The sequence below is a fragment of the Pezoporus occidentalis genome, unplaced genomic scaffold (assembly GCF_034315485.1).
Source record: "Pezoporus occidentalis ecotype Australia unplaced genomic scaffold, CSIRO_AGI_Poc_V1 ctg145, whole genome shotgun sequence".
Lineage (NCBI taxonomy): Eukaryota > Metazoa > Chordata > Aves > Psittaciformes > Psittacidae > Pezoporus > Pezoporus occidentalis.
This window is the reverse complement of record NW_026913263.1, coordinates 850102-2001720: the sequence shown is the minus strand read 5'-3', so window position 1 is coordinate 2001720 and position 1151619 is coordinate 850102. Positions and strand designations below refer to the sequence as shown.

Here is a 1151619-nt window from a genome sequence, read left to right as displayed (position 1 = left end):
TCTTGAACTTTTCACCTTTCAGTCTTCACGTATGGCTTATGGGTTTGGTCGGTGTCCCAGCCATAAACCATCTGCTTCTCCCCCTTCAGGGGCCTGCTTTTCCTTATCAATATCTGCTTATCAGTAGAATCAGTCTGCTTTTCCTTGTCAATCGAACCAGGTGTCTGCTTTTCCTTATCAGTGGTTAGTGCCTTTGTTCTGCTTAGTAGGCGTGATAGGTACAGGCAATACTTTTGTTTAAGCAAGTGAATTCCTCTAACCCCCTTGTACAACCCGCCTGTACATTGGTTAACCCTGTACCAGTATCGTAACGCCAGCCGGGAGCAGCAGCAGGGTGAACGGGCATTGACGGTGCAATTGAGCCTGGGTTTTTCAGCCATGAAGATGAATGGGAAGCCACGTGGAAAGGTTCTGGACTAGCCCGAACACGTGTCAAATACTGCTAGCTAATCATATCACCTGAGTGGTACGCAGGGTTGCAGGAGGTAGATTTGAAGAGGAGCATAAATGGGTTTAAGAGGCTGCAAGCTCTGTTCATGGTTACAATAAATTTGAGCCAGGGACAGCCTGGGACAGAAAAAATGATGGTTTTCATTGAGAAAAGAAGGGAGTCTGGAGCAGAGATCAATCTCAGGTGCCCGTACAGAAATGGCCACTGAATTTCTGTTTGGAGATATTACATAGAAGAGATGTTGCTGAAATACTGTGTAAATCCTGTTACAGCAAATTCAAAGTTCGGTATTTGATCTTCCCCGGATGCCTAATGTTTAATCCCACTTTTCACACCAGGTTATTTATTAACACTCAATAAACAAAGCATTATATATTTATACACATCGTTCAAATTAGAACCTTACTTGTCTTCCAAAATGGAAAACCATCTATTGCTTTATATTTTATTACTGATTCCCGCTTTTGCATCATCAGATTTTTTCATAACACGTGGCAGAAACATCAAGGTAAGTGATCAACCAGGTATGGGGCTCCTGCTCTTCGTGAGTTAACTTCCTGCCCTTCAGCTGCATTTCTCAGAGCATACAGTGCTGCCACCAGGAGGTTTGTGTTCTCTGTTACCAGCGAGCACATCAGACTTGGGACTCAGGACTCGTTTACCTCTAATCAGCTTCAATTTTCAATCAGCTCTGAAGCTCCCCTGTATCTCTTTTTAAGAACATGGCTTTCCTCTATTTTTCCCTGCCATCACCACATCGTGGTAGAATGTTGTAGTGGTCTTATTTTTAAATGCGTCCAAGGAGCTGACTTTAGCACCTGTGAAGCAATGTAAAATACCAGTGAAAAGATGCCTCCAAGAAGCAGAAAGCAGAGATGTAATATCCAGATAAATACGTCCACTATTTTTCCTATGTAGTACTGAGGAATATGCACAAATACCTAATTTAGTCTTGTGAATTCCCAGAGGTCACTTCAAGTTAACTGTAGGGTATCTGCTGAGTCTTTTAGTCATGCTGTGTTTTCGTTTCCCAAGCTGTAAAATCAGAGCTTCTTTCAGCAAGTACTGTTTTAGGAGCCCTCGTTTGCCTCCCTGTTTTCTTGGGGGTTCAAATTTCTCTTTTCCTTTGCTCTTCCTCTCTAATTTCTATGGACTTTTTGCACCTATATTCTTTGCTGTTTTGCTGACAGCAAAAGAGTCTTAAACAAACCCAGATTTTGTTACTGTTGTGCAGCTTAAAAAAAAAAAAAATCAGTGCAACTGGCAAATATGTGAAAATACCATAGAAACATTTTATCGAGTAACTATAATTACACAAAACAGAGCACATGAAAATCTTGGTTTGGTCTAGAATTGCGTAACATTTTTGAATGGGACACTATAACTTTCTGTCAACATGGCTTAAAATGACCATGATGTTAGTGAGGTCTCTAGCTACATCCAAGTGAATCATTAAGAATGAAAAAAATCACCTAATCCACTCCTCTGTGCAGATCAGCGTCAACTAGAGCAATGAGAATGGCAGAGTACCCCCCAAAATGTCAGAACAGAACTCTTTCAAAACCACTATAGAACCCAGAATTCTGATAAAGAAAATGCACAACAATGATTCTGTAAAATTAATTAAATGCAGGTAAAATGTCTTTTGATTGAGGAGGTAGTATTCAGAATTGCATTATTTGTAACTAAATAACACATTTTTGTAGGTTTTTGTATTCTTAAACTGCTTGGTAATTCCACTTGAATGAAAAGTTTGTACAAAACAGATCAACATCTCAGTTGTTTCCAGCTTTTCATTTCCCAGGGTCCATACCTCAGTTCATGTTTTGTAAGGGGAAATGATTAGCCACAATTACAGTATACATACAGAAAAGACGATACGATTTTTCAAAGGATGGATTTGAAGTGATGCAAACTCTACAGAGACCGTAAGAAAGCCCACATAGGTTTGTGAAACATGAGGGGTGTACACACAGAAATCACCTGCATGGCAGTAGCAGTTTGAAAGATGAACCTAGAGAAATGTACACATGTTCTGGCCAGTCTTACAGAAGTTAAGAAGCCTCTTCCCCAAAACCTTGTGCTACAGTAGATTGAAAAACTCCAGAATCAACAGAAAATCGCCCTCTGTGCTTCAGCTTCCAACCTGTAAAATTCCTAACTGTGAAAGATACCAAAAGCTTTTAATGTACCCAATTGTGTGTACCTGACTTGATACCATGCTGTGTCTTTACCCCCTTGTTTAGTGGAGCAAGTAAACATGCTTGCACAAAATGTCACCCATGAGGTGCTCAGAGCCAAAAAAGATAAGGTTTGTGCAACTGAGCTTATGGGAATTGAGTTACACAAGGCATTACTGTAACGTGATGCAGTGCGTTTGAAGCCTGTTTGCTCTTTCAGAAGAGTACTGTATTTCTGATATTTACACCTACTCTGGGGGCAAATATGCCGAAAAAAATGTTCTAGCAGCTTTTTATTTTAGCTCCATGCAACCTTTCACAGTGACTGCCTCTCCTCTCTCTAAGCCTGCTGTATTACCATCTTACCTGCTCACATTAGAATGACAGGTTGGTTTTATTTGATGTCTCCCCACAGACAACCTATACTTATGGAGGCCGTATTGAGCAGATACCAGTGTGATCTTTAGTCTCAATGACATTTAAACGTGGCACTGAGCACTCAAGCCTTTTCTTCTCACTCTCCCCTCATCTCTCAGGCTGTCCATTACTGGTTTTTAGCTGAAAGAAAACAACTTCTTGTGTCACTTGAGCAAAATACAGAATCAGCAACGTTTAAGCTTTCTCTTTCAGACCCACAGTATTTAAGGTGTACTGACATCAAATTAAAACTAAAAGAGTCACCAGAACTAGGAATGTTATAAGCAAAATATTTATACCTGCCTCAGCTGCCTTCCTCTTCCCTCAAATTTACTTCAGTTTACTAATGAGGACCTTTCTCAAGACTTCCTTCTCCTGGACAACTCTTTGAGTTGGAAGCAGAAGACAACTACATAGGTGCTAAGTGATTTATTTCTAAATGTAGCTTTCCTACCTTAGTAATGATATTTCCTGTTTTTCTCTTTACAGAAGCGAAATGCTGATAATGACTTGGTGAGTAAAGTACGGTTTTGTCCAGGCTACTGAGAAAGATTTATAGTGAGAAAAATATTTCTACTGTATTCACAACGTTTCTGTGTGCCCAGTCTGAGCAAATGGGTGTTTCTGAGAGGGTGTGATGAGCCCGGAGTTGCTTGGTTTAGGCAGTAGGACTGACTAGAAGGATCCTTTCCAAGCTCAGATGGAAACTCCTGGACAATGAATGAAAGAGAATGAACAAAACATTTTTAACCTTACTGTACTTGAATAAATAGCAAAGTTGTTTGAAGTCACCTCTCTCTATGTAACAGACATCCATTCTACATTGGGTGTATTTTTACTTCTATGTTGTACTTATTTCTAAGGAAGGCAAGACACCTCATCTCTGAGGCTGATTCCACTTGGCACCCGGACTCCCATTCAATGCTTAAATGCTTTGATGGCGCGGCGACCTTCTTAACCAGTCAGTCTGAGATCAGGACCACCATAAAAACTGTGTGGTTCTTGCCAATGCTGGTTTTGATGCAGGAATCAGACCTTGCTGTTGTGGACCTGCCTAACGAGCCACATCTGTTGTTACCTATGCTCTCACATAGTCTCCAGCAATCATATTCCTGTGCATTCAAAGAAAATAAGTATTGCCCTACCTGTTTGCTTGTTTAAAGAAGAATGAGCCTCAGTTGTGAGGAAGTTGAGAATAACATTAAATGGAATTTGGAGCCATCTGGAATAATTTAGATCTATTTTTAAACACGATGACTACTTATATCCCTGCTTAACAAGTCATCCACTGAGCTGAGAATTAGATACTAAGAGAGTGAGGCAGCAGTAAGATGTTTTGCTCTTTGAATAACCATAACCAAAAGTGATAGTCTCAGTGGACAAAAACCCCACAGTTCTTCTGATGGCAGAATGTTTGCTGTGGTGGTAGCATTTTGTTATAGAGCCTGTAGCTGTAACTTGTGGAATAGCACCATGACAGCAATGTGATAGATAGCCAAGAAAAAAAAATCACAGCTATGCTCCGGTTCTTATGATTAGGTCTTTCCTGTTTTGCTTTGGAGTGACAGAATGTCCTGCCATGATTTCTTTTTACTAATGTGTTTATGGCTGATTAACAGAGCCTTCAGCGTAACAGCTTTTCTTTGTTTTTGCCATTTTTCAATGTCCAGGTTGTTGATGGGATAGAAATCTCTAGCATGAAAATTGATAGTAAAATAACCTCCCGATTTGCTCACAATGTCATCACCAGTCAAGCTGTCAATCGTGGAAATGTGCACAAAGAAGTCTTCTTTGATGTTGACCTCCCTAAGACAGCCTTCATTACCAACTTCAGCATGTGTGTAATCTTTACAGTATTGTTATCTGTGCAAATGCAACTGGGAGAAACTGAATCCAAATGTTCATTTTCACATTGTCATTTGATAGATTTCTGAATGCCTCTTGGGTAGTTTTCTGGTACTATTAACTTAGCTTGCAAGACACTTAGAGAAAGGCAAACATTGGTACCTCTGTAGAAAAGATGACTAATTTTCAATTATTTCAATTCATCATCATGGACCTTAGGGAATGGGGGGGGGGGCTCTTCTCTGGAGATCCGTTCACCTTTTCAGAAATACCACTTACAGTGGCATTATCAAATCAGAAAAGTTCCATTACTTCATTTCCCTGATGGTATTAAAGCTTAATTTATCTCTTAATTTAAAAATCATACCCGAATGAAATGCAGGAAATAGAATTATTCTTTTACATTAGTACCTTTAGTACAAATATGCAATTCTCACACCATTATGAGTTTTAATTCAGTTTAAACACGTCCATCTGTGCTAATCACACTCTGCCCGTGTTATTTGCAGTGAAAAGAAACAGTAGTTATTAAGGCACAACTACTCTTAATGCACACTGGAACTTGCATTATAGGATGAGATTAATCCCTTATGAAAAATGCCTGTTTAATGCTGTAAGAAGTCTAAGGATGAAGTGTTCAGCTGTAGACAGCTCCATTTGGACAGATGAGTCTCATCCAAGAGTTGGCTTGCCATGAGATGAAACGAGATGGTCAAGCTGCTGAAGCTTAGGAATATGGCAGGTGTAAGTAGTGTTACTATCAGCCCTGTTTTGATCTAATTAGTTTTCAGAGTAAAAATTGGTTTAGATTCTCTTAAGATACTGAGCTCGGAGCTCTTCATTCCATCTAAATCCACTAAGACTAGCTTCAGTGTAAGTGCTCAGATCTTGGCAATGTGAGATTCCTGCAAGTGCTTTCTAGCAAACCAATCAATAAACAGAGAATTGCCTGTAGTAACTTTTTGTGCATTGGTGCAAACCATTCAGCTAAACTAGGACTTTTTCATCTGCAGGACAATTGATGGTGTCACTTACCCTGGAACTATAAAGGAAAAGGAAGCTGCAAAAAAGCAATATGAGAAGGCTGTTTCAAGGGGAGAGACTGCTGGTCTTGTCAAGTAAGAACGATGTCTTGTGTGGCTTCCACACCACCATCCCCTAGCAAATTGTGAGGTTGGAAATACTTTGTTTTGGCGTATTTCTGAAGTTCATTTTTTATGTGAATGAAGAACAATCATTAAGTTAGAGTTACTGTAGTGTAAAATATAAAAAGGAAACACAACTTCTGGCTACACAGGCAGTATCTGCAATTATGAAAGACTTTCTGCAGCTGTCACTGACTTGTGTGACCCATTCCTGGGATTAAGCTCACTGGGAAACTTAAATAGATTCTACAGTTTAAGTATGATCTTAGCAGTAGATCAAGATTCCCATCTTTGTTTTACCCCTTTTTGAAAATCATACTCCACCAACCCAAACAATAAATACTGTGAAAGATGATATAGTATTTTTCTTACCCGCTTAAATACAGAGCTTCAGGAAGAAAAACAGAAAAGTTCACTGTCTCAGTCAACATTGAAGCAGCCAGTAAAGTCACTTTTGAGCTCACATATGAGGAACTCCTGAAACGACAGTTTGGAAGATATGAGATGTTCATCAAAGTAAAACCAAAACAGCTTGTCAAAGATTTTGAGGTAAATGGCGAGGTGTATCAATTTGGCCTGTAACTTAAGAGATGATGAAATTCTGTACATCTGTTGAAAGTGGAGTACCATGGTCATTCCCATTGGTTCACAGGTGAGCTAAAGGCCCATACTTTATTCATATTTCTAATGAATCACATGGGAAGTCCACACCAGTACGCGTTAGTGCAGGTTTTCATTTGTAAGCCTGACAAATTACTCAGCTACTAAGCCTCCAAAAGAAATAATGTACAGAAACCTGGAAAAGCCATTGTGATGCCTTGAGGTAAAAATAAAACCAGCAGCTTTTATAAATGCTTTTACAACATAAACTACACCTTTCACACATCACCATGAAACAACATAATCTTAAATTACAGTGATACAGGTATCGCATTCTAGAATACCGTGACTTTTGTGGGCCAAAACTTGCCTTTGATCATTCCTATTGCCTTGCTAAAACCTAGCTCTAAGGCAAAGCTTTTCTGGTTTATATGCCCAGAAAATTCTGTGTAAAAATCATTACGAGACTCAGCATCTAGAAGAGCCAGTGCAGCAGCATTTAAACACACTATGACAGAAGGCATACTGAAATATATTGGGCACAACTCACACCTAATGGCTGGGTTATATTTTTGAAGGACTTGAGTATTTATTGAATTTTTACAAAATTCCAGTATCAAATTATATTTCTATTAAAGTGTATTTGTTTCTAGCTTTGATTTTAACTTCTCTATATAAAAGGGCCTGTTTGGCAGATGGTGTGTCCACACAAGTGTGGTTTTGCACTGCCATTCTAAATTGTAAGAGTAAATTTCTTTTGATCTTATGAAAATCCCTCTTTCACATGTGTAGTTGCCTGCTGATCCTCCTGGAAATGGCTGTATTGATATGTTGTGAGGTAATCAATGACAATGAATTTTCAATTAATATTTCAGATTGAAGTAAGTATCTTTGAGCCCCAGGGTATCACTGAGCTGGAAGCAGAAGGGACATTCATCACCAATGAGCTGCAAAATACCATTAAAAAAACTCTTTCAGAGAAAAAGGTAAATGGCTACTGCATTCCATAATGTATTATGGTTACAATTCTGAAATAAGAATGCCAGTGCTACCAATGGAAGTGAGAGGAATAAAAATAGGTGAAATGCAGTAAAGGCTTGTCTGTGCAAATGAGCTTACACTTCCAAGCTACCAAGTTGAAGGCCATCCCCATGCAGTTCAGAAGCCACATAGCTGTTAAGCATGGTACTGTACCTAAACCAGTAGGCCCTGTCTCACACCAGTAATTGAAAACCTGAATACTGATGGGGAAGTAAACACATGAAGAAAGCTCTAGAGAGCAGCCTTCACATATCAGTTACTCATCAATAAATATATAAATACATACAGATACAAACTAATACCTAACCTGATAAACAAGGTTAGTCTCATATCTGTGAATATAAATATAGCAGCTCTACAAAAATGCAAATGTCTTTGTGTTCTGCAAGTACCTTTCAGCTGTTGAGGTTCAGATCTAATGAAGGCATTTCTTTTCAGGGGCATATCTCCTTCAAGCCGACTCTTGATCAGCAGCGAACCTGTGCAAATTGCTCACAGTCTGCCTTGGATGGGGATTTTACTGTAAGATACGATGTGAAGAGAACAACTCCAGATAATTTGCAGGTAAATCTGACAGCTGGAAATTTTGAGCTGTTGAACAGCCTAGCCTGTGTAGTAAAGCTCAGGGAGCAGCAAGGGCCAGGAGTTCCCTAAAGGACAGGTTGCTGAATGTGTCAAGACAGCTGACAAGCGCAAGGGATTCACCAGCCATGATGAGCCCACTCCCCACAGTACCTAAGCAAGGTAGACCCAGAAACATTAGTCAAATTAAACTGAGAATCCAGGTCACCACACAAGTTTGTGATGATGAGGCAGCCCAGTGTCAAGGTGAGAAGTCAGTCTGCAGGGTGGGATTCAAATCAGTGGAGTCCATGGACAGATATGGCTGTGACACAGCTGGAGACAGGCATTCTTACAGTGTAGCTCAAGCAGGGACCAAAGGCCTAAGCTTGTGCTTAAATGAAGCCCCTGGCCCTGTGAACTGAGATAGAACTGGTCAAGGGGTGACTTTAAAACCTTTTTAGTCCTCTTAGGGGCCAGACGCCAAATGAAAGTAATTTATTCTTTATCTGGTTTATGATATAGAAAAGTGGTTTTGTTTTGGCTTTTTTTTTTTTTCAGATTGTCAATGGCTACTTCGTGCACTTCTTTGCACCAACAAATCTTCCAAAGTTGAGCAAGAATGTTATTTTTGTAATAGATATTAGTGGTTCAATGTCTGGAAGAGAAATAGAACAGGTAAGTTATTACGTTACTATGGAGTCCCAGTGAAAGAGCCTCTGTTGTGATGGAAGGGACAGGGAGGCTGATAGTGCATGAGCACTGCTTCAACTGCACCAGGTGGTTTTATGCTGTAACCTCTCTAATACGCAGAACCATAAGTACTGTTGTGAAGCATTACTGTAGAACAAAATTCTATATATTTAGGCTGTATTTACTTGTATTATGTGCATTATCTATGTTGTTCATTCTGTTTCCTCTAGGAAGCGGCAGCTCTTTTCATAGGACTCCTCATTCCAAGATAATGCTCAGAGTTTTCAGGTTTCTGTGCATCAAAATATCCATGCTTGCTTGCATGGGAGCTTCTCCACGACCATTTCCCATCGCTTTCTATTTGCTGTGCCAGCTTACCTCAGTGTAAGCAACAGTCCATGGGCTGAAACTTGATTTTCCTCTCGGCTGCAAAGATTTAGCAGATGTAATTGCAACTGGCTGACTTCATTAGAGTGATTGTGAAATAGACACAGGGACTGGCAAGGGCAGAACAAGCTCAGAATATTTGCACCACTGTGTAAAAGTTAAAAATACCAAGTGCTGAGACATTAATCATGTAAAATCTGTAATCACCTCTTTCATTAAATGTTAAGCCATACATTTAAATCTCTTTGTCTTACAGACAAGAGAAGCACTTCTAAAAATCTTAGATGACATGAAAGAAGATGACTTCTTCAATTTCATACTGTTTGGCAGTGAAGTACACACCTGGAAAGAAACGTTAATCAAAGCCACTCAAGAGAATTTAGATGAAGCAAGGAAGTTTGTTCGGGGCATTGACACTGCAGGCAGTAAGCACTTTACTGAAATTGCCTATAGGTCTTTGTGTAAATTAATTTATCAGGTCAGTCTGTGAACATGATGCTAAAAATCTTCATATTTTTAATCCTGATGAGATGCTCCTAAAGGTGAAATTTACTCTGTAACATCTATTTGTCCTTATATTTCCAAAATCCAGGTATTTTTCTATCTAAACATCTCCCTGCTTGCAAACCCAAATCTTTAATTTTCATACTGCAATGAGACCTCATAAGATTCCAGTGAAAAGGGGGCCTTTATTTTGACTGTTTATGCTGAAACCAAATTTCTATGTCTGCCTTGCAGTGACAAATTTACATGGTGGCATAATGAGGGGAATTGATATGCTGAATGCTGCTCATGAAGGAAACCTAGTGCCCAAGAGAAGTGCTTCCATAGTTATCATGTTAACAGATGGCCAACCAAACGTAGGTAAGTTTGTGTTGGATGGAATAATAAAGAGTGTGAATTAGCTAACAAAAAAACCCAACAAAAAAACAACAAAAAAAAGCCAACAAAAAACCCAATGACAAAAAACCCCAACCAACAACTAAGTTAAAATTTGCCTCCACCTTTGACTTATGGATGTTTTAATGATTTAAATGCTGCTGTACCAGCAGCATACTACTAAAGCAAGTTTTTGATAATGGCTGCTAGGGAACCCGAACATGACTATTCACATTTCATTTTGTGATCGTTTTATCTATTTAAGAAGAAAACTGAAACATTTTCTGGTTTGATGCAGGCATATCAAATACTCAGGAAATCCAGGCACATGTGAAAAAAGCCATTGAAGGAAAATATCCCTTATACAATCTTGGGTTTGGCTATGGCGTTGACTACAACTTCTTGGAGAAGATGGCACTGGAGAATAAAGGACTGGCCCGTCGCATTTATCCTGACTCTGATGCAGCTTTACAGCTTCAGGTACAGTAATCACTGCTTACATTAGATGAGAGATACATTAATTCAGGCAACTATACAGACATTCTTATTTTGAAGTAATCCAAATCCCAAAGTGTAATCTCCTACTGAGATACTCGAGTCTGCTGTAATCAGAATATTAGTTACATTTAATGTTCCCCTTCCCTTATATAAGCAGACAGTGGAAGGGAGATACCCTGGGCTATGGAAGAGGGTTTAAAACTTGGTATAGGGTGACACAAGTCATGGTTCTGAAGGACACTTTGGTATGCAACAAGATTGCTGCAGTCATTTTCTCTCCTGCATCTCATAGATCATGTAGTTAATGTCATGTCAAGGGAAGAGAAGGATGACAAAGCATAAGGACTCTAGATACTCTAAGAACTTTCTGCATATCTTACCGTACCTTTGAAGCATTTTAGTCATACAAGGCATAAGAACAGGTATAGGCAGTACAGAACTGACCTCTTTTATTTCTCACATTCCAATGGCAGCCATTTGAAAATGTCACCAAATAATTTAGATGCTGGATTTCATTGCAAGCTCTGCCAAAATAAAATACCTAGTCTCCTTTGGCTTATGTCATCATTTGAGACTCTGCAGAGAATAGATCTAGAAACTGATTTCTATCAAACAGGGGGAAGCCTGGGATCCCTCTTGATTAACACTGGTGGACCTTGTCATCCACAGCACATTGTTCTCAGATTTTTTTCCTCACTCTTAATGACACTGCAGAGCTGGTATGACCTTTCTCATCTCCACTTTTTGTAGATTTTTAGGCCTTGTACTCTGAGATTTAACTGAACATTTAAATATTTTTTTCTAAAATACTCTTTCAGCTTTCATTGCTGGGTAGCAGGGTGTTTCTGGGCACAGATTTACCTATGAGTTACAGAAACAATGATAGGTAAATGGTTTTCTTTTTCTTTTTTGTCTTTTCATCCTGTAGGGGTTTTATGATGAGGTGTCAAATCCCATGCTCACTGATGTGGAGTTAAACTACCCAGAAAATGAAATATCAGACCTAACTAGAAACAGTTTTAAGCATTTCTATGATGGATCTGAGATTGTGGTGGCTGGACGCTTAATAGACAACAACCAAAACCATTTGACTGCAGATGTGAGAGGTGAAGGTGTAAGTGTGGATTTCTTTGACTTACATAAGGTTCACAAAATGTTTGCAAGCCCAAAGCTGGCAATACTAAAAATATTTACTGGTATTTCTTTACCTCAGTGACACGTTGTGTTACTGCATGTGTGAGAAACTAAATGCACCAAAGTAATTACTTTTAACACTGAAAATTACTTGCCTAACTCAGTCTGGTATGAGAGGGTCAGTCTTAAACAACTTTGTGCAGTGATTGAATTATATTTGCTAATAGATTTAACTATCTCTTTTTAGTTTAGTCTCTAAATACCCTACCTTGTTCTTTCAGGAGCCAAATGTTCAGTGTGACAGACATTAGTCTTCACTGGGAAAAGAAAACTGATAGATAAGACAGCTGAATATTTGAAATCGTTTCCTCTTAAAATAGGCAAAATCTACTTCTAATACAAATGAAGTGATCTAAATACCTCTCCAGATCTGAATTCTGTAAAAAAATTTTCCCCTGATATTCAAGAAACACAACACAAACATATTATAGATCATGTTATCTTAAATATTGTGAACTGCACATATGCCGTGTGCACTGTGATGTAGTACATATATTATATGAAATTAGGTATATTTCAAATGTAAATAATGTATTATTAGAAAGTTAGCCAGCACATCTGCTTTAACTGGTTCCTGTGTGAAATCAGGACCATAATCAAAGTTCTTTAAATCCTGAGTAGCCAAATTCTAGTGAACACAACTGCCATGTGAATTTGGAAACAGCATTATGGCCTACAGTGTACACTACTAACCTTCACAGAAGCAATGGAACAAAGATCCTGATACAACACTAACAATTTCCTGGGCAAGTGTCAGTGTGGGACCAGTCTGGTTTTCAATTTAATAACATTTTCAGATGTGAAAGTCTTGATCTGGGCACGTTCTGGAAGTTTCTGGCTATTTAGGATACAGGGAAGTTTCCTTACTCCTAACAGGCTAATGATGCCCTGTCATATACTACACAACAAGATGCTGAGGAAACAGCTAAAGCTTTCCAAGAACAAGAATACATATTTGGAGAGTACATTGAAAGGCTCTGGGCTTATCTCACCATTGAACAACTCCTAGAAAAACGGTAATTATATCTAAGATAACAGCTATGAACCCTTTTAAGCTATCTGACTGGTGCAGCTTCTGGGATGGGAAGCTGAAATTCACTTCAAACTGAGGTGCCAATGAGAAACCACAAAAACTGGTAAGAAAAATATCCCAATCTGTTCTCCTCCCCAGCCTCAGTATTCCTGTTTCAGGTTGCAAATTACACAGTTTAAAATTACTGCAAATATAAAGCACAGTTTTGCCTTTTTCTTGGATACCCAGTGGAATCAGAAGTGCTCTTAAGACTGTAACAAATATTCCTTATTGATAAGTTACCTGCAGAGAAACAACTTCAGTTTAAAGAAAAATATTTAATCCAGAGTTCAGTGAGTAATGTAGCCATCACTCATGCCAAGAGTCTCTCCCTGTATTCAGTATTGCAGCTACAGGAGAAGAAAAGGAGAATCTTACAGCCGAAGCCTTGGATCTCTCACTAAAATACAAGTTTGTAACACCACTGACATCCATGGTGGTAACAAAGCCAGAAGACTATGACAATAAAGATGGGATTGCTGATAAACCCATTGAAGGTATAGGCATTTTCACAATTGTACTTTATTTGAGCATCCAAGTTCCTTTGATGTTCCCCTACAGAAAGGCTTTTGTATGGACACAGTTTTAAACATGTATCTGAAAAATCTATTTTCTAAGCCTTGCACTTGTGAGGTTTACGTAAAATAACTTACCATTGTAAAGCTCATTTCCATCAAGCCATCCTTCATTACTGAACTGCACAGGCAAAATACTAGAAATTCAAAATAAGTGTAACTTTAAGCTAAATATATAAAGTATTTTAGATCAAAAAAAACAAAAAGCAAGAAGCAGTTCTAATGATCAGATATATTCGGTGTAGTTCATATCACTTTCTCCTTTATTTTTCTACATATTTCAGTTTAGGGGTGTATGTAGTAACATCTTTCTACATAAAATGGGAAAATCTGCATGGGATCTTCCTTGTACGGGATATATCAGGTTGTAAAAAGGAGATCATACCTGTAAAACACAGTATTCATATATATTGCAGAAAGAGAAGCAATGATACTGAAAACGCACTTGTTCTTAGTTCCTCTGATCTTTTATTTCATTATGAACTCCTTGCTCGGTAACACTGTGCTTTCATCCAGTTCAGCTGCTTTGTTTAGCCTCTGTGAAATGAAGCAACTGTTCCTCTTTAGCAAAGTAAGGCCAAATGCTACCTGGTCGATGCACCCTGAAGTCACCTCACCCTCATCTGTATGTGTTGCTCAGGCCATCCTCTTCTCTCCCTCACTCAACAGGTCTGACAAACTGCTTGTGAGGCTTTTCAATCTGTTCTACTAACAGCCATTAATTTTTCCACAAACTTTTGCTTAGCACCCCTAAGTTTAAATTTACAGCTGGATTCCATAAAATGGAAAACATACCCAAACGTTTGACAGAATTGGCATCTGCTCAGAGCCATCTTCAGCTCTTTGCTTCCCCTTCCCAGGTGTTTGTAGTACAAAGGCCTCTTTCCAAGTAAATCCCCTTTGTGTATAGAAAATGTAGAGCAGTAATAGGAGAAAATGCTTAAAACACTGCTGCTGTATAAGAAAAGAAAATAAGTTTTGCACACCCTAGAGTCTAGATTCACAAAAAAAGACTATTGAATCATCCAGTCAGTACTAATAAATGATGCAAATGTCTTGAAAACCACAAAAGAGTAAACCCAATAGATACATTTTGCAATGTGGAAATGGCATAACAATAAACCAATTACTAATTGTGCTCATTGTATGCATAATCACATTTCTGCTGCCTCACATAACAGCTTTTTACTTTCAGTGTGTTTTTGTTTGACCTGCACATATTGAGTTGTATCATTGGGAAGATTGCAATTGTAAAATACTAAAGATATCCAGTTGAATTGTCCATCAGCTGGTTTGTTTGGTTTTTTTTTTGTTTATTTGGGGTTGTTTTTCTTAGCATATGTTTTAACAGGGTCAGAATCCTTCCTGTTTAATTACACAACTGAAATAAAATTCCTGTTTTTCTTCCTTTTACTTCTCCCTTGCCCATGGGAACAGCTGAAGGTATGTACGTTTCTTATTAAATTTACTTAATATTTTTAACTGTTAGAGATGGATTTCCTGCATCACTCACCTTATCTAGGACACAGTATTTTAATACAATTCTTGGCGAATAAATCAGGAGTGTGTTATAAGTAGATTAAAAGCTTTTCAGCTGGAAAAATCTGTAAATACAATTTTCAGCATTGTTCCTCCTATCTCAGATCATTTCACCATCCTACCACCACAAAATTCAGGTCCAGTACAAAGAAGTTTTCCAGGGCTAGCACTGTCAACTCCCAGATCCCTGAGTGTTGCAGTCTCTCATACAGAGATGTCTTCATTGATACTGTGATTGCTGCTACTTCAGCACAAAGCCCTTGTCTTCAAACACACCCCATAGCTTCAGCTGTAAAAAGAGTAGAAGACTAGAAAAATGTGGAAGCAGGTGGGAAATCATACTGATTTCCCAGTCGTGCACCTTAGAACAAGAGGGCACAGAGGTATTGGAGAAGAGCAGGTTGTCCCAGCAAATTCCAGGCCTTTGGAGAAGTAACATTTTTGCTGAGGATCAGTGTGCTTCCTGCCTGTTTATGGCATGGGTATGCAGTACTATGCTGACTGGTTTGACTGACTTTTTCTTTTTTTAAATATTTAGAATTTTATCCATAAATACAAGGTTTTGGAGTTGGTTTCGGTGGAAGGAAGGAAGGAAGTGGGAGATTGTTTTTGATTCCTTCTAGCCTCTAAAATAACATTTTGTTTCATTCACAGCACAGGCTGCCACAGCTGCTAGGCTGGGTAAGTCGTTAGTTTTAAGTTTCTGATGAAGCAGCATCTGTCATAGGAAATTGATTCAATCAACTGAAATTAGTGGAGAGACAGAAACTGCCTTTTTTTGTGTTTTGACAAAAGCTAATAAGTTCTGCTCCTGCTACAATGTTGCTCACTGCTAAAACCACTTACAGGTTGAAAAATACCAGATTTAACAGTTTCAACTAAATAGCTTTTAAGGAGTAAATGGCAGTTCACCAAACCACCTTTTTTTCCTGAAAGCTGTTTTCCCAAGAGCAGATGGTGGACTTGAACTTGCATCTCCTCTGGAATTACATAAAGCAAGGGACTATGATATCAGCATCTCTGACTAAATTAGTATGTTCAGTTACTTATACAGAAAGAATTTATATGAGAGAGAGAGAGCATGCAACAGGCCCTTCAGATTGCTGGCTGGGCAATGAGAGAAATGAGAGAATTATGAAGTTTTTGCTCTGGCAGTTAGATTCCATCTCTCTTAATCTCTCTTTTTACTTGTTTTTCCTCAAGTCTTCATTGAAAAGACTTAAATTTATTCTGGAAAAAAAATAATGTCAAAACCTCATACGTATTCAGTGGGTGATGTCACCTTTCCTTGCTGATACACAGCTTAATCCTGAAGTCTAAGACGTTTGTGTCCTACAGCTACATTACTTGGGTCTTGTGGAAACACTGTAAGCAATTTAGACTACAACTGAAATCTATCTCTGAAGCTTTTCTTGATTCAAAAAGGACACAAACTGTCATTCCATGTATTATATGCTCTAAAAACTAGGATGGAATTAGCAATTTGCCTAGCACATTAACTTCCTGACATCTTAGAGGTACTGTGCAGATAGTGTGTAAAAATTCATTTTGATGTGAGCTTTTTAACTTTTTTTTTTTCTCTTCACTCTCTCTGCAGTTCCACAGGTATCTTACCTGTACAGGTCACAGCCCACATGGCATACTAGTGGTGAGTAATGTCTGCATAGAAGGAGAACAGAGAGCGTATTTAATTGTACAAGTCTTATGAGTCTTTCAGATAATTCCCTTCCACATAAGCAGACATTTTTTATTTCGAAGGGGCTGGTATTTTAATTTGCTTTAAACATCTCTAAATGTGTTCTAAAGATCAAGTCACTGAGATTATACATGAGCATCTTCTTAGTCCTCCCCATTGCTAGACTTAGTGTTGGGAACTGCCTGTTCTCCATATGAGCTTCCAGCCCTCAGTAGTACTTTCATGGCTCTCAGAGATCAGCACTTCGAGGTGGCCATCCTGAACCTACAATCCATGTGCCAAATTTCCCAGTGGTTGAGAGACACGGGATATATGTCATTTACCTGGGAAAGATGAGGGGAAAAAGGATGTAGTTCCTTTGGGGGAGATGGTAGCAGCTTCCTTGGGACCCCACCATTCCTTTGGAGGATGGACTGGACTGAGCTGGCCATCCAGCTTGTACAGGGACTAGTCCTCAGCAGTTCCAGCATCACAACATTAAATGTTCATGTGGAACTTTAAACCTGTGTATCACTGTACAAATACCAGTGATTTGCCTCTGCAGTTGATGGAGATCCACACTTCATTATATCGGTGCCAGAAAAAGAAGATGCCATTTGTTTCAATATCAATGAAAACCCAGGAGCTGTGTTAAATTTAATAACTGACCCAGTTACAGGTGAGTTTTATTTTAAATTCTTTGTGCTTTATGAAATATTAAACTTTTGTCAAGAAAATCTTGTTGTCTGTGGAAAGCCACAGAGCAGTCCCCAGAGCTTTATTCTACTTTGGCACAAATATGGCCGAGGGGTTCTGATCTGGTTTTCACCTCGTGTTTGTTTCCTCGAGTTGTTAAAATTTCCATGACATTCCTTGACATCAGTTGATCAGGCCCTATTTACATAGAACATTGATGTTTCCTTTTTATACTAGGCATCACAGTCAATGGAGAACTCATTGGTGATAAGAGAGCAAACAGTGATGCAAAGATCCAAAACACATATTTTGGAAAACTTGGCATTGCAAATAAGTACCTGGATTTAAAGCTGACAGTAACTCCTGAGAAGATCACAGTTCAGAATGGCAATGAAAAAACAGGTTTCTCCTGGCTTGACTCAGTCACCTTGCAACAAGAAGGGTAAGGCTTGCAGAAACAGTATCAGGCTTCTCTATTACTGTGTACAGGGTTTTTAGCATTGATCAATAACAGACTTTTAAGATTTGTTGTCTGAATATACAAAAGAAACTGAATTGAGTCCTGCTGTGTCCTGCTTTCCACTTTGTTGTGTAACTGCTGAATCAGTTTCTCTGCTTGGAATAAGTAAAGAGTTCTCCCTGATTGTCTACTCCTACAACTAAGGTAAAACTAGATTTGGTACTGTGCTTAATGCAACAGTGTCTTACAAACACTTACAGAGTAATTTCAGACAGTGTGTGTAGTCTTTTAAGCAAAACCAGAATAATGTGCTGTAAACAATCTCCATTTTAAGAAACAGAAAATGTGGTAATCATAGAATAAGTACATTTTTCCCTGTCAGCAGATACATTATTCATGAGATTTATCTATTATTTGTACCTGGGCCAAACAAAGTTTAGAAAAGGAATAGCCAGCATCAACTCCTCCTCCTCCTTTACATTTTCATTGTGTACCTGGAACGAAACTACCATCTTCTCAAAGCATGGCACTGCAGCAGAAGGAGCACTGGAGCAGAAATGCTATTCATACAGCAGGCTCATTTTTTATTGAAATAGCGACTTGAATGCTATCACTTACACAATCAGAAGCAAATCTTCGGTGTCCCAGCACTTGCCTAGACAGTTCAGCCATTGCCTTTTCTGAAAACCAAAAGGAAAAGGTGTCAGCATCCAGGCAAGGAAATGATGGTTTTATCACATTGCAGGGGGGTTGGACTAGATGACCTCTGAAGGTCCCTCCCAGCAACAACTTCTATGATTCTATCAATAACATTTTGATTTACAGCATGAGGTGACATTTCTATATATCACAAACCTATCTGTGATTAATTGTGCTGGTATAAGACAAGTTTTGGTAGAAACATCTTGTTGAAAAGTTTAAAGCTAGCCTGCTCTTACAGTGTACTTCAGTAGGAGTCTTTGGCTGTCTGTGAGCGCACACCGATTCACATGGACCAAAATAGGCAGCAAAACCTCTCTTTTAATAAACACCGAGGAACTGATAAAGTCGTGTTTTTTTGTAGGACCTGTTTCTTCTCATTGCTGTTAACTCAGGGAAGCACAATGCCCTAAGTCAAGTTTCTCTTTGTTCCTCAGTTTAACTTTGGTAATTAACAGAAAAAGAAATGTGGTGCTCACAATGGGCAGCGGTGCCTCCTTTGTTATTGTTTTGCACCAAGTGTGGAAGAAACATCCTCTGCACCAAGATTTCCTGGGACTGTATACATTGGAAAGTGACAAACTGTCTGAACAGACCCATGGACTATTAGGTATGGCTTCATTTAGTGTTTTCATGCTTGTTTTTCCTTACGAGGCTATATGATTTGTAGGCACAGTCTTGTAGTTAGGCTTTCTGAATTGAGATAGCATTGGAAAAGTGACATTGATTGGCTGTATTAAGATTTCTGGCAAAACATTCTGAGCTCAGACTTTATGCATTATCTTTTCATAAACTCTGCTACTGCTGCTGAAATAATAAGCATCCACTGTCCTCACTGGTATCTTTGAACCTCTTTAAACTATCTACGGATTATTTTCTTTCTTACTACACTATTCTCCCTGTTTCTTGGGTGGTTTGAGCTCTCCTTTCTCCTAAGCACAAACACTCTGAGAAAAATGCTCGCTGGAATTTGCTAAACCTCAGTTAGTGCATCCTTGTAAGGAACAAAGTTGTTAAGGTATATCTTGATTTATTAGTATATATCAATGTCACAGAATGTCTTGCATTGGCTAAGGTTTTCCTCATGTCAGCTAACATTCTTTATTCTAGTAGAAGGCAAAGTTGCTAATTCAGGGATCAAAATTTTGACCCCATTGAATGCTGCTTTGTCAGTGTAGTGAGTTTGGTGATGTGCATTCTCTGTTGGAAAATACACAGGTAGCAGCCATTTTCCCTTGCCTCCCAGTTTTCACTTACAAAATGAGGCAAGGGCTGCAAACATTCACTTTGGGTCAATAAGTTTACTCATTGTGGAAAATAATGAACTGCTACTCTTCTCAGTCTCGATATGCACTTGGAGGCCCAAGGAGAGTGAGCAAAGGTGTATCACTGGTGGTACCTTCGACATGCTGGAACGAAACAGAAAAGGAGCAGAATAAGGATGGAATGTTATTTATGCCTTCCTGCTCCATGGTCCTCATACATGATCTCTCCACACAGAAATTACTCTGCTGTTATGTGAATTGCAAGTAGGAAAAAAATTGTGCAGGGCCCACATGATGTGAGTACACCAGGTTATATACAGTTCAGTCACTTAAACCCCTTATCTCTATTTTCATCATCTTTGACTTTGCCCCTGTACTATACTAAGCAATCTAAAATCTCTGCACATTGTAGCACTCAAAGCACCAACAGCATCCTGCATCAGCCCAGACAGGGGAAAAGTGTGTGAAAGCTCACCCTGGAAGGAGTGTGAAAATTCTTTAGGTGTCAGCCTTATTCCAAGCATAATCACATTCAAGAGTTTCAGAGCTCAACACATGTACTGTTTGATACAAAAAAAGCTAATGACTTTGAGAGTATGTAATAAATACAACTGAATAGACAAGACACAAAATGAGGAAGTCATAAAGGATATCTAGAAAAGGCTAATTTTACTGTGCACTCAGAAGTTGGAATTTACATCCAGATACACAGAGAATTCTTGCATGTGTTCAGCCTTACTCAAAACCTGGTGTTTGCTTATCAATTCAAAACTCTGCAGGGGCATGGAAAGCAGCACAGGAATGCAGAACTGTTTTAGTGTGTGCAACATGCCTGAAATGGTAATTTTGACTTCTATTTTTAGGACAGTTTTTCCACCCCATTGACTTCACCATACTTGAAATTCATCCCGGGTCTGATCCTAAGAAACCAGATGCCACTATGATTGTTAAAAACAATGAACTGACAGTTACAAGGTAAACAATAATTAAGTCCTTAGCAAAGACTTAGGAAAGGTTACTTTGTCAAAGTGTTTCTGCTTCCATACTCACATCACGGTGTTTCTCCTTTCAGGGGCTGGCAGAGGGATTACAGAATCGATCCGAAGCGCGGTGTCGATATCCCTTGCTGGTTTGTTCATAACAACGGAGCTGGGCTGATAGATGGTGTTCATACGGACTATATTGTTTCCAGCCTGTTTTAAACAGCTACAACTTCCTCCAAATTCATGGGTATAAGGAGTATTTGTCTGAAAGAATAGTTTTTTCAATGTTTAAGATCTGCTAAACATACACAAGCTTTACTGTGTTTGGCAGTGCCAGTGTATGGTGGATTCTCACAGAGAGTTTTAGTGCATATTTGATCCAACCCGAGGTGCTGTATAGCTATTCTGCCTGTGTGCACAGATATCACTCATCCTCTGAAGCATCTTACTGAATTCATTTACTAGTTTTAACGTCCTGACTTGAGATTTGACTTTGTAAAACATAACAGAAACATTCTACCCAAGTTTAAATCAGTAACTGAGTGTCAGGAGTGATTTTAATAAAAGCATCGGTACTTAATGCCTTGTCCTATTATTCCAACAGCTGTCAGTGTTTCCCAAAGTCCAGGATACCAGATGCATTTAGAAGTTCAGCAGAAGACAGCTGACAGTCCAGCATCTATTTCAGGATATTTCTATAGTAATTCAAACCAACTGACACTTGACTGCATAGTGCTAGAGGGCTGGTGCAGGGCCATCGCTCTAGACGACTGTTAGCATCCAGAATGCCTGTATTTTAGTGTTTTAATTTGAATCTAACTTGTGAATGGCCAAATCTTTATAAAATAATGAAATGCCACAGTTCCAAACAGCACTAAGATTTAAGGAATAGAACCTGGCTTTTGGACAGTATCTTTTTTGTTTGTGAAATTTTACTGAAAGGTCATTACAATCTTCCAGTAAAATTCCTCCCTCCATTGCCGTAACTGAATTTATGCACATATTTTAGGACTAAAAGTGTCCCATTTGTTTATATATTCACGTTGTACTGGAAGAAATTGTAAGCTATTAGTTCTAAAGCAAAAACATAAGTGTATTTCTTACTTGAGATTTCTTTAATCAGCTGTAGCAACGTAACTGTGGTCTCAAATGGCAAACTACAAATTTCCCAATTATACAACAAGGAGAGAAAGGCTGCATGTGGGAAATGAGAATGCAGACACACATGAGGAAAGAGGAATCTAGTGTGAAAAACAGAGAAGACATAAGATGTGGTGAGTTAAATTGAAAGAACAGACGTAGATGTGAACAATGCAAATCAAAGAGGAATAAAATAGAAGAAAAATACACTCACTGTTAAATTTCTGGGAGAGGCAGGCCTTCTCCAAGGACAAAATCGTTCTCCAGAAGAAGAAATTTTGCAGAAGAAGAAAAAAAAAAAATCAATTCTTGAAGGGAGGGGGGAGTCCCACAGTGGGTAGATGTCTCTGCCTGCTAAATTCAGGCAAAAGTGATGAAGGAAAACAGTAGTTTCTACAGAAGGTTTAAAGTTACTGAAAAATGAGCAAAGTTCATGCACACGGCAACACCGGGCACAGGCTCAGCTACAGCTTTCCTCTCTTACTTCATGAGGATGAGGCAAATCTCCAGAGGTGGCTGGAGCCTTGTTGGCCATGACTGAATTGTCAGCCAGAGGCTGACCTCAGGGGCTGGAGTCTGCTCTGCATTGCTTCTGCACAGGCTGAGGCACTCCTGCTTACACCAGAGACAGAAAAATCCCCTTTTAATATGTAGTTCTTCCAAGATTCTGGCAAGGTAGGAGATAACCACAAATGTAACTACAGGTAACAATAAGGGGAGAGAGTAGCAGACAGATGGCTTAGTTAGATAGTTAGACAAAACTTTTACTCCTACCGCTGACATGGAGACACCCTATAACTAGAAGCAGGGAGCTTCTAATTTGCAGTAAGTCCGCTGATAAAACCCAGCATCATCAGAATGTAATCCAAACATCAAGTTCATTTATAACAGAAATAATCTCTCGCCTTTCAAACTGGTCAACCTTTTCATGATCGTAGAATCATAGAATATTTAGAGTTGGAAAGGACCTTAAGATCATCCAGTTCCAACCCCCCTGCCATGGGCAGGGACACCTCACACTAAACCATCTCACCCAAGGCTCTGTCCAATCTGGCCTTGAACACTGCCAGGGATGGAGCATTCACAACCTCCCTGGGCAACCCATTCCAGTGCCTCACCACCCTCACAGGAAAGAATTTCCTCCTTATATCCAACCTAAACTTCCCCTGTTTCAGTTTTAACCCGTTACCCCTTGTCCTATCACTACAGTCCCTAATGAAGAGTCCCTCCCCAGCATCCCTATAGGCCCCCTTCAGATACTGGAAGGCTGCTCTGAGGTCTCCATGCAGCCTTCTCTTCTCCAGGCTGAACAGCCCCAACTTCCTCAGCCTGTCTTCATACAGGAGGTGCTCCAGCCCCTGAGCATGCTCGTGGCCTCCTCTGGACTTGTTCGAACAGTTCCATGTCCTTTTTATGTTGAGGACATCAGAACTGACAGCAAGTCAGGGGCTGCTCTGCAGCAATTCTCTGTCTGCTCTGCAGGTGTTTGTAAAACAGCCTCCAGAGCTCTGCTATGACAAGTGGGACCGCAGCCAGTGCGGGTCACATTCCCCCCTATGTGCCTACTGCTAATTTCATCGTCTTTCAACGTTGTTACAAACCCATCTCTAGAAGACCCTTAACACAGCAAGACTGAGGTTTCCCCCGTTCCCCCATAAAATAAAGAGATAAACGGTAAACTAATCCTGCTCTAAACTTTCCAAAACACACAGTTCAAGAGCGTTATCAGTTGTAACTGCCTCAAGAGTGCACATTTTAGAAATCTATTACTGTCTGCGTGACACATTTGTGGATTTATTTGACAAATTGTTGGGCTGGGTGATGCCACTACTTGTTTTTAGTTGGAAACCTAAGTCCATGTGTTCATATCAGACTGGGAGCTGATAATGTTAATTTTATTCAGTCCATTCACATAAATCTTCAGCAACACAATCCCATTGAGTATTACGAACCAGTTTAAAATAACAAGCAAGCACATTCTCATCTTGAAAGTGTAATTATTTCAAGGTAAAAGCTTTGTTTTGTATACAGTAACAGGTATGGCTTTAACTGTGTGGTTTTCTTGATGAGAAAAAGTATTTGGAAGAGCATCATTTGCATAGTTTTCTTTCCCAGAATACTCTTTTCTAGGGAGTTTGATCTATTGACCAGCAGGAAACAGGTTCACTGGCTGACTCAAGGCTCTAATCGTTCTTGTACTGCCTGAAAAAGAATCAAAGCAAGAAAAATTTGGGATAAAATGATCAGAGAGCAGGCCCAGAACTGACCTTATGCTTGCAGATGGTACCAGAACCCCACGTGGCCCAGCGAGGACCTCTCCACTCCCAGCTCTGGAGGTGGTGGTGATGGGGGCACAGGGACAGAAGCTGCACACTCACAGCATTTCTTCCACACCGCTGAAACTTGCTAAAAGCAGCTGAGGTGTAAACATTTTTTCTCATGGTAAACGCAGCTGAGGAAACACCTTCCCCTGTCCTTATGAAGGAGGCAGCAGAACCTTACTTTATTTGGCATTTCTTATGAAAACTAGAGCCCCAGGTTATGATCGCATCTTTCCAGGCTGTCTAGATCCTTCTGAAGGACAGCACAGCACCCTAGGGTATCAGCCACTCCTCCCAGTGTATCGTCAGCAAACTTGCTGAGGAGGTACTCTATCCCTTCATCCAAGTCACTGATGAATAACTTAAACAAGACTGGACCCAGTATTGACCCCAAGGACCACCACTAGTTACACGTCTCCAACTAGACTGTGCCCCCGACCACAACCCTCCGAGACCCAGCATTCAGGCAGTTCTCAATCCACCTCATCATCTGCTTGTCCAGCCAGTGCTTCTGGAGCTTGCCCAGGGGGATGCCAAGGGAGACAGTGTCTAAAGCCTTGCTGAAGTCCACGGAGGAGTCTTTCATCAGCTCTCTGATTCATGTTGGAATTGTTCTCAAATCCTGCTTTTGAATAAAATTGACCTAAGGAACAGACACAAATTATTTTAAAATAGGAAAAACTCTGAAAATTGCTGTTCATTTAACCCAAATGACAGCTGTAGCACCGAGAAAGCAGCTTGCTGCCCCAGGAAACAAACCAACAAAACATTTCTAACACTTGGAAGCTCCCTCAGCAAGCTAAGAACATTCCTGTGTTTCAGCTGTGATCTGTTATCCCTAACACTCCACAGAGAGATGCAGCCTCACTCTGATGGGTTTTCACAGGGTTTTGGGGGTTTAGAATATGCAGCCTCTGTGTCTGTGAAGTTTTTGAAACAACTTCAGCTTCAGTGCCACCAGGATTTTTGAAGCTGGGATGCTCAGCACCAGCTGGCTTTCATTTTCTAACCCTGACTGCTTACGATTTAACGTCCATTATTTATAGTCCACTATTTGACATCAAGTGAATGTGCTGCATAAATTATGTCATTCCACAGCACTGTTGAGGTTAAGCCCAACTGTATTTTAGTCTTATTGTAACATATTCTAAACCAATCATAGTCAGTAGAAAAGTACTACGTTATGTTTCCAGCGTAAAACCTCCCCTCTTGCAGAGCAGGGCCCACTGTGCAGTGAGAGGTGATGTTAGACACCTGAAAAGAGCAAATTAAATATAAAGCCTCTCTGGAACCTCTGGAATTACAGCATTCCCTCTGTCTTGCCTGCCCCCTGCTTTTCATAAGAGCTGGTCAGGACGCAGGGAAGTAAAGTCTGAATAAGGGCTTATGATGTGGCTGAACCCCCCCATACGCACCCAGTATTTTCATTTCAGGAGCTTAGTTACAAGACCACTCTGTGTACACACATCTGTAATGATACATACCTAGAGCTCCACTGACTTTCTCAGAGAAACGGTCAGTGTTCAGGAAATGCAGCCCAAGGAAATCCTCTGGGAACTTTATGAGGGAAATTTTCACCGTGACTGTATCAGACAATGATGCTGTAACGCTCCTTTCCTTTTCAACTGAGATGCTCAGCCTGGGAAGTAAATAATGACATTATTTCCAAGAAGAAAGTGAAGAACAATCTGCATTTGTTGTCTATAGATAGACATTCATTAATTAAAATAATTTACGTACTATGTCTCCTTGCAACTGCATTTTTCATGATCAGTTGGTGATTATTTTTAAGCTGGAAAATATTAAGTGGCATGATCTTTTCTCTCTACGCTGCACAACAGATGTTTTCCATATCAGGTTACATACAAGTATACCAGAGAAAAACTTGGTGCTGATGAAAACACCTTATTATCCATAATGACAAGAAATACTTGGATGGAAAAAACCAAAATATTTTTCATCATTTTAATGAGACCAGATAAAATAATTCTATCTATTTTATCAACAAGTCCAATACTTTTCTCTTGGCTATTTCACAGGTTTTTTCAGACCTTGCCTTCCTTCTAAGCCATTCATTTTTTTTTGACCCAGGTGGGCTTGCAGAACACGCACATTCACTGCAGTTTTCTCCCCTGCAGACCAGGTTAGGTACAAACACTCCTGCACATGCTGGTGTACAAAGCGCTCCAACTGCAAAGGTGCTGGTTTGAAGCAGGAGGATCATTCTGCTTGGCAGACAGCAAACTAGAGAGGGGCAGAAGCCCAACATGTCCCTGGCTCCATTTGGATTGCAAAAATAATCGAAAGTAGCTGGTTTAGGACTTCTGTTATTGCCTAGAATGGGTTGTAAGGGAAGGAGTGCGGTGTGTCCTGTGCCCCACACTAAGAGCAGATCCCCCCCGGGTTTATTCCAGCAATGCAAAAAGCTGGTGGAACTGGTTACATTCTGCTCTTTCCTGTGGCAGTGAAGATCCTGCTCTAATTAGTTTGACAATAAATTCTGCATTTAAAGTACTCTCTCCAGCAGCGGGCATTTAGTTACAGACAGCTATTCAAACACATTCTGCCTGTCCACAAACACGGTCAGCTGGCCAGATGTGAGCTGTTGCTAAAACAGAGGAGAAAAACCCCCTTCAGCCTGTGTGGAGCCAGCTGATACATAAAAAGAGACAGTGAATGTCAAAGCCATCACTTCGCAGCGCTCACTCTGCAGCGGGAGGAACACAAAGGGTCTGGTGGCAGCTGGCACGGCAGTGGCACGGGGGCTGCGATGTGCCCCAGCGGGTCCTGTCCTTTGGAAGATGAATGTTCTGCCTGTGACGTCAAAGCAGAAAGGCAGGCTGAAAGTGCAGTGTCTGATTCTATTACACAGGCCTGGAGAATTCAAATCAAACCTTTTGTGTTCTCTGTATCTGAAGTGGAGGATCGTGAAGGTGCCCTGCTTCCACTCCTGATGAGTTACTCGTGGGACAGGACATTTGGAAGCACTTACTTGAAGCAAACATGAAGCAGAGGCCTGGATGAAGAAAGATCTGTCAAGTCTGGGAAAGGACAGGGTGATGCTCCTTACCCCTGCACGGTGGCGGTGGCCGACTCTGTCCATGGCAGCCGAGTGCTCTCGTTGTTGCGGCGCAGGACGATTGCATCTGTAGAGGCATGGATTTGGGCGGGGGGATTCACATAGTTGATTTCAAAGTGCACGAAGTGATTTGTTCTGTCTCCAAGTTTCCCCGTCACAGTGAGTCCTTTAATGACATTAACAAAAAACTGTCAAGTGACTGTGCTTTAAGGTGTGGGTGATCTCAATAAAGCGGCTTCAGCTTTGCTGCTGAAACACATCCAGGGTCTCAAACCTAGTTCTGGGAGGCACAGTACTGCAGGCTTCAGCTCCATGTGCCCCAAGACTGCCGTGGGGTCACTGGAGTCTGAGCACAGGACCACAGCAAACTGCAGTCTGTAAAGAGCATGCATCTTTCCATTAGCTGGTAGGATACATCCTAGGAAGCCCCAAAGGCTGGGCAGCAGAAAACCCTAAAGACCACGGCTGTGACACCAGCAGAAGGAGGTGACCATCAACTGGACCTGTGAGAAGTGCCCTCAGCTGTTGCACAGTGGAAGTTGATATTGCCTAATAGAAAGGAAAAATGAACCACAGCCTCTTGGATGGCTGCAAGGCAGCAGGTGTGATATCATCCTTCACAAAAGGGGGTGATCCCCAAAACACCAACTACTGTCATAGACCAAAGTGATTCTCCTTGTCCTTGATATCAAGGGAATGGGGCTCACTCACCTTGCTCCGGATCTGACAGCAGGTGGACGGAGGGCTGGGCTTTTCCATCCGTATTTAAACAGACTATTTCATTTTGTTTGGGTGATTGGAGGAGAAGCTGTGAATGAACGTTGACTGAAAAGCCAGAAGAACAATGTTAGAATGCAAAGAAAACTCTAACCTGTGCCCTTTGGATGGGCACAGCAAAATTACATAGTCAATTCATACCTAAACCACTAGTTTTAACCTCTATAGAATAGAATGATTAAAATCAACATAGCAATGATTATTGAAGAGCACACCCAGGCACAGCACCTTGATATGAATGAAAAGAACAGATTTTTAAACTTAGGGTTTAGTAAAGTCAATGAGCTCTTAAAAAAGCCAAGGTTGAAGATAACCAATGCAATATAATGTATGTCCTTGTGCCAGAGAGGCTTTCTCATGGGATATTTTTCACTTATGTGGAAAGAACTAGCCGAGGTTTGCATGAAGGTAAAAGGGTTTTTCATAGAGTTGATGCAGTCAGAAAAAAAATAGACGAAAACCTGTACATTACAGTCACATTAATTATTACAAAGGAACCAGTATACCCAGTACTCACCAACAGGTTGTGCTCTCATTCTTTTTCTTTGCCTGCCAACTGAAATACTTAAAATTATTCTGTTATGAATGATAATTTCTCCTTATTATGATGTTTATTAATTCTTCTTAATAAGAAGAGTTTGATGAAACATTTTCCTTTAAGTTGGCTAATTCACCAGGAAGAACACTGTGACAGAAGCCTTTACAGCAGAGCTCTTCACCGACTTCTATGGAGAGCTTTGCTTCAAACAGGATGTACCAATGGGGAAAAAAAGCACAACGTCCAATGCCTGCTTCTCGTAGGATCAACACTGGGACATGCCCAGCCTGAGCTGCAGGAGGGTTTAGAGCTGTGTTTTTAACAGCTACCACATTGAACCCAGCGCACCCACCCCAGCTCCTCTTGGCACACAACTGTGAATAACTACCTACTGACAACAGCTTCTTGTTGCTGCCAGACTGGGGCTCAGAGCGCCATCGACCTGAAATAAAAGGTTTTTCCAATGTTTGGTTGGTCTGGGGCCATGCCTTGCATCTCCCTCCCCACCCTTTAACACAGGGAATCTCCCATTAGGTGCCCACTGGCTTTTTTGGATACAGCCACATGTGCGAACGTGAGGATCCTATGCAGGAGAGCAGACAGCGCAAGCTCTGCACTATGGGAGCTTATGGAGATTCTGAGCTCTGCCTGCAGCACGCTGGGACTTCCCCCTTGCAGGACAGGCATTGCCATTGTGCCCCACACTGGCTTCACATCCCGAACCCCGGGATGGTAAATAGTACTTTTTTTTTGATGTCCATTTCCTTCATAGATCACAGAATGGTTTGGGTTGGAAAGGACCTTAAGATCATCTAGTTCCAGCCCCTCTGCCATGGGCAGGGATGCCTTCACCCTAGACCATGTTGCCCAAGGCTCTATCCAGCTTACTAGCATATGCTTTTCCGGATCTTTTACATTTATTTTCAGGAGTGAGTCATACTGATTGTTTTATTTCTGAAAAAGGACCAGATTGTTTCCCTGAAAAGGGACCAAGATTGTTTTCAAAAGCTTGCAGTTAATTATAAAATATCTGCAGACCGAAATACATATAATAAAACCTCAACTGTGTATCAAGTGGGCATCCACTATCAAAGGGTATTTATTAAAGGAATGTTGCTATCAACCTACATACCAAATGAACTTTATAACATTACTCTGAATATAAACAAATGAGAAGCACTTACCAGGAAGTGATGCACTCCTCAGTTTGTAAGCATCTGGAGAAAGAAAAGAGTACCTGTATTTTATCCACGATCATATTACATACCCTATGGGACTGTTTCAAACAGCAAATCTGTAATTCTCCAGCTGCCTTCCTTTCCCACCTATAAAAGCATTGCCATTATGATATATTATCATAGCTGAGATTATCAGATTAATTATGCTGGAAGTCATTTATAGTCAAACAGATCTATTATTTCCAGAAAGAGAGAAAAACATGAACCTAAATCACCCTCAGAACTCATTCCAAAATATCTTGAGCTTAATTTTCTGATAGATGCTTGGCACACAGCAGGAAGAAGCAGGAGCATCATCAGCACCATTCACTTGAAGAACTACTTATCCTCATAAGTAAAGACAATTTTGACCTTACAGACTTTCTGAATGGAAGATTTTCTCCCTTTGACCATGTTATCCACCCAAACCCCACACAGACCGTGGCAGTCATTGCTTACGTTTTGCTTCATATATTATTTTAAATCTCAGCTAATCCCCCCTATAAACAAACACAAGCTTCTTTTTTTTAATTTCATTAGAGACTATTATGGAAATATGCTACTGGAAAAAGAAAACATTTACCTCCTACTGGAACACTGTTGTGCTTCTCATTATCTAACACAAAGAAAAGGAACAGGTTAGTGTCAAACAGTCAACAGCGAATTACTTTACCAATGTGCGAACCAGAAAACTGGGACAAGCAGGTGTTGGGCTTCAGGAGATGAGATTTTTGTGTGTTAAAGGCAGACGGAGCACTTGCAAGTGGTGACATGCTTTCCTCCCCTGCATTCGCTTTTCTACTTTAATGCTACAGTGGCAGTGGCAGGAATGCTGAGTACCAGCTGTTCAATGACTTTTAATTAATATTTAAACAAACTATTTTCCATTTCAACCAGAGTGCCCATTTCACCACTTCACCTTTTAAAACAACTCCTGTATGTTTTATCTGGAAGGATGCTAGTCCCTGAAATCCTGCCTCCAATGGGGCTTATTACTGTGTCCTATCACTAGAAAATGAACCTATACTGGAGGTCAACAACAAATCCTCAATAACAGCAGCATATTTCAAGGGGACTGTTTTATGCCTCATTTACCAGCTTCAGTGGGTTTGTTCGCCAGGCCTGTCTGCTCTTGATCAGCTGGTTTGGTGACCACCATGGAAGTGAGGGGTGTAACAAAGCTGTACCGCAGAGACAGCTCCAACGCTTGAGCCTCCAGGGTTTTCTGGTCCTCTTCTTGTGCTGAAATACTAAAGTCTGTGTTAATAATGAAGAAATAACATATAGAGACTATGAGCAGCTCATCTTCAGATTCTTTTTCATATTCATATCATGTATTTCAGAGTAATGTCAAGAAGAATATTTTCTATTACATTTTCGTGGGTGTATATACATCTATATACACACATTTAATGATACAGGGCTGTCATAAACTGAAAGGCACCTCATGTCCCTCATACAGGCATGTAGTGTTCTTCCAGTATACTGCGTTTTTACTACTATCTACAGAAATATTTTGTTGTGGTTCTTTCATTTGTATTTTGAGTTAGAAATTCGTAATAGGAAGCATGAAGACACTCACGATTTTTCCAGCAGCTGCTGAATGGTTAAGTAAGCCCACAGTCTCTCTATGAAATTTCCAAAGATGTAACTTTGATTTTGAAATACTTGCTCCTTCTCTTTGACATTTGTTTCTTCTTTAAGAGTCAAGTCACTAGAATGCTAAAGTGGGAGAAAACTGACTGTCAAAAGAAGAGTTGCAGATTTCTGTTAAAATCACATCATTAGACTTCAAATAGCATCTTCCAGTACCAAAGTGCCCTTTTCGTCCTTCAATTTTGTCCTTTCCCATTGAAAAATGCAACTCCAAACTACCAAAGCAGCATGTATTTTGGATCTCTGTTTATGAACTTGAAACAGTGTTGAAAAAAAGAAGGTAATGAAATTGTTCTATTTCATTATTTTTGAGATGAATAATTCATATTTCCTTCTTTATTCTAGGAATACAAACCAGTTCCTAAAAACGCTTGAAAGGCCAAAATAGTATAGTTTTGAAAGGATTAAAATTACCGTTTGCTTATTTGTGGATCTACTGCAAGGTTTTTATTTCGCAGTAAATTCAGGAGAAGAAAATTGCTGGAATTCTCAAGCATTTTCCCCAAATGGGAAAGCAGCACAGTGCCCAAATGCAGAGAACACGTACTGCACACAGAAGACTTCCTGAAGTCTTCTAGTGAACTGTAAAAGACAGAAGGGTTATACATTTTTCACAGTTAGTAAACCAAGCACTTACTGACTGAGCTTTGATTTCTACTGGCAAAAGATCAAGCTCATTGCTAATTTTCCCAGATACAACAATTTCAGATCCTTCAAAAAACAGCTTGAAATCGTTCTTTGTTAATCCCTCGATGGCATTTTCTGGATACTGCATTTCAATTTTCTTTAGTATTGGGGTAGCCACTTCTTGATAAAACCCCTAAAGAGAAGCAGAGAGAGCACACACATGACTGCAAAATTATGCAAAACAATATACTGAACGTCTAAAACCCCTTTAAAAAGAAGGGAACAAAGCTTTTCCTTCAGCAGTGTAGGACTGCTGCTAGGAAAAACCCCATACGTATTTCTTCAGCACACCTTCTCTAACCAGGCTTGAGATGCCATATGAACACTTTACATAGGAATTCAAATATCCAACCAGGATGCCCATCCCGTTCAGTCAGGTGTTTTGCTTTAGCCCCTTTGAAATCTGATTTCCTTTAAACTTGACTAATCCTGAGGATGAATCTTTCTCCTTCTGGACTGGGGCTGGCATGAAGCAAATCCAGGCAAAAGAGGTAGAACTGGCTTCCCACAAAAGAGAACATCTCTGAAGTTATAACAGCTCTCCAAATGGACAGGAAAGATCCAGGCTGGTGGTATTGCAGAGCCAGCTTGCCTGTACGTGCCTCAGACTACCTGCTGAGTTTTAGGGAAACCATAGGAAACAGCTTCCAACGGTGGAGCTTCAAGGGGTTTAGAATAGGATCCAAGACCAGATGTTTTCTCAGCATCACGTCCCCTGGACAATCGTTTTTTTTTGCAGAGGTACAGAAATGTGTGAGCTCCCAGGTTTGTCCAAACACATTTGAGGATGACCTGAATCGTGGTTAGGGTACAAACCCTCAGACGCTCCCGGACTGCTTCCCTCCCTCCCCAAAATCACCAGATAAACTGAACTCCAGCTCTCTATCTCAGAAAATATTCGCAGACACAAGCCATAGCTGATAAATGTTTTCTTTGCCATATTGCTTAGTCCTGACCTGGAGCTGCAAGGCTGCATCAGCATTTTCATATATACGACGTGCTATTCCCCCATTGCTTAGGGCCATTTTCTCCAGGAACTTATAACTGACATCAAACCCAAAGCCAAGGCAGAAGAGAGCATATTTCCCATTGACTGCTTTCTGGATGTTTTCTTGAATAACTTCCACATTACTCTCACCTGGAATTGAAACAAAAAAATACACTTGTTTGGTTGGGGTTTTAAAAAGTAGAAGAAGACAGCAGCAGGTTTAATGGAAAACTCTTCCTAAAGCCTTTTAGAAATTATTCAGAATAAAGTCTTGAAAATATATGGGCTAGAATTCCAGTAATTGAGTTGAAGATGAAAGCATCACTCTGCATACGGAGTGCCAGAACCTCATTCTCCCCCCTTAATGACTTTTACTAGCTCCTACTTACGTTGTCATGAGTAAGTGCAAAATATTTTACAAGATTCTGGGGGCCAGAGGAGGTTTTTAGGACAAAAGGGACACACTCTGCAAACCAACAGAGCAAGGGATGGAAACACTCGATCAAGCATTGGGAAGACAAGCACCATCCATGAGAACTCTGCACATCAATTCAGAGAAGAATGGCGTGGTTAATGCTGTAATTCACACAAGTAACTCAGCCATGCTCCTCTCCCAGCCCTTTTGCTGACAAAGGGAAAAGATTTCCATGCCATCATCTCATCCCATTTGAAGAGCCACCGAGGGCCCTGTATGGAGAGCTTCTCTGCCAGCACTTCCAGGCAGGAGCTGCCTGCAGCAGTATTATGGGAGCAGCTCAGACTTTTTCCCTTTCAGCCCGCCTTACCAAGGAAGGCAATGCACGCAATAACACTGCGTGCGTTCACCTGGCACTCCACACTGGCCTGATTTCCAGCCAGCCTGTGGATGTGTGATGTGCCTGGGGATACCTGAGACTCACGGTGGCTCTGCTGAGTAGGCAGCACCATGAGATGAATTATATCTAACAAGAAAACCCGAAACAAACACACTGACCCCAAGCCAGTAAGGATCACATGATGTGAAAGGCAGAATGATCTTCTTAGAAGGCTTACAACCGAATTGGTATGACTGGACTAGAAGAGATACTGGTTGCCACACAGAACTTAGACCAGCTTCTGTTCAGAACAAGCGATGTTTGTGCCATTGCATTGGGAGTTACTGTTTATTTAATGCAACGTTTTTAATCTCAACCCTCTGGTTTGTGCTATCGCAGCTAATTACTAGTTAAGAGCTAGACGTGGAAAAGAATATAAGACAAGAGACCCTTTAAAATATCTCAAGTTTGGGTCAAGGGGGGTGGAAAAGCATAAGCAATACCTCTCAAACAGGACCAGACATAATATATGCAAAATGTCCATGTGTTTGCTCTGGCTGTATTTTCCTTTCACGTTTCAGCTTTGCCTGGAGTATTTCCAACAATTCCTTCAAGTTTATAAACTGGGAAGCCAATGGTATTTACCAAAACTGTTCCCAGCTAAATGACATGTAGTCATGGGTGGGCACTTCTTACAGCCCTTGCCATAGCCCGGTCACAATCATCCTCTCTGGAACACAGATCCAGAAACGACCCAGCCTGCTTATAACAAAGCTCTTTTGAAGCATAGGCTGCATCTACCACGCTGGGATGCAAGTGTAAAAGATGTAACGAATCCAGGAGAGAAAGGGCTGAGCTAGTGTTTACTCACCAGAAGTGGGCTGGCCATCCGTCAGCAAAATTATCATGGAGACACTCCGTTCCGGCAGCCCCTCAGCTTTCTCCAGCCCGCTCACAGCAGTCAGCAGGGCATGATTGATATCTGTGCCTATAATGAGAAAGCAAGCATGGCTCACCTGCAAAGATCATCACCTGAAGAAATCAGTGCATTTCATCCACAGAGTTATCTGAAGTTTTCTGCAGGAAGCAATCCTTCAGAGAGATGAGGATTCGGGGCTTCAGCCTACTTGGCTTAATTATGGTGTATTATATTGCAGTGACAATGGTTGAGTATTCTTTTGGGATCGTTTTCCACACATATGTCATGGGAAATACAAACATGTCTAGAGCCATTAGAAAGTGCTTAAATAAATACACTGTCATCTGTCAAGCCACGTTTCAGAACCGCCTCTTAGTCTTATTTGAGAAGTCAAAGGAAAGAGCTGTGCGCAGATGGCTTTGGTGCTGGTCACACCTGGGATAAAAAACCCCTACGTAAATACCAATAGCATAACATTAACAGGAGATGGAGCCTTTAGATGTGCTTAAAACTAAATAAAACAGAGCGCACCGAGTTGTGCAGCACTTGAAATGCTTCATGCCTATTGTGACTGGTTTGTTTCTGTAGTGCGGCTTACACAGGTGTATGACTTTGGATGCATTTTATTTTGCAAGGGGACCCTTGATATTTTAAAAAAAATTAAAATAAAATAAATAGCAAATCATTGTCAAATATTGACTGAATTGCCGTTTTCCTGTAGGAAAAAAATGTACTATTGGGAAATCTTCCAGCCACCGCTGTTCTAAAAATCTGAAACAAAACTTTGTGGCTTGTATGGCTCATAGAACTGATGCAACTGTCTCTCTTTATCCTTATCACAATGTAGTCACCAATCTGTCCACTCCCATGTCCAGCCTTTCTCTCCCACTCTTAAGCATTAAAATACTCACTTGCTTTGTGAACCCCGATGGCAGCTCTGTGCCAGTATACAATTCATAAGAGCACTTGTTTTCTAAGCAATACGTTACGTTGGGTGACAGGCTGTGGTTACAAGCATCTAGGTGGTGCCTTGTACCTCCACTAGCAGACAGAGTTTGCACAAATCCTGCAGCACTCGCCACGTTCTCTGCAGTGGCTGGCAGCAAAGAGCTCTTCCACTCCACCACTTTGCTGTTAAAGGTGACAAAGCTGAAATGATCTTCTGGGCGGAGGTCCTGTAAGATCTTCAGCAGGGCATCCCTAGTCTGTTCCAAGGAGAAAACAGTCACTTTGAACATTACTACTTGTCTGTCAGAACCAGGACTGGAATTGCTGTGTCAGAAGGGGGTTTCTCAGCAGTACTATTTGAGATGCAGCCCAATGCTCTTACGTAGTCGCAATGGCATTTTCCAGGTTGAGACCATCAGAAGTGTCTGATTCACTTAACTTGCAGACACAGAGACACCCATGAGGGCTGTAGTGGACTTGTCTGCTCCCTAGCAAAGCTACATGCACAGTCATCAAGAAAGGGAAACCAGACAACTGGATTCTTTAAAATTCATTTTAAAAAATCAGAAATTATTCTGCAAAGAAACAGGAAAATTGCTCTCTGCCTTGATGTCTGATACTTGTGAGAGCAGCCGTATCAGAAGAGTGTTGCTCTTTAACAGCCCAAATCTGTGCACGCATATTTTCAAGTGTTTCTCTCTGTCTGAGCATGTTGCTGTCTACAAAACCAGTGTGTATTTCTAAAGTGAGATTCACAGCCACTTCCTCCAAAGGCTGCTCTGTGTGACCGGCACAAGCAGAGATCGGTACTTTGAGGTACATTACCTGTTCAATTTTTCTGCCTGCCATGGAGCCACTTCGATCTATAACAAAGATGACATTTTTGGGAAACACTGGCATTTCTTGGGGTGCAAAGTAATGCACAAAATACCCATTGACAATCTGAAATACAGAATGGGAAATCATGAATGAAATTCCATCTAACTAACTAAATATTGCATCTTCAGATTCTGGCACAGCCAGAAAGGGGATGCATGCTCAGCATTCTGTTCTTCTAGATAAGCTCAAATCAAAGAAATATTAAAATATATTTCCTAGCTGGAAGCAAGACTATCTGTAGAAAGCAGACTACAAGAGAACAGTGCATGTATGTATTATACACATCTGCCATATGTGTATCTGCATTATCACTGTATGTTACTTCTTGATTATCACCTATGAGCACATCTCTGCTCACTGACTGACTGCACATCCATGCATGCTTCATTAGTGAAATGGTATGTAAAAGAGTGCACTTTATTCCCCAGGATGTGCATTGGTCCATAAATATTTTTAAGTTCCTGGCCTCTTTAGCTGTGCCTCAGTTGTCACAAAAAATAAATCAAGCAGTCATTTCAATAGTTACATAAAGCACATCCCTCTAAACTTCATTTACAAGAAGCTACAAATACACCTTAGATCAGCCAAAATAATAAAAATAGAATGTAGAGGGACATCTATAAGGAGCAGATTTGGTATGGAATCAAAATTTGAAAGCCTAATTCTTTCTTTTTTCATGGATGACCCATTCCTGCATTGTGCCTGGTGTCGTTGGGGATTTACTGACTATGGCTATCAGTTCCTGCAGACCCTGGATTAACGGAAAGAGCTTTTCCTGTCACTCCTGGTGTTTCAAAGTAACTGTTGCTGGTTTTCTGATTGCACTTCGCATTCAGACATATCTGTGATCTGAAAACGTTTGTATTTCTATTGCTTTTTCACCTGTATATCACCTGCAGTGGCATCCCTCTTAACATCGTAACGCACAACAAAATCACCATTGAGGAGGGTTTCATCAAATTCAGGGTTCATCTTCTGTTGATCCACAGTTGGCTTAAATAAAACATGAGCCTGCGAGCAATCAGGAAAAAAAAACAAAGATTTAAAGCAACGCATCTTAAAGCCGCCCCCGGCAGCAGCCTCTGGCAGTGGCTGCTTTACCTTGGTTTCGTTCTGCACTGTGGTGAGCGCCTTCGTTAACTCGTTTGTCATGAACGTGCTGTCTGCCTCCAAGAAGCGTATGCCCTGCGGCTCGAAGACGCGCACATCAATCTGCCGGGGGAGAAGCCGGCATCAGCGCCGGGGGGACCGCGGCTGCGCCCGGAGCCACGGCCGTGCCGCCTGCCCGGCCCTCGCGGGGGGACAGCTCACCTGGAAGTGCTTCACGAGCTGCTTGGGTCGGACCTTGATGAGCAGCTCGAACTTCCCCAGCTGCCGCCTCAACAGCTCCTCGTATGTGAGCTCAAAAGTGACTTTGCTGGCAGCTGCGATGCCGACAGACACGTGGAACTGCTCCAGCTTTCTGCCTGTGATTCTGCAGGGGGCAAGCAGAGCTTTACCTGCTGAAGGGAAGGGTTGCTTGTGGTGGCCGGAGTTTGTGACCTGTGCTACGTAATGGCCAAGGGGCCGCATGGAATAATAGAAAAGTGGCAGTAAATCCTGTTCATCACATAAAGACTTTTCGCATTGCCTGCAGCGCTGTATACATCACATACATCACAACAGCACGCCACGGCTGCTGCATATGCAAGCTGAGAAGTGAAGCGGAAATAAAGCAGACTGGGATCAAGGAGAACTGGGAATGAATACATGGGGAAGCACAGATTAAATGTGTCCCAAAAGCCTGACGTCTGCTCAAGTACCATGGTGCCCGGGGCTTGCAGGGAAGCAGGCTCAATGACTGAGCATCATCCCAGACCAGCAAGGTGCTCCTGCATGATGGCAAGTCCCAGAGGAACACTAAATACTGACACCTCCCACTGAAGCCCATTGCAGTATCAGACATAAATCATATACATGTGTGAACATAAATATATATACACACACACAGAGTCCCTCCCAACAAGAACCCAAGGCTGCTTTTCACATTTATCTCTATCACATTAAATCCTGGCTCCCCAGCTGAAGGAGAAGCCAAGCAAGGGCATTGGAGCAGGATTACTCAGGGCAGCAACATACCTGACAAGGCCGGCGCTCTGCCCGTGTGAGACTGCGCTGTCATACTCCTTTTGAGCAGAAGCTTTTTCCTTTATTATTCCTGGGTATACTTTACCATCGATGGACCTGTTTGGTTGCCATAAAAAACAATTAATATTAGGAAAGCAACGAGAGGAGTGCTGCATTTCATAGCCCTCGGGGCATGAGCAAGGGGTACTGTTTGGCTCCCACATCCCACCCCATCCAGAAGGATGTCAGTAGCCATGACCACAACACAGCCCTCCTCCTTGCAGGGTCTCGGGGAGGCTGGAGCAGGAGGAACACCACCACTGAGCATGTTTGTCACCCACCCTGTGGCAGCAGCAGCCTTGCCCTCTCTACCTTATAGAATCATAGAACAGATAGGGCTGGAAAGGACTTCTGCTGCCTGCTGCTTTGCCGCACAGAGCGTTTTGTGCGGGATGCTCCAGAGCTCAGCTCATTGCGCTCTTTTCTCAGCACCCCCTGAGAAAAAAGGGTAAAAGCACCCCCAGTCCCCAGAGCTGCCTCCTTCACACCGCCGGTAAGGACTGGGCCTACATGGAGAAGTTGGTGATGAAGGCTGTCTTGGGTAACTCCACTTCGAAGGTGGCCTCTCTGGACTCATTGGCTCGGTTGACAATTTTGCTGGTGATGAGGGTGCGAGCGAATCGTGATGTGACCTTGCAGTCCACGTGGAGGCTGTAGATTTCAATAGCATGCTGGGAAAAAAGGAAACCAGGCTGAAACAGGACCAAAGGGTTTGCTCCGAAGCAGCCCTTACCCGGGTGATGTTACTGGAAAAGTCTGATGAAAGAATGAACCGCTACAAGGTCCAGCTGGAACTGGGGAGGGTGAATTGTTCGTGTCCAGGCCGGCCATCTGCTCATTCACATCTCTGCAGCTGCAGCCATGGGAAATCTGCAGCTATGCCTGCCTGTTGTTCCACAGAAGGCTTCTGTCGAGCCCTTTTCTGTGGTCTTCTCTCCTTGGGCTACTCTGCAGTAGGTGCTGTGTCACCACGATACACTAACCCTAACCCTAACCCTAAACCTCAGACAAATGAGATGCCTCTAAGCATTCGATCCACGGGAAGAGACCTGATGGCATTTTATGCAACTGATTATTTGCTCTCCCAGCTGTTGACTTTGCTGCATGTTTTTCAGCTTGGTGCCTTGTGTCACACACGATGTGAGGAGGTTGAAACCCCGTGTGGGCCTCCAACCTCCCGCTGGTTGCACAAGCAGGGATGCCCTTTGAGCGCTTGTGTTTCTCCTGGTCTGGTGCTTCGTGACGCTCCGAGAAGGGGACTGTCCTGGAGCTGCCTGGAAACACTCCACAGGGAGGCTGGAGTGGGAACTGCCCCTGTAAACACCCTCCTTTTGCCTTTAGGATGTCTGCTTTAAAAGCCCTACCTGTGTTTCAGCAGTGACACTAAGAAGGGTTGATCTGGACATCACCAGCCTCATAATAGCCCAATAGTAAAATAAAAAGGCTCAGCATCAGAACAGTTCACACTTCTGTTTTTACTTTTCTAGATTCACACATCTTTTGGATGACCAGCTGAGCTTTGGTTGTTTTGATAATGCACCTCCTGTGCTTGCTTGCTAACTAATAGCATCCACAAGCACCTTCTTAAAGCTGAAACTCAGAAGCTTGATCAGGCTAAACACGGTCAGTCAGTACCTGGGCACCAAGGCAGGAGGTGGCATAGCCGACGCCATGTGAATAATGGATGGCTGTTTCTCTTTTCATTGTATGCTGCCAGAGTACACTCCACCTCCTGCTGCCTACCGGCAACCCAGGACAACGGAATTAGCCCCCAGAATATTCACCGAGAGAACAGTTTCTGATCCTGGCAGTACGGGGGCCTCCCCCTGCCCACCCCCAGCTGGAACCCTCCCTGCCTGGGCTGGGGCTGTCTCTCCCAGGAGCATCCCTTCCCGAAGGCTTTCTGGGCACCTCTGCTCGTGTTTGCTGCCCCGCCATGCGCAAGCCTGGCACCCCCGCAGCAGCCCCACGACCTGCCCCTGCCTCACAGAAACCTGCCTGCATTTACACCCTCCTGAACAGGCGCTTCCTCTGCTTCTCTAACAATCCAAAGGGCCTTAAGAGGACCCAGAGCTCTAAAATCACACCACCGTAAACCTCACGCTCCACAGGTGCAGCCACCAGAGGAGATACCTGCATTACCTGGCCAGCTACCACAAAACGATGGATCACCACATGAGCAAACTAGATATTGTCAAAAAGAAATAAAATACAGCAAATACCTTTTGAGCAATAGTTTCTGCTAATACTACGAGTGAGGAAAAGACCATCAATGCGAGCAATGTCCTCTCCTCCATTTTGGAAAGACCAGATTTTCAAATGAAAACTCGGTTGGGCTTAATCAGTTAATGAGTAACTTGTGCTTGGGGATAAGATGTAGGCTCTGAAGAGACCCAGAAACTTAATATTTACATGTTAAACATAGGTAAAACTTGGACTAGGTTAACGTTTATTTGTCCAGCAGACTTTGCCGTTAAACAATAGAATTTGAATGTTTCATAAAGCATAAGGTTAAGAAAACCTTACGTTTTCTTTCTAAACTTCAGTCTCAGTGCGGGATGTGAGACCCAAGGCAGATGAACCGGTCTGTGCAACCACGAGCAGTTTTGCACGCATGAACCTCTACCGTATCCAGGAGTACCAGTTTGAGAGGGCACATCCTTTGTGTTACCTCAAACACCCCGGGGCTTTGGAGACTGCTAATACGTGCAACGTTTATGTGAGGTTTTACAGCTGGCGACGTCCACGAGCCTCATGTCTCACTGCCCAACCGGGAGTACAGAGCAGCCCTCTTCAAACACCCCTTTTTGCCTCCTCTGGCAAGCCATGATCCTTGTTTGTCAAATAGCAAAGCCAGCTGTGCTTTGTCTTCAGCTAAGCAGTAAAAAGAAAGTAATCAACCCTGGGCTCCCCGAGTCACTGCCTGTACATGCCTGTGGGTAAGGGTACAAAAGACACAAAGCACCCAAAACCAAGCGCAACGACAGCCATGCGCAGCAGCACAGCTGGCCTTGTCCAGCCCTAACACAGCTTCAGCGTGTCCAAGCAGGGATTCTGCAATGCTGCCCTTAACCCATGCGCTCAGTGGGGCTGTTTGCATGGAAGATTAGTGCTGAGAGACCTCTGCACCTGAATGTACATGGAAACTGAGTGGGATTACTCTTTTCATCCCCTATTTTATAATGAAATCTCCATCCAGCAGGGACCTGAAGTGGGGCTTGGCTTGCAGCCCTACAAAAAGGAGTTGTCTTCCAAGTCCAACTTTGTACACAAGTAATTATGGGCTCTGTTATATTAACAATTCCTAAAATACATGCTCACTCATGTGGTGGTTAGGTAGTCTGCTACACAGGATAGCTCATGTAACTACTAAGAAGACACTTCATCTGAATAGCTGTAATTCCTACCTATTCTACAAAGCATTCGAAACACGTTGTGGGGACATGAGGCAGTGGGAAAAACCGAGCCTAGGCAGAAGCCACTTCAGAAGTTCCTCTGAGCTCTACAACTGGGGAAATCAAGCTGAGAAATGGGGGCCAGGGAGAAAATTGTCACAAGCCGTTCCTGCACCACATGCCTGGAACTTGCTTGTGTCATCGGGAAGCTTTCAGCAGCCTTCAGTTGTTCGTTCAGTCCCAATGCAAGAAAACAATGTTTGAAATACTGCAAATATCAACAGGGCAGGAAAAGAACGTCCCCTAGGGCTGCGGGCTCAGAGGATCCTGTATGCATTTACACGAACACACGTATACGGGTACCTTAACGTGCAACCAGCTGGTGCTGTGGAGAGATGCAGTCTGGAAAGGCCCGTTCTTCCCTCAGTCCTGAGCAGATGAAGGCTGAGTCCTGCCCTCCCTCCACGATTTCCCTCCCTGTCTGCCATGTGCTGGCAGCTCCAGGCTAGCAGACAGCCCCTTCTCAACTACACCTGCTCTTTGTCCACGCAAAACCACTTTTCCATATTGCTTCTTTGACCTTATTCCCCCTCGCCCTTATAACTCCATGGTGGATGATGCCATTAATTGTGCTAAACACAAAGGTCCTGTGGAAATACATGCATCTGTGTTCGGTTCATTGCCATTTTACAGACAAAGTGCCCAGGTGGAGAGCATGCTTCTAGTGGCCTCGGATTTGCAAGGAGATGCTAGTGCAGGGCTCAGCCATTTATTTCTTTGACAGTCATTTACAAGTTCACCATAAAGAGTCTGTTGAACACAGCCTGGTCTTACAACACTTGTGCTTTAAGTAAGTCTTTAACAAATAAACCACCCTTCTTTCAGACAGACTGTTGGTATGCAGATGCCGTACTGCTTATAGCAGGGCGTGTAAATAGGTATATCTGAACAGAGACAAAACTGCTCTGCATTTGATTCATTTCTACAACTTTGAGTCTTTAATCCCTTAAAGCACACTGGATTACACGCTTAGTGGCCTAAGATCCCCAAGAGCCAAAGCCTTAGCTTTAATTAAGTGGATCTGTCATCAGTTCTCTAATACCCACATGTAAAACCACACGGCCCTTAAAGAGCTGCTTTAACTGCGCAGCTTTAGGCTGCGTGGTCAGCCCTGCCCTGCTCGTGGGTTCATGTGCCTGTGCAAACCACCACTAGCGGCTGTCCCCGCTGCTGTGCAGTGCCCACTGCTGCTGGCACACGGGGCACCAGCCCCATGGCACACGGCGCTTCTTACTGAAGAGAATGAACACGCTCTAAAGTGACTTCAGATCACCCTGGAGGAAGGATCTAAACCCACTGTGGGAACAAGAGAGTCTTTTGACTGCAAAATCACTTAAAAACTCAAACCCGGGGGCTTTGTTCAGATACTTCTCTGTCACTGATTCTTGTTAAGAAAATGAGGGGGAAAATGAAGAAAACACATTTTCCATGTTTGGACTTACTGGATTTGCAAGGCTGAAGAAAAAGATAACAGGCAGCTTCGTGTATTTGTTCCTCTCACCTACAACCATCTCCTGTCCTCCCAAAGCAGCCAGTAACCTCCAGTGCAGCAGCCAGTAACCTCCAGTGCAGCAGCCAGTAACCTCCAGTGCAGCAGCCAGTAACCTCCAGTGCAGCAGCCAGTAACCTCCAGTGCAGCAGCCAGTAACCTCCAGTGCAGCAGCCAGTAACCTCCAGTGCAGCAGCCAGTAACCTCCAGTGCAGCAGCCAGTAACCTCCAGCGCAGCAGCCAGGCTGGGGACAGAGGGGATTCCTGCAGTTCATGCAGGAGAGCATGGACTTGTCTGTCACAAATTGGGATCAGCTGTCTCAGGGATACGCTTTAACCTCCAACGCATATTTTTCAGAGGAGGCCCCTATTAAAGGACAAAACCCAAAATGAAATGCCTCGTCCTGAGCACTCACTGTCACACTGGGAAGCATCACCCGCTATTGAACCTGAGGACATCCTGGAAATAAAGCTGTCTGCCAAATCCCTGTTCCTGGCAGCTGATAACTTCCTTTGCTTCCCTGCTGTGTCTGTGGGACACAGGTTTCTGTGCAGCACCAGCATACCCTAAAGCCAGCTCTGAATCACAGCACGCCCCTCTCGGGCCACCCAAATTCGCAATACCAAGTCACTTGTCTCCTGCAGAAGAAAGCAACAACATTTTGTCCCCCTCTTCCCTCTCCATAATTTTCCCAATTATTAAACAACCTCCTGCCAACCTCTCATCACAGATTAATTAAGGAGTCTTTGTTAAACCTGAAGCAGGGGTAGATTTAGTGCTCCGAGGGTGGGAACTATCTTCAAAGCTCTAGGAGAGTCTTTGCCGAAGGAAAACCCTGCGCTGAGGTACCTGTGAAATGCCCAGAGCCCACAGAGAAATAGCATCCGGCAAAGAGAGGAGGCAGGGTCTTGGGAGATGCTGCAAATAATTATCTTTGAAATGGACAAAATGGGGCAGGGCAATGCACCAGCAATATCTTCATATTTTTGAGGAAACTTCCCCCTTAAACCCAGATGATTTACTGCTTCCTTAGAATCATAGAATAGGGCTGGAAAAGACCTTAAGATCATCCAGTTCCAACCCCCCTGCCATGGGCAGGGACACCTCACACTAAACCATCTCACCCAAGGCCTCGTCCAACCTGGCCTTGAACACTGCCAGGGATGGAGCATTCACAACCTCCCTGGGCAACCCATTCCAGTGCCTCACCACCCTCACAGGAAAGAATTTCCTCCTTAGATCCAATCTAAACTTCCCCTGTTTAAGTTTGAACCCGTTACCCCTTGTCCTGTCACTACAGTCCCTAATGAAGAGTCCCTCCCCAGCATCCCTATAGGCCCCCTTCAGATACTGGAAGGCTGCTATGAGGTCTCCACACAGCTTCTCTTCTCCAGGCTGAACAGCCCCAACTTCCTCAGCCTGTCTTCATACAGGAGGTGCTCCAGTCCCTGATCATCCTCGTGGCCTCCTCTGGACTTGTTCCAACAGTTCCATGTCCTTTTTATGTTGAGGACACCAGAACTGCACACAATGCTCCAGGTGAGGTCTCACAAGAGAGAGCAGAGGGGCAGGATCATGTGAGGCCCATTTCCCAGTCTCTCTGGGAGCTTCGTGGACATTGGCGTGTTTCATCCATCAGGTGTTCGGGACACAAAAGCCAAACACAAAATACTTCACAGTGCACAGAGCCTTTCGATATCACTTTTACCTCTTAACCAGGTGTAGCCTGTACAAACTCACAGTAAGCCCTAAAGTAAAGCATCACTTACCCTGCCAGGGACTCGGGCTGTGTGAAAAGCACGCCAGGTGCCGAGAAAGCAGAAGATCATCCGTGTCTGAGCGAAGATCCAGCCGAGGGAAGTCACTCCATTTTGTGACCTCAGAGGCAAGCAGGTTTGATGTTTAACGCAGCAAACCCAGATGTGGGGTTAAGGCTGCGGTCTGTGTGATGCCCTTTAACCGGCTCCTCCTCAGCCCCTCCTTGGTGTGAAGCTCTTGCTCTGCCGCCGTGCACCCGGGTGGTTGTTTCTGTGTTTGACAGGCCAGATCAGAGCTTGCAATGCCAAAGCAGCCACACCATCAATGTAAGCCTAAACGTGAGGGTGAAAGGCAGGGACCCAGAGGTGGAGTGCAAGCTGGATCATTTATTGCAATGGTTACACAGTATTTATATGCTTCCAAGCACTTAGCCAAGCACATCTGGGTTTGCCTTGTGGTTACATCAGGTGAAAGGTCTAGAAACCCTCTTTCCAGTTCCAACACCTTCCAAGCACCAGTCAGGGATGGGTCACTCCTAATTGCCTGCTGTAGCTCCTCCTTCGCATGGTCTCTGACAGTTTTGATGCGTTCCAAGCCCCACACCTAAAGTGAGACCAGTCACCACACCGTGCCACGTTGTGTCCAACATCTTTTTATTAAACCATTATGGCAAACACCACTTAATACATAGAAAGCATGTAACAAAAATGGATATGGAAGTTATAGCCTTTGGCACGTGCCTATTCCCTACTTAATGACTTACAGTAGGAATTAGCTACTTCGGTCTGCAGTGACTTTAGTGTAAGGGGCAGAAATGTGGGGAAAGGTCACAACAACAACAACATCCAGCTCCACCATCAGCCAAAGACGCTCTTGGCCGGCGCTTCTTTCGGTTTCTCAAAGACTGTTTCACCCCCTGTCCGATCCCGGCTGAATATGGAAGGTGCTGCAGAGCCCATTTGTTCTTGGAAAAGAAAACCGGGAGAGCAGTCAGTGAAGTAAAGTAGCTCACCGAACTCAGAGTGAAACTAGCGCTGCTGAAAGCCATACATACACGTGATAGAATACTTAAATCAACTTCCCAGACCTTCAAGGACAGTGCTCCCATCCCAAGCACACAGCAGCTGACAGCATCTGCAGGTGGTCACTGCCATAGACTGGCCCCAAATCCCTACAGGTGCTTTAGAAACCTGGAAACTACTGAGGTCCAGGCTCTTACACTGAAAAGAGGTTAAGATCGGTAATTTTTCCTTATGCTGTCCCACTGGAAGTGCAGAGGCAACGCAAGTCCAGAGCACCAGGAGTGCTCAGGGCAAGCAGCCGTTCTCTTCTCTCTCAATTTCTGCCTTTTATCCCCCCCAGTTTCTGCTTCATCTCAAACACGAAGTCCTGCAATTGTGAGGCCAGAAATCCCCAAATCTATGGCCACACTCCCAATGTTCCACTCGGGCAGTCACTGACATCGACTACGGTCCCAGGGCTTGGTTGGAACCCTCATTCAGAAAGCAGTCAGGGATTTCCCTCTGCTTTGTCCACATCAGAGCCCTCTTGGCTCCTCCTGGTGCCATCAGGGTGCTGGATGCAAAGCCCTGTGCAGCCAGGCCAGGCCAGGCCAGGCAGCGCACTGCTGGCTGCTCTTCCAGAGGCACACTCTTTCTCTTGAAAAGAGCAATTATGACATTTTGTTATGGAAGACTGCTTGCTCATTTCCATCCAGGAGACTTACCACACTGCTTCATCACTTGGTAGGTTTTGGATTTGATTTCCTGGTTTTTGGAAAGGTTTCCTCTGGCTCCTTTGAGGTCTTCTTCCTTCATGGGAGGACGCTTCTTTTTCACGGGGGCTGGCTAAGAAACAGACATATTGCCCACGCATCAGTATTTTGTGTTTAGAAGCACAGGGAACAAAGCTGCCTCAACCCAAAGGCTACAGCATGCAGAGTTGCTAACACAATATTCCACCTATTTGAACTCGGACTGTACACTGGGCTACTCCAAATGTTTGCACCACCGTGATTTCACTGCCCTCGCCGAAATCGGTTGCCTCTATTACGGTGCTGAAATTGCTTTCTGATTGTTCAGCCTTTGAAAGGGTTGTTGAATTTTTACTTTTATTTTTGTTTTGTTTTAAAGTTCTCTCTGCCCAGCCCAGCCTGGTCGTTCTGCAGGTACGGACTGGGAATTCAGGAATTTGTCCAGCATTTGGGAAGGAAAACGTCATTACCAAGCCGTGCTTGTGCCTCAGTCTACTCTGTACCTCTTTGGAAAATCAGAGATTCTGAAGTCTGGCTTGATTTAGCTGGAATAAACTGAACACTTGACCTGTTGCTACTGATCTTAAGTTTAGGTAACAAAAGTATCTGAGCACTCACCACGCTGTCTACAAGCATGTACTGAACATGTCTGAAACGGTGGACCCAGAGCACGGCGAAGGAAAGCCGATGCAGGAACAGATGTATCATCAAGAGGTGCACTGCAATGTCCAAGTACTGATCTGTTTACAGCCTACCCTACCCCTGCCTCTACATTAGGACTTCCAAGCCAGACACAATGCCAGTCACCAATTGGGAACAGCCAGCACAGTTAACATTCCCTCTTCAGTTGACTCTCAAAGACAGATGGACAAGGTCCCACCAGGCAGACCTTGCAGCAGGGTGCAGGGGCACAGGAGATATGATTAAAAGCAAGAGACACCCCCTCCCTGCCACTCCAACACTAACGGGTTTGCAGGCTGAACCATCAATGAGAAACTACTCTATCGATCGCTACACATGGAGAGCTTCCGACATTGGGTTCTGGCAGCGGTGGAGCCCATTACACATTTCTAGGCGCCATCCATAAAGCTAAAAACAGTTATGGAGGGAAAGAAGCCCCTCAAGAGCCACAGGTGGCAGGAGCAGCAAGTCCCAGGGAGCTTTCAGAGACAGCACATGCACGCCTGGCTCTTGGAAGGGTGGGCTGGCTGCACTGGAGCCTGCCGCATGTTTCCTGCTGGCTGTGAATTCCCAGGAACGCTCGGAATAGCTCGCTGTCAATCCCATTTGAGCGTGTTGTGGGAAACAAAACATTAACAAGACCTCTGGGGAGAACACTTTACGAGTAGCCAAAGCAAGCAATGGGAAAGGGTGGTAGCAAGTCCTTCAAAATTCCCAACAGCTTTTGGCCTGCTAGCTGTTTAACCAAACATCCCTGCAGCCATGGTTTCATTTGTCCATCGGGGATGAAAATCAGGATGCGATGGGAACAGTCCCCCATGCCCATGGCACGGTCCACAGCCAGCCAATACAGACCTGTGCTGACTCCCAGACAGAAAGGGGAACCCCCATATGCTTTGTTGACGGGAATACAAAACCTGCTAAGGTCCTTCATGCATGACTGGCAAGGGACTTCTTTCCCCCGGGATGAGGGCCTTCTTGGGGACAGGGAAAGGAAAGGAGGCTCTTGAGATGCACTGAGCCGCAGCCAGGCTGAGCAGAACTGTTGAGTTTCCCCTTGGCATTTTAAAACAAACCCTTTCGAGCTTTTCCAGCACTGACTTGCTGCGGACTAGTCAGTGCCCAGCTGAAAAGCACCAATGCTGCACCGAAAGGTTACTGTGAGCCACAGAGGTGAGCCCTGGACCTGTCAGTGTCCTGGTCACAGGACTGCTAACTGCTCCCAAGGCAAGTGTGTTTGTAAGCAGGGTTTGCCAGGAGCGATTCCCAGCTGGCACAGCAGTGCAGCCCACGCTTTATCTCCTCCTGTCAACAAGTCAGAACGCGTTGGGTCACAAGATTTATGGCTGGTTTTTAAAGTCTCTTTGGAGTCAAGAAAATCAGCCGAACTGAGCTACTCTGTGTGGCTGAAGGATTGTGCTCTTCTACCATTCCCACGTTCTTACCCCTCCATCACATCCCACCCACCCATCATGTAAAATTCTCACTCTGCCAGGCACACGTCGTGTTGAAAACCTAAAGCTTAAGTGAAAACCTCAGTATTTCTGAGGTAATTTTGAGAGCACTTTGAAACACTGATTATTGGGGAACACAGTAAAGACAAACCATTAGTTACAAACTTAACAAAACGTCAGTCTCAAATACCATATCTGAACAGTTACAACTGCCAGTATGCTCCCTCCTTTCCTGCACCTGAAGTTTCACACATGTAAGCTTTACAGAGCAGCACACTCCAGTGCAGCCACATCCTTTCAAAACTACTGCCGAAATTTCCAATCACTGTCTGAGGAAGCATGCTGGAAAAGTGGAAACCATTCCTTCTGTGAACCATCCCAAACCAGAGCAGTGGAAATGGCTTTTCCCTTCCTGCAGAAATATTTATGGCAAAGCAGGCCATTTTTAAACCAGAACATTTTAAATTAACCATGCAGAGGGCAGCTGCTTTTCTTCATCACATAATCCCTCCTAGCAACTTACTTGTTAAAATACATAAGCAGAGTGTTTAAATACTTCAACACAAACAAGTCACACGAGCAGAAACACAGAATTCATGGGTTAACTCGCCAACAAACTACAGAGCATCCAAAGCAGCAGCATGTTTGCCAGGCACCCTGCTCTAAGGAGGACCACATCTCCCAGTACCTGTGACATAACTGCGGTGCTCAGTCCACCGGAATCCCTTCCGAGGTTGTTTCCCTTTGATTAAATCCAGCCTGTGAGCTCTGCAAATGCCTGTTTTCTTCCTTGACTTATATAGAGCATCTCACATGAAGTCATTAGATGGGTCATTTTCCCAAACCAGAAGCCCGGATGATTCAGGTTGACTGAGGCTGTTGTTGTTGGAAGCGTTATTCTTAGCCATGACGAGGGTTTGCGGTATTTACTGTGCCCCGTGCCTGGGGAGGGATGGAGCTGGGACTGACGGGAGCAGACAGCTGAGGCACCGGCACCGCAGGGAAGCCCCAGCCACTACAAAAACGAATTCCTGAGACTCTGCTGGGGCTCTATTTATAACTTTAAAAGGCAAAACTTTGTTATGGCCACAAAATTGGGCTCTGAATCCTCTTGATGGGGGGGGGGGGGAAGTGTTTGCATTCCTTTTGTAGTATAACAAAAGATGCATTTTCTAAAGATTATATGAACCTTCTATCAAAAGCATAGCATTGTGCCCTAAACCACTTTTGCACAGGGATCTTTAACAGAAGAGTATTTTGTGCTTTTAGGAGAGCTGATACATTAGGGCATGGTTTTACTTCTACAGTTCTGCTAGGCTTGCTCTGATGTCAGCTCTTACACAACAGAGAGTAAAATCACTTTCTACTTACAGCACTATTTAAGTTTGATTATCTCACCTGTCATCTGTATAGGAATAGCTTACTCAGACACGGCTACCATGTTCCCTACTACATATGCTGACAGTAGAAAAACCTTTTCCAGGGTTTTTAATGTTTAACCCATGGCTTAGTAAACAAGGGGAAATGTTTCCTCAGAACAACAGCACCTTTTAGTGAGCTAACAAAGCACAGGAATAATGTATCAACTTCAGGAAAAACAGCAGATTTTTTTCTACTATACAAATTACTCAGATGCTTCTATACAGCTCCAGACGCATCACTGTTCTGATGCTGTTTATTACAACAGGAAAATAACATTCTGCATGGTTAAACCAAATATTTAGAATTCAAGGCACTGAGCTGCTTTTTCCCTTCAGCTTTCAGGATTGCTTCATTTAATGGGTACTAAATACTCCTCACTCACACAGAGCTTACAGATGATTTGACTTCTCCTCCAAGAAACCGCCAACATCCCTCAGTGCACGGACAGACTTGATAAGTTGAAGATTATTCTCTGAATTCCATTTAAGGTGGTGGCGGGTATGGGGCTGCCTGAAGGTAGTAGGTGGAAACCCTAACCCTAATGGGTAAACAGAGGAGCTACAGAGGTAGTAGTGGATCAAATCTGTGCAGGTCCAGCCCAGCGGAACACACTAAATTTCTTCCATCAAAACAGGCAGGGGTGACAGCAACAGCAGCTCACTGAGAACAGGATTTCTGCTCTACTCTTGCATAAAGGTATCAACCTCTACTTGCACCCTAAAACTTTAACATAATAACAAAAAATTGTTCACCTGCACGTGGTCGCGTTACAGCTTCACAGTGAGCCAGCTCCCATCCTACACAGTCATCCTCATTCCTCCAGCATTCTGGAATGCCATACCTCCATGGGAAGCTGGAAAGTTAAGATGGCATCTTTCTGCCCAACAAAACAGGAAAACAAACAAGCGAGGCTACATTCATTTTGCTGGGTATAACAAAGGAAGTCCAGGGGCTTGCTGCAGACACTGACAATCAAAGAAGCTGTTTCCCAGGAACTTAAGAGACAATCTTAGCACTGACAGCACTGCTGCCCTCTTTTCTTTTTGCATGGTTCTGGGAAGTAAAGTGAGCAAAGAAGGTATTGGTCACCTCCAGCATGTTGGCTATTGGCTCTGGAACTAGACATTCCCACGTGGCCCTTTTCTGTCCTCAAGGAGGTACTACACGAGTTCTGTGATACACAGCACTGCACAAGCAAACTTCTCAACGGGATGCTCAGACGTCGTCCCTCTGCTTGAATTTCTGCTATTTGCTGCAAACAAATCAGGAGGGCAATGAGAAAAAACAGGTTAACAAGTTACTGAATTAGGCCACGCCTCTACCAAAGGGCAGGCAAATTTAGATATTTCTGAGCTTACACATTTGTTGTTGGCAGCAACCAGAAGGTCTGGCTTTGCCTGAGCCGAAAGCAGGCTGTGACCATCAGCTGTGCGGTTAAAGCATTTTCACAGCATCCTGCACTCCCAGAAGGCCCGAGGTCAATGTGCTGCAATCCCAGGAGTTCTCAGGCTGCCCATCAAAGGTTTTATTTTCAGCATGAAAACGTATACGGTGATTCTCCCTTTGTGCACACGCGGAGGGCAAAAACCCTCCAGAGGGAGCAGATCCCAGAGGAGCCTGCAAGAATTCTTAGTCATAAACAAAACGTGCTACTTAAGAACAGCAGTCCCTCCAAGTGAAATGGAACTTGCTGTTAAGGTAAGGTAACTGAAATTAATACCAACATGAGAGTGCCAAAAATTAGATCTGCAGCTCAAAACCAGTAGCCAAACCCACTCCCCACAGCAGCACTTTATGAACATTGAAACACACTTTTAAACAGAACAAGCATAAAACAAGTGTACAAATCTGTAATAAGTCAAACTTTATTGTAAACCATTATACAATGTAATTACATCAGATACCCTTAAAAGTTTAAGGTAACACCACTGATTTAACAATATGGTCCAAACAGAGGGCAGCAGAATACAGCTGTTGGTTTTGCTCACATAGGCTATACTCTGAATTTACTTACAAACAAACCCAACATTCAGTTTGAGACGGATACCCACGCAAGACAAACACACCTACAAAAGAGTCCCTTTTTTAAAGATACTGCAGTTTTACTTTGTAAAACCATAGTAGTAATTTTCAGTAATTGAACTGGAAACTTTACCTAAAAAAAGTCTGCACGCCTATGCTGTGGCTCTACTCTGACTCGATGTGCCTGAACATACTCACTTTCATTACTGCTTTCTCCTGTAAAAAGCACAGCAAAGTTGCAAACGTGGGTTAGTCAAGCACAGTGGCAGAAATTCCTTGTGATGCTGAGCTCTAGGCAGAGCCCATGCCTCCCTCCCCAGGCACAGCTGGAATGAGAGCAGACACCTGCGGAGGGGATTGCTTTGCATTGCTCTAATTTGCAACTCAGTTTCTGAGTTTTCCCTGAAGAAAAGCTATAGTACATTTTAGTTAGCAACATTAACAAACAGCATTTACCTACTTAAAGAAAGACAAGGGGACTTGAACATATTAAAGCCAGAACTTGAAAACCACATCTTAGACAGCACTAGTGTTTTAAGTTTATGCAGATGTGTCACAGATTCTAGAAACAGTTAATACATTTGGGTTGACCATTAGTGGTAAATTCAATCTCCGCTAACACTTCTGTGTCTCTTCTTTAAGTTACAATCCCTTTCTCTTACTTCAGCATATCCTACATAGCTTATTTTCATTAAACAGAATCCCATTTCTTAAGCACAGCCTGAATTAAACCTTTCCTATGAGCTGTCATGAAGTACGTTTACCAGGCACAAATTTAGAGCAATAATTCGAGGATACTGCAAAGTCATCATGTTCTAGTACTACTACTGGGCCAACTCTTTATGAAAAGTTTATTTCAGACTGTACAGCCAACACATTTCAATGAACAGTAAAACATAGTGAAGCACGAGGCACATACTTCCTTCTCCCACATACAAGCTCTGCACACAGAGCACTTGTGCTGCTTGCACCTACTACATGAATTCCAATTTTTATCTTATAAAGAGAGAAACTGCCAATTTTACATTTCCATCTCTTTAACATAATAAAAAGGAATGAATAGGAAAAAAAAACCCACCAACAAAACAAACAATTCCTACCCAGTTTTTGTTACTTGGCTAAGATTGTAAATAAATTTACCTTAGTAGAGAAGGGTAGAGCTGTTTTCCCCCCTCCTGTTACTACTGTGGTATTCAAAATACTTCTGTCTCTTTGGCTCACAGTGCTTTACTACATCATCTTGCTAGGCATATCAAAATCTCAAACCAAGTGACATTAAAGCACTTAAGACATGAACAATTAGGCATTCATATAACTTTGCTACAAACATCTTCAAGAAACTGCTCCATAGTGCTTTACACTGTTTTGTAGTTGGTCAGTAAGTTTGAGGTCTGCTCAAAACAAACATTTTTACATGATTAAGGCCATAATTTTATACTAACAGTTCACAGACTAAACATGAGACTAGAAACAGAAATAATTCGATAATTTAGGTAACTGGAGAAAAAGAGGGTAAAAGAAGATAAAATGAAAACTCATACAGTTAAATTTGTGTGTGCTGCTCAGTTACCTCTGATGGCTGACGAGGACAGCAAGGGCTGGGCAGTGTTGAACAGCTTTATTTCACTACCTGAAATAGAACAAATCCTACGCTAAAACATTAAAATGCTGACATCTGCAACAAGAGCCAGTCCTAGCTGTTAAGCCCCTTCCAAAAAGTGAGCTGTATGAGACTATTCTGTGCATGAAAATGAATTCTTTGAAGTACTGTGCTTTTGGAGATATGCGCCCGCCCAGTGGTACATAGTCAGTGAAGATGCAAGTCACAATCAATGAGAAAAAAACACCAACAACCAACCCCTAAAACAGAGGCAACACTGATTAGGGACATATTCTAAAGGGGGGGGGGGAATAACTCAATTAAGCTTCCATTGTCCTTAGTTTCTAGATTTAGTCTAAAAGAAACACTAAAACTTATTGCAGTTATTACATGTCAGTGCACAGTAACAAAGGTCAGTAGCTCAACTAAACGAGCAAATATTAGGGTTGGTAAAATGCCCCGTCTAGCTGGCCGGGCACCTGAAGTCTCAGAGCACTCTGGTCACCTCAGCAGCCAAGCAATGAAAAGCAATGCTGGAATAGTGAAAATAGGTACGGGAGCGCACAGTTCAGTATTTACTAAGGCCCATTTAAGTGGTCTGGATAATAAATCACATTAAGACCTAGTAAATCTATAAAAAAATGTAAAAAAATCTTAAAAAGTTCTGAGCAGTTTTCCAATGAAACTGTTTGGTTTAAGGCTTGGATCATTTCTGATGTCCAGATACTACAACAGATTTGCAGTTAAGGTCTGTTGTCACCTCTTTGACACATCGCCTTGTCCTGCACAAGGTTTGACTGAGCAAGGAAAGCTGTCAGAAACAATCATTGAGAAAACATGCAAAGCTAAAGGATGTCACTGAAAACATGCTTGCCAGGTTTCAGATCAGCACGTGTTGTCAGTTATGAGAAGACAGACACTGAAAATCACAGGAATTCTGGAGTAGCAATTGTGTTATACCTCTTGGGATTTTTCTTAAGGACTAAAGGATAATCAGACTTTATGGAAATTAAACAGGAGAAATCTTTTTTCAGGATATTAAAAAGAAGACTGCTTTTCCAACAAAAACCAAGGAACAGAATTAGTTGCGCTATTACAGCACAACTGCTTCAGTCAGGTCACCGTCTTGTACCATGGGCCCTATATAACAAAAAGCATAAGGAACATTCCATCTCTTCTGGGTCATTTGAGAGGTATGCACAAGAGACTTGCAGAAACAAATAATTACAGTCATCCATAGACACTAGTTTCACAAATAACCTATCACAACAGATTTTTGTTATACACTAAAGTGCACGTTTGTCAAATATGCAAACACCACCTCCTATTAAAAAAGGTATTGTCAAATTATGTGGTCAGAAGCACACTTAGAACTGCATTTTTTTGTGGTATTTGGTGACTTCAGCACTGACAGAGCTCTTCTCTCTGCAATCCCTTTGTCTTAAACCAGGACACAAGGATAAATAAGATTTTTACTACAAATCTTTTGACCTGCTCTGCACAAAAAAAGGGAACTGCACCCTTTTTTCTGACAAAGAGAATCTTTAAATACAACTGTATGAAAATATAACTTAAATATAAAATAGTCAAATAGATTTGAGGAGACTTGGAAAAAAATCTTTGTTCCACCTATTAGTTCCATAGGTACCCGGTAGCAAGTAAACATTTGTACTTAAAAAAATAACGTTAAGTTACAGCTTGTAACCATAAACTATTCTGCTCTAGGAATTATGCTGCAAAAGCCAGTTTTAGTAATAAAACACACTCCTTTAACTTAGTTGATTCTGATGCCTTTTCGAGAACATCTTAAACTGCACCATCGGTAACCACAAGTGAAAGATTGCTGCATCTGCTTCCTGGGATCTTCTCTGACGTGTCAGATACAAATCCCCTTAGCGACTAGTCCTTAACAACGCTGTATTTTTCACACATGATGGAAACACATTCTTGCATATTGGTCAGTGTGTCTGTAGTGCAACTGAACTGGAAGCCTTCCAACCATCTGCGTTCTGTTGGTAGACCTTGCTTTTAAGTCACTTTGTATGAAAAGGGAGACGCAATTGCAACATTAAACGCCACCGACTGAAGTTTTTGCCATGAAACCTGCAAATACACAGGTCAGGGAATTTGTCATACAGGCAGACCAAAGCGATGCTTCTTCTTTTTAATGGGTTTTAAGTTGGTCAGTCTACGCAAGTCCTCTTCAGCATCTGATTCCTCCATCTCATCGTCTGCTGAAATAAGGATCTAAAAACAAATTACAGTTTCTGAGTAACATGGATCAAAGTCACACTCTTTCTTCGTTCTACTTTTAACCTTTTTTCATGCTTGCAAAGTACCTTATTGTTTACTCAAGAGCAAGCTTACAGAACACAGTTTGGTTTTACTGCCAGTACCATCAAACAACATCAGACATCCCCTCTGGAACCTCTAGTATATTTCAAAGAAAGATGCATATGTATTAATGTCTACTACAGTCACTGACTCTAAACCCAAAGAACTGATAAAGAAAACCCCATATAAATAGTACTGTCTGTAACACAGAAAAGTTATGTTAACCACCTAAAGCTAACTTACCTTCTAAGATACCACACATCATTCATCTGAACTGAAAACTGCCCACTTAATATAATTTAGAACAAAATTATGCTAAAGCAAGGATATAAATACTTCTCCAAAGTCAGGACAGTTGCCTCCACCAGCTTCCTCTCTTTAAGCTTTAAACTCTCTAAGCTAGAATTGTCTATTAGTTTTGTATTCTGTGTGGGCTTTCTCAGAAGCATCTGTAACACAGTTCACCTCTGATATTCACACATATTATGATGTCTTCCTGCTGGTCTGGAGAGAAGATAACTACCATTAGTGGTGCAACAATGCCATTCTGCTGAACTGGATTTCAACTGCAAATGCTAGGAACTACCATTAGAAGTACATGAGGGATGAACTGGATTGATACTGTATTAATTGCAATAATTAACTGTACGTACTTCTGACTCTGACTCTTCATGTGATGCTGCTCTCCTGTATCGGACTTTACTTCCATTTCTTGAATCTTGTCCTGCTTCCTTTTCTTCAAGTTTAGCTTTTGTCTTCCCTTTCTTCATAAGAAAATTATCTACTACCCAGAACATTAATGCCTGTTAAGGACAAGGGGGAAGCGACAGTTCAGTGTTCCTCAGAGTAGTACATGTTCATTTAGTCAGTATTTGGATAGAATTAGGAAAACTTGGCAAAAATTGTGAACTGGCCAAACAGGTACAATCTTTTACAGGCATAGCTGATTACACACTGCATGAATGCTCTAGAAAACAGCTACTTTATTCCTTTATAGGACAGAAGAAAATAAGAAAAGTAGCTGTTATTCAGAGTGATCATATATTAACTTTTCACGTAGAAATGTGACCGGTTTAGACAGACGTCTTAGTACAACAGACTTTAGGTTCTCAAAGGATAAAATCAATGCTTGAACAAACTGATGAAAGAAAAGAAAACACACCGGCAGTTATTAAATACAAGGACACCCACCACCTCTGGTTCTAGGCCCTAAATCCCAGATTGCTAGGAGAGTTTACTTTGGGAAGGATGACTGCTCACTTGCCCTTTTCTTCTGCTCTGTCATAGGCCAGCCACTATTTGCTATGGTCAGACACAGGATACTTCACAGAACAGCTATCCTTAGACCAACTGTTTCCCAAAGCAAATTTCATTGTAATTTTATAACCTCTATGGCAGTATTTCAGTATTACATTCAATCTACTGAAGTCATCATGCCAAAGAAGCATTTCTGCACCTCTCCTGAGCCTGGTTACTTGGCTTAATACGGATTTCAGCTTTGTAAAATCTACGTAGCCAGACATCTTATTCATTCTTTAACACCCTTCCTCTTGAGAACTTAAGCACCAAGGTACACTGTGCTTTAAGGACTAATGTTAACTAACAAACACACGGCTGAAAGATATCCAAGTAAACATCTCACAGAAGCATGAAAGTTGTACTAACATTAACAAAGAAGGGAACTATCAGCATGACGATAGCCAGCTCCAGCTGGGGGTTCTCTATAGGGTTCAATAAAGCTACCTGTGAAAAGAAAAGGATTAAGTTCAAATCATAGCAGCATGTGCACATAACTGGATTAGTAAGTGCAATTGTTCATGTACCAGCTATTGCTACAGAAACAATTCATATGAACCAAAAAAGGACAGCTTTGCAGAAAAGGAAAGTACTTAGGACAGCTTGTAAATCACCACAGATACTAAGCGGGGCTGGCAAGAAACTTCTCTCTGTCACGTTTGTTTACAGAAGTCTGAAAAGCTGTGTTGGAATCATCCCGAACATTTCAGAGCTGCACGTTCCCCAGGAACGGAATTCATAAACAGAACAGAGATTTACAAAACACACAAGATGGGTCCCAAAGTAGTCCAGAACGCACAATAGGACTGACTGGTTTTAATGGGCTATAACACTAGGCACTATTACTTTGAGTAATACATTGCCCACGTTCTGTCAAAATTGTTATCAGCAATGGCTTCACTAATCCATTGCAAGTTTCTAAAATTTCATAGTCTACATCTATTAAAAAGGTCAAGCAAGGAAAATCCGTTAAAATACTGCAAATCCAAAATAGCTGTAAGTAAGGGTTAAAGAATTAAGAAAAAGAAGAATGACTTTGGGGCTTCAAGAGCACTCAGACAAGGAGACAGAATAAAATTTTAGATACTGCAGTATATAAAACCCCCTCCAAAATATGGTGGGATGCTCCTGGCAATGGATGCCAGAAAGCCTAAGTAGTAGCCTTAACTAGTGTCCTAATCCAACAAAACCAACATACCAGTACCAGAGTTACATGGCATTGACTGTAGATAGTTACGATGCTTGAGCCAAACCAATAAACACTATTAGAAGTCTATTGCTTTACAGCTTCCACCTGAAATTCATGTCTGTAAAATGCTGTAAAAATACAAACCTCTTTCCACTGAGGTATAAGCAGCACTATAATGATGATGGTTTTCTCAAATGTCATAATCAATATGTACAGAGCACATTGGCCCACCCAAGCAGTGCACTGCAGTGGGTCACCTGCAGGAAAGAAGAAAGGTTCTATATATGCACAGGGTTGATTTGACTTCACAGTAAACATTTTAGATAAGCAGTATAAGAAGAGGCAGGGCAGCTATGTCCTCTTAAAGTGCCTTCTCCAGTCTCCTTGGTGCTGCTCCTTCCCCTCCCTCAGCCTCACAACTTGCAGAAACTATCAGTTAGAACCTGAATGTAACAGGACTTCATCCAGTTCAGCAGTACCTGGTTATACGCTCATTGTTTTACATAATGCTGATGGAAGCAAGACAGACATGGCTGTGTTACTTTTGTTTCTCATCAAATTGTTATTCTTGACCCTCTACCATGAAGCATTAAGTTTCTTAATAGGGAAACATAGCTGAAGAAAAACATATATCCCTTTAGTCTAAGCAGAAAGGTGAAGATTTCTGCTGCTCTCCCAGTGCTACCTTAAACGTATTTTTTTCTCTCTACAAAGTTGGTTACCATAACTAACCAATCATAACTGAAGCAACAGATGCAAGAGATGCTATGAAGAATTTAACTGAACAAAAAAATTAAGATGATCACATTTTAGTTTCAATCTGAAAGGGTCTGAAACTCTACAGCACTCATTGTGGCAGAGTGAAAACCTGAGTCTATTAAGTTATCTGTCAGGACAGAACAACAAATATTTGAACATGAAAACTTATGTAGACTACTATGAAAGCAATGAGAGAGGAAAGGACAAAAAAATAAAGGGATAAAAGAGGACTGATAAGCCCAGCAAGCTTCACAGGTGAGGTTAAAGCAGCACTTCACTGGAAACCAAAAGGAAGCTTTGGAGGGAGGTGTTAGCTCTTTGTTCTTCACAATAGCTTCCACATCTTCAAAGCCAGCTTAAAACTCATGGTCTGGGGATGAACAATTAAATAAAATTCAGATGCTTTTATGTATTTGTAATGCAGAGTGGAGAGTTGCTACTTCCTTTTCTGAAATATTTCTGAAAGGCTTTCAGTATTAATACCTGGTAATAGTCTTGAGACTTACTGTTTGCTGCTTAAATGCTATGAAGAAAAACATGAATCAGACTGGGGTCCAAACCAAAGAGAACTTTCTAAACAAGTTTTACAGTAAGAGCCAGCGATCAACACTCAACGGCCCAAGAGGGAAATGGTTTAAATGCTCAAGTTTTGCTGTTATACACCAGAGTTTATAGCTTCTGTTTAAAAAAAAAGTTAGAAAATTGAAGAAGGGAACCATCAGTATCTAAGTTGAGCAACTGTGATTCTGCTGAAGACACAAGGCCTGAATCAGATTTGAGAATTACAGCTTAGCAATTAATTTCCATACTCCACATTTTTATTAGCATTCTCTAGCTTTATTAACTACCTTTAGCTACAGATCTACCACTGAAACTTTACCGGTTTATTCTAAGCTCTTTTCCAACCTGTATTTCATTTATAAAAGCACAGACAGCTATAGCAATTTGCACCTATTCCAACTCTGTCACATGAGATTTCTGAACGTCCAGGAATTGTGAAACTCTGTATTAAGAGTGTTGTGCGCTATCGCCAGTGAACGTTTTGTTCAGTGGTGGTTTTGTGGGGAGGGTTGTCTGTTTTCCTTGGTGTACGACTGAAATTAGACATTGCATATGTTACATTCTACCTAAGGGTTTTGTGTGCCCTACTGCTTCTACAAAATGATCTCTCAGCTCTAACTACAAGCAGGGACACAGGGGTGTTCTTTACTTTGAATTTACCAAATCTTTTGACAACGTCCCGAAAGCACCCCGTAGGTAAGTTGAGGAGATATGGATTGGATGGGTGCATGTACAACGCTGACAGAAAGCAAAAAACCTTTCACAGTGGCAATGGTTAAGCACTGGAGTAGGTTACTCAAAAGGGTTCTTAAATATTAAACCATGGATAAATTAAAAGCTGGACTGGAGCCACCCTGAACAACCTGCTGCAGCTTTGAAGTTAACCCTGCTTCAAGCAGGAGGCTGGATCAGATGATCTCTGGAGAAAATTTCCAACCAAGCTTTTTTTTTTACCATTTTATAAACTATGCAATTCAAGGGGAAAAGTGGAAGTTAATAACATCACCAAGGAGGTGCTCCCAAGAATATCTGCGACATTTGTACATTCAAAGATTCAAATGACAATGCTCCTGTTGAAACCATAAAGCTCCACTTTCTAAAGTCTGACAGTCTCTCAAATTCTGATTTTATACCAGTCACGTATGAACTACATGTCTAGAATAAAACAGCAAGTCAGAAGAAATCTTACTGCAAGAAAAAGTGCATAAAGACTGAAACCAAAAAACGCTGAATCTTCAGTGGCAACTGCTGGGCAGAGAAAAACTAGTCTGTAGTAGCATAAGCTACCTGCATCAGCCACTTTGCAAGTTCATGTTTACAGACAGCTCTTGAACAAAATACCTGTGATTCTTCTGTCCTGGAACTTCTCTCTGTTGCTCAAATCCCGAGAAGTTTTCTCAAGAAAATGCCAAATCACAGAACTACTCCAAAATAAATTACAGAAGTTTTAAAGTAAGTCCCATCTACCCCATACAGCTCTGCAAGTCACAAAGAGCTAGGAGGGAAGAGATGCATCAAAGGCAATTTCTAAGCTTTGCCATCTGAGAAGCAAGGACAAGGAAAGAGACCACAGCACGATTTCGCTGCCAATAGAGCTCGTTGTCCCCAAGAGGGATTTGGTCACCTGTTTTCTACTCACAGCAGCTAAAGCAGCCTAAGACAAGAAGGGAAGGAGAACGCAGGGAACATTCTTCTTGCTACAGATCATAACTGTTCTTTACATACTCAAACATATTAACTGATTTTGCACTTCTATTAAAAATCCAGCTGCTGATGTAAGGAATCTGAAATCACAAAACTGGAAATATGAAGACAACTCTAATACTTTAAAACGCTGACATAAAAAAGCCCTGGAGGGAGTGCCATGCTACTTTGTTCAGAAATGAGCATGCAGCGCTGTTTTGCTGTACAAACAGCAGCCATTTATGAATGCTGGTATCTGGTATCTATTCTTTCCTTGAGGCATTTATGTTGAAAAACTGTCCTCCATATAAAGAAGAGGCTTTTAAAGCCAGCAGGACACTGCTATTTTTGTGACAGCTTCAAGTAGTGAATCACCAGGGATCAAGTAATAGAGCTAAGAAGGGAAATGAGCTCACAGTGAGAATTAACTTGAGACAAATGATTATTTAGGCTCTAGAAACATAAACATGGCCCAATCACAAGAAGAAACTTGTTAGGGGTGTGGGGGACACATGGGACTGCTGTTTGCCCCTGCTTGCAAACAAACTGAACTCACTCTGATCTCCAAGCTGAGGACTTGACTTTACCACTTCAGACAAACCACCACAACTTCCCGATACCTCTCAACAAGCAGAGCCTTCACCACCCATGCATGCTAAACATCCGTATTTCATTTCAAAATACTAAGTCTAAATACACTTGTGACCCCACAGGACTAAACTTTAGCTCCCTCTTCTACCCTACTTCATTATTTTAAATAATCTTATGAAAAATAAGTTTTCTTGGGGCCAAAGGGAAAAATTTTAAATAAACTGGTGACATGAAGGTTGTTACATCAGAAGCAACAGCAGTATTTAACAGGGCAGCAAACAATCCAATGCAACTTGTCCTTTCAGGCAGATTTCTAACACAGTCTAACCCTACTAACCTCACAGCCATTTCCAATAACTTTCCATCTGCTATTTGTCTTTATACCAGAAGGCTCTCCCACATGATTAACAGAAATCAGATTTACAATATGGTTTTTAATAGTCTTTATGATGGCTTGACTAAAACACCAACACGCTAAGGCTGGGACAGCACATTAATGAAGATACAGAAAAGAGTCACTAATAAAATGATCTGATATTGGAAAGAACAACTAAGTAAAGAGGACTCAGACAGTTTCATACATAGCTTACACACACACACACACAGAAATACTTCGAATCACAGAATAGTTAGGGTTGGAAAGGACCTTAAGATCATCCAGTTCCAACCCCCTGCCATGGGCAGGGACACCTCACACTAAACCATCTCACCCAAGGCTCTGTCCAACCTGGCCTTGAACACTGCCAGGGATGGAGCATTCACAACCTCCCTGGGCAACCCATTCCAGTGCCTCACCACCCAACAGGAAAGAATTTCCTCCTTAGATCCAATCTAAACTTCCCCTGTTTCAGTTTGAACCCGTTACCCCTTGTCCTACCACTACAGTCCCTAAGAATAGTCTTGAAGGCTGCTCTGAGGTCTCCACGCAGCCTTCTCTTCTCCAGGCTGAACAGCCCCAACTTTCTCACCCTGTCTCCATACAGGAGGTGCTCCAGCCCCTGATCATCCTCGTGGCCCTTCTCTGGACTTGTTCCAACAGTTCCATGTCCTTTTTATGTTGAGGACACCAGAACTGCACACAATGCTCCAGGTGAGGTCTCACAAGAGCAGAGGGGCAGGATCACCTCCTTCGCCCTGCTGGTCACGCTCCTTTTGATGCAGCCCAGGATACGGTTGTTTTCTGGGCTGCGAGCGCACACTGAAGCCGGCTCATGTTCATTTTCTCATCAACCAACACCCCCAAGTCCTTCTCTGCAGAGCTGCTCTGAATCTCTTCTCTGCCCAACCTGTAGCTGTGCCTGGCTTGATAAACAAGATCTTCTGATTCAGAATGATAATAACAGAGCAGTTGCAGCCCACCTCCACCACAGAACACAAGTAACAAGGTCCCCTTGTTGATTTTAAGGGCTGAGTTGCTCCATTCACAGATGCCTCACAGCTAATTAAAATAAAATCAGGTTCATTTTTGAAGTCAGAGACAGAATGAATACACTCCCCACATCTTCCCATCCACACAGACTTCTTCTTGTTAGAAGGACATGGAAATGAGAACAGACTACAGAAAAAAAAAAACAGAATGCTATTTCTTAGGAAGAAATAAAATCTGGTATTTGATGTGATTACAAACACCTATGTATAATTTTAATAGATACACCAAGTTTCTTTACTCTGAGTGGAAAGCCAGTTTTATATGGGCTATAATCTGTCTTTAAATGGCTTCAATCCAACCAGCTATCAGAAAATAGGACTTTGGGCAACAGTCTCAAAGCTCTGTCAGAAGGGATATCACAACAGTGTCTCAGCCCTCTCCTTGCCCTTTTCCCTTCCCTGGGCATTGCTGCTTATTTAAACCCTTAGAGACCCAAGTCTGGAGACTGATCTGGGGGAACTATTTACTCTTCTACATATGGTGAAGTTTCTGATGGTTCTGCTCTCTGAATCAGTTCCATGAAGAGTCAGATGTTCACCAGGCCAAAGAAAAGAGTGTATATACTGGACTGTGGCATGTGGCAATAAAAAGCAGATAAACAGAGTTGTGACACTGCTGATTTAAACAGCTTGAATGGCCACAAATGTTACCCTAAAAGATACACATTAAATCTACATAAATCTAAGAAAAAAGAAGAAAAAAAGCCCTAATGGTGTAAACAGTTATTTCTCCTAAGATAGATGCTTGTCATCACCACTATTTTAAACCTCTGGCATTAAAGCAAATAGCAGTTAATGCTATTCAGTTGTAAACTTCCCAAGCTCTTGAAATAGTTCATCTTGGCAAGGCCTTTACTTACTTGTTCTTAATTCTGTCAGCCACTTAGGATCATTAAAACTGAAGAAACCTACAGATCCTGAAAGCCTACCAACGATAACTATTGAATTGCTATGAAAGCTTTTACTTATCTTTTTTTTCCCCCCAAACCATAGGGAATTTTTATTTGCTTCTCTCTGATGAAGAGCCATAACTGCTGTCTTATGAGGCAATCTCTCCACCCATTCCTATCTCAAGGAGCTTCAAATGTAATTTTTAGCATCTATACAGAACTTCCATTCCCCACCAGCCAGACTAAGCAATCTGAAAATACCAGGTTGAACAGAATTAAATGTTGATGTGTATGATACTCATTTGCACCAGCAAATCCACAACCTGTGCACATCAGTGGACTTCCATGGCTAACATAATGGAAGATAAACCCCACAGCTTCATGTGAAAGTGATTTCACTAGCCTATTCCCTAGCCTGCTGGAAAGACATGCATTTTTCATCAATGATACAAACCCTGCATGCAGGAGCTTGAGTGATCACTACTTTAAGACAAGCACAGGTCATCTTGCCATTCTCTTCACTGAAGGTACGTGGCTGTTCATTTTAAAGAGGGCTGGCAGAGCTCTTAGCCCATATCATCAGACAATGGCATGCGGTTCAGTGAAGGCTTTAATAGGAAATGACCTTCCACCTATCATTTATTTAAAAGTGCTTCAGAGTAAATGTATCAGGCTGTTATTTTTTCCACGACATCAGCCGCTATCGCAATTTGTTCACCACTCCCAGAAAATAAAAAGGATGTTCAAGCAGTTGGTGTGAACTTGCTAAATGCTTAGAGAGTTGCTGAGCTTTCTAACGCAGAAGATGCATGCCGAGATATAGAATTTAAAAGAACCCTTATGAGAAGTCAAATGTTAAGGTGACCATTATAATCACTGTTTAACGATTTTAAGATGAGTTAACCATTAGCTGAAATATTCTGAGATTCCATCCTGAAAGTCATTTCAGTGCAAGAACAGAAACATTTACCATATTCACCAAAGCGAAGGGACTCCCACTGCTGCCACTCCACAATGCTGCTGACTGCACGTATACCAATGTAGATTAACAGCATCCCTAATGTGGCATCTAACAAGAAGTTGATAAGGTACCTGAAAGGAAAAATGCAAAAGAAAACAAGGAGCAGGGTCCATTTTATTCAAGGTTTAGGGTATTTTAACACCGTGATGGCTAGAAGATCTGTACATATGTTGAGAAGCCAGAATATCGAAAGTAATAATTTTCCAGCGTCCATAGTGACATTATTAGCCTAAAATTTAAACAGGCTTAGAAGAGTCTCAATATTTTGTTCCTGTCAATGTTAAGCTCCAGCCTCTATTTTCATGCGTGCACCTACGTACTCTATATAAATGCCAATATTAATTTTACTCCTTTAAATTAAATCCAGATTTCCATTTCACTGTTGCTCAGGTCACTCTGCATGGAAAGCCTGCCTCTGAGCAAAATTAAAGGAAGAAGAGGAAAAGGAATCTTACTTCTGCTTCAAGCAACTGGAGATCACTACGAGTTTCAAATTAATTCTTAAGTTCATTAAATGGTTCACCTGAAATTCAGAGCATTTTGTAAGTGAATCTGGTTTTTATTTGCTATCACCAAATGTACTGAATGAAACAGCAGGGGAGAAAGAGCCAACCATAAGACACACAGTAAATCCCTGCTACTGAGATTCTTGTTTGGTAATTCCAAATAGTTAAGGTAAACTCTAGAGCTATAGGAACTTATCTGCACAGATAAAAATAGCAAATCAGAGAACTGTGGGCTTTTGCTAGCTGTGGAGCAAATCCCTGCGGACAAAACTAGGAGAAAATGGAAAGCAAAGAAAGAGTATGTGCGTTCAGATCAGTAAAGGAGCAGTTGCTCTGACCCCCAAAATCCCATTCAAGAGCAGCTCAAGAATACAAATGAAGCGCTCATGCCCTTATTCGGCCAAGACTTACCCATAAACTTTCAAAAAATAAAATAAAATAAAAATAGTTATTTTCTAATAGCTGTGTGTCTAATTGGAGTTGTAATGAACTTCGTATTGGACAAACATTAAACCCAAAGTTTAGGGTCTGGCAGAGGAACGGCAGCATTCACAAGAACACAAGTCATTCTAAGGCCACAAGGGGCTGCTCTAAGTCTACAGCAGTAAGGCAGCCATGAGGAGCAGGGAGAAGAGATGTGCCAGTGCCAGCACCTATTTCACATCAAATTACAGAGCAGGCCAAGTACGCCCGATATTCCCAAGCACATCAGGCTCGGGACACGTAGGTAACATGCTCATTCTGTCATGCACCGCATTAACCCTGCTCAGGTGTCACCGGGGCACTGGCACTGATAACAAAAGCTGCTGCCACTATCAGATAAATGCATTTGGCTGAGTTCAGTGAGTAAAAGGCTGGGTTCATACAACCTTCCCCGTGTGCCGTGCACAACCAGCCCACTGCCCTGCACTACACAAGGAGGGTGCCGTTTGCTTGCTCTGCTTAAAATCCTTCAACCAACCACCCAGGTGTTTCAACAGATGTTTTATCAGCTTTGCTATTATCCCACACCTGCCTGAACTACAGCACTGCATTTCCAAACACAAATGGCAACTTTCAATTGTAGGTGCTTTCCAAGCTTTGAACCATGATGCTTTCCAAATGTACATTTTCTGGGTTTGCTCTGAAAACAGCCCACAAACTACAAACCAGGAAAGAACATAAAACTACCCATGTTTGAATTTCCTCAGCAACATTATTACTATTTAAAGTCACAGACAGAAACATGGCTTTTACTCACTAATTTTGACCCACTTGGCACTTAGAATATAATTTTCCCAAGTGGCTTTGGTTAATACTACATCCTATTTTTTCTGCTAACAAGGAGGACCTTGGACCCTTGTCCAAGAAATTATATTGTTACCCTGAGAACAGTGAAGAACAGCTCTCTGCCTCATCCTCTTGGTCTGTATCATGTTACACTTACAAGAAGTGGCATCTGAAAATAAAGCTATGTAGAGCGCACTAAAACGTGTAGAATGGAACACGTTAGGAAGCCTTTCATTTTGAAAACTCAGCACACAGCACAGCTATTGTCAATTTTAAAATACTTGAGCTCTACCTTTAAACGCTGACACTTTTAGGCGAGCTGGGGTAAGCTTCCTCAAATATATATTTCAATATATAAAACCAGAATGAAAGCAACTTGCACCTGCCAGTTTTTAAACCTATCAGGGTAAGCAAGGGAAAATCCTACAATGATGCCTGATATTACTGTAACTCTCAATTATAATTTAAGCTTTACCATTATTGTGTTAAAATAAAGGCATTTTCCCCACCACAATGGTTTATGGAGGGAAGAGAAAAGCAGTGTTTTACTTGGTGATTTATAGCGTATAAGAACGCAGAAGAAACTGAGGAAGAATAAGAGAAATAAAACAGGCTTGTGAAGCAACACAAGCATTTCCTTGGGCTGTGTAGCTTCTTTGTTTAGGAAAGGACAACAGTGAGCAGATGCCATTGAAGGATCTGGATTGCTTTTAAAGGGCACATTATCAGGCTTTTTAAAGTAATTTCACAGCTTCTATTACCAGGAACGTGTAAGCTTCTTTCAGCATAAGCCCTACAAAGAACAAACCCAAACAATTACCATTTGCTTCAGGAGCTCCTGTAAAGAGCCTGGCAGGGTCCTAGTCATAAAATCTTCAGGTTTAATATACTACAGTGAAATGCTTATCTACTTAGTCACACTGCTCCAAGCGTGACATTGCAAGATTAATTTGTGCACTAACTGCCTGGGTGCAGAGCAATATTTCCTGTTTTAACCTAATGAAATAATACTGCAGTAGCTACTGTAGGGTTTAGAAGAAAATACAAGCATGAATGATTTTTGCTAAGGATCCCTGAAAGCAACCTGACTTTCTATTAAAGTCTTGCTGCATTGAACAGCTGGAGGTCAGCGGACACAACTTCATATTCATTTCCTTTGGTCCCTAGCACCTCCTCCAGCAGACTCATGTTACAGCCTGCATCCTAAATTCTCATTCATTAACTGGAGGGGGGGAAGCAGTAAGAGTTTACTCTTGGTCTAAAATATCTATAGACAGCCCCCCCCAAAAAAAACCTCTCTCAGGTCCTGCCAGCTGTGAACTAAAAAGAGCAGAACTCTGATCCTTGATTAACTCAGGTTAAGGTACAGGTTTTTGAAAGTGATTTCTACCATGAAAATAGGTTGCTCAGCCCTGTCTTGCATTATGGCCCAGGTACACCACCAAACACAACTGCAGAGCTTCCATAAAGACCAATATTCCGAATTTAAACACTTACAGTGAACAGGGGTCTTCTTCTGTAAGGTCTGATAAATAGACATTTGCGAAGTGGATGAATAACATCCCTATGGCTTGCTTGGAAGTATCTAAAAACCTGTACAGAGTCAAAACAGTTTTTAAGACAGACAAAAACGTTTACATGACAGCCAGACACTGCAAATTTATGTTAATTAAAATTCCATCTCAATTATTCATTTGTTTTCCTCAAATGAGACCACCAGAATGATGAAGTGCCCCGGAATTTAGCTTGTTTAACAATGTTCCACTTTAAATTCTGCCCCCTTTTTTTCCTTGAACATTGCAAACAATAAACCAAATCATAAACTTGAAACCTTACCATTGTAAATTTCAAGTCCAGAGATATCCTCTTGGTATCATATGTATTATTCAAGAGCTAATCCTCACTAAACCTAGCTAAGTCTTTAATAACCTTGTGTAAACAATGAGGATCCCAGTCTCATGAGATACTTCAGTCCCTTTATGCATTTTTAGCAAGTTTATGGCAGGGACAAAACCAACATCCTCATCATGTGCTTGCTGGTGAGCAGTTTAATAGCTGACTAATAATGGGTCGTTTAACTAGAGTACCTTGCTAAAAAGCTAACATCTTTCAGCCAACAGCATGAAGTGGTCTCACCGATTTTTATCTGTAGTACAACAGCTTAGACCACACTACAAAAGAATTACAACCTTGAAAATAGTTTGCTATTTACAGGGAAAAACAGAAAAAAGCACTTAAGCACTGATTCAGTATTGACTCCAACCCTTTATCATCACCCTTTGCACAAAACCAAAACTCCCAGTGGATGTTTCATTGGATGTCTCATTAGATGTTAAATAAAGGGATTGTGTAAAAAGTATTCTGTAGGCACAAGTGTGTTCTTTATAACAGACCAACACCCCTTCTGTCTGTTGTTTCCTGGTCTAAACAAAGATCCAAACGCCCCAACAGATACAAACATTTTATGCCTGAATTCATCTCCCCTCCTTAACTTAAACTTCATTCTCTTACATTCATTGCATGACACAGAAAGCAGAGTGTTGATAAGGCAGGAAGCCAGTGAGTTCCTTATCTAATCAGTATACCACACTATAAATAACAATAAGCAAGTCCCACAAGAAGACTTATTGCTTAAAAATTAAGGGTTATCACCCCACTTATCAGAATTTCAGGCTGACAGTACACAAAACTTTGTATTTATTTTTTCAATAAAATAAAGGTCAGGGTTAGTTTTGAAAAAAACAGCATTGTACGAGATGAATTTAAACCACTGAACTCTTCAACAACTGGAATGACTGCTTAACATTCACCCCAGTCTCAAAATTAGTACAGGCTGTGTTGGCATTGCTACAATCCAACAACCTTTAAGAAGTAATAAAAACAAATCTACTTTTTAGACCTTGCTTCTCTCATAGCTTATATATTTATATCTTTCATTGCACTGTTTTCTATATTATGTATAGCAGGATAGCTACAGAACATGGAATTTTGTTTAAGCCCAGCTGAGAGCTTCTTGTAAGCTTATGGAAGTTTGTACATGTTCAGATGCATCTCCGGGCAACTCCAAGTTTCCACCTTCAGAAGAAGCACAACTTGAAGGTTTATGCCTAAATGCACATCTCTGTAGAGATTCCTGGAAGTGCTTAGTAAGAAAGAACTAGCAGAGAAACACGCAGAAGAGACTCATGCATTTTGTTTTTGTTCCTCACGGTTAGTCCCCGATTTCTTGTCATCGCTTTTCTCTTCTTCAATCATCATACGCAAAAAAAAACCATTTCCTTCAATTTCTAACACATGCAAGAAACAACAAAAGTAAGAATAAAGCACGCACAAACATACCATATCCTCCAGGGACGTCGTTCATGCTTTGGTTCTCGGAAGCGTTTTACTAAGAAGAAAAAAAGAAAGCAAATAATTGAAGACAATCGGGAGCTCCCAAAACCAAAAAGTGAAAGCAAATCAGTTTGCTGAAATTGTACATTCTTCAATAAACGAGATCTTACGCAACAGCATTTCACTTTCTCAGCTCCAAGGAGAACTTTCAAAGAAACTGGCTCCCTTCTGTCACCTTCAAGTTCCTAGAGATCCATCATCTGACTGCCAATATAGCTCACTTGAAAACATCTATTACCGACACCGTTTCACTGGCCTTAGCTTTTATGACTGCCCATCCAGAAAACCTAATTTCCAATAGGAAAGCAGGTATTAGAAAAACCCATTTCTTTTGCTCACTACAGTCCAAAAGTCAAATTGGAAAGTATTCTTGCAATACAGGGGCAATCTGTAATATCACTAATAAATCAAGTGAATTAGTAACAGGACAAATGTATTCTCTGACAAAGCATATTTATTTTACGGATGACAAATAAGACTTCTGTGGGCAAAGTGAATTGCAAAAGGAAAGCAGGGCAGACGTTTTAGTCAGATAATCCCTTCACAAAAAGGTTGGTACTATTAACCCCCCCCCCCAAATCCAGTATTAAAATCAGTGCCAACTATACAAAGCCAAAGAAATAGATGAATTTGACTATTTCAATCTTGATACAGTTTACAACACAAACTGTTTGGGTATCGGACTGAAAGCTCCTCATACCCCCTGCCCTGCTACTCCCAGGTACTATCCTAGGAAATTCCATTCTTAACTCTTTCTGAGCAAGAAAACCCTTTTTCCCTACTGGGGACTCATGCTGAGCTCTGGTCAGACCTGGAGCAGGGGGCTGGGGCAGCCTCACCTCTGCCTGATCTGGCCTAACGCAGATTTGTTTTCTCTTACAGCTGCAAGATAACCAATTCCTTATAGATCATAAAGACAGACCAAAGACAATGGAGTATAGCAAACCCTTTCACTAAGGATGGGGTTTATGCATGGGTTTAACATATGGGTTTTCTTCTGCCAAAGGTTGTGTCACCCACCAGCTCCTTCCACAGACATCTTGAAAAATAATTCTTTAGGCTCTTATTTCAGTCCTCCAAAAGGTCAATAGGATTCTAACCTGGGAGCAGCAAGGAATGCAAGTTTCAAAGAGGATGCTGCATATAATGTATGCATATATTTCAGTGTGAGGTGTCCCTGCCCATGGCTGGGGGGTTGGAACTGGATCATCTTAAGGTCCTTTCCAACCCTGACTACTCTATGATTCTATGATAAATTATGCTCACCTAGCTTACAAGCCTTTAAAACACATGCTGGGTTATGAACCAATCAACTATTTCAAAACATAAGGCAATATTCCCCAAAGCCAACCTCATAGACATAATACAGCATTAATATTATTACCCAAAGGCCTTAAAATGGACAAAGAAAAATTCACCTCCAAGGTGGAGGGGCAGTGTTTGCAGGGAGCACCACGCTAACAACTGTCTGCCACCGCCTCTGACAGCAGAGAAAGAAACCAGGTTTCACCCCCCGATAACGCAACTGTTGGAAACCAAGAAGTGACAAGGAGGAACGCCTGAACACTTACACCAAAGATGAAGCTGTAGTATCAACATTTGCCAGCAGTTTAATCTGTGAATCACACGCTGTAAATACAAAACTGCTGTTGCAAACGAGCAGCAGCCAGCTAAGTTAACCACTTTGTTGTTCATGACAAGGCCTCCCCAGTCACACTATGGATCACCTTCATCAGTGACCCTTCTACACAACAAGAAGCCACAAAGCATCACAAAATAAATGCAAGAAGCAGAAGTTTCAACTTCCTGGGATTTGTGCAAGATGCAGGCAAAATGGAGATTAAACTGGTAAGATCTGAATACTTCTGGAGGAGAGGGGGGAGTTCTATGAAGAAGTTGTATAAACCTTTGAATTATTTCTTTCTCTGAAGTATTCACCAAAAAAAAAAAATCATTTTGGAAGAGAATATTCCAAACCAATTCAACTAACACCATTTCCGGGCTTATCCAGACTGAGAAAAGACTTCAGGAAGTCCATGTTTCTCCAGCCAGCTCTTGAAAACATCACAATTCATTTGAGTTATCATTAAACAGGAAAGTTAACTTTGAAAGCCTCTACAGATGTCTTCTGGGAATGTATTAAATGGCTGATCACACCAGGAACTTTATCTACCCCTCAAGTTAAATGAGACGATACGTTCAAATGCCTTAGGAGCTGCTACCTGATGAATATGTACCTGTACACTTGAAGGCCTGCTGGATCCACATGAAACAGGGTTGCTTGCTCAGCCTAGTTTCATGCAGCTGTGTCTGCAAGCATCAGGTACCTCTGACATACCCAGGTATTGCCAGGAATTGCCCTACATCCCCCGATGCAGTACGCAGGTTACGTTGCCTATGCAGCACAACACAGTATCACTTCAGGGTGGTTCAAGTTGAGAGCAATTTCACTTCTTCCTCAGCAAGGGAGCATGTTTTCTGTAGGGCTAGAGACGCTGAGGCCTTCCCACTAAGTAAATTGAGCAAAACCCCCTCAGACTGTAAATAACCACACTGGTAAGCTCAGGATTAATAGCATGTTTGCTATTAATACACTAATTTTGCAACTAAAACCCAGCAATCCCCGCCCAAGATTCTGCAAATGTTTTAGGGATCTCTCAAACTGGGGAGGGGAAAGCAATTCTTCCCCCTGCCCACCTCCAATAGATGCCATGACTGTAGCCACACTCAGCTCTCAGTTTCCCCTGGCAGCCTGCATTGCCTCACTGTAAACTCGGAGATGTGCACTGGTGTGTGTGGCAGCTGACAGATGGATCTCAATCTGGCAGCTTCTCACTGAGGAGGTGGGACCACGCCATATGCTTCAGTTCGGAGCGTTACACTCGCACTAGCAAGGATTCACCATATTTAATATTAATTAACTAATAATATTCAGAATTCCATGCTGAATTATAAATGAAGGAAGCAGCACTGCTTGTTTATACATTCAATGCCAGAATTTGTCAGGAAAGGAAATAAAAGCACTTCTGCCAACAGGCATGTGAGCTGCCAGATGGACCCATAATAGATAAGCATAGAAGGCAGAGTATTGTTAATGCAAAATCCAAGTTCATTAAATTGTCTTCCCATTTCATTGAAAGTCTAGGAATAATTAATGACAGAGTACTGTGGAAGGCTTTCTAACAGTTAGAAACAGGAGTTCTGCAATCAGTATTCCAGAAAACTGAAGATGCACAGGGTCATATAGAAGAACAGAAACAAGAAATAAAAGTAAATCTCTCCAAAATGTCAATACAAAAAGCAATGCTTGAACCTGGTACTTGGAATTCTCTTGCTCCTTCAGCTCCTCAAAACGTACCACGGGGAATATTTTGCTGATGTGAACTAACTTCAGTATGGATTCAAGAACTCCCATCAAGTTTCCGGATGGCTGCTCTTGTAGCAGCACACAACTGGCCTGCCTCAGATGTCTGAAATGCTTCTACGTATCATGTATTGCATTTCTTAGACTATTCAAACTGTTTGATGTCCTCTGCAGCTGTACAATAACACTGCTCTTCTAAGGAGAGAACTGGGGAGAATTCCACCTGTATTTCCAGTGCTTCTCAAAACGTTCAAAAAACAGGTCAAAGACAAAGCATGTGAAAACTGGTTTGTTTCACAAACCTCCGATACATCTCTGTCATCAGACCTCAGCAAAGTGACAGCTGAGGCAGCCAAACGGGAGAAGAAAACCAAAAGGAGGAAAGGTTAGTAAGGGTAAGGTGACATCTGCACGTCACACATGCAAACCTGCTCATGAGCGTGGGCAGGTTCAGCCAGGATGGAATCGGAGCCTTCTCATGGGTGCTCAGGCAACTGGCACGAGGAAACAGCCAAAGTTACAGCCAGGGAATCTCCAGCATGACAGAAGTAAAAGCCTTCCAGTGACAGCTGTAAACTGCAACAAGCTGCCCAGAGAGCGTGCAGTGCTTTCAGTCTCATAGACCTTGAAAATTCACTTGGGCTGTGCTCTGAGCACAGGTGGGAGCAGGTGACATTTAGGCTCTCTTCCAACAAAACCTGGCCTGTAAGTCTAAAAGTCATCTGTCTGTGATATGACATTTAAAATCTCCAAGATTTGACCAACTACCAAAGGATCAAAGTATGCCTAACTATAAACCGTACACACACGTATCTATGTATGCACAGAATTTAACAGCAAGAACAGTCTGCTGCACTTTGAGCTTCCATGCAGTGTTGTATCATGAGACTGGTAAATCTCCTCCAGCAGGATGGCTTTGCTGGGCGCCCTGAACAACATGCTGCAACCAGACAGATCCTCCAGCAGAGCCCTCATAGTGCAAGACGGTTGTGATGGGCAGGGCTACTTTGATATTAATTCACATAATCTCCAACATTCCAGCATTAAAGTTTCCAGTAGAACACTTTTTGCTAACTATGTACTGAGGAACAGCCAAAGAGCTAAACTGAACATTAGCATCCAAACTCGGAATGGGATGCAGAATTTCATATGGCTACTCTCAGAGAACTGAACTATTTTGAGCCCATTTGGTTATCAGAACATATGCATCCCAAATCTGATCCTGCAATTTCTAACCCTGTAAAAAACTTGTAAAATCAACTACATATGCAGAGCAGATTTCAGGTTTTAAAAATTCTGTTTAGGAAGACTGTCAAAAACACTGTTCTGCTTGTTAGCATCGACACTTTGCCTACAACAGTGGGAAACATGCCTGCAATTCATGAGCACATGCACAACAGTCATTCCTGAAAATTCACACCACCATGGAATGACAATGATCAGTGAACGTTATGTTACCTGTGATCTTTGTCCTGTATTTGAACTTACCTCGCTTTCCCACTAAAGCAAAGCTTTTAAGAGGCTTGTCTTGCAGTTTCACTGCGCCCCATCCCTTATTTTCTTAGCAGCAAAGAGAGAATAAGAAGTTACATACTTCTCCAAAACGGAATTTTTCCATTTTAACTCTGAAGACACAACTTGCCTGATGACAGCAAGCTAAAATCATGCCTTACAACCATGTATCACTTGATTGTCAAAAGTTTCGGTGATAGTTATGAGCTCAGCATCTTCCTATACTCATAGCTTAAAGAAAAACCCAGGGACACAGCAGCTGTGTGTATTTAAAGACAGGTAATAAATGTGATTGCACTAAGGACAAAAACCCCAGTGTTTCTGGCTTGCTGCTCATTTCTCCAGAGAGAATTTTATGCCATTACTGTCTTGGCAATTCAATTTTTGCCCTACTGCAATTCTTCCTTCTTTTCCTATAGCCCATTAGCTACCACTGAGATGCTCAAATACAGGACACCCCGAAAGCCCACCTGCTTACTTCCCCACATAAGAACCCCTGAATTCTTCATTATATTGTTACTTAATGACCTAGACTTGTCAACACTCTTGGACACCAACTCTACTAAAGTAGAAATGATACTGGACTAGAGCAGCTGGTTTCTAGCCACATCCAGTGACACGTGTGGAAAAAAGGTATCAGGAACCACGGTTTGTTTCTTCACGGTGAAGAAAGCTATGGAATAACTCACTCAAAGGAAAACTGTTCTAGTCAGTGTTAAAGCCTGGCATACACGAAGTGCACGAGCTCACCAGCTTCGCTCCCCTGCAAAACGGAGCTCTAAAACTTCTGTAAGACAGAAAACAGTACTGGCCATGCAAGTACCCAACCTGTTTTCTTAATTCCACCTCACCCTTGGCCTCAACGCTTCTGTAGATGTGTGTAATTAAGAGACTGTCCATTAGAGATGGTTACCCAGGGAGAACCTTTATAGAAACGCTGGACACAATAAGGTTTAATGACCCAGCGAGTTAGTTATTCAGGGACATCATCACACTAATGATTCAGTGCCTGGACACCCGTGCAGTACCTGCAAAGCTGCAGGTCTTCTGCCAGTCTCTTTGTTCCAATGGCAACAGTTAGAAGGATAATGTGGCTACAGCTCTTGGGCAGCAAAACCTTGGCAACAGCTAAGTGGATCTGACTGGCACGCTTGTTAAAGCGGAGAACAAGGACTTTGTTTTACTGCAGTTAGATAAGCCAGTGGCGAGCATCCACCAAGCCAGGCTATCTCATGAGCAGGGCTCTTTTGTCTCAACACAGATGACGGAAAATGGTGTGCCAACACTGGATTTCACCTAATCTATCGCATAGGCAGCAGTGCTTGCTGGATAAACACTGGAGAATTGCAGTTACTGGAAACTGCCTCAGTAAAAACGTTTACTTCCTACCTGCTTCCACACCTAGCTCAAAGCCTACACAGAAATTCTGTCCCTGCAAAGGCTTTATGACAGCGAAGGGAGTGCCTATTGTAAAAAGCAGCTCGCCTTCACAGTGCAGGGGAGGAGAGGACAAATCATTACTAGGAAAAACTAAAACCACTGTAACCTGAGCTTTGGCATAAAGCAGACAATATTGTTTCTCCAGGAAGAGCGGCCAAGCGCATTACATGACATTGGTGAGCTTTTTATTCCTAACACGTACATAATTTAATCTCAAAAACCGTATTTGCCAAATGCTTTAGCTTGTAAAGACTGGCTGCAGGAGACACAGCTATTACGTGCCACAGACAGCCCAGCCTGAGCCAATTTCACCAAGGCTGATCTCACGCATCCTGGCAGCACATGATAGTGCGGCTCTGACAGAGGCAGTAATTGGCTGTCAATGAAGAAAACAAACGTGTCTTAGTAGAGCATGCAGCCCAGACATACCCCATCAACCGAGCTCCTTTTTTTAAAGGTAAAGCTTACTTTTAATACAGCTAGTATTTAATACAGCTAGGCACAAGTTCTCACTCTCAACTGCTAACTTATTTCCTATCTCCCCGCAGAAAGCAGTACTTTTAGAAGTCAGAAAATCCATGTGGTGCACACTATATGAACAAAAGTATTCAGCCCTTTACTCCCTGAAAGGCACAGAGGCACTACAGCAACACTAAAGGGTTGCAAGTAACTGCTTTAAGAACTCCAAGGTAAACCAAACAACTAGCTTAGGAACTTTTTATCCATGTATTAAAGTTATAAGACAAGATCTGATCTTGGAGACAGACATTTGCTATCTCTGCATTTAGCACATGCAGCACTGTTCAGCCAAAGCATGCTCCATTTGAAAGGTCACAATAAATACAATTTCCCAGCACTTTCAGTAACAGAAGCATATGCTGGTCTGCGTCTTCAGCAGGTATGAGATACTTAAAGCAAAAGAAATCTAAGCGTCCAGTACTGAAAGTACCTGCACAATCGGTTTGAGAAGTTTCATATCCAGCCCTCCTGCAAGCACTCGGAAGCAGCTGTTATTAAACAACTACCCCCACAAAGAGCAGGTAGGCTGCTGGAGAAGGTCCTACCACTCCTACCGTGCGACACACGCACCTAGTGAGAGCTGGAAAATGCAGTCTGCTGTGTTCAAGTGGGTTTCCTCCCCCCTCTCCCCCCTGCATTAAAAATAAGAACCATTTGGGAAACATGCATTATTGAGTACAAAACAAACAGAATCAATCTGTATTAATGTGCACTAAGCAGCAACTTATGATTCACAACACCATTTTCATGTACAGCATTCACAAGATCACTCAATAATACATGAAGCTTCCCTAACGTTATTAGCATGACAACAGATATCAATGAACTTTAAGTCATTCAAGCCAGTTGTTTTAAACCAGCTCTTGGGAACCGAGAGAACTGCCAAAGCACAGAGAGAAACTCACTCATCATTCATTAAAATATTAATTAAGCCAGTGACTGTAGCAGTTTTAAAAGCAGAAAGCAAAGCCAAAATGTAAGTTCAGATACAGGCAGAAAGACTGTACAAGGAAAACTGTGTTTCCATTTGTAGAAAATGATAAACAGAAAACATATTAAATCAAGAAGGCCAAAGGTAGATGTACACTGTATGTTTAGAGTCCATTAAACTCCAAGTAGCTTTGCTTACCAGATTCATTCTTCCAAGGCTGCTGAAACTATTGAAGCACTGAATTGTAAGCAAGACACATTTCACATAGCACCAGCTTGTTTTACAAGGAACAAAAGATAGAGAACCTATGGCCAATTATGCAGATTTCTTTGATATAATATACCAACAACTAGGTGTTCCCAGTATAAATTAGACTTCTGAAATCAAGACGAAAATATGTAACAATTTCATGTGCATAAGCATTCTTTTTAATGGTAAAGCTTCATACTTCTTACCATTTGTGTAAGTTTCATTAAAGCTTCACAACACCAAAACCTAATGCCAGCACTAAACAGTTCTGCCATAAGAAACCTCAAGGTTTTCAGATCATACGGACGAGGATTTTTTTTCCTTTTCCCCAGTTTAATTTTAAAGCACCTTGGACCATTTTATCTTCTAACATTACAATTACCTTCCAAAGAAAGCATTAAACCCCTATGCATATAAAATAACATACACTGCTAGTCACATCATCCGCGCCGAAAGAGAAAGCTATGCTGGAATATGCTGCATAGTAGCTGCTTTTCCAGCACAAGGGAAGAAGAGCAGTTATTCTAAAAAGGAATTAAAATTGTAGAGCATATCCTCAAAAATTAGAGACAAAGGATGTATGTTGTTAATTGCGAACAGTTGTTTGTCATTCCTGTTCCATGGGGAAAAATAAAACCTGTAGTTTTGGTAAATGGAAAAAAAATTAACTAGAGTGGAACAACAAAAACCAGGCAAAGGTTGTTTCTGTGAGTACTCATTCAAGGTGACTGGTTAGCATGTCCAAAATAGGTAAGACGTACTCTAGAAAATAGTATTTGGCCAAGTTCTAAGCACTGAAATCCAGGACGATGATTCTGTAAGTTTTACCAGTTACCAAAACGACATCAGCCCTATAAAATCTGCTGTTACATTTGAAACCCTCACAAATCCAGGAACTCCTCTCTCTAGTTTACCTCTCACCAAAGACTTCTAGTTACTTCCATTGGCTCATCTCCTTCAACAGCATCAGTGAAACACAGCAAGGGAGAGACCTCTCCAAGAGTAAGTAGGCAAATAAACTTCTTGTCGCAAATCTTTCTGTCTTGAGCAGCTCACAGGCAGCTGCTCCCCAAATCCTCCAAGCTCTATTTAATGCTCTGTGACCAGACGAAACAAGGGAACAGTACTACGCTCCTCTTCTCCCAGAGGAGCCAACACATTAATCACGGCAAGATGAGGAATGGTTTGCCTTAGAATCTGAGGTAGCCAAAAAAGTGACAAAAGTTAAAATGACCTAAGTTAAAACTACAAAAACATTTGATTATTAAAAAAATTGAAATTTCTAGGTAAACCAAACCCCAAACCAAACCAAACATCATGAACAACAGAAAAACCAAGTTTAGTACCTTCCTTGAGATGACTTTTCCCTCCTGTAGCTCAGCATGCCTCTGAACTAACTTGTATGTGAAACTATGGATCCAAACCATGAATGCAAGCTGTGAGAGGTTTGAACTCTGAATCCATTTTAGTCCGTTTTTACCCCCAACATTCATTCCATATAACGTATGTACTAGGTTCTAACTGCAAATTTAAATAACGTGTGATTTAGGATCAGTGCTAGAAAAACAGCTCTTCAGTATTTCGAGCAACAGTGCAAACAAGTTTAATTATTCCTGATTAAACCCTAAACCCTCATCCCTATACAACACCACTTGCAAAGGCAGCCTCATGCAAGCTCTAACCTCATATTCAGTGTGCCAGTGAGATCTAACATATTAAGTTTTGTAGGGAATATATCGTGCTGTGACCAAGAAATCTTTTATAACGTGAAGAATTTCCTCCCAGCAGGCATGAGGAGGCAGACCTGATTTTTCATTTCATCAACACAACCCACCCAGATAAGACTTTGTTAAATACCAGTTTAAGAATGCAAACTTCATTAACCATGAAATTAATACCACTGCAGAACACAAAAATGCACAGTGTGTGTTTGTACAATCAGCTCCTTACAAATTTAATTATAAAACACTAGTCAAGAACACATTCATTATGCAGTGCACAGTTAAACAACAGGCTAGCTAACAGTCCACAAGTTAGTTCTAATTAAACACAGCTTCAGAGTTTCTGGTTAATTTATCATTTTAATAGTTTACAAATGTCAACATAACTTATCCTTTTTCCTAAACATTTCATAATGTGAATGACATGCCAAATTATACTTAGAGCAATCTTATTATCTGGAGTACAATTATATCCAGCAAGCAGCTGAGTAATATGAAAACTTCGTACATTCTGAGCCAACAAGACAAAGAAGGGCATCAGACAACTGCTAATGAAATGTGCAGATTGGTTATCTAGATTTGTATTTTTTTTTCCCCTTAACTTTTCCTTGCATGGCATTTATGGCAATAGTTGCTGCATTTACTGACACATACTAATGACCTGACACCATTGGGATGTTAAGCCACCCAATAAAATGCTATTACAATCTATAGCCAACAAATAATCAGGCATCCTGTAGGCAGTTTTAATCAAAACCCCCAAGAAAATGTAGTTTAAGCAAGAATAAACGTTACGAAAACATGTTTCTCTTACTGGCAATAAATGCAAAGCCATGTACATAACTATGCTACAAAATAAGACTGGTTTTCTGTTTTCAAAATAGAAAACAATTCCAAAATTGTTATTCCTAACTTCCTTTCAGATTATTTTCTTCACTTGAAAAAGGCTCAGCTGAGTATTTCCTGACGCTATTATTACTTGGTTTTGTACAACATGAAATTTGTTAGAAAGGTTTGTCTTTTCCTGGAGAGCTTGGAAGGGACAGAATTTACATTACTAGGTATTTCATACATTAAAAAGCACTATGATATTACCATGGTAAAAGAAAGCCATTTACTTAGCTAATGTACTCACATGGTTGCTCCCCCTCTCCTCCCCCTGCTACAGCTTGTAGTGCATCTCTCGTTTTTGTCTCAAGCACAGATAAGAATGTCACAGAGACACTGAAAGGCCTGATGATTTATTTAAAACAAACAAGAAGCAGTCACATTACACGGCTGCCAGCAATACTTCACCATCCCAGAATAAACAAAGCACTTGATCACTGTAAAGCATAATTCACTTGGCTGTGACCAAAGTGACCTCAAAGGGCTTTTCCAAGTCCTGCAGCCACATGCAGCCACTTAACCCGCAGGCTAATAGCTACTACAGCCCACTGAGACATTGATCATTGCTAATTACCATGGATCGGGCCTGAAGGAGCAAGGGGTAAATACACCTTCTTTCCACTGCCAACCTGCCCTCCTGCTTCCTCCTTGGCTGCCGACCGGGTGGGAGGGGATCGCATCATCCCTTCATACCGGGTAGTCAGCCAGCCAGCCCCGCAGACCGACTGCCCTGGGAGACAAAGACTCGCTGTGCACAGGGAGTCCTTACGGGAAACCCAACACGGACTCCAATGGAAGCTCTCGGGGCCCGGGCTGGGGCCGGGCCCTGCCCCGCGCCCGCGGTGGAGCTGTCCATGGTCTTGCCCGGCCACGCACCTGCTCTGGTGACAAGCGGCTGTGTGGGGCTCAGCTGCCGGCTGGGCTTAAACCACGACATTGTGATGATACCTGAAAGCGGCCCTTAAAGTCGCTTCAGGCCACCTAACGCTAGGTCCAAGTGGACACTGGAACACACATTCTACATGCACCTGGCAATTCACCAGGTACCCGCACTCACAAGATGCTCTGGGAAAGAACACACAGAGCATTCTGCAAGGTGTGCTGCAGCGTGCAAGTACAATACTCTTCCTATTTTCAGCAACAGGAAAGGTCCTATTTGTGATCTGAAATTCTGTATGAGACAAGTTTTAACATGGGTCACACAAAGAAGATGAGGCAGTCCCCAGCAGTCCATGTGAACATGTACCACGTCACTCAGAGCGAATACAATGATGGGATGTTAACCAGTCAGGTAATATCAAGTCTTTTAAAACAATGTCTTTGTTAACAGAACACCACCCTGCTAACAGGCTTCTCCCTACATCTGAGGAAATGGCCAGGTAGAATAAACTTGATACTGCTACTCAAAAGCCTCTATTCCACTGCTGATTTTATGGGATATCAAAGTCAACTCCCTGCCATTTTCATGTTCCTTAAATCTGCTCAAGCAGAAAGAAAATTACTACAGAACACAACTAAAATAATATGCTTTGGTTCTTTTTCATCTCATAGTTCTCTTTAAGATCCTTTTTTTGAAAGGCCACGGGAATTACTTTAAATTCCTTTTCAAGTCCCAGCTCCCCAGAACATTATCTCCTGCACTAATACTCCCTTCCCTTCACACAAATATGAAATCATACCTCTGAAAAGCATATTTTTACTAAAGCATTTCAAATTCCACTGAACTATTTACCAAGACAGCTTATTAGGTGAAGAAGCATTCACTTTCCTTGAATGGCTTATCAGGAGGGAAAACCTTGCTGTGAAGTAAACTGATCCTAGGGATGTAGTTTTTAAGGTATTTCCTTTAAGGCACTATAAGCAAAAAAGACCTCAAATATATATATATATATATATATATATATATATACACACAGAGTATCTTTTATAAGAACTGTTTGGGTTTTTTTCCCCAGCTGTGACCCTCAACAGCAAACCCATCTACTCACTTATTCACTGCACCTCTCCCCTGCCATTTAACTTCTCAGTGCAAGTAGAAACAAACTATAATAAAGCCATAAAATGGCAACAGACCCACACACCCTGCTCTCCTTCACAGCAATTCTGTATTTTCCCCCCACAGACACAACCCTTTTACCTGCAGAGGACCAAGGAATATTTCTATTTCACTAATTCAACAGCAGGACTCGCATGTAATTCCTCAGCTGTTCCTAAGTACCCCAAACCAAACATAACCACACTGATAAGGTATCAATCTACTGATAAAGAAGCTTAGTAAATAAACAACATATTCAAGATAAGTACATGAAGCAGGTTGTGTTAGATAGGGTAAAGGGACAGGCAATGGTTTTTATTCCCCACACCTTTCTGCCAGTTTGGCTAATAAAAATTACATTACTTACAACTATGCCTACATCCCTGCATCACACCCGTGTGTGAGTACTGTGCTAAGCCCACTCTAATCACTCGTTACTGATAAAAGCCTAACCAAAAAATGCTCAGAAGGTGCTCAGAATTACTGACAACACAGATCCTATTATACTAACCAACTCTGTGGCATCAGTAAATAAAAAACTACTACACCAAAAAAATATCCCACTTAAGAACAAAGCCGTTTATTTTACAATCAAGTTCCTCATGAAATAAGATACAAGCTTTACAATGGCAAACTTTGAAAAAATATTATGTCTGGCTTAGTGACCTGAAGCATAAATATCCATCTCTTCCACCAAGGGAAACCCATTAAAACTTCCTGTTATGAAGTGGCTTGGCTTAAACAACCAAGGGTGGAAAATAACACACACTTAGGTAGGAGGGACAAGAGTAAAATTAAACAGCAGACTTCAAAAAAGCAGGCTAACAGACTTGAGAATGAGTGGCCAGATCCAAAAGGGCTGCCAGGCCAAGCAGATTTGCCACAAAGAGGTAGTTTTTAATCAGTTAGTTCCCTCTGGCACGGAGTTACAGTGAATGGTTAGGAAGGAAGCAACAGAAGTTGTCTCACCCAACTTCAGCACAGCTACTGATGTACTGGAATATCTGCAGTGTGTGGGTGAAAGTGTTTCAACACATCTTTAGCTTCACAGCAGAGAGTCAAACTCTGAGCAGGAAAGATTAATCCACAGTGATTAAAGGCAACACACTGATGGGCTCCAATAATATTAAGTATATTCACTGCTTACTCAGACATCAGGAAAGTACCTCACTTCTCTAGCACACAGTGCTTTACACTAAGACCAGGAGGGCAAGATCTGAAATCAGAGCGACTAAGTAGTAGATCTGGGAGGCCTTACACTTAGAGCAATAAAGACAAATGCAAACGTCTGTTCTTTGGTTAAGGCGCTAGGAAGGCTCCTGCATAAGGTCAGGGTAGATGATAACTAACGCATCTCCTACAAGAAGAAGATTTAGGGGGTTACGACGGGTTGTATATTTGAATCTGAAAATAGCAGAAGAGTCACTCATTGAAAAGGCTACTGTGAGGTAAGAGAGTAAGTTAAACTGCTCTTCGTTCCCTGTGTGACAGAACTGGGAGGCAAGAGCTATGAAGAAAAAGAAACTTCAGATTTCATTTCAAATGGTCACTTCATCAGCTCAAAGCGAGAAAGTCTCTGCTCCTGTCACTTCCTGGTTGCGCCAATTCAGTAGTGAGGGCACGCACAAGGCAGCTGATAACATGACTGATCCTTTGAAGCATTAGAAGTCTCAGCAAGGCAGTTTCCACACTCCTTCCGTCAGAGTCACATCTTCAGCAAATTAAAAACCTGACACTTGACCACATTTTAGCCCTTAAAATACAAAGTTTGGCTGATGTCAACGGCGGGCCAGCTGATAGCACAACTTTACAGCAATTGAGTAGGTTCACAAACAAGAGGTGGCAAACTGGCATGTCAGACCTTAAACAATTTAGCTCTAAGAATAACCCTTCAGTCATTTGTAGATGAACATTCACCAACAAGGCAAAGGAAAGGTCCTCCTCTTACAGCCAGCTACTATAATCAGAACAAACCAGTACAAAGTTGCCTTCATTCCACTGAAGGCAAGCATGGCAAGAGTTATCTAGAAAAGGGCAAGTCTGGGTCAGCCTTTGATTTAGGCACTTACAAAAAACATTCTATTCTTTACATGTCAGATCAAGTATTTTTCAAAGGAAAACAGCCTCTGTGCATATAGAGCAATTCCACAATGTATTTCTGTTGTCATTACTTTCATTTCTGTTTCTACATAGCATTCTGCACCATTTATACCCAAGTATTTTAGTATCTCCTTCTAGGATTCCCTTCCAAATGGAAGACAAAAAAGGACCACCACACAAAAAGACAAGTGATTTTCCCTTTATAAGTCAAATTTAATTATTAAATTTAAATACCAGCCAGTCGTTTGTCTTCAGCTCTCTGACTTTTTACAAAGAGCTGGAGAAGTGATACAGCCACACACAAACAATTCATGCCATTCAAACGGGAGGCCCACCTCTGCCCTGTTAGCAGTGCCACTTCTCCAGCAGTCCACACGTACAGCCACTTGTTTCTCCCTCAGCACGACCAGCTCAGTTGTGCTGGACAGCTGGAGGACCAGAGCACAGAAATCCTCCGGCTTACAAGTAACCACATTTCACAGAATCACAGAATAGTTAGGGTTGGAAAGGACCTTAAGGTCACCCAGTTCCAACCCCCCTGCCATGGGCAGGGACACCTCACACTAAACCATCTCACCCAAGGTTTCATCCAACCTGGCCTTGAACACCGCCAGGGATGGAGCATTCACAACGTCCCTGGGCAACCCATTCCAGTGCCTCACCACCCAAACAGGAAAGAATTTCCTCCTTATATCCAATCTAAACTTCCCCTGTTTCAGTTTGAACCCGTTACCCCTTGTCCTGTCACTACACTTCCCTGTTTATTTTTCTTGCTGTATCAGTTGTGATCCAGCTCCAGAAGCTGTGTCATCCCTTCTGCCACAGCAGCTCAGGGACAGGAACAACTGTGACTGCTGAGGAGAGGTCACACGCTCCCTCCTGTTCCCAGCCACAAGTTCCCACTTCTCTGTCACATGAGATCACAAAAAGCCCTATGTGTAGAGGCAATTTTGAAGGGTTTTGGAACAACATTCCAGGTGCTTTGTGTATGATACAAAAAGGACAGTAACATTTGGACAGATAAAACCATCGCTCCAGCACAGCACTTAACTGAGGGGGAACTGCCAGTTTGCCAGTATAACTGGCCCACTGAGGCCAGCTTCTCCTCCTGCTAGGAGACAGGCCCAAAACTAAGTGGAAAAGAACATGGCTGTCAAACCTGAATCAAACATACCCATCCTTCAGTTGCTTCAGCACTTGTAAGCGCAACAAGTTGCTGCCCTTTTTACTCTAAACTCGTTTGGAAACCGACTCCTTTCCTCACCAGTACCATTGCAAGGACCAGCCCCCTTGCTTTCACCTCCTTCTTCCACAACTACAAGCCCTTTATTGACAGTCTGCTTCTAAAAGTTCATGGTTTAAAAATATCTAGCCAAAGTCAGGAAGTGCAGCTTACAACCAGGCTTTTGTTTTCCTATTAAAAACTTCTTGTGTTCACTTTTTCTTGTCTTCATCGAGTATTCCAGTGTCACTCTAAAATACATGAAGATAAGCAATACCATTCCCAGGAAAAAAATCCTATCCCAGCAAAGAACATCTGCAGTTCTTCATCTTTTGACATACAACCCATATGAATTATGTGGTTGTATCTCTTCATTCTAAAGCCAACGCTTACACATCATCATCTTAACGCTTACATATCCCAATGCTTACACGTCATCATCTTAAAGCAGTACTTTTGTTTGCAAACTTTTAAAACTTTTAGTTATGAGGATGCTGACTAAGCAAGTGTTACACCAGTGACTACTGCTGTCATTCAGAAAACTATGCTACATGCATACATAGTTTTCATAAGAGCAATGCAATTGTTTGCTGTGACGGAAACACCAAAGTATGCAAACAAGAGTTTGTTAGCAAACTTGACTTAACCACAGCAGTATGACACTAGCATGAAGTGGTATCAGTGCCATTCTAACACAAACGGGATCTTGGCCTTTGGCTCAAATTGTAAAACACATGCAGCTGATGCTCCCTTTTCCCTCCCCCACATTTTGTTAAAAGCGACTTCATGGTGAGCTGAGTAATAGCTCTGGGCTTCCTTTTCACTCCACAACTGAAGGGACACTAACTACAGGATGGGACAGAGAGAAAAATCTACCAGAACTGCTCCACGTTGTTGCGATTCCCTCAGAGCAGGCAGGGCTGGAATCATTCGAGTCCTTGCCTTTCCACCAAACTCAAACGAGCAGGTATCAAGTTCCTGCTCAGGAGCTGAGCTGCTGCAAGCAGCCACACGAGCTCACCAGCTGCTTCAGCTCCAAGGTACGGAGCAAGCGCGGCACAGTGCGCTGCGATTTAAACAAGCCGTGTCTGACTGCGCCGTTGACAATGTGACAAGGTGCACTTGCAGTGAAACTGACACAGCCAAACCCTTGCCTTTTGTATATTTTAAACCCGAGTAATCCTGCACACCCCGCTACATCCTGCTGTTGCGTTCAAAGCGAATACGTGCCCGCACCAACAGCGATAAATTGCACTGACATTGGTGCAAACATTAGGAAAGCAAGTTTCAGAAAGTCGTGTGCTTTTAGCACTTGACACCCAGGCTCTGGGAAACAACGCTGTTCATCCTTAGCGCCTGCCTTCAGAGCGCACCGACCGCTCCCCCCAGCCCTGCAGCCGCACAGTCCTGGTCAGGGGAGCACGGGGAGCACCAAGAGGCCTCCGGAGCTGCCGAGCCGTGTCCCGCGGCCTCACCTCACGGCCCCGCTCCAGCTCACCTGACACCAGCAAAGCCCCGGCCGCGGCTGCACCTTCTCAGGCCGCCGCCCGGCCGGGAGCCCGGTATAGCCCTGGACGGCCTCAGGGCCCTGCAGCGAGGCGGTGGCACCGTTAACCCAGCCCGAGCCCCCGGACGCGGAAGGACCCGTGCGGCCGCGGCCCGGCAGCTGCCGCCAGGCCGCTCGGAGCCGCCGAGGCCCGGAGGCCGCGGCCCGCCCCCGCCGAACTCACGCATGAGGGTGCTGAAGGCCACGACGCCCAAGAGCCCCTGCAGGAAGATGCCGAAGCTGTCCATGAGGGCCCCGTTCTCGCAGCCGCGGTCTCCCGGCCCCACCGCCGCACCCCCGCCCGGCTGCGGGGGGCCGCCGGTGAAGCCGAGGCTGCCGTTGGGCGGCGGGAGCCCCATGGCGAGACCCGGCCAGCGCCCGCCTCAGCGACGCATGGCCACGGCGACGGCGCAACCGGCGGCAGAGCCCCCGCCCCACGCCCCGCTACGTCACCGGCGGCGCCGCGATCCCATTGGCAGAGCCCCGCCCCTGCGGCCCTCGCGGGTCAGCCCCGCAGCTCGGCGTGAGGAGGCGGGGAGAGGCGGGTCCGCTCGGCGGGCGCCGTGAGCCCTGCGCGCCTTGGCCCCGGTGCTCCGAGCTGCAGCAAAGCAAGAGCTCAGGAACGCAAGCGGTTACCTGAACAGAGCAGCGACCAAAGCAGCTGCCTGCTCCCCGCCTTGCACACGCTGATCGCATGCCTCAAGCGCTGCCCTTCAAACAGGGACCTGACCCGCTTCCACAGCTGCTGTCCAACATCGGACGTCCCCCCCCACACCCGACCTGGACACTGACACTGGCTGAGGATTTACCCAGTGCTTCGTTTAAACACGAGATCTACGTTTGAGCCAGGGATCCGGAAACGCAACTTGAAGCGCTTGCGCCTCGTTACTCCGTAGTCCACGCTTCAAAACAGAGCGGTCTCCCCAAACACCTCGAGTTTTCAGCTCCTCACACCTCCTCTGAGCCCTTCTGAACCCCGTGGCAGACAAGCCGCTGCCTCTAGTCACACGTCTCTCGGGCAGACGCCACTCCGTGAAGGTATCGAAGATTTACCTTAAACCCTACACGCTTCCGTGCTTCAGGGCAGCGTTAAGCAAATTTTCATCTCACTGCTACGTATTTTCTGCACCCAGTGTAAAATCAGTTCAAGCCGACTGAAGCGCAGGCAGGAAACAAGTGCTGAGGAGCATATGGGTACAATCTGCTGAAACCCCAAGTAAGGAAACAAAACCTTTGCAAGGCTGACTTGCCTGAAACATCCTGTGGAGCCTCAGGTTGTTTAGGGAAAGCAAAGTCAGCTCTTTTCCTTTTTAAGACTCCAACGTGCTGGGTAGGGTAAAACCTTTACAAACCCATTCCGAAGGAGCAGCAGAATCTGCAAGGTTCACTTGGGATCTTCTCAAGCATCTTCTTATGTTCAAAGCAACCCATGAAAGAAACTAACCTCGATTCATAGGTTCTTCCTCAGCTCCTGTATATTCATTTCAGCATCCCATGAAACAAAACCTGTTACCTTTGAAGAAGGCTTTGATAAACAGGACTCCTGCATTTGAGGGAGCTGTATACACCCCAGCCAAGCTCTTACCATGATGCCCATGCAATTGGTATTTATGTGGGTGATATGGTTTAGTGTGAGGTGCCCCTGCCCGTGGCAGGGGGGTTGGCACTAGATGATCTTAAGGTCCTTTCCAACCCTAACTATTCTATGATTCTACGATTCTATGTGCATTTACCTTTCATGCAAGTAACAGAACATGCTTTACAGTTTTCAACCCCCACTTTGTGCAAGATAGGAAACTACTTATGGTAAACAGCACGCACACATTAACACCAGAACCTCCACGAACAGTTTAAGCCTCTTTTTTAATTTTCTTACAACCACTTAAAACTGTCATATACCACAAATTTATGTACACTATTTACAGACAAAACAAGCAAAATACCCATCCAAAATAGTTTTTAAAAAATCCTCTTATTAAATTGTTACACCTGCTCAAACAATGGTGGGACTTCATAGGCATATTTTCTTGTGCATGTTTCTCTTCCATGTAGTACTTCAGTCTCACTGCATATATATATATATTTAAAAGTTAAAAGAAAGATAAAACAACAAGCAGAAGGGACACAACACAATATGCATTTAAATCTTTGTTTAAGAACAAGCAGCTAATTAAAAAAGGCAAAATACAGGAAAAGTGCATCAGTTCCAATGAGTTAGTATAAGAAAAGAGGCCCACAGGTGGAGCGCAGGTACCCTTCAGGGCAGAGCCTCCTAAAAGACCTCTGATTGTCTATAAAGATTATTTAAAATTTATTTAAAACAAACTGGGGGGGAAAAAAGCAATGAAATGAGAGGAGAAACACGACACCTCCAGACTGATTTTGTTCTCCATGAGGTTTCTTGGAAACTGGTGCTCAACAGCTTTCAGAGTGGGCAGGAACTCGTCGGTGTCCGGACCTCATTGTTCATCCATGTCACTGGAGTGAGCCGGCCCCAGATCCCAAGCAGAAGGCCTACTCCTCTTGTACTGTGCAAGGCTAGGGGGCTTCCACAGCCTCTGCGCCACGGCTGTGCTACGTCACTTAGACCTACTGCCTCTGAATTCTGCCAGTGCAAGACCTGCTCACTTCCAGGGTTTAAAGCTGGGCTTTACACCTAACAGTAACTTTGTCTTCTCATCTAAAAGTCCATTTGTAAGTCTGGTGCATTTCAGAACAGATGTGATCTTGAGGAAGCTAGAAATGACCGCGGAGACAAAGCGTCACTAACCTTAACTCATTTTTGCCATATTTCATACACATTATTAATTACTTTTTTTTTTTTTAGAAAAAACACTTCACAATAAAAGGCTTGTTATATCTGGTGCTCCCAAGTCCCATTCTAATCCTTCACCCAAAAGGCTGCCTTTGAAAACAAGGCTACATGCATGTTTGGGGAAGGTCGGCAGCACTCTGAAACGGGTTCAGCACACAATCCCTTTAAAATGGAGCCTTCAGCCACCGTTTGAAGTCTCCTGACAGAGCCTATGTCTTTGTGCTTAGTTACTTTTAGGTAATTTGAGCTCACAGTAGGCAGTAACCAGCCTGCCACCATGTGACAAGACTGGTTAAGGAGTAGCTTTGTACAGGATCATTGTATTTTTGGCTTTCTGGTAAGGCTACTTCATCTAGTAACTTCTCTAACAACAGATTTGGTCCAAAGGTATGCAGTTTCCAGTATGAGCTTGACAGTTTTGAAGCCTATTCCATTACATTCAAAAATCTCACAAGCCACTTTGCTTTTTGCCAACAACTTACCAAGTCTTTGTATACAGAGGAATGGAGTGCTCAGTCAAATCAACTGTAAATATATTTACACTTCTGCAGACCTAGCAGCCAGATACTCCTTCCCTCCTTTAAAGCATCACTGGAATCAAGAATAAACACTAGCAAATCCTAAAGAAACAATAAAATACTGCTGAAAGCTTTGACAAGGAAAAGTAATTTTAACAACCATTCCCAAGCTCTGTATGTACTGTTTCCATTTCCCAGGAGAGACTACAAGCACTCCGGGAGTTCTACACAACACACAAATGATCTGCCTTTTACTTCATTCCTCAAAGAGCAACTCACAGAAATGTCTAGCATTAGAAAAAAGTAGTCTTTGTTCACCAAGATCAGTGCTGTAACCCTCTGCGTTCAGTTTAGGATGGACTGAAGCTGCTCAGGCTTTGGGGGACAATTCTACCACATTAACCTTCTATGACATGTATGGAGGTCAAATACTTCTGTTACGGAATTGTTGGGGTGGTACAGACAGCTATAGTAGCTCAAGAAAACACTTCTGCCTAACAAGGTTTAGCTTAGCACAGTACAAGTGCCATGTGGAGGCACCACCAGGTTTCCAAAGCTATGATGTGCAAAACCAAGACTGTACCTATGAAAATACACAAGAATACAAACCCTCAGTGGGTCAGCCAAAGGTAGTCTCTTTTTACCATCCACATCAACAAGGCCCAGTGGAGGGCACATTTTCTTGTACTGAAGACATTAGCAAGCCATCAATGTACTCCACTTTTGTTGTATTTTATGATGAATGATGTGGTAGAGGACAGCACAAATCCCTGAAGCCTAAATTACTGCAGCCCCAGCAATTCCTGCTGGTGAAACATCGACAAGACTCAGCCAAAATCCAGTTTTGAAGAAAGAGAGCAACTAAAGCAGCATGTGAGCTGATTTCAAGTCATGTTGGAGTAAAATGAACAAACACAAGTGCAGTTGTGTCATCTGCCACACACAGAGAAAGAGGAACTTGAAACAGTCAAGTAGAAACACCATTCATCAAGATAAAGCCCCAATTATCCCTTTTAAATCCAGCAATAAAACAGAGTGCATTTTTTCCAGGAAACAGAGTGTACAGTACCCGTGTGCATAAAAACATTTCACAAATAATGAAAACATCCCTTTTGAAAACCTCAACAAAAATAGATCCCATTGGGACCAGACTGTCAGTGCCTCCCAAAACAAGGCAGAAAAATCCAGCCTATAAAACATGCCAAAGGTGACCAGGAAGTATCCCACTAAGCTCTGAAACTGCTGACTGCTTTATTTACTGCATGGAAAAAAAGTATGACATTTGTATTTAAAACCCTAGGTGCCACATTAACAGGTTCACTAAATCATCCTTTAAGCTCTGTTCTCTCCTGCCAATTACTTAAAAAGACATCTATCTGCCCACGGGGAAAGGTGGAAGCAACATCTCTTGGCTATGCAGGTCAGTTCTGCTGGGTATCAGTGCAATGGTGTTCTGGAAACCCTGAAGAATGACAAATCTGATCCAAAAGCATCATCTTCTACCCCAGAAGTTCTCTGCTGGTCACATTTCTGAAGACAAGATGCTGACAGCAAAGCAGCAGTGTTTCTTTCAAAACCTTTTTCAAGCCTAATGGCTTACCACTGAGCTTGCCCTAAGAGAGGGGAGTACAGGTGCATGACCTAAGCAGAATATGAAAGCCGTTTACTGCCCACATACACAGTGTGAGGAAGAAGGAGGCACGCTTTGATTTCAGTTTAATTGTGTTTTCAGACTCTGCTTACAACTTGGGAGAAAAAAACTCATCCTAGCTACATACTGCCCTCCCTCTCTCAGGAACACCCGGCTATTAAACAGCAGTAAATGTCTGACATTTACTTACTGGTTCTGGAATGGGGAAAAAAGTCTCATTTAGTACTTCTGTAAATAGTGCTGCCTTTAGTAGGCAGTTTTTCTAAGGGGCAAAAGAAATAAACCCCAGTTATTTTGCTGCTTACTCTGAACAGTTTTCATTGAAGGTAGCTCCCCCTCAACACCTATGTGGCAGATGCAGACACACTGTGCAAACTCCACTTAGTTTACAATCTACCTCCTTGCTGAATCCCACAGCTCACAGCATCAGAGTAACTGATCGCATTAGGCCTAAGAGATGCTTGAATGAATCCATTTGACCAGAGGAACCAGTGTTTATCAGAAACCAGCATATGTGTCTTTCCTAAAGAGGTACCTGCAGTGAGCACCTTCCTACTTCAAACACCTCAGCATGCCAGGGGCTTTCTGCAAAAATGTATTTGAACAGGAGATAAAGGACCAGGGCTGCACACAAAGCTCCTGCCTATGCTGCCCCAAATACTCTGAGAATAGGCAGTCAATGCATGCAGGCCAGCTGAAACCTGATGCTTATCTGATGCAGATCTTGAGCCTGATGTAAGGTTCCCCACATCCTTAATGGAAAGTAATGTAAACCCTGTTACTTGAAGTGTAAAGCACAGGTCTACAGCAAGTGGCTGATAGGGTTTTATTATCCTGGAAAATTAAAATCAGCAGTTCATCCCACTGTGGGTCTACTGATGTAATTAGATGTCCCTTCTAGTCCTTGTCCTTTTCTCTGAAACAAGCATACAACCCTCTTCTCAGCCCCTCACATTTTCACCAAGTCTGATCCTGAGCAGCTGTAAATAGTTAAAAATACAAAGTCATGCTCATAAGACAGCTTCCAGTATGCAAACACTGGCACAGCGAAGTTGCAGTCCTCTATAGGCAGTTTCCTTAGTGTATTCTCTAAAAAGATGTTCAGGTAGCAAAGCAAAAGTCTGCTGACAGGCTCTGTGTACATGGCCCAATTGTTTGCTATAAAAAAAAAGGAAATAACTTCACACAGTTCAAAAAAAGAACAAAAATCTGACAACCAAAATACAGAAAATGCAGAAGCACTTTCTCTTTCCTTCCTTTTTTCCTACAGTCCACCTGTAAGAGAAGTGCAAAATAAGTAAGTTTTCTGATATATGAGAGAAAGGAAACATCCAGGTTAAGCCTTACACAGGTTTCAGCTAAAGCTTTGGAACAGAAACTCTGTATGCTTGTATCAGGTATGTACTCCTGACATGCCTACAGAAGAGAGACTTGTGCAGCTACAGATGATTTGTCCAGACCAAGCAGTTCCCTCCTTTTTTAGTTCATCACTTCTACTGTTCAGGCTACAGAGGTAGTAAAAACAAAACAGAACAAAACCCCAACAGCAATGAAACAAAAACCAACCAACCAAACGAAAACCCCGAAGGAACCACACTCTTGCTATACTGTACATTCAGAACCCTGTGGCCATGTTGTTGTCCTTACAATGAACAAATTCATTAAAAACTCAACATTAACACACGAATGTGCAAAGAGCACATTCCAAAGTCAGTGCTGTCGTAAAGCAAGTTTTCTTCCACTGGGAGGAAAGGGAATTCTGTGAATCATCAGGAACAGAGAAAGGTTACTTCTGGCAGCCTACATGCTAACGTAAACAGGATCCGGTTCTTCTTTTAAAGTTCCGTGCCAACAGAACTATTGAAATGTCATTTCCCACCAGAGGAGACTTCTGTAATCAGTAAAAAATACATTAAAAAAAGGGAACCATAGAGCAAGAGACTACTGTGTTCCCGAGCTGGCAGCTGGTGGAGTAGCCCGTGTTTGCACTGGCATTTTGCTCCAGATGTTGTCTTCCTTTCGTCAAAGTGAAAACCTGAGGCTGACAAGATGCTCTTAGGTCACCAGGGCCTCAGTTTAATTTCATTTGGCTTTCCTTGCTAAAAAGAAAGTAGAATGTTTTTGTAGTTGTGCTTCAAAAGTCCATTTCAACTTGGCTGCTCCTCAGTTAGCAAACTGCTGGTAAAAGGCAAGCTTCACCCTCTCAATGTGATGGCAAAGTTTAATAGCTGGCCCGAGCTTCAAGTCCATACACTCCTGAACGGTGGGCAGGGTCAGCAGCAGCAGAGCCTGGCCATCAATTTCCTGTCAGAAGACAAAAACTCCATAGTGACTTTGTGTTTTTATACTCTCTGCTCCTTCAGCTTTGACTTGCTGCAGTTTCAGATTTGTGACCCTTTGTGAATTATAGATTTCTTTCATGCATCCCATGAAGCTTAAAAATCTTTCTTACTCACAACAACTTCACTTCCTTCTTAAACTGACAGCTCAGATTCACTGCCTAAGGGACAGAATCTCTTGAGATGCTATTATAAAAGAAAATACATGATCAGTCTAGCAATGGAAACCAAGGAAATTTCATGCAGAAAGTCAGTGTACCTCACCTCTGCATCTGTCTATAGAAACAGAAGTTCCACAAGGAATATCTTCTGCAACATCTACCACAAACCATACTCATCCTTAGTTCTAGTAATACAGTTTTGATAGGCAATTTTATGTTGAATATTAACCAAGATGCAGATACGATGTTAACTCATGTATGTACTCTAGCTGTCCTAGTTAAAGACAAAAATGTTCACTTGTGCAGCTGTAGAACACTATGACACCTGCAGTTAGTCTGCAAAATAGGAAATATTTATCATTTGGAAAGGTCAACACAAGCAGCAAAACTCTGTCTCCTAGAAAACAGGCTCCTGCCTTCATGGTGCTTTGTTGTAGGCATTCTCTACAATGCAGACTTGGGATTTGGGCGACCCACAGACCAAATGCTCTCTATTGGGTACTAAGAAACCTGAAAAATTTTGATTGTTCCCTTAACTCTTCTCTCCCCAAATGCAGAAGGTTGCACACATTTGTTTCCTCAAAAGACCATTAGAATTTAAAGTAGCTTCTTTTGCTGATTCGTTAGAAGATAAGCAGCAAAGTGACAGATTCAACATTCTAACAGACAGAAAATAATACCTGATCAAGGAAGATTCTTGCCAGTGGTGCACAGTCAGTGGATTTGAGGAATCGTACAACGTCAGCCACGCTCCACTCCAGAGGGTTACTGTCCAGCTGCAGCTTTTCAGCAACTTCCACCTTTATGTCCTAGACAAGCCACCCAGCATAAAAACGATTCCAAAAATATTACCTATGGAATGGACCAACACTCTCCTCTACTCCACCACACTCAAACATTCAGCTGCCAAGTAAAGGTCTAATGAGAGCACAAATTGCAGAGGTTTCTTGGTTAGCAGAGATGTGCAGAACAGCACTGTGCTGAGAGTGTAGGCTAAAACATCATTAGAGCCATTAAGCAGGGATCTAAAACCAGGATTTGGTCAATACCACATCACTGCTCCGGTTGAACCAAGAAGACTGCTAGCAGCTGGGAAATGGAAAGCTCACCATTCTGTCTACAGCTTGCTGTTTAGTCTTCTATTACAGTGCTGTAATAAGACCATAGTAAAAATTGTGTATTTATTCTGTAGTGTCTTCACAATGCCTTTTATGGGGTAGCAGAGTATTTTTTACATGTATGATGATGATGGTAAATACTCCCATGATATTCATTCTTGCCCAACAGTGAGCAAGCTAGAATAGAAATCTACATTCAATGTTACCTTTGGCGAAGGAGGTTTATTTTCATCATCAGAAAAGGAAAAGGTCCTGAGCTTCCTCTTCCGCTTGTCTCTGTCCTGAGGCAGGGAATGAGACAGTTCACTCTGTGTAGGAGAGGATGACAGTGATTTTTTCTCTGATACCTCTGATTCCTCAAGCAATTCATCTTGGTGCTCTGATGTACTATCCTCAGTCAGAGACTCTTCATCTACCTCATCCTGGTCATCCTCTTCTTCTCCCCCACTGCCCTGAAGAAGCAGAGAAAAAAAAAAAGTGATGAAACAAAAAAAAAATAAATACAAAAATGGGAAGTTTAGGACAAAAGCTATAACTGCCACCCATTTGTCAGCTGTAAGCTGAGCTTACAAGCAACTAAGTGTTGTTTCAAATGGAGCTGGTCAAAGATCACATAGTGTATCGATCAAAGCTGTTGGCAGTCCATACCTGGGGAGATCCCGCTGGAGTGTTATCCACTGACGCAGAAGAACGTTTTTTCTTATGAACAAAAAAATGTTTTCGTCTCTTCCGTCTTTTATTTGGTTTCTTCATGGCTACTTCCAGGTTACTGTGGCCACCCGGAGGCCTACCTATCCGCTTGTTTTTCCGCTTTCCGTAATAGTGTGCTACCAGGACAGAAGAAAGGAGCACCGTGTTGAAACGTACCTTCAATGTCGCTAGTTATGTTTGTCCATCATCAGGACTGGGAAATCAGCAGAAGGACATTTTCCTATAGAAATCCCAATGTCTGTATTCTCCTCTTCAATTTGGGTTAAGGAAGAATTGTTAACAATCAGTTTTATCTGCCCTATAAAGATTTACTTCCTCTACCTCTGAGAAGCCCCAAATGATCAGATTTTATATAAAAATCATCAACCACAGACTTGGTCTAATCTAATGGTGCTTTTGGTGATGTTTTATAGTTTTTAAACACAACTTCAATGGACTGTTTGTTCTCACAGTGTCAAATGGTTAAAGTTTGCTTTAAAAAACCCCTAAAACTCCTAAAAGCTAAGAAAAGAGCTTGATGGTGTTTTATTTTGTTGCACATCAAGTTGGTAAAGGAATCACAATGCTGCCTTAATTACAATATCAGAGGCAGTTCTTGTTCCAGAAGTTGTCTTCAGCAGATAAAGCTTTAAGCACACAACAAAAAAATAAAGCCACGGTTCTACCACTTAATATAGAGTTCTTTTTTTCTCCCTTACACACTGGCACATGGACATTTTGTGGTGCTCAAGCTCTCTGTGTAAGCAAAGCAATGTATTTTGGATTCCTTCTGACGCCAAAGACAAAAGAAACAAGAACATAACACCCAAAGCTTCACCTTTGTTTGAGATCAGCAACCTACTCACTGTATTTAGTCTTTGTCAGGACAGAGCAGTTCTCTGAACACTTGTCCAGCACCATCTGAGGGCCAAAGAGGTTTGGACAACATTCCAGCTTGATGCATGTTTTCCTACAGAAATCTGCCACCCGATCTGCTGTCCTCACAACTTCCACAGTTGCACGGTAGCTCTTTCCTTTGTACCTAGCATTGAAAATATGGTCGTGATTCAGGAATCCTCTAATTATCAGGAAAATCTAATCTGTAGCATGCAAACACAGTGACTTAATGACAAGACCTTCACTAGACTATAAAGGAATATCTGGATTTATCAAATACATGCAAATATGATCACTACTTTTTTCTTAGACACAGAATAATCTTGCCAATAAGCTCCAACCCAAAAAGCTCACCAGGAGAATCAGGGAGTGCTTTAGGTTAACTATAAAACACTGCCATGCCAGACTATTTCAGAGTATTGCTATAACGTACTTTCAGAGAAATCTTCTTCCACAGAGAAATTTGTATGTAAATGCCATGGAAGTCTGAGAAGCTTCCTAAGCATATGTGTCTCTGCTCTAAAATACTGACAATTATCTTTATCTTGAACCTCACCTGCAGGTCTGCCAGCATATATGCAACGTTGTGCTATTATCACACCATTCCTACTTAATCACTAGCTGCTTCCTTACCAGTAGCAGAGCACACCTGACATACTGAGGAGCATTAAGAAGGGATGTACTGCACCAGATATTCATAAAGAAATGTATAAAGATTTGGAAGTTTCATGGCTGTCAGCATCTTGATACACAATCAGCAATTTTTCCTTTTCTGAAACATGAGATGTTGAAGCACAGACTGCAGGTAACAGTGTTACTGGGATCAGCTAAACAGGGAACAGGACAAAATATTTACTTGGCTTTTAGGGTCTCTCCATGCCCATGCCATGCAGCTTCTTCATCCAGCTGCAGTTCTCGCAGGACACGGCTCGGTTTGTAAGCTGCATTGATCAGTAAAGTGAGAACCTGAAAGTGAGGGAGGGAAAAGGAGAAACTACACTTAAGTTATTTGTACATAAATCCATTTTAAAGTGCCAGGATAAAATAGGAAATTACTTCTATTCATCCAAATTATCCAGCATCAAAGCACTCATTCACAGCAGGATTTCAGATATCTCCTGATACTGCCAAAATGAAAACAAGAGAGCAGTTGACACTCTGGGCCTTGCCAAACCTTCAGAATATGTCTGCAGAGTCACAAGTGTATCCAGCGATTTCCAAGTCATTGCCCCTGAATTACACATCACTAAATTAAACCCTGGGGCTGAATACTACAAAACTTGCATAACCTTAGGTAGATCTAAGTGATTATCTTAAGAGATTGTTTGACATGTGAAAATGTGCCAAAAAACGCTGCAGGATTTTGCTGCCTGCCAACCTGCTACTTGCTACCAAATCCCACTGCAGAATCTTAAGCTCTCCTCTGTTTTGCTTTTATGAACCATGATAAGGCCTGTATTACAATAAAATGAGAGTTTTTCTGGTGCTGTAAAGTAACTCAAAGTTGTGAATAACCTGAAGTTAGTGGGGGATAGTAAAAAATGTGCATTCAAACTGAATTTCTTACTTTCAATATGTGCTTATTTCAAATCACTCCCAAATCAGGTGCATCAGAACCTTGGCATAATCAATTTGCAGCTGCATTCCCACTAATGCAGCAGTCCAGAAGTCTACAGTTCAAAAGAAGAGTATTAAATACAATGCAAGTACCCAGCTCACTGTAGGATTCATATATTAAGCAAGAGCCATAATTGAAATGAATACAACTAAGAATATCGGTTGAACTTCTAGCAACACTCCGCAGGATTTGTGCATTTTTCTTCCCCTCCCTCAGTTACATGAGGAAGTTTTTAAAACCACTATTTCATCTGACCTTTGCAAATCACATCCAACTTACAAAACACTGAGAATTCTTTAATTTTCTAATTATTGAAAACAGTTTGCCATTTCTATGAAGAAAATCTGCATTTTCTCTGTTTTAACATCAACAGTTCGAACTGTAAAGGAATTCTGGGATTATCTGAAGCTAAATTCTGTTCATTAAAATTGAAGCATTTATTACAGCTATAAAAAGATACTAACTCCTTTGACTGTGGTAATTACAGGTTACTCCACATTAACCTAACATAAAGTTTAGCAGTAGCAGGATGGCTGTAACTCAGATAAATGAGAGGCTTTTACTCTTTCCAGCCACTCAGAAAATGGACCATGATTTATACTTGACTTTATGCAAAACACTCTCTTTACTTATTATAAGCTTAAATTTATTAATTACCCATCTATAATTAGAGAGAGACTCCAGCATTTATGATACACTGTTACATGCAGGTCCACTATGTACAACCACCTCACCTCTTTCAGAACAAGGACACAGTTCCCAGGTCCCACAGACTGTGGAAGCTCTGCAATCCTGCCTTTGTTAAGGTAAGGCCCTGAGAAGCACCGGTGGTTGAAGTAGATCTTTGGGCAGCAGTACTTTCCGTTAATTACCACTGAGAAATGAGAAAGCAAAGATTAAAATCACACACTACAACCTCCCCAGGAAAGAATTACTTCTTTCAGTAAGTAGTATTTTGCCTGCTGCAAAAAAGGAGGGGAAAAAGTCTTGACTGACATGAATTTGGGGTAGTTTCAGTGTCACATTTGCAGTGATGGCCTTAGTTATTTGATGTTGCCAAACTATTTTTCAGACTTCATACACATGCTTGCAAACTGTCAAACTACAAGAAATAAATCTGGTCATTTATCAGAAAAGCAACAAATCTTCCTGGCTAGTCTGATGCTTCATGGTATTATACCAGTGGGAACAGGCAAGAAAACGACAATCCCAACTGTTTGGTAGCAGAAGCACTTCCTACATAGCAATTATGGACAAATTTTCCAGTCAAGTAATTATCTCTCCCCCAAATTTCTGCCCCCAAGAGAACCCGGCAAGCTTGTTCTCCACTGTTAACCCTGAAGTGCAATATCCCATTGCTTTGCATTTTTCCACTCTTTTCCCTCAATCAGCAAACAAGAGATGCAGCAACTGATGACATGACCGTCGATGAAGTGACATCAAGCTGTCTGCACCTACTGAATGTTTCAGCCCTGCTCAAAATTAAAATTAGGTATATTATGTATTGCAAGATATTCATGTATAAATACAAAACTGTTTTCCCCTAGCAGTGCTGTAGTTTTTCTTGATTGAACAACGCTATCACATAAAGATCTTAAATTCAGTAGCTGGTAACTGCAGATAAACAAATGAAGTCAAATTTACATTACGACTCTATTAGAAGCCAATTAAGATGCTAACCAAGCACGAACCATTTCTGTAAAGCTTACATTTGGTGCAGCTTCAGATGTGCATTTCACTGTACAGAAAATAGCAGAGGAGGTATTTTGCTGCCAGATAGATCTGTGTGACTGTTTCACCAGCAGATGTATTTATTCATCATATTCATTCTCGCAACAGTTTAGAAAATTACTAGATTTCGCCATCTGGCACACAAAGCAGTTTACTGTTTGAATTGCTTTTGTTTATCATGATGATGAAGTTACCATAAAAAACAGACAAACCTGCTTCCCAAAGCTAGACTCTATCAACTCAAGAGCACAGATGCAGCATGCCTGTTACACTTCTCCCAACATTATTAAACATAACGGGTGACAATAAAAAGAATCACCTGCATAGGTCACAGTACACATTTGGCTCCACGTATTCTCTGCTGCAAGGGCGGATGTTCTAGTGTAAAAAGCTAATCTCCAGGTTTAATGCACACATCAATTGCAGGACACCTGTAATTCTGGTTCTGTTTGTTTCATTCTTTTTGGAAGTACAACGAATCATCAAGGGATGAAAATGTTCAAACCATTTCCTGCTCTCTCCTAACAGAAGAGCATTGAACAGCTAAACAATGAGGCAGCTGAAGTGTTCCAGGATTTTGTCTTTGTTAGCCTGCCCTCCCTGATCAATACCTGAATCAGAAGAGTTCATTTCCTGGTTCTTGAGTCCATCATGAACTGTCCTTGAAGACAAAATTCTGAAATGACAAAAGGATTGGGCACGAGGACAGATGTGAGGAAAGTCACCTCTCTGTTATTAACACATCCCATACCATTCTTTTTTTCCCTCCAGGTCCAGCCTTATTAATCTGCTTTTTACACCTCGCCTGTTTCACAACAACAACATGTGAAAACCATCAAATTCAATTTGGAAAGAACTACTGTACTGCTACAGCTAGCAGCAATCCTTCCTTGCTTGAAGTAGATAGGCGTCAAGCTGGTAAGCACAAAGCTACTGACAGCAGTTTCTATTTTTTGCCTCCTTTTACATTCATTTCCCATTTCCTGGCACAAGGCAGTGTACAGTCGTACCTATTTTACACAAAATACAACTGGAATGACTCAAGTACTCTGGTAAGAATCCCAGTTACAAAATATGGACGAACAGTCTGCTCAGTATTTTTAGGAGCAACAAAAACATTGGCAGGACTACTGACAGATCTGGTGTTTGTCAAGCTGTAAGAGTCAATAAAACCAACTGTCAGGCATTCTGAGTATTTTTGAGTAGCCTCACATGAAGGCGTTTCATATCCATGACACAGAGTTCATAGACGAATCGTAGATCTCAGTAGAACTCTCATTTTTGGTTAGTCAGGACCAAATTTAGTTTGGGAAGGAACTATTAGAAGTATTACAGTTCATTAGGGACTGTAGTGATAGGATAAGGGGTAACGAGTTAAAGCTTAAACAGGGGAAGTTTAGACTGGATATAAGGAGGAAATTCTTTCCTGCGAGGGTGGTGAGGCACTGGAATGGGTTGCCCAGGGAGGTTGTGAATGCTCCATCCCTGGCAGTGTTCAAGACCCAGGCCTTGGGTGAGATGGTTTAGTGTGAGGTGTCCCTGCCCATGGCAGGGGGGTTGGAACTGGATGATCTTAAGGTCCTTTCCAACCCTGACTATTCTGTGATTCTATGATACTAAATCTACTCAGACTAAAGCCAAATCTTCTGCTCAGCTTTGCAAAATCACAGCTGCATGTTAAAACAGCCAAATTTCCTGTGTGCTTACATTACAGAAACTGTTATTTGAGAAAGGAATACAACTGAAAAGTAATCCAGTAATTTTCCCTATTTATCACTATTGAAAAAAAGGCTCAAGCACAAACTTATTAACAGTCTTAAGGTCAGGCTAGTTTTTCTTAAATGCACTCCAACACTTACAGATAACACAATCTTTTAAAAATGAACAACCAACAACTTCAACCCCAGAACTTCAATGACTTGACCTATTCAATAATTCACCTGAGTTGCACAAGCATTGTTAAAAGACAATTTCCATCCTTTCTATTTCCTAATACAGCAGTGCAAGAGGTCTTTTTCAAAATGAACAGAAACTACTAGCATTAAGATAAATGGATTGTGGAATTGCTTAACCCTCAGTATAGCACTTCTGTAAAGCAAAATCTCCCCCAGGATAACATGATTTCCAATTAGAGAATGAAAAGAAAGAAAACCAAAATACTAAACGAAACTGCAACAAAAAATAAGAGCAAAAAAACCCCCATTACTTACTGTTTCTCTGGTTGAACTACTGCAATTTTTTTCTGCTTGTTTACTGAAAGGAAGAAGAAGAAATAAACAGCAAGGTGTGAGAGGCAAACAAATGAAACATCTGGTACAATATATATATATATTTTCACTAAGTTATATGCACAAAAGAATCCATTTTCAAAGTCACCACAATGTTAGATAGCTGACCTATTTGCACTGGAGGCCTGCTGGCCCATGTAATGTGAAGTAACCCACCAGGGTTACTTTAAGTTTCAGTAAAAAGTCATTAAACCAGGCATGCATCCCCCCAGTCTTCTAGGGAATCTCACCTATTGTGCATCTTTCTTTGTACCACAGCTCCTAAACTACCGGTAATACCAGCCAAAAAGGAATGATGTGCTTTCCTTTTCAGCAACTTTGAGTACTGAAACTTAACCAAAGGTTAGGTTCCTAGGCCTAACTTGCCACTTTACTGGCATAACTTCAACACTGCTTAACTTCAAAATGGAATGAAATTTGATGGTTAAAAACATCTACCACTTAAGGCAATTGCTATGGAGGAAACCGGTGTTGTAACTGAGAAAGTCAACTGAATGATGGGTCCACTTGCTAACTCTGGCTTTCACAAGCAGGTAATAATGTCAAACAAGGTAATGCAACATGTGCCTCTTCACCAATTTCAGGCTTTGGCCCTACAAACTTCTGCCTTTTTTTAATCAGCTTTTCTCTAATTAGGTTCCCACTGCTTCCTCCTGTGTCCTTGGCAGGGCAGACACGTCCCAGATTACTCTCTCCTGCTTTGAGCTGCAGTAAATGACAGCCCATCCCCATCTTACAATTTCTGTATCTTACTTAGAAAACACTGAGGAAGTTCTTCAGTTTCTCCAGCTCCCATTAAACTTCAATAAACAGAGCTTCAATAACCAGTTAAGACAAGACGCCATCTCATGCTACTTACTAGTGTAAAGAGGTAGAATTTACTGTTCAACATTTTGTCATTAAGGGATCATTACCACCTGGCCCATTTAGAAACTATCCCCTTTATTTCTATTTCGTACAGCATGCAAGGGTCTCAAGCCAACACTGCCCGTTTTGGAGTTGTATGGATTCCAACTTGACCTAACAGCCAGGGCAACAGTTGCACAAGACATAGATTCTCTGTATACGGTGAATGTTCCCAAATCCAGCGATGCCAGCAATAACTCTGCAGTTGCCTGCTCTAGAAGATCTTGCCATCTTTATCGACCCAACTAACCACCACAAAGAGAACAGAACTGATACCTATTGCTTTGCGAGGAGGTCTGAGCTGATATCCATTCGTCTCACACCAACCCACTGGAAATATATTCATTGATTCCACGCTCACTATACAGTCAGGGACGGGCTTCTTGGAGCCTGTTCAATTTAGAGAAGCAAAAATTGAAACAACTCATAAAAATAAACCCCCTAATTTGATTAACGCTTGCTATATGTTTGCCAGTGAAGCCGCTTTTGCTTATATTGTATTTGGAACACAATACCATTATTTATTCATCCCTTTTTATTGACCAGATTCTTTCCTGACCTCATTTGCTTCCTCCTAAAGGCTGGGGATGGGAATTTGCCATCCGCAGTTTAGAGGAGATGCACAGTGCATAGTAAGTGTATGCTGATGTACTTCCAATCAAGAAACAGGATTATAAAGGAGAACAGCTGACATAGGCCTATTCTATCTTAATGAAGAACCTCTCCAGAAGTTTTCTTCCTAGGTCTAGTCAAAGCTTGCTCAGAAAGCAGGTCACTCATTTGTAAAAACATTACAGGGCCCTTGCTCTCTAAAAGACACCGATCAGCCCTTTGCACAGTGCACAAGCCTAGCACTGACACAAATGCCATTTTGCCTGGCTCAAACTGGCACTGCCATCCAGGGCTAAGTGGGAAACAGACACTGCAAATGGATTATTGCTGCGTTTTCACTGAGGAAACGGTGACCTGCTGCTCATACTCTGCATGCAGCGAGTTTGCTCCATACACTCCTCAGGTTTGATGATGGTACTACAGAAGACTCAATCCAAGTGCTACTCTTCTCTCCCACATCAGGCTTACCCTCCAGCTGAAGCCAGAGATAGGAATCTTTCAACTTGGTGACTGTAGCAATGCAAACTTCTTCAGGATCAACAGGGTTCACAGCCTCAAGCTTCATATTCTCTTTAAATCCATGGTCAGAAGTTAACTAGGAGAAAGACAGAACACTTCAGTAAAATACCATCTGTATATCTACTATATGATATGAACTGCCATGAACAGAAGCAACACAAAAAGCCTCAGTGTCTGAGTAACACAGAAAGATATGCAGTCAGAGGAGATTTTAGATAATTAGCACATTAAATATACATAAGATGTATTACAAACTACAAAGAATTTAAGTTTTAAAAGGTTCTATAGGCAAACCTAGAAAAGAACATGTTTGTACTCAAAGATTCTGAGACTCACTGAAAGGACTCAGTGTATTCTAAGCAACCAGGAATTCTCTGCTGCTTGCTACCTAAGTGATAAGTCTGACAACTAGTCTGACCCAGCTCTCCATTCTATTAGCTTTGAAATCCACGTTCATATGCAAATAACATTCCCATTCTGACAGAGAACATGGGATTTTTTTTTCCATTTTACTTTTTGGGGCTAAGTAGGATTTTACTTTATTCACCAATTTAGTCCACATTTACACAAAACATTCCTAAAATGTAACAATCGATATTTATCCAGCTCTGAAGCTCCTGAATTAAAGGTAAGACATAAGTGCCAGACAGGACTCCACCTCCCAGAGCCACTCTGCAGCATGATTACAGATCAATACATTATGAATTCTGGAACTAGCCTACAGGGAGCAACTTTTCTCAGAAATGGGATAATAAATTCAGGGACTTGTTCTCAGATGTCAATTATTAAACTGAATGTAAAAAGTTGTGGATGGGGCTTTGGGTTCGGGGGTGGGGTCTGGGGCTTTAAAGACAGGACCAGGGCAACAAGAATTCGCAGCCAGCCTCATCCTCTTTACAAACTGGTAATTATCATTTTAATTTCTCTCCCTAAGCACCACAATAGACAAGTATTGTAAATGGAACTGGAAGGCAGGTTTTAATAGCACCCGTTTCTGCTTGACAAGGTATTGTGCTTTGGGAGACAGCAATACTGCCACTGAACCAACAAAAGCCCCAAATCCACCAAGTACTTAAGGCACTGATTAATGTAAGATTATTATTTGGTATTAATTTAAGATGACTTGGTATTGATTAATACAATGGAATTAATTTTTCAACCTGAAAGGAAGGAAGATTGAAAGAGCACATCAAGTAAATGAAAGTAAGGTCTATTAAAAGGCCATGTTTCCACAATTACAGGACTGCCAAGCATTGATGCTGTTTTATGACTATTCCACAGACTCTTACATATCTCAGTTTCACAATCAATCATTTATCTTTGATCTATTTTATCAAAACTGAAGTATTTGGTCCACCACCTCCTCATCTAGGAAACTGGCATAAACCTACTTCAGTTTGCATATATTTGAACTCTCTTAACCCTTTCTTTTCCTCAGTTATTACATATAAGATGTTAGAAGCTCCCAAAAGCATCCAGAGGAGGGCAACAATGCTGGTGAAAGGGCTGGGAGGCATGTCCTCTATGGAGCAGCTGAAGGCTTTGGGTTTGTCTAGTTTGGAGAAAGGGAAGCAGCTTCCTGAGGAGGGGAAGTGGAGTGGAATCTCTTCTCCTTGGTATTCAGTGATAGGACACATGGGAATGGTTCAAAGCTGTGCCAAAGGAGTTTAGACTGGGCATTAGGAAACATTTCTTTACTAAGAGGGTGGTCAAACACTGGAACAGGCTTCCCAGAGAGGTGGTCAGTGCCCCATCCCAGTCAGTGTTTTAAGAGGCATTTGGACAATGCACTTAACAACATACTTTAACTTTCTGAACAGGTCAGGCAGTTGGACTAGATGATCATTGTAGGCACCTTCCAAATTAACTATTCTATTCTGGTCTACTTGGAAAGGCAATTTAAGCCAAAGACATGTAAAAGGTTCTTCTCCCAGGAGTCCAGAGTGTCATTCACACAAGAGAAGAAAGGTGTTTCTGCAAGAGAACTTTACCGAAGGGAAGCAGCTCTGGGGAGCTGCCTCAGCACCACACTGTTTGAGGTAGTCTGCCCAATCGAAGTCCTGCCCAGGATAACCTAGGTGAAGAAAAGGCAAAGGCATTAGTCTAGCAGCATGAGACTCATCGCAAACTGGCTCAAGGTACAGGTCACTGAAATCTGGTGGGGTCACTCGACCTGGTGAGCTGACTAAGGCTTCACTGAGCCACTTGAGGTCAGTCCCATGAGGGTTCTCATGTATTTGAGACATACTCTTTATTTTCATTGCAGAGGGGATTGGGGGCACTGCCCCACCTTGACTCCCATTTTCGACTTGAAATAATACCAAACTAAAAGTGGCTTCACAGAGAGCAACCAGTGGTGTGAACAGAGTACATCTGCTAAGCAGACACGGGTAGGAAGTGAAACAAGAGGAAGCGTTCACACTGTTTTCACAGGACACAGATGACGTTGAGGAAAGGTTTCTGCAAGATTCCTTCATTGATGTTGTGTCAGCTCTGAAACTTCGTATTTTTTTAAAGAATAGAGCACTCAAAATGTGCACAGTACCAACATTCTACTCTCTCAAAACCATGTTAAATACTAAGTCATTAAAGAGAGCAGTCAGACATCCTAAGAGGCTCATTAAGTTTCCTAGCAGCTGTAAATCTGCATACAGGTTTGAAGGGAAGAGTGAACATGGAGTCCATCAGGTTACAGAGCCTCTTTCCAAGAAAAAGACAAATTAAATTCTTCTTGGAGGAAATACTTCGCTTCCCTGTGAGCTAATAAAAAGCAAACAGCTGAATGGAACTGGGTGCAGAAGTGTGCTGCCATCAGAGTCTGAGGCAGGCAGTATATGAGCAAGGAGACAAGTGGAGCAGTTATTTCAGTAGAACTTGGAAGCACTCCCCTACAAGGAATGCCTGGGACAAGGGTTTAAGAGATCAAGCAAAAATTTAAACCTAGTCTGAGAATACAGTATTAATATGACAGTATAAACCCATGAATTTCAAGTACCCCTTAGGGAGGGGTTAAGCACAGAAGGACCCATTTGTTCTTCTCAGTTCTGTCAGTGCCAGTAGAGCTCTTGAGACCTCATACAATTCAGAATGCCCACCATTTCCAGGGGGGCTACGAAACAAGAAGCTTAAAAATCTTTGTCAGCCCCAGTCACATGCCTAGAAAGTGAGGTTTCATCTTTCACATGCAAAATTCCAGGTAGTGCTGAGTCAAGCAAAGCCACAGTTTGTACCTCACCCAAGGAAAGGCAAGAGACAAACATCCTACTATGGTCTTTGCTCCTCTAATGTCACGAGTGGCTAAACCAAAACATTCTGAACTCTGTGGTGGTAAGAGGACTGAGTCCCTGTTTTACAATAGCACTGACATTTCCATGTTGAGAAAATGAATAAATATTTCAGTAGCTGAAGATCACTCCCCTATTCCCTTATGTCCTGAAGCAAGGTTTCAGCAATATGCTACAGTGCCTGATAGGTCCTTGGGGGAAAAAAAAAAACAAACCTTAAGTGATGAGATACTCTAAAAATGTTACAAAATGTTGGATAACAATGTTCCATTTTGACCAAAAGCAAAAATCCAATGCAAAGACTATAGGCTTCTGGTACGATGTTAATTAATGCTGAAATCAACAGTGCCTTCAGCCCTGGCACACGAACTCGATTCAAGGTTCAGGTTCAGGTTTTTATGCACAACCAGCATCACCAGCCACTGTCATCTTCTCAAATACAGGCATGTAACCAGGAAGCTTCAGTTTCACTAACTGAAAGCTCTGGTTTCTCATGACTTGATCTTCCTTATCCTTTCGTGTTTAATTCTTTTGCAAATGCATTGTCCTAAACGCATAGCTCTGGGGATTTGCAATCTGCTTCCTTCAAAGAGGAGGGAGCGTGCCAAGCTTGCACAAACATACCTGGTGGTGGAGTGAGATGCAAACCATTCTTCAGGCTCCACTGCACAGGGAAAATACCAGCACTGTTGACATGACAAATGTAAGTCTGGCTGGTTGTGCGGTCTGGTCTCAAGTCATCAATTTCTATCAGGAAGTATTTTTCATTGTATACCTGCAGTTAGCCAAAAGAGAATCATGTGGTCTCATAAGCAGCAGCTTCTGATCAATGGCTCCCTCTCCCCCTTTTTGATAACTTTATTAAACAGCAACACCAAGTGATGGAAACCCTTTACCTTGAATAATGTGAGGGTTTATACAAAATAATTAGAACAGAATCTATGGGACTCATAAACCAGCAGACTCCTCTGCATTACCTGGAAACTTAACAAAAATAAATAGTAAGAGGTAATGTATTAGCATGTCAAAAATAAGGTGATCAAGTGCTATATGAAATTTTCTCATGAAAAACTGCAGTGAAATTAGAGTTTGTGGTCTTACCACCGTTCTGTAATATCAAACGAAAAACTGCTTATTTCAGCAAGGCTGAACTATGTCCCAGGATGCACTGTCACAAGTAAAGCACCATGCTCCTGAAGCACCCAGGAGCAGGACAGGAAAATATCAAGACAGGTGAATAATCTTGCTCATCTTGGAACTGGCTGTGCCTTTTAGTAATAAACAACCAACTTACTGGAACAAACTCTGTGTTAGAGTTTAAAAGACAGAGACCACAGAAATGTAAGGTATTACATTGAGAGCTTATCTGTCCTAAAGAAAAAGAAACAGTGCCTGGAAAATGAAAGATTTTAAAATATGTCCTGGTTTTATGTTGTACAGCAAGATTTTAGTTTACTGCATCAAAGCAGGACTCTTTAGAACCTTCCACCTGCTTACTCACACAAGAAGACAGGTTGCTCAAAACCTGATTATGCTGGGGAGCTTTAATTTCAACTTTCAAACTCATGTGTGGGCCACCTACATGTCAGAACGTGCACATGGTAATGATATGTAATGATAACTTTGGCAAAAACAAAACCCCCAAACCTATCTTCAACTGGATAGGTTGAAGATTATGAGAGAATATATTGGATTTTTAAAATCTGGTTTTGACAATTTAAGCCATTTGATCTTTTGAGATTGTATCCTTATGGAACTTTCCCCTCCATTCAAATCCAATGCCTTCACCATCAGCAGTTAAGATTCTTTTTCACAACAACCTGTCCCCTAAGTGAGACCTACAAAATACTGTGTTTGAAAACTGGCTCAGGACTTTAACGTAATCAGTTAGTGAGAATTTCCTGAGCATTGAAAGCCAGAAAGGTTTGATTTGTGCTCCTCTAACTGCTAAATTCATCTGTTCAGAATTGAATCTCAGCAGGACAAATTAAAGAATCCTGGTACCTTGAGAACTGTAGCAGGAGAGATTACAAAAGGAGCCATTGGATCCACAGCTTCTAACTTCATGCCTTCAGAGAATGAATGCACTCCAATCACAGGTTTATCCTGAAAGATGACGTATCAGTGCGATTACCTGCCTTTCTCCATTAAAAAGGACATATGTTTTGTAATTTAATTGAAGAGGGCAACTTGAGTTTTTATTCGTTCACTCTAAGGAATCAACATCTCAGGGAATTAGCAGCCCCTCTATAACAAAGAGGCCAACTACACCCCCTGAGACTAAGAGAGTTCTGTAAGTTAAAGGAAATTGAGTCCCCAAGATTTCCTCCTCTGCCACTCTCCACTCACAAGCAAGGTTTCACAATACAGGGCGGTTTGGTAAGTCAGTGATTTTTTTTCCACCCCTGACCTCTAGCACTCATCATGAGCTAAAGGAGAACTAGAAAAGTCTTCATTTTCAGCCTAACAAAACCTGCAAAATAACTCCTGCTCCACAATTATGCATATCCTGTTCATATATAGAGCAACACATTCAACCCAACACATTCAAGAGCAACAGCAGCTCCTCTTCTATTCTGCTTAAGGGTCCAAACAAAGCTGAGAAAAATTAAATAAGAACTTGAAGGACTAAATTTACATTCCTACTTCTCAAAACATGTCAGTACTTGTATATATATATTTTTAATCCATGTATGTTTAAATTCAGACTCAGTAGCAGTTGCTAACATTCAGGATGTAACAGGACTCTTAAACACCACGTGTTAAGATGCTACACGTTACACTTTTAAATGTACTCACACATTTAGAGAGACTGCAGTAACCCTGCCCTCCTCTAGGACACTAATCTGCAAGACCAGCTGGTGAACAACCAGAGGTGCCATTCTAAAGGATCAGAGCCAGGGATTTTGCCCAGCCCACGACTAATGGTTCACATACTTGTGAGGGGTGCATTGTCTAACTTAACAAGAATTGTATAATAATTGCATATTTTTTTTATTATTCTTATTTTTTTAAGCTAGAGGAGAAAAAAAATTAAAAACCCCAAAGCCAACAAACCAAAACAGTGAAAGAACTCTGAGTAACAGGGACTGACTTCCCCAAATCATTTATTTGACATACAGCATTCATAGCATCCACAACATGAAACTACATATACTGTGCCTCTACCTTAAAGAGATCTGTAGGAACTGATGACTCCTCTTCCTCCTCTTTCACCTTCTTCAGGATCTCTTGCCAATCTGCTTCACTCTTCAAAGACTTAATGGCTTGAGTAAAAAGAAAGGAAAACAATGAATGAAATCATCTTTCCTCTTTCCCTTTAAAACACATAGCGATAAAGCTAATGGTTTGATTTGTGCTCCTCCAACTGCTATACTCATCTTTTCAGAATCTGTGCAAATACCTTCCTTCTTGAAAACGTAAGTGTTCTTTGCCATTTGGATGTGTTACAAAAGGGACTGAAGTCAAGCAACACTGTATCACCCGTATGCTGCCTGGTTTAGCTCTTCTGAGAAGAATGAGATCACATCAACACCGAGAAAAACTTCTGGAGAAACGGATGACCAGCAAACAAATCCCACCTGGACAACGCTAACTTGCTTTATGCTTAAACAAGCAGAGTGCAAGACATGCTCCCCGAGTCTGTCCCAGCTGCATAAGATACGTTTCTAACATCTGCAGTTGCAGACCATACACCACTCTGATACAAGAGGAACTACATGGACCAGTGCCTTCATGCACAAAGGATCCCTGTGAGTGTATCAAAGCTTTTACACAGACATAAAAACTAAACAAGTCCAGTAGCTAACCAGCATTTTTAAAAGACATCATTCACTTAAGTAGTGCTGTGGAATCAGTATTCTCTGGCCTCCAATCTCCAGACAAAAGATATATGTTTTGAAGTACCTAAAGGTGGCTGCAGGCTATATCCATGTTGAGCTGCCCACCCCACTTGATGAAGGAAAGGGTCCAAGTAGAACAGCCACTGGTCAAATTTGTCAGACTCCTCCAGCCCTTCATATCGCAATTTAAGTCTCCCACCAACATTTTCTACCACGTTGACTATCCAGGCTTCCAGGGAATCCCGGACATTTTGCAGTTCTAGTCGGGAGCCTGGTGCAATGAGATCCAGTGGGTTTTTCCCTCTGTGAAGCTACAGAAAGAACACGTTATTACGTACCACAGAACAAAATAAATCCCGTACTTCCACTTCTTTATACACGTTCTTTTTGCATAAATAAATGATGAATACAGAAGTGAAGAAATCCAGGTCCCTTATTAACACAAGCCTACAGAAATGACAATGTTTAGAGTCACTGGTGCTTGCATCAGAGCTTCTGCACTACCTGTAGATACAGCCACACATTTCACTTAAGTCTTCCTCATCATTTCCAGAAGCGTTATTATTTATATATTCAAGGTTTGAAGGAAACATGAATAATCTCTAAAACCGAGTCATCGGGCATACAAAGATGACTAGACAGAAAACATACAAAGATAAAATCAGTTGTAAAGAACACATGAAAGATCTGTACTTTACGAACAGACACTGATATGAGGTGCAAGTATTGTTTTAAATGCAGAGGAGGGGATAAAAAGTTGGTTCTTTACTAACAAAGATGCACGATTAAAGTGAAACAAAAACCTGCCATTAGTTTAAAAAAAAAAGAGAAACTGAAAGGAAACAACTGAAAACAGGGACAACATGAAAGCTGGATAAATAAAGGATTATTTCCTTAAAGCTGTATGAAGGAGGAACAGAACAGGAGGAGAACAGAAGCCTAAGAGAGTTTGAAAAAGCTCCTTCTTTTGATAGGATTAATGTACAGCCCAAACCTGCACCGACAGATATGTTCCAGGACACACCATCAAGATTAAATAGTATGAAGAAGAAACACTAGAGTGGACCTTTAAGGTCAGCAGCATACTATAACGCTCCCTAAACTTGAATTGAACTGACAATCTGAATAGGGGTTCCCTTAATTACAAAGGGGAAAAATCAAGACAAAACCCATGATGCAGCACATTGCATCACTTACCCCCTCCAGCAGGTTAGCAGGAGCACTGCATGCTCCTCTCAGCACCCGCTGAAGGAATTCGTCCTGGTCAGGTATCTTATCCTTGATACCTAAGTGAAAAGCGAGGAAAAAAAGACAGTGATTCCTCCTGCCACTTAAAGATTATGCAGACAAGGCTTCACCATACTCTTGAACTGCCTCATTCACAAGAATCTGCAATGTGCTTACTAGTAACACGTTAAAAGAAGAAACAAAACAACAACAAAATCTTCATAGGAAATGACAAAGCAGTAGAATTTGGTGGGCGATGATTAAGACAACCACAAGCCTCTGTAAAAGTTAAGTCCAGTTCTGAAATTAAGCCAACTCCTCTCTCGAGAAAGAGCAATCTCCTAATGTAAAGTCATGAGATTTCAGAAAGACAAGCTCAACCTGTCCCCACAGCAACTCCACCTGTGCAGAACAGTGATTATGAACACAAACGGATGCTTTTGTGTGTACTCCCCACTTCTGCACCCAGCGACAATACCTTCAGGCACTTTGAGAACCTTCTTGTTCTGCTCACACCAGCCGATGGGGTGTAAATCAGCTGTCATGATATCACACCAGAAGTCAGCCTTGCGGTCTTCCCCGTAACCATCGTAGCGCAACAGGAGCAGCTGCCCGCACGTAGTAATGATGGTGGCTACCCAGTAGGTGTTTTGGTCAGACTTGACAGCAACTTCTAGCTTCATACCAGGGGCGAAACCATTCTGCAAACTTGTATCCACCTGAAGAGGAAGAACATGATCACATTTAAGCACCTCCCAGAAAGTTTGTAGAACAACAGGAGGAACAACTTGGATGGGTTTATTAGCAAAAAACCTCAAGCCAAATGCCACAGAATCACAGAATAGTTAGGGTTGGAAAGGACCTTAAGATCATCCAGTTCCAACCCCCTTGCCATGGGCAGGGACACCTCACACTAAACCATGCCACCCAAGGTTCTGTCCAACCTGGCCTTGAACATCACCAGGGATGGAGCATTCCCAGCTTCCCTGGGCAACCCACTCCAGTGCCTCATCACACCTACAGTAAAGAACTTCCTCCCTATATCCAGTCTAAACCTCCCCTGTTTAAGTTTTAACCCATTACCTCTTGTCCTATCACTACTATCACTAGTCGATCCCCAGCATCCCTATAGCCCCCCTTCAGATACTGGAAGGCTATTAAGAGGTCTCCATGTATCCAGTCTCTTCAGAGAAACAACTTCATCACTTTACGGGACTCGCATTGGAATGCAAACAGAATTATCATTAATGAAATCTCCTTTGCATTTCAGAGTATCTTTTCAACCTTCAGTCAATACCTTGCAATTCATCTCCCTGCCCTGGACAATACCTCACCCACCACTGAAAGGCTCCTCAACTCACAGCTGGGCAAACCTAAAGGTCAAACTCCGCAGCACAACTTTGACTTTTTGTGTTAAACTACATCTGTCACTTTGAACAATGAGCCTGTTTAATGTACATTCGTGAGCTTTAGATAATGGTATCACTGTCTTCTGCCATGCTCATTTAAGAAGCCACAAAGATGCACAAATTGCAGAATAAAGATATTTAATGGCTCTATCCAAGAACCTAAATGATTCTTTATGTAGCATTGGTACATTAACTGCATGGAACATAAACAGTATGTGTTCTTCAGTGAACTTCATGCTTTGACAACAACAAAGCACCAAACACTCCATGTGCTCTGTGTGTATGTACGTCTGTGTTGTGTGCAGGTGAGGAAACTGACTGCATAGTACTCAGACTCTGAAATACAAACTTCAAAGGAGAAGGCAAAACATTAAGTTCCTCATATCCATAACTTCTCCTAGTTCAAGTACTCCTGAAAGCAGAAGGACCCTGTTCTGCTCTCACCATAGTATGTTTCTTATCTACGCTTAATTCTATGGCCTCAGTCTTAATTAAAAATCTAACGTGTCAATCCCCTGTTCTCAGCTGAATGTAACTGGTGCTTTTCTTTCTTAAGTGGTCCCACGTTAAATTTCCTCTTTGAATCAACTGCAAGAAAGTCTTTCAGCACCATGCAGATGCAGGAGATATTTTCTGGGTTATTTATTACCAGTTCTGCACTGACAGTTCAGTAACTGCCATGGCTATTATAGTCTCATCAGCCAGCACATACTGGTTTGCTAAAAATAAAACTAGAACCACATCAGAAAGAAAAGCATAAGCATCTGTTAACTGTTCACATCCTTTAGGGTAACACTCTTCGCTTCGTAAAACCGCTTCTTAAAAACAAAATCAGAGGATCCAGTACCTGCAGGTGTTTTGAAGTGGCATTACAGAGATCATCTCTTCAGAAAGGTAAGCTGTCTTGCTGAGGAGATATTCCTAAAGACTTCTGATTCCTGAGAGAAAAGCCATGAGCTTGGCACAAAGCCCGTGGAACTGGGCAATCTGTGCAGCTCTATACCTGAACTGTCAGCACAGCCTCCTGACTGAGAGAGCTTGCATTCAGCCAAATCAACAGCCACAAACAGAGCTTTCCCCGAAGTCAGGTGCATTTTCCTAACGCTGTCATTTGTGTTCCTCGGTGGGTAAAGCAGAGACCAAGAAGGTAGCACCCTCTTCTGGCAGCTGGGCAAGACGACACCACTGCGCGGCTTAAAGCACAAAACCTTGTTTCTTGAGGCTGGCTCAGGCAGCAGACTGGCTGGCAGGGGATGCTGAGTATTTTCTTCGGAGCAGTGTGTCAGAGAGCAGCAGGTTCCTGCTGCACACAGGGCAAACTGAGATGGAGCAGTCAGGGACCACCCTACCCAGGCAGCTCCAAGCCCAGCACCTTCTTCCCATCGAGTAAGAGCCCCCCACTGACCACGTACAGGTCAGACCTGGCATCTGACCCAGCTCAGGAGGGGAGAATGAGAAAGAATGGGCAAGAAGTGTTAAAAGCATGCAAGTCACAGCAAATACGTGTGTTCAGATGATGCTGAACACTAACTTATTTTTAATACATGTTTACACACATATATAAGCAGGAGAAAGGAACTAAAAATGAGCATCCAGTGTATTTAGACTTGGGGGAGGGGATGAGAATGCTGGCTCCAGCACAGCTCCAGGGTTTTGGTAAGCTCTCTTTTCTGCTCAGCTGTAAGCAAACCACTCATTTTGATCTAAATGTGGCTTAACCTTTAAAATGCAGACAAACTGAACACTAAGACATGCTTAATTTGAGCAAGGATCTTACATTTTCCAATGCCTCTTGCTTATACTAAGCGCAAACCTGTCAGAATGAATATAAGCACACAAATATGAAAGTCCTCTCCCCCAGCAGCAAGTCTGATTCTTTGCTAACAAAGGCTGTGTAATCACAGATTGCATTTTTTTTTTAACCTGATTTTGTCCTCTCCTACAGTGTGGCTCAGTTATTTCTCACCCACCACTCCTAAGGGGAGGCTGGTCACAGTCTCGCTCCTCCAGTATTAAGAAACTCAAACAAAAGCCTTAAGCTTCTGTCTAAAATTTATTTACACATGTTCATTTATTCTTGTGCCAGTATTATTCTCCAGCTTAGTTTTTACACTCTTTTTCTGAGAGTGCAAAAGTAGTTCCCTCATAGCTCTTCTGACGGTAGCCAGAACAACACCGATTCCAGCTGGAGGGACCAGAAGTCACTAGCAACATCAGCATCTGTATGCTCTTCACTGAAAATCCCTCACCTGGTGTATCCTGGAACCACACATTCTTTCAGGGCTTTGTCACATAGTCAGACTGTCGCTATCCACTGGGAGGCAGTGAGGTTTCTCCTTCTCTACCTTTTCCAACCCATTACCTTGTAACAGACAGCAGAAATCCCGAGCATGAGAACTTGCACTGCTGCATGTCTATTCACAGCAAGATTCAGGTGATGTGAGGCTGCTCTAAATATGCTCCTCTCTCTGCTTGTCAATTCAGTGTCAGCATTAACTTCCCAAAATTTTATGCCAAGCTCATTACAAAGGACATGAAAATTGGCTTCCAGACAACTTCTAAGTGAAATCTGCTAGCAAATGCCTGACTGTTCCCCTTCTGAACATGCAGGCATCTATCTTTCTGCTCATCCCTGAAGCCCTGGGTGGTGTTCCTGGCACCCCGACTGCCTAGGCCAGCTCCCCATGGCCAGCCAAGCTCCCGAAAGTACAGTTCCCCCAGCACACTGCCCATGAGAGGACATCCAACACACCCCTAAAGGACCGGGCAACACGGGTAGGCTTTGCCCACACCCGCTCACGGAAGCCTTTTCCACTTGCACCAGCACAACTGCACTGTGCTCTGCATATGTAGGGAATAACAACATAAAAAACACGGATTTGTTTTTAACTAACTGTATTTTTACTGACCATGGCCATAGCAATCAGACCTCTTGTCTGACACAGTTGAGATGGCAAAGAATGCAGGCCAGGGGGGACAAAATTCAAGTGTGTCTCCTGCTGATGAGAACATACAGCTGGCAATGTAAATTCAGTTGGCCAACACTGTAAAGCTGGCATTACAATTTGCTTGTATAATGTCTGAGCTATGCTATTTTCTTTTAACAGAGATCAAGTAAGGTAAACCACAGCAGAAGAACAGACAGGCTACTCCCTGCACTACTGCAAAATGCCATTGTTCTGATTCCATACTGCTTCCTCCATGTGGGCTGCATGGACACAACCACCTGAGTAAGCTTGCTCTCGCTGGAGACTCAGTACACTAAGGAAAAGCAAAGCAAGAACAGGTCTCTCCCTTTCAGAAATGAGATACCTCAATGTCTGTTTTGAAGAAAAAGTTTACAATTACATCCCGGTGTGTGGAAGAGCCTCTGCAAAGCTACATTTACTGTGCAACTTCACTAGTAACACAACTGCCATAGTTTGACAGATTTTGTGATGTGTTACGCTTCTGCATCATGATCCTCCATGAACAGACATCAAGTATTTTTCCTTCTGATTTAAGTCTCCTGTACTGTAAGTGGTGATAATGGACCCAAAAGCCTGGAGTGCTTTCCAAGCAATGGGCGACACACCAGTCACTACCTTCACTGCCATAGTAAAAGACCCACAGCCAGTTGAAAGACTATTAAACAATAACTGTAATGAAGAGTTGAATAAGCATACAGGCTGGCAGTCTGAAAGGTGTTTCAGTTGTTGGAAGAGATCCAAGAGGTTTGGAAAGCAGCTCTCTACAGTTCACCTTCACTGATGACCCAGTACAAGAAGGCAGACTGCACATTCTGATCTCACCCCATGGGACAGTGCACTCCAGGATTTTACCAACAAACATCTGATTAAAGATATCCAAGGGTAAAGACAAGGGCTGATCATGAATTCATCCCATCCATTAAGCCTGTGATTGACAATTATCCTAATCAGCTTTCCAACTACTACAGTCAAGTGTTTGGCAGAGCTATTATTTTCTCCTTGGCCTCCTTATGAGCCACCACTAAAACCTTCTTCGAGAGCACATGTGAATTCTGCTGCTCAAAAGCTATGCCACCAGCTTTCTAAAGCTAGCTCCTCCATCGCAGTCGTCCAGCAGCAATCACCAAAAGAAGGCAGAGACTGGCCAGTTTACGCCTCACGACAAAAATCAAGCTTATCTTCTGGCGCAGAAAAGACCAGGAGCCCCTTAACTTTCAGCACTTGTGGATGGGATTACCCTGTGCTACATACAGAGAAAAAAATGAGAAACAACAGTAAAAGGTGAAATTCCTCATTTCTCTTTATTCTATTGGAACGCATTCAAAGAAACCCTAAACATGCAGTGTACCAAAAACCCCACCGACACAAGAGATGGTTAAGTAAACAAATACTCCCTTTACTTACATGTTTAAAAGATCCATGGGGGGCTGCAATTGCTCCTGTGTCTTCTAGATACTCATCCCAATTGAATTCCATTTCTTCCACACTGGAACCAGCATCTGGAAGAGAAGCCACAGCCCTCCTTATTTAGCAACCTGCTGGCTTAAGTTTTAGGCTACTAGGAGCTACCGCAAAATCTCCTTCACTTCCAAATGACTGAGCACACAAGTGTGCAGTGAACTTCAGTTACACATTCCAACATACAGACAACTCTTCAGCCTTTCTTTGCACGCGAAGGGCACTTTAAGTTGGACCTGATTCGAAAAATAGTGAGTGCCTGAGGATTTTTGGCTAAGCACAGATCCCTTTAAATGTGTGAGAGGAGAACACAGAGAGCAGAGCTCTGTGTATGAACAATACAGGACACTCAAAACTCCAGGGCACACTGGACTGTCAGTGTATTAAATTAGAAACCACTCAGGAAACAGCAATACCAGTAATAAGAAGATTGAACAAAAAAAGACTAAAAATAAATTTGAAATATGACCCTCCTTTTTTAAGTTAGGTAGTATTTATTTAGACGTTATAAAACACCAAAAGCATCGAGAATGATTCAGGATAGTTCTGAAGAAAACAGCTCAAGACACAACTGAAGCCAAGAACACTTAAGCAACTCACAAGGTGTAACAGCTTCTTTAGACCAAGGGAAATCTCATTTCTGGATGCATTTAAAGCAAAAATGTGCTAAAACCACTCAAGTCACAGTTCAAACCCCACTCAGGCTGTTAGGGAAGCAAGCAGCTGTAGTGAGCCGCACTACAAATTACTCACTTTTCCTATTATTATTACTATCAAGCCAGTCCCCCAGCATACTGTTCTTGGCTCACTTCCCTGCTCCCTTCCCACTCCTGTTTATCCTGACCTGTAATCCACTCTGCTGAAAGGACACCCCAACCAGCACAGCTGGATTTCAGGTCCCCTATTTAGTTCAGCACACAGCACACTGTATTCTTCCTGCAGGCACAGTGTGGGTTCCAACTCATGTGAGTGGCATTTTTAACCTCAACACACAGGTCCAGGTTCAGCAGCAAAATGAGATGGCAGTGACATGACACTTTTCTTTAAGTAAACCTTCTCTTTGACTGTTTTAGACCAATTCTACCATCTGCACGATAGCTGTCTTCATGGAAGCACACGAGAGATTTCCATCTCTCAGTAACAGGAAACTTGATACCTTGTTTATATCTGAAAACAGAAATCTCTGTGTATCACAAGCATGGGGAGAGCTCAGCAAAGGTTAAAGGATACCAACACTTCCAACACACTCAGCCTTTCTTAGGACAGGTTGTAACTGTTCTTTCAAGGAGTTGTAGTTTGAACAGGAAACATCGTATGTCCAAAGAAAGAGAATGAAGTACTATTACGTGCCCTTATCAAACCCATGGACATGCTGACAACCTGCTAAGTATGCTCCACACAGCCCCTACTCCTCGAATAGAGAGGGGCAAATATTTGCCCAAAAGTCTGAGCTACATTACATCATCTGAAAAACCTACAAGTCTTGAGTGTAAAGTAGGTTCTTTTTATCTCCAAGCTGATCGTTAAGCTCATCTCCGACTTTCCATGCTAATGCAATGAATTATCATTTCCCCAAAATTTAGAAAAGTATGTTCAGTTAGCTTTTGTTTGCTGATGACAGTATCTGTTTTAAAGGAAGCTCTTATCTCTCCCAAACCCAATCTCATTTTGCTGTTTTTAACAACCACAGTTGGTTAGACTGGCCTTTCATCAGGCTCAGAGCTCACAAAATTCAGAGCTCGAATAACACCATCACTTTTAGGGGATAATTTTTACCTTACTGAAGGAATAACCTGGAAAAGGACAGAAATACGTAATTTAAAAAACCCTAAAAACCTGTGAGAGAGTAGAGCTGTTAAAGCACAGACCATAGCTGTCTGCAAATCAGGGTGGAGCTCATCAAAGCTTTGGCTGCAAGTCATTCTACGAAAAATAACATTGCAAATGTTGTTAGAACAGATTAAGTTTTCTTAACTCATTAAACCCGCATTTTACTTTAATATCACCACAAAATGCTTAAGTTTACTGCTCCAGAACCAAAGTGGGATGAAGCATCAGCTGGAACACATCATCTGTGGTCAGTCAAAACCAAGAGTGACCTTTGTCTGGCTTTTCTCCCACCTAGAGAAAGGCAGCTCACTCTGTCCCACCAAACAGCACCCAGCTGCTCAACAGCAGCAACAACCCCACTTCTGTCCAACTCCAGAAAGCACTTTGTATGTGAAAAACACTGCTTGCAATGTCCAATGCGCTCCTGCTTGAAAAGAAACACAGAGCAACGGGACTGCTCTGGGCTTTTTAACAGGTTTGGAAGCCAAGTGGTGCACACAGGGAATACAACAAGGACCTTGAGACTTTCCAGAGGTGCTCTTTACCAAGCCGCAGGCAGCACCAAGTCTTCAATAAGGTGTTACCATCCCATAACTGTAAAGGGCAGTTAAGCTCCTTAAATGAAGGCACAGGTCACTTAACACACTGAAAGGGTCAATTAGTAACTTACGCTGCCACTTAATTGCCACAAGGAACTCCAGAGAAAGCCAGTTTGCATGCCGCTCTAGCTGCCCTTCGCTTCTATGTTTAAAACCAGTTCCCATCTGGAACAGAGCTACCAAAGGTCCTTTGTCACTCCACTCATCCATGGTCTCTGCTGCTTCCTTCCAGGTCTGCACTGCAGTGAGAAGGGCTCAGATTGCTTTGTGCTGTACAGTGCCCAAATCTCACCAGTACACCCAGAGCTCCCTTGTGACTCATTTTGCTTAGGCAAAAATACTACTATTATTATTTTTAATCTTCCTGCTTTATTTTAGGGATTTTCATTGAGTCAGAGGGGTTTTATCAAAAACTTTCGTAAAGAGCACCCAGACCTTCTGCTGTTGCCTTCATCTGTAAGAGCTCATCCCAGCTCACGCTTACACTTTACTAAGGTTTTACAATCAAACCAGACCCAGGTGATAATCCTCGCAGTTCCACCACTGAGCACGCTGAGCTGGGGAGTTCAGGTGGATTCCGCCCTTTAGGAGGCCGACACAACTGAGGGCTGTGCTTCACTGTATCACACAACAAATCTGTGCTGCGCCTCTTACACAGCCCTGCCACAGCAGCACTGGTTTAGTGCACTTACCAAATCACTGTGGAACACGAAAAGCCTACTGAATAAAGCTTCAAGCAAAAATGCTGTATGAGGCTTCAGGATGAGCGCAGTAAATCAGTGTTTTAACTGTGGCATGCAGTAGGACTGCATAACCCATGAGAAGACTCAGAAATCAAGAGTCTGCTTTTTGACATCTGAATGCAAAACACCCCCAGATTGTAGTGAAGGAGGTGCACGTTAGCTAGAAATCTTTGGGAGTCAGAATGCAGTTGCTCTTCTGGTTTTATTGGCAGGACAGTTGCACCAGGGCAGGCCCTGTTTAAACCAAGCCTTTGCTGTAGTCTGTTGGTATTTTTCTCCAAGCTCCCATTGCACAGCCCCATCCTTGCAGGTTAGCGGATCCAGGATATGCAGAGGACTGGTTTTAATGAAGCTGCATTCCTGAGGGGCCATATGTCTGTACTGAATGTCCTGATCAGTCTCACTTCAAACTACTCAATAAAACCTCAGATATTTACACGAGATTCTCATTACTGTGAGAAAACTTGCAAATTAATATCACAGATGACAACAAGCAAAACCATATTTAATTCATTTAATCCTAAACCACAAGTCATTAATCTAATGCTGCACAGGTGTACCTATATGTATGTACTCTCTTGCTCCCCATATACTTAATTGCTACAAGTCCTAAGTGAATCCAGCTTTCTACTAGAGAGAGAGACATATTTTTCCATATTAGACAGGGTGACTGAGCCCCACATTAGCTCAGTCATCACACATTAGCCAAAGCACAACTTTGGCAAAGGTGGGCAAAGAAACCAGATGCAATTCCCATGTCTGTGGCCTCTCCATACAATTAGTTTTTCTCAGTAAAACTTTCAAATCAAGCTAACATGCTAACATCCACTGTGGAGGAGAGAAAATTGCCTGTAAGAATATTAGAAGTTTCCCAAGTAGGTAAATTGTCTCCCGTTTATCACTATTTCTACTAGCATTATTGTGAACACTAACTCTTCCTTTCTGAATTTTACCATTAATTATGTCCTGTTGTTCTCTGATACATACAGGAAGAGAAAGAATACTGAACTGTACCGTTTGACATGAGAAGGCAGTGAAGTATTAAGTACATCAGCCCTTAAAAATACCTGCAATGGAAGCAGTCTGTTCTGATCTTTGGATTCAAGTTAAATCCTCACTGCAAATAATTTTCATGCATCTTTAATGTGATTTAGTTGAACTGTCATATTGGACATTTAAGTACATCATATTGAAGTCTGCAAGGTCTTCAATTAAGGCTAACCCAAAGGTTTCTCACCCTGAAACTTAAGATATATTTCAATCTGATTTTAATAATAGTTAATCTTTTCCATCTATACCAGCTGCAAGGCCATGAATAAATAAAGACAGGTTGGAATTTCAGCAGCTGAGAAAGACTGTGACAAGAATGAAAGTTGTCTTTTTCTCTTGTAGTGCTAGAGAGCATCGCAAGAACAACCCACAGCACTGTCTGGGGTCTTGTTGGCTGAGAGCCTGTACGTAAAAACCAGAAAGGCAGAGGGGAATCTCCAAAAACTGCTAAAAACCATCAAGTGGAAAAATTACACCAGTCAAAGAATATGAAGGGAATGTTCCAGTAGTGGCTAGGACTGGTCTAACAGAAAGCACTTCAGGAAACAATATTAAGAAGGCACAATACAAAACCGGTGTGCTTGTGGGTAGCATTTGCTTTGAACTCAGTAAGTAAAGTTCTTTTCAATTACTGTTCGCCTTTCAGAGCCACCTGTACTCAAACCAGGCACAAAAAGGATGCTCAGGAAAACAACTGTTGAGTAATTTTGAGATAGTATCAAACCCTGCCTAGCTGTTCCAAGAGCACAGAGAGGACTCTGTGGCCTCTCATACTTTTTGAGGAAGATGGAAAAATGCCAATAAAGGTTTCAGTACAGAGGGATGTGCTATCAGCCTGTGAACAGACCATTGCTAACCACATATACACCTCCCAGCTATTCTTCTCAGCTGCTCAAAACTTTTTCTTACAGTACATGACAGAAGTTAGCAGTTTCCACTAGCAGAGGAAACAGTATCTGCATGTGCTTGGAGGCATTCTGCATACCTATGCATGCTGCTTTTTTCTTGCTTATTTGAGAATATAATGTTGATAACAACTTCAGTGGTTAATAATCAAAATGCATATTTCAGCATCATAAAGCAGATAACAGCATTCTGCTAAAAGCACTATAGATTAAAATCACATTTAATATTTCTTCAGTAACACTGATAGCAATGAGACTTCCATAAAGTAAAGGTACAAAACCTACCAACAGCGAATTGTCCTATGAGAAGAGCTGCTTGTTGGACAGGTACCAAAGGAAAGTAATACTCAGATGAAATCTAATCCAACTGTGTACATTGGTCAAATTAAAATTTACTTTATATTTACTGTACTGACACCATTAGTAGAGAGCTCCTCAAGGAAAAGGCACAAACCATGGCAGGCAAGTCAGAATAATGGATGGTCCCTACCCCCGTAAGAGTGTACAATCCCAGAACTTCTTCCCAGAGAGCTGTTTGCATCCCCAGCTATCCTGTACCAATGCTTTTCCTGGCCTGATGTTTCAAGGTGAACTAAAGCCTGAGCTAATTTATCATAATATACCCCTCTGCAGCAGGTTAGGAGTTGATATCCCAAGCCTATCAAAGTAGGTACACCAAGACACAGGAGCTAACAAGGTAAACAACTTCAGTTACCTGACTTTTTAAATCAGCAGCACAACTATGTCAAAATATTAAGAACAAGATGAACACAAGGACAGAACAAGATAATATTAAACGTTTTTACAGATAAATGCCTTAAAATAATAGTGGTAAAGCCACTGAGCTTTTCATAAACCCATCTCATAGAGGTACCACGAAGACAAAACTCCTTAAAAACACAATTACTAAGGTGGCTCAGATTTTGTTGTGCTTTAAGTCAATGATATACCCTGCTTTTGAAACAGAGCAATAACAAACATAAGCCCTGTAACCAGAATCTAACCCACAGTCTTTGAAATGCGAGTTTCTCTCTGTATCTAGTACACAGCATCACACACATCCAACTATGAAACATGCACTGTGCTCATCTTTGCTTCATCTTGCCTGCCAAGCTTTTTGAGACGCATTAGTCTGGGAGCTGAGCCAGACCAATACCTGCATCATGCTGCTGTTCTCCATTCATCTCCACAGCAGCCCAGTAGTTATTTCAAGCAGCCAGAAGCAGGGGAATCCAAGGCTGTCACGGTTTGGTGGTCATGAGTTGCCTCCTGCCTTCAATTCTACTGGCAGCCAGGACATTCAAGAAGGGATCCTGAAAAAGACCAGAAAGAAATAACTGATGAGAAAATGTTTATCAGGTTTTAAGTACTTTTAAGATACACTGAAAACATTACTCCAGCAGTAAGACAAAAAAAAACTTAAAGCAAACAAGGGCCTCTCACTGTGTTAATGTGTGTTTAGTTATTCCACACCCCTCAACTGCAATTTCCTAAATCAGTCAATTATAAAGCTGACCTTCAACATCTCTTCAGCCCCCCACAAATCCATCCCTCTCAAAAGCTCCTTCAACCCTTCACAACGCTAAAGAAGCAGAGAACTAACCAAGTCATGGCTTAGGAACAAGCCAAAAAAGAATTCAGCTCCTTTGTCACCTGGACCAATGAAAACAGCTAAAGTCAAGAAAGACAAACTGATACTGGTAAAGAGTGAGCACAATGAAGGTTACAAAAAGCCTGCTCAGGCTTTAGCCATTTACTTTCCACAAGCCTTCAGGCAATTTGCAGCTCTGGTCTTGACCAGGTACAAGACAAGTTTACATATACATATACATTTTAAACTTACTAGATTCTTAACAGTTCAACCAAGGAGCCAGTGTGTCATCACTTTAATAGGACTTGAACACACCAGTGTCTGCTGTGACACAGTAGCTCATTTAGTATCAAAACATTGCCTATGTCAGTGGAAAAACCAATTAATACCCTGTATACCAAGACACACTCAAGGTATGTACTTTATTTAATTTCATATTTTACCAGTCTTAAAATTTTCTTTGGCTTTTATGGCAGTTCATTTTGCTGCGTATCAGCTGGTAAAACATACTCTAAAATAATCAATACAGGTATATAGTCACCTGTCACTCTGTATACTTACAAGATGTCTGTACTGACTTCACCCATGCCAATGGGTCCTGTACAACAGCAAAAGACTGCTCCTAAGTACATTACATTAAAATGATGATCCTTGTTAGAAACAAGCAAGTGATAGAACAATGGCCTACCCATAACACACAGTTCTTCCACTCCCCAAATTTCTTAAGCATCCCCTTCACTGCCAAGGACACAGCCCTTCTCTACTCTCCTAATACTCATCTCTGCCAATAGAGCCTTGAACTGCTCTGGAGACAGCGCAAGGAAATTCTGCACTCTGTTTTGGCAAACCCACCCTACAAATACAGAGGTTGTACAAATGGAGGTGGCTGAACCATTCAAAATCTTACTCTGCTACCCCCAACCAGAACCTTTTGCCATGCAGAACAGCTGAGAGTTCAGTGTAAAAAACATACCCTGAAAGTGGCTCTCACACCTTTTACTGCACACGCGCATGTGCACACACAGTGCTCTACAGCTGTGCAAGCTGACAGTATTCCTGCCCCCATGTGTATTAGGGGAAAATCACCTGTGGTTTTTTAACCTACCAGGTTAAAAATCAGGTTTTAAAACACACAGGCTGCACTTCTCACCTAAACACACTTTGAATCACTATGGCTTAAAAAAGGGAAGCCCTACACATTTGAAAAGTTTTAAGGGTTTTTTGAGTTTCATATACCTCTAATGTCTTATCTCCATAATCTATGGAGACTGCCCCATAAGCCTTAGAGAGGTTTTGTTTAATTTTTAAGGTTAAAGATTCCAACCTATTTTAAGTGTTTTTTTTTTTCTCTAATGCAGCATGGACATAACTAAAAAATGCAAATTGCCTACCAGATGGCAACACAAAGATCTTAGTTCAAAATGAGTATCACAAATGAGAGATCTTCCAGTACAGTACTGCTTCTGAAGGTGCAACCATGATTTATTTCACTTCTGAAGGTATAACTGAACTGGACACACAGTAACCACAAATGACCAAGACCCTGTCCAGCCCTTCTCTGAAAGAGCATCTTCCACCCCATCACAACTGCAAGCAGACCATAAGCAGCTTTATGCAGGCTGCAGTTACATCTGTATTGTCATTCAAATAAGCAGTTTGTGAACTCCAGCTGGTCTGAAAAATTCTAACGTTATTTTCCTTTGAAATCTATTTGTTAAAAATTGAAGTATTTTGTAGAAGTTCTATCACAGGGATGCAGAAGCTTAGGTGGGAGAACAACTGCTTCTGCCAGCTTGCCTGCCCAGCTCCTCAGCAGTCCCTCAGAGCAGGCAGCTCCTGTGATCCCAGGCACCAGGACTGGGTGGTTGCCCGTGGCTGGGACTGCAAAGGGCAGCATCACTGTCCCAGCTGATAGCAGCATCTCTAGGCTCCCATGGTCCCCATGCAAAGCAAGTTAATCAAGACATGCCTCCACCATTTAGACACAGAGAACTTGGAAAAAAAATCCCCAACCTATCCCAAAGTTCCATAATTCAATTCTGTGGAGGATTTCCACGGCTTAATTGTAAAATGCTGTGTAGCAGGCTGCAAATGTCCTGAGCACGTCTGTGGAACATCCAGGCTTGCTGGCTGGCAACATCACGCAAGTCAAACCAAACTCTGAGTTACACTTCAACTGAAAGTGAAGAGCCAGAGCTGTGCTGTAGACTGGTACAGTCCTTGGCATGAATTTTAAGGGAACTGCAGTGCAAAGCACTGAAAAGGCTGGCTGAAGCCTCTGTACACAACACCAATAGCTTCATTCACACACAAATAAAACAACAAACTTGAGTAGAATTAAAGAAATACCCACCAGCTGTGCTCAGTGGTGTGGGAAGTTCTCAAGTACAATCAAAACCACAGCCAACTTCAAAAGCTTTTATTACATGGGAGAATAACAATTTTTAAGAGTAAGAAGAGGTACCATTAAGAGCTCCTATTGAATGGTAGCTTAATGCTGTAAGAATCTACTGTGTAGAAGACACTAGTGTGCTTTTATCATTATAGCTCCGGGAACACAGGAGGAGTTCTGAGGAAACTCAGCTCTCAGCTTCTGCTATACTGCTTCTAACCTGCTCCTCTCCAGCTCAGAAAGGCCTTGCTTGGCATATACCTACAGGGTGACAAGTTAACTCCCAACTCAGCTCTGGCTCTGTGAGAAAGTCACTGAGAAATTAAGTCCAGGTACCAATCTCCAGCAACCTTCAGTGGTTCCTTAGGTGTTTCTCCTGCACGACGGACAAAGCAATGCAGGATTCCTTCTGGAAACTCCTGAAGTCTTTCCTCCTGTAGAGAGACTGACTGCTTGAGCTTTCATTTATTCTACCCTTGATGAAGTCGTGATGCATGATGATATCAACAGCAATCAATTAACCAGCAAAACACTTTTTAATCATTAATCAAAATATTTCTTGGTTTTGGCCTATCGTAAGTCTATCAGCTGTCACACTACTAAACCAACACAAAGGCAATGCTGTGCAAACGCCGAGCAAAGCATGTAGTCCAACAAATCTGGGGCTATGCCACCGGTTTCCACCAGTGTAGCCCTGGCAGAGTATCCTCAGAATTTAATTGCAATTAAGGTATTTTCAGTTTACGGGACCCAGCTCTTAATTAACTTTTACAACTAAACGAGGTGATGTAAAACTGACTTCAAGGGTTTGGGTTTTTTTCCAACATGGAAATAGTTAAGAGCAATCCCTCCCCCACCCCCCAAGAAAACCCAACCCCCAAACCCCCAAATCAACACAAACCCCACCCAAACCCAAACCCCGAGGAGGCTGTTTGCTTAACAGATGCCAAATACTGGCAGCTCCTGTTGAAGTTGATTGATATTCTGCCCAAGTCAAGTTGGGCTCCATAAGCAGCTCTGGTGGTTTACGTACACAAAATTGAGAGCACTTGTAATTAGCACCCACCATGGCTGATGCTTACAGTCTGGCACCCCAAAGATTATCTTCTGATAAATCTCGAGAGGAGGGGAGCACAAGTGCTGCTGGAACAGAGCTGATTTGGAAATACTTTGGACTCTTCAGTCTCACTTCTGCATTTCAAACCTCCTTTCAGCACATGAAATATTCAGATGTTAGCAACTGGAAGCAGTATTAAAAACAGTTACAGTTCATTAAAGCCAGATGGCTCACTTGAATATGAAAAGAAATCAAACATAAATTGGATGTTGAATTAAAGTAAATCAGCTGGTGTCTGTGGCTTAATATTATTTTACAACAAAGGCACATGAGACAGTGGGGACAGGAGACACCCCTGCGGACTGGGGAAGAAGCTACAGAAAGGATTAGGTTTCTGTGAACTCTTTGATGCAAACGCATCCAGTAAAATGTATTTCAAAACCCTGCGTCTACCATATAGAGCTTTCCCTGCACTGGCAGGCAGAGAGCCTATTGCAGAGGTCTGTCAGAGCAGGGAAAGGGTTTTTTGGCACCTGAAACCTACAACTCTGCTACTGAATACCGAGATAACAAGGGAAGATAAAGGTCCTTTCTGTTATTGTTGGACCATACCCTGAAGGTGGGAAGAGTGGGGGTATATGTCCTCTTGGTCCCTATGCCCATTCATATATGCTTGTTACTTCAAGGAAATACTAATTACGTGATCCCTATGAGGGGAGATGGCACATGGACTTCACCTAAAGACTTCACAGCTCCAGCTTATGCGATCATAAACAATGTACTGCTCAGCACATCTTCTAATTAGGTGCAGTGTTAACAGCAGGGGTTCTTGGTGGTGTTTCAGAAAGAGAAGCTATGCAGGACAAAAACACCTCCCTGCCACAAACCTGAGTCTGAAAAACACTCACAAAGAACAGCGTAAAGTACAAACCAGGTACAGCTGAGCACCCAGCGGCAACCCTTCCCCGGTGTCCATATAAACAGGAAACAACCAGTTGTTCTTGTGCTTTCTCGTCCACTTTAACTCCGTGGCCCTTGCAGTGAATACTCCCAATTCATCTTGCACCTCTGGAACACAGGGCACAGGCCCTCCCGAGCCTTATTCCTGACACTGCTGCGCTATTTTCGCTGTTACAACCTGCAGCCAGTCCCAGATGCTCACTTGCCCTCTGCTTTCATGATTACTGAAAGAAATATGCAACTCCCACAGTCTGCAAAAGACAACTTCAAGGTTTTTTCTAATCTTTCTCCTAATCTAATGCCACTAGTGTCACTTATGAATATAGCACCAGCTACCCCTTTTGATACCAGAACACAAGAGTGGAGAAGGGGGGGATGTTTGAATCAAGATCTGTATGAGACCTGCAGGCCACACACCTTATCAGCGTATAAACAGATCTAAACCAATTGGGCGAGGTCCTTCACCCTAGGAGATAAACCAGAAAACACCAGGACTCTGGAAAACACATTTGCACCCTCTCCAAGGACCAAGAGTTTCCACCCGGCCTGACTGAGCCTTTGCCAACCCATCACTGATAGAAGAAAGTAAAGAACTGGACAGGACCAGCAAGGATAACAACTTAAGTAGAAGTATTTTAAATTCCAGTATAATTCAATAAAAACAAAAGAAACAAAATCTATTCTTTTTTTTTGTGAGAAAAGCACAAAGAGGACACCACATAATAAACTACTGAGGTAGGAACCAACCAATTTAGGTCCGCTTACAATGTGTAGTACTTGATTCCTCATAAACATCTTTATGACATCCATTACTGGTATGTATAGTGGTGAGTTTTGTGACAGAGTAGTCTGGAGTACCTTTATTTAATATTTTCAGCACAAAAAAAGTAAAGATACCTAGAGTAAGCAAATTTCTCCGTCAGAACCAAAATCAACAGTACTGGAGGAAATTAACTTTCAAACTATTCAGTGCAAGTTTCATTCACTCTTTGGTAGCAATGCACTGGCAGCACAGCAACACCCAAACCTGCCACCCCCGTGTTAGGGTCAGTCACTTCCTTAAAACAGCTATATCCTTTTGGGGGAAAATGTCTGAGACTGGCTAGGCACGGCTGCCGGCTCAGTGGAAGGATACAGCTGATTACCTGCCACAGCAAATCAGCAAGCATCTCCATCAGAGCCTGATGGCAGATATTTGCCTCCTTTGAAAAACCCCTCACTCTTGAAATCAGGGCTGAGAGAGACAAAAGCAAACAAATATTCAGAAGCGCATTCAGTGTAAGAAATCTTTACTATCTGGGATGGGAAGGAACTGTTTAAAATTCACAGATCAGCAAATGTCTGCATGAGCACTTCTGCTTCACTTGGATAAGCAACTCACCGAAGCCCCACAAAGCCGCAGGAGCACGCAGGCTGCAGTCTGCAAGCTTCCCTCCCCTGCTCGAGGATTTTTAACTCCATTCACACCGCATGAGCTCAAGGCAGGCACAAAACCAGCCTCTGCCTAACCTGCCAACCTCTCACTTCTCGTACACTGTGATTCAACAACCACACCAGCACTTCTCTGAGGGTCCATTAACCGTTCCTCCCTACCCACAGTACCAGGAGGACAGTACACAGCTGTCAGACAGGATATTCACGTTCTTTTCTTGGGAAGCAAAGTATCACAGTACCTCATTCAATGCCCTTCCCTCTCGCCCCATCTCCCTGTCATTCCCCTTGCTGGAGCCCTCACAGAAATCCTACTTCTCCAAGGGTCTCCAGAGTCCCATACTTTATGCAAGCTCATAGTTCTCTAAGCCTTTTAGAGACAAAATAGAGTTTAAGACTTTCTGTGCGATTTTTAGTCACTAACACTTTGAAGCCTGGATAATACTTAAGATACTTTCTAACTTTCAGTTGTATAAATACAATAGGTATTTCACAAACATGTGCCTTCCAAGAACCTGAGCCTCCACAAACAAAACACAAAGTGGAAGACTTCTCACAATCCCCAATTTATGCTGGAATTCCGATTTTCCAAACCATTTTAATTGCTGTTCTGTGATGAGCAAATATCAGTTTCAGTGGCTTCTGCAGGGAAACCCAGAGGCCGTGGCTCAGCACTGTGAGCGCACTCCAAATCCTTCCAAGACAGCCCTGAACGGCCCAGAAAGCAGACTACAGAGAGGCAAAATAAAGTCTGATGCTTCTATAACGAAGTAATAAAGATACTCCTGCTTTCATTAAGGTCACTGCTGCCACGGGAATTATCCCATTCAATATGGACAACAGAAACCTCTGCCTGACCTGCAGCTCTTGAAAGCATTTTTACACCCGTGTATGGAACAGTGGGTCTGTAAACAGGAGCTTATTTGTTTGCTTCTGTAAGGATTTATCCGAGATCACTGGATTGCCATTTACTGTAGGTGTGATCACCACCATTTTCTTTAGGCCTTCTTGGTAGCCAAGTTGTTTGTTCCAAAACAAAGCAGAACCTTCCTATATTAGTCCTATATCCCAAAAAAATTAAGAACAGGGACAGCTACGTTTCTGTACTTTTGCACTTGCTGCGCCAACTGTAACCAAACCTGGTCTGAGTTTCCCACCTTCCAGTCACCCCTCTCACCCGTCTCTGACACTCAAGTTGTACAACAGTGTTCCTCTAACAGGCCACAGGCACCCTCCTGGTGACCAGCCCCTCCTCAGCAGCTCGGGCTGCAGACTTTGCTTCGCATGGTTTTGCTCTGTCCAGCGACCGCAGCAGTAACCAAGAAGCAATGATACCCTTCATGAGAAATCGTTCCTTCATCCAAAGCAGTCAACATTTCTGATGTTTCAGCCCCTCGAGTCTCTCTCCCCCACGTCTCCACTCTTGTCAACTTATTTGGGCTTTGTCCTTGCAAGGAAAAAGCTGTGTTCATCTTAACACTCAACTCGGCTCCTTGCGAAGGAAGTTCTTCTGGAGACACAGCACAGAATTCCTGCCATCCCTTTCATCTTTTTGCCTGCCAAGAGCACGCCTGAGTGCTCTTATCAGAACAGCTTCTGTATGGCCTCTGAGAAGAAACCGCACAGAACACGGAGATTATGTATGTGTATAAATGCAAACAGGAACTACTATCACCAGATTTAGATTATTTATTAAAACTTATTACATTTCTCTATCACACCTGCACTGCAATCTCTGCTTACAGACCGGCACTCAGAGCAGCTCCACCCTTCCAAAGAATCACATTACCAACCAGGTTGGAAAAGCCCTTTAAAACCATCAAGTCCAACCTTTACCCCAGCATTGCCAAGGCCATCACTAACCCAGTCTCACTGAGGGCCTCAGCTACACGGTTTCTGAACACTTGCAGGGACAGTGACTCCACCGCTGCTCTGGGCAGCCTGTTCCAATGTCTGAGCACCCTCTTGGTGAAGAAATGTTTCCTAATATCCAGTCTAAATCTCCCCTGGAACAGCCTGAAACCATTACCTCTTGTCCTATCCCTTGTTCCTTGGGAGCAGAGCCCAGCCCCTCCTGGCTCCATCCTCCTGTCAGGCAGTTGTAGGGAGCGATAAAGTCCCCTCTGAGCCTTCTCTTCTCCAGACTAAACCCCTGCAGGTCCTTCAGCCATTCCCCATCACACTTGTGCTCCAGACCCTTCACCAGCACCACTGCCCTTCTCTGGACCCGCTTCAGTACTTCAGTGACTCTCTTGTAGTGAGATGCCCAAAACTGAACACAGGATTTGAGGTGCAGCCTCACCAGTGCCCAGCACAGGGGGCCAATCACTGCCCTACTCCTGCTGGCTACGCTATTGCTGATACATCCTGGAAGGCCAGGATGCTGTTGGCCTTCGTGGCTACCTGGGCACAAATTTGCTCATGTTCAGTGGCCGTCAATCAGCCCCCCCAGGGCCTTTTCCATTTCCCTGCTACTTCTATTAAATCTCCTCTAGCAAAGACAGCTACAAGTTGTTCATCCCTCCCACTGCAACAGCAACATTAAGATTCCTCTAGAGAGCGGCACTTAAAGAACACACCTTATATTCTTACATTTCCAAAGAAATTCTCAGAAAACATAAAAGGGGCAAAGGATCTGCTGTGGAGAATCCAGGATGTAACCATCAATAGCAACCCAGACTTACAGTAAGCAGCACGCCTTCCAAACAGCAGCAACTACAGGCACCTCTGCAGGAGGTTAGCCAGCCCACACTACTGCAGACCACTGCAAGAACAAACACATTTTAATTTATTCCAAGGGTTTATGAAAAAAATAAAGCCTCTGTGTACAACAGCTTCCTGGGGTTTACCCACCACCCACAAAGAAAGCTGGAAGAACACCAACACACACTGCTCTGCTCACACTGAACCGGCAAACCCCCAGGTTACTTGCAGGATCCCATCATCTCCTGCCCAGCACGCAGCCGTGCCGACATAGCTCACTTCACTATCAAGCTTATGGCAGAGCCTTCATGTCAGGTTAAATTGAGCAACGTGCTGGCATTGCACAGACAAAACCTCGCAGCAGACTGGAAGGTTACAGCCTGGCAAGCCTTCCTGCCTTGGAAACGTGGAAATGTTCTCTGTGAATGCGCATTTTTATTGGCATTAAGGTATCTACCAGAGAAAAGAAGAAACCGCTTTGCCACAAAATGGGACCAATGCTTGTACCTTTACCTCAGCCTTTTACTAGAGCTACTTGTACATCATAGAAAACCCAACAAGCAGTAATCTGTTTAACCAAATTTTGCTGATACAATATGTGGCACTTACCTTTTTCATTTAGATTATGCCAATTTATGCCTGTTTTCCTAGCCAAACCCCTGCCTGAAATCCAGCCACTTCCAGGATTTGACTTACCATCTGGATATGCCTGACTATGCATGTAACACACCAGAACTGGGAAGCCTGGTTAATAAATGTTGAAAACACTGAGGTCTAGCTCAACAAATGATGAGATCTGCCTTTACAACCTGTGCTGAGCTATGCAGCTGGTAAAGCAATTTCCATGGGACTATGCGCTAAGTCCAGGTGAGAATGCAAAAGTCTCAGCTCTGTTCCCAGCTAATTCAGATGCCACCAGACAGCCAGAGAATTCACTTGACAGGGGAAATAACACACAACAGGATGTCCCAAGAAGTTCCTTTGTACTTATAACTGGTTGCAAATAGAAGCTATTAAGAACTTCTTAGCTTCAGTCTTCAACATTGAAGATAGTGAGTCTTTTGGTCATTTGGGTTTGGTTTTGTTTTTTTAAATGCAAATTTTCCAGCATTTTTCTGCTTTCTTCATCTACTTTTTACACATAGAGACTACAAGATTACTGAGGGTTGAACAGGATACTCTGCTTTCATTGCTGATTTTTTTATTATGTGTCCTGTAGCACAAATACAACCGCCAGTTAAAAGCTGGGTACGAAGATGAAGGAAGAAAGTGAAGTTCCTGCTGTTCTCAAGTCCCAGACAACAGCTTGGCAACTTCTTATCTTCTTATCCTCTGTGTGAAGACAGGCAACGCGGCCAAGTAAACATTCTGCCAATAACATGTAGTGTAATTCATGGTGAGATAATAATAGAGCACTCAAATGGAAAGAGACTCCTACCTCTACTCCTGAACCCAACATGACATGATGATGGCTGCCCAACAGAAAGTGGTACACAAGAGTTAAACTACCAGCAGCAGTAAAAGCCACCTGATTAAGAGAGCCTCTAAAGTTAGAGCAGCTTTAAGTGAAACACATACCACCTCAAACAGCACTACAAAATACCTGGTTTCTGAGCTCTCCCACAGTCATGGGAACAGTATCCTGGTTTAGACTTTTGAAGTGAAATGACTAAACTTTTTGTCAGAGTCTTCACCAGTCTCATTCTTCTGGCTTGAAATAAAAATGCACAGAACTCGCTCGGATGCTGCTCAGGAGACAACTGAGCCAATGCCAAGAGGTGTGATCTGCAGCAGAGAGCCCTAGAGAGCAACCTGTGGAGAGCTAGAGGTGGCCAAGTGGACCACACAAGCACTTAACAACTATCAGCTCCAAAAGAAAGAATATCATGCCCTTTCCATGGTCTCAAGGAAGACCACTTCCATTGCTAAGTGGTACAAGACGAAGCACCAATGGATGAACATAATTAAGGATACACTACTCGGCTATCCACTGTGTGAGAGAAAAGCATTTTAAGCCAAAAAGTACATTCATTGCACAAATATTTTAGGCAATTATCAAAGATACAAATTCACCTGTAAGTGCCCGGAATCCTGGAGAATCTGCAAAAATTCAACTGCTAAAACACTAGACGTGGAAACACCTTTCCATGCATGAAGGCTGTCAGTTCCACAATACTGCTATGAGGCTCCATTTATTCGAACACGTCCTCCTTGCCGACTCATATTCTGTGCATACATTACAGGAAATGTCTCTGAATACAGCCTGAGCAGGACACTAGATTTGGCTCAGCACTCGAGTCATGTAAAGGGAAAAAACCTGCACTCTCTTCAAACCCGCTTTTGAAATTGCACTCCTATTCCAGAGAGCCTCCTAATGGATGCCACTACTGCAGACAATACAGCAACCGAAGGAGAAGTCATGGAGGGGGAAGGAAGGCACTTTGCAAATACGACATTTAAAAAATGTCGGCCATATAAAATGCTTTTAATATGTAAAAGCCTACTCCTACTTGCTTCCTTCCTTTGTCATGTCATTGGAATAGTGCATGATACAGAAAAGGTAAGTAAGCTATTACACCCATTTCACAGAGGAGCTCCTAAGCCACAAGGTACACACAAGAAAGGGAAACTCTCCCCCAAATGCCAACACAGCCACAGGACAAACTAGACCCCATCAGGCAGAGAGCTGACACCACCTCCAGGCATTTGAGATCCACAGAAAGCCCAGCCTAACACTGAGGACATAATATTCCCAACAAGGTCACTCTCCATCCCGCCAATACAGGAGTTTAAAGGTTAGGAGCTAAACCTAGTTGTCCACACGCTGGCATCTAGCTATAGATCCCATTTTCCTAGAGCAAGCAGGAACTCCAACGCATCTCCAACTCAGCTGGTGTCTTCAGTGCACATCACTTGCAGTATTATAGCCAATCTCCTAGATTTGGGTTTAAAAATAGACTTGCTGGTCTAACCTTAGGTTCCTACTTTTAAAATACGGGCAGTGATATTAGGGGACAACAAAGGCAGTGGCATCTCAGTCGTACTTCTTTCCAGGCATGGAGTGTCAGGCTTTCTTCCCTGAGCAAACAACCAATCCCTGTTAGTCAGACTCAGTGGCAGGCTAGAGTGAAAATTAGAGATGAAAAATACCCGGTTTCAAAGTTTATAGTTTTGGTACCATATAATTTCAATTTAAATAATTCAAGTTAAAATAACTTCTATTAAAAAAAAAGCCCGTAACACAAGACCAGTATTTCTTGTTATGCACATGAATGATACCTGAACATACAGCCTACACGGACAGATGCAACCACGGATCTAACTGCTGTCCAAGACATGGAAAACCTCCTTTAACCAGGAGCAGCACTGAAAAAAACGTGACTGCAAATAAAAGCTGCAGAAGCAAATAGTTGTATCAAAAGCACTCATTGCAACACATTGAGCTGGAACAAAACAGACTCGGAACTCATAATCTGTCTTACGAAGAAATTAACTTACTCCTGGGTAGCCAGCATGGGTCACAGAACAGGGAAATGGAATGGGGAAAGCCTGTGGCTGCAGAAGATGTCTTTGGCAAGTGACCGACTATTATTTTTCCTAGCAAGGACTCTGTGCTACCTACTATCAAGAAGCAAGCCTCAACGTACCACGTGAATTCAAGTGCTGGAGCTCGTAATGTTGGGAAGTGATAAATGGAAAGAGGATTTTAGAAAGTGACAACCACACCCAGCATTCATTTAACAAACTCTGCATAGCCATCATGAGGACCACCGGTGTTGAGGCCTCGCTTTCAGAAATGAGTTTTTCATTTCAGATGAAACAGAATAAATGAAGCTACAAACTCTAAAGAGTCAGGACTCCGGCCCTGTTGCATCATTTTCCTCACAAAACCACGTTTCAAGAGCACAGCATTGCTTCAGGACTTCTATGCCTCAGGTTTTTATTTTCATAGCTTAATCTCACCGCCTCATTACTGTGAAAGGCGATGTCTCATTACCACAGAAGTATTGGAACGCTACCAAATAGCACTGCAGACAGCAGGTGCCGGCACTACCACAGCATCTGCAACAGCCCCGCTCTGTGCTCCCCTCTCCCCACTGGCTCCTGGGAGCCAGCAGTGCAGGACAGGCTCCGGGCCAGGGCTGAACCTCTCCTCCTCCTTCCAGCCACTGCTGCTCCTCCCTGGGGCCCAGCAAAGCACACGTGTCCTCATGTGCAGCATCACTGATTTCAGACGGTACTACACAAAGAGAAGGAGGCTCACCATCCCAGGATGAGCAGTTGAACATGAAGGTATCATCTCCTGCTAACAGTTCACTGCAGGAGAGCTCTCAGTGCTCTGCACCACACCGGCTTGGGGCCAAGGAGCAGTGAAGTGAGGACACCCTCTCCTCCTCCCTGCAGCTCCTGCAGCCTGTGGCTGACCCACTCTTCACAAAGCCCACTACTTCACAAAGCACAGTACAGTACAGAAACACCAGGAGTACAGAAAACTAAACAGTAACGGGTTTCACTTCTGTAAGGACAGGGTCTGCTCTTCATCCCCATGCAGACCAGCTCCAGCACCAACCCAAAGCATGCTACACCATCCAAATGTGAGACCTTGACAGAACTACAGTGATTCCCTACTCACAGGCATTCCCTAATTTAAAAGCAAAAACATGACTGTGAATGACCATCTTAAAACAGAGGGGAAGACAAAAACAAAATCACAATTCTACCATGCATGGAAACCAATGGGGAATGAACCTTAAAGGTTATCCCCCTTTGCTCCAGCCTCCAAATGTAAATGTAAGAGCTTCTAACTCCATTTTTATTAAATATACTTTTTCTATCTCAACTATTTGAGTAAAAACTTGACACCTCAAGTCAGAAATCCTAGACAAGGCAAAATTCAACTTCTTACACTGCATATTTAAAGATCCCCTAAGAGAAAGGGCGTTGAGGGCAGGTGACCCTACATCCTAACTTCCACCAACTGCTCACGAAAAGCCCTCTGCATTTTGAGTTTGGCGATCAGACCTTTACTTTGATCCCCAACCTCTTTCATAGATTTCCCGTGCATTCTTAAACAGCTACAGTACTGCTACTGCGAGACTTGCTCTGACCTGAGCTGCTCTGTATCTTCCAGAGATAGTCACCGATGAAATGTCATGGTCCCTGTAGAAGTAGGAAGTCTTGAGTATAATCATCTCAAACTAATCTAATCTAAGTTCCTTTAACACTGATTCAACAAGATTCACCAGCTCAGTGCAGGATCTATCACTCCCGCATGAGAAATGATAAAGCTGCAGATGATGTTACATGATTTCCCCGCAGGTGCAGGAAAGCCCATGGTGGAACCAGGATCAGAAGCAGCTCAGCAGTCACACGTGTGGCTGTATGAGCTGTTGAAGTGGTGTATCTGTCAGCTACTACTGGGAATTCAGATTGTAACAGCAAAAATCAGTGTATTTTCCCCAAGAGTGGCAAATCTGAGTTTACTGACACAGTTCAAATGCTTACAGCAAAGCCAGTGACACTGAGGAACTAGACAGAAATATCTGAATTATTTAGTAGACAGCACAGAAGCACCAAACAAGCCAAAGCATGATCTCACCAAGAACAAGGGTCAAAAAAATCTCAACAGCTATTAGTGTTTCACTGAAGAGAAGAACTAGCTGACTTCACAGACAGCAGCCATGGCAGAGGAGGGCACGACTGCACGGCCAAGGACAGGGTCCAGCAGCACTGCTGCCTTCCAAGACCCACCATTCCATTGAGTGGGCTGCAACAGGAAACAACATCCAAGGACCTCTTTTGTGTTTCATTTGGACAATCTTTCTGACAGACTACCCAAAACCCCCAGAGTACTCTTTGGCCAGTATCAGGGGAAAGGGGACACGGGAAGTGCACATTTCAACCATTCCTTTCAATAACCCTGTATAGAAAATCCTGACCAACTGATCATGGCTAACGTTTCTTCAAAGGGAACATTTCTTCCTCATTTAACTTACAAAACTCTGTCTCCTGCAAATGACAATTTATTTATAGCAGTGGTATTTGCTGTATAACTGATTGGGGAAGGCTGTAAATGAGCATCATTGCATATATATGGAAAACAATGATAAAGCAGTCATCAAAAAGCTACAGAAGATTTAAATATTCAAATAAGGCAATCTGCATAACCCCCACCTGAATTTTAATTTTGCAGAACTTACTTCACAGCTTTGTGCTGTGAATGATCCACGCAAGCTATTCCTTTTCCATGGAAAAATGGCATTTTGCAAGTGTCCACCAATTCCCAGAGTCACATTAATTTTAATTCCTGGAGAGAAGGTAAAGGAGGTTTTGCCATAGGAGGACAGGCTCTTTTTTCAAAGTCTAAGTGCTCAAGGCAAGAAACCAAAGGTGAAGACACTGACGAGCCACAAGAAGGTTACGGTGGCAGTGAATTGCATCGAGGCTCCCCACCTGCCAAGCAAAACAAGATTATGACTTGTAGCTCTCTAAAATGCAAGCTATGAAAACAGGGAGGAGAGGAAAACAGTGCTGTGGAGGTAAGGGAGATGAGACCTCACAGCAAGCCAGCCTGCATACTTGAGCAAGTATCTCCAAAGGAGAAAAGGGACAGACTTGCTGAGAAGCCCCACGAAGAACAGGCTTCTACCAGGTGAAAAAGACTTGCAGAGAAGCCCCATTAAGAACAGGCTTCTACCAGGCAGGTGAAAAAGACATAATCAGAAACTGGAAAGCTAAATGGACACCTGTGAGCCTAAATACTAATTAACAATAATAATAATAATACCACCACCACAAAGCAATAACAACAACAATAAAACACCACGTTAACCATACAGGTCTCATTCTGTCAAAGTCTTTGCAAAAACAAAGGGCAAACTCCACCCCACATCCACAAACCCACTTTCTTTCAGCACACTAGAAGACTCTCTATGTGTCAGCCAAACAAATCCATGGCACCATACTGCTGTGATGTGAGAAAGGGCTCCAAGACCAGTGTCCCAGAGAGCATATACGTTCCCTGCATCCATGAACTCTGCAGCATTCATAACTTCAATAAACGCTGTAAATATTTCTCATAGCCTCTTAAATTGTCACCTTCTAGGGATTTTCACTGGTTCAACTTTCTACTCTGCCTTCACTACATGATGGTACAAAACCCTACGTGTGATGCTACCAAGATTGTTGCATTATTTAAATAACATCTGAGTTAATCTTCACTGATGTTAATTACAAGCCGGTTCATTAGTATGTCAGTTACTGTGATAAAATTCAGTTACGGAGAAGAGAAGAAAAAGCTACTGGCAGTTTCTGGCCCAAACTGGTTGTATGCATCACGGCTTTAGGCTGGTTTAGGGCAACCCATGAGGCTGGGGATATGCTCAGTGCAATTCATGCTTCCAGCTCTGGAGCACCAGCACTCGAAAAGGACAGCTTCTGAAGGGAAGAAAAGGGGAAAAGAGCAGGAGCGGGAATTTGCCTCTTCGAAATCAGCATAAGGGAGAAAACTGGAATAAATGTAATCCTTCTTCAGAGCTGTCCTGTACCCCTCCTAAATTTTGTTTCAGTCTCGCACTCGCTTTCAGATGAAGATGAAACAGAGTTTAGATTTTCAGTGCGTGAAGGGAAGCAGAAAGGCAGAGCTGTGTCATGCTTCCAATTCAGACTAACCCCACACAAACAGGGAGACTCATGTAACTGCTTTGTTCACTTCTATACCTGGATTCAGTGAGGAACCAGTGGACATTGTGCTGACCCCGGGTCTGCACCACGAAAGATCTTCCACTGCACCATGGCTCCACAAAACAGTGAGTAATGACAAAGAGAGTGAAAATCGAACTGCCAACAGTTAATGTCCAAATAAGTTCTTGCCTCAACGTGTGCTACAAGAACCTCTGATGTTGCAAAAAGAGGAGGCACCTGGAAGAAAAGGTCAGGCTTTCCTAAGGAATGACAGCTCCTCAGGGCTCAGCCTCGACATGGAACAAGGAAATGCATCTCAAAAAGATGTTTGCTTTTCAACTATACTCCTTACTTTGAAAGACTCATAAGGATTCTTTACAACTTGGCTATAGTTCCACGCATAAATAAACAGAACAGGGGTGCACTACTCCCAGAAAGGCAGCTCCACACCCACTCGCTCATCCCTATTCCACAGTAAATCTTCCACTGGAGCAAATTCATGCAGTAAAAGCAAACAGGAGACTGTGTCCAGGCTAAAACTCACCCTTATTTTTAAGATTTATAAGAAACTATTATCCCCTTCATCTTCCTGGTCAGGTACAGCCCTCAATCCTAGCAGCAAAGATGAATGAGGCTTCGTAACTTCCATGATTTATAAACCTGTTAGTGTCACATCATCCTGGCTATCACACAGTCTGCACTGATTCTGCAATCCTTTGGGACAGTAACACCCATTCTGCATGGTACAGAAGGATGGAGCAAAGGCCCCATTCTGATGGAGCCATCAGAAGTATTTAAGCACAGACCAGGAACTAGGGAGCTTGGAGTAACAAAATTTACTTTCTTCATTTGCATTAACCTGCAGAACTCAAGCAGGAATTAACTTGCAACAGCAGCACCCGAAGCAGCACAGCACGCAGCTCAGTGACCCTGGTTTTTGCTGAGGAGGGATGTACAGCAGAGGCTTAAACCCGGGCTTGGTCCACAGGTGCTGCGCAGTTCCAGGAGCTTGCACTGAGCAGCACAGTAGGCTGCAGTGGTCTGTAGCACCCATGTTCTGTAAACCTCCCCCAGCATCACAGCAAGAGGACAGCACACGCTTTGTCAGACTACAACTTTGCCCATCGATGCAATCTGACTTGTGAGCTACACAGCTGCTTTTAGTAAGTTTTAAGTAGCTTGAATCATACTTTCAGATTAACTGCCCCTTCAGCAATATCCCTTCCCTTCAAGCACCAATTCCAAATAACAATCGGGAAGCCCTGAAACCTTGTTTTGCCCTTCCCACTGTTTGCTCTCAGTGGCAATCCTTTGCTTTCCACCCGCCAAAGCAGGAGCTGAGCAACTTCTCACTGACACCTAGCAGCTGCCTTTGCCCTCTTCCTTCCACCCACTAGCTCTATACATGCATGATGTGTGCTGCGGACTGAAGAGAACACCAGTGCTGTTACAGACAGCTTTACACACCTCAGCCTCCAAAAATCCCCAACAATTCACACCCAGAGCAAGGGAAGCCACTCTTTCACAGTATTTATTATTTCATGTAATACTGACAGTTAACAAGCTCTACATAATCAATCATTGTAGTCACACACACAAAGTTGGTCTGTTTTAGCCAAATTATATATAAGGATAAAATTCCATTGTGCACTTTTGGAACTGAGAGCCATCCATTTATGGAAAGAGCCTCCTAAACCTGGTTCTGATGCAAGAACCATGACACCCAGGTTATGTGAAACAAGCACAGCCGCTCAGGGGTTTGCATTCATCAGCTAAACTGCATCATTCTGCTGCTTAACTTATGTATTTGGTAAGTTGTTCTTGATAAGATAAAAAAAAACAACAACCCAACAACAAACTTCTATTAGGAAAAGATCCATGGGGAACACAAGCATTCATACAGCAACAAAACCCTCCAAATTAAGTTCTATATAGATGATGGTTATCTCTGCTTCCCAAAGACAGTAGTACTTACAAGCACTTGGAGAGGTTATGTCTATCAGCATTCACTAGTACTGGATCAATTGCTCCTGACCAGTTTCCCATTCAGGGTTGAACACAAAATGACCTTACCCATGTTGGTATTTAAAGTACCAGAAACTGTACCCAGCATTCAGCCATGTTATATATATATAACTTAACCAGCATAAGCAACGTGGCTTTGTTCCTACTATAGTCTGAGGAAGGAACCCCTCTATTCATTCTTTTGGGCGACCAGATGTAGGTTTTCTCAAGTAAGCTACAGCAGTACTCTCCATGTGCATCCTGTATCAGTTAACGGAAGGCCAGCATATGTTGTACTTCATTGTTCTAGTTTGCTGAGAAAGCCGACAGGCAGACTAACAGTTAATAAAATAAGAATCTATTATTGCACTAACACTGAACTTGTATACTTTAGAGAAGACTGAAGCTATTTTACTTGATAGCAGCTGTGTTTACACTATAGCACAGTCTGGTACCTCTGAAACTCAAGTGAACTTACATCCGACTGGTTCCAAGGGAGAAAAAGCTGTTAAGAGGAGAAACATACTTCAGCTTCGTGTGTTAAATGAGAATCTTTACTTCAGCAGCTTTTAAAGGTACCACGACTTAATTCACCATGGACCAGGAGTACAAACTGAAACCAAAATACACTGAAAACAGTTGTTTCATTCAAACAGTAGGGTCATATGAAAATTCATCGGTGCTCACCACATGACACTTTCCCCTTCTCCCCAGCAAGGTACACAAATATATTTTAATCAGCATGAGAGCTGGTTTACAGTTTAGACTCTGAGCCACATCCATCAGTCACTGTCAAGGACAGAGCGCCTGTCCTCTAAAGCTTTCTTCAGATGAAAAAAAAATGTCCACTGTCAAGATAATTCAGTATTACTTTTTATTGATTCAGGCTTACTAGATATCTTCCTTTCTCCTTTTAACACTTGCTGAACAGAATGGGAAATAACACTTTATCTAGAACTAACAAAAGCTTTGGACATCTATTCTGCATGATGCAGTCAGCTGGACCAGATCTCTGAAGCCGATTACTCGGGAAAGGAAAAATTTACTTGCTTTTTACCTGAAAACAACAGTATACATTATGTTGAAGATGCCAGATCCATCACAAAAGGACCACCACAGCAGTAACTCCCAGCTGGGGAGTGCCACCAGCCTTCAAGCATCATCTGTGAGGCTCTTGCACTGGCTAAGCAGAAAACCCATTCAGCAAAGCCAGGCACTAACAGGGACACTGCGACCGGTGCTCTGCATCCATGAAGCCACAGTCAGGCTGCCCCAGCTCCTGCCACGTACAGCACCAGCTGTGCAACCTGAGAAAGTCAACTGCTCTACAGCCTGGCCATTTTGTTCACTGCTCAGCATACAAGATAAAAGTTGTTTTGTGGGTTTTACTTAACATCTTTTCTTGGGCAACCGCTCTTTTATTTTAATTGAGGCTTATTCTCTTTCCTTTTGCTTTACAGTGCTACATCTGGGTGGGCTGGCTAATACAAACTTTCTCCTGAGTTTAGAGGAACATAGGTAGAACAGATCCAAAGAGCAGCAAATCATAAATTCAAAGGTCTCCTATTGCCCAGCATACTAAAACAGACTACTGCCTCTAGAGAGGAGCAAGACAACAATTGCCTGCCAGCTGCAGGGGGCTCTGGAGATAGGAGTCCATCTTTCCCACAGTGTGCTGCTTTCCTAGCACTATTCTCCTGTAAAAGCAAGGCAATGAAACTGCACTGAATCAGCCAGTTTGTCTACTTTGTCTTGGCTTCCTTTTTACACAGGAGAAAATACAAAAATAATACAAATTAGAAAGGGCTGAGAGAAAATACTGCATCTACAGAGAGAGGGATGCAATCCTCCTCCCAGGTGGGGGACAACGTGGGGAGGAAATGAGGAAATTTGGAATTTACTGCTGGCTTTTTTCTCAGGCTGGCTGTTTCCAGGCAGCTCCACTGCCGGCAGACATGTAGGTGAGGTTGATCAGGAAAGCTTTCCTTCCAAGGAGGCAGCTGGAGATTAAAGACTTAAGAGCCAAATGCTGCTCAGGACTTGAGTTAAAATTCAGAGATGCCCTTAAGTTGCCTGAGCTCCCCCCTCCAGTCACGCTCATTAACACAAACTGAGCGAGCGGAGGCAATGCCACGTCTATTGCCATTAATGCCTGAGCAGTGTGCATATGCCCAGCTTCCATGTAAGTGGTCCACAAGGCAGAGTGTGATGAAGAGCAGTGAGGTGGTTACATCCAGCACTGCCACAGAACTGCTCAGCAGACATACAATCTTCTACATCTTTTAATCCAAATCACTACAAGTGCAATGAGGTCTGGATTGAGTTGTCACTGAACACAGACAACCTAGATTAATTTAACAATGCTGCACAATACTGGGCATGCCCTTCATTTGCTTAAACCACACACTAGCTGACTGCCTCTGCTCCCAGTACATTTCCTTATAATGCAAAACCCCAAGTTAATTTCTTCATAGCTGCTGCATTTGCAGTCAGTTAAGACAGATCACATCATAAACATCTATTATCAAGAATTCATAACTACCCAAAAGGCACATAAATGGCAGTGTCTTTTAGAAGCATCCTCTGGATCTTAAACAGATGCCTGCAGAAACCAAGAAATAAATCCCGACATCACTATAGCACAGCCTGTAGTATCTCATTATCAATAGATTGTGGGCAGAGGACACATAAAATTACTTTCCACAATTTATAGCATCACTGACGTTAAAGACAATAAATGCAATAGGAATAAATAAATTAGGAGTTAAGTTAAATGCCATGAGGGCTTATTAATTTGTAATATAACTAAATTAATCCACTATCAGTATCTAAAGAACTACTGAAATCAAACGTTCTTGGGGAGTTGTTAACAGGAAATGAGAAATTTGGTTTACTCTTCACTGCCACTTGGCTGTTTCAGCAATATGGGATTCCAGGCTCCCACTCCAGATCTTCTGTTTTAAACAGTAAAGCTGAAAATAACCTCCTCCTTTAACAACATGTACTTTTTCTTCTCTGATGCACCAAGCTGAAGACTTAATATGGGAGTGTTGTCTGCAGACAGCAAAACAACATCTGGCAGCTTTCCGAGCATCCCATCTGAAGTAACTCTTTGCACTTTGTACAGGCAAACTGCATCTGGTGGCAGAGCTGGGTAATGCCCCAGGTACAACCAGAATCTGCACATCACATTTCTACTTACTAGAGACTCAGACTATTACTGTAAATTGCTGAACAGCTGTATCAGATGTCCCAAGAGAGGAGAGGTGCCAACCGCTGGTTTGTGTTGTACTTGTACTTCACAACAGCCCTCTCCTCTGAACACAAATAGGAAATGGAGAATTCAGCTCAGGTGTGCGAGGTCACCTGGGACTTCTGTGGTAACACCTGAAGTGATGCTGCTGTAGAACACCACTGTAATTTGCAGTGCTAACCTTTTACTAAAAAAGGGTATTCTTGCAAAGAGACAATCATAAAGGGCATTTTTAAAAAGGGAAAGCTAAAAGAGATTAAAACCATTTAAAAAGCATCTCCATCCAGTGCAGACTCTCATGACCAAGGCTAATTCACACAGGCCACTTCTGCCACAGGCTGAATAAGACCTTACAAGAGAAGCCCAACAGCATGACATCATCGTGATGTAATATCACACAGGAAATTAGGATTTAATAAAAATGGGAGGCACTGCAGAGCTCGGGTTGGTCAAAACAATCAGATTTCCACGCAGCTTAAAGCATGTGGAACATGTCAGCACTTCCCAGATGTCCCACTGTAACATTCATATCACACCTTCCTTATTCAAAATTTCTACCCAATTTTCCTACATGACCTCCAGGGAACACTTACTTCAACAGCAAGCTCTGACTGCCATCTCAGTTATTCAAATGCATTAAGTAATAAACCTTAAAACATTTTATCAAATTATTAAAACCTGCTTATCAGCAGCTTTGCCTTAGTTATCAGGTTAAACAAGATCTAATATCTAGCTTTTCACCTGCTCAGTGAAATATCTCTCAGCTTTTTGTATCTATATAATGACATCAGAGGAATAAATTATATAAGTTTAGGAGGAGAACGAGACACCATCACAAGAACAGGAAACCTCATGGTTAGGGAGAATCTGTAACCAAGTAAAAGGAAGACAGAAATTTTGCACAGCATACAAGTTTCTGCACAGTAATAATTAGTCATGGTCAAGTAGCCAAAAAGGCCATCTGAGACATTCATGTTGGGAAAGCTGGATGGCTCAAGGGATTTGCAAGACACTCAAGCTCACCTAGGAACCGTTCCACAGTGTGATCAGCGCGTCTTGCATGTACACTTGATGCAGGTTAACAATACCCCCGCTGTTGTAGCGGAACCGCACTGTAAGCAGGGGTGAGATAAGGTGTAAGAGGAAACCTGTTACTAAACGAGTTTTGATAGAGAAATCATTGCATGTGAAGAAGCTCCAGGCTGCCACCGTGACAGCGGCTCCAGCTGAAGGCTGAAACCCGCTGATGTAACGTCTGTAGAATGGCTTAATATGAAGTTACACAGGTACCACGAGGCAGGAACAACAGCCCGTGTGTGCTCCTTCCATTCTGCATATTGGTCAGAAACCAGGCTTAACAGGCATGAATAAAAACTACATGCTGCTTTCTGCTTTAACTACAAGAAGCAAGTATGTTCACTGTAATTACATACACGCACCAAGGACTGAAAAGCTGCAACAGCCAGCAACAAGAATTTTCTTTTGTGATTTTCTTTTTTTTTGTCCTCTCAAGGAAAATACTGTTACGGAAAGTCTTCAAGCAACAAAGAGCTGGCAGCTAATGAAAATGAATCATTAAGATTTCGTGCATTATGTGCACATTAAACCACAGCGGCTCCACTCCAGGTCTTCTCGCTCTGGCATACCCTGGTTATTTCGGGAACACAAGACTCCTCAGCACAACCCTGACAAGCAGAGATACGGCCGGGGTCCTTCATGCTCTTCCTTCCTCCTCCTCTGACCAAGATACAAAATCTTCCACCAGTCACTATATTCACTGTAACACTCACCTTTTGCCCAAAAGCATCCTGACAGCATGAACAAGCAAACATTAACTAGTTTTCCTCGTGTCACTCCATCCAATTTTTAAGGAGTTTTTGTATTTGGATAGGTATGATATTGTTTCTGCTCTAACACAATATTCCATTTCAGCTTTTAAAACCTGACAGGCAACCCACAAAACCCCAGAAGGCCCATTACAGCTCTGCTCTAATTCTGAACTAATGCTACTGCAAACTTTGTGTTATTTTCGTAACAGGACAAATGCTTTCAGATTTTTATTTCTATAAAGTCTGCACAGGCTCTGTCATTTTGCAAGGGATAGGGGATAAAGAGGTAAACCAGCAAAGGCTTGGTCTTCCAATGTTAAATTTTATCTATCGAGTAAGATTATAGTGCTTGCTTGTAGTGTAACTTCACATTAGTAGTGTATGAAATAATTCAGCCTGTTGGCAGAGATATTTATGACCAAGTCAATTAAGGGAACCATCTCAAACGTACACTTGCAGCCTGCGAACACATTCATGCACTAATGATTAACAAAACAAAACAACTGCTGAAAGCAAGTGTTGGCAGAAGTGTATCCCCAGAATCGTAGTGGCAACAACAATTAGGCTTCAGAGCTAACAACCCGCTGTCAGAAGTGGGAAGACAGAAACATGCACGGAAGGTAAGATGGACTGTTGGTGCCTTAGGGCTTTTTATAAAAATACCGAACTCTTATAAAAAGTGGCAATGGTAAAAAATGGCAAATTTCTTCCGTGGGATTAACCGGTTCTGTAGGTCATTCTCAACACTTCTTCAGCACCCACAGCATTTCAAAACTGTTGAGCCTTGCACTGTTTTGTATGAGGAAATGTCAGAAACATCTAGAATTTGTTTGTACAACTTGGTAGTACACTACAGCAACATCCCGAGCTACTATAATGATCCAGAAACATTTCTGCCATTCAGCATTACACAAGACCTGCTAGAAAATCAAGGAAAGCTTCTTCTATGTTTTATTTTTAGAAGTCTCTACCTTCCCCTTGCTGTGGTTCTCTGCTAATACTCAAACTGCTCCCTAAGATACTTCACAAAATGCATGGAAGTCACTCTTAAAGCCTTCAAGACCCAAATATTTGTACTGCAGTTCCACCATTAGTCAGTCCCTCCCAAAAGTTGGTTTAGCCACCGCAAAGACCTTCCCCAGACTCCAACCCCGTTCCCCAGGAACACCATCACACTGCCAACAGGTATTTAACTAACCCATCGCAGATGAAGTTTCCCAAAGGACCACAGTCACTTAAAGTCAGCTAAAAGCTACTGTGAAACTTCCAACACAAGAGACACGTTTGGGAAATGCCCGTTTTAAACTGAAGCCTGGGACTTTGACGTGAGCTGCGTCGAAACATGTCCTGAGGGAAGGATCTGAGTCACACACGAGTATTGCAATACAAGAAAGATACTATTAATGTGTTTAGGTGCCTCCACTTGTATTTCCTACGAGACCAGGAGAAACCAAGCGCGCTCATCTCCTGCAGAAACAGGCTTTTCAGTTACCTTTTCAGAAATGACTGTGCCTTTTTTATAGATGCAAAATGCAAATGCGCTGGCTGCAATTCAGTTCCAGGAGCAGGTTCATGTGAGCTGTGTGATTACAGACCTGCTTTCTCCAGCTGAAAAGCAGAGCTGCTTTTAGTTTCTAATTGCATATTTTTTAATTATTAGTTTTATCAAAGGAACTAAACTGACAGCACAAGCTATTTTTACAAAAGCAGACAAACAGAGAATCAGGTATACTCGGGAAAAGATTAAACAAGGGAAGAATGGGTTTTGACTAAAAAAAACACTACAAAACTTGCATTGCCTTTGGGTTGTTTTTTTTTTAACACTCAGTTCACCCAATATAAGCAGCAATTCTTCTATAAACTTGCACACAGTATCTGAGCAGAGAATGAGATATGCACATCAGCTACTACCAGACACTGGTGCTCCCAATCTCTTTCTTTACAATAATTCAGAGTATTTCCTTCACAGAATGTTCTTTTTTTTTCCACAAAATTAACTCATAAAACAATGGTTTTAAAAATAGTATTTTATCAAGCTACCAGCCTAAAGTATTAAATAACCCAAGGAAATTGTAATTCTTAACTCCAGACTACCAGGAATGAGATGGGGTTTTCAATGATATTAAGAACATAACAGAAGAGCATTCAAAAGACATTCTGATGCCTCCTGAGTGTGAAGTTCACTTTCAATCCTGATCTCTACAGCCACCTTCATTTTTCTTTTGCCAGCTCTCCCACCTTTCCTTCCCCCCCACCAAACCAGACATCACCCATGTTTGTGAAATCAAAGCAGCCGCAGTTCCTGAAGGAGCAAGGTCTGAAGGAGGGACAGCTTGTCAACTTCAATTATTCACGTACACCTACAGGCGCTCATTTCTGACACAGATCTACGGGGAGCAGGTCAGTCTGTGTACATGCAACTTCACCCCAATAGCTGGAATCAGGGTACTTTTATCATAAAAGCCAGTCTTGATAGTGAACTGCTGCTAGCTCCAGCCAGGGAGTGCTGCACTGCCAAGGAGATGGGTGCTCCAACCCAAGTCCTGCCGTTCGCATAAGACTAAGCAGCTAATTAGCAGAGAAGCAGTGACAAAGAGCAGACGTGGATTTACTACAACACAGCATTAGCATTTATCCATAAACTCTTCAGAGATTTTTCAAGTTCCCAGATGTGGACCTCAGGCCATATATCCTATCAATGTTTTAGGTAGCAACACTGGTCACTTCAATGGCATCTGACTCCAAGCACTTTGAGAACCAGGGTCCAAGCTACGAAATGCTGGGAAGCAACCCTTGGTGTAGAAGTAACAGGAGAGAACAAGCCATCCCCGTGCTGCCACTGGTTGCTCCTGCTGTCTGAAGCACTCCCTCTCTGACAGGACAGCTGCCGCCAGCGTGAGGAATAAAAACAGAAGCAGCACTTTATCTTCTGCCTTTGTTTTGGTTTTCTTTTTTTAAAGGCAGCTGAGCAAGCTGTAAAGGAAAACTCTCCACCAAGCTGCCCACATGTACAAGGCTCGCGTGAAATCACGCTGCCACTTACACCAACAGACGTCGTCCTTCTCGCATCCTCTCAAACAGTGTTTCCCCTAGGAAACCAAATCAATAATCTTAAGCAACAACAACCACACACACAAAGCAGGCTGCTATGAGTGTAACATGAAAAAGCACTGTTCATGTTGGTTTAGGATTATGTGTTTTAATTACACCCCTTCACCCTCCTTCTTGCTTTGTAATTGAATTTTCTTTTATCTTCAGAAGGCTAACTTTATTCATAAGAGGCTGTGGATGGCAGAGTTCAGTCCTTTCACTGCAGAGTCCTGAGGTCTCCCACTGCTTTCCAAGACTTCATCTGCATTTTGTTTTAAAAGGCTTCCAGCTTAGATGAGCAAATATGTTTTTAATGGAAATAAATGCATATCTAAAGGAGGGACATTACAATGATAACAAAAAAATTGTTTCCCTTTGTACCTGAAATGATCCCAGAAATCCATCACAAGGGCTTAGAAAAATCTTATTCAGCCAGCAGATATTTACAGGACACACTTATTTACAGTCTATTTGAAATTACAGATTTGGGTATCATAACATGCTCTTCATTCTACCTGTGGGATCCAGCATATCTCACAAAGACAAGCTGGTTTCAGTATGCTGCCATTGTGCCACTAATACACTCTCCTGAGTGTCTGATGCCCTGACTCTTAACTTCTCTTATGTGAAAAGAAAATCCTTTTCCTACTATCATTACTTACAGTGCAGAACTTGGCCGCTATTTCAGTTCTACTGCCAGCGCATCTCTTAACATTATGTCCAAGCAACAATAATAAGAGGCTAAAAGCACAGAAATACAGTCACTTCTCACCTTACAGACTGCATTACTTAATATACTGCAGGTGTTAAAGTGGCACTGGAGCCTTTCCTGTGAAGCACGTAAGTTTTGTAAGAGGCTGAGAAAACATTTCAGAGAAACAAGGCTTTAAATGGGCCATTTTAAAGCCCTGAAAACTGAGAAAAACATACACACTGGGCTGGGTATAAAGCCAGTACTGGTCTTGCTGAATTGATTAATTCTGTGAGACTTCAGGCATCAACATAAATAATCTTCAAAAGTCCACACATTTGATCCTGGAGTCTCTTCAACCAACCATGACCTTCAAACCTTCTGACAGGGAGCCAAACAGCCCCTATTTTCACTCTAGATCGTGAACCGTTCCTGTATTACCCAGGGAAACGCTGTCTGACTTTGCTAAAGCTCCATCTGAGTCATTACTAAGACTCTACCACTCTTTGCATGTACAAACAGCGATGACAAAACACAGAGAGAGCCCCGTATCTTTTCCTTCTAAACGGAAATACAGTATTATGAGTTGTGCTAAATCATGGGACTCTCTCTCCAGGCAACACCACAAAAATATGGCCTTGCCTTTGCTACCACTCATTAACTGACATGCTTCCTTCCCAGTCCCCCCCCTAAAAAGTACTGAAAGCTTAAAAAAGAAGAATAAAGAAAAGAAGACAACAGCGTTTAACGACACAAATCTCAAATCACAAGAACATTAACAGGCCTAAAGGCCTAAGAAGAGTGACAGCAAAGGGTTTTAGTGAAGAGCTCACAGTAAGCGATGATGTTCTTATTACCCCGGCATCAGGAGTGGTAAAATTACAGGAAAATCTGTTCTCATTTTGAGATATCTTTTTTTGCACTTCTGTTCATACAAAGGGAAAATCAAGACTTGAGCCTAAGGGCTCAAAGACAGAGTGCAACTGGAAAAGATTCTGCTATTTTTAGGAATGCTATTTCCAAGCTTGATCCTGACAACACTGGGATATTTACACTGTCACAAAATGTATTTTTCAATTCATATTTCTTTCTTATTGAATTATTTTTGCAGCCCTATCCCTGCAAAGTTCAGTGTGTGTTTTTTCAGGCATCGGCACATGCAACCTTATTTCTGTTCCTAATATATAAATAGGAAAGAGAGCTAATACTCTTCTATTTAAGTTCCACCTCAACTTTTTGAATCAATAGTTGAGATCAGGAATTCTTAACCAGAAATTTTAAAATCAGAATTTTAACTTTACAGCAGAATGCAATAAAAACAGTGCTTCAAAAAAATCAAAGGATACCCTTGTCCTGAAAACACTGCCTTAAAAAGTTTTTCTATGAAGTCTCCTGGATTTTCTTCCCCTGGTCAGTACTTTGCATCTAACTGTAGGCCCACAGAAGTTCTTAACAGCTAAACCCACTAGAAATACCTGTATGTATTATAATCATGTGCTTCCGCCGTGAGGTTCAATTTGAAACATACTCTTGATTAAATGGAAAAGAAAACCATTTGCCTGGTTGTGTTTAAGAGACGCCTCTGCTGACAGCCCAGGTCTGTTTTGATTTGCTCCCTACAGATAGAGAGTTGCTAGCAAAACATTGGCCGGGAAGTGCAGCATCGGATGTAATTTATACTAGCTCACACTTAAGTGCTGCCCTCAGCTGCAACCAGAAACTGCACAGACAAGCATTGCCATGATCACTTCTAGGAGTAACAAGAATGTAAAAAATGGATCCCTATGCAAAACAAGTGCGTGAATTGAGTGAAGAACTGGCCCAGAAAAAAATGCTCCCTAAAAGCTTTCCAAAGCTGAGGTCAACACCTCTGCAGCATCTTGTAAGGTACTTTGTCAGCCCTTATGGTTACAGAAATGGTCTTCTAAACACACAAGATTAAAAGCTTGTTCTTCTATACCAGGGTTAGGCACACCCAGAAGTAAATAGCCACAAAATGAACAAAAGCTGCTGAGGTACAGAGAAATAATGAATGGATTTTCCAAAAGGGCTGACAGAAAAACACTCATTAGCAGCAAAAGGAAATCACTTCTCTGGCTTCTCGATGCAACAATCTCCATCATATTTACTGCCTTATACAGGAGTAATTCACACAGAATACAAATCCACCCTGGATTGTGGTATATTCCCACATAATACAGATTAAATGCAATATCCACGTTCTCCTGCGCACATCACACAGGTGTCAGATACAGGGAACTCTACAAAGCACTGCACAGGGAGACTCATCTGCTCTCTTCTACCTACACTAGGGATGTTCCATTTGTCGTTTACCAAACTGGAGTAATGCGTGATCTATTCCCACCACAGCATGCAGGCTTGGTGGCTGTGTGGAAGCCAGCAATGCATAGCTGAATTAACAGCATTTTACAAACCTCACCACCTGGCAAGTTCACAATAAGGTTATTTATATGTTGAAAATGCTAAGTTCCATACCATGTGCTGCACTCAAAGGTAACTTCACCTAACGAAGCTTCATCATTTAATGAAATTAAGTCATCAAATAACACAAATTAAGAGTTTTACTGAGGAGATGATAAAACCTGGGCATTAACGGCAAAACCAAGTTTAACAGTCACCTCAGCCAGAAGGGTGCCCAAAAACTAACAAGAACACATAAGAAGTGGTATCAGCATTTCTGGTTTATACATCCTCTACCATCGCAATGAAAACTTTCTTAAATTAAACAGGAATTGTGTATTGCAGTGCTAAGAAGTGCCAGTTTGAGCGTCTTCTGTATATGGAAATACTTTTTCATTATTACTGTTGCTGTAAGGATGCAAGTTAGTTTTATCTAATTTAATTCCTTCTACCTCTGCCCTGCAAAATACCTGCATGAATGTCCAAAGCCAACAGTAACAGCAGCTGTGGCCACACAAACCCCGAGGCCAGCCCCTCATGCACATCTCCTCAGAGGTCCCAGCACTCTGGCTCCCCTGCCCTCTGCCTGGGAGCTCAGCACAGAAATGCCTGCTTGAAACAGGAAGATGAAAATCCATTAGGTTTCAACTGTGGGAAACTCTGACCACCATTAAATCCCCATCAGTGTCTTCAACACAAGCTAAGGAAAGCAAACATCTTGCAAGCCTCATGTTGACAGACAGGGTACCAGTCTCCAGGATCTAGTATTGTCCAGAGAGACTCGATTCATTTTGGAGCATTTTCTAGAAGATCATCTTGTATTTTAGAAGCTGAATCTGAAGACAAGAAATAATCACTGAAATAAAAAGTAACTTTTTACACTACAAGGAGGACTACTGAGTCTGCACTGAGTCCTGCCTTTCAAGAGAAGCACGCAAACACAGAATAAGTGTGAAGTTTTGAGAGATGAAAAATAAATGATGTTTGCCAAGAACTGCAGAACGATAACAGAAGATGAAATTAAAGGGAGTACAATAAGACACAGAGAAAGAAACAACCTCACCTATACAATGAGGTCTAAATCAGCTACTGCAACTCAGGATTTTGAAACTGTTATGTTTAACTCTCTTGGAGCATCAATCCCTACTCGTTAAGAGCCCCAAGGAATGGAGAAAAGAAGAGAAAACACTGCTACACTTCTAGAAACCCAGAGCACCCTGAGACACCATGTACTGCCAGCGTCAAACAGCCATGGCCAGACTAGAACCTGCACAAAAAAGGTATCAAAGATCAGAGGCCTGAAACACTTCGATTCAAGAGGCAGATGTGTAATTCAGTTTTCCAGGGAACTTAAGAAATACCCACGGCCAGAAAGAGCAGTCCTGCCCAGCCCAGCACTATGCACACACACAAGCTGTGGACAGGCTTCAGCATCTTCTGTACAATAAAACTGGTTCTTTCTTTGAGCTGAACTGTGCAACTATGGAATAGTGCAACAGGAATACGGAAAATCAGAACTGCCATGAAAAAGAGGAGTAAGGAAAGGTTATTCACTATTTCTCCCAGCATGAGAACCAGAAAACACAAACAGAAGACTTTTCATGTTGCACATAATTAAGCTGCAGACTCATAAGCACAGGAAGTTGTGGATTCAGAAAGGATTAGACAAACTGACAGAGACCAGGTCAGATCACCAGTTCCTGTGCAGCCCGCGCAGCTGTGTCACTGACTGCGAGAAGGACCACACTCTGCTTCACTGTTTCTTATCCTCATTCCAACTGCGGTGAGACCCAGGACCAGGTGTCCTCCTGATCTGACACATGGCAACGTTTATGCTCATCACAGCATAAGCTAGACTTGCAACTGCTCTTCCCCAGCAATGCAGAGAAGAAACTTCGCAGCCACTTCCAGTGACTATCACACTGGTAATTTTCTTCCAAATTCCACTGCTAAGGCAGAACCTGAGAAGGGTTCATTTTATACCCTGAAGTACATTTTGCCACGCTGTTTGTCACAAATCAGGTTTTCGCATTGTGGTAAGACAGATTTCTCCCTTTTGGGCACATAATAAAGAAATCATACACTGTTAGTCCCTGAAATCCAAAACACACTGCTTGCTTCAGAGACTCTCCCAGCCTGACCACTGTAACCATGTAACCCAGCTTTGTGAAAAGATAGCTCTTTAGAAACATCAATGCTGCTATGTTTCTGTAAAGGTGCCTCAGCTAGCTGATAGGCAGTTGTAATACCGCTTTATCGTATTATCCATCAATCACAGTTGCATGTAAGCATGATCCAGACTGACAAAGCATATTCTGATGTCATTATCTACGTAACAGCATAATCAAAAAACGTTTATATCAATTGCCTTAAATGAAAGAGTATTAAACCATGTAATTCTGCAATTTCTCAATAGCCTTAAAATAGTTCCCAGTCAGATTCAACTACTGCTTGCAGACAACGTATTAATGTATAAATGCAGAAGATTGAACCTGATTATTTAAATAAAAACCTCAGTTTTACTACAAAAATTTCTGTATTTCTTACTGGATAATCATTAGAATTATAATTTATGTCAAGCTGCTTTTAGATGGAAATTGGACTCCAATTAGAAACAAAACCTACACTTGCATTTTACTTACCTAAGTAGTATTCTTACTTTAAAAGCACAGAGAAAGGAGATATAAAGAAAACAATATTTTGGTTTTCAATTTAATGAGCACATAAAGTTAAACCAACAAACATTAACTACAATTAAGAATGGAGGGTTTTTCTCTTGTCACCTGGTCCTTCCAGCTGCTATGTTCTTATCTTATTTTTGTACCAAGGCAATCTTCTCTGAGCTTTCAGTTTCCAGACATTATCCCTTTCTTACATAAGATGAACTGGCTGAAAAATCAAACCTAAACAAACCAGCTGTTGAACACACTCCCTCTACACTTGCAGCCAGGCTAGAATTACCTACAACTGGCTTATAATCACAGTGAGCTCTGTATGCACGTACTTAGCCAAGCCACATCCTGAAATACACTAGTTTTCATTAAGAGGAGTGACAAAATAAATGCTTACATTTGCTAGAGAGTGAGTTCAAAAGAAAGACTGGGCCACAACAGCAATGGGAATTCAAAATACACTTCCCCCCCTCTCCCCCAAATCTATTTTTAAAGTCTAGCAAATAACTTAAAACATAATAACCTTAAAAAGCAGACTTTTGTTCTTGGCCAATGTACTAAAAAGCCTCGCTGCTGACTTGATGAAGTCTTGTTTTGCACATAAATGAGAAAAAACTTCCCTGAAAAAGGGGAAGATTTTCCTATGCCCGTGCCCATGGTCACATTCATTTAAAAGGAGTTGATTAGCTTGGTTCAATTGGCCAATTAGTGCTATAGATGTAACACTTCTGACTGAACCTGCGCTTTCATTATTTCTTAGGGCCATTAGTTTAACCCTCATGGTAACACTTTAAAGAGCAATAGGCAGAGTTAATCCTGAAAGGAACCACTGCCACCTTCAATAATTTCTCTTTTAGGATGTGCATTATGTGAGTTCTGCTGGCCCAATGGCAGGGATGCATCCCGAGGCTTCACCCTGCCTGCCTGACAGGCATTTCCTACCCAGGTATTTCTTGAAGGATTTCATTGTCCAGATCTTGTCATTTATATTAAAACACCACTCAAACAATTCAGTCCTTAACACATGAATGGGGGCATATTTGGAACCTGACATAAGAAAAAATTAATACTAATATATGAAAGAGAAAGCCTGAGTATGCAATACATACACCTATAAGGCTTCAACAGCATTTCTCGGTACTGCTTAGAAATACCACAGCTTTTCCAGCACCACATCCACATTCCTGGAGCAAAGTGCATGGGCACTGAGGCCAACTTTCAAGAGAAGGGCTTTGACAAGAGGTGAGCTCCTATCAAGAGAAGATGCTTTGACAAGAGAGAAAGATCCTTACAGAACTCTCCCCCTAGCTTCAGACAAGGCTTTACAGTATAAAGGAGTTCCACAGTCCTAGATTTAAAACACTTTTTATGTTTTATGATTTCAAGACAAATAGCTTTCTTTTCTTAAACCAGAGGCCATCGCTCCCCATGCACAGAGCAAAGAGCATGCTAAAGCTGCAAACATTCACATTACTACAAGTCCTGCGTAGCCAGGTATTCCTACTGCTGTCAAGCTACAGAAAGAAAACACAAATATACACATAAAAAAGAAAATCTTGCATTTATTTATCTTTTTACAGGTCAACAGACTAACAAAGAGGTAAGAAACGCCAAGGCATTGCTTATTCCAGCAAGGAAAGGCAAGACACCCACAGAACTTACAAAAAGCCATGAGCAATAAATGTGCACCCAGCTTCACAGGGGAAGTGCCCTCACTTCCTGACTCCACTGGTTTCTTCTGGAAACAATGACAAATCTGAAGGTCCTATTTATGGCTTTCTCACATCCCCAGAAGAAATAGAGACTATAGCCTCTAAATACATCAAGATGGAGCTCATCTTCTCCTATCCACTTGATACCTACTTCAGTACCTCTATTCCAGTCCCTTACATCCTTACAAACAACAAAACCTTGCAGGGTTCCTCTCCACTACCATTACTTTCAACCAATGACCCAATTCTGCAAGACAGAGCACCTCTTGATACACGCTGAGAGCCCTCGACTTCAATCAGCTAAAATGGGAGAGGAGGTCACTCACTACGTAGTTTACTCTTAGAGAGAGAAAAAAACTCCAAGATGCATCTCTTCTCTCTCTCATCAGTACTCTCAGAACCTCAAAGCTGGTTTAATAGCCACATCATTTTTAGATAACATCAAGTTCCACTAATCTCTTTCCCAACTCATCTCTTGGAAAAAAAGAGATAATTTCTGTAGTGAACAAGAGTGTCCTCAAGTGTAACAGCAAATAAACCAGTGTAAATGAAGTGCCACAGCAATATAACAATGACCTTGAAAACCAAGGTACAATTGAAAACTCTAGGTACAATAATCACAATTTACATGTCCACATAACCTGAACAAATGGGTAAGACTGCCCCTGTAACTAGCAACTCACCTGAACTGTACGCAAGCATCTGCCATAAGCCCACCTGCCAAATCCAAACGGGGGAAAAAAGCCAACACAAACCATGCATGGCTCCCACCTACCTGAAGTGAAGGAAAAACTCCTATATGAGCATTGCGTGCAGGAAGTAACATGTGCAACAAAAAGCTAGTGTCATTTAAAACTGCTCTGTCTTATTAAAAAAAGATAGCTTGAAAGAGCAGAAATCCTAGGATTAGAGTCAGCTATCTACAGAAGAGACGGTTATTCCACTACAAACCCTCAAGAAGTCCTCTTGTTTTGTTATTGTTTATCTGGTTTCCTTAGGAAACAAGGCTCATCTGATTCATTTGAAATGTCCACATGTACACTTCTCTGCCTCTCCTCTCATGCTTTTTCCTCAAACCCAGCCAACAAAACGTGAGAGGGGCAGAGGGCTCAATGATATTATGATCCTACAAGCATTGTACCAGGACACTTCTTTTCACAAGGAAAAGAAATGTAAAACATCACTGTCTCTACCGAAAATAGAACTGATGCAGGCATCACAGAGAATCCAGAAGACATAAGAAAGGAAAAAGAGGAGGTGGAGACAGAGGGAAAAAGAGACCTCGGAAGCAGTCCTGTGGCTCCCAAGCCTTGTTTGTCTGCAAAGTTCCCAGCAAAACGCTCCTCCATGGTGTTTGAGGGTGATAATCCAACACCACTAAAGCAAAGCAGAAAGCTACTCCTAAGACGTACTGCTTTCCGCCTTCAAAGCATTTTTAAGGCATTCATTTAGGACTCTGTAACTACTCTGCAGCTTTGCATTAACACACTGATTTCCCAGAGACATGGAGAGTTACCTGGAGAGTCCCAACTAATATGCAGAATATCTTCTTCCAGCCAAAGCTCACAGCCTCCTTCCTCATAGGGGAACACTTAAGATACTCAAACAAGTGATTCCCCTAAGAAATGCCCTATTAAGAATGCAGAGTGGAATTCACCCTGTAATGCTTCAGTTCTACAGCCTAGCTTTTGCTAAGAACACTAAAAAAATAGTCTCACTCATATGACAGGAGCATAAGAAATAATAATAATAATAATAATCTGTACCCTTAGAGCCAAACCATTTTAAAATCAAATGAGCAATAAGCAACACCTTGATGCTTCTTTCATAGGCTTTATCAATATAAAAAAAACTGAGCAGTGGAAAGAATTGCCGATTAAAGTTAGAAAAAAAAAACATAATTACATAAAAATACCACTACACTGATGACATTATTTTAAAATAATAAGATATTAATGTATAATTAACATTAACTCTCATTTTCACCTTTTGCTGAACTTGGACCATGCAATCTGCTAAATCTCCCTTTCAGGATCTTGCATGCTAACACAACACGTGCCTTCAGGACAATTTCAGCAAGCATCTGAATCAAAACAAAACAAAACATCAACTCCCACCCCCTTTTAAGTAAGAAAGTAATCTTGAGAGAAGGCAAAATAAAAACCAACCAAAAGCTTTAAGCAACACCCACTCAGGTTTAAATCTATGACCTAAAAACTGATCGCCATTTCCCAAGAGCAGGAGGAAACGGGCACAAAGTCAAGTCCACTGCCAGCAGCAGCACTGATGCTCAAAGCTACCAACACAAAGACGACGCATACAATCTGCTCATCATCAAGCACGATGAGTCAGATGGACAGCAGAAAAGAAAGACCTTATGGTTCCAGGAAACATTTCTAACTTCCACAGCCTACACAACCTACAAGATACAGAAATGCACATTTAAAAGGTCAAGAAACCAAATATGACTGTTCTATAACACTGCAACCATGTTAATATAGGAACAATGGCTGGTTTTAGGTATCCAAAGCTCTCTCCCCAAAATGCCCCTTCCTAAACACCTCCTAGGTTTCTATTTCTCCTGCACATAAAGGCCACTTTAGTGAATTTAACCTGAGTCACTGTCAACGTGCTCACGTAATTAAGTTGCTGTGTGTCTAAAGTGCATCACTTGTAGGACAATTACTTAAGTCAAGCCAAAGCAAACTGACTGTATTGATCACAGAAGCATCATGCCAGGGCCAAACTTCACAACTGGAAGCACAATAATTATGTTAGAGTGATTTCTGACAACAAATGGAGTGGATTCAAAAAGTGAGCATGACAAGACAGGGCAGGGTCTAGAGCTGTCACTGCTCTGCCATGAAACAACAAAACCACCCTGTAACATGTGACCACAACCTACTACCACAAACATACTTTTGCAATACTCTTTAACATCTTTAACATACAGTGAAAGAATATAAAGATTACACCACACAAACTCCGTCAGTCATTTACACGTCACTGTACACTCAACCCGCCTTTCTTTTCCACACAGCAACTGCTTAGGGGATTTGCCAAGTTTAAGAATCAGATAAGAGAATTCAATACCAGCAAATTAATACAGAGGGGGGAACTAACTGCAAAGGAAAACCCATACAGATCAATAATGGCTACAATGGGTCACAGTTTCTCAGCTCTCTATCTTGCAGTGCTGTCCCTTGTGGAGAAGGCACACTCCAGCTTTCCCATGACAGGATGCTTCAGTCTCCCAGTGTAACTGCCCAGAAGAGAAATCCACCAGAAGGGAGCAAAGTCATTCTCCACACACCTCCACACCAAGTCTAGAGTCTTAAACAAAGGTGGGGTGAGATCTATCAGTTTTACTTTGTTGTCTGTCTTGTCCAGAAGCATCTTCCTGCTTTTCTACTAACAGAGGTTCTGGGAAGAACTGTTTCATTCTCATCCTTCAATCACAGCAACAATTCACAAATCAAAAGTAAAAGAGGAAATGGCTGAACTGAAGGCAGGAAGCCCACTAAGTCTTCTCCCTAGAGATGATCTTTTAGATACATAGATGCCTTTTTACTCTTTTCTCAACTGTAAATTCCATGTCAGTAGTACCTACCACAGAGGAAATCTCTGCTTTCAGTTAACTGATGTATTTTCATCTTGACACTGAGGTACTCTGCCCCAAAAGCTGGCTATTTTGAAACAGCAACCAGACCTTAGATGAGGAATCCATCCTGCCAGGTGCTGTAGATGCTACAAGTTATAGCCCCCACTCCAGTAAGAACATGACCATTTCCCACTAACAACTTCATCTCTTACATCATGTTTTTCTCTTACAAATCATGTTTCTGACCCATTTACATCATAAGCCTTCAGTTAGTTGCAAAACAATGGTATTTCTAAAGTCACAAGACAGGTCACTTCTTCTCCAGCATTACTTTTGCAAGGTACACCTTACACTCTGCCTTATGGAAGTATTTGCTATGGTAACCTCTTGGGCTACTGACAGCAGCCAGCTCCTGTGAAGGAAGGGACAGCAGAGAAACAGCAAGGTAGGCCTTTTCTTTTGCTATAAAACCTCTCCCATTGGAATTTGGCTGTCGGAGCAGGTAAAACTGTCAGACATAAAGGTTACCTTGTAAAATCATCTGATAATGGCAACAAGTTTCTCTGAAGTAGATATAATTGTTCTGCTAAAGCACACATGTGACTGCAAAACAGGCATCACCAGCCTGTTTCTGAAGAAACAAGGGCCTTGTGGAACTGCAACAGTGAAGGGAGTTAAAAATGCACAATTAACTGCCCGCGCTGTTTTCCCTCTCCTTTCATTATTTCCACTGGGTGGGGGGGGGGGGGAGCCCTGGTAACAAGTTTGCAGAAGCCACAGACGGAAAACTTGCACAGTCCTTCCCATGCGGGCATTCCGCCCCCCCCGTTTCCAGCCGGCGCTGTACAGGCAGGAGCCCTCCCGCTGCCGCTGCCCCGGCGCCGATTCCTCTCCAGCCAGAAGTTGGCGTCCCGGGGCATCCCCGGCACCTCGGCGGCCGCCCCGGCCGTGGCACCAGCAGCGGATTTACGACTTCAGGTGCAGAAACGGCGGGCAGCGCAGACCGACTCCCCGAGAGACAAAGGCTTTCGTTCTCCGGAGCGGCGGAGGGCGCGGAGCCGCCCGGGGTGCGGAGCGGCGGCGGACGCGGCGCGCACACAATGCCCGGCCCCGCGGCAGCGCAGGCCCCGCAGCGCGGGCGGCGTCGCTGCGGGAGAACCGGCGGCGCGGCCGCGGAGGCGGATCCCGCCCCTCTCCCCCCTCTCTCCGACACCCACCCACCCAGAACGGGAGGCGAAGAGCCGCCCGCTGACGGGCCACTTGACGGGGAGCGACGCCAGCCGCTGCCCCGGGCGGGACGCGCGGCGCGCCAAGCGGAGCAGAGCACGGCCGCGCCCGACGGGGGTGCGGAGCGGAGCGGGGTTTAAAGGTCCCCTTCCACCGCCATTTTGAGGGGGAGGGGGGCGAACGAGCGGCGCTCGGTGGGCTCCCCCCCCACCTCCCTCCCCCGTGGCCGTGGCCAAAGACCGGCCGCGCCGGGGCGGGGGCGCGGCGCGCACAAAGTTCCCGCGGGGGCCGGGCGCGTGCCCCGCCGGGCGCACCCCCCCCCCCCCCGACCCCCCCGCGGGCGCGTACCCGACCGGGAGGGCAACTTCGGCCCGAGCGCGCCGCGGGACGCCGAGGGCCGAGGCACCGCGGGCCCCTAGCGGGCGCGCGCCGAGTTGCGCGCGGGCAGTTGCGCGGCGGCGGCCGGCCAGCCCCGCGCATCACTCCGCCGCGCGGGAGATCGCGCGCTCCCCCCGCGCGGCCGCCGCCTCCCCGCCGCGCTCCGCCTGCCTCTTCCCCCCTCCTCCTCCTCCTCCTCCTCCTCCTCCTCTTCCCTCGCCGCCTTTTTTTCCCCGCATCCAAACTTCGGGAGCCCGGAAAAACCCTCCGGGCCCCGCGCCCCGCCGACAAAACGCGCCCAACAGCTGCGCCCGGGGCCGCTCCGGCCGCGCACAGCCGGCACCGCCGCCCGCCTCACCTGCGGGGAGTTTTTCCAGCCCTGCGCCGCTGCCGGGGCTCGGGCTCCCCGGCGCTCCGCTCACTGCCTCATTCCAATATGGCACGGCCCGCCAGAGCGCATGCGCCCGCCGCCCGCCTGCCTCCCCCCCCTCCCGCCCCTCCGCCCTCCCCTCCCCTCACGGCTTTTCGGGCGCTCCGGCTCCCTCCTGGCGCGGGCGCGACGAGTCCGCGGCCGCCCGCCCGGCCCGCCCGCCCGGCCCCGCAGGGCCCGCCGCCGGCCCCGCCCCGCCGCGCTGCCCCGGGCTCCTGCCCCCAGACACCTGCTCCCGCCGCGCCTGGGGCAGCCGTAGCCTCGGTCGCCGGTAACGGGACGCGCCGCCGCCGCGACTCTGCCGGGGCTGGCCGAGGCGGGGCGGGGCGGGCGTCCCCGCCCTGCCCGGGCGCCTTCGCTCCGTCGCCGCGGGCCGGGGCACAGCCCGGCAGGCGGCCGGTGCTTCCTGCGGGGACCGCGGTCCCGTCCCCGTCCCCCCGAGAGAAGTCATCCTCTTTTCCCCCCCCCGCGATATCCGCGGTCGGGGCGCGGGGCTCGGTGGTGCCCCTTGTGCGCAACCACTGCCCTCCCCACGGGGCCGCGCAGGCAGTCGGGCCGCGCCGGCGCCGCAGTTTGCAGGGCTCAGGCGGGCGGCACCGGTCCCGTGTCCCGTTTTCCCCCGCCCAGGGTGGGGACCGGCGCCCCGCACACTCGCCGAGGCTGCCCGCGGCGTAGCGAAGCGAAAGAAAAAGGAAGCGGGTTGTGCAACACCGCGCTCCTCCTGCCCGAACTACGGCGGCGAAGGAGTGGGAAGGCGGCGGCCCGCGGCCCGCGCAGGCGGTGCGCACCGAGGCGGTGGCGAACGGCGGCGCGGGACGGCGGGACCTGAGCGCGGAAAGCCCTTGCGCTTCCCGGGAGCGCATCCCCCCGCCGTGGCGGCGGAGGGCCGAGACGGCGGGGGGAGCGCTGCGGCCGGTCTCCGCCGGGAAGGACGCGTGCCAGGCAGCTCGCAGTGGGGCAGGCTCACGGCAGTCTTGAACATCCGCGGCAGGGTTACCGCTGCCTACGTGCCCCAGCGTTGCGGCGGACACTAGTTGCTTGTAACTGGAAATAAGTGTTCGGTGGGGAAGAGCGGATCGGAGAGAGCCGAAACCATTGTCTCCGAAGTAGCGAAGTACCAAGAAATGGACAGAGCTCTCGGTGCCGGAACAGCGGCGGGAAGAAACGATGTAACCGGGAACTTGCTAATTACGCGTCCGGCGGCAAATGACACACGTTGCGCTCTCCGTGCGTGGTGGCACCGAGAGATACACGGGGACCGGATGACTCCCGAGCGATACAGCGCGAAACCACGCGGGATGTGCACACCGCGCACCCTCACAGCGGGGTTTTTGCTCTGCGAGCAGACGAGAAACCTCCGTTTCCCGCTGGCCTGAAGTTAAAAAGCAGAGTCGTTTCCCCCTGCGCTCGGGCGGGAGCGCAGCACGCCCGGCTGCCCCGGGGCAGCGGCGCCGCGCCCGGGCTCCGACCCGCCCTGCAGCTCGGCACTCGCCGCGGCACTGTCCGAGGACGGTCCCGCCGGCGCCGGAGGGCTTCTCGCCGCGGTTCCGCTTCCCGGCCCGCCCGCTGCCCTCCCGCCGGGGCGCGGCGAGGCCCGGGCCATCCGCTAGAGGGGGGTCTCGCCACGGCGATGCGGGTGCAAGCGACTCTTGAGCCAACCGGCCCTGCAGCCGCCACCGAACCCCGGCAGGCATCGGCCGGGTCGCCCAGGGCCACCCCCTGCCGCCCCGGCCACGCGTCTCCCCGCCGTGGGTCCCCAGGAACGTCCCCGCACTCCCCGTGAGTGACGGCAACCGCCCCTTCCCGCAGCACGAGCTGCTAAAACTGGGTTCCCGTCCTGCAAAACCCCAAACCCGTGTGCGACAGGAGGAAACACCAAAACTCGGGTATGGCAGAGCCCTCACACCGGCAAAAGCAAGAAACCAGCTCTTCCATAAACTTTCGGGTGAGCCTGGAAATTAGCTTTTAGTACCTACAACGTGGGAAGACAGTGTAGAAAACCAAACACGATCTGTACTGCAACACCTGAAAGGTCCCGTTTGCCACTGCACGCTCACTTCTGTGTCATAGTAGTTGTCAGTCACAGCAGGGTAGCTATTTACAAGACGCTCAACTGGCCAGCCTCATGATACATTAGCTTTGTGGCACTCGTGATGTTTTAGAGGAGGTTGAATCTTCCTTTCTGGACATTCCTCTGTGTCAGTGAATGTCTCTAGACACTGGGCTCACACACCACGCACACACACATCATCCCACGGGGATTACATCTCTTTATATCCCCTCTGCAAGAATGGCAATTCATGAGATGCTTAACACCAGTTGAAGACTGGAAGACAATCTGGATAACTTCACTGTGCCCTCAGTGCCTTGCTTCTGTCCTCAAGGCTCCCCAAGCATCCCCTCTTGTGAAACCAGGAAATTTCTAACTTCCAGTCTAATTTATAGCCATTTGTTCCTTATCATTACTATCCTTCAAACTAATTTTACCTCACTGATATTTACCTAAAATGTCCCTATGAATAGCACTTAGATCATCTCTCAGTCTTTCTGCTGTGTTTTTAATCTTCTCTTTAAATATGTTTCCCAGTCTTCCAATGTCCTCTAAACTTTCTACCCCACAAGCGCTGTTCTAAACAAGGTCTGAACAATTATATTAATACCTCACTGTCTACTGAAAATACCTCACTCGATGCATTCCAGAATACATTAGCATTTTTAAGACCACATTACAGAGGCATCATAGTTACCCTACAACCAATAATGGATTCCTCTCCTCATAATCTCACATTTGATGAACCCCTGAGCTTACTTGCAGTTATTCTAATTAATCTTTAAGTGCATGACTTCTTGCTATTACATTCCATCCCATTTCTGGTACACCAGGCAATAGATCATCCTCAGCCATTCTGCTAGTGCACTTTAAGAAGGTACTATGCCTTAAAAAATGTGTCTTGTCCTATTTTTAAGATGATTTACCATCCAGCCTGCTCCGAGGTTTCCCCTCATCCATGGCAGCAACCCATCCACACCTTTGCCCATGTCAGAAGGGTGGCAAACACACTGTTCCTGGAAAGCAGCCTGCTCCTGAGCCTTTCTCTGGGAAACTTCCCACCACAAATTTCTGAGTACACTCCACTTCCTCAGGCAAAGGTACCGTTGGCAACACACTGAACCACAGCAGTTCACCTCCTTCCTACAAGCTTGTGCTTCACGCAAAACAATCCACGTTTCTTAACATCATCAGTCTCCTAATCATTAAAACTTTTTTTCTTGTTTACATCAAGCGATTAAAAAGGACTTCTAAAGTTTCTCTAACCCCCTTGGTACTCAAATCATTAAGCTGTGTATTGTTAGCATCACACCATCTTTTCCTTCTGTCCTTCCCTCATTTTAAGTAAAGCTTGTTTTGAAGCTACGTTTTCCTGTGCTTATTCTTAAATGTAACTCATGGAGCAGAGCATTCCCATTCAGTGAAGCGGGCATAATTCAGTTACAGGAACATTGCAACTGCCAGTGGAAGCAAAACACAGAGGCAATTGCTCTAAGATTTTAACATATGTTAATCTGAATTAGATACAAGTTGGTTAAAAGTTTTGTCCCTACTTCCAGAGTAGATTTGCTTGAGTAAAGATTGTGAGATTTGACCTAACACGGACATACAAGTACTAAAGTGTTCTTACTGGAATTACTGTTTGTATCTTATGTGGGGAAAGATAGTGAGATTGGACCTAATACAGACATATGAGTACCATATACTGGTCTTACTGGAATTACTATTTGGATCTTATATGGGGAATCGAAGAATGCTTCTGAAATCCTGTGAGCCTTCATCACCCTCATCTGCAACCCAGCCCCTTAATGGGGCAAAGGTAGGTGTTTGTGAGGGAAACAGGGGCACTACCAGAGCAGCAGGGCAAACCCACATGGCCCAGGATGCTCAAGAGGCAGCTGAGACCAAGCCAAGTCCATCCAATTCTCTACTTCATAGGGAGTTCAACACAGTGGTTTGAACTCATTAAGTTTTCCCTGACTATAGGGACTTTCTCAGCAAATGTTGATGATGTTTAGCTGCTAGCTTAGAACTGCATGTCTTACTCCAAAATATATAGCGTTTTATTACACTAAAGAACAAAAACTGCTGAAGACTTTCTAGCATTCAGTGCTCTCCACTGTTCCCATGGGCATCAATGTACAGCTCGTACTTTTGTGATAATAACCAGAGACATATGTTGATGTATTTGCAGTTGCCATCTCTGTGGTCAGTGAATCAGACTAACTCTAACCCAGAAGAAAACCTCCTGTAGGTGACTCAGTGACATCCCTGGACTTCTGTTTTGCTCTTCCTGTTTTCAGACTTTATTTTGTCTGAAAATTATGTTGGTTTTAAAGTTGATGAAAGGCTCAGCTGACAGCCCCATGAAAGACAATCCCCAAAGGAGCTATAATACAGACATGAGGGAAGAGCCCCCTTGGATTCCTCCCTTTGCTGTTGCAGAAGCATGCCAATAGCACACAAGGTAAATGCAATCCAGACCATCTGCCTCCTTCAGGCACCTTGTTAAAGATGCTCCTGCTGGTAGCAGCCTGTGCTAGATGTGCTGGTAGCTTAAGGTGTGGACATTGGGGATATTAATAGTTATTGAGGCAATGCTTCCTTTTGTTTCAAATATTCAAGACAGCTCTCTTTAAAAGGCATTTTGTTGGCATGCAGATATGCTTGATTAGGTTCAGCAGTAGGACAGGAGGAAGAAATTGAGATCCAAGTGGCTTCCTCCATACCTTCTCTTCCCCACCTGCCTGTTTCTGGTTCGAGACTCCAGACTTGGCACAAGAAGGCTTCAGGGCCCATGTAGCTCCATTATCAGTCATTTAAATAAGTGCCAAAAATGGCTACAGGGCCTTTAGTTAGATGGTTGGCTGGCAGCAGCAGAAGAAAGCATTTGTAAACTGGTCCCCACAGCATGGGACACTCACCTTCCACCTTCCCTCCAGTTCAGATTTCAGTGAGTAATGTTCACTTTGCACTTCTGCAGGGTTTAGAATTTCTCCAGTTTCTGTGAGATGTTCAGTCAACAAGTGATGGTAGCACAACAGGCAAAAGAAGGGGATTGTATTCTAATGCATGTGTCAGCGTCTACATTATTTTTCCATGACATCAAGAGGATGCAAACATTCCAGAAGACAAGGAGGAGGTTTCTTAATTATCACCTTCTCCCGGTACAATTTTTGTAGCAGTCACCTGATGAATAACATAGATGACTAAAATATTACTTGTACTTGTGGCAGGCAGCATATATGAACATTCAGACACCACTTGCTTCTTCATGTCCCTCGTGGCTCTCACATTTCTGCAGTGTGGGCCATCTCTGTATGCAAACTACTGTAACTGAACCGATATTGGCTTCAAAACAATAAGCTCCAGGCCCAATAAACTGAGAAATAAAAAAATTAAATAGAGGGGGAGCAAGTATGGTCACAAAACAGTGAAATGTTGAGTATGTCAATGCTCTATATACGTCTATCTAGAAGATACTGCAAGAAGAATATTTATAGAAAAGCAAAGCTCCTCTATCTATTTGATATTAACTTTGCTCTTTTATGGTTCTCCTTTTTAACATTTCTATCCACTTTCCAGCTTCTCACACAATTTAACTTGACATCTGTACAAGACAGTTACCATCCACACCCAGTACTGGAGTACCCTCGACTTCAGTATGGACAGAGCCTTGCTAAGATTCGCTTGCAAACACTGCCCATATTGTATTTTTCTGTATTGGACTATGATCTTGCCAATACTGATTAGCAGCTATTGGCAGGAAGAGATATAGAGAATGTTTGGGTTTTTTTTTAAAGAGATACAGATGGAAAAGAGAGGCAGAGAACATGCTTTTTACGATAAAGTTTAGATACCACAATGCAATTGTGCAAACCCAATATTGTAATTTACCTAAGAACAAATACCCAATTTATTTGCTTCAGTTTCTGGGCAAAGTGTTTTTTCTCCCCAGATTAGAAATGTTTATGTAGGTTTAGCAAATCCTGATCAGCCCAAGCCCCAAACCCAGGAAACCAGATTAAGATTATGAAGAGCAGTAAAGCAGCCTGCCTCATTTCATTATGCAAAGCGAATGAAACACAGAAATTAAACCAAGAGCAGGAAAACAACTAATACTTAAAACTGCATTGGGAATACTCCAAAGACTCATTAACAGATGAAAAAGTATGATTATCTTGTTAGGAGTACTACCACCCATATAGAAACTCTGATCAAAACAATAATTAAACCTCCAATAACAATCTCCCTGCATCATTAAATACTTTTGTACAAATAAATTAACTCTGCCAGCCAGAAACATCCAATACAGACAATTTACATCAACCAATACGTCCGAATACTCAGAAAGCCTCTCACATTCTTACCTGGGCACATGCTATCATCCTTCAAAAAAAAAAAAGCTTTTAAATAGATGATCTTGACAGCATCCCTATAAATTTCTGTATTTACACCACCACTGATAAATCAGTGAGCCATGTGGCTTGAGATAACAACCTGTCCCTTTGCCAGTGGTGAAAACTGATTCTCTTCCAACTAACACATGCAGCTGGGCAGGAATATTTATTTCTGAGCAAAGTAAATGGATGCTCAAGTGCGATTGTCGATATGCAGAATCTGGCAACAAATCAATACTGACTTTAAATAACCAATTTATGCCATTATTTTTTAATACCTATGAATCTTGTTAAATCCCGTAGCATGCCGTCCTGAAGCAGCAATGCCTTCCTAATTTCTTTTGGTTTGTGGGTTTATCGAATTTGAGGCTTTAAGAATCCTGTTATTGGTGAGTGTCAGTTCCTAGCTTTTCTCTTTTATTGGCTTCCTTGGAAATATCTCCTGAGCTCTTATATCTTCACTTCAATTTGTTTTTTTTTCCTGTGTCTGAGAAGGGTGCAGGCCTGAACTTGGCATGTGTGTATTACTGCCTTTACTCTACTACAGAGGCAACCAGAACCAATATGATTTGTGGTTTCAGGGACATAGATGAAAGCAGATATACTGAGTCTTTATTTATGTTCCCTTAAAAAATCTGAAGAAGTGTAAGTATATTAGACAATTTGCAAATTGTCTGCAAGAAACTGCATTCTTGAGCCACATAAATAGCACTGCTCATGTATATATCATCTTGTAGCCTAATTTTGAAAACCTCTAAGATCAAGATTAAAAAAATTGCCTGGATTCCTGAGGTTTGAATCCAAAGTTAGAAACAGAAATATGATGCAGAAACCAGGAGCTGAAATTCCTATAAAGCCAAAACTAACCTTTCCAGATGCACCTCCAAGAATGGACCAGGGCTGAGATACATTAGCAGGGCTTGCAGGGAACTTCAGCCAAGCTGTACCTGTTCAGGGGAAAGCAGAGTAATACAGTCTCAGAGGTGTGTTACACTGAAAGCTTTTAATAGCAGAAAGCTCAGAAGAGTGTAAAATTACTGGTTTGAAGTAGATTAGCACTGAGGAGCCTTATGTTAACATGACAGCTTAATATGCATTTTTAGGAACACCTCACAAGACAAGTTCAGCCTGTTCATGGAAGTGAGGAGACAGGAAAACCCATTGGAAGAACTGGAGAGGAAGATAACTTTGTTCTCTTATGTGCTAGACTCTACACCTTCTTTGACTAGCTATGGGTTTAGCCTTTACTTGTGAATATATTAAGCAGTTGATCAGATTTACATGTTTATTCATTTTCTCCCTTAATTTAATAGGAAGTTGTACAACAAATATAACTGAACTGCTGCAGGGAAAAATACAGGCTGCATCCCGTGATAGACACAGTGATAAGCATCTGGGTTCTTTAAGAAATGCCACCTGATTTTTGAAGCACTTGCAATATGCATAATACAGTGAGACTCAGCCCCCATGCTTACTGGTGTAACAGTTATTGCTGCACTGTCAGAAAGCAGGTCAGTCCTTTGAAGTGTCACCGAACAGTTAACTGCTTTGGGGCTTATTTTGTCTTCTTGTGTGTCATCCATTAGGAACTATCCCTGGAGAGAGGGTAGAAAACCAGGAGGACCAGCCTGATCCATTCTAACAAACCCAATATTCCTAAATCATGCTCTTTAGTTTCCCAGATTAACTTACCTCATGGATTCCCCTTTGTGCCTGGAAAGATTTATTGTTTTTATTCAACCTGAAAATCTGCTAGCATTAGAAATATTAGGATACCCACAGGTGGTTCTTTTGTCATCCTATCACTGCAGTGGGTAGATAGCAAAATAAATCAATAAAAACAATGTCTTGGTTGATGCTTGGGGAAACCAATCTGTGGTTGAATATACAGCTCAGCAACAGACTGCCCTGTGTGCAGCCAGCACTAGGCACCACAGCATCCACTCACTGGAGATCTCAAATAAGGGTTCTGGAGTTTATTTAGCTTTTCCCCACCACTCAGGCTTTTATCTAATTCTGTGGCCTTTCTAATAGCATGGTTTCTTTCTCCCCTGCCCAGATATATGCTACAGTGGTTTTTTTTTCTTTCCTACAAGGTCATGTTTTCTTGCTTTGGCTTGAGCATATTTGCAGTAAGAGCCTAATCTGAAGCTGGTTTTCAGTTGCCACTCTCTGATGCTTGTTTTCAAAGACTATATGCAAATCATGCCAGTGCTGCCTTCTGCACTTCCTCCATTTTTTTTCCTATTGAGACTGATGTGAAGAGCTGCAGTCTATTTAGAAGATTATGGTTGTTGCAGCGGAAAACCAAAGCTATTTCCAAAAGTGAAATTTCTTAGAATCAGTGTATTTTCTTCTGCTTATAATAGAAATGAGTATGAGCATTTGGAGTCTTTAGATATCCTCCCAGATATGAGAAGATGTGGGAAGAAGCAGAGTGGGTATGGAAAAAAAAAAGCAGTTGATTAGTAAGTTCGTTTACTTATGCTCTGTTAATGAAGCAAAGTGAAGACTGCTGGAGTGAAGTGAAACATAAGAGAAACAAATGGCTGTTTAGCCTATAGCTGCATTCTCTAAATTATTTCTCCCTAGGAACACAGTGGACATGAGTGGGCATAGGCAGCCAGCTCTGGCAAAGGACAACCTTTAGCTGAACTTGGTACCATGAGAACCACACAGCTCTAGGGCACTCGGGGCAAATTGTTGCTACCCCCTTGCTTGTATGGCGGGAGGCATTCCCCACCATGTATGAAAACCATGCAACATAGGCAATATATACGTATGTATCTTCTGGACTTCAGACAAACTGCCAGAGGAACATGACTCAGAACATGAGCTAACCTGAGAAGGAATGAAGCAGCGTTTCTCAAGATGTAACTGTCTCTGTGCCCTCAGAAGAAGGGTGCTTTGACCTATGCTTGTCAAGCCAACACTGATTTCATACTTGAAGCCACTGATAAAACCGGTAAAGCCATAACTGAAACAATTTAATAATTGAAGCCACTGCAGGACCTCTATTGGAAAGCGCAGCCTTGGTTTCCTGGTATTCTATTAAGGGAGGACTGCCACTGTGTGTGTTGCAGATCTGGTTGATAAATTTCTGGTTTTATCTTGAATACAGTGTGCAACTGCATATCCAAACAGAAAAATGCATAAGGAACAAACAAAGGCTGTTTCCTACAGGCTGCTATGCCTATTCTAGGAATATTTTTCAACTTGTCTATCAAATATAGGAGGTACTCAAAGGAGGTAGTCACACAATAGAAAAGGGCATCCTGTTTTCTGGAGCTGTCAGGTTTAAATTCCCCTTACTGCAGAGCCAGGTGCCCCTTTGTGTTCCTGTTGCAGCAGTGAAGCTCTGCGTCTCACTGTCAAGGAAAGCATTTCTTAATTGTTTCAAAATAACCTAGAGTGAATAAACATTTAGTTAAATAGCTAAAACATGCATACAGTGCCCTACACAATTTTCCGTGCCATCATCTGCAGCACAAGATGCTCATGTAGTGAGAACAGTCATGCCAGATATTAGGTATGAACCTGCTTGTTTACACTGCATTTCCACAGTGGTAGGGTTGTTTCAACTCCATGACAATTGTGCAGAGACAGGGCTGAGGCAGTAGAAGCCTCTCGATGTCTCAGCATACTCGAGACCCCTCTAGGAGCACAGCCTTTTTGCTTTGTTTGCACTCAACATGGATGCTCAAGGAAGCCTTACGGAGGGGCTAGGAGCCAAGAATTGGTCATCTTATTTATGAGAAACAGAATCAATGCAATTATGGAATTACTATTATGAAGAAAAAAAAAACAAAACACACTACCAAAAAAAACCACAAACAAACAAAAAAACCCAAACAAAAAACCCAAAACAACTAAACCACAAAACCAAAAACATTTGCAGTTGGCTGCAGCAAGAAAGAGTGTGGGGATTTGATTTCCAAAATTGATGATTTCAGAGTTTCCTTCGCTTTTATGACCCCTGGATAGCCCGATTTCTGGGTTTTTTGGTTCAAAAACTGGACAGCAGAGGGTGCCAAACCCCCAAGAGGGAGAGCACCCAGGCCCACTGAGCTCTCATGCATCACCTTAATTCCCCCGCGTTGATAGCTCTACTCCAGCACGAGTGGTCAGGCCACATCGAGCCACTTCAGAGCCGCATGTTCCATCTGTGCTGATAGCTGTACTGGAGTGTATTATCTCATTTGGTTGTGTCAGCACTTCCATTACAGTTTATAACCTCTTACTTTGTGGATCAATCTAGGCTATTGCCAGCCAAGTTATTTTCTCTCTGATGTGCAATTGGCACTCAATGTTATCTCAGGAATCTGAAGCCATGTTTTGTTATCAGGATGTTGCAGAGAGGACTTGCTAAATTAAAAGCAAGCACTTGATCATGCAGAGCTGAGCATAAACCCTCCCCCTCCTTGCACATGTGGCACAAATATGACACAGCCATTGATGAACTAAATCTGTTTAGCTTAACATTGTTTGTACACAGCTTTTTACTTTGGCCAAGGAAACATGAGATCAAAACATGAACAGCTCTGAAATCCCATTCTCATCCTACAATGAATTATGAAATGCAGGACTATTATATTAGCAGGCATTTCTTCCTGTCCTAATAAAAAGATACACATTCTACATTTTCTGCAAACACTACTCATGGGACCAAGATGGAAATTGGTCCTTGAGTAGTAACTAGTTACAATAGCTTCTAAGAGAGCCTACAAATTATTCTGATTGTACTTAGGAGCCAAATCCTGAAGCCTCTATTGTATTCAGATTCTTGTTCTTTGCTGGAGTCAAAAATTGCTGCTCTTGGTCCAAAGAGCATTTGTTTCTCTTTTATTTCCTGCCAGTTCCTATCCTGAGGATGAGCACTGTCAGATGGCCAACTTTACTGCTCACATACCTGATACACATAATCACCGGCCCGTTATTTCTACACTGGAGTGGGATCCATCATTCCTAACTGAAAATTTTGCAGATAACAATAATTTGTAAACAGTTATTCACTTTGAATGAGTTATGTAGGCTCCGTTTACTTAATCTAGCTATTTGTCAGCTTTATCAGTCACTTATCAACAGAAGCAGAAAGCAGGCCACATATTACCCATTCATCATCCCTCCCTGTCTCTGGAACACACGCAGTATATACTGCATGTGCCATAGCACTGGTGAAGTAGCTCATAATATAACATCACCAGCAGAACCAAGTGTAACGGTTGCTTTCTCAGTGCCAAAACCTGGTAGGGTGCTTCGCAGCAGTGATAACGTTTATATTCAATCCCAACATTTTGGCCTAACAAATTAGGTTCTTGCCAACCCGTGCCTGTTGCTGGCACTCCGGGCAGGAGGTGGTGCAATGGATTTCATGCTGGACACAGAGCACCAGACACCCCTGTGCTGTAACACAGGGAAAAGACACAGCTAGAGAGGCCCTGTGGTCCCTCAGGGTACAGGGAGGCACAGTTTTTAGTATCTTTGTGTAGCAGCACATGGTACTGAACTCATTTTGTGTGGAAAACGATCATTCTGAAGGCATGTTTTCACAAAAACATGTATTTTGGTGAAAATACATATTTTCACAAAATTACAAAGACCTGCATTTGCCTGCTGAGGCAGTACGCTGCCCTCAGCCCGTAGCCAGCAGCACTCAGGGCTGTACCCCCCCCAGGGGAGCACAACACGGTAACTTTTACACCTCAGTTAAATCAAGGAACCTGAAACACCAGCACCACCTCACCAGGCCTCCCTGACCCTCTCGGTGCCCCGGGCTGAAGCGCTGTGCTTTGACCCAAACGTGAAGCTCACCCAAACGTGTGTCCTCAGCAGTGTCCTCTCCCTGCAGACGTCTCCCCTGGCCGCCCGGCAGCCTCCCACAGGACTCTGTTACCCTGCGATGAGGGGAAGGGTCTGGGATGGGACAGGCTCCCCTCAGGCCTCCACACCCAAGATGGCCACTTCCTGTCTCCTCACCCATTCACTGTCCCTATCCCCAGCTCATCAAACTCATTTCCGAGCTTTTCCTCAGGCTGCTTTTACTGTGCGGACAGGCATCCCTCGCTGCCTCTTCTCTACCTCATATTTAACCCTGTGCAGTCCTTTTTACCTCTCAAACGTCACCCCTTGCCCTCCCCTTATTCCCACTGCTGGCAGGGCCTGGCCAGGGCTTTGTCCATCCCAGGAGTTCAGCCCAGTTGCCTCTGTTGTGGTTTCAATCAGAATTATTTTACACATCAACAACAACAACAACAAAAAAAACCACTGCAAAAATCAAGGTTAGAAGATGTCCACCTCTGCCCTTACCCAGCAGTAACGAGTTCGCTGCTGAAACAGCCACGCGCTGCCGGCCTGACGCAGAGCCGGGGCATGGAGCTCAGGACACAAACCTGAGCAGAGCAGCAGGCAGAGAAGTGGTGTTACTGTGGAACCTTTTCAGTAAAGTCTGTCAGGAAAGCGAAGACTTAAAAGCGATTTACAATTATATGCCCTCTCTACCAGCTCTTTAGCAGGGAGGTGGAAAGCTGCTGTAAGGATTTCTGGGGTACTATGGCATGAAAACGGTTTTGCTTGGAAAACAGCCCTGTGGAAACACATTTTTTTCTGTTTATTATTTTGCAGTTCCCACGAATTTGCCATTACCTATCAATTAAACATTTGCTGCTGTTTGTTTTGCCTGAGGATGTTCCTTTGTTTCTTCCTGTGACCTGGGGAGGATAGTTGTGTGGATTACTGCTGGGATTAAGCCATCCAGAGGGACCTCGACACGCTTGTGAGGTGGGCTGATGCCAACCTCATGAAGTTTAACCATGCCAAGTGCAAGGTCCTACACCTGGGTGGGAGCAATCCCAGGCACAGCTCCAGGTTGGGCAGAGAAGAGATTCAGAGCAGCCCTGAGGAGAAGGACTTGGGGGTGTTGGTTGATGAGAAAATGAACATGAGCCGGCTTCAGTGTGCGCTTGCAGCCCAGAAACCAACCCTATCCTGGGCTGCATCAAAAGGAGCGTGACCAGCAGGTCGAAGGAGGTGATCCTGCCCCTCTGCTCTGCTCTTGTGAGACCTCACCTGGAGCATTGTGTGCAGTTCTGGTGTCCTCAACATAAAAAGGACATGGAACTGTTGGAACAAGTCCAGAGGAGGCCACGAGGATGATCAGGGACTGGAGCACCTCCTGTATGGAGACAGGGTGAGGAAGTTGGGGCTGTTCAGCCTGGAGAAGAGAAGCTGCGTGGAGACCTCATAGCAGCTTCCAGTGTCTGAAGGGGGCCTACAGGGATGCTGGGGAGGGACTCTTCATTAGGGACTGCAGTGACAGGACAAGGGGTAACGGGTTCAAACTTAAACAGGGGAAGTTTAGATTGGATCTAAGAAGGAAATTCTTTCCTGTGAGGGTGGTGAGGCACTGGAATGGGTTGCCCAGGGAGGTTGTGAATGCTCCATCCCTGGCAGTGTTCAAGGCCGGGATGGACAGAGCCTTGGGTGAGATGGTTTAGTGTGAGGTGTCCCTGCCCATGGCAGGGGGGTTGGAACTGGATGATCTTAAGGTCCTTTCCAACCCTAACTATTCTATGATTCTATGATTAGCAAATTTCTTTCCAATGTTCCCTTGTGCTATTTAAGACTTCACATGCCCCTTGTGAGCTGGGAAAATAAAAGCTTCCGAGTAATTCAGGAGTGTTGTCAAATTTAGGTAAGTCACTCAAAAACGAGCTAGAGATAGTGCAGAAGCTGACAAGCTGAATTAGCTCTGCTGGCCTTACACCAGGAGCTCCTTAGCGAATTAGGAAAGGCAGAGGTCTTGCAAATCTCGCTTGGCTACACAGCTCCCAGTAACCCTACTTTGGATAGCCGGAACTTCCTAAAACCGATGAGCTTCAGGACACCACGGAAAGGGATATGGAACAACGTAAAAAATCACAGTGAATGTAGCCCTGCAGACACCAATCCTCAGCTCAGTTCAGACACTAGTAAATTCTGCAGTGTAGATGAGCCCTTTGGAGAGCTTAATTTGTTAAGAGAACCCATTACTTTCTGCTGATTTATTTTATAATGGCTCATTTACATGCACTAAGAAATGATTTTTTTATACTAGCAGAAAGGCACAGATTGCCTCTTCGCAGTCATACAGGTTTTCAATTTTAGACAAGATCTTTAAAAAAATTGACAGTATTATGAAGTTCCAAGAAGCTCTTCAAAGTCACTTAGGTTTCTAAAAATCTATTACGGTTATTTTTTCCTTCGTATTCCAGAGGTTCTATTGTTGGACTCACGGTACTAATGAATGCTGTTGTATATGTTGAGCAATATGAAAAATAGGGCACTAATGTTTTAAAGTCTCTAAAACATTTCTCAAATTGACTGTAAAATGTGGCATTTCTACAATACACGATTGTTTGGCAGGATATAAAAGCTTACTGGTTCTCATTTGGGTGATTTGCATAACTTGTTCATGGCATCGTTTATAAATATTATGCCCATCCCAAGCTGCCGTTGATAAAAGAGTAAGACTGCTATTGCCAAAGCACATTGTAGTATAGAGGAGGAAAAAAACCCTTCCTGTCTAAAAGGAAGAAGGCTATACAAAGCCAGTTAAAATTTTATACCGCACTAATCTCAGGAAATCCCTTTTGATGTCTGCTAGAGAACATAAATGTGAAAATACAAATTATTTCCTTTCACTGTGCCAAGTGGCTCTACAAGGATTGGACAAGCCAAGGAGCAGTGGCTGTTCCTGAGGAGCCCTTTGCCATGAGCATGCTTCATGCCAGCACCCAGAAAGTCCCTTAGCCCATGCAGCAGAAAAGATGGGCTGAGAAGGGTTTTTCTGATTCCCCAGGCTCTCTGCTGATGAACATATAGCCATCAATTCTGTTTCAGGCAGACAGATGACAATTCAGTTTGCTCACTGACCTGCGTTGACTTTTCTTGAGTTGATTTCTTCTGTGTTGTTTGGTACTAACAAAACCAGAACACTCTCACAAATCTATTTCACCCAAAGAGACTGAACACAGAGGAAAAGCTCATTCACTTGGTAAGGTGGGGCAACTTTCATATAATCATTTTAGAGTGTGATTTAATATTCATGACTACCCTAGAAGGTGGCAATTTGGATTCCTGCTAGAGTTCACTGGTCCGTGCTTGCATAGGAAAGGTCCTTCTGGGATGCTGTATTTCCCATGAAAAAACACTGTGGTGAGCATCAGCCTGTCCATCTTTGGAGGCTTTGCCACAGTCACCAAATAGATGGACATCTGGAAAGCACAAGTGTTTGTTCCCCTTCACAGTCAAGATTACATCATTGTGGCTAATTTCATGGCCTACCTGATTAAAAAGCTCAGATAAAGATTTTTGTCTCTGTAGTTGCTTAGTTGGAAGGAAGAAGAGCAACTAGGACGCAGAGTGTAACTACATTTGAGTGTTTCTTAGGTTCAAACTCAATATATTAGCAGCTGCACCAACACCTTTGTGCTAAGTTTTATGCAAGTAATTGAACTGGCTGTTGTAAACTTCAAGGCACTGAGAGATTCTAATATCTCTAGATGTGAAGGTAACACTTTAACAAGGTACCATTTACACATGATCTGTGGCAGAGCTCTGAAGTTACTAGAATGCCACTGGGCAGGGAGGGTAATATACTCCTCAGCTTCACTGAACCTGACAGCTGGCTTGACTAAAGCGGTTGTCGCCTCCATAAGAACTATACGAGTGCAGATATCTCAAAGAGATGCTGCAATTTCTTAAATCAGTGAAATGCAACAGCTTGATTTGGATAGTGCTTCCCCCCCCCACTCCCGCTTCGCATTTTTTCTACTTATATTTAGCAAACTACAAATGAATGGCTTCTTTCAATCAGACCTTAAAGTAGGGATAAAAAAAAGCCAATTGCAAGTCAGCAGCCAAGGCAAAGGAATCCCCAGAGGAAACCCTTGGCATTGTTTTGTGTGGTGAATCTCTGCCTGCCAGGTTGAATTTGGGAAAAGAGGCAGAAAAGAAAATTAGAATTTACTTTCATCATGAAAGATCAGGGTGGTGGGGGGAGAAAGGGTAGATACCTAATTACATCTGTAAGGTATATATATTCGATTCCTTTAGCGTATACATGCCAGTAATAACATCAGGTATAGATACACGTTTAAAGTAGTGTTTGCATGTTAGTAGATATAGCAAAAGTATTATGTAATCTGTTCTTCCCATCTCAATTGCAAGAAGATTAAAACACGATTTGATGCCACCAAAAACACTGTTTTGCCAAAGTAAGATTGGAAATACTTCTAGGAACATAATACTGGATATACCTGTCTTATTTGCTAAGACCCAGATTAATTCAGGTAATGAATTTATACTGATAAGTGCTGTTCAAAGCCACTGATTTTTGAAAGTAGATCTGACTGGGCAATAAACTATGGCAGTATGGAAAAAATCTTTTAAAAGTGTTCTTAATCAGTAATGCTACATTTGAGCATAGAAGATGCAATGAACTTTTCAAGCTGGTTCTTGGAGCTTTGTATGGATGCTTTTTAGGTCGTATTACAAGATTTAGCTGCTGCTATTGCAGTAACAAGCAAAGGTTTTCTTTAAAAGCTGAGGTTTGGGTTGTGAAGGTATGAAATAAGAAAGATAAGGATTTGTATTTTAGAGTTTGCAAACCCATTGCAATATCTTTACATTTATCCACTGTAAAGTCTACACTACACCAGGACAGGAAAATGCTTCTCTCTGCACAAATGTTTGAGACTTGAGAACATCTTTGTCTCAATCTGTGTTAGGAACAGCACAAGTTCTTCCAAACCAGTTTATGCAAAATGAGATCATAAAAGGCTGGTGTCTTCCCAGCAATCCCAATAGGATTAGAATACTTTTTGTAGACCAGGGCCTGGTCTGCTGATCTTGAAGAGGAAATTGAACCCAAGACTTTTACCTGAAATACCAGCAGCCCTTTTCTCAGGGGGTTGATCCACTTCTCCAGGTTTAATCAGAATGGCATCCAAGAAATTATTCTTAAAAGATCAGTATGCTCCCACAGACACTTTGCTTCAGTAAGTCCATGTTCTTAATGCAGGGTATAAAAATGCTTCTTAATAACTTTCCTCTGGATTATACAAATAAATTTACCTCATGATCCCCACTTAATTACAGCTATATATGCGTAGCAGCACTGGGGCCAGAAACCTCACCAAAGAGAATTGAAAAACCTAAAGTGAATACTTAGCATCGGGCATGTCCAGATTCTAAACTAGCTGAGGGAGTAAGCCAGCCAAAGAATCACTCCTGTTAAGCGATCTGGAGTGAAAACAAGCAACAGAAAAGCATGAAACCAACAGTGCTACAGCATTGTCTGTTCTGTACATTTCTGAACTGTGGAATAGCTCAGCGAGACACAAATGTTACTGCTTGTGCACAGCACCAGCCATACGGAACAGCAGTGATCCCAAGCATGATTGTTTTCCAAAGGACATTTTCTATGTGCTGGAGCTAGCCCACAGGAAGGAATACGAACCTGAGCATTCTCCAGCTTGGATGGCTGCAGCTTTCAGGGGAGCACTGAAACTTGTTTAGAGCCTCTGCAAAGAAAATCCTAAAACAGTCACTGACAGCAGAGCCCCTGCATATAGCAGTACAAAGCCTGAGCTCGCTGTGCTTTGACCACCACAAAATGCCATGATTAGTCACAGGGGTTGGCTAGAAACATGGCAAGATAAAAGAGTCAATAAACCCAACTGAAGCCACTGGTGACCTGGACTGGCTGACGACACACAGCAACTACCCAGTAAACAACTTGATGCAACAAAAATGAAGGGTCATTAAATTCAAATTCAAAAAACACAATAAAAATCTGGAGCTCACAGTGCTTAGCAGGTATTGCAGTAGCATATGGGAATGTCCTGGAAAACAAAATTCATTACTGTCCCCCCAACTCCTTCCCAGCAAAGTTTAGTCTAAACAGGCAGCTCAGAACAGATCCATCCCTAGAGATGAAGTGCCCAGTTTGCTTAGGGCTGCCATCTTCATAAAGTGACCATAACATGAACAACAAGGCTGACCAGGTGGAATGAACGGTGAGATGATCCTGGCTCCAGCACAGAGCTGCACTCCTGTTTCTGAAAGAGATTTAAAGAAGCTTGAGCCATTCCTAAGGAACAGGTGTGGACCTTGTATTTGACTAAATCTCCCTCTGCAGCAAGGCTGAGGTAAAAAGGCAGCAGCTGGAAATCAATAGATGGGACTAGCAGCAGGAGGAAGATAAACATAAATTGCACCTTCTGAAGGATAGTGTTGTGTGTGTGTTAATCCTCTTCCTGTGTATAAATCCAGGAGCTGTTGCGATTATCACGCTGAGCAAGGAAAACCAGAAACTGTGATAGCAGAAGAGGCCCAAGAATCTGCTAAGAGCTCTGATGACATTTATTTGAGTCCCTCGCTTTAATCTCATTCCTTCTGAACACAGGATGGGATCTGGATATTTAAACACCACCGGCCCAAATGGAGCCCTAAATTAAGGGAAGAGAAGGACACCCAACATCACAGCTCTCCCACCTTAAATCAGCTGCAAACACTGCATTTCTGTAGTGCTCATCGGTGCTCACTACCCTTCAGGCTGACTGAAGGACCAAATAAATTGGTGAGCTGTGCTGCGGATGAGAGGAGAGGGATTAATCCTTTGAGCATGCCTGGAATCCCCTGCAGGTCTGTGTGACAGAGCAGCAGAAAGCCCTGGGCATAGCACTGTGGAAGAACAATACAACCTGAATTTCATTTTTTCTTCTTAAATTTCCTTCTTATTCTCACAATAGTTTGAAACAACAAAAGAAAACTACAGCATGTGAAACCCGGGCTGGGAGGTCTGATTTCAGCAGAGCAATATTTGCTGCCCTGACAGTTATAACACTGCGGGTTATATTTTTATTATATTTGATTGCTTCTGTTTTTAAAGGACTGACCACAAAATAAACCTTGACATAGCCAAAATTGGATGGTACTAATGAAGCACCCAAGAGGACAACACACTGTTCCTCTGTGTGAGCAGCAAAGGGCTGGTAATTAAATAGCTGTCAGTGGGGGGTGCCTGATGTACTTTTATTAACTTTTTCTGTATATTGCATACATGTTCCAGAGTGACCAGTTAGGGCAGGTTACGTGGTATTTGAAGCTGAATTTCCTGAGGTGAAAACCTAATAACCTGACAGAGCACAACATTATGAGGGCTCCAACCTGCTCACTTTCTCATGGTGGGTGCACAATTAATTTTTGATCTGGAGAGGGCTGACTGACATTTACAAGCATTGCAGGCACCTTCTGATTTCCTTCTGTTCCTATACAGTACAATACACAATACAGCTAATATCAGATAAATAAGGTGTACAGAAAAGGTTGCAGTTGCTTACTGGTCTGAAGCTATGGGTTTTTTCCTCCTTTGATAGCAGAAAATAAATGAACCTAGTATGAAAAGTTTCTGGTTTGGGGATTTTCTCAAGTGAGAGTGTTGTGTAGGACAAATTAGTTTTACAGATGAATGCCATAATATTTGATGCTGGAATCCAGAGATTAGCTGAGCCCAACCAGAAGGATGCACAGTTAAGGAGTGAACATAAAAAGCCCCAAATCTTGTATTTTAGTTTTGTTCCATTACTGCTTAGTAGAAAAAAAAAATAAATGGTCCAAGAGCACAACACAGGCACATGCTGTTTTAAAGACTAAGCTGTTAAACAACCTGATTTCATGGGAAGATTGCAGCAGACAGACTACCTTTTAAAGGAAAATAGCAAATATTAACACAATAGCAACTAAGCAGAGATTTTGTTGATTTGCCAAATACCCTCAACATGAAACAGCAAATTATGTTGCATTTAAAATATCATTTGATGAGTAAGAACTTGTAATCCCTGTGAGAACATGACCAGATATAGAGATATGGGTAAGGAATCCCTTGAACACTGTGGCAAGGCCCCTGGGCTCTATTAGAAACACCAAAGGGAATATTCAGCACATAGTCCTTGAGAGAAATGCTTTACTGATATCCTGCTCCTTCAACAGAAAGAAAAACCACAGAGCATATGAAATTCAGGTGCTGTCAGTACTTCTCAGGCCTGCCAAACTCGGTTTGTCATTTATCCTGCACTAGGGCACAGCTCCCATTAGCAGGATTGTTCCAATGGATTGAAAGGGTGGCTTTCTTCAGGTCCTTCTGCTGCTGTGGCCCCATAGCAGGGTGGCTTCTGCCTGCTGCCATGTCAGAATTGCTCTTAAGGAGTGCAAGGGAGTGGACAGCTTTTTAGGAAGTCCTTTGTATGTTGTAGACAATACATCTTTCCTGCACTGAGCAATCTAGTAATCTAATATTCAACTACCAAGCTGCTGCGTTCCCAACAAATCCTTGGAGAAATGTAGGAATCCCATCAAAACTGAGGTCTTATCACTCCTTGGGAATTTTCAAATGTGCAGCAGAACAGAGGGCATGTCTTCTATGCAGAATAAGACCAGACATTTCCTTTGTCTGACAGCCAACTGGCTAATGGGATTCTAATTTAATCAGAGTACAGAATGGGGCAGGTGTAACATTGACAAATTATAACAGAGATCAACATGCAAGAGCAGAGCAGGTAGGAGTTGCTGTGAAGAGTGACAGCTGCTGGGGAAACTACGGATGTCCAGGCAGGATTTTGCATACAGCAGTAAGGCAGTCCCACGGTACAACAAATGGAAGCACACCTGGACTTTAAAACAGCTCTGAATTTTCTTGTGTATTAAACTCTGTAAAGCTCTACCTGAACATTCACATCAGTATTCAAAGGAGGCTGAGTTGTTTCAAACAGTAACACAGTGCAGGTATTGTTAGAGTAAGCTGCAAACACATGGAAGAGAGACATTATAGTGAGGAGACCAGAGCTCATCCAGACCCTTGGGATTTGCTTCCCAGCCACAGTTTGCCCACTGAACATGAGTTACTCCTGCTTTCAAGTCTTGCTGCCTGGATACCTCCTTTACATGCCTCTGAAAACAGCTCAGTAAGAGTTGCCCTACACTGCCTACCATGTAATCCACTTCCTAGAACTAACACTTCAGGCAGACAGCCAGGATGGACTGGAAGATCCTTGCCGCATCATGAGACCTCCTTGCCACAGGAGGTTGTACATGCAAGTGTTTATAGGGATTCAAAACTTACTGGACAGAAAATGGAAGAAAACTCAGCCAAGGCTCTTCAAAATAGGCACAATCACTGCTTTAGAAAATATTTATGCTTCACATGACGGAAGACTGGGAGAGTATTTGAAGCAGTATCACTGTAAGCTTGCTCTGTCTCCATGTTATTCACCTGACTTTTGCTACAGGCCAGAGACAGATCATTACAGTAGATGGGTCTTTCGCATGCTTTGATGCTTGATTATTTTCTGCAGTGATGGCAAATGTCCCTGTCCAAGGAACTCAGTGCTTCACAGTAAACATCTGGATCTGTTTTCTTCATGGTGATTATTAGCTGACTCAGCTGCATAAATTAACCTAGCCAAAAGCAAAGGCATGCTGAGTGCTGTGCTGATACCTGAGAGGTTCAGTGCTGCCAGGATGTTCAGGGATATCTAGTGCTCGACTTAAGCAAGGCATAGTTAATATATGTAAATAGGCTTTTTACAATGAGTAATGTTGCCAGATTTTCCAGATTGCCAGCACTGTCCTCCATTAAACTTGGAGGGCAAATTCGCAGAATGCATTATTAAGGGAGGGAGCAGTGATGCCTAGTGAGTAAATCTGGTGATGCTCTTAAGCTCGGGAAACAGAGAACAGACATCCTTGCTTCTCAGCAAGGTTGATGTTATATATTGTCAAACTGCCAGAAATAGTCCATGGTATTGTTCTGCTTTAACAGATCTAGCCAGAATATACAAAATTAAGAACGCAAATAACAATATCGTAAGGGCCAAAAGAAAATATTCTAGACAACTAAAACTGAAATTATATTGCTTACAGGATAATCCAAATGATCCAAGTCAGAATTAAAATTTCTCTTAAAAGAAATGTTTAAGGATTAAATAGTGCAAAGACACACTTAGATCTACCATAGAAAGAAGAAAACATTGCAATTCCTGCCTCCCTAATGTAACTTATTCTAATCTGGCAACAAAATCTTCAGCCATCTTAAACACATGCTGTGTTTACAGGGCAGAGTTAAATTTCTTTAGATGCTAGACTTATGCCTCTGAGAAGCCATCCTACACAGTTGCTCCCCTTCAAGTTGGTAAAAGATGAAAGCATAGAGGAAACTTTTCCCCAGCAGTGTAGGTATTTGAAAGGATGAAGCAGTTTCAGTTAGCAGCAGGTGAAGAAGGTGGTTCTAGAGAATCAATGCTATAAGCATTAGCCAAAACACATTTTGGATCTTCTCTCAACACTCCATTCATCTTGCTTAATCTACGTCATGTTTTATTCATGAGTTTTTGAGTTCAATTACAATGCTTAACTAAATTGGTATGTTGCTAACAGACCTTTAAAAATCCTCACGAAAACTCTTTCATGGTGGTATGATGCAAACTGTTACTGAAAAAGGGCTATTTTATAAACCTTGGGAAAGCTATTTAATAACTGCAGTAACACACTCAAGTGTAACAACACACTCTATTGACTTGATTATCACCAGATAAACACACTTCTTGGGTGGCTGAATGTGCCAGGCATAATGCACGCACTGCGAGGAACTTGGTGAGTTCAGGGTATGCTGTCTGAGTGTGCTTTGTGACTACGTTACCTCAGAAGCTGTAACAGAACAAGTAAATTTCTGTAATTACCACTTTTTAATGGTTAGCTACAGCAGGACAATTCTGTCAGAGCACCAGAACTGCCTCCTTCAGTATGTCTTTCACTTCAAATAAATGATGGTCAATAACTACCTAAAATTCAAACTGGGCTAAATTGGGGTAGAGGGTGGCATTTCTGGTTTGAGGATCTCCCATGCTCACTTTTGGATTAGGATTCTGTGCAGAAGACATGCAATAGTCAAGAAGGCAAAGTATTGTGGGATGGCAGAGCTGGAGGACCACCAAAGTAGCCATAGTGCAGAAGTGCCCACTTGAAACATACCTTGACAGGCAGTTAACTCGTTCCTGCTATAGAAGAGGAGCCCAGAGGCCTGCCCTTTCCCCAGAGAGATGCTGAAAGACAAGGCCTTCAAGGAAGATCATAATGGTACAAGTCACCTCATGGAAAGGAACCTCAAAATGAGTGTGAATCACAACTTCTGCATCAACAGTCCAAAGGCAGGTGTGGTCTCCAAAAGCAGCCGTAGTCTCAATCCCACTGAACAAGGCATGCCAGGGGATAGGTTGGTCCTAAGGAAGGAGTTTGGCAGAGTCCTCAAAACAGAGAGCTGTGTCAGCACACACAGAGATGCGTTTTGCCTTTGTAACTAGCAGTGAAGAAAGAAACCTTGGTATTGTGACAGATAGTGCCAGCTCTATGCTGAGAAACAATCCAGATACTGGTATTTACTAGGGAAGGAACAGGAAAATCCACAATGTATCTGCATCTTGACAACCATGAGCTGTTCTGGTCCCTATCCATCTCAAAAAGGATTTATTAGAAGTAGGAAGAACAAGAAGATGGGCAATAATCACAGTTACGGAATGGCTAAATGAACTAGGACTGCTAATGCATAGAAAGATACAGCTGAAGGGGATTTATTCATGCAGTGCATAGTTAAGCTGTGCACTGGGCTGTTGCAGAGGACAACTAGGCAAATGAATAGAAAAAACTGCTAAGCAAATAAACATACAGATACCATCTTTCACTCAGGAAAGCAGGACTGCAGCTACTTGGACACAGGGAGACTATTTCTGATGCTTCTGCATTCCTGTAATCCTCCCTATGGACAATGCTGTCAGCCTCCAGTCACAACAGATACTGGCCTGGATGGGCTTCTCTTTACTTATTCTGGCTGGGTTTATGTTCCACCAGCAGCCTTTCTGCAGAAAGCTCCAAGATCACATGCTAAAATAAACCTTGACTCAGTAGCTTTATACTCAGGAGTGGCAGAATAACCAAGCACTAGGGAGGAAACATCCCCCCAGGCACTTCTGACTGTACATCAAAATACAGATCATCTTCCCTGATTAAAAACTTGACAGCCAAGAGCACCTCAAGGGGACAATGTGGTGTGTGCTCCGAGCCTGACCAGAAGCAGCCTGGCAGCGGCTGTACCCAATGGAAGCCAACATCCCTGAAAGAGAGAAGCACGTCTGAGCCCAGGGGAGGAGAATGAGGTTCAGGAGGCTGTAGCATATGGGCTGGTGTTCTAAATCTCTCTTACCAATCTGTAGAGCAAACCTGTAATTTCTGTGGTAGCCATGGAAACTAAGGTACTGGAGTACAATGAAACACATGTTTGAATGTTGTTGCCACCACTGAGCGTCATCATCATTCATCATTTCTCCACAACAAGGGCAAAAAGGATATCTGTGTAGTGACAGTTTGGTTGTGGCCACTGAACTCTAGAGCAGACTGAAGAGATACCAGACCACAGCTGCTCTTCCACTCTGACCAGAGAGTAGGATGGTTCCTGGGATGCCAAGCCAGTGTCAAGGAAGACAACATCTTCCACTCCAGAAGAAAAAGGAATGGATGGGAAAAAGTGTTCCCTGGCAAGCTGTACAAAAGGATTTGATGCAGGCCTGGAATGGAGATGGTGGCTTCTCAGGGCGGTCTATACCAAGGAACTTAAGCTGTAAAATCTGCATCAGAATTTCAACAGGGAACAAACTCTGCTGACCTTTCAAACAAGTTGGGTTAAAGCAAAGAAAGCCATCAAACCGTATTGCTTAAATACTGGAAGGGAGCATGTACAGTTAAGTTACAAAGGGGCTTTAAAACAGGGCAAAGCACAGAAGATTCCTTATATTTTTGCAGCAGTCACTTGGCTTGCACCTCTAGAAAAGCTGACATGAAAAGGTGCCTAATGGAGAGATGATGCAGACTAAAGTGCCAAGAGGGGACTGTTTGAGAAGGGTGGTGAGCAGCATCAGCAGTGAGCCAGCTTGAGGGTCAGGCTGGCTGTCAAGAGCAGGCAGCTGTGCCCAGTGCTCCCAGCCCACACTCCACAGCCCTCTGACACCACCTCTGAAATGGAACAATTAAGATTTCTAATAGTAAGAGATTATTAACACTCATCAGATTCAAGTATGAGCTGGGCACTGCGGCAGGGATTCCAGGTCCTTGCCAGGGGAACCCATGCATCGTAACTGTCTCCTAATTAGACTCCCGAGTTCACAGTTTTGATGGGTTGTTACCTACTTGAATCCTAAAGATCTAGATTTAGCACCAAGGAAGGTCTGCGGAAAGAAACTGCTATGTGCTCCCTTTTAGTTTCATCTTCTAAAAGGAAAGATCTCTGCCACTGATGCCTCCTGGACAATCTGAATCTTGGAGTCAGGATATGACATTTCTTCAAACAGTGTCTCATTGCACTCCATATCTGTTCTCTGCATATAAATACAGTATGTATTTATATATTAACTGTACCTACACCTGAACATGAGGTGAAGACCTGTCAGAATTGGTTCCATTTCTTGCTTTGGGCTTACCAGCTAATTTACAGATGCCTACAGATACTGATATCCATCTCACCACTTTCCTGATATTTGTAGCTTAAGAGTGAAGACATTGTCTAATTTAGGATGCCAACCTTGCAAATATGACAGCTCTGTGACTATACGGCCTCTCCAACCCAGCTGCCTTAGCAAACCTAGCCAGAGGTAACCTGATCTGCTGGCTAGTGAAGGGACCCTGACTGGAGATTAATTTAACAGGCTTAAGGAAGTGGTAAATCCAGATACCAAGAGAGAAGGATAGATTCCATTTCTAACACCAAAAGTATTTCATATGGGATCTCTGTGTCATGACAGTCTCCTCCAAATGACTTTATTTCAACCAGCAATAATAGCCATAAATGATATGCAATTTTAGATTAAAGCCAAGGTTTAGGTTTATAACCAGAACTGAAATGCCACTTATTTTCTAACTTCTGTTCACTTCAATTTTGCCTTACTCTCTCTCAACACTCATTAGCTGACCTTTTATATTCTTGAGTGAAATCCTCACAGTATTTGGGGGGGTTGAAGACTGTCCCATTTCCCTAGAAGCACATTCCCAGCAGGTCCAGATTCCTGCCTGGCAATTCCAGAGACACATAATATTAAACAAGCACACAGAGGAGCAAGGCTTTGCCACGGGTTACAAGAAAAGGACACTGAAACTGGGTAAGCCAAACTCTCAGCACTGCCAAAGGCTCTACAGGAAAAAACTACAGTAAATATTCACTGGCAGTTGAGGAAGAAAAATGGGCATTTTGTCCCCTGGTCTGAGCAGAGGAGCAGAGGCAAGAATCACAGGTTAATTCTGCTCTGAACTTGGAAGTCACAGAAGCAAAAGGGACCATGGATCCCTTGTTAATCTTCCCCTTTACAGCTAAACCTCTGCGTGGCTGTAGCACAAGGTATGTGCTTATTGACATCCAGGTCAGACATTTTAAGAGCTACTTGGAGGAGCAATGGTGGGAGGGAATTACATGAAAACAAGTTCCTAATTGCTGTTCTGTTTCTGGTTGAGGATCACACAGTGCTCCTAAGCTAATTAAAGATTTTAGCAAATGCACAGCCCTGTTGCAAGTGTCCCATAATTTCTAAAGCGGAATAAGTAATTTCCAGTGAATAACTCAGTTGCATTCTGCCTATGAAGCACATACAGATCCCTGTGTCCTCAAATTACTCCTGGTCAATTAAACTTCACGAGTTCGACTTTACAAGCTGCAAATATCTGAAATCTGAGCTGCTGCTCAGGGGTGATATTGATTCTCTCTCGCCCTGGTTGAGTGCACACGCTTGTCTGTGAACACGTATTTAACAACTGAAAATCCATCTTCTACAAATATACGAGTGTAACTGAAATTTGTTTCCTTCATAAATTTTGGCTACTCAAATTCAATTACTGAAGTTAGGCCTTAATTTGATTTTATTTTTGTATTACACAAGCACCTAGAACCAAGTCCAGCCAAGCTAAGGTACTCTAGGTACTACTGAAGCAGTCTGGATCTTGCAAATAAATGTGCTAGAGCTGCATAAACATTTCAGAAATGGAAATACGTTTATACCCAAAAGAAGTTGCAGATTTTTAGTTGCATTTCTTCACATATTTTTATGGCTACTGAATAGTCACAGAAAGATTCTGCGTACCCCAGGAGACTAATATAAATTACAAGGCGACACAAACTCTTTCCACAAAAAGCATGTAACAGTGTTCAACAGTAATTCAAGCCTCTGCTGAAGCTGTTTCAGCCCTCAGAAATGAGAAAATTCTTCATTACTTCAGGCAACCAATTAGGCATTTTAAATAGAAAACATGGGCTCAAACCCAAAGTGCAGCTGACCCAGCTGGGGGTTTGTGATATTTGGTGAGTACTTTGGTAGTGAAGCTACAGAAGTGAAAAGCAGGTTAACTAAGGAAAATAGGAAAACAGCACACGTGGTGTCAGTGGTACCTGCCTGCACCAGGAGGAGATCTCATGAGCTTGTGGACAGCGGGTCGGACGTACAGCATCTCGGGAAAGCACAGAGCTGGTACAAGTTCAGGTGAGCAGCTCGGCAGTGATTTATTGCCTGCAGAAACTAAGACACAGCTCTTGTCACATCTCTTGAACACACTACCTCATCTGAAGACAGCAGGCTTGCAGTGTCCCTCCTGGACCTTCCGGAAGGAGGGTCCCCCTCTGTGGACCACCACACTATTTCAGAGCACGGATGCAGCTGCAGCCAGGAGCCACGAGCACCACAGAGTGCCAGGCTGTCACTCCTGTTTTACGAGGACTGTGGTGCTTTTCAGGCTGGAAATCTCTGCATTTGGAGCTAAATTCTGCAAATAGTGTTAGGTACAATGGGAATGTAAGGTCTACACCCGATTTTCTTTGTTATACCCTATACTTCCACTGCTCAGAGAGAAACCGTATTTAGATTTTTTCCATTCCCCATGCCACCAGACCCCAATTCTAAACCAATCCACTCCAGCTGGCCAACATGGTAAAAATTGCTTAATTTCAGCTTTAGTGAGTTTTGGCTAACCTTTCCTTCAACCTAAGCCTCCTAATTTTGAAACCTTTTCTCTAAACAAAAAACTTCAGTCTTTCTAAACCCCACCTCATTTATTCAGAATTAAGAGGGTTTGAGTTACTGAATGCAGCTGTTTCTGTCCTTCTTGGCTTTCTAGTGGCCTCAGAAATTTGCCACATGGAAAGGCTACTTAATGCAGACTGTTTATAAGCTCAAAAATAGGATCTTGAGACAGAAAGACATTGAGCTTTGGACAAATAAATTGAGTTGGGAGTGTGCAAATTGCTTATATTGTAATTGTTTATCTAGATTCCTTCACTAAATGGTCAACGGAAGATGCAAACAGGTCTGGAGGTACCTTAGTTAAAAAGAGATCTCTTGAAGCAATAGGGTTTTTTGCTTGTCCAAGTGGCAGTTCGGTCATCATCCACTTGGTTTTGAGAACAGTGAAATTTAAGAGCAGTAAGACACAACCACCAGGAAGACAAAGCAAGAAGGAATCCTGGTGATGCACACAAGGTACATGATATGGCTGTGCTAACCAAACTTAACCAGGCTTAAGCTATGGTTATCAAAACAGCTGACAAACTAGTAAACTCTTCTATCCCACAGTCTGAAACACAGAGGCCAGTGTAAAAAGCTGTGAAAGAGAGAAACAAACAGAAACCAAGTAAACCCCCTGCACTATTTCTCTAATCCACCTGAGCTGGGAATAACCAGGGTCTGGCATCTGACACAACCAAGGTGCAGACACTGTGTGAGGTACAAACATCCCAGCAATTTTAGTTACCCTGCTCTGAGACCACACGAATCCCAGGCACAAAAGTTCTTTCTGCTTTGTGCAGATATGCATTTAGTTTGGCTTTCCTTCCCTTCTCCAGAGCTTTCTTCTACAAGTTAAGGCTTGAAAGTAAAATTAAAAGATACAGTCGCTTGTTCCACATGTCGTGCAGGAGCTAACCCAGACGTGCTGCCTCCCACAATGTTTCCTTCCGCAATCCCTGACTTTAAGATTGTCACACAAGCAGCATTCAGCATCTGCCCCCACTGATGTCACCAGACTTTTAAAGCACTGCCACGAGCAGACTTGTTGGCTTTCCCTTTGTATTTCGAGTTATAAACAGGATCAGGCAGGACTTTTAGGCAGGATGGTCTCAGTAATCTCAGTAATAGAAGAGAATATAGAAAAACAGCTGGAAAGCACTTCCTGGGAGCAAACCTGGAGCCCTTCTGCTTCCCATTGGACCCTTGCTGCTCTTACTAAATTCAGGAGAATCTCAGGCTCTGGCATACTCTGAGCTCTTCCTTTACACTTCCAAGGAGGTAACAGAGCATAAGTGTTACAGCCTTCTTGCGTTCTTTCAGAAGAAGACTTATACTTTATTTCTTATTTTCAACTTACACCTTATTTCTTCCCAATGCCCATGTTCTTCAGCCTGCCAAAACACCTCTTGGCAGCATCTTTCAGTCAGATGTATATCACAGCTTCCCTGCCATGGCGTTTTGGCCTCATTTAGTGTCTAAGCCCCACAGAGCCCCTGCAGAAGGGGAATCCTGGTTCAGTTCTGATGTGCTGCTCTCCTGCTTCCCAACATGCAGCTGCTGTCGGCTTGTCCTCATAAGAGCCCTGCAATTTCAGTTGCATCTGTTCTGATTAAATTCACCAGATAGGCAAAGCTCTTCTGCCCTTTGAAAGTTATTGCCTTCCAATAACCTAATAAAAGAACCATCTGGAAACCTTTAGAAGTTTAGATACGTCCTATTTGATTTTCTGTATGAAGGGATGAGGAACAGGACTGCAACAGTATGGGAGCTGGAAGCAAAAATGTTGTTCAAACTCAGGAGCTGCAGATCCCTGCTATTAACGCCGTGTCTGAGCAGCGCCCTGCTACCTCTGTGATGAATGAGATTACTAGAAATTCTGTGACCATTAGGACCTCTTACCTCTTTTTCTGCAAATTCCATGGGACATCACTGCTCACCACACCCTCGTCTACACACAGAACTAAGCAGCTTCCTTACCATACAAAATCATCCACGTGTTTAATGCTACATCCAAACCTCTGAACATGGCCTCTGTGGTGATTAAGCAAAAGTTTATGGGACTGGCTGCTCCATTCTGAATGAGACACCAGCTCAGAAGTGCTCACTACGCTTGGTCTGGAAGACGGGGGGCTCCTGACAGCAAGCAGAGCTGCAAAGGAGAGTTCTGCAGGAAAACATTCTGGCACTGATTAAGAGCTACATTAGGAAGCACTAGACTGAACAACTCAATGTGTGTGCACACACGTCTGTGCTGCAAGTCCAGGTTGAGGTTCACATAAAAGGTTTCACAGTTACTGGAAACCTCTGTCCTCACCTCTGCCCTTAGCTCCTGATATATAATTATTTGTTAATAGCTCTCAGGGAGGGGAGCTTTAGCAACAATTTGGGCCTTTTGTTTTTTAGCAGTTTCCCTAAATCCACTTGCTTTTCAGATTCACTTAGCCTTGCTGTGTGCTCTGAAAGACCAGAAAATCTTGCACAGGCTCCCCCAGATGTGGTCTTTGTGATGTTTTTCTCTGCTCTATCCTGATATTACAGATGCACAACTTCTAAATATTTCCACTGTTTGGTGTGGGAATTGTGAGATCAACCTCCCGACTACTTCGTTCTTACTCATTTATCTTTCAGTTTCCCACTTGAATGAGAAGCTTTTGCACATGCCAATGAAAAGAACCAAGACAGGAAAAGTAGTTCATCTTGAATTTAAAACAAATACTATAGTACATTGTTTGCACTGGCCCTACTGTTCAAACACTGCCAGGTTTGCAAAGCTGTGCAGCAAGATGCTGTCCAGCTTCGCAAGCGAGTAGGAAAATGCTTTACTCAGAGATTCCCAGTTAACTTCACAGCTTGAAGGACTCTTTCCTCTTTAAGTACACCTGCAACCTTCTAATCTGCTCTGTAGCAGGCTGTGGTATTTGCAGTCATCACGAATAAAGTATTTCTGAGCTTTTTGCCTAATTCTTAAGCAGTTTTTTTTTGCTATGTGAGCAACAAATAAGCAGATAATATATATTCTCTGCACATCACCAATAGAGCTTTGGAGAAAACCTGTGCATCAATAAGGCTGACAAGAACAGTGGTGTTGCTGTATTAATAGCTGAACTGTTCTAAAAGTGTAATAGAAATCCAGTTAAAACAAAGCATGATGTGGTATGCGCTAAGTAAAACTAATATGTGCCAGAGATTGAAACCACATCATATTTTAATATAAAAAGTTATTAACTTCTGGCACCTTCATTTTTAAATCCTGAGTTTGAAACCCCAATGGGATCAATTTTGAGGTGCAGAGCAACTGCCCATAGCGAAATCACTTTAATGTGTCATAGGCTGGGAACTTAAGTCAACAGATATTTTGGAGAAGCTAATCAATAAAGCTATAGCAACCTTTAGACCAAGAAGAAATTATTTTAGCTGAGAGATCAACTTGTATCTCTCTTCCCATGAGGAGTCAGCAATTTCGTCTAAATGCAACATGAAGAGATACATTCCCTGCAACTGAGGGAAAGCGCGTTGGGTTTTGTTACACTGGGCTAAGTCTAAGAGGCACTACTATCAAATTCACCAAATAAACTTTAGGCAGGGATTAATAAGGAAAGAGGAGATGTGGCAGATGGTGGTACTCATGAAGTAACGTGGTCCTGTTCACATTTTCTCCCACTGAAAGGAAGCATTCAACGATATAAAAAACCAAAAAGGCTCCTGGCAATGGATTTGGAAACTTCTTAGAATAATCTATTTTATACAAGAGAGATGGAAGAATTATTTCCAAACTGGGATTTGACATTTACACTACCAAGAATATGTCTCTAGGAATACCAGGAGTTTGAAGAGACAAGAGCTGTTAATATTTCCACTTCAGTACACAGACTTGTCAACTGGGGGTAAAGAAATCTGTTCCTCCATGGCATGGCATCACACTCAATTAAACAAATTAGGGGAAGGATACAAGGGGAAAGAGAAAGGGGGAGGAGACAGAGAATGAATTACTCTTCTTTTTTTCCCTGAGTCCATCCGTCACTGGTTACAGTTAGCAACAGAAAATCAAACGAGTTGCACCAGTGGTCTGTTCAAACCTGACATCTCTGTATTTCTAGTTTAAATTAGAGTAGAATCAATGGAAGTTTTACAAAGACAAGTTGAAGGCAAAGCTTACAAGGCACAGTGTTCAATCTGCCTGCCAAGGTAAGGTTTAGCCTTACAGGAGTCATTAAGGTTAATGCAATCCATAGTGATGTGACAGTAAGATGCTCTATTTTCATTACACCAGAAAGAAGCCCTGATTCACTGTGGTTAGGGCTAATTGGCAGTTTCTAAATCACATGGTAGTAATTGTTTACAGTTGTAGAAAAGGAGTATATTGTTTTCACTGCTGGTTTATACATTTATCCAGTTAATCACTCACTTAATTCTCTTTGATAGGTGGAAATAAGAAATAATTGAATTCTAGTTATCTTTTGACATTTACTTTTCAGCTAAGAAACTGGTTTGCTGTTTGACCAGGAATTCAGGTCAGGGGAAGAGCTTGAACATGACTCCCCCTTCCTTCTGAGAGCAACCACCTAGACCTGCTCACCCAGGCCCTTGATTTAGTTCAGACAAATCAAAAACATGTTCATGGGTTCAGGAAGTTAGGAGATGCATTCAGAGTGCCACAAGTTTTCCTCCTAACCAAAGAAAAGTGCATACCCAGCCTGCTGCACATCTGACTCACATCTTCTACCTCCTCATCCTGGTCAGATTCTTGCATGTAGCAGCCTCTTGTTTTGTGTGCTCTCACCATCCTTTGCTCTCCTTGGAAGAAGCCTGGTACTCCATTGCCATTGCTGAGCTCTAGAAGGCCCTGTACATACAGAAGAGTTACCTCATGGCAGCTCTGGGTGAGGACAGGGTGATGTAGGTCTTGGAGCAGGTAAGGGGTGAGTTGGGGAAATCACCACAGCAGAGGCAGCACCAAGATCCTGCATGGCTGAGTTACGGCATGAGAAGCCCCTGTGAGGAAGCCCAGTTCCCACACAGGGTATGGATCTGGGGTGATCAGCAACCTCAGGGGCTTCATCCAGTCATTCCTTGCCTTTGCAGCTCCAGGAGCATACCAAGGTAATGCAGCTCAAGTAGGTCTCTAAGCAAACTTCAAACCCCAGCAGTTTAGAAACCATTCTCCTCAAACCGCCCTTCTGCCAAGCTCACACAGGAGGTTTTGTGACATAGTTAGAGCAGCTTTCCGTGCAGAGCAGAGAAATGCTTCCAAAATACTGTGACATTCGGAAACTCTTCCCAGGCAGGCACATCCTAAGGTATTTAATAACCAACAGAGCTGGCTGTTTAAATGCCCTGCTCCATCGAGGTTTTCTAACCTGATCTGGAGATCCTTCTGACAGCACTTTCTTGATGAGAGATTGCCTCCTAAGGATGGTGTATTCCATGGGCTTCAACAGGTATACACAGCGCAGGCTTAACAAAGTTCATTTTCCACAGGGGAAGCGCAGGGGCATGCCTTTGCCTCCAGGACAAACGATGAGATGATTACAAAAATAAAAGAGAGAAAGCAAGTATCCATTTATATATTAACAGCCAACAGCACCTAGGTGACAGGGAAATAAAACTGTGATAGTTTGGCAAGGCTGTGGTAGAGATGTGAACATCGCTAATACAGAAAGGAACCTTAAAATATTTATAGGAGTTATCTGCAGAGTCAAACATTTATTTAACTAGTATAAAATCAAATTCTCACATGAAATATAATAAATTCTGCATGAACGGAATGAAAAGCTAACATGTTATAAACTCCCTGAGTGAACCTGAATGCTTCCTGGTTTATAAAACTGACCACACTGATATCTGATGTGAGGACAAGCAAAAAGGGACAAGGACAAAAGGAGGCGATCCTGGCCCCCTACTCTGCTCTTGTGAGACCTCACCTGGAGCATTGTGTGCAGTTCTGGTGTCCTCAACATAAAAAGGACATGGAACTGTTGGAACAAGTCCAGAGGAGGCCACGAGGATGATCAGGGGCTGGAGCACCTCCTGTATGAAGACAGGCTGAGAAAGTTGGGGCTGTTCAGCCTGGAGAAGAGAAGGCTGCGTGGAGACCTCAGAGCAGCCTTCCAGTATCTGAAGGGGGCCTATAGGGATGCTGGGGAGGGACTCTTCATTAGGGACTGCAGTGATAGGACAAGGGGTAACGGGTTCAAACTTAAACAGGGGAAGTTTAGATTGGATCTAAGGAGGAAATTCTTTCCTGTGAGGGTGGTGAGGCACTGGAATGGGTTGCCCAGGGAGGTTGTGAATGCTCCATCCCTGGCAGTGTTCAAGGCCAGGTTGGACAGAGCCTTGGGTGAGATGGTTTAGTGTGAGGTGTCCCTGCCCATGGCAGGGGGGTTGGAACTGGATGATCTTAAGGTCCTTTCCAACCCTAACTGTTCTGTGATTCTATGATTCTAAATTCTGACTCACCTTTTGGTAGCGAGCAGTGCTGTGATGCTTTAGGATGGATAAGCCAGTGGTTGATCACGTCTCCTAATTCGCTTAACCCCTTTTGTAACCTTCAAAATGAGTTCAGGAAGAAGCATCAGCCATTGAGGAAGGCACCATGTGATGCTACACCTGCTGAATCAGGTATTTCACCCTATAATAAATCCCATCTAGAGTCAGCTGTTTCTAAATTGAAAAACAAAGGAGTAAAATCAAGTGTGTACAGTCAGGTGTGTTAGGTACCACCTTATATGTCTAGGGTGCTATCTTAAGAAAGCAATAAGCTGTCAACTACTGGAAGTTAAGAGATGAACTTGGTCACAGGGCCCAGGCACTAAATGAGAGAGGCTGACAGGGATGATTAGGTGGGGGGAAGGTACCAGTATCACAGGCTCAATTCTATAAAAATATGCCGTCCCAGAGGGCTTTTCTGTAGCATTCCTGATAGCAGTGAAGCAGTTAAGTGAAGCAGTGCTGAAGGACAAAGTGAATTCTGCTCCTAAATCTATGAGTTGCGGTGTTGTTTGTTTGCACAGGAGGTTTCTGAAGCTACTGCTTTATGACTCCTGCAGTGCTTTTCTCCATTTGAGCCTGCGAAACCCTGTAATTCACTGTCTTTCCCTGTTCAGCAACTTCTCCTTGCTTAGAGCCAGTAATGGGGTTTGCCAGGAAAATTCAACAGCGTTAAGGGACAGAATTTCTTCTTCCAAACACAGGCCTTTTCAGAGAATCTGTTTTAAAGCAGTAATGGAGATGGCATTTCAGGACCCCCCAAAATCAACATTTTGTGGCCACATTCCCACAGCTGCAGGGTGTCACACTGTACCTGTCCCTTACCAAGGCTGTCCTTTAACACTGGGCTATTTGTCTGTTGGTTTAGGACTCCCGAATCAATCTCTCAGAAGGCTGTGACATATGAAACCTTAAAAAACAAAAAAAACAAAACCCCACTCAGTTTCAGCACCTAGAGCTGACAAGAACTTTCTTCTGACTATGGTTCATATGCAAGTCTCTTACTTGATTCGCTCAGCAAAGAACACGGTGACAAATGAGTCTTCCACCACATCACGTCTCCCAGCCTAATCATTCAGGACTCCCAAAAGCTTAAGGCATCTGCCACTGAAAGATACAAGAAAACCAGTTCTTTAGCAGCCAAGAGGCCCAGCAGATCTCCCACCCTTCACTGCCTGAACTTGCAGAACTTGTTCTGGTCTAACATGAAGATTTTTCCATGGACAAGCTGTCAGCTCCCTTCTCACACATGTTGGGCTTCAGCTGAGGGCACTGCTGGTGCCTTTATCCAACAGTGTTTAACTTTAAGTACCAATCTGGTTACAGCCTACAAAACCATGAGAGAACGGACTGTTCCCTGGAAGTGCTACCCCAGACACACATTTGCTGGATTGATTCTGCTGTTAGCACATTGAAAGAAGTGGGAAAACTCCTTCCCTTAGCATCTCCCCTTCACTTGCCTGAAGGAAAAGAGGGATTCCCATGGTGTCATACATAATTCAGGCTATGCAAGAGTGGACATCGAAGCAGACAGGGTGCAGTAGTTGATCTGTACATCCTCTCTTGGCCGTACAGCACCTTCCACCATTCTTTCTTTTGACATCTTCAGCCTGTGAGTGTCTTGAGTGTGTGCAGTTACTTACTAAGATGCCAGAGCCATTACGTTAGTACTACAGAAAACAAAATAATTCACACAATGGTTCATGAAAAAGGCACTGAACAGATATTTCAGACCCCATGACATAGCCTGCACTGAAAATTATGTCAGACTCTTGGTTTAACTTTCAAGTTTAACCTCTCTAGGAGGCTTGCCTGCTTGTGCAATAGCATTCTCCTGAGATTACTAAGTCTTGTGCTATTATGCTGTCCTGAGTAGACAATATTGAAAGACATCTGATACTGTCAGGTTGGTTATTTTCTATAAAGTTTTATTGTTATGTAAAGGAAGCATTTGTTTTCCTTCCCTAAGACTTTTCCCTTCCTGCTCCAGTTTGGTTAATTGAATGTTACCAATTTCATTGGTATCTGGCTTTAGAATGCCAACAAAATATCTGACATTGTCAGCAAAACTCTGACTGTTCTCACAAAGCACTGTTTCTGTGAGATATTGTCAGCGACACATCCCCTGCCTTGCTGAGCTTCCAGGTAAAACCTACATATTTACAGAAGCTTTTGGGGTCTTTGGTATTGTAGGATGCTAAAATACAGCCATCTGGCAGTAATTAGACCTGTCAATAATTACTGGGAGCTGAATGAACTGGGAAGATGTAAACAGAGGCTTGTAAATGCCTCCTCTATTTGTCACAGCAAAGTAACATGTAGGTCTATTGGCTGAGACCAGCAGTGCTCCCCTGTCAAGAATGAGCCGGTTAACTCGGCTGGATGCTGAGCTGGCACACAGGGGCTGCTCCCAGGGCTGCCTCTGCAGTGCCCAGGACCTTCAGCCTTCCAACCGGAATCACGGTGATACTATAACCATCAAAAATAGAAGGGCACACAGGGGCTGCTCCCAGGGCTGCCTCTGCAGTGCCCAGGACTTTCAGCCTTCCAACCGGAATCACGGCGATACTATAACCATCAAAAATAGAAGGCTGGTAAGGATGCTCTGCCACACTGAGGAGTCGCTGCTATAGCTTCACAGGAGGACTCCCCAGCACGATGGATCCTCAAGGGAGCGGTTACATGAGCTGTAACACAGCTGTTTGTAGATACCAGAGCTATATAACTGCCTGCACATGGGTGGGAATCAGGGCATGGGAGTCTCTGTACAGCTGCGAGGAGCCTCCTCCTGGGAGGCTGGAGGAGGTGATGATGGGTAGAGAGGCTGTGTATGGATGCACTGCTTCCAGAGGCTGAGGTGCTCTGCTGTTCATCTAAAGCTTAGATGGACAAAGCCTGACAGCTCTGGATATTGAGGGTATGTCTTGAGTCAGAGCCAGACAATGGAAAATAGAAAACCAGAATTCAGACTCTCTTCATGTGTCCTCCCACCATGGAGAGGGAAGTCCCCAGCAGGGACAACTTGAATGTCCAAATTTCGGGCGAAGGAGTAAAAACAAGGGTGCGAATTGTGATTTATTGAAGTCTGAAACACAGCTTTGAGCTGCACTCAAAGCTTAAGTTTGAAAACTGAAGCCCTCTGCACCTTTAGGGGGGTGATTCTGATAGTGGTTAAACAAACCTGCTGGCAAAGCAAATAGCTGCAGATTTTCATATCATTTTGCCAGCTACCCGGTGGTTTATTGGAGCAATCCAGTCCTCACATACAAACAAGTGAGAAGCAGTTCAGGCTTTGCACAGTTCATCATATTCTCTCCCCACGACTTTTATCTCTCAGGCCTGAGATTTGTTAACCTCGTGTTGCTCAACACACACATGAAACCTGCAGTTGCTGCTCTAGCTAAGCTGAGCATTTCAGCAGCTCATCCTCCTCCCAAACCGTGTGAGACTTCCCAAGCCTGAGCAATTTTCAAAGCTCATCTTGGGTGCAGCTAAACACAATGTGTCACATTTTCATTCTGACACCCCCCGATGCCTGGCCCTGATACACTGCCAGATGAAATGGCTTTTCTGAGTCAAGTTTCACCCCGAGTTTTTGCAGGTGGAGACCCAAGTGTATTTTTACACATTGGAAACTAAATAAGTAACAGTCTTAAGGGTGAGTCTGTGGGGTTTTACACAGCGCCACCGTGCCTTGATGTTTAAGGCTTTCACTGTCATTATTCAAAGAAACTTGGGCTGCAAATTCCAGTTAATCCAATACAAATGTAGAGTATATTCATGGACCATCACTCACCCTTATAAGCAAAATACAGGGTGCAGGGACTCCTATAACCTTGGATAAAAAATTGTGTACAAAATGCTGCAGCAAAGAGCATCTGCCAGTGAAGAGGCCTCACTAGCAACATCCATGATCTGATCTGTCTCTTCTACACACCAGCAATCTGAGCTGGGCAACGCAAGCACTGTCTACTTATGAGAAAGAGCAAAGCTCCTTCTGGTGTGTGAGCCCCTTTGATAAAACCTTTTTAATTCAGCCCCCTAGGAAGCGAGTACCTCCAAGACTATTCGCTTATACGGCTTTGTCAGCAACACTCTCAGCGTGGTCATGGGAATTTCAGCAATCGATCAATAAGATAGGAGTTGGACTTGCTTATCTTTGAAAAAGAAGGAACTCAAAACCAAATCATGCTGTATTCAACTAAATAGAGGTATTTGTGTGAGGTCTCATGTAATACCACGAGCAACAACAAATGGGCAGAGAAATACAAGAGGTAAGAATTTTTACAGTTTCTTAGGTAGTTCTAATGTACTGATGCTTTTGTTTGCAAGTTCTTCAACAGGCTGAGGAAAAAAGGAATAAACCATTGACAGCTCAGACATCAGTGTTAGTACTGTTTGGCTGATGGAGTTTGCAAGGATGTATCACGCATGGTCTATACACCTCTGTGTCCATGTGAGGAAAGGCTTTCAGGCTTTCTCAAAGCACAGCCACAAAACAGAGTAAACAATGACCCAACCACTTTTAAAGAGAAAGATGCATACACTGATAATAATCAGATAATACGTGTGATGATGACTCCTATTAGACTTCAAATCAAAGATAATTCCTTTTATCCTTGTGTCATGTTGGCCTTTCTTTAACACCCTTTCTCCCCAGAACACACGGTGTCCATATAAGCTAAATACTTCCCTGCCCCTGTGTCACTTTCCCCTTTCAAAATGCAGCACACTGATCAATAATGGGCCATCCAGCCCTCTATCCACAAAAAGAGCTTTACAGTAACTTTAAAGCTAAAATACAAGTTTGGGAAAAACCTAGAGTGCTCACAAAATTCTGTGAAAAATACTTCCATCTATTTACTGCCACCTCCTGAAGAGATCAGCCAAACCTGAAGATGCGCATTACTGGAGATCCCTCTCAGCCTGGACAGCAGCAACCACGCACCTGGAAAGCTCATCTTCCTGAATGGGAAGTCTCATGTCAAGTTTTGCTTGGCTTCACTGATGAGCTCCATCCCCAGCACTTCATGCAGGTCGCACTACTGATGCTTCTTGTTTTGCTCCCGTTTCAAAGTTCACTGGGATTATTAAACCAAGGAAATAATGAAGAGAAAGTATATGCGAATACTTGCATTCATATATACATTTATATGTTTGTACAAGAGGAGTTTCCTGCCTGAATTGAAAACCTCCTTGTAAACAGACACTGAATATTATAATGGAGAAATGCTTCAAAGGAAGGCTTACAGGGATGGGCTCAGTAGAAATTTATATTCAGTACCTAAAAGATGTTATTTTTCAGGAGGTGATGAAAAACAAATGCAAAATCCTTCAAATAAAACATTTAAACCACTCCTCATTGGAAAACTTCACTAATACCATTGAGCCTAATTATTGTTAAATCCTAGCACTTTAATTTTGATCCTTCCTATCTAACTGATAAGTACAGCCTGCAGATTAATACCCACCACAGATACAAGAGCACCACGTTGGTCTGCAGGTAGCTAACACTCCATATGTGCTTTTTTCTCTCCTTTGCAGCCCTACCTGCTTTGAAAGTGGTTTTTGTTACTGCTCTGTTTTGCAGCAAAGCATTGGCGTACACTTGCTCTCCGAGCACGGCGTGGCCTCGCTGATTATATTAAACCCCTTACAAAGTGTTTGGTTCATTTGGTCTCTCCATTTTTGCTGCCCAACAAAAGAGCCAAAATGAATGAATCAATTTTTAAAACAAATAGGACTCGACAGCAGGGACACAGATTTGTGTGAATGGCAAAAGGTGCCTAATTAAGAGCTCTAGAGATGACAAGGCTTTCATTTCTCTAATGAAAGGAGCTTTGTGAGCTTCCAAGTGGTACCCGGCTCCAGCAGAATGGATCTCTTCTCCAGGGAGAAAAAGACAATTTTTCATGCTTCCACTTAGTTACTGTTACCTATTTCACCTTCTGTGTGAAACTTGGGTTAAAGCTTGAAGGTGGCCATCGGTTTCCAAGCGGAGCAGATACCCAGAAGGGATGTTTTCCATTTCCAGGCAGCACAAAGTGACCATTTCTAAAACCAGACCTGCTCACCATGTTCCCTAACAGCCTGCCTGAACCACCTGGCATTTGCTCTCTACTTAGAGCCCAGTCCTTTCCTGTGTGTTCCAGTCATGATGGCAACACCATGGGTGGATGCAAACCTGATTAGCTAAGCACAGTGATCTCGCAATAGTCTTCCTTAATAAAAATATACAGAACAGAAAAGGTTAATAAGTAGGATTGCATCAACTATTGCACTGCTATTAGGAAACCAGCTAGGAGGTGGCTCTAACCAACAAGCAACAAAGCTCGCTCTGAACACTGCTGCTCATTTGAAGTTCCCCAAGGGGAAAAGGCAGGGTGTTTCCACATTTGATCACTCCTTGTACAATGAATCTGGGCTTGTTTAATCCTTACCCACAGTGCACTACACGCATCTGCTTTAGAAGTCCACTTGAGTATTTTAGGGGGTGCTAAAACAGAAGAAAGAGCCCTTAAAGCAGCACATTTATTTGGGTTTCTTTTGGGTTGGGTTTTTTTGTTTAAATGTAGAAACAGACCTGCATGTAAACTGGTTTGGCCTCCAGCTGCAGTGCTGTGCAGCAGCAGCCACTGTGTTTGTGTGGGGCTTAGGGGCAGGCACCAGGAAGAAGCCAAGCTGCTGAGTTTCCATCACCTTTGCAGTACTTATAAATGCTTTTTGGAAATTCTAATAATACCAGCATCCAAACTGAGCCCGTGGGTTGCAGACAGAATTTAGCTGTACTGTTCCATGAGCAGCATAACCCTGGGGGCAATCTTATTTACAGCCCCTGGATGAGGCTGGAGCGCTTCTTAGCCCAAAAGAGCACTTTGAAGTGCCTTCCTCAAGTTACTCATAGTCTTCTGACTGAGGCTGTTATTTAAGCCTCCCTCACTCCTGATGATACTCTGTCTTCTCAATTCTTTTGCTTTAAAATGATGTTATTCCAAAATAGCAAGGCCCCTTTATGTCCTGTATGCTCCTTGGCATGCACCAGTGCAGTGCATCTGGCATTGTTTTCTCCAGGAACAGCGATGCATGGACCCACAGCAAAACCCTCAGAGTGGCTGCAGCCATGCTAGATCAGATGTGGCTGAGGAAACGAGGAACAGAGTTAAAAATACTTTTATTCCTCCGAAGGGCCATGATTTAATGATAATCTGGGACAGGTTACAGCTATTTAGCACCATCTGCGTGGAATAAATCCTTGTGAAAGGGCATCCCAAAGTGCCTGTTTTCCACCACAGCACCGAGCAGCTGGCCAGCCTCAGGCAGAAGATAAATGGGACAGAGCCCGATGCAGAATATTTACATGGTGTGGACATATTTGTGTGGACACATTAGTCCATGCAGGTTAGCAGCAATGGGCGTTTTGTCCATTGTAGCCAACAGGAAAGGCGGCTCACACCTGACACCACCTCCTACATCTCTATAGGAACTGGGGAATCTGGACTGGTAGGCACAGACATCATTTTTGTACTTTAAGTCTGCCCTTATTCATGACGTAAGAGAAGTATCTCAGTTGTGCCTAACCTTGAGAAGCAAAGAATGCAAGCAAGTGGGAGAAAAAAATCATGTCTCCCATATGTAGTCAGCAGATCTGCTGAGGCTGCAGAACCCAGCACAGAGCTTAATGAGAGGGTACAAATGAAATCTCCATGAGAGTCTGTGCACAAGGGTGGATGCTCTACATGTAAATAGGAGCAAAATGGCAACTTCTCAGACAAAGATGCTTTCATCTCAGAGTTCAGGACATAGAAACCAGAGCATCGCTTGGCACTCACTTACTTATAAAATATTAGAGTAATGAAGTTAAGCAAAGCATCTTGGTTTTCCTGCCAAACCAAAGGGAAAGTCATTTTAACTAAGCTGGCTTAAATGAAACATGAGGAGCTGCTGCCAGCAATCTAATTCAGGACTCTGCATTTTCTTTTAGTTCATAACCTTTTGAGGGCACCCATTCACTCAGGCTAACTTTCCGGTGAGTGGGACTGCTAATTTCACTAGCAGTCTTTAAAGCTCAGTTGGCAAAGTTTATATTTCATCCCATTTTCACCAAGATAAAACCCTCCAGATGGGTGGAAATCTCATAAAATGGAAGAGGACAGGCAGATTTGCTTTCTCAACTATATGTATACACACACCCCCCTCACTGGTAGCAAAAAATAAAGGCCTATGATTCCATTCTGCATATGTAAGTTTGACCTTATAATGACAAATCAACTAGATATTCTCCCCATAATTCATAAGGACTGACATTTGCTGTTTTGAGAGCTCAAATAAGAGCATCCATTTTGCCTGAGGATAAATGTAGCACAGAACTGAATTTGTAAAATAGGGCCTGACAACCGATGTTCAAAACCATCCAAAAAATAGATGGTTTTGAAGTTCTCAGTAAATATGTACACAGAAATTTCTTAGGGAGAAATACACCAACCTGACTCTGCAGTCCGGGAATACGTCTCTTATAGGTATTACCATCGAGTCTTGGTTCTGAAATGAAGTCTGCAAAACAAAAACTATAGCCAGATCATAGAATCACAGAATAGTTAGGGTTGGAAAGGACCTTAAGATCATCCATCTGCCATCTGCCATGGGCAGGGACACCTCACACTAAACCATCTCACCCTAGGCCTCGTCCAACCTGGCCTTGGACACTGCCAGGGATGGAGCATTCACAACCTCCCTGGGCAACCCATTCCAGTGCCTCACCACCCTCACAGGAAAGAATTTCCTCCTTAGATCCAATCTAAAACATTTTCATCTCTGCATGTAAATACTCATACTTGAGTGATTTGGAAATTTCTAAAAGCCTCCGAAGTTAAAAAGTTGGCAATCACATCAAATAATATTGCATGAACTCTTCATGCTGTGCTCAGAGCACCAAAAACTGATTGAATTTTAAATACATCTTGAAACATTTCAAAGAAGATTGGGCGTTCAAAATGACAACTTCAACCAGTTTGATTATACTGGAAAGTATTCCACTTGAGAGCAAGTGAAGCAACGGTCGGTTGGGAAGAATGGAGAGCAGCCTCAACTTGCTCCTCTCAGGTTTCGTTACAGCTGTGAATCTCCACTGGTGCTCTCTGGGCGGCTTGATGAGACCTGCCAGCTTTTCAAAGGTAACGTTGGTTACTGTGGGGTTTCACACAGAACAGACATTTTTGCATGCTTTGCCAAAGAAGCGAGGCACATTTCCCTCCTGATGACTGAACTCACCATTTCTCAGGCTGATTTAAAATGAAATCCCCACGTTCTGTTTTGATTTTTTCAGGAGCATGTCCAAAGGTTGCAAACCAACACCAGGTTTTAAACTACACACATCAGTTGGACCTTTTCTCCTATAATTCTTGTATATCCTACCATCACAGCGACCTCCTCTGAGGAAGTTTATGGAACATCCCATTCTGATTTTGCTGAAGTTACACATACATGAAACCAATGGCATCTAAGGGAGGAAGGAAAGTGGGCTGAATTGGAGTAGGACAGCTAATATGACATATGCAAGTGCCATGTGGAAGCTGGCACCAAAATAATTTGAATCCATTTGGCTATTTTCATATGTGTTTGTGTGGGCTGTTTCACGAGGGAGGGATGGTGCAAGCAGACGTGGCTCAGCTGAATTATAATCCTTGGGAACAAGCAAGTACTTTGCACACAGGTTCACCAAACCAACTGACATAACTCATTCATTCCGATCTACAGGGCTAGAATGGCTCAGCACGCCCAAGTGAGGCTGGGGACCATAAGCCAGGTCTGACCAAGAGTCCAACCCATCAGGAACCGTGGTGACAAAGAAAGGTCCAAAGCGAAGCCAAGAAGTCAAAGTACAGCTTGGAGTGATTGTGAGCAGAGCTGGACACAGCCCAGTGATCCCTGGGGACCAGGCATGTCTGAGGTAGAGCTGGGTCACCAGTCAGGGTCAATCAGCAGGGATCTGTGACTGGGCAGGGCCACAGCTGAGATGGGCTGGGACCAGTCTTCCTATGATGTAGCTCAGGGGTACTGATGCTGATAACATCCTTAATGCCTATCAGAGCCCTCTACTCCTGACAGGGGACTGCCTCGGCTGCAGAGAGCATTGCAACACACAGGCACCTTGTGAGCAAGTCTCCTCCATTGGGTAGCCTCAAAGAAAGCCCATCTTGTCCTCTATCAAGTCAACTGCTCTTCACAGTTATTCAAAAGGCTCAGAAACTTTTAAATCTGGAAAGAAGGAGCTTTAAACAAAGGCAGAGAAATCCGCTAGCTCACAGGTCATATAGGCAGGGACCAGGTGGTGCTCCCCAGGAAATCCAGAAGGGCCAAAAGGAAAAAGAAAAATGAGTGTAAAAAGAAACTATTTGGCTTCTTTAAATACCACCGGGTGCTCAGAAATCATGTAGATGAGGCCCTTAGTGACATGGTTTAGTGGTGGACTTGGCAGTGCTGGGAACAGTTGGACTTGATCTTAAAGGTCTTTTCCAACTGAGCTGATTCTGTGGTTCAGGCTCAGCAGGAGTCTTGCACCAACATTAGCAGAGGAAAGGCATAGAACTTACCTTTATCTTAAGCAGGTTGCTTCTTCCTTGCGTCTTCCCCTATACAAGCATTCAGTGATTTAAGAGCACAAAAAGCGCTCAAAAGGAAGAGTTACTGTTATCCACTCCTGCCTGAAATTGAAGACTATGGCCTTGTCTCCAAGGGCGGTATTTTCTTTGGTTTTCTATCCACACCCATTCAAACAATCAGCTTCCCAAACAGTATTTCACAGAGTCGCAGCCCCGAGTAACGCTGCAATAAAAGGAATGACTTTCAGAGGTTTGGCGGAGTTGCGTTTTCTTCCTGGATGGCTCGCGGAGCAAGAGCGGACGGTGCTCACACATCCACAGGAGCCACTTCCTCAGGGATGTTCCAGCTCTCTGGCTCCTGCAGCTGCCAGCGCCGGCTGAGCCTGCCCGTCTGCTCTTATTCCTGATGGACAACGCTCCCTCTTTGTTTCTTTTCAGAGTGAAAAAAAAGGTGTCAAATCCTAAGTTTGGGAATAGATAGTTTCACAAATTATTCAGGAGCTGTGCATTATGCATAGGGCGCTGTAAGGGTAAAAAAAAGGGTAGCTTATACTAGCCCATTTACCTTGCACATGCATTTAATCCATACACAGCCTTCTATATGGGCCATTGGGAGTCTAGGTTCTTGTGCAAGGCTTTCTGCAGGCTGCAGCAGGGGGATGTGCTGTAACACTCACAGGTTGCTGTAAGTGCAACCTGGTTTGGGTTCTTTCCTTCCCAGGGCTGAGCCAGCGACGTTCTTGACAGCACCACCCCACTGCACCACTTCAGGCCTTTCAGTTTGGCTCCAAGCCCCGAATGCGGCTGCATCCCTGCGTAGCAAACACCTTCCACATAGCTTGCATCAATCAGAGGGAAGCAGCAGAGCTTCCTGCAGCTATTTCTGAGCAATTACTCATCTTTCCAGACCTTCCTTTAGGCTAGGTGCGGACTGTGGCAGTTGGAGCACATTACACAGCCTTGCATGCAGATGTAGCAATTAGGCATCCACAGGGCCTGAGCGTCAAGAGCCACCAGCCACACGGCTCAGGAGGGCTGCAACATGAAATTGTTTTCCATCTGTACGTTATGCTGAGCCTTATTTCAGCATTCAGATGGAGAAACTTTTCTTAAAATGGACCATAAAAATGGTTTTTCTTTTGCTGGTCCTTTCCAAGTGTCCTTTACCAGGCACAGGCACACACACAGAGCGTTGCAGGTCACCAAGAGCAGCAGTTGGAATTTCCCCTTGAATCATAGAATCACAGAATAGTCAGGGTTGGAAAGGACCTTAAGATCATCCAGTTCCAACCCCCCTGCCATGGGCAGGGACACCTCACACTAAACCATCTCACCCAAGGCCTCTTCCAACCTGGTCTTGAACACTGCCAGGGATGGAGCATTCACAACCTCCCTGGGCAACCCATTCCAGTGCCTCACCACCCTCACAGGAAAGAATTTCCTCCTTATATCCAATCTAAACTTCCCCTGTTTCAGTTTGAACCCGTTACCCCTTGTCCTGTCACTACAGTCCCTAATGAAGAGTCCCTCCCCAGCATCCCTATTGAAAGCACAAAAGCAGTGACTGAGGAAGTAGCTAATCACGACAGCAAACAGAACACAGTTAGGTGAAACAAGTCTCTAAAGCAGTATTTCATGGAGCATAGTGCCCATTTACTCCCTGCACTTCTGCCCTGCTGGGTCAGGACATAAACCTTCCTTCAGCTCTCCCTAAAACATGGAAACTTTCTTGAAACCCAAAGCCCCAAGTCAAAGGCTTTTTCCTTTTCCCAGGAACTGTAATTTCTTGTGAAAAGCAGAAAGCTCCCACTAAAGTTTGGATTTCCATAAGAACTCCCTTTCTCAGTGGGAAGAGCAGGTTCAAGCTGAATTTAAGCCACACTTTTCCCTTGGCAGTGATTTGATATGCTATAAACCCACATTACTCGGGCTATTTTTCTGTCAACAGGAAAGATGAAAAAATGTTCTTCCTGGACATAGCCATCTATTTCTGGGTAGAATTACCACTAGCACAGACCCTTCTGGAGTGCTCATCTGTTTAAAGGATGTGCAGGGCTGCCCAATACTAACACACCCTAATCTGTTCAGCACAGTCCAATTTCTGAAATCTGAGAAAGCAATCAATTTTATGGTAAAATATAGGAGTGTAAAAATCTGAGATTATGACATTTCATGCCTGCTCACGCTCCATTACTGGGAGACTGGAACAGGGAAAGCAAAAATCTTTCTTTGCTGATCACCAGTCCTACAATAAGGTGCGACATCTACCTACACAAATCCAGCAGCGCCAGTTTCCAAATGCACCCTAAGAACAAAGTAAATAATGTATTTTTCTGTTTTCCGTGCTAACTTTGCCTTCCAGGAACATGCAAAAGAATAAAGTGAGCAGAAAGCACCCAAATGTAAAACCCTGGTTACACAGGCTTGGCAGTCCAAAGAGGATCTAAAGGAATAATTTAATGTGCTGATCTAGTTATGAACCTTTGAACGCTGACAATGACTAGCAAACCTCATTGAAAACTGGTTGTTCTTTGAGAATAAAACCAACCCAAGGCACAGGGCAATCTAGTAACTGCGAGCTCTGGAACTCCTTCCTCTGCCAGTGTGAATGCCAGCAGCTTTATTCAGCTCTGGGAATGGCTTCAGGAAACAGGCACATGGCTCCACTTTGTCTCTACAGCAGCATCTATAAGCACTAGAAGTGTTTTGTTTGTAGGGTGGGAGCACATTTCTGTATCAATAAAGCAATCCTCAGCTACAAAGTTGGTGACTTGAAACTGCAAAGGGTGGGGAGAAAGGAAGGGGAGGGTTGTCCCACGGAGCAGCACTGTGTGAGGCTCAAAGAGCCAGGGGCTACCTGAGGATAAACACATTCACTGATTAGAATTCACAGTCCTTAGTAGCAAGAGGTAGTAAAAATTATTCACCCCCTATTAACAGTGTATTTATACGTACACATACACACACACCTCTTAAACCCATTGCTTTTGGCTTCACAACACAAACACACATGCTGGTAATTTAATGAAGCATCAGTCTCAGGAGACTGTTGGGCTGTTAGTGCCCAGGACCAGCAGAGCTGCCACCCAGTACTGGGTGGTGTCATCCCATTGTTCCTCTCACGCATTATACAGACAGGAAACCCTCTGGAAAACTGCCTTTCATTCAGCTTTACGTTTGCTCAGCTCCTTCTGCAGCAGGATATTGCCCCCAGCCCAACCTCCTGCATGGGCTGGGCACACAAATACGAGCTAGCACAGAGCTGTTAGCAGTGCTCACCAGAATCCCTGTTTCTATTGTGGGAAGAATTACGGACTACCTTTTGTACAGCAGTTAATCTTAGCATGCAATTCTGAATAACCTGATTTTTTTATTTAATAAACTAGCATTCCTCCTGCCACTGATTCCCTCATCTCCAATATAATGTAAATAACACTTTATACATTTCATTTTTATGGTCTCTCTGACTGTATCTTACACTTTTCCTTCAACAACAAAAATCGCTCATAAATAACAATACGTTTTCCCAGTAAAAGGAGGACATTTAGATTCTTTTTTCCTCCACCTTTTCAAATACCTTTACATTGCCTAGCAATTACCCGTTCAACTGGACTCCTGCTGGAACAGTGTTATTATTTTATTTCCTTGCACCTCTAAGGCTTGGAGGGAAAGAAACCCAGTGCAATGTATGGAACACCTGTGAAACCAGTTCTGCCAGTAAGGACGAGAGACCTGTGCACAGAAATCACACCAACACAGCCTTATTGCCAGGCAATGCTGCATGCACAGAGCAGCACAACTTTCAGAAATGAGTTTCCTGGCACTTCCCATAGAGAAACTATCTCCTGTCCATGGGCCATTGTTGCGAACAGTTATGGATTTCAGGCCATTCCGAGCAGATCAGGCCTGGAATAACTCTCTATCCCCAGTGTTCATGCACGCCATTTATCAGTACAGTGACTGAAAGCGTTCCCAGACACAGATGTCACACAGAGGAAACCCCAAGGAAATGTAGGGTGTCAGCTTCAGCTCATTGACTTCTAGGTTAGAAAGCATAAAATTAACACAAAACTAAAAAGCACTGTGCTGTTTGTCCCCACCCCAGTGATCTTCTTTAAAATACCCGAACAGGCATTCTTCAGTTTTAAGTAATCACAGATTTTCCTGCTGATGTACATAATGTTTTAAGGAAGTCTTGTATCAGAGCATGATAATAAATAAATTGTGCTGAAAGTTCCTCTGATCACTGCATGGAAACACTTGCATGGACAAAAAGACAGACTTAAAGCCAAAGCTTCACTGCTGTAGGCAGGACTGAACAAGACTGTAAGGGCACACAGCTAACACGTACCAAAATTACACGGAAGACACCATGATGCCCAGCCTCCCAGGCAAGGCGGATGAGTGGCATTGACCTGGCAGTGGGACACTTAGTGACCTTAAAAAGCACTGCTGAGTCCTCGTGAGCCTCAAGGGGAGCCGGGTCCTATCCAACAGCTGGAGCCTCAACAGCATGTGCCAAAGCCTCAATAATAAAGAGTTTTCTTCCATCTCTTGCTGCAGCACCTCTCCGGCATAACAGAGCTGGGGGGGGGGGGGGGAAGAATAAAAAGAGAAAGAAAAACAATGCTATTAATGTAGCTATAGAGACATTTATAAACCCAGCACGGGAACGGAAGCTTCTTTTGAAGCCTCCTGCAGTACTGCCAAGAGGGGGGAATCGGAAAGGCCTGATCCTATTTGCTCTTCCACAGAGCAGCCCCTTTCTCCCGCGGGCTGAGTGTCTTCCAAGGAAACCAAACATTTCCCCCCAGCAGTAACGAAGCTGCTGCCTAATGGGAAGGGAGCCAGAGGAAACGGCTTTTCAAGCACGCGATGGGCAGCCTGCGCTCCCGCACGGAGCCCGCAGCCCGCGCTCTTTGTAGCGCAGGAGCGGAGCCCGGGGTGCCGCCGAGCCGTGGAGAGCGCTGCGGCTTGGGGTGCAGCCGAGGCAGGAGGCTGAGCTCGGAGCCGGGGGAGCGTGTGCGGGCTCAGCGGGGAGCCTCCGCCCCAGCCCCGGCCTTTATTCGCTGCCCTGGAGAATTTTCTGCCTAATTAACAGAGTGGGTGGGGGGTTCCTTTGTCTTCCAGACCACCGGGTCGCAGACCAAAAGAGCTTCGTTTGCTTCTCCCCCTGACTTGATTCTGCGATCACTGCAACCGTCAGGAAAGCACTGGGCACGTTCTAGTCACCTCCAAGCTTTATTTATTCACCTGCAATTCCAGATTATGCATGTAAAGAAACCCACACCGGCTCTTAATGCCCTGCAACCTGCTACGGAGGGCTCTGCAGTTTGCGCCGCAGGAGGGATTCAGCCCTGTGTCACCAAACAGGCACCCGCGCAGCAGGTCTGCAAGCCAGCAGTGGTGTGGGGAGTGCTGCGTGCTGGCATTTCCTCCTGGGGAAAGGCACAGTTAGGAGGAGGAGGAAGAAAAGCAGTGTGGGGCACTGACACAGGTCAGAGGAAAGACACACCGAGGGCAGCAGCTTCTTGTAAAAGGGGCTGCAGCTGCTTTTATCTGATGGACCAAAGGGAAGACACAATGGAAGGTCACTATGGAAAGACAAGATGGAAGGTCACCACTTGGCTGGGAAAACCGGGCGATGCTTTAGGTGCAGGAAGCTGCCATGTGCAGGAGGACGGCTCAATCTCCGCAGCTCTTTCAGGAGCGTCTCTGCGCAGAGAAGCACAACCAGCTGTCCGCCCATCCTGCTTCTAGCTGTGTTTGTGTTACTGCTGCTCCTTCACGGACCACACGCACCCGTAAATATTGAACAAGGCAAAAGGACCGAGGGGTTTAAACTGCTCCAACAGCAGCTGTGCTGGATAAAAAGGCATGGAAGATGTTCTCACTCAGATCAGCGTAAATCAGAAGTACCCCCACCGACAAAGCGGCAGCGAAGTCTGCCTGGGTGAAGAAGGCTGGAATGGAGCTGACAACAATTAGGACTCTTTTACTGTCTTTCTCCTCCACTCCAGTTGTTTACCTCTGCCTCCCCCTGCTTGCTCGCTGCTTTTGACATGTCAACTAGAATGTACATGCTCACAGTCTCATGAATCCTTTCTTCCAGAGCCTTCTTGAAATGTTCAGATTTCAGACAGTCATGGGGTTTTGCCTTTAGATTTCAAGCTCCTCAGGGCAGAGACAATGTCAAATCAGCATGAAGCATTGTGCATACTAATGAGGCTATACAAACAGTAACTGTACATATAGTTAACACAACTTTCCCAATGCACATCCTTTAAGCATTTTGTAACCCCAAACCGCCAAGAATCAAGGGCAGAAAGAGCAGGGATATCCTGCTACTTCCGTTAGATTTTACAGCTAACAAAGTAATTCTTCTGGTGTGCCAAAGCATATTCAACTCAAGCAGGGCCATACACTGTGCTCTGTAATCAAGAGATCTTTCTTCCCTTCTGCCATGCTTCTTAAATCACTGCCTTCAGTCACTCACAATGTGCCGTGCCCTGGAAAGAATTAATAAGACTCCATAAGAAGGCTGTATTATTACAGCTCCTGGCAGTGGCCCTCCTATACCAATCAGCTCAGTACAGGATTTTTGGCAGGTATTTATGCTTAATTTTATATATACATGGCTATTTTATTGAGAACCCACATATAGTTGCTTGATATTTCCCTTAAGCATGAAGAACTTTGAACAGACACCTCCTCTCGTAGTGGGTGCTGTGCTTCTGGACTCAGCGCAGACACAGGGGACTGCAGCAGCCAGCACCCAGAGAATACAGCCTCCTGTTCCACAGGATGGAGAGAAGGAGGTCATCAGTGGGGCTGCACGAAGTACATCCCAAAATGACATCATGACTTTACATAGACATTTATGAGGACTACTTCATTGAAGACTTCAGAATGGACAGCTAAGGGCCACGTTGTTCACACACCTTCCTGCCTCCCAGATGGCAGACACTGAGCAAGATCTTGTGCTGCTGAGGTGGCCTTTTCTGCTCCCCCGAGTTCATCCTCCCAATTTCAAATGTTAGTGCTTTAATGTCAGAATCCAACACAAGTCAGCAGTTCAAAGGTGAAAAGCATTTTACAATAGCATGAAAATCATAACAGTGTTCAGGAGGCTCAAAATGACTCATTTCCCAAGGGGAAATTACTGGTACTCTCTCTCCAGCAGCTCTGCTGGTGTCAGTGTCATTAAAAAGAGGGAGTGGGAAGACAGATAAACAAAGTCTTTAAAAGCAAATATGTTCTAACTAGTGGTTATCACTGCACTTAATAATTAGGGTACTAATTAAGAGGGTAGGTAACACACTAGCTATTAGCTGCTAGTAATTAGTGTTTTTTTCTCTAGAGAATAACAAGCTAAAAAGAAAATATAAAGACCTGAATCCATTTTGCCATTCACCCTGGTCACATCATGAAAACCTATTACACAAATTAATATTTATCATTAGCACCACAAAGCCATACTTTCATATTTTGCAGCATCGTGTCGCTCAGCATTTCAACGTGTGGATTTTTTACATGCACAGACTAGACCTTGATGATGTCTAATGGGATTACTGCACAAATCAACTCCTTAATCCAGCCAGCCTTAACACTGGCACAACAAGGTAGCTAAGAGATGCATTCGCACACAGATGATCCAGAGCAGGCAGGATAATGCTGCCTTAGCAGGGAGAAAGCACAGAGAAAGGCTTTCTGAGAGCAGGGTAAACATTTCTCAGAGCAGTGTTCTCGTAGGTGGGAGACCTGGATTTAAATGCCTGCAGCTAAATCAGACAGGGAGTGAGGCTGGATTGTCTTGTATAGTTGCCAGGTTGTGCTTGAGGATAATTTACCCCATGATTTACAGTCATTTTCTCTGTGACACAGGGTTTCCCCTTAAACCATGGCCCTGCAAATGTTGTAAGGGGAGAGCAATGCCCAGGTCCAGCTGTGTGACAAAGGAGGGGGGTGATTTCCTTATAGGACCCAGCACAGGCTGACCTGCCCCTGCCTTGTGGTCTTCTGTGCAGTTATAGCCTCAGTGGTGATCAGACAGCAAAAACTGATCAAAAGTGATGCTCCATGGATATCCTTTCAAGCTGCCACAGGCGGGCCCATAAGCAGGGGGCATCCAGTGGGGGTAGCTATGCAGCCTTTTGGTTGTTAGCAGGAAGGAGCAAACCTCCCCATCACCCTCCACTTACTGTGCCTCTGCTCACTTTGCAGAGCAGTGCTGGAGTGCAAGAGCTGTGCCCCTCGGTGTTAAGCTAAACCTGAAAAAGCATGTGAGTTGTGCACTTCAGATGCTGGCCACTGGGACCATACCAGAGCTTGTGGGAAGCTGCCCCATAGCAACATGAATGGTGTGGATGTGGGTTCCCAGCATCTGAGGTCTTACCTCCACATCCATGGCACCACAGCGCTTACTGATGGAGATACAGCCAGGGATATAACTGCTCAAAAAGAACCACAACTCGGGAAAGCAATTAGCCATATGGTTGCTTTTGACTACTTATGCAGAATAGAAGATGCCTGAATTATGTGAATTGGGTTAAAAGTAACTAAACAATAAAGAATTTGAAAATCCATGCATTTCTGATTTTATGGAGAAAAACGATCAGATGACTATTTGCTTGTACATGTTGCTTTCTTTTGCTGATTTCAGAGGGTTTATTAAGATGATAAAAATACTTAATGCTGAGCTACATTCTGTGTGCTCACTTTGAAAATAAATCTTTGTGTGGGTGTAATTTAGGCTGTGGGTAGACTAATACTCTGGGATTTGCCCATGGATAAGAATATCCATGCAGCTATATTAGTTACAACAAATCAATAATTTCAATGTAATAGCTTGCTAAAGCACCTCTTTTTTTTTTACTAAAAGATATGTCAAGTTGCTATGTCACTGGACACAACGTGGAGGTGTTAGGACTGAAACAGAGTCTTGTCTGGGGGGGGGGGTAGAAGACAACAGCCACTCTAGCTACCTAGGTCACAGAAATGTGATGCAAGACAACGAAGAAAAGTTACATCTTACATTGCTTTTAGACCTACCTCCTACATGCACCTTCTCACACACTGGTAGAAGGCATAGGAACGGTTCTTTCCTTGACTTCTCAAAGAAAGAACCCCAAACCCGAGCCCTGAAACAATGAAATCAAGAGTTATTATCTGCTAACATTGCATCCCTATGCTCTCATACGTTGCCGTACTGTTTTACGAGCAGACACGCATACGTGCACACACACTGGGAGAACAGGGTTAGTTAACAACCCCACAGAACTAAGAGCAAACATGAGCTTCTTAGGTTATTTTTTTTTATATATAATTTGTATTACTTAAAATGCATCAGTTGCTAAATTTGGAATTGTTGGTGAGTAAACAGTAGGTAGCGTTATAGAGAGCCACTCTTCATAAAATCCTAATTATCCCTTTCCTATTTGTTGTGACATGCCCTCGCACTCATTATGGGCTTGGACGGATGCCCGGCCTTCGAAAATGCAAAGTAAGCACAAGAGGTTTGTGTAAGCTCCAGCTGGTTTCTGTGCATGGCTGGGACATTTTGTGAAGCTGCTGCAAGTGGAGGCAGCCCAGACTGTCTCACCTGCTTCTTCTCATGCCTTGCTCACCCCAGAGCAATCAGCATCGCTCACCAGTGGGTTTGGAAGCATCCAAGTCACGATGTTTCTTTCAAATCAGCAAGGGTTTTTTGTGTTCCAATTTCTTTGTGTCTGAGTGTGCAGGGTAAAAGACCTCCAACTGTTGTACAGACAGCCACTCCTCAACCCTGAGAGCTGAGGAAGCCCAACTCACAGCACATGGTGGGTGCAACTCCCTGACCGTCCATCCCCACAGCTCAGTGAGCAGTGTGAGCAGCAGTAAGGCTCTATGGGGCCTTATTAACCACTAGAGCAGCTCTAACATACTGTATTGTGTATTTAACCTCAAGGCTATTACCATTATCCAGCTAAGCCAAATGAATGTAGTAGAAAAACATTTACAGTTGCTGGAGGATTAATGTTCTGAATGATGCATGGATTTTAGAGAAAATGCCTTTGATTTATATCATTCTATACTAGGAAATATAATTTCAATTAGTAATTGCTAATTTTGATTTAGTACATTGCATTCTGGATATAGCGGGATTGTCATGATTATATCACCTAACTTATTATGATATATATTTACTGTAATGGGAATATATATTAATCAATAGATAGACTGATTAACTATGGGCTATTAACTACACTGCAACACTGGCATAACACAATCAAGCCAGCAACAGACACAGAGTATTGTCGGATGTTGTGAATGATGTATCTAATTCTAATTTTACCCTGGAATAAATACAAAAACTAAGCAATGATTATCAGGTCCAGAAATGAATATGTCTAACAGGCAGCACGTCAGATGTCGTAGCTAAGCTAGTTGCCCAGGGAGTCCAATTCTTCTCCAAGTGGATGATTTATATATTTTAATATGAAACGTATCACTCTCCAAACAGTCTCTTTCAGAATGTGATATATACATTCTACCTGCCAAGGACCCAGGGAGGTTGTGAATGCTCCATCCCTGGCAGTGTTCAAGACCAGGTTGGACGAGGCCTTGGGTGAGACGGTTTAGTGTGAGGTGTCCCTGCCCATGGCAGGGGGCTTGGAACTGAATGATCTTAAGGTCCTTTCCAACCCTAACTGTTCTATGATTCTATGACATTTTGATACTGTAATACATTGTCTTATTTCTTTCAGAAGAATCCATTTCTAATTCTTTACGTGCTTCTGGTGTCAGAACGATACCAGTAGTACTTTTCGTGTGATGGCTACACCAAACCTTTGCTTATAAGCAGCTGAGGTGCCCTGGAGAAATTAGGACCTGGTAATACTTCCTTTCCTGCTCTGCTCTTAGGCATGCCCCATGCTGCTGCCTGGTGATACAGGGAGCTGCTAAAGAAATAGAGAGCTTTACCCAGAAAGACATTCTTTCCCCCCAGTCTTCAAAGAAAGGTGTGCAAGCCCTAAGACTGAAGCCAGAGGGACAGGACCTCTAATCCCTCACAAGCCCTCGGGAAGGCTGCTTGTGAGGTTGTTCCACTGTTATGCTTACAAAAACATGCATGGAGCTAATGCAGTAATAAAGCCTCTGTTTGGCTCTTGGGTTTGAGAGAATACCTGCAAAGCTTCCTGCAGGGCTCTGGCTGCCTTTCCAAAGTTCAGCTTCAGTGGCACTCTACTGCCTTGATGCACGGTGCTCCTACGCTGAGTAAATGAAAACAGAGCACTGGGACAGGCCTCACAGATCAGCTAAGAAGCCCCTAAGGTGCGCAGGCAAGACAAGCACCTCTGGATGCTCCCTCCTTCCAGCCTGTGAACTGTTTTACACATCTAAGTCAAAAGATCAGGACATTCCCATCTGTCACATGGACAGAAACCAGTGCCTGGCTGTAATAGGCATAAGAAAAGGGATGCCACTCCAAGCTATGGCCCGGATCAATGACGCTATATCTTATTAACATCCCATCAGCATCCCCAGAGCAGCAGACCAGCAGCCCCCATGCTCTTTTCCATGGTGGGTACTGTGGCCTGGGATGGGAGGGGAGAGCAGACATTTGGCTGATTGTTGGATGACAGGCAACATGCCGAGCGCCTACTGAACCAAAAGGAGAAAGGGAATTGTCACCTGTAGGCATCAGTGATTACAAATCATGCCAATGGCAGAAGGACTCTTTCAGCTGGGACCAAAAAAAGTACTTCCAGCTCAGCAAAAGTAACTGGAAACTGGATAAAATGTGGAAGAGGGCAAACGACTTTTTGATTACCAAAAGCAAACTCCTCAACTCTTCTTTCCCAAAAGCAGATCTAGAGAACACAAATTCATCTACAGGATTTCCAGGGCCGAGTGCACCTGAAAGGCCACTTCTTGCAGTGTAAGCAACAGTCCTACTTAGCATATGAAGATCATATGCAGCAGAGGAAAATATAGGCTAGTTCCAACAACAAAAAAAAAACAACCAAAACCAGCTCCGGAGTGTATATGCAGGTTTCTAAGTAACCAGACCAATTTTTCTGATGCGTTGAGGGCTGACTAGTTCCCACAGAAATCAATAGGAGATGCTGATTGCTTGGTACTTCTGAAAATCAGGCCAACTCTTCAGGAGCATAAGTAGGGGCCTGAAATGCCTGATTATGGCCCATTTGAAGTCTGAGCCTCGGTACACAGCGATGCGCCTGCTGTTCAGAAACATGCCTCACAACATGCACATCCTCTGCGAGGGTGAAAGAACAGCCCTCCCTGCGACAACCAGGCTGGGGACAGAAAGCTCTATTTCCACCATCACCACACACTCCACCCCCCCCTTTTATAAGACTGAATACACCAGCTTCAGTTCTGAAAGAGGAAAAATCTTTTTATAGATGCTGCAGTACATAATCAAACACTCCATGTGATATAATGCAGAGATAAAGTAATGCAGTACATAATCAAACGCTCTATGTGACACAATGCAGAGATAAAGTCATGGAAAGTTAAACTTGCAGGAAAATAAAAGCCGTGATGTGCACGTAACTGTGACCTGTCCTAACGTACTCATAGGCAGAAAGTAAAGCCATGAGGTAAGGAAAGGGTGAGGCAAAGAAAGTTACGTGCAAGCCTTTCAGAATACATTTCCTAATCGAAAAACCCTCCAAGTATTCGCTGTGAAGCTTTATCTTCCTAGTGCTGGCTACTGGCATGCTTCTCTGAGCACCATGGCTGGGTTGGGGCAGGTCATGTACTCAGCCCTTGTTTCCTTTATTGCCATTCGGTACCTAACGGTTGAGTTGGAAAACGCATCGCGTCCTTCCATGAGCACCGTGCCACCTGATGCATGCTCTGGCATCTGTAAGTAGTGATTTACTGCTGAATCACACGACAAAACTGACTATAGCCTTTATAAATTCATAAATCCTGAGTAGGACAGCTTTCCTATTATGGCTGCAGTATTGTTTCAGTGTGTTGCTGAAGGAGAGACAATAAATCGTGAGGCTTGGAAATCCTTTGTATTTATATACGAGGCTTTTGGTCTCCATTTCCTAGTCACAAATAAACTGGGATCTTTTGAGTTCGCCACAGGGATATTTATAGATTGCAAATGGTGACACATTAAATCAATTGGCCTCTGTATTTTCTCTGGGATCTTTTATTGTTTCCTGCAAGTCAATGTGAACATTTTCCCCATCTTACAGATTCTTCTCCATGTGGAGGGAGTCTGGATGAGCTTAGGCTTTCTTCACACTCTTCCTTTATACTTATGAGGCTGTGATTTATTCATGTGTTATCAGCCATGCCCTTCTTGCAGCAGACAGAAGCAGCATGAGCAACTTTTTATTATATGGCTTTTATGTTTGTCACTTTTCTCTCTTCTACCTACGAATGCTCCCCCTTGAAGTTATTTATATAACCATCCCAGAAATCCCTATTATAGCACAGTAATGATTAGTCAAAGAAGTTTTGGAGAAGTTTTGGCAGTGCCATTGTATCCAGGATGTGGTCTTGGCCCAGGCCCAAAGGTGTTAGACACAGTCTCATCACAAAATGGGGCTGTTCCCAAGTCCAGTTGCCATGCAATATAAACCATTACACAGGGACTGAGAGTATATCACCACCTGGAGATTGCCAGATGGTGATATACTCTCCTCTGGTCGCCCAAAATTCAGCACCGATAGTTTTGGATGAACACCCTAGGGAACATCTCCCACTGTAAAATCACTCAAAAAGTTAAGAATAAAAGTAAGGCCATGAAACTTACCTGAGCTGTGTGCCAGCTGAGTGAAGGATACTCCTTTCTTTCTGAAACGGATCAACAGCAGTGCTGGTGAAAGGAGTCGCCCTGTATTTAAAATCAAAGAAGACAAAAGCCAACAGAGAGTGCATCGTAGCTAACCTGATGGAAACAACAGCAAAATAAATTAATATCTTTTGTCATCTAATGCCGATTGTGTCTTTAAGTAGTGGACATTCAAAAGACAGGATCTGTCTGTACATTGTGTATACTTTGGGATACTGCTGCTTTTGATTCACATGCTCAAAATGGCAATGAGGACCCAGGATTTGTATTTTGTTCCGTTAAAGCGAATGCATTTATGCTAAAAGCCTCAAAACAAATTCTGCTTACCTCTGAAACAGCGCAATGTTTATATTACTAAGAGAAGTGGGCTGCTGAGTAGTGCAGCTCATCCTTCTGCTTTATTAACTACTCCTCTGAAGGACTCAGTGAACCTTTACCAACAGTTCCATAACTCTCTGCAGTCGTATTTCTGCATGAGAATTTTGGTGTCCAGATCTTGCCCTTTCTGCACGTAGGCTGGAGCAGGATGTCCAACGCACATCCAGAGCCCCAACACAGACACATCTGTTAAAAAGGAAGGCAAGAACTGTTAACATTTCCTCTGCATCTGTCCAAACCAGAGCTTCAAAAAGGTGGTTGCAGCAAACAGAGGACGGGAGGCAGGCCTGGGAGCCAGAACACATGGAGGAGGAAGGACGGAGCCTCATACCAGGCACACATGCCTCCAAACCCAGCAGGCGGGTACTGAATTTGTTCTTGCAGCAGCCTGGACGCATTTTAATTTGCCCTGGTTTGCTTCTTGGTTTCTTTGTGTAAAACGCACCAGCTGAAGTGAAATCTTCCCATGTAAAGGTCTATGCCCTGCGTTCAGCTGGGATAGTGAATTTTTTTCCCCAGCAGCTGGCTCAGTGCTGTTTTGGCTTCAGTCTGAGAACAATGCTGATAACACACTGATGTTTTAGTTGTTGCTAAGTAGCACTTGCCCTGAGCAAGGACTTCTCAGTCCCTCATGCTCTGCCAGTGAGGAGGGGCACAAGAAGCCGGGGGGAGCAGAGACACGACACTAAACTAGTCGAAGGGGTGCTCCGTACCACAGCACATCATGGCCAGTATAGAAACTGGGGGGAGCTGGCTGGGAGGGGCCAATCACTGCTTGGGGACAAGCTGGGGATCAGTCAGCGGGTGCTGTGCAGGAGGCAAGGGTCTCAGCACCTCTGCTTCCCCTTTATGCTTCACCTCTCTATCTGCCAGGGGATGTCCAGCTGCAGCAGAGCCACGCAGTAAATGCTAGGCCCAAGAGGGGCAGGAGAAGTGCGTGCAGTCTCAATTTTGGACTGCCTTTTTAGCCATGTCCTTTCTAGAGACAATGCAGGCACCTTCAGGTCATCTTCCAATTGCAGACCTGAAAACCTGGACCTTCACAGTCAAGTGCAATTAGCTACTCTGTAAAGCTCCAAAACGCAGCAATTAGACTGAACTCGCTTTTAAAGTCCCTGCTAGCAACTGATCTCTGCAGGAAAACCATTTCACTCTAATTTTCAGTTATCTGCGGAGTACAGCAATAGGAGGTGAAAGGCACAGGTACCCTGTACCAAAAGTACATTGCACATGCGCCGCTGTGTTCAGCTCACGCAGCAAGCCCATGTTTAGATGAGGATGTTTTGATAAAAGGGCAAAATGAGCTGCTGTAGGTAGAGAAACAAAGTGCTGAAAAGCCAGGGAGATGATGAGAGCAGGCTCTGCCGCGCTGTAGTGCTGAGCTGGAAGTACGATGGCTTTGCTCACCAGACCAAGGGGAAGGGAGCTTTCCTACACTGCCTCGAAGCAGTGATCTGAGCACTTTTCATAGAGACAAGAAATTAGGTCAAAACTTTCTAGGAAATTTCTGAGGCCTGTTTCAGAACACAGTTCAAAAGATCAAAGGAGAGAAATTCTATAGGACCCTGTACGCAATCTCATGTGGAAATGAAACGCTAAGAGGGAGGAATCCTGCGACTGAATACTGCTGAGCTGACAGCCAGGGGCTCACCTTTCTAGAAACCTCCGTGCAGCTCTGCAGCAGCACAATGTAAGGCAAAGAAAGGGAGTGAACTTAAAACAACCCTTCCATCAGCGCCCACCCCAAGGACAGAAACACCATTCGTTTCGTTAACACTGTGGCATCCTTTCTCCCTGCTCCCATCTCCAGCAAGAACCTGGCTGCAAAGAGCCACTTGAGCCCTTACCAACAGTAACAAACCTCACCCAAGCAGTAGTCTTTATCAGTAGTTAGAGCTCCTTGCTTATGTTGGGTATTAAATTGTTCTTTCTTTCAAAGCACTATTTTCATCAGATGGTCTCTTCTCTGAAAAAATAACCCAAACCAAAGCATAACACTTAGGGCCAGGTTTGTAAAAGCTATTAGGCTTCTGCTTAATTTAAATGCATAACAGCAGGCAGCTCAGGCTAATTCTCTACTTGAGCACACAGGCTCTTGATTTACACATACAAGTGGAACAGCTTTTGCAGATGCATGTCTTGCCTCTTGTTCTAGCCTCCTCGTGTTTTAATAACTTACTTTTACTTATGACTTTCTTAATTCAGAATTAAATTACACAATCATTTAGCACACAGACTGCACTGACCGATTTCCTCCAGATGCACTGAAGAGTTCATTGGACTCCTTCTATCCAGGTCATCATCAGGGGGCCTATAGGGATGCTGGGGAGGGACTCTTCATTAGGGACTGTAGTGACAGGACAAGGGGTATATGGGGTCAAACTGAGACAGGGGAAGTTCAGATTGGATCTAAGGAGGAAATTCTTTCCTGTGAGGGTGGTGAGGCACTGGAATGGGTTGCCCAGGGAGGTTGTGAATGCTCTGCCCTGGCAGTGTTCAAGACCAGTTTGGACGAGGCCTTGGGTGAGACGGTTTAGTGTGAGGTGTCCCTGGTTTATTTTTGCTATAGAACCAGTTTTTTGCAATATCTTCTTTTTTTCTGGCATTGATTCCATGATTTCAGCTCGCTCTCAAAGCCCAAACTCCACAGGCAGGTTGCTGTCAGCTTTAGGTGGAGTTCTCACCTGATCAGAAGCTGGAGGAGGAAGTTTTATGGTCATACCCAGAGTGTGAGGCTTCAGGTTCTCCTGACACATCACTATTTCCAGATCGATTTCAGTCCAACGTGTACATTGCAAGTTGGAATTAGAAAACAGTTGATTTTCAAAAGCCCCTGTAAAGGAGAAAACATTGAAATAAAAATGGTAAAAAATTCTTCCCCAAGGATTAATACTGAAGCAACTGTTTTTTATTTAGTTATGTTTCTTATTTGACCTGACTGTATGTCAGAGCAGTAACTGCTACTTTCTAATCACAGCATCTAATCACAGAATAAAAGTCCTTATTGGTAGTGCATCATAGTTTTTCTGAGCTGAACAGAAAATACAATGTTCATCTGCCTACAATATTGAAAGTAAATAAAAATGAAATACACTGTGAGGATTACACCATATGGAATGTTTGGGAATGCTGGTGTGATTTGAAATGTAACAGCCCACTTTGCTGGTATTAGCAGGCCACGAAATCATATAAAAAGTAAAATAAAACCAAACAAAACCACCAAAAAAACCCAACAGAAGAAAAAATACTGAGTTACAGAAGAAAAATGTGCTTTTGGACCTTTTCTCACACAGAAAATTTCTGTTCTGCATTTAGTCCCAGCCCACTTTTGGGATTATTAAGGAGAAGCCTTTTCACGAACTGTACTAGTTAGTGGTGTGGTGTAACCTGGGATGCAGCTTAACACCACACAGACCTTTGCTCTCTTCCCCCAGATGGAAAAAAAGGTAAAGGAGCTTTATAGATTAATAGGGCAGAAAAGACAGCGAAAATAATACCGATAAAAGAATATATAAAACAAGCAACACCCAAGACAGCTGCTCTCCTCATGCTGACTGATGCCTATTGTAGGCACTGCTCAGCAACAACAAAAACATGTTTTCATTGTTGATATCAACACTATTCTTATCCTAACTCCAAAACGCAGCACTGGGGCAGCTACTAGGAAGAAAACAAACTTTATCCCAGCTGAAACCAGGGCATCAGTCAGTAGTGAAACCCTTCGCAGACCAAGCCTGACCAAACCAACATCTGGCAGTTTGCTCATCCCAAACTCAGTTGGCTTCTTCAGCTTCCACCTGTGTGAGCTGCTGTTCAGGCTCTGTCAGACAGTTCAATGGGTGAAGCTTTGCAGCAACTTCAACCACAGCTTAGCTCCATCACATGCCCTTGGAGTAACCAAACTGGTGACCTTGTCCTACAACCCCACTGGTGGTCAGAAATGGCCCTGGGGCAGCTGAGATGCCGAGGGTAAGGAAACCAAGGCCACTGGTGGATGTGATGTGCTGGAGATGAGGACAGGCCCAGACTTGTGCAGTGCATGCTGCAGTCTGGGTGGGTTCAGCTCTTGGACAGAACAGGGAATTTCTGTCTCTCCAAACAGCCTACAGCGCCTGGTGCACAGCAGAAGAGGTCTTGGGGTTGCCTCACTTTTGCCTGTTCTCTACCCAGGTATTTGGCAGGTGAGGATGGACAGTTGCCGGTCTTTGACTCCCTTTGCAGTCTGTGCTTTTCAAGAATTAAATCATTTCACTGTTTCAGCCTTCACTTGCAGATGAGTGCACATTGGATTCAAGGAACAAGGAAGAGAAATAATGATGGAAACAGCCCCAAATGAAAGCAATGCGGTTAATGATCAATAATACACTGCCATCACCACAGCTTAAAATGTTTTCCTTCCACTGAATGCTCTGTTCATTAGAAGGAACTTAAATTTCACTGGCTGTCAGGTACTTTCTCCCAGCTGAAACTTTCAGACAAGATCTGTGTTACGACATCACCATAGAAGTCATATGGAGTTATGGTCCTACTCCCTAATGCCGGCTGTAGGGATGGATATAATGTATCCTAAAATGAGCTTTGTTTGAGGTATTTCACTGTCATATCAAAAGAATATCCCATCCTGCAAAGAACACACCCATAGGATTTTTGCTTCATAGACTCTTGAAGTGTTTTCTGTAGAAACGATTCAACATTCCTAAACACGACATGAAAGTCTTTTGCTTCATGGGTCTGGGTATAAAACATACCAGGGGCTACAGATACCTGCTACCTGAAATCAGAGAAAGCAATTGGATTTCATGAGCTAAACTGAGCTGGTCAAGTTTGTCAGCCGAGGGCACGTCCAGAAGGACACCGAGTTGCTGGAGGAGCTGATGTGGACGGACAATCATTTCCCACCTGCATTGACCAAAGGCTCCAGCACCACGGGAATAAATGTTCTCTCAGCCTGAGCTGCCACTTCACACGTAGCCAGCGGCACAGAAAGCCAATCCAGAATATTTCTGTAGGATAAAATGGAAACAGCCTTTTCTTAAAAAACACTGCATTCTCTCTCACGTCAGAGACATTCCATCAGTGTTTTGTAAAAGCACACAAAGTCATTTGGTTTGAAAAGCAGCACATTAGTACATTCTGGCTTTCAAACACGTTTCCCCCAAATGTTTCTTTTTATGCATGCAGATACTTCAGAGGGAAAGATTAGAAGGAGCAACACTACTTATTGCTCCCCTTTTTTATCTCTCATCAGGATGGCAATCTTCAATACCAAATGCAACTTCCACTTCAGTCAGCACTGAAGTAAATCACAGAATCACAGAATAGTTAGGGTTGGAAAGGACCTTAAGATCATCCAGTTCCAACCCCCCTGCCATGGGCAGGGACACCTCACACTAAACCATCTCACCCATGGCTCTGTCCAACCTGGCCCTGAACACTGCCAGGGATGGAGCATTCACTAAATGAATGCTTAGCAAACTAAACAGGCAAAAACCTCTAAAGTTCAGGTTTTGTTTTAAGACACTCACTTTCTTCCGGTTTTATAGAAGAGCAGTAACCGAGCACAGACACAACTGTGGTTGTCCTGTCAAGCTGCCACCCGGATTTCCTGAGTCTTATTCCTCTCCAGTGGGTATTGTCTCCCAGAGATCACGGTGGCAGAGCGCTAGCACTTTTTACTGTAATCTCTTTTTCTTTTTCCACCTCTTCTTTTTCTGCACCCACTGAAATCTGAAAACACCTAAAAATATGTATGACTTGGCAGAGGTATGCTGGGGCTCCTCACACATCAGCAGTCTGCCTAAGGCGTTGTGTCCAAAAGCTGAACATCATTATAAGTTATCCAACCAGCTGATAAAATGTTACTTCATTTTTGTTTCCATAGATTGATTTCCCTCTTGATGTGACAGCCCCATCTCCCACCCGCTGTCAGCCGCTGTTTTCCATTTGATGCTGACATTCAGTCACTCGGTCTTTTCAGTACACACCTTCCTTAGCATTCTAACTTCCTTCAGTTTAAAAGTAATCTGCAGCACTTCTTCATTGTTTAAGGTAATCATGTCTTCTTGGAGAATGACACCCTGCTGCCTTTTACATACTATATATTGCAATATATGCAATTGTTAGGGTTGCATATACAATATACTGCATATGCAATATATTGCATATACATTACAATACACATTACAATATACATTACAATATATTGCATATACAGTATATTGCATATACAATATATTGCATATACTTATATGTACATTTAATGCATATATATATATATATAAAGCCAAAACCTTCAGTGACCATATACAGTCAGTGTGGATCCCTGACCACCCATTAGAAGTCTGCACTCAATTGCTTGCCAAAATCCCAGTAAGGTAAGTGCCCACCTTCACCCTTGATGTCTCTGAAATTCACTATCAGACCTAGCTGGAAGGAGATGATTTCCTTCCTCAGCCAAACACCCCATCAAACCTAAGGTGTATATTTTTTGCAGGGATTCAAGCTGGCAACGAGGAGGCACTGCAAGTCACCTGCAGGTAAAAGGCACCTTAAAAGAAAATCAGCATTCAGAGACTGAACGCAGTGTGTTTGTTTGATTTGATGTTTCAATTCTTTGCAGAAAACTGGTAATGCATATAGCACTGACATTTTGATTAGCAAGGCTGACTGTTCTCTGCACTGTAAAGTTGGTCTCATGTGTTAAAGCATTACCTCCAGACTTTCAGATGATGGGTTTTCTGTAAGTGACTAATGTTTCTTCCTTGAGCTTTGTATCTAAGTAAAGCTTCTGAGATGGTCTGTCTTTCTACACTCCAGTTATCCCAGCCCAATCATTCTCCGAATGGTTAAAGCTATCCCAACTCTTTATACAAGATAAAGGGTATGCACATCTGAAGACCAGACTCAGGCTGGCTGCTGAGTTCAATCATCCACCACTGCGAAAGCACCAATATCACAGGCTGCCTTTAAAAAAAACCAGTGAAAAATGAAAGAAGGAGCAGGCGCTTCCTCTGCGGGTGCCCCTCCTGCCACCCCTTAAAAAGCCCCATTTTCTGGGAACAAACATTGAGTCAGTTAAGATGATTCATTTCTTTACGTTCCATTTTCTAACCTTTCCGAAATCTTTCTCAAGGCCAGTTGAACTTTTCCTCCTAATACATGCTCTAGATAAGTTAGGTGTGCTCCTTAAGGGGCTCTGCAAGGGGCACATATCCCAGTGATAACTCCTACACATCCTCTTCAACATTGTGCAATATAAACCAGGGCAGTTACGCTGGGTGAACGGAGAGTATGATTAGAAACAATGGTTAAGGTAAGTGTTAGAGCTGGAGAGCACCTTAGTGACAGTTGCCTTATAGAACATACCTTCACTAAACAAAGACTTGTCCCCACAGCAGCACTTTTCAACGTTACTGTCACAGTTTTCGGCTGCTTCTTGGAAAATACAGATGAATGTCCAAGACGTTCTCTTACTGGTTTTCAGGATTTGGGTTTGTTTCTTTCTAAGGCTCAAAAAAAAGAGGCCAATTTCCCTGGTATGAATTTGTTTGAATTTTTAAGAAATAGAGCAGCATACAGGACAGTTTGAATCGTGCCTTGGTGTGTGGGCATGGCACAGCCCCTCACTTTCAGGTTCCAAATGATGTGATATGCTCCGTATTAATGCCTGCAGCTATAGGTTGACAAGAGAGAGGAAAAGGCAACAGTCAGGCAAAAGCAAAGAGGTAAAATGCACTAGCAGTAACTCATTGTTACTGTCTTTCACTTAAACAAACAAAAGCAGAGATGAGCACTGGGGTCAGACTACCAGGAGATACACTTCCTTACAGGCAGTGGGCAAGAGAAGCAGAGAGCCCTCTGAGAGCTCTTGCAGTCTGGACCTGACTTTTATTTAATCCAAAGTAGCCTGAACCATGTGGCATTTGGCATGCTAGAAAGTCCCCAGGTTTTACGGGCCTTTTCACGGGGATATGCTTCCTGTACAGAGCCACGGGGTGAGCAAGGGCTCCTGTCACTGCTGCTGGCAACCGAGTCCCGCAAAGATGGGCTTGACAGCAAGGGATATCTACCACGGCCCGCTCAGCCAAAGGAAAAACTGCATTTTAAGTCTAAAACAAAGGACTGAAGGTCGGATTGCAAAAGAGCTGGTATTCGTAATGGTGAACGGATTTCAAAAGGGCTCCATGCACACAGGCTGAGAGTTTCTGACCACAGAACCAAGCATTAAACTTTTTTAAAGGCTCTGATGCCCCAAGCCATGCTCCAGCCTATATTAAAAGCTCTTTTTAATATTTCAAGGTTTTCTCAGTGCCAAGCTATTAAAAGTGTAGACTGATTTCCTCAGAGCAATATCCCTCCCCAAAACCCAGACAGAACGTCAGTCAAAATAGTTAATTACTAACCAAAAAACCCGGTAACTCACAGCCTGGATTTTAATTTTATGAGATAACATTATCCTGATGAGAGCTCTCCGAGCTGAGGTTGGAGAACAATGGCTCCCTGAACACAAAAGCAGTTTCTAAATCGCAGCAGAGATGGTAAGGTTGAATCTGACCTCACTTGCTCTAATAAAAATTCAGGTTATGTCTATAAAATTGAGTGAGAAATAGGCAACAAAAGGGGTGACACGCGAAGAGGAGGAAGGCCTTTTTGAGGGGAAATCGCAAAAAGCTACAGCTAAAACTGCCTTGGGCTTCTCATTAGAACTGGTCTCTAGGAGGTAAACAGTTTAGCAGACCGCTGGCTACAAAAAAATCCCTACAAAAGCATCTTAAAAGTGGTTATTACGCAAAATTCTTGCATATTCTTTCTTCCCTGCCCAGCAATAATTGGTCTCAAACAGGGAACAGTGACAATGCAAGACCCCACACCGGCTGATAGGTGTTCTCAGAAAGAGCAGTAGTGCCCATTGTCAACACTTTATGTCAAGTTTCACACCTGGATCTTTTTCTAGATGCCATGCACTTATGTGAGAATCCCCAGGAGGGGGTTTTAAAACTATTATTAAGGCTCAGAGTTGTGGTGGAAAGCTCTAAAGTGTAACACAGAATAAAAACTCCATTACCAAGGCTACTTAAAAGGCCCCATCAGCTTCTTGATGCAGAGGGACTCTGATTTCACCTCCTCCATGTGCAGGGTCCCCACATCCTGCTCTGAGCTTTGGCATTCAGCCAGATGTTAGCACTGAAAGGAGACAGGAGAGGGAAGAGCATTGCTGAGATTCGTGTGCTGTATCCATCACCTCCAGCCTCAGCATTATCTATCCATGCTGCTATTGCGAGAGCCAGGCTGCAAAGCATTTTGTATGGCATACACTGAAGCTAAATGAAGTCTGTTCTTTGAAAACTCAAAACTGGGACAGAAAAAGCAAGGCACTGCCTTACCAAATGGAGCAGTGCGGGTATCACAGCAGTTACTGCAGGATACGGAGTCATGTTAGACAGCCTCAGCTTCAGCTTGTGGGCACTGGCAGGTGGATTTTCTCCTAGCACAGAACTCACTCTCAGATATACGTGTACATCTCATTCAGTGTCACTTTCCTTTCTCCACAGGTACTGTTTTAGAAGTGTTTAAAGATGAGTATTTTTGCCTGAGACTTTGTCCATAAAGCAAGCTAAGGAGATTTCTAATAACTCCCCACCCCATGCCCAAAGGTCCCTGTAATTTACCTCGAGGCTGGATAAGCTGAAGCAGCTCTTACTAGAAGCAGCCTGGTATCTTTAGGCTTTCTGCTAGTCACAGCATCAGTTAATTTCAAAAGTCAGAAGTTGTTTATTCCCTCCTGGTTATGCCGTTTGGTTCAGCACGGGGTTTTTACTGTTTCCTTAATCATTTGACATACATCCATGAGGTAAAAATAGCAAACTCATAATGCATCCATCAGCAGTCTTCCCTGCAGAAGCCTGCACATTCTGAACATGTCAATCCTATACAGTGTTATGACAACCCTACACCCTGTCCTCTGCTGCAGTATCACTAATTTCATCTCCTTTAATTTTTTTTTCTCTTTTATTGCCAACAAACTACTAAAGTACGCCCATGTTTTACTACACAGCTAGCCTTTCTCTGCATTTAGTACAGCACAACGCAAAACCATGGATAAAAGGCTCAACAGATACTTACAGTGTTGCCTGCACTGAGTGGGAAGCTTTGAGGTGTTGTAAAGTGTATTTTAGGTTTGGAAGTTTGACACTTTACTGAAGGTTTTACGTATAAGAAATAAGCAATGCCCAGTGCTGATGTGATTGACAGGTAGAAATATGCTCTAAGCTGGACGGTTTCTCCAGCTGGAAGCTCACAGTAGTAACAGTTATACCTCTGATTCATGTAAGCAGGAACTGAAATGATACGGGGCTAATAAGTGGCAGCTTTAATTACAGCTCGGTTACTTCATTAAAACCGCTGTTAATTTAAACTGGAAGAAGACTCAGTTCTTTTGGCTGCCCATCAGAAGTGCTCCTCACGTAAGGGGAGAAGTAGCAGTCATGCTCATTAGCTCGGAAGAGCATTTGAATGATGCACAGGAGAAAATTAACAAAGGAAATGAAAAGGAGCTCCTGTTTATGGCTGGTACCACAACTGGATTCCATTAGGAACAGGCTGACAAGAATATTTTAAACTCCGGAGAAAATTTTAAGCAAGAACAGAACATTTTGGTCAAATCACTTGAAACTTTGTTCTCAACTCCTCTAACTTTGCCATCCTAGTGGCTTTACAGGTGATAGAATTCTGTACTTCACGTCACTCTTCTCCTTTATGACCAAGCTCTACATTTTGGGTAATAAAGCAGGTAACAGCTCCCCTCTGTTGGCCACTACAGAGTATTTAGAGAGCTCCACATAACAGTTTACTGCAGGACGTACAATTCAGGCATGGACATTTGCTCAGAGAGGAGACTGAAAGCCGAGACACCCCGCTGATGCCTCAGAGATGCTCTGGCAGCATACCCACATAGAAAGCTTTCAAGTTTTTGATGAAAACAACCTACTTAGAAAAAGGACTGGGAAAAACATCCTAATGAAATCCCACTGAAGCCAGTTAGGACCACCGAAAACATGCAGCAAAGGACATTTTTTGACCAGGTTTCAAAACAGTGGTATCTACATAATTAATATGTTGTAGCAAACCACTGGTTTAAGGATCTGCTATTTCCTCTCTTTTCTGGACTGGCAAAAGAGAGGCAGGACTGCAACCTCTTTTCCCCCTGTAATGCCAAATTTTATTCTAACAAACAAGAATGCTGCTAATACAGTGCTTTTGTTCTAAACGTGGTGCTCCAGCTCCCTCCATGTAACCTGAAATGTTACTGTGTGCTCTGCTCTAAATTAGAACATAGAAAAAAAATCCTTCTCATTTGTCTTCCCAACTGCATAGATTTGATGGTGACAGGCAGTGCCTAAGGACACATTTTTGTGTGGCCAGGGCTCTGTCAGATGGGGGTGATCACTATCCATGAACCCAGGATCTTTTCCTACATGTTTGCTGTTTGCTGCAGAAGCCCCAGGCTCTCAAAGTGGAGGCAGAAATCTCACACATAAAAGCTCCCCTTACTACCCAACCAAGTGCCAGCTTAGTGAGGAACGTGCAATTTAGAAGACAAAGTGACAGTTATTCATATATCTGTTCATACACACAACTACATTCAGCTAAACCTAAGCACACATGAACAACAGTTGAGTCTTCCAACCTTTCTCAAATAGGACAGAGGATGCAGGAAAGAGTGACTCAATTAGCCAAAGGCAGTACTTGGCAGGGTTAAGCCTTCCATCAGAGGGATTAGACAGTAAGGAGAAAAGTGGCATAGCAAAGCAAAACAAAATGAAAGGAGGTGGAGATGAAGTAAGATTCTCTTATTGACTTGTGCTGAAGATGAATTACTCAGTTATCACTGCACTTGTAAATGAAAGCCACGCCAAAGGGGTGTAACTTCTAAAGGAAAACAAATTAAATATGTTTTCTTCTTTGCTTTGTGCAGAGGATGTGCCTGACTTCAGAAGTCACTGCAGCAAAAGCCGAAAACCAAACAAAACGGAATCAATCTGTCCTGCACACGGAAAACCAAGTTGTGCAGTTATCAGTGAGTTCGCAGCAGACCTACGGATAGAATCAAACACTTCTACACTTCGGGGTGTAACAAAATTTCCACAAAGGAGGAGGCTTTCCAGCAGAAACCAGAAAACTCGGCACCTCAAAGTCCAGATTGTCACAAAGCGCTGCACCTCCTCCTTGCACCCAAGGAGCTGAAAGTCTGACACCCCAAGGTGAGCCATGTGCGTAAGATCCCAACCCCAGCCTCTGAGATCACAGACAGGGGCTCTGTGTTAGAAGATGAGAGACCAGAAGAGGAACAACTTCCAGGGTTCTGCAGTGTCTACTGGGAGGAAAGATCCCCACGTCTCATGTCCTCACCCTGTTCCTCACCCTCCGCACCGCAGTGCTGCTCTGTGTCGTCATTGCTACTTCAGAATTTGGCATAAAATAAGCCAGATACTTTAGCGATCCCGAGTCCAACTTACAAAACACATCGTGCGCTCACAAAGGATCTGAAAACTATGTTGCTTGTGGTGCTGATTGTATTTCCTATGGCAGAGTGAAAGCTGAGTTGATGTGCTGTGCAGGGAGCCCTCTCTCCAATAGAAGAGAAGTTTCTAACCCAGAACTACAAGATAATAGACTTCAAAGCCATGGGGTTATGCATGGAAAACCTGTCAGTGGTGCAGGACTGAAATCTGCTTATCTTGGCCTTTCACATGGTGTAATTTGACAGGGCCCACAGACGTCTAAAGGGAAGGAGATGGAAATGCATCTAACTGTATTGAATTTATTTACTTATTTATTCTTAAACAGTGGCAGAAGTTACCCTATTCAGCTCGTGAGAAGTCCCTGCAGAAGTGGATTAGTATATGAGGCACAGCAGGTGGTAGAAAGTAAAATCCTCCATAAGGTTTGCCCATGCTGGTCGGAGGTATATTTGTAAGTTGAAGACATCATTATACTCTTGAGAGTCCCTGGGTAAGAAATGAGTTTATCATTTGCTAGCAAATGATTTTGACCTTTCTAGCAAAGGTTAGAGAACAAAGATATATTAACTGGAGTAATTTAAGTCAAGGGTAAAGTAACAAAGAGTTACGTGGCCTTGGGGAAGAGTCTGAGGTCTTAGCTGCTGAAGAAGTTTCAGCATTCAATGGAGTTTATAATTTTAAGAACAAAATTATTATCATAAATTTCTGGTGTTTTACCTGGATGGGACTGGAATGATTAAATCTCTCAATAAAGTTTATTGCCCACTTCATCTGTCACTTCCTACCTGTATCACAACACTGCACTAGGCTGTCAGGGTTATAGCGTCAGCTCTAACGCAGAGCATCTTTGCCATCACAGAGACAGCACTTTCACTCCACTACAATCTCCACGGGCAGAACTGTACTTGAGCTGATGTTGAGGTTGCAAAGACTCGTGAAGAGCTCGTGTTCTCAGATGGCCGGGTGAAGCACGTCAGATAGAAACATTTTAATAGATTTCTCCCTTTCCCTCCTAATCTGAGGCTCGTTGCAGCAAGCAGCAGCTCCTCCTCCTGCCTCCTGCCTGTCCCGCTTGCACGTGCTGCCTATCAGCAACAGCACAAGCAAGTTTCAAAACCGACTTGTGCGTCCAGATCAGGATAAGGTAGCCCAAGCTGGACTGGGAGCCTGGTCCAAACCTGCGCCCTGCCCTGTGCACCACTAAGGAGCCTGCCCCAAAAGCTGGTATTCCTAGAACTGGGATGGATGCTTCTGAATGCTATGTTTACCTCCTCATCCATGAAAATCAGCCATATGAAGGCAGTGTCATGCCACAAAAAGCTGAATAACTCACAGGAGTGCTACTCTGATACCAACTCACATAAGCAAGAGGTACCTTTGATTCACTAACATATTCCCCTGAGTGATCCCTCCTCAGCAGCTCCCTGTGCCAATATCTCACAATTTCACACCTTCCCAAGGAGCTCCCTGTGCACAGCAGCACCTGAACTTGGGCTCCTGAAAGTGCTGCCAGTCCCCAGCACAAGCATTAGCCTTGTGGAGGTCTCCTACCTGCTCCTGGGATCCTTTTTCATTCCCTGGAGGTGATGCGCAGCACAGATGGTGAATTACCCAGATTATAGTGGACCAGAACAGTAGAATCTACAACCTGTAGACTGAAATAAAAGCTTTTGTAATCTCTGATTGTTAACAAATCAAAGACAGACATTCATTCCCTCCCTGATACACAACAGGGATTTCAACCAAGTCTTCCCTTTTCCAGAAAGTACTTTTGCTATGGAACAAGAGTGAGTCCCGAGGCTGTGGCTCGGTGCAGCCACACTGAGTGCATCCTCCTGGTCAGCAGGAAATGTCTTTAGAGAAGCCCCAGGGAGTGAATCCTTTTGGGCTACCACTCCACAGGGCAGGGAAGCAGCAAACCAAAGCTTCATGGCCTCAATGCCAAGCTGGCAAAACAAGTGTCAGCCTCTCTGCCTGGAGCTCTTCCAGTGTGTAACAGGGACCCACAGCTGCTGAGCTGGCAATGAGAAGAAAGTCTCCCTGTCCGATTAGAGCATCGACTCACCAGGGGGTACACTGCGGTGTCAGCTCTGCTCTCAGGAGCACTTCAGCTCTTTAAATTTAGACAAACTGGGAGAGTGTTAATAAAAAACTGAGAACAACCCTTCAGCCTCTACCATGGTGGCTTGAACACTGGCTGCTGAGGTCTTTCTAGGTAGGGACTTGTCTTGTCTTCAGCAAAGGCCATCACCCCAAAGTATGATGTCTGAGGAAGAGGAGGGTCTGCGCCACTTCCCTCACACCCTTGTACAAATCCAGCTCCTCGTTTCCTTTGCTCCTCTGATGTTAAAGATATGCTTAAAAATGGGAATTACTTTTTTTTTCCAGGCTAAATCAAAGATTTAATCCAAATTAATTTCTGATTTTTTAGCTTAATGAAAAGAAATAGTTGTTAAAATTCAGACAAAACTGATATTTTCTTCCCAGCAATTAAAAGGATTCACACAGCAATGAGCCACACTTCCTGACACCATGGAAAACAAGGAAAAGAAGAAAAATGCTCTAATAATAGTAACAATAGTTACAGTTTAAAGCAACTTTCCCATCTCTGTGTTATTCATGTTTTGTCTCAGAGAGTGGAACTGATGCACCATTCTCTAACCAAAACTGAAGTCCACAGCAGAAGATAACCGTGACCCAAACACTGGATCACGCTGCCCTTACCATAATTTGTCAGTGCTCAAAGAGCTTTTTGTAATCAAATACGCGCACAATCTACATCTCATAAGATGCTAGCATCACCTTCTGACACTTCATAAAGTGAAAATCATCGCTTTTTTCTATGACCAAGCAACTTTTCCTCAGAACTGCGTGTTAAATCGCAGCTTTAGTCTAAAGACAACCCCATCTTGCATTCCATGAAATACCAAGCAGGAAATGAAGAGCTTTTAAGAAGTGCAGCAAGATGTTGCCAGGTTTCTCTGTTCAGGGCTATTTTGGCATTCAGCATTTTCTAATAGCACTTGCTGTTCCTCCAGTCAGATGATCTACGGAAAGATTGAGCCCTGATGTTACCAAGGCCCAATTTTCACCTTTTAAAAAGTATTCTGACCGAGGAAAAATTATACATAAAAATCACAGGTAGCATTTTGTCCCTGCGTTCTCCTCGGCAGTTACAATAACCATATCCACCTCAACAGCTGCCTCCAACAACAGCCTTCATCTCCCAGACACCATGAGCCCATTACTCATCCAGATGGTCCTCCTGGAGAAACTGCCTAAGTGCGATGAGCAGCTTCCTTGGTCAGGACACATCACACAGAGCTATGACAGGCAGGGCCTGAGAGCACTTCTGTAAAGACAAAGACTGAAGTCATGCAGCTTAGCTACAGCAAAATCTGCCAGCAGTCATGAGTGCTGTGGGCAAGTTGGGAACAGACCTTCCTGCCCTCCACATAGCAGCCCCTTTCTGTCTGCCCCTTGCTTCTGAGCAGCGATCTGGATGCAAACCGTGTGTCGCTACTGGCTTAGTCACAATTACCTGAAATTACCCTGGGCTGCACCCAAAGGAGCGTGACCAGCAGGGCGAAGGAGGTGATCCTGCCCCTCTGCTCTGCTCTTGTGAGACCTCACCTGGAGCATTGTGTGCAGTTCTGGTGTCCTCAACATAAAAAGGACATGGAACTGTTGGAACAAGTCCAGAGGAGGCCACGAGGATGATCAGGGGCTGGAGCACCTCCTGTATGGAGACAGGCTGAGAAAGTTGGGGCTGTTCAGCCTGGAGAAGAGAAGCTGCGTGGAGACCTCATAGCAGCCTTCCAGTATGTGAAGGGGGCCTATAGGGATGCTGGGGAGGGACTCTTCATTAGGGACTGTAGTGACAGGACAAGGGAAACGGGTTCAAACTTAAACAGGGGAAGTTTAGATTGGATATAAGAAAGAAATTCTTTCCTGTGAGGGTGGTGAGGCACTGGAATGGGTTGCCCAGGGAGGTTGTGAATGCTCCATCCCTGGCAGTGTTCAAGGCCGGGTTGGACAGAGCCTTGGGTGACATGGTTTAGTGTGAGGTGTCCCTGCCCATGGCAGGGGGGTTGGAACTGGGTGATCTTAAGGTCCTTTCCAACCCTAACTATTCTATGATTCTATGAAACTTGCTGACGGTCGCTGCTCCGGCAGCTCCATGCAGCTCACAATCAAAAAGAGCTGAGCTGCCCTCTCCTGGGAGCAGCGCAATCAGCAGGGCAGCCTCTAACAGTCAAATGGATCCCTAGCAGGTGGAGAAAGCCGTTGGAAGGGGAAATGAATGCATGAGGCAGCCTCCTCCAGAGGCACTGCCGGGCTTTTCTATTTACAGCTTCGCTAAAATTGGGCTTCGTGATTTGGATTCGACTTAAACGGCAATTCTTCTGCAGTCCGCAGAAACAGGTCTTCTTACATCAGTTTCTCCTCAGATCCACACAGACAGGAACCTATGCGTATTTTGAGGTTAAATCAATAAGGCAAAGATGAAGTGAATGCTGTGTCAGAGCAAGAGCTTACAGAAGAGTTTAATAAGGCTGGCATAACACAGCCTGAACAGGTAACTGGTACAGTACACAGCGGAAGCCTGTTTGCACATAGGATTTTCCCAAATCTCTTGTTAATTTACTAGAAAGAAAAAGGCTCCCAGGTCTGCAGTGCTGCGGGGAAGCAGACCAGCCTGCAGCTGAAACCCAAAACACAGTGAGAACTGGAGCTCATTGCAAACAAAAAAGCTTTCATTGTTGCAACATTTCAGGATACCAGACTTGAAGCAAAGGACCTGTAGCTGGGGGATGGATTAGTGACAGTATCATAGAACTTCAGACACCATAAGCCTGCCCTCTCAGGTCCCTGCTCTCCATTTGAGAGACACTAGCATAAAGGAGAGTGAGGAGTTAGCTTTCAAAGGCTGCAGGAGATAGATCTAGATATATATGGTAGGGGGTTTAATATACATATATAATGTTTTTAAAGTAGTTCTAGTGACAGGAAGCTGGAATTGCAGGAAGGTCTCTTTATGAACAGAAATCACAAGGTGGGTGATTTCTGCAATTTAAAGAATGGGAAACAGCAGTCTGCTAATTAGGAAAAGGTCCAGGGAAAACATCTAAAGCAAAGCCTACCATGAATAAGGTGGGTATATGCTTTTAAGATTAAAAACGTTATCTATTAAATTACCTAAAAGAGCCTCAGATGGTTCTGTTTCTTTGGGGGATTTTTTGGTTTATTTTAAGAACAAAGTTACCTTTCTCCAGTAATATGTTCTTCTGCAGGCACCTGGGATAAGGATGATCAGGTGGTCACTTCAATGAATATTCCTGCACCCATATGGCATGCACAGGAAATCCATTAGGATTCATATATTGGTTATTTCTTTGAGCCCTCCCTTCAAAGTGCTGCTGCTGTTCTCTTAACATAGTAATTCTGATAAATTACTCTTTTCTTCAATGCTTTATAAGCAAGGAATGTAAAGACTCAGCGCTGCTACATTAAGACCCATTACTCTGGCTCATTGCAAAGAAAACACCATATTTGTAAACACATTTCCCCCAACAACAGATGCCTCTCTACATGTTAGAAGCCTCGGATGCCATTTTTAAGTAAGATTAAAAAACCCAACCAATTCAGCCACCACTTGTAATTATTAAGAATTCATTTCTTTCTGACTGCTTATTGCTCCCCTGTGGATTTGGGACCTAACTCCATTCACTTCCTGTCCCACCATAGCTGCCTCTGGACTTTCAGCCTGCCTGGGGTCTTTGGCAGGGCTCTTGATGCGGCACGCACACAACTGGTTGAGCATTTTGCGTGTCACGGGATACAACAGATGGATCCCCACTTACTTTTAAGCCAGAGTCACTTTGCTGAGTACAACTCAGCAAACTGCCACCTGCTGAGGATCTCCTGAGCTTCCCACATAGGACTTTCTCATTTTCATCTGATTCCATTTGAATTAATTTACCTGAAGAGGAAATGGTTTTTTTTTACTGCTGTTTGGTGAAAATCAGGCTCACTAAGACTGGGCTGGTTCGGAAACATTTTCGTATGTTCTACTCTTCATATTTCATTTGTGGGTATAGTTTTTGTTCAGGAATAACTGGAAGTCTTGGGAGGGTCACATTGAAAGCCTGACCTCCTTTCCAGGACCAGCAGCTCTGTCACACTCACAGGACCAAGAGGCCACAGAGAAAAATAAAGGGATTCACTTCTGAATGATAAGGAAGAAATGACAGAAAGTATTTGGCACAGCTCAAATTTATTTTATTTTGAAGCCATTCAGAATTTAGACTTTGGATGAATTCCTTACTGAGACAAACAAAGAATTTGCTGGCACAATGAGCAATAATCTTCTACCCCAACAAATGAAACAGAGTTTAATTTGATTTAATTTCCCCAATGGTGCAATGAATAATATTTTATCTGGATCTGTGTTTCCACTGACAGTGATTATGCTGTGCTTGACAAGCTCATGTTGCAGACACTTTGCATAGGATGCTATAGGAGAATAGAGGAATCAAACATGTCACCATGCTGCTATTGTACTTCCCAGACTTGCTCTTCCCAGCACTGAACTGTGAGGAGTATCATTTAATATAGGGTATGTCTCAAAAAGAAAAGATGAGAGAGGAAGCATGGTTTAGGGGTTGGAGGAGAAAGGAAAGAGAAGGTAATCCCTTTAATGTGCCGTATACTTCTTAAAGTGACGCACACTGAAAAGTAATTGTGGGCATATGCTCCTTTGCAAATGGCAGTAATAAAAGAAGGACTAAACCAGCAGTTCCTATCCAGTGAGGAAGGAAAGGAGCACTAGACCCACATCCAAAGGAATTAAAGACGCAGGGCCAGAGCACTTCCTGGAACAACTCCACAACAGGAATTTATTCCAGAGATTCACTCAGTTCCTGAATTTAATTTTCACACAGCACCACAAACACCCCTTTTGCACCTCCTGGGTACCCTCTCTCCAGAGACAAACAACATTTAGCAAACGCTACTGATGCGTTCGCTGCTGCTTCACTTGGTTTCGCTTTGGTTTTTAAACACTGACTTTCTACATCACAAGCCTACCTTATAATTTCAGGTCTGTGGGGTCTCAAATTTAGTTTTGCATTTATGAATTCAAGTTTGCTCCCAGTGTGCTTTGTTTAAATCCACCTCCCAGACATGAATTTAGGCTGGAAGAGCTGTTTCCGTGGACTCTTGTTCTGAGTAGGACCGGAGGTCACTGCGCTAGAGCACAGAATGAGCCTTGCTCCCCTTCCAACACCATTTCACCAGCTCACATCTATCTTTTGGACTTGCCTGGGCACTGACTATTTTGCTAAAGAATGGAAACAAATCTTCCAGAGCTTTACCCTTCGCACTCAGTACGAGATCTACTTTTAAACGGACATCAAACATATAGACCAATAAGTTTTGTGAGGCGCAGACTTCACATGCAGTTTATACGGTGTGACAGTGAAATGAAAAGTCATTGAATACTACAGAAGCACAATTGTCCTGAGATTACTCATGTGCTATTATAATAGGACTGAAGCAACAGGAGATGTTGCACAGATTTATTTCAACTCTCTGTCAGCCACACGATAAAACTCCTGAGGCCCCTGGCCGGGGTGAGACAGCGACGGGTCTCAGGACTTCACATTTGCTATTCCACACTCTGCCCTTCAGGCACCCATGGCAATTCTCAGTCAAAAGCAGCTCTGACTCTTTCCAATCACACATAACTTCCAGTGCAGCAGGAATATAATGCAGACCCTCCTCTCATCACAAGTTTGGCATAATCCAGCAGCTTGTCATACCCAGCAGCTTTCATTCACATAGAGACGCACTGTGCTTCACACCATGCCCAGGGATGCAGCACTTGGTGTTTTCACTAATACAACACAGAGATGGGGGCTGTGTGTTCCCTTTTGGGAAGCCTTGAGCACAGACACTTCTTGTTCTTCCTCTTCCCCTTACGAGCTCAGTTATTCACAGTTCAACAGCAAAGGCAGGGGAAAAGAAGGCTAGTGTAGGGCTCATGATACAGTAAGTACAAGTCACAAGTGACCAAACTCGTCTTTCTTCCAACCACTAAAAGACATGAATAATAAGCATAAAGACATTCCCTGTTCCATCTGTATCGCAAGCACTGGAATACGAAAGCTTCAGACCTCCCTTGAAAAAGTCCTCTGTCAAAGAGTAGTGACCCAGAATAAGACTGCCCTATTCAACAGTGATGAAGCAATGAAAAGACAACATTTTCCTTTCTGCTGTCATTTTGCAGTCTGGTTACGTGCAACCTTAAAAGGAAGTGAATTACCTCAAGAAAACCCAAAAGAAGAATGACTGCCTGGTCTCCATAGACCACCTCAACACCAGACAAATGTTCCTCTTACAGAAATGAATATTAGCACCCTCGGATGGCATCTTTCATTCTATGAATTGCCCAATTACTTCAGAAAGATGTAGTGGTATTGTTGAATGCGGATATAAACTCATTGATCTGGTCCCAGACTTACCAGTACACAAAGGATGGGGAAAACTCCTGGCTCTGAGTTTCTATAATGTGCCTTATTGATCCTCTAAATGCCAGGCTCTGCACTTGTTTACTCACTGCAAAGCCCCCATTCATAGAAAATGCCCTCCCCAGTTTTTCCTTTTTCTACTGAAACATTTTGTATGAAAAATTAAATCAGCTCTCAGTAACACACACGGGGTTTTGCTCACGTTTACAGCGCAGTTTTATTCAGGGAGAACTAAATGCAGTGATTTTTCAGCTCAGACTAGCACAGGTTTTATCAACTTGTTCAGACCGGTCTTAAGAACATTGGACTCTATGTGTTTATCGATGGGTTTGTGCATCCAGGGCTCCAGAGTTCTCCCTTCACCTGCAGTTTGTCCATGCAGGAAGAAGTGAGTCCGGTGTTCCAGGACCTGCAGTGTACAGTCACTGCACTCACATATGTACACACACAGAGCTCATTTGTACTTACATAGAATCATAGAATAGTTAGCGTTAGAAAGGACCTTAAGATCATCAAGTTCCAACCCCACTGCAAGAGCCCAGGGTAACAGGAGTCAGGAAAACACTCAGTACCCACAAAAACCTTACCACTCACTTTGAGGGTGCTTTCAAGCTACTTCAACACCACCCAAAGCTTGTTGTACCTAATGCTACAGTACGATTTCTAGGTCTCGTTTCGGTCTTTACACTGAAGCAATCGCTAGTCATCAGGGTTTTGTTCTCTGGCATACACCTGCTCTCTTCACACTTAAAGCCTCTCCCCAGGGGTGTGCTTCAGCCCTGGAGTTCAGTTAAATTCTCCTCCTTAAGTAAACAGTATATTCTTTAGAGATTCTGTGGACAATTTATTCTTCTTGGTTCATTTTCTTCCATTATTGCATATAGTTATTCTTATTTATATCCCACCCTTTGTGTATTCATGCAGCAAACCTAAGTACCACACAGTTAGTATGCTGTAGCTGCACGGTCCAGGATAATGCCTGCTAAGTACAGAAAGTAAAGATCCATTTTGCTGCACCTGGACTAGACTGGATTTAATTTTATCCAACACATTCAAATGACAGGTTGGAAAACACAAGATTCTATAAGGTCCTGAGTTAAATTACAACCAGTATTAAGGCGGCGGACTGGAGATGTCACTTGTGGAATATCCTCCTAATGTTTATTAACTTAGCAATTAATTAGTGGAAATCACTGCTCCAACTGGCTCATGAAAAATCATCATCCCTCTGCTCCCAGCTCACGTTCGAGGGTGAAGGACTTGCTTTCACTGCTGAAGTGAAAAAAAGGCATTTGAGTTTAAAAAGCACTAGAAATGCCAGTGCTATCACACGCAGCCCATCACACCGGAGCCGCTTGAGCTCAGGCTCCTTTACAGGGGCACTGACACAGCCTGACAGGAAAAATGACTGAAGCCTTTTAAAGGACTTCAAAATCTCCCACGCCAGAGGCTGCTGCATGCACAGCTGGAGCTGAACGGAGGTCAGCTTCTTGAAGGCTCATGTCACTGCGCCAGGCTCTGCCATGGCCACTCTGAAGTATTCACCATCTCCCAAACTGCCTTCCAAAACCTGGCTCAGACAGCACCACACACTTCTCTTGCCATTAGCTTAAGTTAAAAAACTGCTGTTTCAGCATCCCCACAGCGCTCTTTAAACCACACAGTGGCTGGGAGTCATAGAATCACAGAATAGTTAGGGTTGGAAAGGACCTTAAGATCATCCAGTTCCAACCCCCTGCCATGGGCAGGGACACCTCACACTAAACCATCTCACACAAGGCTCTGTCCAGCCTGGCCTTGAACATGGCCAGGACCTGGCCTTGAACACCACCAGGGTTCATTAAATGGGTCATTAAGGACTCTAATTTCTGATGTCTGTATTACCGTGTACAAATGAGTTAACCAACATCCTCTTGACAAAAATCACTACTGAGGAACCCGGTACAAGTCTAAACAATTGATTGGGTTCAGAGCTAAGAAAGTTAATAATTTTATCATTATTAACTGGATGCTGCACTACCTACCTCCAGTCCCCAGAATTAGACAGGTTGCATCAGGCACACTGACATGATAATACGAATTGGATAATAAAACTACAGTGTAAAACAAATGAAGTCTAAATAACAAATACATATAGTGGGTGTTGGAGGTTTTCTCTGGGGGGAGAACACAGGCACATGCATCATTCTGGAGAGAAGTAAAGAATGACTTACCTAATTGAAACTATGGGGGTGCGGAGGGAAGGGGGCAAGAAAGACAGACGGTAATTATATGAGCTGGAAAGCAGCCAGGACACTGGGGTTAGCAGCTACAGACTTTCAGGCACTGTTGTGAGATCTTATATGATTACAAACCATCAAGAACCTACTTCTAATTCCTGTCCAAGTTACATTTGGCAGCAGGGGAAAACAGTTCAAGGCACCGCTTTCATTTGGGCTGAAGGACAGAAGTCAAACGTATCCTTGCATTCCTATCCTTTACTGCCAACTTCTTTTGGTGGTTTGTCACCCAAACACTAGCAACACCTTGGAGAGTGAGTCCCTGGTGAGATGGCACCACCCTGGAGCTGCACATCCGCTCAAGCAGGACTGCCTGCAAGCAACTGCAGGAGGGTTCACGGGCACTGCCTGAGCAGTAAAAGCTCTGCGCTGGAGAGGGTGCAGGGCAGGCACCTCTGCCACCTGGATGCCAACAAAGCCCCATGTCTGCAGATGCCCTTGCACGGCCTTGAGTGATGCACACCCATTGCTTCTTTTGAGGACTAACAACGGCACCACAACAGCAAGCAACAAGCAAAAGGTCTCTCCCTCAAACCTTAGAAAGCAAAATTCTATTTTGTCAGATCTGTGACAGCTGTAGGGATCCTTTCAACCACCCAGAGTGTAGACTGTGTTGCTCCCAAGAAGTGGTACCTGTTTCTGCTTATCATGCCCTCTTTACACGTTATCCCCCCCAGTTTTATTTGGAAATAATGCAGCTCTCAGTTACACTTATAGCAGTTTACTGCAAGCAGCCGGGATACCATGGAGCCATTCGTTACTGTTAGAATTGCAAGAGACTGCCACAAGAGTTAAAATGAAATGCCAATACCACGACTTGCTGTTTACAATAGAGCGCATGTTATTTCTGGACACGATATAGAAGTGGTATAACAGTGTATTAAATGCACCACAAACATCTAAACTGCTGTTGGTATTTTTGTAAAGGATCAAAGAGACTTCAGCCCTCTTCATTGGGAGCAATCGCAGAACGCTTGTCAGAACCCCCAGAGACCATCTACATCCACAGCCCCAGCATACGAGATGAAGCACAAAAGAAGAGCCTCCCCATTAAATCTCAGCTCCATGGGATATGCATTTGTTCGTAACCAAGACAGTCAGAGGCCTAGATTTCAAAAGATGGCAACTATTTGAAGCCCCTGTCTCACAGCACTTCAGGTGAATTATATTTTCCCCCAGAATAAACCACTGGTTTTAACAGTGTTTAACATCAGGTTCTTGTGAACATATTGCTGTAGTTGTAGGGGGGTTTAAGTGTGGGGGTTTAAAGTGTTTGCTTCCTTCATTCTTCAGTTATTTGCACATTTGTTTCCCTTTCTGCTTCAAAACTAGCTCTCCCTTATCTCGTAAGATCAGATCCACATTAGTACAACTAAGATTTTTAAAAAATCACGTTTTTTTCAATCTAAAAGAACACTATTCTAAACTTGAAACTTCATAGCAGCTACTCCTAATATTTCTTTCCAAATTTCGCTTCATGCATCACCCAGAGAAATCATTCTGTAAGATGCAGCATTACAGAAACACCAAAGTTACTATGCAAGAGGCTCTTTGGGCACCCCCAGTGCCCAGTGGTTTGAAGTATTAACAGCACGGTTTCACACAGGCTTGCCCAGGTGGGTGGTTTTGCCTCTCTCAGTACCTAAGGTAGGAACAAGCAATAAGGTACACAGGGGCCAGCCATACACCCCTCTGAAAGGTCCACTAAAGAAAAGGGTCCAAACCCCACCACGAGATGCACATTTTGTACTTGTTTGTGCTCTGAGTGCACACTCCATGATACTTCATTTGCAAAGTTATATTCCAGGTTACTGCACGGAACAAGAGAGCATTTAATGGCCCTGCACGAGGTTTCCTCTGAAGGAAGGGTGTAAGATCTGTTATTCAGCACTTCAGAAGATATTTGCCCTTAAAAGTACTGCTGAGAGAATGCCAATATTCAGGATAATCCAAATACTGTGACATTTTTGGCCCCAGATAACATTAAGGAAAAAAAAAAAAACAACAAATTGAAAGGTAAACTCATTCTCTTCTTATTAAAAATTTTCTTATCTCTTCTGTATAAATTCTTGCTCTCAGGGTTTTATGTCATGGTCATTTTCAAAATCACATCAGGCATAACCTGGTACACAAGTAACAAACCTCCAGGCAGTTATTATTCGACAATGGACTTAAAATTAATGTAGCAATTTTGAGTTACCTCCAAGCAAAACAAAACCACATCTCCTGACGTTTCCAACTTGAAAAAAGGCAAAAAAAGCAACTCTCTTCTCCAGGAAAAAGCAGAAAGGAAGTGCAGAGGCCACAAGAAATCGGCATCCAGGAGGTGATACCTTGTAATGCGTCTCACTGGCTGCAGCCTGTTTTCCCTTGGCTGAGCCTCACCTTTCACAGGCTCAGACACAACGAGAACTCCAAGCGCGGCTGCCAGAGAGGACAGGATTGCTCATGGCCATCTGAAAATAGCAAAAGCCCCAGTCTGAACTAAGAGATACTGCTAAGGGGCAACTTCCCAACGAGCATTCCATAGAGGCTGTTTCGTTTTTGGTTTGCTCCCCGAAGGTGGAGAAAGAAACAAAGGCTTACCAGCATACACCTAACTGTCAAGGATAAAAAGAGAATGAGAGGAGTAACTCAGCCCTTCTCAAGCACTCACTGTCAAGGTGCTCTTGACATTCTTTTGTCCAGAAAACAGAGGCAGTTTTAATTCCTTCCCCCAGCAATTTTACACTGCACTTTTGGGTTTCTGTCCAGGATCCAATCCAGACCTGGGGCACACACAGACACTGATGAGCACAGACCTCCATCCTGGAGCTCTGGAGATGGCCAGGGAAGCGAAGGGTAGCTGCTCTGAGAGGCACTGGCACTACACTAGCAGCTAGAAAGAGACCAGACCTGACTCCCGTGTGCATTGCTGCTGCCATGCTGCCCTGCAGACAGCTGATCTCCAGGGATCTCCAGGTGTGCAATGCAGAAACATTTCCACTCTGCAAAAATGCCAGATTTTTCTTTTTTTTTTTTTCCTTTTTAAATCTATCATACCCAGGGTTGCTCTGAGAACTAAACAGCACTTGGTAGGAAAAACCTTTACTGCAAGAGAGAGTTGACTGATGGAAGAGACACCCGTGGCGTGCTCTGCATTTCACCCAAGGAGCAATTCCTCTACAGACCAGTGCACTCCCGACAGGGATGCTCTGGGAAACAGAGCCTCTTACTTAGCAAGGGGGGACAAACCTCCTCAGATGAAAGAATTTATGTCCTTTCTGTCATGTCAAATATGGAGAAACACTGGAAAGGAAGCAGTGGCAGCTCAGGCTCCGCAGGTGTTAGTTCGTAGGATCAGTGGAAGACAGCCTGGTGGAAAAAGCCCTCTGTGGGCTGTCCATTTAAGTTGCTGCTTGGCTCCGAATCTGTCTGAGATTCAGCTCTGCCAGACCAACAGATTGGCTTGAGAGGAAGCAGACAAGTGACCCAGGTACCATGAACAGAAAACATAGGCTTGCTTTTGAATCACACAGTCCCCAGCCAGAAATCCTGTCCTTGCTGGCTGGCCTACAAGGTACAACATGCCTTTAGCTGTGCCAGAACACAGTGACATTTTCTTCAGCAGAACGACATCTGCTGCTATAATGGCCAAGTTTCTGCCTCAGCAAAACTTGGACTGGATTCTAGCTGAGTGCCAGACAGGTGATAACACGGTGAAGTCTCCATCCTCCTTTCAGTGAACCTCTTCACAGGGATGCAAAGGGGCTAACACCTAATTTTGTAGGTGTAGGAAAAGCTGCGCACTTCAGATTTCTGTATGTACCGTGGGCACCAGAGACGGTGTCTTGCTTCACTTCAGGGAATAACCAAGTGTGTGTGAGGAGTGCTGAAGTCAGCAGAAAGGGGAAAGAAGGAATGTCAGAAACAAGCCTTGAAAAAGAGACCCATAAAAAGTGGGAAAGCTCAAAAGTGGGAAAGGTGGGGGGATGTACCACCCCGTCTCCACAGCGGGCTCTCACATTCACTCTCAGGATGCAGGAAAATCCAAATACAACAACTCTTCTCCACCAAGCTTTAGGGGGGAAAAGGGTGAGAAAATAGGACACCCAGGAGCACTGCCAGGCACAGGGGTACAAACAGTAGCAACCTAGTCCCTACATTCCCACAGAGAAGCACAAGTCACTGGGCTGGAGAGACACACAAAAGCTTTCCTGGAAAAGGCTTTATCCAACTACAGGATTTTGCTGTGCTTTGAAATTTGGATCATCTTAAAATCAAGCAGAGGCTGCTGAGAGAAAAAGGCCTGCAGGCTCCAAACTATTTAGCTTTCTTTGATGCTTTAGCTTAGAAAAGTTAGCAGCCAGGCTGAGAATAGCAGAGACTCTACAGTCATAGAAACAAGGCAAAGTGGAGGCATCAAAGCCTGCTTTCCAGTCAGTAGAAGGCTTCAAAATGTTAGTGCCAAAAATACAACAGTTTTCTAGGTAATCCTTCAATCACTTTGTACTAACAGTGCCTTTATAAACAGTGAAAACGTTCACTGGAATGGGAAGGGCATGACACAGGGGAGGAAGAATGAGGGCCTGTGAAACCCCATGTTTCATCCTTGGGTTCTGCAAGAGATTTAGACACGCGTCACCCCAAACCGCACAGAAGCAGGAAGTGCTTTGCAGCAAACAAGCACTCTGAGGTGGATGTCATCACTCAGATCACAGCCAAGTACTTGCAGACTAATACCTGAAACCCTGGCGAGAGTAGCCGATGCTCATGCTGTGCGGCATATATCCTGATTTACTCCTGCAGGAGACCAGGGAAGCCATGGCTGCCTCACTACTGCTGTCATAACGTCTCTTATTTGAAGGCAAATTTAAGGAATGGGTGTTCGAGAAGACTTCACAAACAGCTGATCCTGCAGGACACAAAGCAGGCAGACTGCAGAAAGGGTCTTCAGGGTTACTGCGTGCACAGATCCTGAGCTGGTAACACACCGGACTGAGGGAGCTCCTTTTCCCTTCACAGCAACTCAGAACTTGTCCCCTCCAGACAGCTCCTTCTTGCACCTCTGCAAAGCAGGGAGCCTGGACCCTAAACCAAGCTCAGAATAACAGTTTTCTCCATCCACAGCCCCAGGAATGAAAGGCAGAACCGAAACTGCCTTACCGTTTTCATGAGCAGGCTGTAAGACTGCATCCCTCCCTTACACAGAGATCACTCCTCGGCTTCTCACGTTATGGCTCATGGCCACAGCTCTGCCAGCAGCACACTCACAGCACTTGTTTCTAGTTACTCCCTTTTAATCTCTCTGGCTTTACATTACAGAAAACCAATATCTAGGAATCCAAGTTCACTGTAGGTGAATGGGAGCAGGAGAACTTGATCCAAAAGGAGCACAATTCTGCATCTGTCATTGAGGTAAAGCCTTAACTTTAAGCCCTAAATCACAGTGACCGGCAGGGGCCGAATTGCACATGTGTGTGGGATTAAGGCACAGCTAACTCCAGGCTTCCCATGTACGAACATTTAACAGCTACCTCTGTACATGCAGATTAAAAACATAAGCAAAGAAATGCAAAAACCAGAAGTGCATCCTCAGCGTGCGCAGCTGGGGCCAACTGGCACAGGGCTGCCACGAAGCACTGCGCCGCTCCAGCAGAGCCTCAACCAAAACTCCATCTCCCCTCTCCTTGAAAGGCTCCCGAAACAAAACCTCGCGGCTCAGACCTGCCAAGTCTCCTCTATTTGGACTGAAACTCACTCATACTTGGCAGCAGTTCGGTGCAATCTGAAGCTGGCTCAGACCGAAAGTGAAAAGATTAATGGGGTATTTGAAACCTCACTCCCATTTTTCCTCAGATCTCACTTATGTAAAAGCTCTGATGTTGGTTGCTGAGCTCCTTAAAACATAATCTCCACAATGTGCCACAGTAAATAAACAGATTTAAGCAGCAAGTCTGTTTAAAAGGAGTTTATTTAGAAAGCACACGCATCACTAAAGAGAGCTTATTTCTTATCTGACTCCAAGCACTTCGAAGGCAATCCTTCAGGGGTGTGCTGCAGGCAGTGCGAGATTAATTTTGTTTGCAGCAATTATTTTCAGGATGTTCTCCACTCCTATTAAGAGGCTGAAAGTTCAGTTAGTTTCTTGGCTTGGGGATTAGAGAGAAGCTGGAGACATTAAAAACAACTTTGGGCCAAATTTACCCCGAAAAGTGGCCTTCCCTGCTTGGGCAGGCTGGCGTGCAGCAGAGGAAGCAACAAGCTTAACACGCTCAGACCTGCAATTGGAGGATCTGCTGGACCACAGTTTAGCCCTACTTTTAGTGTGAGGTGGCCCGGAACTGGATGATCTTAAGGTCCTTTCCAACCCTAACTATTCTAGGATTCTAGGATTCTACTTCTCAGAAGCGGCCTCATCCAAATGAGGTACAGCCACCAAACAATGCCTGATTAACTGAACTCCCGCATGTACATTTACTAGACAGACAGGACTGGAGTTGCTCTCCCTGCAGAGAGGTTCGAGAGGACCCTCAGCCACCACCAGCAGACATGTGCTAAACACTGACCACCTTGGGGTCAACCACACCATCCGTGAAGGCCAGACTGCCTCCCAGGGTCAAGTCGTACCATAAAAATCACAAGTCTCAAGTGACAAACACCCATGTTCAGCAGCCTCAGCAACCCTTCAAGCCAGCAAAGACTCTGGAAATCAGGCAAAGTTTGTTAGTCTGCCTTTATGTGGAAGCCCCTGAAGGGATCCACTGAAGTGTGCTTATTTTCACCAAGGACTCAAAGCTCACGAGGAGGGCAGGGGCTTTGATTTAAAAGGTTGCGGGAGAGATGACAACTTCAACCCACGGATTAACTTCTCACCACACTGATGAGCTGGTTTACTGCTGAGTCACAACAGCAAGCAGTTATTGAACCAATAGACACATCATCTTTGCTGCTCATTCATCTGCACTTCAGGATTTAAATGTGGGAGAGACCCGCAGTTTCTGCAACTCACCTCAGGAACAGAGAAGCCTCATGAATGCTTTTTAATCTCAAAATATTATATTGTGATTGAAGTTACAGAACGATTTGCACATTGCCACTCCAATCTGGAGTGATTTAGTCTTTTCTAGTAGCAAAGAACCTCATTTTGTTGTGTGGACTCATACTTCGGCATTCTCACAAAGCATTCCCAGCATCCTAAACCCCATCATGCCATTTCCTTCCACCCTTCTTTGCTCCCACTCCCATGAACATGCCCAAATCACTAACTTTGATGCAAACAAGACTGTAGGCTCCTTCTGCTTTTTAATTCTGCTTTCCTGTGCCCTGTAAAACACATCAGGCAGCACAGTCTGATCTAGGCAGCTCCTCAGTGTTTCCTTATCTTTTTTGATGCCAAAGCCTGTGGCTGCAGATCTGAGCACACCCGCTTGGTATCAGGCCCATGCCGACTGCATGCCTGTTGAGTAGTGCATTACCAGCTACACAAATGACAACTGTTGGACAAAGTGGTTTAACTTCACATTGCGACAGAAGTAAAAATACTCTGGAGAAAGTAGGTGTTTCCATTGTTTGCAGAAATTAATTTCACTGGCTGTCTCTTACCAAACACAGTTTTGTGCATGCGTATTGCAAACATCAGTGCTCCGCCGTGAGCATCAGGAAAAGCACACGGTATTTCACGTATAACCCTTCACCCATGAAACTGATGGCTGATGGCTGACTGGTGTGAAGAAATGACAACCACAGGCTACTGAGGAATACAAGTAAATAGTTATGTATAAACTATATACCCTTGTGTCAGGTAACTGGAGAGCTGAGCATCGTGACACCCCTCCCTCACTGAAGAGGAAAACACGTGGCCAAGGATGCAGGCCAGCTTGGTTCATTCAGGGTGTGAGTGCACTGAATACTGATTGTCAGGTACCGTGCAAATAAAAACATGCTTTATTTGGTGTGGTTGCAGAGTCATTTGGAAAAGTCTCAGTGCCTTGGAATGCCTTGTACAGCCTGGTTTTATACTGTAGGAGAAAATCTTCCACTGCAGCATTCCAATGAGCATTTCTTACCAATACAACAATGAAAAGTTGGGTTAAATATTGAATAGGATTTTCATACACAGCAAGCTCGACTGCTGAGCACAGACCATGTTTCTTACATTATTCTACCAGTAACTTTCTTGGAAGCTCCTTTGACTTTCAGATTTAAGGCATGCAGCACTGTTGTTCCTGCCTGCAGCCAAAAAAGGCTGAGCCTTGCCTGCAGCCTAGAAGGCTGAGCTGAAGTCTGTCTGCCTCTAATTTGATTTTAGCATCTTTACACATTTGATTATTTACTGTAATCACGGAAAGACGCTCAGACAGACCCATTTTTCAAACAAATCAAGTCAAATATCTTAAAGACGTCTCTAGCTACCTGGAATAATTGAATTAAAACTCCTTGTAAAAGCAGGGGTAATGATACCAAGAACACCATTATGGCATTTCATAGACAACTTGGCTGAATCCAGAAATGTCCTGTTTTTTCTGTTGCAGCACTCTTTCACTCTGTCTCTGAGTGATGCTTTCTATGAAATTTTAGTGCCATGAGCCTTTCCACTCTCTTTCAAGGTCACAGCATTATGTGCTCTGATGCCTTGCACAGTTACTCTACATTTTTTGGTTTCTGCTCATTACTGCAAGCTGGCAAACAAGAGTTTATACTTTGGATTTAATGCTTTAAGTCCAAATCACTCAGTTCTAGAGACAGAAAAGTCTCCAAACCTACTACTGCTGCTAATATAGCCAAACACCACTTGCGGAAGGAGCTGACAGCAAAAATGCAGGATTTCCAGCCTTTAGCCTCTCATTTTAACCAACTCAGTTTCCTAAAGAAACATGGGACAAATAACTACCAACATTTTGCAGGGAGCACACAGGAGTTATCCTGAGCCAGTGTAGCACACTGAAACGTAAGAACTGCACACAAATCTCAGGGCAATTGAAAGCCATTTACAGGATGAAGATCCTGCAGGGTGCTGGTGTTCAGTACTCAGTCCCATCACTGTGAAGGTAACTGAACGTGTTCAGTGATAGGAACATCAGACTGGAAATCAAACACCCAGGGAAAGCTCGGTTCAGACTGACACACACAGAGCACTTATTGGTGAGCTGCATCTCATACATCTCCTAGCTTCTTTCACATGAACCCTTTGAGTAGTAGGTTTTGGACCCTGGGCTCCCTGTGCTTTAGCTGGTGATACTTTGGATAAACTCAAGTGTTGGAATTCAGCTCCCTGCTTATCATTCCCATCCTTCCCAGCACCTCCAGCATCACGCAGCAGCTGCAGCTGCTTTCAATCGCTCCAATAGAGGGTCTTTGCAGACCACTCTCCACAAGACCAAGCAGCTTTCTGAGGACCAGGTTTTTAGTTATAGTAAAGAGTAAAACTTCCAAACAAACTAACAAAAGTTGTATTTACTGTAACTCAGCCCCGTTTTATTTCCTTGCCTGTCACATTTCAGCTACTGAAAGCCTCTCTTGTTTCTCAGTCTTTTTCCAGTGATACCTCCAAACACTGCTGCCTGTTTCTGCACTCATTACCTGCATTTTTAGGTAGGATCTTTCTCATAACCCTGACACTTTTGAGCCCATTTCCTTAATTCTGCCAGAATGGCAATTATGTCCATTCATCTACTGACTACTCTCACAGTCCCTGAAGTATTTTCTCCAGGGTTGTCACCCCTTGTTACTTCTCAGGTATAACAGGCTGTTCAGAAATAGTCCAGTCACCCAACATAGCAATGTTCTTTATCTAAAAGTAACAGATTATACCCAAATTCTTCGTAACACAGAAGCTTTCTTTGGCAAAGACAAACAACAATGTGACACAGGCCTCCTGCTGGCATCATCCAACCCAGAACTTCCTTTGCATTGTGAAGTTGCCAGCAGGCAAAACTCTTCCACAGAGCAAAACATGAGTAGGAAGAACCTCCAATAGAAGCAGAAGACTTGAGCTGACAATGAGTAATTTCCCCTTCGGGGAGCATGGGGCTATAACCATCCAATAAGTACAGTAAGCTCATGGTTTGTACTAGTAATGCAGCAAGATGTCAAAACTTAGGCGATATATCTTTAGGGACACAAATAAGAGCTCTCTGTAAACTACATTTCTAAAACTACCCTCAAGTTTCATTATGTGACTGTGCTGGAATTTGGTACGGAGATACCCTCTTGCTATGTAGTAGCATTTATACCTGCAGCGATTCAAACAGTACTGATATATATCTGCTTCTTTCTAACAGTTCAGAGTCCTTGTCATGACAGGTATTACACCAAATCTTAACAGATACACGCCTTCCAGGCTAAACCTGAAGTCTTCAAGCATCATGCCACAAGGCTGGTACCAAACGTGCACAGTGGGGCTCTTCACAGAACTTTAAGCAGGTAACAGGCGTGAATAACTTTCTGGACGAGGTAAAACATGCAAACATGTGGCAGTTTACAAGCATGTTCAAAGCAAGCCTTTTACAGTTTTTAAAGTGTACTCACCCTATATGAAAAATCCCTCACTGGATTCTTCAAACACAAGTGACACTTGGCAGAGGTGACACATTTGTCTAGATCCTGCCTTAAAGGACCCACTGGAATTTACCAGTTCTGGTCCCTGGGTCGTTACCACCACAAAACCATCTAAGAAGCCAAATGCGTGTTGCAGCAACCAGCAGCGACCCTCCTCCCAGGCACTCTAGGATGCATAACCTGTGTTTGGCTTATAAAGCTTTGGAGAAGAGCTGGATCTTTCCCTTTTAGCTTTCACAGAGCACTTAGTATAATGAGATCCAGGAATGCTGATTCTACTGACTGACATAAAGCAATTAAAATCCTGCCATGACTTTCTTCAGCCTTTTTCCTACAACCATCTCCAAAGTCTTCATGAGCCTGCCTGTGCCCGTTAATAAACCTCAGGAACAGTAAAACAAATCCTAGCAAAGGCACCCATCTTCTGATGTTTTGAATGTCAGGCACATACCTCTCCACACAGCACGAATATACTGAGTTGAACAAAAAGCACTGCAGTGTGAGCCCCATGTAATAATACAGTGCTTCAAAGCAGACACTTCTCCTTCTCAAGGCTTCAGCATTTTTTTGAATGCTCTTCTCTCCAGTCAAAGCTGACACCAAGTGTTGGGAACCCCTCCAGAGATGGACAGTCCCATTACTGTCTGTCCCCATTTCAATGCCACACTCACAGGCATCATGGTTTAAGCTGGAAGGACATGGCTGTATTATCAATGGTTAATTAGATTAAATAATTAAGACAACCTCTTCACATCAGATGCAGAACAGTGGTTCCTAACTCTGAACAGGGAATAAGCAGAGTCCGCACAGCAGGAGCATCAAGAGCTGCTCAAGAGCAGCTAGGTCACCAGTCACCATGCACAGCACCATGAACCAGGCACCCAGAGCACCCACTCCAGGAGCAAGACAGACAGCATGAGCTCTGCCCTAGGCAAGTTTTCACTCGCCCACTAATGTCTGCACAGGTTTTTTGTGACTTTTAACTTAGGAATACAATAGAAGTAGTTACCATAGCAATTTCCACATCACTTGATACTTTTGCTACCTCTAAGAGTCAGAGCACCTTTTTATAGAATTTCTTACCAATTCTCACCATGTGAAGTTTCTGATTTTTAGATGGTTTTGGAGGAAAAGGGACATCTAAAATTTCCTGCCATTTCAGTATCCTGTTGAAAAGTGGTGCCTTTGTTTCAAGGGGGAACACTGTATATTGCCCTGCAGAAACTTAATGCATTTCAGAGGAGATAGAAGAAAGCGGCTTATTCCAGAAGTATCCATCATCTACAAAGATGATGGAAAAATGTCTGCCAAAAAGAAGCCTCTTGCTCTGTCAAAGATACAGCATGCTTAAAGAGAAGTTTTGTTTCCATGGTGACTGAATTTGGAGTAAGAACATCCCCTGCATCAGACGCTGCTAAATCAAAAACCCAGTTGCTTTTGTTCACGCAGCAAGCTGGGTTTTAACCCTGCCTCATCCAAACAAACATTTAATTAGTATTTTGCTTTCCTATTTTGCTGTGTACAGCTTCCCTTTGTAAATGAAGCAAGAAAAAGCAAGAAGGTACAACAAACCAAGAGAAACCTGATCATGCAATCTTAATAATTAGAAATAGCTTTGGTTTTCAATAGCATATCAGCATTTTTAAAAAGCACTTTTTAAAAGTATCACCAACAAGCTGCCTGCTAAAGACCATTATGCATAAGCCAATGATGTAGAAGTTCTTCTTTACTTTCCTCACCTCTCAGATATAAAAGATAACCCTTCCTTCATACTATCAATCTCACACTTCTGTAAAGAATAGGATAAAAAGGATTCTCAGCAGCCAGCTTTGAAGGGACGGTACCTGGAGCACAATCAAATGTAGGGAAAAGGGATTCAGAGCTGAAGGTCCTCAACAGCCACATTTTGATCAGTTGTCTGCCTGTTTAAAATTCTGATCTCACCCATGGCACAAAACCTGGCACCAGCTCTACTTCAATCACGCAGATTACTGCCGGTCAGACTAGCACCCGGCTCTGGACCTGACACAAAGCCTGTTAGACTGAGCATCTCGCCGTGTGCGTTGCCAAAGCACCACACGATGTAGAAGATGGTGTGAAACGGGAACCACAGCTTTGTGTCAGTGCAGTACCTGGTTTTCCAGCACTGCGGGGCTAGAGGACAATGGGGAAAACGGCTGAATCGTTTGCTGCCCTGGGGACGTACCTCTGGTGGTCTCACTTGTAGTGTAAAATGTTTGCCACTGAAGAGCCAGCTTTAGCTCTTGGGCTTTGGCTACAGTCACTGGAAGCAAACTCTCACACAACCACCAAAGCTACCAACACCTTGTGCTAGCTGCAATGATCTATTGTCACGTGCCAGTTATGTGAGCTGTACAGAAAGGGAAAAAAAGTCCGTGATGGCTCACAATAAAGCAAACCAAACCAATTGTGTTTGAGACACAGAAACCAGAGTTAACTTAAAAGGGTACTTGAGAGAGTCACTCTAGCGTTTCTGGCCAACTTTTGCCAAATTACACAATTCTCAGCATAGAGGCATTTATTTTTTCCAGTACACAAAACGCTTCGGTACATCCTTCTATATAAAGAAACAATGCCAGCTGCAAGCGAGAGACCCAGTAAAACAATGGGCACTGGATGGTCCCATTTAAATGTATCGGAAGGATCATAATTGTCATTATCCAAGCTGCCCGACACTTTCCAGTATAAGGCCCTATTGTCAGTTATTTATGCCATTGCCAGACTTTAGGCTGAAGGTTTACATGCTGGGCTTATGCCTCAAGCAATTCCTTTTATCTTTCTTTTTTATTTAATTCCAGCTAAAGCAATACAGCTGTTCCTGAATTAAATTGAAGCAACATTACACTGCTTTGCCCACAGTAAAAAGCTTTCAACCTTTGCCTTGTTTGGCCCTACCCACCCTGCAATTGAGAACACAACTCAAAGCTTTGGCAACTAGTGGAAATAGAGCAAGAATGTTTTCTGCTATCTCCAGGAAAATCCACTCAAATTCAGCCACTTCATCAGCTTTGGAAAACAAAGCCTCAAGTGGTTTATGTCTATGAAAATTCAAGATCCTTTTTGTGAAACAAGGAAACACTCTTTAAGGCCAAAGTGCTATGTTTTGTTGGCCACTGTCAACAGGACCGCTCGGAGTCGCACGTTACAGGCAACCAAGCAGACAAACCCCTGGCACTGTGTAAGCTGCCTCTCTTTCAGGTGCCTCACCTCCAGCTACTTTTTCCAGCACCATACTGCCTCATCAGTAATTCTGTAGAAACAAACAAAAAGGCACAAAACCAATCAAGCCAAATTAATTTTTAAATCCAAAAGATTCTTCATCAGCTTCTGAAGATGGGGATTTTTCACATCCAGTCCCAGCAGAACCTGCCACACAAGAAACAATTGAGACCTTATTCTCATTTGGGGCAGAGCAAAACAAGTCTTTCAATTCGGTTTTTGTACAAAAGCTGAGGTTTTAACTCCTCCCCAAAAATAATTTGCTTCTACTTTTATCAAGTTAAATGAAATGTTTTTACTACATCTATGAACAAGCCTGTTGAGAAAGTCAAATCTTGTGATATCAACAGTTTTATTCTTTGGAAAACACAATGATCAATGGGACTCCTCTCAGCTCACTTAATGGCGGGTATCTAACAAGGTGGAACAAAGTGGTCTCTAGAGATTCCCATCTCTCTCAGGTGGCTACTGAATCTAGTTAAGACCTGACACTTAATTTCTAAGGAGAGAAAGATGGATGAAATGAGTCATATCCAAAGACTCATTTTATTAAAACCACTGGATATCAGCTACTTCTGCTCCTAAAAGAAGGAACTGTGGGACGAAGCTTGTTTCTCCTCACTTCTGCCTGTGCTCACAGCCTTGTGTCAGGGATTCCAGCTCCAAGCATCAGCTTGACTTGCATTGCTTTCATTGTACTTGAAAGAGTTTTCTTTAGAACTGCAGCATGAAATAGTTAGAAATCCAGTAACAGTTTATTAGCACCGAGAAGCATTTCTGGATCCTGCAGTCAGGTCCAGGGAGGAAAAATTCTCACCACATAACAAAATGCAGAAGGGATCGGGGTGGGGAGATGGCCCTTTTACAAGTCACAGCCACAACTGTCATCTTTAATACCATAAAAGAAAGGAAGCAAATAAGACCTTTCTTTAGGCAGGCCACTGGTGTGTAAGCATGTGCCACAGCCCTGCTACAAGGGAGGAAAACCAATCCATCCCCTTGTCTTCTGGTGGCACACAGTGCTTTTTACCTCTAATTCCCACCACGGCAGTTCAAGTTCTTCTGTCTCATAGCTTCTATGTGGTACATGATCTCCTTATGGCTGCCCACTTTAAAATGACAGCTCAACCTTCTGCTTTATATTCCAAGTCAAATAGACCCATACAAGCATAAATACAGCACCGATATGCTGATAGATTTTGAGGTAGACATTATAGCCAAAGCTGCTGCTTAAATGCTTTTTACCATTATCTACTACCCCCAGCCAGACCGGAAGCTCAGGGTTCTCCATTTCCTCCACACTTTAAGTTTAATCTCATTAACAAGTAGGTGCCAAAACAAATCTATCTATTCAGCACAAAATGGGCAGCATCCTTTTGAGCTTTCCTTCCAATATTTTCTAAGTTACATGCATCTGAACAAAGAAATGAAGACATCAAGCACTAGAGCTTAATAAAGGTTTCCAATTACTACATTTTCCTTTTCAATCTTATAACTGAAATTTATGATATTAAGAAAAAAAAGAAAAAGGAAAAAAGACATAACAAAAAGGTCCAAGAAAGGTTCAAATAAAGAAGAAAATAGTTCAGATCTATTGTGCATAGGCCAAGAATTTCACAAACGAGCCTGGGAGGAGAAGCTTGTATTTTCAACTCAACTAAACCCAGCGGTCAATAGGTTGTTAAATAAGATGCCTGTTCATACAAGCTCTCTCATTAGCACTTACAAAACAGTAAGAGTCTACCAATACGCTCACCAGAGTCTGTTATTTAAAGCACCCTTTACAACCCCCTGACAACTGGCCTTCCTGAAGGATGAGTAAAGGATTGCAGTGAGCAATTTGGAACCAGCGCATCATGCCACTCAGCCCTATCAACCCCACAGGCTGCAAGACATCAGACGGCTTAGTGCAGTGCCACATCTCCAGAAGCCTGTCAGCATCTTGACGCAGGGAGCCAGCCATTACTTGTCCTGCGGATCCAAGAGTGTTTCCAGGCTCACTGGACTCTATTTCCTGTTACTATGATCCCCAGAGTGCTGTGATTTTCTGCCAGGTTTGCACGCACTGCTGTTTCCAGAAATTCCAGTTCAGTGTTTACATGTGTTTGACAATGATCCCGCCTAATAACCACTGAGACAGGCAATATTATCATGCTTTGATTTCCTATGAACTGCTGGCTAATACTACGTAGAAAGTTGTGAGCGCCAGATGGTCCAGTTTATTTTATTTATTCTTTAAGCATCTTTAAAGAGCCATAGGCACTTTACACACTTTGCCATCACCCCTAAAATTCTGCCAACTGCCTTGGCTATTATCTTTGCTATAGCATCAGTTACCAGTCAGCATCACAGGCCTGCCAGCACCATGGCTAAAGTACAGTTAAGAGAAATACAAACCCCAAACTGAAACACCTCTTAGACAAAGAGACTGTCAAAGGAAGCCTCACTGGTGGAAAACCATAGTTTTTACTGGGAAAGCCTCTCCTTAGCCTTGGACAGTGAAACTCAAATATGCAGAGTGTAACACAGCCAGCAGTGTTTACTTTGTCATGGCTCAAATAAAGACTTCAAACACTTGGTAGAGACAAACAGAACGTCTGAGTGCTACTATTTTTATTTCTCCTGTAGGGTCTAATTTGGCTAACTCAAGGCAATGGGTTACTTCAATCATTGATTAATATTGGAAGGACCATCAGCTGCAAGTGGCTGTCTTGATAACAGACAGGGAATCTTGATTTGAAGTATGTCTGTGAAGGCTCTTTATCAACAGCCAAATAAAAAAAGAAAACTGGGTAGTAATGAAACAAAACCAAGTCAATTTACGGCTCCAAATCAGTAATTGTGAAAGTAGATACCTGACTCTTTTTCTGAGCAGAGCTGGGCTTGAAGCACTCTGCTGAGGCAGGACCCACCTCCCAGTCCGGGAATAATGGAAATTGTTCCCTTGTCTTTAAATTTCAGTACCTTTTTTTTTTTCCCTGAGAATTCCCACAACAGATCCTACAATACAAAAGAAAAGCTGCTTCCCAGCCAGTCATAGATCCAGCCAACAAGAAAGTGAGATCCTTACCATCTGCTGCCTGGAAGCAGTTCAACATGCCTCATTTCTACAAGAAAAACGATGAAGGCAACTATGGTGTTACTCAGTTATATTTAACAACAAAACCCTTAAGCTCTCACTTTCTTCCCAGTCCCAGGCTTCCTGAAGCCCATTGTCAGAGCAGCCTCTCTTCCTAAGCACAACCTGCCCTCGAACTGTCCCCACCCACTTGGTGTCGGGACCATCTGCATCCAACCAGCTTCAATCCCAAACAATTCATCTACATGCTAATTTGAGGGCAACCAGCACTGAGTCCTAATCAGAGGAGTGTGACAAGCATTCTAGTATTACTATAAATTTCCAGCTATTTTACTGGGGATTTTAATCCGACTTTTTCTTCTTTCCTTTGTTTTGGCACTTACTGAGCTATTAGATTAAAACCCAAAAAAATCTAATGTAATGGAAAAAGCTGGGGGCTACTTCACTGAGACTAGCAGCCACGGACAGAGTCTGGGTTTATTATTCATCATGTCATTTAGGGTCTCCTTTGTCATCTGTGCTGCTCAAGTCACTTTACTGTACTGTGTGCTGACCGAATAGCCAACCGACAGAATTACTTCCCTGCCACATAAGACAAAGCAATGTCATAACACAGGCCAGTCACTAAGGTGAAGGAGCAGCTTCCATTTTGTTTATATGGAAAAGGGTAATTTGAAACAGCCTGAACTTGTGAAATATTCTGCCTCGAATAACATAATCATCAGCCTGTGCTCCTTAGAGGCCAGGAACTCTTGTCCAGCATCCTGCCTGCTTGGCTATCTGAAAACAGTGCTAATGAACAAAACTCCATCCTTAAAACTCAGTATCAGCACAGGAGAGTTTGGCAAATGCTTCTTTCCCGAAGCATTTAATTTATCCAAACAAAACACTTCATTTTATAGCTTTAATTACAGCTTGACCAGCTATACCACTGCTTCCCAGGGAACCACAAATCTGCAGCACAGCAGCAGCCACACCGGCTGAACTTTCTCTTCCTTCCCCCTTACCCACTTTTTTTCCTTTGGAAGCACTGAAAGTTAGCTGTTTGACCAGGCTTTTCTCTGGTTGAGGCCATACTGGATATAGCTTCACAGTCCAATTGCAAAACCACTGCCTAGGCAAGCTGCTAATCGAGAGCCCTGCAGCTGTGTCATAATCTGAATTGATGTTTCTGGAACTGCTGAAGATGTAGAATTACTATTCATGTGATGGATGATTGGAGTTTTCCAGGCAGGTAAATTCAAAGCACCAGATAGATGTTATTTCTTAGACTTTCTACGTAAACACCACTGGGAAGAGGAGGAGTACAGAGAACAGAAGCTTCCCAGATAAAACTATACCCTCACAGCTGGGTACCTGTGTTGCAGAGGGGGAAGAATGTTTTTGATGTAAAGACAGTACCTGAGAGACTCTCCCTATAAGCACTGAGGGGTTTTTTAGGGGGTAGCATGGTTAAACAGTCATGGAGAACAGAATAAGGAAAACAGTGCTGAGAATCTGCCTTTATGAAGGCCTTTCTACTGTTGCTGGGCTCAAACATAGCCTTTTGGGAAGGGAATCTAGAGGTACTGTTACATGGCTGGTAAAGCAGAAGGCTTGGTAACATCCCCACCACCTCTCTTTTATTGATGATTTATGGGACGAAGCCTTGGGTGAGATGGTTTAGTGTGAGGTGTCCCTGCCCATGGCAGGGGGGTTGGAACTGGATGATCTTAAGTTCCTTTCCAACCCTAACTATTCTGTGATTCTACCCAGGAGGGATGTTTGGGGGGAGTTTCCAGACAAGCTGCAACTGAGCCTGGGTGGCTCTTACTCAGGCACCCTGAAAACATCTGCCAGTTGCTGTGTTGGGGGTGGCAGAGGAGTGGAATCAGCATCCCCTGCTTTGGAGCCATTAGGGTGATGCTGAGGCTTCTTTCCCAGAGGGTCTCACAGACACAGGCAAAGTGCTCCTTGCTTCACGAGACAGCAGCCAGCACTGCAGGGTCTCAGCACTATCCACACTCATCTGCTGGAGGATACCCAGCACAGCCTTCTTGGGAATCTCTTAACTCAGCTCCTGGATCATACTGCCATTACAATGGAAAATTAATTAAGGCAATACTCAAAACTGCAGGACAGTAAAATATTATTCACATTACTAATATTACAGTGGACTTGGGTTTTCCTTTCAAAAATCCCCAGCTACTCCATAGGCATCAAGTTCATGATTGTAAGTACAGCCTGAGTAACACAGTTTTGCACATGGGGCATTTCCCATGATTCAAGGAGTTGAAGTCATCGTTACCTCCTGGCATAGCCCAACACAAAATCCACAGCTACCAGAGTTTTCGGATGCTTGCAGTTCTTGCGAGTGTGCTATTTTGCCTTGGGGAGGGAGACGACATACCACACAGTTGTATATTTGCCAGCCACATCTTCCCTGGTGCGGATATAAAACCGTGGGCCAGGCAGACAGACCTTGGTTCTGTTCTGTCTCTCTCCAAGGATAACGGGAAAGCATCATCTCCCCAGAAACGCCTTGTCTTCAGTTTTGGGTATCTGTTATGTGTACATCAAGTCTGAACAAGTCTGTTCATGTCTGTCAGCACACACACTGCACGGGCAGCCCGTGTGTGCCACCACCGCGCTGCACAGCATCACTGTGCGGCATCCCTGTGCAGCATCACTGCGCAGCACCACTGCTGCACAGTGCCGGGTGCCCTCTAGTGACTCGCTTGCTGGATAATCAATCCTCTTCCAGGGTTACGTTGGCCGCTGACTGATCTCCTTGCAGAGCTGCAGCTCTGCTGATCCAGCTAGCTAGTTGAAGTCTGTAAACTCAGACACGGCTTTGATGGGGTTTATTAACTACACATTAGCATCTGCTCTCTGTTTTCAGAGACAGGAAACCTACAGATCTACAGAAACGGGCATTTCCAGATGCCCATTCCTACAGGTCACAGAAATGGGCAGAACTAATAGATAAAGAAACACTCTGCCTGCTTACATGTATGTTGAAACCATTAGTGCTCCTCTTTCTAGCAAACATTTCTCAGCAGTGAATTGAAATGTTTTCAGTCAGATCCTGGACTATTGTTACATGCAGGAACTATTGCTCACCTGCCATGTTTTGTCCCAGTTTACCAGTTCTGACAGATCATCTTAGGAAAGGCACTTCTGTAGCATAGCAGAGTTTCTGCTCAGAGCCTCCACCTTGGAACACTCAGCCAGGCCATTAATCCAAATCCCCTCTACACAGCCAAGGGCCTCTGGCTTATTCCAGCTAAACCACTGTGCTGGTTTTTGTTGGGGGTTTTTTAATTTGAGTCCCTGAACATTCACAGGACAAAGAGACAGTTTGGGATCTGCCTCTGACTCTCCCTAGACCTTCATTGTGCCACAGCTGTACCAGATGGTCTTGCAAGCCTGTTTAAGCATCTACACAGAAACCTCATAGTATTAAACAGCTGCACAAACACCTCGTGGGGATGTTTCAAAACCAGCCTTATATGTAGAATTTTAGCCACAGAATGAGCTCAGTTTTCACTATGTCAAACCTCATTATATTCTGCTCTCGCAAATGGTGGACTAATTTATCTTGTCACAGTCTGATGAGACTCCGGTGCCAGCATTCCCCTGACCCACATACTGCCTTCTGAGCCCTTTGAGGGAAGGATCTAAAGACCCATATTTTTTAATTACTTTATAGCATGTGATTAAGATAACTCGGAATAAACTCAAGGGAAAATTAGGTCAGAAAAATTAACTCTTCAGAAAACCACAAGTTGCTAACATAAAGGGTACTCATCTCTTAAACTGAAAGAACATCGAATCCTGTGCTGACTCTCCACCAGGAGCTGCCTCCCGGTCTGAAAGCCAGGCTGCACCATTTCATCTTCGGACATCCTAGAGATTCACGTTTGAGTTTGAGTTCTGTGAGCAAGTTTTAGCTCCCAGTCATATTAAATCACAGAAGCCAATGCCTCTCATCCAAACTTCAGCAATTTAAGGCTCTTACACAGGATGTGCTCAGTCTGAGCTGGGCCTAGTGCTTCCAGTGGACACAAGGACCACTTTAAGTGAGCCACCTTTGCAACACGTTCTCCAAAAGTCTCATTATCCCTTTCCTGCCCTGTTTAGCTGTTTTGTCCTTCACAGGCTACATGACCTCCGGCTTCCCTACTGTAGGCATACAGTGTCCACCTCTGCCTCCTGACCCAAGCTCACAGCCCACCTGTCTTGCTTTTGGTGAAGTATCATGGAAACAGCATTATCTTACTAATCATCCCTGTGTCATTTGCACTATTTGTTGCCTTTTTAAAAGTAAGAGGGAGTTGCAGCGATCACTACATCAGCACTGAGATGTCTGAACTCTGATGCTGTGGCAGGAAGACTCCAGCCAGAAGTGCTGGGCTGCAAAGACTTGAATGATGAGTATTTTTAGAGCCCAGAGAAGTTATTATTGACAAACAAAGTCCACAGGTGTTTTTTTCATAGACATGACAGATATTTTATCATGTGTGAACTCTGCCAGTGATAGAGTAATTGATTTATCTCAGGGTAAAATGTGTTGCTGGCCTTAAAAGCAAATGACAAAAGTTAATGATACATCTGATGGTACCAAGCTATTTTCATTTTCTTTTTTAATCAGTAAAAACACTTCCTCAGAATTAGTTTTATTTATAGCTGTTCTAACCAAACCAGACAGGAATTCAAATCACGGAGTTTCAGATCTTTGTAGAAACCTCTAATTCACTGTTCTATTATGAACGAGGTTATCTCCACTTCAGAGTTCCCCCCTGTTATATAGCACCTGCCATAAACTGCAAAATCACCCAGCTCCCAAGACAGGCATACCTGAATACATACCTTCCTTGCTCTGGTTATGGAGGATGTAGCTGTGGTCAGTTTGACCACCAAAGCAAGGCAGAAAACCTTCACCCATTACAGGAATACTGCCAACATCTCATTTCAGACATACAGATGTTTTCTGAAGACACTCTCGAATCCCAACATGGTTTGTGTTGCTAAGCCTTGTGGGAGCAGTCATTGCAAGCAGCTTGTCATGGTTCGGGAAGGGTGGTTTTCATTTTCCAGCTACATAGCCTGATGTACTCATAACGTGTTTACAGCAAAATCCCAAAGATAGTAGCATAGCATAGTCTACTGACCCAGTAGCCAAAAGTCCCATCATGAGACAGTTGCCTCTGAATGACAACCCCGGTTTCTTGTGGCTGGCTCATTGCCTAAAAAGAAGTGAATGAGAGCCCAAAGTAGAAACATTTCCACAACCACAGAAAATATTAGACACCTGAGCTTCTCCTTCACAGAGGTTTGGCTTTTCTAACAGTCAAAACACAATACAGTAAGTGAGAAGTAGCTCTGTCCCCATCCCCAGACTCGCCTGCTCCCTGTTGTCCTTCCACATGCCCACTCAGGCAGCATCCTTGATCCCTTCCATGGTGCCTGGCCCCTATCTCATGGGGGAAATATGCTGGCATCTTTGTGCCTATCACCTGCTAGCCATCAGCAGAGCTGGCCAAGTCCTCCCCTACTCCTCACCGGGAGGTGTACAAGTGTCACAGAACTACAACTACAAATTTTGCCTCTGATCAGTTACAGATAAGGGGAGAAAATACAAACTATTTAATATCAGATTCCCTCTTTCTCTCAGCATTTCAATGGCCATGCTAACTTTCTGGTTTGTAGAGCTGTCATTTCATTTTTGGGGTGAATGAATCCCACCAACCTGACAGCAGCTAACACTAAATGAAAGGAGTACAAACACCTTCACTTCAAGCACCGTGTGTTGTTAGGCTTTAGCAGGACTGGGTCTTGTACTTTTTGTAATATTTGAAGTCTGGGTTTGAAGAAGACATAAATCTCCAGTTTAAGAACTAGTTCTGTAATTCTCCCTCATTTTATCCCTTGTTAAAAACAAAGTCAGATTTAACTGGTCTATTTTTATTTTCTTTGTGACATGGAAAAGTGCCCAAGCAGTTTTAATGTAGAGATTTCCAGGAACAGCAGCATGACATGAAAGCAAGTGCTCACCATTTAATTTTTACTGACACTAATAATACATAAAGCAGCACACTGGCCTTGACACACAACTTTGTCTTGCCAGGCTATAGGAGAAGGTAATGTGAGGGAGCACAAAAGAGTAAGGGTTGCTCTCAATTAATATCTGTAAGAAACTTCAGGGACTATGAAGGTAGTAGAACAATTGACTTTATATACTGCCTGGCAGAAGGATATGTACCACTGTCATGAAAGGACAGGGAAAGATGCTGCAGCAGTAGAAGTATGCAAAGTTAACCCAAGGGAAGCTGGAGAGAAAGCTTGCTACCTGATCCAAAAGGTCGTTATTTCCAAAGATCAGGATTTTGCAACAGACAGTAACTATACCAAAGGAATTGTATATGTATTACAGCTGCCATACCTGCTTCCTTTTTATCCATCAGGAAAAAAAATGCCAACTCAAAGGCTCTATCAAACTTGTCAAAACAAAAGAATGCTCCTGCATGTCAGCCTCATCAATCAACTGCTGCTACTGCAGGAAATGCAGTATTAGATTTCATATGGATAATAAACAGTTTTTATATTTGACATTGATTCCTACCTTGTCATTTTTTATTAATACCTCAGACCAAAAGGGAAGAAAGAATGTCAAGCAAGGTAGAGAGATGAGATGCTTAGTGGACACATCTTGCTGCTAATTTGCATTAGCCCTACCCAACGAAGAAGGCAAACTGCACAGTCCAGGACAACTGGTCTTTAGTGTTGTAAGGCTTTTATAAGGCCATCTATTTTAACCTTGTTTTCACAGTTAGAAAAGGACATGAAAGATAATATTACTGGTGGAGAAACACCTTGTTTCCGTGCTAGTTATACATTTGTCCAATACTGAAAAGGTGAGGTAAACCCCCATGTGTTTTCAGATTCATAATGCTTTATCAATGCTTACTGTGAATGAGAAACATAGCTGTAGGCTTCATTCCTGGGATCAGGAGACCGCATTCACAGAAAGGGCAGCTCTGCAGACACCTCATTCTAATCTGGCCTCTGTGCTCCAGAAAGACAGGATGAAATCAAAACTCCCAGGCCCACCAAGACACAGGGCTCCTCACAGCATCCACGTGCCAAGATGCAGCAGTAGCTCAATTCCACTTTCAGCAAGACCCTTCACCTGAGGCATGTAAGTCTTCCTTGGCTGATGGGTTTTTTCTGTGTGTATAGGAAGAAAATTACTCCCTGACAGCAAGAAGGCAAACGATGAGTTAATGTTTGTGATGTGCTAAGAACTGTTATGACAGACCTTGGTCTTGGAAAATCAATTAATCCATCTCAGCGCCAATCCACCCCAGTTCCAATCGATCAGCTGTCCAAGCACTATCTTCTATCAATCGCACACATGCTTTCCGCTTTGGTTTAATACAAGCATAGCTTATTTGGGAGGCGGTAAGCCCCACATAAGAGTGAAATTAATTTTCACACCGGTTTTCCTTTCTCACAAAGTGCTTACTCATCTCTAATGTCTGTTCTAGCATCAAGCCAGGCACCGGGGAAATACATATTCCGGTTAACATCTACAATCAGTACCTCCAGCCATCCTGAATTAAAAAACTGACCAAATTATTAAGATGCAAAACCGTGGCTTTTTAGTGAAGCAAACAGTTGGAAGTTGATCTCAAGCTACACAAAAGTGTTTGTGCTGTAGCTGCTGTTTACTTGTAGTAACCATCATTGCTACCTCCGCCACCCTCACCTATTTGGTACAGTCATCTTTGGTTTCTCACAACTAAAGTACAGTGCTTTTTCACAGCAATGTGCTTTTGTTCTGCGTCCTGTCTTGCATAATGGGGCCTTAATATGAGCTTCTACATGCTAAATATTAATGTTTAGCATTTTCATGTCTTCCATTGTGGCCATTCTGTGCTGGCTTGTGCTGCTGTAAAAGAAACATGATGAGCTGCATGCCTCCAGGGTAATCCTGGTCCTAGCTGAAGTAAGAAACTGAACTTTAAATTCAATGCCTCGTAGGCCAGGCAATTTCTGCTGATTCAGGTGTGTGTAACGAGCAGCCACCCTGGGGAATCCAATGCTGATCTCAACCCACACGCTCCATGGAGACAGAGGGAAACCCTTCTGCTTGTATCACACCACAGCTGAGTCCTGGGACAGCAGTGCCAGAGCAGGAGGGTTTTAAAGGGTCACTGAAGACAGGTCCCACAGGCAGGGACACAGCTGAAGTGGAATTGCTCTCAAAGCTGGACTGAAAAGTCTTCAGACACCTTGTTTAAGCTCTGCAGCCCCTGGCTCCCCAACTGTCAGTCTTAGAACCCATTTCTCCTACAGACTTCCAGCACGCTGAACAGTGGCGTACAACAACGTCAAGGTAATCTGGAGAGTCTCAGGATGAAGTGACAGCACACAAAGCTAACTCACCTATGTCAATAGTGCCCCAGGAAACACAATACCTGTTCTTTAAGTGTGTAGTAGTAAGCTCCATTAAAGGTTTGAAGTAATTTTTCTGCTCTTTGTTCTCTCTCAATTCCTTTATAGTTGTGTTGTTTGGGTTTGGTTTGGTTTTTTTTCCCTTGAAAACAAATCATAGTTAGAACAAAGAGACTGCTGACCTACATTCTCACAGCTATATTATACTTAATTGTGAGGTATGTCAAATGAAATAAATTCAGGAGTGATCAGCACTGAAACAGGCTGCCAAAACACCTACCTCTCAAACTCTTAAGCCTCTCATCTGAAACCATAAGAATAATCTCTTTGAAAGATCCAAGCAGGATTTCCAATGACTGAATTTGTCTTCTCAGAGACACTGGAGCAAGACTTTTCACATCAGAGAACAGCCATTTAACTCAGGTTGGCAGAGACCAACCTGAGCCAAACACTGGCACATTAAAATCAGTGTATGTGTTGCCTAAAAACACCTCCATAGCCAGGGATGTTATGACCATATTGCTGTGGTATATCAAAGTAAGAGCAAGCAGCATATACCAAAGGAGGAGACGCCCACACCTGCATATTCTAAGCTAAATACAGTTAGGGAACAAATGAAATAATACTGTATTAAAGACAGTAGTGGTTATGTTGGTTTATGCACATATGAAAGGAAGGTCTCTATCCCTCACAGAAGATGGGTAACAGCACTTAGAAAATGCTCTTAGAGTAAGGAGCCAGATTCTGCTTTACTTCGCTTCATTGTCCAGGCACTGATCCTTGCATCCTCCCCAGCACAGGCTGTGGTGTGCTGCACCTCATGGGGCTGCTGGCCACAGCCATGTGGTAACAGGCCCATGAAAAGCTCCCCCTGACTGCGGACAGCATTTGTATTTACTGGCTAACAGGTAAATATCAGTTCCTTCCTGATTCAGGACACTGTTACTAAAGAGATGCTGTGGAATGCTGGGAGATATTACAAATTACCTTGGGCTATCAGGCCTGAAGTCACATTGCTTTTGGGGAACAGTTTAAGGCTGTTTAAGCTCAAGCTCGGTGATGGGTTTGCACTGGCCCATGACCTCGTCAGGCATGACGTGACCCAGTGCCCAGCACCCTTGCACAGCCCCTCAGCTATTTGGTTTGGTGCACAGACAGCAAAAGTGTGTTTTACTGCAAATCACATTTGAACACAACAAAGTGCCATAAATCAAGGTGAATTTGAACCCTTTGAGTAAAAAACTCCACAAATCACGAATTTACCAGGTAACAAATGTCCCAGGAAGTAAATCTCAGACACACATGAACAAAATATATTTACGTGCATGTATGTGCAGACACGTCTCAAGCTGTTGCTTGTGCAGTCATTATTCTGATTTAGTTTTCCAAGTCAGCTATGGCTATGGATTTTAAATGTTTCCTTGGCTGTGCACAGCTTATATTTGGTGTTTTCTTGACTACTTGCAGAACAAATGCATATAAATGCAAAAAAAAAAAGCAGGAACAAAGCCTACCGAAAGGTGCTATTAAATATAATTCTAAACCAAATCAGCTAAAACCATATTGCAAATGCGTCTACTCCTACACACCATTTTTCAAAAAACACAGCTCATGTGAGAAAATGAAACTTAGCGAAGATCGAGGAGATGCATCCAGTCTCATACCAGCTCAAAAGAGGAAGAAACTATGGACAATGAAGAGCTGGAAGTCTTGATTCCATTTGCTTATTCAGGGAGCACTGAATAAAAACTCTCTGATCTCTTGCTATTACACAAAAGCATTCAGAATGTGCTATAGATTCCATGTTTCTGGCAGCATAGCATTTCCTAAGACTATCTATATATGTTTTTTTCTTTGTGCAGCATCAGAAACTCCAGAAGTGAACAACAGCCAGTAGTAAATTTCCAAGCTCATTTTAAGAAGCTTTTGCTTACCTGGCTCGATTCTGTTCTTTGTTGTCACACTCCATATCCTCCTGAATGAAACACCTAACACTTACAAGGGTGACAAACCTTCTAGCAAGCAAGCAAGCAGCATTTGAAGGGTAATACCAAACACAGATTTGTCGACTTTGTGCAAATATTAACCCTGATCTCTGGGAGGGTGAAAAAAAAAGGGTCTGTGTGAGGATGCAGAGCCCTATTTTGTAAGCACTGGTCATGAAGAAAGTTTGCTGGTGCACAAGGAAGCTATGAAATACAGGATGATTTAAAAAAGAAACCCCCTTGGGTTGAGCAGTAGTCAGAGACGCTCAGTGGATGAGCTGTGTTTGGCATCTGCAGAAATCCAACAGGCAGACCTTAGTGGACTGGCTCATTGGAAAGCAGACTGGCACTAAGAGTGCTCCAAGAACTGAAGGCTGAACGAACATGCCTGGCCTCAGCCTAGGAGGCCAGAAGTACAAAACAAACCAAGCTTTCCCCTTCACAGCAGGTATGGAGGTGCTCCAGGTGAGCATTTTGGTGCCAAGAAGGAAATCCTTCCACTAATCTGACCACCAGGAGCTGTGACTCTCAGCCTAGAGCAAAATGCTACTGCCTTCGCCCTGCTACGTCTCCCTCACTCAGTCAGCTCATGAAATATCCCATGGATGTTTCACGGGATGGTTCATTCACCATTGTCACTCGGAAAAGGCTGACCGCCAAGACATGGCTCTTAATGAGTCCTACGGTATTCACAGAGACACTGTTCATTTGGAGTGCAGCTCCACTGCAGTTTTCCAGCGTGAGTACTGAAGCACACAAAGGCACACATGACAATTCATCATTTCTGACACCCAGTGCAGTTGTACAATGACTACCCCGAAGAGTCAGGTCAAAAATATCATTCCTGTTCACAAAAGAAAACACAGCTCTGCCACAGCTGTACCAAGTAACAGCGCCTTAGATTACTTTAAAGTGAGATTCGTCCAACCTTTCCTGCATTTTCACCGTATCAAAATTGACACACTCCAACAAAAGAAACTCATCTCTCGTATTATTTTCTGAGAAGACATGGTATATTTCTGCTGCTGTCCAGGTGCACAGCCTCTCTAGCTGAAATCATTTTTTCAGCATTTGTGAATAATAGTTTTAAACAGATTTCTTGTGAGGTATGTCACAGTCTTTACAAACAAAAGGTCATTATCTTTTAAATACTATTCTTCACCCAATCTATTTCATGTTTGTCAATATTAAGAGTCCTCAGAAGACCACAACAAAAAAAAAGTTCTTGTCAAAAAGCTAATCCTATCAATAAATTTCTCCATTCAGGGCAAGACATGACATAATACCTACTGGCTTGTTGATGAATTCAGTTTCAGAGCATCCCATCCTGTACCCACATCCAGAGGAGCAACAGTGCCCGTGTGAGCCATAGGTATGTGTTACTGTCCTTGCTCCCGTTTCTGCCCAAGTAAAGACAAAGGCATTGCCTTGTGTGCACATAAAATGAAGAGTAAATCCTGCAGTCTATGACAGTCTGAACCATCTCAGATAAAAATACTGAACCCAGAGCTCTGCGCAGGTCTTGCTCCTCCAGATTTCCTGTTCAGTTTTGTTAACACAGGAGGTGCAACTCAAATAAACCACCAAATATTGATATTTATGCCAATGGAGCAATTTGTGATGTAAACTTTTGAAGTTTGCTTTTGTTTGCTTCAAAATCAATAAGCAGTGCTTTTACTTTGAACCTTCTCTCTCAAACACGACAAAAAAGATGCCTTTCAAGTAAAGAAATATTACCCAAGACAGCACATGCCAAGTGAAATCTTCCACCACGCTGTACGGCAGCAAAGTACAGTATCCCAACTAAACTGTACACCACTAAGACCAAGATTTTGTAGTAAAAACATTGACAGACCCTTAAGTATTACAGTGCCTCCAGGCAGTGCTATAATTAGAGTGCACATAACTATTAGTCATCTTAATTAGTATACACATTCCTCATTTAGAACAATAAAAATTACAAAGCAAGGATGCCACTTAATTAGGTGACTTGGGAATTGGTGCCTACCTATATTTCACTTTTAGTTTAAGTGTCCTTACCAAGATTAAATCTAATATTTATAACCAAGTGTGGGTATCTATATGGCTCTCCACCTGTTCATAAAATCACCTGTTAAATTAATATATATGAAATACCTCAAGGACATTTCTGAAGTTATGCTAGGAGTTCATTTAGAACTGTATCCCAAGGAAAGAAATAAATCACAATTTTAGAAACTCAAGGTTAATTGCATATTCTAATAAGTGTCTTACACACCATAAATTTAAAAGAAAAGAAAGTGCATTCAGTTAAATCCCCATCATCCTTCCACTTCTCCTGATAATGCCTCATTGTTGCCCTAGTGAAGTGCTTGGGCCTCTTTAAAACTTCTGCCAGTGGGAACGTCTAATGGCTCCACTGTTGCAGAGAGAAAGGAAGGTAACATCAGATCTGAAGTCTTACTGAGCTTCACCTGATACCAGCACACAATATTTATCCACATTTATTAAGGCAAATACTAAAGACTATCTTAAACATGGCTGAAAACACCCAGCTGTGAGCCTGCAGCTCAGGACCTGTCTGTGGATCCATCTGTCAGTGCTCTCACATCGTTATTCTGTTTTAGGCACAGGCATGCACGCAAAGAGGGCACATTTGCTCTAAGACCAGTAGTAAGGAGGAGGAGTTGATGTTTTAGAAGAAAGTACATCACTTCTTCAGTACGATGAGGTAAGACCCTGATTAAAAGCAAGTTCCTACCTGCTCAGAACTGGCGCTGTATTTTCTGCTGTTTTGACTTGGAATTCGCCTGCTCTTTCCTCTTTTTGGTTCCTTGCCATCTCCATAATTGTTGGAGGAGATTCACTTAGGAAATAGGAAATGCTCAGCGGTACTGTACTAGTGCAAAAACACTCACCAGTGTGTGTCAGGATGCATCAGCCCTTAATAACCTTTGATTGGCAAAGGTAGCTTCAGTTTAGAAGGTCTAACAGACCTTACAAAAATGCTGGCAAGTTAAATCATAGGAACACACAATGGAAATCAGCACTTCAAATGCCAGTTTTTGGTGATATAGTACATGACATTCACCATGTTTTGCACCACATCTTCAAACACACCTTCCAGCTGCCATTTCTGGAGATTCACTTTCTTAAGAACTAAGTAACCACATGCATTTATTAGAGAGGTGTTTTTAAGTATGAATCTCATCTAGCACATATTTTAAATCACTGGCAATTTGGCATAAGTAATACCTGCTATGAAACCCTCCTGCACTTCGCAAGTACCCTAATTTCTGCAGTGCTTACAAGCGACTGAGAAGTTTTGTAGCATCAGACAAAGATGCCACAGAATTATTAATTATGTTTAACAATTTCTATTGTGCTAGATTCAGACACAGATTTCTGGAGAATAAGACGGACCCATTTTGCTGTACACAGCCACACCATACACAGTAGGAGACACAGAATAAAGCAAGTTGAGAACCGCTAGTGAACGTCTTCCGCTGTGTGAACTCAGTAACACCTCCTTGTGTTTAAGCCCTGAGTGGGCAGAGAGACTTTCAGCTTACCCAGAGTGCAATATGGCATACAAGAGACAGCTTCATTGTGATACAACGGCATTTTGCAATAAAACTGCTGCTCAGAACAAGAGCTCACAAGAAAAATGAAGACAAAACAAAAATGTCATGACATTTGGTATAGAAACCAAACGCGCTTTCTTGCCAGGTACCTGCTGACATTGCCAGACTTTAACCTCCTCCCTCCAGCCCAGAAAACCCACCCCAGCAGTTAGCAATCTGTTCAGACCATCATTAAACCAATTATCCCTTAGTGATGGAAAAGTCTCTACAAATGCCACAGTGCCCGTGCTCTGTGACAAATCCCATTCCTCCTAAACAGTGAACATTCAATATTTACCATCCCCAGGCTAATTGGATGGGTTTTAAAAAAAAAAGAAAGAAAAAAAGAAAAGAAAATTACTTCTGTAGGCAGATTATGGTAAATATCAATATGCTTCATCAGAGCTCCTCTTTCATTAGTTCTAGACCAATTACAGCAACTATTTCTTCTCTGGGATAACTCTTCAAGCTATTAAAAAGCATGTGGAAAAAAAAACAAAATCTCTCTCACTTCCTCATTGCAAAGGACTTTCAAATGATAATTGTTAAAGATACAGAGAAGAATGGGAGGGCTATTTGCCACAGATTCAGAGACTTGCCAAAGAGCACATAAGAGCTGGTATTCAATGCACCCAGCAATAGAAAACAGAAGAGTGTGATTAATGTTAAAAATTTAAGGCAACAACAATAGAGGTGCAGGAAGTAATTTTTCTTACCGTGGCCAATTTTCCTATTTCTTTCACTTCACCAGATTGGAATTGTGCAGACAGCGGGCTCCCCAGTAAATCCTTTTGGATACATCAGGAAGATCTTTCAGTGTTGCGTCTCTAAGTCGCTGATCAGGCTGCCAGGGTCCATATCCTTCTGAAAAGATGCGGTGAGCCGCTGGATTTCTTGTGCACCCATGAACAGTCAATTACCGTAAATGTTTTATTCATCATCCCCGAAAAGCAAGGCACTTCTGCTGAAAAAGTCTGGGAATGCAGATGTTCAATGCTGACAGGCAAAACCATGTTGCAGGGCTCCAGCACATAGGAATATGGGAAATGGGCATCACCTACCCAACCTGATGAAACAGCACAAGTCAGCCCACACGGAATCACTTTATATTTACCAGGTTTCTTTCATAAACTGTGGTCTGCTAAAACAAAATTAAACGAAAAAAGAACAAGGCCAAGCTCATGAGAAAATAAAGATGCTGCGGGGAAGGGACCCTGGAGTTGACTGTGAAGACAGGGCAGATGAACACAAAACTCAGCAGGCATTTACCTCATGTTTTGTCTAGGTGAACATCATTGTTGTTACTTCCAAACACAGCCTATGACTGCACCTCCTGCTCCTCATCCTCAGCCTGCCTGAAGGAGTCCAGGGCCTGTGGGTCTTTCTGAGGGCCGGACGCAGCCGGTTCTGCCCGGTTCCACAGCAGCCCCACTGATACTGGGAAATAAAGGGTTAACATTGTGCCCGCTTGCTCAAGCAGTTGCTGTGCTTGGTGAAGCAGAACCGTAGGAGTCAAAGTTGCTAGAATGGTGAAGCAGAATTGTAGGAGTTACAGCTGCGAGGCAGAATCGTAGTAGATAAGATTCATAACTGAACATTGAAGACATTCTTGTTTAAACAGGATCCATAGAAAGAAAAGGAACAAAAGATAGCCAGAGTAACAACATTTGCAAACTTGACAAGTTCCTGCTTTAAGATACATAAAACCGGCTTGTACCGAACCTGAGGTTTGGAGAGGAGCCGAAACCCCATTGAGTCTGCCTGAAAGCAAGAGGGTACTCATGGTGATGAAGAGGAACTACAGGCCTTCATCCTCAGGACCCCCTAACGACCACCACCAGGAGGCACTGCGCAGGCGCAGCAATGGGATGGATGCCAGAAAACTAATTATAGTACTAGATGGGAATAGGTTTTGCATATGTATTAGGTGTGAAGCAGTCTCATGTTTAGGTGATCATTATAGGCAATGTAAACGAGCTGAGTGACAAAGGAGGGTGCGCATGCTTTTGGAGGAATAACTCCATGCGCCTCAGTGCTGAATAAAGCATACCTACTTTACAGCGAGTTGTGGAGTCAATCCACGCATCACCACCACAGGGCATGGCTGAGCCTCCAGGGGAATGGCTGTGAGGAAGGGAAAATGGTGCTCGGCAGCGAGGGTGAGGAGAAGAGAGCCCGGTGAGAGAAGGAGGGGTGCTGATCATCACCTCCACTCGGCTTTGTAGCCTATTTCTGCAGTCAAGGTTCAGCACGACCCAAGGCTTGACGAATTCTGGGAGGTGAAATCAAGAAGGCGCAGGTGATTTGTTATGTCAGGAGACATTCCGCTCTGAAATGGAACTTGTCTCGCAAGTACAGAAATAGTTGGCTTTCCTCTCCACCAAAACCAGTGGTTTGGGACTGGGGAGAACTGAATAAGCAATGCCGATTCTGGTCTTCCCCCTGAAATACATGCACTTATTTTTCAAAACTTAGGGCTGAAGGACTTTTCTCTAGGAAAAGTTTATTTGTAATAAATAAAAGAAGAACAGTTGCTGAACTGCCATCAAAATTAGAGCTTGACTTCAGCTTTTTCCATGTTATGAGTCAAGCCTTTTGCTTATTATTAAAGGCAGTTGACATTTCCATTTACTCATGGATGGATATAGTTCAACCCACAAAAAAACCACCAGTTTATTGAAATGTTTCAGTTTCAGATCATTCCACACTAATACTTGCTCAGCTCAGCTACACTGAAAACCTAAAGCATGTCTGTATTTAAGTACAGTAGAATAATTCCTTGCAACCCTGTATCTGTGTTAGCCTAATCAGGTCACCGGTGGGAACTGTTGACTGGTAGAAACACAGTGCTTTCTCTTTATGAAAAATGACTGACCTTGCTTTAAAGCAATTTACTTTGTGTCAACATTGCCTTTCTCATTAAATAATAGGCTCTAAGTGGCATATCCATTCTTCTTCAGAGCAGACAAGCACTCTCCAGACAAGTCCTGGGCTGCTATTTTTAGGCATCTCATAGTAATAACGTGCTCAATGCACTGTTTGGAGTATGTCTACAATAATTATTCCTTGTCTGCTCTGTTGTACTGGTCAGCTCCAGAGAGAGCTCATAAAAATGTTAGATGGGCACTCTTACATGGATGCAGAAAGGATGTCAAATGAATGTAAATATTTGGTAGCGCTTGGCTAGCTGTAAGTAATACAGCTGCCACAGGTTCATTAAATACACACACACCTACTGAAGATGCTACACAGCTTCAGCATAATTCTTCCTCATTTAGCTTCTGAAGATGACTCCTCCTGCAACCACTTGTCACTAATTCTCCTGCTTTTGGTATTTCCCCTACGTATTACCTGGCCAGCCTTGCAAATATTGGAGATGATAACACAGGTGATTTCAGCTCTCAAAACTGAACCAGCAGTGAGCAAGAAATAGTTTGTTCACTTGCCTTTTCTCCACTTTTTAAAATATTTCTTATTTTTCCTTTTTTTTTACCTTTTATTATTATGGCCGTTTCAAATCCAAATCATTTCATGCTGCATTGTAGGAAGGCTCACACCCCAGATCTCAAGGTGACTGGTATTACGTTAAGCCTGTCAGTATTCCCAATAATTCCTTAGAATTTGCTGTTATGATTATGCAGTTCTCAGGAAACATGCTCCCCTGGAATTAAACATTTGAAAGATGCAAAATCAGCCTAAGCTAATCCAATGAACATACTCAAATACCTATTTATACCATGTATGTTATTAGACCAGGTCTTTAAATACCCTTGCTCTGTGTAGTGGCTGCTAAGGGTATATAAGCAACGTGGTGTACTCAAAACTATTTTTCCGTGACAAGTCACCTCTACTGGGAAATCATTTGAGATCTCAGTCATGTTGTAGCATACATGCAGCTCATCAGAGCTTTTTAATGATTTATTAATGTACTCAATCTCGTAGTGTTTTACCAAGGTATCAGAGTGCTGTAGTTAATGGTTTTGATTGTAAAGTCTAATACCCTAATGTGTCCTTTGCTACGTACCACAGGCTAGACCGGCACTGCTCTGACTAGACCCAAGTCATATTTTAACAAGGGGATGTCTCCCTGTGCCAAAAGGAGATTTGTCTTCAGCCCTATACAGATCCTCTTTATAGGTTCCCTGAAGGTTCTTGATCAGAACTAGTGCAATGTCACGTCACTAGCCTTCCTCCAGGTAATGCTGTTAAATCAGCATGATGTGACTTGTCATTTCTGGGTTGATGACATCCAGCTCTGTGACTTTTCAAAGCTTGGCATTGCATATGCTGTCACACCATTTCAAACATACTGAATTGAAGCAAAACTGATTTAGTTGAAGTCAGATAAAAGAGAAGGTCTGTTAATGGGCCTAGGAACTTCTGAACAAACTTCCGTCTCCCAGCCTAAACTCTGTAAGTAGAAAAGTAACTTAAATTCTCTCTGTTAGGAGTCAGAGTTTTAAATTTGCTTCAGTTTGTTTACAAAAAAATCTCAAAGCAACACGATACTTTGAGACTAGGTAGATTGTTATTCCCACTCCAGCAGGTCAGAATGATCCCCACGAGAAACAGAGAGGGAACAATTCTGCTACCTGCCTTAGCCAGACTGCAGCCAGAGATGGAAACAACACCATTTTGGCGATCCAATTAGTATTATACAAGGCTCCCCAGAGAAACTTACAGAGAACTTCTGCTCCTCAGAAATCAAACTGGACTGAAACCTGGCTGCGCCGTAGCAGACGGCACCTTCAGCACCAGGCAGCATTCAGGGAGGGCTCATGGACTTTATCACAACACTGTGTTATGATAACATAAACTTAAGAACTTGATCTGAAGTAGGAAACAGTGACAGACAATGCCAATGCTAATACATTCTTTAGTCCTAGTCCTAATAAAAATACCACTGCTACAATAAACCTGCTGGCTTGTGACTTCAACAGCACCATGGCTAAAACAGACACAGCAAGAAGACCATTCCCTAGCCATACAAAGGGAAAGAGTTTGACTCTTCACTGAAATGAAGTAAATCTGACACAAAAGCAACAACAGGATGAAAGAAAACCAGGTTTGAACTAACAAGGCTGAAGCAGTAAGTTAGTAAAGTGATGTGATTTCCTGATTTCTCCAGTGTCAACAAGAATTAATCCTTTTTGTTGTTTGGGTATTTTTGCTTGGTTGGTTGGGTTTGGTTTTTGGTTTTTCTAGTTCTTCTAAGAAAAACAGTATTTTTTACCCCTCAAATAAGGCTCCAGTCCTTTCAGGCAGGTCAGAGTTTAACACAGGGAGGGATACCAAAGCCATAAATGATTTAAAAGGCTGCTTCTGAGATTGTCAGTACTGATTATACACCAAAGTAATCTCCGGATCAGCACGAGTGAAAAGGGAGGCCAGAATGTTTGGCAAGGTGAAACAAAGTTCTGATGCATTAAAGACTGACAACAAATCTGTTGTGTGATGCGCACGTATTTATCACATTAACACTAAGTGGAATGGAGAAGTTTCCAGAGACCCAATGATGAAAATCTAGTCCACCTGTTTTTAAAGTAGTTTGTTTCAGCAGAGACTTAGGAAATGGTTCAAGCGATTACTGCCGCTTGGATTCATCTCCTTGGCTGTGTAAAGCAAACTTTGAAAAGTGTTTAAAAGGTTGCAAAATCCTCGTTAATTGGAAAAGTTGGGGTTTGTCCAAATCCCCAGGAACCGTGCCTAGTTAAACACCTGTTTAATCAAATCATACAGATCACCAGAAAATTAAAACTGTAGGGTACAGATGACTTCTAATCCTGGAGATGTTAAAAGTCAGCATGACAGTGAAGTTTCCAGAGCTGAAATCTGAACTAAGGACAAAAAAGTAATCATATAAGAAAAAAAAGAGAGAAATCTTAATTAAGATACAGGGAAGGACCACAGCAGCTCTGGATTTTAAAGATGAAACAGCATTTTTTTATCTCTAGCTGAAACACTTTAGCGCCTTGTACTTACTTGCCTGAATAGAAAAAGACAGCCAAGAAAAGATACAACAATGCTCACTGATGCGTTGGATCTCCCAGAGATGTTATTCATTATTTGTGGAACTCTGAAATGCCTGTTCACAAAGGTATCAGGATGTACTGGGAAAGAGGGGGCTAATTCTGCATCCCTGTTTGTCTAAGCAGCAAAGCAGAGACATGCTGCAAGGCTCCCTGAGTTGGTTGCTGCACTGCACTGCTATGGGAGGAGTGGGGAGAAGGAAAAGGAAGGGGAGAAAAAAAACAGTAGGTTCTGGGTTTTGCAAGGAGAAGTGTGAGGTTTGGAAGGCCTTGGTGTGAGTGTCAAATAAGCTCAGACTCAAAGAGGATATGTGTGTGCCTGTTCTTTAACACAGCAGAAACCACAAGATGCACTGCATGACCAAAATTCTGCATATGCTATTCCTGAACCTCAATTACCTCCAACAGTGTGAAATTATCCCTCATGAAAAGACAGTGAGTACATGCTTCTGTGCAACAATATAAACTGCTTGCCAATAATACTAGAAATTGAAGACTTAGCCACCAAATAGCTTTAAAGCCCATGAATTTCTATAATTAACAGATTATGCTCTACAAATAATGGGAGTAATCTACATTCCCAATATTGATATAAACTTGTTTCAAGAGTATTAAGGTCGGTTTACTTTAAAAGTAAATTTTATTTAGTTATGTTTTGCAAAATCCAGCTATCTTTAATGTATTAAAACACCAAGTAACTATTCCCCCCTGCCATGCTGTTCCAGCAGCCCAGAAATTCACAGTAATTCTGGTGAGAAAAGGAGAGACAAGAGAACTAAGTCGCAAGGTTTGGGTCTAAGGAATGAACTGAACAGGTGAAAAGATACAGAGGTATTTTAACTGATGCTTAAACACTCATATTAGAAACAAGCTCTGAAAAGAAACTGAGATATGGTTGTGTGTAATCTCTGCAGAATGTTTCTGCCAGTTTTCTCTTCCTTGTAGGCAGTGAATAAAGCCAGAAATGCCTGTAGAAAGAAGAAAATAGAAAATAAGGTAACCTGCTGTGATTTGTTTCTGTTATGGGAATCGTCTGTAATCTACAACACATGGAAGCAAGCAACCAGCTGGAGCAGCTCTTTTAGAAATCCTTTGGAGAACAGAAACAAAACCAGGGCAGGTAATTAAGCTCTGCTCCTTTTGGACTAGGAGCAGAAAAAGTCAGGCTTATTCTGAGACCTATCCACAGATCAATTTAGAACGTTGCATTTTTAGGACTGGAGGCACTGCCATCCTTTAACCATAACAGCAATCACTTATTCAAGTTGAAAAGATAAAATCTTTTCACAGTACCATAACATTAGTCATTTCTAATTGAATTTAATTGTTCTTTTGTTGCCACCTTTTTGGTTGTTCCTTTGTTTGCATTTTTGAGTATTAAGAAAGACAATTTGCAAATCTGAAGTTCCGGGATGATGTTCAAAGTTGGATAAACAGCTCAATTCTTCTATGTATTTTGAGCTTGATACTGAAAGCCCACAAAAGGATCATGGGATGCTACATTCAGGCTTGTGGTTCAGGCTCTGGGACCCATTTGTATTCTATCAAAGGGGTATGTGAGCCAGACAACACTTTGATGCAGACATTTTTCCATTCAAACCCAGTGGGCTTTGTCCTGTCCTGGAAACACTGGAAGTATGATAGTGCATAAGGTGGATAGGGTTTGCAGGATTTACAGGGTTTGAGCAACCTAATCTAACACTGAATTTAGTCCTGCTTTGTGCATAGAGGGTGAGCACGTATTGGCATCATCTGAGGTCCTTTCCAACCTGAACCAGTCTTTGAGCCTGTGATTTTGCTGTGTATTAATGGCTCAGAACTGCAGTTCATATTGGTGTGAGATTGTTATGCCATACACTCGGGGTAAAGTCTTCAAGGCTTTTGTTCTAGATCACTACTTGATCTCCAGCACAGAGGAGACTGTGGGTTATGTTATGCAGATTTTGATCTCTTTTGTGGAGCAGATGTCTTCTGGACAGTAGTGCACTTGGTCCTTAAAATACCTTAGAGCCTTCCTCAGCTGTTCACTCCGTGTGGCTTTGGGAGGGTCACAAACTCTGTTTCTCAGCTGACCAGCTTGCACAACAGGCCACAAGGATCACTGCTCAGAGCGCTTAGGGGGTTCAGCTGAGCTGAGCACAGAACTGTGCACATCCCATTTACCCGAATGCCCCTGAAGCAATAGCAAATCCTCCTGAATTCTATTTGCTTCAAAAGATGAATTATCTGCACAGTGATTTCATATTCCCCAGTTTCTGGTACTGGTGGAACTCAATACTTCTTGCTTTATGAATAGGGTTTTGCAGATCTGAATCCAAAACTAGCTGCAAGTCATGCTTGAAGCTGGATGGCAGAAGTAGGGGAATGGGAAAGGTCAGATTATCCCAGTAATATTGGTAATATCCCACATCTACAAAAAAGAAAGCTTCTGTAATGATAATATGTTATCCAAAACCACTGCTGAAATTCAGTGTGATTGAGCAAGAGTAACTCAGGTCAGAGTTTAAGATTTCCACGTATTTAGTTTACATTTAATCAGACTGCTATAACAGGTAAACAGAATTACCATGCTCAGACTTTGAACTGGAATTGCCTCTGGCAACTTCTGCAGATCTGCTGAAATGGATTTCCTGCTCATGGAGGCTGGGTGGGCAAGACCGTTTGCTTGAAGACCCTGCCATGTACACAGCTAACCCGTACTGGGCAAGACTTTTCCCAGTCACACTGGTGAAAACAGACAAAACCCCATATTTCACTCCTAATCACACATGTAATAACTCAAGTTCAGTTGGTGTTAATCAGGCCAGATACATTTAAGCTAGTGCATTACCACCGAACTCATGTACAATAGGTTCTACTTGTGCCAGTAAAGCTTGTCTCTAATGGGATAGATAAAAAACTACACTCCATGTACAAAAGTATCAAAGATTATTTGTGACCTTTGACAGGGTTTTTCCTTCTTGAAAGAGCTTACCTGGTCAGAAGATAAAATATCTTAACTAAAATAGGTTCACAGTGTTCCTTGAAGTTATGACTACACCTAAGTATTAGAAAATATCAGGCCAAGTATTTAGAAATAATGTTAAGAAACAATTTCTTCCTCTTATATGTCCATTAACTTCGCATACAATAAAAAGAGCAAGGTAGGAGCAGCCTTGTACATGCATAATTCCCACAGGTGTGCTCTTAAACCAAGACAGCTGCAGGTCTTCTCGGCTCCATCACCATTATCTCTTTCATTCTGAATCACTCTCAATGAGGGCTACTGAGTATTCCTACGTATTTTTAAGAGCTAGGCTTACCTTTATTTTTTTAAATGGTCTAATTCATATTTTAGTTTTGCTAAACACCAAGAGTTGCAGCACCAGAAAACTCCTAACCTGGAACAGAACTTTCACCATCCTTGGGGCCTTCTCAGCAGCGTGGATGAGGGATGAGACAATTGCAAAGCAAAGTGACAGTTTGTTCATTAATCACAGCTCAGGATGAACATGTTGGCAATGGCCCTTTTCTAATTATTATTATTATTATTATTATTATTATTTTGTTTGTTTGAGTTTTATTCTTTAACTCCTCTGGTTTGCTTGGCCTGCCTGGTTATCCCAGACTTGATTATCTTTTATAGAGACATGGAGTGAATGCAATTACATTAACAGCTGCTCAGTATTTGATGAGCAGCAGCCAAAGTCAGCTGGAAGGGTCAAGACAGTGTGAAGCTGGGGGGAGATAATGTGCACTCGCAAATTTTACTTACGTTCTCCACAAGTTTAAATTACTTTTAATGAAACATTAACTGAAGATTTGACAAATGCCCCCCTGAGACTTAAAGTTGCACAGCGAACTCGCAGCGAAATTTAATTAATAGGCAAATTTTCAGCATGCAGTTTTTGCTGTTAAACCAGTCTCTTTACCACTTAATTTCTCCATATTATTATATTAAGCTCAAATAGTTTTTACCTGTGCAAATAATACCTATTAGTTACTCCCTCTTACGTACTAATGTCAGAGAGTCTCTGCCCCAATTCCTTTCAGAAAACTGAACATCCCTGGAAAGGAATCTCCAAGATCTTGCCTAGAACACATAGAACTAAGATTTTTCACACACATTTAACACATGCAAAATATTTCCTCTGTGCTGCACACTGGTTTAACTTCTAGTACCTGAAATTTCCTCCTCAAATAACAAGTCTAAATGAAGAAGGCATGGCTTCGTTGCTGTTTCTGGGGCTGAAAAATGGCAAAATACACCTCACTGTTGAACTGACCTTGCCACAAGCAGTTATGGGAACAGTTATAACCTTATCCAGAAATTACAGGCGCTTAAAAACAATACTTTGTAAAATGATGCTCCAGCTGTGCAGCACAACTAGTTTTCAGTACTGTCTTAATACCATTGCTTCTGGAAACAATGGTATAAAAAGGAAAACAAAAAGTAGCCATTCAGCAGAATTTACAGTCTAAAAATGCCCAACTTAGGTGAGCAACTCAACAAACAAAAAGCCAGGTCTCATATTAAGTGACTAGATCATCTGTATCCTTAAAAGTTTTCCAAGGATTAGAAAGTACTAAAAGCCACCTGCATGCAGCAGGTAAGATCTCGCATCACTAATACCCGGTTCCAGTCTGGTTCAAGACCGCAACAACTACGAACCTGTGACTATTTCTTATAACACAGTGACATAGTTAAGGAGCATCAAGTACATTGACAGTGCCAAGACAGACCACCTTTGCACGGGCTTCCCAGGGGCCCCATGGGTGTCAGTGAGAACATTATGGAAAGATTTGCCACAGTTAAGATTAAGCTTTTTACTAACACAGTGCCATTAGGAACAACCTGTTGGTTGTCCCATATTTCTATGGCCCATGACATGGTAAATACGAATTACATATTTGGCTTCTTTAGGTGGCATTCGAAGAGTGATTTGTAGATGGTAACAGAACACATCCCAGACACTTGTAAAGCATCTGTCATACCACACAGTAACTGGTTGATTCCCTTCTAATTCCTCTAAATCCACATATATTCAATGGAATTGTCGTTATTCCATGCTCACACATCCCCACTAGTATTAGGGACACCAATTAAACTATACAGGTCACATAGACCTGTTTAAATGGCATCATAAAACCATTAGGTTGGAAAAGAACCTTAAGATCACTGAGTCCAACTGTTAACCTGTCACTACCAAGTCCATATAGAATAGAAACATTGAGAAAAACCCAAACAAAAAAACCTGCAAAAATTCTCTAAATAGAATAGAAACATTAAAAAAAAATCCAAATGATGATAGAGAAATAATCCTATAAAACAACACAGAAAATAAATACTGCCTTTGTTCGAAGCCTTTGAACTTAAACACTTCAAAAGGGTATTCAGGTCTGCAGGATGAAGAGCTCGCAGTGCTCGCCATGACAAAATGAGTGCTGAGGGTAGCAAGGGAAAAAAAGAACCTCCACTCTGAAATCCCATGCAAGAAGGGGCACAGTATGGGTACCTGTGATTCCTGTCATGGAGGTACAGATCACACAAACCCTGTAAAGTGTCTGTATTCTTTCCCCCTCAGGTATATTTGTAAGAACAGCTTTGAGGCACACAGGGCTAAGGACACAATGCATATTCCCTTACGCAGGTATCTTAAATCCCAGCTTTTACCCAGAATCTTTTTGTTAACTCTTAGTCAACCTGGATTGCTGAAATCTAACTTCAGGGATTTTTGCCTGCAAAATTAAAGTCACAAAGCATTTTTTACTGGAAAAATAACAGATTACATCTGTTCCCTTAGTGCAACTTTGCTTGAGGTCTGATAAACTAATTCAACTACACTAAATATGTCCTAGTCTGTAACCATGATCTCATTTATAAATAAAACACTGATAAAATTTCCTAGCTTGAGAACTGATAAATTCTAAGCAAAATACATATTTATAGCCATGTGCCATAACCTTACAGCATGGCTCATGATCATCTTTGTATAGTTTAATTTCTTCTCTGAACACAGGAAGCAAATGGGATTCTTGGACTTGATAGAGCCTCTTATGTTTAAGGAGTTGGTGTAAAAGCTGATGTATAAAATATCTTAGAACATTTCCCATATTTCATTTTTAGAGCTAGACCATAATAAGTTGCAGAGAGGTGATATTTTGTGGGATCTGCAGACTTGCCTTGCAGACACAAATAGGGAAGAAATGCAGTCCTGTTAACCGATCCAAACACCTGTGCTCATGCACTGCTCATCCTAAACTAACTTTGATTTTCCATGTAACACGGAGAGCTCTTTTTCCATGGCTGGCTCATTCTGGCCAGGCGGGTCAGATAGTTCAAGCCCATTGTTCAGAAGAACAAACCCAGTTTATGAACAATAAATCTGGCACCGTCAGGAGAGCACGTTTTTCTTCTGTAAGGAACTTGCCTTCCGTAAGGAAGTTCAGTCTGTCACCCTTGTTCGTGAAGTTCTAACACACACAGGAGACAACACGTAAGAACACAAAACACAATGCAGAGCTGCGAGCTGGCTTCTGCAGCACGTCTTACAGCTGAAAGAAGGCAGGCTGTTGTAGATAATGTAGAGAGGAATGTCTATCAGGCTACTAAATGAATGAAACTCTTTTCACTGGTCCTCCAACCTGGAAACTCACCCAGAAGTTTTGCTGACCAACGAAACCACAGTTTTCCCCATGATGTGGCCTGGACTTCACTGGGACGAGGCCTATGCTAACTTGTACAGGGTTAGCATGAAGTACGGAACGTTAATCGCTCAAGAATTACACGTGCAGTTGTCATAATCTTCCTCTTTCGTGGCAGATCAGTGACCTGTTGCTCCAATGAAGTACCTAAAGGGTCAATCCCCCTGATCAGCATTTGGCAGTGTTCTAAAGAACACTGAAGGCTAGAGAATGTGTTCCTGCACAATTCACTTAATCATCCGTTCCTGTTCCAACAAACCTTTGTGCTTTGGCTGACCCAAAATATTAATTAAATAGTTCTTCCTTTTAAAGGACTAATTCTGTATTCTGCACTTGGGCTCTTCCTTTAGCAATAACACAACAAACATCCCATAATTATTAAACTAAGCATTGTAGCTCCTTATGCTAGCAATAAATCATCCTTGAACACTGACTTCCTTATAGAACAGGTTCTGTCACTACTGTAAACTCATTGTCTGGGTAAATTCTGACAACAAAATGAACCAAGTTCTAGGTTATTCCAAGATGAAAGGGAACGTAATGTCATTGCATGTGCTGAGAGCCAGGAGGAAATTGCAGGTCTCACTTGAGCGTTTTGTCGTTAAAACATTAATAATAATGCCCAAAACTTCCACCACAGCGGCTAAAAGGGGGTTCTGGCGTTAGCTCAGCATCAAAAACCATCCTGAGGTCAGGACGGAGAGCTGCTACAGAAGGCTACCGCAAACGTGCTTCACCAAGGTTCTTGGAGCACGCTGCTCTTCTCTAATCCAACAAGAACTGTGATTCTTCTGCAGCCACTGATGTGTGTTCAAAGGAAGCCACAGTTGCAGGAATGCCGCACTTGACATTAGAACATGTGATAATTAGGTTTTCGGCCCTAATCACTGAGAAGGATAAAAAACTTCCCGTGTAACTTCTAAGTGCCGCTACCAACAAACAACATTTGATTGCATAAGCAATTCACATGATTGACAACTGTTTTCTGTGGAGGAGATTCATATATATGTTCACCTAAGGCTGTCAATGAGTTTAGTGAGTTTCTTTTGTCCTGGAGAGCACTGCATAAACCTTCGCTTTTCCAGCAAGCAGCACAATGTGGCTGATGGTGGCTCACCAACAGATATCTTATCCCACCGAGGACAGAATAAAATTCCTGTTTGAGATTAGCCCAATAATCCCTCAATTTGCTTTATACCTACCTCCATCCTGGAAAGGGGAGCCAGGAGGTCAAAGAAATAAACCAAAATCTGTATTGTAATCGTGTGAAAAAAGCAAACATCTTTGTAAAATCCATCCCTGTTACTGGTAAGCACTGTCACAAACCCCTGCAACTCTACAGGATAGTCTGCAATTTTTACATGTTGCAGATTTGTTACAATTCAAAGGAATCAAACCATTTCCTATGATATTAAAGCACTCTTCAGAGGAATTCATTTTGATTTCCACTCTCTTTGACCATGCAACAATATAAACGTAGGCAATAAATTTGCCTTGGAATAAATCCTCCAATCTCCAAGTTCTGAAAATGCAGAAACAAAATGTTTCAGCTTCATCATCAGATTCTTTCAGTTGACAATCTACTACAGAAAGGGAAGAAAAGTTATGCCTCAACAATGGTGGTTTTTCCAAATGGAAAAATCACAGAAAAATTATCTCTCTCTAGAGGCAAGATGGGATGCACGAAACCAGTCAGGAAGTAAAGCTGCCAGCTGTTTTGGTGGGTTTTATTTTACTTCTTTCTTTCTGTCTCCTAAAACAAATCCAGCCATAAATCTGTGCCAGATTACTGTCCTGCTGGAGAGTAAGTCTTTCAGGGCAGAGCACGCAGCAGCAGGCGCAGCCCCACCAGCACTCCCCAAGAGCAGCCAAAACAGCACCAATTAGCAGCAGTTGTGGAAATTGAGAGGGACATCTCTGAGGAACAGGGCTGATGTAAAGGGCAGCTTCAGAGCAACATTTGTACATCAGTCACAGCCAGTAACGCAGCAAGAAGACTCAGTGGCAGAGCCTGTGAGCCCATTCACAGCTTTCCTATACACTCAAGCTGTCCTGGAGAGCTGACTCAATGTTGTCACCTTTGATCCTCACTGTTCCCTGGAGAGCAAACCACCCCTGTGTGTCTCCCAGCTGACAACACACGGACTCACACAGACGTTTCTCCATCCTCTTCCATCAGAGCAGCACGGGCAATGGCTGGCCTACAGCCACAGAGCGGCCGTCACTGCAGACTCTGCAGCAGTGCTGAACCTGGCAGCCAGGGCCCATGCAATAGCTAAGATTTAAATAGAACACTGCAGAAGTGAAATAACTGCAGGTGCTAAGACTTCCTCCCCCATGCACTCACCCTTTCTCTCTGTCAAACCCTGATTTGGCTACTCTACACCAATGATGTGTTTCGCTCATCCAGCAGAATTACAAAGATGCTTGATACGAAAGGTCAGAGCATGGTGGGAGTTTTTCTTTAAACAGAGCATTTCCCCATGCACACAGGTGGGAGAAGCTGCAGCTTTCAGTACACCATAGCTGGGAGACACTACAGCCTTAAAAGCATCCCTAGAGCAGCAGTCAGACACTGGCATTATCACAGGAATAAGGAAGCAAATGGTCAAATAATTGCATCTTTGTCAGTGCCATTTTACTCCTTGCAGGAGTGTTGTAGGTGATAATTGACACTGTCATGATGTAAACTGCAATTGCCTCTAGGCACTAATGTGGAACATGTGCTGTTTTGAGTCATCCCAACCTCTGTAAATGAGCTGAACAGTCTTGGCAGCAGCCGTGTCATGTATTAGTCAGCAGCTTCAGCAGCACAGCTACCGTGGTTCAGCTACGGCTGCAGGACCTGCTTCCCCTACGAATGCAGGAGACGTTTTTGTGTAGACACTACTGGCTTCCAAGTCACTGACCTTACCCCACTGCAGTCGAGTTGGATGCTAGAGGAAGGTTCAAACACACTCATCAGGTATCTCCACACCACGCGAGATGTCTGCAGAAGTACATGACCTCAGAGAGGGACACACAGCATGCACATCCCAGCTCCTGAGCACCCGAAACTCCTGCACGTCCACAGGGAAGAGTACATGTGTACACCCACAAAACATGCCCAGGGCAGGATTAGGAACATGGATATAAAATCCTTTCCACTAATATTGATGTGCCTAATGAATTAATTAACATATCAAAGGGCAACACCTCAAAACGTTGATCCTGATTCTCAAAAAATCTGTGTGTGCTTGAATTCACACAACCAGAAAAGTTCCATTAATATAAATGGAAGCTCCGCACAGCAGTGTACCCACAGAATAATTTTACAGGATCAGGGCCTTAGTTAATTACAGTAACTCCTCAACCTGCCGTTTTCCAGCAGTCATTTATAAAACTTTTGGCTGCAATCTGTTCAAATTAGGGGTTTTATTTTCCCCTCTCCCTGCACCAAGAAAAAGTGATGACTGGGGCAAAAATGATCAGTGCTCTTCCACAGACACACAGAAATACTGCTACCAAAAAGTGAAATCCAAGTGTGGAGAAAATAAAGAGCTATAATAAATGTAGCTACTGCAGGAACCAAAGTAAAATAGCTTTTACTGCTGTGTATTTAGGGCAAAGCCCAAAAGCTGTCATTTACATTAGACTACTTTATACGTTTAAAGGGCAAGAATAAACAGAGAAAAAGGTCCCTATGGAAGAGACTCGTGCTGTTTAAAAAGTCATTCTTAAAGCACAGGTACAAAATAGGAGATTGCTGCCAGTTATAAATAACGGTAAGTGAAAAGGAAGAAATCTTAATGACACAAATTACCAACCTACTCTGACTAAAGCCCGGTATTCACTTTTCATTTCAGCATTCAAGTGCCTGTCAGGATACTTCTAAAAAGCAAATATTACCCCTGCATGTCCAAGTATTTGTGAATTTATTAAGTGCCTGCTCAGGAATTACGCTTGTGCCAAAGTGCAGATTAACCCAGGTGTCTGCTTGAGGTTCTCTGGCAGAGAAATCTTTTTTATTGCTCTCTCTTTATTGCACATCAGTGACTGGTGAAGACAATTAATATATATGATAAAGGATTCCCTACAGTACTTAGAAATAAAAAGGGTCACAGTCTGACTCGTGGGTGAATGACTCGGGCTCCGTGCTCCTTTCATGGCCACAGAGTGAGGGTCCAGTCCCCACAGCAGAGCTCTCCTGCAGACCAAGTACACCAGCCACATCAGCGCCCTTCCTTCCACACAGTATGCCAGCCAGCCTTCATGGTGCTCTGAAATGGCTGTTGCCTCGAAGGAACGCTTACTTCCAGAGTCAGTTACCTTCATTTATTAATTCCATTCTCTTCTGAGGCTTCCTGTAATTTCTAGCTGCTAGGGTTGCTTTTGTGATGAAAAAAGTCCAAGGGTGAAATGTAACACAGATAAGTGCTATTACACAAGTTCTGCATTGAACTGTCAGACGCTTTCTTAGTATTGCCAAGATGTTTAAGGTGCAAAGAAATGACCCTGAGTGGAAAGGATCATTAGATTACTAACATATGATGCTACCTATTTGCTTTCCAAAACTGTGCTGATAGACCTTGTGGGAGGTACTCTAAAACAACCAAATGCCTCTGTCCAGCAGGGAAAGGTCCATCTGAAAGGTTTAAACAGAGTTGAAGAACTATTCCCATGGTCATTTCTATATCCTGCAGTCTAATAAAAACAATTAGGAATTTCAGACGAGGATAAGAGAGTCTGCAAGGGATGACAAGGAAAGCTTCAACTCCCAACTCACTTGCCACCGAGACACTCGACTGGGGTCTGTCTACGTCTATGTATTAGCAGGTGAGAGCCACCAAGAAGCCTGTACAGCAAACTACTGTTGGGAAACACTAGAAAAGAACATTTCTAGTGGGAACTCTCAGGTAACCTCAACAGGTGACATCACCTACCCTGAGTTGTCTGAAAGTCTCAACAGCAAAGATCACCGCTGCAAGCACAGAGAAAACAGTAACCTAACCGCAGACCTGCACTGTGACTCCATACCTTTGTTACAGAATAGGCTAAGAAAGCCACTAAAAGAACTAATGAATATAAATAACCAGTAAATAACGGCAGCTTTTTGAAACTAAAAGATCTTATGGTAGCTGTTTCATTACTTACAAAGCAAGTTAGTCTAAAACCAGCTGTTTTGTCATCTAATGCAAAGACAAAAATCATTGTTCTGAGAACAGCCAGTTTTACTGAGCTACATTTCTGCAACCGTTTTGCTTCAATCGTCCTCCATTTGAATATCAGATGATCTAACAAACTCAATTTCACTTGCCAGATTTCTGTTTGTGTGTAAAAAGTAAAACAGCCAGGCATTACAGCATCAACAGCGTATGTGGCTGTTGGAAAACTTCCTTTAGTGGAAGTTTATCACACATACTGATTTTAATGCAGAAAAACAGCACGTACAGGAGAGGACAACATGGTTAAGAAACTTGCTCAGCCTCCCATCATTGGTAACAATCTCAGATCATTAAACGACCTAAGTTAAGATGGCTTAACTTCATTTAGCCTTGCAGAGAAAACCAGACTCCATCACATAGAATCACAGAACAGTCAGGGTTGGAAAGGACCTTAAGATCATCCAGTTCCAACACCCCTGCCATGGGCAGGGACACCTCACACTAAACCATCTCACCCAAGGCCTCGTCCAACCTGGCCTTGAACACTGCCAGGGATGGAGCATTCACAACCTCCCTGGGCAACCCATTCCAGTGCCTCACCACCCTCACAGGAAAGAATTTCCTCCTTAGATCCAATCTAAACTTCCCCTGTTTCAGTTTGAACCCGTTACCCCTTGTCCTGTCACTACAGTCCCTAATGAAGAGTCCCTCCCCAGCATCCCTATAGGCCCCTTCAGATACTGGAAGGCTGCTATGAGGTTTTTACACTGTCCATGTGAAAGCCATGTGAGTCATTTTCAGTTTTAAGTACTGCAGCAGGGAAAATGAGGTTACACACAGTCATTAAACAAAAGTTTGTGTCTAGATAGTCGGGGTGACACTCATTTGTAGAGCTAAGTCTGACTGTCGGCTTTCAAACACTGCTTAAATATGACCTATTTGTTAAGGATCGCAGAAGCATATATAACATACAAATTTCAACTGAAAAACCTGGACAATGCAATAACAGATTCCAGGCAAGTATTTCTGATTTTATACATTTTTCACAAGCTGATTGTGAAAAACGGTTGGTGGCATTTCAACAGTAAGATGTCAGATAAGACAAAAGAATCACAATGCCATTCCTCCTCGCGAAGAGTCCCCGTCTTCTCCTCAACACCATCCTAGCATTTCTATCCTGTTTCATTGTGCAGCAAATTCATCAGGAGGGGTAGAGCATGGGTAAGATACAAGCAAAGTCTTAGAGGAAGGTTTAGCGTGACAAAAGCATGACAAGCTGAAGAACATGATTCAAGAATGGCACTGAAATAAAACCTAGTAACATAGCAGCAAGCGTTTGTTTGTCATTGGTCTTCAGTGCACTGGAATAAAATCCCACTTTACTGAGCAAATGCTTTGTGTAATTTTCTCAGTATATTTCTTCTGGTTGTCAGTTCTGTTGTTCTCTTTGTAGGAATTCCAAAAGATGCTCTGTATAATTGAGTGTATGTTATCCCCCACAATGCATTCACAGCATTTTCACAGCAAAGGATATTACTCTCTCAGTATGCCAGCGCAAACACAGATTCAAATGACTGTGTACAACATGATGTACAGCCTGGTATTTTAGGAATTAGAGTTTTCAGGAGAAGGATAATAGCTAATAAAGCTGATGAAGCTGGGGAAAAAAAATGGGGCTCAAAGGTTCTTCTGCAGACACCTGGAAAACTGAATGAGGTTTCTGGGATGCATTCCCTATTTTACTGGGAATAAAAAGTATTAGGTTTTAAGAAGGTAAAATGTATTTCATTTGAGCTTGTTCATGCTAGCAACTTCATACTGTTGTTTACAGAGCTGGGCAAAACAGAATAGCTTAGCGACAACTCCTAACGATCTGGTGTTAGAAGATGGGAAAACGTGGTTGTTTCCTTCCCCAAGAATTGTTGTGTGGTGTGAAGCTGGCCAGTCCCACAAACTCCACAGAACTTACACGTAGGCATAGGAAACAACAGGATTGCTTACCCACGGACTGAGCTGAACCTGTGAAAACTCTTACAGTGCCTAAACCCCAGAACTGCAGGTGTCCTAAGCTTTGGGAGAGCAGTGATGTACGTGTTGAGTGTCAGCTCTGGGGTGGATCCAACCAACCGAGTAGCTGCAGAGGCAGGAAGCTGAACACTAGGCTTCAGCTGCAATGCCTTTGCCTGTATTTAAAGCCCATGCTGGGGCCATGGCTGAGTTGTACCTGACAGCAGAGTATCACACAGGCATCACGACTCCTTCCTCGGAGCACTGGGAGTTATAATCCCATCAAACTAAACTCACTTCACTTTGAATTTGATTTTGCTTCTGCTTTCATCCTCCTAAACCAAATGGGAACGGCAGCCTGACAGGCCTTGTGAACACACACAGCAAGCCGCAGCTACAAATCTCCTTTTGAAGTTTTCAGTCTGCACACTACAGCAGGAAGCAACGCTCCTGATCTTGTGCCTCATCCTTTGAGCAGCCCCATCCACATCCATAGGTGCTCTGAAAAGCACGCTGACACGAGGTTTTCGGTAAGAGGGCCTTGCTATGCTGAACTCTGTGGCCATAGAGAATGAGAGGCAGTGGTAAGGAGCAAGCGGAGGGCTTGCAGAGCAGATCAGGTCTGGACAACTGTGGTTTTGCTATCTGTCAGCACTTACCAACTCCTTCCTTAAAACACCGTCCATGCTGCTGAGAGTTACAGCTGGCCCAGACCCAGGAGGAGGAGGAGGAGCAAAAGCAAAGTGCTAGGTAGTACTGCACGCTCCATTTTAGGGTGTTTTGAAAACTCACACAATGCACGCACACTCTTCTGTTTGTGTGAGGTCTTAAAAACAGTCAGCAGCTTGAGCTAATCCAACTCCCACCATCCAAGGTTTGAGGAAACTATACAGTCATGTTATTCTACTAATAAAGTTTAATAAGGCATCTAAAGATTAAGGATGCGAGGGGGGTAAAGCAAGAGGGGTTTATGTACATTCACTCCCCTTTAACTCCTCCAGCAAAAGTGCTGATTATGTCTAATACTGTACAGCCCTCTGCTTTAGGTGACACACTAATGAACTTAAAATCCAAGTATAGCACTGCTATTGCAATGAACTCATCCCATTACATTGCAAATAGCGTAACTGCTCGTGCAATTACATGCTTGTCATCTAAGGAAATGCATCGAGTATTATGTACCACATGTCGGATTGGGTTACCCTGCTAGTTACTAGCAATGAAAATCTCATGCAATACGATAGTTGCCAAGGTAACTACTCTTCCAGGGGCAAGATGAACTCCGACAATGGTTTGTGTGCACTCTCATCTAACAGAACAGCTGCCCTAGGTAGTTCAGGCACCCCATAAGACTGAGTGGATCTCAGTGCTTTTGTATCCTCAGCTAAAGCACACCTGTCTGCGAGCTGCTCAGGGAAAGGGCAGCTCCTACAGATCTGGGAATTCTGGAGTATCAGCGCTGTGTCAGCTCGGCTCTAACACAGCTCCCTCTGCCCACGTGAACACCCGGTTCCAGCCTACAGAGTGGAAGCAAGGATTACCTTGGAGGTGCCAATATTATTGTCTCTGACAGTGAGCAGTTGCAGGGCAATGTAAGCTCTTGACAGGCTAATTTTTGAGTAACAATGCACCTGGAACTGCTAAAATCACACAAATTTATGTTACCCACTGTATTTTCTGAAAGCAATACAGAAGATAGTCAAACATTATCTAGGAATCTGAGGAGCAGAGCCCTTCATGCACTGACAGTAACAGTCTTCCACAGGCAATAGGCAAAAGCAGTTGTTACAAGGGATCTAACACAGTTTGACAACCTCAGAGAATCATACAGGACTTCTATCCTGGACTTGCTTCTGTGAACAGTCCTGCATGCTCAGTGCCTCAGTTCTTCTGATGGAAACAGAGGCATTAAATTGGAAACAAAACCATTAACTTATGTCAAAAGGCATCTCAGCCACACAAAGGGATTGAGCAGGAGTTTGTTGGTGCAGATGTTATCTTCGAAACAGGAGCATGAGGAAAGGCTGCCAAAGTGCATAATCCATAAACTATATTCAAATCAAAATCTTCAAATTGTTATTTGTCCATAGGTGCCAAGAAATCAAATACAGACCTTGAGCACGTAAATGCTTCCACAACAGCCACAAGGGTTTATCCAGTGAAATTAAGCCTTACTGAGGCTCTAAATTGCATAACATAACCTGCTTGCAAGGGAGAGGATGTGCCTGCTGGCATAAAAATTCTGGTTTTGCAAATTATTATACCACCTTCACAGAATCTGCTTGGAAAAAAACTGGCTTTGATCAATTGGTTTCTTTCTGTGAACCAGTAACAATTTGGGTTAAGAGAGATTAAAGATGAAACTAACACAGGAGAGAGAGACCGATACATGACGTACAGAGCCAGAAGGAAAATCTACCCAAGGACTGAGAATTCATACAGAGCATAAGTGTCCTCGATTGTTTCCACAACGACCACACTGTTGGGTGATTCTTATCTACTCTCCTTCCCACACAGGAATCAACCAGCCAGCACAAGTTTTCCACCAAAACGATCTTTAATGCATAAATCACCTTTCAGTCTAAGGCCATTATCACAATGCCTCTTGTGGACTAGAACGACTGCATCCTCATAGAGCAAGTGGAATAGAAGGATCAGTCCAAAAGGCAAAATTCAAAGCAATCAAATGATGTCAAGGAAAAAATTAAACACAAGTCCTAGTGTCGCAGCAGGAAGTTGGAAGAAGCTTAAATCCAGTATACACAATACACCTCTAAAGAATCAGAAGTCATCGTGGAGGTTACTAAATGCTTCCTTGACATCTGTTAAGTTAATAAATGGTTTTAGCTAAGCAATCTACTCCATGGTTTTAGAAGTGAAAATGTGGGTTGAAACGGCTTCACCACAACCTTCTTCACACTGGGGAAGAGGGAGAAGAGACCCCATGACTGAAAATCTCTTGCTGTTAATCTTCAGCACTGGCAATAGCTTTACCAAGGAGTAACATCAAGTCTGTCATTCGTGCTTTGCACAGACTGGCTAACTTGCCACCCGTTTTCCTCATCTTCCCCTTCTCCACCTTTGCAAGGAAACATATCCACTAATCCAGCCTCCATCTAATGCCCTTGTGGCACAATAAACCTAAGAAATTGCTACATCTAATAAAAGCCCTAAAGCTGAATTAATAGCAGGAGCCAGACCTTCATTCTTTATGGCAGGAGGAGTCACACAACTGTAATCCTGAGGAAAATCATATTGTTTAAAACGTATCGATTATTAAACCATTCAAGAATAAAAAGCAATCTCAGCTGACAAGGTAATGCCAACTCCAGTGGCAGCCTTGAATAGCAAAAATGCTTCTAGAGTTTTGTTCAGAGAATAACCCCGCCTGCCTACGAAGAGCAAGTTAACGCCACAGGATGATAATTTATCCAAACTAAAAGTGCCTGTGTATAATGAACATTAAAAGGGTATGCATTGATCCATATATTAAACAAATAACAATAGACCAATTTCTCTCTCCCTGGGGTGCAAAGAACACGGTTATGAATCATACCGCGAACACTTGAAGATCACACTTGAATAACCTAATTGTGTACAACAATAATAGGATGAAAAGAAACTTAATCAAACTCTGAACTGTCGTTAGGTTTCATCCTCTTAAATACAGCTCTGTGACATGACTCTAATAAACTATTTGGATGGGAAAAACTGATGGTTTACCTTATTAATATTCTGAACGTCCTCAGCCTGTTTTCTTCATGCTTCATCTCTTCATTTGAATAGAAATAAATACAATTACAGAGAAAATCATATAAGTTGAGTGCAAGTTTCGATTCTTTTTTTTGTTACAAACCACATAAACATATATTTTTTATAAATCCACTGCCTCATAGAGGGGCTGGAGTTTTGCTACATGCAAAACCTGTCAGCCGATCTTTAAATATTTATCTTTGAATCCCCAGGTTGCTTGTACTGGGGAATGTTTTCATAAATACATCAATAACTGTCTTGTACAGCTCATTAAGGAAGCTTTTTATCCTTTAGTGTAATAGTTCAGTTTACAGTTGCATGTGAATCATTTTTATGGACCTCCATTAAGCATGCCCTTCAAGCTGCGATTATTTGTCAAATTCGGTATATACAGAAGCAATCACTGGAGAAACCATGAAAGCTGAGAGGATGCATAAACATTTAGAACCAGATCTTGGCCCATCTCCAGCAGCGTATTGTCTCCTCTAACCCTGACTCCACAGCATCTGAGATATTCGACCTACACAAGACTGGCAGATTGTGCAATGGGCAGGGTGGGCACACATTAATTACATTAACCAAAACCAGACACCTTGAATCTCCTCCTCAAACCTCTCATCAGTCTTTCTCTGAGGTCCCAGGACATCAGTCCCTCACCTATAGCTTTACCACTTCCCTTAGACCTTATATGTGGAAGGGAGGACCTCTGCCACAGTGGGGAGATGCAGCCACTTGTTTCCTTGCCCAGCCCAAAGCAACAAACACCAGCAAGCTTCTGCTATAGAGAAAAATTACTTGTAGGAAAGTTGCCCTTCAACCTAATATGCCAAAGTTATTTTTTACTTCCTAGAACTTAGCAAGATATAGACTTACCTAAGTTTATAGATATCAGGTTTGGGAGAGTTGTTTTGATTTGATTTGGTTTTAATGCCAAAAGTATGCATATGTGCTGAGAACAATGGAGTGCTTCCTTCAGGAATTAGCTTCCTGAAAACCTTCACTAGCATCCTATTGTTTTGCCCCCTATCTAGTTCTGCAATTGAGTTTCTGACAGATATTTTCACCTGCCAGGTCAATGTGAATTTGGTCACACAGGTTCTTATGCTGAGCTGACACGGATGTGGAACAGGTTTAAAACTCCAACCCACTGTATTAACAGCTGTGATTGTCTAAACAAGCACTCTATAAGGGAAACATAAACCAAACAGTATCTCCCCCAAGACTACGTCTGATTGATCCTTCTAGTCAAGAAAGATGGCAGTAATGTCTAGGACAAGGTAAGGAGAGGAAAACGAAGAAAGGATTGCAGTAGACTTCCTTCCAAGTGAATGGTGCTCTTGCTGCCAAGGACTGGCAACAAGAAGTGGCTTACTGACATCCACAGAGAGCTAAGCTATAAGAACAGATTAGATTAACATGAATAATTGCTGATTTGTGTATTCTAACCCACTGCTGTTGAAATCTATTAAATATTTCACTGCCAAATCTCACCTTCTGCAAGGGCTGTGGGTCACACAAAGTCATCATATGTTATCTACTGCTGTTCAACTATATGCATTCCTGAATGGCAGCCTCATGAAACAAAATGCTTCTGTAACAACGCAGAACACATTTTAACATGTACAGATGTGGCTGCAGTAGCTTCTGCCACTATTAAGCATCACATACTGCATTCCTTCTAGTATCAAATCAACTTGTGACTAACGTTATAAATACCAATAAATATTCATAATGATTTTCTACATACTGCAAAATACCACTGCAGTTGGATTGCACAGCATGCTTACGTTATTAAGCTAGATACAGGACACTGATCAGTTAGATACAAGGTAAAATACTACTGACATTTTTGGCAGTACTGGGGAGTGACAGGAGGACCTTTGTTCAGGTATCAGGCTGAAGAGAAGGGGTGACGGATGCAGTGGCTGGTGACAGCTGCACCGTGCGCACACCGCTGTGTACTTCCTTCGTTCTGATGTTACTGATGCATTAGTAAAACTGGAGAACAAAGGAAAAAGCTCATTGAAAAGTGAAAGAAAACTGCACCTTCTCATCCACCAAGGAGGTTTTCTTGCTTGATCCAGTCACTTTATGCAATGTCTAAGAATAGTTAACTCCAATTTTTTATTATTATTCTCTAAGTAGGTCGTGTCTGAAAGACTACTAACATGTTTTTAAACACTCTGACATCCAATACTGCCATATGTTGTATTATTCAATATAAATTTGCCGTCACACTTAGCAGGTGGAGAAAGGGACTTCATATTGTAACACATCTCCAACTCACCCTATCTATACCAGTAGCAGGTTTTTTCTTGAATACTGTAGCGATTTGTCTAATTACCATGTGCTTTTAGGTACCACAGAGAAGCGATGCCCACTACTAACAGCTGCTGTCAATTAAAGACTATTCCATAGCATGAACAGGAGCTTTTAATCCCAGGAGACATTAAAAGCTCTTACCTGGGTTCCAAAATCCGAGGAGCATTGCAATGTGACTTTTATGGACACAATCCAGCACCCTTAACTCCGCAGCCTTGTACCATGGGAGACAGGGATCTCTCTTTAATTCAGAGCAACGACCCAGCGTAGCAATATGCGTATCCAGAGATCCTGATGAAAGCAGCAAGCAGTCTGGTGATCATGTTGATTCTGAAGCAGCTGCTAACAGCACATTGGCAAAATCCACAGAGCCACTCAGCAGGGCTGGAAAAAACAGTCAAACTCAGTACCCCTGGAACGCATTAGGACCGAGACCTAGGAGCAATGTTTAACAAAGTTAAAAACTTAGCAAAGCTAGAAATACAGGCACGTGCACTTGTCTAAGGAAATGGTTTATGCCTCTTGCTCAAATGCTTCTGAAGGATCTTGGAGAATGGCAGCCGCAGCCCCAAGGCTGGGAATGTCTTCAGTGTTTCCAGAGAGACAAGCGTGTTTGTTCTGTATGTTCACATACTGCACAGAAGCCCAATGACCTATACGTATTACCTAAAGTTCATTTAACCCAGCAGTTATTGCATGTCAGCCAAATGGATATGAATTCTTCTAGAACAGTTAAAAGGAGAAAACCCAGCATCTTTGGTTTGCGTACTATGCAGGATGTGTTCCAGAGACTTTATATACCAGCGTTGCTATGAAATAAGTTGCTTGCACAGGCAAGCAAGCAGAATCGATGCACTTGTATACAGCCCCTATGTTATTTTCTACAGCTATCAAAAATGAAATGTCATATACAGAGTCTTGTTCCCTATCCCTTAATTCATCACTTCCATGGACACAATTCCTGGTGTAGTGTGGGACACTATGTAGGCTATCACACACTCCCTTAAAATCAGCAGAGGGTGGTTCTGTTTTCTTTCACTAAAATTATGAATGTTAAATGATCCTTTTTATATCTTTCTCTTCAGCAGCTGCACTGCATCTGAGACACCTTTTATTCCTCACACTGTGTGAAATGATTAAAGCACTTGCTATGCTATAAAGAATCGCAGTGAAAACTACAGTGGTACAAACACTCACTAGCTCCTTGCAGCAGTGAAACTGAAACATACAGTTCCACTGCACAGAAACCACTTGACTAATATGATCCAGCTGGCATTACGGGTCACACCAGTGAAGATTATTTATCATTAGGATCTGCAAGTTCAACGTGAAACCATTATCACAAGTTTTCATCTTTCTCTGAAGACTGAAGAACTGGCAAAAGGCCACAAACACTGAAAGTTAAACTGATGCTTTAAAGCAGGGCTATACAGTACAACATGGGAACAAATTCAACGCCATAGATATAATCAGACAAACAGCTCTGGTTTATGTTAATTTGGACAGAAATCAAATAAAAGAAAATAAACCAGCTATTAGATACAGCTTCATATTTCTCCAAGATTAACTAGATTTTGGGTTCTTTTGAGAAGGTATTCTGCTGCAAACTCCAGTCTTCTTTTCTTTTGCCTGGAAAGCCTACGGCATCACCTTATGTCTGTGATTCAATCCACTTTGCAATTTCAGCAATGAATTAGTGCTCACTTGAAATGAGACTTTTTTAAACAGCCAAGTATCACCTGTTCTCCGGAAGCAAAGCAGCATGGTTTCAATTCAGTGCAGATTTGGCTTCTTGACAAAACCAAGTTTGTTGTTTTGAATAAACAGACAAATAAATTAGTCATGTGCAGTGCTTTGGGCATAGAATCATAGAAGGGTTTGGGTTGAAGGGACCTTAAAGCTCATCCAGTTCCAACCCCCCCACGGGCAGGGACACCTTCCATTAGGCCAGGATGCTCCAAGCCCCTGTGTCCAACCTGGCCTTGAACACTGCCAGGGATGGGGCAGCCACAGCTTCTCTGGGCACCCTGTGCCAGCGCCTCAGCACCCTCACAGGGAAGAAATTCTTCCTAATAGCTAACGTAAATCTCCCTCTGTCAGTTTCAAGCCATTCCCCGGTCTCTATCCCCACATGGGTTTATAAAAAGCCCCTCTCCAAATTTCCTGTTAACCCCTTCAGGCACTGGGAGCTGCTCTAAGGTCTCCCCGGAGCTTTCTCTTCTCCAGGCTGAACAAGCCCAGCTCTCTAAGCCTGAAATGCTCACTCTAAAGCTGACAGCCATTACCAAGCCTTCACAGCCTTACAAATCAATAACTGTAGGGAACCCAAACGCTGTCCTGAATTTACAGTATAAATTTAAACGCATAGTTTACTCAAGAAATCTATTATAGTGTAGGACACAACAAATTGAAACAAAAGTAGATATAAGAAGACATATTTTGACTTGGTGTCAAACTTCTCATCTAGCTTTCCCCGTAACGTGGATCAAATTAATGCTGTGTTTCTCTGAAAGCCAAGCTCACTTGAGGTATTTCAGGTTTACAGTGTTGTTGTTTACAGACAAAATTCTCTGCTTGCTTTATGGACTTGAACACAGTTACCCTAGGAATGAACTTGCAATGTTGCAGTTTAGCATGTGACATACACCTGGTCTAGAAAACAAGCATTAATAATGACATTGAATATCAGTATTCAAATCCAGAATGGTTTTTTATGGAATATGAATTCCTCCTGCCTAACCACTCTGTTCTGTTTCAGCTGAATTTGCTGTTCTTCATTTACAAAATCCAGATGATCCAAAAGCAGGTGAAGTAATCCAGACATTCACCTACTTCATAATGCTGTTAGACATAACCTAATTAAGTGCTGTGTAAATATCTTATCAATCCTCCTGCCAATACAACATCGCTCTTAGAAAACTATTTGCTACTGCTTTCTCCCATCAGTTTTTCATGTGCCAAACCATGGGTCTTTTGGGACCAGCTTCTTATCTAAATAATCACGTTGTTAAAGTTTTTCCCCCATTATTGGCTTAATCTTTCCTTTCCTTCCAAATTATCCGTTTCTTCTCAGTGTGCTTCTTTATGTCTTCCTAACTGCAGGAGAGGATGACAGAAGGCTGTTCGGAGCTGGGCTATCCCTACCCATGTTGTGCCTGTTAGCAACTTCACATGTTTCCCAGTAGCCTGAAACAGTTCTGATGGGCCCTGGTTTGCTCACCTCATTCATAAAGCATTTCAAACCCTGCTATAGGAGGGTTTATTTCCTTTTGAAGGCAGCACTATCTCATGCCAGCAGTAAAATCTGACTACTAGTGTCTGAATCTGAAATGAGTAAGGTAGCAAGTACCGTGTTGTAACACCCTCCTGCCCATTTTGACAAGGACTTGCATTTTAGTTTGTGTTAACAGAGCAGTGTGCATATAAATGTATTAAAGCAAAATGAAACCTTGGTAATGAAACTTCACTTCCTATTCTGTCATTTAAATATTGCTTGCAGAGGTATGAAGAGAAATGTACCAGGTTCTGTGAAAAATACTGATAACAAGGGTCTATTGCATTGACCAGCCTTCATAGCATGGAAGATTGGAGAAAAGATGGTCTGTGTTCCCACCTCACTCCACTTCTGCTTTACTTAGAGATTCCCTTTGGAAAGGACTTTCCTTTTCCCAGTTGGTAGCTCACAAAACACAGGCTCCTCTATTTGCTCTGGGTGTAAGATTCATTAAGGCAGACGGTGTGTTATTAACTGCATAGTACGAAGTGTGGAGCTCTTGCAGGGATGCTGCAGGATCTAGTAAGGAAGGTAAAGTGCTCCAGAGAACCACCCTGGTCAGCAGCAGCCACTACTCCCAACAGCAGCAAAGGCGGTGCCATACTGTATTCTGTGTAACCTCATTATTTTGGGGTTGTAGTGGTCGGGAAGGAGACCACTAACCAAACCTACCATTTACTATTCATACTGTGGTAAACCAAAGCCTAAATATAGCAGTCACCATTAAACAGCTTGACACTGACTGTCTTAGTGACTTCAGTTACCATGGCATCTCTTCACATAACACTATTCTATTAGACCCACTGTGTAATGGTGAATACTGGGGGTTTTAAGCTTTTTACATGCATATTTTTAGAAGGAATAAGGAAAAAAGTAAAAAGCCTCAGAAAATGCATTGTTTAACAAAACACATTTCCTCGATTTTCCTAGAATAAGCTTCTGAAATGTCTGCTTAAGAGTTAATCCTTTTAAATTTAAATCAGGAAAGGCAAATATCACCTTGAGACATTCCAGCCTAAATTTACCAAGTTACTGGGGGGTCTTTGGCTGTCCAGGTGAAGACACTGAAAGCGAAACTCGCCTTCAAACTGCTGAGCACACACCATCTTCAGACCACTCAAACTGCGGAGCTGCAAAGTCAAACCCACCAAACCTGCAGAGCTGCCAGTCACCTGAACTGACTGACAGCTAAAGAGGAAACAAGGATGAAATCAATTCAAACGCTCTAATACCTAAAATATGCTAATCCCTAACATAATGATTAATGAATAATGAAAGCTGAGGAAAAATACATCAAAACAGAGAGCATTTAAAAGATGACTAAAGAACAAAAAGGTGTGCTGCGAGTATTTAACCGTTCTCTAAATGGGAGATGTGCAAATCCAACCAAAAAGAGTGTGACTAATTCTAATTTCAGACATTCATATTTTCCATCATTTTAAAAGCTCATTTTCACTCCCACATACAGATCTGTTACATGCTTAATAATCCTTATACTTTTACTAATTCATAGCAACAATCTTACGGGGTTACAACTGGACCAGGAATTTCAAATCACATCCATGCAATAGGAAAACACCATAGAGCAAATTATCTCAGCCTGTGCCTGACACAGATCGTCTGACATTAGGATTCCATGAATTACAGCTTTAATTCAATTAACGTAGTCCTGAACCTCACCTTCAATGTCTCAGCTTTCATTTCAAAAAGTTTCAATGCTGTTTCCTGAAAAAGAACTGAAATCTCCATGAGGTACCTGGGTCTGGCTAGAAAATGAATAGCATTCAGGGGTTGCTAAGTGTACCACAGGCAGTGTCCTTTGCACCCCCACAATTTAGTGGGGATGTACTTAGGCCCATCAACTTGTCTCCAAAGAACCAACCTGAAGCCACAAAGCAAAGCAGAGGCACGAAGAACCTCATGGCACTCACTCAACCTCTACTGCAATCCCCAGAGCACCCTGGGCTGCGGCACTGCTCAGTGGGGATGTCTCAGGCAGGGGTATGTACATGCAGACATACGCACACCAGCTTAAACGTGCATCCTGGGCTACACCTAAACCAATTGTTCAAACAGAAACTTCAGGTTGTTGGGGTTTCTTACGCCTTCCAGGTGCCCACTCACGAAAGCCCAGACATGCCTTTTCAGACTTGAAACACCCATGGATTTTAGGAAGTCTGCCTGCACTAAAAACCTTTCCTGCTTTTCCCGCAGTGCAGGAGTTGTGTGTGAACAACTGCTGAATGGTGGCTTAGCTGAAAACCCCAACAGGCAGAGCTCTTTCCAGTCCCTTTTTAAAGGTTTTTTAACAGCAGCAAAATAATATTGATACTTTTAAGCCAAGAAGAACGGAGACTTGGTAGGTATTTTACTGTGGGATCAAACATTAACCAGACATAATCCTCTGGCTTCAGAACATCAACCTCTTTGTGTGAACCATCTGAGCAGCAAACACATGTAGCTGTAATCCATGCCTTACACCTCAAACCTAAACTGCCAAGTTAATCTGTCCTCAGCCTCTCACACTGGACATGTGCTGGCTGAAAGACATCCTGAATGCATAAGGAACGTTCTGCAGATATCTGAGCTGCATATATTGTGGGATCTAATTTTGTAGTCGTGTCTTTGAATTCATTGAATTCAAATGACAAACACCATGAAAACGACTTGGCAATGCTGCAGTGTAGTGAGCAATGCTAACCAAAGGAGGGAACCTAGAGTCACCCGCCTCATTCTACTGAGTTATTTAGCAATTTTTGTCAAAAAACATAGTTGAACCTCTACAAAAGAGAATAAAATTTCAAAAAATATAACCAGGCAAATACAAGTAGAACAGAGGAAATACACCTTTGGATATGAAAAACCCCTCAACATCCTGAAATTCATCAATGGATAAACACTGGGAAAAAAACTGTACATCTCCTGTCCAAAACACACTGGGAAACACTTCCTAAGTGTTAAAAGTGAATACTTGACATCAAAGCAAATACACGAAATTCTCCCTTTAGGTTATGCTGCAGAACACAGGAATATGGTCAGAATGTTTTAATAGTCAAATAAAATAAAAAAGCCCAGATTCCTCCCTCCAAATTCCATCCTGCATTTCCATCCCACCCGCAGCCAGCACTCCCCTCATGTCACATATTATTAAATTATGATGCCAGCTATTCACCATGCCAGAAAAGCCGTAGGATTTATATGGCCTCAAACACTCAAAAAGACATTATTAATGATTGGCTGTTGATTGCTGTTGGATGCCTAAAAAGTTAACTCTCACAGGCATCAGTCTCTGAACTCATTTCAGTACCTACTGTGAGAATTTCTCTGACTTAATTCTCCTGGTGATATGGGAACACTTGACATCTGATCCTGAACTGACTGAAGACTGGGAGCTCTCATTAAACTCAGTTACCATATAGGTATTTAGTCCCTTGGTCAATCACAGAGCTACAGTGGCAGAGATGCTTAGAAACAGGAAGGCAAGAGCTCAGCAAATACTTAACAAACACCCCTTAAATGAATAAATGTAAATTGTGCTCAGCAGTGATTTTGCCAGTAGGGCTGTTAACAGAAATAGTGACATTTAAGAATTAGGATGATCTCAGACATCTCTACAAGTATAGGAGTATCCACAACAGAAACTCTAACAATTCCTCATCTAGCCTGAGCTACAGAACACTGATGAAGTCCACATAAACTGAATACAGCTCACGTCAAGGACTGACAGCTGCTCATGAAGGACTGCAAGAAATCCATGCTTTTATTGCAATGAATTTGGCTAGTGGTGGAAGCTCTCAGTCAGTTCACAAACAGAGCAGGAAGAAACAAAGAAAAGAGAAATTAGGTTACTGTCATGGTTTAAGCTCAGCCAGTAACTCAGAACCATGTAGCTGCTCGCTCATTGACACCCCCCCCCCCTTCATCCCCCCACTCCCAGAGGGATGGGGAGGAGAACTGAAAGAATGTAAACCCCACGGGTTGAGATAAGAACAGCACAGAAACTAAGGTATAACACAAACCACTGTTGCTGCCACCAATAATAATAATGAGAAGGGAAACAAGGAAAGAGAACACAACCGCTCACCACCCACCGACCGATACCCAGCCTGACCCGAGCAGTGATCTAGCCCTTCTGGGTAACTGCCCCCAGTTTATATAGTGGGTATGACATGCCGTGGTGTGGAATAGCTCTTTGGTCAGTTTGGGTCAGGTGTCCTGTCTCTGCTTCCTCTTGGCTTCCCCTCCTCCCTGGCAGAGCATGAGGCTCACAACGTCCTTGGTCAGAGTAAACATGACTGAGCAACAACTAAAAGCATCGGTGTTATCAGCGCTGCTCCCAGGCCGAAAGTCAAAACCGCAGCACTGCACCAGCTACTAAGAAGGACAAAAATGACTGCTACTGCTGAACCCAGGACAGTTACCTGCATTATTTGTCCATGAAGTGTGCTGATAGTCTTGGGGGCACCCATCAGTGTGATCAGTCTTTCAGCTGTTCTTTTAAACTCTGTCCTCTCCCTCCGAACCTGCAGTAAAACTTGCAGTAACTCAGAAGATCATTTTTTTTCCCCCCAAATCAAGTCTCCCACACAAATGCTTTATCTGAATGGACAGCAACTCCTATCTCTTCAGAAACACTTTGCTAGTCCAGAGAAAAGTCTGTCCCAAGGGAGGAGGGATCTATCATTCTTGCTTATTAAAGCACTGAAAAGCTCCAAACTGCCACCAAAATAGCAAAACAAAAGCTTGTGAGGGCTACAGGCAGCCCTAAAGAAATCCAATTACCTCGAGTTGTGTCTTGTGCCCACGAAGGTCTCATGAGAACTGACAGCTGCTTTCCCTGACAAAACATGTTTTAGACAGGTAGAGAAAGAGTACATCAGAGCTGTGTATTTCCACCTGTGCTGTCTCACCCTTTCTCAGTGGCCTTCTACAGGCAGCAAACAACAGGGACAGGGACTTGGGCAGAAATAACAGTTTTAGATTTGGGAAAAAAGTTGCTGGCCAACATTTTGGTTTAGGTGGGGAGAAAAGCTTTGGGTGTCAGGGCATGTTCAGATCATCACACAGGGTCATCAGACCCAACAGAAATCAGGACTGCACATGTCCCTTTGTGTGTGCTTGGCCTGATAAAGGTCAGCTACAAGAGGAATTAATAGCCTCTTGAAATCGTACCCTTGCCTGATAGACAATCAAGTTGCTGGGAGCTAACAGCTGTCACCAAAAGGCTTCGTTACAAGTCCTTAGTTGATTGTAAAAATGCCCACAAAGAGCAGGCAAGTGTTTGAAGCAGAGACATTCAAAATTTCCATCAAAGTTAGACATGCTTGCAGTATACTGCAACCATTAAAATGACGAGTTTTTGCTAGCAGTAATTACCGAGACGTCAAAAATCAAGTGATGAATTAGTTCAATAGAAAGTCCAACACAGAGAAGTGAAGGGCAGATTCATCTTACACAGCACACAGGCTTATCCTGGACACAGTGCGTTTGCACAGCCTCAGCATATCTCCCCCCCCATGCTAGGTTTGGTACTGTACCTGCAAGAGGTCAAGGGCACTTCTCTGCACAGAAGGGGCCAGTTCACACCTTTCACAATGGTGATCAAAATGTATTCACCAAATGAAACAGAAATAAAAGCATCATCTCAATACTTCAATACCTCATTTAGCGATTCAGTGAACCAGAAGTCAGGTCGCGTGCTTGGTGACTGCTGAATCAATTAGCCCATTAGGAGGAATTAAGTGTGGCCAGCTCTGCATTTACTGTAGGAAAGGAAAAAATGGAGTTTGAAAAAAAAGAAAACCAGCTATGCTTACTCATTCCTCATGACTGAATATCTTCTAAGTTAATGTAGCAATACACAGAACATTTAAACACAGGGACAAACAGATTATCCATTTACTTAAGGTTCAGTAAGTTAGACCTCACTGCATCTTGCTACTGAGCCTCCCAATAGAAGTTGTTCCTGACTTTAAATTTTATATCAGATTTATTCCTTAAAGTGGAAGAAAATTCTTAGTGCCTTTTACCAGTAAAACCAGTTTTGATCTTCTTCAAACTGCAACTGCTCAGTTTACAAACCGGAGGTGACCAACTTGTTCTCTCTGGCCATGCAGTATCTGTTTGCAGGCTTGAGTCGCAGGTGGGCCTTGGTGAAATCTGTCTGGGTGAGGAGGACCAAGAAGCATTTAACCAAGCAGATGCAGGTGTCCTTCTTTCTCCCAGCCAGCAGGAGCTCTGCCACCCTCCTGCTCTCAACTGCACACTCTGGCCAACAGCTACCACACTCTGAGCTGTGAATTATCACTGGTAAGAGCAGAGCTCAGCTACACCTCTGGCAGTTCATTCTCCCAGCATCTTTCGTACTTCGGAGAACATTATCTGCCATATTGTAATCATAATGCTTACATAGCACTTCTCATTTGTAGATCTCAACACTTCACAAGAAGCAGCAAATATATTATCCTATTTTCAAGATATGGAAAAGAAGTGACTCATGGAGAATCAGGAAAAGAATCCAGATCTACTGAGTTGTAATCAAGATATGTTTACTGTCATAATATTTGTTAAAGCATTTCAGACAATTATATCTGGATTTGAGCAAAGAAACTTCTTTAATACGTGGACACATACCTGTATTTTGCACCTTAAAAGAAAATGTGGTGAATTTTTTATGTGCTCATTAACAATACGTTGGTTTAAAATGCAACAGGACACAAGTACGAACTGTACAGACATGCTTCCACCTCTCAAAAACTCAGCCTCTTTGAAAGCGTGCCCTACTCTTGCACTGGTATTCCATCAGAAAGGGTCAAGAAGGAGTCACCTTAAGACACGAAAACGTTTTCAAACACCTTTATAAAGTCAAAAGTGAAAACACAGCTCCAACGGCACATCTCCAAGGAGCAGCTTGGGATTTTTCACTCAATACATACTTGTCCTGAAGATAAAATATTTGCTTTTAGAACATCTTTGATTAAAAAAAAATGTGTACATATTTGAGGAAAAACAGGTTTGTGTCTTATTAATAATCAAATGTTAGACACTGGAATGAGAGGCTCAAGAATGCTAAACATGCCAAAGGAATAAAAATGTGGTTTATAATATTATACAAATACTGAGATGGGCAATTTCTGGGTGGTTTTGTAAACTTTTAATAAAACAATTTAACAAGCTGCCAGTACAAAAGCTGAGTATTCCTTTGACAGGACAGGTCTAACTGCACAAAACCACGTTTTTGACATAACAAATCTGAATGAGTGTTCTTTGATATCTGTAAAAACTAACTTTTAAAGCAACTAATAAATGTCCTACGAATTGTGGGGCAAGGTTGTAAGTTTGGTCTGCAAATATTTAGAGGCCAGGATTATAGCTGACCATCACATTGCATCTGCTTTCCATGGTGGCAGCAAAACCTCAGCCACTGCTTCTGTGGACTTATGTATGCCTATGTACAAGATGTAAAAACCCCAAACCCACCCCAACACTACAGCGCAACAAACCTCATTGATTTCCCGAGATGTCACTGCCCCAAAAGAATGGCTTTCATCACACTTCATAATAAATTTATCCAAAAAGTCATTTGTTTCAAGGGTTGCCTCAGAAAGCTCCCCCGAGACGTGCCATTTTGATGGCACTCTTTTCATTATTCAAATATAATGAAGTGATTCTGCATGGTTATGCTGGACTATAAATCACTGCTGTAAAAAAAGGCATGTTAACAGACCAAAGATCAGGTTTTGAAGAGTGCTTTCTTATTGCATGCGCACTTTATCTCTTGCACATACATACCAGGTAGCAGCTTCTACAACTTTTCCAAATTCCATCATTATTAAATTTGGGAGCTGACAGGGAAAAGACACTTAAAACAGGGGCTCACAGTTTGCAGATCACATCCAGCACTATTGCAAACATGCTGCTTAAAACCTCCTTGCAGTCTCCCACATCCACACCAAAATAGTGGAGAAGGTCAGCAAAAGTAGAATACTAGCAATGGAATTTATTGCATCTAACTTGTGATCAACAAAGAACCAAAAGCAGATTAAAAGCTACATCCAATTGGCACCTTGAGAAGAAAATGGGGGAAAATCAGCTCATATGAAAACTCCCTTTCAGAAAACAGCAAAAGGGGTCTAAAAGGCCTTGTCTTCTTTCCAAAGCTGCTGGGAATTTATGCTTTTCAATTAATTTATACCCGATCTTACAACTGAGTAAATGTCAAATACTTCTCTAAGGTCGCAGACTAAACCCCAATGGCAATCTGTTTCACACAGTGGATTACCCAGAGTGAAAATCATCCTAGATTTATAGGAGAATTTTGTTTTTTTTTCTCGTTTGGTTCTGGTCATGCTCCACAGAAGTTTGGAGCTTTCAGTGTTTCAGAAAGACTTCACTGTAAACAAGCAGGATCCTCTTTGTCAGTGCCACGTAGACCATAAGGACACTGAATTACTTCAAACATGAGAAGCCAATTAAAATTGTAACCTCCTTGTGTACATTAAGCTAGCAGTGATTTAACTTCTAGGCATAGAGGGAACAACTCCTCGTGTCTGAATACATCCCCTTGCAGTTCGCTTGCTTTTTCCTCTGCCTATGTTCCTGAAAAAGTGGGGATTATGGAGCAGCCTAGCCAAGCCCCCTGCCAACGACAAGTAAGTTCAACACTAGAGTTTTACCTTGAAGCCTCATGTGAATCACAGCAATTTTAGGGAAATCACAGTGAGATTTAAAGTTGCATAAACAGACAGTATCTGCAGAGTGCAACCAACTTGTAGTAAATAGAATAACCTGAGTTATCACGTTTACTATAAATCAGTAATACTGATGACATGTAATGCACTTTTGCATGAAAAAGTCAAGATCAGTAAGAGCAGATAACAAGAACGTTTCCAAGTCTGTATTCTAGTTAATAATAGCTTTCTTCTATCAATTACACAGTTTTGCCTTGTGTTTTTCTTGTCTTTCGTCACTGTATCATCTATTCATTCAGATCTTTAAAAACTGAGACAGAAGACACAAAAAGCATTACCACCACAGAAAGAGACCCAAGCTACAATTAATATAATGTAATATAAAGTATTTCAAGGCTCCATAAATCATTTCAACATTAAGGAGACAAATCGGGAACGTGCACCAAGTGTGTAATCACGGTGGAATGGCATTTATTCCAGCTGACAGGAAAACCTCAAAGATGAGTGGTATTTATAGCGGAAACCACAAAAGGTTAGAACACTTAAATTCTACCAGACTTCCTAAAAATGAGAGACCTGAAGGGTTACAAACAGAAGATCTCAAGACCAGGAGATCTGGTTAAATCTTAACAGCAGTCGCAGCACTGTGTGTAGTTTAAGTTCTAATTACAGCAGGCTGAGAAGGTAAATCAAGCAGGACACATGAAAGCAGAGTCGTGACCCAATTCAGTGCTCCCTATTGTATGAGAAACTGCCAAAATCAATACATTTTGTAAAACTCATCAGAATATGTGTCTCATCTAATACCATTGGCTTCAACAGAGCAATAAATGCTTGACTTGACCAAATTCAGTTAGCAATATGGAAGCAGCTAATTTCTGCTTACTGCTTTCATAGAATCATAGAATAGTTAGGGTTGGAAAGGACCTTAAGATCATCCAGTTCCAAACCCCCTGCCATGGGCAGGGACACCTCACACTAAACCATCTCACCCAAGGCCTCGTCCAACCTGGCCTTGAACACTGCCAGGGATGGAGCATTCACAACCTCCCTGGGCAACCCATTCCAGTGCCTCACCACCCTCACAGTAAAGAATTTCCTCCTTAGATCCAATCTAAACTTCCCCTGTTTAAGTTTTAACCCATTACCCCTTGTCCTGTCACTACAGTCCCTAATGAAGAGTCACTCCCCAGCATCCCTATAGGCCCCTTCAGATACTGGAAGGCTGCTATGAGGTCTCCACGCTGAATTACAAAGCATTCCAGGCCCCAGTTCACTGTTAAATTGAAGATGGAAGAAAAAAATAAATTATATTAGGCTCCATGTTTCCAGGCATCGATTTTCAACAGAAAAACCACACATTTGACACTGCAGACAGCACAAGACAAAATCATGAGGCAGAGGATATGAGGTCGAAGACATTGCTACGTGTCAGGCTCTTCGACATGGAAACTGTTGGTCATTTCAACTTGGTTTTTGCTTTAGAAAGGTTTTCATAAAATCTATGGAAATAGCCCAGGCAACACAGAAGACAAGTCAAGGTTTCTGCTTCCAGGTACAGATCAGCCTATTTTATGGGTAACTTCTGCTAAGGAGAAGATTTAAAGAGCACCATAAAGAGCCAAACTTGTAAAATAAAACCTGTGGATCCTGAGTTCTTTGCTAGTTCATTTCCTTGACTTTTTCCTTTCTTCTTCATTCTCCTTCAAAAGAAAACTGCAGTTACAATCTGTTTCAGGCAGAACAGGCAGAGGTGAAAAAAAAGCAGATCTGGATCCTGATTCAACTTTTGATTCAAACGTTTGTTTGAAGACTACTTCAAACTTGCAGCAATCTACCACATTAACAGACCAAGCTTTTCCTGAAGCCTTTCATTCAAATCCAGTGGCATTTACTGTGCTCACATTCCCAGAAGAGATTTTACCGATGGATCAGAGTTGTATTGCACCCGGAATAATGTTTGTACGTGGTCAACGCATCCCTATTAAAAGAAAAAGTATACACCATATGGGTCAGAGACTGGTGTTGACTTCAGCATATTGAGCTAAAAAAGAAAGGAAAAGAAAAAGTCTCATCCTCAGGCATTTTCACTACCACTAAATTTCACCAAACACTAGCAATTTCCATTCTCACAGCCTTTCTGTCGGGTGGAAATTGCTACCACAACCAAGCAGTTTCATCCTGCTCTATCGCTGTAGCATGACAATTACTGAATTGGGATTTATCCCCAGTTTCCAGTAGGATTGCAGGTACAACTCCGGTGGTGTACACATGCATCGGTTAATTTGGAACAGCATGACAAAAATACACACTGAAATGATGGTAATCAACCCGCTATCAGGCTTTTCAGGTTAGAAAAGCTGGTAGAAATTACTTGTGCAAGGTGCTTCAAGCAAGCTGCAAACGGGCATTGAGAGAATGAACCCCGGGGGAGGAGAGGAAAGCAAAGCACTTGTAAGAGCTCCCAGAATACTTCCCCAGTATCCTATTTTACCACTGCTTTTAATCGTTCTACCCTTTAGCTTCTGCATGCCGGAAGACGCTCACCAACCCAAAAGCTGCCTCTCGGGTTTGGATACTTTTCCTGTTTGTAAGTTTGGGGGTGTCTGTATGTTTGGGCAGGATCCTTTTCAGAGGTTAGAAATATAAAACAGAGTCTTTGAGGAAGGTGAAGGTTTTAACTGCCAGAAAGAATTCTGACTGTTTTTTTGTATTAATAAGAAGGGTAATGATTCAGTTTAAACATCACAGCTTTCTGCAGATCTCTGAACTGTGGCTTTCCATATACTCCTTCATACAAAGCTTTAAACCCTTCATATTCCCCTTTTCCTGCTGAAGTTCTTTGGTATCAGTGGAATGAATAGAGTACAGAAAGTAGCCAAAGTACTGAATGGCATCTTAATACTTATGGAAAGTGATGCACATACTAATGCGTAAAACAGACCTCACCTTTCACCTTTAAATCCTTTAGCTGACGTGCTCTGAAAGGCAGTCACCTTTAAACCCATATATAATTTAATACATAGTCTGGGTTAAAAGGATGAGGAAAATTGCACATGTTTAGCACACATAATGTTGAATCTGAGACAACACCGGTCTTCTCTGTAACTTCTTTCTTGTTCTTGTAATACTCAACGGCAGCACTGGCATACAAGAGAATGCTTTCAACTCCAAGAAAGAAATCAATGAACAAATAGAGGCATACTAAGGGGACAGGAAAGATTCAGGCTGGGGCCTAGATAGGGGGATGGTAATTTTTGACATGATGATTTTTATGCAAGGAAATAATTTACACAATGTTTTTAATTGATCAAAGAGGCAAAAAAAAATCTTTTCTTCTACCACGGGTTCATTGTGTCCCGTCTGCAGTAAGGGACCTGTAGGACGGTGAGCACAGAAGTGACCTACAGTTCCCAACTCTCCAGCTATAACAGTACTTGGGTATGAAAAGTCCATTACTGAAATGCCCAGGACAAGCAGACTGAGACAATGCAAACTGATGTCTCATTGTGCCCTCGCTGGTCACTGCAGAAAGCATTTTTTCAGACAAAACACCAGATTAACCACATACTGCTCATTCCTGCTAAGAGCATTTTGTTTCTAAAGCATTAAACGAGACAGTTCGTTTCCTGGCTACACTCCAGGTTAAGTATTTGTATTTCACCTCCATAAGTTTCACCCAATAGCTTTGAACCATTCTGGCACTCTTTCTTTGGCTAGCCTCACTTTCTCCCTTGTGCTCTCCTGCACATCAGGCTGCATTTCACTGCAGGAGTAGTTACTTTTCAGTGCCAGGTGACTCAAGACCTAAGGCATTCCCCCAAGTTTGTAAAGCATTTAATTGTCCTGACAAAAGAGGTTAAAGACACTGAAAAAAGAGCATTCTGTGGTCTTCACATTCATCAGAATGTCCTTAAAATACCGAAAGGGTATTACAAAGGTAGGAACATACCCGGCTTGTTTAAGAGTTACGCTCACGAACAGTCCTAGGTGTTATTGCTGGGTTTATTGCAGCCTTCCCTTAGTCATTGTGTACTTCTTTTTCCAAAATCTAGAGACTCTGTAGCTTTACTGCTTGCTCTTTACAACCAGGAAAACATGGAACGTGATTCGCAGTTCGCAGCTGAAAGATCAAAAACCAAAAATGACCTCTTGCATATTTTATGAGTCATTCGCACACAGGGGATGAGCAGTTAAACACTGAAAAAGTGTAAAACTATTGCAAAACAAATAGCTCTTGCAAGATATTTTGAGGGGTTTGTGTGTAAATGTAACAAATATGAAACACAAATGGCTACAGACCCACGTACACAGGTAAGTTTTACTAAGAGATGTGGTACATTTAAGCAACAAAGCTCTGCCATCATCACTCTCCATCTTTGCCTTCTTACTCAAGTATGTTTCCTTTAGCCACGATGTACACCATGAAAAAAGGATCCTGTTCCTATTACACCAGAAGCAGCATCACGTAGGTTTTATGCTGCCATCACATAACGTTTTACTCTGCCATAGATCACATTAAGTGGTGTTTCAACCAGAAGTCGTACCTGCACTGAGAGCATGTGCATTAAGATATTAACATATGTTTATGTATCTTTTCATATGTTTATCTGTAAATATACCTTAAGCAGGGATTGGACAACTTGCAGGTTACAGATCGACTAGCAGTGCTTGGGGGGGATGAACTCCCCATAGCTGGGGCACGCAGCATTTCTGGTGGTTGGAGTTCAGCAAGATGTTGCAGGATCTGCAAGTTACAATATTAGAACAGAAAAACTAGAATGAGGGGCAAGAAAGAACTTGCTCCTCACCAGCTGCACTTAGACTGTAACAATGAAGCCGACCCAAATTAAGGCAGCGAGAGTCTCAGAGAACTTCTTCAGTCATCTGCCTACTTGTTCCTCCTCTTCCGTGACATCTTCTGTGCTTTAAAAGAGATCTACAGCTTTACATGGTAAGAACATCAGCATTTAATTGTTGTATTGATTTTTATGAAACATGAAATATGAAGAGCATACAGCAATTTAAGCATTTAATTGACTAGAGGTGAAGAGAGAACGTCTACTGAATATTTCTTCATCATCTCAGGACAACAAACGACCTCCACATCCTGCCTTTTGGGAGAAGAACAGGAGATTTTAGCATGCCTTTCACTTAGTTTTCAATATACCTGTCTAATATATCAAACATTACTGTAAGGAATACACAAACTTTTACCCTTAGGTATTGAATAAGGGCTAGACAGGAAACTTTCTCGACCACATTTTAAACAATAAAGTACTCCATTACTTCCTTTTGGAGACTTAGCAAACATTTACTAAAAGTTTCCTATTTTCCTGGTAAGTTACCATTATTTTTCTTCTTTTTTTTTAACAGAAAGCCACTTTCACCTAGCCAGCATAGCTTAGTTTATGATGCCTTAAGTCAAAAGTATTTCCCTCCCATCCCTCTATATTAGGGCTTATATGAAAACACACACAACAAGAAAGCAGTATCTTGCTCCCTATTGCAGTGTCTCACCAGCTGCAACTGGAAAAAAACATCAGTAACAATTTCTAAGCAACTCCAAGTAGTTCCTTTTTACCTAAACTAATAAAAGAGCTGCTGCAAATAATTGAGAACTTAAAGAAACAACAGCAGTGTCAGCCCATGCAGCTCAACGGAAGGGCCTTTATTGCAAATACTTATCCATATTTCTGCTGTTTCTCAGATGAAAAAATATAGCAAAGTATTCTTACATATGCTTACAGAGAAAACTCAAGTGAAGAAGTTAATTCCTCCTTCTTATCAGACAGAAGGTAACACAGCTGCCAACCCCAGAATGCAAAGCCAAACCAGTTGCAACCCCTGCAGGTAGTGAAATACTTCCCATGTGACAAATAATTGATTTTGAAGCAAAGATACACACAAGTCATACACATTAAAAATGAAAAAGCCATTTCTTATCTGTATAAAATATCCCTTAGTTCCATGGCAGCTGGAATGCAACTAAGTTTATTAACAAAGAAATAGCCCCTTGAGGCATGGACTTGCTGAATTGATTGCCGAGCACTGTCAAAAATATTATGAGATACAATCCAGACACTAAATCTCCCACGTTAAGAGATCTTATTTAATTATTTTCTTGAATGGGGCATTTCTTGACACAGTAGGCAAGGGAATTCATTGCTGTCAAGAAGGCAACATAATTAATCGTGCGGCAAGGAACTTGGCCTTTCCATTATATGATCATCATTGTGCACTTGAGATGCTATATTAAAGCCTACTTGGATTTCTCTTTCGGTTTCTCAGCTGTTGTTCAGGTTTCTCTTCCTCTTTCCTTTGGAAGGCAAAAGCTGCAGAGGTGATCATGTAAACCTGCTTTTACACTAGCTTTAGCTGATCAAAAAAACCCTAGAGCCTTTTAAGCCAGAGAGGTTATTTGTTATACCAATTTTCCAGAGAATTTCACTCTGGTCTGTGGCATTAGCACAAGCAGGTTGGTCTGCAGTGAAGATCAGAAAGAGCCACACAAAGTTGCACAAACCTGATAACTGTAGCTAAGGCACGAACCTCACATCACGACATCTTTGGTCTTGGGGCACTTACTCCAAGGTCAGCCTTCACCCTCAGCAGTTCCATCCATCAAAACTAACAGTTTGCAGATTGAATCGACTGATAAGATGCCAGAGTGCAAGATGCAGAGTAATAGCTCTCCCACATCAAGGTTATAGCTTTTGACTTTCCCTGCACAGCAGCCCAGACCTAATATTCACATGTGAGCTCTCGGAATCATTCAGCAGACTTCATCATAAGAAACGTAAAAGAGCACACTGAATAACTAAGAGCTCCTCTGATTTCCTGAGGTACCGTTACTGTGGTAGCAGATACTTTTCTCAGTAAATTTGTATCATCCATAAATTACTCTGATCACAGAAAAGCGTCCGTGAAAAAAAGCTTTTTAACCAAATTTGGAGTCTTCACGACTTGCAGGGATTTTTAGGAAAGGGAAATTAAAAGTGGGCTTTCATATTGTCTTTAACTGTATTTTTATGATGGGTAGATAAGAATCACAGAATAAATCTGTGCATTACAGCAATCAGAATGATGCAAGCGAAGAAACCGCCCTTCCTTCAGAGGCAAGAGTACCTGTAGCTATCACACAGTCAGAAGGCAGCCCCAAACTCTGCACAGACTTTGAAAACAGCAGCAGACTGCTGACACCAGAAGACAACACACTTCCAATCCAATTCTGACGCCTGGCTACTATCTGTGACAAAAAGAAGCCTTAGCCAAATTCATCCCTGCCCTAACTCATCTGAGCACAATGCACGGGAACAAATTTGACACCTGATTTTCAGTGTTTTCCTAATTTGTGCTTTGTACCAGCAGTGGAAAGTACATACAAAGACATAAGAACAAATGATATACGCTCAGCTTCTCTCCTGAATACAGCCTGTAGTGTTTGTGATCTGTACACCACAGCAGTGTTAGTTAAGCTGTTTCACCAAACACTTGAAATCAGTGTCAGAGTTAAACATGACCAGCAAGCAGTTCTCACTGTTTTGCTAATGCAGTATGTTTGGTGCCTAAGCACAAATCCACGAACTAGAAAGCCAACGCAAAGCATCCCTTAGAAGACAGATGTAATGTTAAAGGCATGCACGTAGCTTATTGAGCAGCAGTTTGCACAGTCACAAGTTAGTTTGGTTTCCACTGACAACACTTGAGGAAAGCAGTAAAGCCTCTCCAAGCCAGGTCTTCAGTTCTTCAGTCAGCTCTGCCCATGGCAGCAGCCTGTGACTGCCACCACAGAGCTGTCACTAACACCAGGCTAACACACAGCCTCACCACAAAGCCACTAACACACAGCCTCACCACAAAGGCTGTGCCAAATACAGAGTTAGTGAGTACCATGAACAAAAAGCAGTCTGAGGAGGCTGAAAGCAGGAGGAAAATAAACTCACTTATCTTGCAAACTCCTATGCTTGCCATTAGTGGTGGTATTTATGATGTGATACAGGGATTTTCTTCCATCCAATGCGCTAGGCTCTATTTGATGAGCAAAGTGCCTGAATTCTCATTTGTCACACTGCCTTCAAGTAGAGAAGTTATGATAAGGCACAAATTAAAAGCGATGATTCACTGCACGAGCAAACAGCATAGCAGCAGATTCTGTCTGCAAACCTTCTCAGAACCTTGATTTTAATCAGTAGTCAGGGAAACTAAGAAAAAAATAAAAGTACAAACTCATGATAAAGAGACTTGTGTTTAAGCACGAGACGTTTACGATTTTCCCGAGAGAGGAAATGCAATCTGAAAGCCTTCTGAACAGGGCAGGCATGAATTCATCACCTGCTGGCTGCCTTATTGTGTCACAGCGTTTTCTGACTTCCTTCTCTGCATCAGCTCGAATGAACAGCTATTATCGTAAGCAAAGTCACGTTTGTGAAGCCTTAGCCTTGCAGATAATCAGTGTCCAAGACAAAAGAGGTCTTTCTGTGAGAGGAGCAGCCCTGCTTGGTGAGCTGCACAATGGGCTGAGAAGATGGTTTGTTACGGCTCCACGCAGTTTAAAGCTTGGTGTTACACCCAGTGAAATGCTCTAAGTGGGAATCCCTGCGGAAGATTTGCCTGAGCAAATCCACCGCTCTGCTGACAAACTTTTGTTCTGACTCCGTTGCCCTGAGAAGAATCACAGCTTTCACAGCTCTCTTTTCTGTAGCCTTTTTCCTGTCCCTCGATGGAGTCCCTCGGCAACTCCCTGCAGTACATCAATGCCCTGACATTTTGTGCCTGAGACAGACAAGCATAACTCACCAGTGGGACGGAACAGCCAGCTAGAAGTGAACCCAGGCAAGGGACAAAGGTGTTCCTGAGAACTTTCCTTCATATTGGTTGGACGAGGCCTTGGGTGAGATGGGTTAGTGTGAGGGGTCCCTGCCCATGGCAGGGGGGTTGGAACATGATGATCTTAAGGTCCTTTCCAACCCTAACTGTTCTATGATTCTATGATTCTATTCTATATCTCGTCCACATTGACCTTACAGCCTTGCACTGCTTTTGGAACAGAGGTTTGAAAACACTGGGCAAAGAGAAAAAGCAGGAGGCTATCTTGAGACGCAGGCTGTAATTACACTGAATGCCCACTTTAAGAGCATGTAGCAGCAATAATCTCTGGCTTTACCAGGGACCACATAAAATTGGAAACTCTATGCAAAGTTTAACTCTGCATGAACAGTTCTAGTGCTTGAAGGAAGGTTTAGGGTGCTGCCTCATCTCTGATGCGCTGCAAGGAGGTTGGTTCTTCCCCCTCACTGCCTATTACCCACCTCTCCAACTCCGCTGACTGAATCAGGTCGTCAATTTATAAATGCCCCTTCACCTTTACAATTAATAAAGTTGATAAGTCTACTTAAACACTCCTTAAGTCCTTGTAAATGCCTCCTCTTGGTGCCTATCCATCCTTTAAAACCGCCTGATAGAGCCAAACTGGAAAGCCTTGTGTTTCTTTTACTTTACACGCTTCAAAGAACAGTGGAGCTGTTTCTAGACATCGAGGCTGAACATCAATAAGTAATCAGCAAACACCTTAGGAACTGCAGCTGTTTCACGGTTAAGCGTTCTTTACCTGAAATTAATGATGGCCCCTTCAGGCACATTTTAGGTGAGAGCTTGCTAATACAACTTCTGCATGAGTTGCCCACAGGAGTCTCTCCAGCTCGAGGTGCAGCTGTAGCCTCTCCTGCCCCAGGCTGCCATCTCAAACACATTCTGGCAAACATCTGGAGAGATGCACCGTGATACGAAACTTCTACTTAACCACAAGTATTAATTTCAAGTAGGTCACGTCCAAATGAGCTGAGCTGCTGCCGCCAATGTGAGCGCAGCATTTTTAAGGATGAGATGTAGACTGTCAGTAAAAAGATGCTTGTTTTCAAAGGAAGACAAATAATTAGCAGCGCACTAAAAACCACTTCCAAAACTTGCAATAAACACTTGAAATTTTTTGGCTCAAAGTCAGGAATAATTTCAATAAAGGTTGCTTGCATCTTTTCACAGCTACCTTACAGCCCGTTCCAACCCACTTCTCCTGGACCAACAGGACAAAATTGAGTCCCAAGATACCAGCATTATTCCTCAAGCTAAATAGTGGGGACTGCGGGAAATACACAGAAAATCAGCATTTCTGCTTCCTTTTGAGACCTATATTTATTCATTAATCAAAAATATCTGTGACTTGGAAGTGGGTGGCATAATGACATGGGTAGCCAAGAAAGTGGGTCAGTACTACAGATACAAAGCGCCACACATCACAGCTAAGCCTCCATTTGCTTTGTAATTCAAGCAGTCTGAGCTACAAACAAACAAGTCTAGTTTTAAAAGGAGAAAACTATCCATGGAAAAAGTCACCCTGGAGTGTTCAGAGAAGACTGATACATCATGCAGACCGTATTTAACTGGTGAGTCCTTCATATTGCAGGAAACCTTTCCTTGCTGGCTGTTTCATGGCAATAGTCTTTTCTCCCTTTACAATGTAAATAACACTGGAAGAGTCACTTGAACTGACTGAGATCTTGCTGCTTATTTCAGGGGTAATTCAAGACACTTGATGCAACACTCTTAGTCTTGCCATACATGCTGCCCTACTTCCGAATGGCAGCAGGAACTGAGCTGAGCATACTGTAGGAATCACAGAATCACAAGACAGTTTGGGTTGGAAGAGACCCTAAAGCTCATCCAGTTCCAATTGCCCCGCCATGGGCAGGGACACCTTCCACTAGGGCAGGTTGCTCCAAGCCCCATCCAACCTGGCCTTGGGCACTGCCAGGCTGAACACAGCTTCTCTGGGCACCCTGTGCCAGTGCCTCAGCATCCTCACAGGGAAGAGCTTCTGCCTAATGTCAAATCTAAATCTCTCCTCTGTCAGTTTAAAGCCATTCCCCATTGCCCTATCCCTACATGCGCTTGTGTAAAGCTCAAGATTTCTTATAGCCCCCCTTTAGGCACTGGGGGCTGCTCTAAGGTCTCCCCAGAGCTTTCTCTTTTCCAGGCTGAACAGCACTACCTCTCTCAGCCTATTTGTCTGGTGAGAGCAACAAGTGCAGCACCACGTCCTGAACAAGCACCCCCATCACAAGCTGAAAGTAAACCTAGAGACACCAAAGTCTTGGGCGACCACGAAAGCCTCACACTATGAACAAAGCAACTGAACAAAGAATTTGCACACAGTTCACCTGTTTGGGGAAGGCATCACTGTGGGTTTGGAGGTTTGTCCATTTGTTGCAGCTGGGCTTTACATGGTGAACTGTGAAGATCAGCCGTGGCATGTCCCATACAACAGTCTTATTGAGACATGAGGAGTCTCACACTGGGTGCCTTAACATGTTTACCGAGTTCATTATTTCCTGAATTTTGTTATTTGAACCATCCCTTATTAGCTGCAAAAAGCATATGGGACCCTGCTATAATGAAGCTATTCAATATTTTTAGCTGTTTAATTTTGGATCAGCATATCATCTGGAGCAATCACCCCTCACATTTCACTTTAATTGGGCTATCTGGAACAGAAGGGTTGAGAAAGCCACACATGTTCCATTTCCAAGCAGTATGTTCAACTGGCTTACGAAAGGTTAAAATCAGGAATAAGAAAATAGCTTTATTCCCCCAGGAGTAATGTCACTTGATCAGCTTAAACACAGATGTTTTAAACTCCACATCTAATAAAGAGTATACCGAGGCTCTAGAGATCTGCACAAACAGGGAAATTCCCTTCAAAGTAGAGTCTCATTATGCCTTCTACTATGCAAATATCTGACAAAGAAACTGTAAAAGCCAAAGCAGTGGGTGGTCTGCTTGGACACCACCACCAATGCATCTCTAGTTGATGATAATATGTGATTTGTTACTGATAAAGAGCACTCCATATTCTCAACATGCAAATGTTTACATAGGCAGACAATCAACTGATCAGCCCCATACAGACTGAAAGATTAATGGCTGCGTGTTCGTAACCAGGCTTCTGAATGCCTCGGGGGAAATAAAGACTCATTGCAATGCCCAGCTCTCAAGCATCACTCAAAATAAGCAGGCCAAATGCCTTTTTTTTCAAATCACAAAACTTGAAAGCTGTCTTTTCCCTTGAAGAGATGATTGCAATAGTCCCAATCGCTGTAGAACATTGAGCAAATATGTGCACATGAATAAATCACGCTCATAAAGAATTTATGAGCTGAATTTCCTTAAACTAGTCCTTGGTTTAAGTGTGAGCAGTGCTGCAGGGCTCTGTGTTAACAATCTGAGCTACCACAGTAACACAGTGCTTAAAGAACGCTTCCGAGTAATTATAGTGCACTGGCAGTTTGTGATACATCCCACTTCCTGACTACCTACTTTCTCCTTTCTGTTCATCCTTCCTACTTCATTTTCAGATGATTGCCTTTATTAGCAAGGAAGGAAATGTCTGGATGTGAAATGTCCTAGGGATTCATCTGGGAAACCACTAAACCTTGCATTCATCCTCAAGAGAACTGGTAATTGTAACTCAGGTACTTCCCCACATGTTACCAAAGAATTCTTAAATAGGGCTGATATTTGATGACATTTTATAGTAACATCCTCAGAGAATTTGACAGGCTGCCTAACAAGGCCCCACAAAAAGTCCCCTATCCTCTTGTGCTGTGGGATTGTGTGTCTACAAGTAAGGAATATTATTTAATGGAGAGAGAGAGGAGAAAAGGAAAAGTTAATTGAAATTAGATGTTACGCCCTGACTTACCACAGCTAAAGATGGAAACAGACACATTAGTCTTCAAACAGCATCCCTGGTAAATAGCTAAAGCTGATACTGAGCAGCTAATATCCTTAAGTTATCTCTGCACTCTGTTTTTGTATCTTACCCACATTCCTCAAAGGCTTCATGGTAGGAGGGCTTAAAAGAGTAAATACAATCAGTGAGCCATATCAGGTTCCAAACACACGATCATGCAGTTCAACCGAGCACTCGGAGCAAGTGCAGCAGCTCGGAAGAGGCACAGCTGTAATTTTGAATAACAGTGTACCCAGCACTTTCTAATCTTGCCCTGATCACTCCTGGCTGCTGAATCTTTGACATAGTTACAAACTATATTGTCCAAGATGAGCAGAGCTGTATTGACAGTCCTGAGCGCTTCAAAACCATGACTACTTGCATCACAACACAATGATGACCTTTGTTTCCCTTGAGACTTGAGTGTGGCAGGGTTAATGGTTCATCTGTCACTTAACCATGGGTTATGTTCCCCTAAGACTGATAGAAGCTCACAATACCCTGGGAAGCTAGAGGATGTACTACCACCAGGAGCACAGGTCTGCTGGAGAGACCCTGAGAGCATCGAGGAATGCACTTTGAGCACAGGGCTGACAATCTCCATTTCCTTTGTAAGAAATACTGGCAACTCAGCCAAGGCTCATGGGTGGCAAGAAGTTTTATGGGGATGGAGAGGACTGATCCAAGTCTCTTCCAACTACAAAGGTCATGAGATGAAGGACCAAGGCAGGTGGGTTCAGCCGAGGCAGCGGTTCACACAACTACAGCTTACACTGCACCCCATACTGATTTGCAATAAACTGCCCATGATCCCATCACCTTCTCGCTATTAATCTGAGGGTTTGAGAACTCCCAAGGTGGGAAGCAGCACTGGCTCCCTCCACTTGCTCATGAGGCATCCACCAAGCTGCCTCAGCTCTCAGCAGAGAGGACAGGAACACCTGGACAGTGTCCTGTCCACACACTGCAGCAGTGAAATCCAGAAACAGCAGCTCCCCAAGGCATTGCTGGTCATCAGAGCTACTGAGCCTGCAACATCCAGAGCTAACCAGGCCAAAACACCAGATTGAATGTACCAGACAGGTTGGAAACAGGGGGTTCGGTTTTGCTGAACTGGATTTAACACTACATTCCAAGAAAAAAAATGTTTAATTTATGGGCTTTGTACGCTCAGCATCATCGCTCACCCCACAAATACTGTCTCAGCTATATTAATGGGTATCTCTAAGGCACTATGGCGAACAGAAGGCTTTTTGAAAACTGGCACTAAACTAAGAACAAAACACTAAGAACAAAACATGGTTTGACAGGGTCAGAAGAGAATGCCAAGTACAGCAGTTTGCAAGAGAAACTTCCACATGGCTACATCACTACATTGATGTACCAGCAAAGACATCCCTCCAAGAACCCTCTGATACCCTACTTAGTATTCAATAAAACCTATTAGTACAATCACTTTGACTTCTAATATGCTTTGTCTTGCACATCACCCAGTCATTATTCTTTGTGAACGTGTTGTCAGTATTTAATTCAACTAAGTTTGTATCCATGGCAATGGCTAGGAGTAGACTAACGGAAAAGGAATGTAGTCATAGGCCAGAAGCTCAGTAACAAAAAAATACATCAGCTCATTAATGAAGTGAGAGGAGGTGAGCAGGGGCTAGGAGAATGCCAACAAAAGAGTGGGGAGTTGTAATTACTGTTGTGAGGGAGAGCAGAGAAGTGTGGGAAGCTGCCAAGCTCTGACTGGACTGTAATCCGGCAAATCTCTTATTTAGCATTACGAATGTTTGGTGGTCACTTCCAGCATTCCAGGAAACACAAACTTGGAGGGAGATACTGACTAACTCCTCACCACGTTAGATCTGTCAGAACGAAGTGCTGGTATACAAAAGTGTCCTGCGTTGCTTTATCTTCCACGGGACAGCAAAGCAACATGACCTTCACCTCTCAAGCAAATTCATAGAATCACAGAATAGTCAGGGTTGGAAAGGACCTTAAGATCATCCAGTTCCAACCCCCCTGCCATGGGCAGGGACACCTCACACTAAACCATCTCACTCACGGCTCTGTCCAACCTGGCCTTGAACACTGCCAGGGATGGAGCATTCACAACCTCCCTGGGCAACCCATTCCAGTGCCTCACCACCCTCACAGGAAAGAATTTCCTCCTTATATCCAATCTAAACTTCCCCTGTTTCAGTTTGAACCCATTACCCCTTGTCCTATCACTACAGTCCCTAATGAAGAGTCCCTCCCCAGCATCCCTATAGGCCCCCTTCACATACTGGAAGGCTGCTATGAGGTCTCCACGCAGCCTTCTCTTCTCCAGGCTGAACAGCCCCAACTTCCTCACCCTGTCTCCATACAGGAGGTGCTCCAGTCCCTGATCATCCTCGTGGCCTCCTCTGGACTTGCTCCAACAGTTCCATGTCCTTTTTATGTAGAGGACACCAGAACTGCACACAATGCTCCAGGTGAGGTCTCACGAGAGCAGAGCAGAGGGGCAGGATCACCTCCTTCGCCCTGCTGGTCACGCTCCTTTTGATGCAGCCCAGGACACGGTTGGTTTCTGGGCTGCGAGCGCACACTGAAGCCGGCTCATGTTCATTTTCTCATCAACCAACACCCCCAAGTCCTTCTCCTCAGGGCTGCTCTGAATCTCTTCTCTGCCCAACCTGGAGCTGTGCCTGGGATTCACTTGCATGGATTTAAAAAGTTCCAGACCTCCCTTAAAAATACAGCTGTCAAGAAGGTAAAAGAGCTCTCACTAAAAACTGTGCTGCTTTCTGTAAACAAGTATCAGCACAATAAAGCTGTGACCATCCTTGCTATGTAAGTGACTTACCATTAGCAGCTCCAGACAAAATCCCAGGTTGGGAATCTACACAATCCTGCTGTGGATCTTTATTGAAAGCTACGTATCCTCAGTAACAAACCACCAGGAAAAGGCTTGAATGAAATTCACCCATACTGGAAAAGGATTTGAGAGATTTATCCAAAATGAACACAGGTTGTAGTGGTCAATGAAACACAAATCATACACAAAACACACATGGAACATAAAAGCATCTTCTGCTTTCAGGTTTCATCACTAAAAATACTCTCATCCAGGTTTTAAGATAGAAAGAGTACCTCAAGCTATTCGTAGATCACTCAGCTCAAAATTGGGGTCTATAATCACATCTCTTTCTAACAGTACCTGCTGCCTTCCAGGTTTCCATTCTGGGAGACTGAATTAAAAGAGATTAATACCACCACAAGATGTACTGCCATAATCTCACGCTGCAGTTTTTAACATATAAATTGTCAGCCACGTATCTGCATTTCCAGCTAGAACGGGTTAACTGTTGGGGTTTTTCCACAAAGAAATAAAAGCTGTCTAGCAACAAAGAGTGTCAAATCTGCTCTGCGCATGAAAACAACTGAATTCAGTCTGTTTAGAAACCTGTAGCATTTACACTCCTTCTGCATGAACTGCTCTTTAAGTTTCTCTTCAAGAAACCAGCTAAGCAGCAATGCAGACCTTGTAAACTGAAGCATCTTCGTCTACAGTGAGATGCTGCATTAACTGAACTAAAACACTTGTGAAATCACTTCAGCTACCCACTTCACACAACTCTCTCAAGACTGCATGCATCAGCTTGCATCTTCTCTAAAGAAAGCAGCCAAAGCCCTTACTTATAGCAAATAATCAGAACAGGAAACCTCTGCTGCCTCAAATATTTGGTGGACTGGAGAATTGGGAAACACTTATTTGCCATGGCAGCTGAACATATGTGGGTTACCATTATACACATCATAAGGTTAGCTCCGTATTTTAGCCCTTTTGCCACAACACACAAACTTAGGCTTGGTATGTAAACAGAAGGGCTCTTCCAGAACTGCAGGAACAATCTTATGAGAAGCTGAAAACCATCAGTTTGGACAAGCTATTTCTTCTTGTGGTGCATGGCAGTGTAAGAAAAAAGATATAGGCTAAAAGAGAGACTAAAGCTTTTTCAGTTTGGGAATGCATCCAATACCACATTCCTCCTCCTTATTTCCACAGTGTACTTTAAACCATTAAATATGGTCCTGTGGCCTCTGAAGCATGTAATTGCTAAGATAAAATATGAAAACCTCTACTTGTCTTTCTGTGTTGGCAGCTCTACCGGCTGCCACGAGCGTGCACTGTGCTATGTTCTCTTGGGCTTTGTCAGAAAGGTTTTAATTGATACACCGACATATGCAGTGACACCACTACAGGTAAGACTTTTAAAGTCACAACAAGAGCACCCAAAGAAGAGGGGTAAAGTCACCCTTTACCCCAAGGACAGTAAGTAGGCACGCTGCAGCTGTCTGAAATCCCTCTGACGTGAGGTCACAAATGAAACTAAATGCCCACAGTGGCTCCAGCACCCACACACAGCAACCACAGGGCAGCTTCCTAAAGGAGAATTCAGAATACCAGCTACCAGTGGTCTCCTCTGCAACTTTACCTGGATGTGCGGCTGGCTCACAGTTGGCTGGACCTTCAAATGAAGAGCAGTGCAACACCAGATTCAATTAAAAACATATTTCTTGCCACTTGCTAGTCATCCCAAAGTAAATATAAGCAGAAGGCTGGAGAGAGCCTCGAGACAAAATGTTATGATTGAACTAGTAAATCCATCCTTTCCATAAATAAATAACATTTAGAGAAGGAAAATAACATCACAACAGCTCCCTGTTGCGTTCCCAGCCCCCCTGGAACACAACAGATGACTATTACAGCTATCACAGCCAGCAAGATTACAGAACCACAAATGATCCTTCAATAGAGCTGCTCGGAAAATAATGGTTTATGCTCACAGCTTACAATCCATTCATGTTTTGTAACACTGCCTAGAGCTAAAGACCTCGATGAACTGCTCCTGCTGGGCTTTCCTTGAAGAGTAGCTGTGATATAAGCCTGGAAGAGGAGAAATTAACAGCAGAAAGCATCTCCCAAAGAAGTGCTATTTAGTGTGTTTATTTTCACCTCTTTTTCTCTTTGACTGATGTGCTGAGCTGACACTGGCTGGACACCATGGAGCCTCAAAGCCACTCCATCAATATCTCCTCAACTAGACAGGGGGAGAAAATATAACGAGGTGACCATGGGTAGAGATAAGGCCATAGGGAGAGATCACTCATCAGTTGCAGGCAATCAGTAGGGCTGTGGTCCAATGGCTAATTTTTTATACAGGTACAATTTTACCCTTTTTTTCCCCATATATATAAAAAAGAATTTGTGTTCTTATGTATATAATTTTATATATATATATCTTACAAAACATACATATATCAAGCATTTGGGTTAGTTTTTTTCCTAGCTGAACCGCACTTTGAGCATTTCCACCTTACTGAAAGGAGGCAATTTTAAACACAACAGCCAGCATCTTTCACAGTTATCTTAAACTTGAGTGTATTTCCCTTGGGTTTTGTTAAGCATTTGATGTAAGTCACTCCTCTGTCCCATGACAGAAGAGAAGCAAGTGTCCAGAAGTGCATGGCTTGCTGTGGAATGGCTTATGCCATAGACCTCCAGATCTTCCTCTCTGGGACGAGGGCCATGTTCAAAGCCCCACCGAGCGCTGAAGTCACCCTTCATCCAGGCAGGCAGGTTAGGTAGCTTCCAAGACGAAAGGTTTAACTGAACTCAGAGTCATTCATCAGCATGCCAAGTGCTGTGCAGACCATTCACATGAAGGGAGAAGGATGGCCCGAGAAGCAAAGTTAAATCATCACACTCCAACACATGTCACAGCCCTCGGTCTACTTATGGAGGCATAGGTGATAAATTAATAAATTTAGATTACAAAAGCACTTTCCAAATATAGATGGAGATCAAGGTCTTTAACTAGAAGAATACAGAGTGTGGCTTGGAATGGTATATATGCATGATCTTAAGACTAGCACACATAGTTATACAGAGCACTGACTTCTACAGCTACTTAAAGTACACTTACTTTAAAGTCACTGGCTGCCCCGTCTCTTTCAACACTAAACAGCATCTGTAATACATAACCGTATGAATCTGAATGGTTCGTTTTAAAGAGCAAATAAGGAAAAGAATATAATTACTTGCATAAACGACCAGTATTTATAGTGGAGCTGCAATAACTCCCTGCTATTTACTGGTGTATTTATATACGTATGTATACACCTAACTCATGTGAAAGCTTTCCATTCACAATTAGGTATTGCAGATGAACAGTGTAGCCTCTTTGGGATACTGAGAAATACACTGCAGATGGAAGCGTATTCCTAGATGGCAGCGGGAATATTGCCAAAGTTGAAATAAATAGAAGTTGTGCTCCCCCATTCTTCCTTCCAGCAGCTGTGCCAACCCACAGGAAAAAGAAACAACCGAAACAAAACCAAAGCTGATTTATCACCAGAAACCTCAAGTACGCTCCACCTGGGATGCTTCCATAGCCATACTGCAACATTAGCATAGCTCACAAACTGCCTGCTTTCCTAAGGTGTCATTTCAGAGGCACTTGCAGCTGGTACTTCCACGGAGTTCTCTGCATGCAGCTCCATTAGAAAGGCAGTAACAGTCTACAGATGTTTATCAAACGCACTGCAACAAGGAAGGTTCAGATTAACCACTGACTGCTTGTCTCCCCCCCCCCTTTAAAAAGTCTTTTCATGTAGGCTTTTCAAACAGCAATTCAACCGAACAGAAATAATGCAATCCCTCAAAATAATTAACTAGCAAAAGGACGTTGCACTAACAGGAGACACAACCCCAGGTCCCACCCTGTGCCCGGAGCCTGCACTAGTAATTCTTCTCCTCTAACTATGGACAGTGGGAAATCTGTGTTTTGACTTCTTTTGAAGACCCAAGAAACCAGTTTGGTTTTGCTGCTCCTGCTCCTCCATCACATCACAGTGGCACACTTTTCACTACAGTAAAATTAGCTGTAAAGACCCAGGGAAAGCAAGCCTACTCGCAATGAAACACAGTAAGGTACACAGGTGCACACAAAACATTGTGCTAAACCTTTATTAATCACAGAACACCATGGGTTCTGAAGTATTTTTTACCTGGTCAGAGATGGGGAAAGTCTGTAGATTCATGAAAGTGCACTCCTCAAGATTATCAGCCCAACTTCACGTATGACAGCAGCTCAGATGCACAATACAGTGCTGACAATGTATCTCGAAGTTTGGTAACCCTGAGCTAAAGCACAGTATTGCCAATTCCGTGAGCTGTCTGCAGCTGTGTAATAAATACCTATAAAATAAACAAGGCAAGAAGATTAGATGAAGATCACAGGATATTTATGCTAGCTGGCAATAATGGAAATGGTTTAGGCCAACTGCTGTACTTTGTTATTCAGATTTTCAGGCAAGTATTATCCATCATGCACTGAAGCGAGTCAACAGCTGATGTTTAAACACATTTAATAAAGGAAATTCTATGATTCCTTAAAAAAAAAACAAGAAAACAACAGCACCCAAGCTGTTATTTCTTTCAAAACATGTTGGCTTTGAACTGCGCTGCATCACAGATTTACTTACAAGCTCAACCGGTATTGGAAAATGCAGCAAGCTAAATATGCAAACTGTCATCGGAATAAAAGCCGCTTCTGTTCTGTTAGACTTTGTGTGAAAAACAGCTCAGTGTCACTGCAGTACTGCACATAGAGTTCGAAGAGATGTTTTCCATCGGGTTTTCCATGTATTAAAACAATCAAGTAGTACTTCACAACATCCCCTTTGGACCCACAGAATTGTAAAGGATCTGTATCTTAAAAACCCAAAATATTATCCATTTTAAAAAGAAGTCTTAATTTTTCATCTATTTCCATTTACTTGGCAATAAGCACTCGGTTATAACCCTATATCTACAGAAGGAAAATAAATCCTGAAATCAACCTTTCACCTGAACAAGCTGCAAGCAATCTCAGCACTGAGAAGGGCAGTTAATGCCTGCACTGCTGGCTCTGGATCTTTGTTTTCTCCTTTCTCTTTTCTGCTCAGCACCCAGCACCTATATATATATATATATATATATATATATATATGTGTATATATATATGTATATATATATATATACACATATATACACACACACACATATATATATATAACATACTTATAAACCCCACAAGCCACTCCTGCAGTTACAGTGTTTTCAAACATGCTTTCAACATTGTCCTTTGTGGTGCTTTGCTCTTCACCACCTGCTCAGGGGCTGATATGGCTTCATATACAGCCAGTATGCAGGTCACACACCGAACGTGCCAGGCAAGCCTGGGTCAGAGCAGCAGACAGAAAAACCTGCTGCCAAAGATAAGCCCAAAGAAAGCATTTCCTCTTCCCTGTAGCTCAGTTTGTGCCCTGACAAAAGCGCATCAAAATGATTTTCTAAATTCCAGTAGCTTTGAGAAGTCTCTTACGAGGATCCAGCTCCCCCCCACTGCTCCACACACACATGCAATCAGTGTGTCTTAAGGACCCACATTTAACAAAGCATGCCTGTGTTTTTCTTAAAGGCAGGATCTTAGCTGAGCTCATTCCAGGGATCAGAGGATGCTATCTGAAGTTCATCATACTTCAGTTATGCTTCCCAACTGACACCGTCACCTACTTAACACAAAGACCTGCTTTGCTGCAGTTCAGATCTCTCAGCAGCATATGCTTCCCAACTGATTCTTTTGGCTCTGAATGAAGGAAGTTGTGCGTCCAGGTCTCTGCAGGGGAAAAAGGTGGTCTTTTCTTAGAAAAACCAAAAGCAAGATCAGGGATGGGGCAAGACTACTGAAAAAAATGAAAGACTTTTAAATAGCCATGGGTCATGTGGCAAAAACTAAGTTTTTTCCTGAAGAATTTTGCTCCAGAAACACCAAGATACTGTGTCACAGTTTAACCTTCCTTGGCTGGACAAAGACACAACTAAAAACTACAAACTGCTCAAAAAGCCCAAGCTGTTACTTGCCAATAATCTCCACTTACAGAAATACATGTCAAAGGTTCTTACAAGCAGAACCTGTGCAGGACACTGCTAAAATATATCAACATTAAACCCATTTCAGAGCTGTGGACACAAAGATAAAGGCGATGTGAGTTATGCACTGGAGCTGGACAGAGGCTGCAGGCAGAACCCAGGCACCGGGATGCTCACTGCAGCGGGAGCACCACTGGGTCCAGCACAACCACCCTAACAGCCCGCGGAGAAGCTACAACGCTCCCACTGCTTCAGAGGGGTGTCTGATACACTATGGATGAGCCTGCCATGTGAAGGTGCACAAACCTGAAAACATGATTTATGCTGTGGTTTTGATGGCACAATGAAGCTAATTAAAAGCTGACCATTAACAATCTTTGCAAGTGCACGAAACAGCTATTTCAGCAGAGGCAGTAACCTTTACTAAGGTCTACACAATCTACCACCCAGGATTTCACACTTGCTTTTGTCAAGTGGCTCTTTCTGCAGTTAGTGCTGTCAGAAGACAAAGATGTCAATGCTGCTTCACAAGCAAGAGGCTCAGTATAAAAAAAATAATCTACCTAATAGATTTGTGCTTGAAAGGGAGAAACATGGAGAATGAAAGGTAAGAAAACGTGCCTCAAAATAAAACCTCATTTGTAAGCCACATTAGTTACTGGATGCTTACTCAAAGCTCTTCCTGTACCAGTGTCCCCACAGAGCTAAGATGTGGGGAGGGAGGGAGTTCAAGTTCCCACCTTTTTAATTTGCCTGAGCAGAGCTGAATGTCCCATTTTTAAAAGAATAAAGGAGAAAGGCAGCATTGCCACGTCTACGTCCCAAAATCTATTCTTTCTCAAATATCTTTGGCTATTAGGAAGCAAATATAGCTACTGATCTAATTTGTTTCAACTTATAAGTACTAATACCCAAGCAAACATATGTTGAACAGGCTGGTTAAGAATATTTAATGAGAGTTTAGTTACTGATTTGTAAATGGAAAGTGCAAATGTGGCAGTTGCCATAGATCCTTGTAGTTCCTTGCTGGCACTAAGCCCAGCTAGGCTTAAAAATATGCAACATATTGATGGGAGAAAGGGAGAAAAAAAATTAATATTATGTGTAAAACTTGCTGTGAAAATACAATTCTGCATATGGATCTTAATGTAAATTGTATGAGCAAGACAAAATAATTCTGAATGCATTTATGTGTGCTTTGTGCTGATGGGATTAATGCAAATATTATAGTCACACCATAAATTCACAATGAAGTGAATGCCTAGAGGCGATTCAGTTTCCTGTCCTTGGTAGCTGCGAACAGAACCCTGTTCTGTTCTACATTTGCCAGCAAATTAAATGGTGAGGAATAATGTCTTCATTTGCACCTAGCTCTTTGTGACATTTCTGCCTTGGAAACAGGAATACCCTTTATTGAAGAAACAGCCCCAGAAAGGATGCATCATGTTCCTGGAAAACAGAAGGAATGCAAAAGAGAGCTAAGAGGCCGCTATTAAACCCTAATGCTAACAGAAGTTTAGCCTATTGCATTAATAAATTATGATAAACTCTAGTACTCCCCTCCTCCCCCAATTATCATATCCATTTCTGTGCACTCTTGCCTCGTTTTCCTTCTTAGTCCTTATCTAGGAAGTAAAAGAAGCCCTGAGAACTGGGCAGCTGAAAAGCTGCTACTGAAAGAGATTACTTGTCAGTACAGCCCCGGTTCCCATCAGCAGGCAGGAAAGAACAGCCCTTATAAAAGACATTTATTTGGGTTTTAAGAGTCTTTTCTGCATCACCTGCCCAGTGTGGCACTGTTCCAGTGAAGATTTTTTTCCCTGTGCACAACCTGAACCTCCCAAGACTTCATCTGTGGCTGCTGATCCCTGTATTGCTACTGAGAAGAGAACGCAACCTCCAGTTGTTACCTTGAAGGCAGTTACAAAGCTGCCCCTAGGTCATGCTTTAACCTCCTCTTTACCAATAGGCAACCCAATATGAGCTTCTCCTCATGGAGCAAGCACAGCTGCCCCAGGGCCTGATATCAGCTCCTACCCTGTTCCCCAGACAGGCAGAGCTTGTCTTTGCCATGCATTTACAAGTAATCAAAAAACATAACAGGTATCAGAAAATGAAACACTTAAACAAGCAAGTGCTTCGAAATGTTGCACAGACAACTTCAGTATTTTCTAATAGCATCATCACACAGTGTGTGCTTCCCATCTTATAATGGATAGAGAAGTCACAGCTTCCACACAAGCTTCCATCACGTTAGACTGTCACTTCTATAACACTGGTAGCAAGGAGAAGGATGCTATTTCACACTCGCATGAAAACCAAAACAGACATAACTGACCCCTGTTTCGGCAACCCAGTGTTATAATATATATATATTAATGTGGCAGTGTTCTTGGGATTCCAGCTCATGGTCTGGATTTTCACTGACCTCAGTAAAGCACAGCCAGCACTCAGCCTTTCCGCACGGCACAGCCAGGTGCTGAACCGTAGCCACCTGTGCAGCATTTGGGTTGCACCCTGTCCTGTACTACTCAGGAGTTCTATGGAATCAGAAAGGCTAAAATCCAGCCCTCCAGAGCAGCCTTTAATGGCCTTAATTACCTGGTTAGTTTGGAAGAGCCGCCGTCAGTCACCACATGCACCCCCGTGCACCGAATGCAGCACTGGCTGGTGGAAAAGTCCATCAGCACAGCCTGACAGTGCATGTCAGACAGGAACTGCAAGTGGAAGGGGTCACTTCAGAGCGGTTATCATCACATCCTAGTGACTGTTGGTGAAACTGAGGTTCCAGAGCCTTACGTTTTGGTCCCATTTGGTTGGATTTTCACAATTACACAAAACACACAACTGCCGTTAGTGGAGTTCCTCTTTTATAGATCTCATACCCTCGCTTTAGAATAGAAATGGACTTTAGCACCTCAAAACCCCAGGAAGGCTCTTTAAAGAAGGGAGAAAACAACATATTCTTACTTCTTATCAATCCCAGAAACCCCAACTATTTTAGAGGAAATTTTTGCTGCTTTCCCACTCTCAAATTCTAATGAAACCAATGAAAATCACCACAGCACACACAGAATATCAGCATTTGCCTCAACCCTGAGCTGCTTAAATTTGAGAAAGCCATGAACATTGGAAGATTTCTTCATTTTTTAAAGAACCATTTCCAAAACCTCATGAGGATGCTCTGCTGTTTGCACCATGCACGTCCTTAAAGGCATAACCTGAAGGACCTAATAAAATACCCTGCAGTAGATTAAAAATCCTCCCTGAAATACCAAAACATCGAAAAGCGAAAAGATAAAAACCTGTATTTTCAAACCCAAATTTTAACGTAAGTGTATTATTTCAAGCCCATTTTCCACGCGGGACCTGAGACAGGTTCCTGTTCAAATCGCATTATGCAGAGCCATGTCCCATGAGGGCCACATGGAGAGCACAGCTGCCCCAAGGCTGTCTCTGCGGTCGCATCATCCCTGCACCCCATGCCCTGCAAAGACACAGAGCATGTCCTGGGCCAGAGGCTCAAATCCTCAGCTCCACGTGGTGCAGCAGCTCAGTGGCAGCAAGTACCACAGGGTCTCCTATGGGAAAAGCCTTCAGGTTAAATAATGACTCCTCCACCTTCTCAGCTAGGACTGGGAAGAGCTATAAAGCAATTCAGGTTTTGATGTGTTTATGGGATTTTAGACAAATGTTTCTATATCCTAATTAAGTTTCTACAGTCCCTTCCATTGGATTTCTTCTCATTCATGAACAGCTACATACCCATTATTGAAGCTGATTACGCACCAAACAAAGCATCCGAGTGTAGTTATAAAGCCTCTACAAGAAGCCATGATCTAATACAGGATCTGCGTGGCTCATTAAGAATCTGAGGAATTACCCTGAAGACATGTGACTGGTTTATAGAAAATTACTTGTGTAAAAAGCATTTTTATTGAGTTTTAAATCACACTGGTGTATAAACTGCCACTCAAAACTGCCTGTCAAGAACGCGTGAATGAAATGCTGGTGGGCAGGCACAAATGACAAAGACAAGGGCTGAGAGATCAAATGAGTTACAACTGCACAACAGCATCTGAGGCAAAAAAAAGATACTTTTTCTGCAGGCAATAACATCTATCACAACTAGAAAACTGGGCTACCTCAAAACCCAGCCAGCCAAGTACTGCGGTCACACATGGTACCTTAGGCACGCTCAACTTCACGCTGTGAGGTCCTTCCTAACACAAGCTAAGTCATTCCACTACATCAGATCTCATTCTACCAACCCGCATGTTTGCTGATGGAGCTCATTTCCCTGGCAGCAGTGACCCTTGTCACGCAGGACACTTCGTGTCTCCTCCCCTTCCTTTCAGTGCCACCTCTGACGCCGAGACTCCTCCAGCTGACCTATTCCTGGTGATGTCTGAAGCAGCAAAAGTACCTAAAACTTTCATCAGAGCAGTGTGAAGGCAAGACAGTCAGGAGACACAAAACTTCAGCTGCTGCAGCAGTAGCTATCAGTTGTTGTTATAAGTAGATGTTCTGATAAGCAGATAAGCAAGTACATTGCTTCAGGGACTGTGGACACTGAAGGTTTTCTATATGCTGCAAAGCTGCTCTTGTGATTTCAGGTACCAAAGACAACTCTCCCCAAGGCTGGGGCTTCCAGAGGCAGGTTCAGCTGAGGGCTGTCACTTCCCACAGAAGCAGCTCTGCCGTGTCACAGTGACTTGCACCCTGTAGCTAGCTTGGTCACCACAGCTGTTACAGAACTACCCCACCTTCAGAAGCAGATGCTGCAATGAGCTTGGCCAACAGTTTCACTTCACTTCTGTATTAAGAAGGAAAAATCCCACAAGTGATGGGCCATCATATCTGGAGAAACAGGAGATACAGGGAGAGAACACAGGAACTGCCAAGTCTTTTAGTTCTGCGCTGTAACGTGTTACCCACCCTGCACAGGAGAGAGTAGAACCTGTCCAGTAATGGGAGCAGGAAGATTTATGCAGATCACTGACAACTATTTAGCAAGATAAACATCACGGATTTAGTTTCTGTCTGCAGCTGTCAGCTTTCTTCATTTCCTTTTCCAACTAGAATGGCCTCTGCCTCGCCATAACACACACAGTCCTTTCAATAGCAACCAATACCGACATACCACATTTACCATTTCTACCGCTGATTTAAAAAATTATATATGAAGTTTAACCAAGCCTAGGGCTAGGTCCTTCACCTGGGTCAGGGCAATCCCAGGCATGATGGAAAACTTAACATGAGCCGGCTTCAGTGTGCATTCACAGCGCAGAAACCAACCATATCCTGGGCTGCATCAAAAGGAGCGTGACCAGCAGGGTGAAGGAGGTGATCCTGCCCCTCTGCTCTGCTCTTGTGAGACCTCACCTGGAGCATTGTGTGCAGTTCTGGTGTCCTCAACATAAAAAGGACATGGAACTGTTGGAACAAGTCCAGAGGAGGCCACGAGGATGATCAGGGACTGGAGCACCTCCTGTATGAAGGCAGGCTGAGAAAGTTGGGGCTGTTCAGCCTGGAGAAGAGAGACCTCAGAGCAGCCTTCCAGTATCTGAAGGGGGCCTACAGGGATGCTGGGGAGGGACTCTTCATTAGGGACTGTAGTGACAGGACAAGGGGTAACAGGTTCAAACTTAAACAGGGGAAGTTTAGATTCTATATAGGGAGGAAATTCTTTCCTGTGAGGGTGGTGAGGCACTGGAATGGGTTGCCCAGGGAGGTTGTGAATGCTCCATCCCTGGCAGTGTTCAAGGCCAGGTTGGACGAGGCCTTGGGTGAGATGGTTTAGTGTGAGGTGTCCCTGCCCATGGCAGGGGGTTTGGAACTGGATGATCTTAAGGTCCTTTCTAACCCTAACTATTCTGTGATTCTAGGATTCTAACTATGCATGATGGGGCAGTGGTTTCCCAATACTTTACAGAAAAGAACATTAGATTAACACCAAAATCAAGCTTTCAACTTAAGGAACATCAAGCTGGAACCCACCTGAGTAGGTGCAGTTCTGCCCCTTTATATGCTCCCAAGCTTTATAGCCTTCACTTGCACAACTGCACACTTATTTTCTACAGGGCCCCCTCTTCATGCTGTACATGACAAGCACCACATCTGTAAACCTGCTGTTTCCCAACATTTAAATGCTCCATTTTGAAACCTTTATTTTTATCAGTAATATAATTAGCACACCACAGTGAGGTGCCCCAAAATAACATAGATGGAAACCTGTTATATGGTTTTTGCTGATAGATCCTTTTTCTCAGTCTAAGAATGCAAGTATTTGTAAGACTGGCAAGAACATTACCATATCTCCAGTGTAGAGAGACGAGATTGATGCTGTGTTGTCAGGCAACCAATTGCAAACTAAATATAATGCTTCTCAACACATGTATGTTTTAAATTCGTTAAATACAGAAACTAGATAAAAGGGGTTATGTAACAGAAAACAGGAGCACCAGCTTTTTAAAACATCAATGCACAATTAAACTGGATGATCTTTAAGGTCCCCTCCAACCCAAAACATTTTATGACTTTATAATGCAATTAACTAAGTATATTGACTTGTATATTGACAATGTATATTCTCCTACAAAGTATGTAATCCCTGAGAAGCATAAATGTCTCGCTGCATACACTCTCATGTGATACCCAGTTTAAGCATGTGCAATAGGTGAAAAGGTCTGTGCTCAAAAGAAATTCTCAAGTATATATATTTAGATTGCTTAGTATGTATATTTAGATTGCTTTTTCCTACTAGGCTGATGGTAAAAATTAAAGCTTTTTAGGCACTAAACATGTTGCATGAAATTCACTTAGACTGGAACATAAACATCCCTGTATTACTGAGTAGCCAAGATGTTACAATGAATTGTATGCAAAGAGTCAATTATGGTATTAGGCAAACAAAAGACATTGCCGGGGGCTACAGTAACAGCATCATATAGTAACTGACATCCACCAATATGATCCCATTTCTAGAAAACAAATATAATTTAAAGGTATTGTAGATAGCGGGGATACTGACATACTAAAATATATTCAATTCAAAGCAGATGCACCTCAATTAGAAGAGCGATCTGGCCTTTTCTTTAACTCAAAAGGAGTTTTAAATGGGGTCAGTAGCCTACAAAGATGTTAACCTCATATTTCAGCAGCTGGTTGAAGAAAGTCCTGATAAGAGCAAACAGGGCAAAAGGAAACAGGCTTAAAAAGAATTCAGAACTTGAGAAACTTAAAAAAAAAACAAAATAAAACAAAACCCAAACCAAACAATTCAACTGTATTCAAAAATATCCAACTCCTTTTAGAATGAATACAGGTCTTTTTGCTCTCTAGTGTATAATATAGACAAAATACCTGAAGAGTTTGTCTCTATAAAGTGCATATATACTAAATGCATTTTGAGAAACAGCTCAAATAGAGATGTACACAATCTGTCTCTAAAAGGGCCAGTCGTACACCAAACAGTATGAACCAATTTCCTGCACCCCGTGTCCCACAGAACACTCTCTTTACATCTTTGCGACTTTAATCTAAACCTCTGATCGCCTACTGCAAGTTTAACCACAGCACAAACAGAGCAAACAAAGCCAGTAATGGATGCAGTTGGTTTATGAAAACGGATGCACAGGAAGGTCTGCTTTTTCTTCATTGCCACAGTTCTGAATTGAAGAAAAACTACAGCAGTTACCAATGTAAAGGAAAATGAGACCAAACTTGCTCTGAAGTGCCTCTGGAAGGAGCATTATCTTTCATCAAACGCAGTTCTCTACCGGCACAGGCAGCTGCAGAGAATGCGAACAATTAACTCTCCTCTGGAAAACTGCTAGCTGTGAAAAAACATTGCTCTCATGGCAGGATTGACACAGACAGCTAAGAAATCTCATCAGGAAAAACTGCTGCAGACATAAAAGTGGCACTGGAGAAGTCAACATAGTCCCAGACTATTCCACACACCTAATGCACCTATGTGCTGCCAAGCACCTTAATAACACATGTGAAGCAGAAGTGCGAAGTCATGTACTAACCAACTGGATCATAGAATCACAGAATAGTTAGGGTTGGAAAGGACCTTAAGATCATCCAGTTCCAATCCCCCTGCCATGGGCAGGGACACCTCACACTAAACCATGGCACCCAAGGCTTCGTCCAACCTGGCCTTGAACACTGCCAGGGATGGAGCATTCACAACCTCCCTGGGCAACCCATTCCAGTGCCTCACCACCCTCACAGGAAAGAATTTCCTCCTTATATCCAATCTAAACTTCCCCTGTTTCAGTTTGAACCCATTACCCCTTGTCCTATGAAGATCTCTGCAACTATACATCACCTATCAATGTCACAGAAACAGCTGAGAAGGGAGCCTCTCTCTCCCTCCATTTGATCCTGCACAAGTAGTCCTTCAAAACAACACATTGTTTCTCCCTCTTAACTGCCTTAAATATTATCACACAATAGAGCTTGTACCTACCCAGTAACAGGCAGGAGGCCCACCGCCTGTGGCAAGACACTGAATTCACTCAGCCCATTAAAGCTCTTGTTGAACCATGGAGACAATACAAGTTAGGCAATTTTAAGATGTCCTCTGCACGAACGAGGAGTTTGCCAGTAACAACAAGGGGCTTCTCTCTTTTCCTCCCAACCAACAGCGCCCATGACTTATTTCTTGTGGTGCTTTACTGGTCAGAAAATCATCCCAGTGCTCCCACAACTGCCCAGGACCATTGGTTTTGTGATCTCAATCCAAGCCACATTAAAGAAATATAAATCCTGAGTGAGATTTTCTTCTTTCTGTAGTTGCAGAAGCAGGCAGAACAAAACAAAGTGTCAGAAATTAAACACCTGAGTACTACAGGTACTTTGGACCGGTATTATTTAATATATTCATCAATATATTCAATATTATTTAATATATTCATCAATGATTTAGATGAGGGAATTGAGTGTACTATCAGCAAGTTTGCTGATGACACTAAGCTGGGAGGAGTGGCTGACACGCCAGAAGGCTGTGCTGCCATCCAGCAAGACCTGGACAGGCTGGAGAGTTGGGCAGGGAATAACGGGATGAAATATAACAAGGGTAAGTGTAGAGTCCTGCATCTGGGCAGGAACAACCCCAGGTTCCAGTATAGGTTGGGGAACGACCTGCTAGAGAGCAGTGTAGGGGAGAGGGACCTGGGGGTCCTAGTGGACGACAGGATGACCATGAGCCAACACTGTGCCTGTGGCTAAGAAGGCCAATGGCATCCTGGGGTGTATTAGAAGGGGGGTGGTTAGTAGGTCGAGAGAGGTCCTCCTTCCCCTCTACTCTGCCCTGGTGAGACCCCATCTGGAATATTGTGTCCAGTTCTGGGCCCCTCAGTTCAAGAAGGACAGGGAGCTGCTGGAGAGAGTCCAGCGCAGGGCAGCCAAGATGATTAAGGGAGTGGAGCATCTCCCTTATGAGGAAAGACAGGGAGCTGGGTCTCTATAGTTTGGAGAAGAGGAGACTGAGGGGTGACCTTATAAGTGTCTATAAATATATAAAGGGGGAATGTCACGAGGATGGAGCCAGGCTCTACTCAGTGGCAAACAATGATAGGACAAGGGGTAATGGGTGCAAACTGGAACACAAGAGGTTCCACTTAAACTTGAGAAGGAACTTCTTCTCAGTGAGGGTGACGGAACACTGGAACAGGCTGCCCAGGGAGGTTGTGGAGTCTCCTTCCCTGGAGACATTCAAAGCCCGCCTGGACACATTCCTGTGTAACGTTATCTAGGTGTTCCTGCTCTGGCAGGGGGATTGGACTAGATGATCTTTCGAGGTCCCTTCCAATCTCCAGCATACTGTGATACTGTGATACAGGAAATGAATTAAACAGCTTGGATGTAACCTCCTCTTGGTGCCAGAGTGAAGGTAGCAAACAGCAGCATCAATTATTAAAAACACTTGGGGGATAATTTAAAGAAATACAGACCAGAACCTCATGCTTCTACTGCAGAACTGCCAGAAACAATAAGGAAAATTTAAGAGCACACGCACATACAGAACATATGGAGCAAAAAGTTAACACCAGCAAATCACGACTCAGAAGCTACTAGAGTTCTTGGAAAGAGTCACAGAACATATGGACAAGAAATGCATGCCTGATATAGTCTTGTTGGATTTCCATCAGGCTTCTGATCACGTGTATCAGTGCAAGTTCTTACACAAGTAATCTGCCAGGGGACAGGAATATACAAGTAGAACTGGTTAAATGTTCAGAAATGAATGACACAAAAATAAACCTGTCATCAAATCCAGGAAGCCTCTAGTGTGGTCCCACTGCTCAAGCAGCAATCATCTAGAGATCATAGATAGCACAGGCTTCTGCTAATGGCTAAATTCGTCCACATATTCATGAATCTTCTGCAAAACGGGTGAGTACCAAGATGGCAAATTCTGCTTATGTTAATAAAGCATCTATAATAACAAAACCAGAACTTGACTGCTAGAGGGTTCTTACAGTGCTGAGTGACTTTGATAGAAAAGCAGATAAAACTTTGCCTGAGAAATACAAAGTAATGTATAAAGTAATAAAAGAAATAATAATAAAATAATAATTAATAAAATAATAAAGTAATCACAAAAATGATCCTATCCTTTTACACATCGCACTTCACTTTGAAGCTGCTATTACTACTCAGGAATGAGATTGGGAAGTTAGGATCGACAGCACTGTAAACACATCAACTCCGTCTTCATTAGCAGTATAAGAAAAGCCAAAACAAATGCTAGGAGTTAGGAACAAAGGAGCAGTGTGCTGCATTTTTCTCTCCATCCCAACATAGCTGTCGTGTACTAGAAAAAGTACCGAAGGCAGCAAAGACAATCAAAGCAATTAAATGGCTTCCATTCAGATGAACAACTAAGCAGATCAGCACTAGGTCTGCAGAGGCAGCTAAGAGTAGGATGACCTTTAACATACTAGAGCCATGGAAAAGTTAGATAGGGAACATGAGTTCAACAGCACTTGCTATACTGTGGGATGTTAAATGAAACTGCAACATGCAATTACACTGTAGAACTAAGTGACTTAGACTATAAAAGTTTGCAAAGATTCAGAAATTAAGCGGATTATTGGAATTGTGAGGGAAGTGTTATTATGGACATAGCCTGTTCTGAAGTATTTTCCTAGTATTTTCTGATTGTGCACTGCTACAAACAGGATCTACATTTTGAAAGCAGTAGGAATTGGGCTTTACTGGGCCAAACAAGTATACTACAGCCCACGTCACAGCACATGGGAACTGCATTCTGTATGGGATTTAACTGAGATGGAGCATTATGGCATATTCTGAGCTGTTGACAAACAATAAAAACCAAGCTTAGATGACACCAATTTCAACATGATGGTGGAAACATTCTCATCCTTCATAACCAAAAGTTGTTTTCATCCTTTGCACCGCAAGGACAGCAAGAAGGAAACTATAGAACGGCCCCTGCCCAACTACAAATTACAGAGCCACAAACTGCCAGAAAGGCCACTAAGGAAAGACTCCAATGGTTTTCTCTAACAGCTGTAGGAAAGCAGGTTAAAAAAATTAACTGTGATGAAACACAATTAAAGTATGACCAAACAATAATGTTCCAGTCTGGAAACATCAGACACATAAACCAGGAGCCAATACAACACCAGCTCCGGGTTTTATAATCTTCCATACCAGGTTTTTCCTCTAAGAACTTGGTTTATTGCTATTTATTGCTTTAAAATTAAAAAAGAAGAAAAAACAAATTATAGAAAAATGCCACTGTTGAATTCTTAGATTACTACTTTGTTTCCAAGATTAACACTGAAGCAACAAACATGTTCTCAGTGTTACTCTAATTCTGGAGCCAGAGAGAGTACCATCTGCTTTGACAGCACAGCTATATATAAGAGATACAGTTAAAAACTCATAACAGCTTGTGCATATTATTTATATTTTGCTGAAATCAAATCAATTCAAGGTAACAATTTGCCTGCAAAAGCGAAGTCTCCAGAGCCAGGCAGTCCTAGTGTGACTGCTGGATAGCTAGGGAAACAGGCAATGAACAAATACTTGTTTGCTGACTCAAAACAAGAGTGGCAGAATGGGTAATATAACTTCATTTCTGCATTTAATAGTGAACCTTATGCTTTGCACAGCAGCCACGTATCTCCCCAGCCAAGGGAAAAGTCCCCATAACTGTATTCTACAGCAGTATACATCATAGGCTTCTTTCTTCTGGACTTGATCCTTTAAGTTGGGCAAGTTCTGATTACCTATGCAGAATATAAGAGCACAGAGCAACAACACAACCTGCAATTCAGACAACTTGTGATTTACATCTAGTTCCACCACTGCCCTGCTGCATTGCCTTGAGCATTTACTCCACCTCCCCTAGCTGAGCATGGCTTCATATCCCATTCTCTGCCTCTAAATAGAGCCCTAAGTAGGCTGTAAGCTCTTCTGGGTCAAGGAATGTGGTTTTACACTCTGCAGCACCACTGCTTAGCGCAGCTGGGTCTCTGTTATGGTGAAAGCCCTTTGGACCATGTCCAACACAAACAGGACATCACGAGGATCCCTTCATGCATGCAACGGGAGGAAAATAAGGTAAAGGGCTAGGGATTCAAGGTAAACAAAATTCACTTCAGTTACACATGTGGAATGTTCCTGACACAGAAAAAGTATTACACTTGCAAAAGAAAAACTGTTCCAAAAACATCACCTAAGGGAACCTGGCTGGTTGTGCAACCCCTGTAGTGTTAACCAGGCAGGTCCCGCTGGAAGCACAGGCTGTTCTGCCAACATTAAACCACAGGGTAAGGGTGAGTGTGAGGGTCACTGAGCCCTCCTTGCATGCTCTCTCCCTCCTGAAACACCTGGGCTAAATAACACTGCGTCTGAAAGAAAAACAGTTCCTCAAGCAGCCACTCGACTGCCCTTCTCTGTAGGGGAATACATGATGCTCTCAAGGCAGACGGGGCAGAATAACACAAGACAAGCAAGCACACCTCTTCCCCAAGCTCAGGGCATTTGCAGGACAGGCAGGAAGAAGGCGGAGCAGAGCTGAAATACTCATGGATTAGCGTTTTATTTTACTGTAAAGAATGCAATGGAGAGCTTGAAGTATTTAGGGAAGGTCAATACCCAGCCCTATCGTCACAAAACTAAGCAGAAATCAACACAAGACACCGTCAAGAACTACTCCCTGTGACTGTGCAATAAGGGGCACACCTTTCAGTGGGTTTGAAGAGGTATGAAGCAGGAGCTGTTGCTGTTGGGTGTGTTGGCTTTTTTTCCTGTCTTTAAAAAGCAATTGCTGCAATTAACTTGAGCAACAAACTCTAAAATGGCTTTCAGCTGGAAAGAGCTTCTCAAGCCCATGTCACAACTAAGCAAATAAAGGGCTATTTACAAACAGTTAGGATGTATTCACAGGCACTTATGCAAATGCAGTGCTCCCCCTAAAAATCTGGGCAGAAACTGAAAGCAGTGGGTCAGCTTTCTGCGATGAACATGATGCTTTGGAGGTTAGAATGAATTCCAGGCTAGAATACAAGTAACAACACAAAGGGTCACGGAAGAAATGCTGCATCAAGGCCTTCTGCCACTAGTCCCACTGGTAAGCACACACTGTAGCTATGAAACACGGTAATATGTATTTTTTAAAATTTCAAATTGCTCTTTTTGAGGTTTTTTTTTTTCACAAAATAGAACCACAAAATGGGTTGGAAGTGACCTTAATGATCGTCTAGTTCCACCCCTCTCCCCTCCCCATGGAAATATATACATTTGCCAAGTCAGTTCATTAGGGGAGGTGGACCTTTACATTAGGGACACTAAAGATTTCAATACAAGAGGCTGGGGTAGCAAGAGCCATTGTGGATCATTTTGAACACTAACACAGCAAGAGAAGAGAGAAGTTTATTAACAGCTCTAGTGTCCCCCAGGACATTGCCTTGTATAAACACTGGAAAATAAAACACATGGGAAGAAACAAGAAAAAGCTCCCACAGCCTGTGCTAGTTTCATGTCACCGATGAGAGTCAGTGGAGACTGACATTTCCCTGTGTCCTTTAAGTCAGCCCCACAAGGCTACCTTTTCGTTTCTGTTCCAGGTTTTAACAGGTTTCTGAAGCACAGCCTCAGGAAACTTCCTGTGAGAAGTAAGGACTTTGATTACATTACTGTCAATGTCTTAGGTTTAGAAGACACACACAGGAGCTCATCCAACCTTGAATACCACAATTTAAACTGTGCTGTCAATAGTGCAATGCCCCTTTTTTAAAAAGCCAAAACACCCACAGGGTAACTTTTTGATCTCGAAGATACATCTATACATACACACAATGTTTAGGAGAAAACCTCGTTTAAATTCAAATCCACTTTAATTCAAAGGCAGCTTTGGGACTTCAATAGGAAGATCAGATTATAAAAGTAGCAACAAATCAAATAGTGTGTGATTACACCACTCAGTGCTCCTTTACAGCTGTAGCTTTATGTTTCAGTCACAGGTGAAACAACCCCCATTAACGTGCTCTAGGACCAAGGCTGCAGCATGACCCTGCCTCTGCTCGGCAGCTCTAAGAAAAGGACGGCCAGAAATCAAACTGAACCCAAGAGCTTAAGCTTTCCGTTTGCAATTCCCTCTGCAAAGAGATCAGGCAGGCAGGATGCCTTTGGTTTGAGCATCCGCTACCTTTTGGGCACTCGGACTGCAGGCTCATCCTGTGTCTCAAGCCAATTTACTTAAGGGCATTAAAGGCTTCAGAAGAAAGGTGTTTGTAACAACACACAAGAGCTCCCACAGTCCTATCACTGCACAGCACCTTGCGTCAGCACATGTGAAGGAATGCAGGTTACACGAGTGCAGTGTTAAGAACTAGCAACGTAAGACCACTCCTATTTTTGTCTCCATCAGCAACCCAGCCACAGCTAGCTTTAAAGTCAATTTTCATGCCCACACCAGCAGCCACCACAGGCTACTTGCTTCTAATGCAGCGCACATTTCCCCACCAAGTATTACAGCAGCATGCCTGCACCTTACCATAGATCAAATAATGCACAGAGCTCCTGGCACAGCTGAAACAAGCACAGAGCAGAAATAAAACAATGGGATTTTACAGAGTGTTGCTCATACTCTGCTCTACTCAGCATATTAAATCTCCTTCTTATGGTATAAATAGACAGCAACGTGCCATCCTCCATGGCCCACAGGAACCAAAGGTCATTTGGTATCACAGGGAAGAGGCACATCCTCAACATTTACAGTAATGGGACCTTTTAGCTGCAAGTACTGTCACCTCCATACTGCAAGACCATGCAGCACATCATCCAAAATACATAAGGAAATTACAGCTGGAGCTATCGCTAGGCCAAGATCACAGCATCACAAGATCTTCAACCACTCTTTACAGCACGCTCCAGTTCAGGCATGCTTGGCTTTGCTTCCTTTACGTTTAAACACACTTCACCTTTCCATCTCAGCTGTACCAGGTTTTAGGTTATTTTCAAAATACCTGCCGTCTTTCTTAAGCAATGGAGAAGTGAGTAAACCTGTGAGTTATGTTCTGACTGCCTCTGAAATAGAAGACCTGAAGATAAAGATCTACTTCTAGAAGCAACTGAGTTTTCCACAAAGCATCCTTTTTCCTCCTTTACCTCCCTTTCATCCCTTTTCCTCCACCTCACAACTCTTAATTCTCCTAAAAAGAATACACATAGATAATGCAGTTGAATTCATTAACATTTAAGTTTGTTCTTCCAGAAACTTATGCCTTATATAGAATAAGCAATGAAGTGAGAGTGTTTCAAATACAAACTGTTGCAAGCCTGAAAGTCCTTTTTTATTTTCAGAGCAGTGAAATATGCAAATACAGCACTGCAAAGGACTTGATTTAAGTAAAAACCCATCACCTTGTGTCAATTCAAAGCTTTTTTCCTCCTCATCCTCTCAGTATGAGCATTCTTCATGTGAACTTGCGATCTGCCTAGAAGCTTTTTTACATTTCTTTTTACAATAGTGGGTAAAAAAATAATATAAATGTACTTGAAGTCTTGTCACACACAATTAGAGCTCTCAGTGTTCATAGCCCCCAAAACGTACAACATTTATTGAGCCATCAAAACAAGCTTCCAATTTGCTATTGCTCTTCCTTCACCATCCCACACTGCATTTCACATTACCATCTTTTAAGTACTTACATTGCTTTGTGGTTTTTTGTAGGGCATAAAGGAATCAAGGGGTTGTGTTTGAAATTTAATGCATGGAGATTGATACTAGAAGCATCTCTAGCCTGAAAAAGGTACCAAAATACAAACTCCACTCAGCCCTGGACTGCAGCCTGACCCAGGCTTCCTAAGCTCATCTGGGGAAGTCATTTAACCTCTCTGCCCGATTTATGTCACCTACCAGACATTTTACTTCTCTTCTAATGATGCAAGTTACTGACATTTAAAGGGGGAAATCTGCATTACTGGAAATGTTAAAAGGACTCCTACATCTTTCAATTCTCTGAAGAGCTATGAAGTCTGGACTGGAAAAGGGATATTCTGGAAGCAGTCAAATTGGGCTGCCTGTACAGGTGACATTTCTACAGACAAATGGGAACGCTGTGTGTGCATGTAAATCTAGGCAATAGAAAACCCCAGAAAACCCCAGGCATTAGATGCAATACATCTCCTAAAGAGTGCTGAAAAAAAACAGCAGCTTACCATGTCCTTCCTCTGGAAAGTCACCGCAGTGTTGCCCAGCCAAAAGGCTGTCTGAGGCCAGTTTTACCCATGACACACATCTGTAGCTCATTTACCTGACGAATCTAAATTACACAGCCTCCCCCCTGTGGTTTCAGCTCCTTCAACTAATCCTGGTGAGCCTTCCCAGCACTTTTTATTTAGCAGTTCAGACTGGCAGCACCTGACTCAAGGGGTTAGGAACGGTGTTGAGCCACCTAGTGCATACCGGAGAGAAATAATTAGTCAGGGTCCCTTGGCCCAAAGGCAGACACCAAGTGAAGCAAACACAGCGACCAAGATAGAGGGGGAAAAAAACAAAGCCTCCTGCTTTCGTGCTAGTGTAACTGATGGAGAAGCTCACTCACGGGAATCTAACAGGTAATTCTAGCAGGGATGATGAAAATGCACAACTGCACAAACCAGACAATACATACTCAGCTACACTTAGAGCACGTGGGGTTATCTGCCAAAGAAATTTAGTTTTCCATAGCAACTGTCTAAAAGAACTTCCTTTGCTCTCCTGAAAATGTTAGCTTTGTCATTTGTAATTAATGGCGTGCCAATACTATTTTTACTCTGATTTGATGAGGATCCCCGTATTGGTAGAAGGGATGCTTTGACTGATAACACAGACACTTCTTTTTTCTGCGAGAGGTGAAAGGATTGTTTTAAAATGACCCCTTCACACATAAGTAGACAAAATAATTGAAATAAAACCTGATTATGTAAGACTACTAATGAACTCATTTGCCACCAACCCATCTGGTCCCAAACAATTTGGTCAATTCATTAAAATGAATTGCCTTATTACATTTAGCACAAATTATGACAAGTATGAAGCTTTAACGCTGTGAAGCATCAGCAAACCTCCCTTCCTTGTGGAAAAGTTCCTGGTTGCCAAGAAAATCAATTGGCAGCGCTGGCTGTTCAGTAGATCATTTACTCCATCTTTTGGCAGAAGAAAAGACTGCAGTGTTATTGGGTTCCCTCTTCCCCCACCCCACTCCACTAACTGTTGGAAACCCGGCCTGCTATAGATACAACAGCCTTATGGCACTGCTTGTCCCACAATGTCTAAGAGTGATGCCTTGCATAAAATGATGCTGCTCAAGAGCACCAAGTCTCAGCTAAGAACTGCAAGTTTCCAGGCTACAAGCCTAGAGGTCTCCAGAGGTCTCTGTTTTCAGTGAAGCTGCCAAAAGTTACTGCCCACTTCATTCATTTCAATAGCAAGATCTGCACCAAAAATGTCAGAACATCTTTAAAGGCACCTTGGAAAGAAATGTAAATTAAGTAACCCTTTGACAAACATCAAAACATTATTACAGATGAAGGAAGCAGCCTCATTCATTGTTCACTGAGGACAAGGGGGGAAACGTGTCTTTTGTACCACGTCCTTCAGTAGAGCCATGCAAAATCAATGCAATACAAAAAAAAAAAAAAGAAGAATTATTTCAAATAAGCATGTAATGGGGCTTTTAAAGCTGTAGAAAAATAACTAGAAGGCTGACAGAACAAATAAACAGTTAACACAGCATTTTCAGCACACGAAACTTATGAACAGCTTTAAATAACCAAGACAACTCCCAGCTCTGTAAATACCTGAAAAGCTACGCCATGGACCACCAGGGAAGAAAATAAAATCATTCAAAGTAAGGATCACTTCTTCTCATAGGAGATACTTCTATACATCAGAACATGGCTATTATTATGTAATGCTTTAGGCTGTACCAGCATTATGCGCAGTGATATAACCCATGATTACAGAAAGCAGATAAATGGGCTAACTTGGAGCTGTTTCCTGGTATTCTTCATTTGAATAACACCTGGTTTTTCACTTACTGCGAGACAAAAGCGTTAAATCTTATTCACAAATCCACTTAAGGAGAAATAAAACTGACTGCTCTAGTAAGAAGCTAAACTTTTGTTGAAATGGGTTCCCAGAACTCCTCATTCTCTCAATTAAAGCAGCCCTAATTCTGCAACACACAAACCTAGGACAGAAATACCCAAGACTGGAGCAGAAGCCACACAACTCAACTGAATTCCAGTGCCAACTCAATCCTTGACTGGCATCACACTCCTGACAGGGAAAGAATAATTGGGGGAGCCCAAAATTTCACTAGGATTTATCTGTAATTTTAGAAACAAGAAGTCCATAGAGAAATTCCTAATTGAAAATCATTTGCACAAGGACAGCTTGGGGGAGAAGTACTTCACACTGCACAGCTATAGACCAGATCACATAAATGGAAAATAACTGCACAGCCTCACAGGTATTGCCGGTAAGCAGCAAAGCACACACTCGTTAATGGAGGTCCCAAATAATAGCTTAGTTAAATCATTCAACTATGATTAACATCTGAGTCAAATGACACACTGTAGCTTCATACTGAAAAGTAAATGAGATAACTATAAGCAAGTTAATAAACTTTTCATTGCTGCAGGAAATAATTAATAAGACATTAATTAACAAAAAGAAATTCACATTTTGTTGGTGGAGGATACAACCAGTAAAATCTTGTGCAACAGAAGTAAAAGAGAACCCAGACCTGGGAGAGAAACATCCAGAGAACAAGGGAATCTAATAGCTGGCAACCAGGTTCAGTGCTAAGCAAATACAAGTACTGAAAGGGCAGCAAATACAGGCAGAGAGGAGGGGAATGGTACCGAAGAGATGGGGAAGAAAGGGAAGATGGGGAAAATTAACAAAAAACAATACACTGTGTGGAGAGGAACAGAGTGGAACAGGTTAAAGCCACTAAAACCCCACAGCTGTGCTGAAACACACCAGTTGTGATAAATGGCACAGAGATGTCACAGGATTACAAACAGGCAAGGAGGTATTCTCAAACTCCAGATTCACAAAGTGAAATGCCTTCCATTAGGGGAAGAGCATCACCATTTCAAAACATGCAGATGCCTAAGGGAAAGCCAGGCACACACACACACACACCTCCAAGTGTTGTAAGGTTTTACTATTAGGAATAGCCTGGAGAAGAGAAGGCTGCATGGAGACCTCAGAGCAGCCTTCCAGTATCTGAAGGGGCCTATAGGGATGCTGGGGAGGGACTCTTCATTAGGGACTGTAGTGATAGGACAAGGGGTAACAGGTTAAAACTTAAACAGGGGAAGTTTAGATTGGATATAAGGAGGAAATTCTTTCCTGTGAGGGTGGTGAGGCACTGGAATGGGTTGCCCAAGGATGTTGTGACTGCTCCATCCCTGACAGTGTTCAAGACCAGGTTGGACAGAGCCTTGGGCGATACGGTTTAGTGTGAGGTGTCCCTGCCCATGGCAGGGGGGTTGGAACTGGATGATCTTAAGGTCCTTTCCAACCCTAACTATTCTGTGATTCTATGATTCTAATTATCGATCTTTACTACAAAGGCTGAGCTAGCTCTTCAGTACCTGGTACCACTTGTTGATGCCATGTGCTTCACAAAACCTTTCTGCAGGTCTCTTAGGTTAACAGGAAACTGTGAATGCTTCCCCATTCCCCTGTGCCTAGAATCAGAAAGTTCACCTGTTGACTGTGAGAAATATTTCTGTCACGCCTCAGCTTTGCATTTCATTTCCAATTAGGAGCTCCAAATGGCAGGTTTAATCAAAAAGCCTGACTGGCAGCATCTGCCATAGCAATGCATCCTTATGGAGCCAGTGAATTATCCCTGTCCCTAGTAATTTAAGTATGAGAAGAATTTTGGGTAATACCTACAGCATGTTAAAATCCTTACTCAGGAACTGGGAAGAGGAGCAGATTTTTCCATCATCGAGTTCCAACTACATAGTCAACAGTGTGTTCTGGATCTTTATGTAGGCTAATTTTACCACCTCTCAAACATGAAGGCTTTGCTGTCACTTCCATAGAGACATATATTCCAGATAAATTTCAATGAGGAACACATTAGAAAGTTGTAATTCAGGAAAAACTCCTGCCAACCGTCGCACTGTCACCATATGCCAAACGTACGCTGCTCACCCACATTACTTCCACCTCCTTTGTCCACCTTTCTGATTCTTGTAAACTGCCACAACCCCTTCCCATTCTTGTGGGTACTTAGCAAAGGTCTGTACAATCACCTCTCACTGTGTCACTGCCTGCAGGACAGGTCTAAGCACAGTGCAGTCTAACACATACAACACAGATAGCTATTCCAGAGCCAGCATGCAAAAATAAGTTAAGCAGCAAGACAGTTGCAGCTGCACAGGTCTCAGCCCAGCCCAACCAGGTCAGGGACTTGCAAACTCGAATGAACCCAGCACACCAGCAGCTGAGCTGATCCCAGTACTGGGCTGTAACCGCGCAGGATGGGCTGGGCTCTATTGTCAGAAACCAAACTCAGGTCTTGCTGTTTAGATGCAGACTGGAAAATTCCAGCCCTGAAAAGGGTGCAGTTGTTAAACTTTCACAGCTTTACCTACTTATCTGATAGCTGTAACTTTGTCAGCTCGGTAGCGACGAGATGCCCGCATCAGCTGTCAAGTTCTAGTAGCACCCATATGCTGCAATAGGAGACCGTTCTTCTACCTAAATCACCCTTCCACTTACTGCCTTGGTTTTGTCCTCCAAGAATGCTGACATCTTTCAGAGTTGGTAACAGCTGCGCTGCTAAAATTCAGGTGCTTTGGGTTTTAAATATAACTATCAGGATCTGAGCAGTTCTTGTGTAGAGACTCCAAAAGCTTTCCCATTTGTCTTCAGACTTTCACTGTTAAGAAGCTGAATTTGAGGCTCACTCGGAGTGAAAATTCACTTTTCATGCCTATCCTCAAGCACGACAGCTTTGCAGATTGGAGTCTGCTCCTGCTTTTAAGCATTCAGCTGTAAGATGAAGCAATGAAAAGACTGGACAGATGAAGCAAAAAAGGGAGCGAGATAAAACAGCATTTTGCAACACAGACAAACTCAAGGGGAAAAAGTCACATTGAGTGGACTTAACAGACTTCCTCTAGTCTTACAGTAATCCCCAGTACTCCATTTGCAAGCTCTCAGGCACCAACACGTCTTCTATCTTCTTATATCGCTTTCTTCCATTACTCATGAACCTTGACAGTTCCAAAACTGTTTTACTAAATCTGGATTTCCATCTTGTATTTCAACATTTTCCCCCTCTGAATACCTAGCTACGGCTTTGCAAGTTCAGTGGGTTTAACTGTTTTCAACATCTGTTTTCAGATCCCTCTGCTATAAAATAAGACAAAACAAGTGCTTCCACCCACCTCCCCCTCACCCAAGGAAACAGCATGGGTTTATTGTTCATTCTTGCAGCCTATCATCCCTGCTTGCCTTCGCATTCCCCTTCAGAAGATGGCTGCATTTCTGAATTTCAGAAGGAACAGGACGTGTATTTTCTATGCAGTGCAGGACCCACTCAGACAAGCACACACAACTCTCCCAGCTGCAGCACATACAGGCAGCAGCAAGGTTTCGAACACAAGCGGAACTGTGTGTGTGTATATATATATATATATACACACATATAAAAGGTGACAAAGAGCACACAGCCCTGGAAGGAGCAAAGGGAAATCAAGAACACAAAACCTACTGAGCAAATGCTGGCTGATAAAACATTTCTTTGACAGCTTCCTAACTGCTCTTTCCCTGTCTGAGTCCCCTCTTGTCCATTTTGGGGAAAGAAGACTTGCTTTTCAACCACTAGCAATACAGCACAACATCATGACAGCCTCCTGCTGAAGCACCTCCTCCATCCTTCATTTTGAGAAAGCACTGATTGCCATTAGGGATCCTGGATGTGGTCTAGGATAGCAGAAACACATCCCTTAACCTACTCACCAAATCATTTGATGAGTAGGTTAAGAATGTATTAGCTACCTAACAGGTAGGAGGGAGAAAAACACTTCTAAGGAAAGCCAGCATGCACTGCATGCAAAGTGCAAAACTAGGACTTTAAGAAGCCAAACCTGCACTTGTGGAGGCAACACCAAAGGGTAGATGTGTAGCCAAGCAAGGCAGTAAAAACCACAGACTTTTAGAAGAAACAAGCAGGAAATGAAGCCAACACCCTCAAGACAGAAGCAGTGATATGTTAAAAAAGGTCTCAAATGCATGAAAACAAAATTTCACCTAAGATCAAAATCCTTCTTTTATAACTGAGTCTTTTTATACCTGATGACCATCAGTTTGGCTCTTCAACAGGGAAAACAGAAATGATTGCATGTTTTAGTATCCACACCCTACTTCTGTGACATAAATCACCCAAGAGTCAACCTGCAGAAAGGAAAAAAGCCTTCGAGAAACCAAATACTTATTAGAGAAGCTTTCCATGTTGATTCCCAAGCCATCACCCCAAAGTTCAGGAGGAATGTTTCAGGTTGACAACTTGCATTGAATATTAAGCCACATGTTCCTTCCCTCTCCACACATATAAATACAAAGTAGAGTGAAAGCGCAACTGTGCAAAACAAGGACAAGCTATTCTAAGCATACAGAAAGTGTCAGGATGATAAAACACATAAGCACAGAATTAAATCAAAGTTAATGGCTACTAGCTGGTATTTAACTTCCTTTCATTTCTCTTTTCTTTCCTTTTTTCCACCCAGCCTGCTCGGCTAATAAAATTGCCATTATAAGTGACAAGCAAAGGCACGATTCAATGCTACATCAATTATTATGACTTTATTGTGACATACTGGCATTCAGCTGATCCCAAAAGGCTATACTGATGCCTTGGATGCAATTAATTTTTGATTGCTCTAAGTCACTCCAGTACTGCACGTAAAATGTTCATAGACATTCGAATAATTCTATTTTATGGAGGGAGATTACTGCACAGAGATCATTTGAAATTAATTGCCAAGTTATTTCAGTAAATGTAATACACCGTTCCAGTCCTATTGTGGTAACAGTTATGTAATTGCTTTACAAAGTAAACTAATGAAGTAAATGAACTCTGACTAATAGATGACATAACAGGGCTGAAAAAGTGAAATCACGCTGCAGATTTCTTACCTACCTCTACAGGGTTGGGGTTGGTGAGTTAACTTTACTGGTGCAGAACTGAATGTAAGACAGACCTCATAATAAGGATTTTTTCACTGGCTGCAGGTGACCTTATGGGGTGGGGAAGATGATTTCTTTTGGACAAATGGATAGAAGATGCCTACTCAACACCTCAAGTATTTGTAAAACCTGAGCACAAAGAAACCTTCATTATCACCAAGATTTGCCAGAGTTTGCTTTGCAAGGGATGAGTTTTTCTTGGGGCTAAGTATCATTTCACACTATCTGCTACACACAGAAGGTGAATTTAACCTTCTGAGCGGCTGGCTATTGCCCAGTTAAACTACAGGACACATGCAGTTTATGGGACAGCTTTGACATTAACAGCTGAGACGTGCAAGCGAACCAGCTAATGGAAAGATTGATGAGTTGGACTGCAGCAAGAATGGTAAGAGTTTGAAGCTCTGCAAGTCAGGACCGGGGGAAAGCAACTGCAAAGTTAAAGCAAACCAGGAACAAGAAGGGCTTTTTTAGCACATTTCTAGAGGCTGACTGCAACTGCAGCCTCCGGCTCTCCCCTAGGAGCACTGCATCCGTGTTTCAAATCATTACTCCAAAGTACAGAAGCACGATAAGAGTGATGCTTTCAGAAGGGTCAGTAGCCCAGAGAGCCACAGGAGTCAATACAGTCATTGGGGAACATTTAATTTCAGGGTTAAGGGATGTCGGAACACTTCCTGCCCTCCAAGGATGTCAGAACACTTCCTGCCCTCAGCAAATGTGCCCTAAAAAGTACAATATAAAATTGTTATTAAAAATATAGAAAACAACATCCTGAAATGAAAAAGAAATAATTACAATTCATGTATCTTACACTTTTAATTATAGAGAATTTCTTCTTATAAAGTTCCCTGATAATGATCTTGTAATTTAATATCAAATTCTTTATCAATGTTTAGAGGGACTGGATCTGCTGAAGTCCCATGATTTACACTCACCCACATCAAGAACAACAGAAAAAACAGCCTCTACAAAATGCTGACCTCTACTCCTTACCAAGGAACAGACAGGTACAGGAAACTGTCTTAGCAACTGCTCCAAGACCTGACAACTTACACCAGAATTGGACTGCTTAGGGAATTTATTTCAGCTACTCTTTGAGTCACAAGCTCCCAGCTATACTACAGGAGGATGTGTTTTGGCAAGCATCACTTAGACTTCTATTAAGCAAAGCAGGAAGAAAAGAGGGAATAAGAGAAGAAGCATGCTGCAGGAGGGAAAGGGACAAATGGCTGAGCAATGAAAGGAAAACTAGTCTCACTTCTGATTGTTTTATCAAAAAAATGACGAGCATCATTTGGATTCTCTCACCAGGCAGAGATAACATCTCTGTTAAAATCAAACACAGCAGCATCACTGTGAATGCCAGCAGACATTAGTAGGCATAAAAAATGAATAGCTTGTTCCCCATCAGCTCCTCCGTTCGCAGGACCAGAACTTCTTTATTTGCTGTATCATGCCGAGATGTTTAAAAGGAAGGTGTTCCTCACATGTTTCTTCTCAAAAACATTTTTAATGTGGATTGATTTGGGGTAGAGAGTCTGAGGATTTTAAGCACAATCCAGACCATGTAATCCACAGGGAACCACCGCTCCTGCAGACTGTCAGCAGCTGTTGGTAGTGCCTAGAGCTGATTAACCAGCTTGTGACACTCCATGTGTGACTTCTTAGCATTTATAGTTCTAAATGAAATAAACAGCAGCAAACTATCCGCAGGAAAACAGCCTTAATATCTTCCACAAGTCCTCTAATGTACCAGGGCTACAGAGAAGTATCTTTGTTTCTTACAAACGTGAGTTACTAGCCATATCAAGAAGTGAATGTCTCCAACCCTGCAGCAGGCATGACAGCCTCCAAATCCCAGTGGGTGGCAAAAGAACTTTTTCCCTGTTTACAAACAAAAAATCATTGCTTCAAAGAAGCCAGAGTAAAAATGAGAATGGACATGGCAGGCTCCTTCAGGGAGTCTGGATTACCTGGCAGTGACACTGGAGACCAGGACAGGCAGAGAATCGTTGTCATTCCAGGAGAAACACCTGTTCAGTTGTTTTGTTGGAGCACTGACTTTAACATTTTTGCTAGAAAACCTTAGGAAGTGGTGGCATTTTGAGTAGCTGGCATAGCTAAAAAAGTAGTATCATTGGGAAGAATGGAAGAACTGTATCAGCTGGCTGGATACGCACGCTGGCCTGTCAGCGATCTGATCTACCAGGGGAAGCTCCTATTTTTCTGGCCAAATTTATTCCTATAAAATATGGGCCACTCAGAGGCAACAGTGCAGGAAGAATTCCCCATGCTGTCATTGCAGCACAGTTCAGAGAATCAGAGAGTACCTCAAGTTGGAAGGGACCCATACGGATCAAAGCCCAACTCCTTGCTCCTCAAGTACTACCCGAGACTAAATCATGCGACTTAGAACGTCATCCAGACACTCCTTGAACTCTGACAGGCATATCAAGATTAACAGAAATAGGAAAGGCCCTGGCAGCATCAAGTAGTCACTAGCACATCTTGTTTCGCAGGATCACAGCTTTGAGGCTGGAATGATCTTTGTCTGGCTTTAGAAGAAGATACGAAAAAGGATCCAAACAGGTAAAGCATGTGTCAGCGCTTTAACCATACAAGTTAATACAAGCTTTTCCTAATTCTTTGAATGATTTGCCTGTAAAAATCAACAGTGCACAGCAACAAATCCATATTGTGATACCGTCCAAAGAAATGAACACCCCAAAAGAACTCCCTCATCTCTGACAGACAAAGGCTTATCACCCCGAGGAAGAGGTTAAGAAGTTATCACAGTTACAACCAGCCCAAGGAAGCAGGTACAGGAATCAAAGCCAGTTCAGATTAGCAGCAGGGTGAGGGGGATTATCCAAAGCTAAGCACAGGGTGAAATCCCTCATACGGACTCTATTAACTAAAAATGAAATCTAAGAGCAAAGGTAAATCATTACAGGCATTTCAGAAGCCTTAGTCACATGCCTCCAGAATACTGCCTGTAAAACCACTGGCAACACTGAAAACATGGTAAGGGGGAAAAAAGGCTTGCGAAGAACATGAGGTGGAAATTCTATCACAAAGAAACAGCTCCACCCTATGTTTGAGCAGCGGAGGTATTTGTTCAAACTTACCTCCCAAACGTACATCTAGGGGACATCCAGCTACCACAATCCATAGAACAATGGTCAAAAAGGCATCTCTGCTCTGGAGTTATTTTTTCCACTCCAGTGTTTGCAGTATTACTGGCGGTAATAACTATGCTCTCCACAAAACAGATGTTGTGTCATGACCTCTTTACTCTTCCAGGCTGAATTCAACGCCAGCAGTGAATTTTCTAGTGACAAAACAATGTTATGTTCAGCTGCAGTATTTTTCCACCTAATTCACAGCTGCAGGGGAAAAAAAATTTCCAACCAACCAGTCAGAACCCTTCATAAATTGCTCAGAGTTACGAGGGAACTAGTTTTACATAGCATATTTCAATTCGGGTGACAGAATCCATTTTTTATTGGAAAAATATATTTGCTTAACACCTCCTGGCTTTGATCCTTCCTTTTCCAGACTTGACTTCAGCACCAGATGATTTGTGCAACTTAGGAACTTAAATTCGTGCCCAAGGTATTTTTAAAATGATTAGTGTTTTCTTTTTCTTTGCTGTGACCGCATGAACACCTTTCCACCTTGAACACTAACTTTTAAGTCCAGAATTAGGTAGTAAAGTGGAACTGATGGTGTCTAAACCTTGTTCTGAATTGCCATACATGGGCTTTGCTCAAATAATACTCCACTCAGTGCAAGGGTAAGCTGGAATGCTATAGGACAGCATCAGGGCACTCTTCACACTCCTTCCTTTCCCAGGAAGGAGCCATGAAGGAAGCGAGAGTCTGAAATATTCCTGCCTTCAATAAAGTTACAGGCAAAACTCTGCATTCCTCTCCCTAGCTCTGTTCTTCCCTTTTTGAAGATATCTCACCAAAGCGTGGTATGAAAACCAGAACATGATTTTTATTTACTGGCCAATTGGAACTACTCATACATCTTCACTGTGCTTAAGGACTGCTCTTAATTTTTTCTTCTTTTTGACACAGCTTTAATTATTTCAGTCTTCTGAAACGGGTCACATATATAACACATCTGTCCTCTTGGTTATATTCCTTTCCATTTCCTCAGTTCAAGGTGGCATACAAATTTGGAAGTAAGTCATGCTGAACACAGACCCATCTGTGAACCACAAAACCTACCTAGCAAATCAACACCATCAAATGCTCGCTTCCCACAGTCAAAGCAGAAGTCTGACAAAACCAAACAGAAAACCAGTGTTGTTTTACCTTGCCCCACAATTACAGCAGGAAAAGCAACCACCCCACTCCAGCTGCATGAGAAAGTGCAGACTCATCAGATTCTGTGAACACTTACTACAGCAGCATGTGGTTACAGACATCCCACTGAACTGGGTGGGTTCCTCCTCCTAGACCACAGCAAGGTAGTGTATGAACTACAGTTCAGATCCATTAACTGAAGAGAACAACCATCTTTCTGTGGAGGTAATCCAAAATGCAACAGAGATAAGCACTTCCTATCACTGATTTGTTCAGATCCCCCAGCTGGTAGCACTTTTGAGCATGCTGTGTGCTTAGCTTCCATGGCCCAGCTGTACCTCAGATGTGGAGGGCCTCAAACTTCATTTTAAGCTTACAATGAAAAAGAACTACGTTTACATAGCAGCATCAGAATGCAAATGAGTTATGTATTTTGTGCTGAACAAAATCATTGCATCTCAGCAGATCTATTGATGGACTGATATGGTTCATGAAGACTCCAGTCCTCTCTCATCCATATTAAAATAAGGGTAATTAAACCACAAAAAAACTGTGATGTTCAAACAGCAAGACATACAACATCTGCAAAAAGAATTTTAAAGTTTAGATCCAAGCACTCTCCAGAATCCAGCTGAGTTCAAGGTACTCACACTCAGGACATCCTCCATCTGAACTCCACCAACACCTCTTATGGATGCCAGGCTGGACGAGGCCTTGGGTGAGATGGTTTAGTGTGAGGTGTCCCTGCCCCTGGCAGGGGAGATGGAACTGGATGATCTTAATGTCCTTTTCAACCCTGACTATTCTATGATTCTATGATGCTAGACTATGGTCAACATTCAAGCTTACATCTATTGCCTTTCACACCTATGAGAGCAGATGAACCATTAAGGTAAAGCTTTTAACTCCCAATTTCTTCTCCTTAAAAAACCCTAAAGAGATATGCACATGCTTCCCCCGCCCTTATTTTTTACAAATAAAATATTTACAACACTAGAAAACACCAGTAAGTGAATGGCTCCTTGGTACCTAACACTAGCACAACCAGTTGAAGCGTAGTTACATTAAACTTAATTAACTATCAGGCTTACTCCTAGCATAAAACAGGTTTTATCAACAAGGCATTGCTTAAAAGCAAGCTAACAAACTTGGCCATCCCAATCCATACAAACATATATTTTGACAAGAACACAGGGGAAAAAAGTGACCAAAATATGTATCTATTAGGAAATGGTGTGTAAGTTTCTAGATAGAAAATGAATTTATACATAAATGATCCTAGAAAATGCAATCAAATTTAAGCATCGACTGTACCAAAGATACAAGTAACACTCTACAAGTGGAAGACAAAAACAGAATGCAAGGGAAATAAATTTTATTTGTTGTTACCCTAACATATAACCAGCTTACAGTTATTTGAATGTCACTCATCCAGCTATTAGAAAAACCACACCACTATGTATGAAATAATAACTTTTTCTCCAAAGAAAGCACTTTAATTCTCTTTTGGTTTGAAGTAAAGGATTTCAGAACATTGCAAAACAGCTTCATGAAATATACAGACAAGCATCCCATTGTGCCTTTGACAGCACACCTGACAGAATTGTAATCAAAAGGGAAATTTGGTCAAGCTCAATCTCAACTTTGTCCCTGCGTTTGACAGTTTGCTGCTTTAGAAATAAAGCAATTAACAGCTTTCACGTTACGGATCACACAGATAAATATGAAACCAGGCGACATCTTCATAGGTCTGTACTTCCTGCCTCATAAAACTTATTAAAATCAAATAAAGTCCAACACAAAACCCAGCCAACCACCACTGAACTGCTTACAGATGAAGTTTAAAAGAGGAATGTATCCTTAATCTGCAAATACACAAAAATAAGCCACCTTAAATGTCTTCCTGATTCATATGAAATTCCATTAACTTGTTGAGATGCAAGAGATATTTATAAGCCTTTCCCATGTGAAATAAATTGAATTAAAAATGTAACTTCTCTTTAAATGCATACAAAGCATTTAAGAAAGATTTATGAGACTAAACAGCTCACTATTGGAACAGTGAGATCTCACATCATCATACTTGTGGTAACACTAGCAAAAATAATACCACTGCACAGCTGGGATCCTAACACTAGACAAGGCAGCATTACTCAAGCTCATTTTATATGACAGGTTCTTCAATCTCCAAAGCACTTGAAGTGAGGACCACATAAAACTTCTCACTCCGAGTAATTATTAAAATGCATTGTACAGATCGAGATATTCCCAAGGTAAAGCCCCAAAGTCATGTAGAAAAAGACAGACCTAAAAAGAGTTCAGAAGTTCAACTACCTTGGGTTTTTTTTTTTATGGAATTGTAAACAAGTCAATAAAGGAAATAAACTGTATGCAATGATAATTTATGATACAGAAGTTTCAACCCCCTGCAATCTATGGAGCTGTACTCCATAGCTGATACAAATGCAAGACAACTCAGGATTTAAAAATTTAAAAGGCAAAGAACTACCAAATTCATTTCATGAGACAGAATAAGACAGAGTTTGTTTGGGTTTAACAGATTTCATAACAACTTCTGAAGAATCAGCAAGTCTCTATCTGGTACCTTTCAGGCAAGCAATGGAGACACCAGCATTAGCTGAGGAAGCTCACCTTTCCTTCCACTGATGCACTTGGGCTTCTCTGAGGTAATTTGGTAAAACACCAAATCATATAAAGTACCTCTGGTGATTTCCACGTGGAAATGATCAGAGTTTAGGAAATCTTTCTAACAGTACCAGACCAAAGACACTGATACCAGGAAGCATTTCACACTGGGAACTACTGTTACCAGGATGAACTCCACAATGCTATTACAGTGAAGTGGGTTTTTAAGAGGCCTGAGCATCTGCAGAGTTGTTACAGAACTAAACTAAAAGCTTTCAACTGTACATGTCTGAGCACACACTTTTTCATAGCTTGACATTCTTTGGTCCATCCAAACACTGCAAAGGGAATGCTGATCATTATAAACATGCCACCTCTACAGGCTGAAACTGCCAAATTCAGATTTTAGACCAGCAAGAAAATACACCAGGAGTAAATCAAACTCAGCATCCTAACATCTGATTTTGCAACTTCAGAATGTCCAGATTTTCAACAATTAAGAAAAACAAAAATCAATACAAAGGTTAAGTTTGAACAAAGGAACAAGAGGTGAGGAAAACTGGCTGCAACAAAAAGAGCATTTTTGTATCCAACAACAGAAGTTTCAATATGCATAAATCCTTGAAATAAATTGCTATTAAATATATTTAACATCCAATTCCACAGACAAGACAAAATTTTTATTGAGGCAAATTGTGCTGGCATCTCAAATCTCAGACAAACCAAAAAAACAATGGGGTGAAAGTAAGATTTAAGTACAGTCACACGCTACTTAACACCTTCTGTCAAACATGGCTCAAAATCCCTTTTCTCTTTCAGCTATTTTTGACAAGTCAATTAACACCCTCATAAATAAATCTGCTCAATGAACTGATCTTCCACAGCTAGCATGGACACATGCTGGGTATCCCACTCATTTAGTTGTACACATCAGAACTTCCTGCACACTGCTCTACACTTCAGAACACCAACAACTCAATCTCTCTGCAGAACCCAGGACACATACTGATCTTATGGAAAAAATACAGCCTTTTACTGCAAGCACATACAAGAACTGTTCTGCACATGAGCATTTCATGTTCCTTTCTTCATATACTGGGAGAGGAACTGGCTTCTGACAAAGTGGATCAGCTTGGTCTCTGTGCAGAACATAGTAACGATGGTTGCGGCAAAGCACAGAGCGCCCATGCCGATGTGAATCAGCCTTGCCATCCAACCCTTATCGCAGCAGAAGAACACCTACAACAGAGGAAAGAAGCAATTGCAGGAAAAGCTAGTCAGCACAAGGTAGACTTACTGTATCAATAAAAAAAAAATCAGATCCAACACTTCTCTTGACTGTGCTAACATCAACCTTGAAGCTGAGCACGGTTTTGCCACATGCACTGATCCTCCAATAAATCACCTTTAGCAGACACAATATTTGCTTTCTTAAGAACTTCCTGTCAGCAAAAAATGAGCATTCAGTAGCTACCTGGTAAATGTGGACATTAGCTATTACCTGGCCTGCAGAAATATGTTAATTTAGGTATTAGGAAAACTCTGCTAGTGCTGTCACAAAAGTCTGTCACTTTGCAGCAACGCATTGGGCTATTTTCTAGGAAAACTGGAAATCTCCCATTCCAAAATACAAAGCTCTCCTTTCTAAGGCAGAATGGTCACATTTTTTGTACACTGCAATGCTACCATCTCCCTAATAATTAGTCTGTGCAATTACCATCTCTGACTGAATGTGATAAATGTGCTCTTTGCAATTACTGTTTCTGTTCTTGTTTCGGTTGCTTTTCCTCTACCGCTTTGTTATTACAGAATGTTTAATAACAGTTTGTGCTACTGCAAAACTTCAGTTATTAAGAACTATGCACATGGATTTATCTACAGACAGCAGAAGCGTGTTACATTTTATTGTACTTGTCAGATACACCTTCTACAGGTGGCAGAGAGAACTTTGTATCAAAGGTAAAATGTCTTTATATTGTATCTTGCCTTGCCTGTAACGAAATCTTCCAGTCTATCCTCATAAGCATGAGGTATTTCTTTGCTAATGGTATTTCTCTGCCTGGGGTCACAAAGGTCATTCAACATTCATTTTCACAGTGAAAGCAAAATTCAAGAAAGATGCTTACCTCTGAGACACCAGTGATCACTCCACTTATGATATAAACGAGCACCAAAAATGGGGAGGGAAGCAAGCCCATCAGAGGTCTGTAAGTGCTTTCTTTGAAGTAATCATAGATATAGTGGATGCTGTGAGCTATTCGGATACCCATGTTAAAGCAGTTGGCAAGAATAAAGCCCACACTGCCATGCCAGTGAGTCAAGAAGTAAGAGATGCACAGAAATGTGAAAGACAAGGCCAGCATAACAAAATTGTACCTGGGAAGAGGGGGGAAAGAACCAGTTTATCAATGTGTACAGTTACAATACTGATTTATGAACTTTATCTTTGAAGAAATACCACAACTTATTTTCTGAAACAAGGAACTGAAATTCTCTTCCCATTTTCTAATGCAAAAAGATAAATTTGAGAACCAAGCTGTTAATTAAAAAAATTCACTGAAAGAATGGAAAATACATCAAACACATTAAATAAAGAAGTGAATTATGTGAAGGAAATTCTGGTTTACTAATCAGCTGTGTACTCATTTCATAAAGTCAAATTTAGTAACAGTGATTAGTCACATAAAAACTTGTGCACTTTTGCTATTTTATTTCAGGTATGCATTGAAGAAAATTCGTGTTCAACAAGATGACACTTTATGTAGTTTCTGCTCCAAACAGTGGCTCTGGAACAAATTCACACCTCAAAAAGGCCATGAAAGCAGCACTGCTAAGTCTAAAAAGATACTACTTAGACTGTGGAAAGCAGACCTCACTGAAAGTAATTTGAAAAGCCTTGTTAAGGGACAGGCACTCCATAAGCAATAAAAGCTTTATGGAAAGCTCTGAGAAGGCCACCAGGCTCCAAAGTCAGTAACCAGGAGGAAGAGAATAAGGAAATAATCTGGGCTTGAAGGGTTCTAAGGAGATTGTCTAGTTCAACCTCCTACTGAAAGCAGATAAACCACTGAATTCAGACCCTCAACTGAGAGAATTCAGAAGACTACCTGATACACAGGACCTGTATATGAGAACTTCTAACAGCTGCAAAATTTTGCTGAGTTTTAACGGATGGCCTGTCTTAAAAACTGTAACTTCAAGCCTGTATCTACAGAAAACAAGACTTTTAAATTGCTTTCCCAGTTAGTGATGTACCAAAAGCTAATCTCAAAATCTGCTCCTTAATTTCTGACCTTTTTACCCAAGCATTTACACTGTTGCTAAAGCTTCTACATCTAAGTCTAAGCAGATAGCTAAATGGTTTTCAGTGGAGCAAAGTATTTTTATGCTGGTTTCAAAGGCACCAATCTCTCTGTAAATTCAGTACAAATGAATTTTTAAGATTGATGTTTATCAACAAATACAAGCATGTAAAAACCTCAAGTAGGGCATGTTCGGTTGCCTATCTATTGCACCTGGCTCTGGAGACAAGGAACAGAGCTTGAAGCTTAAACACAGTCACTTCTTAAAGTGACTGCAGAAAGAAATTTGCTCTTTGGAAACAAAGCACTTCCAAGCACATCACCCCCCAGAACTGCTGTTTACACACTGAACTCCAAGCAGATTAATTACAAGAACATTCTGGGGACACTCCTACCTGTCCACCTCTTCTTTACACATCAAAGCAAACGTAAAACATTCCGTTACTCCATTGACAGCAAGAAATAGGACATATAATGAGTAACATCGGAGGAGATTTGGACCTAAGAAACACATTAGAATAATAAGTAAATACTACTTCTTTTATAAAACCACATTGTTTTTACACTCATCGATACTAAGAGATAAAAGCTGCAATGTTATCACTGAAAATGGAAATGTGAATGCATTTCAACAAGTTTCCTGTCTGGGTATTTTGACAAGAAGACAAAAAAACAAATAAGACAGCAAACACACAAGAATAGCAGTTATGACAGTAACAGAAAAGATATCCATCCAAAAAAGGATTTTATTAAGAGGGATTTCCAAATTAAAAAATATTTATCATAACCCAAATCCTGCATTGTACAGAAATTGGTGGAAATTCATCCCAGTCATTCTGAGCTAATAAAAGCAATACAAAGTGTGCTTTGAACATAACAGTATGAAAAACAGCAAAGCTGTTCAATACATTCAAAATTGTGTTAGATGGAGAAAGTTTTTCATATTTTTATGGGTCAAAAATAATTTATGCATGATTTAAAAATCACCCATTCAGACCTTCAACTTTTTCTTGTACTAACACTGGGGAAAAAAATCCTATGCTTTTTAACAGGTTAGCATGCATCCATGAATACTCCCTTCTTCATGGCAGCAATGTAGTTCGTATTACTAAGACTCCTCCTGTTTCAAAGAACAACTGCCCAAACTGTGAATACTCTGGTTCCAATTTGCTGTATGGGTTTCTGGGGGGTCCGTCATTGTTGGTTTAAACAGCTGGGAGTTAGCAATTTTACATCATGGAGCAGTCAAATAATCCTTTGAAATGTTCTTTTATAACAGTATGAAACTGCAGGAAGGTAGAGCCCCAAACCTGATCCTACTTATTTGGAGCTCCTCAGTATATTTTAGTTTAATGTGACTACATATTAAAGGGACTGCTACAAAGGCATGAGTTCTGGATTCAGACAAGCCAAGTCACCGATTTCAACAGGAGTTTTACAGACAAAAAACTCTTATTGACTCAAGAAATCATAATAGCAGCAGTTTTTAAAAGTGCAGGGCTCTTCTGCCAGCTCTATAAATCCTTACCGGTTCCAGAACTGAGCATTGAACCTCCATAAATATCCAGAGCCAGCTGAGAATAGGCATAGCCAAAAACCGTGATGGTAAGGCCAGTCAGAAGCACAAGTTTTAACAGTGATTCTAATACATTTGCAGCCATAGCAACATCGTCCTGAAAAAAATTGTGGATCAGAATGAACATCATCAGTTACTTTCACACAGAAGATCTACTTCACAGGAAAAATTAAAACCAAACCAAACCTGAATAGTCTGCATTGTATATAAAGGTGTGAAACTTACCCTTTGTTACTGAATTACCCATACATGTAGCCTTAACCGTATTTATTATTCTATTCTAGGTTTTACAGGTTACATATTTACACAAGTATTAGCCTTTAACATGCATGCTCAAGGAAACAGAACTTGCAGATGCTTAACAGTTAGTAAATGGCAAAGAGCAGCACAGCACCTGCCCAAGGTCTGAGCCAGCAGAGGGTCAGATTTTCATTGCCACACGAGACTACAGGATTCGCCACACCAGAACAAGTAACTTGTCAGTTCTACTACATCATTACAAGAAGCATCCTTGTAGTCCTTGTAATTTCACTACATAGAAGAAAAACTCATCATAATTTTGCCAGTTACACATACCTGGTGCACTATGTATAAAAAATACGTATGTGTACACTTCTCTTAGCCCACCAATGCCCTGTAGCATGGAATTTGTTTTAGCTGCATGCTGATGTGCAAGAAACAAGATTCCTGCAAAAACTTGTCATAGCATCAGACAAAAGCCCAGGCTGACCTTTACAACTGATGAAGAATTTCACACCTAAAGCATACACAAAAAATATTCTGTGGAACAAAGCTCTTGTTCATTTAACCATTGATATCCCACATACAATTCAAAAGCTCAAGAAAAAGACAATTATTTTCTTTCCAAAACTGCACCCTCTGGAAGCATTACTGTTTAATACTGAACAGCTACTTATGTTTTCAAGTAAATATTTTCAGACAGCATTTATTTAATAGAAATAGGCAATTATTTTAAACCATGAAAGCAGGCTAAGTATATCTAGAAATGCAGGGTACAATAGGGTTTATATCACACCCTTTGGAGCAGCTGATGTTAACATCATTGATAGTACAAGGCAGTACTATGCCACTGCATACCTTAATTTCCATTTCATTACCATTTTACCTATTTTCTTGGGTTTTTGGTCCAGCCTCACTCAACAGTTTTCAATTTTAACAGCCTTTATACCCAAATTTAAACATAGTTCTGTCAGTCACATTTCTGTGATGTAACTTACCAGTAACAAAAATCAAGCACTTAACACGTAGCTAATCCGAAATTAAACATACCTTCTTCTGATCCTTTACATTCTTCCCTCTTTCTAGCACTTTGGCAAAAAAGACATAAAAACTCTCCTCAATAGGCAAAAAGATAAACCTGGCCACCAGTGAACCAAGATTATTCACAATATCATAGACACCTTTGAAAAAACAAACAAAAAAACCAATATAGCAGCAACCTGTGATATTTTCAGACACATTTTAATTCCAAGTCTTTAACAGCAACATGAATTCTAATTTACCATTTCCACAGAACAAAGAGAAAATGAGTGGAATTTTGCACAGCAGTAAAGCAGTGTTCCCTAAAAATTCTGTCACAGCAACCACAGCTCAAAATGACAAGGTTTGCTCAGAGATGGTGAAGCTGGGACAAAAGCATCAGCCACAGAAATGTGAATCTACTAACAGCATCAAGCCACATTTCAAATTCTTACTCTAGAGGAAGTTAAGAGAACTTGATGAATTTCACTGAATGAGAACAGAAACGCAAGGATTTACTGATACAGGAGAAGAGAAAGGTATCTAGTTTTAGGGTGAGGTTCCTTCGGTTTACTTTCACTCCAGTGGAAGAGCAAGCCTGCATGACATTTTCCCAGCACTTCCATCCTCAGCAAAACATCACTACAAACCTGCTAAGACATCTACGTGTGTGCATATACACACACAGTCCAGAGCATATAAAGTCAGGCATACGGGTAAGTGCTTCACATATTCACAGCAAAATAATAGAGTATGGTTCTGCCTGATTTCTGACAGGACTTGGACCAATGCTCCTCAACATTCTGAGAGCACAGGCACTTTGTACGCATTGCTCTTTTAAAACTCCTTCAAGTTAAGAGGCAGCTCAATTGCTCTGCAGGTGAGGAGAATCAGAAGCAGCTACAGTTACTGGTGGCAAGCACATCTACTCAGTATTTACAAGGGAACATACTACTGCCAGCAACTGAAAGTAATCTGAACTAGCCAAGCAACTTCTAACTGTGGGCCAGCAACTACAGCCTATTTTTCTTCCCTGAGCTGCAAAGACTTGAGCTGCTGCCAAATCAGTCATTTGAATGGCTACTGCCATACATTACTCTGTAGCCACACTAATTTCCTTTACAGAACATAATTCAATTTTGAGAGGTGATGCATTCTTGCTGTAACAGCTAACACAGATTCAAGCGGAAGACAGAAAACAGGAAAATAGATTTACAAAAACCAAAGACAGACAACTATAACACAATCAGATACTAATGAAGTTGGGGGGGGGATTATTTGTTTTTGGTGGTGGTGTTTCCAGGGAGTTTTGAGGTTGGTTTTTCTTTTGGGGTTTGTTGGTTTTCTTTTGGGTTCTTTTTTTTTTAAAAACAAGGTACACGGTGTCACACATCCAATTGGAAAGTTCTGTTCCAAAATGAAAATACAGTTTAAATCCAGGATCTTAAATTCTTTTCTATGCCTGTATCAATCATTCTCTGACATGGATCTCAGCATCACAAAGGCTTTGAAATTGTCCCAGATTTTCAAGTTATCTTCAAATACTTTCAGTCATTTTCAGAACCACCTGAAGAGCAGGGACTAAGAAAGCTATGTCACTATTCCACAATGCCATCACACTTACCCTGATCTCCAAAATTTAACACATTCAAAAAAGTCATCACATACCGTTCACCTGCAAGTTCAAAACAAAGAACTTAAGTATTGGGAAACATTTAGGGACTTGTTCTTGTTCTGGCACTTCCAATAGTAAGTATTCAAGAGACAAAGTCTAACAGGACAGCACCTAGTTCAGAAAATCCTCAAAAACGTCATTCAGGTTGGTAACATCGGGCAACGACCTCTGAAAGTTACATGCCCACTCCCACTGCTCCCCCCCCAGCTTTCTCAAGCTTTATATCACTTTGATACTGTTCACTAGCCCTTCTCCACCGCAACTATAGATCAAGCCTCACCCTCTGTCAAAATCTGTTTCAAGAAGGACTGTTTGAAGAAACTCCAAGTCAACCGTGCTTCCTTCCAGTTAACAAAGGTCTGCAAAAAAAGTACTGAAATCAAACAGGCACTGAAATGAAAAAGTACCGAAACATGATTGAAACTAGAGTGAAACAGAAAACAGAAAGCCAGTACAACACTGGAGGCTAACTCTGACTGTACTGAGGGGCAAAAATCCACAATGTCAGTTGCTAACAACTGATCTAAGATATTGCTAAATTCAAGCACCAACATCACTCTGATTCACAAACACTTTGTCCCTTGCTGGAACTCACTGCTCTGCAGATAAACTACCCAAACATGTTTTCTAAAGAAAATACCAATCAAAGTTGAGAGACAGGAAAAAAAACCAAACCCACATGCATGCCAATACAACTTTCACCTTCATCATAGATATCATTTATTGCTCTTCAAACTGTCCCTACAAGTCCTGCAATCAAGAAGCCCCTTTCTCTTTCCAATCTGTAAATCTTTTTCAAACGTCATCTTCCATTCCTTTGTATCGTTTTCTTTTCAGAGATATCTGAGTATCTGTAGGATGCTGTGTAACACCATGGGTTTTTTGTGGAAAAGTCAATGTACCAAACCCCATGGTAAACTGATTCTGGTTTCCACCCTGCCTCTGATCCAGTGTGATACCTGGTCATTCTCCCACACGCTGATCAGTTTTTATCTCCACTTAATGGTTCATGCAAAGCTACTAAAAGAGAAGTCAGCCACAAGCCCATAAGCACAAAGAGGTGAAGTTTTCTAACTTTTTCTGACAAGAATTTTACGAATACAAACTATAAACAGAATTATGTTTTGGTTTGTTTTTTTTTCTTTCTTTATCAGTCTTATCTTCTACAGTGCAGGGATATCCCTCAAATCACTCAACTCCACCATCTCCAACTAATTTTCAAAGCTCTCTCAAGACAGACCTCAAACTGTGCAACCTACCTCATCTTCCACCATATTGGGCAATAAAGCTTTCATTCTAGCAACTGGAAATGACTTCTTTGTTGCTTCAGGAGATCCCAAAAACATCACAAAATAAATAACGTAGCACAGTACCAGCACACTGGTATATAAAAGCTGGAAAGACGGGGGGGAAAGAAGAAAGATTAATATAAAATTAACTTACAAATGTAGAATTACAGGCTAGAATTACATATTAAGAGTTCTGAATTCAGTGAGAAAAAAAAATGTATTAAGTAGTCCTTATTCCTGTCAACATCAAATTACATATAGACTTAAATTTAACTCTTCTCAAGAATGTTGTTGATCTTTGTTTCTTTTTTTTTCTTAATTTATAGGTTACTGTAGTCCTTTAATAACTTCCATGTTCTATTCAGCATTTTTAGAATGATTATTTAAAGTCCAATTCAAAGCAATTATTAATCAAAAAATCAAGTTGATAGAGTAGCTACTGTCTACATCTCTTACTTCAGAGAATCACAGCATCTTTTAGGTTAGAAAGGACCTTGAAGATTATTGAGTCCAACCATTAACCCAACACTGAAAAACAAAACACAGGAAACTTACCTGAGCCAAGGAAAAAATGTAGAGGCCCCATTGAGGATAAAGGACTACTAAAATAACCGTCAAAATGCATTTTGACACTACTGAAAGGCTTTCAGCAATTACCTTTAAGAAAGAAAAGAGAGAAGGGTTATTTTCTGCCAAGTTAACCACACACACAAACTTAAATTACATTAGTTTCACACACAGGAATTATGCAGGAATACGTAGGAAGACTTTCAAAGTCAGCATCACTTTGTCACAGTTTCTGCTGAGTCGACCATCTGAGATTGCAATTCTGTGTAAATTTTCTGTTCTTGCATTTCACAATTCCTCCATTGCAGTTTCCCAGTCCTTTGTATGGGACATAGGGCAGAAAATTTTGCTTGAGACAAACATGTTCTCAATTGCTGTATTTCACAATTTCATATCAACAATCAATTGAAATGTGAAATCATGGAAGATGCATGCCTCTCCCTCGGATTAAAACTCATAATTAAGTATTTGATGATCACTAAGGTGATAGTTTCTAAATAAATCAACTTCCTTGCTTTAACATCTACAAATTTATACCTGTTACAACTGTTACACAGTACTAAACAGTATGCACAGGATTTTTTTTTCATATGCTTGAATACATGAAGATCTAGCTCAGCAATCCCTTCTTTTCAATAGAGAAAGATAATTACAAACACACACGTATACCCCACGTACTTTACTAACCTTAAGTCTCACAAACAAATGAGCTTGTGCTAAAACCCAGAATGGCTCTCCCAGAAGTTCAATAATTGCAGAAAGACCAAATGCTACTACACCAGCCTGATAATGAGGAACCACAGAAGGATCAGGTACTTCGAGCAAGTGTAGCCAGACTAAGCCCAAGCAAACCGACCAAAAAACACCAAGAGGGACTCTAAAAAGTTAACATAAAAACAAATCAATAGAAATGTTACTTTAGCAGGAAAAATAAAGAAAAAAGAAAATTAGATTACACTGTCACATATGGCCATCATTTTTTTAAAAGGCCCAGAGGAATAAATTTCCATTGTTACTATACCAAGAACACCTTTTTTTCCTGTGTGTTACAAACATCTTTAAGGCACTGTTTGCAAGACACAGAAAATACTTTTCTGACTTGTCTCTTTTCTACTCAAGAGCCTAACATAAGGTCACCTATCTGCATTTCTCATTCCCTAGGACCAAACAATTCTGATCCCTTATCAGCCTGCAAAACCCTGCATTTTTGTGGTCTCTGGTTACCAGGGGTTTGGCAGACAAGCTTTCTTGGATCTTGCTGTAACAGATAAAGGTGCCACCATTCCAACTGCTTGCAACACTCTTCCAGAAATCACTGGTTCTCCAGAAAGTGACAGCAGCATGATAAGAAAATGCACACCTGCACCTCAGGAATGCAAGTCCACCATGATCGACTGTAGCTCAGATCCACTTCCACTAGTGAGTGTAGCTGAAAAGCCAAGCTAGGCACAGGAGTGCATGCATGTATCAGCTTCCGCTGACACTGCTTCAGGAAGCTTTGTTGACAAAGCTTCTGGCAGAGTGCAGGATGTTTGACATCACTGAGGCAGGATCTATTTGACCTTCCCATTATCAGATCCCTGAAGTATTTGACATCAAGCTCCTAAGAGGTATTTCAGATCCTTCAAGAAAGTTAAATCTCCATTTTAAGTTATGCTTCTCTACAAGGAAAAGTTTAAAAAGGTGCACACAGGCATTAACTCCACTATGTAATACCCACCTGAAAGGCTGTCAAACGTCAAGAAACTGATTATAATGCAACTGAGAGAACAGATCCAACACACTGAAAACATCAGTATTAAACCATCCCTGAAAGCGACACTGATGTTGCCCTGCCATTAAACTGTACCAGTGCTCAACAGTATCTCCAGGGTAAGTGACAGAACAGCTCCTGGTAACAGCTTGGGTGATGCACCTTCCCATGTGCTCCAAAAGAGATTAAGTACATAAATGCTAAATCTACAGACTTTACCAGCTTCCTGCATCAGTCCTGAAACATGACTGAGGCTGCTAGACACTCAGTGCTGAAGTAATCACCTCAGTAAAGAAATACTTGCTCTCGATTTTGTGAGCTTTCAGACAAGAACTAAATTCCAAAGTAGCAAATTTTTAAAGGTATCTTACGTCAGCCACAACAGGTTAATTGTTTTGGTCCAGTTTCTCTTTGTACTTGCACTCAGACAAGCTCTGCGAAACGCCTCCCTTGCCAGGAAGACAACCGTTGAATACAGCAAAGTGAGCCTAATGTAGGGGAGAGAGAAAAACAAGGAGAGAAAACGATTTCTTTACATACTGCTTCTGACATCCTCCATGCAGCAACATCACTGTTTGCACAGGCCTGCCTAACAAACAAATGGGTGTGCAAGAGAACATGGTGACATAAATTATCACCATACCATAAAAAAATAAGGAGGGGAAGTAGTTACACCGCTTTTCCTCATCAAGTTAATGATTTAACATGGAAAACAGGCAGCAGTGCCTGTGTTTGAGGTGAAAAAAGAAGTCGAGAGGCAGTCAACGATCTAACAGCGCAAAACACCCAACGGTAAATTAAACAGCGCTGTGCAAATCATTGTAAGCCACCCTGCCCAGGCGGCCCTGCACGAACGCTGTCCGAGGCCCCCCCTCGCTGCCTGCGAAGCCGCCCGGTGCGGTGGGCATGGGGGGGACACAGGCCCCCCGCTCACCTCACGTTGACAACACCGATCAGCTCCCTGGAGAGGTAGCGCAGAGTGAAGGCGTTGAGCGCGAACGTGACCGCCCGGAACAGCACCTGTGCAGAAAACCACACGGGAAACACCTGAGGGCAGAGCGGGACCGAGGCGGCCGCTGCCTCGCACCCACCAGGAGGAGGAGGAAGAGGAAGGTGCCCCCGGTCCCTCGCGCACCTGCAGCAGCGCGCTGGAGGATGCCAGCCGCGTGGTCTGCCCGAGCACCTCCTGCGAGCCCATCGGTCCCGCCCGCATCAAACGGCGACGCCGTCGCTCCGCGAACGCGTCAGGGCGGCCGGGACCGCCCCAAGTCCGGGCGGAAAACGGGCACCGGGCGGGGAATGCGTCCTCAACCCGGCTGCTGCCGGGGTAACCGCGGGAGCGCGCCCGCTGCAGTAACGCTTCCGGCAAGAACGGGGCGCTTCCAGAGAACCGGCCGCGCCGCGCTGCTCAGGTGCTGCTCCGGGTTGCTCAGGTGCTGCTCCGGGCTGCTCAGGTCCTGCTCCGCACGGGGTTACTCCGCTGAAAGCAGCCGAAATCTGCACAGCGGCTCATGAGAAGGGACACCGCATTCATGGCACTGCCTGACAAACGCTGTTTTCCGGAGGTTCTGAAAAAGGAATGTCCATGCGAGTTCCACTAATTCCTTCCTCAACTGAGGACAAGCCCACCAGTCTTAGAATCATAGAATAGTTAGGGTTGGAACGGACCTTAACATCATCTAGCTCCAACCCCCCTGCCATGGGCAGGGACACAAGTTTTACGGGTCGGCTCGGCAAGGCACGGGATAAAACAAGGAACCGGGGCACCGAGGAGCTGCAATACAGGGATGCAGCAGGGACCGTGCCCCCTTCCCATCCCTCCCGCCGGAGGCACTCGTGCTCCCCGCTGCCGCTCAGTGTCCCGGTCTCCAAGGGCAAGAGGAGCCCATGCCCTGGCTGCTGGGTACCAGCACCCAGCAGAGCCCGGCGCTCCTCTGAGCAACTCCCGGAACCATCGCAGCAGCATTCCTGGGAAAGGATTTTGTATTTAGGCTTAGCCGTCTTGAGCCCACTTTAGCACAGCCCAGCCTCCTTTAGCCCAGTTCACATCTGTCCAGACCACTTTAGCACAGTTAAGCCCAATTTAGCCCACTCTAGGTTAGCCCAACGCAGCCCAGCCCAGTACACTTCATCCCAGTTTAGCCCTTCCCGGCCCAACGTAGCACACTTTAGACCACCTCAGTCCAGCCTATCCCAGCCAAATTCAGCCCAATCCAGCCCAGCCCAGCCCAGAGAAGTTTAGCCCAATTAGGCCCAGTTTAGCACAGTGCAGCTGGGTTTAGCTCAGCGCAGCTCAGCCAGGCTCTGTTTAGCCAATTCAAGCCCAGTTCAGCCCAGCCCAACAAAATTTAGTCCAATTTAGCCCAGTCCATGCCCATTTAGACAAGTTCAGATCTGTTCAGCCCACTTTAGGCAACTTTAGCCCAGTTTGGCCCAGATAAGACCAGTTCAGCCCACTCCAGGCAAGTTGAGCCCAGTTTAGCTCAGTTCGGCCCAGTTCAGCCCACTTTGGCCCAATTCAGCCAAGTGGGCTAAACTGGGCTAAACAGTGCTGAACTGGGCTGGAGAGGGACGAACTGGTCTCATCTAGGCTAAACTGGGCTGTAGGGGCTGTAGTGGGCTGAACTGGGCCAAACTGGGCTGGACAGATCTGAACTTGTCTAAATGAGCTGGACTGGGCAGAACTGGGTTAAAGTGAGCTGGGTGTTGCTTGGGTGGGCTCAAGTGGGCTGGACTGGGCTGAAGTGGGGTAAAGTGATCTAAACGGGGCTGAATTAGGCTAAACTGGTCTGAACTGGGCTAAACTTTGCTGAATGGGCTACACTTGTCTGGGCTAAAATGGGCTAAAATGAGCTGGGTAGGTCTGGGAAGTTCTAAACTTGGCTGTGCTGAGATGGACTGGCCTGGGCTGGGCTAAAATGAGATGGATTGGTCTGGGAAGTTCTAAACTGGGCTGAAGTTGCCAAACTGGGCAGAACTGGCCTGGAGTTGGCTGAACTGGGCTGGAGAGGGCCAGGCTGGGCTGAAGTGGGCTAAACTGGGCCAAACTGGGCTATAGTGGGCTGAACTGGGCTGGACAGATCTGAACTTGTCTAAATGGGCCTGGACTGGGCTGGATAGGATTAAAGTTTGCTTGGCTGGGCTTCACTGGGCTGAACTGGACCAAACTGGGCTGAACTGGGTGGAGTGGGCTGAACTGGGACAAACTTGGCTGGACTGGTCTGAATTGGGCCAAACTAGGTTTAACTGGGCTAAAGGAGGCTGGGCTGGGCTATATTGGGCTGGAAAAAGCTAAACTGTGCTGAATTGGCTAAATTTGTCTGGGCTAAGATGGACTTGGCTGGGATGGGCTAAAATGAGCTATGTTGGTCAAGGAAGGGCTAAACTGGGCTGGAGTTGGCTGAACTGGGCCAAACTAGTCTGAATTGGGCTAAACTGGGCTAAAGGAGGCTGGGCTGTGCTATACTGGGCTGGACAAGGGTAAACTGTGCTGAACTGGGCTAGATGGAACTGGGATGGGCTGAACTTGGCTAAACCAGGCTAAACAGGGTGGAAAGGCTCTGAAGAGGGCTAAAGTGGTCTGAACTGGGTTAAACTGAGCTGGGCTTTGCTTGAGTGAGCTAAAGTGGGCTGCACTGGTCTGAACTGGGATAAACTGTGTTAAAGTGGCCGAAATGGGGCTGAGGTAGGCTAAAGTGGTCTGAACTGGGCTAAACAGTGCTGAATTGTCTAAACTTATCTGGGCTAAGATGGACTGGGCTGGGCTGGGGTAAAATGAGCTGGGTTGGTCTGGGAAATGCTAAACCGGGCTGAAGTGGGCCAAACCGGGTTAAACTGGTCCAAACTGGGCTGAACCGGGCCAAACTGGGCTGGAGTGGGCCAATCTGGGCTGGAGTGGGCTAAAGTGGGCTGAACAGGGCTGGACAGATCTGAACTTGTCTAAATGGGCCCAGACCAGGCTGAATAGGACAAAAGTTTGCTGGGCTGGGCTGAAGTGAGCTGAACTATACCACACTGGGCTGGACTGTTCTGAATTGGGTCAAACTGGGCTTAACTGGGCTAAAGGAGGCTGGGCTGTACTATACTGGGCTGGACAAGGCTAAACTGTGCTGAACCAGGGTAGATCGAGCTGGGCTGGACTGAACTTGTCTAAACTAGGCTAAACAGGGTTGAAATGCTCTGAAGAGGGCTAAAGTGGTCTGAACTGCATTGAACTGAGCTGGGCTTTGCTTGGGTGGACTAAAGTGGGCTGGACTGGTCTGAAGTGGGGTAAACTGGGTTAAAGTGGCCTAAACGTGGCTGAACTATGCTAAACTGGTCTGAATGGGGCTAAACTGTGCTGAATTGGCTAAACTTGGCTGAGCTAAAATGAGCTGGGTTGTCCTGGGAAGGGCTAAACTGAGCTGGAGGGGGCTGAATCCCACTAAACTGGGCTGAAGTGGTCTAAACTGGGTTCAACAGGACTAAGCTGTGCTGGAGTGGTCTGAATTGGGCTAAACGCTGCTGAACTGTGCTAAATTGGTCTGGAGAGGTCTGAATTGGGCTAAAGTGGGCTGGGCTGTTCTTGGCTGGGCTTAGTTGAGCTGGACTGGGGTAAAGTGGGCTGGACAGGTCTGAACTGGGCTAAAATGCAATGGATTGAGCTAAACCGTTTTTAGCTGGGCTTAATTGCACTGGAGTGGTTTAAACTGGTCTGAACTGGTCTGAATTGGGCCAATCTAGGCTTCACGGAGCTAAAGGAGGCTGGGCTGGGCTAAACTGGGCTGGAGAAGGCTAAACTGTGCTGAAGTGGGCTAAATCGGGCTGGGCTGGGTTGGGCTTGGCTGAACATGGCTAAACTGGGTTGGAGTGGTCTGAAGAGGGCTAAAGTGGTCGAACTGGGTTAAACTACATGTAATGCTACAGTTGAACTAAAACATCACATCTAACAGCTCTTCACAAGACCAGGCAGAGAGTATCTGAGCCCTACTTGATTAGGATCTTAAGAGAAGCTGGGTAACCAACCAAAATTCTTCAAGCCCATGCAGAGAACCCATCCCAACATCAATTTTGTTCTCTACATGAACCCCCCCTCCTCCTTTGAGGCATCACTTACTTGTTTCTGTGTTCAAAGTGTTTCAGATTTCTTCCTCTGGTCATTTTTTCTGATAACACTATTTAAGGAATCTGGAAGTGGTGTATAGATGTGGTTTATATGGCAGAGGACTATATCTGTAAAAACCTAACAAAAAGAGATTATTATCCCATTGTTAATATGGGGAGATGGGGACAGAAAGAAAAAAAAGACTCATCTGTGTCTGGCAACAGCAGAGACAAGAAAAGATCACAGATGTGGGGCTGCAGAAAGCTATTCTAGCTAGAGAGGATGCAACATTGTCACTTCCCCTTTCTTACAGGCAGTTTTCCAGTTCTCAATTGGAAAAGGCAATTAAAAATGTCCTAACTCAGACTTTGGGCTTTTCTTAGTGGCAGTACTGGTGACAGCAGCCATCAAAAAGCTTTTAGTATGTTATAGCTTGTGCTGATGTCAATAGGTGCACTTGAACTCTGGGGATTAAAACACATCACCTATTACCAGATAAGATGAATAGGAAAACAAAAATGCAGGAGCATAAAGCATACAGCATCTACCAACACTCCAGTGAGGATTCATATTATTCACTCTACACACATACAAATATTTTCATTACAAAAGAAGGGAACTTCAATGAATGAAACAGGGAAAAACAGTGTGCTAACTGACCTTTCCAAGCATCTGCCATGGCCAATAGTAAATGATAGCTAGTGATGTTTTGTTAGACACTTTGGCTTGTCACCTCGTAAAGCTGAAACAGAAACAGCTGCAAAGCATGGGGAGGTGGAAAAAGTAGAGAAAAAACTGTAACTTCAACTGGTTTTAATAGGAACCAGCTTCGCCACTTCCACCCTTCTGGTATTAACGCCTCTAAGCCACTAGATGGCAAACCTCCCGTACGCAGACGGGCTAAAAACGTTGCGGCTGCTCAGCCCGGAGAAGAGAAACTGCGTGGAGACCTTACAGCAGCCTCCCAGTATCTGAAGGGGGGGCCTACAATGATGTTGGAGAAGGACTCTTCATCAGGGACTGTAGCGGTAGGACAAGGAGGAACGGGTTTAAGCTTAAATAAGGGAAGTTCAGGTTAGATACAAGGAAGCAACTCTTTACTGTGAGGGTGCTGAGGCACTGGAACAGGCTGTCCAAAGAAGTGGGGAATGCTCCATCCCTGGCAGCGTTCCTGCCCATGGCAGGGAGGTTGGAACTAGATGGTCTTAAGATCCTTTCCAACCCAAACTATTCTATGATAATCCTAAATAAGAAGTTATCTTGTGTGTTGCTTCTTTACTTTCTAAAATATTAAATGCCTTCCTTTATTGTTCATGTCAGATATATGCAACTTGAACTATCATGACAAGTACTGTTTATGGGGGGTAGCACATCTCAAATTCTAACCTATAAACCTGAATTACAAACATGTTAATGAGAAGGTACTAAGGCAAAACATGTACATATTTTCTCCTTCCTATGCATTCTGTAAAATACTTCACAGTTTGTATTTGCTGCTGCAGGTCTGGTCTCAACTAATGCATTACTTGTGAAAATACAGAAGGGTTTTGGTTTGGGAGCATAATAGCCATAAAAAAGATACAGAAACAGATTTTGCAGCCATGAGCACTCACACTTGAAAAATCTCTACTAGCTAGTTTTTGGTATCTCTGCACTACAAAATCATGCCATGAGCTCCAGCCTACTTCCCCTGAGGGAAAACGTATTCAAAAGATACGGAGTTGCAGAAAGCCCACAAAAGAGACTTGTACTTGCTATGCAAACACATATGTTCACAAACACTATTTGTTTTAATAGACAGAAATAAGGCTCTGTTCATTAAAACAGTTTAGAGCTGCTGAATACTCATGAGAAATGATCCTCTTGCGTTTTAAAATTCAATAAGAAGCGTTATTAAACTTGCTTTGACCTCAGCATGACACATTTCTGCATGAAATTGCCTTAAGACTTTTAAAATCAACAGTGACAATAACTCAGTGAAGATGGTAAAACACACACAGTGGAAGGACTCAGCTGGCAAGAGCTGGATTCTGGGAAGCACTGAATACAAGACATTCCTGTAAAATATTCCAGTTTCCTTTTCTTGAGTCACTTGGAGACTTACTTTTGAAGTAGATGGAGACATGCAAGAGTTATACTTAACAACCAAGAGGATCTCTGACACAAAATGGAGTGGTTTTGCTACTTTAAGTAATTCAGCACCTGTAAGGAAAAGAATCATCTAATGGAATGCTTTAAAATGGTGGGAATATAGAATTTGTGAGTCACCATATAGTGCTTTCAAATTACATTTGTGCAACATTATATAATATTGTGCATGATCATGTCTTGAACAGAATTAATTATGAATCAGTATCTCTTCATGTCATTCATTTCCATCTCCCCTGAGAGCTGACTTCCATTCTTCATTGAAATAATCCCTCTGAGCAAGACAGTCATTAGTCTGCCAAATTGATAGAATAAAATATTCCCCCCTTTATGGGACCTCCTTTAGCACTCATGACAGTTACAGCTAAGTGAAATACATCTTTTGGATTCCTCTTATTCCTTAGGGCCAAGCAAGGAATCTCTCTAATAAAAGAGTCCCAGCATATGTTTACCCATTCAGTTTCAGAATCTCCCCCACTATCCTTCAACAGCTGAACTTCACTTTCAGTACAAAGCCCTGAAATCCAATTAGAAAAAAACTCACTAGCAATACAGGAATACCACTGTCCAGCAGACTTCTCTCAACTACAGATAAGGCAAAAGGAGAGCTCCAAAAAGGCCTATTTATCTTTCAGTGGGAGGTCACCTAAGAGCAACTTTTCAATATAGGGGGATAATATTGAGAGTCAAAATGATCTCTGCCTCTAATCCAGATGTCCATACAGTCAAGCTACTGAGCCTCCATTTGAACTAAAAACATGACTTGACCGCAAGTCCTTCTGTTCAGACCAAAGTACAATTATCATCTCCTCAAAGAGGTCCAAGGTTATCAGACAACTCACCTTGACAAGTCCTACTGTTCTCAGCTCAGTAGGAACAAGACTCTACTCTCCAGGTTTAGCTCCACTGCCATCCTAGCTGGATGGAACAAACAAACATAGGATGGCTTAGGCCTAAGGACACCAGCTGTCCCCAGACACCACAGTTCTGGTGATGGACAAATAGATAAGTGAGATTAGTCATCACATGAGATACCTTTCTGCAAGTCTTCAAACACAAGATATTGTGCCATGCTAACAACATTAGGGGATTGCCTCAACCTTGTCCCTTAAGACTGTAAAGTAAAACTCACCTCTTGCTTCTCTGCTAAATAAGCTGTTGTTTTATTTCTTCTTAAAGACAAACCTTTTTCCAGCTTTGCCAATCAGTCTGTGCTTGTGTGCTGAGCAGCCAAGTAGAAAAAAATACTTCCCTTTGTTCAGCCAAGTTGCAACTGTATCACAGTTGAACCATGATGGGTCAACACATACCTGTAACTTGAAAATAAAGAGAAATTAACATCCACTCTCACTATGATTTGTTTGAGCAGGTCACTGCTTGGTTTTGGGTTTCTTTTAAGCAACAGGTATATTGAGCTAAATTCACAATTGGAATAAGCTACCTAAATATACCAGCAGCAACCAGCTATTGCCTCAAGCATTCTTGCTTCTTGCCTCCCTGTGCAGATGCATGCTTTAGCTGCAGAGGGTAAGAATTTGCCTACTACAACAGAAGATGCTGTCATCCATTACTGCATTCCTGACCACATCTCCATCCTGGTGAAAAGAATGGTTGCAGTACTGCCAAGACACTTGGGGATAAATTATTAGGCAGCTTCCTCAAATATGGGAGGTATGGCTTTAACTCTGTGAGGGAGAAAGGTGCTCTACACACATTCAGTGGGCTCTGCTTCCTCCGAGGACCACATGAGCAGCTTGACGCTGGTATCTTTATATTTGCTATACTTCCTATGTTCCTAAGAATTTATGTTATGAAAAGAGCTGTCTATCCTACTAGATATTCCATTTTACCAAAAAGTCAGCATCTCTACCACGAGTCATGGTTTGGCTTCTTGCCCAGTTGAAAGATGTTGAAAACAGTCAACTCTATAGCCCATAAAAGAGCAAACATAACCCAATAAAAAACCAAAAGTAAGCCTTCCCAGGTTTATATAAGATGAAAATTCTTGAGAAAATCTTTTGCCCTTACCATTACTATTACCTTTATTTGCTGTTCTGCCCCTTACAGGTCATGGCTCACAGCACAGTTCTTCCATCAGCAGATTTCAAAAGCACTGTGCACTCCACTATGCATTTTTTACATCTCCAATCCCCACGTCCATCCTGCCTAAACTTAAATTGAAAATTCTTTTCTTAGAAACCAATAATATCAGAGGCTCATTGAAAGAGATGTCACAGGAGTCATTTAAGGTTTTCATGTATGGCAGAATACTCCCACTCACATCCTGAAGAATGTGGGGAGGTTCAAACAAAAGGATCTAACCACATGTCAGACTAAACCAGCAATGCATATCATCTCCTACCCACACCATGCTTCTAAAGCTTCATGTCTGTTATGAAAGAAGTCTCTTTCCATCTGCACGCAACACTCACTATTTCATGTTACCGGTCTTGCTGAGAGTTCAGTAGAAAAAGCAAGAAATTGTTAGTGGCAAAGCATTAGTGGCAAACTAACTCTTGAAATCCTTTTCTTCACAGACACAGAGAGCACCTTGCAGTGTTCCTATAGAAACATTCAGGAATACGTGTTCCTCTTGACTATTCCATTGACACTGTATCCTCAGACTCTGACTTCAATCAATTCATCCTCTCTCAGATAGTAAATTGTACTGGGTTTCGTTCTGCGGTATTGTTGACAATGTTTTCGAGGCTTACTGCAGCCTGGGAAAGTGTTAGGCAGGAAACTATGTATGAAGTTAGCCATATTTTGTTACTGTCATTCCGGCAGTTTTCCAGATCTTTATGTCACTAATTGCATGTGATTACTGACAAAAAGAAGAGAGCTCTTCTAACCATGATACTAAACAATGCCATTAATTCCATTCTACACATACAGAATACATAATTTGCAACAAATCCGGCCCAAACTCTGAGGTGCCTTGGTAATCCATAATGACAGAAAGTGAACAATCCTTTTTCATTATGTACTCACATATTTTTCATCATCTATTGGAATTAGCTCTTGTCCTTGCATATTCATTTTTCCAACATCCTTTTAAGTTATTCAAAAGAACATTTACATTAGCAGGATGAAACCTGTGGAATCTGATTTAAAGAAATGGGCAGTTTTAAAAGAACTTTATATTTTTATATCCCCCTGCCCAGCAAGGACTCTCTGCTTTTTAGAGACCATCATCAGTTGGACTCCCCGTTGCAAGCTTCTATAATTGCTTCTCTGTCCGAATAAAACTTTGCTTTAAAGTGCCATTTACTGGTTTTCTTCCTTAATATGACATAACACTTTCTTTCCTGTACCAAAAGAAGTGGAGCAGTTTGGGGGTGTTACAGGCCACTAAAACTGAAATCTGCACTGGTGGAATTCCTTCTGAATAGTTATAAGTGAATTTGGCAGTGGCAAACTGCCGAAGTGGTGAACACTCTTCAAAACCTCTGATTTTGTTCTAAGCATATTACTAAAATCACAGGTTGTTTCCTGCTTTTTGTGTAGATAACAAATACATGAAGGTTCATGGCAGGGAGGAATCAGAATCACATCTCTTGCTTTTTCACAATCCAGACTTACCTTCAGTCACTTTTCATTTTTGAGACACAATCTTGCATCATCAAAATCTTGCTCCATCATTAATTTAAAGGCAATTCCTTTTGATCACCTTAATAAAGTAGAAGCATATAAGGAGGTTGCAGCTGGGTAATGCACTGGAAGACACAAAAGCTCAAAATTCAGCTAAGGAAACAGCAAGCTCGCTCTTTGCTAATACCATCATCTCTGCTTTTGTCCTACAAATGCTAACATGGTAAGAACCACAGCTGTGCAAAAACCAAGCTCTCTGTTAACAGTGGGACACAGGCTGCTTGGGCATGGCTGCTCTTCCGCTGGTAAAGTGCTCTTTGCTATATGCTTCTTGTTTCAAAACTGAAAAGGAGATACTTCCCAACATACAGTAAAACAAAAGGAGAATAAAGTAACTTCAAAAGTGACTGTGGAAGGGACAACAGAAGAATGCTCAATACTTCAAGACCTTTCTTTCTCCTTTTGCAATACAATGAAAACAAATGAGACTTACAGCATCACTCATTTTTAAGACTGATGATTCTATATTTAGAAAAGAAGTCAGACACTGGATTTCACAACCATATGTGGAAAACATTAAAGGGAAAACTGGATGGGATTGCCAAGGCACTATGGGGCCAAGAATTGCTATTTTTTTAAACCCACCCTGAAACACCAGTGTAAGGTGGGAATGTTTCACACAGCTCTCCTCTGTAACTGTCACTAACAATATGCAAAACCTGGCAGCACTGTGCTGCTCCAGAGGCTGAATTATGCTGGCAGCACCAGAACTAGATGGACAATTTTGGGACAGTTTCCAGTGTAACTGCCCAATCTCTGCCGGTTTGTGATGAAATAGGAAGTTTCAGTAAAAATTCCAGTGTAATTTTTGAGATGAATAGACAGTAGGTGGAAGAGCAAGGCTTCCCAGCCTTCCCTTGGAAGTGCATGAGAGGATTTTTACCATCAATAAGCAGTGCATGTCAGCCAGAATACTGCTGTAAACAGTAGAAAATTTGTGACTATATTGTTAACGTAGATAAAAATGAATGGCCTGAACATGCATTGTTACCACTTTCTTCTGAATATGTGCAGCAAGAATAGCAAAAAAAGTCTTGCTAAGAGCCCTCAAAATATTACTTATTAGTTCCTTCCTTTTTGAGGGAAGATTACACCCAGTAAAAATTTGTCCAACTTAAAAAGCCAAACATTCTTTTTTTGAGCCCATCCAGTTCTGCCAAAAGGCATATGGTCATGTTGGCACTTACTCTGTGCAATCCTTTGCACATTCAGAGGATCACATCAACATTGATTAATTGTCAGAATGCTCATATGAGACAAGCAAATAGAAATCTGACAGCCAGATGCCACAAACAGCACTGTATTCAATCAGATCATTTTATTGCCATTGCTTTTCCCCCATATTTTCAGCCTCTATAGCACAACCTCAGTTGCATATTCTCAAGAGGCACACAATACAGTACACATCTACATCACTAATACAAGTTGCAAAGTAAATGAATTGTGGGAGGTGGGGGGAATGGAGCTGACCATTCCGCTGTAAGATTAAAAAACATTTTGGGATTTTTATTAGAAAACTAGGCCATACAATTCTTAAACTTCCTTTTCATGACAGAGTTTCTCAGGTACTTTGTCCTTCACAAGACAATATCTGCCTTCAGGGAAAACAGTATGTCCACTGTTCAAGCATTACAACTTGGAAGGGCAGAGGAGCAAATACAGCACACTTAACTAAGTGAAACTACAAACTGCATTTAGACTGAAATAATGCAAAGAGCCTAAGAGTGAACATCCTCCTCCTCTTAAAAAAAAAATGGCATAGAGACTTTAAGAGCCACAGCTTGTCAGCATCTTCCTTTTCGTCATTGGAAGAGCATGCTGGCTCCTTAAAAGGATGTCTACATGATGCTTCCATTCTCTAAGGCAAAATATGAAAGGGGTCAAATGACTCATTATGGATCAAGACCTCACAGGACCCACTAATGCTGCATCCCCAGGCAGAGCGAGCACATGTAGAACTTACAATACTCCCATGGGAAGATACATACTGAAGGAACCAAGGGGAAATTGGGAAACAGACTGAAACCTGCCATGCTGGGAAACAGACTGAACAAGCTTACACTCTGAAAGGATGCAATATATGGCTTGAGTTTACAGTTTTGCCCTTGCAATCATAAGTTGTCCAGAACTGAAAGCAGTTCTGGTAGTAAGTCATACTCCCACTACCTGGAATGAAGGTGGTTGTTTCTTCAAACACCTTTGAAGAAATGTGGAACAAATCTGCACATGGCAGGACACCAACAGAGATTTCACAACTAATACCTTTATATTCTTCTCAAAATTAGCCAGGACAGCCATGTTTCAAAGATGACAGCTGTCTTGGCTGACTTTTAGACAAGCTACCCATGCAGTGACTCTTTAACTCTTTTCTGTCACATTATACAACTGCAAGCATTTACTTAAGACACATCAGTACAGGATGTACTCCAAATTAGTCCCTACATCACATGTTAATGACTTCTGAAGGCACTGGCTTTAAGAGATTACATAGTGTGCTCCTACACCTACATAAATGTGGCATTTATCTGGGTACTGGCTATTGTTCTAGACTGTGCTGGTTGCCAGCTGTTGTTCTGGGAGTCAGATAATGTAAATAATTAGCAGGCAGCACATTCTTCCAGCTGCCAATGCTGTAACAATTTCTCAGATGTTATCCCAGAATTAGGTTTAGTACTGATTATTAAGCACTTGATAATAATGTGTGGTAAAAGACAACTGTAACAGAATGAACAGTGTACAGGAAGAGCTCATTTTTTATCTCACTGGCTTTCTGCCTCCCTTTTCATCAAATTCTTCAGGAGTGGTAACAGTAGATTCAAAAGCAAATTTTTTGCATGCAGACAGTACTTTCTTAGCCCTCCTTCCTGCATTTCCATCACATCTCTGTTAATAGTGGTATGTTTTCATTAGTGATGGGGCATCGGCAGCTACTGCCACAAGCTGAGTCACATTCAGGTGTGCACTGCTATTCAGAAACAGATGTTTCCCTCTTACAGCTAACCACATGGGTTAGCAGTTCTACACAAAACCTGTCCACATCCGGCTGGGCAAACCACAGAGAGTCATCAGTACACTCACATCCACTCCCTCCCTGTACACAGGGCATTTTAGGAGCCACCATGTATTTTAGAGGTGCAATCCACTGCGGTTTGATTTTTATGCTTCATTCTCAGAACCAGTGGACCCCTCCCTGAGGTTCTGTGAGCCCTGAGAGCTGCAGAAAGGTCTGCTGTCACTGCTCAGGATGGAATACAAGTTATTTTAGCCCTTGCAAGAGCCAATGACTTCATGTAAGCTTCTGAGTAGAGACAGATACCAGCAAAGCTGCTGGTACTGACATGAACTTACCTTTGTCTGGAAAAACAAGCCTTCTGCAAATGTTTGATGAACCATCAGACACTTTGCGAGGATCTGCACCTCATCATCACTTGTAGAGTGCCCAAGATCTGGCATTAGTGTATCTATGTTAATGAAGACTCAGTGTTTAAGAAAAAGATCAGCTCACAATTAAAGCTATACTTCCAAAATGGGAGTTTAAAATTAGCATGTCTATAGGGTTTTTAAACTGGAGTATAAGTTGTAGTATATATGGACTGGAGAACATCCAATTAATAAAGATACAAAGTTCTTTAAGAAGTTAAAACTGCAGCCTCATATACTGTCTTAAACTTTCTCCAGTCACCCAAGCAATCACATTCACCCTAGTATAGTTGTGGACTTCAACTCGGAAAGCATTAAACGGATTCTAATCCAGTGACATACTATGTTGACTTTGTTGAGAGCATAATTAAGCCCCTGCTACTTGAAGTCTTCACCAAAAACTCTCCAAGTTTCTTTTAGTGTCACTACTGACACACTGACAAAGCCAAAAATATTCATTACTGTGTAGGAGTTAAGTGTTGTGGATATAGCAGATCTTAAGGGCTGAAGGCACTCAGTATTTGGATGCAATTCCTGGAAAAGCGTCAGGAAGCTTATTCATTAACAGTGTTAAATCAGCAAGCACCATAACTTTCCAGTTACACAGTTCTTAAGCTGATTTTTCAGTACCTGCAGAGGCTTCAAATGTCTGGAAAATATATTTTGTAAAACTGAACTACCAACTCTGACTATTAGAAGTTTACCAGATTATGTTCTGCTTGTACAGGAACACTTGCATTGTGTCCTGAGTATCAGTACTATTCCTGCAAAACCGATGTGGACACTGCACTGACCTCTACTCAAGTTCAGCTCTGCAGGGTAATATATAAAAGTACTGTTCTAGGGCAATAGCTTAAAGATGAGGTAACTCATGTCTGAGCTTGACATATTTGATGGTAGCCAAGTCAACAGCCTAAAAACGTTAGCAAGGTACCAGAGCTAAACCCACTTTCCTCTTGGATGACCTCTCATTCCTTGCTGGAACAAACCAGGATGAAAGTGTAGATCTGAGGTCTGAAAGATAGTTCTTTTCTTCAAAAACTCCATTTTTATTCTAATGCCACTACTACGAGGCTGCTGAAGATTATAAAATGTGTAATTACTCCAAAAGAGAAGCTGGGGGATGGCAACAGAATCCTTCAGCATGACTGACATTCTACTGAGGGGTAAAAAAAATAATCCATGTGAAAGAGCTTGTTAGAATATGAGAGCCTATGAACTTGGGAGGTTTATCCAGGCTACAGACTATGCAGCAGCACCTTGCCTTTGTTGCGTTTCCCTGCATAACCCTACAATGTAAAAGTGGCCTTGTAACATGGTTCATTTTAAACTGTGACTGATTAGAAACTTGACTGTGCTGATAATCCAGTTATGTTTGGGGAATTACTGTGTACTGGTTGATTAAATTAAGAGCTGAAGACAGAATTAGGTACCACTTGCCACAGATATATACCCCTGTAGGCTTGTGTACATGTCTCATGGTTTGCTGTAACAGGCTATGCAGCAAAATTCTGAAGAGACAGATGATACAGGCAAGAGCTGTTCAGGTTAATCTGTGAATAGGCACGGCAGGAATGTAAGGGTGAGGTATAATACTCTCTTTGATTACAAAGAGAAACAAACTGGCCTAATAAAAACACATACAAGTCCCATTTTCAAAACACTGTCCCACTTCTGTCACCACTGGAAGAACCAAACCAAGCTGCAACATCAGGACTATTTCTTTTTCTACTGTAACTACACCAAATAAGCTGTGCTTGTTTGTTTGTGTGTGGTATACTTCACCGGCCATAGCTACACTGTCATTGTTTAAGATTACACCAAAACAAAAGCAGTAAAAGGATGTCATTTTGTATGGGACAACCCTTGCACACCATTGGATGTTGCAGTTTTTACAATTAAATAAACGATAGGAACATGCTAGATGGCTTCTCTTAACCCGACTTTCTATCTCACAACAGACGTTGTGACTGCTATGTAAAATTTATAGTGGGAAAATTATATGCATTAATTATTGTCTTTCTTAAAGAAATACGTGTTGGTAGCAGGACAGATATTTGCAGCCAATTTGCTTCACATCACTGTGTATTTTTCAGAGATCTCTCCCAAGTATTTTAAGAGTGATTCAGCAGTAATTCCAAAACAATTCTCATAAATTCTTTACCATGTTTGGACATAGAAACTTCTCCCCCCACCCCCTTTTTTTATTTTGGAGCATGCACTGCAACTTACCAAATGCAAGATTTCTGGTGCAACTTGAAAGCAAACTGTATTCTAGGCTTGCAAATGATCGGTGATTTCAGTTTGGGTTTAGCAGCTCACCAGTCAAGAAGAACTATTACTGGTAGAGAGAAGGCTGCGAGTCAAAACACAAGGCTGGATTCCCAGTAGCATTCAAGACCTGTGAATTCAAGCACTCAGCTACATTTAAGCATTTTATTTTCCATTACATACAAATACTTCACAAGGATAATATAGCAGAGGACAAAATGTACTGCGTGCATATGCAAAGAATAAACTAGTTAATAGTGAAAACTTTTGAGATTTGCTGTGAAATCCTAAGAACCGAGTTATGCTTCTATTCTATTAAACATTCATAAATATGCATGGGGTTGTGTTTTGGGCAAGAATTGTTGCTGAAATGAAAGCTCAGGGCACACAGCTCTTAAATCTTCACTGACGGATGAAGATAAGATACAATTTCTTCTTAGGCAAATTATAAAATGCCTGATTATTAAATTATGAATTAGTGAAATTCTCACATATTTCATCCATTGCTGTTAAGTAGTTTAAGATGACAAAGGTTCTATTTGTAACCAACTTCCAGTCCTGATATTTCTACAAGGTATACAGAAATTGAATAAAGTTAGTTGTATGAAAACTGCATTTTAACAAAGAGTGCATTAGAATTAACAAGGAATAATAATAATAATAATAATAATAATAGAACCCCAACAACTTGTGTTAATAAGTGTCCTGAGAGTAACAAAAAAGTAGACTGTGCATTACTCTGCTTGGTTTTCTGAAAGGAACGCTCCTGCCTATCCACTACTTGGGCAGTGGTATTTTGTCTCGAGATGTATATGGGTTAAATGCCTCGAGCAACATTCTCAAAGGCAAGTTAGTTGCTGTAACCCACACACAATACAGAACAAGCAGAAAATAATACATTTCTTTAAGTTACTGACCTCCAGATCCAGACGGACGCAGTAAATTAACAGATGGCCTAAGGGACCGTAAAAACCAATGAAAGACATAAACCATGTATACTATATTAAATGCCAGACTTCAGGACCAGGCATTGATTTTTATTGTTAAACTGCATTACTACTGCTGCAGCACAAGATTCACTAGAGACTTCTGTATTGATTTTGTCGAACAGCAATCAAGAGTTCAGTTTTTAATGGCATGTAGCTCAAACTGAAGTTCCCACTTACTGCACAAAGGTTTTAATCAATTAAGTCTTCCCATTACATACTCTCATTCACCCTGTATAACTGTCCTGCATAAAAACATAAAAGAATGACAATGTCATTTTGTTATCATTAATACTCCATGAAATTCCCTTTACTCATTAATTTAGTAACATTATAGATCCTCAGTGTGCAAGGCTTCAGAAGCAGTCTAAAAATCCTGTCACAGATTTTCTGCATGACTGCTCATCTTTGCAACTTGGAATTACACAACTGTAATGAAAGACAAATCAAGTATTGGAGAAAATTAATTCCTTCAGTTACACAGCACTCTGACAGTCGACTTGACCTTATTTCATGGGGTCCAATTAAGATTCCTCTGCCATCTGAAGTTTAAATGCCCACTATTGATCACAGCTCCAGCATTGAAGACAATAAACCCTTTCTCCATTACTCCAAATGAAACATCCTTTATCTTTGGCAAACATGATGAAATCACCAAAATAAATCCACCATAAAGCTGAAAAATTACTACCAATTGCAGACTTTGCGGTACATAAACTGTTCAAATTGTGCACGACTACTCCACACGTGGAATTACATGTACAGAAATTCATTCTGGTTTTACATTTGCAATCTCTGCGTGATAACTTTTGATGGAGACAATTTGTTGCGACCATAGAGCAAAGCAATGAAAACCTGAAGCAGTACTCATACACTTGCTGAGTCCACTGCAAAAGCAGGGACAGATATAAAGTATAATTATGTGGAGGGTTAGATTTTGAGGAGACAAATAATTAAGAATTCCAGCTGATAATATGAAACAGAGGGAACTAATAAAATCCATTGGTGTGAAAAACAAGATACAGAGTGGTTGAAATATAAACAAGATATGAGCTTATTCCTCACAAATGAAGCAAAATAGAATAAATCATGACATATTTGAAATGTTAAAATGAAGGAAAAAAAAAACAACTAATTAAGACTTGCAGGCAATAAATGACCATTGTAAGCTTATGAATTGACAGCACAGTCTGAAAGGATTCAGATACATAACTAAATGACAGGCAGTGCTGCAACAGGAAAGTAGCTCCCTTGATACAAAGCACAAAGTATGAAAATTAGCCAGCTGGGTTAGGTGTAAATAGCTTTTCACACCTTCCTAGTAAAAGGGCAATTGGGATCACTTCATAAAAATAGCTGCTGATAGAAACCAGCTAGTGGACTCTCTGGTTAGTGCTCAGATTAGCTCCTCTGAATGTTAACATATAGATGTGACTTTGATTGTGAAAAATGCAAAAATTACTGCTGGGTAAACCAAAAAAAAAATGAAATATGACAAGAAAAGAAGAAAATTGGAACAAATAACCACCAAAGAAAAAAAAAAAGGGGTCTTGACCCTTAAGTCTGCAACCTCTGAAGAACTAGAAATGTGAACAACAAAGAGCAAGGAGCTTCCTGAAAAACTAAGTGATAAACCATTTCTGATGCTGAGCAACCTAGGAAAAGAACTAAAGCAGATGTAATACATTCGCTGTTTAAAAATTCAACCTGTTTTCCAACACTGTTGAAACTGTTCAACTCTTCCACTGAGAAGAATGCTCTGTGCAATGTATGTCATGAAGCACTCTACGAAGTGATGAAGTTTCTGATAAGAAGTGATAATTGGCCACAGTACCAAGGCAAACTCTGATGTTGTGTGTTAACTCCCAGAACTGATCACTTCCCTGAGTTTGAAGTTTTAACAGAAGACACATTCAGCTGTGTTACTGTGCTGAAATTACTGTCCATGGAGTCCAAGTTAAGCAGGAAGATTACCAGAAAGTGACGATAGTTAAACTGACACAAAGATGAAAATAATCATTCTGCTCACACCTCAAGAGGACTGAGTGGCAACTACATGCTTCATTTACAGTGTGGCAGTATCTTCTGGAGGCAAACTGAGCTGCCTACCAGTGAAGGGCTACAGAGACTACACATTCCAATGTTTCAGTGAGAGGAGCTTTTCCATGCAAGCCATCAAGACAGGCACCAGAACTGGTCAGGTGCAGCAGTCCAGAATTCAGCAGAGGCCAACAGGTTTTAAAGGGTAAGAAGCATTACTAACATGAGCAGACATTGTTGCCACACATCAATGTTCATTAGAAATGTACTTAGGAAGTGCAACGCTTTCAGTTTTGTAATCCCCATCAGCATGAGCTGGATTTCTGTGATGTCTTGCAAACTGAGCTGCGCGTGGTCCTGCCCGTGTTTCCTATTTTAAATCACTCAAACAAACATGAGACCCTATGCACCTCAAGCACAGGGAGCCAAGTGACTATTTTAAGGAGAAAACCAACACCATAGGTCCATCAGGTTATTCAACAGCAATAAATGTTTCTCTACGTAATGAAACATGAACATTATACTAGCCACACAAGACTGCCATACCCATTTTGTGCCACTAAGCAACACATAAAGGAAATGCAACCCAATATATGAAGGCAATGATCAAAACTAACCTGAAAGTACCAGGGGAAAACCAAGCTGCACATAATCCTTCAAACTTCATAGAAGAGTGGTATGCTCTTAAAAGAATTTAATTAAACAAACAGGTTTTGGCAAACAATGAAGTATGATACGTTCACAAAACATGGGTAAGAGCTGTACAACCAATAGGACTAAAAGGAAAGCAACACTGCCTTTTAAAAGATTTAACTGCTCATACCATCAGCAAGAAAAAGCCATCAAAATTTGGCTGCTCTTCCAGATGCATTCCACTTCCTTTCATCTTGAATGAGTTCTCCTCAGGCTCCCATGAAAAAGCAGCTTTTTATTGGACAGGAATAAAACAAATAAACTGTGAAGCTAATATAACATGCAGCTCCTTTTAAAATCTCAAAATAAGACCTATTCCTTTCCTCCACCCACCAAACCTTGCCAGACAAGAGCTACGTAATACTGGGTAGTAGCAAGGCAGGAGAATGAGCTTTTGTGGGAAGAACAAGATTGCTCTTACTTTCAGAACCGTATTTCAGGCTGCCTTTACAAAAACGAGGGGATGATAAAAAAAAAACAGTCAGCTTCTTGAAGCCAGATTAATGGACACTGAAAGGTCAGTCTGGAGACTCTGTGCCTGAGTCATAAGCAAACCAAGACTCCACTATCCTTTATGTTCTGTATCACAGCAAGGAAATTATCCGTGCTGTATATGGAAAATCAGTCGCTCTGTTATTGTATACAACTGTGGCTTATAAATGAAAAATTAGATGCAGGATGCACAAGATCTGTGTGATTCTACTACAAACAGTACTTTATATTAAAACAAACTTCATAAAACAGCATTCATAATCTCCATAAAACAGACCCAAAATCCTAATCTATGTGATCCCCCCAAACCTCACATCTTTTCTGGAGTTGCTCCTGTTCCTTTCTTTGTTCTTATTAAGATTATTCCCTATTGTACTGGAATTCATTTACAGTTCTAAATAGTGTTTCTTCCTGTATTCTTTTCTGTGAACGAAGGCCACATACTCAGCATTATTTGCTACTTTCCTCTACTCTCTGCAGAGACTTCAGGCATTCACTTCCACAAAAGGACAAGATGTTATTCTTGATGCCTTTGTTTCTCCAAAACAGCAGCAACAACAAACACACTATCCACATCACCAGAGATGTGGCAGGCACCTCTGAGAAAAAAAAAAACCAAAAAACTAACAAAAAGCAAGGATTAGATATTCTTTACCTTTGGGCTAGGAAAAGAAGTGCCAAAAGCATCCCTGACACAATAAGCTACAGTTTCAGATGTTGCTATGCCTCCATTTGATTACAGAACGTAGAAGAGAGCGCTTCATCACCACTGATATTTATTTCCAATCGTGGGAGTGAAATGACAACTGACACCCAGTGGGAAATGAAGCACAAAGACTTTAATTGCCCACCTGTGCTCATACCTAGATCATGCTAAAAATGCTGAAGGACATGTCAGCCTTGTCTGCATTCCAGTTGTAATCCCAAAATCCTGCAGACAGCAAGGACAAGCTTGCTGAGAAATGAATTTAGCCAAGTCAAATGTCTTTCCAAGCATGAATCGAGCCATATGGTTTTCCACGTAACACATCTATAGCTAAATTTTCACCTGACATACTTAAGACTCAAAGGAATAAATACATGCATTTTCTCACTGAAGTGCCTGAGGATTCTATCATTATTAGTAATATTATTGTTCGGAACAAAAAACCGTTACCTTCTTATATACACCTCTGTGAACTAATTTCTAAACTAAGAAAGAAAAACCTGATTCAGAGCTCAGGCTCCCCATGAAGTATTGCCTGTAAAGGACCATCACTAGACTGCCTGATCTGTGTATGGCACAGCAAGATTCTGGACTTCGTCACTTGCTGTTGAGGATCTTTTTCCATCAGGCACCTTAAGGCTCTGCAATCTGTGCAGAGCACTAACAAATCACAATGCTCCTTGTTTAAATCAGAGTGTTATCTTAGACCTATTTTGCCCTTGCTTTACATACATGTAAGTGACAATAAAGTGTGTATCACCTGAAAATAAGATCCTTAAGTCAGTTGTGGAAATAGAGTTAGGAAGGAAGAACTGCTGTAAAACATTAGGAAGGAATGATACTAGGGGCCTTTTTTGCTTTCAAGAAGTAAGAAAGATATTGGGAAGGAAAGAAAACAAGAGTCAGGTAGAAAAGCAATGCTGAGAGCACTCAACAATAAGGAGCAGGTATTGGATACACACTGTATTTCATACCAAAGGAGTACGTAAAGCTACATTTGCTCTATAAAGAGCATAAAACCAAATAAGAGATGTGGATCTATCTAAACAGACATCATTAAGACAGATGCTGGAAAAAAAATCAAAATATGTAAAGTCAGTATTAATGTATAACACACATTCAATCTCACCTATCTCATTACCAAGATTTGTAGCAGGTGATTTGGTGAAGACTGAAGCAAGAGTACTTCACATTTACTAATCTCAGTTGCAGACCTCAAGCATTCTTCTCCCATAATCATGTTTGCTGTGGGAGGATGTGGGGGCTGTAATTGTCCCACTGAGGGCTTCTGACAGATGATCATATTTCAGATAGCTGAGCCTGTGAGTCTGTAAAATTTACTTTGACTTACTACATTAAAAGTAAAACAAAGCACTCGGAACACTGGCAAAAAATATGAAAATGTCTGCTCCTAAAAAGATGCTCTACAAAATGGGTTTTTTTTACCTTATTCATGTAATTTTAAAGATTCCAAATAAATACAGCGAATCTTACAAAAGTCTGGGATGCAGGGAGTCAGCTGCTATGAAAATGAAGCTGAAAAGTTTCAAACGCTCATACTATACACCATACATAAAAGTGAGGCATACATTCACAGAATCTAGGCCTCCATTTTAAAGGCTGTTTTCTCTTAACAGAGACTACTGTTACAGTATTGAAACCAAGCAGCTCTGGATGCAAATTCATACCAGTCTGTACAGTTACCCATACACACTTTGAAGTTATTGCTTTGTTCACACTGTTTGGAAGAGCATCAGGTAACTGTTTGATGATGTTACATATGTTGGACATATGTGCTCCAAATTAAATCCGTACAAAAAGAGCAAACAACTTTTTTAGATTAAACTTCGAAAGAGGAAATGAAGCTGCATTCTTGGCCTTCTGCAATATAAGACTTGTCCTTTTGGAAGGAAAACTTGTCCTTTTTGAGCAGTCAGTTAGCTCAAGATAATGCCATATGTTCAAAGTCAAAAAACACTTTTTCCCCAAAGGGGCAAGTTAGGACTACTGGTGCTGGAGAAGGAAGAAATACTTGATTCACTGCCAGTGTCTGAACTCTCAGAACATTGCTGATCGCAGCTCTGAGAATCAAGCTCAACACCAGAGCAGCTATTTATTTTTGTTAACTTGTTCATAGTTTTCCAACTTTTCAACTCACATCACCATTAGGAAATTTTAGCCTTCCCATCCTTCACAGTCTGGCTACACCTTTTTCCCCACCAGAAGTGGTATATGAGGGATATTTGTAGCTCTGCCACACATTTGTAACACTCCTTTTGTAGCATTAGCTTGAGTATCTGTATCCACGATTGAGCATACACTTACAACTAATGAATGAGGTTTCTTATTTATAATTCATTAACTCTTTAAAACATTTCAGTCCATAGTTTTCATGGAGTTAGGAATCCCAGATGGAAACCTTTAAACATCTCTAATCTTTCAACCCAATATTGCGAACCATCAAGCTCTTTTTTCATGCAAAACTTCTAGGACCTTCAAATGGCATCATGACATGCTGGTTCTAACCACTGCAAATACTTGAGGGGCATCGAATTGACTGCTGTGCCCAGGTAAGGTGGGAAGAGTTTAGACCACAGCAGTTCAGTAGAATGAATGGTTTTCTAATAATCACACAGCGACAATTCCCTTATCTTTTCCCAGTTGCAATCCTACCCACACAAACACACACACACACACACACACACACACACACTTCTGCTGCTGGCTGCTGAAAGACTGCAAATTTTCATCTGCTGTTCTTTGTGGTACCTTAAAACTCTGAAGACTGGTCTACTTTTAAGAACTGTATAGCTCTAAGTCAGTTAAGAAAGTGACGTCTTTCATCCTATATAAAATATAAATCACCCAGACACTCTAATATTGTAAACAGCACCTAAAACTGGTGGCTGATTTGGATTTGCCATGATTTGCCAACACAGCCTATCAATCTAGCATTTGAGAGCTTACTCCTTGATCAATAAACTCTAGGCATACAGCAGGCAACGCTGGCAAATAGCAGACTGAAATTGCTCCATTCGGGGAGCATATGGTTGGAATTAGCAGCTAATAGTTTCATGTAGAATATAGCACACTTTCATAACCAAAGTAACACACACTCATTTGGAGGAGTGCAGGTACCATTTGTGGAGCACTCAATATTGAAGTTTTTCCTAGTATCATACATAGAACCATCCAGCCTGTATGTTTAACATTAATCCTGCCTATGAACAAACACATATCATGTATTTTCAGTCCTGACTGGCAGCTATACACAAGGCACTGAACTAAAAGCCTAAGACTCTGTCTGACCCACATGGAGGAAACTCTAAATGCTCAGAACAGCTGATTACATTGCACTGTTCTAGAGTTACTCATCCCACCCCATACAGCTTCTGCTTCCAGCTAAAAGCACATTTGTTATTAATTTTTCCAAGACAGCTCCTGGGAGAAAACAAGCCTTTCTTTCTGTTCAGATTTTTAAATAAAACACAACCAAGTAACAGAACCAAGACACACATTTGACAGTGTTTAGATATGACTGAAATTTACGCTTCCTAATTCAGGGCAGGCTAGAAAATCCCTTAAGTGCTATGAAAGAGGTTGCCTGAGCACTATGTACTTTCAAAAGTGCCATCCCTTATTCAATGACACACCATCAAAAATGATGGTGCATTAAATTAGCATATCAGAAAGAAAAAGATGGCAAGAACTGTGGATTAGAATCTATTCTCAATAAAATTCTCAGGGTTTAAATACTCTTGGCAGTGTCACCAGCATTAAAACCCCTTTTATATATCCATAAATGATCATGAGCTTTGAAAGTAAGGAAACAGTACACAGAACTACATTATCTGCTTGCCTGGGCACAAGGATGCTGTTGGCATCTGGGTTTGACCTGAGGTTTGAACAGTGAGAAATCCCTTCAGAATCTCATCTACTTGCTCCTCCACAGCTCCTTTTATAGTTGTTTTAGTGTCCACAAAAACTTACCAGAATCTTAGATTTACTGGTTAAGGAAGTTCTTGAGGACTCTGAAAACAGCCTTCCGTTTCTCCCCCTTTACTGTTTTATAATCTGTACAGATACAGCCACATTCTAGATGTGGCAAAAAGTACTCTTTGAGGCTTAGCAGGCCCCTCACCTGCATCACTGCTTTAAGATGCTGCTTAGAGTTCTGCCTCAGCCCCACAGAAATCCTCCCGCTCCCTTATTATGGGGAGAATGTTAAAGGGGTTTATGATAAACAAGTGTGGGTGGGAGCCTGGGGCTCTCTTTGCTCCCAAGATACAATACAAATACGTAGCCAGCCTCCATGCAAAATTAAAAACATTATTAAAATATTTTTGCAGGCTGCATCTGTTTTCAACACCCACAGCCTTGCTCCTGCCTTGGTACTACTGCCTACCGATGTGAGCCTGTCAGCTTTAGATAGAAACCATTTTAGAGAGGAGGGGCAGTAAGGTTAATGACAGCTAACTTTTATTGTTCAGGTTGCATATGGCCAAAGTTAAGGACTTCTTTTTTGCATAATGGCAAGATCTCTGCATGTACACTCATACACAGTTTTAATAAACGAATAAACTCAGCCTGTGGTAGCAGACAAGTTCATTACTGCAGAACTGCCATGAAAGTGACTCTTCAAAGACCATGCGGCACCTTCAGCAAAAACTACTTGGTTTGCTATTTCTTCCTGATGCTCTTTGACATCTCCAGGAGGGCTGGATGCTTTCTGTGCTAGGGTAACTTTGACATTAAACAGGTCTGAACTTTTAGGTCTGTCCCTGATCCAACTAAAACTTTGAACTGACAAATTTCTGTTGCTCTGCTTCTTAGACATATTCCACTGTTAGTCTAAACATACCAGTCACATTTTCCAGTTGCCCAGGCAGCTGTACAATTATTAGAAAGTTGATTCCAGAACCACTGCACTGAAATTGGTTTTAAGAACTATTAACCTATGTAAATGTACATTGTCAGCTTGGATTCCTCACAGCTGTTGAATATGCTGTATATCTTTTCTAAGCCGTATCGACTGTGTGTGAATAGTCAATCGCTGTGAATTGGGAAAATGCCAAGGGTGCTGTGAAAGCATACAGGACATCAGTGTCATTCTTAAAGTTTTCTACAACTTCTGCTATTTACATAATGAAATTTGAACTTTTTTTCCCCACTGTTAGTATTTACCTAATAATTAAAACTCGTGCTTTCTTAAATGCACTGGCTTGAGAACATGGGAAATAAAAAAAAACATGCAAGTCTTTAGTCCAATAGTCCCTCTCACTAAGAGTTTCTATTAGTGTAGAAACGAAAAAGTTTCAGCAATCTAGACAGTTGCAATTGAACATTGCCTTTGATGTTGTCAGGAACAGTAACACACTTTGAACGTGGGATGAAATGCAAGAGGGGAAAACAGCAAAAGTAGATGCCATCGCTCTAATAAACCATCCAAGTTTACGTCTGCTTCTAGCCACCCTCAATTAAGGAATGGAAAAAACAGTGGATTTCCCCCCACACCATAGATACTTGAGGTTGGCCCTGCTTCACATGGGAGATCAGACTTGATCTCTCTACCAACCTCATCATTCCAGTTCTAATTCTAATCCCCTTAAGCAATGCACTTGAAAATGGCTAGAAACTGCAGGGTAAGAAAGGATTCATATGATTACAGTAAGTTTCTGACAGTAAGAAGTTTATTTGCTTCATGACTTTTCAATTTAATTTTGTTCATTCAGATTCTACTCTAGAAATGGGGTAACAGCAGAAGCCACATTGTGGCATAGCAACTACAGTGCACAGCCAAGTGGGACTGTGCCTCAAGGGGTCATGATGAAATAGAGAACACTAACCTACAAACTAGTCACAAGCTGGAAATACTTGCACCATGAGATGAACCACTGCTTCAAATCCTAGACAAAGTGCCAGAACAAAGACACACTTGCTGAGAAATAGCCTCCTCTGTTCAGGATCACACTGTCAAAGAAAACGGATGTGAGCAAACAGCAAACAAGCGATTGTCAAAGATTATGTGTTCATTTGGGATGTTTTCCCACAATGCTGAAAAACCTAGCTGTGCCAGTGCCCTTTTCTAGAGCCTTTCCTTAAACTCCGAGGTCTTGTCATTCACAAGAAACACCAACACAAATTCAGAAGGACAACTACAGTTAAAAATAGAACAAAACCAGCAGGTAAGAGCAGGTTCATTGTTGCCTGCCTTAACAAAGGAAAACTCACCTGACAGAAATACATTTCTTATTTTCCCGTCCTCCTTACAGCAAGACAAGAAAGCTCATTTTATTCTATTACTCTGGATTTGCACAAGGATAACTAACTCCAGTAACATCACTTCAGTTATTCTGGCATGAACCCAGTATAAGCAAAAGCAAAATTTAGTCTCTTGTTTGTTCTTCAGAAGGCTCCTGACCCTTAAAGCATCAGACTGTTTGGAAACAATCCCACAGCCTTCAAGTTAGGAAAGCAAAAAGAAATATCTGACTTATATAAAAAATACAAGTAAGCCAAGTAAATTTAGTATTGCTTTATATTCTACTGACTTAAAAAAAGATGTTGGTGGGTGTATTCTACTACTGAACCTGCTGCTTCTCTCCATTACTTTTGGGCAAAATGCCTTCTTCCCCCCCCCCCCTTAAATGGAAACCACAGTTCTTGGCTAACTGCTTCATGGAAGAATTAAGAGTTTGATAGCTATTATGAAGGGTTGGATTTTACGATAGATAAGAAAACATTTATTTCTGAGGTTTTTTTAAAGCATGGCTGTTACGAGAATAACAATAAAAAGTCATCCTGTGTGTCACAATAAGCCTGGCACAGGATACAGTACATATTTTGCAGTCTAGAAGTAGTATAAAGACTTTTGGTCTTGAAGTACAGATTTGGAAAGAAGGACAAGTGAGCCTCCTCTGGTAAAGGTTTCACCCCATGCTGCCAATCATTGCCTTAAATTCCTTTTCCAGCTTTTACTCTTGAGGAGGTGCCTTCAGGAAACAAATAGGAAGTGGAGCAATGGCATCAGTGATGGATGGAGTATAAATGAACCACAAGACCTTCCTTTCTCTCTCCAGGGATTGGGCTGATTGACGAAGTTTAAATTTGCATTACAGTCATATTCCATTTGTGGAGCTTGAAAACATCAGAGATCAGTCAAGAAATATAACACCATCTTTTTTCTTCCTCTTTTTTTCAAAGGAAGCAGGGCTAATTTGGTAACTACCAAGGTTCTGACAGCAATCACTCATCTAACTGCTTACTTAATCATTTGGACCTGAACTTCCCAAGTCTGACAGCGTCTAGAAACTCTTTATGGAATACAGACATCTTCTCAGATGATGCACTGGATTTGTGCAAGTCATTTGTCACTGTCCCACATAACATCCTCTTCTTAAAACTGGAGAGACTGGAACAGGTTGCTCAGAGAAGTTGTGGATGGCCCATTGAAGGGTTCAACGCCAGACTGGATAGGGCTTTGAGCCCCAGTCCTGCAATAGCTGCAAACATCCAAAGAACTTGGACTGAAGTGATCAAACACAGGACACGTGCAGAGGCCACACCTCACCCAGATTAGCATGGGCCAGCTCAACTCTCACACAGCAGCCAAAGAGCTGATTTTAAGGAAAGATGTGCACTTGCTCCTAAAAAAGGCTAGTCTTGCCACAAATCTTTAGTTCAGAATAAGTAGAGAAGTTACTTAGAGTTTGAACTAGCATTTGTATAGCCCCAAAAAGATGTCTATGAAAACCAGTATCTAGGAATGGTAACAAGGCGTAAAACCTGTGTTTTAAAGAAGGATGATTGTTCTCAGAAATAACTCAGCTGAGAACTAAAATGGACCATTTCCCGTGGTAGTGCCTGCCGAAATCTTGCTACAGTGTTCCAGTGTAACCAGAACAGACTAAGAAATGCTGACAATACACCCATATATTTTAGAGAAGTTAGGGACCAAGAGATCTAAAACAATCATGTCACAGTTGAAGCAATATATCTGATATTATTAAGGGCCATGCAGCCTCACATAATTTTGTTCTAGTAAGGCTGTAAATCACTGCAGCTTTCAGCCTTCTCTGCTTGGCTACATTTCTGTAGGGAATTTTTGTTCCCTATCCCCCCAAGCTAAACAAATGAAACATTTACTCTTGCAGTCATCAGAATTATAAATTCATATCTCTGTGTAATTTCAAGAAACTGGAACACTCCCAAAGTACCACAGCAAAAACCAGCTCAGAATTAGGTGCGACTGTAACCAAGTTGGAGGTTCAAAGTAGAATGCCAATCCACTCTCAAGTCTGGAGAAACTGATTCTGACTCCTTACAAAAAGGATAAGTAACATTAAGTTCTTTTAAGTATTCATACATAAGCAGGAAAGAACAGCATAGAGCACATCAGAATTAAGCAAGCTCCTGAGTAACACCAACAGCTTTCTCAACACACACAATTCCCCACACCCCTTCCAGACGCTCCACATAGGCAGACAACATAAGCTACAGGAAAGCTTCTGATCTAGATGATTTTTGCACAGCTTTGAAAATCAATAGATCTATTTTTATACCTTTGAGAAGAGGAACATTTTTACAAAATCCTAGCAGTAAATGGCTTTATTTTTCTCAATTCTTTTTAAGTTACCTATCATTCTCACTCCCTCCCCAATTCTTAGAGATTTTAAATATAGGGTTGAGTTAGTAGCTTTTAACTGCAAATTCCAGTTAAACCCAATTCCTTTATGAATTGCTTTGTATAATGTTACATCCACTGATACTTTACAGAATAAGAGCTATTCTTTCCGACTTCCAAGGTTTCAGGTTACTCAAGAAATGGGCAAAATTCCATTGTTCTGTGTGTGCAAGTCCATTAGAGTGCAGGAAGATCAAATATGCAAGTGAAAAGATAATGGTCATCTCCATCATATAGCTAAACAAAAGCAGAAGTAACTCCACACTCCTGTCCATATACTGTTATTTGCTTGTCTGTTCTCAAAACCAAAGTTTCATTCACAAACTGGAGGGGACAATATTTTTCCCCACAGAATTTAAACCCATGCATGAAAGCTTTAATGGTTTAAACCTTCGTGCTGTATTAATCCTAGAAATAAATAGCACATATTTTAACAGCTTGCAGTCTTATGACAGGAGATGGAACTCACCAGGAGACTCAGTGCAGAATCATTTGAAATGGATGGCCACACACAAAGAGTTATGGTCAACGGCTCAGTGTCCAGCTGGAGACCAGTAACAAGTGGTGTCCCTCAGGGATCGGTGTTGGGACCGGTCTTGTTCAACATCTTTGTCGCTGACATGGACAGTGGGATTGAGTGCACCCTCAGCAAGTTTGCCGATGACACCAAGCTGTGTGGTTCGGTTGATAGCTGGAGGGAAGGAATGCCATCCAGAGGGACCTCGACACGCTTGTGAGGTGGGCTGATGCCAACCTCATGAAGTTTAACCATGCCAAGTGCAAGGTTCTGCACCTGGATGGGAGCAATCCCAGGCACAGCTACAGGTTGGGCAGAGAAGAGATTCAGAGCAGCCCTGTGGAGGAGGACTTGGGGGTGCTGCTCAATGAGAAAATAAGCATGGGCCGGCTTCAGTGTGCACCTGCAGCCCAGAAACCAACCATATCCTGGGCTGCATCAAGAGGAGCATGACCAGCAGGGCAAAGGAGGTGATCCTGCCCCTCTACTCTGCTCTTCTGAGACCTCACCTGGAGCACTGTGTGCAGTTCTGGTGTCCTCAACATAAAAAGGACATGAAACTGTTGGAACAAGTCCAGAGGAGGCCACGAGGATGATCAGGGACTGGAGCACCTCCTGTATGGAGACAGGGTGAGGAAGTTGGGGCTGTTCAGCCTGGAGAAGAGAAGGCTGCGTGGAGACCTCATAGCAGCCTTCCAGTATGTGAAGGGGGCCTATAGGGATGCTGGGGAGGGACTCTTCATTAGGGACTGTAGTGACAGGACAAGGGGTAACGGGTTCAAACATAAACAGGGGAAGCTTACATTGGATATAAGTAAGAAGTTCTTTACTGTGAGGGTGGTGAGGCACTGGAATGGGCTGCTCAGGGAAGCTGTGAATGCTCCATTCCTGGCAGTGTTCAAGGCCGGGTTGGATCAAGCCTTAGGTGACATGGTTTAGTGTGAGGTGTCCCTGCCCAAGGCAGGGGGGTTGGAACTGGATGATCTTAAGGTCCTTTCCAACCCTAACTATTCTATGATTCTATTCTAAATACTTCTATCATTTCAAACTGACACCTTTCTTTAAGTCCTTGTTTGGGTTGTGATGCTTCAGATTTCAAAATTATTGTCATCCCTCCCAGTGTCCCAGTAAATATCTTTGAGTTGGAGCCTTCCACCATTCACAGGGGGAATCACATTGGTGCTAGCTATTCTACCTGACCTTCATGTGCAGGCTTCTGATCTTCAAAGCGCTTGAAGAAAAATCAGGCCTTCTGTTTCTACCTTGGGGGATAGAAAAGAGCACCTTCTTATTCCACTAACGTTAAGACAAGAGAATTAAATTCAACCTTCCTATAAAATGTATGCTAGAAATGATTATATAGATACATACAATTGTTATTACACCAAATATCAGAAGACCAAGACTACTAATACCATCTTAGAAAGCAGTTTCCTTTAAGATTGGTACTGTATGTAGTGTTTTGTGACAGACTATTTTTTTGTTTAATCTCTTACCCTTACCAAGCAGACCTCAATGCTTACATGAGCTTTCACCTATGGATCTGCATTCCTCTCCTTCCCACCTCTGTAATAACTACTTAAGGACCTAATGCAAGTGATACTTCTGCACTGTACCAGAAAGAAGAGACACAGCTTTGCTGGCATTTTCTGGATATGGATGACTCTTCTCACTAAATTTCACTTTCATTAATTACTGTCTGCTTCCCCATACTCACCTGCAGTTCAAATTGGAGAAAGAGTTTTCTACTGCCTTTCAACTGCGGCACACCAATAGTTTATTCTCAGGTAGCTTATTTCACTAGAAACTTCAGTAATACCTACTGAATGCACCTTATACCTACTCAAGACCTCCTTGACCCTTCAGCATTCCCTTTACGTCCATACACTTTTTGTGGAACAACCAGCAGGGTGAAGCTGACATAAACAGGCACTTGCACTGAGACACCAACAGACTGGGTTAGTCTGTAATTTGTATTCCTGCACTGTTCCTCCAGGATGATTGCATAGCTATTTGCAATGCCATAAAAAGGTACAAGAGACCAAGCCCTGCCCTTCTTGGTCAGTCATAACCCTGTAATTTGTGGTAGAAACAATCCTGGTATAGTAGAAGGGGTGTGATGGCACCATGCTTAGGTGTTTTATGCGTGCCAACAAAGTGGAGCGAATAAAAACGTTAACGTACAGAGCTCAGCTCTGGCAAATCTTCCACCTCATTAATCATGTGCTCTCAACTCTGCAGTAAAGACATGTTTGCTCCTCAGTTATTCTTCATTTAAATATGGCCTTGTCCATGTCCTGCTATGTAACATACTACCTGGGACTGTTCTATACGACAGGGGCTTCGCTACTCTAAGGGAAGTGTAGTTCTAAAACATTTAAGACATTTTATTCTGCAAAACCATTAGCATGATTGCTAGAAATACTTAGAGAGCCGAAAGCTAAACACAGACTCTTCTTAAAGAACAGGTTTCATAACTAATTCAAGATGCTTTTTAAAGTAATAGGAAAAAGTAATGAAGTAAATAAGACAAGTAATTAAGCAATAGAAATAAGTAATGAAGAGCAATTTAAACGTACCTAGGGATGCTTCCTGTTTCAAAAAAAACAATTAATGACCTTCTGATCACACATCCTTTTATTCAGCCATGATTACAACTGTCTATTTTCCTCTTTCTTTGCTATCATGTTTTTTCAGACTTTGGAAAATTGGTTGAAGATGTTGGCAGTTAAAAGTAAGCACAGACTGCATAAAAGTTCCACCCCAGGCCATCAAATATATAGGACAAATAAAGGTAAGATAATACTGTTAAACCAAAGCTAAAATCTTCCAAAATTCTTTCATTTTCAGCATTTTTCATCTTTCCCTACTGTATGACTGCCCTAAGCAAATAAAAATGGTGTAGTTAAGTGACTCTACAAGGAAACTACAATAGTGTTCACAAAATACATGGCTATCTGAACTGAGGAAACTGATCAGGCAGAAAGGCAGAATTTATGAAGGAAAGTTGAGACATTAAAAAAAAAAAGTCTGCTGGAACAAGCAGTTTTTGAAAAGGTAGAAAAAAAATTTCATAAATTTCACTCTGTGCTTGAACCAACATCATTAAAGTAGACTTTAGTCAGAAAATTGTTACAAGCTTTGTCCCAGCTTGTTAAAAACACCTATAACATGACCAAAAGAGTTCAAAGCTGGATAAAGTATTTAGTTTCTAATAAATTCAGTACCTCAGATCTGCTTCCTATCATGTTACAATCAAGATCACTGAACTACAAGGCAATCTTCCATCCAAAACATGTAAAATGTTTGTGATATATTAATGGTTTAGCAGTAATACCTTTTTTCTCCTCTAAGCATTTAATTAAACCCTTGCAACAACTGCTCAAGTATTTCCAGGAGTCTTTCGTGCCTGCTATCGCCATCTCTCAAAGAAAGCTATCTTTTTTATAAGAAACAAAAATATGAACAGTAGAATTATCAGCCTTTAACACAGGGCAAACCAGATTTGGATTTTCTATTCCTCTAACCTTCATGGAAAATGGCTGACAGTCCCAGAGTTACAAGCCCAGTAGTTTTGCTACATTTCCTATGATCATAAATAAGTATATGAAGTCTGTTAAGGGAAAAAAACAACAATAATTTCTTGCAGAAGGAAGAGGATGTCAACACCATAAAATACACACAAGAAACTTTTTTCAGGGCAGGGAGGGAAACAAAGAAAATGAGAATGGCAAAGCTTATTCCAGTGGAAATGTAAGCATACCACAAAATGAAGGGTGAGTAATTCTGGTCAATTTAGCAGACAACAGTGCACCTTTAAAGTTACACTGTCCTTTGTAAAGTACCAGCATCAATTTGTATATGTTTATGGCCCTAAATCAGATTCTAAACACTACTTAAGCCCTGGATATCTACCATACCCCAACAGCGGCTGATAACATTCGAAAAGAGTGAGAACAGTTCTTTTGATATGCAGGTGTTCAACAGTACTAGAAGTTTACTTATTTCTTAAAGAAAAAAAAACAACAAAGAAATCCTCACTTTGAACACACCACTCACAATGTTCTCTCTTCACTTCTTAACAAAGTAAACTTTGTTTCCCCAGGCAGTTGATCCATTCAGGCTTTACAGACGTTAATTGGGTTTTAAGCAGACAGAGACTCTCTGATGCACTCTGCGTGGTGAAACAGGATACACATCGTGAAATGTTCTCACTGTATATAAAAAATACTGTGCTAATGTAACCTACCGATTAGGACCTCTGCAAACAGCAGGAAGCTGTTCTCTAATGCCAAGGGAAAAGATAGGAAGGGAAGAACTATATGGCCATACAACAGAGAAGCAGCAGAAAGCCATTAAGACTCTCCATAGTGCTCCTGAAATAGAACGCTCACTCAAAAAAGAAGAGATGCCAAGGCTTTGCAAACAAAAAGTATTTTGCTTGTGCACCTCAGGCTATTTTGTATTCTACCTACCTACCTTCTACTTAGGGAAGACTGCCTACACAAACGGTGAGAAAAGAACAAAAGGATCATAGTAGAGATAAAAGTATTCATCATTCAGGCTCAACAGGAAACAAAAGTACATTACTAAGCAGAAACTGTAGCCCAAGTTCTGCACTCAGTGTTTGGCTCAATGCTGCAACATTAACAGCTTCAGCCCACATACTTCAAATTCATACCTTTGGAAGAGCACAACTTAATCTACATTTTCAGATTAGAACTTCTACTAATATGATTTGTGCTTTATGGCTCTCCACTCTGTCGGGCCACCAGGAACAGATTAACAGAAGCAGAACACCAGGATGAAATACATTCTGGCATACAGAAATAGCTGAAATCCCCAAAGAACTTCCTTTCCTACAAAACAATCTTAAAAAGATTAGTCTGTAAAGAATGAGGAGTTAAGCCTTCCTTAGCATTTCCAAGGTGGCCTTCTAGAGGGTGATTCAGAACAAGGATTAATCTAGCCTCTGCTCTCACTCTGTTATAATAAAACACTTCTAATCCCCAACAGGAACTGTCCCTCCCTGATAATACAATACAGCTGCAACACATCAAATGATACAAGAAACAGAACAGCATTCACTACAAACAGTTAATCTCTTCCTAAAATTCACTCTGATGCGCAACTTAGTTCCCAACTTTTAAGGAGCAACCATTTGAAAACCAACAACAAAAAAGACCCCAAACACTCGAAGACTACAGTTGGTCATGAGCACACCTTGTACACTAATGTATCAGTTTAGCTAATACACTGACCCCACTTATCTCAATATGAAAAACGTTAATATAGTTTAATGTTTTCTGTAGCGTCAGATTCCAAATAGCTGTATTACTTTTTAATTTACACTTTGTCTAAGGTGTCACAACTTTTCCTTCTAGGGTATTTGAACCTCTATTATTCTGACAGACACAATATCCCTCTTCAAAAGTAGAGCTCAAAGCTCTACTTTCTAAATACAGAAAGGACGCTTCAAATTCAGTCCAGTACAGAAGGATGTTGTGATGGACCTAATTACCATGATTTCCAGATGGTTTTTAGCATTTATGGAGATAGTTTTCCAGTGACTGAAGGAAGATACAGAAAGAATCTGTGAAAAATGGAAACTGAAACAATACCATCAACCCTCAGTAAGACTACACACAGTTTCATGATATATTAGCAGCAAAGTCAATTTAAGTAGCTAGAAATGGGTTATCTCTTGTGCCCATGTGTGGCAAGAGAGAACTTGTCACTTAAATCAGAAAAGTATTCAGAGAGCTGTGCTGTAAAGGGGATCAGAGAAAAAAAAAAATAACACCACCACAAGAACAAAACACCCACACAAACCCAAACAAAAAATATCAAGCCACCACAAAACAAAACACTCAAAGAAAACCATACACATATACCTCACACAGGTACTTTTTGTGGTCGTTTCACAGTCCAGTATGGAGGAATGCTACACAATGCAGCAATAGCCACTGAACTGAAAACAAGAAAGCTAACTGTTAGGGCAGGTCTGCCAACCAAGTCAGAAGCTCACAAAGTAACAGCTCTACCCATCTTAGCAAAAGTTGATCTTCTGATCATAGCTGCACATGATTTGCCATACTGAACAGCAGAAACCTGATTTAAGGGCGTAAGTACAGGCACAGCAAAGTACCTCATTTTGTAACAAACCTTGTGATCTCTACTGCCCGAGCCCACAGCCTCACCTGATCAGAAGGTACTAAACTTGCTAGATCATGTGTTTGGTTTTATGAGAAACAATATTCTCAGCAGAGAATGAGATGAAAAACACCGCCTCATCCCTACATTTTGAGTAGATCTCTGTAAATGACAGGCTCCATCTCACCCACTGACAAACCAGCCCCTGTGACTTTGGTATTATGGAAAGCTACCAACACTCCAATCATTTCTTAATTCCTAGCTTTAAAATGTCCCAAACGAACCATTTCAATAATTGTGTGGTTTGAGGGGCAAAAAGCATAATGCTTCCCTTTTATTTTGCTTTTACCTCTGCTGCCCTAGCTAATAATGTTATTGAATGTGATTAGCAACACTGGCACTTCACCTCAGAGAACTGTAATTTAAAAACACACTTGTGTTTTTCATTTTTTTTTTTCCTCCTCTAGAAATGGATTCTGTAGAGAGCAGAACTAAAAACTGCTGTCATTTTGTTAGACAGGTTTAGGGCCAAAAAGACAAAAAAGTGAAGAAAAAAAAGAAGAGAGCTTATGGCACTCAAGTAAAGCCCATCACTAATCTGAAAGTTTAGGGTTGGTCCTGCCCTCCTCCCCCCTTCAGCCAGGGCTAATTTCTTCCCCTTCTTTATGGTACTTACCTGTTACAGTACTTTGCTACCAAAATATAAAGAGGCAAAGACCAAAAGCAGTTGCATTATCACAAAAGGTATCCTGACAAAGAGAAGAGGGTACCATGAATCTTAAAGATAATGATAGCACAGAAATAACTCTTCTTAGAATCCTGAAGTACAGGCCTTCAGCAGAAATGACAGGGAAGTCTTGCTTTCACGTATTAAGATCATTAAGAGTTTCAACCGTTTTGTTTCAGCTGCTGCAGAACACGAGAAAGGTGGGAGCCAGAGAGAAATTCTCCCACCCGGACTTAAGCTGTCAGAATTGAAATGAAGAGAAGAAATCAAAGAAAAAAGAATCCGTGCTAACATCATATGACTCACAAGCTTTAACAAACTGCCTTCAGAAATACTGTTGGGCAGTAAAGGCTCCCTTGTCTTTCTCTTTTCCATTTACACATCCCAAGATTTGCTGTGAAAGGAAACACCGATATTTTCCTCTAAATCTTTAGGGAGAAACAGCTTCATGTTTTTGCAGCTGCACTTGCCAGAACACTATTCCCACCAGTCCCTTGGCTCTTTGCTCAAACATCCCATAGTTCAGATTCCTTTAAGGATAACTGTAGAATCCTCATATTAGTCCCCCAAACAGAGACATAACCCCCTACCTTAAGGACTTCAAATGATTCTCCCATCTTGCAGTTGCTATAGCTCCTGCTAAGCAACATCCCCAAAGAGAACCCGACACAGCACAGGGATCAAGTCGAAAACGTGAACTTTTCTCTGCTTCTTTTTCTATTTCAGGATCCAGAAGCTGTCAAAGGTATACACGATCTGTTCAAAGCAGCAGATGGGTACATGTGCCTTGAACTTTGAAGCTGCTCCCCCCCCGAATCTATGTTGGGAGCTTTTAGAAGTTCCTTCACAAAGCTGAGAGCAAGGCTCAACACCTACAAAGAGAACATTTTTCTTTGCTCTCCTTGGCAACATTCAGCATGTTTATCCTTTCAATCCTCACAGCTTTGCAGTATCCACCCCATAATAAAACTGTACCTCATTAAAGGGAGCTGTAAGACAAAACAGCCCTGTAGGCCAGTTATCTTGACTGCGCCTTTTGCTTGACTCTGCCCACATAAGCAGTCAGTCTAGTAAAAGGTTAAGAACATGAATATAGATGGGCTAAATTTAAAGGGGGGGAGAAGGGGAGTGCAGGGGGGGGAGGGAGCAGGAGGGTGTAGGAATATTACCAGGTAAGAGCATGGATCATAAAATCACAAATACCCTCAACAGCTCCGCAGTGCTTCTCCTGCAAATGAAGTTAACTAGGTTTACTCACCTATAATGCTCACTTAACACTTTTGTATCTGCAGGGACTATCCTCATCCTGAAAAGGATTTGCTTACTGTGCTACCCTACACTTTACAAGCTTGTAAAAAAGAATTGGTATTCTGCAGCAATTAAGACCATACACACTATACCAGAGCAGAGAACAGTGACGTTCTTTGTTGTAGGGCTGTTCTATTTGAAATAAAGAATGGTTAGGAGCACTCTGCCTCCAGATTGTGCCCAAGTCCTTGAGAAACTCTCACTGGCAGACATTTGCCTTAGAAGTAACAACTTAAAAATCAAAGCAGCCTTGGTTGCCTCTGCAGTATTGAACTGCACGTAATTGCAGCTCAGTAGCAGAGCACACGAGACATGCTGCCAACCTCCAAGCAGGTGGCAGGCAGGAATACTGCTCTTAACGGCAGAGAACTGCTCCCTCACCCTCTCTCAGATCGGTTTCACAGGTACTGCAACCAAAATAGCGCACTCAGTATTTATAGCCCCACAAAGCATTCCAAAAGGTTTAGTTATCAGTGTGTGAGGATGGACACACCCCTCCGTCAAGGGCTGAAAACGGAAGGCTGTTAAGGACTCCTGATCCAGGTTTGGTGAGTGAGGTAGTACTGCTCCCCACAGCAGAGACCTTCTGTGAGCTCAGGGTTTCCCCGAGGTTTTTTACCCGGTGATATCCCAGAACTCCTTAACTGCTCACCCTGAGCACAGCTAATGATTACATGATTAATCTCTATAACCCTTGACTCTAAACAACTTGTCAGCTCCTGTTGACAAGAGCAGTTGACAAAGCTGCTTCCCCAGCCCTTCCAACACACAGCAAGTCATGCAAAACAGATTCTTAGAAGGCAGTGGCAAATTGGAACCCTCTGTTATCAGTTAACTCTAAGTATATGTATTCATCCAGCCAGAACTGCAGAAAATGTCTTTGCTTTCTTCAAAAAGAAAGTGAAACTTGACCCTTGCTTCAAACAAGTGGCAGCAGGTTACACACCTGCTAAAATGTTCCAAAAATTAAACTTCAAATGATAATGCCTGCTGAGTTTTACATGGAATCACTTACCAAGCCAGGGTTCAGCAGAATGATGGGGCTTAAGGAGAAGGAGGGGTAAGAGGGGAGAATTGATCGAATCACCACAAAAAAAATCAAAAAGCCCATCTAATGAAACCCTTAACCCCCATTTTTAAGCTTTTTTTATAAAACTCATGTGGAACTTCCCAGCTTGTTGACAGCACAGACTGCATTAATCTGGGCTTTCCACTGTTCTTTGAAAGGGTACATCACAATATTTCCAATAAATCACAGCTGGGGCATTCACAAATGAACAGCCAAAACACATACGAAGAGAATTATGCCATTTAATCCCCTGCCTAATATCTATTTCTTTCCTTGTCAGTGGAAAATGCTGAACACAGATCTCGGCTTTTGTAAAGATTTATGCACCATGCCTAAAACCCCTGGTGGTATTGAAAGTTCCACTGCTCAGCTGCAATTTACTGCGATTTCAACTGCCCAGAATCATCTTGAGAATAAACTCTCAATAAAATCCTGTTATGATTGACTCTCCTTCTTCTGTTTCTGTGCCAACGGATAAAGAACATCCAAGAGCATCATGGGGAGAAGGAAGAAAGAAAAACCCCAAACTACATAAAGGAAAATGCAGACAGACTCTTCACCTATTTATCTTACTTATATTTTTCTTTCGCTTGCCATGCTCTAGAAAAATATGAAAATAGAACCAAAGCAGCGTTTAATTTGCAGCAGTAGTATTAGAGAAAAATTACTTCTTTCTAAGCATCTCTAGTTATGGAACCACTACTTCCACACAGTGGTACTGTAGAACAGCTTTAAACCAGGACAATGGAGTGAAAAAATAGTTTAACTAAAGATTGTGCCAAAGCATCTCAATCATTTTCCTAGGTACTGTTTTCTGTAAAGAGTATCACTGCAGAAATTCCCAAGATAGAGTTCTGTGCTTAACTTCTGCTGTACATAAAGAAAGCAGGATAGGGTGACAGAACACTAGAAAAGTACATAATTAGTACAAAACAAATTTCCTCACGCATCACCTCAAATGGAAGGAGAAACAGAATAAGAATATAAATAGGCAAAGCCTCTGCCATTCTGGGCATTAGTTCTGATTTTGTTCCTTAATGGCCAAACTGCTGACAGATGAAGTTGACATCATCATCATTTATAAGGAAGGTTTGAGGATCCACTTTTAGGCATTTCTTTTCATCAACAATCAAGCTGGAAGGTTGTTGCACTGAATTTGCAACTGTGCACAAGGTCCAGACAACATAAATACAATTTTGAATCCTTGCATGCACATACCTAAACGCATTTTATATTCATTTTTAAACCAAATCCCTTTTGCCACTTATTTTGATCTGCACGTTTAATTTTAGAAACTGTCTGATAAAAAAATATTTTTTATTCAGCAAAGAACTCTCTCAGAAAGTTTTTTGGGACATTGCTCCACTCAGAACAGTGTCAAAAGGGCACAGACTTAAAGAAACTTTTCCCACAAGGTGTGTCCCTTCCCCGGCTGTCATCTGACAGACACATGAGAAACACCCACTGACCACAGAAGAGAATAGCTTAAGGGACAAAGGTGACAGCTGTACAAACATATTTTCAATGCCAGGTTTAGGCAGGACACTGAAATGCCTGGGTCCTAATCTTCTGAAGCCATCGTATATAAAGTCTCCCTCTCTGCTTCCAAGAAAAATCAAAGGCAGAGAGCTCCAGTATCTGACTTCACAGGAAAGCCAAACATCTTGTAAAATGAAGAAGTCAGATTTTGCCTGTGGCAAATTTTACAAAACCTCTTGACACTGCTTAAAAGGCTGGGTTTGGTTTGTTTTCTGATTTTCTACCTCTTGGCTCTTGCTTACAATACTTGGGCAGATCACAGTTTTAGCATTCAAATTACAAAGTATCCATGGCGTGTTTGACACAGCTCCAGGACAGCAATGTCATGCAGCTCCGCTGTGCTGCAGAATGGCACAGCTACCACCATCTGCCAGGACACACTCTGCAACTTCTCTCCAACGGTGATTCAGAGCAGAAAAAAGACACAGAAAGATGCAACCTAGAGGGGTGAAGCTTTGTCTCTATTTGGTGTACAAGGGAAAACAACTCATTAAATAAATGGAAACATAATTAATTTAGTGCAAAAACCATAGAATGGTTAAGGTTAGACAGGACCTTAAGATGACCTCCTTCCAATCCCCCTGCCATGGGCAGGAACACCTCACACTAGCCCATGTTGCCCACGACGCTTTCCAACCTGGCCTTGAACACTGCCAGGGATGGAGCATTTACCATTTCTTTGGGCAACCCATTCCAGTGCCTTACCACCCTCACAATAAAGAACTTCTTCCTTATATGACTCCCTTCAGTGCCTGGTTCATCGGTAATAAAGGAACAGCTGATGAGTTCAAAATAGGCAAGGCCAGAAGGGACCCCAGCTTGCTTGGGTCAGGATCATTCATCAGTGATGTGTGTTAACATTTGGCCTACATCACAATTAATTTGGAAACCAATTGCTTACAGGGGTCTGCAATTAATGGAAGGGATTTTTCAGCCATCTGAATACAAGCCAACCTTGTCCTTCTTATTTTACTTTAAAGACCTGATGGTCTGTAAACTAGACTACAGAAATCAACAGAACTGGAGCAAAAATATTTTGTTGCCTTCCATTAAAATAAGTGCAGGATAATTCATGAGAATGCAGTCAGTCTTACAAAGTGAGGTTGATGCAAAAGACAAGAACATATTTACAGCACAAGACCATGACTCCAGGGTTCTGCTCCAGAGTTTTGCTGACACTGTTTTAAGCAGTGCAATTCGTTTCATACAAGACTTTAAGAAAACCAAGTAGATTTTAACAAAAAGCAAGGCACACAGCAGAGCTGGTCAGCAATTTTTTGATGAAATACTAAAAAAGATTTCTAACCAGAGGTGGGAAAAACCTCTTCTATCTGGATGATGGGAATGGCGCCAGTTTGTTAGCCACTAGCAAGAGTCACGGCAGCACACGGTGAGGTACCAACAACAGCCTGAATCAGCCAGCAGTACTGACAGGCTATGGCAGCTTTCTTTAGTTCCAAGGACATGTCCACAGTCTCCACAGCAGGACCATTCTAGACAAAGCAAGCAGCTGAGCAGATAGCAGGAAGAGAGAAACACTGCAGGGTTAAAACTGCTTCTGGGTGCAGCAGCAACTGCTGCCCAGATATGGTCTCTGAATACTCCTCATTCAAGTATATGCTCCATACTTGAGGTGACAGAAAAGCCTGAAGACTCAAAGACTCACAAGGCTTAACATTTGGTAAATCTTACTTATTTCTCAGCTGAAGGTATAAACAAATTGTAAATACCAACCAACCTGATACCAACAGGTATTTTCCTGTAACTGTCACATTGTTTGCAGTGCACCTGAGTCACACAAAACTGGGAAGACACAAGTTAAAAAAAAAGAAAAGCAGGAGTTACACCTGAGTCAGCATCAACAACTGATCAGCCTGAATCACTGTCAGACAAACAAGGAAGTTGGGAAACTCTGTATCACAGGTATTTCGATTGGGAGTTTCCTCTTTAATATAACTTGAGATACTTTAAATCCACTTTTATTGCAGAAACTGATTCACGGAAGACTGATGGAAAATTAAATATTCTTCAAAGTTAGGTATAATATTGACAGTAGTAAATGACAATGCCCTCTAAATCCAGTCTCTTAACTGTTGACATAGACAGCAATAGAAACACTTTCATACTTGTTTGATACATGACAATGCATTTATGAACACAGATAGCTAGGTCAGTTTGCCCAGTATCCATGGTATCACATTATTTTCTTGTTCACAGTAAGCAATCTCTAGTTTTTACAAAGTCCGAAAATCTTTCTTACCTCATAAAGAAAAACTTATATGCAGATAATACAGACTCAACTGCTCAAGGTATAATGATTTGCAACTTCAAAGGTGTCCTATGCACACTAAGAGGAGGGTGTCTATTTCACTACTGGTGTGGAGGACAGCACATACCCGTGTAGCAGGCAAAACAGTACTGCACAGGTACTGAAGCTGGAGACAGAATGATCCAGCCTGGTGAAACCGCAAAAAAGAGAAATCAGGACAGCAAACCTGCAGTTATCTGCTATATTCTTTGGCCATACAACTTGCATTATAGTTTACACTACTCTTTACTATGAAAGCAGAATGATTCTAATCCCAATTGCCGTAATTATAGCTGAATTTATCAGTCTTTGCTTATCCTTTCAGACCAGCTAAAACACACTCTCAGCTCGGGGATTTTCTCTACTCTTCAACTCAGCAGTCACCCTCTTGGCTCAGCACTCAACTTTCCTACAGGCATAGTGATTTTTAAAGGAAGTCACTCTGCATCATTGGAATCAAAGGATGGAACTGTCACTAACAGCACTGAAACTCATCTGTTGTCTTCAGCTCCTTAAATCTACAGCTTGGTCTCTGGTAACCTACTGCACAGTACTGTGTAGGGCTTTAGTTCTACAGATTAGGAAATCTCCATTTGGTCATAACACTTGGCTACTAAGTTTTAATAGCAATAACTAAAAGTAATTTTCAATGCTACTGAGTTAGTTTCATTAAAATTAAGTATTCTTAATCAAACACGTTAATCCCTTTTGGAAAAGTATGTCCATTCACAGGAATGGAAGACAATATAAAACTTTTATGGCAATTTGGACAGAGAGGGTAGAGAAAATATGGTTATTCATTTTAATTTGACTGAAGCTCATAAAGCATTCCTGCCAACCCTAAGCACTCAAGGAAAAGAATAACCAATTTCCCTACTGACTTCTGCTTCAATAGGATATAGAAACCAGATGAAAACGCTGGGTTTTATAATCACAGCTCTAGTCAAACATTTCTGGCAGACTCTATAGCAAGTGAAGGACTATAAAAATAATAATTTAGCATTCTTTGAAAAGTGTATGAGCGAGAAGAAATGAGATTTTCAGTGACTCAGTCCAGATATTTGTGCAACGTGAAATAAATTTTGCCTAGGCAATACTTTCGAGAAAGAAGGTTTTGCTATTTCAAATCTTTGCCCTTGAAATGGAAGTATGAGAAATAACCATCACTCCCACTCAATTTATTCTTGAAGAATCTTAGAGCTGGCATTTTCAGTACTAAGGAGCCTAAAGTACGCAAATGGACAGATCACAGGTAATGTAAAGAAATAAGGGAGTGCCCAGCTCCTTTTAAAAGCCTTCCCATGGAAGAGGCCCAATGACCTGCGTCAGTAGTGTCCTGACCAGTGATGTTACTGCAAGATACTTCGGGCTTTATATTTTTTTCCCCTGAAAGAAACTTCTTGCTTCCCTAGATGAAAACATTTCACATCTCCAGCCAGCAAAATTCATTGAAGAGACATAAAGACAGTCTCTGACTGCTCCAGTTTCAGCTGTATTTTTCTCTGGCCTAGTCTACAGATTTATCCCAAATCTCTCCCCATATCCATCACCCATTATGATTGCTCAGCAGTTCCCATACCAAAGGGCTTCCCTCCCTTTCAATGCGATCTCTCCTAGATAAATCTATATCTCAAACTGAAGCAGCTATACTGGTATTCCATGCCATTTGTTACCTGGGTCACTCAGCCATATATTCTACTCTTTTTTTCCCCCCACTTATAATTGTTGTGACTTTTCAAATAATGAATATCATAAATTTAAAAAGGGTTGGGTTTAAAGGACTCCTTCAGGCACAACTACAGAAACTAATGTTAATAATCGAAACATTTTCCTCCTGAAAACTTAGGTGTCAAATTTGAATGATCACATGAGAGTGTCATTGAGAAGAAGTTTCTAGCTACCACATCCACAGGATAAAAACTTAAAGCTGACCCAAACACACTCCAAAAGGTCAGAAAAATAAAGAAATCTCTGCTTTTCATATTTGCTACGTATCTTTTTTTTTTGTCTTGGTTTCTAATATTTAAATGGTGAAATTATCAGCTGTCATGCTGTGCCTGTTTCAAGCTGAAATTTAGCAGTCACTTGGCAATAACTGTGATAGCAAATGCCATAGGGAAGAATCACATAATAAAAATGTTCTACCATATGTCTGAGTGGTTTGAGTGTAATGTGTAATGTCCAGACTCTTTTTTTCCTTTGCCATTTCAAATGCACTTCTTCTGCTTACGGTAAAGTACAAACAGAAAATAAAAGGGTCCATATGAATGGTTAGGAAACCAAATGTGCTTTGCAAAGAACATAATAGGATTAGGAAAACAGTAGCACTTCTTGTTAAACAGTTACCTTGCTCCCTATTTACAAGGTTTTGCTTTACTGGAACTATTCAGGAAAGCGTCTTACAGAACAGCATCTGATCACAAGTGGAAGCTGTGGAACACAAGGACACATAAAATATGCCCTAACTGCAGGAAGGACCGGTGAACTCCCTTGATCTCTTCTGTATACTATCAAAAGAAGAGAGCAATGCTTTAACTGTTATTGCAGACTCACGAAAGGAAAAGAATCCATCCCATTTTCCAAAATCTTATTCAACAACCAAAGAAAAAAAACAAGCAAACAACCCAAACACAACACAGTAGCAGACAGAATCGCAGAAAGGTTAGAAAGACCATAGGACAAGGAAAGGAAGTGCAGCAACATAGACAAAATAATTTTCACATGTAAATGAGATTCAACCTCCTGATACATCAAGATATCCATGTCACAAGGATAACTTATCTCACAATGTCTAATAACTCTGATGTCCAGTAAGTGGGAGATAAACACAAGTCCTTCTATTACACTGTTGCTGTCAAAGACAAATTTGATGTTTCCCCCCCTACAGCTACTTTTGCTACACAAGACAGCTTTTCCTTCAGGGAAAACAGCAGAATTGTAAGCCTAAGTCATTCTGTGAGGCAAAGATAAGCAGCTTCTGCTTCATGATGGAAATCATTCCGATTTTCCAACTGATGATTTGTAAAGAGTCACAAGCCAAGTGATGAAACTTGACACCCTGGATAACCAGATCTGACACAGAAAACAAGTTTCAACACTATAGAAGAGAACTCTGCACTGTATTTCCATTCAGCTTAAAACTTCCTTGTGGATAAAAGTACCAAATGCATTTTAATATGTGCCTGAGCACCACTGTCTCATTTTAGATGCTTCATTTACAATGCAAATAAGCAACAAGAAAAGGTCACCAACATACAACCTTTTGTCTAGAGATGTTGTTTGCCTTCCCCAAGAACTGCATTCCTTTATATCCCTTCGGAAATTATTTATCCCTTGGGATATTATCATATGGATGATTTTGCATTTGAAGTTCCTTACCGACACTTCACGGACATCTAAGCTAGCAAAACACCACAGCTCAGTTAGTTACTCTAGATTTCGATGCTTTGAAGTTTTAATCAGAACTGGGCATTGATACATCTCACTGCTCTCAATTCTAATTGCTCTTTATCACAATTTTCCTCAGCAAAGAACACTTTTGTTCCTCACTGAGGAACAATGACCCTGAAAGCTAAGCCTGATCACACACCCTGTTTCACGCGAGTGCCCTACAGTGTTGTCCAAAATGGGATTTAGATACCACCATAACAGCAAGTTCCCTTTCTTAAAGGTGTGCTTTAGAGACCCTCTCCATCTTGCAACTCCTAGGTCCCAAGCCTGGAAACCCAGGTATTTCAGGACCTCACTTAACACTGGATGAATTTCATCAGAACTTGTTCTGAGACAGTAAGTGATCCTGAACAGAGTCTGAAATGACCAAGGTTATAAGTGACAGGTATCTACCAGTAACAAGCAGAGCACAAAACCGTGAGAGTGCAGAGACCTGAGTACCCACTCCATTCTTACCCTCTGCACCATACATAACAGTTTTAACTAATATAACCATAACACAATCCTTATAAATAAATATACATAATCCTTTTAATGAATTGGAAAACAACAAATTACTTTATGCTATATATGTAAAGATTCTCTGTATGTGGCAAGCTATTCTGAAATGCAAGTTTACCAGCAGCTTGTCTAGCACATTCAGCAAGCATGGGCTCTAGGGAGGAACACTTCAGAACAGCAGCACCTCAAACCTGAAGCAATTTCAGCCATTGCAGACCCGGGTGTGGTTTCTTTATCTTCAGAGGTCATTCTATTTGCCCTGCAGCTGAACTTAAATCTATTAATATGTAACAAGGAAAGATTTCCTCCAGAGACAGCAATGCACTTAAAACAAATGGTGACTGGTATTATTTTAAACTTACAGAGAAAGCAAGTGATCACATAACAGCTCTCCTGGTTTCCAGATACCTTATCCTCTAAAACACACTCCCATTTTATTGGGCTCACAGAAGACAACTTCTCCCAAATCAGGCACAATATTGGTACAACAAGCTTTTCCTCATCTGCTGTTAAAACAAGAATTAGGACCTCAAATAACTGCATGTTTCTCTTAAGTAGAAGTACCTGAAGTACTGTATCTGAAGTACCAGAATTTTCTCCAAAACAGGGTAGAAATATGATATGAAGACACAGGAAACCAGCACAAGAACAGCAATTAAACTGCTACTTTGGACAACTTAATTAAGAGTGTTAATCCTAGCAAAGTCAGATCCTTCAACTTCTCTAATGCTTCAAGTCAGAATGGTTAGAAATATGCAAAACTACATCTATTGGTTTTACACTCTGAAGAAAATACTCTGTGAAATAATCTGTTAAAAATACTCTTTTCGTGTTTGGGGCTTGATGTGGGTGTATTAGTTGGCCACAACCAGTCCCAGTGGATAGCAGTACAAGCCATTCCTCTCAAACAGTTTAGCTGCACCGTTATTCTTACACTGATGTTATATTTTCACCCCTGAAATCCTACCCTCAATATGTATATGTACACTAATACGTGCTTTGATAAAAACACCTGCCAGTCACCTTTACCCAGCAGGACCACTTGCCCATTATCTACTTGGAGAGTTAAAAGATGAGCCCAACCTTTTCAATCTATTCTATGTGACAACTAGGGAACTTCCTTCTACCAGCTTATGCCAGAAATATGACAATTCAATTACCTACTACACCAGCTACACACATTAAGCAGTACGGTAAAGCAGAATAAAATGGTGCTCAATTCAGAGGTGCCCTGAACCTCAGGAAGAAAGCTGATGTGCTTCTCTGGATCACAGTGAAGCTTTCAACAGCTTGCAGAGTAAAACTGGAAACTGGAGAAATGATGTACAGTTTTAAGTACACAACTCTGAAAAGTAATAACCATCATTAGTACACATTCACACATCTGGAAATAAGACAGATTTTCAATAGAAATCTTTATAATAAGATTGGGATAACTCTGGTCTGTGGTATAATAAATTCTTAAAAATATCAATTAGAAGCCTCTCTACAAAGTATATTTATCAGTCTACATTAGTTGCCCCTCACAATAATACTCTATTGTGGCTGTCAATACACTTCTAATTACATGTATTAACATCTGCATCACGTATTTCAGTATCACTGATTTATCAAGCTTCTCAGAAAAACATACCTGCTACTGCAACCTGAGCCAAGACCTGCAGCCCATGTAATATTCCCAGGATCTCAACACCAGCTTTGTACTCAGGTCAAAACAAGAAAAGCAAAATGACCTGGAATGACTCTGTCAATCACAGCGCAATCTAAGATGTAAAGTTGCAATTGCACACTGTCAAGTGGAAAGTGTTTTAGCCAAGTGTTTCTTTAGGGGGCTTTGCTGTTTTTGTTTGATTTAATATTTTTATGTTCCTAAAATATCTTCAATAAAATATTTTCGTATCTTTTACTTGATGAAGCTATAAGCAAGCAGAGTACATTTCCTGGCAACAGATCACTACCTGGGTAAGGCTCTATTTACTGTGGCATTTTCAATTGCTGTAACAAAAACACACATGGTGCATTTTGCCAAAACCAGAATGTTACCAGTCTTAAAAGGGGATTAAGTTAAAATGACAATTATTCCTAATGCCCAAAGAAGCGTCCCTCAATCTGCAGAGACAGTGAATAGCTGAGAAAGCAATCAGTCAGGTTGTCCTGAATGGCACAACATTCCAATTGACTTTCCTGTAACCTTCACTGGTTTGCTTGAAGCAGATTTGTCCGCCCTCCCCAATATTACTAAAAATGCATTTCTTGGACAGGTTTATGAGCTCCTTTAGAACTCCTTAAGCAAGTCTTGCATATAGAAAATATTAAAGATTTGTCAGAAAAACTTAAGCTGTGAATAAGTTCTCTATACACTTTTAAACAATTTTGGGGGTTTTATATGTAATGAAGTGAATTGGATCATGCTGCCAGATACGTTTCAATGTTATTGCTTAGCATGACAAACCAAAGAGAATTCTTCTATGCCACCTTCTTATATCATTGCAGATAATGCATTACTAACTCCCTAAGAAGAAATCCTTTGTATGTTTTTCAAAAACATCTATTTCAGGATGCACCAACTTATTTCTGTTATTTCAACAAACTATTTGTTGAAATACCAAGTTCATTGCTAACAACAAATTGTGTCACACTGACTAGACAAATGCTATCACCTAAAACTGTTTCAGATAGTTAGATAGAATATCCTGGAGAGATAAGAAATAAGCCCCTCCAAACCAACAGACATTATTACTTTAGAAACCTAAATCACATTTTACATGTTTTTTCCACTATGTAGCTCACTTCAGGTAAACATAGGTAAAAAGTTGACCAAACACTCTCAACGTGCACACTGAATGCTGTACTAAAAATCCAGTAATAACAGGAAGTTTGTTCAAAGCAGCCCAAACCCAACCACTCCTCTCTCCCTGACCCTCCAACCTCCCAATCACTTGGAACATTTCCACAATTTCTGCCTATATTTAATTTTAAAATAGAGAAAAAAAGAAAAAAAAAAGGGGAGGGGGGGGGGAACAAACCCAAACCCCACAGTCATTTTGAAAATACCACTCAAACACATAAGCACAGTCAGTTACCAGGTACAATAAATGTGACTCCATCTCAAAAACCTTACGTAGCAATTCCTGTTACAGGCAGCCTGTATGCTTTAAATTAAAATATACACAGGCTCAGTATTCTCGACAATTAAAAATGTTTAAATGAACAGCTATTAGACAAGAGGTGAACCACAGAAGTTCAATATATATATAGACCACAATGCACACCTGAAGTACTAAGAGCTACTTAACAAACAGCGGCTTAGTCATACACTGAGTTCCATGCCTTACAATAACCTGTCAAATTTTTTCATGTCTTAACATTTGCTGCATACTGTTAATCTTTTTAATTATTGTGCATTCAAGTAGGTGGAATACATAGTTCAGGGGAATTCCATTATAAATTATCATAAATGAATCCTACCTCCTACTATACCATGAAGTTCCTGTTGCGCCTACAGTTTAGTTCATGCCAAGTATTTAACATGTTCCTTCTAAACCATCAGAACTCTGAAATCTTACATCTTCTAAAGCTTGATAAGCACCTACACGGAATTCACTTCAGAAGAATCAGTCATATTGTTGCATTTTTAGTTTGTGATGACTGCACTTACATGTTTCTGTTTTTATTAGGATATTTTGTCAGTTACCAAGTATTTGTATGCCTTCCCTGATTAAATAACAGATAATTAAAATCACAACTTTATGAAAAATATTATGATTTAAGCATCATGGCACTAAAACAGTTGAAGAATTACTTGCATAAACAATGAGTTCACATTCAAATAACATGCCCCAGAGCACACACAATTTCTTCTCTGAATATCTTGACATTTCGTCTTCATTTTTTGGTATGGAGGCAAAAAAACCCCAATCACAAACCAATGATCATATTCCTGAGTTCACTGTGTCTAGCAGTAATTCAAGAGTTAAATATTTTGACTCTGATGGGAACAGCTGTTTGAGCCATCTTGCAAATTTCTGTCTTATGACCATTTGTCCACCAGAAACTGGACTAAAGCTAATGACATACTGTATATGAAGAAATAACTGTAAAAGAAGGAGCAAAGAGGAACACAGGAAAAGACAAAGAAGAAAGAACAACACAGAAGCATACAAACAATAACACCATAAGAAGTATCCAACAGAAGGATATTCCCAAGAGGGCAAAACTATCAGGGAAAGTCTCAGAAGAAAATGAGGTAAGGAACAGGCAAATCCAAACTGGAACACTTGGACCCATATGTAAATGAAGGTAGCTGAAAGCACATGGCTCTGCCTCAGAGGAGACCTTTGATTATTATTGCCTGGAAACAAAATAAGTTTGAATTCAGACTAGGATGACATTAAAGCTTTCTGCTATGTTATTATATTTCCATAACTTGCTGCAGCATTACACACCTATCAAACAAGTCCTCAGTTTCAAAAGGTGAATTCTTGGTACACCTGACACATGAATTCAGATTCAGGACCGAAATCTTCAGGGAGAGACACAACATGGCCGTGACCATTTCCTAAAGCACTATTTTTAAATTCAAGATTTAAACGTTTCTGAATGGGAACAGCACTTTGAAATCCTTTCTTCTTTTTATCTCCACATATCTGGAGTCAGAACTCAATTCATGAGAAAAGCAAGCTGGATCCTGAAAACATTTACTATTTAGAGTAAGTTTTGTATTTACAGCTGGATGGATGAAATGCAGCAGTCAGCCCTCTGATCAGCTTGAAGAGCCAGTCCTAGAAACACACAGATGTGCTTAACTTCAAAGAAGCAATTGCAGTGTGTGTGACTACATGCATGGCTTTCTACTTTAGTATATACTTGCATACATCATACTTAAAATTCATGCTTATTTACATGTGTCCAAAAAGTCATGGACCAAATGCAATTTAACCACTTGAACTTCATATGTGACTGAAATCCAATTTAATGAAATCACTGTAGGTTGGATTCTTTCATAAATGCCAGAATCATCATAACAGCTCCAGCTGCCAAAAAGGAGACATTCTGCTGCCTTCCTCCTATTGTGCTCTCCACTGAGCCCACATCTCCCTCACAGATGCACAGAAAACCTTCATTGAGCCTATGTTATTCCATCAAGAGGCAGAAAACTGACTGCATTTGTTTGTGGGTTTTAAGGGTTTTTTGCTGAGACAGACTGATGACATTTTAATGAGTTAAATCAAAGCATGGAGTATTCCAGCAAGCATCAAAGCTGGCATGAGGTACTTAGTGACAACAAGTAGGCAGGAAGACAAAACCAAGTAGTTGGGGGATTATATGACTCCCCCAGCACTGAGCAATTAAGTCTGCTCACTTCTGTTGGGAACCACAGAATCATAAATAGTTAGGGTTAGAAAGGACCTTAAGATCATCTAGTTCCTGCCATGGGCAGGGACACCTCACACTAAACCGTGTTGCCCAAGGCTCTGTCCAACCTGGCCTTGAACACTGCCAGGAATGGAGCATTTACCACTTCTTTCGGCAACCTGTTCCAATGCCTCACCACCCTCACAGTAAAGAGCTTCTTTATAAGCAGGGTTAGTTCAGATAGTAGGCACACAGTAGCCACACAGATGGGCAGATATTGAGCAGTTTTTCTTTAACTCAACTAAAGCACTCCACCAGCTAAGTCACGCTCAAGAAGCTTAAGTAGCCACAACAGAAAATAGCACCTACACAAGAGTCACCTCACATTCACCCTTATCAATTCTGTGTACAAACAAGTATACGTGTACACAGAAATATCTCTGCTCAGACTATTCTGAAAGAGTTGGATGTAACTGATTTTAGATATATACTTGTTATTAAATGATTCAAGTCAATATTGTACTCAGAGAAAGAAATAGAGATTTTTTTTCAGGGGAGACTTAAGGAGGCATTCTGACCATTTGTTTTAATGAAGCAACATACTTCCCCTCTATCTAATGCAAAGAAACACTGTCCTCCATAGGGCAACTCAGAACAGGGGTCTGAGTCAGGTACTCTGAAGTGCTGGCAGAGGAACCCAGGCACAGCACTAATTTAATCTGCTCTTTTTCACAAATAGTGATACTTACACTTCTTTCACAAATTGTGGCACTTATTGCTTCTTCTGTAGAGTACATTCATCTACATTTAAACAAAGACTATAAGGCCTTCGGTCAAACTGTATTCACCCTACTGCTTTAACATATCCACTGCTAAGGAGGAAGATATAAAATCATTAGCAGAGAACAAACAACGGTTCTGAAGTCCTTAAATTGCTACAGAGTTGTTCTGAACCTATATTTTTTCCTACAAGCATGAGCAGGAAAAAACACATATTTAACTAGACCAGAAATTACTTCCTCTCTTCTACTCTCGGCCTATCTGAAAACAGAAAGTTTGGGTAAACATAAGGGAACTATTACCTCCTCTCTCACCTCTTCCTCCTCCAAATGATTTATATCACTGGCATCCTCTTTATAATAAAAGCTTCCTACAGTTCTAAATCTGCACGTAGAATATATCCTTTCCTACAGCGGAAAGTAAAGAAACGTCAGGAAAACAACTGCCTCCAAACGCCTTCCTACAACTTTTGCAGAGTAAAAATAGTTGAAAATACAGCAAACCTGTCTCTAAAGTTTGCAAGCAAAGTAAAACCACTGGGGTACTGTGACCAATAAAGAAAAATAGCATCTATTTGTCCTTAGCAATAGAGTTCACTGTATTGACAGCATGAGACACAGCCGGTTAATATAGAGATATCTGAATCATTCTTCCATTTACCTTTCTGTAAAGAAAAAAACACAGGCACCTTTTTAATCATGAGAATGAACAGGTAGCGATTCATATTTAATACTAAACTGGACAAAAAGTACCTATGGGGGTCTAGGACACGAAGCCTACTAGAACACCCTATGCATTCAGGCATGTCATAGGTCATGCAGGTAGGATCGATCTTGCGCATTCAGGTACCAACACAAACCATTCTGTGAATTCTGTACGGTGTCAAAGAATGTAAACACTAAAATACTGAATCATACATTATGCAAATAATTATGCATAAAATAATTATTTTACAAAAATAAAAGGGATCACAGGCCAACTGACTTGAAATTGCTTATACTTAAAAACATTTCCAAGTGGCATTACCTTCAAACACATACAGGGTCAAATCAATGCTAATCAGAAACATGGGTGTGACTCCATAAACACTTCCAAAGTGCAGAAGAGGAAGGCTACACATCAGGATTCAACAAACATAAGATGCCATACTTGCATCAAAAAGCAGCAAATCTACAGTCTCCTCTGAGTAACACCCCCAAAATTAACATTTTGACAAGAGATTTAACAGACCGCTCAGTTACACCAATGCCCCAGATGCAAAGAGGTCAGACATGCAGCAAAACGTATTCAGGAAGTATGTCTGGAATACTGGCTCTAGTACCTCTAACAATATAACCTATCTTCAGAAACATGTTTGCAAAGTAGCTCTGCTGCAGATGGGCTTTTCCTCTTTAATTCTGCTGCCAGCAGCCTCAATTTATTTTTATAACAGTTAAGTTCCTAGGGAGAGAATGGATTTTTACTGTTACTAAAAACTAAATATTCTCAGTGGCTTTATTATTTTACCGTATTTTAAACAGCCATGTCAAATCCTGACCTTCACCCTGCTACCAACAGCAGTAACCAAGCACATGTAATAGGAGTCTGGCGAGCCGAAAGCAGAAGAACTATCTCCACTAAACACTCTCTCTAGCCACTATGCAACATGGGGAAGAGAAGCATGTTGACATCTCGGGTTGCATGACTCAACATCTATGCCATGACTCCAGACATTAACTACACCAAATTCTCCCTGTGTGGGTCAACAAAACTGTGACATGCCTGGGGCGGGTGACATCAATCTTCCACCCTCCTCCTGTGCAAATACACACAGTCTGTAGTTTCATTATTGACGTTTGCTTTCATTTTAAAGCTTTACTGGGATTTATTTTGCATATTAACTTCTTTCACTGATACTGTGCTCAGCTTTTGACAACAGCATATGCTGTACCAATAAAAATAGATCCTACTAAATGACTATCATAACACAAAAATGGTCTAACTAATAAATGCCTAAGTACAGCCAAGTAGATTGATTAAGATGGACAGGCTGGAAGACAAAACCCCAAAATTATCAATCATAATTTTAACAAGGAAAAATACCCAAACATACAGCCTAAGTAAAAAAGAATTAATACTTGAGAACTAAATGTTAGTTAGTAGCACTAGCTGCCAAAAGCTGTTCATTTGCCATAGTCAAACCATGCTTTAAAACTGCGCAGCTGACCAATGAAATCAGGATTCAGGATCCCATATCCTCACACCAGGTCACAATAGGACATATTTTCCTTTCTGCAAAGAAAGCCTTGTTCCAGTCACAGCATGGGACTGATCCATGTTATTGTTTGCACAGTCTGATAGTATAACTCAAGCATGTTAAGCAGACAAACCCCTGCCACACACACACTAATGCCACTGCAGTTTGCATTTCTGGATAACAATTTACACTGATAAAAGAAAAAAAAAACAAACAACAAACCCCAAAACTTTCATTAATAACTTCTGACAATAATCTGAAAAATAACACTAGCCCTTTGTCCCAGGGGCAGGGGGGGCAGGTTCTACAGCTCTCATTACGGTGCCTTGCAAGCCCCACTCACTCACTGCAGAGCATAGGACAGAGCAGTCCTTCCTCTCCCAGCTGCCCACTGTCAACAGCAGAGTACGTGGGCTAAAGCACAAGAGCAGAGCCACACTCACATGTTCTCACCCAAGAGCCATATCTTGCTGCCACTGTGAGTGACAGAGAAGCAGGCCTTAACAGCCTGCTCTAATGCTCCAGGATTCACAGTGAACACAGCACAAGTGTTGTCCTTGGAAACATCCATAAATCAGACAGGGTTAAAATCAAAACAAAACCTATGTGCATTAACCTAACGTCTCACAATTTCATCAAATACTATCATTTGGTAATTTCCTGAATGTTGGAGCTCTTAATACCTGACCCCTTGAAACTTCACCTTTAAAGCAAAAGCCATCTTCAGCAGATTTGCATGCCTCAGGTGATTGTATGGTAGTTGCTGCGATTCTTCATTCCTCTCAGCTGAGCAGCAAAAGCGTAAGGTACTGCCAGCTCAAATCATGTGATGGCCTAAATTCGTTGACTTGATGGTCTCCACCATGTTCTTACTGACTGATGAGACAACTTCAGCTGCAAATCAAAATATTTCAGAAAAAAAAACCCTAACCATCACTCCCCCTTGTCCAAGCCAGGGCACAGAACTGTGAACTGTCTCCCTCTCTGTTGCCTCTATTCTGTGCAGAAACAGAATCTCAATCTCCTGCATCTTACATGAACACCAAACATCAAATGGAATTGTTTCAAAAGAGAGCCCAAAAACAAACCAAGAAATCAGAAATTTACATTCTTTCACAGCAGTTTTCTCCAATACTAACGGGGATGTAAAACCAACTATGACTAGAACTGGGCTGAGCAAGAAAATTGCATCAATTGCACTTCCTCATTCTACCACCGTATCAACCTTGCAAAGTAAAGCTATCATAAGGGGAAGTAGAACACTTACATTGCTCACAATCAACATTGGCAGCTAGCGTGCTGAAACCCAATGTACGCGTGTGTGTGCAGTAAACACCATAAAGTATGGGACCTTGCACTTGGCCTTGTTGAACTTCATGAGGTTTGCACAGGCCCACCTCTCAAGTCTTCAAGGTTCCTCTGGATGGCATCCCTTTCCTCTGGCATATTGACTGCACCATGCAAATCTCATGAAATTCAACAAGACCAAGTGCAAGGTCCTGCACCTGCATCTGGGCAATCCCAAGCACAAATACAGGCTGGGCAGAGAATGGATTGAGAAAAGCCCTGAGCAGAAGGACTTAGGGGGCTGTTAGCTGAGGAGAACCTCAGCATGACTTGGCAATATGAGCTTGCAGCCCAGAAACCCAACCTTATGCTGGGTAGATTTAGATTAGATATTAGGCAGAAGCTCTTCCCTGTGAGGGCAGTGAGGCACTGGCACAGGTTGTCCAGAGAAGCTGTGACTGCCCCATCCCTGGCAGTGTCCAAGGCCAGGTTTGGTGGGGCTTGGAGCAACCCAATCTAGCGGAAGGCATCCCTCCCTGTGGCAGTGGGTTGGAACTGGATGAACTTTAAGGTCCTTTCCATCCTAACCCAGTCCATGAGTCTACGATTTCTCTTTTTTTTTAAATTCTTCTGGAAAACATGGATGAAACTAAGACTACTACAATCTCAAATGTTCAAAATGCAGAAAACTGTCTCCCAGCCTCAACAAAGGAAGGCAGCAAGGGACTATTTTTAAGACCTGGGGAGATTTTGGGGTTCTTTTTATACATAGCCCAGATTTTCAATCTTTTAGGAACTCCAAGATTACATTTGCAAATCTTCCATACAAACATGCAAAATATATTTCATTTAAGAAAGAGGGAAAAGTGTCCAAGATACTAATGTAATTACTTTGTCAAGGAAGTAAGGCTTTAAAAGCATCAAACATCAGAAGAATTTGCAATGTTCGATAGGCGGGTGTGTCAGCAAAACTGTCAGGAAACTATTTTCTTACCTGGTTTATAAGTGAATCATATATAAAAGTTTCTTCAGATGAGTAAAACTGCAGAATGGTTGGGACACAAAGCGTATCTCAGTTTTAATCTCAAATTCTTAAAGCTTACATCTGATAACAAAAACCACTCTGCAGTAAGCTGCTTACACAAATATGGAGAAATTCAAATGCTCACATCTGACATCAGAATCCTCCCCAGAATTGTTGACTAACTTCTACACCTCATCCATCAGGAAAAACAAAATAAATCCATCATTTTTACTTAAACTCTATTAAGCACTGAACATTATGCAACTGCAAGTTCTAAAACACAACACATTTAAAGAGATATGATAGCTCCTCCTAGATGTAATGCCTAACCACAGTGTCTCACCTGCAGATAGTCTTCCTGACCCAGTTACAGCTCTATGCAGGCACAGCAGCTTGCTCACTTGCAACATGCACGTAAGCAAATCCTGAAAAGGAAGAAAGACCAACTCAACTGTAAGTCACAATAAATAGCCTGGTGACTAATACAAAAACAAACCCTTAGTCAATAAAAAAGACTGCAAAGATAAGCAGCAGAAATTCATTTATATCATTATCAAAATAATCTCTAAAGTTGCAAGACTTCAGAAAAGAAAGGCTAATTTCTCTTTCACTTAGACATCAGTCCAAATGTATATGACAGCTGGACCTTCTTGTGACCAAATTCAGTATTTATGTCATTGCTAATCCATAAGGAGCTCATGTCAGTCAAGGAGAAAAGTATGAAAAATTGGAGGAGAAAAGCTTTATAGAGAATACAAGCCTTTTAACACAACTTTAAGAAAAAGCTGAATAAAGACCAACACACAATGCTCCTAACACTTCAGAAGGTGAATCTACACAGTATACCACAGACTCTTCACACCCCAACTACGCTCAGAAAAGAGGAAATGAGAACAAGCATTTGGTTGTTAGGCTTGGGAAAGAGACCAATGAAGTCCTGTTATAGAGCAAGGCTGTGAAAAAGAACTTGGCCATAACCGCCACAATTGTTTTCGGTTCTGAAATGACACTTCTGCATAAGTAATCATCCTGGTATAAATCAAGTATCTGCCATCAGAATGAAAACCAGGGTTGCCTGCTCGAGGTAGCAGGTACTGTAGTTATAGTGGTTCAGCTCACAAAAGGTGATTACCCACTTTTGGAAACATGTTTTGTATCATCTAGCTCTGAAGTCTTCAGGGAACAAGTTCTTAACTTCCACTACAAATCTTTCACTTAGACTTGCTGCAGAAAGTTTTCTCTCTTTTTTTTTTTTTCCCTATACACATGAAAGGGGTCAAAGTCACATCAGCCCCTACCATCATCATGTCATATGGCAAAAATAAAGTGTCCCCAGGCAAAGGAGGTTTTTCTGCATGCAAAAGTCCAAGAGAAAAATCCAGCTGCAGAAGGCCCTAGTAGTTTATCTCCATCTTATCTCATACAGCTTTCCTGTACCAAAGCTGTGCTTTACCATTGGTTTGGGAGGTAACGGACTATCTGTCCAGCTACCCAAGGGATGAAATCTGAAAAGAAAACAGTCTCAAACTGTTTAAAACAAAATATGTAAAGGCACATTTCAGAAATATGGATCACAGACAGTAATGCCCATATCTCTGTGGCCCTATGCCTTTCCCCATCCCTGTTTTTGTGACTAACCTTTTATTTTCCAGTAGTTACGTTGTAATCTCAATGAAATCCAGCATGCTTTACCACTTACCTAGAAGCTGACATAGACCACTGCTAAAAGCTGTTCAGTAAGAACTCATTTTCCTCCCATTTGCAACTCCACTGCCTGTAAAATGTGTTAATAAAGCTCTGAGCTGCATTAGAATCTACTCTGAGGAAAGACAATCTCCAACTGTAAGCGCATTACCACGCACTTTGTACTGCTGAGTTTTAAAAGCAAAATTAGAGGATAATCAGTTAGCAAGAAAGTCTCAGTACCAGGAAACACCTCAAATCTCTAAAGCCACATTTCTCTATTAGTTGAGAAGATTCTCCATTTTGTGGATCAAATTTTTACATCTTTACTCAGTCCTAATTCAACTCAAACCCATCAGCTGATTAAACAAAGACATAAAATGCAAATCTCCTTAGACCTTGCAAAATTTTCCACAGTTCAAACAAGAAAAGACTATTTGTTTCAAAAAGACTTGCACTAAAGTGATTCCCTAAATAACTGAAATGCAGCGGTAGTTAACAAATGGCTTGCTGCAACATTATATGGTAAAGTCACAAACCAAAATGGACTCTTTCTGACCACTTACATTAAATACCCAAAGAACATGAAACTAAATAAAACATTTTAAAGCACTTTCTGTTTTGCCAGACTTCATTGGAAGAACTGAAATAAGGAAAACTGCTTGGCCACAGTTTTTCCCCTCTCACTCGAACTACCTTTAGTTTTGCTTTTATAACACAATGTTCATGAATTGCTCATGCATGTAACGTTCCTCAGATTTCAGTGTAACAGCAATCTGATTTCAAATGAGCCTCCTCATGCAATTTATTATAGTATTACAGTCAATGAGATGATATGCTGATCCAAAGGAAAAAAATATTTTATTTTCCTTTTTTTTATTACACTTAAAAATGCATAAGGACACGCATCTGTACACAATACTAGTTTAATTTGCAGCAGAACTAAAACCAAAATGACCCAAGACGACTCTGCTCCACTGCTTTCACCCAAACCGTGATGATCACTTGGGTAATTTTGCATTAAAATAAGTTTCTTCAAATTAAACTCCTTACATTAAAAAAAAAAAAAAGCTATTAACAGGAATGATTTTGTGTGCATTACAGCCTTTCAGTTTCGATGTCAGGCACAAAAACTGAGACACTTCCACATTAACCTCACAGATATCAAGTGAAATACTCTGGAAAGAAACTGACCACCTAACAGGTGGAATTTGCCTCTTTGGAGGTGGCTCTGCAGCCGTGCAGCAGCTGGGCCATAGCTGCTGGCAATGCACTGGCACCCTCAGCTGCACCTCATGATCTGGCACCTGCCTGGAGAAACACCCGCAGTCACCACAGGGTCATGAAAAAACACCGGGAGTTTCCCCACAGGTTGCAGAATGAGATCATTTAAGCTGAAAGCAGGAGAGTAATTACACCTGGCCTGGATGAGTTAAGAATGATGACAAAGGTCTGCTTTGGATTCCTACAGGAACACGATGGTGTTTTCTCTGCTTCTTACACTTCACACATTCCTGTGCTACCACCCATCCCTGAAACACCTTATTTAACACTGGTGATGGCAGCACCAAAGGCTTGAAGGAAAGTCTCGTTAGCTGGAGATGGGAACAGGCTGCGGAAAAGCCCTGGCCGGGACGTGAAAGCCCTTTGGCGGGCTCTGGCTCCGGGCGCACCAGCACAGGCCGCTCCTGAGGTAAATCACTGAGGTAACGCCTGTGCTCACACGGCTACAGCCTACCCAGCTTTGCCCCGTTATTAAAACTACATCCATGGCTTTTAAACCAGCAAATAACACTCCAAATAATAACCTGGAAGAGAGAGGCATGGCAAAAGAGGGAGGCAACCTCGGTGCCGCTCCCCACCAGGCGGGAGCACACACCGACGCTCACCGGACGAGTTCCGGCTCCTCAAACCAGTGCTCCTCGAGTCTCGGCGACCAAACAAAAACCTAAAACCCACAACACTAAAAAACCAAAACTCATTTCCTCGTCTCAAACGCGGCACTCACACCACTCCGGCCGCAGCCTCCCCAGCTCAACCGCGCCGGGGAGCGGCAGGGCCCTTCGGCAGAACCAAGGTACGCGGCGTGGGCGCCCGGCCAGCCCGGGGCCCTCCGCGGGGCCGTGGAGGCAACATCTGAGGCGCTCCCAAGAGCGAGCGTCTCCAACGAGAGAGGGAGCGAGAGGAAGAGAAATGTAAGGGGCGACCCTCAGCGCCTCCGGGGCGGGGCACGGCGGTGCGGCGGCGGCAGCAGGTGAGCGCCGCCCGCAGCTGCGCCCCGTGGGCGGAGCGGGAGTACGGGGCGGGGAGCGCCGGGCCGGGCCGTGGCGGAGGGAGCCCGCGGGCTCTCTCCCGCCCTCGTTCAGTCACTCTTTTTCCTGGGACGGAGCTCGAAACTCGGCGTGGCAGCGGCCCCCGACGTCTCGCTGGACGTGGGTGAGTGCTGGTACCTGACCCTCGTGTGGGACTCTCTGCTCGGCAGTTCCTGCCCCGCCTGGCGCGGGGTGAATGAGGAAGCGACACGGACTCCTGCTCCCTTCGGCCCAGCCGCCTTCCGTGGGGCTCTTGGTGGAGAGAGGAGTGGCGGCCGAGCTCAGCCCAGCGCTCCGGTGTGTGTCCTGGTGAGGCGGCCGTGAGGGGCGGGCGGGGGGCAGCGGCTCCCTCGGGGCTGCGGGGCGGGAGGCGGTGGGGCTGCTCCGGCGGCGGGGCGCCGTCTGCTGCGGGGCTTCCTCCTCAGGCTCGCCTCCATGTTGATCTCCGCTCCCCGGGGCGGGGGGCTGCGGTGGGAGCCCCGCGGGGCCGGCCCGGACGCGGACTTTGTCCACCGAAACCTCCCCGCCGCCGAGTTCGGGGACGGGGCTGGCTCATTCGCTCCGCGGGGAAGCGCGACCTTGAGCCGAGAAAGTCTGTCAGCCCCCGGGCGAGGAACGGGCGGGCACGGCGGGAGGCTCGGCGGGAGGGAGCTGGTTGTGCCCCGTGCGAGGAGGCAGCGAGGTCCCTGCGGTGCTTCACAGAAACACGGAGTTTTCTTATCGCAGAAACGCCAAGTCTGATTGCACCAGCTTCTTTGGGTTTGGTTCTTTCCGCCCAGCGGCGTTGGTGCTCTTGCAGTCCCCTGCACGGCAGTGGCTTTGGATCAGGTCTTTTTAAAGTGGTCACATTTCCAGCTGAATGGCGACAGACAATACGCAATGAAGGGGCAGGAGTGCCTGTTGCTTTTGTGTACATACCAGGCGTGCATCTCTTAAAAAAAAGCACCCCACAGTTTTCAGTTCACCGCTAGAGAATTCCGCGTTTGCATTAGGGTATGAAATATTAAAATAATTGAATTATGGCGTTCTGTGGTTACATCTGACATCCGTTTACTTGTGTGTTCTGACTGTTGCACCGCTTCGCTTCTGGTTTGGTCAAGCAGTACAGACCAGTGTGTCAGTCTGGACCTTGGAGCTCTTGCAGGAGATTTATGTACAAGGGTGATACTTCCCTGTATCCCGTCTCTTGGCAGTTGGATGCTTGCAAGGACCGAACTGAATCTGCAGTGAAGACAGGTGTGGTTATAATCAGTTCTCATGCTAGATCATTTTCTAGTTTTAGAGACTTGTTTAAAGCCTGGATTACAACATTTAACATTTCTACGTATGGTTGGTGTCAAAATTCTAGATGGACTTGTGTGTAATTTCTTTTAAATCTTACTTGGGCCTAGGTCTAGTACAGTCATTAGTCCATGAACAATGTAATAAGCCAGCAGATAACCTCTTGGCTTTCCATCTGTCAAATAATGCCGTGCACCATTGTACTGATCAAATAGGAAGCTATAACCAACTCTAACCAATACAGCTTTCTGAACAAGATACTATGAAATGCTTATTAAGTGGTTAAGCAATAATTCATAAGCATGTTTTTCAATACGTGTATGTGCAGCTTTTCCTATTTAGTTTAGTTACTGAAAATGACTGTATTAAAAAATCAGATATTCCTCTTTGGACTGATAGATTTCAGTCATCCCATGGTTGAGCCTTCAGATACTAAGGAAAGAAACAAAAAAGGCTGCAAAACATAGATTTAGACTTTTTTTTTGTATGATTATCAGAATAAGCTACATAACTTTTGAAACTTTGGCAGTCTAAAAATTGAAACACGTAACGAGGTATTTCACTAGGAATTATTTATATGGTTGTATGGGATGCTAAGCATAAAAAAAATTTAGAGGTAGCGTAAAAGAACTAAGAGTTAGCAATACTTTGAAACTTTCATCCTATGTCTCATAACTCAGATTTAGGTATGAAGGAATTGCTGCCACTCAGTGGCTGGTACAAACCTATAGAAAACTATGTTCTGTTACACAGCTGTGACGTACATGTGGTTAATGAGTATGCCGTGAGGCAATTCTGGTTGAATGTGCATGAGATAATTGATCAGGAAGATGCTTGTATTCTCACCAGACAAAAGCTCATTCTCAAGCTTTTTTCCATTTTGTATGTCGTGAATTATAATCCACCTTTGCATTAGGCATAATTATACAGTAGGGTCATAATTTTCTTATTGAATGGAACAGTGAAATACTATCGTAATTTTGACTTTTTAATCAAATCGGATCAAGTAATCTGTAACACACAGATACACACATCAGATTTCCATTCTCTGTATCGGTGTTAAATATAGTTGAAAAGATACTTTGTGAAGAAGGACTTTTTGTTTAACTAGGAACTGTTTTTAAACTAGAACACTTAAATTTTGTAGTTACTTTTGTTAAAGAGAAATCTTTAAAATAATCTCCCAAAGACAACTTGGCTATTTGATGCTATGTAGATCAAGGAAATAGCAATAAAACCTGGAAAGATGACATCTTTTATGCAAATAACTGGGAAATGCATAGAAGCTTTCAGGCCTGAGAGTGTGTTTTGATGTCTAAAAGCCACGGTCATTTCAGTTACAGTTCATCTCAAATTGAGTACTTCAGGGCCTAATAGTAACCATCAGTCCTTGTTTCCATCTGAAGGACTTCCCTGTCACCCTGTCTCTGTGCAGAGGCACAGACCTTCTGCACTGTGGATGCATTGCCCTTCTGTGGCTGGAGCACAGCTCTGGTTGCTGCTCCCAAAAAGAGGAGCCCCTTCATCACCTCTCACTCTGCAGCTGCGCTGTTCCTGGAGGTGGGACTGTAGCACCTTGTGATGTATCCAAGTTCAGTCCAGCTAATCAACAGGGAAGCCACAGTGGCACAAGCCTCGGTGTGGACTGTAATGTAAGTACTTTACAGGTGTTAGCCAGTGCTGAGGTATGTGCCTGTATTGTGTTCATTGACGCTGGTATTTAAGTTCCCCAAAGCTAACTCAGGTGTGTCTCTTCATGATGCAGTTCAAATATGTTATGTATCTATAGTCCACCATCGACTTCATTGCATTTATGAAGTATGTACTTAACCTACTGTAAAAAGAATGGCGTTAAAAGGCAATAGGCCAGGGACTGAAATGTTTGTTGCAGATGAGTCAGAGCTGAATGCGAAAGATGACAAGAAGGGATATACCAGAGGAGTCTGGGGGCTGGCTGACTTCATTAGGAGCAGAATTCCTCTATTAATCATCCACTGATGAGAAAGGTTATGCGATTTTTACTCTGAAATTATCCTTGCATTAAATGCAGCCTCTTCATCATGGTTATCAGGCTCTGTCCAAAAGCTGCCAAAAAGCACCAAACCAGCTTGTGTTCCAGTAGTTTTTGAAACTGTTTTCCTTGCTCGTGACAAACCTTGTCATCTTTCTTTGAATCTTCCTTTACCTGCATCATCTGAGTGGAGAGTTTGGTTCTTTAGAGCTGTATGTGAAGTCAAAGAACAGCAAGGAGGAACAGGGAAAGGGGGAAAGCTACCTGTGCCCATTCAGAGCTATTTGAGTAGCACTTAGAAGTAATCATTCTGCATCTGCTTGGCTGTGCTTTGCAAAGATGCAATTAACAGAGATGAGCCTGGGAGAGCTCTTTACAGCCTTGGTAAAATAATGCTAAAATGGCTTGTAGTATGTTCTCCTTTAAAAGCAGCTGTTTCTACCTGCAAGAGTTTTTACACTACCCTGTTATCATTTTATGGTGTTGAAATAATTCTGCAAAAGTCTACTGTGTAGGAAGTAATGTACTGACTCCCTAGCTCTGTAGGACCACCTAGATTAAAGGTAGTGCCTTTATGGGTGGAAGCTGCACCAGTATGCTGCTTCTGTTACCAGAGACACCAGGAAAGGCAGAGAAATGAGAGATCTGGCACAGGAGTGCTGGGGACCTCATAAACCTGTCCTTGGCAAGAGATCCATTTCTGGTCTGATCTAGACTAAACTCTGTTATTACAAGAAATACTGATACTGAGAATGGGAATCTGGTGCATGTTCTTTGTGTTTCAGATTATTTCATGTTGGCTTTTCTTAAAGTGTATGCAAGTGAAACATAATGTCTGTCTTTCAGTGGCAGAAAAGTGTCCTGACATCCATGATGGTATATTTTGAAGCTATTAAATTGACTACTGCTCCTTTCTGGTTGACAATAGATTTGGCAATTTCTAACTAAAAGATGTAAGTGATGCAGCACAGATGTATATCAAATAGCTGCAAATCAAAGAAGTGGGCCATAAAATCAGTTCTTTAAAAGTATTTCTCAAACTAAGAAAGTGCATAAAACCACAGAAATCTTTCCTCTTACTGAAATTAATGGGCTCCCTGGTAGTTTCCTTTGCCGTCGAGTGTAATGCGCTATCTGGAAAACTATTGAAGGACATTTAAGCGTAGTTGGTATTCATATGATAATAATCATGATCCATAAAGTCTGAGAGTAACCATCACAGAGAACTTCATGAAACTGATGCACATTAAGCTTTTAAGCCTTGTATGATACTTGTGTGGCTGCTAAGGGAGGAGGGTGTCTGTGCTTCCCATCTCCTCCCATTTGATCAGCCAATCATCAAACTTGTTAAAAAAACGCCAACAAAACAGCACCTCTCTCTATGCCCCTGAACCAAGATTATTTTTAATTCCAAAGTGCTACTTTTGGAAACAAAACAAATATGCAATCTGTATTCCTATCCTGCTATTCCTAATACTTTTCCTTAGAGCTGTGAGTAAACTATGGTCTCTTGTTTGGTTGAAATGTACCCAGGTGGTTTTGATTTTAGCCATTTGGAGTGAGAGTGGCATTGGGATAGCTCCTAGAAGACTGCTTAATAGGTCAGGGTGTCATTGCAGTAGGTATTTTATGTGTCTGTGCCAAAGAGACCCTACTAAAACATGCTCTTCCCAAACAGCTTGGTAAGGGTGCCCCTCTGTTTTCTGAAGAGGTGCATGTGGGCTGAAGTCCCTTCTGCCTCACTGGGCTCAGAGCAGTTGCCTGAATCAGTGTCTTGTTTTTCATCTCCTGGGTGACTAAAAACCTCTAAAATGGGATGTATGTTTGTACATGAGTGGTTTTGGTTTGTGTTATGTTTAGTCTTTTGCAGTCTCATAAATGATTTAAGTATTTATAGACTTGGTTTAATCCTGGCTATCTGCTATAAATACAGTGTATCTTGAAACATAAGCAGTAAATCTAAACTTCAGCCTCAGCTTTTTTTCCCACCCGTGTGCTATGAAGTCGTGCATGCTACTGATTTGGAGCTGAAAGCCTAGACCTAGTTGTTTGTTGTGTGACAAATGATGAGACGGTAAAGAAAGAAAACTGAATTTTTTTTAGTACTCTGGTTACTTTGTGTGTTTATTTTTTTTAATCCTCATATCAACACATTTTTATTCTTTTAATATGTATTTATGTACTATTACTATTTCTTTGTATAATTGATCTTTATCATATCCTCTGGTTTCTTGAGGAAGTGAAGTTTAAGCTTTGCCATGTTTTTTCTGCTTAAGGAACTAAAAAAATCGAAGTGTTTGTCAGTACCACTTTGCTTCTCATCATACCAGTAATGCCTAAGTTACTTCAGTGCATCAAATACATCAATATTCAATATGAGGAACAGCTGAAGGGAAGGAGGTTTTTTGGTTGTGATAACCAGATTTTTCTTTCTGATGTTAAAGATTTTTTTTTTCCTTTAACTTACAGCCAGCTTTCTCAAGATTTAGATACTTGAACATGTAGACAAATACTGGAAAAGATGATCAGAAATGCCTAGCAGCCAAACTCGAGGTTAAGCTTGGCTTCTGCAGTCTGCCTTTTTCTGGGAAATTCCCCAGTGAATACAAAGGCAGTGTAGCTAAGCTATGGCTGAGCTATGCTTTTCTAGGAGGAGATTGTGTTTGATACTTGTTTGAACAAAAGAGGAATCTTCTATTTCTTTCTTAAAAGAAACAGTCCCTCCTTTTCAAAATGCACTCTCTGTGAAAATTTGGTAGGAAGATACAGTCCAGCCAGTAGTAACTAGGGCCTGTTATATGCTCTTAACTTGTATTCTCAAGGGAAATTAAGATAAATATACATAGAGCAATAACTTTGAAAGACTGTCATGTTTGAAACATGACACTGACTGTCCTGCATGTTATCTTGAGATTTTTGTGATAGGTTTTGTAGTGCTTTTGGGTGGCTGCATTTTGCTGGCATGGCTGTAACACAAATGAGTATTTTGTACCTTTCTGATTTTGTTAATGCCTGTTGAACTGAAGAAAATACCTAACTTGCTAAAAAACACACTTGTGTGTCAGCATATTTTACTCAAAAAGTAAGATTTATTCTTGCTTATTTTAAAAAATGTATTTAATATGTATCTCTGTGAGAGAGAGAACAGATGGCTGTCTTGAATCAAGTAGGTGCTGCCAGGATCTTTCATCTTGATAACAAACTCTGTTCCTTTTATAGATCAACTAAAACCTGTATCTGAACCCTTCAGTCATACAAGTACCTCTGCATGTGAAGGAGTAGATTTGGTTATAGACACTTTCAGTATTGGTAGATAACTGGTTTGGGTTTTTTAAAGAAACTTTTTTTTTCAATAGTCTGGTTCTTGCACTCACTGAACAATGATGATTGCATTTCTTCATATCCAGTGTGCTGGTCTGTTGACGCTGTGTTCGTGCTGAGCTGTGAATTGCTCAACAAGAGTTTGGCTGTTTCCTGATGTGTCTGCTGGCCGATGACTGGCCTTCACTGAACTAATATATTCTTTACTAATGACTTGGGGATGCTGATTGCAAAATAGAGCAGATTTGTCTGTCAGGAAATCGTACGAGCTCTCACGTGCTACATTTGCTTGTGTTCCTTGATAACTGACAGAAGCTGACAGGATATCTGTTTGACAGGTTTATCTAAGAAGCAGTATCCCAGGGGCAAGAGCTTCTTAATACGGGCCTAAATTCTTCCACGTAATTTAAGAGCTAAAATGCATCCAGTTTTTGTTTGATCTGAATGCAGTGAGCCATTGGCACTAGAACATGTCTTCTGCCATTCTCTCGGGGGAAAAAGGAGACACCAGCACCCCCAGTTACCTAGTTCCTTCAGCCCTAGCACAAAGGTTAGGGAAGCACAGGTAAAACCAGAGGTCAATAGGCAGTACTTCTGCCTGGAAAAAAATCGTGTTGGGGAACTAGAGAGCAGGAAGATACAGCTTGAAGCAGTATTACAGCTTTGGCAGGTATCTTGGCCCTGACCCACTGCCCTGTGAAAGAAGTATCTCTTGTGCAAGTCCGGGGAAGTTGTTCTGCTGTGAGACTCCCCACCTGTACAATAGCAGGAGAAAAATTTCATGACTGAGATTTGCCAGATATTTTTTCCTGGTATAACTTGTTTTTTTTCTATAGGCCTTTTTGAAGAAACATGATTTGGACCAAAAGATTTATAGGTCTGTGTGTTAATCCCCACAGGGCTTGTGTTAGGTTCTTAGCTTTTTTTCCTTTCCTCCAGTTTCCTTAGACCCTTAAAGTGAGGAAATCTGCAATCAATTCATACCTCTCAGTTCATCGAAATTTGCAGAGTAGCTATTCTGTTGGCAAAACTTGCTTTATTGCATATATGCTTGCGAACATCTTAAATATGGAAGGATCCCTGGAATCTTAATTCTCCCCATATTTTGGGTCTCATTTTAATAGAGGTTGGGTTTCCTCTCCAGGAAGCCAGGATGTGTCTGTACCATTCAGGTTTGCTCACCCAATGGTCCCAGCTGTGATGCTGACTTCCCTGGCTGAGCCATCACAGCCTAAGTGCAGGTTCACCACAATTGCACATCTGCAAGCTAGTCTGCTCCAGTTGAGGGTGAGGTTTGTTGCATTTGTGCAACATGCTGTTATACTGTTGTCACTGCATGATGTGCATGCTTTTGCATGCAAATACTTCATATTGCTATCATAGGTAAGCACTTTTGGTGTAAGTATGTTTATTTTATCTAAAATTAGCACATATCTGAAGTTGATGGTAATGCTCCGTTTCAGCCTGTACTGTTTTTTCATCAAGCCTTTCCACATTGCTCTATTACTTAAAGTTATTGGATCTGCACAGCAAATTCCTGCACCACAGACACTCCATGTGCCCATTAAAGGGAATATGGGGGTTGCCAGTGAGGGAAAGCTGGAATGCCAAAGCTGCCATTTAGGCAAGAAAATTGGTGAATTACTGGTTTAAGGCAAGAGCAGGTGGGAGAGAGAGCAGCAGTACAAGCACCGATAGAGACCTGGAGTGTAGCAGGAGCAGCATAGTGTAGCATGATGCGTACTGCCAGGCTGTGCAATGCGGCTTGTCCTTGTTGCACCACCTTTGTCAGCACCATCATTCTCACTTCATCCTCCCATACTCCAGCTCCTCTCTAAAACTTCTGCAATACCACCCAAATTCCCACTGGCAGGGGCTGGGACAGGGAAGGGAAGGGGAGCTGTGGTTTGTTGCTGTATTCTGTTTTTCAGTTTAATTTGCGAGCTTGCTTATTTCTAGCAGTGCCATTAAGATTTTCAAGCATCCAAGATCTTTAATGCAATCTGTACTAGTATCTGTCAGGTTGGTTTTCTGACCTGTTTAGGGTATTGCAATTCAGAATTAATGTTGCTTTCATTTTCCAGTGGGTGGCAGTTGAGGCAAAGAGAAATGTTTATTTGCTTGGAAGTTTATATAGATATGTATTTAAGGAATGGGAAGAGAAGCCAAAACAGGACAGCTCTTTATTGTCTCTCCTTATGTTGAATTGTTTTCTTTGTTGCATCTCCTAGCTAGAGAAAAGGACAAATCAAAGGACCTCTTGTGTCCAAAATCCGCTCTTAGTTTCAATCTCCTCAACTTTTTGTGTGTTGTTCTGTTGCTTGTTTCCTCATTCTCCTACGAGTTAACAACTGTGAGGCCATTCTTTCCATCTGTAGAGCTTTGCATTGTGTAAGCCTAATTTCAAAACTTTGAAGCCGGGAGCTACCAACTTCTTGCAGCAATGTGTTCAAGTGCACATTAGTGCATTTAGTGACTATAGAAATAAAACATAAATTATGTGTATATTTATGGGATATATACAGATATATTTTTTAAGTATAAGTTATATAAATTGCATTTCTAACCGCAGTAGAGATTAGGTTAAATCTATTCTTAAAAAATTATAAGAAACCAAAAGACAGATTGAAAATTGTTCTTGGATCATGGAGCATAATTTGATGTACTTTAAAAAGAATGAAATTTAAATTTTTTTAATTTTTCTTTTCTTTCCAAGCTGTTAAAACAGTGATAGGGCTTTTCCCAACACTTTCCAGTGCTTTATATCTTGTGGATAAATACTTAATCCTGTATAAAAAGTGGAAGAAGTCTTTCATTTTAATTATTTTCTTAGGGATGAGGAAGCAGTTTATCTTCTGTAATATGTGATTATAGCTAACTTCCCACATAATCCCCATTTTTCTCTCAGAAGAAAATGAGGACTTGTATATTTATTTAATGTAGCTAGGCCAAAGTATATTTGGTTAAAATGAATAACATTGTTATAGCTGCATTTTAGCAGCTTGCAGTGTCCAAATCGACTCAGCTTCTCATAGCTGACCCTTGTCTAAGCATACGTGGCATTCCACTTTGTCTGTTCTTTGATTGATGCAGTTAAATACAAAAGCTTAAGTAAACATAATCATTCTAAATGCTTATAAACTGATTTGCACTTGGGTGGATACAAGTTCTGCTGCTGCGGTTAGAGCCAAGTTGAACTTGATTGATAGATGAAACTCGTAAAATTATTCAGAACTCTAGATGGAAAAATGTCCAGGAGGAAGCCTTTCTACCCTGTCTGTCCACATGAAATAAATGATGAGAAATTAATTGCCAGAGCAGCAAGGAGCTGAACTTCATCTGTTTGATAACAAAACTGATTTTGCTTATCAGCAGTACTCCGACTCTAATGACCTAAAATGGAAATCTTTTATTAAGCTAAAAATACTCCGAAAGCCATGACATAGCATGTATTCAGTTTTGTCAAACGGACACAGTCAAACAGAAAATGACTTCCCCCCCCCCCCCCCTTTTTTTTTTTTTACTAGACTTTGTAATAACATCTGTGATGTAAGTCAGGAAAAATAATCATTTACTTTCAGTTCCTTAAATTTAACTGACAACTGTTTTGTCATTTGCTGGAAAAATTGCTGTACACTTCAACAGACAGTGAGGCTCTAAATTCACTTAGAGTGTTTTGATACACACACGCTGATGTGATGGTGTTCTGGAGGGTTTTTTACTCTCTAGAACACTTCATCCCATTGACAAACAAATCTTATTTTGGGGGCTGTGGAAGGATTTTGGCATCATCTCTAGTTTAGATTTTTAAAACTACCTATTTTTATTATATGTATTATTTGGTCTTTGTTGTTTTGGTGGTTGATTGGTTTTGTGTTTTGTTTTTTTTTTAATAAATCGGACTTTTTTTACTACTACTTCATGCTGCTTTCCAGTGGGTAAGCTGATCCTAATACTAAAAACATTTTTGAGTGGGTCTTAACAGAGGGAAGTTTTCTTTGTTTGCTTTAAACAAACCATGAGAGTTCCAGGGCTCTGTTTTGAATTAACAGCTCTCCAAGCTAGGCTGCACACTTAACACTTCTCAGACACTATGGTGAGGCAGAGGAACGAGCATTCAAATACTTCAAAGAAAGCTGTATCTAGTGTTTTATTTTCTTAAAAGCGCAAAAAAGGATGCCAGACACATGTAATTGAAAACATTTGCTATCAGCAAGGTGTCCCAGGCACACCAAGATGGAAAAATGTATCCTTGTTCAGCTACATTTAGTTTTACTTTAGTTATTAAGAACACCCTGCTGCCTAATAAGAGTTAAAGGCAACTTAAAAACATGCCTGTTTGTGTCTGCGTGCTTTTGGTATTATTCCTCTGGTCCTTTAGCTCCTATTTGGAGTTCTAGCGGAAGGAGTTGCAGCAAGTAAATGAAGAAAAGCATACTTGTCATCTTCTGATCAGGGTCTTATTTTCCAAACTCTGCTTAACACCCCTACTAAATTGCTTAACTATTAAATCTCCCAGAGTAATTTGTTAGGCAATTTGCAAAGCTGCAAAGAAGTTATATGTTGCAATATATCAGTTTCTGTACTTTGGAAGTCTTTTAAAGCCTGTGTATAAATACCATAGTGTGGCTTTCTACCATCTGTGCTCAATGCATGAAGCAATAGAGGGAAGTAGGGCAGGGGAAATGACTGGAGCTCGATGTAGGACTCTGAAGAGATATGACAGCAAGAGTTCTTTTGTACTGGACAGCAAAAATTGTTCTGCTTCGGCTTGATCCCTCACGTAGTTTGGGTAAATTGCTTGCCCAGGATGTGGGAAATGGAACATGTTTTAGAATCATAGAATCGTTAGGGTTGGAAAGGACCTTTAGATCATCTAGTTCCAGCCTCCCTGCCATGGGCAGGGACACCTCACACTAAACCATCTCACCCAAGGCTTGATCCAGTCCGGCCTTGAACACTGCCAGGGATGGAGCATTCACAGCTTCCCTGAGCAGCCCATTCCAGTGCCTCACCACCCTCACAGTAAAGAACTTCTTACTTATATCCAATGTAAGCTTCCCCTGTTTATGTTTGAACCCGTTACCCCTTGTCCTATCACTACAGTCCCTAATGAAGAGTCCCTCCCCAGCATCCCTGTAGGCCCCCTTCAGACACTGGAAGGCTGCTATGAGGTCTCCACACAGCCTTCTCTTCTCCAGGCTGAACAGCCCCAACTTTCTCAGCCTATCTTCATACAGGAGGTGCTCCAGTCCCTGATCATCCTTGTGGCCTCCTCTGGACTTGTTCCAACTGTTCCATGTCCTTTTTATGTTGAGGACACCAGAACTGCACACAATGCTCCAGGTGAGGTCTCACAAGAGCAGAGGGGCAGGATCACCTCCTTTGCCCTGCTGGTCACGCTCCTTTTGATGCAGCCCAGGATACGGTTGGTTTCTGGGCTGCAAGCGCACACTGAAGCCGGCTCATGTTCATTTTCTCATTGACCAGCACCCCCAGGTCCTTCTCCACAGGGCTGCTCTGAATCGCTTCTCTGCCCAACCTGTAGCTGTGCCTGGGATTGCTCCAATCCAGGTGAAGGACCTTGCATTTCTCATGGTTAAACTTCATTTCTTCAGTTGTTTGCTTGTTCTTTGTATTGCAATAGCCTGAGTGAAGTGCCTGGTTGGAGGATCCCACTGTGGGTTGTCATCTTGCACAGTCTGCTGCCAGCCGCATTACACACAGGGCAAGTGCTGAGCTGTCTGCCTGGGCTGGTTGCCTTTGATCTCATCCAGCATCGTAAGACTGGCCATGCTGAGCTTAGCCATGTGTGCTACTCAGCCTGAGCAATTCTTGGTTGGAAACTGGAAAAACTTCCATGTAAGTGACAGGTTACAGTATTGCATCAAGGCTGGAACAAAGCTGAGGTAAATGTCTCTGCCAGCATCTCAGGGGAAGGCAGATAGTCTTGAGACTATGTGAGTTTTCTTGTGTGTTCTTTTGGACTTTATGATGTACTGTATATTTTCTGAGAAATTCCTTTTCCTTGAAGTTATGTTTTATGTGAAGAATTCATATCTTGTGTGCCCATGCAGGTGTGTTAATATGATGGGGAGAAAATGGGTGGACTAATGGAGAGGGGTTTGTTGTCTCGGAAAAGAAGCTGGAAAAGCTTTTTTGGTTCATTTCATCTTTCCATAGATTCCAGTTAGACTCTTGCTCAGTATGTCTTGGAACCATGTTCTGCTTCTCCCTGGAAGCAATTGTGGAAAACCAGAACAGCAGCACCATATCATCCTTCTGTTTACCTGAGGTTGTGATTGGCTGAGCTTGCAAATCTTCACACTTAACCAGGTTTCTCTTTTCAAATCTACTGCATGCTGATTGATAAACTTCAACAAAGGCATATTCTGGTTATCAGTGAGCAGAACCCTTTCCTGTCGGAGAAGGAACCTGGTAACAGGGAAGGCGGAGGCTATGGAGAGCCGCTGTTGCCTGTTTGGTGCAGTTGCCACTTGAAGTCACAAGTTGTAGATCAAAGAATGGGAGATGCAAGCCTGCCCTCTCAGCCTCAGAGTATTTATATGCACTGCAATGACTTCAGCTGCCGCAGCAGTTTTTCTCACACTTTTCTCAACATTCCCATCTTGTATAGAATTAGCACACTTGTAATTTGTGTTCAGCTGGAGTTGGATAGCTGGAGGGGTTGCCTAAAGAGACTTTGCACCTTGTGTCTGTTACTTTTATCTCCCTGCAGAGTCAAACAGTACAACTACTTCTTTTCTCTGCAAAGGTGTAGTGCCATATGACATCAGGTACCTATGAGATTCATAAATAACCTGTGGTGAAAATGTTTGTTCGTGCAGCTGAGTGATAACAACTAAAGTCAGTGATAATTTCCCTAGCAAGAAACATGTTGAGAGGGAGTAGGCTGGTTGCCTCTGTTCCTTTAATGTGGATCCTGGTATCCAGAGGCTGGTAGTCTCTGACTATGCATTTGATAAATGTACTTCTAAGCTGGTTCTCACATGATATATGCGTTGAAGTTCTGCTTCTCAGAGCACAACACTAGCACTCTGGGCAGGCTCTGAATTTTCAGGTGTTGCTAAATACTAAAAAACCAATAATGTAAGCTTTGACTTTGAAACAGTTTTTAAGATGTTTGATTGCATGTTCCAACTGCGCAGATGAAAACATTGCATTCTTTATAGGTCAGTAGAAAGGGCTGAATTGGTAGCAGTGATGTGGCCAAGGATCTCACAGCAGCATAAGGTGCTGATGAGAGATGTAAAGGGGCCCAAGATGGGATCATAGATGAACTTTATCCTGTTGGTTACATCCAGTGCTAACAGTGCTAGAAATAACCCAGCAGGGAAAGTTTATTTCATAGCCCAACCAAAAGGCAGAAAAATCTGTACTTCGCTTTGCCTAGAGCCTTTTCCTATTGCAAAGACAACCAAATTTATCTGTTTCTGTTAGACTTTGGTTTGCCTGCACATACTCAAATACCGTACAGCCCATCATATCAGGAAGGAATTAGATAGTGACTTGAGTTACTTGGGCTCTCCAGACTTCAAACAATATTTTCTTGAGACAGATTGAAAGCAGTTAAACCAGTTTTTCTGTTGCTGTAGATCAGGAACAGAAGAGTTTGCTCACAAAGATCTCAGTATGCTTGTAATTTGTCTGGCACAGTAGCAACATCATCAACATAGGCGTAAGTAAACTCTCGCATTTGTGCTGCAATCTTGTGTTTCAAGAAGGAAATTTCCCTGACTTTATCCAGACAGCCCATTTGATTTAAATATTAATGAAGGCAATATTTTTTTCCCTTTTGCTACGATTGTTTTAACCATTGTAGCTGTTAAGGGCTGTGTCCCCTTGTCCCACTTACCCCCCAAAAAAAGAAACCCCTCAAAAAAAACCCTGTTGCCCCCCTTTTGTTGAAGTCTGAAAATAGCAAGACCTAATTTTGACATCACTTTAACCAAGAGAGAAATTAATTTGAGACCTCAAATTCTACACTTTAAAACACATTTTCATATAACATTTTCTGGTGACATCAGTCTTGATGGAGCGTGTTTGTCAGGACTGTTTCAAAACTCGTCTTTCGCTTTTTCATTTTGTATTCCTGTGCTTTGTTTTCTTATTCTGTACCTTTTCTTTGAGTGTTTTGCAGAAAAGCCAGCTGTAGTTCAGTACTTTCATCTTTGAAAGACATTTTGTACAAAGAAGGTCTGCAGTGAAACCTTTTAAATCACAAAATAGCAAAGAGCTTTGTTTTCTGTTGCTCAGCTGGCTCATTCCATGACCTTTGGTTTCTGTGATACACGGGCTACATAAGTAACAAACAGAAGCTGATTTTTAAGAAACTTTGCTGGGTTACTTTGATTCTCTCTCTTACTTTATTCCTCCAGGAGACTGGTGGTAATTTGCTCCAGCTCCTAGGAAACATAGCACTTCCACAGGGAGTCCATTGTTAAAACAAGTGACCAATGGTAATATTAGCAGGAAGCAATATACTGCAGTATAATGAATTTTGAGTTCAGTCATTTTTCTGTATCCTTAATTTATTGTTTTTGCAACCTGACTGGTTTTACAGGTGTCCCAGCTTTGGAGCAAAAATCAAGTATGGCCTTTGAAAAGGTGTACAACATTAGTGTTTATTTAGAAATGGGTGGCAAAAGTTCAGAGGGGAAAAAAAAGTGATATAGTAAAATATATTTTGACCAAAATTAAGTCTCTCGGTCACCCTCAAGGAATGGAAGTGTTTGGTTTTTTCCCCCATTGTTTTATTTCTTCTGAACAAAATCCATCATGCTATTGTCAAGTCCTCTGCAGTTTGCAATCAGATGTTTCCAGGATCTGTCACAATAATTAGTTTGCTTGTCTGAATCTCTTCAAAAGAGCAACTTAAAAGGTTTTCCCTTTAATGACTGAAGTTTGATATTAACATTCCCCGTGAGTGTTTATAGCTGCAGTACAGGAGGTAGTACAGTGAGTTGACATTCAAAAGTTGCTTGTAGCTGGAGGCTTTTCCCTTTCAAAATGCTTTGTGAAGTCAATAGAACTGTGGATACTTGGAATAAAACTCAGAACAGCTGTACTGTGATCAAGCAATTCTACAAGTCTGTACAGTTCTTTGAGTCTGACACAGGTTGCATTTGTTTTATTTAGCAAAATACTTTAGAAGAGCTGATATGGCATTACTGTGAAGTGTAAGGGTATACAAATAAAGTCATGTTTTGCTATAAAATCCCACATCTGGAAATGTATTAGGTTATAGAAGTTTTGGGTCTTTCACAGTAGCTGATTTGTCTTTCTTTCTTAGTTAGATTTCCCCATGTTTGAAAGGGTCTTTGTTACACTGACTCTTCTTGCCATTGAGACACAGGGCTGAGGTTTTCCTGGTCAGGGCAAAATTGGCTTGACTCCCCATGCTTTTTCTGATAAAGCTCATATAGCAGCCTGTTCTCTTGGAAATTGTAACAGACTGGGTTTTATTCAGCTGGTATATTTTGGACCTTTACCATGTTCTCATTTATCTCTCACTCACCGAAACACTCTAAAATGGCAGCCATTTAATCTTTTTTAGATTATAAAGCCTTTGTTATGGCTCCAGAGTTTGATGGCTGATGCTTTACTTTATGCTTTGATCTACATTTCTGTTGGTTTGGTTTAGGTTTTTTTTCCACAGTGCCTGTTGAAACATTCAAAGCCCTGGTTATTTTCAGTTTTTGTGGGATGAAATTAAAAAAGGTCTCTATTATATTAGTGTAAACATATACATGCTTTACTTCATTCTGCAAAGTTGTATTTATTGCTAAACCTGAACCCCTCTCTATGAAGGTACAAGCTTTAATGGTTTGGTTTTGTGCCTCCAAGCTGGCTCTTTGTGAACAAGTAAAAGGTTCCTCATGATGCTTCATGTGAAACATAAGGGTTCCTCTGTTGTCTGCCCTCTGACTTATTTTCTGTTGTTCATATTCTAGTTAGTGTCCAAGTTCAGAATATTTAGGTGCGTTAAGGTTAGAGCAGTTGCAAGCTTGTGCCTCCTTGTAAAGAGACACGTGTACTATTTCAAATAATTGTTCTTGACTTCAGTGTGAGTGCTCAAGAGAATGAGGGTCATGCAGTTCAGTTTGATTTCTGCTCCATTTGCAACGTGGAAAGCTTGCCTCCTGCACCTCTGCCCAGTTCATCTGGAAAAGCAGAAGAAGCTTTCAAGCTATGAGGCTGATTTAGATGGATTCTTCTTAGTTTTGCTTGGTTGTCAGCTTTTATTTCCTGGCAGGGGCAAGTGCTGCATCTATTCCCTGAAGGACTCTGTCACTGTGACTTAGATATGCCATACCCTGCATCTTAAAAGTTGTAGGCTATCTAAAGGAAAATTTGTATGTCTGGGTAGATACTACCAATAAAAAAAAATCAGAATAGGAGGTAAATAGTGAGTCTGCAAAATATTTATTATTTATTATTTGAGTTAAATGAAGTTAATAGAGTTTAACTGAATAGAATTGAATTTTCATTGTTAGGCTGTGCTAGGAACAGGTAGGAAGCATAGACTGTTGCACTGGGCTTCCTGAGAAAGACAAACCTGGTGACTGTTGGATTAGCACATTACTCATCTACTACCTTGTGTATTCAAGGAGAAATCCCAGATACTGTACTGACGATGTGACTGTTTCTGTCTGGCCTAAGTGTAGTTGGATGTGGCCCATATCCAAGAGTTTTAGAAGACACAATGAAATTCTTGCCAAGTATGAAAGGCAGGTATGACAGGTGAGTACTTTTGGCAGACAATTTCATTTATTATGCAGTCACTTGAAGCAACACGCTTCCAGTTTCCCACTTACAAAGAAAGCCTAACAAGGCTACTGGGAGCAAGGAATGCAGTGGGATAGAAATGAGTCCTTCTGTCCTTTGGCAGAACAGGTCCTTTTGTTTCATGGAAGAACCCACTGGGCTGAAATCATGCCAGTTCCAGACACTGTGTATATATCATGTCCCTAGTTGCCTGCCAGAAAATTGAGGTTTTGAAATGTTGGAAAATGCAAAGATTAATAATCAAAGTACAACTAGGCCAGTCTGTAGTTATGTGGTAGCTTCCTCAAGTGTGTAAAGGCTACAGGAAGGTGGTGGTGGTGGGTGGTTGTTTTTGTTGTTCTTGTCCTTTAATTCTCTGGGAATCATCTCTTGGTTTTGTTGTTGTTTGTTTAAACTACTCTGAAAACAGTTTCAGTAATTTTCTTGTCCTTTGTATTGTGTTTGTGATTAGAATTGCTCAGGTTTTTTTCAGAGAATTTTCACAATGGCACTGAGGGATGGAATTACCTTAATTTCAAAGAAGAGAAATTGTGAAAGGAAAAGTTTCACGTCTGTTTAAGATGCTAATCTCATATTTTGCTTTTAACTATACCTGTGTCTCTGAAGTACATTCCAGGGGATTTCTAGCCATGTCCTAATAAAAAACTGATTATCTTTTTTTTTTTTTTAATGAAACTTAAAAACTCCTATATCCATTTGAGGCAGAAAACCTGCAAAGTCTGTGGAACTTGAGTTGGGTGGTTAAAACTAGTTAATTCAGTGAGTAACTGAAAACATGTCTTCTAATCAGGGATGTTAAGCAACTCCGGTGGAGTTTGCTAGCAGTTATGCCTGCAGTGCATGTCAGAGGCTATTGTTGCTATTTTGAATGAATCATTTGGGTAACAGAGGTCATAACTTAATTTGTAATTGTATACAGAAGTATACAGAACACGGGAACCACCTACTAACTACTTCTGCATTGTAATATCTTTACTGTCTCATCATTCAAAAATGTATTTTCAAAGGAAGAGGAGCAATTTGAAGGAACTAGATGATCTTAAGGTCCTTTCCAACCCTAACTGTTCTATGATTCTATGAAGATAGGTTAAAATGCATATATTCAGATGGTTCTTCATCTTTTTTAATACCACACTGAAATATTTATATAATACTCAGATAATGCATGTGGAATAGACACAATGAAGTGTGTGTAAACTTCCAGAAAAGTTGCTCAGTGTTTTCTCAGAAGGCACCATCCTTCAGCTTCCTGGCAAAAGAGGAACTGCTGTTTGGAAATGAGCCAGTGATCCATCTGATGAAATTCTGTGGCTCAAACAATGATCAGCACCCAGTGCGAGATTAGAAAATGCTGCCAATGTCTGGTTTGCTGCTTTTAGGTTTTGTTCCTTCTGAAACAAACAAAAAACAACCGACCCAGCTGCCCTCACAAAGAGATGAAGAAGGGGAAAAGGAAGGAAAGAAAAAAAAGGCCTTGACTAAGGTCTTGAAATGGAGCATTTATGGAAGAAAAAGATCAGCTGAAAGACACGCTGTGCTGAAGTTATCTTGCCCATGCAGAAACCTTGCATTAGCAACAGACTACAAATGTAGCAGAATGACTGTAGCTCTGTGCATATTCCTGACATCCTCCACAAAAGCCTCAGTATTACTGAGTTTTATTCTAACCGTTTTAGCCAGAAATGTGTTTTAATTGGCATTAAAAAAAAAATCCAAACTTGCCCTTGCCTCAGCAAATAAAAAAAACCCTCCTTCATTGGGAACCTTTGAATTTAAGCTTTTCTTTTACAAGTGTAGTCCTGTGAGTTGCATGTAAAACATGTTCAGCATAAAGACAGCGTCAGCTTAGTTACTTAAATGAGCTTCAAGCTCCAGAAGTGTTAAGTCTTTCTAGAAGTCTTTGGGCCACAGCAAGAGTAATCTGCTGGTTTGATTTTTCTTTTTTTTATTTTCTTTTATTATTTCCAGTCATCTTTTTTAAAAAATCTTAGTTTATTTTTCCTTACTTAGAAATGCTTCTAGATGCCACAAGTTTGAGTTTTAGAGATTGGGAAAGAACCTAGACAGCAAGGCTGGGCAGAGAAGAGTCTCATGAGTATGTGTTGAAAGGTAAAAGAGAAACTTTTCCACTAATTTCTTTGAAAAAAAATGAAGAAGAAAACAAAAAGAAAGCACCTCTATTTCTGCAGCTGTTGGGATTGGGATTGATGTAGGCTCGAAAGCTGAAAGGGTCCTTGGTGAAGCTGGTAGCAGCCTGGAGCAGCAGACTGCTGGGGTACTAATACAGGCACAGTTTGGTGCCTGCTGTGCACGTATAAAGTTAGCCTGACCGGTACCAGGAAGGTCTTACTTCCTGGTTTGGGTCTGGGGAGTATTGGGTGCATAACAGCCCAATTCTCAGAAGCTGTCCCTGTCTCTGTGGACCCGGACCAATCCTTCCCTTCATCTCCCTTAGTACAACAGGAACGGGCCATCACACCAGTCCCTAAGCTTAGGGGTGATACAGCTTGGTTTTGCTGAACCTGCTGAGGAGCTGGAATTCTAGTCAGAGCTGTCGTATCCATCATACCTGTTCCTGGGATGTGTTTTGGCATATGCCATCTCCTAAGAAGACAAACTTATTTAGGAGCTCAACTGAAGCAGCTAGTTGTGGTCCCTGGAATGCATTGTGACAGGGATTCAGCCACCTCAAAGGAGGAAATGAAGTTGGTGTTATCTTCCAAACACACATGAGCTCTTTATTCCCTTAAATCGTAGAGTGCTTGTTTCCCCAGTTTTAGGAAAACTATTAATTATTTCCCAGACTATTTAATTCCTAGGTCTTGAAACTAGGAATTATCAGGTAGAAGTTTTCAGTATCGTATCAGTCCACTCATGGTCTTGTTGCTCCTCTTAATAAACTGTGTGTTCCCATGTACTCCCATAGCTTGCTGTAGCAGGGGTATTTATGTCTCTAAGCTATGCCAAAAGCAGTGGCTAAACCACTCCAGAAGTGATAGGAGCTGAGGTACGATGAGGGAAAATAATTCTTGGAAATATAATTAGGGCTTGTCACTTGAACAAGGTAAGCAGACTAAAATCTCTGGTATATTATCTCTGATAATCCACGACTCTGTATCTGCTAGTTTGCTGGAGATGGGGAAGTCTTGCGTGTCCTGTCTGTATCCCAAAATCCAGGCCATCAAAGTCTGTCCCGTGGATGATTAAGACATAGGTGAAAGCCAGCAACAGAAGTAGTAATTTTAAAGTTCCTCTCCATCTTTCTCTCCTACCTGCTGCCTTTTTTGTTTTCCACCCTTGCTAGATACAGTTGTCATGCAGTTTTCTAAGCTGTCTTAAAGCTTTTGGCTTTCAAACATGTTTGAGTCATTTTTTATGCATCTACATCTTTCCTCTTTGTGGGTTGGCTGTTACTGACTTCTCTCTGCACACCGTGTGGTCTGAAACATTTATTTCACCTACTAGATACCAAAAAGGAAACAGTCTTGATTTGTTAAGGAGCTCTGGTTATCTCTATTAGATGATCTTAAGTCATATTTTGTATTCCATGTACCATTGCCCCTCAATGTAACAGTTGAGCATTTCTCTCCTGTTAGATGTTTAAACATGACTTATCGAGTGTTTGTAAACTTGGAGGCAAGTGTCTGGGAATGTTTGGTGTGTTCCCATAGAGCTGAGCTGTATTTTGACAGCTGGTTAATGCCACAAAGCCTCCAGTGCTGACTGCTCTCTCATTGCGATTGCTGCACCAGCTAGGGGACATGCGATAGTTGTTCTGGAGACGTGGCTCTGATTGACAATCTAGATTTTAAAATACAGGCTCTTTCATGTAACTGTTGTCTGTGGGATTGATTAAGCCCAAGTAATTTTGCTATCATCTCTAAATGGAAACCATAAATTCAGCTCTTGCTTCCAAATTAAGCTGAGAGTTGGTGTTAAATTCTATTTTGTGACACTTTGTGTCACCAGTCTTCATAATGAATACACTTTGGCAAGTACGTGTATCTTGTTTTATTAGAGCAAACTAAAGAACAGGGAAGTTAAAGGGTTTCTCAAGGTCATGATGCATACAAGGACAAAATTGAAAGAAAACAGTACAATGCAGCTTGGGACCTTTTCTGCTTTTATGGGTACTAACCCCTCCTGTAGATGCAGAAGTCACTGCTGCTATGTAATCTAATCTCTCTCCATTCCTGTTTATTCTTGGACTTGAAAATGAGGTTTCAGTTGTTTGTAGTGAGTCCAACAAATGTTGAACACTGAAAAAATGCTACTTTGATTTCCTATTTGAGAGGTGCTTGCTGAAACTAAGGCGAGCCAAGCATTTGTACCAGGATGTAACACAAGAACCTTAGCTGTGGTGTTCCTCAAGGGAAAAGGTTTAGATAAGGGGTTGTGAAACTTGCATCAAAATAATTCTTCTCATGTGTGTAATGAATAAAAGAATGAGCATGTTTTAAGTTTTACCTTTTTTCCATTCTGAATTACGACTGTCTCTGGACAGCTTCTATCTGAAGCTGAGTCAGCATCTACTCAACTCAGGTAGTTGAGTAGGTAACATTGGAGACTTTTGCTAAAATATAGTTTGCTCATGCTGGTTAATACATGGGGAAAATAATATCATAAAATAGATTTATCTTTATATTTTAAGTTCTTTTTCCTCTTCTGGGCATTCCCATACTGTTTAGCTGGATACATTTAGTAGTATTTATGGTGAAGGTACTGGTAGGAGAAACCTGGGGTTTTGCAGGGTAGCAGTTTTGTAGGATAAATAGGTTTTACTTAACACTGTGTAAGATATAAACTAAGAACTTGCCAGTTAAGGTGATATTCGTAACTACATCAAGCCTGGCCGGAAGTCTTCACATTCAAACCTGACATGCAGTTTGTTCATGTGCCCTTCAGCTCTTCAACAGATAGTTCTTTTAGTTGGTTCCAATATCCAGCTACCTGCCAAGTCCATTGCCATTGCTCTAGGCTTCACAGGACATTGATCATTATCTTTCTTGGGAAACATTTGGAGCCACATTAGTTCCCAACAATATTATTACAAAGTGCTTTTCCTGCACTTGCATTTAAAATCTATTAGAAAAATTGAAGCAGAACCTACAGCTCTTGACTTGGTAGGAAGATTTATTTTTTTTACTTTTGCAATAATCATTAAATCACTTTTATAATTTCTTCATTCTTTTTTTGTTCATTTAGAGCTAATCTGTTGCAGGACCCTTAAAAGGAAGAGCTTTTGAAAAAAGTATGTATTATCCTTGGTTATAATTTTATAAATGCATACCTCAAAGTTGAGTAGACAGTCTGCAAACAGCTTGAGATGCCCCCTGGAAAATCAAGTTTGATGATTTTGTTTCAGATCTAAAAAGGGGCTTTGGAAGAGGAATCAAACTTACAAAAGCAAGTTACAAAATTACAAAAGCAAGTACTTGTAATGATGGATTACCTGCCCCTGCAATTTTGAACTGTCCAGTTACTCAGCACTCTTAGTCCTTGGTTTATGAGTAAGTGAGGAAGCTGGGAGTTTCCGCAGAATGACTCATATCAAAGAGGGATCATAATACTCTTCTCCCCTGTCTGATCATGGAAGCAAATTAACTAACCTGTGTGTGTAATGCATCTTCCCAAAATTACAGGAAGACTGTGGATTCCCTGTGCTGTAGGAGACGGAATGAAAAATTCTGACTCTAATTGCAGTAATGCATTGCCTCTGAAAGCAGACAGAATTCCTGTTAGGTGACTGTATCTGACCAACCTGACACCTTGCTTCAAGTATAGTACTGACTCTTCCTATTGATTGTTTTGGAAAGAAATAGTAAGACTCTGACTTAAAAGTATAATCCTTAGATATGATGACATCTTTATACTACTAGACAAGCCTTTCTATATCCATTCGGTCAGCTTCATTTTCTAGTAGGTAGATGGTGATAGTAAACAGGACTGGAGGCATAGAGGTCAGCAGTAGATCAGAAGCATAAACTTTGTTCTTTTGCCACTCTCATGCCAAGATCATAAATGTAATCCTGTGTTGCACTGTGCTCTGAGTCTGCACAAGCATCTGGAGTAATCATTTCTTTGTATGGATGTTGTAACTTCACTAGGTGATGCTGGAAGAACTTTAACTGCATCTTTTAAACTTGGTACTGCAAATTGCTCAGAAAATGTCACCATTTTCTGTTTGGAGGACAGAAGTTAATGTTTCCATTGCATAGTATACTGAAGGTTTATTTTGAATTAAGCAAGAGACCGAAAATATTTACTGACAAGTAAAACCAATCTGAACAGTGTTTTGTTTTCTGTAGGCAAAGTTTATTGTACTTGCCTGTCCTAAATTTCAACATGGTGTTGGGAGTTCTAAACAGTGACTGTGGAAACAGCTCTTCCCCAGTACTGGTCGAGTTTCTTAAGCTGCTTTTATATTCAGCAGCAGTAGAGATGAATGCTTAAAATGCTTCTACTTTCATTTTTTGTTCAAAGACTCAAAGTAAAACTCTAGAACTGCTCAGATCTACGTTCAAGGTGGGTGAAGAATCTATTTCTTGTAGATTCTTCTCAATACCTATACTATGCATCATTGCGCCAGAACAGTACTAAGTACTTGGGATATTTGTTACTTGTTGTATTGGAGCCTTTCAGAGGTAACAACCTTGGGAAATCAACCAAGTCTGGACTAACTAGGGATTTAAACTCTTGTAACTTCTAATGCTCTGATTTATGTAGTATAATAATGTTTATCTATACTGCGCTGAGCCTTTTAGTTAGTGTTAAACACTTTGAGAAAGGTCAGTATGCAAATCCAGTTTGCTGTGTAATTAATATAGTGCATTAATGTTGGTTGATAAGAACATAAAGGAACTATTTACAATTTCTCTTAATTTGCTTATGCTAGTTGGGTGTCTGTATCTGTCTTCCACTGTAAATGAATGCTATTGGTATTCTAAGTACCCTTTTGTCCTATAAAGAGTGGTAAGGCAGATGCACACTTTCTTGTTCTAGAGCTGTCTGCTTAGATTTTGTGGGTAATGTTTGAAGTCAGCAACACAGGGTTTATTCTCCATTTTCCTTTTTCACTATTCCTCTAGAAAATGAAATGAAAGCAGCTTGAGCAGTCTTATCATTTGCTTCAGATTTGTAAATTGTTACCACATGCAATTTTTTTATACTATAATCCATAATCCAAACAAAACAAGGGATATATCTCTAGAAAGCCACTGAGCAAATTCTGCATGACAATATTTCCATCAGTAATGTTGGAAACATGTTCCTCCCTTTCACTTAAACAAGTAGATATGAAGTTCAAGTTTGCCTTTTGTCAGGCAGGGAGCTGTTACGGGTATTTGTATATGTTTGGTACTCAAGCTTATGTAATTCTTTTAATATATTCAGTAAATATGTGTTGAATATAATGACTACTTTATGCAAATACCTTTCTCATAACTTTTTAAACCAGAAAAAAAGTAGATCTTCAGTAGAACTAAATGTTAGTGTGGGGAGATAATTATGAAAATTAGTTTTCTTCCTCAGGATATCTTATCTTTGAGCACATTATATATATATTTACATATCTTACCACTAACTAGTGCTTCTCAGTACACATCTCAGATGAGCAGAGGGCACTGACAGCTGCATGGGACGTTCTTTTCTCCCTTCACATTTCTTCAGATGAATTTTAAGTGCTGGGTTTTTTATAACTCTTGACATTTTCTGTCAGAAATAGATTTTGTAGCTTTATTTTTAGAGATGGATTTAGTTTTAGAACAGTTAAGAAAACCCCAGTGCTCTAATTGGAAAACTGCATCTTGGACAAGGAGATACATTATGGGAGCGTAAGAATTATATTTATGAAACTTTTTAATTAAGGCTTTTCACAGTACAAGCAAATACATTTTTCAGTATAGCTGTGTTTCAGGTCTGAGTAAGTTTGGGGTTTTTTGGGGGGGTTTAGGTTTTTGGTTTTTGTTTTTTTTCTTTTTAATAGTCCCACAGAGGCAGAACGGGGTTGACTGTTACAGGCTGGAAATGTAGCTGTCTACAGCTCTTTCCCACAGAGCTGAAATTCATTGGGCCGAAGTTGTTTTAACTTCTGTTTACTCAGTACAGGGGACTCTCAAATTATCCTTGATGTGGACTAACTTTGCATAAGAAGTGGGTTACAGGCATCTACTTACCCCTTTTTAGTTGTGTGAATTGCCTCTCAGTCCTGGTCACATAACATGTCTGTGGGTTCGGCAGTAATTGCTAACATGGAAAAAGTAGTATTAGAACAGGATTTATGTACTTTAAGCGCTGTACTGGAAGCAAATATCCAGACCTGTGGGGGAATGCCAGCATCCTGTGGCCTGCGGAGTGCTGAGTGCTGTAAACCATAAGGCAGAAGGGAGTCTTTTGGGCTAACTCGTGCTGAGGAGATAGCTTGTTGTAAGTAACAGGAGAACTCCTTGCCAGCACCCACTACTCACTCGAGCCATGTTGAGTGCGAGACAGAGGATATGGCTATTGCTGCATGGAAGTGAAGGGTATTTTAGAGATACAAAGCACTAGGGTGATTAAGTGAGCTGTGATTAGGCAAGCTGCATAGTAAACAGTATGAAAGAGCTGCTTGGCATTCAAGAGAGGAAAGAACCAAGGGAGTGTGGATAGAGCTAATAAACAGAGGAAAGATTTGGAGGCAAGACTGGGCAGACCACTAAGGGTAGATACACTCCAACAAATTACTCCATGTGGAAACAGAATTTCCCACTTGGGGACATGCAATCTTTCCATGCTGAGAGTTAAGGAAGGCGTCTTCTCTAATTGAAAGTGGGAACATTTCAATTTGGAACTACTAGGAGCATTTTGTTTCCTGTGTGCTTCACTCTCATGTTTGCCATCCATTAGCTGCCTGTCCCTTTTAAAAGTATGATTGCATTGTAAAGATTGGGAAGAGCATTGTACACACAGTGTATGCTACTGCCTTGTGAGCATTGTGGTTTACAGCTGTTGGGTTTTCCTCTTGAGTTTTTCTGTGCCAGTAGCAGCCCTACACCATCCTTTTTAACTTAATGATCTGACAGAAATGACATGTCCTAATGGTCTGCTTCCCAACCGTGACACGATAGAGGACGCACTATTCAGTGATAGCAGTTTGTGATCTGCTATCAGAAGATTGCTATAAAAACTAATAAAAAAGCAAGCACTTTTATGGCAAAAGAAACGTGTACAGCGAAACATCAGAAATAAGTGGAAGGTGCAGGGAAAGTAACCAAGACTCTAACTCATCCATTTAGTGATGGAGGAAATGATAGTCCATAATGAGCCAGGAAAGCTTGTCTGTAGGAAAACCATTGAATTGCTTCTGTAGGCTAACTGGGACATGAGAATACAACTGTAATCGGAGTTTGTGTTCAGTTATTTTTCAGGTAATCTGTAGGTTTTGTGGCAAGTCAGTTGCATATGTCTTCTCTTCCTGAAAGCATTTTTAAACAAGGAATGAAATTTGTGTCTTATTTATCAGTATGATCATTAGTGACCCAATAAAGTAACAAAACAGATGCTTGTAACAGAGTCTTGCAGCGGTGTTAGGTAAAGTTCTTGGGTATACAGTTTATATTTCTGTGTGTATTGTTTCACCTCTGCAACCCAAATATCTCATTTTAAAATGATTCTCCAGTTTTGAGCAAGATGAGCACTGGCATGGGAGCTGGGAACATCCATGACAGACAACACACACCTAATAATTTGATCTGCATTCATCCTCCAGAAGTTGGAGTCTTTCAAATAGTAGGAATAGCATTTTGGGAAGGTGGCCAGAGGGTGTTCTTGACAGCAGCGAGACCATAGTACTTCTTACTCTTTCAAAACCCAGATTAGTTGAGTGTGTCCTTCCACAGTTACCTCTACAAATAAGATCCCGGCTCATCTAGAGCTCCAGGGATTTTTGTTTAGGTTTTTCTTTCTTGTTTGCTGTATTGTGTCCCAGACATGTCAATGCTTAAAGGCTTTTCTTCCCCAGTAAGTCTTCTACAATGTTACGGTTTTATTCTTTTAGTGGAGAATGATTTAATATGGCTATTAGCAGACACGTATGATAGTGTTTAGATAAAGATGGTGTCTGTGTCATCAGAGAGTGCAGAGTTTATATGTTTAAACCACAAAATTCTGGAAGAGGTAAAAAAAATAAAGGTTTGCTGTTAACTTCTGGAGGATTAAAAAGGAAGGAATTAAAAATGGCATTAAATAGTACATCTCACCCCAAATTTACATTAGAAATTGGACTATAAACTCTGTGCTACCCCTAAATAACCCAAATCTCTTTTAAGATCTCTTTGTGCTTTAATATACCTAATAAAAGCTTGATTTTTATTGTGGCGGTTTCTTCTGTATTTTGGGGATTGCCAGATCTACTGTAGAGCTTTAAATGTTCATTTCCTCTAGAAAGTGGTTCAGAGGAGAGGAGACAGTTAAAAATCATTTGTGATTCCATTTGCCTATCTGGTTTTGGACATCTGTGCCTGCACTTTGAAATTGCAATAGCAGCAAATGTTTTTAATTACAAATAAATTTCAGTTATGTTTGCTTCTTTCCAGTTTCTCCTTGCTGATCCCTGTGACCATCCATTATTTAGCATCATCCTATACGTCCCTCATTGTAACTCAGTTGCGCTTACTTGATCACTTCTTTGCAAAAGTGAGATGCTTTTGCAGGTAGTGATGTATATATGGCTTCACTCTATTTTCAGTTATTAACCCATAGAAAAAAATCTCGATTAACCTGACTTTTACTGATTATTTGCATTTGTTTTGTGGGGTTTGGCCTTTACATTCTATGTCATTAAGAAAAAAAGGTGGGGAGGGCAGGGTAAAAGGATGGTTCCACCTACCCTGAGCAGCCTTTGAGTACCAGGAAATAGCAAGGAGGAGGGCAGATTCAGCCCATCTTGCTGCCTAGTGTCTGATTGAAGTGACTAAGTATGTTTGTGGCCCTCAGGGAAAAATGGCTTCTCAAAAACCCAATCAATACAACTTCAGTAATGCCAGATGCAGTGGGGCCAGGACTGGAACTGTTCCTGCAGCTCAGTGCACAGTTAATGAGCAAAATGTTTGGTTCATGACTCTTGTGTTCTTTTAACTTAAAAGCCTTGATCAGAATCATGCATTCATGGGTTGAATTGTATTTCCTCTGATGAGGTTATCTGAGCAGCAGATTTTCAGTGTGTATGAATGATGATACAGTTCTCTCAGCTAATGAATATTCGAGCTTTCCAGATACTTGGAGGGTTAGGTCATAGTGCTGGCAGTAGTAAAAGTTTCTTGGAGGCTTGTACTTTGTGAGAGGCACTTAGACTGCATAATCTGCTGATGTTTTCAAAAGTGCAAAGTAAAATCATTCTCTGATTGGAATGGTGTAGGAGGTATTTTTTGTATTTGTTGGATGCTCAGTTTCTCTACTTGCTATTTCTGTTCCTTCATTCTTCACATAGGGACATTAACCCAGTACATTTGAAATAAGAGACATTCCCTATTTCGTGTTTTTTCTTAAACTGTAAGTGACATACTTCTTTATGGTATTTGGCTATTTCAGTGTTAAGGGGAAAGAGCTTTTCTTCTTCAGTGGGAAGTAAAGCAAAACAAAGAAATCCAACCCAAACCAACAAAACCCCCTCCAGTGTTTTGAAGAGAAAGGTGACGGATACTGGGTTGTAAAAGTCTAGCTGAAATGTTGTCACGTTGTTTTCTGTTCTTTTGAAAATACGTTGTTGGCATTTTATGTTATTCTCTCTGGGAAATATATCTCAATTTCCAAGAAACATAATAGCACAGAAAACAAGAAGCTTTGTGTGTGTAATTATATGTCTTGACTGCTATACTGAATCCCTAGATAAAAATACCCAGCAAGAGCGAGGTTTGGTGTGCAACTCAGCAAGAGATGGGCTTGGAGTGTAACTTGTCTATTAAAGGATGCTAATGGAATGTGCCTGAACATGGATCCGTGCCCACCGTGATTTATGGTGGTACCTAAACAGATAGTGTAAGAAATACTGGCTTTTCTCTGGCTATTTTCCTTTGGTTTGATACATCTGAAAGCTGTATGAGTAGCTCAGCTCTCCTAGTATACCGGTTGTTATGAGAATGTCTGTAGAATGTCATGCTTTGGAGAACTCATGTTCACATGATAGACTAGATGTCCAGTTTTGCAATTTAGCTGTGCTGACTAAATACTGGACAAATTTCTTGAACATCGTTGAGGAAGTGGGAGCTGGGAACTAGTCAGGGGCTCAGGCTTGCAGAAGGCAATCAGTGCTCTGTTCAGTGACGTAGAACCAGAACTGTTACACAGCTTGGCTCCAGAGTGTATTATTCTTGTAGGAAACAAGGGGGGTAGCTTCATCCCTTTCACCTGATAGGTTTTTTTTCCTCTCACACAGAGGGGATTGTGTTATTTAATTGCAGGAAAAAACAAAAAACAACCTCTACTTACTCCTTGTGTCAAAAAGAAAATTAAAAATTAAGCTTCCTAATTAGTCTTAAATCATGCATGCATGATTTAGCCAATATTTTGGACATGTTCCCATTTCGTAATGTGATTTGATATTGATGAATTGTTCTCTCAGAGAGCATCATAAGGATCTGGCTAGCCAGCCCCGTTGGATTAATCCTTCCATATTGCTGCAGTTGCTACTTATCAAGTTATATCAGCTTGTGCTATCAAAATAATGAACAAAGTCTTTGGGCTTCAGGCAGTGTTTCTTCTCTTGGATTTTTTTAATGTCTGGTGTTTGGTTTGGAGTTAATGAAGAGGATTCATTTGCACTTTTGTTTCCAGCTTGATTTTAGTAGTAGTGAAAGCCAGTGTGCTTACAGCGCTTTCACTTACTGGTTAGTCCTGTGACTTCAAGGAGGAAGCACAACTTGGGAGTTAAAAAAAACCCAGAAACCTATTTAAATGGTTATTTCTGATGCGCTTCTAAAGAAAAAGCAGCTGACAGTACTTCTCCCCTCTCCCCATCAGGTAGTAGTTGTGGAATATTGAAAAAGCCAACTTTGTTGCTCCAAATGTTCTTTCTCCCTTTCCAAAAAAGGACATTCAGTAAAAGATGCTTTTTTTATCTTGCAGCATATGCTGCGTAACAGCCTGTCCTGCTATTTGAGTCCAAAATTTCCTCAACTACTGATCTTTTGGTGTAAACCCCAATTTTGTCTTCCTCAGCACACTTGAAACTACTTTAAGAACAGTCAGCTGTTGTTACTGAGCTAATCATGTTACCATATGCTCAAATAAATTGGGCTGCACGTCTTCCACAAAACTCACAAAATCAGATCTGCTCTGGCTCTTGCTTGCCTGCTATCTGCATTCCCTTCAAGCTTCTCTGAGCTTTCACTGCCGAGACTGAAAGAGTTGGCCTCTTCAGAAAAAGGTTTCTGATGCTCATATTTTGAAAAGATTCTCATCATAATGATAGGGAAAACATCAGGCCTTTTTTTTGGCCTTGAGAGTGTTGGGAAAATATCAACAATTTATACTGCAGCCATAAATTCAGGCAGTTTGGGAGCTGCTAAGCATGCAGAGAAGGTGTGGAAACTTGGAAATACCCATGCTTCTGCCTGAGTGGGATGAAAACAAGGCACATCTCTTGCTGCATGGCTTATCTATATGGGTTTTCTCCAAACTCTTGCAACACAAACAGTGACAGGTTTTATTATGTCATTGTTTCTGTTTCTAGCCTTGTCCTAGCCCAACAAAAGCAGAAGTATCTGAAAGAAAATACCGGGGAGGAAGAAGAAAATGGTAACTGTTTTTTCCATGCTAGATTTGTAGGACTCCTAGAACCACTCTACATATATTACTTAAAAAAAGACAAAGTAAACTCCAAAACTTGCATCTTTCACACTAGAATTTAGTGACTATGACTGGCGTTCTGAAATTATGGACCAGAAAAAAATTGCATTTGACAGTAAATTTAACAGCAAGTAAACCGAATTGTGGTGTTAAAGTTCTTGTCATCTTTTCTCAATTTCATAGTCCTGTTGTATAATTATTTCAAAACCATTTATGAAGATACACAGTTTTAGAAATGTTACTGCAGAAATTGTAGGTAATTGAGCTGTTGGGCTGTTTTAAAGATGCTCTTTTCATGTTTGACTTTGTGAAGATAACTGCACTTTCTCAGATATTACCTAATGGATATATTTTGCTTTCATAAGTGCATAGTGCCACAGTTCTAATTTTAAATTTTATTTTGTTTGTAAAATCTTCTCCATAGGAAAGTTATCAAAATAGTTGCTGAGAAGTTTCGTGTTTCTAATTACAATTTTTTGATTCCATAAAGAGACAAAACAAATAAAGAACTGAAATAATTTAAACCATTCATAGGAGATGGTGTTGTGGTGTAGACCCAGCTGTAACTCGGCACCACACCACTGCTCACCCCCCTCCTTGTCCTCCCAGGGGAAGAATGGGGAGGAGAATCAAAAGAATGTAAGGCCCCCTGGCTGAGATAAGAACAGTGTAAAGTACAGTATAATACTACTATTACTAATAATAATGATAAGGGAAATAACAAGGGGGAAAGGAAAAACAACAATAAACACAAGTAATGCACAGTACGATTGCTCACCACCGCTCACTGACTAATACCCAACCCGACCTGAGCAGCAATTGGTCCCCCCCAGGTAAATCCCCGTAGTTTCTGTACTGGGCATGACGTGCTGTGGTATGGAATACCCCTTTGGCTAATTTGAGTCAGGTGTCCTGTCTCTGCTCCCTTCAGGCTTGTTGTGCCTCTCCACACTGACAGAGAGCATGAGACTGGAAAATCCTTGATCAGAGTAAGCATTACTTAACACACCAATATTTTAGTTGTTGGTATCAGCAGTGTTCTCAGACTCAAGCAGAAACACAGCACTGCACCAGCTACTGGGAAGGAAAAAAAATAACAGCTGAAACCAGGACAGATGGTTACACCTTAATGGCTAAACCTAAATAAAACCAAGAGCAATGCTGATGCAAAGGCATCAGAATTACCTTCTTCCTGCAGGGACCTACATGCAAAGTGTAGGCTTAACCCTGTATTTTGGAGCACACATTTCAAACCCTCCATGGATTTTAAGCTTTCAATGCAGCACCTACAGATTATGTTTTTTGCCATCTCTGGCAGCTATGAGCATTCATCATCATGATGTATAGTAATTTGGTGTTGGTTATAAGTATGTTTTTCAGGCTTTAGTTCGGTAACAGTTGTGCAATAGTTGATAGTGCCTAGGGAGGAGGGCCAGTTGATAAAGAATGCTGCAGTGCATCTTCTTGCCAAGGTTGATAACAGCAAATATAATAAGCTTCTTTTAAACTGACTTCATTTTTAGACTGTTGTCTTCTTGCAGAGCATCAAATAGAGGGAAGCTTGCAACAGAACCTGCTAAAATTCTCTGTGGACTAATCATTACTTTGGTTCAGTGAATTGTCCTACAACATAGCTATTGTTTCTTCTCTCTTGCATAGTTTCTTCTCTCTCTTGATCATAAGCTGAACAAATAGCTATGAAGGGAGTTCTTCAAGCACCACAGTGAACCTGTCTGCTTTGTGTGAGTTTCTTCTGTAATGGAAGCATAAAGCAGCATGCATAGGAACAATAAAAACACAATGCACACATTTTAATGGTGTGCACAGGTGAAGGATGCTAATCACACCCCTAGCATCTCTACTTGCAGGCTTTCTTGTATGTCGCCATGAAAGTAGCACCATCACCTTTGTAGGCCATACACAAAGAAGGAGATCATTATTCATGCTTTTGAAATGCCATGGGGGCAGTAAGTTGGGCAATAGTTTGTTGCTGTCTTTCTTGAACATCTTGTCCACTGCCAGAATGGAGGCCGGGAAACTGTAAAAAAGGGTACCTGCAAGTTGGAAATAATCTGTATTTTTGCAACTTAAAGAAAAAAGTTACTGCTGTATCTTTTCAGGGAAGCACAACAACTGACCAACAGTGTGTGATTCTGGCTACCACTGTTGGTGTTCCTCAAAGCATCTGTGTGGCCCTGGAAGCAGCTCAGCAAGGAGCTAAGCAGAAAGTGGTCATCTCATGCCATCCAGAGCATTTCTGTGAGGCAGCATGGAAAAGCCATGACCTGTGTGTGCAGCTTTATGTTCATTTGCAAGATGTTTTACAGACTGCTATGAGGAAATCGGAGGCTCCAATCAGCAGGCAGGGGTTTCTCATTTGTATTTCTCTTGGGGATATAGTCCCATATGAGTGATGGAACAGTCTGTGCTGTGTTTGGGTCCATTAATTTTTAAGTCTTTTCAGTGCTCTGTTGTTGGCCAGTGTCAGCGTTTCCTCCAGATGGTCCATTGCTTTGGTGTTATTTCTCTGCTTCATGTAAAAGTCACAACAATGTCTTTGTTTCTGGGTTGTGTTAGAGGTGGCTTGTCCTCACTGTTTATGACAAGACAGAATTGCAGCAACAAAAGAGCCCTGAGAAGTAGTGCCTCCAGTTGCAACATGAGTCCCTGATGGCTGCTGTGCACTGTTGGAAGCAGAGAAATTACAGATTTATCCCTTGTCCTTTCTATCTGTGTGGAGAAGATTTTTAATCTAATATGAATTTTGTGCTAGCAAATCTTCATAAAATAGTCCTTGAAATATTTAAGATTTTTATTTATTTTGAAGATTTTAAACCTGCATGTTACAAACACATCCATGTGAAAACTGAATATTTGTTCTACCAGCAGATGATGAGATTGACGTTGTGAAGTTGTTTCAATTCCTCCCCCCACCCACCTTCTGTGCACACTATAGTTGGTAGTAACACAGTTGATTTTCTTTCCGTATCAAACAGTCAAAAGGTCTCAATCTTAAAGCTTCATAGAAGTTACTGTGGATTTTGCAGAATCTACCCTGGATAACATGGAGCATGGTTTTAGCTTGCAACAGGGCAGATCAGGGATCCTTGGCTAAACAAAAGCGCTGGACAGCATCTGATGGTGGGTTCTGAATCAGCATGGCCATCACCATGGACTTCATACAGAATAGTGTTACTAGAGGTTTTTTTACCCTTGCACATGACTTTGAAACTGTTTGAGATATTGAACGTGTCATTTAGACTTGCAGTATTTTGGGAGTTCACATCTCAGTTTTTCCACCATTTGGTTTGGATAAAATCATACCCTTAGGGAAAACAGTTTGGCTTTAATACTTCATAGCAGCAGTACAGATTGTGCGAGTAGATTGTAAAATCTCCCTCAATTCATAGCTGGTGTTTTATAGCACTTTCAGTTCTTGACAGATAGAACTTTTAAAACAAGAATCGGTGCTTGTTCTATCACTTCTGAAACAGAGTAAAGAGGAGTTCTTGTCTAAAATGCAGCAAGCAAAGTATATGTATTGCTTTCAGTGGTTTTGCTTTTCAAATGAGACAACTTTGGACAAGTGCATTCAGCAGGGATTTTGAGAAACTTTTTTGAATTAAAATTAATATATTTCATCAGTTTCATTGGCAAAAACAGTTTCAGTGGGGTATGTTTTTATTTATAGTTCAGCCGATACTTGTCAGCTATCTCACTGTGTATCTTAGCATAGACAAGGACTGGAAAATGTGTCTGAGAGGTAAATCCAAACCCTCTTTTCTCAATTAACCTCCCTGCATCACAGTATAGCATGTAGTATATACTGAGATTTTGCATGAAGTAATTTAAAACCTCTACTTCTGTGAAAAAAACATAATGTATATGGGTAGAGAAAGTTGGCAAGAACAGGCAGTTTGTTATGTGAAAGTAAGCTGTTGAGTTTGTTGCGGGTTTTTTAAGCTATTGTTAAATAGAAAAGCAATAAGTTGCCTTCAGTTTTTCACAATGACTTTGGACTAAATGCATTTGAACATCATCAGAAATTCTGGGATATTGGTGTTTTCTCCTGACTGCTAAACTGCTTGTGTGTAGCATTTCTGAGTATTTGAGATGACACTGGAGCCAAGTACTATGAAACTAAAATAACCAGATCCAGAACAAAGAAGCAGAGCTGAAATTGTGGTTTTTGCATGTATTTGGCCATTAGAAATCAGGAATATTGTGGGATTATTTAGAATGCATATGCACTGTACCTGTTTCTATGGTATCTGTTAATCTGGGGTTAAAGAGGTAAATGTCAAAGCCTTCTATTCTGTTTCAGGACTAACGCTGGCTTGAGTCATATGGTCTGAGTGACATCAGTGCAATTGTTAGTTGAGTTTTGTCTGTACTTTCCAATTTTTCATTAGTGTAGTCCCAGACTTTACTGGAAATTGTGACTTTTAGCTGGGCTGTCCCTTCCAGCCAGAATTATCCTGCAGTCCTGTGATTCTGTCAAACAAACTTTCCATGCTGACCTACACAGCTTGTTTCTACCTATGGCCTAATTGGGTCTTAAAGCTGTTTCCCCAGAGGTGCAAGATGAACATCCATACTGAGTAGTAACCGTATGTGATCTGGTGTTGGCAAGTCATGTGGCTGGTCACTTGAGGGTAGTTCCAGACATACTGAGCACAAAGTCTCTTGAGCAGCAAAAATATGTTCCTCATTGAAACTCTTGATGAGCACTGTGTTTACATTGCATTTGTGAAAGTGAGGTATCAGATGGTATGTGTTAATCTTTGCAAAAGCTGTCTGTTTTTCCTTCTTTGTGAGGTCATCTCAGTCTCCATTCTCATCAAATGGTGCTCCAAGCTGCAATAACCGCTGGATTAGTGTGGGAGGATTGTTAACTTTATTGTGAGTCTGGACGACCATCTGCATGAATGTGAAGTATAGTCGTGGCTTTTAGTGGGATAAGCAGCGGTGCCAAGTAATCCTAAACCTGCTTTCTAACTCTACAGAAGAGAAGGTAGAGAAACAGTTAATAAAAACGAGCTCAATAAATGTTGGAGTCACAAATTTCTTCCATTTATTGAGAATGGTCTCCGCATAGGGAGATCATGTGATGCAAAATGATGGTGTCGGATGCTGTATGCTGTCTTGCTGCAAAGACTCTGATTTCGCAGTCTTTTATCTAAATGACTGCTCTGGGCCTCAGGAGATACAAGAGGAATGTTAATTGCTTCTCAGGTCAATGTCTTTACACTAAAAAATGCAAGCATATGCAGGATTACTTGAGATGTTCTTCCTAGTGCTGCTTGACCGAGCTGGCTAACACTCTACAGTCAAAAGGCCAGCTCAGCCCAGTTTCAGTTTATGGTTGTTTTCTCTCATAATCTCTTCCTGTTACCATGTTAACTCTTTCCTTCTAGTCCCTACTTCTCTATATCCCTCATTTCCTTACTGCAGTAGCATTCCCTTGCTATCAAATGTCTGTTTTGTCTTACCTTTTGAATAAGTATTTTGAATTCACAAAGCAATGCTGACATTCAAGCTTCAGGGCTAACTCCATGGAGGAAGGTGCTGGGAACTGTAAACTGAAATCTGCTCTATGTTCAAGAGCAGTTAAGAATGAGGGAAGACTGTAGTGAAAGACCAGTTTGTTGACTTAGAAATTATAGGTGGTTTGGATTCTTGCAATTCCTGACCGTTTAAACCAGGTGACACAGTAGTGCTGGAGGTTTTTTCTTCTTCTCCCTCTTCCCTTTGCCTGTATTTGCAGGTGTGGAGGCTTACAGTTTGAGTCACTAGCTCTGTGATGCTTCCTAGGAGTAGTACATTGCACCTGAAAGCAATGCTTGAATAGAAGTATTATTGATGTTACAAACATTGATAAACTCATATAAATTGCAATTACTTGATCATGCTTAAGGATACGTTACCCTTGCTGCACATCTGGTAGTGGTTCTTTGCTGCAGTGTCCAGAAACTGTATGGAGGTTCAGTAGTTTCTCAGATAATCTTTACGAATAAAATTAATTTAAGGGGTTCTTTTTATCATTTGATTGTCCACTGAGGTGCCTAGAAGTCTGGGAATTTTTGAGGCTCTGTAGGAATTAAGAAAGGAAATGATGTGTACCTAAAGAGCAACAAAATAATGTGAGTTTTAGATGGTTAATTTTGCTTTTAGTTCTCCTTGCATTGTGAGAAATGCTGAGAAAGGAGTATCTGAAACAGCCAACACTCTTCTCCCTCTTTTCTCCCCAGCTCACCCTTCATTCCAGGTGTAAGGAAAAAAAATGTTATTAAAAACTATTCTTATTTTATAAGAATGCTTAATATTTGTGTGTTAATGAAAATGGTCTCTGTGTTTGAAAATTGAGCAAAGGCTATGTCAAAGACATAACCGTTACTTACTTTTAACAGGATATGGTTAAAAGGGTGTCTTAAACTCAGTTTTTGGCTGTACATGTTACGGTTTTTGTTTCAGTACATGCCAGTTTTACTTCAGACTCATGGTCTCAAAGCCACATTCAAGATTTGCAGGCTTTAGAGTATTGATTCTATCAGTTATGATGGCTGCAGAGAAATGTGCCTCACTTTCTTACAAGTCTCAGAGCAGGTCTTTCATGCTATGTTTTTTTATTTACTTCTTTCCACTTAGGTTGTGTATCACTGTGAGCAATGGCCCCCTTCTTACGGATATCTTTCAACTCATTTGAGCTGGGACCTATGCAGAGTTATGGGGAACAACTCCAGCCTTTCTGTGCTATCAAGATGAAGGAAGCATTGACTACAGGTGAGGTTACAAACGGTGATGCTTTTCTGAATGTAAGTTTTTGAGAAATACTGTAGTCCTCCTTAGTCTGTGAATGCTAGTGCATCCTCTTGTTCCAGACTGCGCTTGCAAAACGTTTTCAGGGTAGAGAGTGGTGTAGATGGATACTGTAGAGAGGGATCTGAACTGCAGCAGGTGTGAGAGAACCATCCTCAAGCACAGGGTAGTAAATGATCTTTCTTGACTTGGAGGATAGCTAATAATGAGAAGTATAGTTTGGTTTTGTAGTGACTGAGACAGTTTGGCAGAATGATTTGCTTGGAATGACTTGCACCCAAGGTCTTGTTAGCACCTCCATCACCAGCAGGCCCTCAGTCTTCAAAGACCGCTTCTTTACAGGAACTGGTCCAAAGGTTTCTAATATTTTGTGACATTTAGCTAGAATGCAGCTCTGTAGCCAAACAGGATGAGAGAGAGTTGCTGTACTGGGTTAGACTGCAGCCATCTAATCCTTCATTGTGGCTCTAGGGCTTCAGAAAACATCAAAGAATGCAGAAAAGGGTGAATTTTCTTCTTCCTCGCAACACAGTTGGGCTTTCCCCTTATTGCTGAGGTAAAAGCTGCATTTAGACTTTAAACACAAGGTATGGTGCCCCTTCCAGAAAACGTCATCAAGCACATGTGTTAAGCTCCGAAGAAGCAGTTTCCTGGTCTGTGGGGAGAACCTCTGAAGTAGTGGTGTTGAAAGTGTTGGAGCTGCCAGAATGTGTGAAGAGGTGGAAGTAGTCTAAATAAATCCACTTCCCTCCATCGCCCCCCCCAGCTGTCTGCTTTTGAAAAGTAGAATTGTCCCAACGTTTCTCCTCTCTGCTCTCATGTAGTGACAGGACAAGGGGTAACAGGTTCAAACTTAAACAGGGGAAGTTTAGATTGGATATAAGGAGGAAATTCTTTCCTGTGAGGGTGGTGAGGCACTGGAATGGGTTGCCCAGGGAGGTTGTGAATGCTCCATCCCTGGCAGTGTTCAAGGCCAGGTTGGATCAAGCCTTGGGTGAGATGGCTTAGTGTGAGGTGTCCCTGCCCATGGCAGGGGGGTTGGAACTGGATGATCTTAAGGTCCTTTCCAACCCTAACTATTCTAGGATTCTATGTGTCTTTGAAATACTTAAAAATAGAGGAGGATAGTGCAGCGAACCTTGGAGCAGTGACTGCTGTGGGTAATCAGGAAAAGAAACCGATGCTCCCGTTATTCCAGATCTTACCAAACTGATAACTTTCTTGGATTTGCATGCTAAAACATGATAAGGAAGAGCTTACTCTATAGGAAGAAGAAAATAATTTGCCTAATGATTAGGCATTAAGCCAATTTGAAAATACGTAACATGTTTGGAAGCCTTTAGTGTTAGCAGAAAAAGAAAGGAGGGGTAAGAACAGTGTTCTTAAAGGCTGTTCTTTGCTGGCACTTTGCAGGCAGGCACTATGATCCACGACAATCTTGATTTTAATGATTTGTAATTGTAATTATTGATCTTAATTACAAAAGCAGCATGGTCAGTCTCGAAGTCATTGCCAGCAATTCAGATGACTAAGTTTTATGTGGGGTAAAAATGTATATAGTAACTGATCAAAGCATTTATTAATTGGGACATGGGAATAGGGAGAGTCCTGTGAAATAGTTCTTTTCCCCTGTAAGAATCCTGCAAAGAGTATTACTAACTTCTATAAGCTGCTGCTGTTTCTGCAAACATTGAATTATTATCAGAGGTTCTGCAGCTCAGAATGCAATTTCTCATATTCCCAAGGATGCCTTCTGAAGTGTGGCTTTCTGATGAAAAAGACTTTTTGGCTTTAGCAAGGCAAAAAATAGGCTAATGTAAAAGCTTTTTTGCACAGATAGTCTCCTTTTAATCCCCCCTCACCTTTGTTGTCCATCCTAATAATCTCTAAATCCCCTTTTCTTTGAGCTTTACTTATCTATTTTCACTATAAAATTTCCGCATTTTGCTGTAGTTAAATACACCACATACAGGACTCTGGCAGTAGGCTTGCACTGCTAAGAATTTGAGTTTTTCTGTCTGCAGAGTTCCCCAAATTCAAGATAAAAGCTTTTGACTGAGGAGGAAAGCTCAAGTTTGCTTTGAAATGGAGGAGGTCCTCAGGTGGCTCTTTGTGGGCATTTCTGAGCATTTCAGCATGCCCTTTGGCAGCAGGCTTAGGTCTGCTTGTCAAAGAAGTAATTCGTAATGCTGTTGTTGGCAGGCATTCCCTAATAAAGAAGTACAAGAGCGCTATTTGTTGCTCTTGTTTGGATAGATCAGCACAACTGAGTGTATCGAGCAAGTCATTAATGAATGAACACAAACTTTGCCTTGAGTTTCCAGAAAGATTTTAAAATAATTAGTGTTTAATTCTTCCTTTGTTGAAGTGAATGTAAATCCTATTGCTAATTTTAGGAGACAGACCACACTGCAGCTTCTTGGGGAAGGGTCCAACTACTTAATTTACTTTGCTATCATAAGAACAAATCACACACTTAGGGGAAAAGTGGATCCTTCAGAGCTGGAGAGGCACTTAGAAAGCACTTTTATTGCAGCAAACGATCATGATAAATAGCAGAAATTGTGAGGAATGTAGAAAATTATATTCGGTTACCTGAGGACAAACGGGGAAAAAATGGCTCAGCAGCAAATAGCAGAGGAAAAGTGGGGAAGTGGCATCGCGTGCCAGAGTTCCAGTGAAGAGCTGGATGTGGGTGCTTAGGAGGCAGTATCATTTTGGATGTGTTGATGGAATTACTAAGAGAGCCAGATCTAGAAATATGCTAAAACTTGTTCTCACAGTTGTTTTTTGTGCCTGAGGTAAGGACGGGAAGAAATCACCTTAACTGGTAGCAAGAGAGACTGAAGCTGTGTATTAGAATTCTAAAACACCAGATTGGAAGGGATCTAAAGGATCCAATCTTTTGGCAAAAAGTTAAAAAATCCACCTAATAAGAATAGTGAAACACTGTAAAACTCTGAAGGAAAGAGTCTGCTTTTATGGAAGGCTGGGTAAATGTTAAAAAAAAAGGAAAAAAAAAAAGAGGGGAAAAAAAGTTTATTTGAGGTCCTTTTAGCTTTTTCCTTATTTAACTAGACAAGGTCTGCAGTTGCAAAAGAGGATAGACAAGGCATCATAATGTCCTTTAAAAAGGATATTAAGTAGTCGTGGCAGAGAAAGAGTACAGTGCTAAGGGAAGTGACTTACGAATAGAAGTGAAATGCTGGGATAACTTGGAAGTAGACTAATGAAATGTGGACCCTTTAATCTCTCAGTCACTGGTTTCAATTTAGACTGGATCAGTGGAAGCCATATCTTAATGTATCTTGTAGTAGTAGCTATCCACTATGATCAGAGAACACGTCATGGAGACCGATACCAGAAAGGAGCTATGCAAATATGCCCTGTCAAGTTGTGACTGACTAAAGCAGCTTCTGAATCCAGAATGCGATTTGTTGTCCCTTTTGGTCTCTCTGGCTGCGTGTTAACACCTTCACTGCCTCTGTGTGTCTTGTTCATCAGGGTGAGCTTTGCTTTCCATGAACTTAGAAGTTTAACTTTGATCCAGCCACAGTACAAGATGTGTAATAAGCCTGCTTTGGGTTACAGTACAAGCATTCTCTCTTTTACTTTATCCTATTACATACTAAGCCTACATTATTTGATTTTACAGTTTCTGTCCTTTTTGTGGCTTTCAGAGAGAGGAAAAACTCTAGTTCAGAAGAAACCTACCATGTATCCAGAATGGAAATCAACTTTTGACGCCCACATATACGAAGGACGGGTGATTCAGATTGTTCTCATGAAAGCAGCAGAAGAGCCATTATCTGAAGTGACTGTAGGTGTGTCAGTCCTGGCAGAGCGGTGCAAGAAAGGCAACGGCAAAGCAGAATTCTGGGTAAGGAAGATTAATTCCTTAAACCCTCTGACCTGGTTATGTTGCTTTCAAGCTGAACGGATGCCTTATGCCTTTGAAACTTTGAGTGTTCAATCCCTTTAGCATGCGTGGCAGGGCTTGTAAGACAATTATTTTAGCAGCATTTCTAAAGCAGATAATGTACAGTCAAGCTTCAAGAAATTGACAATAAAATCCATGGCATTAGTAGCTGAAAAAATGGCACATATCGCGTTGAGTGCCTGTTTTATGAAGCTTAGTAGTTTTTTATAGCAAATAGCAGATATTTAAATTGGATCTGATCATTGTAATTCATCTAGAGAACAAGGTGAAGCTTATTCTAAGACATTTCCCCTTATTATTTCTTTTTTTTTTCCCCAATAAATTTTAGTTGGCTTGATGGTGCTGTAATGGGGGTCCTTTAATCCCCATTTTTGTTTGGTATCTTTTCTTGCTCCTGTGTGTTGGGCTTGGGTTGGCGGGGATTTTTTTGATTCCCAAGTTGTATTTACTGTACACTCAGGGGTACTTTGCTCTGTGCTGAAGTAAAGACTGAATCAGGCTCTTCCATGCTTAATAGCTTCTTACCCTTTATGAAGGCAGTGCAAATTGAGCTTATTAATAGTAAAAGCAGAAGCCAACAAACTTCTTTGCAGAAATGTGAAAGGACACGCAAAAACAATGTGAACTTCAGCTGCGCTGAACTTTTGGGTAGACATCAAAGCAATGCAGCTCACTAGTAAAAGCAATAGAATAAAAGCCCGATTCAGCTGCAGCAGTGAGATATGGAAGAGGGTTGTATAATAGTTATTAAATATTTGATTCCCTGGAAAGAACTGATTAAATTCTTGAGAGTTTCAACCCCTTACTTCACTTTGGTATCTTTCTTCCCATAGCTTGACCTGCAACCTCAGGGGAAGGTGCTGATGGCCGTGCAGTATTTTTTGGAAGATACAGGTAATGCCAACTGTTTATTTCCTGTCAGTTACATAAAAATAAAACTTTCTTTTTCACATTCCTTTTGTAGAACACAGGATGGAGCTCACAAAAATCACCTCTTGTACTCAGTAGAATTTTTTAATTTTATTAATTTACTTTGTAGGTTTTCTTTGTTATGTGGCTTCATGGCTGCACTGGTTGATTTATAAATGCCTTTGTGCTTTGTGTTGCTGTTGCATTTAGCTGCTTTTATGTCCTTAATATGTCTGTCCTCACATTTTGATGTGATAGAAAAAGTGTCCGTTCCTTTTTAGGTGCAGAGGAGTCAAATTTCTTGTTCTAGCGTGTGTGGGAAGCTTTTTTTTTGTTTTCATTTGTGGATTGGAGAAGCGAGTCTGGGTTTTCTGGGACTCAGATGTCACTCACTAATCATGGAAACTGATTGTAGCAATGAATGAATGGTTAAGTGTTAAAATGCAAATCTAGCCAATGTTCTGCCGTATCAGTTTAAATGTGAACAACCTCTGTATGTCAGAGATCTACTGACTATTTGAAAAACATATTAGGAGGTAAGAGAAGATGGTTGATTATGAGAGGAGAAGCTTTAAGTACAATAAAACCAAGTATTTTGGCAGGGATTTGTGTATCCGTGGAATCCTTTCCTAAGGGAAATGATGTAAACCTCACAACTTGCTTATTTAGTGGCTAAAAGTTTCCCATACCAGAAGTCATGAAACCGTTATTACTTGACAATTGAACTGGTCTGCTGTATTAGCCTATTGGTCTTACGTGGTTTAACACCACTATGTGTTTGTAAGTAATGAGTGGAAAGAGTAAGTAGTAAGTTTTAACGTGTTGATGGTGTGGGTTTCTTTTTCCCACAGAAGTATACAGGGAACATAGTTCTGCACTCATAGAACAAGATAATTGTGAAGTTACCATACGTTCTTGTACCTATGTGCAGTCTGTGTAGCCGTTACTAGAAAAGCTTCTAAAGATGGGATGTGACATGCAGTAGGTGATATCTCAGAGTTGACATTTTATATTTGTAATGGCAAAAAAAAGCCATGTATACACTCGTTATTTTGCTCTCCTTTATGAAAACTTAACTCTTTTCAACCAAAATTTCAAAACCTTGTGTGAGTGAAGAGCCTGTAAGAACATTTCTCTGAAGGTCAGCAGCTCTCTGTTTATCCTGGTTTGCATTCCAGGTGTTGTGAGCCACCTTATTAGAAAATCTTCACCTTGGTCTTTGTCACGGTTTTCCTGTGCAGGGCAGTTTCATGGGGCAGTGGTTTTATAGGAATCTGATTTATTTAATAAGACATACAGAAATCCATTTGTCTAGGCAATATAAAAGCTTCTCAACCAAAACTGTACAAAACCAGCTTCAGTATTCTCAGTTGCTTATTTGATGAGGCTGGAGCGTATTTCCTTCCCTCCACACACACGTGAGGAATGGTAGAGATGACTTAAGTGAAAACCTGCAATGATTTGCTATTAGTAGGAGGATAATACACATGTCCCGTAAGTACTAAAATCATTGTACTTACTTATTAATTGATATACTTTAAAAACAGATATAATGTTCTTGCAGTTCTTTTCATTGCCTTTATTAGGGATTGCAGATTATTATTTAGGCAGCGGACGAAGCCTAAATACCAAACAGATCATTAAATCATGCAATCATACTTTAATTGGCAAGTTAAGTATCAAGTGTTATGCATTTGTTAGACCTTCTATTTTGCAACAGCTTCCTATTTACCTTCTTCTTTATAGAAAATGAGTCACTGATACCTTTTTGGTAACTGAACCACAGAGTCAGTGGAAACTCCTTTTCAAGACATCTATACATGTACATTTTGTGAAGGAAAGTCACACAATCTGGTATTTGCAGAGGTTGCATCAAATGCCAATACATTTTAACACACTAATCCTCCTCAAAGTCATAGACCTCCATCACATCACTGTCTGTATACTGCTGAACAGGCAAACATTGAATGATTTTTGACTTGTTGCACTGTTGTGTTTTCTCTAGTGAAATTAGCAGTTACTAGTGTTAAAGCAGAGAAGCTAGTGCATTACAGGGATGTTTGTATTATTAACTTCCATTCTTCACATTGCTAAATAGTTGAAAGCTCCAGGATAGTTCATGTTCCTTCCTATGCACATACCATTTTGTTTTCTCTGTGTACCTCTCCATACAGAACTGTATGGTAGCTGTGTTTCTAAAATACTAAAAAAGGCTTGTTCTGAAGCTGGTATTTCAGTTGTTCTCTGGTTTATTTGAAGGTATTGCTACCATTAGTATCCTTGAGTTATAGGTGCTACCTTTTGTTTGAAAGTCTCCAAGCACTTTGCAAAAGTGGCTGATTCTTTCTTCAGCTTCTTTTGCAAACTAACGCTGTTGTTTTTGAAATCTTCCTTCTAAGTAGCAAACATTGTGCATCTTAAGAGAAAATGACTTTCCTCTACTTCAGTGGTAGGCAGCAGCATTGAGAAGTAAGTGTGCTATTGCTCCATTATCAGATTTATTATTAGAGGAAAATACTCACTGAATAAATTGCTATTAAAATCTGCTTTGTGGTAGGCTACACTGAGGCTTTTCATTTGTACATTCATTTTGCAGACTGGGGCCTGGGCAGTTAATTGAGGGCTATATATGAAGTCTTCCCAGTCTTAGAGGGTTTTTTCTTTCTAGACCCCATTAAACAGGGACTGCAGAGCCCTGACATGGAGCTGTCTGAGAACTTTCTTGTCTTCTGTCCTGTGATCTGAAAAGAAGTTAGTGCTGGAAATTTAAGTTTTTCTTGTGATGTGCAAGACATGAGAAAAGAGTGTCGACCTCCATTTTCATGTCAGAATGCTGTTTTCTCTCTGCCCCTCCTTCTCTCGTTGTAGTATTGAATCTAGGTTATAATTCTGTACAGCAGCTTTAGTTTTAATAGGTGGGAGTTGCAGTAGGTTTAGTGCTTTGCCTGGTCTTTGTTTATTCAAATGTAGTTAATGACCTTATCGAGAAAGAAAACCCAGGATCACGGAGGTGGCTCGCTGTACTGCTGAGAGTCTTGTGCAGTGTTAGCAGCTTTGGAAGTATGTGTGTGTGTGTCTTGGGTTTGAACTCTGAATTGCTGTTCTGCTGGCTTCAGCTTCCTGGAGAAAGGGTTAGTGAACTCGTCCCTTAAAATGCTATTACATGTATCAGAAGGTGAATAATTTGCATGTGGACTTTTGATATCTCAAGTATCTGGCTTTTGGGAGAGGAATGTGAACAAGAGAGCTGCATTATGTTTTGAATGTGTGTTGCTTTGTGTGTTGAGTGTTGGGGAAGCATGAGACTTCTGAATTTTCCTGAGGCAGCTGTGAAGAATATCAGGGTGAATAACAGATTTGCTGTCACAGTCTGCATATTGTAAGATGTAAGATTTGAAGAAAGTTTCTCTACGGGTGAGGTATGTTGGGGAAGGATTGTCATATTATTAGTAAATAATAATGATAAGGGCTGAAAAGGCAGAACTGGGCCTTATAATTGTAAAAGTTGGTATGATTTAATCATTTAACTGAGAAAATACTATTTCTAGAAATGTGGTACATGTGATAGTTATTCAATGCACTGTGAATCTGCTTTAATCTGCATCTAGAAGTGTGATTGTTTGATATAATTTCTTTAAGAAAATCAAACATTTGCAGATGTAGTAATTTCGTAAACAGCAGTGTATTTGGTTGGTAAGGTAACCAACATATTGTGTAGAGCAGAGAAAAATCTGTATAGCTTGTATGTTCACAAGGAATTTGACTTAGATGTCAGACTTTTAAAGGCTGGTTTTACTGTGCCTGTGTAATTTAAAAATGGAAAAAGATAAACCCCATTTTCTAGTTTATTCCCTGTTTACCACAAGGAATGAGATACCTGCTATCAGTGCAGAAGTGTTAACCCAAACACTCATTGAAATTTAAAATAGAAAGTACTCTGTGGGGCGGAGCACAGACTGTGTTAGTACAGTGTCTGTGCAGATGCTGTGAGCACCACAAAGACCATAGTGTGGGCATGGGATTTTTTTCTCCTGAATTGAAAGGCAAGGCTTGTTAAAACTCTGGTGTTTTGTTTTAGCACTTCTGTAAAAGACCATTGATTTTATTAATGCCTATGAAAGGCTAGTTCAGTAGAGACATGCTAAAAGCAGCTGCAGAGCAGTCCACCTCAGTGCTCTGCTGAACGCTAGTCAAACCAGTAGTAGGTGCTGGCTTGGTAGCCAAGGCAGGACTTAATTCATTTCTTTAGAGAAGCAGGCAAGAAGTCCACATCCTGTGGGTGTCCAGTCTCTGTGCAGAACTAAGAGTAACATAGAATCATAGAATAGGGTTGGAAAGGACCTTAAGGTCATCCAGTTCCAACCCCCCTGCCATGGGCAGGGACACCTCACACTAAACCATCTCACCCAAGGCTCTGCCCAACCCGGCCTTGAACACTGCCAGGGATGGAGCATTCACAACCTCCCTGGGCAACCCATTCCAGTGCCTCACCACCCTTACAGTAAAGAACTTCCTCCTTAGATCCAATCTAAACTTCCCCTGTTTAAGTTTGAACCCGTTACCCCTTGTCCTATCACTACAGTCCCTAATGCAGAGTCCCTCCCCAGCATCCCTATAGGCCCCCTTCAGATACTGGAAGGCTGCTATGAGGTCTCCACGCAGCCTTCTCTTCTCCAGGCTGAACAGCCCCAACTTTCTCAGCCTGTCTTCATACAGGAGGTGCTCCAGCCCCCTGATCATACTTGTAGTCTAATGGTAGAAACATGTATGCTATCACATGTAGTATAGTAACCTTTCATAAAGGTTGTACTAAGAGTTTGTAACACCATTTTTGACCATTTGTGCTGACTTCTTGGGGTCGAGATGGATGATTTATTGTGTGCCAGCTTTGAGAGCAAATAGTATTGGCTTCTACAATAGCAAACTATTAGTATTGCTAGTTATTGTCAGCAGTGTAAAATCCGCAAGTACTGGGAATGGAGGAGATACTTTTTGAGTCAGAAATATGTAGCAATATTAATATTCTGCCTGTAAATGAAATGTTGTGATGATCACAAAACTCAAAATGATTTAAGATAGCAAGTTCATGTCACAGAAACATAGCCTTTTGGGAAAGTTGTATTTCTGTAAATGGATTGTTGGGTTTTGGGGTGGCTTTGTACAGCGGATCTGTAAAGCAGTCCTCTCCAGGGTGAGGTTAAAGAGCAGAGATAGCTCATACCAGGACAGTCTCCTTTGTCAGGGATGAGCTTTCCTTTTTAATGATTGCTCTGTGAGATTAATATTTTTCTTGACCTGGAGGTGCACTTAACTTGCAAACAGCTCCAAGTGCAAGGCCGGAGAACAGCACAAGGGAACACTGAGCAGACATGTAAGTGGGGTTTGTAATTTATACAGTTTCAGGCAAATCTCAGCTTTGAGTAGCCAGTTAGCTCAGAAAACGTTTTGCCTGATTCTGAAGTCCCATTTCTCAGTTTCCGACAGTGGCAGTGTTATCTTTTCTCTGTTCACAAACAGAACCGTGAAGGGAACAAGTTAACGTGGAAAATGAACTCTGAGCAGAGCAAATACTTTTTCTGTTCTTTCTTTTAGAAAAATCTAGTAGGGTTATTCTGGAGGTTGTTTGCTTTTGTCCTTGAGCTTTCGAGGTTCAACTGGGACAATTTGACATCTCACCTTGAAGTTTATTACTGTTCAGCAGAGCCCTAGCAATATTGTTTTAGCAAATGTTTTCCAGACAATGGGCTGCGTGTTACGTTAGTGGCTGTGAAGGCTGTGAAATACACAGGAGGATGGTGCTGCAGTTACGTGGTGTATATGGTGGTGTGTTGCAGCACTTCTGGAGAGCTGCACTGTCGCTTCACAGGCACGCTTTATGGTTTCTTAACGAATATACAGCACAGAGGAGTTCTGGGTGCTTTTGTCAGATCCCCTGCATGTTTTGACAGGGGACCTCGAAATACGTGAGCAATGTGTCAGCGATAAATATTAACCACAGCTCTCAACAGAGGAAATAGATTATGTTTAATGGTGTGTGCTGGGTCCAAAAAGATTAATTTCAGGGCCAGGCTGCAGAGGTCACTTGGATTCTAGTTGCTGATTCAGCTGCTTTGTACATGACTGTTTCCGTGTGCCAGCCCTAACAAGCTTTTCATCTGTGGAAATACTCGTTGCTTGGAGGGGGAAGCAAAGACTTTTTCCTTTGAGTTTCTTCCTACATCGCCCTCCCCCCCATCTCTCCCCTGAACTTAAAAAATAACTTCTCTAGAGTGATACACATTAAAGGTACTTTACACGTTAATGATAACTTGTTAACATGCCCATAGTAAATTGAAATGAACTGCGTTATCATTTCAGAGCCATCTCAGCTCAGGTGCGCTTGACTTGCAGCTGCTGTCCAAACCTCTCAGCTTCTGAAACACACAATGTTTTCAGCTATACTTGGATACATTGGTTGGGTTTGGCAAAGGTATTTCATAAGGCGGCTGGTTGGGAAGGCTGCGTGTTCTCGCGTGCAGATACTGAAGGTTTGCTGTGCTCAAAGATTCTTCACCATTAAAGGATATGTAAGGAAAGTGGGGGTTTCCTCCTTTATTTTTCTTTTTCCTTTCTTCCTACAAACTGATTAGTTTCTTAATGACTCTCTCAAAAACAGATGCCAGTCTTGCATATTTCTGTTAAGTTTGATATCAGTGTTCCAGATGGAGGAAACACCAGGGTTTAACATATCATGATCAAGTTTTGTCAAAGGCTTTTGCATGCAGTATCAGCAATACTAAATTGCTACCGGTGTTTCAGCATAGGGAGAAGCTGGGTCCTGTTCACCTGGTGAACCCTGTTAGTTCCTCACTGAACACTTGATTACAGACTTCAGGGAGCCTTTTGTCTCTTAATCTGCTCCATCACAGGTTATCTCTCAGAATATATGCTATGAAGCAATACCCCTTTCTCTGCTTTGTTGCTGTTACTGATTAAGCCACCCTTAGGAAGACATCACTTCATGCAGCAAACAGTATGAAGACTTAGCAACTTGTTTCCTTTGTGCACACATTTCAGTGTGGTTTCCTTGAAGCATTTGAGAAACAGTGGGTGAGGTCTGTGTATTTGCTCAGCAGGATTGAACAAAGAGATAGTACTATTTGCAGACTTGGATGAGCTGAAGTGCAGCAGCTGATGGAAGTTTTTGTTGGGTGAACTCAGCAGCTTGTTTGAACAACAGAAATGAATCCTGTTCCTGGAGGGGAAGAGGTAACTCAGTGTTGTATGTGGTGCCAGGGTGTTGTAGCACATGTTGTGAGCTCTCTTTAGGGGGAGGCAAGATGGGTTTTTCTCTGAACCAGATGGCCAGTTTCTCAGAAAAGTGCATTAATACCTAGTAGCAAAACCCAGGGACCTTTTCTGAGCTTTCTTTTCATTAATAACCTTAATCTTTCCTTAATCTCGGAGCTGACGTCCTTCCTTTTGTAAGACCATACATGCTGCTGCAGGCTGGCTGCTGTTGCATGTGCCTGTTAAATAAGTTCAGGACACTCAAAATGGTATCAAATGAGAGATTGTATTCCAGGTTCAGTGGTCTGTTGGAACAGAAGCGGTGGCAGGCAGCTAATGACAAAACCCAAGTGCAGCTAGCAGCAAGAAAAGCAGAGATCCTGGGTAACTTTGGAGTAAGTTCAGGCACTGCAGTTAGTGTGACTTGGCAAAGGAATCAGATCTCTTTCTATCGATATAAAATAGCAAAGCTCTTGCTGATACTGATAAAAGGCAGCAATGCAATGGAGCAAATAAAACCCAATTGTATTGGCAATGGGAAAAATGCTCTTCTGGCTTTCTTTTTACTCTGTTGTTGTGGAAACTCCCACCCTGCAGGCAGCAATTTCCTGTTAGCCTAAACTTTGCTGCACTTACCCTGAACTTTGCAGCACTTCAAATCTATGAACCGTGTCTGTGTTTCTTCCATATGGGGACCCACAGGCTGCTGGCCAGAGCTGATGCAGTCAGCAGTTGATCAGCTCCTCATTGCAGATTCAAGCTTTTAGCTTTTCCTGCTGGATGGGATTGTCCCTCAACAGCTCCTCTCTGTTGACAATAAGCAATGTCCTGGGGTTAAATTACCAGTTATCCAGTCTCCCTTAATACACCTTCATGGGGTTACCTTTGTTACAAATGCCTATTATTTTCAAAATGTAAAAGTAAGACTGCATAGTCTTAGTTGCAGCTGAAAGATTGAGACTCAAAATACTCATTTTTGTAAGAGAAACTCAGAAATGAGGGGAAATAACTATATTTGTAATGAAGAACCTATATGAGCCAATGAGGTTTATTTTTCATTGACGTTCTATTTCTTGGCTAATACTATATATTTTTTCTGTGTTATACAGTGTTAGATGCTATGGAATGTATGGTAGCATGTACTCTTGTTACTATAGATTATATAGTGCTATATACTGTAATCCCATGAGGGCTAGGAGGGGAAAGGAGTGAGCCTGAGACATGTTGACAGACATAGCATCAGCATTTTGAGGTAGCATAATGCAAAGGTCTAATTGAAAATCTCCTTTGTCCTCACTCCTTAATGATCATGGAGGCTTCTGCTGAAGGAGAAGTCCCTTCTGCTTCCAATGAAACATTCACTTCTCTTGCACATAAATCACCTAACATATAGGAGCGTATATTTTTTGCAAGAAACAACTGTGGTTGTCATTTCTCTAGCAAGACTGAGCTCCATTCCTGCTTCTACCTCTTGACTTGCTTAAGGCTTCTTCTGAATGTGGAAGTGCTTGCAAACAAGGCACAGAGACCCCTTAGGAAGCAGTGTGTGCAGACTGAAAGTCTGAAGAATACAGGTGTAAAATAAAAACACAAGTCTGAAACAGAAAAACAGACTAAACTATTAGAGAAGCAAATATTAATCTTTGTAATGCTTGAAAGTATTAAACATGTCTTCTTGTCTCCCCCGTAGACTGCAAACAATCAATGAGGGAAGAGGAAGGCACAGTAACTATGAACAGGAGAGGAGCTATCAAGCAAGCCAAAATCCACTACATCAAAAATCATGAATTTATTGCTACCTTCTTTGGACAACCTACGTTTTGTTCTGTCTGCAAAGACTTTGTATGGTAAGAAGGAAACACTAAACTTCCCCTACCCCCATTAGGTTTGCATCCTAATTTGCTGGCCTCTCAAAACACACTGTCTTATCTTCTAAATCTTGCTTTCTAAAGACAGAGGATTCTGAATAGCAAAATTCAGACCAGTTTATTAATTGGACCAAGTATTTCCATAGCCAAAGGCTTGATTGGTTGACATGACCTTTTATTCCAGCAAACATATGGGGTTTTTATTTGCTTCTTTATCATTTGTTTTTCAGGGGACTCAACAAGCAGGGGTACAAATGTAGGCGTAAGTTGACTTTTTACCTTTTTCTTGTACTACTCTCCAGCTGAATCTGTAGATCTAGTAGTTACTGTTGAAAATTTCTGTTAATATGCATGGCACAATGCATTATCCACAGAGGTAGCAGTAGATGTTGAACATCAGTTTTGCATAATAACCTAAGGCTGTCTAATTATGATTTCCAGTTGAGATTCTTAGTATCAAGCTTTAGATTTGGCTGTTCTTCTCATAAGTGTGTAATTTTGTTGAAAAGTTGCACTCAGTTCTGACAGAAGTTTTCGTGAAGCCTGTGCTAAAATTAATTACAACTACTGAGGGGTTTTATAGCTTATTTGAAAAGCATTTTTGACTTAGCATAGATCTCTGCGTTGTCCAAACAGTAGGGGAGATATCAAATGGCAAAACTCATGAGCATGATATTATCTTTCTGTTATCAAATGCTGGTGGCATTGCCTAATGGGAGTAGATTTAGTTTAGCAACTGAGTTTATGCTAAAAGAAAATGGGGTGAATCAGCTTTAAAGAATCATCATCTTTATAGAAAGGAAAGGGTTCGTTCTAGGTACTATGATGGAAAGGAGTATGGTTTTCACATTACCCTATGAAATGCAAACATCTGTTCCCATGTATTTATTACCTGAAGGAATCTTTCTTTTTTCTTGTGCATGTCTTGAAGAATGCAATGCTGCTATTCATAAGAAATGTATTGATAAGATCATTGGGAGGTGTACTGGTACGGCGGCCAACAGCAGGGACACAATGGTAAGAGCTGGATCAATGTATTTAGAATATAATTAAAAACACAAGTAACAAAACCTTGTCCAGAAACAGCCAAGTCCATTTGGGAGGTGCTTGGCTGTACAACCTAAGGTGCTGTCTTCCCCTGAAGGTTGTATATAATGTGTAGAGGATGAAACTCTAAAGCAAGAAAAGAAGTTAAAAGCCCTGCAAGAAGGGGTTGGGTAGTAGTTGCTGGGCAGGTTCTGTTCCTGCTTGATGAAGGATGTTGAGGCCAGGGTATTCAAGATAAAGTTGTTGCAGCTTTGTAACATCCAAGCAGTTTTTTTGTGAGAAGCTGGTCCTGTTGTGGGGTAGGGTGCCTCACCCCTCTCCTTGTCCTCAGTTTCAAAAGGAACGTTTCAACATTGACATGCCTCATCGCTTCAGAGTTTACAACTACATGAGCCCTACCTTCTGCGACCACTGCGGCAGCCTGCTCTGGGGGCTGGTCAAACAAGGACTCAAATGTGAAGGTACAGAGAAGGAGGGAGGGTAGCTGGGACCTCTCCACGCTTTTCCAGTGTTCCACCCGCACTAGAGATGAGCTATTGCTACACACTCTGTGTTTCTGTTTGTGTTACATATAATGGGTTTTGTCTCATCCGTGTGTGGTGAAAAATGCTTTTATAGTAGAGAGGGACAAATTGGCACTTGGCTCATGTGACAGCTCAGCCAAGGTGAGCTGCTAATGGAGTCAAAACGTGCTGCGGAGGTGTAATTGTGTGTATAATCAAAATTACTACTTTGGGAATAGCTGAAATTTGGTGAGTCTGACTCAAGGTAGCACTTAAAAGCGTATTCAAAGTGTTGACTGTAAATAACACTTTTATAATTCTCCCACAAAAAGGCAAGGTGATCTTCATTGTAACAGATTTTGAGAACAAAGTAATGAAGGTTTTTTTCCTTTTGAACGATTTCTGTAGCCTTCAGTGATTTAAAGATTAAAATAACAATGATAGATCCCTGTCCAGTCTGGTCTTAAAACAAGGTTTCTGAACTACACAGAAAAGCTGCCCCTTTTGATATAACATCAGACAGTAGTTTCCCAATGCTTGTATAACTGACCTTACATTTCTTTTAGAATGTGGGATGAATGTGCACCATAAATGCCAGAAGAAGGTGGCAAACTTATGTGGAATAAACCAGAAGTTGCTAGCTGAAGCTTTAAATCAAGTTAGCCAGGTATGCTTTATTTCCATTCCTCAGGTAATTAATTGCTTTCAGAGCATTTGGGGGTCTTTATATCATCTTTTCCATACCACTGTTATGGGAAACAGAGTTTGGAAGGGAGGAAATGCAAACAGGGTTCTCTAATTTGACCCTTAAAGAGACTAACAGAGATCAGTAGCCTAAAGTTAAAACCGCAATGGGTATGAGTTCCTGAAATCCAACTCTGTTGTTTTGTGGTTTCAAAGGTTATTCTCCCACTTTCTGTTTAATGGTGTAAACAGTGGAATTATAACATTGAAGTCTGTTCTTCTGTGCTTCAACTTTAGAATTTCACTTGAATGCTAAGATTAAATGAGGAGAAATATACCATATATTCTCAATTTTTATTAATCTGGTGTATAGACACAGAAAACTGGAATTAACACTGGCCCCATAGTTTACATTGTTCATCTCCTGCTGCAGCACGACTGTCTCTTGTGGTCAGCTTCTGACTTGCAAATAAAGATCCGAAAGCTCTGAAATAAAACAGGAAAAGAAATATATCGCAAAATCCAACAGCATTTCCTCTGAGCTGAGTGTTCTGAAGCTTTCACAGCATATTGACTTTGAAAGCAGTGAGAGCTCTTCCACCAGCTCTTTTATGGCGCAGAAGGGTTTGATCTTTTAATTACTAAATTTTGATCTCTGGGATCTTCCATACATAAAATTTGCTTCTGTGTGCTAAGACAGATGTCACACGCAGCTATGACTTAAGCAGGTCCAGTATGAGAGCAATTCCCATCTCCTCTTCAACATGAACTTAATGTCAAGGGGACATTTTCCCACAGTTTAAATTCTCCCCCCCCGTGGATTCAGACCATTATATCTCTAATGATTTTGCAAAGAACAGTACAACACAGACTCTTCAGGATTTCAGTGACTTACTTTCTTGCAGGGAAGTAAAGCAAGTGGCTGATCTGAAGCTGTAAAGAATGTGGCTAAATAGTTTATGAACCAGATTTCTTGAGAAACTTATGTCCTAGGAATTAATAATTAAAACTAAAAGTTTATAGTGCCATCATGTTACATTTAATGGCAGTTGCTATAAGTGTTTCTGAAGTAATAGTGCAAATGTAATTTCAAGTGTTTGCCTTCTCCTCAGAAATACACACGAAGGTCTGATTCTGGATCTGTAGAAAGTGTTGGTATTTATCAAGATTTTGATAAGAAATCCAGAGCACCAGGAGGAGATGCAACAGGTGAGAAAAACTGCACTGTTTTAATTTAGCAGTTAAACTACCAGACTGCACAAGCTAACAATTTAAGTTGTTATTCATCCTTGCATTGCAATAGACAATTATTTTTTTTAATAAGCACTGTTGAAAAATATTAAATCATATATTTACTTTCTCATAGCCACACAAAATGCTTACTTAACTATTGATAAATACCTGTAGTTTTTGGTCCATGAGCATACTCACCTTTATCCAACATGCTTGCTTCATTTGTGGCAATGCAGTTCCCCATGATGGAACTGGAGGATGCTTCCCTCCCTCTGGGCCTGAAATGTCATGCATGTTGTTAATTGTATTGGTTTGTTCATAAACCATTAGAAACCAACCACAAGTGCTGTCTGTTTCAGGATTTTAGTCAAAATACTGCTTGGAGTAGTTTAAGTAGTGCCTGGGATCCTGTCTCTGCAGGTTCAGAGTAAGGTGTGGGGGTTTTGGGTTGTTTTCAGATTTTTTTACTATCACCAAAGAGTTCTAGCATTGTATAAGCCTTATTTTCATAACTGCTAACCTAACATAATTTATGCAAATATAAATGTAACAGTCAAAGTAACTTTTTACCAGATGGAAATCACCAGGCTCAGTAAGAGATAACGGGTGCTTTTGTAGTGGTACAGGATTTCATCCATTTATTGCACCAGTTCTGTTCAAATGCCCAGTAAGAAATTTATTTTGATATTACTTCTTCCAGTTTGCCAGAACAGAGGAAAAAAAAAACCACAACCAACCTCTTGCCAAGGTGTTTTGGTTTAGTACTAAGTCAGGGTGCAGCCACTGTTATTCCTCCCTGGGTTATCGCAGATGCTGGGCAGCTTATGGGGTGTACATGGTATCACCTCATGATTATCATCAGGGTCATCTTAGTGACCCAGCAGATCAATGCAGTGGAGGTCAAAATAAAATACAGTTATTAGTTTTAGGATATAATCAGGATTAACCTGTATGATCATGCTGCTTAGCCAGCACTGGGCAGAAATCAGATCTTTTCATGGCCAATCTGCTTAGACAGACAAATATCCCATTCTGCTAACAGAATATAAATAATTTGCTTACAAGAAGTTCTTGTAAAGTATCTTTTTCTCCAAAGTATGCTGTGTCTTAGTCATAGTGCCTTTGGTTTTTATAATGCTGAAATACTGCTTAAAGCAAGCCTGAGGAACAGTCACAGAGTCAGTTCAAATCCAAGTATCAAGTGTGCTCAAATGATTTAAACTTTGTGACAAACAACAGGAGCTGACCCTTCTGTTCAGATTCACCAGTATTCCAGCACCAGATGCACTGAAATACATGTCAATACTTAGTTCTTACCAGGGGATCTGAGTCACACAGTATTGCTGCATATATTGAACTTTAAACTCCCTGTTTCAACCGGCAGATAGCGAGTACGATAAACTCTGGGAGGGAAGCACAGCCAAGACAGCATCACGAATTGCAAGAAGGAGAAAATTCAACATAGACAGCTTTGTCTTCCATAAAGTACTAGGGAAAGGAAGTTTTGGAAAGGTATGTGACAAACTTACAGCCCTTACGGCGAGAACCTTGCTTGGTTTCTGCAATATGGCAGGCTCTTTCCATTAACCAGACAGGTCTTAGAGCTGCTTGTGTAGATGATCTTTAAACAGAACTGAATGTCTTTTGTCAAAGACACAAGAAATTCCTTACCCGAGTGTTGTCTAAACCCAAAAGTGATTCATAATGCACAATAGTTTTTCAGTTGTTTAGTATTAAGGTAGAGGAATTGCCCTTTGTGCACCACAGTGCAAAAAATTATTTTATATTCATACACACTGTGTAGAAACAGCCTTGTGATGCTCGGGTGCAGTGGCAGGGGGAGGTGGGAGAGAGCAGCGTGACCTCCCCAGAGTCCATCTACTGTTGTCTATGAAACTGCAGCTCTAATGAAGGAACAGGCTTTACATGTTTTCTGTTTATACATTCACTAAGACACCAACAGAAAAAGTGCCCTGGAAGCTGCTGTGCTAGTGCTACACAGCCCTTGAACTCCACCTCCTCATCTCTATACCCAGCATCTCACTCATTTTTCCCATTTAAATGTTTTTTTAATTGTTACTTCACCTGCTACAAACACCTTTGACTTTCCCTTATTGATATCATCAGCAACAGCGTTTCCTGCGTGTGCTGTAATCTCATCTTGGGTTTTTCTGTTGTAGGTTCTGCTCGCTGAGCTGAAAGGGAAGAATGAATTTTTTGCTATCAAAGCTCTGAAAAAAGATGTGGTGCTAATTGATGATGATGTGGAATGTACCATGGTGGAAAAGCGGGTCCTGGCACTTGCATGGGAAAATCCATTTCTCACCCATCTCTACTGCACTTTTCAGACAAAGGTAAGGAAAAACCCAGTGGTGACAGCAACACAACAGATTTAGCCTTGTAATGGATGCTGTCACCAGCAGTCAAGCGAGAGTGACTTAGTGATGTGAGAATTAAATTTCCTTTTCTTGTGCTCTGTACAGTAGTTCAGAAACCTTGTGGAAATATGAGCATGACCCCCACATGCATTGATGAGAACAGAGTAAGATCAGAAAAACATCTGTGCAATTTAGAATAAGAGGCAATTTAACTTAAATCCTTCATCTGAGCTTTTCCCTCGGTGAGGGGAAGAAAAGATGCCTGTCACATGTAGAAGTCAGTAAGTCTATTTAAGTGTCTGTTAAATCTAGAACTGCACAGAATACAGGATCAGCTGTCTAGTTTTACAAGACAAGACCAGGCTACTCAACTCTATAGGAGACTCTTGCTCTCTATAGGGTGCATGAAATAAATACCTCTGGAGGGGAGCAAAGTGGCAGCTTGGTCCCCAGAACACACATCTCTACTTCATACATGACTGCAATACAACCAGTAATTTTTCCATTCTCTGGTTATTTGCAAACAGGATCATCTGTTCTTTGTTATGGAGTTCCTGAATGGGGGAGACCTGATGTTCCACATACAAGACAAGGGGCGTTTTGATCTCTACAGAGCAACGTAAGACCATAACCTTTAATTCCCTAGCTCCTTGAATGATGTTAGTCTCTGTTTTTACTGCTTCTAGTTCTGCACCACCTACCTGCCCTGAAGTTTCAGTGGCTGATCATTGAAAAGGTATTTCTAAGCACTTGTTTAATACAGTGAAGAAACTCACTTGATGACATGTAGAGTTTCTTAGTTTACATGCAGTGTGATATTTTACTTTATGGGATGTTTGTTCCTAGAGATGCTAACTAAACTGCAACATGAGCCAGCAACAAAAAACAAAAGGGACAGTTTCAGCATCCTTTAGGAAAGAAAAAGGCTAGAAAAAGCACAGGAGAAAGACAAACATCACGTTTATATTACTTAGTAGTATTGCTAACTTGATGTGACAGTACAGAGGGGTAACCTGTACGTCCCACAGGATACTAGTAACATGGGTAGGCACTTTTTCAGCAAGTGCAGTTGTGTCAGCTACCTATGGCTTCAAGTTCACTGGAGCTGAAGATTCAAAAGATGCAAAACCACTGTACTGTTGTTACTTTTTCTATGACTTTTTTTTGTTTAGGTCAGTTTCTAGCGCTCTCATCCGAAAGCATGAGGGTTTTAATTGTATCACTGAATGGGTGCATGCAAGACCTTAAAAGTAACAGTGCAGGGTACCAGTACCCACCAGTGCTGTCGTATAGGCAGACTGAAAATAACTTCTGTTAGTGTGCCCTCTGCTAAGGAACACTGACAAGATGGGATCAGATCGGGCATCTGGCATAAACAGTGGCTGGGTAGCAGCCAGCTTTACAGGTCAGGGCAAGCTCCCTTCCCACCCTCCCCGGGTGGGATATCTGATAAAGCCCTGCAGTTTACCTGCATTCCAGCAATCATCTGTGCATCTGGCAGCCTCTGCAGCTGTTCCTGAAGTTTGGGGTCAGCATTCATTCTGCTGTACAGAAATAGAAATAGTTTTGTATTTGTTCAATTAAGAAAAACCCCAAACTTCTAATTCATTCTGGGGGAAGCATGCTTTTAGCATTTTCCTTCATATCCTCTGGATTATCACCTCATTTTCTGAGGAGAATGCCTCTGAAGCAATCCTATTTTCAGTCTGTCTGCTGCAAGGGGGCAGAGGGAGATGACTGAGGTCTGTTTCCACCCTAGCCATTAGTGCCCAGTCCTTCCTAAAGCAATCCTCAGTACTGAGCTCCCAGTAGCTGTCTTTCAAAAGGCATGTGCATATCACTAAAAAAACATACAAAGACTATTAAAGAGTAGAACAGGGAGAGTGTTCCCTAATGGAAGTGGAAGGAAGCATTAAGGCAAGTTGCTCTCGTGTCCCCCTCTACTGTTTGGTATCAGATACTACAGATCTGTGCTGAGGGGATTAACTTGCAGATAGCAGCATCCAGCTATCCAAGTACAGGTATACAGTATTTAAAAGCATACAGTAGTTCTCACTCCATGAAGAGCTACTTACAGCAGCTCTTCTGGCAGCTGCATTGACTGTGTTTAATTGAGCAAGACAGATTAAAAGATGTTTTGGTCTTTTCAGGTTTTACGGATCCGAAATTTTATGTGGGCTACAGTTTCTTCACAGCAAAGGCATTATTTACAGGTGAGTACTGACTGTGAATTGTCTTAGGACTTCATGCATCTTTGAATTACTGATTGATGTAACAAGTGAAAGCTGCCTGTCAGATATCTGATGCAATTCCAAGGGCATTAACATGCCTGAGACAAATCTGTATCTCTGTGTCTTTTCCTTGGCAACTAGAATGATGGCCTGTTATTTATGTTACACAAAAGCCCTTTTGTTTCAGTTATTTTTAAACACTGCTTTCAAATCATGAGTCTATTTAGTTTGGAGGCAAGGGAGAGGGTCCTTGAGGCTATCCATTCCTGCTGCCTTGTGAAAACCTTGTGGTTGTCTGGAACCACAATATTAATGTTTCTGCCTCACCAGGTTGAAACATCAGGAGCCAGATCCTGATCAACTGCTTCTTGCTGTAAATACCTGCACTACAAAAGATCAGAAGTTTATTTTCATGTAGTTTTTCTCTCAGTTTCCTTTCTCTCAGCCTTTTCACCCCACCCCAGCTTCAGAGCACCATTTAGTGACTATTTCCTCAGGTAGCTCTTACCTCTGTTACAAACAGGTTCAAAGAACTGGCTGCGTGCTTCTCAGCATGTTACACAAGGCCTGAGGTAAAGGTGCCCCAGAACCTCTGGTATTGTCCATAGAAACAGGAAACATCTGTTGGAGCATCATCCTTTAAAGCAATTTTCTGAAGTTAGAGACTACTAAAAAAGGTTTTTTTTGTAAGGAGGATGAACATTACAGGAATCCTCCTTGGTGAGGAAAGACTGTTCTTACAAGCCTGTCTGCCCATCAGAGAAGGCAGCTGTAACCCAGGGAGGTGCTTCATGTACCCAGCTGTATTCCCACTGCCTCCTGCAGGTTCTTTTACAGGAAAGGATCGAACTCCAGGATATGTTGTCAGCAGCACAAAACCCTTCCATCCCAGCTTTTCTAGAGCATTTTTAGGCTTGTGGTTAAATTTCCTATATTAAAATTAGAATGTTCCTGGGGGAAATTTTGTAGCATGAAATATTTTCAGAGAAAATACTGTTTTCCTCACGACACCAGCAAAACCAAAGGTACTTGTACTCTTTTTCCCCTCTGTCTCAGGCAGGATGTTTGGCAGTATAATCACAGAACCTGACTTGGAGCAGTTTTAGGCAGGTGTTGCATGTAAGTGCACATTCATGCAGGTCATTTTAGAACTGTAGCTAGGGAAGTGCACTGCCCTAAGTTACCATGAGTCTTCCCCATCTCAAATATATTCAATTTACTCAGGTGAACAGCAGCTGATGTCCAAACATGGAAGGAGTTATGGTGCGTTGCATTAGATCAGGGACTGTTGGTTCGAGCTCCAGCTCACCGTCTGAGCAGTGTAAGTAGCCAATACTGGGAACTTCAGTGAGCAAGGAGAAAAGACAGCCCTGTTCTCATGTAAAATGATCTGCTCTATTCAAGTCTTTCTTGGTAAGCAGAAGGGCTGTTCAGTTTCTCTTCAGCCTGCCCTCCTTGGTATGTGCTTTTGTAGCCAGATGGACAAAAAACTGTATCAGAGTCAAAGGGAGGGAATGTAGCTTTTGGAAACTGCTGTGAAAAGCTCTTTCTTGATTGAACAGTGTTATTCTGTAAAGAGACATGAATAGGACATTTCACACACCACGGCCACAACACATGAAGCCCCTTGTGCTGCAAGGAGGAACAAGTCACAGGTAGCATTAACAGCTGAGCAACCTTCAAACAGTCACACTCCTGCCAAAGGCCCTAAAAATCCAACAATCCTTGTTTTGAGCTGTGGAGCTGGTGCAGCGCTGCCCTCTCAACTGGTGGGGCATTAACTCACCTACTTCCAGAGGCAACAGGAGCACATGGTGTGCTTCTGAATCTGAAAGCAAATACTGAGGATTGTAAGGTTACCTGCTATACGTACACCTCTTATTTATCCTGACAAGAGATTCTTCCCTTCTCCCTACCACCTTCAAAGTACAAAAGTACTGGTTTGTACATGTTGTGTTCATGGATGCTCATTTTCTTGAAAAGCTTCTTTGTATGATGGATGGGAGGTGTTTATCAGTTAAGAAACTGCATGCATCAGAATACAAAAATTGCTCACTTGTTCTTAAAACCCTTTTTGCAGAGACCTAAAACTGGACAATGTGATGCTTGATAAAGAAGGCCACATCAAAATAGCCGATTTTGGGATGTGCAAAGAAAATGTTGTTGGTGATCATAAGGCCAGTACTTTCTGTGGGACCCCAGACTACATTGCTCCAGAGGTCAGTATATCACTGCCAGAATGGAATAATGCACTGATGGGATTCTCTCTTTGTAGACCAATAGTTCATAAATGTAAAAGTCTAATTAGCACACAGAAAGAAAAAAAAAAAAACATTAAATCTGGGTTCTCTGTAGAAGGTACCAAAGGTTTGTAAATATTCTGTAACTGCAAGTTTAAAGAAAGATAGGTTTGGAATGTTAAAATGTTCAGGTTTTAAGTAGCTGGTTTTCCCTTATGCCTTTATAGCTATCGTATGCACAAGGGCTCCCCCAAAATGAATCTACCTGCACTACAGATGGTGAACAGACTTGTGCCTATGCACACAACCAAACTCCAATATTAAACCAGCTTCTAAGGGGAATATCACCAAGTTAATTTCTCCATGTTAGTTATAGCTGGGGGTTTTGATCTAATTTGCAAAGTAGTCCCAATACGGTAGTTAGCTTTTAACGCTATAAATTATGTCAAAGTCTGTTTGGTAACAACCTACTTTTCATTACTACTTGCTTCTCCATTAATCTTGTAAAGAAACTAGAGATGTTTTCCAAGTATGCAGTTATTTAATGGAGAAAATTTCTGCATGAGAGCAGACCTGTCCCCTGAGCTGTCCACATCTGCACAAACAGCAGCCAAGGATAATACTACAGATGTGCATCAGTGTCAACAATTTGTCTAATTGCTGGGTTTCCCCCTCCCCCTGAAATACCCCAGTTTCTAAAGACTCTCTTAAAAGCCCCTTTCTGGCTATTTTTTATATATATCACTGCCTTTTACTAATTACTTGTGTTTCTTCCTCTGTGGAACAAGATCCTGCAGGGTTTGAGGTACACATTCTCCGTGGACTGGTGGTCATTTGGGGTCCTGCTGTATGAGATGCTTATTGGGCAATCCCCTTTCCATGGGGATGATGAAGATGAACTGTTTGAGTCCATCCGAGTGGACACCCCTCATTACCCACGCTGGATTACCAAGGAATCAAAAGATCTATTAGAAAAGGTAGGACTGATTATCAGCGAGTGGTAACAGTGCTGTGTGTGTCCAGGAAGGGACAAATGCAGGCTTTTAAAAGGAGCTGTTTATCAGCAAGCAAATTACTTTTACAAAGGGAAGATCAATTGCTAGTGCTCTGTTTACTGTGAGCAGCTTTTGCTCTTTTAGCAGTACAACTATTATTCTTCCATTGCCACCTACCTCTTGAGCAGGAACACGAGGCTTCACCTGGTATCTTCTCTTGCAGCTGTTTGAAAGGGATCCAACGAGACGACTTGGGGTCACTGGGAACATCAGAGACCATCCTTTCTTCAAAACAATCAACTGGGCAGCGCTAGAGAAGAGGGAGGTGGACCCACCTTTCAGGCCAAAAGTGGTACGTGGTGGGGTTCTTTGTTCCGCAGCAGTATCCCAAATGCCATGCATGGGTTAAGGGATGATTTCTCTAACTTGCTTAACCTATCCTATTGCAGTTTTCGCCTCACATTTTATCAGAGGTGGTTAAGTATCTCAAACCACACTGGTTTTGGATGGTTGGGTTACAAAACGGTGCACTCTATTTCTCTGTTTGCCCTGAAATCTTCCTACTAAGACTGTCTTCCCTCAAGGAGCGTCTTTACTGATATAATTTCTTCAGGAAAATCAGCTAATAGCTCCAATATCCATTCTCCTCAGTGTTAGAAGTGTAGGTAGTTTTTGCATTTTTCTCTGCTGTGATGCCACACAGAAGGACCAGTAACATGAGGTGGTAACTGCCTGCAGCTATTCTGTACAAGTATTAATTCTGTGCTGTTTCTAACTCATCCAAGAGTCTCCAAATGGGCAAAACACATTCTTTGTGCTGAACCTGGAAGTGCTTGTAATTTACACGACTAATGAATGTTACCTGAGAACACATTTTGAGAGCAGACTGTGTGTTACTCGTAGTCTGCATCACCACAGGATGCTGCTGCTTCGTCTTACCTGGCTAAAAATCCTAACCAGTTTCCCTCCAACCTGTTACTGGTACAGGTAGAATGTTACACAGTGTCTTTAAAACGTACTTACACACAGTGGAGGATTGCTGTCCCATAGGGCTTCATGTGGCATATTCCCATAGGAACTCTGGAAACATATGGATACCACAACCAGTAACCCCTGGAGGGAGGTTCAGAGTGTAAAATATGGTCTTTAGCAACATGAACTGTAATAAAACATGCACAGATGTTTTTATCTGGACACAGGCAGCTGCCGTGGGGCATCACTTCTGTTCTCTGAACAAGTGCAGAGGAAATGCATTGGGAAATTTAAGAATGGGGTTAGTGGCGAGGAACATTGGGCTTGCATTTAACTGCTGCATTGCTTTTGTCAATAAAGAAAGAATCTTCAGGTTATTATCACAAATCCAGGTGGTTCTTCCCCAAACTGACCTGCTGCCATTTATTTATTTCCAACTCATAATCACCAATGGCCCAGCTGCAGCCTTACAGTGGTGTTATAACAGGCAAAAAGGAGACTTTTTTTTTCCATTAAGGCAGGGAGGAAAGAGGGGGGAACTCAAGAAATAACTTCCAGCCCTTTCTTTTTTAAGCAGTTTGTTCTGGGAGGAGATTCAAAGTTTGTCTCAAACTTACCTGTCTTCCCTCTGTTTAACAGAAGTCAGCGAGCGACTACACCAACTTTGACAGAGAATTTCTGAGTGAGAAGCCAAAACTGTCTTACAGTGACAAAAGCCTGATCGAGTCCATGGATCAGTCTGCATTTGATGGATTCTCTTTTATTAACCCTAAATTTGAACAGATCTTGGACAAATAAGTCTCTGAACAGTCGGACTCTAAACCAGATTTGAAGGTTATAAACCGAAGACTCCCAAGTGCTCGGTGTTGTGCACTCCAACAATGTTGTCCATACTTCAGAATAATACACAGCTGTGTGATTAACTATGTCCAGCTCCTGATTTATTGGCAGTGTTCCTTTATGCATGGTTGGGTTTAAGGTATGTGAATCATGTGCATTATTTTCTCCATTTGGGGAAAATGTAAATTGTGTTTGGTACTTGAATGTAGTTATGTTATATATAATATATATGCTGTATATTTTGCTCGAGAGAAGACACTGGGGAACAGAAGATGTCTTTTTAAAAAGTGTTTTGAGCCCTCAGTTCTTTTATTTGTCTTCAATTAAAAGAAAGTTACATCAAACTTTCATTCAAACATGGTTTTATGGTATTTGTTTCTTTCTAGAAATACAGAATTAAACTCCAGTTGTCTTTAAATTACAGTAAAAAGTAGTAATTTGCAAGCCCTGATCACATATAAAAGTAACACAGACACTGAAAATGGCGTGGGAACAGCTCGGTGCCACCCCTCCCGTTTGTAAAGCCTGTCTCACTGAGAGCAGTCAGTGCGTGGAGTCAGGATTCACTGATCATGCAACACCTTTAAGGCAGCATAAGCTTGAGTATCCCACAGCAGGCAGAGCACGCTGCCTGTGAACATGTTGAATGTTCCTCCTGTTAACAGGAACATGCCCTGTGATCACAGCATCTTACCAGGAGAAGACTGTCAGGTGATGACCTTGTGCTGCCACTTCCCAAGTCTGACAGAGAGAACTGCTGAACTGCCAAGCACAGAATCTTCGTTCCAGCCCTGTTTGCCTCTTTCTAGCACAGCAGCTGTGGCTCCCTCCACTAGCTGTAAAAAAGGCACAGAACTACATCCTGCTTCATCACAGTATCTACGTGTGAATTTTGATTTTTAATCATTAATAAGAAAGAAAAACTAATGAATTACTGCAGAACGCATCTTGCAGTCAGCTCCTAAAATCGAGGATGGAGCAAGGTCCCTTGCTTCTCAACACCGTTCTCAACTTACTCCTCAATTACTAAATCTGTTACTTAAATTATTTGTCAGAGTAAAGCAAGCAATGGGATAAGTGAACTTCATTCTTACTGCTTATGTGTAAGCTCTCTTAACCAGGCTCCAGTTCCTTCCTCCACAGCTGTGGAAAGCTGCTGACCTGCAGGAACACTCACCTGGCACTTCAGCTGCCACAAAGGAACATGGAAAGAAACCCACATCAGCACTTGTCACAGCATTTGATCTTTATTACTTGGATCAAAGGTCAAATGATTACATTTGTCTGAAAGGTTACGACGAAGGCCAACAACTTAAGAAAAGACAGTTCAGTCCTGTTTGAAAGGACTGCATCTGAGCTAGCAAGGGCATTAACAGTCAGAAGGCAGTAAAATAAACACGGGTACAAATACACAAAGTCAGGACAAGGGGTTTCTCCTCCTCTGTCAGGAGGGGGATGTACTCTGCTTTGAGACAGTGACAGTAGTCTCCAGTTCCTACCAGTGCCTCTCCAAAAAGGTGGTTATGGCCCAGGGAGATCCACCATTCACTTCCAACCTACATTCATTGTCTACACTTGCTCCTGCCAGCTAGAAAGGGTCAGATGCAGCCAGGGCTTTAACACCTTCCTAATGTACAACAGACAACGTCATTAATCTTTTTTTCCTCTTCAAGTATCAGCACAACAGTTTATTTACACTTGTACACAATTCTTTTTTACTGAACACCCAGTTTAGTAAAACATTCATCACAGTATATTCAAAAGCAGGCTATGAAAATACCTACCATACATAAAACATTTAGCCTCAAGGAATTTTACAGCACCTCGGAGTTGAGAGAAGTAAAAACAAAGACAGGGAAAGGGGAGACACCTCAAGCCGTGCTTGCCAGTGAGAAGAAGCGGGCCATGGCCTCAGCTCTCATTAGGGGAAACCTTTTCCTCCCACTGCATCTCTTCAACCAGGTCCCAGCTCAAGGAAGTGGCCCCCCAGGCTGCAGGTAAAACCCACATTGCCGAGACAGCTCCTGGGCTCTGCCCTCTGTAACTACAGATAAACTCTGACTTTCTCAATTCAACAACTGTTTAACAGCTCCTGGCCACGGCTGGACAGTGAAGGTCTGGGGGAGTGCAAGGGCTGTGTGGAGCACAGCAGAACGCACCTCAAATCAGGAAGGGGAATGCTATACTTCTGCCTCATTAACTACACATCAATAAATTAACTTCTCCAAGCATCACTGTGGTCTCTCTCCTCACTCAATAACAGACACAGCTGAACTAATGATGATCTGCAAAGGGATCGCACACTCAAAGCTTTAGACGGCAGCGCTCGAAGCAAGGGCTCCTGGTTGTTCTGTACCCTACACCTTCCTCTTCTGCAACAGAGCCCAGCGATGCAGCATGGCTTACTTCCAGAGCTGAATACATTGCTGAATTGAGCTTATTAAAGTAAAATCACAACAGCAGCACGTTACTTTATAAACCCTGCACAAACAAAAGACCCCTTAGCCCTTGCCTGCAACACTACATTACCAGGGCCCGCTGTTTCACACAGAATCAAGCAAAAGAAACAGCCAAACCCCAACAAGATTCATGGCGAAAGCTCAGGTAATTGAAGAGAAGTCCTCACTAAAAACACAGTCCAACTACCAAAGAACAAATCTCGATTCAGAACTAAGAGCCAGCAGTGGTGCTGGCAGCTCCCTTGTCTGTAACACGCGTACAAAATACACCTTGACAGACACAGGAAATCCCATTTTTAGCACTGGAGCTTCACAGGGTATAAAAGAGCAGCAGAGAACTGGGATGACAGAAGCAGCCTAAAAGCAACATTTAAAAGCCCAAGGGAGGTGTGCCACGTTAAAAGTACTGTCAGGATTTACCTGGTGCTTTTCTTGCATGAGCTGTTAGAATGGTTAAACTCCACCTAACTTTTTGTACTGTTTCCTGCCGTACATAATAAACGTGGCTATAAAAGAGAAACACAGACTTTTATGTTGAATTTGATTCCAAAAATGGCCTAAAATAACGTAAAAAATCACAGCACTGATACAGGCAGCAGCTTCTCCAGCCCCTGACAGCCTGAATCCTCTTCCCACCTCGGAAAAGCTGCTCATCCCCTCCTGTAACTGCAGCAGAAAGGATGCTGCTCTCTCCATCCACTGCCCAGGCTGCCAGCTGGTCTCACACTCACGTCCCTCCCTTACCACTGTCTTCCACTGCCCTCCAGAACACATCTGGTCCCTGGAGAACGTTCACTTTTCGCTAAACCAGAACCTTCCAGGCTGCAAATCCGGCTTTAATGCTTCTATTTCCCAAAGGGAAAGCCTCCCATTTCAGAAAACTTAAGCTGTGGTTGGCAAACTGAACACACAAAGCTACCAGGGCTGCCCATTTCAAGCAGTTGTGCAACACGAAGCCTCCAATGCTCAAAATGTACAGTTTCACCTACGGTAAATACGCCAGCCAACATCCCTGTGTAATTCCAGGCAATCATTCACAGTACAAATAAGAGGAACTCTTAGAAAAACACTTAAAAAAAAGAAAGTAGCATCTAATTAAAATCTGACAGCAAAACTGCCACGGGCACCAACCAGCGCGTAGTGTCCACGATGAGCAATAAAACCCCACACTGAAACGGCACAAATCTACATACAAAAAAGTCTAAACCCAACTCTGCTTCCCATCACTCTTTTCACTGATACCTTTGGGCACTGGGAGTTATCCACAACTACAGGTTTGCTCCAAAGAAGCCGAATCACATCCCAAAAGTCTTCAAGTGAAGGGGAGGCGCGTTGGTTCCAGCCCACTCAGCAAAACCTTCCCCATCCTCCTGGACCTGAGCTGCTATTCCCACTCTTTCACTGGAGGAAGGGTGGCCCCCCTGGGAACTGGAGCTATAGGTGGTTGGGCACTGTCCTCAAAGCTTCTTCTCTTGACCGATCCACACCAACATTCTGCAAATGAAAGACAAAAAGGCTTTAAAGCAAGGCCCACGTGGTCGGCTGTAGTTTCACTTTAACACAGCTATGGCACAAGGCAAAAGGGGAGCGAGTTTTAATGCTGATTTCCTCAAAATGTGGGCTAAACCACAAGGAAAGGTCCCAGGCCGTGAGCACAAGTCAGAAGCCAGGAGCAGGTCTTGTACCACCACAGTCCAGGTCCCTCTGATGCCTGAAGGCAGCTGCTTTGCTGCCAGTGACAAAGCAGCTCCGAGACACGCATCCCGGGAGCAGCCTGGTGGGACAATCGGGCTCTGTGCACCATACACAGCTCACAGGGCTATGGGGGTTTAAGACTTTGTTTCTTTAACCCCTGTTTTGAACCACTCTTCCAGCCTTTATGCATTCAGCGTAAGAAAAACCAGAACCACGCCGCAGAAGCCACAAAGCACACAAGAACTGATAAAATGAGGAGGGAGGGAAGCCCATCCCTCCTTGTTTCAAGCACACGCCAGGAAATTCCTCCTGAACACCACCAGCTATAAAGCTGATTCTCATCCTGTCTGTATGCAGCTATGGCACTGGAATGACTCTGAGTAACTCCCTAAAGAGCTGGTAACATGAAGTTGAACTGCGTTTCAGGGTACCCAGGCACGTGGGCAGCTCTCACACTGACATCAGATTGTGTTTCTGTGGTTTAGAACCACATTTATTAGAGTTTGCTTTGAAAACAATTCTCTTCAGTGCGACCGGTGGAGGAGAGCCCCACTAGCACACGGGGGGGGGTCTCAGCATACACACTCGGGAGCATACACACAGCTCCATCAGCTCAAAAACCAAGTCATTCCCCTCCCCAAGCCCACCTCCTACGACAGGAGGCAAACAAGCAGCACCAGATCTGACGCGGAGGCTGAAGCGTGCCAGCATCCCTTCTGCCGGTAGCAATTCTCCTTCATTACTGCCAGCCCTTTCTTTTCTCATCAGCCTCCAGGCCCTTGGGTAAACCACGCTGGTTTCCAGCACCAACACACACACAAGGCTTCTGAGAACATGCACAGTGTCAGCCAAGTCCAGGAAATCTCTGCACCCACCAGCACACTGCCCGACCCCCTCCGACTTCCCTCTTGGAAGGAAGGAAAAGCAATGGTACAGGCAGCATCTCCTCTGCAGCAAAGGACACACACAAAGTGGCACCATTTAGGAACATGAGGAGTCGGCGAAACAAGGCACGTCCTGCAGGAATACAAAGGAAAACCCAACAAAACGTGGTGGCATTTGTTGCTTCTTTCTGTATTTTTCTTAGCAACTGATGCAAGGTGCCCAGAAATTCCTTGGGACTGTGGAGGTGTCTCGGCTGCACTCTTAAGGTGAGCACCTGATGCTGATTCAAAGAAAATCAAATGGAGCATCGATATGCAGGAATCCAGGGGTGCTGGAAACCTGTCCACGAGCAGCGAGAACTAGACAGCTGTTAACATGAAGCTAAAGCAAACAAGGTGGTCAAGACAAGGCAGAAGATACAGCTTATTTAAGTTAATGAGATGTATCAGATGAAAGCAGCATCTTGGCAAACAGCACAGAACCAAGAGGGGATATCAGCAGGCAGTCAAGAAAGCTGAAAGCAAGAAAGTGCTTCAATTTGAGTAGATGCGAAGGAGAAGAGGCTGGAGAAGCAAAGCACATTGGAATGGCACACTGAAGAAAGGAAACTCTGGGATAAACCCTAATAAAGACACCCATGGGCTTCTTACACAAAGAGAACACCTCACTGCAAGACCAGATGGGCTGAGGCTCAGAAAGGGACCAAAATCCTCCTTAGTGGTAAACGGATTTCTTCTCATGGGAATCACATTAAATGAGATGCTGGCAGCCGGGATTGTTCCTGCTTCCAGAACAGCTGTGGGCACAGAGAGGGAAAAGCTGTGCCAGGAGAACAGTGCTGCTGCTGAGAAAGGTGACCGAGGTTTCAGCCTTACTGTGGGGACCAAAAGGTGCCCCTGCAGGTGCTCGGCACCATCCCACCAAGCACAGCAGGGCAAAACCACCCCCTGGGAATGCCACTGCCACACATCAGCAACACCATGTGGAGAGCCCGGGCAAGACAGGAGTGGGAATAAAGCAAACACACACCTTGGTCCAACACTGCTTCTACCAAGGCACATGGGATGGGAGCGGGCAGGGGCTCGCTGCTTCCAGTGCTCCCCAGGGCAGGAGCGCTCCCACCCTGCCTTGCACACGGGTCCAGCTCACCCAGTCCTCCCTGGAAAGACTCCAACCACGCAGATTAACTCAAATGCACTCTTGTGCCAGCCCTCCTCACTGTCCCCCTCCCTGCTTTGTACGTTTTCATCCCACAGGACCGAGACACAAGGCACCGTGGGACTCCCAACAGGACAGAGCCTGCCGTTTCAGTGTTGGTCTGAGTAGCTACGTGCAATCCACAGCCCAACAGGGAGATGTTGCAGGAAGGCTCCTCTGGGGAGAAGGAGGAGGCTCTAGGGACAAGAACTAAGGCAGGCACAGAAACAAACAGCACATTACCAACAACCCAGCGCTCAGCCAGCTTTCTCCCAGCAAGCCGTGCCACGAACTGCCACAGCCGCTTCCGACCCGGCATCAAGCCCTTCTTTTACTATGGAAACAAGCCAGAGAGCACTATTAAGCAATCCTGCTGTACTCGGAGACCCCTTGGGGCACAAAACTGCCTTCAATACCCACTTCACTGTGCTGCATACACCAGCACAACGAGCAGTATGCCCAGCAAAGAGAACACCCAGCCGCTGCCCAGCAAACTTGGAAGGATGGAGGCTCCTGGGCACTTCAGCTGCTTCCCCTCTTTCCACAACCTCTGCTGGCCACACAGCAGGTCCAGCCAAGTTCCTGCCCCTTCCACCTTCCCCCTCCTTTTCCTGCAGCAACCCAAGCCATCCTTTCACAAGCAGTAAAACCTTTTTTCCACAGCAGATGCCTGCCCACATTTTGGCTCCATCAATAACGCAGTTACGTTTAGTCCACATGTGCACGGTATTCCCTTAGTTGTGGCCAACAGAGGTAGCAGCCCCCTGAGCTGGATGGCACAGGTTCTTAGTACCTGGCTGTGCCAGTATCCCTGTGACCTTTCTGGCACATCACCTCAATCACATCCGGTAAAGGCAGACTCGGCAGTTACCATGTGCAAGTGGGTACGGCAGGCACAGAGCTCCTCCTCTCTGGCACTTTTCATGGCAAAGCAAAGCATGTGCCAAGAGGCTGGGACAATTAAACATGGAAAAGTGCCACCACACTCCTGTGTCACGGTCAGAGATGATAGAGAAAGGAAAACAACCTGGGCTCCCCCCAGTCCCAACCCATCCTGGGGCACTGGTTTGACTCAATACCAAGCAGGAAGTTCTCTGGCCAGGAGGTTATTTGGTTCTATCGGGCATTCCCAACTGCTACAACCCTCCAAACCCTTCAGTGTCAGGTCTGTGACACTTCTTTTTCCCCCAAAATCCCCGGTTTGGAAGAAGATACCACCTGAGAAACCCAGCAGCTAAGAGCATTCCACAGCACAGCACAGCACTGCACTCCTGCTTACTGCCAACACTAAAAGACCCCCTCAGAAAACAGTTCCAGGGCTGGTGATTGCCTGCCCTTCCCAGAAAGGGAATGGCTTTCAATGGCACAGATGCCTCCCGACACCCCATGTCATCCACTGCAGCATCACAGGGAAAGGAGCCAAGGCACAGCACCACACCTCAGACAGGCTGCAGCCTCCTCCAGCCTGTTTTGCTGTAAGGCAGTTAAGGCTGCAAACCCTGATGGTCTGAGATCCCGTGCCCACTGCAGTCACAACCCAGCTACCAAACCACCAGGTTAACTCCGCTTCCATGCTCTGGAACGCTCAACACTGCAGACCGCAGCCTAGGTAAGATCTGGTTACAAAGCACATGGAGCAGAGCTGTAAAAACTTGTCCATGACCCACATCCACGCAAGAAGCAGGAAAAAAGGAACTTCAGAAGCAGGTTTGCCAGCAGGCAAACCCTAAGGCCCAGTTAATGCAGAGCAGCTGTTGAGAAAAGTCATGTATTAAAAGCATTTATATGCATTCCTGTATCATGAGTAATTGTTCTGGAGCTAAGTGAAAACTTGCTACCCTCTTCAAACAACACATCATTGATTAGCAAATCTAGAGCACTAGCACTATAGATCAGCAGGATTAAGGGTTTAGAGTTACTATGGATTGTTATGTTATGCTAGATAGCAGCCCAATCACTCCCAATGACACTGAAATAGGGAACAGGGGATGCCTGGAAAGCAAACTTCAACTTTTTCTTATCTCACACAGGATGTTGTGTTTCGTGGCTTTCATAAATGAGCCCACTGCAACCAACATTAAATGACTGCTGGCTGCTACAACAGAACTTCATGCTGCGGGATCTTTAAATCACAGCAATTTACAAGAACAGCCGATCAGCCTTTGAGAACTCACCCACAATAAATTAACCAGTGCAATGAATTTATTGGGATTTGGTCATTTTCTTCAAGCCATGCACTATGCAAAGGTCTGGTTTGGGGTCTGAGTTGCCGGCTTTGGGGAGGGCTTTTTATTTCAAAGTGATTGGAATGATTGGGTTTTCATTGTATTTTGAAGTAGCAGGATGGAAACAGCACCCCAAGTTCGACAGTTGGTCAGCACACGGGATTCACTGATGAGCAGGGACTGTTACAAGAGCGTCCTCGGGAGGTCTGGATATTTCTACATTCTGTGTAATAATAAAAACACAGAAGAGAACATTTATCATGCAGCAGAAAGAGAACAAAACCCACTCAGATTTCTCCACAAGCACACGGCTGCATTCATGTAAAACAGAGACTGTTTTCGAGCCCCCGCACCCCAAGAATGCAGCAGAGCAGCAGCTGGTCCGTGTCCCAGAACCAGACAGCAGGAAGGCTTATTTGCAGTACTCATGGATCCCATGCTGCTAACATTATCAAAAGCTCAAGTAATTCCCACTTAGGGGGAAGCCTTGGACAGGCCAAAGCAGGAATCCACTCAAGCACACGCTGCAGCACATACGTGTCTGTCCATTAAGCATCTCTCAGCCCTTAGCTGAACTATGCCATGGACTTCTTTCCCAGGAGAAGGCTTCCACATTTGTCTGGGTTACAGTCAACGCAGCACCCCTGACAACGCAGAAAATCCTCCTCCCAGACACCTGAACCAGTCAGGACTGACCACACCGACCGGACCTCACCTCATTGCACAAGGCTGGGGGAACAAATGACATGGAATGCAGCAGATTATTCAAACCCAAGCCAACCCAAAGCACCAGCCCAGCCAAACCCTCGCGCTGCAAAGGAGCAGGCGTGCGGGACCAGGCTCAGGAATCACGCCTGCCATGTACCACCTCGGGCAAGTCCCAGGGCCCGTGCACTCAGCACTCCCCCTGTACCAACAACACAGACTACGGGAAAGTGTTCTGGAGTTCTTTACAAGATCTGGAGCTAAGATTTGGCCAAGTTTAGGCCAAATCACTGCCAATTCTTCAAACTTTAGAATCATAGAATAGTTAGGGTTGGAAAGGACCTTAAGATCATCCAGTTCCAACCCCCCTGCCATGGGCAGGGACACCTCACACTAAACCATCTCACCCAAGGCTCTGTCCAACCTGGCCTTGAACACTGCCAGCGATGGAGCATTCACAACCTCCCTGGGCAACCCATTCCAGTGCCTCACCACCCTTACAGGAAAGAATTTCCTCCTTATATCCAATCTAAACTTCCCCTGTTTCAGTTTGAACCCATTACCCCTTGTCCTATCACTACAGTCTCTAATGAAGAGTCCCTCCCCAGCATCCCTATAGGCCCCCTTCAGATACTGGAAGGCTGCTATGAGGTCTCCACGCAGCCTTCTCTTCTCCAGGCTGAACAGCCCCAACTTCCTCAGCCTGTCTTCATACAGGAGGTGCTCCAGTCCCTGATCATCCTCGTGGCCCTTCTCTGGACTTGTTCCAACAGTTCCATGTCCTTTTTATGTTGAGGACACCAGAACTGCACACAATGCTCCAGGTGAGGTCTCACAAGAAAGCCGATGGGCTCTGTGACTCTTACTTACCTCACACTGTGGAAGCAAACTCACCTTTCACTAGCATCTTCCTCTCCCCTTCTCCCCCACATAATCAAAAAGGAGATCTCAGCTTCTACTACAAGCAACCTCCTCTCCATCTCCCCACCCTGTCACTGACTGAGGTGCAAAGTAGACATTTCATCCAGTGCTTGCTTTCCCCCCAAAGGACTGAAGCAATAGCTGAAGTAATTGCCCTCAATTATTACAGACTACAGACTCCTTCATTTGGAAAGGTCAGGAGCTTGAGCCACTACAACGCTGACAGACACAAGGCTTCAAACCACTTCAGACAAATCCTCTTCAAACAATGAACTTTACACATGCTATAAACAAATACTCCAGGGCTTCTCTGCATTGCATTTCTGCAATGTGAAAACAGATGCTTTCAGCTGAAGCCAAAAAGGAGTGTGCTGCTCCGAAACACAGACTGCAAATCACTTGTGGGGGCACAGAACAGCACACTGGGCAATTCTGGTTCAAATAGTTCCACTGTTCAATGGTGGTGTTATCTGTGGCGCTGGATTCCATTAAACGCTTTGGGTTCAATAGACTGTTTGAAAGCTTAATTTTACAGAAGCAATTGATGGTTTTGTAGGTGATGTTAATGAAAGCTCTTGAAATCTTCCTCATGCTCCAAGCAGCATTTAAACGCAGACAGGATCAACTTAGTCCTTCATTCTGCCCCACGGAATACACGTACTTCACTGCTCTGCATTTCTTCTGGGGCAGAGGGAGAAGAGTGTGTGAAGGTTTGGGGGTTTTTACATCAAAAATGCTTCTGCTCCTTTCTTTGTAAAAACTCATTAACTCAGGTTATTTCTCTTCAAATGAAACAGTTCTGTCTTTACATCCACTGCAATGCAACTATCTGCACAATCCTCTACACGCACCTCAATCGCAGCCACTCAACGGCTACGTCAGTATGGCCCTGCCACTTGCTAGACGTTTAAGAGCACTTGGTGATTCAGGCACGCCTTTCCCCGTCGAAATAAGCATCTTCAGTTATACAAGTGGTATTTCCAACAGCAATTCCCAGAATGCTTTAGCAAGGTCCAAACTCAGCACCCATGTTTTATCAGCCAAACTGAAGCCGCACAACTGATCTGCATTAACACTTGCTCCAAGACACCCTCGTTATTTTCACCGTGCTTCTCCAACAGCTTTCAGGCAGTGTGGAAACAGAATGGATTGCCTGTACCTAACAAACCAAACTCATACAGAAGTGGTAAAGCAGAATGACAAAGGTGAAAGGGGACGAGACTGGAAATACACGCTATGACTACCTAATAGAAAATGGCTTGGCTACGAACCACCAAAAGTCAGCATCTTCAGAACTCAAAACCCAAGTCACTAAAACAAACCTTCTCTGCAGAGCATGAATTCCTCACCTAAGACATAAGGTGCCTTACTGAATACACACAACACACTGATCACTATATTCCTTTTCACCATAAACCATTGTTCTGAAAACCACCACAAATAGCCCTTTTTAATCAAGCTGATGTAATTCACCTGCAGGCACAGCTTGTAGCCTCAGCAGGGAAACAGTGCCATACCCAGCAGCATTAGCATGAGCATCTACAAGGGAACCAGACATTCTTAATCATGACAATTCACATAACTTCCGTAACACAGCGCTGGAAGAGCTTTGTGCCAGCAACAGAATGAACTTAAGCTCATGTCAAAGCTTAGGAGTACACAGAACCTAGGCCTGACACAGGGAAAGGACGAAGCTGCCACGGTATGATATCTTATCTCCACTTCTATTTTACAAATGCATTCAATTTCCTTTTCCCCAGTTTTCTGCTGTATCCCAAGATCTAGTCTTCCCCTCCAGATGGTACCATCAATTCCTCTTTCTTCATACATCAACGACCACAGTGATGAAAAAGCTAATTTCATTATTTACTCTCTCCAATAGAAGCATCACATTCATAACAGTGACTTTCTGACTACACCCTCCTGCTGCTGAATGACAAAAGCCAGGAAGAACTTTACACAGCTTTTAGACTGACACCGTATCTTCAACCTCTCATTCATTTTTGAAGATAAACTACTCCCGCTAGAGCTCGTATGCAAGATAAATGTGCTCAATAAAAAGGATTCTTTTCCTCTTCAACAGCAAACCAGTAGTGAAGAGTAATACATAAAACCAAATATGCTCAGCTGAGTTATCACATCATTTCCCAGCACAAGGACAACGGGAATGAGCTCAGGCAGTACATCACATCAAGGCCTCCGATTCTGAAATAGTCTTACCTCGGGTTTATCTCTGTGCGTGTTTACAGCTTCAACATTCAGAAATATAGATTCTACTTTACATCCTGTTGGTAGAAAAGACAGGTTTAGAGTTGCTCAGCTTTAAAAATGAAATTACAGTAAGACACAATCTAGTTTTGAGTTGGGGAAGGTTAATCACTTCCCACTGCTGACTGACAGCACAATTCCCAAATGCCAAAGAGCTAAAGCTATTGAAAACTAATCTGTTCCACCAGGATGAACATCTCTGCAATCTGATAATCCCCCTCCTACTCTCACCTTAGCTTTATCAGTGTTTTCTCTGAAACAGGTTCTCTTTTATAAACGCATCTGAACAACAGCAGTCAGAAAGTTACTTTTAACTTCGGTTTTAAACATCCCAGGCTTCTTAGAATTTCACTGTAACACATGAGATAACTGCAGCTCTCAGTGTTTAAAACATGAAACCTGATGACGAGGATTACTGCCTATTGTTAGCTACCCCCATTCCTCTATGCAGGCAAAACAGTTTTAAGCTCCAAAGAAATGGACCTTGAAAGCTGACCTCTGAAAAGGAACTTCTCCTTTCCACCCAAAAATGGAAATCTCCAAAGAAGCAGGAGAAATTAATCCCTCAGAAGAGACAACTGCTACTCAGGTGGTATAAACTGACTCACATAGGGAATTAGTTACTCAATACACCATTTTAAACAGCACCTAATTGCCAAACACTGTCTTACCTGGCACAAATGTGACTTTTATAAGCTAGCAGTACCCTACATACTAATAGTCGAATTCCTCTGGCATCTTCTATCACAAATAGGTTTTCAGAGGTTTCTGTTATTTCCTAAAGGCAGTCACACACTTCACAGAATTACTACGTGACAAAATAGGGTGATTTTACCCTTTTCTTAGAAAGCCACTGCACTCAAAACCAAAATAATATCCATTAGCAAAGCAAACACTTGCCTTCCCTTAGGGAAGCCTATTCTGAAAAACCCCATTAGTCAGGAACACTGTGAGCAAACTCTGCAGGAAGGCCAGGACTCAGAGAAATAAGCAACCACAAAACAGGTTTTCAGGAGGAAAAGTGCACATCTCCCACTGGAAGAGTCCTCCACTCATCCTGCTGCTCACAGATCACTGCAACCCTTGAGAGCAAGGAAAACCTAGCTGATGCTGGCCATTGCTGAGGACTGGCTGGTTACACACCAGACACACCTCCATAGAGGCCACTCAGTCCTTACCACTAGCTGAGTGCACAACCTGAAAAAGTATTGTATGGAAAGCTTTAGATACAAACTGAAGGGACCCAAGTCACTGCACAGTAACTACAATGTGCATATTCCCAGCTCTTTTGGAATTACCCATGTACAAGCTCATGCCTACAGCAAGACAGAGTTTCCCTTTCCTGTGTGCTCCCACACAGACCACCGCTATACTGGGTTGCTGGATAAAAGTCTACTTTATCCTAATCCAACTGTCAGGCTGTAACAGATGTTCCTTTACTAAAGATCAGACACCAGGAAGAGCAAACCCCTAAGGGAAGGGAGTGTTACCCCAGAACAGGATTAGCTGGAAGGTAACTAAACACACCACGTTTGATCCTGCATCCTGCCTCACTGGAGCCAAGTCACACATCAACATGAAATAACGTTCTAGATTATTAATGTATAAATGGTTTCCACAGCCATTGCCTTTTCAGATGGTCAAATCCCAAGAAGTGGGTGGTCTGAAATGTGCTAATCCAGACGTACGTATGAACACTTTAAAAATGAACAGCTTCTTCCACTGAGGGCAGAAGGACATGGGCAGTATTCCATACCACTTCTCCCCCCCATTCAGTGTGTGTGTAAACTGCAAACATCCAGGATCTCTTCACACAGCCCAAGACGAGCGAGTCAAGAAGATCCCCTTTCCAAAACCAAAACAGTCAGCTGCTCTGAATCCTCCTTTCAGACCTTCAGCTTGTCATGCAAGGCTGGAAACACCAGATGTCACCAGAGCACAGCAGGACAACACAACAGTTAAATCACAACCATCTCTTCAGCTAGATTTCCCAGTGGTAAGGGCTCCTTTCTTTACCTCAACTGTATTTGAACCTTAAAGAAGTACAGCTCTAGACTGCTTTCAAAGGAGATAATCAAAGACAGCTTTGCATCTCCGACCAACACCTCGATTAGCATCTTTGGTAACCCATTCCCTGCGCAGATTTGCCTATAAATAATCTTCTGAAGCGTGATGAGGTATCAGAAGATGTAATTAAACCCAACACTTCAAGACATTAACAGCAGGCACATGTCAAGCTGAGGCTGAAAACACAAAAGGCAATTAGCAATCAGCCTAAAACCCAAGTAGCACAGGGTTTTGTAACCCCCCAGGCTGGCAGCAAACCTCAGTTAAAGCCCCTGAGCTATGCACTGATAAACAGGGACTGAGGAATGCCAACCACAGCACTAAGTTCACGTGGTAGTGTGAAGGTCCACCAAAAACACACTTGAAAAGAGAACAAAAGTCGTTTAAGGGTAAGGGGAACACCTTTGTGAGGTGATAACCATACATAAATGTAAATCTGCCTGCTCTAAAAAGCAACACCCTCAAACACATCAACACAAACTGAGACCTTCCTGGACCTGACTGCGTAAATAGCAGGAGTTTGCCAGAAGAATTAATGAAATAACACAAAGCGAATGTAAACCCAAGGATTCACTGATTCTAACAAAGCTGTACAGGCATAAATGCAGTATCAAACTTAACTGTTCAATTCTACATTAAAGCAGAATAAATATAAAAGCTCTTCATTTAAATGCCTCACAAACTTTAGAGAATAAAGTTAGATTTAAGATATACTTAATGCTACTCACCATAAGCCACCGGGGTTAGCTTTAAGACAGTATGCAGTGGGCACTTCAGGTAAGGCAGTTGTTCTGGGAAAACAAGGAACAAATTACATATGAAACAGAGATTACAAGAACAGTAACTTTCCTATTATGGTGCAGATCAACCACTTGAATGCCTTCTTATCTGTCAGTAACCTGCTTTCTTCCCTAGCATGCAACAGAAAGCTATTCAAATGGAGCAAAAACTGAACACCACAGTGCTGTTGCAGGTGAGAAGCTCAATAAAGATCAACTAGCCAAGTTTTCCATGGGGGTCAGATAGAAAAAGTGACAGTTGCACACTTGCCTAGCACAAACGCCCTCTGATGAGAAAGAACATCGTTAGAATTTACTGTCTGGAGCCTTCATCAGTACCATTTTTTCAAAGAACAGACCATTTGTCATGTATTAAAGATTTACCTGCAGGCTTGTCAAGAAAATATGCAAGCAAACAGCGCATGACAGCTTGGTGACATATGACAAGCACATTTTCCTGCCTTTCAAGTTCCATAATTACTGGCTCCAGTCTCTGAACAAGATCTTCATAGGACTGGGTGGGGAAGAGAAACACACAGCCCATTACAAAGGGAAAACTCTTTGAACAGGGTATGTATATACAGCGGATCTTACTTTCACATTAGTAATCTTCTGTTCTATTAGCGCACAGACAAATATTGTTGTAATAGTTTTCCTTACATTAAGGACACAGTCCAGGTTTTCCAGACTATCAAAGAGCAAGCACACAACAAAATAAATCTCTCTCACGGAAAAGCTTTATTAAATCAGTCACCATGATTAAGAAATTCCACAAAACTCCTAGGATTCAACTCACAGCACCTGCACGTGTACAGGTTACGTCTTGCACGTTATTTTCCACACCTCACCTTCAAAAGCATCATCTCTCTAAGTAAAAAGCTGGGAACCCAGCCTACGGTCAGCATACAGGAAATCTACAAAGCTTGACTTCTTCGGGCTGCCCTTTGGAAACAAGCTATGGGCCTGGTGACCTAGCCTGGGGGTGGCAGCCACCCTCCCACCCAGAGCCAAAGGGCTCCTCTTGCTCACACACAGTAAATCTGCTGCTGCAGATCAACAGCATGTTCCTGCCCAAGGTAACGTTCACATGCCTGTAAAGACAACACTGCCCAAATGTGTGGTGCATGGAACACATGGGGAGCACAGCACATCTCCCAGCAGGACAGGGAACGACCACATCGCCCTGGTCCTAGGGCAGGCGTGGGGCTGCCCAGCTGGGAAGCGGCACTGCTGAGCCAGACCTTGGCAAGAGAAACCCAGCACTCTGCTCCAGCCAGGCTGTGTAAGCCCTGCCATGGGTACTGGTGACAGAGGGACCGCCTTAGCCAAACGGCTGACATGAACCAACCACCCCAAGGCGATGAGGGAGCTCCACATGTTTGTCACCATCCTAGAGGATGGCATCAGTCTGAAAAACAAACACTCCCTCTTCAAATGGATGAGGAGAACTTTGCAGCTTAATGACGGCCTCATTAGTGAGAGCAGGGTCACAGCCCCAGACACACCACCCTTATCACAAGATGCTCTTAGCACAGTGATTACTCTTGACCACTGAGGAAAGACCACGGAGCTCCGATTCCTCAGGACACAACAGCGGAGCAGTTGGTCCAATTACTCCTCTGCCCTGAACCCTAAACTTCAGCTGCCACCGAAAGGCGTGTGGCCATCTGGTAACTGCTGCAGGTAACGCGTTCATTGCTTTAGAAATGCTGTCAGCAGTTGTTTTCCCAGAGGCAAGGAGTTTCTTAAAGTGAAAGACCACCGTGGCTGCAGATTTCCCTGCACTTCAGCCAGCGCTGCAGGCAAACCAGCCATTACCCACAGGAGGATGAATAGGAAAAGGTGATCTTGGCGGTACATTTACATATGCAGTGGTCTGAAGGCTTGCAATCATTCCTCCTGCTTTATCGCTGCGGGACTAGCATAGAAACAATGCCCACAAGATCAAAGCTCTCCATTGTTTTATCTAAATCTATTGTTTCATTTGGCAATCCTGAACCAAATTAAACGGTCTGGGCTCAATTCTTGCAATCTCCTACGTGCTTTCCCCTGGAGAGAGGAACAACCTGGTCATTCATTTAAAGATGTATTTTTCCTTTCTAAAGCCAGCATGCATATATTGAGGAAGACAAAGGAAGCCCTTCACCTTAAGAGAGAAAAGGGAGCATACCTCTCCTTTGGGGTATCTGTATCTGTATTTGTCTTGGTCTCTCAGTGCAAATTCAAGCGGATAATTTTCCTGTATTTCTTCATAAGTCATTTCTTCACACACTCCCTATACGTAATAAAAATCATTTAAGACCATGTATTTCCAGCAGTGCAAAAAGCAGATCTCACTCTTCAATAAAACCATATATAAATAACCATTACCAATTGTATTTTGTTACTCTGACATTTAAAGGCAAAATCATCACACATGATGAACAGGACTGGACTCACACGTGGATAAAAGGAATCATTAAGTCCGTATATAAATTGAAGTCACATACATGGGCAAGTGAATCACTGAGCAAGGTCACGTTTTATCTATTGCACCTACTTATGTATCTTACAGGTGCAGCTGGAAAGTGCAAACTAGCAAGCTCCTCCTTACAAACCCCCAACTACCCAAACCGCTGCCTTCTACATGGGAATGTTTCACTGGGGAACATAAACCACTTGGTTTATGGCTGAAATAATTATGGCAAAATTTAATAGGATGCTCAGCCTTACTAACAGGAAGTAACAACGATTTTTCCAACCTCTAGAAACAGCTTAAATGACTTCCAGTCCCATGAAAGCCCTATCATTGCAAAACTCAGTAGCTCCTTCATCTTTAGGAAACCAAGCAACTTACGACATGCTTCGAAAGCCAGAACTTACTGCATCTATCTCATTCAACACCTTCCACTGCTCATAAGGCACTCCCAAGGCTTCAGCAGTCTGAATTGTCCTTTTCATCTGGCTGGTCCAAACTTTCAAATCTTTGATATTTTGCTCATTAATAAATTGTGCCAAACTTTTGGCAAACTGAAAGAAAAAACATGAGGCAGGGGGTGAGGCTCGGAGCCAAGACACTCTGTTCAGTTTGGAACACACAGGCTCCGGGCTCTGTAAACTCATTATAACCCTTCCAGAAGGCTAAGAAATGCAACACATTCTGTTACGACAAGAGGTACAGGAGAGGGAAGGAAAAGAGAACAAGGGAGATACAAGTTTTCTGCAGTTCCTATCTTTACCATCAGGGATTTTCCTTTCAGCTTTAACTTGTGAACCTTCCCAATTATCCAACATTTACAAGAATGCAGTTAAAAAAATAAAGCCTTGACAACTGCTTTGGGCTGTAGGATAAAAACCAATTCCAACCAACAGAATGACAGATAAAAGAGCACGTACCAAATCACAACCCCCAAAGTGTTTCCATTCATTTTCTACTACTCACAAATGCAACTAAAACCCTTCTTAAGCATGTTAAGAGGAAAGGGCTGTAGAGGAAGAAAGCTGTAATTACACAGCACAAACTGCACACACAAAAACCCAGTCACACTTGTGCAGGTACATACCTCTTTTCCCCTAACAGACAGTCCAGGATCTCCTCCTATTCTCCCTTTCAGATTGAGTTCACTTTCTCCGTGTCGACAGAGGTAGATTGACCGAGGAGTCACATGGATATTCATGAGGTAGTAGACAATCCGGCTCTGAATGTGATCCATTACTCGGTTCACAAGGTAACTCCTTCCAACATCCATAATTTTAATGTAAGAAAGATCCCTTGGAGGAGCAAACAAAAAGAAATATGTAAGATTCCAGTTTCCATCAGCATGCACCACAATCTCTGCCATTATAAAACAAAGAGGCAACAAGCCAAAGCAATAAACAAGCCCTCAATTACCTATGGAATATGCATTAGTCCTAACAAACAACGCAGTACCCCAGAGGTACAGGATGAATTCTGTTCCTTTCACAGGCGAGCTGCTCACATCGCTTTCTTTTCTGCTCCCTTTACTTGTGTGTTGTCTCTCAAATCTAGGTTCTGCTCTTGTTAAAATACAGCCCTCCCACTGAAGGAAGGATTCAGTGGAGTTATTCAACTGTGGTAGCTTCAATGAGATCCAGGTATTTCATGATACCAGCTATTTTTCTCCAGGTTACAAACACTTCCCCCACAGCAAGTATTTGACGGCATCCGGGAGCCAAAAGGCATGGTCATCACTTACCCACCTCTGTTAATCCTTCTAGAAAAACTACAGCATCAGAAGGAGCTGGGACCAGCCTGATACAAGACATTTTCTCAAACACTTTATCAACATCTATTTATTAACAGCACTGTAGTGTACCCCACCGCTACCTCCTCTCAGCACGAGACAGGTTATAACTGCAATTTTCACTGCTCATCTGAGCTGTACATTTCAGAGCAGTATCTAGTTTAAAGGAGGAAAATGGTCTAATGAGCTGAAAATAACCATTATGGGTTTCTAGTGAAGCATTTGAGACATAGACCATAATAAACCAAGGAAACTTATAATAAAACCAAATGGAGGTGATGAGAAGCAAGCATCATCACCTATCTCCAGTAGTGCTCTTTGAGGTTAATCATTACTATTTCACCCAGGCACAACCATTAGGCCCATCACAGAAATTACATGCATGAACTGATCCGATTGAACCAGCTTCACACTGCTTACGCTCAATTACATTAAAATGCAGCTCAGCCTTCTCTACAGCACTGGTCCTGAAACAGAGCAGGAGCACTTGGTATGAATGCAGCTCAACATCCCACACCGAAATCCTGGACCCCAGCAAGAGAAACAGGGCTCCTCCTCATGTGGTTCATCCCTACCTTACTTTCAAGCATTGAAAGCGAATGAAAAACAGATGAATGCTTTGGCACAAAGGCAAATAATCCAAGCTAAGAAACTTTCTCACAGCCCTACATCTGCAGGATATTTTACAAGCACAAATAAATAAATTTAGGCATCCCATTTGTAAGATAGATGTGTTCAAAATTCATCTTAGCCATGCCAACAAACGAAGTTATGCTTACAAATCACTCAGGTCTCCCCTACAAACTAAACAACCAAGTAAGGATCCGATCTAAAAGAAGCCTGGGGTAATTTCTAAATGCTGGTTCTGTTCCAGAAGGATCATATCATTCTCCAAGTGGGAAATCAAAAAGAATATTGTCCCAGAGTAGATGTGTTAGCCGATTTTCCTCACGCAAGCAAGTTCCAGGCTACATCCCCAGAGTAAACTCTCCCCAGTTTGCCAATGGAAAGAGAGCTTAAGCCATTAATTACTATAAAGCCCTAATCCCCAATACAGGATGCTCCATCCCCTAAGGAAACATCTTAAGATGACCCAGTTGTGATCACAGCATTATTTCATCACTTACTTGTCAAGAGTTTCATCTAACGTCTCATAGGAGTTCTTGTAGCACTCTATTCTCTTCATGAAGTCTTCTGTTGCTTCATCGTTACTACAATCAACATAGTCAGGACTACCCAGCTTCACTTGCTGTTTGAAATAAAACCAGGAGGGTAGCACATTTCTTTCCCTTTTTAATGCAATGTTTAAATAAATAGGAAAGGGGAGAACACAGCACAAAAACCTTGTATCCTGGAAGATAATTAAAATACATGCATAGCAAAAAGAGCTGTTCTTCATAAACTTGAGTTATTATACACAAGAACAGGAAAATAAATGTGAATTGTTCCATTAATGGGAGCTAACTGGGTTTTTGCTATTGGAAGTTCCCTTAATGTACTTCTGAACACACAGAACTACCTTTAACCTCCTAACTTAGAGCAGTTAAAGCAACTTTCCTACTTACCACAATGTTTGCAGCGATGACCTCTGGATCCACACATACTGACTCAACAAAAAAAGTCTTCAGTCCAAAGGGGAAGTCACGTGTAGAGAGGAAGGAACAAGGAAGATGCATTAGAATGCCTCTGGAGACTAACACACACGAGCAGCACGTTACTCACTTCCATGCTAACCCCTTTTTAGCAGAACCATGTGTTAAACTTCCCTTCATTTACTCTGAAGGTTTCTGCAGACACTCATCAGAAATTGCTGGTTTAGCATTGCCTGAAGCATCATGTTCTGTATTATTCCCCCCCCCTCCACAATGCTTGTAAGTGGAAAAATTTTGCAGTGAGAAACATTTAGGATGGAAGAGAAGAAAATAAATGCAGAGGATACAAGCTCAGTCATATAAAGAGTAACTGATGTTTCTGCAATAAGATTTTGGAAGCCTGTCAACTAATGGAGTAACGCAACTTAAAAAGACTTCTGTGGTTTGCTGTCTCAAAGGTTTATGGAGATACAGGTTTAGAGGAAGTGAAGGATTACTGGGGAAGAGCTAAATACAAAACAACCCTGGACAGAAGGCACTAAACCACGGGAAGTTTTTTGTTTGCACAGAACTAACACAGAATTCCTTATGTTTTCTGTAGCAAAACCATGGACCGCACTAAGAATCATATTTTAAATAGCTCTTGCTGACAGTACATTCAGAGCTACAGGTCCAGGATGAAAGAATTGAAGCCACAGCATGTAAGAGCTTAGTTACTAACAGGACAAACATTAAAGACAAGAAAAATGAGGACTGGGTGAGTTTTAATCACAAACAATGCTTGAGAACACAAAATGTACCACTGACTATACACCTAGGAAGGACATGGCTTATGCTAATGCACTTCTTAACCCGGAGTACTTGGGGATAAGGGCAAAACTACCCCTGTTACTTGTCCAGGTGTTAGCTCGTTGCTCCTTGGGTTTCAACTCACCTTATAGCCGTTTTCTTCACCAAATTTGTAAATAGTTTCTCTGCGTTCTCGGGTGGTGTTTGTGGCATCAAAGACCTGGAAATAATTACAGGGAGAGCGAGAAAGAAGAATTAAAGGAATAGCCTAGCCTGTGAAAAGCACTGTGCTAGTAACAACAAAACCAAGGGTTCAAAGTCCCTCAATGCGAAGAGAAGCCCCAAAACACTTCCCCTTTCCCCTCTCTCAACATGCTCAAGAGGCAAAGAGATGACACTCCTACTTTCCACACTCGATTCTCTAAACACTAAAAAGCAGGAATATTTTGAAAGCACTACCAGCTGAAGACTGTATTTGGAAGAAGCAACCACAATTTAAGCCTAACCCACAAGAGGACAAAAGCTCCCTCCTGACCCATACCTGCATTAAATACTAATCCCTGGGTTTTTAGCAAACTTACACTACAGAGGCAAAGCTGCTGCAATCAACATGCTATTCAAACTGCAAGTGTAAAGCTTTTAAGTGGCAAAAGATGACATGGTTTAGTGTGAGGTGTCCCTGCCCATGGCATGGGGGTTGGAACTGGATGATCTTAAGGTCCTTTCCAACCCTAACTGATCTATGATTCTAAGATCTGCAAGACTTGTAAAGCCTGCCCATGGACTATAAGATAAATGCAGCCAATTTTCCAGGAACTAATGTCTGGCCGTGAACACACCAGTGTTTTAGCAAACCATGAGGTTTGCCGAAGCACAGTTTACCTCATGTCCCCAGCACAACTTATAATTGTTACTTCATGGTTTTCCCTGATCAGCTAATGAAAACACCAGAGCTGTACCAGCAGTCTCAAGGAAAAGAGTGTTATGCAAATTAATGGGAATACGCCATATCAATAATTGAACAGCTGCTGGTTTGCATCCCAATATTAAATACAGATATGCAGCAATTTGAGTTTCTCCTGCTCTCCTCAGAGATTTCTCATGTGGGGAACAAAACTGCCAAGCAATACCCAGGATGCTTTTTGTTCAGTAAGTACCTTTCACTTGAAAAGCTAGACTTCCAAATAGAAACAGAAGTGCAACTAAAACAAGAGATATGTTTAACAGCACGTAAAATCATAGAATAGTTAAGAGCTGGAAAGGACCTTAAGATCAACCAGTTCCAAACCCCCTGCCATGGGCAGGGACACCTCACACTAAACCATCTCACCCAAGGCTCTGTCCAACCTGGCCTTGAACACCGTCAGGGATGGAGCATTCACAACCTCCCTGGGCAACCCATTCCAGTGCCTCAGCACCCTAACAGGAAAGAATTTCCTCCTTATATCCAACCTAAACTTCCCCTGTTTAAGTTTGAACCTGTTACCCTTGTCCTGTCACTACAGTCCCTAATGAAGAGTCCCTCTCCAGCATCCCTATAGGCCCCCTTCACATACTGGAAGGCTGCTCTGAGGTCTCCACGCAGCCTTCTCTTCTTCAGGCTGAACAGCCCCAACTTCCTCACCCTGTCTTCATACAGGAGGTGCTCCAGCCCCTGATCATCCTCGTGGCCTCCTCTGGACTTGTTCCAACAGTTCCATGTCCTTTTTATGTTGAGGACACCAGAACTGTCCACAATGCTCCAGGTGAGGTCTCACAAGAGCAGAGTAGAGGGGCAGGATCACTTCCTTTGACCTGCTGCTCACACTCCTTTTCAGCATGATACAATGTGCAGAGAAGGAGGACATTTTCCTGTGTGTTACCCTCTCCTCATTGAGCCCCTCAAATCACAAAGGTTGTTACTCAGTACAGCATCACCTCCCTGAACTTCAGTGCTCCTCTGTCTGCAGCAACAAGGCAGATATAACATCCAACTCCCACAGGAAAAAAATCAAACCATATACTGAAGATACTGAAATGGCTCAGGCTGTGCATTATCCAGCAGACACACTGTTTTGTAGGGAAGCAGCTGAAGAACGCAACTCCAACAAGAAACTTACAGCCACGTGCCCGTTTTCTTCACTGAGGTACTGCCGGACGTCATTCAGCGCTGCTAAGGCACACTGTCTGAAAAATGAAAGAGCAAAACTCAAATGCTTGTACAGTTATTTTATTCATGCACTTGTGCATTGTGATCAGAGTGCCCTGCAACTGTTAGGATAATCTCTCCCAAAAATAAATGTTTTTGTCATCAGGTACCCCCAAAACAGGGGAAAAAAAACAATGGAGGGCAACCAAGCTATACTAAGGAAACATGGTCAAGGCCATCTGCCAGAAAGAAGAGTCCAGTGCTCCTCAGAGCAACTGATGCAACTACACATCATCACAGAATACCTATCAACTTTGCTGACCAGAATAAGCTTTCACTCATCTAACATAACACCAGTGAATCATCCCTGGAACTGTATTTTTTCCCCAATTACCTACTCATAGATACTTGCTTCTTAATGTGATTCTCAAAGAGGGAAGAAATAAATCCACTTAAGGTTTTTATCTTGTAGCCCCAAGGTAGAGTGGATAGACAACTGTTTTTCAGTAATACACTGCCTCTCTGTTCACCTACAGTGTAAAAATTGCTTATGGAAAAAAAAACCTCTCTTTAACCAATAAAACAAAGTTAATGACCAGTATTAGGGACAGAGGTGAAAATAAAATCCCTTTGTAGTCACCAACCCAATGTAATTAGAACTGGAGACCACTGGGGCCACAAACACCCCAAACCCTCCTCTCCCTACATCCTTTACAGTTGGGTTAAATTTGGACAAGAACAAATTAATTTGCAACTCTCCTATTTCCTCAGGCCTAGCATTATCTTCAAAGCCCATTATGATTTCTAGCACATAAATAATACTGGAGGGCAACATTAATGTTGTACAGGATTTACTCATTAGAAGAACAAAGCTCCATTTAGTTCCATGAAGTACAATCTTTCTGCAATACCAACATAAAAACCTGTCCCTTTCAACAGCCTTTCTCTGCATTACTGCTCTATTTTGACTTCCCAGACTGAAACATCTAATTCTTCTCTTACATTTAGTGTTATCTTGCATGCACAGCTTTCTCTTGAAAGAAAAATTAAAGCTTTCCAATCCTGACAGTATTTCCACATTAGCAGGGTTAACGGTTGTCAGGAACTGAGATTCATCAGTGAAGTCTTCACTAAATAAATATAAACCCTCTTTACCCACTGCTAAGTAGGCAGTTTAGCTCTCACAGCCCATTTCATGTTCTATTCCCCACCATTTAGTTTAATAGGCGACGCAGAGGCACATTAAAAGGTTTGGCTCTACCTCTAAGCAAAAGGTAAGGGCTTGCAAGGCTAATGCACCTCATATCTACTTTCTGGTCCCAAAGGATCAGTTGGTTCTTATGCAAGTTCCCTCTCACATCAGCAATGCTCAACTGCTGCAGAAGAGGAAAGGGAAGAGAGAGAGAACAAGCAGAGGAACAGCCACAAAAGGAAGTCCAGACATCAGGAAAAGTCCAGACATTTTTAATGCTTGAGCTGAAGCAACTAAGAACGAAATACTCCACATTTTAAGTAGCCTAAACAAACTGCATGTCCATTCCTCTAGTATTTCTGCTACTCCTCACTTTATACTGCACATTCTCCTATGTTTTCCTGAACAATAAATGGCAAAGAAAATCAAAAGACCTTCCCATTCTGTGAGGAAAATGTAGCTCCCTCTTGCTCTGACCTTCTCTTCATCTACCCTTTCTCTTACATTAAAGCAGAGCCTTTTTCCAAGCAAGAAAGGAGTCTCAAGTGCTTCATCTGTGCACAGACATCACACTGATGCTCCCCTTGCTTTGAACAGCACTAGGAAAACAGTTTTCAAGGCAGTGCACCAACTGAATGCATCAAGCACCTGCACGGTGGGCAACGACAATTTCAGGGAGGGAATAATATTGTTTCATTCTGGCTTATTTGAATGGATAATGACAAATACATTCAAAGTACTCCAGGTGAAAAATTCCAGTATGCAAACCAAAAAGAAAGAAAAGCTGGAATATCTGCAGGAATAGCAGCAAACACAACCTCCTGAAAGGTGAAAAAGAATCCAGGATCTACCTTCTGTGCATTTTTGATGCTTTAGATGAAGCAATTAAGAGAAAAACAGCCCAACTTTTAAGCAGCCTAAACAAATCTCTTGCCTGCTTGCTCTAGAACTTCTTTTCCTTGTCATTTCATACTGCAGTCTCTTAAGCATCTTCTTGAGCATACAAAAACACAACTTAAAGCAGTCTCTATGAGCAAATTATACAGGGTAGCTTTCAGCATTGTGTAGCAAACACAGTCCAAACTTACCTCCTGATTTTCAAGCCTTCTTCATTGTCAGGCAGGAAGAATTCAAAAGATTTATACTTTTTCACCAAGTCTCGGCGATACTGACCAACATTAAATTCTGCCAACGAGAAACCGGGATTTAGTGGGAACTAATGATACTCATGGCAAAAGGACAAAAGTTCTGACAGCTCGGAAACCAAACTCCCTGCAAGGATAAAATAATTTAGCATGTACAAAGCCAACTTCTTGCATTTTGGGTGGCTTTGGTTGTTTTCAAATACAACAAAAACCCATGGGAATGGCAAAAGAACATTTGGGCAGTAGTTTCAAGAGTTATTTGGTCGTATTGCTACGCTGCTATCTGCCGGTTTGCTTGAACATCACCAAAAAAAACCCTTTTCCTCCTTCGCAGGGGTGGTTGGCAGTCTATTTCGATAGCCTACAAAGAATCTAGCTGCTGCTTCTGTGCATATGTGCAGGGAGACAGCACTCTGATGGCACCTCTCAAAACGTCCAGCTCCTGTTTAACCAAGGGAGAGTACTAAATAGAACTAACCAATTTTGGTTTTGATAAACAAACCTTAAAATTCAAGTTGTGGAACCATTTTGTCAGAACCCTGCTCAAATATTTCTATTCCTCAAGGATCAGCACATACTATTGCACAACCCCCGTTCCAGTTATTTTATATGCTTAAGTTGTAAAAATCTCAACAAACCATTCAGCAGTATTACTGAACATAATCATACTGTGATCTCTTGTGGCCAAGAAGACTACTCTTTACCTGGGCAAAAGTCCATAATGTCAATGGCCATACACGTGTCACAATACCGGATATGGGATTAGGGCAAGGCAGTTGTTTTGCCATAGAGGAGACAATGACACTGTATCCTAATGAACTTCATCCAACAACTCTGAAAGTAGGTCTCTGAAGTGCAATTGATGCTTTAAGTTGTTTCTGACCTGGAGGTTTTCTCTGCTGAACTGAAAAGCATTTTTTTAACATCAGCTCAAACTTAAGTGCTCTGTTTGAGAAGCTGCCAAGGTGTAACTACTTGAGAGACTTCATTTCTAGAAAGAAGAAATGGAGTAATACACACAATTGCCAAATTGCATTTAAGAAAGAAAACACATAGAATAGAGTTCAACCACCAGCTGCTGTCTGTAGACTGCTCTCGGGACTGGAAGCAGAGGAAGTATTGCTTAATCCCCCAAAAAGTCAGGTTTTGCTCGAGTTCACCAATGCTGATGTCATTTTTTTGTGGTCAGATGTGTGACATGGATTACAGTACAATCCAAGTTATTCTGTCACAGGATGAATGAGCACTGGTCATACCAGCGGCGTGGAAAGATGGCTCCTTGTCAGAAAAACAGAAGATGAAGGAGCTCAGAAGGCCAGTGTTGCAGGCAGTAGCCCTTTAAAAATCAAAACCAATGAATTTCTCAAGAAGAAATAGTTACTGCAAGAGGGTCATGCAGAGACATGGAAAAAGTGCTATCTAGTGGGACAATCTTCAGCCCTTACTGTTAGCATCCACCCTTGCGGAAGAGTTTCACAAAGCTAACTGGAATCACAATTACCACACAGCCAGAACTGTTCCAGAAAAGCTTCCCTAAGTTTAGTATCTAAAAAACACATTGCAACACAATTCTATTCAGGCATCTAATTGACCTCATTTCCTCCAAAAAGCTCAGACAAAAGTCCTTTGTATTTTTTTACCATTTCACATTCTAAACAGGAGAGGATTTTGGAAGAGAGAAAAGAAAACGCAGGACTGATTGCTGAAACGGTTCAACTAACATCAACCCTGGGCTATTTGCCTCCACCTTATGCTCTTGAACTCTTCAGCTTGCTTAATATATGTCACATGAAAAGACAGCATTTATCTTTCCTCGGGTTTACACAACCTTGTAATTTTAACCATCTCTCTTGGAGACTAAGAACACTCTCGGTATGAAGTGCAGGCTAATATTAAGAGCTAAAGGTAACTGATGTTAGGGCTATTCACCACGTATACATCGGAAGAAGTTCTTTCCTGTGAGGGTGGTGAGGCACTGGAATGGGTTGCCCAAGGAAGCTGTGAATGCTCCATCCCTGGCAGTGTTCAAGGCCAGGCTGGACGAAGCCTTGGGTGAGATGGTTTAGTGTGAGGTGTCCCTGCCCATGGCAGGGGGGTTGGAACTGGATGATCTTAAGGTCCTTTCCAACCCTAACTATTCTGTGATTCTATATCTTTGTAAAATGAGGTAGCAACACCCTAATTATTTTTTATTAAGCACAACTGCATGTACTTTCTGATGTGCTGCTCCCAGTAGCCAAGGAACTCTTCCTGTAACTGAAGCAGACTACCCCTACCTATTTTAGTGTACCTGGGATACACTCAACCAAGCATGAGCTAGATGTGGACAATATCTTGTTTGTTGCCCAATACTGGATTTTTGCTTTGTCACACAATAAAATGTTCAACACAATGACATACATACATCTTTACAGACATGTATGTTATACCTAACATACAAGTATAGTTATATCACATACACTTTATCAGCTTGGATATAGGCTAACCTAGTTAGACTGTTACTCCATTTCAGCCTAATGGATAAGAGCAACAAATATCTTGACACTGCTCGTTAGAAGGGTTATACCGAGTGAAAACAGTCAAGTGACAATTTAAATCCTGTAAACTCTCATACTCAAGCAATATAACATATCCTCTGTAACATCTTATCTAAATAAGGCAACAAGCTTCCAAGAGGTTAAGAAAACACCAACTCAAAAAAGCTACACCCTCAAATCAAACAGCTGTTTAAATACAGGCCAGAACTCTTTACCTTGACTTCTTAGAGCTACTAGGAAATACATGTATGATCTAGGATGTTTTATGTTATTTAAATGATTAACTAGTCATAACTATAAAGCTATCATTACTGCACCAGACACAGACTCACAGAACACTAGAGCTATCTTTTTCTTCTACAGAGATGGAGGAGAAGGCAGGGGAGAAGGCATCTCAGAACCTCCAAACTGACTTAGGTTTTATTTACTTGTCTATCTAGGCCCACAGAGTACCACAGGAGCTCAGGAATGAGGCAGGACAGCCAGGTCCTTGGCACGGCAAAGCTGAGCTGTCGTTTCCCACTCACAACACACATATAAAATCCTTAAGAGAGTCATAACAAGCGCTGCTCCAGTTCCTATGGCTCTTAATATTGAAAGGGCTGTTAACTCATTCCACAAATGCAGTTATACAGGAGTTACACAAGGAATTAGACATTGCACAAAGGTCACAGAGAACAGAAGACTGAGAAGTCACAAGCGCCAACTGCTCATCCACCTGCAAACAAGATTCCCTTTCACCCACATAAACCAAGGGAAGAAATCTAAATAAATAAATAAGGACAACTGAAGTGTTAAGGGGCAAGGGCAGAACACCTGGCAGAAGGTGGCAAAACAACAGCTACCAGGATACATTTAATTAACACCTAAATGGAACTGAGAGCCTTGTGTACGCTATTGCTTAAGACCAAGTTTACAACACAGAAGGATTTTAAGCGGTCAAACTTTGCAATGTAATTAATGGGAACTAAACTAAACACCTAACATCTGCCCCGTCCTTCTGATGTAAACAGAAGTAAACGCATCACCTTTTGTAGGCACTCCAATCCAATTCAAATAGCGTGTCAGCTTCTTGGAGATGTAGGTTTTTCCTCTTGCTGGGAGACCCACCATGACAATCAGAGTAGGGCAATTGGTCATACATACTGAAACAGAAAAAAACAGAAAACTAGGATTTACCATGAATGCTCCCCACGAGGCGAAGGCTTACACTGTGGTGGAGAACTACAACCCATGTGCTGTCTGGAAGTGACCATTCGGGCAGCTCATGCATCGTGTCTCACTGTTTCAGGGGGTTTCTCCAGGGGTTCCGTGGACCCAGCCAGGGGTTTTATGCTGTGTTGAGTTTTGGAAGAGCGAGTCAGTGGCAGTGCAACGCTGGACGCGTGAGTTGTGTGCAGGCAGAACACAAGAAGCCTGTGTACTTACATACGTGTTTTAAGACATACAAAAACAATACCAAAAGGACACTGACATCTTAGTATCATAGAAGGGTTTGGGTTGGAAGGGATCTCAAAGATCATCTAGCTCCAACCCCCGTGCCATGCGCAGGGACACCTTCCCCTGGACCAGGCTGCTCAAACCACTGAGTTCAGTGCTTGCATTGAAAGGAAACAGCAAGGTGTACACGATTTAAAGACAATTTTTAAATCTTTAAAACAAGTCCTCAACATTATTCTTGGGTTTTGAGCAAAACTAGCGTGACAAATGCAGCTTAATACATCATAGCACAACATGGTACTCGTTATTTCTTATTTCTCCTTTCAAGAGAGGTTTTTGTGTTAGTAAGATTTAAAACCAGAACTAACTTTGACTGTTCTTCAATGATTACTAGGAATAAAGTACAGGTATTCTAAGCAATCATGTACAATAATCTGATAAACAGATATATGTACAGAAGTACTTTATCAAAAGCAGTGTTTAGTCAGTAAAACACAATACTGTAGTCATTTAAAGGAGTTACATGGATCAACTGAAAACCTTGAGGCCTTTCCTTTCAAATGACAAGTTTTTGAGCAGTTTAATGGCATAAAACCATGAATACCTTGCATGAATCTATCACAGCTACAAGGAACTGCCTAAAAAGAAAGAAGACATTAAAGTGGTGCAAAGATACCACTGGCTCCCCCCATCCCCTACTTCAAAGGGCATTAATTACTGTATAATCAACACGTGCATCAGTTTCCTCAGTGTCTTGAGAGAGGAGTCAATTTGCTTCCAAAGACTAAATCGCAGTGTTACGCTGTAGGACGTAACTAAACTGTTGCACAAACCACTGTGAGTGCTTAAGGTTTCTGGAGGTTGGACTGACAAAGTCCCATCCCACAAAGTCACTGGCACAGCTACTCTGCAGAGCAAACCCACGGATTAGCAAAGCCAGATGCACTGCCTTAAAACACACACTGAAAACAAAACCAACCCCAAAGCCATGAAAAACACACCATTTTTCATGAGAGAGGGGATGCAAAACCATACCCAACCTCACACCCATGAGACAGTCTACTACTCCATGTAATGGAAGTTGCAGGGAACTGACTGCAAACCGAAACTGATCCATTCAAACCCATCCATGTCTCTAGAAGGCCACTTATAAAAGCCCTTGGAGCAAGCTCCTCTGTGCAGAAGCTGATAAACAAGAAAGATAACGTTTTCTTGTCCCTTCGCCTCTTTGTCCGAAGTTCAGGCCTGTGAACCCTGTCTCCAAGAGAAGGCAGGTAGACTCGGGGGAAACAAAGTCTACCAAGTGCAAAGAGTACACTGCTTACTAAACAGCTTTGCTTCTAGATTTAAGGGCAATAAAACAAAATACTGAGATAACTGAAATCCTTGAGCCCCTTAAAAACTTTAAGGGAAGACACTGTTCATCAAAGGCTCTTCACCCGAAACATCTAGCTCAAGTTTTAAACAATTTTCTAGCATAAGCAGTGAAACAAGAGTGGCAAAAGAGAAACTAGGATCTGTATATGGAAAGGCTCTGTACACAGTGCTCTGCAAGGAACTGTGCTAATGAAACGGGCTTCTTGACCCGTTCTTTACCAGAATTTACCAACTAATGCTATACCAGTATCACCTCTCTTTTTCTCCTTCTCCTGGGCTGAGCCATACAAAGGCAGCCCTCTCACACAGTAACTGCCTTCTGGTAACGTAGCAATAAACATATATTAGAGTAAAATTAAGGGCTAGGAAAATGCCATGAAGAAACCTGCAATCTACTTGAACAGTTGCTTCACATATTACACCAACAGCTGCTCTCTAAGCCAAGTCCTGCTGCCTAATCTGTTCCTGATCACTCAGTGCACCACTCTTTATGTGACAATGCACTAGAAATCAAGGGAATTATCTGTTCATCCCTATCAAGTAAATTGCAATCCTCCTCTGATTAGCTACCAGGCTGACCCAGAGAGCTTTTCCTCTTTAAAGGCAGGTACCAGCAAGACAGATTCCCTGCACACCAAAAGGAGGAATACCACTCATTCCAATGATGCTGAATACTCCGCTTTTACATACCTCCATAGCCCTGTAAACATCACTACACAGTACATGCTGCTACAGCACATACCACCCCTTAGCGTTTGTCTTCAACAAGGAGGATGCCAGTTCACAATCCAGGATTTGGCTGTTTTAACAACACACACAAGACTCAGCACAGCAGAGGGTTCTGTCTGCTTCCTTACAAGGCTTGGTTTTGCCCATTAGCTCAGTGAGAAAGTCAAAGACCAGAACAAAACACCAAGTTCTGAGGATGCAGCAAATATTCAAACATTCAACAGAATTTTATCACCTTTATCTGACTAAGCCACAGCTTTCTTCACAAAATGTTACCCACTGCCAGTGAGAAGCACTCATTCCAACCACAGGATTCAAAGGATCTGTGTGTCAAAACTTCCACCTTCCCTTGAAGAAATGCACGCAATTCTGACATGAGGAAATAGAAAAAAAAAAAACCCAAACAAACCACAAGTTACACAAATCTAACTCCTGGAATGAAAAAAGCCTCTCTACTTTAATCTTTTCCCAACAGCACACTGCTCAGTTCCCCCTTTCACAGCACCTCATCATTCACTTTGTATGAAAAGCTACCTGCAGCACAGAAATAGTTATATAGGAGCAGGTTGCTGAGCCAAGGCAGACTCCTAAGTGCAGATTTCTCTCAATTCCTTACCATTGGATTGCCTGGTTTACCTCCAGAAATGTCTCTACACAACTAGTCTCGAGAAAACTCACTTTTTAATGCTGCTTCACATATGTAAGTCCTATGGATGTGCTATCAACACTGATTTTGCTAGGGGAACATGCACATTCAGAACAGTAAACCAAAACTTACAGGGTTGTACGCCATCAGTCGCTAAAGATGCCCTATGACTTTACACATTCTTCTTCTCTAAAATGTATCTGTACTATATGCATGTGAGACTGCATGTTTATAAACAGCAGCATCAACAGGAACTGTTTGTTGTATCCCCTCACTCAGAGGGAACACACAAAAAACGTGCTCAAAATACCAATCAGTGAAGGAAAATGGCCAAGTGACGAAGTGCATTAAAATCAAGTACTGCAGTTTAAGCAAAGTCATTATCACAGCTAAGTGCTCCTTCTATGCTACTGAACAACACAGCATGTTGCAGCTCAAGAGTGCAGTTATGACTGCCTACCCTTCTGAAGTTAAGAACAGCCAAGGAAAGAAGAAACAACATGCTCATTTCTTGCCTCTTAAGTCTCCATTGTGAAATAATGCAAGATCCAGACGGTTGAGAAACAAACTGGGACACTGAACAACCTCTATCAGCTGTGCAGCATTTCACCAGCCCACGAAACTCTTGTGAAATCAGAGACAAGAGGTGGTATTTTTCAAGTCCTCCTCACAAGTTATTGGCTGTCCCTTCCACCCAAAAGGAGATTTTGTCTTCTCCTTCTCTGCATTAAATGTTGAAGTCAATTTTTAGGGTCAGATGCTTTTTGTGTCCAACTGCCACAGTTTGCCGTCCGAAGTTTACAAAGGATTCTTGATGTTTCTGTGGCCTTCGACCCAAGGCCTGTTCTCCAAAAGCACTGCACTATTTAGAGGCTTATACACAAACATCTTAAACCAACACAACCACCCTTCCAAATAAGGCTAGCACTACATGTTTTCCCCTGCCATCCAACTTGACTATTGTTAATCCGTTTGTTTCCTGTTGATCAGTAATGACAATCAGTCACCCTTCTTGGCATCCCCCAGCGAGGAATTCCCCATCCTGCTGCTCTTCCTGAAGAGCACCCTGCTCCTGTACCTGAAGTCCATTATCTTCCAATTCGCCTCTCCTCTTTTTGTCCAAATCCCCAGTTTCTAACATCACCTTGGTACAAGGGATTCAGAATTCGTACTTGTTCTCTATCCAGCCTCCTGCCACCAGCTGCTCTCTGCAGCTCTGCTATCCACGTGCTCCAAGTCACTATTTGCTTCCTACAGCTTTGATGCTAACAGCGATGCCCCATCACACATCCTGATCCTCAGGCTACAGCTGGGTGCTGTCCTCACCTCATTCACTTTCTCCATCTCCAGCTCCTAGGGTTGTGAGCACAAACACACATAAGCAGCGGGAGCTCAAAGGGTAGAGTTCTTTAGGGCAAAGATAACCATTTGATTTCTTTTGAACCTGATGTACATTCATACTGCTGTACAAGCATCAAACAAGAACTGTCAGAATGACAAAATTCCAGCAGCTTTAGGGAAGCAAAGCTGTTAACAGCAGCATGGGGGGAAGTGTTTAACCACAGGAAGTTCACTGTTTATCTCTCTATAAACATCCTCTGCTAGGCTCCCAAAACAACTTTCACTGTACCATACTTTATTACTTATTTTTTATGTCCATATTTGTAGCTCACTGCTTGATTCATAAAGCTTGAAGCCAGACGGCATCCAATGCCAAGAGCAGCTTTAGTGCAGCCTATTTACAGACAAAACCTTTCACACAAAGCCACACCAGGTAAGTGGCAGTTACTAACAAAAACACACACTTCTACTGCCTGCAAGTCTTACTTTAGAGGGTCATTTAAAAGTTGTCTTACTGGTCTCACCAGCTGTAAAAGCTCAGTCAGCCACACATGGCCAGAACTTCTCCTTGAAGACCTCGTAAAGCACAGACTGAAAGAACCAGCTCTTCAAAGCCCTCTGACAGCTAAACCCTGGCACAGGTACCCAGGTTTCTTCTTCCCCAGGTAATGAGTTGCTACAGCTTTCAGGAAATCAGACTAAAACCAGCTAACACAGGTAAGTCCCATTGGAGATGGATCTGCTGAGTCCTCAACTAGAAGCATGTATGATTCTGCTCACCCATCTTCTAAAAAGGTAAAATAAGACTAAAAGTAGTGCACGTCTGCACACAGGACATCAGCATGAATAAGGAAATAAACCAAACCAAAGGAGACTGAAAGAGTTCATCTTCCTTAGCCTAGGAATTCAGAAGACATCAGAGCAACTACCTTCACTGCTTCCACTGGAAAGCTGCTCTTGAGGACAAGAAATCCACTTCCAACTTGAGCTTATGTTAAATACTATTGTTCAAAACACAGAGTTACTTGCAGCAGCAGAGATGTGGAATGGGTCAACCCAACACTGCCCCACATAACCTAGCCTGGGCAGTCCATCCTGTGCTGTCTCGGCACGGCTACAGGACCCATGGGTCACACTGGTACATCAGAACACGGGATGACACACGATACATGGAAATCTGAGGAGAAAGGGCTTCACAGTACGCTTGCTCAGGAAAAACTAAGAGTGTTCCATTTGCTGAAACAAGATGCATGCTTTTATCAAGGAAGAGTAAGTCCTGCTCCTCTCTAGGCTGTTTGTAATTACTATGGATCACAAATGACTGTAGACATATTATAGGTAGAGCTGCAAGAGCAAACACGTGCAAAAGGATTGATTAAAACTGTCTTTTCAAATCTGTTTTCTAGGAGAAAGGTTTTTCAATTGTAAGGGGTCCTGGGCACCAAAAATAGAGAATCTAAAAGGAATCTTAAAAAAAAAATAAAATTGGTATACATGGGTTTAGTTATAGCTAAATAATTCTGCCAAGACGACTCTGTCACCAGTTTACATATGACCAATATACAATTTTGTTCCTATGGGGATTTTTTCGGTGTATCTGTGCCACATAAAGGCTAAAGCAAAGCACTCTCCTTAGCGGGTTCACAAAAGCCATTAAACACACCTTCTGACACTCTTCCAGCATTCAGCTCCTCTCAACACCTGCTGGTTTTCAGGTGCTGGAGGGGTTCAGTTCACACAGAAACTACGTCTGCTTCCCTAGCTCAAACCAAGGCAGCTCGGGCTTTGTGTTTAGCAAGTGCTGCTGGACCAAAGCAGGGCCAGAGCCGAGAGGCAGCAGCGCAGGGCCGCCTGCCATACAGCAGAGCCCTCCGCTCGCTGTCAGCGCAGCCTCTTTGCATGACAAATAAGAACAATTCCACCCCACAAAGCCCCTTTTGTCTGCAGCACCGCAGTGTACCGAACCTCTCTTCTGTAAGGAAGGCAGCAAAGAGGAAATAACCACGTGAGGCGAAGTTTGGTAATAAACTATGGTTTACACACGCCACAGCCTTAAGTCTGTAGGGACTGATGACTTGGTTGGCTGCACCTCAAAATAAAGCAAGCCATTAACTCGTACAACAGATGGCCCGCTACAGCGCTGGCCTTAAAAGAAAGGAATGCAAGATACAGTGACATTTTTAGGGCTCCCTTCAGGAAGAACACGCTGACTACAAACGCTGCTTGGAACCAGAGCCTCGTACAGACCAGAAGCCACTGGAGCAGACCCTGTTTCCAGCGCAGTTCTGTCCCCTTCCGCCCGGGCGCAGCTCCAGCAGCTCCGCCGTTTTCTGCCTTCCCGTAGCGGGCGATCCCCCGCGGCCGCCCCACCTCCGTTCACCGTCCCCGCACATCACCCGGCCCCAGGGGACCATTAAACGAGTCCTTCACACCGGGCGCGGGTTCAAGCCCCAACGGTAACGGTGGCGGGGCCCTCCCGCCTCTGCCCGCTCCCCTCGCACCCCGACCCCGCTGAACGCGCATCGCCCCCGGGAGGGGCTCCGCGGGCCCCGGTTCGCCCGCTGCGGCCCAACCGACCGTGGGGATGAGGAGGAGGAGGAGGAGCGGCCGCCCGGGGGTCCCGCTGACAGCTGCCGCCCGCGGGGCTCCGGCAGCGCGGCCCGGGCAGACCCCCCCCCCCCTCCACCGGCCCCGCTCACCGCCGCGCTGGGCGCTGTGCCCCGCCGGCAGCCCGTTGTCGTAGGGCTCCCATGTCTTCTGCAGCGGGTTCTGCGTGAGCTCCCGGGCCGGCGCCGCCGCCGCCATCCTCGGCCGCCTCCCGGCTCCCACTGCAGTGGCGGCGGGCGGAGCCCAACAGCCCTCAGCGCGGCGGGGGCGCGGCCGGGCCCGGGCAACCCCGGCCCCGCGGCTGCCCTGGGGGAGCCGGCGGCTCCGCCCCAGGAGCCCCGGGGCAGCGCTGGGCCCTGCTCCTTCATGGAGGCTCCCCCGGCCCCGGGAACACCGGGTCTGCCGCTGCCTCGGAACGGCCCCTTCTTAAAGCCCCGAAAATACACGTCCAGGGAGCACAGTGCCTGTTAGGAGCACTGTAACACCGAACGAGTTATTCCTCCAGTTCACTGTTTTATGGCCTGAAGGCTAAATTAATATCGACGCAGAAAGCCATAAATAAACAATGGCTTTCTAACGCCTCGTTTAGTTTAATAATTCACGACTGACACTGGAAGATCCTGCTCTGCAGTACGAGCAGCGGCACGGCCCAACACAACACCCGCTGCCGCGTCTCCACTATCGGCTTTAGAGCCGAGGGAAACCCGGTTCCTCACCGGGCTGAGCCAAGTCGCAGAGAGCTCCGTATTCCGCTGTTACACACAGCCCTGTGTGCTTTACAGACGTCCAGTGAAGCACACGGAAAATACGGCAGCGGTGCAATACACCTTCTCATTATTATTCACTCTATTAATACTGGTCTAAATACAGCAGAAGGTCAGTACATACCTACATCTTTTTATACCAGACTCTGAGCATCTGAAGGTCACTTTTAGCTCTTCCATTACAAGAGAAAATCAGTGCCAAGATATCTGGGGAGACCGCCCTGGGGCGAGTTAACACTGTTTTTCCAAACCCTGTTTGCTTGACCTGCCCTTCCCTCCTTTCAAAGCCCATTTCCTTCTCTTCAGGGCTGATTACAGCCCTCAGCTGCAGGCGCCTGCACTCTGTTTTTCCCTAGCATCTTCGGCTTGATTTTGGGTTGGTACCAAAGCAGGGAGGGGCAGATCGGTGGTAGGAGTTACAGTATAAGGGTCAGAAAACTAGGAGCAGAGAGATGGAGTTTTTGATCACTTAAAAAGCTCCTTCATTTGTTTTATTTGATACATGTGCTTCCAACAGTTGCCAAAAGAGCTGCACGCAGGAACAGTTTAATCTGCGTTCCAGGTTAACCCCAGAAGCCTCCCGGCCTGTGCATAGAACATCACACAAGCAGATGGCTGACTTGAGGGTACAACCCAGAGCCAGGATGTACGCACCGTGGCATCCCAATGCCAGCGAGGTATGTGCCACCAGGGTCCAACCTTCTTACTAGTGCCTTCAGTAGAGCCAGGCAAGCCCACAACACGTGTAATAGTAACAGAAATATGACATTAACAGGAGTGCCAACTCACAAACCACACTTCTTGGGCTTGTTTTACATAAGTTTAGTAGAAAACGCATGAAACCCTATCTGTAGAAACAAAGTTTGTACCTCTTTCTGCACAGGAACTGAGGCACCACTCACACACCTGCCTTGTGGCTGAGAACCATGACCTGATGTTCTTCATACTAAAGCAGAGGTCTGCAAGGGGAATTACCACATTCCTAAGTCCCCCAAGCACAAGGCACGCCAGTGAACTCTTGTTCTCAGGCAGACTTAAACCAGTGGCACCTGAACGGAACTTCAGTAGGGGCTTGTCCAGGTGTCTGGAATGATATTAGAGGTGTGCACAGACACCTGCGAGCCTTCAGTTTTGTGAGGTGAAGAGTTCAGCTTGCTCCATGACAAAACTTCTGTTACTGTGTTCCTGATCAGACTTACTCCTATGGAGACAGGCTGAGAGCTGGGTTTGTTCAGCCTGGAGAAGAGAAGGCTCCTTAAGGGGAGACCTTAGAGCAGCTCCAGTGCCTAAAAGGGCTGCAGGAAACCTCGAGAGGGGCTTTGGACAAGGGCGTGTAGGGACAGGCCAAGGGGAATGGCTTTAATCTGCCAGAGGGGAGATTCATGTTAGATATTAGGCAGAAGCTCTTCCCTGTGAGGGTGCTGAGGCGCTGGCACAGGGTGCCCAGAGAAGCTGCAGCTGCCCCATCCCTGGCAGTGTTCAAGGCCAGGTTGGACAGGGCTTAGGGCAACCTGATCTGCTGGAAGGGGGCTGGAACTGGATGAGCTTTAAGGTCCCTTCCAACCCAAACCACTCCATGATTCTGTTATTTATGGTTAGTTGGGTTTTTTTAACTACCTTGGTGGCATACTGGGCTGTCTGACTGAGGACAGTGAAAGCAAACGCTGCAATCCTGTACCACTCACGAGGTCTCATTTCAAAACATGGTTTTCAAGAGCAGTACACTGAATTCCCAGAAGAAGACAGAATACACTCTGCTCCTTGGATTCCTAACAAGTGACAGAGATCACCTTCTGCACAACCACGTTGTCATCAGCCACTCTCCTCCTGCAGAGGGCTGATTCCTGCAGGCAAAGTGCAGGAGACTCTGCTTGCTACAGGGAAACCAGGAACAAGCCTTTACTCCTTGGAAGGCTTTTACTCAGAGCTTGCCCTCTCACGGCCAAGATGGGCTGGAAACTTCCCTGAAAAGGCGCCTCTCTGCAGAGGCAAAACATGGAGGGGAAAGGCAGCTTTGGGAAATGAACTGCTGCATAGGAACAGAGCGTGCTGAGCCAAGTGACAGTTCGATACTTACTCTTCTTAAGCTTCTGACTGACAAGTCAGGAGACTCCCCGGGTTCAATGCATAAAGCAAGTGGTAATTATTTCTGAGACAAGGAGAAATAGATACTGAATAGAGGTTTCTGCTTGATTATACACAAACCCTGCTTTGTATCAGTAAATACATAACTATATAATAGAAACTCCACAATAGATGCAAGTCACTTTCATATACAATTTCCCTAGTAAAGATACCACTTTGCAGTCTGACAGCCCATTAACCACCCAACTTCTCTGCCTCCTGTCTTTCCACTGTCGCTCCAGCAACACCAGCTCGCTTATTCTTGGGATAAGGATGATTTCCCAGTCCTCCAGCTGCCTGTGCCCACAGCACGCTGAGCACAGCGGCTACAGCTCACCAACACCCAGTTCGCGGGCCCTTCTGCAGCCAGAAGATGCAGGAGACGCCCGCACAACGACCGAAGGGCACATTCACAGCCCCAGCTCACTGCGAGGTTTAACCGCAGCCGCCAGCAAGTGCCCCCACAGACCGCAGGCTCCCACCGCACTCAGCAGCGCCGCGGCGGCTGCGCCCTCCCCGGCGAGCGGGCGGAGCCTCCCGCGCCCGCCAGGCGGCGCCCTGGCACCGCCCGCGGCCACTCCGCGGGCGCGCAGGCCGCCGGCTCCCCCCGCGGTCCCAGCTCCGCGTTAGGAGCGCAACTGACGGCGCTGCGAGCACCGCGCCAGGAGGTGCCAGAGCGCAGCAGAGCTGGGGTCGTAACGCACCAGCCCCTGGCTTCTAAACGCACAGGAGCGAGAGGCTACAGAAAGCTCCTTTCCAACCCGAACCACTCCGAGAGGCTAAAAACAAAGCATCGGGGCTAAATATCCCCATCCCTCTATAGGTATTAACACCAACAAACTGTATTTCACCATTAACCCGATCTCCCATTTCTCTCAAGCAATTCTCTTTCTCCTATGCCACGAGGTAATTTTTTTAACCCTGCATTATCAGCTACTTAACTCCCCATTGTGAGAAAACCAGTAGTATCTGATCTCTACACACACGACTGGCAATAAATAGCTGGCAAAAAAAAAAAAAACAACCCTAAATCCAGATGTGCCCTATTGCAACAGGTAGGTTACTGTTCTAGCTAGAAGTAGCAAACAGGAATTACTTTAAAATATGCCATCTTAAAATAGGCATCTACATTTCCTACATATCACAACGTAGAGAGGAGGAGAGATAAGAGTTGGGGTCCTCACTCCCCTTTAAGGTAGCATAGAGAGAGCTCTACCCTAACCCCCCAGCTTCCCACTACTCCAGAAGACTTCAGCCACACAGGACAACACAAGCTCAGTTTCAGTACAATTTAAGGAGGCACAGAAGAACACAGGACATGCAAAGATCTGTATGTTATTTGAGGAACAGACACACATCTTACATACCCAGCTTTAACATCCAGCCAGTACTCCCTAACATGGACTAGATGGCTCAGACCAGCTAACATTACAGTTACGTGATGCTATGTGTACACAGTTATGTATACACATATACGTTTGTATAGAGCATACAGGACAATCATAGAATCCTAGAACAGTTTGGGCTGGAAAGGACCTTAAGATCATCCAGTTCCAACCCCCTTGCCATGGGCAGGGACACCTCCCACTAAACCATGCCACCCAAAATCCCTATTGAACTTAGAACTGATATTCTATTTTAATGAAGAAAAAGATGTCAAGTCTACCTTCAGCAGGCTCGTGGCAGTCCTTCATTGACCAACAGCTATGCAGCTGGAAGCATCACCCGAGGACAGCCACCGACAGCTAGCTAATATACATGGCAGTTACGACACTGCAAGCCAATTAGAAGAGACTGTGACCAAACACACAACTATGCTTCACCTTTCTGTTCACAGGTAACAACATTCCAACATTTCAAAACTGGAAACGTGGTGGAATGGGAGAGATTTCTCCCACACACCTTCCGGGCTGCAGTGCTGATGGTTTTGTTTTGACCAGGCATTTGTTACCATGCTCTTACATGGTGAAAAGCTGCAGCTTTGGGTAATGACAGCATCCAAACCTGCAGCTGCACTGTTTCCACTCTCATGACCAAAACTGCTGTAGAGCAGATGGGACACTTGGCCTTTTCAATCAGAACCCTTACTACACTAGCACCTCAGCAGGGGCCACACTGCTCCCTCCCCCAGGTAATTCCCATATTCCTGAAGCATACAGATCAGGCCCGGCAGGTTTTTTCCTCAGTGTGGAAGAGGAGCCCTTAGCAACCTGCCGAAAACACAACACCCCTGTACTAGGCATGTTGTCACCTTTGTAAGGCAAGTACTAGCTCAACTTTGCTCAGCTGCTAAGAAGCCTAAAGGAAGCTGCACTAGCAGCCAAAAAGGTGGCTCTTCCTCCCTGTCTGTTGTGCAGCTCCTGGATAATGACAAAGACTGTATTTTGGGAACAGTCATTCTGAAGAAGAGATCCCTCGCAAGTTAAAAACTTCTCAGACAGCTTCCCACAGAGAACAGATCAAGTTCCTTCCCGCAAAGAGCTGTGCAAGCACAATGAGCAATCAAGGAAGAGAGATGCAATACTATATTAGAATGACATACATTGATTCATACCTTCTCAGTGCAGTTTCCCAGGACTTTTTGTTACATCAGCTTCTTAAACGAAGACTTCCTGTCTCCTCAAGAGGCCTATGGTTTCTCCTCAACCAGAAGTACCATCCTTTCTGTTTTCCCACAGTCCAATATCCCAGGAGTCAATGCACCAAAAATGACAAATAGCCCACTAAGTCCCCAAAAATTCCAAGCATCCCATGTGGCAAGTTCAGCAGGTTCCCCATACCATCTCTACAGGTCCTTGACTCCAAACCAGCTGAAATCAGGAGGTCCACGACTTGCAATATATGGCCCTAGCACCTACTCCATTTCTTCTCAGCAGCAAATACACTTATTACTGGCACCATCTACTCCATATCCTATTTCCTATCACTGCCTAAGGGAAGAAGTTCCAGTTGCCTTGAAGTCGTCTGCTACTTCAAAGATGCAAAGCCATTCAGAATTCAGAACTAAAAGAGAATCTGCCATCAGCAATACACCTTCAGCCTTTAGAAGCTGTAAGAGTTCATTTTACTATTAGATTTCCTGGCTACAGATCAATCTACCAAGGAGATGGAGGAAAAAACCCAACATACATAATGGTGCTTTATATGAGAATAAGCTACTACCAAGAGCAAGAAATCTCTTCAGTACTAATTGGGGGACAGATTTAAACAACATCCGAGATCGACACAGCACAGATACTAGAGACACTCCTTAAGATTAAGCTAAATATTCCTTAGCATAGATAAGGAAAATAATTCATTCAAATGGAAAATGTTGGTGTAAAGTAAGGAAAAAAAACAAGTTCCCATCTATTCTAACAACCATCAACACACCTGATACAAGAGAAGATCTGACAGGGTTTAGGCACTCAGGAGCCTCACACCACACTTCTTTGGCTGGAGACAGGGCTAATGCCCACACTCATTTGTATTCATTATATTTTCCTCATCGTCTACTGTGACAGCTATTCATCATGCATGCAAAACCGTGATGCAGCCCTCACAGCAGTGTTTATGTGCAGCTTGATTCCTGCACAGTTATGTTTTCAAAACCATGACGACCTAGCAATCAGGAAACAAGTACTGGCTATAAGGTTTTTATTGTAAGAATTGTACCAATAAAGTCTTGGAGAGCTTTGTACACATCCCACGTGCTGTATTATATGCATATAAAACCTATCACTCTAAGGTTATTTGGGAAGATACATGCATTACACATACACAGTAGGGTCAACTAAATAAAACATACACCTTGCTACACTGTCTCTCTGCTCTTTCATTATCTTTATGTGAACCATTTCTGAAAGCGTGGCCATTCAAAGCACTTTTATTATTTCTTCTGTTACATAAACACGTTAGTCAAGTGTTTATTACATTTCAGAGGAAATAATTGCTCATTCTAAACGTAGGAGAAACCTAACGTCTGGAGATAAACCCTATCAATGAGGTGCCATTGTTCTCATGGAAGGAAGTTTCCTGCTTAAGTCTAACATGAGGCACAGATTTAAGGCTGGTCTGCAGCAACTGTGTTCTTTAAATCTGAAGGGGAAATCAGTAATTCTCTACACCTCCAGTCCATGCAATCACTTCCCACCTTTACCTCTGAAGGAACACTGAAATTATTTGCTTGAAAAATAGGCCAGATCCCCAAGTGGTGCTTCCAGGTGTTGCTTAAATCTATTCCCATCATCACAAATTCAGCAGCATTTTAAATCTTCCTGTTATGATGCAACAGAAAGGAAAGATGACATCCATTATTCATGTTTTCTGAGCGCAACCCAGCGTTAAAGAACCCTTTGTAGCTTACTGTATACCAGGAACTTCAAACTACTTAACGTGAAGGGGCATGTGCTCCTGAGAAGTGCAGAAAGAGGACATTCATTTTAACTGCTTTTGCACACATTGTCCATTTACATTCACAGCTCTAGAGGGTAACTGAAAATACTGTTTCCAAGATGGAAGTCTGCTAAGGACAGACGTTCCTACACATTGTTCTGGTAGTGTGTGACGTTGTTACTACAGCAACAGCACGTACAGCCCTGCACAGCCTCTCCATGGCTGCTGTGTGTATCTCCTGATACACTCTCCCCTTTCTTGGAAGGGTGATACAAGCAGCAAGTCCAGTTCTGCACCACTGCACCAGTTACTTGGAACCGGTGACACAACCCAGGAACACCATGGCTTGATAAATCTGTAATAGTCTAAAGAGAAGCAAAAGCAAAAACATACCTGCATCCATTAGGATGTTTGTGCCTCCTGACACTGCATAAAAGCAGTCTCTACAAAGCAGTTTGAAAGTGCCTTTATCACCTTAAAACTCTGTTCCTTTCTGTTCACATAAGCATATCAGAAAAACCTTTCCAATTCAAAGGTTGGGCTTGCTGTTACAAGAGAATAATTAAAAGGAGCATAAGGAAAGGATGAGCAACTTTAAATAGAAGAGAGGACCCTTCTCCAGGCTGAAAGGCTTATGAATTATGCTCACTTACTGCTAGTTTTACATTAGATACGTTAACATTTATGATGCACACATATCCTCCATTCTGCTAGGATGCTGTGAATATCACTTGTTTATAACAGCTACATCTAGGCTGCTAAACATAAACAGCAAAACAAGGGCAGCTGCCTTCTCAGAGGGGGACGAAAATACTTCATGCCATCTTAAAACCAAACACTATCAACTGACTTCAGAAGCAGAATTCCTCAGGACAGCCACTTCAAAGGAAAACATGTGTAAAAAATTACTATGTGCATTAGGGCAGCTGTCTGATGATGCTGAAAAGGAGACATATATTGACAACAAAGACTATGCAGAATTTGCATGTGATCCAAATGCATGAAGTAAACCAAATGAATTATTAAAACAACCACAAAGGCTTTGGGATGAAGCTACCTACCAGGTGGCAGCATTTTGAATGATGAGATAAAGAGAACTTAGGATAAAGAAACTTTGGAAGCACCACCCAGGGCTTGGGGCTTGAAATACTGAATGACGACTAATGGAGAAATTAAAGAGAAAAAGGCAAGGAAGAAGACAGCCACTGGACCGGGTGACAAACCACATCGGGGTGTACAGTGCATCCGTGAGTCACCAGCACATAATAGAAGCTGAAGCCACGTGAATGCCTGAAATAGGGCATGGAGAGACAAGAGCAAGTCAAGGTCAAACTGCGGGTGGAGGAGGAAAGACCAGACAGGGAGGGGGAGAAAAGTATGGTGAAGGAACAAACACCAGTGACTGTGCAGAGAGGTCACTGAGAACATGAACAGAAGAAGGGTCTTCAAACATTCCAGTGATGCAAACAACATGCAGAGAGACAGAAGCACCCAAAGGGGACTCAGTACAGGAGAGGCTGAGGCAGAGGTTGTACAACCTCGCCTTGTAAGAGGGCCTAGATTTGGCTGAGAGCTACCAGTTAAAGGCCTGACACAGTATGGTATTTCCAGCATCTATTACCATATGGGTAAGCAGATCATTAAGGACAGAGCCCATGGCCACGGAAGCAAAAGCAAACGAGTTAACGGGGCAGGGACCTGGCCAGAAGTCCTCTACATGCACCTACAGTTATACCTGGTTTCATGCATGTCCCATCGGCAATGGAGGCAGGAAAGGAGGTTTTGTGAAAGTAAAGAATAAATCCCTCCGGAAAGCCAGCATGGAAAACTGACACTGCCACACTCAGGAAAATAACCTTGCAGTGTACGTGACACCAGCTGCCTCTGGAAATGTTCTTAGGCTTTATGATGGCAGAGCATATCCCTCCAAATAAAAACACAAGCAAACCAGAACAAAGCTTCTTGGCAGATACTGACGACAGGATTTATAATAAAAGCAAAATCCATCTAAATTTGGCAAACTGCAGTGCTGTCGTGTAGTCTAAAACCTAGCACTGAGGCGGGGGGAGAAATACAGGCAAAGACATACAGAGATCCAAGTCGCCGGTGAACCTCAGTCTTCGTAGCCTCCGGGGCACAGTTCTCATTCGCTGCCTATTTTGCAAGTACAACTAGATGGCTTATCAGCTTCCCGAGACTAACAGGATCAATATGGAGATAAGAAAGCTTAATAAGGATGATAAAATTAGGACAGCCAAAATAATCTAATTTATGGAGTGCACACAGGCTAAACACCACCAATGCTACAAATGAAACTCTTGCAAGGGGAGCCATCTGCCAAGCGAGAGCACAGTATTAGCAAAGAAACCTTTATTTTTCTTTAAAGAAAACCTCTGAATTCTGTTTATATTCAAAAAAATAACTTGTCAGCACAAGTCTCTCTAGAGAACTGTAAAAAAGAATGATTCAGGGGTGCAGAAGACCATACTGCACATACAGCATACATCGAGAGCCTTTGGCACCAGATTGTGTAAATACACATGCAAAAGTTTAAATATAAATTGAAAGCAAAACATATATGAAGATGGAAAACACCACAAAAGAAGACTCAAAGGGACATAACCACCCCAGCCTCCTGTGAGACACGTTGCTGGCTCCAGCCACCACACAGTGGGTTGGCCTCCCCTTGCCACCAAGGCCACCTGAAGTCATTGACTGATTTGAGCCTTATTTGACACAGGACAGAGGTCTCAAACCCATGAGTTTCCTACATTTTAGTGCAGACTGGCTACCAAGAAAGCTGCCCTGCCAATGCTCTTGCTTTAGCCTGTCCCATCAGACTGACACCAGATGAGTTGGAACTGACCCAACCTGGGGAAGAAAAAGTAATTGCAGCCCCATGACATAAATCCATGGGAGACCTCTCTTACAGAGCTGCTTGAACTTTAAGATCCCACATTCTAATCCCCAAATAAACCATTTCTAAGGAAAAAAGACTAGCAGCCAGATCCATCTCCTACCACAAATGAGCAGTGATTTCAGCTGTAACAGCAGCATTCTTTTCCTCTATGGCAAGGGCTGCCTTGTTGCTTCTTCCCCCTTCCTCCTTCGCCCCATCAGTCTGCCTCTCACAAGCCATCTGAAATCTTTTAATTGCAAAGGGTCACAAACCCCTGAAACCTCCCCATTGTTTTGGGGAAAACAGTTTCACATTGGTAGTAATAAAACTACAAAGCTCTTATTTTTTTCTCCTTCCTTAATGCAGAGGGTGAATGTTGCAGAGCTCCATGCTCAAGAACATCCGTGGGGTTGCCATGAACAACAAATGTTGCTTGTTATTAACAGACAGCATCAATTAGATTTTCAGGGATGTATGACTGTAAAATAAAACTATGAAGGAAGCAAAAGCCAGCCTTATATCCAAATATTGCTGTGGAGGTGCAAATTGGTCAGAAGCAGTTTCAGATCCATTAGGACAACTCACGGGTTATGTGCTCCTTGATTACTTTACACCTAAAGGGGTGGTGTAGTCATATGGAAGCTTTTAACTATAAATCACCACAAACATTTTGCCCCTGGCATCCTTGGATTTAAACTGCCCGCTCACAAACTGTATATAATCCAGCCATGAGGATTTCTTGCTGCTTAAAGAAGCCTTCCCAGTAATGCACCTAAACCACACACACAATCAAACCAAGGCTCTGCAGTTTCAGTGCAGACTCACCCAGCTAACGAAGAATGCTGCTGTCTGCAGATGGAGAAGTCGCTCCTGTGTGGATTCATTTCAAACAACACAGCAACACAAGTGGCTTTCCCGAGCGAAGCAGAAATAGCATCTCTAAGTCACTTCTAGGTATCACTTTAGTGACATGTACCGACCCCACAGCGTGGTCTTGGCTGGCTGGGGCATGTTGAAACTCTAGTTGAGAGGAGAGCAGCTGCCAGGGAGCCTGGATCACCCAGCTCTGCCAGCAGCCCCGTGATTCCCAGCGCCAAGGCACAGCATGCATGAAGCCATCTCCTAAACCACAACACAAACACTTGACACTGTGCAGAAACAGAAGGAAATTCATTCAGGAACAGGTCAGGTTGTCAATTTCAGAGTGAAAAAGGGAGATAGGAACTTAAATCCCATTCTGATTTACCATTTCCTACCTTCCTGCCTGTAAACAAGATAGCAACATACTGAATCATCTATGGAAACTAATGCCACGCAGTCGTTTCAGATATCCAAGTAACTAGCTATACTGAAACTATACCAACACATACAAATTGAAAGCCGTAACAGGCACATGATTTCCACAAGGGCACTTATGCCAAATCCATCCTGTTTTATTAACAGAACATTGCAAAACATCCCTTTTATCCATCATGTGGATAAGTCAGTTACAACTCATCACTTGCATTCAGGACCTACCATGGCAGCTACACACTTAAAGGCTTCGGGATCCTTAAATGCTGCGGGCACCAACCTCCAGCAGAGCTCCCCGTCCACCAGCTTCTCAAATGAGAGAGGAGTTTGACACAACCAAACCACAACCATAAAGGCATGGGTAAGCTCACACATTCTGAGCAACAAAAGACAAGGATTTCCTCTCTTTGCATGGACACAAACTCACCGGCCCACCCCGCTGCAGGGATTTTACCTCAAACAGACATGTTGCACACAGCTCCAAGGTCAGTGCTTCGGCGGGTAATGCGTTAAATACATCTGGAGATTAGCATTCGGAATTAGCACGCGATTATGAATATTTAGGGAGAGGTTTTGGCAGGCACCCCAGAACAAGCCTGGTTAGTGCCAGCCTGGCCCTGCGTGGTATCCTGTCAGTCAGACAAGCCAGCGCTCTCCCTCGAAGCGCCCCTCTGCACAACCACATCGTACCCAAAATAAACCCACACCTTACTGCAGCCTTTCGGTACTTAAAAGGGGCCTATAAGAAAGATGGAGAGAGACTAGCAGGGCCTGTTGTGACAGGACAAGGGGCGATGGGTTTAAAATGAAAGAGGAGAGATTCAGGCTGAACACGGGGAAGAAATTCTTTACAGTGAGGGTGGTGAAACACTGGTCCAGAGAGGTGCTGGATGCCCCATGCCTGGAGACATTCAAGGCCAGGCTGGATGTGGTTCTGGGCAACCTGGTCTAGCTGAAGATGTCCCAGGAGGGTTGGACTAGATGAGCTTTGAAGGGCCCTTCCAACCCAAACCATTCTGTGATGCTATCACAACCTGCGCAAAGCAGCTTGGGACTCTTTCCCATATCCTGCCTTCTAGCACCTGCTAAAGATTGAGTAAAACCAGGAATCAGCTTAAATTACTTAATTTTAGCCACTGGACAGCCCAACTAGACAGACCAGTGAGCTTGGAGTTCATTATTCTCTTTTACTCCCTTATACAATGCAATTACTTAACCTCTTACACTCTCGAGACCACAAGTCAAATGCTCTGTCTGTGACTAAAGTTTAACAGATTTGACTTAAAGCAGCAAAAAAAAAGGCTTCTGGGGAAAACCAGCGCAGACCCAAGGAACCCGGCACTGCTCAGCCCCATGGCTGCTGCTCCCTCACTTATAGTTTGAGAGTTTCCATCATTTCTGCTACATCAGCCTTGTGATTCCTTCCCAAGGACCGGCCCCAGCCAGCGTGTGGGCACACAAAGCTTGCACTGCAGTCAGTACATTAAAACAAGCAAACAAAAAACCCCAAACCACACACACACAGGGAAAAGAAACAAACCCAAACATCGCGAGAAGGGGAGAGCATGGCACTGGGTCATTTCCTTCACAAAAAAAAGCTGAAACCTTCCCCCAGCGTATGATGTGAGGTGATGGTTTAGTGTGAGGTGTCCCTGCCCACAGCAGGGGGGCTGGAACTGGATGATCTTAAGGTCCTTTCCAACCATAATTATTCTATGATTCTATTCTGGTTTTACTCATCTCAAAGAAAAATCCGTGGACATTACATGCCCCAAGTTAAGCCTCGAGGAACCCATGCAACTGCAGTGAGCAATCTAGAACACATCTGTGGTGCTTCATCAGCAATTAGATATTATCCACAAGTCGGATTTACCAAATCTCTTACTCACAGGAGCAGAAGGAACACTGACGCAATCAAACCGAGAAAAATAGTGGTGTAACCAGGCTGATTTTTTTTCAAATGAGATGGATTATACATTAATAAAGTGCTAAAAGCACCGAATTCAACAGCATCCTACCACTGGTAAGGGTTGTACTTGGAACTTAGGACAGTTTGTTATGAAAAAGGATCATTTCAAAGCAGACCCTTCCCTCCAATGACCTCAAAAAGGTCCCAAAATGCCCTCAGTGTTGGGCCCTCATCCTGCATAGCTATCCCCACACCAATGCGCTCATTAGATGATGCGATGGTTTAAAAGGACCAGCATCTTATGTAAATGGAGGCTATTGCCTTTAATTGCAGCCATAATTATGGGAGTGCCCCACAACTGAGTAAGGTCGCATTAAGCAAACTTACTGGAAACTTTGCAAACAGCTCCGCAACATATTGGACCAGCACCAGGAGTCCCACTGCTGGGATTTATTCACTCCCACTACAGAAATCAAATGCCCGTATATGGGACTGCGCCGAGCTGTACTTACTTTGGTATGGTTTTGCCTCACATTAACTAGTTTCTCTTTGACATTTAGGAATAGAGAGTGTTTAATTCAGGATTAATGCTTTTAAAGATTCAAAAATCTTAACCAGTCTTGAAGTTTCTTCAGGTTTTTTTTCCCTCCCCACTCTCCAAAAAGCCACATGAGCACAACAGGACCTGCTGCAGAGTCAACACTGAGCCAGGCTCCAAGGTACTGAGAACGAGGGGCGAGAGCAGTATCCACTTCAGCACAGCCAACAAACCACCACCCATTGAAGACACCAGCACAAGCATCACGAGTGACCCAAGGAACAACGAGGGGTTTCAGTTCAGCCACGGGTGAGCTGTGGCCCATCGCTGCGTTTCAACAGCTGAATCAGGGTTCCCCCTTCGTCTGGATGGGCTGGAAACCACCGACCTTACTGAAATCCATTTCCATGCCCTGGGTTGGAGTCAGGCATGGACAAAGCAGTCAGCTGCCTACCGGAACGCCGGCAGAAGCAAAGCAATGGCTGCAAACAAGAGCAATCCTCTGAGCCACTGGGCAGGAGCTACAGACACTCCACACACACCCAGGGACACCCGATTTCCTGCAGCACCAGGCAGCTCAGGGTGCCAGGCCAAGGCTCCCCATCCCGTTAACAGGCCTGCATACACCATCACACTGCTTCTGCCTGCATCCCTGCTTCCCCATCCTGTCCCACAGCTACAGGACAGCCCAGGAAAGCACCAGGTTTATCTGCCGGCTTATGCAACACGATTTACATGTAAAGGGCGGAAAACCACCCAAACATAACCCAGACCGAACCGACATTCAAAAGGTTTAGTGCACTTGTGTCACAGCTGTCACCCTGCGTTACACAAAGCGCCTCATGAACACACCAGGCCCCTCAAATCCTCAGGGACACCCAGCCCTTCCCAAGGAAGGCTCCAGCAGCCGAATCTCACCGGGCCAGATAAAAAAGCCGCAGGTCACTTGGTTTTGGTGTTACCATGAGGAAGAGAGGAAGCAGAACTAACCGGTTGGACCAGCATTTGCCAAAACATGGATCTTACCCCGTTCCTGGGCCAATGGAAAGCAGCAGCCCTTGGAGCAGCGCGATGTAAACGCACCTCCCCACAGACAGCCAAAGGGAAATAATCCCTCACAGCCAAGCAGCTTCCAAAAATAACTCGGAGAGCAACAAACAGGCACCGGGACCCTGCGAGTCCCCCCCTGCCACACACGGCTCCCAAACCTGCCCCTGCCTCGGGCTGCTCCTAGCACAAGCCGCGATTCCCACGTTCCACCTCCCGAGCCTTCGAGGTACCGGTCACCCTCACCCCTTGGTGGAGCTGGAAGGAAAACCCACACCCGGGGAGGGGGGGCAGAAACCCCCACAGCGCCCCCCAGCCCTGCCCCGGTGTGGGGGTGCAGGGGGGCAGCGCCCCAGCCGAGCGGGGAGGCCGCGGGAGGCCCCGGCCGCCGGGGCTCCTACCTCGGCGGCGCCGGCCCTGCGTGCGGCGGCGGCCCCACATCTGCGGCTCCGGCGGAGAGCGGCCCGGCCCGGCGCTGCGGGGAGCCCGCCGGCAGCCGCTCGGAGCGGCGGAGGCGGGTCCTGGCCGCGGAGCCCCGCGGAGCTGCCCGCGGGTGTGCGCGGGGCGGAGCGGAGGGGACCGGCCCCGGGCAGCCCCCGCCCCACCGGGCAGCGCCGCTCTCGCCCCCCCGCCTCGCCCCCGGCCCCCCGGGCAGGACCCGGAGGAACAGAAAAGGCTCACCTCGGCCCGGCCGAACGCGCTGATGAGCGCCGGGGGCTCCGGCCCTTCGCTCGCTGCCCCGTCCCGGTGTCGCATCTCCTCTGAACGACCCCGGTTCGCCAAACACACCTCGAACAAGCAGGGGAGGTGGAGCCGCCGGGGCCATTTTGCAGACCCGGGTGCCAAGGCAGCCGGCCCGGTAAGAGAACACAGGGTTCCCCCAGCACCACGCACTGGGGCAAGCTCGGGAGCCCCGCGCAGCTCCTGCAGCCACAGGTGACCAAGCACAGAGCCGGGAGCCAGAGCAGCATCACCGCACCTGTGCCCCCAGGCCAGGTAAAGAACCAAGTCAGGGCTGGGAGCCGCGGGGCCCAGGTGAACGGAATCTGGGCAATTACAGCCCATCAATGCACTCAGGGCACAGCCACCTGCTTGCTTTATGCTGGAGCTTTGCCCTGCCCTTCAAGCAGGCAACCCAAATACAAAGAGACTGTCAGGAGAAGCCACCTCAATTTAGGGAACTGGCAGGAAGAAGATCTGGTGTTCGAGGCAGTGCTGCTCCGAGGGAGCACAGTTGACAGGCTGAGCTGGGGGTTGGGTACCGGAGGCTTACATTCAGGCTTCTGGAGATAATTTCTCTAGGGGTTGGTATTTCACATTGGAAATGGTAATCACAGGTTTAAGAACAGTTTAATTATGATTAAAGTATAACATAATACTAAATCAGAATAGAAATAACATGAGATACATAAACCTACACATACAAAGCAACCTGAGCTCTTGGACAGTGATCAGCACTTGGGTGCCACAAACCTCCACTGCATTGTAAAGGGAATAAAAGACATTTAGAAGACCCACATGCCATCTGTTTCATTTCAAGCCATGCAGTTACTGCTGACGTGCTTTGGGGAAGGATTTATTTCTTCCAAGAGAGCTTTGTACTCACTCGTCAGATCCAAAGGCTCAGCACCGAGGTGCACGGGCTGCAGGAGGAGCGGTCTGGAAGAACCTGCTTTCCATCCTCCTGGTTTTAGTTTTATGACATCTGTCTAAAGCTTTGGATGAAGTGAAATGAAACAGCAAATGATAACTCGTGGGGTTCTGAAACAACTCCCAAGGGCTCAAACTATGGTTGCTTTCTAAGTTGTGTGACCACAGGCAGGGGTTGTTAATGCAAAGCCAAAACTGAACACAGTGTCCCAGTGTGTGACTGCACCGACTTTTGGCAATGTGGGAAATTTCCATCTTTACTGACTTCTGAAATTTTCAGTTGGGAAAAAAGGCAGATGAGAACTCTTCTCATTGGCTAATTAACAGGCCTCTAATTTCAAACTTTTCAACAGCTGAAAAGCCTGTGGGTCAGTTGGGAGGGCTTTCTTCCATCTGTTTTGTGTAAGGCTTAACCTACACCTTGCTCTTCAGCTAACCTACTTTACGTCCTAGTCATACCAAAGCATTTAAAGCCTTCTTGCTATTAGCGTCTTCATTCTAGACTCTAAAATAGTCTTTCTCATTTCAGAGCAATCGGCAGTTTGGTTTCCTCTGTTTGGGATAGTTAACCATAGTGGGTCCTTATAAATTGGGTTTGGAGATAACGTGGCTTAAGCTGACTAGGCAAAGATACACTCAGTCGTGGAAACAAAACACTGGGCAATGTAAGGGCAGCTGTGACAGACTGCCCTTATTTCTCGGGGCAGCGTATGGAAAAAGTCTAGGACTCAAGTTTGTGTGCGCCCTGAGCGCAGCAGAGGAGCGCGCTCCGAGCACAGCGCCCTTCTCCGTCACCCTGAGCACAGAGGAGAGGAGCTGCTGTGACAGCACCAGAAGCACGCTCCACCCAAGAGACGTGGAACACCCAGGAATGTAAAGCACACGAGGGCCTGGGGCTGCTGCCAGGCTGCCGCTGGCACCTCTTGCTTTGGCTGGTGTCCAGCGCGCTGCCGCCGAGCGCGGGCTCGCTCCTGTGCTGCACGTGGATTTGCAGAGCACTGCACATCTACAAGGCACAGCGTGGTTTTCAGACCTGCAAACACCACCCAGCAGATGGTCGTTGCTCCCAAGCTGTCTGCTGGCACCATGTGCAGGGTGCTCCTAGTCTCTGTTCCTCGGAGTCTGGAGTTAGCCAAAGTAGATTACATGAAACCCAGCATCTTGGGCATCTTCAGGCATACTGTAAGAGGCAAGGGGCTGAGGAACAGCTACAATAAGTAGGATGAATAAAACAAATCCTCTCACATACTTAAAATTATTTGATGGTGACAAACTCTGTTCATGCCCAAGCTTGCATTACATCGACAGCACGAAAAGGAGCTGGTTCAGGTTTCAGCCTCACTTTTCTTTGAGCCAGCACCTAGAGGCAGGGTTTCTTGCACTGCTTAGGCAACTGCTCACCGTGTTAGACCCTTCTGCAGTTCCAGAGGAAGCGCCTCTTTCCTGATGCCTATTTCAATGCTTAGTTCAGTTAATGGCTTGAGAGAACAGAAATTTCTATGGCCAGCAGAACCCCAAAGCAGCCCCTACCTGTGCACCAGATATTCAGAAGCTGAGCACTTCAAGCATATTAGATTACTAAAAACTCCAAGCAGAAAGCTTGTAACACCTTCCGGACAAAAAGACTGATGTTCGTAGCCATTTTCTCTGTACAAATAGCAAGGTGAACTTTGCTTGGGAGGAGTGTACTGGAACTGTTAACTTAAATCACATTCCACATATGCAAAATACTAAGATAGAATTGTTTCCAACATTCACCAAGCTATCTCTACACCAGTCAATGCTGGACCAAAAGACAATTCATGCCGAAGTTTTTCAGAGGCCACCAGCTTGGCAAAGAGCGGGGCAATAACCCAGTACGTGTTTCTTCAGTCCATTGGTACCTTCTCAGGTCCTTACTCAATGCCACCAAAACAAATGAACAAGGCAGCTGTAGGAACCCTGCAAATTCTGGTTATTGCTGGAGTCTGCACCAGTGCTGGAGGTCCCGTGCCCAGGTTATATTCCAGCCAGAGCATTTGTTCTGTGAAAGATATCTGTGCCTTGCAGGGGTGGCTTTAACAGCTGGGACGCTGTTTCCCTGCAGCCAACACCCAGCGACAAGAAAACCAAAGACCAGCGGGGCGGTTCTGCACGTGCCAGAGGTGATGTTCCAGTGTTTGAGGATGCCAAGTGAGCAAAAATGAGAGACAAATAGAGCACTCTCAACTAGTTTATTACTATAGCACAATATAGGGAATCTAACAGGTACAGTACAGGATGTTTCGGAACAGTATACGTCTTGCCAACCCCAAGGACCCTGTGAAGACCATCAGGAAACCAGCTCTGAGAAACAGCATCGCAGTGCCACATGCAGGCTCAACCTTAGCAGGCATCCCGCACAGGCAACATTGACCTGGGTGGGATGAGGTTCTGCCTCCCAGCGTCGCATGAGGCTCGGGCTTTTATACTGACTAAAACAGACACTCACTCCCAAGCAGGGGCCAGCCTACGTGGGAAGAAGTGGCAGCAATATCCAGAGAGGACTCCAAGGCTTGAGGCTTTTCTGGGGAGTTCTAGAGCGGAACTTTCTGCATAGGAACCAAAGCTGGACTCTCCAGGGAGCAGCCAAAGCACACAAACAGTACTCTTCCATCTCTGTGTGTTTCACCACAGACCATTATCTGTTGTCCCTGACACAGGTGCCCAGCTGGAAAGCTTCCCAAATGGGCACCGCGATGCCCCACGCTGCAGCCGTCCCCGCTCCTCCCTGCAGACCCACTGCTGGCTGCAAGCAGACACAGCACGGTCCCCTCCCTGCCTACAGCCCTTCAACAGAGCTTCATGGACTGCTGGGCTCTGGAGTCCCACCAGCGGTGGCTCTGCAGGGAAAAGCAGCAAGGGCTCTTCAGCCATGTCTCCCCTTGCCGCTCCCTTCTGCCAGGCCCCCGGCATCATCGTCTTTGTGACATCACCGCGGTGCACCCAAGGGATACGGGAGAGCACCCGCTGGTACCCACAGTCAGTCAGCGCCAGCAGCCTCTCCTGGCTGACTGCTGGGACTGGGCCTGGTTCTCCAGGGCAGTGGCTGCCGAGCGAACCGTGGGTCCAGGGCCGACAGCAGAAATGGAATGGGAGCCGGCTCCCGCACCAGCGCCATCCCTTTGTGCTCCGCATGAGCTGGGGCAGTCGGCAGACACGGCTGCTGCCGGCCCTTCAGGACAGGGGCAAACAGCGCCCTGTGACACAGCCGCAGCAGCCACACAGGAGGAGCGGGATGTGCAACCCGGCAGCGAGGGACACGACACCGTCCGAATCCCTCCTCTTTCCAACGGGAGCAGGCGCCCAGCCAGAGAATTCTCAGGCCTCGGCTTTCCACAGAGGCTGTGGAAGATCCTGGAAAGCAGCGAGTTTCGGTCCATCTGGTGGGGTATGGGAGGAAAATGTGTGGCCATCAATGAAGAACTCTTCCAACAGGAGGTGCTGGGCCGGGTTTTCTCCACACAGAAGATGAACTCTTTCCTCCGGCAACTGTACAACTACGGCTTCACCAGAGTGCACCCAGACTCCCAGAGATCTGCCTCCCTGCCTGAATTCCTTGCTGAGGAAGCAGCAGCCTCTTCTCACAGCAAGGTACAGAACTTGCCCCGCACATCAACCAACGCAACCGGGCTTGAGGCTTTCCAGTCCTGGCATGCTGACAGCTAACCCTTCTCCTTTGCTCGCTGCAGGTGCTCTACTACCACAGCCCCAGCTTCAGCAGAGAGCGTCCCCAGCTGCTGGAGCAGCACAAGAGGAAAGCTGCCATCAAGCGGAAGGCCCCGGGGGCAGCACAGGAGGAGGAAGAACATCCCTCCAGAAGCGCCGATGCGCAGCCTGCAGTGCCCACGCGGGCATCTCCACCCGCCAAGCGACGGAATGGAGCACTTCCTGGCCCCAGCACTGCCCGTCCATCCCCAAGGGCAGCTGCTCCCACAAGCCCAGAGCCTGCCAGAGCAGCAGGCAGAGAGAGCTTCATCCCTCCCAACCTCTTCTTCCCACCACCATGGTAGAGAGACCTTAAGAATATTCATAGATACCGAGTCCCTCAATAGAGCTTAGGAGAGTAGGTTAGATAGAGCCTGGTAGAATTAGGAATAAACTTAAACAATAAACCTTCCTCAGTTGTCCTGTCCTGTTTGTACAGCACAACCCCAGCAGGAGTTCCTATCTCACCACCCAAACCCCAAGCAGAAGCAGCTGATCTGCCACCAGCTGAACCATTGCTGAGAAGAGCCCAGCCTGCTTTCTGAGTTCTCGAGAGTAAAAGCCAGGCTGAGGCACACACGGTCCTTGCTACTTTCTTTGGAGAGACGTTCTCCAAGGCCATGCCAGGAGACCAGGAGCTCACAAGTCCTGGCACTCTTCAGCTGACACGGCTGAGCCGGAGAACCCTGGCTCAGGTTTTAGCACGAGGACACAGCCCGTTACCCAGTGGCGGAGTGAGGAACCTCTGAGAAGAGCATTGAGCGAGACCCAGTTGAGTCAAGAGCCTTTAACTGAAGCATCTGAACTCGATGCTGCTTCCTGCAGCCCCTCCTATCCACTGAGCAGGGGTTCATCTCTGGGTGGCACCTGGTTTGTCTCACATGCTGCATGCTCGGGGACAGTCAGCGCTTTGCAGTGGTTTATGTTAACCGGCATAAGAAATAAGGGGTCCAGCCTGTACTTCCCCAGTGGACACTGAGTGCTACACAGCGCAGTCCCATCATGGAGAGATCGCCCACAGATAAGATCAGAGAACTGAGTGTGTGACTCCCCCTGCCCCAAGCTGAACATCCCGATGCTGACAGCTTCACCTCAGCAGCACCCTCCCACCCCAAACCGACGAGCAGCAGAATACAAGGATAAGCTGGACTCTCCAGGGAGCAGCCAAAGCACACAAACAGTACTCTTCCATCTCTGTGTGTTTCACCACAGACCATTATCTGTTGTCCCTCACACAGGTGCCCAGCTGGAAAGCTTCCCAAATGGGCACCGCGATGCCCCACGCTGCAGCCGTCCCCGCTCCTCCCTGCAGACCCACTGCTGGCTGCAAGCAGACACAGCACGGTCCCCTCCCTGCCTACAGCCCTTCAATAGAGCTTCATGGACTGCTGGGCTCTGGAGTCCCACCAGCGGTGGCTCTGCAGGGAAAAGCAGCAAGGGCTCTTCAGCCATGTCTCCCCTTGCCGCTCCCTTCTGCCAGGCCCCCGGCATCATCGTCTTTGTGACATCACCGCGTGCACCCAAGGGATACGGGAGAGCACCCGCTGGTACCCACAGTCAGTCAGCGCCAGCAGCCTCTCCTGGCTGACTGCTGGGACTGGGCCTGGTTCTCCAGGGCAGTGGCTGCCGAGCGAACCGTGGGTCCAGGGCCGACAGCAGAAATGGAATGGGAGCCGGCTCCCGCACCAGCGCCATCCCTTTGTGCTCCGCATGAGCTGGGGCAGTCGGCAGACACGGCTGCTGCCGGCCCTTCAGGACAGGGGCAAACAGCGCCCTGTGACACAGCCGCAGCAGCCACACAGGAGGAGCGGGATGTGCAACCCGGCAGCGAGGGACACGACACCGTCCGAATCCCTCCTCTTTCCAACGGGAGCAGGCACCCAGCCAGAGAATTCTCAGGCCTCGGCTTTCCACAGAGGCTGTGGAAGATCCTGGAAAGCAGCGAGTTTCGGTCCATCTGGTGGGGTATGGGAGGAAAATGTGTGGCCATCAATGAAGAACTCTTCCAACAGGAGGTGCTGGGCCGGGTTTTCTCCACACAGAAGATGAACTCTTTCCTCCGGCAACTGTACAACTACGGCTTCACCAGAGTGCACCCAGACTCCCAGAGATCTGCCTCCCTGCCTGAATTCCTTGCTGAGGAAGCAGCAGCCTCTTCTCACAGCAAGGTACAGAACTTGCCCCGCACATCAACCAAACTAACCGGGCTTGAGGCTTTCCAGTCCTGGCATGCTGACAGCTAACCCTTCTCCTTTGCTTCTTGCAGCTGCTCTACTACTACAACCCCAGCTTCAGCAGAGAGCGTCCCCAGCTGCTGGAGCAGCACAAGAGGAAAGCTGCCATCAAGCGGAAGGCCCCGGGGGCAGCACAGGAGGAGGAAGAACATCCCTCCAGAAGCGCCGATGCGCAGCCTGCAGTGCCCACGCGGGCATCTCCACCCGCCAAGCGACGGAATGGAGCACTTCCTGGCCCCAGCACTGCCCGTCCAGCCCCAAGGGCAGCTGCTCCCACAAGCCCAGAGCCTGACAGAGCAGCAGGCAGAGAGAGCTTCATCCCTCCCAACCTCCGCTTCCCACCACCATGATAGACCTTAAGAGTATTCATAGATACCGAGTCCCTCAATAGAGCTTAGGAGAGTAGGTTAGATAGAGCCTGGTAGAATTAGGAATAAACTATTAAACAATAAACCTTCCTCAGTTGTCCTGTCCTGTTTGTACAGCAAAACCCCAGCAGGAGTTCCTATCTCACCACCCAAACCCCAAGCAGAAGCAGCTGATCTGCCACCAGCTGAACCATTGCTGAGAAGAGCCCAGCCTGCTTTCTGAGCTCTGCATGCTGCATGCTCGGGGACAGTCCGTGCTTTGCAGTGGTTTATGTTAACCGGCATAAGAAATAAGGGGTCCAGCCTGCACGTCCCCAGTAGACACTGAGTGCTACACAGTGCAGTCCCATCATGGAGAGCTCGCCCACAGATAAGATCAGAGAACCTAGTGTGTGACTCCCCCTGCCCCAAGCTGAACATCCAGATGCTGACAGCTTCACCTCAGCAGCACCCTCCCACCCCAAACCGAGCCGCGGCAGAAGACAAGGATATGCTTGCGAGTGCCTACTGGTTTTATTAGCGGTGCCACAGGGGGTCCCACCCCCATGGTGAGGGTTCTGGGGCGTGAGGCAGTGTCACCCTGCCTGCCCCGCTATCCCTGTGCACATTACCTAGTGGTGTCCTGAGTGTCGCAGCGGGGCCCCTGCCACTTGTCATAGCACTGGCACCTGAACTGCTCAGCCAGCCTCGGGGTGTCATCAGTGGACTCCAGGCTCTGGGTCACCAGCCAGGGCTTGCCAGCTTGCAGGTTGATGGCAAAGCGGAAGGGGTCGAGGTGGAGGAAGCCCTGCTTGTCCTCCTTGCGCACGCATCGGCCCTGGCCGGAGCACAAGCTCTGGCTGCAGAGATCAGTGCTGGCCGTCACATTGACGATGTAGTGGCCTAGTGGCCCTTCCACATAGTCCTTCAGCCTCAGGCACATCTCCTGCAATGGCATATGATGTTACAGTCCTGCTGGTCAGGGAATGGGGGTTCTGTGAAGGCAGTGGCATGGTGCCAACCCCAAAACTCACCTTGGAGTTGCTGTAGTTGAGGCTGCCCCAGAGGATTATGCCAGCAGCACCCTGAGCTGCACTCTCCCCGATGGTGTTCATCAGGTCCTCCTGCACCCCACAGAGAGGAAAAGTCAACGCTGCCCAAAGAGCTAAAGATTCCCAGCAGCAACCCATCAGCCTGAGCGGTACCCGCTATCCGCACACCCCCATCACCTGGGAAAGGAAGTTGACTGTGCAGTCAAAGGCAATCTGGGAGTAGGGCAGAACAGGGATGCCACCATCAAGGACACCACGCTGCATGGCAAAAGCCTCAGCCACACGGTGCCGGACGTAGGCAAGCGCCTTGTTGGTGCCGTTGAGGGAGGAGGGCAGGTAGATGCTGGGGTAGAGCGCCCGGCTGCTCTCCCAGAGCCACCACAGCTCCTTGTTCCTCTGCTGCTCCACCACTGGGCACATCCCGGTGTAGGGCAGGCTGTCGAAGTCATTGTTGTAGCAGTCAGGGAAGCCATAGAACCCCCAGTAGCTGTCGGAACGGAGGGTCTCACCCAGCCGCAGGGTCTGCTCCATGAAGTTGCGGGCGCTCTGCTCAAACTGCTGCTTGGCCGCCTCCTTCACCAGCTCGGGGGGCCACTGCGGGTGCTGCTGCCGCACCAGCTCCTCCGACTGCTGCTGGTAGATGTCCATGGAGGCCCAGTTGCGGACCCACAGCGGGCGCCACTTCTCCCAGTCGATGACGGCCAGTCCTCTGTAGGCAGGGCTGGGCAGGGTGAACTTGATGTCCCAGGTGGCCTGCTGGAGGTGGGCCTGCAGGCTGGCATTTTGGGGGAGGCCCCCGTTCACTGGCATCCCCTCAGATGTGTAGTAGGGGAGGAGCCCCAGCTCCTTGCTGTAGAACAGGGTGATGTCCTGCCCGGTGAAGGACTGCTGGTCGTTGGCCAACACATCAAAGACCTCCAGGTTGAGGGTGACGTTGTACTTCTCGGCGCAGCGCTCCGTGGGGATGTTCCAGATGGTGACAAAGGGGCGGTTGACAAGGACAGGGCCCGGCCCCCTGGCGCAGGCCAGGGAAGGCAGGAGCAGCAGGAAGACCCAGCAGGACCACCCCAATGCCATGGTGCTGGTGGGAGCAGGATGTGTCCTGAAGCAGTCTGGGGAGAGCCAAGACAAAGGGAGGCCTGGGCAGACCCCGATAAAGCCAGACCTTTATCCCCAGGCCAAGCTGCCGCTGGCATTAACCCACACCCCTGTTCTCGAGCAGTGCCAGGGACCCGCGGGCGCTTCTCCCACCTCCTCACAGCAAATCCCCAACGTTAGCCCCGGGCTAACGACCGTCAGCAGCGGGCGCGGCCGGGGAGGAATGCGCAGAGTCAACACCCGGTGATGGCCGGCGATGAGCTGGGCTGGAAAGACAAACAGGCACGGGAAGGGGGCGGAGGGCAAGGTCACGGTGACGGACGTGGGCAGTGCGGAGCATCGGCCATGAGCTGGCAGGAGGAGGGCACGACAGGGGGGAAGCGCGCAGCTCCGGGCAGGACCCGGCGAGACACAGCTTGGGACCGGCGGTGGCACCGGACGGCACCGTGTGGGGACAGCACGGCAGCACGGAGGGCCCGGTTTGGGGGCACTCGCAGCACAGAACGGCACCGTGCGGGGACGGGCAGCGCCCGGCAGCCGAGGGGAGACGGCGGGGACAGGGCCCCTCCCGGGGGCAGCCCTCCCAGGGCTGTACCCACCGCGGCCGTATCGCGCCGGTCGCTGTCGCGATATCGCGGGCACCCCGCGCGCACGGGGAACGCGGGGCGGGGCCAGACCCTCTGGGGGCGGGGCTTGCGGGAACGGGCGGGGAGAAGCGGAGCGCGGGGCGGCCCCCGCCGCTGCCTCCACGTGTGTGGCCCGGCCGTGGCGGAGCCCGCCCGGGAGCGGGGCGAGCTGTGCCCCCCCGAAACAGCCCACACCCCGCTGACGCGCACCCAGCTTTATTCGAGGTAAAGCACTTCGGTGTGGGGCAGCGCACAGGGGCTTAGCACCACACAGCACCCGCTCCATGCCCCCATGCACCCCCCCCCCGCCCCCATCTCTCCTTACAACAGGAGAGGCCCCCCCGCCCTCCATCCCAATGGTGGGCACCCGCCCCACAGGAGGGAGGGCAGAGGTAGGGCAACCGCACTGTTCTAGCCCTGGTAAGGGGCAGCCCCCCCCGCATAACAAGCTGCGTCCCAGGCAGGGTTATCTTAAATAGGTCCCCTACACCACCGCAGAAAGGGGGTGCCACAAGGGGCAGCTCAGTCCAAGAGGAGGTAGCACCAGCTTGCAAGCAGCAACAGCACCCCAAGTCTCAGTGGTGCCAAGAAGTCAGGGGCATCACCGCGGGGGCCAGCAGGCACCTGGCAGCTGCTGCCCTGCCAGCCCTGGTAGCAGTGGCAGCGGAAGTGGGTCCGTAGGAAGAAGGTGTCAGCAGGGGACAGTTGGCCCTCGGCCCAGAAGAGGGGGCGCTGGGGGTTGTCCCCATCCCGGCGCTGCAGCTGGAAGCTGGTGGAGTTGAGGTGGAGGAAGACATCAGCGTTGCTGTCCTGGCGCAGGCAGCGGCCCCGGCCCTGGCACAGCGCCGTGCTGCAGAGCTGCGCCGCCGTCGTGACGTTTACGATGTAGCGTCCCAGGTCACTCTCCAGGTAGTTCTTGATGATCTGGCACGAGTCCTGGGGGAAGGGGGATATCAGGGGTAATGCGGAGGTGCCCCAGGCAGAGAAGCATCCCAGATGGAGAAGGCAACCCAGCCTCGAGCCACTCTGGGGGCAGGTGTCCTCCCCCTTCCTCATCATCTGCCTCCCCAGGGGCACACTGACCCAAACCTACCCGGTTTTTGGTGTAGTCTGCATCACCCCAGAAAATGGCTCCGGCTGCACCCAGTGCCGCGCTCTCTCCAATGGTAGAGATCAGGTCCAGCTGTGGAGACAGAGCCCAGTTAAGTCCCTGCAGGCCCCAACACAGCACCTGCACCCCCAGCACGATGCCTGCTGCAGGGTCAGGGGGGCAAGACCCATCCCTGCACCAGGCCACAGGGAGAGGGGACTGTTCCAGCTCCTTGGGCACAAAGCTTCCCAACACTACCTTTCTCCTGTGGGGCTAAACCAACACAACACAGGAGCTGTGGGTTCATGTACCCCAGGGTCCTGCCTGCTGGGACCCCGGAGACCTGTAGCACCTTCCATACACTTCTTTGGTGATGGCAACTATTTGTGCCAGTCCTGTGCCAGCTCCTAGCAGGGCTGTGCTGTGGGTCCCCACGCTGTGACCCCCCCTTGGAGGGAAGGCAGCAGGACTGAGCACCGTTCCTGCTCCCCAGGTCTAGTCCCATGCCAAAGGGCACTGCTCCCCAGCCCACATGGACACAGGCAAACCAGTGTGCCAGTAGGACCATGAGGGCAGACACCAGACTTCAAAGCCACCCCACTCCAGAGGAGTGGATGGCACACAGGCAGAGGCACCACCTCAGCTGACCCCAGAGCCCAGGCACACAGGTTTTGGGACGGCGACATCCCGGTGGCAGAGCCCTACCTGGCTGAGCATATCCAGCTTGCGGATGTAGGTGGGCCGGGTGTAGACAAAGACAGGCAGGGAGTAGCCATCGTGGTGCTGCTGTGAGATCCGCATGGCCTCCATCACCCGCGCCCGCACGAACTTGCGGCTGTTGGGAGTGGAGGCCAGGAGCACGTCGAGGTAGATGGAGGGGTAGAGGGCCATGCTCTCCCGCCAGAGCCACGCCAGCTGGTCATTGCGAGTCTTCTCCACGTCCGGGCACTGCCCGGTGTAGCTCTCCTTGTTCTTGCTGTAGTCATGGTTGTAGCAGTCAGGGAAGAGGTAGAACCCCCAGAGCTGCTTGGGTCGGAAGCTCTTGGCCACACGCAGGGTGCTCACCATGAACTGCCTGGCGGCTGACTCGAACTCAAACACGGCCTGCTTGTTGGCCTCCTCATGGGACCAGTTGAGCTGTCGCTGGTACACCAGCTGCTTGGACACCTCCCGGTAGATGTCCTTGGGCTTCCAGTTGCGAGCCCAGATGGGCCGCCACTCCTCCCAGTCGATGACAGCCAGTCCCTCCTTGGCCGGCGAGCGGATGTACTTGCTGATGCCCTCCTGGAGGCGTGCGAGGTGCTCGGACAAGCTGCTGTTTTGGGGGACCCCACCGTTGACAGCCACACGCTGGCTGTTGTAGTAGGGGTAGAGCCCCAGGCGCTCCTTGTAGAAGATGGTGAGGTTCTGCCCCACGAAGCCCTCATTGGGGGAGGCCTGCAGGTCGAAGAGGCTGAAGTCGAGGGACACCTGGAAGCGGGGCTTGCAGTCCTGGGTGGGCACGTTCCAGGCCACCAGGAAGGGCCGGCGGGTGAGCAGGGGGGCGGCCGCTGGCTTCTCGGGGGGCTGCTGGGCCAGTGCCAGCAGAGCCAGCCAAGGCACGGCCAGCGCCGCCGCGCAGACCCCGCGCATCCTGCCCGAGGGGCGCCGGGGCAGCGGCGAGCCGGGGGTCAGGCGGGGCGGGCGGCTCTGCCCGCACCCCCCAAAGCAGACCCTGCCCCGAGCCCCCCGCCCGGGGCAGAAAGGCACCGGGGGAGCGCGGGCAGAGCCCCCGGGGGTTCGGCTCCCCGGGATCCCGGTCCCACGCGGCTCCGCCCGCTCCCGGTGCCGCGGGTGCCGGCGCGGCGCTCCCTTTGTCCGCGGCCGGGACACAAAGCGCGGGGCGCGGCCCCGCTCGCCGCCCGCTCCGCTCCGCGCCCGCTGCCCCCGGCTCACGCCATCCCCAGCCACGGGCTCCACCGGCGTCGCCGCCCCCCGCCGCCGCTTTTAAACCTCCCCGGCGCGCACCACCCGCGGGGGCGCCGCCTCCCGCCACGAACGGCCCCGCCCCGGGCGCGCAGCGAGACGGGCTGGCGGCGCGGGGTGCCGCGGGGTGCCGCGGGTGCGGGCCGGCCGCGGACCCACACCCGCACGCGCCCACCCCCGTGGGGCCGAGGCTCCGGGCCAGGCGCCGCCGCCCCCCTGTCCCGCCGCGGTTGGTACGGCCCGGGAGGCCCCGCCCCCCACGCGGCGAACGGGAGCGGTGTGGGTTGGGGGTCAGCCCGGCAGGGGGCGCCGCGGGGCGGCGGGGGGGGAGGCGGCGCAACGGGCTGCGGGACTCGACGGCTTGGGGGGGGGGGGTCAGAACGGTGGAGACCCCAGGGCGGGGGCACCCCGATAATGGGGGGGGGGGAGCAGGAGGGCGGATGGGGGCCCAGGGTGCTGGGCACCCCAGGATCATGGTCACTCCAAAACGGCGGGGACACCGGGCTGGTGTCCCCGGGTCGGTGGTGAGCCTGGAAACACAGTGACCCCGGCACAGTGGTGGCCCTAGGCTGCTGTCCCCAGCTCATGTCACCAGAGCAGCAGTGACCCCAGAGCAGTGGCAACCCCAGGGCAGCAGTGTCCCCACCACGGTGGTGTCCCCAGGATGGTGGTGTCCCCACCACGGTGGTGTCCCCAGGGTGGTGGTGTCCCCAGGGTGGTGGTGTCCCCACCACGGTGGTGTCCCCAGGGTGATGGTGTCCCCACCACGGTGGTGTCCCCAGGGTGGTGGTGTCCCCAGGGTGGTGGTGTCCCCACCACAGTGGTGTCCCCAGGGTGATGGTGTCCTGGAGCAGCGGTGTCCCTGGGCAGTGCTGCGCTGGGCAGGATGTCCTGTGCGGGGCCAGGGCAGCCGGTACTGACTCAGCAGCAGCCCCGCAGGTTTCCTGCCCAGGGGGACAAGGGGCAGCAGGGTTGGTGGGGGGGGGAGGGTTTCCTTCCCGGGGCACCGCTGAGGCTCCGGCGGGGCCCCCCGGGTGGGCAGCAGGACAGGCAGTGCTGAGGGCCCAGCCATGTGGCAGTGCCCATGTCCTGCCCATCCCCTGCTGCTCTGGCCGTGCCGTGCCAGGGGCCATCGGGGTGCCCCCACGGAGGAAGCGCTGGGGCTGGAGCCGAGGGTGTGCCGGGACCGGCGGGGGAAGGAAGCGGGGCTGAATCTGCGGAAGCGCTCCCCAGCCACCCGCCTGCTCCCCAGGGAGCGGGTGGGAGCGCTGAGCCCGGCATTGTTCGGTGCTGGCCACCGGTGCCGCTGGTGCCGAGCCCAGGGCTGCGGGCACCCACAGATGGCTCCTGTTAGTGGGACCCGCATGGGTGTCAGCTTTGACTGCAAAGCTCCCACTGAGAGGGTGATGGTACCGCCAGGGTCGTGCACAGCATCCAGACCGAACCCAGGCTGCACCCAACAGCTTGGCCCAGCCTGCAGGCAATGCCAGGCACTGGGTGGGAGAGGGGCAGGGAAGGTCGTCCATGGGCCAGGCGTTCGTTGCCAAAACCATGGGGAGAGATTGTGGGCAGCCAAGAAATCCCAGCGCCTGCGGGCACTGCCCTTCCCCTGCGGGCAGTAAACAGGCTCCCAGAAATGCCTAAAATTTTCCATCCTCCGAGGCCTCGTGCGCTGAAGGTAAAGCCCCGCCAGCAGCAGGGTGGCTGCAGGGGTCACAGCTTTCCACTGCTGCGAGGGCTGCAAGTCCTCAACGCAACGCAGCTCCTCACTGCTGGGCTCCTTGGGAGGACTGGTTGCTACCTGCCCTGGTTTCCCTCCTGCCTTCCCTGCGGGAAGCCCTTGGATTTTGGGAGGGAGCAACTGGACAGATGCAGCCTCCCCTTTCCCATCTCACCCCAGTAAATGTGAGATGATTTGAAGCTGTTCCCAGCTGGGCAGAAGAGAAGAAAGGGATGCAGGGCAGCATCTGGGGCGAGGCAGCAGAGTGGTTGAGAATCCCCCACCGGTGCCAGTACCGTGCTGTGAGTCACATCCGCTCGTGCCAACAGGTCCGGGCAAGGCGTGAGGAGTTCAGCTTGAGGACAGAGCATCTGCAGAGGCAGGGAGTGAGGCTGGCACCTGGATGTGCCCCGGGCTGGGGGCTGCCCTGCAGGCAGCAGGATGGGGATCCACTGGATACGGAGCTGCTCATGGGGTCAGGGAGCCACAGCCACCGCCTGGATTAACCTCACCGATCCGTAACGCCCCGCGCAGCCACCCAGTCCTCCTCGAGGTCACCACGATGTGTCCCTCCTGGGGCTGGGGCCTCTATGGATCAATGGGCAAAGGTCCCAGGGCCTCGTCCCCCGCACGCTGAAGCGCTGGCAGGACACGCCGCACCGCTCACTCATTACAGCTTTCGTCAGCGGCTCGTTTCCGAGCCGGCTTGTGCGGAGGAAATGATGAGAGGTGCCGGTGGCCGCAGGAAAACATATGCAGGGCTGGTGGGGACAGGACGTGGGGCACAGTGAGATCAGGCTCACCCACGGACAGCCGGCAATGGTCGGGAACGGGCGGCAGCCCGGCGCTGGGTCACGCCGGGTTGAGAAAGTCGTCAGGCTCCAGTGATTAATGAGGCAGGGATTTGGCAGGAAAAGTGAGGAAGAAGCGGACGGGCGGATCCTGCCCCCCCACCGGGCTCACGCAAAGGGATGGGGAGAGGCCGGCTTGAGGTTGGGCTGCCCGGGTCTCCCCTGCTGCCCCCAACCCCAGGTCCCTCCAAGACCTCCTTCCCCACATGGGAAGGCAGAGGGACCCAAACAGGAACATTACATATTTATATAATCACATTTTCGTTGTGTATTTAAAGCAGCTACAAGCAGAGCCACAGCCTGACAAAGCCACCAACTCCTGCAAGCACCATGTGCCAAAGAGGATCCCCTTCATCACCCGTTCAGCCACACAAGCACAAACCCCCCTAGCCTGGAAAACGAGCAGGCTGGACGTGCCAGCAGCACAGAGCAAAGCCCAGCTCCCCTCAGCTCTCCAGCATCCCCATCCTCTGCCCCGCTCCCCAGTGAGACAGCTCTTGGACTTGTGGGCTCTACAAATAATTTTATTGAAATTTAACAAAAGTGGACAGATGCACTGGGAGGAAGGACCATAAATAGTGTACGTTCCCCAACCCCTCGGGTCCTACCCACGCGCTAGAGGAGCGAAGAGCCTAGTGTCAGTGAGTACAGTTCAGATACACATCCACACAGGACAGCACAACGTCGCACGGAAATCGTAAAAAAACAGAAGAAAACCAAAAGGAAAACTTTCCTTTGTTTTTTTTGTTTCGTTTTTTGCTTGCTCCAACACCACAGTGGACACAGATACTATTTACAGCGACCTTCACATTTTTAAGACCCCTCCATGTGCTCCCAAGGCCCTGCTGCTGCAGGAGGGGAGGCCTGGGGGCTGACTGCTCAGGGACCAGCCTGGGAAGAAATGGGGCAGGACGCAGCTTGTTGGCAGCCTGTGGAGATTCGCTGCTGATCAGCAACATGGGACGGTGGGAGAAGATGTGTGTTTTAGGGGAAGCATGTCTGATGCCCTGGGGGAAGGGTGGACAGCCTGTCAGTGAGGACAAAAGCATGCCTGCTAAGCTGGTCTCAGTCTCTTCTCCCCCCCGGGGTTCAGGCCCTGCCTTGCCAACAGATTTTTGGGTGGTAGCCAAGCAAGGGGCTCCCCGCTGGGGCAGGCAAATGGCACCAGCCCCCTCTCCATTCCTCCTCTGCCTTTCCCCGTACCCGAGGAGGGTTTGGTGCAGCTTCCCATGCCCTTCGGCCAGCAGCAGGGCAGCCTGGCCATGGCTTTCTCTCCTCTCCTCTTCCTGGTGACAGCAGCTCCTGCTCTCCTGTGGAGCCGGAGGCACAGCTTTCCCAAGGAGATCCGGCCCAGGAGAAACTCGAGAGCAGGTGGTACGAGTAAGAAACACTTCAGTGGGGACTGTTTTAAGACAAGACTCTTTCAAGAAAGCAGTAGAACAAAAGATGTCGGAAGAAGCGCCCAGCATCACAGTGTAGACAAACTCCCTGCCGGAGCCCTGCCCTCCTGCTTCCCTGATGGGTGGCAGCCAGCACATCCACTTCACCCTCCGTGCTCGCTCCCGTCGATGGGAACAGTGGGTGGGGGACGTGGAGGGAAGAGGTGGTGACAGGAAGACGGCAACAGCCACACCACTGTTATCTCTCCGAAGCTTGGAATGTGGCCCCGCGCCCGGGCAGCTCTGGGTGGGCGCGGGGTTGGATACATCCAACGCAGACGCTGACAGGGCTGGCAGCCAAGTGCCAGCAGCTTAAATTAAAAATCGAGGTAGCAAACATCTGAAGTGCTTAGAAAGTAAATAAGTTCTGGAACGAAAGGAGGAAAGCCGAGCTAGCTGCTCTGGGGAGCAGGCTCTACCCCTGCTTACAGCTGTGCCCACCACCAGTCCTCCTCCACCCGCCTGGTCCGGGGTTGCAGAGCAGGTAGGCAGTGGCTGCTAGCATTGCTGAGGACTGGCCAGGCCTTCCTCAGGGCTCGCACGTAGGGATGAGAGGTCCTTTCAGTGCTGCCAAGACAACCTCAACCTTCTCAAGCATGAGGAAAGAGGAGAAAAGAGCAGTACCTTCCGAGACAGAGCAGAAAGCCTCCCTGTAAAGTGCATCGTGTTTCTCCTCCTACCACGAGCTGGGATGCGGGAGAAACCATAGTTCACATTGCCAGGGAGATTTCCAAGCCAGGACCGGCACACCGATGGATTGTTCTCAGGGATTAGGGAAGGAAGAGAGGATTTCCTTCCTGCTTGGCCATGTCAAGGCCCACCCCACCAGGAGGATTGTCCAAAACAGTAGCGGGGAGTGAGGATGTTATAAGGAGATGCCTTGCCCAGCAGCCCGGCCCTGAAGCAGGTGAGGGATGGTGCTCAGTGGGAGCTGGTTTGCTAACAGGAGAGGCAAATCCACTGCGGAGCTGGGGACCCTGCTGCCGCCAGCAGCAGCCACGGACCACAGAGATCTCCTGCAGGCAGAGTGACTGCAGGCAGCAGCAAAGCCAGCTTTCCTGGAGCAGGCATAAGCAGGGAAACACAGAGGGGGAAGAGACCGAGGTCCAATGTAGTGGCATCTGATCCCCGTTCCCTTCCCAAGAGCAGCGCAGCAGCCAGCCAGATGTGCTTCAAGACCAGTCCCTCCTTGGCCTGCCCCATTTATCCTTCATCAATGGATCCATCCAGAAGAGCATCACATACCACCTATGTCAAGCGACAAGTGGCAACACTGGCCATCCATCCAACAGGCCCGAGGGAGCTTGGGGGCCCAGGCAGCACGTTCCTTTGCCCTGGCTCTCCCTGGGCCACATACCTGAGAAGCAGGGGATTTTCTCTGGTGAGAAGTGCAGGCTCGCTCTCCCTTTAACAGCTCAAACACAGCAGCTCGTTTGCAGTTCCAGTTACCCATCAAACGTCGGCTAGAGGCTACAAAAGGTATTTTCTGACTCAAGCAAGGATGTTTTTAAGCGGTCGTTGCACAAGGTCACCCATCTCCTGTGAGGAACGGATCGCCAGCCAAGCCAGCCCAGCCTGCTCCATCCTGCCTCACCTCCAGGTGAGGGGAGAGCAACGGTCCCTGCCGCACGCCCAGAGTCCTCCTCGGGTGGGAACACAAGGCAGCCTCGCCTGGTGAGGCTGGGGGCAGTGGGGCAGCAACGTCTGGCAATTCACACCTCGCAGATGATCACCGGGAAATCCACGTGAATGCGAGGGTGCTCTAGCTTCACTATGCCCTGAAAGAAGAGTCAGAGTGGTGAGCACAAGAGAACACTGGAACAACAGCCCTGAGCCCTGCCCTGCAAGTCAACCTGTGCGAGAGAGGGCACTGCGCCCTCGAGGAACGGCAGTTCACAAAGCACCGTGACACCAGGTACGCCTCAGCAGCGGCATGCAAAGCCAAAGCACTTTGCCCTTCGAAGTCGTCCCTGGAGAGGCGAGGGCGGCAGGGCTGGCGGCCACACATGGCGGGTCCAGAGCTCAGCAGGGCGAGAAAGGAGGGAGCTGCTCTGCCAGGCACTGCCCGTGCAGCAGCTGGTGCGTGACTGGCAGATATTGCCCGTCTGGGCTTTTCATCCGGCACCTTTCATTCACGGGATTTAAATGAATGAAAAGAGCTCTCTGAGAGAAAGCAGCCAGGGCAGCTGGCACACAAGAAAAGCAGCTTTCTATCCAAAGGGGAGGCTGCTGAATGCACGCTCCCTCCATGCCAGCTACAGGCGCCTTTCCCATGCTCCGTCCAAGCCTTCTCCTGTTACTGCACCGGGAGGACCCGCTGGCAGGTGGGAGGCTCGGGGTGGAGGGGGGAGCAGGGCTCACGGCTGGGCCTGCATCCACAGGGCCAGAGAAAAGCCTGGGCTAGCAGAGGGCTGTTAGTGAGTGCTGGTCCCTGCTCTTTCCTGCTCAGCCGAGCTTTCCAACAGTGAGTTGCAACCCACACTGAGGAGGAGTCAGTCCCACAGCCCAGGCCTGTCCCTGCGAGAGCAGCAGCTCGGGAGCCTCCTACCCCCCATAACTGCCTGTGCAGTGCTTAGAGGGGTCCCATCCCACTGTGAGGCTATCCACCCCTCAGAGCACACCAACGGCTTGCCCAGGCACTCACTAGAGCTGTACCTTTCTGCTTGCTTAGGAAAGATTCCTGCAAGGACTCTCTCCACTTATGCCCCCAGAAGCTTCCCTACCTGCAGGCTATCCTTCTCCTGCACTGAGACCTTCAATTTGTGCTCCAGAACCTGTCCAGCTTCATCCCAGTTGTGTGCTTTAAGAGGAGACTTTTGCACTGAGGTGCAGAACACACAGCTGTCAACATCTCACCCATGACCAAGCAGCCAGAGGAAAGCGCACACTCATGTCAGCAGGTGATGGGCTTCGACTGATGCTCCCGAAGCCAGGGCCTGGCCCTCCACAGAGACCTGACACTTGGCTGAGCAAGCACAGCTCCCCACACCTCAAGGAAGGTGGTAGGCAATTGGATGTCACAGCCATGCAGGGCTGCCTGGCACTCGGCACCCCACAACACGCACCCAGCTGAGCTGCCTTCCCCAGCCAGGCAGCTATAAAGGCCTGAGGCTCCGCTTCTCTCTGGATAGTGGGGCTGGAGGGAATCACCAGCTCTCCCTCTCCTGCTACAGTCTCACTAAGTGGCACAAGTGTGAGCCAGGACACACAGGAGTCAGGGCTCTGCGGGAGAAGCTGGGTGGAGCTGACAGCCTTTGCCTTCCCCAGCAAGAAGATGCCCCGAGGGAGAAGGCCGGCATGCAGAGGCCCCTGCAAAGCTGGAACTTCAGCTGTTGCGGTGGTGCTTCAGCACGTCCTTTCCCGGCACGCTACCTGAGGTATCAGGTTCTTGTGGATCCTCTTCAGCTTGGCGCGCTTCCTCCCGTTCTTGGTAACGATTGTCTCCTCGTAGAACTCGTGAGCCAGATCCCCATCCTCATCGTAGTACATGGAGCTGCCGAGAGGAGATGGGAAGCGGGCAGGTAAGAAAGAGCCTGCACGGGAGGCGGCTCCCGGCCTCCCGTGCCCGGGGCTGGGCCGGGCTGGCACCACCAACCCCGCGAGGGCCGCGGGCTGCCCTCCCGCTGCCCCGCCGTGCAGTGCTCGTGTAGGCCCCATAGCGGAGCCCCCCCCCCCCCGCTGCCATGGCAACCGCCGCCCCGGCCTCTCACCCGCGGCGTGTGAAGACGAACGGGGTGGCGGCGCGCGCGGCCCGCGCCCGGGCCAGGGCCTGCTGCCCGCCGGCACCCTCAGCGCCGCCGCCGCCCGCCGCCGGGGAGGCGAAGGGCCACAGCCCCCGCGACTTGGAGCCGCTGTTGCCCATGGCGGCGGCGGGGGCGGCGGGAGCGGCCCGGTGACACCGACCGAGCACCGCCCTGCGTGCGCCGCTGCGACACTTCCGGCGCCCGCGACACCACCCCCCCACGTGACCCGGGAGGGGCGGAGCTGACCGCGTCACGTGAGAACGGCAAGGGGCGTGCCCACCTCCCCGCTTGGCGCCGGCGGGAACTTCGGAGGCGCGGGTTCGAGCCCCGACGCGGACCAACACCACGTGCGCGCACTCACAGCCCGGTGGCATCGGGGGGGTCCTCGTGTCCCTTCCCCGTACCGATACCCCCCCCCATCCCCAAGATAAGCCACAGGCCAGGCCTCGTCACCAAGATGCTTTTATTGGTGCTCGACGCCCTGCTTCCCCCCAGGGACACCCATTTCATCCTGGGGACACCTACTCCCCTGGGGACACCCACTCCCTGGGCCAGCCCCATGGCGGCTGTGACGGTGGGTCACGGGGTGCCCCACTCCACCCCCCCTCCCAGTGCCCCCACCCGCCGGCGGGCAAGGGTCCCAGTGTGCTGCCTGACCACCAGCGCAGATGGCACGGTCACCCCGGTGTGTACGCAGCCAGAGCCTCCTGCATCTTCTGTCGGCAGCGGGCGTAGCGGTGCCGCAGCTGGCGCACGTGCTCCTCCTCCTCCCGCTGCAGGATGCGCAGGAAGTTGTGCAGCTCTGGCAGCGTGAAGGCGTCCCACTGCGGGCACACGGGCTGCTGCCGCAACGGGGACGTGGTGTGTCCCCCCCATGGCTGTGTCCCCCCCAAGGCCACGTCCCCCGGTCCCCTCATGGCCACATACAACCAGTCCCTTCCCTCATCCCCACACTCACGTTCACCTCCCCGGTCTCATTCTCCTTCAGGACGAAGCTCAGCACCTTCTCGCTGGGGCCAGCCAGCAGCCGCAGCCGCAAGGGCTGCTCCTCATCAGCCAGCTTCCGTAGGTACACTGCAATGGCAGCCATGTGTCACGGGGGGGGACACTGCCACAGGGACATCACCACCATGGGACACTGCCACTATAGGGACACCACTGCCACTCTCAGGACGCTGCCACTATAAGGATGCTGCTACCAGTGAAGATGCTGCCACTCCGCAGACATCAGCACCATGGGGGGGGACACATTGCTGCCATGAGGGACATGGGCATAACAGGGACATTGCTGCCAAAGGGGGATACCACTGCTACAGGGACGCTGCTGCCATGCAGACATCGCCATGGGGACATAAACTGCCACAGGGGATAGTGCTGCCATGAGGGGACACCCCTACAGCCACTTAGGACTGCCAAGGGGGATACCATCATAACAGGGACACCGCCACCATGGAGGACACTGCCACCATGGGGTACGCCACCACCTGGGGACATCACCACCATGAGGCTACCACCACTGAGGGGAAAACTGCCACCGTGGGGCCTCAGCTATGGGGACTGGGCCACCCCTGGTACCTTGCTCATCCTTCTCGGACCTCTCGAAGAGGGCGAACTTGCGAGGGTTGTCGATGACGGTGAACTTGCGGAGGAGAGCATCGATGACCTCGCTGGCACGCGTGTGTGAGAGGATGTGCAGGTGCTTCACGGTGCCCTTGGGCAGGTAGAAGGATGTGCGGCGCTTCACCCCCTGCGTGTGCGGCCCCGACCGCCCTGTCTGCAGCGCGGGGACCCGCTTGGTGGCCGGCACCGAGACGGGGCGCACCAGCTTCAGCTGCACCTTGATGAAGCCGGTGTAGGAGCCATCCTTGTTCTGGGAGACACCGGTGGGGGGGTGAGCAGGGCCAAGGCAGGACACTGGGATTCCTCCGCAGCCCCATGCCAGCCCCGTACCAGGCTCATGAAGAGGTTGCTGTTGATCTGGCTGTTGTACTCCTTGATCCGCTGCTCCACCTGCGCCTGGTCCAACTCTGCCTTCTCCCACTCGCTGGGCTCATCCTACACGACAGCAGCTGGGCTGAGCGGGACCCCTCCGCCGGTCCCGGCATCCCGCGGCCCCCAGCCCGCCCCGAACACTGGCTCACACAGGCACACACACACACACAGAGGCGGTTGCGCGGGGTTGCATCAGCCCGGCTGATGAGCTCACCGTGCCTCCAGACCGGCACCAGTTCCGCCCAGGCCCTCGTCCCTGGGCTGCAGGGATGGGTGAACCCGCTGCGAGGACACCCCTGCCGGCACCCCAGATCACAGAGGCGTCCCCAGGGCAGAGCACTGGCAGCCGCCAGCCCGGCACCAGGGCAGGAACCCCGGGATTCGCCCATGCTGCCGGCACCCCACTTCAAAGCGCTGGCCCCACACAGGGGAATCCAGGCTCAGCGTCCCACCGCCGGCACCCACTAATGAGTATTTACATGGGGCCGAGTAGCACCCAAGACTCCTGGCCCCAACGGCCACCCTAGGGCATGCGGGTACTGCCGGACCCGGCTGTGGTCCCCACGAGGGGCTAATGCTGGCACCCCCAACCACTGTTCTTCACTCCCTCCGGGAGAATCCAGCCCCGGGGACCATGGGGCCGCCGTGCCAGACAGCACAGCCCCACTCACCCCACTGTGCCTCGCTCGCCCCACAGCGTTGCATCTACCCCCCACAGGTAGCCCCACAGCAGGGCAATGCTCAGCCCCCAGGACAGAACTGCCTGCACCCCATATCTCCCTCACGGCCGGGCAACAACTGCCCCCCCTCGCCTGCCCCTCAAGCACCCACCCCCGGGGGGGGGTTGCCCCCCCCGCCTGACGTCACCGCATCCCCCCGTTACGTCACGCCGGTGGACCGGGACCGACCTGGCGGCGGCGCGGGCGGCGGCCGAGGGAGGTGCGGGCGGTGTAGAAGAGCTCGGGCTCGGAGTCGGAGTCCTCCTGGCTGCAGTAGCCGCTGCTGGCGGTGCTGCCCCCCGTGCCCCCCGCGCCGCCCCGCCGCAGCGCCAGCCCCGCCACCGCCCCGCAGCTGCTCCCGGACCCGCCGCCCCGCGACCCCGATCCGGCCACGGGCACGGCGGCGGCCACGGCCCGGGCCGGCCGCCCCACGGCCCCACCGAGCCCGCGGGCACACGGGCACACCCGGCCCCGCGCCAGCCCGGCCGGTCCCCGGGCTGGGGCCCGGCTCTGTCCGCTCCCGGCTCGGCTCAGCCCGGCCCCGGTTCCTATCCCGGCTCGGCTCTGCCTGCTCCCGGTCCCTGCCCGGGCTCGGCTCAGCTCGCTCCCGGTCCCTATTCTGGCTCGGCTCAGTCTGCTCCCGGCTTGGCTCAGCCCAGTCCTTGTCCCAGCACGGCTCAGCCCGGCCCCGGTCTCTAACCCGGTTCGGCTCAGCTCGGTGCCGGTTCTTGTCCCGGCTCGACTCAGCCCGGCCCCGGCCCCGGCCCCGGTCCCTATCCCGGTTCGGCTCAGCTCGGTGCCGGTTCTTGGCTCGGCTCGACTCAGCTCGGTCCCGGTCCCTATCTCGGCTCGGCTCTGCCTGGTCTCTATCGCGGTGCCTGTCCCCGTCCCGGCTCGGTTCAGCCCGATCCCGGCTCGGTTCAGCGCGGTCCCGGTCCTTGTCCCGGCTCGCCTCCGCCCGGTCGCTGTCGCGGTCCTGTCCCGCTCCCGGCTCAGCGCGGCCCCGGCCCCGCCCCGCCCGGGCCGTGGGGGTGACGCGGGCCGGGGGCGGCGCGGCGGGGCCCCGCTTCCGGCGGTGATTTCACCCGCTCCCGGAGCCGCCGCTCCAGGCCGAGCCGTGCCGGGGCACCGGGGGGCACGGAGCGGGACAGCGGAGCCTGGGCTCGGCACGGCGGGGTCCGGCACGGCTCGGCACAGCCTGGACTGGCACAGCACGGCACGGCTGACACCGTCCGGCATGGCATCGCCTGGCATGGCACGGCACAGCACGGCACTGCCCAGCCAGCATGGCCCAGCGCAGCCTCACACGGCACAGCCCAGCATGGCACATCAAAGCCCCGCATAGCCCGGCACAGCCCAACACAGCGTAGCCTGGCACACCATGGGTACAGCGTGGCACAGCACTGCCGGCATGAGATGCCATGGCCTCACCCCCAGCCCGGGCAGTCCCCAGGGTTGGCCACTTCCCACCCTCCCTCACAGACCCAGGCCGGGTCCTACCACGTTGGTGTCCTTCTCCAATGCCTGCTCGTTGCCATCGTCCTCATCGCCAGCACCCGGGGGGCCGCTGCAGTCCAGCCGCACCAGGGCCCGGCACCGGTAGTGGCAGGTGAAGCTGCAGTCTAGGGACAGGGATGGGACCAGTGTCACCACCATGGCCCTGGGTGTCAGGGTCACCAGCTGTGCCTGGGAGGGTACTGGTGCCTGGTGGGACAAGGGCTGGTGTCTGTGTCAGTACTGGTGCTCAGTGCCAGCTGCCTGCCCGTGCAGTGTGGTGCCAGAAGCCCAGGGAACAGCACCCACATGGGACATGGTGCTGGGCAGGCACTAGAGTGCCTGTGCTCCCTGCTTGGGCCTCTGTTGTGGGTGCCTGATGGCTGGGATGCTCAGTGCCCAGTATTGGAATACCCAGTGCCTGGTACCAGGCTGCCTGGTGCCCGGTGTGGGTGCCCAGTACTGGGATGTGTGGTTTCTGGTGGGGATATTTGGTTTGGGGCTGCCCACTGCCTGGTGCATGTGCCCAGTACTGGGATGTCCAGTGCCTGGTGGAGGTACCTGGTGCCCAGAGGCCCAGTGCCTCTGTACGGCGCCTCCCAGCACAGGGATGCCCAGTACTCAGTGGGGGTGCCAGTAGCAGGATGCCTAGGGCCTACGGGACGTAATCAGTACCAAGACAGCCAGTGCTGGGGTGCTCAGTGCCTGCCTGGGGCAGGTGCCCAGTCCTGAGACGCGTGGTACCTAGAGGGGGTGCCCAGTTCCAGGATGCTCAGTGCCTGTTGTGGGTGCCTGGTGCCAGGATACCCATGCCCAGTGGGCGCTCCCCACCAGGACTGCCGGCGGTGGGGCTGCCCGGTGGGGGATGCCCTGTGCCCGCCGGAGGTGCCCGGTGGCGGGATGCCGGTGCCCGATGGGGGTGCGGGAGGCCCGGGGCGCAGCGCGGTACTCACGGCGGCACTGGAGGCTCTTCCTGCCGCCGCCCCAGACGAAGTCCCCGCAGAGGTCGCACCAGGTGTGGAGCCCGCGGCGCCGCGGCTCGAAGCGGTGCCCGGCGCCCGGTGCCGCCGTCAGCCGCGGGTCGGGGTGCGCGCCGGGGCCGGGCCGCCGGGCCGGGCTGATGCGCAACGCGTTGGTCCGCTCCAGGCGGCCCCGGCCCGGGCGCGGCTCCGGCTGCAGCTCCCGCAGCTCGATGAGCTCCATGGCCCGGCGGCCGCGGGCGCTGCGCGGCGGCGGGGCGGGGGCCGGCACCGGGGAAGGGGCCGGGGCGGGGACCGGAGGGGCCGCCCCGTTCGGGCACCGCGGGGGAAACTGAGGCAGGAGCGGGAAGCGATGGGGGAGCCGCGCAGCGCCCCGGGGTCCCGACGGGCGCCCCCGGCCCCGGCGCGCCCGGCAGGGAGGGCTGGAGGCGGGGATGACGCTCTCGCAGCCGTTGCCGGGGAAGGGGGGGCCCAGCTCCGGCAGTCCCGCTCTCCCCGGCGGGATCGGGGCAAGCCTCGCTCCGGGACGCGGCTTCCCAGCGGGGCAGGCGTTTGGGACCCTCTGGCGGCTGGGGAGAAGCAGCCAAAGCACCCCCGGAGAGCCCCTGTGCTCCGCCTGGCCACAGCCGCAGCCGAGCAGCCCGAATCCAGGCTGCGTGGCCGGACAGGGATGGTTTCCTGCCTGCTGTCGTGGCTCCTGCAGCAGCAGCAGTGCTATGCAAAGCCTGTGTCAGGGTGTGTGAGTGCATGGGCTCAGACACCCCAACCAAAAAGGGGCTCGGCCCTGGCAACCTTTCTCAGCTGCACGCAGACCAAGGCTCCAGCCCTTTGGCAGCGGCTGCTGGCTGGGGAGAGGGGGTCATGCACCCCGAGGCAGCGCAGGCCAGCAGTAAACCCTGCAGAGATGCTGGTGAGCAGGGGGGCAAGCTCTCAGTGCTAAGTCACATCTACTGATGATCATCCCTGCATGATGGCATATCATGAACACCTGAGGAACTCATGTGCTTTCTCAGCGAGGTGCTCATGCTAACCACATCCTTTGCTCACCCCGCCACTCCAACACAAAGATAAGAGACAAAAGATAAGAGGCGACATGCAGGCCTTCTCACCCACTTCCCTTCCCAGCACAGCCACAGAGGGCTTGGCCAAAACTTACTGACTCCCTTTTTGGGTTCTCTGGGAACTCTGTTGTTACAAAGGGGGCAAACAGGCACACTCCCCCTCTCCCTAAGTGCAAGGGAGGGGAGGAAGCAGTTTAGCATCTCCAGCTAGGAGACCAAGCAGGAGCCAAGCGGCAGCGTGGTGCACAAGCAGGTTTATTGGAGAAGGCTGCAGGAGGGGTGGCAGGAGGGGCTGAGCCGGGGCAGTGCTGCCCGGGCTGGGAGCAGGCAGGAGGGGCCTCTACGGCTTCTCTGCTCTGGTCACCGGACTGCACACAGAGGGGAAACCCCTGCCTGGGCGAGCTGCAGGCCACATGCCAGTCACTTCTTCTCTTACAGGTCATTCACGCTTGTTGACGCCCCAGCCATCAGGTTGCAGGCAATCTTGTGCTTCTGCCAGTGCTGGACCTGGCATGCTCTGTGGAAGAGAAGTCACTGCTCAGGGGCTCTGCTGTGAAGTGTGGTGCCCAAAGCTTGAGCAGGGACACAGCAGGGCCACGTCCAACCCCAGGAGTGAAGCAGTGACAAGGACAAACCCCAGCCCCATGCTCCTGCGGGCACCGGGGGCGGAGCTGGCGGGGCTAAGCATTAGCCCAACAGGGAGGTGGATGCAGCCCTCAGTTGCGGGGCTAAGACGGTTTAACACCAACCCTTGGCAGATGGTTCAGGACCAGAGATCTAATTTACTGCCACCACCCCAGCTGCCACATCTCAGGCTGTCACCTGCACCCACAGAGCCATGGGTGCTTTCCTCCCCACTCATGCCACATCAGGGTGCAGGGGAGGGAAGTGCAGCCCATCGCTGCTGTCAGTGTGGGGCAGAGGCAGCTCAGCACCTCGCTGTGGCAACACAACCCTCCACCAGTGTCCTGGCACATCAGCCTTGCCATAAGATGTGGAGAGGTACATGGCAAGTGGACTGATAGCACTGCGGAACAGGGAGCACTGGGGGCTGCAGGGGACACGGGGACTGCAGGGCTCCCTTACCGTGAGCAGTACCACTCGTTCCGGCAGCGAGAGCACCGCTTGGCCGCCTCCGTGCCACACACCCTGCAGCGGGGCTTGTCGGGGGCCAGAGCCTCCATCATGTCCAGGCTGTAGGTCTCTGCCCACCTGCAGCAGGCAGAGAAGGGGTGAGGCTGCTCACAGGGAGCTGCCCACAAGCAGCGAGCTGTCCCCGCTGCACCCTGTCACACAGCAACATCCCCAGCAGCGCCACAGACCCCTCCACCCTCCCACTGTGAGCTCCATGCTGCTAATGGGGATACCGGTTCCACGGGGCACCCTGTGTGCATGTAGCAGGGCCCTACCTGCGAGCCTGGAGCTTCAGCTCCTCCTCGGTGGGGCTGAAGACGCGCTTCACCTGGTGCTTGGCAATGGCCTCCCACTTGCCTGCATTTTTCTTGAGGATGTGGTCCCAGATGACAGGAACCTGTGGGGAGAGGCAGAGCAGGAGGAAGGGGTGCTCGTAGCTGTGGTGTGGGGGCCTTCAAGGGGACAGCCAGCCCCAGGCATGAGAAGCATGTGCAGAGAGGGAGCAGGGAGCAAGGGTGTGCTTTTGGGTACCCGGAGGGAATGGTTCTGCTCGACAATGAGCGTTCAGGTGAAACAAGGCAAAACCTTTGGGGTCTGGTTGGAAGCGAGAGTGAAGCCCCTGACTAGGAAGGCCTGGGCTCAGCCCCTGCGTGCCATCACCAGTGTGAACCCCATGCTCCGGAGCCATTTGCCTGAGCACAGTTTTCCACTCGTTACTTCCCTGAAGGCGAGCACCCGGGGCAGGGCTGACCAATGCGAGAGGGAAAGCACCAGCCAAGAGCAAGCATGGGGAGTTCAGGCTCTGGAGATGCTGCTTCAAACGGCGCTGCCTCCTCCAGCACAGCAAAAATAGCCAGGCCTGGAAGGGGAGGAGGCTGCTCTGGGAGCAACCGAATGGAAAAAGGCCTTTCCTCAGCTTGGCTTGGAGACAAGGAGTGAGTTCACCGCTTTCTGGGCAGAGCAGGGAGCCCCTGCGTGTGCTTCCAGCTGGCTCCCCCTGCCTGCCCCCCGGCTCAGCCCCAGCCCTTGGCAGAAGCAGGAACGGCACCGGCACAAAAGCAGAGCTATGGAGAAGGGCAGCAGCCTGGGCAAGGGCTGGACGAGGTCCCCGGGCAGCAGCTGCCTGTCCCTGTGCCACTGACACGCTGGCAGTTGAGGCCCGTGGAGCTAATCCATAACCACCTCATCCTGCTGCCATCCCAGCCCCAACCACTGGCCTTCTTCAGCCCCAGCTCCTGGCGTTTGCCGTGGCTCAGCTTTGCATAGGGCACATCACCCCTCTCCTGGGCCTTGCACCCAGCTCTGCTGGGGACAGCATGTCTGCTCTCCTCGCTGCCCAGCCTACCCATCTGCTCCAGTTAGCGGTGTAGGAGCCTCCGGCAGTGGGGAAGAGCCTCTGCTTTTCCCAGCTGCCTGTTTGCAGATCTACAGTTTCTCCCCTCAGCTCACACAAAGACACACTTTGAAGGAACACTTTACTCCAGAGATTACCACTGCGTGGATTTAAACCCCCAAGAACCTCACACTGTTTGAAGATCCTCAGGGATCAAGCTTCATACATCAGCCGGGAGCAGGCTCTATCCCCAGCCCTTGGCATCCCTCTGGACACAGTGTGCCAAGCAGCCCATGACCAGGGGGAGTCCAGAATTCAGCAGGAGAGCACTGATAAATGTTAAATGAAGAGTTAATTGTTAAAGCAAACTAGGGGTGTCTCTGCCCCATGCAGTCCAATGCCACCCAGAGAGCTGTTTATGACCCAGCATTTACACCTTTAGATGTGACTGCATGGCTACTGCACTGGCAGGACAAGACTCCCACGTTGCATACAGGCACCTCTGCTAGCAATAAAGGTGTAATTGTGAAACGGGTGTTTGGCTGCTTCACCCTGGGCACCACCTCACCAGAGCTGAGCTTAGGGGGAGGAAAAGGGTGTAGGGGGTTACCAGGCTTAAAGCAGAGAGGTGAGGGAAGAGCAATGGGATACCTGCTCCAGGACAAGATCCTTTTTGGGGGGAGCTGGCTCTGTCACTGCAAGGTGGCTCAGAAATCTCTGCATCTCCACCAGGTTGGGAAGCTGGTCAACAAGGACATCTGTCAGGAACACACGGAGCTGTGGCCACAGAAGGGAAGAGAAGTGAATGGAGGGAGGTCAAGACAAGGGGGCCAGAGCTGGGGAAGCAGCATGGCAAGAGCAGGGATCTGTGGGGCACTGGCAGAGTGACCCATAGGGGTCCCATAAGGTGCACTTGCAAACACAAGCTTTGCCGCTTCTGGCACGGTGACAGTCCCCACTGCTCTCCCACCACTGGCTTCTAGGAGCCCACAGAGAGGACAAGGAGAGATGCATGGAGGTGCCTAGTGCTGGCAAGGTCCTACCCTGTGCTGCGGGGCTCACAGCCTTTTTGGTGTAGGGTCCTACCTTAAGGAGCTGGCTCCTGTTGAAGCCATCAAAGTGGTATTTGCGCTGGCACTCGGGGCTGAGCAGGAGGTTGAGGAGGGCAATCCACACCTGCCCATCCAGCTTGGTCATCTTCACCTGGTCTTGAGGGGGCACCTCGTGCCACGTGCCATTCTCAAACTTCTTGAGCTTGCCTGAGGGACAGGAGAACACAAGGCTCCAGGGAGAGACTGCTGCAGGCAGTGGGGGTGCCAGCCTGCACTCACTGCCTCACTGCAGTGCACGCAAGCCCCTATGCTTCTGCCTGCTTCAGTTTCCCCACCTTTTTTGCTCAGCATAGCAGCCTGCTTGGTACTGAGACAATATATTAGAGTATGAAAAGCATAAAGAACATGTATTAAAACAAAAGGGTTGTGGCAGGAACTGGAAGATCCCTGAGGTATCTCCCTCTCTACTTGGCCAGGAGTGTAGAGCACTGGTAGATGGTGGGGGAACCCACAGTGCAACAACAGAGTGGCTCGAGAGCCCTGTTTTGGGCTGGCCAACAAGCCAGCATGGCCAACATCCGCTTCTCTGGTTTCTTCTGCCTGTGAAAGCCACAAGTAGCATAAATACAACCAAAGTGACACAACAAGCTCCAGGAGCTACTGTGCTGCTCTGGGGGGTGGAGGAGGATGTAACCCTGCATCTGCATAGCCTGGAAGTGCCTTTGTGCTCTTGTTTCTTTCTAGGCCCTCCCTCAGGGCCTCAGATCAAAGCTCCCTCTTGACACAGGCAGAGGGAAGGGATGCCTTTTGTGGCTGGAGGAAGGAGGAAAGCTCCCACAACCAGCTGGGCCCCTCAGCAGGCACAGAGCCACGTGCTTCCCAGCATCTCTTCCTCCCCTGCCTGTGCTGTGACCCCCTAGGTACAGGGCTGGGAAGGGGTGTGGGTTCCTGCAGCCCAGGCTGTGCCCACCCCTGCTCAGAGGCAGGCAGTGGGGGAGCTGGGGGGTGGCAGGGGGGCAGGAGGCAGGGCTGATGGTGATGGGCACAACCTGATCAGAGGCCTTTGGCAAGAGCGAAGCTAAATGATCAGCAGCCTCAGGGCCAGTGGTTTGCTGCCTGGGAGAGCCCATGGCTGCCTTGGATTCTTAGTGCTGGTCCTATAAAGGTGCAGAAAGGCTGAGACAGGCACTCTGGTCTTTCTGTGCCCAGGACAAGACTCCCCAGAGGAGCAAGTGAGGCTGCCAGACCTGCTACACTCCTGTCCTGGCCGTGATCAGCTCAGAGGAGACTTATCCCTGTGTGAGGATCAGCATGGGAAGCTCTGCAGGGGTCCCCAGCCCAGCTGTGCTGCAGCTGCTTTCGGCAGGAGCAAGGGGAGGAGGCTGGAGGGGAGGCTAGAGGGGGAGCAGCTTTCTGCAAGGGCTCCTACAGCCTGTCATTGGCGGATGCAGGTCCCAGCATGTCATCACGGTGCCCTGGGTACCACAGGGCACCATCAGTACCTGCTTCCCGGCAGCTCCAGGGGCAATGCTCCACCAGCTCAACAAGGAGGCAGGGCAGGTTGTGGGTGCTCAGCATCCGTGTCAGCGCGCTCAGGGGCAGGCTGCAAACACGGCAGAAAGGGTGAATGGGGCTGGCAGACAAATGCAGAACAGATACAAACTGCCTCCCTGAGGCAAATGGGGGAGGCAGGAAAAACACAACGGTCTGGGTTCCTGGGATCACCATGGAGCAGGGTGGGTGCTGCTGCCTTTGCCCTCTGCGGCACTGCCAACATGGAATAGAGGCAGCTGCTGAGAGGGATCCCAGGCACCCGCTGTAATCCCATGGAATCTACATTGGAGAGCTGGGCACATGTGCTCTGCTGGTCCTGGGCGCTCACCTCTCCACCTGGTCAGTGATGAACCGCAGCACGGAGAGAGCTTTCAGGGCAATCTCAAACTCCATCGCCTCCGCCTGCTTCTGCAGCTCCTGCGGGGGGACAAGCACAGCCTCAGGATTGCAGGCCCCATTTCCCAGGAGCTACAGGGAGGAAGGCTGCGGGCTGCATCGGTAACCACAGACTGGGGAGGAAACCAGAGCCCTGCAAAACAAACCCTGCTTCTCCTCTTGACTGTGCCTGCGCTGCCTGTTTGACAGGGCAGCTGCAGAAGTGCTCACAGCCCATTGCTGCTCATTCCTCATCCCCCTACTCCTAATGGGTCATGGGAGGCCACCAGCAGCAGTGCCCCAGCACAGGGACACCTCCTGGAAGAGGCCAGTCCCAGACTGCTCCTCTCTCCCATTCTGGGATCATCCTGCAGCCCGTGGCCCTGCAGAGACCTGTGAGGTTCAGGCAGGGGGAAAGCTGCATGATCAGCAGAGGAACTAGAGGAGGAGGAGGGACAAACTTGGCCCTGGCACAGCTGCAGTCCTACACCCACCCCTCCTGGATCTGCCTCTGCTCTACAGCTTGCGTCCAGCCAGCTGGAGTATCTGCCTGTGGTTATCCCAGTCCACAGCTATGCCATGCTCTCCAGCCTCCGGGCCTCCTTCCCTCCCCAGGCAGCACGGACACCCCATCTGATCCCCACGTGCTCAGGATAACAGCCTGACCACCCTCTGCCTCAGCCTCGTTCGGGACCACTGGCACAGCCGATCTGAGCAGCGGTGCCAAGTCCCTCTCCTTGGCCCAGGCACAGCTTCTCCTCCCCGGTCCCAGATGCTCAGCAGCTCACATTTCTGTGTGCAGAGCACTGAGCTCAGCACCTCGTGTTCCTCTGAAGTGCCACCGCAACTGTTCCCTTACAAATTCCTGTGGTAAGAAGCTCTGTGCTTCCCGTGCCAGTGCCCCACACGCTACTAAGAACACCCTATGGGCTCTTATCCCCCTCCCTCTCCAAACTCCTGCAGTGAGGCCCTTTCGTACAGCTCCTCCTGATATTCAGACCTCATCTCTGCTACCTTCAGGCAAGGATTATGTTTTGCCTGTGCTTCTGGGGGACAGCAGAACAAGTCCTGCTCCAGGGGTTATCGCCACGCAGAGTCACAAAGGACAACAGGCTCCACAACACAGGAGAAGGCAGGAACAGCTTTTTCATAGGGGGTTGTTGTACGTGGAGTCAGGAGGGGCTGGAATGAATCAGAGGAAACCAGGCTCCTTGGGAGACGAGTGCTTTTTAGAATGCTATTGGCTGAAAAGATTGTTTTATTTTAAACTTGAGCCATGTCAAAGCACTAACAGAGACACCCCCTCCCCTCCCCTCCCCAGCTGGGAAAACATTTCCTGGAAAACATCCCTATTGTGCTCCGGAGCCCTCCACTTCCTTCCCTTTTCTGGGAGAGGAGCACGTGCTCAGGCAACAAGCCAAAGGATGGAGGCAGTGCGGGGAGGTCCAGCCAAGCTTGCAGTCACTTTAACCCTGCTGCTCCAGACACTCCTCGTGGTGCGTGCAGTTTGAAGGAGAGAACTCGAGGCGCTGAGAAGCAAAGAGAGCTCCCACAGCAGCCTGGGAACACCTCGGTAGGAACAGCTCTGGACTCGGGGCTGGCCCGGACCAGCACAGAGAGGAGGTGTTTCTCAGAGAGCCAAGCAAATTGGAGGGAACCATGTTAGGATGATTCCTCGTCATCTTATACGTTGATTTAGGGAAGGATCCCTCTCATGGTTAACCCTGGCTGGCTCTTAGCAGCAGCCAGCTGCTAAGGTGGCTTCACAAGCTGCAGGGAGACATAGCCACACAGCTTTCAAGAGCAGTGGCAAAAGGCCAAAAAGGCAATGAATATTTTGCCTTACTGTCAGCTCTCCAGCATCCCCCCTCAGAGCTCAGACCGTGCCCTGCAGGAAGCCTCAAGCTGGAAGCCGTGGCTGTCTCCATGGGAAGACCCCCTCTGTGCCTCTTCAGGCTGCCCACATCCTCCATCATATGTGTCCCCAGTGAGCTACAGGACTCTCTCCTCACCTGCATGGATGAGGGGCTGGCCACATCCTCAGGACAAAGCTGTGCCAGGGTCACTGTCTGTCCCTTGGCGCTCCGAGCTGCGAGCAGTGTCAGTTTTCGGTGGCAGTAATCAATCAAATCCAGAATGCTGTCCTCTGCTGACTCGCAGACCTCCTTCACAGCAACAGCAGTTTCAGAGGGTCAGCCCCACGGCTGTGGATTTCCATCCTCAGCTGAGGAAAGCTGAACCTGCCTCTTACCTTGTAAAAAAACACTGTCTCCAAGAGGTTAATGATGGAGGCTTCATGATGCAGCTGCGGGAGGGAAATGACAGGAGTTAGATCACAGTGGAGCAGCCACTAGCACAGAGGGCACAGGCAATGGGATCAAGAAAAGAGCTCTTCTAAGAAGCTGCTTATGTAGTTGTGGCCAGACACAAGTCCAGGAGCCAAATGCAAGTGATGTAATCTTTAAAACAACTCCAGGTCATGCAGTTCACATTAATGTTTATGTTAACATGCCTATAACGCCGTAACATGCTGATAGAGAACCATGCTTCCCAGCAGGCAGGGCTCTCCGGGGCCCTGGCTTTGTGCTACCGTGGCAGTACCACTGTAGCCCTCAGGCAAGCTGAAGCCCCTGGCACCAGCACGGAGCCACTGCCTGAGATGGAACAGTGCCCTTCCTGCTTGTCAGTGCTGCTCTCAGCCCCCTGGGAACGGGCAGACAGCCTTGTCCGGAGACCGGGAACCGTGAGATAGCTGACTGGAGAAAATGCTGCCTCAACACAAATGGCTGCCCAGGGAAGACACCACCTTGCCCCAGGAAGTTACCTTGGGGTTACCCTGGACTGCAAATGAGCTAAAACTTTCAAGCCTTGGACAGATTTCCTTTAGGGCAAGGGCTGCATCCCTCTGCAGGGAAGCCCAGCTCCTGACATCATTCCATTGCCAAGTGTGGCCCAAGGGACTGCTGCTCCTGGGAGCTCAGTAAGAAAAAACATTTTCCTTAACCTCAGAAGCATGTAACCTCTGAGAGGCCTCTGGTTAGAGGTGCCAGAGAAAAACAGTGCTCAGAGGGGGGGGAACTCCCCAAGGGAGGCTGTTGCCTGGGAGCGAGGGTAGCACCAGGTCTCTGAGAGCCGCAAGCCAGGAGCACAGCCACCACCAGGAGCAGCTTTTGCTGCATCCAGCAGCTCCCACAAGCTCCTGATTGGAATTAGGCAGGGGTGAGGCCTCCACAGAGCTGAGCTATCCTTGTCCATCCTGAGGGCAAGGACATGGGCTTGTCACCACTCATGGCTTTGGGAGCCAGCTGCTTCCCAGCGTCACACTGCTCAGCACCGCCTCTCAGCCTGGCGAGATGTAAAGCCCCAGCTCCAAGATCTTTAGGGTGAGATGTTTGTTTAAGCACAGCGGTGCTCACCTTGTACCCAGGGTCATCCCCACTGCCCCCTCTACTCACCACTATGTAGATGGGGAAGGTGCTTCTCGGCTTGAAGTCCTCCAGCCGGCACAGCACAGGGAAGACCTTGTGCTTCCAGATCTCCACAGAGATCAGCTCGCCAATGAGAACAGGAATCTAGCGAGGGAAGGGATGGGGAAAGCAAAGCCTTTCAGACCAGTGCTGCGGGGTGGGGAGGGGGGAGCAGTTTTACTGCTAATGCTCAGCCACAAAGACTTTGGAGTCACCCCATGGAGGAGGGCAGCCCTGAGGCACGCTGCTGCCTTTACATTCACCCAGCTCAGCAATCAACAGCTTTCCACCAACAGACCAGTGGGCAGAGAGCTCCTGAGGCTGCAAAGGGGGAAGGTGGCCAGGGCCAGCAGCACCCATCCCTGTGCAGCCCTGCACATTCGGGGCTGGGACACCCCAGGTAAAGCGCTGAGATCCACAAGCAGAGGGGGCTGGTCCGCAGAAGAGACCAGAACAAGCTCCAAGAAACGAAGCAGAGACCAACAAGTAGAAACACCGCAGCTTGACCTTTAATTAAGAACCACCCCAAACCCAACCGCGCAGAGATACAACCGCTTCATCCCCAAATTGCACGCTGTCCACCAGACCCCCCCAGCTCCAGCTGAGGGCCTGGCACGGGGGGGGTCACCACCACACGCAAGGAGCTCACCTTGGCGTAGGTGACCAACAGCTCGGTGAGGAGCTGCTCCTGGCCCGCGGAGGCGCTCAGGATCGCGTCCATGTTGAGCTTCTCCACAGACTCCTGCTGCCGGAGCCATCTGCAGGGCAGGCAGCAGGACATCAGCGCCGCGGGCTGCTGGCCGTGCAGGGAAACCTGCTCCCGGCACCCCCGAGCCCCGCAGCGTCCCCTGAGCCTCGTGTGCTCCCTGCAGCAGCACCCCCGGCCCTGCCCTCCTGCCTGACCCCGAACCTGGGGTCCTCCTCTCCCCCTACAGCCCCAAAAGGGACACCCCAAATTGAGAGCCCCCCCTCCCAGAGCCGCGGTCCCCCCGCACCGCTGCCCGCCGATGTCCCGCAGCTCGGTGCCCTGCAGCGCCCGCACCAGCGCCTCGGCCTCGGCGGGCAGCAGCAGCGCCGGCCCCGGCACGGCCATGGCGGCGGCGGCGGCGTCGCTATGGCAACGGGCAAGCGCTGGCGGAGCCTTTACCGCCCCCTGCCGCCTCGGAGGACGGCGCAGTGGCGGCGCGGAGGGGGGGCTCTGCCGCCCCCTAGCGGCGCGGGGGAGACACGGCGGCCGGCGGGGGGGTCACCGGGCTCTGGGACACAGACGGGGGGGACATCCCCGCCGTCACTTCCAGCACACGATGATGTTGGGGTCGTTCTCCAGGCGCTCATCCAGCTCCTTGTAACTCATGCCTGCGGGGGGAGGCAGCGGAGTGTCAGCGGGGGGCCCAGGAGTGGTGCTGGTTGGGGTCCCCAAACCCCTCCCATTGCAGCAGGGCACAGAACCCACCCCAACCCCATCTCCCGCAGTCGGCACAAAGGGGCGAGGGAGATTCCTGACGGCAGTGCCCAGCCCGGGGGGCTCTGCCTCCCGCCGGCCCCGAGGAGCCCGGCTCCTCACCGGTCTTGCAGCAGATCTCATCGTAGCTGTGGCAGCCCGTGTAGAGCCGCGCCGGGTGGCTCCGCTCGTCCCGGGCCACCTTCACGGGGTATTTCTGGAGCCGTCGGATGAGGCCCTTCATCAAACCAAACTGGATGAGCCTCCTGCGCGTGAGAACAGGCTGGGACCCGCGTGCTGAGGTGTCCAACACCCCCTTCCCTTCTGGTTCCACCATGCCCCACCGTTCCCCACCTACAGACATAGGGATTGGGCACTCCCTCCTCACTCCGCCACCCCTGCTGTCACCACCACCCTATGGGATCAAGCAGGAGGGCGCTGGGACCAACCTCTCGTCCACCCTCTGGAGCTGCAGGGTATAGCGGGAGATGAGGTCTCGCACCGTCGTGCCAGGGCTCAGCCCGCAGTACAGCTGGAACACATCCCTGAGGCTGGCGCGCTTGTGCCCTGCAGGGACAAGTCACCAGTCAGCTGCCCTCTCCTCCTGCCTCTGCCAGCAGCCTAGCGCGGGGACGCTGTACCTTGCTTGGTGACATAGGACAGACACTCCTCCTGCAGACACTTGTCATCCACTAAATCCTGGACCTTTGGTGTGGTGCAGTAGACATTGGAGTACTGGAAGGTGAGGGAAGCAGCTCTGCTTAGCCATGGCTCCAACAGAGACAGACCCGCCCCACTCCCAATCCCGCTGTCCCCCTGTGTGGCCACCCTGATGGGGCAGCCGCTGCCTGAATCGCACTCATGGCCCCACACTCCGTGGCCCGACCCACCTGGAGGATGGAGACGAGTGTGACAACCCCGTAATACCTGCAGACAGACAGGGAAGCGTGAGACCCCCTCTGCCAGCACCCACCACCTCCCTCCTGCCCGCTGGCCAGGCCCTTCCATGCACTCACAGCAGGTTTTGCACTGCGATGCGCACCAAGTTCAGCTCCACGTCAGCTTCTGCAGAAATCTTCTGGACGTGCCGAAAGCCATCGATGTAGGGCAGGATCTAGGAGGGGAGGAAGCAAGAGCTAAGAGGAGAGAGAGCAGAGGCCCAAGGCATCACATTGAAGCCCAAGACACTCCCCTGTGTGCACTTGGACAGGTCAGTTCCATCCCCAGCAGCATTTTATCCTTGTTGGGGAAACTGCTTGCTCAAAGCACCGGGACAAGGGGAGCACCAAACCATGCTTATTAATGTGGTGATCTGCAGGACAGCCCGACACCCCTCTGCCCTGGGCAGGCTGGAAACAGATCCTGTTCAAAGCATGCTGCCCCTGGTCAAGCACACAGACCTGCTGCGTGGTGAGATCCCACTGGGAGTTGAAGAAGTCGTCCTTGTCTTGGGTGAAGACGGGGACATCGTACTCCTGCACAATGGGGGGGTCCGGGCGCTGCTCGATCACCTTCAGGTGGATGGTGTTGGACTCATCTGGTTGGGGAAAGGGGAGTGCTCAGTCCCCACAGAAACCTCTGCTCCCTTGGGAGCTCACAACTGTCAGCCCCAGGCACCACCCGGCTGCTCAGAAGTGTCTGCAGCCATCACCCCATCCCTCCCACCCCTTTGAGCCAGCCAGGGCAAGGCTGGATCCAAGCACAGGAAGAGCGGATCCAGGCAGGGAAAGGCCCAGCTGCCTCCCTGCCCCACTCATGCCCGGGCTGGGAGGGCTTCCATACCTATGGGCAGGGTGCACTTTCCTTTGGCATTCAGCTCCTCCAGCAGGATGGTCATGATGGGAACCAGCTTCTGCTTACTCTCCTCATTGGAGATGAAACCACTTTCCAGCTATAAAGATAGCAGAAAATCAAGTCAGCTCCGCCCCACAGGACAGGAACCAAGATGTGGGGTTCCGCACATATTGGTTCCTGTCCTCCCTTCAACTTCAAGTGATGTGTGGGTAAAACCAGCGTGATCCACCTGGCCCAGTGACACCCAACATGCACCAGGCCACTGGTGGCTCTGTGGGTCACATTGTGAGGCAGCCAGCCTCTGCTCACACTGGCTCAGGACTCACCTCCAGGGTGGTCAGGTAGCCAGCCAGCTTCTTCACTATGGGCTCCAGCGCACAGGCCTTGGCTCTGGCATCGCACACGAAGCCCAGGTTGAAGAGCAGAGCGTTTCGGCTGTACTTCTTGTGCTCAATACACACGGGGCAACCGATCAGCTTCTTCTCCATGGCTGTCCTGCAGGATGACAAGTATAACCTCCACCTATGCCCTCCGAGCAGCCTGAGCACCACACAAGGATAGTTCTGGAAGCGGGGGCTTCTCTGCTCTACATTTAAAACGATGTCTAATCCTCAGATGGCCAGAATGCAGAACACACGCAATGAAGAAGGGGTTAAGAGAGTCCAGCACCAGGGAATAAAGTCTCCATTTAACACCAGCACTGCCCTCAAGACTCGTTCGCCCTTCTTGGAGTTGGCGCTGACAGAACCGTGCGCAGCCCCGGGTACCCCAAACCTCCCGCACGGGTTATCCCGGGCACCAAATGAACGCGGGGACCCCATGGACAGAGCCGGAGCTGGCGCTGCGCATCCCGCGGCACTCACACGGTGATCAGCTTGTTCTGCAGCTCGGGCTTCGTGATGACGTACACCTGGATGGTGTCGAACAGCTCCCGAGAGATGAAGTCCTCCGGTACCTGCAGCGGCACAGGCGGATCAACCTCAGCCCCGCTCCCGGTCTCATCCCCGGCCCGCGGTGCAACGCTGCCGGGCGCCGGCCGCCCATGGCCGGGGTGCCCTCACCTGGTAGGTGATCTTGGGTCCCAGCGTGGGGTGGAACTCGCTGAAGAACACGCACTCGATCCTGCCGCCCATGGCGCACCGACGGCGGGACGGGACGGGACGGGAAGGGCCGCCCCGCTGCGGCACGGACGGCGGAGCGCGCACCGGCCCCCGCCGGCCACCGTAGCGTGTATGCCGGGTGCCGCGCCGTCACACGGCCGCGCCGGTGTGGGCGGGCTCTCCCCTGAGTGACAGCACCTACCACCAATCAGCGCCGCCCGCCAGCAGACGGACAGCTCCCCTCACCCAATCGCGGCGTGAGGCGCTGCGCACCCTGCCCGGCGGCGGCGGCAGTTCCCCCCCCCCGGCCGCCATGGCCCTGACGGCCGAGACCGAGTCCCGGCTGTACCGGTCCCTGCGCGCCGCCGCCGGCGCCGCCGCTCACCTCGTGGCGCTGGGCTTCCCCACCGGCGTGGCCGTGCTGGCGCGGCCCGGATCCAGTGAGTGCGGGGCGGGCGCGGGGCCGGGCGGGGCTGGCGGGCCGCGCCTCTCCTCAGCTCATCAGCCCTTCCCTTGCAGGCCTCTTCTCCTGGCACCCGCTGCTCATGGCCCTCGCGGTAAGTCCCGCCGCACGGTTACCGGCCCCGCCGCTCCCCGGCCACGGGCACAGCGCCCGGCCCGGAGGACGAGCCCGTGTCTGCCTTCGCGGGTGGTGGGAGGCGGAGCCCCGGCAGACGCCAACCCCTTGCCCTCTGTCTCCCAGTTCTCGTTCCTGATGACCGAAGCGTTGCTGATGTTCTCCCCGGAGACCTCGGTGCTCCGCTCCTTCTCCCGCAAAGTCAAAGTGCGGGCGCACTGGGCCCTGCAGCTGCTCGCCCTCGTCTGTGCGCTCCTGGGGCTGGGCATCATCACCTACAACAAGCACCTGAACGGCAAGGCGCACTTCGTGACCTGGCACGGGCTGACGGGGCTGCTGACCGTGCTGTACGCTGGCGGGCAGTGCGCTGGGGGCGTGCTCCTGCTCTACCCCAAGCTCATGAAGAACTGGACGCTGGCCAAGCTCAAGCTCTACCATGCGACCTCGGGGCTGGTGGGCTACCTGCTGGGCTGTGCCAGCCTCATGCTGGGCATGTGCTCCCTGTGGTTCACCACCTCGGTGACCAGCGTCTCCTGGTACCTTGCCATGCTGTGTCCCCTTCTCACCAGCCTGGTTATCATGAACCAGGTGAGCAACGCTTACCTGTACCGCAAGCGGAGCCAGCACTGAGGGCCTGACACAGAGCTGAACTTCCCCTGCGTGAGCCAGCAAGGTGAGGGCTCCCCCTCGCACCCCCCACGGGGGTCCCCTGCTCTCATAGGGTCTCCTCAGAACTCGATTTCTGCCTACTCGTCTCTTGTCCTGGATCGCCCGTAGTGTCTTGTCCCCAGGGAGCAGCTACAACGTGCGTGACGCCGAGCAGGCAGAAGCTGCCCTCCTCATGTCTGCCTTGGTGGGGATGTTTCCCAACACAAATGAAGCTGCTGGTCCCCATGGCAGCTTGGTGCTCACTGCTGGGAACTGTAGGGTTCACTCAGGATTCGTGCTCCTTTTCACTTCCCACCCAGGGCTGCTTTGGAGCAGGCAGGACACGAGCCATTGTGTCCTGGTGAGGAGGGCAGGGAGTCCCTGCTCATGCAGGTGGCTGCGATGGTACCACACTGCCTCCTGCCATGGAGGCAGCTTGGCTAGTAAAAGCACAGGTACAGTTGTGGCTTCAGCCACAGGAGGGCTGAAGCAGAGTGGCAGCACCCATGCCAGCTGCGATGGACAGCAGCATGTCCAACCCCACAGCACAGCCCCATGCAGGAACCTGGGAGCTCCCCAGGACTGGTGCAGTAAGCCCAGCCTGGCAACCACAGATCCACGCACAAATCCTTCCTGCAGGCTGGGAAAGCAAAGCTTCAGCGTCAGGAAGGGGATCATTTTATAAAGCAAATTCCCAGGCCGGGCTGCAAAGCAGCAGGATGCAAAGGAGCAGGTTTGTCCCTCTGAGGGGCACAGGGAGCAGTGGGAGCATGGGGGAGCAGGGCTCAGCACAGACCTGGGGACAAGCCCTGGAGCCAGCCTACAAAACAGCCCCCAGGAAGGCAGAAACGAACATCCTCCCCTTGCCAGCACAGCAGCCTGCCTTCAGCCCACCCGACATTGGGGATCCTTCTGCTCCTCAGCACGTACCCTGCTCCTAGCAGGGCTGGAGAGCTGGGAGCAGCGCCCAGGCTGGAACATTCCTCTGTATCCAGAGCTTTTATTCAATAAAGATTTCAGGCAGCTACAGTGCAATAAGCCCTCTTTACTGCTGGGGGGGAGGGCGTGTGTGTGTAATTCTGGGTGCAGGCAGACATCCCCCCCCCCCCCCACCTCTCACCTCCTGCTTGCAAAGGGTCTTTCCCAACCTGCTGGGAGCCTCTGGGAAGAAACCCCCTCCTGAGGCTCCTGCAGGGAGCCCGCAGGGGCTGCTTTGTGTCTGCCCCGTGCCCTGCCCGCGCTCTGCTGCAGGAGCCGGCTCTTTGAAAGAACTCTTTATTGAAACCAAAACGTCTGTGGTTTTCCCGGTTGACAAAACCTCGTGTGGTCCTTTAAAAAAATAATCACACGCTGTCAACCCGTGCCCCAGGCTGGGGAGCGCCCGGGGCTGCAGGAGCTGTGAGGAGGCTGTCCTAGGGAAAGATCCTCTCCAGCCAGAGAAAAGAACAAAAAAAGCCCATCAACACAGAGGAAGGGAAAGAGAAGGGGGAGCCCATATTCTACCTGCAGGACAGAAAACCTGCTGCTGAGGAAGCAGCAAGAGCCCCACTGTAAAAATTAAGCCCAGTTTCTAGTGTAATCTGACAAACGGATTAACCAGAGAGCAGCCGAGGGCACCGGCTCCTCGCGGGGCTTTGCGGGTGACAGAAGGAGGAAGAGAGAACCCCACCGTGAGGGGCTGGGTGTCTCCTCCTGCCCCGTAGCCTGTCCCCCGCCTGGCAAACCACTGACCTCCTGCCAGGGCCGGAGGAGGCTCCCCACAGGAAAGGGATTGAGAAGAGGAACCCACCAGCCTTCCCGTTCCCTCGGGTGGGACAAAACTACCTTCGCAACGGAGGAAGTAAGTGTGGAGCGCTCTGGCCAACCCCGGGCGCGGAGGAGAAGCAAGGAATCACTGCCGACTTTGCTCCTGCATGGGTAAGCAGTGGCCTGGGGCAGGGATCAGCACCATGTCCCCTCCCAGAGCAGCCCCCGCTGCCGGTGCTGATGTCCACGGGCTGCCCTGCGCCGAGGAGAGCGGCGCGAGGATCCCGTCCTTGTGGTGGCGGCAGCGTCGTCGTCCTGCGTGCCCGGTGCTGGCCGCGAGCAGCAGCGAAGCATTGGAATGAGGTAGCCCCCTGCCTCTGCCGCGGGAGGAGTCCCCGCGCCCACCGAGCATCCCGGCGGTGGCGGGCGTGACGGGGGTCAGCAGCTCTCCAACAGAGACCGGCCGGGAAGGGGGCAGCGTGTCAGCCGGTCACAGCTGTGACGGGGCATCCTGGAAGGTGATGAGGTTGGACTCCTGGCTGGAGGCCTTCCCGGCTGCGCTGGGGTCGGGCAGCAGTGGGCTCTCAGCCTTGACTGTCACTTCCTCCTCGTCATCCTCCATGCTAGGCCAGGCTGACTGGTCCTCCACACGCTTCAGCCGCTCGTTCAGGGCCTTCAGGGCCAGCTGCCTGCGGGGCAAGGGCAGACAGGTAGGTTATCTTGGGTCAGGCGGGCACGGCAGGGTTAACAGCTTTGCTTCTGGCCTTGGCTCCTTCCCAGCAGGGGAGCAGGGGATTCAGCAGCACTGGAGGTGACCCAGTGCACCTGGGACTGCCCCACAGAAACGCTCTCAGACTACACATGCAGGGTTTTCATGCCACGTGGAGCGCTCGGAAGCTGTCTGATGGCACACAGCCGCTCGGGAACAGGGGAATAACAGAGCTGGGGACAGCCGAGTGCCAATGCTTGGTCTAAACCTTCCTGCTGGGAGCCGGGAGGCCAGTGCTGGATGTGTGGGAGGGCCGGGGCATGGGACTGACTCACACCTCTTCCTGTACCAGGATGAACGGCTGCAGGGCTGCCACAAGCAGGGGGCCATCACCTCCCATCCCTTTTCCTCCTGCAGGGACCCCAAACCCCACCTGCCCCTTTACCACGATCTCCCTGCCCCTCTCCTGCACTTCCACCACCGCTCCAGTTGTGGAAGAGCAGGACAATGTCCCACCACACCCTGAAAGGCTCCCCACCGCCTCCATAGCACGGAGGGCGGTCCTCCTGGAGAAGGTCCCCCTTAGCACCCCGCACCCAAACCTTCCCACTCCTCCTCATTTAGACCTTAAACCTGACCCTCCCTGCCCATAAACACGATCCCCAGGGAAGCAGGGCAAGTGATACCTTCTCCTCTCGGCGTCCTGGGGGTCTGTCCCTGGCAGGCTGATGGTGATGGACGACGGGGCACCCACATCGTAGCGTTTGACTGTCTTGCGGCAGACCTTCACCTTCACCAGGATGCTGTGAACCAGGTTGGCCACCAGACCCACCACGGGCTGCACGATCTCGGGGAAGAAAGTGGCGAAGGCGAAGTGGTCGGACATGTCCCCGCGGCCTCTACTGTGCCGCTGGTAGAAGCGGAGATAGACCCAGCTGGAGAGGAGCCCGAAGCCGTACGAGGCCAGTACATTGCTCTCGACGAGCGCAGCGAGCCGCAGCAGAGCCAGGAGAAGGAGCAGGAGCATGGGGACAGCCTTCATCCTGACCTGGGGCACCTTCAGCACGGTGCTGTCCCCCATCGTCTGCTTGAGGGCCACCAAGACTCCCCCCAGGAAGCCCAGCCCGCCGTGGATGCGGACGGCGAACAGGTAGGCGAGGTGGAAGGAGGCCACGTAGGTGAGGAAGTAGGCGAGCGCCGCCAGGAGCCCCACCGACACGTTCACCACCGCGAAGAAGACGAGCAGCTCCAGGGCGCCCCAGAGGGGCTCCAGCAGGCGCCCGGCCGCCCCCAGCGTGGCCAGGCTGGCCGCCAGGCCCCAGGCGCGCTGCTCCACCAGCCCGTGCGTCAGCAGCGTCCACACCCAGAAGTTGGGGGGCAGGAGGTAGCCGGGGGTCACCCCCAGCCCGTAGGCCGTGTCCACGCCGAAGGACAGCAGGTACAGCAGGAGCGCGGCGCCGCTCAGCGACTTCACCACCACGCTGGTGCCGGCCAGAGCCGCCAGGAAGTGCTGCCGGGCCACCGGCAGGTACCGCCGCATCTTCGGGCCCCAGCGGCGGAGCGGAGCGGAGCGGGGCTGGGCTGGGCTGCCCCGCGGGGGCTGCAGCGCCCGGCCTCCCCCCCGCCGGGCCCCGCTCAGCCCCGGGCCGGGCCCTGCCGCCGCCGCCGCCGCCTCAGGCCGCGCCGGAGCCCGCTGCTGGGCTAGGCCGGGCGCGGGCAAACAGCGGCGCTGCGCATGCGCGGGGTGGGGAAGGGGAAGCGCTGCGGAAGAGGAAGGGCCGGGGAGGTCGCGGGGCATGATGGGACATGTAGTGCGGGACCGTGGCGGGGAGACGGGCACGGGGGGGACACAGGGATACGGGGGGGATACAGGGACATGGAGGGGACACAGGGACACGGGGGGCACACGGACACGGGGGGGACACACGGGCACGGGGGCCACACGGACACGGGGGGGACACACGGGCATGGGGCCACACGGGCACGGGGGGCACACGGACACGGGGGGGACACACGGGCATGGGGACACACGGGCACGGGGGGCACACGGACATGGGGGGGACACACGGGCATGGGGACACACGGACATGGGACACAGGGACACGGGGGGGACACAGGGACATGGGGGGGACACAGGGACACGGGGAGGACACACGGACATGGGGACACACGGACACGGGGGGCACACAGGGCAGACACGGGCATGGAGTACAGGGACTCAAAGCGGGCACAGACGAAGCAGAAGGATGGGGGCACACAGTGATGGGGTTGTGGACATGGGGTCACAAACCTAGGGTAGCGGTGGACACTGACATGGGTGGGCTGCGAACGGCGGGGGGGGGGGGGGGAGCACTTGGGGACACTGACACAGGATGGATGTGGGGGCACAGGGATGCGGGGAAGGAACCACACAGCGCTGAGGGAGCCGGGGGTGCTGCACCCTGGGCAGTGTGTGAGCCCGCAGCCCTGCCTGCACCCTGCCCGTGTCCTGGCCTCGAGGTGCAGGCAGGCTTGAGGCATCAGCACCCCCATGTCCTGCCTGTCCCGTCCCCCCCCGCCCCGTGCCCGTGTACCCGGGCAATGACGCAGCCACCGCCTGTGAAGTGAAAATATGAACATTATTTAATAACGGAGTCTCTGTAATAAACCATTTGAAAATATTTTACAAGGAGTCACACGCACGATATTTTACAAATCGTCTTTTTTTTTTTTTTTTGTTGGGTTTTTGAAGTTTTCCAACTCTTCTGTACAAAAAAAAAAAAAAAAACCAAACAAAAAAAAAAAACAAACAACCCCAAAAACCCCCAAAGAAATTAAAAATAAATGAAAGAAAATCAATTAAAAGCCCAATGCTTTTGAATGAGCAGAGAGAAGCTTCCAGGTGGGGAACGGGGCAGGATGCGACCCTGGGGGGACCGGGGCCACGCTGCCCCTTTGTCTCATTGGTTTTTAACTTAAAATAGACTATATATGTATATATTTATAGGTATGTATAGTGGTGGTTTCTGGCAGAGCACCTAACTAGACTACAGAAGTACACACACTCCCGGTAACACAGAGCCATCTGTTCAAACACGGTTCCCAGAGACAGTAACCAAACACACACTGAAAAAGCTACAAGCAGAATGACCATTAATTAACCCCAGCACTAATTAGCGCCTGGCACCCTCCCCAGCCCCCCCTGGGGTGGCCGCGCCGAGGGGGCTCCCCTGGCCTGGTTGATGGGTTGGCTCTGAGCAGGTGCCCCGGGGGGTGAGGGGCCCCGGGGCTGCTTGCAGGGGCCCCTGGCACTGCTGGGAGCAGCAGGGGGCAATGGGTGGTGGGTACGGGCCCCCATGCGCTGCAGCACCCAAGGGTGTCACGGCTGGGCACCCTGCACCGGCCCCACAGTACCTCTCCTGTCTGGGGTGCCATAAGATGCTATGGGTGCCGTGGGGTGCCATGGCTGAGCAGCTGCTCCATCTGCCTCTTTGGCACCCAGCATTTTGGCTGGGGCACAACACCCTCACCCGAGTGCCCCGCTGTGAGCCCCAGCACCCCGGGACACCCCCAATGCTGGGTGCCCCCAGCCAGGACCGTAGCAGCACCCAGGGAGCTGTCCCGCTCTGGTGCCCCAAGGGATGGGTAGGGGGGGCCTGGCATGTCCCTTCTGGGGACATGTGGCACCTCCTGCTCCACTTCTCACCATGGGGCACATGGTGCAACCTGCTTGGGGACACATGGCACGTCCCCCTCGGGCACAAGTGCCACGCTCCCCTGGGCACTGTGGTTTCTTTGGCAGGGGGGCTGCGCAGGGCTGGGCGGGCAGGGTTTCACAGTGATCTGCAGAACGGAAAAGAAACAAAATACACTTCTTTTTCCTCTCCTTTTCACCCCAAAAGCTGTGCCCAAGAACACACGAGCGCAGCTGAGCCCGGGGCAGGCTGCCCTGGCACAGGAGATGCCCGCTGCCCGCCCATTCCATCCCTGCCCGCATCCGGCCCGAGCCCGCAGGGATGCTGGAGCCCCCAGCTGCCCTGTGCGCCCTGGGGGGCTGGTACCCGCTGGAACAAATAATACTGACCCGCACAGTCAAGTCCTTTTCTCTTTTTTTTTTTTGTTTTCTTTTTTTTTTTTTTTTTTTTTCTTCCCTTTTTTCCTCTTTTTTTCTTGTGTTTTCCCACGTGTCCTCACTGCTGACAGCAAACACCGCCGGTCTCCAGGCGAAAAAAATGTCGGAAACTCGATGTAGAAAGATCTGCTTTAAAATCTTCAGGCTAAAAAAATAGGCGAGGTGGATGGGGGGCGTGGGCACCGCCGCCGCGTTCCGAGTCCGAGCGGCCGGGAGGGCAGGGCGCCGAGGCACCGACTCCGTCCCCGCTCTGCCGGGGGGCCCCTGCCCGCACCCCGGCTCTTCTTTGGCTGCGGCCGGCGGGGAGCGCCGGGGCGGCACCGCGAGGTACCCGAGGCGGTGGAGGGGACGTTGCTCCCGCTCCGCCGGGCCGGGAAAGGGGATGGAGATGGAGCTTGAAACGAAAGAGAGCTGGCGGAGATGGGGGGCCGGGGGGCTAAAGGCAGGCGGCCGGGGGCAGCGGATGCCGGCTGGCGCTGGAGTAGAGGAGCAGCAGCTGCAGGGAGAGCAGGACCCCTAGGGAGGGGGCGAAGGAAGCCCCTCGGCCGCAGTCTGAGGTATCTTCCTGGATGGGGGGGCAAAGGGAGAGGGGCCGTGGGGCATCCCCAGCGGTGCCTCGGCACCCCAGGGCACCCTCTGCATCCCTGCTGTACCTCCTGCCGCAGGACCCCGCGGCACTGCCCCCCCCCCCGGGAACACCCCATGGTGCTGCTCTCCCCTGGTACTCCCATGGCTCTGTTCCCCCCAGGAGGGTACCCCATGGCATTGCTCTGCTAGGGACCTCCCATAGCTCTCATCTCCCCAGGGGGCAACCCAAAGCTCCTGACCCTTCCTCCCATCCCCCCCCCCCCCCAGGATCTGAACCCCCATTAGGGGGTCCCTCCACAGCACCACATCCCTGGGATCCCCCCATGGCTCTGTTCCTCCCCACCCCAGGGGGCACCCACTGCCCCCATCCCTCCCAAGCCCCCCCCAGCTCTGCGCCCCCCTGCACCCCACGTACTGTTGCATTGTAGTCGAAGCAGATGTGGGGGCCTTTCCGGTAGCGGGGCCTGTCCACCAGCTCACACTGGTTTGGGTCCCTCGGGGGCGCTTTGCAGGTCAAGGAAACCACCAGCGACAGGGCAGTGGGAGCCCGTGGGGCGCCCCATGGCCATCCCCTTACCCTATGGCCACAGGCTGGCTCCTTCCACCCCTGCCAGACCTCACAGCTCCTGGCCTCCCTGCCCTGCCCCACAGACCCTGCCTGTCCCCCCACTGCTCTGCCACCATGTCCCGGTGGAACACAGCTGGGACAACAAAGGATACCTCTTACCTCCGCCTGCAGCAGCTTGATGGACTCACACTGGCTGCAGAGGGGCTTGTCGGCCACCACGAAGAGCAGGTTGGTGTTGGCCAGCCTCTGCGCGTGGAAGAGCCTGGGGGTGCGACAGCAGCAGGGACCCCACTGACCCTGTGCCCTGATCCCCCCCAGCCCACGGTGCCAGCTCTGCTGGCGAGTGGCTCTAGGGAGGGTGTCCCCATCCCCAGTCTAAGCCCCATCCTCATCCCCATTCCCAACCTCACCTCCATTCCCAACCCTAACCTCATCCCCATCCCCAATGTCATCCCAACCTCCAGCCTCATCTCCAATCTCACCCCTGTCCTCATCCCCATCCCCAACCTTATCACCATTCCCAACCTCATCCCTGTCCTCATCCCTAGCCCCATTCTCCACTCTCTCCCAGTCCCCATGCCAAGGGGCTGCCCAGAAAACCAGCACAGATGGGTTTTCAGAGCTCAGTCCTGCTTGGAGGGGCCTTAGGGATGTCATCATCATCCCACAGCCCATGGGGACACTACCATTGCTCTCTGTCCTCCCTGTTTGGATACCACAGCACCCCCCCCCAGCCCCCCCAGTTGCTACACAGCATCTCCCATTGTCCCCATGCAGGTGGCTGCCCAGGGGTCCTGGCAAAGGCAGCCTGGGGATGTCCCTAACCCTTCTCAGGTGATGGGACAATGGTGACGGACCCACCTGGAGCAGTTGCCGCAGTCAATGATGGCGTTGTAGGTGGCATTGACGGTGCTGAAGTAGTACTGGGTCTGCTTCATGATGCAGCTTGTCTCCCTGGCCTCCATGCTGTCTCCCGCCACCTCCTCTGCGCCAGCACAGCGCCGTGGGCCACGGGCCACGGAACCCCCACCACAGACCCCAACCACATCCCCTGCCCACCCGAGCCCACGGCTCCCCAGGGACTCACCCGTCTGGAACCAGCTGCTGTAGGTGAGGCCGTACAGGAACTGCTGGAACAGGGACCTGCGGAAGGACAGCGCAGCCGCATCAGCTGGCCCGGCCCCAGGATGCGCCGGTGCCACCCCACAGTGGAGGGGACGCAGCAGGACTCACCAGGCTGCAGCCGAGGTCCACCAGGCGAGGCTCAGGAGATCAGCCACGGTGGGCTGCGGGCAGAACCATGCAATCAGCCAGGTTGGAAAAGACCTTTAAGCTCATCCAGTCCAACCCCTTACCCCACCACTAACCCATGGCACTGAGGGCCTCGTCTCCACAGTGTAGGGACCGTGGCTGCAGCCCTGCCCTGGGCAGCCTCTTCCAATGCCTGAGCACCCTTTCAGTAAAGAAATTATCCCTAATATCCAATTTAAACCTCCCTGGCGCAGCTTGGGGCCGTTCCCTGTTGTCCTATCTCACTACATGCGGGCAGAGCCCAGCACCCTCCTGGCTCCATCCTCCTGTCAGGCAGTTGTAGGGAGTGGTAAGGTCTTCTCTTCTCCAGACTGAACAGTTCCTCATCAGGCTTGTTTGAGAGGGGGGCAGTGAGCCAGCCAGTGATCCCACATGGGGTGATGGGAAAACACTCATGGGTCCCCAGGCTCTTGGACCACCGGGAAGCCACCATCCCCATGGGTGCTCACCACAAAGACGCCCCGGGGCGCAGCGCCCGTGTTGCTCTGGGCCTCTGGAGCACAGACGGACTGGAAGTCATAGGACTCTTTGCGGGCGTAGAAGGAGTTGTTATAGAGAGCAGACATCAGGTTGGCATCCACCTCGCTGAAGAACTTGCCCACCTGGGATGAGGACACTGAGTTTGCACCCAAACCACGGGCGCACCTCGCCATGGGTCTCCCCTGGTGGGCACTCAAGTGGGGCTTTGTCATAGCACCCGTGATGTTAGCTGAAAGGTATCAGCTCCCCGCTGCCATCCCATGCCCAGGAGAGCTGCTCTGTGGGCACTGCTCACCTGGTACCAGTGGTCCTCCTGGTTGGAGAGCACCAGGAAGCCCCCATCGTCGATGAGGACACAGATGAGGTCCTGGGGAAGGAGGGCAGCGTCACCCAAACCTGGCCATGCCCAGGGCAAAGCAGGACAGGCAGGGCAGGGGGTGACGGGCAGGCAGGCAGGAGGGCAGTGCTGTGTCCCCAAGCCTGGGGGCTGCTCAGGAGCATCTTGGTACCAGGAGCACCCACACTGGGTGCAGGGAGCGGGTATCATCACCCAAGCGGGCAGGTTCAACATCCACCTTGACAGGGCTCCATGGTCCAGGGTGGATGCACTGCCCCAGACAGCACAGGCAGGGTGGGCAGGGGACAGGGAGCCCTCCCAGCCACCCTCTGCTCCCTGCCTGCTGTCCCCCACTGCCACCACCCTGCCCACCACCCACCTTGTTGTTGGCCTCACAGTCCATCTCGCAGCTGGTCAAGGGGTCGCACTGTCAAGCACAAACAGGGCAGGGGGACAGGTTAGCAGGACTGTCCTGACCCCAGGAGGGGACACATGGGGTGGTGTCCCCAGGGCAGGGTAAAGGTGCCCCCATCAAGTTTAACAGGCAGGGCTGTGCAGGACACACAAGCCCAGCAGTACCACAGGAACCAGCAGTGCTCCCCAGCAAGCACAGCTCCCTCCCTGTCCCTGTCCCTGTCCGTGTCCCCATCCCCACACAGTGCCCCAGGGGACACGTACCCTGCGGGCGCCCAGCTGGTCACGGTCTGTCCGGTTGCTCGCCAGCACTTTGAACTTCTCAGCCCAGGCCTCCAGGTCCAGCTTCACCCCCACCACTGGGGCAGCATGGAGATGGGGTAAGCATGGGGGGGACACACTGATGGGGACCCCCAGCCTGGTGTCGGGGCACCCAGCTCCCTGCCTACCTGCTGGTTTCAGTGTCTTGCCCCCGATGCTGAGCTCCACGGCGGTGCTCACCAGGATCCCGATGGTGTTGTTCTCCAGGTCCAGCTCCCGGTAGCCGGCTGTAGAGGGCAGGGGTGGCTTCAGGGGACATGTGGGGCCAGTAGCAGCCAGTGCCACCCCCTGCTGCCCTGAGCTGGCACCCACCATCCCTGTAGGGCGGCTTGAAGATGTAACCCTTGTTGTCCAGGCTCCTCCGGTAGAAACTGGCATTGAAGGGCTCTGGTTCCTCTTCCCAGTCATCCGCAGCCCTGGGGGAAAGCAGTCACAGCCATGATTGCCCCCCTGCCTCTGGTCCCACCAGAGACGGCCCCACAGCAGCAGACATGTCACAGTTTGGGGATGACCATGCACTCAACCCCCACACACTCACTTGTTAGGGAAGACGCGGGTGATGCCCCCGTCGGTGGCTGCGAAGACAGCCAAGAGGCTGTACCTGTAAGAAGGGCCGGGCACACCAAGCATCAGTGGGGGTTTGCTCTGTCCCACTCCCCATCCCCATATCCCATCCCAATCCCGCTCTGTCCCCAGCCAGTGCTGCCTGAACCGGGCCACCTCGCCTCCACATACGTGTTGAGGTCCTGGTCCTTCCAGACCCGATCCACCAACTGCTGCGTGATGCCCGTGTCCAGGATCAGGTTGTGCAGGAGGAAGTTGTCACCTTGGGATGAAGACAGAGAGGAGGAGGCAGTGAGGGTTGGCCCCATGGAGGCCACCTGCACCCCCCTGCCTTGCCCCAGCACTCACTCTGCAGCTCCTGAGACCCCAACCCCAGAATGGTTCACCCCTGCCCCATCTCCCTCTTCACCCCAGTCCCTCCCAGTTCCCCCAGCCAGCCCCCCACCAGCCATCCCTGGCTACTCACACTGCTTGGAGTCTGGGGTCACCTTTTCCATGAGGGCAATAAAGTTTTCCAGGAACTCGGTGTTGTTATCCGACAAGTCGAGGTCTTTGCAATACTCTCTGGGGTTTGGGGGACAAGGTTTGTTGTTTGCGAGGATGGAAAAGGCAAGGTCAGTTCTCCCCCAGGACAGCGGGGAGGGCGCTGGTCGTGCTGCCAGCACCCAGGCTTGCTGGGGGACATGACGGTGGTGACGTGCCACCACTCCTGTGCGTGTCACCCTGCCAGGCAGGTGGCTGTGGGCATCTCTGCAGCCAGCCTCTGCTGCCTGCAGCGCCAGCGGCTCAGCCACCATGGCAGCCATCGTGTCCATCACTGCCATGGGCACCGAGGTGCCGTCACCTCTGCCAGGGCCAGGCTTGATGGATCCCAGTTAGCACGGAGTAGTACAACCCTGAACCCGGCTCTCCCCATACTGGTGGGGCTACTGGTGGGCCTGGGTGACTTTGCCACCGTACTTACCTGTGGGACCCTGGGGAGCGGGGACTCCGCTGTGGGTGCCAGCGGGGCTTTGCCTGGGGAACACCCATGGCTGTGCTGGTGGCACCAAGCAGGCACTCGGCAGCCATACCTGCACCCTTTGTGTAGGTGCTGGGTGAGTCCCACCAGAGGAGGTGGGTGCTCGCCTGTGGGCATCAGTGGCCCTGAGCCCCTCCTGGGACAGGCACCATGAGTGGTGCCACATCCGCGCCCCAGCCCTGCTGAGGTGGGGATGGCTCTAACCCTGCTGTCACTGTAAGGCTCTAATGGGATGGCACAGGTCAGTGTGAGCCTCTCAGCCCCAGTGGCTGCAGGCAGTGCCGGGGGTCAGGGCTCCCCCTGCTCACATCACCTCCACCAAGCTCCTGACTCTGCCCAAAACCTCATTAAGAAGACAAATGCCAGAGCAGGGGGTGGCAGGAGCCTGCCCATGGGGCAGCTGGAAGAGCTGGGACACCCTGGTCAGCCCGTGGGGAGCAGCCACCTAAAGCTCTACCCGACACGCACAGATACAGGTACTCACACACCCATGGGGGACATATGGTTTCTGAAAACGTCCATGGCCCATGGCATGGCAGATCATACAGTCGCCCTGGGTGCCACCCCACCACGCGGGACCTCCCTGCTGCAGGAAGGTGCTCACAGCAGAGTCTGAAGGGCTCATCCTGATTTGCAAAGTCTGCTTTTCCCTCTGGCTGCCCCAGGCTGGACACTGACCCCATCATTGTAACCTCAGTGGGGCGGTCAGGGGGCAGACCCACTCCTTGAGCCTTGCACATCACCTCTAGCTATTTTCTTAGCACATTTCTGGGCCAATCTTTTACTAACGGGGTTTTCTGTTTCTCCTTAATACTCTGCTTTGGCTCCCATGTTTTCTGGATCTCACCCCTGCTACTCCATGCATCACCCAGGGACCAGGACTCTCCAGAAAGCCAGGGCTGCACAATAACTACAGTTTGGGCTGGCTCACCCCAAACTGGTGTCAGTGAGTGATCCTGCTGTAGGCAGCTGGCACAGCCTTGATCTGCTGCAGTCCCTAAGAACTGCAAGGATAAAACACCTCCTAATGGGGCATTTAGCTGTTACAATGACATATAAATACACCGGTGATTAGCTGGTAATGTTAATTAGGGCTGGTCAGAGGTTGCACTGCAGTGGCAGGAAGCCCAGGGTGCCAGCAGAACAATGGGGCTGCCTGCTCCCAGCTGAGCAATGGTCCTTTGTCCCCGGACAGGTGGCTTCTGGAGCACAAGTGTGATGGGGAATGGCTGAGGGAGCTGGGGGGTTCAGTCTGGAAAGAGAAGGCTCAGGGGAGACCTGATGGCTCCCTCCAAGTGCCTGACAGGAGGATGGAGCCAGGAGGGGCTGGGCTCTGCTCCCAAGGAACAAGGGATGGGACAAGAGGAAACGGCCTCAAGCTGCCCCAGGGCAGGTTTAGATGGAGCTGAGGAAAAATTCCTGCCCCAGAGGGTGCTCAGGCATTGGAACAGGCTGCCCAGGGCAGGGCTGCAGTCACCATCCCTGCAAGTGCTCACACCCCGTGGAGACGAGGCCTCAGTGCCATGGGGCAGTGGTGGCCTTGGCAGCGCTGGGGTAAGGGTTGGACTGGATGAGCTTAAAGGGCTTTTCCAACCTGGTTGATTCTGTGATCCTAGGACTGGGCTGTGGCACAGCCTGGGGCGGGGGGGACGTGTCTGTCCCTGCTCACAGCCTGCAGCCTCCCCAAAGCCCTGGGCACCCCAAATTTGACCCCAAACCTACCTTCCTCCTGCCTCCCCCCGCAGCCAGCACGACTGTATGATGGCACCGCCGGCCCCTCGCCCGGCGGGGGACTTTCAGAAACTATACCTATATATGCACGCGCAAGGGCCGGGCCCTACCGGGTGCATATATACGGTGCTGGATGCAACCGGGTGGCGGAGCGGGGCCGGGGTCCCGGCGGCAGCCCCCCTCGGCCGAGCGGGCACACGACACACAGAGCGACAGGGGACGGGCAGGGGGGACAAGGCACGATGAGGTGAGGATGGGGAGGGGGGGGCGATGGCGGGGAGGGGGCAGCAGCGGGGCCGGGGCGGATGCACACCTCGGCAAGCGCACACGCAAAGCTACCTGGGAGCAATGAACACATGTCCCTCCGACTCAAAGCTGTTGGGCAGCAGGTATTCAAAATCTGCAACAGAAAGGGAAGGTTATCCTGCGGGGACCGGGGAGCACGACAGCGGGGCCAGGAGGGAGAGAGACGGACAGAGAGAGAGGGGAGGGAATAACAACAGAAAATAAAAGGCATTTGCTGCTCTTGGTAACAAGAGAGGAAGGAAAAGGCCGTTCTGCTGTTGCTGGCACCGCACGGGAAGGAAGGTTATAGCCAAATCGGGAGAGGTTTGCCCATCTCGGCTCGAATTTGCTCGGTCGCGGGCTGGAGGTGCGCGGATGCGTACGCGCGGCCGGTGGCGTGTACGCAGGGACACACAGAGACACACACACATATATATATGTGCGCACACGTAGAGATATATATATATATATATATGCATGTTTGGGAGGGTGTGAGGCGTCTCTCTCTCGGGGGACGGGGTGGTTGAGGACAGGGAACCGCATGCTGCGCTCCTGGCCGCAGGAGGATCACCAGAACACTCGGTTGTCGGGAGAAAGAAAAAGGAGTTTTCAGGCATCGACATGGCCAAACGGGGCTCCTTGCTGAGGACAGTCCAACCAGAGGCTCCCTGCCCAGCACCGGGCAACGCGCTGCCGGGCTCTGCCGCGGCACCGTCCCTCCCCGGGGTGGTGGGACCCCAATGGGGACCGGGTCCATGCTCGCACACCAGCCCGGCACCTCGCTCTGCTTTAAGGGGGGGTGGCAGTGCAGCAGGGCTTGGGGTGCCTCTTGGGACCCCCCCCCGACATCGGGGTGGCAGATGCAGGGTTCAGCTCATGGGTTAGGGGGTGGGTGTGGGGGTGCTATGGGACAACCCAGGGCATCAGCCCCCCCATGGGCACCGCCACCCCCAGCCCTCCCACCGGCCCCCGGTGCATGGCACGGCACAGCCAGAGGTTGGACTGTTGCTCTCCGAGGGCTGTAGGCAGGGGCTGGGTACAAGCCAATGAGAGGAAGAGGAAGAGGAGGAGGAGGAGGGTACAAAACACTCGTACTTGGTCCATCAGCATTGCCATCACAGGGTCACCGGGAGGAGGCAACTCAAAGCTGATGGAACAGGGCTGAGGGTGACACGTGGGACAAATCCGGCCCTGGGTCGCATGGCTGAGCTCCTGCTCCACTGCAGGGGGGTTATCAGCCCTGGCCTCAGTGGGACCTTGGCATAGAACTTAGCTGCTCCTGCGGGCACGGATGGTGCTGGGATGCTGCGGCTGCCAGGGGCTTCATGCCATGCTGGGCCAGCAAGGACAGCCACTGAGCAGTGTGAGACCCTGCCCCAGGCTCACCTTCCCCTGTGCAGCGGGTGGCATCACCCCAGGGCGCTCCCATCCCCACCTCTGCCAAGAGGTTGTGCTTGGGGGGCTTCCCCCAAAACACTTGTCCCAGAGGGTGACGATGGCAGAGGACTGGGTCCCCACCTTCCCTCCATCCCTGCCACCTTTGGGTGCCCACCTACAGCCCCCCACTCCCTGCACAGCCCTATCCCTTCAGGTTGAGTTGTCTTGGGGAGGAAGAAGCAGAGGAGCTGGGACAGAGGAGAAGGAGCCAGAGGAGGCGAGCGGGGTGGGGGAGAGGAGCAAGAAGGGCCAGGGTAGGGGAGAGGAAGAGCAAGGGCATCAAACTAGCTACGAAAAACCTCGTGGATCGAAAACAGCAGTTTCATACAAGATCAGCTCTTGAACAATACCAAACCGGGTTTGGGAGCAATGCGCGGGGAGGGAGTGGGGGATCGTCGTGACAAAGCTCTCATGGACAGAACAAGACATGTTGCTTTCAAATAAAGGGGGAACTGGAGGAGAGGAGGAGGAGGAGGAGGGAGGAAGGGCGAGTCGGTGGCGGTTTGCAGGTTCGGCGTGGCAAACGGGCAGGGAGATGGGCAAGCAGGGGGCTGGGAGGGACTGGACACGGGGCAGGGGACGGGGTGGTGAAGGTGAGTGGTCTGAGACTGAAAATACTTGCCCTTCATTTTGATGTTTGGTACTGTGTGAATCCACCATAGAGAGAAAGCAAGAAAAACAACAAACAAAAAAACAACAAACAAAAAAAAAGGGGGTTGGGTGGAAAGGGGGAAGGGGGGGCACAAACAATATTTTATTCAATCGCCGTTTGAATAAAAATATTGTGTATCATAATCATACCAAAAGGAAACCTCTTGCAAAAAACGACATGAAGAAAAGGAAAAGAGAAACCCAGTAACAGAAGGAAAAGCAAAGCCACGGTGAAATAAGAATCAACAAAAAATAAGTATGCAAAGATATAACTAGAGAAATATATATAAATATATTCAATACTCCAACGGAAAATGAAAGTCAGTAGCAAACAGTTGCAACAGTCTTGGTATCAAGATGTCCTCACTGAGTCAGGGGGCATGCACGGCGGGGGGGAGGACGGGGGGATCCCCCTCCCGGGGACAGGGACAGCCTGGCCTCGTCCCTGCAGGGACACGGGGCTCCTGCCAACGGATGGAGGGGCAGGGGCCGGGGCTGCAGTGGGGCTGGGGTCAAGCCGCCATCGAGGGCAAGAAACGGGTGGAACCGGAGAGGAGAGGGGAAGGGTCCGGTTCTGCCACAGGGGAGAGGGTCCCTGGGAGCAGCGTGGACCTGTGGTGGGAAAAAGGCTTGGGGGTCAGGGGAGAGAGAAAGAGAGAGAAAGGGGGGGGCCAGGCTAACACACACGTACACAGACTAATTCCAAACGAAAATCGAAACCAACCGAAACCGAACTCATAAAAAGAAGAAGAAATGGCTTAAACCGAAACCAAAGAATCGTAAGAAACCAAAGGAAACTCGAGAGATCCATGCAAACTTTCCCAGGCTCGCAAATTAAGTGGCTGCTACAGCGTCATCCCTTGTCCCCGGGAGGCGAAGTGGCAGCGGTGCAGCCCCTGCCTGCGCCGGGCAGCGCCTGCCTGCATCCTGGGGCTCCGGTTTTGGGGAGCAAAGCATCAAGCCCAAACCCTGGCGCGCCCCAGGCAGGCAGCTCGCTCCCCCTCCGTGCATCCACCTCTACTCACGCCTGACTTTTCCTGGTTTGCCTCTCTCAGTGATCCCTATCTCCTTTTGCTTTGTGTTTCACCCCCCCACCCTCCCACCCCCCACAGCCGTGGGCTGGTGTCGGGGTGAGCAGGAGTGCGAGAGGGCAGTGGGGAGAGCCAGGGGCTACTTACACTTCACTTGCAGGATCTGGTCGCTGAGGTTGGCCTGGATGTAGTAGGTGCTGTAGGGAGGCAGAACCAGCCCCAGGCTGCGGAGGGGGAGAGCAGACAGGCGGTGTAAGGCTTTACACCCACCCAGAGCCCTTGGCCAGCCCCTGCCTGGCACCCCTTGGTTGGTGGCAGGCAGCAGCCCCACTGGCCCCCTGCACAGTTCACTGTGCCCAGCGCTGTCCTGGGGTGCCCAGGGTTGTCTTTAGGATCATCCTGGGGCATCCATGGTCAACCCCAGAGCATCCATGGTTATCTTGGTGGCACCCAGACTTGTCCTCAAAGCACCCAGGCTATCCACAGAGCACCTAGGGTAATCCTGGGGCACCCAGGGCCACCCTTGGAGCATGCAGGGCCATTCTGGTAGCACCCAGGGTCATCCCTAGCACACCTACTGCCATCCTGTGGTATCCAGGTTTGTCTCCAGAGCACCCAGTCACCCAGGGTTGTCCCCAGGGCACTCAGGGCCATCCCCACAGCACCTAGGGCCATCCTGGGGGCACCCAGGGCTATCCCGGGGCACAGGAGGTGACAAGCCTGTCCAGGCAGGGCTTAGATGGACAGGAGGCACCCGCCTGAGAACCAAGTGCGATGCACATGGAAGAGGGACACAACATCCCTGTAGTGGAGGAAGGTGTGGAGAGACCCAGCCCTTGAAAGAAAGAACGAAACCTTCCCAGAGAGGAGAGACCAAAGACAACGATTACACAGGCCCTGGCTACAGGCAAGCCATGAAGGAGAGGGATCCACCAGCCAGGAGTCTGAACCCATGGGACACTGCTGGAGGGAGCTGGGCTCCTGGGTGCCCGCTGCAGTGGCCAGTGGTCTCGACAGTGCTGCTTGGTTCCATAGCGGGGCCACTGTGGGGGACAGGACTGGGGCTGTGCCATGGACATCTGACAGTGCTGGGAGGTGGCTGTGACCCTTGCCAGCCCCTCCTGAGCTGGGTGGCAGGAGGAGGAGGGTACCCCGGGTGGTAGGGGGACCACATGGCTCCTCACAGGATGAAGGCAACGTGAGTTGGACAGCATGGACATGATGCCGAGGTCTTTTTTACACATCTGCTGGTGCAATCTGGGTGATAAATGCAGGGGGCAGCTTTGCTGCCTGTGCTGCAGGGTGGGTGCATCTCACTGCACAGGACCGCAGAGCAGGCAAAGACCTGCACAAGCCCAGCCCCTGTCCTGTGCACAAGTCCAGGCTGCACAGGACCGCAGCGCTGGGCTGGTGTGGGTCTGGCTGATGCCAGGTGAGGACGGTTGTGCCACCAGTGCCACTCACCTGTAGTTGGTGCTTTTTATGGGGGCCCATGTGTAGGTCCTGAACACCTCGTCGATGTATTGCTGTGGGTCAGAGGGAGCCAGTCAGGCCTCTGTGGTGCTAGGACACTGCTGGTGCAGTGACAGGGAACCCCGGCTGCTGGGGTGGTGCTCAGCACAGTGGTAGCTTTTACCATGACCCCCTTCCCTGCAGCATTACCTCATCCAGAGACTTGATGAGGGTCTTGATGAACCTCTGCCCATCATTCCCATCAATCATGCTTCTCCGGATCTGGGGGACAACAGAGGGAGGAGGCAACTGAGGGTCACAGAGCCCTGCCATGTGCCTGCAGGCACCCACCCCCCAGTGGGTTTGCACCAGGGGTGCAGATGTGAGGGTGAGTAGCCTGGGGTCAGGGGATCATCATGCTCACACCCAGGGGACAGTGACCCAGCTCCCATCCCTGCTGTGATCCCACGGGATATGTGCCGGGGCCCTTAGCGTGAGGTGCTCCCCGGGGCAGGCTGGAGGGGCTGAGTGCCCTTTGCAACTGCAGATGGGGGCAGCATGTACCCCAAAAGCTGCCCCTGGGTCTGCCCACCTCCTCCTTGTTCTCGTCCTCCAGCTCAGCATCCAGGAAGTCCAGCGTCACCGGCTCACGGAAATTGATGATCTGCAGGCAGAGAGAGAGAGCCAGGGAAGGGCTCAGGGCTCCCGCATCCGCTGCTGAGTCCAGGCAAACTCATCACAATTCCCACAATTAGCTCCCAACGACCCCGGGAAGCTGCCTTATCCCACAAGACCCGGATAACCCTGCTGCTGCCACCCCAACGGGCCCCTCCTCACCTGGGGCTGCAGGTTGGGGTGCAGCAGGACGTAGCCGTTCAGGTCGATGGCGAAGACGTAACCGTTTGCCCCCAGCTGCGAGAGGACAGGAGGAGGGATGAGGCTGGCCAGGCGGCTCTGAACCACGCCATGCTGTGCCGGTGTGATCGCCCTCACCTCTGCAGGCAGAGCTCACCCCATGCCACCCCTGGGGCTCAGCCTTTTCTATCCATCTATTTCTACTCTCAGCCAACAGCATCTCTCATCCTGGCTCTGGATTTTGCCTGCTGCCCCTTTCCCCAGGCTGGCAAGGTTTATTGCCTGCTCACCCTGCAAGGGTTTGGGCTCTGCTCTGATTCCCAGAGCATCATTCAGCTATGATCCCTGTCTGCCTGCCCTAGTCCTGCCTGCAGTCATGGCCTCAGCACCCTGTTACCACCAGCACTGCTGGAAGTGCAATGGGGTGCTGTGGGTTGCAGCTCGGGGCTCCCTGCAGCGGGTTCCCACTCCAAGCTTGGGCAGTGCAGGGCAGGGATGGAGGGGAAGGGACCGCACGCACGTTGTATCGTGGAGTCAGCCTCTTGATGTCGTTGAGAGCCACATCGATCCCCATCACGCCCAGGATGAGCTGGTTCTGGAAGGAAGCGCAGGGAGGGGGACAGGTAGGACCAGGGCTGTCACCTGCCACCACCAGTACAGGGATGGGAAAACAGGGACCTCTTCTCCCTCTGAGGATGTGTGTCGAGATCCAGACACTGCAGGGGCCCAGGGTGGGATGTGCCAGCCCCCCCAGATCCTTCCGTGGGACACTGCATCCCCCAGGGACTTGCAGCTGCCAGCTGGCCCCACTGAATGGGAGAGCTAGCGGGATGGCAGTCACCCTGGTACCACCCCAGGGAGGGGGTGCAGGCCAGGCAGCACCCCGGGGTGCCAGTGCCCCCCAGCCATGCAGCCGGCATCAGGGCACTCTCCCCGCAACCCTACAATGGGGGTCCCAGTGCAGGCAAGTTGGTGCAGCCACAGTCTCCTACCTTCCTGTCACTGCTGTCCTCCGTCAGGTTGAACACTGGCAGCGTGCCAGTCACCACCAGGCCCAGCCCCTGCACAAGCACAGAAGGGTGTCCTATGGGGCTGGGAGACTGGGGGTCCCCACCTGCACCCCGAGGATGGGGGATCCTTACCAGGGCATCCTGATAGACATTGGTCCACTGAACCTGCTTGGCTCGGTTCCCTGCCAGGACCATGGGTCTGCCCAGCACATCCAAGTACTCCTGCAAGAACACAGAATGGAGAAAGCACCATGTGGAAACCGATGCCTCCTTGCTCCAAGCTGGTGACAGCCCTGTCCCCGTGCACACCCTGGGATTATTAACAGAGTGCTTGGTGCTAGCCCTGGCTGCAGGCTGAGTTAGGGGAAGGAGCTTGGCATCCAAGGGTGATGCTCCAGCTGAAACCAAACGGCCTGTAGAGATGCAAACAAGATGCTGCTCACTATTGTCAGGGCACGGCAGGGCAGGGGCTCCCCAGGAAGCCATCAGCCAGACCTCTCCCAGCTCCCACCCATCCTGGCCTTTTGGGATCTTCTCCTGAGGCAGGTTTCCCTTATCCTGGCTCTCCTTGCCAAGGCAGACCTCTGGGCAGGGGACAGCCCCTGTGCCATGATGCCAACCCTGCCCCGAGGGGCTGCCCTGCTCAGGTACCCTCACCACCTGCCTACCATGTGCATCCAATATGGAAAAGGGGCAGGAGAGGGGCAGTGGGATGGGACGCGGTGTGAGGCACACACGCTTGGCTCTGCTGAATGGGCTGCTGCTGGGGTGGCCCTGCCTGCTCCTGCTCCCGCCTGCTCTGCTCTGCTGTGTGCTCATTAAAGCCTCATGTCTCATAATTAGTCACTCAAAAGGCAGCAGGTCCGTGGGGAGCTGCAGAAGATGAATTACTTATTTCAATAGCGCACGGCCTGGCTGAGGGCTCGGCTCCCCAGCTCGCTGCCGTGCTCACTGCCAGCCTTAGGCTCACTGCCAGGGCTGCGGCTGCCTGAGCACAGCCCAAGGCAGGGCACCCCATCCCCAGAGGGCAGTGCTGCCTGCCTGCACCCTGACGTACCTGCGTGTTGATGCGGATGGCACCGATGGAGGGGATTTCAAAGTAGTAACCTTGGGAAAGAGAGACAAAGGCAGCTGGGGGGGTTCTCCGTCTGCCTGTCCAGCAGCCTGGCTGTCCTGCTGCCCTCCAGGCTTGCAGCAAGCGCCTTGCTGACAGCGGCACACACCGGAGCACCGGTGCCAGCCCCCATTGGAGGCGTGAGCCAAGCCCCTGCAGCCTCCCGTGCCCGCTGGGTGCTGGCCCCGCTCACCTTTGTTGGCGCAGGCCATCCACTGCAGCGGGGTCACGTCGTAGTTGTGCTGCCCAACTGAGAAGGTGAAGACCCGCACCTGCGGCAGAGCACACGGTGAGGGATGGCCGGTGGGCACCCAGGGCCTCCACACCGGCTGATGGCACCCTCCCCGGGGACAGCGTGGCACTGCCTGCCATGGCCCACAGACTGAGATGCCCCCAGCCAAGTGCAGGCAGGCAGGAGGCGCGGATGCTTGGCTGTGCTGGCAGCAGGGCAGCCCCTCTCCTCACCCAGCCATGGCCACTCCTATGCTGCAGCACCACTGTGATGGCCAAAGCCCCCCGCCCCAGGGGTCTTTGTGCTGGAGCATCGCTGCACCCAGAAGGGTCTGTGCTCCCTGAGGGTATTGCATGGATCACATCTCCCCACCTCACAGGTCTTCAGGTCTTGGTGGAGACCCTCCTGCAGGTTTGTCTGCTCCCAGCTGGGGTGTGCTTTCCCCAGGGATGGCATTTATGAAGCCCACCAGCCCCATCCCCTCCCCAGCAGCCTGCGGCATGCCTCGTCCCATTGCCTCCCTCACGCCAATGTGGGAACCAGCTATAAACAGCACTGACGTGCCAGCTGTCCCATTACCAGGGCAGCAGCAGAAGCAGGCTGTCAGGGAGAGAGGATGGGGATGAGTCAAACAAGGTGGAAGCTGGCAATGGAGCTGGAGCAGCCCCCTCTCTCCCTAGTGAGCAGCCTCAGCCTGGCACATGACCCCACAGCCCCTCACCGTCTTATTGGGCCAGTTGTACTTCTCAAAGACGTCCTGCACTCGGTCCTCACCGCCGTCTGTGAACATCATGATCATCTTGTTGCAGTTGGCACGTGTGATGTTGGACTGTGGGGCAGAGAAATGGCGCCTGAGGCTGGACCTGAGCGAGCTCTGCCGGGCTGGATGCGGCCAGGAGGGCTGGCCACGACCCATCTCTTTTCCCAGCCTGTTTCAGTGGGGTGAGGGTGGTCAGGGTGAATGGGCAGGAGGAGGGACACTGTCTGCTTGGAAATGATGTTGTGATTATTGCTGCTCAGCACCTAATAGCACCATTCATCTTTATTTTGTCTCTGGCACGGTGTCTGGCTCCATCTCCCTCCACCCAGCTCTCATGGCTTTTAATAACACAGAGGGGCTGCGGCTCCAGCAAAACCTCAGCTACAGCACACCAGGAAGTGGGATGTACCCCCCAGCATTGCAAAGGAGGACAAGGAGCCCTCTGGATGCTGAAGCCCCAGGTACAGGGCAGCAGCCAGGTACTCAGAGCTCTCCCACGGCCCCCACCACCCATGGGTACACTCTGCTCACCCTACCCCACATTCTGGCCCCCAGCTCACGTTCTGCAGCTGGTCGAAGGCGTACTCAAAGCCAGCCTTGTAGTCGGTTGTGCCCTTGGCCACCATCCCCTGCACGTCCTCCTTGAAGACCTTCTTGTTCCGGATGTTGGCCTGCACCAGGTGCTTGAAGCATGACACCGGTTTCGCCTTCTCATTGAACTGGGAGGCAAAACGGGAGGAAGCTGCAGACGGGGACAGGGGCAGCCCCAGCAGGCACAAACCACCTGCCACACAGCTCCCATGGATGGGAGGTGGCCTGAGCATCCTATATCCCATGTCCCAGGGATGGCTGATGCTGATGCTGAGACCAAGGCTTAGCTTGGGCCAAAGCACCACTGAGCCACCCGGCACGGGTGCTGGCAGTGGGCTCACCTGCACCCCCGGTTCTGCAGGGTGCCCCCCCGCCTCGTGCAAGCAGCCGTGCCACGCCGTGCCGGCAGTGGGAGCAGGTGCTGTCTCCCGCTTATGGCTTCATTTGCTGGCAATAGGGCCCATTCATTAGGGGAGCAGCGATCCAGCTGAGGGAGCCAGGCCAGACACGTTAATTAGCGCCGGCGTGCTTGTGGCCAGACAGGGGAGGGCCGGCACGGGCTGGGTGCCCAGCGAGGCACAGACGCGGTGGCACGGCCACTGTGCTGCCCGAGGTCACGGGCTGGTGGCATCGCCACCGGGGGAATGATGGCAGTGGCTGCTTGGGATCACCCTGGGAGCGTTTCTGCCAAACGCCCTGCGATGGGAGCAGCTCTGGTTTGCCACCACGGAGAGCCAAGCCTGCAGCAGCCACGTCCTTGCTTATGTGCAGGTGGGTGGTTAAATAGGAAAGAGATGGCATTTCTCTCTCTGCAGAGCTCGCTGCCAGGTGGGGCTGGGGGCAAAGGACTCTCACAGTGGGGAGCTGGGAGCTGGCTGCGGGGCACAGCTCTGCTGCCCACCCTGCAGCACTCACCGAGGCCACGTTGACATAATCGTCATCTGAGAGGGTGTCCAGCATCTCATAGACAGAGGTCTTCATCAGCTTGAGGGTGAGGCCGCTTACGCTACCGCTCCTGGCAGGAGAGAGGGGAGCTGGGGCTCAGCAGTGAGGGGGGACGGGGCTCCCCACCAGTGCTGTCCCACACAGGGCCACCAGTGGGACAGTGGCAGCCCGGTGAGCTGTGCCACCATCCTGGCCTGGCTCAGCCCCCACCCGTGTACTCACACATCCACAATGATGACCATGTCCTTTGGGGACGAGGCTCCTTGGATGTACCTGTGGGGTGCAGAGGGGGTTCAGTAGGCTTGACCCCGACCCTGCTGGGAGCATCCCCAGAGCAAAGCTGTGCCAGGCACAGCCTTGCTGAGTACCCGTGCACCAGGGCTGTGGTGACCCACGGTGAGGAGCAGGGACGAGGTGCCAGCGGGTGAGCAGAGGTGAGGATGCAGCACAGCGCAGCCCAGCACGGCAGAACGCCAGCGCCCGCCGCTTGGTACCATATCAGCCTAATGAGCTCTAAATGCTAAACTCTTCCATCATCGCAGGCCCTTTTCTGCGTGCTGATTATGCTGACACACACATCCATATTAAGATGCTATTTACCCCCCTGGTAGCTTCAAAGGCCAGGCTGATTAGGTTATTTTTAGCTGCGAGGAGGAAAAATAATACTACTACGTAAATCCTCCCCCCGAAAATGATTAGGGAAGCCTCCCTCACCCCTCCAAGCACCTGGTCCTGCTCCCAGCCCTGCTGTGCCATCCTGCGTGGTGCTCAGCACCCATCCCAGCCATGGCCAGGCAGAGCCCAGCCTCCCCATCCCATTGAGGGGGCCTGATCCTACCAAGTCCAAGGGAGCCTCATTATTAGCTTGATCAGGATCAGGCCTGCCACAAATTAATTAGTGTATTATTAGTATCAATTACTCACCATTACTGGGGAGGACTGGGGAAGGGGCTGGCTCTGATTGCTAATCCCAGGTCCTGATGTTCCCTAATTACAAGTGATTATCCAGGCGGGATGCTGGATGCTGGCACATGGGTCCCTCCCAGTGTGGGTTCTGCATCCCCTCAAAGCTCCCCCACGCTGGGATGCAGGATGGGCAGGCAGCTGCCCACAGGCCCCACACTGATGGTGGGGCTGGGGGGCTCGGGGCAGGGCTGCTGGCACAGCACAGAGCCCAACTAAGATGCTGCCCATAATGGGCTGTGGCAGCACATCCATCTCCAGTGCCCTGTGCAGATGAATACCCTGGGCTCCGCGGGAGAAGGCTGTGGTTAATAGTGCCATTCATCAAGGGAGGGGAAGGCAGGCGAGCGGTGCTGGTGGCCCTGCCGAGGCTGCAGGCAGGACCACGGTCCCTGCTGGGCCTGGCAGCAGAGAGCAGAGCAGTAGTGGCCATGTGCTGCATTGGACCCCGGCATGGGGGCAGGAGAGGACCCTAAAAGAGTGTCCCCAGGGTGTGCTGCCCCCCCACCCCCCCCAGCATGAAGGGTGCTGCTGCTCCTCCATGGCTGGGTGGGCAAGAGGGTGGTGGCCAGCCCGGCTAGTGGGCAGGGAGCCAGGCTCAGTAGCCCACACATACATCACCAGCCCCCCCCCACAGCCTTCCAGTCCCCCCTCTGCCAGTAACCCACACAGAGGGCCCAGCAGAGAACAGTTAATAATTAATGTGGAGCAATCAAAGACAATTAACCATAGGAGCAGGGCCATTCATTTTTCTGACAAGGAGACAGGCAGCTCCCGGTGCAGGCAGGGGGCCGGGCAGCGGGTGATCCACTGGGATATGGGGCACCCTGGGCAGGTGCTGGAGACCTGTGCCGGCTTTTCCCTCCATGCCTGCACTTTTAGGCAGCCACCGCAGGCAGGATGAGGCCACAGCTTCCCCAGCCCCACAGGCAGCACGGTAACTACTGCTGCCAAGCCAGCGCCTCTATCTGAGCTAAAGGGATTCAATCCTGCCTCACTCAGTGTGCAGCTAAATGGCTGCTTGCAGCTATCACTTCACCACAGTCCGTTGCTCTCTCCATCCGCCTGGCTTGTGGTTGTTTTCCCCTCTGGATGGGAATGCTGGCCAGGACTGAGCACCGGCAGCAGTGGCTGTGGAATAGGGGACAGGGTGAGGGGTAACTCTCAACACTTCATCTGCATCCAAGGCTTTATCTCTCCAACCTGCTCTGCCTTCCTGGGAAGAGGGGAGGGAAGTGGGAGCCAAGAGCTGCAGCTCAGATGCCCCTGCCTGTGTTAGGGTGTCCATTTGCCAATGGCAGCCATGTGTGAAATGAAAAGGGGAGGGAGCTGGCTGCTCCTGACAGGGAAGGGCCAGTGAACGGACCCCCCTCCCCACCTGCACCCCCTTACCAGGGCCTCCTGCGCACGTCGTACAGGTCGATCTTATTGGGGGCTCTCCATGGGGTGGCTGTGGGGGGAAGGCAGGTGGTGAGCAAGGCAGTGGGGACAGAGGGATGCCCAGGGCTGAGGAAGCAGCAGGCTCCGGCAGGGAGCTCACACCAATGCGCTTTGACACAGGAGGGTTACATGTGCCGGGTGGTCCCAGAGCCAGCACTGGAGGATGCTCACCTGCATCCCACAGTGAGAAGGGCCCGGGCTGCCCTTGGCCAGAGCCCCCATCGGCACTCACCGGGGTAGTAGCGGGTGACGCCGGTGGCGCTGCCAAACACCTGCCAGAGCAGGGAGGGATCCTCCTTTCTGTTCTCGATGAACACGTCCTCCAGCGCCTGCGTCCAGTTCAGCTCATTGAGGATGACGGTGGCTGCGGGAGACAGCCAGGGCAGGTGGATGAGTGCGGGGAGCAGCTGAGCTGGGGGCGATGTGGACCGTGGTGTCCCCATGGTGAGGGCAGGGAGGGAGAGGTAGTGTGTTCCCTCTGCCCTTGGAGGAGCCCTCAGGGGCTTTACAGCTGCTCCCGCACCCTCCTTTCCCATGGAGCTCCACCATCACCCTGCTGTGGTGACCCCAGATACCGGAGCCACCCTACAGGTGCTCCCCTGTGCGCTCACCATCCCCATCCCCTGGCTCGGGGGCAGGGACAGCTGCTGTTGGAGACAGCCAGTTTGCCATCTCACCCCCTTCCCAGCGGGCTCCTACCCCCACCGTGCCAGCCCCATTCCCTAGGGACAGTCACCAGCTGGGCAACCAAAGGGTTGTGTCCCTGCGGGGCTGTGTGGAGCCTCCCGGCCCCACTCTGCATTCCTGCTGCCTCCTGCACCTGACGCAGAAGCAATTAAGATGCCGGCAAACAGCGGTTTTAAATTATTCAGCTATTAAAGCAGAAGATAAGCTGCTGGCAGCCCCAGCCTGTGATTAATCAAGGGAGGCTGATGGAGTGTGGGGGGGCTGGTGTGGCACGGCAGGTACAGGGCCAGTGGGAAGGCTGCCTTGGGACCCCAAACGCTGTGGGTACTCTGAGCCCTGGGCAGGTGGGGGGACCCCTATGGTGTCCATCAGCAGCCCGTGCTGGGCTGCCTTGGGGCTGTGGTGTGGAGGAGCCAACGGTGGCTGTGTGCTGCAGGCAGGAGAAGGCAGCCACCAGCACCCTGAGGGGACCCTCAATGCAGTTTTGGGGTGCAAGAGATCCCAGGAGCAGCCTTGCTCCTTGGCACTGGGCAGAGCTGCAGGGGAGCACACAAAGCTCTCTTCAGGCTTCCTCCTGTACTTGTCCCTCCTCAAAACACCTGCTCAAGCCTTCACCATGGTCCTGGGGTGCTGGTGAGACATTGGGCAGGTTTCATGCACGGTGAATCCTGGATCCCTCCATCTCAGCACCACTGCTGAAGAAGACTTCCCTTGGGCAGCTTTGCCTTCAAACCACGATTTACTCTGTCTGTATCTCCCAGCCCTTTCCCAGCACCATGCCCACCCTGATACCTGGCACTTAGCACGGTTTCTTGCTTGGCTCAGTCACGGGATGTGGTTGTTCCCAAGAGAAGGGTCTGTGAGCAGGCTACCAGGCTCCTGCTGCCTGGAGCAGCCCTGGGCACTGCTGCCAGCCTCAGCTGGGCACCACACTGGGCATTGACGCATCCCCAACAGCCCCAGCCCCTTGAGGACCACGAACCACACCAGCCTTGTGCCAAATGCAGATCCTAAATCTAAACCTTCCCTGTCCATGAACACATCTCCAAGCACAAACACAGCCCCTGTATCATCCCTGAGCCAGAATGCAGTCCCTGTACCTTCCCTGAGCATAAATGTGGCCCCATATCATCCCTATGAACAAATATAGCCCCTATGCCACCCCTGCAAACAAATGCATCTCCTATACCACCCCTACATGTGAACACAGCACCCATAACCATCCCTGCTCATCCATGCAGCCCCTATACCATCCTTGCACGTGAACACAGCCCCTCCACCACCCATGTGCACAACTGCAGCCCCTATAGTGTCCCTCACACAAACACAGCCCCTACGTTCTGCCCACATGCAGAATGATGAGCTATTGCCCATCGGACAGGAGGCTGTGTCCATGGATGGCTCCTGTCCCCCTTGGTCCAGGCTGGAGCTGACAGCAACCCCTTCCCCCCCAGCGACATCCCCATCCCTGTCCCCATCTCGTCCCTGTCCCCATGAGGGTGAGCTCAGCCCCGCCCCGCCCGCGAGCGATTGCACATTTAATTAAAAGGGGCACAGTAAATAAAGCACACATAGGATGTAATTTGTGTGTGTAGTGAGGGGTGACGGCGGAGGGCGGCTCCGCACGCCTTTAATTAGCGTGCCAGGCAGCGATAGCGGCTCTCCGCCGGCACCCACGGCTGCTGCGCTCCTCGCATGCAGCTCTGCAGGGCCCGGTCACCCTTGCTGGTGTTCCCAGCAGGAGAGGGCACATGGGTGGCCCTGTGCCTGTACCCCAAACCCACTGTTCGGGCTGCAGCAGCTGAGCTGAGCACCCTGCCCTGCACCGTGGCTTTTTGGAGCATCCTGGTGTGGTTGAACATGGGTCCGATCCCTCAGCTGACCCCGCACTGCCCTGTCCCCTCTCCAGCACCCCTGTCTGAGCAGTTGTGAGTCCCTGGAGCACGTTCATCTCCAGTTTGCTCTCATCCCACGGCCGTGCGCGGTGATGTACGTGGCCGTGGCAGGGCATCAGCTGCGGTGTTGGCTGGCAAGCAGGGGTGAGGAGTAATGAACATCTCACCCCGCCAGCCCACCCCGCTCGCAGGATGTGCTTCATTAACTGCCTGGCCTGCACTGGCTGCGTAATAAAACTAATTGCAAATTTCTAATCCACTGCTGCCACCGCGGTGGAATCATTGCGCCAGCGCGGCTGTGCCGGCGATGAGCCCGTGCACCAGGAAAGGGCTGCTCAGGCAGGATGGAAGCGCAGCTCCAGTCACCACTGTGACCACTCGGGAGCCCTCAGCAAAAGCCACTAAGACAGGGGGGTGTTGGGATGGGGGTGCCCTCGGCTGTGCAGAGGACAAAGGGTGCCCCCAGCAGCAGGGTCTGGGACTGGTTTCAGGATGCAGCCCACGGGTGCTGGAGGATGCTGTGCGGCTGGGAACGGTCCCCAGCTCAATGCAGAGCAGCCACTAGAGGGAAATGGAGACCGACTGTCACCGTGTGCCACGGCAGCAGGGAGAGGGAGGAGAGTGCTCTGGAAGCTCAGGGACTGTGTCACCTCGCAGCGGGGACTTAAAGCTGTCCATATGTCCATGCATCCCTCCCTGCCTGCTCCTGTCCCCGTCCCCCTTTCTGGAGCAGCCTCCAATAGCCACAGGGGCATGGCCTTGGGGCTGAGAGCCCCTGCATGCTCCTGGGAGGAAGGAGCTTCCCTGGGGTGCCATGGCACTGTCCTGCTATCACCCTCAGCTGGCTTCCTGCACGATTTCAGCTGCTTCTTCCCTCTTTTCCTGACATCAGCCCCAAGCAGCCCAAAGCCAGTGGGGAAGCATCCCTGCTTCACCCTCTCCCACTGCCCATCCTGTCTCACTCCCTTCTATGAGCAGGGAGTTGCTGCCTCTGTAATTGTTCCTGCACAGAGCTGCTCCATCCTTCTGATTGTCCATCCTGATTGTCCCCAGCGCCTCCTCTGAACCTCCTTGAGCTTTGATGAACTCTTCTACAGGGAAGATCACAGCCATGTGCATGCAGCCAAGCCTTACCCTGTGCCGTAATTACCATTTCTCCTTTGCTCTCCATCCCTTCCTAATAGCCCCTAACCCCAATTTGCCTCTTTGGCCTGTGCCAAGCTCATGAGGGTCCCTGGGGAAGGACATGGCACCTCTGTCCTGACACAGTGACTCTGCCTCTTCTCAGTGCCTGTGTGCCCTGGCACCGAGAGCCAGCCAGGGCTCCCCAGGGACCACCACCCTGGGGTGCAGGAGAGGTGGAGGCTGAGCCTGGCCAGGCAGTGCAAAGAGGAGCAGGATGGGTGAGGAAGGGCACTCACAGCCTTTGTAGATGTCCGTGGGGATCTGCACGGCAGCATAGGAATAGTTAACCTTGGTCTTGAAATTGGCATCATCGGTGAACTCCAGCTTCAAGGAGTTGGACTTCTCCCTCTCGATCTCTTCTCCATCAGGATCATCCTAGGGAAGGAACAGAGCACATGGAGTCACCTGTAAGTACCAGCCCTGGATGCACACTGGGAGTGCTGCCACCCAAAGCTCATCCCCATTGCAGAGACCAGCAGTGCTGGCTCTCCTGCTGGATTTGTCCTGCACAGGGATCCGGAGGGCACGGCGTTCCTCTTGCCTCTCCAGCTTTGGTAGGCTGGCAGGTATTAAATCAAACACAAAAAAAACCAAACAAAAAAAAAGCCTTGAAAATCAATTAGCAGCAAAAGCAACTATCAAAGAACAAATTAAACCCGAGTGCAGCTTACTGCTCTGTCAATAAGCAATGCAAACAATATTTAATTATGGTGGGGAGATGGTGAATTCCCCGCTGCCGGCACTGGAACGCGCTCCCTCACCTTCCCAGCCCTCCTCTCCCTTCCTGGGGCCCTGCTATCAACGTGGCACCGATGGTAAAACCCCTCTGGAACCAGCCTGAGCTGGTGCAGGCAGAGGCTGTGTGGTTGCAGGCAGGGGATAGGGATGGAGCCGAGGCATAGGGCCACATGGGGAACGGGAGAAAGGGGGTGGCCTCACCACAGAGCTGAGGAAACAGCCTCCACCATCCTGCTGGGAGCAAAGAAACCTGGGAGAAGGTGCTGAGTCCAAGTGGCTGCATCCCTGCACAAGCCCAGTGCCTGGGGAGCGCTGTTTGCAGGGGGCTGTGAGATGCTCAGGGTAGGGAGCAGGGGGATACTGCCACATCTGCCCTTTGTGCCCCGCTGCTACATCCCACTGGAGAGAGACAGAGCTACCTGCCCCATCTGTGGGCAGGGACAGGCAGCAGAGGGGCAGACAGGCCGAGCCCAAGCTGGGACACAGGGTGGCTCTGGCCCTGGCTGTGGGAGCAAATGGGACAGGGCTGGATGGGGCTGAGCAGGAGATCTGGCTGCTGAGCTGCCTGGCATGGGAGCGAATTCACCCCAAGAAGCAGCTCAGTGCCTCTCTCTTCTTGCCTCCCCCTGACTGAGATGCCCATCCCGAAGCCTGTGTGAGGCATCTGATTGTGAGAGCAGGGATCAGCCCACAGGAACAGCAAGGGATGTGACTGGAAGTGCAAGCAGCTCCAGGCAGGGCTCACGTGGGGCCATGCCAGGGACAGCACCCTGGCACCAGTGGGGACACGGTCCCATCCTGCTGTCCTCCATGGCCCAGTGTGAGCAGTTCTCCCACTGGCCAGGCTCCTCCTGACAAAACCTTGGGGACAAAACATCGGAATTTCTCCTGGGAAAGCCATATATGGGAAGGAAAACGACGTGCTTGGAAATAAACTCTGAAGCTCGCTTAACACCCATCCTGGCCTCCTTCCCACTGCCCCTTTGCAGATGATGCAGAGATGCCACCTCTCCTGCACCAGCTCCAGCCGGCCACCCAGGCAGTGACATTCCCCTGACATTGTGAGGGGTGGCCAAACCATTCGCCACAGCTCAGGAGAGTAACAGGATTGATATGCAAGGTTTGGGCTTTAATTCCAGACGATGGATTGTGAGTGTAAACACGCTGCCGAGCTGATCCCGGCGCGGGGGCTCCCCCTGCTCAGAAAGATGCTGAACTCAATTACAGCCGCAGTAGCCAAGCGGGAGGCAGGCAGGGACCGTCCCCACCTCCCCTGAGCCATGCCTTCAAGATAAAAAGCCAGATTACTCTCTCAATTTCAAGTAAATCCAGAGAAAAGGCACAAACCCTGTTGCTGGATCCCTCTGCCCAGCTGTGGGCCATCGGCTATGGAGAGAGCAGATCTGGCCCCAAACCTGCTGTCAATGTGGGGCTCGGGTCTCAGGGGGAAAGTGGTTGCACACACACAACAGTTTGCCCCTGCCAACCTCTTCGAGCACCAGACAGTGATTTAGAGGTGCCTGCTGAAAACAGGCTTTAGAAGGATACAGCTGTGGCCCCGAGGGCACCTGCAGCACCAAGAGCTCTGCTTTGACACTAAACCCTTTTCTTTACTGAGTCCAGCAAAGTCCTGGTGACGTGTCCCGGTCCCTCTCCATCCCAAATCAGCAGGGCACCCTGCCTGGGTCCAGCGCACCCACTGCCCTCCTGCCATTGCTGGCAGCTGGCAAAATCCAATCCTCCCTATTTCCTCCAGGCTGGCATGGTTATTCCCACTTCAGGAGAGCTGGAATCACTGTGTATAATTACTGCTCCTCTGTTTATCATTATCCCGTTATATCACCCACTTCTGAGGGGCTAATTTGTATTCTGCCAGGTCTGGCGCTGTCTGGATGCTCTCATTCATGTAGCTGTAAAGAGGCATATGTATAGATCTTGGAGAGAAATGTACAGCTATCTATACGTAGGACACTTCATGCATCACTGACACCTATATGGCAAACAGACCCGAGGAAAGAGCTGATCTTATCCAAGCTACGCTTATCCTTTATCCATAAATTTCCCAACCTCAACTGAGTTACTCCTGTTTAAGCCAGGCTGAATTTAGCCCCTGAAATGGGGTCATTTCCACCCGGATGAAGGCAGCAGAGCTGTCACCAGCCAGGGCAGGGATGGAGCGTCTCTGTGCTATGCTGGAGCTACAAGGAGCTGCCTTGGGAGGGCTGGAGGAAGAAATTCTGCATTAAATTTTGATTAGAGGAAAGGAGAAGATGATTCAGGTTCTCCTGGATTTACACTGGTTTAACTGCGAGCATCTCAGGAGGCCACTAGCCCCATTCAGCAGCATTTCTCATCATTACATTTCCAAAGAACTTGGAAACATCTATTTATCTGTTACGGTATGCACAACGTAACACAAATAGATGCTACAGATTGAATATATTATGTGCTACACACCATTAGAAATGGACTCGATGGCAATCTATCAATATTATATGTATTTATTGCTTCAGTAAGAAGTCATCCTGTGCAGAGAGCTTTTGCCACCTTCAGTGCTTTAGCAGCTGCGTTGACAGCCACATTTGCTCTTTAGTCTCCCAAAATGATGGACAGGGGGCAAAACCCAGAGGTGCCTCAACACCCAGTGAGCAGCAGTGGCACCACACAACAGCCTTACTGGAGGCTGCCGTGCTCCAGGCAAGTAGCTGCCCTCCCTCACATCCAGGCTGGGGCTGGCTGAGGAGCGCCAGCCTGCCCCAGGCACACGGACTATTGGGGGTCCCCAGGAGTGCTGGCGTTTGGAGCTGCGGATCTAGCCAGGGATGTGACCTGGTGCAGCAGCGATGCCTCGGCAGGATGCAGACACCCCCGTTCGTTGCTCATCTCCATGGGAACGAGCCATCACAGCTAATGATGACTGCTTAAATGGCAGCACCGCTGACAAACACAGGGCTGATGTGGCCAGCGGGGCAGGAGGATGCTCTGGGATGCTGGCTGGGGTGTCACGGCTCCAGATGAGCTGGGCAGCTGCAGCCCTCCCTTGCAGTGCTCCTCCTTGTACCCCTGGTACTATCATGGTGAGCCACAGCACCCCGACAGCATCCCTGCATCCCATATCCTGTCCCCCCACCTGATCTCGAATGTATCTCACCCAGAGATATGCACATCCTTTTGCATTTCCCAGGGGCACCCATCCATGCTAAGTCTGGAAAAGCCAGTGAAACATTCATATCAACACGCTGTGATAACTACTAATAATGCATACAAATGCCAGCCCTCAGCACACGGCTGAGGAAGTCCAGGCACATGCAAAAGGACCTTTCTCCTTCTTAAACACCTCAGCTTTTCCCGAAAGGCAGTGCTGTAAAGCCAGGGAGGGAGACGGTGCGTTCTCCAGCCACATTCCTGCTTTCATAGCAGCCCAGGTTATAAATAACAACCAGCCTCCTCCCCTGCCCCTCTGCTTTTTTTAATCTTTGCCAAAGGTACTGTTTAGAGATCTTTCTAGACCATTTATTTTTAAATTACCAGCCAGAGGAGAGAAGGGGGGGGAGAGAGAAGAAAAAGGCAAAAGAAACTTGTGGGGCTGATAGCTTATCGGGAGGAAATCCAAATGTCACATCAGTTGAGAAAGTTAGAAGATTACATTTTCCAGCACCCTTCATCTGCTGCTGACATTTAGGGGCTTTTTTGTCTCCTCCTCCCTCTCCTTGCTGCGTGGACCATGTGGGGTGAGCAGCGAGAGGGCAGCCCCTGCCTGCAACCACAGCCCCTCCTGCAGCCCCTGCCCCTGCCTGCAGCCCCTGCCAATGCCTGCAGCCGGGATCGGTGTGGGCTCTTCCCTGCCTCCCCTGCACCAGAGGGTGCAGGTGCTGGCACAGAGCCTCCCTCCACCAGCCCCTCGCTCTCAACCCTCCCTGGGACCTGGAGCAGTTGGGTGGGTGTGCAGGGCTGACCTTGGGGCAAGGATACCTTCATGGAGCTGTGCTGCCTTCCACCAGGAAACAGTACATCCCAAGGGAGTTTGGCCTCAGCTGTGCCTTAAGCACCATCATCTGCCATGAACACAGTGCTTAAGATGGAAAATCACTTTACTTGTGCGTTGTTCTGCCTGTGACACCCATCCAAGGGTGTTCTAATCTGTTGATTAGAACGCTCCTCCCTGGATAAACCCCACGGCCCTTGCTAGTGGGGAAAGGTGAAAACTCCACTTCTGCCAACATTTTGAGAGCCATGAGGACACCCAGGAAAATTTCCTGATATTCCCATTTGTTAAAAGCCACTTGGAAATCCAAAATCTGTTTAGTAAGATAGCTGAGCTGAGGTGCAAGCAAAATGAATAGGAAGCTCATTTCTTTCTCACTGTAGTTAAAGCCAGCGTAAGGGTTGTGAATAAGCCCTGGTTATGTTGAATAGGCATTGTCCATCAGAACTAACTCCGCTTTAGCTAGATCCTGCTCAATTTAAATATCAAAATTGAAGCTACATAAAGAAAAGATGGAAAGAGCACTATTTAGTTCCATTCAGACCTTCTGGTATCATCTCCCTCCTTTTTTTATTTGAGCATCACCTTCTTTTCTTTCCATTATTTTTGCTGGGATTAAATTTGCTAGGATTTCACTGGCAAGCAGCAACAGCAATAGGGAAGCACCCTCCCTACCAAACCCACAAGCCTTGGCAATAGGACACCCCAAATTTTGCTGGATATTTCCCCATGGGAGGACTGGTGTGGTTGATGATGGGTGTGCAGGGCTGCTCCTCCCCAGTGACATGCCACCTCTCTTGGCGAAGGACCGGTGCGCAGGGAGCTGTGCTTTGTGGTCCCCAGGGACACGGTGCCACACTGCAGTGCAGGGTTTCTCCCTGGTGCCCCATGGCTCACAGCTCTGAGGTTGAGATGCCTCCTATTTCCTAATCCTGCCTAATGTGACCAGGGTGCTCTCTTTATCTGCAGAAATGGCTAATCCCAAAGCTAGCAGCCAGGAGCTGCCAGCTCAGATGGCTGCTGCTGACACTGGCTGGGAGTGGGCAGGCAGGACGGGTCAAAGCAGGCAACACCAGGCATGGGGACCTCCAATTCCCCTGTGCCCAGCAGCCCATGGCAGTGATGGCAAAAGTACTGCCCAGCATGATGGAACATCAGTCCTGCTCCTTGCCCCCCTGGACAGGGAGCTGCCCTGCTCCCTGGGCTGCCTTCTGCCTTGACTACCAAACAGCTTTTCCTCCACTTCTGCCCAGAATCTGCTCTAATGCATTTTAAGCCCATAAACTGTCCTCTCTGGAGCAGCCATGGACAGCAGCATCCTTTCCTCCCTCTGGCAGCTTCTTCCAGGCTGGGGAGGGACAGGAGACATCCCCTGCTCCGAATGAGTGGGACCATGAGCAGGGAGACCTGCTCAGGAGAGTAAGTTCCCCCCCTTCAGTCACAGCATTGACCTCTCCATCCCACCTCCCAGACTCTCCATGGCTGGCTTCCCCTGCCAAGGAGCCGCCTGGGGACAATGCCACTGGCACCTTGTCAGTAACTCTGCTTTGAAGGCACCCATGCTGCTGTGGCTTCGCTTTGGGGCATCACCTCCAAGGTGGAGTGAGAGGAGAGCTAGAGCTCGGCAGGCACAGGGTGCATCACTTGGACTAGTGGGACCTCAGCAAGCCTAGGTCCTCCCCTCCCTTCTGCACAGGGTCTTCTGAAGCCTTGTGGGGTCACCCAAGTGTTATTTTCGGATGAGGCCATGTTGCTGCCAATGCCACGTGCTGCTGCTCCTCCCCTCCTGCTGCAGTACAGAATCCTGATGGCACATCTGCTGCTGGCTCTGCCTCGGGGCAAGGACCAGTCCTGGGTCACCAGTGCTGGCTGGGGCTGCTCCCAAGCTCCCCCCCCGCTCTGCCCAGGGCTTCCATCCAGCTCTGAGTACACAGTCATGCACCCAATCCCCTGTGGCCCTGCGCTAAGAGCATCATTAAGCCAGTGAGCCCCTGTTGTGGAAGGATCCCACAGCATGGCACAACACAGGAGCTGGGTGACACATCACCTGCCAGCAAAGCAGGGCCATGGGGCAGCAGCCACTGCTGACAAGAGCACCGTGTGCCCACAGCGTGGCACCTGAGTGCCGTCACTGTCACCATTACCGTGTGGAGGAGCCGGCAAATGCCAGCCCCCTTGGGAGTGCTGGGAGAGCTGGAGCTGTTGGGTCTGTATTTAAAGCACTGATTGCCAGAAATCACAGGACGGCTGTGCTGGGAGGGGGGCAGAGAATTAGATTCAGGCTCTAATTAAAGGTTTGCTCTTCATTTGAATTTCAGATGCCAGCTTTAATTTTAGTAACTTTTGCAGGCAGTGGAGCAACCTGCCCACCTGGTGCTGCGGGCCCAGATGCCACCACAGCAAAGGGGGGACATTGGGCACACTGCACATCACAGAGTCGTTACACTGGCTGTAAGGAATGCTGTGCTGTGCTCCCTGGCACGGTGCTGGGACAGCCCCGGCAAGGTGCTCAGCACTGTGATGGGGTGGTCACTGTGCCCGCAGTGCAGTGAGGGACAGCACTCACGTATTCAGTGTCGGCTTTGGAGTCGTAATACTCGATGTCTTCCTCCTGCAGAGAAAAGGGAGAGCTGAGTTAGTGATGGACAGGGACAAGGATGGCAAAGGGGTCCCACCCCTTACCCATCCCCTCAGTCATGCTGGTGGCAGCCACCACATAGCTGGGGATCAAATCCTGCCCTTTGGGTATGGTTGGGATCCCACATCCCTCTCGTCTGCCCTCCAAGGACTGGCCATCACCTGCTGCCTTCCCTCTGCTCATGGCTGCTGCTGAGCTGCAGCAGTGCAGGGCCAGGCACAGCCTCTGCCATGGATAAACAGCCCTGTGACGGTGCCACTGGTGTGACCACGGCCTCTGTGCTGCCACTGAATGTGAGGCTTGAACCCAGGATGCTTTGGTCCTGTTGCAAGCAACAGGAGCCACAGGAGAGCTGGGCATGGGCAGTGTGGCAGGCAGCGGTCCTGCTGCTGGCAGAGCCCCCCCTTCCCGCACGGCAGAAACCGGGAGCAGAGTCTTTGCTTCCGCAGAGAAATGCACATCATTCATTTGGGGTATTTAGAGCCTATCTGGCAGAAAGGTCTGCTCAGATTCCTCTTCCCCACGTGTCAGGATGCGAGGCGATTCGTTAAGAGTCACTTCAGGGAGCAGCAGTGCTGTCACAACAGCGTTCCCTGTGCCATCAGGAAGGGTAATTAAAGGGCACTCGGAGACTCTTCTCCGTGCGCCGGGATGCGAGCGCGATGCCGCGCACCGCTGCGGTGCTAACGTGCCTGCCACTCACTCAGCCGCCAGCAGCGCCATGCACGCAGCCTCCTTCCTCCCCGTGCGCTCGGCAGCGCTCTGGGATGAGTGCTCCTGCTGCTGTTTAACACGGAAAGCGATGTGGGCCCACCTCCCACTGCATGGGGATGGCACAGGGCAGTTTCAGCATGGGGTGGAAGGGCTGGTCCCTCCCGTGGGCTCTGTGACTCTAATCACGGTGATAAGACTGCACCAAGAGGGGAACATGCTAAGCAAAATCGATGCAGCATCCTCCAATTTCTGCTATTAAAAAGCCTAGTCATTAAGGGAAAGTACTTATTAATTACCTGTGATTTGTTGCAAGATGCTGAGAGGTTTACAACAACAAGAATAGGGGAACACCCTGCATTCCTCTTTGGCTGCCCTCCCTGTGCCACTCCCGGCCCAATGCGTGCCCCTGCCCCTCACTGGCATTGTGTCTCCCTGGGTCCATGGCCATCTGCACTTCCTAATTAAAGGAACCCCCGGGAGACCCGTAACACAAACGAGCTAATTTCATGTCTAATGATCTTTAATCAGAAGTGAGTGTGACTCAAACAGCCATCCAGAAGGTGCTTTGTTATTCATTTTATCCTCCATTGGCCCCTCTGAAAAGCTCAAATCCCCTCCACAGTGACTGAGAGGGCACAAAGTGATGCTCAGGGAGGAGATTCTGGTCCTGCTTTCACCTGCTGCAGTGCTGCTATGGCATGGCACAGCACATCCAGTCACGGGGAGCAGACCTCCTGGAAGGATGTCTCTCCCCCTGGTTTCCCTAGGGATCACAGAGCCCTTGCCATGCCCTTTTTCAAGCCTTGATGACCCCAGCAGCCGCTCGGTGAGATCCCAGCCCTGTCCCTCTCTGCAACTGAGGCTGCATGTGAGATGGCCCATGTGGGAAGCCAGCATCAGCGTGGCCCTGGCCCTGTGACATGCCCCGACCCCAGGCTCCGCTCCCCTTGCCACAACCTTGCTGATGCTGGGTGCAGTTCGTGGGGGCCGAGGGAGCCTGCAGGAGCTGGCAGCTCCACGTCCTTAGCACCATTTATTCCAGGGAAGAGGGACAGAGCCCTTGGAGACAGTGCAGGGAGATGCTGGAATTCTCCTGAGAGACAACACAGGGTCTTACATTCTCCTCTCCCTAATATTTGTTTTTCAGACCACACTTGCCTTCTTCATGTAATCCTCTCTTCCTCCAGCTTGGGTCCACATTAAACCCAACACCGGTCTGTGTAAATAGCATTGATATTTCTAGAGCCTCTCAGAATAAATACCAATAAAGAAAACAAGGGGGTGAGGATGTTGAAGGATTTAGGTCAAAACATTGCCCCTACTCTTGCAAACAAGCTGCAGAAAGCACTCTGGGTTGCGTTGGAGGGGAGGCTGATGCTGGGCCGCTGCTCTGCAATGAGGTGTTAACCACTGTCCATGCTCTTGCACTGTCATTGCCAGACAACGCCTGCAATGGCACTGCCGGCACTGTGCCGCTAGTGGGTAAGCACAGGGTGATTTCAGCCTCTTGAATCCTCACTGCAAGTTAGGGGTAAACGACTTTGGGGGGTCAAGTGCAGCCACAGAGCAATCTGCCAGCACTGCTGGAGCCATTGCCCAGGCTCCTCCGGCAAAGCCACCCAGCAACCACTGTGCCTGCACCAAACCCTTGTGGTTCTGTGTCACTGCACCACCTCAGCTAGGGCTTGACCCAAACAGGCCCTCCTGGATGGGGCTCCAGGGGTGCTGTGTGCCACAGTCTCCATGGGGACCCCGGCTCCTCCTTGTCCCCACCCAGAGCCCTTCCCGACAGCCTCATGCTCCGCTCCTTGACGACTTTACACCAAACTGCGCAGCAAAAAGCTAACTGACGACAGCAGGCTGTGAGGTTCTGGGTCGCTGCAAGCTGGAGCCTTGCCAGCAGCTCAAGGGAGGACCCTGCTTGGTTGGGCATGGGTGCTCCCTGGCCATGCTCCAGCACACCAGGTTTGAGTCACAGCCCACGCCACAGGGAGTCTTGGGTGGGCAGTGAGGGCCAATGCTCCCTGACACCCCTCCCGCAGCCCTCTCCAAGAGCACTCAAACGGCTCTTTTTTCACCTAAAACAATTACAGCAACTAAAAATAACACCAGAAAGGTCAGTGCTCTGCGATCTCGCTGCAGCCTGGAGACGTCAGGATGGAGCGGTGCTGGCCCAAACCCCCAAGCCAGCGGTCTGATGAGGTGCAATCAAACCATGTCACACACAGCTGCCACCACCCCAAAAAAGCCTCAGAAGCAGTTGTTGGTGGCACATCAGCTCCTTGCTCCAGCCCATCCAGCTGGATCACACAGCAGCAGGGACACAGAGGGGCCACAGCTCACTGTCCCCCTATACAGCTTCTCTGTAACATCACCCAAGCTGCCTAATCCTCATCCTGTGGGTCTGTTGCCCTCTGCAGGACTGCTCACCATCACCTTGTAAGGGTCGCCCCACTGATCGCATGCCCTGGGGATGCTGCAGCTTCTCAGGGTGTTTTTGCAGGTCGCTCCCACTGCACCGCATTGATTTGGGCCCATCTCAGCTCCCCGGCTGCAAGTTTCACTTCTCCGAGCAGCACAGGTGACCCCTGTGGCCAGGAAATCTCTTTCAAGATTTAATTGGCTCTGGAAGAGCCAAATCCTGCAGCAGGTTGCCCTCCAGGTGGCTAGGAGGAACTCGGGATGGTGGGGAAGACAAGCTGGATCCCAAGCCAGAACCTGCACATTTCCCAGCTGCTGGATGGGGCTGGTGGCAGGGCCAGCATCCCAGCCCGTGGCATGCCGATGCTGGGACAACCCAAGTGACAGGTTCTGTGCCTGCTCAGACCCAGTGGGTGGGAAGAGCAAATGAGAGCCAGCATGCTCTCACAGCACCAAAAGCACTGCTCATGAACCCATCTTTCCTCTGCCATCAGCACTTATAATGGTCAGTGAATATTTAGGGAGTTATTCATGCCCCTGAACCATTAAGAACACAGAAATAGCAACAGATCTTGCTTATAGTTGCACCTTTTGTATGGAAGAGAGCCTGCAGCGTGTCACACAGCTCATGCAGCTCCTACTGCACCTGCAGCACCCACAGCCCTGTGCCTGCATTAAGGCTGGGTGGCAGCAGGGGATGAGCATGGGGACAGGCCCAGCGTGATCCCACTGCAACATCACCCCTACCAAGCCTGCCTGTGTCAGGAGGAGTGGGATGGGACTGGCCATTGGCCCTGCCTGGGGACGGGTCCATACTGGCCAGTTTGCCCTCCAGCTGGAGCTGGAGGTCTGTGAGTGCTCACCCTGAGGTCTCCTGGCCCTGATATAACTGTGGGCACTTCCTGGCTGTGTAAAAAGGCAAAGAAAGTGCTTCTGCCACCGAGCAGTGTGAGGGCCAGAGCCAGGAACAGGCTGCCACAGGGACCAAATGAATTCCTGGGAAAAATTCCTACCTGCAATCACAAACACCAGCAGCCACTGGCTGAGCCTTTTTGTCCCCCTGGGATAGAGCTATCCTTGTCCACGCACAGCATGATGAACTCTTCCCCAGTCCCCAGGAAGAGGAAAATACTCCTGGTTAGTGCCAGCCACCATAGGATGGAGCCAGGACCAGCCTGGTGGGGACCATGCCTCTCCTGCAGCCTTCGCCATGCATCCTATCCTCCGCATCCTATTGGGTGGCAGGGACCATACGCGTTACCCAGGACAGGTGGAAACAGCCATCATAATCTGCCTTGGCATCTTCTTTTTTTTTTTAAAAAGCAATTTCCTCCCTCTGCCTCTCTGACAGAGCTGGGGAAACATTTAAGTGACCTGTCAACAGTTTCTTCATCTCCCTGAGAAGATGCTTTATCTGATCACGCCTCGCCAGCTATTCTTTACATGGCCTCTCCCATCCCCTCCCGCTCCTTCGAGACCGCCTCAAACGAGATGTGGATGCCTCTGCCTCTGCTGCACCTGGGTACCACAGGGATGCCAGCACATGTGAGAGCCAGTGGGTGCCCTGCCCTGCCAGCCATGGGGTGCGGTGGGATGGGATGGCACAGCAGCACTGGGAGGAAAGCCAGCTGCCCCCACACCAAACCACTGCACCCATGGGACTGCCACAAGTGGCCTGGCCATCCTGCAGAACAGGGGGCATGGGGAGCAGCCCCCCCCCCTGAAACCCGGTCCTTGGCTTTTAAGAGGGAACAGCACCAAAACCGGGTTTTTGTGAATGACTTTCTTGTTCTGCTTTTTGGCCAGAAGGGCTCTACAGCAAGGTTGATGCTTTAGCACAGTAATTCTCCGAGCGTAATGAAAGCTGACATTATATCAAACACAATAAAGACTCTCAGTTGATGGAGATCATTCCTGAACACACAAACCCATTAAACTGAAGAAAAAAAAATATCAATTCTACACACTCGCCAGCCAAAAGAAAATGTGATTCGTTATCTAAAAGGGGGTTATAAACACAGCTTCAATGCACTTTCTGTGCTGTAATGAAAACTGGGTTTGAAATGGCAAAGATGACTGCAAATTGGAGTATTTGATTTTATTTGCTAACTTTTTAGGTAAACCTTCTTTCTACAAGGGCAAGTGCAAGGTTACAGCGACGATCTTTCTGTTCCTGGCCGATAAGTAGGATCGGTAATTAAAGGAGGAGGAAAATGAAAAGGAGGATAAGGAGCTTGCGTTCGCCCTTCTAACGCTGCTTTGAACACAAAGCCCTGCGTGGCGGTGGCAATCCCACCGGCACTACCACTGGTGCCCATGCGCTGCACAGCACAGCTGCTGCTGCTCCCACCACAGGCCCACGTCGGGCACACCATGGTGATGGAGCAGCTGGTTGGCAGGGCCCTGTGCCTGCAGGAATGCTGCATCCAGGGTTGTATGGCCACGGAGGGGCACCCAGCCGTGCTGCCATGTCCCCCATTTATCCCTCACCTTTCTTGGGTGGCCGGGAGTGCAATCTCTGTTATTCCTCCTGTCCTTTCCCATTTGGCAAACAGCAATCCCGTTTTCCCTGGAGTTTCGTTTCTAATGGAGCTTGAAATTATCTGGGCTTTGTTATTTGCTCGCATACTTGCAGTGGGGGTTATGGATGGAGGCAGCGGCATGGGGCTGCCCAGCATCCGTGCTCCCAGCCACCGCACCCCAAAACCACCCATGCTGAGGGGTCTGTACACCCACAGCTCAATGTGCAGCTACTTCTCTGTTCCAAGGAGAAAGGGTCTGCTGGGCTTTGACCCTTCAAACACCCCTTCTAGTGTCCAAAAGGTGGGGAGAGTGGGATGCAGGCGGGCAGCAGGCGGAGGAAGAGGGGAGCTTCCCAGCATAGTGCTAGAAAATGCAGCGAGGAACAAAAACTGGGAGAAAAACAACAGTAATAAACGTTTTATGAAGCAGAAAATGGCTTATAAAGAAGTCAACTTTTAAAGGCAATTTATATAATCCTGCCAAGCTCATATAAATGCAGGGATGGAGCTCTGCAGCATTGGAGTGTCCCTTAAAGGGACAAATGGCTCTGGCAGCTCCTGCAGACTGACATGCAGCGATGACAACGCCCTGGGATGCATTTAACGGCTGATGGTGCAGACCTGCACCTTTGACAGCAGCCCCTGGGTCAGCACGGTGCTGGGATGAGGATGGAGGTCTGGAAAAGAACCTAAGGCACTGGCAAACCCTGGAGGAAAGCGGAGCACACAGGTGGAGAGGAGCTGAGAGAACAGCATGGCAGCTTGTCAGCGAGGATGCATACAAAGCATGGCAGGAAAAAACTCAATATGACCTTCCAGTGTTTTTATAGGTACATTTTGCAGGTCTCTTGCCTGAGCAGGGTGGCAAACAGAGGATGGAAACCTGGTAACCAGCATCACGGTGTGGGCTGCAGCCCTGGCACCTCCATCTGCTGCTGCGGATGGTCAGCATGGGGGGCTCAGCAGCACTGCCATGGCTGGGGAACAGGGCTGGGGACATCCAGAGCAGGGGGACAGCACTGATGCGCCTTGAGGGACAGACCCCAGTGGCTCTGCACAGAGTGGAGCCAGCTGTCCCAGCAGACCCCCCAATGGCCCCACACCTCAGCCTACCCCACTGCCCCCTGCCCCCCACTGCCCTGGGGTGAAACGAGCTGGAGGGGCAACATGATGGGTGCGCTGGGTGCCACTGCATGGGTGACCTTGCGCCCAAGACTGCACTCGGCTGAGGACAGTGCTCTGGTGTCCAGGGGAGCTGGGTTGCCATGGCCAGGGGACATGAGGATGGATGAGGCCAGGGGCCTGAGGGTGGGTGAGGACAAGGAGCAGTGATGAGGCAGGACAGTGTGGGGCAAGGAAGACTGCTTTGGGAACAGGGAGGCACTCTGCAAAGCCCCTGAGGTGGGAGGCTGAACTCAACCCTGCAGGAAGGCCAGCGTGGCCCCTGTGTGGCTGGGAACACACGAAAAAGCACAAGAAAACAGAAACTTTCCCCACGGAGATGCATTATGAGTGATTGCTGGCAGCAGCCTCCCAGCCGCTCGGGCTCCTGCTCCTGGTTCATTTTCCCCCGGACTTCCATAGCAACCCATCTGCAGTGAGGTTTAATGGGGCTGCCATTAGCACTAATGCAGCGCAAACACCCAGCATCTGCCGGCGCGACTTCGGCTGGCAACACAAAAATAACCGCGCTCGCCGCAATCTGTCATGGACCACGGCGCGGGGGAAGGACGTGACGCTGCGAGAGCCGGGGAGAGCGGCAAGCAGCGGGAGCGCTGCTCGGTGCGAAGGGCCGAGAGGAGGAGCTGCAGGTGCTGCGCTGCTGCCTGCCCTGCCCGCTGCCTCTGCTGCGCCCGCAGGAAGCCTGGGGCAGCAGCAGAGCCAGTGCCACCGGTGGCAGATGCAGGTCTGACCGTGCCCTGCCCCTGACGGCTGAAGGACGGCAAAAGGAGGTTCAAACCCTGCAGCGAGAGATGTTTATGCAGCCCCTCCATCCCCCTGCCCTGCCTGGGAAGCAGGGCTGGTGCAGGCAGGGCTGCCTGCTTGGGGGGGGACCAGATCCCCAACTCCCCGGGAGCTGTGCGCAGAGCTGGGCCAGTCCATCAAGCATCCCAGGCGGGTCTGGGCTGTCCTGATAAAGCTGTGGTGAGCTCTGTGGTGACGCATCGCTGCACATTGTTTCTGGGTGACTCGCTCCTAATTACCTTGATTAAGTGGTTGCAAACAGTGCTATTAAAAATGGTTGTTTTTTTTTTTCGCGAAAGTGGATTTCTGAAAGGTTTGTGCCGTGACTGGCAAAACGAGCCAAGAGCTCCCCAGGGCTGCAGCCTTCCCCGGCACCCTTAGCATCCCGACTGTAATCCCTCTCACAGCGGAAGGCAGTCAGGCCTGGATGGAGGGGGAATGCTCGGTGGCTGCAGAGGGGCCCTGCAGCATGGCAGCTGCCTGTCCCTGTGTCCCTAGGGATGAGCAGAAGCAATGAGGACTGCTGCAAAATGCTCCAGTCTTTTGGAGGCCACCCTGCCCATGGCCATAAGGCATTCACCGCTGGGTGCCAGCCCAGTGCAGGGTACATGGGGTCACCACAGTGCCCTTGGGGTGCCCACAGCCAAAATTTGGGTGCTTCCTCGGGATGAGCTCCTGAGCCCAGAGGACACACAAGGTTGGGCCAGCACTAGGAGATGAAAGCGCATGGGAGATGCCTGCAGCACCCCCAGCGCTGGTCTCAGGCTCCCCCAGGAGCCCTGGGCCCACAGCTGAGGTGCTTGTGAGGCACCAGCACTGGCATAAGCCAATGAACTCCAAAACTCCTGATCTCCCCTCCACCAGCCTTCCAGAAAGATGTGACAGTAACTGAGCAATGCTCCCGGGGTGTCGGTGACCACTGGTGTCAATAACAACTGTGTGCTGGAGGAGAGGGCCGGGGGGACCCTGCGCCTCTCCTTAGCGAGGCTGCTTCTGCTAATGATAAGCTCAGCCCCCCCTGAGCACCTACAGAACACGGCTCCTGTGGGGACAAGAGCTGCCCACGAGCATCCACCCCACACTGGCCACAAGGTGAGCAAAATCCAAGCAGGTCAACACCTTGACTTCTCTTCTGCTGCTATGCCAGGAAGGTCTACATGAGGGAGATGCGGCTCCAGATCCTTATCTCCTCACCTCCCTTAGTGGATCACGGTTGAAGAGAAATAACCCCCCAAACACACCAGCAAGGCCCAGCAGTGGGGCTGTCCCTGGGTTACCCCCTCGGTGACTGCAGGGGTTTCCCTGGGGCTGGGCAGGATCTGGCCCAACCCAGAGGAAGGGGCCGGGTGGCTCAGCAGTATTTTTTATTGTAGACTCCGTTTGCACGGGAAGAAAAACAATCTTTCCTCCCTTTTATATTATTGTTATAATTTGAGAGCATTTCCAGACAGAACCCTTCAGGTTCCTGCTGAGCGCTATCACCGCCAGAATTACAAAGTCAAATGCAATCATTAAACCCACATCTTCCCTCTCCCAGCCCAGATTGCTCCTTCCCCCAGAATCAGCTCCCACCGCATCTGCTGGCTGGTGCCATAGATGAGCCACTGCTGCTGTCACCACGTGTGGGACCTCGGCACAAGCCCACTGCTGGAGATGGTGGTGGTGGTGGGGGGGGGGTTAGAGCCTCCCCAGCCCCCAAACCCTCAGCGCTGAGCCGCCAGCTCGACCTTCACCTCCTGCCTCCTCCTTCCAGCCTGCGCAGGCAGCGGCGAGGCTGGAAATGAGCTCAAAATCGCTTCATTTGCTCTCGTTAGCGCTGGCAGGCGGTGGTGCCGGGGCCACCTGCATGTTGAACAGCACGGCACGGCCAGCGGCAACGCGGGAGGGAGCTGGGAGGGTGGGCAAGGAAGGAAGGAAGAGCCGAGGGCTGGGAGCAGGGATGGGATGGGGAGCTGATTCAGGAGCCATCCCTGAGGCTGGTGCCTCCACTGAACTCCGTGTCCAGGAGGGAAGGGGATGGGAGCAGATGGGGCACGCACGGAGCCTTACCCGGATGTTGTCCTGCCAGTGGTGAGCCTTCTGGAACTTCTCCGCTGCGTTGGCAAGTCTCTGCAAAGCAAGTGGGAGAGGAAAAGTGAGCCTGGGGAAAGCAAGAGGAGCCAGGCATTGGCCACCCCAACCTGGGACCGTGGGTGCCACCCCAGCACCCAGCATCCCCCAGTTTGGGGGACCCACAGGACCCTACCATGCAGGCAGGGGGGCAGGAAGAGGGACTGCGGGCAGCAGTGCTTGGAGAAGGGTGTCCTGGACATGGGGAGCTGGTGTTCCCCTGCTTGCTCCCACCTTTCCCAGAGCAAGCCAGTGTCTCCAGAGGAATTGCTGCCACGTGAACTCAACCAGGGCCAAGCCACCGAAGCTTGGCAGCTGTTGGCACTACTGCCAGAGCCAGGCAGGCACTTATTTGTGGTACACAGCAAGGGCTGAACACAGGTCCCTGTAATGACAGCCCCCAGCTCTCTGCAGGGCTTCAACAATGCTTTAAAAACCCCCTTAAATGCTCCTATGCTGCCTCAGCCCTTCTAAGAGATGCTCTGGGAGAAGGAAGCCCTGAGGTGTGATGGTGACTTCTTCATGTGCCCCTGCTGCCTGCAGAGAGTGGCAGCATCAAGCCCCACAGCACCCAGCCCTGGCAGCATGGTGGGAGCAGGGCCATGACAGTGGGTGATATATTACCAGGAGCATAGCAAAGCATAGGTACTTGAAAGTAAGGTGATGAGCAGTGAAAGTCATCATTGATCTGGCCCTCCCCAGCCAGGGAACACAGCTTGTTCTTATCAGATGCAGGGAAACGCGTATCCATCACGGCATAATCTCAGCACACACTGGTTGAAACTTTCCTGTTTAATCTTCCCTTGTTTTTTAATCTTGCTTTCCAAATCAAAGTGCTTGCTTTCAATGGCCAGCATCCAAAGGGAAAGATCAGCTTTCAGCTGAGCATTGAAGCAAAAGACCCATGGCTCTGGTGGCAGAGAGAAGAGATAGGGAGACAAGGCAGGGCTGGAGAGACAGGCTGCGTAATGTTAATGCTCAGGGCAGATGTGTGTGGTGTCACCTGCGCAGCCTCCTCAGAGACACCTCGAAAAGCTGTGGCCCAATTCTGCACCTCACCCCCCCCAAGCTTTTGTGCTCTGTTTGCATATTGAGATGGCTGATTAAAGACAAGCATTTATTCCGAGTCGCGTTTCAGGCAGCAGTGATGAAATGTGCCTTTTCCTGTACTCGATAAGAGCGTATTTGTTTATGATGGGCCAGGGTAAGATTTATGGACATCTTTAACTATTCATCGCCTTGGGTGAAGTGCCTGCAGGGCTGCAAATGGTGCAGTAAGGGACAGCTACACCCAGGAACCACACTTGGACATGAGATATTTTTCCTCTGGAAAATTTCAATTTGTCAAATTCTGTCCAGACACAACTTTGCTTTTTTTTTTTGCCCCTTTCAAATACATCCAGATGTTCTTGTTTGATAAATAGCACATTACAGGGACGGGGGAGCCCGTGGCAGGATGGCACAGCTAGAGCCCCAGCCAGCTCTGGCCCAGAGACAGGCTGCTGGCATCAATGGTGATCATGGGATTTGGGACCCTCCAAAAGCATGGCAACAAGGACGGGGCCCCTGAGGGGGCTATTTGGGACAGCTTTGCTCATAAACAGCTGTGTGTTAGGACCAGGAGGATGCTGCTGCTCCAGCAACCCCCCTGGCCATGTCTCCCTGTGGAAGGTGATGAGGCTGCCTGGAGCCACACAGTGCTGCAGGACATCCTCATTAATGCCATCATGAATAACGTTATCGCGATCGATACAGCTCAAGGATTATTTCTAATCCCTAACCATGATTAAACCATGATTTTGCACGTATTACAGATCAATCAGTCCACCTCAAGGTGCGCTCTGTGCAGGCACTGCGGGATGCCACGGAGGCAGGCAATGCACTGGGATGCTGGACAGGGGTACATGGCTGCCACCAAAACCTCCCGGGAGCTTCAGACCCAGGGTTGTCAATTGTGTGGTTCCAGCAGAGAGAAAAATGAGAGGAATCACCAAAACTAAAGCGTGGGGGTGAAACACCTGCAGGTTTCCAGCAGGCTCCGGTGCAGACAGAGCCCTGGCCGTGGCTCTTTAAGGAGCACGCTTCTTTGCTCAGAGCTAAGGGCAGGAGATTGAGAGGCTGAAAACACTGAATTGAAATGACTCTGCAGGTCACCAAAGGGCAGCAGATTTGCAAGGATTGGTGTCCGGAGATCCCCACGGCAGAGTCTGAGGGGGAAGGTGCTGCACTGGCTTTATCGTGCCCTGGCCTCTTTCGTATTCTGCACGGCGCTCCTCCCTGCCTCGCTGCTCACCCGGGCAGATCCATCACGAGCTCCCTGCTCAGTGCACAGAGGATTAAGGAGCCTCAGGGGCAGCACGGACTCAGGTCGGGCACGTGCCCTCCATCCCGAAAGCCACGCAGGAAAGGAGAGGGGGATGAGGTGAGAGACCTCCCGCCTGCCTAGAGGAGGGCACCTCCAAACACACGGCTGCTGGTTTTCCCCTGCTTTGCTCCAGGACCTTGCTTCTCAGCCCTGATCACCCACGAGCTCACCCACCCCACATCCCTTGTGTCACCCCTTCTCCCCCATCGCACCCGGGGCTCTCCTACATCATTCCAGTATTTCTGCACAGCAGCTTTCCATTACAAACTGGTCCAGCACGTTGCTAATCCCTCTTCCCAGCCCCTACATGGCAATAAGTATGCCCTGGTTGTTCCTGCCTCGGTCAGATCAGTGGGTTTAACTTGGGAGGCAGCGGAGCAGAGACCAGAGCAGCACAGGGAGGCCAAAGGCCAAGGTTGGATTTATAAAACAGGATTATGGCAAACATCCTGCAAGAGCAGCCTGAGCAGCCCTGCGTAACGGCACCAGCGCTGCTGTGACCTAAGCCTCTCCATAGAAATAAAGCACCTCATGCCTGTGCTGATGCTGGGGGACGCTCCTTGGGAAGCATGGGATTTGTCCCCAGTTCCTCCCTGCAGCTGGTAAGGAAGGGCCCAGGGATGTTTGCTCCGAGGGAGAGCCACTCCTGCTAAGCCTTCATTTAACTTAGAATAGTTAGGGTTGGAAAGGACCTTGAGATCATCAAGTTCCAACCCCCTGCCATAGGCAGGGACACCTCACACTAAACCATGTCACCCAAGGCTCTGTCCAACCTGGCTTTGAATACCGCCAGGGATGGAGCATTCACAGTTTCCCTGGGCAACCCATTCCAGTGCCTCACCACCCTCACAGTAAAGAACTTCTTCCTTATTCCTTCCCTCCCCATGGCCATTATCACCCTCATCTCAGCACCTTTCCCAACCTATGAGGTGTATTAACCTCCTGCACCGGGCACACAGCTGAAAGCAGAGATCCTTGCTGGAGATAAAACCAGCGCTACCAGGCCAGAAAGGTCCACACAGCATCTTATCACCCCAGCCCTCCTCCCAGAGCAAGAAAACGCCAGTGAAAGGTGAAGACAAGGAGGTGAAATGCAAACACACCCAACAAAGCCAAGTAACCCACACCCCAGGCAGGAACACCCCTGGGAGCTACTTTTGCAGCCCTTCCTCCTCCATGATGAAGGAACAAGGATGGCGCAAGCCTTCTCCTTTGACACCAATCCTCCCCCCGTGAACAGGGCACTCCAAACCCACATCTGTCACTGCAGAGCATCTGGAGAGACGAAAGCCTATTCCGCATGCTTCACACGCCCCCATCCAGGTCAGCCTGTGGGCATCAGAGCAGTGGGCACCTTCTCACAGTCCCACCTCCTGCCACCAGCTCCGGGGTGTCCCCATCCCGCTCTCCCTCATCCCCAGCCTATCCTGTGCCATTCACTGACCTGCCCGCACGCACACCCCGAAGCAAACCCGAAAGGCACAGTGTGCACGCCGCCACCAAAACCTGATCAACCAGCCACGACAGGCGACAACCCCCTTATATACACATAGGGAATATAAATCTTGAGTAAACACTGTAAAGCAGCGAAGCATCTCATCCCATAATAATCTCCGAGACAGCTGATCCCAGGGCTCTTATTACGCCCGCAGCCGTCATCTGAAATCCAGTCGGCAGTGGGCTCAGCCACGGCTCAGTATTGATCAAGGAGGCAGCTTCACACATGCTGCAGCGTTTCTCTTTCCAAGCACTAACTTGTTTGTCAATAATTCCCCATGCTGCGTGGAGGGAAAGGGGTGGTCGGAGCCTGTCTCATCTCCCAAAGCCAGACCCATCCTGTGCCTGAGGGAGGATGGAGCTGGAGCTGGCACTGGGAGGGCAAACAGAGACCCAGTGAATGGTGAGGAGCGGGTGGTAAACCCTCCAAGGGCTTCTGGACCCTGGTGTTGTAGCCCTGCTGGCAGCTACAAGCACAAACAGGGAGCAAAAGCAGAGCCAGACCGCGTGTGGGGCAGTGGCATGGCCAGCACCCAGCCCTGGGAGCCTGGGATGAGCCCCACAGCCACATCATTTTACTGCCCATCGCAGTGACTCAGCCAACAGCACGTGGCTCTTGCTCCCCTGCCAGCAACAACTCCTGCTCCTTCTACAGAGCCACAGTTTTTACTGGTAAGAAACACTATCGCCAGTCCTAACAACCCTGGGGAGGAGAGGAGTGGAACAGCCCTAGCAAAGGTACCCCTCTGTTTGGAGAGAGGTGGGAGCAAAGGGAGAGCATTACTGCCCAGCGTGCTTCTCCTATCCCAAAGTATCGCTCGGGCCTCTGGAAAAGCTTAACTTCTCGCACACAGAAAATCACCAACAGCAAGAGAACAGTGCAGCCAACGAGGGTATGAGGCATGAGCCTTCCCTGGTGTTCCCTTCAGCTCCTGGAGAAAGGCCCCTCTCTGTTACCCTTCTCCTGGTGTTTCTGCCCTCCACGAGGGTTCACATTTGCTTTCCAAACACACAAGCAGAGAGCAGCTCTGCCCCTGCTCCCTGTTGCCCTGACTGCTCCCCAGAAGGGGAGGAGGACCTGGGGAGCAGCAACAGCAAAAGCTCAGCTCAGCTGCTCGGACCCTCCTCAGCTCCAGCTTTCACTGATGTGATGCCAAATAACCCATGTCCTACCCCTCCTGGGGAAGGAAGGGCAAACACCAGGGTGCAGGAGCTGACCCCAGCTCCACCAGCATGAGACAGAGATGTGGGTCAGCTGTGGGTGGGACAGACGTGTCCCAGCAGTGTCAGACCTGCCCATCCCAGTCTGAGTCCCTCACTGCCACCAAGAGGGCTTCGCAGGCTGGAGGGACATGGTCCCATGAAGGGTTTCAGGAGGTGGTGCCCTATAGCACAAGGTCCCAGTGCAGCCTCAGCTTCTGCAGTGGTGGGAGGGTCAGCAAACGTATTAGTTGGCATCTCAGCCCCCTGCTCCAGCCGCAGATGAACCCAAATCATTCAATCCAATGGCGCTCCCTAAACCACACTCAAATAACCTGTGGAGCTCTGGTCACCATCATCAAGCAGAACTTGTCACAGTTCAAAATCCATTACAATAACCACAAGGCGTTTCAGTGGCAATTATAAGAGATAGTTTCACTTAAAAATCAATTTTACTTAGAGCTTGGGGGGTACAGATTCTGAAAGAATAAAGAAAAAAAAGGCAGTGATACACTTGCCACTTGGGGAGGGGCAGGAGGCATTCACCTGGCCAGGCCTTAGCTGCCAGCATCGCCAAAGGAAAACAATCCTTTCTTGTCCTTCCTTATTTTGGAGAAATAATGGCCAGGTTGGATGGGGCTTGGAGCAGCCTGGTCTAATGGAAGGCATCCCTGCCCATGGCAGGGGGAGTGGAACCAGATGATCTTTAAGGTCCCTTCGAACTCAAACCATTCTGTGATTCTGTGAAATAAGTCCCACGTTAAGATGCCAAGGAATGGCCTTCCCTCCCCTGCAGGTGCTCCGCTCCGCATGGTACCAACAACCGTGAGATGCACGAGGGTACCCCTGAGACCCCAAGCCCTATCCTGGTGGCCTCCTGTCTCCCCGCTCCGTGAGGATGAGGCCTTTTGTGCCTTTGAAATCCTCCCCTTTAGCTCTTCGCCTTTCAGTCAAGCGGAGCCTGTTAGAAAGTTTGCACTGGGAACCGCTTCCAATCGATTTATTTTAAGGCATCACCTCTTGCTGCACGGTGATGTGCGAGCTTTAAAAAGCATCTCGTTTATTATCTGCTGCCGCGTGGGGATTTCCATCCGGCACATCGCGGCGCAGCAAGAGCTCCTCAAGCTCCTATGGAAAGGCAGATTATCAGCACACAGAAATTCCCCCAGCATACACCAAAACATCACCACCTTGCCCCCAAAACGAGCCCCCAAACTTCCTGGCTTGAAGCATGGCATCTCCCTCATATCCCCCAGTGCCACCAGCAGCCCTCCTGCAGCCTGAGGGGTCGGGCACTCAGGCGCCCACTACCACCGCACGTTTAGACCAGAGCAGTTTAAAGTGACAGTTCAAAACACCAAAGAAAAGCAACTGCAATGCAAATAATCCTCTAAAGGACTCGTTAGTGGTGGTTTGCACCTAAAAAAAGCAGAATAATTGGAATTGGTTTTGCTCAAACTTGAAAGATGGCAAACCAAGAAAGGTGACAGCCAAGCCCCAGCAGCTCCAGGGGCCAGGTGGATGTTTCAGGGAGGTGGAAGTCACCAAATGGCTCTTCCCAAACAGCTCACAGCAATCCCAGCACTCATCCATCTACCCCTGGCATTTCTTCAGGTCAAGAGGTAGTCTCCCAGGTGCTAGGACCCGTTTCCATCCCTTTGGGACATCCACCTCCACCCTGTCTGCATCCTTGCTGTGCTCTCCTGCCATGGGGACAACACTGACATCACCCAGGTGGAGCACCTAGCAGGGTCCAGCACTTTGACAGTGCTAGTAGCCAGCACTGGCAGCAGGAGGGGCTGTGCCACAGCAGAGCAGGGAATGGCAAACAGGGAGGAGATGAGATTGAGCAAAGACAATGTACCGAGGGGCGAATGGTGCCCTTGAGAGGATGCTACAATGAGCTGAGCCTCCCGAGGAGGACCCATGGCTCTGGGTGTTGCAGACAGGCACGGATGGAGCAGGAGGATGGCAGGCAGAGCCGTGGGCAGGGCTGGGCGGCCTCTTGGACTCACCCATCACTGCTGGCTTCACAACAATTATACGTAAAGACGGCCTGACAATCCACCAAGCAAATTATACAGTTCCTCTTGAAAGTCCGTGATTATGAATTTACACAATAAAAACGTAAGGAAAGGGTTTGGTCATTTGACTTTAGCTCCTCAGCACCGGCAATGCTGGCACTGCCATTGCGTCAGGAACACTCACACCCAGCAAACAGGGAAAAGCAACAAACTGCCTGGGCACATAAAACACAAGTTTCAGGCCAATTCCCTGTCCTGGCTTTGTTTTGCCAGGGCAGTTGTGCCCCTTTCCTGAGTGACACGAGAGGGTTGCTGAGAGGCTCTTCGGGCCAATGGGATCATTCACATTCTTCACCCCTGTGCCCAGGTTTGGGAAAGGATTGTGCAACCCCATGTGAGATCAAGATACTGCTCACCCTTCAGCCTCTTTATCTTCAGCAGAGCTCAAACCTCAAGCTCTTCAGGCTTTGCTGCTCTATGGCCAGATGGCCCAATGTGCTTTCCCACTCCTCTGCCTCCTTGTTCCAAGACCCAAATCCTCATGCAATATTTCCCTTCAGCCCCTACCCCTGTGTTGATACTTATGGACCACACAACAAATACAGGCTGCTGGCTGGCTGCTGTGCAGGTGGAGCAGGATTGTTGTTGCTTTGGTTTTGCCCTCCCTTCACCTATTCTCTCTTGTCTGGAGCCTAAAAATTAAGTGTCCTTTGACTGCACTTTTACAGCACAGCAAGGCCAACTCATGACCCAGCTTCCTCGGTGTCACAATAAAAGAAGGAACCAAACAGCAGCAGACCACCACCATGGTCTGATACCCACCCTTGCGTCCAACACTCAGCCCAGCCCCTGCCAGGAGATGAGTTCACTTGACTTCACCCTGCATCTCTCCATTCTCTGGCTTCCACAGATGCCTGTCATGCCTGCAATACAATTTTCCCAGTAAGTTTCAATATAGATCCACTCCTGATTCCATTACTGTCTTTGAATTTCTTTCTTTCTTCCCTTCCCATGGTCCTTTTGTAAGGGGAGCACTCTCATCACCTGCTGCAAATGTGGGCATATAGCTGCTGCCCAGCAGCCGTGATGCCCAGAAAGCCTCAGTGCTAATAAAGCCCCTTTAATGAGAGCTCAGCTCCCCTCTCTCTCCTTCAGCAAGCGTGATTGTCTTCCATTCTCACAGCAAACAAAGAGCCACCCAAGCCAAGGAGAGGGACTCAAAGCGCATTCCCTCACCACTGTGCCCATTTCTGGGGCTTTGCCTTTATTCATTTTGCCTGGGACGTGCCCTCCCGGCAGACCAGCAACCCCAAGGATCCTCTCCCTTCCCTGGGGAACACAGCTCCGGCACAGCTGGAGGCCCTACAGCCCTCCCTTGAGGTCTGCATTTGTTGGGAGAAATCCCTTCCAGCTCAGGTTTTCCCTATGGCAAAGCTGGCCTGACCCTGCAGCTCCCCAAGGGCTGCATCACTGCTGCAGAGCCTGCAGTGCCTTCCCTCCCTGTGCTCCAGGAGCACGTTTCAGCATCACTGTTACACCCAAAACTCAAGGAGACTCGATGCTTTTTGTTTTAAAGACCAAGCTGGGGGAGGAGAAGGCGTGGAAGAGCTCCCCTCAGGGAAAAGCCATCAACTGGAACAAGATTTCAACAACTACACGTTTCTTGACCTTTTCCACAGTCATATCTTTAATGTTTCATGGACAGATTTGATAAAAAGAAAAAATTAATAAAACAGATTTCATTTCTTAAAAAAAAGGTCAGGACATGTGTTACAGGGAAAAACTCATTTAGGTCCCTACCTGCTGCCTCATGGATGCCAAGGAGCCCTCCCTTGCCTCCCACCCGCGGCGCTGCAGCACAGGCATCCATCTCCCGGCTTCCATTTTCATCACATTCAGGGTTTGTTCTCTTCCAGACCTTTTCTTCCCCTGCCAGACATGGGGTCAGGATCCATAAGCATTCAAGAGATGCTGCCAAACACTTGGGAGCCACAGATACCTGGTGGGGTGTTGCACATCTAACCTGGGGAGGCAGCCAGTGAGCTCAGATGCGGAGAAGGTGCTTGTCCAGGCTCCAGCACAGCTCTGCTGCCTGCTGCTGCTCACTCAACCTTGGGCACAAACCCTTCCCTCAGCATCAGGTAGATGCTGAGGCTGTTGCAATGCCCAAGCCATGCACAGTCCAACAATCAACATCTAGCACACTCTTGCTCACCACAACGGCCACTCTTGTGGCTCTTGCACCCACCCCATGGACATCATCACTCCTTGCCCTTGCCTTTGGACATGAATGCAAATCCCACCTGCAGTGTTTGAAGTTGGGCTTGTCAAAAGCAAGCAAAGCACAATAAATCCTCCAAGCACAGAGCCAATTCCTGCTGATCAAGATGTTTTAAACCAGAAATGATATTTAATAGCAGCTCCTTTCCACAGCTGGCCCAATGGCCTATTCCCAAAGGCTCAAAAACAAAAGTAGCCCGGGTGTTGGCCCTGGACATTTGTATTATTAAGCCCACTCTGCAATTAGAGCAGACTTCTGTCTAACTTCAGCCTCTTTTCACCATTCTCTCATTTTTTTATTCACTAAGAACAAAATATAATTTGATGAAGTTTGCAAAAAAAAAAAAAATAGAGGAATTACTGTGATAACATCATACAAAGTTATTAAGTGGTGACAATGGGGGACAATTACAGTATATAGCCCATTATACAGCACTGCCATCGGGATGAATCAAAGTAAAACACATGGTGAATGGCGAGGAGCTTATTAACGAGAACATTAGTGCACCAGAACATAATACCTGCCATTCAGCCAGGAGTTATCGCTGTGCTGGTGCCGGTGCCGGTGGGGACTGGGGAAGAAAGCTGTGGAAGGGGCTGGCAGCTTCACCGCCCAGTTTGAGGCACCAGCCTTGTGCTAGGGACACCGTGGATTGATCCTCAGTGCTTAAATAGCAAAAGAGGGCAAAACCTCACCCCTAAGCCACTACCACCACGAGTATTTCCCTCCAGTTCTGCTTCTGGAAGGCCCTAAAGATTTTTGCAATGGCTCAGCCAAGCAGAAGTGGATTTCCCCCAGCTCACACCAGCATCCATAGAAGCATCCTCTCTGTGCTCACCAGAGTGCATCTCACCCCTGCCTTTTGGGCAAGGGCTGCTCCATCACCATCAAGGCTTTCCAGGTTTATTTCTAGCCTGTGGTTTCCTCCTGCCCCAGCAGTGCCTGTCCCATGGCTTTTTTGCCTATGGTCCGTGCGGCAGCAGCTCGCACACGGGATGCCAGGCTGCGGCTACAGCAGCCCTGCAGCCTGCTGCCCTGCCTGCTCTCACCCTCACCAACCAGCAATATCTTTTCACTTTGATTTTGAAAGCCCAGCAGGAAACTCAGGAGAAGGTGGCCAAACATAACAGCTCAATGCCTCTGTGTGCCCAGCAAAAGGCAAGGCAGTAATGGTGACGCTGAGCAGCACCCAGCACTTCCCTGCGCCAGCGAAGAAAGCAGGGTGCTGCCAGACCACCACAGGCAGCAGAGGCAGATGACATGCACTGGACAAGCCTCATCCCTGTCATCTGCCCAGCTCTGAACGAGGAGAGGTAAAGCAAGCACAGCTGAAGAGCTGAAGGTTAAACCCTGGGTACAGCCTACATCACAAATGCACAGTTTTTGGAAGGCTTTAGGGGGAAGGAGAACAAAATCCAGCCCAGTTCCTGTGCCACCATCTCGGTGACCCCACTAGAGCATGCCACGCTCTGGCTGAAACATCCCCTGCACGATGCTGGCTCTCAGCTGGCTGCTCAGCATTGGGTTTGGATGTCCCATGCCACTCACTGGCACTGGACACACCCTGGGCTCCCTTTCACCATCACCCGAGGCTGCCCCTTGCCTGCAGCAGATGAAGGGGACCATGACACTGGGAGATGCATGAACAAAATTACCAGGGAAGATGCTCTTTGTTGGTAAGGGAATCCAGAAAGGAAGCTGCAGACTGGCTTCCAGAGCAAAGCAGCACAGCACCTATGTCTGGTTCTGTGCAAGGACTAACCTGTGGGAAGGGCTGGCTTTATGCTCTTCCTCCTCGGCTCTGCAGTGCCCTGGAAGCGAACACACCTGGTTCTAGTTTGGGTAGGTCCTGTCCCTTCCCTCACCTTTGCTGAGCCAGTGCTGGGTTCCCTGCTGCTCCAGCAGCTCTGACTTGCTCTTCCAAGACGTTATTTTTACACTTCTCTTAAAATACAACACTAAGAGAGGCTTCTTGACTATATTAACATTAGGAATCTAATCAGCAATCAGACAGCTCATAATTTTCTGATTAGCTCTGATTATACTCAATCTTTAGGAACGGAAAAAAAAAAAGGAGGAAAGAGAAAGGAAAAAGAAGAAGGAAAAATATAAAAATATTCTCTGCTCAGTTTTCCCACCCTGATTCCCTTGGTAAGGCACAGAGCCATGGCAGCAGCTCTGCTGTCCCCAGCGAAGCAGGACAGTGACACAGTGACCTGCTAAGGCAGCACTGCTCAATCTCCCAGTGCCATCGTAGTGCTGGTCTTCATCCTTACAGGCTTAGCTGGAATGTTGTCCCAGAAAGGGAACGGAGAAGACAACAAGGATGCCAGCGCTGCTGACAAACCTGGAGGAGCTCTGCTCCTGGGCCTGACATCTCAGAGAACACACTGATAATGGAGACAGAAGGATGCCACAGAGGAAGGAGATGATGTGTGTGCATTCAGCTGGCTTCAGCCTGGAAGGAGGAGCCTCTCTAGGCCACAAGGAGGAGGAGGAGGCTGAAGAATGCTGAGAGATGAGGCCATGGCCACACACAGGCTTGGTGGGGTACAATGAGCACTTCATCACAGTCCAGAGGGAAAAATCCCAAGGATTCAGGATCTGAGGACTGGCAGAAGCTGGGAGGCAAATAGCAAATGGCCTGAAAGTTCTAGGGCAGGAGCAGAAGATGCAGGCAGATTTACCTGCAGACCAGGCAGAGGCAACTGGGATGCTCCTCAGAGCGGGCTGCTCCACTGAGCATCTCCAGCCTCTGACAACAGCAGCAGGGAGAACCAAGGGGAACTTGAAAGGCATCAGGTTCCCAGCATCACCTGGCCACGGTGCTTGGGACATGGCTGGGCAGACAGATGTCAGCAGGAAGCCTGGGTAAGACTCATGCTTGGCCTGTCTCCATCCATGCCAAACAACGTCAGAGGACAACTCTTGCTGGGCTTTTGTGAAGCAGGAGAAGGATGATGCCCTGATGCTGAGCCTCACAGCTGCAGCTGGGAGGAAGGAAACTGAGGAACAAGCCAGAGGAAGGAGGTCTAAACCAGCCCCTCGAACAGAGTTAATGAGTTGTGCACACTCTGCGTAGGAGCTTCACTCCTGACTGCAGCAAGCGATCAGCTGATGCTGTGAAGCATGAGATTTAATTATTTGTATCATAGCCACGGCCTGCATAACTGCAAATGATATTAATGGTCATAAAACCATCCAGCTGGCTTCTTCAAACCTGCTGCCTTGCAGGGACTGCTTGCACTGCGGCAGAACCGGTGGCAAACCCCATCCACCGAACATCGCAGCAGTCACCGTCTGGAAGGGCCACCCCACGTCCAGCCAGGGTTGCTGTGCACAGAGCACAGGGTCTTGAAGACAGCCTTGATAACGAGAGGTACTGTGTCAAGGCCCTGCCTGGCCATGGATTTGCATTGGCTTAGCTGAGCCTCTCAAGAGCCTGGTGCCTGCTCGCAGGCTGGGGAGCCGCTTTGCAGGGGAAGAGAGTGCAGCTCTGGCTCCCTCCAAGCTGCTCACCACTTGCCTTGGCTCCAGGCTGGCAGATCTGCCCAGGGGAAGCAGCGCTCCTCACCCTTGTCTAACTGAAATGGGTTAGCAAAGATCTAGGCTAAGCTAGGAACCTGCTAGAAAACAGTAGAACAGAACAGAATAGAATGGTTCAGGTGGAAGGGACATAGAGCGATCGCACAGCCCAACTGCAAGACTAAGCGGACACCAGCCCAGTTTGAATCCAGGGAATTCAACTGCAAAAGCAAACGACCCAGGTCAGAGCAGAGCAGCTCTGACACTGTGCCCACAGCAGCCTGATGCCACTTCTCACGTCCCCCTTGGCTGAGGTCTCTGGTTGCTTTTGCACTGACTTTAAAGACAGCACCTTGAAATCCCCGCTTGAATCCCTGGTGAAGGAAAAGGTGCAGAGACCTCTGCCGGCCCTCTTCATGCAGCATCCCAAACAGGCAATGGGGTCGCTCCACCTCCTTCCAGCACAGCAAAGCCACATTTGAGCCCCAGGAGGAGGTTGTGCCTGTCCTGGAGGTAACAACAGAGGGCATCGATCCCTTTCACATGCTGGGGATCGAGCCCTGCTGCCGCTGTCTCCCATAGCAGACACAGTGCTCAGCATCTGCGTACTTGCTCTTTGCAAGCGCAAAACCACGCCTGAGTTAACACGGACAAGATCTCCCTCTTCCCAGCACCAGGGAAGTCTCCTCCTCACACTCGAACCCTGCCATCGCCAACTGCGGAGCCCTCTTTTGTGAAGCAGTTGCTGGAGCTGTAATTAGTTTGAGGTGACCTCTGGAAAAAAAAAAGTTCAAGTTTAAAAAGAAAATCTCTCTGGTTAATGCTATGCAAATTGCCAGCGAGGCAATCAGGCTGACTTTCAAACAGTGGCCCGTCGGAAGGGCTCACAAGACAGCCTTATTGTCTTGCTATCAATTTGCATCTCATTACCCACAATGCGGCGCTGGTTGGAGGCAACCTTTTGGGGAGCACGTTGCTGCCGCGGCGGCGGGGAGCCTGGGACAATTTGGTTACTCCTGTTTACATGGCTTTCGTGTGGTCCGGCACCCGAAACGCGATGGTTGAGAGGCCAGGTCCCTGCCAGCCCTGCCTGCTGCTTGCCTGCAGCACTGTGAACTTGTGTCACCCGGACCTGGCATCCCCTGCCACCTCCTCCCATGGCACATGCACACTGCAGGTCCTTCGCACCAGGCTCACCGGCTCCTGTGGTGCCCAGGGGCTGCACGGTAGCAGCCTGCCTCTGCTCAGGATGTTTCTGAGAGTCTTTCCACACGTTTTCATGTCTCTGCCACCCCTCACCACCTGGGGAGATGGCACTAAAATAGGATTTTGCTATAGAAAGGAATTCTGCTGCACCCGTGCCCTCAGCCTCTCCTGCATCTCCAGCCATCCACAGCTCCCGCACCAAGTGCTCTGCCCCCTTCTCCATCCCCACCAACTTGGGGGGATGAAACCAAGTGCTCAGCAATCATCTCACCTCATGATTCTCATGTGAACCTCCGATCCCCTGACCAAGCTGCCCTCAACACACTGCTGCAGGGGGGCTGCCAGGCCCTGTCTTGTGTTACCCAGCTGCTCTCCACTGCCACTTGTGATCCCGAGGCCAGGAGCAAGCTATGTGACTTTGTGTGCTCTTTGTAACATCATTTATCCAGCTCAACCAGCAAGCACAGGGATCCTACCTCCAGATGCTCACCCTGTGCACCCACTCCCTCCCACCTCTGCCTTGCTCCGATGCCTCTGCACTCAGGCCAGGGACAGTCTGGTCAAACTGCTGACACAACACAACCCCTGCTGCCCTGCCAGGCCTGGCTGCAGGCACATCCACCTCCTCCAGCACCCATGGGCTCTGCTTGGCCAAGAAGACCTCCCTGTACCGCCCTGCGCTCCCGGCAGCAGCATCCCGGGTCTCACTCGCTCTATTTCCTTCCTCCTCATGAACTCTGCAGCGCGAGGCCACCCCGTGAAGCAGCAGAGCTTTCAGCTTGGCTCTCCGCACACACAGTGCTGCCCAGCTCCCGGCATCCCACCGGAGCCGCGTTGCAAAGAGCTGGCGGGGCCCTCTGCCAATGCGCGGGTGCCACCTCCGCCACCCCGGCCAGAGGTGCCAAGGCAACAAAGGGACTTTGAATAGGTGAGAGAGCACCACTGCGAGGAAGAAAACCCAACCCCTTAAAGCCCTTCTGAACAATGGTGCTGCCGCCCCGCTGCTCAAATCAGCCGCAGCACTTTGTTGTTATGATAACTAAATACAGAAGATTTTAACAGCTGGAAATGCAGCAACAATATTTAAAAGAGGGTTTTTTTTCTTTTTTAAATTGTTGGTATTTTATTCAATAATGGTAATGGGCTTTTTATTTTTTATTTTTATTTATTTTATTTTAAAGGCACAAGGCTCCCTGTTCTTGTGTTTCTGCACGGTGCTGGTCAGGCTGCGAAGCCAGCTCTTGCCTGGTGATGGCAGGGAATTAACACCAAGAGACTTAATAGCACCAAAACACAGGGCTGCTGGAGGAAACTGCAGCTGACTGTGGCATGGAAATCACAGCTTGCTGCTCCAACACCCTGCTCGGATGGGATCCAAAGGTGCAAAACCTGAAGATGCTGCACAGCAGCAGCAGGAACCAGGCAGAAGTAACAGCAGCAGCCCCAGCGGAGGTGCCAGCTCCATGCCTGCTGAAGTCAAGGTAACTGCTGCTGTTATCAGCTCACACTCTCAGACACCAGAGCCCTTTTGCCCTGGGAGTAAAGGAAAACACTGCATAACCTCCAACACTACACTGGCAGCAGCTGGGAAATGTCTCCTCTTTGGAGGAGCCACCATGCTGGAGAGGGGGTTTGGAAATGTGCTGGAGTCAAAAGAAACCTGCAGAGCCAGGTGGGGAAGCTGAAGGGCCCTGGCATCACTTGCCCACACTGTACGCAGGCAGTGATTGCCCCTCTCCAGGTTTTAACAGTGTGTGACCACAGACCTTGCTGCTGTTCAGGCTGTGGCAGCAGATCCTATGAACTGGTTGAGACGCGGTGAGTCCGTGAGGGCTGGTGCGACATGCAGCTCCTGATGCCCCTGCAGAAGGATGGGACCCTCTCTCCTCCCTCCTGAACCAGCCCATGGTCCAAGGGTTGCTCCTCTTACAAGGAATCCATCAATCTTGCAAAATGCACCATAATTCATCTGTAGTGTACCAGTGAGTAATTAAAACTACCAGTGTCAGTGTAGTTAAAAAGAGACATTTTAGTAGTAGTAGTATTTCGTGGGTTGTTTTTTTCTACGTTGTGCTGTGCCAATTCACGAGATGCAGTTGGCAGCAGCTCTCCCAGTCATCACCATCCAGCCCTGCAACCAAGCATCCCCACGTGGCTTCGAGTGCTCACAACGCTGAGCCCAGGCAGAGGAGCTGCCTGCCAGCGTGACATCTGGGAGCACACCTTGTGCCAAGGGCCTTGCTGCTCTGGGACTGTGCACCCTGGAGCTGGGGATGCCCTGGCGAGCCCAGGCAGCAAATCTGCTGTGGCTCCTCATTGAGCTGAACCGAACCATCACCCATGGCTGCTCTGGAGGGAAAAGCATCCCATGAGGTCCCAGGAGCAGCGTGGCTGGAGACAAGGCTCCCGAGTGCCTCTTTTCCAACTCTGCTCTTGCTCTAGGAGTCATTGACCCTCCCAGCACACCCAGCTCTCACCCTTCAGCTACAGCATGGCCAGGTCCCTGCCCTCACCAGTGCCCTGGGACATCCTGGTGACAGCACAAGTGGATGAGTGGTCCAAGTACACATGCTACTACCAGCACACCAAGAAGTCAAACACGAGCTCCCAAGGGGAGCCCACCAGCAGCAGTGCAAGCCTGGGCTCTGGGTCCTCCAGCAGTCACCCCTATCCCAGTCCTGTTTGCTGAAGCTTCACAGCAGGGGACAGGCCCCTGCCCCATCCAAGACCCCTTATCTGAAAACTTAAAATCACTGTGGAGTTCATTGCTACAGTGCTCAGTGCTGCTGCAGACGTCTGTTTTCCCTACTGGCACTTAAATAAATGACCCAGGGTTTGGCAGCACCAGTAAAACCAAGGCAAGAGGAGCAGCTCTTTCTGCTTTGGGCGACAGCAGCCTGCAGGCTCCAGGAGCATCCCTACTGCAGCAGAGATCCCCAGCCAGTGAGGGGGAGCTGTATTCGAGGCAGCATTACCTGGCATTTATTTGGGTGAGACAGGATGACTGGGAACACAGGGAAGGGACAGAGATGAACTGGATGGAGTGGGGGGACAAAAGGAGGGGTTGGGGTGGGAAGCTGGAGGAATGGCAGAGAGAAGCAGGGAGGAAGAGCTGGAGCTGCTGGGGAGGAAGCACTATTCTGATGTTTCATTTGGAGGCCCTGGTGCCCTTCACCCTGATGCCTATTTAATATCATCCTATTCAGCAAATGTCCCCATGATCTGGTAATTATCTTTTACTTACAAAAGAGCATCACTGTGTCACAAACGCTCCCCTCTTCGGCTCTCCCACAGATCAATATCTCCTCAAAGCCTTCGCCATTGTTTGGGGAATGGAATTGATTTCTCTTGAGGAGTGAGGGGAGGAAAAATATATAAATAAGTGTAGTGAGACGTGTCCCTGCCGAAGGCTGAGCTGGGCAAGTGGTGAAGCAGAAGGAAAGCACACAAATCCCACCTGACCATTGCTGAGCTGGCTGCAGGGGATGCTCGGGTGTTTATCATTCAGTGCAAAGCATCCGAAATGCTGAAGCCAGAAGAAATCTCTAGCTCCAGATATCACCGGCTTCCAAAGATCTTACAGTCGGGTACGAAGTGTGGAGGTGCTGATTCAGCACTGCCCATAAGGACACGGGCATGTTCCACTTCAGGGTTGAAGCACGCAGCAGTTGAAGCATGCAGCTGAGCAGTTGCTGCTGCCTGGGCCCTAGAGAGGAACCTTGGAGACATCCTTAGCTGAGATGGCAGCACCCTGGTGTGGCCAGCACAGCACTGACACTGAAATCCAGAGCAATGCAAGCACCACTGAACCACGCTGCTGCAGGGCTGCCATCAGGGTGACTGCTGCAAGCACAAGCTAACCCTTATACATACACCCTTCATGCTCCTCTCATCTGCCTAGAAGATGGCCTTCAAAATCATGATGCAGGATAAATCCAATTCGATCTTGTGTTTGAGCCTTTGGGATCTCTGAGCTCAGCCTCTCAGTGCGTTACATGGCTCCTGCAGCCAGGGGCTTCAGGGAGATGGGGAAGGAGGTGGTGTTCACACTGCCTCTTTCCCAGCAACAGCCACCTTTTACGTATCTGAACGCTGTTACCATGTTTTACCTCCATCTTCTCCATAAAAATCCCAACCTCTTCTTGTAATACCTGCAAATAGGCCCTTGCTTTCTAATCCACTTGTCTGTCCTTCTATCTCTCTTTCATTTTGCATCCCTCTCGAAGTACACCATCAGGCACCGGACCCTGAGCCAGAACCAGGGTTTCACTGCCTTGTCTGTACAAGGTGCTATGAGATGGCTATTTGTCTTGCCTTCAAATACCTTGCCAGGGTTGAGGCATGCCAAGCTTGCAGCCTAGTAGAACCACTGCAATTCATTTTAGCTCATGGGATTATAAAGCACTGCTGAGCTGCTGGGGCCTCCTTGCCTCTTGAAAAGCAAGCAAATGCCAAAGCACACTCTTCTGAGCAACAGACCTCAGCTGAGCCTGGTCGGTCCAGAGAGAAGAAATGAAAGAGGATGGGAAGGAGCAGATGGTGGAGGATGCCTTCCAATGCATAGGCACCAAAATGATGGCTGTAGGGCGGAATAATGGAGCATCCTAAGTGGGGATACATATGCAGTGAGAAGAAGGCAATCCTTTACAGAGGAGAAGAATGTCAGATGGGACTGGAAAAACATGGAAGTAGCTTTGGAAGGAGTCAGCTCATCCAGGGAATCCAAGAGCGTGTCGGCAGATGAAATTCAGGGCAAGCATATCCAAGGTACTGCTTTCGGCAATTAGGACCCATCACGCATGCTAATGCAGCTCCAAATTAACCCCAACCATTCAAGGCAGGGATGGAGGCACTCTGGAGCATGAACACCTCAGTGCACGCGATGCTCCAAAGACACTTGTTTATGCTCAGAAGTGAGCAGTAAATAAAACTGTCATATTAGCAAGCAGGTCCATACATCAGTGGGTCCCTCGCCTGTGACGCTGCGTGTGGTCCTGCCATGCTGGCAGATGCAGGGCAGGAAGAGCAACGTGGCTGCTGGGATCATGGGAGGAACTCGTGCAGAGGCAGACTGAAAACATCGAGGGGATTGGAGTCACTCAGAGGAAGAAATGAATTTCAAAGGACACAGAGGTGTAAATCCCCATTTAAGAGAGAAGGTGCCTCCGAGCTCGATTATTTAAACGTTCAGATCTGATGGGAAACACGGTTTCCTGTGGAACTCAACACCTCCAGTACTGATGCCAGGGACACGATACTTTTTTTAAGGAACAAAAGTCAGATTAATCAGGGTATCATCAGCTATGCTAGCCGAGATCAAAGTAGAGAGGAATATAAGTGCTATCACTCAAGGATTTATACCTCCCAAGTAACTGCTTAGGATTAGAAGGAAATTTCAATAATCTGCCAGCTAAGTATGCATTGCGAGAGTAATAATCCTTCTCTCCCAACATCTGCTAGCAGCTACTAATGGAGATAGTAATAAGCTAGGTGGATCATAAACCTGACCTGATCTGATTGCTACCTTATAAACTGAAACACAAGGGTCTTATCATTCCTCCCGGGATAACCTGTTGTCAACCAGCACCGTGCCGATGTGGGAGCTGCAGGAGCAGAGCACTGAGATGCCTTCTCCTGGAGCTCCCCCCCAGCGGGAGGCAGACCCTTCACAGGGAGTCCCCTGATTCCAAAGAACGTGTTGTAAATGTTTCCAGCCACTTCCGAAAATGGAGCATTTCCCCAGCAGACAATGTATGTACAAAGCAACGGGAGGACGAGAGCTCAAACACGTGCAATACCTCCGTGGTAGGTCTATGGTTTGAGCTGGTGCTTGGTGTAGCATCAAACCCAGGCAGGCGGACTTAGCTCATGCCTTTGGTAAGCTGAACCTCACCATCACTCTTGGTTTTCTGCTTTTTTTCAGATGTGTGGCACACTTAATGGAAAGTGACCCATTTGCCATTTGCAATTGAACATGGGGATATGGGAAGATGCTGCTCCCTCCACCTCTTGTTCCAAACCGCATTCCGGTGGGCTGGGATGTGCTCAAGGCAGGACATGGTTTGGATGGAATACATTGCCCACACTCCAACAGCTCCAAATAGCATCAGGGAGGGCTGGGTGGAGAGAGGACATACGGAAATAGCAGTGGGAAGAAACAAGCATGAAGGGAGGAAGCAGGGGGAGAGGAGAATTGCATCACAGAGGCATCCAATAGAACTGATTTCCTCCAACAAACTCCAAGTGAAAGGTTAGCTCTGGAATGAGAAATGTCTATGGGAAAAATGTCAAGAGCTTTTCAGAGGAAAGTGAGTAACATTTTTATTCTCCATCCTCTCCCCAGAGAGTAAAACAAAGTGAAACCAGAACAGGGAGCAGCACCCAGCTGGTTCCAGGCCCTGTTCTGTGTGCAAAGAACCAGCATGGAACACACAGGAAAGAATAAAACCCATCACAGTGTCATTCCCTTCCAAATTCCCTACAGTTTGGGATGTAATAGCCAGTCTTTCTGGAACCTCCGACTGGTTCACCTACACCAGCAGTGGGTCTGGGGGCAGTGCCCCAGCACCTTGCTCCCTGTCCCCATCCTGGAGGCTGGGCACACTCCGCCCCTGTCCCTGCTGAGCTGCGACAGCTTCAGGACATGCTCAGCCCCATGGATGTGATACCCAGGTCACAGGAGCCAGTGCCTTCTGTAAGACTGCTCCTTAGGGCCCAAGCTTTGCTGGCTGGAGCAGTGATATCTATCCATCCGGTTGGGACTGACTTTGTGCTGCTTACAGCAAACCCCAAGCAGATCTCCATGCATGGCTGGCTACCTCTGGGAAGGCCGCAGGGGTGAGCAGGCAACCTCATGTGCCCATCACCTCTGCCGCCAGGTGCCTTCGCACCAGGCCTAACCAGTGATGGCCTCTCAGCTCTGCTTTTTGTTTTTATAGGCCCTAAAATGCAATCTTACAGAGGGAAAATAAGAAAGGCCCTTCTCCAAACTGGCCTCCAGAGGAGCAAGATGCAGCTCGGAGTCCCACCAGGTGCTGGCATGGTGACCCTGCTCTCTGGGCACACCTCCACCAAGCCCAGGGGAGCCATCTCCCTTGGCAGAAGAGCCATCACAACGGCATCCATGCAAGTGCACTGGTGTCAGCAGGAATACATTTGGCTCGTAGTTTAAAAAGACCACGCAGATAATAGGAGTCACCTTAAAAGTCCTTGTAGAAAGAATATACCCTGAAGCACAAAGCACTGCTCGAGGTAGAGCACTTTATGGGGGGCAGCTCTGAGTGGAGATGTACAAAAGGGAGCCCAGTCATCTCCCTGTGCTCCTGTGAACAGCGGGAGCCCGATGCAGGCACCACTCCCAGCTCCCCATTGCTCTCCCTAGACACCAGCATCCCTCTTGTCAGCTTCTGGTGGCCTTTGTGGCCAGGTGCTGAAGGGGGACATGTACGAAGCATCTGCCAGTGGTCCATGTGTCTCCGGGTTCAACTGTGCAGCCTGTGTTTGTGCAGGATATCATGATATCCTCCAAGGCTCACCTCCTAGAGTCTTAGCTCAGCACTTCCGCATGTAGCTCAGAATTAGCAATTGGGTTTTTGAGCCCTGTGCAACAGAAAGAGGCAGCGAGTCCAGCCCCTTGCTACTGTGGGGCTCCAAGGTGTGAGCTCTGCTCAGGCTTTCTGCGACCTTTGTCAAGACATTTAATCTCCGTCTGTCCCAGCTGGCTTCCAACAAGAGAGAACAACTCCCCTCCTGCAGGGAGTGCTGTAAGGCACAACAGGCAGAGAACAAGCCAAGATGAGGAGAGCAGCATCAATGAGGTTTTTAATTACAAGACGTTGACCCTAAAAATTAGAAACCCAACCTGCAGTGTCAGCCAGACCATTGCACTTCAAGTTCCCTCTCTCTAAAGCTTAGAAAAACACAATATAAGTTCAGAAGGATCACTAAAGACTACCCTGGCTTTTTCTTGCCTTATTCTGCCCTAAGGAAGGCCTTTTAACAGTGAAATCTGGGCTTTACATTGGAAAACAAAACCATCTGATACAACTGGTACAAACCCACTGCAGACAAAACAGAAATGCCCAGCAGAAGGCTCCTGTGGTGAAGGACTGACGTCAGAGACCCAAAGGATGCTCTGGCTGCCTCCACCGGTGAGACCCTAATCACAGCAGGAGGCTTCTGGCTTGCATTGAGACAACACAATTGCTTTTTAATTTGCAAACTGTGCATATTTTCCTGATGATGTTTACGCCGAGCTGCAGACCGGTGCTCTGCCCCTGGCCAGATAACTGCTGAAGAGTTAGCTCCTGTCTAGGGTCCTTTAACCTTGCTGTTCATACGCAGCAGCACAATGGTTTGAAGTCCAACTCGGAAGCACTTGAGGGGAATAAACTGGGAGCGGGGAGGGGGAGGGCTAGGCTCTACTGTTATGATTCTGCAAAGGTTTCTGTTTTCTTTCTTGTTATCCTAATAACCCTTTTATAGAGCACGTTGTTGGCAAAGCCCTCTGCTGAGGCAGCCGGTTCTGTGTAGGCACAAGACAATTTGCAAAAGCAATAAACTGACATTCAGCTGAAAAAGCCTGCTAGAAAGATGAGCCATCAGCAAATCCCCCTACACATGCATGGCCTTAAAGACACACTGGGTTTATACTGCAGCAAGAGGAAAATCAAACAAACCCCAAACAAGCAGCAGCGTTCCGCAGCTCCCACCACAGCGGCACGCCGCAGGGGCAGGCGCTCGCTCTGCTCCAGGGTGGCTTGGAGGGACAGTGGCCTGGGGTCACCGACCACAGGCACCTGCTTCATGGGAGCTGCTTTGGAAACTGCTAATGAACCTGCCTGAAGACAGGCTGGCTGCTTGCCTCTGCAGCCCCTGGCAGTGTGATTTTCCAGAATCAGCTTCCTTCGGTGCTGAGAAACCTTCAGGTTTGCAGCCCAGAGCTATCCACTGGAAATCCTCATTTATTCTGGGGTTGATGTTGGACGTGAACTTGAACAACCTCCCTCCCTCTGCACGTTTACCCCTTGCTGTACTCACAAGAACAACTCTATTTCCCCCAACCTTTGGGCCCTGACTCACGCTTCACAGATGAAGCAGGGACAGGTACCCCGTTACCTCTCCCCTCCCTGGAAGCTGCCAGCCCGTCACAGGGATGGCTGGAGAGGACAGGCAGCCACTCCCAGGCTGCTGGGCTTCCCAGGGCAGCACACGACACATGGCTGCTGAGCACAGGTTTGCACCTCACAGTTCACCAGAGCCCTGTGGGATTGCGCTCTGACCTCGCCATGCGGGGTCCCCTCCAAGCTCCCTTAGATCCCACATGCTTTTTCCATGAGTACATCATGTCAGGAGTTCACGGTCACCCAACAACCAACAATCAGTTGGGTCAAGCCCCCATCTGCAGAAGGAGCTCTCCTGCTCACTATGTGCTGTGCTGCCCTTCTGCACTGTGTCACCCTTCCATCCCAGCCTCTTCATGTCTGCCCAGTCCTCAAGGTTGTGGGGCTCCTTGGTGACAGCCTGGCTCTCCTCAACCTGCACAATGCATGGGGCACCCCAGCAGATTTGACTAGCACATCCCTTTCTACGTCCTGGCTGTTAACCAAAATAAGATTGATTTGGAGACTGGAGAACTGCACCAGTATTATCCCTCAGCCCTAATAGTTACGTGCATCCTGGTCCTCTCTGTAAGGACCTCATTGGTTTCAGAGTAGGCAAGCAGAAAATTTAGCTTTGAAGGGTCTCTGGCTAGCCAAGGACACAGGCTCCAAAGAATAAGTCATCAGCTGAGGTGTAAAGAAGAGCAAAATTTATTGCATTTAGAGCCAGGCTGGCTGGAGAAATCAAGCCTGAGAAAATAGAGACATATTACCAGGGCAAAGCCAACCACCGAGTCTTAAGCCCATACTTTTGCAGACAGCTAATCCTGCTATAACATTCAAACAGGAGCTGAGGGTTTTTAATGGCAGGGCTATTTATGGAGAGCTCATCTAACTCTTCATCACCTCCCTAAGATCCTGGTGGAGGAAAGAGCCTCATAACTCAGAGGCCTGCTGGACCCAAAAGGCAAACAGATGTCAATGTGAGTGGGGAGAAGACATAGGGAGGATCTGGTGGCACATTGGATGGCACTGCTTGCTCAGAGGGAGCAGGGTGGGCACAGAGCAGGCAGCGATGATGCTCTTTGGTGATATTATTTACAACCTGTAAACAGCTCCTGGTGCTTTACCTTCCCTCTCCAAGCCTTGTCCCACCTAACATCACCAGGGATCCTTGCACTGCACCCACAGTGCTTCTCCCCTGGAATCATTTCCACTCGCCGCAGACCTTCAGAGGCACCCAGCCAAGCCAGGTGAGGAGCACAGGGCTGGAAAACCTCACCGGGTCTGCAGTGCTGCTGGGCTGGGTGCTGCTGGCCCGGCTGTGCCTGTGCCTGGTGGCCGCAGGACACTGGGCATTAATCAGGAAGCGAGTGGAGGAGCTGCAGAGCAGGTGGAGCAGCAGCTTGCAGCTCGCTGGAGTCCTGGCAGCGCTGCTCGGTGCTCTGTCAATGCTCCCCCTGCTTAATCTTCTTTTCAGAAGAGCATCTTGTTTAAATGGGATGATTCTTATTAAGATCATTAACTCCTCCAGTGAGAGCTGACCTGACTTGACCTCTCTTTACCCTGCTCTCTGCAGCCCCCACATTCCCCTTCATCCCACACTACTCTGCCCTCCTCGCATGCTCCATCACCACTGCTCAAAGCTGCCCAAGTCCTTACCTTACTTAGCTCCATACCTTCCCTCCATAGGGACCTGCCATGACCCATTTAAATCCCTTCTGGGGCTTCCCACTTCTTCCTCTTGCTTTCCCCCTGCCCATTACCTTCCCAGGGAGGAGGGAGGTCCCACAGCACAGAGAATGAGCAGAGACAGATGAAAGACATGGGTACCACTGGTGTGGTCAGGAGGATGCACCCCAGCTCCCCAGCAGCCTTCAGCCTGTTAACCCCAAGTGCCTCTGCAGACCTCAGCTCCCCAGCCTGCTGACGGCCCACCTTGGTGCAAGCTCTTTGCCATCACCCTCAAAAAGCACCATGCTACTGAAGGAAGACCATTGCATCCTCGCTCATGTAAGCAACGGGGTTTGCTGCACCAGCTGTTGCCCAGCTACCAGCAAAGCCTTTATTTCCATCACCATAAATATAGATCAATAATATAAATAAATATTATAAATAAATAAATATAGATGAATAATATAAATAAAAAGATATAAATAAAATAGAGAAACCAAATCCCTCCTCTCACTGCCACACTTGCATACCCTCTCCCCACACGCTTCTTAGAATAAGGGCATCTTCTTTCTGGAGCAAAGACTTCAGGGGACTGGGAGGGCTGAGAGTTTTTTACATGCTGCACGTCTCTTTTATGTAAAAAACGCTTTATGCAGCTGTCAGAAACCAAAATGAGGATTTTGTATTTTTTTAGCCATCTTTGAAATAAGGATGCAATGTGGGATCAATTTTTTATGGCAGTAAAGTAAAGGGGGAAAATAGCAGCAATTTTCTCTTTTGAACATGGCCTGTTTAATGGCATGGGTGTCACGGTGCAGCTTTATCCAGAGAGAGGGAGAAAAAGGCACAAAATGGTACTGTGGTCAATCAAAGACTTCTACACTACAATCTGCTGCTCCATCTCTCCTACAGCCGGCTGAGATTTCCATCACTTCTCCTCTCAGCCTTTCTTCCCATCTCCCCCCCCCCCTTCCTCCGCCGCCCTGGCAGAAGTGAAAATAAAGCACTAAGTGCCCAGATCCAACATCCCCTCTGTGGAAAACACCGGCCCGCCAGGCACAGCCCCTCCTCGGGAATCACACAGCCATGCAGCACGTCGGGAACGTGCCAGCTGCACGCAGGGAGCCGGGGAAAAGCTGCTGCTCCAGAGCGGCGTTCCGGTCCTCGTGATACCACGCGAGCACGAAAACCCATTTCATTACAGCACTAACAAACCCACACCTGCTATGCTTAATCCCACAGTGCATCCGAGGGCTGGGCATGCACTGCTGTGCTCCCTTCCTGCAAGGGCAGAACAGGGCGCTCAGCTTGAGCCTCTCCCCCATGGATTTGCGACCTTTGCAGCCTTTTTTCCCATGCCCATCACTGAGCTCAGGACTCAGCATGGACTTGCTGCATTTTCCCTGCCTCTTCTCGCTCCTCCTTTACTGCAAGCAGCCTTGACAATGCCGACTGCCCTCCCCAGCTTGGTTCTACTGGGACAAAGCGGGACATAAGCCCTGGGCACGCATGTTTCAGACCACATCCCCAGAGGTGCTGCCGGCAGCACCCACCCCTAGGCACCAGGTGTAAGAGGCAGCTCCACTCCATCCTTCAGCCTCCTCCAGAGACATCCCTGCCACGTCCTCCCATGGAGCAGGGGGCTCAGGCCCCATCTCTCTGGAGCCAGGCAGGCAGGAGGTTGCACCCCATGGAAGTTAAGCAGAGATAGGTGCAAGACGTGGTACCACTGGTGTGGTCAGGAGGATGCAGCCTCCACGCCTTACCCTCCCTCTGACACAAGCCTATCCCGGTTGGCCCTGGGGACAGTCTGGGGAGGAGGTGACCCATAGGCACCAGTGCTGCTGGCACAAGAAGCTGCTTCAGGGAGTTTGGGGTGAGCTCATGGTTGCAGGAGCTCTGCTGACACCAAAATACTGCTACACCAGACAGCAGCAGTGGGGATGCTACAGGCAGCAGGGCCAGGGAAAGCCTGGTTGGACACAGCAGTGCACCAGAGCTTGGCTGATCCTTCATCCACACAGTGGCAAAGGGAGCCAGGGCAGGGGAGGAGAAATGAAGCCCCCTGCAGAAAGCCCTGCCAGGTCCTGGCCTCTTTGACACCCTCCTGCATGACTCCACAGCAGCACACAGGGCTGCAGGGCTTGCCTGGCTCCTGCCTGCAGTGGGGCCAGGCACTGGTGCCCCATGGAGCAGCAGTAGCCGAGGCTCTCCAGGCCCATGGCTGGAGGAAACTGGCAGAGACTGATTTATTTCATGCCCTGTCAGCTTGTTTCAGTCCCATTTTTAGGATACTTTGTCGTTTGCAAAGATTGTTGCACACGTTGTATGGACTAAACCACACGCAGGACTGCACTGCTTCCCAATTTCATGTCAAATCATGATGTGCTTGCATCCCCTCCCATGCAGAGAATCAGGCACGAGCATGCCTGGCTTCAGCAGGCAGCACAGAGTAACCAGTCAGGATCCAGCCCAGCAAAGGCTGGGCACAAACAGCGCTGGGAAGGAGCAAGAATGCCCCTCGTTTTGATTATTTCAGCCCTAATTAGACAACCATTGGAGGCTTGGAGCCAACTTTCTGATTCCAGCTTCCCTGAGGCTCAGCAGTGCTGGGGTCTGGGTTTGGCTTCAGAGCCAGAGGCAGTTTAATTCTCACCATTAACAACACAGGGAGGGACTTCACTGTGGCCCCTGCTAATCGCTGCTGTAATGAGCTGTGAACAGGGAGGACACACAGACCTCTGGCTTTGAACACAACCAGCCTTCAAATGTCAAACACCTCCACGTACCATGTTCCGCTCTTGATGTTGGGGCTGGGCTGGAAGCAGGGACACTGGGACAGTGGCTGCAGAGGTACCAGGTCCTCTTGGGGACCTCAGCCCTTGCTCTTCCCACACACAGCCACAACGGTGACTTCCACCAGAGAGCAAAGCTCTGAGCAACGACACCGCCATGCACAGCAAGGAAGCTCCATGAGTTTTGTATCATTCACCATCAGCTTCGCTTGACCCATGGGAACACCAAACACAGAGGGGTGAAGTTATCTGCCTGAGCCCAGACAGCGAGTCAAAGGCAAAATGAAGAGATGCAGCCTGACCCCACTTGGAACACGAATCCCACACCCACATGAGGCACTGCATTGTGCTAAGGGTTAAACCAGTAAAACCACCAGAGAACGAAGCAAGGGGAAGGCAAAGCGTGACCTGAAGTACAAGATGCAGCACAGCTCATTGCAGGCACTTCCACTGAAGCTCCAGGACAGGGATGGGATATGATTAGGCTCTGGCTAAGCAGCAGGATCAGGGGAGCACAGCCTGTGTAGCTGTGTTCATGGACAAAGCCATCCAGGGCTGACCTCTGCAGGGATCTGCATCCCACCGGCAACACTGTGAGCAGCACTGCAGAGCGACCCCAAGGAGCTGCAGCTGCCTGGCTCTGTCCTTGCCACGCTTCACTCTGCTGATGGCTTCTGCATCTCCAAGGGCACGGGAAGGACACCGGAGCTGCCAGGCTCTCAGCACACAGCAGAGGGATGTGAGGGTGTCAGGGCAGTCACAGGGAAAGGGGCTGCTCCTGGCAGAGACCCCAGGGCAAGAAAGGCTCCAAAAATGCACGTGCTTCCTGGGTGCAAACCCTGCTGCTGCCCACACCGACCTGTGGGACCCCTGGGCACAGTTCCCACCCCAGAGTGCCCGTGCGGCCCTGGGCTTCAGTCTCCCTGTACTGGACCACTCTGGGCACTGAAGGGTCCCAACAGTGTTTGGTACCCTCCAAACGAAGGGCACAGAAACAGCTCTGATGCAGGGAGGAGTATAATCCAGTGACGTCTCTGCCAGCAGGCTGCTGCTGCTGCTGCTGCTGCTGCTATGGGAGCTGCTCACAGAGCTTTCCATGTAGAACCCTCATCTAAAGCAGCCACAGCAGTACCCTCATGGCCCAGCTAGCACAGTGAGCTCCCCGTGTGCCCCAGTGCTGGTCTCGCCCAGGGCCCACCGTGCCGCTGTTTGCCACGTGCTGTGTACAGAGGCTCACCTCTGCCTGCAGCTCTGCTCCGCTCCGGGAGTATGGGCTCCCAAATAATTCATGTTAATGGGCTCACGGCTCCTGTTCGCTGCTTCTGTGCATCTTAAACCTTCACCCCGGAGGGATGGAGGGGAGCAGCACCCTCCCAGACGTGCTGCTGTGACCTGAAGCACAAGGCCAGGGTGTTGGATGCTGGGTGAGCAGGGCACACAGGCAAGGGAGAGCAGCACAACGGGCAGTGGGGCAGGAGCAAAACTGGCCCCAGGCATGGCCAGCCCAGGCTGTTAACCTGAGGGACCGCAAACATGCTGCTGGCACCGAGGTCACAGCAGGCAGGGCACCGACACACAGCAGAGCTCTGAGAGTCCTGCGACAGCACCAGTGCATCACAGCATGGACGAGGTGGCTGAGGAGCACAAGTCTGGTCTGAGGACCATGGAACTAAAATCTGCACAAGAGGAGGTGCTTCCAGGCACCTTTCACAGCAGCTGCAGGGCTTTGCCCATGGGCTAAACGCCCTTACAAGCTGGGAGCACTGACTGGTGCTGCACATAACACAGGCATGCTTGCCAGCACTGCCTGCAGCCAGTGCAACCCAGGAACAGGGGAGAGCAGGGCAGGGATGGAGGCTGGAATAGGGTGATTTCCCCCCAGACACCCTCTCCTCAGGGACAGGAACCAGTAACAGCCGCACTGACAAACCCTGCAGGAGCCGCCAGGGACACAGTGCTGGCTGGTAGCCACAGTCAGAAGCCATTAGCAGGAAGGCAACAGTGCCCATCACTCAGGGCCCTTGGGTGCTGGTGGCACCCAGTACCTGCTGACAGCCACATCCTGCTCCTCCCGCAGCACCGAGCTTTGGAGCAATTATCAATTCTGAACTACAGAACACGGTCCCGGTGGGATAATAAACTGCAACATCTGTCAGAGAGCTAGTGCCTATTAAATTGCCAAGAGAAACGTTTTTCTTCTCGTTCAATTCACAGCTAAATCAAAAACAACCCCAGAAAGTATCCAGTGGCACCAGCTTGCCATCCATCTCTGCAAGCGTGCAAGCTGTTTGCCAGTGCAGGAAAAGCATCCCGGCCATGCAGTGATCACTCACTCAAATTAACAAATCATGTTATTTAGATATGAAAAGAAGCTGTAATTGACTGATGGTACACTCCCATATGGCACTGTACGCTGGGGAAGAAGTAACATACTCAATGCAATCACCCCCTTGGAGTATGCACTTGTGGAAGCTCTGGGAGAGAAACTAGCCAGGGGAAGCGGCTGCAGGGGCCGGGCTGTTGATGTGGGGGGGGCCATGGATGCCTGGCCCCTCTGCATCAAAGCCACTGCCAGAACACAGAGGAAGGTGATGGCTTCCTGCCCTTCTAGCCCCAGCAGCAAGGATCACTCAGGAGAAGCTGCAGCACCATAGGGGGGACCCTTAATACAGCACAGCATCAGGGGAGAAAAAAGGAAGGCACCCTTAGTTTCATAGACGGGGAAGGCAAAGTTTGTGTAAGAGAATTAAGTGGGTCTGTGGCATTTCCACAGGTGCTGCTCCAGCAGGGACTGGCATGGGAGCCACAGGATGGTCCCTGTCCTGTCCCCTTGTGCTACCTAAGGATAAAGGAGGCAGCTTGCCTGAGCACCAGTGGTCCCATTGGGTCCACGCAGGGATGTTGTGGGATGGGAAGAACTTGCAGCCACTTAAATCCTGACTGTGCTTCTGAAGGGGGCACTTCAACACACTATGTAGAAATCGTGGTTGGGAAGTGCGCTCCTACCTGCTCTAAACCCAAACCTTCCTTCTGACCATGGCCTGGGAGCTTTCTGCTTGAACAGTCGATGGAGGGGATCATCATGACATGCTCCGAGCTGGACAACGCTCCTGTTTCACCTGAGTTAACTCAGAGCATAACTACAAAAGGCCACATTTGAAGGAGTCAGAATAACTCAGTCTCAGGGATGCTTACTGAGAACTAAAGTCAGCGCATTCCCAGCATGTTTCCTAGCCTGCTTCCCATGTTACTAGGAAAACCCATTGACACATCAAGAGTGAAATAGTGAAGCAGGGTGCTCAGAGCAGCCTCCCAGAAAAGCCCAGCATCCTCAAGCTACTGGTCCACTGGGGATGGATGCCCTGCAGCAGCGTGTGCCAGGGGCCCCCATGTGTGGGGCAGGACAGCCAGCCAGCCCCAAAGTACAGCAGTGTCAGACTGGCCCTTTGACAAGAGCAAAGCAAATCTTGGTGCTTCATCAGTGACATTTGCCTTGTAAAGGTTGTTATACTTGAACGCTCCACCCAATGAACAGAGACAAAGCAAAAACCTGGTCTCTGCCACACCTGGCAAGAGTTAACAAAGCTTCTTCTCTTCAAAACTGCTGCCCAGGGTCCACTTGCCACCTCCTCACATCAACCTCATAGCACACTGGGGTGTACAGTGCCTGAAATCCCTGCTGCCACCACAGCCCCCAGGCTCTCCCTGCTCCCCTGGGCATGGGCTGGACTCACAGCGCAGGGAACACAGCGCTGCCAAATCCCAAACAGCACGTGGTGATGCTGACAGTAATCCCTGCAGGATTCTGCAGGCCAAGGAGGCATCTCACCTTCCTGCTCCACAATGCACCGAGAGCCATAAATACCATCATAGCTGACACACGATGCAACATTGCATAGAGGATCCTCCAAACTGATCTGAGAGATGGTTTGCTGACAATATGCCCGAGTTAGAAACAAATAGCAAAGAGAAGCCGATGGAGAGCCGTCCACCTTTATTCATGTTGTCAGCAACAGTTTTGCCAACCATGCATAATGCCGGCTGAGATTTCTCTCCTTCCCAAAATGTCAAAATCGTTGTGACTGTGTGGTCAGAAGCATTTCATCAACGGAGCAGGGCTGCCTCCAAACCTGCCAGCCTGGGACGGCAGCAGAGAGCACAGCCTGGGCTGACCCTGCAGCTACACAGCACTGGAGAGGGGCAGAGTGAGCGGGAAGTGCTTGCTGCATCCCTGCCCATCCCTGTGATCCGCAGGGACAGCTGGATTCCAAACAGAGGAAGGATGCAAGAAGGGGAATCCTTTCTGACTCTTTGAGCAGAATGGGAGGGGAAAAGTCATAGGCCAGTGGGGCCAGAGAGGTCTGAGATGCTCTGCAGTGAACCACTGCCCTCTGTCACAAGCCTCCACTAGTGCCCAACCACAGCCAGCTGCAGACAATCTGGGAGCAGCACATGAGATGAGATTTTGCCTGGTGGTGAAAACCACCCCAGACTCTCATTCCCATGGGGAAGAGGGAAAGGCAGGGGAAGTGAGTGATTGGGTTTGGCTCCATTTCTTCCTTTGAAATCCAGTTGAAAGGGAGGGTAGGGGCTTGAGGCAGGAATTAATGGATGAAATTCCTTGGCCTGTATTAGGCAGTACATCAGAGCTGACGGCTGCAACTGTACCTCCTGGCCTTCATGTCTACAAACCTCAGAGAAACAGGTAAAGAGGGAGAACCTGCTTCCTGAACACTGCTCCTCAAGGTTAAAGAGGGATGAAGGGATGCTGAGCAGAGGATGGGGATGGCTTCCATGGCTTTATGGACCAGCAGGGCACAGCAGTACGGGGAGGAGAAGAAGCCATAAAGAATACACATGGCCCTGTCCAGCCCCAGGATTTCTGAGGGTTCAGAGCCAAGCTGTGAGCACAGCACCCCAGGGGTAACTGCAGCTCTGGGCCTGGGTTTGATGCTCTGCACACCCCTGACCACACTCCAGTGTAACAGCTGCATCTCTCCTGCTTGCTCGCCTAGAAACCCTGGAGATTAATGACCAGAAGAAGGAGTCTGAGAGATAAAAGCATTATGTTAAAAGCATGACAGCAATTATGTCAGTATTAGTCACAAAACACTGCACACTTGGAGAGATTTTAAGTTGCGCTCCCTGTTTATTTGCTTTGCTTTCCCCCTCCCTCCCTTCTCTCCCAGCTTTGTTATTCCTGTGCTCCCTGGAATGGCAGTAGCACAGCAGCAGTGACAATCTGGCCAAGCACTGAGCGGGGTGTCAGGGTCAAAACCACCACTGGCCACCAACAGCAGATGCTAACACAGTATTTCTCATTCCCCACCTCTCTCAGTGACTCTCCTTCATGTGAAGGTCACAGCCCAACACGCCTTCACAAAGCAGGAAAACAGGAACATGAACGACCTTTTTTGCCTGGAGATACAGCCTGTGCCTTCCAGTGGTGCTGGATGCTGTCCTGGTGACAAACAGAGCTCCAGTATCCACCTACGGCTCCCCAAGTGATGCTTCCTGCCCAGAGATACCCCCTGGGAGCAAAACTCCCTTCATACCTCTACCCTCTTATGATTTTAACCCTCATACCCATCCAGGACCAGGATTTTAGGGGCACCAGCCATGCCAACATGATGCCACACTGCTGTCCTAGCCCTGTGTTGGCTGAGGTCATCTCTCCAGTGCTTAGTTCTTCTACACTGCAGGCTACCAACCACCTCTCCATTAGTGCAACATGTACAGATATCCCCAACAGAGCAGGGTGAAACCATCCAAAGAAGAGATGCACCAGTTCCAATCAGTCCAGTAGCATCTCCCCAGGCACTGGGGATGCCCAGGCAAAGTCATATGGTCACACTCATTGCCCACTGATGCTCCCATATCCTCCTGACCTCCAGCACCCTGTGGTGCAGAGATGCAGCTCATCAGCGCCAGCAATGCTCTCAATTGTATCTTCCTCTTACAAATTTGCCTAGTTACTTCTGGAAGCTTCCTAAACTCATCTGGCAGCCCCTTCCACTGTTCTCTTTCCTCCTGCCATAGAGGAGCTGCTGTGTGTTTGCTCTGCTCCAGCCATCTATTCATTTCATTTAATGCCCCAGCAGCTGATTAGCAGAAACAAAGAACAGCCACTTCCTACTGACCTCCCAGCACCCAGCCCTGTCTGCACACCACAGTGTGGGCTGCTGCAGTCCCCTGGCCACCCCTCCACAGCTGCTGAGCTGCCAAACCTCATAGGGATGCCCATCACCCATGTCACCCTGCTCTGTTCCTGCTCTTCTTTGCAGCAGGGAGTCAGAGCTGCACACATCCCATGCAGACACACGTCACATTGATGCAACAGTCCGTAACTGTGCTCTGGGCTTCATTTGCTCTTTGTTTCCTAAATATTCGTTACATCCAAGCTGCTTTTCTGACCACTGCAGAGTACTGAGTCAATGTTTTCATGGAAGTGTTTACCCTAACTCCCAGCCACGGCTCCTCACCAGCCACAGCCAGGCACTGCTTACGGATGTGAGGATCATTCCTCTTCGCGTGCATCCTCGGCCTTTGCTGGTGCTGGATTTTGCCTGCTGCTTTACCAGGCAGCCGCTCGCCACCTGATGTCCTTTGCAGCCCTTTGCAATTGACTCATTCTCACCGCCCAGGACAAGGCAGGAGCACCAGGCACCTTTGGCACCGTGTTCTCAGCGTCCTTTCCCAGACCATACACAAAGACACTGAACAGCACCAAGAAAACATACTCCATGCCTTTTAATCTCTCATTTACCCAATTATCCACCACCCCTCTTCCTCCAAAGCAGGTTAATTCTTTAAAAGCCTTGCTGAGGGGCCATAGCACAGTGCTCTTGACAACTCAAGTGGGAATATTTCACCCAGAGAATCCATGTCCCCCAACATCCCCCATTTGTTTTGCTTACAAATGCTGTGCAAACCTGTCCTTGCTGTACCTCACCTGCACACCTCTGCTGATGTGTCTGTTTGCAGTTGCCCTGCACAGCAGGTGGGGACATTGCTTCCCCAGCTCTGGTCCAAGGCAAAGACACCTCCATCACAGACACACATGACCAGTGACACAGAAAATTCAGGACAGAAAGGAAGGGAGAGATAAACCTCCAATAATGAGGTTTTGGGGTGCTGCAAGTGTGACACCCCCCCCTCCTTTAAACGACCCCAGATGAGATCAAGGGGGTGAGACAGCCGTGCATCAGAGGCACCCAACATCCCATCCCTGCTCTGCAGCAGGCAGGACCGCCGGCGCCTGCGCGAGGATTCGCTGTCCACCCATTTGCTCTTGTCAGTGATCTCCAAGGTGACAGTGACTTTAAGTGAAGGCAGCCATCAGGTCTCACCGCAGCCCCAGATGTCAGAGCAGGAAGCAGGTACTCGATGGGAGCCAGCCCCTCACGCCTTCGAAGAAGCTGCTGGGCTCATTTCTCTGCTCGCTCTTCTATGCCAGCTAATTACCGGATTGTCAGGGACACTGATGCATGCTCCACTCACAGCAATTCAATTGTCCCCTCTGCTCCGTATGCCTTATCAATACACATGCAGCTCTGTTTTCCCTCAGATCTCACAGAGGTGCAAAGAGCTGCCTACGGGAGATGGATTTCGCTCCCGTCTGCCACTCAGGCAAACAGTGCAGCCAAAAAGCCAATGTCAGGAGGAGCCATTGAGAAGCTCTGCTTGGATTTCCGAGGGCTGCTGCAGAGACAGGAGACAGGATGGAGAAATGCACTTCAGGGAGAGGACAGAGAGCAGGAGGAAAGGCAAAGGCAAACACCAGAAGGCCTTGGTGAGGGGCATTTTGAAGCAGAGAAGTCCATTTGCAAAGACAGAAAAGAGAAAAATGCCTTTGCAACAGCCTGACAAGAGACTGACTCTGAGGATGATGGCTTGGAGAGCTGGAAGAGAAGCATGAGAAGGGCATGAGGAGGAAATGTCAAACACAGGCAGGTCAGGCAGGTGAAATGGAACATGGACAAGCAGACAGTGCCTGAAGATAAACTGCAGTAAGAGAAGGTGACGGTGAAAACCGTCTATGATCAGAAGTTGTGGCAATGTTGTAGAGAAGGAAGGAGGTGGCAGAAACAACAGAAACAAGTGAGAGGAGTGAGAAAGCCAAACCCCATTGCATGGGCACTGGAGAAGGCAGGGCATGCTGCTGCAGAGAGGTTATCAGTCATGGATGGAGAGACTCACCCTTGTGTGCCTGGAGCAGTCATCATCACATGTGCTTCCAGGGAAGAGGTGGTGGCCTGGGCAGTGCCAGGCAGCTCATTCCCAAGGGGTCCAGCACTCAGTGCCCCCACACACCAGAGGAGACCTGGGGCTCAGCAGCATGGCAATGCAGACCAGGCACTTGCAGCACCTTACCTGCTTCCCAGCTGCTGCTTTGGCAAAGCCCCAGAGGTCTATCACTGCACAGATGATGGAGGCTCCTATAAAGGCAGCTCTCGATAAACCCACTTGTCCAGCACTCATCACTTGCACCTGGGAATGCTGGTGCACACGTCCTTAGCCAGCACTCCAGGCATTACCACATCATTAGAGACATCCCTACTACATCAAAATTGCCCTTACCCACCAGAGTGCAGCACAAGGTCAGGGGCAGCAACTGAACTTCACTGATGCTTGGAGCCGAGCGTGATGAATCAAACATCTGAGGTGCTTTCGGGCCAAGGCTTGGCTACAGGAGAGTTTCACAGCCCTCCACGCAGAGCTCGGTGTTTGTCAAGTGCACAGTCACTGACTCTAGCAGCATGGTTTGCAGCATGCCACGTGCATCCCATAAGAACATAAACCCAGAGCTTTGCATTTTGTATAATTCCTCCCAGAACTCAAACGCCTGGAAAGTCTTTACATGAAATACAAACAAAACGGGAGCAGAGAGCCACCTAAGAAACATTCTTAATTCATGAACTGTCAGACACAAATGTCTGACAGAATTAAAAGATAAGGGGGTTTAGAAGATGAAGGGCTCTGCATCTGACACCCTCTGCAGCCTGGAAGTATCCATGTGATTCCTTTCTGAAATACAGAGTTTTCCCATTGTGCCAGAACGTGGGAGCTATGGTTGGAAGGCACAGACAGATGTGCTCCAAGCCAGAAGACAGATGTGCTCCCAGACAGAAGTATGGCAGCAGTTTACAACTGCAGTACTTATTTAAAAGGCAGCAATGCATTATCCCTTGAGGGAAAAGGAAAAAAAAAGGGATTTAAATAGCTTAAAAACCCAAAAGAGGATGATTAATTAAAGTTGCTGTTTCTAGGAAGGACCTGCCCGAGCAGATGTGCTCTGGTCCTTCCCTGGGGATGGTTTCCAGCAACACGGCCCTGTGGCTCCTCATTCCCCAGCGCCTCAACTTGCAATGGCTCTCTGTTCACTGTTTCATTTCAAGGTGTTGGCTAACATGTGGCTAGGGCCCTGTGCCACCCTGCAGAGGTGACTGCCCAGACAGGGGCTGTGGTCCCAGGCTGCTGCTGCCCTTGCCCAGGGCTGGGTCAGCGGCCACCTTCATTTCAATTGAGAGCAGCAGAGGAGCTCTTGTGGAGCAGGAGTTTGAAAGACATTTCAGAGAGGAATAACCCCTCTCCTGGGTTTAGGGGGTGAAGGCAGCACTGGCTGGCACCCAGCCCTGTGATGAAGAGGAAGGTCAGGATGGAACAAGTCTACCTCCAGCCTTGCTGAAGAGCTGTATGAGGAAATAGTATCAGAGCTTTAACAGGCAGCAATCACAGTGGGAACAAAACCAGCAAGCTGAAGATCTATTAAAAACCTCAGAAACAAGCAAAAAAACCCCAGTGAACGTTTACTGCTTGTGGTCACCCTTCCTGGCCTCCTGCAGGGATGGTAACATGGTCCTTCAGAGGTGGCACACGTGGCAGCAGTTCCAGGTACTGTACAAATTGTCACTGAAGTGGGATTACTGCTGCCTCCTCCAGCAGCTTCTTTGCTTCCCTCTCTCCCTCACCCTCCTTCTGCTCCAAAAAGTAAGGGGGGGAGAATGACAGATGCAATATTTTACAAAATGAGATAATTACATAGCAGCCACATGGGGAGATTAGATTAGCAAGAGATTTCAATGCAAGGATATTTAATAAGAACGAGACACAGGTACACGGAAATGCAGACAGCAAAAGGTCATCATCATCATCACCACGCTGAGATTATGAAACAAAACGCTCATGACCTACACGGGCTTTGATGTTCACCGCAGTAATTCTATTGTTATTGCAACACAAATAGGATTATTCTGAACGGGAGATGGATAGCTGCACACAGTCAAGAATTAAAACCTCACACTACAGTGACTACAGCCAAGTAGTTCAGGTGCAGGGCAGAAACTCTCTCCTGTTTCCAGCCTGTAAGATTTGCATGCTGCGTTGCTGGTACACCCCGCTGTCTAAGCTGGGTCAGAGCATCCTCAGGAGGACATGTCCTCTGTTGCCAGCACAGCGAGCCCTTGCCTAGGCCTTCATTTGTCAACACCTTGGCCTTTGTTAGACCAACGCAGATCCATCTTTATGGATTACCATCTCCTGTCTGCTGAAAAATTCCCTCCGTGTTATCTTAAGCACGAGGGGGAGCAGGGAGGGGGCTGGACGAGTCCCTCCCGGCAGCGTGGCAGAGCTGACATGACAGTTGAGCGCTCAGAGGGATCTGATACAGACACAGAGATGCATCACACAGATGAAGTGATAATTTCACAGCGATTAAGACACACTCTGTAAGAGCCTTCATTAAAGTCTGCTGGGGAGAAGCAGCAAGATCTCTTCTTTTATTTTTTCCCCTTAAAACAGCAGACATTAACTCTCCGAGCATGGCCCCATGTGCGTTTTAAAGAGAGACCTTCCCCACAGGAATAGCTCACACCCTTTGGCTGTCCTCACACTGCAAGCCCTGTGTCTGCCGTGGATGCTGAGCTGTGACCTGGGTAAGCCTGCAAGGGCATGGCCCTGCTGAGAAGCTGGGTATGGCTTCACAAAGCCACAGGGACCACAAGGAGAGAGGAGTCTGGACAGAGATGCTGAACCTCAGAGTTGAAGGACTCAGAGCAGCTGATTCCATTCTCTCTGCTCTGGCTCTCCAGGCAAGAAACCTAATTATTTGCCTGCAGCTCCAAGTTTTACTGTTGCTGCCCACACTGTACTGGCCTGGATATAAAAGACTAATTCTCAGCAGCCACTTAAAGGCAGGTGGAAATAACCCTCCTGTGCGAGGCTGCTGCTCACCAATGCTGCCTCAGCAAGCTTCACCGTGGGAAAACGGCATTGTTTGATTGACACCACAGAAACACCCATTGCAACGTGTTTTAAACAAAACCATCTGCAGGCACTTGTACAGCACAAGGCAGAGAGAGAGAGGAGCCCCCTGCCCTCGGCAAGCACTGCAAGCAGGGCTGGCCCTGCCACCCAGCCACCTGCACCCGGGCCCCTCAGCACAGGGACCTGCCGTGACAGTCTCACAGGACCAAAGAAACAGCTCGATGCTGTGCTCCACAGAGGTCCTGGCCATGGGGATGGCTACTGCCGTGCTCATGTCCATAGGGAAGAGGGTAAATCCTCCTCTGGAGGGACAGAAGGACAAGTGACAGCAACCCGCTGCCTAGGTGGACATGGCAAGGTCAGAGCTGACCCCCAAAATCACGTAGCTTCATGTGTTCCCACAGGAATGATGATGATGCATACGCCTCTGTGCCAGCACAGCACCACAGGAGCTTGAGCTTTCCCACCTCCCCACCCAGGGGCCAAGTGGTCCAGTGTTAAGCTCATCCCACCAGCAAGTCAGTGCATAGCTGCACCAAGCAGACTGGCACTCAGCCCATGAGATCAAACCCATCTCCCCCAAGGGCAGGGACAGGCATGTTACATGCACAGGCACTACCTCCTCTTCATCAGCTCATCCTTCAGGGTGGCTGGCAGCAAGACAGCTACCATGGCAGGCCGGGAGCTCCAAGCAGGCAGGATGAATCCAAGATCTTACAGTTACATCCCAAGAAATCAGAGACTCAAAATACAGAGACACGGTTAAATGCAGGCACGTTCATCTTCTACAAGACAAATTGCTTTCAATAATCTGGAATTATTTCTCCTGGGCTTTTTAAAGACTTCTCAAACATTAGGACAGCCAGGAGCACAAATGAACTATTTAGCTTCTTTGATAGGGAAATATTCCCTTCACGCAGTTGGTATGACTTACGAGAAACCCAACGGGGAAAATCCGTGCCATCTTCACACAGAGATGCATAGAAATGATTAAGCTAAAGTTAACTGTGATTGATTGTCCCATCCCAGGCAAAAGTCCTGAAACCCAGATAACCCCACTGCATCCAAAGCTGAGTGAAACAGCTTCCTAAAAACGCCTGCACCTTCATCAGCTCTGCCCATCACTGGGGACCAAACCCTGGCAGGATGATCTCCTAATTAAAATGATGGGACTTGGGAGTCCAGGAGCTAATTCACTGCTCTGCTCTTGTCCCCCTGGGTGATGCATCAAATCACCCAGTTCCTCTTCTCCACAGTGGGAAAGCAACTGTCCCCTCTTCCCTGTGTTCCTGCACCTTTACTGCCGCATCTGCATACTCCACTTCAGATACGGCTTTGTATTCAATACCTCATCACAACTTTACACTGGACTGAGAAATTTTGTCTCTTTTAACTTTTTAAGCTGTGTCAAAAGGCTGCGATTTGGGGTTTGGGTGGTTTCACCTGAACATCTCAGTCAGCCATTAAAAACCACAACCAAAATAAAGCCAAGGCACAGCAGTGCTTTAACAAGAGGTTTTGGAGAGGTGTGATCAGTTTGATTCGGATCACTTTTTGAGCCACAGGAGAGGAGCAGGTGAAGCTGTAGGACAGACATCCTCCTCCACCAGCAGGGAGAGACAGATGGATCAGCCCAGTGCAGGTGCAGCAGCTCCTGGCTCCCTGCTCTGGTGAGTGCTCCAGCTCCAACCGCACAGATCTGTCACACTGCCAATGCTGAAATGAACGAGGAGGACCTCGGGCTGCGGGTGATGAATGTGCAGCCATCACGCCAAGATTTCGGGGGTCACCGTTCTCTTTAAGCTCTACACAACTGTTTTAATGATTACCTGGATCTCAGTTTCAAGGAGCTGCCTCAGGGCAGGTATTTACCTGCATGCAGTGATGCGGGAGAGCATTTCTGTGGGCACGTGCAAGAGCTAAGAGCATCCTTTCCTTTGTACCATGGATGGCAACTTCCCTGGGGCTGGAGAAGTAGCTGGGAGGTTTCCCATGGGTCCCTCATACCTTCTCCCACCTTGCCAGGCACCTTGGGCAGCAGGGGCTGGAGCCATGAGCTTAACCCAAGTTCCTCTAAGAAACAAACCTGACACCCCCAAATCCAGCAGCAAGAGCTAATTACAGCCTGTCCTCTACAAGAGAGCAAACCCCCCTGTAGCTCCAAAAGCCAAGCTTCTTGAAGGGGACGATGTTGACAAGCACAGGGTTGGCCTGATGGTTGTGGTAAAACACTGGCCGGTGGCAGGAGCGCTTTGATGCTCTTACCAGATGAATGCCAGCCAGCAGAACGATTAAAAATGCTAAGGCAGGCAAAACGTAGGAAGCTTTGAAGAGTGTGTATCAGAACAGCTTCCACCGCCCCGACACCGCCTTGGGCGCTGCAAATCCATTTCTCCCTACAATTGTGTTTGAGTCCTGGTTTATCTCCTCGTTAAGTAACCTGTATCAAAACCATCAGAGGAATAGGGGTTTGAAGTTTCTGGTGACCCAGTTCAAAGTAACGTGAAATTTATTCGTCCAAGCTGGGCACACGATGTGGGGAGATGGCGCTTCTCATCTGCATAAGGGCCTATAAAATATCCTTATGCAAACCATGGCCAGGCTCTTGTTAATGCCAACACGACCTGAAAATAACGTTAAATACTGAAGGGAAAAGGAAATTCAATTACTGTCATTTGATGCAGAGCAGGAGAGTGCCCTTTAGCAGTGTGGTATTCATGAACTACAAGCAGCAGAGAGGTTCTAGGGATGACAGAGGGACCACATCTCACTGAGCTGGGACTGAGCACCCAAGGGGCCAGCGTGCCACAGGGATTTGCTTGGGTTTAATGCTGCATAGGTGCTTTTGAAGACAGACTAAAGTGATCCCACACCACGGTCCCCAGCTCATCTGGGGGTGGCTTTGCTCCTCTTGCCAGCATGGGAGCTATGCTTGGAGTCCCACCATCCCCTGCAAATCCCCCCAGGTTAATGGGAGTTGGGAGCATGCTGTGAGCAGGGTCCACGCTTGCGAAGGGCTCACTGTCAGTAATAGCGGGTGTGTGTTAAGCCTCCCCCAGCGCCCCTCCGAGGGTTCACAGGGTGGAATTACAGCCATCACTGAGCTGCCAGTGATGCCAAACAGCTGTTGGAGCAGAGTTGAGCGCTGTGCTCCCTCCCCAGGTGGGCTGTGGGTCCTGCTGGTGCTATTACAGCCATCAGAAACCATGATCTCATTGAAAGCGTGGCGGTGCTGATCCCTGCCAAATGCGGTTCCAGCACTAGGAGAAGTGGGAAGACACAGAGCCCCACATGCATGTAACCTGAGGACACTACCACAGGCACTCTGGTGGTGGACAGGGAAGGTGTTTCCAAGGATTTCTACGACCTCTGAAGCCAGCATTGCTCAGATCCACCCCACTGCATCCCAGCTCTGCTGCTGAAGATAGGCTGCACCACCCCAACACCCACACGGTCCCTTGAGCCCCATAGGTGCTTCTGAATGAGGGCTGAACCCTGGTGCTACTCAAAGCAAAAGGGTTCTAGAGCAAACCAGGACCAGAGCTTTCCATTTCAGCAGCTGAGCTTGTCATGAGGCAGGGCTCAGTGCTCATGCTGGGCTGGACCATGGATGAGTGATGTGAGAGCGCACCCTTTTCCCTGCCAGCTCCACAGCCACCAACAAGGCTGTTCAGTAGCAGGTATAGCTCAGAACATCCCAAAAGCACTGTAGCTTGGATCAAATCACTACATTGCACCACGTGTCCTCCACGAGCAGTGGAGGAGAGACACACACCCCCCCCAGCAGCCTTTATCACAGACCACGTCTGATACCCTCTCCACTGACACAGCCCCTGCAAGCTGTCCTGCTTGATTCAGGGGCATAAGTCAAAGGTACTGTGCCTTCATCCTTGCTTTAAGACAGCTTTGTTTGCTTTTCAAGGCAGATATTATACAGTGGCACAATTCAATCAGGAAAAGCAGCGGAGGAATGGCACCAAAGTCGTAACTGCTCGCGATAAGAGACAAGCGTGCAGCGCAACGAACATTCCTTCCCATTAAACCTTTCTGAATGACTCTCATTTCCAGTCTTGATGCACCCTATGGAAAAATATGATAGGTTGCTCCTCATCTCTCTAATGTACTTTAAATAGATGATGCTCCAGATGGTATTGACATTGCTAAACAAATTGTGAAACCCACATGCCAAAAATACTGTGGGTAAACATACTAAACCACCCTGTGCAACAAAAGAGGCTAAAAGAACTGCAATCATCATCAACTTTAAATGCTACTCACATCGTGGAACAGGGACTGGGCTTCAATTTTTGTTACTTTTAACAAAAATAAGATAGTACAATACTAATCAGAGATGAAGCTTGTAACACGCTGCAGCCAGGATCCGGGGGAAGAGCCACCAGCTGCAGAGCCTTCCACCTGTACATCGATGGATGGGTGCAGCTCAGGTTAGCAGGGACAATGTCAGTGATGCTTTGCCATGCTTTGTGCCTGGCTGAAAGGGCTCAATACAGCTCTTAGCCAGAGAAAGACCCTCCAAACAAACCCACTTCATCAGTGAGACTCATCTTTTTTTTGCCCCTCTGATACTATTGGCATGGCAACCTGGGATGGCCCAGAAAGAAACGGGCTGCAAGGAGACAGGGCGCTGATCAGTGAGGTCGCACCAACACCATTTCCCTTGTGAAAGCAGATCTTGTTAGGAAATATGGTCAACTTTAGCCTAAAAGAGGGAAATTGACTTTCTAACCAGAACAACTCAAGAAAGAGCCACAGTACACTCTATACGTGCTGTTAATGCTTGCAATAAAACCCTACATGGAGTACAAATGGCATTTGGAAAATTACCGGGAAGAACAGCACTTAGTAAAATCCTCGGGGAACTACCTCTGCAAAATCCCCTCTAATGGCATTCAGACAGTGGGGACAATGAGAAGAGGCTACAACCACACCAGCTCCACATCACTCATCACGATTTGCATTTTAAGGGGTTGCTCTCAACCATTGCACCAGCAGCTTCAGCCCACCGAGGGCACTGGGATTTGTGCTGTATGTTGTATTATTATTATCATCATAATCATTATTATTATTATCATTAATAGTAGCACTATTAATTTGCTTTACCATGACTGCAGAGAGAAGTGTGGAGGAGCTTGTGGAGCAGTTGCCTGGCATAGATTGCAGTAGGACAGCCCAGAGCTGTTGGTGCCCTCCTCCTGTGCTGTGCTTGGGGACCATTTGGGGCCTGCTGGGCTTCCCCAGCAACAGGGATGAGTCAAATCTGGCAGCAGCTTCCTCCCAAAACACTGCTGCTGCTCCATCCCCTCGTGAAAGCTGACTGCTGGCTCAGACAGATGTCACTGTATCATTTATGCTTGAGTCATGGAGACCAGAACAATTAATGACAGTTTATATTTCACTTTTATAACCAAGGGTTCTTCCCTTCAGAAGGATGCAAAGGGAAGAGGCCTGCAGGGTTGGGGGCTTTGCACGGGTTGCTGTCCCCCTGACCCCAGTGTGGTGTTATAGGGCTGGTGCAATGAGGGGCAGCTCCCTGGGGACCCCCCAGAAGCACAGAGGAGACCTGCATAGGCCACATCTCATCACCCCTTTGCACAGCACCAGCAGAGCTCCAGTTTCACAAGCTCTGCCCATGCCTACGAGCTCCTGATGAAAACCCAGTCCTTATCTGCAGCCAAGAGCTCTCTATCCCCAAGGTGGGTTACACACAGTTTATGAATCCAGCTGGTCTTTTGTCCCCAACAGCAATAAATACAGCCCCCATGATTTCCTCCCCTTTGCCTTCCTGCCAAGTAAAGCCTGCTCTTCTCTGTGCCCTTACCACACAAAGTCAGGACGAAAGAGGGATGCTCTTTAACCAGCATCCCTGAGCCTCAGCATCATGCTGAAAGAGCCCTCGGTAACCAGCAGGACAGCACGTTCCTACACTGTCACTCCTAATTTAAACACCCTGGATCGTGGTCATTTCCACCTCTGAAACACCAACCAGCAAATGTGCTTTAATTGAGGACAGACAACATGGTGTGTGCTTGTGCTCTGGAGGCTTCACTCCAAGGGGAAGGGAGAGTGCAGGGGTGCAACCAGATGTGGGGAAAGAGGGAGATGCCCTTGAGGAAGGTCTCGTTATTCAGCACATGTGGGACAAGGTGGTGCTTAACAGGTGCCCATCTGGATCTGAGGTCAATGAGCTTCTCACCAGGCGACAAGGCTGAGTGCACTATGGAAACCAACACTTGGAGGTGTTCTGGCATTGCAGCCAGAGCCTGGGCTCTTTAATCACAGCAGCTGTGCAGCAGCTGGACTTGGCTGAACACGAGAGCAAGAGCAGGAATGGAAAATGCAATCTGTTGAAACCCACAGCCTGATGACCTTGAGGTGCACAGAAAAGGTGTGGAAAGAAGCAGGAGACACAGAGCTGGGCCAGGACCTTTCTGACCAGTTTTCCTTTTCCCTCACATCAACAGCACCGTATCTTTTGGGTGCAAAGGGAGACAGGAATGGCACGGGGACACCAGATAGGGTTCTTCTCCCTCAAAACTGCAGGGAGCATCAGCATCCCTAGAGAAGATTAGCAGCAGCAAGCCCAGTCCAGGAGACTGCATCTTGCACAGGAAAGGTCTGGTCTGAGATACCTCCCACAGCCCTGTGCTCTAGATCTGCCCCAAGAGACCTGATGGCCTCCTTGCTCCCACACCTGGATCCATGGATACCCGTGACCCACAGCTGCCCATCATCCCTGTAAACCTGATCATGCTTTTGGCCTGAGCACCTCCACAGGTAAAACCTAGCACTGAAAACATTTCCTGCCGTCAGTCTGTGATCTGCTTCCTTCCCTTCCCGCTGCCCAACCTTTGCTGTTGTAGAAAATCAAATTCTCATTACAAAAAATCCATTTTCCACACTGCTGTTTCCTGTGCATTTGTTTCCGTGCTCAGCTCACGCAGCTGCAGGTCCCAGCCCCAGCGCAAGGACCCGTTCCCATCACCGCTGCTCACGTTTTCCTACCACACTCCCAGCCTTGCCTGTGTGGTGGAAGGTTAAAGAAGGGACTAGCTTTAAACAAGTAGGAGTATCCAAGAAGTGAATAATCAGAGTGAAAAGCCAGTGAGAGTGGGGAGAGACAGACTCAGTTCGGGACACAAGAGGAGGCTCTCTCTTCCTCTCCGGGCTGTGCTGTTCACAGCCAGCCGGGAGACTCCTAAAGCCTTAAAGTAAAACCAGTAATTACATTCAGTCTCCCTGCTGTTTACTTCTATGAAAGGCTGAGATTCCTCTAGAGACTTGTGGGCAACTGAGCAGTTCAGGACCTGGATTCATGTGCTTAGCAGAGCTCTCCTTCAGTCTGAGAACCAGGCACCTCCACTCGAATTGCCAGGCAGCCGAGGCATCAAAAGCACCACCAATTCCTGAAAATTCCCAAATACCTGCTCCCTTCTCAGGCAGCAAAAGCAGTCAGGCAGGCTGGCTGTGAGGAGGGGGAAGCGCTCTTCAACAGAGAGCATCACAGCACACGTGGGTTTTGGAGGGCTGGCAACCAGTTTGCTTCACCCAGGTGCAGCAGAAACACTGGCTCCCACCTTCCCCCAGAGCCAGCTCCTACCTTGTCCCCGGAGCCAGGGTCCCCTCTGAATGCCCACCCTGCAATGGGTTCCCATCCTGCATGGTGCTGGGGACATCAGCTCCCCGCAGGCAGCAGAGGGAGGACGGGCAGTGCTATAAAAAGCCCGAGATTCCCATTATTTCCTCTTCCACGACAGCTCCTCCCGCGAAGCGCTGGCTGGGGTTCAGGAATCTGTCACGGCAAACAGCGGGCTGGAAATAAGTTTCCTAATTGCCGTATGTTAACAGATACACACGTAACCAGCGTGAGGATTTGGCTGTAGATTCCCTCCCGGCCCATCCAAGCCGGTGCCATCCCTTCTCCATCCCTGAGGCTGGAGGCTTCAGTTTGCAAAGCAACAGCCCCTGGGCCATGAGATGACCTGAGAATCTCAAAGTCCGCTTTGCAAGGCAAGAACACTGCTGCCACTCACTGCTGTGGCACATGGAGCTTTGAAATACAATTCCCACAACGTCAGAATTCAGTGACGTGGGCAGGGTTACATCGGGAAGTTCACAGGTTTCATTAGCTGCTGTTTTGAAACTGTGTCAGAGCCAAAGAGACCTAGCTAAGCTGAGCACAGCAGGCCACGCAATGACTTCAGGCAGCTTTCCAGCAGGAAAAGTGGTGAAGCCGGCCCACTTACCTCACCTTGGCTAAATGACAGGCAAATCTCGATAGCCCACCTACCCACAGGTACTCACAGCAACCCAAATTCGCTGCTCCAACTCTCCTTTACAGACCGGAATGGAGGAACTGAACCATCTGGACGGAGAGACTGGACCAGGTGATTTCTTCAAGGTCACAGGGCTGCTGCACAGCAAGGACACGCAGAGATGTGTCCCAGGACAGGACATCACCCCTGGGGCTCCTCCTCCTGTCCCATCCCCTGCAGCACGGGCGGATGGCGGCGCAGCCCCAGTGCTGAGTGTCCCACGGAGGGAGGGATGGGGAGCACAGGCCATGCAGGGCACAGGCTGCTCACACAAACAGACCATTTTGCTCAAACAAATTGGTTTTCAGCGGCACAGAGCATCATTCAAAATAGGCAAATAAAAGCAGCAGCAGCTGGTTTAGTGAAATATACAGTGACTTGTTTTCAGATTAGCTAGAGATGCCAAGCTCGGATAGGAATGCTGAGTGCCATGCCCTGCAATTACTGCAGCCAGCCTCGCAGAGAGGTCTCTGCTGGGCAGTGACTGCCTGATGCAGACCAGCAGCCCATCAGCTACAGCGAATCTGAAGAGACAGCAATGGTTTTGTTTTGGTTTTTAAGATGCTACCAGATTTTACCTTTTCCAATCCCACTCATGGTTTGGGGCTTCAGACAGTGCTGCAAAGCGGGAGCAGAGCACCCAGCGCTCCCTTCCCATAAGAAATAAACAAAGCCTGAGCACCCTGGGGCTTTGTGATGGGTCCCACCTCTGCCTGACCCCCATTATGAGACCCATCCCATCACACTCATGTCCATCACACATGCTCATGTTGGAGTTTGTGGCTTGGCAGCTTCTTGGCTCTGCTGAGCCTGACAGCTTGGGTACCACGTGAGAAGCTTTGCCTCCCTTCCCCACCTCAAGCAGCACCATTTCTTCTGGAGCAAATACCAAAAGGAGCACAGGTCTGCCCACCTTCCTCTAAGCACACCACACTTGGCAGCAGTCCTTACAAAAAGGAAGGCACGGGACCTGCAGATTGTGTGGTGTGACAGGAACGTTCCCCCATCAGGGATGAGGAGCCAGCACCTATTGGCACCTGCCTGTCCCTAGCAACTTAGCACACACATCCCTCAACTCGGAAGCAGGGTGAGAAGCAGAAGACAAAGCACGACTAAATAAAGGACCTTAAGGAGCTGCAAGGGGCCGTCTCACATGAAGCAGACAAGCTGGGGAAAGGGAAGGCTGCCGTCCCCCACAGCCCCAAGGGCAGCTAAGGATGTCCCTGCTGCCCTGGCAAGGCTGTGCCTGCAGGGACAGAGCGGAGCTGGGGATGCAGAGCCCAGCTCAGGGCACTTTCCCTACCCTCTCCCCCCCTGCGCTGTGACCTTCCTGTCACTCCTCATCAGCGTCGCATTGCTGGACTCCAGGAAGAAACCACAGCAGATAAACTTTCCAGCATGTAAACAGCAGAGCAAGAGGAGCTCGGGGCAAGAGGGGAAGGCAGCCCTGCTTTGCCAGGCTGCCCAGCGAGCCCGGGGAGCTGAGGACATGCCACTGCCGGTTAGCAGAAGGGATGCTCACAGACAGACATCCCCTACATTCCACCCACACGCAAGCGAGAGGCGATCAGAGATGATTCACATCCCAGCACCAGTTCTCCAGCTCTGGAGCACCAACCGAAGGGGACCGCGCTTCACCAGGACCACGAATGCCTGAAGAGTGGAAAGCCACAAAAGAAAACCTAGGAGTGCAGCGAAAGGACCGGAGCTGATACAAATAAGATGCTCTAGAAGCCAGCAAAACAAACAGCATCCATTGTTGGTGCAGCAAGCTGGAATAATAACATTTGCTCGCCCAGCCTCACTCGTCGCCCCTCTCACTATTGTAGCTCCGCAAAGCTCCGGCGAGGCATGGAGGCAGGCTGCTATTGTAACAGGAGTGGGCTGAATGCTATTCACAAAATCCAGCAAATTGGGGCTATTTTGGGATTTACTAGGCATTTACAAACAACTCCAGTCGGTATTTGAAAACATGCACAGAGTATCACAAGCCAACAGAAATGACAGCCCATGGGCTGTTATCCAAGAAGCATTCGACAGTGCCGGTCTGCCTCTGAGCTTCCGAACTGGCCGTGCAGCCACAGCACTTAAGGGTCATTGGAAAGTCAGCAGCAAGGCCCAAGTCCTTAGTTCAAAGCCATCAAAAAGCTCTGGTATGGTAGAAGGGAACCTCAACCCTTCAGATTGCAAAAGTACAGCCCTTTCTATCGAACAGTTGGGCTGCTGCACCTTTCCCTCTGTCCTTCTCCTGGGACATGCAGAGCCCAGACATCAAATTCCCACTCTGCTGGATCCATATCTTAACTCAGCCACTCTAGACCTCAGTTTCCCCACCTGTAAAAACACAATTATATCCAATTTGGACAGTACCAAGTGCTACACAAATGCGCTAGGGTCCAGCAAAAGCCCAGAAGGTCCATGGGAAATCTTCACCTTGACTTTCATAGGCTTAGGCTAATTCCAGCATTTCTGGATGGAATAATGTCCATAAAGTCCAGCTGCAATGAGACATTGGAACAAGATGGGAGAAAAGTCATCAAATACACTGGGAGAATCAACCCTGAACCAGTCTCCTGGGGAAGAGCTTGGCAAGCACCACGTTCTCCTGAGATACCACTGTGCCCAATACCTGCACCCTGAGCACCAGGACCTGGGCATCCCCTGCCTGACTGCTGCCTCCTGCGTTATCCTGGCAGGGAAGTTTTCCTAAGCAAACACGGGAGTCAGAACCGATTTCTCCTGGGATGGGATGCTGCTCTGAGGACAACAGGGAGCAAATCCAACATCCAAATCCTGTGTGATCCTGTCAGCAGCAAAGCAATAAGAATTTTCCAGGGCAAGTAACACAGTTCATGGAAGCTGTTATCTGCTCCACTGAAGCATGAGACTGAACCAGCAACTTTGGCTATCTGGGGACATGGCTGATCCCTGGGAAAGCCATCCAGACAGCAGCTGGTGGGACCACAGCAATGGGATTCACTTATAGCTGAAAGGAGGATCCCCAAGGAAAGCTGCCCCTGGGAGAGCCCAGCTGAGTGCCCACTGCAAAATGCACACCCCAGGGGTGTCAGGGTGGGTGCTGTTCTTAAAAGGGAACTTGTGTCAGAGCTGGGACATGGGGGATAACTAGAGAGCAAATGTCCAGACCAGCACAACAGGAGCAAGGGCTGTTGTGGTCCCTCATTGTCCTCCTATGCACCACCACAAGAGATGCAGCGTGGAGAGGAGCAGACACTGCCCCTGGGCAAGGCACAGCGTCCGATCTACCTGCTAACACTGAAACATCACTCCCTGAGAGAGCACAGCCAGGGGGAGATGCGCCCAGTGTGCGTGCATGCAGCAAAGGACGCTGCTGTGAAGGAGAGATGCATCAGCCCTGTTCTGAGCGCAGAAGGCACAGGGCAGGCTCGCCCAGGACCGTTCGCTTGGCTGCTTCCCACTGCAGAGCCGGCGGCTGCAGGGTGACACGGGCTGCCTGATGTGGAGAGGACAAATTACTCATGAAGAACACAGTTATTAAGCCGTGTGGCAGCGCGTGCAGAGCGCGAGGCAGCCGGGAAGGGAGCTCAGAGCTGGCATCGCCAGCGCGGGCGCTCTGCCTGGCAAACCGATCAGCGGAGCGCATTAGCTGGGAGAGATGAAAGATTACAAATGTCACCCAGGGAACAGCGTCTCCCGTTATACCCTTTCAGGTTACAATCCCAGGAGCTGCCTGACATGTCAAGTCAAACCTGCAGAATGGAAGTGCCTCGGAAGGGTAGAGCCATCACTTGGGCACGCTCTACCTTCAGGACCAGATTTGTTTACAGGCGCAAGAAGGTTTCTCTCCAGGGCATGAAGAGGCAGCCACCACCAGCCAGCCAGGCAGGGCTATCAGACAGGACAGCTGTGGGAAGTTGTGGAGGCTACGCAGACCTTGGAGCTATTTCAAGTGCAGCCACTGATCCCAGCTTTCGCAATGCTTAGGAGACTGACCCGGCTGCATGTGGCTCCTCTGCCATTATGGTCAGCATCTTGAGGATGGCTGCAAGCTAGTTTTGCCAGTGCATACCTGCTCCTCAGTGCCTTCCCATCAGAGAGGACACTGATTTCTCACACCCCGCTGAGTCCATCAAACCCCTGCAGGGTCCATCCCAGGATTTCAGCATCACACAAATCTGTGCAGCGCTCCGGCCGACCCAGCACCCCTTCAACAGCCAGAGCTCCCATGCTGACAGCTAAATGCTCCCCAGTCGCAGTGAGGGTTCACTCCCATGCACATGTGTCCTGTTTTACACCATTATGGGAGCACCTGCCCCACCCCCATGTGGGATGTGCACACAACATTGTGCCGATTACAGGGTGTCAGTCAGATGGAGTAAAACCTCCACACACACCATCCGTCAGCCGGAAGAGCTCCCAGCCACCAAACAGCCATGCAATTAGTTCCAAGGCTGGAACTCCTGATTGATTCCAGGGCACCCAGAGGTCTGATAGATGGGGCACAGAAACGCTATCTAAAATGAGAGGAAAAGACCGGTACCAGCAGAATAAATGCTGGAATTGGGAAAGAAACTTTTCCTTGCTGTGCTTTTTGAAGGACAAATGCTAGAGTGACTCCAAACCCATGGTATTGCAGTGCAGAGACCATGGAAAGCAGCTTAGGTTAAGCAATGCTCACAGCTTGGAAATTTATTGTCCTTTCCAGGTATTTCCAAAGTCCTTCGCAGCAGGGCTGGAAATTTTCAGTCGCTTATGAGTTTATCCTCACAGCAGAGGACAGGGGAGAGCTTTAGCCTCCAGGGCCCCTTCATATATTTAGAAACGTGTCCAAATTTGCCTGGGAGGCAGCGGCAGGGCCAGGACCCAAGCCATGGCTCCCCAGCACAGCACTGTGACCCAGGGACAGGCAGTCCCCATTCAGTAGGGTTATCCCCACTCTCTGTTTAATGGCTCTATCCCCCCGTTATCCAAACAGCCATGATTTTACCTCCACCAGCTCTGAGTCAGGTTCTCATTCTCAAACCACAGCCAGTGCTGTGAAATTGCCACCACTGGCACAGGAACAGCTTCCCCTCTCTCAGTGGTCAGCAACACAGGAGCATCTGCAGCATCCTCGGGTTCAAAAGAGCTCCCAGACACTGTCACACAATCAATCAACCCAACCAACAAATCACTGAACTGCAGCAAGGGCATTATCCATGGAACAGCACATCCCAAATATCATAAATCATTGTGTAATGACTGGGGAAGAGGGGCTGGGACCCACATCACTTAATACTGAAGGAGGCAGGACCTCTGTTGGCTGCCCTGGGGTCAGACCTGCCCCTGTGGAGCCGCACAGGAAGAACACACACTGGGAACATTTGCTGTCACTTGTTTCACCTTTGGGGTGCAGGGAGCTCACTGTAATGCCCTGGACCAGTTACCCCCACCGGGAGGTCTAGGGGAGGTAAGCGTCATCTCTTGAGCAGTCAGAAGGAACAGCGAGGAAGTATAACACAAAATAAGCCCTGCAGCACACGTCACATCACCCTCCCTGCTCCATGGCCAGCTGCAGTGCTGGAATAAGCCTGATGCAGCTGCAGAGCTCAATCCTTGCCTCAACTCCTGTCACCAGGAGGTGGGGGCCTCTGCACACCACACCTGGACCAGAGGCAGTGTCACTAACTCCTCAAAAGCCTCTGGGTTTCCAGCTGGCCATCACCAGTATCCAGCAGGATGGAGCATCCCAATACCCATCCAAGAGGCTCCTCACTCACCAGAAGACAGTTTTTTCCCCCTCTGGCTCTGCAATAGCAGCTCTTCACCTCATCTGTGCAGCTTCCATGAAGGCACACTGCTAACGTGTGCCCAGCACAGAGATTTGCCACACCTTTGAGTAGAGAACGATTCAGTTTTACTCATTTACCTGGAAATCACATTTAACTTGAACAAATTAAGACAGAACAGAAAAGCCACGATGGAATTACACAAAGAGAAAACACAGTTAGGAGGGGTTATAAAAAGTACTGGTGAAGGAATAAAAGATAACCACGTTTCAGCTCCTTCAGTGACATTTGCCTTTCTGTCTACTGCACTTACTTGCACTTAACTCCTGTCCTAAGTCCTTTAGGGGCCCTGGAGAGATTTACTCTTTCTTCCCCACCCAGGACATAATCTGGCCCTAACCCCTCCTCTTTTGCTGGCCTCCCCCCCCATACCAACTCTTCCAACTGATGATCCAGCATGCTTGGCTGGAAGAAAACTGGCCAAACAAAACAAGTCAAGGGGCATCTCCATTCTGTTGGTGAAGCCGAGCAGCCTGGGGAAGGGTCCACAGCACTGGAAAGGCTCAGAACGGCTAACCAGGACCCAGGGCATACTGGCAAGTACCAGCAGCTTTAGCTGGTTTTAGCAAAACCACAGCCTTGGTGCATGTAGACAATGAATGCCTCTGTGAGGTGAGTGGAGGTAAATGATGAGCATATGCAATTCATTGCTGGCTCCTGGCGGAGGCCAGACAGAGGTAATAAAGCGCCTGGGATGCCTGATCCGCCGTGTAGCTGTGCTCAGCATGAGAAGAGCCCTGTCTCCTCCTGCCTGGCTGCACAACCAGCACTGCCTGGGGCTGTGCTAGAGGCAGGCAACACACAAGGGTCACAAGAGCCACCCAGGTGGCCACGGAAAGCCCCTGGCCTGGTGACCAACTCAGACACAGAGCACCCACAGAGCAACACGGCCCCACAGAGACAGCTCCCAGTCACCCACCGGCCATGCCCAGCAGAAGGCTTCTAAATGTTGCCAGAGCCCAGATCCCCGGCAGAGATTTGCAGAGCTCTGATTCAGCTCCAGCCTGTCAGGTGCTGTGTGGGCAGGGAGACAGACTCAGTGCAAGGAAAACCCATGTTCAGAGGGGGCAATGCTAGGGATGCTGAGCACACTATGGCTGGGGGAGAGGTAAGAGCCATCCCTTTCCCATCTCCACCCGAGCTCTCCATGGAGACCTGAACAAGGGCACAGTGGCTTTGCAATCCTTGGCCAGGAAGTTTCCATGCTTAGAGGTGGGCAGGATGATCCGAGAAAAAAACTGCAAAGGGATGAACTGCTGGGAGAGAGGAGGCTGCAGGGGGACAGAGCAGGGCAGAGCTGAAGATGTGGGGAGAGCCTCGAGACGAGGCTGCCTCTGGCTCTGCACCCTAGCCTTGGCCTTCCTCCCTCCCCATGGCTGTGACATCCCTCTTTCTTCTGCAGTTCCTCCTCAAGAAGCAAAGCCCCAGAGGCCCCGTTCTGAGGAGAGGCTGACGATGCTCAGCACTTCCCGCGCGCCTGAGGCTCCAGCAGATTGCAGCCATTTGCTCCGACAATCGCTGTGCTTTAGGGTTGCGACTTCCATCCCTCCCTGATGCAGCGAGGGAGCAGCCCGGCCCCGGCTCTGCCTTCCCACAGCCAGCCAAGGGCTGCCGCAGCCGCCGCTGCGCTGCCACCGTCCCTCTGCCTGCAGCGCCCGCAGCCTCCTCTGCTCTCCCTGCAGAGCTTGCTCTAGAAAGAACAATACTTGAGAGTAATCGCCTGCCTCCAGCCATCGGGGAGCTCTCTCCCGAGCGCCCTGGTTAGCAGGCACTGCCCCTTGCACACGCTCAAGCACTTACGTTTGTTTTTACCGTGTGGAACACAGATTTATTCAATGTAAATTTGACCTTTTAGCCAAAAAAAGGGAGACAAAAAACATAATGGATTCACTCACTCTGAGCTGCCCGGCTGAGCAAATGTTTAACCAACAAATACACTTGCCCGTGCTGCCTCCTGCCTGCCTGCTGCAGGATGCTGGGGAGACTGGAGGAGAGCCAGGCCTGGCTCTGGGGAGAGGAGGGGTCTTGGACCCTGCACCGCAGAGGCAGCGCAGACAGCGGTACTATGGGACTGGTGGTGCCACTCACAGAGGTCAAACTACTCCATCTCTTTGCTTTCTAACCCAGCAGGGCAATAGAGGAAGGGGCTAAGGGCTACTGGCCTGGCAAGCCCTCAGCTTCCTCTTGTGCAGCACCATACCTGGATGAAGCAGAGCCTGGACGGGAGGGCGGAGGGGGCCAGGAATGCCCAGATACTTGTTCTAGAAGCAGGAAGGCAGCTCTGACCAATGCCAGGTAGAGCTGTGGGCTCTGGAGGGGCTGGTTTTGGACACAAGACCCAAGACTTGAATGCTCAGGAAATAAAGTAACAAGCAGCCAAGGGAGCTGTCAAAGCCTGTTGGCTCCCACGGGTGGGTGACATGGGGTGATGTGTGTGCAGCAAGGCGGCTCATCATCACCCCCTGCTTCGATCCCTGTGGAGATGCCATGGCTCAGCCGTGTCTTGCACTCAGACCTAAGCAGACTCACTTTTCCTTGCCGGTCTCCATCCCTGCCTGTCCCTCGCAGAGCACCTGATGGCGATAAGCATCCAGACGCTCTTTTCCCTCTCCAAATTTAGCTCTTTATGGGTTGGTAGCCATCTGAACCCTGCCCAAATGGCAGAGCTGCCTCAGCATTAACTGTCTGTCAGTGAGCAACTCCGTGCTCCAACAGCCAGCTGCACGACAACACTTAACTGCCAGGCTCAGCCATGCAGACACCAGCACTCCCAAGCCAAGCTGCCCATGGACATTGGGCTTCGCTTCCTTATGGCTCAACTGCAGCTTTAGGACTACTGAGCTGGCCGTTAGATGCTTAGCCTTCCCACACCCGTCTGCATTTTGACATTACAAAGCATGTTTAACTGCATGAACACTCCCAGAATATTCCTGATGACAATTCTGCCCTCCTGCCTGCCCGTGCTCGACACTCGCACTGCAGCAGCATTTTCCTGCTGTGTTTTTTTCCTTTGACTTACACACTCCTACCAATTTTCCAACCAAGCTCCATGTTCCAAGCTTAATAAAACAAGGCTGGCTTTTCTCAGGTGCCTTTTGTAGACTCACAGACCCAACACGGCTTCCACCCCGAGCCATCTGCTCTTCAGGGCAGACAACTTGTGGTGGAACTGCTGCTCTTGTTTGTCCTCTTATCCTCCAGTGGCAGAATGCGGGCTTGCCATGACAAGTGTAATAAAACTATTCCCATACATAATAGCTGAAAGCATTATTGAGGGATATTTTTCAAATCTCAATTAGAAACAAACTATTCTCTGGCCTCAGTTTGGCTTCAGTCTCAGATTGGTGGGGATGTGGCATTTTAATTTCTATAAAAGAAAGGACAAATCTCAATATAAAGAGAAAGGGAAAAGACAGACATGCTGAAAAACAAGAGGATAAAAGGAAGAAAATCTGGCACAACAGCCCTAAAGAGAACCAGCAGAGCACAAGGATTAAGAAACAGCACCAACCATTTTTCTTGGTAATTTGCTTAAGAGATTGAGAGCGCAGCCCTAAAACTGCAACAAGCAAGCTTTATAGAGGACAAGGAAACCTCTGGGCACAGCTGCCTGGAGACAAGCACACAGCGTTCATTCTGCTCGCCTGCTGTGCTGGTGCTGCACTGGGTTTGGGTCATGACGGTACCCAGAGCTCTCCAGACCTGTGCCAGGCACTGTCCATGCGCATCTAAATACATGCATGTGTGTAGGAGTGTTCCCAAGGCAGAGACCTGTCAACCTTATCAGACAAAGGAAAGCCTGTGACTCCCACCCATCCAGACATTATTGAGCCTTAACTGGGAAGCAGTAAAGCTGGAATTCTGCAAGGCAAACATCCCACCTCATGGAAGAGGTCTGCTCTCACCCTCCTCCTCTATTCAAACACATTTTTGAGTTAAATGGATGAATGCATTAAGCTGACAATTGAAATCACCAGCAGCCACACAGAGGCGGGGAAGATGGGGATTCAGAGCTATACAGCTCCACTTCATCCCTTCCTCTACCACAGCACCTGCACATCACAGAATCATGGAATGGTTTGGGTTGAAGGACCTTAAAGCTCATCCAGCTCCAACCCCTGCCGCGGGCAGGGACAACTTCCACTGCAGCAGGTTGCTCCAAGCCCCTGTGTCCAACTTGGCCTTGAACACTGCCAGGGATGGGGCAGCCACAGCTTCTCTGGGCACCCTGTGCCAGCACCTCAGCACCCTCACAGGGAAGAGCTTCTGCCTAAGAGCTCATCTCAATCTCCTCTCTTGTCAGGTTAAAGCTATTGCCCCTGTCCTGTCACTACATGCCCTTGTAAAAAGTCTCCCTGAGGCTTTTCTGTATCCCCCCTTTAGGTACTGTGGGACCCCAGACTCAGACAGGACTCTACATGCAATAGTCTCAGCACTATGGAAGAGAAATTTTAACTCCTCTCCCTGCTTTTGTAAATGTAAGGCAGTAATTTAAAAGCAATCCCCAGCCTTAAACCTTTCTGATTGAACACAGCTCTGACGAAGGGCCAGCCTGGCCGCAGGCTCTGTCCCTGCCACAGGCAGTACAGCATGCAGTGATCCCACACGTCATCCCTGTACCACAGTGGGATTGCCAGAGAGGGGAAAGGGGGGCCCTTGTCTCCCTCCTGTGTCATAAATAACAGATGCCAAATGTTATTTGACTGTGTGTCCACGAAGAGCTGTGTGCCCATGTTTGTCCATGTGTGCCCATGAAGAGCTTGCCTAGTAGCCGAAGCAATCATTTTAGGGGTGCAGGAGCACCATATTGAAAATAGCATGTGGAAGGATGCAGAGAAGCATGGACACTGCCTCTGGGACAGTCCAAGGCAGCAGGAACAGTTTTACCCTGTCTGACCACGATCAGAGCATCCCGCATGCTCTTACTGGAAGGGAAATGGATCTAGAAATGTGACCCAGCAAAGGCCAAGTGCAAGGTCCCTGGACTAGCAAATTACTCCATTTTCTTTGGAAGCTTTGTTAGTATCAGTGAAGACTGGTAGAATCCAGTAGCATGCAAGTTAATGGTGCAACTTTACTAACTCTTGGGGTGGATTTACTAGAATGCAAAACATATTCTGGGCATTAAAGCTTCACCCCTTTCAGAGATTTCTGAGCTTTGGTGCTTGCAAAACACCACCAGGCTCATAAAACTCTATGACATTCCCTATAGGCTGGTGTTTGAGAAGCTGATGTGTCAGACTCTTTGGGTTCTACCAAAATCTAAGGAGTTGTTTCCCTTTCTCTCTGTCTGCTTCTGATAACAGATTATTATACTTCACATAGCACTTTGTGATGTTTGGGTGATTTGAACATAATCAGCCTTAAATGCAGGCAATCAAAGAGAATATGCATTTCATAGACACACTGACTTCCACACACTGACTACCGAATTGGCATAACTTACTACTTTTATCCCAAAAGATGGAAATGGAGGGGTCAAGATCTTTTAATACACAGTATGGGGAAAACGTATGAAAAAACTACTACCTGTTTAAGAAACTGTTTCATTTTAAAAGGTGAAGGCTTAGAAAGCAATAATGAAGTGGAGGGAGAGAAAGAAGCACTGAAGATGCACACGCACTTCTCTTATACCCATAATTCCCACTTGAGCAGTGAGCTTATTCTCATTTCTCCTGTTCATCTTCCCATTAGTAATTAAAAATAGATATATTTTTATCCAAACAGCTGATGGAGTTGAAAAGGCACGGCAGGGTCAGCCACTAAGGCAGGTGTAATAAAAGCTACTTCTCCTCCCTACCGATTGTACTTCAGAGAGACAAGCAGCTCAGAGCTCAGTAAAGGAGGAGATGCCTGGTTGGGAAGGTCTCTAGAGAGAGTTGCTGCCTGGTGGTCTCAGTCTGTTTTGTGCTTGCAAAGCATCAACGGGAAAGATTTAATGCATCTTTCAGGAAAAGCAGAGGGGCTGCTACAGTGGAGGTAACCCAGGGTCCCATCAGCTCTGTCATTCTGCAAGCGGTCTAGAGAAAGACCCAACTGTCCTTAGCCTGAAAGACTGCAAATAACGTTATCTTACACAATCCATCTGCAAGAAGGGAAATAATTTTCCTGGCTTCACTAATTATTGCCTTCAATCTTCCCAAAGCAAGAAACAGAACAGCCTTGGTCATTTATCTTGTCCTCAGCTCAATTTACAGATACTCACATTGATCTTGAAAGCCTCCATCACTCAAGTAAACCCACCGTAACAACCAGCAAGGATTATCACAACAACTGTGGAATTGAAGCTATTGTTCTTATTCATAACAAGCTTCCCCCCTTTTTTGTCTTGCTAAATTTGTTGCTCTGACAGCATCTTCGAGCAACAAGTTCCTACAAGCTGCATTAAAAAGCATTTCCTTTCACTGGCAGCAGACCTGTTGCCTTTTAATTATACCAGGTGCCCTCTGCCTTTGCTTTGGGAACAGGGGTAACAGGACCAGGCAAACAGCCTCTTTCAGCACGTTAATGGTTCTACCTCATTGTCTCTTTGATTTTCAGAACGCAATAATCTTAATCTCTTTCATCTACATTTTAAAACTGGAAGAAGAGTGATCTGGGGAATTAGTCTAATTTCAAGCCTTACTGAAACAGTGGAACAAACATTAAGAGAAAAGCCTAAAAGGATAATGGAATTGAACAATGAGCACCAATATAATGAGACAAACTTGATTGCTTTCTTTTATAAAATTACAAAATCAGTGATCAGAGGAGAGAGGTAGACGCTACATTCAGCTTTTCGTGGCGCTTTGATACACCACCTCAAACCCTTGTTCTCAAGAATAAATTACTGTTGTTTTCAGTAAGAGTGCTGTTACTTCAGCTGAAGGACCAGAAACAAAGAACACTGGGTCACTGTTTAGAGCGGAATCCTATTAATTAACCCTTTATAAATAATTAGCAGAGGTTATGAGCACGCCACAGCAATGAGCGGTATGTGTTACAGATGGTTAGCATCCCTCAGCAGACCAAGTCCCAGATGATAATAAGATACGGCGCTGGGCGACCCGCTGACCCCTCCACTGAGAGACAGCAATGAATGATTCATCCTCCCATTGTAACAACAAAATCACAATATAAAACGTGTTCAAAGGACCAAATCGGAGAGGGATGCAGTGAATGTGTTCCTATCATGAGCTACCGCTTCTCCATGACATGACAAGGGAGAGAAGGAGTTGTGGAACCCACCGCCTGCGAGACCAGTGTTTCTAACACACAAACTATTTGGCAGATACCAGCACAAAAGCAGAAAGACTGAAATTGTATGAAAAAAAAGAGAAAATCTTAATTTGAAATTTGCTTAAGTAGGTAACGTAGATGGAAAAGGGCTGTCTAATGGGACTCACTGCACTTAAATACTTACAGCGATTGAGAAGTGGATTTAGCAAACCAATTAGGAGATTACAATAAGGAAAGACAGCAAAAAGCCCAATTCAGCTGCAGGCTGAATGTGCAGAGGAAGCCTGTCAGGGAACAGAAAGATTCCTCTTTACCACCGGTGAGGTGTGGCTGCTCCTGGTACATTCCAGATTCTGCACAATTCAATTTTACAATGGTTCTAGTGCCCTTTTTCCCACCAGCAGAAGCTCTGGATTTAATAAAGCAGTAAACGGTATCAGAATCATAGAATGATAGAATAGTTAGGGTTGGCAAGGACATTAAGATCATCAAGTTCCAACCCCCCTGCCGTGGGCAGGGACACCTCACACTAAAACATCTCACCCAAGGCCTCGTCCAACCAGGCCTTGAACACTGCCAGGGATGGAGCATTCACAACCTCCCTGGGCAACCCATTCCAGTGCCTCACCACCCTCACAGGAAAGAATTTCCTCCTTATATCCAATCTAAACTTCCCCTGTTTCAGTTTGAACCCGTTACCCCTTGTCCTATCACTACAGTCCCTAATGAAGAGTCCCTCCCCAGCATCCCTATAGGCCCCCTTCAGATACTGGAAGGCTGCTCTGAGGTCACCACACAGCCTTCTCTTCTCCAGGCTGAACAGCCCCAACTTCCTCACCCTGTCTTCATACAGGAGGTGCTCCAGTCCCTGATCATCCTCGTGGCCTCCTCTGGACTTGCTCCAACAGTTCCATGTCCTTTTTATGTTGAGGACACCAGAACTGCACACAATGCTCCAGGTGAGGTCTCACAAGAGCAGAGTAGAGGGGCAGGATCACCTCCTTCACCCTGCTGGTCACGCTCCTTTTGATGCAGCCCAGGATACGGTTGGTTTCTGGGCTGCAAGCGCACACTGAAGCCGGCTCATGTTCATTTTCTCATTGACCAGCACCCCCAAGTCCTTCTCCTCAGGGCTGCTCTGAATCTCTTCTCTGCCCAACCTGTAGCTGTGCCTGGGATTGCTCCCACCCAGGTGTAGGACCTTGCACTTGTCATGCTTAAACTTCATGACGTTGGCATCAGCCCCCCTCACAAGCATGTTGAGGTCCCTCTGGATGGCATTCCTTCCCTCCAGCATATCAACTGCACCACACAGCTTGGTGTCATCAGCAAACTTGCTGAGGGCGCACTCAATCCTACAAATCTTATACAAATCTCCATGTCTAAAGAGCCACAGTCCACTGGGGAAAACACTCAAGTCCACCAGCTGCCCCACCTGAAGGGACAGGTGAACCCCACACTGGTGTGACCCCTATGTCCTGGAGGCATCTGTTGAATTTATGGGAAAAAAATCAGCCAGATGGATGCTTTCCCTTCTCTAACACGTCGTCCCACACATTCCTATCATCATTTGGCAGTCCTCATGCTCCTGTTTAGGTTCCCCACACTCCCTGTTCTGCCTGCTTTGCTGGGTGAGGTCCAGCATGTGGTTTTACCACTTGGCCTCCCTTGTTTCCACCACTCTCCTCAGAGGCAGCACCCTGCCAGCAGTCAGCACCCTGCCTTCACGGACCAGAGCTCTCTGCTGCTCTAGCTGCGTGGCTGGGTTGTTCCCGCAAGCATGAGAAAAGCCAGTTTAACAAATCACGTGTTACGTTAGCTCTGACACATGAAATCCACACAAGACCTATGAAGTAAACTGGAGACATGCTGTTCTCCTGATGACTTCAACAAGATCTGTAAGACTCCCTCCCTCCTGCTCAGCATGGCTGGAAGTCAGGAGTGGGTGCCCTACATACCACTCGCAGCTTGGTCTCCACCATTCCTGCACCATCAACAACCCTTCCTCAGTTCAGAGTGTGAAAGCCCACTTTAGCTCTCACAGACAAAAAGACCATCATGCACACAAGTATGAACACCATTCACATGGGGCCATCGAGTACTGGCACTGAACTGTGTCCAGTTGTGTTTGAGTACCCACAAGGATGGAGTCTCCCCTACTTACCTGGGCAAACCATTACAGTGTTCAACCACCCGACACTGGGCAATGGGAGTGCTCAAGCACCCTGGTGACAAGCGGTAACACACAGCTCCCTGTTGCAAACCAGGGACAAAATGCTGGGCTTGAAGCTATTGGCATACAGGGGTTTATTTTTCCTGAATGAAAGGAGGCTGAAACCCTGTGTCTTTGGAGCAGGAACACTGAAATACAATGGAACATCACCTAAAACACAGGCTCTGTATGTAAGGCATGCCAGGAATGGGAGTACATGGGCAGCCAGCATTACACTGGCTGTTGATCAAAAACCATTTTGTTTTATGGGGTAAAGAAGGACATAGAACAAAGGAAGAAAGAGGCACCAAACAAGAGATGACCCAAGGAAAGGTCTCTAAACAGAAGAACAGATAGGCTTTGGTGCTCAGAGGGGTTTTAACTGCTCCTGCAGCTACTGGAAGGCAAATATTGCAGGGTGCAAGCAGTTCAACGTGACCCGAGGGTATGATGAAACTAAACTCTTTGTGGAGGTGCACAAGGGGAGGATAAGAAGCAGTGGGCACAACACAGCAAATTCTAAACCAGTTACATATAGAACCTTGAGCAACTTGGTCTAGTGTGAGGTGTCCCTGCCCATAGCAGGGGGTTGGGACTGGATGGTCTTAAGGTCCTTTCCAACCCAAACCATTCTATGATTCTACGGTTGGTCAACACTGGGACTCAGATCATAGGGGCTTCACCCTTGGAGATCTTCCAAGCCCAACAGACAAGGCCCTGACTAACACATCTAACCATCCCTGCTTCATGCAGGGGCTTAGACCAGAATCCTGCTGTAGCGCCCAGGATGTTCAGAACAGCTTTCTGAGCCCTGTTCCAGCAAGAATTTCATGCAACTGTGAGCAAAGATGTTGTATCAGCAAAACCAGCTTTGGTGTGTGATCTCGGGAGTGAGGAGTGCATCGCTAGCTCCATCATTAGTTCTTCCTCCTAATGAGGCAACCCACAAGCATCAAAGTATTAGCTAAGCAGTTAGACCAGAGCAGCAGCAGCGCAAAGGAGGTTCAGGTCCAAACTGCCAGAAGGCTTTGCCTGTGGAGCTGCTCAGCAGCACTGTGTTGCTCCCATCCCAATCATCAGTCACAGCAGAAAGCAGAAGGCACGAGGACAGGCAGCAGGGACAAACTCCCAGCTCACAAGTTGTTTCAAGCAGTGCAGCAAAATTGTGGTTTGCTCTGGTTTTCGCTGTGCAGGAGAAGCTGTTAACCTGCCACTGATCTGCTGAGCAACCCACATGAAGAACAGGCTTACACACAAGGTCCCGAACCACACAGGAAGCACAGTGAGGTGTTTTGCAAGAGGGGTCAGATTTGGGCTATTAAAAGCCTTCCAGGTCCACAGGGGAGGTGACACTGGGGACTCAAGACACTTTACAAATATCTATATCCTAACAAAGTCCTCTCAGTGTGGGTCCTCCCAGTGAAATTCATTTTCTTAGAAGCCTGAAAATGATGTTTTTTCTTGCTAGGATATCACGGATGTCCCTGGAGGTGAATTCTTACCTGCCCTCACCAGGGACAGAGGGAAGAAATAAACAGGAAATAAAACAGAATGTGAGATTATCATTTCTTTTGCACCCCAAAGGGGAGTGGAGACCACTGCTCCATGCAGTAGAAGAGCCTGTCTCCCTCTCAGGGGCACACCCCATTTCTCTGCCCATGTAAATGCTGCCCATCAGTGCCCACTCCCACCTCACCAGCCTCCAGCCATCAGCAGTGAGTCTCATCCAGGAGAAGGCCTGCAGGTGTCGGATAGATGGAGTTCAAAGGCAAGCACCTTGCAGTCACTAGCTCTTCCCAAGGAAAGGGTATGGCTGAAATCTCATCATGAAATATTCATCAGACATTTAAGATGCTCTCTGGCTGGCCAAGTCACTTGGCTTACTCTCCCCTTCTCGAAAATGAGGACAGTGACAGCAACCTCCCTAAGAACAACTGATTTCCAGGGCAGCCTGCTCCAGCTCACCATGCTTTGAGCAGGGATTCAACTGGGTGATCTCCAGAGGTCCTGCTAACCTCAGTGACTTGGTGATTGACTTGTATTGCTGCTGTGGGTTGAGGCACCCAAATGTGTCACCTGGATTTACTGGTACAACATCACACCCCTGTCCTGCCTGTTGCAAACTGAGCACATAGGACATGGCTGACTCCTCCAGTCTTGTCAGTACAGAGCCACCAAAAATACAGTACTACTGTGATCCAAGCTGCACTGCACTCACCTGCTAATCCCTGCATGCACTGCCATCATTTTCAGCCCAGGACTGAAGCAGCAGACTCTATCTAATTTGCCTTCATCAAGGATGAATTTTAGATAAAATTCAAACTGATTAATGAAGAGGAGGTTAAGCACTTCCAATCAGGGTGGTGGGAAAAGTGCTAGAACAGTAAAATTGAACCCCAAGCTGTCTGTCTCTCTACACCTTTTAAAAGTGGATAAGCTGGGAGGACTCCTCTAAGCTGCTTCCCTGCATCCCTGTTACTGTGGATGGATGAGACGCACTGATGGCCCAAAGCACACTGGGGCTCCACCATAAATGAGGTGTCACGGCACACTCCCCTATGGGATATCTAACTCCAAAACCCACGTACCATCAACACCGCACAGTGAGAGCTTCCTCCCAAACTATTCCCATTTAAACTCTGCTGTTCCTACCAGCCAACTGCCAGGACTGCAAACAGCAACAGCACTGTGTGATGGGAAATACACAGCCTGGGTTTTATCTCCCTTGCTGCACTGGAACACTGCAGCAGCTGTATTTTGCAGACCCTGGTGGAAGTGGTTTTACCAGAAGAAGAGAGCTGCAGGGCCCACTAACTGATCTCATCAAACACATCTGGGTAAGGCACCAGTGCTGTCCCTACAACAAGCTCTGCTGTTCTAGAAACTTGAGGGCCTGCTAGAACGATCCATGACACCGTGAGGTCAGATGCACTGCCCCCATCATCCCCTGCACAATGAAGAGCAGGAAGCCTAAGGCTGAGCTGGTGACCATGCACATGCACGTGTCCATCTCTACGCTATGGTATCACTGTGCACCAGGTCCCTGCCTCAAACACGTGCTGCCCACCTCTCAGGAGCTGTGACAGCAGTGCTCTGATCTTTACAGAGCAGGAGGAGGATGGGACTCAACAACAGTCCCTAGAAAACCTGGCCTCCTGCCCAGCCATGCTTGGGAGCAGAGAAAACATGCTTCCTCCAGCAGCTCTTCTGCACTTCCAACACAGCAGGACACAACAATATTCAACTTGTCTGGGGTGACTGCAGCTCTCTGGAGAGATCTGAGAGCCTCTGCAGACACTCCGGAGATGATCCACTTCTCTGTTGGTCCTCTGGGCCATTCAACACTTGCATAGGAGAGCAGCCACAGCCTTTCTGATCATTGCTCTGACAACACTTGTTCACTTGATGGTACCAAACACAGACCAAGTGCCTGGAATCAAGCCTGCATCTTCCCATCACTATTGGCTGCACTCAAGTTCTGGAAGAATGTACAACCCAGAACTCCAGTAGGTTCTCCCTTGCTAAGTCGGCAACCAGCCTGAGCTCCAGGCACTCCAAGACTTATAGCATGATAGCTTAACACAGTGATCCTTGAGGGGGTGAAATGATGAAAGAAAGAGAGGGGAAAAATCTTATGGAAGGAGCAAGGAGGAAAAGTTTTCAGTACAGAAAGACAACCACTACACCATGGCGAAGACGATGGTTTCCCACCAGTAATGAGAGGATGGGCAAATACCATATTCCATGAACAGGATGCATGCAAACTATGCTGTCATTCAACTCCTATTCAAACTTGAACAGCAGCAAACTGAAGCTCTTCACAAAATTCTGTCCCTGCCTCTCTGGCAGGGTCTTAAAGATATGAACAGCACAACATTGATTTTGGCATGAAATACAGAATTTCTAATCCTCATGTCCTTAGGAGCATGCATACGAAAAGGAGGTGATGATCTTTATTCTGAAGCACCCAGAGGGACTTCAAAGCCTAAAAGAAGTTTTCCTCTGGATGGATCTCCAAGAAGCATTCACACGATACAACCATGCTGGGAGAAGCCACATCTGCAGCCACAGACAAAAAGCAGCAGAAGCCTTGTAGTGGATGTGTTAGCAGAACTTCAATCCATGGGATTTCATGCAGCGTTTTGTCAAATACACAAGACCAAGAAACACAGAGTTCTAAAGGAAACATCAAACCCAGCATAGCACAGTGTGATGAGTCCAAAGGCAGCCCTGATGGTGAAACAAAGATAGACACACTGAGTATCTTCTAGCTCAGATTCAACTGTATCTAACAGTCTAAGCACACCTGCATGACAACACGTACCATAACAACGGAACCAGGAGGCTGCATACAACAGGTCAGTGAGGGACAGCAAATGATGGGCTGGCTTCATCTTCAGGCACCCAACTTTCTCCACACTTATGACACAGTTGTCAGATGTGTCCTAGAGCAAGCAACGGGGAGCAGGAGGAGCCGAGGATCATCTTCCTCAGCACATGGTGCAGGGCCCATTTCACCAGAGCAAACAATGTCATCCTTCAACGGTTTCAAATCACAGCCATGACTCCTGCACCTAAAAGATGCCCAGAGATTTTGGGTGTCCCTCAGTATGCTCAAGCAGTGAAGCTGTTCTGAATCGGGTCCCAGGTTTGCACTTGGCAGAGGCAGAACTGAAGCAGAAATGATGCATCTTAATTCAAAACCAGGCAGAGCTGATGTGGATCCTGTGCAAGGTCCCCTGACTGCTCTGGTGCTGGATGAAGAAGCCTGTGTCCTCTTTGTTAAGAGATATAATAAAGCAAAATTGCTGTCCTAAATATTACTAAAGCACTGGCTGGCATGTTTAATAAACCTTTCCATTTGGGTAAATTAGCACTCATCTGGACAAGTGCTGAAGTGCTGTTACTTGAAGGAAAAAAAAATTCAATGCTCAGAGTCTAATTTAAATAATTATCAGCATATTTCTGCTCTGACTGTTTTGCTGAAATTACCAGGAGACTTGATGTAGTCTGAGTGGAAGTGCCTTTTGTCTGCATGGAATGTATTGACCCCGTTTCAGGCAAGTTTCTGGCCCACTCTTTGCTGTGCCGAAGCACTTCACACCATAACCAGGAAGGACTTTATGGTCGAACACAGTAAAATCAATAACAACTGATCTCCTTTATAGATCTTGAAAGGGATCTTGATAAGTTACCTCCTCGTGTTCTTCGCATGAGCTAAATCTCAGATCTGTGATAAGCTTCTGCTGTTCCCTTGGGTGCCTGTCTGGGGACCATAGGCAAGACCAACACACTGGCTTGGAATGATGGTCACCCCATCCTGGCAAGTCAGAATGCCTCAGGCACAGACAAAAGCACTTGCGACAAGCCTGTGCAATAGTGGGATGTATGCTGAAATACTTCAATATACCCTCCAAAAACCAGAGTCTGGATATCAGGTTCACCCTACAGACCTACTACAATCCTACTGCTGTGCTTTGAAAGGGATGCAGCCTGCAGCATGAAGCAGCTATGAGCTTGAGTTTTAGGAACAGAACAGCCCTGGGGTTGCAGCACTGGCCTGCAGCCACGCTCTCAGCAGAAGGCCTTGGTACCCAGCACACCAGCCAGTGTGTTATTGCTCGCAAGGAAAACACAGAGAAAACTCTTGAATTCTTTTTCTCCAGTTTTTGTTGAGAAACAGCACTGCTATTTTTGCCTTTTCTTCTGCTCTACCTCCAAGACTTCCAGCAGAAAGTGTCACAAGATGATTTGCTCCCTTGAAACACCCCCTTCCCTGGGAGCATCAAGCCTCCAGCACCACTGGTCAGGAGCACAGAGCCATCCCTCTGTGGTGGATGCTGCTGCGAGGGAGGGGTTAAGGTCTGCCCTGAAGAGATATAAAGGTGATGCTCCCACCTCGCTCCCTGCTTCCCAGGCTGTGTATGCATTCAGCTAGTGATCCTGCCATCTGCACCTTATGGCTGCTGTGACGAGGCAAGCTTCCCTCCAGGGCACGTTCTGCAAGTCTTGCATCCACCAGCTCATCAATCCTTGGCTCTCATCAAAAGACAAACTTATAAAACAGGCCCAGACGCTTCTCTCAGGTTTAATGGAGGCAGCTAAGGAGCTGTGATCATTCGATGTTTTCCAATGATAGTGGTGATGCCTGAGGCCAGCAATAATATTACCATGAAATAAATCTGCAGTGATATAATTAGCAGGGATGCTATTATGGCACAGGTTTCAGGGATGCTCGGCACAGAGGGAGCAGAGCAGCTACTCGGAATGGGACCTTGCAGAGGTTCCAGGTTTGAGTAGGGGTGGGAGAGGCAGAAAAATGCTAATATCAAGGCAGCGGGGACTACCTGCATTAGTCTGTGTGCAAAATGAATCTAGTTGCTTAGTGGCATGGGGTTATGGCAAACATGGGTCTGCACAAGTCTAAGAGTTAAGTCCAGCTGATGTTCTTCTCACCTCTCCAGGAACTGAGTGACTTTCAAATCTTTGTGGCAACATTCAAAAAAGCCAAGCTCTGACCAAGCCACGAGCTGGTCTGGAAGCAGGAGGTTCCTGCATCCAACCATCCCTCCCCAGTCCCTGATCACTCTTCTGTTTGCATCTCCCTACCGCCCTGCACAGGGCAGGGGGCTGCAGCTTTCAGACGGAGCTTGCAAAGCAACTGCTTCTTCCAGCATCTGGCCTGCGATGTCCTTTATGGTCATGTAAACCAGGGCAGATGAGAGCAACACAACTTGGATGTCCAGGTTTGTTAGGAGAAGATGACTGCTGTTTGGCACGCTGCATCAAATGAGTGGCTGAGGTGACTGAGAACAACACCCTGTTAGCATTGTCATTGATGCCCATGGTCAGGGGGTTGGAATTTGATGATCTTAAGGTCTTTTCCAACCCTAACTATTCTATGGTTCTATAACACAGATAAAAGGCAGACAGATATCACCAGGAACAACTAGGAGGAAAAGACGGAAGGGGCCAGGATGGAAGAAGAGATGCTACTGGTACCTGCCAGGACTAGCTAATTAAAGAGTCAGCCCACTGCTTTTATTTTGCTTGCAGACATAGCACTGAACATAGATAAAGGCTATAACTGGAACAAAATGTTTTAGGAGCAATGCTTATGGGGGAGAGGCAGGAAAAGAAGAGTCAACGTGTTCGGATTGACCCTCAGTTTTGACACAAAACCCTTAGGGCAGCTGTTCTAACACCACATTCAGGGAACACCCAGCTGGGAAAGGTGCCCTGGAGAGTTTTTGCCCCATACACATGACACAGACTCATGAGCTGGAGCTTCCGTGCCACTGTCCCCATGGGACGCCATTGCTTGATAATGAAAGGTGACAGGTGAGGGCAGAGTTTGCACCAAAATCAGGAAATCATCCTTTAAACCTGCTTCCAGCTGAAGCTCAAAGGTTCTCCATAATTTTTAAGTGTGTTTCCAAATCTGCAGTCAAGCCCTACACCTTCCCTCTTTTTGGTACAATAAATTTTATCTTAGAGTGTAATCTAGTAATAAAAATGGTTTAAAAATGATCTGACAAGCACTAGAAACCCCATTCCTTTTAGAGTGACAACTCTATTTACAGCCGCACATACATACATTCTGGTTTATATTCTACATGCACTCCAGCCCCTCAAGATTTGGGATATATCCTTTCCATCCACTCACAAGAATCAATTTCAGCCATGAAAAGAAGTTCTTCAGCAGGCAGAAGGTAGGAAGAAAGATTCCTTCTAATGCTGGGGTCTCTGCACATCTCCCAGGACAAGGGCATGGAAGGACAAGCAGCATTCCTCTCCCTTTCACTGCTGCCTTACTGCCCTTGAGCAACCCTCCCAGCTCCAGCGGCCACCATTCAGCAAGCTCCACATGCCCACCCTGAATGGGCCAGAGCACTGCTTTTGCTTAAGGGAGGCACAAACCGCTCGGCACCATCACGCAAGGAGAAGATTTAAGGACGCATCCAGCTCTTGCTCTTTCAGAAGGGTGCGTTTCACATTTTCTGCTCAAAACATTCCCATTCAAAGGCTCAACTAGCTAGAGAACAATAGTGCCAAACCCAAGCAGAGCAGAGAGAAGGAGCTTTGAGCTCCAGGGAGATGTTATTGTAGCAGCCATGCATGAAGGACACCTTGGAGCTAAAAGTCCCAGAACTTAATTAGGAAGCACAGTTCTTGTTCCCGGGTGTATGAAAGACAACGCATGATTTCTTCAAGCCTCAGTTTCCCCACGCATAAAGCTGGAGCAGTCAAATAGATTTATCCCAAGGGAATTCATCCCTTGCTGGAATGTGCTTGGGAAGCCAAACTACCACCACCTTTTTGTTTGTCCGCTCCCATGCCCATCCAAGAGCACAGCTGCTCACCTCCTTGTCCCCACCAGGGTTTCCCACTGCCGCCCAGTGCCACAAAGCTCAACATCTTCTCCTGTAACCTTATCCAACTTCCTCAGCTACAGGCACACCCTCGGGGGGGTGCGAGGAGAGCGAGGCATGGCTAAGCTCAGCAATAGGAGCGGCACAGACCCGTGTTTCCTGCCTATATAATTAGCAGCTATAAAAGCTGTGCCATCTACCGGCGTGCAACACGAAACACTGCTCCCACCACAACTCCAGTGAAGTCGTTGCTAACAGCAGCTCCTTGTGTACAGCCGAGGTGAGATTTCAGCTCGCACCTCTTCCAAGTGATGCACACAAACAGCAAACACAGGGCAGCCAAAGATGATGGCTCCTTTTGCAGCACCAAAGGCGGGCGATGGGCAGCAGACAGGCAGCCCTGCTGCTGGTCACAGGAGCCCGCTGTGACCATCCCGCTCCTGAAGAGTTGTTCAGTCCCAGCTCTAGAAGGAATTCTGCTAAGGAATCACCACTTTACTTTCATGCCTGCAGGAAACCCCCACCATTTAACCTGAATTCCCATTATTATGCTTAAAGCTGCGGGAGGGGGCATTTTGTCAGGCACAAATACTGACCCCACAGCCACTTCCAAACCCCTGGGGAAGGGTACTTCCACAGCCTTTACTGCCATGCTCCTCGGCTGCTTTCAGGGATGTAGCACATCCAGATCAGCAGCAGAGGGACAGAAAGCAAGGACATAAAGTAGGATACCAGGCCAGAGCAAGGGTGACTCTGGAGGCACACAGAGCTGGGTCACAGGTCAGCCCCCATGACCCCACAGCCCAGCTCCGGCTGCCAGCTCCCCCAGCTAACCCAGTTCCAGCCCCCCACATCGCAGTTCCAGCCCCAGCTCCGCAAGCACCATGGGGCAGGCAGGCACACGGTTAAACATTCCTGCTCACATCCCTTCCATCTTGCTTTCGCTTCAGATTGTGCCTATGTACGCTGACAGATTTTTCATCACAAAGCTGTATTAAGCTGCTCTTTAATTGCATTTTGAGCGACCCAAGGGCCAGCAGGCAGAAAGAAGGGCACTTTATTTTTTCCAAGGAACATTATTTGTATTGTAGAGGCAGGAATGGTTTTCATTAATCCCCAGCAAGCAGACAGCTTCCATGCAGCACGCTGGCTGCAGGGACGGCTGGTCCAGAGGACCAGGATGATTTGAGCATCCACTGGAATACCACAGGCCCCCAGTAACTCCTCTTCAAAGAGGAGATCACAGGCTTTGGGACTAAACTTGCATTACATTGATACAATCTCTTTAATGTTATCTCCGGCTCTTTATCACATTTGTATGTGCAATTTACATTCTTGTCTTTTTTTAAATTAAGATTTGCCAGATCCTTATCACAGATATTTTACACACTGTTGTAGTGTCACTCAAATGTTTAATGGACATCTGCTGCTCTGGGAATACATAATAGCTCCGTGCTATGGGGTAGGGCTGGATGCTGACGGCTTTCAGGTTCACCCCATTAAAGCTTCAGGGAATGAAAAGCAAAGCTAGGTGGAGCAGGAATCACAGTCCCCACTGGGCACCACACTACAAGACGCTCAGGTGCCAGCTCTTGTGTAACAGCGCAACAGCACTTGCCCAGAGTCAACCAAGATGCTTGCTTACTACACACGCTGTTGTCACGACCACCTCCTGCCCTTCACCTGCAGCCATCCCTGCCATCAAGTCACAGGACCCTCATGCAGAGAGCTACCAAGATAAACTGTGCCCAAGCTGATTCGGGGTTCGTGGGCTGCAGAAACAAGACTTGCCAAATCCATTTGCTTTAGGAAAAGGTGGCGGGATTTGAGGAGAGCTTTTGAGACAAAAAGCTTCATGCGAGTCCATTAACCTCCAGGACCAAACCTCCACCCCCTCAATCATTAGAGTCTTTAACTTCACTACTTGTCTGTAAACAGAGCTATGCAAGTAATTGATTTTTAGTTCAACGAGGGGATGAAACCCTTAAAAAACCATAATCCTCAATCTACCTGAATTGAATTCAAAATGATTCAGTTTTTCAGCCGAGGTCCATTATTCCTGTTCAATATAAGAGCCTTCCATCCCTGATGATGCATTTCCAACATTCAGAGGGAAAAAAACATGAAACAAGAGAATAAGTTGGTGGGAGCCTTTTCTGCCCAAGAGTTTAGGCTTCAGAGAGCCCGTCAAGGATGTATGACAACCCGGGGAGCAGGGGCTGAGCTCTCAAGGACTAAGAGCAGATTTCTAAGCATAGAGGTACACACTCCCTGCAAAACCAGGGGCAACCCTGGGGAAATAAAGGTCCTTCCCTCTCCCTCGCCCACCATGCACAGATTACAAAGCCACAGGACAGGGCACAGAAACAACGCCAGCCTCCACACTGCCACGGAAATGCATTTTCTCATGCCAAGATTAACCAAGGAAATTCAAATAAATCCCTTTTTTTTTCCAGGGACATGGTTTGTTTTGCTTCGCTATCGTTGCAAACACATCTTCCCAACCATGTTTAAAGGTTGTTTTGTAAAGAATTAAATGGCAATTGTCTTCCCTAGCACAAATTCCCTCAGAGATCCTCTCCTCTATTGCATCCCTAACCATTCTTATATCTATATAGATGAGTTAGTCTTACCCACCTTCTTTTACCCTTTCAGCCATCCCCAAGTGCATCCCCTTAGTGCACAGAATAAGGCAGCCCTGCCAGGCTTCATGAGCTTGAGAGGGTAAGGACCAAGCTGACAGACCTGAGCTTTGAGACAGCCAAGAACTACAACTGCTGCAAAGCCCTTGCCAACACTAATGGCCTTAGTTACCTCTAAGAGTGCTGTTCCTGTGCTGAAGAAACCAGGGGAAACTGGAAAACAACATGCACACTGCTGTCAAACACACAACATGGTTTTAGGAAGGGAAGTAAGGCACCCTTTAAGGAGTATTTCATCCTTCCCTTCACTTGGTATCAGAGGTCTCCGAGTTCCTCCCACTGCAGGGTGCAGAGTGCAAAAGAGAAGGCACGCACAGCGATTAAACCCTCAAGGAAAGGTTAGCTCCCATTAGAAGGGGTTCATAGTCTTCCTCCCTGTGTGTGCAAAGCAGCCCAGCAGCACACACTGAGCCAGGGCAAGCTCTGCTGAGGCTAAAAGCCCAGCTAATGCTCCCAGCACTGCTGTGTGACCTGAGCCCATGAACCTCAGCCCTGGCTGCAACGCAGGCACTGGCAGCGTGCTGCAGCTCCCCTTGACGTGCCCACCTCAGGGATGAGTGCAACACATAGTACCTGCCAAAATAAAGATGCTCTGAGCAGGGAGGAATCCATGAGCCTAAAATAAATCCCTGGGTAAAGGCATCGGGTGCAGAGCTGAGTGGTACAGATCTGGAGTGTGAGAAGCAGTGTAAGCTCACCTCCTGCCTAACAGCTAGCTGCCTGGGACCACAGGGATATTTCAGTGTTCAGGAGGGGGAAAATCACAAAACTGTTTATTTGCACAGGAAAACTGAGATAACTCCAATGGGAGACCTATAGTAAGAGACATCAGCTCATTTGCAGAACTGGTTTTGCCTCCTCTTGTGCTCCAGGTCTTGAGAGGTCACCCCCAAAATCCTCCCACGAGATGTCTCTACCCTGAACAGCAACTGTCCAGGCTTCTTACAGCGAGTACCCAAACCCAACAGCCTCAACTTGCCAAAGGCAAGAGAGGACACAGGTTTCTTTCTCTATACCAACAGCCACGCAAGCCCACAGTGCCTGAGGGCTGATGATCTGCATGCAGGGCTAGAGACCTGCTATGGAGACTAACTGAATACAGGTCAGCAGCATCACTTTTCACTCCCCCATCCATTACTCCAGATGCATTTGTAGCACTGAGCCCATACCTTGGGATCATCCAACCTCCAGCATGCGCGGTGCTGGGGGAGACGCAGCAGGAGCCCGTGTCCTCACAAACCCCTGCTGCTGCAGGGTGCACCAAGCAGCTTATGAAGTTGTAAAGCCCGTTGGGCTGGGCTGCTGCCAAGCGTTCATGGGAGAAGAAAGGGAAACCTTCAACATAATCTGCATGGAAGCGCAGGAAGCCCTAAATCGTGTTAGCGCTATTAAGAAAGCTGGTTACATCGCTTGGCAAACTGGCCCAATACAGTTTTGATTGACTTGTTACAAACATCTGATTGTCCCTGATTAGATTAGACAACAAACCCCTGTCCTGGTGTGCAGGCATTGTGTGGGTCCCCTCTGCAATCTGTGAGTTAAAATCCCAGACCTGGGAGGTTGGATTCAAATTGGATTAATGGAGGAGGTCCAGCACAAGAACAAATTGCAAGGCAGGAGATGACACACACACAGGATTGAATAAATACCTACATACATGAATGCATAGGGACAGGCAGCCAGGGCCTGATTAGGAGCAAATTAAAAACAGCATTAAAAACAAAAGCCACCAACCAATTTGCAAAGCAGCAGGAAGAGGGATGGATTTGTCACTGTGAATTAAGCACAGAGATCATACCCTTCAATGTTTTGTACTTCAGCATACACAAGACTTATGTTGGTTACAGTCCTTCCCCCATGAATGGAATTGCTCCTCTTCATGGCCATGTGGCTGGAACAGGGTGAGTATGCATGGGGCAATGAAGCCCCACATCCCATCACTACCTTTATTCCCTCTTTCCTCCCCCATTTTGCTGTCTAGATGAGATGGGTACCAAACCCCTTAGCTTGGACACTGGGCTGGGACCCAGCAGGCCAGGGAGTGACCACTTCTGGTCTTCTGCCACGGCCAGAAATCCCCCACCAGGTAAAATCCAGGGCCATAGATCACACCACAGCAGGAAAACCCACCAGGGCCACGTGTGCAGCACTGCATGGTGCCACCCAACCTGAGTCCCCATGCACTGCAGCTCAGGAAGGGCTCTGTCTCCCGTCCTGGGTTCCATCTAGTTAAACACACCAACAACTTGGCCAGCGAGTGCCTGGAAGAACTTGTTTTAGGCAGCACAGCAGGGCAGCGAGGTGGCAACAGGACCTTAAACTGCCAGCAGCAGAGGAGAAACCCAGCTCGACCCCAGCTCCTGCTGAATGCTGACCCCCTTCACTGCCTGCCCTGAACACCACTTGCCACCAAGACCAGAGGGACCAAGACCAGCAAAGGAGAGAAGACAAAGCTGCTGTGCCCGCACTGCTCATTCCCTGCCAGCCCATGCCAGGACAGAGGTCAGTGGGGAGATGCTCTGAACTGGGCTGAGAGATGCTTTGCTGCATGCCAGTTTTTGCAGCTCTTCAGACAAATGAAACCTTTTATTGTCCCTATCAGGGAGCAGAAGGGCTGATAAACACTCTGTTCACCACATACCTGCAAGGGAAATCTCAGGGCTATCAGAATTGTTAAAGGGATAAACCTGTCCAGTTAAATCTCCTCTGCACTCTTGATATATGCTTGTGCCAGACATAAATAGAGCTTGGAACCTGTCCCAGCTGAGCAGTAATGCACTGAGCACTGAGCCGGGACTAAAAGCACAACCAGCCTGAGCTCCTACCCCGCTGACCAGCTCTCACCCCCAAGGAGCTGGCTTGCTAAGTACTTTGTGGTAATGCACCAAACTCCCACCTCACCTCCATCTGAGGATCCTGAAGCATGGCCAAGTACTAACTGCACTGTCACATCAGAAAGAACATGCAAGGAAAAAATGCCAGTAAGCGGGAAAACCCCAAATGAGGGCAGCTGATAGAAATCAGGTTCAGAACTGAGAAGTTTGGTTAAGGCAGTATAAAACCCTGGGCTTTACTCATTTCCAGATCAATCACCTTTGCTGTGCACCAAATCCCAGCTCTTCCAGCCACCATCCCTTAGGATCCAAGGTAAAGGAAGATGGGAATACCATGGGGAAAGCCACAGGAAACCCAGCCAGTCATCCCTGCAGCATGCTTTCAAAACACAGAAAATACCCAGTCTTGTCCTTTGAATTCATTTTTCTGTCAAAAGAAGACATCTAATGCCAAGTGTAGGTTTTCCTACAGGGAAATCTGAAAGCCTTCAGTGAAATGCATTGTGAGCTTCTACACCTTAGCTGAAGGAACAGGAGCCTTGAACCCTTCTAACAAAGCCCTCCTTTCCACTGAATGCTTATTCCACACTGGAGCCAAACACATAGCAACAAAAACCAGAGAACCACAGAATGTTGGAAAGGACCTTAAGATCATCCAGTTCCAACCCCCCTGCCATGGGCAGGGACTCCTCACACTAAATCATCTCACCCAAGGCTCCGTCCAACCCGGTCTTGAATGCTGCCAGGGATGGAGCATTCACAACATCCTTGGGCAACCCATTCCAGTGCCTCACCACCCTCACAGTAAAGAACTTCTTCCTTACATCCCATCTAAACTGCCCCTGTTTAAGTTTTAACCCAAAATAATGCAGTTAAATTCCACAGAGCAGAATAAACAAACCCCCACAAACTTTTCTCTTAACTACTGGTAAGTGCTCTTAGTTCTCTCATCACCAGAGTCATGCAAGGTGCACCAAGCCTGCTACACATACGTCTATGTAAAACACACACACGCACAATACACACCATAAATTCTCCAAGACATGAAATGCCACCTTGCTGCCCTCCTGCTCAACACATGGCACTGCACACAGCTGAGCTCCACTGGGAAAATACCAAACTTCACCTTAAGTCAAAAGTGATGTACAGTATGCAAAACTAAACCAGCTCTTTGGAAAAGACACCTGCGCAGTCATGTCACCAGTGTCCCATGGGGGCAATGCCAGAGCCTGCAGACATTCATAGCAAGTTTTATGGATCAGGAGGCCTCTTCTTAGAGATGGGGAAGACCACCAGCACAGACAGCAATCTTTAGGCTGGTCACGGTGTATAAATAGCTCACCTCAGGGCATAACCCACTCAGTAAGCTCTGGTATGTGCTGCTCCCAGGAGGCAAAGCAAATTGTCTGTGGTTAAATATGTGAAGGATGAAGCAGTCAGCATCCAAAAGCAGCCTTTGCAAGAACTGTATAAAAAGTAGAAAGAAGCCTAAAACATACCTTAGGATCTAAAATTTCCATCTCTCAGCCTCCTCTTCCACCAAATGACAACTCCCTTCACCCCAGTCTGCAAAGCTTCAGGCAAGGACACACTCGGAAGCATCACTCACGCACTTCACCTGGTATTATAAAAGAATCAGGTCTGGAGTGCTGTGGCCTGAAGAAGAGGAGGAAATACCCTCCTTGATCCTGCACCACCAGCAGTGACCTCCACCTGGGCCCCCAGCACCTTTTCGTTGCAGAGGTGCTTTTGCAGCCATAGAAGACTCTCCTGAGGTGCTGAGCCTGCACAGCAAAAGTGGTGCAGCAACCCCTCAGCCACGCTTCCCAAAGTCTTTCACCACTTCAGCAGCCCCTCTGCCACTCCTTTGCTTTGATCCATGTGTCTGGCATTGCCAGCACAGGGGAGGAAGCAGGGCTGGGCTGCCAAGAGCTCCTTGATGGCTGCAAGCAGCAGAGCTGGGGCAATCAGGGACATGGTGTGGCATGAAGAAACAGCCCTGGTCTACTTGCAGAGCACAAGGTGGGAATGGCAACAGCACAGGCAAGGGAAGAAGAGATTCCCTTGTGGTCTGGGCACATGGAGAAGGCGAGGAGCTGCATCTGATGGCAAGGGAGGCTCCTTCCAATGCCTTTTACCTTTGCTACTTCCTTTCCCTCCTATGGAGAATGTGCTATTGCTCATCTTCACCAAGCCCACCAAACAGCCACTGAGGCTCTCACTACAGGTGAGTTGGGGAATCCTAGAAAGGCTACACAGAAAGAAAGGGAAAAGAGGAAAATGACCCTTGGGTTTGGGAATCCAGAGACAGATGTTCCCTGTGCCCACTCCCAGGTGATGGCTTTGATTTGGTTCATTCAGTGCTCCACCAGCTTTGAACTCCAACATCTGGTCTCCTAAACAAGCTCACCCAAGAAGCCCTAGCCTGCACACGTCCCTCTCAACACATAAAAAGGCAAGCAGGGGTCTGAACATACTAAGAGATTGAAGAAGAAACAAGAAATTTAAGTTAGAAAAGTGGCAAAGAATCTGTTTGGCACCCAACCAACCTGTTGAGGTCTAGTCTCAGGTGGCGTTGAGCCACAAGCCAGCCAGCTGCGATCCCCAGCACACGGAAAACACAATGGGGATTTGTGATGTGGCAACCTGCCACCTTGTTCCTTTTCACACATGAGGGAAGATGTCTGTCTCTTAGCCCTAACAAGGGCAAGCTCAAGAGCAGTCCCTTAAAGCACCTGGTTGGGAACATATGTCCTGTTTTCTTACACCTCACCTATAGCAAGATCTCTGGAACTTCTTCACAATGCAATACACAGGGTAAAAGTTATGTCAGCTCCTTCAGGATTTACTCCACCTCAGCAATATCTATTACTTCCACTTCATATGAGCTGTACTTTTGCTAAACCTTGGGAATAAAAAGCAGCTGGAACTACAGAGCCCAAAGGAGACTGTGGGGGCAGGCTTGAAGCAATGAAATCATCATAGAAAAAAGACACTGGAGGACGCTGGGGAAAAGGGCAGTTAGTGCAAATCCCTGTCAAACAGAGGCCTGGATGGGACAGAGGTACAAGTCCCCCAGGACCCGAATGCAGATGCTCTTGTCTAGTGCCAGCTGGAACAGAGAGGATTGCAAAAGATCGGGGCCTATAGGGATGCTGGGGAGGGACTTTTCATTTAGAGACTGTAGTGAAAGGACAAGGGGTAACGGGTTCAAACTGAAACAGGTGAAGTTTAGATTGGATACAAGGAGGAAATTCTTTCCTGTTAGGGTGGTGAGGCACTGGAATGGGTTGCCCAGGGAGGTTGTGAATGCTCCATCCCTGACAGTGTTCAAGGCCAGGCTGAACAAGGCCTTGGGTGAGATGATTTAGCGCGAGGTGTCCCTGCCCATGGCAGGGGGGTTGGAACTGGATGATCTTAAGGTCCTTTCCAACCCTAACTATTCTATGATTCTATGATCTTCCTAGGAATTTTTCTGTCCCATGCTGGACTGTCATCAGATGCGATGGTCGGGAACAAAAAAGGAGGGACAGCATCCAAATAACCAGCCCCTTGTAGATGACTTCTTTTAGGAAGCAATTGCTCTCTCTGTACACACACATACCCAGACCTGGCTCCAGCGCTCCGAAATGCACACAGGAAATTAGTGTCCTGCTAGTGCCAGACCTGTGCCATGAGGCTGCACCAGGGCTGTCAGGGCCAGACAGATGAGTTTGGTTTCTTGTGCTTGATTTCTGCTTCTTAGAAATGCAACACACAAGGCAAGATACTATGTATTATTAATCAGTGCTCTGCACACAGTTTAACTTTAATAAAGACATATTAATATTTTCACTTAGAAACAAACAGGCTCTTTGATGATTGGATTGAATCACCACCTAATCAGAACGGCACTCTTGAACTATGCATCCATCACGTGTGCCCAAAAGCTGGCTGGCACCTTCCTACAAAGCCCCAAAGCACAGGCAACATCCCTTCTCTCTCCTGCAGCAAGGGAGACAGGGATGCCTCTTTTCCATAGAGTGAGCACATGAGTGATCTGGCAATTCATACATCGAGGAGAGGCTCCATTTCTCCCTCCTCACCTGCCCTGGCTGATACATGGAGTCCCACCTGACTCAGATGCTGAAAAATACATTTCAAGAAGTCATCATCACTGTTGTGAGTCATGAGAGAAGGGGAGGAAATGACTCCAGAAGAGATGATTCAACTAAGGGGAGAGCTGAGGCAGAAGAAAACACAGGCTGGAGAGTGGAAGAAGCTGTGGGAGCCCCACTGCTTCAAAGGAGCTTAGCACAATGTGGAAGAAATTCAGAAGATCCAATTTCTCCTCCCCCATCAACTTCCCCATTTCCAGATCTTCTTGGCAGTACCACCAAATCTGCACGGCAAGAATGTATGTGCAAGCTGGATGTAAGAAACTGCTCCATCCAGAAACTGCACTCTGAAGGAGTCCTCTTGAAAGGACTAATCCAGGTCAATGGCTCACTGTTCCCCAAGGGCTCATTATCTAACCAGCACTGCCAGAATCACTCCTTTGTCTCAGGTCCAGCATCAGCCAAGCCCTTAACAACACATCAACCAGTCCTGCCCAAACCCAACAGCAAGTACTTGAGAAGACCTTATGGCTCCGGTGCATGAAGCTCTTCTGTGGCTCCCAAGCCCCTCTGCAGTGGGGAGGATATCTTTGTCTCTCCAGGAAGGCAATTGTCTCTTCCCCATCAGCAGAGAATGCCATAGCAGAGCACAGACCTGCTGTCACCTTGCTCCACTACAGATAAGATGAATTCATTTTAAAAGGAGCATTATAAAACAGGATGGTAGATTGGAAACGTGTGAACCCACAAGGGCAACTCACAACCAGAGTCACAGGATTCAAGTACCAGGCACTGGCACAAACATTTCAGCACGCCCTCCCCTCGATGGGAAAACCCCCACTTGTCTGAAACAAGCCCATGAGCTATTGCAGGGACACTGCTCCCATTCACCACACCTCAGTCAAATGAGCGGGTCAAACTCGCTGCCAGGCTTTTGCTGTCACTTGTATACTTATTGCAGAACCTTCAGGTGCTCCCATGATGGTGGGAGGAGATAAAAAGCAAGACGACTCCTGTAGTAGCTCCTCCTGTGATATGCTCTCACCTCACATCCCAGACACACTCCATATGAGTATGCAACTGCAGGAGGCAGTTCCCAGAAAAGGCCACACAACCACCGCAATTACTTTGAAGCTGAGATCATAATGCAACACCAGCATCAACCCTCTTCTTTAAACTGATCATATCTGTCTAAGGATTGGCACCAGGGCCATCCCCTTACCTTTAAAGCACGGACTTTCTTGGCCAAGAGGCTCTCAATGTCCCCTGCGACCTTCTCCACCAATTTCCTGGGCACATTCTCCTTGACTTCAAACAGGTTTCTATTCTCATTGTAGATCTAAGAAGGGAAACAAGAGAAAGAAAGACAGTCAATATTAGAGAGAAGTACAGCAGTCTTCCCACAGAAAAGCTGATCCTCTAACACAGAATTTTAGCAATATGGATTAAGGAACAATATAAGCTTTGGAAATGAGTGGAGCAAGGAAGAAAGGCTTTGCAACCAGGGCAAAAAAAAAGGCATTTGACCTGCTGCCCACACCACTGGCTTTATAGCTGCTTCCCCTCACACTTGCAGGCTGTAAGCACACCCCCCTCTCTCAAAAGCTGAGCTGCCCATCACACTGCGCACCCCTCTGCCTCTGCTGAGCTACAGCAGCGGCAGAGGCAGAGCCACCACGCTCCTCTGCCTTCCCTCACCCAAGGGCAGTTGAAGCCCACTAACCACTCGCTCTTCCCCTCCCCACTTGCTGAATTCCACAAGCACAAGCCCAGCTCCCTGCCTGCCCCCAGCCCCTCTGTGCTGCCAGCAGGGATCCTCAGGTGTGGAGCACAACACTGTGTCTGCATAGAATCATAGAATAGTCAGGGTTGGAAAGGACCTTAAGATCATCCAGTTCCAACCCCCCTGCCATGGGCAGGGACACCTCACACTAAACCATCTCACCCAAGGCTCTGTCCAACCTGGCCTTGAACACTGCCAGGGATGGAGCATTCACAACCTCCCTGGGCAACCCATTCCAGTGCCTCACCACCCTTAAAGAACTTCTTCCTTAGGTCCAATCTAAACTTTGCCTGTTTAAGTCTTAACCCGTTACCCCTTGTCCTATCACATACATCATCATTCCATCCTAGCTCTACTCCAGGCAACTGTTGGGTTTTTTTTCTGCCCCCCAAGAGCCCCAAGGGATGCAGGTGACCTGCCCTGCCTGCCAGGTGGTGACCACCACCTCCATCAGTGGGGTGCCACACAAAATGCTCAGAAGTTTTCAGCCAATCTCTTCCCAAGGGCTTCACCCAAATCATTTGGGTCCCCAACCCACCCTTGCTTCACATCAATTCAGCAACTTCTGTCTTATTACAGGTCATCATTATGTGAGTGGAGCGACTCCAGAAAGGATGCTTTAGTAAGAGAACATGTTTTAGAGGTATCCTAAGGCTCCAGGAGAAACAATTTCTACGTGTTCTTCACATCAGAGCTCCATCACACCAAAAAGCACATGTTGCCAAAACATCCTGTGCTAGGGAAAAACGGCCCACATCGGCACAGAAGGGGTTAAGGCGAGGAAAGCTCCACATAAAGCAATATTCTATCATACTCTACGTTTTTTTTCCTCTTTGGTAAGTAACAGCATAACAAAATAATGTGTTTGGAAGACATGCACCACCTCCAGCTGAGCAGCGGCAATTAGGAAAGCAAAGAGGAGCAATCTCAAGGAGAAAGCTTTGGGTAAGGAGGGAGTCCTGACATTAGTATTTCTATTATGAAAGAGAAAATTAGTTCCTATTGGTTACGGGTAGAAACGGTGCCTGTCCACAAGGGAGGAGAAAGAAAGCAGGAGATGCTCCCCCAGCCTCTCTGCGGCTGCAGAGCTCTGCAGTCTTCCTGGCTGAGCAGTTCATCAGCGTTAATTAGAAAGATCCAACAGGAATTAACGGTGACCATACGTGCACAAGACCGTACCAGACAGGCAGGGGAATGAATGGGAGTGCTCCAGGCAATGCAGACAGCTTCGCACTCTCCACTGCAGCGTGTTGGTTTGGGTTGCTCAGAACTTGGCTGGGTTTTACTTATCTAAGGTGGCATTTCCCATATTGGGAGGATTTTTCTGGCCAAAGACATCCCAAACGCTCCTCAGTGATGGCAAAGGCCCTTAGTTCTCTCCAGGTTAGAAACCTTTCTCATTGAGATTCTCCTGTGATCCAGTGCTCTGGGACCTGGGTTGGAAATTTGTAAGAGCAGGGACCTGGGAGTCAAGAAACCGCTGCTCTGATTCCATGTGGAATTGCGGAATTCTCACATTCAGCTCACACTCAGCTACAGTGGCACCCCAGGGAGAAGGGGGGTGCAAGTTGCACGCTCTTGGTAGTCTGGGTTTTACTCTGCAACCCCTTTGCAAACAGAGTCCATCCCCTCACAGTCTGCACGTACCCCTGGCAGGCAGGGAGGGGAGGCAATGCAGGAGCATCAGAGTGAAGCAATCACAGAATCAACACGGTTGGAAAAGCCCTTTAAGCTCATCCAGTCCAACTCTTACCCCAGCACTGCCAAGGCCACCACTAAACCATATCACTAAGAGCCTCATCCACATGGCTTGTGAACACTTGCAGGGAGGGTGACTCCAGCCCTGCCCTGGACAGCCTGTTCCAATGCCTGAGCACCCTTTCAGTAAAGAAATTGTTCCTAATATCCAGTGTCAAGATCCCCTGGCACAGCATGAAGCCATTTCCTTTTGTCCCATCACTTGTTTCTTGGCAGAAGACATCAGCCACCTTCTCTTCTCGTCCTCCATCCATGCTGAAACAAGACGTGAGGCCCTTGCATCAGCCCTGCTCAATGTGGTTGGCAAACTTGAAGTTGCTGCACAGACAGCGCAAGACAACCTGCAACATGGAAAATGTGATTCCAAACACTTCTGAGCATCATGCAATTATCAACAGCTGAGCAGATGAGCTAAATCAGCACTGCAGTGCTGAGTAGCCTTACTGAAAAGCAGAGCTGGTAACACTGCCAATTGCCAGTACACGTTCACAGCAACCATGTAACTGAAGAGGCAGATCTGATGCTGCCTCCAACATCCATTCCCCAAATTCACTTGTTTGCCTTGCTCCTAATGCACAACAAATGATGCTCGTCTCTGCTGTTAATTCCCCGTGCCTATGTATCCAGGGAGCTGTCAGGGTTCAGAGGAAGCATTTGCCCCTTCCCTGTTCCCCATGGGCACACCCAGCACTATGAAACCAGGAAGTCCGGGAGGGAAAAGGGTGCAGGAATGCTTCCAGGGGTGCAGGAATCACTACTCAGTGAGCTGCTGCAAGGGGACCCAGCACCTTCCCATGGGTCAAGTTATCTGATGATAAAACAGGAAGGAAAACAACAAACTCTGGGGGAGCTCCCTATAGAGCACCATTAGTACGTGTGCCTTTGGGCACCACGAGAAAGTGAGCATTGTCTCCTCAGCCCCAGCCTCTTGGGGCTTCCCTGCACAGCAGCAGGATCAGGCTCCAGCCTCCTTGCTCAGGACAATAGGGAGGACACTGATGGGAGGGCTGGGATAGGGAGGTACATATGCAACCCAAACCAGCTCCCCTCTCCCCATAGATCCATTCCCCCAGGAAGCAGTGTTTCCCCACAAATCAAGGTATCTGTGGGACAGCACCCTGCGGTGCTTGCACAGCACCATCTCCATGGCAAGACTCCCACCCCACCACAGAAGAACAAGAACAACCACCATAAGGCTGAACCCTCACGAGGCAGCTGGGAGCCCCACTGGGCAGGATACAGGCCATTACCACAGCACAAACCCCAGCTGGGTTTTGCCCGGGGCCAAGCCCAGCAGCTCTGCTGCGAAAAGCTCCAGCTCCTGCTGCAAAGGCATCTGGTCTGGGTAACAGTCATCTTCCAGGAACTGTTCCCCCTGCTGTATGAGTCCAATACACCTGGTTTGGTCAGCTGCAGTCCAAACACGAGCCCTTAATCATAGTGCAAGCCTGGCACGCTTGCAAAAGAGCAGAGTACTCCAGGCAGAACAGAGCACTGCCTCCCTGCACCCAGAGCATCACACCCAGAGCGGGGAGGCCAAAGACTGACCACGCTTCTAAAGGCACGAGAGCCATGCCCCACAGATGGGACTGTGCCAGGTTGTGCCCTACTAAGGCCACGCACTAGAAAACAAAAGGGTTTTCCCACTTGACATTATTATGGGGGGGCAGGGAAGGTCTCTGTTCAGGGGGATGCTGCAAGCTCCCACAGCCAGGCCCATGCTCACCAGCTTCATACAGTGACCCAGATATGATCTCTGCAAAGGGAATTAGTCAGTACAACAACTGCTGTAGTAGGATACCTGCCCTCGGAGGCACTGCTTGCTCAGACACTTATCTAGTGCTTCCACTGGAGCTTCAGGAGCTGTTGGTCTCTACTACACAAGCAGAGGTCTGGCCCATTTCAAGTCACCTACCGCCTATGGGGGCGGTCCTGACATTTCCCTGTGGCTCAGGGTATCAGGGGGAACCTTTGAGCAGACTTACTCATGTCTTGGGTACACAGAGCAGACCCCTCTGACAAAGAGGGAGCCTAGAGAAGAATTGCCCAGCAAGAGCACTGTGAGATGGTCCAGGCAGATCAAGGAGCACTGTGGCTGGGAAACTGGGAGAAAAAGGAGTGCAAAACCCCAGAGATCCTGCTGGAAGATGGAGACTGCTCAGGGCCACAGGCAGAGAGCAGAGACAGCACAATTCCCATCTCATCCCTGCTGCACCTACTGCTGTTAAATTTCATCGTCTGGTGCTTATAGTTCTTGCAATGATGGTAATCATCGTAGTGTCTGTATGACATTAGGAGGATGTCAGCCTCGGCGCAGCATCAGGGATAATCAAGCAGGCAGCGGTAGGAGCCATACCGACCTCGCTGACAGCCGCCAGGACAGCCCGTGCTGCCGCACCACCGTGTGCAGAGCAGATCACACAGCACTGAAGGGACGAGGGGGACAGGGGCTGGTAGAGGGCATGGGGGTGGCCTCCTGGTGAAGCAGCCATCATCCAGGAAGGTGCTAAATCCTGGTTTTCCCTGTCAAGGAGCCGGGAGAGGGGCAGGCAGATGGAAGCAGCTGCAGGTGAGCAGAGGTGCTTTGCAAATCCACCCCACACCAGCTCCCAGAGGCGGTACCATGGATGCCACCAGCCCTGAGGACATGGCACTGAGCACAGCCCCAAGCCCAGGCACCGGCCATGCTGACCCCTCAGGAGCCATGGGGCAGGTGGCTGCCCCTTGGCACCCCCTCTGCGTTGTGCTCAGCAAGAGCAGGAGCTCCTGCTGCCTGCGGATGTGCTGGAGTGCGGGCAGGAGGCAAACAGCTTGACATCCATAACCCCAGCTCCCTGCTGTGCTCCTTCCTCCCACCTACCTCATAAAAAGCAAGCACCCTCCGAGCAGCTCTTCACAGCTCTCCTGCAGAAGCAGGACACTGAAACGCGCAGTTTAGCGGCTCCTCAGGGATGGACAGCTATAATTGAAGCAAACAAACCATGGAACGGAGCCCTCCTTCCTTCGCTAAAGAGCCTGCTAAAAGGCAGCAGTACCACAGAGGACAAGAGAGGAAGGCAGCCCATGCCACCAGGGATGGAGAGGTGAAGCCCCTCCAGTGCTCCCTGTCCAGCACCAGCACCCACATCTCCCCTCCTCTATGGCAGTGGCAGCAGAAGGACTTTTGCTCGCTCAACCCAGGATCGTGAGCCTCTACACTGAGACCTCAGGCCTGCCAGCTCTGAAGCAGACCTGAGACTGCTATGCATAATTTAGCAACCAGGCAGGGATAAAGGGCTATGCACAGTTAGCCTGGATTAGGGAAAACCTCTCCTGGCCTGGAAAGCTGCTTTTAGTCTTCAGCAACCCAAACCCTTGTACAAGAAGCTCTCGGAGCCACGGACCTGCCTGGCTGCCTGCAGAGAGTGAATCTTCTGCAAGGTAATTCAGTACCACACAACCCCCAGTTCAGACTTCTCCTTTAGATAAAGTGCTGTAAAAATAAATCACTGAACACATGAGGTCTCCACCAGGATGGGAGCTCTGCCCTGGCACTCCTCTGCGCACTCACAGCCACTTGGATGGTGTGGGACTCACTGCCAGGTCAGGGCATAAGCCCAGCACAGACTGCTACGCTAGTGTGTGTGAGGGAGAGAAAGCTACAGCACATCAGACAGGTACCTAAGTGCATTCGGAGATCACACGATCGCTAAAAATACACACTTGTACACTAAAGCAGAAAAAAACCCAATTCTCCTCAATTTGATCCTTGATTCTGGCTGCTGTCCTGGTTACATGGACATAGTAAAAGCTTTTGTAAGGAAAATGCAGTATGTTTTAAAAGGTACCTCAACTGTTTCCTTCAGGATATATGCGGAAGAGTTTAATCAGTTTAAGTCATGACCATGCAGAACAGCTGCACTTCAGATCAGCATCATTAAAATTGCACCTAAACACCCTAGGTGCATCCAAGGGGGGATGCTGTCACAGATAAAGATGTGTTATTCTGCTATGGTTCAGCTTTACACTATCAGAATAGTGCCTCCACACACCGGATCGCGCTGGGCTTAGCCCAGTGTCACTAAGAGAATTAAATTACGTTGCACTGAAGCAAAGGACAGGTCAGATCAAAAGCTGCATTGACACAGCAGCACAAATCCTTCCGCGTGAAGCTCTCCCAGAAAGACATGCTTGATGTATATTGGGTCAACGGAACTCAATTTTCCATCGGTTTACCTATAAGCAAGGATGAAAATCAATTTTGGAATGGATCACCAGTTTAACCGAGAGAGACTCAAGTGCTCTCTTGGGCAGCCGGGGACACACTCTGCTGGAGCCACCAGGACAATGCAGGGCTCGGGAAGAAGGAAGGGGACACTGAAGGGCTCAGAGAAGAGGGAGGGAGAAGGGAGCCCAGGGAGGGTTTGTGCCTTGACTGATGGCTTCAGAGTGCACGTGAATTAGATGAATAAGAGAAGATGATGAAAACGGTTAGGGAAAGGTAAAGCAAGAAACTTCTATGCTTCTCAGATCAGCCTTGTACTTTGTGCAGCTGCAGCTCTGCCTTTCCTGCAGTTGCTGGACAGTCTAAACCTTTGTTTTCCTTTATAGCGCTGCTTCCCTCCAAGGCTAAATGTTTAGGACAATGGAAGCACAAAAGCTAATACAGACCCAAAATGGGACCTCACTGGGCTCAGTTTCCCCAGCAGCAAGAAGGGAGGATGAGGAAGGAACCAGCACCGCTGAGAGAAGACGGAAAGCGTTTCACCCAGCCTCTTTGGCTGAAGCACACTGACAGTGATGGTGCTGGGGTAGGGACGCTGCAGCCAGGCAAAGACTGCTCCCCATTCCCTGCAAGCACATCCCAAGCACACACACAGCTCCCTTGCTCGCTCTGCACCGAGCCGTGCAAGCCTCCCGGATCCTCAGAGATTTGACTGTACATAAATAACCAGGCCTCTTTCCCAAAACAGCTTTATCTTCTGTGCCAGAAAAGCTGCTGCTTCTTGTAGGAAGGGCTGTGGAAAAGGGCTTGCGCTGTGCAGCCTCAAACACTAAAGCTCGCAGACATACTTTGCAGGCTTTCCTTCCAACTACACAAGAACAAGAGTAACAATTACCTTGCACTGCCTTTTATGCTTATTGATGGCTGCTACTGGCCAAATTCAGCTCTCAGCTGCAGTGATGGAAATTTGGGCTAGCTCCACTGACATGGAATTAAACTAAACCTCTTATTAGAGCTAGAGCAATTGAAATCTAGGCCAGCGTAAGTCAGCACTGTCAACAGTTACCCCTACAGTTTTCTGCAGAGTAATGATCTATTTTAAAGAAATTGAACTTTAAGAAATAGCAACTTGGCAATTATCTCCATTTACCTTCTCCTGTGAATCTGGGGGCTTTCTCTTATCTTCAGAGATTCATGTTTATAAGCTTTTATCCCTAATCCTGAGCACTGGAAGCATTTCTGTAAACATACAGACCTGCTGGAAGCAAGGCTGGAAGAGACCCACTTGTCCAACGCATCCCTCTGGCTCTTGCAGGATCCACCCAACCTGTGCTGTTCAAGAGCCCTGCTCTTATTGGTGCTGCAGAGCCCACACTGATGCTCTGCAGTGTTTTCCTAGCCAGCCTGATGGCTTTCTGTCCCCTCTGTGGTGGCACAGGCTCACAAAAGTTTGCCTTTTGACCAGAGAAAGACAGCTTTCTTCCATGCATTTCCAGATGCATCCTTTCACCTGGTGGTGCTTCCTGCTCCCTAAGCCAGTGTAGTTCAGAAACTGAATCTTTAAGAGAAATATGCCACATACCTGGAGATTTTAATTGAGAGGTGACCCCCTGTGAAGTCCCATCAGCTGAGGTTTTCAATTAAGTCCCACCAGCAAGACTTGAGCAGCAGCACAAAGACTCCAGCTAGAAACCCAGCCCAGGCTTGTTTTCAGCACAGCTTTGGAGGGGCACAGGAGCAGGACTGATAGGTACCCAGAAAGATCCCATGGGATGTCTCTTGTGAAGGCAACCTCAGCCTTCAGATATGGAATGCAGTATCATGGATGTGTCATTTCTAACATAACTGTGACAGTTATTCCTAACATGTTGCTCTGACCTGCTCATAAAAGACACCCAGTGATGGAGATTCCTTCAGGAGACAAAATGCTCCAGTACTTCACAACCCTATCTGAAAGCTTTTTATGAAGCCTGAACTGAAAATCCCTTGATGCAATTTGCTCTTGTTGGAAAGACCCAGAATTGATGCAGAACAGGCACTTCTGCCTCGTGCTGCTGTGCCCCGTTCTATATGTGAAGATTTGTCCTACTTTAGTTTCTGCTCTTGTAGACTGAAAAACTCGGATTCAGTTGTTCTTTCCGCACAAGTTAACGCTGTTCTTGAGTTCAAATGACAATTAAGGTGACCATTAGAAATGCTGTTGGTAGAGCCTTCATCAGGGTGCCATTCAAACCAGTCTCCGCAATACCCAGGCTCAAAGTTGGGCACTTTTGATCAGGTGCCCAAACCCAAAACTGGGGGAAATGAAAATACAGATCAGGAGTGAGGTGGAGGGAGAAAACAGAGCAAACATGGACTCCTGAGCATAACAAAGCACACGTTTTTCGACAGCAGGGCAGAGACAGCACAAGAGTGCTCAGACAGGAACTGCAAGAGCAGATTGAGGATTTCCGAGATCCCCGGTCCTGATTTGATTGCTGACAAGAGCGGGGCAGCGAGTGGCTGCAGCCTGCCGTGGAACAACAGAGCAGGAGGCAAAGATCAGCAGCCATGTGCAATGGCAAAACCGCAGCAATGAGGGGCTTCAACAGCATCCATCTGTGCTGTCCCGTCTTTCCCTGTTCCTACACCTTCCTCATCTTCACAACCTCCAAAACATGCGATTATGCCAACGAAAAGCTGCAGTTGTCAGTCAGACGCGGCTGCTAAACCCAGGCTGCTGCTGCAACTCCCCATTCCAGGCTATTTCTGCACAGGATTTGTGAGCTCGCAGCCTCCCAGTGCCATGCAGGTGCAGCGCCACATCCAGCCCTGCCAGCCTGCTGTGGAGCCCTTCAAATTAGAGAGAAAATACAGTGGGCACCTCTTAGCAGAGCAGCAAATCCCCCCTGCACCAGCCACCTTCTCCATCAGCTGCTCATTTAGCTGTGGCTGTGACAGACGAGCAGGGCACAGGGCTGCCAGCTGTCACTGGGGCAAGGAGCAGACATGGACTCATCCTCGGTGGGGAACAGCAAGTAAATGTCCCATGGATCCACCTTTCACAGACCCCATGAGGTTTCCAGAATTCGCTGGGCTGCAGGAAAAGCTGCTCCCTGCTGCACCATCTGCTGCCTTCCCTCCCTCCCAAACCAGCCACTACCTGCTTCATCAGCATTTTTAGGGTTTAGTGATGGTATATTCTCCTCCATCAGCCCCAAATGGTGCAGCTGTGGCTCACAGGCTCTCCTGCCCTCTCCCTGGCATCAGCCACAAGTCAGCTTCAGTGCTTGGAATGGTGGTCCTCACCGCCAGAGAGGGACCAAGGCACAGGAAAACTTGCTTTGCTAGATACAGCTGATCCATACAACTAATGCGACTCACTAGGAGATGCGTTAGAGGTTTGGGACAGGAACAAAGGGCAAGCTGTTTATTTCCCAGATGGAGCCGGACATATCAGCTTCTGCAAAGCCTGTACATATGGGCTATTACTTTCTGCTCTCCATACGGCCAAAGAGGAGACAGCAGGATGTTCTGCAGTCCTGTTACCACTTGCAATGGCCAATGAACTCTGCCTGTGTATAGTGCCAGGATAGCAGAGGGGCTGTCCTACAGACAGGGGAGAACTCAGTCCCCAGGTCTCCCCTGCACCTCAGGGCACACTCACAGTGCTGACCTGCCTGCATCCCCTGTCTGTGCGGTCCCACTGACCTCCCACTGTGAAAGAATCTAGTGCTAATTCATGCAAAGTGTTGGGGAAGCCTTAGGGAAAGGGAGCACAGGAACACAGCATCAATATTCCACCAGGAGCCTCCAGGGACTCTTGCACGTCTCAAGCCAGACCCCAAAGCACATTTTGTTCAGCATATTCCATCAGCATTAGGAAACACGTATGTGGCCTGTTGTTATGCATCCAGAGCAATGGTCCTGCCTTGCATAAAAGATAACATAACAAGGGGAGAGCAGGACCAGGGATGGATTCGGATCTACTTGGTGTAAGAAAAGGTTGCATCGGGCATCATGTATGGTGAAGTATTAATCTCCTGCTGTTCCAGCATAAAGTTAATCAGGGACAGAAATTAATCCCTCCTGACAGCATGTTGCCAATTTCTGATTTCAGCCCCATTTGCTTGTAGCTTATCATCAAGGGAATGGGAAACTTGTAGTAGGGACAAGCCTGCCACATGCCTCCTCCTTTGGTGAAGGCTTACACGTACCAGCCATGGGTTCATATACACTCAAAGCAACACATCTGCGCTCTGTGTGCACGCAGGTACCTTGACATCCGTACGGAGTCACCCACTGTTACACGGGTGACACAGCGAGAAGTTACACATATGCTTAAGGCAAAATATATGCTCAACCATCAGCTTTACTCCAAGACAGTGGAGGGGGGAACAAGAACAAGAAGAAAGAAATCCTCTCCCTGGAGGGCCAGTGCCAGAAGAGCAAAGTGGCATTTACAAATCATAAGCATTTCCCTCCTCCACTCTCTGCTCCTTTGCCCAGAATGTTAAGTAGCATTACTCTAAACAGCAGCAGCAAAAGCCAAAACCCAAACAGATTCAATTGCTTTAAAGGAAACCTGCTTGGGAATTCTTTCAGAGGAGACATTTAAACTCAAATGGTGAGACATCTGATGGCGATGCAGCAGGTGCTTTTTAATGCCACCTTATCATGTTCCTCCTAAAACTAGGGAGCGAGTTCTAAAAAGGAAAACAACCACTTCCCAGGGCTGTAGGATTCTGCCTCATGTTCCAAATGCCAGGGTTTATTCTGCAGCTTGTTCTCCCATCCCAGTGGATGCTGGATCATGCCTGCAGCATGGCTGCAGCAACCTGCTCACCCCAAGGCTCCCATTGTGCTCCAGGTTGGGTGACCCTGAAGGCTACTCTGCAGTGGTGTTCAGCTGACCAGATAACAGAGAAATGGGCTTGTAATTATGTTCATAAAGAATAGTGCTGACCTGGTTTTGTGTCTTAAAAAAAAAACTTAGCTGATTATATGGACCACATATATCTCTGTGTGCTTGGATGATCAATACACACCCTAAAGCATCAATTTTAGGCATAGAAACTGTATCAGGAAACATGCCACAATTGCTTCCCTTTTAGTGCTGTTCCTTTTCCTACCATTTATAAGCCTCTCATCCAGCTCATCAAAACTACTGTTGTCATCAGAAAGACCCTCTGCCCTGAGTGATTGATTTCCAGCACCCCTGTGCCACAGCTCACACAGCCAGCAGGAGCCTGCACCCAATCTCCTGAACAGCACAGGCAATAGGACTGCTGGAATTAATGCCTACTGAAATGAGAAGCTCAACATTATCCCATAGACTGAACTAACTGGCCTTATACACATGGAGAGTAGTTCCGAGTACCAAACTCACGCACAGCTCTGCATCTGAGCTAGGCACCCAGAATTTGTGGTGATAGGCTCATCCTGAGCACGTGCCCAGGCAGTGAACATGTACTCATAGAATCATGGAATGGTTTGGGTTGGAAGAGACCTTAAAGCTCATCCAGTTCCAACCCCTGCCACGGGGAGGGACAGCTTCCACTAGAGCAGGTTGCTCCAAGCCCTGTCCAGCCTGGCCTCGAACCCTGTCAGGGATGGGGCAGCCACAGCTCCTCTGGGCACCCTGTGCCAGTGCCTCAGCACCCTCACAGGGAAGGATTTCTTTCTTATATTTAACCTAAATCTACTGGACTCTCAGCATGAAGCCATTACCTTTGTCACCTCAAAGGGTCCCAATACAACCCCATACCAAAACCAATCCAACAAACCTCTCTGTGAGCAGAGCGCGCACCACATAGGAGCATCCTTCACAATGCACTGGAGGAGCATTCAGCCCCACTACCTTAAAAACTGAAGAGCTGTTGCGAAATCAGTGTAAAGGGAATTGGCAGGAGCAGCTCTTGGCCATAAAACCATTAGGGGGATCTAAAGCATGCTCTCAGTCACTTGCCGGACTCACCAAGGAACTGCTCTCCTCCAACAGACCCAGCTGCAGATCACAGACCCCTGTGTCACCAGCCCCTGAATCCCAGCCTCCTACCTCAGGCAACAAGTGAATCCCTAGCGAAATGGGTATTTCTCATCTCCTCTAGTGTAGGATTCTGTCCTCCTTCTGCCTCATTTTTGGGGGCCCTCCATCAGGCTGAGGAATCTCACAAGTAAGTGCTTTTGCATGGGGCTTACTCAATAGAACATAATCGACTCTTGTTGCAAAGAATTAAGTGCTCTCAATAGAGATGTCCATTTTTAATGTCCTTTTTATTCTTCCTAATGAATTAAGGCAAGTTAGCACCAAGTAGCTCCCAGATGAGACCGACTGTCCAGCAGAGGAGGGTTTTATCGATTCCTTTTTTTTCCCCTTTTTTTAATGCTCAACTCAGAAAAATCATAACAAAAAGAAGACACAAGCAGCCAACAATGCCTTTTCCTCCTTCAAAAAGCATAGAAGAATCTCTCCAGGAGATTCCTTTTCCAGCTATATTAGTTATTACAGCCTCTGCGTGGTTTCTAGTTACATGTGCATTTGAAGGAAAAGGGGAAAAAATGCCTGAGTTCACAAACCTCCTTTATCTCAACCTCAGGATGCTTCAGTGAACATTTGGAGTGAAATGACCCATAAAGTGATTAACAGTTTATTAACTTGAAGGGCAAGTCACACCACCACCACAGAAAAGCAACCTGCTCTTCCTAGACACACTGGGGAGAGTTTGCTTATGGACACTAATGCTTTCACTGCTGCTTTTTCCCTCCCCTCCTTTTTCAAGTAAAGGCATGCTTCCATTTTGTCCTACTCCTCTCACTTCCTTACAAGCCCACGATCCTTCCAATTCATGGATCAGCATCCATACCTGCCACAGACATTGCTTCCTAAAGAACACTGCAGAAAACATGTGCTCTCTGTCTTGCCTTGCTCCAAAAATCCCTCACGTGCAGCCTGGAAATGTCAAGTGCTGTGGGTCCTATCATCTGTTCTCAAATATTAGGATTCCAACACTTTTTCAGGTCTTCCTGTGCCCTGCTACTCAAAGTCCTTCTTGTCTCTTCACCTTGCTCATGGTGCAGAATGAGGTTCACCAACCTTCATCCCTTCTCCAAGCAGCTCAGGGCTCTCAGAGGCAGAAGCCCCCAGTTCCTCACGGTGATACTATCCTGGTTATGCAGGACCTCCAATCTGCACCTCCAGTTGCAGTCCTCCTCATAAGACAGGGACCTGATTCACAGAGCTGCTGTTTCACAGCTGATTATGACCGTCTGACCAGGCCCACCTCACCCTCAGCAGAATGGAAGAAGGGCAAGGAAGGAGAATCACCCCTGAAGCATTTACATGCAGAAGCTCAGCAGCCTGTAGGTAGGAAAAGCACAGGACAAGGCACTGGGAAGCTGGGCTGACCTGCTCAGGAATTCAGTCTGCACAGCCAGGCTGGACAGATGCTGGGGTTGAGCTGAGGAGTTTCACATAGCAGATGGTCAAGGAGCTGTGATTTGCAGGTAATCTAATAATCAAGGAGTCATATCAGTGAGGATGTGAGCCACAGGGTCACGAGGGGTTGGCACACTTCCCCACTTTGTAGGAATCATTGGACAGTAGAAAGCAAGGACATTAACTCTTCAGCCCTCAGCTACAGCCAGCAGCAGCTTCCAGTGCAGACTGCTTCACCCTGCACCAGATAGAGGAGACCTGTGGTACCAGCAAAGGGGGAAGAGGGGACAGAAGAACCCCAGGACAAAGATCAAAGCTATGGTTCTAGGAGTGATGAGATGCCAGTACTCGCTCTCTGCAGCCCCCAACAGCACAAAACCCCTGCTCAGATATGGAGTTTTTCTTAACTGTCACAAAATGATGTAATGCATATAGTGTAATTATGCTTAAGTGCTTTCCATGTTAAATGTCATTTCAGTTATCACTTTTTAAATGCAATTTTTATTGAGTGCACAATAATAATTTCGCAAGTAAACAGGCAAGTTACAAGAAAAGAGTGGAAGTGCAGGGGGAGGTGGGAGAGCCTCAAGTGTGACAATGGAACGCACTGGGGGACATGGAGCTGTTACTTCTGAAAGCTCACAAAGAATTATAAAAAAGCCATAAATTATAAGGTTGCAAAATGCAATAAATTACAGCCTCTACAACAGGCAGATAATGGAAATGAGAAAGGATAGAGGGAAAGGGGAGGAACCTACATAATTTGTCATCACTGACCCCAGACATCTGCACATCCTGCAAAGAGCGCTGGAAATATTTGGGTGTTTCGGTCTCCTCACAAACAACAGTTCCTAGAGGCCAGCACAGGGGTCAGCCTTAGGGATGCTTCCCCTCTACCAGCTGAAACGCAGGAGTTCTCCCCCTGATGCACAGCCTTCCTTGCAACAATGCTCCTTGGGGAAACCAGAGGAGCTCCAGGCAGGGAACAAAGAGCCTGTGCTTTGTAAGAGCTGAAGCCCATCAGTCTGCCACATGAACAGCCACGCTGAGCAGGGAGAGGTATCAATGCACTTAATCCAGCCCTTAAACATGGGCTTTCAAAGATACTCATCCCCTATTCCCCTTGCAGAAAAGGCCCTGGAGGCCTTGGCCGACGAGTTGCTCATGGGGCAGCAAAGTGCCCTTGCAGCAAAGAAAGCCAATGGTATCCAGGTCTGCTTTAGCAAGAACAAGCAGATTAAGGTAGGTGATGCTTCTCCTCCGCTCAGCACTACTGAGGCCACTTCTGGAGTGCTGGGTCCTGTTCTGGGATCTCCAGAACAAGGGTAAGATGGAGCTACTGGAGAGAGTTCAGAAAAGGGACACTGAGATGAATAAGGGTCTGGAGCATCTCACACACAAGGAAAGGCTGAGAGAGCTGGGGCTGCTCAGCCTGGAGAAGAGAAGGCTCAGGGGTATCTTATCAGTGTCTATAAATACCTGAAGGGAGTATAAAGAAGCCAGAGCCAGACTCTTCTCAGTGATGCCCAGTGACAGGGCAACAAGCAATGGACACACACTGAAACACAAGCGGGTCCCTGACACCATAAGGAAACACTTGATTCTATTTCCCCACACACACGCATACAGGTTGCCCAGAGAGGTTGTGGGGTCTCCCTCCTTGGAGACATTCAAAAGCCATCTGGACAAGGTCCTGAGTGACCCAGTCTGTGGTTCAACCACCTTCCCAAATCCATACAGCTGAGCCAACTTTAGCACAGGAGGGTGAAACTTCTCTTGCCATGAAGGCTATGCATGGCTGCCGAACCAAAAACGGCAGCAAGAGCAAGGTCCTGCAGAGCAAGGGGCAGCTGCAGCCTGGAGACAGCCCCTGCTCTGAGAGAGCACCTCCACATGAGAAGGTGCTCTTCAGCAGCAACACCAAAGCCATTAGGCAGGAGACAAGAAGTCTCCTTTCAGGAGCAGAGGCGAGATGGTGCCAGGTGGGCACAGCTTCCCCTCCATTTCACAGCCTGCTGCATCCCCCGGAATCCAAGCCTTGGGGTTTTCAGGACTTCTGAAACAAAGCCACCAACAGAAAGGAAAATCCCACCAGAGTACAAGCAACAAACAAACCGAAGGCAGCCAAGTTCCAAGAGTGGAGATGAGCAGGACCTTAATCTCTGGAAAATTAAATCGGAAGAAAATGGAAGAGGCAAAGATTTTGGCTTCCAGAGAGCATCATCTTTTCAGGAGTCATATGCCAGGTTTATTTGATTAAAACTCCTCAGGATGGAGAGATAGGGAACAGGGAGCATTTTCATTACTGAAGTGGGAGTGAGGAGGAGGAGAAGGTGGCCTATAGTGGCTATAGAACCATTTTTAGTACTAACAGTAGCAAATAGTCCCAGTGGATGGGAGTGAAATGATTTCACAGGTAATTATTTCGTTCCCTGGAGACAGAGGTTTTTCACAGGAACTGGATGCAGGCTTCCCAGTGCCCGTCTGAGCTCTGGGCTCACACTGCAAGCTCTGGAATAGTCTGGAAGTTGCTTTTACAGCCCCCAGACCTCACGGAAGAGAAATCCAGCCTCTGTGCTTTGAGGGGTTGACCAGGAGCCCAAGATGAGGTTTTACTACTGCAGTGACAAGCCCTGAACATTCCTCAGCTAACACCTCAGGGGTAGGACAGGCTGGACATTGCCAATGGCACCTCGAGGGCCTTCTTGAAATTAGTTTGGCAGGACTCAGCTTAACTCCCAATCTGTTCACTCTTTGTCTGTTCCAAGTCCCACCTTCTGACACCATCAGAAGAAATGCCTGGGCAGCATCATGAGCATCAGCCGAGGGAAAAACCAGCTTCTCATCCCACGTGTGCAGACATGCAGAGAGAAGGGGAAGCTCGTGCCTCCATTACAGGAAGAGAGGCTTAAGAATCCCAGGCAGCAGAGCTGGCAGCAGGCACTGCAGTGAGAGGCAGGTCACACCAAGGCAAGGCAGTGGGCACAGGCAGGCAGACGTGGCAGAGCTGGCAGCAGGCACTGCAGCACCAGTCCCGCCAGCACTGAGCCTCCTCAGAGCGAGATCTCCCCGGATCCCCCCCTCCCCATCACTCCCCAAGGGGCCCTGCCTCCTGTGCTGATGTGCTCCGGCACAAGTTGCTAATCAGGGCACAGCACAAGTGGGGACCGGCAGGCGCTGGGCTCCAGCACTTTCTTCCCAGCAGGAGCTGAGTGCTAGCACTTCCCTGGAATTAAAACAACAAAAAAAAGCATCTCTGCTCCAGATGAACTGGGGGAAAGAGGCTTCAAAGGCTGCCAAAAAAAAACAACCATGCAGTCGAAGGTCACAAGGAATGCGGGTCCCAAGGGAAGAACAGTTAACCCCAGGGGCTGAGTGGTCCTGCCACCCTCTCCTTCATCCTCCTCTCACTGGTCTCACGTTGCACGGTGGCATTGTAATGACAATGTGCCTGCACTAGCTCCTCTGCCTGCACCACCTTCTCTGACTGCAGGTCCCCAGTGCGGCCCCATCCCAGGAGCATTTTGCCACCTGCATCTCTCCTCCTACCATGGCATGGGTACTTCACTCCTTTCCCAGCTCTCCTTTAGCCCCACTCCCAAAGGAGACCAGCTAATGAGGACAGTGCCTTTAGATCCCCTGAGTGTGTTAAGTTCATCAGCACTGTGATGCCAAGTAGAACAGAGTCACTGAACTTTAGAGACACCCAGAGGTGCTGCCAGCCTCTTCTGCAGGCAGCCCTGCTGTCGACACTGGGGCCACCAGGTGAGGATGCTCCTCTGCTCACAAGCCACTGGCCCCTACACGCAGGGAAGGGGCAGAAGTAACCCACTCACCAGTGAATGCTTTGAGACAAGCAGGAACCAAACTGCAAGCCAGGATCCTTCCACAAGATCACTGTCCAACACTTTTCCAGTCCCTTCAAGTCCCCACATCTCCATGCTGTCCTTGCCTCCCATGTCTAAAGGGCCAGGATAATGTCCTTATACTCCTTTTTCTCCCACCCTGCTCTCTGCCTCCACCAGAAGACTGTAATGCTGTTGGAAAAGACTTCTCTGCAACCCCTCAGCCTCCAATCTCTATGGACAACAGCTACAAAACCAGTTTACCATCTCATATCAGGAATCTGTCAGCACCTACAACATGGAAATGACGGAGGGTAGTCTCTTTTGCAGCCCTTAAATACTCAGACTCACTTTGGTCAGGCTTACCTGCCTGACATTGCTGCCAGAGCCACTTTGCCTTTACACAAAGCACTATGGCACACACAAGGACAGGTTTGGTACCTGGGATAGGACTTTTACAAGGTTTCCATATGGGTAAAGAATGTTAAATGCACAGGAAGCTGGAAACCCCATCACTTGCCCAATAACCCTAAATCTGGTTCCTACCTCTTTGTGCCTCTGACCATGACATTCATCGCTAGAAACAGCAGGCTTTTAGTCTTCGTGGTCATTCCTTGGAGTTGCTAAATGTCTCTCCCATCTCTTTCCTTTCCTGCCCTTGTCCACCTCTCCCTGAAACATCAAGGAGACAGAATCATGCTACCAGCTCTTGATTTTGGGAGACAGTGAGTGATGGCCCACAAGCAATCAGAACAGAGGGCACAGAGCAGGAAAGCAGGGGAGTTGGAGTCAAGCTAAATAAAGGGTGCACACTTCCCAACGGCCCCTCCTGGGACAAGCTGCCCCCCAGCAGCAGCTGTCCCCTCTTAGTGTTTTGACAACAGGAAGTTGAGATCAGGGCTGCTGGATGTCCCCATGAAAGTGAGCAGAAATCAATGATGTGCCACTCAAATCCCTGAGATAATCCTATCTAATCAAACAGGTCCAGAGAAAACAGCATCTTACGGGCCATAAAACACCAGAGACTTATTCCCCTCGTAAATACTGAGCTGACACTACCACTGCAACAGCCCCTTTGGCTCTTCCTTCCTCCTCTCCCATCCTTCCACTTGAATGCTCGGCTGCTGACAGCTCCTAATGACTTGGCCTCCGATGTGGTCCCTGGCTGCCTAATCAGGTTTACAGTAATGAAGTAGTTATCCAGCCTGACCCCAAAACTTCCCCAGCAGAGCACACCAGGAAAATGGGTACTTTCAGCACCAGCTCTTGGCTGAAGGGGTCCAACTCCACAGCACGGAATAAGCCTTAGCCAGCCAAGGGAAATCCTGGCCCACAGCAGAGCTCCTTTCTCAGCACAGAGGCTGAGGTTTCATTTGCATTTCAACCTTCACAATCATAACAGTGGCCTGTACCCTGTCCCTACCCCTTCTCCCACCAAACCTTCCTCTCCAAGAGCTATCAGGAGTTACCCGAGGCACACGGCCATAACAAGGCAGTCTTCTCACAACTTTTAGTTTAGGGTGAGCGCAAAGCACATATGAGCCTTGTGAATGCAATGAGCATCAGATGGGGCTTTAGCTGGACCCCTCATAGAGCAGAGGGTCTGGATCGTTTCCTCTGATACTGAGGTTTTGATTACTGTCCCAATTATTGCCTTAAAACTGTGCTAACGTTACTCCTAGCAAGCTCTGAATGCTTGGCAATGCACACCCAAAGGTGTGATATGCATGCCTGCCCACTCTTTCCCATGAGGAAAGCTCTCCACACTAAGGAAAAAGCCATTTGATTCCTGGAAAAGCAGAAGCCAGCTGGGAGAGGTTTTGGGGACCTTTTCCTTCCTCCTGCAGGATAATGGAGGTTCCCGCAGCTCCCCCAGGACTGCAAACCTCCCTGACACCCCTTGTATCTCAGGAGGCTGCAGCAGAGCACCTTCTCCCTCTCTTTCCTCCCCTCAAGCAGGGCAAAGAAGGTGAGAATAGCAGAGCCAAGGGGAAAAACAAAACAACAAAGCACCGTATAATCTGCATATTTCACCATTTGGCAGAGGGGATTTTTTAATCATTTAATAGTTTTAATCCCTTATCAGATGCTCATCTGAGAGGATTTTGCTGCACATACAAGATTTGGTACAAATTCATCTGCAGTAAATATACTCATTTAGCAAGTTTCTTCCCCGCCTGGGCTCCGAGTGGGACAGGTTGGCTGCTACTTGACAAAGGTGGCGAGACCTTCCAGGAATTCCTCCACGCTGCATTTCTCTGGAATTTTGCAAGCCAGCATCTCAGCTACTGGAGACGAATGACATTGGCCATCCTCACAGCTTGAGTGCTGCAGATAGAGGAGACACCTTCCAACAGCACCCAGTCGGCACCACAGCTTCTGCTGATGCGCTGTTCCTCACCCTGCTCTATGACTTGGTACTACTGGAGACTCGATGGCTCTTTCTACACCAGGAACCAGAGGACCACAGCACAAGTTACAGCACTGTCCAATCCACACCAGAGCAGACGGTCATGGCCCAGACTCCCCAGCATATTTTGGCAGAGAGACAGTCCAAGTGAGGTTACTTTGCTTTGGGGAACAGATGTCAGCCATGAGGATGTGAACCATGCCATGCTACTTGTCCTCAGAGCCAGAGATGGGCACTGGCTTATTCTCCTTACTATAGCAGGTATAAGGTCTGAAAACCCCCAGGTTTGAGGCAGCACAGAAGGCAGGCTGACAGGGCAGGTTGCTGTAACTCAGAGTAGCTGGGTTTCTTTGGGCCCTACTGCATTACTGACCTAACCACCTCCTCTTCTGTTACGTGGCTGATACTTTGTCGAGGCCAGCTCAACAGAGCCCTGCCGGCAGTGCCAAGAGACTGTAGTGTGTTGTGAAGGGCTGCAGTGTTTCACTGCATCTGCAAGGGACACCCATGAACACAGCCAAGGCATGGCTGCCCCACCACACAGCAGAAACCTCAGACTCTCAAGCTGTTCTGGGGGGGGGAAATGGGAATGAACACTAGAGTGAATTTACACTGTTCTGAGGCTCTGTTAATTTACAGGTGGCCAGAAGGTATCATCTGTAAGAGCTATGTGCTCTGTATGCATGCAAGGCAACCGTTGAGGCACAGCAAAGGTTTTCCAGCTGGAACAGAATGCACAGGATATAATGATACTTCTATAGATGGCTTAAAGCTACAGAAAGAGCCTGCTGCAGAGCTGATCGTTTCTCATGTTGTTTGTGCACTTCAGCTTCTTTATGTCTTTGCTTTCAGTCAAATACTTAGAAATACCCTGTAGGAACTGAAGCTGGATCCCCCAAATGCCAGCTCCATGATTAACCAATGGGTCTCTCCACTGCCAGCCTCTCTCATCTCACCACCTCTGATCTTCATCTAAAGAATGGAAGGAAAAATTTCTCCTTCCCCACAGCTGTCAGGGAATGCACAAATCCCTCTTACCTAACTGTAAGGCCAGTACAAACAGCCACTTCAAAAGGAAAGGGCACACATATTTCCCTAACACTTTATACCCTCAGAGGGCAAAAGATGAGAGCAGCATCAATTCCCACACAATGCTGTTGGGCTGGAACATCTTATCACCTCAGCATCTTGGACAGACAAAGGGTAAGAGCCAGGGGCTGAGGGGGCTGTCCTCATCCTCTGTGGAGCTGCCAGCAGACCAAGTAATGCTGATGCATGGCTTTTGGAGGGAAGTGTTAATCAAAACACAGAGTGATCTTGGCTGCATTTACACCAGGAGCTGCCACCCAGCAAGTTCCCTTCCTTTCCTTGGGACACCACCAACGCAATCCCAGATGCCAGGTCAGCTTTTTAGACTAAAGTCAAAGCATTCTTGGCTCCCTAGTATGCAATTCCTGCTGCAAGCACTGTGGGGCATGGAGCACACCTCCCTGGGCAAGCAGAGCACGCCACGTGCGCTGCAACCAGGCATAAACTCCACTGGAGCATAAATAAGTCATAAAAATACCGTGCCCAGTTCAGGCCATGGTTAATTCAAACAAGCCCACCAGTTTTTGACAGCTCAGTTTGAGTGCTCCAGTGCTTGAAATGCAAAATACAACATAGTCCATTACCCTGCATCTGCAGAGAATTATATCTTGGGGTTTTTTGTAGTTTATTCAACAAATCCAATAGACTGATCCTATCCTATTCCTTCTGCCTTTAAGACAATCCAAGAATCTATTTACTTGCCGCTTTCCACATGGATGGCAGCAGTGATAGGTGCTTTGGGAGAGAGAGTGCCCACTAACATTTATTTATGGTCCAGCAATGGCTGCAGTGTGCTGAGTGCTGCCTGCATGCACAGCGAGATACACTCCCTGCCCAGCATCCATACAGCTCCTAACACTTCCTTAACCTTTATCTCTGGGACAACAAAGGCCTAAGAGAAGATTTCCCAGGGTAAAGTGCCTTCTGCACCTCTCTAGAGTACTGTGTGTTGGCCCCTTCCAAAGCCCAGGCACCAGCCTGGATTGGTGCAATCCAATTTTGGCAACTGCTATGCCCCATTTTGCGGATGGCAAATCTAAGGCATGAAAAGGTGAAGAGCTTCAGGCCTGATAAGCAAAACAAGCCTTTCGAGTGTGCTTTCTGCTAGAAGCACATGGTCAATCACGTTTTGGGGCTCAAGATTTGCACCTGGCAGCATCCAGGGAGAAGCTGCTCCGGGAATTCATTCAGAACCACAACCAAGGCAATGTTCTGCTCTCACAAAGGCACTGAGCTTCCAACTGCTCAAAGGACCACCCAACCCACAACAACTGGGATGCATTTAATCCACGGCCAGATCCAGATGAAAATTCAGCAGGCAGCTGCTGCTCGGTACAACAGCCACACCAAGCCTAGCGCAGGATGCGGCCCCGATTCAAACATCATGATTCCACAGGCTGCAGTTTAAAGCTTTTCCCTCTTTGCACAGACACATCTGATGCATTCAGGTAGCGATGTGTACGTGCCACCTCCAGGGAATTTATTTTCCCCCCATTTGCCAAGATAAACAGCATACCAAGCATGAAGGGGGAGGAGACAAGGCCGATTTAAGTGATTTCACTTGGTGATTTTCTGTGTTCTAAGTCGCTTATCCATTTCAGTGCTCAATATTCGGCTCTTTCCCTAATTAGAAAATCTCTAATCTGCTCTGAAAAATGTAAAAGTGAGTCTTGCTTACGTGCACTGCTTGGAACATGTCAGTGGGCTGGGGCTTGTGCTGCTTTCCAGCTCTTTTCTAAAGGCCTCTGGTGTCTCCAGCTGGCATTACTTGCTCCCCTTGATCCCTCCCCCAGTCCACACTCAACCGCTATGTGCAGAGCAGTGCTATGCATACCTACTGCCTCCAAGATATTATTCCTGCTATATTCCCAGGATACAAATTAAATCTTTGGCACCCCTTTAAGTAACATCCTCAACCCTTTCTCTGCCTGGAAGACACCTCCCAAGCAGAACAAAACAGCCTTTCCACACCACATCCCAAACACCAGCAGCCCAGAGATCCTGGGAAGGCACAAGGGCAAGCTGTGAAGGTAGAAGTTCAAGAAAAGGGATTTTTCACATCAAAGCAGCTGATTGCTAATGGTTCAACAGCAGCACTGAATCAGCTCCGTGTTATACCCACAGGGCCATCCTGGTGCCAGGGAGCAGCAGGAGTGGGAACCAGCCCAGAACCATGGGTGACCACAGGGCAATCCTCACCAACGTGGCACAGTCCCATCAGGTCTGAGCAGGGCTGGGTGGTAGTAGGTCCCAGGGACAGCCCCAGGCAAAATGAGGTGACAAATGCAGGCCAAGGTCTATCCAACCGAGCTCAGAGCAAGAAGAGAAAGCCAAAGACAGCTATAGAAGCTACCTGCAGCATAAGCCCAAAGTCCATCTGGACAACAGGGTTAGATGTCAACCTACCTGCAACATTATTCCAGGGTCCATCCAAGAGATCCAGGCAGAGGCAGGGTTGACAGCAAGGACCTGCAGTATGGCCTGGGGTACACCCAGGGACCAGTTCCTGAGACAGGGAGACCTCCAACACAGCTCAAGAGAGTATGGGGTCTCGGCTTAAATGGAGTTCCTGAGGCTGGGGCAGTGGGTGTGGGTCCCAGATGAAGCTGGTTAAGGCAATTGAGGCCCATTAGTCCACTGGGGCTCTCACAGCTGGTCATCATCCATCACCTCCCCATCGCTGGAGATCCCAGCCTGGGAAAGCAGCCGTGGAGGCGGGGATAATTCAACCTAGTGTAGGATGGACAGCAGGCTGGGCTGAGCAGCTCCCTGTTCAGCACTGCCTGGTGCATCAGGAATGCAGCACCCGCTCTGAGGTGTAAATCTGACTGTCCTGAAGGTCAGCAGCTGGTGGCCTTAGACAGCGGTGTCTAGCCTGGGTGATTCATCACTACCCTCTCGTGGAAAAAAAACCATTAAGCAAGCACCAGCTAAACCCAGAGGGCGAGGGCTTGGTCATTAACAGCTCACCCCGAGCAGGCAGAGATGAGGCTCCTCTGCAACAAGACAGCACACACAGAGAACGTGCCTGCTCCCCAGGAACAAGCCTGGTCCTCCTGGGCAGAACCGCCTGCACCCCACTGGAGCACACAACCCCTACACAAACCCCAGCGCTGCTCTGCCAGCAGTTAGCGTTGCACTGAGGAAAAAGAGCTCACCCACACACTGCACAATCAGCAATCAGGGGGGAAAGAAATCAGGAGCAGCTGCCCTGCAGTGCTCCAAGCCTCACCTCTGACAGGGTACCCACCACCTCAAGAGGATCGCCCCAGAAACCTGCGTAGCAGTGTACTATGAACATTGCCTGGTTTAAGGATCATAATCCCCACCCCCTTCCCTTCCATCTCTGGTATTTTAGGGACTTCATTTTTAATCACTGCTTGCCAGCACTTTCTTGTGTGATCTCTTGCCTAGGTAGCTACACAGCACAGAAGTGGAATTGAAGACAGCCAGGCATCATCCTGGCTGGGACACCTGCATGCAGCTCCTCAGCCTTTACGCCACCTTCCCGAGTGTTCCTGCCGTGGTCTGTCACACTTGGCTACCTGCACATTAATATGAGCAACTGCTTGCCCTGCCCCAGCCTCCTGCTGTCAGCAGCAGCTCCCATGCTGTGCATCTTCAGCCTTTTTTTCATCAGCTTCCTAGGGCTCCTGTAGCCAAACCAAGAGCCATCCCGCTGCCCTCACTCACACCTTTCTCCTTTGGCTCTGACCAAGGACAGAGTTGCACCATCTTGGTGTTTTGGGAAGAGCTCTGTGCATGGCTGTGATGTGCCCATTGCTGTGTATCTACAGCTATCTGAGTTCCGCTGACTGCCATGTACCCAACACACCCAGTGTCTTGTTGCAGACATGTGCTGGCTTTGTCTGTCCTACAGGAACAGAACCAAAGCAAGAGGAAGACATTGTTAAGCTATAACTAGAAAGAGTGCATCTAAACATCTTGGAGTCCTGACACCACACCATTTTCCTGGGATGCTATTTGCTCACAAGCTTTTCACAACCAGCTACTTTGCCAGGAAGAGGAGTTCAGCTTAAATAGCAACTGAAGAGTCACCCTTCCCGCCTTTGTTCCCAAAGGATCTCCAGCAACATTCTGGGGAAAAGACTGGGAAACCAAATCCAAGGCTGACATACACATCTGACAGCAGCACGGATAGTTTTCCCCAAGTCCTCTCCTGCAAGCAATCTGGGCAGGAAGGAGCACAGCTGCTGCCATAAACCTTTCCAGCCAAGCTGCCCAGCTCCATTGTAATTTGTCACCTGCTCAGGGAAATCACTTGTCACAGGAATTTTCCTTTCCACTTAACGACTTCAAACTCAATTTGAGGCCTGGCTCGGCAGCCTGCAGCTGAGGAGCCTTTTACCCGGAGTGTGCAGCACCTTCCTGGGCATGAGCTGATGGGGACATCTTCCGCCCGGGACGCGGGGCTGTCAGGAGCTTGGCGTAATTAAAGGCCTGACTCAGCAAAGCACACCAGCCCTGCTGATTGTAAGCCCCCACTCAGTGTTTTGTAAAGATGAAATTGGGCTGGTGAGACCCTGACCTAAGCGAGAGCTAGGTCAGGCACGGGGTATCAAAACAAGTGATCTGGAGAGCAAGGGACAGGAAGAGGCAGAGGCCGCTCTACCTGGCCAGACTCAAGGCATTTAGATGGCAAAGCACGTGGCCTGGTGGTGGTGGGGCCAGGATCAGCCCTAAAATGCAGCATTTCCTTAGCAGTAAGTGAAAGGAGCTTATTGTCACAGGCTGATACTCTGACCTGGGCAGCACTTCATCGCTGATGGAGCACAGGAAGAGCTTGTGTTGCCGCCACGTGCTCGGACTGGTACAAGATAGCATCAGTGGGCAAGACAGACCAATGGTCTGAGTCATTGGAACTGTAGAAAGAATGCAAATACTGCTCTTGAGAAAAGTCACAAATGATAAAACATACACTGTGTGATGAGGGGAGCCAGGAAAAGAGGCTCAGAGAAGTGTCTTTCCTCCAGTCACCAAGCAACTTTCAGAGCCAAAACCAGAAGCACTCAGTGCCCTTCTCGCCCCCCCCAACGCCTTTCCAACATTTTATGCTATAAACACAGAGTCAAAGTCTCTGTACCACAGATCTATTGCAAAATTATTCCTACTTACTGGAATTGCAAAAAAGGCTTAACAACAACTACCTCGGTTGGTGTAGAATGACCTGACAAAATTCTGCAGGTGAATGCTATTAAATGCAAGCATAAGGCAAGTGAACACCAAGTCCACATTCCAGTGAAAATAATAGGCCCCATGTTACAATGGAGAAGCAGCACAATCATTGCTAGGACTGAATAAAAGCCATGATTTATGCATCTAGTTTGTGCTGTTCCTAAGTAGCTGCAGACAGTATATTAAGCGAAGTTAAACACACATCTTGTTACTCTAGAAGTGCAACGGTGGCAATCGCACCTCATCTAAAAGCAGAATATATTGAGCAGGCAATTAACGGATCAGCTCAAGAATTGTCTCGCCAAGGTGCTTCCTTCCTGGCAGCGGGGACAGTCACCCTGTCCCACCCTGCAGGTCCTTGCCAGGATGGATGGAGCACAGGGCTGCTCCCAAAGGCCAAGCTCGGTGCTCCAGGTAGCGGGTGAGCCCCCAGGCTCTGGCTCAGCACATTGAGCGTGTTGTCAGGAGAGAGCAGCTCAAATTAGCACATTAGCAGAACTGCCAAGAGCTAAAAGCCCAATGCAACCAGCTGAACACTCCAGTAGCTGCTGGAGTAAACCCTGCAGCAGCCACAGAGAACACAGCATGTCACCTCAGTGATACAAACCATGCCTGCAGCCAGCATGCTGCCCCACACCGACACCCACCTGAACACAAAGCAGTACTGTGCAGAAGCACCAGCCCAGGTCCTGACAACAGCCCCATTGAAGCAAGCTAAAAATGGTGCTGCATTAATAGCACCAAATCCTGCTCCAGGGCTAGCTGTACCTTACAGTGATCTCATCCCTGCATTATCCCTTTGCACGACACAGAGCTGTCCCTGCTCCACCAAGCACTCCCAGAGCACTGCTTCTCCTCTTGTACCCAGCCTCAGCGGTGGTCTCCGGGAGCTAGACCACTATTCATTCCCCTCCTCATGTCCATTTCCCACCCAGAAACCTAGGGAAGAGTTAAGATTAAAGGGAATTTTAAAAGCACTTCATCCTCAGGAGTTAAAAATACTTTCTTCAGCCACTGCAAGGACAGCACAGGGGACAGTGTTTACTGCAAAGTACAGCTGCAAACTGAGATTCCTGCTTTAGAGGAAGATCTGCTGCTCTGGTGGTTTCAACATGTTTGTTAAACCCTTTAAGAGAGACTTATTTCAGCTCCTGTGTCCACAATAGGTCTTTAACTTACTCGAAACCCCACTACATTAGTTGCACAAGCAACCAGTTCCCTTCTAATTGGTCTCTAAGACAGCAGGTCTTCCTTTTTAAGGGTTGATTAATTGCCACACTGCCCAATGCAAGACTGTGACTCACTTGTCTCTGCAGAGATTTAGCAGGGAAGCCTCAGGCTTCCATGTAAAGGAAGGGATTGACACACAAAAACCCCCTGACTTGTGATCCAGCCAAAGCTAAACCAGACAGCAGCCTCCCTTGGTAACCTTCCTGCCACCTCCACCCTGCAAAAGTTAAGGGAAATAAAGATACTCCCACTTTGAAGGCAAAATTCAATGTTCATCAGGCTCATTTCTCTCTTAATGTTTTATTATTTGCAGGTTAAATCCAGGCCGGTGAGCCTGATGTTGAAATGAATTGAAACAACTGTTTTAACACAATCCAGCTTCCTTCCCCAAAGTCTTCCATCTCATCACCCACTGCCAAGAGAGGGACCAAAAAGAATAGGGAGATTAAATAGAAACAAAAGTTGGAGTCAGCACGAGGCTGGGTTAATGCAGGCACGGCTTTGTCGTTGTCACTTTGCTGTTTGCTGTCTGCAATCCTTTTAAGGTGGCTGCAGCTTGCAGCCAGCATAATCCTGATTTTGTAAGGGTTTGGATTTTTTTTCCCCTCCTTCCTTTTTTCAAATTGCCAGCAATTGATTTCATTTAACATTTTCATTCCTCTGCCCGCTGTAAATAACCACTTGGCAGTTGAATTTCTCAAGTAGAACAGGCAGCGGCTGCTTACTCTCTTCCTGGCAGCTGGGGGGGAATCTGGCAAGCACTAAAGCAAGAAGCTGTTTCAAGTAGCTTTGAAATGTGCAGGAGATTACACGGGTAGTACTTGGAGTGGAAGAAGGCACAATATGGAAAGGCCGAGAACTTCTTTTCGAGACACCCAGTGAACCTGGTGGCTGGGAGACTAAATTCACAGGTTAGAGATGAGTATTTCATGCTCTGCTCACGGCCCTACTTAGCCACGGATGCTTGCAGAGAAGGGTACCAAGTTGCTATGATAGTCGTTGCCAGGAATCTGGCAGCACATTACTGCACTTAAACCAGCACACAAGGTGCAACCCAAGAAGAAGACAACACACCCTACACCTCCATGTGCTCTGCAAACCACACATGCTCTCCACCATGCTCTCCGTGCACATCAGCAGGCTGAGGTGCTGCATCGCTGCAGGCTGAGTTACTGCACAACCTCCCTGCTGTGCCAGTAGCCTGTCCTCTACCACAAACCGGGCTGGGAAAAGCATCTCCACTCTGCAGGGAGATCCTAAGACCCGAGATGCAAAGAACTCCACACTGCCACCCAAATTTCTGTTCTGGCTCATAACCCCAAGGAATCCCTGACCTCACTGGAGCTGGACAAACTTGGGGCCAGAGCAAACTTCGCTGTCAGGTCAGCCTTCATGTCGGAGTAAGAATCAGACAACTGGCATCAGCTGAAACCCCCCGGGGTATGCCTCGGTCACACCAGCATCCATGTAAGTCCTTTAGGTTTCAAATGGTTTACTTGTGTTTTACAGAAGGAGAGGTGCTGTTCCACAGTTGCCAGGCTGCCCTAAACACAGGAGCTTCCAGTTCAAGGGCATCACAGAGAGGCAGAGCTGAGCACCCCTCAGCCACAGTCATGAAGCAACGAATGGATATTTACCACCCCGAGTGGCTGCATAGCTAAGTGAGTGCAAAGTATTAGTAATGATTCATTTGTAAGGGGTGCTTTTTAGCTTTTCTTCAGAAAAAGTCAGTGTATTCTGAGCACAGCCACTAACAATACCAACAAGCAGAGCTCCTACCACAGGCCACATGGCCTCATTCCGCCCTGCTTTTCTCATGCTGCAAAAAGTATTCTGAAGCTGCAGTAAGAGATACGGGCACTGACAGGATCCTGGCACACACCGGCCCCCACCTCACATCTCCACCCTGGAATGCTCCTCGCGAGAGCTGCTCACTCCTCCTCAGCTCCCTGCCCTCCAACCCATGCTGGGATCTACAGTGAAGGGCTTTGGAACTGCCCCCGCGGAACTCGAGGAGGCAGAGCCGGGCAGGGATGACAGAATCGGAGCTGGCAGCTTTGCAGAGCTAAGCCTAACAGTAGGTTCACCTTTCCCTTCCTGGCTCCAACCCACCAGAAGTGCGGAGGGTCCGATAAGGATGGCCCAGGGAAGGAAAGCAAAGGAGGGCAGGAGGAGCAGGCAGGAGGCAGAGGTAGGCAGCAGCTGCTTTGTTAACACCATGATGCAGCTCGTCTCCTTGCACTGAAAAAAGCACTCACAAAGGGCATGGGCACACGGTGGATGATAGCAGTTAAAGATTCAGTCTAATCCATAGCTACACAGCAGGATAAAACATTTGCTCCCACCTCAAAAATACACCAGGGACATTAAGGGGCACAAGAAGAGTTCAACCACTGTCCTACTGGGCGCTGGCTGGAGGCTCAGCCCTTGATACCTGCTCATCACAGGGCAGGAGGGCTGCTGTCACCCTCACTGCTGCCACCCTTCACTGCTGCCCCTACCTGCTTGCAGAAGGGCAAGTATGAAAAAGGCAACCTAGACCCCACAACAACCCAGAGCACACTGGGCTACATGGAAAGACAGGCAGGGCTAATCCCCCTCACAACTTGCAACGTGGAGTACATTAGAGGCTGGTTTTGTATTCTTCTCTCTTATTATAGTTATTTTAGCAACTTTGCTTTCACCCCTTCTTTTCCCCCCGCAGACAAACAGCGGAGTAGAGCAAGCATGGATAATTCTCATCCCATTTGATTTTATTTCTCTGTGGCGTCTCTCTGTTTGCTTTGGAGAAGAGGGGGTTGTTGGAGCATGTGTATTGCTTTGCAATTACAAATTAGCTTTTTAAATGAAGTGTGCTGCAAGAGGCCTGATATGCCATGTGCAAACGCGCTACTCAGCTTCTGATGAGAAAGAAAAGTGGAAAAAAACCCCACCATAGGAACAAGTGCCCTGCTGCTGCCCACAGAGCCTGGTCTGAGCAGGGAGCTCTGCACAGGGCAAGGCGAGGAGTGGTCACAGTGATGGGCTCTTCCTGGGAATTTGATTCCCACAGCCAGCAAGGATATTTTTGCAGAGTAAATGGAAGCGCTTGACAGCAGTAACCAGGTCAAAGCACAGCTCTGCTCTGCTCTGCACAGGCTTCAGGGAGGCTCTGAGTGGAGGGGAGGAGACATAGAAAAGGCATTCCTTAATCCCATCGAGTGGGACCAGCTTCCCCCAGCCCTCCAAATCAAGACCCCTGTGTTAGCAGCACTCTCCGTGCAGGGAGCTCCAGTGGAGCTGAATTTTACATCACTGGAGTACAAAGGCTGGATACTGTAAAGACCTGCTATTGTTGTTAAAAACCTCAATGGCTGTAGCAGCAGAGCCAGGTCCCGCACACATCTCCCAGGGTTTCATCACCACTGGTCACCACCACTCCGAGAATCTGTAGGTCTGCTTTGGATCTGACACCTCTGAGGCAGCTGCTGATGGGAAACACACCTCCAAGAGCAGTTCTGCAAAGGCGATTTGATATGCTGTCAGTCTGCCTACAGATTCAGGAAACCAGTAATTGCGTGCGAAGACTGGAACCACCTCTTTCCCAATGTCTGTTATTAGCAAGCTGAGCGAGTACCTTATTGTTGACAAATACTCAATTGCAGATGTGTCGTAGCCATGTCCCAGCCTCTCTTCATCACCTGCAATTGCTGCAGCAGCAGCTAGTCAAATGAGCATAAACGGGGCGAGTTTTCAGCAAACACTGTCAGAGATTCAGCACAAAAGGGAAAGTTGACAAACGATCAAATGCAGTTGTACCTACAGTCTGCTGCTCACAGACAACTGACAAACAGAGCACAAATGGTGGCATTCCCTCTCTGGAAATCAAAAAGGCTGCCAGAGAGCAGCCGTCCAGCTGCAGCTGTAATAAAACCCCATACCCCAAAACCCAATTAAACTAAACCCCTTTGTTTGTTACTCCCAGAGCTCAGTAAACTTCAGTCCAGAAGCCACTCCTCAGAGCTGACTGAATACAGAGAGCTTGCTCAGCCCCCCACCGAGAACCTCTGGGTACCACTTTGAGGCTTCCCTACAGCTGATGCTTCTTAGGCACATATGGGCTTTTATATCTTATTTTGGTTAAGGACATAGGCATCTTACAAAGAGTTCCCAAATCCTCCTTCCCATGTCCTGACCACTTTTCCCTGTTCTTTTCCCTTTCATCTGGCTGGCCCAACTCAACCAACCATTAAGGAACATAATCTGTAGCACTAACCTGCCACTCGTGGCCCCGCGCTGCTAATGTGCTCTCCTCCATCTCTCACCTGTGAAGGACTTTGTCTGCTCAGACCAGCAGCACTGGTATTTTCCACTGCACCCTCATCTTCTGCCCAACAGAGCTGGGTGCTTTTTTAAGGCCTCTGTCAACCACCCCCTGTGCTTTTTACTGCTGCCAAACTTCTTCTTAGAGCTGCTAAATCATGAGCCTTTAGAACTCATGATTTGTGTTTAAGAAAATGAAACTCATGTCTTATGAAACGCTGGCAGAGTTCTTCCCTCTGTCCTTCATTAAGCCTTTTTGTTTCACATGACATGTCCCCTATGCAGGCTGTAGCAGCAGCAGTGTGCAAGTTCAATGTAGGAAGAGTAAAAAGCTACCTTGAGATTCACAGCATATTAAAATTAACAGCCACTGCAGTCAAACACTGTATCTCTCTCCAATCTCATTACAAACAGCTTGTAACATAAAACAGGATCCACTTCACAATATTTCATAGAAAGATCCACAAGGAAATATAGAAGAAACAAATGTATGTCAGAATTTGCTTGAGCAAAGACCAAGAACGTGAAGGGAAGGAGAGGAGCCAGATGGCCAGGGAGAGGCCAGCCACGCACTGCTTGTGTGAGGGAAGCAGGCTGCACCCCTCCGCCTACAGGAGCAGTGAGAGGGGAACTCAGGTCTGGGCTTTCCACTCCAAGAACAACACAGGCAGAAGTAAAGGCAAAACCAACAAAGACACCCTAAGCCTGGAGCAAACCAAGCAGGCCACAGGCTCTCATCTTCGCCAAGCACTCATGCAACCCGTGCCCTAGTTTGTCCTGGTCATCCGTGGCTAATTGAGCTCCTAAGGGTTTCTTGACCTCGTTTCCCAAGACACAGCCCACAGCTCTGCCCTTCCTGGGCATCTCACTTCAATGAGCCCATGCAATCCCTGTGCACACGGAACAGCTTCCCACATGGCACAGCCAGCCCCACTAACTGCATCAGCCAAAAAAGTCAACTTCTTATCATGCAGTGCAATAAAAGGCAGAGTGAGGGATGCTGCAGAGCTAGAGCCACAGACACAGGGGGTATCCCACTCAAAAGTCCCCTGTGCCTATATGCAGGTCCCTACCACACTCTCCTTCCCACCCAAGTGCAATCTTTCACCCCAGCAAGTCGCAGTCACCACCTTTTCCTTGATAGCAACTCCTTTGAGGAAGGGTGGTTTTGCCTCAGAGCACACCCAGCTGGCTCATCCCATCCATCCAAGCCAATTGAGTTCGCTAGACATCCAGCAGCCCAATGTTTCTCGGAGAAAAAGTGGTGCTGTCAAGAATTACAACAAGGGAAATTGCTCTGGTAGAAAAACCTGGCAGCACATGTAGCCTGGGAGCCCACAGAGCCAAGCGGAGAGTAAGAGGGAGCTCACTGAGAAACTGGCCAGCTCTGGGGAAAAGCTTTCACCCCATTCTGCCACTGGAAATCCCTTCCAGCAGGAAACCTGTCAGCAAGAGCTCCCTGGGACCCAGGTCACAGGAGGATGGAAACTGGGGGAACAGATACACAGGGAAGCAGGGGGTATGTGGCTCAACTTATTCCCCAGAAAGCTTTTGCAAAGCCAGTTACAACCACGCACTTGATCCATGCAGAACCAGCCTGAGGACACCAGCTCCCTGGACAGCCCCTGCAGGCAGATGCACCCAGGAGAACAGCCAGATGGATGTTATTTCTCACAGTCATTCCCCCAAAATCACCATTCCCTTTAATCCTCAGCAGCCATGTCTCCTCCCTGCAGCTAGCTTCCTTGAGAAGCACGCAGAGCTCAAAGCCTCCAGTGCAGCCTCCAGCATCATCAAGTGCTCCACGCACAGAAAGGGCACAGACAGAAGCAGCATTCATCAGGCTGGTAGACACAGCATCATTTCTCTGGATAGCTGGATGTGGTTGACTTGGATTCGCTCTCTCCCAGGAAATGATTGTGATTGTCAGAGGAGATTGGTATATGATTATTAATAACAACACCACAAGGAAAAATAGAAGGCAATCAGCTGAGCGGGGCGGGAGAGGAAGCGGGGAGGGTTTGCAGCGCGAGCTGGATTCTGCTCAAGCCCGGCAGGCTGCGAGCACCTTGCTACATGTGTTAGGCTGGAACGCAACTTCATTTTGCTTTTCCAATGAACAAATTCCTCAGATGCCATGCACAGCAAGTTAATAAACAGCAGAAGCAGTGAGGAATGAAGAAGCGCAGGGAATGGAGATGAGGCCTGAACAGGTGATTTGCAGTGAGCAAGTAGCAGAGAGTGAAAACTGGTGAAGTTGCCCAGGAGAAGTATTCTTACATCAAAATTGGGCATAGGACAGCACACAAAATGGTCAAAAAGAGGTCAAAGCCAGATCTCAGAGCAGCATCTATTGCTTGCACAGGAAGGAAACACATGTGCAGTCTACCAGGCCTCTGAAGAGCTGTTTTCAGAGGGACTGCAGGGGTTTCTAGTGCACAACACAATGCACAGCTCACGGTGAGTGCAGAGACAGGAGACGCGGTACTCTGGCTTCTCCGCTGGCTCCGGCACCCAGGCAGAGGCGGGTGGCTCTGCAGCTGCTCGCTCAAAGCCTTTCACTGCCTGCTCATCTCCTGCAGGCACAGGCAGGTCTCTCCCTGCAGGGTGTCACAGCCTGTAACAAACTCACCTCTGCCCCTTCCCTTGGCTCCAAACCCATCCCTGTTCTGCACATAGAAGTCCCAGATTAGATCTCCTGCCCAAGATTAGATGGGGGGCTTGGAACACAAGGCAGCAATGCACAGAATATGTGAAGTCTCAACTCAATGCTTCTACCCCCAAAACATCTCCCCGCATCCCCTCTTTTCCCAGCTAATCACTTGACACCAGCACCAGATTTTTCAATTTTATGCTGTATTTGACACAGAACACGTTCCAATGACAGCAGATAAGCCTGAGACAATGCAAATTAAAACCTTGTCCAAACAGATGCGAACCTTCCTCCCGCCCGCCCACAGCAGAGGGATGGCTGCAAGGGAGGAGGAGGAGAAAGGCAGCTCTCTCTGCCTTAGGGAGGCAGGCTGCCAGGCAGGGGGCTGCAGGTCTTCAGCCTGTGACTGTGCACACACTAATGCTGCAAAAGCTAATTTTACAGAGTTCCACTCTGCGGACTCCTCTTTGTCCCAGGATTCCTCAGCCTGGGAGATTAGCAGTTTAGAGATGGAGAAAAAGAAGTTATTTTACAATTCAGCATAAACTCGGTTGGATGCAGTGAGCAAGTGGGTTTGGGAGGGAGGGGATGGGCACAGGAGGGAGGGCTCAAATAAATGAGAAATAATTGAAAGACTAGGAAGAAGAAAGAGCGGATCTGCCACTCTAGAAAGCTTCATTTTCATGTTTTTCTTGTCTTCATGCCTCTTGCAGCTCACTTTCTAACCTTTCCGAGCATTTCCTGATCTCCAAACAACATTCCTGTTTCTGGCCATGTTTAATTCCCTAGCCACCAACCTCCAACCATACTGGGTATTTGCTACCATGCCACAAGCTCTCTGATGATCTTCTTGAGGCCATGACTAGTTTGAGGTTATCCAGCCTGCACAAGAAGTCCCTGCAGTGAGCACGTCATCCCCTGCAGGTTCCTCCCACCACAACCCCAGCAGTACCCGCTGGGACCTCTCAGACGCTACATCCCCACATTTCCACCTCCAGTGTAATCATCCTTGCAACACATTGGAGAAGGATGGAGGGAATTGCTGTGGGAGCAAGGAGATGGCAGCGAGATCCCAAGCTAAAAGCCACAGCCACACATGATGCCCCATGGCTGAGCTCTCCAGACACAGCAGCAAAACCTTGGGACTTGGTGTGCTTGGAGCTCAACTCCTCACCGGCAGCAGCTCACCTCCATGCAGCCTGCATGAGTGAGGCTGTACCAGCACGTGCACACACATGAAGCAAGGGAAAGATAACAGAGCAATGGCTTCAGCAGGAGCTCATTACGCTTGTTTATCTTCATTTTGCCTGTAACTGCTGAAGAGCAAAAAGGCTTTCCTGGATGCCACAAACCCAGAAACATCCTAATGAAAAATAAATGTATTTACAGGGAGACGTCAAAACAGCCCGAGACAAGTCAAAGCAATGTGCCTGGGTTGGGAATGTGTGCTTTTATTTCATCACCCCTCCATGGCCTTCAAGCAGCCAAGAGAGAGAAATACTTCAAACAGAGACACTCTGGGGATGCACAATTGTGCATTGATTGAATTACATCACTTGCCATACTCCAGAGCCATTTCAATGTCGAGGGTCCTATCCAAGTTGATACAAGCAACTTGGCCTTCAACAAGAAGCCAAAATACAAATAATTGCAGCTTCAAAAAGTATTTAAGATCTGCCTGGCACCCTCCATAAATCTCAGAGATGGAAGGCTTCTTCTGGCCTCGCACCAACAGTTTGGTCTAAAACCAGGTTATACTGTTCCCAAGAGCAAAGGAGCTATTGTCAACACAACACATGTGCTGTACACACGTGCAAGCACACACACCGCCCTGGGCAGGCACACACGGGTGCACAGAGGCTGGTGAACTCTTGAATTAACACCCAAATTCCCTTCCTTATTCCACCCCATGGAACACCACAGTGCCATCAGCTGACGTGCTGCACTGAGCAAGGAGACTTGCTGTGATTACTTGGAACAGTTTCTCCTTGCTTCATTTTCTGGAAGACCATTTGCGTAGATGCAAATGTGTTTTCCCCCATCCTGATTAATTATACAAATGTATGGCTGTACAGGTTGTGATGAATATGCACATGCACTTTATTGTTGTGCTGACAGAGTATAGGGCTTATTTGGGGAAAACAGTGATATTTTCACTTGTTCTGATAAAATGGATTATGTAATCTCTCCTCTCTTGTCCCCTCTCTCTGATTTCTGATTTAACTTGTCAGATGGTTTTATACCTGACTGATGCAGACACATGGGGACAGTCCTTTCTCAACTTCTGAAAACCAGGGCTAGGACGCTCATAGAGAAAACCCATTCAAATCCAGGGGAACATAAGTCCATGCAGGGCTGCTTCTTCCCGATGTCACTGTGTGGGCTATACAGACACAAACACACCCCCCCCACAGGCACACCAGACATTGCTGGTTAATTTAAGGCAACTGTTTAGGGACTTGCTAAGAAAGCTCTAGAGCCAGGGGCAATTCCAGTTACAAGAAATACATGTTAAGATAGAGCTGAGTGTGAAAAATAATGCCCATTTAAACAGGAGAAAGCAGGGCAAGGCACATCAGTAATTTTGGATGAAATATTTAAATGCAACTGTGCAAGAACACACATAAGGCACTCAGGAAAGTTGATGTTTTCGCACTAAACTGGAAAGAAAAGCTAACAGTATCGACAACCTGAGATGCACAATGCAGCCAACCAAAACTACAATGGATGCGTGACTATTTTTACTTAATATATTGTATCTTGAAATGGGTTATTTGGGTTCTTAAACCTTAATCAGATGTTGTTTTCCTTCATACTACTGAAAGAAGTGAGAGTAGGAACTTTCAGTGTGAATATAGCAATGAAATAACCAGTTATATTCTAAAAACCCCCAAAACCTCACTCTCCCATGATTCAATGAATTCTAACACAGGCAGACAAGCAGTACTAGTTTGGGAGAGGACAGAATTGAGATTTCTTATGCTTTACCCATGAACTCCTTAGCTTAACAGAATTATACAACATAAGGGTCATTCTTCAGTGTGCAAATCCTGGTTTTAGGACTGACCCTTGGAACTGCGCTGCCGTGTTCAGATGGCACTGATGTGTGCTCTGCATGTGTCATCATTCACCTTAGCACAGGATTTCCCTGAAGAATATCCTTTGTTTTCAAAATTACTATAAAGAAGTACCCAAGTAGCCCAAGGAGAATTTGCAATGCAGTATTTGTTGGCACTTTGAAGTTGAGCAGCATTCTCAAGCCATTTCAGAAATTGCTTTTAAGGGCAAAGCTACTAACACATTAAAGCTGGGGGAAATAATAACAGCATAAAAGCTGGATTTGCAGCTGGTTTGTACCACTAGAGCAGCTGAAGTGAACTCATGAATCTGGCCTTTAATTTGTAATCGATTTTATGACTCCCCAGCAAACAGAGGGACACAGGTCTCTACGTAGGAGGAGAGCAAGGAGTGATCAATCCTCCAGCCTCAACAGCCTTGTGTTCTCAGAGCTCCTCATTCAGCCCTTCAGCCCACCCGTCAGCGTTGCTGCGGGGCACAGCAGCTCTGCCCTTAAAGATCATGGGGACGTGGTGTCCCACTGCACATGCAGTCGTGGCACACACCTCACCTGCAGCAGCCAGGTGAAGAGTTCTTCTTCATTAGAGGGAAACCCAGTGCACACAAGTTACCTGTAGAAGAGGTCTAATGTAACATTAGACCCCACTTTGTAGGTGCTACAACTCAAGTTCATTGTATCTGTGTAATTAGATACAACAATCTTTAATAATTAAACCAAAGTATGACCTGGTTGCCTCAAATACAGCCTGTAGCAAGCTTTCAGTTACAGCTGTGGAAAATTAGTCTTCATTATCTTGTTGTTAATATCATCTGAAACATAGAAAAAACTAAGACAAATTCCTGAAAGGACCTAATAATGAATTATCAATCTTGTTCAGATTTGCTTCTAGACTCTCAGAAGATTCCTTCACCCATACTCCTCTAAGTGCTACAAGCTTGGATGCTATGCTATATTGTCACATTAAAAAGACTATGATTTTATATTAAATAGTTCTAATTTCCCATAGTTTTGGGAACACTGGCAGCTGTCGGATAAAGCTTTGCACTGAGTGGAACTGCAAGTGCTGAGAAGAGTTTTATTATTTATTATTATTGCTTATTTATTATGTATTATGTATTTGTATAAGTCACCACCAGCCTTCAGCCCCTGGTGCTAGATGCAGAGTGTACCAGGAAGACACAGTAAAAGAGATGGTTCTACTAGCATCTGTCAATCATCACAGATATGCCTGAGCTGGCAGCGTGCTTTGTTCGGGATACAAGGAAAGCCTGGGAAATAAATGCTGGTTGGCCTCCTTTTGCTTTAAAGGAGAGAAGGTATAAATATAGAAGCCTTGGAAAGGTGCCTCGAGTTTGCTGCATTGCAATTGCCATAACAATTGGATTATGATCCTTATTCATCCTCATTGACAAAGTAATTGAGTTTGGTCAGCTGGATCTCTTCCCTTCCTAGGGGACGACAGATGGGTGATGCAGTCCCAGGTATCCCAGGAAAGCAGCAAAGGTCCAGCTCTGGCTGACACCCAGGAATCTCCAGGGCCCTCCCTTGGACAGTCAGGACAATCCTGTTGACCCATCACTTGCTGAGTCCCTCTGGCTGCAGGAATTACAGCTGTGAGCTGCTCTTCCCAAGAGGGAACATAACAGATGCAAGAATGATTCCCCTGCACACCATGGACATGACACAGACCCATCCCAAATGCTACTACACCCTTCTGCTCAGCTGCAGCAAACAGAAGGTCAGAGAAGAAGAGTCCCCCACTTCTCAGTCAACTCAGTGTGTGGGGGATCCCTCTCACTGGCCTAAAAAGTGATCTGGATTTTCTAGACAGGCAGGAGAGCTCTACATGACAAAGAGAAGAAATCATCTGCCACCAGAAACACTGGAGTTGCATAGGGGTGAGAGGTGGCACAGGGCTGAGAATGGGTTTTGGGGTGGCAGAGACGGAGGAAGATTCAAATAAGAGTTCTAATACTATTCTTAGAGAAGACTTGTTCTGGCCATGGTTTAGTGTGCCTCAATATTTGACTAAACCATCTGCAGGTAAATGCAAAGCATGGGGGGCGGCGGAAGGCAGAAAAAAAAGGCAGTAACAAATGTAATCAAGCAGTAATAGTCAAAACGAAATCCAACAGTCTCCTCCATGAGGTGTTATTCTATTACAGTACCATCTACATAGCAAAAGAGATGCAAAGGAAGAGAAGTAGGAGTAACAAGATTCCTAAAACACCTCCAGACATATCAAAGCATCAAGACACCACTTGATAACAGCTAGTGTCAGGACATGAGAAATGAATAGCAAACAGGAAAGACTGGCTGGGGAAACGTGCCAGGACCAAAAGCAACAAGCTTCAGACTGTAGCTACTGTAGTTGAATTCCTAAGTATCTTTTGAACAACAGACATATGTGAACAGGAGCCACCAGTGAGAATTAGAGGATACTGAGGCAACCAGTACTGTACTGCTCCTCTCCCTTCTGCTCCCAGCACTGCAGATACCATGAGCAGGAACTCAGCTCACCGATGCAATGCTCAGAGAAGAACATCTGAGGGAGAAGATAAAGACTTACTCTAATGAGTAAAGGAGAAATGAGGAGGAACACCACACATTGAGAAAAGAACAGATCTGCAACAGACACATATTAAAAGACTATGAGAAAGACCCTGGAAAGAAATATGGTAAATACTCTACAGCATGTACAAGCTGCCCTAGAGATGTACCAGAACAAATAGAGAGGAAGAAATTATTACATATAGCTAACAGAGATCCACATTAGGAATGGTATTACAAGAAAGATTACCTCCGTCAAAGCCAACCCCTAGAGACCTTCTTAGGCTAATGTTTGTCCTCAACAGCTGCTCTTAAGGTCCTTTATGAAATAGGGACACCTTTTATTGCAGTGCTGATTCCACTTCTGCTCAGTCTTTAATGAGAAAGATAACTAAACCTTAGGCAGACCACAACAGCTAGAAGCAGCCTGAGCCTTAAACCTCCATTAAAAGCTTATTTTTTTGGGGGGGAGGAGGGATTTAAGTGAGTTCACATGTGTGATTTTTCAAAGGGCCTCTCTGAAGAGGGTTATAATAGCACACAAAGAAGCCTGAAGTGGAAACCTGCCAAAATGCACTTTTCTATGAATAACTAGCAAAGTGGTGCAAAGCCCTGTTGTGCCCCAAGTTTTTCTTTACCTTCAGTTCAGGCTAATTTCTACCCATTGCGTGTCAACTTCAAAACCTGAATGACAAAACACTCACAGTGTGCTTATTTCTCTTTTGGTTTCCTCTTAAAGGTAACCAACAGAGTGTAATTTGTCCCTAGGTTTTTCTGGGATGGGTGTTACTAACACTCATCGAACGTGCATTCAGAGATCCTCACTGTGGGAGGGAAGTCCACCAACAGATCTCTACACTGGATGATGCATGGAGATCAAGGACCTTCCCAGGCCCACAGACAGAGTCAGGACGCAGCCACAGATGTCCTGACCAGCTGCTTCCTACCTGAATCACAGAAGTCTTTCCTTCCTTTGCCAGCACATCAGCTCAAGTGTGTGCCCTGTCTGGACTAACTGAAACTTCACAGACCCACTCATCCAGAAATACATTTTCTATTTGCCATGAAATCCTAAACCAAATGCCATGCGAGGAATAAAGGCCAAAAATCAAGTGGGATGTGTGAGTCCTCCAGATGCCTGTGGCTTACTTGGATAATGAGCAGCCCAGAAAGCCCTATGACATTCTCACACCATAGAAATGATCCGATAAATGTTCCTGTCTCCCTCATTACAGCAGTAATAGGAAAGTCACTATGCAATTTTTCTCTTCAGTCTATTGCAAGGGTTAAAGCAGGCCACAGAGTTTCGACTGGGATGTTGCAGGCTGTTCAGATGACAAGGTTTTGTTTTCTTGTTTTCATTTCGGATTCAGGCTTGAGCACAAGTATTCTACATTATAACAGCAATAGTTTATAATTAATGGGTTATTTTGTGTATAATAACTTCCCTGGAAAAACATGTTTTTCTTTCTGATGAAATACGGAGACATGTGTAGTTACCATCACTGCTTCCCATGAAACAAGAATCCAGCATAGAATGTAGAATTTGCAATTTAAAAAGGACCTACACTTCTCCAAGGGTTTGGGTTTGGTTTTCCTTATTTAACCTAGTCAATGAGCCACTTCTAAATGAAACAAATCTTGTTAATAAGAAACTCATGCTGGATAACACTTGTGCTTGACACACTTGTGAAGTGGGCTGATGCCAACCTCATGAAGTTTAACCATGCCAAGTGCAAGGTCCTACACCTGGGTGGGAGCAATCCCAGGCACAGCTACAGGTTGGGCAGAGAAGAGATTCAGAGCAGCCCTGCAGAGAAGGACTTGGGGGTGTTGGTCGATGAGAAAATGAACATGAGCTGGCTTCAGTGTGCACTTGCAGCCCAGAAACTGCATCACAAGGAGCATGACCAGCAGGTCGAAGGAGGTGATCCTGCCCCTCTACTCTGCTCTTGTGAGACCTCACCTGGAGCATTGTGTGCAGTTCTGGTGTCCTCAACATAAAAAGGACATGGAACTGTTGGAACAAGTCCAGAGGAGGCCACGAGGATGATCAGGGGCTGGAGCACCTCCTGTATGAAGACAGGCTGAGAAAGTTGGGGCTGTTCAGCCTGGAGAAGAGAAGGCTGCGTGGAGACCTCATAGCAGCCTTCCAGTATCTGAAGGGAGCCTATAGGGATGCTGGGGAGGGACTCTTCATTAGGGACTGTAGTGATAGGACAAGGGGTAACGGGTTCAAAGGTAAACAGGGGAAGTTTAGATTGGATATAAGGAGGAAATTCTTTCCTGTTAGGGTGGTGAGGCACTGGAATGGGTTGCCCAGGGAGGTTGTGAATGCTCCATCCCTGGCAGTGTTCAAGGCCAGGTTGGACGAAGCCTTGGGTGACATGGTTTAGTGTGAGGGGGATGGAACTTGATGATCTTAACGTCCCTTCCAACCCTAACTATTCTATGAATCTATGATGAAAAAGTGTGAAACTCTTCTGGATTTTAGTATGAACATATTGCTTCTTTGTGCACATCCCCCCAGTATTTCCTGGTCCATTTTCAAATGGATTCAGGCACATGCTTGCACTCCAGAAAGGCTGAGAGCACATTTAAATGGAGAATGGACAGCTATGATCACCATCAGTATCTATACAACCACCAATTCTGGTAAATCAAACCTTCAGCCTCAAAGCATTGCTTTTCTACCACCACCACCAGGTATTTTTATTCTGCTCAACACAGAGGTGCTGCATGATTCCTCTGCTGGCTTTCCTTCCACTGAGGCACACAAAATAAACCAGTGCAGAGAGGATTTGATGGGTTATCAGACCAACTGCCTGAATTCTTTATTGAGGTTTTCCTCTTGCTTTGTTTTGGACTCGGTCAAGTGTATAGGTTGGGAAACGACCTGTTAGAGAGCAGTGTAGGGGAGAGGGACCTGGGGGTCCTAGTGGACGACAGGATGACCATGAGCCAACACTGTGCCCTTGTGGCTAAGAAGGCCAATGGCATCCTGGGGTGTATTAGAAGGGGGGTGGTTAGTAGGTCGAGAGAGGTCCTCCTTCCCCTCTCCTCTGCCCTGGTGAGACCCCATCTGGAATATTGTGTCCAGTTCTGGGCCCCTCAGTTCAAGAAGGACAGGGAGCTGCTGGAGAGAGTCCAGCGCAGGGCAACTAAGATGATTAAGGGAGTGGAGCATCTCCCTTATGAGGAAAGACTGAGGGAGCTGGGTCTCTATAGTTTGGAGAAGAGGAGACTGAGGGGTGACCTTATTAGTGTCTATAAATATATAAAGGGGGAGTGTCATGAGGATGGAGCCAGGCTCTACTCAGTGGCAAACAATGATAGGACAAGGGGTAATGGGTACAAACTGGAACACAAGAGGTTCCACTTAAACTTGAGAAGGAACTTCTTCTCAGTGAGGGTGACGGAACACTGGAACAGGCTGCCCAGGGAGCTTGTGGAGTCTCCTTCCCTGGAGACATTCAAAACCCGCCTGGACACATTCCTGTGTTAACATTATCTAGGTGTTCCTGCTCCGGCAGGGGGATTGGACTAGATGATCTTTTGAGGTCCCTTCCAATCTCTAGCATACTGTGATACTGTGATACTGTGAAGTGGCTGCAGGAGTTCCTGTGCCCAGAGGGCTGCAACTGAGGCACCAGGAAGAGCTCCTGTGCATATGGCATTGCAGCATATTGCCAGAGCAAACCAGCTGCTGAGGGGAAGGATTCAGCTTTTCCCCTATCACACATTTTAAAGTTATTTGTAGATGGATGGTTTTTACAGGTTCATTACTCTAAATCCAACAGTAAGCTGCTTTTGCCAATACTTCAGTTTATCCATATTGCAGGGTTCCGTTCACGGATACTCATGACGTGAGTGACAAGGCTTTGGAGATGCCTTCTGCAGTGTCACCTAAGAGCAGCTCTGCTGCCTGGCTGAAAAAGCCAACAAACCAGAAGCTGACACCCTCGCCTTGCCAAAAAACCCCACCAACCAACCAACCACCTCTAAGAAAACAACCCAAAAACTCCACACGCTTCCTATGAAGCAACTGTGAGTGGACTCTGATAACATCAACCTGTGGCTTTATTCAGACAAGCAGAGCTTGTTCAATTACGTGCACAAATACAGTCAGTGTTAATTGTGGAAATGTTGGGGCACCTCAAATTCAAGCACCTGACTTCCTAACCACTTCCAGCACAGCAGTGGCACTTGGGAGAAAGCTCATAGTCAAACAGAAATACAGTATCTGCAGTGCAATACATACAGAATTACTGGGAAAGTAATTGCTTTTGGTATAAATGGTTGTCTTCAAAGTTTTCTCTAGCGCAGAGCCCCTTCAAAAAGAACAAGAATAAATTTACTGCAGGTGAATTTATTCAAAGCCAGTAGATTCAGTATAATGAAATCCTCCTAAGCAAATATCTGATAAAGAAGCAAATGCTTAGCACTTGACCCCGGGAGCCAGGATTTCTTGACACACTGCTGCAATGCAAAGCAGCAGGGACCTCAAGACTGCTGGCACGGAGGAGTCAAGCAGGGAAAATCTCAGAGGGCTCGAGTCGTGGGAGGCACAGAGGCAGATGGCATCGTGCATGGAGCTGCACAGGGACTGAGGCAGCTCATGCCTCGGTCCCCAAACTGACTGAAGCCACCAGTGCTACCAGATGATGTTCTCTGGGGGACTCTGAAAGCCCCCTCACAATCCATGTTGTACCCTTCCTTTGCTGAGGGCTGCAAGAGACCCTGCAATCCATCTAGAATGATGAATTTTACTGATTTTTTTTCCCCAGGCTACTTTGTTCTCGTGCCCTAGATGTGACGAGCAGCACACTTTGGTTTTCCTTACACAGTCAGATGTTCCTTCTGAGAAAAACTTTATTAGTCTGTTAAATAAGAGAGGAAAAAAAGGTGCCATTCAGTTGCATCAAAGGATCTTCAATCCTGTTACACTTAAACCTAGTCCAGAGCGTTTCATCTCCATACCTAGACATCCCACTGGCACAGGAGCTGGTGCCCTACAAGACTAAGTACGCTGCCATTCAGCAGGGTCCCCTGTAAGGATGTAAGGATTGTAAGGATGTAAGGATGGGATTCCCTCTGCCACAGATCCTCCCACATCCCAACTTTATAGCCTGTCACGCTCATACAACTGTTCATACAACAAACACCACAGCAGTCCTGTTGGTTACTGGTGGTAGCTGCATGGCAAACCCTACACCTGCAGAAGTAACTGAGACCAAGGGCCAAACCCATGGAGGCCATTTCCACTGTACATAGGATGTGTCACAGAAGATGAAATGCAGCAGCACTCTGAACTCATGTTATCTCTGCATACAGCATGTCACTTAATTGCCCAGAAAAGCCTCTTGGAGAAGCATATGGAAAGTTTTCCCATGAAAAATGACACTGCTCAAAGTCTTTTCAAGCTAGAAACCACTCAACAGCATCTATCACTACTGACATCTGGGACATAAGCTTCAAAGCAGTTAATTTACAATTTTAGCTACAGCCAGTTTCCTACAGACATTGATATCCAACGTTGATAATTGCTATGCCAGAAAGCAGAGTCACTAGAAGAGGAAAAGGTAAAAAAGAAAGCCATGCAATAATTCCAGAGAGCAGTGCTGCCACTCCATGCATTCACTCTGCCAGCACCCAGGTCACAGTGGCTTCCAGTGCAAACCTTCAACCTTCCCTGTCTGTATGAACACCTACACTCTGACCCTCCACTCCATTGCTGGTACCCATTTACCTCCCTCCATGGGATCTCGCATCAGGCAGGTGAGATGATGTCCTACAGAGTGGAAGCACCACTCTGCCCTGGACCACGTATGCGAGTTTTCTCCTACAGTACTCAGACCTGCGAAAGCTCATTTGGGATTGCTCATGACCCCATTTTAGCCTCCCACATCACTGGGCATTTAAGGCAGTTCTTGTACAAGCTATTCTAGAAGATAATGCAATGCTTCTACAAGCTATTAATGAACAACTACCAAGACAACCCCCCAGCTAGGTGCCAAGGCAGAAAACTAAAGCCTCTGTGTGTATCTTGCTGGTACAACAGCAGACCACCTATAGCACCGAGCTCAGCTTCTCAGCTCTGCTAATTCATTGCTTAAGGTCCTGTCACCATGTCACCATGATGCAGAGTGAGCAGCCACTCATGCTGCTCCACTCGTTGCCACATTCACATTACCTGCTCTGTCTCAAGGACCTACTAAGGCGGTCCCTCCGAATATCCCTTTTACAGATACCACACCACTGCTCTGGAAAGGGGTAACTGAAAGAGCCAATTCACAGCGAGACTTCAGAAGCAAATGCTTCCTCTGTGGCTTCATCACTTCCTCATCTCTGTCACCCCAGAAACCAGCAGGAGGTTCAAACCACATCAACAGTTTTGAGGCAAGACTGCTTTCTTAGTCTTTTTTTGCAGCTACCAAGAACACACATAAGGCCCTTAGGACCTCTTGCTTAATGCAGCTTCCCCCAGATACTGGCTTACTGAATTCAGAGTGTTCAGCCCTACCATACCCATATAAATCTTGTGATGGACAACAGAAAAAGCCACCTGCTAAACCCCCAAAATTCTCTTGCAATAAGGCCCCAGGAGGGGCTGCACAGCTCCCTTATATCATTGCTCTGTGAATCCTTTCCCAATATCTTCCTGTGGCTTCAGCACTCTTTCCAGCCCATGAGGCTAGGATCCTTAATCCTACAGGCTAAAGGCGTATGGTGTCCCCCACTATTTCCATTCCTTGGGATGCCCACGGACAGCAGAAGACCTCTAAGAACATTTCACAGCCCTATAAAGTAGGGCATGGTCCAGAAATCACACGTCACATTACAGGCTCACAGATGGACATCCCCTGTACAGCTAAAACCAACCCTAGTTTGTGACTGCAGCTGGGCAGTAACTAGCTGTTGCATCAGAACTGGTACCCTCATTTCCCAGTCTTGCTTTTAGAACTGCTGAACCCAACAGGAACTCAAACTTGATGGTAACTTGATGACTCCCATCAGCGAGTCTGCACAGAGCAAACTGGTGACCTCAAGGCAGTGGCTGACTGAATGGCATCCCCATTGTGTAAGCACAGTCACAGCTGGGGCTGTGCACTGTAACACACCTTTCACGTATACAGGTATCTTCTTCTGCCAACAAGAAGGGGTGTAGCTTGCACTGGGTATATCAGCATATGTTTTAGAAATGAATCAGATTGTAACCAATATGTTAGGAAGACAGGCCAGACTCCTGGAAGAGTGAGGCTAGGAGGTGGTTTCTGCTAGCAGAGTGCTTTCCGTTTGAGGTTTGCATTGAAGTTGTTATACCTACAGCTGTGATGAAAAAGCCTTCCTTAATGCTGTTTTGCAATACCAGGAGAAGCCTGATTCCTTACCGAGTTGTGTAAGCAGAGAGGCTAAGTCTAGAAGTGCTGGAAAACCACAATTCCCTACCCTCCTTTGGGATGCTGCAGGTGAAGGTGGAAGTACAATGGCAAGGACAGTTGCCCTGATGCTGCATTTGGTATGCGGGTAAACAGAGACCATGTATGCCCTGGGCTGTCATTCTGGCCATCTTTCATGACACTAAACTCTCTTCTAAAAGGAAAAAGGAGGGTTTATTAGAAAGTTGCTGAGGATCTGAATGCCAGGGAGAGAAATGCAGAGGCAGGTTAAGTATGTTTTGAGTTTTATTTTCTTGGTACAGCCGTGCAGGAGGTGAATGAACACCAGAGCGTTTTGATTTCCTGCCTGGTTTCAATAAATGTTGCACTCCCAGGCACCCAAGGGACCGCTGTGGTTTGTCAAAACCAATTAATTTTCTTCCACAGAACGCTTCAGGCACCTCAAAATGTCATTCGAGAGCTAGCACACAGCTAAGGCAGAGGGAAAGCCAGCAATCAACCGCTGCTTGCGCTCCAACCTGACCCCAACAGCAGAGGCAGGGTGAGAGCAAAGGCACGGCACGTGGTCGTAGTGGGGGGGGAGCCGAGGGCAGAGCCAAACACAACACGCCACGTGTTACAAAACCTAGCAATATAAACAAGAAGCTGCCACTTAGGAAACGTATCTGTGGCATGGTTCACAAGGGAGAAGTCCAAAGCTGAAAGTTTGCCCGTCTCACTTGTATTTCCCAGGATCCACTGCTCAGGGCTAACAGATGTAGTAGTGAGCCAGAAACTACAAACCAAGAAGTTGTTACAAGGAAGACGTTTGGAGAATAACCCCTGGAGTCAGGATTCACAATTACATCCCCAGCCCTCCACAGACTCACTTCAGAGTGAGGGCTTTCCTTGCCCAAGCATCAATTCACCTACTTACAGTGGCCAGGCTGCAAGGTTTTCCTTCTCTTCTGTATCGAGATGTTTAAAAGTAATTTTCATAAGCAGCCAGGTTGGACAGGGCTTGGAGCAACCTGCTCTTGTGGAAGGTGTCCCTGCCTGTGCAAGGGGCTGGGACTGGATGAGGTTTAAGGCCCCTTCCAACCCAAACCCCTCTGTGATTCTGTGCTATGATTTCTTTTCCACTGAACACCAAGACACAGAGTTTAAGAATACATTGGGGCTATCATTTATACTCGGAATCAGACATTGATGCTCTGAATACTCTATGCATATAGCTCATGTCAAATAATTAGCACTGGATATTAAATAGCCATCCTTTCCCCTCTACAAAGGGCAGGGATGGAGATGGATGTTTTTCTCTGCAAAAGATGCAGAAGACAAAGGACAGTTTGAATTTTAAACAATTTCTCTTGAGCACTGTGGGGTCATAGGCAAATCCCTGCTAAAGCAGGAAACAGGAACAGCAGCTGATGTTCCCAGCAAAGAGCTACGGTAAGGCCCAGCCTACTCACAGTGTCCAAGGGGACTGGGAACCAAGGGTCCTTTGAGCATCCCAGGTCCCTAATCTGGGGTCCAGTGTCATCCCTGCTGGACCACTGACAAAAACAGAAACAAAGAACTTCCAAAAGCAAAGATGACAGCATGCTGAGCAGTGAAGTGAGCTTCAGAGTGTAACAAATCTTTACAAGAACAAGCAATAAATCCGCTTGCCTTTCTTTTTCTATTCACCAACCACGGTATCTGCAATGACCTACTTGTTTTTAAAAGTAACCCAACATTTACCATTACAATCTTCTTCACTCCTCAAGTCCTCAAGTCACATAAACCCCCTGCTGTCTCCTCCTTCTCTATTTACCTGGCCTTACAGTCACAGCAGGGATCTGAAAATCTGCTCTATGCCTCCTAGCTACAGGCAAAGGCTTCGCTTGGGCATCCACAAATGATAACTAATGCTCCTGCTTAAACAATCCCTAGAGTGAGTCTTCTGACATATATAAACATCTAGATCCTGCCACAAATCCAAGACACACCACCCAGGCGTGTAGGGAGCTGCTCTGATAGAAACAACCATGCCTCTCATTCACAGCATCTCTTCACCCAGGAAATCTCATGTTTCATTCAGACAGGATTCTTCTCAGTGCTCTTACTTACTATTTAATATTTATGCTATGGTCAGTGTCCAAGAAGCATGACACTGTTGGTCACGGTAGCTGCTGAACAAACACATACTGAATCTGTCTTGGATGCTTACAGGTGTGAAAGGTCAGTTAGAAAAGGGGAAAAAAGCCAATAAAATCTGAAGCCCAGTGAATAACTGAATAACAAGAACAAGACAAATATAAAGCCACAAAAAATGAAACAGAAATCCTCCAAAATGTATCAAAACAAAGAGGAGACGCTCCACCTATGTCAGTCAGCACTGATCAGCCCCAGAGCAACAGAGGGAGAGGAGAATCCATAACCATTAGAATCACCTTCCTGCTACATTTCCTCCTTAGCCTGTTCATCTGCCTTCTTCCCTTCATTCCCTCTGCTCTCGATATGACCTTTGAAGCTACAAGAGAGCCTGGCTTATCCCTAAGACACAAAAGAGCATGGAGTTTTTCAAGCTCATTGCATGCAGCATCATTATAGCGAGCTGCAAAGGATACAAGTGTTGGAAAGCTACAGATCCCTGAAGGTTGCCAAAATCTGGAGTCTCCCAGGAGGCAGAGTCAACTCCTTCAGTAAAGCAACAGCAAACTACAGCTTTAACCATAGCACAGCTCCTCAGTCTTCAAGCAAAGCTCTCCAATATAAGCACATCATCTAGGCTTCAATGAGGAAGGCAAGGCTGATCTAAGACTCCACTCTCAATTCCTCCCTTACAATAATATTTAACTCTAAATAATTAAAAGGAAATAAGTACTTATGAAGCCAGCAGAATCCTTGCAGGCCAATAGGTCAGCATGGCTGGCTGTTTGAAATAAAGGGCTCATTCAAGTTATTCACATCAGATGTCAAAGGTGATCTGTTGTAATGAGAAACGATAAATATGCTCACTTAGCATGCAAGCTCACAGCTGTAATTTATCAGCTTGAAGTCACACTAGAACATAAAAACCACAACTGTGCCCTTGAGAAGTCACCCCCACCTTCCCAAGCCCTCCTACGCTTTTACATTTGGAACAAAGGAGATGTGGCACATTTTATTCCTTCCTCCATACACTAGCCCTTATTATCTAATGGCAGTTTCCTTCTTTAAACCTTTTAGTGCAACTGCATATGTGAGCACTGGCCATCGCAGGCTCCTCCACAGCCCAGTATCTGGAAGTGCTGGATTAGCCCCAAGTGTCAAATACCCAGCGTTTGCTTGACAGACCTACCAGGAAGAGAAATGCAAACTCCACAGCCTGCAGCACTGCAAGTTGAGGGGGCACTTACACTTATAAATAATATATAAAATCTTAAACTGTGATCGAATATATATACTCATATTTTCTACTGCTTTGTATTTGGATCCGTGATAGAGCTGCATTTTTGGTTATCAGCTCTGCTGACAGGAGACTGAATCCCAGGCTATAGCAATTCCCCTGTGAATGTAAAGGAAAAGAACCATCTGGAGAGAATAATAAAACAATTAACTTTCCATTAAAGAATAATCTATGTATGTTTTTAAGGAGGCAAACTTTAACGATCTCCACCTAATTACTCATCCTGCATTCTGGCAGGGCTGGATTGGATGCTGTCTTTGTTTTTAAACGCAGTCTGAAGGTAATGCTTTAAGCTGAAATGGATGTGGGGACCCCACAGGCTCCTTCAGCCAAGGGCAGGACAACCCAACTGACAGAGGTTTCCAGAAACATCCACCAAGGTCTCATCACTCCCATGGATTCATACGGCTGTGTAATGGCAACACCATCAACTGTATGAGTATCACTGAATATTCATGAGGATTTTACAAACATGGCTGCTGTCAGGCTATGTTTTTGGCCAGGAAGTGCAGAGCAGCACACTCAGGAGATGCATGCACCTGAACATCAGTCTGTTGAATGCTGGGCTCATTTAACTTGTCACTGAGAGCAATATAAATCAGAAACGACTCCATAAAACTCAGTGACAACCTCCTCTGATTTTGCTAACTCACCAGCTAGCTGCAAGTGCATTATCTTTACAAAGCAATTTTGTGAAGAGAATAGGTTCAAAGCAAGGGCTTTAAGGACTATTACTACGCCTGTTGCCCCTCCAAGGACCTGCTAGCTGTGCATGTGATGGAGGGCAGCCCAGGCTGCACCACGCAGGCTGCACGCAGACATGCTCAGCCTCAGTTTCCCAGTGGAAACCGGGAATACGTAGTAATACCAGTGAGCTAGGAAGTGCGCGCGCCTAAACGCCATCCCAGTTTACACAGTGCTTTCCAGCAAGGCTCGCAAACATTTGGAAAGGGCCAAATATAGTTTCAGCTAAAATTAACTGGAACATAAATACCAGAACTCAACCACTCAGATCACTCCTTTAGAAAACCTACCTGGGACTCTGAGCTTTCCAGCATGAGAACCCACACACTGAAGAGCTGGGAAAGAGTGAGACAGTGCCTAGGCAATCCTTTGCTACTATCTATTGAGTGACTGATTGAGATCAGGCTGTGACACAGTGCAGGCGAGTCTATTCCCCTCCCTCCTCCCGCAAGCTGCTTCTGAGTTTTATGATCTGAAAAAGTCATTTAAAAAAACCCCTTAAACTCATAAAGCTGGCACACAAACCAACAAACCAGTCACACCTGAGTCCTGCCGGAAAAATCCCTGCCTCAGCTTGCAAATGTTGCAGAACATTTTCCTTCACAGCTTCTGTCGGCATAAATGGAGCAAGTTTGGAGTCTAAGAGTCTAAGGCATTTTAGCCTCTGAGACTTCCAGCCTGCCCCTCCCCTACAACTGTAGAAGGCCTCCTTTCTCCACTAAATGCATATATACACACACAAAACCATATACATGTGTGCACACATTGATCTCAAAGCAGGGCTCCTGCATCTGCCAACAGGCTGCACACTGCATCGGCACAATGGCTCTGGTGCAGGATCTGCACCACCCACTGGAAAGGATTTAGCAAGGGGTGCTAACGTCACACACTGAGCAGCCACATACAGCTATAAATTATTCATACACATTACTCTAATTATGCAAATGTACTAAAAGCTGGAGCATATGTTTCCCTGACATCTTGCAGTACAGATGCAATATGGTTCTAGTAGAGAGGAAGAGTGAGAAGATGATGGGTGTAAGGGCAATGACAGTGACAGGCAGTGGCCCAAGCAAAGGGTGGCAGAGGGTTTCTCTTCTCCAACCAAGGTGCTGCAAGGCTAAGGATATTTCAATGCTCCTCCTTGATAATACAGTGTTGGCTTTGCACTCGGTGCTGAACAGAGTGCTGAGGCTGCTGAACAGCCCAGGCAGATTAAAATAAACCCAAGCAGTTTGGAACAGGAATGTGTTTATCTGGCATCGCACACTTCCTCTTATCAAACATGAGGAGCAGGGGAGGGCACAGCCATGGTGCGCGGAAGCAGGCAGCATGCACGCTGCTACGAGAGGGGGAAGGGGGAGAAGAACAGCAAGGATCAGACAGATAATGCGTGAGCCTGGGAATCAAGAGCATGGACCCAAGCATCACCTCCCTGGGGTACAGAGTCTGTATTCTTGGTCAGCCCCCAGACAGGCACCAGCTGTGGAAAACTCTATCGGGTCCTTTCTCCCTTGCAGCATTTGGAAGAAGGCAGGCAGGCAGTACTGCTGTAACGTAAGCAGCTGGCTGTGTGTATTGCCCAAGCTTTGGGCTCAGACTCCTTCTCTTAACTCTGTCAAGTGCAGTGTAGTTGCTGTGCATCACTCAGCTCCCACTTCAGAGGCTGGGGCGGACTCCTCAGAAGGAAAAGGCCAGATGCACCCTGCAACAGTGTTCTCAAGTCAAGACTGGATCATAGTACTGGATCGAGTATCAGATCAGCATCTTATTTCCAACTCTGCCATGTCAAAGGACCACAACCCTGTCTATGTGTAAATGCAGAGTTGATCTGAGAGAGCTCTTAGAAAGCAGAGGTACTCGTCAGACACTGTGTGCAGAGCACCATGCTGGGGGACCTCAAGTCTTTAACATAATTTGTGTAAAAACCCATGAACACTTTCTGTATTCTCCAGCCCTACTGGATGACCAGGTGAACATTTCTATACCCAGAAAACAAAAGATCAAATCAAACATGACATTACACCACAGCTACTTGGAAGATTTGGGCTATGTTACTATTACACCACCAGTTACCCAAGATCAAAAAAAGTTGAACAGAAAACCCTGGCAGCTCCTTTGATAGCAGCATGTCTTACCTCCCAAGTGCTGGCATTAAAGAGACTCTCTCACTGTGTATTGTAAGGGATGCACTCACACAGCCATGTGAAATACTCGGTACTAGAGAGACCCCGTCACAGTGACTGTGTAATATACAAGGTGGATGCCACTTCAGCTCTTCAGATCCAAGCCAAAACTTGGCTAGCGTTACTCTTCTAAAATCCAAGTTCTTGTTTGTGCATGGCTTGACCACAGATCCTCACCTGTGGGTGCCTCAACTCAAGGATGGCCATGCTTTGCAAAACAAGAGAAGCAGCATCAGAGAAGCAGCACTGAGCAGAAGGGACAGGCAGGCTGCGAGTGATGCTGTGAGACAGACAAAGGTGAGGATGACTGCGCAGATCCTGGTCACTCTGCCCCCAGACCTGGCCAGCAGGATTTGTTCTTCTATTTCACAAAAGTTCAGATGAATGGACAGCAGCACTTCTGCCAAGCAGAGATGCCAAACTGGCAAAACAAAGCTGAGAAAACAGCACAAGATAACAAGGAGGAATGACAGAGACATGAAAATGGACTGAAGTAAAACCCAATGTTAATTATAAGGACCAAGCATAACAAGTTCTGCTGTGCCCCATTCAGCAAACCCCTCGGGGTAGCCGGCTGCATCCCAAAGGGCACAGCGTGAGCCTCCCCTTACCTTTGGTTCATTCTCCCTTCCATGCAGTCCCACGTGTTGAAGAGCCAGCACAGCTCACGTGGAGGCTCTCTGTCTGCCCAGCTCTGCCAGCGACCTGCTCACCACAGCCCACCCTGAGCTCAGGTTTGGGACAATCTGGCCCTCTATGGACTGTGTGTCTCTTCATCACCAAGGCCAGCAGTATCCATATCCCCCAGTCATATGCCAGTGAGGCAGATCCAGGCCCTGTCTCTTGACTTCCCTCACTAGCTCAGAGGAAAGAAAAGCAGGATACAAACCCAGCTTGCCAGACCTGAAGCTCTGTTCACCCAAGCCACAGAGAGAGGAGAAGGCACAGTATGGGTCCCACCTGCTATCCCCCACCCCTGCTAGCATCCCTCCTCCAAACAGGTAAAGGCTGCATCACCTCCAGATGGGTGCTCATCCCTGCTACTGAAGCAGTCCTCAGGGAAGACAACCAGAGAGAAGAGCAGAAAGAAGGACAGCACAGAAAATGGGGTTCAGCACTGACATCACTTAGCTTTTCCCCATCTCTTTCTGAAGGTTTTGGCTTCCTCAGAAAGTGTCAGCACAGAAACCAGCCCATTAACAGGCAGTCACAGGTAACAGGGAGAAGGGTGCTGTCTGACCAGCTAGCTTCTTGCCTCAGAAGACATAGGGTCAGATACAATTTAGATAATAAGCCAGAGGAGACTTGGAAGCTCAGGCTGGCTATCCAGCAAAGGAGTTCTAACCCAACATCCAGGAGAGCTGCTCAGCAAGGCACTAAACCCAGCAGCATGGCTCTGCTGCCATCAGTCCCCCTGCGAGTGATGGCAAGCAGGACACTGGTAGGTTGGGACGGAGCAGCAGCAGCATGAAGAAATCTCTCTTGAGCACAGAGTCTACCCTGGAGCAGGTTTTGCAACATGAAGAAACCATCTAGGCTGGAAACACAACAAATTCATCCACTTTTGACTAATGTCAAGAACTTTTACTTGTGCCAAAACACTGGAAGAAACACAAATTTAGTGCAGTGTAGCATGAAATGTCAAAATGAAACATTTTTGTCCTGCAAAATGTTGAAGAGTCCACCACAGCCACAAAGAAAGTCATGAACAGAAAAAGGTTGGATTTTTAGTGCAATATTCCTCATTCTAGAAAGAGCTGTTTATGAAGAATTTCAACCTATTCAGCCACATCTCTGGGTCCCACATATCACTGTGCCAGTCAGAGTTAAATCGGCAATGATTTGTGCTCTCAGTTATCTCTGGTGAGCTGCGAGGGGGGCAAGGACAGGGAAGCAAAGCAACATGCCCTAATCTCTGAGTGCTGGGGTTTGTTCTGAGGCACAGAGCAACCAGCCAGCCAACGTGATGCTGCACCACCAGCACCCAGAGGGCTGAACACTGACTTCAGGCAGAGAACCTCCAGTCCCAAGGCCACAGCATTCAGATACAGGTAGCCCCAGCACAGCCCGTCTGACCGATGGGGATGTTCGTATTTCAGTGCTTTCAGAGTCTGGACTTCAGGAGAGAAGTGAGGTGGTACCTCACAGCTGAAAGGAGAGCCCCTTTGCACCTCACAGCCTCTCATCCTCCTCTGTCATTGTACAGAAAAACAGTCCACTTGTGCAAAGCAGCATCTGAAGGATGTAAGCTTCAATCTTCTTCCCAGGGGAACTATATGAGCTGATTCCCTCTCCACCCTGTAGGAGAGGAAGGAAGCAGGGGTATGTGACATTTAGCACCCTAACTCTAAGAAATGACTGAAGAGTTAAAAATCCTCCTTGGGTGGGCAGCACTCCAGCAAGATAAAATATTCAGCACTTATGTTCCTGGACACCATTTTTCTGACAATAAATTTCATGCCTCATTATGCCACAACAGTTATATGATTTCAGTCAATAACCAAGGAACAGGTCCACATCCTTTCACAGCAACCCAAGGAAAACTATTCATAAGTAAAGCTGACACAGAAAAGCTCACAGGAGGGTGTGTTTATTATTATTTACTGGTCTCTCACTTCAATAGTCGTGCCTGAACCGGAAAGGGAAGACCCATTTCTGGCACAGCACCACCTCCAGTGCTGACAGGCTTCACAGACCCATGACAGCTGGCAGCAGGACCCATTGCCAGACACAGCACAGCCCACCTGAGCTCACAAGAACCATTGTCTGCAGTGACACTGGAGCACATTTCCCCCTACTTCTAATATTACTCCTATGTGTTATATACCTGAAGTCCCCCTCTGCAGACACTTGGAATGCCCCAGGCTAAAATAGCAACTCCAAGGAACATCAGCAAATTTTGGCAAAAACCATGCTCTACTTGCCCCATTTTTCTTTATCCTTCCTGCCCGACATGGACCTGTTCTTGTTTAATAATAAACCTTCCTGAGAAATCCCAGTGGGTAGGATTCACTTCCAGCTGGACAGACACTTCAGCTCCTGCTGCTCCTCAAGCAGTGGCTTTCCCTACTCCCCCAAGTCTGCTTGCTCAGTGTCAGGGCACACCATAGTGCTGCAGGTTGGTGCTGGGCTCCAACACCTGCATCCTGCTGGCAAACATGATGATGGAGCAAGCTACAAAGCCCAGGTTCCAAGAAGAGGAGCATGGACTAAGTCCTGACCTTAAGAATTAGTTGCCGCTCTCTAAATTTTGCGTGTGGTTGCAGTAAAATAGGAGTATTTTAATGACTTTTTTTTTAAGCCATGTCTCAGAGTGGGTTACAGGACCATTATATGACATTAAACAGCTCCCATACTGCAACCCAGATGAACCTGTGTGCAGGGGGTGGGTAAGAGGACTCCCAGTGAGCACAGGTTTGAGTTCTTTAGGAGGAAGCACTCTGGGCTATTCCACGTAAGTGAAACTATGCCAGTTTGCACAAGCAGGCGATGTGGTCTTTAAGTGTCATTCACTTGATACTGCATTTATGAGCCAAATCTGAACTCCACATCCCAGGTTTTCCCCTGGAGATTCACAGACAGCTGTTTTAACAGCTGTATGTTGGAATTCTCCATAGCTCATTTCTTGGCTTGAGGTGGTTATGCATTCACCAGATACAATAATCGCGCACAGCTCACTCCTTCCATGAGAAGATTCTAAACCAGATTTCAACACCCACCCCCCCCCCTTCAAACCCTCTGTACTCAGTTTATCTGGTATTAATCCATTCAAGTGATGCACTGTGTTCTAGCAGAAGAATTAAACAGAAAAAGTGGGAAGCTCTCTTACCTGTAATTGCCTGACTGGCCAATAGAAGTCAAGTGCTGGCAAATTGGAGATGTAATTTCTATTTAATTATGGCAGTAAAAAAAACCTCCACAGACCCATTTAACATGCAAAGGAGCAAAACTCAAGGCTAATAAGAATAAATTGTAAGGGAGGACATGTACAAAATGTAGTAGCAGTCTCTTTTTTCTTCTTTTTTTGGTTTAGATGCGCTCTGCTAAAGAGTATGGTGGCTGTTGTACCTAGGTATTGCCTGGAAAACCTGCATCCCTGGCTCTGATTCCCAGGCCCTGCCAACATGAAAAACTGCACTGCACAAATGCATGGATACAGTCAAAAATACTTGTTAAAACCAAAGTGGTGTATACACTTTTCATGCTGCACATGAAGTTCGTATCAATTCAGTTGCAGTTGAAATGAATGCGAGCAAAGTCCAGACACACCATTCTAGATCTGAATATGAACGGGAGTGAATGGATGAACTATAAAGAGCATTGCAAATCTTCAGTTAAACTCCTTTTAAAATGAAATTAAAAGGAAACAGTGCAACTTCTGTCTTTAGGCAATGGGTTACCACCAACAGTATAAGACATGAACAGTTCTGTTGAAGCCAGGATAGCTGCTAGTGTAACGCAGACAGTAAGAGGCCCATAAATCATTGGCATCTGAGAAGAACATGCCACTGCCACAAGAAAAGACAAATACACCCCACTTTTTTTCTAGAGTGACATTTATCATGCTAGAGAAGCCTATTTTCTTTAGATTAACACCATAATCCTAATTTCAAATTACTCAATTTCAAAATAGCAAGTCAGCACAACAGTGCTGGGAAGGGGAAACAGGGAAGGTCTTAAAGACCCCTTAGATCCATGAGCTTCATAAGCCACACTGAAGCTGTTCTCTAACAGCCCTAACCCAATCCAGAGCACTGCTGCTGAGAGGAGTTCTGGCTTCTGCAGCCTGCCCTGCCTGGGCCCTGGTGCTAAGTCACGGAGCAGGAGAGGCAGATGCCAGCATCAGTGCTAGGGGTTTGTTCTGTGGCACTTGGAAACAGAAGCCAAACAAGAATTACAGTTTTACCTGCAATGTATATTTCAAACCACAGAGCTTTCAGTGGCTAGTCCAATTATGCTTGGAACACTTCTTGCTTTGTCAACATAAGTTTAAAATCAAAACACAAATTAAACTGCCTTCAGTCCCTGAAGGAAAGGTTAGTTGGATTTAAGACGCATTTAAGTAAGTCATGTAGGAAAAAAATAACACAGGTACATGCTCAGATTGTAATAACATGCAGCCTGAGAGACAGACAGATACAAAACACACTCACTCGCACACACATCAAATTGACCAGTGACCAGAAGCACAGCCAGCCATGACCCTGCACATGGAATGAGCTGAGAGAGTGACTTATTGCAACTGTTCACACAGGTGATTTCTGCAGATGAGAACATTCATTGCCACGAAGAAGGCAGCACAGGTAAAAGACAGACAGCTTACCCCTCTGAGCTGCTGGACTCCACCAAATATCCTCATCACTCCATCAATCTCCTGCTCCAGCCTCCTGGCCCAGTACTGCATACTGCAAGAGACGGAGAGAAAGAGGAAGAGAAAGAGAGAGAAAGAGAGAGAGAGAGAGTCAGAGCCCTGACACGCAGCAGATAAGCAAGGGGATTGAAGGGAGAGGCAGAAAATAGGTGCCCTCAGCTAAGTTAACTGCACTTTCTGCAGCACTGGGTGCAGGCAGAATACCCAGAACATGAGAATGACAGCTGGGGCTGGTTTTAAACCTCAAGACTTCAAAATTTATGCACAAGGCACCACAGAAAGAAAAGGGAAGAAAAGGTACAACAAAAATGGCAAGGCACGGGTTGGGGTTTCTTTAACTCTGGATATAAACAGTTGCAGTAAGTAATTATTGAAGCCCAGAGTAATTAATGGGGTTAAAGTGCTGTGGCATACAGGAAAGAGCTTACTGCTTCAGCAGGGCTGTGTGGCAGAGAGCAAACACAGAGCCACAGCAGAACCAGAGGTGTCTGTCCTACTGCAGCAATGGATTATCCCTGCAGCACAACAGAAGGGACCTGGGCAGTGCCAGGAGTCAAGCATGGGGCATCGAGTGCCCAAGGGCTCAGCAGCTTTGTACCTTCAGCTAAGCCCAACCTGAGCCAGGCAGTGATTCTGCCAGGTCCACCTTGGGCAGAGCTGCCTCCGGGGCAGCAGAAGGGCCAGGAGCTGCCACATAGCATCTCCTTTGTCCTCACCCCTGCACAGCGAGGAAGCTGGCTGCCAGTCCTTCCAATAAGCACAAACACCTCCTATAGATCCAACCACACAGATTTCCGCTTACAGCTATAACTCCAAGTTAAAAACAACAACAAAATCCCCTCTTAACCACGGAACTTGGTAACTCTCCTTCTTTTAATGAGCTTTCCTGACTCCAGTTGCTGGCCATGCAAATATCCCATCTTCCAGCTGATCTCGAAAAGCAATGCTTGGTTGCCCTGCACCACTTGGCACTGCCTCTGGTGCTTTCTCCACAGCAACATCCATCTCTCAGTGCCACACCAGGGAAAGGAGGGAAGAAGCACAAGGAAGGTAAGGCCAGCATCATGGGAAATCGATGGTGGGAGGGAGCAGACCAGCTCTGGGGCCTTGCACTTTGGTTAGGTTCAGCAAGCAATTTCATTCCTCTCACAATGAGAGGTTCCCGAGGCAGCGCACACACGCTCCTTCACCACCTGCAAAGCCACGGGAAGAGGCTTTCCTGGAGATCAAGGAGCAAAGAAACCCAGCGCAGAAGCACAGGGCTCTGAATTATACAGCAGGGCCCAAAACCTGGGTAGAAGCATCAAAGCAGAGAGAAACCTGAGATGATGGGCAGAACAGAGCTGAAGCATCGCTTGTGAGAGGTGTGGGGGACAGAGGGAGGCACTGGCAGAGATATGTGTGTTACTCACACAGGCAAAATTCATGCCAGTTAATAACACACAAGGCTGCGGAGGAAAACAAGATTTAATTGCACACACCAAATCATCCCAGTTTTCCAGAGTAACTTCTGCTATTTCCCACATTCCTGCAGAGGCAACGCTGCCTCTTCTTCCCTGAGAGCCTGGCCGAGGAGGAGGGGACATCCAGGGATGGAGATGGGTGAAAACATCTGCAAACCCATCTTTCTGCCAAAGGAAGGAAAGCAAAGCCCTTGGTGGGACTGCCAGCATAAAGACCACAGAATCCCAGACTGGTTTGTGTTGGAAGGGACCTTAAAGCTCATCCAGTTCCAAGGCCCTGCCGTGGGCAGGGACACCTTCCACTTGCTCCAAGCCCCTGTGTCCAACCTGGCCTTGAACACTGCCAGGGATGGGGCAGCCACAGCTTCTCTGGGCACCCTGTGCCAGCGCCTCAGCACCCTCACAGGGAAGAACTTCTGCCTAAGAGCTCAGCTCAATCTCCCCTTTGGCAGGTTAAAGCCATTCCCCTTGGCCTGTCCCTACAGGCCCTTGTCCAAAGCCCCTCTCCAGACAATGGGTCACAAACAGAGCTGAGGGAGATGCTGGGTTGTTTTTTTTCTTTTCCTTTTTCAGTCAAACATTTTTTTTGCTATCAAAGGTATACTCAGGTTGGCCAAAATTACCCACAAATCTTGTGAGGCATATTCACCAAAACAGTGTTATTTTTACACAGTCATTCATTTAAAAAAAAAACAAAAAACAAAACCCTATTTTTTAAGTATCTTTTCTCTCCCTCCTCCAGTTTGTCCAATGAACAAGCTTGTCAATGACAAGCTCATACTGAGCCACAGGTCTGAGAAACTGCGGAGGACTTATGGAGCCGACGCCTTTCCTTAACTTCCAGCTCCGTGCAAGGTCCTCAGTTTCAGTGTCAGCTCCCTCCAGGAACACCTACCAGCACAGGAAGGGAAAACAACCGCCCATGTTGAGCTGTACCCATCAACATTAACAGCTGCTCAGAGCCGCATAAATGTCACGTCTGGCCAAGCCTTCAGAGAGGATTAGTTATAGAGGAAGACAGAGGCATCAGTGTTACTCTGTTGGCATATGCAGAAGAGGTGCTGAGCGCTCAGTCAGGCTGGGAATTACAATTAATTTAAATTTAGTCAGCAGATTTGTTTTAAAAAAGTAACAATTTAAACTTATTCCACCCCCTGCCTCCGCCCCGAGCAGCACTACTATTTTAAGGGAAAGCCATTGGATTTTTCATTCATGAGGAAGACTGCAACTCCCTTCAATCGTGCACCCTCATGATACCTGGCACTCAACTCCCAGCCTTACAGACCAGCAGTTTTCCAAAGTCCAGCTAAGCCTTGTAATACAAGCTTTAGATACCACTATTAAAAACTGTATCACTACCAAAGAAGCAAGAGGGGATTTCTGCACAGCTGACACCAGCTTTCTAGATTTAAAAAGTAACAGCAGAAGTAGATTCTTTTTTTCTTTTGGTCCAAAATGGCTAGACAAGAGCTTTTGCCAGTGGTAGTAAATGATTTCTTTTTCAACGAGCACATCCCTTGCCCATAGGATCATAGAATAGTTAGGGTTGGCAAGGACATTAAGATCATCCAGTTCCAACCCCCCTGCCATGGGCAGGGACACCTCACACTAAATCATATCACCCAAGGCCTCGTCCAACCTGGCCTTGAACACTGCCAGGGATGGAGCATTCACAACCTCCCTGGGCAACCCATTCCAGTGCCTCACCACCCTCACAGTAAAGAACTTCTTCCTTAGATCCAACCTAAACTTCCCCTGTTTAAGTTTTAAACTGCTACTGCTTGTCCTATCACTAGAGTTCCTAATGAATAGTCCCTCCCAGCACCCTTATAGGCCCCATACCACAGCACTGGCAAGAGCTCTTCTGTGTATCTGACCCATTACTATGCCCCTCTAGCATAATGTCCATGAACAGAAGCCTGCCGAGTAGGCCACATCCCAGAATAGGGAGATTTCATCTCACTTGCAATATGCTGGGTTGAAAGCTACCAGTAAAAATAAACACACCCCCCCCAAATTCCATAAACCCCATTATTACTCTGTCTCAGTTGACCTTCTGCCTCTTGTTTGTCTCCCTCAGCCACTGCACTTAAAAGTTGATGTAAGATGACCACAGCAAGGATGAAGAGGGTAAAGAAACTGCTAGCTCATTATGAACATGGAGATTTCTCTCTGAAGCGTGTCTCCTATGGAAGCTGTAGGCAATAAGACATGACAGTCATTACCTTCCTGGGCCATTACTGCACATCTCAGGTGGCGTTACAGGGCTTGAAGAGCGATAACTCCTCAGAACAGGCAGCCTGGAGTGCCCTACTGCTCTTGTGAAATGGCATTTACAAATAAAGCATAAAGAAACAGCTGATGCACTGACTGAGAAGCCACTAGCAGCAATATAGTGCTGCCACCGAAAGCCACCAAGCTCCCTTTACGAGCTATGTGCTCAGCCTCCCCCTTAAACCAAGTACCACTTTAGTGTCCCCTGTAGTGAATTAACACAGGTGAAGAGAAAACCTCTGAGCGCAAGTACTTGCGACTGCACCAAGTAGAACTGTGCCTTCAGGAACCACATGCAAGGAGCCTGGCAGCCCCATCAACCCCTGTCCCCTCTTTAGCAGGGACATGCACAGCACACCCCAGTGATCCCCGTCATCTCAGGTAGCTCTGCCTTTGCTGGGGAGTCTCCATAGGACTCTTCCAACCTAACACCTCTACAACAATCACACGCACAAGTATGACCACACACATTCAGGATGTACATTAGAAATCTCTTGCAATGAAAAAGATGGGTTTGATTCCCTCCCCTGTATATTTTACAGCCTCCTGTGCAACATCTAACAAGGTACAAAAGTGATTTTTGAAAACACACCACCATTTATTACTGCCTCTCCAAAGAAAACTACAAAAAATGCTAATTGATTTCATAATTTGCATATTTGATTTTTCTTAAAGATGAGATAAAGTAGGCTTAAAAAAGCAACAGAGCTTCAAAAATATTTACTGTGACAAGCAGCACATCAGGAGGCAAATCGCTGCTGCTGCAGTCGTGGCCAGGAAGCAAAGTGTCCTGCCTGCCCCACTGCTGCTCCATGGGCGCCTGTGCCTTGCCACTGGCCACAGCAACCCTTATGTAGGGTTAGGGCACATTTCACACTTCAGGTGACCAGAGCAGTCGCAGAGACTTCTGTGCATGTCCACACTGGCTTGTGAGCCTACACTACTGCTCCAGCTGTGTGGCTTTGGAAGCCAATGAGAGTTGTCTGGGAAGTCAGGAAACAGGCTGTCCTTGGTTCACAACCTCCCACACTGGTGCACACCACAGATGGCAGCCTGGAGTCCTGGGCTTTGTACAGGAGCTGAAGACATCTGCAGACAAGCCACCGGTGCAAGCCATGCACTCACAGCCTGTGGTCAGCACCTTGAGCATGTACCACTGCAGCTCAGCCCTTTGGTGGGTCAGGGTATGGGAACAGACCCTTCATGGGCTGCAGTCACAACTCTTCACAGCCAACCCAGGGTGGATAAGGCAGCTACTCAAACTGCCATTGAACAGAAGCCTCATTGCAAGTGGCCTCTGGAAAAGCAAAGGGAAAGGAGAAATTAGAGGAAAGAAAATTAAGTTTTCTGCTTGAGGACACTTTTTTTTTTTGAAGCAGCCTTAGGAGAGTACTTGTTTGGCTGCAAGCAAGAGAGGATGATAAAAAGAAAAATAGGAGACTCAGTCCTTTTCTCTTGCTGCCTTTCTGGCCCAAAAATAAGACAAAGATTCACAGAAACATGAAAGGACAAGAGGAAGAACTACTTGCTAGGTAGATATACGGTCCCAATGCTTCTTGCGTTCTACACAGAGAGTGTTCTGTACAAGTGTCTACACTTCACGCAGTGTGTTCAGCCAAGAATGCTTCGCTCTGATTCATACGCTTTGGTTCAGTGCCCAAATACTGCTATTTAATAAGGTTATTAATTACTGTGTTGTCTAATTTTTGCTGTGCAGGAACTTCTTATAATTGGCTTATTCCTTCAAGGCGCTTAATCCTTTAACTATAACAGTGCATGTGTCAGTGCACACATGTGTACGTGTATGTGCACCCTCCTGTCCCTGCAGAGCCTCCTTTCTTACCCAGGCTATAAAACCCCACCAGCCAGTGCTTACCCATCAAGGGAAAAAAGGCTGCCTTTCTTTTTTCCTGAAGATACAACTTCCAGAGAGCACTTGTTTCCTTCAGAATAATCAAACAACTCACTGGCCCTGCTTCCAGACATTATTGACCCTCCCACACTGGGATCTGATGACTCCTGTTTAATCTAAAGTATGTGCATAGGTGTTTATGTAAAGGAGGGGTGGAAAAATTTGCCTGCTGGAACAGTCTTTTCTTAGTATTTGTCAAGGCGTTATTTACCTCTATCATCTGGTCTTCTCTATAGTACGAAAGTACCTTTGGCATTACTACAGGAGGGAAGGAAGGCACAAATGAGTATCAAAACTCTGTCCCAAAGATCTTTAAGAAACACAAAGGGGAAAGCTAGTGGGAATGCGTGTTCTACATTCAGCTCTATCACCAAATCGCTTTGCTCTCCTCTATTTGAGCATTAACTTTCTGTGCCTGTTTCTCTGTCCTATCTTCTCTCTGCTTCATCTCTACAGTTTTTTGCAGCAGGGTATGTCTTGCAAAAAAAAAAAAAAAAAAAAATTAACCCAAATGAAGTGCCAAACCCTCCCAACAGATCCATCCTGATCCCTGGTCTGATGCCCCAACAACTATTACAATCCAGTAGAAGGATAACTGGGGACTTTTCTTACTCTGCAGGATAGAGCTGGGCAAAAAGTGAGGGGAAAGCATTTGGTAATTACACAGAAAACCTGTGTTACATTAACAAATATTCTTGTAGATACCTGAAGGAAAACCAACAGTAACCAGCAACTTGCCACTAATGACATTTGGGGCAATAGGAAAACTGCTCCTTAAACATGATTTCTCTATCAGAAAACAGGAGCATGGACCACTTAGGTCTACCTCCACCTAGAAACAGCACAGACGGTAGGTGGTGAGCCAGTCGTAGACATGAGGGATGGCAGGGGCTCTGGGAATTCCTCTTCCACCATCAGTTGAACTGGAACATCTGAACACCTGAACCTTCCGCAGGGAGTGTTGCCTAATCTGTTCTTTACATCTTCTGCTGAAGGTGAACCCAAGATCCCCACAGAACCTTTTTCCAGTTCCATTTTTCACCACACAGTAGAAAAAAATTCCCCCCGTTACCCACCCTAAATCTCACCTCCCTCTTCCCACTTATCCCACCTACAGCAGACCCTGAAAAATTTTATGACAAGCTCCTAAGAACTGGAAGATCATTATTCTGTAGCATCCTTTGCCCTTCAATTCTTTAGTTTTCTGATCCAAACTCAGTTCTTTCCAGTTTTCTCTCTGTTGCACTCTTCTCTGAACACTTCATCCTTTTTGTTGCCCTGCTCTGGATTCTCTACAAGTTTACCTACAACTCCAAAGGCTCGTTCCAAAAAGTGAGATCAAGTACTCCAACAGAAACCAACCTCAGTGCTCTATGAAGAGGAGCACATCACTTCCCCAGCGTTGCCCAAGAAACTACTGGACACTGCAGAATAAACTTACCCTTCTGATCCACAGTAATTCCCAAGATCTCTTCTGCCACACTGCTACGCAGAGATGTTCTTTATTCCGTACCTGTCCATTTAATTTCTGCCTCTTAAGTGCAGTACTCTGCATTTGTTGTCACCGCATTTCATTTTGCTGGTATGTGGCTCGCCACTCAATCCTTCTAGATCATTTGGAATTCTGACCATGCCTTCCAAAGCACATCCAACCCATCCTGCCTCAGTGTCGCCTGCAAGTTTTATAAGCGCATTTCCCATTCCATTGCCTAACTTATTAATGAAACCACTGAATAAAAGTAGGCCCAGGGCAGATCCCTGCAGGACCCCACTTGAAATGCCCTCCCAGTATGACAAAAAGCCACAATAACTGTTCTTGGAGAGCGACGTGTCAAATCAAAATATCTTGCATTTCAAACTTTACAAAAAGCTGATCTGGAGTATTTGATATGCAAAGGAGCTGGAGGCCAAAGGATAAATCAGTGAATAATTTAAAGCCTAAGAGTAGGCTTGAGGAAAATCGCAATCTGTTGGTGGATGATTTGCCAACAGAAAGAGGAAGGAGAAGTCACTCAATGTGTTTAGTTGGTACATTTGCCCGGCAGTGCTGCGACAGGCCCCCATGCAGGCATCCCATTCTCCTGATCAAACATGTGCCGACGCCTCGCATTGATACAGCGATGAAAAGAACAAATGGCAAAGCAACCACAGCAAGTCTCTGCAGGGCACAGGACAGCGCTTCCCCAAAAGGCACTTCCAGCCATGAACCCCATCACTGAGGTCCTTGCATCCTTATCAGCCTTGAGTTCATCTTCAGGCCATGACTCAATGATGCGGCCCTCCTGTGATGGATACTTAGACGTTAAGAGTGTTATTTGGCAGAACTTTCATATGAGGATCTCCAAATACATTGAAAACATGCAAGAATTAATCTTCACAGTCTTAAGGTGTAAATCTGATCTCAGCACACTGCCACCAACTCAGACTTCTGTAAGTGAAAGCAGACGGGCACCTCGAGATGGTACACTAGTTTGCTATTTTCAACTAGGAGACAGAACAAGTTCAGCAAGAAGCCCTCAGCCACGCGGAGAGTCAAATTGAGCCACTTCCCAACAGTATAAGCAAAGCTGAATTTGGTCTCCTTACAACAAGAATAAATTAGTTATTGAATTTATGTCTGGAGATCCAGATTGACTGTTCCTGCTGCTATGGGGATGGTCCTGCCAGTAGGAACTTTAATGGTTGGTCATGTACTTTGATCTCTCATGTGATGGTGGCAGAAGCACCAGGAAGCAACTTCAGGACCATAATACAACCAAAATAAGCCAAAGGCAATGGCTACCACTACTGGAGTTATATGGGTGATACCAGCAATGTGCTACCCAAAACAACTGTTTTGTTCGGAGCCAAAGCTAACCTCATGCCTTAGCTTCCCTGCTTTCTGAAAGCCATGCTCTAATTTTACATCTTAAAACTAGATTTCTGTGGCACACTTGCTGATGCACATCAGGAGCGAGAGAAGCCCATGGGTTCCACCACATTTGCACTCTCATCGCGCAGGATTAGAACTGGCCTTCTGGTCTCAAAGCCTGTCACAAATCTGGACTTGAAACACAATGACTTAATAAATAAGTGAATAGGTGTCAGTTTTATGAAGTACACTACCTGCATAAATCTCGCCCAGTGCAGCCACCTGTCATTTGCAGCACCCCTCGAGACCCCAATGGCTGATAACTCTTGCATGTCACTTCACATTCTACAGGTGAAGTGTTATGATAAAACCTTCCTCCTCACCAATTCCTTCTGTTTTACAGATGCAATCTGAGCAGAGGCTGAAGAGATCCCATCCCCCAAGGCAAAGATTAGGTTACGGAGGGTAGGTCTTACTAAGGATTTTGCAAGCTGCATGAATTATTAAAGACCTTTATGATATAATGACAGACATATCAGGTTATTTGTTTATTCTTTGTATAATTCATGACTCTCTTGGGAGCCAGAAAGAAGCAGGATAGTTTGCTGCATCTTCTTGTTCATTCCAGTAAATCCTCATCACCAGATGGAAGGCTGAAACACCCCAGAAGACAAAATAGCCACAACCTCGCAGGACCTGCACTTCTGGTTGGAGATGGGAGAGCTTTTTGCACAGCCTGGAGAAATAGTGAAGTTGTCACTCAAATGCACCAAGCTGGATGGCTGGAAGACAACAGCCCAGGCAGTGTTTCTGTATCAAGCCACCAGTAAACTGTCATCTAAATCATAGGCAAACAGCTTTGGGATTAAATGTTATGAGCTGCCCCGTGCTCCTGTATCATTGCTGAGCAACAGCAGGACTATCCAAGCTGATGCAGGCTCCTGCAAGACTTCAGCATAGCTCACAACAAAGCACCTCCTGGCTATGCAAACAGTAAGATCCTGGACAAAGCAAAGCTGTTCCCCTTGCTTAGGTCATTGTGCAAAGAGTCTGATCAAGATACGGGACAAAGCATGATAAAGGAGCACCATACCCTGATGGCTGGAAAGGAGTTTTGAATACATACACTGTACTCATCTCTCATTTCTCTAGTATGCTGTTTTAAGGGCGAGGGAGAGATATTATGCCATAGTGGCAACCAGGAAATAAGGATTGACTAGAGCACTTGATGTGAGCTTCCCAACATGCTCCTGTTCACACAAGGTACTCCACCCAGCCACGCTGCTATGCAGGAAGAGCCATGCTATAAGGAGAGCTGAGCAAAACACAAACATGGCCAAGCTGGAAATGGCACACTGAAACTCTTACTAGCCACAGGACTGCTTTCAGCACCCACCCTTCCCACTGCACGTTTCAGCTGGTCAGAAACACGCCATTGATCTGATCACTGAAACACAAACCATAGTAAGGAGTGATAGAGGACTACTGCCTAGTCAGACCTCTGCTGAATTTGTTTCTACAACTTCTCTCCTTACCAAGGAAAGATATCATTAACTTCTGCCACAAAGACCCCCTGCTACAAGAGCTATTTAGGGGCATCTATTGCCATTATTCTTCAGCCTCTAATCATGATAATCTTAGTCTCCTGGGGGTTTTGGAGTAGCCTCTCATAGCATCATTTGCAACATTCCTAAGGAGCTTTCTGGGTGTCACTGTCTCTAGATGTCTATCTACTTAAATCCCTCCTTCTCAAACAACCCCTCTCCCCACCATTCCCCTGCTTGAAAGATTCCTGGCTCCTAAGAGAGGGTGGTAATCATTGTTATTATAAAGCACTTAGCAGTGCTCACTCATTGCATCTCTCCCCAGCCAAACACCCAGACCCCTGTTATTTCACATACAGTTGCCTTCATTTGCAGAAGCTCTTCATAGTATTAGTCCCTTTCAGCAATGAAAGCAAAAAAGGGGTGGGAGTGGAGACCATTAAAAAAATAAGTATTAGTTTACTGCATTTTACGCCATTACCTCACTACTTGGTGATACACATCTAAAAGCTGTCTGCAAAACCTCTCCTGTTGGAAGGTGGCATACAGACCTGCTCTGAAGCAGGGATAGTGGAACCACAAATCCCAGTTTGGTTTTGTCCCAGTGCTGCCATGTCACCTGGAGCACTACAGCAGCAGGGATGAAACTGTCAGCTTGCAGAGATCACCTATCCCCTCCTTCTTCCCATTCAGCTGGGACAAACACTGCTCCCTACACAAGGAAAAAGCATATACACATCGCCTTTCCTTTGAAAAGGATATAAGCCTACTGAAATGGAGATGGCTGAGCCACACTGGAAATACTCAGAAGGGACTGCAGGATTTGCTATACATGCTCAGATGCTCAGTTTCCCCATCTCCAGCTAGCTTTTCACACCAGAAAGGTGTACCTCCTGTCCTAGAGGACCCCATGGAATGAGGATGCTGTGCTGAAGCACCTTTAGGAACAAGGATGCTGTGCCAAGCACCTTGGGAGTTCCCCTTGCTGCAAGAAAATATCACTGCAACAAGCTGTCTGCCCTTTGAGAAGGGAAGGGCCACCAAGAAACTCTTCTGGAGCCCAAGCACAAATGTGTCCCTCACCATACCCCTCAAGCTGTTTAGCCAGCAGCGAGCCCACAACCTTGCTTCTGCTGTCACAGTTACCACAGTCACCACTGCAGCATCACAATTAAATCACAGACAGCACAACAGCTCATCAAACATCGTTTTGAAGAGACTGATCAACATTAAACTGTCAAATCCTAATATTTCTGACAAAAATATCTGCTGTATTTTTCAGGAGGAGAGAACGGAGCTACAAAGGTGAAGCTGTAGTCTCAAATCCAGACAGACTTTTGGGAGCAGAGTCAGAACTACAACTCAGCCTCCTGATGCTAAGCTTGAGGTTTGCCCTTGGGAGACAGCTCTTGAACACCAAAGGAGGAAACCCACACATCTATGGCTATACCAGTATGCTCATATGTAACTGAAATCTAAGATTAGAAGATAATTCTCTCTTCTACTTTTCTAAATGAGTATCAACATTAAAACCAAAAGCATCTGACATCTGAAAGCCCTGTGAATAGAATGCCTGTGAGAGAGAGAAAAATCCCAGTGTCTAATGTGGTCCTCTCAATGGGGCCCATGACATCACCAGCCCCTTTCTATTTAGAATAATGACTTCTTCCACACGCCAAGAGATTTGAAATTACCTGTGAAATATATTTCTCTAGGCACAGGCTCAAGAAGCATGTAAATTACCCAGTTTAATGGCCTTCAGAATTTCTCTCCGAGACACACACACAGAGTGGGAAATGTTCAGATGATGTCTCAGGTACCATCCGAGGGGACAAATGTACATGGGATGGTCAGGAACTACTGCCCTCCAGCTCCCTCAGTGACAGTCCCACCAGTGAGCATCTGCCACAAGGAGGCAATAAGCACAACAGAACCAATCCCGAGTGCATCGTCAGCATGAAAATGCAATTTTAAAGAGAGCATTTCTTGGGAAAGGTGCCTAACTGCAACTTCCACAGCACAAGCAGCCAGTGTAGGCCTCACATTGCAGCAAAAGGGATCCATTTAACTTGCCAATGCTGTCACCCCAAGAACTCAGCAGGAAGCCCTCTCACCCTCTGCCTAACTGTGCAGGGAACAGTACTGCCAAGCTTCAATGCCCAGGCATTTGCCAGAGAATAGTGTCTGTCCTTCAGGGGAGCTTTTCATCCACAAGGACAGTTCCCACTCTCCCAATGCCAAAGAAAGGGACAGATGCTGTCCCTGGAGTCCAAATCCTCCTGGCCATATTTCTGTTCTTGCAGCTGAATCTCATGTCTTGTTAGTAAGTAGCAAAAGAAAGATTCATCCCGAAAGGAAGAGCATGAATTCATTTGGAGGACCAGAGGAGGAGGAATTACATGATCTGAGTTGCATTTCCTGCACCACCACTGACATATTGGAGTCTCCAAAGCCTTAGTTTCATCAGCAAAATGAGCAATGGGGAAGTGCAAGTGCTACCACAAAGCGCATCTGAAAAACCACTGTAAGAGTGGAAGATGGAGAACAGGACAAGATGTTCATCCTGCAGTGGGAAGGGTTGGGGAGGGGAACAATCCCGAGGGCACCATGAAAGAATTACTTTTCTCTCCAGGGAACAAGCCTGAGGCACACCAGCTTTGCTCCTGATGCTAGGCAAGAAAGACAGGTTGGCCACCTTTTAACATTTAGTGGACAGAAAGTAGGCCAGGAGATCAACTGGGGATAAGAGAACTCCTGGAAGACAGGCCTGGCAATGGGAAAATGGGCCAGATTCCTCAGCCTAAATCTCCTCAGAGCAAAAGTGTAAGACAAGGTCTTTGCTGAGACTCTTCCAAAGTGAGAACCTGCCCTCATTCTCAGCCACAAGCATCTTGCTAACCTACATACTGCCAGAAGCTGTGGTATCACAGCAAGATTAACACAGGAGCAATTTTAACAGACAATGAGTTCCAAGCTAATTTTCTCCCTCTCAAGTATACCACGATGGGCTGAAAGCTGCCTGGATTCCTCATAGCTATCTGCGTTCAGGATTAACTATACATCACTGCCAGTAACGCAAGCACTCCACTACTCAGGAACTGTTAGAAGGTAACATTGCAGTAGGGGAAAAAAATGCAAAATAACATTGTAATAAATATGGTAGCCACGCAAAGAAACAAAGTTAATTTCACATGGAAAATTAGGCAAAAAATAGCATATACTTGGAATAGTCCTGGCATCTGGACTTCAGTGCAATGAACTGCACAAACTTCAGGAGGTTTCAACAAGCTGCAGCTCAGCCAGTACTGCTGGTGGGCTGCTCTGCTGCAGCGTGGAACAGCACTCTCAGCACCAGTTCCACCCAGGCCCAAAGCACATGAATCCTTCACCCAACAAGGGGCACACATTGTTAAGCAGAGAAACTGCAGTTATAGACATTACTTGTGATCCCAGCTGGAACATCTCACCCGCAGCAGGTCCCTTTTCAGCTCAGCACACTGCAATCACTCTGCTGTTCCTCCATAAGAAGGACAGGTACCGTTTACTAAACCCTTCATTTCTTGCAGCTGCTTGGTTTTCTCTGGAAGAAACTTGGCATACAAGAACCTCATGCTATCTTGTAGGATCTAATAATAACTGAAATGCACAAACACAGCAATAAGTAGATTTAACTATGAAAGAAAGTTGACTATTATGCAAGCTACCAACAAAACACCACATCTTTCTTCCTGGCAAGTGGCAAACCCACTCTTCCACCAGCCAGCTGTGACTCCAGAGAACAGGATGGGGTCTGGCTGTCACCTCCCCATGAGAAGGCAGCCATGCACTCAGCTGCCTAACAGTCACCAAATAAATGACATTTATTGAGTGGCCTTTCTAAAATAAAAAAGGCTGCTTTCAGCACACATAATCACATTCATAAACTGCACAAGCCAGTGATGCTTTCAGCACAAAGCTCCACTTGGAGCAGTGTCAAGAGAAGAAAGGCAGGAAAAGAAGATTCACACACACCAGCATTGTCACAGGCAGTGCTCCACACAGGGTGCCAGCCTCAGGACGCAGCCTCACCTCCAGTTTGGTAACACCGTGCCTGTTGGAGGCAACACAGCACGAGCAATGCTGTCAGGACAGGGCTGTGGGAGGGGGAAATGGCACGAGGTAGCTCAGCAGCCACCACTATGAAGTGAGGCATCATGCCAAGATGTCAGCCCTTCCATTCCTGGCTGCTCCATCCCCAGAGAGCAAAGGGAAGCAGAGGGAAGTTGAAGGTACGAGGTTCCCCTGTGGAAGGAGCCACTTCTCACAAGGCCCAGCAAGCAGTAGGAGTGAAACACAGTTAGATTTTTCTCTAAAGACTAGATCAAAACAAATAAACAAGCAAGGATCAAGTGACACAGAAGGGTTCAATTTAGCCTTAAGATGATGGGTAAAAAGGCAGTACTGATGTCAGAAGTGCCCACACATTTTTGCTGACAGGCCAAAGAGGCAGGCAGGTGCTAAATGGGTTCATTTAGAAACTGGGACTGAAGCACGAGCAAATAGTAGATGTGTTAGATGCGTTGCATTTCTCCATCTCACAATAAAAATCACATCAGAAACAACTACAACCACCACCACATTTAAAAGTCAAAAGACAAGAGCCCTAAAACATAATCCCATCATTACATTGGGGATGAATTTAGCCCAGTATCTTGAATCATTTTTTGACATTTCTCAGCTTTTAAACCCAACATAACTGTAGCAGAGCACAGCAAGACTGCCAACAGCAAGTTCTGCATCGCAGCAAACCCAGTGCCAGGAAGAATGGCTCAGTCACAAGCAGTTCCCCAGCGTGCAGCCAAGGAGGGGCACCAAAGCATCCTTGTGCATAGAGAGTAACTGCTTTGGGCTGATGCTCTTTTGGGCTGTGCTCTTGGAAGTGCCGTCATTCTGCAGGAGGGAAAATACCGATCGGTCGGGTCACTGATCAACAAAACTTCATGCAAACAAAACCAGAATAAATAAAACCCTAAGAGCTGGTAAAGAGAAAAATACTGGGGTTTTTCTCCATGTCTGTGTAATCTAACTTTCTTCCCAGAGCAGCAGAGAGGAGGGGAAAGCAGAGTGTCCCTGAAGCTGCAAAGCTTACCTGCCTCACTGTCCTGAAACCCTTTTCAGTTTGCAGGTCTTGAATAATTAAACACAGTTTCTCCCACCCTTTTTTCTCCTGGTATTCATGACACGCTGCTGCAGAAGGTTTACTTTCACCTAGGCAATGGGCATCCCTCCCCCTACAGAGGTCCTGGAAGCACATGAGCCCACACAATACTTGCCCCAGCCTCGATGCCAAGGATGTGACACTACAGTGAACACTGAGTAGAGACCTCTAATTTATAAGCCTACCTCAGACATGAGGAAATGGTACTTTGGCTTCTCCTGGGTCTACTGAGTTTGTTATGGAGCAATAAAAGGATGTTCAACCACTCACAGCTCAGAATCTGACTCAATCTTCAACACCTGATAGAGTTGAATATTAGGTGCTTCGCTCTGCTTAAGCCTGTCTCTATTTTGGTGTCCATGTTACAGCTGCCAAAAATCTGCCTGTGAAACCCAGCATCCGTTAGGAATGCAAACAAAGCACTGCATTCACGACCCTCCCTGTGCCACACCGTAGAGAAAGTATTCACTGGCCACAATAAAGAGATATTATTACATGAAATTTAATAGAGATGAGAATTCAAATACAAGTGTATCTCTGATTCAACAGAAATTGAATTGGTGAGAGCATTATACATTTTTGAAGCATAAGTGGCTTATACAAGGTCAGCTCTGAAAAATATTTAGAAATCTGCCCCTTGGTTTGCTTTCTTATTTGAAGAATGAATGTAAACTCAGACTTCAGAGATGGGATTCTTCTGGGCTACAGAATATTAAGTGCCCACTGGAGAAGAAAAGAAGCCTGACAGCAAACCAGGCTGGCAGCTGGTGACAAGAGAAAAGTTTCAGGACACAGCTCTGTTGTGAGTTGAAAGGCATTAGTATTTGTAAGAAGAATCATATCCTCATTTGTCACTTCAATGGAGATGGATACAACACTCTTTCCCAATTCTTTCCACCAATTTAACAGTTTAAGCAGTAACTTTCTTTGTGCTTGGAAGACTAAGAGGCTTTGGAGCCTGAAAGTTCGAGGAAGGCTCCATTTATCCACAGATCAGGTATGCAGTGGCAGCTACACCGTGAACCTGCACTGTGCCTGCCACATCGCTGATCTTAGCTGTGAAAGGGTGTTCCTACAGGAAACGAGGCGAGTCTCCTACTGCCCTTGCTCTCCCTTTTGGATAACACTGACTTAATGCTCTTGTGAGACACACATCTTCCAGGTTATATCCTAAGCAAATGCCTCTGGTCCACAGCCATGGGCTCTGCACACTTGCAAGCCTTCCCATCACCGAGTGTCACACAGACAGGCCGGGGAACTCGGGCTTGATCCTTCACTTAGTGCAACTTGGATGAGAAAACCTCACCAAAGTGAGTATATACTTTAACAAAACTACCCCTGCAAATACCATTCCTACACATGGGCAGCTGCCAGGACTTTCGGCACACGATGTTCACATATCTCTGTTCTTGTGTCTGTACCCCCCCATCTTTCCCCCCGCCTTCTCTGGAGCATAAGTTGCTTTCTAACATTACACAGATTTTTGCTCCAATGCACAGCATGATCTAACTCGCACTTCATTGCTCTGCACACCTCGTCATTTGCACATGAAAACAGCAGTCTCTCTATCCCTCCACTTGCTGCAGATTTCTTCCTCCTCCTCCATCCCCCACCTCCCGAACCCTCCCAGCAAAACTCTACTACAGAAGCTGCAGTGAAGAGGTTCACATTACCAGGACTCCATTGCTTTTACAAAATTTACTAGCGTGCTGTGAAGCTTCATAAATAATTCAAGGTAGACAACCTCTGTCAGGTAAATGAACGTGCCTTTTGTAATCCATCACTCCAGGTTTTCTATCATCCTGATGCACATACTCACTGTAAGCACAACCCATATTGATTCATGAACTCCCCAAGTGTCAGTGTGGGACCGGGTAGCACAACAGCTTTGGCACCAGCAGAACACAAGGAAATCCAAATTCTGCCCAGGGCTTCAGTGGAGTCGTAATAGAAACCCACTGGTGCAAAAGTAGCTCCAAGCTGGTCCATGGAAAGAGCAGCTCCATTCCCACTCTGTGGACAATGCAAGGAGGATCATGGTTGGGAGGAGGAAGTGGGGGGCAGGAGACATTCTTATTAAAGATCTCCATTCCATTTCATTTCATAAAGATCTCCATTTTCATTCTTATTAAAGATCTCCTTCATTCAAGAACTTCCAGGATCTTTTACACATACCAGAGCTAAAACTCATGTTGCACCCTGTACTTCTTGGGTTTAACTCCACACACTTCAGTGGTGGTACTGCACAAAGGCACCTGCCTCATTAGAGAGATGCAAACACTACTTCTGCCTTGGCAGCTGCAGCCAAGGCTTTATCACCATCAGAGCTATTGCATTAAATGCCTTATATCCCTATTTAGCACCCAATCTGATTACTATCAGCAATTATCTCCTCTGGAGCCCTCAGCCTCAATAGAAGTGATGGGGAAAGGCCCTATCCTGGGTCTCCTGAAAGGCAGTCAGTCTCACATGCTCTCAGGAGAAGGTGTGCTCTACACAGCTCCTGCACTGTCCCCACTAGAATGGAGCAGCTTCCAAGGAGCTCTAACCACAGGCAAGAACAATGACCTTGCACAGTTAATGAATAGATACAGAACCCACAGACCATGCAACGTTTGTCTGGCTTGTCTGCATTCAGATCCTGGTGTCTCCTGACCATGCAGCCCTTTCACTGGCGCAAGCTGATCTGGGTGGATATGCCAATTGCTCATGCATCAAGTCAATGTGAGAAACAATTTACAGCGGAAGAATTAATTCCTTTGGTCTGTGCAAACATCCCATCCCTGGCAGTGCTCAAGGCCAGGCTGTAGACAGGGGCTTGGAGCAACCTGCTCTAGTGGAAGGTGTCCCTGCCCATGGCAGGGGTTGGAACTGGATGAGCTTCAAGGTCCCTTCCAACCCAAACCAGTCTGGGACTCTGCAAACACCTTTTATTTCTTACTACATTTATAAGCAAAAGATAACAGCTGAGACAGAACCAGAAGAGTCATAAGACAACTGTCAAAAGTTACATTCTCCAATAGATCAAATGATTCAGCCTAAAGAAACACACACAAATAGCTTGTTGACACAAGCCAACTCTCCAGTAACAACAGCTTGTACAACCGCATTCTCCATGCGAGCCAGCAATAATAAACGTGAGGATGAAGCCTGGGTTACAGGAAGAGCTCAAAAGCAACAAAGTACTACCAGCACCCTGGAAAGGAAAAAAGAACTCTGCTAACAAAACACATTTTGCTTTCAAGAGGCTCCTGGAAAAGTAAATATCGAGAGTCAGATACTCTCCTTTCTTGCTGAATATTCCACTCCAGTATTTTGCTTGGTAATGACTTCTTCTTTTATTTCATCCCACATGAGTATTTCGTTGGCTGAAAAAAGCATTGTCTAAATTGTACGGTTTGTGCACATGCACAACGTTGCAGTGTGCAGATGCCCCAGCACTTAAACCCTCAAGAGCCTTTCTGATGGCTTTTGAAGCCAACCACCAGGAAGCTCGTTCAAGGATAAATGTTCAGGTTTCCATTTAGCCCCTGCATAACCACATTCAGCTTTTAAGGGGCTGTTGCACACGTGCATACAACACACAGAAAGCTGCTTTACAATGAAGCTTCTGAACGATGCCTGTCAAACATCAAGCACAAGCCCATTTCTACCCTCAGGTCTACATGCAGGTGCCTTACTGATTTGTGGGAACTCACGTGCTCCCCCAAGAGAACTTGAATTAACAATTTTTCAATGTATGCAGTTGAAAAAATCAAGCTCCTGAAACCACAGTCTTCAAGGGGATCACTGAAGGCAGGATATGGTGTTGAAGTGTCACAAAGACAGGCAAGAAAGTGGTGCAATGCCCTGCTCTGTCATGCCTGCCCTTTCCCCATGTGAGTGAGACCTGAGCAGGAAGCATTGAAGAATGGTAGAAGGAACGGAGAAAATTTCTTTAAATGCCAGAGAAATACTGCAAATGGCTTTTAAAAACCTTCTGCTCCTCTCCCTGGGGCTGTCCTTTTAACTCTGGGCAGTTCAGGGTGCCCCCACACACCCCAAAGTGGATTCTGCCACTGATGCACAGCCCGCGTGGGGCTGTTACAAGGACACTGGCTGTTTGTGCCTCCACTGGGTACAAGTCCTCATGGCGGTTGCTCAGCCCTCCCAGGGATGGAGTGATGTTATCTCAGTCACTCACAGGGTAAATGACCCTCCCAGGGAGCTGTCTCTCTGGTCTGCTGAGTGTAGCAGAAGCCAGGGCCGTATGCCCACTTCTTTGCTGCTCCTTTCCAGGTAAGTTCCCTTCCCAAGCATCAAACCCATAACTGGAAGAGATTTTCTGACTGCACGGCAGCTGAGCAGTAGAACAAGAGAAGGGGCTTCCTGTACCTGGCATCTCGCAAACCCTAAAGCTTCCAGTCCTAATAGAGTTACTTATTTCAAGTCCTGCTAGCCCAGATGTGCCGTCACTACAAGCATCATTAAACTCATTTGGGGTGAAATGACACAAATACAAATCAACCTGCTACAAAGAAGCAATTAATTTGGTAGAAGCAGCCTCAAGCCCACTTTCCAGTGGTGATGGGCACCTATTAGGCCTTATTGCTCTCAGCAGGAGCCTTCACTGCCCACTATCCAACAGGCACACTGGTATCATCTCCAGCTTGCTGCCCAAAACTGCTGCCTGCACCTGACAACAGCTAAATCTCATGTCAGAGAGGCAGGACGGGACCCTGGTCCCCAGGCTGGTGTCTTCCCCCGAGACATCCCTCTCTGCTCTGCCTGGTGGATCAGAGCTGCCCTGCAGAGCAGTGGTGGAGTCAAGATTCCCCAGCGCCACGCAGCATACTGCACACACCTGCTTCTTCACAAGAAGCAAATGGCTCACCACCCCCTAGCAGATGGTAATTTTCTTTCAAGTCCAAGTGACAAAAAGCCTTTCTGCACAGTGAGGAGGGGGTTTGTTCTGCTCCCAGGCAGCTGTACAGGCAGCCCCATTCTCCAGCGCTCACATGCACACAATCCCCACTAACGGGAGGCGACAGCAATACAGGTGCAGGACTCCCCTGACTGACCAGGCTTTCAATCATTCAACACCAATCTCTCCAAAATTAAAGCAGAGGATGCTACTGGGCTGCCACAGGAATCCCTCTGTGGACTTCATTTAAAGAAAAATTAACTGCACCCAGCAGCCTTCCTTTCCACAGCTATTAATCCCATTGACCACACAGATGCATGTTCTGGTACGTGATCACTCCTAAAAGGAGCCTTGTCAGTCAGTGGGCATCACCCAACAAGCCCACCCCAATGGGTTTGTTCCAATCTGGAATTTTGCTTTTTAAATCTCAATGAGAAATTCCCCTTTGGACAACTGGCTGAGCTGAGCCTTCCTTAGCTCAGCATAAGATGATTAAAACCATGCTACCCGGGAGAGAGATAATGTGGAACATGAGCAATTTATCAGGGACAGAACCAAGAATCAACCCACAGAACCTCTGTTGATACTTAATACAATTGTAACCAAAAATAAAACAATTCAAATAAATTGCTCTTTATTTCCTTCTTTCCCCCCTTAGGAAAAATATCTTAATCGTTCAGTCTGCTGCCTGTCAGAAGGAAACAGTTCTGAGGCTGCTTAAAAAAGCAGCCTCATTTTTGAGTCCTTTAGTGACAGATGACTTAAGTGATTTACAGAGAAAACCTCCAAACAAGGTTTCTAATCAATGCTCTGAATCATGCACAAGGGTGTATTGTCCAAAGTAGGAGAAAATTGGCTTGTAATGGGAAGAATTTAGCAGCCCATCTCATCAGCTCCACTCAGCTTCCGACCAACAAACCTTCCAAAGAGATTTAAGTTATATCCAGGCTCTTTAAAAACAAGAAGGGTGCACACAGGTTACTATCCGGGGGAACAGTCAGTCCAGGAGTGCTGTTCAAGCCTTGGTGCCAGGCACCACTGTACTCCCATTAAATATTCCCTTCCCGAGAAAGCATCACAACAGCCCTCGGGCAGACTCGCATGGCATTTCAGCCCACACGCTGCTGCGTTAACCCAGCCAACTGCCCAGCAACTGTGCATCCCATCAAACAGCCATTCCCGACTCTTCTCTTCTCTGGGTTCACAAAACAGCTCATAAGGGGAATGAAATGAGCAGAAGACACTAGGTCAGGCCGAGGTCTTGCATCCCTTTTGTGCCTGTTCTCTGGATGCAGTCAAGACAGCGTTACTTCCCACCAGAGGCACACACAGAATTAGTGGCCTTTTCAGGACCGTACCTTGATGTCTGTAAGGAATTATGAATCTTTGGCAGCAGGTTTAGTTTTTACTCCTCCTGCTCCCTCAGTGCAGGATCAGACCCACTCTGGGAAGAGCACAGAGCAAACAAAACTCTACCCTAGCAAACTCCACCAAATTATCTGGATAAAAGTGCTTTGGCTAAAATCCTGGCACAGCTGATTGAAATAACACAGATAATGATCAGTCTAGGTGAGGGAAGGCCACTGCATTACTGACACATTACGTGCCTCTCAAGTATGTCTCTCCTGGTATAGGAACCTTATTAGAAAACTTTCTGCAGTTAGAAAGAAAACATAGCTCTGACTTATAAACTGGTACTGACAAGAGATTCATTCTATAACATGATTCTGCATTCTGAATTTAAAAGAAGAAAGCAACAACTTACAGCCCCTGAAAAGCTGCTGAAATACCAAAATCATCCCACAAACTTTATCTGTGCTTCACCGCATCCATAATCCCCTTTGCTTCTACAAGGATGCTCATGAAGTAAAGATTATTCATGTGAGAGCAGCGCTGGATCAGGCCATCAGGCTGTGGTTCTTGGAGGAAAACTGGCACGTTCCTTTTCCTCTCCTCCCCCTGTAGGTAGACATTTCTCAGGGTCTTATTCTGAAGGATTTCTGTATTTACATGAGCAAGGAAAGGGAGCCCAGAAGTCAAAGATATTCAGAAATAGAGATGCACAAACCACAAGAATCCATAGAGAATGTATCTGAATGGGCAGCGTTTCTGATCAAACAGGGAGCGCAAACAGCCGTGCCTCCGGTGAAGCCAGATATTCATACGCTAAGCTACAGCTCTCCCAATAAACAACACTGGTTCTTCTGCCGATAAGCCTTCTTTTCAGAAGGCCTGACTACATGCCTGTAAAAACGTACTTGGAGATCAAAGACATGAATTGAAGAGGCTTTCAAAAAGACTTCCTATGACATATATATAAAAACCGGATTTCTATCCTTAAGCAAATCGAAAATGACAAGAAAATTGCGACATAAAGCACTGCACATCCACTGGGGCAGCCCAAAGTTAAGGGCAACACTGCTATTATTAACTCTATGTCATTGAAAGCTTTCCCCCACCTTCAGAAACGCAGGCTGTAAGGACACGGTGGCAGCCTTTACTTTGAACCGTCTGGATTTTTGTTTTCAGTTTTGTGTCAACAAACCTCAGCATTTCATAACAGGGATGACAGCCTCTTAAAACACATCTCGGCAAGGTTCTGCATGGATGCGTAGAGAGGGAGAGGGCTTCAGGGTTATCACGGTATGCAAGAGAGCCGAACGTGTTAGCAAATATTCCCAAACATTAACTTCCAAAACACTCGCTTTCTTCCAAAAGAAAATCTATTTATATCCTTCCTGCAGCGGCTCTCCAGTCCCCCACCCCCTCACCCATATGAGCTGCTTTCTGACTTTTAATAGATCATAGCCAATTTCTGCCGGTCCAGAAGGAGGGAGAAGCACCGCCGGCTCGGACAGCCTGTGGAACTACCTATCTATGATTAGTTTATGCTCAAACTCCGGTGGGTACGGCCGGCTGTGGATACCATATTGTGTGCTTGAACCGAGCAGGTGGGGATGCGAGTGCTTTTTCGCCTTGCCCCGCTCTCGCCACGTTAACGCTTCGATCGCCGCCTGCACACCGGCACCCGCCGGGGAAGTTTGTGCTTTCCAGCAACTTTAAGTCCGTTCCTCGCCCCGCCGCTCCGGCGACCGGCAGGGAGCGGGAGGAGACCCCCGCGCCAGACCGCATCCAGCACGGCCCGGCCCGGCCCGGCACAGCATCGCGCCGGCCGCGAGCACCGGCAGCGCCCGCCGCGGCCCCGCCACTGCCGCTCCCCCGCCCGGCGCCGGCAGGCCCCGGGGCGGCCCCGCGATGTGCCACCGCGCCGGGCCGAGCCGAGCCGAGCCGCGGGGCGGGGGGTCCCGGCACTTACGTGTGCTGCTGGGGGAAGCTGTAGCCGTGAGCGGCAGGGACGGCGAGGAGCAGCAGCAGGGCCAGGTGGCCGCAGAGGGCCGGGGCGACGGGCGCCGCGCTGCCGGTCGGAGCCGCCATCGCCATGTTTCCATTAACGGCGCGGCGGGGAAGGGGCAGAGGCGGCCCCGCGGGGCGGCTCCCCCCGCCGCCACTCGTGCGGCGAGCGCGGCAAGTCCTCGGCAGAGGGGGCAGCGCCGGGCCGGCTGCGGGCACCGACCGCCGGCCGCTCACCCGCTCGCTGCCTCCGCGCGACGGCCGGCACTGAGCGCCCGCGAACCGCTACTTTCCCTCAAATAGGCGGGCAGCCGCCAGCCCGGCCCGGCCCTGCCTCCTCCCCGCCCGCCTCCCTCCCTCCGGTCCCCCGCGCCGCTCCGGCCCCGCCGCGCATGCGCTCCGCTCCGCCGGTCCCGGCCCCGGCCGGGGAGGTGCGGGCGGGCACGGGGCCGGGGCTCCATCACCGGTGTCCCCCCCACCGGTCTGTGCCCTGTCCCCCCCGGCGGGGCAAACGCAGGCGCCTCTCGGGTGAGTCCCTGCCTTCCCCACCAGCGCTTGACCTCTCTGGCTCCTTCCCAGGTTCCCGCGGGTGTTATCCCTGCGGATCGGTCGCTGCCCTGCTCTCCGCGTACCGCGTTTTTCCTTGGGGCCACTTCCCAGAGACAGATGAACGTATGGGAATCCCCAGTTACCTTAACTAATAACAGCAGCAGCGCTGGCTGTTTTCTGTAAAGCACACTGTGACCTGGGGAGCTTAATGAGCACAGTGATAGAGGACAGGCTAAAAACTCAAATAAACAATTGATAAACATAGCCCAAACCCCGCACTGTTTCTGAGCCAGACTTCTCAAGAGCTGGACTTTGCAACACTCTCTTCCGGAAAGCTGCCTGGAATTTCATCTTCTCCAAATCCAAACCCGAGTAGCTGAGTTCCATTGAAACAGGCCACTAGCAAGTCACGGTGCCAGCTGGCAAAGGCAAGAGGCAGGAACACTGACCACATGCTCTTATCTCCCTAGATAGCCTAAACCTGGACAATCACGGACCGTTTGTATCTAGCGCCCTCTTTAACTCCAGAAAGGTGTCATACTGACAGAACGGCCAGTGTCTGCACAGAGCTCTTGAGGAAGAGCCTCATGAACTATACATCAGCCTTTATACATCAGCAAAGGCGCCTTGGCCCTGCTCCCTAAACCAGTAAGGCACAGCAACAGTACAAGAGCCCTGGGCAGTGTGGATTTAAAAAATCTGCAGGTTTAAAAGCCTTCAGGCTTGGGAAGGGAGGATTTTGATGGGCAGAGGTCACTTCTCTGATGCACTCCATGACCTGGTTTGCAGGAGGGTTTTTTTTCTACCAGTGGATGGAATTGCCTCCATCCTTTTTTTTTTTTCTGGTGGGAAACAGAAACACTTTGGACTTACACAGGCCCAGACTCAGATTCCCCGTATCTAAAAGCGCTGTCTAAAGTCATGTGGTCACATCCAGGCACCGCAGATTTCATGCAGTGAGGATCACCAATACACAAATCGGAACAATGAGGATTTGATGCATCAGCTCCAGCTCAAGCTGGTCCACAGAGACAATTCTTTTCTTAAGGAGGCAGAGGAACAATTCACGTTGGACATCAGCAGTAAAACCACACTCAAATCCAGAAAATCAGACTTGCAGAAACATCAGACGCCAACCTGACATGTTCACCATAGATGGACATGGCAGTAACTCACTACTTGAATAAAATATGTGGGTTTTCCCTCTCTAGCTCCTGAACCATGTGCAAACTATGACTTATTTGCACGCTCTCCAGGACATGATGTTTCATCCTGTATTTGAACTGCACCAGACACACACAGTTTGAGCCAGGTTTACATGGGCTCAAAACCAGTCAAAATTACAGTTACTGCCCTGTCATACACAAGTTTCCAATTTACAACCCCCACATGTGTTTCAGCAGTAGCAAGTGGATAATCTCTAGTGTATACACAGGAAACAAGACAACAATGGGATAAACAGCTTGTCCACTGTTGGCAGTCAGCAGCAGATAGTAAACACTCTTCATTGTGTAGACTTTGGCTTTCCAAACTCTTCAAAGACAAATTCTGTTGTCTGTTACATCCATACTTTCATTCCCAGAGGACATGGATTAGCATCTGTCTAACACATAAAATTTAACTCAAGATATGGGCCCACAGGGTCCAGATTTCGGGTTTCTATTCTAACATGATACCCAGGGTCTAGGAGGCAACATTATGATTGCCAGATATCCTTTATAATATGCATAATGCAGAAAAATCCCACTCTGATCCTCTGTCCTGTAAGAAAAGCCCAGGGACACAACTGTGCATTGTCACAGCTATCAAATGCCTTCCCAATCGCCTGGCATCCAGCAGCTGGCTGCTGTACAATTGCAAATGCATCACATGTATGCAGCAGCCCCAACGCTGGATGCTCCAGCCTGTCCTCCTTGAACTGTGCACGTGTACAGAGCAACTCGCCAGCACAGGCACAGTGTCCTGACGTGTTCATAACAGTGTGGGTGATTTATTTCTTTGAGATGTGGCTCTCCAAAATCCTTAACAACTGTTTTGTTTTAATCCAGGTATCAATATCCTCGAGAGCAAAGTTTGATCTTGTAGTCTGTAGTACTGTAGTAGGAACAGACCTCTGGATGTTAAGTAATTACTTTCAAATGATGTTGCTGAGGTTTGTTAACAGTAAACCCTTGCCTGCTATGTCCCTGATATTATAAAGGACAATCCTGTACTGCTGAGATGAACATTTTGGTTTAGTGTTGTGCAGCTGGTTTTGTTATTTCAAATGCTTTTGACTGTGCTCAGCTCTGGAGCCCCCAGCACAAGAGGGATGTGGACCAGTTGGAGTGTGTCCAGGAGCCTACAGATATACTCCGAGGGCTGGAAGCACCTCTGTTATGGAGACAGGCTGAGAGGGCTGGGCTTGTTCAGCCTGGAGAAGAGAAGGCTCTGGGGAGACCTTAGAGTAGCTTCCAGTGCCTAAAGGGGCTACAAGAAAGCTGGACAGGGGCTTTTAAGAAGGGTCTGTAGGAACAGGATAAGGGGGAATGGCTTTAACCTGACAGAGGGGAGATTTGTATTAGACATTCAGCAAAAGTTCTTCCCTGTGAGGGTGGCAAGGCCCTGGCACAGCTTGCCCAGAGAAGCTGTGGCTGCCCCATCCCTGGCAGTGTGCAAGGACAGACTGGACAGGGCTTTGTGCAACCTGGTCTAAGGGAAGGTGTCCCTGCCCATGGCAAAGCCCCATCCAACCCAAACCATTTTATAATTCTACAATGACTATGTGGTATGTGTATCCGTACTCCCTGCAATGCATACATAGGTAGGTTGGGTTGTAGCAAACCAGTTGGAAACAGTCTTAAATGTAAAGGGGCAAAATCATGAAATTAGCCAAGATACATGGCAGGGAAAAGTGTGGATTCACACTTATGTGCTGCTAGATTAACCCTGTCACCTCACCAAAGCTCATTTCTCATGACATGAATGTATACACATTTATCAGGGGGCTTCTTTTACTATTAAAATGCTCCAACAAGCTGTGCATAGGAAAGTAGCATCCAGAGCCTGCATAAAACTATGTATTACAAGACCTTACGCCAAAATTTTTCAAAATCAGTGCTGCCCTAAAAGGGAGGGAAGGAAATCAGTGGAGTCACCTTCTACCTGGTACTCTGCTGAGAATGACAGGAAAGACAACATTGCTACATACAGCACCCTTCACATTTTCTGCAGCAGGTGCTGCTACACTGGCCTGTTTGAAAGACTAACCTGCAGCAGCAAGCACCCACCACCAAGGCACAGAAACATGGGCTTGAACACAGAGTTCAAGCCACAGCCTCCACAGTGGCTTGTAACATGTCAATGTAGGTTTTCAGAGCAAGTTTGAATCCACCTAAAGTCACACTGAAAGCACCATAATCTATACAGGACACTGTGAAATTCAGCATGATACCTGTAACTATCTTTGCTGACAGGGCTGCAGCAAAACAGGCAGCACCACTGCTGTTCTCCCACATCTTTTAGTGGAGAAGCCATGTAGGAGGCAGCTGTCTGAGTTGTTCTTATGGCTGATTTATTTGCAAATGCAGGTGAATGCTAAAGAAGGTGTGGGTTTAATTCTCCCTAGACTGATTGTTTCACAGGGAAAATGTGAGCCTTGGCAGTCAATAATAGCATGGACATGTTTCTTTTCTTGCTTCTTCAGGTGAACCAAGTCCAGCCTTCCCCTGCTTCTGCTGTCACACAGTACACTGGTGAGAAGCGACAGTCACCCACATTGTCCTCAGAAAGCACATCCCCTCTGTGCAGACAAAGTGACTGAGAGGAATTAGGTAGTAGGCTACTTCTTGCCCTCTCTTAGCACTTTACAGTGAAATGCTGCTGCTTATGTATTTCTGAAAGCGAGTCTGTGTCCTGGGGCACAGGCTTCAACTTGAGGCAGATTGGCACAAGGAGCTGGCTTGGTACATGTACACTTAGTACATTTGTTCAGCAGAACAAATACATCACTTTAAACCTGAAGCACTTTCATGGAAATAGTCCAGGTCCACACTTGCATAATTGGTAGAGCACTTTTGCCCCCCATGGCTAAACATGTGTCTGTTACTGGAGAAAATGTGTACCTACAGTCTTGACAAATCAGTTGTTGATTGAGAGGTTAGAAAATGTTGTTGACACCATTAAAGGGAGACAAATAAGGGGAAGAGGTAATTAAGAATGAGCAAATGATAACAGTTAATACACATCCCAACTTAAGGTTTGCTCTTACTCAGGTTTTTCAACCTGAGCTACTCAGCTAATGATGTATAGGGTTGCTTGGTGTCAGACATTATTGTTTCAGAAAGAGAAGAAAAGAATGCACTTAAAGTTGATAAAACATATTAAGTAACTGTTGTACTTACCATGGAAAGCCACATTGCTCTAAGAGCCCAAGGAGAAAGGAAACAGCATCACAGATATTTGCAGAATTTTTGAGCAGAGCAAATAAAAACCTGCAAGTAAGAGCAAAAAGGTGTCCTGAGGATACCACCATGGATGGGAAAGAGAAGCAGCAACAGGGACGAGACAAAAGCTATTCCAGAATCATTTCCCATCTGTCTCCAAGAGGCACTTACCTGCATGTTTCCGAGCCCGTGCTGGCCTTACATTACAGAGCCCACAGAGTGGATGTTTAAAGGCATACAGGTTCTTTGCCCAAACTGATGTCATATCAAGGCAAAGGCCTGATCTGAGTCCACAACTGGAATGGATTCCTTCAACACTGTCATTTTGTACTACATATATATATGTATATATATAGTATATATATTCTAGACAGTCTACAAAGTACATGCACTCCATCTCAAACTGGCAAGTCTCAAGCTCTTTTTGGGTGATATTCACACATACAGAGGCTGTGGACATAACTGGAAGCCTGCTTTGGGAAGGGTAATTGGGATGTGCCTGTTGACTTAATTTTAGTATTTTGTTTGCTTTCAGTACAGGGATGTGAAGCCTTATCCAGGACTGTAAACATTTACAGTTCTGTAAAGACCTAGCCTCACTGTCAAAGGGTTGATGGGCCACTGTGCAAAATCTGGTATAGTCCCATGACTGCTTTGGAGGCAGCTGGCACAGCTGGAGACAGTATTTTCCTCCAGCTTTTATCTGTACCTGTACTCAAAGCACAGATCTGATCTGGCAAAAAAATAGTAATACGGGAGCATTCAGTCAGTCAGTTTAGCTCAAGCCCAAGCCATCTGCCATTGAAGCATTTATCTTTGGGATTCAGACCATAGTTCTGCACAATGTGAGGGAGAAACAGCTGAGGTCAGCATCATATCAAGTCACACAGCATTGCACTTAGTTACCTAATGTAGCCATGCCTCACTATTGCTTTAATTTAAAACATGGTTACTTCACACCAGTAATCAGCACTTGTTTCAGAGTTCAGTACGAGAGATACTCAACCTTGACCCACATCTAACACAGAGATGGGTTTTTCCCTTTAGCTGGGCAATGATTTAAGATTGCCTTCCTGTTAAGTGCTTCTACTGTGCTCAGCACAGCAACTGGTACTGCTCCCCCAGCACTTTACAGTTGCTAACATACGTACTCTGTGGAGGAATATATATACTCATGGTACCCCATCCTGTAAGGTGAGCACCAAAGAAACAAAGTAGCTGAGCAGCATGCCCATGGACAGGCCAGAAGTCTGTGACAGAGAAGACAGAACTCCAGATTCCTGAAAAAGGAGCCCTAAAAACTGTCAGTTCCTCAGGGTCTTGGCTCTGTGACTTCTCCAAAATAAATAGATTTTTCTTATTACTAAATTCAGAAGAAGACCTAAAGGAGATTTGATTAGATCATATGAATACCTTTATCATGAGAACACAGGAGTTTTTAAAGGCCTTCTGAATCTAGTGGAAAAAGACATTATAAGAAAACCCATGGCTGGAGTTTTAAAGCCAGACAATTCAAATCACAAACAAGGTACAGAATTGAGGCGTTTCTAACTGTAAGGATGATTAAGGACTGCAAGGGCTGCCCAGGATTTATTTGCTTTTTGAATTCTTCACATCAGGAGCAGATGTCTCTCTGGACGATCCAAACACCAGGTTACTGGACTCAGTACAGGGGTAACTGGATGAAATGTTTGGTCTTTGCTAAGCAGGAGGTCACATTAGATCACCTCATCGTCCTTTACAATCTTCAGCTCTATGAATAGTAATGCCCATCATTGTACGTTACAGTTTGTAACCAGCAAAGAACATGCTGCAGCATAGCTGGGAGACAGAATAAAGCAGAACATTAGAAAAGAAAGCCCTTTGCTCTGGAACTAAACATGTGACTGGCAATTATTTAAACTTCATCCATGTGTTTCCAAATTTCCCCCCCAAACAACGTTTTAATTAGGTTTCAATTGTAGGGTAAACAAATTAAAATAATCCATTAATCAAATAGGTTCTACTGCATCCAGAACAGCATTGCCAGCATTCCTGCATGATGTTTAAATGCCCGACTGATGCAGAAATAGCTGCCGATTTGCAGGAATTACATGTAGGAAATCGGTAAAGCAGGGTTCTTCTATAAAAGGTTTTATAAGCCTGAGCGTGGGATTCCTCTATTATATTTGAGTAGCTATAAAAACTTTTGTGCTAGATCATAACATTCTGCAGTTGTGAATGCAACAGATTTTACAGGAAATCTGTTTTAGCTGTGTCTCAGGGAGTTCTTCAAATAAAGACATTGGCACCGCTCTGTGCTGCTTTGCCTGTAAAGAAGAACTCTGTTACTGTCATGCTCCATCTCAAATTTCCACATGAGTTTAAAGACCCACCCAGACATCAGGACTCCTGTGTCCTCCCCTGGGGTTGTGAACATGGCACTTGTTTGTCAGATGGGGCTCTGGATAAAATCCATGAAAAGGGATCTGAGGCCCTTCTGTTTGCATATTTGCCTAATGTTCATCATAGCGCTTGAGCATCTCACAGTCTCTAACAGATTTCTCTTCCCACCACTTCCGAGATAACAAGAAGTGTAATTCCCACATTACAGTTAGGAAACTGTGATATGGGTCACATGAAGCGATGTTCCTAACATCAAACAAGACATTTGTAGCACAGGAGGGGCTGAACAAAGGTCTTGCAATTCTGAAGAGGTGTGCCCCATTCTAGATTATCTTCCCCTCCTGCGCCTGCCTGGAATGCAAATGACAGAAAGGAAAGTGGCACCAAAAATATAAAGTCACAAAAGCAAATTTGCCTACAAAGTGCTGCCTTTATGATGGGGGAAAATTAGAGCTAAGACAGAAGCTTCATGAGGTTCTGAAAATTTCTGCCAATGCCTGTCTTAAGAATTTCAGCCATTGATTTTGCTTGTGAGTTTTGGAAGGAAACTCACACACAGAGACACACATGCACACAGACATCCTTCTCTTGGAACAAGAGCTAAAACCATAATAGCAAGAAAATGTGGAAAGCAGTGTGGAAAGCAGGCCTGCAGCAGTGTGGGTTGATATTCTGTCTTTAAATCATTCTGGCACTTGTTTTTTTCCCCTCGAGGTGGAAGTGGTAAGCATCAAGGCAGAACTGCAGTAGCCTTAAATCAGAACATGCCTCTGTTTCTGGGTTTACAAAGCAGACTCTTTGCATTCTCAAGGAGAGATCTTGGTAGCTCTCTACAGTGGTACAAAGACAGTTTCTGCACAGCTGCTTGCTATACACAAGCCAGCTTGCTTGCTTTCTCACCATGCACAGTATAGTAGGGTTGATGTATTCTGATGCAACCACTGCCTTCTTTTCTGGCCACATACAGGTAGCTCCTAAACACCTAGTATTTGAAGGATCTAACTCTATCCAGCTACATATTCTGGAGAAGTGCAAAATGTATAGTCCTGATTTTATGATATAAGGTAAACTTTGTGAATTTGTTGCTATTTTAAGAGACATTTTCTTCCCTTCCCACACCACCCCCCACCCAAATCTCTATCCTGTTCTTCTGCATCCTTTCTCTAATTATTCATCTTTCCTTCCCTTTTCTTACCGGCTTTACTGATCTCTGTAGTCCAAAGGTGAGGTGACAGTGCTGTCTTTCCTCAAATCTCCTGGCTTTTTCCCCTTAGTCTCCCTGGCTCTACCAAGCCAAATTCTCTCTCTTTATTTTCTTCTCTCCTCCCCAACATTACATGTCTCCACTTCTTTCTGTTCCCACATCTGAAATACTCCTTTAAAGAGTCTCTGTCTTCTTGTGTCATTTTGATCCTCTCAGTGCTACCGATCAGGCTATTTCAAAATGACAGAAAAACCTCTCTGGCCTGTTCATCCCTGTTAGCATTACAGAAAAGCAGGCATCTACAGCAAACACTGAAACATCAAAAAGAGAAGGGTATGGTCAAGTGGCACACTGCTTCCAAGCTAAAGGACGGTGAATCACTGTGTGTGCAGCTTACTGGGCAGCAACAATGTATTGTCACAATGTTGCATGTTAATATTCCATGGGGAATGCTGAAAACTGGTCAGATCACCTCTGAAGCACTCCTTATCATGTGGTCTAAACAAGGAACCCACAAAGAAGTGCTTCCTAGAAAGTATGCCCTCCCAAGGAGACACTGGACATTATTACAGCTGGAGAAGAGGCATTGCATGTGTCTCTGGTGCAACTGTATGCATCTCCCAAGGTCAATTCTTCTATGAGCTGTAGGTGGCTGTGGCAGTTTTCCAGATGACATGCATCTGACACAGCTCCTTGAATTATGGCCAAGGTAGCTCATGATTCAGGCATGTGAATAAGCTTAACGTAGCAAGCACTTGGCAGGGCTGACGTGTCAAATGTAAGAAAAAGACCAGTGAGAAGAGTGGAGGGTCAGGCCCTTCCATGTCTGTGGGTGTAAGGGAGGGGCATAAAAGGGACAGGAAAAGGTGAAGCCAAAAATGCAATTATCCCCATCACTTCTGTTGTCCCCAGGCACATTCCACCTTTCACTGGGTATCACCCTATTGCTGCAAGCAATACACACTGGAAACCAGCCAGCCCAATCACACCTTTCTTCTACAGTGCTCACATCACCCACTGTCAGGCCGTTGCAGTGCTTGCATCAAGCTGACAAGTGGACTTATGTGCTGGACACAGGCAAAATTAAGTAATGAATGGTGCTAGCAATGAAAGTAAAGTTCACAGCTGTGAAAAAATCTGGAACAACAAATGAGCATTCAGGTGAGAATATATGTACTACTTTCCTTCAGATAGCTAATTATTTTCTTCCTATATCTCCCATCTTGCCAAAAAAGGCTCCTGCCACTTCCCAGCAGAGGTAACCACTTGGTTTGTACAGTCCTTGAAGCCTGCCACATCCTAGTTTAGTGTAGGGGTTTCTGCCCAGTGGCAATCTTTTTTGCCGAATCCAGACCCTCTTTCTATGCCGTGTGCCAAATCATTCCTGAAACAGGGCAGCAATAACCTGTCTTACCCAGGGCTCAGGAAAGAGGGGAGTTTTCAGTGTGATTGACGTACTTTTTCCTTCAAACCAGCCTAAGCTCCCTTTGGCTTGGAGTGCAATAGAGGGATTTGAAAAAGAGTAAAGATCTCAGTGTCCATTCTGTCCTCAGTCCTCTAGAGAGGGAACTGGGAGAGATACTCCAGATAGACACAGAATGGGATTAGGCTCTGGTAGTGTTGTTTTAGGAAGAAAGGGTGCAGCAGCTCTGCTGTGATATTTTCTTGATATTAGGCTATAATGGTTAAACTAAAAGTATCAGGAGACCTTATTTCAAGCCCTAATTATATCAGAAATTGGCTGTGTTTCCTTAGGCAAATCCTTTGCTTACGTAGTGCCACAGTTTTCCAGTCAGTAAAATGTTTGGACACCTCTAAAGCACCACGATGCAGAGATGAAAACCATCACTGTCGTCACGTGGCACAATTCACTCACAGAGATTCACATATGCACGACTTCTGACCGAAGCTGATGGCCAAAGTTTGCAATGCTTTATTACATTCTAAATTGCCTCTTTATTAGTTCAACAACAGTATCTGTGAACACTATCTTATAAGCCCCGTAATACTTTCTGTTGGTATTGGCTTACAGTTTCTCAAGTCTAAGTTTGGAAGTATGTTTATCACAAAATGAAAATCAATACCAAGGGCTTTTTAAAAAAAATAGCAGTATCATATGCTTAGATAGAAGGGAAAAGAGTCCTGTGCACCTGCACTGTTTTTAAACCACCTGACAATAAGGTCTCATCTTTGGCATAGAAACTGAACTATTCTGAACGTACATTGTTTGGGCTACATAGTGTGAAACTGTTTCCCCAATCAACCCTCACTCCAGGTATGTTTACCAACTGTGGCTCCCACCATACTGTAGCAAAGAAAAGAGGTATCCAGATATCAACACGATTCAAGGGCCTAGGCGACTGCAAGGGAGAAAAAGGGTATTTTCCGAATCAGTTCCCCATGAAATCACTGGAACTAGCGTTGTCTTGGGGGATAATAGAATGGATCATTAGGTGCCTTAAAAAGTTCACATTGGATTTTGAAGCCACCCTGCAAGATGAAAAATCAGTAGTTTAGGCAAATAAATAAAAGTCAGTGAATCCTCTTTAAGCTGTGAACACAGGGGCAAAAGGGCTGTTAGAAGAAACAGATTCCATTCTTCACAAATGATACGTTTTAAAACTCCCCCCCCTTCCATCTCAAATCCTTCTCTCTCTTCCCTGGTGATTTAATCACATAAGATACTGTAAATCAAATTGCTTCCTTTTCTCCTCAAGTATGAATTATCTCTTAATTAGGTTATTGGGCAAAAATGAAATGCATCCTATTAATAGCTTGGGATATCCTTTGTGTTAAGCCAAAGGTTAAAACCTATCTTTTCAGTATTTCAGGAGTACAATACTGCTCTTGCAGGCAGATGCTTTACCTATTGCTGAATTTACTGAATTCATTCTGATTTACATGAACATAGAAGAAAGTAATCAGGCCCACTGTATTTAATTTTTCTATTTCAAGCTTCTGTTCAGATAAGAGAAGTGGATTCATGGAACTGACTGCCAAAGTGAGAAATCAGATGATTTTGGCTCAGGTATTTGTATTCTGTGTTTTCCATAGGTACATCACACAGCATAATCCAACATCCATGCTCATGTCAATCTCAAACCTGACAGGAAGATGCAGTATACATATGGAGCTATTTAGATGTTCTCCTGAGACACTGCTCCATCATGCTAAACAGGCATTGCTCCACAACATCATGAATTAACTTTATCATACCACGATGCACCAAGTGATGATATCACATTGGGTTGTGATGGCATCTCCTTTCGAGGAGAATCTACCCTACTCATGTACTCCAGTCACCAGGTAAGAGGAATGGAGCCTACTGCATCTTCTAGTGGACACCATGACAGTGTTGGCTGGCTTAGCTATACAGGATCTTGGATGAGACTCCTTGACTCACATCGAATGCAGATGTGGAATTGATGGGAGCTGACTTGGTCTGACAAAGCCAGCCTGTGAGTAGAGCGTATCCCAGGTTGGCCTGGGATAATGGTAATATATGTCTTCATTTTGCAGCTGATGAAATAAATGCAGAGAGTCATTGTCGACATCCAGAAATACAAACTAAGAACTCTGGTGCCTCTAGACAATGCTAACTGATATTTACTATTAAGCTTATTCTTTACTAGGAGATATTTACCAAGACTGAGGTAAGCCTCAGTTATAAAAACTTCTTCCCAGTCAAGATTTTTCATAGGATGGTTGAAAATGTCCAAGGGAAAGGGTGTGAACTTTGCAGAATCTCTCACAACACAGATTTGGATTGCCTGTTTCAAATCAATTGCTGAAGTTTACTCTTTGGAAAAGTAAAGCCCTACCCAAGATACTATACTACCACAAACTCCCAGAGCAAAGCGTAAGTAACATTTATGCTCAGAAATAGGTCCTTTTCCATTGCTAGCTGCTTTTCGTGTGAGCAGCATAAAACAAAATGGAAATGATTCCTGCACTAGCTCGTGTGACTCTACTTATAACATCAAACAGGAACCCGGAGAACAAAACATTAGTTTCATGCTAGCTACAGTAAACAACATTAGACTGGCTGAGAGCTGTAGTTGGGTCCCAGGCAAAACCAGGTCTTTGCTAAACAACATCAACACAGTAACTAAAATGTGAATAACTAAATCATACACTGTGAAAACTGAACCACCAAATGAAAGTAAAGCTCTGAATTATTTGAATGCTCTTCAAACCCAATTTAAATTTCACCCACTACTGAGACCTCCATTTACTGGCATCATAACTAATAATGGGAATGCTGCTGAAACGTCAGTTTTAGCGAGAAGCCCATTAAGAGAATGAGAAAAAGAGAGACATCATACAAGAAAACCAGCCGTTTACAACATGGCATATAAGCTTCTTGCATAGAAATACAAAATAGCTGGAAATAAAAAGCCAGGCAGTAAACTGTCCTTTTTCCAACATATTCAGTAATCACATCCATCCAGAGCTTCACACAGGAAGCCTTGAATATAAATATTCTACAGCAGATGCTGCACTGGCATTAAAGTTCCCTGTTGGGGGACTGGATGATTCAAAGGGTAGTAGAAAATCTGTATGTCTTTAAGATATTGGTCTGAAACCAGCCCAGGTTAATTCTGGTATGAAAGTCATTTCCATCTGAGAGGATTTTTTAGCCAGCTGGAAATGAGCTGGAGGTCTCTGTCCCAGTCTCGGCTGGCAGCTCTACAGAGATGCTGATATATCAGGGAGACTGATCTGTTCCTAAATCCTACCAAGGTTTGTGGTGTTGTAAGCATGGAGCTGTTTAGGAGGCAGGCATTGCTGTTCAGTGCTGTGCATGCACGCTCTTACTCCAAATTAAAGGTTATGGAGACTGAGCAAATCCCTGCATGTCAGCTGAGTTGCATGCACATCCCTATCCTTTGCCCCCAGCTGCAAGGCAAAATATACCAGCAGAAGCCACAGCAAGAAGAATTCTAGTGCCAGAGGCTCAAGTGGCACATGGCTGTTTGCACATACCCTCTTACCCAAGGTAAATTGCCCCTGTTGCTGTCTGTGTCCAAGTTTGCTCAATTATTTAACCAAAGCGAGTAAAAAAGGCTGCACACAGGGCTAAGGTTAGGCTTCACACATCATGGCCAAACATTTATAGAATGCTGTTTTACTTTCCTTGCTCTGCTATAGCTCCTGCCAGCAAGGATCCCAAAGGCCCAGAGAGTGCTAGAACATTCCATGCCAGCTCTGTGACCTTGAGAATTTTCAGTTTCCTATTTTCCCACATTACCTCCCACCAAGCATTTTCTAGCCCATTCCCCTCACATGTTTTGTGCTTTTTGAAGGAATTGTCTAGCAGATTCTTTGAAGTTAACAGTATTTCTGATGTGTCATAAAAACCACCTTTACCCTGCATGCAGCCTTGCTCTTAGTCACTGGGGAGCTGGGAAACTATGCTGAGGGTCTCTGCAAGCAGTCTACCCCCATAAGAAGCTGGCAGCCCCAAGAATGACCTCCCCTTTGCTCATTTGTTTCAAAACATGGGACCGTCTTATGAAGCTTGAGCAGTCACAGAATCCAACTCTTTGATAGGAGATTTTTATCAACAGCTTTCAAATGTCTAAACAGATGATAGAAATGTCACACACATTCATTTTACCAGCTCTTACTGACCTCACCATAGAGAGTAATTAGGTTAGCTTGGCATGGGCTGTTTTACGTACAGTTCCCTTGATCTTTTTATTTATAAGTCTTAGTAGTTCAGCCTATTCCATCAAACTGTCTTTTATAATAGGCTCCACAGGGCTCAGTTCCTCTCTCACAGGAGGGTAAGGCAGGAACGTTTGTATTCAGTGAATGCTGCCACTCCAGTTTGAAACCATGGTCCTAATGATAAGAGTCAGTCCCCATAATTTGGTTGAGGCTGAACTAAATGAGTGATGCTTTCATGGTTGATAACTCTCTTCATTTTTAAGCTGGGTTGAGATCCTCAAACATGAACAAATTGCTAGCAATACAAAACATTTCACTTGCACTGGCTTGTCTGCTGCCCCTTGCCTATGTCCCTAAAATATGCCACATTGCACATACTAGTTAGCACAGTCAGGAGTCATAAGGGAGAACTAGCAGGAGTGTTGTTAAAAGGCCTGGTGGTGAAACAAGATTCTGGTGCCACTCAAGAAGTGTAAATATTAGATTGTAGGAGGCATACAAAGACTGAGCTTACGCCCATTACTGATAGTGCAGAAAGTACAACTCTAGTGTCAGCATCCAGCAAGTTGGGAGCTCCCTTATCCCACTGGAATGCAAATTATTTGAACCTGGTAATTTATTAGGTTCACATTTTTTAAACATAAGTCAGCATGAACCTGATTTCTCAGCTTGTAAACTCATCAGGGCAAGGACAGCCTGCAGAGCTGAGTTCAGGGGATCCTGATCCCAAATGCTATTACCCAATAGCAATAATGAGAAGCCAGTGACACCTTGTGCATGCTTGTAGCTTGGTTTTGTCATTGTCATTCTCCTTAAGACAGCTTTACTCCATTCCCATCTCTCATAGATTGATCTTTCTTGCACAGATTCCCTCCAAAAGGGTTATGACATCTTTCTGCATATTCTTAGTGTTTTTATCCATTAACATTATCCATGCACAATTCTACATTTCTAAATGGCTGACAAGAGCAGGTCACATGCTTCTCTGCTGGACATTAAGAGATTTGCTTAAAGCTGGGCAGGGACACTTATCCTAAAAGAAGCCCAACTCTCAGTATGCATTGTCTATCCAGATACCACTTGGCAGGGTGAGGTTAAGGTACAACGCTCACTTTGGTGTTGTCTCCAAGGCATGAAGACATCTCACTCCAGAGATCTGTGAACTGTGCATACGTAGCTCATAGACAACAGCTGGCCCATGTCTGCAAATTAGCTCAGATCAACCAGTTTCATTCTCTCTACTTCCCCAGCAAAATCCCACTCCAACAGTAATTAACAGGTTTCCTCATTACTGCTCAGCCTCTCTTGAACTGCTGGAAAATGATACGCTCTTTGGCAGTTACAGTATTAGTTTGTCAAGGGCTTCCTACAGGAACATGGCCTGAATGGAGGCAGCCCACTAGCAGCTGGCTATGTACAAGGCTTGGCAGGAAGCAGTGGAGGAGACCTGTGGGAGATATGGACTGCAGCCTGGGATTTGGACGCCTGACGAAAGCGTGTGCACAGAAAAGTGACATGAGAAAGATCTCGGCTGGACTACCACTCACATCCCTCTTTTGGGCCACCTTTCTTGACAGGGTTAAAAATTGCTATAGCGATGGGTAGTATACTTCAGTTTAGGGGTTCAACCCTCTCCAGTTTTGATTTCCTCAGCCAAAGGGGAGCAGTGGCCTAAGAAAGTTTGCCTTAAACCCATGCAGGTGAGTGCTCTGAGCACCTCTACAGGCACACAGAGCTGTCCTCAGACCATTTCATTAGCAATAAAGGAAAGTCCGATGTGCCAAAGCCCACACAGTCCCTTGGTAGCTGTTGGATACAGTATGTTTTGCCTCTTTACCATCTCACAGGGATCTCAACAGATTATGAACAGTGGTGGCAATTTTTGTTATATTGTGAGGTGTCTAGAGGTTCTGTTAAGGGGAAAAAAGAAATTTCCTCGTCCTCAGGGTTCCCATACAGCCATGTGAACTTCATAGTATCAGAATCCAGAAGGCAAACCTGAAAAATTCTGAATTTGTCATTTTTAACCCAGCTGGTGAAATTCAGAGCTCTAACATTATTTGAATAGCAAAGCTGGATAATATTACTTGATTTAACTTCTTAGTATGCCCCTGGGAAACGTAAATACATTATTCACTGTTCCAGAAACTCCAGAAAGTTCCCATGTAAAAGCATGGACATTACTAAGTCTTGGAAATTAAGACTGGAAGAGACCTTGAAAGAGTATCTAGCACACTCCTTGGCCCAAAGCAGGAATAACTGTGTCTAAACCTAATCCTCCATGGTCAGTAGCTCTAACTGGGGCTTATTTAGTGACAACTTGAACATACTAGCTTTGGACAGCAGTTTCCTTATATAAAAGAAGCCAATATTTATAATTAGTTGACAATTTTGATTTGCATAATATCTGCTATAAAATGTTCAGTTGTTACTAGGATCCACATTGCGCAACTACTAATGTTCTTATATTATACTTTTATCCCTTTAGTATTTGTAAGTTTCTCTTCTTAGCAAATGTGCTCTTTTATTCTTCTTGGCAATGTAGGAGCACTAGTTGGTTACTTCTGTGTGCATTCCTGGCACTGGGGAGGAGACTCTTCCGTTGTCTAGTAAGACCCAGCCTCTGAATATGGCTCAGTGTCTGCCCTGTACTCTGTCTACAGACTGCTGCAATTAAATCCCAAGTAGTCTCTTGAAGCAAAAAGAAACAGGTGGTGTGAGAAACTGCAGTACTAAAAGCCAGTATAAGTACTGCTGAATATGTAAAAGAAATTATTTAAAAGTGGGTTGTCCCATCTCAGAAGTGAGCAGAAACCCCTGGATGCTTCTGTCCACTCTCACCAGATCCACCTGCAAACAATATAATGAAAAAGTACTGTTTGGATGGGTTTGATGACAGTTTTATGTGCCCCATACATTGTAGCTTGGTCTGCAGTAATCAGAATTCACATCCAAAAGTTCCCTTTGGTTTGGTATCTTTACTGCATTTTCTACCGGAGATTAAGGAGAGCACACAGACCAAACTGGCCCTGTGCAATCAGATTTGATCCCTCCAATATTATACAAGCAGCCCTTGCACAGTTTATGTTATTTATGCCCATTCAGTAGTGGGCTATACAAAGTGTAAACCCCACATCTTTCATCAGTATAAAACAGGTTATGGCTCCAGTCCAAAAAACAACAACCCAACTACAAAGTATCACTGGCCTGGTGGCTTATATTCTCCCACTGACAGCCAGCTTTTAATTCCATCCTTGTTCTTGCATTCCTGAGAGAAAGAACCGTCAGAGCGCTCACAAATCTGGCCTGGTAGTTACAGCAGTAGCTTGAGACATATGAAAGCTGGAATTTACACTTTGCTTTGCTATTATCTTCTCTGTGATGCTTCCTTTCCCTGGAACCATTTCAGCTATGCCCTGTTTTTTGTCTGGTCACCAAGGCTCTGATGTAGTAGTCCTAATAAAAGCAACACAGTAGGTACAGGGACTGCAGCCTCATCTTTGCTCAGCAGTGCAATAGTTTCTTGGAAGCAAGCAGTGGTGCAGATTATGACTACCTTTCCTATCAAAGCCAGCAGGAGAAGCCTGCTACAGAACAGGATGACACTGCAGTGTCATCCTACTCAACATGAATGAGTCTTGGTGCAATACCCTTCTGCAGCAGTTTGCCCAGTACTGCTATCTCTGCCTCAGAAAACTTAAGCTGAAGACATTGACACTAGGTCATTAGTCCAGAATGCAGTGAAAGTCTGTTTCAGGGCTGGGTTAGAGAGCTCCCAGAACCTGGTCCTCTGGTCAGACCACATCTCATTCTTCTTGTCCCTCCAATACAAAATACTGAGGCAGAAAATAAGCTTCCAAAATTCCAGAACAGCAGTCACAGAGCAATTATAAGCATTATCTGAAAGAAACCAAGTAATATCTGTCTGTTCAATAAGAAGGGGCCCAGAATACAATTCTTTCTAGTGGTTTGTATAAGACTGCCCAAGGATGGCATTCAATCTGCCTTTGTCACGCTGTGGTTTGTTTATTGCCTTTGTTGTATGCTTTTTCCCCCTACAGCATTTGCCTCTTATGCCATCTATCTTCTATTCTCTTATCATCAGATTGAATTATTTTGGTCATTTAATGTCCTGTAATCTTTAGATCTAATTCTTCTGAAGGAATATTGTGTGCCTAAAAATATAAATATGTATTACTGTTAGCAATGCCTGCAGTTAAGATTGCTCAGATCTTTCTCACATATGAATGTCTTGTGATGTCTCTTTCTCACATGTGATGTCTTTTGCCATCTCCAGGAGAAGTGTAGTAAGGTTAACAGGAGGGACCAGAGTTAGAATGGCAAACTAAGAAACACAAAGAGTGGGAGAATGAGTCCCAGGACTGGCTAGGAGTGCAGAAGGAAGAAGTCAGGTTATAGGCCAAGATGTGTGGGTAAAGGTGAGATGTGTGGGTAAAGCTGTGTGAGGGCAGAGACCTGGAAAGGAGGGAGAAAACTGACCAAGAACAAGGGAACTAGAGCACAGACCTGAAACTGCAGCCATCCCTCCTGTGTTACCTATCCTCAGTCATGATTGTGAAACTTCCTGAAAGTGTGCATCTGATTATTTCTTTATCCTTTATTTCTGCATCCTTTAATGCCAGGATCACCTGTCAAAGCAGTGTTACCCTGTTAGCTCAAGTGACAGAAGCCTGCACTACAGAACTGAAAAGCAAACTCTTGATGCAAGGATCGCTACAAGCCTTGCTCTACTGTGGATCTGAACATCAACATCTTGCTGACTGGGGGAAACCACCTCTCTGCTCTAACGAAGGCAATTACTCTATAAAAGATTTTAAAGCCTGCTAATTTTTCAACACCAATGATCATGAAGGCATGTGTCAACCAGGCCTCAAAGATCACAAAAGGGAAAAAGTTTGTTCAACAGACTTTGTGGCTAGGGCTTGAATGTATGCATGTGTCCATAAACTAGAGACAGAAGGCATGGGTGCTATTCTGAGGTCTGCCAAAGAACAGCATGACCTTAGGCAATCTATTAACCTCTCCACACCTCAACTTCCCCATCCATATAGAAGAATGAGGATGACATATTTTATACTTGACAGGTTTGTAGATCACTCAGACCTATGAGATATACCCAAGGGTAGCTCACAGTAACTACTTAGTCCTGTATCTCTAGGCAGGAGAGCTGCTGTTTCCATTTTATGCGCCATCCAATGCAGTCAGAATTATGGTCAGAAGTCAGCTCCTGTGGTCCATTAATATACACCCTGACACCTCTCAGTGCTGCATTCAAGAACTAATCTGCCTCCAGTCTCGGCTAATTGGAAAAGGTTGATAGACAGTGCTGTCACAGCAGCATTAAGTGTTTAGAGAGTGATTATTCTTGAAGGACTTTCATTTTTCAAACTTCTGCTTTCAGAAAAAGCTGTGGAAATAAACGGGAACACCAAGGGCTAAACAACACTTTGAGCTTTGCAACAGTGATCTCTAGAAAGGGGAGGCAATAGCCCAAACCCTTGTCTATTGCATTTACAATTACAAGAATCTGCAGGTTTCCTCATATCACTGTTGGCATTTAGGGGCTTGCATCATGTAAAATCGTATCCGTAATAGTCAGCGTGCTCCTGAGAGGAATCGCTCTCAAAGCATCAATATACTTTTCTGTAACCTTTCTATTTAATAAAAAAAAGAGACAGTTTCAATTAAGTGAGGAATATTCCATATAAATTAGATTATTTTAAAAGTTCCTGCAATATTAGAAGATATTTTTAGTAAATGAGCAGCTGTCACTTTGGCAACATTTGTAGCCTTCTACTCTTTTTTTGTTTTATACCTGGTCAGTTATTCTGTAAGAGTCAAACCCACACTCAATTTCTCACTGCAGCTAACAGAAACTATGCCTGCTGGGAAGATGAATAAGGAATATTCAGTATTTATGATCCCACTGCCACCAGCAGCTAAATAGCCAGCTATGTGGAATCTGAAACTTGCCCCATACAGTCTGTATGTTGTTGATCTCTGGATCAGTGTTAAGTGGGAGCAACTCCATGCAAGGGCAGAGAAGGGTCCAGTTTAGAGCAGCCATCAGCCTCATTGTCTTGCCAAAGGAAATCAGCACATTTTGCTCTGGTGATGCATGGGCAGCCCAGGCTGTAAGCACTGAACAGTCAGCCCTGCCAATGTGCCTACCAAGATGAACTTGCTGTCTGTTAAGAGATTAAATCCCAAACCTTGCTATCAGCACAGGCAGAAAAGCAAGTCCTTTCCAAGCAGCACAGCTTTGACATATCTTCGTCTCCTCTTCCATTCTCTTGGCCTCCCATTAGTACCAGGGCTTGAACACTTTCTTTCCTCTTAATCCCTAAAGGAATATTTAACTTGCATTTTAGCAAAAAGCTTTTAATATTATTATTATATACAGATTTATCAGTGAAACTCTTCAGGGGGAAAGCTTTTGTCATCCGTGAAAGTACAGTACAAAGAAACCTGGCCTTATCTGACTAATTACTCCAGTGTCTCCCCAAATCCTATCAAGCTGCTTGTTATTAATCAGTTAGAACAGTGTTGCCTGTATGGCAATATAACATATGCCAGGATGAGATCTGTTTACAGAACTCCAGCTTTGGCAATGAGCAGGGAGATGCTGATGCCAGGAGCAGCAGTATTGCTACAGTCTATTGCCAGATCAGGGGCCAGCAGACATGTGACATTTCAGGTGTTGGATCCAGAGGGCTGTGGATGCCGTGCCCACTTCTAACTTTCCCACATTATCCCTAAAATAACTTATTTTGACTTAGCCTTGACCCAGACAAAAAAAAAAAAGAAAATACTGGGATAGATGGGAATATAACTCTATCAGGTGTATTAAACACTATGGTGCACATCTGATGTCCCATGAAAAGTAAGAGTTAAGGGTAAAAGACTCTTCAACCCTTCTATCTGTCCACTGATTTTATGCTTGCATCCCAGCAGTGCAAAAGAACTGAATCAATTTTATGACAAAGTTGTTTCACTGTCATCACCCTGAAGTTTTCCTGTCACAATATATGGACATAATATAATGCGACAGTTCTTCAGTCAATCCTATCCAACCAGCATCTTCTCCAGCAGAAGCTGAGAAATTCACTAACAAACTATTGGATCCAAGCCCCAAGGTGTTAACTTCTGATGCAGTGACCAGCGTCTCTTCTCAGAGTGTGCGTGAACTCCTCTCAGATGGGCAAGTGCCAGTCTTGACTTAACTCTTCAAGCAAATTCCTGCTTAAAGCAAGTGAAAATTTTGCCCCAAGAAAGGCTGCTGCAGTGAAGGCAGAGAGCAAGTCAATTTGCAGCATTCCTCTAAAAGACAAGCATCTGCTGAGGAAAAAGCTGCACACGTTGGAAGGCTGGACTATAAGGTTTCACTAGAAAGTGACTGTGATTTTTGCCAAGCATAGAATGAAAGAACTGGAACAGAACTGTTTCCTTGGGGTGGCAGTGAGGGAATGTATAAGAAACAAGAGAATTGTCATGTATTTTCTTTTGAGACGTCTTTCTGCTTTCTGGTAATCTGCAGCTCAGAGTGAAGATGCAGCTGAACCCATCCCTCTTCTCACTTCAGAAACGTAACGTTTTGTTAACAGTGGAGGGTCAAGTTTCACAGTCAGGCTTAGAAACAGCAAATTATTACTATTGTTATTTACAGGTCATAGTATGGAGACACAGATGAAAAAACTTGCCTACAGTCCATTAGTGGCAACACCGAGAAGAGAATCCAGGAAATCTTGTGGCCAATCATCTGCTTTGTGCATCATCCCATTTTCTTTCCCCAGAAGGCAATGCACTGTTACAGGTATACTATAGTTAGTAAATAGTCTTCAAGCAGTAGCATACAGTAATCTTACCAGTGTTTTTCCATATTTTCTTCAATGATCAACACATAATATTGCCTCTTTCATTTTCCAGGTTCAGTATTTCCACTCCAGAAAGATACTAGTTTTGCAAGAAAATATAGACTTAATTCAACTGACTTCAAATACTAGCTGGTCCAAGTCTTTGATAATGAAGGAAAAACACTGCCTATATATATGTATATATGTACAGGATTATCCTCTATTCAAGACGTCCTGTGGAATCTTAAATATCCATCTGGACAGGACATGGAGAGACCAGATGGGACTTTCAGTTTAGCATTTATCCTAGCAGAAGCATTCAGTAAGACAGCATGTCTTTGAGTCTGAGCTCCAGCCCTAGCTTAATAAAACCTAAGTTGACCTTCTAGCCAAGGAGTAAGAGTACTGTTGAGTCAGCTGTAACAGTGCAGAGGGAGATGGCAATGGCTCATAAATCTGTTTTGTATTTTAGCATGCCATTAAACTACTCATAATTAGGACAAAGCACAGGATGAAACCCCAGGCAGGCACGGATGCTGCTCTTATTACCCATGGATTGATTCTCCTTTCACTCATGCTGGTGTTACATCAGTGACTTGCTGGTGTTTCTCAGGTTTACTTTGGTGCAGTGAGGATCTGAATCTGGCCCAGAGCTCTAATATGTGTTCTAATTTAATTCATGTCTCTGTCTCCACATGGGAATTCTCATCTAGACATAGCCCCCTTTGGGCCCTGTGCTATTTCCAAATATAGGACCTTTTCCCATTTGTGCTGGATTTGATGGGAAGCCCACCTAGCTGTACTTCATTCACATGACTTGCACCATATTTTAAGGTTAGATTTAGGATGTTTCTCTCCTCTGCCTACAGTGCATTTTAAGTACATTGCATGTTTTATTATTTTGTGCAGTTTTCTTGTACATAAATCAATATATAATGAAGCTAAGCGCTTTTATACTTGCCAAAGCACTGTGCAGATATTAACTCTCCTAGACCCCTGGGAGGTGAGTAAAATAGAGAGCATTATTAGCCTTTCTATTTAGGTCTTTCCAGTGCATTCTTTGGTAGAGTAGGGACACACCAGATTTTACAAACAGAAAAAATGAGGTTGAGAGATGGAGTGCACTGTACTAGGACAGGGAAGACTATGACCCAGAGAAATCAGCTGAAATGTGCAGAGAACCTGTGCCCCTGTGTACCATGAAGCTATGCTCTCAACAATACAGTTTGGATGCAAGTTAGATGCTAAGCTAAGGCCATTGGATTTATGCAGACATGATGATCACTTCCTAAATCTGAGGATAGGGATATCCCTTCAGAAAGCAGATGGCTCCAAAGATCTATGGGGATGATTGCTTTTCTTTAGGGCCCATGCTGAATGATCTGGTGTGTTAGGCTAGATATTTGCTCAAGGAAATGCCAAAGAATGAGCCAAAGGACTAGAATCATACAGATTCTGGCTCTCGGCTCCAGGGGTAATTTAGCCCAGCATTACCATTGCAGTGGTAATCTCTTTTACACCGATTCACATTTAATACACATGCATCCTTAAACTCTTGAAAGGACAAACCTGTGAAATAAACCGCTTCTCTGTTCCAGCAAAATGTCACAGATGACACTCCAGGGCAACACCATTCCATGAGTAAACACATGGGAATGTCTAAGGAACAAACCAGCAGGGGAAGGACTCAATGATCACAAAGGTCTTTTTCAACCTGAAGGATTCTATGATTCTAAGGATCAAAAAAATGTCATGGTGTAACCTAGGGGAGAGCATCTGTTACAAGTCCCCTCTGTGCCCAACCAGAGAATATGGGCTTGAGGGAGCCTGAACTCCCACAACAGCAGCTTGCAGTTGTTAATTCTAAAGAATCAAGCTCAAACCCTGCTGTGTTGGCCAGGATGGAGGCCAATCACAATCAGAGGCAAATCCTTTTAATATATTGCATATCAGTGCAATAATCCAAGACACATCTCATAAAAGATTATGACTTGTGCAAGAGTATTTTAGTCACTGTGAAAATTATTCCAGTGAAGAAATGGAAAAATTATTTTAGCAGCATTCAAGTTTTCTGTCAACCTTTGAATGAGAATCCCTGGGGAAGAGTCTGAGGAGGCTACAGCATCCAAGAGGATGCCAGGGAAAGCTGTAGTTCCTGCTGACTCCTCTTTACAAAGGCAAATATGGTTGTACTGACCAAGGCAGACAACACAACTACACAACACAACACCACGGCAGAGCTTACTTTTCTATTCCAGGGGACCAGCTTCATTTGTCATAAAATTGTTACACACAAACGTGTACACATACCAGAGCTTCTTCATAGCCCTTTATGACTTTCAGCATTTAATAGCACATACTGAACACATCTGCAAGCTTCTTATTTTGCTATCATCAAGTTTGGAAATACACCCTCTTGAAAGATAAAAGCTGAGGTAATCTGACTCCAGATTATATCAATTTAATAAAACCACTAAATATTTCCAGACATAATAAAATTATGAGAAGTGTCAATACCAATGACTATTATTAAATAATTTAGACCAAATCATGCCTCAGTTGCCAGGAAAGTACTATCTCTCTAATCAGAAATTTCCACTTATCTAGTGAAGGCAGGAAGATCAACCCTCTTTCACCTGTGGCAATCCATACAGTTCTCAGGCTTTCTCTACTGCCATTACACATGAGAGAGCTGTTCACTTTAATAGGTGAATTCTGGCTTCTTTAAACATGTTTTCAGAATATGAAAGTTCAAAAGCTGGAAAAAGTGATTTTTACAAATACTGAAGATGCTGATTACGAAAATCTCTGAACTAGGGGAATGTCTTCTACAATGAAAACATGCAGAAGTAGTCTGTAATGAACAAATCAGTAACTTAAGATTGTTCTTTAAGGAAAATAACCCAAAGTGTATCTCCTTTAAGCAGCAAAGACTTTCACAGAAACAAAGACTAATTTCCTTTTTTCATTGGAAAGCATCACCCTGGTTCACACACTGCAGACATACCATCAGAACAATTTGCTTTGTAAGCCGTTTCGTAGAAGAAAGAAGTGCTTGACACAGGATCTGCAGTTATCGGTACAGCCTTAATTTCTGATGTCTAAACTCTTATCTTTTAAAATTTTCAATTAAAATCCTGACAACCATTAATAGTATCTAACACTTCAACAACACTTTTCACCATTTAAGTCTTAAAACGCCTTCTGAAGGTTAGAGACATTACCTCAATTTTAGAAGAAGGGAAACAAGCATGGAGAGCCAATTTGCCCAGACCTACTAAGCAGACTGGGAGCAAACACAGAGCCGTGATCCATTCTCTTGTGTGTTCTAGTCCTGAGGAAATTAGCATTCCCTTTAATTGCATTTTTATTTCCTTTTAGAGAGCACATAGGAATATCTGGAAATTTAGTAGTAATTTTTAAAAGTGCTTTGGGGAAAAGGGAAGATTTTAGTCACTCATTATGTGACTAAATTAATGCACATAGAAAAAAACACGCTTATGAATATAAAACATGGCATACACTCCACTTTCTAGGCTATTTAATATTTGCTCTGAAACTCTGAATCAAATCAAATCCTTCAACTCTGTATTGTTTGTAATTTATTTCAACTGCAATGGATGAGACAACAGAGAAGTTCTCTTCAGTTTACAAGAGGCTGTGCTCTGCTCATGTCACCTTCAACAGCACTTGATGGGGTCTTTTGTAGCCCTCTGCCACATCCAGCTCCTGATAGTTTCTGAGTATTGCTACCTATTGGTCCCAGCTCTGAAAGGAAGCTTGAATGGGTTCTGCTGCATGTTTGAAGACATATTTAGCAGAACAATCATTACAGAGCTTTTCCTTACCACCTGAATTCTGTCACAGCCTTAATTCAGTAACCTAACAACATCCATTGATTATTTGGTTAGAGAGTCACTTTCCATACATCCATATAGTCAGGCATTGCTATATAGAGAGAGCTACAAATCAAGTTCACAAACATTTCTAGGCTTAGAACAAGCCCCTCTAGAAATTGAAGCCATTTTGGGCACCTTGACAAAACAAGAGTGAAGCAGGAGAAAACTCATCATGCAAATTAAAATTGGTACTATCTAATTGACCCTTCCATGGTCCTTCGAGGCAGAGATGGGACACACACGCTCCCTTAAACCTTCCCAGCTCAAGGACTGGCACATTCCGGACATGGGAAACAGCCAATCCATGTATTACTCTCCGGGATAGCAGTAGATATTTAATACTGCATGCCAGGAGAAAACAGAAATACATTTTACCAGGTAAAGCCAGTGGGAGAGCTGAGTAGGTAGACTGAGGTGTAACTATACTCAGTGGAATTTGGCCACAATATTAGCTGAAATACACCTAACAGCTATGTTAAAACCTTAAACAGTTGAGGATACCTCAGTTTTCTGGCTCACCTAAAAGCACATTTTCTGTGTGTGTAGTAACGTACTGACTGGGTTAGAGTGCCTCGAGGGAGAGCTTTAAGTGTGCATTATATGCATTAGCACATACCTTCCAAAACTTGAAACCAGAGAATCAGTAGAATCTACTTAACATCAATTTACATAAATATACATAAATTTTCATAAAATTAAATGAACACATGGTCATTCCCCCCCCGACGGACACCCACTTACACTTACCCAGCCCTTACGCTGCACACCCCTTCCTGCCTGAGGGCCTGCCCCGTGCCCCCTCAGCTTCCCGCCTACCCCGTGCCCCTCAGCTTCCCGCCTACCCCGTGCCCCTCAGCTTCCCGCCTACCCCGTGCCCCTCAGCTTCCCGCCTACCCCGTGCCCCTCAGCTTCCCGCCTACCCCGTGCCGCTCAGCTTCCTGCCTTCCTCACCTGGGAGAGGACATCTCACAGCAAACACACCTGGAGGCTCCCATTCCCAAGCTGAGAAGCAGCGCCGGCCCCTCTCCATGTCAGGGTCCAGCTGTTGGGTGGGTTTCTTCTCCTGTCTTGGTAGGGGCAGCTCACCACAGCACTCCGGCACCATGAGAGGAATGGTGCCTCAGAGACAGGCAGAGAGCCCCAGCACTGTGAGGGGAACAGCTCCTCAGGGATGGACAAGGAGCCTTGTGCACAGTGAGGGGAACAAAGGCCCAGAAACAGAGGGCAGGATCTACAACAGTGAGGAGAACAGCCCCTCAGAAAGAGAGAGAATGTTCCGGAACAGCAAGGGAATAGCTGCTCAGAGAGAGGGAAAAGGTTCCCAAATGCTGAGGCAAGCAGCCACCTGAGCAATAAGAAGGTCTGAGGGGCACAGCCCCTCTAAGGGATCAGCCCTGAGGCCATGTGGGGGCAACCCTTTAAAAGCAGGAAAGCCATGAGGCAGGGGGTTTGGGGGAGAGCAGCTGTCCAGGAACCACCTGAAGGGTGGAAGGCTATGGCGGCACTGAGGGGAGCTGATCAGGCTTGTCATGAGTTTACAGCAGTGGTGGAAGGGAGAAGAGCAGGCAGCAGAACCAGCAGCGAGCTTTGGAGGGGCAGAGCTGTGTTGCTGTATGGGTTTGGTGAGTACAAAGGAGACAGGGCCCCTGACTGAGAAGCCTCTCTCAGGGCCTTTGGAAGGAGGGGGGATGAGGAGCAGTAGTCTTCCTAAGGGAAAGGATGAAACCAGTCCACCCTTATGAAGGTTAGCTGTGTCTCCCTTGGAAACAGGAGAATAACCATAGTAGAATACCTGGTGGGTGAGGTTGATATCAGGCCTTTAAACAAGGCAGCTGTTCTGTGATCCGTGCCCTGTCTGGGGGTGTTCCTGTAGCTCAAATGCCAAGCCCATGCTCTGTTTTGAGCTGTTGAAGGGGTTGAGTCTAGCTCCTGCTTTGTGGCGCGGGTGGGAGGTCACGAGAGGCCTCGTGCACCTTGGGGTTATGGTAAATGCCTGTTTGTGAGCAGTGTTTCTGTTTGAAGTGCAGGGCAGTGAGAAATCCCAGTGTTCTGCTCCTGAGAAGGCTCTTCTGGAGGTCAGCAGATGGGAAATGTGGTGACCAGGAGGAAAGCAAATGAGGTAGGCTGTGGTCAGCAGAAAGCTGATCATTCTGAGCAAAATCATCTTTAGGGTTACAATGGTATCTCCAGGCGCGCTGTACTGAGACAGTGAAGCAGTTCTGGGCTCGTTCCAGTGTGATTAAGATCAAAGTCTTGTGAAAACATTGGTTTTCTGGTTAAGGCATTGGATAGTGGCTGTGGCTAGAATCCCTTCTCCCTGATTAGCACTCTAGATAAACTGAAGCAAGGCTGGCAGTTTCTCTGGGTCTCACTTGCACATCTGCCAGTTAAATCAGGGATGTCTCTTCCTTGTAAATGGACAGCATTGAGTGTGGTGATGATCTGCTGTTCTGAGTGGGTTTCCAAGGGGGGCTAAATTCTTTTGAGGAGAGCAGGTCACTTGATCAATCAATGCTTTATAAATGACGTCATTTAACTGCAAATCTTTATTGTAAGAGATGAAGGGGAGAAAATGAAAGAAATTGATGAAACTGAAAGATTCCCAAACCCTTGTACTAGGGAGCAGTAGATATTTAAAGGGCAATGTTGAGTAATATTAAAAATAGTTTCAGTGCTTGTTGCTTGTAGAAGTCTCTCATGACCCTGCAAATGATTTTTCTCTATACTGATTTTGTCCTTTTCCCATTCACTGAGCAATGATTATTTCCCATGCTTTTAAATGAAGCTGAAATTAGCTTGGTTATTTTTGTTTAACAACAACAACCTCAATGCATGTTGTGCTTTTTATCCTGCAAAAAGAGCTTTGTTTGTTCCCTGGCATTGGAGATGATGTCAGCAAAGCTCCCGGAAGAGCAACTGCTGTTAGCTAATTGCTGGCTGCTTCAAACCAGCAGAAGCAGGAATGAAACCAAGGTACGTTTGTAGGCCCTACAGAATGCAGTCTGTGCTTACAGTCGGTGGTGTAACTTTCTTCATCACAATATAGTAGTATGAGGTAGGCATGAAATAGTTAATATGTAAATCCAATGTGTTAGGATCGTTTTCAGAATTTAAGTCAGTCTTCTGTTCAGGATCAATAGAAGTAACATGTAGACAATTCCTGCTTTTTGTATTTAGGGGTGCAACTACTGAATAAAATACAGGAGACTGAAATACGTGAAAGGATAGGCCCATTTACACAATCTGGAAGGAGTCTGCACACAGGTTTGATGTATGTTTTTTGTCACCACGCAAAAGAGCGAGGAACTGTATTTTTGTTTGTTTTGTTGGGAGCATCGTTCATCCAGCTAGGACATTATCAATCTAACACATGCATCCCGTTCCTACTAAAAATCAGTGTGACAGACTGAGAAATGAGGGCAGAAGATGAATACTGTGGAGATAGAAGAAAATGTCTTCCTTAATTCCTGCTGGCAGCAGTTCATTGTATCATGCAGAGTGCTAAGGTCTAATTGCATAGAGATGGCCAGCTCTCATACAGGAGTTTATCTCTTTTGGCAGACTAGTGACTGGAAGAATGGTGACTCCTCTATGCTGCAGTCCCATGAGCCAAAGGGTTAATTTTTATTCCTGCTGTGGTTTCTCAGATTCTCTCCTTTGATGGAATCCGCATTCAGATTCTCCAGCAGTGAAGAAGAGGGCAGGTTTTTCCCTTGCAGGCTTTCATTATGTTGCAGTTTTCATGATTTTCCAGGGCTGCTGGGTTCATGAAAATTAATGCAATTCTGCCAGACTGTTTCCTTCGCTTCTGATGTGCCCTGATGCATTATGAAACCATTCAAGGGACTGAAATTTCCCTTCCACTGAATTCAAACCAACAGGGTTTGATTCGTGCTGTTTCCTGAGACTTCTTTATGACTCTGGTATTGTTTTAAGTAGCCGAACGGAATAAATGGGAGTCTTCTATGCTTGGGACCCTTCCCTCCAAAGCGTCTTCCTATTTGATGGCACCAGCTCACTTTGTTGAGAAGTGCTACATGTACTCAACAGGGAGATTTTGCAGACATGTCTATTCTGTAGAATTTCAGAAGCCTTTATTGTCCTTTCTCTTCGTGAGCAAGGAGAGGGAAACAGACAATGGACAGGGAATATTTAGCAGATTGGAGTTTTCAAAGGCAACCAGAAATTGATGTAACTGATGCAGTAACTGAATACTTTCTTCTCTGATGTATGCTTTTAAGTCCTCCAGTGATGGCATCTTAGCTGATGGTAAGCTCAGTTTTAGCTGGGAGAATTTCCACTGCAGGCTTGGGTTTACTCTAGTGCTTTATTGATTGCTATAAAGTAGTACTGTATTTCAGAGAAAATCTTCTGTCTGGTGCTCATAGCTTGGATTTCTTGATTGTCATGCCAGTGTCTTGTGGCAGGAAAAGTAAACCTTGGAAAAGAGTTGATTTTTTTTTTTTTCCTTCTTTTTTTGAAAGTAAAGGAATGTGAAAAATCAGGGCTTGATGAAGTAAACCCATGTAAGATGTTCATCCTGAATGTAAGAGTGATTGGGAACTGGGAGCAACATTCAAAATGAGCCAATATCCAAATGTGCCATGATGGCACATCCTGGAAGGCCAGAGGAGCATGATGACAAGCTTTTCTTTTAATATTTTCAGTGCATACTGTGAATATCAAAGTTCCATCTGGAATTTTGCCCTGCCTTCTGACCGTGGTGTATAGGTGTAACCAAGCCATCTTCAGCCAGATGGCAGTCAAAATGGGGTCATAATGCAGGCATTTCACAGGAGCTGCAGTCTTTAATAAGAACGCTGCATAGGGTAAAGCCACACTGTGCTTGTGTTTGCATTGCTTTTGCTCTGTATGCTGTCTAAATTTGAACTAACTGAAGAATGCCAACATGGGCCACAGTCACATTCCTCACTTCACTGTAGATATACTTGTGGAGAGGAACCATCTCAGGAGTGCCCCATTCTATCATTTGCATCACAATATCAGGTGGAATAAGGCTTCCAAGGAGTTCTTCCTGCCTTAGTCCTCTGCATTACTAGATTTCTATCTCGTGGTTCAGTAACCTGAAAAAAAATGGCTAAGGGGAAACTTCCCTCACTTCTCCTCTCCTCTCTGAACCAATTTGCTGAAAAGGCAGGAAAAAATCCAGCATCTCCTTATCCACTTCAATATTTATCTATTTGTTAATAAGAGACCTCTTCCAGCTCCCTGTTAATGTCTTAGTTGTTTCCTTGACAGTCCCAGAACACTCTCGTGAATTTTCAGGTATGTAAATGAGCCATTTCCTGTCTCTTCTGGTATTACCAGGTAGGAGTCAGGCAAGCACCACCTATTCCAGTGATTATATGCCTATTCTGTACTGTGATCCCCTTCTCATTCTGCTGGGGCACCTCATACTGTTTAGCTGTGTGTGAATAGCAGGGTGCTTATGACATGCTGACATCTACTTACACCTTGCTGCTGAAAACCCTGATTCTACAGAGAAAATTGCTGTAATTTCAGATATAAATGCATAAAAATTCTTGGTGTCAATACTGTACTGCCTTTATGATGGTGCCTGGTGTTTTTTTCTGGAGGACTGGGGCAAAACCGTGTAAGTAGGAAGTTGGATGGGTTATTTAGTGGTTGGGTAAGTGCCCATCGGGTAAACTGTAGATAAAGCATCTAGAACATTAGTGGAATGCACATATAAAAGGATCTCAGTCCAGCTGGCAGGAAGTGAATGGCTGGATAAGGCTTCAGTTGTAATGGATAGCTTCAGCTTTTTCTGTCATGGGACATGGGGCCAATGTCACAGTAGGCTGCTGTAACAGTGAGCTATGCCTCCATCAGCTGCTCTGATTAATCTACAGAAGGATGTTGCTTATGGTAGGGCATCAGTGTGCTGTTAGACTGCAGGCTAAGCACCAGAGTGCTGCAGTTGCCTGTGGTCCTGTCCCAGCAATGTAACACTGGCATCCTGGTATGCTAGCACAACATCTTGGTGGCAAAGTCTGAATTTGAATGAAAAAGCCCATTCCTTGCATTCCAGCATTCCTTCCTTCCTCTTCGTTGTTATTCCTGCACTTTCATTTCTTCACAATTCTGTTTCATATCTATGTTCGTTGTGGCTTGAAAGGATCAATAGGGAACCATCAAAGAAACGGTGTAAGGACTCAATCATTCCCAAAGTGTTTTTTTTTTCTTTTCTGTCATTGTTAATTGGATTGCTCATAGCCAGTGGGCTTTTGATCTACTCAGCTGCCCCCACGGCAGGGGAGTGGAGAGGAAAGGAGAGAGTATTTTAAATGCTATAAATCGTGCAGAGATGCAGAATGGTTTATAATGATCAATGAAACAAACAATTATTCTGTCATTACCCGATACACTGTCACGATGGCTTCAAGCACTGGCAAGAAAAATGTAATTAATATGCATAAAAAGGGAAAAATCAGAAGCCTCACTGGAGATGGTAAAATCCACAGCCCAGTACAATGAGGCTTCCTGTTTAGAGCATGTCTGAATTGGCAGGTAGAGCTCACCTGTGATTATTTAATACTGGTTTTACTTATGTTCTAGCAACACCCTTAGGTTTGTGGCTGAGATCAGGGCTCTCAGTACACTCAGCACCATACAGACTGAGAGCCAGTCCCTGCTCTGGAGTGTCTGACCTCAACAGAAGCAGCAACAGACAGTATTCTTCGAGAGACTTGAAGGGCTTCTTTACTATGGGAAGCACTGATGATTGAGGGCTACTGTTAGCTTCTGTTTCCACTCAGCTCAGGCTGAGATTTTCATCTCTGGGCTTGGAAAAACTCCATGGATACCTGTTGGACCTGAAGTATCTTTCCCAAATTTAATTAAATTTCATGGCAAAACTTTTAAGAGCTTCAAAACCTGCATGTTTAAGTCATTATTTCATAGACACTGCTTGAACCAACACACCCAAAACAGAAATGAAAGAGCTCTTTTAATAGAAGCATCACTGAAAACAAGGGGATTGCCAAGTGGTCATGCTGTCCTAAGGCAAGCTCTCCGCAGGATGTGGACCTGTGCTGCTGTATAGCCTCTTCCTCTGGCCTTACCTTGTGCTTTGGTGAAGGCTTGCCCCACCTGATGGTTGACTAAATAAAAGATTCCCAGTAGGATTAAGTGCTTTGCTGAGAACTTTAATGGGACATAAAGTGGAGTTATAACCAGTAGCCACAGCACTAGTCTGTTTGTCAGCAATTAGGAAGCAGCTATACCAGTGACTATATTGTCCCATCTTACAGCACCACAGTGGATTCCATCTTAACAAAACCATGGCCAGTGGCCCTGGATCCAACTAGATAACATACACCTGCCATGTGGGTATGTAAGTAAGATGCATCCTTTTAGTGAAAGTTCACCCTCACTGGACATTACATGGTAAAATAGATGCTTTTGTACCAACAAACAGCCTGCATCCATCTTGAATGCTCCCCAGGTTTCTGTGGAAATCTGCCAGCCCAGCAGTGAGTCTGAGAGACCAGCAGGGAAAAAGTTAATGCAATTGAATGCAGAGAAGAAAAAGCATTGAACTTTTCAGTGTATTTTTCTGTTTCATTTTTTTTTAAATGCAAGTGCTTTAAACGATATATTTATAACAGCTGGAGGAGTTTTACAGTGCTGTAAAATGCAGAGTTTTACAGACTTATAACCTGTTGTGTAAGGGGTGTGGGGGGATGTTGCTATGGAACAAAAATAATGATGTCACATTATTAGTACTTTTGCCTTCAATGTACCTGGCTGCTGGAAAATTACAGTGTTTGCCATAGACATTACAAAGACAAACACCCAAAATTTGGAACAAGAGCTGCATGGTAACTTGTTAAAAAATTAAACCCACCCACAGGAGCCATTTCACTTTGCTCTTGAATATCTTATAGTAGAGGAATAGAAACGACTTGATACTCATGATCAGCCCTGTGTTCACACAGGATGTTTCAAGCTTCACTTTCTCTTCATGCAGCCTGTCTCTAGGAAATACATGGACCTAACCTTGAATCCACTGTGCAAAAGTGGCTCCTTGGTTCTAAATGGTCTTTAACAAAGACATCATACTTGAGCTCTGCTACCTCTTCCTGTCAGAGGAGAGGGATCTGGAAAAGAGTCCTTGAAGGCGGAAAGGGAGTGAGAGTAGAACATTTGGGTGATGTCTGATTCCATGCTCCCATCAGACTGGGACTAACCATGTGCGTGGGAGCTTCTCTATAGTCATTGTTAGCTTTATGTTGACATTTCCTGCACATGCTGGTTGGACTCAGGGCTCATACTCTCCATATGTATAATTATGTCTCCCTCATTAGGAGCAAGAGAGAGCCAGGATGCTCCAGACATTTGAAATTGCTAAATAATATCATTGCTTCCAGCTCTGAGCTGACTTTCACAGAGCTGGCTTCAGCATTGTTGCACTGCCCTCTCAAGCACATTTGTGTCAAGGGGATCTCATTCAGCAGGGCACAGCTCTATGCAAATAACACTGGGACAATCTACTGCTGAAGTGAGTCTGCTTCCTTAGTACAGTGCTATGCTTCAACTGCTGTGCCTGTGCCACTGTCTGGTGTAGTGTATTGGCTGTGCTCAGTGCATGTGGCTACTGTGGACCCAGGCTAGACTGTTTACAAACAGTAGAGACATTCTGCATCTATAACACAGTTTTTCTCCAATTCAGAGAAACATTTGAGAGTTGTCAACAGTAAGTGGAAGCCTCAGCCCCTGAGAGCTTACAGTTTAAATAGAAAGCAAGGGCAAAGGAATGATTATTCATCCTCAATTTGCAGATGAGTAGCTGGTGCATACTGAAACTGTCTCATCTAAGATTATGCAGGAAATCTGTGAATGAGCTGAGAACCAAACTCAGACCTCCATTGTTCCAAACTAGTATTGTCTCTTTGCTGTTTGCTGCTTGCAGCTTGTTATTTTGCTTTCTTGATATAGCTGCCTAGTTCTAGGTTCAAAGCTGTCAGCGACTGAGATCCTTCCTACATTTTAAGATGTATTTTGGGAAGAGCAATGTGCAAGGGAGAAGGCTAACAAGAAGCATTTTTTGGCCATAAAGGCAATGAAGACACCACCTGTTCTCTTGCAGGGGGTTAACCACTGCCTGCTGAAATCCATGGATATCTATTTCTTGATTTCATCAGATGCTCAGTAAAGCCTTTATTGGGCTGTCTGAGCTGTTTATATTAGAGTGCATCAATGTAGGTTAGAATATATGAGCACATGCATTGTTTAACATACTTATGATACTTCACTTGGCAGGGCAGTTCTGCTGTTTCATTTAGCAGAGGGAGAACTGAGGCAAGGAGAGACCAGATACATGATTTGTACCAAAGTACCCACAAAGTCAGTGCTAGAGGAGGGAGCTGGATCTGGCACTCTGATGTTCCAGACATCAGCATCAGCAGCCGTTGACCCCCCCAGCCTGCCTTTTACAAGTGTCACTTCACTAGGGGAAATGCTCATGCACAGCAGAGCAGGTAGTTATCCAGAGACGGAGGCAGGGACAACCTGCAGATATGGATGGTTGGATATGTTCTCTGGGTTGTTTATAACCTGGCACAACCTAAAGATAGATATTACTCACATCTCTATATGTGAATATATGGACTTTGTAGAGGAAGGAAGGCACTGGGTTTGTGCCCTGAGAATGGGCTAGCTGCTGTTACAGCCTGTCAGTTCTTCAGCCTGCATGCTCTGTAATTTAACATTTCCTTTAGCTGCTGAAGAGATGTCAGGTTTTGTGAACTGTACGTGTTGGGTGATACATGAATATGATCCATTTGACACATCACTGCGTAATTTTGCCTTTTGTGCAGTGTAGGTGTGACTTGTCACGTATGTTATGTGGTAATTTTCCTGTGACACTGATTGTGACAGCTTGAGAAGAGCTACCAAGAGTTGGAAACATCTTACAGGGTAAACAAGTCTTGGCCAGAAGTATCCCCCATTAAGAGTGAGAAAGAAATACCAAGGGGTCCTTCAAAGAAAAGGAGACGTTCTGAAAAGTCTGTCCCAAACACTATATTGACACTGGACATCTGTAACATCAAAAACCAGGTTAGAAGTAAATATCTGCTAGCTTGGACACTTCAAAGCTATGAAGATAGTCCATACCAGATGTGGCAGAGGGGCAGTGCATGTGAAGCCATGGCCTGGTGCGGCAGCAGCATGGAGCCCAAGCTGCACAGCACCTGGGACATCCAGTTTCTCTGCCTGGATTTTACCCAGTAGTGAGGGGGATGTTGTGTACTGACCTGAAGATGGTATTTGTTTCTAGGTGGTGTGATCATTGCACAGGTCTGTATATTGCTGCTGTGTACTACTAAATAGATACCGTACTTCACTACAGATCAAGTTTACCCATCAGTTCTTGACGAAGTTCCTCTTGCATGCATTTGTCTGTGAAGTATTGTGGTCTAAAAGCAAAGGTCTCACTGTTATTGCTGAGGATCACTAGTGTGTGTAGCATGTTGACAACTCATGAAAAGGAAGGACTCTCAGATGTCCTCCTATAAGAAGGAAGGACTGGAAACCATTTACCACCACCAAGCAAAAGATAAATCTATCCTGACTTGTGTTCCAGAGAAGTCAGCAAGAATTACATAGACCCTTGGACTTCCCATATAAATTGAGTCAAATAGGTAAGGAAAGTTACACTTTGAAATCTAACAGCACAAATTCCTCCATGTGACTGTATTTCAGGTCACTAGCTCTATGAGAATGTCTCCAAACAAGACCTAATCAAATACATGTTTCGTTGTCCAATTTCTTGGCTTTTCCCACTTTTTGGTCTCAAAAGAACTCCCTAGAAAGGGAGAATCCAGGATCAAAGAAAAATGCTCTTTGTGCATTTAGTATTGACTAAACCCCCCAGGAATAGATCCTGTTTTGCTTTGGTGAAGTAAATAAAAATGAACTCACCTGCGGTAAAAGGAGTCAGACAGAATCATGCCTTTGGAATCAAATCCAAATGAAGCCAGCACAGAGATGATATTCTACCAGCAGACAATAAAAGTAGGATGATAATGCCCAGCAACAAGTCTGTTTGGGTGTACCTGGATGGATGTTACTTGGAGAAGAGTAAAGATACCAACCTCCTTGCTTTCATTATAGCTCCTTTCCTAGAAGAAAGCTGAAGAAAAGTAAGAAAAATTACGATTTCGAACAAGTGAAACAGAGATGTGGCAGCTGTAGAACCCCACTTTCTCCTGAGATTGGTGAATTACCCCTTGCAATTCAATTAAGAGGGCTTTGGGTTAATTCTGTCGGCAGTGGACTTGATTTGGATGCTGGTTCAGGCAGCTCTCTGATACACGGCCTTGGCCATGCCAATAGATCTCACTGTGCCTTTGCTTGTCCAGATACAAAATGTAGATCATGCTGCCCAAGTGAGAAGAGCATGGAACAGCCCCTTTCAGGTTATTAGTGGCACCAAAAGAGATGGAAGAAAAGGACAGAGTAAAACTCTTATGTGCACAGGTCTATTGAAGTAAATGACCATGGAGGATGCAGAACTGGAGCTTTAGGGGCTAAAATATTTTTGCAAGTTGTAATCCTGAGAGGGGCTGCTTTTAGCCTGATAATTACTTGGACCTATCCCTGAGGCTTTGTCAAGAGATGAAATGCTCCTTTATAATGCACAGCTGGAAATACTTTATCCCTTATAGTTTTCTTCTATTGCCTGATATTTCCCACACCATCATGCACTACACTGTATAGTAAATCTTCTCCATCAGACGGACAGATACAAAACACAAAGTGATTTATTATTCTGTCCCATTATGCCTGTTTTCATAGAAACTAATTATTCTGCATTGTTGTATTAGATACTTTAAGAAAGATTATATTTTCTTACTTTGGGCTGATAAAAAAATTAAATCCATCAGTTTTCCTAAACACATTAGAGTAAAGGCAGAATTTCTGCTTCTAATTATTAATCAGTCAGCTTTGAGGACACAGAATATTTGACTTAAGCTCAATATATGCACGAACAATGTCCCAATATCACATTTTGTATTGAAACAATTTTTCACTTTATTAGAGTCTTTAGGAGAGGAACCCAAGCTGCAGCTCTTGCTCAAGGTCGTGGGAGCTTAACGCAGCCTCCTCGGTGTAACAAAGCTTAAACGTTATCTTCAACTTTACAGGCACTACAGGCATCTTCTTCCCTCCCCTCCAAGCCCCTCGTTATGCCTTAATGTTGTAGGGATGAGATAAGGGAGAGGGAAGCTATCCATCATGCCTGGAGCCTGGGTGGGAATGCTTCTGTAGAAAGAAGAGAGATGGGGGGCTTGGGGCAGAGTGAAGGTCAGGGCTAGAAATTTTGATAGAACATTTCCTGGTGATTTTTATAGTTTTAATTCTGGAATTCAGCCTGTTTTGGCAAATGGCATACGTATGTGCTCATACCTGAGCACCTAAATCATGCAGCATGTACAGGAATAGGCAAAAGGGAAGCAGGCGTCTAACAATTTCCTTGAATCTGATCTGCTGGTAAGGACAAGCAGGTGGGCTAGAGAATGACTCCAGTACTGTGACCATGTCACCGCTTCCTGATGGAGCAAAGGAGAGCTATCAGGGTGTGAGCTAGCCCCTATGAACTGATGGAATCTGATGGATGCATCCCACCAAGCTTCTGCGCTTGGGATCAGGAAGCTCTGCAAGGCATCTCAGCTAGGAGGGCAGAGCACTTCACTCTGACGGTTGTATTTCTCCTTCATGCAATAGTAATTCATAAGATTTGTTGTTGCCTTTTGCTGTGTAAGCTGATCTTGTAGCGTACAAAGGGGGAAAATATTTCAATTGTAGTTTTAGCCTGAACTGATGTGCAGTTTTCCTGTTTGGGTTTTTTTTTAAAAAGAAAATGTTTTCCAATGAGCTGAAAGAAGGTGATTTCAAGAAAATCAGACACAGCTTAAACGTTTTCCACTCCCCATTCTGGACTGTAGTTCTGCAGGTGGACCTAAGACCCTTGACTTGCAAAAACAGGTCAGACAAAGGCCCTAATCTAAGGCAGGATGAGTTTTGGCTGCTCCAGTTTTGTAGTGGATGATGGATAACATCCTCAGTAAAAGACTGCTGCTGAGCTTTTAAAATACCTGCCCCACCTGAAAGGCGTGTTTTGGTGTTTTCCCAAGAAATGGACTTCAATAGAACTCAGTAAGGAAGTAGACCAGAGAAGAGAGGATCTATTGTAGCTGCCCCATCCCTGGCAGTGTTCAAGACCAGGCTGGACAGGGCTTGGAGCAACCTTGTCTAGTGGAAGGTGTCCCTGCCTGTGGCAGGGGGTTGGAATTCTATGAGCTTTAAGGTCCGTCCAACCCAAACCATTCTCTGAATCTATGTTTTGGGCTGCTTTGGAGTCTTAGCTTTAATCCAGTGCTTGGGCGCTGTCAAAATGAGTCTAAAAGGCTTGTGTCTTTGCAGTAGTGTTCTTCAGTGACCCAGGATGTTTGATGTTACTGAGCCCTTCCATAGGCTTGGAACAGTACTCTGTTCAGTGCATACCTTTCCCTGAAGGTGAACTTCTCCATTCAGCCACTCTGCTGCAATTAGGAAGAATCTCATCTCCTAGGTCTCATTTTCTAATCAACCATGCTCCAGTTGTGAATCACTTGTGTACACAATTATGGTATAGTCAGTAACAGTGTGATTTGCAGGCACCTGCATCAAACATTTAAATAAACTCATGGTAATGTCACATCAAATTTCCATTTTAGTGGCAAGAATTGTCTGCACACAAGTCATACAAGTATTTTCTGGAACTGGGTTCTCTGTCCAATGAGTGGCACTAGAGATCTTGTCTTCTTTCTGAGATAACCAAGAGGCCTGTAATTCCCTGTTACACTTGACGTTCAGAACCACATTTGCTTCTATAATTACAACTGCAAAAAAACCCTACAACCCCGTGTCTTTTCAGGCTCCCCCCGCAGAAGCGCCCTGTCAACATAAAACACAGGGCATCAAGATTAATGGCAGAGTAATGCACAGAGATGTCACTTCCATTTTAATTCTAATCAGCGTTTAGCATGGCAAGTGTCACTGTAATACAGCATATGGAAGCTGACACTCTGTCACTGCTGTCATCTGCAAGGGATTGTGGGTAACAGTCCCAAAACTAGGGCCCTGCTCTGCTATTTTCTTCTGGTTAAATATCACACTGCAGCAAATTAACTTTTACTTTGTTGTCACATGCTCTTCTGTAGCTGCTTTAAGACTGCTGACTCTGCAGGCTTGAGAGAGAGCAATTGCTGGTGGTTGGAGGGAGGTGCTTTCAGGCTCCTTCAGCTTGCCAGTGGCACCAAAACATGTCATGGGTAGGAAACAGAGCAGGGATAGAACTGCAAAACATTTATTACCTCTGTATCTCCAAGTTTGTGTAAAATACTTTCTTTCTTTAGCATTTCAGTGACTTGGAAATATGCTGGGAAACAGCCTCTGGCCTTTTCTCTCCTTCACTTTGTAGTGTGTGTTTCAGCCTGAGTCAGGTTCCTCAAGACACCTTGTCCCAGGCTCTATAAGCTAAAGTGTCTGCCTCTTGCTGTAGAACACTGCACAGATGTCAAGACACACACCATGTGTGCTACTCCTTTGGCCTCCTCATGTGCTGTTGTCATTGCATCTCTTGCATTTGCAGCATGACACCTTGTGTATCTTCTGCTCTGTGGCAGGTTTGTGAGAAGCATTGGAGTTACTTCAGTGAGGTCTCAGAGCAGAAGAGAGGACAAGGGGTTGTGTTGCTTTTGAGGTGTGAAGTCCAATGGGGCACCCCTATTCCAGGAGCTCTGCTGAAAATCCCCCATTTTGCTAGAGGCTCAGGTGAAAGCTTTTCCCCAGCTCTGTTTTTTCTGGATCCGCCCATCCTTTAACACTCAGGACTGTTTATTCCTGTAAATACAAGCAGCTGCAAGAGAGAGAGCTGATTGTATCTGTAATTTTTTTTCCCCTTCTGCAGGCTCCCAGTTTTGCCTAACAATTCTTTTAAAAAGAATAAATAGCCCTTGGGAGCATGTGAACTGGAAACTGAGATCTCATGGCAGTGAAATGTGCTTGGGTAGCTCATATATATACTTCTTTGATAATCCTTTTCCTGGCTGCTGTTCTCCAGGGCAGATAATGATTTTATCTGTCGATGTCACACCTAGAATATCCACAAGTTGCATTCTTGAATGAATTTTCAAAATAATCCCATTGCCTCATTTGGCTTTGCAAAGTACTTGACCTTGGTCTGTCATTTCATGCTTTAGGACAATCCATCTGCACCTTTCTCCAAGTGCAATGCAAAAGGGAAGCCACCAGTCCTTAGGCCGGGTTGCTAGGATAGGGGATGGCTCCATAAGGACCTTTTTTACATAGTTATGTAGGACTTTCTGTCCTATTTACACTGGGTCTGGTACAGCAAAGTCACCACTGCTCAGGTTCACTCCGTTCTGCAGCAGGTCTAAGTCATCGCTGACTGTTGTGATGTCCCCATCCTGACACAAACTGTTCACTGCTGGCAGTGCTGCTGTGCCTGCCTCTTGCAATGATTCCCACACAAGTCTTGTGGCTCTCATGGACCTACAAGAAAGGAGCAGGGAGGTCAAATACTGTCTGGTTTGTGAGCTGACAAATCCAATTTGTCCTCTTTTTCTGTTTTATTGTTCAGGGGGAGGCAGCCAAATCTTTGTAGTTAAAAAAAAATACACATAAAAATTTACAGCAGGATCCTCTCCTGGCCACAAGGCAGCACATTGAAGAGACGATAGTTTCCACTTTGTCATCTCTGTTGTAAAAAGCTTATCAACTGGACCATTGCACTACACTTAGATTACAGGCCATGTATTCTAATGGATGGGAGTGGATTTCAGAAGCTTGAATTTTAACTGTTTCTGCTTCTGGTTTGCTGCATGCCCTTGCAAAAAATACTGCTTGGCTGTTTCCCTTCTATTACCCAGTTGCTGAGTTCACCAGCCTTTCTAGAAATAAGTCTACTATGCTTATAGATAAAAAATTGAGTACAGTGGGGCTGCCCCACTCACCACAAAGCCTGTTCTGTCCAGATATCACAGCTTCCTTCTGGCCTTAGGGGTTGTCTCGGGCTTGAAGAGGATCTGCACAGGTTTTCCTGAAGGCTGCAATAGAATTGTGCTGGGTTAAGATCAGACAATGTTACCTCCCCTGTCTGTCTTCCCTTCTCCTCTAACAGGTGCCAGTGCCCTCAAGGCTATGGGTGTCTGATCTGCTTGTGCGTCAGCTCCTGAACCACCGCCGTTTTCAGCCTGGCCTGTTAAGGTAGAAGACTGCAATTGGGTGGGGATGATAACCCTTTCAGTAATCTGATTTTCATTGGCCACCAAAAGCAGTCATTTCATGAAGGAAGGCAGAGTTCCTAGAATGAATGTGTACTATTCAGCATCACATTTTAATTTTTAAACACTGAAAGCTGCTGCTAATACTTCTATTCCTCAAAGCCTTGGTGAGCATGTCCAGTAGTATTGCATCACTGTTGCTGCACTGGCACAAAACAAGTATCAGCAAGTTTAGATATTCCAAAAATCTCCAAACAAGAACAGAAGTTCACAGACATGTGAACAACCCTGTGCCCTGCCACTTCTCAGCCCAGAACTGCCTTCCCATTCAGACTAGATTGGAAGGATGGCTTCTGTTAAACAGATCTCTGGTTCTTTTGACTATGAATGAGGCTGTGCAGAAGCAACCTTTGACTTCTGTGGCTGGCTTAGAGAGCTGATGTACTCATGTCTGATGGTATAAAAATACACCATGCTACTGAGTCTGTATGTGGACACTGAACAGGAAGACACAGATGGATTTTAAGCTGGAGAGGGAGTCTTTTATAAATGAGCTTTCAGACATTCCAGTTTTTCCTGACAAGGGTAGAAGAGCACCATCAAAAACTTCTAGGAAACATTTCTACAGCACACATCTATGTGTCTATCTTTTCCCTTTCTCATACTTCCTTCCCCCCATACATGCCTGTCTACTATATATAGACTCATCCTCATCGCTCTCATGATTTATACTGCTACTTGGCATCTTCAGTAGAAGTGCTGGCTTGTAGCATGCATGGCTTGGGATATGTTTTAGAGAGACCAAATTCGAAAGCAAAGCTTGATCAGAGCCACTGTTCCAGCAATCCCTGAGTGACTTGTCATTCATGTATGCAAATATTGATCTGATCAGAGTTTTGGGCAGAACAAATACTATAGGGGTAGTTTTCTGTCACCCTCTGCCACCTTAGAGCTGAGCCTCCATCTTGAGCAGGGGAGATAGAAGGAAGCTGAGCTTTCACGGCTGAGGTGTTCATTGGCATCTCTGCTAAGGATGTCAGCAAAGAAGTTGTGCTGGTTTGGGTTGGGACTATTCTGAATTTTAATGTACTTCACTGGAAGACTGATGCCATGGCCGGTGTCCCAGACCCACACATTAGAGTCCTCAGATCCCTACTTATTTTCTCCCCCGAGACTCTCATTTCTGTCTGTAAGTAGGCACAGTTGTGTCTGCATATTAGGAGTCAAAAGCAAATAAAACAAGCCTGACAGGGGAGCAGCTTGTAAAAGAGAGGTGCAGCCTGCAGGGAAGAATGGAGCTTGTTTCCAGAGAGAAGCATGGATCCTTACTCAGGGATGGTGCTGGGGAAAGGGAAGGGCTGTAGGGTGAGGAGTTAGGTAGGAGTAGGCTAAAACAAGGAGCATTACCCATGGCTGAGGCTGTTTGGTGGTGATGATCGAGATCTCACCACTTAGAGGCAGGAGGCAGTAGGGGAGCCTGTGCCTGATTACACCATGGAGATTAGAGGGTAGTGCACTGATTGCTTTTCCCTCTTCCTGGCAATGCTGAACTAGCAAAATGATATTGTTTCCCCACAACAGGAAAGGAGCTAAGGCAGCAACCTCATCAGTATACCACACAAGACAACTGGTAGAAAGCATTCCCCAGTTAGCACCATTCTAAGGAATCTTTAACAGATACTTCTTTTCTGTTTTATAGCAATCTCTTCAGCTCTTGCTGATCCTTAGGGAAAAAAAAAAAAAACCAAACCCTGAAACAACAAACCACAACCTAGCTCTGAAAGCAAAAAATAACCCCCAGAAGACATCACAGGACTGGGATCAAGAGATAACAGCCCAGAATTCCTCTCCTGCATGCAGGTTAATTAAATGACACAGATAACCTTGTGCATGCCCAGAAAAAGTGTGTTTTCTTTCTGAAATCATATCAATCATTTAATTATCCCACTTCTCACGCTGCCATTATCTACAGCTAAAAGCTGCACAATTATTTCTTGATTTAATTTTTTAAACTCACCTTTTTTCTTTCCAAGTCTGAGTTATTGCTCAGTTAAAGATACATGGAGCACTCTAGCCCAGGTCTGACCTCCCAGCTTATTTTTGCAAAGTTCTTGCATTTCGTTTCTCATCACAGTATATGCCAACAGCTTCTTAGTGGTGTATGCAGCAAGTTAATTGGTATTTGTCACGCATGGGGAAGTAAGATGCTCAAAGTCATAGAGTAGGTCAGTGGCAGAGAAGGGGTTCAGTCCCAAGCTAATGAAGTCTTTCTGCAGCCTGCTTCAGTCTCACCTTGTTGGCTTTAGGAAACAAAGATGCTCTTTAGGCTTTGAATGCCCTCAATCCCTATAAAAATAGGTTTAATTAGTATCTCCAATCAAAGGGAGAAAAAAATTGCTCATCTTCTCTGGTGATAAATATGCTGTGAATGCATCAGTACAGGTGTACTGCAAACAGCACACCACATAGTTTTGCCATAGCTGACTGACTTTGATCAAAATAAAATGACTTCTAGAACACTTGAGGATGGTGCAGGGAAGAAGTGGATTTACATCATCTGTGTGGTGCAGAACTGAAAAACAGGGGAGGCTTCAGGGCAGAACTGAGTGAAAGGAGCTGAGCTGAGTTGGATTGCAGGGCAGAAATGGCATACGGAGCTGTGAGCGTGGGAAATAAGCTTTACAAAGCTGGGTGGGAGCCTGAAGCTGCCATGGCAGTGGGGGTCTGCAGGACAGGGCCATGTATGTTTTTCTGCTCTATGAGCCATTTTCCCAGGTTACTAGTTCCCAAGTCCCAGAATCTGCATGAACCTGCAGAGTGTGCCAGAGCCCACTCTCCTTACCTCACCCCACAGTGGTATTCTGTGCCAAGGTGTGTATGGGCCACATGTCTCCCAAGACTTTGAATCCACAGGTATCTGCATTGGCACTACCGAAAGCAGGGTGGTGGGAGGCCAAGAAAGAGCATGTGTGGAAGCTGGAGTGATGGAGAGAACTTCCTGTGCATTAGGAGGAAATTCTTATTGACTTTGACTGCAATTTGTGCCTTGACAGCCTGGGTCCCTCGCCAGCTGTTTCTCCTGTGCTGAGTGCTCTGCTTGCTTTTGTTCACATTGCATTCTCCAGGACTGGATTATTTTCTTTCCTTAACCAAAGAGCTGCCAGCTGGTGTTGTTGATCACACCCCCAGCAGCAGGCGCAAAGGCCAGTGCACACTTTACACAACACTCCTTCTCTTTCCCATTCTATTTTAGCACTAATGAAAACATTGTCATTTTAAACAAGCAGCTGGGAGTGTCACTAATTTCAGTCTTTTCATTAAGGTAGTTTGCCAGAGCTTTTTTAGTACAGCTTTTCTTCCCCCAGAGCCATGGCTGGGCAATGGTTGGCCAGTCCACCCTGCTCCACATCACAGATGCCAAACCCTCAGTCTGCAGCAGTTGTAACCCTAACCTGTCCATGCTGCAGAAGCAGCTCTGTCAGCTGTGTGCTCCTTTTCTTTCAAGGAACTTGTAAATATAGTGAATGAGCTTTGACACTGTGGGCTAACCAGAGGGGAGAATCTGCCTGTCAGAAGTGACAGAAAGAGTAGCCTGAAGGGTGAAATCAGGCAATACTGATCTAGATTAATCCCACATAACTTTAGACACTTAACTGAGGTGCTTCAACTGAGAATTTAGGTTCTTTGTATGGTTTGAAGAAAGCAAGAGGCTATTGAAAACCTGCTTTACACTCTGGAGGTATTACCATCTCCCGATTGGAGAGAGAGCTTAGCATGATGTGGTTTCCATCTCAGATGCTGAATTTAAGGAGCTGAAGTTGCATGTGATGAATCTGGGCTTTAGAAATCTGATATGGTTTACAGTGGCAGACTCAGGAGTCTCCTACATCTGTCTTAAAGAAGACATCTCTTTTTTTCATCTAGTACCTCTGTAGTAACCTGTCTCATGCAAAGTAAGGAACTGGTGTTAGGAGTGACCTCATGAAGTGCTGAGGTCTAGGTGCCCAAAGTAAGCACACCTACCACTGATTTTTTCAAGATACAAGATTAACCCAAGTCACTGACTTTTACTTTCTTTGATAGATATCCTTTCCATACCCTTTCCATTTCCATTATATCTATATCAGCATGCATGAGAGATAGAAAGTGTAAATAGAGTCAGGGCACATGATAAAGAGCAAGGTAAAACATTTTTTATTCCCACCCGTTTGGGATGGCAGCACCGCATATTTACTCTCAGTGAGTTGCGGATGTTTGCTTCTAACAGATGCAAATCAGGAGCTTGGTACTGCACCATCCATCACTCAGTATTTTTAGACCATTCCAGAGTTGCTGAGGTATTACCTGGAGTCACTAGTGTTATTAATAGGGGTAGCAGTGATAACAAGATGCTTTGACACCTTATTTCCCAGTAGGGTTCAGTTCTGCACAGTGTGTGTTCTGTATCTGTATTTTTCCAGCTTTGACTTGTCTTCTTGCCCCTCTGGTGTTTGAGTGACAGCCTTCGTTGCAGGCATCTTAAGAGAAGCGACGATCATTTTCATCACCTGCACTTGCAGTTGCCCACTTTGTCTTTCAGCCTTCCACATAGTGACCCCTCACATCCCTTCAAGTAGCTCAGAACAAGCAGACAGAGCAGCACACCTGACTAACCTTCAGTAATCCAGCATCCAAAGGGCTCTTTTGTCACGCAGTGTGCTGGGCACTGCTGCGTACTAACAGGAGGTGGGAGGGGAATAAGAAACAAGAACGCAGACGATTGATTTAGAGAGATGGCTGTCGGCTGTCAGAAGCCTGTCACTGCAGAACAGGTACAGGATGATGAAAGCAGCCTGTAGGGCCACGCAGTCACCTTTTCTCTTTCTCTTCATTCCTCCCATTTTGGAGGGCAGGGGTGATAGGATGCGTGGCCGTGCAGTCAGCCTCTCTTGGGATTCAAAGCTAGTTCAGCACTAAAAAAGAATGTGAAATGTCTCCATATTTGCTCGTATTTTAAAACAACACTAGCAAAACCCCACCCTAAACAATTACCGGTCTCTCCACCTACTCTCCCACTCTTCATTGTTCCTGCACAGAACTTGTCAGCCTTCCATCTGCAAGAGAGACGAACTGCAAGGCAAGGAGGAGGGGTGAGGGAAGGCTGGGGGCTGGAGCCATTTAAGCTGTCACCAACTCTATCAGTGCATTTAAATCACTGACACAGAATTACAATGCCATATATTGCAGTTCAAAAACAACCAGCATCGAAATTCCCATCAGCATAGCATCCTTCCTCCAGGATAATGCATTTTCTAACTTTATAGTAAATTGGTATACAAAAAGCAGGGCAGGCTCATGGTCTGGATAGCGAGCGTAGCAGGGATCTATACGTGGAACTTTTTCTGCTGCTGGGTAAATCAAACAGCACAAGCCATTTAGGCTCTCCTCTTTCTTTCTATTTAAATGGGTTACTGCTGGTAAGCACCATAATAGTTAAGGATCTGTCAGCAATTCCAATACAAAGAAGAGCAATCACACCTTTAAGCAGACTCCCGGTGATGGGCTATAGACTATCAAAGTTAAATAGATTCTTAAAATCCTAGCCGTTAGGGCTGGGAAATCTTTCAGCACTAATAGTGCATGACTGTTCCCTGCAATGAAACCATCATAAGTGGTTTAGCTCGTGCTTCTCAAGAACAGCTCATCATGCCCTTGTGGCCACCCCCTTCAGGTCAGGTATCCCATCATCTAATCTGCATTAGTTTTAGAACTCATACCCTTGAGGCACCTTCAGTCATCGGATGCTCCCCTACTCTTTCTGAGACCTGTGGTTTTGGGGTGAGTGCTGATGCTGACCTATCCACCTCAGTACATCAATCTGTGCCCTGCCAAATCTCTGGCTTTGCCTGTGATCACAGTGGCTGACCCTCAAAGAAGGTAAGGGACTGTGGTTAGTGCCAGGTAGTAGAGGTCTTCTTTAACTGTGATTTATAGAGTAATTGCCTGTCTGCAGCACATGGATACACTGTTGGCCATGCCTTTGTTCCCCTTCAGTTCCTCTTGAATGCACTATATACTAAGCATTATCGTCTCTCCCTGGGTTGCCCTTCTCAGAGGTACACACTTCCATTCCCTGAAACTCATCTCAGAGCCAGAGCTCTGAATTTCTGCACCAACTCTGCTGCACCTCTTCTGGATTCTCTGCAATTTATTTACATCTCCCTTGTGTTACTTAATGTGACTGTGTGTGGTTGATACTGGTTCTTCTCTGACAGGACTCTGTAGAAAATTGCTAGGGGGTAATACAGGAAACAGGGCATGTACTGAGTGATCTTTCTCTTGGTATATTCTCCGAATTCTCAACAATTTGGGATGTAAACACTTCTTGAGGCAGAGTTTGGGACAGGAATAGCGAGGCTAGGGGAAATAGCTAGCACATCCTCATTGCTTGACAGCCTCTGCTGAGGTGAGACAGAGATTTTCTTTTTTCCTGACAGTCATTTGATGAGCTGGTGCAGAACAGTCTGTTCTGATGTGTGGAACTCTGTTTTCTCTATAAATTCCTATGAGAACATAAAAAGGCAAATCCAAGGAGCCACTTTATTTTAGGTCATATTATATTTGGTTAAAAGTGGGAGACAAAGTAAATAGACGTCTTTCTCTTCCTGGGGCACTGATTAAAAGGCATGGCATCTCACTGGGGAACTGCAAATTCTCCAGGGTTCCAGAACTTTGGTTTCATTGAGAAAAGATTGATTGAGAGAGCTCAAAATGTGTAAGCAGAAACTCTCTTCAAATGTGCTAAGGCCACAAGCTGACTTAGTAAATGAGTAGAGCAAAATAAGATATTAGATTTGTTAATCTCATCTTTATGGTTCCTTTTCCAAGGATTACGGCCACCGCAGTTTACAAGGCAAAGTCCTGCAGTTTTGCATAAGAGCTGCCTAAAGTGTGCAAAATCAGTAGATTTCCTCTGAAATAGGCTAAGCAGTTCCCACCAATTCTGCTGCAAACCTTGCCTGTTTTGGCAGAGGAAGGGTGACAAAAAGATGGAGAGTAGAAGCCTCTCAAAACTCCAGCCATTTGCCAGTGTATGTATATAAATGTATATAAACCCTCACATGAGCAAATCACCCTGATGCTCTGCCCTGGTGTTGTTCCTTGTGGTCTCATCCTGTGAAAGAGTACATCACTGGTACCCTCCATTCCACAACTAATGGAATAGCTGTTGCTGCAGCAACAGATTAAATGCCTTTTTCCTCCTGGAAAGTGAAGAGTTGGACTGCTTCCTATCCTATACTCCTTTATTTCTGGCTGCTTTGTATATTGCTTTTACTTGACCCTTGACACATTCTGGTCATTTTCATTTAGTGAAGGTAATTGTCCTCCAACAAAGCTATTGCAAGTAAGGAAAGACAGTGCTTAAGAGAGAATAATGCAGAACAAAACGCATCAATGCCATGATGTACCCAGATTCCTTTCATCAAAACTGAAAGTTCAACCCTCCCATCCTCTTCAGTCGAAGAGACACTGATGGCCTCACACACATACCTGTGTGTTTTAGGGATGTCATGACACATGAGTTTGAAGTTGTGTGTTCCATTCATCTAGGTCTTGGGGCAGATTCCTCCAGGTTCCTCCCGCTTCCAACAAAGGTCACAGTGGTTACTCTTTATTTCAGTCCTGCAGGATCACCTCAAACCAAAGCAGCCCTCACCTTCTCTGCTTTTGTTTTCTTTAAGTCAGAGGTATTGTGTGGAACTCATCTCCTGAGTGGGGGAAATATAGCAGGAAGCACAGTTGGTGTTACTACTCTGCTGAGTATAGTGATTACTCAGCAGGCTGAGATGTGAATTTAGTCATATTGTATCAGTTCCTAGCAAGGCAGGGCCCCACTGAAGTCAGTACATGGCTGGTTTTGTCCCCAAATGATGCTGAAAATGACCTTTCACACCTAAAGGCATCCTTTCTGAACACAAATGACACCCAAAATGCAGTATGGGCTATACTGTGTCCAGCTGGGGAGTCTTCTTTTGTCATGGTGCCTTTCCCAAGGGGTGGTTAGACTTTGAGTAGTCTGAGCAAAGAGAAGCATAGCTTTTCCTCATTCAGTACACCTTTAAAATCCTAAGCTGCTTGTGTTTGTGGGAACAGGTATTCACTGTTCCCTGAGCAGGATGGTAATTCTTCTGTAGAGCATGAGAGCCATGATTAGGAAGCCAGGATTGCTCTGCTCACAGGAATCCTGCCATTGTCTTTGATTGCATGGTATTAACTGTAAATTATACCCTTTTGGAGACCGCATGTAAAAATAAAATACAAAAAATTGTCAAAAGACAGAGAAAATATTGATTCCAAAGGCAGCAGAAACTATGGCTTGGTTAAATTAGAACCTTAAAAAATAATAACAAATGAGCATTCGGGAGGATGAGACAGGGATTAGGAGGAAAGAGCTGTGATTCTCCCCTTCAGTATGCAGATTTCAAGTAGCCCCATTTCAGGCAATGAAATATCACGGATTTGAGCAAGAATCTGGCTAAAGGTATTAAGGTGGAGGTCCAGGGCATGGATAAGAGGCTGTTATTAAGGTGCTGCTGAACTGGAAGCCTGTTTAATGAAAAGTACAAGATATAAATAAAAATGGAAGAAGCTACAGCCTGAGCCTGCTGTTAAGAACTCAGATTTCTGCTGCCATTTCTAGCTGTTAGTAATACAAGTTTCCATGTCAGCTTGTTCTCAGGAGTCAGCTCTGTTGTTCTGTGCTGATGACAGATACCATTGCAATCAGTCAGCCTACAATTTAACTGGTAAACTGGAATTACAACTGGACTTTGTCTTGCTCCAGTCCCTGGAGGGCTCCAGGCAAAAGCTGTGGAGGTGCAAAATGGGGGTAGAATTATAATCACTAAAACTCCTCAAGCCTGAGGTTGCTGAAAGCTGAATATGGATAGCCTGGAGAGATAATGGGCTTGCAGAAAAAGCAAAGCATAGAACAGATGGGATTTTTTTTTCACAGATCCATAGATTTTAAAGCCAGAAATGTCTATTAGATCATTGAGTCTGGCTTGTTGCATGGCATAGGCCAGTGAATTTCATCCAGAAATTCCTGTTTCAAGCCCATAACTTCTGACTGAGCTCAAGTGTGTATCTTTAGAGCACACATGCTGTGGATGCAATTCAGACCTAACAATTCTATGAATCTCTTTATCTTTACCAGTTAGGAGATATATGCCTGGCTGTCCCAGCCTTGTCTGTTAAAAAGGCTAAATGAAGGTCACTGGGCAAAGACTGAAAAGAAGTAAAACAGCTTAGCAAAGCTTTGAGCAAATATCCAGGACAATGACTGCAATTTAATACTTGTTGGTGAACTGTTTCAACTCCTGCACTGTACACTGGGAGAGCACAGTGCTCATTCTGTCGGTTTCTGCTTCTTCATCCTTCTTGGAGTCTGGGTTTAGTGGAAGGTCAGCACAGAGACACAGCCAAAACCCTCATCTTATGATGAAGCCACACTTTGCTGTTCTGAGAGTTCACCTCTAAGATCCCCTCAGTCCTAAATTGCTGACCAAAGTAACAGTCTTTTCACTCATACAAAGTTGGTTGGAAGCCCTTTTCCATCCACACCCATCTGCTTTGATGCTGCAGTAATTACTCAGGTTTTTATGTGGAGTTCTAGCAGGAGACCACTCCTTTCTCCTGGGCAGCATCTGCCACCTCTTCAGTCTGATGTGGATTAACGCTTTAATTCTCTTGCCTCAAAAACCCACCATGAGTAAATTTTGTACCTCTCCCGCTATCTTTTATGCCCAAAGCACATATTAGTTCCACAAGGACTATTTTATTCTTCCCTTTCCAAGTTCTACTGTCCCAATGAAAAACACAGGTTGGTCCTGAATTTTCCTCATCCAGATCTTCTTAACTGCCTGATTGCTGCTGCTATTTCAGGAAAGGAACACTAGAAAGATCATTCAAGGGAGAAAATGCGGTGGTTTCTGGGCTGATAGTCAAAGCATTTTATGATTTATATGACATATTAGTTATGTTTTAAGGCAATGGATTTCATGACCATCATATCACCTTTTCATATCACCTTTTTTGGAGGTAGGACACACACTAGGCCAGGTATCTTTACAGACTATCTCTCTTCTCTTTCAGTGATGTTGTCTCCTTTTCCAGAGCCTACTGCCCTGGGAATCATTATACATCCACAGAAGGCAACTGAGACTCCCTTTTGGACTTAATGCCAGCACTCCTTGAAAAGCAAGAGGGTCCCCATGGTGGGGGGGGGAGCAGTGTTGGGAGATTGCCTCTCTGATGCAGGGACCAACCAGGCTGTTGTTGCACTCGTCACAGAGCAGAAAACACTTTTCATGTGACAGTTTAGCCAGATCACCTCACTATCAGTAGTTACCTACTGTGTGCTTCTGTTAATAGATATTCTCGTAGAAAGTTTCTGATAGAGTTGGGAAGAAAAGGAAGGAACCCCAGTGGATGGTGAGAGTGAAAGAGGCACAAGTAACCTCAGCGTGACACGTTCTCATGAAGCCTGTCTTTTATTTTCGATGTTTAGAGAAAACAGTTCCCAGTTTATGGCTTTTGTTCAATCAGAGAGAAAATGAGCTATAAAAGCAGAGAGAGGAAGGAGTTAACCAATTTCCAATTCAGTGTGTGACAATTTGCCTCAGTAATAATAATAAAAAAAAAGAACAATACTAGGGAAACATAATTTTTAAAATGAAGACTACTAAATCAATAGGCACTACATGACTAATCATTTTCTGTTTTCTTGGTGGAGGAAGGCAGAGCTGTGATCAGAAATCAAAAGCAGAAGTCCCCCGCTTCTCTGCAGTTCTGACAAATTCTGCTTGAGTGCAATCCACAAGAAAGGAGGTTTTTATGTGAGCATAAACTAATGCTGGTAAATGGCATTAGAATCACTGCCCACTGCCATCATCTTATTTTGTGGTAAGATAATGAAATCTATTTGAGGCTAGCTGAGTTAATTCCCCAAATACCTACATTTGTTGGCACCTAAGTGTTTCAACCTGAGACGCAGAGGACAGGGGTGACTTCATCACTTAGACAATCTTCAGTTGTGGTGGGACTTCACGTAATAGCTACTTCAGTGTGTGCTTGACTTGAAGAGTGTTCAGTAGTCCTGTCAGCTGCAGTGAGACTGCAGGCTCTGTTAAAGACAGGTGTGCCAGTGCTGCTTAAACCTGCTGCTCCAGTAGTAATTTGTAAAATCCTATTTGTACAAATAGTTCTCAAAGCAGTGAACAAAGGTGAACAAATACTCTCTAGACATTGAATATCCTAGAAGCACACAGCATCAGTAGAAGACTGTGAGGAGACGCTCAAGAATGAGATTTCAGCGTGCATTGCAGTTCCTCAAATTACCTTGAACATTTCAAGCCAGATTTCATAACATCTGCCCTGAGCCTCCAGAACCCTCTGGCACTTAACTTTGCTCTTGGGTTTTGTAGTAGATGGCTTTGATACTGCAGCTTCTTAGAAGTAAATGAAAGTTTGCTGGCTACTAGTTGTAGCATTTTTCTGTACAGTATCTTACACCCTAAAGCACAGTTGTCATAGCTGAATGCATCCCAATGCAAGGCAGAGTGCAATAGTTGTTTAACAGGACTAAGCAACACACTTCAAAGTTTGAAGTTCAACAGTTTTAACCCAGCATTCTCCCCACTCACACACCATTTGGTGTTCTGACAGCTTGCTGCATGAACAGTGGGGATATTACACTGTAGTGGCTCATTGAGTATTACTTCTGGGGACAGGGGAAGGAAAGGACATGCATGTCAGGAAAGTTGTCACCTAACCAGAGTGTCTGTAGTGCTGAGGATTTTCTGCTCCAGTTCTCTTCAGTGTTGGTAAAGGTGAATGCCATTCACACCTGGAATCACCGTAGGCCAGGCTGTGCAGCGCACAGTTCCCTCTGCTTTGCCAGTGTAGTTTTTCCCAGGTTCACCATGTAAAAAAATATCACTGAAAAGGCACAGGTTGGTCATGTTGTTGTGGAACAACCTGGTTCCACAACTGGGGACAAGGTGAAGTGTGGCATGAGTAACTCACAGGATGTGACATTCTGGTACACGAACTACCAGCGCCACGGTCTCTGCCTCAGCCTGTGTGACAGGGAAACTGCACTCGGCCTGCCATGGGTGGGTGACAGCAACCTGAACAGTGCTAACCAGATGAGTGATGTCACCTAAGCAGGTCAACACCCCCCCCCCCATCACTTCTGGAGAGTGGTGAAGCAGTTGGAGCAATTGACATAAATAAAAGAGATTTTGATTTGATGGGAAGCTCTAGGATGCATTTTCTAGCACACACTCAAATAGCAGGTGAAAGCTACTGGGTGATAGGCAGGAAAAACCTAACTTTGGTTTAACATTTTGCAAAGGAGCCTGTGCTTTGAATGTAGTTCTGCTTTAGTAGACAAGTGTTTGTGGGAGATTAGTTCTTATTAACTAATAACCTTTGGTTATGTTTATTCCCACAGCTGATTTGCACAGGTGTTTGTCACATAGAAGGAGAAATAAGCTTCAGTGATACAGCTTGTTCATGGTTCAGTCTGCAGAGTTTTGTCATTTCTTGGCAACTAAGTGATGGATTACTATTTTCCATAAAAATCTCCTCTTTCATGAAAGGCCTTTCATGAAGGACTCTGGGGTAATTAGAAAAATAATAACCTTGCAATACCCTCTTGATCTGTTTTTAATGAAATGAAGTGCAGGGGGGGTGGGTGCTTTGTCCATAGCCAAAGAGTGAGTAAATGGCAGGACTGAAAATAGAACCCAGGAGTCCTAGCTTCTTCTCCTTGCCTCTAAGCAGCACTTCCACTACACGTTGGGTTATCAGATGCTAAAGACTATGTCTCCTTTTTGTTTTGTACAGGACTGAGAAATATAGTGTAGAGGGAAATCTGCATTGGCAAAAGCTGGGCCAGATTAATTAGCAGGCTTATGCTGGGTCCTCAGTCAGTTTTCTGCAGCTCAATCATGGTTTATGGAGCACATCAGTCATTTGTGAATGGTCCCTTTTAAAGGGCCTGGTGAGGTATCACTTCCATTTCCAAAACGGGGAAATAAAAGCACAGAGTAGATGAAATTACTTGCCCACATTCACGGAGGGGATCTTGCCGCACCTGTTTGTTTCACTGGCAGCTTGCTTTTTTCTTCAGAAAAGCCTCTTCTCTGTTAGACTGCATCATTTCCAGAGTTAAGAATATGCATCCCTAGTAGGGCATTACAACCCAAATGGAGTTTCTGGACACATGAATGAGTAGTTTCCAGGACCTCAGCCTTGAATCGAAATAAAACCCCAAGTTTCTAAAACAATAGTACAAATTTAACAAACGTCAGAAACTGCCAATGTGACACTAATCTTTTGCAAAGGTGATATTGCCTCTTCACAACTTGGTGGGGACTATATCTAGTGCCACTGTAGCCCTTGAAAAGTCAAAACTGTGCTGTCCATGTAGTTGGGCATCAGAATATACGAGGAAGGAGACTAAACAAGGTAATACAGAATGTTGCATCAACGCACCTAATTTTCTAGAGAGGCTTGTAAGATGAGAGAGATGCTTCCTCTCCGTTTGTAGTGATGTTACCAGACCAGTTCATCACCCAGGGAGAATGAAACCAGATCCTCTGATTTAAAGCCAAAATAATTGATTTGAATCAAAGACCACACAATTTACTGTCAGACTCATTTTCCTACACAGGACCTGACTTAAGTGTCTTTCCCAGAACATTTAATGTAAGTTTAATGTAAAGATCTGTCTATCAGTAACTGGAGTGATACTTTCACATACATGCCTTTGAATCATCAGCCAGGTATCAATATTTGCATAGTCATGCTGGCCTGTGTTGATTTTCTACCAAACAGGACAAGACTCTCAGTCCCATTCCCATCTCATCCACCTGTAAGTGGATCACTGTGGGAAACTTTGCTGCTTTTCTGGCAGGGGAATAAAAACATTCTTTACAGACAGCTCAGATCCCATCTGTCAAAGGTAAATGAGAAAGTTCACCTCTGCATTTCTGAGTGAAATTGTATTCAGGATGTTGGAGGGATGTGTTATGCTACTGGGCAATGAAGTGAGGAGACTGCTATATACCTCCGTGCATTAAGATCATTGTAGCTAAAACAGGGAGGAGCAAAGCTGCTGTAGGCAGAGCAAATATGCTTTCGCATGTCACCATGCAGCAGCTCCAAGGCATATCAGTGTGTCTGCCTGTTACAGACATGGTGCAGAGTCATACAGGCATACACAAACATCATGACACAGCAAATACCATCTGCAAAGAGAGCTAAAAATTGCTGGAATGATAACAGTATCCTAATTTCCTGCTGGGGTGTGCCGTGGGTGGCAGAATAAAGCTACTCCTTCCCCTCTGGGAACAGCTGCCTGCTGGAAAGAATGAGGCGGGTATTAGCATTGCTTTGTGGTTTATTAGCAGAGGGATTCTGGACAAGGATGTTTCCTAATAAACTGATCAGAATGGTATAATAGCCGTACTGATGCTGCACAGTTTCCTCATTCATGGAGGCTTGGTAGAAGAGGAAGCAGCTAAGAGATTCTCTTTACCTGTGGGAAGAAAAAGGACAGGGAGTTGGGTGCTAGTTGGTTTGTGAGGAACATTAACTGCTCACAGGAAATGCAGTGTTTCCTGGAGAACAATTCTCCATTATTTTATTTGACTTTGTTGCAGCTTCCGTGAAGATGGGTAGGACCATTTCACTGCTCACCTGCAAAGGCGTCTCCAAGCCTGTGTTTGTTGTTATATAAGTTGATATCACCCCTGTGGTGTACTTGGGCTATAGCTGGCAGTTACATGTACCTTGTCTCCCCAGTGTTTGCCATGGCCAGAGACCTCCTGTTTCCACTTCACAGTGCTTTTGTCTGGCTTTACCCTAATACTGTCCTCACTCAAGATGCCCAAGTCCAGTACCATGACGACTGCGCAGCAGCAGGTCTTGCAGGTGTTGACACGTTTCCTATTATCCAGATGCATGTGATGCCTTACTACATGACAAAATAAACTTAGGACTGCAAAAAGAATATGGGCCCTTGCTCTGCTCATAAATTTCTTGCCGATATAGGGAAAGTCTAATGACTTTTGAAAGGTCGGAGAGCTGAGTTTCTCTCCTAGGCTCTGCTCCTACAATGCATCTCAGCAGAGTCCAGCATTTTGCAGCGATCTCATAAGGATTGAAAGTATCAATCAGTCAGCGCTGGCTGTGGGTAAGGCTGAGTCAAGCTCTAACAATTGCTCTTGCAATGAGTTTATCTCAATAGAGTAGGTCAAGAGCACCTTGTGCAAAGGTTTCCCAGGCAAAATGACTTATAAATAAAGAAGAGCCTTTAACAAAGCACCAGTCCATCAAGCTTTATTGAGCTTTCTATTTCTTATGAATCTCTGTGTCATTTCAGTCACCTTTTAAAAAATTAAAATATTATGAAAATAATATCAAAATTACCATCAAGTATATTCGCCGTGAATATGTTTTAGTAAACAAAGCATTTGATAATTTTATGTGTCAGGTTTTATTCACTGGATGTATGGTATTCAGCATGTAAAAGGTCAGATGTGTTTTCAAGACAAAAAATGGTAAAAAAGTATTGACAAAAATGTCATGGGCACTCTCCTGACAGGGAAGAAACGGGTCTATTTCAAACCCTGTGAGAGGGAAGGAGTGTTGAAATGTCAGTCAGGATGGGCTTATGTGCCCCAAAACTTCCATTGTTGTTGGTTTTGGTTTATTCCTGGCCATCCTGATTGGTCTTTTAAAAGGTATTACCCTTCTTGACATCCTTAGAAACGCACAGCACAGGAACTTTGCTGGCACAATCTTCCCTCCTAATTTGAAGCAGGCTGTTGGGAGCGTGCTTGGCTGGAGTCTCCGTGGCCTGTCCTGAGGGTGGATGCCGGAGGTTTGGATCCTTGCCCCGCTGGTGCCGTGGCACTGGAGCAGTCTGGGGGTAGCTCTCCCCATGTACTGTGGATTCACAGTGCTGTCAGTCCTTTCCAGAGCTTCCTCACACATGCCATTACCTCAGCACTTGTGCTGTGGGAAAAGGGGCAGCCATCCTCTGTGAGAGCATGGGAAATGGCCAGGATGACTCTTCCGGAAAGAGTCTTTCCTTCTCCTGCTCTCTCTCCTTCTGCATGCACCGTGGCTGAGAATGCTCAGTCCTGAAACAGGCACTTAGCTGGATACATGCTACGTCTTGTGTAAGCGAGTTGCTGTCATTCTGCCCTTGGAATGCGCTGTGAGGACTCGATGTCTTCCTTATGGTGTGGTGGGTCTTTACCAAAGTTAATGTTTCTTGTGACCCTTAAAGTAAAACGTGGTTGGTAACCAGATTTTATACAAAGAGATGATAATTCCTGTTTAATTTTCTCCTTTTTATTACTAATCATATCACTGCAAAATGTAGTTTACAGCAATATAAATAGGATCCATTGCTGGAGGGAATTGTGCAGCTTCTGTCAATTTTTCAGCACCCAAATGTGAAACAGAAGCAATTAAACTCTGAGGGGGGAAAAGAGTAACAGTGTGGAACACATCAGAAACCAGGTCATGAATTCACACAGATGGGAAAGCCAGGAAGCAGTGGGAAAGCAGGATTTTGATTGACTCGCCGTCAACAGTAAAAGAGCCATTGGCAGTTTACTCTCAATTTTTTGCCTTTTCATCTGCAAGTTCCAGAGGTGATGGCACCCTCCTCAACCTGCTGCGTGGGGATGGGGGGGGGTGGGGGGGAAGAGAAGTGGGACAGAGAAAGCAATAGCAGAAGTTTAGGTGACACAGGGGATGGGTCAACGCTGCAGAGGGAGGAAGGCTCTAAATCTGATGCGTGCAGCTAAAATTAAACAATATCCAGGCAATAGTGCTGGGTGTTAAAACTACACCACCCAAAAAGGATCATGGTGTCTCTGCAGATTAAATAATATTAGTGCTGCAGTAGTAATTAAAGGCATCGACCAGATCCAAACCCTGTTGTGGGAATTGCTCTACAAATATAGTTAAGGATAATTCTTGCTCCAAAACATTTGTAAAGCAGAGGGGAGAGAGTAAGAAGCAGAAGCCTCCCAGCTGAAGCCAGAGGCAGTGGGATCCTAACAAGGCTTCAGCATTATTTAGAACATGCATGGTGCGGACAGGGATTGCTCTTTTGTTTGCTTTTATAGAGCATCTGCTGAATAGGCTGAGGGGAGAACAAGATGGGATGTATAAATCACTGCACTCCTACGCTAGTCCAGTTTCCTCCAGTGGAAATCCAAGGCTGTGGGTCACACCAATATACGTAGGCTCCAGAAGCCTATTTGCCCTTCCTAGCTAGGATGGGCCCACGACCTCAATTTAAACTAAGTTGGATTTGTGAGCTTTCCATGCCACCCAGGTAAACAGAAGACCTTGGGGTGTTTTAGCATGCAGAAGCTAAAGGTATTTATTTCCTTTTCAAGCAGCAGCACAGCACTTCTGAGAATGAAACAATCAGTTATAAAAGTAACCTTGCATCAAAGCTTCAAGGGGGAGTTATATATGCCAACAAATTTTCACTGTTTATTCATTCTAGACATAGGCTAATTCTCCTCTTACTCTGATTTTATATCAATTATTCGCCATTGATTGAGTGGAGTTAATTTAAATTTACAGCAGTGTAAGTGAGGAAAAGCAGCTTGTAATCAGTAGCAAGTTGATTCTGCCACCTTTACTCACCATGAATAGTACCTTACTCATTGAATAATCCTATAAATTCCTCTTGGGGTTTCTCAGAATAAGAGAGTATGTGAGCTGAGTAAGGATGGCAAATACTTTTCACACTTTTCACATCAATTACTTGACTGGACTAGGTGATACAGCACCACATTCTGTGTGTACACTGAAGGTTTCAGGAGAAAAAAGGACCTGGTGTTGTGTGGCCTGTAAATAAGCAGTAAGGCTGTAGCATGGTTTATACCCTTGAGTCAGAGTTGACACCAAGAGTTTGAACTGAATCTCAGCGTTTCAGATGTTCAGCTCTGCGTTCTTCATAGTATTTTAAAGTGCATTTTACAATGACATTTCCTACCTACCATGCTGGTTGGAGTCTGAGAGAGGTGTGGTGTAAGAAAAGAGCACTGGAAAACTCTTTCCCATGAGAGACAGTCACCTATTTTAATTGCTTATTTTCTTGTGCTTCTGAAGAGAGTTCTTGATTTCCTCTTACTGGCAGATAATGAATATGAAATGGTGTTAAAGCAGGGTAATAACTTGCTAAATTTTCCACTAAGAAACCAAGTTTCCTCTTGCAATCCTTGTTCAGCCTATGCCTGTGCCAAAGGGATTTGCTAGGTCAGGACTAGCCTTGCTAGGTGTGGCCTGTTGACGTTCTGAACTGTGACAGAAAATGAGAGATTGAGCGCGGTGAGCCCAGAGGGTGACTTTATTTAAAAGAGTTCCAGTTTTTTCAAGTCCAAACCAGTTGTTTCTAGCGCTGCGAGACGTGATCCTGCAGTGGTGGCTCAGCTCTGTGCTCCCATTTTAGCGCAGCCATTAAAGGAGAGCTCAGGAATGAGAAAACCCAGTATTTTTTAAATGGTATTTTAAACTTGTTTTTCTTTACCCATACTGATGGAATCTTGTTATCACTCGTAAGACACAGAGAAAGTTATCAAATAATTAAATATGTCTTTTTAATCTTTTGAGGATGATTTGTCTTGGAGACAAGCAGTCAGTAAGCAAAAATTACATGAAATTGTTAAGAAAACAAAATAGAGGCTTAGAAAGAAAACCCTTCTGTGGGGTTATCTGTTGGGATCTGTACTGGGAGGTAGGATCTGTGCCTCTGCTGAGGGGTGTGTGTTGTTGAGCCAGTGCGTAGGCCTGAGCTTCAAATGATGTGCTTTTCTTTGGCCAATTAAAAGGAACATGAGAGGAAACAAAGTGTAGGAACCACAGAGGAGATGTGAAGGACAAGTTCAAGAGACACCCATTTCTTTGGGGTTAACAAGCAAGGCAGACCCCAGAGAAGGGGACACATTAAGACACTGATACAGTGTGGATTTGTGTCTGCGTCCATGAGTTACAGTTTTGTGGTATTAAAGGAGCAAGCTCTCACTCACACCTGCTTTGCCAGTTATGCTGGAATGATTTGGGTGCATGAGAAGGAACCTCCTATGGTGCAGATGGAAGGAATGGTGGGTACGTGTTGGCACAAAGCACCCTTGACCCCAGTCCTTGCTGGCAGAAAGCAGCTGGGACTGCTTGACAGGATTTCACAGCCTCTGCTTGGGTTGGGTATCATGTGACAAACAAAAATTGCTTGTCTCTACCTGAGTGCTTGTGTTTCCATTTCATGGGTTTTATACTTACATGTGTCCAATGCAGGAATGTGCAAGTATGAAAGGGCTGAAATACTCAGGACGTCAAAATAACCTGTCTTTTTGAAAATAAAGAAGTTTGTGATTCGTTTTATGACAGCAAGAATACTGGTTTTTCAACCAGCAAAGTCTTCCCATGAATGAGAGGTGCAAAGATGTTTCAGTGGCTGAGATGCTGCATATTGATGAAACCACTGGAGCCTCGTTAGTCTCAGTGGTGATACTGATAACTGCACATCCTAGCAATAAGATGCAGAGCCCTAATTCTCTATCAAACCCAGGTAGTCCTTGAAAGCTGTAGGGCATTTTTTGTGTGTTGAAGCCAAAGCACAGGTTTTGTTTGCATGGCCAAGGCAGTGGATGTGACTGACATGTGTATCCATGCGGGCTTGTGTGGTTTCTTGTGGGTAAGTTGAGCAATTGCAGGTAGGAATTTGTTCTCATTTGGAAGTAGCATAAATGGAAGGGATGCTGAAGACCGGCTGGAAACCCTGGTATTCCTGACACTGCTACTGATCTGTTACATGATTTACTTGACCTTTTGCTTCCCTGCAGTGTTGCTCATTGTCTTACCTGCTTAGACTGTACACCTTTCGAAGGAAGGATTATTCCCAGCCTGAAGGATCCTCGGTATTAATTGAACCTCTAGATGTTTCTGTGATAATAACTGTAAAGAAGATGGAAAACTTGTTTTAAGTACACGGTGGTGTATACTTATAAAAGAAAAACTATGGAAACACCAGAAGAAATGGGGTGAGCTCACTATGGATACTTTAAAGCTGTAAATGCAGAGACTTTGAGAGAAGAGTGATGGAACAGCTGTATAAGTAACAGAGGCAAACAACTTAACTACATTTAAAGTGAAATTTATTAAAAAGAAGTTTATGAAAGGGACTTTTGCTCTGGTTGTGTGCAATAGTGGGAACTGTACTCAACACCAGTAAATTGCTGTGCTATGGTCTCGCATCCAGCGAGGTCCATAGGGCAAGGTCCCAAAGTCAGTGAATTGCATGACAAGAGCATCAGGGATTATCTGTTTAAATAATGTAACTGTGTTATTGCATCTGCCTTAGTTCAGAACCAAGTAGATTGACTGAAGCAACAGATAGAAGCAGTGCTGTGAATTTTGTAGTGGGGAGCAGCTTGATAGAGACGAAGCAACTTCCACATACAAAGAAAAGCTGTGCTTCACAAATAAACCCCAGTTTTGTCTTCCTGTTTGCAAAAATGAAGCAAGGGAAAACCAAGTAACAATGTAGTTGCACATGCAGAAAATTAAGGCATAGAAAATGGAGGGGTCAACATAAAATGGGTTATTAATTTCAACATAAAAAGGTTTCCAGAAGCAGGGAGCTGCCAGGTTGTGTCATGGAAGCAGTGTTCTCAAGTGTTTTTTAGTGTGCTGCAGGCCAGGTGATCAATAGAACCCAAATTTGCAGCAAGCAATTCAGAGTTGAGGAGACCACAGATAATGAAGAGGAACGTTGAAGTTGTGTAACCAGACAAATAAGTAAGCAGCCCCTTAGGAGCTGAAATTTACCTGAAGGGATGTTTCAGGGTAGCGAGCGATTAAAGCTACTACCACACATTGCTGGTTACAATCCAATATGTGCAACAAATAAGCTGTAAACCTGGATTATTACAAATTCAAGTTCCATTGAAGAACTATGTTGTATATAACAAGAGGTATACACCTGTTAGCTTCAAGACATAAAGCATACCTACTGGTTCAAGGTCAAAAAGAGTATGTACTTTGTACATGCTTTGTCATAAATGTCTGTTACAAGGAGAGGCCATCTTTCTCTGAGCCAAGAAACAATTCTGGTAGCCCTCGAAGAGCATGTGTTATCCAGTTATATAATCCACCTTGGTTTTCAGAGTGTAAGAAAAGTAACTTCCATATAGTTACAAAAACCCCACTCTAATTTCTTCATTCAGTTATCTGGCTGTTTGATTCTGCTTCATTCAGAACATCCTTTTTAGGACAATTTACTTGTTCTTCCCAATCAGCACTTCAGTTTGGTTCAGAGGCCTCCCAGATCATTTTTGTTCAGACCACTTCAGTTCCTCAGAGTTTTAAAGTCAGCATTTTATGTCTTCCTTTTCTTGACAGAAAACATAGACACTTCAGAGCTGATTAACATCTTTTCACAGCAGTGTTTTCCCATTAGACAATGTAGTTTCACCTAAACTGAAATTTGTAAGGAGAAAATGTCAGTTCTGACAAAAAAATGCTTTTCCAGCTGGGAGAAACATAACAAAATATTTTGTTTGGGGTTGACATTTCAACATAAAATGACTTTTTTTTTTTTTCAGTTGTCGTTTCAAAATGTTGATTCCAAATTAAAAATGCCGTAACAGAATGACGTGTTGGATCGTTCCGTTTTGGTACAAAATGTCTGGTTCTTAACATTTCTATTTTCCCCCATATTTCTGACTTTCTTCATTTCAAACTTGAGCAGAATTATGTTCAGTTCCCTGTGGGAGGAAAATTCCATTTCCTCCTCTGCCCTCACATGAGAAGAGACTGTTCTGAAACGAAGGAGCAGGTAGGAGAGTCGGGCAGCCGCAGTTTTGCATCCTGTTTTGTATGCCATAGCTTACATACATTTGGCCAAGCTGATTCACTTCTTAAGAGGCTGGGTGGATTGTGATTCTTGTTGACATGATGCAGAATGCTTGCCTACATCCCCAGCAATGCTTTGGAAAATCCTTAGATCCGGGTTGTAAATTAGGAATAACAGTACTTGCCTGTCTCACGTCAGGGCTATGAGGCTTCATTTGGTGAGCACGAAATTCTCTCAGGCTCCTGAAAGATGCTGTAGAAATATAAAATCATATTTCCTGAAATGAGTTATTCAGGTGATTTAGATAAAAGTGCTCAGCAAACTCATCATCTGTTACTTTTAACAACCACAAGTTGGTTGTTGAAAGTAACAGGTATTGGGTTTGAACAGTATATCCAGTCCTCTTTGCTAGGTTCTGAACTCTCTTCTTTGGACTCTTTTCCTCACTCTCATTTTTATGCAAAAATGTAAAGCAGCACTTTCCAGTAAGCTAAACAGTAACACTAAACCCAAGGATAGCTTCTTCTGGTATTGAAGACACACAGAGATCCACAAGAAGTCTGCAAACTGTGTTTCATTTCCAGACCTCTGTACCTTTCCCTTGTGTTTTCTACTGTTGACATCGTCTCTGATTCATGCACATAAACACAGAGTGGTAGAAGTTGTTGGATCAGGAGGACAGAATGCTGCAAACCAAAGTGAATAAAGTAGGAGCTTTTAGCCAAGGCTCCTTTAGCCAAGGCTCTGTCTTGCTCTACTTGGCATCCAGACACTTCAAATTGTTTTCCACAGACAGTTAAAACATCAGCTGTACCACTTCAAGAGGAAGAAGAGGGACCAGGACTGCATAGGTTCTTGTTCTTTCCAGTTCAAGGCTCTTCATGTCAGTAGCTTGCACCGAGACCAAACCAATCCTTTGGACTCCAGTGTCAAGAGTGCTGATGTCTTCACCCCATGTTTGCACTCAGATAAAAGCATGAACACCATTCCTATCAAATGCAGCAGGATGTTGATGAAGTTTTCGGTTTTCAGTAATCCTCTTTTTTATTTTTTTTTCCTTTCTGTCTCTCTCACTCTGTCTCCCTCAGCATCTTTCCCTCTTTCTGAGTTTTCATCTGGATTTCATAATTCATGGGACAAGCATGCTCGTTCTGCAGTACCTGCAATATCACCCCTCTCAACACGTCTTTACCTCTTTCAGCTGAGAATGAACCTGTCTTTCATATCCCTGTTGTTTGTTAGGTAAGCTTCTGCATGCCTGCTGTTTACTCTAATGCTCTGCCCAGTCCTCATCACCTGTATCCTCCTTCTTCACATCCTCCTGAGGCTTTGAGCTTCTTTACTGCCAGGTCCAGAAGGACAGCAGCATGGTTTTTCTTCACAGAAACCATCAGTGTCTGGTTTGAGTGGGTATCCAGCAATTGCATCTCCAGCAGGGTAGTACTTGAGTTAAGAAGGAGTGTGCCGACAGCTTGTGTTTGTACTCTTAACTGTCTCCAGTTAACTAGTGGCTTTGCTGTTATTAGTAACTGCTCTTTGCTTTTCTGGTGATTTGGTTGGCACAGTAACCACCCTTGATGACAGTGGCATGTCAGGCATGGCTGGATTCGCACAAAGGATGAGGAGACAGGCTTACATGCACAGTGGGTTTAGCAGGGTGCTTAGCTGATGGCATGCCTAAGCTCTAACAAATCTACACCAGGACTGAATAAAAGACAAGAGAGAAATGGAAGGTGAAAACCCTGTCTAGGAGCCAGCCAGGAGGGGCAGTGATGAGGTCCCAGATTCTCATAGCAGGTGCGAGGCCGTGAGAACAGGAGTACAAGAGTAACAACATGAGAACAACAAAGGAAAAAAGAATGAAAATAGCATGGTAACAATACAGGGAAAATACTGACACTCTGGAAAAGCACTGCTTTGACAGCTTAAGTGAAGGGCTATAGAGCAGCAAATAGCAGGCCCTTGGCATTACCAAGGCTAAAGCACTAATATATCTGAGGCTTTCTGTAGCACTGTAAATACCCCTTTGTTTCCCCAGCCCCTTGCCTCCTAGTCTATAATCCATCTTTTTTTTTGACTTCCTGATTGGGAAATCCCCAAGTAAGAAGGACAAAGGGAAACATTCCTGTAATCTGTAAATCTGAGGTCTGGGCAGCCTCAGCCTTTAGCCTTCTGGTAAAGGCTTCAGTTTAGCTGTGCAGATAAAAAAGTTACCTCTGCTATAAAATGGTGCGTCCCAGATTTATCCAAGTCCCATAACCAGTAGCTATCTGCATTTCTAAAGCACCAGTGAGTGCCAAGACAAGGGAACCTTGTCAGCTATTCATTCCTTCATTACATTGCAAAGTGTCCCTATTGTACCTTACATGGAGACATGAAGGGGTAAAGATTTGTAGCCAGGATTTTCAAAGGGAACTAAGTGGATTAGATGCTCAAATACCCTAGATTTGCAGTGCCTTAGGCACTTTTAACAACTCAAGACAAAGCTGTTGAGGAACAGCTATGTACTTGTATTTAATATGATTGGTTCTCCTGTATGTTTTTGTCTCTGAGTCTGCCAGTCCCAAGAACTGGATTCTCTGTTCTAGCTCTCTGTGTCCTTCCATATACCTGCCTGCACCTTCCTAGAGTCTGTTCACATTTGTCTCATGCTTGGTGTGTTCTTTCCAGTGACTAATTTTCTCTGGCTCTCCTCCTGCCCCCACACCTTTGCTTAGGAAGGCCAAAAATGTTTACTTGCATGTGGCATCCAGGGCTCTTGCCCTGAGCACTTCCTTTGCAGTGTAACGTCTTTGTTTCCCCATCAAGAAGCGCAATATCCTTGTTGCATTCAGGTAAAACCAGTGAACAGGCCCAGTAATTAGATGTGATGCCTGGGCTCTGGAGAGGAAATTGGGAGATAAATTTAAAGTTGGCCCCGTTGGAAGGTTCCCAGTGGATATTGATCAGGCTCAGGTGAACTAGAAACAGTCCAAGGAGAATTTATTGATTAGAGGCTGACAAGCAATTGTTTCTTCCTCTCTCAGTTTCGAGGTTGTAGTTTTTGTTTCTCTGCTTCTCTGATAGAGGCTGCAGGTAAATTCCTTTAACTGTGCTCCTTTGTCTTTGTCCGAGGGGCAGCAGCGTGGAAGCACAAAGGCTGGCAAAGCTCACTAAAGTCAGGAGCACAGAAATGGAGCGCAGGTCTTGCCAGCGCTTTCCCCAGAGATGCTCGGGATTGCTCTGTATTCCCTTCTGAGACCCTGACCTCTTGTCCTTCAGATTACACAGCTGGCTAGCTGAAACCTTTGCTCTTGGATTTGTAACTCTCTGACACAGACAGCATTCCTGTGGAAGACACACTTATCTGCTGGCAGGGCAGGGATGCAAAGTGGCGCAGGATAACCCCCAGAGGTATTCATCTGCCTTGTCAGCAGATCCAGCTAGGAATTCAGGAGTATTTTTCCCTGACTGCAGAAGCCACCTGTGGTTTTAAAGCAAGCTATCAGTTTGCCTCTCAGTATTGTTTTAACAGTTGATGAGTGTTAGTAGATCCCAATACAATTGAAATCTAAAGGAACCAGGGACCCAATTCTGAATATAATCCTGCCCAGGGTAACACAGAAACACTCCTGCACAGAGGTACATGCTCTTCTATGAACATCTCAAAAACTGCAAAGGAAGCTTCAAACCTGAGGCAATGTCAGGTGCAAACATCAGCTTGAGTCTTCTCTTGGGTATACAATAAAGTCTTTAAATGCATCTTCTCATACTATTTACCCAGCACTTCTGTCTCAGGACAGTGCACAACATAGATGGAGCTTTATGAATAAGCAGCTAGTCAATATTTTATTTCCTTCTCATTGTTTGGCATATGGCTCCAGGCTTTATTTGCTGGACACAGATCAAACCCTACACTGGAGAGAAAACATTTTCTCACAGGCTTTTTCTGTGGCACACATCACTCTAATGGCTGGCTGCTGCAGGTTAATACCACAGCTCTGGCTGATGAGGGCATACTATTGTATTGGGCTCCTGTTTGGGAGACTGAGGACTAGCCATTGCAGCAGGGAGTTTTGAAGCGCTTCACACATTCAAAGAACAGCTCCCATCTTCGTGTGCTGTAGCTAGGTATATTCAGGATGTCTATAAATCACAGCCTAGGCCTAAAGCCAGGATTCAAGAAAACAGGGCATACCCAGAGACTGACCCTTCATGGTACTTGGTTTAAGCACCTTGCTTTAACCAAGGCATTTGTAAAAAGGACATTTGTATTAGTAGGCAGGAAAAATCCATCCCTTGACATTCAGCTACATTAATCTGGAGACCCACATCTTCTTTCCTCTCAGTTCTTTGCCTCATTTACAGTACACCTTCCCATCTTGGCAATAAATGATAGAGACTCTAAAGACAACATCCTCCTCCGATATAACCTCCTGTTCTGCTGAAGAATAGGTCTGCCTAGTGCAATATGTCAGTCCTCTATCAGCAAATGGTATGTGATAGGATAAGAAAGAACCAGATCACCAGAAATATGTTCAAAGGAACTGGAATTACTAGGTCTTCATGTTAAATTTGCACCTGCTATGTCCTATCTTGTAAATACATGACTTACTAGTATCAGCATTTTTGTCAGTGCTTTGCTTCTCTTATGTGTCTGTGCATGTGTTTAAAGGAAAAAAAGAAGGGAGATGGAAACTTCAGAAATTCCGTTGTGTGAGTTCAGATTCATTCCTGGGTGATTCATCGGTAACGTGGGAACATTTGTACATGCTGTATAGACCTCCACTGCCCTGGCTGTGGGAGTAACTGATAGCAGAAGTACACAGTTATCTTCCTTGTAGGTCAGCATACAGAGGGGAATGAGGAGAGCACTTTGCATCTGAGTTTTACAGATGCTTGCTAACAACACGAGATAGTGAGAGAGACTCTTGAATCCTGGATTATATTCTGGGCTCTGAAAGGGAATTTTGTGCTACTGGGCACAGACTTTTCTGCCTTTTCTCCTAAAGTGGTCCTAGATGCCCTCTTCTCTACAATTTCTCTGTATACTCTATCTCCTCTAACTTTGCTAAGCTCATACCCTCAGGAAGTTTGAATGCAAACCCAGACAATACAAGGTTGCTACTGAAATGTCAGAACTGTGTAACAGCTTTACAGCTTAACATAAGGGATATGATAATTTTTTGTGGTTTATTGATGTAGGGAAAGGTGCATTGTATAGCTAGCATAATACTGACTGAGATGTGATGCTGAATTTGAAGAAAAAAAATAGCAAGTAAACTGCTTTCCCCTATTTCTTCTCTCTTAAAAAAAATATCCAGGCAGATTCTGCCTAGATTTATCTCCAGTGGGTTAGTAGCCACTAGGCCAAGCTGCTTCCCCATGTGATTTATACAGCTTTTCACTTGTCCTGGGAGTTAATGTTTCCCCCCCTAGGTGTTGGCCATTTGTAGCACAGCTTGAAAGAATGAAATAGTGTTTTAAACTCTCCATCTCAAAGTTGGGCTTTCAACTTTAAAAATTGATTAACTTTGGGTGAAAGGTCCTGCCTTGAAGGGTTCTGGGGAATGAGGTTCTTTATTTAATGACAAAACTTGTGCATTACGGACAGGAACAGGAGATACTCCTGATTGCCATCTCTCCTCCAATGTGATTTGCTCCTGAGCTAGAGGTATCTGCCATAGGTGGATTGATAGGTATGTTTGAAATGTCTGGTCAGTCTCTCTGCTCTGGTTTTGATGGTGGCTTTCTCTGATATGGATCCTTTTCTAGGAAGTGTTGGGAATTACTGGCATACTGCGCACAGACCATTCTGCCACCATTGTATTTGATAAAGTTGAGCTGAGATTGCATTGACGCGGAGACCCTGGATGAAATGGGCTTATACCCCATCTCCAGCCTTTTGGCAGATTGATTCTCCTAGGAATTTGTTTTGCAGCTTGATAAAATGTAAAGCTTGATGAAATGCTGAAATCTCTGTATTTGGTAAGTTAATGAACTAGCACTGACTAAATGAATTTATCAAGAGCAATCAAAACCCAGAAGAGAAATGTTTTCAGGTGATTATAATGAGCTTCTCTCTTCCCATGGACAGAAAGTTCTGTGTGAAATCAGCATTTCATAGCAGAAAGGTTCACTTTTAGCATCTGTAAGAAGAAAACACCACCTAAAAGAAGGTACAATAGAAAATCCAGATTGTGCATACCCATTTCACTACTTCCAATCTGTTAAGATTAATATTAGAAGAACAGGATCTGACAGGGTTTCATTGATGTCCCCACGCTCCTTTTGCAGTTAGAAGGGTCTGCCCCTATGGGCTCAACTGATCTGCAGCCATTTATTCAGTGAAATGCTTCTCATCCTGTGTGCCTTGACAGCAAGTTACAGTGAAGAACAGAAACCAGGTGGGAGGCATGAAATTCTGGTATAACTGGAGCTAATACCAACGCTTCCCCTGGCTTCAGTAGAGATAAAGGTTTCTCTCTGGGAGTTTAGCTGAAGCCAATGTGTATTAGCAAGCTACTCTAGTAAAGGAGTTTATCCCACTGGTGGCTAGGGCTTGGGTGAGTCTTAAGGATGTGCTCAGTTTCAGTAAACTGGACTTGTGAAAGTTGGCCTCTGCTTGTGGAAAAGAGAGATCTAGGATGTCTTTCTCATGTAGACTGTGTTTTATCCTGTGTCTTCTCCAATTTCTTGTACAAACATTGATGCCTTGCTTTACAGTGAGGAAGATATGGCCTTATCATCCCCTGCAGACAATTCCTAATGTCCTCTATTCTCTTGAAAAGAGGGCACAATAAAGGCATATCAAACAGATGGGCTGATCCAAAGGACATAGTCGTGAAATGGTGGCAGAGTTCTGATGTCCCTCCTGTCCTGATCATTGCCTCACACTTTCAGGATGTTCAGTGGCAATATGCCTGAGAATATGTCTGAATTTCTGCTGTAAAGCTCAGTAAAAACAGAGTGCCAAATTCATCTCTGATGTAAGCTCTGTTTGACTTCAGCAAGCTTACTCTGGGGAGAGATTTGGTCCTGTGTACTTGATGTGTACTAAATGGAAAAGTGAGCTTTTCTGTTAATGTTCTCTGCTATGGTTAGGCTAGAAAAAAAAGCCATAGCACTGTGTTGCCAGTGAAGCTAGAATATATATTCATATATCTGTATCTCAAAGCTGTGTCTAAATCTCCCTATTTTATAATAATTAAAACATTAGATAATGAAAGTGATGTTGGAACCTGAGGTAATCTGTGTTCAGGCTTGCTCATAAACACTCATAAACAGCAGGCTTGTATCTAGGTTTCGAGAGAGAAGTATGGGCAAAGCTGGGTGGAGGTGTGCAGGACTGGGAGAGCAGGAGCAGCTCTGGGTTAGCACACTGTGTGCAGGACCTTGGCAGAGCCGCTGGCAGAGGTGGGATGGTGCAGGCCAGGATTGGGCAGCGTGGGCAGGAGCCACAGGGGCTGGTACTCAACAGTTCCAGGTGAAGTCAGCAGATCCTTCTTTTCAGAAGTAGCAATAGGGAACATGGCATAGGGAATAATGTCAATGCTGAAGTGGAAGCTATTCATGATTTCTAAGAGAATCGGAGTGGAACTGAAATGAAAGCTGGGACCCAGCTTCTTTATCTGTTTTTTTCGGAGAAGAGAAGGCTGCGTGGAGACCTCAGAGCAGCCATCCAGTATCTGAAGGGGGCCTACAAGGGTGCTGGAGAAGGACTCTTCATCAGGGACTGTAGAGATGGGACAAAGGGCAATGGGTTTAAACTTAAACAGGGGAAGTTTGGGTTAGATGTAAGGAAGAAGTTCTTTACTGTGAGGCTGCTGAGGCATTGGTTGCCCAAATAAGGGGTGAATGCTCCATCCCTGGCAGTGTTCAAGACCAGGTTGGACAGAGCGTTGGGTGACATGGGCTAGTGTGAGGTGTCCCTGCCCATGGCAGGGGGTTGGGACTGGATGATCTTAAGGTCCTTTCCAACCCAAACCATTCTGTAATTCTATGATTTGTGACTTAGGAAGACCTGAGGAGTAGAGGGAAGGGTACCAGGGCCAACAGTTTCTCCTCAGTGCTACTGCGTGCAGAGCCTGCTCCATGGGATGTGAGTTGCGTGGGTGCCCTCCCAGCCCCATCAGGCATCCTCTCAGAGCTGCAGTGCTGTAAGACTGCACAAGTCATCCTCTCCTCAGGGAAGGCAAGAGCAGATAGAGATAGTTCTGTCTCTCTCATTTGAGTTAGTGTATTCCTACTTCAGTCGAAGCACAGTAGACAAACAAGGGATTCAATCATTCATACCAGGGCTCCTGAGGAGTGACACCATTATGGTCCTCCTGGGCTGCTTCTCTGCAAAGCCAACCACTAAGAAAAAAGGAAGGAACTTGGACAAGTTTACTCTTCCCTGTGTAGCAGCCTGCAAGTCTGTAATGACATTTACTAATGCTGCCCACATATTTCTGTCTCAGAGGAGTCTGGAATGGAGGTGAGACTTTGTAGGTCACCATTATAAAACCATATCCCTGCTTCAAAGCTCTCCACTGACTGGCTGTGATGCTGGGCAAAAAACTCCCCCTCTGTGCCTCATGCTGCCCCACTTTCTCCTCCAGGAAGGCTTGGATGGCTGAGAGCCATAGCATTCCTTTGGGAGAAAGTCATCCTGGGTGAGTTCAGTGTCTGTTCTGAGTGCATCCAGAGTATCCCAGATGAAAGCAGACCGAGTTCTTACTCAGGAGCCCTCGTTGACCATCTTTCATGTGCTTCTGTGTTTCCCGGTAAAAACACAAGGTGGCACTGAGTCAGCAGGACCTTGGCTCGCGGTTGCCTCTGCCTTTCTTTCTATTTATACGCAACTATGGCAATTTACAAGATCTCCTGTGGGTAGGCTGCAGTCTCCCAGTTCTCCCATCGTCTTGAGGACAGGGCCAGTGACCATCCTTGTTGCAGGAGTCATTGTATAGTCCCTTTATATAATGTACTGACAATTTTCGTAGGAACTGTAGTGCCAGGGTAGCCTAGCAAATCAGCAGTCTCAAGGATTGCATTCTTACATCAGTGTCTCTGTATGGAAAAGATAACAGCATAAGGAAGTGAAAGGAAACAAGAAGCTGTAACAAGGAATGACAGCTCACCTGAATGGTGATCTACCATCAGGCCCAGACTCTTTATCACTGATGATATTTCTGCTAGAGAGAAACCTAAATTGCAAGACTCCATCTTGGCTCCCTGAAGGATGGATGCACCTTACAAGTTCTACTTTTTGCTAGCAGCAAGCAAATGAGAAATAGCAGTAGCATGATTACAGGCTGTATGAAAATACAGGCTTGCCCAGTCCCTATGGTTGTCTTAGCACAAAAGTGTCAAAGCTACACAGTGTCCTTTCCTCTTTACTGTCCAACTGAAGTTACATGACTGGTAGCACAGTTAAAACTGGGATTTGTCTTCCCTTAGGAGCTGGGCCTGCTAAGCAGAGATAAGTATATTGTTTATGATGGAAGAATATGACACTCAGAGGGGAGAATTGAGCAGCAACCACTAAGGTCCATTCCTAGACTTTTATAGTAAACCACTGGCACCATGCTTATTCCCTCAGGAACTCCCTTACGTGTGATGTGAGGATGATAACTCTCTTTCTCATGGACAGTAGTGTGATGACAGAGTATTGGATGATTAAAAAGTTCTAGTAGATGTGGCATGCAAATAGGTGAAATCTGTGCTGCCATTGCATTTGGACTGCCTGATTGAAAGGGTTTGTTTGCCTGCCTGCAGGGTGAATGTCATTTTGTGTGACAAAGCTTGTGCAATATGTTACAGAGAACACATCCGCTCATAGGGAAATTTCCTCATGATTTTTTTGGCATCACTGAAATGATAGGACCAAAGCACAGCAAGTTTTTGTCTGGGAGATGTTATGAAAGTATAAAAAAAATCTTTACCTTTCACTTATTATACTGCTGCCCAGCCAAAAATGATGTTCTGCTTTCCCTTATGCAAAGCACAACAGCAGGGACAAAAAACACTGCGGTGTTTGTGAATCAGCTCTTCAAGTCCTCTGTTTGCATGGCCTTGGGTGAGTTTGTCTAGGTCCAGGGAATTGTTTGCATCCTGCTCCTTTCCCACTGCCTGTCCTTCCCCACCATGCTCCTTGGCTCTGTGGAGATCCTTCCCCAATCCTCTGCCCGCAGACCAGTGTATTTAACCTTGAAGTTCTGCTATCAGCTGCATCGCCCTGCTGTAGCTGCAAGACCTAAATTGTTTTCCATTGTCCGTGAGCTGAATGGGGCCAGGCCTACAGAGAGCACTGGGTTGGAAGTACTTAAATTAGGCAGACTGAGATGGAAATGCTGCAGGTAAGGAGGAAAAGGAAACAAGCCCCATCCTTCTCACAAGGCCCTCTGCTCCTTAAACGTGTGTGGGATACATGGGAGCCCCAGCCCATCTCTAAGGGGAGCTGTGCACAGCACATGACTCCTAATTAAATACATATTTCTATGTTATATGGGGAGAGAGGAGGCTGGTACCAGTGCTGACCAGAAGCTCCTCCTCTCTGACCTGTAATGCCCAAGTTCTCTCCTCACTGCATGCCATTACTTTCCAGCATCACTTGCACTGAAACTTCTGGGCCCCAAGAGCGAAACTCTTGGGCACAGTCCTGCTGCAGCCCCAGATACCGTGGGTTTTCTGTAGTCTGAGCTTGTGTGTGATCAGTCCTTTCCAAACCCTGACAGGACCAAGCCTGCTGCTTGATTGTTGCTGAGCTGAGGTGTGGGAAGCAGAGGACAGGCTGAATGACAAATGCATTGACCGCCAGACCCAGCTGCTTTATAGATAGAGGGGAGGCAGCAATACAGCACAGCATGTGTGTGCTGCATCAAGTGGTGCTAACAGTGAAATCAGGCAGCTTTGTCTCCCTGGGAGCAGCCCAGGGACTTGCTTGTGTGTATTCATGAACTGGTGCAATATACCTTGCACAATCACAGCTACACTTGTAACACGTATCTGCAATGTAAAAGTAAGGTGCAATTGCACCTATGCAAACAGATGCAGTGCTTCTATGGCAGCAGTGCAGGGTACAAAGTAAGGCAGCTGCACAACTTTATATTTAGGACTCGTACAATGGATGTGTGCAGTGCATGCCATCACATCTTCACCTGGCATACTGCTAACCATGGCACTATGTTGTGCTTTGCACAAAACCAGTGTACCTTGATGCTGGAAAAAGCACAGAGAGGGAAAGATTGCAGCGGTTCCGGCCTGTCTTCAGTCACAGGTGTATGTACCTGTTCAAGTGGAACTTGTGTGCCTTTACTCACACTTTTGCTGCAATCTTGTGTGGTAATTAAATGACTGGGGTCCCCTGGGACTGCAGCTTGACTGCAGAGAGAGATTATGTCTTTTATATCTTTGATCATCATATTTTTTGCATTTGGATTTCAAGTTTCTACTCATTTTGCATGTGATTTTTAGCGCACGTGCGGTTTTGGTGTCAGTTATCACCGAGTTCAATGTGGTCTGTAAGAAACCAGGATGAATTATGTGAGAAGAGTTTACCTGGCTGCACAAATGTTCTTGGGCATCAGAAGGAGCTGCCCTCCATCTTCCCACAGTTTATTCAGCATGGAAGCTGCAGATGAGAAGTAATTATTTAATGAATGTTGGGAAATATTAATTCCTCACAGCATGGGATGCCCACAGAAGGCCTGATGGCAGAACTGTGCTCAGGGCAGCTCCCTGCAGGATTTGCCAAGCAGTGTTGTCACTAGGGTTACAGGATATGTAATGATGTGCTGCTCACAGCACTGGTCTCTCCAACAGCAGGCACGTGGCTTAAAATGTCAGGAGCAGAGTTGGGAAGATGATGGATTTGTTGGTTTTGTGACTCAACCAAAAAAAAAAAAAACCACTAAAATTGAAAATATGGGTTTGTGGGAGACAAACAGCGTCATTTCTTTAGTTTTCAGCTTATTTGCCCATTTCTCCTGCATTGTTTGGTTGGGGTTTTTTTAACCCTTTCTTTTTTACTCCAAAACAATTTCTGAAGTAGGAAAAATTTTTAAAGCAATAAGGAAAAGCTTGTACAAAAATATGTAAAAATTATTTTGACATTTTGAAAGCTCTCCCTTGATTTTCTGCAGATGATGCTTAGCAAACTCAGTGCGGTGCCATAAATAGCTTTATTCTCTTAATCTTTGGCTAAAACACTATTTTGTGTAAATTTACTGCCTGACAGGAAAAATAGTGAAATACTTCTTCTGGGAAGGCAGAAAGTAGGGCTCTTCGTCAGGGACTGTAGCGATAGGACAAGGGGCAATGGGTTTAAGCTTAAACAGGGGAAGTTTAGATTGGATATAAGGAAGAAGTTCTTCCCTGTAAGAGTGGTGAGGCACTGGAATGGGTTGCCCAGGGAAGCTGTGAATGCTCCATCCCTGCTGGTGTTCAAGGCCAGGTTGGACAGAGCCTTGGGTGACATGGTTTAGTGTGAGGGGTCCCTGCCCATGCCAGGAGGTTGAAACTGGTTGATCTTAAGGTGCTTTCCAAGCCCAAACCATTCTATGATTCTATTAGCAAGGACTTTGGACACCTTGGCTCCTTCTCCTGTCTGCCAGGGGCATTTTGTGTGGTTCTAAAAGGTCACTGCTCTTCTCTGCCTGTTGCCTCTTTCTCTGGGTAGCAAGTTCTTAGTCAAGTGATGCCACTCTATGTGTGTCCATCCAGAGCAGATTAGTGGGGGGAATTGTTGCTGATTGTGATTCTGGATGTTATTTTGATAATAATTTCTATTATTTATATGTTATTTGTATTACCAGTCCATGCAGTGAACAGGTTGTGGTGTATGGTTCTAGGTTGAGGAAATGGATTTCATTTTACAAAACATAACAGAGCTTCATCTGCATGAAATCCTAATCACATCCTTTGGCTTTAAACAAGCAAAGCAAATTACAACCAAAGCAAATGCTCTGTATATTTGGAAATTGCAAATACCTTTTCATTTCAAGCCAAACACTGGCAAGTGTTTGTTCATCTTCTTTTACTGCTGTGCCTCATACTACATGCAGGATACCATGTTGGACCTCCCACTGACAGATCCAGCCCAGTCCAACCTGTCTCATCCTGCCTCTCAGACTAGGCGGGAAGGACTAACCAGGACTGGACTCCTGGTTTTGCATTAGCACAGTAGCCTTTCCTGAGGAGTGGATAATGAGGGGCAATACTGCCAATCCCATTTCACACGGAGTGTTTTGACCCCAGAGGTAAGTGGTTTGCAGCAGATCCTGCTGTGAATTAAAGTCAGAACCAGACCCCTGGACTCAGTCTGCTGCTACACAGCTGCCCTTCCTTGACAGCAACATGAGTCAGAGAGCGCCTGTGCATATAGTTCCTAAAATAACCAGTAATCAGCAAAATTCACAGCCCTTTTACTCAGTCACTTCTCTTGAAAGAGTCTTGTTAGGCCAAATTCCTTTATTTCCCTCCATTATACAAGTTCTCCTCCATTGACGAGAACGGATTTGTTTGGGTGTAACAAAGAAGAACCATTGTAGTGCTCAGTGGGGCATTTTATCGGTGTAAGGACTTGGCCAGTTATTTAGTTACAGGCATGTTGATGTTTTGTTAACCATAAAGGAAAGCAAAGCTTTTTCATTAGATCTGATCAACACAACAAGCTACTTTAAAAGAGAGGTGAGAAGAGAACTGATTTCAAGCTGGAAATGCAGCATGGGATCCTTTGGATATCTCTTCATAAGCCATTTTATGGAGCAGAAGCAGTGCAGCTATGATAATTCCACTGGGACTCGTAGCTGAGATGCTGTGTTTGGCCCAGGCAGACCATAACCTTCCAACATTAACAGAGCTTTCTGTTCTTTGTAACACCCCAGCAAATGCAAATACAGTTCTGGTAATTTCATCTTTTTTTTCCTGCTGCCACTGGCTAACAGTACAAAATGAAGGGGTTTGCTGATGTATGAAAAGCACAGCCATGTGACCAAACTGACCAGCTATAAATTTATTAAAGCAGTAAACCTGGATGGTTTTTAAACAGGTTTTTTAAAGGTGCATGGGAACTTTCTCGATTTATGGACGAAAACCAAATCAAGCGTGTCAGTTGTACCACAGTGGGCTGAAAGCAGAAAGCATTTGGCATCAGCCAAGCCTGTCTTGGGCTGTTCCTTTACCCTGTACAAGCTGTTGAATCATGAAGTTGCTGCTTTGGTCTTTGTCATCCTGCCCAGGGCTTGACCTCCTGCTTTAATCTGGGAGCTGTTTAGGGAGCTTTCTAGCCAGCATTTGCAAAACATGGCAGAGGGACTCTGCCTTCTCTGTGGCATTTTGCAGCTCTGAGTAAATTGCTCCTGCTCCAGCACTTCACCTGTGCTACCACTTTGCTCTGACTATCCCATTCATCATCCATTCGCTTGACTTGCTGTATCATGACTCTGCTGCTGTGGTTACACTGGAGATTTACAGTGCGGTACTGACATGGAAGGTATCAAGGGACCCAAGGAACAACCCCTGAAGAAACTGTGATACCCTAGTTCAGCCTCAGCAACAGCACTGCCTCAGGGAGGTCAACTTATTGACAGACCCTTGATTTCTGTTTCCATAGAGATCACTAGATGGCCTTTCATAACCTTTGCTTTTGACTTATTAATAAAATACTAATTGTTGGGGGGGGGGGGGTGTGTTGTGTGTGGTCAAGTCTTCAGCTACTCTACTTTTAGGAAAAGTGTCAGAGAAAATGCTGAAGGGATGATCATCTGTGCTGTTTACTGTCAAAAATGTAATCTTTGTTACTTTGATTTCTCTCTTTAAACAGCTGTTCTGGGCCAGGGACAACAGACATGCTTTTAATCTATTGTTTCCTGCAGCTGGTCAGCCAGGGTGCAGAGCCAGTTGGTGTGTGTGTCTACCACACAGCCTTCACGTGCCAGGGTTTGTCATGATGGGAACTAAACTCCAGGAATGGCTCATCCGCCCCCTAATAATGGGTAGAAACAGCAGGGAGAGCTTTGCCCCACACTTCCACACAAGGAAGGGGGGACATAGCACCACTGGCAGACTCTATTCCTCAGTGGTGATCCCCAAGCTTGTGAGTGCAGCATGAAGGAGAAAGGCAGCTTGTGCCAATGGCTTCTACCCAACGCATTCACCTGTATTCCCACCAGACCAGGCTCCACTGTATCCTAGTCAAACTTTCAGACATCCATCTCCGTGTTTTCTCCTCTGCTCACATGTGAGAGTCCTTCCTATAAGCATCCAGAGAGCCATGTCATTATCCTCCTTTGTTCCCTGCCTCACAACTCTCATTCATCTCCTGCAAGGTGATGCGATGGTGACACATTTGCCTGCTTTGCTGACAAATGTTTTATCCCACCACTGTATGTCATTGTCCAGCTTCTGTCTTTCCTCTTTAGACTAGAGGGGTTTTGGGGACGGGGTAGTGTCTTGCTTGGTAGAGGGCAGAGGGGTGTATTGTTAATGCTCCTATATACTGTATATATTAAAGTATGCCGCACTAAATGCTTTTAGCACAGTCCATCTGCTGGCCTGGGCCATGTGAGTAATAAATGCTATGAGTCGCCTTACAGAACAAGCAGAAGACCTAATATTTGAGTAATGCAAAGTGCATGTGCATCAGCCCAGGGAGCATGGGCAGTGCTAGCAGGGAAGGGGTTAATCCAGCCTTTTTTTTCCCCCTGCAGTCCCTGCCGGGTGGATGAAAATGAATCACATTTCATTCTGCTCTCAGTCAGCCGAGATTGCTCTATAATTTTGTTTTTAGTCATTCGTGACTGAGACCTTCTCTGGCAAATTTAGTCACCGAATGTTTTTGCTGTTTAGCCCCAATCGTTTGAAATCTCGGGGGAAAGTGGGTTTCGTATTGCGACAGCTGAGAGATGAGCGAGGGGAAAGCTGATGGATGTTGATAGTGCGGGCTTGATGATATTCAGTATCGTTTCCACATCCCATATAGCTGGGCAGTGATACTCAATTCATTTATTCATGATCATATACAAAGGATTTTAGTCTTCAACATCATAATAGCTTGTGACCTTAAAGGGACACAGTCAAGTACTTTTTAGGCTAGAATTTAACCTACTGTAGAAACTGCTATCCTCTGAAAGTGGTACATAATAATACCTGCAAGCATTGTCATTCATCCTGCCATCTCTAGATACTACACATGCATTAAAAGTGAATTTCACAACTGTTGGAAGAGGTGGAAGTGTCATTTTTCCTTTCAACAGAACAAGAAACTGAGGCACACAGAAGTTAAACCACTTGCTGCATACAGAATCAAGGCTTGAGGTCTTCTCTTCCTGTCATGCATAGGCAAGCAATGTCTTGCACATGCTAAACACTTCATTTGTGTCATTAATCCAGCCTTAGCTCTTGAAGGCAAGTTTTGGAAAGAAAAAAACCTGACTTTTCTGCAATGCAGAAGCTCCCTTTGTTTGCTGTGCTTTAGGAGCACTTAGCAAAGAACTATTTCCGTTATTTCCAGGGTTTTCTCAATGGAATTGACAGTGCTTCTGATGCGCAAACAGGAAACCAAATAAAACAGAGACATGAAAGTGTTCCTGCTCCATTCAGAGAAAGATGGATGGGAAGACACTCAACTGGGGTGAGCCTGGAAGGCGGAGGGGGAAGGCAGAGGCATATGCACCTACCCATGAGCTTATGTGCAGGACACAATGGCAATCAGTCTGATGAGAGACATTTTGTTCCCCATTTTCCAAGAGGAAGTTACGAGCACCGTAGAGTCATGCAGTCTCTCTAAATGGAACCCAGTTCACTTGTCATGATCAGGAAAGAAGCTGGGTTGCAAAGGACTGTGGCATAGATGAGGCACCCAGTCATGTTAGTGTGGTGAGACCCTATGGTTTCTGTGGAATGATGCTGACTGTTGACAATAGGGGCTGATGGAGAAGGCATTTCCATGAAGTTAATGGCTGGCTGGTGGAGGTTAGGGCCTGAGGCCATTATTACCATTGTAAGTTCTGGAAATACAAAAATGCAGAGAGAAAAAATAAAGAAAATTGCCTTTTTATATATCAGAGAGTTTAAAGTTGAGCTGCCTGTTGCCATGGCTACAATATTCCGTTTGCAGTCTTTAGTTATTTAAGACCAAGGGCTGAATCTTGCTGAATCGGTGAACTCAATGGAAACATGTCACCCAGCCTCAGTGGGGGACAACTGAAACCATGGGAGCATGGTAGGAAAGGAGAGCCCATTCCCATCCCATTAGAGACCACATTCCCCATGTTCAGGGAGGCTTTCTGGGGTGCAGGAGTGGTGCCTCTGCGAGGAGGTGGGAATGGATGCAGGCAGTTCCATACGAGTTCACAGGCCAGGATGCTTCACACCGGTTCTCCCTTCCTCATAGTACAGCATGGGCATCTTTGGAATGGAAATTATTTGGAGTAGGGCTCATAACCTGTGTTAATGAACTACTAGCAACTACATAAATACATGGACTATATTAACGATTTTTAAAGATCAATATTTCTTAAAGGAAACCTAAGTTTTCACAGGCAGTTAGGCACATCTCCAGTGTTCACCTTACTCCCAGAATGGACTTTTCATGGTTCACCTAGCAATGGCATTGCTTGTGTTTATGTTGGAGAACTGAAGCTTCCCTAGTTTGGCTGTTCAGACTCCTGTTAAACTGGATTAGAAACCCTTAAAGATCCCCATCTACTAGGCTTCATCTGTGAAGTCAAATGAGAACATGGTGGAGCACCAAGACAATGCAGCCAGCAGTATTTTTTTCCCCCATCTTTGGATCTCTTCCAGCGGATTTGCAGGGGAGATGCTACCAACATCTCATGTTGCAAAGCATTGTCTTACAAAACCTGACATGTGCTTTGATGCCGTTCTTCTGGTTCTCCAAAGAAAAAAAACAGAAGGATTTTGCAATCTTTAGAGAATGAAACAAGAATGTACAAAATCAAATTTTCCAGGTCAGAGACAGCACAGTGTGCATGTCCCCTGTAGCATGCCGCCCCAGCTTCACAAGTTAGCTGCCTTTCTGTATGGCCAACAAGTGTGCTACAGGTTTAGGTGAAATCCTGGGAAGCACAAATGCCTTGTAGTTGCAGAACTGACTACCACAGCAGCATCCGAGGTGCAAATGTTTGGATACAGTTCTCTGAGTTGCGTCTGTCTCCTAAAGTGTATCTGTCTGTCTGTGTAAACACATTAGCTAACAAATGAACACAGTAGCTTAGTATTTACTACAATACTGCCATGCCCCAAAGCTGCATTGCAATGCCAGGATTTGTCTGTGGATCCCTGTCCCAGAAATTCATCTTGCAGGCTGATCCTAAGGATACTCAAACAGTTCTCTACATCTGTAGGTTGGCTGTTCCCCTGCCTTTCTCATCTGTTATATGCATTACTTATTGCCTCAAGAATAATGATGGTCATATGTCTCCTTCTAGACATCTGGTTCATATGTGCTCTGGTCACTGGCTTTTCCTCCTCACCAGATGGGAGGTAGAGCACTCCGCACATCAGCTTCAGAGCTTCTGCTACCCCCAAGAGAGACTAGATAAGGGTGCCCCATATGGAGACAGAGGCAGGAGAGTTTTATCAGGGAGGAACATGAACCAAATGAAAGCTTTGGGATTTCACTTCAAAAGGAAGATGCCATTAGCAGTCCCCTTTGTGTCTGGTTGCATGGGTGGGCAGGCATTTTATTCATGTCCTGAGCAAGCCTGCATGTGGTCAGTAAACAGCACAAGGAGACTACAGCAGGATGAAATTAAAGGATTCAGGAGGGAAAAGGCAGATTTCCAGGGAAGTTAAATACACCCGAATGACCAAGGAGAGGTCTTGTCTCCTTAGGGAGAGCTATGCTAGTGTCACCAAAACCTCTGGAAGATGGGGAGGGAGCATTCTCTCCGAGAACTAGCCGCATCCTATTCCCAACCAGCATCATTCCATGCTCCACCCCCCAGCTCCTCTCCCAGCTACAGAGCCCTTACACATCGCTGGTCTCTTTCCACAGTGGAAACCATGCTGATAACATGACACAGGACCCAGGTTTCCAGGTTAGAGCTGAAAGGGAGGTGGAGGTTACAAGCAGAGCACTCCATGCCTGGGCAATAAAGAGGGTCTGCTCACACTTCCTTCCTCCTTCCATGGGGATGCTTTCCCAGAGTGGGTTCCCCAGTGTTTCTGTTAACATTTCCTGTTTTCCAATGATGCAGGATCCATTGGAAGAAATAAGCATGCCAGGAAGTAGGGAAGGGACGATTTCCTCATTCATTAAATCAAAACAACTTGTATGGGGAAAGACTGAATTTTTACTGAAGATGGAGGATGCAATTGAACTTCCTTTGATAGACGAGTTATTTTTTGTTGACTGCTGCTGCCATTGTGTGTGAATCTGAAGGCTTCCAAACTGCTGGGTAACATTGGTTAGACTTCCATACAGTAGTGAGAAAGGCTGTCAAAACTGCCTGGGAGAGGTCTTTTTCTTGTGTCAGCCTCTCCTAGCAGCCTTCTACCAGGGAAGGTAAGTTTCAGTGCAGATCACTCTGCTGTGGGGACCCCCAGACTGGGGAGGCTGAGGCCTTGAATATTGGCCCTGTCCTGGGTTCAGGTAGCTCATTTTTCCCCTTCTTGTTGTTTGTGTTTTGACTTTCAGGCAGAGCTGATAACAAGATGTTTTGGTTTGGCAAGGACTTTGTGAGCCTCATGCTCTGCCAGCTATGACCCCATTGTTTGTGACTCTGAATATCGGTCAGAGCTTGGTCGGGCTTGGGGGGCGAGTTATCGGTCGGGCTCTTCCCTTGTTATTTCCTTTATCATCGTTATCATTGGTGGTAGCAGGTGCACAGCTATCCCATTGTTTGTGTGTTATACCTTAGTTACTAAACTGTTCTTATCTCAACCCGTGGGAGTTGCATTCTTTTCGATTCTGTTATACCGCCCAACGTGGGGCCTCTTCAGCGCGCATCACCTCCTCCTCTGGTGACATTCCGAAATCTTTGCCCTCTGGCCAGTCCATGATTAGTACTAAACTGCAAAGTCACCCCCAGACTCACCACTGGGGAGGCTGAGGCCTTGAATATTGGCCCACATGGTTTCCTGTCTCTAGTGCATGACTTAATACACTGCCTTAGTACATCATATGGGAATTGTATGCAGTTTACATGTTGACAGGTAATTTCTTTTCTCCCTGTGTCCCAATCCTGAATTTCCTTTTCCTCTCTCTCACCCTCCTTCTCTCCTTCCTTCTCTCTCCCTGAGCTGTCAGTACTGATGAACACAAAAACATCTCTATCTAACCCATCACGGCATCTTCTGCATCTGAACTCCTTGCTAATGGCTTATGGGAACCTTCCATTGATTGGGTTGATAGTGAATAAGATTGCCTCATAACTGTATTTCACTTTGATTTTAACTCTCTGGGGAGGAGTTATTAACCCTTGCATTGCTCCAGGCCTGGTGTGGCTACCATTGCCTTCTGTAGCTGCTGCCCAGTTTGGAGCTGGGGAGGCTGGGTGAGAATTAGTAAAATCCCTAAAGAAAGTATGTGGGATTTCTGTGAAGACAGTGAAAATGATCTGAATAGAAGAAATATCATGAATGGAAGTGCATACACTGTAAATATTACTGAGGGAGGGTGAGAGTGTGGATTACTGAGTTGCTGTCTTCAATATTAAGAACTCAGCCCCTTTTCCATCACACTCCTATTCTTCACCTGTGTCAAAGGAAATAGAGACCATTTTCTTCTTATGACTTTGCTATTATCTAGGTTTTGACAGAGTATTAGAGAAATGCAGAATGTTGCCTGGCTCTGCTGCCACCCGTTGGAATGACGCTTCTCCCTGTGCATGGTTTATGCAGCGTATCTGTGGATATAGATCTTGCTCTGAAATCCTTTCAAGATCTTTGGGAAGTGCACAGTGAGGACTTCCTTCCTTGTCTGTGCTGCCCGTGGCCATTGTGACAGTGGATGAATATGGACTTAATCTGGTCACCAAAACAAACTACCAAAGAGAGTCCAACTGGCAAAATAGCCTGCTGTATGTTTAAGAGGTTTGGATAGTTTAGTTTTTCACCAGGAGCTATAGCGATAGGACAAGGGGTAGTGGGTTCAAACTGAAACAGGAGAAGTTCAGATTAGGTATAAGGAAGAAGTTCTTTACTGTGAGGGTGCTGAGGCACTGGCACAGGGTGCCCAAAGAACTTGTGAATGCTCCGTCCCTGGCAGTGTTCAAGGCCAGGTTGGACAGAGGAGTTGCCAAGTTGGGCAACAAGGTCCAGTGTGAGGAGTCCCTGCCCATGGCAGGGGGCTGGAACTGGATGATCTTAAGGTCCCTTCCAACCCAAACCATTTTATGGTTCTATGATTACATGATTCTATATCTTGGAGATCTCTTTCCTCTATCTAACTTCATTGCTACTTTCATTTCTGATCATTCACACCTTGTCACAATGTTCGATGAGAACAGTGATATAATTTCTTAGAGGAAATGTATGTGCTTTTATCCTAAAGGTTCAGGTGTGCTTTTACAAGCTCTGTGGCAATAACCATCACTCCCTGGCTGTGGAACAACTATTGGAAAGCACTGGGAAATGTGTGTGGAAGTACAAAGAAAGGAAGAGCACAGTGTACCTCTGGGACTGTTGTATAGACAATATGAAGGATGGATATTTCATGGGCGTGATAAGTAATTCTCAAATACTCAGTTGATGAGGGCAAACAGGATAAATGCCTCATCATGGCACAAAGGGCTTTAGTGGCAACAATAATTAAGGATATCAGCATTTGAATTTCTTTTTAAGCATTGCTAGAAGCACAGCTCCCTTTAATTCTGTTTCGGCTCAGTTCAGCACCAACTCTGAGAGAAGAATTCTCCCTCAGAATCATCAACACTGTTTTCGGAGGCTGTCTGCCTCTTCTTTATGGACCAGCAAGGCCTGTTAGTAATTAGGTGATGAGATTTGACAAGATCACAACACAGATGGATATGGCTGCAGGTTTCTGCCTCAGTTTTCAATTATTTATCTGAGCAAACCAGCTCCTCTGCTACATTGTAGTGGTTCACAGGATGATTTTTCAAATGAGCATTTTAGCTAATGTCCCATAATGGCCCAGATATGCAGACTGAACCTCCTAAAAGATTCAGATGTTTATGGTATTTACCTGTAACAGCTCCAGCTCTTGGACTGATGCCGCAGTAATGCCTCTTCCCAGGCTGGTTTCAGGGCAGGCGATGACAACCATCGCAACAGTCATTCTTCTGCCTCAGGAATGGGTTCTCTCAGCTAATACAGGTGCTCTGCCTGTCTGCTCTTAGTTTGCTGGAGATGGAGATATCAGTAGAAGCCCTAAAGAATACACCATTACAGCCCTGATTTGGGCTATACTGCTCATGGTTTTCTCCTGCATGTCATTTACACTCCCCTTATTCATTGCTGGCAGTGGTGGGGGTATGAATCACATTACTGCAGCTGGCAATTTTAGAAACACTGCTGGAAATGATGCTAAATATAGAGAAAGGTGAGGAAAAGGCCTTCCTCTTATCAGGCATCAGTGTAGGTTCTTGGCATCTCATAGGTACAGGTTGTATTCATTCCTGATTTAAGGCTCTGGAGGACCTTTGATGAAGCCATGTCTGTCTGTCATAGAGCAGAAGTTGCCTGGAGCCAGAGGTATGTTAAATCAAAAGAGAGGTCTCCCAGGGCCAGGCAGCACATTGGCAGCTTGTCAGGTAGGGCTCTGCTGATGAGCATTGCCACTGAAGCTTTCGTTTGGGACCTGTTCCATGTTACTTACAGGGGATCTTGAGGCTAACTAGGAAGGAAGACACCTTTGCATTTGTATCCACTGGGGGATAAAATACACAAGCTGCAGTGGGTGGAGGAGGAGAAGTAGAGGCAATGTAGACCTCTAGGCAGGATGCAAGAGTACAAATTTCCCCAGCAGGAAGAAGTAAAAACACTATTAAAGGCCAAATGAATAAAACTATCATGTAGCTCATGCCCGACATCTTGGCTGGGAGGCCTTTGGTTGCCATGCAAAAGATGCTCATGCAAAGATGCTTTTGGACATCAGCAGTTGTAACTCATGACCATAGCGACCCTTTCCCTCTCAAATGGTGGAGAGCAAGATTGAGCTCTGCCAGCACTACTGCTGAGCAGAAAACCAGCACTCTCTGATTTGCTAAGGTGCTCTCCTTCAGAGTGAAGACTTTCCTGCCTGGTTAGAGCACCGAAACGGCTTCCTGAGCAGTCGGCGCGCACCAGCGCCAGCAGGATCGTGCAGTCAGTGTGACTGAACTGACTGGGCGTGAGAGTGAGAATAAACTTCCAAGTGTCCCTGCAGTGCCAATGTAATGCAGCTTTACTGGTGTGAAACCACAGCCCACTCTCGCTGGCAATGGGGGACGGATTAAAACATTTCCATGTTTACAGGCTTTGGTTACCTCTAGGGAACAAGAAGTCACGCTGGAGCAAGCCCCTGCAAGTGTTTCTTCATCTGTCTATGAGTGAGAGTAGTCAGAGAGTTATCGTTTGCCCACTGCTTGTATTTTTGCCTAGATTTTTTGGTTTGATTTTTCAGATTTCCTCCTAAGACCCCAGGTATGTTCCTTTGCCAAGTACAATCAAGAGTCAGCATTTTCCTAAAAAAGTGGTCATTCCCAAAATGGTCTTCTGCCCCAGAGATGTCAGTGGAATTATTTAAACCAATTCCATTTATACTGGCAGAAAAAAAACTAACAAGATGCCAATACATGTCTCCATGCAAACGACATCTTGCAGCTCTGTGATAACCAGGACTTGGAACATTCTAGTATATGGCAAGGGAAAAGAAATGGGGGGGGTGCTTGTCTTGGGTGGGTGACAAAAAGGAGAGCCCACACAGAAAAGACCTCGCAAGCCAGAGCAGAAGAGAGCTTTCATCTTCTTCCAAATAGAAAAGAGTTTGCATATCAACTGTAGAACAGAGGTCCATTTTTCATGCCAATACCAAATGATTCCTGCATGCCAGTGCAGAAGGAAATTTACAGGTCAATACAAGAGAACTTTTCTGTGAATCACACTACAAAAAAAAAGATGCTCATACTGACCTAAAAGCAAGGCTTTTTTGCTCAAATTATCCCGGATGAGAGCTTGCCTACAAATGGAAAAGAACATGCCTGAAACATCCCTTGTAGCTGCTCTAGGAGAAAAAGAATGACAGATCCAGGCTTTTCAAACCCAGAGCAATTAACAAGGTAAAAGAGAAAGTCCTCTGAGAATTAAAAATTAAAACCAACAAGACAACAGTGTAAAAAATGAAAGAAATGAATAAAAACAATTAGCAGAGCTGAAAAAAACAGGGATGGGAATGATATAAATTGAACCTATTATAAGGCACTAATGACATTCAAAAACCTAATTTTTACATTGTCAAACCATTTTGATTAAGTGTTAAACACTGCTCTTATGAACTTGGCATATATTGTGCAAGAGCAGTAATTTCTGCCTTTATCTTTTCTGCTTCCTCTGAAAAGGTGCTCGTGTGTGAAAGAGGCAACAAGTACTCCTGAGTTATCGGTTCTCTTCTCCCTTCCTTTGTACGTGCTGGGAAGCCTCAGCCCTGCCTGATTCTGGCTGTTTTCATGTGGGCCAGGAGTGGAACCTGAGCAGGGTTGGGGGTGCTGAGGACAGAGGGGTGAGGAATCATGAAGGTGCTGATGTGAAATACAGACCTTCTATGACCAGGAAATTTTTCTCCTTTTTTCCCTTTTTTTAACCCCTCTTTTTGTTGTTTTTTTTTCCCCAAACTGAATAACCAAAATAATTGAAAGAAAGCAAATTGACTTTTTATTGCTTTCTAAGTGCTTAACATGAATTTTCATCTAGTAAAATTATTGTTATTTTTATCTTTAGCTGCATCGTTCCTGCTTCTCCTTAAAGAAGATATTTCTCCAGTTCAGGGTGCCAGCTGCAAGGAGCCGCGCAGAGAATGACAATGGCCTATGCAAATACAATGCATCAGCTATAAAGCCTCTTCCAGAGCTGAAGCAGAGCTGCTGGGTACAGAATGCAGCAGGCAGGCAAGGCCTGACCCTGGGATGTGCCTCCATTTGCTGCAACTGGGAGGTGAGAATGCTCCACAGCTTGGATGAGGTGTTACAGTACCACATAGCAGGGAGTAACCAGCAAGGGAAGAGGGTGCTGGGTCTACTTACACATCAGGAAGGCTCAGGGAAGCCATATAGAATCATAAAATCATAGAAAAGTTAGGGTTGGAAAGTACCTTAAGATCATCTAGTTCCAGCCCCCCTGCCATTGGCAAGGAGGTCTCACTCTATTCTGGCCTTGAGCACTGCCAGGGACTGAGCATTTACCACTGTTCCAGTGCCTCACCACCCTTACAGTACAGAACTTCTTCCTTGTATCTAACCTGAACTTCCCCTGTTTAAGTTTGAGCCCATTACCTCTTGTCCTGTCACTACAGTCCCTGATGAACAGTTCCCCTCCAGCATCCCCGTAGGCCCCCTTCAGGTATTGGAAAGCGACTAAGAGGTCCCAGGGTCATAGAATGGTTAGGGTTGGAAAGGACCTTAAAACCATCTTGATCATCACTGTAATCTTGGATTTCTATGAGTCACTTCACTACCCCAGGCTCCCCTTGCAGCAGCCCTCAGGGAGCTGAATGTCTGTATAATTGCCAGTTGCCTTCTGTCAGAGCATGGGATTGTATTTTCTGTCCAGAAACTCACCGATCAGCATTCAGCAAGTAACAGTCTACCCTGGCAGACCTGTGCAAGGGCTTGCTTCTCCAGAATTGGTCAGAAAGGTGAGAACAGGGGGAAATTTCCATTGGGAAATTAGGAATTTTCAGTAATATAAAAATTATAAAAAAGAATTATTTTGCTTAAAAACTGAGAAAGGGCCAGGAAAGCACTTTGTAGGTAGGAATAAGTATATGGGAATTTGGCTGTTACTGAGTCCTGCACTCCTCAGCTCTGTCCACAATATAGGAACAGACTTGCAAATGATAGATCTGGGCTAGGTGACAGACCAGAACCCTAATCCAAGATGATGGTCCATGTGCAGCAGTAGGTAACAACCAGCTTCTCCCCTGCACTTGTCTCTCAGCGAGTCACAGTGGCTAGAACAGGGACATGTAGATATCATGACCACAGGCGATGATTGTATGAAAGGTGATAACACAGAAACTAAATTGGGCTCAAGAGGGTGGCACGTCTGGAAATTATGGTGCAGAGAGAATCTTTCTGCTTTGGCAGGGCACAAAGTCTTTTTACAGAGACATTGCATCCCTCAGGATAAAAGATCTGATCACATCTCAGTTGGTGCCAGCCTGACACAGAAGAAAAATTATACATTACAAAATGCTAAAAGACAGCTAAAGGGAACGAGTCAGAAGAGAGGATAGAGAAACAAAAATAAATCAGAATCACTGTAGAGAAAAGAGACTGAAGGTAGATTGAAAATACAGAAGAACTTTTGGAAGATAAAGGTTTCAGAAAGAAACAAATACTGAAGAAAAAAGGGAGGGGAGGAATAAAAAGCCAGGATATAAAGCCAGGCAGAGTGGTCAGCATCCTTTATATCAATTTTTAGTGCTCCTTTTCAGCTGCCAAAGGAATAGTTCATAAACCACAGCATTTATTATAGGGGTGGTGTTACACACTGCAAACCTATTTTGTGAACATTACCACTGGGGGATCACATGTTGAACTGGGCTCCATTGCAGCTGACAGGCTCAATAAATTCAGAAAGATCAAGAGGAATACAGGTGACAGAATGTATTTGGAATGTGTGTGTTCTTCTCTCTTTTTGTTCCACAAAGAAGGGAATGTGAATCCCCCATGCTACCAGCCACCACACTTTTATTATAAGCCTTGTAAAATCTGATGTTAAAGCCTAAGCTCTCAGATCAGGCAATTATGTGAGTCTCTGCTTTCATTTTTTAAAGTCTCAGTTTCTGACCTGCCTACCGGTGGAGAAAGACTTGGAAGCACAAACATGCACAGACTATTGACTTCTGGGTTTTTTTTTTAATGACCTGATGTCTGGATTTGGAGTTTTTAATTTCCAGGACACAGACAGCATGGCTTTCCTGCAGCCAGCACCAAGGCAACTGTGAAGTTCTTACCATATTCCTCCAGATTAGAGATCTGGTATCTCCATGAACTGCCTTTGAAAACCTGTAGGTCTTGATGTGAGTTGGACAGCCTTGAGCAACCTTTAATTTGTAGCAAGCGCCTCATAGAAGTGAGCTAATACATCTTATGTCTACAAAGCTTAGTCAGCTTTTATTACATGGAGATACATTCCTCATTTATTATTTGTCACATTTATCTGCTCCTTTTATTTCATGTGGCAGATTTCTGTGAGAGAGCATCCATTAAAACCCATCAAAACTGGATATAGCTCCACGGTGCTGAGAAAATCAGTGATGTTAAGGGTTCTGGACTGAAAAAGCCAGACTGGGGTTCTATTCAAGAATTCGTTTCATGATGTAAGTGAAAGAAGGAGCAGTAATTCAGTAAGTCAGAAAGAGAGAATGTGAGTAGCTGGATCATACATTGCATGAAAAAGAGTAGCAAGATAGTTCAAACCCCTTTCTGGTATGTTTCGAGGTGCTGGAGTGACTCTGGATGACAGTGTAGACACAGTGAAATGTATGGTTTGAAAAAAGAGAACTCAAATCAGAAAGAGCTGATTGCTTCAAACAAGGCCACTAAAGCACGGCTAGGACTCCTCAGCTATCCTCTTGGCAGGTTCCAGGTAGCCCTGGTGTCTCATGACAAAGAACAGTGGAAGTGAGGATTCACTCGGAGTTAGGAGGACTTAATCTCCCCTTTCTAGTTATCTCCCCTTTCTAGTTACCTCCAGCCTTCCTGCAGGAACTTGCTTCTTCATTCTCCAGCACTATGCTATGGCTTGTCTCCAGCTGTGCACTAGGAATATAAATCATGCCAGTGCTGCAGCAGGGCAAAAGAGATGGAAGCATCTGGCTTGATAGGCTCCTCCAGGCCCTCTCCACTCCAGCCCTAGGAGAACCTTCCCAATGCAGCCACAGCTGCTGAAGCCATTGTGCTGCTCGCTTCAGGTCTGCACTAGGGACAGGACTGTGACAAAAAGGCTCTCTGCCAGCATGACCACTATGCAATCTGGCCTTTATGGAGCATGCAACATCTAATCCATGCATTGTTTCTGTTTGTGGAGAAAGAGGGAAGAGCTGAGGTTGCAGCTGCTTCTGCCAGTGTGCCCTTTCCCACTTACAGTGTAAGTACTGTGGAAAACCTATGAGGACAGACAAGCAGAGGCTGAAAGGTTGAGCTGTTGACAGCCTCACCCCTTGGCAAGAAGCAGATTTCAGAGAGTTGTTCAGGTCTGTGTCATCCACATGAAGACAGTTTGTTTTGCAGGATCTGGTAGCCAAAGAATCTGTATTGAGGAGGGGTGTAGAGCTGGCCGTACAAGCTGATAGAAGTCCAGATGCCCAGATTTAGCAGACAGGAGGAATGTGTGTATATGGCAACATCTGCCTGTGTGCATGTGCTTGCAGGCCAGAGAACAAGCCAGCTGACCAGATGTTCCATCTTCTACCACCCTCCTAGTTCTTGTTAGCTTAATTTTTTCTGCTTTCTTCCCTGTCCACCCTCCTAGCTGTGTGATTGCCTCCTGCCTAGCTGTAGTGCAGCCTGTAATTCCATTCTGTGCTTTGGCAATGGAGATCACTGGCTTGAGGGTAGAGAGGGTGACTGCTGGCTGATAAACTCATCCTCAGTCCCTCTGTGGCAGGTACCTGTGGGCCCTGACAGTGCCAGTTATTGGTACTCTGCTTCAAAGTGCAGTGTGGACTGCACAGATTTCACTGTGTAGGACAAACTGGTGTCAGACATTCTCATACTCAGCAACTTCATTTTCTTTCCTGGCAAGAGCCAAATCAAAGGTGGTAAAAAAAAAGTATTTCTAATGCGCTGGTCGTGAGGGGAGAAGCAGGCAGGCCTGGGGTTTCCCAGCTGGTTACCTATTGCCTGGTCTTCCCTAATGTTGGATTTAATGGTCTTGGCTCGTCTGCCTCAGCAGAAACTGGAACATTAACTCTTCATAGGTTTATTCTTCAAAATCAGTCACAGGACAGTTGACGGGAGCAGGAGAAAGGCAGTGTTGTCTACCTAATAAGAAGGAGGCAGCAAGGAGTCTGGCTTTATTAGCATTTCTGCTGCTGACTCATTGCACGGTTTGGTATGGTTTTGTCTTTTGCTTCTTCACAGCACTCTTGTAAATATGGTGGGTGTATGTAAATAGCCTTGATATGCTTGGACGGAAGCCATGAAGAAAGGAGTTTTTAAGAGCATAGCATGATACTACAGAGCCTTAGCCAAAAGCCTGGAAAGACATGGCTTCCCTGGCCTATCACTAGGAGATATTTTCACTTGTCCTTTGTCACAGCAGCTTCAAACGCTGACATTCAGATGTCCCTCCTGTGCCTGGCTCCTGCTGTGCTGTAAAAGGGATGTGAGAAGCACACCCTTAGGATGGGGCAGCGTCCTGCAGAGCTGGCAGCAGTGCAGTTGGAGGCAAGGAGAGAGGCATTTGCACTGTTCCCAAGGAGATGGCAGTGCAAAGACCTACTGCTAGAGGCCACTGCTGGGAGCCTGACAGGATGAAGGTCGTGCAAGGAAAGGTCCCTTGTGTTGCTGACTCTCGAACGTCCTCTGGGTCCCCGAGCTATTAGTGTTCTCCCTGTCTCAAAGTCGGATTACAGTTGTGAAGTTCATCTTTCTTTTCAATATGTAATTACCTTTCTAGTGCCCCTGTTGCAGTCCAAAAAGGAAACAATGAAAATCCCGGGGTTGCTTTAAAGAAGAGGAAAATGAGAATCATGTGACTTCTAAAAAGAAAAGGCTCTCAGATTTTTGGTACCTTACTCATGACTCTTGAAGGGCCGAGACTAGCATTACTAAGTGGGTTAGTACCACCAATATCTCAGATGATTATTAAAGATAGAACCTGAAACCTAATTAGGAGTTGCTGTTTTTTCTCTGGTGTTCCACTCAGGTGGTCTGAGTGATACCAAGCTGTTTAATTTCCTTCTCTCCTTCTTGTCAGTTCCAGTGGCTGTTTTTCATATTAGTAACAGAAAGCTCCTGGGATCATGACACATTTCAGGGAGGGAAGTCCTCTTAATATCCACTGATTCTCCATCTTAGGTTACATAAAGTGAATAGGAAATTACAAATGCACTTTTTGCTGATGGTTGCAAATGTATAAAGCTTACCTTTTTGCAGGTGTGTAAACACTTACAGGGGACTCATTGTGCTTGAGATCCAGGTAGCCAGTCAGGGCCATTCTCTACAGTTGTTGTATTCATTAATCTCACTCTTTCCAGTCTCTTTGTAATCTATCTTGCTTCTGCCTTCCCTTAGACATCTCTCTCTTTCCTATGTCTTCCCTACAATGTTGTCTTTCTCATGCTGCCTATACTAGCCATGCCCTTTTCCCCCTGAACGCCTCCTGCCTGCTGCTGTGGCTTCACACCGCATTGTGCGTAGCCCTTTCTGCCTGCTGTGTTTCCATCTTTGCTCTTCTCTACTCCTTTTCTCCTCTATCTCTCAATTTTTCTCTTTGCCTTTGTCTCCTGCTGCCTCATTCTTCTGTCTCCCAAGGGCTGCATTCCCAAGAGAAGCTAAGTTGAATTGATCTGCCATTTAATTACCTGATGTGTTCATTGCCTCTGCCTGCTGTTTGCAAATAGGCCTGCCTGGAAGTCCCTGGGGGAGGCGAGGTTGTGTGGCAATGGGGAGGCGGGTAGATGGGCTGGCAGCAGCTCAGCCAGAAAGCAGCTTCCTCGGAAACAAAACACCTGCCAGTAACACCTGCACTCATAACCGTGTGCTGCCATTCTTGGTTGGGCCCCAGCACTCAGACAATGAACGTGTCTGTTCCATGGCATCAAACCCAGGCAGTTTCCTGGCACATGTGCAAGCTCCTAACTAGCACTTACAGCCGAGCGCGCTGTGTTCAGGCGGAGAGGTGCAAGCCAAGAGGCACACACCTCTGTAATTAAGGGTATGGTCATAATGTGAGTCCTCCTTTCAGCTCAGCAGTTTCTGCTCCAATGGGCTGTGTCATCGTCCCTCCCCATGGGATGGGTGGATGAGGAAGGACCATGCCTTTGTCTTGTTCTGAAACCTTTCCCTCCAGAATCTCAAAGGACTTGGTCAAAATACCTAGCTCCAGCCCTAACGGTCTCCCATGCAGGCGAGTAAAACTCTCTCTTGCCTGACAGGCACCAGGAACTCACCCAAGGTCATTGCAATGATTTCTAGTTGCAGTTAAGAAGAAATCCATGTCTTCTGCTTCTAGACTGCAGATTCAGTCTTCTTTTCCCAGAGGGATTTAAAGAGGGTCTGTGGTATGAATAGTAGCAGACTCATTTAAGGAGTTTCTTTGCAGAGATCCTGCTATGAATCGAGCTACTTTAGATTTAACACTGAGTTGTTTAAAGAATATGAAGAGATTAAACACCAAGACAATTGGTCTTGCCAGAGAGGCATAACTAAGGATTTTTGCACTGAGCAGGGCAGAGTTATCCTTCCCTTTCCCCATATTTGTGCACATTTACCTAACTTGTTTGTCACAGAAGGAAAATTGTGAGCTCCAGCCCTCCACAAACACCCTGGAGATTTTGATTCACCTCATTGTAACATCTGGATGAAAGCCCTAGGCTCCGGAGGCTTTGCCAATTAATAGACATCTTCTCCTCTCTTTAAACACCTCCTGTTCTTAAGCTTGAGGCAGCAAAGCATTCATGGAAAGGGCAGGCTATTCACTAACACCAGTCACACTGATTTTTGCTGCTTTCCTAACCACTGTCCACGCTGACCCTTGCTGCTCCAGAAGATTTTTGTTAAGGGAATAGAAACAGATTATAGTGTGCGTGCAGAAGAGAGTGTTATGTATGCTTTGCCTGATCAGACATAAGAAATAAAGGAATAAGTTAGAACTGAATAATAACACATAAGAAACACAGAGCCTGCCTGAATTAGCCATGGCAAGAGCTGGCCAGTTGTTTTCATTGCTTTTGTGAAGCAGCTTCATTATTTCTCTGCAGCCCCTAGCTAATGGCACTGCAGACATACTGAATTAATACGAACATGGGCCCTCCTGGTGGGCAGAGCTGCACACCAAATTCATATCCTTCTACTGTTTCTGCTGGGGTTTAGGTGCATGTATTCAATAGAAGAAATACTATCCGTCTGGTTTTTTACTATCTCCCTTTCTCAGACTCCCTTTCTGTCCTTAAAGGCCTTGAGCTTTCTCTGTTTTATTCCCCTGCTCTCCTTCAGTCAGCATTCATTAAGTCAGCAAGCTCTTTGGGACAGAAGCTACTTTTTCATTCTACCTGTGAAGTGTGGCCCTGGTCCTGTTTGGATCCTGGAACTGGTACTGATCATCTGCAACTGTGCACGTGCTGCGCAGCAGTGAGCACGAGATGGCTGTGCAGGGATGTTTCTGTGACCTGTGCCACACAGGCAAGAAGTCAGGATGTATGCTTGGTCCTGGGCAAAGTCTGCGGATCCCTTTTCATTTTTCTCCTTATATTGAGGACTGCATTAAAAAAAAACCAATAGCTTGTGGCATAGGTAAAGGCTAATTTAGGAAGTGCATCATAGGGAAGGATCTTAGGCTGCAGAGCTATGACTCCCTCTTCTCCATAGCTGGGGTAGCAGGACAGCCGCATGCGTCCACCCATGCAGAACTGGGCCAGCTCTGCCTTCCCAGCTCTTCTTGCTTCTGACTTATGCACAGAATATTTTTTGGTTCAATAAAGTACCTTGATTCAAAAAAGCATTTAAGCTTTTACCTCAGTCTCACTGAAATCAGTGGGACTTAAACACATGCCTAGCCTTAATCATATTCTTGAGTATTCTTCTGAGCTGGGCGTTTTGCAAAGGTTCCTGGGAGCTTGTGTGAGTCTTGCCTTCTTGCGTGCTGCTCCTCATATACTATTGATGGGACAATCTGTTACTCATTAATGCTGCAGATTAAGCCATTTTGCCTGAATCTGATTTTTTTTTCACTAGACATTTTAACTGCTCATCTTCTATAATACATTTATTTGATTTCCAGTGCCTAGTTACAATATGACAGCAAATCTAGGGGAGGTTTAATAACTGTTTATTCTGTCTCCTCAGGCATACATTGACTGCAGGAGGTGACATGAACTCGGCGTTGGCATTAAGCAACAGCAGTGATGGCCATCCTACAAAAGGAAACAGAGACAGAGACAGAGAAAGGTGCAGTTGCAAGCTATCACCACATAGATGTGAAAGACACGAATCACTTCCACTGGATGGAATCGGTCAGGAAGGTCCAGGGCCCTTTCTGATGGTATGTGGACTATTCTTTTTATCTTTGTAGAGGAGAAAGGGTACAATCTCATGACTGAGGGAATTACTTTATCGGTGAAAACCTCTGAATGGGACCCCAGCTGTAGAACAGATGCACCCTAGGGAGTTCAGATGATGTCAGTGTGTACACTGTTACCCCAGAGTTACTAGCCTGTCTGCCTGGGATGTGGCTTTGTGACTGATGAGTATGTGGAAAGGATACTGGACACTGTGAAGGTGATGGCTTTGGTGGAGGCTCTTTGTCCTTCCTCCTTTTTGTGGGGATCAGGGGGTTTCTGAGCATTACCAACAGATTGATCCCTGTTGTGAGGCATTCCACGCTTGTCACTCCATATATAACACTCCACACTTGTCACTCCTTGTTTGTCACTCTGTCATGGTGTCATTCCTTTTCACCCCCTGGCAGGAGGTTAGAAGGATTCCCTTTGGCAGATGCTTTTTCATGCTGGCTCCCTGGAGAGCAGTGATCCTTTCATGCATTTGTATGCAGCTCACCTCCCATTGTCTGCAGCCTGTCTGTCCTCTCAGAGGTTGGACTTCTGTGTGCTCAGGACACCAGTTGCACACTGGAGTACATGTCAAGTGAGCTACTAAACAGTGTGTTATTCACATTAGACCAAGGTCTGCAAAGTTAGATTACTGGCTACCAAAGATCCTTTCACTGAACTGAGAAAGATATCTGTACAGTTGGTCCAGAGAAGTTCTGCTGCTGGGCAAGGAGTAGTGGGACACAGGAAAGCCTTTGAAACAGGTCTGCTGAGAGATCCCAAGACAAACTGAACATAAACAACCATGGGAGCCTGTCCCAATATTGCAGCTTTTCTTAGAGTCTGGTTTAATAAATCACTGTGAAAGCACAATGTTTCTTGGTCCTTCCCATGGCTCCAGTGCAGTCAGAGCTTGGTGCATTTGAGGTAAGGGGCTCTGCCTGTCCCCTTGCAATGCCTGCCCTTTCCAGACAATCCCTCCTGTGAGGTATAGCTGTTATCCAACTGTAAGTCCCTTGCTATATCACATGCCAAATGAGCCTCTTCTGAAAGAGGTGCTTCCCTGATGCTAATAGTCAGAGTGTGCCTGACAGCAGCAAAGGATACAACCTTTCCATCCAATCACTGATGGCAAGGACTGCCATTCCCCACTGGGGCTTAGGCAAAAAATATCCCTCTGAATGCTCAGTTACAGGAACAGCTGCTCTGGGCACCATGTGAGAGGAAGGGCCAGGGCCATTGTAAGTGTTTTATCATGCTCTCACCATGCCTGGCCCCTCATGGAGGCTGAGCCCTGACAGTTTTGCATTTCTTGTAGGGAGAAGGTTAACAGCAGGAAGGTGACCTTTTGCAAGGGCTCAAGAATTAGTTACTGGTTGTCTTAGCACTTTTAGGTGCTAAAGGATATTAAGTTTTCACAGCCCAGAAAGCCAACCGTATCCTGGGCTGCATCAAAAGGAGCGTGACCAGCAGGTCGAAGGAGGTGATCCTGCCCCTCTACTCTGCTCTTGTGAGACCTCACCTGGAGCATTGTGTGCAGTTCTGGTGTCCTCAACATAAAAAGGACATGGAACTGTTGGAACAAGTCCAGAGGAGGCCACGAGGATGATCAGGGACTGGAGCACCTCCTGTATGAAGACAGGCTGAGGAAGTTGGGGCTGTTCAGCCTGGAGAAGAGAAGGCTGCATGGAGACCTCAGAGCAGCCTTCCAGTATCTGAAGGGGGCCTGTAGGGTTGCTGGGGAGGGACTCTTCATTAGGGACTGTAGTGACAGGACAAGGGGTAACGGGTTCAAACTTAAACAGGGGAAGTTTAGATTGGATATAAGGAGGAAATTCTTTCCTGTGAGGGTGGTGAGGCACTGGAATGGGTTGCCCAGGGAGGTTGTGAATGCTCCATCCCTGGCAGTGTTCAAGGCTAGGTTGGACGAGGCCTTGGATGATAGTTTAGTGTGAGGTGTCCCTGCCCATGGCAGGGGTGTTGGAACTGGATGATCTTAAGGTCCTTTCCACCCCTAACTATTCTATGATTCTAAGTTCAAGGCAAGAGCTGCCTGTGAAAGGACAGTTCACTGTTTCAGTAAGCAGTGGCACTATGTATTCATAATACTCTATAGAGCTTTGCTAAGGTATAGGAAGGAATGAAGAATTCAAACACTAACCATGATGAAATATAAAACTGCTCCATGGCAAGCTCCTTTCTCTTTGCTTTAGTCATGGTGTTGATTTTGCTTCATCTAGCTCTGGGACTGTTGGTATTGCTTCATCTAGACTGGGAGACTGCTCAGCACCAGCTGTTGTTCCCTGATGTTTATGGTATGGAAGGTTTTAAGTGCAAGGCACCATCAAACTTCTCATTCTCCTTCATTGGTATTAAATTTGTGATGGCCACAAAAAAATCCAGTGGTTTTTGATCCTGAATACAGATGAGAAGGGTTTACCTGCCGCTTTGTTCCATGTCTTAAGGTATCCAAAATTCTAAGTGTTGTGAGCTCTGATCTGGTTTTCTGGCAGCACAACACATGAATTAGATAAGTTGTTCTTCTTCCTAATGCAATTAGACAATTTTGTGCTGTTTCACCAACCTCTTCTTGTGTGACTTAGGTGACGAGTCTGTTGTCTGGGACAGGTTTAATGCCTACCCGCCTACAGGTTCCTCTTAAGCTGTCATTCTACCCTGTCATTTTATCAGAGTTCCCACCTGAGACTGTGACTGCAGTGGTGTGTACTTAGTCTGACTTTCAGCTTGAACTGCTTCCAGCATTGCTGCTTTCCTGGATTTTTATGATAACTTACAGGTGATCTCTCAAATGCTGGAAATCAAAAGCAGGCTCTAAGAGCAGCTGGCCCTGGCTGATTATGTTTAACCTTGAGGGAATCTGCCTGTGATAAACTTGCTTCTAAACTGTTCCCATACTGTTGGTTCCCAAACAACTGTAGATCTGTGCTTAACTGCAGAAAGGAGGGGAGGGATGTTTCCTTTGGCCTATCTGAGCTGCCATTTCAACACCCCAAAAGTCATGTCTGTAGGTCACCCACCAAATCTTCAATACGTAAAATGCAGAAGCAATAATTTGCTAAGCTCTGTTTTCCTGAAAGTCATGTGGTTCTCCAAGCCGAAGTATCACTGGGAGATACAGTTCTATTTGGACATGAAGGTGGGCTGAATAATTCGATTTTAAAGGGTCTTCCAACCTAAAATGCAGTAGTAGTCCCTCTTAGATGGACTGCACAATTTTGTATGCCCTGTAATGATTCTGCTGGGTAATGTCCCCTTGCTCTGAGGATTGGCATAGCTCATTTGGAGGCCTTTACACTGCCAACAGGAGCGGAATCACCTTAGCTGCAAAATGGAGCTGTGCTCTAGTACCCTTAGCTGGTTTTCCATAAAGCACAACTCAGTCTCTTACATTTTGCCACCAACATGGAACAGCCCTCCTCTTTTAACAGGAGTGTCATGTTGTCTGCAAACATGACTTGTGTTGCATTTAGTTTTGTGTCTGAGGCCAAATCCCAGGGAAAGTTTTCCATATAGGCCTAAAGTGATGTAGCTGCATCTGCTCTGTTGCTGTACTGTGTCCGCCGTCTCTGTCCATGCCCAGCTCCAGGGTGCAAGTGGCTGAAGCTTAGACACAAGACAGCTAATGCTGGTTTCTTGGAGAAGCAGCTGGAACATGTAGGATTGTTTCTATTATTGAGTTGCTTATTAAGAAGAATAGAAATCTTCTATCTCTTTTTGATCTTTCCCTGCACAAATAGCTTGAAATGCTTTTTTCCAAGTACTTGCCAAGGAACTCACCCCTCTTCTTTCTGAAGAAGCTCTTACTCTGATTATCTGTTGTAACGGAGGCTCTGTGTGGGACTGCTTTAAAAGACCACTCAACAGTTTCAGAAATCACAGTTCTCTGTAGATAGTATTAGCTGCTGTCTTCCCTTAGAGTGCAGTTCAAAGCAACAGATTTGGTGTATACAGCAGTACCTGACCTGAGCCCAGGTTTTGCTGGAGGCTGCCTTTCAGGAAGTACATTTCCTTGCTGCTTAGAACTAACTGCAGGCTGTTACCACAGCATCTTACTGGAGACCTTGTGATTCTGCTTCTCACTCTTACCATTGAGTTTTAAACAATGCAACATGTACTCAGCTGTAGGCTTTGTCCTAAAGGGGAGTATGAACAAGATAAGGTACAGTGGGATTGGCTAATGGAGGTTTGGGCTAGAAAGAAGATGAATGTGGTAATGTATGTGCATTATAATGTACAAAGCAATCCTTACATTTTCAGTGTAACCTGAAAATTAATGATCTGACAAGAGTCTGGTTTCTAACCCAGTTTCCAGATGTAAGAGATTCTGGACAAGTAACCAGACCTCCTTTGGGTATTCATGCAAGTGGTTGACACAAGGCTAATTACAATGGCTTGTTTTGTTCCAAACTGAAAAGGATTGAATCTCTTCAAGTATCAGCTGAATTTCATTTGGCTTCACACTAAGCACAACCATCTGGTGACCTCTTTCATGTCTATCACCCATTTCAAGGGGAAGGTGTAGCCCTACACAACTACTTAAGTTATAGTCACAGCTATAATCTTGTCCCAAGTTACAGCTCCTGCAAAGCTAATTTTGTGATAGTACAACCAGTACACCCACCTCATTTCCCATTATTGCTGAAGTTGTTATTTGGCTATAACCTAATGTTTCTGCTCCCCCAGTGACCTTTCGCTAACCAGTGTCTCTGGCTATTTAAAGACAATGTTCCAGAGTTCTGATGTTTACAGCAGTTTAGTGCCTGGGAAGTAAGCCAGACTGACAGACATAGAAACATGAGTCCTCCTCTGGTTTTTGGACATGTGCAGCACAAGCAACATACCCTAAGCTCCTTCTCTCCGCACATTGTCAGTCCTGAGCTGGACACATCTCTACTGAGGGGGGCAAAACACCTTAGTCCTCATGGTCTATTTAAAGTGCTAGCCTGAATGCCACAAATTTGGACACATGAGCTGATTGCCTGTTGCTTTAGTGGTGTGGGTGGCTATCCAGTAGAAGTTGGACCAGGACCATCAGCCCATCGTAAACATCCATTGGATCTTTAGTGCAACATTGATCCCTGTCAGCTTAAAATCAGGGGCATACATGCAAAGACTTTATATCCCAGTCCTCTGAGACTTGTCTCATAGCCAGCCTTGAGGATCCTACAGAGCTTCCTAATCTCTTTGGCTGTCTTGGAAATCTCTATTTCTACTAATGAGCCAGCTATTGGAAAACATGGCTGGTCACTGCTATTGGCAGCATGAGGCTGGCTCGCACCAATCTGCCATTGTCCTGCATGGCTCTAGCGATGGCAGTTTGCTGTTGCCTGCTTCTATGGTAGCAAGACGCTGAGGAACTTACAGCTCATCTTTTATATACTTAGAAAGGACTGTCAAGATGATGCAGTGTTGTCTCTCACTCCCCCTTTTGTTATTTTATGTAGAATTAGAGCCCACGAATGTGAGGAAAAACAGCCATGGCTGTAGTCAAGGCATTGTGCAAGTTTTCCTCCCACAACTGTGCTGGTGCAACTCAGTCTAGTTATTTTTTTTCCCAAATGTGGGCTCCCACACTTTATGCTAAAGCCCCTTTTCCTAACCAGTTTTCAAACATCTCCTTCTGGGTTCTGATGTGTAACAGCACCTGAGATGTGCTCTCACAGGCACTCTCAGTTCATACTGCAGCAGTCCAGGTCATCTTTGTGAATGCATCTCTGCATCTCCTCATTCCTAGACCTGGATCATTGCTAAATGATAATTACAACCCTAGCAGAGTTTGAAACAGTTTGGTTTATTGGGCCAGGATGGCAGATTGAACTAATCAGCCTGGTTTATGCTTGTGGTGAAGGCAGGACAGATAATTAGCTTAGGATAGAACAGGCAGCTCCTGGACCATCTTACTAATGACTGACCTGCTATTGCCCTTTGGCCCTTTCTGTCTGCTTGGGAGGTCATCCTGTGGACACATTGCCTGCAGAAGTAGACCACAGAGGGGTAATCCGACTGAAGTAATCTTGCATGCTTCTGGAAGTGAGCCTGAAAGCACCAATAACAAGTATTTCAAAGTTCCTTATTGAAGTGACCTTGCTGCACATTAACATGTACCAAAAGAGAGGAGGTAAAGCAAGAGGATGGTTACAGGTATCTCATCGCTCTTTGTCTAGCCAAGCCTTGTAACCTTGCTTTGTTAACTACAACCAGATAAAATAGGAGGACCTCTGTGAAAAGCAGTTACTGTAGCAGACAAGATGACTTATGAGAGCACAGTTTCAGCAGTGTTATTAAAGACATAGTTGTTTTGCATTGTTCTGAAGTGAAAACAAAAGCCACAACATAATTCTTTTGGTTTGATGAAGCTGCAGACATGGTGACAGCTGCATGTAATAACAATCATTTAACACCCTGGGAGTCCTCAGAGACCCAGGCAGAATTCAGGTTGTGTTTTACCAGCGGTGCGCACACCAGGCAGTGACGGGTACAACTTACAAGATAATAGGTGCATCAGAACTGGCTTTAAATGTTAAGGCAATTGTGTATCTCTGTTTGGGTATATATTGAGTATCTATCACTGTGGCATTTCTGGAATTGCAGTCTCTGTTAATCAGGAGGCCATTATTAAACAGCTACAAATCACAGGCACAAGTAAGCAACCTTTCTCTCAGCTTTGCTTTCACCTCAGTTTCCTGTATTTACCAAGGCTTACACTCTCTGAAACTGCACAGACATACAGATATATCTAGCACAGAATCACAAGCAGAAACTAAATATGTCATTTCAATATCTAAGGACTACCGCTTCCTAAGCAGCAAGCTGAAAGATTGAGAGAGCAAAAGGGAGAGAGATGAAAGGGTGGAAGGGGAAAAAACTCTAAGGAGGGATACCAGTTAAAAGAGAATAGATAATCACATGAAGGAAGAAGCAAAACAGAAGCATGAATGTTTAAATAAGGCAGGGAGAGAAGGATGGGTGAAGAAATATTAGAATGTGAAAAATGGGAATGAAGAATTTCCAGAGGTAAAATTGAACTAGAAAAGCAAACAACAAAAGGAGAGTTTCATTTAAAAGAAAGAAGGGAATTACTACAAGGCAGGCACAGAAATGAGCGTCTGTTGCTAAGAAAGCCCATGACTGGAATATTGCAGAGGGAACAATGAGGTGACCCATGGCCAGCAGTTTGCACCGTTTCTCACTAATGCTGAGACGCTAATGGCTACCTTCCCAAATCTCCTCTTTCCTGGGGTACCCTTTCTTTTTGAAATGCTCCTCTTCAAACACAAAACTGAGGCAGTTTCACCAACAGAGACTACATCCCTGCTGTGTTGAGCTTTCAGGTTGAGTTGGCTGTTCCAGTGAAGTCTGAGTGTTTATCAGGCAGCACCAGGCTCTTCCTTTCATGTATGTTACCTGCTTCCCTGTTATTGCTGTTACTGTTATTACTACTACCACTTTGTTTTAGAAGTTCATCCTACTCTGATAATCATTGTCAGAAAATCTTTAAGTGGAAATAAGCAAAGGAGATAATGTTATTGCTCAGTACAACCAAAAGGGTATTTGAAAAATGTACTTTTCATCAGGAAACTTCCATTTACTGAAGCTGGTAGTGGAAATTTTTGAATCAGCCGAGGAGACAAGATGGACCCTTAGCAATTCACGAAAGCTGAGATTATCTGGAAGGCTCTGTTGTTGGCATCACTGCAGCGTCAGACAGCCACGCGGTCTGATGGCTACAGGCAAAAACAACACTGGGCTTGTATCCCTTGAGTAAAATCATCTCTGATAGCACAGTGCATCCTAATACAGTGTCGAGGCATTAAAGGAACAGTGCCTCTCACGGACCGGCCGCCTCCAGAGCTGGAGGGGGTTTGAGCAACCATTCTCAGGGGGCTGTCGTGCAAAGGCTGAGCTGGCCTTGACTGCAGCTTTCTAAGAGCAGGGTCACTGCCACATAGCTGCAGTCAGGAGCAGAGGGAGCAGCTGTTTACCATGCTAGGTAGAGAGCCCTGAACCTACAAAGTGCATGTGTGCACGTATTGTAAAAGGAACGTGCTCTCTCGGGGTATGTGTGGTCTGTCTTTTGTGAACTTTCTTTCTTAGCTGCTGGATTTTCTAGCTAAGTCTTCATGGTTGTTAGGCCTCTGCTCTTTTCAGTTCTTATTGTCCCCTCCTGGCTTAGCCAACAAGGCCTCGGGTTCAGTTTCCCAAATCAACCTCCACAAGCTTGACTAGCTGGATCTCCACAGGGAGCAAAGTCACATAGATTTCTGTGACAAAACCCATTGATCTGACAGGGGCTGAGATAAATCTGCCTCAAAAAGTTAAAGCAATAGAAATCCGGATCTGCAATGCAAGATTTCAGTGAGAAAACCAGGGAGCTGACAGGGACTCAGACAAATCCATCCATGCTGAGTGACTATGCATCCGTTCCACATACAACTGCCTGCTTAAAGAGATAGTGATGAGAGATCCCCGCACAGCATCTAACACAGCATCGGCATTTGTTAGGAGATTAGTGTCGGGAGGGAGAAATAGCCAATTAAAGTGGCATTGCACTGCCATTGGGGGATTGGGAGTAAGTAGAAATAATCATGCCAGCCACTGCCACAATAGCAGTGCTGTGAAGGGAAAAAAAAATGGAATGCAAAGGAGTTTGAAGAAGAAAGAGACAGCAGACTGCATTCACGGGTTTGGAACTGTGGCAATGAAATAGCTGAAAAGGAGATAACCAGCTCAGAGTCCAATTTAAAAATGTATGGGATCAGGACAAAAAGCAGCCTACGTAGCAAAATGCAATTCAAGGTCCACATGCTTCTGTCCAGCTAGCTAGAAGAGGTGCACCAGAAGCAGTGGCTGCAGAGTGATAGAAGCTGGTGCTCAGTACAGGGTATTGGTGCAGTTAGACTGCCCTTAGCACAGACTGCTTAAGACAGAAGAACATCACAACATGAGAAATGCTTTCCTGGAGCAGACTGGTGGCCCATCTGGTCAAGTGTTCTGTCTCCCACACAGCAAAAGTACATGCTCTTCAGGGGGAGCCTACGAGCCTCAGCACTTTGTGCTGGTAGCCCACAGCGCTCAGAAATGTTGGATCAGGGCTGCTAGAGGATACATCCCACCCAGTTTTCAGTATCCGCTTGTGAAGCTGGTCTTGAATTTGTCTCATTCAAGTTTTAGTAACTTTTGAACCTGATGGTGCCATGTATGCCCTTTCGGTAAGAAAAAAAAGAGAAGGAAGCAAGGATCGAGAAGGGGACTTGTGACTGGAGTAGTCTGACTTGCTTCCCTGCTGTGTGGTAGACAAGGTGCTGAGAGTGAGGCTTTTAGGTACTTAAAGATGACAATTTTCAGAAACAGTGTCTAATTCCCATCGAAATCAATCAAAAAGAAATCGACTCCTCAAGGTTTTCAATTCAGCAGTTTGAGTTGCAGTTATGTATTTCATGTGTTTGAGAAGCGTATTAGTCAGCTCGGATCCATAGGCTTCTTAAGGATCTTTAAAAACTTGCCTTTAGTCCCTGTTCCCTAACTTCCACGTTCTAAGGAGGGGATTAGAGCTGCCCATGTCAGGGAGGTGTGATGGGGAGAAGCACATTAGAGGCCATGAAGGTTCATCTGCTAAGGCAAAGGAACAACGTGTAAGGCCTGAACCACCTAATGAAGACAGAGGAGAACTGTCAGAGGTTCACATTTGCCAGAGGCACTCAGCTGAAGCTGCGGCAGTGAAGTGGGCAGCTGACCTTTCCACAGGCTCACAGAGGAGCCCTGCACACGACCATGGTATAGTCTGAGGGGACGGGAAGTGTGGAGGTGAACAGTGAAATGTAGTCAAGGGCTGCTGCAGGCAATTCTCATTCTCTCAGTCTGAGTCTGAAGTGTCCCTGCTGCGCTGAATCCATCAAAAGACAATTGCCTTATGTGGGATCAGCTGTTTCACCTCACCATGGTCCCCAACATGGAGTATGTGGTCTTTACAAACTTCTGCAAGGCCCACATCAGCTTCTGTGTTAGCGCTGGCTGACCTGAGGCTTCTGAGGCTGATTGGAAGCCAGTTGCAGAAGGCTACAGCATTGGTCAAGGTGCTAATTCCACATCCTCCAATGATGAAGAACAGGCAACAGTTGTCACAAATCTTGTCACCACCTAGAAAATCCCCATGTGCTTGCTGTGGAACCTGTCAGGGAGATGCTGTTTGTGTGGTGGCAGGGGAAGCTACTCCTGCCTTTCCCTCTGACTGCCTTACTAAAGGGGTAGGCATTCATCTTGCTCCTTGTCTCACTTTCTGTTCCAGCTGTTACCCATTCCAATTCTGGTTGCAGGTTGCTCATCAGTTTTTTTTTGCCTAGGAATGTGAAACAACAAAACCCCTTCATGCACTAAAGTCATTTTCCTGGAAGAGATAAAACACTGCTGCAGGCAGCTTAGAGGACAAACTCAGCGTCCCGTTGCTGTTACTGTAAGCACCAATCTTTTCAGATGTGATGCACACAGTGGCAAAATGTGAATGGCTTTGATGTAGTGATTTGCCTTTCAGGGAGCATACAGTATTGGTTAAGGCAGCATAAATCACAGACTGGAACAGGCTTACGAGATGAGCATTCCACTTTGGTGACCTTAGACAGATCTAATGACTGCATAGAAATGCAGTTGATGCACATGTAACTGAGTGGTTCTGACATCATGTGCCAGAAAGGGATCTTCTGCTGACACCAGCTACAGGTGATTCCTCCTTTGGCTTAGAAGGCCTGGGGCTCTGGTTTGATATCTAAAGGAGGTGTATGTGATTTAACTATTAATAGTATCCATCTCTAGTACATTTCCTTACAGTGGCACTTAATGCCTAGAAAAAGCCATCTCATCCCAGAGTCATTCTGCTGCTGCAGCCCGTCAAATAAGATGAGTGTAGATTCAGAGAATTGCTGTAATGGGTGAACAGCACTCAGGGAAGCTCATGCGCCAAGAGCAGGTTGTAAGACTCATTGTGTGATGCATTGCTTGGACACAACAGCCAGAAGTAGTGCCTCCTTTGAGGCTGCCCTCCCTACATAGAGCTGCCCTGTAAAATGAGATAATACTTCACCCCCTTTCAGTGCTGGCCCTTTAAATTTGGCCGTGCAAAGCAGCTGAAGGCTTTAAGTAGCCATGTGGCAAGTGGTTCCTGTTTGTTTTGTGCCCTCTCTGTGGCTGGTAAGCAAGTTTAGTTGCTTTAATACTGTCCTCCACTTGCTCTGAAAGAAATGGTGCTTTGTTTCTCTGGTGGTTTTTGTGTTGCATTGGGGTTTTTTGACTTGCATAGAAATAATATAGATCAAAAAGTGGGGTGTAGAGAGTGAAGCTCTAAAGCTCCCCAGTCTCTAGGCTCCTGCCTTGTGGTAATGTATAGTCTGCTAAAGGAGGGGTGTATGCTTTAAGGTAACATCTGGGATTAGAAGGGTCTAATTACTATTAAAAGTGTTACTCTGGCGATATGTCTGCCCTTTATCCTGGATAGAATGAAAAAACTGTCTATAAACCCATAATACTTGCCACATTTATAATGTTCTATATTAATTAAGAATGTCCTTCACATTTGTATCCTGTTTGTCTTGTATCACTAAGCTTCTTAATTTGCAATAACTGGCACCTCTGTAACAAAAAGAACGTAGCTATTTTATAGTGTCAGGCACCTAGCAGGAAGAAGCTCTGAGCTGTGGTCTTAACTCACAAATGTGTTGAATCTCCTACTTGCTGTCTGAATTGTGGAGATGCCAGCACTCTTTGAACTAGAAGAGATAGGTGTTGAGTGCCCTGAAAGGGCTGTGAGGTTCTAGGGCAGTGTAACGCATCATGCTTATTGCTGGTTTTATAGATAAGAAAGGCATGTTTGCAGCAAACAACAACAAAGTATTTCCCAGCTTTGAATGTGCTAGCAGTGTGTACAGAAAGAGCTGTATTGTTCAGCTGTTCTGGTACCTCGTAACAGTGAAATAGAGGGTGTTCCTGGAGTTGTGTTACAGCTGCACAATGTGTCTCCTGAAATATTAGGCATGCTAACCAACTTGGATGTAAATAATAAGCATGTGCATAGTTAGCATTTTAGAAGCCCAGGAAAGCCATTTGTTCAAGCAGCATCTTGAGCCTTCACTTCCTAGGAGTAGCTGGTTGTCTGTGTGTGCTCTGGCAATGCTCACTGTTTGATTTAGCTGTGAATGGGTTTCCTTTGCTCCATTTGGGACTATTTCCTCAAGAGAGGTTAAGCTGCAGCTCAGGCAGCGATGTGCCCTGAGAACAGAAAACAATTGAGGGTTTCATAGCAGTATTAATCTGGAGCAGGTGTTTGCATCAAAACATTATGGGCCAGGTTTCCTAAAATCAACATACAGGCTTAAAATCTCTGATCTTTACAAACGTGCATGTTTGTGAAACCACAGCAGTATACATGTTTGGGGGGTGAGCATAATAGACATGCACGCTACGTGTTCTTTTTCAATTAAATATTCTGGAAATCATTATTTTAAAATGAAATTGCTGTTTATGCAATCCAGACATTGGAACTTCAGCAAAAGCCTCAGGTTCTGTTAAGTCCCTGGTAGAATAGGTGAGATTTGACAGTGCTGGTTTAGGGAGTATGCTTGGAGAGTTTTCTCATGCTCCTTTCCTCCCCAGTGAATTTGTTGTAATTAGGACCGGTGCAATGGGCACTCAGTGTGTTAGACTGATACCACTAGTTCAGCTGTACCCTAAAAATAAGCACGCACAAAACCATGTTATTCCGAGTGGCAGACTGGGCTGAGGGAAGGAGCAGACTTTTGGGGAGAGCAGATGAGCTGTGTGATTTTAGTGGGGTTGGTTTTTGCTGAGGCTCTGTAGGAAGAGTCTGGAGGCCACTGTCATAAGCAGTATCCTCTCTCCTGTGCTCCAAAGGGATGGGGTTTTGTGCAGGAAACAGTGCCTTTTTCAACAAGCAAGGGCAACTGTTCTTGCCTTGTTACAGATGAGTCTGGCTGTAAAGGACCTAAAGCAAGCAAAAGGTGAGCACCCCAGTGAGAAGACACTTTTCTTCCATTGCCCATGTGAGACCCACAGCACTCAGGAGCACGAGTTAATTGCACAGTGATCAAGAAACAAAGCAGACATGGAAATGTACAGAGCTGTGCTGTCTGTAGGTTTCTTACCTTCTCTTGACTCTGAGCACTGATCACAGCAAAATACCTTTTCTTTTTTTCCCCCTTTGCTTATCCTGTCAAACCTTTCATATCCCAAACCCTGCGTGTATAAAGCACAGCACCCTGCTGGAGTCAGTGGAAAGCATCAGTGCACACAGTCACAAGAGACACTCAGCAACATCTCCATTGTAAGCTCTGTTATGCAGCATGAAAAGACAAAACTAAAAACTCAAGGGAGGAAAAGCATTGGATTTATTTCGGTATCGTGATGCTGGTGTGGCTGTCAGTGTTTCCTGGAGTTTGTACACATAAGGAAATGCGATCTCTGTAAGTTCTTATTGATCTTGTCTCAGTGACAGTGACTAATAGCATTCTCATCCCCAAATGTCAGATCTGCTAACAAACCTGACTTTTTTTTCCTTTCCATGCTACTGTTCCCCCACTCCCTAGAAAGGATTGATATGAGAGGAAACGGGGGGGGGGGGAGATGGGCCCAAGGACCACCCCACCCCCCATATGACACTCCATTAACCCAATCAAGTTCCTTTATTATTACCTTTGATTGAAGTAGTGTTTTGCATCTGCTATGTGGGGGACATCTGTGTTAGATTGATGGCTGGATGGTAGAAAGGATTTAGTGCCTAACAAGCTGTGCATGGGGGTAGCATCAAATGATATACAAAGACTATTAGCACTACGCTGCTTGGAGGCCGAAGTATTTGATAGGTTTTAGGCAAATATATGTAAATGCCGTGTTTATTTCAGAAGGACCCTACTGGATTTCATTCCTTGGGCAGGGAGGCGGTTACTTTGTAATCAAACAAAAGGTGATGCAACAGCAATACATCATCTGCATATCTAGTGCTTGCCCCTCCTCATTCGTGTGTTGAGATGTAGTCTCTGCTAGTCTATCCATAGTGTTAACGCTGAGGGAAGGTGCAGTTCAGCACTGGGTTTTAGCTCAAAGCAGATTATTCATCAGAACTGATAGGCTTGGAATTTTACCACTTGCCAAAATTCCAAAGGACATCATTTTGTTGTGTTTCGAAGCTCAAGCTCGGAGCTGGGTGGTGCTTAGCTGACTACCTTCTTTTTGGAGCTCAAGGTAAACTGAGGTATCTAAATACCTTTGTGAGCTGTTTTAAACACCTGCTGGAGAGGAAAGCTAAACAGTGTGTGCATTACTGCTCTGCCTCTGAGTCTTTGAGCACTCAGAGGTTTTGCAGTTAAATTGCTATTAAAGCTGAATGCTGCTATGGGTTAGGCTGATTCTGGAGTGAGTGATTCTCCAAACACCAGGTGGGATACCAGGAAAGGAAAACCAGCTGTTATCAAATGTAATTATTTCCCTCCAATTTCTCCCTTGGGTCAGAAAAAAAAACGTTCCAGGAACAATGGAATTTGGGATCCTTCTGCCTCCGAAGCAGAGAGAATTTCTGGGCTATAGGTTGAGAGAACCAATCGCTAAGTAAAATGACTGAAGATTAAATTGAATGCTATTCACCTTTGCTCATCAGAAAATGGGAATGTTCTGTGGCTCAAGTTTGCCTGCTGCTGACGCACTTACTGCTGTTTACCAGCAAGTCAGGAGTGTTGGACAGTATTAATATGTTGGCAGGGTAATATACATATCCACCTCCCCACAGTCACACTCGGATGCATGCCTCTTAAGTACAGCCTACTATGTGATTGCTGGTTTGCCTGTGGCTCTTAGCAAGCAGTCTTAAGGTGCTGAGGTTGGAATTAATAGTCTGCATTGGAGGCTGTGTCCTCAGCAGAGATTTTCTCATTAACGGATGATGAACTTACATTTCCTAATAGGCTTGCACGTGCTGGTCTGGGCTCTCCATAAATGATTATATGATGTGTGCATCCCCAAAGGATGCATGCGTGTTGCTTACCAGTAGGTGTGTAAAATCATGCTGCCAATTTCACACCAAAAATATTTACTTTAGATACATCTTGTGAGACTGAAGAGGCAACACTGGCAATATTTTTGCAATAATTACTCATGGAAGGCCAGGATCTGAACATGTTGGAAATTAATTTGCTGGAATGTGTATTGTGATTAGCCTGGATGCTGATGCTATCTTGATGAGTGCTTTCCTTCACTTCTGCTGGTTCTTTTTCATGTGGAATATACAACAACTGTAATGTTGAGTTGATGAAGGTCGGGTTTTTATTTTTTTTGAGGACATATATATAATTGCAGGGCCATAAAACATCTGTGCAATGTATATTACGTATCTGTGTCTGGCCTTAATTGTTACAGTTTTTCCCTTTGGATTTTCAGAACTGGCGTCTGTGGAGTGTTATTGAATCTTTATTGCTTCGAAGATCCTGGGTTGGTGTTTGGAAATAGCGGGCTATATAACATTCCTGATCAGATTTCATTTTCTTTGCATTGCAGCTTTAAATGTCTAAAAAGTCAGGGCAGGATCTTAAAATAAGCAGCGGGTGCAGACTCCACTTCCCTGAGCCTTCGCTTTTGTTCTTGCTTGGGTTTAAGCTTTTATTCTGAATGACTTATTTTAGACTATTTTTGTTCTTTGTGGGTGGAAAGAATTTACCTCCCTCGCTCTCATACTGTGCACATCACCGTGATACATGTACACCCGGTGTTAGTATCTGGGAGATACCAGAGAAAGCCTTCAATTACTTTGATCTACTAGGCATGTGCTAAAAGTAGGAATAAAAGTGGCTCTTTAAAACATGGAGATTCTGATGTATTTACAGCATTGTGCTTTCCATCCCTCAGCGTTTTGTAAATGTAGGAAACTATTGTGAAGGGATCTCTTGAAGCACTGCATGAAGAAGGCCACCCTTACTGTAGAATGGAGTTCTAGTAACACACAGACATGGAACACCAGGGCTTAGGGTAAAACGTGCTGTGGTCAGCTGAGGGGGCAAGTAGAGATTCTGCAGTCCATAGGGGAGATATTTAAAATGCTGAAATAGAGCTTATGAGGTCATGTTTTCCTTTCCCTCTGCTCCCCAAGGCAGGACTTCTCATGCCTAAACCATTTCTGACACATGACTGTTTAGCCTGTTCAGAAGAATTCAAATGATGGAGACTCCACAACTTCCCAGGGCAATCTATTCCAGTGCTCAACTGTCCTAACCATTATCCCCGTTTAATCTGTGGAGGACACACACGCTGACATGGCTTCCATACTAAAAGGAAGGGACTTCTTGAAAATGCCGAATCTTTCATTTCGGTGGGCTGATTCTCCTGTGATGTGAAAGATGGCTCCTTCCCAGCACACAGTGCTTTGTGGCAGAGGCTGGCTGCCTGGAGAAAGGTAAATCGCCATCTCCAGAGCTGCCTGGGAGCCTGAGCGCTTGGGAGCACATCCCTCCTTGCGCTGTGAGGCCGGAGCAGGGATGCCAACTCAATTCCTTGTTATCCCACAAATTTTGTATAGCTAAAACTTAGGTATTTTGTCCAGTTTTCTGGGATTTCTGGATGTGTGCAGGACACATGCAGTAAATAAACATGAGGGACATTCAGTGCCCACCTGTAATATATACAGGGAGAAAAAGAAAGGAAGGAATAGCCAAATGTGCTAGATAGGCTGAGGGATATTAGAAACAGTCACATGAGGAGGAGAGGCAGAGATGCTTAGGAAGGGATTTAGAATACTGGTAGCTGTATGCTGTTGTCACAAAGAACTCTGGAAGCTCGGTACAGTTTGTGTTGGTTCCCCTCTGCAGACGCTCAGCTCTGTGAACAGGAAGCTGTAAGGCAGGGCGTGCTTCAGCCATGTATTTCACATTGCAACTGTGTAGGGTTCTCAAAGCGTTGTCCAACATGGTTCTGCTGGACCAGCAGCTGATAGCTTGTTCTGCAGGGCAGAAACTGTCTCTTCCTTTGTGCCGTACCTTATCCGCACTGTGCTGCCACCGAACACGCTGTAAGAGGAATGATGTGGGTTTCTTCTAGTGATATGTGTTCTGAGAGGAAAAGTGCAGGTGTAGGAAGGTGTGCTGTTAGGGGTTGCACTGTCACAATCACTCCCAGGTGGTGATCAGGGCTGTTAACACAGCTTGGATGAAAAAAGTGCCAGCCACTCTGCCTTGCTCTTACAGTAGTTGGATGTCTCAAAGATCAGAAGTGGCTTTGGTGGGCAGTGGCCATCTGGATTAATTCAGATTCTGAGTTAGAGTAAATACCTGGGCTTGTGCTGTTTAGCAAGCCATTGCTAGAGATCTGGAATCCGAAGCAGCCAAAGCCACCTGAGACCCCATGTGCACTGGCTGTGATTTCCCCCACACCTTGCAGATGCACACAGGGTAGCTGTGTCTGACACTATAGCTGTCACGTCTAGTGTATGTCCTGAAACATCCTTTCTTGGATGGCCTGAGAGCTCTCCCTAGACAGTGCCTTTCTCTTGTAGTAGGAATAGCACGTATGGACATCCATACCTTCTGCCCTTCTTGCAGCTCATGCAAAGTAGATACTGCATCAAGAACAGCTCAGAGCCATGTGACAGCATCCTCTCTGACAGATAGCTATTTTGGCTAATGGTTTCCTGGCATTTTAGACTAGCAATCCATTCTCAGCTCTCAAAACTTATTGTCAGAATGATGACTGTTAAATTTTACTGTTGCATTTGGTTTGGATCTGCTGCAAATTAAATCTGACTTCCTCAACCGGTCTTTACATTGCCATCTGCTGGAAGGGACCTGAGAGTGCGGCTTGGCCAGCCTGCCTGAGTTCCCTTTGGGGATGAAGCAGATAAGATCTTCCCTCCGCTCTCATTCTGTCAGGTATTTCAGTGCATCAGTAATATTTTAATTAAAATGGAAAAATGGATTGCATCTGATAGATAGCTGTAGGTTACACAAATACCTTAGACCTGAGCACATTTTTAGGTACAAAAGGGTTAACTGCTCATGGTTTCATACTCGCCTGGAAGAAGAATGACACTATTCTTTATCAGCCGTTTTGGTGCTTTTTAATCATTTCAGGCTTTGAGCTCCTGCTCTGAAAGAGAGTCTCTGTCTCTTCATCTTCAGCAGCTGCCAGGTCTGGAGGCCTAATCAATGCAGGTTATTGATAGCAAATCAATTAATGCAGACAAAGAATCAAAATTAAGGAGCTTTCACTAAATTAATAAGTGATTCCAAGTCTTTTAACAGAGTGCCTCAGATAAGGACAGCTCAGTCTTCTGGGACAGCAGCTTCCAGTCCTGTGTTTCCAAAGACAATGAGCTGGAGAGAGAGCTCTGCTTTTACATTTTTTTTCTCCATTTAAATAACCTGTTTTGTTCAATGGGAAGTGCTTAAAATCTGAGTCTGGAAAGGCTGCCAGGAAGCAGGTCCTAACTGAAAAGAGGGGTTTTGTCTGCATGAGGATGTCATGGTCTTGCTCAGCTGATTCAGAGAGGACCAGTTATTTCAAAAGGCAGATTTATATAAGATACCAACCAACACCAGAGTTGAGGTTTGCTTCAATAGCAGATACATCTGAAATTGGACTAGAGATGTCCTTGGGAGCAGCTAATGCAGAAAAGTCTAGAATAACTCAGAGCTCCTGCCAGACCTAGCCCTTTTGCCCTGTGTCATTCCCTGGGAGAAGGGGGGTTCAATCTGGACTCCTTGCAGTTAGTTTCCTCACCCAGTCCCTGCCAGGAAGTGTCAGACAAGATGCCTGATGCTACTGGTACAGCCAGCATCCCAGTCCCATGGCCCTCAGCTCCATACCAGTTACTGAAGCTTTTCCTCCTTCTGTCCTGCATCAGCCAAGGGGGGAACCCATGGACAGTGCCATGCAGAAAGGAGAGAGCATCTCTGCCAATTTCTGTGTGTCATCCTGCCTGCTCTCTCCTCCTGTTTTCCTGCCTAATAAGAAAGGCCATTCTGGGACAGGCCAGAAACTCTCCTGTTGTGACAGTAACTAACAGGGGTGGAGATGGAGCTAGGACGTAGATTACAGAAGTACAGATACAGAGTGTAGCTTGCTGAAGATGGAAGAGTGGTCCATGAGTCTCTCTTGCAGCAGAGTGGAGGTGCTGTCTCCTTCGAGCCAAACTGAGTCACACGAGATCCACATGCCACTGGTTCTTGGTGCAGTCCACATGGGGCTGGATGCTGTCCCCAGGTGCTGTGCAGGCCAGCACAGTGCTCTGTGGGCTGAGCAGCAGAGGTGAGATCCTGCTGGCACTTGCCAAGGGGCCAGGAAAAAGGCCTGGCCTTCTTTATGCCCTTGATCCCATGATGCGAGGGAAAATTCTGACTTAAATTCCTGTGGGTTTTGGTCGTAAGCCTAATTGCATGCCATGGTGTGTTAAAGAATGTTTTTTATATGCTATGTGAAAGATTCCTCGTGACAGATATTCCTGCAGCTTCCAAAACTTCTGACTGGAAGCTTATGCCAGAGGTGCTAATATTTAGCTGAATATACAGAGATTTACAAATGTAAATCCCTTGTCCTTGCTGAGAGCAGAATTATACCTGAACCCCAAGCTTACTCGGTCAAATTTAATGTAATCAAAGGATCATCTCCTTTCTGCTGCACTGTCTACTGCTTTCTGCCTGGCTGGCTGTTGCCACCCATTGCCTATTCTGTTGCTGGCACTGAAATCCAGTCTGTTATCTTCATCTGCCTGCCTCTGGACTTAAAACAGCAACACAGCTGATGTTTGTTGATCTGATCCACTGGTGGTGATCTGCTCCTGCCAAAGAGTTAGAGCATGGAGGCCAATGGACACTCAGTTGGAACTGCAGCCCAAAGCTTGGGTCACGTCTGGGAGAAGCACTAGGTTAACTTACCACCTGAATGCATGGCTGAGTTGTAAGACTGCAGCTCTCTGAGGGTGCAGTGCTGCCGTTCTTGTTTCTGTGCCTGTTGGGGGTGACTGTCATTGCTATCCTGTGTCTTGCTTACTTCAGGCAGGGTTTGCAGCCCTTAGATGCGCTATGCTTTGCCTTTCTTCCACCACTTTCAGCTTCCTCCTACGGCCGCCTGCGCTGACTGCAGTTCTCTGCAGCCGCATGTCTCAGTAACTGCTTAACCCAGAAATGCATTGCTAAAAAGATCTGACACCATAACACCCTGGAAAAGACTCCTCTCTCTGCCTTCCCCCTCCCTGGTCCTTCTCTTTTCCCAGGAAATATGAAAAGCTGTAACTACTAAATCAAAATCTATTTGATTTTTTTTGTACTCCCTTGATAACGGGCAGCTGATCCCTATCACCCAGCTGAGGCTTATCTGCTGCCTCCAGCCTCCTGCTGGAGCAATTGGCTCCTGCGGGGACAGCGCTGCGTTAGAAAGTGAGGCTGATATCATGGTCAGGGCCTTTTGCTTTCGAACTGTGACCATTGTTGGTGAGACGTTCCTGAGCAAGTGGCTTGGTTTTCTGGGAGGACTAGAAGGAAGAACTGGGATTTAGAGGTTCAAAGATGGGTTTTTAATCCCCTCTGTCTTTTATTTCCTTTCAGTTGTGAAGTGATGTCAGGGGACAGATGTGGTCAGCAGCCTAGGCTAGAGCCAAGGTAATGGATTGCTGGTTTTGCTTTAGCTCTGAAAGTTCCCAGGTGAGATCTTGGCCTTTTTAGGCAGGCACTGACCCACATGTGTCCTGTTCATCTCAGCCTCTTCTGAGCACAGTTCTAGCAGAAGGAAAAATGACAACTGCTGTGCATAGTATAATACTTGTTAATTTTTATCTGTAATTGTATTTTTTCTGTAACTTTTGAATGAGTTTACCAGGGTGCTGAAGAGGCTGGAGATCCATATCTGCACAGCTGGGTGTAGGTAGCTCGCTCCCAGCTACATAACACTAGTGGGATGTGGGAATAACAGCATTCCCACCCCATCCCTTCTGGCTCAGTCATGTCCTAACTGCAGTGATTCAGCTATCTGGAGCCACTGGTGAGCGCTGCACTCATGTTAGCACCTTGTGATAACCAAGGTGGGAGAGGAGGAAGCAAGGACTGCTACAGAAGCAGCTGTGCTGGTATTATTTACTTTGCTCAGCTGTTACGTGTAATTAGATTTCTGTTACTCCAATGGGGCGCTAGCTTGGGGTGAAAGGGAATAGATTTAAGCCAAACTGTCTTTCTTCCCTGAAAGTGAACGGTCTGGGCAGCACATGCAGCTTTTTTGGCAGTTTGGTTTAAGATCAGTTGGCAGTACAGATAAAACTGCATTTTGCTGACCCAAGGAGAAGGGCGATGCAGGGTGGTTCTTGCAGCAGGGGGTGTAAGAAAAAAGCTGAGCTAGGGGGAGTGAGGCAGTGGATGAGACTCAGCCGAGTGAGAGAGATTAGCTGCAAGAAAGTCAGGTAGTACTTACAGCTGCTTCTGGGAAAGGCCTTCCCTCCACACACTCATTCCCAGCAGAAGTCACTGGCTTTATATATGCTGTGCCTTCTTCAGCAGCAGCCCCTCAGGTTGTACAGGGCTCCCATGGAATACAGAGGGTCCACAGCCATCCTGCCCATCAGCTGTCTTGCACAGCTGCTGCTCTTTATTCTGCAGTGCTGTTCTTAAAACTGGCACAGCCAGGCTGCAAATGTGTTGTAAGCGTGGCTCTGCTTACAGAGGAAGGTGAGTTTGGAGACTGAGCTCCTCGCTTTGCAGCTTCTCCTTCTCCACACCTCTTGCTGTGGTGATAACTCTCACCCATCGCTAGCAATACCTCCTGGCACAGTGATAACCAGGCACTGGCAAGTTGCCTCACTTTAGTGGCAGGTATGTTGTCTGATTCCTCTCTTTGCTGGCTTGGTCTGCCATGTACACACAAGCAGATCAGCTCATAAGTCAGCTCATTTCAAAACTCTCTTACATGTGCCTAATAACTAACACAAATGGAATAGTCTAAGAGTTAGCATGCTGAGTAGTCCCAGACTGGCTGCTTGCTGCATCAGGGTGACCTCCCTGATGTGAACTTACACAGCTGGGCTAGAACCCTTTCAGCCAGGCTGATAAATATCATTTTGGCATTGCTCCCAAGCACTCACACTGACCACTGAGATAAATGTAGGATTTTTTTTTTTTTTTGCTTTCAAGTAGGCAAAACTGTTCCAGTTGGTGGTTTTTGCGTCTACAGCAGCCTCAAGCACGCCAAGTCCTAATGTAGTGTAGGGCTCCATAGCTTGGCTCTGGTGCTGATGCTCTTGATATCCAACAGCATCAGCTGGATGTGTCTGAAACATTGCCTGCTACTGAGTGGGTCACAGGCCCCCTTCTCTGCACTGAGGTCTTAGACAAAGAGGTATTCTGATAAACCCTGGCAGGTTTATAGTTTGAAACTAAATCATGAAGGTGTTTGGAGCAGAGCTGTACTCAGAAGAAAGCAACTTCATGTACAAATAGTTTTTCCCTATAGTCTAGGCAGATTATTTTGTACTCTCAGACTGTATAATTGCAAGTGGTCCAGATCAAGTTCAGCTTGGGCAATGAATGACCACATGTATGGTTATCCTTACTGAGCCGTGAACTGCCTTTGTTTAAACCACCAGACTGAAGAGCTATTACCTTCCCAGTGATTTAAACCAAAATGTCCTGTTCTGTGTTAGAGCTGAATTAAAGGAGTGTGAATAATGCGTTGCCGCAGCCCAGCGGACTAAGGAAAGGAAACTTTGCAGTCACGTGGCTGTGCCATGCTTCTCCTCTGGTGGAATTCAAGTGATTTGATCACAGCTGCATAAACACTTGAGTTTTAAAACACCTTCTATATGTCTGTGCTTGTGTTTGTCTGCATGTATTAGACCTCGACAACCCAGTGGAGGAAGTGGATGTGCAAACATGGTAGCTTTGCATCCACAAAACAACCTGTGTCCATTCCAATGTCATGTATATACCAGAAGAGTGCCTCGGATATGTGCTCTTTACCAGTGGGTTTCTGCAGAAGTAGGAGGATCATAGGCCAGGAATTCCTGGTGTTCATTCCTGTCTCATGTTGCTGATTAGCGAAGTTTTATGGTGATGACAATGAGAATCTTTTTTCCTGTAAGAAATACCTGCTTCACCCTGTCACCTAATGCTTCCCAGGTCTGGTCTGAGCACCACTCAGAATCCAGAGCACACCATGTAGTTCTGCAGGGCTTAAAAGGGGCAGGCCCTTCTGTGTTACAACTGTGAGCTTTCCCTTTGTTGTTCTTTTCCCTCCACAAGTGGCACAGATGTTGTGTTCATCATCCAAAAGCTTGTGGAAAGCTGAGACAGCCTTGTAGCCCTGACTGCAGTGAAAGGTCTGAAGTTGCACCCTTGTTTGGAAGTGAACATGTGTAGTTCAGCTGCCAGAAGTGAGTCCTTGCTCGTAGGTGGTTTTCACATCAGAAACGGCAACAAACTCTCCTGAGACTGTTTTGCAAGTGCTCCCCAGTAAGCAAAGAGTCAGCTGGTGGTAGAAGTGCCAGACATCTCATGGGATGGCCTGTTTCTGCAAAATGCAGTTAGACTCCAAGCTGGAGAAACACAACTTGTTGCATTATTGTGCTCCTGGAAAGAGAAAACAAGGTCTAACAAGTGTGTTAGAGAACTCAGATGCATCCCACTATAATTTTCTTTCTGTTGTGGATACCCCAAACGGTGTTGTCTTCCCACTAAGACAATGAACTAAAGTCTGCAAAAGGCACTTCAGGACTGTTGGAACCTCTGTAGCGTGGCAGCAAGCCATTGTATAGCAGTTGACAAATAAAACCATTTGTCCTTACAGTATGGCAGCATATACTGTCTACAATCAAAATGCAAACTCTCATCGAATAGATGCATTAGGTGAAAGCTAGGAGGGGGAAGGATGGCACAGAGACAGGGACAGAGCTAAGAGGAGACCGACCTTGCTGGGCTGCTGCCTGATAGAGCCCTGCCTGCTGGAAGGTTCAGTTTTGGCAATGGCTGTTTAGTGTGCAGCTGGGCATTATTTTATGTCTAGTGTAATTTGAAAGTAGACAGGACCTAAAAAGCTCTCAAGAGCAATGATACTGAGCAACTGGTGCTGCTGCCAGCAGTGATAGAAGCACAGATTTGAACTGGCACTGGGAACAGAAAACCATGCTTTAAAAAATGTTTGACACTGGGAAACACAAAAGTTTGCTGCCATTGTCCTGCTGGGTCAGGTAAGAACTCATTGGGAAAAGCTGCACACAGGTGACTGCTCCAGTCCAGCTGCTGGACGCCAGTATTGTCCATAATGGAAGCAGTTCTGGTTTCTGCTTGGTTAGTTCTCAGCGCTGCTCTCAGGAAGATAAGCAAAATCCCCACTCCCTGCAGTGAGCGATGCCACGCACATCTGTCGAAAAACCAGCGCAGCAAGGGATTGGGCTGGGCTTGCACAGGGTTTCTGTTTTGTAGGCCATGGAGAGCGTTGGTGACGTGCTCAGCACTGGCAGCTCTTTGACCACCTTTGCTAGGAGAGAGCATGGCAGGGACAATGTTCTCTGTTCACTGTCAGCCCCGGGGGGGAGCTGTTTGCAGGTGAGTGGGAGGTGGTACCAGTGCAATTGAAAAGAAATGATGAAAGCAGGGACAGAATCATTCCACACTATATGATGAGCAGGAGCACAGGTACTTTTATGGCTTTGACACATAAGGAACGTCCCGAATGTGGTTTTCATGCTGTATGTGTGCTCTTGCCACCCTCCTGCTGTAGGATGAAGTGCTCAAATGGCTTTGTACATAGAAGCTTACTCACTCTCTGTGTCTGTATTAATTTATCCCATCCAGTGTTTTAAAAACTAAGCAGAAGTTACTCTCTGGTAGCAGTGATGGATTCCGGAGTGCAAAAATTGAGATCAGTAGAGCCTGGTGAAGTATAACCACCATCACAATCCCACCAGGGAGGGAAAGCTGAGCAAGGAAGATGAGGTGACTTGACTAAGACAATGTGAGACAGAATTAGGAATAGGAATTGGGAATTTTGTACTTAAGCCTTTGGCTCTCTGACAAGATCACCCGTCTGTCATCAGCAGACTGGAAACATATGAGTCGTGGCTTTGTCTTTAGGAAGAAGAGATTAAATCCAAGTGGGTTATTTCAGTTTGGTCTGAAAGGCTCAGTGGCAGGTGCGAACTTTCTGCTTCCTGTCATCCAGCTCTTAATTGCTGTTTCTTTGCGGTTTGGTGTAGCCTTCTGAATTGCAATGATGTTATGCTACAGCAAGACCACGCAGGCATTGCTGTGCTGCTGTCCGCTACCAAATTCTTCTTTCAGGATGGGTCTACCACAGTGTGAACTGTGAAGCCTGAGCAAGTGTAAGGGCTGGCTGCAAGAACTCAGTGTGATATGACCTAACGCTCACTGTGTGCGAAAGGGGTGACTTTAGGCACATGTGGCTATTGCCGTATTCTCCTGACACCCATGCAACACTGTGAGCTTTTTTTAAGGATGCAGGAGGTCATATCCCCATCCTTCCGCCCAGGTGAAGAAAAGGATTGAAATGTGGGGTAAGGTTTGTAGTACAGCCTGTCTTGCTGTCTCTGTTCATTTCTGAGGGAGAGCAGAAGGCAGGTATTTTTCATTGATGATATGGAGACTTTTGGAAAGATAAGGAGGGGAGAATGAAACAAGCTCTTCTTGGAGTACTCTGCTACAGGGTCTGTGCAGTTACCGCCACAGCCTAATATGAATGGTGACTCTGGAGATGGTTGCTGCCTTGTGCTCTCCAAGGAAACTGGAATGATCTAGAGAACGGTAGTAACTATGCCTGGGAAATGCTGGAGGTGCAGATGCTGCTCGATCAAAAAGTGTTTTCTGTCCCTTGCTCAGCTGGGCAGAAGATGGAACACTGGCTCTTTGCTAATGCTGACAACAAGGTGCCCCACTAGGTTCTGTCCTTGCTGGCTGCTCAGGATCCCTCTGTTTTTCTAGTCTGGAGTTCTGTACTGAGACTGTGCTGATCTCCAAGTGAAATGGGCTTTAGCAGTGAAGCAGCTTGCTTTAAGGGAAAGGGAGGTGCCACAATCATCAGGAGCAGTCCTGACGTCTTGCTCTACTCTGGTGGAACCTGGTGAAACTTGCTGAGGCTTCAGGAGAGCTTTGGACTATCTGACCTCAAGGCTCTGCGAGGATGTTGCTGTAGCCTTAGGCATGTGGTTACAAATGAAGGGGGAGAAAAGCTGGTGATAGAATGAGTGAAAGGAAAAGGGCAGGAATAGATTGAATCCAGCTACATTCTACAGGGAAAAATTAACATTTCTTTTAAGCCAGCAAGATGGCAGAGCCTGGCTGCAGAGATAAGTGTGTACAGCAGTTGCCTAGTGGGATTTTACATGTTGAGAGTGTTTAGCATGCTGCATTTAACAGTTTCATAGCCAGCTTTTCTCAGTGACATGATGCAAGGTGAAAAACCTACAACAGGAAGGTGAGGTGCATGTGCTGAATCCTACAAGAAATGGTTTCTCCCCTCTGTGGCCTAATGAATGCCTGGATAAAAGAAGAGGTGAAGCAAGCATGTGTGAAGGACAGGTAGCTCATATCACCTCTGTCCAGTGAAGTGACAAGGAGTTTAATGAAGATTCCCTGACAACAGACTGTGGCTGTGCTGTCTGTACAGGCAGATCAGTCCTGTTGTGAGTTAGCAGCTTAAAGTTTGTATGTTTTAATGGGGCCCACCTCTGAGGAGGTGAACATACCCTGTTGTTGGCAGTGCTGAAGCCAGCTTACGTCTTTCCTATTCACAGAAACCTAGAATGGTTTGGGCGGAAGGGACCTTCAAGATTCTCTACTTCTACCCCTTGTGCCATGGGCAGGGACACTTCCACTGCCTTCTTGGCTCTTTGGCACCATGCAATAAACTGGAACACAGGAATGGGCTGGCTTAAAGTGAACTTTTTCTTCTTGGGGCAGAAGGGAAGAGTTGTTTTTGGTGGTCTCTAACATCTGGAAGCAGGCATTTTGACTTGGTACATCTGAGGTGGTTCTGAACTTCTGCAGCGATGGGATTGAGGTGCTAGAGAGTGATTGAAGAAGAGGGTTCTTTTCTTCCCACCATTCTCTGAACGTGACATCTTTGGGGGCAAGGAATGCTTCTGTGTTTAAGAAATTCTCCGCTTGCTTTGTTAACTGGGCCTCCATGAGTGCTTGAGCTCAGCGTATTGCTTGGTGTGGGGCACTTGTGTTCACGCTACCTTAGCTCAAGTTGATTTCCTCCTGCTGCATCCCAGCAGGCTGTGGTGAACTTGGGTTCACTGGTTTTCATCTGTCCTTTGGCCCCTAGCTGCAAGAGCAGGCAGTGCTCAGATCTCGCCTACCTTAACTTGGTTGTGCCAGCTCTGTTTCCTTGGTGGGGTACTGAGATGGGTCATCCCTGGTGAGACAGAAAAGACCACTAGATCTGCTGGAATTACTTTGGAGGGGGAGAAAAACCCTGTCTGGTAAGGGGATGCTAAAAGTTTGGCTCTGTGGAGCTAGCAATAAAAGGCTGATGGGTCTGAGAGAGCTGTCTGCTAAGAAAAGGTACTGGGGAAGGAGTTGTGTTATTGAGGCTGAAGGGAAATGCCAGTGTAAGAGGACTGTATAACCCAGTCCTCAACAGATTGAGGCTGCAAATGGGAGGCATGCTTCTGACCATCAGAGTGAAGTTGTGAAGCGCCCTTCCCGTAGGAACAGTGGAGAGAAAAGTTTAATTGTCTAGGATGTTCCTAATCAATTACAGGACATGAGTACCAATAGAAGCAGGGCCTGCACTTGGAAACATGGAATGTCCCTTCCAAGCCAGGTCTGACTTTTTCATTTTCCATACTAAGCAGTGAGAAATAAGCTTCACTTCTACATTCAGTTTGTTCACTAGGGAGTGAGGCAAGACCACTTAGAGCATGTCTTTGGCAATGACCAAGAATTTAGCATGGAAGCTTTGAAGACAAAGGGGTGTTTAATGTTAAGCTGCGGTTTAAACCTGTTTTATCACCATTGGCTTGCTGCATAAGGAAATTGAGATGAGGGGCTATCTATTCCAAGTCCAAGTAAGCATATTTGCATGTACTTTTGTTACAGAACTGCAGGGCAATGCTGACAATCTGAAGTTAGTCTGGGCAGAGAAAATGAACCATCAAATCTCAGCAGAGATGAAGGCTATAATGCTGGCTGCTGAGAGAGGTACAGGATCTTTCTTGAGTATCAGTGGAAAATGATGAAGAGATATTATCACAGGGTGGATATGCAAAACAAAACAGATACATGGTCACAGTGAAACACTGGCAGGAATACCTTGGTGTTGGGAAATCATCTTCAGATCTGCTGGGATTCTCCTAAATGGGATGGCTGATGTTTTAGGACATTGACATGAGTTATTTCGGGGATGTATCCCCCAAGTTTTTATTGCCATGCTGTTAGAAGAATGTCTGCTTTCCTGCACTTAACAAAGCAGGTAATTGTTTAACATCCTGTGACTGATGCCGGTAGCTGTTGTAAATTACTGTATGTCCACAGGCAGATCCCATCCATCGGACTGGAGTTGGCTAAAATGAGATAATTAAGAGGAATGGGGTGACTTAATCTCTACTAAATTAGCAGCCAAACGGGTTGAGAAGGGAAAAGCCCAAATGAGAGGTTTGGCTTTAATGGTTTTAATAGCAGTACTTGCTCTCAGTGTCTGTTCCATCTCGACTCTTCCGACTCTTCTTTTAAATTACCGCAGGTAATCTTTACATGTTAAAGTGCCTCGTAACAATAGGCACCATGTGAAAGGAACTTGTCAGGCTGCTGCTCTCTGGTGCAGTTGCTAATGCTGAAAACGTTGTTTGTGGTTCTGTAGTTAATAGTCTGGGTGTTTCCCCGAGTCGAAGGCTCCCCCTGTGTTGTTGCTCACTGCCTCTCTGCATAGCTAAAACCAGATCTTAGCAAAATTTAGTAGTATTCTTCCACCGTTGGGCCTGCCTGTGTACATGATCACCAATAATCAGCTGCACTGTAGCAGCTTGTTTTCTGCTATCTGCCTTGTTGGAGATGATATATGGAGTATGAAGAATAATGCGAGATGTTTTTCTTAAGCTACGTTAAGCCCACTGTGCTGACAGCAGCAAAACAAGAACTTGTTTTGACAGGGACTCGAGCTAACATGACATGAAAGCTGAACACAGGGAGATGAGAATCTCTATCAGACCCTGGTGATTTTTTCTTTTGTGGGTCCTTTTTAAAAGCCTTTCCTGGGCCCTCTCCAAGGCTCCCAGGGCTTATTTTCTGAGCTGTCACTTTCTCCACAGTGTGAAAGAGAGTCCTTGGAGGTTTTTTTTCCATTGGTCTTTGTTGCTTCCAGCACAAAGGCTCAAGATTTATTTTGGGACTTAGGGATCATTACAGTATTGGTCGTGTTGCATCTTTATGCAGTTGTGATGTGTCACCGCGAGTCGTGGCTTCCAAGGAGACTGATGCGGTTTGACAGGAGGTACAGTGTCATGCCTCATGACAAGTTCCTTCTGCACTATGGGGCATATATGAGGAGTTAGGACCCCAACAGAGATGCCTTAACCCTGTAATCACTCTGTGTCTTCTCTCAGGCAAGCAAGGGGAATTCAGATCATCTTCAGGGCATGGATCAGACAGACTTGCTTTTACTGTAACCATCAAGGGGCAGTTGCTGCCCCAACAGGTCATTGAACCAGCTCATTCTGGCCAGTCTGAAAGATGGATTGCTTTAGGTCTGGCACTTATTCATGCAGAGATGGGTATGAATAAATCCTATGCTCCAGTGTGTAAGCTGTTTGCATACAGAGGTTGGTAAGGTGTCATTTCCACCCCTCAGAAGGTTGTGCGAAGGCTTTGTGTTACTCTGAAGGTTGAAGTATTTGAGCTTGCAGGGAAAAGGGTGCTGAAGTTTAATGGACCCTAACAATCTGTGACAAATAGCATTAATGCTTTTCCAGTGATCATCTATACTGAGGGATCCTACTGATATATACTGGGGTGTCCTCTGGGCCTGCCCAAGTTCCCTTGCTAAAGGATAGGTGCATATGTTCAGATATGTTCCCAGCATGATGCCAGGAGGTAGCCATTGTCTGCACCCAGTACCCAGTGTTGAAGAGCCAGTTGTGCAGCTTGCCTATTCCACAGTTTAGAGCTAGTGAGCTCACTGGAGCCACGATTCCCTCCTATTTTCTGCTGTGGTCTCCCCTCTGGATATAATGGGTTTGCTGCTGCTGTGCAGCTCAGAAACCTCAGTGGTACATGGGAGCTGATCTGAAAACCAAGGAACCACTCCAGCGTTGTTTGGTTGGTGAAAGTGACTGGAAAAACTGCTCACTCCAAGTGTTCTCCCAGAAGTCTTTCTCCCCCAGTTCTTGTTGTTCAGCATTCCCCAGTCTTTCTTGATGCCATGGGGTTTGGATGACAGCCCAATTCCCAACAGTCAGATAATAAAGGGTGCTGTAACAGCCCCTGGGAGCCCTTCTCCAGGACTGCATGAACCATGGAGAGCCTTGTTCCCTGTGAAGCCATCCTGACCATTGTCCTGGGTTCGGCTGTGGACGGCCTAAACCACAACCACCATGTTGCAGTGAGGTGAGCTAGGGTATAGGGAAGTGCTCTTTCATCTACTGCTGTCCATCTCCAGCTGGGATAGCACAGAGATATGTTTCTGCAGAGCCTTTGGGGTCAGCATTGCTGTCTTTACACAGGAGTGGCACTGGGGGCCTTGACAGTATTGCTCAAGGCTTTGCATGAGCACATGGGTATGCCTGGATGAAAGAAAACATCTTCAGTGAAATAGAGATCACGCTAGCAACCACTTCTGAGTGTCAGAGAGGCAGCTAGTATTGTCATAATCGCTAAAGTCAAGTAACATCTCTTCTCAAGCTGAAGATGTAATGGGAGATGAGTGTCAGGCAGCAGAGGTCATGGACCTGAATGAGGTGGCTGATTCCTTGAATGGACCTCTGTGTTTGGTGAGGAATTGGATCTGCTCCATAGTTTTCTTAAGGACTGTTGAACCCATTTGCTGTTGTCCTTCATGGCCCATAGTTTATATGAGCATCAAAAACTTATTTTTAAGCCATGCTTTCCACTGTGGTACGGGAGTGTATGCAATGCAGAGCATTGGGTCTCCCTGTCAGATCCTTGTGTGTGGTTCTGTGAAGGACCTCAAACCCAGGCTAGAGATGATAAAGGCTCCTGCTTCGTGGTTTTAATGAACCTCCTCTCAGTGGCCAGCATAGTTTTATGTTTGATAGTTGCTGCAGTCTCACACCCAGGCTCAATGCTCCAGCCAGCCAAAAGCCAGGTGATGAGGTAGGATGCTCTCAGCCTTCCTTTCAGAGAGACTTTTGCCCCTGTCAGAATCACTCTAAGCTCCCCAGGCACTTTCAAATAGCACCTGTGTGCATGAACGCAGGTGCTGAGTCACATCCCCAGTCTTGCTGAGAGCTACAAGCAGCACACTGGGGTTTGACACTGTAATAATAGATTCCTTTTGTCAGGTGAAATTAATCTTGGATTATCTGCTTCACCAATCCAGATACAGGCTCCTACATTAGCATCCACTTTCCTTAGGCTTGAATCTTTCAGGAAATAGATGCAAATTGGAAAACCTACGGAAGTTAACCGAGGTTGTAAATCCCAGCCACATCACACGTGAGCCCGGGAGGTAGAGAACAGCTTTCAAACAACTTCCTACAAATTGAGAGCGAGCGCTGCACTCTCATACATCTTATTAAAGCTGTGGTGAGAAACGGGCTTGCTGATACAGTGCCCCTGTGCTTGAAGCAGCCACTCCCATCTAAGGAACAAAAAATGCTGTCATCTACTTCCAGCCGGGGGAATCCAGATTAATTTTTGCCCTCTGAATTAACACACTAAAACTTTGGAATGAGTCACCCAGGGCTGCACTCAACAGACCTGACTCCAGCCTGCTGTGTCAACAACTGCAGCAATCAGGGGAGCACTTTGCTCCCCGTCTCCTTTTCCCTGCCCTCATCAGCTGCAATGTTTGGGTTTTCATTTTAGCTGGCAGGTGATTCTGAGGGGGGAAGAGCATGAATGGGTGCACGGTGAGGAGGGCCAGCACTTCACGTTGCTGTGCAGAAGTGCCTGAGCTAGTGAAGAGCCATTTCGGACTGGAAGTAGGATTGCCAAGGTGAAATACTTAGTGCCAGGACCACCCAGATGTAGGATCCATCATAGCTTCCTGGATCAAGCCAAGCTCCACCATCCTTTGCTGTGCTGTGTGGATGTTAACCCCTTTGTCTTCGCAGTGCATCACTGCTGAGTGTCACATCCACCCCGATTGCCTGAGATTTTGTTTCAGGAAATGGGCATGTTTTCTTAGTTGGTTTTATTTGTTTTCCCTTTTTTGCAGTTCAAACTCCAGCTTCCTCCAACTGGAGCTTTAGAACCTTTGGAATTGCAATCCAAGCATGATTTAAAAACATGCTAGGAATGGAAATGCAATTAAGGTACCTTAACCACCTTTACTCTGCCCTGCAGCAATGCAAAGGAAAACAATTTGGTTTTAAAGGTTATTGTAATCTAGAGCTTTAAACTCTAACATGCCTTGATCCTTACTGAATGGTTATTGAAAAAGTTTACTTCTGTCACAGTCATAAATAATGGCAAAGTAGAATGCACCTTTTACATTTTTCTTCGGCAAATGGCACACTAATAGTGGTCATTGTGGCTGTTTTGTGAAAGACCAAGGTAAGTATCAGCAAATGAAGCAATCTGGGGTTTCAGCTGGCACTCTGAAGTAGTGATATTCACACAAGCACAGATAAGGAGCACGATAGCTTTTTTTTGCCTTCGTCTGAAGAAGGAGAAGCAGTGTATCATAAGCTACATTTCAAGACAAACTGTGTGTTTCAGTCTGATCCTGCGATCACCCACTCGTGCTTAGCTTGGTATTTCTGGGGACTGCTCACACGTTCCATGTGCAGACTGACAGATGTTGCTCTAGCACAAGGGCCGGATCTGTCTTCTCAGAGCTTCACTTTCCTTGCATTTGGAAGTACAGGGATGAAGGGCAAAAGAAGGGCCTTTGTCAGGGGTGCCGCAGGGCTGATCTGCTTGGACCACATGGGCTACACTCTGGGTAAGCCTGTCCTCACCCCATCTTCTACCATGTTGCTAAGCTGACTTGGCAGGTTATATGGGGCCACACAAGAGAAGAATCTGTCCCTTAGGCTGGTTTATCTTAACGAGATGGAGAGCTTGAAGTGCACGTTCTCCCATTTCCTTAGGATCTTTCCAGAGACGGAAGAACCCCCTGTCTGTCTCAAAGGATGAGGTTTTTAATTTTTGGTTAAGTAAAGTGGAATTCTTCATACTGCATGAAGGCTTTTATCTCCCTGTGCCTTCGCTGTTACAGACCTCTCTGCAAGCTGCAAGATGAGGATTTCAAAGGCTGTCACTGTTGGTCTTCACTGTTGTCTGTGGTGTGAGGAAAACTGAGCCAATCCTGTACTTGGAAATGTTCCACCTTCGCAGGGAGGGAAGGACAGAATCCGATGTGGATCTGTGCTGCTGCAAACCCTTCTGCTGGCTCTGCTTCAGATCCGGTTGCACACCAGCAGCTCAGCTGTGCTGGGCAAGGGGGTTCATTACACATTGCCCTGCTTATCAGGTGCACCAATTTGTTAGTGCCTGAGCTGCCGTAAGCTGGCACTTCATTTGGAAAGCAGTCAGTGTCCTCTCCTGACAGCATTCTGTGATCCATATTTTTTTATGGCTGCTATGATCTGAAAATCAAGTACTTTTGGCAGTTTTTGTAGCTCCATATAGTACACTAATATTCATCTGAGCTACTGCCGTTTGCCTTTAATCTGTCCAGATCCAATGATTTGAAGTATCCACAGGTGAAGCATTAGAGACCATATGTCCTTCCCTTCTAGAAAGGGGGAAACTCTGTTTTATCTGTCATGGCTGGAGGTAGGAGCTCTGTTCCTGGTCATCCAGTGGCATGTGATGGTACAAGCACTTGTCTGTGCTCTGTTGCCCCCCTTGTCTCATACGTGCAGTAATACTGCACCACTCCTCCATCTGTAACATGGTTGGAAGGCTGCAGTGTGCTTAACATGACCAGGAGAGACTTGTACATCTGGCCTCTTTCATTTGTTCAGTTTTATTGGAGAATAAAAGTTTATTCAGTATTATCTTCCTTTTGGAAGTAGAAGCAGTGATCCTGGAGTCTTCTGCAGCAAGCATGGGCTGGGACAGTTAATGGAAGTCAGGAAAACAGGGGAGAGCATCAGCTGAGGTTGTTGGCTCAGTGTTTCCCAAATGTTTCACCTTGGTAACACTAATTGAAGTGATAACAATAAAGTCTAAACTCTCCCCTCGTACACTTGCTGTGCAAGTGCGCAGAGGTACTAGCGGTAAGGATGTTATGTCAGTATAATTGCTCTATATGTTTAAGAGGCTATAAAGGGTTAGGGTGTGCAAGGAATGCAAGAGCAAGATTACTTTTTGTCTGAGATCGTAGTTACATGTTCAGCATCTCTCTAATCCTCTTTTGCTCCCTGGACTGTGTTTCGTGACCTCCTTAGGGGATTTTGATCCACCAGTAGCAAAGCCCAAGCTATCACTCAGACATAACTGCCTGTGGAAGTACACCCAACCGAAACCTCTGAGATCCTAAGTCAGTCTGAGTGAGAGAAGAGTCTCTACCTCTGGTGGGTTGATGCATTGCCTCAGTTTCCCTAACACCCCTTTGATCTGGCTGCAGTCTGTCAGGGATCGCAGTGTGCATGCAGTAGGGAAGACCCCTGGAAGCTCAGCTGTTCAGTGTGTCTGTGTGTGAGTGGATGTGTACACCCTACCAGAGGGGGCATTTTACAGCAGTGGCAATGTTACACAAAGTGTGCAAGAGTGATGAGATGCCCAGTGGGGCTGGATCACTGACACCAGTTAGAAAATACTGGTACTTCCCTGTGGAAACAGGGCAATGTTGGAGAGATGCATGGGAACTGGACTTATTGGCATGGATGTCCCCACTAAGAGTTGTAGCCTGTGCTCAGCTGACAGGATTCTTCCTCTCAGTTTTCAGAGCTGGTAAAAGTTAATACAGTCTTTTTTTTTTCGGGGCTGTTTGGTGATATTTAGCAAAAAAGTTTGTGGTCTCAGCTGTAAACCAAATAGGCCATTTACCCCAGTACCTACCACAGCTGGCATGATTGTCCCCTCACTCACTGCTCCTCACCTCTCAGCCAGAGAGCTGAGCTGAGGCCATGGAGACAGAATGATCTCCTTGCTCTGAGACACCTCTGCCAGCTCAACTTAGGAGCTCACCAACAGCATGGTAGAAAGTGGTGCTTGGGCTGTGTCCCCTTGGTGCCAGCGGAGCTCTCAGCCAAACAACCTTCCTTAGATTCTTAGGACATCCTTAAAGAGGAAGAGCCTATGGCTTTGCCTGCCTGACAGCTATGTGAAGGCAATAGAAGAACCATGCAGCTGCTCAATACACCACCCCTTCTGCTGGCTGCCAGTGAGACCTGGGCATGCTTGGCCAGCCCAGCACAGGAGCACTGGGCTGGCTGAGTGAGGCACCCACCCACCCAGCCGGAGCAGATAAGACCCATTAAGAGTTAATGCCTGCAATTAGAAATGAGCTGCAGGAGTTGGAGGTTTCGGAGAGATGACAGTGGGTGTGAAGCAGTGTAACATTCCCATTAATTCCAAATGTCTCCTCTCTGGCCAGAAAGAAGTGCCCAGATTTTTTAGTCAATATTAATTTTACACTTGGCACCACAGGAGAGTGTGAACTGTGGAGTTCACAAAGGGTCCATCTAATAAACAGACAATAGAAAATCAGAAAAGCAAAGATTGAGTTCACTTGCCCAGGCGATGAGTCTCTAATAACCATGAGGGCTTCAAGGGCAATGGAAAATTCTGAGCTATAATGAGGAGCTGCAGCAAGTGCCTGTGCTGTGGCTCTCCAATGGGCACACATAGGAGCAGGGAGAGAAGGTGGGATGAGGAGGTCCTGGATCTGGAATGGGAAACAGACAAGGAGGTGGATCTCATGTCACAGGTGTGCCAGCTAAGCAAATTGCTGCCCTGCAGATGCATCCCAAGGCTGTTACCTATTTGATGTCCTCGAGGAGAGAGTTTGACCTTTTAGATGGCTCCCACGTGCACGCTGTCAGGTTTGCTCTGCCCCTTCCTGTTTTGATCACCTCTCTACCCACATTACCTCAAGCAAGCCATCCCTGTCTGCTGGTGGCCTGCAGGATACCAGACATCAGGCTGCAGCAGTTAGCCGAGTGAATACTGCAGAAGTAAGGGATGAACTCGATTCCAAAGAGCCAGATGCTATTAGCTTTCTAATAAACCCCAAGGAAACTCTCTGGGAACAGGAGACAGAATAAGAAAACCAGATTGCTTTGAGAGAGATGTTTGCCAGCTTTGCTCAACTTCCAGGCAGCCTACAAGACAGCCAGCTAAGTCTGCGACACTAGTTTCTTTTATTCAGTCTTGTTGCTAGCATGAGACTACTGAATTTCAACACTGTATTGTAACCAGTCTATGGGCACTTCAAGCTTCCATGGGCCTTTGTGCTTCATGCCTCAGACTCTCCCTTCTCCCTGGGATAGCAGGGTCCAAAGCTGGGTAACAGACTGAAGACTCCATTTCCTGCTTTGGCTGAGATGATGTTTCGAAATAGAGGTGCCTTTCAAAACAGGTTGATTTTTCTGCAGAATTGTTCTTTTAATTCCTTTTACTCTTTTCTTCTGACCATTTTTAATATCTGTAGAATCTAAATTCTACCTTGATTGAAATGGCACCGCTGCTAGCAAAATTCAAAGCCTGTCTCTCAAACCCCAAGCCATTGAACTCCTGGACACACCAACCACCTGGTTAATGAATACATCTCAAGGAGCGTTATTTGCATCTCTGTAACACTGTTAGAGGTTTTGACCTGACTGTTAAAGAAGCAGGGTGAAAGAGTAAGAAGATGCCTGTCTCTAAGTTGTCTATATGGGACAAGCTACCAGTGGATAGTGCATCTGGTCAGCTGTAATATTCCAGACTGGTATCTGGGTAGAAAGCCACTGATAGTTTGGGTTTTTTTTAGGATCAGAACAGGGAAAGAGGCCAAGGTCCCTCAGCACAGGAAGCAGTTGTGGTCCTGGCAGTTGAGGTGGAGAAAAAGGAAATGCAGGGCATGCAGAGTCCTTGGTGAGAGAGAAAATGAAAGCCCTGGTAAAGAAACATGGAGAAAACAACAAAGTGTGGGTAGGCTTTAGGTTAGGAATAAGGGATATGAGTGAGGTCTATGTGTCAGAGAAGAGAAATGGGGCAAATAGACTCCATTAAGGTCACTGTACACAAGAAATAACAGTGAAAGTAAACGATATTTGCACTGAGGTCTGCTCTCTTGCAATAGGGTATGTGAGAGGGGCTTGTGTCGGGGGGTGTATGGGGGGCTTTATACCTGCTCTCACTAGACCTTGCATTCTGAGCTCTATCCCCTATCTGCTTGGTGAGGGTGTCGATAGCACCTTCTTACTCCCCCACCCTGTCACAAAATGTACGTTGGCAAAACACATCTGTGGTTTGGATCCAGAAGCCAACATTTGGGCAGCATTGAACGCTAGCAGATTGCCAGGACTGGGAGGTTTCACCTGGCGTCTGAGGAACTCAAGGATGAACCAGCTGCATTGCCAAAGGCAGTGTGGAACATTTCTCTTAAAGATTTCTTGGCACCTGCAGCATGGAGGACGGGTAAATATTGCATCAGTCTTGTAAAACAAAAAGGTTTTGGGAGGCTTCAGGTTGGTGGTAACCTGACATGTGTAGAACATAAACCAGTAGGAGCTGCAATAGAGAAAAATGTATTTGACAATGAGATAAACACAATCAGTTCAGGAAGAGTCAATGGGATTTCTGTAGAGGCAAGAGGTTTCTCTTGCTAATCTCTCAGAGTTCTTTGAAAAGTGTGTGGGTAAGAGCGCAACAGCCCCTACCAGACTGCTGTGAGACTTCTGGCCCTTATTGGGAACCTGAGCAGGCACTGCCTAGGAGAGAAGGTCCTGAGATGTGTAAATAATTGGCAAAGAGATAGGAAACAAGGCAGGAGAAAATGGGAGAAAAGTTATTCCAGTGGGAGGATGCTGCCGGGGAAAGGAATAAAGAAGGAACCCGAAACATAAACCAGGAACACTTGCAGTGTTGCAGTGTGTGTCTGTGTTCGATTTTGGGTTAGTTTGTTTTTTTTTTTAATGAAGAAAGCCTGCTATGCTTTCACTTTACACACAAAACATGGTTTTGTTTTCTTCATCCTCAAGGAGTACATTAGACATGGGAAAACTCCAAGAATGGCATCTGTATAGGACTGAATGAGAAGTTGTCTTCAGCTTGGAGGAGACATGACTGAGAAGTATAGCAAAGATGGTAGAGCATGGGTAGGGACTGCCTATTGTTTTCCCCTAGGCAAGAACAAGGGTTTTCCAAAGAAAATCTTGGCCTGAACCATCATGATTGTTCTTAACTCTTATGTTCTGTAGGGTGATTTTCCTCATGTAGAATGGAATCACCTGCCCTAAGGAATACTGCTTTCCTACCTGAGTTTCTTTTCTGAAGAGGGAAGGCACAGTCTTCCTAGGTAAAATTCTGTATGCAGTGATGGATTCACTATTCTGACCCAGCCTGCAGACAGAGGATTGGCTGTGGAGGGAGTTTCCTCGCCCAGATGAGTCACTGTCACTAGAGCTTATGCATATATGTATGGTGATCCTTTTGATCTCTCTAGGCATCTGGGTTTCTTCTGCTTGGGTAACTGGCAGCTAGCCCAGCTCATCTGAACTGTCAGCTGGAAAGGTGGAGGCTGATCAGAAATAGCCAGAAATGGATAGGATCCTTTGTGGAGACCTCTCTTCCCTTTGTACTTTGAAGGTATTGCATGCTTTATTGCCATGTTTTCCATTACTTACAGACTCCCCTTTGTCATCTCTGTCACCATAGACAAGACCTTTCATAAGAGCTGGGAAAGTGAGAAGGTTGGAAGGGGCAGGATCAAGGTGTGCTTCAGAGCACCTGCATATTCATCTTTAGCCTGTCTTACTGGAGGCTAAATACACCGGAGTTGCTCTCTGCAAGTCCCAAACAGTCCATGGCTTAAAGGACTGCATTGGGTTGAACAGGTATTTTATCACCAGCAGGCCAGCTCCCACCTGCAATAGCACATGGCCCCATCCAAAGGTCTGTCAGGAGGGCTGAGCAAGACTTCACATCATGTTCTCTTTTATGTGCCTCATTACTGAATCAGCTCTGATACCTTGCCTCTGTGTGAGAGCTGTGTGTAATGTTTAGGTCGTAAAGATTAAGGCTTGTGTTTGTCCCTGGACATTCAGCACTTGAGAAGAATCAGCTCCTATCAGGAGAGCCTGGATGAATGGCTCTTTTCTGACTCATCCTGCTTTTCCATTACTTCCCCTTGCCTAGTCCCGTTTCCCTGCTTCAGTCCTACCAACACACCATTATTCTCACCCTGAAGAAATCCACATGTGAAGTGTGCCCAGCAGAGAGGTGTTTTGGTGGATGTCTGTTTGCTTGGGAGCCCCTGGGGCTTTTCCTTGGGGAAGCCATGGAGAGTAAATGGTTTAGCAGAGTTCAGAGGGGTGCTACCAGAGTTACGGAAGACAGAAGTGGCATGAAGAACCCGAGATCTCAAAATGGTGAAACCGGAGTGCTGAAGTGTAAGTCAAGTGTGCAGAGATTCCATGATTCTCTAAGAAAATGGGAGGAACCAAACCAAAGGATCGTAAGAAAAGGTTTACCAGCAATTTTTAAACCAGATTTTTCTAGTGTTTGGATTCTAACAACTTGCAGTCAGCTCAAACTTGTGCTGTCAAAGCAGGTGTTGAACCATCTCTGCCGGTTCCAAACTGCATGTGTTTCAGTCGCTAGGAGCTTCTGGAAACCCTGGCTGCTCAGCGGCATTTATGCTCATGGGTAACTTGGTAACTGGGGGATAAAACCCTGCAGATTTACCTCCGGGAAATGTGTGGGGAGAGTGCCACTGTGTGGTGACACAGAAAACGTCATCCTTGGCACGGAGGGTTTGAAAGAGCAGCTCTTTGAAGTTAATGGAGGTGTTCCTGATTTCTCCCCAGGAGCTGGGTTCTGCAAGTAAAGGAGCGACACTTCAGGCAGTTGCGTTTTGCTTGTCTATTCGGTTTCCTTCCCTTCTCCCTCCCGATAGCCTTTTGACAAAGGTAAGGCAAAATGTGTTCTTTTTCCAGTTGTGCGTTAACTCATTTCTTTCCTCAAGGAATAGTGAAGTAAAGGGATAAGGACAGAACACATACAGATAATATACTGTGTCCTGCAGTTTTCTCCAAACAATCTGTTGCAAATTGTCTCAGGCATGGGCAACACAAGTTCAGGGACTTGGGGCTGTGCTTTCTCATACCTGAGCTGGGGTGATACTGTGATCATTCCTCTATTACAGCATGCATTCTGCACCCCACAGTGCTCATACTGAGACTAAAGTCTTCTTCTCAGTCCGCTGTCCTGGCATCCTCATAACTCGGTCATTTGGCTTTACTGAGTAGGTCTAACACCTTGATTTTTCAATGCTTTTTAGCTCCTTAAATATTAAGTCTGTGGCTAGTTTGCTTTGTTTCTGCTCTGGGGAAGGGAGCACTTCCTTCTGAAGCTCTGCTGTTTGTTGTAAGATTGAACAGAAAAGAAAACAGTGAGCAGGAACCACCTTGCCAGGGGCATAGCCTGTAGGCTGTACCTGTGCTGTAAGCCTGGCACTGGCTCTGCAGCTAATCCATCAGCGTGCTTATTGGTTCTTTGCAGACGTCTTTCCAAAATAGTCTGACTTCAGGAGTTCTTCAGCTGGATCATAAGCAATTTGGTAGCATTTAGAAGTGCATGTGAGCTTCACCTTTTAAGTCCTCCAAAGCCTAAAAGGATTCAAGCAACGGTGTCTTGAGGCTGCGCATGAGATACGCATTGGAAAATTGGGAGGAAGCACAATGTGCACTGCTGTTGTATCTTTAGCATAAATCTACTTGACGTAGCATCTGGGACACTCCTCTGATTCTCTTGCTAGGACACACCAGCCTCTTATCTACCTGGTAACTCTCTAGAGGAGCACTGGGATAAGGACGCAATCACTGTAAGGGCTTTCCTGACATGTGTGCTGCAGTCTTCAGAATGGCCTTCTTCAGAAGTTTAAAAGACAGGTTTTTGTCTGTCTTGCACTGCCTCTCTCTTACAGAAATGTGGACCTTCCAGCTGGGATGCCAGTAAAATCCTCTTGCCAGCAAAGAAGCTTTGGGAAGCTGTAAATATGGCTTCCTGAGGACCTACTGCATTTCCTTTACACACTCCACCTTTGTGCGGTGTTGCTGTGCTAATCCTTTGGATGGCAGCCTAATGGATAATCATGGGCCTGAGCTGTCTCCCACAGAAACATACATCTTCCTCCATATGTACACCTAACCCCCAGTGTTTGGGATGCTGCTTGCTACACCTGCCAGGCTGTGCTCCCCAGCCGTAGCCTTCCCGCTCCACATCTTAGGGGGTAGTCCTCTGATATGGGCTGCTTGCCATGGGTCTTTCTGCTAATGCTCTTGGCTGCCTCTGCTCACAGACGAGAATTATCCAGCTTTTATTTTCCCACTGGGATCTAGCCCTTATTCATACGCAGCTGTCTCCTGGTGGAAGGTTCATTTTGTGTTACAAAGGTCCTTTGAGACCACCTCCAGGCCATCATTCGCAATGTCTCCACATGTCTTTATCGAGCAAGGTGTGAGCTCTTTCTAGTTCTAACTGCACCTTTCTTGCCTGCAGCAAAGCTGTTCCCTCTTCTCTTCTTATTCTCAGTTGTCCCACCTTCCTTGTCTGCACGTTGTCAGGAACAGTAGCTGACTCCTACTAGAAAGGTAAAAAAGGGTCAGCCTTATTACCAGGTGCTAGGATTTATGGTGTTGCTTCACCAGGATTCATCCTTCCCATTGCAAGAGCCCAGCATTTTGGGCCTGAAATAGTGAAGTATCCTTTAGCTTCCCCAGTGTGAATCACAAGCTTTGTAGCTGCAGGAGCAGCTGGATTCCAAAGACTCTAAAGTGACACCCAGCCAGTTCAGGAGATTTTGCAGCCATGGAGAACAAGCAGAAATTAATTCTAGTCCCTGTGAGTTGCCTATTCTGGCCTTCTGATAGATACAGTTCTGCATGAACATACCTAAGAGCAGCCTGATTAGAAACTTAATGTCATAGAAAAGAGCTGGCAGGCAGCCCAAGAAGTTGCTAAACACACTTCGTTTCTAGGGGGAGCCTTATTACCATCCGTGCTAATCCTAGTACATGTGTGAGACCCATTTTTTGCTTCTCCATGGGAAGAGGCTCCACAGATTTATAGTTTATTCCACTACCTTGCTGTCCTGACCATTAAGTCATTAGGCTTTCCTTAATGTTCAACCTGACTTTCCCTTCTGCATTCAAATTGACTTTTTATCCCATCCACACATTATTCTTGCCTTGATAGCGCATTGTTCTGTGCATTTGAAACCCATTATTGTATCCTTTCTGCTCTCCAGTCTCTAGGTTTAACAACCCTGTTCCTCAGTCTTTCCTCACAGGCCATGTTTTCTAAGCCTTTGATTTTTGGAGGTCTTCCAGCACGTCCACAACTTTCTCAAAGTGAGATTTTGTAATGCTGCAGCATCCAGAGAGATCAAATTGCTGCTGAGCATAATAGGAGAATTAAAAAATACAGTATTATGGGGCCCACTTCCATTACAATGGTAAAATAGAGCATGGCAAATCTGTTTCTTATCTTACGGAAATCACATCGTAGCCTAATCTCCAATTGCAATATTCATTAATACAGCCTGAATAATAAGCATGTATAGAACAATTGTAATGAAAGCTACTTTCGTAGTGCTTAGGAGATAGAGGTTTGTGCACATGAGAGGTTCTGACAAGATCAGGATAGCAGTGAATGAAGCTTTTCATATACATCTGTCTAACAGAAAGGGATTAGGCACAAATGAATCTGCAGCTGGTGTTAGCCTACGTGTATCATGCTGGTTTCTGGAGGAGTGATGATAAAGAGTAGGAATGCACTGCATTGTGGTAAAAACACTGCATGTTTTCTATAGGAAACTGGTTCTTGCAGGCACAAAGTAGACCTTGTGTAGAGCAAGTCTTGCTGCAAACACACAAAACCCTCTCAGGACATCAGTATCTTAGCGAGTCAGTCAGGAGCGGAAACCTTGCAACTTTCACACTCCTGTCCTCTGGATTTGGCTGCTGCTGCTTTCCTGCTGATAGGTCCAACTCATGCTTGTTCATCATGGGACCTCCAAAAGAGAAATTACAGTTATAAAGAGGCTTCAGCCCTTGGCCAGAAGCTGCTCTACCACAGCAGCTTCTCTGAGGTGTTCTGGGGACAGAAGCAGGATAGACAATGTTGGGGTAGTCCTGTTCTGCATCTGACAACCAGGATCCAGTCTCTGTTTAGGGCAGAACTCTGCTGGTTTGGTGTGCACTGAAAACAGGCAGCTCAAACCTTTGTCTTTCAGGGCTTGCCTGTTGGCACTGAGGCTGCCCAGGGGAAGAAATCCTGACTGCAGGGGTAGGGGGAACAGGGAACAGTCTGTCAAGGAAAGCTTTGATAGTATCTTCACGTACATGGAATCAGCACGTGCTTAAACTGTTTTGCTGACAATATCCTACCTTGATATTGATGTCTAAAGATACTGATCTTAATTTGCCTTCCTCACAAAACAAGGAGCTGCTATCAGACCATAGAGTGGCAACAGACCCATTGGTTAATTCATGTTTGTAAAGCAGTTAAATGGGGTGGTAAGGACCACTGTTGTAAAGTCCAGGGGGGAACAGGTAACTTTCCCTTCTGAAAGAGGGTTGCACACAGTAGTAAAGAACTAGACAAAAGAGTAAAAAGAAACAGCAGTGTTTACTGGGTGGAAGGGGCAGCTTGTGCCATGAATGGGAATGCTGTAGAAGAAAACATTTTGTGTTCTTAAAGGGCTTCTGTGATCCTTGGCTGTTGAACTACAGGAGTGGAAAGAGGAATTAATTTTACCCCTGGTTTAATGGAGGTCAAGGCAGCTACTGAAGCAGGGCAATGCTGCTTTGGTACCCTCTTGAAAGGTGTTAATATTTGAAGATGAGAGCTTGGTTTGTTGTTGTTGGTTTTGTTTAAAGCTTTACAGTGTGAGGCTTAAGGAGCTCAGCCTATTTACTTTTTAGAAGAATAGTGTGAGTGGACTTGATAACAGGGTAAAGTATCGCTGAGCAGGGGAGGTAGGGAATAGGTAGGCTGGGTGCTTATCACAGAGAAGTACGATAAGAACCTGCAATCTGAAAGCACACGAATCCAATTGTAAATCGGGCACCCTTTTTAAAAGGGATTAACCACCACAACACGTGTCCAAGGGTAGTGGTACGTTCTCCATCCCATGATGTCTTTAAATCAAGAACACGTGATTTTCTGGGACTCACGCTTCCATCAAGTATAAGAGTTCTGGGCTCATGCCAAGGATAATGATGAAATGACATTTATATACAGAATGATCGAATCGTTTCTCTTGGCCTTAAATGTTAATGAAATTATGAAGTGTGGGTATTAAATTAAAGACACTATCCTCCAATATATGCCCAATAAAGATTAAATAGGACTCCATTTGCCATTTTTATATCTGACATTTCCTAACTAAACGTTTAATTCCCACAATATTAATAATGCTCTTTAGCACTTGTAGCAGTCAACTATCTCTGCTTTAGTACTGTTTCATTAAGGTCAATACTTCCTTGCCAGGAAGTGTTTGTATGAAGGGCAGATTTCTTCATTTCATGCAAAACACAACAACTCAAGCTCTGACTTAGTCATTATGATTCTGCCCTCTTTGTGCATCATGCATCCTGCTTTGTCTCTGGTGATATTTAAGAAAACAATATGAAAATGTTTTTAATATCATATACAATATATTAATATAACATACAATAATATAAATTATTGTTTAATATAATAATAAAAAGTTTGTGTATTTCCATAGATACAGCAGAGTGTGTGCAGGAGGAGTTCTGATATGTTGGGTGTGTTTAAGCGTTTAGATTAATAGATAATAATTTTCAGGTACTTGGATTCATACACTCTAATTGTTGGATTAGACATTGTTGCAGGGGTGGTCAAAGGCTTTTCTGAACAGTTCATGCTGATTTTGTTTTATTAGTGGTTAGGAGCTCCAAATAAAGTCTTAAGCCACTTTGCTTAAGACCTGTGTAATTATATGGTGGAAAATATATCTCTTCCCAAAGAAAATGTTGTCTAAATAAGCAAGATGTTACTGGGTTTGTGTGTTATCCCCCCTTCACGTGTGGCAAACTGAGTACAAAGGAAAAAGGTGACTTCCCTGGCATCACGGAGGAAGCACATGGCAGCCCCAAGAACTGGATGCATTTCTGGAGCCCCCATGTACATCTTTAACCAGGAGATCATCACTCCCATGTTAATAAGGTGGAGACATGTTTTCCAGAGTGCAGTAAGTGAATTAGGTGCTTTACTGACCTTTTTGGGTATTGCTGAGAAACTCAAGGGATTGCAAATCTTATATGGACAGCTCTGAGGGAAAAATGAAATGCCTTCAGTTTACTCAATTGTATTATTTCTGTAAGCAGTTCACTACTTGACATAAAGGAGAGTCTCAGACTTTGTTTCTTAACATAATGCAATGGGTTTTCTGCAGGTACAGATTGAGATGTTTTAACTCTCTGGTTTTGCTAATGCTGATGTGCCCAAAAGCCCAACATACATGGCTTAGTCATGGAAAAAGTCTTCATTCTCCTTTGCAAAATACTTGTAGGGACTTTTGCCAGCTCTAATAGTTGTTCACATAATTAGTACAGCATACCTAACTTAGAGCCATGCAACATCTCCTTTTGAAATACAGTTATGCTCAACTGAAGTAGGCTTCCCATTTGTGGCTTATAGTAAATGCCCCGAGTGCATTTTGTGCTCAGATTAATAACCGCTTTATCATCACAAGCCTTCCTGCGGCTACCTCTTTGGGGTTTCTTCATTCTGTCTTTTTTTCTTTCCTGAAACAAAGTCAGCATGGTTCTTGCTAGCATTTGTAAGGTGGGAAGCCCATGAAATGATCTGTCCCCTTGATTCAGATCATTCAGTTCACATTTGGAAGCTGGCCTTATTTCTAGGAAGCAGGGCAGTGGTACGAGCTGCCTGATGTAAGTGCTCTGGTAGGGGATTTATCTTCCTTTTAGTTGAGTGTGAGATTCCAGGCGATTGAAGTGAGCTCGGTTTCACTTGCTGTCACTACTCAGGACTGCCATCAGAAGGAGACAGTTGGCAGTGCTCATGCTGCTTTCCATATCACTAACTGGGAGTGCAATAAGGAGAGTTTGACTCACTGTAAGGCTCCTGAAATGAACGTGTGCAGAGACTTCGGTTAGCGGCTTCTCTCCAGCAAAGAGGGGGTCAGCACCTGGGTACCTCTGTCTTTCTCTGCTGCCTTCACTGCTGGCTCTGCTGCAGTCGGGTCAAGTGGTGCTGCCCAACTTCTCAACAGGTAACGTGCTCCTTTCTTTCCGCATTAGCAAGCTTGTGTTTGAAATGCATATGCAAAGCTCATCTGCAGGATGCTGCAGATTATTAAGGCACAGGGGTTAATAAATTGTGTCTCGGGGTTGAGAAAGACTTGGTTTGAAAGTAGGTAGCGGCACAAACCTGAGTGTCCTGCATGTCCCTGAGCCAGGTGCCAAATGCCTGGTGCCTCACCAGGAAGCACAGAGGGCCGTTTCCTGGTTTTGTGCAAGTGGACAGTGTTTTACAGATGCCAGTAGTTAGGCTGCACAAGGCAGTAATTGCACAGAGGAGCAAGGCATGGTGCTATCTGAAGTAAAAGCTGACTGTGAATTTTGGTTTAGTAACCACAGATTTCTCCTTATCCTCTCATTTCTATGTGAATACTGGTGGTTTTTTCTCCCCTGATCTAACTGTGCAGTGCTTGGGGAACTTGCTTTTTGGTGAAAGTGTCTGGACAATGACTTTAAGAAAAGGAAGAAACCTTTAGCAAACCTTTGAGTCTTTGGGCAAGTTCCCCAAGGGAAAATGTTAACAGACTCTTAATGAGTCTGCAGTCCACACAGAGGCATTAAGTGTCACTTATCTGGCTTGATACTCTGGGGAGAAGTGCTGGAAGGGTGTCTAAGACCTCAGGCAGTGGCCTCAGGATTTGGGGTACTGAGTTTGGTACCTGAGTTTCCTTGGACAGAGATGGTGAGCTGGGTCCCATATGCCCTCCCTGCTCCGGTTTGGGAGTGGATGGGAAGTGCTGTGCAGTTTAGCACCTCTGGGAACCCCAGCTCGCACTCCAGTGCCACTCTGTGCTAGGCTTCCAGGGCAGGGAACTCAACCTTATACCTTTGGCCAGATGGGTCCCACGAGCCTTCAGCGTCCTGGGGCAAGAGGGTGAGGGTGTGCTGTGCTGCTCAGCAGGATGTGGCTGATCCTGGCCTGTATTTCATGAGTTGTGACAGCCTCTCCTTTGCGCTCCTGAACATGACAACATGGGGAGGCTGCTAGTGCAGCCTGCTTATAATGCCTTGCTCTGTTCTCTGCTGGGAGTCCTTAGTGTTACTCCACAAATAGGAATGACTTAATTCTCAGTCCCTGTACCCCAGGTTGAGTGCAAGTGTTAATACTTCCAGTGCTATTCCATAGTCTTATAGACAAAAAATGTGAAACGGAGAAAGACTGCATGAGTTGCCCAAGATAAGAGTCAGGAACAGATTCCAGACCCCTCTTAGAATCATAGAATAGTTAGGGTTGGAAAGGACCTTAAGATCATCAAGTTCCAACCCCCCTGCCATGGGCAGGGACACCTCACACTAAACCATCTCACCCAAGGTTTAGTCCAACCTGGTCTTGAACACTGCCAGGGATGGAGCATTCACAGCCTCCCTGGGCAACCCATTCCAGTGCCTCACCACTGGAAATTCTTTCCTGTTAGGGTGTTAAGGTCCTTTCCAACCCTAACTATTCTATGATTCTAAGAGTGCTCTTGCAGCAGCATATTGATGTTGTGCTGAAGCTGGGTGCTCAGGATCTGGGAAATATGAAACTATTCATGTCTACATCAATACTTGAAATTCAGGAATCAACAGTCTTTTTCCCATGTAGCTGTGCATGTCTTTAATGTATAAAAGCTTCTAGCGCTGTCAGAAGGTAGGTCTTTAGTCCATAAGCTCCTGTTCAAGGTGGTAGCACCTTCCTACCTTGCTGTCTCACTCAGGTTCTTCCCCGCAGCCCCATCACCAGCAGAGCTCAGCAGTCAGGGACCTACTGTGGAAGGGGAGCTGAAACACATGAAGGCGCTTTCATTAGGGTTCCACTCTACAGCAGAGGTGGAAATGTAACTCTGTTGGCAGAGCTACTGAAGTTCCTGTTCAGGCCTCGAGCTGGTCCCTAGCACTGATGCAGAGCATGGAAGCACATATGGTTCCTATATTTTGTTTTATCCTCTGTAAGCTTAAATAGTTTCTGTGTTCTGAGCTGGGTATTTTATCAGTCAGGATATGCTGGAGGTGGTGGAGTTGCTTGCTGGTTGCATCTGTTTGGAAACTCTTGCTATTGATGTTACACAGGAACTGAATTTTTCCCGCTGACCTGTTGCTTGGCTCATGCTTCCCAGGTAAGTGACAGGTTAAGCTGCCCTAAAATAGCTTTGAGAGTAAGGGTCCTTATGTTCAGCTGTGTTGAGCTCAGATTGGAAAGGGTGTCAATGCTAATCAAAATGATCAGGAGATACGACTGCATCCCAAGAAACTGGAAACTTGTTCAGCCAGGTGAGATGGGGGATTCTTGTCCTTGCATCACCAATGACAGTAAATTGCTCATTGGAAAAAAAAACCCACAGGCAAGGAACTAGGAGACTTTTAAGCATGAGACCAGAGATGGCTTAGACTTAGCTACTCACAGTAGTTAGGGAAATCACCCAGAGAAGTTATTTCTGGTTTTCTGATGTGATTTATGAGGTTGTGGCAGTTACCTGCTGCTGCCACAAGCTTCATTTAGCAGCCTTTAAGTTCCTTAGTTCACAGAAAAATCTGGCACAAGAGGTGGCAGTGTCCCTACCACTGTGCTTTCCCAAGGGAGGTATTCCAGCACCGGCTGTCCTGCTTTTCTGGTGGAGCAGTCCCTGGGGAACCACAACAAGCTGTGTTATTTCTTGATCTGCTGCGAGACGTGAGCAGCCCTGAGCGTTGGGTTTCTCGGAAGGTGAAAGTGATTTCTCATCATGTGGGTGCAGATCGTTGTTGCTGCAGTTATTGGAATGAAAGGGTTCTCTCTGCCTGGCTTTCTTAGGCCTCTTCTTTAGATGTCTTGACTGACAAAGTCTTTTATCCTCCTCCGCTTGATGCGGGGCTTAGGCCAATTTTCCCACTCCCCCCTTTCACAGGGAGACTGAGGAGTGACCACATTCACATGGGTGAAGTTACCCTGGGTTTGCTTTGTCACATGTGGCAGCAGAACAATGGCACTGTGCTCATAAGTGGGAGTTGTGCTTTGTGGGTATTTTTCCCTATTATTATAGAGACAGCGGCAGAGTTAAGGCTGTAATGAAGGGTCTCTCACAATCACACTCCTATTATGCTTTGAAAAGGCTTTGTGTCTGGTACGTGGGCACTGCAGCTAGACAATCATTTGCTGGCAGCATTTGCTGTGAATCAGGCCCACAGTTTGGGGGTTTTAGTCTGATGTCCCAAGCATTCCTGTCTCATGTTGTATTTCTCCCAAGGACATAGCATCAAATTTAACCGCCCTGAGGAAACAGGATGGGGTTCTGCTGTTTACCTGGCCAAGTCAGTAAGCTGACCCTGAGGCTTCCTCTGTAGTCTGTGGAAAGGGAAAAGTCCCCCATGAAGACTATTCAACACCCTGTGTCAAACTACAACTACACTGTCCCAGGAGGAGCTTTTCTTTCCTGGGAATTAGGTGTGGTGGAAGAACTGGCTTTGTACAACTTAGCACCTAAGTCAGGTGTAATGTGCTTGTGAGAATCCCCTGTCCTCTGCCAGGAGCCTGGGAAAGCTTCTGGGACAGGAGGTGCTTCGGTTTAGGTGATGTTTCTCCCAAAACCATGGTATTCACATGTCTGCATCATTTGCAAAGCTTTGCATATGGCTCTCATAAAGGTGATCTAAGGTTCACAAGCATTGGACAGGTTTTTAGGTCTTGTGCCCTTGTGGATAGTGTATAGGAATGGAATTAAGCCCTGCTGGCTCCACTCCCAGCAGGGAGTGCAGTGACTCCGGGACTTAATATTGATTGGGTTTTATATATATATAAAAACTATTGTTGAGTAATTTGAAGTAGAACTGCAGTGAGTGCTTTTGCTTTGTAGGTATCTTACATTGAGTCACATAAAAGCTTACAAAAGCCCCAAGGAGTGATGCTTGTATAGCTTTGCTTGTGGCTTTTTTTCCTCTCTGCACCAGGCTTCAAGAAGCATGTGCTTGGTGATGGGAAGGTGGAAGAGAGCTGTCCAAAGACACTGCTGTCTCCTGGCAGCCTGTGCATTTCTGTGCAGTCCTGGCTGGAGAGAGCTAGCCAGATAGAAAGACAGTGTAGAGTGTATCAGTGTAGCAAGATTTAGGAAACAGTCATTGTGCAAGAACTGACTTTCTTTGCATCTGGGGGGAAATGAATTCTCTGTGCTGTGATGCACAATTGGGATTTAATGCGGGTTTCAGTTCCAGTGAGCCCACGAGAGAGGTGGCTTCACTAAGAGCAGTGCCTTCAGTGGATGTGTTTTCTTAGGATATGGAGTGAAGGCTGGAAGTTTTCTTGCTGCACCTGCCAGTGATATTCTCAGGTTCTGTGTGTCCAGCCTGAGGTGGCCAAGCAAATAGTGCAATCTGAGACTGAAAAAGGAAATACAAACACTTCACTGAGCCCTCCTGTCTGCACAGCCTCCCCCAGATACAACCACATCAGTTGTTATCTTTGACATTACTTGCCATAGCCCATCATTCATCCCATTCCCTATGCTTCAGCCATCACCATGGAAAAACAGGGGGAAACATGGGTATGATACTTTTCAAGGACATGTTTGTATTTTCTCCATAACTCTTTTCCCTGTATTAGCATTAGGATCTGAATTCCAAGAAGTGCTGAGCCTGTGCTTTCACATTACTGTGATCCATAGGGAGAAGCTGTGCCAAAGCAGCCTTAATCTCTTCTCAGGGACCTGGCTTGGACAGCACTCTGACACATGTCCATTCCTATGGCAATGTCTGTTCCCTCTCCACTGGGAGCTGAGGGGAGGCTCAGGCTCAGGAGGCTTCAAGCCACCTTTGCGGCACTCTGGGCTGATCCAGCCACAGATGTGTGCAGCAGGAGCCAGAGCTGGAGTAGTCCTGCCTTTAGGAAGAGGTGCTAAAGCTTCTCTGCTCCTCAGGCAGTCCAGGGTCCGTGTGTATCACTGACTGCCTCCTGCCTCAGCCAGCCCCAGATGCCAGCACCAGCCTGTTTGAGCCCCCAGTTCTGAGCAGTAAATGCAGACACAGAAAACAGTAACTGGACCAGGGGGCAGGATATCTGTTGGGGTTGGAACTAGATGATCTTTAAGGTCCCTTCCAACCCAAACCATTCTAAGATCCTATTATCTCAGTTAAAGCCCTCTCACCTTTGGAACTTGAACATCTGATCAAACTACAAAGCTCTGGGAACAGTTTCTAAAAGCAGAGCTCTTCTCTCAAAGAGACTGCAGACGTGTTTCACGTTTGTCTCTCAGGGCCTTGGCGGCAACTGTGCGTGGCTTGCAAGTACAAAGGGTTTCTTCCTAACTGTCTGCCCTCCAGCTGCAGCCTGAATTCACAGACCTGAGCTCTGCTCTTTGCATCAACCTCTGAGCAGAGGCTTTGATAGAAGAGCTGAGTGTGCAGCAGCACCTGTGAGCTGCGTCCCAGCAGTGCGCACAAAGGTATATCCAGGGAGGTCACTAGGTAGGGTTCTCGTGCATGAGCTGGAGCTGAGCCCAGCTTCTGCCCTCCAGCATTCTCTTAGAGAGGCACTCACACTCTTCTACATGGTGCAGCTGTGCTCTTGCTTGCAATAGTGCCTTCATTGCCTCAGGTGGAGCCTGCCAGAGGGACGCAGCAGCACTGGAGGCTGATGGGACAAAGAGCTGTTTAAGCACGCTGTTGTCACCGTCCATCTAACGAGTGAGAAAGCAGAAACAAAACAGAGCAAAGAGCTGCAGAAGCCATTTCTGAGGTGGAGGTGGAAGAGCTTCTAAAGGCAAGGCTGACTACACCTGTAGTGTCTAGGTGAGAAGAAGGCAATGTACAAAAGGTAGAAATGCAGTGTTTCTCCATATACTCCTGCTTCCCTAAGCAAACAATGATGTTGCTTTCCAAGCCACACTATTCTCATCTATTTATTCTGTGGTAAGAGTTACTGACAGAAGAGGATTCAGGCTGCACTGCTGGCCTTTGCCCAGCCAGGCTCCTCAGCCTTCTCATCTTCTTGAGCCCTCCCTGCTGTGCAGGAAGGAAAGGGAGGCCAAGAGCTGGGGAGACTGCAGGTGCTATTTTCAAGTGGATCAGCAGACTGGGAGCTGACCTCGGCTCCTTGGCTAAGGTTTACCTCACATGCAGCAAGAGCAATGACCCCACCTCTCTTATTGTGCCTGGGATTCAGCTGCCAGCTGAGCCATGGTCAAGGTCTCTTCCTTCCTCTTCCTGCTTTGGAATGGGGGGGGGATGTAAAGGCTCAGAGTCAGGCTGCCACCTTCCCTGGCAGACACACCAAAGGAGAAACCTAAAGCAGAAGCATGGAAAGTCATTGGTTTCCTATGTACCCTCAACAGCTTCTGATCTTGGTTATTTCTTAGAGCAGTCAAGTCAGATGAGAGCTCATTCCAGCCACAGCAGGCACCGAGTTGAGCTTGGGGATGGGAAAGACTGGCAAGTCTGCTGATACAAACTTCCAGTAGGCAAACCAGTGCTCAGGATCCAGCAATACCCAGGTTTGGGTGACTCGTTCTGTAGGAAACAGTGAGCCTCATGTAGGACCAGAGGTTGAGGGCTCTGAAATGGGGTCAGGCCATCTCCCCAGATGGCAGCTATTCAGTCATTGATGAGGAACAAACTCTTGAGGAGTTTGTGTTTGAGACAAATTCACCTCTTAAAGATTTTGTACCCCAATACTTGCTCTTTCAAACATCCTGATATAAGGCTCTCTTTGCAGTGCATTTGGGTCTCAGAATTAGGTTTGGTATCTGATGGTACAGGAGCTCCAAATGAAGCTTCACACTTGAATGGGGCATTTTATAACTCAGCACCAGCACTTCATTTCCCACCTCCTTCCTCCTCAGGCAAAGGAAGCCTACAAAGAGAGGAGTTCAGAGAGCTGAAGACATGGGGAGTTCAGATGAAACTGGCCAACAGGGGGGCAAAGGTAGATGCAGGCACTGACATGCTCAGCTCCTTTGGCAGACAGCCTCAGAAAGCTGAGGAACAGGCTATGAGAGACAATGTCAAGGTTTATAAAGCATAGTTATGCTTCTAAATACGTGCTCTGTCCCAGACTCTTCCAGCTGATAAAAACAATAGCAAGCTGTCATGACTGATTCTCTTTCACCTTTTCAGCCTTACAGGTAGAGGAGAATCCATAGCAACACAGGGGAAGAAAGAGGAGACAAGTTTTCATTCTTGTCCATGGAAAAATAGCCTGTTAGATTATCATCTGGAAACTGTGGAAAGTGCCAACATGAGCAACGAGAGGCCCACGAACCCTGGCTCATCTACCCTGACTGAGGGCCTGAAGAGAAAGAGGGGAAGACCAAAGAAGCAGCCACAGGTGAGGGCACATCATCCTAAGAGGCTGCCTAAGGATGCTGTATCATCAGCCTGGTAGGATTTGTAGGAGAAGCAGCTTGCTAGCAAAGAGAAGGGAAGCTGAGGTGTTTTGTGGTACATGTTATTGCTGTTCAGGAAAGAAGCAGTGCGCCCTGGGGCATCTCAGCCCCTGGCTTCAGAGCTGCTTCTAATGTGTCAAGGCCAGGAAATGGGATGAGAGGAGCTAGCCAGATCTTTCTTGCAGTCTGGAGGCTTTCATGTGTCACCACCCTCTGTTCCTGCACCAGGCGTTAGGTACAGCAGAGAAGGCCAGCACCCTTTCTCTCCTATTCCAGGCACAATGGTCAGAGTCTGGGAACTTGTTTCCCCAGCCCACAAGACAAAGGGGTAGGGTTATTGCTGGCCATCTTCTAGTGCTGGAAAAGCAGAGGCAACCAGGTATTTAGTGGTCTGGGTGGGTGCTATTACTGGTTTAAGACAGTCTAACACGCATTAAAATGAGAAGCTCTGAGTCATTCCAGGGATCATCCTGCTGAAATGATTTTTTTCCTTCTATTCCAGGAGGGGGCTGTAGGACCATTGCCAGTGAAGAAACCACGAGGAAGGCCAAAAGGAAGCAAGAAAGTGACTACTGTATCTGGACAAATGGTAAGAGTAAATGGCTCATTTTCTTTAATGGGGGACAGCAAAGCTGGCTGTCCCTTCTTTGGAGCATTGTTAGAGGTACAAGCAGGGAGGTTCCTCTTAGCTTAAATAGAGGCAGTGAAGTTGCACCTAATTCAGCTCAGCTTTAATTGCCACTGTGGACAAACCAGTTATTGTGGGGTTTGTGAGTCCTAACTCACCTCCCAGCCTTCCTGTGTTGCCACTGCCTGTTCAGCAGCTTCCTTCTAGCATTTCTCCTCCACTGCTGCCAAATAATCACAACCAGCGTAGCCTGGCAGGCGCTTCCTCCTCAACTGCCCTCTGTCCCCAGCTTTTGTGTTTTCTGCTGCTGTCTGGCAAGGACTTGACACAAATGTCCCCTTGGCCAGGTTCAGTGTGTTTATTAGTCACCGTTCCCAGTAAATATGAGGGCTGAAAATAGGTTTTTTTCTCCCTTTGCTTTTAATAAAGGTAGAACCTTCTGCTGGGAAAAGGCCAAGAGGGAGGCCCCGCAAGTGGGTGAGTACAGGGTTTAGTCCTTTTCTTCTTCTCCAGTCACAGGTCCTATAGGGACTTTCAGTTGTGTTTGCTCTTCTCAGGCTGGCCTGGAAACCTAGCACATCAGGGGAGCTCTGAGGCCCTTTCTAGTGTCCCTCAGATTCAGTTCCTGAAGAACTGCGAGAGCCCAAGAGAGCTGCTGTACTTAGCTAAAGGTGTATTAGTCTTCCACAGCTCTTTCCCAGGCTTGGAATGTCAGACTGGAGATTCCATCCTTTCTTGGACAGAGGGGTTGTCTTCCCAGGGCTCTTGAAAGACTGAAGTGATAGCTTAGCGTGTCAGCTTGTCTCAAAAGGAGAAACTTAAAATCAAGGAAAGAAATTTGTTGAGATGAAACTTTGAGTCCTGCCAGCAGGAGGCTCTTTCATGCAGCAGACAAAGGCTTAGTAAGAATCAATAAATGAAGATGGAACACTTCAGGCGTGAAAAAGATTAAAGCTTTTAATCAATAAGGATATTCAGTCCTGTGAACAATTCATGTCCTGTTCTCTGTTATTAGGAGTGATTAAAAAACCCCCCAACAGCCACAAACCATTATTTGGTGTGTATCTGTGACCACAAAACGTTCCAGACCAAACCCAAGCTGTGCACTTGCTGCAGGCATCTACAGGTTTGTTCTACAGCTGCAGTGCCACAGGAGTGCTTGTGATGAAAGGAGACACCGGTCCAGCAGGGATAGAGCAGTCTGAGAGGGCTATGCAGGAGACTTAGAAGGAAAGCTTCACCAGGGAGGATGTTCTAGGATGTGGGAGAGATTCGAAGGCTTCTCTGAAGCGGCAGTGACCTTGGCATACAACTACTTATTGGGTAGTGGTGGAGGGAATCTGCCTGCAAACTCAGGGCAGAACTGAACCTCCCAGAGGAGATCTCCTCCATAAACCTGTCCAATTGCTGTTTCATTTGAAATCCAGATAAGAAGGTCACAATCTAGCTCAGCAGCTAGCTTTTACCAAAGGCCATTGCTTTTCCTAAGCCTATTTAAATACACTGCGTAAGGAAATCAGGTATGCTACTAGTACTTAAAGCAACCAGCTTTGCAAATTGAGATCATCAAGCTCTGTGGAAAAGCACTGGAAGCAGAAATAGCTGTGTCTTGGAGACCAAAACATCTTACCAGTGAGTTCTGCTGGTGTTGTTCATGGGCTGACAAATCTCAAAGTGAAGCAGGAGGGCCTACAAGGGCAGGAATAAAGGACGGTGTTCAGGAAAGCCAAAAGAAGTACATCCTATATAAAGCTGAGGATCCTATGCAGAACAAAGCTGAGAGAGGGTTTCAGAGCAAAGGACAGTTTACAGAACACCTGCTGGTAGGGCTGTTTTGTGGTTAAACTGACAGTAACAGTGACAGAAGAGATGGCTTCAGCCCTGCCTTGTAGCTGTTTGGTGTGCTTGACACAGCTGCAGAGAGAGACCCCCCTTCCCTACTGGGGACAGGCTCCTGCAGTGGGAAAGGAAATAGGGGCAGCCAGGCAGTGCTGAGAACATGCTCTCTGACATCTTCTGGGGGTGCTGTCAGAAGCTAACACCTGAAATCAAGCCAGCTGGGATAGTTTTCTGTCCTATATTCTCTTTCTGGTGGTGGTGGTGGTAAAGTGCAATTTGAAAAATGTTTTCCATGGAAGTTATTTTTCTGTTACAATAATCTGATTAAAACCCTTCCTTATAAATTCAGCTGGTGCTTCCTTGAGACATTTATGGCACACAGAAAGCAGCAAGGCAATGGTTTGGAGCATCCTGATAGCTCCCAGGATCTACTAACTGTGATACCAAATGTCTGGTGCCCCTCAGCTGTGTGTGTACCTCTACTGCTGCTTTTTACTTGTTGAGAATCATTTAGGTTGGAAGGGCCCACTGGAGATCCTGGAGTTCAAACCACGGCTCAATGCAGGCCTAACTGGATAAGGGTGCTCAGGGATTTGCCCAGTCTATAAACACCTATGGAATGCTAGGAATACTTTATAGCCATCTTATCTATAGCAAGCTACAAGTGAGGCTGGAAAAGACTCTTTGGCCATCCTCTTTTGTAAGAGGTCATAGTAGCTGCAGTTCTAGGGTTAGGCTTGGGGTTTGTGGTTAAAGTAATTCAGTTGTGTGCCAGAGCTGGAAGTTGGGGTGTTTGTTACTATAAAACAGTGAGCTGCAGGGTCATTTGTAAGAAAATCTTAAAGAAATCTTTGCTTCACGCCAATTTATTGAGTTGAAGCCTCTTTGTACCCCGGCTGCTTTTTCTTTACGGCTCATTCTCACTTGGGTTAGTGAGGCATGCACATGTATCAGTTCAAAATGAATTTAACGGCTGAGGAGTGGTCTGGGGTAAAACCAGAGCAGCAGAAACAGAACAGGCATTTGGTTGTGATTGTTGATGGGCAGCGTTTAGTTGTTCAGGACAGGAAAGTACCCTGAACTGTAGGAAGTGTTCTCAAGGGTGAAAATCTTTCTCCACGGCTGCGTAATGAGGAGGTGTTTCCACAAGCATGGGGCTGTTTGAGACTGCTATGATGGATTCTGACAGCATCCAGAGATGCTCACGACTGTGTGTGGACACACTGGCGCTTGCTCTTGCCTGTGGTTGGGTATAGGAAGCGGTGGCAAATGGACATGCTCTCAGGGCTGTGCCGGCCTATTTAAGTAACATTGATCAAAGGCTTTTTTGCTTTCCATCTACTTTGTGTCTTTGCAATTTTGTCTTTTGATATCTAATTTTATCTGGGGGTGGGGGCGGTGGGGTGTGTTTGTTTTCTGTGTTTTCCTTCGTAGCCTCAACCAGTGGCCAAAGGAGGAGCGTCTCGGGAAGGAAATCCTCAGGGAAGCAGTGACTTGAATTCGACCTCGGCGCCAGCCACACAAGGTCTGTAGTTAGATTGTTACACAAGGCTAAACTGTGCAGCCATGCTCCTGGCAAACCACGCTCTAGCAAACCTTTAGCACTGGCTGCAGTCATTCTGGTAACTTTTACAAACACAAGAGAATTTGGAAGGCTTCCAGGCACATTCTAACAGGAGGGGTAGCACATTCCTTCCATCTAATTCAGTTGTGGCTACTTCAACGGAAGTGGAGGCAGAAAAGAGGGATGGGAAGAATATCTACATCTTTCCAGGAAGTCTTGCATCTGAGGTTCTGGTCACTCTTATAGGTAAGGCTCAGCAAAATTGTCTGGCTGTGTTATGTAGAAAATGAAAATAGTCTCTCATGAATGTCTGAACCTTACCTGAGTTAAACAAATTACAATCCCTTGACATGTGGAACATCCTAGTATTCTGGATTAACTCCAGCATGCCTCCCTGATAGTCTTGTTCTCTCCTTCCTGGCTTGTACTCAGGGCAGTGCTCTCTGCGCTAGCATCCACCCACTAACATCAGCAGCACTGGCAAGTTTCTATACAGGGCTGCAAAGTTACCTAAGCTGCTTTGAGATGAGTTGGTCAGATAACTTATCATAGAATGGTTTGGGTTGGAAGGGACCTTCCTGCCATGGGCAGGGACACGTCCAACCTGGCCTTCAACACTGCAGGGCTGGAGTTGTGGAAACTTAGAGCTGTACCACCCAGAGCCCCAGCCTCACTAGACCCCTAGGAAAGTGCAAATCCAAGTCCAGCCCATCCATTCAGGGCTTTTTCTGTGGCAGATGCCAGGAAACTTGCGTGCAGCTGAGTCCTGCCTTCAGTGGGCATCAGAGGAAGCTATTCATTATATCCTTTCCCTTGAGGCGGAAGGGGCCAGCAACCCAGGAGAGGCAGATGTTGCCTTGTTCTGCCATGCAGAACAGCTGCTCCCTCATCCCGTGGCCGTTAGCACTGTTGAGCGTGGCGTGTGAAGCGAGCTAACTGACACGGAGCACCCAAACCCAACCTCAGGTTCTTAGAAAGTCCCTGGAAAAGCCCCATGATGCAATGCCAGAGCAGTTAACCTCAGCTGCTCAACTCAGCTTCCTCTCAGGCTCCTGCTCCCGTATCACTTCCTGCCACTGAGTTGTGAGATGACATCGGCACAGCCGCAGGCTCACGGGTGATGAGCTCACCTCCGGCCTTGTCCCTGCCTTTCAGAACTGCTCTTGAGCATCACCCAAAACCACAGTCCATGTGGGGACTTTCTTCTTCCTTTCAGTTTGAGTGGGGCTGAGAGCGGGGACATGAGGAATATGTTTCCCTCCTGTTGCAGTGAGGTAGAACCAGATGTGACAGGATAAGCGGATGCTGCGGTCAGTGGGAGACAGCAGTGAGGCACACGATACTGCAGCCCAAACCACTGTGTGTCTGCACGCTTAGTGCTAGGGATGGAGCCGGGGGGTACTGCTGGGGAAGGTGTGCACTTCTGTAAGGAAAGAACACAGCCAATACATCGGGGGGATAAGCATGTACAGACTGAAACCTGGCAATCCTCTGGAAGACTTCGTAACAGTTGTTATTTGCTCAGGAGCTTGAGGTGGAGTGAGTGATAATCCTGTCTTAGAAACTTCAGACTAAAAAGGGAAAGGGGAAACTTAGTGTTCTGACTTACTGGAAACTACAGAGCCTGTGGCTTGTTTGCAAGGTATTACATGCCTGCAAGCTTTTGTGCTACTCGTGCAGGAGGCTGCTGCTCTGAGATTTGTTAGCAAGAGTCTGTAATTATATATTAATCTTTTGCTATAGGGACAGGCAGAGCTTTTGGTCATCGTGGGGTTTGTTAATTTGATTTTTCCTTTTGGGTGAGGATTTTTGAGGTGCTGTGCTAGAGCAAGGGCATGGGAGGATATACAGACGCTTGCTTGTTCTGAAGCTTGTAAGCTGTACAGCCTTGAGAAAGAGTTCTGCCCTGGGTTGTGTGTCTGCAACATTAGGAAAGAATTGCTGAAATCAGCCCTGACTGACTCCCTGCTTCCCCATCAGTGTGTTATGGGGAACACGAAGACACAGGAAGAGCTGAACTGGAAATATGCAAGACTTGCCTGCCATGGGGCAGAGAGCTGCTCTAAAGCTGGCTGATGTTTTCCCATGGCCCTTACCTAGGGAGCCTGCCCTGGTTTTCCCAAGGCACTGGTTATGGTGACTCTAGGTTATCCAGGAGCAGGCAGGGCTTTGTTAACAGTTCAGGCTTTACTGGGCTGCTACCTGCAGATGCTGCCAATCACAACTCAGTTATTACAGTTTCTGTTTATCTGGGCAAAGGAGCATGTGTCTTCTCTCCCATGAGCCCCACTGCTGAATGATTGATGAAGCTGATTCCGTACCTCCTCAGCCACAAAAGCAGCCTTGGTTTCTTTCAGTAACTTTGCTTGCCTAAGGAAGTATGGGTGTGAGAGGGGAAGAGTCTGCTTTAGGGCAAAGTCTCCAAGCCTCAGCCTAAAGCCAGAAGCAGCCTCAGGATCATGCTCCTTTCTGTGTTCCTTTCCTTCTCAAGTACTTTGAGTGATGGAGCAGCTGCAACCTCCTTTGTCTCACTTTGTTCCCTCTGGGTCCCCTCCCAGTGGCCACCTCAGCTTTCCTGCAAGCAAAGGGCCAGCTGCAGATCAGAGCAAGCCTGTGTAGCCAGAAATGTCCCCCACTCGCTGTTTTCAGACCCCTGTGCATCTGCTTCCCTGATGTTTATGACATTGGGCACTCCTGGTACTTTGGTGGATTGAGAGTTCCACTTAGGAATACATAACTGCTCACAGCAGATGCTTGTGTAGCAGGGCCCAGAGTGTAACTTCTGGGCTCTGAATAGTAGCCTCATGCTGAGGCCTGCTGCCAGGGAAGCCATCCTGTCAGGTTTTAGCCTGGAGCTGGTACAAGAACAGGAATGTTGTTGAGATCTTTGGTTGTTTGGGAGCGGGTCCTTGCCACTTTTTAACCTTGCCAGTGACTCACTAATGGGGCATTTGGGCAGGTAGGCTCCTGGAGCTGGAGCTCTAACCTTCTCTCTCCCATGATCTTTCCTTTTAGGCATCGCTGGAAAAGATGGTTCCAGGCCTGGCAAAACTACTGATCTTAGGAGATTTCTGGGTACCATCCCTGCCACAGATCAGTAGTATTCCACCTGTTCACGCCTTGCTAAAGCCAGAGGACTGGGAAGCAAACACGAGTTTCAATGTCGTATTTCAGATTCTTCCTTTGTGATAACTTTGGCCAAGCTTTCTCTCCTGTTGTCTGCTGCCTTACCTCAAACATCCAAGCAGGGACTCGGGGGAAGAAATGGCAAATGCCTTGTTGGAGAGATGCCTTTCACAGTTTGTAGTGTATCTTTTGTAGGCGTATTAATCTTTCTTAAAAACACTTGGATAACATGGTGGCTTACCCTGCTATGGACAGCAAGAGTTGAACAGAAACATGGCATTGACTCAGTAATGCCGATACAGTAATGGAAATCTGTTTACACAGCTAACTGTTGAACTTCTATATCATTGATGGTGCAGTCCCAAGAGCTAAGTTTTACACAGCTGTGTATAGAGTTTGCATCTGAAAGACAGTATTTTTGGTCCTTTCTTTACTATATTTGAAAGAAAAAGCTTCATGGCATTTCCAGCTTGCTTAATGCTGTTGCTGTGGTGGTCAGTATGCTGACCACTTGCATGCTTTAGAGGAAAGTTCCCACCCTCATGTCTTGGGGAGTGATCCTAAAATGCTTATCCCAGCATTATCAACTCAGGCCCATCTCCTATAATTAGTTCTCAGCCTGGTGGCACTCCCCCTGAATGTGAGAGCAGCTCTAAGTGCACAGTGCTGTCAAGCTGAGTCACAGCCACTGGATTTCACCCCTCCAAAGGCCCATCTCTAAGGAGCCAGCTACCCAAGGGTGGTTTTCTTGCAGAGCCTGGGGATTCGGTTTAAATTAGTTGTATCTTCAGTCCATAAGGTACGTGTGTGGGGTCCTCTAGTGTTGCAGTTATGCAAATAAAAGCTTGCTGATAACGGTTTAGTTTTGGGAGACAGCAGCAGCCAGTGGTGTGAGGTTGTAACTGCCTGCTCTCAGTCACACTGTGTGCAGATTTGTGCTTTCGGTGTCAGAGCTCGCCTTGTTACATCCTGAGGGATTGAGGATATTTCCAATATCCAGTTGCAAACAGTGAAATCCCAGTGGTATTTCCCACCTTGGATGTTCCATCCGTGGATGTTCTGCCTGCCTATTACAGGGACAAAGCGGGTATTTCAGTTATATTTGACAAGATGTAAAATTGGCTAGCTTTACAGTGTTAAATATTTCAACAGAACATAATTGGCTTTAAATTTATGGCAGTGCCTAGCAGAAACCCATGAAATGGCAGCTTATATTGAGTCATTTATTATCCTTTCATCAAAGGTCTGGTCCCTTAGCAGGTATTTATGTAACACAAGAAAACGTACGCAGATTTCAGAGGAAGGGCTCATTGGAGACAGATGATAAGAGGAGAAAAAAAGGTTGTTTTCCTTCTAGGTCTTTTTTTAGGTTGCCCAGTTTAGCACTGCTGAGAGTCCCAGCCCTGTTCATTCTCTGTCCAGTTTGTCCTGGCAGTAGTTTCTTGTGTATGGAGTTTGGTGGTCTCGGGAGAAAACAGCATCACAGATAACCTTTGTGCCTCCTCTACCATGTAGCAGGGAAATCGAGGGTTGAATGGATTAGGTCCCAGGGACTGACCTAATCTTAAGCCATAGGATGAGGTGTGCTGCCAGGTATGGGATGAGTCTGACCCCCCTGCTCCTGCTGGGTGGATAAATGCAGGCGGGACATCATGCACACACATCTGTAACTGGTGATGGTTCCATGAGAAGATGCAAGTGGTGCTCCTCTGAATTCAGCTTATGGAGCTGCTCTTCCTCAGGGGACACACAAGCTCAGCAGCAGTTCATGTCTGCATTCAGAGGCCACCCCAGTGGCAGACCAAGCTATTTTACCAACTTCTTTACCTAATTCTTCAGGTGAATTGGCAGGTTTAGTACCCTGCTTGCAAGGCTGTACTGCCCATTTCATTAACCCCTCTTACCTGAGAGTAATAGCTGTTACAGTGTAAGACTGGAACTTCAGCTTCTCCTAAATGGATTAGGAATTGCATCTGTAGGAGACTCAAGCTTTTCTTAGTATACCAGTCAGAGCTTTCTCAGCTGGTGGCATGGAGTAGGGACGAAAACCGCCTCAGCTACATAGTAAATCCATTTGCTGCAGGTCAGCTCTACGCTCTGGGACATGCCTACAAAGTACTTAAAAATGAAAATCTATGGTCTTTGCTACCTCTGAATGCTCTTTGGGGAAGCCACAGTAGACAACGTCTCCATAAAAATGTAAGTGCTCAAGGAGAACAAGCAGAATTCCACACTATTAGGAGCTACTCTGCGTGCAGTTGAAATCCCAGTTCATAACTTCAGCTTCCATGTTTATGCAGACTTGGAATGAAAGTCAATGCCTGCTAAAGATGGGCGGAATACCAGCCAACTGCAGAGAGCTAGGATCTCACATCGGAGTGCCTGGATTTTCTTTTTTTGAAAGGATAAAACACTCTTTACGTCCCATATAGTGAGTTACCTTCTCTGTGTAGCCAAATCCTACCTCTAAGCACATGCATTCCAAGTGTTTTTAAGCCCAGACAGTTTTGGTCTGACTCAGTCAAAAATAAGAGGTTGTTTCAGTTGGAGTCTCATAAATGGTTTTGGTGAAGGCATAAAGCATGTTGGCAAATGAGCCTTGGAGTTTGTTTCTAATAAAGGTATAAAAGGTAGCACCTCAGGCTCCTGCTCTTCCTCCTCCTGTGCCACAGCCTCAGCACACACGCGTGTCACCAGCCAAGGTGAGTTTCTCTTCATCTGAATTAGTGGTTTAGGGATTCTAAACTGGTCATTCAGGAGCACCCACAGATCTATGTGCAAACAAGGAATAATGAACATGAGGAAAACACATGGAGGAAAACAGACAGGCCCTTAAACCCAAATGCGAGTACCTAATTCCATCCTCTTGTATGGCTTATAGTACCTCGTAACTGGCTTGATGGGAGCACAAGCCTATTCTGCTTGCTGTGTACATCCAGAAGTCTCCACAGCTGTGTCTGTTTATGCCCTGTGTTGTTGTGTGTGTCATACAGGTATTTAGCTTTTCATACAGCTAATTCTGCTCCTGGCCATAGCCTTTTCAGTTAATGTGGCAGCTTTCCTAATCAGTTCCAAGTCTGGGGTCTGTGGGCCAGAAGATGAGGCAGAAAGCAAATCTGAAATACACCAACAGGATCCTCATGGAGCTACTGCTGCCTCAAGTGTTCACCCCAGTGGTGGCAGGCTATCATGGGCTGGAGGTGAGCTGATGACCCCCTAGTTTGTCCAGGAATTCAGCTGCTTAAGGGATATATGGCAAACAGAGAAGTTAGAATTTGTTTTCCTGCGCTCTGGATGCCCAGGATCTGCTGGGCTGGAAGCTCTTGCTTTCCTGACTATTCCACTAAGCACCAAGATCTTGTCTCTGAAGAGCTTGTCCTTCCGAGGGTTTACATGCTTACTTCAGCCTGTGAAAGACTGGGGGGAATTCACGGCTTACAAATCACCACCGGGTACCAAGGATCCACTCCAGCAGTTGGATGGAATGTGGAAAATGCAAGTGATGGCAGGCAAAAAAAGACAATCAGACTGGATTTCATGTAAATAATTTAATTAGATTTCAGTGCTTAAACCACTTGAATTAAATTACATCATAATGCTTCTGCAAAATTGTACATATACTTCCAAGAACTGTGAGAGGAGGCGCTACTGAACTAAAAGAATACTTCAGTACCAGCCAAGCAAATACCCATAATATTCTTATAGTCTTATTATCTGTACTTCTTTAATCTAAGGGCAGTCATCACAGGACAAAGCCCATCATTACAGGAAGAATACTCCAAGAGAATTCCTCTGTAGGTGTGTTTGTTACACAAGATACAACGCAGCATCCACGTGGAACAAGGTGCAAGTGTTCACACCCGAGCTGGCAGCTGCACTGCTTGGCAGCTGCCTGTGCAGCACGTGGGCTTGGGTAAAGAGCACAAAGTAGGCTGCTGGTCTGAGGCATCAGCTCAGCTCGCGTCTGTCTCTTATTGAGTTGAAAACAACAAATGAAGTTCCAATCCTAAGAGTGCTAAGGGAAACGCTGGGATTCAGGGCAGCCACGCACCCCTGCTGCCGCCTGCATCCCTGTCCTGCTGCAGAGTGCAGGACTGTGACAGGCAGCGACGTGCCAGCTGCTGAAGGGAGACATCTGATGTCACCGAGCACCTGGAGGAGCTGGTAAGTGTGCATGTGTGTGTGGGGATGATGCATTTGTTTCCCAGCTGCTCACACAGACATAACCTCTCGGGAGACCCACCAATAGTGTCTAAGTTCTAAGCCACATAACAGTATTTTTACCCACACACTTTCCTTCCAACAGTATCCCTGGAGTGCAAACACCAGCAGCAACCAGCAACCCAGGAGTGCCTCCTGCCAGGTACCCTGGGTACAGAGGATGGGCTGTTTTCCATAGGTAATGACATTCTGAGCTCTCATAGGCTCCCAGAACTCCCTGCTTTTAAAAGGAAAGAGGGATACTGAAAAATGAAAGCAACCTAACCCTGCAAAACTGCCATGAGGTGTCAGTGAAGGAGGGAGGGCTGGTAAGGAACTGTGCACTACAGGGAGGGTCAGTGGCACGTGCCCAGGGTAAGTCTGCAGTTAGTAAATATGGAAAAGAAACCAACAAAATCACAGTGGGGAAGAACAAAACAAGATTTGGGAGAACAAAACCGAACTGGCAGGTCCAAACTTGCACCAAAGCACATGATACCTGAATTCCCACTCGGGGAAATGTCTCCTTGCGTAAGTCTGGTGTTCAAATTCCCGCTTGCCCTGATTCCCTTTTCACAGGTGCTGTGGATGGAATATGATCTGACAAATGCATGTACTGCAAAAAACACCAGTGATCAGTGCATGGCTGGGCACTGATGCTCATGTGCAGGCTCTGCTGGCCTGCTCTGCAGCACGCGGGGCTGGTGGCCACCAAAAGGCTCTGCAGAGGATGGCCCCATAGAGAACCCTTCGCACTCTCCTGCAGCTCTGAAGGACACACAGGTGGAGATGCTGCAGGGTTATAGGGAGCTCCTGGCTTACCTGCCTAGTCTCACCTCCTGCATCAGCAGAGGCTAACACAACTCTGTTTCCTTCAGCAGGGAGAAGAGGCTGCAAGGTCCTGGCAGGTAAGGAAGGATGAAGCAGTTGTTCAGTCACCTCTGGGGCAGACATGGGGCTGTTGTGATGTTGGGTCAATATGTGGTTTTCCTTATCTAACAGAAAATATTTCAAGGCTTAATTTTTTTCCTGGATATCGCTCTGCACCGTTGAAACTTTCCTGAGCCAAAGCAGGAGGGGGATAGGTGGTATTGGAACCACAGTTCTATTCAACTCCTCTCTGTGGCCCAAGCACCATTATTTCTAGATCAGCAGCAGCAAGTCATGTAGACAGACACTGACACCCCTGCCTCTAGCCTAGCTCTTTGAATTCTCCTCTCTATGGCAGCTCTAGTTTGGGATATCCAGCCACTTCCTCAGTTAAGATGTAATCAGCCAAATCTTCACCATTTCCCTTTTTAAAGCTAGTGACTTCCCCATACTAGAACACCACTCTGGGTGCACATTTATCAGCAGCCCACAGGCCACAAAGGGGATAAGCCCATGGTATGTGTTGTCTGTGGCGTGCCTCAGATTGCACTCAGCCAGGGGAGTCAGCTCTCCTTGCTCAAAGGGCTTTGCCACCCCTCCAGGATCTGCCAAAGCTGTGCTCACTGTACAGAGAGGCTCACTGATCGCTTTCCTCGGGGTCTGGTGGCACAAAACCAACAGGGAAACTCTCTGAAACATGCACCTCTCTTCATTCCCTGACCCAGAAAGTGCACCCATGTGCTCTGACAAGTTAACCTACAACAAAGCAGGCGCTGTTCCTAAGCGCGCGGCTTGGTAGATGGTATCAGCCAGCACCAGCCCAGAAACCGGAGCTCAGGACCTTTTAGTGGTAACAGGCACACCAAAAGCCCACCGGTGCCATCACACAGGGTTTGCTTCCCAAAGTGACCACAGTTCCCAGTGCTTGTGGCCATTTGTTAACACAAACCAATGGGGTGACCAGCTGGGCTCAGTGGACCGGCCATGCTCGTGGGAAGTCACTGGTTTGTTGGCTTCATCCTCCCCAGTCTCAGCACGATCCCAGAGCAGGGCAGGTACTGTTCATGCATTGATGGCATTGGCAACGTCTGCGAACACAAGACGGCTGGGTCTCTGGAGGGCTCCTTGACTTGTCAGCAGAATCTGCATTGAAGCAGTGAAAGATGAGACCCAGCAAGTCTGCCTTCGCTCAGGTGCATGTGCTTGGGCACACACTGCACAGGATTGTAACTACGTTCTGCCCCTTGCTAAGGGGAGACTGGCTGACTAACATGGCATTAACACGGCTGTGATGGGAAAATACAACAGGCCAGTGAGCAAGTCAGCACACCCATGCCAGTTCAATTATCCCCACATCACTGGAGTACTGGCTCTCATTATTTATATGCAGCATGAAAAGACCTGAAACACCAAGAAGGCCTGAAAACATGCCATAGGCTGAACTTTGTTGTTTTAGCCCCTCCCTCTCTTATGTTAAGCCTTTAAACTTGAAATTTTCCAAGCAGAGGTATCTGTGCATCAGCAAGGTCTGGAGGGATCTTGGGTATCCTGCTGGCCAGGCCCTGTATAGGAAGGATCTGCTTTTACTGTGATGGTTTAACTCTGGCCATGTCATTTCTCCCTTTGCCACCTGAAAGGAAATGTTTACTAATAGAGGGATCTGATGTTTTCCCAGTATGTGCTACTCCGGAGGACAAGATCCTTTGCTTTGATACAACAGTATTTCTTGCTTTTCCAGACCAGTGTATAGAACATGTTGACTTTGTATTCCAACACATGCATCTCCTTTGTGCTCTTCAGCACATTAGGAAGCATGTCTTAAGGTAAATACTTTACAATTACAGTGGTACTTGTTATCTCCTCTTTCTGTTTCTGCCCATGCTAGGCTTGCTGCAGGTTAGCTGAAGGTGTAAAGCGTGGGGAAATTGAGAACTGTTTGGGAGAACTCCTGGAACTGGAAAAGCAAGGGAAGCCATGGGCAACACGGAGCGGCTGGAGAAGAATTCAAGAAAGGAGAGACGTCTACTCTGAGAGGAGGCTGCATCACTGGCTAAAAGACATACCTGTTCCAACCGTGCCTGCTGGCTCTGGCTTTCAGATGGGCTTTTTGTGTGGTGGTGGTGACAAAGGAAAGAGAAAACACTGTGAAGGTGGCTGCAAACAATGGTGAGAAACCCTTCTTCCCTGTTTCTCCTAACTCTTGGTACACTGGGGGAGGAGACAGTTTCTTGTCAAAGACCCATGTGGGCAGCTGGCCAAGTTATTAAGCTCTTTCCTAACTCACAAATGTAGTAAGTCAGTGGTCTCTAGTGGCCTTATCATATCTCAGCATGCCGCATGCCTTTGAAAGCTCAGAAGTGGTCAAAGTAAAGGCTTCTTTCCCTCTTCCCAAATTCAAAAAGAGAACCCTCCTCCCTTTTCTCTTTCTGAGCCATGCCTGCTCTGTGCACAGCAAGGTTGGCCTGGAGGTGCTGGCAACACCAGATGTGTGATGCCATAACAACGTGCAGGCTTTCTGCCTGTGTTCTTCAGGGCTTGCAGCACAGTTAGCTGTTAGGATTAAAGGCTTTCCCTCAGCCAGGCCTTGTTCCACACTTGCATCCTTAGACAAAGCTTGGCTACCTTAAAACTGGGTGGGAATTACTTGCTTTTCAGGGCCAGGACAAAGGAGCCTCAGTATTTTGAGGGCATTGAAACCCTATCTCCCAGAAAATACATTCATCCTAGTGCTCCCTACTGCACATCCTACTGTGGTGCCCTGGATGGTAAATTGTAGTAAATGCACCCTTAATTACTCAAGTTGCCCTTTTCTCTTGCCTAGTTGAGTAGAGCCAGCACTTTGCCTCCCCAGGCTCTTTGTCCTAGCTGTCTAACCCTTCAGTCTATCCTAAGCACTCCAGAATTCTCAAGCCCCCTATCTCCAGGGCTGGCAGAGATGGAACAAGTACTCCTGAGGTCTTACATGATTTCTTTACCCTCCAACCCTACAAAGAACTCCTTGACTCTGTAACAAAAGCAGTGTAGGGACCAGTGGTTGTACTAACAGACTCGCTGGTCCCTGCTGCCTACCTTGCTCTGTGATGCCTGGGAAGATGCTGCGTCTCGCCCATGTTCCAGCAACTCCTGCTCCAGTTCATCCTGTTCCTCAGTGGGATCAAAGTTGTACATGGGCATGAGCTGGTGCCGTAGCTTCTCCAACCTGCCCACGGGAGGGAAGGGAAAGGGTTGGTTGAGAAGGACAGATGCTCAGGCTGCCTTCCCTGCCCAGTGCTGAGGCTTTCTGCAGGCTCTTTCTCCTTCTGTAATGGGATTCTGCTCTTGTTGCTCTTGATGGATAAGGGTTATGTCCTGTCCTGTTCTGCAGGGATGAGGATAAGAACCTACTGCACACAGCTGGCAGGAGCAGAAGATACCCAGACAGCAGTTACAGGGATTAATTGCCATCACTAAGCTAGCAACTATGCTAGCTGTGACTAGGCATTAGTCACAGAGGAATCAGACATGGATTTAAATTCCTGCAAACCTTAAAAGATCAAGCTTTCTGTGGTGGGACAAAGACAGTGAACATAGTGCCTAGGCACATTGTGACTTTTCCCCCTGTCCTTCTGCCCACAACAGCCAGTCCTGCCATGTCACGCTAAGTGTGCCAGCAGAAGTCCACTTCCGGCTCGAGTGGCCTCAGAGTAGTACTTTGGGGCTGAAATACATAAAAATGAATAGAAAACAATAAAAGAAAACAGGAAAGAGATTCTCACAGGAGGCTGATGCTTGTGGACAGACTGTTCTTGCTCTTGCATCGCCGCTCCAAGTGACAGAGCTATAAACTGTTACCCCATGGGGCCTTCCTCAACACTGGGCTGCTCAGAGATGGAGGATGGATGGGTGGGCATGCTCCTGTGAAAACACTGAGCCCTGCCTTAGGCTGTAGCTGAATTTTGGGGATGGGAAACACACAAGGAGTTACTGGCAGTGTCACCACAAATATCTATTTTGGCAAGTGCTAGGATGACACACTCCCTCCCTGCTTCTATATGGGTTTGCCAATACAACCATTATCTCCAGCAGTGCTACGTTCACAGGCCAAGCATTAGACGCTCCTGTGGCAGTAGCCAGACCTGGGCTTCATGGTCTGGCTTGGGAATTTTACAGCAGGCAGCAGACCTTCTTAAGTGTGTTAAGTGAGCATAGCTCACTTCATGGCCACGCCAGGCCTGGCACCAGGAGTCAAGCATGGAGAAGGTACCGTATCTAATGGGTCTTCTTCAGCAGTGTCTCAGCTGTCAGAGACAAAAGAATTAAGACACGTCTCTCTGCATGCTGCTCTCATCTCTGTTTCTAGCCAGTAGCTTAACAAGGAAATCAAGACACTACGTTTTGGGGTAGATAGCTGCAGCTTAACAGCCTGTCAGCCTTGCAAGGCCAGTGTCATTGCCCAGGCTGTTGGAAAACACAGGGATCTGGGAATGGCAGAAATGTGAGATCTGCACCTCTCATGACAGAGTTCCCAGTTTCTTTGTATACTTGTGAGCCTTTTCTCTGTTTTAGTGCATCCCATAGATAAGCATGAAGAGTTTGCAGGATCCCTAACATCCTCCTGCTGATCCATGTTTTTCTTTCCAAAGCTGCAGAGGAGTCTTTGAAGCTTTGGTGATAGAAAGTGGGTCAGCACCATGAGTGCAGTGTCCCTACCCCTGCCTCATTCACACACACCTGATTCCCTGGACAGCCACCCCTTGCACTCTCCCCATCTTGCTGTCTCCTTCCCAATTCTCTGAATTTTGAGGGGCACTGAGATCCCTTCAGCTAACAACAGATGTAACTTACCTCTTCCTCTTCCTGATATACAGAACCTGAAGGAGAAAGAAAACCATCATTATAACAGCCCCAGGAGGATGGGGAAGAGAAATTTTGGGCACGGGGCACACGGAAGGAAGGTGCAGCAACTCTGGTGTCACTGCACACTGAAGCAGGGGGAAGGGAGAAGTGACAACCAAGAATGAAATTCCATATGCATCAGTGTAAGCTTGGTGGCACACCATGGCTGACCCTAAGTGCTCGAGTGGCCTGTTATTAGGTGTGTTAGTAGTAGTAAGAGTATTAGGTGTATTATTATTAGGTGTAGCTCAGCATATTTCTGGTGGCTGCAGGACATGTATTGCAGTTTAAGAGTGGATGAAGAGCCTTCTCTTTGTGATTTCCACCTGTAAATTCCCTACAGTGCTGAAGTGCTATAACCCCCTCCCCAGTATGAAGGGAAGAAGCAAAGAGGGCATGCTCAGTGACTTGCCTCATGTCAGCCAGTAAGAGTGGCTGTGCTGGGAAGAAAGGGAGGCTTTTGGCCTCCAGAGCCTTGTTCTGAGAGCTACGAACGCTGGGTGTTGCTCTTGGGAACTTAGGACCATTTCCAGGATAATGTTTCCAGGTTCTTAAGGGCTTTTGGAATAACTCCTCCTTGGGCCTGCAATGAAATGTTGCAGTAGTCCCTCTCTGTAGTCTCCTCTGATGGCTGTATTAGTGAAGCTCTTCCTCTTACGAGGAATGGGAGCTTGCTGCTACCTTCTGTTCTCTGTTGGCAGGTAAATGATGTAGTTATATATCAGAAGAAGAAATGCAGCACTTGCATTGCCCATGTCAGGCCCAGAACTACAGTTTCTGAAAGCTTCTGCCTGCAGCATTAGTGGCAGGTTTAGTTACACAGCAAACCCTCAAGCACTTTGCTAATACCCAGCAAGTAGAACCTTGGAAATACAGCCCAGAATGAGTCTAAATAAAATAGATCTATGCTGTTTTCATTCAAAAAAGGCACGACCAAAGAGGAGATAAATGTTTTCAACAGCCTGCTTTAAAAGTCAGTTTGGATGAACTTCCTTGCAGGGTCCCAGTGTTGACAAGGTTTAAATTAACGCAGCTGTTCCACTTAAGACAACAGAATTTGCTTTGTGTTCTTTTAACTGAACTTCCTATTGCTAATAAAAATAAACACTGATGCTACATATGGCTTCCTCTAGGCCTGCTGAGCATCCCCATTGGATTAGACCTCAAGGAAACTGCAGAAATACACAAGCACTGGATAAAGGCCTTATAAAGAAAGGGCTCTCAGGAACGATCAGGTCCCAGCAGTTCTGGGTGAACCTTTAGCAGAATGCAAATACATTATTCAACCCAGATCAGTCCTAGAACCCCTTTGCCACCCTCAACAGGCCACAAAATATTTAGCAGGGCTCTCTTACCATAGCTACAGCCAACCCAATCACAGTAATGATCCCAAAGGACAGCAGCATCGTGCTCAGGCCGGGTCCGGTGCTGGTCACATCTGGGATTTTGGTGCTGTTGAAACTGGTAGTCTCAGGGCTTACGGTAGCTGTTTCTGGTACAGTCACATCCAGAGTTGTCCCTGGGTCTGGCCTGGCTGTGCTGGTGGTGCTGTGATACAAGTCATGCACAGAAGGTGAGCTGTAACTCATCCTGTCAGCTCTTGGTAGCTCCTTTTAACAACGTGTTGTCCTCACCCATCAGCTACAGAAGCGGAGAGCTGCCCTTCATATGGTGGCCCCTCATGTGAGACCTGTCCTGTAGCATCACTGCTGATGGTTTTCTTCATAGGAACCTAGGAAAGAATGAGACAAATGAACAGTGCAGAGCTCTTGGAGACAGGCAGAACTTCTTCCAAAGCTTCCCAAGTCACTAGTACAACTGTTGAGAGCAGTTCACAGATGCCCACTCAGAGGAAGATTTTTCAGGGGTGCTGAGAGCCCCCAGAGCCATGCCTTGAAGTCAGTCGTACACTCTCCCCTTTACTGCTTCAGCTCTGCCTCCTTACAGGCACTTGGCAGATATATGTGGGGACAGCCTCAGAACCCCACAGCTTTGGTCTGCTCCAGGCTGAGCCAGGAGGCCTCTATCCACAGGAGATACAGGGTTTTCCTGCTTCTCACTCCTGCTGTTCATTTTTGGAAAGTTACACAGATCCCCTTATCAGTGGGAGCATATCCAATAAATGGCACTCAGCTGTGAAGCATCTGTATCTCGGGATGCTTTTTGTTGCGTCCAAAGTAGGACTTCCCTGTTGTGGTAGGCACTGGTGACTGGTAAGTCACTGCACTATCCATCAGCCCACTGTCCCTTGCCCCATGCGCTCTGTAAAGGCAGCTTCCATAGAGCAGTGAGTTGCAGGGAGTATTTCTCAAGTCCCCCATGAAAGCACCCACTCAAACTTAGTCATGCACTTATTATCGCTATTAATTTTAAAACGAGTCCAATTTTGGTTTGAAGTTGTGAAATTTGATGGATCTATTCATGCCAAAAACATGAAAGTCTTCAATTGCTTCATGCTTCTATTGTGCAAATGATCAGGAATTGCAAAACACCATGGGGATGATCCTATGGGAATTATTTGCAAAACTTTGTTTATAAACCCACTGTTTATAACATCAGGAACAACTGCTCCATGAAAATGCAGCTACCTCTGGACCAGAGCAGTGCCAACCCCGAGAACTACTGCAGCAGTCCTCTGGTAATTTCTTTGCAGTCGAGCAGACATTACATCTCCGGACTGGAATGCAGCCGGACACAGGGGCTAATGAGCTCTGAATAGAAAAAGATGTGCCTGCAAAGAGAAATGAGCCATTGTTCTGCTCTGTTCTATTCTAGGCAAGGTTATTGTGCAGTTCCCGTTACCACAACGCCTTCCTGCTGTCCATAACTGCGTTAAGCAGCATGATTAACATCTGTCAGTAACGACTGCAGCAGAGAAATCACACCAGGCGAACAGCACCAGCCCATCCTGTGGTCAGGCCGCAGCATGAGTAGCCACCTGCACTTGCACAGCACTTGTTCTGCGTCTCCCTGAACAGGTAAATCTCTCGCCACACCTGCAGGATCTGTTTCACAGGAGTTGCTGTGGCAGCTGTCAAACTCCCAAGAGTTTCTAAGAGAAATGTGAAGATAGCAGTTGTGGTCTGGTCCCATCTAACACCGTGCTGAGACACGAGTTCACTGCAGCTGAAAGGGACCACGTCCTCCACTCCCCACCAAACCACGCATGCTGAGTTTAAACCCTGTGGCACCAGGATTTCCCAGACTATTTCTGACCACAGTGGAGCTCAGGTTTGGCACAGTCAGCACAAAGACAGCAAATTTGAAATCCAAGTGCCACAACAGCAGCAGCAACTACAGCCCAACACGGCAAGGGAAGGGATTGTTGAGCAGGTATTGGGCAGATGGAGCAGCTGCTCAGGGAGAATCACTGATTTGTGCTATTCAGGGAAACTTCCCATTACAGTAATTCACAGTTTTAAAAAAGCCACAACCAAGGAATCACAAAGTAGAAAAAGAGCCTAAGTAGAGGAGGGAAGCAGGCCCAAGGCCTTTGCAAAGTATGGCTCTAGATCTTAAACAGCTCCTGAATTACGGAAACAAAAGGGGTTACACCTTCATTTCAGTGCGGTGTTAGTTTTGGAAAAGCACTGGAACTTGGATGTTGATGCTGATGCCAAGCCTTGGGTAAGACCTCTTTTGTATGGACCACACACTGAGCTGCTGTGCATTGCTCCTCTGAATAGTCAGGCTAGGTTAGAACTAGACAGCAGAAAATCTGTTCTAAGTGGGAATGGGGGCTTCTGTCCATGCTGATGGATTCCCAAGCATAGAGACCTACTTCTAAAAGCAGTCCTGTATGAAAGGACATGGCTTATACAACCAGTTCTATGTCCAGATGAGGGTATTTCTGCTCCCAAGCCCCTTCTGCTCCAGGTTGCAGAGGGCCAGATGGGGAGGCTGAGTGCAGGGCCCATGGCTTACAAAGCTAGGGCTGGGAGCCGCTGATCTTTCCCACCACCTTTCCCTCCCCACTTGTCATCCTGGTGCTGGAAGTTTGAGCTGCAGGCTGGGCACACTTCAAGTCTCTGATGGCTGCGCTAGGGCCAGGGACTGCTACTACCTATTGCTAGCAGGTTCAGCATAGTCCATGCACAAATAGATGAGGAACCACATCCTCAGCTGCTGCTGGCATTCTTCCATTGCCTGCACCACCAGAGCTTCTCACATAGCCAGGGCTGGTCCATGCTGGGCTCTGCTGGGTCTGGAAGTAAGGAGAGCGTGTTTCTCCCCTAGCCAGCATTTCCAAACCAGTCTCTGGTACGCGCTGCGGTGGCCAACACCTCTGAGATGCAGATCATCACGTCAGGCACTAGCTTGAGGCTGCTGGCTTTTCTGAGCCTTGGTTTTAATCCCTCTGTGCTGCAGCTTCCTCTCGGGTATGCCAGGAATAGAGGGTTGTGTCACAGGGATGAAGGTGGCTCACAGGGTCTCTGAATGAAGAAGGCAAATAATAACTAGTATTTTTGCTGCACTACTTCACCGAGATGAGGTGTCTCTAGTCATTCAGAAGTGCGAGCAGCACCGGGCTGCTGTTGCCTATGGGATGTGGCTTCCCAGTGTGTGAACTTGTGGCTTCGTCTCGCCCTGCTATGGGGCTGACCCGTCTCCAGGGCAGCCCCCAGGGTAGAGGAAGCCCCGGCCGCGGGTGCCCGCTGTCCCGGAGCACCTCAGCCGCCGCCCACCCACTGTCCCAGCCCTCCCAGTCACAGGCGAGGGGCCCCTGCCCAGCAATGTCCCCGCTCCTCCGGCTCCGCGCTGACAGAAACGCAAGCAACGGCCGGCCCCGGGGCCCTCTCCGGGCAGTGCCACCCGCGGCTGTCTGGGGACGCTTCCCCATCGCAGGGGCCGTTTCTGGACGGATAACGGGTTGTACGGCCCTTCCCGCTCCGCAGCGCTCCCCGTGCGGGGACGGACCGGCCCCAGGGCTCGCAGCCGGCTCCCCGCTGCGCTGCTGTCACGCTCCGCGCCCCCGGCTCCGCCACCCGCAGCGCTGCGCCTCGCCCGGCCGGGCCTCGCCGGGGCGAACGCACCAGGCACGGGACCGGGGTCCCCGCCGCCGGGAGGCCGCGGCAGCCCCCGCCCACGGCCCGGCCCGGCCCTGCGCTGCGCCCCTCCCCGGAGGCAGCCGCCCGCCGGGGCCGGCACTTACTGAGCGCTCCCTGCTGAGGCGTCCGGTGCCCCCGGAGCGCCGCCGGCGGCGGAGGGGCGGGGGGGGAGAGGGGGGCGGCGGGGCCCCGCAGCTCCGCACGCACCGCCGCACGCCCGGCGGCCCCGCCCCTCCGCTCGGCGCCCCAGGCGATTGGTTGGCGCCCGCAGGGCTCGTCTCGCGATTGGTCCGTTCCCCTGTCAGTCACGCGCGCGGCGGCGGCGGGCTGGCTGTGAGGTGATGTGGTGGCGCGCGGGGAGCGGCGGGGTTGCCCTCGCGCCTCGTCCCCGAGCCCCGCTGTAGGGTGCGGGCTGGGAGGCGGCTGCTAGGGACAGCCGGTGGCGGCTCCAGCCCCGCCGGTGGCGGCAGCCATGAGGGGAGGCGTCGCTGTTGCGCCTGTGAGAGGCCCCGGGCCTGCCGCCTCTCAGGTAAAGCGACCCCGCTCCATGGCCGCCGTGCCAGGCGGGGTGCTTGGCCTCGGTCAGGGTATTGCGCGTGTAGGGAGGGCCGGGCCAGCTGGAAGCAAAGCTGCGTTCCCGTCCCGGCAGTGTTCTCTGGGGCTCATGTAGCGCCCGAGAGCCTCTCGGTCACCAGAATGAGGTGTGGATGGGCAGCTCCCTGGCTGGCAAGCGGGGCGTCGTACCCACACCCTGGTACGGGCCTAGGGGCCCGCCCGGCTGAGTACTGACCCCGTGGCACACAGGTACCAGCTTGTACTGGGCAGGCCCCAGTTCCTGCCTGAGCCTGTGAGCGGGACAAGGAGTGTGGGGCAGGGCCGAGCCTTTCAGCAGCCACCACTGTTTGTGTCGGACCAAACCACACAACTGTGGGGAAACATCTGTTCCCTGCCTGTGTGCAAACAGGTATTTGCACTGAGAAGTAGCGTGCAAGGAACCTCACATCAGTACCTGGTCTGCTTTGTTAGGAATGATAGTAGTGGCAGCATTGTTCCAGCCATGGGAAATTAAAGATTTAGCTGCCTCCCTAACAATAACGGTTAATGTTTTATTCCTTCAGTGTTCTGCTTTTGGTAGTATCCCCAAAACAGGGCTTTGGAGTGTGGAGCTGCTTAGGTAAAGCCTAGTGGTCAGACTCCTTATGCATAACATAAAGACAAGTTTTCATAGGGGCTGCTTATCTCTGCTGGAGGATAATGAAGATGGTAAGGAGGGAATCCTCAGGCTCTTTAAGCATCCACCCCTTGTCAGGAGGTAGCAGATAAGCCAGTCTTGAGACCTTTGCTGCAGAGTGTGCCCTCTTCTGTCTCTCTGAGCTCCGGTTTGATTTTGCAAAGGAGGGCCTGATTTCTCCTCCAGTTTTGCTGTGCAGCAAGGGCAGGGTAGGCCCCACACTGCTGCCTGTGCAGGTGCTCTGTGCAGCGTGGTCCAGGGCTGCTGCAGGGGATGAGTGCCAGCATCTGCCCAGGTGGGAGCTGACCCAGCCTCCCAGATCTCTCTGCAGCGTCAGTCCTACAGGGCAGCACCCTGGCTGTTTAGTTGTTTGTCTGGTGGTTTTTTGGAGGACGGACTGTTGTGGCTTTTCTGAGAGGGTGACAGAAAGCAGCCATTAATAGAGGTATGGGAATGGATGCTCAGGGAAACCCACAGTGGCCCCACAGACTGTGAGTCAGAAGGGAGGGAGGCCCTCATTTCTGATGGATCGCAGCAGGAAGGCAGTTTTGTTTGTCTCACACAGTTCCAAGTGTGATATGCAGCAGCTGTTCTGTAAAACTTCATCTCCTTTGTCTCCTGCAGTTACCTTGTTTGTTTTCCTTCTGTCTGGCTATGCCTGTTCTGTTCTTTAAGAGACTGACTTCTTTCTGGCAGGGTTTGCCTTTACTGGCCTTTGTATCTTTCAAGTGTTTCCCTTCCCTCTAGTTGTACCTTGTGAGTTTTTCTTCCTTCTCTGCTCTTAGCAGCTCAGCCCTGGCGTTGTGGCCCCTTGTTTGCTCTCTGGGGATGGTGACAGTGTGGAAGACCCTTGATTTGTGAAGTCAAGGTCTTCTGTGGGCACACCTGCTAACCCAGGACTTGTGGTTTATGAACAGAGAGAGGAATAAAAGAAAGAATCTAGGAGACACTTAAGGTGTTCCTGCAGGGAGCCAGGATGGTCCACTTGTGGGGTGAAGAGCCAAGGGCTGGAGCTGGAGGTCGGTGAGTCTGTGGGTTTCTGGGACCAAGGACAGGCAGAGCACTGTGCCTGTATTTGATTTTGCAAAGAAGGTCCTGACTTGTGACAAGAAGGCACGCTTGCTTCTGCCCTGCCACGGGCGTGTACTGACCTCCTTGTAGCTCTGGCCTGTGGAGGTGGGCAGCTTTGCAAAGAACTGGATTGCAGCAGCAGAGCTGATTAGCTGTTACCTGAGTTTTCTGTTGGGGTAATCCTTTGTTATTCTTAGGGTATAGTGGTTTTTTACCTGTGGGCTGGGATTACAGCAAGCAGTCTGCATTTTGTCAGAGGGGAGCAAGTGATTTGCTAGCCCAAGGGATTCAGGCTGTTCTCTTTTCTCATTTTCTAGACCAGAAGTGCTGCAAACCAATTTGCAAACCAACCATTTTTGTGCTGCTGTGAAGAGATCCACTGACTGTGCTCAGCTGGTGCTTAGCCACAGTGGCTTGTGGTAGCACTAAGTGTCCTGTGAGCCTCAGCACTGACCGGATCAGCTGGTGGCAGGAACTGATTTTGCAACAATGAGATGCCTCACACACACACTGCTTAGGAGGTTGTCGTGTCTCTCACCTCAGTGCGTGCCAGGGAGATGGAGTCAAATCCTCAGTCCAAAGCAGTCGTCTCTGAGGCAGAGCTGCAGCACAAGGCCTGGAGTCGTGACTGCCACCGATGTGGTCAACTACTGGCAGAAGGTGTTTGAGACAAATGGGATCCCTGAAGCACAAGAATCCAGTGAATATATTGTGTCATTTGTCCTAGGAGCAAAAACAGTTAAGTAATAGGAAAAGTATATGGTCTCTGTGTGCCTCTCACTTCATCATTTTGGTTGAATCCCTTACCTTTCTTTTTATCTCTTACAGGAAGTAGAACAACTTTTCCTTCCTTAGGCTGCACAGAGGCTGAGGCATAGTTTATTTATGCCAATAGAACACTTGGGTTCTCTTGAATACCCTCTTTTGCAGAGATGGAATGTAACCACACTGTACCCTGACTTGCTTGGTGGAATGTTCCTTAATTTTACTTATTCTTCTGAGCCACAAAACTAGCAGAAGAACAGTTGTACAGGTTTGGTTTAAAACATGCAGATAGGTTTGCCTATTCTGTTTGTTGTTTCTAACAGCCCCTGGCATATGTATTTGTCAGAATACTGGGTCTCCCTCAAAGATGCTTTTGGGGTGGTGCAGAGGATGCCCTAGTGGCACAAGTGGGCAGGTTTTAATGTGACCTTGTCTTCAGTTTCAGAGCTTGAGTTCCAAAAGCCTCCGCACTCCGCTTACAGCAGCACAGCAGGAGCAAATCCAGCAGCTGAGCAACAAGCGACTAGAAAGGTAAGAGCATCCTCTTACAGTCATTCCTTTGGAGGATTTTCCTTCAGCCTTAATAAACCAGAAGAATGGCAGCAGAGAGAAGACAGAAGACCATTAGCAGCTGACATGTCAAGTAACAGTGCTGTGTTTGTCTCTCATGGTGACTCAAGTGATGGGCATTTTCTGTTGTCTGGTAGCAAATTACCTGTCTGTCCTGTCTGGAAGCAAAGAGGATCTAAGGGATGTTGCAATACTGACTTTGAGTTGGGTACATTTTCATTAAGCCCTTCTGTGCTTACAGAATTGAGCCCTGGCCCTTCCTGTCTTCAGCTGCCAGTCCTGTACTGGGCTGTCAGGTTGCTGTGCTTTCCTTCCTAGGCTTTGAAGAGGGATTTCCTTGGTTTTTAGAGGTTGCTGTAGCTTTGGGCTTCATTTGGGCTCCATTTTCTCGCTCTGTGAAGGAAAGGTACTCTTAATACAAAAATTAAATGGGTTTACTGTGAAAGAGCTACCTGGAATCTTGCTTGCAGGTTGTTGTGTCTTAAGCACTATTAAGACTGCAAAAAACATCTGCTGTTCTACATGGAGAACTGAGGTATGGTACCTCACAGCAGCTAAGACATGGAATCATGGAGGTTGAGAGGGACCTCTGGAAGTCTAGTCCATCCCCCCCTGCTTAAAGGATCAACTAGAGCAAGTTGCTCAGAGCCATGTCCAGTTTGGCTTTTAGTATAACTAAAGATAGATGTTATACAGCATCTCTGGATAGCCTGTTCCTGTGTTTGACCACCCTCACAATGTAAAAAAAGAAAAAGGGGGAGTGGTTCTTAGATTTAGATGAAATTGTCTTCTATTCAGTCTGTGCCCTTTGCTTGTCTTTTCACTGGATACCACTGAAGAATCAGGCTCTGTTTTCTTCACTTCATCTCACCAGCTACATATGGTTATTAATGAGGTTTCCTTCCCCTGCTCATCCAGCCCAAGCCTTCTCTTCTCAGGGTTTAACTGTCCCAGCTCTGAGTCTCTTCTTGTATGTCAGATGCTCCAGTCCCTTAATGTCAGCCTTACTCCAGTATGTCCATGTCTCTCCTGTACTATAGGACTTTACATTACTATCTGCTGAATTTCATGAGGTTCCTGTCAGCCTGTTTCTCCAGCCTCCTTAGGTCCTTCAGAAAAGTAGCACATGCATCTGGCCTGTTGACCACTCCTCCCAATTCGCTGTCCCCTGCAGACATGTGCTCTCTGTCCCTTTATATAGGTCATGAGTAAAGATGTTATGCTATATTGGCCCCACTCTCTCGACACCACGGGGTACACCACTAGTGATCTGCCTTCAGCTGGACTTCATGCTGCTGAACACAGCCCTCCAAGCCTGCCAGTACAGTCAGTTTTCGGCCCACCTCATTTACCTAGTCCATACTTCATCAGCTTGTATATGAGGATGTTATGGGAGACACTCTTTCACAGACACCCCCTTGTTGTGGGGAAAGAGCTTGCGTGCCCTTGTGAGGTTGGGAGCTATGCTGGTGGTAGCGTAGGGGGTCTCCCATACCCACACTTGCAAAGTGTGTCCTTGGGCAGGATGGGCTCACTAGCAGCCATCCTAGGGGCAATGGGGTCCTTCTAAGAACAGTGACCTGAGGACTTTGCTGTCACCGTCCAAGCTCACTGGGCCCTGGCAGATAAACCTCAAGGATGGGGCCAGTTCCACGCACGCTGTGCCTCACCTAAAACATCCACTGCACAGGCCCGAGGGGTTTACCCACACTTGCAAAGCCCTGTAGCGACAGGCAAGGGGTGAAACAGTGGGTGATAAGGGGCACTGGAAGTCGCAGACCCAACCCAGCATGCAGGCAGGGTCGCTCCATAACGCCATTGCCTCCTTTGAGAACTCATACAGAATTAGTCTCGAGGAGAAAAGGCAATGTAGAAAGAATCACACCCTGCCTATACCCCCCAAGGAGACCTCTCACTGTGCTTTTTGCAACCGGATTTGCCTATCTCACACTGGCCTTTTTAGTCATCAGCACACTTGTAGTAAGCGTGGGTAAAGCCCTTCCCAAATCTTTGTTCGTGAAGTCAAGCCATGATGATGATGGAGACAGTATCAAAATCCTTAAGAAAGTCAAGATAAACAGTTTTGGTTATTCTTTCCTCATGCACCAAGCTAGTCACTGTGTCATGGGTGGCTGTCCGGTAGTGAGGAATGATTTCCCCTTTGCTGGCTATTTCCGATCACCTTCCTGTACTTGGTATGTTTAGAAACAATCTCTAGAGCAAATTCCATCACTTGCCCCAGTATCAAGGTGAGGCTGACTGGCCTGTAGTTCCCCAGCTCCAGTGCATGATGGCAAACTCTTTTGTGGGAATGGAACTCTCTTAGAGTGCACATGCACATTGCACACACAGTTGAGAGCCTTAGGGGTGTCTAGGTGCTCCCTCTCAGAAGGGTGATGTGTTAGTAATGAGGTAAGCATGGTATTGGGAGCTTTTCTTGTGTAACAAGGTGTAGTCCTGAAGTGTTCACACTTGCTTTTGCTTGCCACAGAATGCCGGTGCAGTATGTACTTGGTGAGTGGGACTTTCGGGACCTGACTCTGAAGATGAGACCCCCAGTATTTATTCCTCGGCCTGAAACAGAGGTATGAACGTGGGGAACATAGTGGGGATGGGGTGGGCTGGAATCGCTGAATGACATACAGTACAATCATAGCATTGCTGTGAAGGCAGCCTGTATATCATGAGGTTGTAGTGATGAGGAGGTCAGATCACTTCTTTTAGAATAGAGGGGAATTCTTAGCTTGTGATCTGGAACTGATGGACTTTGCTTCCTAGCTCGGAACAAGAGACATTGCAAGCTCATGTATCACTTAGTTGCACAGAGAGCCATCTCCATTGATGGCTTTCTTCCCGTGACTTGGCTTTCTTTCCTTCTTTCTGCTGTGATAATGACTCCTGGAAGTTCAAAACCTATGCTGCTATATCCTCAGTGGCCTAGTACTTTGGTACAAGGATAAGAATCTCAAAGGTGTCCAAAGGTTGTTAACAAAATCCTGCAGTAGTGAGAAGCTGCTACTGGAAAATGATAACGGGCTCCAGAGAACTTGCTTGTACATGTGGAGACTAAAACAGTGCAAGCTGGTAGGACATGGCAGCTATCACCTGTCTGATGGCTCCACTCATTCAGACAGAATGTCCCTTACTGACAGTGTCAGAAGAGATGTCAAGGTCTGAGTGGGCTTTGAGATGGGAAGACTGCCTTTGCTTTTTCTGGGGATGAGACAGTATTGGGAATGTGTGGAGAAGAAAGCTGTGGCTCACTGGAGAGGATGCAGTCTGCAGAATACTTCATCTGACACCTTTTATTACACAAAAGTCAAAAGGCAAAGACAGCCTGTGCTTCCGTTATGCCCTCTGAAGAAGAGGGTGCTACTAAAATCCATTAGAGAGTTCTGGACAATTTAATGGGAATCAATGCTTAGACATCCTCTCATCTCAGCCTGTACAAGAATACTCAGAAGCAGAGCCTTGGTTTAGTGCAGGGTGTCAGCAGCACCTCACTGAGAGCCGGCAGGGCCCTAGGTCATAGTGGTTACACTCGTGTCCAGAGAAGGTGTGAGCTCTCTGTGTCTGGCTGTGATCACACCATGGTGATTAAGTTTGGAGATAAGGCTCTAAGGAATAGTTTTGCCAGTTGGAGCCCAGCCATGGTTAGCTTTGTTACTGCCAATGGTATTTCTGCTTGGGGTGATTCAAGAGTATTTCCAGCCTCTAACTCCCCATTAATTCATGGGTACAACATGAGCATTAGAACGAGGAAGAACTTGTGTGCTCTGCAAGTCAGAACATCTATTGGCAAGGCTTCCCCTGGTGCTGTGCTCTCATTCTCTCCATGCAGTGCCAGGCTTCAAACAAAGGCATGTGGAGTGGAAGCTGGGGTGGCTAATGCTTGAGAATGTTGTTAATTGTGCCCATAAGCATGATTTTAGTAAAAGCATCTCCACTGGCCCATGCTGAAATGCAGTGCAGTATAACATGCTGTGTTTGAAACTATGTAACATAGCCTGGTGCAAAAATGTAGCATAAAGGAGCTTGACCTAAACCTTGTCTCTCTGGGAAAACTTGATTTGATGTGTCAGGGTACTTACTATGAGGGCACATTTTAGCACATTTATTATTGAAGGCCGGGAGTTTATGAGGATGGCTCAGGAATGGAGCTCTCTTGGTTGGTAACTGAGAGTTTTCTTGTGATGTGGTGCTGGGGTCGTTGCTTGGACAGGAAGAGCACAGGGACAACATCCAGCTATTTAGCAGCACCTGGCAGGACATTGTTTTAGGCATGTGCTGCTTCCAGAGACCCTGTACTGTGTGTAACCTGGAGCACAGGGTGAGTTGGTGTCAAGATCCTTTCATTCTGCTAGCAAGAAATGGTGGATCATCTCTGCCTAGAAGCTGTGTGTGGTGTGTTTGGGTTGGGGTTGCCCATGTTTTGTTTCATCAGAGTAATTTTTCCAGGCTTCACTGGACTTTAAAACTGCAGTGGAAGTAGCTCCTATCAAAAATATTGAAGTTAGTTGCATCTGTTGCTCTCTTCTTATTTAGGATTTGTCTGCAGTATTCTTAAAACCAATAGTGCTGGAACTTTTCCCAAATAATGTCTGTAAATAATCCTTGCTTTTTAGGAAACACTTCATTATCAACACTGATAGCCCAGGTTCAAGTTGCTTATCTGCGACTGCACACACAAGCCACATGGCTTGGCTTGTCCTTGGCTGAGTAAATGTGGCTCCCTAAACTGACTTGTTAGTGCAGATACACAAGCAGCTGCAAAATTTGTTTCCTACTTTTATGTAGCTTCTGCAAATGCTGCTGCTTGTTGATTCTGAGCCTGAAAAGAAGAGGAGCTGCTTTTATGCTGCACATTTTATTCTGTTTACAACAGAAGGTTTATGACTTGCTCCCAGACGCGTTGGTAATGGCATGAAGTTAAACACAGTATGACATAAACCACCAGCATTGTTTCAGTCCTGGGGACAGAGACACACATGCAAAGAGAAGCTCAGTTGTCTGCTTAATTTTGCTCTGTGTGAAATCTGCCCCTTTAGAGTCTATTAAGTTCTCTCTGGTAACTGAGGCCTTTCCCATTTGCTTCCTCTGGGAAAATCATTTCAGCACATGTGGCTTCGATCTTCTTCTCTGTGGGAATCCAGGTGGGGAGGGACAGGCAGCCCAAATGAGGAAACTAGCAACTCGGAGCAACTCTTGAAGCTCTGAGTGGGATAACAAATCTGATTGCATTCACTCATAACTTCTTGGGGTGCAGGGCTGATAGATACTCCTGTGAGCACAGCCATGCTGTGCTGAGGCAGAGTTTTGGTAAGCAGCCCTCAGTCTCACCTTCCCCCAGTTACCCAGCCTGCTGTGAGCAAAGCTTTGGACTCACTGCTGCAAGTGCTCTGTGGGTTTGTGAGGGCTTGTGGAGCTCAGTGTCATGCCTGCTTTCCTCCTGTGCCCATCAGAGCCAGGCTTGTGCAGTGGAGAGGTGTTTAGGAGTGTGATCAGCCTCATGAATTATCTTTGTTATGTGATTTTTATTGTAATGTCAAGGAATCCCTGTCTCAGCATTGCTCAGTCACTGTATTAATGGAGAAGAAAGTCCTTTTCCCAAAGCAGGGTTTTCTAAACCTCAGGCATCAGCCTTGTGGATCAGAGGGGAAAATAGGACAAAGAGGAAAACTCAGCCAGCCGTGGATACATAATTCCTTTTTTGTCGAGGCAAATAGAAGCTAAATGGAGCCTCATAATTACTTCATTAAGGAAAGGTTTGGGTTGGTCCAGGACTCCTCTGAGGTAGTTTGAGGTATCACCGGTCTGTTACCGCTAGAGGGCACTATAGGCTTAGGCTCCCGGGGTTCCTGCTAGCTCTATTTCCTATTAAAAATGGTAGGATTTCTGGTGTTCCGGATCCCCTCCTCTCTCAGATGCCGTGTTTTAAAGCAAATGAAGGCTTAATTTATTTCATTGGAAACAAATGGTCATTTTTTTAATCCCTTGCAGTTACTGTGTGGGTAGAGTCAGGTTCTTGGGCATTGAGGTTTTGTTTTTGCTGGAGAGAAGCTGCTGGGAGGAGAGCTCCAGTTCTGCTTGGGAGGATTATCACAGTAGCACCATCCCCTCTGACCCTCAGGCCAGCCAGGAGTCCCCTGGTTACAACTCCTTGAGCTGTTGTGATCTCAACACCTATGTGATTTTTCTGTCTCGGCTTTGTCGTGGTGGCTGTGCCATGTGAACAGTGTGCTGTCCTGGGAGGGGGGACGCTGTGAGGATGAATGTTTAACCTGGGAGACATCTTAGGAAAAGAAATTGCAAGTCTGTGTCACTCTGAACAGTTTTAGTAGTCATGCAGAACAGATTGTGGCTGCAAACTTCTGTGAGAGCATAAGAAGAGACCTAGTGTGTCAGGGATCTAGTTCAGTGTGCTGGGTGTGACTGGGGCTTGTAGCAGGTGGAGCAAAATTACAAGGGAAAAGATAGGCATGGAAGGACCCCCCATCTTTTGACAGTCAATAGTTAAGGGCTGGTTTTAGCCAAAGCTGGATTTGGGTCTGTTGTGCTTCACAATCACTAATGAATCTGTCCTCCATTCGTTTGCTTAATCCTCTTTTGTGTCATCTGTGTGTGATGATGCCTCCACAACACCATGCGACAGTGAAGCTTTCTAATTTTGTGTTGTAAATGAGAAGAGTATTTTCTTTGTTTCTGGTGCTGCCTGCTCACTGAACAGGAAAGCCCTTACTGCATAACACGTAAACTGTTGATGCTCTCTGTAGCATTTGTAACTTGTAGACCTGTTGCTGTCTAATTCTTTTTCCACTTATGATTTTCAAGCTTTTATCTTCTTTCCCAAGATGGATTTTTTCTTTCCCATGATAAGAATGCTCAATAAACCATTGCTGTGCGCTTGCATCTGTCAGCTGAAGGGCAGTCACTGTGCTGGGGTGTTCTAGGAAAGCACTTTAGTCAAAGATTTGCTCGGAGAAAGCTTTCATGAAGTTTAACCTTACTTCTAGCTAAACATAATCGTTAACCTTTCAGGGAGGTCAAGCACTCAGAGAAGGGAGGCTTTTGGCTTCCTGACACGTATATTCAAATCTACAGAGTGCAAGGTGGGGCCATTTTCAAGTGGTTTATGTCAAAAAAAGTATACACATTTCCTCTTTTAATTGGTGCTGAAAGGAAGGGTTTGATGCAGAATGGGCTTTCATTTCCCTAAGTTCAGTGCCACAGATGGTTACTTTCTGGAAGGGGAGAAGGTCACAGCATCCAGTGAGTACAGAGACAGGAGATGGGCCTTTCTTTCATGATTTTGCCTCTGACCAGTTGTGTCCTCAGGAGGAGCTGCTACTTTCTGAGTCACTGGCTTTGTGAAATAAAAAGGATAATGGTGTCCTATCTTGTATGTAGCATAAGGTCCTTTCTCGAAATATATGTAAACTCCTATAAAGTACATTGAACACAAATGCAATAGGGCATTATTTAATAGGTCTGAAATGAACTGCTACTTGCAAAATGTAGCTGTGAACAAATGCGCTGAAGTTGGAGCATTGCTGTTGTGGCCTCACATGGATCAGGTTTTGCCTGCGTGAGAGGCAGTACTGTATCAGGATGTTTGGGGGGAAATATTTTCTGCATGTGGGCTGTGGCACAGAGGCCAGGGAATGGGAATGACAAAGGGAGCCTGTTGTTGCTGCAGAGCAGTTGGAGTTGCCCTTTGAGCTAGGCACAAGTGTTTAATAGGATTCTATATGCAGAGACAAATAGTGCAGCCTGTGCCTTGTGGCTGAGGGGCTTCTCAGAAGCCAGAAAAGCAGCTCTTCTCAGGGCCAGAAGTGCTCAGAGGAAGATTTGGGGTTTAACGGATATTGGCTGACCACAAGCAACTGTTTTCAATGGGCTGCTCAGCAGGCTAATGTGATCCTGGTGTGTGTTAACAGAGGTTGCCAAGTACAAGTAGCAGATTAAACAATCTGTATTCTGCAGTAGTGGAATAGCCACAAAAATATTATGTCCAGTTAAGTTGCCACTGGCTGGTTGAGAAAGAAATGGAAAACTAGGTTTGGAGAAGAACCAGTAGGTGGATTAACAGCTGGAACAGTCTGTCTTGTTGTGAAAGACTGTTTAGCTCATCAAAGACAATCTTAGGGGTTAATTACAGGAAATTGATAACAGAAGTCTCTTTGGTTCCATAGACAAGTGTAGAACAAGCACTGTAAATGCAGGCCAGAAGAAAAGGTGCACATCTGTAACAGAAAGGATTATTAATTACTGAAGGAGTTTAGCAGGATTCTGCTGCTGGCCACTTTCAGATCAGGACAGGATGTTTCCCCAGGACAGATTTCTACTTGTTCAAAAGGAAATGAAGGAAGTAACAGGGTTATTCCTGGCTAACTAACCAAGACGAACTATGGCAGTACTTTCTCCTGGCTTCCTATGTGAGGAAAAAAAGGCTGTGCTAGTGCAGAGGATTACTTCAAAGTTGGTGATTTCCAGGGCAGATTCAAAACCATCAGTTTAAAGCAGAAATCTGTGCTGAAAGCAGGGAAAGCAACAGCTGATTTAAGCCATGCACAAACCTGTTCTCCAGGTTCACTTATATAGACTTTCCTAATGTGATTTCACAGATCTCTGTGGTGTTAATCCATTTTATTTTTTTTTTTGGCCCTTAAAGAGCTCTGGGAAGCCTTTAGCTTTTTAATCTCCCTTTTCTGATTGAACGAGTGTCTGTATTTCTGTGAGTTTCAGCTGAGTAGCTTAACTCATCAGCAGTGAGAGCAGGATTTAGGACTAGGAACTGGAGAAAAACAAGCAATAGAATGGCTGTAATGGGAAGGATGGGCCCCAAGCAGATTTCCACATGAACAGGGGGTAAAACTACATTTCCTACTCCAGCTTCTTTCAGACATCCAAGTAAGTAATGGAATTTGGGAGCTAGGGATTAGTGAGCTGGACCAGTGCATCTGTCCAGATGCTGTATCTGACAGTGACCAGTACCAGTATCTGCAGAGAAACAAAGTGCCTTGCTTCTGGAGAGATGTGCCTACAGAGGTTTGTGCTGGAGACCTGAAGTACAGCCTTTTACACTGCCTTTGTTCCACTCTTCTTGCCCCTCTTGGGCATGGTTAAGTTTAGGTGTGACAACTGTGGTAATTTCTCTTGGGCACTAGAGTTCAACCCAAACCATTCGATGATGCTATGTATGGGTTGTAAAGATTGCTACCTTTTGGTACAGTCATTTCTGGGTGCTGTCATAGCTTCTCTCCCAACAGATGACACAGCGCTTGGCACGTGCCCTGACACATCAGGAGCTGCTCCTGTTGTGTGACAGAAGCCAAACTCCTTGCTCAGTACTAGGCTTGCCTTTACCTGTTTGTCTGTCATTGCTTCTGCATAAAGCCACCTTTTCTTTGAGGGTTAGTGGCTCCTTCCGGAGTTACTTTGGTGTTTTGCTTTGTGTGTATAGGGGAGTTTCATGGGCTTTGTGCAGCACTTTCTCTTTTCTACTGTGGTGCCAAGCAGAAGAGCCCAGAACAAAACTGCCATAGCCTGCCTGCCCACTAAGTATTGGGCTTGCTTGTGGCTTGGTTTTGGAAGGTACATGGCGGTGATCTTCTAGGGCCATTGCCATGAAGTTACGTTTCCAGCCTGGTGTTTTGTCATGTGCTGATTGGCAGCCAAGTGGACAAACAGGAGGGGAGGGGTGATTCGGTTAATATCAGATCAGGCTCTATGGAAGGTCCTGGATTCTGAGAACAGAAGTTTCTGGAAAGCACACAAATAAGTAAAACATTCCCAGGAAGGGTGCGAGAGCAGAGAGGTTACCTAGGTTTTCATGTGTCTTTTGCTTTCCTTGTTCTGTTTGCTAACCTGAGAAGTAGAGCCCCTTGCCACCTGGCTTGTACCCCTGGAACCTTGTCTTCCCTGCTTTCCCCAGAGCATGTAGGGAACAAAGAAAGGGTGCTTCTAGGGAGTGCGGTATGAATTTGTGACCTCCACCCTTGCCTTTCCCATTCCTCCCCTCCTCTTCTTTTCCCTAGCCTTGTACTTTTAATCACAGAAACATCAGATGGGTCATTCACTGTTACTGGACTGTGGCATGTGATTGCCTCCGCTCTGGACTTCTGCACAGCTCTGTAGCCCCAAGAATCTCTGCTGTTTCCTCCCAACCGTCTTGGTGCTGAAAGCTGCCTGACCTTGTTCTCTCTGCTGGTTGCAGCCACGCAGCTGTGGAGCTTGTGGTTTGGGTGCTGGCAGACACTGTCCTCATGCTTTCTTTGTGCAGCTGTGGTTCCAAGAAATACAGTGAACTACAGACCTGGCCGCAGGGAGGGGGGTAATACCAAGAACCTGTCAGAACATGAGTGTGTGCTGGGGGGGGAGGTTGGGGACCAGCAGTTGTGGGTGGAAGGGTGAGGCAGAGGCTCATGGGAAGCTGGAGGTGTTTGCAAAGCTCTGTTTCACTCAACAGAGAAGATGGGAGGGGGGAAACCAAATAAATGACAGCATGAACTTAGGACGAATCTGGCAATGAAGCAAGACTTCCTGGAATCACAAGGTGAGAGCAGGCTGTGAGCAGCTTGGCTAAAAGACAAAAGCTTGAGAACCTCTGAGTGCTTGGAATTAAGTAGCATGGGGGGCAACTCTTTGTTTCACCTGTATATGGAACCACAGGTAATAGGTGTCTTCTAGTCTTTGTAAGCTCTTCTTTTGCTGGTCAGGTCTAGATATCCTACTTCCTCCCAAGGATGTCCTGCATTTTTCCCAGTAGATTACTAAATTCACTTCTGACAAGGGTCTAAATACCTTCTCCCCACTGTGTTTTGTGCTAAGCAACAGAAGGCAGGTCCCTGAAAACCCATTGCTTGATGCCTGCATCACCTCCAGCCCAGTGCAATGCAAAAACCATTCCTGATACCTTGCACTTAGCTTACCAGCCTCATGAATGCACAGGTTTCGGAGGTGGCTGGTGTGCTTGACATCCTCTTGAGTATTCATTTACACAAAATCCTTAAAATGGGAGAGAAGGGGAGGTTCATTGATTGTCACTGTGCAAGGGGAGTTTGCAACAAGCAGAGAGATTGGGATTCAGTCACATTAATAACTCAGCAGAGCTCTGAGCTGGGCCAGTTCTCAAGCCCAGCCTATGGCCCTGACTGTCTGCTGTCTGCCTGAAACAGATGACAAAAAGGTCCTGGAGCAGGCTGGCATTTCTGGAGTGCCCTGGAAGGGCAATGGCTATCTTGCAAGCTGTGGATGGCTGGGGAGCAGTGTTACCTTAGGTAAAATCTGCTCCCAGAAACAGCAATGGCTACTGAGCTCACCTTGTGAATTCTAGCTCTTCCTCACTGCTGCTTGAACATCTCTGTACACCCATCTGTTTGATGAAATGTGCAAAGAGAGGATTTTAGTTTCTGTCTGGTTCTGTACTGCCATTCAGTCCCTCCACTCTTCCCAAAGCTGTCTTTGCTGGGGTGAGCTGCTTCTTGCAGAAACTGGGAGAGAAAAGATCTACAAAATGTTCCATTTCCCCATTCCGACAGAATTACCACGCTTATACCCACATACGTGTATGCCAGGTTCCAGGATGGAAGTAGGTCTGCCAGTACCTGTAGCACTGGTTAGCAGGATTTCCAGTGGAGGCTGTGTTGTTGCTGACAATACTGTAAGCAGTAATGTGAATTTGAATATAACAGAGTTGAGCATTCCTCCTATCCAGTGGTTCACATGCCTTGGGCACATACGGAACTGGGTCACATTTCTAAGATGCTTTCTAATTTATGATTTTACTTGCCCCTTAATACAGTGCTTTGGATTATTTTTTTTTTTCATATTTACAGATTTTTATCTACACCAATAAAACCAAGAAGACAATTCAAGCACAGCCAAGAACTAACTGGATGATTTGGGAATCTGGTTCTGATCTTTGTGACTTCTGCTTTTCGGCAGGAGGTCAGCTGCCCTCACACAACTGTAGATCTGCCAGTTCCTAACTGGAGTTTGTGGGACCCATTCCTATAGTCCAAAGTGGTGTCATTGGAAAGGTGTGGATGAGGCTTCTGGAGCATTGGGTTCAGTGCTCTGCTCTGCTGTAGTCCCTCAGGAGTTTGGATAGTCACTGTTTTGCTGTTGCTCCTCTGGAAAACGGAAGCCGTGAGGATAAAAGTGTTAAAAGGTACTGAAGTGCTCAGCCTGTTGCAGGGACAAGGCACCTGAGTGAATTAACTCATTTTCCTGGCTTTAGAGACTGTAAAGACACAGTGATTTTTCAAGTCATTGTTTTATCCAAAGTGGCCTTTCTCTATAGTGAAGCATGTACTGAATCCTGTAAACGGTGTGAGAGACAGTAAGCCCTTTTGGATAACCTGTCATTTCAGTTTAGAATGTCACTTTGTGGAGTTTACCTAACACATTCCAAAGGTTAATTACCTTTGATTGCTAAAATGTGTGCTTTTATTTCCCAATGGAAATTTTATAATTTCATCTCCCAACCTTTAGAGCTGCTGATCAAATTGATGGTTAAGATGGCTTTTAGCAATGATGGCATCATGTTAGCAGGTTTGTGTGCTCTGGATCTGCTCAGTCTGAGAAGACATGGGGTATCCTACACAAAGACCACAGCCTTCGGCCATCTGCTGCTGTCCCAGTTTCTCTGTGTCTGGGACTGGCATCACTTTTAAGCTCCATCTGCCTCTATTGCTCCTCCCCAGCTGTGGCTCGAGTCAGATGCTTGCACAGAGGTAGGGAATGTCTGTCTGCAGGGTGTTTTTTAGTCTTCGTATGAGCACTGTAATGCATGACCAGAAATACTTCCTCTCCCAAGATGAGATTTGGAAGTGGTTCTGTTAAATGCTGCAGTTTCTCAGTTTCAAGTAGTGACATCTTGGAGATTGTGACTGGATTGCTTGCTAAAAGATGAAAAATACTGAGAAGAATCTGCAGAATACTGCTCTGAATCAGTTTTGGATAACTTAATGGTTCATGGCTTCTGAAAAGGAAACCTAGTGCAATGTCAGTGAGCTGTCTGCATCTACTCTGCATCATCCTTGCTGGGGTACCCTGATTCTTCTGCAGATGTTGAGGAAATTGGGGTTTTGTGTGAAAGCTGTAAGTCAAGGGCTGTGGTATCACAAAACATCTTAACTCCAGTGTGTTCAGGTGTGGTTTTGCTTCTTGCTTTTAATACATAACTGCAAATTTAATCCACCATCAAATAATCTGTACTAGTAATTTCTTTTCCTAATTTGCCAGGTAGAGTAAACCTTGTGGTGTGCTTGCCAACCACGTTTATTTAATAACTGAATTTATTTTTGTAATTATTGAACATTTTGGTTGTAGTGAGATACTGATACCTGAAAAAAGGCTGTGGTTTCTTTAGGTTGTCACATTAACTGCTTTTAATTTAGAGCTCTTATGATAGTGATTAGTGTGAGGTGTCCCTGCCCATGGCAGGGGGGTTGGAGCTAGATGATCTTGAGGTCCTTTCCAACCCTAACTATTCTATGATTCTATAAGCAAGTGTATTATGAGAGAACTAGCCTTTGCCTCAGTAAGAAGTACAGGAAATAGCCCAGGCAATAAGGCAAAGGAGTCAGGAAGTGGGATACAAAGCTTAAGTAATACCAGCATCCCTTTTTTAATATATGTGTGGTAGAAATGGAAATCAGGCGTATTTCAGTAGGAACATTCTAAAAAACACTTTCACTGTGGAATGTATGAAATAGAAGTTCCATTAAAAACTCCAAGCTTGAAATTATTCATGGTAAACCTTAAGGAAGTTAATCAATGGTGACAGTAGTTCTGCTGCAGGGAAGTTACATTCGGACCTTTGTAATCAGCAACTTGTGCTACTTACTGTGTGATCAGCCCCGGAGACAGATGGTCCTGACGAGTTCCTGTAGAGATTTCCTGGAAATGTTTATAAATGACCAGAAATGGCTGGGATTTAGAAAAGTGATTCAGGAGCCTTTTTTGAGGGGTTTTTCTTTTGTGGTCTTGGAATCATCAGCACCTGCTTCCCCAAACCAGCTGCAATCTCTGGCTGTCTGCTGCAGGGCAGAAGTGTTTTCATACTGCTTCGTCTGGAGCTGCTTGCTGAAAGGCAAAAGCCATTTTTGCACTGAAGTGGAAGAGTTAGTGTTTTACCCTGTTGGTGTCTGAGCACTGGTAGTCCAGTCCTCTAATGCTTTCCCACAGTCCTTTTGGGAGCCTGTAAGAGTGTTTTCCTCTGTAGTTGTCTAGGAAAGGAATCCCAGAGCAGCAACAAGGAATACATAATTTGGAGTCTTTTAGCAAAACACAGTGCCAGTACCAACATGGTGACCAGGGATGGGCACTGCAGTGTGGCTCCTTACCTGCCTGAGGCTGCCTTAGCTACCACTCAGTGAACTTTGCAGTGAAGATACACCTCTGAGAGAGGTCTCTTGGAATAGCACCCTCCAGCCTGTGGGTTCCTTCTCTTGGGCTTTTGGGTATGAGTACAGAGAGCTCATTGCTGAGGAGAGAATACCAAAAGTGTGGAAGGCAGAGAGCACAATCTGGAGAAAGCATGAAGTCTGTTGACACTGAGTATGTGGTGAGCAAAGGCATGGGCATCTCTGGCTCTTGCCAGCTCAACATCTGGAGAAGATTTAAGAGAAAACAATGAAAACAGTTGAAGGTGCTTCTTGCTGAAGAAATCCTGAAGGACCCAAAAGGGAGCCTAAAGAAAGCTGAGGAGCCAGTGGCTCCAGAAAGACTGTTGTTGGCAGGGCCAGCCTGCTGGAGAAGCAGCAAGGCCTAACACAGCCCAGTTGAAAATGTCAAAGGCTCAGGAAAGCTGATCTGAAGAAGAAGTAATGTCACTAGAACAATTACAGGATGTTTACACTTTCAAATAAACCAAGTCTTTCCTTTTCATTTACGCTTTCAGGCTCTTTCAGCAGGAGGAATCAACAGGCAGGGGTTCTATTAAAATGGAAGTTGCCTGGCTTTGCAAGGCCCAGGCGATGTTGAAATATGCCATCCCAGGCTGTGAAGTAGTACAAACTTCACTTCTGTTCTCTAAGCACAGGCTATGGGTTTGGATGCAGGGGCACAGCACTTTGATATGTTTAAAAGCAGTTCATATCTTGTGGAAAATCTCAGAAAATACTCACAAAACAGCTCGTGTCTCAGGTGCTCTGCTGCCAGGGATGTTTCATTGAGGTTCATAGCATCATAGAATCATAGAATAGTCAGGGTTGGAAAAGACCTTAAGATCATCCAGTTCCAACCCCCCTGCCATGGGCAGGGACACCTCACACTAAACCATCTCACCCAAGGCTTCGTCCAACCTTGAACACTGCCAGGGATGGAGCATTCACAACCTCCCTGGGCAACCCATTCCAGTGCCTCACCACCCTAACAGGAAAGAATTTCCTCCTTATATCCAATCTAAACTTCCCCTGTTTCAGTTTTAACCCGTTACCCCTTGTCCTATCACTACAGTCCCTAATGAAGAGTCCCTCTCCAGCATCCCTATAGGCCCCCTTCAGATACTGGAAGGCTGCTATGAGGTCTCCATGCAGCTTCTTTCTCCAGGCTGAACAGCCCCAACTTTCTCAGCCTATCTTCATACAGGAGGTGCTCCAGCCCCTGATCATCCTCGTGGCCTCCTCTGGACTTGTTCCAACAGTTCCATGTCCTTTTTATGTTGAGGACACCAGAACTGCACACAATGCTCCAGGTGAGGTCTCACAAGAGCAGAGTAGAGGGGCAGGATCACCTCCTTCGACCTGCTGGTCACGCTCCTTTTGATGCAATCATCTATTCTAATGCTTCATTTTCATACCTGTTTGCATCCTCCCTCCCTCCTTACTACAGATGCAAATTGCCCTAGCATGAAGGATCACCAATAGCAACAAATATCTTCACAAAAACTACAGCTTTGTACAAGGCATCTGTTACACTGCACCTTAGTCAGGGTCATATATATCTAAGGAAGGGCTTGCCCTGATGTACAAGCCTGCCCAGTTCTGGCTCCTGAAAAAGTCCCTGGCTTTACTGAAGAGAAGCTGACCTGCCTGCCAGGACATGTTGCCTTTAAATATTCCTGCTAATGCCAAGAACGTGCAAGATTCCTTATAAGAAGTGGAAGCTTGGTAATTTTCCTGGTAACGTTTTTCATTTGTTGGCAAAATTAAGCCAATTATTCCTTGTAAATGTCTGGATTTACAGGGGAGAGCCAAGAGCAGACCTCTCAAGCAAAAAACCCAGCCAGTGTAGGAGGCCTTGTTTCTGTATTGGTGTGCTATGAGAGCATGATTGTGGGGAGTTGTGAGCACCTACTGAAGCTGCTGATGCACTCATGGTGTTTGTAAGGTTTCTGTCCACTAGATTTCTCCAGTGGATAGGAAGGGAAGTTCATGTTGCAGACAGAGGGAGGCACACATGTGCTTTCTCTTACAGCTAGTCATTCGTTTTCAAACAATAGAACCCTGTATCTGTGATACCTCTCCTGCTGTGTTGGAATTTATATGACATTTGAAGGGTTTTAAAAAGAGGAGATTGATGGGAGAGAGGAGGCAGTGATGGCAGAGATGTTTATGGATCCAGGAGCATGGATGAAAATCTTTCCCATGCGACTTTATACCAACAAAGTGTGGTAGGAGTCCACAATCTGAAATCCATGCAGAGAGCTGCTCATTTGGATCATTTAGTAATTAATTGCCTTTGCTTTTCATCTGTAGGTTGGGTTATTGTTTTGGATGCTCTTAGGAGCTGTACCTTTGCCTCCAGATTACATACCGTACTGAGACAGTGTAGAAAACTTACATTTTGAAGCTTATAAATTCTGAGAGCTGGGATTTTGGAGTCAATAAAATGGTGTTGCAGAAGATAATGTACTCCAGCTGTTTGGTTATTGTTTTTCCCAATAGTGCTAGAAGATTTCAGTGGATCTGTGGGAAGTTGTATCCTGAGGATTTGGTTACTAATCAAAGCACCCTGGAAGGGAGATGGAGCTTAAGTGACTTCTGGCATGTCAGTTCCATTGCTCCCATCTGTGTTTAAAAAATGGGCAACAAAAAATGTGTTTCACTGAGTTACAGAGTGAAGAAATTCAAACTCCAGTCCTCAGACCACAAAGGTGTGAGTCCTGTCAGCTCCCTTAGGGTTTTGTTTGTTTGATTCTGTTAGGATCTCGTCTCTCTAGTTGTGGAGGAAGAATCCCTGATGCACAAGAAGAATTCAGGCCCCTGCTTCCCAGTTTCTGCCCCTCATCCTGTGATCCTGGAGATTGGCTGTGGCTCTGGAGCAATTGCTCTGAGTCTGTTGCACAAACTGCCACAGGTAAGCTTTTTTCAGTGCTTGTAGTATGATAGATGTCTGCGTTACAGGACAGTCCCACTCCAAGTCTTCATTGAGACTTCACAGGCAAACCTCTTCGTTTTGATGGGATTTTGGCAGCTGAGGTCTCTGGCAGTCAGGCTTTATATGTTCATGCTACATAGAAGAAGGCTATTTAGGAGCTGTCTGCAGGAGTAGCAGAGACACAGTCAGAATGAAAGCAGCACATGTGCTCATTCTCCAGCTGGCACAGCCCACTATTAATCACCCCAGCCTGAAGCATTGGTGAGTGTTGGTTTAAACTGATATTCTGGGCTGTGGACAAGAGGGGCTGAGACATGAGCACACACTCTGTTAGTCAAATTTATGGGGCAGTCATCTCTAAAAATCACCCTTCTGTGAATCGAAAGATCTTGTCTCTAGGAGACTGAAGACTAAATGAATACAGGGAAGGGATTACCACAGAAATGTCAGTACTTGGGATTGATATGACAAGCACATAGTATGCTACCAAACCCCTTTTTGTTCCCTGATAACAACTCACACCTTTTGAAGAGACTGAAAAGACCAGAAAAGGGACTGAGATTTGAGTGACCAAAGGCTTTCTTGCCCTGATTATAGTGGCATATAGCATGCTTACTGAGATACTGTTGGTAAGCAGAAAGAGAAGTGAATCCAAGGTCTCATCACATGTGGTTAAGGGAAAAATATTCCCGTTTTCTCAGAATTGCAGACCAGCTGGTTTGTTCTCATGAACAGAATTGCTGTGGCCAGCCCCTAGTCCTGCAGAAGTGAAAGACTTGGTGTGTAAAAATTAGAGGCTGATGCCTTTGTTCCTCCTCCCAGTGACCTGATACGGTTAATAGTTGAGCTTCATGACTTCAAAGTGTAATTAACTCTGATTTCCTGAGCTGTACTTCACACTTTTTTCCTTGCCTGTTAAGTTAAAGAGCTGTGTCAGTCTGTCCCTGTTACTGATAGCAGTCCTTTCTCAGCTCTGCCCAGAGAAATAAGGAGCCTTCACTGATTAGTTAGTGGTAGCCACACAGACAGCTAAGTGGAGCTTACACTCTGTGTGATCTCCGTAATGCTTGAGGCAGAATTTGGCAGTAGGGTACTGAGAAAACAATGACAACATTTCACTTATGGAGTCAGCTGTGTCCTCACCGTAAGGGTCAGCTTCATGTGTGTGGGTATTAGTCTCAGACTGTGAAATTAATCCCTCCAGGAATCATGGCCAGTCACACCATCGTCTCCAGATGACAAGTAGCTTCTTTAAGCACGCTTTCTCCATGTAAATACTTACCAACATCTGTGTTTAAAAAGCATTAAGCAAAGCAACACCACGTCAGACCTTTGCTTGCACTTAGCCCAAGGTGGAGTGGAAGGTCAAACCAATCTCTAACCGTGTAGTGCTATATCTTAAATTACACTAGAGGACTCTCCAATACTTGACACACAGTCAGGTATGTGCAGTCAATACATGCAGTGAATGTGGTGCAAGGACTTCAGTGGAGTATCTAGACAAATGGTGTCTGTGTATCAGATGGAAAATACCAGAACCTCTGTCCAAGTGGTTAGATTAAAGCTGGAAGGGATTCTGTCTGCATTAGAGATCTTCCTTTAATCTGTGTCTACGCAGACTAGCCAGTATTGAATCTCACATGCTACGAGCTGTGAATGTTAGGTGAGCCTGTGTGACTCCACTGTTGTCAGCTTTGGTTTGGTCAGGAGCCTGTTTTGGTAGGGTGCTGTCAGTGTTGCAGAGTGCCTTCTGTCACCTTACTAGAAGCAACTCGAGATCCCTTCAGTGCACTGAGATGCGTTCCTCATGAGCCAGGAATGAACAGCCAGTTGTCAGTTTCTATCCTGCCTGTCTTTTTTGGCAGATCATGTCTGTTCAGGAACCTTGTTGATGGTGGTTTGTTTTCTTCCTGTGCCAGAGCCGGGTGATAGCCATGGATAAAGAGGAGGCTGCTGTGGATCTCACCAGGGAGAACGCACATAGGTACAGACCCACACCTTACCCATATTTTGTAAATTGTTGTTTGGAAAAGACCAAGAGTCCTCAGTATGAGGACGTGTGGTTCCTGTTTATCACCACTGGAAAGCAGAGAATGTTTAGTTGGTTGAACTCCTAAAGTGTAAGAATTAAGAAAAAAGCCTGTGTTTACTTGAGTGTTTTATTCTTTGACTTGTGAATGTGCTTTGCAAAGGCAGCAGCCTAAATAAAGCAATAGTGCTTACAGGCTGTCTGTCTTCCATGGGTTTTCAAAGCATTTCGTGGTAACTACTCTTATCCTTTTCTGTGAACTTGGGAAACTCAAGGTAACAGGTAGTAGGAATGTACGTCACTTAGGAGGTTAAGGACGAGTATAGTCTGAACCTTTCTTTCTCTGGCTCCCTTCATCATTATTGCTGTGCTTGTTTCTGGCATTGCTTCTCTACATATAAACTTGCACACTCAAATAGCACTTTTCCTCTGATGTGCTAGTGTGGTATCCCTCAGCATCCTCCTTGCACCATCACCTTGGGTTTAGTGAGAATGGTGCTGCTGGGGCCTGTGCTGTGGCTGGATGTTCAGAGCTGCTGTATCAAACATCTTGTGGCTGAAGCCAGGACAGATCTATAACTATAGGTTGACCTTGTCCTTCCTAGTGGCTCTGCTCCCTCAAGTGGTTCTTAACTCTGGTTATTCTGGACTGTCACTAACATAGCACAGCATGCTCTTTGCTTTTAATTTTGTTCCTTGGGCAAAGAGCACATCCTAAGCTTCCCTTGTGGTTTGAGAGGAATCCAGCTGCAGTCGGTGGGGTAGGATATACATGGATCAGATAAGAGATGTGACATTTAATGAACTGTTCCTAGAATGTGCTGTTCATGAACCCACACAAACATTCCTCCTAATCATTTCTCCTTTTGTTCTTGCATCTGGAATTTTACAGGCTGCAACTCCAGGAGAGGATCCATGTCCTCCACCAAGATGTTTCATACGGTAACTCTTTTCACTGTTATAATCCCCTTTGTCTTTCTCCCTTTTTACTTTGATGGGAGAGGAGGCATGAGAGACAGCCATGGGACCCCTTTGGAATGCAGGCGTCAGGAGGGTGTTCGAGTTAATGGAGAAATAATTAGTAAGAAGTGAGTCAGTGAAGCTTTTCCCTTTGGAGATTTCCAGGCCACATGTTCAGCTGAGAGAAGTCTCTGCCTACATCAGAAGATTCCTGGTTTTAGGTGTCCAAAGGTTGTGTTCAGGTGCTCTCTACTGTTACTGGGGAGAGGCAAATATAAACAGAGTGTAATTCATTCCATGCTGACATGGATGCTTTAGATAAACATGTGTGTGCTTGTCTCTGTGTTGATGTTAGAGGGAACCCAGATATTTAGCTTAGATTAAATGCCCGGCTAAGAGGCTTGCCTGAGGACAGGTCCCCACTCACATGGGGCTGGTATGTGTCAGTCCAGAGAGTAGCATGGGCACAGCGAGCTGAGCGTTGTCTGCTCAAGGAAGAGCAAGCCATTGGGTGGTTGATACTGCTGAGAGGGCCTGGCTCTTTTGTTTGTTAGCTCCTTATGCAGCTCTGGTGAGAGGAAAGCATCTTGACAACTAGTCTAAGCTGCCTCTTAGCTCTTTGTGGGCTCTCTCAAGTCCTGGTTGTTGCTTAATAACCAGATGGGCACAAAGCTTCACAGGATCAAGGTCCTGTGAGTTGTAACGTGTTCTTGGGCTGTGATATGAAAACGGGGTAACTTTGCCTGGGCTCAGCTTTGTATCACTCTTGCATTCCAGGTGGGACAATGAGCAGGCCAGGCTGTCCCCAAAAGAACTAGGATAACATTTTGTTAGAGAAAAGAGGAGCCAAACGCACATGGGCATGTGTCTGGAGACAGTTACCTGGCAGGATTTGGCACTGAGCTTACAGGGGAGATTGCTGTGATTGAGAGCTGGTTGTGATTACTTTCTTCTCTAGGTTCCGCCAAGCAGCTGCTACTCTGGGGCCCTGTAGACTTCATAGTCAGTAACCCCCCATATGTTTTCCATGAAGACATGGCTTCCTTGGATGCAGAAATCCTCCGGTAATCAGACAAAGAGGTTCTTCTTCTCCTGTTCCGTGAAGCAAGGTTTTCTGTCTGCTTTCTTACACTACACACAATTGCACATGAAACATGCAAATGTAGCATACACGTACACAGTGTAGGTGTGTTTCTATAGTACATAATAATGCAGTGTTACTTTGATATTGCTTACAGGTCTGTAACAGTACCAAAGCATTTTAAATACATAGAAAAATGGAAAAAGCACACACTTGGAAATTAGCAGGCTCCTGATCCCAAACAGGTTCAGGACATTTTCCCTGCTTTTTCTAATGATTGGTGTGAGTTTATGAAAGAAAGTACAAGCAGTCTGAGCAGCATTTTGTGATGGAAAAGAGCTTGGCTGGAAATGCTGCGACCCATTCTCATCCCAATGATTGCCTTAAGCAAGCAAACCCACACAAACATGAATAAGCTCTTTTGGGGTGTGGAACAGCTTTGTGTGTGCTGGTTCTTCCTCAGGAGTGATCGTCATGCATGTCAGGACAAAGGCCTGCACCCGCCTCTCTACAAGATGTGCACCGGAGCGGATTCTGAAAGCTGAGCTTTCTGCATCCTAATTTGCTCTGCTGGGTTAGAGGGCAGCCCAGCCTGGTTGTTGGCATGGTTGAAATAAAGCAAGTGATCCCGTCCTGTACAACCCGCTCTTTCCCTGTCCAGCTTGCCCAGAGGGAACAGATCCACAGGCTGGAACTGTGTGACCCTGCCTGCAGGTGGCTTGTAATTTTCAGGATGAGTTCAGGGGGTGTTTTCTGCTTGTGCTCAACATGGAGTTTCTCAGCCTCGTGGCAGCTGCCTTCTTAATCTCTGTATTTTACATCAAAGCTGTGAGTGCTGTCACCTGCTGTAGGAGTACTGGAGTTCAGGTGTGTTTGGTGCACCTGTGTTTGGGGCAGCACATCCTTAAGGGTGTGCCTCATGCTACATGAATTGCTCTTAATGTCTTCTTATTCCCACCAGCTATGAGGACCTTGATGCACTGGATGGGGGAGATGATGGAATGAGAGTCATCAAAACAATTTTGGCTTTGGCTCCTTCTCTTCTGAAGGATTCTGGGTAAGCACTGTTCTCTGTTTGAATTTCATGTCTTTTGTCCATTCACTTCTACAACTTCTGTGTTCTTTTCATACAGGAAGGAACAGGGAAAAGAGTTGCAGAAATGTCCCTCCCTGCCCCATTTAAGAATACCAATTTTTAGAATGTCATATATATAAGCAAAATTAGCTTGGATTTGGTTAATAAAGGGAGCCTTCCTTGACCAGTGGTGGTGTTTCATAGTCATTAGTGAAGTGGGAGTCCTTAAAGGTCAAAGCAGCAACAAAAAGAACATGAAAGAGAGCAGCAGAGAAAGAGGGAGTGCAAAACAATGCACGCTTTCTAAGCTGAATAACTGATTGAAATAGAAGTAGTATAGAACTCTCTGAGAATGGATGTAGATCTCTACTTCCCTCCCACCCTTTAATTAGGGGAAACTTGTTTATTGTGCCAGGATGCAATGCTGGAGAAAGATCAGCCAGAGATAGTTTCTTAAATGTTAAGTTTCTCCAGGGCTAATACTCAAGACTAATTGTTCCTGTTCTCTTTCATGTGGGATCCATTTTGTGCCTAAAGATCAACATGCTGATACTGAAAAGTCTGTTGTGCCAGGGCATTCACATATTCTGCTGAAAGATTCCTGACATTTTACCAGCATAAGAGAGGTCATTGAAAATCTGCTGTTTTGAGAAGAGGAACAGAAATATTGAGAGGCATAATGCATGCAAAAGAATTAATTCCTGCTGTGCATGCCCATGAGAATAGAAGATGCTCCTCAGAACTTCCCAGCAACTGAGATTGGTCTCATGGGGTGGTTTTTTTTCCCCTTCCCTTTTTACTTGTTTTATGAGATGGAGCCCCTGTTGAAGAGTGGAAGTTTTTTAAGGTCAGGAATGAGATCCACGCCCAACTTGTAGTTAGTTTGGTGAATTTATATGGAGTATTCGGTGTGGGACTTCTTAGGAATTCTTAGGAGAGAGTATGGTTGGGGCCTGGCCTCTCTTCTTTGCCTGTTAAGCTTATATCTTGCTGCACTGTCACGGGCTGTAACCAGTTCCATCATCTCCATGTGCCTGTAAGGTAGGGTGGTTCTGCCTCATCATGGGAGTGGAGATTCAGAAATGGGCCAGTGTCATAAAGTCCAGCTGGAGAAGAGATGGAAATAGCCCTGCAGTGTCCAGGGCTAGTCCTGGTGCACTAACTGAGCTTGTCTCATTAGTTCCCTTATCCCTGCTGCACTCTCCTTTGTACAGTTCTTTGTGTAGGGCTGACTGCCAGTGGTTTTTTTGTAGGTGATTTATGGAGATATTTACTGTGGGAAAATGCGTGTACTAACTTATACTTCATGACTTGCTACTGGGACATGATGTCACCCTGCTTATAACATGATGAAACTTCATGCTGCCAGTCTAGTGCTCAGTGTTGATGCATTTGTATCTTAAAACCTCGTTTTGGCCTTAAATCTTTGGGGGCTTCAGAAAGACAGAGCTGGTGGTATCTCTGCATGGGGTTCAGAAGGGGTCCTTACATCTCCATACAAGGGTTTAACACAGGAGCACCATGAGAATTCCCCCCAGTCTGCATCTTACATGGACAGCTATGATCTGATTTAGGCTTAGTGGCCTGCAGTGCGTTTGCTGCCCTCTCCTTTCTTGCACTGGTAGGAGTCTTCCAGAAAGACAGACCTTAATTTTTATCAGTTTAGCAACCTAAGTGTGTGCATCTCCCCATTTTCTACTCCCACATTTGTCCTTTCAGGAGTGTATTTCTGGAAGTTGATCCCAGGCACCCAGATATGGTGAAGGACTGGCTACAGGCACACCCCAATTTACTACTTGTCCTCTGTGCCGTTCACAAGGACTTCTGTGGCAAGTAAGTCTGTTTTACCTTCAGATTTTTGCTTTGGGTATTGGACTATCTCCTTTGTACATTATGTCCCCACACCCTGATGTATTAAATGAACTCAGCCAGAGGAAAGTCCACAGCTGAAGCCAATCTTGAACAAAACAGGGCATCCCTTCAAGTATCTCAACTTTCTCATATCCTGAGGTAACCTGGCAGGCGTTCTGATGCAGGTGAGCATTTCTGATGGGGTGACTAGCTCTGGTGCTATTATCACTGCTGCTTTTACAGGATGGAGGTAGAGGCATGTTCTCCGTACTAAGACAGCTTTGGTATTCTTTTTTCCACAGGCCTAGGTTTCTGCACATCCAAAAACAAAGCAGGTGACAACTGTACCAGAAATAACTTCCTGCAGCATGCTTTTTGCTGAAGAGATTGTTGGAAATTCTGCGTGGCAAACCAAAACTCCACTTCATGCAACACTGGACAGTTTCAAGATTCAGCTGGAGAGGGGGCTGGGACATCTAGTCTAGGCCATGCTTTACCAAGCAAGGTTGGAGCAAATGAACCTTGAGGTCCCTTTCAACTTGCTGTTCTCTGATAATGCATTGACTCCTCCATGCAGTGTCAGACCTGATACAAAATTCATCCAGAGATGCCAGAAGTTCAACAGAGCATGTAGAAGTGTTTCACCTTCCTCGGGGTGCTACGTGAAACTTTTTAGTTTGCTCTCTAAAGTGACTCATTAATCTCACTACCCAGTGGAAGAGTTCAGAGCTCCAGATAAAAACACAACTTCTCAATATGTCAGATCACCCATTTCACCTGAAAAGAACTTCACTTTTTTTTTGTGTTGTTTTTTTTTTGCCTGGAAATAAGTTTATGTAGAAGGTGACCAGATTGGATGATAGGTCCAAACTCTGCCTTGTATTGGTCCGTGGATTTGCAGTTATACCAGGACCCGAGTAACCTCTACATTTCAAACTCTATTCTATTCCAGGATCCTTATGCTCCGGAGCAGATCTGCAACAGCAAAGCAGCTTTTGTTTCTCAGTCCTGCTGAGTGACATGCCATTGAAGGATCAGTGCACGGGTTACACCACGTGAAACCACAGCACCTGACACTTGATGGATGCTGCCAGAAACCGTCTAAACACTGTAATAAAGATAGTGCTTCAGATCAGTGTCGTTACAAGAACTGCAGTGCAGTTACATTTGCAAACATGCTGGCAGACCTCAATAAACATCTGACACCTGCACCTTGCTTCTGATAGTAATAGAGATGCCTGATTTCCGTGTAAGACCTTTAAGTGCCAGACTTTACAAGGAAGTCCAGAATCCAGTTGTGCATATGGAGAAGTTGAAAAACAGGAGATGAAATGGCTTGTACAGAATTTGACAACAAGCCAAGTTTGGAGTAGGACCCAGTCTCTTGACACCAGTGGTAATAGCTGAGATCTGTTTCTTTGGGAAGGATGACTCAAGAGCAGGGCTGCCTGAAACAACAGTGAGAGAAGTCCCTGAAATGGACAGTCCACATTATAAATAATGGCAGCTTTAAATTCAAGCTGCTGCTTATTGTTACTGCTGTTTCCAGTGTTACAAGTTCCCTTACTGACCATAGCTAGCCAGGGAAGGAAGGAAAGTAAATGGAATGATCTGGTTCACCACTCTGGATGGAAGCAGTTGCTGGGCCAGTGGAGGTGAGCACTGGGTAGGGGTGGAGGTGTCCAGGCAGTGCCCTCTGCTGTCTGTGTGCACCAGGGAGGGGCTATCAGGTGCTCTGTCCAGGCTGAACCTTCAGTACATAGCCAAAATAGTGGGTAGGAGATGTATCAGCAAACTGCATCTGTTTAGGAGGCTGCAGCAGATTCAAAGGACTTTACATGAGCACTGATAGATGTGGTCCCTTCCCCGCACTCCGCACTCCTTCATTTGCTCTTTAACTCTTAAACATTGGTCCTGCTTTTCCACAGAGACCCAAGCTCTGTCTGATGTACCAGTGCTCAGGTCTCTTGACTGGATCCTTTGCCCACCCTGTTCACAGAGTGGCCTTTCACCCATCCTACCACTCACACTGTGTTTATTGTCCCCACCACTCTGTGCACCCCAGCCCCAGTAGTTCCCCACATCCCAAACACTCTTTACTCGAAGTTACGAGCCTCTCTGATCTGCAGTACCTGCCCTGGTTAAAGACAGTGGAGGAAATCTAGGGAAGGAGAAAACTAACACAAGTTCAGTTAAAATGCACATGGTTCTAGGCTTAGAAATAAAGTTCCAGTGCAGCTGATTTCTGGCAGGTTTGCCTGTCAGAGCTCAGAGTACAGATTGTAGTCAGAAAGGTGGTTTGGTTCGGGGATTTTTAGGGGTTTATTTTTTAAATAGTAGCTTAGGGTCTTTTTTTAAGACCAGTTTGTCAGACTTGGTTTAAAAATTGAAAGAACTGAGTTCACAGATTTCCTGTGGGTGTTTGCAATGTTTGTGTATGAAGCAGCAACATGCACAGCTTCTGCTGGGTGGTTTACTGGCTTGTGAGAGTGTGAAACAGCATCATGTTGCATTCTTCAAGGGGTAGGCTGATTCCCTACAGCAGGCTGGGGTTAGATGTCCCTCTTGGTGGCGGGGCTGCAGAAAGCAGCGTGCCTTTTCTGGGAAGCATCAGTCACTTGTCCAAGCTCTGAGCAGCCCACTTTCCCTGTGAGACAGACTATTGGTCTAATCCAGTAGGACAAGTGTTAAATTCCTATATTTATAGCTGAAGCAGTAATAAAAATGCTTGCATTTCTGTGGGTTTGCGTTATGCAGTGCTTATATGTCTCGGAAAATCACATGGTGCTGCTGACCTTCTCATAAAGACAAGACAGGAGAAAAATTATCCTTCCTCCCCAGAGGCTGGATTTGTCATTCTCGCATCCGAGGGAATGCGCCGGTGCAGTACAATGTGTTCTGCAGTGCTTTACGCAGATTGGCCCAGGCTAATTTTGGTACAGAAGCACTGCAGAGCTTTTTGGGGCTGGTGGTTTTAAGGAACCAGAGGCACTGCCAGACCCTGGCTGAAGCACTGGGCCGTGCCTGTGCTGTCCTTGTGCCTGTGCGCGGGAGGCTCGGCTGGCGCCAGCGCTGTGCTGTGCACATGAGCTCTCTGCAGAGGCATAGGCTGTAGCTGCTTCCTGGAGCCACACAAGGCTGGTGCTTCAGTCATCACTTTACCTAATCTAGGATCTGACATGCATTTAAATTTCCGGGAATTTCCTGGGTCTTTGGAGCTGTATCAAAACACTGATTTGTTTCCTGAAGTGATGCTGCCAGAGGAGCGCTTTGTTTTGCGCTAGGACCCTGAAGAGGGTGGCTGTGTTTGTGTGCTCAGGTCTCTGTTTTGGAGAGTTACTAGGTGTGAAGTATCTCCTAGGATAACGCTGGCCTTCCCGGTGGAGCTGGTGGGAGCTTGGTCCTTGGCAGAGCCCTGCAGATGGTGCTGTGTCCCAGCCTAGCTGCGTCTGTGCTGGAGAACAGTCCTGCCACCGCTTCCCGCTGTATGGGGGGCACGGCAGGGTGCAGCCCCCAGTGAAAGAGCTCGGGCCAACAGAGGGCTTCAGTGTTGACACAGCTGCAAAGGGGGGCTTTAACCTCTAGCCCTGTGCCAGTCAAACAGCTTCAGTGCAGGGACCTCACAGCTTGTGACTGCGGTTGTATCTCATGCTGTTAATGGGAGGCTCGAAGCCCAGCTGCATTAATCCATGGGTTTGGACAATCCCTGGTATACTGGAGGACAGAGATGGTTACCGTTCCTGCCTCTCTGAAATGATAAGTGGAAGTGTGGAGCTGAGGACTTTCATACAGGAGGCAGACTGAGCATCTCTGCTTAGTGTCTGTACTTTAAAGCGTTACTGGAGGCCCTTCTCCAGTGTGGATGGCTTTCTGCTGGACCATGGGCAATGGGCAAGCAACAGCAAACAGGGTCACAGGACTCTGAGGAGCCTTGTCGATCAGGAGCAGAGCACTGCTCAGTGTCACAAAGGTGCCACTGCCCGAGTTTCTATCAACACTAGCTGCACAGTTAGATAGGAGTATATGAGAGGCAGAACTCTGCTTCTAGTGGTATGTCTTCAGCAGTTCTTACATGGAAGATTTTGATTTCCACTTTATGCTAGCTGCTGCCTATAATTTTAGTTCCCCACCTGCTGCTGCTCCTTTCTTGATGGTTAGCTCATCTCCTGTGTTTTGTATATACCCTATAGCATGTGCACAGTGGGGCATGCTCATCAGTGTGACAGCACAGTGCCTGTGCAGTGGAGTCTTTACCTGGCAGCCTGAGCTGCTGCAAGAGCTGCAGTACCCAGCAATGCTGGTGGAAGAGTGGCTTCTGCCATCAAAATCCTCACTGTTTATTTGAAATACTCATCCAAGACAGTCAAGAATGTGAACACAATTCCTTGGGTTGTTGAAAAAGGCTTGAATTATTATAAAATTCCTGGCCTGTCATTTGGTTTATGATTAATTACTTTGGTTTGTGTGGTGGTTTGATGTTCCAGCTGTAAATCCAGAGTAAGCTGCTACAGCTCTGTTGTCCTCAGTGGAGTCAGCCCACTCACACCAGTTGGGTTGATGTTGGCTCACCTGGTGATATGTGGTATTTGTGTTCTGTGAAACAAGCATCCAGTCATTGATTTAAGCCTTTACAGGGACTGGAGGCTGTTAAGCTGTTAATCTTTTATCCTTTTCTATGTTGCTCTGCCACTTACCTGGGAGTTACCTTCTTGCCATAGCTTTTGACTTTGGGCTTGCCGCCTCTCTGGAGCCCTTTGCTGAGCCTTTGCAGCTCACGGTGTGTTTATATTGCTGTAGTGCTTAGAAGCTTTGCTTGCAGGTTGCTCCATCTCTAAGCTTTCAGTACTCTATTCCCCTGCCAGTCTCTTGTTGTGTAACTGTCCCCCTGCCAACGTTGTTGGCTTGCATTGATAAACTTCTCCATGCTAGATAACTGAGAGTAACCTTGTGACTGAAACATCCTGATGTAAAAAGCAGTTCAGCCTTGCATTCTCCTTCACATGATTTTGCTGCTCCTGGGGTTTGTCGGCGTGGGAGTCATGGCACTGGCATGTGCTCTCTGCTTGAGAAGAGCAGAATAAGCTCATACTTCACTCAAACAAGGCTTCTTCATTTAATGTGTATGGGCAACGGGCACTCAGGCTGAAAGTAGATTTTGTACTTTAACTTCCAGGTCAGTGAGTTTTTTGTCTCGTTCATGTCAGCAGACAGCAGGCTTTGTTCAGCATCACAACACACACGTGATGCAGATCCTGAATCGTGCAAGAAACTCCACGGTAAGGTCCATAAGCCCAGGAAATACATCATCTGTTCTGCTTCATGGCTTCATTGTGTGCCCTATTGACTGGCACTAAAGCCAAGAACATAGTTAGTTACTCATTTAGTTTGGCTCTTCCATCCATCATTGCCTGTGTGGGAAATAAAAGGGGCATAAACACTTGGAGAGTGAAATTTCTGTCTGTGGAGAGGTGGCCTTTGCAGCTTGTGGGAGCCGAATCATTTAGTGAAATTAGTCAAGTATTAGATTAAGTATTTAATGTAGTAATTAAGTCATTTTGTTATTAAGTAGGGCCAGGATTGAGGCCATGAGCAGGAATGGTCATGAGTCATGCACACAAAAGTTAAAGGTGAGTGCACCCGGATGAATGCCCTGTGGCCCATTGTTGGTGTTCTGATCACAGAACTGCTGGAAACCCCACCTCTGCGGTGGGTGGTGCTTGCTGGCACGCTCCTCTGCTAATGCAGCTCCGGAAAAGCAGGAAGGGAGGCACCATCTGTGGTGGATGGCGTTCCTTTCCCTGAGCACCCCTTGAGAAGGTGCAGGCACTTGCCCATAGAGCCTCGATCATCCATGTATGGATGGGTAGTGGTATATGTTCCACACAGGACCATTACACTTCTCCCTCTTGAGGTCTCGCCTGCTGCACTGCTGCAGGCAGTGGGCAGAAGAGTGAAGGCAACCCCTTTTTCCCTTGCTCTTCTATTCTGGCAGTGCCTTAGTCCTCCACTGAAGCTTTGCTCAGCCCTGGCTCATTCTCACACCCAGCTGTGCCTGACCTCCCATAACTTCTCTGTTTGTGCTGTGGATCCCTGCAGAATTCCCTCCATCCTGAGCCTCTTGGACTTTGTCCTGGCAAAAAATCCTACTCAAGCTTCTCAGAATTAATGCACATCAGCCTAACTCAGAATTGCCATTTCCTGGGAAGCTCTGGCACTGTAAAGCCTGTTTGGTGTCCTGTGTCTACCCCCACTTCCCCCCCCACCCCCCCATTGAATCAGAATTAACTTATTTCTCTTTCACATTTCTTTTGAGCACTTTGTGTCCCAGGCTGGGGCTTTTAGAAATGTTTTGCTGTGGGATTTCTGTTTCGGTTGTATCCACTGTAAGCTGTTGCGCTGCTTATGCTTACTGCTCCTTTGCTAAGGACAGACTGGTAGCAGGTCACAGTATGTGACCTATATTATATATAGGTATAAGAAAACCCAAGAGTTAGTCACCTCCCTTTTTTTAATCAATTAGAACAGCTGCTGCTTAATATGACTGAAACATATCCTCCTACTCTCTAGATCAAGAAGTCCCTTGTTTACAATGCAATGAAAGTCTGACACTGCCATTACAACACCCAGGAATGTCCATCTAGACAGGCAGGTAACATTTCATTCTGTAGTAAGCAGTGATTCATCTTAATGATCTAAAAAGTAATAAGATATTTCACTGCTTCTGTCACGTTCGAGCAGGGTAATAACCCTGCTTGTGGGGTAACAACCTCCGAGATAAAATATGTACAGTTTGGAAGTTTCAGAGGAGAGCTTCTGAACTGCCAGAAACAAAGCTGCTCCAAGTAGCTTTGACAGGAACTTTTATCAAAATCAATAGGTTTTCGAAACAAATTTAAAAGCCACCTAAACTGTTCTTAAAGGAAGGGTTTTTTTTCCCAAGAGGATGTTTTGGTGCTGCTTTTCCACTAGCTGTCTTTCTGTCCTAGCAAAGGCACTCTTTGTTATGCTCCATTCTGAATAGAGAAGACCAAGACATTTCCCGCTATGACTTAAACCCAAATATCCACAGTGAAAGACCTACAAATTCCTTCCTTCCACAAGCTGCCCACCTCTGGCTCCCATGCTGCTTTTGTGCCGCTTGTAACACGTCACATCAGGTGTGAAATAATTCTGCTTATCCTGAGGCAGGAGCGTGCTAGTCAAACAGCTGCTGTCTTTCCTGGCCCTCACATGGGGAAAGGGCAGTGTGCTCTCACTGTTGGACCCCTTCCATGAAGGCTTCCCTCCATGCAGAGGAAATGACAAATGTCATGCCTGTTTCTCCTTTCCAAGGTGCTGCCCAAACAAACACAAATAAGTTCCAAAGAAACTCCAGGATGGCCTGAGCAGGGAAGGATAGCTTGCATGGCTGGGAGGCCACAAAATTAATAGAGCCAAAGTTTCCTTTCCTGTCATGCTGTGTGTGACATGAGTTGATCAGATCATGAGATTTGATGACTGGTGGGTGGGCCTTTGCTGCTTTTGTGAAGGAAAGTGTTCCTGCAGTTGGCTTTCAGCATTTATCACTGCAGACACTGGTGGGAAGCCATGGACTGGGGAAGCAAATTCCAGTGTGGCTCACAGCACAGATGAAGAGTTTGTCAGTCTTACAGTAAATCCATGCAACTATTATATCCTGTAGTTAAAAAGAAAACAAACTGATACCATAGGAGCAGCTTGCTTGTTTGTTTTGAGCAAACATGTTTAATTTGGGAATGGTATTAACAGTGGAGGAGCAGACCAGGGCTGTGGCATGGCAAAGGGCTGCAGTGGCAATGGGCTTTCTAAGTAGGGTATTTTCATGGGGGTTGGAGACAACCCAGGCATCAGTAGTTGTAAGATGGGAAGTATCCCAGCAGAGAAGCATGAGGCAGCAGTGTGCTGCCAAATGTGGCCTGCCTTTAGAAGACATAGCTGCCATGTTCATCCCACCACACTGATTTAGAGGCTTTCTTCTTTTTAATAGTATCAGTGAAAGAAACTTATCTAACAGGGAGGGCTAAGCTCTCCTGAAGTCAGAAATAAAGATGCTGACAGCTTTCTTGCAAAGGCAAAGATAAGAAGATGAGCGACAGTTTATGAGTTACTGTAGAGCAAGCAGATTTCATGAACTGGTTTATGCTGTGTGGCCTTAATGCCACTATTACTGCAAGGGCCTGGGAGCAGTGCACGAGTGAGGGCAGGGTGCGAGGGCAGTTTGAGGAGCCGTGCATTGAAACAGCCCTGGACAAGTTCCCATGGACGTGCTTCTCTGAATTTCATTTTCACAAGACAACGGATGTCCCTGCTTGCCCCAGTTCACAGAATTAGACTGAGGGTTGGAAATGGAAGAACTCTTTATTCCCTAGGGTAAGATCTGGGTTTCGCTATGTCCAAATTGATTCTTTATGCAAGTATGAAAATGCTTTTGCTTGTTCTTGCATGGTGTTTTGTATGCCCTTATTGCCCTGTCTGGGTTTATGCTGAAAGTAGATCTTTGAAAGGCTAAGCAGAAGGCTGTCATCTGGGAGACATCACCAGCTTCCTCTACAACACTAGGAGCTACAGGGAGGCCGCAGTGTGGTGAGGACAGCAGGAATTCTGCCCATGAGCAGGGAACGAGTGTTTCATTAGCAGGGAAGCCTGAGGAGAACTGGCCCATGTTAGGAAAAAGATGTTCCCATTGTTCATGGCAGCATGGAAGATCCGGTGGGTGTATCTGGCCGGTCTGAGGGGGTGGTTTTGCTGCATTTTAGAGCTTGCAGAGTCTAGTTAAGGGCTGTGTTCTTTTAAGTAGGACAGAGATTAGAGAGTCTAAGGGAGGCCCTGTCCATCTGTCAACACTGTCTGAGCCATATAAATCCAGGGTGGAAAGCCAGTGAGTCAGTGGTGTTCAGAGCTGCCTAGAGCAAAGGAGGGGGATGCAGGAGGCCCAGGATCAGGAGAGTCTTCTGTGGGAGTTGTGTTTAAGTCGAGGAGCAGTACTTGCAGTGTGCGTGGGAAAGCCCTGGGGAAGCACAGAGAGCTCAGGGCTGAGTGCTGGCACTGGCTTCACACCATGTGTGTCCCCAGCTAGGGTGGGAATGATGTGCATGAGGTGCATGAGGTGCTGGCAGGCAAGAGCAGAGGAGGGAATGATCCAAGTCAGCGCTGAGGAGGCTGCTGGAGGCAGCAGAGGAACTTTGATGTATGGTGGAGCAGTGTCAGGGCTCAGGCGGTTGCAGGGTAGCTTCAAGGGGACAACCCTGCTACAAACAGGGAAGTTTAAAACCAAGATGCAAGAGTGTGCCAAGAACACTGTGTACAGCTCGTGCAGGAGCAGGTGCAGAGCAGGGCTGTGATGAGGATGAGAAAGGGACACAAAGCTTAGCAGAGGGGAGAAAACCCAAAGAGATGAGCTTGTTTTGCCTAGCAAAACAAAGACAGGGAGGAATGTGATGTTTCCCTGTAAACACTTTGTTGCAAAATGAATACTAGAGGGGAAGAAAAAGTCTTTGTAATTAAGATCAATGCTGGCGCAAGGACAAATTGATACAAATTTGCTATTAATACACTTAGCCTGAAAGTTAGATTTGCGAACACTAGAGGACTGAGATTCTGGAGCAGTCTCTCAAAGGGAGAAATGGAAACCAAAGGAGCTTTGTAAGGAAGTCCGAGGAGCCTGCAGTAGTGAAGGGAGAGTAAATTAAATCTCTGACACACTCATTTTATTTTCTGCATGTTGGTGCTACAGACAGCCTGAACCAGAGTCTAGGCAGGAGGGCAAGTTGCAGCAGAAGATGGAAGCAGTCAGCAGCTGTAATTAAGAATCAATAGCAAAGTTACAAGTCAGCTGCAAGAGATGGGGAGTTTCAGGATAGCCGAGCTGTGCACATACCCAGCTTTGGCTGTATCTAGTGTTCGAGAACAGAGACTTCACCAAACTGACTAAGCTTAGGGCCTTTTCACAGCATCTTTAAGAACCAAACCTTGCACAGTAGGGCTCTGCTAAATCTTCCCTCTCTACTTCCCAGTTGCTGCCTTTTTCTGCTCCATTTTGGCATGGGTCTACATTGCAGCTGCAGTAGCTTTGTCTCTGTGCTTCTTATTCCTTGTTCATAAAATATTAGGATATGTTTTAAGCCATATTTTAAGAATGCCTCCAGTTTTGCTGGAGAATTCCCAAGAGAGCCTTTTGGCATGCAGTTGTAGAAGGAAGGTTAGCAAAGGTTAGCCGAGCTGCCTTTGAGAGGAGCTGCCTTCAGAGGAGGTGCTGGGATCCTTTTGCAAACCAGCTTGTTGGCTGCAAGAAGCTTGGAATTGTGTTGGTAAGTTTTTGGATTAAGGGAAAATGAAGTCATTTCTTGAAATTGTTTTCAAAACTTCAGTGTTATCCCAGGTCAGAACTGAGGAACACTCGCCTATAGGACAAGCTGAACTTTTCAGGCTAGAAAATGAGGGGGAAATGCAAATAGATAAGCAAAAAGCCATCCAGCTAAAATAAGAACTTAATGGTGATACACAGAAGGATATTCCCAGAACTGGCAATTCTTTGGAACTGGGATGCAGAATGCAAGAAGCAAGCAATAAGATGCACTTGGACAGAAATGTGAGGAATGCAAGAAGGTTTAGTAGGGCAGGCAGAGCATGTATTGGTTTTTCAGATCCTAATCAGATAGAGGCATTCAAGGCAAAGAGTTTACTTCTCACTCATGGGAACATGAGCATTATTGCCCATCTGAAGAAGAAAGTCTGCTGCTGCTTTGAATTTTGCCATAGTATCTATGGTATAGCTTTGCTGAGTTTGGATTTCTATGCAGCATTTTTCTCTTACTAATAGCCTTTACTTGTCCCCCAGCTCGATCCTGACTTGGCAGAAAACTAAGCAGAGCATTGGGAAGTTGCCATCGATCGATGGAGTCAATGCATTGAGGGATAAAGTTAATATAAAAATTGCATTTCCCAGAGGAGGCTCTTCTGATGATGTGAGAAGTCATAGGTCTGTCAGAAGTTTCCAGCTTCTCTTGCTCCAGCTCATTAAAGCCTTCTGTCCTTGCATTTTCAAGTGATCGTGGGGCAGTGTGCACTTGCAGCCCAGAAGGCCAACTGTATCCTGGGCTGCATCACAAGGAGCATGAACTGCAGGTCAAAGGAGGTGATCCTGCCCCTCTACTCTGCTCTTGTGAGACCTCACCTGGAGCATTGTGTGCAGTTCTGGTGTCCTCAACATAAAAAGGACATGGAACTGTTGGAACAAGTCCAGAGGAGGCCACGAGGATGATCAGGGACTGGAGCACCTCCTGTATGGAGACAGGCTGAGAAAGTTGGGGCTGTTCAGCCTGGAGAAGAGAAGGCTGCGTGGAGACCTCATAGCAGCCTTCCAGTATCTGAAGGGGGCCTATAGGGATGCTGGGGAGGGACTCTTCATTAGGGACTGTAGTGATAGGACAAGGGGTAACGGGTTCAAACTTAAACAGGGAAGTTTAGATTGGATATAAGGAGGAAATTCTTTCCTGTTAGGGTGGTGAGGCACTGGAATGGGTTGCCCAGGGAGGTTGTGAATGCTCCATCCCATGCGGTGTTCAAGACCAGGTTGGACGAGGCCTTGGGTGAGATGGTTTAGTGTGAGGTGTCCCTGCCCATGGCAGGGGGTTTGGAACTGGATGATCTTAAGGTCCTTTCCAACCCTAACTATTCTATGATTCTATGATTCTATTTTGGTAGGGAGAGAGGAAATCATGAGGAACTGACACCAGTGTGATCTAATAGCTGGCAAGGACAAGGCTAGCCCACCTTGACACCTTCAGTCCCTATGCAGAGGTTTCAGCTCTTAGCATGCTCCTTTTCAGTGTCTTTAGACCATTCAGCCTACTTGTGAAGTTAACTGTGCTCGTGCTCATTTGCTATATTGGTTTCGTATTCTTCTGGTACACAGAAAAGGTGTGATTAAAGCCAGGCCTTAGGGATGCATGACCTGCAGCTGCTAATGAATTTGAGGGATGTTTCTCCCCATTTGACCTAATAGGTCAAGAAAGATAGGGTAAAATCCTGATCTTACCTACTATAAATGAAGAGAACAGGTTGCTCAAAACTGCATTCTAACGTATCCTGTCTGGAAATTAATGCAATCTTAGTCTATAACTCTTCCCAGCACTGTCTTCCAACATTAGAATAGTGAAGATTGATGGTCAGGACAAGTTCCTAGGTGACCGGCACAATGAGCTGTTCCATCAGCTGAAGGTTATCAAATTTAAATGATCTGAATTTATTAACAGAATAATTCCTACAACATTACCTCACTCTTCTGAATATTTGGGGTGTTCCAGATACCACTGTGATTAGTCTGAATTTCTCTCTGGTTTCCAGAAATTAAAAGCTGTGGTTGGACTCCACAAGACCTAGAGCTGTTGTCTTCAGGAAAAACTTCTTTCACTTTTCTTTTTCTGCAATACCTGAAAAAAGTGAGTTAGAGACTTATTATTCTGTAGTTTTGTTCTCAGTTGTCCAAACAATGTCTGTTCAGATCTGACAAGAGTACCTCTGTTCTAAGCTGCCTTAGGTTGTTTGCCTGAGCAACATAGGCGCATTTGGCAGAAGCCTACCTACACACCAAGTTGCTCACAATCTTCTCTCTTGGCAAATAGAAGAAGTGAATGCAACAAATGCTGCTCACTGGGGAGCTGAAAACCTCAAGAAACAATATGTCCTCCCAGAAATTCTTTTGTACTTTCTGTCAATTTAGTGTAGAGGATAGTCTGTATGGGGGGTACTCAAAGCAGATTGCTGTGTTTCTTTCCATTTATTTTCCTTTCTTCCTCCGTTCTTTCTCTTCTTTCACTGATAGCTTAAATGAAACCACGGTGCTTGGTAAACGGATATCAACCCCCTGGCTCAATTGGAAGGAAAAGCACACGTGCATGGAACAACCCAATTGGGCTTCTGCAATGAGAAAAGAAAGTTGAATGGTATTTGCTAGTTAGGAGAGAGAGCTCCTTTGATTGAAAGAAATTCCAATGCCTTTTTTTCTTATCAGGGGGGCCTTTGTCCACATCCAAACACAGTCCTACTTACCCTGTCAGAATGACACACTCAGCACCTTCCTCAGGCTGACTCAGCTTTTCCACTTACCTGTGCCAGTGGTGGGGGGTCATTGCAAAGAGACATTCAGCTGTCATTGTACTAGCTTCCATGTGACAATAAGTAGTGAAGGGTGGAGTACAACAGTCCCAAAGAGTGTGTTTGTAAATTCAGATTAAGAAACTGGTTGAAATTGGAATGTGTTTCACAAGATGTATTATAAAAAACAACCACAGTTTCACTGCCACCTGAATGCTCCTATTGGTGATTGTCAAGATTTTTCCATTAAAAGGATAAAATCCCTGCACTTAGTAATGACAGGTCCTTATCCTGGAAGTTACAGTCCTCACTTGTGGTCTTGCTTAGGACATTAGTGTAGGTCTGATACAAAGGACACCCCATCTCCTGTCCAATCCTCCTGCCAGCTATTCCTGTCTCCACAATTAGCTTGGCAGCTGGGGTGATTCTTTGTGCTGGTGCAGCGTGTTTGCTCAAGCTGAGATGGTTTCTTGCTGCCATGAAGGAAAAGGTTAAGAACTAAAACAAGCTCTTCCATCATCTCTAAGGCATTAGGAGCCTGGTGCTGCTTCTGCCTTGCAGAATTCCAACACCAGATGGACTGGACCTTGCTGCCTTCTCTGGAAGGCAAGCCAGCTGCGGGGGTATTATAAATACCCTTTCCTGCGGTGGATGGGAGCGTGGCAGGATGGAACTCGGCACATGCTTGTGGCTTGGTTCAGATTCAAGCAATGTGAGCCTGTTCTGGAAATATGTCAGTTACAACCAGTGCCATGTCATCATACTTTGTCTAGAAATATCTGAGGGGGTAAATCCTGGCCCATTTGGAGGTAGAGGGCCTTCAATGCTTATTTCAGTCACTGCTTGCAGTCTCCTTGTGAGGATGCAGCAAATCAAGAGGAGGAGCAGATGGCATTAGAAGATGGATGAATAAAATGAGGAAGAAGGCTGCTAGCACTGCAGATTCCCCCCATCTTTCCCTCTTCCTGGGAAGGCTTCTGCACTCTAATGCAGAGCTCAGTGCCTAGCTGAGAAGAATGGTCCAGCTGCTGAGGTGGCTATAGTGTTTAGTGTGCCCACTTCCTTATCTAGGATAATGGATAGTGGCACTTCTTTTTAACATCTGAATGCAAGTGAGTCTGCATTCGGTGTTGTCTGCTGCCCAGAGGTTAGACTTAAAAGTAGCTGAACAGTCAGGGAGGAGGATGAAGGCATGTTTGTATGATGCTGAAGTCACTGTTCAAGGCAGTAGTGCTGGACTCTGGAGAGGAAATCCATTTAAGGAAGCAAACTAACATGATGCAATGCTCTGAGAAAAACCACCAAATCAGGAACTGCACCAGCCTCAGTGCTGAACCTTTTGGTCTGCCTCTTCTGCTGTTGACCAGGAGGTGCAGTGCTGCACAGTCCCTGCAGGTGATGGGGATTTGCCTTTCATTTCACTGGGTCAGGATACTGGATATCAAATAGAGACAGGACATCATCTGTAAAAGTTAAGGTTAGCTGCAGCTATCACAGTGATACTTACGTGAGGTGCTTCTCTTCTAACCCATACTATGCAGGTGTAACGCTTCTTGGTTTAACCACTTTTCTGAAGTGGTAAACCATGCCTGAGCCATTCACGTTGACACCTGGTAGAAGTATCTGAAGTGCAACCAGGCAGATTGACCTGGTTACCCAATGGGTTGTTACACACCTGAATTTTCTACCTTAAATCCTAATACTGTGGGAGGAGGGTTAATGACGAGTGTGACTCATGACCTGTCTGTCTTGACAGCTCTGATAAAATCTCTGCAAAGGGGTTTTGGAGGATCACTTGCTCTGATCACACCAGCTTATGTGGGTGCTTGTCTCCAAACTCTTGTCTCTGCTGGCAGAAGTCTTATTTGAAGACTGGAAGTTGCCAGCTCACATCAAGCTTGTCAGTGACTTTAGCAGAAGGATGTTTAAGCTGTATTTATGATGTTGCATCACAGGTTGAGCATCAAATAGTTTGGGATTTTTTTTTTATTCTCTTCGAAGGGACAACAAAAACATTGGCCAGATTATTGGAAAATATTCTGATTCTTGAGCTTGTCTCTGTTGGGTTCTGCCACTGCTGGGTGCTGAGCTCAGTCCACGTTGGGGATGGATGACATTTATGAAGTAGTCAAGTGATTGGATTGGTAACTGGGGCACCTGTGACAAATGACCTTTTCACCTGGCTGTGAGGGCTGCTAAATGCTTGCCCTCCATGCAGGTGTTACTCATAGCCAGGCAGGAGCTAAGTGTGAGTTAGGACTGTGCCTACTGTAGAGAGCATGTGGAGCAGCTTGGGTGCAGGTCTGGTTTGCAGCAGTGCTTCTTTACATTTCCCTGGTAGAGTCAAGGTGTCTGAAAGTAGGTATGAATGAATTTGTCGTCTGCTTGACCTTCTTTCCTCAGTGACAGGATGGTAGAGAGGCACTGTGACAGGAGGGCCAAGCAAGCTGGTCAGTTCTGCTCAGCAGGGTGGCGTGATGGGGCTGCGATTGTGGGCTGAAAAACTGGTGGTGTATTAGTTTTGTGTTGGTTTGTTCTAAATGCTAGCACTGTTCCCATGCAAGGAAGGAAGAAGTGAAGAATTGTGTTTAATATTCATTTTCAGTGAAACAGTTAATTGTAGAGTTCTCTAAAAAGTGAATGTATCCCTTTTCCTAGCATTCTTCTCTTTGTTAAACTGAGCCTAGATGAAAGCATTGGCTTCCTAAGACACCTATATCAGCACAAGGGCATTTTGGTTTTGTCTCATTGTTTCATGTGCATTAAAAGGAAACAAATCCAGCTTTACTTGTACACCTGGAAGATGAGAGTTAAATTTAGTACACTTCCTTCTTCAGAAAGAAGAGCAGGACCAGCCCTGATTGCCTTTGAAAACTGAAATGTTTGGGGTTCAACATATGTAAAAAAGAAGAGGTTTTATGTAGCTCTGCACAAGAAATGGAAGAACAACAGTCCTTAAACATGCTGGGAGAGAAAAATATTTTCCACAGAATTGAAAACATTTGATTAAAAAGGCCATGCTTGAAGGCAAAGTTTTGGGTTTTTTTTTTAACTTGAATTGTTTCCCTATTATTGCTAATCTGTGGTTTGACCAGCGCGTTATGCACTGCACTTAACTGTGAGATGGTTATGGCAGCTTATCTGTAATAGCTGTACCTCAGCCTGGGTCAGACTTGCAGCAGGCAGTTGTGTTTATTTGATAGCTGAGATCAACTCTTTATTCTTTGTGACCTAGTAAGAGATACAGAAGAGATAGTATGTAGAATAATAATATGTTCAGTACAGCTTTTATGTAGCAAGAATGGCACAGGGTGCGCAGTGATCCAGTTTACAGTGGAGCATGAAAATGGCTGTGCTGAAGGCTTTGGGAAAGGGAAAATGGCTGTAGGAGAAAGTAAAGGCATTGCAGGCTTGTGTGGCAAATTACCAGTTTCCCTTCTGTAGCAGTGGAATGACAATCGAAACAGCCATTTCCTTGCACACTCTTGTTGGGTTTGAACGAACGTGTTTTGTCTAGGAGCGTGGTCCCAGGCTTCAAATCCTATCTCAGACATCTGTGATAAAGTGGGGATCTCTGAGCTGCTTTGTCCTGTCTTATTTCAGATTAAATACTGTGGCCCCATAAATGTGGGCAGGCTCAGTCTTGTGCTCTGTAAGGGAATAGTGCTGGCTTTTTATATTACTCACAAAAATGTGTATAATATATCCTCATAGGGTGTGGTGGTGGTTGAGTTTTGATACTCAAAAGAGGCACTGAGATGTAAAACCATGAGGATGTTGCATCCCATTTGTTTCCCAAGGAACTACCCCTTTGTGCTACAGGCTGCCACGTTACCAGTGGTGGTTATGCCTGAAGCCCCTAAGTGAAACTCTTCCCCAGCAAGTGATCCAGCAATGGTCTGACCCTGGATTGAACAGGGAAACAAGGAAAGGCCAAGTGCCTGAGCAGTCCTGCACTGCGAGGCTTACGGGACTCCTACAAATGGAGAGAGCATCTCCAGTCTTTACCAAGGTTGATGAACCTCCGCAGCAGTAGACAGCAGAGCCCTGCTGCTGGCTCAGGAAGCTGTGGCACACAGAAAGGCCTTGGTGGTGGCCACAAACATGCAGCGTTCAGTGACACCAAGGACAGGAGGCACTGGCTGTACCTGCCAGTGAGCCCACAGCTTGTCTGAGTGTGCCAGCGGGACCATGGCTCGGAGTGGGAGGAGCCCATTCCTCATACTGCTTAGGAAGCTGCCAAGTGCAGTTCATCTTAGGGTTTCAACGGGCACAGCAGGGACAGAGTGAAGGGGAAGGGAAAGTTTGGGACGTGGTTCCAGAAGCATTACAACTCCTCCTTTGCAGCCCATCGGCAGGTTCACACCTCTGGGGTGGCAGCAGTTCCTGGCTCCCACTGTGCTCCTGCAAGGTCAGGAGCTGCTGCCTCACCCAGGACAAGTGTTTCATTCTTTCCACTTTGAGGAAGAAGCAAGAAAAGAGTATGTTGGATTTCAGAAGGGGGCAGTAGCCATATCAGTCCATGTCATACAGCAAATTCCAACCAAAGTTCCCAGTTCAGGGGCATTTATGAGGTCTAGAAAATGCAGAAGCAGGTCCTGAACAATGAGGTGCTGAAAATGGGCTCAGCTGCCACGGGGAAAGGAGCAGAAGGAGGCTTAAAAAGATATATTTTTTTTCCAAACAGGCCGGGTAATCAGGCTCTTTGCCTCTGATCCTTGAAGGGACAGCAGAATAAACTTGGTAGAGTCATAGGATATGAGCCTACAAACTTAAGAAATGCTGGATCCTCCAGCAGAGCAATCTGGGCATTGCAAATGATAGGGCAGATTTGAGTAAAATGTGTCTTTCTGTCTTCATTAGAGATGCTTAAAGAAGCTCATGTTCTAAGAATTTCAGTTAGATGCCTACGTTTAGCTGGATCAATATAGGCATTAAGGGCTTATAGTACTCTTGTGCTGAATTAAAGGGGGGGGGAAAGGTCCAATGTGTTTAGTGAATCAGTTTTTCCTGGAAGAACATATTCCCAAAGTGTAAAATTACCTTTTTCTTTTTTTTTTTGCTTCCTTTAAATCAGTTTCAAAGACATGAATGGAGCTGAAGTGATGCACAAGTCTGGGAAGAATCCTCTCCCAACTCAGAATTTCTCCCCAGGTAAGTCACTGGCCTGCTTTAACATCGTTACACCATCAGTGTCATGCTTTGTGCCCTGTGGTAACAGTGTAAAGCCAGCAGCGCTGGGGAGACGATGATATTCTTTTATGCCTGTTCTGTTCTAATGGGCCCAGCAGGCTAAAGACACCTTGGGGTGCTCACAAATGAAACACAACTCTTGAGGTGAGCTGTGTGTGCAGGTGGAAATTCCTGTGACTGTTTCTAACGTGACGTATAGTTGGTACACAGCTCCTGCCCTGCCCTCTGCCCTCTGCGCTGGGGCTTGCTGGAAGGGGACTCCCAGGAATGCCTTAAAAATAAGGGAATGTCCCACAAAGAAAGAGCTGGGGTCTGCCCCAGGCTCTCCCATCTTCTTATGCTGTGTCCCAGGAGTTGTCTTTGGCTGTTTTCTCTTGCTTGTTCTGCGTCTGTGTTTCTTATACTGAGTTTAGTGAACATGCTTCCCTCAGAGTTTTTTCCTGTTGGTATCACAATGAAGTAAAGATATGTGGGTAAAACACAGAGGTTCCTTCCAGAGCACTCTTTCTGTGCACAGGACAATTCAAGGCAGCAGCAAAGCATCACAAAACCCAGAGTATGCTGGTACTGTATTATAATACCTCTTGAGCAGCAGTTGTTGGTTATGTTCGGTTGGCTGAGGAGCCAGGAATTATCAGCAAGTGGTAAAAGCCAATCTGACTGAAGAGTAATTGTTCTAAACAAAGATATGAAAGCATTTATATGTGATTGGCTGGGAGGTGAATTTAATAAATCTGTTTCCCAGTTTCTCAAAAAGCTCTTAATTTTTAACAAATTCTGTCTGTGAATGTATCTGTGAAAAATGACAGCATATTTATTTGAGGATGGAGTGCATATATTTAAGTTATAATACCGTTGGCTGTCTGATAAACAGTGAAATAAATCATGAGAAGAACTTTTAGAAGTAGCTCACAAGGCTGCAGAGCTCCATGGGAACAGGATGGGTCCACGGGTTGCAAGCTGAAATGGGCCTTTTGGCTTTAGCCTGACTTCTCAGGATTGATTAGTGAATGCTGCTTAAAGAATCTTCCTCCTCTTAAAAGTCAGCATTTTGACTTAAAACCTATTTCATTTAATACTGAGTGATTTTTATATGAAAAAAGGACTGTCATTGCTGTCATTGCTGAAAGCTAAAAGTACAGTTAGAGCAGAAGTAAATAGTCACATACCATAAAGGCTACATGCTGCGGCTCAATAAGCACCCACAAAACCCATCTTTTCTCATGAATGGCTTTTTCTTCTCAGACTTCTAGTTCCTGAAAGAGTTGGTATGTAGGAGACTGTGCAGTACATCTCAAACTTCATCAGACCCAGTTAGCCAGAAGAGAGCAAGACAGGTTCCAGACAGAAGGACAAAAGCTCTTTGGTTTCCTCAGAGAGGTTTCCCATTACTGCAAGCATTCTCACATCACCCCCTCCTCTGCACAGAAGGGAACCTACCAAAGCACTGAAACTAATTGCCTTTCTCCTGGATGAAGGATCAGGGTGTGATCTAGAAAAACTTATCCACAAAGACTGCTTTGGGCAACAGCACAGGATCCCCTGGTCGCTGTCAGTATTGTTTCATTCCTGGAGACCTCTGTGGCCGAAAACTTGGAACTGAAAGAGAGTAGATCTAGGTTAAATGTAAAGAAGAAGCTCTTCCCTGTGAGGGTGCTGAGGCGCTGGCTCAGGGTGCCCAGAGAAGCTGTGGGTGCCCCATCCCTGACAGTGTTCAAGGGCAGGTTGGATGGGGCTTGGAACAACCTGCTCTAGTGGAAGGTGTCCCTGCCCGTGACAAGCAGTTGGAACTGGATAAGCTTTAAGTCTCTTCCAACCCAAACCACTCTGGTTCTATGATCACCATGGCCAATGACAGGAAAGGGAAGATGCCTTGTGATTTTAGGGTGAATCTGACCAGTGGTGAAAACAGCCATTCATGTCTTAGGGAGTGATGGCACTGCAAGTAAGGATATATCATGGGTGACACGTCAGCCAGCCAACCTGACCTGAGTGGTGCTGTTTGCTAAACCCAGGCTATCATCAGAGTCTCAGATATGAGGGGTGTTGGGGTTTTAGGGCTTTGAGATAGACTTGTCTCAGCTAAAAGAAGTTAAATAACACCCAGATGACGCAAATGTTCCTCACAGGCTTTTTGTTGTGTACGTGGATGTTTCCAGTAGTTAGGAGCAGCCCTGAGTACTGTTGTTTCTGTTCCTATGTAACTACATGACCATATAGCTGTCTCCACAGACACTGGTGTTGACACATTTACCCAGCTCTAAGTCACTCTGCTGCAAAGGATTGAAAGTGGGGCCATACACTGAAATCACTCTGAAACTGAAGCCATCACAAAATAAGGGCTGCTTGTTATGCAGTGCGTCATGGAGAGAACATGTGGCAACAGTTTCTGAGAGCTCATATTGGCTTAACTGGTATCAAATTGGAATTCAGCCTGTTGTAACCTGTGCCAGGGGTTCCCAGATTTGTGTTGCTGTAGTGCACAGGCAGTAGCAGTCATAGGTATTAGCAACAGCCATCATTGTAAGTACTGGAGTCAAGGGCAGATCATGAGACAGTGGCTGCTGGAAATGTGCTGTTCCATGCCTATGGGGAGGTGTGCCTCCCATTTGCACCTTCCCATCATATACTTTCCTAATCCTTAAGCTACCATATTCCTTCCCAGAGGTACCCATCCTCCCTGTCTTGGGTCAAGATCCACACTGCACTTTGATTTACAAAACCCCATCTCTGTCAGCTATAACTGTGTTCATGGAGATACCTTCGCTGTGACCTGGGTAGTTACGCCTTCAGGGATTCCAGTACCACGGGTTAGGAACCACTGCCATGTGTGTTCACAAACATACCGAGGTGATCTCTTTATCTTTTCACTTTGGGAGAGTGCTTCTATCCCTGCAGGAGGTGGATCCAGCGGAGGGATGTTCCTGTGTGGGTTTTACACAGAGCCCTTGAGATAAGTTTAAGGCAGGCCATTGCTGAGATATACTAACCAGTGAGTGCCAGAAATGCATCCCTTGTAAACTGCATTGCATTAGTAATGAATTAAATGAATTGCTGAGATATCAAAACAGTGCAGGCTGGGGTGAAATGTAACTTGTAAGTGGGAAAGACAGCGATGAGTGGAAAAAGCCTTGAAAATAAATCAAGCCACGTTGCTCTTTCCTGATTTTTCTAGGGCTGGTTGGTTCTTTAACGTCTTTATTAAGTCTATAGAGGTGAGCTGACTCCAGCACAGAACTGAAATAAAACCAGTGGACAGGCACTAATGCTTTCAAGCAAAGGGCGTAACAGCTTTCCGAGTTTGCCTGTATTCCACCTTTCCAACCTTTAAAGGAGATTGCAGTGAAAAAAATACCTTCATAAAATAGAGACAATCAATTACATTTAGTAAAGCATGAATGAATTACAGAAAATAAGGCAGGAAGGTCTGTGTCTCTTGTCCCAGGGCAAGGCCAGATCTCTGACCTCTTTAATAGCCTCTGCTGCATAGGAGAAAGGTCCCAGGGACAGTGTTTCAGTGAAGACTGGTGCATTGCAAAGCAGGCTCCTCAAACACCTGCAGCTTCAAAGCAGCACAGGGTGGCCAGCTCAGGTGTTTTGTGGTGAAGTAAACGTTATTTACTCTTCATAAAGCTTCTCATGTGGCATTATGCTTGATAGATCCTAGCTTCCAGAGGCAGAAAAGCGCAATGTTCTTTATTTGTCCTTTTAAGGTTACAGTTGATAATGTAGGTGACCGATCCAGACAAAACTGATGTTCTAATGACTTGTAATGACATTCCAAAAGAGCTTGAAGATTTGAATTGAAGCACTGGCAAGGCATACATGTTGTAGGATGTACTTTGCATGTAAGTGAATGTGTACAGCTGCCACAGAACCAGTAACTATTGGTAACTATGTGTAGAGAGTACTGGGTGCTTTATCTTCTTCTGTACTTGATACTGTAATTAGTGCAAGGAATTAAAACTGCAAAGAAAAGTTTTCCTCTCGGCATCCATGGTTTTGCTAGTTCAGAGTCAGAGTGCGGTGTCACCAGACATGGGTTTATTTCTCCACTTAGTTCTCCAGTAAAAAACTGATGAAAGTCAAACATGTCAAGGACGGCAGCAGATTGCCTCAGAGTTTAGAACAGTTCTCCATTTGTATAGTAAAGGATGGGGCTGAGGAGGTTTTAAAAGAAATGAGATTGTGCAGTATGTTAATCTGAGAATTCTTTAGTGGCTTTGTGCTGTTTCTGTAACTCAGATGTATGCAGCATTGACCAGATAAAATGACAATTTTATATGATACTCTGTTATTGCATGGATGGCCTGTGAGTGTGGAGTAACATTTGGAAACCACTTATGGAAGCCAAAAGGTCATCAGGGAGCCCTTGGCTGTTCTCCCTCCTGGTAGGCTGCTCTCCACATCCAAGAGTAAACACCAGTTTGGCTTTCAGGAGCTGTGGCTAAACACTTGTCCTGGTTTGTAACAATGCTTTCACTCTACAAATGGGAAGAACTCCTTTGGAAATGCCACAGTTTGTTAGTTTGGTCCAGTATTTGGTCTATTTGTATATGTCTCCTCTTGCAACAGAACTAATTGCGGACCTGATGTGTCAGAACTCATATGGGTAATGTCCTGAGCAATCCGGTCTAACTGGAGGTTACCCTGCTTTGAGCTAAATTGGTGGACTAAATGAAACCCAGACATCCCTTCCAAACTCAATTACATCGTGACAGACATGCTGAATTACTCTGGTGCTGGTTGTAGCACTCACTTTTTAGTGCCTGGCTATGTAGTGAGAAGCTGAGAGTCTTTGTTTAGCCACTGACAATTGTCTTTACCTTTAAGCCTGAACCTTCTCCATGGTAGTTTTCAGCAGCTGGGTGTATTCTGTCATCTTGGTACATTCTTCAGAATCAGACTTTGTGAATTCTTGTGCAAAAAACCTGACAAGATAGAGAGGGGGCTGGGGAAAGCAGAAGAGTCGAGGTCCAAGCGCAAGACAAGCCTTTAAAAGAACCTCTCCCTTAATTATACATAATGGACTTTTGTTTGTTTTTTCCTTCCCTTTGAAGTCCTGGGAACTGTCAGATGTGGGTGAAGATTTGGCTGGATCCTAGCATTGATCTTGTTGGGCAATTTGGGGGGTGATTTTTAAGTTACCCTAATATCTGTGGTTAGTTCTGAACACACCAAGTGCCTGAGCTGCTTTTCAGATGAAACCTCTAATTTGCCTGCTGACATTCCAAACCCAGATTTTTTTTCTACCTCCTTCTACCCTTCTCTAAGACCAGAAAATGCAGTTCTTCAAAGAAGAACTTTGAAGGATCATTTCAGGCTCTAACATACGAGTATCAGCAAGAGGTGTAGGCAAGGATCTGTTTGGTTGGGGTTTGAAGTGTTCCCATGGTGAGATTTAGTGAGCACCCTGAGTTCCTGGCTAGGCCTGGCTTCAGCCCACTGGAGGTATCTGGGGCAGCTGAGGCTGGAAGCTCAGAGGGAGTTTGCGTTTGGCTTTGCACAGGATGTTTCAGTGAAGGTGCTGGGGGGAGCAGCTCAACCAAACACTTAATTGAATGCTAAAAGCAACAGTTCTATGAGTAGTTTCTTGTTGGGTAGCATGAGGTACCTGTGCTCCCAGGATTTAAAAGCTTTTCAGTAAATGCAGTTGTTCTTCTGACCCTTTTCCATTCCTTTCTCCTCTGGGCTCCACCTAGGAGGGTTCTGCCCCAAAGAGACACCCAGTAAGATATTTCTGCTCCTTTCACTGATGGTCTCTTCCTGTTCCTTTCCTTTTGTCCCCCACAGGCAAAGTGGGATCTTAATCCCCAGCTGCCAGTCTTCATCATGATCAGCACTGGCCGGAATCCAGGTTCTTACATTGTCCCTCTCTGCTGTTTTCCAGCCATGATGTTTTTCTTCCCTTTCTTTCACATCCATTTTAGGAGCACTTCTTCTAAGGTCTGGGCCTAAGCCCAGCACCCAGTCAAAGCAGTGGGAAGATGGTTTGCATGCCAAGGAGAGCAGAGTTCTCACTTGGTGGTGGGGGTGGAAATGTTAGTCCCTGCTGCTACATTGACTCAGTGGCTGTTCTGCAACTGGAGTCCAGGCATCTGGATCCAGAGAAGGTAAGTGCCTGATGGTCACACAAATCACCAGGTGTAGCCTCTTGGACTGGAAGGATTTATGTGCTGTGTGGCTTGCAAGAAATCACTGGGTAGTGTTTCAACAGACAGGGCACATCTGAATTGGAAGTTGGGAGTATTTCCATGATTGCAACCTCGTTGAGGATAAATCTAAATAAAAAGACTTTCCCAGCTAATAACGTGATGTGTAATTACCCAGAGTTGAAGGACTTTTTCAGTTAAGCTTGAGGAATGTTTCTAGTAAAAAACCCCACCAAATTAGAATTAGATATTCTTTTAGAACAGTGCTTTATATGAAAAGAACTGTGATTCTGCCCCCAGGAAAGAGGCATCTTCGTGAAAGCTGATCGTTGTTCTGTTGTGAAGGCAGTATTAGGAACAGAAAAGTAAAAGCAACGTGGAAGGGAGAGTGGGGTGCAGTTAATATAAATGAGCAATGAAGTGCAGAAAACTGGAAATGAAAAGGAAAATGTAAAATTATCCTTGGCTGCTGTCTTCAAGGACAAGAGAGAATTCAAACATCCGGCTTGAAACAGAAAAAGGATTGTGTAAGGCCTCTTTGAAATGGAAATGGTGCAATTGTTAATGATGATGAAAAGAAGTAGAAGCCTTTAGTGAGTAGTTCTGATCTGTGTTTGGATGACAGCAGAATAATACGCTAGAATCACAGGAGGATAATGAATTAATTTCTAAATTATTAGGCCTCAAGAAAAAGGTATTATAAAACACTGACTAGTAATAAGCTTTTTAGAAAGTACATGTTCAGATAACTTGCAGACAAGAGCCCCAGCAGCGGTGTTAAGATAGGTGGTTTGCAGATGGCAGTTTTTAATACTGGGGAAATCTGGGACATCGGATTTTTGGCTGGGGTTTCAATGTGCCAAAAGAGATTACTCAAGAAAAACAACTATATGGGAGTTCAGAGTGAAGAACTTTTCCCCTGGCTTCTTCCTTCTGTATGGCTGTAGGGATGAGCTCTGGGGGGGGATTATCCTTCTGTGTGCCTGCTGGATTTAAGGCCTCTCGTGACTCTTGCAGGCCAGAATGACACTTCAGCTCCTTTAGGAATAGGTTGTTCATAGCTATTGAATCAAAATAGAAAATAAATGAAAAGGCTCTGGGTCAGAAAAGGTCACAGTGTGCTGCTGGTTTGAGGGGGAGGTGAGCTGGCTGGGATTCAAAGCCATCACCCCCCCAAAGCAGTATCAATTTTGGATTAAGTGTCAGTGGGAGGTGGTAGCCCGGTGGTTATTCTTGGATGTTCTGTTCATTGGCGAGTTAAGCTCCTGCTAAACTCATGAATTGATTTCCTTTGAAAATGTTCTGAATGATGGTGCAGATGCTGAAGCTATAATTCCTCTTTTGATGAGCTGGGAAGGGAGCGTGGGGTCTGTACAGCTTCGAGCCTCCCTGCTAAAGCAAAGATGCGCTCGCTGTTGAGCTTTTGTGCATGCCATGGCCCTGTCCAGCTGCATGAGAGAGCATGCCTGGGAGCTGAGGGAATTCTCCCACCTTTGTACCTGCTCCAGGAAAGGATTTATAAGAACGATAGGCAGGTCTTCCTATGTGCTGGCTGTGCCTCCACAGGGACATGTTACAGGGGTTTGCCTGCTATGGGCGCAAGGCCTGGATGAGATTTGAAAGCCCAGACTGCTCCTGCATAACAAATTGCAGCAGAAGAGCATGAGATGTTGCCCTGGGAAGCTCTTCAAAGGTACAGGCACGTACCCCAATGCCACTTACTAGCTGGTTCATTTGAGCTCCTTGCTGCCAAAGCATGCAACAGTAAGGAAAAGCCTGTTCAAAAGAACAGCAAGCCTTTGGGCAGAAAAAGAAGGCAGGGCTAAGAATGAAGTGTTAAACTAGTTCACATGCTGATTCTGCTTTGAGTTGTATGATAAGAGATACTTATTATATATATGTCTGTATGCTCCCCTACCTCCCCATTGGCTTTGCCTCACAGCTTCTCATTGGTCTTCCAGTACAGCTCTGCTGTTCTCAGCTTGAATAGGTTCACCACAATGGCAGAAGTGGTAATCCTGCTTCTGTTTCCTCACTGTTCCCTTGATGAGAAGGTAACTTGGCTTTTCTTAAAACACTGCAGTGTGTTTCCCTGAATTGCATGACGTGTTTTTCAAAGGTACTTAGGTCTCCAGTGGGTGTTTTGTAATTTAAGAGTAAATGATTTCTCCTCAGTCTTCTTCTAGGAAATGCCAGTATCTGTGGATATCAAAGAGGCTTTTGTGTTGCGAGGTTAACTCAGGGGTTAGGGCAATCCATTTGTGCACTCTCACACTTCCCAGTTTGCGCCTGATATTATTCATCACCATTCATCACAAATACGATTCTCTGCCTAATCTTTTGTTCCTCCTATCAAGCTGGTATTGGCAATGATGATGAGAAAGCAATATTAATTATTAGACAAATGGAAGGAACAGAGCTAAGCATGGAATGAAAATGAATTATTAATATTTATGAATGCTTTATTATGCTGTAATGTTTCGTGGACCTGCATTCAACTGCACCATACAAGAAACCCTTTCCCTAATGTAGCTTTACATAATCAATTCTGAGTGTCTGGAGCTTCGAGTGTTTCTTAGATTCAGCTTTAGAGCCCAGTGCTGCTTTTCCACTGCAGGTGATGAAGGAGAGCGGCTGGGCCCTTCCTGCTCATCTGTCTTGCCTCAGGCTGAATCAAAGGCACAGTGGCTGATTTAGGTTTGTGCTGCTGTTGTCTGGTTCCTGTGTCCTCTTTCTCTCTACTTTCTCGCTTTCCCTGCTCTGTTTTCACCTTGGGGTGAGAGTATGAAAGCGGTGCAGGGGAGCTCTTAATCTTTCTACCTCATCTGTCTTGATCCAGTAGCGATCCCACGTTACACAGGAGAAATTTGCCAAGAGAAGTCAGTAGCTTCTACATGTGGGAAGTAAATTCAGTCCTAAAATGTCTTTGGCAGAGGCTGCTTAGAGGACATTTCTAGGGACACGCTCTGCGCATGCCAGGCTGCTACATCTGCTGGCAGAACAGTTGCATACAGCATGAGCAGAAGAGGTGGGGAGGTAGAACTGACCTCTTCAAGGGTATTGCCAAAGCTAGAAAACACAGCTCTAAAATACATCTGAAAAGACCTTCCTGTGACTTAGCTCTGCATGCATGGTGTCTTTGCATGTCCTAACTGGCACTGTGAGGCTTGAGGTGCTGATACTGTAGAAATACATAAAAATGATGCTTCTTTGCATTCACTGTCAGCTGCAAGCTTTGACAGTTTCTGAAGCATATCAACACTTCTTAAATGTCTCACTGTTCTCTGCTTAGAGAATATTTTCTTTGTCCTATTCTTCTAGCATTTAGCTTAGAATGTGAAGAGCTCTTCCTAATAGTAATCTGAAAGCTAGTGACAGAAAAAGAAGATATTTTTAAGTGTAATTCTCTTATTCAGCCCCCCCAGTAAAATGTAGAGGATTAAGAAGAAAAGAAAGAAGAAAATGGAGTCTTCTAGTTTATCTTGTAAGACTTATTAACTGTGAATTTGAACAAGTGCAGTGCCACAAGTTCCTGCCTTCTTTTCTTGCTTTAAGTGCTGCTGCAGCACTGTTGCTGCCTGCTGTATGCGGTTTGTACACTGGATTATTCTTTCAGTCTCTGTTTTCTAAACCTGTTGCTGTTCACAAAAGCCACTGACAGAAACAGGTTAGCGTTATTGCAGAGGTACTTCAGACAAGTCATTTCCTTCATCTATTAAGGATGAGGGGTTCAAGGACGTTCTTATTGTACAGTGGATTGCAGACCATGACAGTTACATCTGCTCAGTAATTCCTTGTGCGTGGGCTGTGCTCTCTGAAGTGTTTCATGCAATCCCTAGCCTGGGTCACTGAAGCCACGTTTCATTTGAACAAGGGTATATTCAGCTGGCCAGGATGAGTGTTTGGACTTGAAACTCATGGTGGTTTCCTCCTGTCTCCATGGGGCTGATTACCACACATTCCTTTCTTTTAATTTCAGCCCTCTGCAGTTCTAGGAAAAGGTCTTTGATTAAGTACTGAGAAACCAGTCTATTTGCAGGTCTAATTTTGTTGCTTCAATTACATTACTGTATGCTAAATATAGGAAGGCACCAAGCAAATCCCCAGTTCCTGAACTGAACGGGGTGTTCAAGAGCACTGAATTTCAATCTTGTGGCTTGGGCCTCTGTTTAATTCTAGCTAATGAGCCTATTTCTCATAGAGTGTAAATCAGCATGTCCACATTGATTTATGGACAAGTAGCCGGGTCATCACAGTTTCACACAGCTAAAAATGAGCCTAGTGCCCAAGTCTTTGCTTCCTGTTCCTAATTGAAGGTAGCAGAGATAAATGGTGTGTCATGTTGGTGGAAGTCTGAAGTCCCAGAGGGACAGAAGAGCGCTTCAGTGTCTTAGCTGGTGTCTGAGAACCTAGAAATCAGCAAGTGGAAAATGTCTGACAACCTGTAAACTGGTCTTGCAGTTTGCTGCTGACTCTACATTGCTTTCTGTGCTGTTCCCTGGCTGAGTTTTGGTCTTATAGCCCCCAAATCTATGAAAGAGAGCAGTGAAGCCTGCTTGTCTTCTAAACATCGACATTGCAAGGAGCTTCAGAGTCCTGTGTAAATGCAGATTTGCATTTTCCTTCTCTACAGCAGGTGAAAAAACACACCCGACAAACACAAAAGCACAGCATTTTAAGTGCATGGAGCACTTGTGTTAGGTGGGAGACCGATTGCACTGGAGACAGGCGGCTTATCTGCTGAACAGCTCCTGTGTATCTCAGGGAGCAGCTCCTCCTGCAGTGCGTCTCGCAGCCCTGGCCCTGTCCTGGCGTGACCAGTTGTTAGTCTGAGCTGCTGTCTGGCCCATTCATTCCTGGCCTCTTGGCCAAGATGCCTGGCAAGGGAGCCCATTTGCTGGGTGCTCAGCTGGGGCCTGTGGGCACACATGTCACAGCCTTTCTTTTCTCTTCCTGCAGGGAGACTTGGGTCTGTATAAAAGATAGGGTGAATTCTCCTCCAGCCACGCTGCTGCCTGCAGACTGCAGCAGGATTTCTCCCTCTGTTCACAGCTCTGTGCTGCTGCCTTGTATTTCAAGGGCAGCTTGTGAGGAACAAACTCAGCCTGATTCCTGTTTTCCTTTTGTGTGCGCCTCGAGGCTCTCCTCGCAGCTGGTGACTGCTCTATTTCCCTGAATCTCATTCAGAGTACTGTACCTACAAGCCAGATACTTGTCATCTCTAAAAGATGTTTGTTTCCACAGAAGAATAGCAATGAGGTTACCGTCTGCTCCCTTCACAGTCAGCCGGGCTGGGAGAAGTCCAAATATCCAATCATCCCTTGGAATTTGTATTGCATGAAGATAAAGCAGCCAAAAATAGTTTCCATGAGCTGGATGGTTCTATAGCTTTCTGTGTTTATCTAACAAGAAAATGTTAAGAAGTACAGTAGGTCGTGCACTAAAGTGAGCAAAATCATGGGGCATGTGGGAGTTCACGGAGATGAGCTTATCGTTTATTTATGAGATTAACTTAACCTCTCTGCTTAAGAATTGCCTGCAGTTTTCTTGCATTGCTCTTATGTTTATCTGATGAAAGGAAAAACCAACCCAGCTGTTCTGTGAGGAATTAGAGATGCTGAAAGAGGCTTTTGGGGAGGGGAGAGAGGAGAGTTTGCACAGCTCTGCCAGAGCCTTATTTTTTCCTGCCTTCCAAGAACAGGGCTGTGTTCCATCTCCTGCTGCCCCCTCAGCTGGTGCTGGGAAGAGCAGCTGAGTTTAGCTCACTGTTCCTGGAAGTCACTGAGACACTGAGCATCTAGAAAGCAGCATTTTCTGTAGCAGGCTCTGCCTGAATGGAAAAGATGAGCTGATCTTCATCCCCCGTGTTCGCTAGCCTGGATTAACCCTCAGTGCACCAAGGCAGGCTACAGGGGCTACAGAATGTGCAGTCTTAGGAAGGGACAGCGGCTTTCTTCCTTCACTGGGGCCGTGTGCCTGGAAGCTGCTCTGAAATACAATGTCACATCATCAGCCAAGTGTATCCCTGGTGTAAGTCAGGTTCCCTAGATATATTCTGTCTTACTATTTCTTCCCCTTGCCTATCAGATTTGTAGCAGGAGCAGCTGTTCAGCCAGGCAGTGGCCAGTGTCCTCTTGGGCTCCACACTTCTGTAAGGAAAGTGCCTTTTAGGGTGCAAGAAACTGCTCAGCCACAAAATCCCCCCAATTGTCTTGGTTAAGGCATACTTTGAGAGGGTAATTACAGGATGGTGCTGGGTACTGGTGCACAAAGGGTTTGATAATGTGCTTTTAGAACCATATAAAGACTGTCCGTGCTGTAGGGTAAATTTCAGTCAGTTAAATGAAATTACTTATATGAGAGTCTGCATTTGTGTTATAGATAGGGAGGAGGAGTTTGAGGTTTGTAATCTTGTTATTTGGATTCTGTTCCTTGCTGCATGATTGGGACCAAGTGCTGTTCTCCTCTGCCTGGGTTTGCCCTGTGCAGTATAAGAGGTACTGATAACTGTGGTTCAGCTGGGGATTGTGAGGGTTCATAAATGCCTGTGAGTCCCCAGGCAGAGATCTCTCTGGAAACACAAACCATTACTGGATCACTGAAAGGCGCTGGCTCATTTGCTTCTTTCTTAGGGTGACTCAAAGCTTATTGTTCCACAGCTCTGACTGTCACAGCTGCAGCCCCAGTGCCAAATTTATCTGAGTTTGATGCCTGTGATGAATCTGACAAGGTCCAGAAAACAGTTTAAGGTGACCAAAACATAGCAGGTGTGGGCATTTCTGTTGCTATTTCCATGGATGCAATTAGCTGAAAACGAGTAGTCCAGAGGTTTTTCTCTTTCAATGTTTCTGGCTTTCTTTATTCAGGGAAAAAAGGAAATCTGTTCCTTTCGCTCTGTGCCTGAAAATAGTTTAGACTCCTCACTTGAGGCTTGCCATGCTGCCTTTCAAGTTTCATGCTTCACACTCTGCAACCTGTAGTACTGCAAAGCAGAGAAGAGGCTGTGGTGTGTGAATCCTGTCCAGGAGTATGGCCCTTGGGAGGGAGCTGAGTGAACAGCCCTATCTCCTGCCTTCTCCCTACCACCGCCGAGGAAGCGCTGTGGTTTGGTTAGCTGCCTGGACAAACAGCAGTGGGGAGGGTTTTCTGCATGAGCACATTCTGGGGCAGTGTAACAGCACGGTGCTGGAGCCTGCTCACCCCCCTCCGGTGTCTGCAGGGTGCTGAGGTGCTGTTGGGGCAGCTCCCTGCGTGCGTCGCTCAGCCCTTCTGTTGCGTGTGGTCTCGGTTTAGGTTGTGCAGATTCTTGCTGCAGCGTGGGAAGGTGCCGGAGCAGCGATGCTGATGAGAGTGTAGAAGTTTCTTTGACTGCTTCAGTTCTTGGAATTGAGCTGGGCCAGGCAGCATCTTCAAAAACACTGACTAGAAAAATAAACTCTATCTGCTGATGCATTGCTATCAGCACAGATTGAGAGGGGAAGATGGAGCTGCTGCAAAAGAGTGCAGACATGCTGTGTAGGGAGGAGGTGTCAGCAGCTGAGCCAGGCTCATGAAACATCATTTAAGCAAAAATCCAGGAGTACCTGCTTGGGTGGACACAGCTTCCTCTTTGTACTGGGCCGCATCAAAAGGAGCGTGACCAGCAGGTCGAAGGAGGTGATCCTGCCCCTCTACTCTGCTCTTGTGAGACCTCACCTGGAGCATTGTGTGCAGTTCTGGTGTCCTCAACATAAAAAGGACATGGAACTGTTGGAACAAGTCCAGAGGAGGCCACGAGGATGATCAGGGGCTGGAGCACCTCCTGTATGAAGACAGGCTGAGAAAGTTGGGGCTGTTCAGCCTGGAGAAGAGAAGGCTGCGTGGAGACCTCATAGCAGCCTTCCAGTGTCTGAAGGGGGCCTATAGGGATGCTGGAGAGGGACTCTTCATTAGGGACTGTAGTGATAGGACAAGGGGTAATGGGTTAAAACTTCAACAGGGAAGTTTAGATTGGATATAAGGAAGAAGTTCTTTCCTGTTAGGGTGGTGAGGCACTGGAATGGGTTGCCCAGGGAGGTTGTGAATGCTCCATCCCTGGCAGTGTTCAGGGTTGGACGATGCCTTGGGTGAGATGGTTTAGTGTGAGGTGTCCCTGCCCATGGCAGGGGGGTTGGAACTGGATGATCTTAAGGTCCTTTCCAACCCTAACTATTCTATGATTCTATGATACTGTGTCCACAAAGTGTGAGTGCTTGCAGGGGGCAGAAAAACTAACACATGCTTATAAAGCAGGGTATCAATAGTTTCAGTCCTTGCTCCATGGCATTACAGATGCTGCCTGCAGGAACAAAATATACTCCTTTTTCTGAGGAACAGACTGATCACAGTGCAATAAGGAATTACAGTATAGGATCTCACTGAACCCATTATAGCAACCACAGAGTTCCATGAAATTGGTTTTCCACCAGCCTCGAGTTTACATGGCTGAGGAATAAGAATTTCCTTTGATTTTGAGTTTTACGATAAAATGTTGCTTTTCTGGTCCCAGAAGCTGTAGGGTTGGTTGCCTGGTTGCTTGCTCCCTGCGTGCAGTTCTTGTACACAGCTCTTCTTTCCAGGCTGAATAGCCCTGGGACATTAGGTCATATGAGCTGTGACATTTGTCCTAGAAATACCAAGCTTGAACCTTAAAGTACTCATTATTATTTCCATTACAGAACTATTCAGCATTTTGCAGTTTGGGATGCATTTATTGTTACAGGCATATACTGTCCAGCAGCCAACACCCAAGAAACTTGCATTCAATACCAGTGAGGCAAAGAAAAAGGGAGAAAAGGGACCTGGAGCCCAAGGCGCACAGTGGGTTGTCTCAGGATAGCTGACAGGTTGGGGAAGAAATGAAAATAAGCTTTAGGTCTTCTGGGTCTCAGCCAGCATCTTCGCTGCCCCTTAGTTGTGGGTAAAAGTCTCTGAAACTGATGGCTCAATCACTTCCACTTCCTGACTCAAGCATAAAGAGCATAACAATTTGCAGTTGAAAGACTATACAGTATTTTTTAGTGCCATATTGTGCATGGTTAGGACTCTGAAACAGCACCTGAAATGCAGTGTGTATCTACTTCAGATAGGCAGAGTGTCTGTGCCCCTGCAGCCCCAGGGCCTGCTTGTGTGGTGGAGTGTGAAGCTCTCCTGGGAATCTCAGAACAGTCCCTTCTGAAAGTGATGCTTCTTGGGAGTGGATTCCCTGTGTGGGAAGGGCTGGGCTTCCCTAACTTGTGCTGTGTTCGTGACTGCTGACACCACTGAATCGGGGCAGGCTGGGGCCTCTTCTGACTCCATGGGAGCAGAAGGTTGGAGTTTGGAAGTTCAGTTGGCATCGAGCTCCCAGAGGTGCCTGGGAGCTTTACTGGTACAGCAGAGGTTTCCAGAAGTCTGCTCGTGCTCTGAGACCCTTTTGCACCAGGCACTGTACTGACACAGGCAAAGGGCAGACCTTGTGAGTGCTAATGCTGCTTGTCCCTGCGTTCATGGTGATGAAACAGGGACAATCCTGTATGGCTGAAAGAGTGATTTTTGTGTCATGTTCCACCCCCCTGCTTTGGGGCTCTGGTTGTTTTCTAGGAGTAGCCTTTACACAAAGACTGAGAAATGGCAACTCTGGCTCTGGTGCGTAATGAGAACTCAAAATGGATGGTGGCCTCTCTCCCTCAATGTAACGTTTCTTTGTTCTCTCAATCCCAAGGGCGTTTTGTTTTCACTGTACCTTCCTCATCAGTCTGAAGTGACTCTACCTACAATCTTTCCTCTGTGCTCTCTGCCCCCTTGCTTGGCCTGCACTCTTGGCTTCATTCCTCCCAGTATCTCAGGTAGAGCTCTCCCTGACTGTCCCCTCACCAGTCCTGACTGTACAGTCTCTTCCCCTCCTATTGCCACCACGCTTGTCCTCTTCTTTGTCGAATTCTCCCTTTGTTAAAGCCTCCTCTCTGCTTTATAGCCGGTTCCTCTGTGGCTTTTCTCTGCCTGTGAAAGGAGAATAAACAGACTAAACAAGAGGTTTGCCAGGTCTTTGCTGTGCTCCTGATAAATTCAGTGCTTCTGTAGCTGCCGGTCCTGCTGCCGGTGCGGGCAGGGAGCCCAGCATCCCCCTCCCACACGATGAGCTCACAGGGAGCTGTCGTGTTTATTCTAAGAAATCAGCTAATGTACAGTACCCGGCAGACGCACCCCTCCCCTGGGAGGATCAGCAGAATTAGGATGTGCAGCAAGTTATCTTGGGGATTACACAATCTTATCACCTCCGCCAGGGTGCCAGGGAGCAGAGAGCACCAGGCCCTCTGAGTCACGCTTCCCCCTGAAACAGGTTTCCTGACTCACTTCCTCCCAGGTTTCCTTAGGTCTCTGCACCAACATCACAAGCCAAAAGAGAGTGTCAGAGGCAGGGAAGTCAAGGCAGCCATGGCCTCCAAGCCATGGTAGTGCCTGTTTCATACTCCCTGTGTCTCCTGACTTTGGGTGGAAGGCAGTGCTGCACGGCTCCTGTGCTCTTGCAGCTCACAAGAGCCACTTGCTCAGTGCTGGGGAGGTGGTAAGAGTTTTATTTGGCCTGTTAAGACAGCTGGGACCTACCAGAACATTTTCAGTTCCATGGCTGGTTTGTATTTTTGACTTGCAAACACCCCTTTATATAGCTACAAATGACACGCACATGAATGATCGTCTTCATGGCATAGGCAGGTTGTTCTTGTACCATCTGAGCCTGGAACACAGAGAAGGGGTAGGGGTTGGGAGTGGGCAGAGCTGCTGTGGCACAAATCCTGCCCAGCACCCAGCTGGTTGCCAAAAGCAGGTGATCTGGGTGATGCAGGTGAGCTTGCCTTGCTGCTGGCTCTTTGAGAGCTGGCTCCAGCATCAGGGGGATGCTCTGGTAGTTGTTAGCTCTCTGCATACTTACCGGTTTTCTTCAGGCCTCTGGCTCTGGATTTGTAATTCTCTCTCATGATGAGATGGTCTATGTTTTTTTTTTTATTCTTTGTTTTATTTTTAACAAGTTCTCAGCTGTTGTAGTGACAGGGAGAGCTTGGAAAATCTGACTTTCCAAAGGATCAGTAGTCTGAAGGCCAGTAACCAGCCGCATGCAACTGTTCCACCCTGACACCTCTATTACTAGGATTTCAGTCTCTTGAATTCTTGAGATCTGACTCCTGGGTTCAGAGCACTTGGAATAATGCTCATGTCACTCACTCACCTACTCCAGTGGAGTGGGAGGAGAGTGGTGAGTTACTGGAATAGCTCTCTTCAATACCTGGAAACATTCTTTCTCTCTGCATCACAGCTTAATTTTGGAGTGCACCATGTGACATAAATTGAAGTTCAAGTTGCTAGTCATCCCCAGGCCTCAATTGTGTCAAGCCTTTATATGAGAGAAAGGATCTGTATGAGGTCTAAAAAGTGCTGCTTATCTTTGCAGTGACCTGACTGGCAGCATGCTTTTCCAGGACACGTTGATAGGAAGTCAGAGCCGGGTTTGGTGTAGCCCTCCCATGCAGAGCTCCAGATCAGAGTGTAGCAGCTGGTGGACTTCCTGACATCTGCCTCTGATACCACCCATGTGCACTTTTAAGTCAGTAATATAAGTTATCCTACTGACCTTCTAGCTTGGGTCTCCTCTCTGCTGTTAGAGGACACATAAAAGTGAATAGGCCTTTCCATGTTTTTTAATATGACTTTCCTGAAAACACTAGAAGGAGCTTCAAAGAGAGTAAATGTGACACCCAGTTCCCGTGTTTATTTGCATGCTTGTAGTTTGGCTGCTAGACAGGAAAGGGAAGTGTGACTGTATGAGCCTCCAACTGGGACTCCTTGCCTCCTACCCACGGTGTGTGGTGTTGAACAGAGATTTACTCACACTAGTTAGTGAATAAATTGTCCTGGGGAACTGGATGTGGGTTAGTTCTTTGGGAAGTTTGGCTTTCTGTCCAGGTCAGTAGGATGGCATGTGGGACAACCAAGCCCCACTGAGATGTAGGTAACTTGTATTCTGCCTCACAGATGAACTCTTTGCAAGGGATGAAATGCCTTGGACTGGGTAGAGCATATTGTTTTCTGTTACTCTGGTAGCAGAGATGACAAGAAGGGGGTTTTCTTTTTTCTTTCCCTTTTTTCTTCCCCTGTCCCCCCTTACCCTCCAAGCATCAGCATACGCTGCTCATCTTGTTAGCTACTACTAGCCCAGTAATGCTGTATCCCAGCAATGATGTCCCTCTGCCTCAGCCAGGAGATAATAGTCATACAGAAGCCAGCAACTGTACTCGTGCAAGAATCATACAGTCGAGTACTGGTTTTGGAGAAGGAAAGACACCTAAAGTTCCCCAGCTTTGAGTTTGCAGAAGGGAAGAAAAGGAGAGCCTGCAGCACACCTGTGTTTGGAGAACAGGAGTAAGAGCACTGGCCTCTGCTTTGGGCAGAGGGAGATGGTTTGGGGAGCCTCCGCAGCAGGGGAATAGGAGGGGCCTGTTGTGGAATATCCCAGAGAGTGTCAGGTTTATCACTTTTGAAAGGGAGGGATTACGCATGTGGCCAGATCTTAACACTGAGCATGTGAGAAGACTGGCATCTCCTCTTGGAAATACGTATCAGCTGGTTACTGGGCCCATTCCTCTGTGCGTTGTGTGACTGTGTCTTTCCATTTCTTTTTGCTCCCTTTGATTGGGAGCCTCTGGCCTCTAGACAAAAGAAAAGCTATAGGATAGTGTTGAATTCCTATTAGGAGTGGCGTAGGAGAAGCCTGACCTAACACAGCTGATTCTACCACAGGCCCCTCTTGCCCTGTACTCCCACAGCATAGCTTGTGTGGGAGTCAGGTGGATTGAAGAGCAAGGAATGGCTTGGATGTGACTAGCAGAGGAGAGGCTCCTCTGCCAACTTTGGAAAACAGCCAGCTTGGCCCTAGCTGTCCCATGCTCAGAGGTGGAAGGATTTCCTAATAGCACCTGGTCCATTCTTCCTTCCCCCTCTGATATTCCCGAGTACTGTCCTGGAATGGTGGGATCTCATCCCCTGTCTCTGTGAAGATTTTCTCTTAATGTATCTGAGAGTTAAAGTAGTAGTTTTACATTCTTGCCTTCTGCTTATGGAACAAGTCCTTGCTTGGCAGCTCTTGCAATCTAAATAATGCAAGATAAAACCACGACAGATAAAACACAGGGCACGAATCACAGGAAGGGTTAGCGAGAGGACAGCTTAGACGTAAAACAGTTCAGACAAACTGAACCAATCTATGGGTTTTTTCCACAGGAAAGGTTGAAGTTGGTCACAAGGGGAGAGGACTTTCCTTGGAGGCTTGCACTGATTTCGTAGATCTGGTCAGAATAGAGCCCTTTGCCCAGCTGCTTCCATGCCTCAGCCTGCTAAACCTGCAGAAGGGGAAAGTCTGTGCAGCAAACAAAAGGCAGCTTTGACGTCAAGACCTGGGACTGTTGCCCTGACACTGGGAGGTGGAGCACAGAAAGGAATCCACAGCTAATAGGCCCTGGACTGGAGTGCACTTTGGCAGAGAGACAGCTACTACCCCTTCTTTCCAGGAATAATATTGTTTGTTTCTATCTTTCTCTCTGGCTAAAGTTACCCTAGTCAGGTTTCAATTCACCTGTCTCTACCATAAAGTCATCAGCGCCCAGGCAAATCTAATCTGTAGGCTCCCTGCTCTCCGTGCCCTCTTCCCCGAAGAGCTACGCTGCATATTTGTTTTGTTGCTTTGCTTTGATGAGTTCATGACCGCAACTTTCTCTTACCGAAGCTCTTGCTGGTGCAATTTAATGAGCACATACACATGCAGTTTGCTCTGTGTGTGCCTGCATGTGTATGTGAAGATGTTCAAGTGGGGATCGTCCTTGCCCGCGAAGGAGGAGCGGACTCTGTGTGTGTGTGTAGAACTCACTGTTAGCAGCAGCAGGTTCATTTCAGATGGCTCTGTCCTGAGGATGAAAGCTTCGTTCTGGGAAGTTTCAAAGTGTTGCAACACAATGCAGTAACAACCTGAAGTTCAGTGGATTGGTTACATGGCTCTGGATTTGTTCAGAAAGGCACTATTTTTACATCAGTTTCAGGTTGCCAGCCTTTCCTGGGCAGACTTTACAAACTGTTGAGTCATGGATCAAACCTTTAGTAAACCATCCCGTATTTTCTGTTCTATTCCGCTTTCCTAGCTCTGCAGTTCAGGTCAGTGCATAATCGCCCTCTGTGCACTTAGGAACACTGTGCAGCCTTTGAAAGTTTAGGAGCTGAATCCCAGCCTGTGCACAGGATGACAAAGGCACCCTCAGGTATAGCCGTGTTTGGATGCGTATGACCCAGATGAAGGAGAACTTCATGACCAGCTTTGGAAAGCTTCACTAAGTAAATCAAATACAAGTTTGTCTCAGAGTCCTGTGAGTGGTCGCTTGTTCTTCAGGTTAGCTAGCGGGAGAAACCTGTAAATAAGCATTCCCAACATGGCTGCTACTCAGGCTGCTATAGTAACAGACTTTTCACCAGCTCTTATTTAAACCCTTCAGAGATTTAAGATCATGAAAGTGCGTTGCCACTCTTTTTCCCTATGCACACGATATGAATGAGAAGTTTATGAGCTATTAGTGGTGTGAGAGTTTACAACTCTTTTGGGGTCTGAGATTTTTGAATGAAATTCACCCCTTTAAAATATGTGAGTCCATTTTTCCATTCAGTCAGTTACTCAGGATTGTCCCTGGTGAGATCTGAGTTGCTCTGCTGTGTTGGTGGACATTTGCTTCCACCTCCCACTTCAAATACAAATGTTAAAATCGTGGAGGTTATGAACTGAGTGTTCAGCAGCCTCTCAAATTAAGGAGCATTTAAAAGGGGGTATTTTTCCCTCCAGTTCCTAGTACAAGCCTGTTGCTCTCATCTTACAACAAACACTTGAGGATCTGCAAGTTTTTGTCTTGGTTCAGAGCTGTCTGTGTTTCTCTCTGTACTTCCCTAATGTGAATTCCTCACTGTGTATGTGTTGTAAGAGTTTCTTTATGTGTCATACTACACAGAAGCCAGATCCTAAGAAACAGTAAAAGCTTCTCTTTAAAAAATGAGTTTCCTCTTACAGCCTCTTGCCCCTGCTGTATGATCAGTGGTTGGCAGATGAGTGATTCTGCTCTTGACTTGTCTGATTTCCTGGAAGAGCCTGGCTGCTGGCTGAAGTTACTGCAGGAAAGAGGATGGGAGGGACTGCCTTGCAAAAAGGCTGGTGGCAATTAATGGTGAAGAAGGAGTTCTTGGATCTAGTTTAATTTCCCCAGCCTTCCCAAGAAAGGGAGGAGAATGAATGCACTCTCCAACACTGCGCTGTTCCAGCTGCCTTCTGCCCTTCCAGATAGGCAGCAGCTCAATGTTTCCATATTGAGCAACAGAGAAGATGCTCTGGTCTGTGTCTAAAGCATCTTAACCCTTTATACTTTGGTTTCTTGCTTTGTTTTCCATTGCGTTTTCATTAGAGCTTATGTTGTCACTTGGAGCCTTTGTTGTCTCTTTAGACTGCACTGTGAGGAGAGAAGGTGCCACCCAGCTGTTTAAGCAGTGGAGGAAGGGAAAGTGGAGCACTTGGAGACACAGGAGAGGACTTGAAAGATGAGCACGCTGGCTGGGTGCTTCTGATAAACTGATTAGTAGTGAAGTAATTAGCACAGGCACACTGCCATCACTGAGTATTGATGCAATTAGCTTGGGTCAGGCTTTGAAGGGTTTTAGCCCAAGTCCTGGTCCTAGCAACCCCATTGTTACAGTAGAGGGGAAACTTGGTTGATAAACCGGATGGCTGCCCAGCTATGATAGCTGTAGCTGGGAGATGAAAATGGGCAAGTAGAGAATTCCTGAGTATTGATAAAGGAAAATCAAAACCCTGTTTGGAAACCAGGTGTATGGGAAATCATAGAATTTGGAACGGCTTTGAGTTTTATGCTAGCTGGACAGAATTACATGATGTGGAGTAATTAAAGTCCAAGAGATGAGGCTGTGACACAAGTAGTTTGTTGGGAAAATGCAGCCGATACCTTAGTGGTAGATGAAGAAGTTAACTGAGAAATGGGCTGTTTCTTTGGACAGACTTTCAGTGGGTTTTATGCTCAAACTCTGAGAACCCAGAAGAAACAGGGAGAGGCACGAAGAACAGCAAGAATGGGGAAGATGCTTTTTGTTGGTTTTATTTATTCATTTATTTTTAACCCTGCATTGGTATGAGATCAGGCAAATGACTGACTGCATTTGCACTGACTATTCCTTTCAGTTTAGAACATTTGTGCATTTATGTTGAGATCAGAAGAAAATGGGGGAAATGAAGGATATTGGAAGTCCCCTTTGGAAAATGGGTAAGATGGGGAGGGAATGTGTGATAGAAGAATGAAGAAACTGAGGGAATTGTGAAGACTAGAAATCAACTGAGGAGCCACTTTCTTTTAAAGAGTGGAAACAATACAGGGAGTGAAAACAGCAGCTGTGAAGGAAGAGAGTGAGTGGAATATGGCCTGAATAAAACAGGCAAAGAAAGCAGCAGAAGTGTGTGAATTGATGTGGTTTTTAGTTTGGTTCTGTATGTTACTGATTTCCATGATTCCAGCTAATGTCAGACTGTTTGCTCCTTCCCATCTTTACATTGTGTGTAGATGTGCGGGAGCTTTTGTGACAGGGGCTGGGCTTACAGTGTAACCAGCGTTGCTTTGGCCTCAGTGAAGGTTCACAGCATCTTGCTGTCCTTGGCAGGGCACAGCTCCAGCTGCTGCGCTGGGGGCAAAGCCTTCTCTGGCTCATCAGGAATTCACGGTTCCTAAAGTCTATTGCAAACCTACTCTTTTCTCCTGAATGCTTCCTTTCTTAACACCTCCACCACATGGGACGTAGTGTAAAAGGCAGGTTTCTGATGCTGTAGCAATAATGAGTGAGTTTCAACACCATCTGGAGGATTAGATATTATTTATAGTTTGGGCAGTTAGGCCTTATGGCTGCAGACAGAACCAAAGAGTAAGGAAGGAACATCTTGTTCAGCTGATCAGCCATTCTCTGAGAAAAGGTGGAAGCCCTGCAGTCCTGTCATAGGCAAGATAAAGCAGTGGCACAATTAAAGCTGTGGAGCAAGGAATTAAGGACAGCCATTTCTCAGACTTGAGTACGGCTGCATGTGCAAATTGGCAGCAGCGATGGTACGCGCTGTATCAAGAGGTGAATACATGGAGGAAGAGTTACGTACTTGGTTTTGTGTTGCCTGGAGGGTGGGATCACACCTGCTTTGTTTCTATTGTATTTTGCTGCTGGGATTCAAAACTGCACTGTTCTGGCCAGCAGAATTGGGCTGAAAAGCAAGCACAAGAAATAGATGGTTTTCTAAATAGAAAAAAAAATGGTTTTCTTGGAGTGCTTCCTGCATCTTCTTTCATATCAATAAAATTACCAATTCTGCTTTGCCCAAGCAAGAGTTAATTTTGCTCTATTGTTATTGCTATAAGTTATTGTTATATAAGTTGTTGCTATAACTTAATAGCAGCTGGAGTTACAGCAACTGTAACTTAAACAGCAGATTTAAGGTGTTTTCTGTGTAGCTGTATGCTTACTAAAAATGTTGCCTGTTTATACATCATATGCTAGATGTCAGTACTTAAGAGGTAGGTTACTACTAGGTGCGTTGTCGTAGAGCTGCCACCTTCTCAGAGAATTGTCCTTAAAGCTGTTGCCCAGCTCACCTGATGCTGTTCTCCTGCCACTCTAAAAGGGGTTTCTGCTTGCATCATGTCGGTGCAATCAGAGGGGGTTAAGAACATGGTTAAACCTTTTCACCTGTCTGCCATCTGCAAGAGGTTAGGATCTGTTGTATTGTAGTCTCCTTTTTAGAGATGATTACTCAAGGAAGCTGCTTGGTATTTAACAGGAGGAGCTAAATTAGGAAGGAGTGAATATAGCTCAGTATGTAGGTAGGAGAAGGAAGAGCATCACCTGTCATTCCCCTCTCAAGGCATTCAAAGACCCAGAGAAACTGTTTGCAACTCATCACTTGGGGTCCTGGTTGTCAAAACTTCTGGCAGGAGTAACTCAAAACCTTCCCATCAGAAAGTCCTCCTGACAGCAGGCTTCCTCTAATTAGTCATCTTTCATGGATGCTAGCAGTAACCCATGGAAACCCCCCACTTCTGAGTGGTTTGGAGGACTGCAGCTTGAAAACCACATAAACATAAGACAGCTTGATGATGCCTCTGGTAAAATCTGTGTGTATTTTCTGATGTCTTTTCTTCCCTCTCTGCGTCAGAAAGGGACTTGAATCTGAGGGAAGTCAGACTCTGCATTCCCATGTGGTCACTGTGGTCATTGTGCTGCTGGGTCAAAGCCAGTGCAAGTTTGTCCAGAGACAGTGCAGGTGGGACTTAAGCATCAGCTCATCTCCTTTCCCATCTGGCATGTTCCGACCTCAGGAGGTGTCTCAGGAGTGTGGGGTTTCCTCCATCGTTCTGTGCTTGGGTTGAAGGGGTGGTTTCCTTTGCAGTTGTTCCTTCTGGAAAAGTGAAACCAAGTTGTGGACCGGTGTCAGGCTTCTGATCTTCTTGATGTCTGACTGTTTCTGGAGCCACTGCAAACAGAAAAAGGACTGTCACCAAATAGACCATGGAGTTTGGGGATGAGGACAGTAAGACAGATGCCTTTTGCATGGTATGTGTGTGCTTGATGGCCTCTTTTTACAAACTACAGTTTGTAAGTGTGGGTCCATGAAGTTACATCCTGCTGAGGTTTCCAACCTCATAAAGTAAGCCAGTAAGCCATGCCACTGGGTTTTTATGTCCCATGGAAAAGGCAGTGTTGCTCATTGCTCACTGCAGCTTCTGTCTACCTATTTAAATATGGATGTGAACACAGTAGCCCTGGTATTATGGTGGTCCATAATAACAGTACTTACTGCTAGAGTTCTTTACAGAGATCAGCATGAACAACAACCTGGATGTGCCTTGTCTGTGATCGCTGGCTCGAGAGGACCAGGACTGTGCTCTGGGAGCACTGTAAAGTCTAGATCTTGACATTTTCTTCTTTTCCCTCTTGCATGTAATAAATAATCTTTTAAGAAGCTGTTGAGAAGGATGTGGAATGAGACGAAAATCCTTCATCCTTCTCTCTTCCACCCCCCCCCCCAGTATATGTAAGCACCAGTAAATATTTTTCATGGCAACGGCCACACTTGAAGATCATGAAGGTGAAAGTCCATAGTAAACTTTCTGTGTTACCCAAATACGATTCTTTGACCTTATGAAAACCAAATAAACACGGTGTATTGTGGCCTTGGGGACAGGCCAGGAAAAACTCTGTAAATGGAGCAATATCATCACCTTTCATTGCAGCGCGGATGATTGAAGGAAAAATATGTGCTGTCAGAGCAAGGAAACCCATTCAATTTATTTACTGTCTTTCAGCTCCTAATTTTCTTCCCCCCATGTTCTGGGTTTTTCTGGCTGTTATTTTTCAGCCAGGTACTCAGAGAGCCTCCTTCTGAACACACTGTCTGTCTGCAGCTGCATGCTTTGCTGGGGGAAGCTGCACTGCAGGCCAAATTCTTTCTCCATCACCTTGGCACAGTTTTCTTGAAGCAAGAGGGATTGCATGTGGTTAGTTAAGAAATTGGTCCCAGGCAAGTCTGGCTCACCCTATAGACATCTATACCCTAGAAATACATTCTGTAGCTAGGTGTGTGATGGGCTATACACACAGCTGCTTAGAGGAGAGTTAGGAGCCAAGGTGGCTCCATGTGAATGCTTGGGAAAGCCATGATGTAGAAAAGCTGCTCTGTGAAATGATGACACAACTGCAGTACCATACAGCCTTTGTACACAGCCAGCATCCAGGGAGCTGGTGATGGCCATCATTCCCAATGTAGGTTGCCAGTGTTAGGCTTAGTCTAGTTTAAACACTCACTGTTGAGTGGGAAATGTCCTTCCTAGTGATATTTGTTACTGCTGATGTTTCTGGGTGTAATGTGTGCTGACGCTTGGAAAGGAGCTTTGGTGTGATGCTAGGCATGGCTACCACCTCTAGCAGAGTCACTTTCAAACCCAGGAGTTGGAATTACTGAAAGCAAACCCAAGGTATAGCAGGAGCAGAGAGGCAGCACCAGCCAGGGGAGCAGGGGAAGAGGTGGGAGCCGCTGCTGGCGGTGCCGACAGGCTGCAGCTTGGTTCATCCCTGTGCTCCCCAACACTTAAAACCAAGGTAAAAATAATCCTCCTGGGACTCACATGTAATAGGAGAGGGGAATGCCTGGAGAAGTGAGGGGGCTGCGCAACGTGGTGCCTTCCCCGTCATCCTTCCTCCCCCTCCTCTGCCCCTCTTCTCATGGAGCCTCCCCAGCCCTGGGGGGTGAACCAAGGCCCGGCGGTTCTAGGAAGAGCTTGAGCAGAGTCAGCAGCGCCAGTTCCGGGAACTGCGGCCCTGGGCCCCGCGGGACGCTTCAGGGAATTCTCGCTGCTATTCCAAGGATGGCAAAAGAGCTCGTCAGTGACCTGGGGCTCCCCAGCGGCAGGGGGCAAAAGTCTGGAGTCACGCCGTGGGACTGGGAATATTACCACAGACATAAGGGCCTGGAGATTTATGCCCCGCTCAGAACTGTACTACAGTAAGTTGTTTGGCTTCTTGGGGCAGAAAGAATTTGCTACATAGGAGATACCAGCAGTGACCACAGGAATTTAGAAAAGGGATATGGAGTTAAAAGGTCAAAATTTCCCACTATCAGTCATCATCTCCTTGGTAGGAGTTGGAGAGGGTGCCAGAAGCTCAGACACATTTCCAGACCCTGAAACCTCCCACAACCCCATGATCTTGAGTAAATGAAGCAAGCAGCAGCTAATTGAGGTTGAGCCTGGCTTATGCTGCTGTGCTGTACTTTGTGCTTCCCAGCGCCATGGCTCTCATCAATCATTCGCCTATTTCGGGTTCAGGCCTGCTGCATGTTCACTCCTTCCAAAGCAGGAGGCGATGGGAACTTTCTTCCCAAGCCCTGCCGAGCTTCTAAGGAAAACACTCAGCATGACACTGACAAATTAATGTTGTTATTGCTGCCCATTTACAAGATAAAATGATTTCACATGCTGCTGGCAGCCTGGGAGGAGTGAATTTCTCACAGCGCTGGACTTTAAATGCATACCGTACGTGCAGTTACTGAGTTGCTCTGGGTCAGCTTCACATGAGCAGAGATTTGAGGGAAGGAAGTGTTGGGTATTGGCTTGCAAGATCCTTCTATAAGTCACTGTAGCAATGCTGCAGGCTGCAGATAGTGCCTGCTCTGTCTGGGTTCGTGCAGTGCACACGCTGAAGCGCTGCGTTCCTGGAAGAGGCGGTCAAACCCCCTGCGAGCTGCTCAAAGAGCAGAGGCAAGGAGTCACGTTTCCTGGCCTTCTCCTGGGGTGGACCAGATGGGTCCTGTAGGCCTTGACATCATCAGTGCCATGACTTTTATCGGGATATTATCATCCTGCACACGACTCTCAGAGAAGTCCTGCGAACTCTTCCACCTCTGCCCCCGAGTTTTGCTGCTCTTTTTAGACTCCGATAACCACAGCTCTGTCCCATTGTGCTCCAGGCAGCAAGTGCGTTGTCTTCTGGGGTTGTTCATTTAATGCCATCAGCTTTTCCCTAGACACTGTAGCAGACTGTTTCTTTGCTTTGACATTTAATGTCTTTCTAAGGTATCAGTCAGCCTCCAAGCCTCTTTCTTCCCATGTATTTACTGTGATTCTGCTTCTAGTGTTTGATCAGGCTTTCTGATACTGCTTTTGAGACTTTCCACTTCTCTGGTTTTTGTTATATTTTTCCTGTGTATTTTTCCATTGTGGAGAAACTCTCACAAAGGAAGAGCTAGCAAAATCTTTTCAGCTCACATATGCCCTTGGTTTGGGAAGAAGCGTATGCATGTGTTTGGGGGGAGGCAGATGTTCTTGCGTTTTATGTAAAAAACCTTAATGGATTCACAGGATTATGCTGCTGGAATAGCTGTTTCATCAAAGCCATAGCAACTTCCTTCTTTGCCTTTCATTTTCTTAGTCTGTTAGATGCATTTGGTTTCTGTGAACAGCTAATTAAAATGCAGAAGAGTAGCTCTTTATTAAGGTTTTATTAACATTTAATTTGCTTTTTAGGTTTTGGTAGGAGATCAAAAGGCTTAGCTCTTTCCTAGAAAGATAACAAAGGGTTGCAGTGCTGTGCTGAGATAATCTCCCTCTAATAACATCATGTGCTCTGTGACGATGTGGTCCGATTCCTGCCATGGGGAGGGTGTAGAAGGAAGGTGCCGAAGGGGTGTGTGCCCAGTGGCCAAACTGGAATTCGGGTTTCTCGTGGTGCCCCAGGCAGGAGCAGCTCTGCCGGCTGCGCTGAGAGCATCCCCCCTGCCCCTGGTGTGGGGGGCATCCTGCAGCCTACATGCTCATCTCAAATCCTGAATCCAGGCCCTCTGGAGCCTGCCCTCCCTCAAGCCATCTCCCTGTACCTGATGCCTCCTCCCTGTTGTGCGGGAGGGTGATGCTTAGTAGAGGGTGATTTCTTGTTACAGCTTCTTCATGGTCTCCTGAGGTTCTGCTGGTGTGTAGTTGATGCAGGCTCTGATGAATGAGAGTGGGCACACTTAGCCATCTTGCAAAGACTGCCTGTAGACTCTTCATCTGGAATCTTCTTTCCTAACAGGTTCAGTGTCTTTTTAGTGACCTTTCTGTGCAAAGTCCTTGAGCTATGGGAGAGCAATGTATTTGGGTTATTTGTAGATGCTTTGCTTAACTGCTTTATGGAGTTACTCTCAGACCTTTTAGGGTGTCTTCACTGTAACTGAATGTAGCTAGGACAATGTACGTAGCTTTTTCTTTCACGTCTCTATTTTTGCCCTCCTTCACCAAATACTCTTCTTTTGCATGTGGGCATGTTTGAAATACGCAGGTTTCCTTCTAGGTTTTGTGACTTGTTGCTTTTTTGCAGAAGAGAGTCAAGATGGAGCCGAGGGAGAAATTCTATACCAGGTTAAAAAAAGAGAGATCTTTATAGCTTCTCTCTACTGCTGCAACTGGCCTAAATAGGTGCAGGTGCCACATGTCATTATTCCCTCAGTTATATGCTATGTCAGCAGCTACTGCTTAGTGAATAGAAACTGCATTTCAGATGTTACCTACAGCCAAGGTAGAGGGGACTTTCGATGACACAAACTTCTTGCTGCCAATGCTCTGATATAGTAGAGCAGTTACCATTTTTATTTGCAACGTCTTGAGTGATTCTGATCCAGCCATTCTTGCATTTTCTATTTACTTTCTTCCTAGGAAAGGTATGGTTTGAAGTTGGGGCATAACTTGTCTATTATGTGCGTCTCCAAGAGGCGAAACAAGTCTCATCTTTCCCATCTGTTAGCTTTCAAACAAGCTGTACAGTGATTCCTCGAAGTAGCTATCAGTGAGTTAACTTTTTATCTAATCTGAAGGATAAGGTGTTCAGCTTGCTTTTCCTATGGGAAACTGGTATCCTATAGCAAAGAGATCCTACCCCCAAACATACAGATATATTGCTATAATGCTCCCTTTGTCCTGCCAGAAGAGTACCCCCTCTTCCAGGCTTAAATGCATCATTATTTCCTGCCAAAGCAAGTTTCCTTGCAAGTGATGAGCAATGCCTGGGATTTGGAATCTGAGCATGGCTGCATCCTCTGCAGCTTGGCCTGGCTCTCCATGGCACTGTGGCTGCCTGAGTTGTGCCAGATGCTGTTTTGGCTCCTTGAGCAAAGAAGCTTTTCCCTTTTTTCCTCTTGGGTGTTCTCTGTGCCACACTGTCATGCCAAGAGTTGCAGTGGAAAATCCTGCTTGCTGGGTTCCATGGAACCTGAGGGCTGGCAGCAGGGAGTTTGGAGCAACTGGAAAGCAGTGGGAAGAGTTGTAGCATAAGGTTTAAAAACTCCTGATCTCTTTGTGGTGGTCTAAGAAGGGTGCAGAAGGTATGAGACTCCCTGTTCTGTTAGCCGTGGGAGACGTGGGTCCAATCTGAAGTTAGCACTATCATTGGAAGAAGCTTTTCCCCACAAAGTGACTCTCAGGTGGGTTTTGGGGTAAGCCTGTGTGGTTTTCTTGCTCGGTGGCGTGTGGAAACCCTCCAAAGGTATTCACAGTGCCATATGGTTGCAACATGATCTAGTACCGGTGTATTAATTCCCTCCTGATACTGCATATCTCTCCCTATTTGTTTGCCTTCTCACTTGTTAGTTTATTCTCCTGTTGCATGAGACTTATCTATCTGGGAGAAGGTTGGAGGGAACAGAGGGAGGGGAAAGGCTTACAAACACCCAGTATCCTGCAGTAATGCAGTAGCAGTTGTCTTCATTGCTGCTTCATGGTCCAAAGGAGATGTTTAAGCAGCTTGAAGACTGTACAAACCATCTGTGGCAACAGCAGATCACAGGGCAGAGGCTGGACGTGAGCTAGTGCAGCCCTCACTCACCCCTCAGCTGGAAACACTGAGCCTCTAAACCTGCCTGGATGCAAATGGGGGGTGTCTGCAGGATTTCCACCCTGCCAGCAGCGACTCACTTTGGCAGGAGGACCTGCTGGTGCCCACCTATAGCTATGCTGCCTGCAGACCTGAGCAGGAGAGCGCATGCAGTGCGGGCTGGTGCCTTTGCAGCTGGATAATCTGCTACAGGGAGAACATCTGCACTGAGCTCCCCTTCCCTGCTCCGAGGCCTTCCTGGGGAGGGCAGCCACATCTGCAAGGGGCCATTTGGGGTGTTTTCTGCTCAGAAATATTAGGAATTTGATAATGTTCTTTTCTAGCTGCAAGTGCTGGAGGAATCTAAATAGAATTCGTGAATCTGGCAGCTACACAAGCATTTCTGTGAATTTACTCCCATAAATAGGAGGTATCAGGGAGACACTGAATATGTCATCTCAACTCCCTTCATCCTTCCACTTGATGATTATCTGTGCCTGGAGCCCTTCACCTCGCACAGCACTGGAAATCCACTGTTCACATGGGAGAGATATGAACTTCTAGGCAAAGAGCCCAAGACAGTGTAATGTAAAAAAGCGAGCAATAATATTCACATCCTGTCCAGCCTATGCTTATGGATAATGTGTTTCACCTCCCTAAATTCCTGGTTTCCAAACTGGAGTTTAGAGGTGTAAGGAATTGTTGTCTTTGTTTTGTAGGATAGAGATGTACGGAGTAATTCGTACATATCCTTTAGTGATTTGTACATCAATATCTAACACATATAAATATCCTTTTTCATAAATCCTTTAGAAAACCTCACATGGAAAATCTGTAGAAGCCAGTTGCTATAAATAACTGTGGTATGTCGCTGTATTTCTGTTTATGTTGCCATTGCAGTGAGGACTATGATGTGTATGGGGTTTCAAAGTTTGTTTCCTATCTGCTCCATCTTTATGTCCATACCCATGAGCTACAGTACTGAGCAACCTCATCTCTTTTTGAAGTCTGGAGAGATGTTTGTGTACTGCAACAAGTCAGGTTGCAGAGATGCTCAAACCAGAGCTCCTCTGAGCTCCTGCATCTGTTCAGTATATGTCCTTGATGGTATTGGCTTGGGTCCCAGGAGCACCATAGCTTTCTGTGGGACGCTGTGTCCCCAGGCTCATAAAACCATGGCCAGGGCCTGATGGGTGCCTTCCCATTCAGCCCCATGCTTGCTCTGGTCCATTCTGAGATAGCCTTTTACTTCTGAGTGAGGTTGTAGGGAGTATAGATGGGACTGAATGGGGTCATCCTGTATGTCCCCTTCTACTTTTTAGGTAATCAAGGTATGACTCTCCCAGTCTTGCAGTGCTCTGGGTCCTTATAACATCGAGATTAATTTTGGAACCCAGTGCAGCAGGAAGGTAAGTTGTTTTATGAGTTATTACAGCATAGAGAGGGCAACTGGAGCTCTACAAATACAGAGTGTGTGCTCAGCGTCCTTGGCCTTATTGCCACCACTTTGGTGTGCTAATCACTGCCAATGGGTTTGCGTAGTCAATAGCAGTTCCTGTCACATGATGGATTCAGAGTCATTTTTTGCCCCACGGTAGCACTGAAAAGTGCATGAAACTGCCGTCTCACTGCTTCTTCCAGGCATCGATCCCCAAACCAAGGCATCCCTCTGCAAACTGGACGGTACCGGCTGGGTATGGGTCTTACGTCCCTTCCAGATACCAGGGAAAGTTCACCATCGGCTTTGTGTGGTTCCGTAAACACAATTTCCAGCTGATCCTGTGTCTAGCATCTTACCCCCTGGGTTTTCTGTTTCACAGAATTTGCCCATCAGGCAAAGCAGTGGGTGGTGTTTATTATTTTTTCTTCTCCTTTTTTTTGTTTTTAGTTTTTAATAAAACATATTCAATGAGCTGCTTTAGAAAAGCCTCCCTCAGAGCTCTGATTGGGTGTCTGACAGAGGAGGGACTGCTGTCAGCATGTCTGAGTTCCTGGAAGAGCTAAAGTGCAGTGAAAATGACCCCAGGGAGCAATGGGCTTTCCACAGAAACCTGACAGTCTGGGGGAGGGCTGACGGAGACTTGATGGGTTTAAGAGCTCATTTAGTTTCCTTTCTGCAGCCTGACAATAGTGCTGCACAGAGCTTTAGTCACAGCCTGCATCAGTAGGGTCTGAATGCTCCCTGCAGCACTGTGCAGGTAAAGGCACTGGGCCATCCTTCCTTGATGTTGCTGTGTGCTGCAGGGCACCCTGCAGGTACTGTCAGCATCCTTCTTGTTCCTGGAGACTCAGCAACTCAGCAGATAACTTGTTCACTCCTTATTTACACTACAGACTTTTAATTCTAGATGGCATTCCCATTTGTATGATGTTTTCCTTCCCTTTCACTATTTTATTTGCACTATACTTGCCTCCCTGCTTTTAAAAAAAACAAACTGCAAATTTCGTAGCTGTGATCTGGCCTTTTCCTTGGCTTGTGCCTCTGAGCTGATCTGATGATAGGCCCCGTTCTCATCTTTTTTTATCACTATCATCCCACATGTTTTGGTATTTAGAGAGTCACTTAAAGCTTCTGTGTTCTTTTATCTGAAGCATATGCCTTTTGCCTAGTGTCTGAGGGCATTCAGGGAAGAAGGGAGCAATACCACTTCAGTCCTCATAGCAGAGGCCTAAGGAAATTAACATTAAATGGAAATCTGCCTATGCTACAATCTGGAAATAGCAGTAGAAAGAAAAGATCTGTGGCTTGCTTTCCACCCCAGCTTGATGCCTGTGAGTGCAGAGAGCAGTGTTCTTGGTGCAGCCTGAGCTGTGAGCAAGCAGGGGAAAGTGCTCCTGCTTCGGTGCTGTCAGCCTGAGACTGCTGTGAGGGAAAGTGCATGTACCTGCTTTGCATGAGAGCAGTTTTGTTGCTGTGTGCTGCGCAGCAGGAAGGCAGTAGACCTTTGGAGCCTACGGCTTCAACTGCCTTGAGTTCAGGAGCTTGTCTTTATCAGGAAGTCAAAGTGCACTAAGCCTTGTGCATGGATTTATAGTGTGCTTGCTGCTCTCCTTGTACTCGCGGTGTCTTCCAAGAGGTCGATTTTCTATAACTTAATAACTTGCTGAAATGATTTCATTACCTTGTGTCTGAAACGGAGACCAGAGCCATGGGGGACTCGAGGTACTCTGTGGGTGCAGGGTTATGCCACCCTCCTGCAGGTTCTGCCAGGCTCTGGGCATGACAAATAACCCAGTCAGGATTTATTCCCACTCTGGCCGTGTAGGGCGAGCATCACCTGGGACTGCAAGCTCTGCTGGCACTAAGACCTGAAATTGTTTTCTTGCCTGCAGAGGTGATTCTTCAGAGTTTAAGTAGAAGAAAGAGGCACGCTGCTGTCGGTGTTATGTTTGATCTGTGGCTGGATCCTGCTCAACCACAGCAGATGTAACTCATCTTCTTGGCTAGTGAAAAGACAGAAGCAGCTCTGCTTTCATTTCCCACCCTAGGATGCATGAGCAGCCCAGTAACATGAGTTTCCCCACTGGCTCCTCCATTCCCACATCAAAGCCCTTCCCTGGGCTGTCTGCAGCCCCTGCTGCACTTGGTGGGTGGGACTGCCCTTTCGCACAAACTTCCACGCTTGGGTGACTTAGCTAGGAGCTGCACTGCATTCACCACAACATGGGAGGAAGATCAAGCCCGAAGTATGGTCCATAGGTTACAAAGTATTACTGCACCGTATGACGGGGCAAAAAGTACCTTTCCAAGCATGGAGGTTGACTACAGTAAAAAAAGTTATCTTTCCAAGCTGCTTTGATCTGCTTTGGAGACTCAAAAAAGTAAGTGTATGCATAACAGAAGTACTTGACATTTAACAGCACAGGGAAATGAAACTACTCAGATACGTGTATGGAGACAGCAGGAGCAAAATGCTGTTTTGTAGTTGGTCTCTTTCCAAGCAAATCATCTTAGTCATCTGTCAAGCAAACACAGGGTGGAATAGGTGTTTGTCATCAGAAGGGTGTACCTAGATGCAATTAGTAACAGAATCCAACTTCCATTAGCTGACATGGGGAGCCTGACCTGTTCGGGTACTTGAATGTTACACTGCTCCTGCTAAATCAGAGTGAGTTTTCAAGGAGGAACTGTGATTCACCCCACTCAGCAGCAAGCTACCCACCACCACGATGGGAAGGATGGGCTGTCTTTAGCACTCCAGCAAGCAGAGTGCTTCTGTCTGTGCAAGAGCAATAAAAGCATAGGGTGCGAGCTGTCAGGGGAGAGGTGAAGTTAGACTGTTTTTTGTTTGAGAAAGGACCTGTATATGGTTTGGAGCCCAAGAGACAGCTTTACTTCCTGAGCTCACAAAGCCAGGGTTGGAAATATGAGCTTTTTCTCTGTATGGAGCTATGTGGTTGGTTGCCCTATAGACGAGAGGACAGATTTAGTTAAGTCATTGTGCTTTCTTCTGTCGTCCTACCAGTCTGATGGACTTGCCTGTCCTCTGGTAGCGCTGGGAAGAAGGGAGGTTGGGCCATTTACCAACTGTTCTTGCTCAGATTTGAGGCAGCATTGCAAAGGGCAAGAAAAAGTCACCTTTGTACAGAGTAGCTTTGGGCCTGACTTGCTTTTTGTTAAGGTTCCTTGTATCTGTTTGGCCCCAGCAGGGGCGGCAGCGCCGAGAACCAGCCCCTTGTGTGCTGGCCGGAATCATTTCTCCAGACTTGTTTGTGAGGTTGTTTTCACATTGCACTGCAGGAGACTCTTTGGGCTTGGGTAGGGCCGCGTTCGCGTTGGTGACGGGCTTTCTGCCCATTGTTCATAGAGGGCACTCCCGTTGCGGCGGCTCCCAGCCGGGCGCGTCGCCCGGGGCTCTGTGCGAGGCTCCGAGCTGTGGCTTTGGGTCACAGAAGGAAGTCTGGGGGACTCAAGCTCAGTGTGGTCCCCTGTGCCCATCACCCAGGGGACCTCCTCGAGGCACCCATAGGCAGCCTTTGTCTCCTCACCGCCACGCGTAAATTCACTGACTGAAGCGTTGGTGCAGTGCTGTGTCATCCCTGGGGATAAAGGAATGATTTGAACACAGCCTCTGGTCTTGGGTTGTTCAGAGGACTTTTAGTAAGGTGCACGGGTTTAATTTAACTTAAAATAGCACTAGGAGCTGCCTGATAGCTGGAATAGCTGGTTTGAGTAAACACAGCTATGGTGAGCCTGGTTTGAATTTGACATGGAAGAAATGACCTACTTTGGGCAGGGAGAGCTGTCATTTTAGAACAGATGTCAAATTGTTACTTGGTAAGTGTGTTGGGTTTGAAGTGTGTTTAATAGGCCTGCTTTGTCCTCAGCTGCTGCATTTTGCAGCTGCCTTTGTGTGTCTCAAGGTCAGGTTGGTCACCACTGATAATTTTGTATCCCTCAGACATTTTCTAATGATGTGGAAGCAGATCACCAGGACAGGGAACAGAAAGGAGGAATGGCATGGAAACTCCACTCGCCCAAGTACTCGTGTCAAGTACCGTGTAGGGGATGTACACTCAGTCCTTGTGTCCTCAGCTTTTTAGTTCCTGCCTCCCCACTGGAGGCTATGGAGGGGACACACACAGCCCCAGCATCTTTCTGCCTAGAAGAAGAAACTTCTTTATCTTCCAGCTTACCTTATGTTCCCTGGACATGCACATTGTTCAGCTGGGACAGGAGGGGGGAAAGACCCTAAAAGAAGTTGCTGGGGTTCACAGATTCAAACAATTAAAAAGAATAATAAAATCCAGAGACTTTTGTATGTAGATTGCTGAGCTCTTTGCCATTTCCCTGTATTGACCCCATTGCTATAACTGTTTATAGGCTTGCTAGTACGTGTGTACCACCATCCTTTTCCTTGTTGCTGTTAGAAAGGATCACAGCCATGATTCTTTCAGGACTGGGAGCAAGTGAAGGGATTTGTGTCCATGCAGTAGGACTTCAGAACACGTTTTGTGTGGGTTTTCAGCGCTCATCTTGGCATGCATACTGAGGTTTAGACACTGGGGTTGGAAGATGAAGCTGGAGAGAGCCTATGTGACCAGTATTTCATGACTAGCATTCTTCACACACACACACACACACATGTATGATTCAGGGGATGTCTTTCCCCATACTGAGCTGGGCTGTTTCTTTGGAACTGTTTCCAGCTGGCATAATGCCTAATGACAGAGACAGTGAAGGGCCTGGTTCTTCCCCTCTTCCTTTGGATGATACAATAACACATACATCTCATTTGACTTCATCTCTCTTTGCATCAAAAAAGCCAAAACAAAAGATTCATGTAAAAATCAGTGGTCCCTGACATAATTTGAAGTGCTTCCTTTTGTAGGCTTTCGTCACCAATTGCCTGAGACACAGCATTGCTGTACTGATTTTATCAGCCATAGGAAGGTTTGAGTGCAAGGGTAATTAATTCCTTTATACTTTGGTTTCCTGTGATACCATCTTTCAAAGTGCCCATCCTAGAAAGCAAACAGTGGAACAGCAAGGCACAGGGAATATTTATATCTCTATAGCTGGTCAAGGAGGAGTGTTGACCTCAGCTAGGTACGTCATCCAGTATTTGTTGGGTTGTTACAGGAAATAGCTGGCTACCTGGAATCCACCAGTGTCTGTAACGTGTTCCCTTTTCATTAAGTCATTTCTTTTGTCAATAACTGCAGAGAGAATTTTGAGAGCTTTCTGTTTCTGCTCCAGTAAGAATTAATGATGCTAGGTACAGGGATCACCAAAGGGTATACAGCATTTGCTGTAAGTCTTTGGGGGTTTAATTCCACCTAAGAGGGATGCTAGCAGCTGCTGCTGGTAGGGAATAGAAAGAGATAGTGAGGAAACAACTTCTTCAACAGTTACCTATTTCCCTTTGCCCAAGCATAAGAAGAGAATGCTTCCTTTGGCTCACAGGAAAAGGATTGTCCTTGGTTTAAGAAGCATTTTGACAGATGTATTTCTCTTCCATCAACTAATTCCTCTAAGAAAAGCTGAGACAAAGGAGGTGATTTTGAGAGTAATAATAGGCCCAAAGGAAAATACAAAATAAGCATACAAAATCCTGCTTGTTGCCTCCTGCAAATGGGATAAGAAGTAGAAACAAGATAAGATATTTATTTTTATTATTAGTCAATAACCATATGTGTAGCAGGGTTTATCTGTTGTTGTAAAGTGCATCATCTCCTCCTGAACTGGCCTCTCTTCCCATCCAAGACTGAGCGGAGCATTTCCCCTTCCAGTAGCTGTGATGGACCCTCCCTTTGAAACCATAATTTATATGCAGAAGTAATACCAACATGATGTTCAATGCATATTTTGTGTCAAAACCTGCTTACACACTTCGATGTTAGGAAACAACAGAAGCCAGCATGTGGCATTTTTATGTACTACACAAGTCCGTGTCACTCTGACTTGACGCTAGCGTGAGTTACTTTGATTTCAGCTGCGTGCCTGGTTTGTGCTGGTTTGTGTATAAAAGGCTCATCTTTTCACACAGGACGGGCTGCCTTGTACAGCCAGGCAGCAGAGAGCTAAGGGATGCAAAAAATAATAGTCTCCAGGGACCTCCTGCACATGGCACATCCGAACAAGAGGGACCTGTGTACTAGGGACTGTGTGGATCTGGACTCCTCCCTGCCCAGCACACAGACTGGCAAGGCACAGTGGAATTCTTACCCTAACCCAGAGCCGAGCTAGAAGGTTATAAGCAGCCTGGGGGTGCACGAGGGTGTCAGGTAGAAGATGACGTGGATGAAGAGAGATGGAGTGAATCAAGTAGGAGTGGTGTACCAGGCCTGTCTGTGTCACCTGGGGGATCCACATTGAAAGCAGAAAGTGCAGTTCTTCACTTTGTAACAGAATCAAAGTCTTCTGTAGCAGTGTTTTCCCGTTCACCATAATGACCAAACTCTTGTCTCCCAGCTAGTTTTCAGTATCCTGAGGCACTGAGGTTGTTCTGTTTGCACACTCTTGCTTGGAACTGCTGTTTGTGAATACCCCTGAGCCAGTACATTAACTCCACTCCTAAGGGTTCGATCAGCAAGAAGAGGTTTTGCATGCCAAAGGGAAGCCTTTAATCTCCTATGTTCTTGGAGATAAAAGAGTACTGGAGAGTCACTGTGTTGGCCCCACACGGGGACTGCTCGCCCCCAGCTGATTTTTGCCTTGCAGTGTATTTTTACATGGGTTTCCCAAAATGTTGCCCAGCACCTTCCAGCCAAGATGACTTCCATAAGACAGGACTGGGGGGAAGGGACGTAAAGAGCGGTAAATTGCAAAGTATCTCAGAAGAACGTAAGGAGTATTCCAAATCCAAAGGCTTAGAAGAGGAGACGGTTATTTTCAAAGAGAGTTACATAGACTTCCCAAAAAGTCCCCTGGCAATAATATTAGGTCATGATTTAGGCTTTTTCAGATTCACATTTGTATCTTAACAGCACCTTTTATTACTACTTCACACTTTCAGACAAGTGCAAACACATAGCATGTGCACTGTGGAACATGTTTCTGCAACATATTTACAGTTCTGGAGGTAGTGTTTTGAACTCTGCCTCTGCAGCGTTTGGCAGTGACTGCAATGACACTTGCATGATGGGAAGAGTCGTTGCCAAGTTGGGTAACTCCTGACAAGTATAAACGCAGCTCTGCCTTCTGTAAACTACATTTCAAACTCTTCCAGGGAAGAGACACTCCTGACATTAAAGGCTATGCAGTCTCTCTGATCAGTTATTAAATCTCTCTGCTGGTTTGCATTGAGCGAGGCCATAAGGAACAAGCAGCAAGGGACAGTTGGGTGGGAAGAGTGTCCCAGGAACTTTGTACTGGGTCTTGCTGTCTCTTTGTCACAAATACAACCCAGATGTGTGGGTTTTAGGAGTTCTTGCTGGGAGCTCTGTCTAAGCCAACATGAAACAAGTTGCCTGAGCTCCGTCCAGGTTTGTCTGTTCGGTTTTCCATGGACTAATGCTTACGTCTCCAGGTGGCATTGCAAATGTTCTGACAGGCATATTAAAGGTGAATTCAAGGGAAGCCAGAACTTAACTGTACAACGCATGATGAGCTTTCCTTTTGCTTTAAGGAAGAAATGTCCAGGCTATGGTGTGTGCATGTTGGTGGGGCAGTGTGTAAAGGAAGGCTCTAGGTAAGCTGCACTTCAATGTTTATTTTCCTGTAATGGCAAATTCATGTCAGAATTACATCAGGGGTAAAATCCTTGTCTGTAAAACTAGGCCTATGAAATGGACCAAATTCTGCCCTGGCGTGAATGAATTCCCATCACGCTCAATGGGAAGTGAATGGGATGCAGCCCATTTTGGTTTTCAGTTTTCCTCAGCAGGGCTGTTTCTGTAAGAGCAGCACTTCTCCAAGGGCCGTGATTGGAAAAGGTGCAGCGTATCTTCTAGATGAAGGCAATCACACGGGGGAGTCACACAGGCTGCCAGGCTGGAGGCCAAGAAGCTCGCATCCGGGCTGAGCTCTGCCAGTGAGTTTTGGTTGACCAACTCTTCCTTTGTCCTTCCCTCTGGCAGATTTATAGTGCAGGGTTTTGAGACATACCAACTCTCTGATTATATGTTTGAACAGTCTAATGTGCAGTAGCCACTATTATTTCAAGCCTTCATTGTCACTGCAGTTATACAGGGGTACATTAGAGCAAATGCCTTTCCTGCCTTGATAGTGCTCTTAAAATAGCTAGTCATACAAAGCCTGACATTGTATTCATATTTGCAACTCAAATCTGAGCTGCTGCAGAGTGCAGTTATGCTGTATTTAATGGCATTCAGGAGAAAAACCTTGCCAGTGAGGGCTGGGGAAGAGGAGCAAAAGGGTGAGAGTAGTTCCTGTCCACAAAGGGAAACCCCTCTCTGCAAATCTAGGTTGGTGCATCCGATGGGAGCAGATCTGAGGGGATGCTTTCCTTTGCTGGGGCAGGCTGCTTTCTACAGGGTTGGTCTCTTCTGTATTTAAATCATTCAAACGATGACTTTGCCAGAATGCAAGACCAGCTTTATGTGGAGCTGCCCTGTGGGCAGCAAGCCCAATAACCTGCCTCCAGCTGTGACCACGATCACTGCCTCAGGAAATTGCAAGGACTAAGCCACAAATGATTTGCAGTAAAATCTCCTTTTTCATCAGGTCTCATCTTTAGTGAATATTAGCTAAATTTATGAAGATTTGTCGCATTCCCTCCCCTTTCCCAATCTAAAAAGCCCTCTACATTATCATGTTAAGATTGTTATTATGTAAAATCCCAATTATATTTTACTTACTTTTCATAGTTTCTTTTCAAAGATTAATGCCCAAGCTAACAGTGAAGCTGTTAAAACAATCTCTCTTCCATCTGGCCTACCTCCTGCCTACCAGTAGCCTTTTCCTCCGAGCAAAGTAATCCTTCTTAAGGTGAAAAAACAAAACCAAAACAACTTAGTTCTCGCTAAAATTTGGAAGAGAATGTTTGTGGGCACTCATCAGTCTATGTGACGTGGATATGGAAAAGACTCATTTTATTCCTAGGCTCACTTTGTCACTGTTCTTGAAACCTGGTTTTTGATGTATAGCGAAGGTGGTGATTGCTGTCTGATTGATGTTGCAGCATTATGCCTGCTCCCAAGGGCCACTTGTGTTACTTGTTTGGGTAGGGTGTAGCAGAAGCCACGGGCTGCTTGTGTTTCTCAGGAAGCAGAAGTGAAACATGGCAGTGGGGTTCACACGAGGCAGCGTTAGCCTCCAGATAAAGCCGTGCCTCCCTGTGTGCACATTCCCTGGCACGCCGGCACCCGTGATTGTAAAAACCAGAAATAGGCAGCCCTGGGTGTGGGCAGAAAATAGGCACGTCTCAAAAGGAATGAGTCGGAGTCTGAACGTGTTACCAACGCGCTTAGCAACTGCAAAGCTCTCTCTTTGCTGTGGTGCTGTTAGGCAATACTAGCAGGACTGGCTTCCCTTGTACTCCCTCTTTCAAATTCAGTGGTACGTTGCTGTGAACAGAAAAAGGCAAAAGGATGAATGCTTCTGCCCAAGGATAAGGCAGATCTCTTTAAATAACATCTTATTTTTACCTTGGGCTGGTTTGTTTCATGTAGAGCTGCCTAGTCTGGTGGGTTTAGCTTTCATTTTCTCCTCTGAATGATAGTTGGGGTTCACTGAATGAGATATGAATGTTGTTGACAGTGCTGTAGCAACTGAGTTGGAAGATGTTACTTGTCATCCCAAGTTGCTCTGGCACCTCTTTACTGGATATTGCTTCACCATGTGCTCCACACCTTGGGACTGCTGCTGAGTTCATGGGTGGGGAAGAGGACAGTGCATTTCCATGAGGATTTCAAGTGCTTCAGCAGTCAGCAGGGAGAGGCAGGAAGGGACCGTGATAACTTGTGGCAGATTTGAACGTGAGGTCCAGCAGAGCAGAAGAACCATGCATGCAGTGTCCAGTTAATTCTGATTTTCATTTTCTTAATTCCTTAGGTAGCATGCTAAACTGACAATGGGGTTTGGACTACAAATGCCATGGAGCAGGTAGATAGCTGGCAACACCTGACCGTGTCTGTCGTAAGAGAATTAAATACACTCTGCTGATTCACTTCACTTCTTGCTGGTTCATCTGGCTTCGGCTAAGGGAAGTTATTAACTTGAGAGGATGTGGGGAAAGGAGTAAGATTTCAGGAAGTTGGAGAGGATAGGAATATGTGCACATAAACGGGTTATTTTTCCCTTGCCTGTGTTGCCATTTCAGAAAGCTGAGTATTTAAAACAGAAAATGCTACCATATGTGCCTGACAAGCTGCAGGGTATTTGTGCTGTGGCGGTGAGCCATGGCAGCATGGTTTCAGTCATGGACTGGGACTCCTATTCCCAATCCTGTCAGTCTGATTTTCATCCGCTCTCGGGGGGGGCTGCACATCCAAATGTCTGTCTGTAGTCAGAAACTGCAAAGCAGGAGAGAATCCAACCAAATCATATGCATGGGCTCAGCAAACTATGCAGGTGTCACGGGCAGAGGTGTGGCAGCTCTCCTTCAGTGATGATAAAGGTCAGTCTACAACTCCCCGCATGCTCCTGCTTCCGGAGATATGGAACTCTACTGTAAGAATCAGCTGAGCCTGCACGGAGGTTTAGCGTGGGAGCTTGCAGAACATGAGCCTGTTTGCTTTAACAAAATGTGCTGAAGATGCAGGAGTGGGAGTCGTTAAGATAACAGCGATGCAGTAAAGCCGCGTGTGACTGCAGTTATGTGTTGGCTTGACTCATGCCAATTGATTCTGCCTTCAGCCTGTAGAGAGGAGCAGCAGGGTTTCATGTGTGTAGCTGGGGGGAGAGTTTAGCCCAACTACATTAAGAAATCACTTAATAATGCATCAGAAGTGCTGCATCTTTCTTTGCAGTATTTTCCAGGGTTTTCGAAGTTCCCCTTCAAAGATGGATGCAGCTTTTCCTTCCTTTTGTCTTCGTTTTTGCACTGACTCTATTGTGTTTTGTTTGTACCCTGTCTAGCTTGCTTCCCGCGTTTCCCCTAAACCCAAGAGGGATGTGACTGTTTTTGTTTAACAACTGAAACTTGAGCAGATTATTCCATTGCCAACATGTCCTGGTTGGTGTGCAATGGAAATTACCCATAAGCTCACTTTGATGAGGTTGTGGAAACAATGTTCACTACTGAATGCCTGCCCCATGACTGGCATAGGAAGGACAGCACATGCTTTAGGAACACCTTAAAGCAGGTTTTTGAACTTTGAAGCCAGGGGATTCAGAAAGGGAGAATGACAGAGAGGAAGTAGTGGGAATGTTTTGGTTTTGTGAGCTTATTTTGGTGTTTCCAGTGGTTTAGAGCGTGCCATGATTTGCGTTGGGCAGGATGGGGGCACTGTGGCAGGAGCATCTCTCCTGGGAAGTGAGTGCAAAGGGGGCCCAGTGGAGTCATGGGCCAGGAGCAGGGTTGTCTCAGGGTATTCCCTGTGTTTTACAGAGGTGGGAGGGATGAGGTGGTCTCTGACACCATAGGGCAGATCCAGCTCCCAGTGGTTTTTCCAGCTGTGTGTCTGGTGCAGGAGGTGATGAGGAAGGGAAGGGGTGCTGAGCCGGACTGCATATATGAGGAGACTGGGGCCCAGCAGCAGCACATGGGGAAAAGCTGATGCTGTGTCTGCCACCCAAGGTATGGTCTGCCCCTTATGGCCTCGATTCTCAACCATGAGCAGAGTTGTAGGGCCAACTTGAAGCCTGCTCTGAACAAGTTGCCAAACTTCCAGTCACGTTCCTTTTCCCCTAGATTGTAGTGGTTTTCTGTGGCACACAGAAGCAAGGCCAAAACCATTGCTGTGTTTTGCTGCATCATTAAAGAATGTTCCTTCAACCCATACTAACTTGGGACTTGTGGTCTGCCGCTGCTCATCTGTGCGTGACAGAAACCAGGCCCACGCTGATGATGATGCTGGTGTTAACTCCCCCAGTACCTGAAGGGCTTTTCTTTTTGTTAAAGGTTTTTGTGTCTTGTTGAAACACACAAAAAAAAATGGTCAAGAGTTTGCCCAGTCTTTTTGGGCAGGATTCCTGTGAGTAGGAAATGAATCCGTCCATTTGGACGTTACCAAGACTTTTACATTGAGTGGCTTCAAAATATCTTTAAAATGTTTATTTAAAATCCAAGTCCAATGATTTTTAACAAACTGTCTCAAGATAGAAGAAACTGAGGTTTTGGAGTAACTGTATTGTTTATTCTTGGTATTGCAGTAGCACCTAGAGAACCCTATTGTGCTAGATGCGGAACAAACATACAACAGAGATGGTCCCTGCCCATGTGAGCTTACAGCCTTCAGCTCAGCCTCTGCATCGTCCTGCTGGGGGTGGAACAGGCAGTCATTCTCTTCACATGCTTCTCCCATTCTAGCTAGGCTCTCCTGGGGCAGTGTGGTCAAACCTGCAAGCTCAATTTCCTCCTTACCCCAACAGAGAACAGATTGAATAGGAGGCAAGTCTCAGAGCTGAACAACTCGCCCTTTCTCAAAATGATTGCTGTAGATACCAAGCCTGTGGCTGAGCCATGTGGGCTTCCTGAGATCACTGCTGCTCCTTCAAGAGCTGTGGTTCCCTTGTTCCCAGTGTCCTCAGGCAGACAGAGGTGTTAGGATAAAAGGAAGCCTTTTCAGTGGTTTATGGTTTATATCATTAAGAAACCAAACCAAAACACTTTCTTGTTGTCTCCTAAGTTTTCATTCTCATTTGGTACTTTCCCACGGTTACTGCCATATGGGGTAAGGGGGAAGGATGTAATAAAAAGCAAATCTGACATCACACATGCACGCTGTCAATCATCAAAGTATCAAAACCAAAGCTTACAAGAGCACAAACTTATATAAATGTGGTGAAAAAAAACAAGGACAGTGACTGAGCACATCAGGCCATCTTGTCCCTTTGGGCAGCTTTAAGATAGGATGAAAAAACTCCACCCATTTTTTGAGCTTGTCTCCTGGGTCACTATCCCATCCTTTTCCACCTCCTCTTCCAGCCCTCAGGTGTAGCTGGGGTTTGTCTATTCTAATTTACAGAGAGCCTCAGAGAGACAGTCCCATTGGTTCAAGCATGGTCAAGTTACAGGGTCTTAGAGGCAAAAGAAGCTGAAAAATAATTGCTACAGACCTTTTCTGTTCCCTTCTGTGCTCTCACTTGATGGTGTGGACTGGCTCCTACAGGCTAGGAAGGCGATGGGATCAAGCAAGTTAACAGGAGGGGGCAGCTCCTGTCTATGCTTAGTTTGGGGCAGACCCCATCTGCTGTTTGTCCCTCCTACCCACCAAAGAGCAAGGGAAAGCCATTGTGCTTCGTTTGCAGGGGTGTGAGAAGTAAACCCAAAGCAAAGAATCCAGTGAAGGATATCCAACATGCAGGTCAGAGAAAGGGAGAGGAGAGGTCTGGACCTAGGCAAACAGCAACGCTGAACTGTGATTTCCAGTGTGTGCTAGAGCCTTGCTCTGATTGAAGCTGCGTGCTTCCTGCATAATGCTGGCAGAGGCGGAGCAACTGCAGTCTGGCGTTGTGTTAGCAGAGGGGAAGGACAGCTCTTTCTGCTGAGGTGCTTCTAACTTGGAACCCCCCCCAAATAAATAAATAAATATCCTGAAGCTCTGTGTGTGTCACTGGTGCAGCTCAGCAGAGCTGTCTCTGAACCCCCCCACTTGCTTGCGAGGCAAGGGTAATGGCAGGAAACAGCACTTTCAAAACCCAAGCCACATGCAGAGTGCTCTGAAACCAGCCTGCAAATAAGAAAGTTGGGGGTCTGATTACTTGTGTCTAAATGTTTTGTCATAGACATGAGAAGATGGAAGGCAAAAAAAAATGGGATGAGTGCTCCCTGGCTCAAGCTCAGTATTGAGAATCTCTGCTAAGAGCTGTCAAGGAAGAAGGGCTTCCTTGGCAAAGTCTCTTGTCCACAACCTATGATGCAGAATGCATCTCTGGGAGCTACCAGTGTGCTTTGAGGTTATGATACCCAGTCCCTTGGAGCTAAGGAAGGGGAAATAAAAAGTACTCTTTACCTCTGCAGAGGTGGGTCTGAGTCCCACATATCCCAGAAGTCTGGGGGAACTTGAACGGACTCCTGTGACCTGTTACAGGGACAGGTTCAAACAGGTACTATTTGAATGCGAATCCAAATTCCCACAGATTTCTGGCTGTCATTTGGCTGGGGGACTTTCTTCTATCTGTAATTCCACAAAAGAAAAAGAAACAAAAATAATAAAGTAAAAGGTGCTTTTAAAATACTACGAGGAGAGAAACTGCCATGGAAATAAATAGTGAAAATAACAATGTTAACATTGCCGGTGTCACAGCAGCTCTGAAATTCAAGTAGTGTGACCATGCCTACAGCACTTTCTCACAGCCACTGTCGGCACGGCCTGAGGTTCAGAGCTCAGATTTGTGTCCCATTGTTCACTGAAACAACCAACTCCTCCCTGGTGCTGGAATGGATACAGAAAGAAAGGGAGAGGAAATATTGATGCAGTCTCTGCTGATAATCAGGTCTTTACTGTGCCCACCTGATGTCGTGCTTCAGCGGGACAAAGACACAAAGTTCTCTTATTTCTGTCCCTGTCTGTCATGCCTGAGGTGTAATGGCCATGCTTCAGAGTTGGAAAGGGTATTGCTTCAAATAGTCCCCCATCCGCCGGGGCAGAGGGAGCTGGTCCACGTCGGCTGTAGCCTTGTTAATCCGCAGCCGGCAGAGGTGCTGGAGACTGGGGATGTTGTCTTTGCGGCCGAGCGGCCGGATGAGTTTCAAGTGCACTGCAGCTGCTGCCATCTCTTTCTGCAGGGGAGGTAGAGGAGACGGAGGCGGGTAAGGAGCCTCGTTCTTGCTTTCTGTTGTGCAGGACATGACATAGTGCTGGATAAGACTGACCACATCTGGGAAGGCCAGGATGCGAGGTTTGGACAAGTAGTTGGAGTCTAGCCGGAACTTGCTGTCAGTGTATTCGATGCGCACGTTCGTGGGACCTCGGTTTGTCTTGACAGAGAGTGTGAACAGGTAGCTGGGGTGGGTGCTGTCCCGTACCAGGAAGGTGCCCTCAGGCATCTTTTGGAGATGCTGCTTAGCCTCACTGGCAGTGATAGATCCCCAGTACCAACCTGGAAAAGCATCCGAGAAAGAACTCGTTAGGCAAAGAATGTATTAAAGGACTGGCACTATACTTAGGGAAGCCTCGAAGCCAACTGAGCTCAGAACCTGGTAAGCAACCAAGCCCAGTTTCAGTAAGACCTTCAGAAATCGGCCATCTCTTAGTTCTTAGGGTTCTTAGAACCCTTCGTTCTAAGGGTTTCATACCTATGCTTGTCATTGCCATGCTGGGGCTGGGGATGAGGATGACTACTCTTGCCGCTATTGCAGTTTGCAGAGAAAGAGAGACTTTTTTTGCAATTCTCCATCTTGACTCAGTTATAAAGGACAAAGCTTTTGCTTACAGTGATAATAAATTACTTCAGGATACAAGTTTGCAGAGACTGAAAATACACTTGCTGCATCCACAAGCCAGCCATGGCTGTAACAGAGCCAGGTCCCTATCTGAAGTGGGATCACGAGATTGTTGCTGGAGCTCAGACTGCAGAGTTGGCGCCCTGCAGCCATGACTTTGTGAGCTGAACCTTACCAGACTCTCGAAGATAGGAGAAGGTTTTTGCAATACAGAGAAGGTCTTCTTCAGGGTCTCGGATCTGAGGTGGGTTGCTCTCTGGAACTGGGGCTGCAAAGGCAGGTGCAGACTCCTCCTGGAAGGCCATTACTGGGAGAGGCTGCATGATGGGCACTGGCAGTTCCACCACAAGGCCCCTGAGTGAGAGTCTCCTGATCTTTTCCTCCGCCAGCAAAGGATGAGGTCTGAAAGGAAGAGCATACTCTGCTATGTTTCCTTGCCTTGAAATAGGTTGCAGCGTCTGTTCAGTGCATGCTGCATACATGTTATGTTAAGCAGGTCCTCAATATGAGAATGTTTCAAACAGAGAGGAAAGGGGGAGAAAATTACACAGCTAAAGATGAGCCTTTAGAAAGAGGGAGAAAGAGTTGGCCTCTTCTGCCTTGTAAAAGGTGATCTATCTTGCAATTTAGGTTGATTTTAAACCTGGTATTTTTAGATGTTGCCTTTTAGTGTGTAGTTTCAGAGGCAGTAAAGTTCACAGCATCATTACAGCTTCACTTGCACCACGACAATGCTGGAACATTTCTTTTTGTGCCACTGGGTTTGTTAGTCATCTACTGTAATATAATTAGAAGGAGAATAGCTTCAGGTTTGTTCTACCTGATTCCTGCTTGGGGTGACCTGATCCTAAATGGGTCTGTTAGAAATCAGGGTGAGCTGATCTTGTAGTAGAATAATGGGAGTTCTTGTTTTAGCTAAGCCTGTGCACCACACAATCCCTAGTGTTCAACTGCATGGCAGATCTCAGTGCAACTGTAATCCCTGCAGGATTACAGCGGGGAGAGGTGCTGCCATGACTGGGCTGCTATGAATATTAATCCCTCTGTGGCCTAGAGAGAGTGGCAGTGTAGCCATCCAGAATGTAAGTGCAGTTTCATAAAACCTGGAGCTCTCATGGGCCATAGGTGCTCCTTCTCTGCAGCAGCAGGATTCCTAAAGGAAAGCAGAGCTCCAGGGTGAGGGCAGATGCTGGGGGCCAGGGAAGTCTTCACCCCCAGGCAAGCTCCTGAACAAAACTATTAGTTTGTCTTTTCTCCTAGGCTGTTTGCCTCTGTGTGCCCTGTACTGCTGCATGCCTGTGTTGTGTCACCCACATGCACTCACTTGCTTGAGACATTCTTTCAGATACTTAACATAAGATGGGTGAGTTTCCAGAGAGATTCAGAGTCCTCAATGTGAGACCATCACAGCACCACTGGAGCTGATGGTGATTGCAAAGGCAGCAGCCTCGTCCTCCCGTATCAGTGAGAAGTGGAAGGAGACTTCCCTTAAGCACTTCCCTTCTCATCTTTCTCCTTCTCTGTGCTTTATGTGAAGAGTGACACTTGAGGTACATACATAAATGTGTTGTCAACTGATGTGCACACTCCACCGTCCTGTGTATGGGTATTGCAGTACACAGCAAAGTCCCATTAGTATTTAGAAAAGAACATTCTTTTTTCCCTATGTCAAATCACGTTTCAGAAGCAGGATATCTACTTGACGTTCATAGTATTTGATGTTCATTGCTTAGTATCTCTTAATGGGTAGGAAGCCAAAGCTAATAAAAGTGATTTGATTGCTGGCCCTTCTCCAGGCACCCTTGATCGCATGGACTGTTCTTTTAGCGCCTTTCACAGAACCGTAGTTCTGAAGAGACTTTTCTACCTGGATATTGCTGTTGGGAAACCTCTGAGCTCTCTTTTAAGTCCCACCTGAGTTACATTTGTAGGTGTTGAGGCCTGCATTCTCAAAGGTATTTGGTTATCTCTATCTTAATGTCATGGTCTTTGCAAGTGTCTGGCTGCTTGCCTTCATGGAGGGAGGAGATTCCTGAGATTCTCCGCTTCCCCCCATTTTGAGCAGTAGAGGTCTATAAACCAGATCCTTCCCCGTACTGAACCTGATAGAACAGTTCGTGCTGTGCAAAGAGGGTCTGTTGGCAGAGCAGTCTCTGTCAGGTGTGTTCTGATGCCAACTGTTCACTGAGCTGAAAAGGACAGTGATCAATGTTAAGTAAAATCAGTCTTGCACTGCTCACTGCCCATTAGCTCCCCAGAGCTTGGACACTGCAGTCCAAATTCCAAACCTCTCTGTACTTATTTTCCTCTTTGGTTTTGAACAGGAAGAAAACTTTTCTTGTTTTCCTAGCATGGAACTACGTTTTAGATACACCTGCTTTTGAGAGGGCATTAGGAATTGGCGAAGAGACAGCAAAGTTACGCAGGGAAACATACGCCTGATTCCCTCTGGAAAGGTGTTCATTTCAAGGGCTGAGCCAGCTCACAGCTGAGTCCTCCGAAAGACATCAGCTGTGTGAATTTGTCAGTAGGTTTGTTTAATAGAGCCACTGTGGATCTCCGAAGCAGAGCTTGTGTGCTTGAGATGAGGTTTCCCACTGTGCTCCCTCATTCTGCCACTTGAAGCTGAAGGAGCCCAGACCCTGTGTAGTGGAACAGGGAGGGGGGATTGGAAATTCTCATAGACCGGGAGGCAACAGCGTCTTAAACAACTTTGTGTGTGGGTTGAAGACAGAGGAGCTGCTGCTGTGACCAAACAGAGCAGCTCCGAGCACAAGAAAGGGAGAGTAGAGGGATCAGTAACAGCAGACTGCAAGTTTTAACAGAGATACATTTGCAAGAGGGTTAAGAAGAGTTTTCTGGGATAAGGACATGTTGAAAAAGGTACTGGCATGAAAAGTCAGCCCTTTCATGGGGCACAGTAAGTACTTGAAAATAAGGAGCGCCTGTATGAAAGAAAGTAGAGGGGAGATGTGGAGGATCAGGACTGAGCAAAGTGTTGGTACAACAACTGCCATGCAGAAGAAAACAAATGTACAAAATACAGCACGTGTAGCTGGTAGCCTGTGTGGAATCTGCAGAGAAACAGCAAATGAACTGCCTTGTGCTTTGGCAATTAGGGTTTCTACAGGCCATGGAAAGCCAAGAAAGTTTAAGAGAATCAGGTATGTCTGATAGCGTTTAGTGTTAGCTTTGCAGTCCCTTTGCTGATAAGCTAAACTTTGTAACACAGTACAAATAGTACAAGAAAAAGTGTATTGAGCTGCTCTCCCTTCCATCAGCCACATCCCAAGACTCCCAAGGGAGCTCGGTCTGGATAGGAGAGAGAGAGCATGGAGCCAGGCTATATGAAATCCTATAGGATAGTGAAAACTGAGCAATAAGTTGTCATTAAAATAGACATTAAGAGGCAACCATCTACGTGTTGGGCTACATAACAAGTTCTTAGTGAGTGAAGGGAAACAGTAGCTCTGGAATGTTAACCCTGGAGAAAAGCTTCACATAAGGGTTTCACAAAGCCCAAGCTGAAACATGAATTCCCTTTGCCTATAGGGCTATGGGAACTGCAGTAGCAGACTGTAGATGCGGGTGAAAACAATCCCACTTGAGTAGTAGGAAAGTGTTGGTAAGCATGAGCTCTGCCTATCTGTGGAACAGATTTGGGGGGAAATAGCAGAAAAATCCCCATGCTTTAGTCATTTAAAGCACACAAGGCAAACGCGTTGCCTCTGCGGAAAACCCGCATAGGCAATGCTGACGCTACAGCTCTGGCTGAAACAAATGCTGACACCTTCCAAATAACACAGTGTGTGTAAAAATGCCGAGTGATCCCTGCAGGTCAAGTATTAACACGTGTTGATGACTTTAGCTGGTCACAGAGACACTGGAGTGCCAGCACACTGATACCGGAGAAGGGATGTGGTCGTTACCTGTTCTACTGACCAAAAGTGGTGTAACCATACATGTGCCCCCCCACACCTTTCATGCATGGGTAGGTCTCTATGTATGTACCTACATTTAATCTTCACTCATAAAAGCAATTGGAAAATGAAATTAATGAGTTTAACACAAATATTGACTTAGAAATCAGCAAAACCATCTGAATTGTGGGGAAGTTTTTCCCTGTAAGCAGTTTGCTGCTGCCGGGACATGAGAGAAAGCCCTACAGCCCTGGGTTGGTGGCCCCACTGGTGTTACACACGCCGCTGAACAACACACTCCAAGGTTTTCCTGATTTTTACTCCCCCCCCAGACTTTGAAAACCACGTAGCTTGGCAGCAGAGAGCAGGAATACTTCATGGTCCCATGATTTCAGCCGTGGAATGTAAAGAGTTGATACACAGGACACACAGAACTCAGCACTGAGCTAGTGTAAGCCATTACTGTTCCATTACAATCACACATGGCAACTCACACGAGCCGAAAAACTATCCCTGGGAATCTCACTAATTACAATTGTCAAACCACATCATTTAAAAGAAGGTTGCAGAGTCTCTTACCCCTGAACACAGAGGATCATGTCACTCCTGGACCAAGGGAAAAGCATTAAGTCTTCAAGGTGGTAGGAAATGCTTTCTCCTCTTCTCTCTTCTTGTCTCCTTTTTCTTTGCTTCCTTGCCGGAGCAAGCTAGTCCCAGCCTCTGGTTAGGGGCTCACAGTCAGAGAAGGCTGGAGAGCCCCAGCAAACGCCTTCCACTGAAGACACAGAAAAAGCCAAGCCGAAAGCGAATCGGGCTGTCCGAGAGAGGCTTCACAGCGCGTTCAGCAACTTCAGCCGGGAAGATGCGTTCCCTCTCGCTCTGTGCTTCAGAAAATGAAGTGTTCTTGTTCTGCTTTCCACAGAAAGACAACAACAAAAAAAAGTTTAAAAAATACCCAGAGAAAAGGGAAATTACATGTGTGTAAAGCGGAACTAATCTTCCTTCAGAGCAATCCGGGAGAAAAAAGCATCCAGAGCGCTCTGAAATAGCAATAAATAGGTAGCAATAAATAAGGGTGCAGGGGGAGGAGAGCGGGAGCGCAGCGCCCTGCGTTGGCCCTGTCTGCCCCAGTGGAGAGGCTCGGCGGGGAGAAAAAGAGAAGGAGCCTCCTGGCTAATCTTTTGTGTGCCCCTTTTAATCTGTTCCAGGAAGCGAGGGGTTCCTGGAATCGCATTGTGTTCACATCACGCTGCCGGTGTCAGCCACGCGGGAAGCGGAGGGAGGGGAAGCAGAGGGTATAAATAGCGGTGTCCGTAAGGGCCGCGGTGGGGCAGGGCAGGGCGGGCTGCGGCCGTGCGGGACCCGCACCGGGAGCGGGACCGGCGCCGCCGCGCGTGTTCGCGGAAACGCCTTTGATCCGTTTCCAAGAACTTTCCAGGAACGCGGGGCCGCCGCGGCGGGCTCTGCCAATGGGCGCCGCCGCCGCCGCCCGTCCGCCAATGAGCGCCGCCGCCGCCGCCCGCCCGCCAATGAGCGCCGCCGCTGTCTTCCCCGCCCGCCAATGGGCGGTGCCGCGCCTCCCGCCCACCGCATGCGCGGGAGCGCCGGGGTGGAGTGCGGTGGGGAGCGGCGGGTCCCGGCTCGGGCATCCGCTGTATGTGCGCGGCCGTCGGCACGCCGCGCTCCCCGCAGTCCCCTTGCTCACACGCGTTTGTTTTTACCCCTCCCATGCGGGTTAACGCGTTTGTGCTGTTTGTCATTTTGTTCTGCCGGTTTCAGCATCCTCCCGCACCCGCAGCGCCTCCCTGGGTCATGGGAACGTTTGCGCCGTTGGGTGCTGAGGGAGGTGGTGGCTGTGGGGCTGAGAGCAGGGTCTGAGCCCCCCCTCCGGTAAACAAGGGAGGTTGTCACACTGCGCACGGTGCTTTCATGCCTTGGTCATCCGGGAATCCCCTGTGGATTTGGATTTCAGACTCCTGGGAAAGGTTCGACCACCCCCACCAGTTTGTCCTGCGTTCATAAGTCATTGTCAAGTTAGAGCTGGGTAACCCAAGGGGAAGAATTTCAGTTGCTTATAGCCTTGTTGAGCCTCTCCAAATGCTTTATAACAGAAACGTGATTGTTCTTTCCCTGCCATGGGGTGCCACCTCTTCACATAGCAGGGAGCAGAGAGAGTGTGAGAGTGGAGTGCCTGTCACCTCCACTGAAGTAGATTGAATATTTAGAAATACTAGTCATTGTGCTGTTCAGAACCAAAGTGGATGGGGTGGGAACAGAGGGGAAGGTGATGGCAAGGATAAGTGTCAGAGGATGCTCTCACAGGCCAGACACGAGCCTGAGAGCGGGAAGCCTAAGTTCAGCTCCTTACTCAGCCTTTGGCTCCTGCTGTTTCCTTTAGCTGCTGTTTAGCCTTCTGCATGCTTCCATCTCTGTTCTTTACTACATCAGGGGCAGTGCTGTAACAAGCACTACTGCCAGTACCGAGCTGTACAAAGAGAGGGGCTGAGGGCCCTCTAAGAGCTGTCCAGTGGGATGGGAATGTCATCAAGCATGCCCCCCCCCCCCGACCAGTTTGTGTCTCAGCCTGAGGCTGACTTCAGCTCATGCTTCATCTGGATATGGGTAAATTCACAGGAGAGGTGAGGAGCTGGCAGAGGAATTTCAGTCCTCACCTGCCCTATGCAAGCACAACAGTCAAAAGATCGTTCAAAGGCGTAGTCCTGGCTCAGGGTTGCAGGGGGATGCCTGCATGGAGGTGCTCCTTCCTGTCTCAGTTCAGAGGGATTTAAAACCTTGTATTGGTGGTGCAGCAGCACAATGGATGTGAACAGAGCTATCTAGCCTAGAGAGTAGGAAGTGGGTGCTGCCTCCCGCAAGCTGTAGTTAACCTGCATGTTCAGGTGTTTCGTCCTCAGCCTTGGAGGAGACACAGAGATCTCAGCTGTTGTGTTTCTGAGGCAGGAGGACTGCAGCCCAGAGCAGCCATTGAGAAGGGAGCTTTACTTGCTTTTGTACTTAGAATTGGCTCCATCTAGTGATCTTCTGGAGAAGCCTTTGTGTGCGGGCTCTGTGCTGTGGGTGGAGTAGCCGTTTGTATGTCGGGAGCAAGAAACACAACGCTGACTTACAGCGGAAACATCGCATGGGAAGGGGGGCTCGGTCAGCAGTTCGGTATCTGTGCTCCGTGGAAGCAGTGTAGGTGTTCATACCAGTGCAGACCTTACGTTGCTCAGTATGCATTGCATTCCGATGCAGTGGCTTCCCCCTGCAGTCAATAGATCCATGCTGCTCTTCCCGCGAGTCCTGAAAGATGACCATTAAATTGAAGTAGCTGGTGGGTGTGAGTATTAATGTAAGGAGCTTTCATTTTCACTGGAAACTTTTCTAGGGGCCCAGCCCAAACCAGTATTCAGGCTAATGTCTGGGTTATTTTATCGACAGAATTAGTGATGGGGGTTAAGTCAGGAGCGTTCAGTAATACTTCATCACTCTGCCTAACCGTTTTGCCCCTCATTGGCATTCCTCACGCACTGGTAATGCCCTAAGTAGGAAACAGAACGGTGTGCCTGCTTTGCCCATGCCCCACTGTTAGTGCCATTGATTACCTGTGCACAGCCAATATAAATTGCTGCCATTTCAACAAATTGGTTGTTTAAACCCAGTTTATACTGGTCTAAATGGCTCTTCAGGGTTCAGTGTTGAAGAATTAGAAGACGGCAGAGGCAGTAACAAGAAATGCCGTTGAGTGATAGGCTTTATTGTGAAAGGCATCAAAGAAAGCCCAGGATAGAGTCAGGGAGGTAGGAAAATCCAGAAATCGAGAGCCAGGCAGTCCCTTCGGAAGTTCACCAACACAACAGCACCATCTACTGATGAATGTGTGTTTGAGAAGGCAGGCGGCCAGAGTCGCCTTCCCACTCCGGGCAGGTCACGCTGCTTCAGCTGCACGTTTCTGTAACCGTGTTAGAGTTGGTGAAGAAGAAAAATAACATCCAAAATCGTAACTCTCGAGAGTTGTCTCGAGGACTAGATTTGCCTTTCTTATAAGCTTGTATATGAAAGAGTGAAAGTTGCCCCTCTGGCTGCTGTGTGGCCATAAGCCATCTCTGACCCTCACCCGTGTGGTGATGTAAGGAGTAGCATGCGACCCAACACACATTACAGCAATAAGCATCTGTCCTTGTTTAGATGGACCATCTGGTTGCTGAGTAGGGCACAGCAATTTCTGTAATCAAGACACACGGGTGATGAACTTACTGGTGTGGTTTTGATTTCCTAGCCTGGTGTGGAGTAATGGACAGGTCTCCAGCGTGTGGGTGAGCTGTGCCATGGAGGCGGCCGCATCTGAGCTGGTTCCATGGGAAGTGTGGGACAGCAATGGGCTTCGTTTCAGACTACAGACACCTTGGTGTTCCTGTAAGGACCTCTCTGTATTCATTGTCCCTAGGCTTGCTGGCATGTGGTGGCCTAGAAGATGATTGCAGTCCCTAACAGATGCTTCTATGTTAGAGACTTTTCTGCCTGTATTAAATGGTGTGTTTCTGCAAAAACTGCATTCCTGAGAGGCCTGAAAGGCCACCCAGGACTATCAGACACTGTTGTCATACCACTAGCTGCAGGATATTTTTCAAATGAGAGATCAATTTCTTGTGTTCCACTGCAGCACAAAATTAAGCAGCATCTTCTGTAGATAGATTGGAAAACTTCTGATCTTTTGATTTATGATACTTTTATGAAAACCCCTGCCGTTTTATTTTTCTCTCTCTCTGCTGAAATGGAAATGTCCAACCCCCTCAGGAAATGCCTGACTCCCTCTGTACATAAGCCTTGTCCCAGAGCTCCTTCTGTTCTGGGGTCCCTGAGCAGCAACTCTTAGTAGAGGAGCAGGGATTGGAGCCTCCCAAAACATTTGTGATAAGCAAGACAAGGTATCTGCAATAAGTTGTCTGAGTCCAGGATTATAAAAGCAACTGTTCTAGCCTCACCTGTATTTCTGTGGAAAAATGCCTGGTGAGTATGTGGGGATTACAGGGAGGAAGTGATCTTGAGGAACTGAGGTATCAGGACATGCTCTCCAGATAGTGAGACTGATGCTCTTGAGACTTCCCTTTCCTCCACTGGCAGCTGGTTCATAGCCACAATTTGTAATTCCTCCTAGAAACCATGTTATAATCCCAGGTCAGGGCAGAGGATTTGGGAATAAAAAAGAGGTAGTTCTAGTTTGGTGATCACAAAGCATGACGTAAACATCACTGCCTATGAAAGAACTTTATAAGCTGGTGTTACCTCAGCTGTGGAGAGAAAAGAGGTTGCTCTGTTTGCTGTTGAGCTTTCCCAGTTGTTTGCATGATAGAAACTGTTTCAATTTGTGGCCTGCTGTTGAGCTTTTCTCTCTCCCCCCCCCCCCCCTTCTTTCTTGACTTTATAAGTCTGAGGCAGACATCTCCAGAGCAGAACTGCAAGGCAGGAGAAAAACATGTACATAGTCTCTCTTAAGACCACCGTGTACATGACAGACTACACTGAAGATCCTACAAGAAGCTTTTCTTCTCCCTCATATCACAATATTGTTCTGTAAAGCTGCCCTTCCTTTCTTTTAGTGTCACAGACGCAGTCTGAAGAACTTCCTGAGAGATTTAATAAGCTTTGTCTGACTGCAGCCTCCCAGTCAGACAAAGCTGTGTCCTCACTTTAACCTGACAATACAAAGGACTTTCTCTTTGGTGACATCTATATAACACATCCCAGAGAGTGGATTTCTCATAACGCCAGAAAAATATAAATAGCTATTACTCAGAGAAAGGATGTTTCAGAAAAACAAGTCACAATATTTTCAGCTGATGGTGATAATTTGTTATTATAGCTGATATTGATCTCCACAAGACACTGCTATCAAAGGACTGACCTCATGCAAATCAGTTCTGTATGTAAACTTAGGTAACTGTAGCTTTCCAGTATTACTTTTCCAAAATAGGCTATCCCTTAAAGAATTTGATGACATCAGCTTTCTTAGCTCTCCAGATGACAGCAAACTCAGATATTTCATTTCATTTTTGCTAAGAAACATGATATTTGAAAGTCTGAAATGTCTCTGAAACCAGATATTGCTGTTGTTGAATTGCTACAGCATGTTCAAAAGGCAGTGACAATAGCCAGTGGGATAGCCAAAATTAACCTGCTGTATTTCAACAGTAGTGCTTTCTGTGTGTAAACCAAGTATCTGTGATTTCCAGTACATTATAAGCTTGGACAGGGGAGATTTAGATTCAATATAAGGAAGTTCTTTACTGTGAGGGTGCTGAGGCACTGGCTCAGGTTGCCCAAAGATGTTGTGGCTGCCCCATCCCTGGCAGTGTTCCAGGCCAGGTTGGACAGGGCTTGGAGCAACCTGCTCTAGTGGAAGATGTCCCTGCCCATGGCAGGGGGTTGGAACTGAATGAGCTTTAAGGTCTTTGCCACCCCAAACCAGTCTTTGATTCAATGAAGTAAGGAATAAAGTGCTGGCTGTAGTACAATGCTGCACTTGATTAACACACTAGTTTAGGGAAAAGGGGCTGCTTCCTCAAATCTTGTTCCAAGATTAGGGTCTTATTGTTTGGTTATTTTCTCCTATGAGCTACTCTTCTAGTTTGGGGCAAGGCAGGCACAGCTGAGCTACTAAATTCACTCTTGAAATAAGTTATTTTGTGTTGTTGCTGGTGGGAATTTTTGGTAAAACCAGGATTAATATTTAATTTTCCGGTTTAAGGATTTTTGTGACTTTTGACACAGTGGGCTGTTACCCTGTAATAGTACTGTGCTTGAGTTCTTTTAAGCTTCAAAAAGCAAACATCGGTGAATAAATAAAAAGCCTCTTTTCAATGAAAAAATTCCCCTGGCTCAGTCAGCTGCAGTGGGCCTGTCAGCATGGCCTCCATCAGTATGTCCAAAGGATGCTAACACAGCTTAACCTGCCACAAGCACGAGAGAAGCTGCAGGATTCACGGGTGTAAGTTTTTGATCTTATGAGATGTAATTCCTGGGGAGATGTAAAGGTGGCATTTAAAGCAGACATTGTGGGCAACGCTCGAGGAGCCAGACCAGGGGGCAGCTGCGGCCACTTTGCTTGCCTTTAGGATGCCAGAGGTGTTGGGGTGAAGTGGTTAACCCAGACGTTAACTCTAAGCTGTGTGCCTGGACCCAGAACGCTTGGCCCTTCCCAGGGCTTGTTAGGAATTATAACACTTTAAGCAGCTCAAGAGTAGGACATTGCACAAAGGAATGTTCTCGGCTCTGTGCAAACTGCGCGTGGATTGCAAAGGCCAGGATTTGTGAGTGTGGGAACTTCAGAGCAGGTACCTGGCACAGGTCTGCGGGTCCAGTCCCCTAAGATGCCACACCAGGTCACTGTAGCAGTCATTTCACTGGTGCAGCACCCAAACCGGGCTGCCTTGGGGCTGCCCAGCATAGAGTAACTCTGAATAGCCAGTATCAGCTGAGCATGAGCAGGGGAGATGTCCGGTGGCAGAGATTCTGAAGTTAGCACAAGAGCAGGGGATGGTTTTGGCTGTTACAGTATCAGGTTGCATCTTGTCACTTGTGAAAACACTCTGTTAAAAAGACTTTTGATATTGAGAAAAACTGTCAGTCAGCAGTTTTAGAGGTTTTCTGCACATATTTGTGTTTTGCCTGGGGTAGAGGTATGTCTTGTGCTTGGACAGCCTATCCAAGACAAAAAATGCACACAGAAAGCAAGGGAATATATTTGCTCTTTGTTCCTCAGCTGTGGTTATCCTGGTGTACAGTGAGGCTGTTTGATCCTTGGGCTGGTGCTGGGAAGGCTTTTTCAGAGTTTATGGTGGGTGAAATTAGCAGAGGGTTGCTGTAAGGCCTTATTAACCATGATTCACACTGGAATTTTAAGGTCTTTGCCCTGATTAAATTATTACTGGTTCCTGGTAAAACAGTGAACTTTGTTAAGAGCATATACAGACAATACTGAGCAGTGTACCCAAACAAGCACAGCTTTCAGTAAGGTACTGTTTCCAGCAGTGACTTGAAAAATGTGTTTTGTATCCTACCAGTTGAACTCTTCTGAGTGGGAGACTGTTTGTAACGGAGACACGTAGAACCAAGTATCTTCACATGGAAGAATCCTGCCTTTATTCCCTCATCTTTCCTCCTTTCTTTCTAGGCAAAGCTAATTTTGTAGGAACTCATTCTTGTAATAGTTAGAGTCATAATTTCTTAATGAAATTCCTTGCTTCTGACACACTCTGTAAAAAATAGCAACCCCTTGGGTAGACATGTGTTTGGAATTTTTCTCAGTGTTTAATATTTCCCAGAATAGGACCATGAATTACCTTCTGCTAAACTCCAGTGTGCTGGTCATTGTAACTTCTGCTTGCTTTGGTCAGCCATAGACTTCTGCGTAAGAGTTAGAGGGGAAGATCAGAAGTGGGGTGGGCATGGGACCTTACACATCAGTGTGAGTATTTCTCAAATTATAGAATACAGAAGAGATCTGGGAGATTGAGAAGTTTTCCCAGTGACTGAGAGCTGGCTACAGGACTATAGTTACCTCCTGCAAAGAGAAGGGAATTACCTTCCAGGACAAATAAACCAGCCGGTACAGACAGAAGCCGTGGGAAGGGAAATAAGAGCAAGCTGCTGACTGCAGAACAGTGCTACTGAAGGTTTGCAGCCTGGGAGCTTACAGTTACGTATACATTTCCCTGAGATGTCACAGTGGGAGGTGGTGCAAAGCCTAAGAAGGCTGGAAGCCAAACCTGAGAAGGAAAGGCTGGAAATAGCTGGTTTCCTCTGGGATTTGATTAGCCCAGAATAGGTGAACAGAAGTAGGGGACCAGGCTCTTCAGTAGCTGAACTGCTGAACGCCTGGGAGGGAAACCTGAGGCAGAATAGCGGTAGCATCCTATCACGTGGCAATATGCTGCAGATCTGCATCCTGCTAAGTTGAACTAGTTTTTATTCCTTGGAGAAAGGACTCATTAGCCCTTTTAATTATTTCCCTAACCGTCAGAACTCCAGATGCCGTTATGTTATGTAAAACGACGAATGTATTTTTAACTTGTAAAGCATGTGAACTTTAAGCTCTATCCAGTGATACAAACACAGCTCCATTTCAACACATGACTCATCTTCACATGGAGGAAAAACTCAGCGCTTCACATCCCTGTAACTGCACCCTGTGCACCAGTGAGGAGCGACAGTTGCTGTGGGAACCATCACTTTCAATATCCTGACTGTGCATACAGAAGCTCCCAAGGAATACCGACTGCTTATTTGGCAGAAAAGGTCGCCTTTAATAACAGCACCGGTTGTTTCGGTAGCCACAGCGCATGAAGGATCATAGTGTGTCCAGTATCGACTCTCTGGGCTTTGCTCCATAGCAACAGCCTCACCGTTTGACACAGGTTTCAGAGGGAACGTGTCGGCCCTTTCCCGTTCCTAAAAGGATGGCGCGGGGACGGGGCCGGCGCTGCTCCCGACCTGGCCTGGCCTTGCCTTGCCTGGCGTCGCCTCCCTCCCTGTCACCGCGCGGGCGCGCTGCGGCACAAACTCGGGGCCGCCGAGGCAGCTCCGTCCCCGGCCGCTTCCCCCGGTAAATGAGCGACGTGGCCGGTGCCTTAAAACCACCACGTTCCCCACCACCCGCTCGTCCGTCCCCGGGCACCGCCCGTCCTGCCCCACGCAGCCGCGGGGACGAGGCAGCTCCGCCCGGGGCCTCGCGCTCCCCCCGCCTCAGCCCACCGGGGCCCGGCCCGGCCCGGCCCGAACCCGAGGGAGCCGCCGGCTTCCCTCGGGATGGGACCGATCCTGCCGGGGCCCCGCCGCAGGCAGGCTCCCCTTAGCGCAGGGGGGAGGCGGCGCGCACCTGCCCAGGGCGCCGGGGCGGGCCCAGGCAAACCCCGCCCTCCGGGACTCCGCACCGGGAAGCCTCGGCTGGGGCCGCGCCGCGCCGCCACAGGCAGGTAACCGTGCTCCGGCGGGCCCAGCGCTGGGGCCCCCCTGTTACCACCCCGGCCGTCCCCCTCCGCCGCCTCCCCCCTGCGCGCCGCGGGGCCCGCCTCGCCTCGCCTCGCCTCGCCTCACCTCACCTCAGGGTTTCCCGCCCTCCTCTGCCGCGCCAAGAGGGGGCTGAGGGAGCCGCCTCGCTGGAGTTGCTGCTCCCCGGTCCGGGGCTGCGGTGTGCGGGGCGGGCCTCGGGCCCCTCGGCGTGAGCAGCGGCCTCGGGCTCCCCGTGCTGCCTCGCCTGCTCGTGGTTCAGCCCTCTTATCGGGGCTCGGAGGCCCTGGCAGCGGTTCCTCCCCCGGGGCTGCAGTCCGGAGAGGTCAGGGCCTGCTGGTCCCCAGCGGTGTCCGGCAGCTCCTCGCCTCTGGGAGCCATGCCGCTCTATTTCCACATACCCGAGTTCCTTGGGTGGTTTGATGGTCCCGTCAGTAATGCAGCACCTGCCCCGCGCTCTATGGAGCGGGGAGATTTGGTAAGTGCTGGCCCAGCATCAGGCCTGATACCTGTCCAGGCAGTGCCCTTCTTGGGTTTAACCCAGGTATTTGTGGTTCTCTTGTGTAACTCGGATGAGGCAGGGGACTGTTGTGGAGGTTTCTCCCTAAAATGCTGAGGCAACAAGTTGTTGGTGCAGGTTTATAAGTTCGTTGAATCAGAGGTTATCTCTGTTGTGTTATACAGAGCTTAGCTGAGACCTTAGTTCACCACTCAGCACAGACACTTGTTGCTGTAAAAGAAGTAATGTATAACTTCAGACTGAGATACATATACATGTGTGTGTGAGTATTGGAATGAGGGTGACTGGTCTGTAAAACTAAACCAAGTATGCTTTCCTGAGGTGAACCTCCATTTCTGGTCTCTCTAGAGCCTGGTCATCTTGTTAAGAGAGGGAGAGAGAAAAGCAGTTGGGTGCAAGAATGATCAGTTGACATCAGTTGCTAATACCCATTTACATTTTCACTCAGGACTAAATGGCCAGCAGATGGACTGTTTGAAGCACTTGGTTTGACCAGCTGAGAGGAGGGACTTTGCTGAGGATACCCTACAGGGAATCTGTTGGGTATCGCTGCCATCTCAGACTCTTCCCTGATATGGAACAAAGTGAAGGTGAACAGGAATCGCAGCCAGAGAGTCACGTGGATAGCAAGAGCAGCGTGAAAGCCTTGCCTGGAGGAGAGGCCCATGTCAAGCTAGAGATAAAGAAACATGCAGTTACAGATGACTACAAACTCTCCAAACGGGTGCTAGGGTTAGGAATCAATGGCAAGGTACTGGAGTGTTTCAACAAGGAGACAGGCCAGAAATGTGCTTTGAAGGTATGTAGGCTTTTTCTTTATTTCTTTATTTCCAGTTTGGAGGCCAGAGTTCATTCCCAAGGCCCTGTAAAAGCTACTTGTTCTGTTGCTTCCTTTTCACAGAGCGCTGCTTGAAGGATTTGACCATGTGGAGACGTTTGCCATTACTTATAGGGCTGTAATGCATACTTGAGTCTTTTCCAGAATTTTCTGTGTGAGTTTCCAGAAGAATGTTATCAGCTGTGAATTTCTCGTGTTCATATTTATGAGACAAAAAAAGCGGAGGAGAGAGCAGTGTCGTGTGTTCTGTGAGAAAACTTGCTACATTTTGAATGAACATATTATGCAATACTTGGGAAGGAAACTATTTTGGATCTTGTGCAATGAAATAGCCCTAAATGGGGAAGTGTTTAAATGCTCATTTGTCTTCAGGCTTTCCTCCCTTTGAAGACTTTTCTTAAGGGGCATTTCTAGTTGTTTACTTGCTTATTCTCCTCTTTATTATTGTGATCCCTTTGCAGAAGGCTATTACCTGGCAAAGCACTGATTACACCAATATGCCAAGGAAGTTTAGTAGATATCTATGGTGATAAGTGCCACTTAAATAAATGGGGCAATAACCATTCTGTAGAGAACATAAAGCTTACCTGCCTTTTGCTCTGTGGCTTTTAAATTTGAAGACTTCTCTGATGCCTTTAAACCATATCATTAGGAAAAAAGCAGCCCAGTTGTGGACCAGAGTGGTTCTGTATGGTGAGACTAAAAAACAGCTGAAGTAATTGTCATGGGAATTCCTAAAGAAAGCTACCAAGTCCTTGCTGGTGTTAACCTGATTAATTGGGATGTTTAGAAGGCTTTTGGATACCCTTCATTTTGTTAAACCTCACAGTCCATGCTTGCTGACAGCAGAACAAATCTGTTAGTGGTCACCTAAGAGGTCTGTCAGGGTCTGGGTAGAGTCTTATCTTTACTAAGCTACGACTATCCCCAGCAAAGCCCTTGAACTGTGATGGAGCAAACTGGAAATACCTGGTAGCTTTGTGTATTGAATAGGTTTTTAACAGAGAACTAGGAAAGCTTATAATATGGTAACATGCTGATTAATTCACGTGTTTCCAGCACTCGTTTTCTTTATGACACTGGTTTTTGTATTGGCATCACGTAGCTGACTCAGTTTGTCATGGGGATACTGGAGGTTTTGGTAAACAGACTGGAACCACTGGGGTTTTACGCCTGCTTGGGGGAATGTCAGGTTTTTACAACTCTGAGGTAATCCGTTAATCAGATCTGTCTGAAGTGCTATCAACATTAATTTCTCTACTTGGCATACTGTGATGAAGGATAATAGCTAATACTGAAGCCATTCTCCTGTTTTGAAGAGTTCAGTGGGTTTGTTGCTAATTATAGACCATTCATACTTCAAAAGTTTTACAGTCATAAGGGCTGGAAGCATTTTAAAATGGAGTTGCTTCTCCAGAGCACAATCCAGTGGTAACAAGTGTGTTCCGGAGCAAATTCTGTAACTCTGAGATCAAATAGGAAATAAATCCCTATGGATGGTAGCATCTACTTAATTAGTCTCTTAGAGTTGGGTGGGGAGGATAAGAGGACTAATGTTGCTGTGCCCTGAGAGTGTCCTATGCCTGGTGGAGAGGAGGAACCTACAGCAGATCCTCTTAATACTAGCTTCTGTTCAGCATTGGTTGAGTTGGCTGGCTCTTCTCAGAACTTTTAATATATATAAAGGACCAAAGTACCCCCCTGTTCGCAAACTGGAGTTTTGTTAGGAGTGGTGAATGTATCACTAAATTGTTATGTATATGTGTTTGTCATCTTCACCGGTCCAGCTCTGGAATGTCTGCACTTTTCTTCTGAAAGGGACAGAAATGCTGAGATTTTGTGAGTTCTTGAAGGAGTTTAAATGGCAGATAATAGTTTGCTGCTTGCATGTATGTGTTTCTCATCATTATGCGTTCAAGATCTGAATAAAAAGTTAAATATGCAATTAAGTAAAACTGCCAGCAGCCCAGAGAGAATCCACTATTCTCTCCAAAGATGGTCTAATGAGAAGATTACCCAACAAGGAAGGATAAAAACTGTGCTTGGTTAATTGGCAAGAATAGAAAGATCTTTTCCTAGCCCTGGAGATATTTGCAGGGATGAGAATATTCAGAGGAATTTTTTCTGCTATTTCTTGTAAAACCTGAACTGTGCCACACAGATCCCAGACCTGCTCCAGATGAGATCTCAGAGCAAACCATCCAGTCAAACCTGCTCCAGATGAGATTTCAGAGCAAATCATCCAGCCAAAACAGTTATGGAAGAGGGACAAGAAAATTAGGAATGTTGATAAACGGCCTCAGTGCAGAATCCTCTGTGGAGGGACAGTAGGGCCTTGGCATTTCTGCCTTGCCACTGCTCATACTTCCTAGGTGTAATTGCAGGGTTGTCGTTAACTTACAGGAGTAGAAAGTGGAGGCTGATGAAGCTGTCGCAGGAAGAAAACAGCTGGCATGACAGGTAAAGAGAAAAAGGGGATGCTGGATGGAATTTTATTCTCTGAAGGCTGCTTGTGCAGAAACTGTTGATATCTATGTATATTTGTGGGCAAATACTTCAGGCATGAGCGTGCTCACTGTAACCTACTCCTGGGAAAGGAAAAACATCACTCCTGCTGCTGAAGATAAAGCATAATAGTTTGTTCCCCTTCACACCACACTTGTCCATTAAAGCAGCTTCTGACTTGGCAGATGGCATTGCTTTCTGCCTGCAGGTTTTCTTTTATATGGGAACAAACACAACACAGCCAGGATCTGGATGGAAATTACTCAATGGAAGGAATTTTAACTGAGGTACTTGAGAGGAAAGAGCTCCAACAGGCAGAAACATTCATCCCCAGAGCCAGGTGTCAGTCAAGCACTACATACTGGAATTGGGAGGTCCCTGTTGTCTTCTTTAGCCTGTGTCCATAATTGGACCTAGTTAGAATGTCACTAATCATTTTAGAGTGGGAAAATACAAGACATCCTCTCAGAGTTACTGCAGGGTTTTGTCATTCCCCCGCCCGCCAAAAGTATTACATGGCTCGGTTTACTCTGCTTGGCATTGTGATTTGCCACACGCATTTCCAGTGTGCTTTCAGCTTTGTTTCCTTAGATTGAAATGCCACACGCATTGCTGTCCTGCTCCAGAAAATCTCATCTGGGTGCTCACTTAGATTCATAATGGCATTTTGTGAGAGCATGAGGATTCAGAAAAGTAGCAGCATAAACAAAACTGCTGTGCAGGGCTGGCCTTCTAGAAGGCAGCTATGTGTTGGTCTCTCTTTCTCTTACAAATAGAAAACCTTCTCAGAGCTCTCCCCATAGTTGATCCAGAAATAGCAGTCAAGTGAAGTCTAGTCACACTTCTAATTTTATCTCTTCTTTGCCAGCCTGCCCCCTTCTGTTCACTTTACCTTTTGGGGCTAAAATTTAACCTCCACTCCTTTAACACTCTGATCTGCTTGAGTGTTCTCTGCTGCTCTTCACACTTCTCCCTGTTTTTAGGGAGAGGAGGAGACCAAAATAGCTGACTACCTGTGAGGATAAATGTGAACTCTTGGGATTTGCCTCCCATTAAAGAAACCCTAACCTACACTTTCTTGTTCTTTCTTTCTTTTTCCTTTACTTTTTATTTTTGGCACAAATTCCTGCTATGTGGTGTCAAAATAATATTTCAATGACCTACTTCATTTCTGTGAAAGATGATAGAAATAACTCAGAGTGGGATTGAGGAAAGAGAGATAGTGTTCTGCAGGGGTATAGGGACTTCTCTGCATCTGTAGCTTGAGGACTTTGGTGAATGGTTCAGAATGTCAAAATAGTGTTAAGTGTCATTATTCACCTGCAATAAACAGATGTTGCTTCTTCCCAGGAGAAGAAAAGGAAGGACAATTTGGGCATAGCAGCAAAACAAAGACCCTTGGAACTTCAGGAGACCAGAGTACACTGGTTATGAGCATATTGGTACTTTTGGTATGGAAACTCTCCTGAATAACAGTGTAGCGGTTGTGAAGTACTTCTCCCCTAAGCCCTGTGCCTGTACTGCAGCTGCCTTCCAGGCATCTGAGACTTCTAGCTTGAGGTGGAGTATATATGAATGGACCTGCTAGTTCATGGAACTGCAGAATCATTTAGGTTGGAAAAGACCTTTAAGACCACGAAGTCCAACCGTTAGCCCAGCACTGCCAAACCCACTACAAAACCATGTCCTTAAGTGAACATCTACACATAGGCCTTATCCTGTAGAACAAGCAGTGAGTTGAGCAATGACCTGCCTCATGGAAAATGTCCTGTGCTGCTAAGTGCCAACAGTACAGTGTATGTGACTGCTGATTTGAAGACAAATAGGTGAAGCCCAAATGTTAAGTAAAGCAAAAAGCAAACACAAAAATTAGTAGGCTCTTTGCCTTTTAGATTTAACATTAGTGAATTTGATTGAACATTTGATGAATGATACAAATTCTGATCATGGAGTAGGAGGCTCTACTGTTATTCATAAGAGTATTAGCATAGCTTTGTGATTAGAAGGAAGGGAAACAGGTAATGGAGAAAGAAATTTTGCAGAAAGAAGTCCTGAAATGACTTGGAAGGCACACAGAGGATTATATAGAGAATGTTGTTCTGCTTTCCAAAGTGGAATAACTGTGAAGAAAGGCAGTCATTCTGCATCACCTCAATTTCATTTAGTCTAGAGCTACATTTCTGCATTTCACTCAACTTTAATGTTTCTGGTTGCATTAAGTAATACTACATCACATAAGCTAATTACTGGATAGTCTGTTTTCAGTTAGTATACCCTGAAGTCAGGTCATGGTTGCTCACAACTAGAAGACTGTACAGGTTGAAGTATTTGTTTTGTACGTTACTTAAATAGCTGTTACTTGTAAAATACCCTGTTTATTGCCTGAAATAAGATGATGTTTAAGGAAAACAAGGAAGCAATGGAGAACACAATGCATACAGTGAAAACAAAGTTATTTTAGGCTGATGATTGATTGTAGAATAGGAAATTTTAACAGTCTTCTTAGGTGCTATAGAGGGCATTTTTAGAAGAGAAAAATATTATGCCAGATTAGGAATGAAACATTTCAGCTTCTTTAGAATTAGGAGGAATATGTTGTACTAAGCTGGAACTGTGGTGGGAACTCAGGGGACACAAGTGTTGGTTAGGTTTTGTGCTGGATGAAGGAGCTCTTGCTTTAGTGGAGCGACTGTATGTTTCTGGAGGAAATGAGCACTTTCTAGTGAAGTATTCTGTAGTTTCCTTTTACCTACTGTGTTTCCTGTAGCCTATTTATACTGGTTTATCTAATGCTACAGGGCATTCATGTCAGTAATGCAGCTGAGTATGAGTAATAAACTCCAGGAGCTGTGTATTGTAGATCAAAGCCAGATACGGTGTAGAATGAATATGAGTTCAGAAAAGTTCTAGCTAAATGGCAGCCCTGAGGCTGGAGGAGTACCTGAAATATGGATAGCATGAGACTGGTCCTTGAATTTTATCCTTCAGTGCCAATCTTGGTAAGTATTACGTAAATATGCATAAAACACCTAAAATAACATCCAGTCGATTAAAAAGTGGGTCGTTTCTACTGCTACAAGAGTTGCTTTTTAAACCAGTGAGTCATTCAAGACCTGAGGCTTTGAGCACTTTGTATGTGTTTGGACCAGAATGGCACCTTCCAGAGTGTCAGCTAGACCAGTTAACTTAAAAAACGTGGACTTTATCAGTTTACTTTGTAGCTCTGATATTCTTGACTGGTCTTCTTATTTGAAATAGAGCAAATAAATAATAATAAGATAAAAAGAAGACAGGCTTGGTCTGATATAATAAAACCATGTGGAGTAAATTCTTACAAGGTTCAGTGGCACTTCATGAAGCCTAAAAAGTGCAAGCAGAAAGACAAATGTTATAAAGCAATAAGACATCTTGGAAAAAAAAAAACAAACCCCAAACTATGTTGATGCTGCTTTGCACCTTCTGTGTTCTCTTGCAGTCTATGAGCAAGCTGGCACAAGTTGTACCCTGACTTGTGTAGCAGCAAAGCTTGGGAAGATCAAGGTGTGTTGTCCTGCCTTCAGTTGCAAAGATCTGAGAAAGTATTCTAGATATGTGCCTTATTTCAACTGCGAAGTTGCTAAAGGGAGAGCGTACATGTGTGTTGGTCAGACTGGACTAATGAAGTGACATCCTCTCTCTGGACTAGAAGAGCCCTTCTCTTTGTCTTTCCCTCCTCCCCTTAGAATCTAAATCCCCCTATTCCATTTAATTTAAGTAAAACCTTGCTGATTCATGCTAGCTGGGAGACTTCTTACAGATAACTAGATTTTGCAAATCAGCTTTAGTGGAAGGGAACAATAATTTAAAGCGTTTTAAAGTTCATTTACAAGACAAGTGTACTTCAGCCTCATTGACTTACAGTGATACCATCTAAAGAGATGGCCGGACTGGAAAAAACTCACAGCAACTTTCCAAATTTTGGGGGAACTGGGGCCACAACAGAACATCATGGCTCACACACAGCTTTCTTTTCCTTAGTATATTTTTCTCTGTCTGTGGCAGCAGCCTGGTCTGAGAATAAATGACTTCTCATGATATCTTGCTGCCAGTTAAGTCTCAACAGAATAAAGAGATTATCTTCATGCTGTGATAAATTCATGCATAGAGAAGGAAGACGTCACTGTCATTGGGAGGAAGAGCCAGTGTGAATTCAAGTAAGTTAATAGATGTATCTCTTGCACATAAAGACCGTTTTGTTTTAACGGTATCTAGTGATTATTTCCTTTCTAAACAACAACAGCAACAACAAAAAAGATGCAATCATTGATTTATTTAATTATTATTTAATTATGTGCTACATTTTGGTATTTGCTTGACCCTGAGAAAGTTCCCATTTCTCGTATGGTGTGCATGTTTTCTTGTTAGAGTTTTTCCATGTTAAATATATCTTTAGAACACCAGACTATAGGATCATGTGTAATACTGTAATAGCAAAAGTACAGCTGTCTGCATAGCTCCCCTCATTGCTTTGGGTACAGTGAAGTTCTGTGAAGGATTTGTGTTGTGGCTGTTACGCTGTGAGAAGACATGGCCCCCGTTCATGGAAAGGGAGGTGGCAGAGATATGGCCAGTGTTGTAGATGACCTGTTTGCTTCATTGGAAAGCCATGAGAATGCCTTTCCATCATTATCGGTGAAAGCTGGTGGTGCAGTCTGTCTGGATTAGAGTGTATAAACTGTGTGGATTGTGGTATTTTACACAGACTTCCTAAGTACTTAAGATGATTCAAAGCTCCGTAAATGAGATTAAGCTGTAACACTCCAGCATTTTAATACCTCAGGAGTGAAGGGGGAGAGAATTCTCCTTCAGCATGTCAATCACGCATGGCCCACTAGTTCCTGAAGCTTTGTAGTAGATGGCATTTTGTACTGAGGCTTTCATGGCCTTTTTTGAGAGAAAAAGCAAATATTAAATTAACTAATCTTTCCTCTAGAAAAGTTTGCTGCTGAATGTACTTAAAAAACCCCAAACAAACCACCCCGAATGTGCCATCTTTAGGAGTGATTTCAGATGTTCTGGCTGAGGAGCCGATCTTATTAAACTTGCACTGTTCGCAGATCTTCAGTCTTGCCAGTTCAAACTCTGGCTCTTCTCCATGGGCTTTTTCCCAGGATTATTTTTTTTTGCTTTGCATACTCTCCTAACTACGCCGGCGCTCCAAGGAACAGGCCCTGAGGCAGCTCCTGGGATCTGAGTCAGCTGGGGCTGAGGACAGATTTATTAAGCCCATTGTAAGGGCTCAGAAAAACTGTTTAGATTTGGGGTCTTTTTGGACAGCAGTGCTCAAATACCTGAAGTGGATAGGGGCAGGGTGTGGAGCGACTCATGCTCCTCACCCACTGAACTGTCTTGAGTGGTGGAATTCAGGTTGCGGCTTGTGGTTTGCCTAGGTGTGGATCAGCTGTGAGCCTTACGAAAGCTCTGGAGCAGTGATTTGTAGCTGCTCCTGCTTTCTGTTGTACAGTAGGGTGGAGCTGGGTTTTAGTTTTGTTTTCAAAGGAGAGCAGTTAAGAACTGGGTAGGGAGCAACTGCCTCACACCTGGTGGGGCTCCTTAGCACCAAATCTACCGTGAATTTCAGGGGTGAAGAGTCCTTAAAATCCCATTTGCAGTGCCATAAGGCCTGACATTCAGCGCTGCTGTAGCTGCCAGTGTGGTGCTTGCTTGTAATTCTAGTGACGACAAATCCTATTCTTTACTTGCTTCATTTTTAACCAATAATGTATTTCTTTTTCTTGTAAAGGATGAATTTCTCTCCGGGCCTTATTCCGCTTTCCCACATGTTGCTGGTAGTCAATGTGGCTTTGTCAGAGCAGTCTGGTTTCCAAGCAACGGGGCTGTAACCCCAAAGATGTCAGTGCTGAAGGTAGGGAGGGGAGGGGGCTGCAGTTTCTGGCTCAGCTGCCTTGCCACAGTGGAGGCCCTTGCTGCAGCCACGCTACAGTACAACATCTCCATTGTCTCTTTGAAGCGTAAAAGCCTTTCATTTTGTTCTACTCTTCCCTTTCCAATCAATTTACAGTCAAAATTTGACACTTGGGAGGATGACAGGGCTTGATGGTTCCTTGATGCTTAGAAGCTTCCTGTTCTTTCAAGCACTCTGTTCTGAAGGGCGCTGCTCTGTCCACTGCTTTTCAAAGAGTTTGTTGGTGAACAAAATAGCACTTGCAGTCACACAAAACTTGTAGCAGTAAGCTTGTGATAGAGGAGAGTTGAGCACCATTCTTTTTGATACATATTCGATGTCTGCTCATGAGTGATAACATGAAAAATGATCAGTCCTTTTACGATGCCCAGTAACGTGAGACCTGCTCCGATTAAACCTGCTTGGATGGGTTTTCTGAGACACTCATCCCCTTAGGATGGGAACTCAGCCTTGTGCCTATTGAACTTGGAAAATTGCATCGGTTAAAAGCACTTTCTCATACACAGTTAACCTGTGAATTTCATTGCCTCAGGAGGTGAATGGTAGCAATGCTGTGAAGATCTTGAGAGAGAGCATCACTGCTCTGAGTATTGCCACATTAAAAAAACAGTTTCAATAAACCATGCAAGTTTCCTTTTGGATCATATTGTTACAACTTGTAATTACAAACCTGTCAGGCTAAATAATGAAACTTTGATCTTCAGAAGGCCTCTCATGTGTTAAGTGTATTTTACACCTTGCTGCTGTGGGTGGATGAGGAGAGGGAGGAGGAGCTTCAGGCTCAGCTTTGCAGGTGGCTGTGGCTTTGGGTAATGTCCATCGCTTGCATAATAGTTTCATCTAAGGGTGTGACTTCCTGGGAAGTTGTTCTTGTCTGAACTAGGGTGTAAACATAAAGTGAGATAGATTTTTCACAATGGCTGTTCATATTTAGATCCCTGTTTGTTGAGGCTTTTTTTTTTCCCCTCTAATGAAGGGCAGGGCAGGAAAGCACTTTACTAGACCTGACCCATGGAAATGCAAACAGTGTAATGTTGGAACTTCTTTCCTGGCTCATTCTGGTGCTTATTTTCACCTTTAATAGAAATTATGGTAAAAAGCAGCTAAACTCAGAAGCTGAAACGTCAGTGAAATGGGAAATGAATGCTTTAAACTACCTCAAATACATAATGAAATCACATACCCAAATGCAGATATGGTTTTAATTCAAATCTTGGATGCCTATTACTAATTTTTAAAGACTAAGCTTTGTTTCTGCAACTTAGAATAGAATCACAACCTGCTTTTGCTAACTGCTTGTGTTCTTTTTGTTTCTGTCACTTAACAAGTATCTGGCTCTGCTCTGGAGTTTTGGGTGCACAAGTTATTCTTCCAGAAGGCAAAACCTCTGGATAGGTGTCTTGTCTACTGGAGTTGCATGTTTTGCCAGGTTTATCACATTTAGTTAGGTGGTTTTTCAGTTTGTTTTCTTTATGTTTGGAAACCTACAAAGTAGCATCTCCCAGGATTTCCAGCACCAGAGTGCAGGGAAGCAGACTAACAAGAGAGTGGTGGATGAGGAAAGGTCAATTAATTTAGAAACAGTCTCTGTTCTGGTGAATTGGTATCAAGTGGATTTTTTCCTCCAGTCTTTCAGCTCTGTAATAACTTTTTCTTGGTGCTGAGATGCTGTGATTAAAGGCTTCCTGAAGGCAGAGGGAATGAGGGCAGCTTTCAGTTCCAGCTGCATTTCAGAAACCCTGATTGCCAGGCATGCCTCTGTTTTGGCAGGTGAGTGTAACTGCCTTGACTAGACCTGGGCCAATATGCCTGTTACTGTTGAAAAATAGGATGCGAGACTCAAGATCTGCAAAACCTAACCTCTTATTGCAGTAGGCAGGAGGAGAAAACAGCAGTATACATTACTGATAAAAGACTTTATACAAGAGCAATTAACTCTGAGACTTTCCCACCTCTCTGCTGTCTGAATCACTGTTGTGGAGGTGTGAGGGAGGGTGAATGACTGCAGTGTTGAGTGTTTGTGCACAAAAGCCAAGTCTCACAGGAGAAGTATGGAGAAAGTTCTCACAAGTGTTGGTTCAATAAAACAACCAACACAGCGATAATAATCTTTTATTAAATCAAAATACCACAAACTGGTTCTTGGTATCCTTGACAGTCTTGATTTTTTGGCAGTAAGAGTTAATAATGAGGTAGGACTGTTTAATTTAAAAACTAAAGTAGAAGTTCACCTGCATCCTACAAGGGAAGGGGCGTGTTTCACAGGAGAGCATTTCTGCAGAGGGAGAGGGGTATGAGCTTGGAGCCTGGGTAGAGTCAAGTGAGTGTGAGAAAGGGCTGTGTGACAGTCCCCTAAGGGTAGGCTGGGAAAGCATCCGTGATCCTGCTGAACATGGAGTTTCTCATATGTCATCTCTTCCATCTACCCCAAGCATCAAAGGTCATGTGGAGGCTGGTGCTCTCTGCTTTTATTCAGGTAAACTTTGTGAACTCAGACACCTGAGCCTGTTCAGTGTGCTGTGACCTAGTACTGTGCTGAACAACCATTGTCTAACACAAGCTGTGTGTGTTCCGGATATGCTTTCTTCATTCCTTCATCTCTGTTTGTTGAGGATGCTCTGGCACAGCAGACCAAAGTGGTCATTTCTGTCTTTTAAAACTGATCTACTGACCTGCATTTGAGCAAGTTAAAGCAGGGATGACTTGGGATTGTTAATATCACTGCTAGTCACCAACTTTTCATGTGCACAACACACCACCTACATCACTGAGGAATGCTGCGCTGTTTTACATTCAAAATGAGTAACGTTAATGTGTTCCATCCTCACTTGGTTTCCTGCTGTGTTAGGGGATTACCAGTAGACAGCTGCATGTTATTTCTCCTTTCTGTGTACAAGAGCATTAAATGCTCTTTGGTTGAGATTAGCCATGTTAATATATTATTAATATGAATCAAGATTCTGTTTTATGGTTGCTTCTTATTACCCAAGGGTTCCTCACCTTCTCTGAAGGATGGTGTCTTTCAAAGCTTCCCAGTACATCAGGCTTTTTTGTAAAAGAGCTTATCAGAGTAAAGTCCCCTCGATTTCAAGTACGTAACTTCAGAGGATCCAAAGGGGGAATGCTTTTTCTAATGTGCTGATTCTACTGAGAAATCAGGCTGCATTGAGTTGTCTTAAGCTGTCTGCTGAAGCCTTCAAATAATACTTTAATTAAAAAATAAATTAATCATTTACCCTTTCATACCACATTTAATCTAAATCTTCAAGTTATTAATCAAAATACCTTATGCCTTTGGACTTTAGTCAGTCTTTAGATTCCTTTGTGAATTTTGTTGCATGATCACACAGAAGTCTTGACTGATACTTTGCATTTCAGTTTGTGTCTTCATGGAGTGATTGGTGTCCCTGCTGCAAAACCCATGAGGATTTTCTTCTTCTCTGATTCCTTTTTAAAAATAGATTAAAGTTAGAAGGGATTTTCTTAAATGACTAAAATCCTGTTCAGATTCTGAGCTGTGCTGATTCTGTGTTTACTGGTCACTCATCATTGCCATCAGGAGCAATGATCTCTTTCCCAGTTCAGGATGACTGATTAGCATTAATGGTTTATAGCTGAGTGCTTGTCTTTTAGGAAATATTTCTTGGGAGCCCAAAATCAGTATTCCTGGGACCTCTGACATCCTCCTTCATGCCTGGGAGAACTTCATCTGCAAATACTCGTGGTTTTGTGCTTTTATTCGGTTCATTTCAGGCACTTCTCCATGTTTTTTCTTCTGTGTAATAAGGGCAGAAGTCGATTCCCTTCTCTTCCACCCCCACCTTTTTCTGCTATTCATTCTCTGGAAAGATTACATTTTAACTGCTTAAATGTCAGTAAATGTCAATTTTTCCTTCCACCCCAAAACTTCCATTTTATTATTAACAATTATCTGAGAGGAAAGTAATGTCAGACACTGCTCCTCACAGTTCTTCCCTTTTGCTTCTCTCAGATCCATTTAGCATTCAATAAATAGAAGCTGTACTTCCAAAGTAGGATTAAATTTGCTGTTAATCTTCTTCCAAACACCTAAATTAGGAGTTTTCAGTATTGAATTTTTCATATAATAAGTCCTACATTGAAGAAGAAAACAGTAAAATTGCTTTAAATATAAAACAAGTATTTGCATTCATTTTCTGAGGCCAGGTAGAAGTGATTTTCTTCACAGTTGATAGGCTCCCCAATTAGTTTTTAACGATTCCTTGGGGTTTTTTACTAGTTATATGTAAGCTCTGGTACATTATTTGCTTGTTTCTTGTTTTCTGAAATCATAGCTCTTGTTAGGCCAAAGTAAAATACGCTGGGTTTTTTGCATGTTTGTGTATATCTTTGTGTGAGAACATGAGGGCCAGAATTTGTGTTATATAGAAAAAGGGTCACAAATAAACCTTAATTAAAGGGAAGTGTAGCCCACTAGAGGCTTGTTTGCTAAACACAACTATCCAACAAAATGAAACTTGCAGGATGAGTAACTAGACTGAAAACGTTACCTTCCTTTTTGCCTTCTTCCTGAAAAGTCTGTTGGAGTTTGGCTTGAATTAGTAGTTCAGTTTTGGCCTTCTCTTTGTTTTCTAACTGACTGTGAAAATAGAAGTCAGTAAGCATTGCTGTCTTTAGGAAATACTCAGGCTTCCATGCATAGTATAAATCAAGGATATAGGAAGTAGGCCTAAAATAGATGGCATACCGCTGCTGCAGTTCAACATAACTGTGCTGCATTTGTGCTTCTGCTGACGGGGTGGTAACCCATGTTTCTCTGATTTAACACTGGGGCTGTGAGGTCTATGTTCCAATTTCAACATTTACATTTTCCTGTCTATTCACACAGAATCATAGTTTGCATCTTAAAAGCTGACAAATGCGTGACAAGAAAAAAGTTGTATCTGTGAAGCTTTCACTGTCTAGTATATACCAAAGTTTACTGAGTTATTTTGTTTAAGTGCTGCTATGGGAGACTTGGAGGAGTTACGTTCATCCAGTACTTAAACTGTTTGGCCAAATGCAAACAGTTGCATATTACATGCAGTTGTTACTTTTCCATGCAGTTTTAAAAGGGTTGGAGTGCACTGGGGAAATATTCCCTGTGTGTGTTTCCCCCTAGGCTGTGTTATGAGTAGTGCACTATGTTGTACTGAGCAGCAATGTTGCCTACCTGCAGAGCTGTTCTGGGGTACACATCTCCAGAGCAACTGCCTGTAAAGGACAGGCTTTGATTACACAGGAACAAGGGACGTGTGCATGTGTTCTAACTGTGCATGCTCTCCGCTAATCTGAGTTTTCCTTAACACATAGTCAGGTAGGTCTTCCAGGATGGCATCTTCCTTACCACCTTTCAGGTGGCTTCTCTGTTGAGGTTGTCACAGGTATAAAGGTGAGAGAGGATGATGTGGAATGATGACCTCGCAGATGATAAGAAAGTGCCCAGCTCAAGCTCTTAGCTAGAGGGCTGTAACCTGAAGTTGAATGCAGGTATCAAAGACTGTAGTCTTCTGTAACCTGAAGTTACAACATCTCATTCTGTGTGAGCAGTAACAATTTATATAGTGTCTGGAGTTAGCTGATTGAAAACAGGAGCCAACTGTTAACACTGCCTTCCAGGAAGCTTGGCTGTGCTACGAGCTGCTTCTACGCACTGTACGTCAGCCGCCTTCCCCTTGCTCTTACTGTTGAGCTGGGGTCTCTGCTGAAGCAAGAGACATAAGCATTAGACAAAGCCTAGCACAGAATTGGCCCAATAGTCTTTGATATCTTTAGTTTGACTATGTTTATTTTAAATTCTCTTCTATTCTTAAAATGTTGTTAATTGGCCCAAAAGTAAGGCCATGAAATAAATCATAGAATCATAGAATAGTTAGGGTTGGAAAGGACCTTAAGATCATCTAGTTCCAACCCCTCTGTTGTGGGCAGGAACACCACACACTAAACCATCTCACCCAAGACTCTGTCCAACCTGGCCTTGAACACTGCCAGGGATGGAGCATTCACAACCTCCCTGGGCAACCCATTCCAGTGCCACACCACTCTCACAGTAAAGAACTTCTTCCTTACAACTAACCTAAACATACCCTGTTTAAGTTTAAGCCCATTCCCTCTTGTCCTGTCTCTACAGTCCCTAATGAAGAGTCCCTCTCCAGCATCCTGGTAGGCCCCCTTCAGAGTCTGGAAGGGTATCCCCTTTTCCAGTCATTGGGAACTTCACCTGACTGCCATGATTTTTCAAATATGATGGCCAGTGGCTTAGCAGCTTCATTCTCCAGCTGCTTCAGGACCAGTGGATGGATTTCATCAGGTCCCATGGACTTGTACACATTCAGGTTCTTAAGATGATCTTGACCCCGATCCTCTCCTACAGTGGGCCTGAGTTCTTCATTCTCACAGTCCCTGCATCTGCTTTCCAAGACTAACTTCAGCCATTTTATTGCTAGTTTGAAATAGGAAAATAGGAGGCAGCAAATTACTTATGTATAGACTTTGTACAAAAAAGAAATAAGGCATGCACATGATCTAGTGTTGCTCAGTGGAACTGAGGAAAAAAATAACCAATAAGTGTACCAGGTTTAAAAGACAGAGATAATGACCGCTGCTGAAAGAAGAGACAGTTGGATAAATGCATCTGAAGTACTGATTTTATTATTTTAATTTAAATAAACCAAAATGAAAGTGAAAGAAAATTACATTTTTTAAAAAAGCAATGTAGTGGCATGATTTTGTGTAATATAGTGGTGAAATAATGCTAATGCCTAGTTTTGTTTATTGGATTGTGCAGGCACTAATAAAGTCAGAAGGCTTTTTATTCAAGCCTTTGGTTCTTTGCTACACCCGTTCTTCATAGAAAAATTTGGCTGAATTTGAACAAAGCAAATGAAGTTACAGTAACAGATGCTGAGAGTTGTGTTAAGTCACAGTTCCTCTGATTTTGGAAATGATTTTTAAGCAGAAGTAAAAGGTACAGAGTAATGACAGTTAAGTAATCAATACAGTGTTAACAAAATGAAAGCAAAGTGGAAGAAATGTAGCTCTCCAGACATGGGAGGAACAGGCAGAAGTAAAATACTGAGAATGGTGCAGACTGATGCTTGAGTACAAGTTTATTCCTTTGGGGGACTGATTAATGACAGCATAGCAGCATTTAAAAAGTTGAAGAACTTCCTATGCAGCTGCACTTGGAGACAGTCAGTGGTATTTGGTGCATCAAGGTTCATTTGAGTCTCTACAGTAGTGCTGCTGTTGGAACTACTTCATGTGTGGATGGAATTCCCATGTGCACCCTGCAAATTTCAGTGTCAAGTGACAGATCTGCCTATCAAGAGCGATGGGGAGCCATCAATTATTTGAATTGTTCCAAGAGCAGATCATTCTGTTTAATGGTTTTTTTGCAAGGGTGAGCAAAGATCAAGGTTGAGTACATACGGTTTGAAGGCAGCATCAGGAAAAGACATCTCAGATCAAGCAGGGATTAGTTTTCTGATATAATTAACTTCTCAGGAAGTATCAGAGTTAATGGTGGAAAGAAACAAAAATAATCACTAAGGTCATTGTCTTTGCTCAGGCAGATATCTGTTCAGAGAGTGGTTTATCTTGGTGAAGACATCACAACTGTGACTAATGTGATAATTCTTGTGTAAATATCAAAACGTGATGATCTTGTGAGGTCAGTGGTGTGAGTGCTCTTACCAGGGAACTAGACTGTGCCTCTGGGAAGATGCAGAATTGGGCTGGGCAAAGCCCTGCCTGTTGGCAGAGCTCGTAGCTTACCTTCCTGGTGGGATTGCCTTGGTCTATGCAGCTTGTCATTTTACTATTCTGACACACCTGAAGGGTGGTATTTCCTGTGCTGAAGAGAAATAGTTTTGCAAGAGTTTTTTGGCAGAATTTTTTCAACCATTGCCAGTAGTAATTCTAGAGGAAAAAATAGTTTTAAATAGAAATAGAAATAAGTTTGTAGCAATTTGCCTGTTACTTGGATTGAAATTATTGAGGGGGAAATTTTGTTCCAGGAGTGTCTTTCCTTGTCACCCTTAAAGTCATCCCAAGTTCGACCACATTGATGGTCAGTAGAGATGTGTTCATCTCTACTGACAGTTCGCTTGACCACAGGTATATTTGCACTGGGCATGGTGCACGCTACAACTGAGCAGGTATTTTCCTGCTTGAAAAAGGGATTGAATCCCTGTGCTCCTGAAATCTATCATGACTCTGGACAGAGGTACTAAGAGAAAAAATCTCTAGTCTGGCCTTTGACTCTTCCACTGTCCCCAAAGGCACAGAGGAACAGAGATCTGCTGGGTACCTGCAAAGTAAAGGAGGAGCAGAGAAGCAGGGGCCTGGAGGTGGTAGAGAATGAGATCTGCTGAGGAGGCATTGCTGAAGGAGCAGGACACAGAGACAGAAGCAGTAAGATGACTGAGCAGAGGGACAAGGCTGAGTTTGAATGAGGAGCCCTGACACAGAGGCAGAGACAGGGAACCAAGGGGTGGAAAATGGGGAGAAAACTAACTGGCCTCTGGGATTTGAAGGTAGAGAAACAGACAACAGGAACCAAGGAAGATCTGACAGAGTAAGGGCTGTGGTACTAGTTTCAAGGATGGGGAAAAAAAGAAAAAGGTCGTTTGGGTGATGAGGCTTGCTAGCAGAGGGTGACAGGATTAAGGCAAGGGGTCAGAGGTGCACGTGGGACCAGCCTGAGGATTGAGGCTTTGGTTGGTTGGGTGGGTTTTATTTTCTCTTTTTTCCAGAAGATAAATAGAAAGCTGCCTGGCACAGTGCTCCCCCCTCCAGGCGGGAGTGCATCCCAGAATCTCCTAGTGCCCTGCTTTCTCTCAGACATCAGTAGCTGTAAAACTCATCGGTATAAAATGTTTGACACCCTCTTGTTTATCCAGAGTTGTTACAGTCTGGTTTTGTCATTACCTCCTTTTTTAGCTGACTGTCAGAGGTCTGTGCAGTAGATATGTGAGCTTTAGCTCTGCAGATAAGTCATGAGGGATATTGGTATGAAGATGCATAAGGGGATTTGTTATTTTCAGGCTTGTTTTGCTGTTGCTAGAAAAGAAAAAAAAGCATACCACAAAACCTAGACAATCTCTCACACATAACTGCTTCCTAAAGTAGCAATTTGGGTTGGGAAACTGAGCATTCAGATGTAGTGATTTTCAGGATCCATGCTACCTATATACTTTGACTCTCTTGCACTGTATTTTCTACCACACTTCAGCCTTTTTCAGCACACAGACAATTATTAGATTGTTAAATGATTGGTTTCAATAGCTGGTTTCACTGTCATTGCTCAGTGTATGGACGAGGCTTCTTTACTTCAGTTTATTTTAGACCTACTCTGACAACAGATTTTTCATTTCCTCCTAGTAGTGCTTTGTGGTTTTCACTCTGATGTGGAACACTGTTATTTCCACATTTGCTTTAAGGTAAGTTTGCGTTGTCCTTACCTCGCATATGGGGAGCAGAGGAATAGGGTGGGCTTCCAAGAGTAAATGTATGCACTGAATTTTGGGAGCTCCACTTGAAATACCTGGGATGAGAGTGCTCCTCCCTAGCCCACACACTGAATAGCAGGTTGCACTTTAGTTCAAGCCAAGTTTTTTAGACCTAAGGTGTGGTACAGCAGTGAGTGCCCAGCACCTTGCAAACAAGGCTGCAGTTCAGGCTTCTCAGAAATGAGGTGTAGGCAATCAGTGACTATCTGCTTGGCTCAGTTGACTTCCTGAGCATTGCATAAGACATCAGAAAGGGACAAGAGCAGAATGCAGATATTTGAGAGTAGCAATCAGCTGTGGTAACCACAAGACCTCTCTTTCTTATATTGCACTTTCCAGTTTCTATGTAAAATGAAGAGGAGGTTGAAGAGGCTCCAGATAGCAGTTCCTGTCACTCTGCATTCTGACTTGAATCCCTATTAGGTTCAGGTTGTACTTTGCCTGTTGTAAGGATGAAGTTGAAGAGGGAGGAATAGTGTATAGTAATACTGTGTTTAATACAGGCATACAAAGAGAGCAATATTCAGGTTACTTGCTAGACTAATGATTCTTCTTTCATCTACAACATTTTATTATGTATTCACTGAGGGGGTTCAGAGAAAATTCAGAGAAACAGCAAAATGATGAAACTGCTACAGTGTGCTGCACGCACCGAATTTGTGTTATCAGGAGTTATTACATCCTCTGTCCTCTCTGTTTTGGAGATTCTTGAACAATTTGTGCCAGAAGCACCCCATTGCAGTAAAACATGAGGAAAGTGAGATCCAAAGATAGTTTTTGTCCCAAAAGAAGTCTTTGACCTAGAGAAAGATCTGAGATTCCTGAGTCCAGTGTCTTAATAGTAAGAGCATAGCCCCTTAACCATTCAGTCCACATGTTGCCTGCTTGTATGTCAGTTTGTCACAAAAAGCCCGTGGTATAACCTTACAGGTGCTTCCAGGGCCATGAGCTGCAGAAAGCTTGCAGTCCATGCAGCGTGTGAAGGCTGTGTTGCCCAATAGCTTTCAATAAACACTGCTCAGAGATTCAGCTGCTGGTAGGGTTATTTTTACTTCTACTATCAATCACTTCCAGTCAAGCATCGCTTTTCTTCCTCTCTTTCACTGAAGCCTCTTCAGTGAAAACTGCAACCTGGGCCTTGCCTGCTTTGCTGCTAATTTTGCTGTTGTTGTTAGGAATATGCAAAGAGGAGGATGCAGCATTCTTTTCCTTCATTTTGTTGTACAAAAGTTACCTCATTTGCCTAGACTGGATCAGCACTTTGGGTTTCTGAACTGCCATGCAGTTTCTTTTCCAGGTGCTTCCGGATGTGTGTAGTGGTTACAGTAGAGTGCAAGTGGTTCTGGTGGGAAAACAAGAGGCTGTGTTTTCCCGTTTAGCTTTTAGTGGCATGGCTTTGACAGCTTAGATCTGTGAAAGAATATGAATGTATCTGAAAAATCCAAACGTTACTTGGAGGTTTTAAACCCACAGCTCTGTATATTCTGAGGAGTGAAAAGAGTCGGTGGGAGGCTCCACATGGGCTGGGATGGAGAGGGGGGAAGACATGGGGTGTGCATGCGATGTCTGCTTGCTTTCAAGTGTTCAATTGATAGGACTATCACAGTGAGCGTCTATGCTGCCATTACCCAAATAGTAGAACCTTAGAGACAGGATGTCTGAGCTAAAGGTACAATAAATAAACACATTGGTTGCTGATAATAAGGAAATCTGCGGCAACAGGATTTACAGGTTAACAGCATGGAGATCAAAGATAGGAAGAGGAATGTGGCTGACTGTTGACTGGGTATCCTGAATTTTGGGACAGGCAACAACACGTGTTTTTTGGAAGGCTTGTGTAGTCAAAGGAGATGATATTATCAAGTGGCATGGATGAAATCTGAACTGAGGAAGACTGCAACAATCTACAGTACTGTGGAGTATTTGTAATCTATCAATCTGTAATCTTTACATCTGATAGCATCTTTGCAGAATGGAACCTTTACATTTTACCTTTAAATTGCCAGGGAATATTGCTGGATCCTGGGATTTAAATATCTTTCTCTCTTTGGCTTTTTCCAGGTATTTGTTGGTTTTTGTACCTCTTACAAGGTGGGTGGCTTACAAACTGGGTAGCTGTGTCTGTCAGAGAGCAAAGCTTTTGCATGTATTGTAAAGCAGCAGGGGATTCATGAGCAAGGCCTGCAGGGTTGCAAGGGGAACAGAGCTCAAAGGGGAGTAGCATTTATTTCCAGGCTTCCAAAGACCTAAAGGCTTTGCAACCTTAAAGGTTGCAGTGAGGCCTTTCTTGGGCTAATTTTTGTTTAGTTAAGCTTTCCCAAATAATTGCTTAATCCAAATCTGAAGCTGTGTATGCATTATAATGTTGCTTTTCTTTTTTTGGGGGGGGGGAGGTTAGAGGGGCTGTCACAAAAAATATGTGCTTAGTCGCTTAAGCATCCAGACTTCAGTCGTGTTGCTGCAGCCAAGCCATATTCCATCTTTCTCAAAAGGCAAGATAATTTTTCTTTCTGATGCACAGGCTGAAACACCCTCGATTAGAACCTGTTATGAAAAGGGTTCACGTTCCTATTTCAAGTCCCAGGTTCTTGTGGTCTTTTCACCTAAGGCTCACAGGGATATATCAGAGGAGCAGGCATAGGTATTTATATAACTGTCCTTTGGGAAATGAGCAGTAATATTTTCCCCAGTGCTTGCTGTGTCAGTGTATGTTCTAGAAACTAAGTGCAGCTATCGCATGGCATCCCCCAGAGACCCTGTGAGAGTCCTGGTGTGCAGCTCTCCAGCTCTGCCAGCACTCATGAAACTTGCCTTAGAGGCGTCGTGTTTTCTCAGGTTCTCTTCTGCATCCCCCTCACGCTGCATGATGAGCGCATGTACCCCTGAGGAGATTTCCTCACTAAGGCTTTTCCTTGCTTTTGTGATAATTGTTTTTAGAAATACATCCCTTCAAACTGAACAGGAAATGGTATTTTGCCTGCGTGAAAACTTTATGAAATAAAAGAAAAAAAGTGTATTCCCCCAACTTAGAAACACCCAGGAACTTCTAAAACTCCTCATGAGAAATGAGAATAGCCATACCCATCCCTGAAATAGTGGTTGCCCTATAGCTGGGGTCTGAGGAATTCAGGGCTATGTCCCTACTTTGCCAGCTTGTGTCCCAATGGAGGAAAACAAGGGGCATAGCAGAGTGTAGACAAGCAGAGTTCCCTATAAGAGCTGTAAGGACATAGGTAATGAAGTTTAAGACCCTGGTGCAGGCACAGCAAGGATGTGGAAGTGGATTGTGCACCCAGACTTAATAGGCAAATCAGCTGTTGGTTATCTGGTGTGTAAATGCAGGGGCTTTGGTGGGTTTGAACAGCAGTTCTGTCCAGAGCCTAAGGAAGCTTCTCTACCAATCTGTTGTATATTTTTTTTTGTGGAAACTTTTAGTTTTAACTAAAATCATTCTGATCTTGCAGTTGGAGATACAGCTAGTGATGGATGATTATAAATTCCCCATATTCAAAATATCCCAGCCTCTTAGTTTAGAACAGTCAACCGCAAAGAAGAAACTGAGACTTCAGAAGCTCTAAGGTTTAATGCATGAAGGTTTGAAAAATGTCTCCAGATTCTGCAATAGTTGGTGTCATCATCTAGTATTAAGAAGTGTTTTGAAAGTGTTGGCATTTGATGTGGTTGAGCTTGTACCATAGTTGTGAGATGAGAACCATCTATCGTTGTCTTGATGTTCTTTCCCTGAACCTTCAGGGATTCTCCTCCCTCACCCAAAACAGAGCCATGAGAATCAAGGAGCTTGCGGTGCTAGGGGTGCTGGGGTGCTCTTCAGAGCTGATCTTTTGCTGGCTGTGAGCAACCCTTATAACAGGAGGGTTGTAAGTGTGCATATGAATTTGGGCAAATACCCCCCTCCTCCATCTTCTGACACATTCTCAAATGGTGAAGACAAACCAAGAGGTTTCTGAAGGTTTTTAAAGTGGCCACAGCTTGGAAAAGGATTGTATAGCCACATGTAAATAAATACACAAGCATTTGGGTGTCCCTGCCCATGGCAGGGGGTTTGGGACTAGGTGATCTTTAAGGTGCCTTCCTTAAAGGGACCCTTCCAACCCAAGCCATTCTGTGATTTTTGGTGATAGAAGGATTAACCCATGAAAGTTGAAATAACCGTCACCTGACAGCTCTTGGGCAAAATCCTGTTTATTAAGCAAGTATCAGCCAGGGCTTACAGAGTGCTGCATGATGTTCAAAATCTGCAGGTTTCCCTTTACCCTTCCTGACTCCACTTAGGGATCTGTGTTCTCAAGTGATGGGAAGCACATCATGGCCGAGTGCCTTTTCTCCTCACCACTGCCTGCTGTGGAGTGCTGCATCGGCTCTGCTGTGAGCCCAACAGCTGCACAGCTCAGACAATCTGTTTCTCTGCTAACGTGGCTTTAGTGTGGGTATGTTTTCCTGTCACCTCTGGGAGAATGGTACTGAATGGCACATTGCTTTTGTGAAATCATCACCTCAGAAGTCATTAACACTTTCATGGGGCAGCTGTTTCCACAGTACTAATGTTAGCTGTGACTTTTGGCCAGAAATGTCTTCTGAGTCCCTTTTCTCCTTTGCCCCTGCTTTCTGACTCCCTCCTCCCACAAGCCCAGGCTTCTCTTTCAGGCATGCTGACTTGTGGAAACGAGCCAGCGTTGCAGTGTACCACAAGCAGATACTGCTGCAGGGACGGGGGGGAGGAAAGGACAGTGCCTTAAGAGAGGGAAATGGATGTATGTTTCAGATTGGAAGGATGAAAAGGATTTGTATTCCTGGAATCATTTTGGTTCAGCAGTGCTTTTGTTACATCTCATTTTTCTGACCCCTGTGCAGTCCTCAGCATGGCACTGCTTTAGCCAAGGCATCAAAACATTTGACTTCCAAATATTCTTGGGATCCTCCTCCTCTTCCTTTTGTATATGTAGTCATGAGGCAGCCAACACAAGACAAGAGTGGAGAGAAAGTTATTCAAGAATGTGAAGGAAATGTTCTTGACTTTGTCAGAGAAGTGCCCTTCAATTTAAGCTGCTCTGTTCTGCCTTTGTGGTGTCTGACTGCTTTCTGTTATCTGGTTGCAGGGAACGTGAAGCAGCTCTCTAACATCTGAAAAGAAATGGAAGATGGCTGCTGGGGAGGGAGCCCTCTGCTCCCACCTCTCCCTCCACAGCATGTCTCAGAATATGAAGAATGTTTAGCAAGAGGCTGGGTGACTGAGAACTGAAATACAGTGGGCAGCAAAAAGGAAAGATATTCCTTGCCTTCTGGAGCTTAGGGGAGATGAAGTCTGCTTGGGGCTAGCAAAAGTGCTGGGCTGTTGAAGGAGAACCTCCAGGGGTTTGGGGCTTGACCAGGCAGGGTGGGAGCCTGGATGGACTGAGCAAATACCTAAACAGGTTTGGATAAAGGGGAGCTGTGGCTCAGGAGGGGATTAGTTTAGATGGGGCATTTATGTGGTGGGGGAATCTTCCTTAAAGGCAGCTTACATGGTGTTTCTTGAAGGTTTCTGAAAGGAACTGGGAAGGACTGTTATGCTTGGTATGAACTGGCAGTTCCCACTTCTAGGAAGTATGTCTTCTAGGAAGTATGTGTTCTCCAGTGTCCTGGATATTAAAGAGCACTTAATCAAGTAGTGAGTGCTGTAAAGCATGAGCTGTTCCAGGAGTGTGCTCTGGGGCTTGGGAGAAAAGTGATGGTTTGATTGCTAGATCCTGATGCTGTTGGGCAAAGCAGAGCTGGAACCCTGGGTGGCCAAGCTAGTGCACTGAGGAAAATGAATCAATGAGAACTGCAACATAAATAACGGGTTTACTGCACTGTCACTTGCTTACGTTGGCTCCATCTGTTGAATTCCCTCTTCCCCCAGTTTATTTCTTTCCTTTCCTATGTAATAGTTTCCTTGGCTTTAGAATATATGTTCAAAATAAGCACAAGAAGTCTTGGGAGAGAAATTTACTTTCCTCATTCTCTTAATGGCTTCCTTTGCATGTCTGTCCTTTGCTGAATGCTGCAGGGTTTTGTTTCCATTCACAGTTACACCATTCTCTGTCATATTTTTGCTATATGCAGTAAGCAGTTCTGAGGATCTTCATGCTTGATGGAACTTCAAACCATCAACCACTGAGCTATCTACTGAGTTGTGACTTAGAAATAGCTTTAGATCTTTGCTTGCAAATGCCAGTGGCAGAGCTTGCACAAACGTAAGTGCAAAAGCAGATACAGCAATGATTTGAAGAGAAGTCTTACCAGTGTCCTTGCTGAAGGTTTTGGGACTTTGTTTTTTTTCTGAAGACAAGCCAAGGTCCCACAGGTTGCAGCTCTCAGGACTGCGTGTTTGATGTTGTGCTGGACAGAGTCACTAGAGTTATATTCTCAAGAACTGGGTGAAGAATCAGTAAGTGAGGGACATGAGGTTCTGTCAGTGCCACTGATGTCTGGGATTTAGCAAGTGTCCCCTGAAGTAAGGCTTAAAAGAAGAAGATAAGCCCTATGGAATGGGAGAAGGAAGATTTGAGAGTTCTTTGTTTATTTCTGGGTTCTTGTGTTTGGATGATTTAGGACTACTTGAGGTAGCGCAACAGAAGAGTGAGATACTGCTTGGCCTAGTATGTCACATGGCAGAAAGCACAAATGTGGGTGTAGAGAAAGAAAACATGGAAGGAGGAAGAGCAGCACTACATCAGAGACCTGCCCTCGGGTGGCATATTGCTAACCTTTGCATGCATGGATGGATCTTAAATTCATGTGGAAATGGAGGGAGTGTCAGCTAAAAGGGAGTTTGGGTGAGCAGGCAGTGGTATGAGAGGATGGTCTCTTCGTTCTGAAGTTTGCTGCCAGATGGTGGGGCTGCAGTGGTGGGGGGAAGCTCATTAAGGTATTAACTGTTAAAATGTGGGGCTAGGGTGCAGGGTAGAGTGACATGTTAAGTGCCTACAGCATGAATCCAGCATGCATCCCAACAGCCTCTTTACTGGGAAAGCATGGCAAAGACTTCCTGGGAGTTCTCAAGTGGCTTAATCTTCCTGACTGTAGTCACACATGCAAGAGCTATAGAGAAAGGCTGGGAGCATCACAGACTCCTCTTGGAGCTGCTGTTATCTGTTGTTAATGAGATTAAGCATGTTGCTAATTTTTGCTTCTACCTTGTTCAGTATTATCACTTCTGTGTTAGTTTTGATACTGCTTATTAGCATGAAGACTAGAAATAGAACATCAGGCTTAGATCTTCTCAGTACTTCTTTGTTCTGGTCTGTGCCTTCTGTCACATCCTGCTCCATCAAAGGTGCACCATGCCTTGATAATCCTGGTAGCATTGTCCTGCTGTCCTACACAGCTGTACAGGTGGGTTTCATGGCAGTTTGCATGGAAATGAGTATTAAGCACTCTGCATAGCATCTATTATCTTTGCTCTTTCATTTGGTTTTTAAACAGAAGTGTAAGACCGTATCTATAAAAAAAAAATCATTATTGGGAGGAGAGGGTGTTAGGGGTGTTTAAAATGGAACTTGGTAACTGTGGCTGTCAATACTGGGAAGCGTGTGAGAGGGTCACATCCTGGCAGACATGTTCCATCCCATTTCATGAACCATGAGAAGTGCTAACATGTTTTTTTTTTGGGTATTCCTGCATCGCAGTCATTGCATAGGAGAGAGGTAAAGGTAAGGAAATACAACTGACACTTAAAAAAACAAATGAGAGGGTTTTGTGATGGCCATAGTTCTCGTGTAAAGGCAAGATGTGTCCTCACTGTGGGAAGTTTCGTTACTGGAGGGTAGCAAAACTGTTGGCCACAGTGTATGTCCCAAAGGTTTAAGTGATCTTTCATATCTTTGATTCAAGCATATAAAGATGTTAGACACTTGGGAGATCAAGGTTATAGTCTTGAATTAGTTTTACTGCTCTATGAGTTGCTGAAGTCAAAGCAGAGGGAAAGTTTGATGGGCTTGTGACCTGAGGAAGTGCCACAGGATTTTATACTGTTGGAATTTTCTTAAACAGCAAAGTTTCACAAGCAAGCTCTATTACTTTTGACCAACCAAGGACTGGGAGATATGAATTACTGAAGCCAAGTCACCTGAATCCTTGTTAGAATTTATGAACTCATAGCTGGCAGGAGTGAAGGTTTTGTTGAGGGGGTTTTTTCCTCACTTTCTTTTCCCTTCCAAAGACAAACCTCGTATCAGACACTAGAGTGAAACTATAAAGTGTATAGCTTTCAGCTGGGATTTTAGGTTTTCTTTTCCTCAACTCAGAAATTTAGGCAGAGTAAATACAGTGGTGGAGCTCCAGATTATTTTAATTACAACCCCAACTTATTGTAGGTATTTATGCTGTACAAGTTTAGGGAAAACTTATACTGGAATGGAACATATGCCCAGCTGAAGTGGGGCGTATTCTCCATGGCCTTATGCTGGTACCCTATGTGCGCACTGTAGGCGGAGCAGTGCTGCAGAGCAATCAAGCTGAGCACACTGCGGGTTTAGGGGCTGCGGCTGCCGGGTGTCCTGTCCTGTGTGCCTGCGGGTGCTACAGTCAAATCCTTCTTTGAGGAAGTAGGTGATAGTTGTGGTGGTGGGGAGCATCTTGTTGTCGAGCAGAACCAGATCAGGGTCCCACAGACCAAAGATCAGACGCTGAAAGAGTGTCAACACAAACCCTGTGGCTTCCCTATTGGTCCCGCATTTCTGTCTGTCTCCAGAGAAGAAAGAGGTTTTAAAACCAAGAGTGAAAAGAGCTTCAGAGCACTGCCCAGTTTTGTTTCACCTTGGATGGTCATAATATGCATATTAAAGAAGCAGGCTAAGAAAGGATGTTTGTGATGTGTCTGGGTTTCAGAAAGGCCTTCAGAGCAGGTCTCCCTGGATGCTGCATATTGACTGCAGGTATTGAGTGCTGCTGCTGTCAGTGCTGGCTACACAGCAGTGTTCTGTGGAAGGAGTTCTCGGGAAGAGAAGGTGGAGAGAAGAGATGATCTCTAGGCCTTCACTTGTAAACAAGCATTTAAGGATGTTCTTGTCTGGTAACAGCATGTTAGTAGCTGTTGGTGATTTATTTCCCTTTTAAACTATGGTTGCAGTGTTTTGAATAAAGTAGAAGCTGTGTGTAGCTGGTTTGTAGCTGTCACAGCGGAGTCTAGCTGGAATCTTAAGGTGCCAGTAAGAATTATTTTTGCATTCACATAGCAGAGCAAGTGCTGTATTAAAATGCAAACTAATCTTATAGTTGTAGCAAAATGCATGGCATGCTTTTTATTTAGATTTATATATATCCCACAGTATTGGATGGACAGTCACATACCTTTGGCACTGCAGTTCAAATAGCTTCGTGTAATATTATCAGAGTATTCCTCAGGACAGTCGCTTTTCTTCGTGGCCATTTTTTGCTCATTTTTGTGCCTGCCTTTTGTTAACCTTGCGTGTTCAAATGTATACTGACGCACTGCATTGCCGTTTCGGTTGTATTTGCCATATTGGCTAACATTTATGAACAAAGACAGTTGACCTTTACAGAGTGAATGGCTAGATGCGTGTATAATTAGGGAATTAATAGTGATGTCTCATTTATTTATCTCAGGCTGTAGAATCATGTTGAGTGCCCAGTGGTGATTTGAATACTGCTATAATAAATAACATCCAGAACCACACCAAAGTGATTTTTAGAAGACCTAGATGATTCACTACAGGAGAGAGGCTTGGAGCAGGATAATATTCATGTGATGTGTGCTCCCTGAGGAAGGAGAAGCAGGAGTGCTCGGAGAGCTAAACTCTTCAGTGGATTTGCTGCATGGCCAGTGCACAAACTCTTACAAAGGAGCACATCTTAATCTGTTCTTTTTGTCCATTCTACTCTTCCCTCCTGTTTTCCCCTTACAATGCATGCGTAAGGAATGCGAAGCCCTGTGTGTCAGCAGGAAATTGGTTTCAGAGCGCAACTCTGACACCACATGTGAGCAGTCCCCTCTGAGCCCTCTTCATCTCACTTACGCTGGCAAGATACCAAAGATCTGTTGTAGCTTTTGCCATTTCAAAGGATGAGCTGAGGAGAGATTGGAAGCATGGAGAGCAGAGGTAGGTAAAGAAGGGTCCCTCACTGCAGACAGTAAACCCTGGTACACAGTAGGTTGAGTGAAAGGATTAGATACCACAGGCAGGAGTGTTGCAGGATCGCACCGCTTGTCTGTTATTACTGACTGTTACTAATGAACTTGGAGGAGCCCACCTCTGGGAGCAGCTGTCTGCTTGAGCACTGATGGAGATGCTGGGTAATGCCAACTGCAGCAGCAGCTTGGGCAGCTCTGTGGGAATCAGGATGACAGTTTGTTTCAATGAAGCCTCTGAGCGGATTTAATTTCTAATAGCCTAAGCTGGATTTGAAATAAAAGCAGAAAAGTGAAAGATTTAGTGATGATCCACCTCCTGAGCCTGCCCTGCACAAAGTGCCTGTCTCTTGTTTCTTGACTGATGCTTCAGTGCTAATTTGAGCAGAAATGTCTTCTTTTTTAGTTAAACTAAAAATTCACTGTGTGCTTTCTTTGGGATTTGCATGTGTGGATTTCCCTGCCTGCTGGGCTGCTGTTGCAAAGCACCACATGCTTCTTGCTGCAGCTTGACTGACTGGCAGTGCTGGTGCGTGAAGAAGAAAACCTTGATAATTTCAATCCCTTTAGTGTTCTAACACAAAGAATGGCTTTATCCCTTGTGAAGAGATCTAGAAACACATAAAGATTGTTAACATTGTATTAATGGACGTAGTGCAAATAATCAAGATATGATAAAAGACAAAATGTTCAAAGCCATAGTGATAGCTCTGTTTCTCTAATCCTCTTCTTTTTGTAGCATAGGGGAGAAAGAAGAGGAAAGAAACATGATCCAAGCCTCCTTTTGCCATCAGCCCCTCTTGAATAAAGAAAGCCTGGAAGAGCTGCTCTGCAGCAAACCACGTTAGTTTCTGTGCATCAGTGTGAATTTAGATTCCAAGGCTTATTTGTAGGATTCAGCATTTTTGTGACAGCTACATGCAAAGAGGAAAGAAAGCAAAAGTCAGACATTTACCCACTTACACCTTTTTTTTTTTTTTTTCCAGCTAGCAAAATAAATAAAGCTACATTTAAGAGCCTATATATCAGTGTTACATGCTGAGTATCCCTAGGAATGAAAGTTTCTGCTGTCCCATTTCTGTTTTAATAATGGGAAACCTTCCTGGGAGGAAGATAGTGTAGAGATTATAAAACTGCTTGTTTGCTGAAGGGAGAGTTCAGGTTCTGGAACTGGTGCAAGTAAGTAAAAGCTGCTTGCAGTGTCAGGTGCTGCTTTAACGTGGCACGTGCAATAGATGAGAGCTGAGGCTGTAACAGTTCCAGTTCAAGCACGGCAACTGTTTGGAACTAGGAGGAATTGCTGAAGTTTAAAATCAATAAAAGGCATATGTGGGGGTCTTAATCCCCTCTGTAGGGAACAGACAGCAGGTGTAATAATAATGTGTGTAACCCACTAGTGCATATTAAAGTCGCAGAGAAGTCACTGTTCCCTGTCCTCAGCCTGTTCCGTACCTGCGCCCAGGGATATCTTCTCTCTCTGTTGCTACAATTTCAGAGTCCAGAAAATCACTTGCCACTCCCTGAAGTCCTTAGAAGGCTATTTTCTGTATATCAGACCGTAAAGGTATGAGGGTTCCTGCTATTCTTTTTTGCTTACACAATACTGAATCCATGGAAAAGCAGTTGGAAGGTACTGTGTTGCTTCTTTTAGTCCTATCTTTTCTTTTTTTCTGTTGAGATTGTGCAGAGGGAGGTTTCGCACAGCTGGGTAGTTCATTTCTGCGTGGGGTTGCTAACCCGAGCTAGGCCTTTACCCCAGAACAATGAGATGAGGCCTCCCTCCGCTGCCCAGGCCCTGAATTACCCAGGCCATCCCGGGCAGTCTGCCTGCACCGTTGATACTCAGAAGCAGGCTGCGCACACCCTATGGCTTAGCTCTCTTCCCTCTCCAGCTTTTTCAGATACTAAAGACGAGTTGTGTGAATCACTAAGAGTTAGAGCTCCTGTATTTTCTTGCCTTTCATTGCCTCTGGTTTTGGTGTTCTCTCTGTAAGTAGCTGTTAATACTTGCTTCATCTGCTTTTTTTAGGTTCAGTAATGCAGATCTCCAGCAAAAATACAGTTTTCTAGTGTGTGGTTCCTATTCCAGACTATATTGTCTGACCACAGACACAGGCATCCCCATGCTGCTATGCAGAGTCCACAGCTGTGCAGATCCCATGCACTGTGCATGGGATCACTGATGTGGCTTCCTGAAAAGCTTCGAGAATGGGGCATGTCTCTTGGGTTTGTCTTGTTTTGAAGTTAGGTCAGTTCATGATCCTGCCCACAGCCCATCGTGACAAGCTGTGACTCAGCCAAACTGTGTGGGAATTCTAGAGGGATGACTGGGGACTCCTGGAGCTGATAGTGTGACAAACCAGCATGAACCACAGTGCTGCAGAACTTACCTGTTCAGAGCTACCTCCGCACTTGTGCAGAATGTCAGGGCAACTTGGTCATAGTCTGCTCAAAGCTATTGCAGCAGTAGAAGCACAGCCTCTCTTCAGGCTCAAGAAGGTGGCAGAATGTCCATTTATGTTCTTTGCAAGTGTGTTAAATACTGCAGGGCCATACTTTCAGTCTGCGGTTTTAAATCGTCACCTAAATTTTGTCGGAATTGGTGTTTTCAACCTGCCTGGCTTTCATTTTACAGGTGTCTGCATCTTTAAGATGTCTTAAAAGGTATAGTTAAGGCTTCCAGTTTTAGACATAAGGAAAAGATTTAACTTATTTTTAAGGCTCAGAAGGAGAAATCCAAAGGTTAACAGTTGGTTGATATATCAGATGTTGCTTGGTATGAGTATCTGCTCTTTATTTTTGCATTTCCTTTTCTCTGCTTCTCCAGGTGTCATCTTGACATGAGTACATTCAAACTTGGCACTAAGGAGTACATGAAACTTGCTTTTAGGGGTGGAAAAAAGAAACTGCAGCATCCTTGTGTGTAGCGAAATGCCTTGTAAAAGCTCTTTAGAAAGCGAGAATCCAATTCTGTGCAGCAATTTTCGTAAGTGTTTGGAGCAGACATGAAAAACAACACCTCTGCACACTGTAGAAGCACAGGATACACAGCTTATAGTGCAGTTAATGTTTGTAAAGAGGATGGTTATGTCTCGTTAGTAGCATAGGATAGGTGAGAAAGTTTTGAAGCTCAGAAGTGGCATTAATCCAGTAACATCCAAGCAGTAGACCCTGTAATGCTTTTCTAAACGGCCTGGTTAGTCCTGAGAGTGTTTGGGCTTTATTGTTGCACATGTAATTTAATGAACTTTTAAAAGAGACCTCTAGGCAACAGCCCAAACTCAGAAGGGCGGAGGGGAAAATGCTGATAGACAGTCCCACTGAGCTAGAACACAGTGGCTGTGAAGGAAAAGCTGCTGAATGGGCTGATGGCTGAAAGAAGTAAAGCAACTGGCTTGGACTTGCTAATGGGCTTTTTGTCCAAATTGGAGCCATCTCTTTCTTTAGGAAGTTATTTGTGTTGGAAATCAGGCCACAGCCAGGCTGGAGCAGGAAGGAAGAGGCGGATAGTGATCTCAAAAGGGTGTGCTTTGGGTGCAGAATGACAGCTGTGGAAGAAGTAGGTTGGCTGCGAGGGCATTGAACTTGGCAAGAAAGCTTCTTCAGCTCCTTGCACTGCTGCAGATCTGGCGTCATGCTGGAGCCTTTGGAGCAGAGCTGAGGGAGCCTGCAGGGCGGTCACGGTGGTGGGGCTCCCTGCCCCTTCACTGCTCCTGAGGCCACTCATGCCTTCCTGCAGCCTCTCTGTGCTTCACAAAAGTGCACTCAGCAGAGGAGTACTTGTCACCCTTTTCCTGTTCCCAGCCTCAAAAAGGGGAGAAGCCTCTTGCCTTCTGTCCAAGCGCTTCCCCAGCATTTTGTAACATGTTACGGGCCTTTCCTGCCTGGTTATGGTGTCTGTTGCTGAAAAGGATGTTGAAGCACCACTGTAAGTTTAGGGCTGTGGTTTGGTTTGGGGTTGGGTTTTTTTTCCCCGGTGACATAAATTATATTGGAGTCAATAAAGAAACCAGAATTTGCAACTTCTTTCCTTTAAGTTTCCCTATATTGAGAGGTGCTTGTGACACCATTTGTGCCTTAGCTTGGCAATTGGGTAGAAAAACAGTCCTAGTCTGATTCATTGGTCCCTAATGACAGGTTACATGTTAATACTTGTTTTCAGCAATTACACTGGAGTTGTGTTTTGACTGAGACCTGATAGCAAGCATGAATGAGAAGAGCTTCAGGCCAAGGCCCAATAGTGCAGCAATGATACTTTTTGTTGTCTGTTTGAAAACAGTGTCATTGTGTGTCCCCCAGAGTTGGTGTAGTCCTTTTCCAAGGCTAATAGATCAGAGTTGATTGTTCTTGGCTTCTTTTTTATTCTGTTTCAGTGCATTTAACAATGCTTTATATACCATCAGTTTTGTTGCTACTCCATCATTACAATTATCATTACTATAGGGCATAAAGTACCAAACTCGGATCACAGCTGTATTGTGTAGGAACCATACAAATGTGCAGAAAAGGGTGTCACAAAGAGTTGGTGGTGTCGAGAGATGACGCAGATGAGAAAAGACATGATTCAGCACAAAAGCTCCGTTGCAGGATCTGATGCAGAGCAGTTCTTCAAATAGGCAAGGACCTCTTGTGTACAACCTTGTATGCATTTCCTGTGGACAAGGTTGCAGAATCAGGAAGGATGAGCTCTTACCTCCCCTCTAGAGATTAGCACCTTTAAAACAACCTGGCCTTGCATGTGACCAAGAAAGGTGTTCAAGCACCTAGGTAAAGATCCCTTTCTGACCCTGATGGGTCAGGGTCAGATGGGATTCTGATAGGGTCAGAAATTTGTGTAGTATTTAAGCATGTTCAGAGTCAGTGTGAAGGTCCTCATTGTTTTAAATCTCACTGAGCTGAAGGGATCTGCAGTGAACCTAGAAGTCTCTTTTCCGGGCAGGGGGGAGGGTTATTGTCCTTAGCAGAGGGATTCTTCTCTGTTGGCAAGTGCTGCAAACAAATAGGAAAACATTGTGGTTTCCCATCCACGGGTGGGAGAGATAGGTCTATATTCATCTGAGATTCGAGATCTCTCCTTACTGCCACTCAAGGTCCTTCCAGTTCCAAGGGACCAGTTGTTTCTGTGTTCCTCAATCTAGGAAGCCAGACAGCCCAGAGATAATGAAAGTCTTATGATGGATTGTCATCCTTTGGCTGGAGAAAGTGCTAAGAGTAGCTTTTGCCCCCATCTTTGAGCTCAAATACCTGTAGGTGCCAATTTAAAGCAGAATGATACTGCCTGACTGACATTTGTCTCCTATTTCTTTACAGCTCCTGTATGACAACCCAAAAGCCCGTCAGGAAGTCGAGTATCATTGGCGAGCATCAGGGTGTCCCCACATTGTCCATGTTCTGGATGTTTATGAGAATATACATCATGGAAAGAGATGCCTCCTCATTGTCATGGAATGGTATGCACCAGCAGCAGCCTTCACCAAGCATTGCCCTTTGAGGGCCTGGAGGGAATGGGGGAATACGTTGCCTTAGGTGGCAGCTGGGTGAGCTTTCTCAGCAGTGGGATTTGGGTTTGCACAGCAAACCTTTTGCTGTCTTTATGGAACTGGTAGGGAAATGTAGAGCTGCTTCAGCATCTTGTGTGAGAAACCTTAACTGAAAGTAGGTTTTCCTTGTAGTCCGTGTCAGTTGTCCTCATTAAAGCATTGACTTATTAATACAGTCTTAAGAGATATGTCTCTACAAATATGATGAGCTTTGATTGTGATTGTTGTCGATTTTGGGTGTAAATCCAGTGATCTGACATGTTCCTTTCTGCTATTATTTTGACTTGACCTGTAATACCACAGTTACTGTTGTCTTCACTGGGGACAAATTATCTTTGCTTCCTTCTTTCTTTTTCTTTTCTCTCCAACCCTTACAAAAAAACAGCCTCCCAGTGCCAGCATATCTGACTTCCAAGCTTCCTTGGGACTGGGTACATTAAACTGAAAGCATCAGGACTCCTTGGTCTTGTTTTCAGTTTATTGTTACTGTTTTGTTTTCAGTTTATTCCATATCAGAATGGCTTTGTGCATTGATTCAAATGAGTGTGATGTTCAGGAAGCATTGGCATCAGAGGCAGCATGTAATCTTTTGTAATCTGTTCCTGCTGTGGTTCTGTGTGATTCTGTGGATGCATAGTCAGATGTTAACTTGGTCTTTTCTGCTCTTGTAAGGTGGGTTTTTTTGTGCTCTTTGTTTCAGCATGGAAGGAGGAGAGCTGTTTAGCAGGATCCAGGAGAGAGGAGATCAAGCTTTCACTGAGAGAGGTGAAATTCACACGTTTAAAATTGAAGTTTGTGAAAGATTGCTTCTCTCTTTGTGTCCCCTTGCTTAGTTCCCTTACAGGATTTTTTTCTTTGACTTGGATAATTATTTATTTGTTTTCTATTGAGCTCCGTATTAAGCAGTTTTTTTTCAAAATTCATGAAGATCAGGAATTACCAGAAATGACCAAGTTCAGGCACAGTGTGGAAGGTTTAGAGGAAAACTCTTCATACAGATCTGCTCAGCTTCTTCATTTCTGAACCACCGCAGCCTCTGTTGCTCGAGTCCCTGGTCTCCTGCCAGACCACCTCTAACATGATCAGCACAGCTCCTGCTGTGATTTCTCTTCTGGCTGCCCCTCAAGCAACATCACTGTGCACAGCTATACTGTGAGGTGATGAACATAATGAGCAAATCACTTTCGATGAAACATCTCTTAGTCAAGGGTTTTAAGTACTACTTGAAAGGAAGTGTTATTAGCCACACCGTAAACAAGTCTGCTTATCTATACAGGGACTACGTGCGAATTGAAAGACCTCCTATGAGTCAGTGACAGAGCTTGCCATAGACTAGTCTTGCCATTTTTATTCTCTTAGCTATATTATTATTTGCAGAGTACCACAGAGGTACTTGACAGTGGTTCTCCTCAGCCAGTCACAACCGATAAAAGCTTGTTCCTGCTCAGGAGTAAAATTGTTAACGTTTGTAACTAGCATCCTGATAAAATGAAGACAAATTTACACCTGAACTTGTAAATTACTGTGGCTGTTTTGCAAGTCTGGTGTAGATGCCAGGGATTATTAATTTTTTTTTTAGCCTGTGTTTTGCAGCCTTTAAGTGGTATTAGAGACTTGTGCAGGGAAAATGAGCATTTTCAGGAATTTTACTTGTTCCTCTCCAAAATGCCGAATTCCAGGAGGGAAACTGGTTCTGTGATCATTAGTGACTCCACTCTGCTAAAAACATGATTTTTCTACATTAGATAGCGTTGTATAGCATTCTAAATACTTACTCAGAAATCAGCTGGGAGTCTTAAACAGCAAAACCGCCTCCATTCTTTCCTGAGATAAATGAGCCCAGTTCCACTGGATTCCCCAGGTTCACTGGCTGTATATGTATCAGCCACAACTTCCCATTAGGAGCTAGGGATTGTGACCTGGGCCAGGAAGGAGGTTTTTCCCTGAAGAAGATGAGTGTTTGTGCCTTCTGATTGTCCTTGCCCGAGATGGTGCAGTTTCAGTCTCAAGCATGTAAAAAAAGGTTCCAGGTTGCAGTATGAGAATTTCTAACTCTCTCTCACTGCTGCAGCTGAGGTTTCTGCCTATGCAGAAAACAGAGGATCCGGTTAAGTTGCTAATCGTTTCCCTGTCAGCAGAGATGTAATATAATGCTCACTTAATACAATGGGAATGTCACTCCTCCCTGCTCTGAAACCTTTCCCTATGTAACTGAACTCTTCCAGGCTTTGAGAGTGCTGCTGCTGCAAGGCAGCTCACCAAACACTACAATTTCCCCACTGGGGTTACACTGAATTTTCAAAACAGTATTTCAAGGTGGCAGTTTGGGCTTTGCAGAATTGAACTGATGATTTTGTTTTTCCTGAGGAAAAAAACTTCTAAAGGCAGTGAGGAATAAAGATGTGACTGATCCTAAAATTGCTGGGTTGTTCTGTTGCTCTACTTTTAGAAGATCTGTTAGATCCTCCTCTTGCCTATTACTCCTGCACTAGAAGCTGAGAGTGAAACTTCTGTCTTGGGCAGTGGAGGACATGTCCTGGTGGGGGCTTCTTTCTCCTCAGTCTTGCATGTTGCTTGCATACCTGCTCTGCTCTTGCTGCTTTTCTGGCGAGCAAAGGAAAGCCCAGCTTTACAAGCTCATCAAAAGCAGGATCTCAACGGTTCCGTTCGGTGCCTTCTCAGGAGGAGCAGCCCAGGAATTAGGGGGAATGGTTGCCTGCAAAACCAAAACACAGCTGTTAGGGCTAATTTTAGGTTTTCTAGTCTCGACGCTAGCCCTGTATTCCAGCAAGCTGTTTGTAAGTCGTAGGCATTCCTAGGCATGTCCCTGAGTTACGGTGGGAATGTTAATGTGACCTTTCTCTAAAATTGTATTTATAGAGGCCTCTGAAATAATGAGAGACATCGGGACAGCCATCCAGTATCTGCATTCAATGAACATTGCCCATAGAGATGTCAAGGTGAGGCCTGAAGGTGTGTGGACAGGGAGAAAAAAGCATAAGGTAGAAAAATAAGTGGGCATTGGTGGTTTAAATATACCTAGGAGTACAATCAGGTGATCCAGGTGTTCCCCTTCCTGTGCCAGCATGAGAAGGGATCTCTTCACCCCTAGTGTGCAGCTAGGTAAAGGTCAGAATAGTTGTATGTTAATGCCTTCCAGTTGTGTACAGGATGCAGAGGAATTTTGTAATAGGTGATTAATTAAAAAGCCTGTGATCCAGTTAATTAACAAGAAAATAACATTGCCAGAAGTAAACTTATACTGGATGCTATACCTCGATGCACAGCCTTTACCAGGTTTTAGCTGGTTTGTGTAAAAAACAATCCATACCCCCCAAACCCACAAAACAAACAAAAATTCCCCTTTTCCTTCAGAAACAGGAGAACATGCATGTGTGGGAGGAATAATACCAATTCCATGCATCCAAACCACTTTAATTGTATATGTAAATGTTTGGGGAAATGGGGAGTTTCCCAGTTCCTACCAAATGTACACAGATCTTGTCGTGGAGATTTGACAGGGTTTGTAGTGTCGTGTTTCGTTTCATTCTGTGAAGAGCAAAGGCAAGAGAGCTGCACCGAGGGGGTTTCAGTGCACTGTTGAGGCAGTGGGGTGGAGAGCAGGTTACATAATGGTAGACTGAGGCACCTGATTGATTCTGCAGCTCTGAGTTTCTGAATTCTCTACAGATGCTTCTGTGCGTTTAGCTGGAGGGAGAGCTGTCATCGCTCGGTGTCACTGAGTGGGATGTTTGAGGGTTCTTTAGGTAGGAACTGGAGAATGACTGAACCGTTTAGACTAAAAATCTGCTCACTTTTGTGGAGCTGTGTGCCATTGCCTATCCCACCATGGAAACCAAAGCACTTAGCCCCAAACACCCCTTAACCACAGTCAGTGCACTCCCATAGAAATGGTTCCAGTCCTAAATCCTGTTTTCTTTCAAGTCCTTCCTTCTGTATGTCCCTAAACACTAACATGAGAGAGGCTGTAGCTTCCTTAAAACTGAGAAACTGGAAAACAGGTTCAAACAATTGCAGGTTCTGGAGATGTGCTGTTGTCCCTGCTCTTGTGCACAAGCACTTGTATACTTCCCTCTGTGCCACTTCTGGTTTTGGAGAGCCTTTATGGAGCATGAAGCTAGAATGGAGTTAACCCTGGTTTCACGTGGCAGAGGTGGGAGGTGGGGGGCAGGAAGGAGGCTGTGTCTGTATCAGTTAATTCTGATGGAGTTGTGTTAGTTGTTCATAGAGAGTTTGGATGATGACTTCTCTTATCTTCCACACTAGCTACTTGAGTGTGGTGCAGAGTGTTGTCAGATCAACTGGTGTGTTGATCAGACAGAACAATCCTAGAACAGCATGTAAATTAGAGAGGGGTTCAAGAATCCATTGGACCTGATGAGAGTCTTGTGATTTGCTCTCCTAAATATCATGTCAAGGACGATGTTGATCCTTAGTCACAGCAGAAATGCTATGTGTTGGGAGGGTACTTTCTGCATGGTATGGTGGGGGGTGTGTGGGAGAAGTAACAAGACACAGATCCAGGCAAGCAAGAATGGTTTGATCTCTGAGCTCATTAGAGGTATCTCTTCATTGTCCATTTTATCATTTCTTTTGATGGTCTTTCAGCCTGAAAACTTGCTTTACACATCTAAAGAGAAGGATACTGTTCTCAAACTCACAGACTTCGGCTTTGCCAAAGAAACATCTGTAAATGCACTGCAGACCCCCTGTTACACTCCTTATTATGTGGGTAAGTTATCCAAAATGCATTGGTTTTGCCTTTCGTTCTGTCATCCACCCCCTTGTAGTGGACCCTGTGGACTGTAGGAATGGATGGGAAACCTTCTATTGTGGATGCAATGTAAAGAGGTAGCCTGCAGAATTTGAACTGGGGTCCAACCCAAGCCTAGTCTGGTTCCAGTACAGGTCAGCGCTCCTGCTTTCTTCCTTGGTTGCAGAGAAAACAGCCTTAACAGGGGACACAGATGAGGATCAAGGAGAGAGAACATGTTGCCTCTGATTACACTTTGAGTAATCCTGATGTTCTTTCTGAGTGATGTGATAAAAGCCACAATTGAACTCTGCTTCATGGTTGTTTGAGTGTTTCCTGGCGAAACTTCCCTTAGCCTAACTAGTGCAATAGGAGAGAACTGGGAGAGCACTGCCTCAGCTAATAAAGCTTCTAAAAGCTGGCAAATGTAGGAGTTACTAATAAAAGACAAAGGTGACTTCATCACAGCTAAATTTTTGCCTGTATTTTGTCCCAAGACAGGGCAGTGTGTGATGAAAGCCATAGTAGGCTGTCCTTTCTGCCCTCATTTTAGAGTACATTGCTTTTGGTCTTTGAGTGGATAGTCATTTTCCATATGGTATGACTGAGGCTGTCCACATTTGGAATTTTGTTGGAGAAAAAAAGGCTTTTTTTTTAATTATTATTTTTGGAAGAATTATTTCTACTCTACAATGTAAGTTTTATAGGTTTTTTTTGTATTGAAAAATATTGTTATTCATTGTTAGCAGCTAATTACAATAGCAGGATTTTTTTTCCTGATGGTTTCTTCTGTATTTTTGCAAGATGGGATTAGTGATAAAATGTGAAGGAATTCACAGATCCAGGGTTTTATGCCTTTAGATTTGTTTATAAACAAGCTGACATTTCCCTTCTCAACACCTTTTTATAAACCAGCATGATTGCTCGTATGTCTAGAGAATCATTTTCCTCACAAAATCAAGCTCCGTGCCAGTTCACCTGCCTCAGGGGAAAGCAGAAGCATCCCCTCTAAATGGGTATCTCTATTTTTTCGTTACTTAGTGAAAAATATAATACTCTGGAGGCCAAAGTAAAATAGAGTGCTCTGTAGCTGCTGGAGCTAAGCACACTCCAGCTAGGTATCATTCAAAAGTTTATCACAGCTCAAATAGGTCTTTTCTGTTCTGATTTCTGGAACATATGCTCCTGCCTCTCTCAGTGCAGTGTCTCCCTGTACACATTTAGCTATAGCTCCTTCTGCTTTTCTGTAATCTTAGTACTCTCTTGAGCAGAGAGACACTAAGGTGAAGAGTAGGGCATTTTGCCAACTCCATTCCTCCTGGTTTAAAGCTGTATCAGATGTGTTTAGGAACTTGTCAATAGAAAGTACCACCCAGTTCCTGCAGTGAGTTGCAGTTTTCTAATGCATCTGATGCTTGTTGTTGAAGTGTGTTGCTACTTATAAGGTGATGAAGATGACAGGCAACATCTGGTGCTCTGTTAATTTCTGGTTTTAATCTTCTTCAGCCCCAGAAGTCCTTGGTCCTGAGAAGTATGACAAATCATGTGACATGTGGTCGTTGGGTGTCATCACATATATTCTGTAAGTATTTGGAAAGAGGCTCAATGAACACAAGGACACATCTTGTCAAATCTTCACTTGCCAGCAATTAGTCGCTAGGATCATGCAACCTGCAGAAGAGTATGAGCTTGTATGGGACTTTGTAAGAGCTGAAAGGACTTTCCGAGTTCTAAGAGTTCTCTTGTCCACTCTTCCAGCCTGTGTGGGTTCCCTCCATTCTACTCAAACACTGGTCAAGCCATTTCTCCAGGCATGAAGAGAAGAATTCGGATGGGGCAATATGGATTTCCCAATCCAGAGTGGGCTGAGGTATCAGAGGAAGGTAATGATGAGCATGTGTGTGGTGGTGTGCTTCTAAAAGCATGTCTTTGGTTATGTTTCCTTTTGGTTTAGAACTTAAATTATTTCTTGTAAGGTGATACAGAGAATGACTGGAACTCAGATCCTGGCAGCAAACAGTGCTACAGAAAGTAAATGACTACTGCAAACTTCCAGATTGCAGCTAGTGCTAGTGAATGCTGAGATTAAACCCTCTGGAAACAGAAGTCTTTAATCCTGAGAAAGGAGGCTGTCAGGACAGCTGCAATGCAAGCTGAGCTGGAAGAAAGGCAAACTGTATTAAGAAATTATTCAGTCTTTGCCCTCCTTGGTGATGCAGCCCGCAAGGATGGCAAGTTTTCCTGCTAGTTTTTTGTGATGTGGGAACCTGCCAGCCACCACTTAAATGAAGGTCAACAGTTTATTTTGTATAAATTGTTGACCAAAATCTGCTGCTGTTCAGCTGTGACTTGGATGGGCTCAAACCAATGTCCTGGAAGTGGATGTTTTTGATACCCTGTTATTCTGACATCCTGGTAAGCTGGAAGTCTCACGTGCCTTTCCTATTAGAGAGGAGGGTCAGCAACCTCTGAGCATGTCTTTCTAACAAGCCCTTTACATTGCTGTTGCTTGCATCCTGTTATTGTCTGCTGTTTAGCAATAACAGATTACTGATCTGTGGCATTTTAACCCCTCATTGGATGTCATGGCTGCATGTACAGCACAGGCTACTGAGCCTTAGTAAGGAAGATGTTTTACTTGGAGGTTTCTGGCTTAGTATTTTGACTGGCTTGGCTCTTGTTCTTATTACAGCAGTTACTAAAATTCTAGGGGAGCTCAGTGAGAGAACATGCACTTGGAAAATTTGGAGGGTTTCTGTGTGCTTGCTGAATGAAGATAGGTGCCCTCTACCTTTAAACCTATTCAGTCAGCTAGTTTATGTGTCTTTTAGGATGATCGGGCACCTTCAGCAGACTGCTTCTTTTCCCTCTTCTGTACTTTTCTTGTCATGCTATTCTTTAATCATTCCATCAACTATGGAGACTTCCTCTGAATTCCTCTCTAGCTTCTGTAATCATTTTAATGGGTTCTTTCTGTGGTCCCCTCCTTTTCTTTCTTTGTACATTTTAGATTCTAGGTAATCTCTACTGCAAAACTCTTGCAGCCTCACTTGACAAACTTGTACCTCTGGCAGCTCCTTACAAGCATTTAGTCATGCTGCATTTGATGTTTCTGAAAGAGAACTCTTATTCAGAAGGTTTTTTAGGTTATCCCAAGGAAGTTATGTGTAAGTCTAAATAAAATCTAAGCAAAGCTTGTTTGTGCAATCTGTTTCTTCTTTGTTGTCCTTTTAGTGCCCTCTGGGTTGTCAAAAGTATATTGTCCTTTTCCACAGCCTGTGCTAGCTTTTGTTCTGTGTCATTTCTCAAAACATCAGCTTATGCATTCATTCAGCCCATAATGCCAAGCTTGTTAGCATCTTTCAGACAGGCAGCGTGGCAGCTTTCTATTCCTGTGTTTCTCTTTTTCTCAAGTTCTTGCTCTCCACAGTTGATTTGGTGATGTAGATAGCATAGCTGGAATCCCCACTCCTTTTGTCTTTCCTTCGTACCTCTTGTTTTGGATGCTTTCTTGCTCTGACTCTTTAAGCATAGTAGCCTACCACACTGTACATGGTTTCTTAACATGCTAATAGCCGTAGGTAGGTGTTTTGAGTTCTGCAACGTTATCTTTCTTCATTTAGCAGGTCTTTGCATTCTCAAGGTTATTTGGGAACACAGCAGGAGGCTACAACATGCCTTTGTTGGTCTTGTTTTTCAGCCAAACAACTGATTCGCCATTTACTGAAGACTGACCCGACGGAGAGGATGACAGTTTCTCAGTTTATGAATCACCCTTGGATTAATGTGAGTTTCATATCTCTTTTCCTGAGATGAATTCTTACTTGCAGAACTTACTGTGCTATGTGGAGCTACATGTACTGCTAATAGCTCAATTAACTTACTGTGCCCTCCACAGAGGGCCATCTGCCTGAAGACCCACAATTCTTGGTGTTACTAGAGGTCATACAGAGAGACTCCCACAAGAGCATTCTTGGAAGCAAAAGTCGAATGTATGTGTATCTCCTGTGAGCAGGCAGTCGCTGTTTGACTCTGCAGCATATACATGTGTTACTCTCTTCAGAAATACAAACTCTATGTACTTACTTCATCAGTGCAGGATTTGAAGAGAGATATTATTAGTGGTCTCAGGCACCATTGTGCATGGCTGTGTTAGCGTGAACACCGTCCCGTGCTTAGTGGGGATTCTCATCCTTGGCAGCGTTTGGAAGTGCTGGAGGGAGGAGTCAGGGTCTCGGCTTAGTGCCCTGGGAGAGATTGCCAGGTAGGGTGGTACACAGAGCTATTAATGGTCCCAGCTCAGGTTTCATTCCCTGGCTTGGTTGAATTTACTTTTCCTTAAAAAATATTTTTGGGTTTAAAACCCCCCCAAACAAACAACTCTAATAATACAGTATTAATAATTTCAAACAAGAGACAGGAGTCCCAGGAGTTACCAGGCTCAGTTTCAGGGTATCGTCTCTGCTCTGCAGGTGTCACTCAAAATAATAGCTTGTCCTTCTCACATTTGTGCCTGAAAGGACACCGCTCTTGTTCTCACTGCCCAAAAATCATCAGCCAGGAGCAGGAGCACATGTACTGCTGTTCCTCCCATAATGCTTTCGCTGTCTTTGCTGACCCTCAGAGGTAGGTGCAGAAAGAGGCAGCATTTCTATAGTGTCTCTTGGAAGATCTGAAAGCCCTTAGAATGATACAGAAATGTAGCTGTGTAAGATCCCAATGAAGGAGATTTAGAATTGGAAAAGCTGAGAAACTGAGGCTACAAAAACTCCCTAGAAGTAGAACAGAACCTAGACAATGTTTCTGTCCTTTCTAACCAAATAAAATTGTAATCACTGTTCAGAATAAATACCTCCAGCTTTAAGTGTTTGAAGACCCAAGAAGGAGGTGTTTCAGAAGTCAGCAGGCGATGAATTTCACAGAATGAGTGCCTAATAGCTAAGGAAGCTACCACCTACAGTGACACATGTTACTTGAAATATGCATATAACCAATTAATAAGGAGGAGATTAGAGACAAGGTCTATAGATTCTGCTGCACCAAAGAGCTGGGCTAGAATACTGTTCCTGGAAGAATGCTCTAGGAGCTGCAGGTTGGCATTTTTTATTGCTGAACCTATTGTTCCCCTGAGGCAGAGGGAGGGAGGGGGAAAGACCAACACAGTGAATGCCTGTGTTCTTCTTTTTCCTAAATCCTAAAGTGGGAACATGTTGGGAGTGATGCCTTGCACAAGCAGGGAAGGAGGATGTTTGTCTTTCCTCTTTTTTATTTTTATTTTTGTCATTAAATGGATACAGAAGTATTATTGTGGACTGTGAAAAATGGCTGTTATCTTGTAGGCAAGATTATTTTATCAAGTAGCAGCTCACACCAGATAGGAGGGCACCTGCAACACCTCCTCAGGGACACTACTAAAGCCTGTCAGCTGGTTTTCCATTTCTCTCATCCCAGCTGGACTTGATGGAACTATATCTGGACAGCTAGGAGCCTTTCCAGAGCATGCAGGATTCATGATTTCTTCTTCTGTAACTACTGCAGTGCTGCTGTTAGCTCGGTGGTGTCTAAGCACTGCCTCCAGTGTAATGCTTATTTTACAATGATGTGTACAGGAATCTCCTTAGACTTTGTTGATATGTAGCTATGTCTGGCGTAGGATGCCAGTAGACAGCAAGTTTGGGTAGAAAGCATAAGGAAGATAGAATATCCAAATGAAATTACAAGGCTGGTAAGAAAATGCCATGATTCTTGCTGAATTTAGCTAGGGAACTGTCCTTCGTGTTTTAGAAATTGTACTATATTCTAATTTAAAGTATCTGCTGATCTTCCATGGCAGTTGAGCATAGATCTTGGTTTTATGTGGAAGAGCATCTCAGGTGATTCATTGTCTTCTGAACGGTGCCTTACTCTGAATAATGGTATAATTTCCGCTTTTGGGCACATTTATGATCTGATAAACTGGCAATCTTAGTTAATGTATATGTACAAGAAAATAGGTCCTAACACAAATCCTAGAAGATAAAGGTCAGTTAACCGCTTTAAAACATTGGCTAATGAATAGTGAAATGCCAGGTAAAATCTAAAATGAACATAAAAATTTATCCAACACTTGGCTGAATTGGAGGGGAGAAGAGTCAAAGAAACTTGGCACTGGTTGCTCTTTAAAGATACTGTTATGTGGTGACTACAGTCCTTTTCTACCTCACACATGACTTTGCTTATAGAGTGCTTAAAAGCATGAATAATGAGGGCCACTGAAGGACATTCGGTAGAGGCTTATGTCCTCCATACACATAGGCATGAGCAGTTACTTCCCAAATGTGATTTTGCACACCACTTGTTTTGTGTTTTCCCTTTTCTCAGAGATCAATGGCAGTGCCACCAACCCCTCTTCATACTGCACGGGTCCTGCAAGAGGATAAAGACCACTGGGATGAAGTTAAAGTGAGTCAATCTGTAGTTCAGATTTCTTGAAGTCAAGTCTGGTAGGAGATTAGATAGGCTGGCTTCTCCTTGATCCTTGGAGATCATGGCTAGTTTGAATACAGCCATGTTTAACAAGGGAAGCATAAACAGTCTTGGTTAGAACAGTAGTGTATGCAACTGTTAAAAACCAGAATGCTATTTGAGCTTCATCTGACATGGTTGCAGCTGTGCCAAATGTCACAGGTGTTACTGATGCTACCTGCTGAGCCCCTGTATGTGGTTACAGAGGAGAAGGGACAGTGTTGAGGGAATTTCAAGTTTGTTAAAGTGAAGTGAAGAATATGATGGAAATACGGGGGACAGGGCGGGACGGTTGAGCTACATTCTGGTTTTCTGCTCTGTTCCTGTGTTGTAAACCAGCATTAAATAGCCTTAGCCTTGTGATGACGTGGGAGGGGAGAAAAACAACGTATCTATCTTTCCCTTAGTCTAACCAGGTGCCTCACCTACAGTTTGTAGTGATGACAGCTGAATGCTTCCTTGCAAAGTGAAACTATAGAGCAGACTAAAAGTTGTTTGCAAGCCTTAACTCTTTCCTGCTGGCCTTTATCAGGTTGGCATGCTTTTACAATTAGTTCCGAATTTTCTCCACTTACAGTGCTTGGCATGTTGATAATTGCAACATTCCTGAGGTGTATTTTACTGATTACTGATTTTATTCAAATTACTGATGTATTTAAATGGATTTAAATACGATTACTGACGGCACGGATGTACCCTTCCATAGCTCAACAGGCTCAGGTGTTGAGCTGTGTAATAGTAAAATTTCAGAGACCTAGGCAACTTTTGCTGCCTAAGTCAGAGATCAAACAGATCTTTTGACTCAGCCTTCTTCATTTCCATTCTTGTGCTTTGTCTAGGTCCCAGAGGTATTCCGTTGGGCCACCGACATTCCCATAATATTTAATCATTTTCCCTTTCCTGAACTAAATGCCTAGATGTTCATTGACATCTTCTTGTTCACAACCTAATCTAAAAGTTTTAAATTTGCCTGCAATTAAACATTAATTCAAACTAAGGAAGCATGTGAATTTGAAGCACATAATTTTAAGCAACTTGATGTGGGCTCTTTATTCCAGCTCCTGCTACCCTGGTTTGGTGAGAGAGCAAGGCAGGCAGCGTTCCGAGTCTGGTACAGGCAGTTCCGGCTCAGAGGCTGATGGAGGCCCAGAGCCAGGCAGTAGGAAATGCTGTGCATAGAGACATGGTGGAATTTAGGCCAGTGGACTGTGGTCCTGCGTGCTCATGTATGAAACACTGTGTGAATAGTTCCTCCTGAATGAGTCCATGAGTAGAACGAAGCCTTTAGTCACAGTCCACCGCAGCAGGAAGGGCTCAGCTATTTCTGGCCGTCGTGTAACAGAGGGTTCCTTTTTGTACATTCATCTCCTGGCAGTAGTGCAGTAGTGGAGGGGGGGAAGTGGCTGAATGCTCAGTGCCTCAGGGATTTCAATACATTGCTTCCTTGGTTTACAGGAGGAGATGACCAGTGCTTTGGCTACCATGAGAGTGGACTATGATCAGGTGAAAATCAAAGACTTGAAAACATCCAACAACCGCCTCTTGAACAAACGCCGTAAGAAACAGAAGCAGGCAGGCACCTCTTCTGCAGCCCCGGGGTGCAATAACCAGTGAGAAGCCAAGGACCTGTGGGTGGAGGGTAGAACTTTAAAAGGAACAACTGAAAATCAGTCTGATCAACTCAGTCCGTACCACAAATCTGGGCAATGAGATCAAGAAGAAGCTATCCTGCCAAGAGGGAGCAGTGTGAATGATTACATTTTTCTAACTTGAATTGGGGCTTTGCTTTTCAAGTCTAACATATATGACATGATTCTGTTGCATATTGCTGGGGAAGGGACAGTAATACCAGAAATGTTACGGGTTTTTGTTCTGGCTTTGATACTGTTGGATGAGAGGAAAGATCAGGTGGAAGTCTCAGAATACTAATGCACTGAGGCCTTAACAGCCATCTACAAGAGTAACTTCTGCTACTGTTTTCAACTTGGGAATAGAAAAATGCCAAGTGTTCTGCTAGGAGAGTTCTAGCAGTTCAAACATGAGTAGTGAGAAAGGAGAAAAATGTCACTGCTCTTTATACAAGTAGCACGGGTGCAGCTCTATTATGGATGCATCTGGACAGCATTTCATGTTAGAGTTGGTAATAGTCAATTATTTCCAAACTTACCTCCTATAGTTACAGAATATCACCTCTAAACAGTAATCAGTTATTCCTGTTGCAGGAAAAAAGCATCCATACATTTCCATTTTTATAAAGTCTTCCTCTGCGCTCATGTGAAGATTTGAGTTTGTCTTGGAGTCTCATTTGATAACATGTAAGTTTTCTAAATTGTAACCATTGTGTCATGTCTGTGCCAGTCACATCCCTCTCTTGTAATGTTTTTAATTTAAATAGTGCTTTATGTGAAGAGTTTAATAAGGATTGAATTAGTTGAAAGTATCCTGCAGAGAATATTGCTGTTCCTCTTGGATCCATAACCTCTAGGGTGTGCAGCTGGACATGCAATTGTATACAAGAGACTGCTCTAGAAGACAGACTTCTGAAATTCGGGAAGAAGTGGTAAATGCATGTCCTGTGAATGGACCCTGGTGTCTGCCAGCATCCCTTCTGGTAATTACCTCCAGGTCCTGTGCCTGACATCTGCTGATCATAACAAGTTTTGGGGTGCTGGGGTTGGGTTTATTCCTGGGGTCAGGGAGGGGAGGATGCTACTTTATTTGCAGTGCTTTGTCAGTGTTTCTGCATCCAAAGATTTTTGCCACTTAAGGGAAATCGCCTTTGAGTATAACCACCTATTTCCCCCTCCCCCATCTTTTGTCTTTGTTTTATGGGATTCTAGCTTTGGTTTGCTGATTTGTTTTACTTTGTGATCAAAATAGTTCCTCTCATTGTATTTTGGTGGTTTGGGGTTTTTTGGTTTTTGTTGTGTTTTTTTTTTGAAGTTGAGGTGAAACAAATATTTGTGAAAGTGTTATCAGAGTCTGGGGTGAGAATCCTGTGCTTCCAGTGATGCAGGCAAAAATGCCATGGTGGTAGGCACACAGGGTACTGTAGTGGTAATAGGCTGAGAAGAATGTTGAAGGTTAAAAAGGAAAACAAGGCACCAGAGAGGATCCTAATTGCCACGTCTGACGGCCAAACAGACTTGGTCACCCCCAACAAAGATCAGCTCAAGGCTTTGGACCTTTTCTGGTGAGCCCTGTTCCCATCTTCAGAATGTCGGATGAGACTTCCATTCTTCTCTGTGAACTGGCCCTAGGGTTTTATAAACTGATTTTAATAAATCATGTTATAACATTCCTTCCTCCTGTCATCCCTGATTTGGTGAGATGCTGCAGAATTTGTATTGCTTTGTAAGGTACATCTGTGTTGAAGGTGATGGGAAAGGGGAGAAGGAACGTGTTCAGTGATGTTCGTGTTCAAAGGCTGCCCAATCTGGAGTGGGTTTTAAGATGACAAGGATTTGGTTTTAAAATCAGCCCCTGCAATAATGTGTTTTAAAATTATTTTGTGAATATAGGTGTTTCTGTGATTATAGCGTGTTCTTATGTATTACCCCTCTGAATTATGCAAATATTATTCACTGCCTATAAATTATAATACATAAGAGCTGTGACATGTTCAGGGTGCAGCAGCTGGCATTAGAGCCAGATCCAGGTTTCTGCCGCTTTAGCCCAATTTTTGAGGTGCTGAGTACATGACTCCCACCTTCCCATCTCTGTGCCCCACCTGGGCAATGCATGCTCCCCCCTGTCCTAGTTCATAGGGCAACCTGTGCATAATGCAGGATGTCCTGGCTGCCTTGGGTACTGAAATTGTTGCAGCCCATGTTTCTGCTACTGTCTTGCCCAGAGTTTGAGCAGGGGCACTCAGTTTCCAGTTGGCATCTTGTCAGTTTACTCTGGAGCTTGAAGACATATCTGTTCCTGAGCAGTTTTCCATGGGGAACTGTAAAGCTCACTGAGCCTGATTCCTTCCTGTGGGGCTCCAGCACTGCAGCTCACAAGCTGGAGTGATGAAGTGATGAACTTGGGGACAGCACCTTGAGCTTTCAGTCCCTGTATAGTAGAACAATACCATCTCATTAAATTTGGACTAATAGTTCTTGCCTTCTACCCTGCAGTGACAACACCCAGGAATACCGTAAAGCCCAGCGAAAACCTGAGAAGGGCCTCAAAATGGCAGACATGGAAGTGTATGCAAGTATTGTACCAAAGTGTGCTTATTTTACTGAAGAAAGGAGGCAGCTCCTTGGGAAGCTGGGAAGCATCTGAGCTGCAGTGTACGCATCCTTGAACTGCCATGCAGCTTGTGGCACAGCTGCCTCCTGTGGCACAGTAGGGGCAGGGGTCAGAGCTTTGCTCTCGTGTTAACCATGTCTGAGCCAACTGGAGCTCTGAGAATCTGTGTTTGCTGCCACCCCTTCCTGGGGGTGCACATGTGCCCCCAGCAGCATTTATGTCTCTGGACATGTCTGTACCTCCCTGCAGACACCGGTGGCAGTGTGTGTGTGTGTGTGTGTGTGTGTGTGTGTGTGTGTGTGTGGGCACAGGGCAGCCTCCACTGCCTGTGTGCCCCTCTGCTGCTGCCGGGCCCTGGCTGCTGCGCTGGGTACCGGGGCTCTCCCGAGAGCTCCCACAGCTCCTGTAGCTGGCATCAATCAGATCCAAAACCTGCGGGATCTCGGGCTCTGTGTCACATTCGTGCTCTTGCCAGAGCCTGCAGGGAGCCCTGCCTAGGGCTAGCACGTGGGCTTTGGCCCTGCAGGAGCCTGGAGGAGGAGGTTCATGTGTAGTTGTACAGCAGAGCTTTCCCTTCTGGCTGCTAGCTCTGCTAGATGAAGGGCCCGCCTTCTAGCCGCATTCACGCTGAACTCTGATGTGCTAGTGGTGGTATTTGGGTCTTGCCTCTTCCCCCCAGCCATATAATATAATGGTCTTTTTAGAACCTGCTGCTTAGGATCCAAATTTATAGCCTGTTTTTAGAAAGGATAAGCTATTACAGAACTGATTGTACATTTGCATATTCATCAGCCATATAGAGGAGGTAAAGAGCTGGGAAGGGAAAGAAGAAATGAATGGTCAATAGAGAAGGAGCCGAGGAGAGCACAGATTAAAAGGTCTATTTATTTTTTCTGCAGCAGAAGCTAAAAAAGGGCTGTGCACAATTCCCCACCCCCATTCCTTTTCATAGCAATTGCTTATGGACCACTGCTTCCCCTTGTGTTTCTAGGCACTGTACTCCTCATAGACATGCATTCTTACTCACAAGTGCACTTTCTCTGATTCACACTCAAGTGTGTATGCAAGCACAGATCAGATTCCCTCCCTCACTTCTCCATTTCTTGCACTACACGGTTTCTTACCTCTTAGACCACATGTGCCATAACATGAACCTTTTTTTTTGATGTGGTACAATTAAAAACCAACATTGATGGCAAGCTCTTGGCCTACTTCTGTGTTCTTCTATTTGTCAAAACCCAGCATGCAGTCCTGGGATTGCTTTTCCCTCTTAACACTTCACTGCCTAGAGTCTGGAGGCCCAATTATGTAACTGCTTCTGACTTGTCTGACATGAGGGATAATGAGAATGCTACATACTTGGTTTGATCTAATTTCCTGTCCTCTTTTTCAATTCAGACTTTATTTGGTCCGTGTTTAGACAAAGGCACTTTCGAAAAAAGGGAGATACAGTGATGAGGAGAAATCTGAAGCTTTAAATTCCTTGACCATGATCATAAGCACCTGCACTGTTTTAAACCTGTGCTGAAGGTAGGGAAGAGGTGTTAATCTGAATCCAGCTGCTTTGATATATTTCCATGCTTAGCCTAAGGATAAGCCCAGCCATGGGAGCCAGCTCTGCTATACTTAATGGGGTAAAACTTGTACTTGAGGATGTACCCCAGCTCATTGACCAGTGCCCTTTCACACCCTCAGCCACAGGGAAAAAGAGAGTGAAGGCAAGAAGGGAATGGATTTACCTGTTTTGAAGAGTTTTTTTGTGGAACTATCTGAATTCTCTTTTTCCTAGGTTCCAGTATTTCCCAAATACACCTGGCTGTTCTCAGCAGTCGAGCTGGCACAGCTGAGAATGAAGCTGAGAATAGTTGATACTCTTCTAGAGAGCCCTAAACAGAAGGAAGACAAGGAAGCACACTTGGAAGACAGAGAACACAGGCTTGAAACCTCAAAGAAAAAGGATATTATTAAAAATTCTTGCAAGCTAGCAAGCCAGGTTAGTTCAGGAACGTACTGAAATGCATCTGGAAAATTGAGGTTAGAGCAATCCCAGGTCATAACATGTGCTGAAGAAATGCTCCCCTGAAAACTTTGCACTGGGTAAGAAAATGCATTTTGAGCATTAAGTACAGCTTTAAAATAGGATTAGTTTTTTTCAGTCTCTGTGGTTAGAAGAATTAAAGAGGCAAAAGGAGTAGAAATGGGGGATGATACGCCATATTGAAGAATAAGATATGTCTGCTGTTGTATTCTACTCTAACTTATATTTTTACTGCAAGTGTTACCTCTGTAGAGGCAGAGCAAGCTAGATTCAAGTTTTTATTAGGCCTTTTTTGCACTGGAGGAGGAGGATGTTCCTGCAGTCTAGGGAAATGTGGAAGATAACCTCGTGACTGTAGATGAACATTTAAGATCTAGGTCTGCTCTAGCTGCAT

The 1151619-nt window shown here is 45.6% G+C and overlaps 23 protein-coding genes and 6 long non-coding RNA genes across 73 annotated transcripts; 7 read left to right on the top strand and 22 right to left on the bottom strand.

Moving 5' to 3' along the window:
- The first annotated feature begins 817 nt into the window (after positions 1-817).
- LOC134159390 (inter-alpha-trypsin inhibitor heavy chain H3-like) lies at positions 818-21435 on the top strand. Its single transcript, XM_062610259.1, has 22 exons — positions 818-959; positions 3538-3561; positions 4719-4885; positions 5907-6011; positions 6425-6587; positions 7514-7624; positions 8118-8243; positions 8802-8918; positions 9577-9745; positions 10059-10184; positions 10498-10679; positions 11626-11811; positions 12768-12907; positions 13306-13460; positions 14976-14981; positions 15732-15758; positions 16675-16725; positions 17318-17431; positions 17686-17890; positions 19045-19217; positions 20736-20847; positions 20945-21435. The coding sequence occupies exons 1-22, from the start codon at positions 870-872 to the stop codon at positions 21072-21074; spliced, it is 2679 nt and encodes an 892-aa protein (XP_062466243.1). The 5' UTR covers positions 818-869; the 3' UTR covers positions 21075-21435.
- A 2441-nt stretch (positions 21436-23876) lies between these two features.
- On the bottom strand, positions 23877-41330 carry ITIH4 (inter-alpha-trypsin inhibitor heavy chain 4). 4 transcript variants are annotated; one of them, XM_062610246.1, is made up of 22 exons: positions 41187-41330; positions 39475-39635; positions 38917-39021; positions 38110-38272; positions 37900-38010; positions 37681-37809; positions 36745-36861; positions 36008-36176; positions 34924-35040; positions 33227-33408; positions 32221-32403; positions 31510-31649; positions 31023-31177; positions 30511-30543; positions 29895-29927; positions 29099-29152; positions 28690-28728; positions 28107-28220; positions 27387-27561; positions 25801-25955; positions 24772-24959; positions 23877-24193 (listed from the first exon to the last, which is right to left on the bottom strand). In XM_062610246.1, the coding sequence occupies exons 1-21, from the start codon at positions 41259-41261 to the stop codon at positions 24790-24792; spliced, it is 2580 nt and encodes an 859-aa protein (XP_062466230.1). In that variant the 5' UTR covers positions 41262-41330; the 3' UTR covers positions 23877-24193; positions 24772-24789. The 4 variants fall into 4 exon arrangements, with proteins under 4 accessions (XP_062466230.1, XP_062466229.1, XP_062466231.1 ...); XM_062610245.1 differs by having other exon boundaries at positions 23877-24197; positions 24799-24959; XM_062610247.1 differs by lacking the exon at positions 28690-28728 and having other exon boundaries at positions 23877-24197; positions 24799-24959.
- A 4973-nt stretch (positions 41331-46303) lies between these two features.
- MUSTN1 (musculoskeletal, embryonic nuclear protein 1) lies at positions 46304-50479 on the bottom strand. Its single transcript, XM_062610244.1, has 3 exons — positions 50244-50479; positions 47394-47514; positions 46304-46631 (listed from the first exon to the last, which is right to left on the bottom strand). Exons 1-3 carry the CDS (start codon positions 50250-50252, stop codon positions 46525-46527), a joined length of 237 nt encoding a protein of 78 aa, XP_062466228.1. The 5' UTR covers positions 50253-50479; the 3' UTR covers positions 46304-46524.
- Positions 50480-52818: 2339 nt separating this feature from the next.
- On the bottom strand, positions 52819-89476 carry STIMATE (STIM activating enhancer). Of its 3 annotated transcripts, none has more exons than XM_062610240.1 (8): positions 89231-89474; positions 71466-71514; positions 69624-69719; positions 66301-66422; positions 59563-59675; positions 58599-58676; positions 57587-57736; positions 52819-56846 (listed from the first exon to the last, which is right to left on the bottom strand). In XM_062610240.1, the coding sequence occupies exons 1-8, from the start codon at positions 89403-89405 to the stop codon at positions 56730-56732; spliced, it is 900 nt and encodes a 299-aa protein (XP_062466224.1). In that variant the 5' UTR covers positions 89406-89474; the 3' UTR covers positions 52819-56729. The 3 variants fall into 3 exon arrangements, with proteins under 3 accessions (XP_062466224.1, XP_062466227.1, XP_062466225.1); XM_062610243.1 differs by lacking the exon at positions 89231-89474 and adding an exon at positions 89145-89209; XM_062610241.1 differs by lacking the exon at positions 58599-58676 and having other exon boundaries at positions 89231-89476.
- Positions 89477-90890: 1414 nt separating this feature from the next.
- SFMBT1 (Scm like with four mbt domains 1) lies at positions 90891-174749 on the bottom strand. Of its 2 annotated transcripts, none has more exons than XM_062610239.1 (21): positions 174668-174749; positions 127382-127538; positions 121045-121139; positions 115741-115981; positions 115233-115321; positions 114100-114346; positions 113362-113459; positions 112198-112299; positions 110818-110968; positions 108901-108983; positions 106859-106985; positions 106055-106168; positions 104795-104837; positions 103196-103260; positions 101588-101727; positions 100092-100201; positions 99205-99380; positions 98297-98475; positions 97855-98100; positions 97211-97339; positions 90891-96334 (listed from the first exon to the last, which is right to left on the bottom strand). In XM_062610239.1, exons 2-21 carry the CDS (start codon positions 127407-127409, stop codon positions 96194-96196), a joined length of 2604 nt encoding a protein of 867 aa, XP_062466223.1. In that variant the 5' UTR covers positions 127410-127538; positions 174668-174749; the 3' UTR covers positions 90891-96193. The 2 variants fall into 2 exon arrangements, with proteins under 2 accessions (XP_062466223.1, XP_062466222.1); XM_062610238.1 differs by lacking the exon at positions 174668-174749 and adding an exon at positions 167279-167387.
- A 22545-nt stretch (positions 174750-197294) lies between these two features.
- LOC134159384 (uncharacterized) lies at positions 197295-203149 on the bottom strand. The gene is made up of 3 exons (XR_009963133.1): positions 202381-203149; positions 200614-200767; positions 197295-197593 (listed from the first exon to the last, which is right to left on the bottom strand). It is a non-coding gene; the product is annotated as an uncharacterized LOC134159384 (long non-coding RNA).
- A 3279-nt stretch (positions 203150-206428) lies between these two features.
- Positions 206429-226867, bottom strand: LOC134159333 (uncharacterized). The gene is made up of 5 exons (XR_009963118.1): positions 226789-226867; positions 222060-222148; positions 217424-217592; positions 210893-210960; positions 206429-207491 (listed from the first exon to the last, which is right to left on the bottom strand). It is a non-coding gene; the product is annotated as an uncharacterized LOC134159333 (long non-coding RNA).
- Positions 226868-370507: 143640 nt separating this feature from the next.
- Positions 370508-384461, bottom strand: RFT1 (RFT1 homolog). Its single transcript, XM_062610237.1, has 13 exons — positions 384350-384461; positions 384149-384234; positions 383586-383702; positions 382149-382338; positions 381450-381551; positions 380865-380999; positions 379886-379964; positions 379555-379605; positions 377961-378091; positions 376623-376767; positions 375490-375595; positions 373919-374168; positions 370508-373031 (listed from the first exon to the last, which is right to left on the bottom strand). Exons 1-13 carry the CDS (start codon positions 384425-384427, stop codon positions 372867-372869), a joined length of 1635 nt encoding a protein of 544 aa, XP_062466221.1. The 5' UTR covers positions 384428-384461; the 3' UTR covers positions 370508-372866.
- A 3653-nt stretch (positions 384462-388114) lies between these two features.
- On the bottom strand, positions 388115-406127 carry LOC134159382 (uncharacterized). Of its 2 annotated transcripts, XR_009963131.1 has the most exons (6): positions 405834-406127; positions 399749-400354; positions 397445-399069; positions 392474-392611; positions 390402-391761; positions 388115-389054 (listed from the first exon to the last, which is right to left on the bottom strand). It is a non-coding gene; the product is annotated as an uncharacterized LOC134159382 (long non-coding RNA). The 2 variants fall into 2 exon arrangements; XR_009963132.1 differs by lacking the exon at positions 405834-406127 and having other exon boundaries at positions 388115-389039; positions 399749-400454.
- Positions 406128-441896: 35769 nt separating this feature from the next.
- Positions 441897-445489, bottom strand: LOC134159331 (uncharacterized). The gene is made up of 3 exons (XR_009963117.1): positions 445214-445489; positions 444527-444635; positions 441897-442066 (listed from the first exon to the last, which is right to left on the bottom strand). It is a non-coding gene; the product is annotated as an uncharacterized LOC134159331 (long non-coding RNA).
- Positions 445490-445615: 126 nt separating this feature from the next.
- On the top strand, positions 445616-511163 carry PRKCD (protein kinase C delta). The gene is made up of 18 exons (XM_062610260.1): positions 445616-445760; positions 483528-483662; positions 487379-487578; positions 488472-488532; positions 497507-497663; positions 497915-497946; positions 498616-498701; positions 499063-499192; positions 499801-499901; positions 501031-501127; positions 502536-502663; positions 503332-503505; positions 504057-504148; positions 505680-505742; positions 507841-507979; positions 508789-508977; positions 509219-509347; positions 510607-511163. Exons 2-18 carry the CDS (start codon positions 483548-483550, stop codon positions 510763-510765), a joined length of 2052 nt encoding a protein of 683 aa, XP_062466244.1. The 5' UTR covers positions 445616-445760; positions 483528-483547; the 3' UTR covers positions 510766-511163.
- Positions 500254-502544, bottom strand: LOC134159392 (uncharacterized). Of its 2 annotated transcripts, none has more exons than XR_009963135.1 (2): positions 501350-502544; positions 500254-500404 (listed from the first exon to the last, which is right to left on the bottom strand). It is a non-coding gene; the product is annotated as an uncharacterized LOC134159392 (long non-coding RNA). The 2 variants fall into 2 exon arrangements; XR_009963134.1 differs by having other exon boundaries at positions 501361-502544.
- A 3308-nt stretch (positions 511164-514471) lies between the features above and the next one.
- Positions 514472-563248, bottom strand: LOC134159389 (6-phosphofructo-2-kinase/fructose-2,6-bisphosphatase 4). Of its 9 annotated transcripts, XM_062610252.1 has the most exons (15): positions 547868-548044; positions 540664-540780; positions 537042-537138; positions 534733-534799; positions 532779-532853; positions 531818-531874; positions 531380-531501; positions 529551-529758; positions 528871-529017; positions 528179-528283; positions 526393-526522; positions 525958-526020; positions 523115-523179; positions 519400-519491; positions 514472-514760 (listed from the first exon to the last, which is right to left on the bottom strand). In XM_062610252.1, exons 1-14 carry the CDS (start codon positions 547971-547973, stop codon positions 519432-519434), a joined length of 1419 nt encoding a protein of 472 aa, XP_062466236.1. In that variant the 5' UTR covers positions 547974-548044; the 3' UTR covers positions 514472-514760; positions 519400-519431. The 9 variants fall into 9 exon arrangements, with proteins under 9 accessions (XP_062466236.1, XP_062466239.1, XP_062466240.1 ...); XM_062610255.1 differs by lacking the exons at positions 519400-519491; positions 547868-548044 and adding an exon at positions 563125-563248; XM_062610256.1 differs by lacking the exons at positions 519400-519491; positions 547868-548044 and adding an exon at positions 549446-549482.
- Positions 563249-563426: 178 nt separating this feature from the next.
- LOC134159413 (uncharacterized) lies at positions 563427-570683 on the top strand. The gene is made up of 6 exons (XM_062610312.1): positions 563427-563582; positions 566460-566545; positions 567055-567985; positions 568084-568400; positions 569625-570267; positions 570366-570683. The coding sequence occupies exons 1-6, from the start codon at positions 563427-563429 to the stop codon at positions 570681-570683; spliced, it is 2451 nt and encodes an 816-aa protein (XP_062466296.1).
- A 512-nt stretch (positions 570684-571195) lies between these two features.
- LOC134159375 (hyaluronidase-1-like) lies at positions 571196-573808 on the bottom strand. Its single transcript, XM_062610225.1, has 4 exons — positions 573430-573808; positions 571910-572844; positions 571715-571804; positions 571196-571626 (listed from the first exon to the last, which is right to left on the bottom strand). Exons 1-4 carry the CDS (start codon positions 573806-573808, stop codon positions 571309-571311), a joined length of 1722 nt encoding a protein of 573 aa, XP_062466209.1. The 3' UTR covers positions 571196-571308.
- On the bottom strand, positions 573657-576261 carry LOC134159376 (hyaluronidase-2-like). Its single transcript, XM_062610227.1, has 3 exons — positions 575252-576261; positions 574550-574639; positions 573657-574392 (listed from the first exon to the last, which is right to left on the bottom strand). The coding sequence occupies exons 1-3, from the start codon at positions 576176-576178 to the stop codon at positions 573979-573981; spliced, it is 1431 nt and encodes a 476-aa protein (XP_062466211.1). The 5' UTR covers positions 576179-576261; the 3' UTR covers positions 573657-573978.
- Positions 576262-579585: 3324 nt separating this feature from the next.
- On the bottom strand, positions 579586-584465 carry TUSC2 (tumor suppressor 2, mitochondrial calcium regulator). Its single transcript, XM_062610236.1, has 3 exons — positions 584232-584465; positions 583894-584014; positions 579586-582299 (listed from the first exon to the last, which is right to left on the bottom strand). Exons 1-3 carry the CDS (start codon positions 584381-584383, stop codon positions 582234-582236), a joined length of 339 nt encoding a protein of 112 aa, XP_062466220.1. The 5' UTR covers positions 584384-584465; the 3' UTR covers positions 579586-582233.
- Positions 584466-584709: 244 nt separating this feature from the next.
- On the bottom strand, positions 584710-589687 carry RASSF1 (Ras association domain family member 1). Of its 2 annotated transcripts, XM_062610224.1 has the most exons (6): positions 589423-589687; positions 588476-588597; positions 586215-586319; positions 585840-586134; positions 585223-585338; positions 584710-585088 (listed from the first exon to the last, which is right to left on the bottom strand). In XM_062610224.1, exons 1-6 carry the CDS (start codon positions 589670-589672, stop codon positions 584942-584944), a joined length of 1035 nt encoding a protein of 344 aa, XP_062466208.1. In that variant the 5' UTR covers positions 589673-589687; the 3' UTR covers positions 584710-584941. The 2 variants fall into 2 exon arrangements, with proteins under 2 accessions (XP_062466208.1, XP_062466207.1); XM_062610223.1 differs by lacking the exons at positions 588476-588597; positions 589423-589687 and adding an exon at positions 587165-588245.
- Positions 589688-590749: 1062 nt separating this feature from the next.
- ZMYND10 (zinc finger MYND-type containing 10) lies at positions 590750-600607 on the bottom strand. 3 transcript variants are annotated; one of them, XM_062610230.1, is made up of 12 exons: positions 600468-600607; positions 600075-600183; positions 599414-599530; positions 598210-598263; positions 597971-598123; positions 595912-596000; positions 595532-595632; positions 594064-594236; positions 593629-593754; positions 591920-592041; positions 591597-591722; positions 590750-591027 (listed from the first exon to the last, which is right to left on the bottom strand). In XM_062610230.1, the coding sequence occupies exons 2-12, from the start codon at positions 600144-600146 to the stop codon at positions 590943-590945; spliced, it is 1218 nt and encodes a 405-aa protein (XP_062466214.1). In that variant the 5' UTR covers positions 600147-600183; positions 600468-600607; the 3' UTR covers positions 590750-590942. The 3 variants fall into 3 exon arrangements, with proteins under 3 accessions (XP_062466214.1, XP_062466212.1, XP_062466213.1); XM_062610228.1 differs by having other exon boundaries at positions 600421-600557; XM_062610229.1 differs by lacking the exon at positions 591597-591722 and having other exon boundaries at positions 600421-600557.
- Positions 600608-600627: 20 nt separating this feature from the next.
- Positions 600628-603856, bottom strand: NPRL2 (NPR2 like, GATOR1 complex subunit). 3 transcript variants are annotated; one of them, XM_062610231.1, is made up of 11 exons: positions 603722-603854; positions 603524-603615; positions 602987-603155; positions 602649-602757; positions 602267-602403; positions 601883-601980; positions 601757-601793; positions 601508-601601; positions 601316-601433; positions 600990-601132; positions 600628-600781 (listed from the first exon to the last, which is right to left on the bottom strand). In XM_062610231.1, the coding sequence occupies exons 1-11, from the start codon at positions 603791-603793 to the stop codon at positions 600714-600716; spliced, it is 1137 nt and encodes a 378-aa protein (XP_062466215.1). In that variant the 5' UTR covers positions 603794-603854; the 3' UTR covers positions 600628-600713. The 3 variants fall into 3 exon arrangements, 1 of the variants encoding a protein (XP_062466215.1); XR_009963129.1 differs by having other exon boundaries at positions 600652-600781; positions 600990-601104; positions 603722-603856; XR_009963130.1 differs by lacking the exon at positions 600628-600781 and having other exon boundaries at positions 600988-601104; positions 601221-601433; positions 603722-603856.
- Positions 603857-604045: 189 nt separating this feature from the next.
- On the top strand, positions 604046-606014 carry LOC134159380 (transmembrane reductase CYB561D2). The gene is made up of 3 exons (XM_062610233.1): positions 604046-604200; positions 604280-604317; positions 604464-606014. Exons 1-3 carry the CDS (start codon positions 604074-604076, stop codon positions 604965-604967), a joined length of 669 nt encoding a protein of 222 aa, XP_062466217.1. The 5' UTR covers positions 604046-604073; the 3' UTR covers positions 604968-606014.
- Positions 606015-606246: 232 nt separating this feature from the next.
- TMEM115 (transmembrane protein 115) lies at positions 606247-609123 on the bottom strand. Its single transcript, XM_062610232.1, has 2 exons — positions 608127-609123; positions 606247-607420 (listed from the first exon to the last, which is right to left on the bottom strand). Exons 1-2 carry the CDS (start codon positions 608978-608980, stop codon positions 607222-607224), a joined length of 1053 nt encoding a protein of 350 aa, XP_062466216.1. The 5' UTR covers positions 608981-609123; the 3' UTR covers positions 606247-607221.
- A 2396-nt stretch (positions 609124-611519) lies between these two features.
- CACNA2D2 (calcium voltage-gated channel auxiliary subunit alpha2delta 2) lies at positions 611520-844956 on the bottom strand. Of its 4 annotated transcripts, none has more exons than XM_062610205.1 (39): positions 844947-844956; positions 793604-793685; positions 734245-734361; positions 652452-652511; positions 642709-642753; positions 635656-635794; positions 631885-632016; positions 631605-631662; positions 629472-629522; positions 629220-629319; positions 628274-628432; positions 627675-627782; positions 626915-626993; positions 626665-626714; positions 625740-625829; positions 625590-625658; positions 625118-625192; positions 624580-624654; positions 624335-624406; positions 623953-624024; positions 623755-623816; positions 622438-622514; positions 621231-621251; positions 619226-619286; positions 616601-616698; positions 616306-616396; positions 616109-616171; positions 615883-615986; positions 615699-615797; positions 615514-615608; positions 615215-615262; positions 614794-614865; positions 614468-614620; positions 613941-613993; positions 613795-613850; positions 613569-613692; positions 612860-612969; positions 612555-612643; positions 611520-612116 (listed from the first exon to the last, which is right to left on the bottom strand). In XM_062610205.1, exons 2-39 carry the CDS (start codon positions 793682-793684, stop codon positions 611988-611990), a joined length of 3237 nt encoding a protein of 1078 aa, XP_062466189.1. In that variant the 5' UTR covers position 793685; positions 844947-844956; the 3' UTR covers positions 611520-611987. The 4 variants fall into 4 exon arrangements, with proteins under 4 accessions (XP_062466189.1, XP_062466187.1, XP_062466188.1 ...); XM_062610203.1 differs by lacking the exon at positions 844947-844956 and adding an exon at positions 817112-817440; XM_062610204.1 differs by lacking the exons at positions 621231-621251; positions 844947-844956 and adding an exon at positions 817112-817440.
- Positions 844957-845045: 89 nt separating this feature from the next.
- LOC134159372 (high mobility group protein HMGI-C-like) lies at positions 845046-976225 on the top strand. 8 transcript variants are annotated; one of them, XM_062610219.1, is made up of 8 exons: positions 845046-845273; positions 906275-906487; positions 914569-914764; positions 968458-968668; positions 969229-969315; positions 969784-969831; positions 972628-972718; positions 975773-976225. In XM_062610219.1, the coding sequence occupies exons 4-8, from the start codon at positions 968579-968581 to the stop codon at positions 975856-975858; spliced, it is 402 nt and encodes a 133-aa protein (XP_062466203.1). In that variant the 5' UTR covers positions 845046-845273; positions 906275-906487; positions 914569-914764; positions 968458-968578; the 3' UTR covers positions 975859-976225. The 8 variants fall into 8 exon arrangements, with proteins under 8 accessions (XP_062466203.1, XP_062466205.1, XP_062466206.1 ...); XM_062610221.1 differs by lacking the exons at positions 845046-845273; positions 906275-906487; positions 914569-914764 and adding an exon at positions 925879-925973; XM_062610222.1 differs by lacking the exons at positions 845046-845273; positions 906275-906487; positions 914569-914764 and adding an exon at positions 953576-953695.
- Positions 976226-976235: 10 nt separating this feature from the next.
- Positions 976236-991097, bottom strand: CUNH3orf18 (chromosome unknown C3orf18 homolog). 9 transcript variants are annotated; one of them, XR_009963126.1, is made up of 9 exons: positions 990981-991097; positions 989892-990261; positions 988417-988559; positions 987463-987560; positions 987184-987376; positions 985778-985803; positions 984023-984152; positions 983017-983161; positions 980961-982907 (listed from the first exon to the last, which is right to left on the bottom strand). XR_009963126.1 is itself a non-coding variant. In XM_062610212.1 (9 exons), exons 2-8 carry the CDS (start codon positions 989911-989913, stop codon positions 983048-983050), a joined length of 621 nt encoding a protein of 206 aa, XP_062466196.1. In that variant the 5' UTR covers positions 989914-990261; positions 990981-991097; the 3' UTR covers positions 980961-982907; positions 983017-983047. The 9 variants fall into 9 exon arrangements, 7 of the variants coding, with proteins under 7 accessions (XP_062466191.1, XP_062466196.1, XP_062466194.1 ...); XM_062610212.1 differs by having other exon boundaries at positions 983017-983056; XR_009963127.1 differs by having other exon boundaries at positions 980962-982096.
- LOC134159373 (uncharacterized) lies at positions 979417-980443 on the bottom strand. Its single transcript, XR_009963128.1, has 2 exons — positions 980017-980443; positions 979417-979977 (listed from the first exon to the last, which is right to left on the bottom strand). It is a non-coding gene; the product is annotated as an uncharacterized LOC134159373 (long non-coding RNA).
- Positions 991098-991344: 247 nt separating the features above from the next.
- HEMK1 (HemK methyltransferase family member 1) lies at positions 991345-1020048 on the top strand. Of its 3 annotated transcripts, none has more exons than XM_062610201.1 (10): positions 991345-991405; positions 994383-994474; positions 997005-997098; positions 1011668-1011820; positions 1013761-1013825; positions 1014763-1014812; positions 1015789-1015894; positions 1016873-1016968; positions 1018706-1018819; positions 1019140-1020048. In XM_062610201.1, the coding sequence occupies exons 1-10, from the start codon at positions 991349-991351 to the stop codon at positions 1019174-1019176; spliced, it is 864 nt and encodes a 287-aa protein (XP_062466185.1). In that variant the 5' UTR covers positions 991345-991348; the 3' UTR covers positions 1019177-1020048. The 3 variants fall into 3 exon arrangements, with proteins under 3 accessions (XP_062466185.1, XP_062466184.1, XP_062466186.1); XM_062610200.1 differs by lacking the exon at positions 991345-991405 and adding an exon at positions 993206-993916; XM_062610202.1 differs by lacking the exon at positions 991345-991405 and adding an exon at positions 995715-995839.
- A 14121-nt stretch (positions 1020049-1034169) lies between these two features.
- Positions 1034170-1148246, top strand: MAPKAPK3 (MAPK activated protein kinase 3). 4 transcript variants are annotated; one of them, XM_062610188.1, is made up of 12 exons: positions 1034170-1034312; positions 1037028-1037104; positions 1099606-1099956; positions 1133438-1133577; positions 1134368-1134432; positions 1136548-1136627; positions 1138297-1138420; positions 1139948-1140023; positions 1140200-1140324; positions 1142142-1142227; positions 1144802-1144882; positions 1146401-1148246. In XM_062610188.1, exons 3-12 carry the CDS (start codon positions 1099732-1099734, stop codon positions 1146557-1146559), a joined length of 1161 nt encoding a protein of 386 aa, XP_062466172.1. In that variant the 5' UTR covers positions 1034170-1034312; positions 1037028-1037104; positions 1099606-1099731; the 3' UTR covers positions 1146560-1148246. The 4 variants fall into 4 exon arrangements, with proteins under 4 accessions (XP_062466172.1, XP_062466173.1, XP_062466174.1 ...); XM_062610189.1 differs by having other exon boundaries at positions 1034175-1034308; XM_062610190.1 differs by lacking the exon at positions 1034170-1034312 and having other exon boundaries at positions 1037009-1037104.
- Positions 1081351-1089916, bottom strand: CISH (cytokine inducible SH2 containing protein). The gene is made up of 3 exons (XM_062610186.1): positions 1089209-1089916; positions 1084885-1085111; positions 1081351-1084366 (listed from the first exon to the last, which is right to left on the bottom strand). Exons 1-3 carry the CDS (start codon positions 1089253-1089255, stop codon positions 1083864-1083866), a joined length of 777 nt encoding a protein of 258 aa, XP_062466170.1. The 5' UTR covers positions 1089256-1089916; the 3' UTR covers positions 1081351-1083863.
- Positions 1148247-1151619: the final 3373 nt, after the last annotated feature.

What these genes read in the sequence shown, in the direction of transcription:
- LOC134159390 (XM_062610259.1), top strand. Translation starts at nt 870, where the DNA reads ATGGAAAACCATCTATTGCTTTATATTTTATTACTGATTCCCGCTTTT. An exon ending in GAGACTGCTGGTCTTGTCAA is followed by an intron (nt 6,012 to 6,424) that starts GTAAGAACGATG and finishes GCTTAAATACAG; the next exon opens with AGCTTCAGGAAGAAAAACAG. An exon ending in AAACTCTTTCAGAGAAAAAG is followed by an intron (nt 7,625 to 8,117) that starts GTAAATGGCTAC and finishes ATTTCTTTTCAG; the next exon opens with GGGCATATCTCCTTCAAGCC.
- ITIH4 (XM_062610245.1), bottom strand. Translation starts at nt 41,261, where the DNA reads ATGGAGGAGAGGACATTGCTCGCATTGATGGTCTTTTCCTCACTCGTA. An exon ending in ATGCAGCCTTGCAGCTCCAG is followed by an intron (nt 32,404 to 33,226) that starts GTCAGGACTAAG and finishes GCTTCTCTTTAG; the next exon opens with GGGTTTTATCAAGAAGTGGC. An exon ending in GAACAAACCCACTGAAGCTG is followed by an intron (nt 30,544 to 31,022) that starts GTAAATGAGGCA and finishes TCTTTGTGTTAG; the next exon opens with ATAATGAGAAGCACAACAGT.
- MUSTN1 (XM_062610244.1), bottom strand. An exon ending in CCAAGTGATGAAGCAGTGTG is followed by an intron (nt 46,632 to 47,393) that starts GTAAGTCTCCTG and finishes TTCTTTTCCAAG; the next exon opens with AACAAATGGGCTCTGCAGCA.
- STIMATE (XM_062610240.1), bottom strand. Translation starts at nt 89,405, where the DNA reads ATGGGGCTCCCGCCGCCCAACGGCAGCCTCGGCTTCACCGGCGGCCCC. An exon ending in CCTTCGCTTTGGTGAATATG is followed by an intron (nt 59,676 to 66,300) that starts GTAAATGTTTCT and finishes TCTTTCCTGCAG; the next exon opens with GTGACCCACTGCAGTGCACT. An exon ending in ATGAAGAGTCAGAGTCAGAA is followed by an intron (nt 56,847 to 57,586) that starts GTACGTACAGTT and finishes ATTTGTTTTTAG; the next exon opens with ATCCTTATTTCAGCAGACGA.
- SFMBT1 (XM_062610239.1), bottom strand. Translation starts at nt 127,409, where the DNA reads ATGAATGGAGAACAGCAGCATGATGCAG. An exon ending in GTGTCCTTGTTCTGAAAGAG is followed by an intron (nt 100,202 to 101,587) that starts GTGAGGTGGTTG and finishes CCTCACTTTCAG; the next exon opens with GTTCTCACTTTACTGATCAA. An exon ending in CCTGACAAAGACTAAATACA is followed by an intron (nt 98,476 to 99,204) that starts GTGAGTAGGTTG and finishes CTGTCCTGGTAG; the next exon opens with CACACTATTACGGAAAGCGG.
- RFT1 (XM_062610237.1), bottom strand. Translation starts at nt 384,427, where the DNA reads ATGCGGGCGGGACCGATGGGCTCGCAGGAGGTGCTCGGGCAGACCACG. An exon ending in ACATTTTTTCCTTGGCTCAG is followed by an intron (nt 381,000 to 381,449) that starts GTAAGTTTCCTG and finishes CCGTCTTTCCAG; the next exon opens with CTTTTATATACCAGTGTGCT. An exon ending in ATGTAAAGGATCAGAAGAAG is followed by an intron (nt 376,768 to 377,960) that starts GTATGTTTAATT and finishes AATTTTTTTCAG; the next exon opens with GACGATGTTGCTATGGCTGC.
- PRKCD (XM_062610260.1), top strand. Translation starts at nt 483,548, where the DNA reads ATGGCCCCCTTCTTACGGATATCTTTCAACTCATTTGAGCTGGGACCT. An exon ending in ACGGCAAAGCAGAATTCTGG is followed by an intron (nt 487,579 to 488,471) that starts GTAAGGAAGATT and finishes TTCTTCCCATAG; the next exon opens with CTTGACCTGCAACCTCAGGG. An exon ending in CAAAAGATCTATTAGAAAAG is followed by an intron (nt 508,978 to 509,218) that starts GTAGGACTGATT and finishes CTTCTCTTGCAG; the next exon opens with CTGTTTGAAAGGGATCCAAC.
- LOC134159389 (XM_062610252.1), bottom strand. Translation starts at nt 547,973, where the DNA reads ATGGCGGCGGCGGCGCCGGCCCGGGAGCTCACGCAGAACCCGCTGCAG. An exon ending in GTGAAGAAAACGGCTATAAG is followed by an intron (nt 531,875 to 532,778) that starts GTGAGTTGAAAC and finishes TTTGGACTGAAG; the next exon opens with ACTTTTTTTGTTGAGTCAGT. An exon ending in TTAGATGAAACTCTTGACAA is followed by an intron (nt 529,759 to 531,379) that starts GTAAGTGATGAA and finishes TGCTCCTCCAAG; the next exon opens with GGATCTTTCTTACATTAAAA.
- LOC134159413 (XM_062610312.1), top strand. Translation starts at nt 563,427, where the DNA reads ATGAGCGCCGGGGGCTCCGGCCCTTCGCTCGCTGCCCCGTCCCGGTGT. An exon ending in GTGCCAAGGCAGCCGGCCCG is followed by an intron (nt 563,583 to 566,459) that starts GTAAGAGAACAC and finishes GTTTCCCTGCAG; the next exon opens with CCAACACCCAGCGACAAGAA. An exon ending in CTCTTCTTCCCACCACCATG is followed by an intron (nt 568,401 to 569,624) that starts GTAGAGAGACCT and finishes CGTGCACCCAAG; the next exon opens with GGATACGGGAGAGCACCCGC.
- LOC134159375 (XM_062610225.1), bottom strand. Translation starts at nt 573,808, where the DNA reads ATGGAGGGCGGGGGGGCCTCTCCTGTTGTAAGGAGAGATGGGGGCGGG. An exon ending in ACCGGCGCGATACGGCCGCG is followed by an intron (nt 572,845 to 573,429) that starts GTGGGTACAGCC and finishes GGCTCTCCCCAG; the next exon opens with ACTGCTTCAGGACACATCCT. An exon ending in TCAACTACAGCAACTCCAAG is followed by an intron (nt 571,627 to 571,714) that starts GTGAGTTTTGGG and finishes ATGCCATTGCAG; the next exon opens with GAGATGTGCCTGAGGCTGAA.
- LOC134159376 (XM_062610227.1), bottom strand. Translation starts at nt 576,178, where the DNA reads ATGCGCGGGGTCTGCGCGGCGGCGCTGGCCGTGCCTTGGCTGGCTCTG. An exon ending in AGCTGGATATGCTCAGCCAG is followed by an intron (nt 574,640 to 575,251) that starts GTAGGGCTCTGC and finishes CTGTCTCCACAG; the next exon opens with CTGGACCTGATCTCTACCAT. An exon ending in CAGACTACACCAAAAACCGG is followed by an intron (nt 574,393 to 574,549) that starts GTAGGTTTGGGT and finishes CCCTTCCCCCAG; the next exon opens with GACTCGTGCCAGATCATCAA.
- TUSC2 (XM_062610236.1), bottom strand. Translation starts at nt 584,383, where the DNA reads ATGGGCAACAGCGGCTCCAAGTCGCGGGGGCTGTGGCCCTTCGCCTCC. An exon ending in TTCGTCTTCACACGCCGCGG is followed by an intron (nt 584,015 to 584,231) that starts GTGAGAGGCCGG and finishes TCCTCTCGGCAG; the next exon opens with CTCCATGTACTACGATGAGG. An exon ending in ACAAGAACCTGATACCTCAG is followed by an intron (nt 582,300 to 583,893) that starts GTAGCGTGCCGG and finishes CTCTTCTTTCAG; the next exon opens with GGCATAGTGAAGCTAGAGCA.
- RASSF1 (XM_062610223.1), bottom strand. Translation starts at nt 588,229, where the DNA reads ATGCCAGGCGATGCCATGCCGGACGGTGTCAGCCGTGCCGTGCTGTGC. An exon ending in GTCCGAGAAGGATGAGCAAG is followed by an intron (nt 585,339 to 585,839) that starts GTACCAGGGGTG and finishes CTGCCATTGCAG; the next exon opens with TGTACCTACGGAAGCTGGCT. An exon ending in ATGAGACCGGGGAGGTGAAC is followed by an intron (nt 585,089 to 585,222) that starts GTGAGTGTGGGG and finishes GTGTGCCCGCAG; the next exon opens with TGGGACGCCTTCACGCTGCC.
- ZMYND10 (XM_062610228.1), bottom strand. Translation starts at nt 600,518, where the DNA reads ATGGCCGTGCCGGGGCCGGCGCTGCTGCTGCCCGCCGAGGCCGAGGCG. An exon ending in ATCACTGACCAGGTGGAGAG is followed by an intron (nt 595,633 to 595,911) that starts GTGAGCGCCCAG and finishes CCGTGTTTGCAG; the next exon opens with CCTGCCCCTGAGCGCGCTGA. An exon ending in ACAGGAGCCAGCTCCTTAAG is followed by an intron (nt 593,755 to 594,063) that starts GTAGGACCCTAC and finishes CTGTGGCCACAG; the next exon opens with CTCCGTGTGTTCCTGACAGA.
- NPRL2 (XM_062610231.1), bottom strand. Translation starts at nt 603,793, where the DNA reads ATGGGCGGCAGGATCGAGTGCGTGTTCTTCAGCGAGTTCCACCCCACG. An exon ending in GACCCAAGATCACCTACCAG is followed by an intron (nt 603,616 to 603,721) that starts GTGAGGGCACCC and finishes GTGCCGCTGCAG; the next exon opens with GTACCGGAGGACTTCATCTC. An exon ending in AAAGTGCACCCTGCCCATAG is followed by an intron (nt 602,404 to 602,648) that starts GTATGGAAGCCC and finishes TTCCCCAACCAG; the next exon opens with ATGAGTCCAACACCATCCAC.
- LOC134159380 (XM_062610233.1), top strand. Translation starts at nt 604,074, where the DNA reads ATGGCCCTGACGGCCGAGACCGAGTCCCGGCTGTACCGGTCCCTGCGC. An exon ending in GCTGGCGCGGCCCGGATCCA is followed by an intron (nt 604,201 to 604,279) that starts GTGAGTGCGGGG and finishes CTTCCCTTGCAG; the next exon opens with GCCTCTTCTCCTGGCACCCG. An exon ending in CGCTGCTCATGGCCCTCGCG is followed by an intron (nt 604,318 to 604,463) that starts GTAAGTCCCGCC and finishes TCTGTCTCCCAG; the next exon opens with TTCTCGTTCCTGATGACCGA.
- TMEM115 (XM_062610232.1), bottom strand. Translation starts at nt 608,980, where the DNA reads ATGCGGCGGTACCTGCCGGTGGCCCGGCAGCACTTCCTGGCGGCTCTG. An exon ending in CAGGACGCCGAGAGGAGAAG is followed by an intron (nt 607,421 to 608,126) that starts GTATCACTTGCC and finishes CTTGCCCCGCAG; the next exon opens with GCAGCTGGCCCTGAAGGCCC.
- CACNA2D2 (XM_062610203.1), bottom strand. Translation starts at nt 817,236, where the DNA reads ATGGCGATGGCGGCTCCGACCGGCAGCGCGGCGCCCGTCGCCCCGGCC. An exon ending in AGCTTCCCCCAGCAGCACAC is followed by an intron (nt 793,686 to 817,111) that starts GTAAGTGCCGGG and finishes CGTCTCTTGCAG; the next exon opens with TATGCAGTACTGGGCCAGGA. An exon ending in CCAGATCCTGCAAGTGAAGT is followed by an intron (nt 621,252 to 622,437) that starts GTAAGTAGCCCC and finishes GGATTCACACAG; the next exon opens with TACCAAACATCAAAATGAAG.
- LOC134159372 (XM_062610214.1), top strand. An exon ending in GAGGGAGGCCCCGCAAGTGG is followed by an intron (nt 969,832 to 972,627) that starts GTGAGTACAGGG and finishes TTTCCTTCGTAG; the next exon opens with CCTCAACCAGTGGCCAAAGG. An exon ending in CTCGGCGCCAGCCACACAAG is followed by an intron (nt 972,719 to 975,772) that starts GTCTGTAGTTAG and finishes CTTTCCTTTTAG; the next exon opens with GCATCGCTGGAAAAGATGGT.
- CUNH3orf18 (XM_062610207.1), bottom strand. Translation starts at nt 989,913, where the DNA reads ATGCTGAACCTGCTAGCAATAG. An exon ending in GCTGAACCTGCTAGCAATAG is followed by an intron (nt 988,560 to 989,891) that starts GTAGTAGCAGTC and finishes TTCTCTTTGCAG; the next exon opens with GCACATCTTTTTCTATTCAG. An exon ending in GGCACTGCTCTGGTCCAGAG is followed by an intron (nt 987,561 to 988,416) that starts GTAGCTGCATTT and finishes ATTCTTTCCTAG; the next exon opens with GTTCCTATGAAGAAAACCAT.
- HEMK1 (XM_062610200.1), top strand. Translation starts at nt 993,668, where the DNA reads ATGAGATGCCTCACACACACACTGCTTAGGAGGTTGTCGTGTCTCTCA. An exon ending in TTCCTCGGCCTGAAACAGAG is followed by an intron (nt 997,099 to 1,011,667) that starts GTATGAACGTGG and finishes TGATTCTGTTAG; the next exon opens with GATCTCGTCTCTCTAGTTGT. An exon ending in CCACCAAGATGTTTCATACG is followed by an intron (nt 1,014,813 to 1,015,788) that starts GTAACTCTTTTC and finishes TTTCTTCTCTAG; the next exon opens with GTTCCGCCAAGCAGCTGCTA.
- CISH (XM_062610186.1), bottom strand. Translation starts at nt 1,089,255, where the DNA reads ATGCTTTTCCCTTGGTCCAGGAGTGACATGATCCTCTGTGTTCAGGG. An exon ending in ATGATCCTCTGTGTTCAGGG is followed by an intron (nt 1,085,112 to 1,089,208) that starts GTAAGAGACTCT and finishes TCTTCCTTTCAG; the next exon opens with ACCTCATCCTTTGCTGGCGG. An exon ending in CTCCTATCTTCGAGAGTCTG is followed by an intron (nt 1,084,367 to 1,084,884) that starts GTAAGGTTCAGC and finishes ATGCTTTTCCAG; the next exon opens with GTTGGTACTGGGGATCTATC.
- MAPKAPK3 (XM_062610188.1), top strand. Translation starts at nt 1,099,732, where the DNA reads ATGGAACAAAGTGAAGGTGAACAGGAATCGCAGCCAGAGAGTCACGTG. An exon ending in TCAAGCTTTCACTGAGAGAG is followed by an intron (nt 1,134,433 to 1,136,547) that starts GTGAAATTCACA and finishes TTGTATTTATAG; the next exon opens with AGGCCTCTGAAATAATGAGA. An exon ending in TTGCCCATAGAGATGTCAAG is followed by an intron (nt 1,136,628 to 1,138,296) that starts GTGAGGCCTGAA and finishes ATGGTCTTTCAG; the next exon opens with CCTGAAAACTTGCTTTACAC.